The sequence below is a fragment of the Lithobates pipiens genome, unplaced genomic scaffold (assembly GCF_037356315.1).
Source record: "Lithobates pipiens isolate NorthernLeopardFrog02 unplaced genomic scaffold, aLitPip1_a1.2 Scaffold_16, whole genome shotgun sequence".
In the NCBI taxonomy this organism is placed as follows: Eukaryota; Metazoa; Chordata; class Amphibia; order Anura; family Ranidae; genus Lithobates; species Lithobates pipiens.
Window position 1 is genome coordinate 343901816 of NW_027507748.1, and position 1153433 is coordinate 345055248.

The 1153433-nt window shown below is 44.2% G+C and overlaps 1 non-coding gene across 1 annotated transcript; it reads right to left on the reverse strand.

Annotated features, from left to right (window-relative positions):
- Window positions 1–1100563: 1100563 nt before the first annotated feature.
- Window positions 1100564–1100670, reverse strand: LOC143986164 (U6 spliceosomal RNA). The gene has a single exon (XR_013276381.1). It is a non-coding gene; the product is annotated as a U6 spliceosomal RNA (small nuclear RNA).
- Between the last annotated feature and the right edge of the window lie 52763 nt (window positions 1100671–1153433).

Consider the following 1153433-nt stretch of genomic DNA (forward strand, 5'->3'; position numbering starts at 1 on the left):
GTTTATACTGTGTGGTGTGTTGTGTGTTTACACTAGACTGATTATCAGTGAGTAAAAAGCTGTAAAAAAACAGCTCATACTCACTGATCATCAGCCGGCTGCAGTGATCTGCTCTCCTCTCCTCAGCGATGACTTCTGTGTGAGGAGAGGAGGAGCTGATTGCCTAGCAACCGGCTGTTTGTTTACATCACATGACGGCCGTGATTGGACACGGCCGTCATGTGATCAGGAGGGCCAATCACAGAGCCCTCCTGCCGATCTGAGATGTGGCGTGTCCGGGTGACACGAGCACATCGGGATTGCGCCGCTGCGCGGGCACGCACGCGCACGATCCCGCTCCTTCTGAAGGACGTTCCTGAACGTCCTATCAGAAGTAGACGGCTCCCACCCAGCCGTATATGTGCATTGGCCGGGTGGGAAGTGGTTAATAAAGGACTTGTCCCAAGCTGTGTCTTGTGTTTTTTTTTTTTTTTACATTTTGACACTCTTTTTGTGAAATGGTATGGGTACAATGTACCCGTTACCATTTCAAATTGGGGACTGGGATCTGGGGGTCCTCTTGTTAAAGGGGGCTTTCAGATTCTGATAAGCCCCCTGTCTGCAGACCCCCACAACCACCAGGCAAGGGTTGTGGGGATGTGGCCCTTGTCCTCATCAACATGGGGACAAGGTGCTTTGAGGGGTCACAGACCCCCAAAGCACCCTTCCCATGTTGAGGGCATGTGACCTGGTATGGTTAAGGAGGGGGGCTCTCTCATCCCACCCTCTATTCCTGTTCCTGCGTGCTCAGATAAGGGTCTGGTATGGATTATGTGGGGGACCCCCACGCCATTTTTTAAAACATTTTGACACAGGGTTCCACTTAAAATCCATACCAGACCTGAAGGGCCAGGCATGGAATTTGGGGGGACCCCCACGTAATTTTCTTTTTAAATTTTAGTTCAGGGTTCCCCTTTATATTCATACCAGACCCAAAGGGCCTAATAATGGACTGGGGGAGGAAACCCATGCCGTTTCTCTCAATGACTTTTAGCTGTATTGCAGAGACCCGACAATTCATTGTAGCTACGAGTAGTTTTAAATTACTTGTTTTCCTTTAGAAATGTCATTTTGTGCAGGGACTGTTCTAAACACAGGAAAAATGTGCCACTTTACAGGCATACTATAGACACCCCCCCTCCCCCCCTCCAATTATGAAATTTAAAGAAATAATTCACTTTTATTGTTTCACTTTAAGCATTATTAAAATCACTGCTCCCGAAAAAACTTCAGTTTTTAAAACTTTTTTTTTGCATTGATACATGTCCCCTGGGGCAGAACCCAGGTCCCCAAACACTTTTTATGACCATAAATTGCATATTAGCCTTTAAAATGAGCACTTTTGATTTTTCACGTTTGTGTTAGAACACATTTTTTGCCTGTTCGCATGTTCTGCTGCGAACCGAATAGTTTAGAAATCCTAAAGATCCGCAAGGGCATGGCTAGAGCATTTACCCCTTCTCTCCTAATAAAGGAACATGCGGTGTGTAAGGTTCTGGAGAGATTCATATGAGGTGAGGATGGCTGCTTCCAAGGCAGCAGCTGCATTGTTAGCCTCAGGATGAAACCACCGATGGGTGTGCGCCAGTTGGAAAACAATGTAGTACGTTTGGAGACATGGGAGTGCCCCCCTCCAGAGTAGGTAGCTGTAAAGTGTGCTTAGCAATCTTCACCACACATATCTCTTTAAATTTTGCTTTGGTTATATATATTGGTGAATTGCTCAGGACATACAGGAATCGCAGGAGATAGTTCATTTTGAAAATATTTATTATTCCTAACAGCGTAAGAGGGAGGTTGTTCCATGTTTTCAAAGTGTATTTTAATCTACTGATAAGGGGGTCTAAATTGATCTTGCCATAAGAGGAGATGGGGTGTTTTATCAAGACCCCGAGATATCGAAACGTGTACACTATTTGTAGTGGGCATGCTGGGGGTAATGTTATTGATGTCTCCTGGTCAATCTGAAACAAGAGGGATTCGTCCCAATTGACCAGGAACTCTAAAAAGTGGCCACACCGATGGATAATCTCCAGCAGAGCTGGGAGTGATGACTGGGGGTCCTCCAGATATATTAACATATCATCCGCATATAAGGACACTTTTTCCTCTAGACCCCCAATCACCAGTCCCTCAACCTCCCTACTGGGCCTTATCATTGACGCAAGGAGCTCTATTGCCAGTGCAAACAGGAGCAGTGACAGCGGACATCCCTGACCTTCCAGGGTCATACCTACCAAATCTTCTCAGACCTGGCTCCGCTCACCATCGCCAAGCGTCTGTCCAATTATGTCAACAACTACAGAAAGCTTCCCTCCTTGACACCTGGAGAGAATGTAATCCCCTCAAACGTAATTACACCTTCTATTCATACCCACACAAGTCCTTCTCTAGGATAGACCACATTTTTACATCGGTAGCTACCTTCCCGACTGTGCTCCAATCCATAATTTGCCCAATTCCCTGGTCGGACCACTGTGCGGTGCTCACCACCATCTCCTCGTTGATCCCTCAGACTAAAGATAGAACCTGGTCTATGAATGAGGCACATCTCACTAGCCAATCCTTTTGTTTTGACATCCGTTTTTCCCTCACAGATTATCTGCAACATAATAATACCCCCGAGATCTCCCCGGTTCTCCTCTGGGAGGCTCACAAGCCCGTAATTTGGGGCAGTTGTATATCAGTTGCCACCCACCTTAAGAGGGATAGAGTACTCAGGCAACAACAGCTAGAATCGGACTATCATTCGCACTTCCTCCAATTTCAAGCCTCACCTACAGAACCCCATAGACTAATTCTTGAAAAAACTAAGCTTGAACTGGACCTTCTCCTGGCTGAGTCAGCAGATAAGGCCCTACGAAGAAATAATCATACAATTTACACTAAAGCCAATAAACCTGATACCTTTATGGCCCTACGTCTCCGACAGCCTGATAGGATCCGCAAACCTATACGCCTTAAAATAACTAAGAACTCCTACACTAGTGACCCCATCAAGATACTCTCCGAATTCCGAAAGAAATTGGCCGACCTTTATGCAGCTAAAACCCAAATTTCCCCCCAACAGGCAAACGCCTTATTTCAAGACTTGCCCATCCCTGAGCTCCCACAGTCTGCTAGGAAATCAATAGACAGCCTAATCACGGTCCAGCAGGTGCTCACAGCCATAAAGTCCCTTAAACCCCGAAAACGCCCGGGTCCTGGCGGTTTGCCTGCTAATTATTACAAGAAGTTTTCTGATATATTGGCCCCTCTCTTAGCAAACTCGTTTAACGCTCTATTGAGGCGGCAGACCTTCGGCAGAGACACTCTCGCAGCGTCCATAGCCATGATACCCAAACCTAGCACTGATAACACCCTATGGTCTAATTTTCGCCCCATATCTCTGCTTAATGTAGACATAAAAATTTTGTCCAAAATTCTAGCGCTGCGTCTTAATCCACTCATCGGCAAATTAATCCATAAGGACCAAGTGGGGTTTATCCCTCATAGGCAAGCCAGCGATAATATTCGTCGTGTCATATTGTTACAGCACCTAGCGAGATCGCGCTCCATTCCTATGCACCTTTTGTCTTTGCACATTAAAAAGGCGTTCGATACCGTATCCTGGCCCTACTTGCAATTTGTCCTGCAGCGCTGGGGTTTTGGACCACACTTCCTCCAATGGATTACGTCACTATATAATGACCCCCATGCCTCAGTTAAATACTCTGGCTTTAGCTCCCAAAGTTTTCCGATACGGAGAGGGACCCGACAGGGTTGCCCCCTATCTCCATTGCTCTTTGCCTTGGCAATAGAGCCACTGGCAGCAATGATATGGGTAAACCCCGATATTAAGGGCTTGGAGATAGCGTCAACTGTACACAAATTATGTTTGTTTGCAGATGACGCTTTATTATTTGTCACTTCACCCCATACTTCTATCCCCAACCTACTCCACCTCCTGGACCGATTTGCTCAGATCTCCGGTCTAGAAGTTAACCAGGCTAAATCAAAAGCTCTGAATGTGTCTCTGCCGGGGGATACTGTTACTCTTCTTCAGAGGAACTTCTCTTTTCAGTGGTCTGACACCTCTATTCCATATCTAGGCATTAAACTGTCTAGCGACCCAGTGAATCTCTTTCGTATAAATTATATCCCCGATGCTGAAACACCTATCTTCCCTGCTCCATGACTGGAGTTCCCTTCATATCTCATGGATGGGTCGCATTGCTGCCACTAAAATGTCCCTTCTTCCTAAACTTCTGTACCTTTATAGGGTTCTTCCTGTACCAGTACCCTCCTACTTTCATCGTGTCATCCAGAGCCGGGTCTTCAGCTTTGTCTGGGGACCCATTAGGCCCAGGGTGACAAGATCTGTGTTACTTCGCCATCATAAAAGGGGGGGACTAGGAGTTCCTAACTTTTCCCAATACTATCACGCAGCCCAACTGGCCCAAATGACTCTGTACCATGCTAAGTTTGAGATTCCTCTGTGGGTGAGCCTGGAAGCGATAGACATACACCCGGTACCCTTGGCAAATCTGTTATGTCTCCCCCAAACAGCACGGGACCCCATTATTAACCCTATAACCCAACACACTTTGAAGCTCTGGGATAGCCTGTGTAAACGGTTTAGCTTACGGTCCCTGCACTCCCCGCTCCTTTCATTCATAGGCCATAAACATTTCTACCCTGCATATGCTGAACCTGCCTCTTTCCGGGCTGGGGCCCAGGCAGGTTTAACCCGAATCTGTGACCTAGTGTCTGGTGGCGCTGTCAAAACATTCCTGTCCATTCAAACCCAAGCAAAACTTCCCAATACGGAATATTTTCGTTACCTCCAAATCTCTCACTTCGTGCGGGGGGTCATTAACCCGGCTCTAAATCTAAATGCTCTTTCCATATTTGAGAAAATCTGTGACTCCGACCCTCATGCACCGGGCATTATATCTCAACTATACGAACACCTTACCTCCCAGTCCACGACACTTCCAACTTTCACACAACAGTGGGCCAAAGACCTATCACTAACCATAGATGAGGAGGACTGGTCCAGTGTTTGGCACAACACGAAAATCTCATCACACAATATTGTTGCCCTTGAGGCGAGTTACAAAGTACTTATGAGATGGTACCTAGTGCCAGACAGAATTGCTAAATTTGTACCGTCCTACTCGCCAAATTGTTTCCGCAACTGCGGCGGAAGAGGTACCCATATGCACATCTGGTGGACCTGCCCTGTGGTGCAATGCTTCTGGGCAACAATATTCCAAATGCTATCCGCTATGTTCCGGGAACCAATAACCCCAGACCCCGCATTGGCTCTTTTGAACTTCTATTCGGATTCCCACACTACGGCGCAAATACGCTTATCCCTACAGCTTACTACAGCAGCCAAGCAAACAATTGCCAAAGCATGGAAAAACCCAGTCCTCCATATAACCGAAGTGAAAAATCGGGTCACACAAGCTATGATCCATAGCAGAATTGAAGCCACTGTTTTGGACAAGATCCCTCGACACACTAAAATTTGGCAACCTTGGATTGACCACTACCTGCCACCGAACTTTGACAGACAATTGCTGGACCCTTAAACACACATATCCCCATATCCAGTTGTTAGTGTATGTTCTCCGTTTATTCGCTGTGAGTCGGCCGACCTCCCCCCCTTCCCCCCTCTTATTCTTCCTAACGCCTCTGTCTTCTATCCTCTTCTCTTTCATCTAGTCCTCCTACACCTCCTCTTTTCCCGTTCTTCCTACCCCCTCGGTTCCCCTATTCTCCTTCTTTACTGTTCTCTGTTTGTGTATATCCTCCATATCTCTTTGATACCTATTGAGGTAACATATGTTATTGGCAGCCCTGATTTTGTTCTTGTACTGTTTTCTGCAGTTTACAATAAGCTGCACTCCGAGTGCTGAATCCGCAGTGGTCCCCGCTCTGTCACGTAGCAGGCCTCCTTTGGAGCCCGTGACGGTTCTGGGACCCATTATATGTTCACTATTAACAATCCGCACTATATGTTAACATGCACTTATGACGTACTTTGTCTGGCCTTATTTGTTACGCACCAGACTCTCGCTCTTTATTCTCCACTGGTGCTATACGGCTGATATCTTTGTACCCTTTGTACCTGTTACCAATAAAAACCTTTGAAACGAAAGAAAGTGGCACGTTGCTTTGAGTGGCTACTGAAAAATAAGGAAAGATGGTGATGCCATTGCCATTAAAGAGCAGGTGTACTTTTTCTCTGGCTGCCCTGATGATAGCCTTCCTGTCTCTTAAGTGCAGCGATTTAATAAGCACAGCACGTGGCGGTGCTCCAGGGTGTAGGGGGCACAATGGGACCCTATGTGCTCTCTCAATGGCAAACATAGGTGAAAATGTATTGGCGCCAAATGTGGATGTCAGCCATTGTTCCATGAACATTTCTGGAGCCTTGCCCTCTGACCCTTCTGGGAAGCCTAGGAAGTGTAGGTTATTGCGTCTTAGGCGGTCCTCCATGTCTGTGAGCTTATCAGATATGTATTCTTGGGCCTGGCACAGCTCCCTGACAGAGCCCTGTAATGGACGTGTTTCACCTTCTAAGTCCCCTATACGTTGTTCAACATTTTGTACTGCCTCAGATTCTGTACATCATGCTTTAAAAGGGATAAGTCAGTTTTAATTGAGTCCATCTGAGTGTTGAGGGAAGCATGGCTGTGCTGTATAGCCTCCTTAATTTGTGAGAGATAGGGGTCTGCAGGGCCTATGGTTGTGATAGCAGCATGAGGGGGAGCTGGGTCAGTGTCCTCTGGAGGGGAGAATAGGAGGGGGTCTTCAGGGCTGCAGGCAGGGGCATGTTGTGACTCACCCTTCCCACAATGTTGTTGGGCTTGCATGGAGATGGATGGATGGCTGAGCTTCAGTGGATGGAGCTGGCCGGTGCCATTTTGCTGTGGCTGGGATGGCGGTGCTGGCGGAGCGAATCCCGAGGCCTCCTCCATGGCTGGGCTGTATTAGACTATTGCCTGGCATGCACAGGAGTCTTGGGGGTCTGCTGAGGCTGGAGATGTCCTCAGGTGATGGTCGGGCTAATGCCCCGTACACACGAGCGGACTTTTCAACATCCAAAGTCCGAAGGACCGAGTCCGTCAGACTATCCGATCGTGTGTGGGCTGCAACGGACTTTTGATTCGCCAAAGTCTGACGGACTTTAGAAATGAAGCATGCTTCAAATTTTCCCGACGGAACTCCGCCGGACCCGGTCCCCTTCAAAAACTCCGCTCGTGTGTATGCTACTCCGACGGACTAAAACCGACGCTAGGGCAGCTATTGGCTACTGGCTATGAACTTCCTTATTCGAGTCCAGTCGTACGTCATCACGTTCGAATCCGTCGGAGTTTAGTGTGATTGTGTGTGGCCAAGTCCGTTCGGCCGAAAAGTCTGTCAGAACTCCGTCGGAATTCCAGCAGAACTCCGACGGAACTCCTTTGGAAGTCTGTCAGACTTAAGTCCGCTCGTGTGTACGGGGCATAAGAGAATTGCTGCAGGATCTAAGCGGCACGGACGGAGCTCAGGCACCACATGTCCTCACATCCCGGTCGTTGGCCACGCCCCCAGGACTATCCTTTATCTAAAATACTTGGTTGATCCTGCCAGTTTCTGTGTCCCCCTCTATGCTGACCATTGTAATCATGACTGCTGAGCCTTGATACCATGGTCAGTTTACATGCCTCCATCATCCTGTAGTGTTCTGAGTATCTCTCCCCCTTCCTCATTGCCTATCAACTCTAGTCTGTAGAGCCGATCTCCTCCGAGCCCCTCCCCTCTCCTCCTGCCTCTATTCCAAAGGATTACATAACACAATAACTTGTTTTTTCTCTGTTTTAGCAAGATATTCAGTGCAGTATGTCAGTTTTTTTTTCATTTTTGCAAAACTCTGCGGTGTGGTCACATGATCTGCCTCTACTGGCTGGCTGATATCACTGGGGAATCTCAGCCCCTCCCACTGCTGTCCTTAGATCAAGGAAGCAGAGCAGAGGGAGATCATGTGACAGCACAGAGATGCTGTGAAAAAAGATATTTAGGATTATTCTTTAAAAGAAACACACACACACACTGCACTTGATATCTTGTAAAGACAGCGATAATACAAGTAATTGTGTTAAGTGACTTATGACCTTTTAGCTATCCAAAATATATTAAAATATATTCAAAGAAAAATAATCCCTAATCATAAAAAATAAAATCGCTGAAACTTTTGCAACACTGTAGGCACCAATATAATTTTTTTTAATGTATTTATTAATTATTTTGCACCTAATTTTACATTTTCTGACTTGGTATTGCCTTGTTATCTCATGTGCAGAAAACTGGAAGAGGAAAGCAGTATTAGAGGCAATCAGGTGTGCTGCAGGAATATGTACTGATAAGTAATATGTTGACAGTAGAAGAGAGTAGTGGAATGATCTCATCAGTCTTCTGTCCAGTTGCAGGCTGAAGGCGGAAAGTTGCTTAATTTCAACTGCAAAACATCAGGTCACCAGCCTGACTTATTTTCAGGTTGAGATTAGTAAAAAGCAGGACTGGATAATACATCTTTGGCTCATATAAGAGTATTTAAACTGTGTATTTTACTGTTTTTCTGAAGTTTGGTTTTCAGTAAGTTCACTTATTCTTTACATTGACTTTCTAATTAGAGAGAATGTGCAGAGGAGGAGATATTAGGGAACAAACTTTTGTAGTCAACTTCTACCAATATTGAGTTTTGAGAATTGGAAATGTAAATAGAAAGCCACAACATCTGGGCATGTTTCAAGAAACATGGATGAGATGCCACAGAATACTAACTTAACCACTTTCAGACCGGACCATTTTGCTGGTAAATGACCAGAGGTCTTTTTACACTTTGGCACTGCGCTGCTTTAACTGGTAATTGCGCGGTCATGCAATGTTGTACCCAAACAAAATTTGCGTCCTTTTCTTCCCACAAATAGAGCTTTCTTTTGATGGTATTTGATTGCCTCTGCGATTTTTATTTTTTGCGATATAAACGTAAAAAGACCGCAAATTTTGAAAAAAAATGATATTTTCTACTTTTTGTTATTAGAAAAATCCAATAAACTCAATTTTAGTCATACATTTAGGCCAAAATGTATTCAGCCACATGTCTTTGGTAAAAAAAAGTCAATAATTGTATATTTATTGGTTTGCGCAAAAGTTGTCACATCTACAAACTAAGGTACGTTTTCTGGAATTTACGCAGCTTTTAGTTTACGACTGCCTATCTCATTTCTTGAGGTGCTAAAATGGCAGGGCAGTACAAACCCCCCCCAAATGACCCCATTTTGGAAAGTAGACCCCCTAAGGAAATTGATAAGAGGCATGTTGAGCCCATTGAATATTTTATTTTTTTGCCTCAAGCGATTGAATAATGACAAAAAAAAAAATATTTTTTTTTTTTACACAAAGTTGTCACTAAATGATATATTGCTCACACATGCTATGGGCGTATGTGAAATGACACCCCAAAATAAATTCTGCTGCTTCTCCTGAGTATGGGGATACCACATATGTGGGACTTTTTGGGAGCCTAGCCGCGTACGGGGCCCCGAAAACCAAGCACCGCCTTCAGGCTTTCTAAGGGCGTAAATTTTTGAGTTCACTTCTCACTACCTATTACAGTTTTGAAGGCCATAAAATGCCAAGATGGCACAAAACCCCCACAAATGACCCCATTTTAGAAAGTAGACACCCCAAGCTATTTGCTGAGAGGCATGTTGAGTTCATGGAATATTTTATATTTTGCCACAAGTTGCGGGAAAATTACAAACTTTTTATTTTATTTTATTTTTTTCACAAAGTTGTCACTAAATGATATATTGCTCATGCATGCCATGGGCATATGTGAAATGACACCCCAAAATAAATTCTGCTGCTTCTCCTGAGTACGGGGATACCACATATGTGGGACTTTTTGGGAGCCTAGCCGCGTACGGGGCCCCGAAGTCCAAGCACCGCCTTCAGGCTTTCTAAGGGCGTAAATTTTTGAGTTCACTTCTCACTACCTATTACAGTTTTGAAGGCCATAAAATGCCAAGATGGCACAAAACCCCCACAAATGACCCCATTTTAGAAAGTAGACACCCCAAGCTATTTGCTGAGAGGCATGTTGAGTCCATGGAATATTTTATATTTTGCCACAAGTTGCGGGAAAATTACAAACTTTTTTTTTTTTTTTTTTTTTTCACAAAGTTGTCACTAAATGATATATTGCTCACGCATGCCATGGGCATATGTGAAATGACACCCCAAAATAAATTCTGCTGCTTCTCCTGAGTACGGGGATACCACATATGTGGGACTTTTTGGGAGCCTAGCCGCGTACGGGGCCCCGAAAACCAAGCACCGCCTTCAGGCTTTCTAAGGGCGTTACAGTTTTGAAGGCCATAAAATGCCAAGATGGCACAAACCCCCCCCCAAATGACCCCATTTTGGAAAGTAGACACCCCTAAATTTAGGGGTACACTAGTGAGACTAGGTAATAAATGGCGGGTGCCCTGAAACTATAAAAAAATAACTAACCAACCAGCGTCACCTGTAACAGTTATATGGTGATCACTGGTGAAAGGGTTAACTAGGGGGCAATCAGGGGGCTTTATGCGGTAGTATATGGGGGTCCCTGGCGCTATAAAAAGCTGCGGCGAACCTAAATACCTACCTGCCTAACTAGCGTCACCTGTGACACTAATACAGCGATCAGAAAAACGATCGCTTATTAGGCTGGGTTCACACTGGAGCGATGCGGGAACGCCACGAATGCGCGGCGGGTTCCCGCATCGCATGCCTCCCGGCGGCAGTTCACACTGCCCTATGTGAACTGCTGGGAGTGTCAGTGAAATGTTACTGACACCCCCAGATCAGTTCGCATATCGCAGTGCGATCTGCAAACTCGGATCGCATGGTGTGAACACCCATGCGATCCGATTCTGCTGCGGGCCAAAAAAAGGGTCCCGTGCGAATTTGCGGCGGGTGCGGCGGGTGCGGCGGGTGTGGCGGGTGCGGCGGGTGCGGCGAATGGCTGAACTCGAATCGCACAGAGATCGGATGTGATTTGCACTGCAGTGCGGTGCGAATCACATCCGTTCTCATAAACCGCTGCAATGTGAACCCAGCCTTAGTGACACTGGCGACGGGGGGTGATCACGGGGTTAAACCTTTATTGGGGGGGTTAGGGGGGTACCTTAGAACTAAAGGGGGCTAACCCTAACTGCCCTAACAGTTATTAGTCACAAATGACACCCGCCGGGTGATCAGGGGGTTAAACCTTTATTAGGTAATAAATGGCGGGTGCCCTGAAACTATAAAAAAATAACTAACCAACCAGCGTCACCTGTAACAGTTATATGGTGATCACAGGTGAAAGGGTTAACTAGGGGGCAATCAGGGGGCTTTATGCGGTAGTATATGGGGGTCCCTGGCGCTATAAAAAGCTGCGGCGAACCTAAATACCTACCTGCCTAACTAGCGTCACCTGTGACACTAATACGGCGATCAGAAAAATGATCGCTTATTAGGCTGGGTTCACACTGGAGCGATGCGGAAACGCCGCGAATCCGCGGCGGGTTCCCGCATCGCATGCCTCCCGGCGGCAGTTCACACTGCCCTATGCGAACTGCTGGGAGTGTCAGTGAAATGTTACTGACACCCCCAGATCAGTTCGCATATCGCAGTGCGATCTGCAAACTCGGATCGCATGGTGTGAACACCCATGCGATCCGATTCTGCTGCGGGCCAAAAAAAGGGTCCCGTGCGAATTTGCGGCGGGTGCGGCGGGTGTGGCGGGTGCGGCGAATGGCTGAACTCGAATTGCACAGAGATCGGATGTGATTTGCACTGCAGTGCGGTGCGAATCACATTCGTTCTCATAAACCGCTGCAATGTGAACCCAGCCTTAGTGACACTGGCGACGGGGGGTGATCACGGGGTTAAACCTTTATTGGGGGGGTTAGGGGGGTACATTAGAACTAAAGGGGGCTAACTCTAACTGCCCTAACAGTTATTACAGTCACAAATGACACCAATGCAAAAAAAAAAAAAAAATGACATTGGTGTCACTGTGACTGGGGGGCAGGGGTAATTGGGGGGGAGATCGGGGGGTAAAGGGGGGGTGTGAGTGTGCCTGGCATGTTCTACTGTGTGTGTAGAGTGTTGGTGCAACTCACCGATCCGCTCTCCTCCGTGTCGGAACGAAAAATACCGACACGGAGGAGAGAATACATCACTTCCTCTCCTGTGTTTACATTACAGGAGAGGAAGTGATGTCACGGGGGATTCCTATTCGTCGGGAGCGATCGCGAGGGGGTGGCCATGAATGAATGGCCGCCCCCTCATCCCGGATCGCTCTCGAAGGAATGCCGACCGCCGCAGGCACCGGGGGGGGGCCCGATCGGGCCCCCCACCCGCGGGCAGGCAGGGACTTATATATACGCCCATATGCCTGCCCGTGCCATTCTGCCGACGTATATCGTCGTGCGGCGGTCGGCAAGTGGTTAAAGGATTACGAAAGGCGTTTTAAAAAAAAAAATAACAAACATATTATAGTTACCTCCACTCTGCAGCTCGTTTTGCACAGAGTGGCCCGAATCTGCTCTTCTGGGGTCCCTCGGCGGCTGTCTCGGCTCTCTCCCGCAAGGACTCCACAGCATCATGCGAGCTCCCTTGCATGATGTGGAGTGCTTGCGGGCGCACTCCGGTGATACAGCTGGCGGCCGTAGCCGCTCACTGTATCACACGGCCCCGCCCCCCCGGCGTGCCACATCATTGGATGTGATTGACAGCAGCGCGAGCCAATGGCTGCGCTGCTTTCAATCCATCCACTCTAGCCAATCAACGGCCAGGGTAATAGGCAAAGAGGATGCCGGGGGCGAGCAGGGGACTTTCGAGGGGTCAGGTAAGTAAAACGAGGGGGGCTGGGGGAGCCGGCATTGTCAGATGTTTTTTCACCTTAATGCATAGAATGGATTAAGGTGAAAAAACTTTTACCTTTACAACCCCTTTAAATTTTATGAAACAAAAAAAAAATACTAACTCAAAGTTAAGGCTTAGAACATCGAAGATTTTATTGCCTGTGATAAAAGGACACAGGGGTAACCACAGAAGCAAAGTGCTGGCTACACAGACAAACAATGTTAGAAATTGTTTTTTTTTTGTTTTGTTTTGTTTTCACTCTATTATACAGCATCTCACATTTTTGTAAATATTCTATTATATCTTTTCATGTAACAACACTGAAGAAATGACAATTGGCTGCAAAGTAAAGTAGTGAGTGTATAGCTTATATAACAGTGTAAATTTGCTGTCCCCTAAAAATAACTCAACACACAGCCATTGATGTCTAAACCGCTGGCAACAAAAGTGGGTACACCCCTAAGTGAAAATGTCCAAATTGGGCCCAAAGTGTCAATATTTTGTGTGACCACCATTATTTTCCAGATTGCCTTAACTCTCTTGGACATGGAGTTCACCAGAGCTTCACAGGTTGCCACTGGAGTGCTCTTCCACTCCTCCATGATGGCATTACAGAGCTGGTGGATGTTAGAGACCTTGCGCTCCTCCACCTTCTATTTGAGGATGCCCCAAAGATGCTCAATAGGGTTTAGTTCTGGAGACGTGCTTGGCCAGTCCATCACCTTTAACCTCAGCTTGTTTAGCAAGGCAGTGGTCGTCTTGGAGGTGTGTTTGGGGTCGTTATCATGTTGGAATACTGCCCTGTGGCCCAGTCTCCAAAGGGAGGGGACCATGCTCTGCTTCAGTATGTCACAGTAAATGTTAGCATTCATGCTTCCCTGAATGAACCATAACTCCCCAGTGCCAGCAGCCCCAGTCCATGATACTCCCACCACCATGCTTGACTGTAGGCAAGACGCACTTGTCTTTGTACTCCTCACCCAGCTACCACCACACATGCTTGACACCCTCTGAACCAAATAAATGTATCTTGGTCTCATAAGACCACAGAACATGGTTCGAGTGATCCATGACCTTAGTCTGCTTGTCTTCAGCAAACTGTTTGCAGGTTTTCTTGTGCATCATCTTTAGAAGAGGCTTCCTTCTGGGATGATGGCCATGCAGACCAATTTGATGTAGTGTGCGGAGTATGGTCTTAGCACTGACAGGCTGACCCCCCACCCCTTCAACCTCTGCAGCAATCCTGGCAGCACTCATACGTCTATTACCCAAAGGCAACCTCTGGATATGATGCTGAGCACATGCACTCAACTGCCTGTTCTGAGTGGAACCTGTCCTGTTAAACCACTGTATGGTCTTGGCCACCGTGCTGCAGCTCAGTTTCAGGGTATTGGCAATCTTCTTATAGCCTAGGCCATCTTTATGTAGAACAAAAATTATTTTTTTCAGATCCTCAGAGAGTTCTTTGCCATGAGGTGCCATGTTGAACTTCTTGTAACCAGTATGGGAGAGTGAGAGTGATAACACCAAATTTAACACAACTGCTCCCCATTCACACCTGAGACCTTTTAACACTAATGAATCACGTGACACAGGGCAGGGAAAATTGCTAATTGGGCTCAATTTGGTCATTTTCACTTAGGGGTGTCCTCACTTTTGTTGCCAGCAGTTTAGACATTAAAGCGGGATTCCACCCTAAAGTGGAACCTCCGCTGATCGGATCCCTCCCCCCCTCCGGTGTCACAATTGACACCTTTCAGGGGGGAGGGGGGGTGGAGATACCTGTCAAAGACAGGTATTTTCACCCACTTCCGGGCATAGACTCCCGTGGGAGTCTACGCCATTTCCTGCCCTGCCGCGCTGTCTGCTGGGACACACACGGGTCCCAGTGACAGCGCGGAGATTTCCTATTGCGCGGCGCGGTTCGCGCATGCGCAGTAGGGAACCGGGAAGTGAAGCCGATTCGCTTCACTTCCTGATTCCCTCACCTAGAATGGTGACTACAGCAGCCGAGAGCCGAGCGATCGATCGGCCTCGGCTGCCGGCATCGCTGGAACCCGGGACAGGTGAGTGTCCATTTATTAAAAGTCAGCAGATGTAGTATTTATAGCTGCTGGCTTTTAATATATTTTTTTTTGGTGGAATCCCTCTTTAATGGCTGTGAGTTTAGTTATTTTGAGGGGCAGCAAATTTACATTGTTATACAAACTGTACACGCAGTACTTTACATTGAAGCAATGTGTAATTTCTTCAGTGTTGTCACATGAAAAGATATAATAAAATATTTACAAAAATGTGAGGGGTATATTCACTTTTGTAAGATACTGTATTTAAACATTAAAAGCTCTATAGATATTGATGGCTTTAAATGGATATAAAGGATTCTTAATGTTTAAAATAATATTATTAGCTATAAACAAAGTAGTAGTTGTATAAAGCATCAATGCCTTTTGAGTTAAAAGCGCTAGTGATCCTATAGAAATGCTTTGTGTCTTTATAAGGAAATTAGCCTTGTATTCATAGGAGGTGAAAGAAAAATGTACAGATAGAGAAAGAAATTGATGGCTGAGAAGTTTATGAACAAGGTCCATTATATCAAGATACAAATTACTGCTGAACTGAATGGCCCATCTTAAATGTAAATTTGAAGCTTTTAAGACCATTTTCATTACGGTTCAGTCCTTGTTAGAGATACAGTAAAGTCCCGGTGATTCTGATCACTAGAGAAAGGAATTATTATGATTGCACTTTTGATCGGAGATTGCAAGGATCAAAGGCCATATTTCCATTGTTTCCAATTTATATAGCTTTTAAATAAATATAAATGACGTTTCAAGAGGCAAACAGGAGATATGTAAAGAGAGAAAGGGAATGAGGGGAGTGTAATGATATAGAGAAATCCCAAGCTTCTCTAAAGAAGGAGTTATGACTTATAAAGGAAAATCAATGGCTTTAATGGAGTGATACTGAGTTTTTTAAAATGACATACAGCGATGTACTTGGAGATCTGTAATTAAACTAATGTGCTTTTAAAGGCTGCCATCTGATTGGCTGCCTGTGTTCCTTTAGAAAAGATGAGGTTAACGGCCTGCGTCGCGCTATACTGCTCGTTTTATTGCTTAAAGTGAAATTAACCATTTGCTGTCGATAACACCAGTGGTGTAATCCATTAAATTGCATCCAACGATCAGTTACTGTCTCTTTCTTCTTACATGTAAAATCAGTGCTTTTTCTTCTGTCCAAATCAGAAAACATAACATTTATAGCTAACCCCAATGTTGCTAATTTATCTTAACCATATATAGCAATAATGAAAAAGATCGGTAGAGGGCAGTTTTTTTAGTTTGCCTCTGACTTATTACTTTGAAAGTAGTCATCTGGCAGAATTCAAAATAATATTAATAATAATAATAATAATAATAATAATAATAATAATAATAATTATTATTATTATTAGTATTATTATTATTATTATTATTATTATTATTATTAATATCATAACAACAGGCGCAATAGACAGACAGAACACTCTGCTCATTGATTATGCGCCTTGCACCAGCACACTTTTACATTTTTAACAGGCTTATGCCACATACAGATGATCGGAATTACGAAAACAAATGTTCGATGTGAGCTTGTTGTCGGAAATTTCGACCGTGTGTATGCTCCATTGGACATTTGCTGCCGGAATTTCCAACAACAACTGTTTGAGAGCAGGTTCTCAAATATTCCAAGCGTGTGCACATTCCGACGCACAAAAGTCCATGCATGCTCGGAATCAAACAGAAGAGCCGCACTGGCTATTGAACTTAATTTTTCTCGGCTCGTCGTACGTGTTGTACGTCCCTGTGTTCTTGACATTCGTAATTTCCGACAACATTTGTGTGACCATGTGTATGCAAGACAAGTTTGAGCCAACATCCAAAGGAAAAAAAATCCACTGTTTGGTTGCCGGAAATTCCGATCGTCGGTACGCGGCATTAGAGTCATTGAGATGACCACTTACCTTACCCGAGGTAAAAAGTGTAGCAGAAAAAAGGGCTACCTCAGTTGGTGTCCGCCCCTAATATGGCCCTTCTGCTAGGGGTCCCCTCAGAAAAGATACCCCCATAAAGACATATATACTATAAAGAAGTTAAATGAGATACCTTGCATAGTTTGGGGTGAAGGGACACACTTCTTCATTGCTACACTTATAATATGCATACATAAGCATATAGCATGGTTTATACTGATAAAGTTACATGAAATTTTCCTTTCTGAATAGTTTTAAGTGATGGTCATGTCAGATTTTAATGTAGTTTAAAACTTTGGAACACATTTGTATGCATTTCTTGACAATAGGTATAAAAGTTGAATAGTAAATATGCACATTTTATTATAGTTATTTGTGATAGGGTAAGCCAGACCCAAATTTTGGTAATATTCATTCACAAGCTAGTAATATCCTGTCAAAGCTCTGTGACTGCGATTATAGTCCTAGGTAATACAGTCAATCTTATCTAACATAATCTTGCAAACTAAAATCAAAAGAATTGAATGACGGTAAATGTACTAAGGGTTTTATTTACTAAGGGTTGTCTGGCAGCTGAATCTTCTATTAGCCATGATGCTATACCAAAGCTATTTACTGTAAGCCCTTGTACACATGGTCGGACATTCCGACAACAAAATCCGTTGGATTTTGTCCGATGGATTTTGTCCGAAACTGGTGTTGCATACACACGGTTGGACAAAGTTGTCGGAAAATCTGATTGTTCGTAACGTGATGACGTTATTTAGTTACGACGGGGCTACGTTCAGGCTAGTAGCCAATAGCTTTGGCCTAGGAATTTGATCTGAGCATGCGTGGCACTTTGTCCGATCGGAATTCTCTACAAACGATCGGACAAAGTCCGATTGGATCATGTTGTCGGAATATTTTTAAATCCAGCTCTCAAACTTTGTTGGTTGGACAGATTATCCGACAACACGTTTTTTTTTCCGTTGGAATGTCCGACCATGTGTACAAGGGCTAAGTGGTATAAATGGCAGAAAAACATTCCTTTGCAGGGATGCACATTGTTAGTGGTTTATTTAGTCTACTACTGCACTTTTTTTAAAACATGGGATAATATTGTATTTAGACAAACAGTACCTGTTTCTTTGATGACTACATTTGCCCTCTGCTGTATTCATATTAAACTGCAGCTGAGTGATGCAGCTTGTTCTAAGGCCTGTCCTAGCTTGGGGACTGACAGGCGGATCTGAACGGTCTGCAGGTAGAAAGGGGCTAATGAGGTCATCACTTTCCTCCTGTCAATTTACTTTAGAGTTAGATGTGAAGCAGCGTGCAATGCAAAGGAGCTCTGGTTGTTGCACAGTACTATTGCTCCAAAAACATGTTGCACAGTGGATTAAAGGATATTGTTGACAAGACAAAGTTAACACTTTTGCTAGTAGTATGTAAAAATAAATTCACATTTTTTTAAATAATCCATAATTGGAGGTCAGCATTATAACCCAAATGTAGGGTAAACTTTTGCAGCAAAATCATGTAGCATAATAGTTAAATAGATAAAGATGAGGACCATTGGCCTTTTCAGGTCTGTCTCCAGTGACCTGGAATACCTCCTGCACAATCAAAACTACTGTGCTCCAATAAACAGGGAAATTAAAAACTGCTAATTGGAATCTTCTGACAGTACAGAGCCTTTGGAGTCAATCTTCACATGCTCAGTTTGGTGTATTGCTAGAAAGTTTATTTTCTTCTTGGGGGGTGCATGTGATCAGCACGGGGCCAATCAACACTGTCAAGACAGATGGTCAGGGGTCCTGCAGCCCTGTAGGACAGTCAGAGTAGAATGAAAACTCCTCCTACAAGCTTTAACCAGACACGGATAGAAGTCACAAGACTGCTATATACTGCTGATGAGTAAAGGTATTTAGTAGTTTGTATTTACTAAAATAATTGCATTTTCATGATCTGTGTACTGTGGCAGACCAGATATAGTAAATGCAAGGTCCTAGGTTTAATAACACTTTAACCTGCCTGAAAAGTATTGCATCTGTATAATGTATACAACCTACTACAGAAAAACATTATATTTATAAAGAAAAAAAAAATATTGTTTAAGTTGCTGACTGTGAAAGAAATTTTAAGTTCTGTGTACAACTGTACTCCATTGTATGCTTTTCTTATGTATTGCACAAATACTCATTGTGCACCTGACAATAATATTGTTTTGATTATGTATTCCCATTATGTTGAGTCCTGATAAGAAATTAGCCTGCCTATGCCCCTTGTTACCCTAAAAGGACGATTGTAATACTAATGTGATTGCTACGTAAGCCTGTGTATAAAAAAACGTCAATTGCGCCAAATAAGAACAGTGATTTGGAAAGATACTGAGTGTATCTTTTTGTGTCTGTCCCACTGCAGTAGTTCTTATTAATGTGGAACCACTGATCAAGATGAGGATAGGAGTTACCTATCTATAATATTTCCAGAGCACTGACAAAGACAGCTTTGTCTGCTTTACTTCTGTTTGTACGCAAAGTGGCTGAGGAATACCTTAATCTATACCAGACCCTTATCCTACTGGTTAGATGTTAATGGTGAATCCTCACACAAAAAAAATGACATAGGGTTACTCCTAAAAATAAATACCAGACCCTCTGGTATAAATGGCACCACCCAAAAAATGGGGATGGATTTACTCCCAAATTCCATACCAGACCCTTATCTGAGCATGCAGCTTAACAAGCCAGAAAATGGGGGTGAGCATGTGCCCCACCTAGTGAACCTTACCAGGTTGCATAACCTCAACATTGGGATACCTTGCCAGGGGAGACACTGCTGGCAAAGCAATCTGTCCTAATGTTGTTGAGCAGAGTCCATAAAGGCATGGATGAGGGAGTTTGAGTCCTGACCTCAACCCAACACAATACCTTTAGGAAGAATTAGAGCGGAGACGGCAAGCTTGCCTTCTCTGCCACATCAGTGCCCGACCTCACAAATTTACTCCTAGAAGGATGGTCATGCAGTCCCATAGACACACTCCAAAACCTTGTAGACAGAAGAGTTGAAGCTGTTATAGCTGAAAAGGGTTCAATATTGAACCCTATGGACTAAGACTGGGATGCCATTAAAGTTAACGTGCATCCCAATACTTTTGGATAATATAGTGTCTCTTTCAAAGAGAGATCTCACCAAATCTTGCTTGGAGATTTGGATGAGTTAAGAGAGCAAATTGCAGAACTAAAGAGAAACTAATTCAAAAGCCAATCATCATGCATAATGGTGGTATTAATTCTGCTAATTTATATGACAGCTTCCAACCTTCCCTGGTTGTGAAGCATGCCAGGTGCAGATTTATCTTTAGTTAGCAGAGGGCTTTGCTAAGATATCAAAACCTCTCACTTACCTCTTAAGGAATGGAGAATAGAAAGATCATTCAAAAGACTTAATATTACACCTACAAAGCTAAAGGCCCTAGGAAATCCCAAGAGTTGATCTAGGAAGAGTGGTCCAACCAAATGCAAACAGGCTTTTCTGCAGCTGAAAATTAGACTAATTCATGCCCCTGCCCTGCCCTATGCTGATCCTGACCAGCCTTATGAACTACATGTGAATGCGCGCAAGAGGGACTTGTGGAATGTTGTATCAAGAGCATGATTGATATCTAAGAGTCATTGTTTGTCAGTTGGAGTTTGACCAGCTCCCAGAAGAACTATCTTACTCACAAGTGAGAGATCTTAACCTAAAATAGATGGTTGTGAACAAACTGAAGAAATACCTGTGTTGTGCAGAGTTTAAGGTCAAGATGAATGACTTACTTACATTCTTATCACTTCCAAATTAGATGCCACTGGACACAGCAGGTAGGCAGCTTTGGCTTTAGCTTGAAAAATTTACAAAATATTGACAAGGCATTGGGAATAGAGACACTGATGCCCGATTTGAAAATTCTGTACTAAGCTTAAGTTTCAGAAGAAAAATTGATTTGATTGATCCCAGAAGGGAATCCAAGCCCCACGTCAGAGAGTTGAGCGGGGAGCCTGTAGGGTTAATGCTGAGGCCATTGCTGTTACTGCTATAGAGGTTCCCAAGCTCTACTGCAAGTTAACTTAAGTGACAGATGGAGGTCTATCCACCTGTAGCACTAACCCACAGGGGCCACTGGTATGTTGCTCAGGTTTTCCCCATGTTCTACTCCAAAGCCAGGCAGAAGGTATTTCCCACGTATACAGTGCTGGATCGAAAGGGGTCTCAAGTAAATAAAGGGAGGGAGCAATGCTGACACCTAAACATTTTTTACCTTAATGCAAGGAATGTGTTAAGTAAGGATGAGCCGAACACCCCCCGGTTCGGTTCGCACCAGAACCTGCGAACAGACCTAAACTTCCTGTGAATTTTAGAACCCTATTAAAGTCTATGGGACTCGAACATTCAAAATCAAAAGTGCTAATTTTAAAGGCTAATATGCAAGCTACTGTCCTCAAAAGTGTTTGGGGATCTGGGTCCTGCCCCAGGGGACATGTATCAATGCAAATAAAAGTTTTAAAAACGTCCGTTTTTCGGGAGCAGTGATTTTAATAATGCTTAAAGTAATAAAAGTGTAATATTCCTTTAAATTTTGTACCTGGGGGTGTCTATAGTATGCCTGTAAAGGGGTGCATGTTTCCCATGCATAGAACTGTCCCTGCACAAAGTGTCATTTCTGCAGGAAAAAAAGTAATTTAAAAGCACTCACGGCTATAATGAATTGTCAGCTCCCCGTAATACAGATAACAGCCATTGAAAGTCTTTGATAAAAAAAAAAGCGTGAGGTTCCCCCAAATTCAATTACCAGGCCCTTCAGGTCTGGTATGGATATTAAGGGAAAACCCTGTGTCAAATTTTAAAAAAATGACGTGGGGTTCCCCCCAAATATCCATACCAGACCCTTCAGGTCTGGTATGGATTTTAAGGGGAACTCCACGCCAAATAAAAAAAAATCCATACAAGACCCTTTATCCGAGCACGCAACCTGACAGGCCACAGGAAAAGAGGGGGAGTGAGAGAGCGCCCCCCCTCCTGAACCGTACCAGGCCACATGCCCTCAACATTGGGAGGATGCTGATGTTGATGAGGACAAGGGCCTCATCCCCACAACCCTGGCCAGTGGTTGTGGGGGTCTGCGGGCAGGGGGCTTATCAGAATCTGGAAGCCCCCTTTAACAAGGGGACCCCCAGATCCCACCCCCCCTGTTTGAAATGGTAAGGGGGTACAAAAGTACCCCTACCATTTCACAAAGAAACTGTAAAATGTTAAAAAAAAACACACACACACCGTTGCAAAAGTCCTTTATTAAAAATAAAAAAAATTAAAAAAAGATTCCAGCAGTGGTAATCAACTCTTGCTATCCAGCGATGGATGATCATCTCTCCGGGGTCCAGCGATGGGTGATCTGATCCAGCGATGGGTGATCTCTCCCTCCAGTGCAGTGCATCCATCCTCTGTCTCCTGACCCCGCCCCCCTCTGACGCAAGGGGAAACCCGGGCTTCCCCAGTCACGTGCGGGTGACCCCGCCCCCTCTAATGTAATAGAAACCTGCGTTACATCAGAGGGGATGGGGTCACCCGTACGTCACTGGGGAATGCTGACTTTCCCCTTGCGTGAGAGGGGGGTGGGGTTAGGTGACGGGTGGCCCCGCCCTCCTCAGTTAAGAAGTGTCAGGCTGCCGGGATTCATGCAGTGTCTCCAGTGGAGACAGAGGATGGATGCACTGCGCTGGAGGAAGAGATCACCCATCGCTGGATCAGATCACTCACTGGACCCTGGAGAGATGATCATCCATCGATGGATAGCAAGAGTTGATTACCACCGCTGGAATCTTTTTTTAATTTTTTTTATTTTTAATAAAGGATTTTTGCAACGGTGTGTGTGTGTGTTTTTTAACTTTTTTTACACTTTTTTTGTGAAATGATAGGGGTACTTTTGTACCCCCTTACCATTTCAAACAGGGGGGGCAGAATCTGGGGATCCCCTTGTTAAAGGGGGCTTCCAGATTCTGATAAGCCCCCCGCCCACAGACCCCCACAACCACTGGCCAGGGTTGTGGGGATGAGGCCCTTGTTCTCATCAACATGGGGACAAGGTGCTTTGGGGGGGACCCAAAAAGAATCCTCCCAATGTTGATGTGGTTCAGGAGGGGGGATGCTCTCTCATCCCCTCTCTTTTCCTGCAGCCTGCCAGGTTGCGTGCTCGGATAAAGGGTCTGGTATGGACCTGAAGGGTCTGGTATGGATATTTGGGGGGAACCCCACGTAATTTTTTTTTAAAAAATTGACACGGGGTTCCCCTTAACAACCATACCAGAACTGAAGGTCCTGGTAATTGAATTTGAGGGAACCTCACGCTTTTTTTTTTTTCATCAATGACTTTCAATGATTGTTCTCTGTATTACGGGCAGTCGACAATTCATTATAGCCGCGAGTGCTTTTAAATTACTTTTTTTCCTGTAGAAATGACACTTAGTGCAGGTACAGTTCTAAGCACAGGAAACATGTACCCCTTTACAGGCATACTATACACACCCCCCAGGTACGAAATTTGAAGGAATATTACACTTTTATTGTTTCACTTTAAGCATTGTTAAAATCACTGCTCCCGAAAAAACTGCAGTTTTTAAAACTTTTTTTTTGCATTGATACATGTCCCCTGGGGCAGGACCCAGGTCCCCAAACACTTTTTATGACAATGACTTGCATATAAGCCTTTAAAATTAGCACAAAAAAGGAAAAGGAAATAATAATAACACATTGAAGCAGTAGTTCATTCCTAAAAAAAAGTATGAAGCATGAGGTGACAGTGTACTAACCTTACATGCTCATATGCAGGAGATAGACTCAGCTACCGTGGATATGGCCTTTGGTATCTTCACGTATAGAATGTCAGCTGCATTCACAGGGAATATGTTGATCAACTTTAACCACTTGAGGACCGCCGTATTGCCATTGTACGTCAGCACAATGGCACAGGCAGGCATAATCACGTACATCTACGTGATTGCCTTCCAGCGGGTGGGGGGTCCCATCGGACCCCCTCCCGCTGGTTACGGCGGTCCGATTCGGTCCAGGAGCGCTCCGTGATGAGGGGATGGCCGTTCGTTTTCGGCCACCCCCTCTGGATCGCTCCTGGCCAATGAGAAGCTTCCTCCCCTGTGTATTGTTTACACAGGAAGGAGGAAGTGATGTCATTCTCCTCGGGGCGGTCTTTTTGACCGGACTACGAGGAGAAGAGTAAAAGTAAGTCTGCACGAACACTACACTGACATGTAGGTACACACAGGCACACAAACCCCCCCCGATCCCCCCCCCGATCGCCCCCCGATCCCCCCCCCGCCCCCCCTCCCCCCCCAGTCACAGTGTCACTGATTGCATTGATCATTTCTTTACTGATCAATGCATTCAGTGTCAGTTGTGACAGTAAAAACTGTCAGGACAGTTAGTGTTAGGTCCAGGGTAGCCCCCTATCACCCCCCAATAAAGATTTAACCCCCTGATTGCCCCTAGAGTTAACCCTTTCACCCCCTTTTGCCAGTGTCACTAAGCGATCATTTTTCTGATCGCTGCATGTGTCGCTAGTGTCGCTAGGTAGCTCGTTATTTTTTTAGGTTCACCGCCAGGTTTTTATATCGCTAGGTACCCCGATATACTACCCAATAATGTTTTTAACCCCCTGATTGCCGCTAGTTAACCCTTTCACCCCCTTTTGCCAGTGTCACTAAGCGATCGTTTTTCTGATCGCTGCATTAGTGTCGCTACAGTCGCTAGGTAGCTAGTTATTTTTTTAGGTTCACCGCCAGGTTTTTATAGCGCTAGGTACCCCGATATACTACCCAATAATGGTTTTAACCCCCTGATTTCCGCTAGTTAACCCTTTCACCCCCTTTTGCCAGTGTCACTAAGCGATCATTTTTCTGATCGCTGCATGTGTCGCTAGGTAGCGAATTATTTTTTTAGGTTCACCGCCAGGTTTTTATATCGCTAGGTACCCCGATATACTACCCAATAATGTTTTTAACCCCCTGATTGCCGCTAGTTAACCCTTTCACCCCCTTTTGCCAGTGTCACTAAGCGATCGTTTTTCTGATCGCTGCATTAGTGTCGCTACAGTCGCTAGGTAGCTAGTTATTTTTTTAGGTTCACCGCCAGGTTTTTATAGCGCTAGGTACCCCGATATACTACCCAATAATGGTTTTAACCCCCTGATTTCCGCTAGTTAACCCTTTCACCCCCTTTTGCCAGTGTCACTAAGCGATAATTTTTCTGAACGCTGCATCAGTGTCGCTAGTGTCGCTAGGTAGCTAGTTAACTAGGCTCCCAAAAAGTCCCCCACATGTGGTATCCCCGTACTCGGGAGAAGCAGCAGAATTTATTTTGGGGTGTAATTTGACTTCTGCCCATAGCATGTGTGAGCAATATATCATTTAGTGACAACTTTGTGCAAAAAAAAAAAAGTTTGTAATATTCCCGCAACTTTTGGCAAAATATAAAATATTCCATGGACTCAACATGCCTCTCAGTAAATAGCTTGGGGTGTCTACTTTCCAAAATGGGGTCATTTGGGGGGGTTTTGTGCTATTTTGGCATTTTATGGCCTTCGAAACTGTGATAGGTAGTGAGGAGTTAAATCAAAAATTTGCACCCTTAGAAATCCTGAAGGTGGTGATTGGTTTTCGGGGTGCCGTGCGCGACTAGACTCCCAAAAAGTCCCACACATGTGGTATCCCCATACTCGGGAGAAGCAGCAGAATGTATTTTGGGGTGTCATTTCACATATAACCATGGCATGTGTGAGCAATATATCATTTAGTGACAACTTTTTGTAAAAAAATTTTTTTTTTTTTTTTTTTGTCATTATTCAATCCCTTAGGACAAAAAAAATAAATATTCAATGGGCTCAACATACCCATCAGCAATTTCCTTGGGGTGTCTACTTTCCAAAATGGGGTCATTTGGGGGGGATTTGTACTGCCCTGCCATTTTAGCACCTCAAGAAATGAGATCGGCAGTCATAAATTAAAAGCTGTGTAAATTCCAGAAAATGTACTCTAGTTTGTAGACGCTATAACTTTTGCGCAAACCAAAAAATATACGCTTATTGACATTTTTTTTACTAAAGACATGTGGCTGAATAAATTTTGCCCTCAATGTATGACTAAAATTTAGTTTATTCGATTCTTCTTATAACAAAAAGAAGAAAATATCTTTTTTTTTCAAAATTTTCGCTCTTTTTCCATTTATATCGCAAAAAAAAAAAATCGCAGAGGCAATCAAATACCATCAAAAGAAAGCTCTATTTGTGGGAAGAAAAGGACGCAAATTTCGTTTGGGTGCAATATTGCATGACCGCGCAATTACCAGTTAAAGCAGCGCAGTGCGAAATTGCAAAAAGACCTCTGGTCCTTAAGGTGTTTAATGGTCCGGAGCTGAAGTGGTTAAAAGAGTCTGAAAACTGTCTCTGAGAATGCTCAAACTAGCTTTAATGCTGAGAAGGCTCAAACTAGCTTTAATGCCAGTAGGGCAGCAAAACAAGAATAGTTATTATTTCTAGTGGACAAAACAGTTGAAATTCAACTGCGCAAATTCGCCATGTGAAAAAACAAATAAAAACAGAAACAAAAAGCAGCGCCCTAGGAAAGTGAAAAAAACACCTATTGAATAATAACAGTAATTAAGGGGCGCTCTGAAAAAATATTTTCAAAACCACTAATTCACAATAACTGTGAAAAAGATGCTTAAAACAACATAATAATCACCAGAGTACAAATATGCACATATATGATGACAATACATACAATGAAAAAATAGTGAACATTGGTGAACCACCAAAAAAAATTATAATAATTGAAAATGTAAAGTCCCAATGACGTGTCTCTACAAAGATAAATTCTGCAGATCCAAAATGTGGAAACAGATATTAATCGTGATTAGGGATGAGCTTCGTGTTCGAGTCGAACATACGTTCGACTCGAACATTGGCTGTTCGGCCGTTCGGCGAATTCCGAACGTTTGGGCCGTTCGCGTCAAAATTCGAGTGACGCGCGCGCGGACCACAATGCACTGCGGTGGCGCAGTGCATTGCTGCCCCATGATTGGCCAAGCATGCACTGTGACCCCGCATGCTTGGCCAATCGCAGCGTCGGCAGCGAGGAGAGCCATGATTGGCCACAGGCATCCTGCCTGTGGCCAATCATAGCTCAGGCTGTGTAGTGCACGCCCCACACTATATAAGGCCGCCTTTGAGGCGGCTTCGTGTAGTGTGTTACTTAGCATCTGAAGCAGTGGGTGTTCTGTGTACCTTCAACACAGTACACACCAATCGTTTTTGGCTGATTTCCTATCTTGCTGCTGTGTAGTGGTTGTTGTCTGTGCCCTGACTGCAGTATACACCACTATATTCACCCCTCACCTATATAGCTAGTGATCTAGCTTTAACCACTTAACAACTGCCCATTGCCGATTAACGGCTTCAGGGCGGTTGTTTAACTCTGAGAGGCCGTTAATTAACGGCCTCCCAGAATTCTGCTCTCGCGTGCCCCGAGGTGTGCGCACTCGAGAGCATCCGTGACCGCCGGGTCGCATCACGGATCACGGTAAACGGCCGCTCATAGCGGCCGTTTACCACGTGATTGCTCCGTCAAATGACGGAGTGATCACTTGGAAACAAACCGGCGTCATGTTATGACGCCTGTTCCTCCCTCCCCTCTCTGTACCGATCGGTACAGCGGAGGGGAAAGAGATCGGTGTCAGCAGCGATGTGGGCTGCATCTGCAGTGCCCACATCGCTGCTCACCGAATTTAACCCCTCAATTCCCTGCCAATACTCTGCAATACCAGTGCATACTCTGCAGTACCCTGCCATTACTCTGCAGTACCCCGCCATTACTCTGCAGTGCAGTACCCTGCCATTACTCTGCAGTACCCCCCATTACTCTGCAGTAACCTCCATTACTCTGCAGTACCCCCCAATACTCTGCAGTACCCCCAATACTCTGCAGTACCCGCCATTACTCTGCAGTACCCCCAATACTCTGCAGTACCCTGCCATTACTCTGCAGTGCAGTGTACCCTGCCATTACTCTGCAGTACCCGCCATTACTCTGCAGTAACCCCCGTTACTCTGCAGTACCCCCCAATACTCTGCAGTACCCGCCATTACTCTGCAGTACCCGCCATTACTCTGCAGTACCCCCAATACTCTGCAGTACCCTGCCATTACTCTGCAGTGCAGTACCCTGCCATTACTCTGCAGTACCCCCCATTACTCTGCAGTAACCCCCATTACTCTGCAGTACCCCCCAATACTCTGCAGTACCCGCCATTACTCTGCAGTACCCGCCATTACTCTGCAGTACCCCCAATACTCTGCAGTACCCTGCCATTACTCTGTAGTACCCCCCAATACTCTGCAGTACCCTGCTATTACTCTGTAGTACCCCGCCAATACCCCGCCAATACTCTGTAATACCCTGCCATAAATTGCCATACCCAGCCATACTCAGAGATACCCAGCCATACTCGGTGATACCCTGAAATACCCAGCCATAGACGCCCCCCACCCCTCACCGCCCTCCGGTGCTTCTACCAACTCGCCAGTACGATCAAAGCCAGAATCTTTTTTTTTTTTTTTTTATTTCAGGCTTCCCAGCCTAGAGGTGAGATGTGGGGTCATATTGACCCCCCAGATTTCACTGTAAAGAGGACCTGTCACCCCATATTCCTATTACAAGGGATGTTTACATTTCTTGTAATAGGAATAAAAGTGATCAAAAATATATTTTTGGGGAAAAAAATGTCAAACTAACATAAATAAAGTAAAATGAACAATAAAAAAATAAAATAAAAATTAAAGCGCCCATGTCCCCATGTGCTCGCATGTGCCACACATGTGAGGTATCGCCGAGAATGTTAGAGCGAGAGCAATAATTCTAGTCCTAGACCTCCTCTGCAACTCAAAACATGTAACCAGTAAAAAAAAAATTAAAGCGTCGCCTATGGGGATTTTTTAAGTAGCGACGTTTGGCGCTATTCCACGGGCATGTGCAATTTTGAAGAGTGACATGTTTGATATCTATTTACTCAGCATAACTTCATCTTTCACTTTGTGCAAACATTGGGCTAACAAGTGGTTAATAATAGAGCTTGAAGTCAGTAGTGTTAGGAGATAGTGCGTGCTGTCTGCGTGCTCTGTACCCAGTACATACCACTATAATATAGGGCAGGCCCCTACTTTCAAACATCCAACTTACAAACATCTCCTACTTGCAAACGCAAGGAGACAGCAGCAAGTGAGATGAAAAAAGATGGACGACAAAACAAATTATACAGGGGTGATAACCCTTCCCTATGTTTTCCAAAAAGCTTAAAGATAGTTTTTTTGACTGGAGCTACACTTGAAAATGACAAACAGATTCAACTTAACACAACAAACCTACACAGTCCCTGTCTTGTTTGCACCGCCTGTATACTGCTGTTCTGAGTATATAGGGCCTGGGGGCCACACGCATTTCCTTTTTTTAATATGGGTACGGGGTTCCCCTTAATATGCGTACAAGACCCAAATAGGCTGGTAATGGGCAGGGAGGGCTACCCATGCCATTTTTCTCAATGATTTTCAACCATATTGCAGGAACCAGATATAACATTAAAACCGCAAGCAGTTTTAAATGGTGTTATTTCCGTTTAATGTCATTTTGTGCAGGGACTGTTCTAAACACGGGAAACACGTGGCACTTCACAGGCATACTACAGACACCCCCCAGGCACCATATTTAAAGGAATATTTCACTTTTTTTTTTCACTTTAATCGTCATTAAAATCAGTGCTCCCGCCAAAACGGCAGTTTTTAAAACTTTTTTTTGCAGTGACCCATGTCCCCTGAGGCAGGAGGCAGGTCCCCAAACCCTTTTTAGGACACTATCTTGCATATTAGCCGTTAAAATTAGCACTTTCCAATTCGAACGTTCGAGTCCCATAGACTTCAATGGGGTTCTAACGTTCGTACCGAACGCGGGGGTCGTTCGCAAGTTCTGGTGCGAACCGAACCGGGGGGTGTTCGGCTCATCCCTAATCGTGATATAGCAGCAAATTGGAAACAAGGCTTGCGACTCCCTCCACCAAACACGCAGCAATACACCAGTTGTGAAGATGCAAGTCCAAACTGCTTACCAGATCCGCTTGACCACTTTAATTAAAAAGTAAGTCAAACAACGCCTGTACAGGATAATACCTGCTCATATGGATACTGATGGAAATGATAGTAGATGATATGTCTCTCTTCACAGACTCAAGCGGTAAATATGAAAAAATACAAAAGGATCCATAGCATAATACTGACTTTAATAAAAAATAAATAAAAAACAGACAGCCAAATGGCTCCTTACATGGTTATGTGGCTGACCTGGCACTGGGGCTGCTCGCTGTGACCGAAAGACTCACTCTCCGACCAAACGAAAAGGTCCTTCCGCATTCGATATTGGCGTGCGTTCCAGGCCTACAGACCGGAAAACCAGAGGGCCGGAAGTGGCGTTGAAAAGCGTGACCAAGTACCGCTCCGACGTACGTTTTGTTGTTAACGTCTTCAGGAAGCGCTTCCTGAAGGAATATGAGTTATCACCCATCTGAGGGGCATGGGGATCATTTCTATCATTAGATTTAGTAGTCCTAAAGTCAGTGTAAGAGGTATCTGGTTTTGTGTGATATCTAACAAGATGTGAAAGATAGATGTCCAGTAGTTTTGTATGGATGGGCATGCCCACAGAATGTATAGTAGGTCTCCTTTCACTCTACTACATCTCTGAAGGTGCCTGAAGTAGTATTACTAAATTATGCTAATTTTATGGGTGTTAGGTACCATCATAGGAATATTTTTTTGGCAGAGTTCCCAAAGCGTAGAGCATTGAGTGGATTTGTATATAGAATGGAATGCTGTCTGCCATTGGGTATCAGTGAAGTTATGGTCCAAGTCTGATTCCCAGTGTAGGTGTGAGTTTGATTTAATGAATACACGTTTTTGGTAAAAGGTGTTATAGAAAAGGAAAATGCCTTTCATTTTCACTTTGGAGTTAGTCAGGTATGTCCATGTCTTGGGAGGCAATGTGTATAATGGGGTTGGTATGTGGGAGATGCAATGTTTTACTCGAAAGAGATCTGTGGTGGTGAGGTTGAATTTCTTTTATAGTTGTGGAACTGTCATTAGGTTGATTCCCTGGAATAAGTCCTGTATGTGTGTTGATGCCCTTTGCTGTCCAGTGAACCAAAGATAGGTCTGTCGAAAGCTGGTGTAGTATTTCTATTGGGAGAGGAGGGGAGAAGGTGTTTTATTATGTTGATCCTAAGGTAGTTAGTTTTTTCCAAGCTAAAGCAGAGGCTCTCCTTATGGGGGGTGTAGTGCAGTTGAAATAGGGTAGCCAAGGGGGGTTCCTAATATCCATCTCCGTATATTAGTGTGTTTAAAGGTTGCTGCCTCAATTTGACCCTATAAAGTGCTGGGGTGTGGTTGAAACCAGTCTTGTAGTTAGGTCAGGATTGATGCCCAGTAATAGTCTTCAAAATCAATGGATCCCACCCCTCCTGCAAGTTTTCTGTTTAGTGAGTTTGGATGCACATAGGGGTTTCTTCCCTTGCCATAAGAATGTATTAAGTATGGTTTGGAGAGATTTAAAATACGATATCGGGATAGGCATGGGGATGGTTCTAAATAGGTAAATTAGTTGAGGTAGGTGTATCATTTTGAATGCTGCCAACCTGCCTGACCAGGATAGTTTGTGTTTTGCAAGGTATTGGATATCTTTCTGGAGTTTGGTAATAAATCGTTTGAAATTATAAGTGAAGAGTTTTTTTTTCGTTAATGTTGTTAATTGTACTCCTAGATAAGTTATATCATTTTCTGCCCAGGTGTATGGGTACTGGGCTTGGAGTAAATTTCTGGTTGTGGCATCTATACCTTAATCTAGAACATATGATTTTGTTTGTTTACCTTATAATAGAATATTCTACTGAACCAATGGAGGATTTTTTTCACCTCTGCCAGGGAAGAAGTCGGGTTAGTGAGCATCAGAATAACATCGCTGCAACAAGACTAATTTTATGAGACGTTTGGATCTCAAATCCTGATATTTTGGGGTTTTGTCTGATATGTTCCACTATATGTTCCACTAGGGGTTCCATCAGTAAATTAAAAATAAGTGGGGATAGTGAGCAGGCTTGCCTGGTGCCATTGGTTATGTGAAATGATTGGCACAGCATATCAGCTGAGAATACTTGGGCTGAGTGGGTGGAGTATAGTGCTAATAAGGCATTTAATATTTGTCCTTTAAATCCATATTTTTGGAGGGCACACCCAATGTATCCTGTCAAATGCCTTCTCGTCATCCAGTGAGAGGAGCAGAGAAGGTGTTCCGCTGGACTCAGCATAATCTTTGATGTCTATCAGTCTCCTGGTGGCATCTGACGCTTGTCATCTAATGGTGAAGCCGGATTGATCTCTTATGCATAGGCATAACATTGAGTAGTTGTGTGGCAATTGTTTTTCCATAGATTTTTACGTCCAAATTTAGGAGAGAGATTGGGCAAAAGTTTTGGAGGGCTACCGGCTCCTTCCCTGATTTTGGCAGAGTTATAATAAATGCTTTCAGGGATTCACTAGAAAATAATGAAGAGGAGGCAGTATTGTTAACTAGGGCAGTTAGGTGTGGCACTAATTGGTGAGCGAATTATTTAAAATACTCCACTGTGAGTCCATCAGGACCTGGTGCTTATTTGATGGTTGTTATGATTTCTTGTTCTATGAAAGGGTCATTTAGATGGGATAACTGTTCTGTTGTCAGCATCGGCAGGGCCGTCTTTAGTATTGATTGAAGCCTGGGCAAAAACATTTTCGGACCCCTCCATCCAATTTTGCACATGCTCTGCGACTCGAACCCATCCTATTTTAAAGCCTATTAGAGCCTCTGGCTCTAATCAGGTGCTTCAAAAAATCCCCTACTGCTGTAGTTCATGCACTTGGTTCCCCGAAAGGGGCAGGATGCATAAATAGGGGGTGGCCTCCACGGTCATGGATAGATTCATGAAGACATATAGAAACTAGAAAGAGCTATCCCTACAAGCTGGACAATCTATAAAGATATTTCAAGACAGAAATCGCAAACAACAAAACTATTTCTTTACTGATCAATTAGAAAGCAGCCTATCTGCAACTAACAAGAAAAAGTAGATAAGTTATTTCTCAGATGAATATACAGAGTAGTATCAGGAAGAACACACACTCTCAGGAATTAGCATAACTGTAAGAATGGGTCTATGAAACAAAGGGATTTCGCCAGCATTGAGCACGTGGGTATATGTCACAGTGATAAACAATGCATGTCTCAGAAGAAGTTTCCATTGCATTTACACAAATTTGAAATGCATTAGTGCAGTGGGTTGTACACATTTTGTTCCCCTTTTTCAGCTGAAAGTAAATGACAAATGAGTCTTCACTAGTGATAAAAATGCTGTAAAAGCAATAAACATCTCTAGCATAAAATCACCCAGTAATGGGTTGGTTTAATAGCATTCTACCAAAAGATGTAAAATGTAATTCTGTTTACAGGTAATACACAGAGTGCAGAATTACACAGGCTCACATGTGTGTGTAATAGATACTATATGTGCATTTATTATTCTCAACATACTACTATTATCGCCAATAAATAAATACTAATGTATAATGGCATAATATAATTACACTGTTAACACCAGTAATGTGGAAAGAATGATATAGGCTATTAGAATAGATGAATAGATCGTTTTTGAATTTTTAAATTTTACTGTCAGTGACATGGTTTTGGTGTGATACTTCTGTGTTAGATGAATGCCAAACATGGATCAAAATTTGAGCGGTTCAGCAGGCATCTGCTGAATTTTGATTCATATATGGGCTAGTGGGCTGAGTTGTTGTATCGATCATCTTGTGTACAGTAAGCCTGTAGGGTTTTTCACAAATGATCAGTGACGCCAGCTATAGGCAGCATCACTGATCATTGTATTCTACTGTCGGGGAAGGCTCCTCCATGGCAGTATATAATGGCACAGGGGGAAGATTCCCACATCCACATTGAATATCCGGATCAGGGAATCATCGCATTTTTTTCTAATTAAACCCTAGTTGATTAAAAAGAAAAAAAAAAAATCACGCATAGCCTGCTTTAAAATAACTAGTGGGAACCCTAGGAACCACTATGGAAGGCTTGACATATGTTTTTTTTTTTTTTTTATTTGTCTTATGCAAAAAACTTTAATAAGGCTAGATTTCCTAATTTTTATAAATGGATGTTCCAGCAGGGAGAGTTTGATATAACGTCAAGTTTTAGAAACAAGGTAGTCGTATTTTTTTTTCTTAAACCCTGACATATTTACCATATTGTCTACGCAATACATATAAAGTGGACCTGAACTCAAAATATGAAAATGTTGTATCTTATAGGGAACATCTAGAAATGTTTATTATGTCTAAGTAAACCTCTAAAATTCTATGTTTGTTTTTAAATGTCCCAGAAAAAAAATTTCACTGCTCTCTTGCTGTTCTCCTGGCTGGAGTAGAAAGGGTAACCGAGGGCATGCAGTGCAAACATCTCCTTGATTCTGCTTAATTCATTCTGCGGATTTGTGCTTCCTCCACTTCTCCCTCTTGCTTATGATTCCCTCACCAGTCATTAGGTCACCAGTCATTAGGAGGGAAGTTCTGCTTCTAAATCAAAGATGGCCATCTCCACGTGCACTATATTTTTGAAAGTATTGAGACGCCTGTCTTTAAACGCACATTCTTTTTAATGGCAACCCAAACTTAGTCCATAGGTTTCAATATTGAGTTGGTCCACCCATTGCAGCTATAACAGCTACAACTCCTCTGGGAAGGTTGTCCACAAGGTCTAGAGGTGTGTCTATGTTAACATTTTGTACAGGGACTGTTGTAAACACATCAACAATATTTATTAATTTGTCCTAGATGTTCAAAGAAAAATCAGACCATACCCTATATACAAATTACCTGTAGGTTGATGTAAGGGTACTAAATCTAAGGCTCCAAGGAAACAAGGAAGAGCAAAAAAGGATCCTTTGGTGAAACCACAGAGGAAGCAGAATGTCGCCCACTATGGGTCCATCTATGGGGAAGATGATATAGAAACTAATAATTAAAATAATATATAGACACAAGATTTACAAAAAAGGTAGTTTATATGTTGCTGCATGCCTGCAAAACCACAGACAGCAGTGAGTCATATATAATTACAGTAGGATGATATCCATATATAAGTCTCTCTTTACTTAAGGTGGAGAGGAAAGCCACAAAGATTTAAAAAAAAATGGGCTCCAAAAAACAAATCCACCAAAATTATTATTATTATTATTATGATTATTATTATTATTTCTTTCTGGTATTAAGAACAGGGGAGAGTGATTGTAATTAGGTGCCCACACGGACACCCAGGATGTCATCCTAATGGAGTCATTTCTCTTGACTCCTAGGGGTGGAACCAATTGGTGGTGTGTTATGCATTATGACCCCATAGTGAAGATCAGTGTCTGGGATGAGCAATCATCCAATCATCTATCCCCTTTGGAGTAGAAGTCATTGGCCGCACTTGGCATTTTTTCCATCATGGCGCCAGATCTGCTGTTTTGATGATGAATGCCTTTACCTCTTTCACGTATGACATCATATCTGGTGTGACCGACGCATGCGCACAGGCCTCATTTTTGCGCCTGCACCTCCGCCGGTGACATTGCCCGCTGGTAGAGGGGAAGGGGTAGAAAGGCACACCATGTATTGCAAACGTGTCATGGTCCAGCATAGGAGAGGGAGAGCAAATTTGGGGAGTGATCTTTTGAAGGTAAAACCTCAGTTTAAAGAAGATTATTATTCCTAATTTTTATTTTTTGGCTAACATACTATAGTGTTTATCTTTTTTTTCTGTTTATTTAGGTCCCTCCTTTGGTGCTTTCCTCTCCACCTTAAATAAAGGGAGACATCTATACGGATATCCTTCTACTGTAATTATATAGGACTCCCTGTTGTCTGCGGTTTTGCAGGCATGCAGCAACATATAAACTACCTTTATTGTAAATCTTTTGTCTATATATTATTTTGATTATTAGTTTCTATATCATCTTCCCTATAGATGGACCTATAGGGGTCGACTTTCTGCTTCCTCTGTGGTTTTCACCACAAGTAATTTGTGACCAGGGAATAATCTGCTTTTTCTTTGCACATCCAGGACAACTGAACAAATATTGTTGATGTGTTTTTGATTTGATTTACTCTCTCGTGCCTATGAGTTATGTAACCGGGTGGCTATGCCCCCCTCTGACACCCCGGTAAAGCCATAGGGAAGTCCCTGTGCGTAATACAGATAAAATGACTTTTATCTGTATTGCCAAGACCCAACAATTTATTATAACCGCGAGTTTTGAATGACTTTTTTTCCTTTAGAAATGTCATTTTGTGCAGGGACTGTTGTAAACATGTTAAAAAGGTTCCACTTTACAGGCATACTATAGACACCTCCCAGGTATGAAATTTAAAGGAATGTTTCGCTTTTATTGTTTCACGTTAAGCATTCTTAAAATCACTGCTCCCGAAAAAACTTCCTTTTTTAAAACTTTCTTTTGCATTGATACATGTCCCTTGGGGCAGGACCCAGGTCCCCAAACACTTCTTATGACAATACCATGCATATAAGCATTTAAAATTAGCACTTTGATTTCTCCCATAGACAATTCATTACAGCCGCGATTCGTTTTAAATTACTTTTTTTCCTTTAGAAATGTCATTTTGTGCAGAGACTGTTGTAAACATGGGAAAAATGCACGACTTTACAGGCAGACTATAGACACCCCCCCCCCCCCCCCCCAGGTAAAAAATAAAAAAAATATATTTCACTTTTATTGTTTCACTTTAAGCATTATTAAAATCACTGCTCGTGAAAAAACAGCCGTTTTTTTTTTTATTATTATTCCCTTGATACATGTCCTCTGGGGGAGGACCCAGGTCCCCAAACACTTTTTATGACAATACCAGTATATAAGCTTTTAACATTAGCACTTTTGATTTCTCCTATAGACTTTTAAAGGGTGTTCCACTGCTTTCGAATTTGTCGCAAACACCCCAAATTGTTTGCTATTCGGTGAACCAGCCAACATCCGATGTTCGAGTCGAACTTACGTTCGACTCAAACATTGGGCTCATCCCTACTCACAATAGAATCACAATAGCACACTAACTCACTAGTAGCAATAAACAGAGCCTTGTTTTATCTATCTCCACTCCAATATCACACTGCAAATGGCTGCTCTGGGATAGATCCTTTTATAGTGTGGGGTGGGTCTGTGAGCAATGAGCCATGATTAGGCACAGTCATTATTACTTTCTCCAAACATGGCTCTGACAGTGTTCTGTGCCCTGATTGGGCACATCCTTCATTGCTTCAGCCAATCAGGGCCCTCAAAGCACTGTGCGGTGTGCAGCGCATTTGTGCCCCCCGGACACAGATTTTGTTTCTTTTGTTTTGATCTGTCTTTTGTTTCGATCTGCTGTGATTGATCACAGCTATCACATGGTACTGGCATCGGGCCAGTACAGTGATCAGTCATTAGCTGTGTCCGGGGGGCATAACCGGTGACAGATCATGCTGCTGCAGGGCCCCATGGCCACACGAAAGGCGCATTCTGGAAAGACATCATGTGACATCCTCCCAGTACAATAGTGCTCCTGCCTGGCCGTCATAGTACTATAGGCCGAGCGGGAAGGTGTTAAAGTGGTTATAAAGTGTAAAGCCATTCCTTGCTTTAAGGTAAATTATTTTTAGGCATTGATTTGGCTCCTCCCACCCTCTTATCCTTACCTGAACCCTCATTCGATCCAGCACTGGTCACATCTGAAGCAACCGTGTTCTACTTTCTGTGTCAATGGACGCAGCAGTGGGACTCAGGAGTGAGCATGTACAAGTGCCCCCATGGGCTTCCTGTGAGGGCACTGGGCAGAGAGGAAGATCCGGAGAGCCAGCGGGGGACCAGAGAAGAGGAGATTCAGAGCCTTTCTGTGCAATTCCATTGCACAAGCAGGTACCTATAGAAATGTTTGTTATTTAACAAGAAAAATATCCTTTGCAATTACTTTAAAGATCCCAGCCCAGTGCTATATAACTGTGGGTCAATCGGGCCCGGACTGGCCTCAGAAAACTTCGAAAACTCTGCTCGTGTGTATGCTACTCCGACGGACTAAAACCGACGCTAGGGCAGCTATTGGCTACTAGCTATGAACTTCCTTATTCGAGTCGGGTCGTACGTCATCACGTTCGAATCCGTCGGAGTTTAGTGTGATCGTGTGTGGCCAAGTCCGTTCGGCCGAAAAGTCTGTCAGAACTCCGTCGGAACTCCGGCGGAACTCCGGCGGAACTCCGGCGGAAGTCTGTCGGACATAAGTCCTCTCGTGTGTACGGGGCATAAGTCTTACCAATGGACCATCCTTGAATACACCTGTTCTTACCAGTCTTAGCACACAATAGCAGATTAATAAATAAAAAAACCTCAAGGTGTTTTCAGTTCTTGGGGCCTCTACCAGTTTAACTGGATTGTGCAAAAGGGTCAGTACAAACTGAAGTTTGTGATTTGCATCTGAAATGGGTTTCTAAAACATTTTTGCAGAATATGAAATCCAATTTTGAATTGGATATATTCTATTGGCCTACTTTTTTTTACAAATTAGTTATAATATGGTGGCAGATACTAATCAAACATACTTACAGGCACAGGGGATATGCACATATATTTTGTATTATTTGCAAAGGATGCCACGCAGATCAACCAAATACTTCTCTTAAGACTTGTAAAGCTGAAACTGACTTAAAGAGAAGAGTACTGAAGTAGTTTTAGATTCTTCATGCCCCCCTTTGGAGTCTGGGGTGAAAGGCAAAATATTATTGTGCACCTATATATAAGTGTGGCACCCTTGTCTTAGACAGGGCTGCTAGTAAATTTAATTGTGCTAGGTGGTATCCAGCCTAGCAAATGTGTAGTCTTTGATCAAATGGGTTTCTCCTAAGCTTGGGTTTAACTGTGGTTTCTCCCTTTTGTCAATAGGTGGCACTGTTATCTTTGGCATTAGTAGGATGAATTACAGTGAATTCAGCTTATAAGTGAGTATACCTTTCTCAGCCAATCAGCGGGAGTTTCTTTGGCCGCTGAGGCTGCTGGGATAGGATTTTTATTCGGAGGAGGTCAGATGATCGGGGGTTCTCTCCACCCAGGCTGCGTCCTGGGTGGGTGTGTGTGGAGTAGCAGCAAAGGTGTAGGCCTGAAGCCTGAGGCCTAACCACGTGTAAAGGGGCTAGGCCTGAGAGGAGCCTGATAGCATGGGAAAAAAGTTGCCAGAGGGTCAACCACTCTTGTTGCTGAAGGCAGGTGTAAAAGGAGTTCTGAAGGAGTACCAGAGGAGATTCTTCATGAACCGGAGAGTGTGAAGTGGCTGGGAAAGCTTCAAGAGAGAACTCATCCAAAGAGGTACAGTGTGTAGCTGTGAGTAATGCTTGAGGAATCCAGGGGGTAGCTGTGACCTAAGCTTGAAGAAGTACAGCGGGTAGCTGTGTGTGTGCTGAGCTTGTTGCTATAGGAGACAGCAGTTGCTACAAAATGCAGACTGCTGAATTTAGATTAAAGGCCCTTTTTCTCAATAGCTGTCTGCCTAGTTCTATTATGGTCTAATGAGTCTACCTATTTGCTATTGCATTTGCCTAAGAGTGTCCTGTGCCTAGCCCTTTCTCCCACGGTTCCTGTTAAGAAAAATATAACTCTCTTTGTTAATTTTTAAAGTGACTAACGCCCATCTTTCCACCTTGCAAAACACCCACCATGCCTAGGAACCTGCGCCTTGAGGAGGAATGTCAGCCCTCCCTGACTCTGGGGGTCAACTCCAGACCTCTGGAGGTCAGGGAGAGAGCTATATATAAATATTATAAATACCTTTTTGTTTCCCTTTTTTGTAAGTGATCACATACCCTCTATTCCCAGCTGCATACGGAGCTTAGAGAGTCTGATGGAGGAGAAACGGCAGCACACCAAACTCCCCAGGTTGTGAAGAGGTGGGGCACGTTAGCACAAAATTGATCATTGGAGGAGAGCAGGCTGAATTCTGAGCACAGCTAGAGAACTAACCGTGCTCTTATGCCTAGTGTGGTCCTTTTTTAATAGGAAAGCAGAGGAACTGGCAGGAAAAGCAGGCATTTCACACAAGGTAAGCAATGCAAAGAGAACAGAGTACTTTCTCATACAAGTATATGGTACAGCAGGCACATATCAGAAATACAAAATGTTGGATTCACATATTCTTTAACCTTTAATATAATCGAATGCGTACACACGACCTAGGTCCGACTGTCTTCCCGACTGACTTTTCAGTGGAGTTTCGACAGTGCTTTTCTGACGGAAAGTCCGGTCGTGTGTACGCGGCATAAGATATTATCAGACATAAGAATCTTAATTTATGTAATCCCCATAATTATATGATATTACTATATTGTACATTGCTGAGCAAACCATATTTCACATGAGTTCCTGTCATATGCAGGGTAGGTATAAATATTTTGTTTTGCGAGATACAGGGTGGATGAGATTAAAATGTTTTCAAGGTTGTAAATAACAATATAATTTTGGTCTAATCTTTATCTTTATATTATTATTTTGCTCAGATTTATTTGCTTACCAATGTACAGTATGTCACAATACAGAGGTGTGTAATCTTATTATTAATTGGAAACAGCACGGTATAACTGGAAATTCCACTTTTAAAAGGAAGGAATCTAAAGTTGTTTCATGTTGCATTCTTCTAGGCCCTGCTATCCCTTGAATATTGGAGGTTTCCTATAGACCCTAAAAGGTCTTAAATAGCACCAGCCAAGACAGTGGAAGGAAGTGAAAAGAGTGGAAGATTGACACAGTTCACAAATTCTAACTAGCCAATCAAGAACTGAAGTTACTGATATGATAAAAACATTTAATGGGCTTCTCTTTTTAAAGAAAGTCCTATCTGTTTATAACTGTGATTAGGTAACTCCCTTTCTTCCACTGTGTTGCAACAATTTTGGAGTGCCAAGCCTATCAAACACTTGATACAGACTTAATATTGCAGCATTTCCCACAACAATATATGCCATAAACTTCTATATAGAAAGTGAAGTTATATTTTTACCATAAACTGTTTTGTGATATATTAGCAGCAAATAACAAGTTAAGCACGTTTTTTCAGCACAGAAAGTTGGCAAAAACCAAGATGTAGCTGGCAGCTGCTGATTACAGTATAAACCACATTTATAGAAAGATTGTAGAGAAATATTGCTTGAAATTTGTGTGGGTGACTACAGTGAGGAGGTGAGAAAAATGGTGCTCATTCCAAAAAATAAAATAAAAAAAGTTCTACAAAGGAGTGAGAAGTGATGTGTGCGACAAACTGCATCATTTTTAGATAGATGGTCAGATTTTGTCTCATCTTTGAGGGGGTGGCTAAAAGCCTGTTACTTTCTACTAGTTTTTCCTGCACATTTTGCATCTATTTAATGGACTCACATGTAGCAGACTCCAAAACTTCTCCTTAGCAGGCAGCTCACGGTGATGATTATGGGATGAGAATAAGAGTTTGGGCTAAAAAAAACACAGTGATTGATATTTTATTATATTTACTATATTATCATAAAACTGCCTCTAAACTATATAGGAAGCAAACAAAAAATCTAAACACCTAACAACAAATTTACTTTTTTTGTGACCAGAAATAATTCATAACGATTGAGACCAAATTTAGCCTGCATCAGATAACTAAAAAAAGAACTGTCATGAATTTGATAAGCTAAATATTTTTTTTATATTTTTAAGGACATGTAAGGCTTTTATTAAGTATGATAGACATCTTTTGACAAATGTAAAAAACTTTCCCACTGGGCACTTATACCCCCTTCCCAACTAGGCCAATTTTCAGCTTTCACACTTTGAATGACAATTACTCAGTCATGCAACACTGTACACATATACAAGTTTTGTCCTTTTTTAGTTTTATCACACAAATAGAGCTTTCTTTTGGTGGTATTTACTTGCCACTGGGTTTTTTTTTTTTTTTTGCACTATAAATAAAAAACAGAACAAAAATTTGGTAAAATAAAATCATTTTTCTTCTTTTTTGTTATTAGTAATTAGTAATTTTTCTTCATAAATTTTGACCAACATTTATACTGCTACATTTCTTTGGTAAAAATAACTGAAATCAGTGTATATTATTTGGTCTTTATAAAGGTTATAGAGTCTAAAAGCTATTGTACCAATCATTGAAAATTGATCACACCTGATGTACTGATGGCCTATCTAATTTCTTAAGAAACTAACAGGAAAGTACAAATAACCCCAAATGATCCCTTTTTTGAAAGTAGACATTTAAAGGTATTAAGTAAGAGGCATGGTACGTTTTTGAAGTTGTCATTTTTTACCGCAATTCTTTGCTGTCAGGGCTGGGCTCAGCTCTTCCTTCTCTGTGTTCAGCTTGCTCAGCTACCAGTTAATTGTCAGTACTCATCGTTCCACAGTAGCTCACCTGTTGTTCATTCCCTGCTCTTTAGTCCAGCCCACAGCCAGCTAATTCTGGCTATTTCAATTGCCTGGCTCATTCATGCAGCGCCTTCCCCTTGGACAATATATCTGGAGACTTTCTGTTGTATTCCTGTTGAAGACTTGCCTGGCTGAAGTCCCTTCTGATTCCTTATCCTGTCTGCTGCCTCCAACTATGCTTATCAATGCCTTCCTGATTTCCTGTCTTGTTCTGACTACCTGCTCTGGCTACCGAACGCTGGCTATGTTTTGACTATGTTTACTATTTGTACTATTTTTACCACTTTATTAAAAGGTGGGATTTTTTACTGAATTTTCTGTCTCTGTCTGTTTCATAGTTCCCGACAGTAGGCGAAGACCATGAATTCATAAAATGCAGACAATCCACCTACTGGTAACATTTTTTTCCAGGTTAAATGAGCATGGATCAGTTTGTCATAGCATTACAGTCATTCCTGATCCGCACTGCTCACCTGAATCCTCCCACCGTGGCTGTTCCTGTACAATTTGTGTTGCAGGCCATCCCTGCTGCTGCTCCAGTCTCTGTGAAGGCACCCGCCTCAAATATTTCCTCTATAAGAGGTATGTCTGGTTCTGCTCTGCTTCCCCAACGACTTGGGGAAGCAGAGCAGTTCAGTGCAGTTCAATACAGAGGTTTTATCAACCAGGTTGGGACATACTTTGAGATGCTGCCCAAGGCGTTCCCCACGGACAGAAGCAAGTAGGCTTCATTGTTTCTTTGCTTTCTGATAGAGCATTGGCCTGGGCAAACCCTCTATGGGGGATGCAAAAAAACATTGATCTGAGTTATCCTGAGTTTGTGGCTTCCTTTAAAAGGGTATTTGACATTCCCGCACACTCCACTTCTGCTGCCAAGAGCCTCATGTACATCAAACAGAGTACAAACTGTTACCGATTACGCCACCGAATTCTGTACTCTGGCAGCAGAGTTCACTTGGAACGATGAGACCCTCATGGCTGCTTTTTCTCATGGTCTCTCGGATAACATCAAAGTTGACATAAAAGCCTGAGGTATACCTACAGATCTGGAGAAGTTGATCACGTTTGCCATTCTCATTGACTCCAGACTCCGAGAGAGACCTTCCTTTAAGGAGCACTTGTGGAAGCCTCCTGTGCATTTGGCTCTGAGCTTTGTAGTCTCAACCTTGCCTCCCTCACCTCTCATGCTTCCTGGTACAGAGTCTGCCAGTGAAGTAGAACCCATGCAGTTGGGCTTCACACATCTCTTTGCGGATGAGAGGGAATTTTTGGAGGAGGGAGAGATTGTACAGGTAACTTTTTGAGGTCTTGTGCTACCCGTCTAGGAAAGGCCCACACCTTGAGGTCCTGTAGGGGACAGACCATAGGCGTTGTTATGTCCCCGGTTATCCTGAAGGATAAGCCATTAGTTCCAGTTACCCTTTCTTGTTCTGAGTCGTCCATCGAGACACAGGCTCTAGTCAACTCTGGGGCTGCCAGCCTGTTCACAGATAATGCCTTTGTGTCTAAGCACTCGATTCTGCTGAAGCTTTGTGCTATTCCACTTGCCGTTGAAGCTATTAATGGGAGACCTCTACAGCCTGCCCATGTGACTCATGAGACTGTTCCATTGACCATGGCCATAGAGGCTCTTTACCATGAGATAATCCAATTCGAAGTTATTTCCTCACTTCATTATTATTGGTTATCCTTGGTTACAGAGGCACAACCCCTCTTTTGATTGGCTTTGTTCTGAAATTCTTTCCTGGTTGTCGCAATGCAGTAAAACATGTTTTCAGAAAGTGGCTAAGGTCTTGTGCACCTCTTCACCTCCTCCTTGCCAGAGGAGTACCGCAAATTTAGTGATGTCTTTGCAAAGGGTCTAGCCAGTAGTTTGCCCCCATGCCGGTCGCATGATTGCACAATCGACCTTCAACCTGCTATGCCTCCCCGTAGCCGGGTTTAGCCTTTGTCTGTCTTGGAGGTTAAACACATGGAGGAATATGTTGCCAATGCACTTTCTCGAGGGTTCATCCGCAAATCCTCATCTCCTGCTGGTGCTGGCTTCTTTGTGAAAAAGAAGCGTGGTGAACTGAGACCTTGTATTGATTATAGGATCTTAAGCACATCACGTTTAAGAACACCTACCCAATTCTGTTGATTACGGAGTCATTTGACCTGTGAAAATGGCAATATTTAAAAAAAACTTCAAAGTCCCTTTACTATACTGCAGCAGCGCTTCCCATATACTGTCCAATATAAATTGTCAGTAGATAATAAAAGATATGAACTGATAGAATAGATGCGTTGTATCGCTGTGATGAAAAGCTTCCACCAAGGATCACCCTGTGCGATGAAATGTCACCTATGGGGATGCACTCACCAAAACGCCAAGCAATTTGTGCCTTTAAAGATATTTCACCTTTCACCAGCTCTTTTATCACCATCCACTAGATGTCATTATACTGTTTCAATAGGGCTCCAGGTTCACCCCCCCATTGAAATTCATGCATCTGGTGTGTGCATGGGGGCTAAACACATGGATGGGGGGGCGGCACCTGTTTTTCTAATAGCCCAACAGAATACGTTCATTGGGAGTTCAGGATGGACCCATAGCAATAGCATTTTTTGTCAAGCCATGGTGGGCAAGTGTTAAAATGTTCATTTCAATACCAAATTTGTCTTATTTCTGTAGCTTACCCTCCAGATCATAGTCTACAATAGGGATGAGCCGAACACTCCCCGGTTCGGTTCGCACCAGAACTTTCGAACGGACCCCAAATTCGTACGAACTTTAGAACCCCATTGAAGTCTATGGGACTCGAACGTTTGAAATTAAAAGTGCTAATTTTAACGGCTAATATGCAAGATGCTGTCCTAAAAAGGGTTTGGGGACCTGGCTCCTTCCCCAGGGGACATGGGTCAATGCCTAAAATGTTTTTAAAAATGGCCGTTTTGGCGGGAGCACTGATTTTAATGACGATTAAAGTGACAAAAAAAGTGAAATATTCCTTTAAATATCGTGCCTGGGGGGTGTCTGTAGTATGCCTGTGAAGTGCCACGTGTTTCCCGTGTTTAGAACAGTCCCTGCACAAAATGACATTAAACAGAAATAACATCATTTAAAACTGCTTGTGGTTTTAATGTTATATCTGGTTCCTGCAATATGGTTGAAAATCATTGAGAAAAATGGCATGGGTAGCCCTCCCTGCCCATTACCAGCCCCTTTGGGTCTTGTACGCATATTAAAGGGAACCCCGTACCCATATTGAAAAAAGGAAATGCGTGTGGCCCCCAGGCCCTATATACTCAGAACAGCAGTATACAGGCGGTGCAAACAAGACAGGGACTGTGTAGGTTTGTTGTGTTAAGTTGAATCTGTTTGTAATTTTCAACTGGTACATTTTTAAAGTGTAGCTCCAGTCAAAAAAACTATTTTTAAGCTTTTTGGAAAACATAGGGAAGGGTTATCACCCCTGTATAATTTGTTTTGTCGTCCATCTTTTTTCATCTCACTTGCTGTTGTCTCCTTCCGTTTGCAAGTAGGAGATGTTTGTAAGTTGGATGTTTGAAAGTAGGGGCCTGCCCTATATGCTCTGCAGAAATGGCGAAACAAGGTGTTGGTTTTGCCACAACATTGTAAACCCTCAAAGTGACTCTTGGTGGGCGCTGGAGTGCCCTGCTGTGAACGATTATATCAAGAATTGTAATTACATGCCATTGTTGTACAGTGGTAGAAAAATTGACCTTTGGTGGTTGTGGTGCTGGTGCCACAACACTATAAGTCCTCACAGTTACTCTGGGTGGGCACAGGAACGGGCCCTCCTGTGAAATATTATATCAAGAATTGTAATTACATGTCCCTGGTGCTGGTGCCACGACACTGCAACCTCTCCCATATACTCTAGTTTTATTGCAGGAATTAGCCCTGCTGCAAAGCATTGCATTAAAAATTGTAATTAAACGCCCCTGTTAAACAGGGGCAGAAAAATTGAGCCTTAGGCACTGATGCTGGTGCCACCACACTGCAACCTCTCCCATATACTCTAGTTTTATTGCAGGAATTAGCCCTGCTGCAAAGCATTGCATCAAAAATTGTAATTAAACGCCCCTGTTAAACAGGGGCAGAAAAATTGGGCCTTAGGCACTGGTGCTGGTGCCACGACACTGCAACCTCTCCCATATACTCTAGTTTTATTGCAGGAATTAGCCCTGCTGCAAAGCATTGCATCAAAAATTGTAATTAAACGCCCCTGTTAAACAGGGGCAGGAAAATCGGGCCTTAGGCACTGGTGCTGGTGCCACGACACTGCAACCTCTCCCATATACTCTAGTTTTATTGCAGGAATTAGCCCTGCTGCAAAGCATTGCATCAAAAATTGTAATTAAACGCCCCTGTTAAACAGGGGCAGAAAAATTGGGCTGATGGCATCACCCAGAACCAGAAATGTTCTGGGTCAACATATCAGCGGAGGAGGAAGAGGATAGACAATCAACATAGCAGGACAGTCACTCAGCATCAGCATAGGCAGTCTTGAAGGGATGTGATATTTCAAAAAAAATTATTCGGTTACATCAGCTTCAGGTGCTTGGTAGCTGTGGGTTATCCAAGACTGATTCATCTTGATGAAGGTCAGTCGATCAACTGATTCGGTGGACAGGCTGTGATCGGTAACAAAGCCACCAGCAGCACTGAAGGTGCGTTCCGAAAGAACGCTGGATGCAGGACAGGCCAGTAGCTCAATTGCATACTGTGCAAGCTCTGGCCAGTGATCCATCCTCAAGACCCAGTAAGCCAGATGATTTTCGGTGGGAAAGGTGTCCAAGTCTGACTTTGCCCCTAGGTATTCCTGCAACATGTAAATCAGACGCTGGCGATGGTTGCTGGAACCGATCATACCTTGGGGCTGCGGACTAAAAAATTGTCTGAAAGCATCAGTCAGACGGCCACCTTCTCCACCGCTCCTTCTGACCGATGCCTCAGCAACACGTTGTCCAGGACCAGGAGTTTGTAACCTCCCAGTCTCTGGGAACGCGTTGCACAGACCTTTCTGCAAGGCCTCCCGGAGATGTCTCATCCTCTGCTCCCTCTGCGATGGCAAGATAAGGTCGGCAACCTTACCCTTGTACCGTGGATCAAGGAAAGTGGCCAGCCAGTAATGGTCCCTCTCCTTGATCCGAAGAATACGAGGATCCTTCCGCAGGCTTTGCAGGATCAGGGAGGCCATGCAGCGTAGGTTAGCTGAGGCATTCAGTCCGGAGTCCTCTGGGTCACTAAGGGCAACATGATCCGCAGCTACCTCCTCCCAGCCACGTACAAGTCCACGGGCTTCTTGGGACTGTAAATCATCCCTGCAAGACTGCTGCTGATGCTGAGTGCCAGCCTCCACCTCCATGCTGACACAATCATCCTCCTCCTCATGTTCCTCATCCTCTTCCTGTGTGATGGGTGGCACAGCAGGAACACTGTCTGGATAAAGGGGGCCTTGAGAGGCAAGGAAGTCCTCCTCTTCCTGCCTCTGTTCTGCCTCAAGTGCCCTGTCCATTATTCCACGCAGCGTATGCTCCAAGAGGTGGACAAGAGGTACAGTGTCACTGATGCATGCACTGTCACTGCTCACCATCCTTGTGGCCTCCTCAAACAGTGACAGGACAGTGCATGCATCCCTGATCATGCCCCACTGGCGGGGTGAGAAAAAACCGAGCTCCCCTGACCCTGTCCTGGTGCCGTAGTCGCACAGGTACTCATTGATGGCCCTCTGCTGCGTGTGCAGCCGCTGCAGCATGGCCAACGTTGAGTTCCACCTGGTGGGCATGTCACATATAAGGCAGTTCTTGGGCAGGTTCAACCCCTTTTGGAGCTCAGCCAGCCGAGCACAGGCATTAAATGATCGGCGGAAATGCACACAGACTTTCCTGGCCTGCTTCAGTACATCCTGTAAGCCCGGGTACCTGCCCAAGAACCGCTGCACCACCTGGTTAAGGACGTGAGCTACACAGGGCACATGGGTCAGTTGTCCCTGTCGGAGGGCGGAGAGGAGGTTGGTGCCATTGTCGCAAACCACTATTCCTGGCTTAAGCTGGCGTGGCGTCAACCACCTCTCGGCCTGCCCCTGCAGAGCTGACAAAACATCTGCGCCAGTGTGGCTCCTGTCCCCCAAACAAACCAGCGCAGGCACGGCATGGCATCGTTTTGCCTGCGTACTTGCGTAGCCGCTGGAACACCTACGGAGCACCGCTGGTTCTGAGGACAGAGCACTGGAAGAGGCCATGGAGGAAGAAGAAGAGGAGGGGGTGGAGGAGAGAGGTGTGTCACAACCAATAGTAGAATTTTGGAGGCGTGGTGGCGGAACAACCTCCAACACTACTGCACCTTGTCCTCCATCCTTCCCAGCTACCAGAAGAGTGACCCAATGGGCCGTGAAAGACAGGTAACGTCCCTGTCCATGCCTGCTGGACCATGAGTCAGCGGTAATATGCACCTTACCGCTGACCGCCCTGTCCAGCGAGGCAAGGACATTGCCTTCCACATGCCGGTAGAGAGCCGAAATCGCCTTCCGTGAGAAAAAGTGGCGTTTGGGGACCTGCCACTGAGGAACCGCACATTGTACAAACTCACGGAAGGGGGCCGAGTCTACCAACTTAAAAGGCAGCAGTTGAAGTGCTAGCAATTTAGCCAAGCTAGCATTCAACCGCTGGGCATGTGGATGGCTGGGAGTGAACTTCTTTCGCCGGTCCAGCAGCTGGGGCAGGGACATTTGCCTGCTATAATCGGACGTGGGTGTACTGCTAGCAGAGTGCCCAGAAGCACTTGGCTGTGACACACCTAATTCTACACCTTCATTCCTCTCAGAGCAGGTTTCAGAGAGGACTGAAGGTCTAGTGGAGTTGGAGATGCCAGCTGATGAGGAGCAAGGAGAGATCCGCTTTGTTCTTTGGTGTGGGTCTTTGAGGTACGCTTGCCAACGAGCTGCATGGCAGGTCAACATATGTCTGGTCAAGCATGTGGTGCCCAAGCGGCTGATGTTTTGGCCACGCGAGATACGCTTGAGACATATGTTGCAAATAGCAGCGGTGCGATCTGATGCACTCATCTCAAAAAAGACCCACACCAAAGAACTTTTAGAACAACGCGCAGAGGCAGCGCCCTGCACAGACGGAGCTCTGCGGTGTGATTTAGTCGGTGTGCTGCCAGTAAGCTGGCCCCCGGAGGGCATCCTGCCTCGTTGGACATGTGCCTCCTCCTCCTCCTCCTCTCTCCTACCAGGCACCCACGTGGAGTCAGTGCCCTCATCACCCCTCCCTCTTCATCACTGTAGCAAACCTGGCAGTATGCTGCAGCTTGTGGAACATGACTACCAGATTGCTGTCCTTCTTGAGCATTCCCTCTCTCTGCATTCACGCTACTGCCTTCCTCTAGCTGAGTATCATCATCAGAGCCTACAAAACACTGGGCATCCTCCTGGAGCATGTACCCAACACTGTGCTCAAAGAGTTCAGGAGACTCCTCAGGAGGACGTGGTGGGTCTAGGGAAGGAGTCACTGATGATGACATTGAGACAAGGGAAGACGATGCGTTGGCAGCTGCTTTGCTAGTACCCTGAGACTGGGTGAGAGAGGATGAGGAGGATGAAGAGGGCTTGGTCATCCACTCTACCAAGTCATTGGCATGTTGCGGCTCAACATGTCCAGCTGCCGAAAAGAAGGACAAGCGTGTCCCATGGCCATGTGCTGATGATGACGATGCACCGCGTCCAAGACCAGCACTGTTGTCTCTAGACATAGAGCCTGCTTGCCCTCTTTTATCGGCTCGCGCCTGTCTGCCTCTCCTTGCTGGCCTTCCAGACATGGTAATGGCCTGAAAGGAGTTGGGTAAAACAGCAATATTGTGCTGGAGGCACACAACACCCACTAACTCCTGCAGATGCCTTTATTATAGAACACCAGCAATAAAGGGTAAATAAAGGGGTATACTGTACTGGAGGCACACAACACCCACTAAGCCCTGCAGATGGCTCTATTAGAGAACAGGAATAAAGGGTAGATACAGGTGTATATTGTGCTGGAGGCACACAACACCCACTAACTCCTGCAGATGCCTTTTATTATAGAACACCAGCAATAAAGGGTAGATAAAGGGGAATACTGTACTGGAGGCACACAACACCCACTAAGCCCTGCAGATGGCTCTATTAGAAAACAGGAATAAAGGGTAGATACAGGTGTATATTGTGCTGGAGGCACACACCACCCACTAACTCCTGCAGATGCCTTTATTATAGAACACCAGCAATAAAGGGTAAATACAGATGTATACTGTGCTGTGCTGGAGGCACACACAACTTCCAATAACTCCTGCAGATGGCAGATGGCTCAAATAGAGAAGAGCTATGTAGGTGGATATAGTGGTGTGTACTGGGTACAGAGCACGCCGACAGCACGCATAAGCTCCTAATACTGACTGCAAGCTCTATTATAAAAGATAGATATATTGCTAGCTATATAGGTGAATATAGCGGTGTATACTGCAGTCAGGGCATGCAGACAACAACATTACAGAAGAGCAAGATCGAAAAAACGGCCGATAACGATCAGTGTATACTGTGTTGAAGGTACACAGAACACCCACTAACTGCTTCAGACGCCAACACACTACACAAGGCCGCCTCGCTGGTGGCCTTATATAGTGTGGGGCGTGTACTACACAGCCTGAGTTATGATTGGCCACAGGCATCCTGCCTGTGGCCAATCATGGCTCTCCTCGCTGCCGGCGCTGTGATTGGCCAAGCATGCGGGGTCACAGTGCATGCTTGGCCAATCATGAGCCAGCAATGCACTGCGCCATCGCAGTGCATTGTGGGCCATGAGCGCCACACGAATTTGGTGCGAATGGCCCATAATGTTCGGAATTCGCCGAACGGGCGAACAGCCGATGTTCGAGTCGAACGTATGTTCGACTCGAACACGAAGCTCATCCCTAGTCTACAACCATCTACAAATAAAGTTCTGGCCAGATGACAGCATCCAGTTTCAGGAGTCTTGTGCTGTTGTAAATAACGTTGGTCCAATTTTCTATGAGGACAGTGTAAGTTTTGATAACACATTTTACATATATTTTTTTAAAGAGCAACTCCCCTTTTGTTGAGGAAAAACATTGTCCTCTGGGTGATCTATGTACATTGCAAGGATTTCTACCTTTTGTTATTCTGAATAAATCCCTGTGTGTTTGTCCATGTGGAAAGTGAGTCTAATAGGAGTCGTTTCATAATTAGCAATGAGCTGCAGCACCTGCAGGGCACAGATGAGGAAATTGGCAGGGTCTGCATCCCTTTAGATGTGATTTCCTATTGGGAGTATCTCAGTTGCAAGGGATGCCTGAAATCTGATTTGTATTTTAGTGCAGACTTCTGGAAAAATCAGCAAGCCAATCACACAAGCAGGAAATTATGTTTCTGGGGGTTGTTCTGTACACACTCTGTGTACAGAACACCTACAGGTAGCCATATTGCATTATTTTTGTTCAGACAATTACAGATCTGCAGATTGAAAAGTAAAGGTAATTTTTTTTAAAACATTCAATTACAATATGACTTGTGGTCATATTTTTTTTTTTCATTTGGTATTTTGTTTCCCACAAAAGTGGAGTTACCCTTTAATAAATTTACTTTGTAAATTAATTTTATTACTAAATGCAAACCTTTCCTCACTACAAATTCAGCACAGTACCAATGTTCTAAGAAATAAAATAAGGAAGTGTATTACATAGACTCATGCAGCCACCTTTCTGTAAATAATCCCTTACCGCTTGCATGCGCTCCCTTCTTTAATCGTATAAATCGATAAATATCCATCAGTGAAGCCTAATCTTTATAATTTTATGGGTCCTACAACAATAAAATAAATATATGAAACAAATGCAGAAAGAAAAATCTAATTAGAGAGAAACCCTCTCTGCCCCAAAAATGATTTCTAAAGTTAGCTGAAATAAAACACAACAGACATTAGCTACTTTAATTGCATTAAAAAATAGCTGACAGTTGGAAAGCATTATTACATATTGATTTCATGCTAACCTAAAAAAGCAATGTGTGTGGCAATCCCTAAAATGAAGTACCTTTGTAATAATTGCTCTAAATAAAAAAAAAAAAAAAAAAAAAAAAAAAAAACCTTGTGTATTCTTGGTAAAACAGCAAAATATTGGATAGATATAATTTTTAAACCAGTTTTTCAAAGAAAGAAAATATAAATATGCTATGAAAAGCAGATCTATTTTTAATGAATCCACCTAAGCTATTTCTTCCTACTTTGCATGCTGGATATCATAAACACAGAAGAACTGGAGCATTGATTTGTAAGGGGAATTTAAAAAGAATAGAACCACTGCAACATGAAGTAAAGATATCCTGGAGTCTATAGCCGGGATATCACGCATGCTGCAAAAACATAAAGTGAAAATATAGGATTCATGGTACTGTAATGTCAACTGCTGTAGGGGAATGTGACCAGGGAGTCATTATTTTAAGTAACTTAAAAGTAGCCAATTTCTGAATGTTCTGACATTAGTTCACTGATATATAAAAATTATAAAATGAAATACATTTTACTTTCTATTGAAAACAATCCTTGAATGCTGCAATGGTTGAGAATTTTTAAGGGATGTGGAATTTAGGATGATATGGGATTTAGGATGATGTGGAATTTAGGATGATATGGAATTTAAGATGATATGGAATTTAGGAAAGAAATGGAAACCACTAAATGTAGAATTGATATATACAAATGTTCACTGTTTTAGCTGTTAAACAATTTGCCATTGCATTCAGCCAATTGTATTGGCTTAAGACTAGTACACACGGGCTGAATGCTGGGCAGAATCGGTCGGTTCAATAGAAATCCGCTGACATTTGACCCATGTGTACTGAAGCTGGTCTGACAGAAGCCTTACAGCCAGCTTCTGTTGAAGGGGCATGACCGAAAAAGGTCTGATGACCATCTTCCGATCAGCCATTGGCTGAGAGCGCTGACCAGAATGATCTGTCCGGGGGCCGTCCCCCGGTCAGAATGCAATTAAACAGCAGGGGAGATCGCTGTACTAACACTGGATTGTTATTACAGAGGCTTCTTTTGAGCTGTCAGGTTTTTTCCTTCAGCCCACTTGGTTGAACTAAAAAAAAGAAAACTTGTAGTGTGTACTAGGCTTAAGTGTAGGTAACACATGTATTTCTTTGTTTTTAGTTAAAGTGGAATTCTGGGATAAAGCTAGCTAATCTTAAAATTGTTCCCATCCCCTTCTAACATTTATTCTGAATAACCTGTGGAAGAAAGATCTGTATATTTACCCATTTTCAGTCCTTTCCAGTCTGGTCAGGTGATCTCCCCTGTGTCATCTAGCTCTGGCTACACATTGGTTAGAATGCCTGAGAAGTGACATCACATATAGGCATTGCAGGAGACACAGGAAGCTGATCACGTGACCTAAAAATAGGTAAGGCGACAGATCTTTATTTCACAGGGTAGTTAATATATGTGTTAGAAAGAGGGTGGGAGGAGTTGTAAGATTACTTAGCTTTATGACTGGGACAAAATGCAAGTTTTTGTTTTTTTGTCCCCTACCCAACAAAACGCACTGATCAGTGTGCTGATAGGATGCTGGTTTTCCAGCATATCCCTTCGATAAAAGCTGATTCTTAGACCAGCTTCTGTCAGAAAGACAGCTGTACACACTGATCGAATTTTGGACGGTTCCCATTGAACCGCCTAATACCAGCCAATATTCGGCCCCTGTGTAATTGGCCTTAGCCCAGAATTCCACTTAAGCTTCCTATGTGGCCTTATACCTCTGTCCAGTGAGCAGGGAGGTGTTCTAATAAGCAGTAAATCTAAACTAGAAAGTAGGTGAATAGTTTGTATGCAGAGCTGTACCAGTTTGTGCACTCTCCAGTTTTAGTAAATCAACCTTATATATTCATGTTTACATTCTACACATTCTATACTTCTATGCCAAATAAGTGATCTGAACAATGCATATTTATTAAATATAAATGTACAGATTTTAAAAACTGTAAAAAAGATAAGGATAGCTTTCTTAGCTTACTGAGGTGCAACTAAAGCAATTGCTTTATTATTGCAGATTATTAAGGCAGAACATCATATCATCAACATCATGCCCACCACCATTTGTGTTCTGCCTATCACAGAACTCATGGGTATAGCAAAATGGGCAAGCCAGCCCAGGCTACCAGTTGCCTTGTAAAAGGAGGCAGGACTTTCATGGAGCCCATGGAGCAGCATGCAACCACCTGGCCAAACAGTCTTTGTTGAATTGATTATTTAGTGGTTAAATCTTCTGACCAACACATTGGGGTTGGTTTACTAAAGGCAAATCTACTCTGCAGTACACGTGCGCTACAAGTGCTCTTGGAGGTGCCATCGCTGTAGATCTGTGGGGAAGATGTGGAATCAGGGGAAGCTCTGCTGATTTTATCGTCCAATCATTTACAAGCAAAAATGCTGTTTTTTATTTTCCATGCATGTCCCCCTTGGATCTACGGCAACTGCACTTCCAAATGCAAAGTGGATTTGCCTTTAGTAAATAAACCCTAATAAAATAAGCTACTTTTATGAAATGCACATAATCCAAAAATTTAAAAAAATTACTTTTTTATATTATTAATAAGCAAACCAACAAAGTGAGAGGTCTTTTATACACATAGCTACAATGCAGAGTACCTTTTGGTCTGCTGATACCATACAGTATGCCACTAAACCCCAGGCTGCCGTTTACCAGAAGCCAAAAACAGTATGGTTTCCCCAAGTATTACATCATGTGGGTGGTCCTGACATAGATCCACCTAAACTGTTCATTTTTGGTATTCAAACCATTGAAGCAATACCCATATGACTTTCAGAATTAAATATATGCAACTGCTTATCCAATTCACTCTTCTCCTGAAATGTATGTTCTGCATATGTGTGGTCAGATGGATCAGAGCAGCTGGATACTATAGGAACAGTTTTTGAGGTGGGAAGAAGATTGCACTCGCAAATTCCAAAGCATATGCCAGATTTGATAAACATCTGATAGTTTGCCATCAGACGTTGGTCAGGACTGGCGGTTATTTTTGTCCCATCTACACTGCTGTTTGTGGCCAATTAGGCATAAAAATGACCTAATTTGATGGATGCATTCCAACAAGTGTAGACACCTTAATAGAAAACAGTTGTCAGGTTGGCTCGTACTTCGACCATCTTTATTAAGCACGTTTTTTGGTTTAATTGTAATGTCTGTGTGAATCCTAATAATTTAAGAATTGTTGCTGTTAAATATATATGCATGTGTGTGTGTTATTACATATGAATACGGTACCTATTCTAATAATATAAATGCTTATTATTATTAATAATAATAATATGAATAAAGATATTTACAGTACAAAAGATGTTTTCAGAATGTAAAATGTTAAGATTTAAATATGTAAGGTAGCACTAGCTATAATGAAATTTAATCATGCTTTTTATACTACATAATTATTCGGAATTCAATTAGGAAGGAAAAATAACCCCACTAGCATTTCCATTGTTTCTACTTTTATTTCTATGCCCATTTTTACTATCTTGATGTACTTTAAAACTTAAGCATGTTTTGCGACCTTTAGCATTGTTGTAGAGAATGATGAAGAGTCCATTAAATGCGTTCCCTATGAAATGACATCATGCAGACACTGTTCATGGAACTGTGTCACTACACATCTTCTACATTATAAACAAGCCTCTGTATGAGCAATGAAAGTTTGAACTGCCCAGACTGTGAATATCACAATGCTCGTTATATTGTTCACAAACCAGAGGTGAGTTCCTATTTTGTGCCTTTGTCTTCCTTTTACCCCAACACCCTGCTACTTGTTAAAACAGGCATGGTTAGCAGTAATTGCTGTTGACATTGTTGGGATCCTGGCTCCATTGCTTGGGACAAAATCTTTCTTTCACTAAAGGCAGCTCGTTAGGCTGTCTCTGAACTCCAAAGCCACTTAATTAAATTGTAAGAAAAAAAAAGTTGCTGGGTTCTGGTGGGAAATTTGCAAACAAAGACCTTTTGGCTGTCTCTAGACTTTTCTTTTGTTATTTTTTTTCACACAGCTTCCCAAACAAATATAGCCTCCCTCCCCATCTTTCTGCAGGACTCATAACACACATTGCTTCCAACTGCCGTAGAAGCTGCCGGCTACCCTCATTAAACCAAAGAAATAAATTGGGTTTGTTAGGGAATGTTTTCCCAATGATTCACTAACAGGACTTTTCTTTCCAACACAATCAGGAATATATAAGTGCTTCACAAGAGCCCTTAACAGACTGATTGGTGAAAGACTTTGTAGAATTGAAGAGTGAAAACAGGTACATGAAAAAGACAGTCTTTTGTCAGGCTATGTAAACACTCTGAAGAGGCTGTCCACAGTTAAACTGTCAAACCTGAGGCTTCTTTTTGTGTTCAGACAATCAGCCTGACAAATATTTTGGCACTTCTATTTGCCAGCATTCCATGAGTGTATACAGTGGTCACCCTCCCCTACTGGACTGTTTCAGATGGTCGTGTCCTCCTTTCAGACATGGCTTTAGAAAGCTCGGCAGGACCATTGTTTGTCAGGATAATAAAAGATGGTGAAAACAGAAAGCAGAGATTTTTTTATTTTTTTTTGGTCTTAACACAGCTGTGACAAGATTCACACAGGTGCTAAGAATAAAAACGTGAACTGTGGTAAACCGAAGAAACAGAAGAAATATTACCTGCGTACACATACAAAATTCAATTGTACCTCTGGATAAATGATAAAGATAGAAATTTAATAGATATAATTTATTGATATTAATAAATACCATATTTATTCCTAAATATAAACTCATATGCATGTTATATAGTTACATAGTTAGTCAAGTTGAGAAAAAGACACAAGTCCATCTAGTTCAATCTATAAGGCTTGATTCACACCTATGCATTTTTTGTGCTTTTTGCATTTTGCAGATTTGCACTACAGACCATTTAACATGGTTTCCTATAGAACATGTTCTGTAGAACAAATCTGCAAAATGCAAAAAGCACTAAAAATGCATAGGTGTGAATCCAGCCTAAAAGGGGAAGAAATATTATACAATCCTATACACACGGTTGATCAGAGGAAGGCAACAAAACAGTAAGGCTTGATTCACACCTATGCAGTTTTAATGCTTTTTGCATTTTGCAGATTTGCACTACAGAACGTATTCCATAGGAAACAATGTTAAATGGACTGTAGTGCAAATCTGCAAAATGCAAAAAGCTCTAAAACTGCATAGGTGTGAATCCAGCCTAAAGCATGATCCAATTTGCTCCTGCAGGGGAAAAAATGTATTCCTGATCCTCCCGAGAGGCAATCGGATATTCCCTGAATCAACTTTACCTATAAATGTTAGTACCCGGTTATAGTATGTACATTTAAGAAATAATCCAGTCCTTTTTAAAGCAATCTACTGAGCTGGCCAGAACCAGCTCTTGAGGGAGTCTATTCCACATTTTCACAGCTCTTACTTTGAAGAAACCTTTCCATATTTGGAGATTAAATCTCTTTTCCTCCAGATGTAAAGACTTGTTCTCTGTGATGACCTTAAAGTGAATAACTCAACACCAAGTTCACTATATGGGCCACTTCTATATTTATGCATGTTGATCATATCCCCCATTAAACTCTTCTTCTCAAGAGAGAATACATTCAGTTCCTCTAATCTTTCCTCATAGCTGAGCTCCTCCATGCCTCTTATCAGTTTGGTTGCCCTTCTCTACACTTTCTCCAGTTCTCTGATATTCTTTTTGTGAACTGGTGACCAAAACTGAACTGCATATTCCAGATGAGGTCTTACTAATGATTTGTACAGGGGCAAAATGATATCTCTCTCTCTGGAGTCCATACCTCTCTTAATACAAGAAAGGACTTTGTTCACTTTGGAAACCGCATGCTATTATTAACAACTTCAGCCCCGGATCATTTGGCTGGCCAAAGAACAGAGCACTTTTTGCGATTCGGCACTGCGTCGCTTTAACTGACAATTGACCAGTCATGCGACATGACTTTCAAACAAAATGTACTTAATTTTTTACCCACAAATAGAGCTTTCTTTTGGTGGTATTTGATCACCTCTGAGGTTTTTATTGTTTGCTCTATAAACAAAAAAATAGCGTCAATTTTGAAAAAAACACATTCATTTTTACTTTTTGCTATAATAACTATCCCAAAAAAATATATAATTTTTTTTTCCTCAGTTTAGGCTGATACGTATTCTTCTACATATTTTTGGTAAAAAAATCGCAATAAGCTTTTATTGATTGGTTTGCCCAAAAGTTATAGCGTCTACAAAATAAGGGATAGTTTTATGGCATTTTTATTAATATATTTTTTTTACTAGTAATGGCGGCGATCAGTGATTTTTATGGTGACTGCGACATTATGGCGGACACATTGGACACTTTTGGCCCTATTTTGGGACCATTCACATTCGCATTCACATTTATACAGTGATCAGTGCAATTAAAAATGCATTGATTACTGTGCAAATGTAACTGGTAGTGAAGGGGTTAACCAGGAGGGGGTGCTGCAAGAGTTAAGTGTGTCCTAGGGAATGATTCTTTTTTTTTTTTTCAAATAATTTTTATTGGGAAAAGATAATACAAACATATAAAAATACAGATGCAATGCATTTTCCTGAGATACAGTAACAGAAAAAGTACAATAATAGAAAGAATATAATACTACTGACATTAAACTTAGGCAGGGTCAATGGCTAGTATTATTGTAGTCATATAGACGTACATGTAGGAAAGGTAATGATAATAATGGTACTGATAATAATGGTAATGGTAAAGGTAAAGGGGGTCCATAAATATGAAGCCTAGAAACGGGAAAGTAGACTAAACTGGATGGATCTATGCCATAAACCTGATCAATGGCAGGTGATAATAAAGAGTTAGGTAGTATAACCTGGGGTAATTAAACAAAGGGATGGAGCACGGGAAGAGGAGGGGAGGGGGAAGGGGAATGGAAGGGATAAGGAAGGTATCATCGTGATGAGGAGGGTTCATTTGAGAGGTCCAGAAAGTCCAAGGGAGGAGCGTTGGAGGTACCGAGCCTACAAAGGAAATCAGGTGTCATCCGTGGAACAGTGGCTTGCCATACGTGAAAGAGAAGTGTTCCAGTGCATATTGATCAGTTGGTGACAGAGCCGAAAGGATGAAAGGTTGCCACCTAGAGATGAATGATGTTTTGTGTTTGATTCGTGTGAAATCCGCGAGAAGCCTTTCTCTGTACAATAAAGTAAGAAGTTCTTTGCGTAGTTGTTTAATAGGAGGGCCTTGCGGGAGAGCCAATGTTGGAGAATGAGACATCGGGCTATAAGGAGACAAAGCAGGATCCAGTCCGTGGGTGTGTGAAGCGTGGGGGTCCCTTTGGGAGGGGCATTCCCCAGAGGTGCAGACTACGCCAGTAGTAAAGGGTCCCAATATCCAAAAATTAAGAGCAAGGGGTCCTTAGGTAACTTCAGTAGTGTGACTTCGAAAATAAAAGAGAAGACCTGGTCCCAGAAAGTAGAAATGGCCAGACAGGACCAGAAGCGATGCGAGAGGGGTGGCTTCGGATGTTGACAAAGGGGGCAAGATGCTCTGTCTCGATTGGTTTTAGGAGAGAGAAAGGGGAAATAGGCCCTATGACCAATCTTTAGCTGAGTTTCTCTCCAGATTTTGTTGGGAGTTAGATGTAGTTCCCTACGTAGTCCGAGAAGGATTTTGTCCACTAGGTCGGAATCCGGGAAGGTGAAGCTCCAATTGGCAAGGGAGGTTGCAGATGCAGGAGGTGATGATTTTTGTAGGAGAGGTTTATATATATCAGAGACTTTAAAACAGTTGTCTTGAGTTAACTGCGAGGTCGTTTGCCATACTATAAAAACGTAGAAATAGAAGAGTTTAAAGAAGTTATATCTTTGTGTTTTAGCAGTTTGCATAGGATATAGTAGTCTGGCAAAGCTTACCATTTTAATAAGGTGGCACCTTCCCAGGAGTGAGAGGGGGAGATCCATCCAGTTTGTCAGTTCCTGATTTATTTTAGCCAGGAGGGGAGGGTTATTTAGATGGTACAAAGAGGATGGTGATTTTCCAATTTTGATTCTCAAATAGGTGATATGAGAGGGGGCTACTGCAAATATGGATTGGCTAGTCCAAGAGGGGGTGGTATGGGTGCCAATAGGCAGGATTTCACTTTTGGAATAGTTTATACAAAGTCCAGAGCAGAGCTTAAATTCATCGAATGTATGTTTAATGGTGTGTATGTCTGCAGAAGGGTTGGATGTGAAAATAAGAATATCGTCAGCAAAGAGGGATGTACGGAGTTCCCTGTCACCTATCTTAATACTATGTTGAGGGGCTGTGTGGGACAAGTATGTAGAGAGCAGTTCCAGAGCGATATTGAACAAGAGGGGCGATAGTGGGCAGCCCTGTCTGGTACATTTGTGAAGACGGAAATCTTGTGAAAGAAGTCCCGCTGCAACTAATTTGGCTGTGGGAGATGTATACATTGAGTTGATGAGATGGCAGAAAGGACCAGAGAAGCCCATTTTGGAAAGGGACATGGAGAGCCATTCAAAACTGACGTTGTCGAAAGCTTTTTCAGCGTCTAAGGTGATAATGGCATAATCACCTTTGGGGTCTTGTTTGGCTTTCTCAAGGGTTAATAGAACTTTTCAGATGTTCAAAGTGGCCATGCGGCCTTTCAAAAAGCCAGATTGAGCTGGGTGGATGAGGTGTGGGAGAATGGCAGCAAGTCTCGATGTCACTATCTTAGACAACATTTTCACATCTAGATTAAGCAGGGAAATGGGCCTATAAGACCCTGGCTGCAATGGATCCTTGCCCTTTATGGAGGGAAGTTTAATAACTGCCTGGTTGCCAGACGGAAGGTAGGGGCCCCCTGACCATATGCCTGAGTAAACTGAGTGGAGTGTGGGGGCTGTGATGTGTATAAGAGTCTTGTAAAACTCGCTAGTAAAACCATCGGGCCAGGAGCCTTAGATGGATGTAGGTTGCGGATGGTGTCTTCTATTTCATCAAGGGTAACGGGGGCGTTGAGGGATTCCAATTGGTCTGAGGATATAGTGGAGATCGTCAGCTTTTCCGGAAAAGATTGTGCTTGGTCTTGTATTATGAGATCAGGAGCATACAGGTTCATATAGTATCACAGCATGAGCTCGTTTATGGCTTGGGGGGTAGAATGGGTGTGCCCTGTGTGGCCGAGTAAGGATGTGATATGGGTCGGACGGTGATTTCCCTTGCACAGTCTAGAGAGGAGTTTCCCAGCTCTGTTGCCGAATTTATGGAGGGTGGCATCCAGGTGTGCCTTTTTGGTGATTTCAAGGGTATCAGCCCAGGTATCGAAGGTAGAATTGGCGGCCATCCACTCGTCTCTGTGCATAGGGGAATCCGAGGAAGTAACCTGCCGTTGGGCAGTGTGCAACCTGGCACTGGCTGATTTGTAGTGTCGCAATGCCTTTTGTTTAAAAGAGGTGGCATAGCATATAATACGACCCCTGAGGTAAGCTTTCCAGGCATTCCAAAAGAGATTTGGGTCCTCCTTGTGTGGGGCATTTGTAGTAGAATAGTCTGACCAAGCCTTATCCATGTATTTCTGAAAGTCTGAGTTATTATAAAGGAAAGATGGGAAACGCCAGAGATTAGGGTGGGGGGGAGATCCAACTTGTCTAGGGAGATCACTATCGGGGCATGATCGGAGATAGCTATGTCGCAGATCTCTGAGTCCGAGGCTATGGGGAGGAGGTCATCGGAACCAAAGAAATAGTCAAGTCTAGTCAGGGATTTATGAGGGTTTGAGTAGAAAGTAAAGTCCCTGTCAACAGGATGGGATAGACACCATAGGTCTGTAAAGTGAAGGGAGTCCATGGTGGAGGCAAACAGGGTGGGGGTGGATGGAGCTGGACCCGGTGTGGGACGCTTGGGGGAGGACCTGTCCTCTGAAGGGTGCATGACATCATTAAAATCCCCCCCAACTAAGTGGGGTAAATGAGTATATTTGAGCAACCAGGATGAAAGCTTGCTATAAAACTGTTTAGTGGGGTTATTGGGGGCATAGATGTTAGTGATCAATATTTCCTTAGAGCCTATCTTAACCCTCACCGTGATAAAATGCCCGTTGTCATCTGTATGTGTGGAGAGGATAGTGCAGGGAAGATTCTTGTGAATCAGGAGGACACCAGCTTTTCGTCCTGCTGATAAAGCTCCGAGGACCGTTCCCATCCACATCTTTTGCAAACGATGGAAGTCAGGAGCTTGGAGATGGGATTCCTGTAGCAGGGCTATATCTGTTTTGAGTCGTTTGAGGTGTCGGAGGACCATCATTCTCTTGTGAGGAGAATGAAGACCCTTGACATTCCCGGAAATTACCCTAAGATTGTGGGGAAAAGTGGATGTGTATAATAAGAAATGCGAGCATTATGGGCATAATATAGGCGGCATAAGTGTATCTCGGCAGTGTCTTGGTGTAGGTACCCTGTCTGGAGACCCTTGTATGAAGAGGTGTAAAATATATCATAGAACAGGGACAGGGGGAGTGGGGGGAGGAGGAGGGCATAGTGGGTATGTGATGGGGAAGGAGAACGAACAGATTAAACATTTGCATGAACTTCACTTTTTTCCACATTAATTCACTGTGTAAAGTAGCTCTCCATGCAGGACCCCAAGGGCAGGACGTGTAAGTGTGGCCCCGAGAGGTCCGAAGGCCGTTTGAGTGTCAAAGGTGCTGCAGATACACGGAGAGAAGGAAGTTGATACACAGTGGAGTCATGTAGGAGCACAATCGTAAACTGGAATCAAGATTAAGGCAGAACATGATATCAACATAAAGCATGGAAAATACGAAACACAACCATAAACTAAAATACCAGGATCCCAGGTCAAGTGTACCCAGCAGGGTGCAACTCCCAATTCTAGAAGGGTCGAGGCTGAGAGGAAAAGAGAAGAAAAAAGACTGGGTTAAGCAGCAACACAGAGCCTGGCATATGACCTGAAATAGCTTGGTAGTCAAATCATGGTGGTAGGAGGGTCTTCAGAGAAAAGAGTTCAGGTACCGTGGCCCGGAAGCGTTTGGGAGAGTCTTTTCTAGGGCTCCTCTGATCCAGAGAATGGATGTTGGAGGCGGATTTGGACGGCGTGGATTTGTGTCCGTCCGTAGAGACCGTAAGAATGTTTCTGCTTCCGCGGGATCCTGGAAGGAGAGTTGCTCCCCTTTTGGGGATTTGAAGCGAAGTATAGCCGGGAATGCCAAAGAGAACTTGATTTGTAGTTTGAAAAGTTCCGAGCAGATTGGTTGAAAGGCCTTTCGTTTATTGGATACCTCAATGGAGTAATCAGCGAAGATCAATATTTTAATGCCATCAATTTGTAGAGATGGAGATTGCCGGAATCTTTGAAGAATGAGAGCCTTGTCAGCATAATTGAGATATTTGGCAATAATGGGATTTGCAGTCTGCATTGTAGGATCCCATACGGTGGGCCCGCTCGACCGTAAAGGGGCCTGAGTGGCCTATGGCTTCTGGGATTCGTTTAGCACAGAATTCGGTAAGGTTAGCAGACAGAAGCGATTCAGGAACACCCACAAACCGCAGATTGGAGCGTCTAGATATGTTCTCCAAATCGTCCAATTTCTGGATAATGTACTGATTTGTTTTGCCCTGTGATTGCTCTGCAGCTTGGGATTGATATAATTTGTCTTCCACCTCAGAGACGCGGTGTTCTAATTTGTTTAGCCTGGTGGTGTGTTTAGTCAATTGTGCCTTGATTTGTTTCACCCCAGCGTGAATAGCTTTTTCCACAGAAGCTGCTATCATGGGGACAGAAGGGCTGCGATCACGTTGGCAATGCGGCTGGTGTGTCCATCCTCCCCGGGGGGGGGGGGGGGTGGCAGATTGTCTCCTGTCTGTGCTGGGGAGGGTGTGGATGTAGGCCCAGAGAGTGGGGATGGAACTGTGGAGGCTTGGGGCATGGGAGAAGGGACCCTGCTCACCTCCATTTTCGTGGGCTGTGCCTCCGCCGGAGAGGCCTGGGAGGTCAGAGCCGAGTAGGCCAAAGCCGGGGACTCAATTTGCGGCCAGTCCGGAGGTGCCGCCGCAGCCGCGTATGAGCGAATTCATGTTTTTTTCCACAAATCGGTCCATACCTGTGTGGGGACCGTCGGGAAGCACCCAGGGCCGGTTGAGGTGTGGGGGGGCCGCTGTGGCCTGAGTTGTATGCCGGTATTGGGTCTCTGCTGCGGGAGCTAGGAGAAGGCGCAGCTAGCTCATACGGCACCGGAACCGGAAGTGAAAATGGGAGTGATTCTAACTGTGGGGGGAGGGGCTGCATGTGACATGACACTGATCACCGCTCCTGATTACAGGGAGCTGTGATCAGTGACAGTGTCACTGGGGAGAACTGAGAAATGCTTGTTTAGATCAGCATCGGGGGTATCCCCTCGTACATCGAGTCCATGGGACCCGCGGTCAGACTCATGGAGCTCACGGCGGGCACGCTATCCAAGCCTCGCAAGATCATGTACAATAACGTGATTTCACGCAGCCGAGCCAACCTGCCGCAGTAAAACTACGGTGGCTGGTCCCCAAATGGTTAAGCTTATGATCTACTAAACCCCAGATCCTTCTCCATCATTGATTCCCCCAGTTGTACTCCCCCTAGTATGTATGATGCATGCATATTCTTAGCCCCCAAGTGCATAACTTTACATTTATCAATATTAAACCTAATTTACACCTAGTTGCCCAATTAAACAGTGCACTGAGGTCAGCTTGTAAATTGGAGACATATTGAAAGGACGTTATTCCACTGGATAGCTTGGTATCACCTGCAAACAATGAAATTACACATCCCCAGCTTTTGTACTTACAAATGAGGGACACTTGAGAGAAGGGGGACCCGTGACGCGCCGTGTCAAATTATGGTTGTGGCCAAATTTAGCAGTGGGAGGGGCTTACTGGGCATGGTTAAACAAAAGCCAGGATTAAGCGGTGCGCTACATAAAAAGTGTAGGGTTGTGAGGTGCGCTATGTACTGCGTGCAGGGTTGTGAGGTGCACTGAGTACTGTGTGCAGGGCTGAGGGGTGCGCTGTGTACTCCCAAGTTCTCTCCCCAAGAACAGTACAGATTCCAATACAGAGCTCACCCCACTCCCATTCAAGTACAGAGATCTGCAAATAGTGGGGCTGCTGCAAAAGAGCAGCTAGAACTTGCAGCATCTGTCTGCAGGCTACTGACACATCTATCTGGAGAAGTTTCCACCATGGGGCCATGTAGATCCACCGCTTCTCCCTCCTCTTCTTTGATGGGATGCGCTATGCAAATAGTGGGGCTGATGCAAAAGAGCATCTAGAACTTACAGCATCTGTCTGCAGGCTGCCGACATAGGTATCTGGCGGATCTTCCACCATGGGGTCATATAGATTCCCTGCCCCTCTCTCCTCTAATGCGAGGAGCCTCCAGCTAAATTCCCCTCCCCTTGCTCCTTTAATTGGACGAGCCGACGGCTAGATTCCCCGCTCCTTCCTCCTTTAATGGGATGAGCCCCTGGCTAGATTCCCCTCCCTCCTTTTTTCTGATGGGATGAGTGGCCGGATAGATTCTCCGTCCCCTCCCTCCTCTACTCTCCTAGATGGGAGTGGGGGGTGTGCACCAGATAGTAATGTAGCACTGAGAAGCTAGCAGTGCTCGCTGATAAAAAGCCATGGTGGTGCCTACGGCAGCGCTCCCCACCAGTAAAGCACTAGGCTCCACTCCGGGACTTTTCTTTGATTCGCCGGGACACCGGGACTTACATCAAATCCCAGGACGTCTCTGCAAATCTGGGACAGTTGGGAGGTATGCTTTTAATACCAGACCCTATATCATGTATAAGTATATTAAAAAGTAAGGTTCCCAACAATGAACCTTGGAGTACACCACTGATAACCTTATACTTTTGTGCTTGACTAACTAGTGCTCACTTTATTGGAGCAATTACAATGCTTAAGGTGGAACTGCACTGCATTTGAGCACCACAAACCAAAAATGCTATTTACTTATTTTTAATATTTAAAGCAAACTTCCCCATCCACCCATGTTACAATGCTTTATTTTGCTGAGAAATCACTTTGAAAAACACCCCTTAGCATTTCTGGCTGTGACTATCTTGTAAAAGGGCAGATAATTCATGTAGCATTTACTTCCTGGAATCCATCTGTTCTTAGCACAGGCATGAAGGCCGGAATATGTGTTTAGCTGAGAAAGCCCCTCCTTAAGACTCCTGGCATGTATGACATAATTTGCCTAGGCATGGAAATCAGGAAGTAATTAAAGAAAAGTAAAAAAATAAAACAAGTAAATATGATATACTTTCCTATTGATTTACTAATTCTAGCAGCAGGAGGATTAAAAATAGTCAAAGTTGATTGGAAGCGTGAAGTTACACTTTAATGCAAACCCCTTAATTGCAGTGATACTGATTAACAGTGTTTCAGGGCAGAAGCCTAAGTGCATCTGTCAGTGTACCGGCTTAGATGATAAAAATTGGGGGAATAAATGTATAAAGTGGTCAGTAAACATTTCTGACGGCATTACTGAGCTACCCGAGTGTCATTTTAATGAGAGTTTGTTGTCCTTTCAGTGATTGGTTTAAAGACATGTACTACTGACTCTTGATTTCCTTTATTAATGACAAAAAAGCAGCACAAACTAGACAAGTAGCTCACCTACAGTATTTTACAGCCAGTATTGTCTGTCCTGATCACCTACAACAACCAGGCAGGGACCAGCTTGTGAAACTACACTGCTAGTTTTCAACATCTTTATATTTCATTCTCCAGTGGTAAAGCCAGCTTCAATTGCTTTCAAGTGCAGCTTTATCCTTGTTAGGCCTTCAGATTCTGCCAAAGGAGACACAAATATGTATTTCTGCAAAATTCTGAAGCATAGACCCAGGAGACAGGATACAGAAATTATTGAGTTATATATTACTGCACTAGACTATGAATCAAGCAAAAAGTGTCACGCAACTAGCTAATCATAAAGTTCAAACTATAGATAATACAAAGCTCATGCATTAATGTGCATACAAAATCAAATATAATGTGATCTTTATATATACTTATCCTTCTTTCAATTAATGTATGCTTGCATCTTAAAAATGATGTACCATCACATAATATAGCCATAGAATACACAATATCAAAGAAATATTTGGTGGCCATAAAAATATCTGACGGCATAGTCCTTTTAAATGTGCTTCAACCAAGCATTATGCTTTGTGCGGTCTTCATACATCCTTAATGTTCATAAAGAAAAGATGATCCCACCACCATTCATACTTCACCTTGATAAATGGACCTATTTAGCTAAAGGTCAGATGTGCATTTCCCTTTAAGGGGCTCAATCCAGAGAGCAAGAGCCTCCTCAATTATTCTTGGGTATATCCATCCAGTACCATACAACCTCCAGGGCTCCTCTACTCAAAAAAGAGGTTTACAGTGTATTGCCATAAAACACTAAGACCTTTGTTAAAAGAAGTAAACAAGTCACACTCACAAGTAAAGTGCACTAAATGAGTAGTGCGCCACCTTAAAAACCCTGTTGCATAATGGAGTATAGGGATAGGGAACGTAACCTTGGTTTCTGTTTGTTCCCAGAACAAACTAATGGGGCACTCTTGGGACATTCGCCCGCCGCCGAGTGCCCCATAATGCACTGCTGATTAGCCAAAGCATGCACCTGACCTGTATGCTTTGGCCAATCACAGTGCACTGTACTGTCAGAGCCATGATTGACCAAAGGCAGGGTGCCTTTGGCCAATCATGACTCAGGCGCTGAGTTCACGCCCTACACTATTTAAGGCTGCTCACACGGCGGTCGTATGTAGTGTGTGTTAATGGAGATAGATTAGGCAGGTAGAGTGTATTGTGTGGTGTGCAGCAGCCCCCTCAGCCCCCCTAATAATTCCCTGAGCCCCATCTCCATCCAGCGATGCTGCACAAGAGATTTGGCTCTCCCTTCCGATTGGCTGAGACACACAGCAGGCACCATTGGCTCCCGCTTCTGTCAATCAAAGTCAGTGAGCCAATGAGGAGAGAGATAGAGGGACCGAGCCATGGTTCTGTGTCTGAATGTACACACAGAGCAGCAGGGGTTTCTATTTCCACATTGCTTGCTGTAGTAGGAGGAGAGGGTCTCACAGCCCCTGGTCTGTGCCACCCATAGAGGTGGTGTCCTCGTCTTCTGCTTCCTCCTCCTCCTCCCTGCCAGCATGGCCCCCAGTCAGCCCCCTCCCCTTCCGCTGCCACCACCCGCCATCTCTCTCCAGTGCAGAGCAGAGATAGTTACCAGAGAGCATTCACATGACAGAGCGGAGATCTCGGGCTGACAGGTCTTGTATGTGAGATCATTGGAACAGTGCACCATCTATCACAATGCCTGTCTGGGAGACAGGACATTACGGCGAGCAGTGTTTTCACATACAACACCTTTGAGCCCAAGATCTCCGCTCTGTCATGCGGATGATCTCTTGTAAATATCCTTGCTCTGCACTGATAAGCTGCACTGGTGAGACCACGCTAATGTGCACCGTTGAGATCACACTAATGGGCACTGATAAGCTGCACTGGTGAGACTGCACTGATTGGCACTGATAGCTGCACTGGTGAGACTGCACTGATCGGCACTGTGCTGGTGAGACCACACTGATGGGTACTGATAAGCTGCACTTAGTCAGCCCCTGTCCCTTCTGCTGCCACCACCCGCCATCTCTCTCCAGTGCAGAGCAGAGATAGTTACCAGAGAGCATTCACATGACAGAGTGGAGATCTCGGGCTGACAGGTCTGGTATGTGAGATCATTGGAACAGTGCGCTGTCTATCACAATGCTGGTCCGCGAGGCAAGACGTTACGGTGAGCAGTGTTTTCACATATTTCTCACATTTCTCATATCAGTGCAGAGCAGGGATAGCTACAAGAGATCATCCGCATGACAGAGCGGAGATCTTGGGCTGAAAGGTGTTGTATGTGAAAACACTGCTCGCCGTAATGTCCTGTCCTCCAGACCGGCATTGTGATAGACAGCGCACTGTTCCAATGATCTCACATACAAGACCTGTCAGCCCAAGATCTCCGCTCTGTCATGCGGATGATCTCTTGTAACTACCCCTGCTCTGCACTGATAAGCTGCACTGGTGAGACCGCACTAATGGGCACTGATAAGCTGCACTGGTGAGGCTGCACTGATAAGTTGCACTGGTGAGACTGCACTGATGGGCACTGATAAGCTGCAGTGGTGGGCACTGGTAAGACTGCACTGATAAGCTGCACTGGTTGGTACTTGTGAGACCGCACTCTTGAACACTGATAAGCTGCACTGGTGATACTGCACTGGTGGGCACTGATAAGCTGCACTGGTGAGACCGCACTTATGGGCACTTATAAGCTGCACTGGTGAGACCGCACTAATGGGTACTGATAAGCTGCACTGGTGAGACAGCACTAATGGGTACTGATAAGCTGCTCTGTTGGGCACTGGTTAGACCAAACTGATAAGCTGCATTGGTGAGACTGCATTAATGGGCACTGATAAGCTGCACTGATGGGCACTGGTGAGACCACACTGATGGGCACTGATAGGCTGCACTGGTGAGACTGCACTAATGGGCACGGATAAGCTGCACTAGGGAGACCTCACTAATGGGCACTGATAAGCTGCACTCGTGATACTGCACTAATGGGCACTGATAAGCGGCACTGGTGGGCACTGGTGAGACCACACTGATGGGCACTGATAAGCTGCACTGGTGAGACTGCGCTAATGGGCACGGATAAGCTGCACTAGTGAGACCGCACTAATGGGCACTGATAAGCTGCACTAGTGAGACCACACTAATGGGCACCGATAAGCTGCACTCGTGATACTGCACTAATGGGCACTGATAAGCGGCACTGGTGGGCACTGGTGAGACCACACTGATGGAAACTGATAAGCTGCACTAACTGATAAGCTGCACTGGTTGGTACTGGTGAGACTGCACTGATGGGCACTGATAAGCTGCACTGGTGGGCACTGGTGAGATTGATAAGCTGCACTGGTGAGACCACACTAATGGGCACTGCTGCACTGGTGAGACCACACTGATGGGCACTGATAAGCTGAACTGGTGGGCACTGATGAGACTGCACTGATGGGCACTGATAAACTGCACTGAGGCGGCATTGATAAACTGCACTGATGGGCACTAAGGTTGCACTTGTGGGCACTGAAAAGCTACACTGATAAGGCAGCACTGATGAAGCTACACATATGGGCACTGATGAGGTTACACATATGGGGAATGATGAGGCTGCACTTATGGGCACTGATAAAGCTGCACTTATGGGCACTGATGAGGCTGCACTGATGGCCAATGAAGAGACTGCACTTATGGGCACTGATGAGGCTGCACTGATAAGCAATGGACACCAGCCACTGCTTTACTGACACCATTTACTGCCAAATATCTGTAGAAGGGGTTTCCACCATCCCTGCAAAGTTTACAGTAATTTTTGTATCTTATTTTCAGTGTGATGTGTATTATATGTGATGTTACATATCACAGAGACCGGTATTGTGGTAATATTATTGAGATTTCCATACACTGGAGGGTTCCACCCTTATTGTGTTATTTATTAGTAAGTTAGCGCTGCACTTTGTTTTTTTCTCATGCCAACATTTACTTGTGTCACATGCCAACATAAAGCAGAATGTCGTGGCTCTCTCTTTCTGTGGTGCAGCTAGGGATGTGCTCATATACACCATACAATCACTGATCGCTGTTAGAAAGATCTCAAAGCAGCAGAATGAGGAGAAATAGTTCGAATACTGAATTACAGCAGAGTAAGTGTGTATAATGTATAATTATGGGATGTGTCTACAGTTCAGTAATGATTACATAAAGCAAGTAAGGGCAGGGCCGCTGATAGGCCAGTACATCTGGCCCTGCTGTACCGGGCCTGACCAGCATGGGGGCCCGGGCAACCTAACTGCCAAAAATTGTATGTATATAAAAAATAAAAGTTCCTCCACGATCATGGAACATCCAGCTATAATCCCCTCTACCTCCAGCACACCCGCTTTTTTTCAGTATGTGTTCTACGCTATGTGTATGCGGCTGCCTGTAGTGGGGGGGACTCTTTCTTCTTTTTCGGGCGCGGAGGAATACAGTTTCTGCACCCGCTCCGCACATCGCAAACCGCACAGCATTAACATAGAAAGGTTATGCTGCGGAGTGATATGCCCAATCCTCTCTCTCTCTACACATGACTAACCAGAAGCAGAGAGAGCAGGGGCCGGGCGATCGAGGTGAGATCTTATCTTGAAGTTGGGGACAAGGTGAGGTGTGTATTTTTGTCATACTTATAATGATTACAATCCTTTATTTTAAAAATCGTAAGCAATTTTGTACCCCCCAGCAGTGCCATCCGCCCCCAGCAGTGCCATCCGCCCCCAGCAGTGCCATCTGCCCCAGTGCCATCCGCTCCAGTGCCATCTGCCCCAGTGCCATCTGCCCCAGTGCCATCCACCCCAGTGCTACCTGCCCCAGTGCCATCCACCCCAGTGCTACCTGCCCCCAGTGCCATCCACCCCAGTGCTACCTGCCCCCAGTGCCATCCACCCCAGTGCTACCTGCCCCCAGTGCCATCCACCCCAGTGCTACCTGCCCCCAGTGCCACCTGCCCCCAGTGCCACCTGTCGTCAGTGCCACCTGTCGTCAGTGCCACGTGTCATCAGTGCCACGTGTCATCAGTGCCACATAGTGCCATCTGTCATCAGTGCCACATATCAGTGCCATTTGTCATCAGTGCCACCTGTCAGTGTCACGTGCCATCTGTTGTCAGTGTCACGTGTCTGGGGAGGGGCAATGGGTGGGGCTGGAGGAGGGACTAGGGGCGGGGCCAGGGTGGAGCTGAAGGGGGCCCCGTCAGGTAGGCTGTACGGGGCCCCATGATTTCTATCAGCGGCCCTGAGTAAGGGCAATATGTTTATCTCCTGTTGTGGCTGGAGCGGGAGAGTACATGTTTTGCATTTGTAAGACTGTAACCTACCTATCCTGCTGTGTGATACTAAGCAGTGGGGCTGGGTGCAGAATGAGGGGTGCGATTTATGTTGAAGTGGGCTTGTACACATTTACATGTATAGGCCTAGTGTACCCTGCCACGTTCATTGCAATTAGCAAAACATGAAGAGAAATGTAGTTTGATAATCATGTAAAGAGAGAGAATATGATGAAATCACTGTTCTAACAGATCCTCCCTGGCAGAATACATGATGCATTTTTTGAACTACAGAGCTGACTTCCTGAAAATTCAATTCAACTTTTCTCTTCAATGATAAGGAATTTCACAAATGTAATAACTGGTTAGTGTTTTGTGTAAGGGGTGTACTAATAGGGGGCTTTTTTTTCGATCCCGGAGTTCTGCTTTAAGCCCTGTACACATGGGCCAAATGTCAGGCAGCATTGGCTGGTTCAATAGAAACTAGCCAACATTCAGCCCATGTGTACTTCAGCCAATCCAACAGATGGCTTCTGTTAAAGGGGCATGGCTGAAAAAAGGTCTGCCTGTCAGCTCAACACTGTCAGTTTCCCCTGTGAGAACACAATAGCACAGCAGGGAGATCGCTGTACTAACATCACATAGTACAGTGGCTCCTCCTGAGCTGTCAGGTGTTTTTTTTGTTCAGCCTTGCTGGGTTGTAAAAAAAAAAATACTGTACTAGACTTAGGCAATGAATGCAGAAGTACTTATCTTGAATGGAGTGTTGTTAGACATTTGCGTTTGATACTCTTATAAGAATCCTTTAGTGGAGTATATTTATTGCTCAAAATGCTTTAAAAGTGTAAAAACTTTACATATGACAATTGATTGGTTTACCTGTGCTAAACAAGACATGGCAAGAAATCCTTTCAGACTGCAACATTTCTTAGTGTGCTCTAAGTAGTCAATGATGTAAGTATCAGATTACTCACCAAAGCATAGCTTTACACTTTACTACTGTTTTTAACCTTGACATCAGTAATGAAATTTCCCTGAGGATTACTGGTAATTAAGAGCCAGCGGACAGGTCCTGACTTGGGTGTGTATTCTTCAGCAATATTCTTCTGTGTGAGGACACCTTGTGGGAATTTAGTGTTTCGTCTTAAACATCCATCACTGGGGAGCCACCTGTCTTTGTATAGGAGTCATAACCCCACTTAAGCTTGTCTCTTGGTAATTACTTCTATAATTTATCTCTAAATGAATATTTACTTTGAAGGTAGCAGAAAGTAGTGACACCACAGCTGAGAATTTATCACATAACTCTGGTCCTCGACTTACACCTTAGGAGTGTCAGACTGAACTGTTTATATAAGGGTGTGATCCTTTGGAAGACCGAAGGTTATTATGAATATCAACAGGTTGTCTTTCAACTGAAATGCACAAACTTAAAAAGTGATCTGCTATGCAACTTAATCTGGGAACAATTAAAAAAAAAGTGAAAAAACAAACTGAAAACTTGTGAGAAGGCTGGCCGGAGGGGGTTGCCTTAATGGTGGGGGGCGCTCAGTCCTTAGGTCCCCAGACGCCATGGATCCCATGACACTCCCAGAAGTTAGCTGTCCCCCACCATCAGGTGTCCACACCTTGCCATACTGCACTGAAACTGACATAAGGCTAGTCTTTTTTCATGCATGGTCAGTGCTGTAGCTTGGCTGCATGTGGTGTCAGCTGGTGGCTGCACAGCAGGAACACAAGCACTGGAAGTGTCATCAGCCACAGATATGCATTTACTACCTTTTTCTGCCACGACGTAGACTGCGTGACCCTCCACTACAATTTTCACTAGTTGACATGCTTCTGTCTGTACAGTCCAGGTCTGAGCTTTCCTTAGGTCACGGGGGTGGATGTAGGCCATAGGTTACTGTGTACTGTGTGCACATGTGTACATTCCGATATCCCCTTCCATACTGAGCTAAACACCATATATTCTGAGCGGTAGGCGCATATATCGTCATCTCTGTAAGTCGTGAGGTCTGATTGCCTGATGTTTCAGGCACAGGGGGGGCTGGTAGTCGGCTTAGCTACACTGTCACAGTTATTTCTTGCGATACAGGCAATTTGTTATAGCATCCTGTCTCAGCATTTTCAGTCTCAGCATTTTCAGTCCCAGCGTTTTCAGTCTCAGCATTTCTGTCATAGCATTCTGTCATAGCGTTTCTGCCTCAGCGTTTCTGCTCCAGTGTTTCTGCCATAGCGTTTCTGTCATAGCCTTTCTGTCACAACGTTTCCGTCACAGCGTTTCTGCCTCAGCTTTCCTGTCACAGAGTTTCCGTCATAGTGTTTCTGCCTCAGCGTTCAGACTCAGCATTTCTGTCATAGAATTCTGTCGTAGCGTTTCAGTCCCATCATTTCTGCCCCAGCGTTCAGTCTCAGCATTTCTGTCATGGAATTTCTGTCATAGCGTTTCTGTCATAGCGTTTCCATCACAGCGTTTCCGTCACAGCGCTTCCATCATAGCACTTCCATCATAGCGTTTCTGCCTCAGCGTTCAGTCTCATTTCTGTCATAGCGTTCTGCCATAGCATTTCTGTCATAGCGTTCTGTCTCAGCATTTTCTGCCATAGCGATCTGTCATAGCATTTGCCGCCATAGCGTTTCTGCCATAGCGTTCTGTTATAGCGTTTCAGTCTCAGCATTTCTGTCATAGCATTTCTGTCATAGCATTCTGGCATAGCGTTTCTGCCCCCAGCATTTCTGCCCCAGCATTCAGTCTCAGCATTTCTGTCATAGCGTTTCTGTTATAGCGTTTCTGTCATAGCATTTCCGTCATAGCGTTTCTGCCTCAGCGTTCAGTCTCAGCATTTCTGTCATAGCGTTCTGCCATAGCGTTTCTGCCCCAGCATTCAATCATAGCGTTTCCGTCATAGCATTTCTGTCATATCGTTTCTGTCCTAGCATTTCTGCCTCAGCGTTCAGTCTCAACAGTTCTGCCATAGCGTTTCTGTCTCAGCATTTGCTACCTGAGCCTTCTGTCATAGCATGTTCTGCCATAGCGTTTCTGCCACAACGGTCATGTCACAGTGGTCATGTCACAGTGGTCATGTCGTAAAATGTTCTGTAATAGTAGGTCGGTGCCATGCAGTTTGTTTGGCATACACCAACTGCCATTTCATCTTCGTTTATTTCCATGTCTCATCATACCTTTCGTTCATGTTTCTGTGTTTACCTGGGTTAGCTTGCTACTGTTCACATCGCAGGACCTGTCATGTCTACAGATCCATACGGGCTGAGGTTTTTAATGATTTTTGACCACAATCTTCTTGCCCGTATAACACACGTCATAAGATGTATGTTTGCATTTCATTACACCTTTACAACTACCCACAATGGTCTGTGGGTGCAGTAGCCCTGAGTATTTAGTTTAATTACCTGTCTGCGCTGCAGGTTACTCAGGCTCACTTGCATCATACACTGGGGGGGAGGTGACATCAGGGTCATTCATGCGCTATGGTCTGGCCATTACTGCTCACATCCTTTCTCAGGTAGGCACAGAGGGGTGGCGTTCTCATGTCTGGTTGTCTGTTGTCAGTTTTTCTCTAGGTTGTGCTTCCTTGGGTTTGGACATGCTGTACGTTACAGGAGCAACTTCAGGTTCATCCTTTCAACCCTACGTTGGGGTTCAGAGCATGGTAGCACTCCGTCTTCAAGAAGTTGGTCCATACTTCAGCACATAGCAGAGTTTGTCACGGGGGTTTTTCTCTCCTGGCTACAGCTGGGTCGACGGTACATTTCGGATTGTTTCCAATTCTGCTCCAGCACTCTCATCTACCAGCATGGAACATGTTCTATGCTCTATTTTTTAAACGCAGATTCATATGGGCTAATATGCTCTCTATGATCTGTTACAATTGCCAGACAGGATGGCGGTGATCAAAGCTCGCCCAGTCAGAGACGGGGTGTCAGCACACACCCAACTCCTGCTCTTCCAACATTCCTGCAGGCAAGTCAGCATCTGCTTAGTCCATCAGTCTCACAGAGTCTTCTGGTTCAATAATTCTGAGCCAAGGGTTGTTCCTTATCAGGGGCTGTGCGGGAATCTCCCATCCAGTTTTCTGACAGCCCCTGCTGGAAGAATTTTGCAGGCCTGCACGTGGGCCTCATAACCATCTTGTCTGACTCTTACGTGTGTAGTATGTTGGTTCAGCAGTCAAACTTTCATTGCTGATCAAGGTTCTGGAGGCAGTTATTTCCAAGGGGGTTTGGTCTGGTTCTTCACCTTCGGTCTGTGGGTAGTGGGTCGGCCCACAGGGGTGTCTTCTGGCAAGTTCCGATATTGGTTGTTACTGGCTGCCCTCTTTTCCTGCAGAAACTTTTAATTGAAATCCTCATCCAGGGATATTAAGATTTAGTTGGGGGGGTATATTGGCTATTCAAACTGATATCACCATACTTGAAGCTACCTTCATCAGACTTGCTGTGGGGAGGGCAAGGTAATGGTGAAGATGTTGTTTCACCATTGGGGTTACCCTTGGATTTAGCAGTCTATGCTTCGGGAACCATTTTTCCGTTACTCCATTAGTTCTGAGGTATCTACAAGGGGGTCAGGTTTTTTTTAATTCATTCAGTTGATTTCTGGTTGCATGGAGACCTTGGTTTTCCACCCAAGGATCTGCAGTCCCTCTCAGGGTGTGTGCTGAGCCAACGTCCTCTTGATAGCCCTCAAAGTGGTAGATCCAAGCCATTATGATCTTTTCCTGGGTTCCACTCTTGGCTCCAATCTCTTGTTTGCAATGTTCCCTGGCTCAGGTACATCAGACCATTATTTTTTGTCCAATCCCCAGCCTGTTCCGGAAAAGGGGGGCTTACAGTCACTTTGGGTATACTGAATCATGCCATGAGACTTATACCACAGGAGGGAGTTTGGCCTCCCTCCCCTGTTCAGTCAGTCACTCGGTGGTCAGGTCTCTAGCAGAAGCACAACCTGATCAAATAATGTGGGACCAGTTTCTGTGTGTCTGGCATGGTTTCTCCATGTTTACCAATGCTTATTGCCATAGTGCATTGGCCTTATCCTCCAAATCCAACACTTCAGACACCTGCACTCCTGCCAGTTCATCTATTTTTACAGCTCACCCTCTCATTTCCCCATACCAAGTATAGGTAGGCCAGGGGTTTGTGGGCATTTCACAGAGCTACTTACTGATATCCCTTTGAAGTATTTTGATCTTCTCTGCCATTATTTTGCAGGGGCTCCTCGGGCCAGCCCTTGCTCCCTTTGCCCCATGTATCCTCTCATCACAAGCAGTTCATTCTCATGTCTGAGTTGTCTTGGCCATCAGGCTCAATCCAATCTTTCAAGGGGCATTTAGTTGGGTTCTTATCACTAAGTCATGAGACAGTGGGTTTCTCCTGTCATGGTGGATACTTACCGGATACATATACTGTTACCATCTGGGCGCACGCTACACTACTTGACCGATTGTTACATACCCTTCTTCACCTAAATATGTGTCTTTTTGGTCTGTTTTCAGGCATACTGACCAGCTAGGCCAAGGCACACCTCAGGCTTTGGTTGTTAGGGTTATCACATTTCCTACTTGAAGACTCTGACTACAAGTGAGAAGGCTGGCCTGAAGGCCAGCCTGTGTTTGTGGAAGGAGTCTGAAGGGTACATAATCCTCCTCCCCTGTCGGGTCCAGTGTTGGTGTCTCATTCAGGGTTCCCACCCACCTGTTTCCCCCAGCCTTCATACATACTTAAATACATCGTACATTTTTCATATTCTTTCATTCAGAGTATGCCCTCTTTTCAGGCATACTGACCAGCTAGGCCAAGGCACACCTCAGGCCTTGGTTGTTGGGGTTATTGCATTTCCTACTGAGACTGACAACTATTTATTTTACACAAAAAAAAATATATGTGCATGTAGATCATTTTTAAGAGAGTCAGCTGATACAACTATTTTTGGTTATTTTAATGCTTCACTTTGGTTGGTTCCAATTCTAGCCTCACGAGGGACCTTAGTAGATGGATTCAGTACAGGATAGATAATAAATAGGTTGATAGATAGATAGATAGATAGATAGATAGATAGATAGATAGATAGATAGATAGATAGATAGATAGGTAGACCATTCATTGTAAGGGACTGATGTGATGTAAATGTACAATATATATGTAAAGCACTGCGTGAATTGATGGCACTATATATGTACCTGTAATAAAATAAATAAGTATTACTACTATTATTATTAAATAAAAATAAGTAAAAAACAAAAAAAAACAAACATAAATTGGGAAGCTTCCCTAATATGCAAAAATACAGCCTTGGCAGTGATTATTATGGGAGGCTTTTAGGAATAGAGCCTACCAAGTGTTGTGCATGGGATAAGGCAAATATTGGTGCCATGAAATGAGTTGGTCATCTAACATGTTGGTCGTACTTGCTCCATAATGGAAGATACTTCTGCAAGCCAAGCGTGGCTGAAGAGACCCTGCAGCTGCTTTTTGGAAAAATTCTATAATGCCATGAAGTAACATGCTCATCTGAGTCACTGACTAGTAATTGTATTGTGAACAACAGTGCCATTTTTGGGTGAGAACTGCTGTAGCAGGAGGGATTCCATGGACAGTGTCTTCTTTTGTGAGCTTTAAGGTTTCTCTTACAGGAGACTTTTCACTTCTGACTTTGCACAGCCATTCACTTGTAGCAGAGTTTTAGAGTAAAACAGAACAAAAAAAAATCTGTGGTCTGTTGCACCTCTTCTCTCCCATCATTCTGCAGCAGTTACATGCAACATTAAACATTGAAGCTTGTGGACTGAGTTATGTGACCTTCTGCAGCCCTCAAATTTATAGTGCAACAGTTTTGGAAGGCTGAACATGCAGAGGCTGGCAATAAATTGAAGATGCTGCAGACAGTAGATGACAGTCTTCCCATCTGGTGACAATATAAAGTGTGTATTTCACTTGTAGCTTCCACACCTAATGCATAAGCATGGGAGTAACAATAATTAGAGAGGTTACAAAACATTGTCCAAGTACTCTTTTATTCTCAATTAATTTTGTGCTGGAGGTGTCTATTTGGAGGTGACATTCATAGGCCTGAATATGTCAGTTACCTAAGATGACCATTTGTATTTAAGGATTCACTGACCACCCTTTGGTGTCTGTAGCTAGCTTTATTCCCATACTATTAGAGAGGTCCCATGATGTATAGTATTACCTATAAAACTATAAAACTACCTATAACCTATAAAACTAAACTAAATGCAAACCATCTTTAAATTATGCAAAGCTCATTGTTCAACAAAAACATTTGAAAGGCATTGTACACTTTCAAACTTTTTTTTTTTTTTTTAACTAGGTATTAGTGTAATTATATGCTGTGGGGTTGACTTACTAAGACCCCTTTCACACCGAGGGAGTTTTGCAGGTGCTAAAGCATTAGAAATAGCATCTGCAATCCGCCCTCAAACTGCTGCACCATTGTCTGCAGTGTGAAAGCCCGATCGGGCTGGAGCGTTGCACTGGCAGGACACCAGGAAAAGTCCTAAAAGCAGCTTCTTTGGAGCGGTGAAGGAGCGGTGTGTTGAAATCAATGGGGCAGCATGGCTATACCGTCGGCAAAACGCATATTGCGGGCAGTTTTAACCCTTTCTCGGCCGCCAGCGGGGGGTAAAAGCGTCCCGCTAGCGGCCGAAATGTGCCGCAAATCCGACGGTAAAACGCTGCTAAAAATAGCAGCATTTTACCATCGATGCTATAGGTGCGGCAGTGTGAAAGCTGTCTACAGCTGGAGAATGCAAAATCTTGTGCAGCTGTGCGTGGTAGCCAATCAGTTTTTAACTTCAGCTTGTTCAGTTAAGCTTTGACAAAAAAAACTGGCAGCTGATTGGTTTCTGTGCAGCGCTGCAGCAGATTTTGCACTCTCTAGTTTTAGTAAATCAACTCCTGTGTGTTGTTTGCCTTAACCACTTGCCGACCGCCTCATGCTGATATACATCGGCAAAAGTGGCACAGGTGCGCAAAACAACATACCCGTACGATGCTGCATCATCCGCAGCTAGTACGCGTGCCCACCACGTGCCGCTGGAGCATGCCTGTGGGTCCCGCAGACTCGATGTCCACCAGTGGCCCGCAATCATGGCATGAAGAGGCAGAATGGAGAGATTCCTATAAAAACAAGGCATTTCCCTGTTCTGCCTAGCAACATGACAGGGTTCTACTGCTCCCAGTGTTCTGGAGCAGTGATTTCTGTCATGTTCTAGTGAGCCCATCCCCACTACAGTTAGAACATGCTGAGGGAACACAGTTCGCCCCTAGTGTTTAACCCCTTCCCTGACAGTGACATTTACACAGTAATCAGTGCATTTTTATAGCACTGATCGCTGTATAAATACCAATGGTCCTAAAATAGTGTCAAAAGTGTCCAATCGCAATTTTCGCTGCACAAATCACCCCATCGGTACGACGATTCGTGCACTAGCATTTGTGAGCACATGCGTGCCACTGGCCGCTTGCACATGCTCCGTTTGGCTAGCGGGGGAGCCAATCAGTGGATCGTTCCCTGGAGAGACAGAACAGGGATCTGCCAATGTAAACAAAGCAGATCTCCATTCTCCGTAAAAAAACAAATAAATAATAAAAATGCCATCAATCTATCCCCTATTTTGTAGACGCGATAACTTTTGAGCAAACCAATCAATATACAGTTTTATTTTACCAAAAATATGTAGAAGAATACATATTAGCCTCATCGTGGAAGAAATTAATTTTTTTATATATTTTAAGGGATATTTTATTTTTTGTTTATAGCACAAAAAATAAAAACTACAGAGGTGATCAAATACCACCAAAAGAAAGCTCTATTTGTGGGAAAAAAAGACATCAAGTTTGTTTGGGTACAATGTTGCACGACCGCGCAACTGTCAGTTTAAATGAGCGACGCAGTGTCATATCTCAAAAAAGGATTTGGTCAGGAATGGGGTAAATCCTTCCGGGCCTGAAGTGGTTAATCTGTAATGATGGGCTCACATGTTGTGGCTACAGTTTCTAGTGGTGTGGATGTTCCTTATGTCCATGTATTCATTCACCTACCTTGTCTCTATTTTCTAAAGGGGCAACCAACTTTTTGTTTTAGTCACTGGCTGTTTGGACATGGATGAACGTGACAGCTTCCAGCTGTCAATGGTTGCTAAGGAAGAAGCAGGTGCTTGTACCCTTCACATCCTTACCAACCACTAATGTCACCCGGCCCATTCATTTACATAGCCGGGAATCAGTCCAGGATTGTAAGGGTTACATCATTGTCTAAATATGGCCAAATACCATATTTGAGCAATAACATTGTCCAAATATTGCCATGGCTGTGGTATCGTCACTTTCCCCACCCCTTCTCTTATACAGCTGATGACAGTTCAGGGAGCCGTCATTCAGCTAGTAGCACCATCCTTTTTTTTAAATAAAGGACTTTTCAAATGTTTGAGTGTCTTTAATTCTTGCTTACATCTATTTTGTGAATAAGCTAATTCTTCTCAGGTCCTTTATGATTATCAGTTTGTTCTGAGCAGCCGTTTATGTATTAGCCATGTTGTGGTTACGTACTCGTTGTAGAGTTCCTGCTGTTGTTGGGCTTGGTGTTGGCATTATTGCTTTGACCCAAGTCCAGTCCATGCACAGGGGGAGGAGGAGTTCTCGGACTAAGAATTGGTTGCTTAATCGTGAATATTATTATATATATAGTAATATGCTATAAATAATAGTAACCAGTTATATTATGTGCATTTAGAAAATAATTAAGGCATTTTTTTTAAAACAATCTACTGAGCTGCCCAGAATTAACTCTTGAGGGAGTCTATTCCACATTTTCACAGCTTTTACCGTAAGGAGGCCTTTCCGTATTTGGAGATTAACTCTCTTCTCCTCCAGACGTAAAAAATTACCACCCCTCACTGGGTCACTCACTGGTCACTGGGAGAGTGGAGACATGAACTGCTCGATTGGTGGATGCCCAATAGGCTCAGTGGTACTGGCCTCAAAATGCTGCACACCTGGGAGTGGTGTCCTCTATGCATGAGAGCATCTGAATCACTTCTAATGTTGGGTGTCCTATGTGTGTGAATGTTGAATAGTTTAGTGTTTAACATTTTAGAATAGAATGCCTTGAGATCGTGCATACTTTTAAAGGGTGCCTTGACTGAAATAACTGGCCAGATTTGGAAAGCAGGTATCTTAAGGTATTTAATAAGAGGCGTGTCGTTTGAAGATTTAAATTGTTAAATTGTTAAATAATTGTTTAAATTGCTAAATAATAAAGAATAAATAATAATAAAGAAAGGAAAAAAATGTACTTTTTTGCAAAGTTGTAACTTTCATTTTATGACAGTGTGGTCACAGTGACTATGTACACTCCTTTGTATGTTCACACGACAAAAAGGGCTGTTTATAAACACTCCACGCGTAAGAAGAAATGCTCCCACCAGAAAATAAAATAGTTTTTAACTGCAAGGCCTATTCACAATTAAAGCAGTACATGCTCGCTTCTTATAAAAAAAATGTAATCTTACAGGACAGTACATTTGCAATGGTGAGGATGGATCTTTCCATGACCTATAATAACAGTCTTCCAATGCATGCAACAGGGTGTATAATTACTCCCATTCATCTTCTCCATTGTACTTGGGAGGCTTACAAGTTTGTAATTTGTGACCCAGAAGTCATTATCAAAAGTAACTGGAAGGGAACATTAAAACCAGAGAAAAGAGCAAATATGCAGTCAGGAAATATAGCAGGAATAAGGGTAGGCTAATACATATGAAACCAGCCCAAGCTAGGTAAATAATAAACGCTGTGAGAAGCACACCCACAAGCTAACACATTTTAAGATGTGCAACATGAGAAAGTAATGTAAGTTTCCCTTTACAAATGAGCAGGGCTATTCGTGATGTATACTGATGCCCGCTACATGATTGGTTATACCCCTACAGGTGTACAGTGTGTTGGAGGACATAAAGAACAAGCTGAATAAATGTAAACACAAAAATTAAAAATGCTGAGGGCAATATGCTGGTTGTTTTTGCTGCTATCTTTTAAAAAAATGCTAGTTATTTGTCGGTTAGCTTGAGTACGTTTGGAGCCACTGAACCAGACAAAAAACAAAATCAGAAAAGTCACTGTAATGTCAGAACAGCCTGCCTATCAGACAGTTTTCCTATAAGGAATGGCACAAGACAAGGGTGCCCATTGTCTGATATTTATTTTAACACTAAAACCATTCCTTAGGATAGTTAGAGCTGAAACTGACATTACAAATTAGTAAAGAAACAAATAAAACTGCTGTCTACGTGGATATTTTTTTTTTTTTTTTTTGTTTTTTGACCAACATTCAGAAGATGCTCCCCAGCCTGCTCAGGGAATTTAATTTCTTTTCAGCTATCTCCAATTTAAAAATACATTTCAACAGATCTATAGCTGTAATAATCTACCCTTCCTCTGACTTCACTGACTGGAGACTTTTTCAAGGAAGCTCCAAGGAATTTATATGTTCTTGAAATAAATTTTTCTTGATCATACATCACGGGACACGGGAGCTTCATTACATAGTGGGTTATATAGGCACCTCTGGTGATTGGACACTGGTTGACCCCAATTAAGGAGAATTCCTCCCCTATATAACCCCTCCCATATGGGAGGCACCTCACTTTTTTCGCCAGTGTCTATGGTGGTTGGTCACGTAAAACTTTAGCTCTGTGCAGGTCCCTGCGGGGGCCTAACGGCTACAACAAACCAGATCCATACCTCAGGCCGATATTTGACTCCCAAGATGGTATGGTATCCGGGCCTCGTCAGCCGAAGAAATGAGGTTTGGCCTGTAAGTCCTCTCCTATTGGAAGACTGGGCTCTGGGAAAACCAGACTTGGTGTACTGTTTATACAGAGCGCACAAAAGTTTCTGGCAGAGTCTTTTACATGGTCCAGGTAGGAGGCTCTTCCGAGAAAGAGCCCCTGATAAACCTGAAGGTTGGCTAACACTGCTCACCGTGATGGATGAAGGCTGGAATTTGTCTGTTTCAGCAATTCCTGCGGCGAGGACAGGTAAGGGAAGTTAATCCTATATTTAATTATACGATGGATTTCTTCATTGTGAGTAGTTGTATGTCTTACCTGGTTTCCACCACTAGAGGGAGTAAGAGCAGCCTGATGCATACTTACATGCCTTTCAGTACACACGCTCAGTGAAGCCTGGTTCTCCAGCTGTCTCACGTCTCTACCGCAGTCCCTGCCACAAAAAGGTAACACAGGGGTCTCACATAGTCTGGGGGTCCCACGCAGCTCCGGTGGAGTTCTCCTTTCCCCCCCCTAGATCCCGCGGTCCTCGTGCATGTGCGCCGGGCACGTTCCGGGCCTAATGGAGGAGGGGGGAGTGTGGTTGTGAGCCGTGCACGTCAGTGTGCACGGCGCTGTACTGCGCAGGCGCCATGCGGCAGATTTAAAAAGCCCAGAGCGTCAGGGGGCTGTAAGTGGAGACACAGGAGCTGTGGGCAGTAAGCATCCGTGGGGATTGGATCCAGGCAAACCTTAGACACCTACTCAGCATCAGGTTGTGCAGTTTAAGCATATATATTTATTGTGAGACTATAAGCACAACAGTGATTGCACTTGTACTAGTACCTCTGCTTTGTAGCTTAGGACTATGTCTCCTCGTAAGAGGGTCTCAGGGGGAGGTAGCAAAGGCACTGATAAATCACTGCCTATGTCCAGGGGTTCTAAAAGTGCCTGTAAGTTACCATCCCCCCCTGCAAGACTGGAGCCAGCCTCTCAAGACGAGTCAGTGCCCCTGTCAGGTTTTGCAGCCTCTCCTAATGTCCCAGCCCCGGTTTATGTCACTGAGGACTCCCTTAGGGCTACATTGGAGGGTTTTGAAGGGAGAATAATGAATTTTATTTCTGCTTCCCTGAAACATAGCAGGAAAAAGGGTAGATCCCCTCCCTCTGTTGAAATTCCTCTCTCAGATGATTCTTCTACAAATGAGGAGAGATCCCTGTCTCGGGACAGGGATCCTGAGCAGTCGGATGAATCAGAGGAAGAGGAGAGAGTCCCCTCCTCCCAGGCGCTCAGAAAACAGGTGCAGTATTATACTGAATTGGTGCGCACCACATTCAGAGTGCCTGCTGCTGAAGTCGCTATGTCCTCTGTTTCTTCCCTGGGAGTCAGGAAAGCCCCACAGACTGCCTATTGCTTTTCAATTCATCCCTTAATGGATGAATTGTTGTATGAGGATTGGGGACATTCCGATAAACTGTTTGCTCCTCCTAAAAGGTTTTCTATGCATTATCCTCTGGAGGAAAGTTTCACCAAGAAGTGGGGGGTCCCATCTGTTGATGCGGCTGTCTCTTGCGTGAATAAAAACCTGACTTGTCCCTTGGATAATGCGCAGGTATTTAAAGATCCAACTGATAAGAAGCTGGAAACCTTATTAAAAGCCTCCTTTTCCATGACTAGCGCTGTAGTGCAACCTACAGTCGCAGCCGTGGGGTTATGCAGAGTTCCTCAAGGAACAGGTTAAGCAGATGCTTGGGCTCCTTCCCAGTGAGGAAGTAGAGAAGTATGCAGAATGCCTCATATTCTGTGTTTCATGATTGATGAGATTTTGGATTCTGTCCAACAAGCATCATGTTGGTACACATGCGAAGGGCCCTATGGCTAAAGAATTGGGCAGCTGAGTTGTCATGCAAGAAGCATTTGATTGGGTTCCCGTTTAAAGGGGAACGTTTGTTTGGAGAAGAATTAGACAAATTCGTCCAAAAAATTTCAGGGGGTAAATCTACTCTCCTTCCAGTCAAAAGGAGCAAGCGTCCTTCATTCAGGCGTGCTCTCTCTCCCGGAGCATCAAGCTCTAAGCAGTGGCGACGGCCTTCTCAACCCTCCTCTACAGGAAAGGCTCAAGGCCGAGCCCAGGGACAGAAAAAGACTTGGGGCAGAGCCCAAAAGCTTCCTTGTGAAGGGGCGCCCCGCTCGGCCGAGTGGGGGGAAGGCTCCTGCGATTTGCAGGAGCCTGGTGGGAAGAGATCCGGGACAAGTGGGTGATCTCTTCGGTATCTCTGGGCTACAGGCTAGAGTTTCAGGAGATTCCACCTTCTCGCTTTCTAAGGTCAAGGATCCCCAGGGATCCAGTAAAGCAAAAACCGCTATTTCTGGCCTTAGATCACTTACTATCCCAGGGGGTGATAGTAGAAGTGGACCCAAAAGAACAGGGTTCAGGGTTTTACTCAAATCTCTTCACCGTTCCAAAGCCAAATGGAAGTGTCAGACCTATCCTAGATCTGAAGGATCTGAACCGGTTTTTACACATCCGGTCCTTCCGAATGCAGTCAATCCGCACTGTGGTCTCCTCCCTGCAAGGGGGAGAATTTATGGCATCAATAGATATCAAAGATGCATATCTCCATGTGCCAATTTTTCCCGCACACCAAAAATTTCTAAGGTTCGTGGTAGAGCGGCGCTATTTTCAATTTGTGGCCTTGCCGTTCGGGCTTGCTACGGCCCCTCGAGTCTTCACAAAGATTCTGGACCCTCTCTTGGCAAACCTAAGAGCTCAGGGTATAGCCGCCATGGCTTATCTAGACGATTTGCTTCTCATGGAGAAAACAGCAGCGTTCCTGAACCACAGCGTCACCAGAACGCTAGAACACCTGGAACGTCTAGGTTGGATCATAAACCTAGAAAAGTCGTCCCTACAGCCTGCCACCAGGTTGGAATACCTGGGCATGATCATCAACACCGCTCAGGGCAAGGTGTTTCTTCCAAGGCCAAAGGCCTTGGCCATTGGGGATCTTGTGCGCCTAATTCTGGGCAGGAGATCTTCCCCCATTCGATTGTGCATGAGACTGTTAGGGAAAATGGTCGCCTCCTTCGAAGCCTTCCCATTCGCCCAGTTCCACTCAAGGCCTCTGCAAAGATGCATCCTTGCGGCTTGGAACAGGAAGCCCCAAGCCTTGGATCTTCCTCTATCCCCAGGGACACGCAAGAGTCTCGTCTGGTAGTTACAAACCAAGAATTTGCTGAAGGGCAAAACTTTTCTTCCTCTTCCATGGAAGATTATCACGACAGATGCCAGCCTGACAGACTGGGGAGCAGTGTTGGAGGAGACGTGCTCGCAGGGGAAATGGTCTGCGATCGAGAAGCTATTGCCCATAAATATCTTGGAGATGGGCAGTTTATATGGCTCTCATAAAGTGGTCTTACAGACTACGAGGTCTCCCGGTTCGGGTTCAGTCCGACAATGCTACAGCAGTGGCTTATATCAATCACCAGGGCGGTACCAGGAGTCTGGTGGGCCAAAAAGAGGTGAATCGCATACTTGTCTGGGCAGAAAAGCATGTTCCGTGTCTTTCTGCAGTCTTCATTCCAGGAGTGGAAAATTGGCAGGCGGATTTTATGAGCCGACAGCAGTTGTGCCCAGGAGAATGGGCTCTGCACCCCGACGTGTTTCTGAACATATGTCACAGGTGGGGTACTCCAGACGTAGATCTGTTTGCATCCAGGTTCAGCAGGAAACTGGACAATTTTGTGTCAAGGACAAGAGATACACGTGCTCAGGGGTCAGATGCTCTGACAGTTCCCTGGGATCAGTACAATCTGATCTATGCCTTCCCCCCGAGCCCGCTTCTGTCACGATTCCTGGGAAGAGTCAAGAGGGAGACAAAGTCGGTCCTTTTGGTGCCCCGGCTTGGCCCAGGTGACCATGGTACGTGGAGATCATGAAGTTGGCAGTAGGCAGGCCATGGATCCTCCCTCTCCGGCCAGATCTGCTCTCACAGGGTCCAATCTACCATCCTGCTTTACGCAGTCTGAATTTGACGGTTTGGCTGCTGAGACCCACATTCTGAGAGACCACGGCCTTTCGGGGCCAGTCCTTTCTACTCTGGTCAATGCCAGAAAGCCGACCTCCAGGCTTATTTATTACAAAATCTGGAGGTCATATGTTTCCTGGTGTGAACTCAGGAAATGGCATCATAGAAAGTATGTCATTAGCAGGATCTTGGCCTTTCTCCAGTCAGGCCTAGAAATGAATTTGGCCATAAGCACTATCAAGGTGAAGATTTCGGCCCTGTCAGTGTTTTTTCAGAAGCCACTTGTATCACATTCCCTGGTGCGGGCTTTCATCCAGGGGGCTATGCGGATAAGACCGCCAGTCAAACCTCCGGTATGCCCATGGGATCTGAATTTGGTTCTCTCGGCTTTGCAGGGGCAACCATCTGAAACTTTCCATCTGGCTTCATTAGTTCTCCTGACTAAAAAATTGGTCTTCTTGGTAGCCATATCTACGGCTAGAAGAGTATCAGAGCTAGCAGCTCTTTCCAGCAAGGAGCCGTATCTAATTATTCATAAGGACCGGGTGGTCATGCGTCCCAACAGGTCCTTTCTACCTAAGGTGGTTTTCGGGATTCCATTTGAATCAAGACGTAATCCTACCATCCTTTTTTCCAGACCCACAGTCCGCAGAAGAAGAATCTTTGCACACTTTGGATGTGGTTAGAGCAATCAGTATATATCTTCAAGCAACTGCTCAGATAAGGAAAACTGATTGCTTGTTTATTTTGGAAGGGCCAGGCTGCGTCAAAATCCACTCTCTCAAGGTGGATTAGACAGGTTATTTCTCAGGCCTATAGTGTAAAGGGGAAGATTCCTCCTTTTCAAGTAAAAGCGCACTCAACGAGGGCTGTAAGTGCTTCTTGGGCAGTGCATCACCAGGCCTCCCTGGCTCAGATCTGTAAGGCTGCAACTTGGTCATCAGTCCACACATTCACCAGATTCTATCAGGTGGATGTCAGAGGGCAAGAGGATATCGCCTTCCTGTGATAGATGATCAAGAAATCTGGATTTTTATATACAGCTTACCTGTAAAATCCTTTTCTTGAGAGTACATCACAGGACACAGGGCTCCCGCCCCTCTTGGGTTGTACATGGTTTCTTATTGCTTTGCTGCAAAACTGAGGTGCCTCCCATATGGGAGGGGTTATATAGGGGAGGAATTCTCCTTAATTGGGGTCAACCAGTGTCCAATCACCAGATGTGCCTATATAACCCACTATGTAATGAAGCTCCTGTGTCCCGTGATGTACTCTCAAGAAAAGGATTTTACAGGTAAGCTATATATAAAATCCCATTTTTTCCCCACCCTGGGTGGGGATTTTTTTTTTGACAGGGCTCGTTTCTCTCAAAACATCACATTGAAAATATGGCAAACAGTAATGATCATGGTGAATCTACTTACAGATTCAACTTTTTTGACTCACATAAAATACAAACACTGCTATGCAAATCCACTCTCACTTTTCGAAAAATAATATGCGTGAATATTGATGCCAAGACCCATTTGATCTCCTAGATCTTTTCCGCGTGAGAGGACCCCCAATATGCTGATGAAAATACCTCTAAACAGCAATGGGAAAAGGAGCAGAACATTTCCTTCACTAACAAGCAATGACAGACCATATGCCAACAAATTCAATAGAGCTTGTTTAGTGAAGTGATACAAGAGATAAATTATAACATTGTGTCTATTTGGTACAGGACCCCTCGCGGTTACACAAAATTGTCCCTAACATTTCTTCAACCTGCTGTAGATGCAATATGGAAAAATGCACCCTGTAACATATATTTTGCCACTGCAAACCTTTACAAAATGTTTTTGAAAAAATTATACAACTTTACAAGGCAGATAATTGGTTTCTAACACCCACACTCCCTTGAACTGTATCTACTACACACTGATAAAAGGCAACCCCTTTTTATTAGCTAAACACTTACTTAGGCACCTCAATAATGCAGAACACAGCTTGATCCCCAGATTATGGAGGACACCTACTGTGCCTTAGTTGAAAGGCTAGATAGATCAGATAGTTTACTTTTTGAGATGGAGTACATTATGCATTGCAAACTTGACAGATTGTTACAATTTGACCACACATGGAATGCATTGGATGAATTTCTTAGATCAGCATCATACAGGGCAATCCAAAACTAAGATGAAAAGATTTTTTTGCGTCACCTGTACACTGCACTCAGGGCCAACATGTATTCATGCAAAAACCTTGCAATTTTCCCTCCTATTTTTATTTTTTTAATGCTCCCTGCCTTTCTGCCATTCTCACCTTTCCTCCACCCCTACCCCATAGGGCTGCCTGTCCTGGCTCAGCTCTAGGCTCAACATAGCCAATATAGCAAGGTGTGCTGGACCCTGGGCAAAACCATTGACTATAAGGTTTGCACCAGACAACTTACCATGAAGTGGGTGACCTCCAACTACCTAGCTGGAGGAACATACAACGGGTACATTTCTATACAATGAGATCCAACATTTCCCATGTGACTTTTCCAAATCATTATATGAAGCCAGTGGATGATTGAACCAACCAAGTTGGTTTCAGGTGCTTTCAGTTTTGTGTGGACTTACATTTCACATATTATTTAAAGGCTAAGTTCACCTTTGTTTACTTTTTTCTCAAAATCCTGGGCCCACTATGTACCAATATAACATTAATGTACTTTTTTTGCAAAAATAAAACAGCTTTTCATTTATTCTACACACGCTTACCTCACTTTCTTCATAGCTGTTTAAAAAAATAGGATTTTTTTTGTCATACTTACCTGTAAAATCCTTTTCTTTTTCCGTGTACAAACAAGCAGAAAGTCTGAGGCCGCGTACACACGCGCGGACTGTTGGCCCAACTTTGTCCGTCCAACAGTTTGAGCGAACAGTCCGCTCAAACTTAGCATGGACGGACATGGCCACACACGACGAACGAACAGTTTGCTGAAACCGTGCGCGATGACGTGAACGGCACGTACGACGGGACACAAAATACGACGTCCTATACACTGCATTATAACTTTCGGCTTGAAAATCCTTTCTGAGCATGCGCGGAACTTAGTTTGACGAACAAGCCTACACACGGGCGGACTGTTCGTTGAAACAAGGTTTCAGCGGACAGTTTTTCGGAATTTCCGTAAAACCTTGTCCGTCCAACTGTCCGCTGAAACTGTCCGCTGAAAGCCCACACACGAGCGGACTGTCCGCCCAAACACTGTTCAGCGGACAAGGTTGGGCCAACAATCCGCGCGTGTGTACGCGGCCTGACAGAAAAAGTCAGACGGAATCTTTTCATCGTATATTTCGATCGTGTGTATGCCTCATCGGACTTTTTTTTCTGAAAATTCTGAGGGACCTAGAAATAGAACATGTTTTAAATATTTCAGACGGAACCAATTCCTATCGGGAAAACTGCTCATCTATATGCTGTTCCGACAGACAAAAAATGACGCTTGCTCTGAAGCAAGTACGAGATGGAGGCTATTGGCTACTGGCTATTGAACTTCCTTTTTCTAGTCCTGTCAAATGTGTTGTACGTCACTGCATTCTTGACAGTCTGACTTTGATGTGATCATGTGTACCCAAGACAGTTACAGCGGAACTCCGTCGGAACACCGTCGGAAAAATCTTCAGAGTTTATTCCGACGGGAAAACCGGTCGTGTGTACGTGGCATTTGAGTACATCATGGGACACAGAGTTATGCTAATATTCATTACCTGCTGGGTTATACTTCATCTCCAGGTGAATGGACACTGGTAGACCAAAGGTCTTTAGATAGGAAGTGATCCCCTATATAACCCCTCCCATACAGGAAGTACTTCAGTTTTGTAGCAAGCTCTAGCTCCTCAAAAAAAGGGGAAGAGACCTCTGTGTCCCATGATGTACTCAAAGAAAAGGATTTTACAGGTAAGTATGACAAAAACATTTATTTTATTTTTTCATACATCATGGGACACAGAGTTAGGCTAATATTCATTACCTTCTAAGACATCCCAGTGCAATACCCTTGAGGGGAGGGAGACACCCTGCCAAGCATTAGCCATCAGACCTTTTACAGCAGCCTGCAGTACACTGCGGCAAAAAGCTGAATCCTCTGCTGCTCGAACATCCACTTGATAAAATGTTGTGAACCCATACAGTGAAGACCAGAGCAGCCTTACAAATCTGAGTCACAGATACCTGATGGCAAAAAAGCCCAGGAGGTTCCTACACCCATGGTAGAATGAGCTCCCACCCTAAAGGGAGGAGCTTTATGTTTCAGATCATAGGCCTGAATGACCAATTGAAGGACCCAATTGGCAATGGAAGTTTTGGAAGCTGTCTGCTCCTTCTTAGGTCCTTTTGGTAAAACAAAAAAGAAGTCTGATCCTCGGATCTCTGCAGATCTAGACAAATAAACATTGACTGCCTGGACAACGTCCAAAGAAAGTCTTTCTTCCGCCGAACAAGGCTGAGAGAAACAAGAAGGCAAAATAATTTCCAGATTTAAATGAAAGGCTGACACCACTACAAAAAGGATGGAACAGGTTAGTAATACGGCCCTGTCGTGGTGAAGGATCAAGTATGCTTCCTCTTTGAATGAAAGGGCTGCTAACTCAAACACCATTCTAGCCGAGGTGATGGCCATCAGGGAGGCTAGCTTGCATGACAGCAAGTCTAATAGAATTTCCTTGATAGACTCAAATGGTTGTTTCTGTAACACAGACAGCACTAAGTTCAAGTCCCAAGGACACATAGGTGACCTAATAGGGGGAAGCAAGTGAGTTGCCCCTCTGCATAAAGGTTTGGACCAGTGAATGGTAGGCTAAAGGCCTTTGGAAGAATACTGATAGGGCCGAAACCTGACCTCTGATTTTACTCAAAGCCAATCCGATTTCCACAGCTGACTATAGAAAAAAGAGAATTCTCCCAATCACGTATTTCCGAGCACAAAGCAATATAAGTCTTCCAGAGCTTATGGTAGATCTTCCTAGCATTTACTATGGTAGACACCACTGGTCCTGAGATGCCATGGTCCTTTAACATCCTGGCTTCAATAGCCATGCCATCAAATTTAGAGACTGTAAATTGGGGTGGATTATAGGACCTTGAGACACTAGATCGGAGTGACGTGGAAGTGTCCATGGACCATCTATTGTCAGTCTCATAATCTCCGGGAACCAGGGCCTTCTGGGCCAGGCTGGTGCCACCAGAATGACTGGAACCCCCTCTCTACGAATCCTACGCAACAAATGTGGAAGGAGAGGGATCGGAGCGAAAATATAAACCAGGTAGTACTGGCTCCATGGAACTACCAGAGCATCTGCTCCGATTGCCAGAGGATCTTTTATTCGAGACATAAACTGCTGTAGCTTGTTGTTGAACCTGGATACCAGTAGGTCGACCTCTGTCCATCCCCAACATTGGCAAATTTCCTGGACTACCCCTAGGTGTAGGGACCATTCCCCCAGGCAAATCTGCAGGCGGCTGAGATAATCTGCCTTCCAGTTCTCTACTCCGGGATATGGACTGCCGATAGAATTGGCATATGTCCCTCTGCCCAGGGTAGTAAGTGGTTCAACTCCTTCAGAGCTGAAAGACTCCTGGTACCGCCTTGGTGGTTTATTTAGACCACTTCAGTGGCATTGTCAGACTGAACCCACATAGGGTAGTCCTGAAGCTCCACCGCCCAGGACCGTAGGGCCAGACATACTGCCCATAATTCCAGGATATTGATGGGCAGGATTTGTTCTGTCCTTTACCATTTCCCATGAGCTGTGAGCCCCTCTATGGTCGCTCCTCAGCCTAAGAGACTGCCATCTGTAGTTAGAAATCTACAAGTTACCAGGAGGAAGGAATTTCCCCTTTCGCAGGTTCTGATCCTGCAACCACCAGTTTAGGCTTAAGTGTGCCCAAGTAGATAAGAACATTATTCAGGGCTTGTCCTCTTCTTTTCCAAGCCGGCAAGATGTCTTGTTGTAAAGGCCTGGAATGGAACTGGTCATAGGGCACTGCCTCAAAGGAGGATACCATCCTCCCTAGAAGACTCATACAGAGCCGAAAAGGAGAGTTGTCTGGTGCCCCTTATCTAATGCACCTGATCCTTCAGGGCACAGATCCTTGCGGTTGGCAAGAATACTCTTGCTTGGACTGTATCTAGGAACAGACCTAAATAATTTAGAACTTGAGCTGGTTTCAAGTCTGACTTTTCGGTATTTATGATTCAGACTAAGCTTTTCAAATACCACACTGTGCATGTTATGCTCTGTTCTAGAGCCTGTAATGAGTGAACTCTGAGTGGGAGGTTGTCCAGATACTTGGAATAAAAAATGTGATGCGCTAATTTCAAACCATACAATAATCGAAGTAAGCCACAAATCTGCGATTATAAAATCATATAAAGTGCAACTGTGCATAAATAAATCAAAAAATGCCCCTGTGCATATATTTAGAGTAATAGCTGGTGTATAAAATAACTCTATGTGCAAAAAAACGCAATTTTGTCATATAGACTAAAATCCATATATAGAGTGTGTAAACTTATTACAATATGTACAAAGTGGAGCAAAGACAGATATCTGTGCATAAGTTAAGGTGATAACTAGTGCATAAACCATAAAGTGACTTTATGTGCAAACAGACGCAAGTTTATCATATAGACTAAAATACATATATATATAAAGTGGGTGAGACTTGTTACAAGGTATAAAATGGAGCAAAAAAACAGGTATAAAAAAGAAGGAAAAAATATATATAAAATATTAAATCCAAGTGACCAACGTGATTAAAATGTCCCATACACAATCAGATCAAATCGTGCAATTCGGTAGACACACTAAATAAAACGTGCAACGTGCTGGGTAGTCAATCCATCCGTGATGGTCCGTGCAGAAAGTGCAAATGCTATGTAATTACCTCACTGCTGTGGGTAAACAGCAAAATAAGTAATGGACATCAAGATGATTGCAGAAACGGCTGTGTAACACAATCTTTGGGAGACTTCTCTAACTTCCTCATGAATGGCAGGTAAACTCAAGGAAATGGATTAAAGAGGACCGCCATAGTGTAGTATTTCAAACATGTATAAATTTTATTAAAAAGATTTAAAACTACTCACAAGCGAAGTACATAAGACAGACAGCATAAAGTTTAAACCGGATATGGGCGTCACTTCCGGGTTCCTACGCGTTACGTCGTGGAGACTTCAACTGGGATCCCAGTTGAAGTCTCCACGACGTAACGCGTAGGAACCCGGAAGTGACGCCCATATCCGGTTTAAACTTTATGCTGTCTGTCTTATGTACTTCGCTTGTGAGTAGTTTTAAATCTTTTTAATAAAATTTATACATGTTTGAAATACTACACTATGGCGGTCCTCTTTAATCCATTTCCTTGAGTTTACCTGCCATTCATGAGGAAGTTAGAGAAGTCTCCCAAAGATTGTGTTACACAGCCGTTTCTGCAATCATCTTGATGTCCATTACTTATTTTGCTGTTTACCCACAGCAGTGAGGTAATTACATAGCATTTGCACTTTCTGCACGGACCATCACGGATGGATTGACTACCCAGCACGTTGCACGTTTTATTTAGTGTGTCTACCGAATTGCACGATTTGATCTGATTGTGTATGGGACATTTTAATCACGTTGGTCACTTGGATTTAATATTTTATATATATTTTTTCCTTCTTTTTTATACCTGTTTTTTTGCTCCATTTTATACCTTGTAACAAGTCTCACCCACTTTATATATATGTATTTTAGTCTATATGATAAACTTGCGTCTGTTTGCACATAAAGTCACTTTATGGTTTATGCACTAGTTATCACCTTAACTTATGCACAGATATCTGTCTTTGCTCCACTTTGTACATATTGTAATAAGTTTACACACTCTATATATGGATTTTAGTCTATATGACAAAATTGCGTTTTTTTGCACATAGAGTTATTTTATACACCAGCTATTACTCTAAATATATGCACAGGGGCATTTTTTGATTTATTTATGCACAGTTGCACTTTATATGATTTTATAATCGCAGATTTGTGGCTTACTTCGATTATTGTATGGTTTGAAATTAGCGCATCACATTTTTTATTCTAATTTTCAGCAGTGAGAGACAACTCATTTAGTGATTGCTGCTTTTTTCACTAGCTATTCTCACTTTTTCCATAGAGCGCAGAAGTCTCTAGATACACATACTACATGTCCAGATACTTGAGCTCCAGAATCTCTTGGGCCCTTGAAAGACCCAGTACTAGTGCTAGGATCTTTGTGAACTGGGAGCTGTAGCAAGTCCGAAGGGTAGAGCCACAGACAGAAAATTGCATTCCTCTACTGCAAATTGCCTCAGGGACCCCAAGGAGGACCGGGGGGTCTCAGTAACCTCTGCAAGAGGTAACTAAAAGGTAGAAAAATCATTTCAGTAAGAGTCGGGATCAAAAGCCTCTGCGACTGAGGAGCAGAAATCAACTGGATATCTTCTTGTTCAGATTGCTTGGAAGCAGACTCCTTTGCCAGGCCCTCCACATAATCCTGATCTTTTAGCTCTTCCCCATCCTCAATCCATTCCTGCTCCAAACTAGGAGGCTCTGGGGAGAGGGATCTGTCACGCTTCTTGCCACCCTGTGGGATGGAGGCCATCATGCTAGCAATCCTGTGCTCTAACCCAGCTAGGGCCGAGGACAGTTCATCCTTCACGATAAAGGGTGATCCAGCAGCATTGACTATAGGCACAATACCAGATAGGAGCAGCGGCTCAGATTGCCCAGAAGCCTCTGGTCTTTCAGGGGATACAACACTAGGGATATGACCAGGTTCACCATGAACTACTGATGACATATGTGTGACCTTCCCTGTAGTGTTAATCCCCCTTCTCTTTTTTGAAGACACTTTATAGCCACAAAAAGAGAGTACCTGGGTGTAGTATTAACGCACCTCAGAAGGGAGGCCCTTTAATAGGGCTCACCAAGCCCCTATGCAAAAATCCTGGTAAGCACCTTTAGCCTGCCAAGCAACACCTGGTCACTCACATTACCCGGGTAAGGAGAAATGCATTGCTGCAACTGCTTGGTTCAGAGCATGCTCTGTGTTCCACTGCTGCCTTCTGGAAGCACCACATGCACAGCTTAAATAAGCTGGCTTTGCACTGGAAAGTTCTGTGCATGCCCACGCATGCACGAGTGCGGCCCTTGTGAACGGGCATGGCTGTATTTGCATATAACGTGAATGTGCCATGGCCGCCAAACAAACTACTAAGCCCAGCGGCTCTCTTGCAAACGCAAGTACACCCTGGCAAACCAAGGTGAAATGGTGCACCATTGTGTGCCATCACACAGGTAAAAAACAGCCAGACACAAGCAAAAAAAGGTACACTTTGCAAACACCCACAGCTAGCCCAAAACTCCCCCATATGTTTACCACACACAGGTGTCCGGCCTTTAGCTAGCTTGACTGATTGTTACAATCACTGGGACACCCCACAATAAGTAAATGGGTTTCACTTACCCATCCAGGCGCAGGGCAGCTTAACTAAGAGCCCAATCTTCACCCTTCACATCAGGTTCCTGTCGCTTGAGGACCTTCAAGGACTGGGTACCTTTTTCATGTTTAGGGTCTACTCCCTTGGACCTATACAGCACCCTGCAGGAATGCCTTAGCGTTATGGTGTTTGAGATTACACTTTGTCTTTATTGTGAAGCTCAGGTACCATTTATCTAAGCATATAGAGCCTGTGTCAAATGGATCTGAATGGTCAATCCCTTGATTCATTTAAGAACCATTTGTGGGACTAGAGACCTGGAGCTCGGAGAGCTCAAACAACAGTGCCATCCACCTGGTAAAAAAAAAAAAACAGAAATATTTCAATAGTTCCTGTATGGGAGGGGTTATACAGGAGATTATTTCCTGTCTAAAGACCTTTGGTCTACCAGTGTCCATTCACCTGGAGATGAAGTATAACCCAGCAGGTAATGAATATTAGCCTAACTCTGTGTCCCATGATGTATGACAAAGAAACATTGCTCAATTACTTCTGCCTTGCTTCCTGGATAGACTTTAGGTAATGACACAGGAAGGAGTTGGCCAGCTGATTTTATTAGGACACACCCTGCATCATCTACCCTCAGCTGGTCAACTCCTTCCGGTGTCATGACCTAAAGTCTATCCAGGAAGTAAGGCAGAAGTAATCAGTGTTTTTAACCACTTTAGCCGTAGAAGTGCTGACCAGGGCACTTTTTGCGATTGGGCACTGCATCACTTTAACTGACTTACGAAGTCATGCAACGTTGCACCCACACAAAATTGATGTCCTTTTTTCCCACAAATAGAGCTTTCTTTTGGTGGTATTTGATCACTTCTGTGGTTTTTATTTTTTGCGCTATAAACACAAAAATAGTGACAATTTTGAAAAAAATTCATTATTTTTTACGTTTTGCTACAATAAATATCCCCCCAAAAATATATAAAAAAATATTTTTTTACTCAGTTTAGACTGATATGTATTCTTCTACATATTTTTAGTAAAAAAAAATTGCAATAAGTGTTTATTGATTGGTTTGGGCAAAAGTTATAGCGTCTACAAAATAGAGGATAGTTTTTTGGCATTTCTATTTTAAATTTTTTTTTATTAGTAATGGTACCGATCTGCAATTTTTATCGGGACTGCGACATTATGGCAGACACATCGGACAATTTTGACACTATTTTGGGACCATTGTCATTTATACAGCAATCAGTGCTATAAAAATGCACTGATTACTGTATATATGACACTGGCAGTGAAGGGGCTAATCACTAGGGGGCGATGAAGGGGTTAAGTGTGTCCTAGGGAGGGATTCTAACTGTGGGGGAGATGGGCTTCAAGTCACATGGCAGCAATCACCGCTCCGATGACAGGGTGCGGTGATCTCTGTCATGACACAAGCCAGTACAGTGTGACCATGCCCACGGGACCGGCGGACTCGATGTCTGCTGGTCTCCTGGCGATCGTGTCACGGAGTCTCAGAATGGGGAAGTGCCCCGATCCGAAATGTTAACAAGGCACTTCCACGTTCTGAGGCTCCGTGACACAATCACCGAGAGACCAGAGGACATTGAGTCCGCCAGTCCCGTGGTTATGGTCACGATGTATGCGGTGCCTGCTATCCCCGGCTATTAAAGGGGGCGTATGGTTACAGCCATTTGCCCACCACTGCCATTGTGCCACCATATATCGGTGTGCAGTGGTCGGCAAGTGGTTAAACAGCTATGAGTAAAAGAGAGTGAGGTAAGCATGTGTAAAATAAATAGAAAGCTGTTTTATTTTTGCCAAATAAGTACATTAATATATATTGATACATGGGGGGCTGGAATTTAGAAAAAAAAAGTGAACAAAGGTGAACTTGGCCTTTAAAGCTGAAGTTTAATCTGGACCCTATTTTTCTCTATACAGTGCAGGAAGATGTAGCTTCCCGAAAAAACACCATATCCACCTGCCTCAGTTCCTCTCAAAGCCCTTAGCAAAATACTTTAAGGGTACATGTCAGTCTGGAAAAGTGGGAATTCTTGGGTAGGCAGCATTTTCAAGCAGATTGCCTTAAATGTACACATGCAAATGAAAGAGGTATGCCAGGGACAATCAGACCAGGGAGGAAAACGCTAGATGAGGCTGGACATCCTCCAGTCAGGAACCAAGGATGGTTCTATCAGACTTGCTGCAGCTTCCCTATGCACACTATGAGAAGCTCACATTGTGCAGTAAAATCGGAGTTTGCAAATCCAGCACAGGTGAGGAGCCCACAACAGTTCTAGACCAAAGGTACAGGTGGAGTTCAGCTTCAAACATGTGCTCTACCTAGGACACAATGGGGGTTATTTACTAAAGGCAAATCCACTTTGCACTACAAGTGCACACTACAAGTGCAAAGTGCACTTGGAGGTGCAGTCGCTGTAGATCCGAGGGGGACTTGAAAGGAAAATAAAAAAACAGCACTTTAGTTTGCACGTGATTGGATAATAAAATCAGCAGAGCTTACCCTCATTTCAGATCTACCCCTTAGATTTACAGCGACTGCATTTCCAAGTGCACTTTCAGTGCAATTTCAAGTGCACTTTGCACTTGTAGTTTACACTTGTAGTGCAAAGTGGATATGCCTTTCGTAAATAACCCCCAATGTTTGGTGAAGTACTGCACTAATTAACCACTTTCAGACCGGACCATTTTGCTGGCTTAAGACCAGACCACTTTTTGCGATTCAGCACTGCGTCGCTTTAACTGACAATTCCGTGGTTATACGACGTGGCTCCCAAACAAAATTGACGTCCTTTTATTCCCACAAATAGAGCTTTCTTTTGGTGGTATTTGATCACCTCTGCAGTTTTTATTTTTTGCGCTATAAACAAAATTAGAGCGACAATTTTGAAAAAAGGGCATCATTTTTTACTTTTTGTTATAATAAATATCCCCCAAAAATATATATATATAAAAAAAATTTTCCCTCAGTTTAGGCCGATGCATATTTTTCTACATATTTTTGGTAAAAAAAATAGCAATAAGCGATTATTGATTGGTTTGCGCAAAAGTTATAGCGTTTACAAAATAGGGGATAGGTTTATGGCATTTTTATAAATAATTTTTTTTTTTACTAGCAATGGCGGTGATCAGCGATTTTTATTGTGCCTGCGACATTGTGGCGGACACATCAGACATTTTTGACACATTTTTGGGACCATTGTCATTTATACAGCAATCAATGCTATACAAATGCATCAATTCCTGTGTAAATGACACTGGCATTGAAGGGGTTAACTAGGGGGTGGCAGTGTAGGGGTTAAGTGTTCCTATGGACGTGTTACTAACTGTGGGGGGCTGGGCTTTGTGTTAGTGAACACTGATCTCTGCTCCAATCACATGGAGCTTAGATCAGTGCACTTGTTGCTAGGCAGAATGGGGAGCTGCTGTTTACAACGGCATCTCCCCGTTCACTCGCCGCGTGAGACGATCACGGGTATCCCCGCAGCGATCGAGTCCGCGGGACCCACGACCGGACTCACGGGGGACCCGACCGGCAGCGCACACGCGATGGCAGAGCGGCATTTAAAAATGGACATACCTGTAAGCCAATATGCCTGTCCATGCTTTTCTGCCGACGTACATTGGCGTACGCAGGTCAGGAACTGGTTAAAATAGGTAATAAAGGAAGTCTCAATCAGGACTTCCTATCATTGGCAAAATGATTCATTTTACTGACAGTACATTCCCTCCCATAACCTAAATATTTCTAAATGAGGTCTACCAGTTAAATCTATTAAAATCTCAATTAATGTAATATTCATTCAATTCATTTCAGTTTTCAACTGGTTTTATAAAAGACTTAATAATGTGAAGTGTTGATACTCTAATGCAGCCCTTAGGCTAATGGACTGAATCCAAATACCATTGTGGTTAAGCATTACACTATTATTCACCATAGATTACAGAAGTTTATACTTAAATATTTCATAAAAGTAAAACTACTAATTTCTTTTTTTTTTACTTATTAATCTTTATTAAGTTTTCACATTTATACAGACCACATTTTAAAATAACATTGCCAGGATTCAGATACATCTTTCTTCCATTCCGAAATCTGAGTTTTAGAATTCTAGGAAGGGAAGGGGGACATGAAGATACATCCATACATCACATATAATTAGCAAAAAAAAAAGCACACTATCTAAACAATACCATATCCCCCCTTTTCCTACCGCCATTATTTTTACAATTCCTACATTTTTCCTACTAATATAACCCCACCCCTCCCTCCCACCCTTTCTATCACCCCCACCCCCCCTCCCCTCCCCTCCTATATATATATTAGTGCTTTTATCCTACAGTATAGCATGATTGTGTTATAATGATTCCCGTACCTTTAATGTACCCTACCCTACTCCTTCCCATTACCCATCCCCCCTCCCCCTCCCCTCTTCCCTTTCCTATCATGGTTTAAACTGGGGTATGCATCACTTCTATCCACTCTCGCCAGTTCCTATTAAACTCTTTTAGGTTATTTCGTTTTGCATATACTGCCCTCTCTTTACATAAATAATCATTTACCGCCCTTGTCCAATCCTCTACTGTAGGGGCTAGCTTTGATTGCCATCTCCTAGCTATCATCCTTCTAGCTTGAAATAAACATCTTAGGATTACCGTTGTTGTTCCCTTCCTCTCTACTTCCTCCTCTCTATAGCCTAAAATACACACTATGGGATTTAATTCTATTACCTTCCCAAAGGCCCTACTTATTATCTTTACCACTCCTTCCCAGTATCTGAATAATTTGGGACATTTCCAAAGCATGTGCATTAAATTCCCTGACCCCCCACACCTGGGGCAACAGTCATCTGTTCTCTTACCAAATTTAAATAATTTCTGGGGAGTATAGTATGCTCTATTAATTACCATCAAATGGGAAATCCTCTGAGGAGGAGAGACCGAGACCTTTGGGCATGCCGCTAGGATATTTTTCCACTGTACTCGTGTTATATTACCTAGGTCTTGCTCCCATTTCTCCTTCTCAACCCTCCCTTTCCTCTCACTATTAATCTGTTCACCCAGCTGGGCATAGAATTTAGATATTAATCCTTTAGTGGGTCCTGCTTGCGCTACTGGGTGTAGCAAGGGCAGTTCCTCCCACGTTAATAACAGGTTCCCAAACTGGGTCCTTAAAGCGTGCCTCACTTGTATATAGGCATAAAATGAGTTTTGTGATATCTTAAATTCTCTTTGCAGCTGGTCGAAAGATTTAATACCCCTGCCGCCATATAGATGGCTAAGCCTTACAATGCCACATTTTTCCCAATCTGCGATTTTTCCAACCCGCCATATTTCCTGTAGCTTCTTATTGTTCCATAGAGGCGTATACTTTGTTATTTCACTATATCCCATTTTTTTTTTTAACTGTACCCCATAACTTTAACATCATTTTTACTGTAGGGCATCTACACTGGAATGAGTCCGCTTCCAGGGTCTCAATCAGGGTACTATGTGGGGAGCCTGTTAATACTAATCTCCCATTTGGGGTTCCTCCGTTCTTCTCATCGATCCCCCCTAGCTGTTGTAGTTGGGACGCCCAAAAATAGCACTCCGGATAAGGGACCGCGAATCCTCCTTCCTCTCCCGGTAGCTGAAGCACCCGCAATCTCAATCTGGCCTGTCCTCCCCTCCATATTAGCTCCCTAAACAACATCTCTATTTTATGAAACCAGCTTCTGTTAATCCATATTGGGGCATTATGGAATATGTATAAAAGTTGGGGCATCCATATCATTTTTATCAGATTGCATCTGCCAGCGACCGAGAGAGGCATTCGTTTCCATATAGCAATTTTTTGTTTAAACTTAGCCAATAGTGGGACTAAGTTATGACTTATATATTGCTTAGGATCCCTTGACAAGGTTACTCCCAGATATTTCAACTTATCCACTATTGGATTTGGGGGGTTCCCAGGGCCGGGAAGAGAGAGGCGATCAACCTGTGATCATTGGGGGCGTGACCGGATGTGCAAGATGGAGTGAGTGAGAGATGCGAGACGCCGTGTGTGACTCTCTCCCAGACCCCCATGACGAGAGCGTGGAGCGCTTAGTGCTACGGTCGGAAGCAGCGTGCGGTGGGCTGGAGCTGTTCATTGAAGCCGGACGGGAGGAGGAGTGACAGCGCATCGCTGTACGATCGTGCCGAGCCCTCGGAGATTCACGCCTACTTCCGGGTCCTGAGCCCCAGTGAACACGGCCGAAGAAGCACGAGTACCCCCGACCAAGCCGAACGCTTTTTGAACCCTGCCGAGAGACGCCGCACACAGTGGACACCAAGAGGCCCTCCCGCTCTCCAGTAAGCCGCGATAGGAGGAAGGAGGTAAGCGGCAGGATTGCGAGGGGGGGGAAGAAGTCGGAGGTGTGAGGGGCATAGCAGGTGGAGGTCTGTCAGAGCAATTTGTGGACATAGCGATGCCTGAGAACTGGTAACAAGTAAACAAGAGGTCGTTGGTCGGGGGTGAGAAGGACTTATAGCTCTTGTCCTCTGGAACTCATTGCTTCGTGTTGTGCTCTAAGACGAACGAATGATAACCCAGGTAGTATAAGCAAAGAAGTACCTGCTGTAAAAACGAACGTCTGTAAGCAGCGAACCAGGAAGTCTGTGATATTTGAATTGAGTGTTTGTGGACTGACTGGCTATAAGACAAGATCAGTATTGCATTAATTGATTAACTGAGGGATGGTGGCTGCTCTAAAAATCAACTGGCTGAACGGTATTTGAACTAAGTGCGTGCAAATAAATGTCTGCTGTGAAGCATTAAAACAGGAAGTCTTGGTGATACATGAAGTGAATACTGGAGAACTGGTTATAAGATATGGCTAATATTGCACTAAGCGATCAACTGAGCGAGGGGCTGCTGGGTTAAAAAGTTAAAAATATATTAAAATACGATATATTACGGACTGTTCTGTGGAAAGGGGCGAGAAAAGGAAAGTAAGATGCAGCACCTGCGCTCTGCAAAGGAAAGAGGGGAAAAAAGTTCGCAACAGTCTACCACAGCAGCTAAATTAGAACAATATGCTCATAACCCTGCACAGTCATCGCAGACCCCTCCAAAAAAAGGGCAGACAAAGGGGCAGCATGGAGAAATGTCTGAAAGGAAAAGCATGGGTCAGTCGAACATTAACATTAATACGCAGGCTGGAGCAGTGGCCAAATGCTCAGTTAATAAAAAAGCGGGTGCAGGGGAACAGAATATGGAGATCACAACGGGTGACTCTCCTCCGTTAGAAAAAGAGCCAACAATTAAGGACGTGTTATTGGCCGTAAACGCATGTAACATCTCACTGAAAGAACTCTGTAATCAAATGAAGGGAGTGAAGGAAGACCTAATGCTGGTAAGGCAAGACCTACAGAAAGTGGTAGAAAGGACGACAGAACTCGAGTTAAGGACTAGCAGATTAGAAGACGATACAACATTCCTAATTAAAGAAATAGAAAGCCTGAAGGAGCAGTTCGGCGGATATAGAACAAGAATGGACGAAATGGAAAACAGGCTCAGGAGGGACAATGTGCGAGTAGTGGGGCTTCCGGAAAAAAGTGAGGGTGTAAACCCTGCTGAATTTATGGAGCATCTTCTGGTTGAACTGTTTGGGAGGGATGTTTTTTCAACAGCGTTCTCAATAGAGAGGGCGCATAGGGTACCCTTTAGAGCACCATTGGAGGGGGGCCGTCCTAGGCCATTATTAATGAAATTACTGAACTATAAAGATAAAGTGGTATTATTACGGAAGGCAAGGGAAATGGGGAATGTATTGTATAAGGGTGTTAGAATTTCATTATATTCTGATTTTTCCCCAGAACTTCAGAGAAAAAGGGTAGAGTTCCTCCAGGTGAAACGCAGGTTACAGAAGCTCAGGGTGCCGTATGCTCTTCTTTATCCTGCAAAGCTACGGATTAATGCACTAGGGCATACTCAGGTTTTTTGTTCCCCAATGGAAGTTGAAAAATGGATAGAAGAAAATAAAGAAAAGTTGTAGTTGTTGGGGTTTCTAGTAATGAGTGGGATGGGAAGATAGAAAGAGAGGGGGGGATGAAGTATGTGTGTTTTTTTTTTTTTTTTTTTTTTTTTGTGGGTGTGTGCTGTCTGTGTCTGTATGGGAGGGGGGCTGGGAGGGAGGTAATACACGGCGAGCGCACTAGGTGAGGGTGGTAAATAGGTTGTGAAGAGAGTGGTATAAGGTCACTAATAGCCCCTAGGGTAAACACCTAGGAAGGTGGGGGAGGGGCGGGAGGGAGGTAGAAAGGGGGGAGAGGGGGTGGGTGTAGTAGGGAAAATAGGGGGGAGGTTGAAGGGGGGGAAAAAATATATGTATGCACTAATAAATGGAGTACAGGAAATAACTCAAAGCAAAAAAGGACACAAACTGTGGGGTGGTAAAACTTGGGGTGGTAAAAAACAAGGAAAATATATTGGTCACAAGGGGGAAAAAGGTAATAAACAATTATATAGTATAATTTATATTCAAAGACACATAATATACGAGTTAAGAGTGACGCCTAACAAACTTGTTATTATACAAGGGAGTAATATTTGGGGAGTGTGGTATAAGGTGATAAAAGAAGTTAGAGGGGAGTTGGTGGGTACTGGGAGACCAAAGGTTCTCAATAGTGTCCTCAGTAGACTGGTTATTTCGCTCTCTCTCTTTACTACCTTAGGTTTTTCCTTTTTTTTTCTTTTTCTCCTCTTTTGTTTATGGCTATGCAGGATGGTAAAATTAAGATAGGCTCCTGGAATGTGAGGGGTCTGGGGACGCGGCTGAAACAAAAAGCTGTGCTATCCTTGTTGGAGGGATGTGGAGTAGAGCTGCTCTGCATACAGGAGACCCATTTAAATAGAGATACAATATACCGGTTGCAGAGCAGAAAATATCAATTCCAATATCATTCTGTTTATTCGACATATAGCAGAGGGGTGAGTGTCTTGGTAAAAACGGGGGTGAATTTTGTATGCAAACGGGTTAGTCTGGATGAAAAAGGCAGATACATTTTCTTACAGTGCCTAATTGAAAATAGAGAATGTATGCTGGCAAACATCTACATCCCTCCACCATTCAAAATGGAAGTGCTTTTTAAATTACAGGAATTTTTAGTGGGGATAGATGGTGTTCCTATAATAATAGTAGGGGATTTCAACATGGTATTGGATATTAAAATTGATAGATTCCCAGAAAAAACACTGGCGGAACCAGCTTGGCAGGGGAGGCTGGGACAGTACCTGGAAGAAGTAGGATTACGGGATTTATGGAGAACTGGGAACCCGGGAACTCGGCAGTATAGTTGTTACTCGTCCACACATACTACGTTATCCAGGATTGATATGATACTGGGGAATGACCTGGCCTTACAAATGGTGGAAAAGGTTGAATACCAGCCCAGGGGGATTTCAGATCATTCCCCAGTGACAGCAGTATTAAAAATGAGAGAACGTAAGGTACAGAGGTTGTGGAAAGTGAACCCGCTCTGGTTAGAACTGATAAAAAAAGAGACAGAAGAACGCCCTGAGAGTATACAGTGGGAATTAAAAGAATTTCTAAAAAATAACCGGGGTACAGTAACATCGGGGATCCTGTGGGATACTCTGAAAGCTTTTTTAAGGGGCCTTATGATTCAATCAATAGCAAAAATAAACAGAAAATCTAGGGAACAGGAGGCACAAATAGGGAGAGAAGTGTTAGAGGCTGAAAGAGATTTTATTAGCGACCCCACGCAGGGCAAAGAAAAAATCTGGTTAGATAAACAAGAAGAACTTAGGCTATTAACCCTAAAGAAAGCAGAGATTCAGCATATGTTCCAACGCCAAGCCTCCTTCGTGGAAGGGGAAAGCGTGGGGAAAATGTTGGCACAACTGGTGAAGAACAACTCGGGTCCTTCCTCAATTTCGGCGATTAGGATATCTGAGGGAAAGGTTATAACAGAAACTGGGAGTATTTGCCAAGTATTTGAAGGATATTATAAAAACCTATATACTGCACAGAAAGTGGGGATGGATGAGCAAATGGAAACATTTTTAGGTCAATTAGAGGTACCATGTTTGAAACAAGAAGAAAGAGAGGAACTGGAAGCCCCAATAACTTTGAAAGAACTTCAGGAAGCAGTTGCGAGTATGCCAAATCAGAAATCGCCGGGGCCGGACGGACTACCGATTGAAGTCTATAAAAATTTTGGCGAGATACTGATTCCTGAACTTCTGGAGATGTTAAGAGGAGCATATGGGGAGGGTAAATTGCCTCCATCAATGATGGAGGCGGTTATAACCCTGTTGTACAAAGAAGGGAAGGATGCCTTAGATGTTGCAGCGTATAGGCCAATCTCCCTCCTGTGTACCGATACAAAGATACTGGCCAAGGTATTAGCGACTAGGCTTAATCGAGTCATAGCAAGATTGGTCCATATGGACCAAACAGGGTTTATAGCCAACAGGTCAACGAGTATAAATATTAGAAGAGCTTTTCTGAATTTGCAGGTCCCAATGGATAACGACACTCCGGGTGCAGTGGTGGCATTGGATGTAAGGAAAGCATTTGATAGCGTAGAATGGGGATATATATGGAAAGTTCTGGAGAAATTTGGCCTGGGTCCTTCCTTTATAGGATGGATTAGGATGCTATATGACAAACCTAGTGCGAGATTAAAAATTAACAATGAGTTATCCGGGAAAATAGAGTTGGGGAGAGGGACGAGGCAGGGGTGTCCATTATCACCCCTGCTATTTGCATTGGCTATAGAGCCCTTGGCATGTGCAATTAGAGCAAACCGGGATATTGTCGGTTTTGTAAGAAAAACTGGAGAGGAAAAAAATCTCACTTTATGCAGACGATATCCTATTGTTCCTGGGGGATATGAGAGACTCACTACCAAGGGCAATGGGACTGGTGCAAGGGTTTGGAGGCTTCACAGGGCTGGAGATAAATTGGGAAAAATCGGAATGTCTCCCTTTGGACCCAATTGGTCAAAACTACTAATTTCAATTGAATGTTAAAATAGTAAGTGTTTCTAAATTTGGTTTCAGGAACCAACTGGCTTTATTGTAGCAGAAATAGCTGATTTAAATAAGGGTATATATTATGCATATGCATTTGTTCAAATATAGTTGTAAGAGGTGCTAACAGCTGCCCACTGTAGTACATAGCACTGTTGTCACATGAGTGGGTATCTGCTGATGAGGGATAGCTAAGCTCAGTATCAGGAAAGGTTTATGTTGAGGAGGGTCAACTTAAACTAGCATCAAACTAAAAAAAAACTAAATTTTTGTATATTGCCGCTTACCATTCCTCAAATACAGTGGCTGCATTAGTTTTCTTTTTTTCTCCCTTCCTTTATTTTGGCTTGGTGATCTGGCCAGTAACACACTTCCTGTCATAGGATGGGTCCTCTATTTAAGGAGAAGCAACTGAGTCACCCTTGGACAGCTGCATTGTGTGGAATGGGTAGTTTTAGATGGACTAATACATTTAGATTTGCTTTACATAGATGACTAACAAGTTCTTGCAGAACTCAAACTAATACTTTTTAAGCAGTTACAGATACATTTTTTTTTCTTGTGGGATAAAGGTTTTAATTGAATCAGTGAAAGCTGACCATTGTTGGTGTTAAATTTGTAAAACACCTTGTCGGTGTTACATTTTTTGTCTCAACCCTCTACCTGCCCTTTTTGCTGCACAGTTGGTCTGTTAAAGTGGAACTAAACTCTAAAGCTGCATACGTGCGATCGGATTTTCCAACGGGAGTTGTGTGGTGACAGGCTTTTGGTGGAAAATCCGACCATTTGTATGCTCCATCGGACAAAATTATTTTGGATGGCAGGCTTTAAAATTTTCCATGGACAAATGTCTGTTGTCGGATTTTCCAAGCGTGTGTACACAAGTCCATCGGACAAAAGTCAAAAGTACAAACACGCATGCTTGGAAGCAAGGACGAGCCAGAAGCAGCCAGTCTTGTAAAACTAGCATTCGAATTCACATTCGTGACACTGCAAATTATGAAATCTAGAAATGCAGCACGCATTCTTTTCTTCTTGTCAGAAACCATGAATCAGATCGAGACAGAAGATGACTAACAAGTTCTTGCAGAACTCAAACTAATACTTTTTAAGCAGTTACAGATACATTTTTTTTTCTTGTGGGATAAAGGTTTTAATTGAATCAGTGAAAGCTGACCATTGTTGGTGTTAAATTTGTAAAACACCTTGTCGGTGTTACATTTTTTGTCTCAACCCTCTACCTGCCCTTTTTGCTGCACAGTTGGTCTGTTAAAGTGGAACTAAACTCTAAAGCTGCATACGTGCGATCGGATTTTCCAACGGGAGTTGTGTGGTGACAGGCTTTTGGTGGAAAATCCGACCATTTGTATGCTCCATCGGACAAAATTATTTTGGATGGCAGGCTTTAAAATTTTCCATGGACAAATGTCTGTTGTCGGATTTTCCAAGCGTGTGTACACAAGTCCATCGGACAAAAGTCAAAAGTACAAACACGCATGCTTGGAAGCAAGGACGAGCCAGAAGCAGCCAGTCTTGTAAAACTAGCATTCGAATTCACATTCGTGACACTGCAAATTATGAAATCTAGAAATGCAGCACGCATTCTTTTCTTCTTGTCAGAAACCATGAATCAGATCGAGACAGAAGTACAATTAAATCACACTTGTTTATTAAATAAAAATAAAAAGGTAAATAGAGTAAGCGTAGTTAAAGCATAGCCAGAGTCCAGTAACCGGATCGAGTAGTCAGCCAGTCCAGAGTTCAATAACCAGATCGGGTAATCAGCCAAGCCAGAAGTCAGGGATCAAAGTGGAACAACAGCAAGCAGGATAAGGAGCCAGAAGGGATGTCAGCAAACCAGTCTTAAAACAGAACCGTGGGAAATGGTTCTTTGTGATGTGACCAAGGCGAAGGCAGAGAAGATGTAAGCTGGAGAGCTTTAAGTAGGTGGATCAGACGAGCAGGATTACGCACAGCTGGGTAACTGTGGAGAGAGATGAGAGCTGGCAATTAGCTGACAGCTGAGCAGCCAGCCCAGAGAAGGAAGGGCTAAGCCAGCCCTGACAGTACCCCCTCCTCAATGACCCCTCTCCCTCAGAGGGCCACCGGGCTTGAGGGGAAAATGTCTATGGAATACGCAGAGGAGGACAGGGGAACGTACGTCCAAGGATGAAACCCAGGAGTGTTCCTCCAGACCGTACCTATCATTAGCATGACGCAAAGCCTTATGGACTTGTACCCAAGTGGAATGAAGACCACGGAGATGCTCCTCTAATACGGGAATACTCTGCGGAACCAACGAGTCAGGCAACATGGAAGGTTGGAAACCATAATTCGCCATAAATGGAGACAATCGAGAGCCAGAATTCAAGGCACTGTTTTGAGCAAACTCTGCCCATGGTAATAGGTCTGACCAGTTGTTATGGTGGTCAGAAATATAGCAATGTAGGAATTGCTCCAAGAACTGATTGGCTCGCTCTGCAGCCCCATTAGACTGCGGGTGATACGCAGAAGAGAACACAAGCTGGATTCCCAACTGTGCACAAAAGGCTCGCCAGAACCGGGAGACAAACTGACTGCCCCTGTGTGAGACAATCACCTTGGGTAGCCCATGTAAGCCAAATATCTCCCAAGGAGAAAAATGGAAGCCAGTTCCTTAGAGGTAGGCAACTTCTTAAGTGGAATACAATGACACATCTTTGAGAACCGGTCAACCACCATAAGGATAACAGTGTTGCCTTGGGAGTTGGGCAACTCCACAATGAAATCCATTGACAGGGGAGTCCAGGGCCTCTCTCCATTGGGTATGGATTGTAGGAGGCCCACTGGAAGGTGTCGTGGAGTCTTGCTCTGAGCACACATGGAACAGGCAGCTACAAAGGCACTAACATCAGCCCATAGACTAGGCCACCAGAATTGTTGGGAAATGGCCAAAATGAGTTGATTCTTACCAGGATGGCCAGCTGCCTTGGGATAATGGTAAGTCTGGAGCACAGCAGTACGGAGATTCTCTGGGACAAAGCAGTGGTCACAAGGTTTCTCAGGAGGAGCATGGACCTGAGCAGCAAGAATTTTGTCACCCAAAGGAGAAGTAAGACTGGTGCGAACCGTAGCCAAGATACGATCAGGAGGAATCATAGGAATCGGAACCGACTCCGACTTGGAAGTGGAGGAAAATTTCATGACAAGGCATCAGCCCTTACATTCTTAGTACCGGGTAAGAATGAGACAATTAAAGTTTGTAATTAAAGCTCGACAAGAAAAGAGCCCATCCCTCCCTTCTGGGAGAGAGTCGCTTCAGACAAGAATGTAAGATTCTTGTGGTCAGTAAGAATAAGAACAGGCACAGTGGTACCTTCAAGGAGATGTCTCCATTCTTTCAGGGTTAAAATGTTTACCAACAGCTCTCTGTAACCAATCTCATAATTGCACTCAGCAGGTGGCAATTTCTTGGAAAAGTAGCCACACGGATGCATAGTGCTCTCAGAGTTAGAACGTTGAGACAGAAGGGTGCCAACTCCAGTCTCAGAAGCATCAACTTCTAGGATAAAAGGCAACATAGGATCAGGATGTGCCAACACAAGAGCAGAAACAAAGGCAGCCTTGAGAGTCTAAAAGGCCTTAATGGACTCCGGAGACCAACTCAGTGGGTTACTGTCCTTTCTGGTCATATCAGTCAGGGGCTTGACCAGAGACGAGAAGTTACGAATAAACTTCCGATAGTAGTTGGCAAAGCCCAGGAAACCCTGCAGTGGACGTAAACCCACAGGTCGAGGCCACTGTAGGACTGCCGAAAGTTTCTCTGGGTCAATCGAAAAACCAGCAGTGGAAATGACATAGCCCAGGAATGTAACCTGTTCACGATGGAAGTCGCACTTCTCCAGTTTACAATAGAGATTGTTCTCTCTTAGTTTCTGAAGCACACGACAGACATCTGTGTGGTGGCTCTCCAGGGACTTGGAAAATATGAGGATATCATTGAGATAAACCACCACACATAACTTCAACAAATCTCGGAGGACATAACTTGGAATTGGATTATCTCGTGGTGAAGAGCCCTTACGGCCATGGACAATGGAACCGTCTCATGAGTCACATGGGCAGGCTGTAAAGGTCTTCCATCAAGAGCCTCAATGGCAAGTGGAATGTCATGCAGCTGCAGTGGAATCGAGTGCTGCAAAACAAATCCAGCATCAATGAACAGGCCTGCAGCCCCAGAGTCGATTAGAGCCTGTATCTTAATGGACGACTCAGCCCAAGAAAGGGTGACTGAAACCAGGGGCCTTCTGCATAACTGGGGATGAAACAACGCCACCTAAGGTCTGTCCATGACAGGACCTCAAGGTTTCGGGCGTTCCCTGGATGGGTAGGACAAGACTTCAAAAAGTGACCTGCCTGGCCACAATAAAGGCACAATGCCTCCCTCCTCCTAAAGGCCCTCTCATCTGCAGAGAGACGCATGAAGCCCAGGTGCATGGGTTCATCCTCACTGACCGGCTCGGTATCAGGAGGCATGGGAGGTGAGGGAGGCATGGTGGGACTACAAAGGAGGCAAACGTACAGGAGGCTTCCGCAAGCGCTCCTTAAAAGAAAGTCTTTCTCTAAGTCTGGAGTCAATGAGGATTAGGGATGAGCTTCGAGTTCGAGTCAAACTCATTGCCTGTTCGCCCGTTCACCTAACAGCAAACAATTTGGAGTGTTCGCGGCAAATTCGAAAAGCCACGGAACAACCTGTAAAAGTCTATGGGAGAAATCTAAAGTGCTAATTTTAAAGGCTTATATGCAAGTTATTGTCATAAAAAGTGTTTGGAGACCTGGGTCCTGCCCCAGGGGACATGTATCAATGCAAAAAAAGTTTTAAAAGCGTCAGTTTTTTCGGGAGCAGTGATTTTAATAATGCTTAAAGTGAAACAATAAAAGTGTAATATTCCTTTAAATTTCGTACCTGGGGGGTGTGTATAGTATGCCTGTAAAGAGGCGCATGTTTCCTGTGCTTAGAACTGTCCCTGCACAAAGTGTAATTTCTGCAGGAAAAAAGTAATTTAAAAGCACTCGCGGCTATAATGAATTGTCGGCTCCCCGTAATACAGAGAACACAGTCATTGAAAGACATTGATAAAATTAAAAAAAAGCATGGGGTTCACCCAAATTCAATTACCAGGCCCGGTATGGATGTTAAGGGGAACTCCATGCCAAATAAAAAAAGAAAAAAAGAGTTCCCCCCAAAAATCCATACCAGACCCTTTATCCGAGCACGCAACCTGGCAGGCCGCAGGAAAAGGGGGGGGGGCGAGAGAGCAGCCCCCCCTCCTGAACCATACCAGGCCACATGCCCTCAACATTGGGAGGATACTTTGGGGTCCCCCCCAAAGTACCTTGTCCCCATGTTGATGAGGACAAGGGCCTCATCCCGACAACCCTGGCTGGTGGTTGTGGGGGTCTGCGGGCAGGGGGCTTATCAGAATCTGGAAGCTCCTTTTAGCAAGGGACCCCCAGATCCCGGCCCCCCGTGTGAAATGATAAGGGGTACTTCCTACCATTTCACAAAGAAAGTGTAAAAAATTGTTAAAAAACACATACACACCATTGCAAAAGTCCTTTATTAAAAATAAAAAAAATAAAAAAAAGATTCCAGCGGTGGTAATCCGCTCTTGCTATCCAGCGATGAATGATCAGCTCTCTGGGGTCCAGCGATGGGTGATCTCTACCTTCAGCGCAGCGCATCCATCCTCTGTCTCCACTGGAGACACTGCAGAAATCCCAGCAGCCTGACACTTCTTAACTGAGGAGGGCGGGGTCACCCGTCACCTGACCCCCGCCCCCTCTGACGCAAGGGGAAAGCCAGGATTCCCCAGAGACGTACGGGTGACCCCGCCCCCCTCTGATGTAACGCAGGTTTCCATTACTTCGAAGTGCATTGCTGGCTGATGATTGGCCAAGCATGCACTGTGACCTGCATGCTTGGCCAATTACAGCGCCGGCAGCGAGGAGAGCCATAATTGTCCACAGGCAGGATGCCTGTGGCCAATTATAACTCAGGGGTTTAGTACACGCCCCACACTATATAAGGCCGCCTGCGTGGCGGCCTTGTGTAGTGTGTTGCGGCGTTCATAGAGAGAAGGATAGGCAGGGACAGTGTCTATATTCTGGTTGAAGCTAGCACAGTTACAGTGGGTGTATTGTGCCCCCTGCACAGTATACACCTGACGCTACCCCCAATTGCTGGTGTTGTTCTGTTCCTATACCACAGGCAGCTGCAGCAGTTACAGTGGATGGATTGTGCCCCCTGCACAGTATACACCTGAATAGGGATGAGCTTCGTGTTCAAGTCGAACATTCATTCGACTTGAACATCGGCTGTTCGCCCGTTCGGCGAATTCCGAACGTTATGGGCCGTTCACACCAAATTCGTGTGGCGCTCACGGCCCACAATGCACTGCACTGTGTAGTAGACGCCCCACACTATATAAAGCCGCCAGCGCGGCGGCCTTGTGTAGTGTGTTGGCATCTGTAGCAGTTAATGGGTGTTCTGTGTACCTTCAACACAGTATACACCGATCGTTATCGGCCGATTTTTCGTTCTTGCTCTTCTGTAGTGGTTGTTGTCTGCATGCCCTGACCGCAGTATACACCGCTATATTCACCTATATATCTAACGATATATCTATCTTTTATAATAGAGCTGTCAGTCAGTGTTAGGAGATTGTGCGTGCTGTCTGCGTGCTCTGAACGCAGTATACACCGCTATATCCACCTATATAGCTAAATATCTTGCTCGTTTTAAATAGAGCTCTCAGTCAGTGTTAGGAGATTGTGCATGCTGTCTGCGTGCTCTGAACGCAGTATACACCGCTATATCCACCTATATAGCTAAATATCTTGCTCGTTTTAAATAGAGCTTTCAGTCAGTGTTAGGAGATTGTGCATGCTGTCTGCGTGCTCTGAACGCAGTATACACCGCTATATCCACCTATATAGCTAAATATCTTGCTCGTTTTAAATAGAGCTTTCAATCAGTGTTAGGAGATTGTGCGTGCTGTCTGCGTGCTCTGAACGCAGTATACACCGCTATATCCACCTATATAGCTAAATATCTTGCTCGTTTTAAATAGAGCTCTCAGTCAGTGTTAGGAGATTGTGCATGCTGTCTGGAGCAGATATTCTGTCAGCTCTGCAGGGGCTGGCTGATAGGTGGTTGACGCCATGCCAGCTTAAGCCAGAAATGTTGATTTGCGACAATGGCACCAACCTCCTCTCTGCCCTCCGACAGGGACAACTGACTCATGTGCCATGTGTGGCTCACGTGCTTAACTTGGTGGTGCAGCGGTTCTTGGGCAGGTACCCGGGCTTACAGGATATCCTGAGGCAGGACAGGAAAGTCTGTGTTCATTTCCGCCGGTCATATAAGGCCAATGCTCGGCTGGCTGAGCTCCAAAAGGAGTTGAACCTGCCCAAGAACCACCTTATCTGTGACATGCCCACCAGGTGGAACTCAATGTTGGCCATGCTGCAGTGGCTGCACATGCAGCAGAGGGCCATCAATGAGTACCTGTGCGACTAAGGCCAGTGTAAGGGGAGCTCGTTCTTTTTTCCCCACGCCAGTGGGCCATGATCAGGGATGCATGCACTGTCCTGTCACCATTTGAGGAGGCCAAAAGGATGGTGAGCAGTGACAGTGCATGCATTAGTGACACTGTACCTCTTGTCCACCTGTTAGAGCACACGCTGCATGGAATAATGGACAGGGCACTTGAGGCAGAACAGAGGCAGAAAGAGGAGGCCTTCCTTTCCTCTCAAGGCCCCCTTTATCCAGACAGTGTTCCTGCTGTCCTGCCGATCATACAGAAAGAGGACGAGGAGGAGGAGGATTGTGTCAGCATGGAGGTGGAGCCTGGCATTCAGCATCAGCAGCAGCAGTCTTTTAGGGATGATTTACAGTCCCAAGAAACCCGTGGACTTGTACGTGGTTGGGAGGAGGTGGCTGTGGATCATGTCGTCCAGTGACCCAGAGGACTCTGGACGGAAAGCCTCAGCTAAGCTAGGCTGTATGGCCTCCCTGATCCTGCAAAGCCTGGGGAAGGATCCTCGTTTTCAGCAGATCAAGGAGAGGGATCATTACTGGCTGGCAACTCTCCTTGATCCACGGTATAAGGGTAAGGTTGCGGACCTTATCTTGCCATCGCAGAGGGAACAGTGGATGAGACATCTCGACAGAGGCCTTGCAGAAAGGCCTGTGCAACGTGTTCCCAGAGACTGGGAGGTTACAAACTTCTGGTCCTGGACTGAAGTATTGCTGAGGCTTTGGTCAGTCACAGAAGGAGAGGTGGAGAAGGTGGCCGTCTGACAGATGCGTTCGGACAATTTTTTAGTCCGCAGCCCCAAGGTATGATCGGTTCCAGCAACCATCGCCAGCGTCTGATTTACATGGTGCAGGAATACCTAGGGGCAAGGCCCAATTTTTCAGCCCCTGTTTAACAGGGGCGTGCAATTACAATTTTTGATGCAATACTTTGCAGCACGGTTCATTCCTGCTCTCCAACTAGAGTTTCTGTGAGGTGTTGCAGTGTTGTGGCACCAGTGCCTAAGGCCCAATTTGTCAGCCCCTGTTTAACAGGTGCATGCAATTACAATTCTTGATATAATATTTCACAGCAGGGCCTGTTCCATCGCCCACCGATAGTAACTGTGAGGACTTACAGTGTTGTGGCACCAGCACCACCACCACCACAACCACCAAAGTCCCAATTTTTCTACCACTGTTCAACAATGGCATGTAATTACAATTCTTGATATAATAGTTCACAGCAGGGCATTCCAGTGCGCACCAAGAGTCACTTTGAGGGCTTACGGCCCAAATTTATGCAGAGCATATAGGGCAGGCCCCTACTTTCAAACATCCAACTTACAAACGTCTCCTACTTGCAAACAGAAGGAGACAACAGGAAGGGAGATGAAAAAAAGACGGCAAAAAAAATTATACAGGGGTGATAACCCTTCCCTATGTTTTCCAAAAAGCTTAAAAATAGATTTTTTGACTGGAGCTACAATTTAAAAATGTACCACTTCAAAATTACAAGCAGATTCTACTTAACACAACAAACCTACACAGTCCCTGTCTTGTTTGTGCTGCCTGTATATTGCTGTTCTGAGTATATAGGGTCTGGGGACCCCGCACCTTTCCTTTTTTTTATTTGGGCACGGGGTTCCCCTTAATATCCGTACAAGACCCAAAGGGGCTGGTAATGGGCAGGAGGGCTACCTATGCCATTTCTCTCAATGATTTTTATCCATATTGCCGAAACCAGACATTACATTAAAATCGCAACCACTTTTAAATGATTTTTTTTTTCAGTTAAATGTCATTTTGTGCAGGGACTGTTCTAAACACGGGAAACACGTGCCACTTCACAGGCATACTATAGACACCCCCAGGCATGATATTTAAAGGCATATTTCACCTTTTTTTTTCACTTTAAGCATCATTAAAATCAGTGCTCCCGAAAAAACTGCAGTTTTTAAAACTTTTTTTTGCATTGATACATGTCCTCTGGGGCAGGAGCCGGGTCCCGAAACCCTTTTTAGGACAATAACTTGCATATTAGCCTTTAAAAACGTTTGAGTCCTATAGACTTTAATGCGGTTCTAAAGTTCGTACACATTTTCGGTCCGTTCGAAGGATTTGGTGCGAACCGAACCGGGGGGTGTTCGGCTCATCCCTAGCCAAGATCATGGCTAAGGTTATAAGAAATCTGCACAGGATTTTTGGGGTATGACGAAACAAGGATCAGTTGAGAAAAAGCTGGTCAGAGCTTAAATTGAGAGTATAGAAAGATCAGGAAAAATGCTACAAAAAAGTAATTATTTGTCCTGTGTTCCTATTATTACTTTCGTGCTGGTCCATGTTCTTTTCTTTACTGCTCTATGGTTTAAAATGCCAAGTTTTATTTATTTATTTGTTATGATTATTTTGATGTAACTTATACGTTTGTTAGATTGTTGTCTAGATGTGTTCGTAACTAATGAAATGTCAAATTTATTCAGTGTCAGTAGAGGACACTCAGCAGCTGTTACACTGCTGGATGCAGGAGCACCAGTGTGGGACACCACAACACCCTTGTTATGGTGTCCCACACAAGTGCTCCAGTGAATACTAGGGGTATCTCCATGTGTGAAACTTGCACAAAACAGGTAAAGCCGCGTACACACGTAGCCGTCTGTCCGACGTAGTTAGTCTGGCGGACTTCCCGCCAGACTGTCCGTCGGACTTTCCGAACGGGCTACTTGCCCACACACGGCACTTTTTCAGCGGACTAATATGGCGTACTAAGTCCGCCGTACTATCCGCCCTACTTTTGAAATGAACGGACTCGCCCACACACGCGGAGGAAAGTCCGCTCATTTCAAGCGCGTCTCCTGGTAGGCGGGGCCCGTGAAGGATACCGCCGCCTGGTATAGACTTAAAGGGGAACCCCAACGCCGAAAAAAATCGGCGTGGGGGTCCCCCCAAGTCCACAACAGACCCTTGTCCGAGCACGCTACCCGGCCGGCCAGGAAAGGAGGGGCGAGCGAGCGCCCCCCCACCCTCCTGAGCCGTACCAGGACGCGTGCCCTCAACATGGGGGGTGCCTTGAGGAAGGGGGGCCGCGCGGCCCCCCACCCCAAAGCACCTTGTCCCCATGTTGATGAGGACAAGGGCCTCTTCCCGACAACCCTGGCCATTGGTTGTCGGGGTCTGCGGGCGGGGGGCTTATCGGAATCCGGGAGCCCCCTTTAATGAGGGGGCCCCCGGATACCGGCCCCCCACCCTATGTGAATGAGTATGGGGTACAATGTACCCCTACCCATTCACCTGTAAAATAAAGTACAAAAAAAAACAACACAACACACAAGATAAAATAATTTATTGCACAGCTCCGGGGGTCTTCCGTCTTCGGGGGTCTTCTCGCCGCGGCAACGAAGAAGAATACCGGGCTCCTCCGCTAGTAAAAGAGCTAGAAGAAGATAGCGGAGGAGCCCGGTATTCTTCTTCGTTGCCGCGGCCTCTTCTTCCGACTTCAGGGGTCTTGTCCCCCTCTTCGGTTCTTCTGCTGGGCCACCGCGCCTTCTTATAGCTCTTTTACAGGCGGTGGCCTGGTCTTCTGTCACCGCCGCCGCCACTTTCCGTTCTTCTTCTTCTTCTTCTCCTTCTTCTCCTGGAGATGTTGACTCAACGTTCTCTCCGGCCGCAATGCCAGGGACGCGCTGCGACTTATATAGGGAAAAGGGACGGTGTCACATGGGTTGGTGTCACATGGGTTGATGTCACATGGCGACAGTCCCAGCATCCTCCGGGACTGTGACATCGTAAGGGGGCAGGGTCACCATGTGACACCAACCAATGTGACATCAACCCATGTGACACCGCCCCTTGTCCCTATATAAGTCGCAGCGCGTCCCTGGCATTGCGGCCGGAGAGAACGTCGAGTCAACATCTCCAGGAGATGAAGGAGAAGAAGAAGAAGAATAATGGAAGGCGGTGACGGCGGTGGCGACAGAAGACCGGGCCACCGCCTGTAAAAGAGCTATTAAGAAGGCGCGGTGGCCCGGCAGAAGAACCGAAGAGGGGGACAAGACCCCCGAAGTCGGAAGAAGAGGCTGCGGCGACGAAGAAGAATGCCGGGCTCCTCCGCTAGTAAAAGAGCTAGAAGAAGATAGCGGAGGAGTCCGGCGAGAAGACCCCCGAAGACGGAAGACCCCCGGAGCTGTGCAATAAATTATTTTATCTTGTGTGTTGTGTTTTTTTTTTGTACTTTATTTTACAGGTGAATAGGTAGGGGTACATTGTACCCCATACTCATTCACATAGGGTGGGGGGCCGGTATCCAGGGGCCCCCTTATTAAAGGGGGCTCCCAGATTCCGATAAGCCCCCCGCCCACAGACCCCGACAACCAACGGCCAGGGTTGTCGGGAAGAGGCCCTTGTCCTCATCAACATGGGGACAAGGTGCTTTGGGGTGGGGGGGCCGTGCGGCCCCCCTTCCCCAAGGCACCCCCCATGTTGAGGGCACGCGGCCTAGTACGGCTCAGGAGGGGGGGGGCGCTCGCTCGCCCCTCCTTTCCTGGCCGGCCGGGTAGCGTGCTCGGACAAGGGTCTGTTGTGGACTTGGGGGGACCCCCACGCCGATTTTTTTGGTGTTGGGGTTCCCCTTTAAGTCCATACCAGGTGGCGGGGCCAGCGGCGTCTCCTTCGCGGGCCCCGCCTACCTGGAGACCCGCTCAAAATTAGCAGACTTTTCTCCGGGCGGGAAAAGTCCGCTCAGTTCAAAAGTACGGCGGACTGGCGCACACACGGCCGGATTGTCCGCCGAAATGCGAGTCCGGCGGGAAGATTGGAGTGTAAAACTACATTCTAAGTCCGCCGTACTTTCGGGTCAAAAAAGTATGCCGGAGGCTACACACGGGGGGATTGTCTGGCGGACTTGAGTTTGCCAGACTTTTCTACCCGCTTGTTTGATCGTGTGTACGCGGCATAAGTATTCCTGCTTTGGAAAGGGAAAAATGCATGTATTCAACTTGGGTCTCTGCCAAGACAGACACTTGAAAGACACTCCCAAACAATGTTATGTTATATTACTATTTCTAGCCTAACATACCTGTCTGTTAAGTATACCTTTGTTGGATTCACATAGGGGAGAAAAGAAGAGGAACATCTGAGCTGTGTGTGGACACCAGTAACCTAGCACCTCCTGAAGATCCAGAAAGTCAACTCACCACACTACGGGAAGAAGATGTTGATGCTAATGTGCAAGAAGTACTGTGTGAAGTTCTTGAAACTGTGTCGACCACAGGTCAGTGTCTGAGACCACAGCTTCAAGTAGTAGATGGATGCCTGCATTTTCTAATACATGGTGTGTTTTTTTGTTATGAATGTTGTGGAAGACCAAACTCACTTCAGCAGTGCAAGTGCACAAATACTTATCAATGAGCTGTTGGTTTGCAATAGGGAATTGGAGAAAATTAAAGAAAACATGCATGATCTCCAAAACAGAGTTTATAGCATCATCAAAACTTTATCTAAAATGTAAAAACCAAACATGTTTTATTTTTTTTCGTTCTGTTGTACATGTATTTGTACAGTTCTAAATTGACTTACATTTGCACATTGTTGCATAGTTGCAACTATTATATTTGAATGGATGATTTCACTTTAGCAAGATTGACATATGAACCTGCAACTCCATTACTTGTCATGATCTTTTTTGTTGCCTACATCATGTTAAATGGGATCAAACCGATGCGTTTCAGCACTTGCATCCTTCCTCAGATGTGTAATTATGCTTTAGATGAAACACATTAGCTTGTTTCCTATTTAAATTTTTGGTAAGAAAAAGAGGAATCATCGAGCTGCTAGTTCCGTTTTTAAATTTGCCCATTTCTCAGGGTGGTTTTCTCCCCCAGCTACAGCACCAAATTGGACACAGCACATTGTTGAATATGGTGGGGTAACTTGTCCAAAAGTATTGTCATGTACAAAAAGCTTGAAGGTGTGCTTTCACACATTGTGCAAATGTGTTTTGTATATTACTATTTCACCCAAAAACTTGAATACCTTCACCAGTTTTAGTTACACGTTTACCTGTAAATTTTGTAGTTTTCTAAGAAACTTTTATAAAAAATGTGGCTGTAAGTCAAGTTACATCTAAAAAAGTAGGAACCAACTTTTTGTCTGTCTTTGTTTCTTTAGGAATGCTGCCTTTTGTTTGCAGGAAAGTAATAATAGGTACTTTGTTCATTTAGGATGCAAATTGGTTTGGGCAACAAAGCCTTATGTGGCAAGTGCAAAAATCAATATAAGCCCTGGTTCACATTGATGCTACTTTGAAATGTACTATTTCAATTGAAGTTGCGTTATTTCTAAGTAGCAAGGTCAGCACAATTTCAGGTGCTACTTGATAGACATTTGTGTGGCTTCATGCCCAGATGTCTATTGAAGTCACACCTGAAATTGGCAAAAGTAGTGCAGGAACTACTTTTGCAAATTGGTGTGGTGCTGCTTATTCTGTGTTGCACCGATTGTAACAGTGCCATTGCCTCCAATAGGCTGCGACTTGTCATGCAATTTTATTTCTCAAATGACATGAGAACCGCTCCAATGTGAATCTAGGCTTTGGTGTCCAAGGTCAGTATTTATCCACTCCACTTCTCTAGGTGCACACCCATGTCCTGTTTTCTTTCGAAAACATGACCTGGGAATGCATTTGGAGAAGACGTGTTGGGAAACACTGCCTTAAGTAATGTTAATTGTAATCTTTATGTGTTTTTTAAGAATCGCAAAGCCAAAATTTGAAGATGCCCACAAATGGTGACAAAATATTCTTATTTCCCTCATGATCCCATGCCTAAAATGTCTTTCCCTACATCTAGTTTGCTAATGCCACAAAACACACAGTGGGTCAACATGTGCTAGCTTCCATCATGGGGTATCAATCATTTTGGGGGTGCAACCCCTTCTTCTTACCTGCTTTAGTTGTCAGGAAGGGGTTGCACCCCCAAAACGTGGCCATTGATACCCTGTGATGGGAGATAGCACATGTTAGCAATGGATGCATTTTGGGGGTGCAACCCCTTCCTCATTGTCTAAAATGGACAAAAAAAGGCCATTTGACAAGCTATTATACAGATAAGAAACACAGACAACAGTAGTTCAAATGAAATAGTAAAAACAGGGGTGAACAGCGGCGCTAGATATGGTGATAACATAAAATTATATAGCAACTGGAATATAGGTATACATAAAATGTGTGTGTGAATAAGCACACATAATATTAAAACATTTGTTAAAACATAATGTCCATAAATGATCCGAGATCTTGTATGATTAGCACCTGGAGGTGGCTCCCTTAGAGTGAAGCGATGAGCTCTGTGTAGAAATGGGAACAGAGGGGCACCAGACTGAGTGCAGTATAAATCATATATTTAATAAAAACAAGTAGTAACTCACAGGTTAAATTAGTTGAGTTCAGTAAGATCACACCAGTGTCCCAGGCTGCAAAGGGAAGACTTTTATGAGACTCCAGGACTGGCAATTTTCACCACATACTGAACTCATCTAATTTAACCTGTGAGTTACTACTTGTTTTTATTAAATATATGATTTATACTGCACTCAGTCTGGCGCCCCTCTGTTTCCAAATGAAATAGTAGTTTATGATAAAATAAGATTATGATTCTGGATCAGCTACATTTTGCTGCCAAGCCACTGCCCCTCTATCCACAAAATATTCCATATATTTTTGGTGGATATCTCAGGTATTTTGGGAGGGCAACCCAGCACGGGCAGGTTCGAGAGTCATCATGTGGCCCACCGACAGACAAGCTGCAGTCTCTTCAGCTGGGCCTGACACTGTGAGGTCCACATCAACTGAGGAAAGGTAGCTGCTAGAATCCCTCTGTAAAAAATTGTGGAGGATGCAACAGCACCAAACAACATTTATTTTTTCTATTGTGCCAGGTTGATGGGAGTTAAAAACAGCCTTAAGAGACTGGAGAGGATGCCAAAGGCATTTTCAACTACCTTTCTGGCACAAGAGAGCCTGTAGTTAAAGATTCTTTGTTCTGGGGTGAGGTTTCTCATAGAAAAGGGCTTCATAACATGTTTCCCCAGAGCAAAGGCCTCATCTGCCACAAAAACTAAATTGAGGTCCTCAACATTGTCCTGAACAGGTGGCAAATTTAAGGTGCCATTCTGGAGCTGATGGTAGAACTCCGTCTGCATTATGACACCTCCATCACAGCCATTCTTCCGAACATCCAAAAAAAGAACTCATACGTTGCAGAAACAACAGCTAGCAGCACTATGCTGAAAAAGCCCTTGTAATTAAAATAATATGAGCCCGAGTTGGGTGGTGGGACAATCCACACATGTTTCCCATCAATAGCACCACCACAGTTGGGAAAATCCCACCAATGCTAAAAGTGGCCTGCAACATCCTCCCATTCCTCTGGGTTGGAAGGAAACTGTGGAGTCAAAAAAGAAGAAGAAATTATTACTTCTGCACATAACATTGCAAGCAGATTTGACAAAAATGTACTTGGCCAACACAGTATAAAATTTAAATGAATATTTAAAGACAAAAGTGTAAGGTCAACTTATCAGCGTCCTCACCCCTTCTGGTGGCCCATTAAAAAATGTTATGGTTGGGGGGAGGTAATGGTTGATGTTTTGTACAGGTAACCCTCTCCATTTCCATGAGAGCAGAATGCATAAATAATGTGTGATACTTTGGCCAGCCTCTCCTTACTTACATTATTGGCAGCCCAGTGGATGGGTAAGAAAGGTAAAAAGTGTCATAATCTAAAAATATGGATACACACTGTCCAAATTGAAGCACATTTTGCCATTCATAAATTACCTATCAAGATAATATGAGACAAAAACTTTTTACGTTACAATTTGAAGGTAATCAGGCAGGCCCTTGCAAGTGCACTTGGAAGTGCAGTCGCTGTAAATCTGAGGGGAAGATCTGAAATGATGGGAAGCTCTGCTGATTTCATCATTCAACCATGTGCAAGCTTATATGCTGTTTTTTGTTTTCCTTGCATGTCCCCCTCGTATTTACAGCGACTGCGCTTCCAAAGTGGATTTGCCTTTCGTAAATAACCCCCATAGTGTGTATGGGTTTTGCAAAGTAAGCAGATAGAGCATTGGTAGTAGGCTTGTGCAATTCGTTCAAATAAAAAAATAACGAATAACAACGAATATGAAAGAAATATAACGAATGAATTCGAATGAATTCGACATGATTCGGTAATTCTTTAAAGATCTAATGAAACAAAAGGTCAGCTCAAAGTAAATCTTATAGTCCAATCAGCTAATTAAGGAGGATGGATGTATTACTGGCAAAGTGCATTCCTGAGAACTTATTTAGAAGGGTGTTGTATTGTATTTGAGCCGAGGAGAAGAGACGTTGTCATTGTGTGTGTTAAAAGATTCAATAAACAAACGACTTTCCAAACTACGAATCATTATCATGAATGTCTATACATACATAAATAGCAAATTTCAATGAATACGAACGATTGAATTAGACACTCTACGAATAATAACGAATTATCCGAAAATGTATTAACGTAACATAACGAATATAGCAGAACGAAATTATGTATTTTACGAATGACAACGAACCGAAACTAAACAAAATTTTCCGTTGTGCACAAGTCTAATTGGTAGCGGTTGACTTAACATTTGGGGGGGTTCCAAATGAGTTTGTGCCGAAAAAAATGGCCTCTTACACTCTGCCTGAATTTGAGGACAACAATAACATATTTTAGGGGGTGTTAAGGGTAAGCACAAAAATGTAGCTAACAAAATGCATTGTTAAGTGACTAGGCTAGGTGTGTTTGGGCCCAGGATAGCACGCTGGGGAGGTTCCTGAAGGAAAATATGCATGAAGGACAAAAAAGGAGCATAAAAAGCTTACAGCATGCATGAGAACAAAGAGGACATTCACAGCATATTACAATAATGGTAATTATGGAATCAAGAAATTAATACAATACATTAGCAAACATTAAATACATAGAATGGGAGGTTAAAGGCTAAAACTTACCCGAATATAGTCCTTCTGCAGGACTTGAATAATGGCAGAACAAGTCTCTGAAATAATGAATTCCAGAGCCTGAAGGAGCCCAAAGGGTGGCGCATGACAATTGAACTTACTCTTTATAGGCTCGTAGTACGTCTAATACGTCACTACGTTCGGATTTGTTGGTCCACAATTGTGTGTTGTTTATATGCGAGACAAGTTTGGGGCCAACGCCCTTCTGAAAAACTTGTGGTTTTGTCAGCGGAAATACTGTCAAGTGTACTAGGCTTTAGAAATACTCAATTCCACATTTCGGGGATTCGGTGGTTTCATCTCTCACTGGTCGCTATCAAATTCTCCCTGGCAACTTCCAAGTGCCAGGTTTTCTCACCCTTGCTTGACAAATGATGGAATGATATCATTCACATGTGCATGGTAATCAGTCATTCCGACACAGATGGAATGTGTTGGTTGGAAATACACGCTGAGCGGTGCATGCGCAGGTTATGCATTCAAAAGAAGACTGTGGGCACATTGCCTGCTCGCAGTTTTTTAATACTTAAAGTGTATGCTACTCTAAGGCCGCGTACACACGGGCGGATTGTCTGCCCAACTTAGTCCGCTAAACCGTGTTTAAGCGGACAATCCGCTCGTGTGTGGGCTTCAGCGGACTTTTTCAGCGGACAGTCTGACGGACTTTGTCTTTCGGAATTTCCGTCATTTTGTCCGTCCAAACTTGGTTTTGTCCGTCCAAACTTGGTTTCAGCGGACAGTCCGCTCGTGTGTAGGCAAGTTGGACGGACTAAGTATGGCGCATGCTCAGAAAGGATTTACACGGCCGAAGGTTGCATTGCAGTGTATTGGACGTCGTTTTTCTAGTCCCGTCGTACGTGCTGTACACGTCATCGCGCAAGTTTTCAACGGACTGTCTGTTCATTGTGTGTGGTCAAGTCCGTTCATTCAAAATTTGGACGGACTGTCTGTCGGATTGTCTGATGAACTTAGTTGGGCAGACAATCCGCCCGTGTGTACGCGGGCTAACATTTCATATTCCTGATGTGTGTCTGTATTACCTTGTACTTATATTAAAACATACTTTTCTCATTGCTTTTCTTTCTTTGTGTAAAATACCTGGTGATCCTTCTAGTCCCCCTTCTTTCCTGTTTGAAACTGACCACACCAGGCATGGAAGCACAACTTGCTTGTAATCCAATGGTCAGACTTGTGCTCACATGCCTCTCTGCACAGCCGTTCACTGTGATGATCTGGTGTACTGCTTTTTCTCAGCCTCCTGCTGACACACCCTAATGCAGTCTTTAAACCCCATCTCTCTAAGCCCCAGCTGAGAATATAGATCATGTGATCATAATATGATGAGCTGATAAAAAAAAAAAAATATATATATATATATATATATATATATATATATATATATATATATATATATATATATTACTGGTCAAATATTTAGGAACACCTCAGTTCAAGTCCAGTGAATAGCCTTCTCTGAACTGGTACAAAGGAAAGCACTAAACTACCAGAGGTGAAAATAAATATCTTAGGTACAAAAACTAAAAAATAATGTACACTTCAGACTTATGCAAAAAGACCTTCTTCAGGGAACAAATTATGCATTAACACCTTCGAAAAGACGCTTGGACAACACGCATACCACAATTTGGTTTGCGCAATTTTGCTGCGATTTGCCAAAATTACACCGCATTTGGGATGCTATTGAGAAATATTGGCATCACAAATGCGTCCTGCATTTTGGCGCAATTCTGGAATTGCAGACAGAATCGCAGCAATTTTGCCCGTGATTCAAATCACCTAAGTATGAATGAAGTCTTACAGTTCTTTTGCAGCAATGTAAGTAAATTAAGCATTGAAAGTTTATGATAATTCCTACTGGTGTCTCGACTTTTGTTGATTACTTACAAGCTCTCTGTCTGTATAAAAGCAGTGTTGAAACAGACTGTGTTACTACACCCTACTAATCAATATTTGGACAGTATTGTACTGCACAAAGTAGTATATTGCTCTAAAAATGTTGAGAAAAAGTCAGTTAACAAAGGAAGTCATACATACCATTATAACCCTTAAACACGTAGGTCTTTCATTTAGAGAAAGTTCAAAGAAAGCCAAATTATCAGTGAGTATAGTTTCCTGCACCATCAAAGTGCACTTGAAAATGCTGAGAAAATATAGAAGAGAGAAGGTTAAACCTGGGTGGCTAAACTGTAATGTAAAAAGCTTTATTAAAGAGAAAAAAATGGCCTTTAATCAGTTAAGGGCCATAGCCTTGATGTTTACAAGTTAAAAACATTTTTTTTTGCTAGAAAATTACTTTGAACCCCCAAACATTATACATTTTTTTTCTAACACCTCAGAGAATAAAATGGTGATTGTTGCAATACTTTCTGTCACACTGTATTTGCGCAGTGGTCTTACAAGTGCACTTTTTTTTTGAAAAAATACACTTTTTTAACCACTTCAGCCCAGGAAGGGTTTATCCCCTTCCTGACCAGAGCACTTTTGCGTTTCAGCACTGCGTCACTTTAACTGACAATTGCGCGGCCGTGCGACGTGGCTCCCAAACAAAATTGGCCTTCTTTTTTTTCCCACAAATAGAGCTTTCTTTTGGTAGTATTTGATCACCTCTGCGGTTTTTACAGCTCAGTGACATGATCGTGGGTATCCCAGCGGCAATCGAGTCCGTGGGTCCAGCGGGCACGGTCACAGAGCTTGCGGCAGGTATGCGCGTGTGCACGGTGGGAAGTTCCCCGATGACATATGGGTGACCCCGCCCCCTCTCATGTAACGGAAACCTGCGTTACATCAGAGGGGGCGGGGTCACCCATACGTCATTTGGGAAGCCAGGCTTCCCCATTTGCATCATAGGGGGGCGGGGTCAGGTGATGGGTGGCCCCGCCCTCCTCATATAAGAAATGTCAGGCTGCCGGGATCCCGCAGTGTCTCTGCCAGTGGAGACAGAGGAGGGATGGACTACGCTGCACTGGACGGAGAGATCACCCGTCGCTGGATCAGATCAGCTATTGCTGGACCCCGGAGACATGATCATCCGTCGCTGGATAGCAAGAGTGGATTAGCACCGCTGGAATCTTTTTTTTTTTTTTTTTAAATAAAGGACTTTTTCAAAAGTGTGTTTGTCTTTTTTAACATTCTTTTACACTTTCTTTGTGAAATGGTAGGGGTACTTTTGTACCCCCTTACCATTTCAAACGGGGGGCTGAGATCTGGGGGTCCCCTTGTTAAAGGGGGCTTCCAGATTCTGATAGGTCCCCCGCCCACAGACCCCCACAACCACCAGCCAGGGTCATCAACATGGGGACATGGTGCTTTGGGCGGACACCAAAGCATCCTCCCAATGTTGAGGGCATGTGGCCTCTTGCGGTTCAGGAGGGGGAGCGCTCTCTCGTCCCCCCTCTTTTCCTGCGGCCTGACAGGTTGCATGCTCGGATAAAGGGTCTGGTATGGATATTTAGGGGGGTTCCCCTCAATATCTACACAAGACCTGAAGGGCCAATTCATTATAGCCGCGAGTGATTTTAAATGACTTTTTTTCCTGCAGAAATGACACTTTGTGCAGGGACAGTTCTAAGCACGGGAAACATGTGCCCCTTTACAGGCATACTATAGACACCCCCCAGGTACAAAATTTAAAGGAATATTACACTTTTATTATTTCACTTTAAGCATTATTAAAATCACTGCTCCCGAAAAAACGGGCGTTTTTAAAACTTTTTTTTGCATTGATACATGTCCCGTGGGGCAGGACCCAGGTCCCCAAACACTTTTTAGGACAGTAACTTGCATATTAGCCTTTAAAATGAGCACTTTAGATTTCTTCCATAGACATGTACAGGGTGTTCCGTGGCTTTTCTAATTTGCCGCGAACACCCCAAATTGTTCACGGTTCGCCGAACAGACGAACAAGCAATGTTCGAGTTGAACATGAGTTTAACTCGAACTCGAAGCTCATCCCTAGTTATTAGCATGGATTTAGGAAAGGTCATTCTTGCCAGACCAATCTGTTAACATTTTACGAGGAAGTGAGCTGCCATCTAGAAAGGGGAATGTCCTTGGATTTAGTGTACCTGTATTTTGCAAAGGCATTCAATACAGTCCCCCATAAACAATTCATTTACAAGCTGATGTCTACAGGTATGGACCATAAGGTTTGTTGCTTTGGGTAAAAAACTGGTTACAGGGGCATGTCCAAAAGGTAGGGATAAATAATGTATACTCAGACTGGTCTTGAGTAGTAAATGGGGTGCCCCGGGGGTTCTGTCATGGGTACCTATTCTATTTAATTTATTCATAAATGATATAGAGAGTGGGAGGAATAGCTCAATCTCAAATTTGGCGGACAACACAAAATTAAGCAGGGCAATAACTTCACATCAGGATATAGAAATTTTACAGAAAGACCTGAACAAAATAATGGAGTGGGCAAATACATGACAAATTAGGTTTAATGTGGAAAAAATGTAAAGTAATGCACTTGGGGGCAAAAAACATAAATGCAAATTACGCACTAAGGGGAGAACTGCTGGGGGAATCAAGATGTCAGATTGAGCAATAGCATGCAATGTCAAGCTGCAGCTACCAAAATTGGCAAAATATTAACATGCATAAAAAAAAGGGATATACTCCAGAAATAGAACGATAATCCTACCACTTTATAAAACTCTGGTTAGATCACATCTGGAGTATTCTGTCCAGTTCTGGCCATCAGTTTTTAGAAGGAATGTTCTGGAACTGGAGAGAGTCCAAAGAAGGGCAACAAAACTAATAAGGGAACTGGAGGACCTCGATTGACCTTGAATGACTGCAAACACTAAATCTATTCTCATTCTCTCTGTTGGCTGCAGGGAGTATTAGTATTTTTTGAGAGACTCTTGGATGTGCACCTTAGAACCTAAGAACACAACATACAGGGATATGGGAAATAATAATAGACACGGAAACACGTGCACCTACACAGGTTGAACTTGGATAGACTACTGTCTTTATTCACCCTTACCTACTACAGTTGTGCTCATACATACCCTGGAAGAATTTATGATTTCTTGGCCATTTTTCAGAAAATATGAATGACAACACAAAAACATTTCATTCACTCAAGAAGCTTTTAGAACGTAAGTTTAATTTAAGTTTAACACTAAAAGTTTAATTCTACTTTAAATTCAACAGGTTAAAAGACAAAGACTGTCTATGGAAGGTGATTTTAAAAAGTGGCGGGCTGTAACCCTCCCCTTGTTAGGACACATTAATGCACTAAAAATAAACATCTTGCCAAGAATTCCCTATTTCCTTTACACAACACCTATCTGACTACCACATACGTTTTCTCAACGTTTACACAAATTATTTGTTGCTTTTGTCTGGCAGAAGGCTCGACCCAGGCTGCCACATTTGATCCTGTGTAGAAGCAAAGCAGATGGTGGACTTGGGCTGCCAGACATTAACCTTTATTATCGAGCCATGACTTTAGTACGTATACTTAACTGGTATCATACCTCTTCTGATAAGTTATGGCAAAGACCCTTTCAGGCCGTAACTTGGCGGGGGCACCATGGATCCCAGCTGCAGCGAGGGGTTTATCTGTCTGGACATCCCCAATCACTTGGGCTACTCTACACATGTGGGACGTGATAAACAGGGGTGGGGAGATGGCATCTCTGACTTCACAACTGGTTCCCCTGGAAGGCTTCCCATTGTGTGAGCTGGGTGAGGGGTTATTCTTTTTTTGAATGTGGGGGTCAGACGGGGACACTAGATGCCTTAAAGTTGGCTTCTACAGGGTGACCTGTACCTCTAGAACAACTTAGATGGATGTATAGTGGGTTCCCTTTGGATTCTTGGTGACACGCACAGTTGCAGAATTTTTTTTCAGAAATTAACCCCTAAGCTCAGCTCCTTTGATTCCCTTATGAAAAAAAATGTGCGCTGACCAATCTGATACCTCACACTTACTATCTAAAACATAACAGCTTATGCTGGGAGTGCAATCTTGTGCTAACCCATACTTCATATATTAGTGGGAAGCCTAATTGGGAGTTACTTTTACTCCACCCCAATTACAAAATAATTAACTTAACTCATGCCACCTCTAAAATTACCAAAACCCAAGAATTATGTTACACGTTCCTGGATAGGTGGTATTGGACACCCAACCGTTTAGCTAGGATTTTCCCACAGACTCCGGGTATTGGAGAGGTTGACCACAAGAAGGCTCCTATTTGCACCTATGGTGGACTTGCCCCAAGATTTAAAAAAAAAAAAAAATCACAAGATATTTCCCTCTGGATACAAAAACCTACTCTCAGGCAATTTACTACTCCTCTTCATTATCTGTTTTATGACGAGCCCTCCTCCCTAAAGCCCTATGAATGCAGCATTACCTCTCATCTCCTGAATGCAGCTAAATGCCTTATTCCTAGGTACTGGAGGCAAAATATGTGCCCTACTCTAGAGGATTTCCGGAGGGAGGTCAAGAAGGTTATGAAGGCAGAGAGATGGCTCTATATATGCCAACAAAAGGAACAGCAGTTTCTGGACATCTGGTCTGGTGGATATATTACTCTATGGAAATGGACACTAGGGATTAGTCACTCTTGTATATGGGGGCCATGGCTAGGGTCATACCACCGAAGAGTAGACTAGGAGGGTATCATTGTTCACTTAGGGTCACCTTTGAGGTCAACTGCAATTAGTCATTCACCAATATGGTGGCTCGATTTGAGACCCAACCATTTTTTCTCCTTTTTGCGTATACAGGTGTCATGGAGAGTTTTGCTTGTTTTGTTAGGGGTTTATTTTTCTTACCCTTTTCTCTTACCCATCCCTCTTTCATTCCTCTTTTCCCTTATTCCTCTTTTTTCCTCTTTTCTGGATGGTTCCTCAGGGAGCTGATCTCCTGTCAAGGTCAGGGGACCACACATTATGCCCTGTTAGCATACGCATAGAAGCATTATATGTAGATGCATACTTATCTGTGTGGTTTTCTCCACCATGATATGACTAATGTTGCTGGGAAAGAATCTAATTGTAGATAAACTAGAGGGGAGCAATTCTTTTTAATGTATAGCAAATGTACAATATATTGTATCAACTGTTTTGTTATTGTTTTTGGGCTGTACTACTACTAACTTTATAGGTCAGGTGTGATGTCAGGACAGCAGATGGCACCTAGTCTGGATTTCTGCTTTTTTTTGTTATTGTTTTCTTGTCTTTATCTATCTTGCATGATTTTTTGAAAACTTATAAAATTGTGATACAATACAAAAAAAAAATAAGAAAAAGCCTGCTAATGCTAGTGACAGACTGCACCTTATATGCATCATATATGTCATGTTTTTTCTATTTTACCTTTTGTACCCAGGGCTGCTGTTAGAATACATGTGGCCCCAAACATCCTAGCTGACAGGAACAGTGGACCGAGCCTAACAGGTGGCTCCAGCCACATGAACAAACCACTCAGTCATGCAATCAGAATACTCCTGAGAATGAGCCCTTAATTCTGTTTATTTTATTATTTTTTACAATTTTTTTTTATGTATTTTAAAAAGCTCTGTGCGGGGTTGGTGAAATATCAGGGTTCTAAACAGACACCCAACAGAAAGAGATTGAGGACACAGATTCTTCAATCTTTTCTCGGCAGCCTCAGTTGCAGAGTAAATGAACAGGACCGCTCTGTGCAGAGTCTCCCTGTTTATTCACAAACAGAAGCATTATAAACACAGGGGGATTGCCTCCAGTATTTGTGCCCACTCCTACTGCTCTGGGCCCTGCTGTCATATTCATGGGGTTGGGCCCTGTACAGGAGGGCAGGTGCTACCACCTTAGTAGCAGTCCTGTTTGTACCACTTATGCTGCATACACACGACTGGACTTTCCGTCAGAAAAGGTCCGACGGTCTTCCCGACGGACTTTCGACTGAGTTACGACAGACTTCCAAATGAACGGACTTGCCCAAACAAGAACGTACTAAAGTCCGTTTGTGTATTGCTACGGCCAATTTTGTATATTGTCTTGATAGCATTAATATAGTTAGGTTTGGTAAGTTGGAAGTTGGTGTATGCAGGAAATTGGTGGGAGGGGCATGGAGAAGGTTTGAAAGAAACTTGTGTTCGGACAATAGATGATGGTTGGGAGGACAAAGAGGAGACGTGCTGGAAGCTGGAGAACTTTGTGAGTTGGACTGAGCAAAGGACCATGGAGGACATCTTGACCCCTAAGTTGAGTAATTGTTTAGTTTATGTTATGTGTACAAATTGTACATGCTTATATTTGTAGGCATATATTTTGTAAGCTATGAATTGTGTTGTATTGTTCATCCTACAGTTTGTATGTGCAGATTTATCCCTGTTTAGTAAAGCATTGATACACTTCAGAAGTCTAAGCTTCCTTGGTTTTACCACCAAAACCTAATAGATAGACGGAATGCATACCAATGGGGGCTCGTGGCCTGGGTTTGTGTTAAAATTTCAACTGAAGCATATCTGTTTTCTGTGGTGTGTTTTGTTGCTTGTGCTGGAGGAAAAATGCTGTGTACACTGTTTAGGAAGAGTAATGCCGCGTACGACAGACTTCCAAATGAACGGACTTGCCCAAACAAGAACGTACTAAAGTCCGTTTGTGTATTGCTACGGCCAATTTTGTATATTGTCTTGATAGCATTAATATAGTTAGGTTTGGTAAGTTGGAAGTTGGTGTATGCAGGAAATTGGTGGGAGGGGCATGGAGAAGGTTTGAAAGAAACTTGTGTTCGGACAATAGATGATGGTTGGGAGGACAAAGAGGAGACGTGCTGGAAGCTAGAGAACTTTGTGAGTTGGACTGAGCAAAGGACCATGGAGAACATCTTGATCCCTAAGTTGAGTAATTGTTTAGTTTATGTTATGTGTACAAATTGTACATGCTTATATTTGTAGGCATATATTTTGTAAGCTATGAATTGTGTTGTATTGTTCATCCTACAGTTTGTATGTGCAGATTTATCCCTGTTTAGTAAAGCATTGATACACTTCAGAAGTCTAAGCTTCCTTGGTTTTACCACCAAAACCTAATAGATAGACGGAATGCATACCAATGGGGGCTCGTGGCCTGGGTTTGTGTTAAAATTTCAACTGAAGCATATCTGTTTTCTGTGGTGTGTTTTGTTGCTTGTGCTGGAGGAAAAATGCTGTGTACACTGTTTAGGAAGAGTAATGCCGCGTACACACGAGCGGACTGTATGGCGTACTTAGTTCGTCATACAATCCGATGGACAGTCCGTCGTACTTTCGACTGAACGGACTTGACCACACACGGATGCACAAACAGTCCGTCGAAAGCTTGCGCGATGACGTGTACAGCACGTACGACGGGACTAGAAATAGGAAGTCCAAGACACAGAAAAGCACCCTTCCGCCGTGTAAATCCTTTCTGGGCATGCGCCATTCTTAGTCCGTCGAACTAGCATACTGGCGAGCGGATTGTCCGCTGAAACCAAAGTACGACGGACAGAATTTCGAAAAATCCGAAATTCTTAGTATGCCGGACTGCACGCTGAAAAAGTCAGCTGAAGCCCACACACGAGCGGATTGTCCGCTGAAATGTGTTTCGACGGACTAAGTACGCCATACAGTCCGCTCGTGTGTACGCGGCATAAGGCTGCAAAGGTTTCTGGTGTCCAGGAGGACTTGAAGGGCGCACCCTTCCTATCTGGGCCAGAAATAGTCAGTGGATGCCTGTTGCAAAGGAGTTGGGTGGATATGCTTCTCCTTTGAACAGAGCTTGGGGGGATGGAGTCTTTGATCTTTCCTCAGATTTTAGTCTCAAAAGTTTTGGGTTCAGTAAGGGAGAGATGCGGGCAGTTGCTGTGTTTGGGTTGCACTTCCTGCATGCTCTACATATTGAATATGAAAAGAGGGAAAAGGCGGAATTAGAAAGAGATTTACTGAAGGAGCAGCTTGCAGTGCCATCCACGTGTTTGGAAGAAACTGCAAGCAAGGTAAAAGATTTAGAAAGGAGGGTAATCAAAGTTAAACCTGTAGTGGTTTTGAAGTGTGTTTAAATCCCTGTAGGCTGAGCTGAAGATTTGATGAGCTGTGTGCAGCCCTCATGACTAAGTCTAATGATGCCCTAACAAAGGACAAAGGCCCGAAGCCTGTAAGCAGAAGTAGGACATGTGCCACTGTTACTTCTCATAACGGGGAAGTAGAGGATTTGATCAGCTCAAATGACAGAGTTGAGTCAGATACAAGGAAAGCAAGGCCTATGATCTCCAGGAGACAACTGTGGATTGATTTACTTAAGGTGGGGGTCCCTAGAGAGGAAATAGATGAGATTACTACTCCAGCATTGTTTAAGAAGTGGAAGCATGGTTGGGAATGGTAGATTCAGTCACATTAAGTGTTTCTGCTGCAATAAAATGGGGCATTTTTAAAAAATGTGCCATGCTGTGAAGACTGGACAACAGCAGGCCTGTATGCTTCCCAGGACAGCACAGAGAGACATGCAAGTTTATTCATTACGTTGGAAGTCAATTCCTTTCCGTGAAAGTGTTTAAAGGCAACAGTGGGCACCCTACAATAGTTTTGCAGTTAGAAATGGGCAGATAGAGAAATGTGAGCAGTGAGCTATGTTTTTGGCACCATTGGAAGGAACATATAATCTGCTTTGTCTCTTACTCTTTTCAGATATTGAGCATCGAGAGGTGGAGCAGGCAGAGCAGATGACCATGCTGGATGGGAGCAGGCAGACCAGAAGAGAGCCTAAGGAAGATGCGGGTGACTTCCCGATGGTGGCTGAATTGGAGTGGACTTTCATATGAGCATTTCCTTATGACCAAGAGGACAAGAGACTTTCATCTGGGACTTTTATAACAAACTGCCAAAAGACATCGTTAACCCTGCTCAAAAGTAATTTTTCAGCCTTCCAGGGACAAACCAATCACCTGACTGCCCACAAGATGGGAATCGAAAGGGAATTTTTTCCTCCCATTTACAATACGGGAGGTGGGGGGTTATTTTGCCCTTTCCTGGACAAAAGGCTTTAAGAAGTTTCCTATATTATCCTATAAAGTCAAGAGGTGGTATGTGTTGTTATGGCCAATATTGCCTTGATAGCAATAATATAGTTAGGTTTGGTAAGAGCATATGTTTACAGAGGCCCTTCCCCCTCCATTGATATGTAAATAAACCAGATGGATAGGTTTTGGAGCTGAGCAGAGGAAGTTGGTGTATGCAGGAAATGGGTGGGAGGGGCATGGAGAGGGCTTGAAAGAAACTTGTTTTCGGACAACAGATGATGGTTGGGAGGACAGAAAGAGGAGATATGGCTGCCGGAAGCTGGAGAACTTTGTGAGTTGGACTGAGCAAATGACCATGGAGGACATCTTGACCCCTAAGTTGAGGAATTTAATGTGTACAAATTGTACATGCTTATATGTGTAGGCATATATTTCGTAAGCTATAAGTTGTGTTGTATTGTTCATCCTACAGTTTGTATGTGCAGATTTTTCCTTGTTTAGTGAAGCATTGAAGAAGTCTAAGCTTCCTTGGTTTTACCACAAGAACTTAATAGATAGATGCAAAGCATTACAGTTCGAAAGTCCGTTCATTTTGAACGTGATGGCGTACGACAGGACTAGAAAAGGAAGTTCAATAGCCAGTAGCCAATAGCTGCCCTTGCGTTGCATTTGGTCCATCGGACCAGCATACAGACGAACGGTTTTCCCGATAGGAATTGAGTCCATCGGACAGATTAGAAATATGTTCTATTTCTAGGTCCGTCTGAATTTTTTAAAGAACAAAACGATCGGATTATCCCACAGACGATCAGACTACCCGACGGAATGATTCCGTCGGACCTATTCTGCCAGAAAGTCCGGTCGTGTGAAAGCGCCATTAGTCTAAGGTTACTTAGGCTGGACTTGTAACCCCTAGAACAGTGATGGCGAACCTTGGCACTCCAGATGTTTTGGAACTACATTTCCCATAACACTCATTGACTCTGCAGTGTAGTTGAGCATCATGGGAAATGTAGTTCCAAAACATCTGGGATGCCAAGGTTCCCCATCACTGCCCTAGAAGCTACTTGGATTGGTGAGGAACTTTTCTACCAGCCTATATCTGGATCAATGCATCTTAGCACACAGTGTTGATAAGGCAGCACCCTGTAAGCCTGAGATGACACATTTAAGGGAGTGATCTTTAATATACTGCCACATGTATGTCTTTCACTTTTACTGCCTTATCATGGAACTGTTAAAACGTCTTAGGCCCCTATTATCATCTAGTGGTATGTGATTTTTTTGCAGTTTTTGTTTGTTTATTAACAAACATGCCAAAGAAGCTCCTGCACCTTTTCGGGGCATAGAGCTTTGTGTTTTTTTACTGCATGTTTTGGCATGCTTGTAGTGTGTTTTGCCATGTGTAAAAACACGCTTGAGTTGGCTGCATTTGAGACTCCATTAAGAATCAATGGCCCCACAAGCGCTGCCTGCATTTTCCATGCATTTTTCAGCATAAATGTGAATGCAGCCCTACTGTTCATACACGTAACTTGGGACTACCACCACATCGCTTTATTGTTTATTATTCATTACATAAACCAGAACATTCCTAAAAATTTTTGTAATATTGTAACATAGTAATATTTTTCTTTTCTTATAGAATAGAAAACTACAGAAAACTTAAAAAAAGAACATAAATCTACAGGAAATATCAGCAGCACAATGAAAGCAGAAAGCATCTTTTGGCCTGTATAGCACAAAAAAGTAGTGTACTTTGCCTGAGCTAGATTAAGCAGATTTATATACTGTCTTTATTGCTAGTTCTGTACAGAAGGCTAAATACAGAATGCATATAATCTACAATGAACTTTGATAATAAAAAAAGGAAAAAGTTTTTGGGACTTTAAATGAGGCTGGCACTAAAGGAATGCCTGTCTCCATCCCTATCAAAAATATATTAAAAGAGAGAGCAAAATTGGGACTTTAAATGAAGCACACATCAGTAAAAAAGTAGGTCAAGTGACTATAATATTTATTATATAAAGTCCATGATATGTTATACAAACATTTCGGGTATCAACCTCAAAAATGCCAAGGGCATACAGCCTCCACACGATAACTCATGGACTGGTATTACACAATAATTTACAATCGAATACAAATTCATATAAGACATAAAAAGCAATACATACATGTATAAACATATCCTACTGTAGTTGAACCCAATGGTCAAGATAACCATAATAAGTGAATAATAGATTAAAAAAGTTTTTTGAGTAACCATGCCTAAGTAATGAGTTATAAGGCGGAGAAGATCAAATAAGTCTTGATATTTCATGGTTGAGACAAAGGATAATGGCCAACGGCTCTACGCGTTTCGCGGTATTCCAACCGCTCATCAGGAGCATACAACATGGAATAATTCTGAAAATTATATATAAAATAAAATGAAAATTTGAATTAATTGATAAAAAATTAGCGGAGTATTTTAATCATTATAATTAATTTCAAGGCTGGGCGTCAAACTCACATCTGCACCAGTGGGCCAGTAAAACAGCATCTGGGTCCGCAAAAAAGAATCGCAGTGCATAGCCACCAGGCACCGAGGCAGCCCGCGGGAAAGGTAACCACCAATGCAGACACTTCCAGGGTGGGAGGATGCAATACCTGTGAAGTGAGTGCAAATATCTATCTGAAAAATCTATGTGTGACAGACCAGATAAGGATCTGTCTTTCTGTGAAAATATATTTGTATAAGAAACTAGGGTGAAAAATGAGGAAGCAAGAAAAAAAGGGGGGGCACCAAAGCATGAAGATAAAAAGTGTGAGCAAGAAAATACCAGACTAAGATGATTGGATAAGTGAGCTAAGTATCGTGAGAATAAGTGAAAGTTCAGGAAGGAAAAGAGAGATGAATGCATGCAGCCCAACCTGTGAAGCGCCCACCATGGAGAACCATCCTGATCCCAAACACCGGCGCCATGCTGGCGAACACACTACCGGAGAGTAGGACTGCCTTCACCTGGACGGCTCAGCCGTCAGGCGATTAGCGCCAATCCATCTCCCCAGTGTGATTGCGGAAGAATGACTATCCGACGGCACCAGAGCGCCATGAGGACGCCTAATGCCCGGCACATATAACATGACGTCAGTGAAAAGGGACCAAGTATCCACCCCCTCAACATGGCCAGAAGGCGGGGAGAGGGGAGGAGCACCGCATAGCACACCGCGTGCGTGGAGGTCAGCAGTAACGGTCAAATCAGCGAAGCCCAAGCCACTGTCGAGGGCCCACGGATGCAGTACAAGCGGGACGCATTAGCCAATATATCAATAAATAAATAATAACTATTGGGCCATTTTTGACAACAGCCTATACATGCTAGCAAGAGTATTCTACAGACTACTGATGTGTGCTTCCATCCCTGGTATTTGATAATAAAAAAAGGAAAAAGTTTTTGGGACTTTAAATGAGGCTGGCACTAAAGGAATGCCTGTCTCCATCCCTATCAAAAATATATTAAAAGAGAGAGCAAAATTGGGACTTTAAATGAAGCACACATCAGTAAAAAAGTAGGTCAAGTGACTATAATATTTATTATATAAAGTCCATGATATGTTATACAAACATTTCGGGTATCAACCTCAAAAATGCCAAGGGCATACAGCCTCCACACTTTTTTTCTTGCTTCCTCATTTTTCACCCTAGTTTCTTATACAAATATATTTTCACAGAAAGACAGATCCTTATCTGGTCTGTCACACACAGATTTTTCAGATAGATATTTGCACTCACTTCACAGGTATTGCATCCTCCCACCCTGGAAGTGTCTGCATTGGTGGTTACCTTTCCCGCGGGCTGCCTCGGTGCCTGGTGGCTATGCACTGCGATTCTTTTTTGCGGACCCAGATGCTGTTTTACTGGCCCACTGGTGCAGATGTGAGTTTGACGCCCAGCCTTGAAATTAATTATAATGATTAAAATACTCCGCTAATTTTTTATCAATTAATTCAAATTTTCATTTTATTTTATATATAATTTTCAGAATTATTCCATGTTGTATGCTCCTGATGAGCGGTTGGAATACCGCGAAACGCGTAGAGCCGTTGGCCATTATCCTTTGTCTCAACCATGAAATATCAAGACTTATTTGATCTTCTCCGCCTTATAACTCATTACTTAGGCATGGTTACTCAAAAAACTTTTTTTAATCTATTATTCACTTATTATGGTTATCTTGACCATTGGGTTCAACTACAGTAGGATATGTTTATACATGTATGTATTGCTTTTTATGTCTTATATGAATTTGTATTCGATTGTAAATTATTGTGTAATACCAGTCCATGAGTTATCGTGTGGAGGCTGTATGCCCTTGGCATTTTTGAGGTTGATACCCGAAATGTTTGTATAACATATCATGGACTTTATATAATAAATATTATAGTCACTTGACCTACTTTTTTACTGATGTGTGCTTCATTTAAAGTCCCAATTTTGCTCTCTCTTTTAATATATTTTTGATAGGGATGGAGACAGGCATTCCTTTAGTGCCAGCCTCATTTAAAGTCCCAAAAACTTTTTCCTTTTTTTATTATCAAATACCAGGGATGGAAGCACACATCAGTAGTCTGTAGAATACTCTTGCTAGCATGTATAGGCTGTTGTCAAAAATGGCCCAATAGTTATTATTTATTTATTGATATATTGGCTAATGCGTCCCGCTTGTACTGCATCCGTGGGCCCTCGACAGTGGCTTGGGCTTCGCTGATTTGACCGTTACTGCTGACCTCCACGCACGCGGTGTGCTATGCGGTGCTCCTCCCCTCTCCCCGCCTTCTGGCCATGTTGAGGGGGTGGATACTTGGTCCCTTTTCACTGACGTCATGTTATATGTGCCGGGCATTAGGCGTCCTCATGGCGCTCTGGTGCCGTCGGATAGTCATTCTTCCGCAATCACACTGGGGAGATGGATTGGCGCTAATCGCCTGACGGCTGAGCCGTCCAGGTGAAGGCAGTCCTACTCTCCGGTAGTGTGTTCGCCAGCATGGCGCCGGTGTTTGGGATCAGGATGGTTCTCCATGGTGGGCGCTTCACAGGTTGGGCTGCATGCATTCATCTCTCTTTTCCTTCCTGAACTTTCACTTATTCTCACGATACTTAGCTCACTTATCCAATCATCTTAGTCTGGTATTTTCTTGCTCACACTTTTTATCTTCATGCTTTGGTGCCCCCCCTTTTTTTCTTGCTTCCTCATTTTTCACCCTAGTTTCTTATACAAATATATTTTCACAGAAAGACAGATCCTTATCTGGTCTGTCACACATAGATTTTTCAGATAGATATTTGCACTCACTTCACAGGTATTGCATCCTCCCACCCTGGAAGTGTCTGCATTGGTGGTTACCTTTCCCGCGGGCTGCCTCGGTGCCTGGTGGCTATGCACTGCGATTCTTTTTTGCGGACCCAGATGCTGTTTTACTGGCCCACTGGTGCAGATGTGAGTTTGACGCCCAGCCTTGAAATTAATTATAATGATTAAAATACTCCGCTAATTTTTTATCAATTAATTCAAATTTTCATTTTATTTTATATATAATTTTCAGAATTATTCCATGTTGTATGCTCCTGATGAGCGGTTGGAATACCGCGAAACGCGTAGAGCCGTTGGCCATTATCCTTTGTCTCAACCATGAAATATCAAGACTTATTTGATCTTCTCCGCCTTATAACTCATTACTTAGGCATGGTTACTCAAAAAACTTTTTTTAATCTATTATTCACTTATTATGGTTATCTTGACCATTGGGTTCAACTACAGTAGGATATGTTTATACATGTATGTATTGCTTTTTATGTCTTATATGAATTTGTATTCGATTGTAAATTATTGTGTAATACCAGTCCATGAGTTATCGTGTGGAGGCTGTATGCCCTTGGCATTTTTGAGGTTGATACCCGAAATGTTTGTATAACATATCATGGACTTTATATAATAAATATTATAGTCACTTGACCTACTTTTTTACTGATGTGTGCTTCATTTAAAGTCCCAATTTTGCTCTCTCTTTTAATATATTTTTGATAGGGATGGAGACAGGCATTCCTTTAGTGCCAGCCTCATTTAAAGTCCCAAAAACTTTTTCCTTTTTTTATTATCAAATACCAGGGATGGAAGCACACATCAGTAGTCTGTAGAATACTCTTGCTAGCATGTATAGGCTGTTGTCAAAAATGGCCCAATAGTTATTATTTATTTATTGATATATTGGCTAATGCGTCCCGCTTGTACTGCATCCGTGGGCCCTCGACAGTGGCTTGGGCTTCGCTGATTTGACCGTTACTGCTGACCTCCACGCACGCGGTGTGCTATGCGGTGCTCCTCCCCTCTCCCCGCCTTCTGGCCATGTTGAGGGGGTGGATACTTGGTCCCTTTTCACTGACGTCATGTTATATGTGCCGGGCATTAGGCGTCCTCATGGCGCTCTGGTGCCGTCGGATAGTCATTCTTCCGCAATCACACTGGGGAGATGGATTGGCGCTAATCGCCTGACGGCTGAGCCGTCCAGGTGAAGGCAGTCCTACTCTCCGGTAGTGTGTTCGCCAGCATGGCGCCGGTGTTTGGGATCAGGATGGTTCTCCATGGTGGGCGCTTCACAGGTTGGGCTGCATGCATTCATCTCTCTTTTCCTTCCTGAACTTTCACTTATTCTCACGATACTTAGCTCACTTATCCAATCATCTTAGTCTGGTATTTTCTTGCTCACACTTTTTATCTTCATGCTTTGGTGCCCCCCCTTTTTTTCTTGCTTCCTCATTTTTCACCCTAGTTTCTTATACAAATATATTTTCACAGAAAGACAGATCCTTATCTGGTCTGTCACACATAGATTTTTCAGATAGATATTTGCACTCACTTCACAGGTATTGCATCCTCCCACCCTGGAAGTGTCTGCATTGGTGGTTACCTTTCCCGCGGGCTGCCTCGGTGCCTGGTGGCTATGCACTGCGATTCTTTTTTGCGGACCCAGATGCTGTTTTACTGGCCCACTGGTGCAGATGTGAGTTTGACGCCCAGCCTTGAAATTAATTATAATGATTAAAATACTCCGCTAATTTTTTATCAATTAATTCAAATTTTCATTTTATTTTATATATAATTTTCAGAATTATTCCATGTTGTATGCTCCTGATGAGCGGTTGGAATACCGCGAAACGCGTAGAGCCGTTGGCCATTATCCTTTGTCTCAACCATGAAATATCAAGACTTATTTGATCTTCTCCGCCTTATAACTCATTACTTAGGCATGGTTACTCAAAAAACTTTTTTTAATCTATTATTCACTTATTATGGTTATCTTGACCATTGGGTTCAACTACAGTAGGATATGTTTATACATGTATGTATTGCTTTTTATGTCTTATATGAATTTGTATTCGATTGTAAATTATTGTGTAATACCAGTCCATGAGTTATCGTGTGGAGGCTGTATGCCCTTGGCATTTTTGAGGTTGATACCCGAAATGTTTGTATAACATATCATGGACTTTATATAATAAATATTATAGTCACTTGACCTACTTTTTTACTGATGTGTGCTTCATTTAAAGTCCCAATTTTGCTCTCTCTTTTAATATATTTTTGATAGGGATGGAGACAGGCATTCCTTTAGTGCCAGCCTCATTTAAAGTCCCAAAAACTTTTTCCTTTTTTTATTATCAAATACCAGGGATGGAAGCACACATCAGTAGTCTGTAGAATACTCTTGCTAGCATGTATAGGCTGTTGTCAAAAATGGCCCAATAGTTATTATTTATTTATTGATATATTGGCTAATGCGTCCCGCTTGTACTGCATCCGTGGGCCCTCGACAGTGGCTTGGGCTTCGCTGATTTGACCGTTACTGCTGACCTCCACGCACGCGGTGTGCTATGCGGTGCTCCTCCCCTCTCCCCGCCTTCTGGCCATGTTGAGGGGGTGGATACTTGGTCCCTTTTCACTGACGTCATGTTATATGTGCCGGGCATTAGGCGTCCTCATGGCGCTCTGGTGCCGTCGGATAGTCATTCTTCCGCAATCACACTGGGGAGATGGATTGGCGCTAATCGCCTGACGGCTGAGCCGTCCAGGTGAAGGCAGTCCTACTCTCCGGTAGTGTGTTCGCCAGCATGGCGCCGGTGTTTGGGATCAGGATGGTTCTCCATGGTGGGCGCTTCACAGGTTGGGCTGCATGCATTCATCTCTCTTTTCCTTCCTGAACTTTCACTTATTCTCACGATACTTAGCTCACTTATCCAATCATCTTAGTCTGGTATTTTCTTGCTCACACTTTTTATCTTCATGCTTTGGTGCCCCCCCTTTTTTTCTTGCTTCCTCATTTTTCACCCTAGTTTCTTATACAAATATATTTTCACAGAAAGACAGATCCTTATCTGGTCTGTCACACATAGATTTTTCAGATAGATATTTGCACTCACTTCACAGGTATTGCATCCTCCCACCCTGGAAGTGTCTGCATTGGTGGTTACCTTTCCCGCGGGCTGCCTCGGTGCCTGGTGGCTATGCACTGCGATTCTTTTTTGCGGACCCAGATGCTGTTTTACTGGCCCACTGGTGCAGATGTGAGTTTGACGCCCAGCCTTGAAATTAATTATAATGATTAAAATACTCCGCTAATTTTTTATCAATTAATTCAAATTTTCATTTTATTTTATATATAATTTTCAGAATTATTCCATGTTGTATGCTCCTGATGAGCGGTTGGAATACCGCGAAACGCGTAGAGCCGTTGGCCATTATCCTTTGTCTCAACCATGAAATATCAAGACTTATTTGATCTTCTCCGCCTTATAACTCATTACTTAGGCATGGTTACTCAAAAAACTTTTTTTAATCTATTATTCACTTATTATGGTTATCTTGACCATTGGGTTCAACTACAGTAGGATATGTTTATACATGTATGTATTGCTTTTTATGTCTTATATGAATTTGTATTCGATTGTAAATTATTGTGTAATACCAGTCCATGAGTTATCGTGTGGAGGCTGTATGCCCTTGGCATTTTTGAGGTTGATACCCGAAATGTTTGTATAACATATCATGGACTTTATATAATAAATATTATAGTCACTTGACCTACTTTTTTTACTGATGTGTGCTTCATTTAAAGTCCCAATTTTGCTCTCTCTTTTAATATATTTTTGATAGGGATGGAGACAGGCATTCCTTTAGTGCCAGCCTCATTTAAAGTCCCAAAAACTTTTTCCTTTTTTTATTATCAAATACCAGGGATGGAAGCACACATCAGTAGTCTGTAGAATACTCTTGCTAGCATGTATAGGCTGTTGTCAAAAATGGCCCAATAGTTATTATTTATTTATTGATATATTGGCTAATGCGTCCCGCTTGTACTGCATCCGTGGGCCCTCGACAGTGGCTTGGGCTTCGCTGATTTGACCGTTACTGCTGACCTCCACGCACGCGGTGTGCTATGCGGTGCTCCTCCCCTCTCCCCGCCTTCTGGCCATGTTGAGGGGGTGGATACTTGGTCCCTTTTCACTGACGTCATGTTATATGTGCCGGGCATTAGGCGTCCTCATGGCGCTCTGGTGCCGTCGGATAGTCATTCTTCCGCAATCACACTGGGGAGATGGATTGGCGCTAATCGCCTGACGGCTGAGCCGTCCAGGTGAAGGCAGTCCTACTCTCCGGTAGTGTGTTCGCCAGCATGGCGCCGGTGTTTGGGATCAGGATGGTTCTCCATGGTGGGCGCTTCACAGGTTGGGCTGCATGCATTCATCTCTCTTTTCCTTCCTGAACTTTCACTTATTCTCACGATACTTAGCTCACTTATCCAATCATCTTAGTCTGGTATTTTCTTGCTCACACTTTTTATCTTCATGCTTTGGTGCCCCCCCTTTTTTTCTTGCTTCCTCATTTTTCACCCTAGTTTCTTATACAAATATATTTTCACAGAAAGACAGATCCTTATCTGGTCTGTCACACATAGATTTTTCAGATAGATATTTGCACTCACTTCACAGGTATTGCATCCTCCCACCCTGGAAGTGTCTGCATTGGTGGTTACCTTTCCCGCGGGCTGCCTCGGTGCCTGGTGGCTATGCACTGCGATTCTTTTTTGCGGACCCAGATGCTGTTTTACTGGCCCACTGGTGCAGATGTGAGTTTGACGCCCAGCCTTGAAATTAATTATAATGATTAAAATACTCCGCAAATTTTTTATCAATTAATTCAAATTTTCATTTTATTTTATATATAATTTTCAGAATTATTCCATGTTGTATGCTCCTGATGAGCGGTTGGAATACCGCGAAACGCGTAGAGCCGTTGGCCATTATCCTTTGTCTCAACCATGAAATATCAAGACTTATTTGATCTTCTCCGCCTTATAACTCATTACTTAGGCATGGTTACTCAAAAAACTTTTTTTAATCTATTATTCACTTATTATGGTTATCTTGACCATTGGGTTCAACTACAGTAGGATATGTTTATACATGTATGTATTGCTTTTTATGTCTTATATGAATTTGTATTCGATTGTAAATTATTGTGTAATACCAGTCCATGAGTTATCGTGTGGAGGCTGTATGCCCTTGGCATTTTTGAGGTTGATACCCGAAATGTTTGTATAACATATCATGGACTTTATATAATAAATATTATAGTCACTTGACCTACTTTTTTACTGATGTGTGCTTCATTTAAAGTCCCAATTTTGCTCTCTCTTTTAATATACAATGAACTTTGTTTTTCATTAAAATACTGATGGAAACTGTGCTGGCCCTATAAGCTTATAACTGTTCACTAAAGCCATCAAGAAGGGTAGAGTACAGCTCTATTTCTCCTCTCACTTCCTGGTCTCACTGGCTTTGCTGAGGCAGCTGTCAATCAAAACCAGTGATAAGGGAGCAGGGGTCATTGCCGAGTCCTGCTGTCTGTGTCAATAGACACAGACAGCAGGGTTCATGAGAGAGCTTGCACAAGTGCCCCAAAAGAAAGCAGCCTTCTATGGGGTCATTTACCAGAGAGGAGGAGCATCAGAGGGAAGAAGAGGGGGTTTGGTTGGGGCCACTCTGTGCAATTCCACAGAGTAGGTAAGTATAAACTTGTTTGTTATTTAAAAAAAAAAATACAAAACCTTTTCTGCAGTTAATGCTGAAAGCCAGTCAGTTATTGAAAAAACATTTCCATCCAACTATGTATTCCCTAACCACTTCAGCCCGAAATAATTTACCCCCTTCCTGACCAAAGCACTTTTTGCGGTTCGGCACTGCATCATTTTAACTGACAATTGCACGGTCGCACGACATGGCTCCCAAACAAAATTGACGTCCTTTTTCTCCCACAAATAGAGCTTTCTTTTGGTAGTATTTGATCACCCCTGCAGTTTTTATTTTTTGCGCTATAAACAAAAAATAGCGACAATTTTGAAAAAAAAATTTTTTTTTACTTTTTGCTAAAATAAATATCCCCCAAAGATATATAAAAAAAACATTTTTTTCCTCAGTTTAGGCCAATACATATTCTTCTACAAATTTTTGGTAAAAAAATCGCAATAAGCGGTTATTGATTGGTTTGCGCAAAAGTTATAGCATCTACATAATAGGGGATCGTTTTATGCCATTTTTATTGATGATTTGTTTTTTTTTACTAGTAATGGCGGTGATCAGCAATTTTTATCAAATTGCATTGATTACTGTAAAAATATCACTGGCAGTGAAGGGGTTAACCACTGGGTGGCGCTGTAGGGGTTAAGTGTGTCCTAGGGAGGGATTCTAACTGCGAGGGGGAGGGGCTGTGTTTGACACATCACTGGTCACCGCTCCCGATTACAGGGAGCGTGATCAGTGTCAGTGTCATTAGGCAGAACAGGGAGATGCTTGTTTACATTAGCATCTCCCCATTCTTCCTCACCGTGAGACGATCGCGGCTATGCCCACGGTGATCAAGTCCACGGGACCGCAGTCACAGAGCTCCCGGTGGGCGTGGGCGCCCGTGAGCTGCCTCTTAAAGGGCAACGTACAGGTGCGTTAATTTGCCTGTATGTGCCCTTCTGCCACAGTGTATCTCCATGAGGCGGTCAGGAAGCGGTTAATAGAGATGGCCCAAACATCGTCCGGTCACAAAAAGGGTATGGGGGCCCGGGTACCGCCCTGGGGGACATATATCAATGCAATTTTTTTTAAATTATCATTTTAAAGTAGCAGTGATTTTAAATATTGCTTAGAGTGAAACAATAAAAATGAAAAATTCCTGTAGATATAGTATTTGGGGGAGGGGAGGTCCCTTAGTCTAAGTGGTGCATCTGTACAGTGTATTTAAGGGCATGTGGCCTGGTATGATTCGGAGGGGGGTGCTTGCTCACCCCACCTCTTTCCTGGCTTGCCGGGCTGCATGGATAAGGGTCTGGTATGGATTTTCGAGGGGCCACAGAATTTTTTTTTACAATTTTAGCATGGGGTTCCCCTTAAAATCCATATCAGACCCAAATGTTTTTTTTTTTTTTCATTCAGCTGTTAGTGGGGAAGCCAATTGACAGCTGATGATACTTTCATTGTTGAGGACACCACGGCCGGCTTCCCGGGACAAGGATAGATGTCTTGATGAGAACGTTTCTATATGTTATGAATGCAGAGCCATGAACTATGCATTGATGCATCTTAAAGAATTGTAACTGTTGTATCTGACTTTCCAGATAATAATTTGAAAGCAGCTTGCACAATTTACATATGCATATAATTACAATTGCACCTTGCAACACATGTCTGGTGCCTTCCAATTGGTACTGGAAGCCATTGAGCTTGGTTTGTATATTAGTGATGTACCATGTAGACTAGAGGGAATTAGTTCAATTATATACTGAAGAAACTTAAAGCGGGAACTCCTGCTAGCTGGTTGGATTGTCAATTGCAACTTGTTATAGGCTTGTGTATAACACTTCTGCACTTTAGACAAGATTAGATTCTCTGGATAGCTACAATACTTGTGATTCATGTTGGTGTGCTCATTGTATGTGGAATATAGTGTGGAATATTGCATGTGGAAGTTTCTAATCTAGAGAAGAAGGATTGTATCATTTGTATATCAGAAATCTAGTGCTACCTTTGGTGTGAAGGTGGACATTTATTTTATTGTCATATATTTGGAAGATTTTTTTACTGGGGTTGTACAGATGCCAATTTTTTTAAATATTTGTTTATATTTATACACTGTGTTGATAAATGACTGAAAAAAATACATTAATAAGGAGTATTCAACCAATGCGAAATCCAAAAAAGTCAAACAAGTTGGTTGCTGTTTTACAATATTGTGGTGTTGTATTGGATTTCATTAGGGATGGGCAAACGTTTCGACCCGAGCATGGGTTTGGGCTGAACGTTTGCCTGTTCGGCCGTTCGCTGAACACCTGAATTTGCAGGATGTTCGCCCTGATGGACACCCGGCAGTGCATTCTGTACCCTGACTGGGCAAAGCTTTGCCCAATCAGGGCACAGTGTAAGCTGGTTGTTAAGGTCTGAGTCCAGGTAGTTGGCCACAGCGCCTTTAACAACCGATGAGTCATTAGATGTCAATGGGTTTCCCACTGACAGATGAACAATAAACAAAAAGTGCCAGTTAAAAAAATAAAGAAAAAACAGCATGAGGTCCCCCCAGTCCATACCAGGCCCTTGGGCTCTGGTATGGATATGGAGGGGAATCTCAAGCTGAAATAAAAAAAAATCCATACCGGCCCTTATCCAAGCATGCAGCCCGGTAGGTCAGGAAAGCAAGCAAGCAAGCAAGCGAGCACCCCCCTCCTGAACCATACCAGGCCACATGCCCTCAACATGGCGGGGTTGGTGCTTTGGGTCTGGGGGGGCCTGACGCAGTGGTTATGGGGGTCTGCGGGTGAGGATTTATCGGAATCTGCAAGTCCCCTTTAACAACAGGGCCCCCAGATCCCACCTCTCCCCATGTGAATGGGTATCGAGTACATAGTACCCCTACTCATTTACCAAAAAAGTGTCAAAAAGTAATAGACACAAGAGACAAGTTTTTGACAAATCCTTTATTAAAAAATAAAAATAAATAGTGTCCCTTTTATATAAATCCATCATCAATCATGCCGCCCGCCGACCTGAAGAATCAAAAAAATCTGAAATGCTCATGCCTCCTGGGAGGCCTTCTGCTGACTACCTGTCTTGCACTTTGGCTTTTTTTTATATAGGTAAGGGGTGGGGCCAACTTTCCAAGTCACCCAGTGACCCAGCCCCCTTGTGACATCACATGCCCATCATGCACCAGTCAATGACATCAGAAAGGGGCAGGGTCACCAGGTGACATGGCCAGGTGGCCCCACCCCTTACCTATATAAGAAATGTCAATGCGCAGAGCAGGCAGTCGCGGGTGGCCATTCCAGGAGGTGGGAGTGTTTTTGTTTTGTTTTTTGGGTCAGAGGGTTGCGTGATTGTCAGTGGATTTACATCGAAGAGACAATATTTTTTTATTTTTCATTTTTTAATAAAGGAATTGTCAAAAACGTGTCTCTTGTGTTTATAATTTTTTGCCACTTTTCTGGTGAATAGGTATGGGTACTATGTACCCGATACCCATTTACATGGGGGGGTAGGATCTAAGGGCCCACTTGCTAAAGGGGCTTCCAGATTCCGATAAGCCCCCCACAACCACCGGGCACGATTGTGGGGATGAGGCCCTTGTCCCCATCAACATGGGGACAAGGTGTTTTGGGGTGGGGGGCTCCCCCTGCCCCATCCCAAAGAACCCACTTCTCCATTTTGAGGGCATGTGGCCTTGTATGGTTCAGGAAGGGGGGGACCTTGCTCATTCCCCCTATTTCCTGACCTGCCAAGCTGCATGCTCGGATAAGGGCCTGGTATGGATTTTGGGGGGAACCCCACACCATTTTTTTTATTTTGGTGTGGGATTCACCTTCAAATTCATATCAGACCTGAAGGGCCTGGTATGGACTTGGGGGGACCCCACGCTGTTTTTTTCTTTATTTTTTTAATAGCGATTGTTATGGTGAGTCATTTTAAAATGGGATTTGACTCTTTTTTTTTTCTTTAGAAATGTCATTTTTGCTGCAGCATGTTTTATGCATGCTACAGGTACATCGCTTTACAGGAACATTAAGGGGACCCCCCATGCAATGTATTTAAAGATATTTTTCATTTTTATTGTTGCACTTTAAGCTTAATTAAAATCACTGCTCCTGAAAAAAACTATTGCTTTAAAAAATATATATATCATTGACACATGTCCCCCAGGGTAGTACCTGGACCCCATACCCCTTTTGTTTCTAATTACTTGCATATAAGTGAGCACTTTTGATTTTTACTGTTAGCCTCCCATAGACTTCAATGGGGTTCGCCATTCTGGTTAGAACGTTCCCCCGTGTGTGGGGGTTCTGTGATTGGGAGATAAATAAGTTTATGTACTAAAGGCAATTAAGGCCATTCACTTTGCAAAGGGGATTTTCCCCAGAGCTTAATGATATGAGAAAAGTGCATAGAAAACTTTAAAAAAATACGAATTTTTGCTTGAATGTTTTGAATGATGGAAGTCATCAGGGTGTCACCTCATTCACTAAGCTCTGAGGATGATTCCCTTGCTAAGCAAACAGTCTATTTGCCTTTAGTACTCAAATCCAATAAGTGAATAGTAATAAATAGCAATGAACTGTATAATTAAGTTTAGTAATGAGACTTTACAAGTCTTTTTGTCTGCATTTGTATAAAATAACTTGAAGGCATACTCACTCATTTATATTATAACGTTGCATCTTACCTGTAGCTATATTGAACTGTGAGAGGTTTTTACACTTTTTTGATAATAATCATTACATTTTTGCTACCTTGAACTAGTACAGGCATACCCCACTTTTAAGTACACAATGGGGTTTATTTACTAGAGCTGGAGAGTGCAAAATCAGGCTTACTTCTGCATAGAAACCAATGAGCTTCTAACCCCAGCTTGTTCAATTAAGCTTTGGTAATAAAACCTGGAAGCTCATTGGTTTCTATGCAGAAGTGAGCCTGATTTTTCCAGCTGTAGTAAATAAAAGTGTACTTAAAAGTTGGGTATGCTTGTAATAATGCCTGAATCTAGCTTTATATCAGCCTTGTGTAATTCCCTAGTGGTCACAGCCATTTGTGGCTCTATTACTTACAGAGAACTTGCTTACAGAAGGAAAGAGCATATGAATTGCCTCATTGTTGTGCTATTGCTTCTTTACTGTCCAGTCACAAGTTGAAGCACATACAGTGTAGTCTGTAGGGGGGGGGGGGTCAAGATGGGGCTGCGTTTTATAGCAGGGGTGCCTGGATCACAGTATTGGATTACCAGTATTGCAAATCTTTCAAAATTGAAATGGGGTATTTAGCTGCTTGATTGAAGTGCTGTTTAACTTTTGGGGAGTAATCTGGTGTTATCCTATACTGTCAAATATAATTGCTTACAACTATTCAAGTGAAACGATTGTGTTAAATTATATACAATGTGAATTCAGTGGTTACTATTGATTAATTAAAATGAAAATATCACTGATTCACGATAGATCCCTTCACAATTCATACAGAAGAAGTAAACCATAGAAATACAAAAAACACATGCAGATTCAAGAAGAATACACATGACTCTTGTACAGTATTTAGACAATCCTTATCCTGGAGTTCAGCTTAAGGTTCCATGTACACTAGCAGCTCCTAAACTTGAGTTTAGGAGCTTTTGCCGTTTTTGTGTCGAAGCTCCTAAACTCAACTCTGTAAAGGCCGATGTGTAAATGTACACATAGGCTTTTAGCAGAGTTTAGGAGCTGCCGCCTTTAAGTGAGCTTAAACCTCCCTGAACATGTGGGAATCTTGTTCAAGATAGGACCGTTTTGACCACCGACTGCGGGAAACACAAAACTCAGCAAAAATCACAACAAAACCACGTAAACAATGTGCTGTGATATTGCCACATTTTTCCACAGCCACAGTAAAAATAGACTAGTTTAACTTAAACTGACATTTGCTGCCAATTAAAACTGGTAAGAAGTGCAAAGGACTTTTCACTAGATCACATGGTAGTGACTATCAAATTCTCACATAGAGAACAGAGAAGGGCTAGACTGCAATTTAATTTGACATAATCATAATACAAGGTCCACTTTAAAGGATAGCTATGTGTGTGTAAGTGTTTATGGGCAAAAAAAATACTGAAAAATAAAATAAAACAAAAGTAAAAACTCCCTTGTTCACATAAAACATACATGTTCATCACATATCATACATACTGCATATAAACTTGTGTCATGTTTATACCTTTTCTGACCAACTTTTAGTAATAATGTCAAAGATGAATAGCAACCTATAACTTGAGACATTCTGAGTTAGTCAGTGTCTGTGCTGTTATGCATTGTGATGTTGTTTTATGTGTTAAAGTCCATGTAGTCTGCTCATCTATGTCCCTCTGTGGGTTGATGTTTCTCAACATTTGTGTATATTTTCTATAGTTTATTCTCCTACTAGTTACGATATTCTGAATCTCCTTTTAGAATCTTACTAATTACATGCTATGGTGGTCCCTTCTAACATAAAGGAAAATTAATCCTTTTCTTGGTTTTCACATTGGTCTTGACAGTGAGCTTCACAGATACCGGTTGGAAAGTGCAACTTTTGAACTCATAATACAGGTAGTCTCATACATGTGTAGTATTTCTTTCACATTATTGCTGAAATGCATTTTGCCTTTTTTACTTAAGTGATTAATTTTCTCCAAGAACAACATGTAAAAAATCATTATTATTTTGACAGGATAAATAATAATTGGAGAGGAAAATACATGAATAAATGCCTGAAAAGCAGCAAAAAAAAAAAAAAGAAAGGCAGTGGAAGGGCCAATTAATGTTGCGTGTTGGGACTCAGCTGAAGGAGTGTGTACTATTGAAGAACACACACAAAGAGTAAGGATGTGTTTAGAATTATCCCAGAAGACCACACACTTCCAACTGCCCAATGTTTTCCTCAGAGAATGGAGACTCACAGAGGCAAAACAGATGAGGGCAAAGGTTCCCAGCCCTTTTGAACAAGGCTCCTGAAGAAAGCATCTGTTTAGCTTTTGGAAATTCTTTTGTGTTGGGTGTTTGAGGTAAAATGGCCAACAATTGGTTATTTTTGCCTGCAAATCCCATTTTAAAACAAAAGGAATCTCACTTTGTAGAATAATGTATTGGTTTGTGAGTGCAGCGCATTGACCTTATTCACCTCTCCTTTTTCTCCTGGAAGCTGGGATGCAGTAAGGGTCATCAAGGTTATTTCAAGGATTTAAGTGGGCAGCTCCATTGTGTTAGCTGGCTTGCTGTATGCACCAAGTGGACATTGATCTCTTTCTCTATTGTTTGTGCTATAAACATTATAAGCATTCAGTTAACATTGCTCATTTCCAAAAAAAAAAATAAGAATATGTCCCACAGTACAGTAAATCTTTCTACTTCATAAGGTGCAGCTTGGAAAATAAAAATACAAGCTTCTGGAATAAAAGACATTTTGGTGTGTCTCTCCAACCCCGTTTTGGCCTCCTGTAGTACATTTTGTATGTGCTCACCATGACATATATAAACAGGTCACCTGTATTTTGTTGACCCATGCTCCTATTACTCAGAGTAGGTTTGTGATCAGTGTAGAAGCTGCAAAACAAACACAGTGGTTGGCAATTAGTAATTAATGTAATTGACCAGCGTCTTGTTTTTCATGTAAACGTCATCATTTACTCAATAAAATATAAGGGGGAAGCCAGAGACAGCTTTTGTAGCTGCATTATTTCAGAGCCATTTTAAAACGTGAAATCTGCTTAGGTCTTGGTGAGATAGAACTTTCTTTAAAAAAAACAAAAAAAAAAACCAGAACTTATTTTTAGGTATCTTGATTTTGATGAGCATCGCCTTGTGTTCTGTTCATGGTATGTTTAGCGTTTCTCTTTGACAAAGTTATATTTTTAATGACTCACTTGCTCACAAGTTAATGAGTTGTAGCATATTGCTGGTTTAGGTGAATGAAATGAAAACATTTTGGCATGACTACAAGAATTAGTGCAGATTGGGGAGAATTACCAATTCTTTCATTTTTTGATTTGCCTTAATATTTCCATGTAGGTCTGCCTAATTGCCAGAGAATAATGAAGGCATCAAAAGAGATCACATTTCATGAATTTATGATTCTCTACAGATTGTACAATTATATAAATAGCAGCTCCACAATTAACTGGTTCACCCAGTGTTTGAAGTCATTCATTCACGACTATGCACAGTATTGTGCATAAAGGAAAATAATAGTAACTCTCTTATCACCTTCACTACTTGCACAGGGCTTAAAGCAAAATCGATGTTGTGCTATTGCATTGCAAACCAGCAGGCTCCTTTTATTACCCCTTTAAATGTACCTTCATTAGCAGCACCTACCCACACTAATTTTCTCAACCAATGCTCCATTTACTTGCTAGGAGCAAAGAAAATAACCCACACATTCAGGTATGGAGAAGCATGAGACTTACCTGTCTTCCCTATTGGCACTCTTGGCTCAGTGTTGCCATATCCCAGATAGCAAGCAATTGTGTTGCAAGTTTGAAATTGCTATTGCTAGACTTAAGTTGGCAGGCTTCACAAGCTTGTTGCACAATTGTAGCAAGTCCACATTGAATGACTCCAGATCAACTTTCTTTGCAAACATTCTGCAAGTCTGCTGCAAGTTCTGGTTCAGTAACCCACAGGGGTCACTGTGGTTGAATTTTCATGCTGTAGACTTGCAGAGCTCTTGCTGTAGACTCACCACAGCAACTTTGCTCTTGCTAGAGACATACCATGCAAATTTACTACAAATTGGAAAAGTGTCAACTAGAATTTGTGTTTCAAGTGCCCTGCAAAGTACAACTTGCCAGTGAAAATGTACAGCAAGTTAACAGACTTACAATTAAACACTGCCACAAATGTGTAACAAGTTATCCTTGCTATCTGGGATGGTGATGTCAAGACAGTTGACTTACTTAGAGCATCCTCTCTTTTGATGGCTAAATAGAGAGGCAGGGAAGAGCAGTGAATGCAAATATATGCTTCTGGGCAAGGTGGCATTCAATTGAAATTAGAAAGCAGGAATGAATGAATGTGTAGCGAGGAGTTCATCAAAAACATTGTGTAGGCCAAAGATTGTGAACCTAAACCTGAACGCAATGGGGGAGTGGGTAGTGAATCTTGAAAATAAATTCTGCCAATTTTTAAGGCGAAAATGCAATGGATTGTCACAAAAGCTATGGGGAGATGAACACTATCAAGAAAAAAAAATACACCCGTCGGAGGACCACCTTTCAAGGTGACTTTAAAGTGGTTGTAAACCTCTGACATGACAATTGAACAAAACACATCTTAGTCCAGTATGATTTCTGTCTGCTGCCTGATTTCTCTGCTATCTGCATGAGTCAATTCTGGCTGTGTTGACTCCAAGAGATTAAGGTGGATGGAGGGAAGGGAGCTTTAGTATCCAGCCTATAATTTACAGCCACAGTTGTGCATGCTATCCACCCAGGTCTTAAATTACAATCAGCTCTCCTCTCTGAGGTGTGTGACACCAAATTCTTTCCCAATGCTTACTGGAGCTCTCAGATAAATGTAAAATGTGTGCTTTGAGAAGCTATGGAGAAGAGATTACTTCAGATAAACAGGTACAACTTATGTAGAAGGATGTTTTAATCTATGTGCATCACCAGAGGCTAGCCATTTCACTGGGTATATGCAAAGGTTTACAACCACTTTAACCACTTCAGCCCCGGAAGGATTTACCCCCTTCCTGACCAGAGCACTTTTTGCGATTCGGCACTGCAACGATTTAACTGACAATTGCGCAGTCATGCGACGTAGTACCCAAACAAAATTTGCATCCTTTTTTTTCCCCACAAATAGATCATTCTTTTGGTGGTATTTGTTCACACCTGCTGTTTTTATTTGTTGCGCTATAAACAATAAAATAGCGACAATTTTGAAAATAACACATTATTTTTTACATTTTGCTATGATAAATATCCCCCAAAAATATATAAAAACATTTATTTTTTTCCTCAGTTTAGGCCAATACGTATTCTACATATTTTTTTGGTAAAAAAAATTGCAATAAGCATTTATTGATTGGTTTGCGCAAAAGTTATAGCATTTACAAAATAGGGGATAGTCTTATGGCATCTGTATTCATCTTTTTTTAATCTAGTAATGGTGGTGATCAGCGATTTTTATTGTGACATCATGGCGGACACATCGGACAATTTTGACACATTTTTTTGGCACCATTGGCATTAATACAGCGATCAATGCTATAAAATTGCATTGATTACTGTAAAAATTTCACTGGCAGTGAAGAGGTTAACCACGGGGGTTTAGGTTGGGGGATGGGAGGAGCCGTAGACACGTAGCAGCCGCCGGAACGGCTCGCGTCCTCTTCCCCTGCCGCTCCGCCCACCCGCCGTCAGCTGCTCGCCTCCACGAGGCAGACGGACGCTCCGGATCATGACAGGAGAGAGAGCGAGCAGAGAGCGCTCCCTCGTGAAGCGGAGATACAGCGGTAGGAAGGTGGCCCTGTGTGAAGCCCTGCACCCCCCCTCCTTTACCGCGGAGTCGGCCTGACGGCACGGACCTTTTCCACCCCCCCATAGGTCGGTAAGGCTAGGAATGAGATGATCAGCGACAGAGTGGAGGAGCAGTGATAGGTGAGCAACCTGTGTGGATGAATGGAGGGGAGATGGACTGCTGGATATTTTGTCATCATCAGTGACTAGAAGTTATTACTCTAAGGACTTTTCTTGGAAAGTGGTAAGGTATATATATATTTATAAGCCGGCTAACAATTGCTGTTAACGTGACACCTACTACTTGACTACCAGTTTGTCACCAACACTGCCTGACTAGCTGGACACGGACCCTTCCACCCCCCCACAGGTCGGTAAGGCTATGAATGAGATAATCAGTGACAGAGCGGAGGAGCAGTGATAGGTGAGCAATCTGTGCGGATGAAAGGAGGGGAGATGGTCGGCTGGATATTTTGTCATCATCATTGACTAGAAGCTATTACTGTAATGACTTTTCTTGGAAAGCGGTAAGGTGTATATATATATAAGCCTGCTAACGACTGCTCTTAACGTGACTCCTACTTCTGGACCACCAGATTGTTACCAACACTGCTTGATCAGCTGGACATAAATCCTGCAGGGGGAGGAATGATGAGAGGTGAATGGATGGACATCTAAAGGACAGATAATTAGCAATGTTATGCAGAGTTTTTCTTTTTCTCTCTCTTCTATATACAAATCTCATATAGAGGTATAAAATGGCGGTCTGGATTTGCGCTCATTTCACAATTGTCTGTCCTTCGCCCATTGTTTGTCCAGCACTCCTTGACAGCAACTTTTGCGGGCTGATATAGGTGGCGAGTGCTGGAGTTAACTTATGGCCAATATCTGCGGCTAAAAAAAAAAAAAAGAGAGGGAGAATCCTGGTGTGGAGCCTTGGGCGACGAGTTGGACTGGGGTCCCCTGCCCGTTAACTGTGCTGTTGTTGCCCGCTGGCATACGGGTACAAGGGAGTGAGGTACCCCGCCCCCAGAAAGTGACGTAAGCAATCTGGACCCCATAAGAGTCATAGGGAAAGGGAAAGGCCCTGGTTCTTGGTGTTAATCTGCTACAAAAGGAGAATGCCGGGGAAGATGAATAAAAGGGGGGGCACGGGGCCTGTTAGCCCGGGGGGGATACAACGATACTTGGTGGGGGAGACAAGTATGATGGAAAGCAGCCAGGAAACCCCCAGCCAGAAGACATTAAGAAAATCAGGTGTGGGCACTAGTAAAACTATGGACACGGGAGAAGGGCGGGGAGCGGGAAAGCCTAAGGATCTATGCCCAACTCGCACCAGGATGGGGGGGGTAAGCTCCCGAGATGAAGATAAGGGCAAAAAAAGGGAAGAATTGGGGAGAAAAGGAGAGGCCTCCCCCCTACCCGAAATCCAACCCGAATCAGAAGGAGCCCCAGTGTTGGCAGAGTCACAAGTGAGCCTGAGCATGCTGAGAGAGATATTTACAGAGGCACTGACTAAGGTTGAAACGTCACTTAAATCCGATATAGCCGGGATAAAGACAGATATTGGCCGAGTGCTAGGAAGGGTGGAAGAGATGGAGGAAAGAATGAATGGATATGAACAGAATATGAGGGACCTAAGAGAACAAGTGAAATTAGCCCAAAAAATAAACAGATCGATCCTATATAAAATTGAGGACCAAGAAAATCGTGGAAGAAGGAAAAACTTAAGGATAAAAGGTCTAGAAGAAAAATTTAAAAACGAAGAGCTCCCTAGGGTGATGCAGGACTTGTTCAATCCCATTCTAGGTAGGGCGGAGAATGACAAATTAAAAATAGACAGAGTACATCGAGTCGTGGGATACCGGGCCCAAGCCACAGAAAAACCAAGAGACGTAATAATTAGATTCCATTTTTATGAGGAAAAAGCGTTAGTGTTGGAGAATATCCGAAGGATGGACAAAATTTTGTTTCAGGAGTCGGAGTTACAGATATTCTCGGATCTGGCAGGGGAAACATTGAGGAGAAGAAGGCTCCTTAAACCCCTGACAGATCTGATGAGGTCACTAAATGTCCCCTATCAATGGGGGTTTCCAGCATGCCTTAGGGGAAGGAGAGACGGCCGCTCCGCAGTATTAAGGTTCCCAGAGGACTTAACGGACTTCTGTAATAAGTTAGAAATCCCCCCACCAGCACTACCAGGATGGGAGGAGGCGTTGGGGAACGAAGGAATCAGTGGGGCTGTGCAATGGTCTCGGGTCCGGGACGGGGGGGGAGGGAGGGGGTGTAATTACCATCATTGACGGGTGAGGGGGGGTTGTGGGGGGGGGGAGGCGCGGGCACGTGGATAGGCTGTGAATGAGGCGGTCCTCCCAAAGAATGCTAGATGTGCAAAAGGTGACCTGTGGGTCACCGGGACACCTAAGCGAGGAACAAATATGGAAATTGTTCACTCCTCTGAATGGAGGAGGGGGGGAGGGGGGAGGGGGGGGTGGGAGGGGGTTGGAGGGGGGGGTGGGTTAGGGGGTAATCTCTCTCTCAAACAGGGTTTAAGTACTCTCTCTCGCGCTCTCTCGTCTCCCCCTCCTCTCTCCCCCGCGCCGACCTCCGGCGGGGGGGGATGTTACCCCCCCCCCGGCGGGGCGGGGGGAGAGAGGAGGGGGAGGGGATGAGTGAGATATGACAAGGTTGAAATTGATAACATATAATGTGAGGGGTATAAGTACTCCCCAAAAAAAGTTCAGAGTAAACAAGGAGTTGGAATTGTATGGAGCGAATGTGATCTGTCTGCAGGAAACACATTTGTCACACGAGGTTAGAGGGAGATTGACGTCCTGGAGGTTCCCAACAGGGTTCTACGGCGACTCTACAACATGTTACGCCAGGGGGGTAGCAATAGGTTTTGAGAGAAGTGTTAGGTTTGAAGTTGAGAAACAAATGGCCGACCCGGAAGGGAGATTTTTGTTTATAAGGGGGAAATTATCGGATGGAGTATATACTTTTGCGAATATATACTCCCCAAACAGGGACCCAGATAAATTTTTAAGGAAGGTCTTGGACCTATTAGCAGAGTTTAAAAAAGGTAAACTGATAGTGGCGGGAGATCTGAATATGTGCATCGACCCTCGGGTGGACTCCTCAGCGGGGTCCCCTCGATGGTCGGAGCTTAGATATAAAAAAATAAAGGCTCTGCTCTTAGAATTTCAGTTAGTTGATGCTTGGAGGATTAAACATCCGAACAGCAGAGACTATACTTTCTACTCTTCGGTGCATGGGACATTCACCCGAATTGATTATGTTCTGATTGAACATCAAATGCTCCCAGCACTCAAAGATACAGTAATAAAATCTATCTCCTTGTCTGACCATGCTCCAGTCATGGCACAGCTGGAGCTAGTAATAGATCAGGCTAAAAGAGAGACATGGAGATTAAATGAAGCATTGATCCAGGACCCAGAAACTAGAAGTAGAATTGAAATAGAGCTAGAAGAGTTCTTTATAAGAAATGACTCCCCAGGGGTTACGAGGAGTACGATATGGGAGACCCACAAAGCATTTATACGAGGAATTTTAATAAGCATCGGGACAGGGAAAAAAAAGGAAATAGGGAAAAGGTTACAAGATCTAAATAAGGAGATTTGGGAATTGGAGCAACAAACAAGATCAAAGGGGATCCCAGAGAAAGTAGAGCTAAAAGATAAGAAGCTACAATTAGAAGAACTCTTGGAGAAGGAAAGGGTGCGAGTTAACCACTGGGCAGAGAGCATAAGATACCAGGAGGGGAACAAACCTGGGAAATGGTTAGCGAGAGTAGTGCAGGAGAGAAGAAATGCGTCCTTTATACCCAAAATAAAAAATGAAAAGGGGGAAATGAAGCACTCCACCCCTGAAATAGCGACGGTCTTCCATGATTATTACAGCCAGTTATATAAGGTAGGACAGGGAAAGGAGAAAAGTAGAGATAAGGAGGATACTATTGAGTACTTAAAAGGGATAGATCTTCCTACAGTCCCAGAGGATGAGCTGGAAATGTTGGAGGCCCCGGTAACGGTAGACGAGGTGGTGAGGGCAATAAGGGGAATGGCAATTGGGAAAAGTCCAGGCCCGGATGGGTTTCCAATCCTATATTATAAAAAGTTTGAAAAGATACTGGCGCCCAAATTATGCGAGTACATGAACGCAGTTGCAGAAGGGGAAGAACTGAGGGAAGAAGCATTGATGGCTTACATAACTTTGATATTAAAGGAGAGGAAGGATCCAACAACCCCTGGGAGCTATAGACCAATCTCTCTTCTGAATATGGATGTGAAGATATTCTCAAAAGTGATAGCAGAAAGACTGAAACCATTGCTACCCCAATGGGTCCATAGTGACCAAACGGGGTTTGTTACGGGCAGGGAGGGGAGGGATAATTGCCTTAAAATCCTAATGCTGATTCATGGGGTGGAGAGCAGTGGACCCCCAGTCGCCCTGTTGTCGGTGGATGCTGAAAAAGCATTTGACAGGGTAGACTGGGGCTTCATGTTTGAGACCTTAAGATATTTGGGGTTAAAAGAAAAAACATTACGATGGATAAAAGCATTTTATTCCCGCCCGACGGCAAAAATTAAAATTAACGGTAACCTCTCCCCGGTAGTGAAGCTATACAATGGAACTAGACAGGGATGTCCCCTGTCTCCAATGCTGTTTATACTTGCTTTGGAACCCTTGTTGGCTTCTATTAGGAAGAATGGAGATATAAGGGGGGTGAGAATAGGCGGAGAGGAGTATAAGGTCTCTACGTATGCAGATGACATATTATTTTATGCTTCGGAACTCAGGGTGACCCTGCCAAACATAATCAAGGAGATCCACAGATATGGGAAGCTGACAAATTTTAAGATCAATATGTCAAAAACTGAGATTCTGAACATAACAGTATCAAAAAAAGAACAAGAGGAACTCCAGAGGTCCTTCCCCTTTATCTGGTGTAGGGAAGAGTTGAGGTACCTGGGAGTAAGAATTACACCCACATTGTCATCTGCATACGCAGCCAATTACACAGATATATTAAATAGGGTGAAAGAATGTATTAAAAGCATGAGACATAAACCCCTGTCGTTAATAGGAAGAGTAAACGCGCTAAAAATGTTTATTTTACCAAAATTGATATATGTGTTTCAAATGATCCCAATAAAAGTTCCGCAGGAGTTCTTTATGAAACTCCAAACCCTAATTTTAAAACATATATGGGGACGTAGGAATCCTAGAATTTCATATGCGACTCTGGAAAGGGGGAAAGCAGAAGGGGGATTAGTCGCCCCGAACCTTAGAAGATATTACCAGGCAGCAGTAATTTCACGGGTGGTGGACTGGGTGTATGACAAAGGTGATAAAGGGTGGGTAAATATAGAGAAAACACAAAGTGGAGTCAATTTAGGAAAAAGGATTTGGATACCACGGGACTATCGTGACTTGGGGAGGAGCACCAACCCACTAACTATGAATTTGTTTAAAATATGGGATAAAGTGGGTGAATTAAATCATTGGCAGCACAATTCACCTTTAATTTCCTTATTAGACACAAGTTTTTTTAAACCAGGGAAGGAAGAATATGTTTATTTCACTAGATGGGTAAAAAAGGATGATATTTTGTTGAAAGATGTGATGAACGGGGACAGATTTTGCACTTTAGGAGAAATAAGACAAAGATGGGGATGCAGGAAATTAGATAGTTGGAGATATGCACAAATTAAACATTTTGTTCAGGCGCTACCTCCTCGGCCACTCCGTGGGGAAGGAGATCTCAGACCTATGGAGAGAATGCTTTCAGACCTGAGCTGTAAAAAAAAAAGTTTGTCCAAAATTTATAAAATTCTAGAGGAGGAAAAGGAACCAGGGGAACCACTATTCCTGAAAAAATGGGAAGAAGAGTTGGGCACTCTGGGAGATAAGGAACGTAGAAAGAAGATCTTAAGAATAGCAGGTACAATATCTAAGGACAATATGTCAGCGGAGATGTCATTTAAATTAATGGCAAGATGGTATATTGTCCCACAAAGAGCGCATAAGAGAAGGGTGGACATATCAGCACTATGCTGGAGGGAATCAAAAATCAAACAGATGGTGTTGCGCTACCTGAACTAAATACAATTAAAGTGCCTTATACTTGTGTAGATAAGATAAGATAATAGCAGTATTATTGAGTGATAGAAGTATTAATAATAATCTATCTATAAACCATAGGACTATACTATCCTAGATACAAATTGAGGTGCCTTGTGCTTATTGATAATATTAAGTGAGTGACACACTCATAACAGCAACCAAAAAAAAAAAATATATATATTTAAATTGCTCCACCAAGTTAATCAAAAAACAGGAATATCCAATGTGTTATAAATCATAAACTCCAAAAGTCATGTGTTTTATATAAACATAAATATCTCCTGGTAAAAGGGAAAATATTCCATAAAGTAAAATTCCTTATATTAAAACGTGCAATACATAGTGCATGCTTAGACACAGAAAGTTATATAATACAGTCTTTGGTGAAATTAGATAAAGTGACCAGTGATTGTTAATTCCGTGATCTTCTTAATAAGGAAAATAAAAGAAAGCAGTCTATATGTGAGCTGGAATGAATAAAGTGCCCAGTGACTTGTTCAGTGCTTCTCAAAAACAGGTGCCAGCAATTGTGTTTTTGTGATTCCTGTGTCTCCAGTATACACGGCACACCAGGTAGAATGGCCCCTTACCTTACTGCTGTAAGGTAAACAGCAAATCAAACAACCAACAGGGTCCAGGGATTCTATCCTAATTCCTAGCAGGTGGATATTGGCCCCCTCAGTTGGGTTTTTTCCTCAGATAGTTTCCATATGAATCTTTGGCTTCAATGTAACTCCCAGAGGTCTGTAGCAGTATGTAAATTGCTTGTGTTAGTTGTGGTACCCCCACAGAGAGCTATGTCGTTTTGTAGTGGTTACTACTTATGGCAAATACTCCCAGGCATGGCTCCAGGCTTTCAGCTCATCTGTGAACCAGTAGCAATCAGCCTTCCTGGAGACCAGCAACTTTAGCTAAGGTGAGGGCAGGTAGGTATATGCTATCCTAAAAGAGTGCACATTATGGGCGTAATGAGTGTAATCTCTCCAGCCACCAACACCAGTCAACCCTGTTTCTGCAACAAGGGACAGATCCTCTTCAGTCCTGAAGGAACCACTGAAGAGGATCTGTCCCTTGTTGCAGAAACAGGGTTGACTGGTGTTGGTGGCTGGAGAGATTACACTCATTACGCCCATAATGTGCACTCTTTTAGGATAGCATATACCTACCTGCCCTCACCTTAGTTAAAGTTGCTGGTCTCCAGAATGTCTGTTCCATGATACTGACAAAACAATAGGGGAATACAAAAACTCATTGATCCCTCACTTATTGATTGCTGCAAAAAGCCTGATCCCAAAGAGATGGGGCACTGCCGAACCCCCATCCATGAGGGAATGGTTAGCTAAAATAGAGTGGTTAAGATCAATGGAGGAATCAATATCTAGAAGAGGAGACCAAGTGGAAATTTATTATAGTAAATGGGGAAAATGGTTGGAGTTCAAGAAAACAAGGGAATATCTCAGAATGAGTGGTCCCGAGGGGAGGTGAGAGGGGGAGCGAGAGACGGAGAGAGAGAGGGGAGGGTGGGGGAGGGGGATCGGAGGGGGGGGGGGGATGGGGAGATATAAGGAAATGGAATAGGAAGTATATTTTTGCAATATTTTTACTTTTTCGAAAAATTCTAATAAAATAAATAAAGAATAAAATAGAGGAAAATGTTAAAAAAAGAAAAAGAAAAGAAGGAAAAGGATTGCATGTGATGTGAAAGTAGCACTGCCAACAGGCAAAATGGTGGCGATAAGTAGAAGGGAACTAAAATAACAAGGGCGTAAAGCTTGCCACAATTTGTTGATGAGAGATTATGGCGTGCTATATACTGATGCAAAAAAAAAAAGAGGTTAACCACTAGGGGGGCGGGGAGGGGTTAAGTGTGTCCTAAGGGCAGGTTTCTAACTGTCTGGGGGATGGGCTGTGTGTGATGTGACACCGATCGCTGCTCACGATGAAACGGAGCAGACGATCAGTGTCCTGTCATTAGGCAGACCGGGGAGATGCTGTTTACATCGGCATCTCCCCGTTCTTGAGCTCGTGGCAGGCACCACGCACGTGCACAGTACGTTACTTTGCCCAGCCGTGCCATTCTGCTGACGTATATATGCTGACAGCAGTTGGTAAGTGGTTAAGGGCGATATTGGAAAAATACCAATCTGTTCAATTGCATGCTTAGGAGAAATTCTCACAGGCAATTGATTTGTTTACTGTTACACTATTGCCTGATTAAATACAACAGCAACTGTTTTCAATAATTTTGGCTGAAGGAATGGATTTATTATACAGCAGTAATAGGTCTGAACTGAACTGTAGGAACTATCTAAAAGCTACAGGAAACTTTATTCTTAATTTTTTTTTTTAAAAAATACAGCTAAAACCCTTAACCACTTCAGCCTCGGACCATTTTGCTGGCCAAAGACCAGACCACTTTTTGCGATTCGGCACTGCGTCGCTTTAACTGATAATTGTGCGGTCATGCGAAGTGGCTCCCAGACAAAATTGACGTCCTTTTTTCCCACAAATAGAGCTTTTTTTTTATTGTTTGCGCTATAAACAAAAATAGAGCGAGACCCGCAACCGGACTCACGAAGGTCCCAATAAGCACGCAAGCGCCGGCGGCGCACTCATGATGGCAGGACGGCATTAAAGATTGGACGTACCTGTACGCCAATATGCCTGCCCGTGCCATTATGCCGACGTACATCGGCGTGCGCTGGTCAGGAATTGGTTAAAGTGGTTCTAAAGGTAAAAGGTTTTTTACCTTAATGCATTCTTTACATTAGCTACTGGCCAACCACCCACCGTAGTTGTACTTAGTTGTAGGCTGCACAAATCGCTGCGCCGATACAGCAATTCGTGCACTAGCATTCGTGGGCACGTGCGTGCCACTGGGGCGCACCAATCAGCGGATCGTTCCCTGGAGAGACAGAACGGGGATCTGCTAAAGTAAACAAGGCAGATCTCCATTCTCCGTAAAAAAACGAATTAATAATAAAAATGCCATAAATCTATCTCCTATTTTTTAGACACTATAACTTTTATGCAAACCAATCAATATACGCTTATTGTTTTTTTTTTGTTTTTTTTACCAAAAATATGTAGAAGAACACATATTGGCCTAAAGTGTTGAATAAATTAGTTTTTTTATATACACCAAAAGCAATATTTTCAAAAAAGAGGGGATTATCGAGGTGCCTTAATGCAAATAGACAAACTATAGTTTTTTTATATATTTTTTTGGAAATGTATTATAGAAGAAAGTAAAACATATCTTTTTTTTAAATTGTCGGTATTTTTTGGTTTATAGTGCAAAAAATAAAAACCTCAGGGTTGATCAAATACCATCAAAAGAAAACTATTTGTGGGAAAAAAGGACATCAATTTTGTTTGGGTACAACGTTGCAGGACCGTGCAATTGTCAGTTAAAGTAATGCAGTGCCGTATCGCAAAAAATGGCCTGGTCATCAAGGAGGTAAATCCTTCTGAGGCTGAAGTGGTTAAGGTGAAAACACTTCTGTTATTAGGATCCCCTAGCCCTCTTATACTTTCCTGAGCCTGATCTTGATCCAGTGATGTGCATGAGAGCAGCTGATCTTTTCTCCTCTCTCTCTCCTCAGAGGACAGAGAGGTAGAAGTGGGAGCCATTGGCTCCTACTGCTGTTAATCAAATCCTGTGAGAAGGGAGTGGGGGTTGGGGCTAAGCCACGCTGTCTGTGTATATGGTCACAGGCAGCATGGCTTGGGATTGAGCCCACACATGGTTTCCTATGGGGGGATTCGCCAAAGAGTCATGTTAAATTCTAATAAATTCTAACTTAACCTAAGATTTTGACCTAACCCTGCACCTAGCCCCCAGTACTAATTTCAGCCATTAAACTTGAGTTTACCTGACCTACCAATGAAAATGTTAGTACTGAAAGCATTTTTAGCTTGCTAAAGTCCCTGTCCCAAAATGCATTGTTTTTCAGTTTTTTAAATTGTTTATTTTCTCCCCTGATTTGCTTTTGGTGCTCACATGCACTACAGCCATAAGACTAAACACTATGCAATTTCCTACCTGCATTAAAGGTCAATTCTGCTGAAACCTTTTGTTCCAGTTTTCAGTAGGTGGAATATAGACCAGCTAGCCTCTTTGAGATCGCAATTGGGAGATTTTATTGCAATACTTGATTGCTCCCCTCTTAAAAAAAAAACATAATGAAGTTGCTACTCTATTGAAGTGGGATTGTCCAGTGATTGTGTGTGTTTGATTTTTCTAAATTATGAAGAGTCCATCACAGAAATGTCTTTATTTTTCTTAATAAGTCAGTATTGTGTCAAATAACATCTTACATTTGTAGTTTCTTTAGCATATTATGCAGGATTTTCTGAACACATTTTTATTTTATAGGTTTAACTTAAGAAAAAAAAAAGAAATATTTGGGGAAAAAAAATCAACAATAATTTCCTAATACTAGTTTGACATAAATAGCACAGTGCTAGATATCCAGTGGTATAACTGTCTATTTAGTACAATACATAAGTACATTTTTTCCTAACACACTAAAAAAGTAAAGGTTCACCTTTTAATTTAAAAGATGGCTTTTCCGCATTTCAATGTTAAATTGTGACATGCATTAGTATGTTTGTGTCAAGTTTTAATATAGCACTAAGATAGGAATGAGTTGGATTTGTGCATATGTGAATGAGTACAGTATCACTAATGTGACTGCAAATTACTGAATGATGTTAACCAAACTTCTATGAGCATTTGATGCTCTCACAGTAGGTGAAAATATTGTTATGTTATTGTTAACAAGTGTTTGGTAGAACATGAGACTTAAAGTATCTCACAAAAGTACACCCCTCACATTTTTGTAAATATTTTATTATACACAGAATATGGGGTCATGTTTGAGGATGTGGTGGATCACCAGGTAGTTTCTTTGTATACTTTAGGGCTAAAAAAAAAGATGAGCCTGATTCCAATGTGCATTGTAGGGGCGATTTGTCATTTTTGCATGCAATTGAACTAAGGCTGACCATGCATGTAACAATTTTTAGTTAAATTAACCCACTTTTCACCATCTCTTATAAATTACCAACTCGATTAATTCAACGTACCAATAATGCCGCGTACACACGACAGGACTTAAGTCCGGCAGACTTTCGACGGAGTTCTGACGGAGTTCTGACAGAGTTCTGACGGACTTTCCGAATGAGCGGACTTGGCCACACACAATCACACCAAAGTCCGACGGATTCGAACGTGATGACGTATGACTGGACTAGAATAAGGAAGTTCATAGCCAGTAGCCAATAGCTGCCCTAGCGTCGGTTTTAGTCCGTCAGACTAACACACACACGAGCGGATTTCTGGGTCCGGCAGAGTTCTGTCGGAAAAATTTGAAACATGTTCCATTTCTAAAGTCTGTCAGACTTTTGCAAATCAAAAGTCCGCTGCAGCCCACACACGTTCGAATAGTCTGCCGGAATCATTCCGTCAGACTTTTGATGTTGAAAAGTCTGGTCGTGTGTACGGGGCATAACAGTTTCCACCAACCATGAAAGGATTTACACCTGTTTGCGATAGGTTGCTTTGGTCCATTTTACTGTTTGTTCAACTAAAAACCTTGTTGAATGTGGATGACATTTCTTGAAAATTGCATTGTGTGGGGGTAATATTAGGGTCATGTCAAGGTGATGCCTAAATCTGGGCTTTTTAAAAAAAGAATCTCCCAAGAGGTTTCATAATAAAAAATAAAAAAAACAGCCCTTGCTTCAATACTTATTACTTCTCAAGTTCTCTCCTCCACAGTAATCCAGCACTGGGTGTCTTTTGGGCTAATTGATGCTGGAAAACTGAGGACATATTGTGAGTGCAGGGCATAATGGATCTGCCAACCCAAGGGGAAGTCATCCTTACCTCTGTGGTCACAATGAAATGAGACAGGAACTGGCGCTAATATCATCAGGCTAGAGGACCACCCACTTCTGGAGAGCTAAAGAGGACCCTTTGCGTCCAGTGGTAATTTTGTCAACAAAAACGTTTTCGTCAAAGATTTCATCAGCGCCATTTTTACAGTGATGAAAATGAAATGAAAAGTACAGCACATTTTTGTCCACTGAAGAAAACTATGATGAAAATCTAATCCATTCTCGTTAACGGGACGAAAAAGTGAGCCAGGGACGTTTACTCTCATGAACTAACTTCCATTTTCTCATGGAGCTCCGCTTGCTTTCGTAATCAGCTCCCAGTAAGCAAGCGCAAGATGACTGCCAGAGACCTGAGAGTGAGAGAGCAGCACTGTGAATTACAGGCCAGCCAGGCTGAGGCCTCCTGACCCCTGACTCATGAGGCGACCACGTCACCAGGCCCCCAAAGCAGAGTAGACTGTGAGTGTGTACAGTTGTGCATTACAATTAAAGCAGAGCAGACCTGATGTCTCCCCTCAGACCACCCTCCATCCAGACTGTGCATTACAGGCCTCCTCTGACAGTGGCATCCAGGTCACTGTGCATTACAGGCCATCCCAAAGACCTAAGACCACCATCCAGCACTGTGCAGCATTACAACAAGCCTCCTCAGACCACCGGCATCAAGGGCCATCCTGACCTGCCTGAGACCACCATCCAGAGCACTCTGCAGCATTACAGGCCTCCTCAGACCACCGTCCAGAGCACTGTGAAGCATTACAGGCCTCCTCAGACCACCATCCAGAGCACCGTGCAGCATTACAGGCCTCCTCAGACCACATTCCAGAGCACTATGCAGCATTACAGGCCTCCTCAGACCACTGTCCAGAACACTCTGCAGCTTTACAGGCCTCCTCAGACAGCCGTCTAGAGCAATATGTAGCATCACATGCCTCTTCAGACCACACTACAGAACACTGTTTAGTATTATAGGCCTCCTCAGACCGTCCAGAGTGGCTAAATCTGAAGCTATGAGTTTGTTCAAACCTTAATACCCTAAGTAATAACATGATATTTGATGTTTTTACTCCAGGAGTGTATAATGCATTTTAAAATTCTAGAAAATGCTTAAATAATGCATTATTTAACTAAACACATTTGATTTTAGATGACTAAAAAGATTTTAGTAGACTAAAATGTACTGGAGATTTTAGTTGACTAAAATGTACTAGAGATTTTAGTCGACTAAAATGTACTAGAGATTTTAGTCGACTAAAATGTACTGGAGATTTTAGTCGACTAAAATGTACTGGAGATTTTAGTCAACTAAAATGTACTGGAGATTTAGTCGACTAAATATGACTATAACAATTGCAGAAGACTAAAATGGGACTAAAAGTAAAATGCCATTTAGTTCTAAGATTAAAACTAAATTGAAATTAGCTGCCAAAATTAATACTGTTGGCATATTTCTAGCCTGAAAACAGGTGGCACAGGTACAAGTATATGAAAATGAAAACATAAAGTATCTGCCGGGGGCCATGAATGACTGGCACTGGCTGAGGGGATCCAGAGTTAAAAAAAACTTACTTGGTCCATGTCTAATGTCTGCCTCCTGCCAGCTTAGATTTTATTTCTGTGGTCTAGGCATGCAGCTTAGCTTCCCAAAGACTTTGGTGTGAATGTCCCTGTTTGCTTGCCTTGGGAAGAATCCCTATAGAAGTCTATGGAGATCTACTGTACACAGTGGGATGGAGGTCCAGGCTGGCATGAAGTAACTTTGCAGTGGACCATGCCTGCAAGAACTCAGTAAGTATGCAGCTGGGACAGGGTCAGTTTCGATAGTTAAACTAGAAAGGAGGGTGAAAAAAACATTTTAAAAGTATACTTAACCACTTTCAGACCGGACCATTTTGCTGGTAAATGACCAGAGGTCTTTTTACACTTTGGCACTGCGCTGCTTTAACTGGTAATTGCGCGGTCATGCAATGTTGTACCCAAACAAAATTTGCGTCCTTTTCTTCCCACAAATAGAGCTTTCTTTTGATGGTATTTGATTGCCTCTGCGATTTTTATTTTTTGCGATATAAACGTAAAAAGACCGCAAATTTTGAAAAAAAATTATATTTTCTACTTTTTGTTATTAGAAAAATCCAATAAACTCAATTTTAGTCATACATTTAGGCCAAAATGTATTCAGCCACATGTCTTTGGTAAAAAAAAAGTCAATAATTGTATATTTATTGGTTTGCGCAAAAGTTGTCACATCTACAAACTAAGGTACGTTTTCTGGAATTTACGCAGCTTTTAGTTTACGACTGCCTATCTCATTTCTTGAGGTGCTAAAATGGCAGGGCAGTACAAAACCCCCCCAAATGACCCCATTTTGGAAAGTAGACCCCCTAAGGAAATTGATAAGAGGCATGTTGAGCCCATTGAATATTTTATTTTTTTGCCTCAAGCGATTGAATAATGACAAAAAAAAAATTTTTTTTTTTTTTACACAAAGTTGTCACTAAATGATATATTGCTCACACATGCTATGGGCGTATGTGAAATGACACCCCAAAATAAATTCTGCTGCTTCTCCTGAGTACGGGGATACCACATATGTGGGACTTTTTGGGAGCCTAGCCGCGTACGGGGCCCCGAAAACCAAGCACCACCTTCAGGCTTTCTAAGGGCGTAAATTTTTGAGTTCACTTCTCACTACCTATTACAGTTTTGAAGGCCATAAAATGCCAAGATGGCACAAAACCCCCACAAATGACCCCATTTTAGAAAGTAGACACCCCAAGCTATTTGCTGAGAGGCATGTTGAGTTCATGGAATATTTTATATTTTGCCACAAGTTGCGGGAAAATTACAAACTTTTTTTTTTTTTTTCACAAAGTTGTCACTAAATGATATATTGCTCACACATGCCATGGGCATATGTGAAATGACACCCCAAAATAAATTCTGCTGCTTCTCCTGAGTACGGGGATACCACATATGTGGGACTTTTTGGGAGCCTAGCCGCGTACGGGGCCCCGAAAACCAAGCACCGCCTTCAGGCTTTCTAAGGGCGTAAATTTTTGAGTTCACTTTTCACTACCTATTACAGTTTTGAAGGCCATAAAATGCCAAGATGGCACAAAACCCCCACAAATGACCCCATTTTAGAAAGTAGACACCCCAAGCTATTTGCTGAGAGGCATGTTGAGTCCATGGAATATTTTATATTTTGCCACAAGTTGCGGGAAAATTACAAACTTTTTTTTTTTTTTTTTTTCACAAAGTTGTCACTAAATGATATATTGCTCACGCATGCCATGGGCATATGTGAAATGACACCCCAAAATAAATTCTGCTGCTTCTCCTGAGTACGGGGATACCACATATGTGGGACTTTTTGGGAGCCTAGCCGCGTACGGGGCCCCGAAAACCAAGCACCGCCTTCAGGCTTTCTAAGGGCGTTACAGTTTTGAAGGCCATAAAATGCCAAGATGGCACAAACCCCCCCCAAATGACCCCATTTTGGAAAGTAGACACCCCTAAATTTAGGGGTACACTAGTGAGACTAGGTAATAAATGGCGGGTGCCCTGAAACTATAAAAAAATAACTAACCAACCAGCGTCACCTGTAACAGTTATATGGTGATCACTGGTGAAAGGGTTAACTAGGGGGCAATCAGGGGGCTTTATGCGGTAGTATATGGGGGTCCCTGGCGCTATAAAAAGCTAAATACCTACCTGCCTAACTAGCGTCACCTGTGACACTAATACAGCGATCAGAAAAATGATCGCTTATTAGGCTGGGTTCACACTGGAGCGATGCGGGAACGCCACGAATGCGCGGCGGGTTCCCGCATCGCATGCCTCCCGGCGGCAGTTCACACTGCCCTATGCGAACTGCTGGGAGTGTCAGTGAAATGTTACTGACACCCCCAGATCAGTTCGCATATCGCAGTGCGATCTGCAAACTCGGATCGCATGGTGTGAACACCCATGCGATCCGATTCTGCTGCGGGCCAAAAAAAGGGTCCCGTGCGAATTTGCGGCGGGTGCGGCGGGTGTGGCGGGTGCGGCGAATGGCTGAACTCGAATCGCACAGAGATCGGATGTGATTTGCACTGCAGTGCGGTGCGAATCACATCCGTTCTCAAACCGCTGCAATGTGAACCCAGCCTTAGTGACACTGGCGACGGGGGGTGATCACGGGGTTAAACCTTTATTGGGGGGGTTAGGGGGGTACCTTAGAACTAAAGGGGGCTAACCCTAACTGCCCTAACAGTTATTAGTCACAAATGACACCCGCCGGGTGATCAGGGGGTTAAACCTTTATTAGGTAATAAATGGCGGGTGCCCTGAAACTATAAAAAATAACTAACCAACCAGCGTCACCTGTAACAGTTATATGGTGATCACAGGTGAAAGGGTTAACTAGGGGGCAATCAGGGGGCTTTATGCGGTAGTATATGGGGGTCCCTGGCGCTATAAAAAGCTGCGGCGAACCTAAATACCTACCTGCCTAACTAGCGTCACCTGTGACACTAATACGGCGATCAGAAAAATGATCGCTTATTAGGCTGGGTTCACACTGGAGCGATGCGGAAACGCCGCGAATCCGCGGCGGGTTCCCGCATCGCATGCCTCCCGGCGGCAGTTCACACTGCCCTATGCGAACTGCTGGGAGTGTCAGTGAAATGTTACTGACACCCCCAGATCAGTTCGCATATCGCAGTGCGATCTGCAAACTCGGATCGCATGGTGTGAACACCCATGCGATCCGATTCTGCTGCGGGCCAAAAAAAGGGTCCCGTGCGAATTTGCGGCAGGTGTGGCGGGTGCGGCGGGTGCGGCGGGTGCGGCGGGTGCGGCGAATGGCTGAACTCGAATCGCACAGAGATCGGATGTGATTTGCACTGCAGTGCGGTGCGAATCACATTCGTTCTCATAAACCGCTGCAATGTGAACCCAGCCTTAGTGACACTGGCGACGGGGGGTGATCACGGGGTTAAACCTTTATTGGGGGGGTTAGGGGGGTACATTAGAACTAAAGGGGGCTAACTCTAACTGCCCTAACAGTTATTACAGTCACAAATGACACCAATGCAAAAAAAAAAAAAAAATGACATTGGTGTCACTGTGACTGGGGGGCAGGGGTAATTGGGGGGGTGATCGGGGGGTAAAGGGGGGGTGTGAGTGTGCCTGGCATGTTCTACTGTGTGTGTAGAGTGTTGGTGCAACTCACCGATCCGCTCTCCTCCGTGTCGGAACGAAAAATACCGACACGGAGGAGAGAATACATCACTTCCTCTCCTGTGTTTACATTACAGGAGAGGAAGTGATGTCACGGGGGATTTCCATTCGTCGAGAGCGATCGCGAGGGGGTGGCCATGAATGAATGGCCACCCCCTCATCCCGGATCGCTCTCGAAGGAATGCCGACCGCCGCAGGCACCGGGGGGGGGCCCGATCGGGCCCCCCACCCGCGGGCAGGCAGGGACTTATATATACGCCCATATGCCTGCCCGTGCCATTCTGCCGACGTATATCGTCGTGCGGCGGTCGGCAAGTGGTTAAAGTGGTTGTTAAGCCACTCCAACCTGTATACACCATCAGTGCTGCCTCCTATTGTAGTATCCCCCTCTGTGTGTGATTTATAAAAATAAATTCTGCAAACACCTAATTTCACTGCCGAGATTGTGATCACATGATCAGCCAGCTTTCTCCTTTTCTCCTCTGAGAGATGCAGAGGGCGAGGCTGAGATTCCTCTGCTGATGTCAGTCTGAAGGGGAGGAGGAGGGGAGGAGGAGAAGAGGAGAGAGCTGGCTGGTCATTTGATCGCAATCTCGACTCTTAAATGAGGTATTTACAGCATTTTTATTTATAAATCATTCACAGAGGGTGATACTGCAATAGGAGATAGTGCTGATGGTGTGTACAGGTTAGTGTTATGAGAGCAGAAGGAAGGGGGAGGGGCATCTCACACACAGACAGAGAGGGGAGAGGGAGGAAGACACAGGAGCAGAGAGGAGAGCAGATAGCAGGCTGCTGATGACAGAGACATGTAAACTGACCACGGTGTCTGGTCTCAGCAGCCATGATACATTGTGGTCATTTTACAGAAAGGTAGGGAGAAACTGGCAGGATTAGGCAGGTTTTTAGGTGTTAAAGGAGGCCAAATGACAAAGGACAAGCACTGTGTCATATAACATGCTTTAAAGGAGCAGGATCCTTTTTTAGCCTTTAACCTTTAAAGTGTTAGCTCACCTTTTATTTTTCTTCTGAAAAGGTGAACTAACACGGTACACTCTCCCACCTTCCCAGCCTTTGCTGTACTTACCTCCAGGAATGCTAAGCTGCCAGTTCCCATGCAGCAGGTTTAGTGGTCTGGGGATCTGAAATCTTCACTTCTCCCTCTTCTCTGTGCAGTGATTCTGGAATGGACCAGAGCAATTCACTGCACAGATGCTGACCAATCAGAATCGCTCTGATCTGTCTCTGAAGGGCTGCATAGAGAAGAAGGAGACGAGTGGGGACTTAAAATTCCAGACCACTGGACTGTCAGCATAGGCACTGACAACTGAGTATCCCTGGAGGTAAGTACAGTACAGGGAAGGTGGGGGGGGGGGAATTGGTGGGGTGACACTTTAGGAAATAAGGCTTTATTTTAGGGTTTGGGTTATTTGTTAGATGTGTAAGCAAGCAGAGTGTTAAATGTCAGGGTGTGCTACAGTGTTAGAAATAATTTGTAATGCAGGGAAACAGGTGAGCAGTAGAATTAACACATGTACTTGGTGATAAAACTTGGCGATCACAACCAACAGCCTTGAGCTGTCAGCTTAAAAACAAATATAACAAAAAACTGTGCACGATGTGCTTACTACTACAAAAATACTAAATGCACTTTTAAAGCATAAATATTTTTTAAATTCAATATAAGGGCCTGTTTTGGACATATTGTACATTGAGCAATGATAATGTGAAAAGTGCTGGGGCCTATTCTTTACTGGTGAGGAATGGATTGCCTGGCTGCTATGGGATTCTGCACTGTGCTCCCCATCATTGCACTCTGATGATGGACCAAAGCTCCTCAGGTTTTTTTTTTTTATTGGAAAAAAACAACTTTATTGAGAAATATATGCATGGTACATACATGAAGTATTACCAAACTGATACATATACCAGGCATATTTAACACAAAAAGACACCGAGGAGAGAGAATGCGGGCTATGTAGTCTGTCACTGTAAAACATAAAGGAGGATGTCAGGTCAAGTACATGTTTCCCCATTTGCCAACCATCTATCTCATACTTTGTCATATTTGAAAGTACAGCCTGTGTGTGTGTAAATCAGTTTTTTGTATGGAAGGGTGTCACCAATCTTCTTTTTCCAGCTCTTAAGTATAGGGGGCAGGGCCTGCATCCAAGTTCGAGATACAGTTTTCCTGGCCAGGCATAGTGTTTTTTTTATGCAAAAAGGTGGCAAGGGACTTGTCTATATTTGCGTCTGGCTATAGTCAATGTAAGCATAGTTTTGGCTCTAGAGTGATTGGTGAGCCCATTTGATCATGGAGAAAGCAGATCACTTGAGTCCAGAATATTTGGATAACCGGGCAGATCCAGAGTAAATGATAGAAAGATCTGAATGCTTGTTACATAACACAGTGGTCATCAACCCTGTCCTCAGGGTCTACTAACAGGCCAGATTTTATGTATTACCTTGAGGAGATGCAGACTAGAATACTACAATCACTGAGCAGCAAATGATATCACCTGTGATGTATTTCAGTTATCTTGCAAACCTGGCCTGTTAGTGGGTCCTGAGGACAGGGTTGATGAGCACTGACATAACTGGCACCCTGGGTTTACAGGTAGGCCAAAAACGGGCAATTCCTGTGTGTAATATATAGTTGTGTTAAGCGGTCTGATAGTTTAGGGGATACCGTTTTTACATCCTCCAAGATTTCTTCCCAATCCTCGTCTTCTAACGCTCCAATGTCCATTTCCCATCGATTTTTAGCTTTATAGGCTAGGGTTGTGGTGGCCTCAGGTATTATTTTAAAGAATAAATGTGCGCTGCTGACATAGGAGGTCACAGTCTTTCAATCTACATGCACAACCGATAAAAGCACCAAACTCCTATAACAGTTACTGTGAAAGTCAGGGAAAAGTCACAGCAAATATCAAATTAATATTTAAATGTGTATTGAATGGAAATATATGGTGGAAATATGTTACTGCTGTGTGAGGTATAATAGGATTCTCAAAGCGTTAGCATTTGTCTCTCATTTCTGAATCTAATGAAGATATTCTGTATACCAACAAAGAGTGATTTACATGTTATCGCAGAAGAAAGCTGCCATTCTGATATTCAATGAAGGTTAAAATTTTCATTTTTTTTATCATATTTCACAATTGATTTTAATGACAGGCTCAGAATTATGCAGGAAACTTGTGGTTTTTATCAATAAGAATATACAATCCGCCATTCTTTGTTGAACCAGTTAACTCATCCATTGCTGTTGATGCTACGTAAAGCAGAATACCAGGCAAATGCACAGTTGAAATAACAATGTTAATTGTTTTAGCTGTCAAATGATATGCTGTTCAGTTCAGTCACTATTGTGAGTCATGCTATTCACATCACTTAGCCAAGGTGGTAGTCCCCAGAAGATTTATCTTATTGATAAACACTGCAGGTGGTCAAAGAAATCTTACAGAAAAAAAGGATATTTGTTTTTGGGAACCATTTTGTTAAGCATAATACAGGAACAAGGACTGCCATTCTTTTGCTCATTAAAAAAAAGTCAATTAACAAACCGAATTAGGCCTCAGGTTCCCTTCTGTAGAATGGTGATAACATCATCTGTAATAAAGAAGACACTGCATCAGGAGTGGTGATAGGTAATAATAAATGAAAATGGCCAAACCTTTACTGAAAATTGGGAAATTGCAGCTAAAGGCATTGGAGTCAATGGGGAAACTAAAAGTAAGGAATATTTTTAGTGGTCATCGGGCTTTAAAAGAACTACCCTTTGTAGGCTTGATTGACACATTTGTGACACGCATCAATAAACATTGCAGTGAACTTTGTGTTTTGCACCATTGTATGCAAAAACACGCATCGATGATTGCCTATGCACATTACCCCACACATATTTTTTTTGTGTTTTACAGTTTGCTATAGGTTATTTTTCACCAAAAAGAAATGAAAAATACTACAGTACACATATGTATTTGTGTTTTATTTTTACTTTTTTATTTATTGATTGATTGTAATTTGACTTTTTACATAAAATGCAAAAAAATACAAATACATTCTTGAGTACTATACATTTTTGTTTTCATTCTTTTTTGCCTTTTTTTTTCTTTCTGTGAAAAAAAAAAGACATTAAATTACATTCAAATACACAAATATATACTGTGCATTAATATATACATATAAATATACATTGCAAAGTAACATGTAAAGGTTTTATTAAAGATAGGTTTAAGCCCTTTTCACCTAAGCATTCTTCATGGTAAAAAGTAAAAACTGTTTTGCCAAAATCAGTGTTTTGTGCCTAAATCCATTTTCCCAGTCACCACTGCTGGTGACACCCCACAGACAATTGGGAACCAATCACATGGTTTCCTGGTCCCATGCAGGCTGGAAACTTCTTTAAAAAAATATGCCCCCAGCCTATAGGTGGCTCTTCAGATACTGCTACAGCCTGAAAAAAAACAGTGTTGTTTAGCTGTATTGCATGCCATTGTGTGAAGTTTTACAAATTATTTCCACAATTTTTGCATATGTGATTGCTGCTCGTTTCAAGTCATCCCATCCTGATACAGAGCTCCCTGTCCTGTTATTCTTTGCTGATTTTGATGCATATGGACACTACACAAATAACTTTTCTCTTTCGTTCATTGACAGACACAGCTCCATTAATCTTGACCATAGGGTTATTACGCCACCTTCAGGAGAGGACTAGACAGAACATGTAATACATGTGAAAAACAACAGAACTGTACAGTTCCGACCAGGGGGCGGTCCCTCTTGCAATTACCCCTCAGCCTGTTTCCTGCAGCTCAGTTTTTTTTCTGCCAAGTGAAGGAGAAGGACCTAGGCTCCCTGCGGGATCATCGGTCCTGGAGTTTTTTCAGTTTTTTTGCCTTTTGCGCAAGATTTTGATCATGTGATCTACTATCAACAGCCAGATAGGTGACAGGCTGGATAATATAAATCCTTGTAGCCTCCCCAGCCTGGCCCTAGCTACGTGCTGTGTCAGCCACGACATATCCCTCGGGCTCCAGGGGCGGCCTGTGTTTTTTTTCTATACAAGGATGGCCGGTGGCCATTTTCTTGTAGTCCCAGTGCAGTGTTTCTCCCCAGCGCTTGTTCCTGTGCCTCAGAAAAGCACGTTTTTTGTTCCTGGACACTTGTGAGCTGACACAGGACGCAGCGATCAGCGACAGCACAATGCCGCACTCAGTCAGAGTGGTGAGTCCTGCGGTGGGGGCCCCTCAGTCTGTAGCAGCCAGGAGGGTGGGATTGAGCACCTTGTCCTAAGAGTGGCAGACAGGGTTGGTCAGCAAGGTGTCAGAAGCTGGCGTTTCTTCCACAGATCTCCCTGCAATTGCAACCGGCTCACTTGCAAACAGTGCAGTGCCTTTGGACGCTTTGTCGGTGGTCCTTAAAACATTTGTTGCCAGGGTGGAGGTGGTGTGCGGGTGCAAGGCGGGTAAAAAACAGCCCCTGCCCCCCCCATCCTCCGGGGAGAGCTCTGATTCAGACTCGGGCCCTGTGGTGACTGACAGCTCCTGTTCTAATGTGTCAGAGGACGCTGATCAGGACCGTTCGGACAGTGAGGATGATTCTGTGTCTGGGTCTGCGCAGGAAAAGCACTAGTTGGAGCACTTATCACCGCTGTGCATGATACCCTGAAAATACAGGATGCAGCAGGATCCTCTGCTCAGGTGGTGGGCCCTTTTAGGTCCTGTAAGCCAGCCCGTACACCTAAGGTGTTTCCGTATCTGACTTATTTTTCAAATACAAGAAATGTGGAAGCCCACAACTGACCTTTTCGGTCCCAAAAAGAACAGTGGTAGCCCTTTGAAGAGAGCCTCCTTAAAAAATTGTCGGTTCCCCCTGTCGTGGACCCCCCAGTATCCAGGTTAAATAAAGTAACTATGATTCCCATAGAGGGGGCTCCTGCATTTAAGGAGGGCCGAGGCAGTGGCCCGGTCCATGTTTACAGTGGTGGAGTCAGCTCTAGGACTGGTACTGGCCACGGCATTAGTGTCGCACACCCTTACTGATTGGGCAAAACTTTTGCACCGTGAATTGGAGAAGCAACAGTCCCCTCCAGTCTATGTAGAACTAGCAGACCAGTTGGTGCAGGGCCTTAAGTATGTCTGTGGTGCGGCCCTGGCTACACTCCCACTGCACTCCAGAGCATCGGTATCAGCAGTGGTGCAATGGCGCCTAATCTGACTGAAATGCTGGTCTGCGGACCAAGCATCTAAAAAAAAAGTCTTGACGGATTTGCCCTTTCTTGGTGAGTGGCTATTTGGAGCTTAATGACATTAATGTCTGGATGACATTATTAAGAATGTCACGGGTGGGAAGAGCACATTGCTCCCCCAGTCCAAGAAGGGTAAGGAGCCACGCCGCAGGCAAGGGCCCTCCTTTTCCACTCAAAAGAGGCTTTTTTGTCTGTCTGGGGCTTCAGGTAAATGCTCCCAGTCCGACAGGATGACTGCGGTTGGACAAAAGCGTCCCTGGTCTCGGGAGCCCAGCAAGCCTGCAAAAAAAAGTACTACTGCATGAAGGTTTGCCCCCGCCCGACACATGGGTGGGGGGTCGCCTTTGGCAGTTTGCAGCACGGTGGGTCTCCCGGCTGTCTGACCAAGGGGTCTGCAAACTGATTTCATCGGGCCACAAGATAGAGTTCCTCTCTTGGCCACCAAACAGATTTTTTTCCTCCAGAGGGAGGCCCTGTTTGGGGCAGTAAGGGATCTGCTCAGCCACGGGGTGATAGTACCTGTTCCAACACTGTAAAGGTTTCAGGGATTATACTCCAATCTGTTTGCAGTCCCCAAAAAGGAAGCGGTACATCCAATCCTGGACTTAAAAGCCCTTGCTTTGTGAAAGTACAAAGGTTCAGAATGTAATCAGTTTGCTCCGCAGTCACTGCACTCCATCAGGGGGACTCCCTGGTGTCTTTGGACATCCATGGACTCACCACCACTGAGTAGGAATACAGCATGGTAACTACCAAGCATGTGTGTTATTTCTCTGCCAAAACTATGGCAGACTTTTGGGAGTGCAGAAGTAAAAATCTCACATTCACAATTTTTACTACTCATGTGTGGGGATCCTTTATAGAACTCAAGAGTCAAATTCACTCTCATATGTCTGATAAACTCCTGGTCACACCACATTGCTGTCCCCCCTCACCACTTATTATAGTCTGCCCCTTCCACCGTCACTCTACCACATGCACAGCCATTTATCCCTCTCTAACCACTTTGCTGTCCCCTGTCTTCACCACATTTTCCTCTCAGTTACCCAGCCACCGCTGCCCTCACAGGCACCAGACCTTACCACTCTTCTCCCCACCAATGCATTTACCTATACCTTCACTACTTCTCCTCCCACCTGTTCCTACACTCATTGAGCTTCTCCCTGTCCAAACCCCCCCCCCCCCACCCCTGGTCTCACCACTCTTTCCTTCATTGCACTATTTCAACACCCAAAAACACATGACCATGCTTGTACCCACCAGACCTACTGTCACCACTGCACTAGCAACCATCACAATCCAACTGATCTCAGGATTACATCTTCTGCCACCCACTTCCTTCCCACACATGCTTCTGCTGGTAATTAATAATAATGTATTTTTAATTTTAATAATAACAGTTGGCTCATTGAAAACCATGCCCTGCTACAGATATGTTAGACACCTTTGCAGTACAATCTGAATGTGCCTATTTTTACTGGCTGCCATCAGTGAAACATAAGTACTGTAATACCCCCAGTTTTGTCTGCTTCTTCTGTTGGAATGACCCGACCATACAATATAACATTTACCAGTTTCCTGCACCCTTGCATTATTTTGGCATGTCTGTAAGATTCACTGCTGTACAAGATAGATAGATAGATAGATAGATAGATAGATAGATAGATAGATAGATAGATAGATTTCTCCCAAAAAAAAGACATAATCCCAGGGCTTATAACAGACTAAGAGCAGGACCATTTAACCTCAAGTCAAGTTCTAAATTGTGCGCTGGTTGGCTAGTTTTCATTTGCATTGTAAGCAGGTAGGAGATGAGTCTTCTGTCTGACCAGTCCTGTTATACCTGAAATATCTCCATTCTTTTTTGCGGCGTCAGTATCCACTCTCGAGTGGCGGTGTAATGTTTGCACTGTTCAAATTGTATGTGGTCAGTTTTGAGCAAGTTGTTAATATTATTGACAAGTAGTTAGTTACATATGGGAGTCATGGTATAGTATAAATGCCATGTATACCATATACGTAAAGGAGAAATTACCATTTTAGTAAGCAGTATATTGTGATAGTAGTCAGATGGCGAAATTATCTGATCATGGCCATGGTTAATGCATTTCTGACCAGGATAATTTGGTTGGGGCAGTCTCACATTAAACCCAAGCAATGTCATGTTCTCTCACCACTGATTGCCTGGGGCCCACCAGTGTTTGTATCCAAGATGTACAGAGCTACATGAGTTGAAAACCATCATTTGCATGCAGGTCTCATTTTTCTTTCTCTGTTATAAAAAAAACATAGGAGATGATGTCTTGTACTGACAAAGGAAACAACAAAGTGTGTAACACACACTAACTAGGATAAAAAGGGACTCCTGCTGCACACCATGGGGATCCATAGTACTCTAATCACAGAGACAAAAGAGGGGAAACTGCACAATGAACAGAGGACTCTGTTGCCCTCTGCCTAGAGGGCAAAGCAAAAGGGCAGGGAATGATTTAAAAGTAGACAATTGTTGGGAGCTGCACCCAGATTGAAGTGGTAGAAAGTGATCCTATGGCAAACTGGCTACTGTTTGGGGTTAAAAATACACACTGTAGCTTCTACCAACAGTCTACTTTGTGTTTAAGTGTGTCCTAATAAACTTTATCCATTGAGACCATGTGTTGTAGGTCATGCACCACTTTGATATTGCAAAGGAATCCTGCTAAGGCTTTGCTTCTGAGGGTGGATTGAGAAGGGACCATAAGGAGGCTGAGGGTATACTGATACTCACTGATGACTAGAAGTGACAAAGGGGTTGAGGTACAACTTGAATTGCCACAAAAAGGGTACCTAAGGGTGAAAAGGGCTCTGTAATTTCTGATGTCAGCTCTGCCAGCAATTACAGGAGGGCAAACTGAGTGTCAGTGGGATGCATACAATAATGCCCCCTGGTCACATCTCATATAAATAATAACATGATATTGCAGTGTAGCCATATAATAACGTTTATTGCATATTATCTCCATTCCATTCTATCAGTTACAACTGCAATGTCAGCATAATCTGTTAACAACACGTTTTTGCCTATACTGTAACATTTTAATGCACAGCAGCAGGGCGCTACACTGTGCACAACAATTGCATGTTAAATCTCTGGCTATAGCAAAATAAAATAAAGAAAGCGGCAAATGATTCCAATATGGTACTTCTAAAAACTAGAGAACAAACCACATTGAGATTGATTTCATTAGCTGCCCATTAACTAGATTTCCCATATTTCTCAAAAAAAAAAAAAAAGTTAAAAGCCAGCTATGTACTTATCACTGATGTGTAAAGATTGAAATGATGATGGACTGTGGCTTTCAAATTATTAAAGAAAAAAAACAACATCATGTTTATTTTATCTGCCCATAAAAGTCTAGCAGTTCTCCATGAATATGCAAACTGATTTGGTTTAATTAGCATGATTGGCTTCTGCAGAAGCGGAGTCGAATGTGTTTAGAAGGATATGAGGCAATCGCTAATGAGGTCAGGGTAATGGGCTTGTAAAAGAAAGCTTCAACTGCTGGTCCATCTGCTACACAACCAACATAAAATCATACAGTATGTCTCTATTGAATCTTTTCTGTGATTGTAAGAGGAATCATGGAGAAGTGAGGATGATAATGAACTGCCATAAACATGTTGAATGGGCATGCAAAGGTTGATACTGTCTGCGCTTGAACTTGCTTCATTGTTGGGAAACACATTTAACATATTTTTGTCTCAATATATACAAAGATAAAATGACCTTGTACTCTCAACATTCGACCTTGAGCAAATCCATTTTTCTTTGCAAATAACAAGCAATTTTTGTTTTCGTTGTGTCTTGCATCTAAAAGTTAAAAAAGCATATACAATAACTTTAAATAAGGGCATTTTCATAGAAACTTTCACTTTTTTTTAAGATGCAGCCTTGTGTCTAAGTTGTACTTTTAAAGGGCAAAGGTCTGAGCTTCCTCTGAAAATGTTATTTGCCTGACTGTTTCCAACTTTAATTCCTAATTAATTCTTATTTAAATGCATCAGAACAAGCATGAAGCAAATTAAAGAAGATCTGAATTCAAAACAAAAATGTTATATATTTCAGGTTACCGGTCCTTTTGGTGGCTGAAATTGCTTTTTTTTCCCCTTTATTTTCACCCGTGACTCATTGACTCATTGTACTGTCTCTACACAGGGTAATATTTTTGTTCTCTCGTTAAAGAGGAAGTAAACCCTGATGGGTTTACTTCCTCTTTCATTCCCTGCAAAGGCAAAGCATAATGGACTACTATGCATCGCATAGAAGCCCATTATGTGTCACTTACCTGACACAGGAGCCAGCGATGTCACCGCTGTCCCTTGTAGTCCGGCGCATCCATCTATTCGGTGGGGTCTCGCAGCTCCGCCGCTGTCATTCGGCGTAGCCGCGATGACGTCACTCCCGCGCATGGGCACGGGAGCCGACACGCGCGGCAGCTCCGTTGTTGGAAATGCCGCGCTCAGTGCGCATGCGCCGTAGACAGCGTTGCCTGTCTTCAGGCAAATATCTCCTAAACCGTATAGGTTTAGGAGATATTTCTTGGACCTACAGGTAAGCCTTAATCTAGGCTTACCTGTAGGTCAAAGTGGTTTGTAAGGGTTTACAACCACTTTAAGCATACATAGTTTGGTCCCAGTCTTCTGAGTGTATCCATATAGATCTGGCCATCTCTGCTGCTGTTTCCTGACATACTGGGGAAGATTTACTAAAACTGGTGTACTTGGAATCTAGTGCATATCTGCATGGTAGCCAATCCACTTCTAACTTCAGCTTGTTCAATTAGGTTTTGGCAATAACATCTGGAAGCTGATTGGTTTCTATGCAGCGTTGCACCAGAGTTTGCACTCTCCAGTTTTAGAAAATAACCCCCTCAGTGACAATCCATACAGCCATCTGGTGCCATGAACAGCCTAGAAGTATGAATGGATGTGATCGGTGGCTGATCACATCCATTCATAAAATTATTTACACTTCTCCCACAGCTGTATGTCTATACTTTTTTGCTGGCCTAATTGCCTGCCTCTTTTTTTTTTTCTCAGCGTAGAAACCGTAAGGCATTACTGTTTACTGATCCTTTGCAGAATGAAACTGAACTGGAAGTGCTCAATCATGAGCACTTCCAAGTTCAGTGCAGCGCTGGGTGCAAGCAGAGAAGTAGACTGTTTCTTTCTCCAGCTCAAAGTGGAGAAAGCTGTTAGAAAGAGGATATGCCTTTTACAGAGGAACTGCCTTTGCATGTCTACTGTCACCAGGGGTTTGCTTCCCAGTGACATTAACAAAAAATGAATTCAAGATAAGTAAAAAGAAACACTTCCACTCCTAGTACACATACTAATTTAGGCTGGTTTCACAACCCCTGCACATTATTTTAGTGCGTTAGTGTACATGTGTTAAGGCACCCTGCATTACAGATACCCATTGATTGAATGAGCTGCCAACACACCCCAATGCAAACAAAAACTTGCATCACCCATTTACATCTTTATGCAACACATTGGGGTTGATTTACTAAAGGAAAATAGACTGTGCAATTTTCAAAGTGCAGTTGCACTCTGCAAAAGCAGTTGCAGAATAATTTTCGGGACAGGGATGCAGTTTTGCGCCTTAGCAGGGAGAAGGGCAACATTCCGTTTCAAGCAGGCCATGTTATGGCATTTCCAGACTTCTCCGCAGAAGTGCAAAAGCAGCGCGCCCGCTTCATGGAAGTTAAGAAGAGGCTGAGAATTCAACACTTGAAATATGCTATGATGTACCCAGCGCGGCTGCGAGTTCTGGGTGAGGACCGAGCTCATTTCTTTGATGACCCGGCGCAGGCGATGGACTGGTTGGAAAGGAGGGAGGCTGATAGGAACCGCCGGGTGCAGTGACTGGCCCGGTCCACCTGACCTGGGATGTTGTCCTGGAGTTTTGCCTCCCCGATATACTTACCTATCGCCGGTGAAGAGGTAATTATCCTGGAATGGCCTACCTATTGCCGAACACCATACTGATGATGACTGTTGCCACTGTGGGTCTTATCCAAGGCGGCCCGCGCCTGTTTTGTTCCCACTAGACTGTTGCAAGGGCAATAGATGACCTGCACCTACTCCGGAGTGCCCTGCTGGACTGCTTAAGGCTCTTGCTTCTCCTCATTCTATCTGAAATGGACTTGGAACTTTTTATAGCGTAGCCCCTTGTTCTCCTCGGGCTGCCCTTCACCACCATGGGTATTCCGTGCTGGGACGTGTGCCCCCCTCTTTCTTTCCTTCTTCTTCTCCTCCTCTTTTCTCTTCCCTTTCTTCTTTTACTCTGTCTCTGATTGCTTTACCTCAGTTCTCCTTCCTTCTCTGTTATTGACCCCAGTATTGTTTTGCCTATTCCATATGTGTCGCTGATGGGATCACTCTTTTTGTTGGCACCGGGGGCGGAGGCTGTGACCCTTGTTTTACGGCTTAGCCCGATGGGCTACTCTATGCGCCATATGCAGCGAGTAGTCGCCCCCTGTGTAGTTAAACGCCCGACCTATCCCCGTGTGGCTGTGTGCAGTCCGGGCAGTGGAGGGAGGTTCTGCTGGCTGCATTCGCTACAGGGGATGTGGGCGAAGGTTTGGATGTTTGGGGACGTGTGCTCCAGTTCAGTTGGAAGGACTGAGAGCTGGGTGGGGGGTGGGGGGGTGGATTGGGGGTTTGGGTTCATGATATTTTCTTGGTTGTTTTTTGGGGTTATGGTACAAAGGAACGTATTTCAATGTCTGATGATGAGGTGGTGGGTGGGAGATTTGGGAGTTGTGCTGGGCTCTGCACTGGGGATCAGTCCGCCTAGCCAGTTGTATCATTTAAACGCTATTATTAAATGGCTCCAGTTAAATTTTTGACGTGGAATGTCCGTGGTATTAGAGATAAGCTAAAGCGTACGGCTGTCTTTGCATGCCTTAAATCCTACAGAGCAGATATTATAGTGCTGGTGGAAACGCATGTAACGGGCCAGCTACAGCTGGCGCTTCGGAGGCCGTGGGTTGGCTGGACTTACCACGCTACCCACACTCCATATTCTAGAGGCGTTTCCTTGTTAATAGCTAAGACGTTGCCCTTTCACCTCCTTGATTTGCGGACTGATCCCCAGGGCAGGTTTGTATTTCTTAATTGCACTATTCAGGGCAGGCGGTTTCTGATTTTGGCGGTATACATATCGCCCCCATACTCGGCTACTGTCGTGTCTGAGGGCATGTCATATATGGCCCGATACCCTGATACCCCGGCCATTTGGCTAGGGGACTTCAACCTTGCCCTTGACCCAAGCGTGGATAGACTTCAGGGTGGCTCCGCCCCTGCGGTCCATATGGGGTCTAGACTGAGTCGCACCCTTCGGGAATTCTCATTGACGGATGTGTGGCGCTATAGAAACCCCACATCCCGGGCATACTCCTGTTTTTCGGCTACGTACTCCACTATGTCCCGCATAGACTATATTTTGACGTCAACTGTCCTTCTCCCTCAGCTAGAGGATGCAGGGTTTCATGCGCGGTCTCTCTCAGATCACGCCCCTTGCTGGGCTACCCTGTCTCTGACGCAGCAGATGGGGCCTAGGAGCTGGCGCCTTAATCCCTTCTGGCTAAAAGCGCTGGAGGAGAGGGACGACTTGTCTGGGGAATGGAGTAATTTTTTTGCAGCTAATCGGGGGACGGCCACGGGCGGAAATGTTTGGGAGGCTTTTAAACTGCATGCACGGTCCTTGTTGATCAGGCGGATAAATAGATTAAAATGTTCCTCTAAACTGATACTCCGTCAGGCGGAGGAGCAGTTGGAGGTTGTCACCCGGGAGTTTACGTTACATCCCAATGAGGCGAGTGCCTCGGCCCTCAGGCTTCAGACCCGTGTTCTTGACCAACTACACTTTGAGCAGGCTAAACGCAAGCATTTTTTTACGCGGCAGCGGATTTTTGAACAAGGCGAGAGAGCGGGTAGGCTTTTGGCTTACCTCGCCCATCAGGATGCGAGGCCACCTGTAGTGGTGTCGCTGATGGATGGGAGCGGCGCTCTTGTCTCTGAACCGGGAGCGGTGACCGAGATGTTCCGGTCTTACTTTGCTGACCTCTACGCCTCTCGGGTGGAGGTCACGGCTCAGGAGACCCGAACTTTTTTACGAGCTGTTCCCTTCCCTCAATTATCGGTGGCTCAGATAGCTGATCTGGAGGCTCCGATTTCACTAGACGAGGTTGTGGTGGCGTTGTCTTCCCTGGCAGCGGCCAAGGCTCCGGGACACGACGGTCTACCGCTGGATTTTTACGCAACATACTCCGACGTTCTGGCCCCTGAGCTGTTGAATTTATATAATTACTTATTTGAGTCCGCTTCCCTTCCGGAAACGCTACGCCAAGCGACGATTATAGTCATTCCAAAACCGGGCAAAGACCCACATTGTCTAGATTCATTTCGCCCGATTTCCCTGCTACAGGTGGACATAAAGATTTTAGCCAAGATCCTGGCGTCCCGATTGTGCTCCCACATTTTGTCCCTTATCCACCCGGATCAAACCGGTTTCATGCCTGGTAAAAATACGGCCATGAATATTCGCAGACTCCACATGAACTTACAAGCCACACACGACAATGGTGGTACCAGGGCCGTGGTGGCGTTGGACGCGGCCAAGGCGTTTGATTCGGTGGAGTGGGGATATCTGTGGGAGTGCCTTCGACATTTCGGGTTTGGGCCCAAGTTTCTGCAATGGGTCCAGATATTATATTTTTCCCCGGAGGCGCGCGTGGCGGTGAATGGTTGCCTGTCCGAGCCCTTCCCCCTGGGGCGCGGGACCAGACAGGGGTGTCCCTTGTCGCCGCTCCTGTACGCCTTAGCAGTAGAACCACTAGCTATTTCCCTTAGGTCCAGCGTACATGTTGGGGGTCTCAGGGCAGGGCCCCTAACGGAAACGGTAAGCATGTACGCGGACGACATGCTTCTGTACCTTGCAGATGAGGGGCCCTCCCTGAGAGCGGCCCTGGGTATTATTGAAGAGTTTGGTAGACACTCAGGCCTCACCATAAATTGGGCAAAATCATTGATTCTTCCCATTGACCTATCTCCGCCGGAGAGGGACACGTCGTCCCTTCCGCTACGTAGAGTGGCCACTATTCAGTATCTGGGGGTTCAGATCACTAGGGATCCCTCCGATTATATAACCCTTAATATAGAACCACTGATCCTATATTTAAAATCCAAAACTCAATCTTGGGCTAGGCTCCCTCTAGGTGTCATGGGACGGATAAATTTAATCAAGATGATCCTCCTCCCCAAATTCCTCTACAAATTCTGGCAGGCCCCTACCCTTATCCCCCTTAAATATTTTAAAACTATAGACACAATTCTAAATTCATTTATCTGGGGCTCTGGTAGACATAAATTAGCCTGGAATACTCTTAAAAACCCTACGGATATGGGAGGAGCTGCGCTCCCCGACTTTCGTGCCTACTACGTAGCTGCTCAGCTCTCCCACTTTTTTCACCTCCACAAGATGGACGCTTCCAGGTACCAGTCGCTAATCTGTGGGGGGTCTTCTGGTAGCGCCCATTCCCCCCTGCAGGTCTTGTTTAGGGGGAGAGAGTCTAATAGGAGGGGGAGGAAATATGCTCCACTACTGCTACAGCACAGGCGGATCTGGGGTATCGCACAAAAGATGCTGGGAGCGGACTGGATGCATTCACATACACCCCTGTGGTACAACTCCCAATTGAAGGAGCTTAGGGGGCTGCCGGGGGCGGACCTCTGGGCCTCCCGGGGGGTGATGTACCTATACCAGGTCGTCTCCCCACGGGGGGTGCGTGGTTTCCAGGCGCTGCAAAGAGAGTTTGAGCTCCCCGCCTATATGTTATTTCGTTATGCACAGTTATCCCATGCCCTTCGGGCTCAATTCGGGGAGGGATTCCCGGATCCGCAGGAATTATCGGTAGTGGGTGTTATAGTGGGAGAGGAGCCCACAAAATTAATTTCGACCCTATACAACTCCCTTAGAAGAAGATCGGTGGTTGCACTTACGGAGAGTACGAGATACCGATGGGAGGAGGATGTGGGCCCGATCTCGGGGGAGGAGTGGGAGGAGATCTTGAATACAGTTAAACGAGTGTCCCCTAGGGTGCCAGATAGGTTAACCCAATTATATATCCTCCACAAGTCATATCTTACGCCGGCCAGGATCTGTAGATACAGGCCCTCCCTGGGGCCGGGGTGTCCGCGCTGTGGGAGCCTCCCGTGCTCCTTTTACCATTTACTGTGGTCCTGCCCCGATATTCAGGCCTTCTGGCTACAGGTGGTACGGTTTTTACACGATCAAATGGGCTCCCCCCTTCTGATGGATCCTAAGGCTTGTTTGTTAGGCTTGGAGCTGGGCGCCCCTGAGGCACCCTCCGATGCGACCTTTACCCAAGAAACGTTGTTCAGTGCGAGGAAACTAATTGCCAGGTTGTGGATGCGGCCCGAGACTCCGACATTCGGGGCTTGGGTGGCTGAGGTTAACTCTAACTTACCGCTGAAAAAAGTTATCTACACACACAGGGGGTGCCCTGGCAAATTTAATAAGATTTGGGATCGCTGGCTTAATGACCCGGATACTTGTGGGAGTTGAGTTCACGCCAGGGTTGAGTTCGATCAGATCTTATGTGCTGTCATGTTTCACCTCCTGCTATTTAGTTCAATGAACTTTGCAACTCCAATATTGATGTCTGTATATCTGACTTTGTTTACATAGCTATGCTCTGGATATCTTGTTGTGCTAGTACGGCATTTAGGCGTTTTTGCTGTTGGCCGCTGAATGTACCATTGACTGTAGTTCATTCTTTCTTTTTCTTTCCCTGTAACCTGTACCATTTCCCAATAAACTTGTTTTCTTTTAAAAAAAAAAAAAAAAAAACAACAGCCTCCTTTCCCAATTGACACCTGTTACGGGTAAACATGTCAGGTAAAAAAAAAAAAAAAAAAAAAAGCAGTTGCAGAAGCTCTGTTGACTTCCATCATTCAATCATGTGCAAAAATGCTGTTTTAAAAAAAAATCCTCGCATGTGATTGGGTATTCTTTGCAAAGGGATTCTTTACCTCATTCACTAAGCTCCAGAGCAACTGTTCTTGCAGAATGCAAATGCACTTTGCAAAGTGCACAGCTATCTCCCACATTATCACGGGGGTTATTTACTAAAGGAAAATCCACTTTGCACTGCAAGTGCACTTGGAAGTGCAGTCACTGTAGATCCGAGGGGGACATGCAAGGAAAATAAAAAACAGCATTTTAGCTTGCACATGATTGGATTGATTAAACCAGCAGAGCTTCCACTCATTTCATATCTACCCCTTAGATTTAGAGTGACTGCACAGTGGATTTTCCTTTTGTAAATAACCCCCCATGTTTTGCGTTAAGAAAATCCTTTTAAAATGAATGGACTGCCAATACACCCTAAAGTGCTTAAAAATGTACATTGCCTTTTTTTCTAATGTGAAGCAAAACTGCTACTGTGAATTGCATGAGCTATGATAAAGGTGCGTAGCCTTAGTGCATAGCACCACAAAGTCGACATGTGAATAAACCCACATTACCATTTTTCCCCTTTTTTATGAAGCAGCACACCACAATGTGTGACAAGTGTTGTGATGTGCTGCAGTGTGGGTGCATTGCTCTGTAGCTTATATTAGCTCTATATTAGAGTGCTTGGGTTCCATGTAATGCACTGCAGTGCATGTGGTGATGCATGTGTTTTACCACCCATTAATACAATACACATGTGTGAATGGGCCCTTGGGGGTCCATTTGGGGCAAAATGATAGTGTCTAGGAAAAGCATTTACCTTTCCCTGAACCACTAATACTCATCACTCACCAACACATCAATATGTAACAGTGCTATGGTTTGGGGTCCAATCACTAAGATGTTACACCATACTCCGAGCTTGGGTATTTCACTGGAAAGGGGAGTATTACTGGCTTTCTACAGACACCATCACTTTGATTTCAATGGGCAAAAGAACAGTGTCACTTTAACATGCATTATTTTGTGCTTTAACATGTATTGCAATAAGGCAGCCTATTCTTATGACCCATACATGGTGCGCTGGTTGATAGCAGCAAACAAATATTCTTGCGCACACGTGTGTTGATCAGGTGATCTAAAGTTCAGGGTGGATAATATCTCAGGCCTTGCCCTCCAGGATAGGGGTATCCTAGCAGTCAGAAAATAAATTAAGAAACGAGGGCGCACCAGCCTTGTGCATTATCCTTTGATAGGTTTATTAAAAGAATTCATTAAAAACTACTCACAAGCATGTGAAAGAAACCAGCAATATAAAAGCCTTTAACCAAAGGCAATTGGCCCAATATCAACAGTCTCCAGGTACTAAAGGAGAAGACCTGTTACCACTGCGGAGATGATGGTGGAAGTGATGTGCAGCATTGGTGTTAAGGGCTCTAGGATCGGTTGTGTCTACACAAGAATGAGGGTGATGACTGGCTGGTGATGTACCCCAAGCTAGTGGAGGAAAGACTGGGGACAGAGAACCTTCTACAACTAATACAATACACTCAGTTTAGCCCTAAGCAACTGTTAAGGGCTGGCTTCTGATCCACTGGTATTTAATGGGGGAACTATGTACTAGGGAATTCCACCTGACATGGAAACCTGGAAAAGAAACTGCGCTACGGTGTGAAAATACACTAAATGTGTTACTATAGAAGGTCTAAAAGGACCTATTGGAAGCTGCAACTCTACTGCATAACATAACTACAGAAGACAGACAAGGAAAAAATGTGAGCGCTAAACCAGTGAAACAAGTGAATAATGAATGATTCGGTGGCCTCACCTATAAAACTGAGCCACACTGGCTGGGAGTTAACCAGGACAGGGTGAATCTAAATCAGCACTGGAGAAGCACACATAGTGAATAATTTAAACAAAAAAAAAAACATACTAGACACAACGAATCATGTATTCATGTATGTAAAAATGAAACATAATGAATAAATATATTAATGTAAAAAGTAATGTCCCTTTAAATGCAGTCCAAAAATGAATAACATGCACCAATGAGTGACAAAGCGAAAATTAAAAATAAAAGTCCATCCATAAAGATTCTTCAGAATGTGAGCTGTATTCAATCCACCACCACTGTGCAAAGATTTACTTCTTACCAGAAGTCTATGACCCCCCGTTACAGAGGATCACAGAAAACATATGATGATATTACAATCTCCTGAACCCTCAGACCATCCCGCTGATTAGCATAATCTCCCAAACATGAGGAATGGACCTGGCACTCTTTAAATGATCTCAAATTGATCAAGGCTCATGGATGAGTATAGATTGCACGAAAAGATATAGAAGCTTCAATACTGTAAAACCTTTGATTTACTGAAGTAAATAAAACAACATATTGTACTTACAAACACATGGATGTCAGAAGCCTTAAGTCCGGTGCGCCAGCCGGCACACACACAGACAGACCCGTCTTCCTGGATCCTGGAAGACGTAACTCTATTAGAAAACGCGTAAGGCGGAGCGACGGGCTGACGTCACCCCGTGTTTGTGGTCGTAAGATACAGGAAGGATGGGTCTGTTGTTGTGTGTGCCAGCCGGTGCACCGGACCTAAGGCTTCGGACATTCATGTGTTTGTAAGTGCAATATGTTGTTTTATTTACTTGAATAAATCAAAGGTTTTACACTATTGGAGCCTCTATAGCTTTTCATGCAATCTATACATGATTCGTTGTGTCTAGAAGGTTTTTGGTTTTTATTTAGTTTAGATTATTCACTATGGGGTTTATTTACTAAAGGCAACTCCACTTTGCACTGCAAGTGCACTTGGAAGTACTGTAAAGTCGCTGTAGATCCGAGGGGGACATGCAAGAAAAAACAAAACAAAATTTTAGCTTGCGCATGATTGGATGATAAAATCAGCAGAGCTTCCCCTCATTTTAGATCTACCCCTTAGATTTACAGTGACTAGGGATGAGCTTCGTGTTCGAGTCGAACATACGTTCGACTCGAACATTGGCTGTTCGCCCGTTCGGCGAATTCCGAACGTTATGGGCCGTTCGCGCCAAATTCGTGTGGCGCTCACGGCCCACAATGCACTGCATCATCGCAGTGCATTGCTGGCTCATGATTGGCCAAGCATGCACTGTGACCCCGCATGCTTGGCCAATCACAGCGCCAGCAGCGAGGAGAGCCATGATTGGCCACAGGCAGGATACCTGTGGCCAATCATAGCTCAGGCTGTGTAGTACAGGCCCCACACTATATAAGGCCGCCAGCGCGGCGGCCTAATGTAGTGTGTTGGCGTCTGAAGCAGTTAGTGGGTGTTCTGTGTACCTTCAACACAGTACACACCGATCGTTTTCGGCTGATTTTCGATCTTGCTGTTGTGTAGTGGTTGTTGTCTGTGTGCCCTGACCGCAGTATACACCGCTATATTCACCTCACCTATATAGCTAGTGATCTATCTTTTATAATAGAGCATGCAGTCAGTAGTGTTAGGAGCTTGTGCGTGTTGTCTGCGTGCTCTGTACCCAGTACACACTGCTATATCCACCTACATAGCTCTTCTCTATTTGAGCCCACTTGCCATCTGCAGGAGTTATTGGAAGTTGTGTGTGCCTCCAGCACAGCACAGTATACATCTGTATATACCCCTTTATCTCTGGTGTTCTATAAAAAAAGGCATCTGCAGGAGTTAGTGGGTTTTTTGTGCCTCCAGCACAATATATACCTGTATCTACCCTTTATTGCTGTTCTCTAATAGAGGCATCTGCAGGGCTTAGTGGGTGTTGTGTGACTCAATTACAGTATACCCCTTTATCTCTGGTGTTCTATAATAAAGGCATCTGCAGGAGTTAGTGGGTGTTGTGTGACTCCAGCACAATATACACCTGTATCTACCGTTTATTGCTGTTCTCTAATAGAGCCATCTGCAGGGCTTAGTGGGTGTTGTGTGACTCCATTAAACTGCTGTTTTACCCAACTCCCTTCAGGCCATTACCATGTCTGGAAAGCCAGCAAGGAGAGGCAGACAGGCGCGAGCCGATAAAAGAGGGCAAGCAGGCTCTGTGTCTAGAGACAACAGTGCTGGTCGTGGACGCAGTGCATTGTCATCAGCACGTGGCCATGGGACACGCTTGTCCTTCTTTTCGGCAGCTGAACATGTTGAACCGCAACATGCCAATGACTTGGTAGAGTGGATGACCAAGCCCTCTTCATCCTCCTCATCCTCTCTCACCCAGTCTCAGGGTACTAGCAAAGCAGCTCCCAACGCATCGTCTTCCCTCGTCTCAATGTCATCATCAGTTACTCCTTCCCTAGACCCACCACATCCTCCTGAGGAGTCTCCTGAACTCTTTGAGCACAGTGTTGGGTACATGCTCCAGGAGGATGCCCAGTGTTTTGTGGGCTCTGATGATGACACTCAGCTAGAGGAAGGCAGTAGCGTGAGCGCAGAGAGAGGGGATGCTCAAGAAGGACAGCAATCTGGCAGTCATGTTCCACAAGCTGCAGCATACTGCCAGGTTTGCTACAGCGATGAAGAGGGAGGGGATGATGAGGGCACTGACTCCACATGGGTGCCTGGTAGGAGAGAGGAGGAGGAGGCACATGTCCAACGAGGCAGGATGCCCTCCGGGGGCCAGCTTAGGGGCAGCACACCGACTGAATCACACCGCAGAGCTCCGCCTGTGCAGGGAGCGCTGCCTCTGCGCGTTATTCTAAAAGTTCTTTTGTGTGGGCCTTTTTTGAGATGAGTGCATCAGATCACACCGCTGCTATTTGCAACATATGTCTCAAGCGTATCTCGCGTGGCCAAAACATCAGCCGCTTGGGCACCACATGCTTGACCAGACAGATGTTGACCTGCCATGCAGCTCATTGGCAAGCGTACCTCAAAGACCCACACCAAAGAACAAAGCGGACCTCTCCTTGCTCCTCATCAGCTGGCATCTCCAACCCCACTAGACCTTCAGTCCTCTCTGAAACCTGCTCTGAGAGGAATGAAGGTGTAGAATTAGGTGTGTCACAGCCAAGTGCTTCCGGAAACTCTGCTAGCGGTACACCCACGTCCGATTATAGCAGGCAAATGTCCCTGCCCCAGCTGCTGGACCGGCGAAAGAAGTTCACTCCCAGCCATCCACATCCCCAGCGGTTGAATGCTAGCTTGGCTAAATTGCTAGCACTTCAACTGCTGCCTTTTCAGTTGGTAGACTCGGCCCCCTTCCGTGAGTTTGTACAATGTGCGGTTCCTCAGTGGCAGGTCCCCAAATGCCACTTTTTCTCACGGAAGGCGATTCCGGCTCTCTACCGGCATGTGGAAGGCAATGTCCGTGCCTCGCTGGACAGGGCAGTCAGCGGTAAGGTGCATATTACCGCTGACTCATGGTCCAGCAGGCATGGACAGGGACGTTACCTGTCTTTCACGGCCCATTGGGTCACTCTTCTGGCAGCTGGGAAGGATGCAGGACAAGGTGCAGTAGTGTTGGAGGTTGTTCCACCACCACGCCTCCAAAATGCTACTATTGGTTGTAACACACCTCTCTCCTCCACCCCCTCCTCTTCTTCTTCCTCCATGGACTCTTCCAGTGCTCTGTCCTCAGAACCAGCGGTGCTCCGTAGGCGTTCCAGGGGCTACGCAAGTACGCAGGCAAAACAATGCCATGCTGTGCTTGCGCTGGTTTGTTTGGGGGACAGGAGCCACACTGGGGCGGATGTTTTGTCAGCTCTGCAGGGGCAGGCCGAGAGGTGGTTGACGCCACGCCAGCTTAAGCCAGGAATGGTGGTTTGCGACAATGGCACCAACCTCCTCTCCGCCCTCCGACAGGGACAACTGACCCATGTGCCCTGTGTAGCTCACGTCCTTAACCTGGTGGTGCAGCGGTTCTTGGGCAGGTACCCCGGCTTACAGGATGTCCTGAAGCAGGCCAGGAAAGTCTGTGTGCATTTCCACCGATCATTTAATGCCTGTGCTCGGCTGGCTGAGCTCCAAAAGGAGTTGAACCTGCCCAAGAACTGCCTTATATGTGACATGCCCACCAGGTGGAACTCAACGTTGGCCATGGTGCAGCGGCTGCACACGCAGCAGAGGGCCATCAATGAGTACCTGTGCGACTACGGCACCAGGACAGGGTCAGGGGAGCTCGGTTTTTTCTCACCACGCCAGTGGGGCATGATCAGGGATGCATGCACTGTCCTGTCACCATTTGAGGAGGCCACAAGGATGGTGAGCAGTGACAGTGCATGCATCAGTGACACTGTACCTCTTGTCCACCTCTTGGAGCATACGCTGCGTGGAATAATGGACAGGGCTTTTGAGGCAGAACAGAGGCAGGAAGAGGAGGACTTCCTTGCCTCTCAAGGCCCCCTTTATCCAGACAGTGTTCCTGCTGTGCCACCCATCACACAGGAAGAGGATGAGGAGGAGGAAGAGGAGGAGGAGGATGATTGTGTCAGCATGGAGGTGGAGGCTGGCACTCAGCATCAGCAGCAGCAGTCTTGTAGGGATGATTTACAGTCCCAAGAAACCCGTGGACTTGTACGTGGCTGGGAGGAGGTAGCCGTGGATCATGTTGCCCTTAGTGACCCAGAGTACTCCGGACCGAATACCTCAGCTAACCTACGCTGCATGGCCTCCCTGATCCTGCAAAGCCTGCGGAAGGATCCTCGTATTCTTCGGATCAAGGAGAGGGACCATTACTGGCTGGCCACTCTCCTTGATCCACGGTACAAGGGTAAGGTTGCCGACCTTATCTTGCCATCGCAGAGGGAGCAGAGGATGAGACATCTCCGGGAGGCCTTGCAGAAAGGTCTGTGCAACGCGTTCCCAGAGACTGGGAGGTTACAAACTACTGGTCCTGGACAACGTGTTGCTGAGGCATCGGTCAGAAGGAGCGGTGGAGAAGGTGGCCGTCTGACTGATGCTTTCAGACAATTTTTTAGTCCGCAGCCCCAAGGTATGATCGGTTCCAGCAACCATCACCAGCGTCTGATTTACATGGTGCAGGAATACCTAGGGGCAAGGTCAGACTTGGACACCTTTCCCACCGAAAATCCTCTGGCTTACTGGGTCTTGAGGATGGATCACTGGCCAGAGCTTGCACAGTATGCAATTGAGCTACTGGCCTGTCCTGCATCCAGCGTTCTTTCGGAACGCACCTTCAGTGCTGCTGGTGGCTTTGTTACCGATCACAGGGTGCGCCTGTCCACCGAATCAGTTGATCGACTGACCTTCATCAAGATGAATCAGTCTTGGATCACCCACAGCTACCAAGCACCTGAAGCTGATGTAACCGAATATTTTTTTTTGAAATATCACATCCCTTCAAGACTGCCTATGCTGATGCTGAGTGACTGTCCTGTTATGTTGATTGTCTATCCTCTTCCTCCTCCGCTGATATGTTGGAAGAACATTTCTGGTTTTGGGTGATGCCATTAGCCCAATTTTTCTGCCCCTGTTTAACAGGGGCGTTTAATGTACAATTTTTTTTTTTTTTTGGTTTAAAGATATTTATTGAAACAAAGACGATACATGTATCAAATTGCTCTCACGCAGGAGAGTCAGCAGTAAGGCACATGGTAAGCAACAAAATACAGTATGCCAAGGGACAATAAAAAGGGAGATAATGGCGCCCGCGAACAGAAACCGCAAGGATAATGGCCCTGAATGCGGGGCACATGTAAACTGGGGGGGAGCGAGTGATGCACATGGGAGTCCACTGCTAAAAAAGGAAGTCCAGGGGAGGGGGAGAGGGGAACTTTTACAGTGGTAAAGGGAGAATTCAATTTCCTTTGGGGAGCCCGGCTTCCAGACACCCCACATGGGCTCAGACTGTGTCAGGAGCTCTGAGCCCCCCAAACCCCTAACCCCCTAGGACTACCGAGTGCATCAAGCCTGACATAGGACAACTTAAACAAAATAATGTCAACCAGACAAACTCAGTGACTAATAACGTAATAAATAGTGCGATCCGACTCTGGACCCTCCAAACAAGAAACAAAGGGAGGGGCCAGAGTGGGGTAGGCCCTATGGGCCACAAGACAACAGTGCCTATGCAGGCCGAAAGGTAGGAGCGATTAATCTTGCTCAGTCCAGGCTCTGAACTTGTGCCAAATATCCATCACCTCCCGACGAAAGATTTCGAGGGGAGGGACGGAGTAAAGAGAAGAAGAAAGACAGGACAGAAACAGAGGGGACAGAAGGGGGAAAAGGGGGAAGGGAAAGGAGTGGGTTGGGGAGGTACCCATGCCAGGGGGAGCTCCAAGGGGAAGACGGGGATCTCGCTGTGATACTGGGTGTCATAATTATGTCCTGTTCCAGGGCTAGAGGAGAACCCCCACGTAGCGAGCCCAGGGATCCCATATTTTCTTGAATTTTTTAGATTTATCAATGATGAGACTGGAGGTCCTTTCTTGGAACATAATCCAGGAGATTTTTTGTTTAGCTGCTGGGTACGAGACCCTTGGGGACTTCCAAGCCCGGGCTATGGTCATCTTGGCACTAATCAGAATGTAATGGATCAAACATTGCTGGTATTTAGAAATTTTGGGGATTGTCTGGTTCAGGAGCGCTATAGCTGGGGTTTGGGGGGCCGCAACGCCAGTGACCTTGCGGATCAGGGAGAAGATCTTGTTCCAGTAGCTTCTGACCCGGGGACACTCCCACAGGATATGGAGAAGGGAGCCCATGTGACCACAGCCTCGAAAACATAGAAGCGAGGTCTGAGGGTAGAATTTAGCCAGGCGGGTTGGGACCAAATACCACCTAGTGAGGACCTTAATGTCTGCCTCAATGAGGGAAACATTAAGGATCCCTGCGAAGGCTCTCGTAAAATAGGAGTGCCAAGTGTCCATGTCCCACTCCAAGTCAAGGTCTCGTTCCCAGCTTAGCATATAACTGGATTTCTCCGAGGGGGTAGACAGAGCTGTGTAGATCAGGGAGATTCCCCCCTTCATGTCCATGGCCGAGACACACCACTGTTCATAAGGAGTGACCTCGAGGCGATCTGAATTGGTGGGTAGGAGAGTACGTAAGAAATGAGCTATCTGGTAAAAGCGGAACTGCTCCGTGGGGGGCATGGCAAGTTGGGAGATGCATTGTTTCAAGGTGACGGGACCATTCATATTAAAGAAGTGACCAATCCTATATAGGCCTTTGTCCAGCCACCATTGAAAAGCTTTAACATTAAGACCGGGGGGGAAGGCGGGGTTATTAAAGATGTGGGCCAGGGGGTGCCAGCTGGAAGTCACATTATTCATCTTATGTAGGGTGTCGCAAATCGCGAAGGAGTGGGAGAGAGTAGGGGACATGATCGGTCTGCTTTTTGAGGGGCGCCAAAGAAGAAAGTCAATGGTGAAGTTGGGGATTGCCTGTCTCTCCATCTCGATCCAATCTGGTTTGGGTCCTCTCGAGTATAAAGTCGAAATTTGGTTCAGGTGAGCAGCGTGATAGTACCATCGGAGGTTGGGCAAGCCCAAGCCTCCTTTCCGTCTGGGACGGAATAGAGTGTTCTTGGGGAGTCTATGGGTGGAGGACCCCCAAATAAATCGGTTAATGGACAATTGGAGTGATCGGATGTGAGATTGGGGAACAAGAATAGGGAGCGAGCGGAATAGGTAAAGAATCCTAGGGAGAAGGGTCATCTTGACCGCGTTCACCCTACCGATCCATGATAATTTGTGGAGGGACCAGTGATCTAAATCCGTCTTGAGCTTCTTAAACATAGGGGGGTAATTATGTTTGTAGAGTTGGTCGAATTTTGGGGTGAGGTGAACTCCAAGGTAGGGAATGGAGGAGGTGCTCCAGGCGAAGGGGAAACGTTCCGTTAGTCGGTCTACTGTGGCTTGGGGGGAGGAGATATTAAGGGCTAAGGATTTGGACATGTTAACCTGTAACCCTGAGGCTTGCCCGAAGTGGAGAAGAAGTTGGAGGATATTGGGAGTAGATATAAGAGGGTTGGTAACGAAAAGGAGGACATCATCGGCGAATAACGCACACTTATGTACGGATTGGCCGCATCGAACTCCATGGATGTCTGGGTGGTTCCTGATGGCGATCGCAAGCGATTCCACGCCTATGGCAAAGAGGAGGGGGGATAGGGGACAACCCTGTCTGGTGCCTTTGGAGATCGGGAACGGGTCAGAGAGGTGTCCCTGGAGCCTGACTTGAGCCCTGGGCTGTGAGTATAAGGAACTCAGGAGAGTCCTGAAAGGAGAACCGAAGCCCCAGTGCTCCAGGGTGCGGAATAAAAAGGGCCAAGTGATAGTGTCAAATGCTTTCTGTAAGTCAAGCGAAAGGAGGAAGCCCTCCTGTGGGGGGCTCCCGTCCCACCGAGCCTGGAGGACAGAGATAATGTCTACAGCTCTCCTTATCTGGTCGGGGCCCTGTCTCCCCGGGATAAAGCCTACCTAATCTTTGTGGACATAGGAACTTATAAAAGAGCCCATCCTGTTAGAGAGAATTTTTGTCATTATTTTGAGGTCGTTGTTGATCAAGGAAATGGGTCTGTAGTTGCTCACTAGGCTCTGATCCTTGCCAGGTTTAGGTATGACAGATATGTATGCGAGATTGGAAGCTGGGTCAACGGGTGAGTTTTGGCCTAGGGAGTTAAAGAATCGGGTCAGGAATGGGGAGAGGATTTCCGAAAAGGATTTATAATAACAATTGGAGAATCCGTCTGGGCCGGGGGCAGAATTTTTTTTCAGGGACTTGATCACCTCACTGACCTCCTCCTCAGTAAAAGGGGCATCCATGATGGATCGGTGAGCAGCAGAGATTTTGGGGAGGGGGATGCTGTTAAAAAATGAGTCGATCGTTTGATCGTTACCTGGGTTAGGGCCAGAGTAGAGGTCGGAGTAAAATTTGTGGAAGGCCTCCAGTATTTGTTTGGGATTTTGGGTCAGAGAGCCAGACAGGGATCTGATTTTTGGTAAGGCTCTTACTCTATATTTCGGGGAAAGTTTAGCCACGAGGTGGGGGCCGAATTTTTCAGAATTAAGGTAGAATCTACCGCTTACCCACCGCAGATGCTGTTCCGCGTTGGAGGTGAGAGCTGTATTAAGTGCAAGCCTAGCCGCGTCAAGACGTGCGAGAGATGGGAGGGAAGGGTTAGCTTTGTGGGCCTGGCTAATGGAGCGGAATTCTTTCTCAAGTTTTACGATGTCTATTTGTTTCTCTCGCTTTAGGCGTGAAGAAAGTTGTATGATTTTACCCCTCATGACCGCCTTGTGGGCTTCCCAAAGAGTACCAGGAGAGGTATCATCGGTGTCATTGTGACGGAAATAATCCTTCAGTTCATGTTCAAGCATAGTGCGGTGAGCTGTATTGGATAGGAGAGAGTCCCCAAGGCGCCATTGAGGGGTGCTTGCTTTGTTCAACAGACCTGAAAGCGTAATGGAAACTAGGGAATGATCAGACCAGGGGACCTCGCATATGGTAGCCTGAGAGGCCAGTGATATGTCAGACGAATGTAGGAAGATATGGTCGATGCGGGCATACGTGTTGTGTGGGGCAGAAAAGTGAGTGTAATCCCTAGTTGTGGGGTGAAGCTCTCTCCAGGCATCAATCATGCCCATCGAGTGGAGGAGTCGTGCGATAGTGAGGCTCTGCTTGGGCGGCCTTTTGAGGATGGTTTTGTGGAGGGATGATTTATCAGAAAGGAGGTCGAAGGCGACATTTGAGTCGCCTCCTAGGACCACCTTACCTTCTATGTGAGGAGAGAGGGAAGTTAACATTGAGGAAAAGAAGCGGGTCTGGCCCTTGTTAGGAGCATAGTATGAGATGAAGGTGAACAAGGTCCCATTCACATGGCCTTTGACAAGAAGGTACCTCCCCTCACTGTCTCTTATTATATTGGAAAGGGTGAACGGGATATGTTTAGAAATGAGAATGTACACACCTCGCTTCTTATCCTCAGCGCTAGCAAGATAAAAGGTGGGGTAATTACGATGTAAGAAAGTAGGGTTAAAGCTTTTTGGGAAGTGGGTCTCTTGTAGTAGCATAATGTCAAGTTTTCTCGAGTGGTAGCTATGAAAGGCTTTGCGTCTCTTCATTGGGGAATTCAGGCCCTGCGTATTGTGTGTCCCTATCCGGAGGGATTGGAGCGTGGGGGGATCATCAGCCATGGACACGAGGGTGGAGGAGCAAAAAAAAGCAGAAGGGTCTCACCTGATCCAGTAGAGAGGAGTTCATTGTAGTCATCAGGCGGGATCGATCCCGGTACCGCTTGGAAGACGGGTGGGGAGCTCCCCTTGGAGGTACCTGAGGGAAGAGGGAGAAGGGGGCAAAAAAAAGGAGGGAAAGCCAGAAAGGGGGGAGAGAGAGAGAAGGGTGAGAAGAGAGCAGGTCCAGGAAAGAAACTATCCTGGGCTGCATGTTAGCAGGGCTGGGCGGCCAGCACCTGCTCCGGTTCCCTAAACAAAATAGGGAACGGAATGAAGGCATCCCTACAGTGGGATGAAAGCCTGGTGGTGTCCCGAGGGAAAATAAGGAGCCCTCGAGACTACAACAGGGGGAGCGGCAAAGAGTACCGCTCCGGCCGTTAGGCATTACACATTTCAAGATAACGGTGGGACCTCCAGGGGTCCGAACCATTTAGGTGAACCATCAAAACAATGGGGTTATACAGACAGGCTCAAACAGACAATATATAATGATAAGAGAGATAATGACATAAAAAAAAAAAAAAAAAAAAAAGGGGTAAAAAATGTTCAAAAAAAAGCAAAATAGTTCAAACAACAAAAAAAAAAAAAAAAAGGACCTGTCTGGGTGTATAGATGGATCATTCTTAACGAAAAGAGAAAAAGCCGGCCTAGGCAGAGGATTAGGGCCATTCCCAGCAGGGAACGCAGGCCGAGGGATTCATCTTGGGGGGATGGAGTCACGGTGTCTCTTCGACTTTTGTTTCATCCACATCGGGGGAAGCGGGCTGGTCGGAGGGGGCCTCTTAGAGGAGCTGGAACGGGTTTCCATCTGGTCATGGTCGACCTCCTGGGAGATGAGGCCAAGCTGGAGAAGTAGTCGTTCGCCATTTTGGAAGTTTGTGAAGCTGTAGGATTTCTCCTTATACTGGAATTGCAGGCGAAAGGGGAATGCCCATCTGTATTTAATCAATTTCTGGGAGAGGACTTCCAGGAGCGGTTTGAGGGATCTCCTCTTCTGGATAGTAGCCGGAGAGATGTCAGCAAAAATCTGTTTTTTTTTGCCGTTCAGAAGTATGTCCTCTCTATTACGCGATCGCTTCATGATTTCCTCTTTGACCCCATAAAAGTGGGGTTTGACAACAATATCTCTGGGGAGGCCATCTTGACGAGGGGCTTGAAGGGCTCTGTGTGCCCTATCCAATTCCAGCCTGTGGTCAGGAATATCAGGGATAAGATCTTTAATCAAGGCTTTGACTGAGTCCTGCACATCTAAAGTGGATTCGGGGATGCCTCTGATGCGGAAATTGTATCGTCTGCTTCTGTTTTCCAAATCTTCTAATTTGGAATGGGCAGTTTCAAGTTGATCCTGAAGCGATTGTATACACAAAGTGTTCTGGTTTGTGCGTGCATTAGAGTCATCAACCGCCTGTTCAATCGCGTCTATCCTGGCCCCAAGGCTCTGTATATCTGCTTTAATGGATGTAGTAATCTGTGCAGCATTTTGAGCAAGGCCTGCTGCCAGCATGTCAGAAAAGCTATTGAGAAGCTGGGCCATGTCAGGGGAGTGAATAGCCTGCATGACAGGGGCCTGTGGGGAAGCTAGCATACTGCCCGGTGTATTACTGAGGGGGGAAAAAGGCATCCCGTTCTGCAGTCTGCTTAGGAGAGATTCGGTGGATGCTGGGGATGAGAAGGGATGTTGGCCACTACTCACAAGAGGAAGAGGAGTCAGCGGAGGTTCTGCTTCGATGGGGCCTGTAGCGGTGCTGCTGCCTGGGTTCAACGCGGCCGCCATCTTGGAAGGCTCAGAGGGAACCAGGCCAAAGTTAAGATGCCGGTTAACGTCCCTCTTGGGAAGCCCCTGCGACATACGGGAGGTGTCTCTGCCGTGTCCGGAGTGCGTGGATGGTCTCGCTGAAAATATTCGCTGTCAATTGCGCGGTCTGGATGCCTTAGACGGCCGGAGCGGAGCGGAGCTCCCGGTTAGCGTGGCGATCCGGAAGTCCCGCGCATGCGCACTCCCTAATGTACAATTTTTGATGCAATGCTTTGCAGCAGGGCTAATTCCTGCAATAAAACTAGAGTATATGGGAGAGGTTGCAGTGTCGTGGCACCAGCACCAGTGCCTAAGGCCCAATTTTTCTGCCCCTGTTTAACAGGGGCGTTTAAGTACAATTTTTGATGCAATGCTTTGCAGCAGGGCTAATTCCTGCAATAAAACTAGAGTATATTTTTGTTTAATTTGTGTTTATTAAAGAATGAAGTATAAGGAGATAGTGACAGACAGCGTATTGCATACAATATACCATACATAGTGACACCAGAGTTACAGAAGACATAGGACGGGACTTGTAACAGTAAGTCGCTAACAACGCAATACTAAGAGGAAACTTCTGAGGATAAGTGAAGCCCGCCCATGCTGTACGGCAGAAATATTCCCCAACCAAAGATTGGGATAGCAAATGCATAACCATGCAACCCCTGATGTACCATCCAAAGCGCAGTAAACCAAGTCACTAAGAAAAAGAAGAGAGAAGGAAAAGGAAAAAGAAAAAGACTACAGTAAAAGAGGGTAGAGAGGGGGAAGTCAAAGAGAGAAAAGGGAGAAGGGGAGGGAGGAAGGAGGAGAAAAGATAGGGATCTGCCCGGTCATGTCTCCCACCAAAAAATAAATAACACACAGAAAATCACATGAACTTAACCAGTTTGTGCCATAATTTCTGCATAATCTGAGGTATATTTAAAGGCTACCCAGCAGGACCAAATCCGTTTCCCCAAGTCTGCCTTTTTCCGGAGGGAGTACGTAAGGTCCTCCAGTTGATATGTGCGGTCAACCTCCACAAGCCATTGACGTAGAGATGGGATCGTGGGTTGCTTCCAATGACGCGGAATAAGCGCTTTTGCAGCGTTAAGCAAGTGTAGGGTCACAGACTTTTTATAGGGTCCTGCTGGGGAGCCTGTGCAGTGAAACAGTATGACCCATGGATCATTTGGAATCTCATAACCCAGAATAATTTTCAACCAATATAAAATTGTTAACCAGTAAGGCCTGATAAAGGGGCAGTACCACCAAATATGGGCGTGTGAGGCACATTCCCCACATCCTCTCCAACAACAAGGTGATGTTTGCGGGAAGAGTTTATGTAGGATAACCGGGGTATAATGCCATCTCGTCAACAACTTATAGTTCACTTCTGCCGTCCTAGAAGCCGTAGAAGATAAGTGAGCCATGGACAATATAGTAGATTTTTGTGCCTCCGAAACCGTGCTGTGCAGATCTTGCTTCCAATTGGACAAAAAGGTGGGGTTGCCTTAATCAAAAGAAGCTGTAGGGTGTGATAAAAAAAGGACAAGGGCCGCTCCATCGGTTGGTCTTCTAGGAAAGCAGATTCAATTGGTGTTAGGTCAGCTAGGGAGCGAAGAGGCTTCGGGAGGGAGTGTACAAAGTCCACCAGTTGCCGGTAAGTCCAGTGATCCATGGGAGTCACCTGCGAAGGGGGTATAAGGTGAGACAAGGTTGAAATGCCAGCTTGATTGGCGACATGGTGTAACAGGGGTGAATTGTCCAGTTTCCAAGAATATATTCTAGGGTCAATGTTTCCCGGAGGGAAGTAATTATGGCCGGTCAAAGGCATGATGGGGGAGTTGGAAAGCCACTTGTGTTTTTTACATATCAAGTCCCAGTTCTGTAGGGTAGAGTGGGTGAGGAGGGAGGTGTTGGGTGCCAGCGACCTATATTTCCGAGGGATCCAAATTTGGGTGTATAGATCTGTGCCGCTGAGCGCCTGGTCAAGGGCAACCCAAAGTTTTGAGTGTTTGTGGTATTTCCAATCTGATATCCTGCATAGGACAGCTGCCAAAAAATACAGTTTAATGTTTGGTAGAGCCAAACCCCCCAGCCGTTTGGGCCTAAATAAGAGGGCTCTGGACAATCTCGGACGCTTTCTGTTCCAAACGTATTTGCCAATCAGGGACTCCATAAGCGCGAAAAAACTCGCCGGGATACCCACTGGGACCATCTGGAGGAGGAACAACACCCTGGGCAGGACATTCATCTTAATCACCCCGATCTTACCTAGCCACGAATGAGCAACCTGGGACCAGCGTCGTAGATCTGATCGAATGGCGTTAATAAGGGGAAGGTAATTAGCACTAAAAAGGGCCTGGGGCTTGGATGTGAGATATATGCCTAAATACTTCATTTTGTGGGCTTGCCAGTTAAATGGGAAGGAGGCTTTGAGAAGATGAACAATTTCCACGGGGACGGTGACATTTAAAATTTCCGATTTGGACATGTTAATTTTAAAATTAGATATAAGGCCGAATTGTGAGAAGGCAGACATCAAATTAGGGAGGGTAATCAGGGGTTGTTGGATGTAAAACAGAATGTCATCTGCATATGCCGCGTATTTATGTTCGGTGGTAGCAACGGTGACATCATGGATGTTCGGGTTGTTTCTAATTGTGGAGAGGAAGGGTTCTAGGGAGAGGGCGAAAAGAATCGGAGAGAGGGGGCATCCCTGACGCGTGCCATTATGGAGCGTAAAAGAGTCACTTAGGGAACCATTGACACGGATTTGGGCCGTTGGGGATTGGTATAATGCTGAGATGTGAGATAAGAGAGTGCGGCCAATTCCCAAATGGGATAGGGTGGCCATCAGATACTCCCAGTCCACCCTGTCAAACGCTTTTTCAGCATCCGTGGAAAGTAACAGGGTGGACTGGGAGGTCTTCCGCACGTAGTCCATCAAGGAAAGAGTGCGAAGGGCATTGTCGCGTGCCTCCCTGCCCGGAATAAACCCAGTCTGATCATTAGAAACCCAGCGCTGAAGAAGAGGGAGTAACCTATTTGCGATAACTTTGGCGTATAGTTTGGCATCCAAGTTCAGGAGGGATATTGGACGATAACTCCCGCAGAGGCTAGGGTCTTTCTCCGGCTTAGGGATCACTGAGATATGTGCATGCAAGGTTTCTGGGCGAAAAGTTCCTCCCCGCGAAATCGTATTAGCATAGGAGGCGAGGCGTGGCAGCAAGGTCCCCGCAAAGGTTTTATAATACAAGGCCGTAAAGCCATCCGGTCCGGGGGCCTTTCCACTCGCCATAGCCCTCAGTGCCACACTAAATTCCTGGACAGAGAACTCCCCATCTAAGGTATCGAGGACCTCTGAGTCCAGTCTGGGTAAATTAGCTCGCTGCAAGTACTCCCGGATTAGGGTCCTTTTAGTCTCCAAATCCGGCACAGCTGAGGGGACACGGTATAGGCTTTGATAAAATGCATGGAACTCTTTGGCTATTCCAGTAGTCTCATACATAAGTGTGTCAGAAGGTGTTTTAATTTTTTCAATAAATGCCCTAGTTTTAGCCTGTCGTAGGGAATGCGCCAAGAGCCTCCCCGGTTTGTTACCCCATTCATGAAATTTTTGGGATACTCTACGGGCCTCTCGTTTCCATTGCTCATGAAACAAAGCTTTCAACTCCTCCCGTTTCTCTGTCAGAGAGTGAAGAGAAGCTTGTGCGAGGCTGGCCTTGTGTTGTGCTTCAAGGGAAGCAATATCCGACAATAGTTTAGCCTGTCTCTGTACTACTTCCCTTTTCCTCCTGGACCCCAACTCCATGAACTTACCCCGTATGTGGGCCTTATGGGCCTCCCAAAGTACACCCGGGGAAATTTCTGGATGTGCGTTGTCAAGGAAATATTGTGTGAGTTCCTCTCGCATAGATATGATGTCTGCCTCCTCACTAATAAGGTTCTCGTTCAATTTCCAATTGGTGGATTTATGGGGCAGTGACGAAATATTAAGGGTAAGTAAAATAGGGGCATGGTCTGAAAGGGGTGAAGATGCAATACTTGAATTTGACAAAAGGGAAAGATGATGGTGGTCAAGGAAGAAGAGATCAATCCTAGAGTAAGATTGGTGAACACTCGAGAAGTATGAGTAGTCCCTCGCCCGCGGATGCATCGTCCTCCACACGTCCACTAACTGAGCGTCAAACAAGCGTTTACGTATAAACGCGAGGCGCTTTTGGGGAACCGAAGACTTCCCCAGGGAGGTATCGAGTATAGGTTCTAATGGAGCATTAAAATCCCCGGCTAGGACAACGCATCCGCTAGCGAAGTCCCTCAGCTTCCTCAGCGTGGCTGCTATAAAGGTGGCATTGCAACCCACCTAGGCTACCCTTGAGGAACAGAAAACGTCCGAGTGGGTCACACATCATGTCAACCAAATGAAAGGGGGTACCTCTGCGGAACCCAATGGCCACACCCTTCGCTTTGTGCACATCAGAGAGACTATAATACCAGGTGGGGTATTGCGGTGAGAACAACTTCCCCGAAGTGGTGTGGGTGAGATGGGTCTCCTGCAGGAAGATCACGTCACCCCGCAGGCGACCCAGTTCCCGGTATAAGTTATGGCGTTTACCAGGGGCGTGGAGACCCCGCACATTAAACGATATTAATTCTATCGTGGCCATGGGGATCCGCCGGAGCCCAACACATACAGACTGATATCACGAGACAGGACCATAGGCAGAGGGGCAGCGAGACAGGGGGGGAAAGAAAGGGGGTGAGAAGAAGAAGGCAGAAAAGAAAAAAGAGAGTAATGATAAGGTAAAGAGTACAGGTCAGCATTAACAGTAACAACAACCCCTGCGGCACTGGAGGCAAAAACCCCAATCGGGCTGAGGGCAGGATGAACATGCAGCCACCCGTAATGCAGTGCAGGGGCAGTCGACCAGGCCCCCACCCACAGGCCCCACGCCGACAACCCGGCAGGGACCCGGAGGCAGGGACCCGCCCAACGCCCCCCCTCCAGGTACAAGGAGGGGTCGGCCAGCAGCAGCCCGCGACCATCCAAAACAGACATTACAGGCCACAGCCCCGACCCCAACCCCCAAATACCAAACACATAATCGCACTTAGGTAAAAGAGCACCCCCTTAGGTCAAAGTAACCACCCTTAGTAAATAAAAATAAAACCAAAGGCATAACTAGAAACTGAGAACACTAACCACCCATAGTTATAATAAGGGAACCCCTTGTCATAAGTCTCACATGAAACAGGTCCATCGATCATGTGCTTTCCAAGGTGGCTCCAGCCAAAAGATCCCGGGGACTCAGAGTCCACATGCTGCGCACACCGTGGGCATCTTTGAAAGTGAGCATGTAAGTGTTAAAAACCGGAACCAAAAAAAAAAAAAGAAAAAACATCATGAAAAAATTATATAGGCAATGTTATGTACTTGCGGAACCAGGAACGACAGGTCAGCAGAACCGTAGAACTGTCAGAAGAGTATCAGCAGGTATGCCCACTATGGATGGCTAGCTGGTGGGCCGAAAGAGGGGACACGTTGCTTACGAGATACTTTCTGCCATGTCGCCTCAGGGGTGTTCTCCAGAGGCGGGATGCCTTCCTGCCAGCCCGGGAGCTCCGGCGGGCAAATGTTGACATCTGCACAGAATTTCTCTAGGTCCTCTGGGAATCGCAGGATCGCCGTTTTCCCATCTCTGTGTGCGATTAGGGCAGCAGAAAAGCTCCAGCGATAGTTGATGGAGGCCGAGCGCAGCTTCTCAGTTAGGGGCCGCAGAGCCCTGCGGCGTTCCAGAGTCTCTCTGGCCAGATCGGGGTAGAAGGAAAGCGATGCTCCGTCAAAGTCCAGAACTTGCGTCCCCTTGAGCTTTTGCATAATGCGGTCCTTTTCCTCAAAATAGTGCACCCTGCAGATCACGTCTCGCGGATTCTCCACGGCCATGTTACGCGGCCGAAGGGCCCTATGAACGCGGTCAATTTTTAAAGGATGATCCGCTGCATTCCCTAGGAGACCGTTAAAAATACCCTGGACCGTAGGGAGTAGATCCTCATCACCGGTCGCCTCCGGGAGCCCGCGGATACGGATATTATTCCGACGGTTCCGATTTTCCTGGTCCTCGATCTTGTAGAGGGCCGACCGGTGAGCTATAGCAAGCGAACGGGTGGTCGTTTGTAAGGACCTAATGGCGGTCGCGTGTCTGTCCAGGCGCAGCTCCGTCTCCTCCACACGGTCCAGCACTTGCGCAAGGTCCGAACGGACAGCGGACACCTCCCGCTTGATAGATTTCTCGAGCCCCAAGAGCATGGAGGCCAGCTCAGACTTGGTGGGGAGTCCGCTCACCAGTGCTGCCACTTCCGAGTGTCGCGGTCCACACTCTTCCCCGTCAGAGCCCGCTGACGAGGCCGGGGATTGAGATCTGTGTTCAGGCCTGAGGCGGGGGCGGGGCCAGCCAGCCCGCTCGAGTTCAGCGGAGAGCGGCCTAGGCCATCCATATCTCCTACCTCATCTGGCTCCACCAAGAAGCGCTTAATTGAGCCATCGGGAGCCCCCTTTTTCGGCAAGGACTTGCCGGTTCTCCTGCCCATCGTGCCCGGGCGTGTGGCGGTGTTCATGCGGCGAAAAGGTGCGTTGAAAGCGGGGTCAGGGTCGGAGCTCAGAGACAACACGTCTTCACTGCTGCATAGCGAGACCACGCCCCCCATAAAACTAGAGTATATGGGAGAGGTTGCAGTGTCGTGGCACCAGCACCAGTGCCTAAGGCCCAATTTTTCTGCCCCTGTTTAACAGGGGCGTTTAAGTACAATTTTTGATGCAATGCTTTGCAGCAGGGCTAATTCCTGCAATAAAACTAGAGTATATGGGAGAGGTTGCAGTGTCGTGGCACCAGCACCAGTGCCTAAGGCCCAATTTTTCTGCCCCTGTTTAACAGGGGCATTTAATTACAATTTTTGATGCAATGCTTTGCAGCAGGGCTAATTCCTGCAATAAAACTAGAGTATATGGGAGAGGTTGCAGTGTCGTGGCAACAGCACCAGTGCCTAAGGCCCAATTTTTCTGCCCCTGTTTAACAGGGACATGTAATTACAATTCTTGATATAATATTTCACAGGAGGGCCCGTTCCTGTGCCCACCCAGAGTAACGGTGAGGACTTATAGTGTTGTGGCACCAGCACCACAACCACCAAAGGTCAATTTTTCTACCACTGTTCAACAATGGCATGTAATTACAATTCTTGATATAATCGATCACAGCAGGGCGCTCCAGCGCCCAGCAAGAGTCACTTTGAGGGCTTACAATGTTGTGGCAAAACCAACACCTTGTTCCGCCATTTCTGCAGAGCATATAGGGCAGGCCCCTACTTTCAAACATCCAACTTACAAACATCTCCTACTTGCAAACGGAAGGAGACAACAGCAAGTGAGATGAAAAAAGATGGACAACAAAACAAATTATACAGGGGTGATAACCCTTCCCTATGTTTTCCAAAAAGCTTAAAAATAGTTTTTTGGACTGGAGCTACACTTTAAAAATGTACCAGTTGAAAATTACAAACAGATTCAACTTAACACAACAAACCTACACAGTCCCTGTCTTGTTTGCACCGCCTGTATACTGCTGTTCTGAGTATATAGGGCCTGGGGGCCACACGCATTTCCTTTTTTTAATATGGGTACAGGGTCCCCCTTGATATGCGTACAAGACCCAAAGGGGCTGGTAATGGGCAGGGAGGGCTACCCATGCCATTTTTCTCAATGGTTTTCAACCATATTGCAGGAACCAGATATAACATTAAAACCGCAAACAGTTTTCCATGATGTTATTTCTGTTTAATGTCATTTTGTGCAGGGACTGTTCTAAACACGGGAAACACGTGGCACTTCACAGGCATACTACAGAAACCCCCCAGGCACCATATTTAAAGGAATATTTCACTTTTTTTTTTTTCACTTTAATCATCATTAAAATCAGTGCTCCTGCCAAAACGGCCATTTTTAAAAACATTTTAGGCATTGACCCATGTCCCCTGGGGCAAGAGCCAGGTCCCCAAACCCTTTTTAGGACAGTATCTTGCATATTAGCCGTTAAAATTAGCACTTTTAATTTTGAACGTTCGAGTCCCATAGACGTCAATGGGGTTCTAAAGTTCGTTCGAATTTGGGGTCCGTTCGAAAGTTCTGGTGCGAACCGAACCGGGGGTGTTCGGGTCATCCCTAACAGTGACTGTACTTCCAAGTGCACTTCCAGTGCAAAGTGGATTTGCCCTTAGTAAATCAACCCCTATGTGTGCCTCTCCAGTGCTGATTTAGATTCACGCTGTCCTGGTTAACTCCTGGCCAGTGTGGCACGATTTTATAGGTGAGGCCACCTATTCATTCATTATTCACTTAACTCCACCTGAGACCATGACTGTCACCCATACTGTGTTCATTAAACAGGGCTGTGCCAGGCAATAGTGGTGTTAACTGTCTGCAAGTCTAAATTTCCATTATTTGCTTCCCTAATTGCACAATGCTTCAGACAATAATAGTTATTGCATGGGAATATGATGGCTGTATAATGTCAGTCACACTCCATCTTTTTAAGCCCTTCTCACTTTTTTACCTTAAAATTTTGCCAAAACCATCATTTCAGCTCACCTTTCCACCCTCTACTCTAAACTTCATTCTCAGGAATGATGAGTTTCAAAAGTTTCCAGATATGCACATATGTAGCTAAATTGTATTGCTTTACTTAGGTATATGTGATATTACCTGGGAATCATGTACTGCTCTGGGAAATGCTAGCGCATCTTTGTTCAGAGTGAGTGTGTGTTGTGAGGGATTAGCTCTGCAGCAGGGTGTGAGTGTGCATTTGCCTGCTGTTTATTGGCGATTGCCAGAATGAGCTGTCTCAGTAACTTTTGCTGGACCCTAACTACACCTTACACAGATGCCCACATCCTCTGTCATGTGTGAGGAACTATCATGGCAGTAGGGTCTGCTTGAATCCCTTCCCTGGGTAGGTTCAAAACACTTTAAACAGGCACAGCAAACAGCGGTTCTCAGTGAAACACACTTGCAATTTGCAGCATTTACAAAGACTATATACACTACGGGGTTTATTTATGAAAGTCAAATACGCTTAGCACTGCAAGCGCACTTGGAAGTAAAGTCGCTGTAGATCTGAGGGGGACATGCAGGGAAAATAAAAAACAGCATTTTAGTTTGCACATGATTGGATGATAAAATCAGCAGAGCTTCCCCTCATTTCAGATCTACCTCTTATATTTAGAGCGACTGCACTTCCAAGTGCACTTGCAGTGCAAAGTGGATTTACCTTTCGTAAATAACCCTCTATGTATAATGCCCTGTACACACGGTCGGACATTCCGACAACAAAATCCATCGGATTTTTTCCGACGGATTGGCTCAAACTTGTCTTGCATAGACATGGTCCCACAAAGTTGTCGGAATTTCTGTCCGTCAAGAACTCGGTGACGTAAAACACGTAAAACGGGACTATAAATAGGCCAGTAGCCAATAACTTTTGTCTCGTAAATTATTTTGTCCATCAGAATTGTCTACACACGATTGGAATTTAAACGATCGGATTTTGTTGTCAGAAACATTTTAGATCCAGTTCTCAAACTTTGTGTGTCAGAAAAAGTCAGATGGAGCACACATGATCGGATTTTCCGACAACAGGATCTGATTGTGCACATTTTCCATCGGAAAGTCCGACCATGTGTACAGGGCATAAGAAGAAAAACAGTAGAACATTGGCCATTTACTAACACACAGGATCCTTGGCTAACAGACCTGGATTAACATACTGCTGCCCAGTCAGCTAACTTTCTGCGAAGTAAACCATTTATTGCTCAGGCTGCGTCTCACCAAACATGAGCTGTCTTTAACTACATAGGTAGTTAATTGCACCTAGTCTGATGGGCAGGGAAACTGTTTACAGAGACATAGCAAAATCCTTAAAATGGAAGTAAACCCTTCCAAACAACTTTGACCTACAGGTAAGCCTAGATTAAGGCTTACCTGTAGGTCCAAGTAATATCTCCTAAACCTATATGGTTTAGGAGATATTTGCCCGAAAATGGGCACCGCTGTCTACGGCGCATGCGCCGTAGACAGCGGCGCGCATGCGCACTAAATGCGGCAAGTCCAAGAATGGATTTGCCAAATTTGTCGACTCCCGTGCGCATGCGCGGGAGTGACGTCATCGCGGCCTCGCCGTATGACAGCGGCGGAGCTGCGAGGCGCGACTCCCGTGCGCATGCGCGGGAGTGACGTCATCGCGGCTTCGCCGCTGTCATTGGTCGGAGCTGCGAGACGCCACCAGCAAGATGGACGCGGCGGACTACAGGGATCAGCGGCGACTTCGCTGGCTCCTGTGTCAGGTAAGTGACACATAATGAGCTACTATGCGATGCATAGTAGTCCATTATGCTTTACCTTTGCAGGGAAAAAAAGAGGAAGTAAACCCATCAGGGTTTACTTCCTCTTTAAAGTGGTTGTAAAGTCATTTTGTGACTTTTACCTACAGGAAAGCCTATAATAAGGCTTACCTGTAGGTAAAAAAAAAAAAAAAAATCTCCTAAACCTGTATGGTTTAGGAGATATTTGGTTTTGTATGGTTTACAGATCCAGCGAGGGGTGATCTCTCCCTCCAGCGCAGTCCATCTGAAACCTGCGTTACATGAGAGGGGGCGGGGTCACCCATACGTCATTGGGAAAGCCCGGCTTCCCCCACTAGCGTCAGAGGGGAGGCGGGGTCAGGTGACCCCGTCTTCCGCATATAAAAAAATAAAAAACATCAGACGGCCGGCATCCCAACAGTGGAGACAGAGGATGCATGGATGGACTGCGCTGGAGGGAGAGATCCCCCGTTGCTGGATCAGATCAGCCATCGCTGGACCCCGGAGAGATGATCATCTGTCGCTGGATAGCAAGAGTGGATTACCACTGCTGTAATCTTTTTTTTTTTTTAATAAAGGAATTTTTCAAAAGTGTGTTTGTCTTATTTAACTATTTATTACACTTTCTTTGTGAAATGGTAGGGGTACTTTTGTACCCCCTTACCATTTCAAACAGGGGGGGACGGGAGCTGGGGGTCCGCTTGTTAACCTGAAGGGTCTGGTATGGATATTTAGGGGGAACCCCGCGTCAATTTTTTTTTTGGCACGGGGTTCCCCTTAATATCCATACCTGACCTGAAGGGCCTGGTAATTGAATTTGGGGGAACCCCATACTTTTTTTTTTTATCAATGGTTTTCAATGAGTGTTCTCTGTATTATGGGAGCCGACTATTCATTATTGCCACGAGTGATTTTAAATGACCTTTTTTTTTTCTGCAGAAAAGACACTTGCATATTAACCTTTCAAATTAGCACTTTAGATTTCTCCCATAGACTTGTACAGGGTGTTCCGCGGCTTTTCGAATTTGCCGCGAACACCCCAAATTGTTCACTGTTCACCGAACAGGTGAACAGGCAATGTTCGATTTGAACATGAGTTTGACTCGAAACGCGAAGCTCATCCCTACTCCTGATCAGTGCCCCCCACAGCAAGCAGGTTGGTCCTCTAAAGACCGCTTAGTTTATACTGGCTAGTTTTCATGGCAAATTACTAGCGTCCCTTGTGTGTTGGCACAAAAGTGTTGTGGTGGAGCTATATGCTAATTTTACTCAGTTTTCATAACTGGTGGCCATCTGAGTAAGTGCATTGCTGTATATGTTTTTACTACTTGGCATCTGGATGTTTTTTTATAATTTTTATATGATTTTTATGCATCCGTTATTAATTACTACACTATATCTGGCCTGTTTTGGAATTTGGCTTCTTGCAGGAGAACTTCTTTTCCAACTAGTAGCACTGTGGGCTTTTCCAAATCTCCCCCAGTGTTGGACTGCTGCTGCTACAGTCAGACGACCTCAGGTGGATGGATGGAGATGCACTGGCAATTAGTGATCTGGTGAGTGCGATCTTATCCTCAGTTGCACGTGGCATCCCCTTTTTTTGGATGGAGGAAGCAATATATTGAAATTTCTGGAGTTAAAGGACTTCTTTTATGCATTTTTTTGTGTGTGATTTTTACTTTCACGTCTTTATGCACATGATGTTTTAATTTATTATTTACTTGCCTGGGGATTTTGGCAATGACATTCCTGGGTGTTAAGGACTTCCTTAACAACCTTGACAGCGGTATTTACAGGTAAAAAAAAAAAACCTGCTACTACATATGATGTTCGATACTGCAAATGGGCTGAAAGTGCAATTTTTAGGTGAAGGCCAGAACAAGGAAAGCTCAAACTGAGCCTGTGTTTGGACTGAACCCAGAGCTCATGCCTAAATGGGACATTTTCCAAGTTTCCCCACCTAAATGTTTGGCCCAGTCTTTGTGTTGAACTTCTTTAACATACAGCACTAGTCTAATCATAGCTTGATACCTATTCAGATAACAGACACACATCTTAACATTTAAAACATATTTGACCCATACAAGAGCATGCAACACAGAACTGATTGGATGGTGACAATTCGATGTGTATATAAACAACCACTTCCGGTTAGTTGGTTACTCCCTCAGATGAAGTTGGATATGACGAAACGCATCAGTGACATAACCAACCGGAAGTGACGCATGCACCTCATCCCCGCTCTCCACGAGCCAGAGTAGCAAGAAGTGACTCGCTGATGTACACAGTGAACGCTCAACACTCTTCCCGCAATCAGGATCGGGATAAAGGCACAGTGCACTTGATTTTTAACTGCTGTTCCAATACATAATTTCTGGTATGCATAATGATTATTGGGGGGCCATTGTATCAATAAAAGGGTAAAACAGGATTACACTATGGTTCTATGTTTTATACTTTCCACATGGTACACCGGAGCCCCAACCCGCTAATAGTGACATCTAGTGGATAAGGAGGAATCAACAAGGGATTGATGATTTTCTGAAGGTCTATTATTTCTGATGTTTTGGTGAGTGCATCCCCAAAGGGGATTCCCGAGCCATGAGTGGTGAAAATTTGGGTGGAAGCTTTCTCTATCAACCACAATAAGAACTTTCCAATCACTTCTAACATGTTTACATCATTTTTGAAATTCAGATAGAGACTTTTTTCACTTAGAGAAAAGTGATAAGCGCTGCTATATATAAAGTGGACTTTTTATTAAGTATCATTTTTTATATTGTTTTTTTACAGCTATTTGACCCATAAACAAATATTTGAAAGGTTGAAGCTTACCAGTTACTAGGTGTGGTGGCTGCATTAGTGTTGTTATTTCAGCCTTTTTTTCCCTCCGTGAGTGGCTATGCCAACTCCTTCATTGTATTTATTGAGGGAGCCATGATTGTCATCCAGGCTGCTCCACCAATTTGTACTACAAACTGGTCTTTTTCTGTTTATCTACATTACATTGGTAGTTACGTCTGCTTGCTATTATACCTTGTATTGTTTTAATGAATATGCCAAAAAGTGTCATACTTACAGGCTATTTTGTTACAAATAAAAACAGTATAAAAGAACAAAAATCAGATGAATATCGTTAAAAATGTGTTCTTTGTAACCATGTGTTTAATTGTTAAATGACAAGAGAACAGACAGATCCAAGCTAACTATGAGACATATATCACAAGATGAGGTGATACAATGACTGTGTCCTGCGTGGTCTGCTGTCAATCAGCAGTGTCATGAGTGCTGTGCTTTCTACAAACAGAAAATAAAATCTATTGGCTTGTGAAATGACAAAGCAAGCTGAGCATATGCTGCTATATAATGTACCCACACAAGCTAATTTCAGAATGCCATCCAAAGTGTCTTCTGCTCTATAAATAAGTGGAAAACAAGTTAGACATGTTTCACATAACAGGAAAGTCCCTTAAAATGATCACAGCTTGGACTTGAAATAAAATGCACTGTATTAAAGGAATAATAAAAAAAATCCTTTGTTGAAGATTTGTTTATCTTTATAGAAAGTTCAGTGAAATATACAATACACTATATTGTCAAAAGTATTGGGACACCTGTCTTTACACGCACATGAACTTTAATGGCATCCCAGTCTTAGTCTGTAAGGTTCAATATTGAGTTGGCCCACCCTTTGCAGCTAGAACAGCTTCAACTTTTCTGGTAAGGCTGTCCACAAGGTTTAGAAGTGTGTCTATGGGAATGTTCGACCATTCTTTCAGAAGATCATTTGTGAGATCAGGCACTGATGTGGATGAGAAGGCAGCAGTGTCTGCTCTAATTCATCCCAAAGGTGTTCTATCGAGTTCATGTCTGGACTCTCTGCAAGCCAGTCAAGTTCCTCCACCCCAAACTTGCTCATCCATGTTTTTATGGACCTTGCTTTGTGCACTGGTCCAAATCATTTGGTGGAGGGGGGATTGGGGTATGGGGTTGTCTTTCAGTAGTTGGGTTTGGTCTCTTAGTTCCAGTGAGAAGAAATCTTAAGGCATCAGCCATTTTGGACAATTTCATGCTCTCAACTTTGTGGAACAGTTTGGGAATGGCACCTTCCTGTTCTAACATGACTGCGCACTAGTGCACAAATAAAGACATGGATGAGCGTGTTTGGGGTGGAGAAATTTCACTGGCCTGCACAATTGCCTCATAAATGGGCTTCTGGAAGAATGGTCTAACATTCCCATAGACACACTTCTAAACCTTGTGGACAGCCTTCCCAGAAGAGTTGATGCTGTTATAGCTGCAAAGGTTGAGCCAACTCAATATAGAACCCTACAGCATAAGACTGGGATGCCACTAAAGTTTGTGTGTGTAAAGGCAGGTGTCCCAATACTTTTGACAATATAGTGTATCTTCATTAGTCCATGCCTTAACCCCAGGGATAGATTAGAGTAAACCTGTATCAAGGAAGGTGTGCAAAATAAGCATAACACTGTATAGCTTTCACCAATCCTAGACATAGTATTTTTCTTGATATGGGACACAAGTGTACAATACCACTTGCTATCCACAATGCCTGAACAACCACATACCAAGCCAGAGCTTGTGAGTTTGTGCGTCTGTAAAGGGGATAACTCTATATTCATTTCTACATATTGTACTATCCCCTGCTCTAATGGCTGCTGTTTTTACAACAGTTCCTATTGCTATTACAGTTTCAATCAGAACCACATTTTAACAGCCAGCTTGAGCTGCAGCAAAATGTTCCTTCTCAGCTAAAATGGCATACTTTATTTCTGTACAGCCAGAAAGCTACATAATGTCAATAACAGTCCCTGCAAGTTTTTTTTTAATTTTAAATGGAATGAATGGCTCTCTGTCTACAAGTTGGACTCCAAATGGTAATTATGCCCAAAGGTAAAACTTAAGCCAAAGGTAAAACTTCCAAGGCAGTCAAAACTCTCCCTTTTTCGAACTTATCTCTCATGTTGTGTAAGTTTATATCCTCCCTGTGGATTACTCTGTAAGTTAAAATAATATCCCTCTTAAGTACTCTGTTCTTTTTATATGTGAATTTGTATTGTTGTGTATTAGTAACATCTCATAACTCATGTATACAACGCAAGACATCATTGACACCACTTTTTTCTCTCTCTTTGTAAAGAATAGTAGGAATGCATAAAGGATGAACTGGCAAAAACATTTTGTGTTTAATCACATTTGGAAAGGAACAGCGATTTTTTAATGCTTAAAGTGAAACATTAAAAATGCAAAATACCTTTAAATAACATGCTTGAGGGATGCCCCAAACCTACCCGTTAAGTGGCACATCTGTGTGTTGTGTAAATTGACAGTTAAAAAAAAAAAGGGGGGGGGGTTTCCTTTTATCCTTGTCAGACCTTAATATTAGATGATTGTAAGGGGAACCCTAAAAAAATAATTGACTTAGGGCCCCCCTAAAAACACATACCAGACCCTTATCCTTGGTGGGCATCTGATATGGACGTCAATGGGGACCCACACAAAAAATCATTGGCCCCTCTACATACCAGACTGTTAACCCATCATGCAACATGGCAAGCTTAGCAGGCTAAGAATGAGGGGTGAGGGGGCACCCTACTTCCTGAATCATTCCAGGGGGCTTGATGTTGATGAGGACAAGAATTTGAAAGTCTCATGGCATATGATTATGGGTCTAAATTACCTTATGTTTCTTCACAAAACTGTATGGTAAAGCTAATCAAGGAGAACCTGGTAAGAAGTTGCACCTTGAAGTCCACATTTCTAGTTGATGTCTCCTTTCCTGTATTAAAATATCAGGAAACAGACAATGTGTCAGAAACAAATTAAAACATATCAATTTTGCTTCCAAGTTGAAAAATAGCATCCTTTATTTGCATTTGCAGCTTAAGAAAAAAAATCCCTTTACCTTTTACATTTCTACAAGACCATTAGCTTTGAGGGACTTGCAAATTAAATCATTATAAGTGGAAAATGGTACTATGCGCACTATGAATATTCAATTATGCCTCTTGGGTTAGACAACTCCTATGTAATGCTCCACATTCCCAGTTCTTGCACAAGTTTGGTCACTATGTGGGGTAGGCTGCAATACTAGGACCAATTAAAAATTGAAATTTCAAACTTATACGCATATGCACTTCAGGGAGTATGTGAAGACAAGTTTTCAACTGATGCCAACATGGAACCATAGGCATTTGGTTTTTATCACCTAACAAGAAGCCTGAAATAATTCAAACCCACTGCTAAGCACTGGACCCATCTCTTGACTCTTTTGCACCATTGGTACCCAAAACTGCAGAAATCAGCCAATGTTTATGCACAATTTACTCATCCTTCCCTTTGTTATTAAATTGGTAAAGAGGACCTCTTCACCAATACACTCACTGCTTTATTTAATGAGAAAAATGTTGTTACGTGATCAAAGCCACGGTGAATGGCTTTGTTTTACCAGGGTTCTGTGTAGCCCAGTTTTGCTGAACACTGCCTGTACTTCTGCCTCCTGTAGTGCCACTTTCTATTATTAATCACAATCCAGACACTTGATGCGCTTCTTTCTAGGGTTGGATGGTAGCTGGCCAATGCTCTTTTATCATTGAGAACTGTATACTGTAGACAGCAGCCTAAGATACTCAATATGCAGCTAACTATTTAAACAAGAACTTTGTAACTTAAAGCGGGAGTCCGCCAGGAGTGTGTGTTTTTTTTTTTTTTTAAAGCCAGCAGCTACAAATACTGCAGCTGCTGACTTTTAAAATAGTGACACTTACCTGTCCAGCGCGCCCGCGATGTCGGCACCCGAAGCCGATCTCTCGATCGTCTCTCGGGTGCTGCCGCCGCCATCTTGGGTATGGGAATCAGGAAGTGGAGCCTTTCGGCTTCATTTCCCGGTTCCCTACTGCGCATGCGCGAGTCGCGCTGCGCAATGAGGATGGACCCGCTGCCTCTGGGATCTGTGTGTTTCCCAGCAGGCAGCGGGGGACTTTCGGAAAGGGGCGTAATCTACACCCCTTTCCGCAGAGAGATATCCCGGAAGTGGGTGCAGATACCTGTACTGTACAGGTACCTGCACCCCCCTCCCCCCTGAAAGGTGCCAATTGTGGCGCTGGAGGGGGGGAGGATTCCAATGAGCGGAAGGTCCACTTTAGGGTGGACCTCCGCTTTAATTGTAGCTCATGATTTCAATGCCAACATTGATCATTTCCTAAATTGCTTCAATCCATGTAATAATGCACCCTATACATCCACAGGAGATCTGAAGCACCTACTGATCCATACTTTCTTAATTAACGCCTGAAGACTCCTAAACCCAACAGAATGGGATTCTACTTGCTACTCTTGCATGCATGCCACATTCTCAAGAATCAATTTACATTCTTATTGATGACACCCAATTCCCCAGACTAACTAATGTGACTATAGGTAATCTCTAGACATGGGCGCCGTCAATAAATTTGTTTTGTTCCGTTCCGTTACGGTTAGTATTAGAATTAATTTGTACTTCGTATTTCGTGTTCGAAATTCAATTTCAATTCGTACGAAATACGAATTGTCGTTAGGTTCGTTAACTTGTTACGAACGTTCTTTACGATGAATTTAAAGGAATAAATATATACCTTAATATGACAGTCGATGCTGATGAGTTTGGTTTTTATTTGAAATACAAAATTCCGTTGAAGAATTTCCTATCCGAAATACAAACTTTCGTTATATGTGTTCACTTTTCTGTCTAAATTTCGTTACTACGGAAACAACATGTGACTGTTGGTTGACCAATCAGAGGTTTTATTTTGCTGCTGAGGCCTAGAGGGCAGGCCCGATCATGTGACTTCCCTTTGTGGGTTAGTTAGTGTAGTGGAGCAGATCACACAATTATTTGCCTGTGCATCTGAGCGAATATCTTTGCAATCCTTAGTTTTTCATTGTTCATTTTAGTTTATACCTTTTGTAGTTTGCGAGTTTATCATCTGTTAGTGTTTAGTTTCTGGTTTTATTCGTTTTTTGGTTGGTTTTGAGAGATAATTATTTTTTTCATTCTTGTTTCATTTAGTTAATATTTTGTTCTTTTCTGTTGGTATAATTTTTTTTTGTACATTTGGTGTTAGTTTGCTGCAATCAAAATCATATTTTTTTTTGTCTACATTTTTCTAACTTTTAAAGGGAAAATGAGCAGAAAACAAGGCCAAAAAAGCAGTAAGAGTGCTGCTGGGAGAGGGAGAGCTATGAGCCGTGTACATGAGCAGCAGGTGGGGCGTTCTGTCTCTGCCCCCTCTGAGCTCAGCTCACCTCCCATAAAGCTGAGGCGAATGGGAGTGAAGACTACTGGTGGTAAAGAGCCTGGCAAACAGCAGACAGTTTGCAAGTCACCAGCTGTTCCAGGATTTACCTTCTAGAACCAGCAGCACAATTCATAGCAAAAGTGGCGCTACCACCACTGCCACTGCTGCTGGTAGCATGCTGTCCATTGGTACCTTTTATGGAAGAGGGCAGGCCAAAGGGGTTGCCAGTGCACATACATTTGTGCAGCCAAAGCTGGAGATCCTGGCCATGCAGCAGGAAACACGTCAGGAGGCTGAGGCTCATGATGATGTCACCACCACTGTTGCTGCCAGTGCCATCACCATCAGCACTACAGGAAGCTTGGCAGTAGTCAGCAAGGAGACAGAGTTTACTGCTTCTAATGATCACTGTTCCCTTGGCAACGTGAAAGAGGTGGAAGCAGGCTTTCCTGACATTGTTTTAGACACATTTAATTTCCAGCCCTCTACCCATGTTGGCAAGTGCTTTCTAAGCCTCCAGCATCAGAATGGGCCAATGCAACCATAAGGCCTCAATCCATCACAGAACCCAAAATACCTGGGATGTTCAGGTCTCTTCCTCCTGCTCCTGCCGAACCTCAGAAAGAGAGCGTGACCACTGCAGTGGAAGGGATTCCATCAGACAGTGTCCGAGGTGGTGGCTGCTGTTCCAGCATTTTACAGCATTTTAAAAGAATTGGTGTCGGTCAGAAGGCCAAATGCAATCACTGTGGCATGGAGGTCAGCCGGGGCCGAGACATAGGGTATCTCAGTAATAGTGGCATGAACCAGCACATGCGTGTGCACCACCATGCAGTGTTGTTAGGGGAGAAAAGTATTATGGGCACTCCTCCAAACACCAAAAGGGGAACCAATAGTGGCACCGCCACAGCCACCATGAGTGCCAGCACCACCAGCCAGTATAAGGCAGAAAAGAATGCTGTTACCATCCCGCATCCAATCCATACCAGCCAGGCCACCCTGGAAGATTTTGGTGGCTTTCAGAGTAAGGGTATGTCTCGGGCGCAGGTGCGTAAAATAACACGCCTGATTGGCCTGCTCATTGCAGTTGGAGGAGCACCTTTCAACATGATGGAAGGTGAGCCCTTCAAGCAATTGTTGCAGGCTGTTGCACCACAGTACCGTGTGCCATCGCGTAAGACCTTCAGCCAAACTGTGGTGCCAGCCTTATACAGGTCTTGTGTCGGGGTGCTCAAGGAGGAGATTGGAAGGGCAGGTGGACAGGCAGTGCACCTGACCACTGACCTCTGGAGTGCGTGTAGTGCCCAACATGCCTGGTGGCAGGCCAAGGTGTCCCATGATGTAGTTCAAACATCTGGATCCTCGTCAGCAGTTGACAAACATGGGCATCGTTCCTTCCTCCTGCACACTGAGGTGCTTGATGAAAAGCACACCGTGCAAAACATCCTGCAAGCCTTGCAGAAAATGTTGTTGCAGTGGTTTGGACAGGCAGACAGCAACTACCGGATTGGCTATGTTGTCACTGATGGAGGCAGCAACATGGTCAAGGCTGTAAGGGATGGCAGCTTTGTGGGTGTGCGCTGCTCAGCCCACCTTCTCCACCAGGTGGTAACTGACAGTTTTCGGTTGGTGGAGACCATTTCTGGCGACGATGGAAGGCTGTCCAAAGTGATGGACTCTTGTTGGAAGATGGCTGGCCACTTCCATCGGAGTGTGAGGGACAGCCACCTCCTCAGGGTGGAACAGAGGAAGGCAGGCCTTCCAGAACACTGCCTAAAACAGGATGTGGGGACTAGATGGAATTCAACCCTAGCAATGCTGGAATGCATCCTTTAGCAGCAGAAGGCTCCCCATGACATGGTCTGTGATCATAACATTGGCATAGAGAGACCTTTAGGCAGGGAGGACTGGGCCATAATTGGGCAGATTGTGGCAGTCCTCAAACCTTTCCTCTCTGTCACAGAACACCTAAGCCACGAGGATGCCAGCATTGGTCATGTTCTCCCACTCTTCAACCACCTTCAGAGCAAATTGGAATGGTTCAAGTCGGCTGAGGAACCTTTGCCTGGTGGCCCTCAACCTGATGTGTTGGCTCTGCTAAACACATTTCTAATGGAGTTGGGCAGGCGCACGCAGGAGTTGACCGCCTCTTGCCCAGAACTGATGCTGGCTGCCATGTGTGACCCTCGCATCAAGGGCAAAATGGCTGTGCAGTGTAGTGCTCTGACAACATGGCGGGACAGACTAATTGACAGGGTGCGTCAGAGGGAAAGGCAGATGGTAAGGCTGGGAGAAGAGGAGGAAGAAGATATTGAAGACCCCCCTCTCCCATGCATCATCTACTGTAGTGAAATGAGCAGAGCTTCAGCCAGCCGAGCATCTTCTGTCTTGGCTGAGGCACTTGACACCCTAATGGGAACCTCCAGCATAGTGCGCCCCAAGAAACCCATATCAGCAAAGGAGGTTGTCATGTCCTATTTGTCAGCCCCACCACAGATCCAATGTTTTTTTGGCAGGAGAAGAGCGAAGAGTGGCCTGCCCTTGCAGATATTGCCAAGGAGCTACTGTCCTGCCCTCTGACAAGTGTCCAGAGTGGGTGTTTTCTGTGACGGGAAACATCCTGTCAACCCAAAGATCCCAGTTGTCCCCCCAGCTAATGGAGCAGTTAGCATTTTTGAAAATCAATTTGCCAAAGCTGGGGTACCCCTCCCTCACTCTGAACATTCCTTGAACTGACTGTCTGCAGCAGAGAGGGCCATTTGGTTTTAGTAGTTGGTCCCTGTCTCTCCACACAATCCCCCCCTCGCTTCTCATCTACCCCTGTTTGCTTGTGACATCATCTGGGATGGACGAGAAGAGAGGAAGGGCCGCCAAGGAGCAGCGGAGAGAACTTATTACACACGCTTCCTGCGCTACTCTGCATGCTGGCTGGTAAACGCTGTGCCCTGATGTTCCCCAATGTGCCCTGATGTTCCCCAATGTGTCCCAATGTGCTCCAATATGCCCTGATGTGCCCCGATGTGCCCTGATGTGCCCCAATGTGCTCCAATATGCCCTGATGTGCTCCAATGTGCCCTGATGTGCCCCCACCATTCTTCTCATTTACACATATGACTGCTAGAACAGATAAAAAGACATTTAGGGAAATTTATCAAAATTGGAGCGAACAGAATCTGGAGCAGTTGCCCATGGCAACCAATCAGCTTCTCTTCAGTTCGTTCTGTTAAGATTTGAAAATGAAAGAGAGAAGCAGATTGTCTGCCATGCACCGCTGGTCCAGTTTTCGCCTGCTCCAGTTTTGATAGATCCCCCCACACTGTTTGGGGTCACCGGGGATGTGCGGAGAGCACATGCTTGGTAAAACCAAACAATTTCCAGTGGCCCCGCACATCCCCGGTGACCCCGTACAGTGCGGGGGATCAAAACTGGAGCAGGCAAAAACTGGAGCAGCTGTGCATGGCAGCCACATGCTCATTATTTGGGGCTCCCACCATCCCTGTGCTGTGCTGACTTCCTCCTGGGGCTGTACCCTTGCTGTGCTCAGTATGTCAGCACAGCACAGGAATGGTGGAAACCCCTCATAATGAGTACAGCAGAGGTACAGCTCCAGGAGGAAGTCAGCACAGCACAGGGATGGTGGGAGCCCCTCATAATAAGCATAATGACTGAGTCGTTGATGCGACGACAACTGATCTGAAATTCGTAAACAAAAGTTTGTATTGCGTACAAAATTCAGACGCATGGCAATTCGTATTTCGGATCCTCCAGAACGTACGAATTTCCCTAAATTCGTACGAATTTGAGATTCGTACGAAACTAATCGCACATGTCTAGTAATCTCACAAATTCATATCATACTCCCTTAAGTTTATCTGTTTCCTTACTGTGGCACCCTCTAGTGGTGCTCGGATCAGCAGCCATAGGAGTGATGCAAGCTGGACACTGTTCTTTTTGCTACACATACAAGGGGCCTAAGGTTATACCTGTAATGGGCCATCGCTTAAAATCTGACTGCCTGTCAGATCTTCACAGTGATCCAGCTGAGTTCTGCAAGCGAGTGCTGGAGGAAAAAGTGGAGCTGTATACAGAGACTGTGCATAGAGACTGTATATAGAAAGAGTTGTCCCTGAAGTTTGTTGTTGAAGTTAAATGGGCATCCCATAACCTCCCATCCCTATCCAAGTTATTACCCTTAAAAAAAAAAAAAAAAAAAAAAATCACAGACTGTTACCTGTCTCTGAAGTGCCTGTGAAAATTTGGTGTGCCTGGCTGTGCAAAGTGGGGTATCTCAGTCAGGGCCGGTCTGGGAATCAAAACCAGCCCCAGAAAAAATTTCATTTCAGCCCCATAGCATTATTATACCAGTCTAACATCATAACGTCATTATTTTCTTTCACATTAAAGCACATTTGAAGAGTTTATTATATATAGAGAAGACAGATATGAAAGCACCTAGGGCTTTATATATAAAAGCAAATTCCAGTTAAAAGTGGTAAAAGTTGTTAATCATCAAGGGGGACACCAGGAACTCTGGGAACGAGGGGGGGGGGGGGACTCTGTTGACCAAGGGGGAAACCTTTAGATCAGTGCTCCCTTACAGTAATGGATTCACTCCCCCCTTACGTCAGTGACCCCCCCCCCCCCCCCCAGACTGGCCTGACAGCTATGTCATTGACCTCCTCTCAGGTCCACTGTGCAGGGCTCAGTGAATCGGCTCCAGCTTGGTGGCTCTGCTTTAATCCTATAGTCACCTCTCCACAGTCCACACACGTCTGACTTCTCCCAAGACCCCCATCCTGGCGGCATTCCCACTCTTGACTCCTCTCCAGATTCCTTCAGAAATTGCAGACATGATATAAGACAAGAGATGGTCAGAGGTTGGAGACATGATACAGGGGGTGTTAGAGGCTGCGGGCATGATACAAAATATGATTAGAGACTGAAGACATCATACTAAAGATGGTAAGAGAATGCAGATATGATACAAGAGATGGTCAGAGACTGCAGACATGGTACAAGAGATAGTAAGAGACTGCAGACATGGTACAAGAGATGGTCAGAAACTGCGGACTTGATACAAGAGATGGTCAGAGACTGTGAACATGATACAATAAATCAATCTCCTCTCCTCTTTAAGGTTGCAGAAGTGAAAATTCTTGAAGGTAGAGATACAGGGTTTAATGGTCAAGTGTATGTTATGTATATACAGGATGCAGCAGTCAGGATTTTGTATCATAACATGTACAGTATATTACATACACAGAATTTCTATATGTTATGCGTTTCTTATTGACCTATAATATATTAATGGCTGCTGGACTGTACTCCTGAATGCTACACTCTATAAGATGAGTTGCATGTTACATATTCCTAAAACCTGCAGCCTGTATGCTGGGCTGCACATTACATAATCTGTCCAATGCACTCTTTATGCTAGACTGTATGATGCATACTTTTGACCATTGCACCCTGTACACTAGGCTATATAATACATAATCCTGACCACTCTGGAGGTGCAGCACTCTGGAGTGTGCAACATACACCACAGCATATAGAATTCAGCATACATGGGCAGCAGTCAAGAGTATGCAATGTATGACACAGCATACAGATTGCAGCAGTCAGGATTATGTAACCCAGTGTACATTATATGCTTCCTTTTCTGCGTTGTGCTATGTGGTACACATTCTTTATTGTTGTATTTTATATACTTATGGCTACTGCACTCTGTATTCTTGACGTTACATTGAATAACCATGAAAGCTGGACTCTGTATGCTGGGCTACACATGAGACTCACTGTATATTGCATTTGCATTCATTTTATGTATGTATTTATTTATTTATTTTAGGTCTCTTTTCTTTATTTTCACCTGGTGATACAGCCAAGAAAGCTGGCCATACATGGAACAACATGTGGCTGGTTCAGCAGGGAACAGACAAATTTCGATCCATATATCGACACTGTGGTCAAAATACAAAGATATCGTGTGGAGGACTCCCCCAGCCACAACAAATGTTAGTTAGGGTTTGGCTTAAAGCGGGAGTCCGCCGTTTTTTTTTTTTTAAAAGCCAGCAGCTACAAATACTGCAGCTGCTGACTTTTAAAATAATGACACTTACCCGCCCAGCGCGCCTGCGATGTCGGCACCCGAAGCCGATCTCTCGATCGTCTCTCGGGTGCTGCTGCAGCCATCTTGGGTATGGGAATCAGGAAGCGGAGCCTTGCGGCTTCATTTCCCGGTTCCCTACTGCGCATGCGCGAGTCACGCCGCGCAATAAGGATGGTCCCCTCTGTCTCTGGGATCCGTGTGTTTCCCAGCAGACAGCGGGGGGGACTTTCGGAAAGGGGCGTAGATTCTGCGGAAAGGGGCATACTTTCTGCAGATATCTATGCCGGAAGTGGGTGCAGATACCTGTACTGTACAGGTACCTGCACCCCCTCCCCCCTGAAAGGTGCCAATTGTGGCGCCGGAGGGGGGGAGGGTTCCAATGAGCGTAAGCTCCACTTTAGGGTGGACCTCCGCTTTAAATTTGTTTAGTACATCTAAATCTGCTAGTCATTTTAACACTATCCTCCTCCCAGACTGACAATGCTGCTGTCCGAAGGTTTCTCTATTGTTCCTCCATCCAGAGTGTAGGCTCTCTAATAGAGGTGTGTTACTGGCCATATCACAGAGGAAAAATGTTTAAAAACAGAAAACTAGTTCAGCCACCACATCTAATGATTGGTAAGCTGAAATATATGACATTTTTGGTTTTGGGTTTAACCGCTTTAAAGGGGTTGTAAACCCTGTTTTTTGTTTTTTTTTAAAATAAAAATAACAAACATGCCTATACTTTCCTACTCTGTGCAATCGTTTTTTACAGAGCAGCCCTGATCCTCTTCTTCTGGGATTCCTCTGGAGCTCCAGGCTCCTCCTCTTCATCTGGTGCTCCCATGGAAAGCCACTTTCCCTGGGGGCACTCGTGCAGTCTCACTCGCAAATTCCACTGCTGCATCCATTGACACAGACAGCGGGAATCAACCCCACCCCCCGCTCCCGAGTCATTGGATTTGATTGACAGCATCGGGAGCCAATGGTTCCTGCTGCTATCGATTTGTCCAATGAGGAGAGAGGCAGCAGCTGGAGCAGCTCCACTCGTGAATATCACTGGATCCGATTAAGCTCAGTTAAGAAAAAGGAGGGGGGGTCTGAGGGAAGCTGCAGCACAGAAGGTTTTCACCTTAATACATAGAATGCATTAAGGTGAAAAACCTTGAGGCTTTACAACCACTTTAACTTCCCATATTTGGAAGTATAGAACCTTTTTTTACTGGATTTATGGTATGTATACATATGTATACAAACTCTGATCAAAATTCTATTGAAATACCATGCTTAACTTGAACTTCCTGTAAATGTTTACCCCCAGAGATTCCTTCTAATGCTAACTTGTTTACTCTTGTTAGACAATGTGCACAGAGGTGCACAGAGGTTGGAACAAACTCCAGTTAAGCATTCAGTCTTTTTTTTCTAATTGTTTGCAACACTGAAAATTACCTTCTATCTTTAATAAAAATGTTTTTGGAAAAGTAAAAAAAAAAAATGTAGTAATAGTGTCCTCATTATTCCCTGCCACATGTTGGGTTTCCTTTTCTTTGTAAAAAAAGCCATCAATTGTTAAAGTGTACGCATAGCCAAAACATTTTTTCAGGATGGAAGGGGTTAAAACCTCTATTGTCTATGTTCCTTTGGAGAGATTGACCCTAACTTTCTTTACTTAGGACCACCCTGAGGTTATACACAGTACCATTGGAAAAGTTGAGCCGGTTCATCATTATTAATACTCTAATGCCGCGTACACACGAGCGGACTTTTCAACATCCAAAGTCCGAAGGACTGAGTCCGTCAGACTATCTGATCGTGTGTGGGCTGCAACGGACTTTTGACTCGCCAAAGTCCGAAGGACTTTAGAATATGGAACATGCTTCAAATTTTTCCGAAGGAACTCCGCCGGACCCGGTCCCCTTCGAAAAATCCGCTCGTGTGTATGCTACTCCGACGGACTAAAACCAACGCTAGGGCAGCTATTGGCTACTGGCTATGAACTTCCTTATTCGAGCCGAGTCGTACGTCATCACGTTCGAATCCGTCTGAGTTTAGTGTGATCGTGTGTGGCCAAGTCCGCTCAGCCGAAAAGTCTGTCAGAACTCCGTCGGAATTCCAGCAGAACTCCGACGGAACTCCTTCGGAAGTCTGTCGGACATAAGTCCTCTCGTGTGTACGGGGCTTTAGGTGAGCTCCCTAGATTCCTATTGAACAATGGCTGACGACATAGCCTGTTGTTTTCCTTGGAACTCTAGTATGTGGTTGATATTGGGAAGGCTCCCTTTACACATACACGTTTCCAATTACAGATATACCTGCTTGCTGTATCAATGCCTTTGGCGAAGAGCTGATTATTCCTACTGAAACTAACACGTGAGCTATTACCATACTATGTAAGTCACTACTTTGATGATTATGGCTTTTTGTTATGTATAGCCAATTCACTATATTCTAAATATCTGCCTCTCTGTTGCCCTTAGATGTGTCCCCATACCTACTCTTTGGGGTTGTTAATGCGATCACGGTCTCCTCTGCTTTCCATTTACCCAAGTCATTAGTGATGGCCGAACGGTTCGCCCGGCGGTCGTTTCGCGGCGAATTTCCGACATTCGCGGTCCGCACGTTCGAACGCCTTTTTCCGTCGTTCGCCGCGGCGGACTTACGTGTTTAATGTATACAAGAACTTTAACCTTTGGTGACACGTTTATCATGTGATACAGGACAGCCAATTGAGACATGACAGCACATGGACACTTGTACATTCCCCCTAACCTATAAATACACCCGATCCGGTGGCCATTTTACATTCTTTCTTCTGTTAAGATAGGGACAGGTTCCTGTGTGGAGTAGGGAGAGATAAACCACTAGCTATTTGGTACACAAAAGTTCTTTTCAGGACTGGTATAGGTGTTAGGTGTTGATAGGTTTGCTGTGCTGCTGATTCTTGCAGCAGCCTGAGTGTCTTTTGTTAGTTTAGAGAAAGGGAAAGGACGGTGTATGCTACAGGGACAGCCAGATTAGTCTTTCATCATCATCATCATCATCATCATCATTAGCTGTTACTATCAAGGTCCACAAAAGAGCTGTTCCAGTAACCACTAATCGTTCTCTTTTTTTGCCAATTTGTATAGGGACAGGAAGGAAGCAGTGTTGTCAGGCAGTGAGGGTAATTTTAAAGACTTGCTGTTATTATTAGTTCCACAAAGGTTCTTTTCAGGACTGGTATCAGTGGTACAGTAATAGGCTTGTACATGTATAATATTCTTTCTTCCAAATATAGAAAGGATATTATACTTGACTGCTGCCCTTCTGCTGCAGTCTGCTAAACATTCACAACTCACTTGTTCCACAAAAGTTCTTATAAGGACTGGTAACTTGGTATAGGGTGCTACGGTACATAGGCTTGAGTGCGGTACAGTCTGCTGTTCTGTAAGGACCGCTATCGGTCCACAATAGATAGGGTTGACGTGCACCACTGCTGACCGCTGCCCTATACTGCAGCAGTCCTTCAGCGGTATAGGGACTGACGTACAGTCTGCTAATCACTAACACACAACCTGCTTGTTCCACAAAAGTTCTTATAAGGACTGGTAACTTGGTATAGGGTGCTACGGTACATAGGCTTGAGTGCGGTACAGTCTGCTGTTCTGTAAGGACCGCTATCGGTCCACAATAGATAGGGTTGACGTGCACCACTGCTGACCGCTGCCCTATACTGCAGCAGTCCTTCAGCGGTATAGGGACTGACGTACAGTCTGCTAAACACTAATACACAACCTGCTTGGTCCACAAAAGTTCTTATAAGGACTGGTAACTTGGTATAGGGTGCTACGGTACATAGGCTTGAGTGCGGTACAGTCTGCTGTTCTGTAAGGACCGCTATCGGTCCACAATAGATAGGGTTGACGTGCACCACTGCTGACCGCTGCCCTATACTGCAGCAGTCCTTCAGCGGTATAGGGACTGACGTACAGTCTGCTAATCACTAACACACAACCTGCTTGTTCCACAAAAGTTCTTATAAGGACTGGTAACTTGGTATAGGGTGCTACGGTACATAGGCTTGAGTGCGGTACAGTCTGCTGTTCTGTAAGGACCGCTATCGGTCCACAATAGATAGGGTTGACGTGCACCACTGCTGACCGCTGCCCTATACTGCAGCAGTCCTTCAGCGGTATAGGGACTGACGTACAGTCTGCTAATCACTAACACACAACCTGCTTGTTCCACAAAAGTTCTTATAAGGACTGGTAACTTGGTATAGGGTGCTACGGTACATAGGCTTGAGTGCGGTACAGTCTGCTGTTCTGTAAGGACCGCTATCGGTCCACAATAGATAGGGTTGACGTGCACCACTGCTGACCGCTGCCCTATACTGCAGCAGTCCTTCAGCGGTATAGGGACTGACGTACAGTCTGCTAAACACTAATACACAACCTGCTTGGTCCACAAAAGTTCTTATAAGGACTGGTAACTTGGTATAGGGTGCTACGGTACATAGGCTTGAGTGCGGTACAGTCTGCTGTTCTGTAAGGACCGCTATCGGTCCACAATAGATAGGGTTGACGTGCACCACTGCTGACCGCTGCCCTATACTGCAGCAGTCCTTCAGCGGTATAGGGACTGACGTACAGTCTGCTAAACACTAATACACAACCTGCTTGGTCCACAAAAGTTCTTATAAGGACTGGTAACTTGGTATAGGGTGCTACGGTACATAGGCTTGAGTGCGGTACAGTCTGCTGTTCTGTAAGGACCGCTATCGGTCCACAATAGATAGGGTTGACGTGCACCACTGCTGACCGCTCACCTATACTGCAGCAGTCCTTCAGCGGTATAGGGACTGACGTACAGTCTGCTAATCACTAACACACAACCTGCTTGTTCCACAAAAGTTCTTATAAGGACTGGTAACTTGGTATAGGGTGCTACGGTACATAGGCTTGAGTGCGGTACAGTCTGCTGTTCTGTAAGGACCGCTATCGGTCCACAATAGATAGGGTTGACGTGCACCACTGCTGACCGCTGCCCTATACTGCAGCAGTCCTTCAGCGGTATAGGGACTGACGTACAGTCTGCTAAACACTAATACACAACCTGCTTGGTCCACAAAAGTTCTTATAAGGACTGGTAACTTGGTATAGGGTGCTACGGTACATAGGCTTGAGTGCGATACAGTCTGCTGTTCTGTAAGGACCGCTATCGGTCCACAATAGATAGGGTTGACGTGCACCACTGCTGACCGCTGCCCTATACTGCAGCAGTCCTTCAGCGGTATAGGGACTGACGTACAGTCTGCTAAACACTAATACACAACCTGCTTGGTCCACAAAAGTTCTTATAAGGACTGGTAACTTGGTATAGGGTGCTACGGTACATAGGCTTGAGTGCGGTACAGTCTGCTGTTCTGTAAGGACCGCTATAGGTCCACAATAGATAGGGTTGACGTGCACCACTGCTGACCGCTCACCTATACTGCAGCAGTCCTTCAGCGGTATAGGGACTAAGAGTTTTGTCACAGGGTCATTTAAAAAATGACATGCAGAGGAAGAGGCAGGCCCTTCCGCAGGGGTGGTAGGGGTAGGGCAGGAGCAACAGGCTTGAGCCAAAGTGGGAAGTTGCAGAAGGTGCGTTCAATTACTTTAAAGGATGCACCAGACTTGGTTGAGTGGCTCGCTCAGCCTTACTCTTCTGCACCCTCCTCATCCTCTCGATCTGCACCCTCTTCTTCACTCTCTGCTATGTGCACCCCCAAAGACACTACCACCAACAACACGACCACCACCACCACCACCACATACCTTCCGCTTGAGTCACTGGAATTATTTTCCGATCCATATCAAGAGGACATTTCTGATGCGCAGCCACTCTTGGTATTGGATCAGGAAGAGGAGGTAGCAACAAGCGCTACTCAGCAGTCTGACGCCAGTACCCAGATCAGCCCAAGGAGGAGGTTGGTCCCCGGTGTTGCTGCCTACTCCGAGATCTCTACTTATAGCGGTGGGGAAGGTGACGTTGATGATGACGTGTCTAGTGATGTCACGTGGGTGCCCACAAGAGAGGAAGAGGAGGGGAGTTCAGAGGGAGATATGGACCAGCAGATAGGGAGGAGAAGCAGCAATGACTTACATTGCACAGCAGGGACAAAGCAGACTGCAAATGTATCAGGAGCGAGTCATCGACCATGTACGGTCACATCTGGCGCTCCCAGGACACCGGCACATGGCTCCGCAGTGTGGGCTTTTTTTAACGTGTCCGCTGCTGACAATAGCGTTGCCATCTGCAATCTTTGCAGTCAACGCGTTAGTCGCGGTAAGCCCAATACTCACCTAGGGACGACCGCCTTAAGAAGGCACATGAGCAGCCATCACCGAGCCCAGTGGGAGCAACGGAACACACAAAGCCACACTGCAGGCTCTCACCGTCCAGCCTCGTCTTCTACTTCTCCTTCTCCTCTCTCCTCACAATTGTCCTCCACTCCACCTTCCATCACGCCAAGCTCACATTTTTCTGCAAAAAGGCAGGCTTCCGTGGGCCTAATGTTTGAGCGTAAAAAAATGATGATGCCGGATAACCCTCTTGCCCAACGGTTGGCGGCTGGCTTGTCAGAACTCATAGCCCGCCAACTACTGCCATATAAACTGGTGGACTCGGAGGCCTTTCGCAAATTTGTGGCCATTGGAACACCACAATGGAAGGTCCCAGGAAGGAAGTATTTCTCAGAGAAGGGCATCCCAGAGCTATATGGCCATGTTCAGCGGCAAGTGAATGTATCTCTGGCACACAGTGTCGGTGCCAAGATACATCTGACCACAGACACGTGGTCTAGCAAACACGGGCAGGGAAGGTATATCAGTTTTACTGCCCACTGGGTGAACCTTCTGACGGCCGTCAAGCATGTAACCCGTGGCACCCGTGTAGATTTGGTTTTACCGCCACGGATTGCATGCAGGCCTGACTCTTCTTCTCCTCCTCCTACTCCATCCTCCTCCCTCTCCTCCTCAGCTGCCTCCTCCTTTTCCGCTGCTAGCGTCTCTTCCACTGCACCGCCCAAGCTCCCCAGAACCTATTCCACATGCCAGGTGAGACGTTGCCATGCCGTGCTGCGTCTGTTGTGCCTGGAAGCAAAGAGCCACACTGGCCCGGCACTCCTTTCAGCTTTGCGTTCACAGGCAGATGAGTGGCTAACACCGCTCAATTTGACAGTTGGTAAAGTGGTGTGTGACAACGGTGCCAATCTGCTTAGCGCATTGAAACAGGGCAAAATCACGCACGTGCCGTGCATGGCACACGTCTTAAACTTGGTCGTGCAGCGATTCCTTGTCAAATACCCTGGGGTCCAGGACATCTTGCGGCAGGCAAGGAAAATCTCGGCCCATTTCAGAAGATCTTACACGGCCATGGCTCGCCTTGCTGACATTCAGCGGCGACACCATCTGCCGGTCAGACGTCTTATTTGCGATTGCCCGACGCGATGGAACTCAACCTTCTATATGCTTGATAGGCTGCTCCAGCAGAAACGTGCAGTTAACGTCTACCTGTATGAACTCTGCGAAAGAAACGGTTCTGGGGAGCTGGGTTTTTTTTCACCGCGCCAGTGGCTGCTCATGCGCGACACATGCAGACTTCTGCGGCCATTTGAGGAGATCACCAAACTGGTCAGTCGCAGCCATGGCGCCATCAGTGACATGGTACCTTATGCCTTCTTTCTGGAGCGTGCATTGCGTCGTGTCATTGATCAGGCTGTGGAGGAGCAGGAGCGGGAAGATGAGGAAGTCGCAATGCTGGATGAATTCCCAGGGGGGGCTACTCTATCTGAGACAAGTCAACAACAGGAGTCTGATGAGGAGTCAGAGGAGGATGGTGCCGGGGCGGATGAGCAGGAGCAAGAAGAGCATGCTTTAAACCTTTCTGGGATCCCTGTTGTGCGAGGATGGGGAGAGGAGAATGAAGAGGACGACATTATCCTGGATGATGAGCAGGAGCCAGGCCACCACACCGCTTCCACTTTAGTGCAAATGGGGGCCTTCATGCTCCAGTGTTTTAATAGGGACCCCCGTATAAAAAGCATGAGGGTCAAGGACCAGTACTGGGTGGCAACGTACTTAGACCCCCGGTACAAACACAAAATGGCGGAAATGTTACCGCCGTCGCAGAGGGCTGTCAGAATGCAGCACTTCCAGGCCTTGCTTCGAGAAATGCTGCATTCTGCTTTTGCGTGCGCTGGCAGAGGAGCAATTCCCACTCCCAGAGAAGGATTTGCGGGTACCAATCCAACAGCGCCTGCAAGAAGAGGCCGGTTTGAAGATGTGTTGGTGACTTCGGATATGAGGTCATTCTTTCAGCCGACCCATCGACAGGTGTCATCCGGATCCAGCATCAGGGAACGCCTAGACCGTCAGGTGTCCGACTACATTGGGTTAACGGCCGATGTGGACGCTCTGAGGAGTGATGAACCCCTAGACTACTGGGTGGGCAGGCTTGACCTCTGGCCAGAGCTTGCCCAATTTGCAATCGAACTGTTGGCTTGCCCCTCATCCAGTGTCCTGTCCGAAAGGACGTTCAGCGCAGCAGGGGGGATTGTGACCGATAAGCGTACTCGCCTAGCTCACCACAGTGTTAACTACCTCACATTTCTAAAAATGAATGAGGCATGGATCTCGGAGGAATTCAACACATGTGACCAGTAGACCATGTATATGTCTATAAACTATTTTTTTAATCAAGCACACAGACCTTCTTAATTCATTTGGCTCACTTCCTTGACCCAAAAAAGCACACCGTACTATATGCCCCTACCCTCCTCTTTGAAGAGGTTGAGCGGTGTCATATTTCTACTGGGGCTGCTTATGATATCCCTGTGCTGTGCTGACTTCCTCCTGGGGGTTCTTATTATGAAGGGATCACACTATCCCTGTGCTGTGCTGACTTCCTCCTGGGGGTTCTTATTATGAGGGGATCACACCATCCCTGTGCTGTGCTGACTTCCTCCTGGGGCTGCTTACGGTGCTGCTGTCAGTGCTGTATGTCACGGTGCTGCTGTCAGCGCTGTATGTCACGGTGCTGCTGTCAGCGCTGTATGTCACGGTGCTGCTGTCAGCGCTGTATGTCACGGTGCTGCTGTCAGCGCTGTATGTCACGGTGCTGCTGTCAGCGCTGTATGTCACGGTGCTGCTGTCAGCGCTGTATGTCACGGTGCTGCTGTCAGCGCTGTATGTCACGGTGCTGCTGTCAGCGCTGTATGTCACGGTGCTGCTGTCAGCGCTGTATGTCACGGTGCTGCTGTCAGCGCTGTATGTCACGGTGCTGCTGTCAGTGCTCTGTATTACGGTGCTGCTGTCAGATGCCTCTATCACGGTGCATGTGTCATTCCGGTATGTCACGCTGCTGGTGATCATCTCCTGCACCCTCTTCTTTGCCTACCCTGGTCCCTGACCTTCCCTCTCCTCCATTGCCTTCATTAGCTCCATAGTCCTGAATTGTTAGAACAATTTCCCAAATAAAATAAAAATGCTTGTAGTTATCGATCCCAAATTCACCTCATACATGTATTATGTCATTGTCCAGATGGTGGGACTACGTTTTACCCCCTAATAATTACCACGTGGCCGCAAATTCGACATGAAGGTTTGCAAAGTTCGCCTCCCATTGAAGTCAATGGGGCCCGCGGCGAACGGTCGGTTTCGCGAACGTTTGGGTCCGTTCGCATTTCGCGTTCGCGAAACGTCCCGTCGGAAGTTCGTCCATCACTACAAGTCATGCCTACATTTGCAATTTACAACACTAACTTTAATGTTATATATTTGATGACCGATACACATACCTTTTTAGTCGTTGGCCTTTTTGCTCACCTGTTTGTGCTTACTGGTTTTCCTTTTTGTATTTCACCAACCTTGATGATTTTAATAAATCTCCTGAAGAAGCACGTTAGACGTGAAACATGTTGAGCTGGATCTAGAGCTGGACTTACCCATCCCAGACTGTGGCATTCCACGACCATTATTTACTTTGAGGAATTTTAGTGCACAATTACCAATAGGGATAGCAATTGCCCAGATTTAATCTAAACGAATGGGAAAAAGGTGGAAGTGGAATGTTATATGAAGTACACGGTTGCAAAACAATACGTTGGTAAAAAATTATATTTATAATATATACAATACTTACATAGGTCTGCATCAAGGTGCAATTGTACATAACAGTAATAGTATTAAATAAAATAAAATTCATACACATATTACAAAATAATAGCTAGACGACCTGTATTCTCTCTAATTCCGGTCATTGTTGTTGGATAAAGATCATAGAATTATAAATTACATTATTGTATGGAATTCATGAAAAAATCTTGGAATACATGATACATGTTGAAAAGTTCCATAAAACACCTGTAAAAAGTATGATAATATTGAACACGACATCAGATAGCTTGACGGTATGTTGGTGGTAAGGTGTTAAGAGTTGTATGCCCTCTGGGGGGATACACATCCAGCTTGGCCATTGTTTGTGCTGGCTCTCTGTCGTGTAACACACTAACTCAATTCCTGGAAATTATACCTCCAGGGGGCAAACAACTCTTACCACCAACATACTAATACATTTTGTAAGTAATATAGGGGGGTCCTTTTACCATTTTTGTTTTCATATCATATTGTATGTCCTTTTACCATGCTAGACGATTTAGGAACCCATGTGATTTATTGCAGATACTTAACACATGCTTGCTCCTGAAGAGTGGCCACGAAAAGCATCACGCTATCAGATGCTGTGTTCAATATTACCATATCTTTTACAGGTGTTTTATGGAACTTTTCTGCATGTATCATGTGTTTCAGGGTTTTTGCATGAATTCCATACAATATATATTTTATTTAATACTATTACTATTATGTACAATTGTACCTTGATTCAGACCTGTGTAAGGATTGTATATATTATATATTATATGTGCCAATAAATATTTTTTACTAACCTACTGTTTTGCAACCACGTACTTCATATAAACTGCCAGTTCCCCCTTTTTCCCTTTTATTCATACTGACAGGGATGTAGACATATGACTGGGACATTGCCTCATATAAAGTCCCAAACTTTTCTTTTTTATATTACAGATTCTATCTAAGGTTGGGTATTACATCAGCTGTTTTGTATGCTGTTCATTACGTATATGTATGTTAAATGTTCTTTTTTAACAAATGTCTATGTTGACTAAAGCTAAACTATGTTAAAACAATCTATAATTTTGGTGCCTACAAAGTCCTTCTCTGTGTAAATCAATTATGTTCAATATTAGGACATGGCACAGTTTACTAATTGATGTCCGCAGTGCCATGCTGTGGGGACATAACCATTTCCTTAGTTCTCTCTTGATCCAATGTCCCCATTGAATAATTTAAAATCACTTCAAGTTCTGGTGACAACTTTAAAATGTAGAATTTTCCCTAGACAGAGAGGTGACACTTCTTCCTGAGAACACAGACAGCAATAAAAACTCTTCAAACAACACATCTAAAGCAAAAAACGTTTTGCATTTACATACTTTGTACATGTTACCATAAATCCACATGGTATGACTGAGTCTCATAGATATTCTTAATTTGAATTCTCTCCAATGGGTAACAGATAGTGACAAAAACTTGACGTGGAATGGGGTTTTTATAGAGAGTTAAAATACCTATTAGGTTTGATTGCTTTTTCTCTCTTCATTAGTGAGATTTCTAACTTTGTATCTCAGTGACCAAAGCAGGGAGAGGAAAACATTTTACTATAGGCACAGCCAACAGTAAAAACCTGAAATCGTTTCTAAACCTTCCCTACTCTATTACTCAGTTCTATGCCTATGTCCCTGTTGGAAAGTTCTATTCTAACTTCCTGTCCAAGTGACCACACAAAAAGGCACAAAAAAGGATAAAGAAAATAGGCTTTTCATGGTACTATACAGTACATATCCATCATACACCATACAAAGATTTTTTTTTCATATAAAGCAATAGTTTTTATAACAAAAAAAAAAAAACAGTAAAAATGGGATATCCCTTACATACAAATTATGCTCAAAATACCGCCTCCAAGCCTTACTCTCCTAAAAATAATATCAAACAATCTGGGGTAGATTTATCAAAATTGGAGCACTCAAAAACGAGTGTAGCTGTGTATGGCAGCCAAACAGATTCTAACTTCAGCAGGTCCAATTAGGCTTTGACAAAAAAAAAATGGAAGCTGATTGGTTTCCATGCAGAGCTGTACTAGATTTTGCATACTCCAGTTTTAGTAAATGAACCCCACTGTCTACCATTTTATTATCTATATATGCATTTATGTTGATAGGTCTGAAATCCAGTGGAGGAGGTAGTAAACTCTACGTGTTTCATGGATTAATGTCCACTTCTTCAGGAGACAGATTCCTCTAAAATCTGTGTAATCAATCCTGATTAGAACAAGGGGAAATTTCTCCAGTGTGGACACAGGATTTATAACTTCCTCACATTTTCCAAAAAAAAAAAAAAAGTTTGAAAAAGTTGATGAGTTTACTGATGTGGTAAGTAATTGTAGCACAATGGTAATCTCTTGGCTTGCATATCACATCTCGGCAATGGCATTTACAAATGGAACATAAGGATGATAATAGTCCCACCTCCAGACTAGAACACATGGGTATAGTATGCTAGCTGTGGTATGGGCTTAGAGGTGTCTAACAAAGGCACAGCATACTTCCTGTTTGCTTGAGTAGGTATCTTGCAAAGCTGACCTTCTCCATCACTTTGTCCATGTAAAGCCTCTGAGATAACTTCAAATGGAGTACAAATCGTCTACTGTTGCCTAAACACATCTGAATCATAGGAAGCATGTATAGGACTTCCTTCTATACTTGATCAGAGTCAAAGGAGGTTTATATTTTGTTAATATTTCCATAATCCTAATTTTGTATCTGATGTCAACCAAAGCCAGAATCAAAATGAATCAACCAACCCCCATATTCTTTATCTATTCTTTGAAACAACACAGTACATGTAGCGATTCTTTTCACGGTCAAAAGAGAGAATTACATGTGAAAATCTGGATCATTAACAAATTCCACTCCTTGCTCGCCTAAATGTTGCCTGGAGTCCCTTTGTATCAGTTAGTCAGGATGTCATATCAGATGATTCAACTGTCATTTTAAACGGTGTCCTTTTTTGTGCCATTTTATTTAACAGGCTTAATGATCATTTAATTTTCCCCCAAAAAAAAAAAAAAAAAATTAGAAGATTCTCCCATAAAATATGCAAAACTATCCATCCTCTCAAGACTTAATCCTTCTCATGAGCATTGCGTAGATAATATATGCAGAGTGGCAGAATCCTGGGACACAATTAACTTAATCATTTTATGCCATGGAATAAGAGAGCATTCATTAAAGCCCCTGGCAGGTAAGGGCCGTTAGTACATGTAGAATAAATTGGACAATCTAGAATATTGTTTCTAAGCAGCTGGATGGGGTGGATGTTTTACAAAGAGTTTATTAGATAAATTTGAGAAATCCACTGGTCCTTTAAATCCAAATCATTTTGCAAAATCGTTCAGAGGCATTTTGATGCAGAGACATCCAAGTGTGCAAATTTAGAAGAAAAAAGTAAAAAGTGCAATAATATCTGAGATGTAAAACCAACATACATTATGAAGAACATACACTATATTACCAAAAGTGTTGGGACACCTACCTTTACACCAGTGTTTCTCAAATCCAGTCCTCAGGCCCCCCCAACAGGTCATGTTTTCAGGATTTCCCTCAGATGAAACGGCTGTGGTAATTGCTAAGGCAGTGAAACTGATCAAATCACCTGTGAAAAATAATGGAAAACCTGAAAACATGACCTGTTGGGGGGGGCCTGAAGACTGGATTTGAGAAACACTGCTTTACACACACATGAACTTTAATGGTATTCTAGTCTTAGTCTGTATAGTTTAATATTAAGTTGGCCCACCCTTTGTAGCTATAACAGCTTCAACTCTTCTGGGAAGGCTCTCCACAAGGTTAAGGAGTGTGTCTATGGGAATGTTTGACCATTCTTTAAGAAGCGCATTTGTGAGGTCAAGCACTGATGTGGATGAGAAGGCCTGGCTGGCGGTCTCCACTCTAATTTACCCCAAAGGTGTTCTATTGGGTTGGGCTTAGAACTCTGTGCAGGCCAGTCAAGTTCCTACACCCCAAACCTGCTCATCCATGTCTTTTTGTACCTTGCTTTGTGCACTGGTGCGCAGTCTTATTGGAACAGAGAGGGGCCATCCCCAAACTGTTCCCACAATGTTGGGAGCATGAAATTGTCCAAAATTTCTTGGTATGCTGATGCCTTAAGAATTCCCTTCACTGGAACTAAGCCAAGCCCAATCCCTGAAAAACAACTCCACACCATAATTCCCCTCCACCAAATGATTTGGAGCAGTGGACAAAGGAAGAACAATAAGACATGGATGAGTGCGTTTGGGGTGGAGGAACTTGACTGGCCTGCACAGAGTCCTGACCTCAACCGGATGGGATGAATTAGAGCAGAGACTGTGAGCCAGGCCTTCATGTCCATCATCAGTGCCTGATCTCACAAATGCAACAAGTATGTAGCAAGTCAAATATAAACATTAACAGGTATTCATAAATGTAAAGATTTGGCTTTGCTCAGTCATGATGAGGTGGGTTGCATGGGGAGTCCCACACATGTTAACACAAGGTAGTCTCCAGCTACCAATGCATATGCAGATGCATGTGCAAGAATGCAGGTGGGTGTATCAGGAATGGTATGAAAGGGCTTATGTGCTACTGAGGTTTCCTATAGGGAATATAAGAAAAGTAGGAGGGGGAAGAACAAAAGGGAGGGGGATGAAGGTATAGGGGTTAGAAGAGGGTCAATGAGGCATAAGGAGAGGAGGGAATGGGTATAGGTAGGGAATTAGTTAATTAGGGGGCTCCTAGGAATTTCTAAAGGACCCCCAAGTCTGATTCACACAATAAACAATGCAGCTGTTCTTAGTGCACTACAACTCATTCATCAGAAAATATATGTGCTATGTTGCAGTGTGTTGAAAAAAATACTTTTTTTTGGCATGTGGACCAGCGATGAGCCAACCTACCCTGGGTTCAGTTAACCAGGGGTTTATGGAACGTCAAAGAAGTTTGGGTGCCTAACTCAAACGCCATTGAAATAAACCCCATGGAAATCAATCAGAGCAGAATCTGTCAAATTAAAAATGCAAATTTTATGGGTTAATAGGTAAGGGGTGTCAAAAAATAGCATGGGGGGGGGCGCATGCATGGCGAGGACCGAGTTAGCAGCTAAGACTCGGAGCTCCCAGGACAACGGAGAATAATTAACACTCCCCAGGACGATTCGGACCGTCTACCGGTCCGTGAATAACACCACTCTCCTGCGGGACCACTCGTGCATGCCGACGTCCAAGAATGGCAAGCGGAAAACCGCTCAACGCTCTCTGACAGCCTATCTTCTGCGGGCCACGGACCGACAAGAAATGTCCCAAGATGGCGCCCGGGCCTCCACGGCCGGCGGGCTCACCTAAAGGTACGGGGGATGCTCATTTAACCAAGGCGGACTTAGAGGACAGCCTGGCCAACATGTATGACAGGCTAGCTAGGAAGTTCCAGGCGGAACTGCACAAGTCCACAAGCGTGTTATCACAGGAGATGGCGGCCCTGGGAAGTAGGACGGATCTCCTTGAGGTGAAACATGACGAGCTCCACCTGGCCTATTCGGATTTCCGAAAGGACCATGAGTTGCTGGGGGATACGGTCGTTCAGCTTCAAAACCACCTGGAGGACCTGGTCAACCGCAACAGGAGGAATAACGTTTGGGTGCGGGGGATCCCCGAATCGGTGACCGACCTCCCCGCTACGATCGTTCGTCTGTTTCAACTCCTGCTTCTGAATCAACCCAGGGAAGCCTTTACATGTGATCACCTGCACCGGGCACTGAGGCCTAAACCTCCCCCTGAAAAACCTCCCAGGGATATCGTGTTATGCCTTAAAGACTTTCTCATAAAAGAGGAAATCCTCCGTGCCTCGCGTAACACGCCGCGCATTCAACTGGATGGGGCCTCCGTACAGATCTACCCTGATGTTGCACCAGCTACGCTGGAGAAGCGAAGAAGGATGAAGGACATTACCTCTACCCTGCAGACAGCTCAGATACGTTACCGTTGGGGCTTCCTGTTTAAGTTGATCGTACCACACAATGGTTCCACTCACATCGCCACTACAGTCACGGAAGGCAAAGAAATTTTAGTGAAGCTGGGACTCTTGGAGCGACAACAAACACCCCAACACCCGGCAACACCACGTCCAACCCCCATTTGGGCCACGCCATCGCCTCAGAGGGACAGACGTTCTTGCAGACTACAGTCATTACCTGATGTCTGATTGCTCGGACTCCTGTCCAAAAATTTCACTAAGACGGCTATCCCTGGACTGCTTTCGGGTTACTTCCAACTTACCTGAGTTCCCACCCCCAAATACCCCGCGTGGACACGGCTCATTTTCCCTTTGGTTTCTCCATGTCCCCGGAGGATGAGAGGAGCGTTTTTGTTATTGCGGTTTTTCTCTTTAGTCTCCTCTCCTCTGACATTTGGAGCAGCGCTCCCCCCCTTCCATACTTGTACACCATTCCCCACACGTTCCCGGTTCCTGGACTCTGGGCACTGTATCGGTGGACTGTACCCACCCTACCATATTTTTAACTTTCCACCTCTGTTGTGGGGTATGTGTGGAGCAGGTGGCAGTTGGGTCGAAAGGCCCGTTATTTACAAATTGTTCCTGGTCTGGCTGGATTTTCCACCCAGACTCCATAGAGTGTTAAGTTTTCTTTTTGCTTTTTTGTTTTTTTGTTCTGCTGACTTCACTACTGACTTTTATCTATGGGAGTGTACACTTGGGGTTGATGGATTTCCTGTTAGCGATGGATCTCCTGACGGCCTTACACACACTAATTTAGGCCTTGTATTGGTTGCTGGGAGCTCCTCTGGTGCTGGACTCTGGTATAGGGAATCTAGCTCACCTTATAGATCATGTGTGCGAAAGCAACTAAAAATTTGATTACATGAGTCTCCGTATTATTTCACATAATGTGAGGGGCTTTAACTCCCCTCACAAACGGAGGAAGGCCTTTCGCTATTATAAGCACATTGGTGCAGATATCATCCTACTGCAGGAGACGCATTTTTCCTCGGGGGCCTGCCCTACATTTTTTGATAAATCATTCAAACTGCACTACATTACTACTTTTGAGTCCAGGGCCAGAGGAGTAGCAATCTTTGTTCGTAATACTGTTCAGTTTGAACCTTCTCATGTGTATAAAGACCAGGATAGTAGATTTCTTATTGTTCAGGGTATGTTACTGGGTAAGGTGGTTACGATTGCTAATTTATACGCCCCGAATACGGCGCAGGGCGCCTTCTATCATTTATTCCTACGAACTCTTGATAGATACATCTCTCCCCACCTAATTGTGGGGGGGGGGGGATTTTAATTTGGTAGCTAATCCTGCAGAGGATAGGAGCAAAACCTCACATAGCGCTAAGGCGTTTCCTAAATTTCTCACTAAATCATTTGACAGACTACAACTCATTGACACCTGGAGGGCCCTGAACATTGGCGTCAAGGAATATACGCACTACTCTCACCCTCATGATAGTTACGCTAGATTAGACTACATTTTTGCATCTCCGGTTTTGTTAGCCAATTCTTCACTCACCACTATCCACCCATGTCCCTGGTCTGATCATCAAGTTGTGGCCTTCCATACCTCACATGTGGGTCTTTCCCCTTCTCTTGCGTCCTGGAGGATGAATGACTCCCTGCTGTCGGACCCTGCTACCTATGCTTTGATTGAGGGCCACTTAACAGACTACTTTGATATTAATGACACTCCTGACATTTCCCCCCAGGTCCTTTGGACTGCCCATAAAAGCGGTTCTTCGTGGCCACTTAATTGAGATTGCAGTCACTAGAAAGAAACAGAACAATGCTAGGATCCAGTCTCTTACACGCGATCTCCGTGCTTTTTACCAGACCCATGCACAAACACATTCTCCAGATACCCTCCTTCTGATTAATCAAAAAAGAACCGAATTGGACACTATCCTCTCGGAGCGCATGGAGAAGTCGCTTCGCTGGTCCAAAGCTAGGTTTTTACTACACAGTAATACTGCTTCAGGCATGTTCTCTCGCAAACTGCACCAGCCCTACAACCTGCTCATGTCTACAAATTGAGAAATAGCTCCGGTCATATGGTCTCTCACCCTAATGAAGTGTTAAACATTTTTTCCTCCTTCTACCGAGACCTGTTACCCCCCCCCCCCCCCTCGCAGCCCATGCCCAACAACATGGGTCATTGGTTGGATTCTATCCATTTCCCATCTCTCTCGGAATCACAACTAAACGCATTAAACGCCCCATGCACTGACCAAGAGGTAATAGCCACTATTAAGACTCTTAAATCTTCTACAGCCCCTGGCCCAGACGGTTATACCTCCCTATATTATAAGAAGTTTTCCCAGATCCTGGCCCCAAAGTTGACCAGACTTTTTAATCAGACATTACGAGGGCAGACTCTCCCCGACGAGATGCTGCGCGCTAACATGACTCTGATCCCCAAACCTCATAAGGACCATTCCCTGCCCCAAAACTTTAGGCCTATTTCGGTTTTAAATAATGATATTAAAATTTTAGGAAAGATTTTGGCGAATAGATTGGCCCCTATTATTAGCACCCTGGTGGGCCCAGAACAAACTGGTTTTATCCCCAATAGGCAGATCACTGATAACATCAGATTGGCTACAAATATCATTCAGGACGTAAACCTTTTTTCACGCAAAGTTTTGATTTTGGGGTTGGATATCCAAAAGGCATTTGACAGTGTCTTATGGCCTTACTTGGATCAGATTCTGGCCAGGTTTGGGTTCATGGGAGAATTCGTGAATGGTTTCAGGGCATTGTATCATAGGCCCCAGACTAGGATCAAACTCCCCGGTAGCTCTTCAGAATTTTTCTCTTTAGGCAGGGGCACCCGACAGGGTTGCCCCCTTTCCCCACTAATATTTGCCCTGGCTTTGGAGCCCCTGGCCAGGGCTATCATTGCAGACCCAAACATAGGAGGGTACTTGAAGGAGGAAGGGGAGTACAAAATTAGCCTATATGCGGACGATGTCCTTCTGTTCTTACCCAACCCTCTGATAGCACTCCCCAATCTTCTCGAGTTGTTGCGCTCCTTCCAGAAGCTTTCGGGATTAGGGGTCAATCTAGCTAAGTGTACTGCCCTTCCTATCAACTTTACCCCCGCAGAAATATCTAACATTCATAACTTTTTTGGACTCTCCCTCTCTAATCGCACCCTACAATATCTGGGGGTTCACCTAGCTCCGTCTCTGACAGAAATCTATAGTGCCAATTTTCCACCGGCCTTTACTATGGTTCGGAGGTGGTTGAGGCTGTGGTGGACCTACCGCATCCCATTAATAGGTAGGGTGGTAGCTATTAAAATGTCGATTTTGACGAAACTATTGTATTTTTTTAGGGCTCTCCCTATTTATGTATCTCGCCAGTCCCTTACCGCGTTACAACGTGATATTAACACCTTTATTTGGCAGGGTAAGAGGCCCAGACTTGGGAGAGCCCTACTACATCGACCTCTGCTGCAGGGTGGCCTGGGCCTTCCAGACGTGTGGCTATATTATTTAGCAGCCAGGCTGGCCCAAACGGCTCAGTGGCATGCCCCTACGGCTGGAATACCGTGGTTGCAGTTTGAGACTCAATCGCTGCGACCATACTTTCTCCCAGGCATCCTGTGGCAGGAGAGTCTGAGGCCGAGTGACCTAGCCCCCCTTAACAATATTGTAAGTAGCTCCCTTTATCTCTGGTCACTGTACCGCATTAAATTTAGGCTGCGACCCGATAGACCCAGTTTGGCATTGTTTCTGGGCAATAGGAGATTCCCCCTGCTTTTGAATCTCCTGTCGCCTTTAGATGGTGGATTCGAAAATCTTTGGTCACCCTGCGAGCTCTATGTGTTCGAGGGGGTGTCTTCGCCTCCTTCTCGCAACTCCAGACACAGCATGAGGTACCTAGAGGGGAATTTTATAAGTTTCTTCAGATTCGCCACTTTTTTCAATCACACTATAGCTTCACCCAAGCCACCTCTAATACTCAATTTGAATCCATATGCTATGGACACTCCAGAGACAGGGGTATTATCTCTACCGTAAATAAACACCTTCTCGAATCCCAACTACCTGTGAAATCTAGGGCTATGTGTTTGTGGGAAACTGATCTGGCCACAGAGTTTTCATCTGAGGAGTGGCGGGATATGCTCCTGAATATGCATGGATGCTCCAGGTCAATGGCTGTAAAGGATACTGTGGTGAAGCTACATACACGGTGGTACCTTACCCCGGATAAGATTCACAGGTTTTACCCCACGGTTTCCGACCTTTGCTTTCGGGGTTGCCCGGAGACGGGCTCTTTACTCCATACCTTTTGGAGACTGCCCTCAGCTCCAGGGTATTTGGGATCAGGCTTGCACCACAGTATCCTCTATTGTGGGATCTATTGTTAACTTAACACCTGAACATTGTTTGTTGTTTGCCCCGATAACAGGGGTTCCTCGTTCCACCCAGAGGTTGATCAATACGTTGTTCTGCGCTATCCACTGGACGATTGCGCTTCATTGGCGCTCGCAGATAACTTCCTGGTCGCAGGTCCTCTGTAGGATGGATGTTATCCTTCTCATGGAACGGATACATCATACAATTATGGATACTATGCATATTCATACTGCTAAATGGGCCAATTGGCCTCTATATCCTAGTATCGCGGGTGGGCCGTCTCTCCAACACCCCCCGCAGGAGGTGATTTAAAGTCCGGACAGACCTGATGAACCCCAGGATTGCCCCACTGGATAGTTTTGTCCTCCCATGCCCATTGAACCAGGCCACAGCTAGCCCCTATTTAGGTGCGGAGCTGTAGCCCATATCGTTGTTTGAATGAGAAGTCAGCGGTAATAGCAATTGCAATGTTCCTTTATTTTGTTATTGTTTATTATTTTACTTAGCCTCTCACTAATATCCTACATGGTCTTGATTAGCATCACCTGGTGCGCACGGACTAGGCTATTTGTGTACTATTTGTAGAATGTTCTGCATTTTGCCTTGTACGCTGCTGTCCCAGCTATGCTTGCCTGAAGTGTATTTCTTTTGTGCTATACCTTGATGCAGTCATGTACCTGCTTCTGTTGTTCTGTTTATTTCTTCACAACCAATAAAAACGTTTGTAATAAAAAAAAATAGCATGGGGGGGGGGGGGGAGCACCACCCTTAAGAACATGTGCCAATGCAAAAAAAAAAAATAACGTTTCCAATGGGGAGAAGTGATTTTTACAAAATACATTTACAAATGAGAAAATTGTGGGCAAATTACATCTCTCTCTCTTTCTTCTTTAAAAAACAAAATGGCACATGGACCCCAAAGCTTCCCAAAATACATAGTAGACCCCTAAGGTTTGTGTGATTTTTTTTTAAGAAGCTGTCAATGCACCTTTCTTTGCTGGCAATTTACAATTTCATTTTTTATTTTTTTTATTTTTTTATACATCAAATTTATTGAAAGAGGAAAATGAGAATACAAATAAGAAGTCACAGCTCCAATTGAACACATGGCAGATATTTGTGGAAATAATATATTATAGGGCATATACAATCAGATCATTAGTAGTGCTTAGATAGCATGCATATTTATTTAAGTAGGATCAAGTAATTGGATATCATTTGTATATATATCCTCCTTTGAGGAGTATTGGGGTTTCAGATTAGAACAACTGGAGTTATTTGCTTTTGAGAGGTAAGGAAATAGACAAGAGAAAAGTAGAGAGAATTTGGAGAAAAGAAGTAGGGGAGGGTATGTGGTGGGCGGTAATTATCCAAATATGGTTTATTTAGATCATTTACTATAAACCCTTGTACACACGGTCGGACATTCCGACGGAAAATGTCCGATCAGACCGTGTTGTCGGATAATCCGACTGTGTGTGGGCTCCATCGGACTGTTTCCGTCGGAATATCCGACGGACAAAGTTTTAGAGCTGGGCTATAAAACTTTCCGACAACATGATCCGATCGGACTTTGTCCGATTGTGTGTAGAGAATTCCGATCAGACAAAGTGCCACGCATGCTCAGATCAAATTCCTAGACCAAAGCAATTGACTACTAGCCTGAACGTAGTCCCGTCGTAACGAAATAACATCATCACGTTATGTACGATCGGATTTTCTGACAACTTTGTCCGACCGTGTGTATGCAACACAAGTTTCGGACAAAATCCGTCGGATTTTGTCTGACGGATTTTGTTGTCGGAATGTCCGACTGTGTGTACAAGGGCTAAGAGTATGTCTCTATACAATTAATGTACCGTACATGACGTCATCAAGTGTATATACAGTATCTAGTCAATAAAATATATTCAGAATTTTGTACAGTGTTTTAGATCTTACTCATGAAATGCCTAGAAGGTAGGGCCATTCCACACTGTCTACCGGTGTGGTTTTCGGGTATTCAGGGTTTAGAGAGTGGTTATAAATGGGGAATACTTGGATAGGGTGGGTAGTGGGGCCCCACAGGGTTCTGTGCTGGGACCAATCCTATGTAATTTGTTCATAAACGACCTGGAGGATAGGGTAAACTGCAGAATGTGGAAACCTCGCAAGAAGATCTGAACAAGTTAATAGGGTGGGCAACTGCATGGCAAATTAGGATTAATGTTGAGAAATGTAAAATAATGCATTTGGGTGGCAAAAATATGAATGCAATCTATACACTGGGGGGAGAACCTCTGGGGGAATCTAGGATGGAAAAGGACCTGGGGGTCCTAGTAGGCTCAGCAATGGCATGCAATGCAAAGCTGCTGCTAACAAAGCAAACAGAATATTGACATGCATTAAAAGGGATTAACTCCAGGGATAAAAAGGGATAATTCTCCCACTCTACAAGACACTGGTCCGGCTGCACCTGCAGTATGTTATCCAGTTCTGGGCACCAGTCCACGGGAAGGATGTACTGGAAATGAAGCAAATACAAAGAATGTCAACAAAGCTAATAAAGGGTCTAGGGAAATAGAAGTTATGAAGAAAGGTTGCGAGCACTGAACTTATTCTCTCTGTAGAAGAGACGCTTGAGAGGGGATATGATTGCAATTTACAAATACCGTACTGGTGACCCCACAATAGGGATAAAACTTTTCACGGAAAGGAGTTTAACCACCTTCAGACCGGACCATTTTGCTGGTAAATGACCAGAGGTCTTTTTACAATTTGGCACTGCGCTGCTTTAACTGGTAATTGCGCGGTCATGCAATGTTGTACCCAAACAAAATTTGCGTCCTTTTCTTCCCACAAATAGAGCTTTCTTTTGATGGTATTTGATTGCCTCTGCGATTTTTATTTTTTGCGATATAAACGTAAAAAGACCGCAAATTTTGAAAAAAAATGATATTTTCTACTTTTTGTTATTAGAAAAATCCAATAAACTCAATTTTAGTCATACATTTAGGCCAAAATGTATTCAGCCACATGTCTTTGGTAAAAAAAAATTCAATAATTGTATATTTATTGGTTTGCGCAAAAGTTGTCACATCTACAAACTAAGGTACGTTTTCTGGAATTTACGCAGCTTTTAGTTTACGACTGCCTATCTCATTTCTTGAGGTGCTAAAATGGCAGGGCAGTACAAAACCCCCCCAAATGACCCCATTTTGGAAAGTAGACACCCTAAGGAAATTGATAAGTGGCATGTTGAGCCCATTGAATATTTTATTTTTTTGCCTCAAGCGATTGAATAATGACAAAAAAAAATTTTTTTTATTTTTTTACACAAAGTTGTCACTAAATGATATATTGCTCACACATGCTATGGGCATATGTGAAATGACACCCCAAAATAAATTCTGCTGCTTCTCCTGAGTACGGGGATACCACATATGTGGGACTTTTTGGGAGCCTAGCCGCGTACGGGGCCCCGAAAACCAAGAACCGCCTTCAGGTTTTCTAAGGGCGTAAATATTTGACTTCACTCCTCACTACCTATTACAGTTTTGAAGGCCATAAAATGCCAAGATGGCACAAAACCCCCACAAATGACCCCATTTTAGAAAGTAGACACCCCAAGCTATTTGCTGAGAGGCATGTTGAGTCCATGGAATATTTTATATTTTGCCACAAGTTGCGGGAAAATTACAAACTTTTTTTTTTTTTTTTTCACAAAGTTGTCACTAAATGATATATTGCTCACGCATGCCATGGGCATATGTGAAATGACACCCCAAAATAAATTCTGCTGCTTCTCCCGAGTACGGGGATACCACATATGTGGGACTTTTTGGGAGCCTAGCCGCGTACGGGGCCCCGAAAACCAAGCACCGCCTTCAGGCTTTCTAAGGGCGTTACAGTTTTGAAGGCCATAAAATGCCAAGATGGCACAAACCCCCCCCAAATGACCCCATTTTGGAAAGTAGTCACCCCTAAATTTAGGGGTACACTAGTGAGACTAGGTAATAAATGGCGGGTGCCCTGAAACTATAAAAAAAATAACTAACCAACCAGCGTCACCTGTAACAGTTATATGGTGATCACTGGTGAAAGGGTTAACTAGGGGGCAATCAGGGGGCTTTATGCGGTAGTATATGGGGGTCCCTGGCGCTATAAAAAGCTGCGGCGAACCTAAATACCTACCTGCCTAACTAGCGTCACCTGTGACACTAATACAGCGATCAGAAAAACTATCGCTTATTAGGCTGGGTTCACACTGGAGCGATGCGGGAACGCCATGAATCCGCGGCGGGTTCCCGCATCGCATGCCTCCCGGCGGCAGTTCACACTGCCCTATGCGAACTGCTGGGAGTGTCAGTGAAATGTTAATGACACCCCCAGATCAGTTCGCATATCGCAGTGCGATCTGCAAACTCGGATCGCATGGTGTGAACACCCATGCAATCCGATTCTGCTGCGGGCCAAAAAAAGGGTCCCGTGCGAATTTGCGGCGGGTGCGGCGGGTGCGACACGAATTCAGCCATACTATCTGTATGGCTGAACTCGAATCGCACAGAGATCGGATGTGATTTGCACTGCAGTGCGGTGCGAATCACATTCGTTCTCATAAACCGCTGCAATGTGAACCCAGCCTTAGTGACACTGGCGACGGGGGGTGATCACGGGGTTAAACCTTTATTGGGGGGGTTAGGGGGGCACATTAGAACTAAAGGGGGCTAACCCTAACTGCCCTAACAGTTATTACAGTCACAAATGACACCAATGCAAAAAAAAAAAAAAAGCAATTGGTGTCACTGTGACTGGGGGGGCAGGGGTAATTGGGGGGTGATCGGGGGGTAAAGGGGGGGTGTGAGTGTGCCTGGCATGTTCTACTGTGTGTGTGGTGTGTTGGTGCAACTCACCGAACCTCTCTCCTCGGTGCCGGAACGAAAAATACCGACACGGAGGAGAGAATACATCACTTCCTCTCCTGTGTTTACATTACAGGAGAGGAAGTGATGTCACGGGACATTTTCATTCGTCGGGAGCGATCGCGAGGGGGTGGCCATGAATGAATGGCCGTCCCCTCGTCCGGGATCGCTCCCGAACAAATACCGACCGCCGCAGGCACCGGGCGGGGGCCCGATCGGGCCCCCGACCGGCGGGCAGGCAAGGACGTACATGTAAGCCCTTATGCCTGCCCGTGCCATTCTGTCGACGTACATCGTCGTGCGGCGGTCGGCAAGTGGTTAACAAGACATGTAGCCACTCATTAAAATGAAAGAAAATAGGTTTAACCTTAAACTACGTAGAGGGTTCTTTACTGTAAGAGAGCGGAAAGGATGTGGAATTCCCTTCCACAGACGGTGGTCTCAGCGGGGGGGGGCAACGATAGTTTAAAAAAACTGTTAGATAAGCCCCTGAACGACCACAACATACAGGGATATACAAGGTAATACTGACATATAATCACACACATAGGTTGGACTTGATGGACTTGCGTCTTTTTTCACCCTCACCTACTATATAATGTAAAACATTCATACAAAATTTTTTACAAAAAAATGCTAAGGAATAGTTAGTTTATGGCTAACTAAAGATAAATGAAATTAAATGAAATGAAGAATTAATTTGAAAGAATCAATCACAGCAGCATGCGGCACTCCTACCCATGTTATCTTTGCTGTGTCCTATAGTTTTAAATAAATAATCAATAAACTAAAGCTGCGCTGAAAGAAAATTATATATAAAGAATAATAAACCCTTATAGGGATATATGTGTGCTATACATTCAACTGCCAAAAAATTATCTCAATATAAAAAATTGAAATGACAATCTTAATAACATAAATATGGTCAGGGGAGGGCTGGGCTGGGAGGCAGGGATGCAATTGCCCCCTGGGCTGCTCTGATATGCTGTGGCAAAGGCTGCTGTGCCATCAGCTCAAGAGCACACATGCGCAGATCTTGAGCTGGCCGAGTCCAGTACTGTGATCCAGCGATGTCTTCATTTCAGGGCTGACAGTCTGTGTTACACAGCACAGCCCCGCCCAGCCCCTCCCTCCTCCATACCATTGGCTGGCAGAGGCTGGACCTGCTTCTTTCCCCGCCCACACTCTGGGGCAGCCCGTGTGCTGTATGTGAGGAGGATGTGTGTGGGTGGGAAAGTTCAATCTGAGCAGTCGGCTGGAATCCAGTGAGGCTCCTGGGAGGCTAAGACCATCCAAGTAAGTGAACTCCTCCTCCCTCCCCCACTCTGCAGCCAAAGAGTTTTTTGTTTTTTTCTAGCAGCCTGAGCAGTACCTCCTAGGTGGTATGATGTGGGCTCACACTGGCATGCTGCGGTTTGGCTGCAGTGCTGGTGTCCTGGCAGTCTTCCTGCATGTTGTCCCTGGTCCCATAGAGGTTGCACATTTTTACTGCATGTTCTGAAAGTGCACAAAACGTCCTGCATGCTGCATCTTTGGTGCAATTCCAGAAAATGCCGCAAAAATGTGCAACCTAAAATAAGTCTGGGGGACTGTGAAAGCCGCCAGTACACTCGCACTGCAGCACACTAAAAGCTTGTATTCACTTGCAGCAGCCACTCCTCTAAAAAGTGATCCATGCTCAGGTCACTTTTCAGAGGCATTTGACAGGCAGTGAGGAGTTGATATTACATTTCCTCCCTGCCTGTTTTAACCCTCTAAATGCCAATCCCTGCAGGTAATTATATGGTTCACTTTGAACTCCACCTCATTTCCATTACTCTCTGTAGGTATTAGATGTGCTCTCGACTTATTGTTTGCACATCTAATATCCAAGGGTACTTTCACACTGGGGCGGTGTGGGCAGTAGTGGTAAAGCATTGCTCGTTTTAGCAGCGCTAGCGGGGCACTTTTAAAACCCACTAGCAGCTCAAGAAAGAGTTAAAACCGCCTGTGTTGCTCATTTCAGTGGGCAGTGCACCTCTCCCAAACCGCCCCAATAATGCTGCTTGCAGGACTTTTCAGAATGTCCTACAAGCGCACCGCCCCATTGTGAGGGCACTCGGGGCTTTCACAATGGGGTGGCATGAGAGGCAGTTTACAGGCGCTATTTTTAGCACTAAAACGCCTGTAAAGCGCCTTCAGTGTGAAAGGACCCTAAAAAGAGTTCTGAAAATAAGGTGGAGTTCAAAGTGAATTTCTACATCTAAGTGGAGCCCCCCTTTCAGAAGATTTGAGGATATTATTAAACAGAGACTGGTGGACTTAGGCCACCATAGACAGATTGAAATTATGCCTGTTCAGCAGAAATTTCAATCAATCGATGTGCAGACTGGCTGAACAGAATTCGATCTATCAACTGACAATATAACCAGCTTGTCTTTATTTCTTTTTTTTGTGATCACTGCTGGCTGCTAAGCTGCCGGCAGCGATCACTGTATTCTGATGGCTTGAAAACTTTCACCTCAGAGCATACACCCACACACAGCTCTTATGGATGCTTAGTAAATCAAGTGCCAGGCTTCACTAGCATTACACCTGTGTGACTGCGACCAAGTCTGGGCACAAGCTAGCACAGGCTCCTGGAAACATGGGAAGGGTGGCCAGTAAGAGGAGAGCTGGGAAATGACATTACTTGCCTCATATTCCTGCCACTCCTAAACCTGCTCCACTGCAGCACCAGGCCCACAATTCCCTTAATCTGGCTGGTGCCCCAGGGTGTGCACCTGCATGTGCTTTTCTCACTACCCGCAATTGACACAGGAGGAGCCTGCACCCTGGTGAATATGGTGGTCATGCCAGGGAGAAAGCAGGACTTGCATGTTTAGCCTGCTGAACTCGCTGTGACTCTCGGCTACTCTGCTGGCTTGGCTTGCCCACTGGTGTGGTGCTCACTCACCAGAGAAGCTCCAGACTCCACAGGTAGCACTTAGTGTGGCGGCAGTGACAGAACATTCTTTAGTCTTCACCTTCCTGCAGTCTTATTGGTTTTTGTACTGGGTGTGGGGAAGGGGTTAGCTCTTTTTCTCAGTCTCTCTGGGGCAATCAGCAGTCTCTCTCTGGGAGACTGCTCCAAAATGATTGCCCCCACAGGGAGTGACCGCTTCACACTGCCCACACAGAGAGTGACTGCTTCACACTGCCCACACAGAGAGTGACCGCTTCACACTGCCTGCACAGAGAGTGTGACCGCTTCACACTGCCTCCACAGAAAGTGACCGCTTCACACTGCCCGCACAGAGAGTGACTGCTTCACACTGCCTGCACAGAGAGAGTAACTGCTTCACACTGCCTGCACAGAGAGAGTAACTGCTTCACACTGCCTGCACAGAGAGTGACCGCTTCACACTGCCTGCACAGAGAGTGACCGCTTCACACTGCCGACACAGAGAGTGACCGCTTCACACTGCCCACACAGAGAGTGACTGCTTCACACTGCCTGCACAGAGAGAGTGACTGCTTCACACTGCCTGCACAGAGAGAGCGACTGCCTCACACTGCCTGCACAGAGAGAGTAACTGCTTTACACTGCCTGAACAGAGAGAGTAACTGCTTCACACTGCCCCCACAAGGAGTGACTGCTTCACACTGCCTACACAGAGAGTGACTGCTTCACATTGCCCACACAGAGAGTGACTGCTTCACACTGCCTGCACAGAGAGTGACGGCTTCACACTGCCTGCACAGAGAGTGACTGCTTCACACTGCCTACATAGAGAGTGACTGCTTCACACTGCCTACATAGAGAGTGACTGCTTCACACTGCCTGCACAGAGAGTGACGGCTTCACACTGCCTGCACAGAGAGTGACTGCTTCACACTGCCTGCACAGAGAGTGACGGCTTCACACTGCCTGCACAGAGAGTGACGGCTTCACACTGCCTGCACAGAGAGTGACGGCTTCACACTGCCTGCACAGAGAGTGACGGCTTCACACTGCCTACACAGAGAGTGACTGCTTCACACTGCCTGTACAGAGAGTGACTGCTTCACACTGCCTACACAGAGAGTGACTGCTTCACACTGCCTACACAGAGAGTGACTGCTTCACACTGCCTACACAGAGAGTGACTGCTTCACACTGCCTACACAGAGAGCGACTGCTTCACACTGCCTACACAGAGAGCGACTGCTTCACACTGCCTGCACAGAGAGCGACTGCTTCACACTGCCTGCACAGAGAGTGACTGCTTCACACTGCCTGCACAGAGAGTGACTGCTTCACACTGCCTGCACAGAGAGTGACTGCTTCACACTGCCTGCACAGAGAGTGACTGCTTCACACTGCCTGCACAGAGAGTGACTGCTTCACACTGCCTGCACAGAGAGTGACTGCTTCACACTGCCTGCACAGAGAGTGACTGCTTCACACTGCCTGCACAGAGAGTGACTGCTTCACACTGCCTGCACAGAGAGTGACTGCTTCACACTGCCTGCACAGAGAGTGACTGCTTCACACTGCCTGCACAGAGAGTGACTGCTTCACACTGCCTGCACAGAGAGTGACTGCTTCACACTGCCTGCACAGAGAGTGTCCGATTCACACTGCCTGCACAGAGAGAGTAACCGCTTTACACTGCCTGAACAGAGAGTGACCACTTCACACTGCCCGCACAGAGAGTGACTGCTTCACACTGCCCACACAGAGAGTGACCGCTTCACACTGCCTGCCAAGGTAGTGACCACTTCACACTGCCTGCACAGAGAGAGTGACTGCTTCACACTGCCTGCACAGAGAGAGTGACTGCTTCATACTGCCTACACAGAGAGTGACCGCTTCACACTGCCTGCACAGAGAGTGACTGCTTCACACGGTCTGCACAGAGAGTGACTGCTTCACACGGTCTGCACTGAGAGTGACTGCTTCACACGGTCTGCACAGAGAGTGACTGCTTCACACGGTCTGCACAGAGAGTGACTGCTTCACACTGCCTACACAGAGAGTGACTGCTTCACACTGCCTACACAGAGAGTGACTGCTTCACACTGCCTACACAGAGAGTGACTGCTTCACACTGCCTACACAGAGAGTGACTGCTTCACACTGCCTGCACAGAGAGTGACTGCTTCACACTGCCTGCACAGAGAGTGACTGCTTCACACTGCCTGCACAGAGAGTGACTGCTTCACACTGCCTGCACAGAGAGTGACTGCTTCACACTGCCTGCACAGAGAGTGACTGCTTCACACTGCCTGCACAGAGAGTGACTGCTTCACACTGCCTGCACAGAGAGTGACTGCTTCACACTGCCTGCACAGAGAGTGACCGATTCACACTGCTTGCACAGAGAGAGTAACCGCTTTACACTGCCTGAACAGAGAGTGACCGCTTCACACTGCCCGCACAGAGAGTGACCGCTTCACACTGCCCACACAGAGAGTGACCGCTTCACACTGCCCACACAGAGAGTGACCGCTTCACACTGCCTGCACAGAGAGAGTAACTGCTTTACACTGCCTGAACAGAGAGAGTAACTGCTTCACACTGCCTGCACAGAGAGTGACTGCTTCACACTGCCTGCACAGAGAGAGTGACTGCTTCACACTGCCTGCACAGAGAGAGTGACTGCTTCACACTGCCCACACAGAGAGAGTGACTGCTTCACACTGCCTGCACAGAGAGAGTGACTGCTTCACACTGCCTGCACAGAGAGAGTGACTGCTTCACACTGCCTGCACAGAGAGAGTGACTGCTTCACACTGCCTGCACAGAGAGAGTGACTGCTTCACACTGCCTGCACAGAGAGAGTGACTGCTTCACACTGCCTGCACAGAGAGAGTGACTGCTTCACACTGCCTGCACAGAGAGAGTGACTGCTTCACACTGCCTGCACAGAGAGAGTGACTGCTTCACACTGCCTGCACAGAGAGAGTGACTGCTTCACACTGCCTACACAGAGAGAGTGACCGCTTCATACTGTCTGCACAGAGAGAGTGACCGATTCACACTGCCTACACAGAGAGAGTGACCGCTTCATACTGTCTGCACAGAGAGAGTGACCGATTCACACTGCCTGCACAGAGAGAGTGACCGCTTCATACTGTCTGCACAGAGAGAGTGACCGATTCACACTGCCTGCACAGAGAGAGTGACTGCTTCACACTGCCTGCACAGAGAGAGTGACCGCTTCACACTGCCTGCACACAGAGAGTGACCGCTTCACACTGCCTGCACAGAGAGTGACCGCTTCACACTGCCTGCACAGAGAGTGACCGCTTCACACTGCCTGCACAGAGAGTGACCGCTTCACACTGCCTGCACAGAGAGTGACTGCTTCACACTGCCTACATAGAGAGTGACTGCTTCACACTGCCTGCACAGAGAGTGACTGCTTCACACTGCCTGCACAGAGAGTGACGGCTTCACACTGCCTGCACAGAGAGTGACTGCTTCACACTGCCTGCACAGAGTGACGGCTTCACACTGCCTGCACAGAGAGTGACGGCTTCACACTGCCTGCACAGAGAGTGACGGCTTCACACTGCCTACACAGAGAGTGACTGCTTCACACTGCCTGTACAGAGAGTGACTGCTTCACACTGCCTGTACAGAGAGTGACTGCTTCACACTGCCTGTACAGAGAGTGACTGCTTCACACTGCCTGTACAGAGAGTGACTGCTTCACACTGCCTACACAGACAGTGACTGCTTCACACTGCCTACACAGAGAGCGACTGCTTCACACTGCCTACACAGAGAGCGACTGCTTCACACTGCCTACACAGAGAGCGACTGCTTCACACTGCCTACACAGAGAGCGACTGCTTCACACTGCCTGCACAGAGAGAGTGACCGCTTCATACTGTCTGCACAGAGAGAGTGACCGATTCACACTGCTTACACAGAGAGAGTGACCGCTTCATACTGTCTGCACAGAGAGAGTGACCGATTCACACTGCCTGCACAGAGAGAGTGACCGCTTCATACTGTCTGCACAGAGAGAGTGACCGATTCACACTGCCTGCACAGAGAGAGTGACCGATTCACACTGCCTGCACACAGAGAGTGACCGCTTCACACTGCCTGCACACAGAGAGTGACCGCTTCACACTGCCTGCACAGAGAGTGACGGCTTCACACTGCCTGCACAGAGAGTGACGGCTTCACACTGCCTGCACAGAGAGTGACGGCTTCACACTGCCTGCACAGAGAGTGACGGCTTCACACTGCCTGCACAGAGAGTGACGGCTTCACACTGCCTGCACAGAGAGTGACGGCTTCACACTGCCTGCACAGAGAGTGACTGCTTCACACTGCCTGCACAGAGAGTGTCCGATTCACACTGCCTGCACAGAGAGAGTAACCGCTTTACACTGCCTGAACAGAGAGTGACTGCTTCACACTGCCCGCACAGAGAGTGACTGCTTCACACTGCCCACACAGAGAGTGACTGCTTCACACTGCCCACACAGAGAGTGACCGCTTCACACTGCCTGCACAGGTAGTGACCACTTCACACTGCCTACTCAGAGAGTGACTGCTTCACACTGCCTGCACAGAGAGAGTGACTGCTTCATACTGCCTACACAGAGAGTGACCGCTTCACACTGCCCGCACAGAGAGTGACTGCTTCACACTGCCCGCACAGAGAGTGACTGCTTCACACGGTCTGCACAGAGAGTGACTGCTTCACACGGTCTGCACAGAGAGTGACTGCTTCACACTGCCTACACAGAGAGTGACTGCTTCACACTGCCTGCACAGAGAGTGACTGCTTCACACTGCCTGCACAGAGAGTGACTGCTTCACACTGCCTGCACAGAGAGTGACTGCTTCACACTGCCTGCACAGAGAGTGACTGCTTCACACTGCCTGCACAGAGAGTGACTGCTTCACACTGCCTGCACAGAGAGTGACTGCTTCACACTGCCTGCACAGAGAGTGACTGCTTCACACTGCCTGCACAGAGAGTGACTGCTTCACACTGCCTGCACAGAGAGTGACTGCTTCACACTGCCTGCACAGAGAGTGACTGCTTCACACTGCCTGCACAGAGAGTGACTGCTTCACACTGCCTGCACAGAGAGTGACTGCTTCACACTGCCTGCACAGAGAGTGACTGCTTCACACTGCCTGCACAGAGAGTGACTGCTTCACACTGCCTGCACAGAGAGTGACTGCTTCACACTGCCTGCACAGAGAGTGACCGATTCACACTGCTTGCACAGAGAGAGTAACCGCTTTACACTGCCTGAACAGAGAGTGACCACTTCACACTGCCCGCACAGAGAGTGACCGCTTCACACTGCCCGCACAGAGAGTGACCGCTTCACACTGCCCGCACAGAGAGTGACCGCTTCACACTGCCCGCACAGAGAGTGACCGCTTCACACTGCCCGCACAGAGAGTGACCGCTTCACACTGCCTGCACAGAGAGAGTAACTGCTTTACACTGCCTGAACAGAGAGAGTAACTGCTTCACACTGCCCCCACAGGGAGTGACTGCTTCACACTGCCTGCACAGAGAGTGACTGCTTCACACTGCCTGCACAGAGAGAGTGACTGCTTCACACTGCCTGCACAGAGAGAGTGACTGCTTCACACTGCCTGCACAGAGAGAGTGACTGCTTCACACTGCCTGCACAGAGAGAGTGACTGCTTCACACTGCCTACACAGAGAGAGTGACCGCTTCATACTGTCTGCACAGAGAGAGTGACCGATTCACACTGCCTGCACAGAGAGAGTGACTGCTTCACACTGCCTGCACAGAGAGAGTGACCGCTTCACACTGCCTGCACAGAGAGAGTGACCGCTTCACACTGCCTGCACACAGAGAGTGACCGCTTCACACTGTCTGCACAGAGAGAGTGACCGCTTAACACACCCTGCACAGAGAGTGACCGCTTCACACTGCCTGCACAGAGAGAGTGACCGGCAGTGTCAAGCAGTCTCTCTCTCTCTCTGGGGCAATGTGGAGCAGTCTCCCTCCCTCTCTGTACGGGAAATGTGGTGTAGATGGATGGTCAGCTGATTCTGGGGTTCAATGGGCCATTTGACTGGACTTGCCCCCCAGGCCTAAGGCTGCCAGCCCTCCCCTGAATATGGTTGTGAATTAACATGCTAACAGTGAAAAAGATGAATATTGTGATAAATAAATTAGGACCAAATAAATAAATAAATAGTCCACAAAAAGTGAAGGGGTGAATCTTCAGTCCTCAATAGTGACACTGCACACAACACCCTCAAAGAAGTGATAGGGTACACCAAGGAAAAGTCCAACAATGAAATCACTGCTGCTTACCAGCTATCTAGATCTCTTTGTAAGGAGATCTGACATGCACGTGGTTTATCTCCCAACATGGGTTTCTGTATACGGTTATGCACAATGTGTCCCAATGTTCCACTTGGACCAGCATAAAACACTCCCGTTCTAACTTCTCCTCACAGCCATATTGATAGATTTTCTTTTGCTCTCCTAGACAGAAGTTGTCTGAGGTTCCCAGGCCCAGAGGCTCTTTTATTTTTAAATTCTTATCACTATCACATTCAATCATAAGGATATTAGACAGTGCTGTTTTCCACACATTTTTAAAGAAAGAATAGCTACAGAGCAGATGATTAAGTCCAGGCATGCACAAAACACATGCCACAAGAGTGAATGACAGGAGCAGATTATGTAGGCCTCTTCAATATGGGGACAAGGTGCTTTGCCAGGGCAGGTCACACCTAGCAAGGTACCCACCCCATGTTGAGGACATAGCCTGGTATGGATCAGGAGGTGGAGGGTGCGTGCTTGCCCACCACTTTTCTGGCCAGCCTGATTGCATGCTTGGATATGAGCCTGGTTTGTGTAGTTCCTCATTAGAATTCATACCAGATCTCAAGGGCTTTGTGCGGAATTTAATGTGGGTCCCCATGCTGTTTTTTGTTTTTTTTTACATTGAGTCCCCTTGTCAAACATCATACATACCAGACCCTCATCACCTCATCACCTCATCAAGTATACATTTTTAGAGGGAAAACTATTTTTGTGGGGGCCCCCCATTAACATCTATACCAAATCTTTATCTTAGATAGGTCCATAGAAGAAGGGAATCACGGCCATTTTGTTCTTTTTACAAACAGAAGTAAGCAGTCAAAGCTGTAATTTAACGGCAATATAAATGTCATTTTTTTATTTGTAAACGTCAATTTTACTGCAGTAGGTTATATGCAATTGTACAAATATCCACAAGTAGGGTAAGGGCAACCCCTAGGCATGGTGTTAAAAGGAATTTAGCATTTTTTATTTTTTGCTTTAAACATTTTTGAAATTGCTGCTCCCCACCAAACATATATAACAATATCTATTTTTTGCTTTGGTACATGTTGTGCAGAGCAGTGTCTAGCCCCTATGGCATTTGTTTTATAATCTCTTGCCTATTAGCTTAGAAAATGGCTGCCCATTTTCTTTTTTAGCATGTTGCTCCCAATGATTTTGATGGGGTTCAGATTTTGTACTAGAATTTCAATAAAGTTCACTGAACTCACCTTGAATCAAATCCAGGTATGTTCAGCTTCCGCTGGGGAGACATACAGCTTGGGGATATATACTGTACAAGTGGAACTTATACTACTAAGGGTAAAAAAAAATGCTGCTGGGTAGATACTCAGCTTGGAAATATATTGCATACTATACAAATTAAACTTATAATACTAGGGGAGAATACCTGCTGGGGAGATATATTGCAGCTATACTGCTGTCAGCTCTGCCAACTTGTCACAGACCTTCACATGCTTAAGGGCTCACATCGACAGGGGCTCTTTTCGAATGCTGTGTTTGCTATGTGGATACAAATTCACATGTTGAATAGCAGGTGTAGTGTTATGACAGGAAAAGGACACATTTGACGTGCTTTACCTGCAGTTCAAATGCACCTGAATTCAATATGTTGTATATCAAGAAATGTAGCACAAAGCAAAGCAAGCCCAACGAACCTCTTAACTACCACGTGTTGTGCTCAATTAAAGCCAGTGGGATTTTTTTGACCTGGATTTGATGTGCATTCAAAATGCCTGTCACTTGCAAGAAAACAAATCCCCATTGACATTAGCCCATTGACATGGCTGAAGGGTGGCTTCGCAACTTTGCTATGGGTGATCTGAGCTTTAAGACTTTATCTCAGAATTATTAAATACTATTAAATACTATCCAAAAATGATGAACTCATTTTCACATTTATTACAGTTTTATGTGATTTTTTTTTTTTTAACCCTGTGTACCTGGTAAATGACAGCTAGATACTGAGTGTGACTGAACATTGAAGAATCCCAAACTCCATATAGTCCCTGCATGTTACTGGTGTGTTTGAATTTAGGCAACTTGCAACAAGCCAACCTTCCGCAACAAGTCAACCTTCTCTCTGTCTAAAGTGGGACTACAAGTTCCTTCATGCCCTGTCACTCTTTGTTAAATGCTCAGGTTGGTCTGGCACACTGGGACTTGTTGTTCCTCCGCAGCTGGACTATCAATTTTATATGATATCTATCTTTTTACAACTAAATGCCTCAGTAACATAGCTTCCAACTCTTTGAGATGGGGAAGAGGGAAACATTACAGCACAATGTATATAGGCAATGGGCATGCCCCTACTATACCTCCAGTAAAATGGACCATGGAGATTACTGCACAAAAATTATTGGTTTTGTCCCCTTTTTATATTTATTTTTCCTTTATTTTGGCTATTCATGATAATAAATAGAATACATTTTATATAAAAGGTTTAGTACTGTAAAACATTTCTCACAATTAAAGTGGTTGTAAACCCCTAACATGAAATGTGAACAAAGCATGTCCTTCTATTTTGTTTGTCTGTCTCAATTCAGAGCAATATGTGTCATTTCTGCCTGCTGCTTTGTTCCTCTCTGCATGTGTCAATTTTAATGAGTTTTTCTGACACCACCATCAGTTTTTTTGACCACCATATGAAAAGGTGGTGGGGGAGGGAGCCCCAGAACACAGCCTGTGACTGACAGAATCAGCTCTGTTCCTGTGTGTTGTGTAAAGGGGGTGTGACAGACCTAGCCGTGACAGGACCTTTTGGAAAGGACTGGGTGCAAGCCTCTTACCCACTGACTATGTGTCCTGGTATTTAAGGGAACACTACTCTTTGGAAGGTGTATACCCAGGAGATCCATGGAGTGGTCTTGTTATTTTTAGATTCAAGTCCATGTCTCCCCAAGACACACAGATTCTGGGACTCTAAGCCCAGGGGGCAATGTTAAGGGCCTAGATGCAGGACTGCTCCGCACTGTGGGACTCATGATGATGTCATCAGCAAGCCACCTGTCTGGGACTGTCTGGGCCCCCCCTGCCACAATGTCCCCTGTGCTGTATAAATTCTGTGTTAGTTTGTTCAAATAAATGTGTTCCAGCTTTACAGCCAAACGAGTCCTGCCTAGTTCTTGGTTGCAATATGTGGCTATAATATCTAATAGCTATCCTCAGACTGGAGGAAACAGTATATGACGAAATCACTCAAGCGGAGTGTGGGACATTCAGTCACAGGGGACAGTGTCCCTTCCCTTCCAATAAGCGCTCAACTCTCCTCATGTAGTGTAACTTCAGGTCCATGCCCCCTGTTTTCTAAAAGCTTTTACAAACTGTATATGTTCTAGACTTTGTGTCAGGGAACTCACCATACGTATGCCCGTCCCCGTATAGCGACAGTTTCCCTTCGTTCCAGGCGGCATGCGCGGTGTCCCCGTCAGAGGCGTACGAATTCCAGGACGAACGGACGTATGCTAATCCAAACACGTGGACGTACGCCAATCCGAACACGTGGACGTACGCCAATCCGAACACGCGAAGACACCCGCGCAAACTGAACGGATGTACGTATTCACGCACGGACGGTCACTTCCACCAATCCTGGCTCACTCCCCTCTATATAAACAGGATCCTGGCTTGACATCAGGGCTGGATCGTCTTCAGCTACTCCTGTAGACCTGATCGTTGTTCCTGTGACCTTGCTCCTGTGTCCTTGCTCCTGTGACCTTGCTCCTGTGACCCTTGTTCCTGTGACCCGTTCCTGACACCCGCTCTTGGATACCCTGTGCTACTATCTCCTGGACTACCTTTGACCCCGGCTTGGACTTCGACTTTGGCTTGTCTCCTGAATCTGTACCTCGTTTGCTTGCACGTTGCCAGACCCTTGCTTGTTCCTGATTACGCACCTGCCTCCTGTTATTGTACCGCATTGCCTGCCAGTTGCCGACCTTGCCTGTTACAGACACGCAGTGCTTCCTGCCCACCTGCTGATCTTCCGGTGCCTACCTACGTGACCAGTCAACATCTCTTCTACCGTGAGGACCCAGCATCTCCAAGGTCTGCTACTTCCACCTTCAGGCACCTGCACCCTTTCGTGTCCTCACGCTCCCTGTCCCCATCCTCAGGGGCGTGGAGACCGGAACCGTGCGAAAGGCCACCCTCAGCAGTCTGACTCCACTGTAAGGTACGTGACAGTACGATCCAGCCAGAAACATGGAGTCAGACAGGGGGGCCTCACCTTTGGAAGCTCTGTGCCAACAAATCTCTGCCCTTACCCAAGCAGTTCAAGGCTTGCAGGATGGTTACCATCAACTCGAGCAGAGGGTGGAGACATTAACTCCAAACACTACTGCCTCCCAAGGGGCTACAGCATCTCGGTCCGCCAGTCCGGCAACCCCAGCATCCATGCCTGCAATAGTGATGCCATCCCCGGAGCCTCGAGTTCCTACTCCAGAGCGATTTTCCGGAGATCGCAGCAAATTCCGTGCTTTTCGTAATGCATGCCAACTATACTTCCTGCTACAGCCTCGCACCTTCTCCTTGGAAAGCACAAAAGTAGGGTTCATCGTCTCCTTGCTTCTGGGGGAACCTCAGACCTGGGCCCATCGCCTCTTGGAACAGGCCAGCCCTTTACTTGATACCATGGACTCTTTTCTGGATGAGATGGCTAAATTATACGACGATCCTCAGCGTGCCACAACTGCTGAGGCCAGTCTCCATGCCCTGCGACAGGGTCGCAGACCTGTAGAGGATTATGTGACGGACTTTAGGCGGCGGAGTTCTGATACTCAATGGAACGACGCCGCCCTACGTTACCAATTCCACATCGGATTGTCCGAATCATTAAAAGACGAGTTGGCCCGTATCGAAGTTCCCAGTTCTTTGGAAGACCTCATACAGGTATCGATCCAAATTGACCGCCGTCTTAGGGAACGGAGGTCTGAAAGAGTTGGCCAGTTTCGCCCCACTTGGATGTTACCCAAGGCTCCGAATTATCCTCCTGCTTCCACACCTTCTCCCATTTCCGAAGCTCCAGAGCCAATGCAATTAGGGCTACTTCGCTCACCATTGTCTCCTGAAGAGAAGCTACGCCGGCGCCAGAATAACCTTTGCCTTTACTGCGGGGAAACTGGTCACTATGCGAATACATGTCCAAATAAGATTCGTAAGTTCAAAGACTCACCTCTTGTATCCAATGCATTACCTCTGACAAAATCAATTCATATAGCTGTTCCCTTTTCCTTACAGCTTCCAGGAGGAACACTCCAGGTCCAAGCTATTATTGATTCGGGCGCCTGTAGTTGCTTCATTGACCATACTCTCATTCTACAACACAACATTCCATTGGTACCCAAGCAACGCCAACTTTCTATAAGGTTAGCAGAATGATCCAACATCAGATCAGGTCCTATTACCCATGAGACTCAGCCACTACTTGCCAACATTCTATCCGATCACCAAGAATTAATCTGCCTGGATGTCATTTCTTCACCACTCTTCCCAATTATTTTAGGAATGCCATGGCTACAAGCCCATAATCCCCAAATAAACTGGATAACCGGTGAGGTCGTGTTTCGATCCACTTACTGCCTCCAAAATTGTGTCAGGACCTCAAACCACCTGGTTCCGGTCATTGCCTGTTCGGGTTCTACATCTGAGCTCCAGAGGTTGGTCCCAGTCACATACCACAGATTCCTGGACGTGTTTGACAAAAGAAAGGCAGACACACTCCCTCCTCATCGGGTCTACGATTGCCCAATCGAGTTACTACCTGGAGCCGAAATTCCATTCGGGAGGATATTCCCTCTATCGGAACCTGAACTCCTGGTCCTCAAAGAATACATCAATGAGAACCTCAAGAAAGGATTTATTCGACATTCCTCTTCCCCAGCCGGTGCTGGAATATTTTTCATTGAAAAGAAAGATCATTCGCTCCGCCCATGTGTGGATTACAGGGATTTAAATAAAGTGACGATTAAAAATCGCTACCCCCTTCCATTGATTCCAGAATTATTCCAGAGACTTCGATCAGCCAAAATATTTACGAAACTGGATTTACGAGGGGCCTATAATCTAATCAGAATCCGTAAGGGGGACGAATGGAAAACGGCCTTTCGGACACGTTTTGGCCACTTTGAGTACCTGGTCATTCCATTCGGACTCTGCAATGCACCAGCTACTTTTCAACATTTTGTTAATGACATTTTCAGGGACTTTTTGGATTTGTTTGTAATTGTTTATTTAGATGACATTTTGGTATTTTCAGACTCTCTAGAAACCCATCGTGACCATGTGAAACAAGTTCTCCTGAGGTTAAGACAACATGGGCTCTACGCCAAGGCCGAGAAGTGCGAATTCGAGCGACGGACCATTCACTTTCTGGGTCTGGTAATATCAACGGAGGGAATAGAGATGGATCCTCAAAAGGTTTCAGCCATTTTATCCTGGCCACCTCCAACTGATAAGAAAGGGGTACAGCGCTTCATTGGATTCTCTAATTTTTATAGAAAGTTTATTAAAAACTTTTCCAGTGTTATAGCTCCCATCACGCAACTCACCAGCAAACAAAACCGCTTCCGATGGTCCATCAAGGCCCAAGCTGCGTTCGACAAACTAAAAGGGCTATTCACGTCGGCCCCAATACTCAAACACCCTGATCCTGCTCTACCTTACACTCTGGAAGTGGACGCTTCAGAGAACGCTGTAGGCGCCATCCTGTCCCAACGCCAAGGACCTAAATCATTAATGCATCCTGTAGCATTCTTTTCCAAAAAACTAAATACGTCAGAAAAGAACTACGATGTGGGAGATCGGGAACTCCTGGCAATCAAACTGGCTTTAGAAGAATGGCGGTACCTACTTGAGGGGGCAACACATCCAGTATTAATTTTTACAGATCATAAAAATTTGGAATATCTCAAAACAGCTAAGCGTCTCAGGCCCCGGCAGGCAAGATGGGCTCTCTTCTTCTCCCGTTTTAATTTTCACATAACCTACAGACCAGGATCCAAGAACAGTAAACCCGACGCATTATCCCGTATGTTCTCTGAAACCGAAGCCTCATCCCCTCCGGACACCATTTTGCAAGCCGGGAACTTTCTGTTAACACAAACCAGTTTTCTGTCACAGGTTCGGCAGTCGTCTCAAGGTGCATCAGTCCCTCCAGATATTAACCTCCAAGAAAAAGATGGTCTTCTCTGGCAAGGAAGTAAACTATTCATTCCTCAAAACCTTCGCACCTCCGTTCTACAGGCTTGTCATGACTATCCCCTGGCGGGTCACTTTGGGGGTCACAAGACGATAAATTTAGTTCAAAGGCATTTCTGGTGGCCAAACCTTGCGAAAGACTGCAGGAACTATGTTAGCTCTTGTTCAACCTGCCTCCGGAATAAAAACAGCAAGAATAAAGCTTGGGGATTGTTGAGGCCATTACCTATCCCTGAAAGACCATGGGATAAGATCGCAATGGACTTTATTGTTGAGCTTCCCCCCTCTGAAGGATTCTCCTCTATCTTCGTGGTGGTGGATAGCTTTTCCAAAATGGCACATTTCATCCCCATGAAGGGAACTCCATCTGCAACCGAGACAGCCGAATATTCATTAAAGAAATTGTCAGACTCCATGGAATTCCCGGTGATATTGTCTCTGATCGTGGAGTCCAATTCACGTCAAAATTTTGGAAATCATTATGTGAAGCTCTGGGTATCAAGTTAAATTTCTCTTCAGCCTACCATCCCCAAACAAACGGGCAGACTGAACGCACTAATCAAACGTTAGAACAATATTTACGTTGTTTCACTTCTTTTTCTCAGGAGGATTGGGCTTCGTTACTACCCTTGGCAGAATTTGCATTTAACAACTCTACTCATTCCCCTACAAACCAGTCACCATTTTACTCCAACTATGGGTTTCATGCCTCCTTCCTGCCAACATTCTTACCGGATTCTCCTGTACCAGCCGTCCAGGATAGGCTGAATTTCTTTGTTATCAACAATCAGGTACTTAAAGAAACCCTCTCTAAGGCTCAGGAGGACGATAAAAAATTTTTTTGACAGGAAGAGAAGGGGGGAATTGGATTTAAAAATCGGTGATCGTGTGTGGCTGTCAACTGCAAACCTGAAACTGGCGTGTCCCTCTAAAAAATTGGGACCCAGATATTTGGGACCTTTTCCAATTAAGAAGAAAAATTATTCAGTAGCCTATGAACTTGAACTTCCCGGCTCATTTAAAATCCATCCTGTATTTCACACTTCTCTACTTAAGCCTGATGTACCTAATTCCTTTCCAGGTCGGGAGTTAAGCCCTCCAGAAGCTATATTGGTAGACGGGGAGGAGGAGTTTGAAATCGAAGCCATTCTGGATTACAGGAAGCGTCAAGGACAAAACCAGTACTTGATTAAGTGGAAAGGCTTTGGCCCTGAAGAAAATTCCTGGGAACCCGAAGCAAATCTTCATGCCCAGAGGCTTATACGGGCTTTTCATCGCTCTCAAAGGTCGGTCCTAAGGGGCACCCGGAGGCTGCCCTTAAGGGGGGGGCACTGTCAGGGAACTCACCATACGTATGCCCGTCCCCGTATAGCGACAGTTTCCCTTCGTTCCAGGCGGCATGCGCGGTGTCCCCGTCAGAGGCGTACGAATTCCAGGACGAACGGACGTATGCTAATCCGAACACGTGGACGTACGCCAATCCGAACACGTGGACGTACGCCAATCCGAACACGCGAAGACACCCGCGCAAACTGAACGGATGTACGTATTCACGCACGGACGGTCACTTCCACCAATCCTGGCTCACTCCCCTCTATATAAACAGGATCCTGGCCTGACATCAGGGCTGGATCGTCTTCAGCTACTCCTGTAGACCTGATCGTTGTTCCTGTGACCTTGCTCCTGTGTCCTTGCTCCTGTGACCTTGCTCCTGTGACCCTTGTTCCTGTGACCCGTTCCTGACACCCGCTCTTGGATACCCTGTGCTACTATCTCCTGGACTACCTTTGACCCCGGCTTGGACTTCGACTTTGGCTTGTCTCCTGAATCTGTACCTCGTTTGCTTGCACGTTGCCAGACCCTTGCTTGTTCCTGATTACGCACCTGCCTCCTGTTATTGTACCGCATTGCCTGCCAGTTGCCGACCTTGCCTGTTACAGACACGCAGTGCTTCCTGCCCACCTGCTGATCTTCCGGTGCCTACCTACGTGACCAGTCAACATCTCTTCTACCGTGAGGACCCAGCATCTCCAAGGTCTGCTACTTCCACCTTCAGGCACCTGCACCCTTTCGTGTCCTCACGCTCCCTGTCCCCATCCTCAGGGGCGTGGAGACCGGAACCGTGCGAAAGGCCACCCTCAGCAGTCTGACTCCACTGTAAGGTACGTGACACTTTGAGCGACTGTAGTGAAGAGAAGACAGTAGCTACACAGGTACAACTTATGTCGGAGGATTTGTTTCATCCCTATATATCACCTGAAAGTGGACAGGAAAGTGGTTGTAAACCACTTTAAATTAACTTTTTTATAGGGATCCTTACATCAGGCCAAATATAGGGACTATTAATAAAGAAAGAAAAAAAAGAGAGGGTTTCTCCATATCAGGTTGACATAGTACAGTAGCCACATCCCTAGGATATAATGAAAAAAGGAGAGATCCCCCTTCGATGGGACTTTAAAGACCACATACACTGGTGTAATATGAAAGATAGTTTATTAGATATACATAAAAGTCTACGATCAAATAGAATGATCGATATTAAAAAAGATCAACACCAGGGATTACTATCTACTGCAGAGTATTATCTCTTTGTCTTTTTTTCATGTAAATTGTTGTTCTTTGTTTTTGTTTTCTTTATATGTATGTACACTTTGTAAGAATTTTGATGTTTTTTAATATTGATCATTCTATTTTATTATAGACTTTTATGTATATCTAATAAACTATCTTTCATATTACACCAGTGTATGTGGCCTTTAAAGTCCCATCGAAGGGGGGATCTCTACTTTTTTCATTAATAAAGAAAGAGGGAGAGATGGATTTGGTTCCAGAAGAGGGACATCCCCTTCAAATGAGGGACAGATGGGAAGTATGCTGTATTCCCTTAAAACCTCTATCATAAACACAGGGTCTTGCTGGCATGACATCATGGGACTTGTAACAGCTGGAGAAATTTAGGTTGAGAAATGTTGTCAGGGAATTACAAATTGCTGAATATCCTGCCATTCTCTGCACATGCAGGATTCTACTGGCAAGGCATGCTGGGAGTTGTAGTGCATAGAAACTGAAAAAAAAGATTCAGCGAGACAATTTACAATTCTAAGAATTCTGTTTAGTTACAGACACTCAACTGAAAAAGTTAGGTCTTTTTCTGAGACACTATACCAACATCCAAGCTTCTACTGGTACACTAAATTTGCAAAACGGAGCTCCTTGTACAGATGATGGTATGTTTAAAATGATCGCCATTTCACTTCAGTTCACCTAACAATTTTGTACAATTGCTCCATTGCTTTATTTTTCATAAGCTAAGCTTATTCAATATGGTAGATAATTTGCATTTCAGGAGAGACAATCTAAAGTTTTCTTGAAATCAGCAGGTATGCAAATATAAAGTGTAAAACCACAGAGTAACACACCTGGCTATGAATATATTTACTGCAAAGCTTCTGTCTGGTATAATAAGACACACAGTTATTTTGATGTAGCCAATGCCCTGGTAGGGGTTGCTGAATTCAGTTGTTCACCTGTCACCCCGCCCAGCCAGACATCCATTTCTCAGTCAATCAGAGACATAGAACAGTCCATAAGCTTTGTTTTTGTTTTTTATTGAGGGGATTGAACTTGGATAGGGGAAAGGAGATTCTGGGAGAGGAGCCTTGGCAGAGAGATTCTAGATGATTCGTGGGAAAAAATGAATTTCTTCCTCCATAAGGGTACAATTAACACCACCCTACAGGAGAACGGCTACAAATTGAGGACGCGGTGGTATAGAACTCCGGATTTATTACATAGGATCTCACCCACCATTCCAGAGCATTGTTGGCGTTGTGGTCAGGAGTGTGGCACCCTGATCCACATCTGGTGGTTTTGCCCCGCAATCCAGCCATTCTGGAAAAAAATTCACGAAGTTACGTCAATGATCTCAGAGCTTCCGCTAGAATTTGGCCCTGCCCAGTATCTGCCCCATCTTACAGAAATCCCCAAAAAGTGTTACAAGTCCTCAGTAGCTATTCATATGATTAACGCAGCCAGACTATGTATCCCTAAGCATTGGCGAACCACTTCCATCCCGACTCTTTCGGAATGGACGAATCGTATCAATCAGACAGCAGCTATGGAAGAAATCATACATACAGCGTTAGATAAAATGTCCTTCTACGCAGTGACTTGGCACCCTTGGTTGTCGTTCAAATACTCTCAGGCTTATAAAACCCTCAGAGAGGGCTCACCCTCATGAACTGGAAAGTTGGTATGGATTAAAGCTGCCCCTCTAGGAATCTATTGGCCTTGGGAGAGGGTAGCTGGAGTGGAAACACCCCCCTCTCCCGATGTCCGGAGCTCCAACCATTATTATCGTCGGGTTCGGCGGGGTGCGGGGAGCGCAGAGTTGAGAGAAATCCTACCCCCACACCTCCCCCCACCCTACTCCCCCCCTTCTCATTTATTGGTATGTATCCCCCTCCCTCCCCTTTTTTTTTTTGTTGTGTGTTGTGTTGTGTGTGTGTTGTCCTTGGTTTGCGCAACTATTGACACTCTAATTAAGCAATGGCCTTTGACACAGGTCCAGCTCCCAGAATGGGGTTCTTTATTAGCCTACCTTAGGAGCAACAAGGTTGTGTTTTCTTTTGTTAACCAGTTTTCTTACATCACTGTTAATGACCTTTTGTACACTGTTTTTTGGAATACAACTGCATGTGCATTACTTGTATGTCTGCATATTTTCTGAATAAAAATTGTTCATGAAAAAAAAAAAAAAAACTTGGATAGGACATGGGAGATTATGGGATGCCCAGAAAATCTTTGTGCAAACTTGCTTGGGACTTCTATATATACTCCAGTCTTCTCTCCAGCATAAACTTTTGCTTAAGACCTCTTATCCTTCTCTCCTCCAGCACTTCACTTGCTGCACACTGTTACACCTCCAGCACTTCACTTGCTGCAGACTATTACTCCTCCAGACTAGCTAACACCGCATGGTTAGGCTTAACAATAACGCAGATTGGCCTTGGTGAACTAGCTTTTGCGGGCAGGGACACTGGGCCCCTGTAGTGTAGAAATAATTCAGGTGCTAGCTGTCCACTCACTCAGCTACCAATCTCAGATAGCTCTCTTCAGGCCCTGCCAGCCAGCCTGGCTGCAATTACCTCTTTGCACTGCCCTTTTCACAGTTCACTCTTCTGGTTCTTCACTCATCTCAAACTGCAATCTCCCAGTTCTCTCAGGTGTGCCTCCCCATTCCTCCCGACTGTGCTCTACTCACCAGCACTTCACTTGCTTTGACCTATTGTCTTCCATGAGGACTCTTAGCAGTGTTCTCTCCCACTGTCCCCAACGTTCTCTCTTATGTGCCTCTCTTCCAGGATTTCTTTACACCTCCTGGATGCACCCGAGCTCCGGCCCAAGGACACCCCCCCCCCCCCCCCCCCAGATTGGGGAGCTTCCTGTGGGCCCTGACAGCCTCCACAATCTCTCACTCCAGCTCTTCCACCTGACAACTCCTCCCCAGCTGGGCTGACCCCAGGAAATTTGAGTAGGCCCATCCCCTGACAATCCAAGTTGAGGATTGGTCAAGGCTTCTCAAGGTACCTCACACAACTCCACCTTTCCTGCTAGCACCTTCTAGAAGGAAGAGGGAGGTGACAGTGATACTGCCTTTGAGTCCCCAGCTGCTACCCTGAGCCACTCCTAGCCCAGAATGGAAACAAACAGACCTAGCCACCAGCTAGGCCTCCCTAAATTTACCTACTCTCCAGAAAAATCCTCACTCTAGCACTTAACTAGAGAGTGCTAAATTTACTATTTTTATCCAATGTGTGCATAGGTCAGAAATATATAGTTCAGAAAATTAGTAGTGTAGTACATTTAACCCTGAACTGCTTGTTTATGAATGGGCTTACATACATTCTTGCTCTTTGATTACTGTTTTGTTAGAAGTCTGTATCATACATGGTATTCTAGCAATTACTAAACTATGTTCCTACTAGGAATGAGCCGAACACCCCCCACCCCCCGGTTTGGTTCGCAGCAGAACATGCAAATAGGCAAAAAATTTGTTCGAACACTGGTAAAGTCTATGGGACACAAACGTGAAAAATTTAAAGTGCTAATTTTAAAGGCGTATATGCAAGTTATTGCCATAAAAGAAGTGTTGGGAACCGGGTCCTGCCCCAGGGGATATGTATCAATGCAAAAAAAAGTTTTAAAAACTGCAGTTTTTTCAGGAGCAGTGACTTAAGTGAAACAATAAAGTGAAGCAATAAAAATGAAATATTCCTTTAAATATCGTGCCTGGGGGTTGTCCTTAGTATGCCTGTAAAGTAGTGCATCTTTCCCATGTATATAACAGAGCCACAGCAAAATTACATTTTTAAAGGAAAAAAATGCCATTGAAAACTGCTCTCAGCTGTAATGTATTGTCAGATCCCGGCAATATAGATAAATATACCAAAAAAAAAAAAAAAAATGGCATGGATGTCACCCCCAAACTCCATACCAGGCCCTTCGAGTTTGATATGGATATTAAGGGGAACCCCACACCCAATTTTTTATTTAAATGGCAAGCCCCCCCCCCCCCCCCCCCCCATGCCCCCAGGCTCTATACTTTCTGAACAGCAGTATATATACTATACGGCCTGCCCAATATACTCTGCAGAAAACTGGGTCTTAGTTGTTGGTGGTACCAGAACATTGTTACTCTTGTTAGGCACAAGAATGGGCCCTCAAAAATTTTAATTACATGCCCCATGCTGCTGATCCAAGACTGATTCATTTTTATGAATGTGAGCCTATAAACAGAGAATGTGGACAGGCGAAGTCTTTGATCAGTTTCAAACCCTCCAGCAGAACTGAATATGCATTCAGAAAGCACGCTGGATGCAGGACAGGCCAGTAGCTCAATTGCATATTGAGCAAGTTCTGGCTAGTGGTCTATCCACAAGACCCAGTAACCCAGTGGATGCTCTGTTGGAAATGTCTCCAAGTCTGCTCTTGCCCCTAGATCTTCACCATGCTGCACCATGTAATGCAGATGCTGCCGATGGTTGCTTGAACTGATCAGACCTTGGCGCTGAGTACTGAAAAATAGTTTAAAGGCATCGTCACCTTCTCCACTGCTCTTCCGCGGACTGAACGAAGCCTCAGCAACACGTTGTCCAGCACAAGGAAATTGTAACCTCCCAGTGTCTGGAAATGCATTGCACAAACCTTTCTTCAAGGCCTGCTGAAGATATTTCATCCTCTGCTCCCTCTGTGAAGGTAGAATGAGTTATGCAACCTTACCCTTGTAACGTGGATCAAGAAGAGATTCCAACCAGTAATGGCTTTGTAGAATCAGGGAGGCCATGCTGCGTAAGTTTGCAGACGCATTCGATTCTGAGTCCTTTGGGTCACTGAGGATGACGTTGTCAGGAATTACCTCCTCTCAGCCATGTACAACTCCTTGGGTTTCTTGGGACTGAAAACCATCCCTTGAAGAATACTGCTGAGTGTTATCCTCTACATCCATGCTGACACAATCCTCCTCCTCCTTTTCTTCCTGTATGTTTGGTGGGCCCTCAGGAATGCTATCTGGATAAGGGGGCCTTGAGATGTAAGGAAGTCCTCCTCTTCCTCCCACTGTTCTGCCTCAAGTGCCCTGTCCATGATTCCACAAAGAGTGTGCTCCAACAGGAAGACTAGAGGGGCCGTGTCACTGATGCATGCATTGTTGCTGCTTACCATCCTTGTGGCCTCTTCAAATGGTGACAGGACAGTGCATGCATCCTTGATCAGTAGCCATTGCCATGGCGAAAAGAAGCAAAGCTCCTCTGACCCTGTCCTTGTGCCTTACTTGCACAGGTACTCATTGATGGCCCTCTGCTGTGTGTGCAGCCACTGCAGCATTGCCAACGTTGAGTTCCACCTGGTGGGCATGTCACAAATGAAGTGGTTGGTGGGCAGGTTGCATTCCCTTTGAATGTCAGCCAGCCGAGCACTGGCATTGACTGACTGTCAGAAATGACCACAGACTTTTCTGACCTGCCTCAGGAGATCCTGTAAGCCTGGGTACTTGCTCAAGAACTGCTGCACCACCAAATTCAGGATGTGTGCCAAACTTGGAACATACTAATGGCCTGCAGGGAGATGAGACAACCAGCAATTTCTTTAGGTGTACACTGAGCAGATGACACAGTACACCGACTGTAATTACTGCAGCTGCCTGCCTGTGGTGTAGGACCTGAAGAACACCAGCAATTGGGGTAGCTTCAGGTGTATACTGTGCAGAGGGCACAATATACCCACTGTAACTAGTGCAGATGCCTGTGGTATAGAAACATAACAACACCAGCAATGTGCAGGAGGCCCAATACACCAACTCTAAGGCCGCGTACACACGGGCGGATTGTCTGTCCAACTTAGTCCGCTGAACCGTGTTTCAGCGGACAATCCGCTCGTGTGTGGGCTTCAGCGGACTTTTTCAGCGGACAATCTGACGAACAAAGTCTTACGGAATTTCCGTAAGACAGTCCGTTCAACCTTGGTTTTGTCTGTCCAAACTTGGTTTCAGCGGACAGTCCGCTCGTGTGTAGGCAAGTTGGACGGACTAAGTATGGCGCATGCTCAGAAAGGATTTACACGGCCGAAGGTTGCATTGCAGTGTATAGGACGCCGTTTTTCTAGTCCCGTCGTACGTGATGTACCCGTCATCACGCACGCTTTCAGCGGACTGTCTGCTCATTGTGTGTGGTCAAGTCCGTTCATGCAAATTTTGAACGGATTGTCTGTCGGATTGTCTGACGAACTTAGTTGGGCAGACAATCCGCCCGTGTGTATGCGGCCTTACTGTGCTAGGTTCACAAGAAAAGAGGACACTGTCCCTGCCTCTCCTACTGGCGGCCTTATATAGTGTAGTGCGTCTACTAAACCCTCTGAGCTATAATTGGCCACAGGCATCCTGCCTGTGGCCAATTATGGCTCTCCTCGCTGCCGGCGATGTGATTGGCCAAGCATACGGGGTCACAGTGCATGCTTGGCCAATCATCTGCCAGCAATGCACTGCAATGGTCCAGTGCATTGTGGGCCGTGAGCGCCACACGAACATAGTGCGAACAGCCCACAAAGTTCTGGATTCGCCGAACGGGTGAACAGCCGGTGTTCGAGACGAACATGCGTTCGACTTGAACACCGAGCTCATCCCTAGAGGTCACATATGCCTGCAGATATAGCCCTCTGCGGGATCTGAGATGGGTCTTGGCTGTAAGGTACGTAGGCAGAATAGGAGCATCCTCCTCAATATATGGCCACCGTCCATCCCCCTTCCTCGAAAAGTGCAATCTCCTAAGTTAGCACGGAGCATATAGAAGAACAAAGGCTCCAATAGTGCCTTATCATTTTTAAAAAAACACTGGTTTATTGTATAAAATCTCTGGCTAGATGTAAAAACATCATAAAAAACACTTGCTGTCAATAAAATTCGAAACACCCACACTTTCAGGGTCACATGGGACGTGATGACATCAGCGCATGTGGCCACCATTATTTTCCAGAACTGCCTTAACCCTCTTGGCCATGGAGTTCACCAGAGCTTCACAGGCCTTGCGCTCCTCCACCTTCCAGTTGAGGATGCCCTACAGATGTTCAATAGGGTTTAGGTCTGGAGACATGCTTGGCCAGTCAATCACTTTTACCCTCAGCTTCTATAGCAAGGCAGTGGTCATCTTGGAGGTGTGTTTGGGGTTGTTATCATGTTGGAATATTGCCCTGCAGCCCAATCTCCGAAGGGAGAGAATCATGCTCTGCTTCAGTATGTCACAGTACATGTTGGCATTCATGGTTCCCTCAATGAACTGTAGCTCGCCAGTCCCGGCAGCACACATGCAGCCCCAGACCATGACACTCCCACCACCATGTTTGACTGTAGGCAAGACACACTTGTCTTTAGACTCCTCCTCACCTGGTTGCTGCCACACATGCTTGACACCAAATAAGTTTATCTTGGTTCCAATAATCCATGTCCATAGTCTGTTTGTCTTCAGCAAACTGTTTGCAGGTGTTAAAGTCTTCAGGTGGTGAGTCTGACTTAGTGGAAGGGGACCGCTCTTACGGCTCTGGTTCTGGTCTCACTGGAATGGGAACAGGGAGACCGGAGAACAGCGGGGTAGGAGAGTCCAGCCAGGTGCAGCAGCAGGCACTGGATAGGAGAGGATCCTCTGGAGCAGGAACTCGCAGTGGCAGGAAGGCAGCTAGGAGAAGACTGCAGACCGTGGAAACAGGATGGCAGGCTCTTCAGGATGCAAGGTACAGATGCAGGAGCAAGCAGGAACTGGCAGAGGCGTCAGGTACAAGCAGAGGTTCGGCAACAGGTAGACAGTCCAAGAGAGGTCAAACAAGCCGGGGTCGGAGCAGGAGAGGTCAACAGAGTCAGACGGAGCCGGGTCAGGTATCAGGTTGGTAGCAGACGGATCAACAGGTTTCTTCAGGCACAAGCTGCAGACGAACAGCACAGAACGACTGCAGCTGCTCCTTTAAAAAGGGCCACTGGCGCCAAATAGCGCTAATGCGCACACGTGCGTGCGTATGCCGCGCGCACATCCGAACGACGTGCACCCGCTCGTGCTTGGAGGCGCGCGTGCCCACGACGACCCGCGGCACGGACGCGCGTGCGCGAACGGACACCCGATCGTGCAGAATGGGCGGATTCCTGACATTGCCCCCCCACAAGGGGCAACCTCCGGGTGCCCCTAACGACTCTCTTCTCAGGGTGTGCAGTAAAAAAGGCCTTAATTAATCTATCTGCATGTAAGTTGGCAGCAGGTTCCCAGGAATTATTCTCTGGACCATAACCCTTCCATTTAATTAAAAACTGACCTTGTCCATGACGTCTTCTAAAATCCAGAATGGCCTCCACTTCATATTCCTCATTGCCATCGATCAACACAGGATCAGGAGGACCTGTTCCTCTACCGGGAAAAGGATCAGGTACAGCAGGCTTAAGCAGAGCTACATGGAAGACCGGGTGAATTTTCATGGAAACAGGCAAAGACAGTTCATAGGATACTTCATTGATCCTCCTTTTAACTGGAAATGGACCCAGAAATTTGGGTGCCAACTTCTTAGAGGGGCAAGCTAATTTCAAGTTAGAAGTGGAAAGCCATACCTGGTCCCCGACTTGAAGGATCAGTTCTCCCCTTCTTCCCCGATCGAAGTTTCTCTTGCTATCCGCCTGAGCCTTGGTTATGGTCTCTTGGAGGATTTGGTTGTTCCGCTGCAGAAAAGATACGGTGTCCTGTACCGCTGGAATGTGGGATTCTGAAAGAATATCAGGAAGAAAGGACAGGTTAAAACCAAAATTAGCAAAAAACGGGGATTGGCCGGTGGTAGCATGGCTGGCATTGTTATAGGTGAACTCCGCCAAAGGTAAGAGGGAAACCCAATCGTCCTGAACAAAGGATGAAAATCACCTAATGTATTGTTCAAGGGTTTGGTTGGTGCGTTCCGTTTGTCCGTTGGTCTGCGGGTGGTAGGCGGAGGACAAGGCCAATTCTATTTTCAGGGCCCCACATAAGGCTCTCCAGAAACGAGAGGTGAATTGCACCCCTCTATCAGAAACAATATTGGAAGGTACCCCGTGAAGCCTGACTATCTCCTTGATGAAGATGTGAGCCGTCTCCGATGCGGTGGGTGTTCCCTTCAAGGGTAGGAAATGGGCCATCTTAGACAAACGGTCACAGATCACAAAGATGGCTGTACAGTTCTCAGAAGGGGGAAGTTCCACAATGAAGTCCATCGTAATCATCCGCCAGGGGCGGTCGGGTACGGGAAGTGGTTTAAGCAGACCCCAGGCCCGGTTTCTGGGGACCTTATTCCGGATACACACAGGGCAGGAATTCACATATTTCTTGCAGTACTCCCTCATGCCTGGCCACCAGAAGGAGCGCTGTACCAGCTCCAGAGTCTTGCGGACACCGAAGTGCCCGGCGAGAGGGTGATCGTGGAGGAGGCCCAAGACCTTTATTCGGACGTCTTCCGAAACAAAGATTAGATTGTCCTTCCAAAGCAGACCTTCTCTGGAAATAAGCGTAACTCCTGGAGGACTGGAGGACACGAGGGAAGCTCTCTTTAACAGGGACAGGAGGTCCGGCTGGACAAGCAAAAAGGTGTTGGCAGGGAGGATGGTATCAGGGGGTGCGATGTCCTTGGAGCTATCGAACATGCGGGAAAGCGCATCTGGCTTTATGTTTCTTGACCCGGGGCGGTAGGTAATATGAAAGCTGAACCGGGAGAAGAAGAGGGCCCAACGGGCCTGCCGAGGTTTCAGACGTTTGGCGGTACGGAGGTACTCGAGGTTCTTATGGTCTGTGTAGATAAGTATGGGGTGTACCGCCCCCTCCAGTAGATATCTCCACTCCTCCAACGCAGACTTGATGGCGAGTAGCTCTCGGTCCCCCACATCATAATTTCTCTCTGCCGGAGAAAGTTTGCGAGAAAAGAACCCCACGGGGTGCATCAGGTCATCTTTACCTTGACGTTGGGAGACCACCGCCCCTACTGCTACCTCAGAAGCATCTACCTCCAGGATAAAGGGTCTTGATGGATCCGGGTGCCTGAGAACGGGGGCAGAAGTGAACAGATTCTTGAGTCTCTGGAAGGCGGCCTGCGCTTCGGGTCCCCAATGAAAACGTATATTTTGTTTGGTGAGCTGAGTGATGGGAGCGATAATGGCCGAGAACCCCTTTATGAATCTCCTATAAAAATTAGCGAAACCCACAAAGCGCTGGATTCCCTTCTTGTCAGTGGGAGCTGGCCATTCGAGAACAGCAGAAACCTTTTGCGGGTCCATCTTGATGCCTGCTGGAGAGATTTCTAGGCCGAGAAATTGGATACTCTGCTGCTCAAATTTACATTTCTCGGCCTTAGCGTAAAGTCCGTGTTGCCGGAGCAGCACTCTGCTGACGTGCCCACGATGCTGTTCTAGGGACCCGGAAAAGATTAGAATATCGTCCAGGTAAACAATGACGAAGATGTCCAGAAAGTCTCAGAAAACATCATTAATCAGGTGCTGGAAAGTGGCCGGGGCATTGCAAAGTCCGAAGGGCATTACTAAGTACTCGTAATGCCCAAAACGAGTCCGAAACGCAGTTTTCCACTCGTCGCCTGCTCGTATTCTGACCAGATTGTAAGCTCCCCTCAAGTCCAACTTAGTAAAGATAGTAGCTGACCTTAATTTTTGAAAAAGCTCCGGAATCAGTGGTAAGGGATAACGGTTCTTAATCGTGATCCGATTTAACTCCCGGTAGTCCACACAGGGCCGAAGGGTCTGATCCTTCTTTGTAACAAAGAATATTCCGGCACCGGCAGGAGATGTGGAATGGCGGATGAACCCCTTCTTAAGGTTTTCGGTGATGTAGACCTTTAGGGCTTCCTGCTCTTTCTCGGACAAGGGGAAGACACGCCCGAATGGGATCTCTGCCCCAGGAAGGAGCTCGATGGGACAATCGTAGGGGCGATGTGGGGGAAGAGAATCAGCCCCCCGTTTACTGAAAACATCCAGAAACTCTTGGTAGGACTCTGGAACTAACTGACACAAGTCCTGGTCTGGATCCAGACAGAGGAGCGTTCTGGGCTGTACCGAAGCTCCGGGCAGACAGTGGTCCTGGCAGTAAGAGGAGAGGAAACTCACTTCCCCGGAAGACCAGTCGATGGAGGGGTTATGCGCCTGAAGCCACGGAATACCCAAGATCACAGGGAAAAGTGGTGATGAGATAACGTCCAAGGTTAGCAGTTCGGCATGTTGGCAGGAAGTGGTAGTGGGTAGCGGAAGAGTCTCCTGGGTAACTCGGCCAGACTTAATTTGTGAACCATCAGCCAGGAAGATGGAAAGTTCATGGGGTTTCTTCCGAAGGGGGATGGAGTGCAGACTGGTGAATGCAGCGTCGATGAAACAGCCGCAGGCCCCTGAGTCAAGGATAGCGCTGACGTGAATCATTCTTCCCTGCAGCTGGAATGAGAGCAGAAGAGCGACATGGGACGAGTTGGAAGGCAGAGTTACAGGGTTGTGAGACACAGAAGAAAGGCACTTACGTGTCTTAACAGGGCAGTTGATCACGTAATGTCCGGGGCCGCCGCAGTATAGGCACAAGTTCATCTGCCGGCGGCGGGCTCGCTCTTCAGGTGACAGGGTAGGCCGGAGTAACCCGAGCTGCATGGGTTCTTCAGATGCTTGGGCGGCACTGGCAGGTCTCCCTTGAGAGGATGGAATGAAGAAGGGTGCTGAAGAAGGGGTCCTGGCGGACATCCAAGCTGGTCTTTGGGATTGGGTGGAGCGTTCCGCCCTACGCTCACGGAGCCTCCTATCAATCCGAATGGCCGAAGCGATTAAGTCCTCCAAGGAATCTGGGGTTCCAACACGGGCCAACTCATCTTTAAGGCCCTCTGACAGGCCCAAGCGGAATTGATGTCTTAGGGCCGACTCGTTCCACTGGGTATCTGCGCTCCAGCGTCTAAAGTCTGATATATAGTCTTCTGCCGACCTCCGACCCTGCTGGAGCGCAGTTAATGCAGATTCCGCGGTAGCGGACCGCTGAGGATCCTCGTAGAGCTGGGCCATTCCCTCGAGAAAGGTAGCAAGGGTCTGGGTGAGAGGACTGTCATTTTCCAGAAGGTGATGGGCCCAGGACTGGGGCTCTCCTTGCAGAAGAGAGATAACGAATCCCACTTTAGTAGCCTCCAGAGAAAAAGTCCTAGGCTGTAGGGCAAAGTATAGTTGGCAGGCGTTACGGAAGGCCCGGAACTTGGAGCGGTCCCCGGAAAACCTCTCTGGAATGGGAACCCTAGGTTCAGGTGGAAGCGTCATCACGGCTGGTTGGATGGCAGGCTGAACAGGAGGAGGCTGAGGAGCGGTGATTGGAGGACCGGAGGTAGATAGGTGTTGCACACGTTCCTCCAGCCTGGAGTAACCATCCTGAAGGGACTTCACTGCTTGAGTCAGGGCCGCAAGATGCGAGCAGATCTCCTTCATGGCGGAGGCCCCTTCCGCAGACTCAGACATTTTTGGCTGTTCGTACTGTTAAGGTCTTCAGGTGGTGAGTCTGACTTAGTGGAAGGGGACCGCTCTTACGGCTCTGGTTCTGGTCTCACTGGAATGGGAACAGGGAGACCGGAGCACAGCGGGGTAGGAGAGTCCAGCCAGGTGCGGCAGCAGGCACTGGATAGGAGAGGATCCTCTGGAGCAGGAACTCGCAGTGGCAGGAAGGCAGCTAGGAGAAGACTGCAGACCGTGGAAACAGGATGGCAGGCTCTTCAGGATGCAAGGTACAGATGCAGGAGCAAGCAGGAACTGGCAGAGGCGTCAGGTACAAGCAGAGGTTCGGCAACAGGTAGACAGTCCAAGAGAGGTCAAACAAGCCGGGGTCGGAGCAGGAGAGGTCAACAGAGTCAGACGGAGCCGGGTCAGGTATCAGGTTGGTAGCAGACGGATCAACAGGTTTCTTCAGGCACAAGCTGCAGACGAACAGCACAGAACGACTGCAGCTGCTCCTTTAAAAAGGGCCACTGGCGCCAAATAGCGCTAACGCGCACACGTGCGTGCGTATGCCGCGCGCACATCCGAACGACGTGCACCCGCTCGTGCTTGGAGGCGCGCGTGCCCACGACGACCCGCGGCACGGACGCGCGTGCGCGAACGGACACCCGATCGTGCAGAACGGGCGGATTCCTGACAGCAGGCATCATCTTTAGAAAAGGATTCCTTCTGGGATGACAGCCATCTAGGCCAATTTGATGCAGTGTGCGGCATATGATCTGAACACTGACAGGCTGACCCCCCACCCCTTCAAACTGCAACAATGCTGCCAGCACTCATACTTCTATTTCCCAAAGACAACCTCTGGATCTAACGCTGAGCACGTGCACTTAACTTCTTTGGTCGAACCATGGCAAGGCCTGTTCTTAGTGGAACCTATCCTGATAAACCACTGTATGATCTTGGCCACCATGCTGCAGCTCAGTTTCAGGGTCTTGGCAATCTTCTTGAATCCTAGGCCATGTTTATGTAGAGCAACAATTATTTTTTCAGATCCTCAGAGAGTTCTTTGCCATGAGGGGCCATGTTGAACTTCCAGTGACCAGAATAAGAGAGTGAGAACGATAACACCAAATTTAACATACCTATTCCCCATTCACACCAGAGACCGTGTAGCACTAATGAGTCACATGACACCGGGGAGGGAAAATGGATAACTGGGCCCAATTTAGAAATTTTCCCTTAGGGGTGTACTCACTTTTGTTGCCAATGGCTTAGACATTAATGGCTGTGTGTTGAGTTATTTTGAGGGGACAGCAAATTTATTATTATTATTATACACAATTTATATAGTGCCAACAGTTTATGCAGCACTTTACAATGTAAACAATTACAGTACAGTTCAATACAGAAGGGACAGGGAGGCCCTGCTTGTAGAACTTACATTCTAAAGGGATGGGGTAGTGGTACAAAAGGTAATAGATGCAGAGACTGATTTGATGGGGGTGGCTCGGGTACAGTTGTTAGGTGGGTGTAGGATAGGCTTCCCTGAATAAGTGAGTTTTCAGGGATCTCCTAAAGGTAGACAGGTTAAGGACTGATGGCATATGTTAGGGCAGGGAGTTCCAGAGGATGGGAGAGGCTCTGGAGAAGTCCTGAAGGCGAGCATGAGAGGAGGTAACAAGGAAGCTAGAGAGCGGAGGTCCTGGGAGGAGCAGAGGCAACAATTTGGGCGATATCTGAAGATGAGGTTGGTGATGTAGCTGGGGGTGATGTTGTGGATGGTCTTGTATGTTGTGGTTAGCATTTTTAATTTTTTACCGTGGGGTAGGGAAAGCCAGTGAAGGGATTGGCAGAGAGCGGCAGCAGTCACGGATCGATTAGTGAGGTGTATTAGTCTAGCAGCAGCATTCATAATAGACTGAAGGGGGAATAGTCTACATATGGGTCGGCCATTAAGAAGAGAGTTGTAGTAGTCAAGGCGGGAAATAATCAAGGAGTGAATAAGTTGCTTTGTGGTGTCATTAATCAGGAAAGGTCGACTTCTGGAGATGTTGCGGAGGTTAAGGCGGCAGGATTTAGCCAATGATTGGATGTGGGGGCTGAAGGAGTCAAGGATTACACCCAGCACCCTGGCATGTGTGGACGGACCAATGGTTGTGCTGTTAATCTTAATGGTAAATTCATGGGGGGGGGGAACTGGGAAGGAGGAAATATAACAAGCTCAGTTTTAGAAAGATTGAGTTTGAGAAAGTTGTGCGACATCCATACCGATATGTCATTCAGTAAGTTTGAGATCCATGAGGAGATTAAGGGGGTGAGATGAGGAGTGGAGAGACAGATCTGGGTGTCATTGACGTACAGGTGATATTGGAAGCCATGAGAGGTTATCAACTGGCCCAGGGAAGAGGTATAGAGTGAGAATAGGAGGGGCCCAAGGACAGAGCCTTGGAGTACTCCAACAGAGAGAGGACTAGGAGCGGAGGAAATGGAGTTGTAAGTGACACTGAAAGGGTGCTGAGATAGGTAAGAGGAGAACCAGGATAAAGCAGAATCACGGAGGCCAAGGGAATTTACACTGTTATACAAGCAGTACACTCACTACTTTAAATTGTAGCAAAGTGTAATTTCTTCAGTGTTGTCACATGAAAAGATATAATAAAATATTTACAAAAATGTGAGGGGTATACTCACTTCACTTTTGGGAGATACTGTGTGTATATATATACAGTGGTGTGAAAAAGTGTTTGCCCCCTTCCTCATTTCCTGTTCCTTTGCATGTTTGTCACACTTAAGTGTTTCGGAACATCAAACCAATTTAAACAATAGTCAAGGACAACACAAGTAAACACAAAATGCAATTTGTAAATGAAGGTGTTTATTATTAAAGGTGAAAAAAAATCCAAACCATCATGGCCCTGTGTGAAAAAGTGATTGCCCCCCTTGTTAAAACATACTATAACTGTGGTTGTCCACACCTGAGTTCAATTTCTCTAGCCACACCCAGGCCTGATTATTGCCACACCTGTTCACAATCAAGGCATCACTTAAATAGGAGCTGCTTGACACAGTAAGGTCCACCAGAAGATCCTTAAAAGCTACACATCATGCCGAGACCCAAAGAAATTCAGGAACAATTGAGAAAGAAAGTAATTGAGATCTATCAGTCTGGAAAGGGTTATAAAGCCATTTCCAAAGCTTTGGGAATCCAGCGAACCACAGTGAGAGCCATTATCCACAAATGGCGAAGACATGGAACAGTGGTGAACCTTCCCAGGAGTGGCCGGCCGCCCAAAATTACCCCAAGAGCGCAGCGACGACTCATCCAAGAGGTCACAAAAGACCCCACAACAACGTCCAAGGAACTGCAGGCCTCACTTGCCTCAGTTAAGGTCAGCGTTTATGCCTCCACCATCAGGAAAAGACTGGGCAAAAATGGCCTGCATGGCAGAGTTCCAAGGAGAAAACCACTGCTGAGCAAAAAGAACATCAAAGCTCATCTCAATTTCTCCACAACACATCTTGATGATCCCCAAGACTTTTGGGACAACATTCTGTGGACCGATGAGACAAAAGTGGAACTCTTTGGAAGGTGTGTGTCCAAGTATATCTGGCGTAGAAGGAACACTGCATTTCATAAAAAGAACATTATACCAACAGTAAAATATGGTGGTGGTAGTGTGATGGTCTGGGGCTGTTTTGCTGCTTCAGGACCTGGAAGACTTGCCGTGATAAAAGGAACTATGAATTCTGCTGTCTACCAAGAGATCCTGAAGGAGAATGTCCGACCATCTGTTCGTGTACTCAAGCTGAAACGAACTTGGGTTCTGCAGCAGGACAATGATCCTAAACACACCAGCAAGTCCACCACCGAATGGCTGAAGAAAAACAAAATGAAGACTTTGGAGTGGCCTAGCCAAAGTCCTGACCTGAATCCTATTGAGATGTTGTGGTATGACCTTAAAAAGGCCATTCATGCTCGAAAACCCTCTAATGTAACTGAATTAGGACAATTCTGCAAAGATGAGTGGGCCAAAATTCCTCCAGGACGCTGTAAAAGCCTCATTGCACGTTATCGCAAACGCTTGGTTGCAGTTGTTGCTGCTAAGGGTGGCCCAACCAGTTATTAAGTTTAGGGGGCAATCACTTTTTCACACAGGGCCATGATGGTTTGGATTTTTTTTCACCTTTTAATAATAAACACCTTCATTTACAAATTGCATTTTGTGTTTACTTGTGTTGTCCTTGACTATTGTTTAAATTGGTTTGATGTTCCGAAACACTTAAGTGTGACAAACATGCAAAGGAACAGGAAATGAGGAAGGGGTCAAACACTTTTTCACACCACTGTATATATATATATATATATATATATATATATATATATATATATATATATATATATATATATATATATATATATAAAATAAAATTCAGCAATATTTCAATTCTAGGTGATCAAGGTTTTGCCCCACTGCCATATGTTTGAATACCTCTAAATTATAATAAAACAAAAAACATTTAACTTATTAACTTATACTGCTGAGAGGGGGAGCAAGATGAGCCGAACTGGCTAGAAGAGCAACTTGAACTACTTCAGTGCTTCTGCTGTGAACTTTATAGATTAATTGCTCCACAGTGTCTGGAGCTACACTGTTCAGTGAGGGCTTGTTTAATGCTCATTTACAGTTTATATTATACAAGGTGGTATCAAAAAGATTCAAGACTAGTTTTGTAACACGCCAACAGATGGCAGCACAAGGCTGCATGCACAGTCACAGGGAGCACCAAACATCATAAGTCAGTATGCAAAAGACATTGTCCTGTGTACATCGGGTGCTGTGCAATTGGTGCTATTCTGTTCACGTGTGTTACCACATCTGCTATTTCATCATGGATGGCAAGTTAGAACAAACGTGAGATTCTCTCTGGAAACAACATGATCCCACTTCCACACCCACCCTACTCGCTAGATTTGGCTGCTGCAGAGTTTGTCCTTTTCCAGAAGATGACGATCCAGCTCAAAGGTCATCATTTTGACACCATTGTGGAGATCGACCACGAATCGCAGAAGGTGCTTGACCCACTTCAAAAAGAAAACTTCCAGGACACATTCCAGAAGAGGCAGGGAAGCTGGGAGCGCTGTTTTGCTGCAGACTTTTTGAATGTGATACTGTGTAAACATGGATAAATAAAGTACTTTCTTCTTTTTTTTAAATTAAAACATTTTTATTTCCCCAAAATAATAATTGTACAATTTTCCAATGCACAAACATTATGTGTTTTGTTCAACACAATTATTATCATACATATTACTCACGTAGGTGATATAAAGTACTTTCTTCTAAACAGATGTAGCACCCCCTAACCTTGCTAGAGTTAGTTTTTTTTTGTACAGGGTATGTAAATTGACAGGCTTAACTGGCAGCCAAGCCTGTGTGTTTTTTTTTTTCTGTGTCAGGGTTGAGTGACTTGGGAAGGCTGGTATGACACACAGGCAGCATCTCTGAGACCTCCCGCTACTTCTAGAAACATGCAGAAGGTTCTAGAAGGATGAGGGCCCTGACCAATCCCCAACAGATGGGTTCACAAGGGGCAGGCTCCCTTAAATAAACAGGGTCAGCCCAGCTGGGGCAGTGTGGAGTTCAGGTGGAAGATGGAGATGGAGTGTTAGGTTGTTGGAGGCTTTTCATAGTACGCAGGCCAGGGCTCCGGTTTCCGAAGGGACCCCTCTTCATGACACACAGGGGGATCCTGAATAGGAGGCACAGGAGGAAGGAGGGGACTACAGAAAAACACTGCTGGGCAAATCTCCAGGCAGGAAGACAGTCAGGAGGGCTGGGGAGTGTTGGAATCAGAGGACTGAAAGGCATGCCTGAAGGGACTGCCTGCAGGGATGGATGCAGAGTCAGTCGGGGAGGACTTTGGTAAAATAGCCAGAGGGGCCAGTGAAAAGTGCAGCTGCAGCCAGGCTGGCAGTGCCTTAAGAGATTGTACTGGGAGCAGTAGCAACAGGAATAGGACACCTGAGCACTAAGACATTGTTTCTGCTACACTACCAAAGTGGCCCATGGTCCCTGCCTGCAAAGGGCATTTGATCTGGATCTCACTGAGTCTGTGTTGGATTAATTTGTCAGTGCTAGCTGGTCCTGCTAGATGTAGTTCTACAAGCAAAATTGTGCAGGATGTAGAAGAGGAGAAGTGTATATATACTGGATGTATATAGTTGTGTCCCTGAATAGAGATGAGCTCGATGTTCGAGTCGAAAGTAAGTTCGACTCAAACATCAGTTGTACGGCCGTTCACCGAACAGCAAAAAAAAATGGGGCGTTTGTGGGAAATTTGGGCGCCACTGAATGCCCCATAATGCACTGCGAGATCGCAGTGCATTAGTGTCTAATGATTGGCCAAAGCATGCACCTGACCTGCATGCTTTGACCAATTACAGCGTGCTTTGCAGAGAGCCATAATAGGCCAAGGGCAGGGTGCTTTTGGTCAATCATGGCTCAAGGGGGACTAAGTCCACGCCCCACACTATATAAGGCTGCTTACATAGCGGTCGTTTATATTGTGCGACTGTGAACTGAAATAGATTGAGCTAGATTAGGTAGGCAGGTTAGTTGTAGTGTATTTGATATATAGTCTAATATAAATATATATATAATATATATATATACTCTGCATTTAACGTAGACTATATATTCAGTGTATATTCTATATTCAGGCAGCGCAGGCAGTATATTTGATATATATATACAATGCAAGGAAGAGAGAAGACCGAAGATCACCGCGGAGTAGGAAGAGGCAGATTAGGACGATCTGCCTAGCAACAGGCATTCCTGGTAAGTTTAAATTTCATTTTATTTATTTTTTTGGAACATTTTAATGTTATTTTTTTTTTTTAGAGTGGCCCTCCACTTTAAGTTATCATATTGTACATGGACTCCAGCAGTTGTGCCATGGAAACTATAGTAGTGCAACAATTTGACCAATTTGTGTTGGAGAATAAAATGTAATTATATGTAATAACCATCTGTTTTTTTAAGCAAAATATATTAAACATGTTCAGCGCTTAGCAAATGTTTTTGACCCTTGCTAGGTATCAAGATAGAATCTGACATATGCAATTAATATGCTGTAAAGTTTCTTAAAAGTGAACGGATTTAACAAATGCAACTGTTGCTCTTACAAATGAGATAATCATTGGGAGGGTTACTCTCAGCTTATTTAAAAAAATAAAAAAGTTTTCCCTGCAGCTTGAATGTAGCTTTGCTTAGTCTTGTAGAATCTGATTAACTGAGTTAAAAGGACTGCGGCAAATCAGGTTACAGAACTGACTCCTCGCTATGATGATTTCAAATATTTTAGACATTTCTTTACCGTGCTCTGTTGCAGCATAGAGAAGACAGCATGTGATGTATAGCTTGCATGAAACTTTATTACTATGCACTGAACACTGAGTGTTCATGTTAGGAGGGTTTATTTGTTAAAATTGTGACAATGATAAGATTAAATATGCACATTCTAAATATATTTCTTACATTGAAATCGCCCTTTTTTTATTCTTAAGCAAAAAATACAAAAATATTCACAGTAACCACAAAACCCCATAAAATATCCCACCAAGCCAACGTAAAAGGTATGTCTAGGTAAATCTTTTTCCTTACTTTTTAACCACTTGACAACCAGCTGCTGTCATTATACTACATCAAGGTGGTACGACCCCGCAAATCGCCACAGCTGTGCATCGGCTCAGGATCTTGCACCTGTAGGCCTGCATCAGCGTGTTCACTGGACATGATGTCGGCCAGCCACCTGCGATAGTTCCCCACAGTGACAGAACAGGGATCTGCTTGTGTAAACAAGGCAGATTTCTGTTCTGACAGGGGAGAGATCACAGATATCAGATCTGTGTGTTTCCCCAGTCATACAATCCCCCATACAGTTAGAAAATACCTGCAGGGAACACATTTAACCCCTTGATCGCCCCTGATGTTAACCTCTTCCCTGCCAGTGTCATTAGTACAATAACTGCATTTTTTTTGAGAGTTATCTGCAGATTTTTTGAGATCCTATCCCACACCCGCCTAACAACTGTCATCCCCTAACAAATCGTTCCCCACATCTAGTACGTATAATAATAATAATAATAATAATAATAATAATAATATTTTTAGCATTAATTACTGTATTAATGTCACTGGTTCCCAAAAAAGTGTCAAAAATGTCAGTTGGCCGATCTGTCCACTGAAATTTTGCAGTCCTGCTAAAAATCACTGGTCACCGCCATTACTAATAAAAAAAAATTAAAATTATAAAAAAATGCCCTATTTTGTAGACCTGATAATTTTTTCACAAACCAATCAATATATGCTTATTGGGATTTTTTTTACCAAAAATATGTAGCAGAATACTTTTCGGCCTAAACTGATGAATAAATTATTTTTTTTCCATTTTTTTTTAAATGTTTTATAGCAAAAAGTAAAAAAATGATTTTATTTTTCAAGATTGTCGCTCTTTTTTTGTTTATATCGCAAAAAATAAAAACCGTAGAGGTGATCAAATACCACTGAAAGAAAGCTCTATTTGTGAGGAAAAAAAGGACATGAATTTTGTTTGGGTACAGCATTGCATGACCATGTAATTTAAAGTTAAAGCGACACAGTGCCGTGACGCAAAAAAAAATGGCCTGTTCATTAAGGGGGTAAATCCTTATGTGGTTAATAAAGTAAAAGGTATGAACACCTGTCAGGCTTTTACTGCGAACCAGGGCTTTGTTAGAGCAGTTTGCACTTAAAGCCTAAGCTTATTTAAAAATGAAAACAAAAAAACAGCACAAGGAACAGTACTTACATTTAATGAAATATGCCCCTTTTGTTGGTGATTGCTGTTCTAATTGAAATCCCCCATCCTCTACCCCCCCACCTCACCCCCAACACTGGTACAGTCGGAGATCTTGCCATAGGTACTTCTCAAGAGTGCCCGTCCTTTCCTCTCCCCTCCTTCATTCACAGAAGCTTTTTATAGCTTCCTTCAATAACAAGTGCTCTATAAATAGAGGAGGTGGCTCTTTCATTCATCCATCCATCCTCCATTTATAGAGCATTTTTCATTGATTAAAGCTAAAGTACAGCTTTAATGAATAGAGGAGGGGGTAATGAGTGTTGGCCAATCTCAGCACTCATGGAGCACCTGGATTAACCCGTGCAGCACTGGAAGATTAATGATGCGGAGGTACGAGGGGGAACAGAGGATAGGGGCACAAGGGACACATCTCATTAAATATACCGCCCGCTTGGGCTGACCATGTTTTAAGAGACAGGAAGAAAAAGGAACTCTCAAACAGCAACACAGACAGAAATAAAAGACTTTTGTTTAGTAGAGTAGAGGAAGGCTAGAACCCCTCTCAGGTTTTTATATCTGTATTTCTCTGTTGCGGATTTTCCGCACCTTTGTTAAAAGTAGAGGAAGGGGAAATCCTAAACAAAGCCCCTGATTTCAGTAAAAACCTGAGCAGGGTTCTAACTCTTCCCTTATCCAAAAAAAAGAACATTTTGGCCAGATTAACCACCTCAGGACCAGACACTTTCACCCCTTTCCTGCCCAGGCCATTTTTCAGCTTTCATCGCTGTCACACGTTAAATCACAATTACTCAGTAGTGCAACACTGTAACCAAATTAAATTTTTAATCATTTTTTTTTTCATATAGCTTCAGATAGAGCTTTCTTTAGGTGCCATTTATTCACTGGATTTTTATTCTTTGCTATATACTGTAAGCAAAAAGGTATAAAAAATGTTGGCATGACGAGTTTTTTAAAAGTTTTGATTGTTTTGTCACAATTTTTGGGAAAATTAAGAAATGAAATATTTTTTTTTTCACAAAGTTGTAAATTTAATTGATTTCTCTTACACAGAATAGACATACTTATAATAACATATCATTTTTTTTAAATTAATAAAAAAACAACCTCAATTTTTTTAAGCCTGCCCACCCCCACGTACATGCACATATGGCTGTGCCTGTACATGAAAACATTTACACAACACATATTACACTTCGCTGTGCATGCCAGAGTGAGAACAATAATTCTAAGGCCATCAATTACTGTTAACTCTAAATTGATAAGCTGTAAAGGCTTTTAAAAATGCACAATTATGGGTATTGTGCACAATTATAAGACTTGAAATGTTTGGCATGTATTTACTCTACACTATATTTTACAAAAATCTTGGTATTATATTGTGTTTGTGTGCAGTAAAATTAAGAGTATTTTGTGCTGAAAATATGGGTATGATAAACATTTTTACTAATATCACGTGACATTCAAAAATTTAAACTGTGGCCACTTTATTCTACAGATTCTCTTCTTTCAAAAAAATTGATACTTTGGGGTTTTAATTAATTGTCAGGCCTAATATGTGCATGCATATTAACATGTGCACAAAAACCAAGGGGGGGTTCAAATAATAATATTATTTGCAGGTAGCTTGTTTTGCAGCTGCATTTCAGGCAGGTGAACACTTGCTGGGTATGATCACCTTTAGTGACAACACACTCTCCTGACACTTGGATTTCCTGAAGCTAGAGTACCTAAACAGGAACTGATGCGCCACCATGTTTAGGATGTGTGCCAGGTAAGACATCTGTGTGAATGTTCATTGCTAAAGAGCAGACAGCAGGTTTTTGCCATTGTTACATGACCTTGCCTGGCATAAGATGGCAACTCTCTGCCTGCCCCCGAACTTGTGGCCCAGTCTAGCTTCTATCCCCGAGGCATACCAGCTACACAAAGCAGTGTGACAGGGCTTTGCCTGGGCTTTTGCATCAGCTCTGGTGTGCTTGGGGGATCTGGAAATTCTCTGTACTATGAGGAGATGACCGCTCTGTCACTACCAGCTCCAGTGGTGTGCTCCATCCTGCATCCTTCCCAACCTCCTTAAAATGTATCTCATAGGCCATAAAAGAGATTTAACATCCCTGTGCATGCTTGCTACTTGCATCTCCAAGACATTACTTTCAACATGCTGGTGAAGATCAGGAATTGCCTTTTGGGCTAAAACATGACAGCTGGGTATTTAAGATACTTACTTTGGATATGTCTATGATTTTAGGCCTTTTTCTGCAGAAGGTGTAGAAGAGACACAGGTCTGGTGAAGGGTACTGCTGGAGACAACAAGGTTGGGGGAGTTATATTGAGGTTCACAAATACCCTGGGCGCTGATCAGGATAGTCCTATGCTGAACCTTTTCTCAGTTTGATGTGCCATAAGGTAAGCCTTTCAATTTCCTCCCTATTTTTTCACGCTACAGATATTGCAGCAAATGCAGATAGGGAATCTTGTGGAGTGTGGGGATAGGCAGCAAGTGAGGAATAAGAAAGAAGGGTGCAGGCCTTTTGCTACCAAACAGCATCATTAATGTGCTGTTCTAACTGAGCTTTGGGGTGAAGAATCATGTGTCTCGACAGCAGATATGTGGCAGACTACGGAGCTATGTGGAGCATTCTTGAAGTTAGTGGTGGCCTGCAACAGTGGGACAGCACCATCCAGTGGACTAGGAAAAATGCTCCCTCTACTGGTCTGCAAGTGGCTCTTTCCCCTGGGTAAAATCTTTACATACTGTTGTTGTGTTTCTCCCTCACTTACCTCCTCTCCAATCCCTGGCACAAAGATACTGTCTATCTGTCTGTTGAGTGTGTCTGTCGCAGAAATTTCCGAATTTCCCTTTGGGATTAATAAAGTATTCTGTATTCTGCTATATTATCCTCCTGACCTCCACCTAGCAGTATAATGCAGCTGCAGGAACATCAATGACAACTGCTACTCCCTGCCTGCTGTCCCCTCACTTTCAGCTCCTGGCACTCCCTTCCTCAACATTTAATAGCAAAAATCTCATGCACCCTCCTGCGTTAAGTTACTGAAGCTGTGCTGAAATAATTCAGCTAACTCCTCCAGGTCATTTTGTGTGGGGCATCAACGTGATTAGCTAGAAAGGATGAGGAAGAGGAACATGCACTGCTCTGGACCTGGAAGGAGTAGGATGAGGAAGGCTTGGTTAGCTGTGCATGAAGAGCCTCTGCCTTGCCCTTTAGGCCTCCCATACATGTTAAATAGAGGGGACTGCCTAACTTTATGAACAGCTATGACAATATGGGAATTGAGAATGTGGTGCTTTGCAGTACCTAACAACGTGGTGATTTGTTGCACTAACCAGGGGTCTCAAACTGGTGGCCCTCCGGCTGTTGCAGAACTACAAGTCCCATGATGCATTGCAAGGCTGACAGTTACAAGCATGGCTTCCACAGGCAGAGGCATGTTTGGAATTGTAGTTTTGCAATACCTGGAGGGCCGCCGGTTTGAGACCCTTGCACTAAACTATACTCAATTGTATCTGGTGAAGTGCTTAAACAAAGGGCAGCTCATACTATGTCAGTAATAGGTTCAGGCTGCAGAGACCCAAATAACAAAAAGACCCTAGCAATATTATATTAAGTTAAAATATACTGCCCTCAAAAAATAAAACCTAAAACACTAAACTCCAACTCTAAAACAATAAGCCCACCATACTGCAACTTACTGTAATGTAGCATGAATGTATTTAGCACTGTTCAGATATGTTTGTTTTCACACACTGGCAAAAGGCTGTTGGGAAACCTGAATTTTATATAGGGGAGGGGCTGGTATGTATACCCCCCCCCCCCATTATTGCCACTTCTAAGCCACCTAACCATAATATTATTGGTGATTGGTTGCTGTAGCAGCAAGTGCTACAGATTGACATGGATAAGTGAGTTTGGGTGGAGAAACTTAACTGGCCGGCACAGAGTCCTGACATCAACCCAATAGAACACCTTTGAGATGAATTAGAGTGGAGACTGCGGGCCAGGCCTTCTCATCCATGTCAGTGCCTGACCTCACAAATGCGCCTCTGGAAGAATCATCAAACATTCCCATAGACACACTCCTAAACCTTGTGGACAGCCTTCCCAGAAGAGTTGAAGCTGTTATAGCTGCAAAGGGCCAACTCAATATTGAACCTTATGGACTATGACTGGGGTGCTATTAAAGTTCATGTGCATGTAAAGCAGTGTTTTTTTAAACGTTTTTGTCTCGCGGCGCACCAAAAAATCTAAAAAAAATGACGGCACACCTGAAAAGATTTATCAATTTTTGTGGTGAAGAACTTGTTTATTTTTACATATATATTTAATTTTAAATTTAATGTGAAGGATATGCCTGCTTTCAAATCAGATTGCAGAGAGGCTCCAAAGTCTACAAACAAGCTTGCATTTCTTCGTTGATTTTATGAAGTCTCTCTCTGTTTTTCGATTACATTTCAGTCATAAGTGGGGGAAAAAAAAGAGAGAATCCACCTGGGCTGCCGGTGCAATCATTGAAGCAGACTCTTATGTTAACACTGTAGTGTAGACAAAAGAGAAAAAGGGACAGACGCCTCTAAGCCTAAGTGTAATATCTCACAACATTTATTTAAAAAAACAACATATATACACTCACATGAGGGAAGAAGTATACAGGTACATTATAAAGAGAAGTTGTTTCTGTGGTGCTGATGAAGTTGGTGCAGGGCTCGCTCTCTCGGAGAGCTTGAGAAAGGAGCGTTGCGTCCTCTCTATAGACTACCGCACATGCTCTGAAACGCGTTGTGTTATTTCCTACCAGTGATCCACTTCCGGTGGGTCGCTGCATGTCACGCTGTGCTCCAACACTTGCAGACTGCCATCCAGTCCTCCTACCTTGGCCCTGTGGGGCTAACTTCTGTTACAGTCTTTTCTGATAGCTCCACAAATATTTTTCAAAACTCCCACGGCACACAGTTTGAGAATAACTGGTGTAAAGGCAGGTGTCCCAATACTTTTGATAATATAGTATAAATAAATATATATATATATATATATATATATATATATATATATACACACACACAAACACACAAACACACACTACATACATATATATATATATATATATATATACACACACATATATATATATATATATATACACACACATATATAATATATACACACAATTTTCACTTTTTAAATCCTATTTCTCCCTCAGCTTTACTGACAGCTTAATCTAACAGATGCTAGCTAACTTGAAAGAATAAAAATTCTGTTGTTGTTATTCTCTAATATTACAATACTTATGAAGTGTTATGAAGTGACAAGCTCTAAAGGCTAGCCCTACAGATGGAGTATGTCTCCAAGTGCGGCAAGACATTACTGCACCGCACAGCTCTTTAACTCTTTACTGACATAGCCCAAGATATAAAATTATAGCAGATACACTTTAAATACTGAAAATTTCTGAGCATTCACAAAGGCTAGCAGTCATAAAAAAAATAAAAAATAAAATGACTAATATGTGGAGCGTTTACCAGCTAATACCAGTCAAAGAAAGCACAAAACATTTAGAAACACTTGTAGGGTGGAACACATGAAAACAATCCCTGTAAGTGACAGATGCAATTGTATAGGCTGATTTGTGGGCAGCAACTACTTCTCCCTTTTCTTAATAAAAAGCGAGTATTTTCCTTGAGATACATGTTGCCAACTGGCAAACGCCTATGTGCTAACTCCCACACCCTGCAGGCTAATGACAACAGGTATCATGTGTGGGTGCTACCTGGCAGGCTTCTTCATGCTGACTCGTTTTTTTTCTGAAGGGCAACTCTGCTGCCACCTGCCACAGGAATTCTATTAATATAATCTGTCTCACTGCGCTGCAGATCATTTACGTAGGGGATCTGTCCTAGAAAGTGTTGTCAAAGGCAAATATTCCACTTCTGAAGATGGTTCTGCAGATGGAATTCTGCTTTCTGAAGTTTGGGCTATACATGTATTGTTTCGGGTTTAAAATAATGTAAGCAGCCTAAAGTGTTTAAAAAAAAAATCATAGACTTACCCATATGTAAATATATCATTTAAAAGTGAGAGTGGAATTGTAAAAGGTGAAGTAGAGTAAACATGTTACAGTAGCAGACACTAAATTTAAATCCTAATAAATCCTAATAAATACATTTAAATCCTAATTCATTACGATGGAACAATTGCTCTCAATTACTCATCACATACGCAGGTGCACACTAGACATCACAGAATCCATAGTCCATGCATACTTATCACAAGTCCTTGAGCTTGATTGTAGTTCTGGTAATATGCCTTTTATTAATATAATAATATCATTAACAGAAAGCTGAATGTTTCAAGCTACACTTTCCTTTAAATGCAAAGCACCTGTCAGTTGAGGCAGTTGTAGTCTAAAGCCTGGTGTTTGCTATATGATACATATATATTTGTGCATACACTGTATTTATATATAGATATCCATATATATATATATATATATATATAGATATATAGATATCTATCTATATATAAATCTCTCTTGAAGTGTACAGGTTGTATCTAGTGCTCCCTGTCCTTCTTCCCTGATGCAGGTTCCCCACCACCACAACCACTGCATTGCTATACAGCAGCCATTAATCCTTGTCCTTCATCCTGGCTGCAGTTCCTTCCACAGCTACTCCCATACCACACAATGAGAAGCTTTCCTTGTCTTCATGGCCAGGTGACCATGCTGACCAATGAAAATCATATCTTTCATCTGGGACACTGTCACAGAAAAGAAGACCGATAATAATCTCATTGGTCAGAGTGGTCACTTGGCCAAGCTGACCAATGACAGCTCCACATTGTGTGCATTGTAATGGTGCACAGACTCCAGGGCTGTGTAGTGATTTTTTCAAGTGTGTGGACAACGCTTGAAAAAGATCAAATTAAAGTAACATAGATTTGTTTTTGTTTTTTATGGTTTACATAGAAAATACAATACTTTTGCAAGACAATATCAGCCTTGATATATATATATATTACTTTGTTATCTTAAGTACTGTCAAAGATATTGCCAAATAAACATAGCATTGCCCATGGCAAGTGTTAAAGCTGAAGCGGGTAAAGTGTATGTAAAGCCAAAACTATTTTTTTAATTTGTTTTGGACTATATTAGGAAGTGTTATAATCCCTGTCAGATTTAATTGCTGTCCGTGTCCCCACTAGGGAGGTTCACTCTTTTTATTTATCCTGAGGACCACTGTCTAATTTTGACAAGGACAAACACATTTTCAGTGGTCACAAGAATGAGAGGTAAGAACAAATCTTCCAATTCTGGTGACAGCTGTTTAAAAGAGGATTTCCGCTGTCTTTTTAAGAATATCCTTTTCCTTACAGATGTGTTTCGGGGGCAGGAAATCATAGACAGCAAATAAGAAAAGACCTGACATGGGGCTGATCCCTAAAATATTTTGGGATTTACATACTTTTGGATGACAAGATCCATGCTAAGATTGGGGGATAGGACACACGTTTGTAACCAAGCACAGATCTATAAAAAGGATAAAGTTTCAGAAGGTAGAAATCTGTTTATTTTATTAATCTAACACAAGTTATGGAGCTGTGAATTTAGAAAAACAAAAACACTGAGTGGCAATCTTTCTGTTGTATTTCTTTTTTTTAAATTACAAGGATAGAAAAATACAGATTTAGCAACGGTCAATTGCCAGATATTACAGATCTAACTTCACAAAGACCCTTTTTTCTAAAATGGCAATTAAAAAAAAGACAATTTTACATTCTTAAAGTTATTCTAAAGGTAAATAATAATAAATTTTTTTTTTTTATAAACTTACCTACTGGGCCAATTCTGACAATTCACTTCTTCGCAATTTTTTTTGTAAGAATACAATTGAATGAATTTTAAAGTACACAAACACAATATAATACCCATTTTTATGTTTAAATCTAAAAGATGTTATGTTGAGTAAATAGATATCTGACATGTCACGATTTTAAATTGCATTGGCTACCCCTACCCGAGTGGGCTGGTTGTGACCCTTGGAAGATCTTTATTCTAGCCTCATCTCTTTGATTTTTTTATGACACATAATATGGATTGTCTGTGCTCATTTTGTTAGTGGTTTATGTACAGTATAATGGACACAACTACTTTTTGTGTAAACTGGTCTTACCTTGTAATACCTTGTACTGTAGTAGATTTTATACTTTTGTGTAAATCCAAGAATCAGTGTTAAAAAAGTAGGCCAAAAGAATTGCCTCAAAAGATGATACCCTCAGAACTAGGATTTTCTAAAAAAGTTGAGAGTCAGTGGGCTCCTGGTATAGAAAGCTTGAATCTGAGTGTGTAAAATGTTCCATGAGGAAAAAGCACCCTGTGCAGAAGCACCTATTATTCCAAACAATGAGTCAGTCCCAGCAATGATCTCAGAAGGTTCTTGGCCTATTCAAATCATTAAAACATTTAGAAGTTAATGTTGTTACTTGATGAAGTCTTTGGCAACTGTTACCTTAACAGGAGTTCACCTAAGGGTCCCACCAGGAGAATGTTACAGGAGTGCACTAAGGCTGATACTGGGTCCAGCACACTGGTGAATTCCAGAGGTACTGATGAAAGGCCGAGGGGCAAGATTCCACACTGGTAGTACATGGGCCAACTGTCGTAGCATGGGGGGGCGGGCAGAGGGGGAAATGGCCTTGGGTGCAAAATCTAGGGGAGCATCTAGGGTGACCACATGTCCCGGGATCTGATGCCCCCCTAAAATGGCCCTGGTATCGCCGCTGCCTGTCACTCACTGTCTGCAGGGGCTCCTGGAGACTCACTTTGTGTCCTTCACCACTGGCCACTGGCTCACTGCCCAAAGTAGTTGCTAGCCGCGGCCCACCTGGTGTCTAGCAACCACTGACATTACGAGGAGGAGAGAGGCAGGGGCTCAGCATTCAGAGTGAGGAGGATTTCACTTTCTCTTCCTCCACACCTACTGCTTAGCTCCACCCACCTCCTCCCTGTATCTTCTCAGATGAACGGCATGCAGAAGAAAGATGGGGAGGCTCAGGCCATGCAGTCACAGATGAGAGATGAGGCTTAGAATCCTCAGTCAGGTCTCCCCCAGCAGTCAGCAACTAGTGTCCTGTCCTGAACTGTCAGCACTTGTGTGTGTCAGCCTGCCTGGAACCATTAGCAAGCCTCTCAGTGGCACACTGCATCTGGTGACAGGCTATGGGAGTTTAACAAGACTTGTGCCCACTCATTAAAATTAGAAGAAAAGAGGTTTAACCTTAGACGATGTAGAGGGTTATTTACTATAAGAGCAGCAAGGATGTGGAATTCCCTTCCACAGACGGTGGTCTCAGCGGAGAGCATCGATAGTTTCAAGAATCTATTAGATAAGCACCTGAATGACTGCAATATACAGGATATACAATGTAATACTGACATGTAATCACACACATAGGTTGGACTTTGTGGACTTGTGTCTTTTTTCAACCTCCCCTACTATGTAACTATGTAAGGATGGTCAGCAGATGCGTATTCTGGCAGAAGAGGGCAGGACAGATGAGACACCCTCTGAGGGATGGAAGGAGGACACATCCAGCATGAACCGGGCAGGGTTCATGCTGGTATTTCTAGTCCTTTACTTTTGGGGGATGTGCAGGTCCCTGTATGAACCCCTCAGAGCTGAAGATGTGCTGTGGTCCCAGCATGAACCTGTGAAATCTATGGGGTCTCACCCTTAGATCTCAGGTGTTCATGCTGGGACTTGTAGTCCTTCAATTTTGGAGGTAATCACATCCTTAGATATCAGGGGTTCATGCTGGGACTTGTAGTCCTTCACTTTTGGGCAGGCCTTTGCGTGGGAGGAGTTACATCAACAGCCAGCGGTGAGAGGGGCATTCACCTCGAGTTCCAGTAAGTCGGACTAGCAGTAGGCTGTGAGTGGCAAGTGACACTGCATCTGGTGGCAGGCTATGGGTGGCAAGTGGCACATTGTATCTGGTGGCAGGCTATGAGTGGCAGTTGGGACACCGCATCTGGTGGTAGGCTATGGGTGGCAAGTGACACAATGCATCTGGTGACAGGCTAAGGGTGGCACGTGGCACACTGCATCTGGGGGCAGGCTATGGGTGGAAAGTGGCAATCCGATCGTGTGTGGACTAATGTGATAGTTTTTCGGGAAAACAATCTGATGGACCTAGGAATAGAACATGTTTCAAATCTATCCAATGGACTCAATTCCGACAAACTAAAATCGGGAAAACTGTTCGTCTGTGTGCTGGTCTGACGGACCAAATATGACGCAAGGGAAGCTATTGGCTACTGGCTATTGAACTTCCATGTTTAGTCCCGTTTACGTCATCACGTTCAAAATGAATGGACTTACAAATGGACTTAGCCCCTTGTACACACGGTCGGAGAATCCGTAGGAATGTGTCCTATCGGACCGTGTTGTCGGATAATCCGACTGTGTGTGGTATGCATCGGACTGATTCCGTCGGAATATCCGTCGGACCCAATTTTCCAACTTGTTGGAAATATTTTCCGACCAACTGGTTCAATCGGACATACTCCGATCAGTGTAGAGAATTTTGATCGGACCAAGTGCCACGCATGCTCAGATCAAATTCCTACATCAAAGCTATTGGCTACTAGCCTGAACGTAGTCCCATCGTAACGAAATTACGTCATCACGTTCTGAATGATCGGATTTTTCGACAACTTAGTCCGACCGTGTGTATGCAACAGTTTCGGACAAGATCCGACGGACAAAATCCGACGGATTTGGTTGTCGAAATCTCCGTCCCTGTGTACAGGGGCTTAGTATGTTCGTGTGTGGCCAAGTTCATTGGAAAAGTCCGTTGGGAAGACCGTCGGACCTAGTCTGCCGGAAAGTCCGGACGTGTGTACGCGGAATTAGGCTTTTTTTCCTCTGTTTTCACCGGGTGACCTGGCCAGTAATAGCCTTCCTGTATTAGAGTGCCTCCACTTTGGATGAGAGAGTACAGGGGTACCTTTGGACAGCAGCATTGTCAGTCTGGGGTAGATTTACATACACTAACAAATTGAAGCTAAAATCCAGCTAATACTTTAGGAGCAGCTACAGCAAACTTTTTTTTTTTTTGTGATAAAGGTATTACATGAATAAATAACATCCATCCATGTCACTAATACATTCTGTTGAAGAGTTTGTTGTTTTAAAAGACAACATACTTACTGACTGGATCATCAGATAATAATAGAAGAAAGAAAGTCTAAAAAATAAAATGAAGCCAGCCATCACATCTAAGATTTGGTAAGCTGCAATACAATAAGTGTTTGCTTTTGGGTTTAATACTGGTTTCATATACTGTACTTCATATTATTTTAATTCTGTATACCTTGCAACCATCAAGAATGTTTGGCTTATCCTCTAAAATACATTACTATACTTTCTAAGCAGTGAAATGATTGCTTATTTTTGAAAGGCAGATTATCGCCTCACACAACATCTATTTTAGAGTAAGTAAAAATATGTGGTTCAAAAGTAAATCTGGGAGGATGTGAGTGAGATTAAATTTAAATGTTTTTTTTTCTTTATTCTGAAGCTATGATAGATGTGGCGAGTAATTGTGTTAGGTAAACTTATGACTTATGTCTCTGATAGTGTGGTAAAGAAGTCTCAAAAGAGATGTCCAGTGCCAGGAAAACTACCTCCGCTTTGGAGATACTCCAGTGGGCTCCCTCCTGCAATTAGTCATTTTAAACTAATCGCTGCAAAAATGTCAATCGTCATAAAAAAGTGTCAAAAGTCTCCGATCTGTCCGTCGCTTTGTCGCAGTACCACTAAAAATCATAGAATACCACCATTATTAGTTAAAAAATATAAAATTTTAAACACGCCATAAATATGCCGAAAATCTTTCCCATCGTTCACATAAACACTATAACTTTTGTGCAAATCAATCAATATACGCTTATTGTAATTTTTTTTTTTTTTACGAAAAATATGTAGAAGAATATATATTGGCCTAAACTTAGGAAAAAGTAGTTTTTTAAAAAAAAAAACTTTTGGGGATATTTATTATATAGTTTAATATAGTTTTTATTTCAAAATTGTCACTCTTTTTTTGCTTATAGCACAAAAAATAAAAACCGCTGAGGTGATCAAATATGCTAAAAGAAAGCTCTATTTGTGGGGAAAAAAAAGGATGCAAATTTAGTTTGGGTACAGCTTCAAATGACACAGTGCCAAATTGTAAAAAGTGTTCTTGTCAGGAAGGGGGTAAAATCTTTCGTGGCTGAGGTGCTTAAAAAAAAAAAAAAACAATTGCAGGTTTGCCAGAACTTATGTTATATGCAAATTAGTCTTTAATCCTCATGTAATTGGCCTCTGTCGGTGTCTTAAAGCGGTTCTTCACGTTAAAGGGGAAGTTCCGTTAATCTGATCCCTCCCCACAATCGGCACCTTTCAGGGGGGAGGGGGGTGCAGTTACCTGGATAATCCAGGTATCTGCACCCACTTCCGGGCAGACCGCCGCAGACCCCCGCCGACGCTCAACCCCCCCCCCGTTGTGTTCTGGGAAACACACAGTTCCCAGGACACAGCGGGGGATCTGAAGAGACGCACAGCGCGACTCGCGCATGCGCAGTAGGGAACAGGGCAGTGAAGCCGTCATGCTTCACTTCCCTATTCCCTGACAGAGGATGGCGGCGGGGGCAGCAGCGAGACGAGCGATCGTCGCCGACATCGCTGGACCCTGGGACAGGTAAGTGTGATTTTATTAAAAGTCAGCAGCTGCAATATTAGTAGCTGCTGGCTTTTAATATTTTTTTTTTAGGTGCAGAACCACTTTAAAACACAGTGCTTTGGCTGTCAAACATATAGCTGAGCCTCGAAGATTGCATTTTACCTCTGTGTTGTCCATCCCTTGGTATTATGTCACAGCTGACATAGCATGCTAGGCTGAAAATTTAAAAAATAATATATACATATCTTTATATAGTTGTCGGACTTCAAGAACCCCTTGTTATCCTCTTAAAGGTGATGAATCCTTGGCCTTTCTTGGCAACACTACCTACAAGACCTTCTTATAGCCTAGATATGTGTTTTTTCAGCCATGGTCATTCCAAAAGAGTATTTTTTTCTCTCCCGTGTGTTGAATAATATACCATATTATTATAATGCTACAAACTACAGCATTATCTCCCAAATTGGCATCAATATTCAGGTAGTCACGTTTTTTGTTCACTATACTTAAATATTTCCAATTTTACCAGCATTTGTTGTGCTCGTGCATAGGATGTAAATAATAAAAACAAATTCACCATAATTAATTATCTTTTTGTAACCTTCTTTTTTTAAGGAGTATAGCTTAGCTTATCAATCAGATCTTGTCTATGATTACTTTAGAAAAGTCAGAACATATAATGTAAGCGTTGTCTAGTTGCTAAGGTATGGTGCATTGTTCACATTTCCTCTTTGCCTATTTTGAAGTGCAACTTCAGTCATTTTTTCATCTTTTCATCTATTAAATCTTCTACCCTTGTTGTTTTAACTTTGGATAGTAAAACATTTTTTTTATGCCAGCCCACTTCCTGTTTCTTGTCTGAAAAAAACCTTGGCTTTTGACATCATGGACAGCTCTCACTCTCATGAGAGTTTGCCAGGAAGTGGGGGGGGGGGGTGTCATAAGAGGGCCAATGAGAGCTTCAGAGCTGGAGGTGTGCCTCTGTGTGTCTGTGTAAATCTAGGAAGTGAACAAGCAGCACCTTCAGCTGCCCACAGTTAAAATGATTACAGCCAGACTCAGTGTAGAGGGATTTCTGCAGCATATTTGGCAAGTACAGAATCACAGTATATATAAAATAATATGGAAAGTGGTTGGAGGGAAGCTTCAGAAGGGAAAAGATGTTTTTATTACAAAGGATGTGAGCAGACTGCAGTTCCTCTTTAATAAGCCTGTAAGTAACACCATTTATACTGAAAAGCTAAGTCCTTGTTTTTTTAGAATTTAAGATAGATTCCAGCTTAGTAAGTGAATTGTTGCCATGGAAAACTGTTAGGTAATTTGGGGTCTCTGTAAAACCAGGTAGCACATTGGTATTGTTTGTGATAAACATGACGTCTTTCCTAGAGTTACAGCATTTAATTGAAACCCCTACAGAGACTGTGCGTGCTTCACTTATAACAAGTTTAGTGGAAAAAAATTGGCACTAAAAATGGAGAGGATGACAATGTATGGCAATATTCAGTACAAGACCTGTGTGCTTTTGCCTTTCCTGAAAATTTGAAAGTAGCGATGAACGCACCAAGATTCATTTCACTGGACATTTACTGAATACTTGAAAAAAAAAAAATGCAAACCTTGAATATTATGGCCCAACCCCATTTAAGTCTATGGGCGCCAAATCTTCTAATTGTTATCTTTGATTTTCAAGCCCAATTTGCAAGTTTATGGCAAATAAAGGCAATGATTAGCTGGAATAATTAAAAAAAAATACAATTTAATGTGAAATAGGTATTTTTAATAAGGTTTAAAGGGCAATATTACAACATCTCCAATTTGTTTAAATAACACTTTTGGGTGATGCATTAAGCATCAAAAGAATGCAAAAGTGTGCAACTGTATGGTGGAAGTTTAAACCAGTGTTTCTCAACCCCAGTCCTCAAGGCACACCAACAGGTCATGTTTTCAGGATTTCCCTCAGATGAAAGGGCTGTGGTAATTACTAAGGCAGTGGAACTGATCAAATCACCAGTGCAAAATAATGGAAAGCCTGAAAACATGACCTGTTGGGGCACTTTGAGGACTGGAGTTGAGAAACACTGGTCTAAACTATTGCCACTAAAGTCAAAACAATTGCCACTAAATCACAGTTCTGATACCTAGCCTGCTTCTATTTGAAAACAAAGAACCTAGAGGATCCTGAGCAATGTAATTGACCATACATGGTCATAATCATTGTGATATTGGGAATTCATCTCAGTGGTAGAAGAATTTTTTAGTGAGTCCACATAAGCACAAACTGTGGTTCATAGCTTGCCAGCCCACTTTTATTCAACCAGTTCCCACCCACGCTATAGCCGAAAAACATCTCCAGTTCTGAGAGGATGTCCATGGACATTCTCCCATGTGCGTGCCTCATGTTCTATGTAGGTGTCCTCCCATTTGTTCTATCTATGAGAGTGTCGGTCACTAGCCGTCGGAGTGGAGGAAATCACAGGATCTTCCCACATGCAAAGTATACTATCTCCATCCATCCTAATTATCCTGAGGGTTTGACAGTGAGAGTGTCGACCTTGCCTTTGATATATCACAAAGTGCTTTTGATCTCGGTAGTTTGAGATCATTTAGACCTGTTAGGAGGCCCTTTTTTACTTACCTTCTGCACTGGAGGACTTTTCATTTATAGTTTGTCAAGTGCACGGAGCACTTTATTCACTTATGAACTTTATTTACTTACAAACTTTTTTTAGACTATCAGCTTACATGAAATTTATACTTGTTTATATGTAATCTATCATTTATATTGGTTGCACAATTTGTTCATTAAAGAATAACTTTTGTTGAGAAAAAAACATTCCACTCTGGGTGATCTATGTACATTGCAAGGATTTTAAACTTAACAGATTTCTACCTTTTGTTATTCTAAAGAAATCACTGTTTGCTCCTCTATGCTCATGTAGGAAAGTGAGTCTAATGGGAGTGGTATCATAATTATCAGCTGCAGCAGCTGCAGGGCTCTAATGAGGAAAGCTGCTGGGCCTGCATCCCTTTAGACATGTTAATATTAAGAGTATCTCACCAAAACGTATATTTTTTCTGAAGGGGGTGCCTGAAATCTGACTTCTGGGAAAATTGTATATGCTATATTATTTTTTCTTTATATGCTATTTTTTTCCCACGAAAAAAAAAAAAAAAACGAGTTACCTTTTAACTGTATGTTTATTGACATTTATATGTGTTAATATTGAGAGTATCTCACCAAAAATCCTATTTTTGTTTCAGGGGATGCCTGAAATTTGACTTGAATCTTAATGCAGATTTCTGGGAAAATTGTATACGCTATATTATTTTTTCTTTATTTGCTATTTTTTCCCCCACGAAAAAAAGGAATTATATTTTAACTGTATGTTTATTGACATTTAATCATATCTACTTAACTAGATTTCTATCACATCCGATTGACTCTTGAGGGAATGTTTATGCTTTAACCACCTCAGCCCCGGAAGATTTGGCTGCTCAATGACCAGGCCATTTTTTGTGATACAGCACAGAGTCACTTTAACTGATAATTGCGCGGTCATGCGACACTGTACTCAACAAATAGAGCTTTCTTTTGGTGCTATTTGATCACCTCTGCGATCTTTATTTTTTGCGTTCTAAACAAAAAAAGAGCGACAATTTTGAAAAAAACACAACATTTTGTACTTTTTGCTATAATAAATATCCCCAATTAAAATAAATAAATAAAAATGTTGCTCATTTTAGGCCAATATGCATTCTTCTACATATTTTTGGTAATAAAAATTGCAATAGGCGTATATTGATTGGTTTGTGCAAAAGTTATAGCGTCTACAAAATAGGGGATAGATTTATGGCATTTTTATTATAATAATTTTTTTGTTAGTAATGGTGGTGATCTGCAAGTTTTATTGATACTACGACATTATGGCGGACCCATCGGACACTTAGGCACATTTTTGGGTCAATTGACAATTATACAGCGATCAGTGCTATAAAAATGCACTGATTACTGTATAAATCTCACTGGCAGGGAAGGGGTTAACACTAGGGGGCGATCAAGGGGTTAACTGTGTTCCCTAGTGTGCGTGTTCTAACTGTAAAGGGAGGGGACTGACTATAGGAGATGACAGATCATGGTTTCTAGCTATTTGAAACTCACAATCTGCATATCCTCTCCTGGCAGAACAGGGATTTATGTGTTTACACACACACACGTCCCTGTTTTGCCTCTCAGGCCCGCGATTGTGCATGGCTGGCGGTCATCATGGGCAGTGCAGCAGGCGCACGTGCAGCCAGACGGTTCACGGGATCGTGTCGACCTGCCGCAGTATAATGATGGCAGCTGGTCTGCAAGTGGTTAAAGGGACAGAGTGCTGTTTTTGTAATGCATTTGATATCTGATATGGATTTTGGAGGGGGGACCCATACCATTTTTTTATGTGCATGGTATCCCCCACAAAAATCCATACTAGACTCCTAGCTAGAAATGGGGTCTTCTATGAATTTTTGGTTTGAGCCTACGGAATTTTTTTGTTTGGGAGTCCCCCTTAATAATCAATATCAGACCCGTATAAAGGCATGCAGCCTGGATAGCCAGGATAGGAGGGGGCAGCTAGTGTGACCCCTCCCTTATTCATACCAAACCCTTATTCTAGATGGGGACCTGGTATAGATTCTTAAGGGGGACCCCACAAAAAAAACAAAAATAATGGTGTTGGCTTTCCCCAAAATTCATATCAGACTATCTAGATAGGTGTCTGGTATGGCTTTTAAGGGGGACCACCACACAAAAACACCAAAAGGTTGGAGGAGCAGTTGCATGGCACTGAATTCAGCAGTGTGCGTTTGGGAGTCGTGCAGCCACTTCTGCATGGTTGTCAAATTTTGCCATTTGACTTTGTCTGTGCAGCCACTGGTTCTGAATCCAATTCCATAGGCTGCCTGCACACAGCTGGAGCAGATGCAAACACCTAAACAAAAGCCTCCCACTCATTACAGGTACCAGTGCCCATCTGAATGAGGCTTAAAAAACAACTGTTGTAGTTTTTTTTTCTAATTTCTTTATATGCCATACAAAGGACGAGTCTTTCATTTGCACAAAAGCACTATCCAAAATACTGTTATAGAAACTATTAAGATATTGGTAGAGTGGCTGCTGCCAGTGCTCTCGGATACACAGAATGGCACTTAAATGTTAAACTATCAGTCGGGAGACCTGATCATAGAGCAATTCAATACCTGTTCATCCCAGATATCGAGAAAATATAGAGCAATCTTTAAACCACCGATAATAATTTGCCTCCTAACATGACTGCGATCAATGACATATTTTAACCAATTAGGGTCCTACCTTATGCTACCATGGCATAATGTATAAGAAGAAGACAGATTGTACTGCACAGTGTCTGTGATGAATAATGATGATGAATTCATGGTGTATGGAAATTCATAATCTAGTACCTGACGATAGCACTAAAGGGGCACAGAAAGGAAGCATCCAGCACTGGTGACCACTTTGTTCATGTAAAGCTTTTATAGGCCATTGTGTCTGATGTTCTATGGAAAAGGGCAAGCAGACACAGTGAAGTATGGAAGGACATGTACCTGAGCACTAAAGAGTCACCTAAAGATTACAGTAACTGAAAATCATCCAAACGTTTATCATTAATCACCAAAAATTCATGGACATCTACATCAAACCAAACTGTTCAAAATTGAATTCTTAGAATAATAGAATTATTAGAATAGTTGGTTCACTCACCTGTAATAAATTGTGTAGAACCACACTGATTAATGTAATTGGATCTACTGACAACACAATCTTGATAAGGAAAGGACGCTCAGAAGAGTACTTTAGAGATAAGCTTGTTACTTATTTATATTTCGTCTCAAAGGTATATGCATTTTGAAATCACATCATTACACAACACCCAGATGTAAGGGTTACTACTCTTGATTTTTCAGACTGACGCTGGAGCATAGAGCACGCACACATCCTCGCGCTGACTCCGCCCCCCAGCTGCTACAACCAATCGCTGCAGTCCCCTATCTCATGACAGCTCTTCTCCTACCTCTTCGCTTTCGGATACAGGCTGTACTTGATTGTGTGCTTTATATTTGTAAGAACAGTGAGCTTTACTAGTATCTGAGCTACAAATTTAAACTCCCCAGCATTTGTACTGTACTACTGATTTGTTTTTTCTAATCATTACTGTCCACCCAGCGCTGCAATCTACTACACCGTCTGCAAACCGGAGACTATATTGAGTGTTTTATTAATGATTTTTAACTTTAGGTTTTTATTGATTTTGGTGTTGATAAATTCCAACAGTTACAGCATATGATATGTCCAAAGGAACATATCATATGCTATATCCAGGGTCCGACTTACCAATGGGCTTGACTGGGCTCAAGCCCATGGGCCCCGCCAAATAGGGGGCCATGCGGGCCCCGTGGGTGTATTTTTTAAACACTAGGCGTCCACATTATAGCAGAAAGATGGCTGCAGCGCAGACTCCAATTGGCGGGAGGATGTCCCTGGACATTCTCCTGTTTACTTCCCCAATGTGCGCCGCCGCGGGCACGTACTGGGGAAGTTCTGTGTTGGCCATGTCCCTTGGACACAGCCAATCACAGATCGTGCTAAATGGCTAATCACAGTGGCCATTTAGCACTCGATCACAGTGTTCAATGGGAGATGATCTCATATGTAAACAAATTAGATCTCTTATTGCCGGCTCTCCCTCCTCACACAGAGACAGCATGTGGGGAGGGAGAGTGAATGGCTGCAGCGTCAAGGTAAAAAAAAAAGGGCAAAATAAAGTGCTCACAGTGCCATCTGTCAGTGCCATCTATCCCCAGTGCCACCTGTCAGTGCCATCTGTCCCCAGTGTGACGTATATGTGCCCTCTATCATCAGTGCCACGTATAAGTGCCATCTGTCATTAGTGTCATGTGTCATCAGTGCCACCTATTAGTGTCATCTGTCATCAGTGTCACGTATTAGTGCCATCTGTCATCAGTGCCACGTATTAGTGCCACCCGTCATCGGTGCCACATGTCAGTGCCACATATTACAGCCATCTGTCATCAGTGTCATGTGTCATCAGTGCCACATATTATTGCCATCTGTTATCAGTGCCACATCAGTGTCATGTGTCATCAGTGCCACGTATCAGTGCCATCTGTCATCAGTGCCACGTCAGTGTCATGTGTCATTGTCCTGGTGCTCCAGGGCCTTCAAAAGTGTAATAGGTAGTCAACAAGTTAGATGTGTAATTTATGCTCCAAGAACACCTGATGGTGCTTCCTGGATGTTGGGCCTCTCTAAGTGGCTAGGCCGTGAAAAAATCCCACACATGTGGTATCCTAATACTCAGGAGAAGTAGCAGAATGTATTTTGGGGTGTCATTTGTGGTATACACATGCCATGTGAGAGAAATAACCTATTACAATGACAATTTTGTGAAGAAAAAAAAAATCTTAATTTTCAGATTAATTTAAACATTTTAATATACTTCAGCAATTAACATAAATTATGTAATTTTGTTTAGTTGTTTGTTCAGAATTGTGATCTCTATTTTTATTCTCAGTTTATCCTGATTTGTGTAGCTCTAATACCTAGCTTGTGTATGTATTATTTTGTTCTATTTAAACAATATATGTATAGAAGGTAGTGCCCGAAAGTGACTCAAGCTTAGGGGCCCCCACCACCTTAAGTCCTTCCCTGGCTATATCATATCATATCATATTTAGATTGACTGTACTTTCAAGTGCACTTGCAGTGCAATGTGGATTTGCCTTTTTGTAAATAACTCCCATTGCATCAATGTCTTGTATGTTATTAAACATTCAATAAGGAACAAGGAACAAGAAAGGAAAAGAAATACATACAAGGTAGTTTCTGAATTTGTGTTAATTAATTTAATGGGATCTGACTGTAGGTGGAGATAAACCTCCAAGATCTTATACTCCATAAGGAGGAAGGAAGAAGAAAAGAAATGTAAGTTGTGCTTGCATCACAATAACAAAATACTGTTGTTACCATCCGGTTTCATATTTATTTGTTTTTTTAAAGATTTTTTTTTAACCTTGGTTAGTGAATCCGTTTTTTTTTTTTTTTTTCAAACATCTAATCATCCTCAAGGAAAATCCTGTTTGTAAAGGAAAATATTTGCATATGATTTCAGTCAGTGCTAAAAAAATAAGTTCATTAGGTTAGGTGAAAAATGTAATTTCTTTGTTAAATCACCTTCGATTTTCTGCATGCTTTCATATTGTATGACATGACAAAAACATGTGAGCCCATGCAGAGCCAGTTAGATGATTTGAGAGCATATATGAAGCTTTCTGTAATCACAAATTAGGTTTTTAGAATAAGCTTGTTCAGCAGTGGCTCTCTTTGCAAATAAATGGGTGTTCACTTGCTCTTGATGAGTACTCATGAATATGTATCTCCTCCTAGCCGATGGTAAGCGTCATACAGCTTTATGTAGACATGCAAAAATGTGGCTATGGAAGAAATTATACAGCTGCGCCACAAAGTCAGTCTAGCACATATTTAGCTACATGCTGGGGTTTTGCAAATATAAGTTTATAGAGCTATTGTATGTCTATGTGTCAGTGTAAACAGCATGCGTTCCTAACAATTTACCATTTCTGGGCACAGCAGGTCCAAATCAAGTCCTTGTGATTGATAGTGAAAGGAATTCTTCATGTTCACAACTACAAATACATGTAACAAATTTTATTTTTATTTTTCATCAGATAAATATATAAAATATCACACAAATATCACAACCAGCGGGTAGTGGGTTCCAAACCAGAACAGCAGCCTTCTGGAGGCTAATTTATAGCTATGCTAAGGTAGATCAGACTATTCAAACTGCTCGATAACTCGGGACCTCTCTGCATCCTTGTAAACTGAGTGCCATGAATGTGTCATGCATTAGATGCGTATTTGTAAAATGAACATTAAAAAAATTGCTAACAACTAAAAACTATGTGACTTTTTTCCTAATTAAAGTCCAACCTGGAGCTGTTCAAAAAAGAAAATGGAAAAACATACCTCTTCTCCACTACATGATGAATTTAGACTTCTAGGATGAGTGATGACCAGCCAACCAAGTATCACCAAACTGAGGATATACTGTGGAAGCAGGCATTCAACTCTTGAAGGAACATGACCATGGCATTCTCTACTCATGGTGCACGTTTCTTTTTTTTTATTAAGCAAAAAAAAAAAAACAATGTATATTCCCATGTTGGGCTTTAACCACTTTACTTCCCTTCCTGACCAGGCCATTTTTTGCAATATGGCACTGCGTTATTTTAACTGACAACTGCATAGTCATGAGATGCTGTAGCCAAATAAAATTGATGTCCTTTTTTCCCACAAATAGAGCTTTCGTTTGGTGGTATTTAATCACCTCTGCGGTTTTTATTTTTTGTGCTATAAATAAAAAAAGACTAACCATTTTGAAAAAAAACTTTTTTTTTTACTTTCTGCTAAAAAAACACATCCAATAAAAAAAAATCAATTTAGGTCAATATGTATTCTGCTACATATTTTTGGTAAAAAAAATCCCAATAAGCGTATACTAATTGGTTTGCGCAAAAGTTATAGTGTCTACAAACTGTGGGATATTTTTATGGAATTTTTATTTATTTATTTATTTTACTAGTAATTGCGGTGATTATCGATTTTTAGCTGGACTGCAACATTGTGGTGGACACATCTGACACCTAACTGACACTAATGACACTAGCAGGGAAGGGGTTTACATCAGGGGTGATCAAAGAGTTAAGTGTGTCCCTAGGGGGTGCTTTCTACATGTGGGGGATGTGCTTTGACTGGGGGAAAACAGAGATCCATGTCCCTGATTAGCAGAACCACAAGATCTCCAATTTTCCCCTCTGGCAGAGTGCCGATCTGACTTGTTTACATGGGCAGACCTCCATTCTGCATCTCCTCAGAACAATCGGCAGGTTCTGGCAGACATCATGTCTGGTGGACCCGCTGATGGGCTCCTGCTGTGTCCACAGTGGGAGTGGGTGGCTGGCAGCAAACGCGCACGCCCTGACCCTGTGCACTGTAGCTTTACTGCTACAGTGTGGGCCGGCTGCACAGAATAATATATATACATTCAGCACTCACCAATTACAGTATGTATCTATTCTGGAAACTGTTTTATAGGACAGATGAAAGATATCCAAGCTGACTGATTCCCTAGCACAGTTCTGGATTCATATGTTTGGAATGTGTGTGGTTTCAGTGTATGAAATCTTCCCTTTAAAAAGATACTATCACAACCCTGTAATCCCTTATTTGTGGAGCGCTTCTGTGCTTTATTGTACTATCATTTGTTTCAGACTGTGCCGCCAGTCAGGTATGGCTGGTACCAGGGGTGGCCCATCCATTAGAGGCACACAGGCGCCGCCCCGCCATCCATCGCTGCCTACCCCTATCCATGTATTTGGCCCCTTTCAGAATGCAGGATGCATGAATTCCAATGCGGGTGGGCGTTTTTTTTTGAAGCACTGATTAGAGCCAGGGGCTCTAATAGGCTTCAAAGTAGGGTGGGCTCGGGGCTCAGAGAATGTGCTCACAGCCCACCCAGGTATGTTACAAAAGTGAATGAAGATACACTACTGGGAAGCGAGTATTGACTCCCATCACCCGATTGGCTGAAAGGCCTGGCAATCCTATTGTACACCTAGGAGAAGGGGAGGAGCGGCACATTGGAAGCCGCCGTGATGGAGTAGAGGACACAGAGCTTCTGCCTACCACCCACTACCCGCCTAGATGGGGTAAGTGCCGGACCGATCGGCAAACAGCGGGGGGAGAGGAGGGTGCCACCAGATGCTCGGGCGGGGGGGGTTGTATCTTTGCCGCCTCACCCCACAAAAAGAAAATACCACTGGTTGGTACTATAGTAGCTAGATGGAAATAAAGCAACATTAAACCCAAAAGCAAACATTATATTGCAGCTTACCAATCTTTAGATGTGATGACTATATTCGTTTCCTTTTTTTAGGCATTCTTTCTTCTATTTTCACTTGGTGATTCAGCCAGCAAGTCTGACATTTTTCAAAAGCACAAGATCTCCAGCATAATGTATCAGTTTACATGGATGACACAAGTCACTTAACACTGGCAGGGGGTGATTCAAATGATCAGCTTTTATATAATTATGTAAAACAGGCATGTCCAAAGTCCGGCCCGTGGTCCGTTCCGGTTTGCATAAATATACATCTGTGGCCCCCAAAGCTTGAGCGTGTTATGTTTTTTATGCTGTTAATTTATCTATCTTCTTTAGCTTGACAAATCCCGAGCACCGCGCTCATTCTTAGTATGAGTCGGGGCGTGTGGCTGGGCGTGTTCACAAGTCTGTGTGCCCGAGCCGCTATGAAGCTGACAGCTTGAAGAGCCAATCACAAGCCCAGTGACTATTCCCGATCTCTGCATCTGCGGACTGCAGATGTAGAGATTGGGGAAATGTCACAGTGCCTGTCATTGGCAGTGGCGCTGCGCGCTGTCAGCTTCCTTGCGGGCTCGGGCACATAGACTTATGAACACGCCCAGCCACACACCCCGACTCATACTGAGAATGAGCGCGGTGCTCTGGATTTGTCAGGCTAAAGAAGATAGATATAGTAACAGCATAAAAAACATAACACGCTTGAGCTTTGGGGGCCACAGATGGATATACTTGAGGGGCCACATCAAACCGGAATTCGGTTCCTTTACATTTGAGAGTGAGAGAGAGAAATAGAGAGAGAAATATAGATAGAGAGAGAGAGCTAGAGAGAGAGATAGATAGATAGATAGAGAGAGATTTCTATATATTTTTTTTTAAACATAACACACCTGAGCTCATCGTTACCCTGAGTGGAGAAGAGAAGCTATATAAATTATATACAGTATCATCATATATTGTCATCAATGTTATGAAATTAATAGTATGCCGTTTGCAATAAACTTTGCATAAAATATTTTATTTGCATAATGGTTCAAAAAATGTCAGGCAAAATGGTTGGCCCTCACGCATGTTCATTTCATGAAATCTGGCCCTCTTTGAAAAAAGTTTGGACACCCCTGATGTAAAACCTTTACCCCCAAAAAACTGTTTACTGTAGTTAATGCTCATGGATCCAGAGTTGTGTCTCACTAATACAAAAAGTGTGTTACTGGCCAGATCACCAGGTGAAAAAGGAGGGAACAACAGCCAAAGAAAAGGAAACTGATGCAGCCACCACATCTATTAATTGATGAGCTGCAATATAATACATTTTTGCTTTTGGGTTTAATACCTCTTTAAAATAAAAATTTCATACAGGAAATCTTCAAAGATTAAACATATTTTTGATTATTCAATTAGATATTCGAACAGTACAAACTTACGTTGTGTTGATTATATTTTAAAATCTATTCTTATGACTCTAGAGTATTCAGTTTTAATCATTTATAGTGGAAATATGGCCAAAATGGAAAAATACATTTACAAGGTTAGTCTGTCACTAGTATTAACAGCAGCATTTATTATTTGTTGATGCTGCCAGTAGATTTTTTTTTTTCTTCCACTTTCTGGAACAGAGTATCTCTGTTCATTCTGTAATTTATTTATTATAATTACTTATACAGGGCTGTCGATTTACACAGCATTTTGTATATTGTACATTCACGTCAGTCCCTGTCCTCAAAGAGCTTACAATCTAAGGTCCCTAACTCTCTTTCATACATACACATATTAGGGTCAATTTAGACAAGAGCCAATTAACCCACCATCAGGAAACCAGAGAACTCGGAGGAAACCCATGCAGGCACATGGAGAACATGCAATCTCCAGGCATGTAGTGTTATGGTTGGGATCCGAACCAATGACCCTAGTGCTGCTAGGCAGATTTGCTAACCACTTAGCCACTGTGTTTCCCAATGAAATCTGCTAGCAGTGTTGTCACACTGTGGGCAGGGTAGTCTTAGACAGACATATTTTAATTAGGAAGGATGTAATTTTAAATGGGCTTTAATCACTTGAGAACTGGAGATATAAGAAATATGCCCTAAAAAACTTCAGCAAAGTTTTAGGGAATATCTCCTATGCAATGCTTCTATCTCCCTTCTATGATTAATAAGGAGTATAAAGGCATTACAACTAAACTAAGTATATGTCAACCCAAAATGTAATTGTTGCAGAAACGCTCTCCGCTGTTGTTTCGGGCTATCAACACGTGACATTTTTGTGTTATCAGCCCTGACCAGTTTTCTCTTGCCAAACTACCTGCCAAAGACCTGCCTACTCTCCCAACTCCACAATGTAAAAGATAATAATCTTGTAGTCTTAAGATAAAAAACTAAGATGGCTAACTACTCAAAACAGGAAATGAGCGCTGTACACAGGACAGCTCCTAAATTATGACATAATCAACAGGTATAACAAAATGCTTTCAATTGTATATTTAACTTTGTCCCCATACACTTACATTGGTTGCCTACATGCAGCACCTGGTAGCCCAGAATGAAGGCCCATTGACCCCCCACCCTCCCAGGGAAAGGAAGCCTTGACTGCTGTAAACTTGACAGCTATGTGGGCATTAACCTAAAATGGGGGTTTAAATGGCTCCGATGGGATTGGCCACTAAGGCATGAGATGGGGCCTGAACTCTAGAAAAGACCACGCAAGGGAACGTTCCACCACTCTGAGGAGATTCTTATGCCACAAGAGTTAACCAATCCACCTGCCCGTTGTGAGTTTCATCACAGCTTTATTGGCAGTTTTACTTCGCCAGCAATGGGTATTTCTTTATGGACCATGCCCTCAAGTTTAAGTCTGGCATCAGTTTAATGCCTGTCTTGCACTGACGGATTTTGTCGGAAACTTGTGTTGCATACACACGGTCGGACAAAGTTGTCGGAAAATCCGATCGTTCAGAACGTGATGACGTTATTTTGTTACGACAGGACTACGTTCAGGCTAGTAGCCAATAGCTTTGGTCTAGGAATTTGATCTGAGCATGCGTGGCACTTTGTCCGATCGGAATTCTCTACACACAATCGGACAAAGTCTGATCGGATCATGTTGTCAGAAAGTTTTATAGCCCAGCTCTAAAACTTTGTCCGTCGGATATTCCAACGGAAACAGTCCGATGGAGCCTACACACAGTCGGATTATCCAACAACATGGTCCGATCGGACATTTTCCATCGGAATGTCCGACCGTATGTACAAGGGCATAGATTATTTGTGTTTTGTTATGGATTATTATGATATAACTGTGACTGACATTGTTATGTGGTATGTAGAATATTGTTACAGTTAATAAGTTCAATAAAGCTGTGACCTTGCCCTAATTCCAACCTTAATCAGTCTGTGTGCCTTTTCTGGGGGGCGAGGTTTTGGTTTGTAATAGCTGGTTAAAACACACCTATGCTTCTCAGAGTCAGGGCCTATTCACGGGCTACGGACCTCAGCAACCATATTAATAAAGCCAAAAGCTCATTCTTTTCTACAGGGATGCAGATTTTTTCATTAGAAGAATAAATTTATTCATTTTACTATAATGAATAATCAGCCTAAGAAAAGATGTGGTATACAAACAGCATTGGGTTTACAACACAAAAAACTTAGAATTAGAAGAAAGTCAGCTACATCCCATGTAATGCATAACGTTTACCCCCCCCCCCCCCCCCCATAAAAACTGAATATAGACTTTGAATATTAAGATCAAATCAGATTTTTGAAGATTTGCTTATCCCTAGTATTTTACCATCTCAGATAGGAAGTCATTCAATACATCCACCACCTCTTAGTGTCTTATTTAATGATTTCAATGATTTTCACTTAACTCACCACTTTCCATATTAGCCCAAGGGCATGAACTTTTTTTATCTCACTTGTTTCTCTTTTTGAAACACATTTGTTTCTATGTAGGCTTTGTTCAGTTGCTTAATGAATGCAACACTTCTGTAATATCCCACCTTTTCTCTTCTAATGCATTTCAGACATCCAAATTAGGATCTGCCTTCACTCGACATGTTCTATTACGCTCCCTCATCTTCCCTCTGACTTCAGAGAGTGCCCCCATATAATTGGCGCAATTATCACATTGATTAATTCCTCTGCCTGACTTCAGCATTTGCATAGGTTGATCTCATAGCATCCAAAGGATGCCAAAAATGAGAGCAGGTCAGACTTATGCAAGATGTTCAAGTTAATTGTAAATGAATAAATATAATAAATATGTGCTGCTATGTGAGATTTTTTTCTGAGTACGTTTACTTACCTTTTTGGGACATGAAAAAACCCCATCTAATGGTTTGAACTCTTAATAGACAGACTACAGTGCAAATATTTACCCTGTCTATCCACCTTTTAGAAGTAAAAAAAATTATATTACCATTTAAATAAAATATAAATAAAATATACTAGCAAAACATTAGGGGAAACAGTAAGGGCAACACTGTTATTAATCATAGTAGTTTATGACCCCCCCCCCCCCTTTCTACAGCAGGTGGAGTCTTCTTCCTCCTGCTGCACTATTTTAAATAAACAAAAAATCAAATAAGCAGCATGTGATCATCTAGAAATGAGCACGATAAATAAAGGGACTAAAAAGGAATTTCTAAAAGATCCAAGCTGGTGGTGCATGATTCACACAATATCTAGCAAAAATTAGAATGTCAGTATTAGGTTAACTCACCTTTCGTTTCAAATATTTTATTGAGAAATTAAACAAGGCACATAGAAATAAGCAGAACAGTTTGCTTTAACAACCATTACAGAATATAGTTTAGTAGGCTGCTACCAATTATTGCCAAAGGGTATAGAACAAACAGTACTAAAGCGCATTCGTAAACCCTCCAGATATTAGAGTTCGCAAACGAGAAGCATCCAAGTAAGACGTCATAACAGGATAAAAAAGCAAAAGAAAATTAACCGCTTCCATTTAGAGGAGAAACATGTACTAGACAATGCTATGATGGCAGCAGTCACTTCAGGTGATATTGTAGAGTAGTGTTCCGCTGAGAGAATTGTATACATAGATCAGAAAGAGAGAGAAGGAAACAGAGGGAAGTAGAAGATAAAAGGAGGAAAGGAGAATTGGAACAAAGACATAAGACAAGGAGAGAAGCAAAGAAAGAGGAGAAAAAGGTATGGTCGGAGTGCCCGGGAAACCCGCAGGGTCTAGAATAATAATCAGCGTGAGTTAAGGGGCCATAAGACGTGTATCGAAATCTTTTGGTAGAAAATGGTCCACCCAAGGTTGCCAAATCCTATTGAATAAAGGAATTCTATCCAGCACTATAGCTTCAATTTTAGCGTGTATCATCGCTTGAGTGATTCTATGTTTGGTCTCAGTTATATTCAGTGACGGGGTCCTCCAGGCCCTCGCGATCGTTTGTTTGGCCGCAGTTAGCACCTGAAGAAAGAGTCTATTTCGGGCTTTAGTAAGGTTCTGAGGCAGATAATTTAACAGGGCTGACGCTGGGTCTGGTGTCACAGGATATTGCAACAATGTGGTTAGCATATGGAAAATTGAAGACCAGAAATTTGCCACAATGGGACAAGTCCACCAAATGTGGAGATGGGTGCCCCGCTCGTTGCAGCCCCTGAAGCAATCAGGTGGATAGCCAGGAACAAATTTAGAGATTCTAGAGGGTACTAGATATCATCGCATCAGAACCTTGTAACTTGCTTCAGATGCCACAACATTTTGCGATGAATTTTTGGTGTTGGTCCAAATATCAGACCAGGATTCCGCGTCAAGGTTAAGTGACAAATCCCTGGTCCATGCGATAGCATAGGGCGGGAGGTCTTCAGTTATATTAGAGAGGCAAGAGTATAGACATGAAATAATGCCCGGGGCATGGGGGTCAGAGGAGCATATTGATTCAAACGGGGTCATGGAATTAAAATTAGAATTAGAGTCAGGGGTAATATGTGCCCGGAAAAAGTGGATTATTTGAAGATAGTGAAAACATTCTGTGGGGGGCAGATGAGCTTGTGCCTGTAGGGCGGAAAATGTGGCGAGAGATCTTCTCGAGGAGAAGTCACAAACTCTAGTTAGGTTTGCTCGGGTCCAGGCTGAGAAAGTGTTCGGTTCCGCAAGGGCCGGATAAAAATTCGGATGACCCAAAAATGAGAGCAGAGGGTGATGCGGGGATAGCAATTTAAAGGGAATATTTACCTTATGCCAAATTTTAAGGGAGTGGCTCGTAATGGGGTTCGTAAGTGATCTACATGCCAGTGGGGTAAGCCAAAGTAAGTTGGAAACAGAGATTGGATGTGCCTCCACTGCTTCTAGACTGACCCACAGCGGGATTTCAGATTTGGCATGGTATAAGGTCAATTGGGCTATCTGTGCTGCATAATAGTAGTTTCTGAAGCATGGAATACCCAGGCCCCCGCGGAGTTTATGTCGAAAAAGAACAGCCTTAGAGACCCTAGGTCTAACATTACCCCAAATATATTTAAAGGTTCGACTTTGAATAGCCTTATGGAAGTATAGAGGGACCATAACTGGAAGGGTTCTGTATAAGTACAACAATTTAGGTAACAAAGACATCTTGACAGCCGCAATGCGACCGAGCCAAGAAACACATAAGGGTTGCCAAGAATTAAGGAGGGATGTTAGGCTGTGAAGCATGGGCAAGTAGTTAGTTTGGTATAGATTGGCAGGGTTACTAGTTAATTTCACTCCTAAATAGGGAATATAGGAGGTGGACCATTGAAATGGATAGTTCGTGCGTAAAATTTGAAGTGTGTCTGTAGGAAGGGATACTGCTAAAGCCTTAGACTTAGCCTGGTTAACCTCAAGGCCTGAGATTAGCGCAAACAAGTCAAGGAGTTTGAGCAAGTTAGGTAGAGTTGTATGAGGTGAGGTTATAAATAATAGGGCATCGTCTGCAAAGAGACATAATTTGTGCATCGTGGAGGCTATTTCTAATCCCCTAATGTCAGGATTAGACCTGATCAGAGCTGCAAGGGGCTCAATAGCAAGGGCAAAGAGCAGGGGCGAGAGAGGGCACCCCTGCCTAGTGCCACGCTGGATAGGAAATCTAACAGAGTTAAAGCCGGAGTATCTAACGAATGCTTGGGGATTAGCATATAACGCCTCAATCCAACGAAGGAAGTGAGGGCCAAAACCCCATTTGGACAATATATATGTAAGATAAGGCCAAGAGACGGTATCGAAAGCCTTCCGAATGTCGAGGGACAAGAGGTGCATAGGGATACCCCGAGTTCTCGCCAAGTGCTGCAATAGAATGACCCGGCGTACGTTATCGCTAGCTTGACGTTTAGGAATAAATCCCACCTGATCTCTATGAATCAATCCTCCAATATGTGGGTTTAATCGTGTGGACAGAATTTTTGCTAAAAGTTTTACGTCTAGGTTCAAGAGTGATATGGGCCTGTAATTTGACCATACAGAGTGGTCAGCATCAGGTTTGGGTATCATAGAGACCGAAGCCGTAAGCGTCTCGGCACCGAAGACGCCCCCTTTCAACAGAGCATTAAAGGAATTCGCCAAGAGAGGGGACAGAACTTCCGCAAACTTTTTATAGTACAGCCCAGTGAAACCATCAGGGCCGGGTTGCTTATTGGGTTTAAGTAATTTGATAGCTTGAGTTACCTCAGATGGCGAGATCTCTTCCTCAAAGGCGCTGCGGACAGGGATAGGGAGGGAGGGAATCTGTAAGTTACGAAATAAAGCTTCAGCTTTATCAAGAGGAAAGGAGGCAGGGGATTCATATAGTTTGGCGAGGCGTTTAGAAAATTCATTTACTATTCTGGCTGGGTTGCTAGTGTGGGTCCCATTGTGGAGTTTGAGTCTGATTGGTTTGTGGACACGCTCCGGTTGTCTAAGGCGTAGAGCCAAAAATGTATCAGGCTTGTTAGATTTCGTGTAGATAGAGTGATAGGCCCTACGCAAAGATTTGTCAGCAGCTTCAGAAAAGAGCAAGTCCAATTCAAGACGGATGTTATCTAACTTAGACTTGTTCGACTCTGAGGGAGTAGTTTGAAATAGCAGAAACTGGCGTTGGTATTCGGATTCTAAATAGTGTATATGATCAAGTCTATCTTTTTTGAGGAAAGAGGCCGTAGAAATGCATTTACCCCGTATGACAGGTTTATGGGCTTCCCATAGAAGAACGGGGGAAGTGCCTGGGACGGCATTGTGCATGAGATAATCACGTAATGCTACTTCGATGTCAAGTCGAAAAGATTCGTTCGTGAGATATTTGTCGTTCATGCGCCAAAATCTTTCGCTGGACTGTGGCACAAGTGAAGAGATAGTGGTAATCACTGCACAATGGTCGGACCAGGTGATTGGGTGAATAAGAGATTGGAGCAGGACGGGAGAGGATGCTACTGGGATAAATATGTGGTCAATTCTGGAAAATGAATTGTGAGGATTAGAGAAAAAGGAGTAATTTTTCTTTGCGGGATTACATTCCCTCCACGTGTCCAATAGATAGTACTGTTGGAGCAATGATCGAAATTTAGCCGATAGCGAATGATGGTCTGGCATATAGGGAGACTTATCAATAGAAGGGTGAATAACTAAGTTTGAGTCCCCACACATAATCAATGTGCCTTTAAGATGAGACTTAATGACTTGAAAAAGATGAGAAAAGAAGGGAATGGGATTGGAATTAGGGGCATAGTAGGAAACTAAAGTTACTTCAGATTCTTGTAAAAAGCCAGACAAGATAATATAGCGTCCCTCAGGATCTCGGATAGCTGAGGCAAACGTAAACGGAAGGGAACGATGGAGCGCCAGGAGGACCCCCCGCTGTTTTGTAGCCGCAGAGGCTGTATACACCAAGGGGTAACTGCTACTGAAGAACTTAGGAGTATTATTTGTAGAAAAGTGCGTTTCTTGTAACGCTACTATACCCGCTTTTAAGGATACGAAAGAACGAAATGCTTTAACCCTTTTATTAGGAGAGTTGAGACCTTTGGCATTAAGTGATAATATATTTAAGGGAGCCATGGGCTAAGACATGGGAAAATACTATAGCATGACCCGGGGTCCCCCCAGGCCCACCGACCAGAAATAGGAAAAAGGGTTTGGAGAGAGAGTGAGTTAGGAGATAAACGAATGAACAGGAAGAAAGATAGAGAGGCATCAGAGTAGATATGTAAGGTGAAAATTAGGTAGACTAGTGCGAGTCGGAAAAGTCTGAATCGCCCGACTCTAACGTGCGTGGTCCCGACAGCAGAGGAGTCCGCCATGGGGAGAGCGCACCTAGGTGGGGGGAAGCAGTGACTGTCCCCCGCAACACACCGGGACAGGGAGAAGCGTTGCAAATAATATAATATAAAACATACCAAAACAACCGAGAGCCGCTCAAATTAGGTCAAAAAGTATACTCTAACTATAACCTTCATGGAACATAGAGTGGTGTAAAAATAAAGAAAAAACAATATCAATGTCAGATCCTAAGGGGGGGGGGAAGGAGGAGGGGTGGGGGGGGAAGAGGGAGGGATAGGGAGGGGGGGAAGAGGGGGAGGGGGAAGGGAAGGGATGGAAAGGGGTAGAGGTAGATCAACTATAAGGGGGACATTGAGGAGAAACAGTAAATTGAGCAGGTGCATTCTCCATGGCTAACTAAGGTTCAGATTACCTGGACCCCCATGATAAGTAAAAAAAAAAAAATTTTTTAACATAGCACACAAGGGGGTCCATGGGTGTAGTACAGTGGAAGGAGAAGAGACCTGCAATACCACGTAAAAGTATCTCGAAAATCAAAAGCAAATAATCTAGAATCAGAAAACAATAAGTCAAAGATCAAAAGTCAAAAATCAAAAATCAAAAAGCAAAACCAAAAAACAAGGTCAAAAATGCACCAAGTATACAGGTGACCAGTAACCATAACAGGTAAATTGAACCACCGGGCTAAAGCTCAGAGCGCCCGAAATGTGGGTAAAAACAAAATGACAAGCAGAAGGGTGGTAGAGTCCGGTCAGCGAGGTACGAACACTCTAGGACTGTAGAGATTTGTTGCAGAGGCCCTCGCCGGTGTACCCTTCCGGATGGATCTTGGAGAGCGTATATCCCTGGGGTCTCGTTTAGGGGTCATCGCGTGGGGATATGGGGTGAGACGAGCAGGGGTGCGTGGGAGTGAGGTCTCAATTGATTGTTCTTGCGATGTTAGATGCAGAGACTCAAGGAGGCGCTGGAGAGCTTCCGGAGAGGTACAGGTATATTGTTGACCGTTATAGGTAAAGTGAAGAGCGAAAGGAAAACGCCACATATATTTGATTTGATGGTGAATAAGTACTTGTAGCTGCGGCTTCATGGCTCTCCGCTTTGCAATTGTAAGAGGGGCCAAATCAGTAAATAACTGGTATGCATGCCCTTGGAATGTGAGGGTGTCTTCTTTGCTGCGGGCAGCAGCGAGAAGTTGTTCCTTGGACCTGAAAAAGTGAAGTTTCACAATGATATCCCGTGGGGGGCCATCAGGTTGCCGGCGTGTCAGGGCCCTGTGTATCCGGTCAAATTCCAGACGCTCGATCGGTATCGATGGAGAAAGCTCTTGGAATAGGGCTGTAGTAAAAGATTGTATATCTTGCACCGTTTCCGGAATGCCACGGAGGCGTAAATTTGCCCTCCTTGAGCGATTCTCGGCATCTTCTAGCCGGGAAAGGAGCATTGCGTTTTCCTCACGAAGAGCTAGATGTTCTTGATCGTGCTCTTTAAGGGTCAGTTCCATGTCGTCTGCACGGGTCTCAAGGTCAGCAGTGCGCTGACCTAATTCACGTATCTCGTGAGTCAGTTTGGTGGTTATTTGCTCTGAGGTCACTTTCAGGGCCTTATGCAGCATTTTTTCAAAGTGAGCAAGGAGGTCAGTTTGTGGCATACCTGGCTTAGGAAGTGCAGGGAAGTCCTCTTTGTTGCGCCCACCTTCCTCATCGGAATCTTCGCTGTGAGGATCCGCCGTGTCAGCGGGAGAGCTGGAACGCTGCGAGGGAGCCAGAGCTTGTGCTTGTGCTTTCGCGGCCATCTTGGACGAGGCCCGCTCGAGTGCCTCTTTGATCGGCTTCGGCTTTGATTTACCCCGATGGCCTGTCAGGACCATCCCGGGGGGTGCACGGCGGTATCGGCGAGCCGTACCGACGGGTTGCCTGGGTGTGAAGATAGCGATAGCCTCAGAAAGTCCCGGGATCGTTGCGGGGAGTGCGGAGCTCTAGTGGCAGACGTCCATCACGACGAGCTGCGCGCATGCGCCCCCCTAACTCACCTTTCAACAATGAAAGACTATTCTGTTTTTGGAATCTTAGTCACACTTGCTTTTTTTTTACAAATTTATGGTTACAAGTATTATTCCAGACACAGTGATCAGAGGTAAGCATAGTGTGTTGGCTACCATAAAGTATCTCCCAACTGGTTGAGAACTATTGCTCTATACTACTATGTGGTTGGGTTCATAGCTTCATCAAATGAAACCACTCCATGTGATATTTACATTGGAGTTTTTTATGTTGGATCCAGAGCTATCAGTATCTCATATTTCTGAAATCACAAATATATATGGTTCCAAACAGAATTCTGTAGAATTAGTATCAGCTCTAATAGTGTGGGCATTGCATGAAGTCATTGTATGATCCCATTGGAGCTCTTTAGCAACATGTTGCATATCTAGCTGCTCTATAAACTTTGTCAACAACTACTAGAATAATGTAGATAACTAATGGGCCTGATTATAATTTACTTGCATCCTGGTTTTGGTTCATAATTTGGCTTTTGAACAATAGAACAATTTCCAGCTTTTGCTGTGGCTAAACTGACATTTTGTAAAAGGATTTTAAGCCTTTTATTTCTTTGGACCACACAGAAGGTTGCCATGTGACTTCCCTGTCAATCAGAGAGAGTCTTTAAGTTCAGGTAGAAGAGGTTAGCAAGTAGAAGTACACAAGGAGTCAAATAGTCAAGTTTTCTCTCCTAAGCGGGCAACCCCTGAAAAGACTTCCCAATATAGAACAAGAACCCATTTTGGGGAAATGACTCTTTTCATAACTTTGTGAAACTGGCTGAGCATAACATTTCTGGAATATGGGCTTCTAAGATGTATGCAATAAACACTTATGAGAGCATAATGTTGGAAACAATGGAGAACAAACATTATGTGTACTAATTTCATTTAAAGGAAATCACTTACCTAACTCAACCCTGAACCCACTGGACATCATTATTTTATTTGGTGTGCCGGGAAATATGTGAGATGAAAGAAAAACTGAGATGCTTAGCTTTTTTTGCAAGGCTTGGTGTTTTCCGTATCTGTCCTGTAACCTAGAAGAATCAAATGCAAATGTTGGATAAGGCACTTCTGGCCTTGTATTTGACAACAATGTAACTTTATCTTTTTTCTAGCCACTAGAGGACCTGGCCTTCCACTTTGGTTACATTTTGTCAAAATCTTTCACGAACTGGAGGAGTCTGAATGACTGGTCTTCACCAGAAGTACCCTTTCAAGTTTAAACAGATTTTCCTGCCCCTCTGAACCTCTGGTTTGCAATAAATAACATATACAGTAACAGTAGTAAACCACCAAACCATCAGGCATGTACATAGTCATAAGCACTGTTTGGCAGTGCTGTATTAAGCAGAAGGTTGGTTCTGAATGTGGACAATCAACAGGAACAAAGGCTTGATGCATCAAAATCAGGGAAGCATTTCCTAGCCTGGAAAAAGAGACACAGCAATGTTGACTGAATGCTACTAGCTGTCCCTTGGGAGGTGGGTGGTAACCAAACATTTTACAACTTTAACCACTGCTTTTACATCATGGTTGTCCGATTCTTTAGATATATACTGCATATAAATTGGAAAACCATGAATAGTAAGTTCAGTACAAAAGATCCTGGCAATGCCCATTCCAGAATATATACAACATGGATACCTCACAGCCAAGTTGTGTAAGTAGAAGCTGTCTTCTCAGCTCAGTCCACAAGGCCCCCTTTGCAATTATATTTATTAATTCACTGCACATTTTACCTATGGATTCCTTATTTAGTTTAATTATTATACCATTTCTCTTTCATCTGCCCATTTTATAATTCTTACATCGTGTAGCACACACAACCATTATTTTGCAGCAAACACAGTTCAAACATTTCCAACACTACAGACCTACAAGAACATAACCCATTGCAATGAAGTGCTCACATATAGAACACCAGCAATCTTTATAGTGCTTGGATTTATTGCTGTAATGATCATAATTTGCAAAAGTATGTTAATATAGAACGTCTTAAATACAGACTCAAGAAAAATAGCTGGTGAGTCAGAAAAGTGGACACTCTAAACACCAAAGTCCAAAAGCTATTATTTAGAATGTTATACTTTCTAACTCATGAACTCAAGTGGTAGACTAGAGAGCACTGCTTTTTCAATGGTTACTGTTCTGACTATATATATATATATATATATATATATATATATATATATATATATATATACACACACACACATTTATTTTTTATTTTTTTAGAAGGCACACATGCACTTGATTGGAATGTTTCATCAGGAAGATGTAATTGGTGCAAACAGGTAATTTGAAGATTACAAGCCTTATTCCACTATAACAGTGATTACTGATTGCTAATTATAGTGCTGATTTTAGGAGCCTGAAATCTTGACAGTCACATTAGCCATTTGATTTAATGCTACATACAGTAAATGTTTCTACTTCGAGCAAGATTTCAATGCGAGCTTGAGAACCAGACAGAGTTTGACTTCTGATCTTAGCAAGGCAGCATTTTATTTCTTAATTGCAAATTTGATTTAACTTGCTGCAGCTGGGAAAAAAAAATATGTAGATTTGTTAAAAACAGAAAGCGTTCCTTGCTGCGGTAGGTTCCAGCTGTTATATGGCTGCAGGTCCAAGAATTTTTTTGCCTACTAATAGAAGAAAATTCTCAAAGAACTATGGGAAATGTAGTTCAACACCAGATGTGCAGTTACCTTGTCCAGCTACAGTGCTTCGAAAAAGTATTTGTACCCCTTGTAACGTGACAAAATTTGGAAAATTTCAATCAAAATTGTAAATTTATTTTATTAGGATTTTATGTGATAGAACAACACAAAGTGTCACTTAATTGTGAAGTGGAAAGAAAATGATAAATGGGTTTCAATTTTTTTTTACAAAAGAATATGTGAAAAGTGTGTTTGTATTTCCCCCCCCCCCCCCAAGTCAATACTTTGTAGAACCACCTTTCCCTGCAATTACAGCTGCAAGTCTTTTTGGGGACATTTGTACCCCATTACCATTTCACATGGGGGGAGGCTTCCAGATTCTGATAAGCCCCCTGCCCGCAGACCCCCACAACCACCAGGCAAGAGTTGTAGGGATGAGGCCCTTGTCCCATCAACATGGGGACAAGGTGCTTTGGAGGCTACCCCAAAGCACCCCCCCCCCATGTTGAGGGCATGTAGCCTGGTACGGTTCAGGAGGGGGGACGCTCTCTCGCCCCCTCTCCTTTTTCTGTAGCCTGCCAGGTTGCATGCTCAGATAAGGGTCTGGTGTGGATTTTTGGGGGGACCCCCATGCCATTTCTTTAAAAAATTCGCGCAGGGTTCCCCTTAATATCCACTTTTATGTGTATTGCCGGGACTGACAATTCATTATAGCTGCAAGTAATTGTAATAAAACTTTTTTTCCTTTAGAAATGTCATTTTGTGCAGGGAGTGTTGTAAACATGGGAAACATGCTCCACTTTACAGAACTGCCTTAATTCTTTGTGGCAGATTCAAAAAGGTGTTGGAAACATACTATATGGCATACTATAGACACCCCCCAGGTACGAAATTTAAAGGAATATTTCACTTTTATTGTTTCACTTTAAGCATTATTAAAATCACTGCTCCCCAAAAAACTTCAGTTTTTAAAACTTTTTTTTGCATTGATACATGTCCCCTCCGGCAGGACCCATACACTTTTTGTAACTATACCATGCATATGAGCCTTTAAAATGAGCACTTTTGATTTCTCCCATAGACTTTTATAGGGTGTTCCGCAGCTTTTGAATTTGCTGCAAACACCCCAAATTGTTCGCTATTTAACAAACAGGCGAACCCCCGATGTTCGAGTCGAACTTACGTTTGACCCGAACATTGGGCTCATCCCTATAGATGACTAATAGTTGTTCTGTGGACAGAATCTTCCACCTGAGCTGTGGATCTCTGCATCTCCCCCAGAGCTACCATGGACCTCTTGGCTGCTTCTCTGATTAATGCTCTCCTTGCCAGGCCTGTCAGGTTTGCAGTTGTGCCATACGCTTTCCATTTTTGGATGACAGATTGAACAGTGAGATGTTCAAAACTTGTTTTTTTTTTTATAACTTAACCCTGCTTTAAACTTTTCCACAACTTTACTGACCTATCTGGTGTCTTCATGATGCTGTTTGTTCACAGAGGTTCTCTAACACTCTCTGAGGGCTTTACAGAATAGCTGTATTTTTACTGAGATTAAATTACACACAGATGGACTATATTTACTAATTAGGTGACTTCTGAAGGTAATTGATTCCTCTAGATTTTAGTTATCATTTTATTATTAGGGGTTTCATAAAGGGCACTGAATACAAATGCACGCCACACTTTCCACATATTTATTTGTAAAAAAATGTTGAAAACCATTTATCATTTTCCTTCCAATTCATAATTATGTGCCACTTTGTGTTGGTCTATCATGTAAAATCCCAATAAAATACATTTCAGTTTTTGGTTGTAATATGACAAAATGTGGAAAATTTCAAGAGGTATGAATACTTTTTCAAGGCACTGTATATACCTTGAACAATGCAATATATTATGTGACAAGTAACATGTTATTCTCTATAAATGGTGCTCTGTACATCATAACTAATGCAGGTATACACTGGTCACGTTATTGGGTACACCTGTTCAATTGCTTGGTAATAGGGATGAGCTTCGTGTTCGAGTCGAACGTACATTCGACTCGAACATTGGCTGTTCGGCCGTTCGGCGAATTCCAAACGTTTGGGCCGTTCGCGTCAAAATTCGAGTGACGCGCGCGCGGACCACAATGCACTGCGGTGGCGCAGTGCATTGCTGCCCCATGATTGGCCAAGCATGCACTGTGACCCCGCATGCTTGGCCAATCGCAGCGCCGGCAGCGAGGAGAGCCATGATTGGCCACAGGCATCCTGCCTGTGGCCAATCATAGCTCAGGCTGTGTAGTGCACGCCCCACACTATATAAGGCCGCCTTTGAGGCGGCCTCCTGTAGTGTGTTACTTAGCATCTGAAGCAGTGGGTGTTCTGTGTACCTTCAACACAGTACACACCAATCGTTTTTGGCTGATTTCCTATCTTGCTGCTGTGTAGTGGTTGTTGTCTGTGCCCTGACTGCAGTATACACCACTATATTCACCTCACCTATATAGCTAGTGATCTAGCTTTAACCACTTAACTGCCCATTGCCGATTAACGGCTTCAGGGCGGTTGTTTAACTCTGAGAGGCCGTTAATTAACGGCCTCCCAGAATTCTGCTCTCACGTGCCCCGAGGTGCGCGCACTCGAGAGCATCCGTGACCGCCGGGTCCACAGGACCCGACGGTTCACGGTAAACGGCCGCTCATAGCGGCCGTTTACCACGTGATTGCTCCGTCAAATGACGGAGTGATCACTTGGAAACAAACCGGCGTCATAACACGTTCCTCCCTCCCCTCTCTGTACCGATCGGTACAGCGGAGGGGAAAGAGATCGGTGTCAGCAGCGATGTGGGCTGCATCTGCAGTGCCCACATCGCTGCTCACCGAATTTAACCCCTCAATTCCCTGCCAATACTCTGCAATACCAGTGCATACCCCGCCATTACTCTGCAGTACCCCGCCATTACTCTGCAGTGCAGTACCCTGCCATTACTCTGCAGTGCAGTACCCTGCCATTACTCTGCAGTACCCCCCATTACTCTGCAGTACCCCCCATTACTCTGCAGTACCCCCCATTACTCTGCAGTACCCGCCATTACACTGCAGTACCCGCCATTACTCTACAGTACCCCCAATACTCTGCAGTACCCTGCCATTACTCTGTAGTACCCTGCCATTACTCTGCAGTACCCTGCTATTACTCTGTAGTACCCCGCCAATACTCTGTAATACCCTGCCATAAATTGCCATACTCAGAGATACCCAGCCATACTCGGTGATACCCTGAAATACCCAGCCATAGACGCCCCCCACCCCTCACCGCCCTCCGGTGCTTCTACCAACTCGCCAGTACGATCAAAGCCAGAATCTTTTTTTTTATTTTTTATTTCAGGCTTCCCAGCCTAGAGGTGAGATGTGGGGTCATATTGACCCCCCAGATTTCACTGTAAAGAGGACCTGTCACCCCATATTCCTATTACAAGGGATGTTTAAATTTCTTGTAATAGGAATAAAAGGGATCAAAAATATATTTTTGGGGAAAAAAATGTCAAACTAAAATAAATAAAGTAAAATGAACAATACAAAAATAAAATAAAAATTAAAGCGCCCATGTCCCCATGTGCTCGCATGTGCCACACATGTGAGGTATCGCCGAGAATGTTAGAGCGAGAGCAATAATTCTAGTCCTAGACCTCCTCTGCAACTCAAAACATGTAACCAGTAAAAAAAAATTTAAAGCGCCGCCTATGGGGATTTTTTAAGTAGCGACGTTTGGCGCCATTCCACGGGCATGTGCAATTTTGAAGAGTGACATGTTTGATATCTATTTACTCAGCATAACTTCATCTTTCACTTTATGCAAACATTGGGCTAACAAGTGGTTAATAATAGAGCTTGCAGTCAGTAGTGTTAGGAGATAGTGCGTGCTGTCTGCGTGCTCTGTACCCAGTACATACCGCTATAATATAGGGCAGGCCCCTACTTTCAAACATCCAACTTACAAACATCTCCTACTTGCAAACGCAAGGAGACAGCAGCAAGTGAGATGAAAAAAGATGGACGACAAAACAAATTATACAGGGGTGATAACCCTTCCCTATGTTTTCCAAAAAGCTTAAAGATAGTTTTTTTGACTGGAGCTACACTTTAAAAATGTACCGGTTGAAAATGACAAACAGATTCAACTTAACACAACAAACCTACACAGTCCCTGTCTTGTTTGCACCGCCTGTATACTGCTGTTCGGAGTATATAGGGCCTGGGGGCCACACGCATTTCCTTTTTTTAATATGGGTACGGGGTTCCCCTTAATATGCGTACAAGACCCAAATAGGCTGGTAATGGGCAGGGAGGGCTACCCATGCCATGTTTCTCAATGATTTTCAACCATATTGCAGGAACCAGATATAACATTAAAACCGCAAGCAGTTTTAAATGGTGTTATTTCCGTTTAATGTCATTTTGTGCAGGGACAGTTTTAAACACGGGAAACACGTGGCACGTCACAGGCATACTACAGACACCCCCCAGGCACCATATTTAAAGGAATCTTTCACGTTTTTTTTTCACTTTAATCGTCATTAAAATCAGTGCTCCCGCCAAAACGGCAGTTTTTAAAACTTTTTTTTGCAGTGACCCATGTCCCCTGAGGCAGGAGGCAGGTCCCCAAACCCTTTTTAGGACACTATCTTGCATATTAGCCGGTAAAATTAGCACTTTCCAATTCGAACGTTCGAGTCCCATAGACTTCAATGGGGTTCTAATGTTCGTACCGAACGCGGGGGTCGTTCGCAAGTTCTGGTGCGAACCGAACCGGGGGGTGTTCGGCTCATCCCTACTTGGTAACACAAATTGCTAATCAGCCAAACACATGGCAGCAACTCTATGCATTTAGGCACCTAGATGTGGTGAAGACGACTTGCTGAAAGTTCAAATCGAGCATCACAATGGGGAAAAAGGGGGATTTAAGTGACTTTGAACGTGGCATGGTTGTTGGTGCCAGACATATCCATTGAGCTGCAGTTGTGTGGAAGAAAATGCCTTGTTGATGTCAGAGTTCAGAGGAGAATGGGCAAACTAGCTCCAGATGATATAAAGACAACGATAACTCAAATAACCACTCGTTACAACCAAGGTATGCAGAACATTTCTGAATTTGCAACACATCCAACCTTAAAGAAGATGGTCTACAGCAGCAGAAGACCACACCGGGTGCCACTCCTGTCAGCTAAGAACAAGAAAGTGAGGCTACAATTTGCACAGGCTCACCAAGATTGGACACTAGAAGATTGGAAAAATGGTCTGATGAGACTCTATTTCAGCTGTGACATTTAGATGATAGGGTCAGAATGTGGCATAAACAACATGAAAGCCTGGATCCATCCTGCGTTGTATCAACAGTTCAAGCTGGTGGTGTGATGGTGTGGGGAATATTTTCTTGGCACACTTTAAAAGCCACTGCATACTTGAGTATTGTTGCTGACCATTGCCTTCACTTTATGAGTACAGTGTACCCATCTTCTGATGGCTACTTCGAACAGGATAATGCACCATGTCACAAAGCTCAAATCATCTCAAACTGGTTTCTTGAACATGACAATGAGTTCACTGTACTTCAATGGCCCCCAAAGTCACCAGCTCTCAATCCAATAGCGCACCTTTGGAATGTGGTGAAACAGGAGATTTTGCTCTGGATGGATGTGCAGCCAACAAATCTGGAGCAACTGCATAATCCTTTAATGTTAATATTCACCAAAATCTCTGAGGAATGTTTCCAACACCTTGTTGAATCTATGCCACAAAGAATTAAGGCAGTTCTGTAGGCAAAAGGGGTCCAATCTAGTACTAGCAAGGTGTACCTAAGTGGCCGTTATTAAGATGTTGTTTAACCACTTCCTGCCTGGCCTATAGCAGAATGATGGCCTGGGAGTGGTTCAGTTATCCTGACTGGGAGTCCTTTGATGTCCAGCAGGATAACATGCCAGTGCATGCCCATGGGAGTGCACAGCGTCACAATCATAAGTGTGGCGTATTAGTCTGACACACTGCTTCTCCGATCGTGGTAAGAAGCCTCTGATAAAGACTTTTAACCACATGATCAGCTAGGACCAATCACAGCTGATCATCGAGTGAACCAGGAAGTTGCCAGTGAGTGGCATTTTTTGGTTCACGCTGACAGGGAGAGCTGATCGGTAGCTCTCTCTGTCAGAGGGGGGGGGGGGGGGGGGGCTGTGCTGATAATCAGCACATTGATTATCAGCACTGCCCCATCAGATGTGCTACCACAGCTGTCAGTCAGTGCCCATAAGCTGCCAGTCAGTGCCCCATAAAAAAAGAGATGACAGTGCCCAAATCAGTGCCAATTAGTGCCCACCAGTGCCAGTCAGTGCCAATCAGTGCTCAGCAGTAAAACCTGTCAGTACCTCATAAGTACCTCATCATCAGTGCTGCCCATCAGTGCCACCTGTCAGTGCTAATCAGTACCACCTATCAGTGACAATCAGTGCCGCCTGTCAGTGCCCATCACAGCCGCCTGTCAGTGCCCATCACAGACGCCTGTCAGTGCCCATCACAGCCGCCTGTCAGTGCCCATCAGTGCCGTCTCATCAGTGTCTGTCAGTGAAGGAGAAAACAAAATTGTATAACCGAAGCAAAGAAAACATTTTTGGCATTTTTTAGTTTGTTTAGCAAAAAAAAAAAAAAAAAACACAGAGGTGATCACATACCACCAAAAGAAAGCTCTATTTATGGGAACAAAATGATAAAAATTTTGTTTGGGTACAGTGTAGCATGACTGCGCAATTGTCATTCACTTAAAGCTGAAAATTGTCCTGGGCGGGAAGGGGCGAAAGCGCCTGGTATTGACGTGGTTAAAAATAAATCTGTGGCCAGGGTCCAGTTCTTATTAAAAATTTAGGTCTTGAGTAATACTGCCTCTATAATAAACCTAATCCCTAGAAAACCCATTTGTTTAATGTTATGAAGGAATTCACCTTAGTTTGTGGATTAAACAACATGGGAGTGCTCAAATGATTTTCTTTATCTGGCACTCATATTTTTATATAATACTAAAGCTGGGTAAAGACTGTATATATAACAGATTTGTTCGCGTGATTGAACTGTTCAAACCTTCTTTTTTTTTTGTACTCACTTATACTGTATACTATATGCTTGAATGTGCATGACTGTAGACTTAGCATAAAGTCCTGGCAGCCTTATATTGGTAGATTACTGATATTCGGATATGGTCACTGGTTTTCCAGTATTTAAGACAGTAAGGTTATAGCGGGAACAGCACCAAGCTTAGAAGTTTACAATTTTTTATGAATATGATTAAAAAGGTTCTATGACAACTTCAGACATGTCATGGTGTCTAACATGAATGACATATGTCATCAACATGCTGACAAGCTTGTTTCAAATCTTTATTTTATGATCACATTGAAACAAATGTTTCAGGACTACCATGGACCCTTCACTCATGATAAACATACAGAAAACATAGAGAGATCATCCACCAATAGGAAAGAGGCGTCCCAGCTGCCCCAGCCTCGTTTTTGCTCCAAAACAGTGTGAACGATATCATATCAAAAATGTAATGTGTGTATATATACATAATGAACAAACATACACAGTTAATATTATGTATTGTAAAAAAATAAAAATACGCAATTTGCTTAGTATCTGAAGGTACAGAGGTGTGCAAGCACATTAAAAATGCAGAATCAATGCACAGCTCACCAGTGGACTAGAGCATGCAGCAAGCCCATGTGCAGTCTGCCACTCATAATAAGGAGGGTATAGCTGATCAGAGTAATTTAACCATAAAATAGCCAGTATATACTGAAGGAGGTAGTGAGAAAAAAAAAAAAGAAATGCAAAAAAAAAAGCCAAAGAACAAAAGAGGAAGAAAAAGAGTATGAAAATGAATGTAACAATGTCTATCTCGGGCCAGCATGAATATACATAGTACAAGTATTTATAAACATTAAGCTTGAGTCAGTACAATATGTTCATAATGCATCATGATCTCATGCAGATAAAAAGGTAATACCAAGTGGGCACTGTTCCATGTATAATATACCGGGAGACAGGTATCCAGAACAAGAAGTAACAGTGGAAGTAGAAATTAAGTAAATAATTCAGAAATCCAGGGGCCCCTGACAACATACTATCACATAGACAGTGAAAACAATGGCAAAACGTGCAGATCAAAAGAGTCACTTATTTAAATATGCTAAAACATACACAGTAAATATGCAGTACAGTGGATAACAGTGTGAAAACTGCTAGAGTTTTCATTACATAAAAACATGTGGCTGCCGTTTGGGCATATGTGCGTGCAAGTCAGTGTTGCCAACCGTCAGTATTTTTACTGGCAGCCAGTAAAAAACAGGCAATTTTCTTCTGCCAGTAAATGCCAGTAAAAGTAAAAGGTTTCCAGTAAAAAAATATGTCTCTAATGCTTGGCTTGGTCCAGAGTTGGCTGAGACCAACCCAGTGCCTGCTACAGTGTGATCGGGTGGCTCTGGCGGAGGCAGTGCCTGAGCATGTTGTGTGATGTCATGATGCAATGGAGCCAAGCAGAGCGGCCAGAGCCTAGGGTGCAGGTCTGCGGTTTAGGAGCAAGGCAAGCTGGGACCGGGACCGTCAGTGCTGTTTAGACTGGAGTGGACTGAAGGGACTGCTTGGCTTGGAGAGAGACTGTCACTGTGACTCAGGAGGGGACGTGTTGTGTCAGTGAGGTCTTATCATCATCTGTGCTGCTGCACACTGCTGTCAGTGTCACTGTCAGTGTAAATTTTATGTGTGTGTGCGCCCATTCTAATTTCTTGCCCTCCTGAGTCCTGTTCCGGAGCTACTTACTAACTATATTGAAAATTAAATAAGAAAGATGTTTTTTGCCTTATCTACTTTAAATTGTATTGCTAATTGCATATTATATTTGTTTGTAGCCTAAATACTGTCATTTTCACTTAAAACTGTAATTTTGTAACTTTTGAAAATGCCAGTAAAAACTTGGCTGTGCCAGTAAATTTTGCGTGTTGTGTCAGTAAATTTCAATTTTGGTAGGTTAGCAACACTGGTACATGTCAAGCAAGTAGACTAAAATGTTCTGAAAACTCACACAAGCATAACAAAATACTAAACAATGCGACAATTAATCACAGGCATAACTGCAAGAAGAGGTTGCTATTAACCACTTAAGGACCGGAAGAATTTCCCCCCTTAAAGTGGTTGTAAACCCTCAGGGACAACTTTGACCTACATGTAAGCCTACATTAAGGCTTACCTGTAGGTGCTTGCAATATCTCCTTAACCTACACGGTTTAGGAGATATTTGCAAAAAAGATTGTACTAATGTCTATGGCACATGCACGCCGTAGATAATGGCGCAGTGAGTGTGCCGTTTCTGAGGCCGATCGTGCAATCACTGGTGGCTCCGCGCAGGAGTGATGTCATCATGGCTTCAGCCAATTACAGTGCCGGAGCCACGAAACCCAGAAGTAACCCTCGGGAGAGATGGTGCCAGCCAGAAGGGGAGACAAGGATGGCTGCGGGGGCTTCGTTCTTGGGTAAGTAATTCATAATGAGCTAGTATTCTATGCATACAAGCTCCTTATGCCTTTGTCTTGCAGGGTGGATTTTTTTTCTTTTTTCAGAGAGTTTACTTCCTCTTGACCAGGCTATTTTTCGCAATAAGGCACTGCATCACTTTAACTGACAATTGCGCAATCGTGATAAGATGTACCCAAACAAAATCAACATCTTTTTTTTTTTTTAAAGCAAAAAGCTTTATTTTGGTGGTATTTGATCACCTCTGCAGTTTTTATTTTTTATGCTATAAACAAAGAGCAATGTTTTTGTTTTTTACTTTTTGCTATAATACATATCCCAAAAAATATGTAAAAAAAATAATTTAAGCCGATATATATTCTTCTACATATTTGTGTTAAAAAAAAAAATATTGCAATAGGCATATATTGATTGGTTTACACAAAAGTTATTGCATCTACAAACTATGGGATAGTTATGGTGGCGATCTGCGTTTTTTGTAGGCAGACAAATCTGACCCCAAATTACACGTTTGGGGACCAGTGACATTATTACATTGACCAGTGCTATAAAAATGCACTGATCAATGTAACAATGGCAGGGAAGGGATTAACACTAGGGGACGATCAAGGGGTTAACTGTGTTCCCTAGATGTGTTCTGACTGTAGGGGTGATGGGCTGCCTGGGATATGACAGAGATCACTGTTCCCGATGACTGGGAACAGTAGATCTCTGTCATGTCATCTGTCAGAATGGGGATCCGCCTTGTTTACATTCTGTCATTCTGTCCCCATGCAGCATGCATCGGGTGTGAGAGTACACCACCTGTGGAGCATGCCCGCAACTGCACCTGCATGAGCAGTTGTGCAATGGCACATTTTGCGCAGGGGAGCCAACCTGCCATAGTACAACTGTGACAGCTGGTCCTTAAGTGGTTAAAGAACTGTGTACAGTAAGGCTCTGTTCACACCTGATGGTGTTGATTTACTGGCATTTTTTGTGTGTTTTTTTAAGTTTTTTTTGCAGCTTTTTACAAGCTCGAGGCAGCAGTTGTAAGTATAACCGCTATTGCTATTGTATGTCTACTTTTACTTTTTTCGGCAACAGTATCTCTTTTAGGCTGGATTCACACTAATGCAAATTGGATGTGGGTTTCTTCCGCATCCAATTGGCATGACTCCTGTCAGTGGAGCCTGTTCACATATCTCTGGCTTTGGCTCCATTTCAGGGCTAAATTCAGGCAAAAATTTGGCCCTAAAACGGAGAACAGGGGCGCATCGGACCCCTGCTACGAGTCACATCCGTATTAGATGTGAACTCAGCTTGAGTGTCATTTAATGAATGCAGTCCACAAAGAGCGAATATGTTAGATAAAAGTATTTAGCTTTATCCTTGTAAACACAGAGCATGAGTGTTTCTTGAGACTCATCTACATACTGGACGATTATAATTCCATAGAATCCTTTCCCATGGTCAGAGACAAAGGCTGGCACTGAGACATTTCAAAAGCTGCCCTTCCCATTTTCTATCTGATAAAAACATGATAGCTATCCAAGTATGTGAAAAAGGCGGTGTAGGTTGTTACTGGTACAATTCCCAGAATCCTGAGGAACAACGCGTTGAGGATTAAACAGAAAGAGATAGAACACTGTCCTAGCCTGACCTTTGCTAGGATTCATCATTCCCTTAAGTTCACGGGACACACTAGGATATGCCAAGCAGGGCTGTAACTAAATATGATAGGGGCCATAGGAAACTGGTTGTTGGACCTTTGGACTGCTTGCATTACATCTTAAATTTAATTTAGTTACCATTCCAAAGAGAAATTATAATGGCTTGGAAGTAAATGTTATGCTTCCATTTAAACCAATGGTTTATCTTTTATTTAATTTAAAATCTTTATTTTAACTAATATACATTTAAAATAAACCTGTTGAAAGAAAAATGAAAAGGTTGCTATCCTCTCCTTTGAGAATTTTATCTCTCTGGTTGTCATGCTGATGCTTCAGCTTCAATTTGTTCTAAATCTCTGACCTGGAAAAAATTTAGAATTTAGAGATGACTAGAAAATGCATTTCCTGGAGAAAATGCGTGGGAATGCTGAATAGCATCAAAACTGCCCCATCAAAACTGCCCCATCATATTGCCCCCATCAAAACTGCCCATCATATTCCTCTATTATAAATCAGTACTCGGTGTGTCTGTGCTCTTCCCCACTGCCCATCACTGTGTATAAGAAGTGTTGGTAACCATGGAAACAAAACAGACAACAAAAGCCGTGCTGCCCTAAATTTAATGACATTTTCTGAAATTATCACTAAACTTAAACAGCTTTTTCAAAAAACTGTAAAAGATATCAAACTGATAAAAAGATATAGCCAGATAGCTGAATATTTTGTGAACATTTTAAAGGTTGTTTGGCGTCTGTAGGTAAAAGTATGAAGGAGCTGAAACTTTTGGCAGCGGAAGAAGATTTTACGGATTTTAAGCATGCTCTCATTGACTTAAATGTTAAAAAAAGTGTTAAAAAGCTTAATATTTTAACCACTTAACGACCAGCGCACAACGATGTACGTCCTATTTTTGAAGAGGGATATCTCGGTAACGGCAGCAGCTGCTGCCACAACCAAGATATCCATCTCTTCAGGCACCGGTCGTCTGTACGATAACGGTGGTCTCCACGGGGGATTTGCCACGAGATCACCGCTATCGGCGGCGGGAGAGGTGCCACCCCCTCCCGCCGCCCTCCTGCACCTTCCGCCGCTTACCGGAGCCCTCAGTAGCGGCGGGGGCGATCAGGTCCTTTTGCTAGCTGGGTATGGACATGAGTGAGGCTAAGATGCCCCCCACTCGTCTCTATACCATAGGAGGGCGGAAGCGACGTTAAAACCGCCCATACCTCTTAAAGGTATATTTTTTTTAAATGTCATTTTTTCTTTCTTTTTTGTTGCATTTTAGTCCAAATATGAGATCTGAGGACTTTTTGACCCCAGATCTCATATTTAAGAGGACCTGTCATGCTTTTTCTATTACAAGGGATGTTTACATTCCTTGTAATAGGAATAACAGTGATCCATTTTATTTTTATTTTTTTAAAACAGAGTAAAAATAAATAAAATCAATTAAAATAAATAAGAAAATAAAAAAGGTTTTTAAAAACACCCCGTCACGACGAGCTTGCGCACAGAAGCGAGCGCATACGTAAGTAGCGTACGCATATGAAAACAGTGGTCAAACCACACATGTGAGGTATCGCCGCGATCGGTAGAGCGAGAGCAATAATTCTAGCCCTAAACATCCTCTGTAACACAAAAAATGCAACCTGTAGAATTTTTTAAATGTCGATTATGGAGATTTTTGAGGCTAAAAGTTTGACTCCATTCCACGAGCGGGCGCAATTTTGAAGCGTGACATGTTGGGTATCAATTTACTCGCGTACCATTATCTTTCACAAGATAAAAAAAATTGGGCTAATTTTACTGTTGTCTTATTTTTTTATTCAAAAAAGTGAATTTTTTCCCAAAAAAGTGCGCTTGTAAGACCGCTGCGCAAATACGGTGTGAAAAAAAGTATTTCAATGACCGCCATTTTATTCTCTAGGGTGTTAGAAAAAAATAAATAAAATGTTTGGGGGTTCTAAGTAATTTTCTAGCAAAAAAAACTGTTTTAAACATGTAAACACCAAATCTGAAAAAGAAGCCTGGTCCTTAAGTGGTTAAAAAGTATAAATAGTAGAAAAAAATTTGAAAGAGAGCACACATCAGCTGAAAGAGTTTAACATTTTAAAAATTGAATGACTTTAATAGCTGAAAGTATGCAGAAGTTGCGCAGAGCCAAAAAACGGACGGAATAATAAAATTAAAAAGATGATGATGATGATGATGATTATTAATAAATAAATAAAAAAATAACAATAGTGGGACTGCTGAAGCATTCCCACTAATTACACTTTTCTGACACTCACAGCATGCTGGTTCTGTGACTCAAGTTTGAAAGCCAAACACAGCAAGGCAACTAGCATTTTCAAAAGAGAGTGGTAGCTCCTATACTTAACTCATGATAGAATTAGATTAATGCAAGGTACATCCATGACATTGGTGTCCTGGAGCATTATGATTTTCTAAAGATAGAGCAAAGGGTTAGCTGTTTGCACTCTGTCTCTGATTGAAACATCAAATGGCCCAGTTTGAATTGAATAGAGAAGGTAGTAGTGAAGGAGAGGGAAAGGTGAAGCTTTTCCACAGTGCTACTATGCTCCCTGTTTGTTTGAAATACTCAATTGTATTCTACTAGACATGGGCAATTTGTTTTGTTTCAAATTAGTTTTTTAACGAATTTCTACAAATTCATTAATTGTAAATATCTAAATTTACAAAAAAATTTTTAAAAATGTTTCAGAATATCTGTGAATTAGAAATTAGAAAATCTGTAAATTAGAAAATTCATAAATTCAAAAATTCGTAAATTCGTAAAGTCAAAATTTGAAAATCCATAAATTTAAAAAAAATTACTTTTGAGTTTAACGAAAACATTTTCCGGCAGTGCACATGTCTATATTCTACCATCCAAGGAAATAGAAGAACAATAAAGAATTTGGACTTAAAGTGTAACTCCACTTCCGTGACTTTCGTGGAGAAAAAATAGCAAGATAAAAAATAATATTATAGCATATACAATTGCAACACAAGTCATATTGTAATTGAATGTTATTAAAAATGACTTTCCTTTTCAATCTGCAGCTCTGTAATTTTCTGTAAAGTGCAATGCAATATGGTTACCTGGAGTTGTTCTGTACACAAAAATGTGTACAGAACATCCACAGAAACATAATTTCCTGCTTGTGTGATTGGCTCACTGATTTTCCCAGAAGACTGCCTTTACAAGTCAGATTTCAGGCATCCCCTGCTACAAAACTTTCATTTTTGGTGAGAATCTCCCAATTGGAAATTACGTCTAAATGGATGCAGAACCAGCAGCTTTTCTCATTTGAGTCCCAAAAAGTGCAGCAGCTGATTGATAATTATGAAATCACTCCCATTAGATTCACTTACCCACATGGGCACAGACAAACACACAGGGATTTCTTCAGAATAACAAAAGGTAGGAATCTGCAACAATCTTTTTTTTAAATCCTAGTAATGTACATACAGTAGATCACTCAGAGGGAAATATTATTTTTCTAACAAAAGTAGAGTTACTCTTTAACTACTTCAGCCCCGAAAGGATTTACCCCCTTCCTGACCAGAGCACTTTTTGCTTTCGGCACTGCGTCGATTTAACTGACAATTGCGCGGTCGTGCGACGTGGCTCCCAAGCAAAATTGACGTCCCTTTTTTCCCACAAAAAGAGTTTTCTTTTGGTGGTATTTGATCACCTCTGTTTTTTTTATTTTTTGTGCTATAAACAAAAAAAGAGCAACAATTTTGAAAAAAATGCATAATTTTTTTACTTTTTGCTATAATAAATATCCCCCAAAATATATTAAAAAACTTTTTTTTCCTCATATTTTTGTTAAAAAAATCACAATAAGCGTTTATTAAAGTGGTTCTAAAGGCAGAAGTTTTTTTATCTACTTGCACAATCGCAGAAGGATGTTTGCGAAGGAACTTAATTTAATGCCTGCCAGAGTACTATTCACCTTGCCTCTAAGATCTTACTGTTTCCCCAAAAATAAGACCTACCATAAAAATAAGACCTACTATTATTTTCCAGGAGGGGTGCAATATAAGCCCTACCTCGAAAATAAGTGGTTGTAAAATCCTACAATCCACTCTATTACAGTATTATATAATATAAAGTGTGTGTTTCTGTAATAATATTGTGTCAAATACCTTCGTTATACCACCACTTGGTGCTCAGCTGACCTCCCACTGCTCTCTTCCTCTTCTCCCAGATGTCAGCGGGGGGTACCTCCCCCTGCAGTGCTTAGAGTGGGGAATAAAGCTCCAGCGGGTCATGTAAGCGCTGATCAGCAGTGTAACAAAGTTATTTGGTGCAATTATATTAGAGAAACACACACATTGTACACTATATACTACTGTAATAGAGTTGATTATAGGATTTTACAACCACTTTAACTTATAATGCTAAATGCTAATGACTCCTGGGCTGACAGGCAGTGAGGAAGAGGGGGAGAGAAGACAGGGGGCACAGGAACTAAGACCTAACCTGAAAATAAGCCCTACGGTGTCTTTTGTTGCCAAAATTAATATAAAACCAGGTCTTATCTTCAGGGCAACACAGTATTTACTAATAAATGAATACTGTCTCACCATTCCAGTGTTCCAGTGAATTCCATGCAGTGTTTCCCTATGGACATAAACTCCAGGCAAACAGTTGAAATACACATATGCCTGCAAAATAATTTTGAGTTCTAGTCAGCCATTAACCTCAGTCACATTGCATAGTTGAGAAGGTTACACATATCTTAAATTAGTAATGCAGTTTTCTGTTTATCTCCAGATTGCTCACAGAACAATGCAATAGCATTATCAGCTCTAATCATGGCTTAAAGTAATTGTAAACATTCAGGATTTTTAAAACTAAAATACCAAACATGGTATTCCTACCTGCTATGTGAACTGGTTTGTCACAGAGCAATCCACTCCTCCTCCTCTCGGGTCCTCCACCGGTGGTCCTGGCTCCCCCCGTCGAATGCCCCCCATTGCAATTTGCTTGCTATGGGGGGCACTCATGCATGCTCGCTCTAGAGCTAACTCTGTGTGTCCATTGACACACAGAGTCGACTCGGCCACCCCATCTTCTCTCTCTTCACTGGCTGTGATTGACAGCAGCAGGAGCCAATACTTCCCACTGCTGGCACTCTGTCCAATGAGGAGAGACAGAGACAAGAGTGCCATTGCTCTCATACACATTGATGGATTGAGATTGGGCTCAGGTAAGTATGGGGGAGGCACTGCATGCAGAAGATTTTTTAACCTAATGTATAGAATGCATTAATTGCTGTGATCAAGGCCTTTTGTGCCAGAACGCGCTAGCCTGTGCACTGTTCTTACACCGTTCCTGTATGTAGCAATAAATACTTTTTATTTGGATTACTGGAGATGCCGGCTGCCTTCTTTTTTTTGATAGAATGCATTAAGGTAAAAAACATTCTGTCTTTAGAACTACTTGTGCTTATGTATCCAAAACGTTTTTTTATCATCCGCAATCAAAATGTAAATATTACCCAACAGGTTAAAAGCAAGGTTGGTCAACATAAGTTTTTTTGATTCACCAGAGACAGAACAAACTAAAGCCTACGGTGTCCCCCTGGAGACCCCCCCCCCCCCCAGTGTGTGTTTTATTCTTTGTTTTTTGTATACTTACCTTTTTCAGAAGTGGTCACATAGCAGTGCAAGGTCCTCTTTGGCTCTGAGCAGTGCTAAATTATGCAGAAATAGTCTCTGCATTATTTTAGTCAGAGTGCAGGGTACCAAGTTGACTCTGGGGGCCGGCGCATGAAACCTTGCAGTAACAGTCTTTAGGGTTGAATGTCAATGGGCTCTATATCTAGTGGTAAATAATAATTAGTGTATGGGACAGCATTGGAGTGAAGGTGAGTATTGCAGTCAGAGCTTTCAGTACTGCTAGGAAGTCCTTTAAAAAAAATAGCCTGGAGTTAGTTTTATAATGCTTTATATTGAAAGCAGTATTTCAAATGTATAAAAGTAAATGTTATATCTAAACAGAGACAGCCAGATAATTACATTAAATGCTGAAAAAAGAAGTCTTATGGATTCCCAGAATGTATTCTCTTAACCCACAAGATTTTTATCACAATTGTGACATATTTAATTGTTTCACTTCTTTTTAATTGCGTAATTATAGTTATGGAATTTAGGCTTTGTTTATTGCTCAGATATGAGTTAGTAATTCTTTCATAATATGCACATTGTGTTACTTTGTTTTGCACGCTGTCATCATTATTATTTTTATTATTATTATTGTTGCTGTGAAAGCTGTTTCGGATCACACAACACAATAATTTATATATTTATATTTACGCACACACAGTATTGCTCCTTTGTAAACTGGCATGCAATATAAATACATTAAATGTACAAATCTGCCTGGCCATTCGTACTACTGCCCCTTTAATGTAACCCTCATGCTGATCTCCATTAGATACGCTCTACAAATCGTTTTAAATAATGATGCTATTATCTCTGATCCAAATCTCCAGGGTTTGTTCTTACTCCCTTAATCATGTTAAAAAAGGTTTTTTCACACCTCTCCATCCAACCCCTGGGGTGATTACAGCAATTTACCTGGTTTGGACAATCTAATAACTGTACAGGTGTCATTTTTACACTTTAACTCTGCAACTGCAAGATGCCGACACACCTATTAGCAAAATATGCTAATATAAAGTAGTTCTTAATGCTAACCAGGTTTGTAAATTCCTGGAAAACCCTTAACTGCTTCTGTCCTCTGAGACAGTTTTAGAGTTGCCAAGTTTGCAAAATTATCTCCTTCAACAAACTTTTAAATATCAACTGAAGAGTTGGGAATTTTAGAAGTCCAGTATTTCTTTTATTTCCAGATGTCACAGGGAAGTTCTTGTAAAATGAAATAATGATACGCTTTGTATTACAAAAATGTATCCCTGCATAAGATTTACAACAAACAATGAATCATCAGTTGTAATCATGTGAAAAAGTAAGTACACCTGTGAAAATTGTCACAAGTATTTAAGTGTGTTACTGGCCAGATAATCGCCACAGCCACAGCTCATTTTACTTAACTAGCTGAATACCCCAATGTCCTTGACGTTTCACAGTCCATTAAAGTTGTTTCATGTGAGGTAGAACAACATTTCCCAGCAGTTCCCTTTCTTCTTTAAATTTAACTCTGGGGACAAAAGGCACAGCTGCATTCAGATAACAAACAGCAATGGTGCAAGGGACTGCATTCTTGGACACAGGTCCCCTTGCAATAGTAGCCTCAGGAAACGTCCTCATTAGTTGAGGAGCAAATTTGCTGAATGTCACATCAGCAACTTGCTTTTCAGAGGAAGGCCCACTGGCAACTTTCAGAGCACTGGCCAGCATGACTCAAGTGGGCACTCCCTGTATCTGCCAGTGGCATTCAGTCCAGCAAAAGCTCAGCAGTGGAGCCAGCAGGAATGTTCTCCACTAGCAATAGGATTTTCTTCAAAAGTGAAATGGCTTCCAGCACAGCGTCCTTGACTCCACATAGCACACATTGGTAATCCAAGGGTTTAGTGAACAGATACAATTCCATAGAATTTACCAGTAATACCTGGGATCTGGCAACTTTGAATCTTCTCCTTTTGTATTTACCATAGTGATGAAGTATTTAATGTCCTTCTTGTCTGGCCTGTGAATAATTACACTGTTGAGATTGATTTTAGAACCATAGCCCCAGGTGTGCAATACTGAAACATATCTCTCAGCAACTTTTGGTGACAGCTTCGGAAATTCTACCTGTAAAGAGATCCAGAGGAAACTACGCACAGCTTCATCTACCCATTGGGTCTCCTTATCCAGAAATTCCTCTTCTAGGTGAGCCAGTATGTAGGGATATAGCTACCCACATTCCTCAGCCCTTTTCTTTATGATGATTTGCTGCACCTTGGACAGCCTGGGCAGGGCCTTAGGGTCTCCATACCTGGGTGGGACCTGTGCACCTGGAGCACTCTGAACTGGGTACCCAGCAACAACATTCGGCTTGCAATTGGACTTATTCACGGGTGTTTGCTGATTTAGTAATGCATACCAGCAGAGCTGCATTGGCAGACAGCTCAATTTTAACACTAGCATCCGTTGCAGGAGAAACATCATCCTCCTCCATGTCACACTCTTGCTCTTGGTCACTTTCACTCCACTTCCCCATCCAAGACAAAGTGTCTGAAAACAGTTCAGATAATCCATCAGATGAGATATCTGAATTGGTTATGGTGGATCACTCTTCGGCTAGGAGATAGTTGCGCTAGGCACTGGCTTTAACAGTCACACCCATGTTGCCTCCCTTAGTGGCCACAGGTATTACCTCCTCTACAGGCATACTGCTTTCACCCCTTGCAGGCACCCTTTTGCTCTGTGACTCCAACATCAGAGCGAGCAGGTGGGCCTGACTGCGGTCTCGAGGAGCAACTGAAGAGCTGGGTCCTGGGGCAGATGCCGAAACAGGAGGTGCAGCTTCATGACTCAAGTGATTGCAGGTGTGTTCTTGATAGACCTCCCACCCTCCCACCCGGGATAGCTACATTCTTGTCCTAATCTGCCTGAAGTATCCATGAAGGTTGATCCGGTGAAACTACCTTGAGCAGGAGTTCCTCGAAGCATCCACAGGGCATGGACGATCCAAGTCCTCAGATGCATGGCCAAACCAGAACACTTCCCACAGATCAGTCCCAAGGCCTTAGAGCCTCCAGCAAGCCTACCCTTAGGTGTATACCACACTCCGGTGTCAGAATGCTTTTCGACTCTCTCAGACCGAAACCAACACCCAGAGCATACATCTTCCAATCCGCCATCTTCTCCAACCCACAACCAGGCACACATGACAGAACTTCCTTATCCTCCTCTGGAGAGCGAGGACTCCCCCTGCCAACAGGTTGGTGCAGATACTTTCTGGCAATGTCAGCACTCGCCCTTTTGCTTCTGCAGCCTGATAACACAGTCTATGAGAAGCATAGATGTTACTTGCCACTTTCCCATGGAGCCAGACGAAATCCCAAAGGAGCTGTAGCCGGGGTACTATGAGCGACTGCTGTAAGGATAATGCCTTTGCTCCATGTTGGGCACCAAATGTTGCCAAGTCCCGGGCCTCTCCATGCCTAATGGTGACCTCCAGAGTTAGGGACAGCTGACAATCTTCTATATATAGAGTGGGTTACGAGGCATGGTGTGTTTAGTGCAAGGTAAATTCATGGGCGCCAGATACTTCTTGAATGCAAAGAGATTTATTGTCTCTTAAACAGAACTGTGGGAGAGAGGGTTTAGGGCCAGGACACTCTTTAGTAGTTGCGATGTTAATTGGCAGACTCCGAGACTTCTATAGGTAGACATCTGTGCAGGGAAAGGCACCCAGCCGGATACACCACATCTATATGTGTAGGCACGCTGTCTCCTATGGCAACAATCTTGAACAGTTCCTAACAAAAGTCACAATGAACTCTTTCACTTACTCTACAATCTCCTACTGTAGCACTTCACCCAACTGAGCTTCCAGTCTCTCTTACTAGACTTGCTGATCCACTGCCACTGGATCCTCTGAACTCTTCCAACCTTTTTGCTCAGTATCTTCCTCAAGTGTCACCTCAGTGTCCCTGCTGGGTCTCTAGCTTGGCATCCAAGATACTTCTTAAACGTCACTGGCCTGTTCAGGCCCTAGCTTGACACACAAGGCTGCTCTGCAAGCGTCCCCTCCGCTGGCTGGGTCCCTGGCTTAAAACTTGCTGAAGTTTCCCAATTCTTCACCATCCCTGGTTGGTGAGAATACTGCTCTGATACTTGCTTCTGCTACTCACAGTGGTCCCTGGTAATAAGGTGTATTGGTCCCTTAGTGACGAAAGCTTCCCCTCTACCTCCAACCATGTCAGGTTCTTGGGCCGTCAGAACCGTCACTTCTGGTTGAACTGTGCAGTCCCAACCCTAGGCTACTTTCTTGCTTCTGGATAGGCCCTCAGACAGAATAGCAGCCAGATGTCCCCAAGATAGGCCTCAGGCTCTGGCCTAGCAGCCTGGGGAAGCACAACACACGTCCACCCAGATGGCCATCCAGGTGGCACAGAACTCGGATCACTTGACCTCACCCAAATAAATAGGCTCTCCCGGCAGGCCAAGGCCCCCAAAACGATCCCTGTCCATTGGCTGAGACACCCCCATCTATTCCTAATCTGTTCTTGTCTTATCAAATGCCACCAGTAGGGATGAGCTTTATGTTCGAGTCGAACATGAGTTTGACTCAAACATCGGCTGTTCGTTCGTTCGATGAATATCAAACATTATGGCCGTTCGTGCCAAATTTGAGAAGCACATCACGCCCCATAATGCACTTAGTCATCGCAGTGCATTGCTGGCTGATGATTGGGGGCAAGCATGCACTATGACTCGCATGCTTTGGCCAATCACAGCGCCCTCAGCAAATAGAGCCATAATTGGCCAAAGGCAGGGTGCCTTTGGCCAATTATGCGTCAGGGGGTTAAGTCCACATCACAAACTACATAAGGCTGCCTGCAGGTTGGCCTTGTGTAGTGTGTTCTTGGCAGAGAGAGAGAGTGTAATTTCATTTACTTTGAGCAGGCAGTTGATTCAGTTAGCTGCAATGTATTTAGTATATATATATATATATATATATATATATTTATATATATATAAATCCCGGATTTGTGTATGTATATATATATATATATATATATATATATATATATATATATATATATATATATATATATATATATATACATACTATATATATATATATATATATATATATATATTAGGGCTGTTACTGATTAAAATTTTCGTGCTCAATTAATTGTTTTTTTTAAATGATTAATCGATTAATTTTGATTAATTATAACGCACATAGAGATCCAACTATTTTTAGCTGATCTCCTTGCATTGCAACTCTGCATTAGTCAATGGTAAATGTGATGTACACTATATACAATCACCCGACACTAGTTAGTTTCCACAATCCATGAGTTAACTTCACAGTTCATACAAATACGTTTTAAATTCAAATTGTAGCACTGACGTAAATAATTTTTTTTCCACAGTAGCGTGACAATCCCTCCACCTCTGGTCTAACTAATCACTTTCACCTTATGGCATGGACCCCTGTTCAAACAGATGGTCATGCAAGCAGTTATCAAAAGGGTTAACACGGACCATAAACTTCTCTCACGTCTCCTTAGATCTCAGCAAGGAAGCCAGGTCATGGGTAGAAAGAAAAGATCCAAGTGCTCACCACTTAAAGGGATTGTAAAGTGAATTTTTTTATTTTTTAAAAATAACAAACATGTTATACTTACCTCCACTGTGCAGCTCGTTTTACACAGAGTGGCCCTGAACCTGGTCTTCTGGGGTCCCTCGGCGGCTGTCTCAGCTTCCTCCTGCAGGTGCTTCTCACGTTAATGCGAGCTCCCTCGCATGGTGAGAAGCATCTGCGGGCGCGCTCCTGTGATACAGCCGGCGGCTATAGCCGCTCGCTGTATCACACGGCCCCGCCCCCGACGCTCCTCATCAGTGGATATGATTGATAGCAGCGCAAGCCAATGGCTGCGCTGCTTTCCATCCATCCACTCCAGCCAATCAGCGGTCAAGCTGAATGGTGGAAAGGATGTCGGGGGACGAGCACGGGACTTTTGAGGGGTGAGGTAAGTAAAACAGGGGGGGCTGGGGGCGCAGGCCCTGTCAGATGTTTTTTCACCTTAATGCATAGATTGCAAAACATTTACCTTTACAACCCCTTTAAGTATTTGATTTTTGTGTTCAAACACAAACTACTCACATAAAGATGATAAAAACACAGCATGTAAAGCTGACAATCGTGTTAGTTCTGTAGGGCAGCAGCGGGTGACGTCATGCGTAGCTCCTCCCTGTACGCGTTACGTTCAATCAGAACTTCAACATCACTGGACTCCTCCCCCTTCCCTTTGTTGGCAGACAGAGGCACTTGGGTAAGGGGGAGGAGTCCAGTGATGTTGATGTTTGTGATGTCAACGGATCTCCGACGGAACTCCCTGAAGACCCAGAAGCCGGCGGAGAGGTGAGTACCGATCAAAAGAATTTTGATCAATCAAAAAAATGTATCAATTAATCAAGGAATTAATATTTAATTTCCACAGCCCTAATATATATATACACATATACACACTGTATCCAGTTTAGCTAGATCTCACTGCAGACCGTTCCTCCAGGTGTACTGTTTCTAATATACTTCAGGCAGGCAGTTGATTCAGTTAGTTGCAGTGTATTTAGTATATATATATATACACCGTATCCTGTGTAGCTATATCTGACTGCAGGCCATTTCTGGTGTACGTATTCAAATACACTTTCAGGCAGGTTATTATGGGCGTGGCTTCAGCGGAATAGTGGGCGTGGCTCTAAGGTGGTTTTGTTAGTGTCTGGGATGAATGAGGGAGAGGGAGAGAGGGGTGGAGGGACAGCAGGCCCAGATTCTACACAACAATAGAAATATGTGTGTTCTATCAGCAGATAAAGATATTCCAAACACCTGGTGTTAGCACTTCAATCATCCCGGCACCATGGTTGTTATGGTGTCAGGATGATTGCAGTGCATTATTTCTATTATAACATTGTAATATAAAATGAAATCATTCAACTCACCTTAATGCAGAATCTGTGGGAGCCCTGAGCGTGTGACACTAGCCACATTGCCTGCCACCAGGTGTCATCAGGTGTCCCCAGCAGAGTCCGTCCTTACATCAGGTGCATATGTAGCATAATGCCTGCAGGACCAAGGTCTTGGACAAAGACCTTGGTCCTGCAGGCATTATGCTACATATGCTTTTATTCAATCCTGCTGAGGTGAACTTTGGAGTTTTATTATGATACTTTGTGATATTCATGTTATTATCATGCTGTACTATTATTATCACTATTACCGTTATCATGTATTGTTTATTACTTTGTCTATCATTGTATTTATTTCTTGTAAATCCAATTGCAACGATTAATAAAATTCCTATTAGTTCACCTTGTACTCTCTTGCTACCACATACTTCATGTAAAGTCCCAATGTCCCCCTTGTTCCCCTTGTTCCCCCCTTTTTTTGAATACAATAGGGATGGAAACGCATGACCTTACCAGGCCATAGTTTCATTTAAAGTCCCGTGGGATGGAAGCACATGACCTTACCAGGCCACAGCTTCGTTAAAAGTCCCAATTAATGTCCATTATGCATCACTTACATCAGGTGCCCCCAGCAGAGTCCCTCCTTACATGCAGCCTGTGTCCCACCAAATGCAGCCTGTGTCCCACCAAATTGCAGCAGCCTGTGTCACCATCAATTGCAGCAGCATGTGTCCCACCAAATTGCAGCAGCATGAGTCCCACCAAGTTGCAGCAGCATGTGTCACCGCCAAATTGCAGCAGCATGCATCCCACCAAGTTGCAGCAGCATGTGTCACCACCAATTGCAGCAGCATGTGTCACCACCAATTGCAGCAGCATGCGTCCCACCAAGTTGCAGCAGCATGTGTCCCACCAAGTTGCAGCAGTCTCACATCAACCACCCTTACTTACCTTGCAGTGTGTTGTCCTCTCCAGCAGTAGCATGTGTCCCCGCAGCATGTGTCACCGCCAAATTTGCAGCAGCATGCATCCTATCAAGTTGCAGCAGCATGTGTCCCACAAAATTGCAGCAGCATGTGTCACCATCAATTGCAGCAGCATGTGTCACCACCAATTGCAGCAGCATGCGTCCCACCAAGTTGCAGCAGCATGTGTCCCACCAAGTTGCAGCAGTCTCACATCAACCCCCCTTACTTACCTTGCAGTGTGTTGTCCTCTCCAGCAGTAGCATGTGTCCCCGCAGCATGTGTCACCACCAAATTGCAGCAGCATGCATCCTATCAAGTTGCAGCAGCATGTGTCCCACAAAATTGCAGCAGCATGTGTCCCACCAAATTGCAGCAGCATGCATCCCACCAAGTTGCAGCATCATGTGTCCCACCAAGTTGCAGCAGCATGTGTCCCACCAAGTTGCAGCAGCATGTGTCCCACCAAATTGCAGCATCATGTGTCCCACCAAGTTGCAGCCTGTGTCACCATCAATTGCAGCAGCATGTGTCCCACCAAATTGCAGCAGCATGCGTCCCACCAAGTTGCAGCAGCATGTGTCACCGCCAAATTGCAGCAGCATGCATCCCACCAAGTTGCAGCAGCATGTGTCACCACCAATTGCAGCAGCATGTGTCACCACCAATTGCAGCAGCATGCGTCCCACCAAGTTGCAGCAGCATGTGTCCCACCAAGTTGCAGCAGTCTCACATCAACCACCCTTACTTACCTTGCAGTGTGTTGTCCTCTCCAGCAGTAGCATGTGTCCCCGCAGCATGTGTCACCGCCAAATTTGCAGCAGCATGCATCCTATCAAGTTGCAGCAGCATGTGTCCCACAAAATTGCAGCAGCATGTGTCACCATCAATTGCAGCAGCATGTGTCACCACCAATTGCAGCAGCATGCGTCCCACCAAGTTGCAGCAGCATGTGTCCCACCAAGTTGCAGCAGTCTCACATCAACCCCCCTTACTTACCTTGCAGTGTGTTGTCCTCTCCAGCAGTAGCATGTGTCCCCGCAGCATGTGTCACCGCCAAATTGCAGCAGCATGCATCCTATCAAGTTGCAGCAGCATGTGTCCCACAAAATTGCAGCAGCATGTGTCCCACCAAATTGCAGCAGCATGCATCCCACCAAGTTGCAGCATCATGTGTCCCACCAAGTTGCAGCAGCATGTGTCCCACCAAGTTGCAGCAGCATGTGCCCCACCAAATTGCAGCATCATGTGTCCCACCAAGTTGCAGCAGCATGTGTTCCACCAAGTTGCAGCAGCCTCACATCAACCCCCCCCCCCTTACTTACCTTTCAGTGTGTTGTCCTCTCCAGTGGTGTCTCCATCCTCTCTCCTGGGCGCAATTGGAGGGAGAAAACAGGAAGTGACATCTAACTCAGATGTCAATCAAACTGCCTGGCCATAGTAATATATACTACGAACGGGCGGAAGCTACTCAGCGCTCCACAAAGCGCTGCAAGGCGGGCAAAATGCTTATAAATAAAGTGCCATGTCTGCAGTCTCATGATTGCATAGACGTGGCATTTCCCCTAGGTGCACTGTGTCCCACGTCGGACTGTGTCCTGCTTCCAAACACAGTGCACTTAAGGACCTTTTTTTTAAAAGGGCGAGCCTTAAAAAAAAATGTTTTACATTTTTTGCCTGCCTTGGGGGGGGGGGGGGGGCGGAGCCCAGGTGCCCCCTATGGACGGGCTGCTCCTGCTCCTACATATATATCCACTGCATTCTTGTCTAGCCAAGCCTATACCTGACTACAAGCCATTCCTGGTATACGTTTTCAATGACACTTTCAGGCAGGCAGGCAGGCAGGCGATTCAGTGATCTGCAGTACATAAAGATATATATATACAGTCTCCTACATATATATCCACTGCATTCTAGTCTAGCCAAGCCTATACCTGACTGCAGGCCATTCCTGGCATAATTTTTCTAGTAAACTTCAGGCGGTGTTTTGCTAATCCAATTTTACAGCATGTCTGGAAGGCCACCAAGGAAAGGCAGACACTCACAGGCCACTAAAAGAGGGCCAGCAGGCTCTGTGTCTACAGCCAACAGTGCTGGTCATGGACACGGTGCATCCTCAGCACATGGCTGTGGGACACGCTTGTCCTTTTTTCCGACAGCTGGCCATGTTGAGCTACAACATGCAGAAGAGTTGGTAGAGTGGATCACAAAGCTGCCCTCATCCTCCCCATCCTCTGTTACCCAAGCTAAGAGAAGTTTGGTTGCCAATGCAGCTGCCAAAGTGGCCTATTTCATCGGCTCAATGGTATCAGTTTCTCCTTCCCTAGCCCCACCATCATGTCCTGAGGAGTCCCCCGAACTGTTCGACCACAGTGTCGGGTACATACAGCAGGAGGTTTTGGAGCATTTTGAAGGCTCCAATGATGGTACCCAGGTTGAAGATGAAGGCAGTAATGTGACCCCAGAGAGAGGGGGTGCCCAAGAAGGACAAGAAACTGGTAGTCATGTTCCCCCATCTGCAGCATACTGCCAGGTTTGCTCCAGTGGCGAGGAGGGAGGGGATCATGAGGTCACTGACTGTATGTAGGTGCCTGATAGAAGAGAGGAGGAGGAGGAGGCACATATCCAACGAGGCAGGATGCCCTCCAGGGGCCAGCTTAAGGAAAACAAACCGATTGCATCACACCGCAGACCTTTGCATGTGCAGGGCACTGCTGACTCTGCACGTTTTTTCAAAAGTTCTTTTGTGTGGGCCTTTTTTGAGATGTGTGCAGCAGATCGCACTATTGCTGTTTGCAACATATGTCTGAAGTATATCAAGCGTGGCTAAAACAGCAGCCACTTGGGCACCACATGCTTGACCAGACATATGTCGAGCTCCCATGCAGTCCGTTAGCAACAGTACTTAACCACTTCTCGACCAGCGCACGACGATGTACGTCGACAGAATGGCACGGGCAGGCATATTGGCGTACATGTACGTCCAATATTCGTTGCCGCCGTGCCATCGGGAGCGCGCCGCCGGCGGCACGCTCCCGCGCTGGTCGGGACCCCCGTGAGTCCGGTCGCGGGACCCGCGGACTCGATCGCCGCGGGCATCCCCGCGATCGTCTCACGGAGCAGCCGAATGGAGGAAATGCTGTATAAACAACATTTTTCCATTCTGCCTAGCAACTAGTGACGCTGATCTCTGCTCCATGTGATTGGAGCAGAGATCAGTGTACACTAAATGAAAGCCCAACCCCCCCACAGTTAGTAACACACCCCTAGGAACACTTAACCCCTACACTGCCACCCACTGGTTAACCCTTTCACTGCCAGTGTCATTTACACAGGAATCACTGCATTTATATAGCAGTGATTACTGTATAAATGACAATGGTCCCAAAAATGTGTCAAAAATGTCCGATGGGTCCCCCACAATGTCGCAGTCACAATAAAAATCGCAGATCGCCGCCATTACTAGTAAAAAAAAAAATAATAAAAAATTATTAATAAAAATGCTATAAAACTATCCCTATTTTGTAAACGCTATAACTTTTGCGCAAACCAATCAATAATCGCTTATTGCGATTTTTTTTACCAAAAATATGTAGAAGAATACGTATCGGCCTAAACTGAGGGAAAAAAATGTTTTTTTATATATTTTTGGGGATATTTATTATTACAAAAAGTAAAAAATAATGCGTTTTTTTCAAAATTATCGCTCTATTTTTATTTATAGCGCAAAAAATAAAAACCGCAGGGGTGATCAAATACCACCAAAAGAAAGCTCTATTTGTGGGAAAAAAAGGACGTTAATTTTGTTTGGGAGTCACGTCGCACGACCGCGCAATTGCCAGTTAAAGCGACGCAGTGCCGAATCGCAAAAAGTGGTCCGGTCTGAAAGTGGTTAAAAGACCCACACCAAAGAACAAGACAGACCTCTCCTTGCTCCTCATCAGCTGGGATCTCCAACCCCACTATACCTTCAGTCCTCTCAGAGACCTGCACCTGCTCATGAGAGGAATGCAGGTGTAGAATTAGGTATTCTAAGCACTTGTGGGCAATCTGCTAGTGGTACATCTAAATCTGATTGTAATAGGCAAATTTCCCTACCCCAGTTACTAAACCATTTAAAGAAATTTGGTCCCAGCCATCCATATGCTCAGCAGCTGAATGCTATTTTGGCTAAATTGCTAGCACTCTGTAATAGAATAAGTTGCTCCCATCCATTGTACACTCACGTGCAGCGTTCCCACATGCCTGTGCGCATCAATGCGCACAAGCCTGTGCGGCGGGTTGCAGGCATGCGCAGGCACGCGCCCATGGTGCCAATTGCCAAATGGTGCCAGAAGACCTATTTAAAGGAGTGCTCTGACCCCAGATGGCTGCTGACTGATCTTCATCTGTTCCTGTTAACCTGCCGTTTGGCCGTTTGGCCATTCGTCGAAACCAGAACTTTGTGGGCCGTTTGCATCAAATTAGTGTGATACGAATGGCCCACAATGCACTGCGCAAGTCGCAGTTCATTGCTGGCTGATGATTGGCCAAGCATGCACTGTGACCCCGCATGCTTGGCCAATCACAGCGCCGGCAGCGAGGAGAGCGATAATTGGCTACAGGTTGGATGCCTGTGGCTAATTATAGCTCAGAGGGTTTAGTACACGCCCCACACTATATAAGGCCACCAGCGTGGCGGCCTTGTGTAGTGTGTTGCGGTGTTCATAGAGAAAAGGATAGGCAGGGATAGTGTTAGCTGTGCTTTACTTCTTTAGATAGTGCTGTTACAGTGAGTGTAGTGTTCAGGGAGAGAGCAGGATAGGCAGGGACAGTGTCAGCTTTGCTTTGCTTCCTTACCTAGCACTGTTACAGTGGGTGTAGTGTGCCTCCTGCACAGCATACACCTGAATCTACCCCCTTCATTGCTGGTGTTGTGTAGTTGATTTGTGCAACACAGGCATCTGCCTAATATTCAGTCAGTGTAGTGTTCCTCCTACACAGCACACACCTGAATCTACCCCCTCGTTGCTGGTGTTGTGCAGTTCATTTGTGCAACACAGGCATCTGCCTAAGGCCGCGTACACACGGGCGGATTGTATGGCCTACTTAGTCCGTCATACAATCCGACGGACAGTCCGTCCTACTTTCGAATGAACGGACTTGACCACACATGGATGCACAAACAGTCCGTCGAAAGCTTGCGCGATGACGTGTACAGCACATACGACGGGACTAGAAATAGGAAGTCCAATACACAGCAATGCAACCTTTCTCCGTGTAAATCCTTTCTGAGCATGCGCCATTCTTAGTCTGTCAAACTAGCCTACTCACGAGCGGATTGTCCGCTGAAACCAAAGTATGACGGACAGAGTTACGGAAATTCCGAAATACTTAGTACGCCAGACTGCGCGCTGAAAAAGTCCGCTGAAGCCCACACACGAGCGGACTGTCCGCTGAAATGTGTTTCGACGGGCTAAGTAGGCCATACAGTCCGCCCGTGTGTACGCGGCCTAACATTAACATAACATATTTTGGGTGCGGGGTTCCCCTTAATATCCATACAAGACCCAAAGGGGCTGGTAATGGGCTGGGGGGGGGGGTTGATCTGGTAGCCATGCCATTTTTCTCAAAGATTTTCATCCATATTGCCAGGACAAGACATTACATTAAAGCTGCAAGCAGTTTTAAATGGATTTTTTTCCTTTACAAATGTCATTTTGTGCAGGGACTATTCTAAACATGGGAAACACATGCCACTTCACAGGCATATTTTAGACACCCCCCAGGTATGATATTTAAAGGAATATTTCACTTTTATTTTCACTTTATGCATCATTAAAATTACTGCTCCAGAAAAAACGTCAGTTTTTAAAACTTATTTTTGCATTGATACATGTCCCCAGGGGCAGGACCCGAGTCCCCAAACCCTTTTTAGACAATAACATGCATATTGGCCATTATAATAAGCACTTTAGATTTGAACATTCGCGTCCATTGTAATTAATAGAGTTATAACGTTCGTGCAAACTTTCGGTCCGTTCGCTGGTTCTGGTACGAACCGAACCGGGGGGGGGGGGGGGTGTTCGGCTCATCCCTATTCCTGAGTCTCATTATTTCTGCAGATGGGATCGCCATGGACCCCCAGAAGGTGTCTGCAGTACTCGATTGGCTGGCCCCCACTGATAGGAAGTCCGTGCAGTGGTTTGTGGGGTTTTCAAACTTCTACAGTAAAATTTATCGAGAACTTTTCGGGAATCATCTCCCCTATTACCCAGTTAACTAGATCACGTGTAACCTTCACATGGACTGTAGAAGCTCAAGCGGCATTTGACAAGTTGAAAAACCTTTTCACATCTGCATCCATTCTGAGACATCTTGATCCTAACTTGCCCTATGTCCTCAAGGTTGATGCCCCCAAAATCGCTGTGGGAGCCATACTGTCTCAGCGACAGGGAGCGAAATCTCTTCTACATCTTCTCTCTCTTCTTTTCTAGAAAACGAAATCCCTCAGAAACGAACTATGACGTGGCTATTAAATCTGCCTTGGAAGAATGGCGCTATCTCCTTGAAGGAGGTGCGCATCTCATTCTTGTGTTCACAAGAACCTTGAATATTTAAGAACTGCCAAGAGACTCAGCTCCGCCAGGCCAGATGGGTTCTCTTTTTTGCAAAATTTTGTTTCCACATAACTTACCAGCCTGGATCCAAGAATGGGAAGCCTGACGCTCTTTCCCGCATGTTTCAAGACAATGAGGTTCCCCTGGAGCCTGACACCATTTTGCCTGCTAAACATTTTCTTCTTTTGCAGATCGATCTCATCTCTCAAATCAAGACAGCAGTTCAGAACCATTCCCCATCTCCAGAACTCCACCTCCAGCTGAAAGAGGGTCTCTATTTTCATGGCGAACAGATATTTGTTCCTGAGCAGCTACGAACAGTGGTTTTCTACATGTCCTTTGGCAGGGCATTTTGGAGTTCAAAAGACTTATAATCTGGCTCTGCACTCCTTCTGGTGGCTAGACCTGATATAGGACTGCAGGAACTACATTAAGTCCTGCACAACATGTCTCCGGAACAAGACTGACAGAGCCAAGAATTAGGGGCTGTTGGAACCCCTTCCTGTCCCTGATAAATTATGGACCATGATCACTATGGACTTCATTGAATTACCCCCATCCGAAGGCTTCACCACCATCTTTGTCATTGTGGATCGGCTGTCCAAGATGGCCCACTTTGTGCCCTTGAAGGGCACTCCTTCCGCTGTAGAGACTGCCTCTTCTTTTATCAAGGAAGTTGTACGCCTTCACGGTATTCCTGCCAGTATCACCTCAGACCGTGGGGTGCAATTCACCTCCCGATTTTGGAAATCCTCATGCGAAGTCCTGGGCATTAAACACTGTTTGTCGCCTGCATACCATCCACAGACTAACGGTCAAACAGAGCGGACGAACCAGACCCTGGAGCAGTATTTACGCTATTTTTCCTCATTTGCACAAGACGACTCGGCCTCTCTGTTGCCGTTAGTGGAATTCACATATACCAACTCAATAACTTCGCGATCAGACTCCCTTCTTTGCAAACTATGGGTTTCACCCATCCTTCTTGCCCAATGTTCCACAGGAATCTTCAGTCCCAGCAGTACAGGATCGTCTGGAAATTCTGAAGATCCAACAAACAACTGCAAGAAACCATAACGAAGTCCAAGGAAATTATAAGAGATTCTATGACTGAAGGAGAAGGGGCAATCTAGACCTTAAACCTGGGGATAAAGTTTGGCTCTCTACTATAAACCTCAAGTTGGCTTGTCCCTCTAAGAAACTGGGACCAAGGTACATTGGCTCATTTCCAGTAAAGAAGAGAATTAATGCTGTTGCCTTCAAGCTCAACCTGCTGGCAAGTTTGAAGATTCACCCGGTGTTTCACGTTTCTCTTTTAAAAAAAATCTATGGCTAACCCCTTCCCTGATCGTAAACCTGAAGTTCCTCCTCCATTGCTTGTCGAAGGGAACAAGGAATTTGAAGTTGAGGCCATTATGGATTGCAGGAAGAGAAGGGGCCAAACCCTGTTCTTGATCAAATGGAGGGGCTATGGCCCTGAAGATAACTTGTGGGAACCTTCTTCCAATGTACATGCTCCTCAATTAATTCGGGCCTATCTTCAGCTTCATCCTGAGAAGAAATCTCTAGTGGGTATCCGGAGGCTGCCCGTAAGGGTGGGGGGGGGCAATGTAAGAAAACCAGTTGCTCCCATCCACTGCGCACCCGCGCGAGCGGGCATCCACATGTGTGGCGGGTTGCGTGCACATGCAGGTGTGTGCCCATGGCACCAATTGGCGCCCGAAGGCCTATTTAAAGGAGTGCTCTGAACCCAGATGGTTGCTGACTGATCTTCAGCTGTTCCTGTTACCCTGCACCTGCTGTTCTTCTACCTGATACCTCCTGATGAAGCTGGCTTGCTCTGACCCTGCTCCTGGATCCTGTTCTTGCTCTGATCCCCGGCTCCTGACCTTGGCTATCCTTGTGACCTCGCCTCTGCCTGCTGCCTTTTACCACTTCATCCGCCTGCTGCCGAACCTGGCTTCCCTCAAGACCCTGCTCTCACTGCTGTCCATCCTGTGCCTGCTGCCTTGATCCTGGGACCTGCTGCGATCTTCTACTGCAAGCCTATCAAGGACTTAACTACACCGCACGTTCCAGTTCCACTGTCCCTGCGGAGTTCCCCTTTAAGCCCAGCTGATCCTTGGTACAAGACGATCCATGCTGTCCTGAGAGCTCTCCTGCCTGTCCAAGATCGCTTCCTCTGCTGTGGCTCCAGGTCCACAGTTGCGGGCACTCGTGTTCCTCCTGGCCCTTGGTCCCCTCTGTTCCACTCCCAGTGGGGCCTGGGCGGGAGATACAAGAGAGGCCGACCTCATCAATTCAGTCTCCTCCAAGGTACGTGACACACTCCAACTGCTGCCTTTTCAGCTGGTCAACTCTGCCCCCTTTCGAGAATTTGTGGAATGTGCGGTACCTCAGTGGCAGGTTCCCATTTGCCTTTTTTTTCCTGGAAGGCCATTCCGGCTCTCTAACGGCATGTGGAAGGCAATGTCTTGGCCTCGTTGGATAGGGTGGTCAGTGGTAAGGTGCATATTATTGCATTTTATTGCTGACTCATGGTCCAGCAGACATGGACAGGGACGTTACCTTTCTTTCATGGCACACTAGGTAACTGGCAGGTGGGAAGGATGCAGGATAGGGTGCAGTCATGTTGGCGCTTGTTCCACCACCACACCTCCAAAATGCTGTTAGTGTTGATTCTGCCACACCTCTCTCATCCACCCCTCCTCTTCTTCTTCCTCTATGGCCTCTTCCTGTGCAGATTTGTCCTTGGAACCAGCGGTGCTCCATAGGTGTTCTAGGGGCTACGCAAGCACTCGGGAAAAAAGATGCCATGTGGTGCTTGAGTTAGTTTGGTTAGGAGACCTAAATTTGGTGGTGCAGCAGTTCTTGTGCAGGTACCCGGGCTTACAGGATCTCCTGAGGCAGGCCAGGAAAGTCTGTGGGCATTTCCACCAGTCATATAATGCCAGTGCTCGGCTGGCTGACCTTCAAAAGGAATGCAAGCTGCCCCCGAACCGCCTCATCTGTGAAATGCCCACCAGGTGGAACTTAACGTTGGCAATGTTGCAGCGGTTGCACATGCTGCAGAGGGCCATCAAAGAGTACCTGTGCGAGTATGGCATCAGGATAGGGTCAGGGGAGCTCGGCTTTTTTTCACCACGCCAGTGGCTAATGATCAAGGATGCTTGCCCTCTCCTGTTACCATTATTGGAGGCCACCAGGATGGTGAGCAGTGAAAGTGCAAGCATCAGTGATACTGTCCCTCTTGTTTTCCTGTTGGAGCACATGCTGTGTGGAACAATGGACAGGGCACTTGCGGCAGAACAGAGGGAGGAAGAGGAGGACTTCCTTACCTCTCAAGGCCCCCTTTTTCCAGACAGGAGTCCTGCAGGCCCTCCTATCACACAGGAAGAGGAGGAGGAGGATTGTGTCAGCATGGAGATGGAGCCTAGCCCTTAGCATCAGCATCAGTCTTCAAGGGATCATTTTCAGTCCTCAGAAACCCATGGACTTGTACGTGGCTGGGAGGAGGTGGTTGTGGATCATGTCGTCCTTAGTGACCCAGAGGACTCCAGACCAAATGCCTCAGCAAACCTACGCTGCATGGCCTCCCTGATCCTGCAAAATGACCCTGGTCATTTGGTATCAAGGAGAGGGATCAGTACTGGCTGGCAACCCTTCTTGATCCACGTTACAAGGGTAAGGTTGCAGAACTTATCCAGCCTTCGCAGAGGCAGTAGAGGATGAAACATCCAGACAATTTTTTAGTCCGCAACCCCAAGCTCTGATGGGTTCCATCAACCATCGCCAACGTCTGATTTACATGGTGCAGGAATACCTTGGGGCAAGATCAGATTTGGAGACCTTTCCAACCGAAAATCCACTGGGTTACTGGGTCTTGAGAATGGATCACTGGCCAGAGCTTTCACAGTATGCAATTAAGCTACACACCTGTCCTACATTCAGTGCTGCTGGAGGCTTTGTAACCGATCACAGAGTACGCCTGTCCACAGATTCTGTTGATCGGCTCAGATTCATAAAAATGAATCAGTCTTGGATCACCAGCTACCAAGCACCTGATGCTGATGTAACTGATTCATTTTGTATGAATGTGAGATCCCTTGAAGACTGCCTATGCTAAAGCTGAGTGACTATCCTGTTATGCTGAATGACTATCCTATTCCTCCTCAGTGTTCATGTTGATAGCTTATAAGAACATTTTTGGTTCTGGGCACCAACACCAGTGCCTAAAGCCCAATTTTTCTGCTCCTGTTTAACAGGGGCATGTAATTAAAATTTTTGCTGTAATATTTTGCAGCATGGCTTGTTCCTGCACTCAACTAGAGTATCTGTGAGGGGTTGCAGTGTTGTGGCACCACCACCGCCACCTAAGGCCCAATTTTTCTGGCCCTGTTTAACAGGGGAGTGTAATTACAATTTTTGCTGTAATATTTTGCAGCAGGGCACATTCCTGCACTCAACTAGAGTATCTGTGAGGGCTTACAGTGTTATGGCACCAGCACCAGGGCCTAAAATCCAATTTGTCTGACCCTGTTTAACAGGGGTGTGTAACTACAATTTTTTATCCAATATTTCACAGCAGGGCCGGTACCTGCACCCACCAAGAGTAACTGTGAGGGCTTACAGTGTTGTGGCACCACCAACACCTAAGACCCAAATTTCTGCAGAGTATATAGGGCAGGCCATATATTATATACAAACGGTCCCCTACTTTCAAACAAACTATTCCTACTTACAAACGGAGGGAGACAACAGGAAGTGAGAGGAAATCTACCCCTAGGAAGGGAAATTCTACCCCTAGGAAGGGAAAGGTCCTGGGGGGCGCACTCCTTTTCTTTTTTTTATTTGGGTGCGGGGGTTCCCCTTAATATCCTTACAAGACCCAAAGAACCTGCTAATGGGCTGGGTGGTTACCCATGTCATTTTTCTCAATAATTTTCATCCATATTGCCGGGACTCGACATTACATTACAGCTGCAAGCAGTTTTAAATGACTTTTATTCATTTTGTGCAGGGACTGTTCAAAACACAGTAAATACGCGCCACTTTACAGGCATATTATAGACACCCCCAGGTATGATAGTTAAAGGAATATTTCACTTTTATTTTTTCCCTTTAAGCATCATTAAAATAACTGCTCCCAAAAAAATGGCCATTTTTAAAACTTTCTTTTGCATTGATACATGTCCCCTGGGGCAGGACCCAGATGCCCTAATCCTTTTTAGGACAATAACTTGCATATTATCCTTTAAAAGTCACAGTTTTGATTTCTCACGTTTGAGTCCCATAGACTTTAACAGTGTTCGAATGTTCACGCAAACTTTTGGTCCATTCACATGTTCTGGATGCGAACAGAACCGGGGGTGTTAAGCTCATCCCTAGCCACCAGATACCCAGCCATCTAGTGACAGAAGAGAGAAGTGCAACAATTACAGAATTAGGGTGGAATCAATTGATTTTCTATTTATTGGCCAAGGCAACTATACTCGGCAAGTAAATTTACTAGCATCCCAGCCTAAACATCAGGGTGCTACATCTATAAAGTTTTACACTTACTATTGTATAGATCTTAGAAAAGTTTAGCATAACTTGGGTACAGACATATTATTAAATTGAAAAAAAAAATAACAATTTTAGAATGCACATCTGGATCAGGGTCTGGTTCCTCTTTTTAAATGGACAGTACACCTAAAAGGGGATAAATAGTTTGTTGTTCTCCCTGAAATTCAAATCAGCCTCTCATCCAGGCATGCAGTCTGGGTGGAAAGGAAAAGGAGAGCAGTGAGTATACAGCCCCATTTCCTGTACCATACCTGGCCACATGACTTTCAACACTGGAAAGGTATCTTCCAGGCTTTATCTGCATTGCAAGGCACTTTGTCCCATGTTGAGGGTGCAAAAGCTTCTTCCCTACATGTGAATGTGAGGATTTGTGGAAAAGCTTGTTTGTATATTTTCAATGTTGCCCTTTAAGTTAAGTATAAAAAGACCCTCTCCCCCACCAAATGGTTGGTACAAATCCTCCATGTCACCCATGCTTTTTTATAATCAATAGCTTGTACATTTTCCTTGAAAATGGCAGAAAAAAAACAATAAAGATTTGGCTCCTATAGACTTCAATAGGGTTCAGATAGTTTTGTTGGGTTTGCCGATTCTAAAGGAGACAGGAAATTACTTGGTTTACTCGTCCCTAATCATTGCTATCATTTTGGCTGCAGTTGTCTCTGTTGGAATGTGAAACAGGTTACTCTATTCTGAGAAACTTGGGAAGGTGACTCATTTATTAAACACCTTGCTTTGTTTAATCAGTTCCCATCTAATTTGCTATTAACTTATTACTCTAAGGCCGCGTACACACGGGCGGACTGTTCGCCCAACCTTGTCCGCTGAACAGTGTTTGGGCGGACAGTCCGCTCGTGTGTGGGCTTTCAGCGGACAGTTTCAGCGGACAGTTTGACGGACAAAGTCTTTCGGAAATTCCGAAAAACTGTCCACTGAAACTGTGTTTGAGCGAACAGTCCGCCCGTGTGTAGGCTACTTTCGAAATGAGCAAACTGTTCCCGCTCGGAGGAAAGTTTGCTCATTTCGAGCGCGTGTGAAGGTAGGCGGGGCCCGCGACGGAGACGTCGCGGGCTCCGCCGCCTGGAATGGGCTTAAAGGGGAACCCCAACGCCGAAAAAAATCGGCGTGGGGGTTCCCCCAAAGTCCACAACAGACCCTTGTCCGAGCACGCTACCCGGCCGGCCAGGAAAGGGGGGCGAGCGAGCGTGCCCCCCTCCTGAGCCGTACCAGGCCGCGTGCCCTCAACATGGGGGGGTGCCTTGGGGAAGGGGGGGCCACGCGGCCCCCCCACCCCAAAGCACCTTGTCCCCATGTTGATGAGGACAAGGGCCTCTTCCCGACAACCCTGGCCGTTGGTTGTCGGGGTCTGCGGGCGGGGGGCTTATCGGAATCCGGGAGCCCCCTTTAAGAAGGGGGCCCCCGGATACCGGCCCCCCACCCTATGTGAATGAGTATGGGGTACAATGTACCCCTACCCATTCACCTGTGAAATAAAGTACAAAAAAAAACACAACACAGAGAAAAAATATTTTATTGCACAGCTCCGGGGGTCTTCCGTCTTCGGGGGTCTTCTCGCCGGACTCCTCCGCTATCTTCGTGTAGCTCTTTTACTAGCGGAGGAGCCCGGCTTTCTTCCTCCCCGCCGCCGGCCTCTTCTCCCGACTTCGGGGGTCTTGTCCCCCTCTTCGGTTCTTCTGCCGGGCCACCGCGCCTTCTTGTAGCTCTTTTGCAGGCGGTGGCCCGGTCTTCTGTCGCCGCTGCCTTCCGTTCTTCTGTCGCCGCCTTCGGTTCTTCTGCCGGGCCACCGCGCCTTCTTGTAGCTCTTTTACAGGCGGTGGCCCGGTCTTCTGTCGCCGCTGTCGCTGTCGCCGCCTTCCGTTCTTCTTCTTCTTCTTGTTCTTCTTCTTCTTCCCCAGGAGATGTTGACACGTCGCTCTCTCCGGCCGGAATGCCAGAGCCGCGCTGTGCGGTCACTTATATAGTGACAATGGGGCGGTGTCACATGGTATATGTCACATGGGTTGGTCACATGGTGACCCCGCCCCCTTACGATGTCATAGTCCCCATGTGACATCAACCCATGTGACCAACCCATGTGACATATACCATGTGACACCGCCCCATTGTCACTATATAAGTGACCGCACAGCGCGGCTCTGGCATTCCGGCCGGAGAGAGCGACGTGTCAACATCTCCTGGGGAAGAAGAAGAAGAACAAGAAGAAGAAGAAGAACGGAAGGCGGCGACGGCGACAGCGACAGCGGCGACAGAAGACCGGGCCACCGCCTGTAAAAGAGCTACAAGAAGGCGCGGTGGCCCGGCAGAAGAACCGAAGGCGGCGACAGAAGAACGGAAGGCAGCGGCGACAGAAGACCGGGCCACCGCCTGCAAAAGAGCTACAAGAAGGCGCGGTGGCCCGGCAGAAGAACCGAAGAGGGGGACAAGACCCCCGAAGTCGGGAGAAGAGGCCGGCGGCGGGGAGGAAGAAAGCCGGGCTCCTCCGCTAGTAAAAGAGCTACACGAAGATAGCGGAGGAGTCCGGCGAGAAGACCCCCGAAGACGGAAGACCCCCGGAGCTGTGCAATAAAATATTTTTTCTCTGTGTTGTGTTTTTTTTTGTACTTTATTTCACAGGTGAATGGGTAGGGGTACATTGTACCCCATACTCATTCACATAGGGTGGGGGGCCGGTATCCGGGGGCCCCCTTCTTAAAGGGGGCTCCCGGATTCCGATAAGCCCCCCGCCCGCAGACCCCGACAACCAACGGCCAGGGTTGTCGGGAAGAGGCCCTTGTCCTCATCAACATGGGGACAAGGTGCTTTGGGGTGGGGGGGCCGCGTGGCCCCCCCTTCCCCAAGGCACCCCCCCATGTTGAGGGCACGCGGCCTGGTACGGCTCAGGAGGGGGGCACGCTCGCTCGCCCCCCTTTCCTGGCCGGCCGGGTAGCGTGCTCGGACAAGGGTCTGTTGTGGACTTTGGGGGAACCCCCACGCCGATTTTTTTCGGCGTTGGGGTTCCCCTTTAAGCCCATTCCAGGCGGCGGAGCCCGCGACGTCTCCGTCGCGGGCCCCGCCTACCTGTACACGCGCTCGAAATGGGCGGATTTGCCTCCGCCTTACGTGGGCGAGTCCGTTCATTTCAAAAGTTGAGCGAACTGTTTGGCAAACAGTTCGCTGAAACAGTCCGCTCAAAAAGTGCCGTGTGTGGCCATGTCCGTCCATGCTAATTTTGAGCGGACTGTTTGCCGAAACTGTTTGACAAACAAAGTTGGGCGAACAGTCCGCCCGTGTGTACGCGGCCTAACATATTCCTTCTACACACTGTTCAGATTTAGTCACAAAATACTGTATCTGAAATGGTTTCTGGATTCAGGGTAATTTGAAGCAGAGCTTAGCTTTTTGGACTATTTAGAGATCAATATGGCACTAATCTTTGAAATGCTTTATGTTTAGAAAGTTGTGAGTACAGTATATTGTTGTCCTAAACAAGGATGTTACTATTTAACCATAAATTCTAGAACAGATCTGTGCTGACTATGTATGCACTGATGCTTCACTGACAGCGACAAGTAGAGAGATTTTTCAAATTCTTGAATTACTTGTCCCTGATTCAGCAAACAGATGGATGTGGCACACAAGCGGTAAAAGTTGTTGATGATTAGAAGTGATGATTATTGCTCTTTTGTTAGTCACTGCATGGCCAAATAAAGGAAATGTTAGTTGCGTTAAGCAGGCTCTGTAGAAAACTAGGAGGAAATCTGTGAATTTTATTTGGTGATTCAACTCATCATAGTATTCCAAAATATAACATGCACACACGGATATAAAGATATAAAATATATTTATCGTTTTGTTTGATTTGACAACATAATTCATGACAACTATGGCCAAACTATGCACAAAAATTAGTGACCTGTTATGTGATCTGAACACTTGATTGCTGAATTCAAATACTTTTTGACAATTTAACCACCTCAATACAGGGCACTTACACCCCCTTCCTGCCCAGGCCATTTTTCAGCTTTCAGTGCTGTCACACTTTGAATCACAATTGCACAGTCATGCTATGCTGTAACCATGTGAAATTGTTAGAATTTGCTTTACACAAATTGAGCTTTCGTTTGGTGGTATTTATTCACTCCTGTGTTTTTTTTTTTTTTCCTAAAAAAAATATATATATATTGAAAAAAAAATTTTTTTTGTTTCAATTTTGTAAATAAGTAATTTTTCTCCTTCACTGATGGGCGCTAATGAGGGAGCATTGATGGGCACTGATAGGCTGCACTGGTGGGCACTAATAGGCGGCACTGATGGGTGGCAGTGGTGGGCACTGGGCCCAGATAGGTGGCACTGGTGGGCACAGATAGGCGGCACCGTTGGACACAGATAGGCAGCACAGATGGGCACTGATGCGCATTTAAGGGTTGCATTGATGGGCAGCAGGGATGAGCATTGATGGACAGCAGTGATGGGCATTAATAGGCAGCACCGATAGCCAGCACTGACTGGCATCACTAAAGGCCACTGATTGCTGGCACTTGTGGGCACTGATTGCTGGCACTTGTGGGTACCCATGAAATTTTCACATTTTGGCCAATGGTTCAGTTAGGCAGGAAATGTATCAAAACAAGCTAAAAATGCCCTAAAATGGATGCCAACATGATTTAAAGGCCAAAATGTCAAGGACACTTGTGGGCACAGATTGGCACTGATTGCTGGCAGTGGTGGGCAATCATTGCTGGTATTGGTGGGCACTTAATTGTAATCAGGGCACTGATGATCAGTGCCCTGATTACATACCTAGCTGTTCCCTGTGAGGAGATTCCGCTGATCAGCTCTCCTCTCCTGACACTCTGTCCGTGTGAGGCGAGGAGCGCCGATTAATGGCATCTCATGTGTTTACATGTGAACGGCTGTGATTGGACACAGCCAATCACATGGTTAAAGAGCCGTTGCTGTTTACACAGATCAGGGTTGCACTGTGTTGTAGCTTCGCACCCCCGGGGGGTCATATGTTGTCCACCCAGAACGAAAGCTGCACCACCCAGCCATCATTTGACGGTGGGTGGGTGGCTAGTGGTTAAACATCTGTTTATTTTCATCAGAGGGGCAAACTGGCTACACAGATGTACAATTCATGGCTGTTTTTGTAACCAGACTTTGACATGTACTTCCTCCATTATAATTTGGGCAAGAGGGATTACAGTTTTCTAGATCCAAAAGAGCAATGATATATAAAAAATTACAAAAAAGACAAAAATATATAGAGTATGTATTTCTTACCAGTCCTCAGACATTTCAGGCGAAACAAAAAAAATGAAAGTATAGAAAACAACTGTTGATCTTTCCAGAAATACAGTGGGAGTAATTCAATAAAGCTGCTCTGCCGAGATGGATGCCTAGACTTGGAGCTCCATTCTGCTCTGGCCTCTCCAGCCCCATAGCAGCTAGCAGCCAAATCGCCGGCACCTCTCCCAGGGCTCAATCAACTCCGGAGAAACCCTGTAACCCCCCTTTGTCCTCAGGCTCGGTCAGGAGGGATCACTCCTGACAGCCCAGATTCCGCCTATAAGCCATGGAGGAAGCCAAGATGGCACCTGGAGCCCTGATTTCAGACACTGAAAGGGGAGAAGCTATGAACGCAGCCACAGATCTGTGAGCACAGGCAGCCCCTCTATTGGGTCCTGATCCTGAATGTAATCTATTCTCTAACATCTTGCCACCTGCATCCACAGAATACTTACTATAGAGGAATCTGGAGGAACTTACTGCCACCCTTGTTAGGGACCATGTAGTCAGCCCAGCCATGTCGGCCCTCCTCAGCCCACATTCTCCTGCAAGCCCAATGGACTAATATGCTGATGAATACCTTTTCCAAGATGCTATCCAGGGGCCTAGCACAAACGGCATACCAAATTACATCCACCATACAGGCTGACCTGCAAAATCTTGGCTCTAGAGCATAAAGTGGAGCAAACAATCTCCAGGGCTAACCAGAATACGGCCCACATCCAGGATTTACAAGACCAACTGGACACTGCTATCTCTAAAATCGATGACCTGGAGAACTGCTCCAGGCATTATAATTTTTGCATTAGAGGGCTCCCCGAAACTGTGAAGGACACCCATCTAGCAGTTAGATCCTTCATCAAAGACATCATACCAAACATCCTGGATCATCATCTGGAGCTAGATAGGGCTCACAGAGCTCTTCACCCCCCACGTTTGGATGGACTATCAAGGGATATTGTTTTCAAACCACACTTTTATGGGGTTAAGGAAGAAGTCATGCATATAGACAGAGATGTGGAGCAACTCTCCATCCAGGGACATCCAGTCCAAGTATGCACAGATCTGTCCCCCTTACCACACAGCGGAGGAGAGGCCTAAAACCCCTTCTGCAAGTCTTATTACAAAAAATATAAAATATTGGTGGTCCTTTCCCTTTCGCCTATCATTCACTTACAAGAATAAAACACACAGCTTTACTTCTATCAATGACGGGGAACATCTGATGGTCCATCCTGGCCTTATATCCCTGGACCCATCAGCTTTGTCAACCCACAAGAATACCGGATCTACAAAAGACCACAGAGCCCAATTACCCCAGTCTGGAGAAAGCAGCAGTCCAAGCGATCCAAAGACTCCCACCCTCCTTTTCCTTTTGGATACCACAGTCATTGCTCCCACTCGAACTCTTACCAGTAAGGTACCCAGAACCTCTTTCTAATACCCACAGACTTTGGACATACAGTGATACAAAGGTTTTCTCCAGGTGGCCCAATTTCCAGCAGTAATCACTGTGGTATCAGTGTAGATGTTTTTAGGCCTTACATTCTCTAGATCAGGGGGGCATGGGAGAGGGGCTGGACAGCAGTACACTTTACCATTCCCCACTTCTGGCTGTCTTGGTCTTAGTTTGCATCCAGTTTGACGTTTTTTCCTATAATTTTTCCTTTATAAATAATGTTTGTATGGTTACTAGCTCGTGAATATATCCAAATCCCTGCTGTGAACATAACTGTTATTATTTTACCTGGAGATCCCACGCTGCGGAGGCTCAGGGGGCAGACTTCACTGCTGATGGGGACATATCTTGCCCTTTGAGCGTTCCGGAGCTGCAGACATTTTGTGGGGGAGGAGGGGGGTTTTTGCTCTTACAATGGCAAAAAATTGTTTTTCAAAGAGAACCCCCTGCCTTATACATAGCCAAAATAAGTGGTTGGTGGGATCGGAGCAGCGTTAATGCTCCTCCCCCTGCCCCTGCATGTAGACCTCCGTCCCACGCAATGGTGGTTGTTGGTCTGCTTTTCAGGTGGACATCTTTGTTACTACTTGAAAGAGGAGGAGTGGATAAGTCTGCTCCTCTCTCCCGGGACCTGAGGAGGTACGCTATGTGGCTGCTTTGTGACCTTCTAGGAACCTCCTCCTTTAATCCCAATCTTCATTTCCTATCTTTCTCACTCATTCTATTTTCACTTTTTCAGGCACCAGGGAAGCTCCAGGGGCAGATGGATTAGAAGAGTTGTTTTTATCTTAATTGGTCTGCAGTGGTTCCTGGCTGGATTAGTCTGGAGGAAGGTAGGTCTCCGTTCAGTAACGCATTTTTCTTTCCCCTCTGATCCATGTCACCACATAAAGAGAGATTTCCCCATTAGCGGTCCTTTGGATGTACTTATCCAGATCGTCTCTAAATAACTGTACCCCATGAAGGGGAACAAAACTGGCTAAGAGCTTTTTACACAGTGCTTCGGCTGATCAATATTCCAGCCACAGAACTATACTGTCTCCCATCCAGGTACTAACCAGGCCGACCCTGCTTAGCCTCCAAGATCAGACGAGATTGGGCGCTTTCAAGGTGATGTTCTGCGAGAATGCACTAGTCCAAGCATAAGCCATAAGGCTTAAATGATAGAGTCTTTCATAGCATCTACTGTGAGACATAGTGCGTCAGATACACCAGACCATTGTCGCACCTGTTGATCAGGCAGGAGTTCAGGTATCTCCACAAACTGTTTCTTAATGGAGTGAGATACACCAATGGCTGCGCTACTGAACTTGCAAATGACATATTGTCTTTAAAAAGAAGTTCTAACTTTTTATTTGTTGGATCCTTTAACATCAGTGCATTATCCACCGGACACGTGAGACTCTGCTCACTGAGGTGACTGCAGCATCAATTGCTGGAACCTCTATTTTCTTCATAGAAATCCTCTTTCATAGATAATGTGTGGAGAATTTCTTGGGAGGATAATATTGTTTATCCGGATGTTCCCATTCAGGATACATAAGCTTTTTTAGCCATGCATGAATAGGAAAAAACATCCCCAGATGGGGGAGGTTCTAATGAACCCAATTAGAGGTAGGTACCTCAAGTGCCTGTGCTGCAGGCAGCAAACAAGGTTGAGTAAGGGAGTATACAAGCAACCTGCCTTGTGATGCTACTCTTTCCATATTAGGATCCTCCGAAGAGAATAAATAAGTATCTTCCAAATATTTGGGAAGATCTACCTGATCCCCAGCCTCCTGCACCTCAACAAGAGGGTGCTGAAAACTAGATGGCAATCTGCTATGTTTAGCTCCACTATGGAGAGACATCATAACTTTAATCTTCTTTCCAATTTACAAATGGTAGAAGAAAAAAACCTTTTGTATGATATATACAGGGACTGAAGTGTTTTATGCAACAATAGTCCTTATCCCTCTCAGAGGAGGATGACATTCTTTTGGAAATGGATTCAGTTTATAGTGAAAAAAACATTGACCCCTTTAGAGAAGTTCCTGGTCCCATTACCATTCTTAGCCTGAAGCATAAAGCAGAAGGCACTATGCAAAGGAATGTACATTGCTATTTTCCTTGAAAGATACCTCCATGGTGGGCTCCACCCCGTTGTGGAGGGCTAATTATTTTCTTATGCAACAACCAGAGTGCAGGCAGTATATGGAGAAGCATTTGAAAGAATTCTTTGCTTTAAACGAACCCTCGGTGCACAACCAGTTCACCTTGTGGAATTCCCACAAGGTGTATATGAGGGGAATCCTCATCCAGATGGGGGCGAGGGCGAGGAGGCAGCGGCTATAAAAGATACATGACATCACATCTAAAATTAGCGAATTAGATTAAAAAAACAAGCACCAGCCATCCCCTTACAACTCCACTAAAGTAACCCAATTAAGATATGACCTTAGAATGCTTTTGCTGGAGGAATTTGAGAGACATACTAAAAGGCTTAAAATGAAATACTATGCACATGGTAACAGAGCAGGGAAACTGTTAGCACACCAACTCAAAGGTCACAGATATAAAACCAAAATCCCATTCCTCTTGCATCCCACCACCAAGCTTAAAATGCAACACCCACAAGACATAGCAGATACGTTTAGCCACTATTATGGCACCCTTTACAATCTTAAAGTGGATAGGGAAACACCACAACCCACCACTGACATGATCAATGACTTTTTGCAAAAAATTTCCCTACCAACTCTAACAACACAACAGATAGCATCCCTGAATGTACCGCTTACCACAGAGGAACTACATGAGGCAATTGATACACTTCCAATTAATAAGTCCCCAGGCCCGAATGGTTTCGTGGGGGAATACTATCACACCTTCAAGGACATCTTAACACCCTATTTAGATAACATTTTCAACGCTGCTGCTGCTGCCTCTTCGTCCTTCCCCCCTGAGATGCTCGAAGCTCTGATTGTGACATTGCCTAAGCCAGGGAAGGATCCTAATACCCCAGCAAATTTCAGACCTATTTCCTTGTTAAACCCAGATTTGAAATGATATGCCAAATTGATAGCCAACCGCCTGATAGACATTCTGCCACGCCTAATAGACTCAGACCAGACTGGTTTCACTAGGGGGCGCCAAACTTCGGACGCCACCAGGTGACTGACGAACATTGTCCACCTAGCTGGGGCTCGGGGGAGGCCTTCTCAGCTGCTGGCGTTAGACGTGGAGAAGGCTTTCGACTGGGTCCATTGGGGGTACATGGAGATGGTCCTGTGACGGTTTGGTTTCCAAGGGCACATGTTGCAGGCGATAATGGCCCTATACTCTACGTCCTCAGCCCAAGTGTACACCTCAGGCATTCTCTCCAAGCTGTTCCAAATCACTAATGGCACTCTCCAGGGGTGCCCACTTTCCCCTTTAATTTTTAACCTAATACTGGAACCCTTAGCCACCCTTATCAGAGTACACCCAGACATCACAGGCTTCCATACCCGCAAATCTCAGCATGTCATCAGCTTGTTCGCTGATAACATAATTTTGATGCTTACGAATCCTGAAACTTCCCTGGCTTCGGTACACACAGTCCTACAAATGTTTAATAAAGTATCTTACTATAAGGTGAATGAAAGCAAATCTTATGTACTGGGAATGGGCATACATCCATGTTTACAAAGAGTACACAGTTCACGGTTTCCATACGCTTGGAGCAATGATAAGGTCAAATACCAAGGGATTTTCTTGACTGCGTCCACGAGAGAATTATTCTCGGCCAACTATATGCCCTTTCTTAACTCCCTGCCATTGAAACTTCAAGATCTAGCTAAGGCTGAGCTGCTTTGGTCATGGCGTTTGGCAGCATTTAAAATGGTGATACTACCGCAACTCATTTATTTATTCAGGGCACTCCCCATTCCGGTCCCCAACTCATATTTGACCAAAATGCAATCTATAATTAATAAATTCTTATGGAAGGAGAAGAAAGCAAGGTGGGCCTTCAATAAATCGATAGCAGCAAGGACAGCAGGGGGTGTGGGGAACGTATTAATTAAAGACCATTACACAGCCTCGGTTCTTGCACAATTGAGAATGTGGTTCCCAAACTCACCCAAAGCAAAATGGCAGGAACCTGAGGAATTCCAGACTTCAGGTACCAATCTTTACAATTATCTAATGGCTACTACTCTCAAACCGACGTCTAATGTCTCTTTAGCCCCAACAATCCGAGCATCCCTACAGGCCTGGAAGGTATTACTCGATACGCATCACACAAATACTCCTCTGTCCTCAATTCAGGTACCTCTTGCATGCTTATCAGAGATCATACCGGATCTCTGGGTAACACACTGGGTCAGGAGAGGGGTTAACAACATTGCAGACCTCCTAATAGGACCCTCCATAAAAACGTTTAGGTCACTGCAAATCGAGTTTGGTCTTGGGGATTCTGATCAATATAGGTACACCCAAATACAACATTTTCTAAAAGACAACTCTCCTATCTTAATCTAACTACCGTGGAGGATTTTCCTCTAGTTCACTAATTCATCCACCAACATTAAGGGAATTTCCCTGTTTTACACTTCACTACACGATAAATTGTTGTTTACTAAAAGGTCTAATATCACGGCTTGGGAGCACGACTGGGGAGCCCAATGCTCACCATAAAATGGCAACAGGCACTTCAAACCACATACTCTGCCACCAAGTGTATCAACTTATGGGAACTGACGCAAAAAATACTTTTGCGGTGGTATCTAACCCCTTACAGAGTCTCCAAATTCGATAATCGGGCATCCCCATTGTGTTGGAGACAGTGTGGCTATGTGGGCACGCTCTTCCACATTTTGAGGGAATGTACTAGCATCCGTACACTCTGGGACAAAGTGTTCTATACGATTGAGAGAATACTAAAGCTACGAATTCCCAGGGGCCCAGGTATGGCTATTCTCTCACTGGACATAGATATGCTCCCTAAAAACACAAGAGTAATAGTCACACATGTCTTATTGAGCACTAGACTGATAATTATGAGGCACTGGCGAGATCACAATCCCCTAAACTGAGGGAAATAGTACTTACTACCGATGCTCATGCTACTTATGAGATCATGTTTGCTTCATCCCAGGGCAAGTATCTAATGGTACAGGCCCAGTGAAAACAGTGGACTGACTGATACAGATCTGAATGACATCTTTAAAATGGTTTTGCCTAATTAAGTAATAGGTGTGAATTACAATCCACAAAGTGGCACAAGGAACTGTGTACATATGTTTTCTTCTTTTTTGTGTTGCTCTTCTATCTCTTGTTTTTTTACAAACTTCTCATTGAGCTTGGTTCAAATCGAGTTACACATGCTCATCTACTCAATGCACGATCAAATATATTGATTGCTATTATTTGCAGGACTTTACCCACCCAATAGAAATATTAAAACAACCGGGGGGCAGGGTTGACCTCTTTGCCCTAAACACAGCGTGAACCCATTTGGGGTGTGGGGCTGGAGGAAACCTAGCTCTCCCACTTTATAGGAAATGAAAGAGGGGTTACTATCAGTCTACCCTTGCTTATAGCACCAATGAGGTTTTGTACTGTATAAGCTGTATCTAGTATGGTCGTTTAAACCATACGCGCAAATGTTGTCTACTTTGTTAAGATGAAGGATGAACAAACTCTGGACAGCCACACTCCGGATCAGATGAAAAGTAAAAAGTGCCTTTTATTTCTTCAAACTAAAAGAACCTCACATCACACAAATAACATCAACTTTGTTAAGATGCAAGCATTACACTCTGTATGTGAAGTGAGTTTGTATAACCTCTGAATACTTTAATAAAAATGTATTGAGAAAAAAATAAAAATAAATAAAGAATGTACATTGCTAGGCTTTAGTTTAGTGCCTTTAGCCGTTATTAATCCTAGCCTGGTAAAGTATAATGTGTCAAAGGGAAAAAGCCTGTATTCACTAACCTGAACAAGCATTCCTGCTGCTCTGTCCCTCCACAGCCAGCAGCAGCGTTCACATATACAGAGCTAAAATCAACTTCCTGCATGTGTGGCCGCCATCTGACACCGCTAGCCATGCCCCCCATGCAAATTACGCCCCCTTTCCTTTCAAAGGAAAGTGCTTTCCCACGCGAGCAGTGTCCTGTAGACATGCAGGCATGGTGGGGGGTAAATCCTCCACTGAGCGGCCGCGGTCTGTCTCTCCTTTTTTTTTTCTTAAAAAGCAAACTAATTTGGCCTCTTATCCCCCGAAGGGGAAACAAATATTTTTGGGGGCAGAGGAAGGGAAGCAGACCCCCCTTCTTACCGTAGGATCTGTTGTGGCTGGAGGAGAGGACAATGAAGGCTTCTGTGCTGTTTTCAGCGTCAGGACACTGAGTGCTCAATACAGCCCCCAGTGGTGACACATAGTCATGATAACATTATACATGGAAGGAGAAATTCCTGAGAAAATCTCTCTTACCTTATCCTCGCAGCAGGGTTTTATCAGAGATAAAGACCCAATCTTCCCCCTTCACGGTGGGCTCCGAGACCTTTTAGTAAACCTTCAGAAACTGGGGAACCACGGGTTGCCCACAATCCTGGACCTGCAACAGCACCCTGCCTGTAAAAAGTTTATGGCCTCACTACCAAAAAGTACTGGATCCCAGGGCCCAGCTCTCAAAAGAGAAGCGTTTGCAAGTAAAACCTTGTTTCTTCGGACACGAGGCCTGGGTACCATTCATTTAGCTCGTGACCAACACCTTAGACACTGGCGAAAAAAGCTGAGGACTCCCAGTAGTGGGAGGGGTTATATAGGGAGTGCACGTCTTGCCTTAGGGGAGTGCCAGTGTCCATCACATATCAGTGGTCCATATAACCCACATAGTAACTACTATGGCTCTGTGTCCCCTGATGTAAGAAAATAAATATCCTTCTCCCTGGATCAGTGACTGGAACCCTATATACATTTATCTCATACTATCTCATACTATGCACCGAGACGAGTTCAGGCTAGGTTTTTTAGCTCTATGCTGGATGCCCTCTCCCCTCATTTCATGGCTACAGTAATTTTGGGGGGTGACTCCAGTGTTACATTGGACCAAATGTTAGGTAAATCAGGTAATAGCCATTCCAGACTGCTCCGACCCCCTAAACAAAGCCTAAAGATAGCCAAAACCCTCCATACCCATGGTTTAGTGGCTATTTGGAGAGAACTTAACTCAACAACTAAGGACTATACCCATTTTTCATCCCCTCATCAAGCGCATGTGAGGATTGACCATGTATTTATGGTGGCCTCCACCACCCCCTATGCCTCCAAAGCGTGCATTAGGGACTCTCTTGTCTGATCACTCGATTGTCATGCTTTACCTCTCAAATCCCTCTGAATCAGATGGTACAATTCTCTGGCAATTGAACAAATCGCTTCTCAGTGATCCAGTCCAATGTACCATACTGGTCAAAGAAATTAGAGAATATTTTTCAGTCAATGACAATGGGGAGGCCTCTCCTGAAACAATCTGGGCTGCCCAAAAAGCTGTGTTAAGGGGTAAGATTATTGAATTCTCCTCCAAGCTTAAAACGGGAACGATGGGCTGACTTAGTTAAGTTAGAACAGGAATTTCAAAAACTCTTCAAAATACACACACGCAATCCCACTATTAAGTCGTGTGCCCTGTTGGACTCAAACAGCATGGCCCCTAACTTAGCTCTAACTAGCCAAGTGGAAAAAAATCTTAGGTGGTCCAATGCTTGTTTTTATCTTCAAAAAGATAAGGTGGGGCCCACACTGACTTCTAAATTGACACCCATGCCTCGAAAATTTTTCTTTCCCCAAGGTTCGGGACTCCACAGGTACTCTCACGCGAAACCCGCAACAGATCATGACAGCATTTAATGATTTTTATCCAAACTTATATAAGAGATTCCCAAACCCCATATCCTCACTGACTTACTCGATGAAATCCTGCTTCCTAAATTGAAATAGGAACATAGCACAATTCTAGAAAAACCTATCATGGAATTGGAAGTTTTAGGGGTAATCAAGAATCTCAAGAGGGGCTTAGCCCCAGGCCCAGATGGGTTTTCCCCCTGCTATTATAGAACCTTTGCCTCCACTCTAGCCCCTCATTTGACATGATTCTACAATGCCCTTCAGGGGAGTTCTATGCTGGATGGTGCCGCTAACCTGGCTTACGTGTCAGTTATTCCCAAACCGGGCAAAGATAGCTCTGTTGTGGGCAATTATGGACCCATTTCATTGATCAATAATGATCTCAAAATATTAACCAAAATCATAGCCAATAGACTATCAGAGTTTATTAGCAGTTACATTCACAAGGACTAGGTAGGCTTCATCCTGGGGAGGCAGGGCCCTGATCAGATTCGTAGAGGCATAGATATAATCTCCTTTTGCGGACACACTGGGATGGGGAGTCCCGACCGGGAAGGATTCTTACTTTCGGTGGATTTACAAAAAGCATTCGATACTGTGGAGTGGCCTTATATGTTTGAAGTGTTACGAAGATGGGAGTTTGGCCCTCATTTCTTACAGATGTTAAAAAATATATACTCCAACCTGAGCGCCCAAGTTAAGCTCCATGGCCACTACTCAAACCCTTTTACGATATACAGAGGCACTAGACAAGGTTGCCCCTTATCCCCTATTATTTTTGCCATAGCAATTGAAACCCTAGCCACCGTAATTAGAAACCACCCAGATGTACATGGCGTTACCTGCGGCTCCCCTGTCCACAAATGTGCCGTTTGCGGATGATCTGCTACTTTTTATTACTTCCTCCTTTATTTATACTTCAAATATTTTTAAACTCCTATAGGATTTTGGCAAGGTCCTGGGGCTTAGAGTTAACATGGCCAAATCTGTGGCTTTAAATATTACCACCCCAGCTCATTTGGTTGAGAAACTCAGAAAACACTATTACCTGAGACCTTGCCTTGATCCTTTATTTGAGTGTCAATTTGACAGTGTTGACCAACTTTATAATGCCAATTACCCCCCCCCCCCCCCATGTATAAAAAAAACAGAAGGAGGACCTCTCTAGATGGCAGCAAGGGGAACTGTCCTGGTTGGGCAGGGTAAACTCAGTGAAAATTACCCTCTTGCCTAGGATTTATTTCGCTTCCCACCCATTCCGATCCTGAGATTGCCTCTGCAAAGGTTCCAATCCCAGATAATACATTTCATCTGGGGCAACAAAGACTATTGCTGCACTAAAAGTGTGCTTCTTAGAAGACGCACCCAGGGAGGACTTGGTTTAGCGGACTTCTGGAGATATTATCAAGCTGCTCAATTAGCACAGTTCTCGATCATATACTCACAGGGCAGTAAACTAGACTGGGTTGAAATGGAGAGACAAGCAATTCCATTATATAGCATAGATTACCTAGCTTGGGTTCCCTCTAAAAATAGACCCCTCATAATGGTTCCCACCTTATCGCACTCAATGGTCCTCTGTGACATATTATACAAATCCTCTTATCTGATTTCTGAACTACACTCCTTAGTGCACATCTTCCACAACCCCAGTTTCCCCTCTGGCCAAAATATTAAGGCGTTTCAGTGATGGACAAACAAGGGCCTGTCAAAATCAGACACTTTCTTTTCTCTATGGGTCCCCTCACAGCAAACCATTGCATTAGCAAACTTGTTATGCCTCCATCTGAAAGATTCCATCTGCATCAAATTCAACATTTTATTTTATCTTTATGGACCTTGAAACCCAAACCCCCAAGTATCGCTACATAGGAAAGGCGGTGCTCTGGAAGTATGGGTCAGAAAGGAGGAATATCTATGATTTATGACTCTCTGACGGAGAACCCTGATAAAACAACGTATGCACTGAGATGGGAACAGGATAGCAAGGTCAATTGGGAGGCAGGCACGTGGTTCTCACAGTTCCAGAAGTCCTTTAAGGGCATAGTTAATGTCTCTCATATGGAGGCAAGTACCAAATTACTTACACAATGACATTGTGTACCTTTACGCCTGGCCACGATGTTCCCATGCATGTCCCCACTATGCTTTAGAGGTTGTGGGATAATGGGATCCTGTCAGAAACCATGAATCAGACTGAGACAGAAGTACAGTTAAATCACACTTGTTTATTAATAATAACCCTTTCATGACTAAGCCTATTTTTGGAATTTGGTGTTTACAAGTTAAAATCCATATTTTTTGCTAGAAAATTACTTGGAACCCCCAAACATTATATATATTTTTTTAGCAGAGACTCTAGAGAATAAAACGGCGATTGTTGCAATATTTTATGTCACACGGTATTTGCGCAGTGGTGTTTTAAACGCAACTTTTTGGGAAAAGGGACACTTTCATGAATTAAAAAAAAAAAAACTGTAAAATTAGCCCAATTTTTTTGCGTAATGTGAAAGATATCGTTACGCTGAGTAAATAGATATCAAACATGTCACACTTTATAATTGCGCGCACTTGTGGATTGACGACAAAGTACGGTACCTAAAAATCTCAATAGGCGACGCTTACATTTTTTTTTACGGTTACCAGGTTAGCGTTACAGAGGAGGTCTAGTGCGACTTCCTTATGCGTTTTCTTTGCTTCACAAGCTCGCGGGGACGGCGGGCGCTTTAAATTTTTTTTTTTTTTTTTTTTTATTTTAAAATGACTAAATTGTTTTAAAAAAAAGAAAAGAAAATTTGATCACTTTTATTGCTGTCACAAGGAATGTAAACATCCCTTGTGACAGTAATAGGTGGTGACAGGTACTCTTTATGGAGGGATCAGGGGTCTAAAAGACCCCCCACCCCTCCTTTACACTTCAATGTATTCAGATTGCCGAAAACGGCGATTCTGAATACCGTATATCTTTTTAAAACCGGCGCCATTGACAGCCGCTTCCGTGTTTACTATGAGGAGACTGTAACGAAGCCGATTACAGCTTAGTTCCAGTTCCTCCCCAGCAGTCGGAGGCAGCGCAACTTGAATCGGTGCTCCCGATCGAGCGGGAGCACCAGTAACAGCAGCGGGAGGCGGCGGGAGGGGGGACGTCCCCTCCCGCTCCTCTGGCATAACAGCCGAGCGGCTTTTAGCCGCATCGGTTATTATGCTTGGATAGCCAATCGCCTGCTGAAAAAAACGGAACCGGGATGATGCCTGCAGGTGCGGGCATCATCCCGGTATACCCCCCGGAATATCTGCGTACGCTTGGCGGGAAAGGGTTAATAATACTACTAATAAAAATAATAATAAAAAGGTAAACAGAGTAAATGTAGTCAAAACATAGCCAGAGTTCGGGAACCGGAACTGATAGTCAGACAAGCCAAGACATCAGGGAGCCAGAGATGAGCGTAGTAGAACAGAAAGCAGAATCTGGAGCCAGAAGCAATGTCAGCCAAGCAAGTCTTTAACAGGAACACAGGAGAGCGTCTTTAGAGATATAACCAAGGCGAAGGCAGAGACAGCTTAAGTAGGCAGGACTGACGAGCAGGATATCATCAACAGGCGAGTCATTGTGGAGAGAAAGGAGCTGACAATTAGCTGACAGCTGGGCGACCAGCTTTGAGAAGGAAGGGCTGGGCCCAGCCCTGACAGATCCTTATTTCACATGTGGTGAGAGTACCCCCGAATTCAGGGCTTCTGGAATGGGACCTTCTCTTTGTTGACTGATATGCCTGTGCCAAAAACACCTGAGATAGCCTTACAGACGCTACAGCAAGCATAGCTCAGGGATAATTTGGACCTTAGGTTTTGAGGCCAACACACAAAGATGTTATGTTAAATGATAATAATCACCCTCTTTTCTTTTTTTATATTTACACTCAGTTTCTTACTGAGATATCCCTTTATACAGGGTTTGTTTATGTTCCTTATATTGCTCGATATAACTTTTAGGGCTGAAACAACTAATCGATTAATCGACAACTAATCAACTATGAAATTAATTGATTACTATTTTTATAATCGATTAATCGGCCAACCAATTAGCTGGCCTGCATACAGAATTCATTATTTGTTTACATATCAGGAAATACAGTGCAGCACACATACAGCTCTAAATGTATCTATATCCCTCAGTTACATCCAAGTCTGTGGCAGAGACTTTTCACAAGTGTTCTACATCCAAGTCTGTGGCAGAGACTTTTCACAAGTGTTCTACATCCAAGTCTGTGGCAGAGACTTTTCACAAGTGTTCTACAGCCAAGTCTGTGGCAGAGACTTTTCACAAGTGTTCTACATCCAAGTCTGTGGCAGAGACTTTTCACAAGTGTTCTACATCCAAGTCTGTGGCAGAGACTTTTCACAGGTGTTCTACATTAAAATCTGTGGCAGAAACTTTTGCTTTACTTAACACTCTATCGGCTGCTGGGCTTAGTGAAAGGAGGCCTATCCGGTAGTTGTGAGAATCCAGTTGTGAAACAGTAATTCTCTGGCTTTCTATTGTGAGAGACTTCCTATTCATTGCAGTTCCAAAAGTACCTGAACTAACTTTCCTAACCCTCTACCTTTCATTGAGAAACTGTGTTATCTTTTGCAATAAATATCCCAAAAAGAGTGTCAATTTCTGCAATTCTTTGGGCCATCTACCACGGGAAACCACTAGACGCACACAAGGTCCAGAAGGTAACGGTAAGCCCAATCAAACCAGCAGCTCCTTCGGGGATCAGTGCTACATTAAATTTATTTTTATTTTTTTGAAGGAAGATATTGTTTTTGTATGGCTAGCATATAATATATTACAGTTCTGTTTAAAAATCTGCAAAACAGTCTTTAATTTATTTTTTTCGAGTCTGATATTTACCAGATTCAACCTCCAAATAGTGTATACAGTATATTTCCTCTAATAGTATATACAGTATATATCTGTCTGTTATTCTCACAGTGGATTAGATATTTTGCTCTCTAACCATATAGTTGGTTATTTATATTTACCACTGCATAAAGGTCCAGAAGGTCCAGAAGGTAACGGTAAGCCCAATCAAACCAGCAGCTCTTTCGGGGGTCAGTGCTACATTTACCACTGCATAAAGATATTTAAGAATAAATTGCCTTTTTTTTTTAAATGTACATATTAACTAAATTATACACCCCACATTTTTTAAGGTTATTAACCGATTAATCGAGTAATCGAAACAATAATCCGCTATGAAAATAATCGTTAGTTGCAGCCCTAATAACTTTTGTTTATTGAAAATACCTTAATCTTCAGTAGCAATGCCTCCCTCCCCTCTACACAGTATGCTCCCAGTTGGGGTGCCTGGGCAGGACTGGTGCAAGGATTTTTGACACCCTAGGTGAAACTGCATTTTGCCGCCCCCCCTGGCACCACCCCAGACTCCACCCCCTTTTCCCTGCCCATGTATACCCCACCTTTTTAATGAAGCGCTCATCAAATGCATTCCACCAGCGCCCATCCATGCAGCCTACCAGCGCCAATCCATGCAGCCTACAAGCACCCATCAATGCAGCCTCACCAGCGCCCATAAATGCAGCCTCACCAGCACTCATCAATGCAGCCTCACCAGCATCCATCAAAGAAAGCCTCACCAGCACCCATTAATGCCGCTTCACCAGCGCCCATCAAAGACAGCCTCACCAGCACCCATCAATGCCACTTCACCAGCACCAATCAATGCAGCCTCACAAGCGCCAATCAAAGCAGCCTTGGGGGGGCATTTGGCAGATCAGTCAATGTACATATATAAACACATTTTAAAATTCCATGTCATTGTCATCATATATTCATTAATTCAGAGAGAAAGCAACAGTTTTTACTTACCACACCAGTGTCACCAGGTGATGGTCTTGGGCTCAGGCTCAGCAAACTTCCGACAATGTGAATAGTGATCCTGTGATTGCTGCCTGTTCCTCGCTTGCACCAGTCCTGGCTATACTGTATCTGTGTACCTGCCTGCTACTTCTGTTCTGTGTTGGTGCCTCTTCCAGCCATTCTCCACCTGTCCCCAAGCCCAGAGTGCCGCCGCCAGGCGCCACGCCACGCTATATCCCATGATGCATCCGATTCCTCCATGTACTCCGCTCCAGTGACACGGCCAGGAGAGCGTGAGGGGAGGGGCTGTACTGCTGGACATGGACAGTGTAGAGTGGAGGGAGAGTGGCCTCGGTCCTGGACTGTGGACGCATGTCACAGACAGTGTCAGGCGAGAGCGGAAAGAGGAGAGTGAGGACTGCTGCCTGACACACATTAGAGAGCGCCCTGGGGGGTTGCTGGACTCATGATGTGACACTGTCTGTGACTGGCTGACATTATGATAGCAGAGAGGGGGATATTAGGATTACTGTCTGGAAACACATCAGAGCGGAGAGCCGGAGCTGCTTGGGGGGGTATGGCTGCTTGACCTAAGCGGTTGCCTAGTCCACCTAGTGGTAGCACCGGCCATGTGTCTGGGTGTGGAGGACAAGACTCAGGTAATAGGATCAGTTCTATAAACTCTGCACCTCTAAGCCCCTGTACACACGGTCGGAGATTTCGACAACCAAATTCGTCGGATTTTGTCCGTCGGATTTTGTCCGTCGGATCTTGTCCGAAACTGTTGCATACACATGGTCAGACTAAGTTGTCGAAAAATCCGATCATTCAGAACGTGATGACGTAATTTCGTTACGATGGGACTACGTTCAGGCTAGTAGCCAATAGCTTTGATGTAGGCATTTGATCTGAGCATGCGTGGCACTTGGTCCGATCAAAATTCTCTACACATGATCGGACTATGTCCGATCGAACCAGTTGGTCGGAAAATATTTCCAACAAGTTGGAAAATTGGGTCCGACGGATATTCAGACGGAATCAGTCCGATGCATACCACACACAGTCGGATTATCCAACAACACGGCCCGATAGGACACATTCCGACGGATTCTCCGACCGTGTGTACAAGGGCTAATTCAACAATAGGTGACATATGCCTTACTATCTTACTTGTTTCAACTTCATAACAACTTTTTGACTGTATAACAGAAAGTTTCATTCTTATCTCATAATTTGTGCTCATGTTTCCTTTTCGAGAAATATCAATAAAAATATTAAAATATAAAGCTGCTGCACCACTTTTCTGGTGTTAATCTTTTTTTTATTAATGTATTGCACCAAATTTATGAAGCATTTGCAACACTATTGGTTCTGACAGCGACTCATGCACCAAATTTAAAAGATTCTAAAATGTGCCACTTTTACATTGTGGCACAATGAATGCACCAAATTTAAAATAAAATAATCACAGTTTGTATTTTATGAAAGTGGGGCTTAAGTTCTTTTGGCATATAGAGAGAGAAACTGACATGGACAGTTTTTTTTTAAAGTGTCTCATGTACATTCCAAAAGTGATGCAGCATGTGTAGCAAATTCCAGTATGAGTTCTAGACAAGTACATGAATTTGGCACAGTCTGCACCAGTTTATGAATGCACCACATTATGCACTACATTCTGCGCCAGTCTTTATAATTTCCAGGGAGTGTCTCCATCACTTTCTTTGAGCCTAACGGAGGGAGAGCAGAGAGAGAGAGAGAGAACAGAGAGAGAGGGAGAGCGGAGAGAAGAGAGGGAGGGCTGAGAGAGGGGGGATAAGATAGGGGGATTGAGACAAGAGGCTGAGAGAAAGGAGGGAGAGGGAGTGCTGAGACAGAGGGGGGCTGTGAGAGAGGGAGGGCTGATAGAGAAGGGGCCGAGAGAGGAGGGGGCTAAGAGAGAAGGGAGGGCTGAGAGGGAGGGCTGAGAGAGTAGGGAGGGCTGAGGGATGGGAAGGCTGAGAGAGAAGGGCTTAAGGAGAGGGGGGCTGAGAGAGAGAAGGGCTGCGAGAGAGAGAGAAGGGCTAAGAAGGGGTGGCTGAGAGAGAAGGTGCTGAGAGAGAGGGGAGCTAAGTGGGAGTGGCTTAGAGGGAGGAGGGCTGAGAGAGGGAGGCTGAGAGAGAAGTGCTGCGGGAGAGAGAGAGAAGGGCTAAGAAGGGGTGGCTGAGAGAGAGGGGGCTGAGAGAGAGGGGGTCTAAGAGGGAGTGGCATAGAGAGAGAAGGGCTGAAAGAGAGGTGGCAGAGAGAGAGCGGGGATAGGAGAGGGGGAGGGGTGGCTGAGAGAGAGGGGGATGGGAGAGGGGGCTGAAGGAGAGGGGGGCTGAGAGAGAGAGGAGGGCTGAGATAGAGTGAGAGGGGAGTAAGGTAGGAGATAAGAGAGACCCTTAGTTCTGTCTTTATCTGCAGTCCCTCCTCTGTCCCCTTGTCCCAGTATCTGTCTGCAGATCTACAGGCCATGTCTGTGCATGATGAGGGAGGGTACCTTCCAGGCCATGATGCCAGTCTGACTGTCTCCTTCATGTACTTTGATTCTTCCAGTTCCAGCAGCTCCTGCAACAGCCTGTGCCTCCTGTCTGTCCTCTGTCACAGCTCTATGCCTGCCCTCTGGCTCCAGGCCTATTTTTTGAGTGGAGAGGAAGCTGGAGCAATCCATGCTCTAGAAGCGCAAGGTACATTGCGCCCACTGCTTCTTGACTCTTTGGGGGCGGGGTCAGGGGGGTGAGGTCAAGGAGGAGGCAGTGCCACGGAGGAGCTCTCCCGAATCCTAGGCCCACAGACATATCTGCGTTCGGCCAAGGGTGCTGCTGATTGCTGGCGGCTGCCGTGCTGCCACAGAGAGTTCTGGTGCTAGACAGCTGGACAGAGGATGAAGCGCCCTCTCCTCCCAGGGGTGAGTAGAAAAGCCAGCGGCCGTGGCTGCGCCCTAGGCAGCTGCCTAGTTTGCCTAGTGGTAGCGCCAGCCCTAGCAATATATTACATTTTTGTTTTTGGGCTTAAATAAGCTTTCAAGTATCTCTGTTTCTATCCCAAAAATGAATAAGAAACATTCAGTAAAAGAAAAATGTTAACACTTGCCTACTTGCTAGTGCTACCAATTTGTGGAATCTTTGTTCAATTTACAAGCTATGTCCATGGAAGAATTGTCATCATCTGACACACTCTTGGGAGAAGTGGATGGTGTGTTCTCTGCTGCACTCTGTGGTTCCATCCACTGACTCCTATGTCACCACCCTAGTGATATAAGGGTCATCAGAAGGATCAATTGCGCACAACAGGGGACCAGACATCCAACACACTCAGACATATACAAAAAATAAAAAAAATCTGTTTTCTAAACATCAAAAAACACATATAAATGTCTGTCTTGTTAACAATATTCTTTAATCCCCCTTGCAGCATGGGCTGGGAGCAGTAGTACTATGCAACAGCCAGAGCCCCATTACACTGCACACTGCTTCGCATCTAACTCTAAAGTATCTTGACAGGAGGAAAGTGATGAGCTTATTACTGTACAGTACTACTGCTCCTTCATTGTCCAATCCCAAGCTAGGATAGGTCTTAGAACAAAGAATAAGGCATTATACATATCCATATAAAAAAACTGTCACAAAGAAAAACACTGCATCAAACTCAAATGTGCACATTAATGAGAGAATAAGCAAGCATAAAGTCCATAAGTGAATCAATCCCAACACCAAAAATGAATACTCTGAGATAAAACTTCTACATCTTCCACCACGAGTGCTCAGTACCAGAGCTGTTTGACCCCTTTTTACGGGATGGTTAGGAAACACTTTGGGAACCCTTGTTGGTTCCACTAATGGCATGAATCCACTCCAATGGCCACTCAGGAAGGAGCTAGAATGTAAAAAATTACTCCACACGGATGAAAGTCTCATAGTGTAGTAATTTAATAAAGTAAAAACAGTTGCAATGATAGCAGTTACACTCACATGTAATAGTGCCTGGCCTGGCACTAGGTGTAAACAGCGTGTGTGAGTCAGCTGATCCCTGGGGGTAGCGTGCGTTCCACGTCTTACTCCAAAGATGCAAAGTCTTGTGTTGGGGTATCTAATATAGACCCGGTTATGACGGATCCTCCATTCCAATATATGTTTTGCCATGAATGGCTCTTCACCTGGAGTGAAGAGTGAATTCATGCCTTTAGTGGAACCAACAGGGGTTCCCAAAGTGTTTTATCTCAGAGTATTCCATTTTGGTGTTGGGATTTATTTACTTATGGACTTTATAGTTGCTTATTTTCTCATTAATGTGCACATTTGAGTTTGATGCAGTGTTTTTCTTTGTGACAGTTTTTGTTATATGAACATGTATAGCGCCTTATTCTTTTTTTTTTATAATTTCGCACAGTCCCAGTGATTCGTTCACTTTAAAGAGGGCGGCTGTTTGTTTATATGTTCTCATCCCCAAAAGGCACCGCTTTTTGGTACACATTTTTTGCATAGGTCTTAGGTCTGTATCACTCAGCTGCAGTTTAATGTGAATAGAGCAGAGGGCAAATGTAGTCATCAAAGAAACAGGTACTGTTTGTCTTAATTCAATATTATCCCATGTTGTAAAAAAGTGCAATAGTAGACTAAATAAAGCACTAACAATATGCATCCCAGCAAAGGAAATGTTTTTCTGCCATTTATACCACTTACAGTAAATATGCTGGGTATAGCATCATGGCTAATAGAAGATTCTGCTGTCAGACAGCCCACACAGCACAAATCATATAGTCCAATAGAGTTGCACTTATAAATATATTGAAAAGAAAAAAATAAAAAAGTCCAAAAAGTGATAAAACAAAGGCCATTCAATCGATGAGTGCACTATCCATCACCTAAAAAGTGCGTGATCCTGGGTGTAAGCCTTCACCATATATGATGTCTACCAGCTAGTATTGACCTCCTATTACAGAAAGTCGCTCATGCTTGTGGCTCTAAAACTCAGCCAAGGCCTCTGTCTGGGTTAAAGGGAACAGCATCTACCACTTGTAGGAAAACTCAATCACACGAAAACCCCAAAAAGATAAGAACTTGATAGCATAAAATCAACCATATCAAAGGAATGTGCACATAATGTCACAATTCAGGAAGGAAGAAGGAAACGGATGATAAGTCACTTATCCTCTAATCAAATGCCAGGGAAGGTTGTACAAACTCTGGACCATCTAAGGAGGATGAGTGAGGGAGAGGTGTCGCCAAAGCCGCAGCCAAACCCACCCAGCATAGCTCAAACGGCCACCCTTAAACAAACAGAGCCACCACGAGAGCAACACCTATCTGGACCCAGAAACTCAGAAATATGTTTGAAACTGAATTTTCCTCAGCTGTTGTAGCTCTTGAAGTGACTAGACTTTAAGCCAGTAGATGTTTAGCTTAAAGCAGAAGTCCCGTGAATTTTTTTTTTTTTTTTAAGTCAGCAGCTACAAATACTGCAGCTGCTGACTTTTAAAATATGGACACTTACCTGTCCAGGGCGCCCGTAATGTCGGCACTCGAAGCCGATATTTCGCTCGGCTCCCGTGGGAGGCTATTATACAGGTATCTTCACCCTCCTCCCCCCTGAAAGGTGCCAAATGTGACACCGGAGGGGGGGAGGGTTCCTAAAAGTGGAGGTTCCATTTTTGTGTGAACCTCCGCTTTAAGGTGGACCTAACTTTTAATTGTCTGGAAATGTATTATAATGATTTATGGGTAAAGATGGGCCTGATGTTCAAGTCGAATGTAAGTTCAACTCGAACATCGGGTGTTTGTTTGTCCACAGAACAAAGAAACATATGGGACACTCGTGGGATGTTTGACCCACTGACGAGCACCCCATAATGCACTGCGAGATCGCAGTGCATTGAAGGCTGCTGATTGTCCAAAGCATGCACATGACCTGTATGCTTTGGCCAAACACAGCGCGATGTATAGTGAAAGCCATGATTGGCCAAAGACAGGGTGCCTTTGGCCAATCATGGCTCAGGGGGTAAGTCCACTCCCCACACTATATAAGTCTGCTTACACGTCAGGTGTGTATAGTGTTTTTTGAATGGAGAGATTAGGCAGGTTAGTTAGTGGATTGAGCATGCAGTCAGTGTAGAATATATAATACGGTGCAGTCAGTGTAGTGTATATAATACAGTACAGAGTATATAGTGCAGTCAGTGTAGTGTATATAATGCAGTGCAAAGTATATAGTGCAGTCAGTGTAGTGTATATAATGCAGTGCAGAGTATACAGTGCAGTCAGTGTAGCGTATATGATGCAGTGCAGAGTATATAGTACAGTCAGCGTAGTATATATAAAGCAGTGCAGAGTATATAGAGCAGTGAAGAATATATAATACAGTGCGGTTCGGAGTATGTACAGTATCTCACAAAAGTGAGTACACCCCTCACATTTTTGTAAATATTTTATTATATCTTTTCATGTGACAACACTGAAGAAATTACACTTTGCTACAATGTAAAGTATTGAGTGTACAGCTTGTATAAAAATGAAAATTTTATTTCCCCTCAAAATAACTCAACACACAGTCAGTAATGTCTAAACCATTGTCAACAAAAGTGAATACACCCTTAAGTGAAAATAATTGGGCCCAATTAGCCATTTTCCTTCCCCGTTATCATTTGACTCGTTAGTGTTACAAGGTCTCAGGTGTGAATGGGGAGCAGGGGTGTTACATTTGGTATTGTCGTTCTCTCTCTTACATTGGTCACTGGAAATTCAACATGGCACCTCATGGCAAAGAACTATCTGAGGATCTGAAAAAAAGAATTGTTCCTCTACATAAAGATGGCATAGGCCCTGAATCTGAGCTGCAGCATGGTGGCCAAGACCATACAGTGATTTAACATAACAAGCTTCCCCATGGTCGACCAAAGAAGTTGAGTGCACATGCTCAGCATCATATCCAGAGGTTGTCTTTGGGAAAAAGACATATGAGTGCTGCCAGCATTGATGCAGAGGATGAAGGGGTATATATTTGACAAAGTCTCTGCCACAGACTTGAGCGTAGTTGAGGGACGTAGACAAATTTAAAGAGCCATCATACGGTACCAGTATCTCTCAGCCGATCCGGCGATACGGTATGAGTGTAGATCCAGGTAGTGTCCTTCAACTAAGCCTCCAGGCTCCTTCAGAGAAGCCAGCCTTTGACACGGCCTTCTCCTGAAGAGTCCTCCCCTGGGGTTTTTCCAGTTGTTGGGCCTCTCCTTTCAGATGAGACGGCACCGGACCACCTTTGGATCAATAGGCCCCGAAATCCATTCGGCTTGTCCCTGCAGTTGTGTTGCCTCGGGCCAGCCTGCTCTGAGACTCGAAATGCATGCAGGAGGACCACCCGAACCGAACAGGCAGAAAATAATCTCCCCGAAGCACGTGATGTCGGTACCTTAAATACCATCTCCCAGAATGCACAGCAGGAAAATACTCTCACTGGGCTGGTTCCGAGAGAATAGTGGCATTCAATTCACCCAGCTAGACTGCGTTTCCACTCTTGCCGGCAGGGACAGTGACACCTGCGGCCAAGGAGAACCCAGTGCAACCCAGCTGGACTGGTACTGAAACCAGAAATTTTGAAAATTAGCCCCAAAACCCAACTGTGGTTTCAGGAAAAGTAACTTTGAAAAAGAACATAGTGCCTGTTCGTCAGGAGCCAGCGCTACACTTGCAATATGTCAATACAGTTTTTAATTTATTTTTATTTATTTTTTTGTTATTTTATTTTCATATTTTAAGTTATTTTATTTTTTAAAATGCTGCTTTTCTTTTCTACATATGTTTTCAGTTTAGGAGGGTACGAGCGATACAAATTACAAGCTAAAATATTGTAAACAGAGCCTACCCAATAAACACTTGTAGCTAATAAACATGCTTACAGATGATTATCTTCATTACCATATACTTACACACATCACTATGAAAACAATTTAAAATCCATAGCCTATATCTGCAAAACCTAGCTGCTTATGGGAAATCCTGACCTCATTTGAAAGTCATCACAGATATACATCCAAAGCATTTAGCATGCTGTACAAATTTTATTTATTATGCTAATTTATATAACTTAACATATTCCACTCACAACCATCCCCAGTCAGACTCCAACAGAGCTCACAATCTAATTTCCATAAAATAGTCATGCAAGCAAGCACACTCTCCAGGGTCAATTTAGCAAGTAGGAAACTACTTAGCGGTATATTTTTGGATTGTCAGAGAAAGCTAACTCATCCAAAGGAAACTCGCCCCAAAAAGAAACAAAAAAAAAAACCCAGTACATGCAAACTTAACACGTAGATTTAGAACCCTGCTATTTTGAACTCTAAGATCACAGTTATGTAAATATGGGTGTCAAGTGACTTTATTCTGAAGATTTCAGCTAAATTATAAATTCAACACAATCAAGGCTACAGTACCAAAGACATAAATACGTTTGAATTATAAATCAGTACTATAAATCAGGGGTCTCCAAACTTTCTAAACAAAGGGTCAGTTGTATTGTCCTTCAGATTTTAGGAGGGCTGGTCTTTGGCCACTGGTCAGTAGGGATGGGCTGAACGACCCCCCTGTTTGGTTCGCACCAGAACATTAGAACATTGCAAAAGTTTGGAACTGAATAAAGAACCCCATTGAAGTCTATGGGACCTGAACTAAAAAAAACAAAAGTGCCCATTTTGAGGGCTTATATGCAAGCAATTGGGCATACAATGGTTATGGGGGTCTGTGTACTGCCCTGGGGGGACATGAATCAATGAAAAAAAGTTGAAAAAATAGATTTTTAAATTATTTACTAATGCTTAAAATGAAAGAATAAACATGAGAAATAAAAATTAAAAATTCCTTTCAATATAGTGTCTGGGACTTAGTCTACCTGTAAAGTGGCATATCTATACTGTGTATAGAAGCTGCAGCAGCAATAATTGCATTTATAAAGCCAAAAAATTACATTTTTCCTGCAAGCTTTCTTTATTTTTTAAACAATGGCTTGAGGAGCCAGTCTGTATGATGGGGCCACAATGTAATGCACTGGGAACAAGATTAGAGATTTTTTGGATGTATTTTGTTATCTCTTCTGCAGACTTTGGATAGAAGTAACAGGTGTGGAAAAAATGGTCTTTGGGTGCCGGGGGTGCCCTCACGCCGTAACCCTATAGAGCAGTGGTTCTCAACTCCTGTCCTCAAGACCCACTAACAGGCCATGTTTGCAAGATAACTGAAATACATCACAGCTGATATCAATTGCTGCTCAGTGATTGTAGTATTCTAGTCTGCATCTCCCCAAGGTAATACTTAAAAACTGGCCTGTTAGTGGGCCCTGAGGACAGGAGTTGAGAACCACTGCTGTAGAAGTACTCTTGATGAAAGCAAGAATTTGCCTTGCTGTCAAAAATGTTAATGATATCCACCTGTCAAAAAGGTGCATAAAAATTGGTCTTTGGGTGTTAATTGTGCCCATGAAACCTACACCAAAAAAATTCTTCCAGATGAAATCAACACAACGCTAAACAGCCTAGAAGTCTTGCAGAGATTCCACATCCCAAAAAAAACTTAATTAATGACATCAGCATCAGGGGCTTCATAGCTGCTGGTAATCCAGGACTAATTCATTTTGATAAATGTCAGAAGGTCTGTGGACAAACACGCTCTATTATCAGTAACAAAACCTCCAGCAGAACTGAATGCACATTCACAAAGAACGCTGGATGCAGGGCATACATTTCAGGCCAGTGGTCTATTCTCCTAACCCAGTAGATCGTCAAATGGAAAGGTGTCCATCTGTTTTCTCCCCTAGATAATCATCCACCATATGATGCAGACGCTGCCGATAGGATGTGGAAGCTGACAGGTCACTGAGGATTACAGTATCTGCAACTGCCTCTTCCCAGCCACGTGCTACTCCCAAGGGTTCTGGAGATGGAAAACCATCTCTTAGAGTTTGATGTAGGTCTTCCTCTGCTTCTATGCCTCCAAAACTGCCATAATCCTCCTCCTCCTTCTCCTTTTGTGTGTTCTGTGGCATAGGAAAAATTGTGTCTGCATAAATCGGGCCTTGAGAAGTACCCTGTCCATAATGCCATTCAGAGTCTGCTTCAGCAGGAACACAACTGGGATTGTGTCACTGATGTATGCATTTTCACGGCTCATCATCCTTGTGGCCTTCTCAAATGGTGACAGTACAGTGCATGCATCCTTTATCAGCAGCTATTGATGTAGAGAAAAAAAGCCAAGCCAGCCTGAGTGTGTCACTGTGCCATACTCACACGGGTACTCCTTGATGGCCCTCTGCTGCATGTGCAGCCACTGCAGCATTTCCAAAGTCGAGTTCCACCTGGCGGGCATGTGACAAATCAGGTGGTTTATAGGCAGGTGAAATTCCCACTGAATTTCAGCCAACCAAGCACTAGCTGTGTATGACCAACTGAAATGTCTACAGACTCTTCTGGTCTGCTTTAGCAGATATTCCAACCCTTGGTACCTATTTAAGAAATGCTGCACCACCAAATTGAGGACATTTGCTGAGCATGGCACATGTGTCAACTTTCCCTGTCTAAGGGCGGACAGGAGGTTGTGGCATTATCGCACCTCAACATTCCTGGCTCCGGCTGGCGGGACGTGAACCACCACTGGGCCTGCCCCTGCAGAGCTGCAAGAATCTCTGCTCCAGTGTGGTTCCTGTCCCCTAGACACACCAGCTGAAGCATTGTATGGCACCTTTTAGCCTGACTCATTGAATAGCCCCTTAAAAGCTTAGGGGGTACTTGTGGTTCATGGGACAATTCAGCAGAGGAGGGCATGGAGGAGGAGGAGGAGGAGGAGTAGGGGTGGAGGTGCCAAATCTTGCATCATCACCGTTAACTGTATGGAGATGTAGTGGCACAACTAGCTACAGCACTGAGCCCTGTCCTGCATTCTTCCGAGTTGCAAGCAGAGTTCCAAAGTGTGCTGTGAATGAAATATATCATCCCTGATCATGAATGCTAGACCACATGTCAGCAGTAATGGGGACTTTGCGGCTGACTGCCTTGCCCAACGTGCCGCAACATTGCCTTTCACGCGATGGTACAGAGCTGGAAGGGTCTTACTTAAAGTGGTACAGGACATTTTGAAAATTCACAGAAGGGGGTAGAATCCACCAGGCAGAAAGGCAGAAGCTGTAAAGCCAGCAGCTTTGACAAGGTTGCATTTAGATGCTGGGCATGTGGGTAGCTGTGACTTTTTTTTTTTTATTTGCTGCAGCAGATGGGGCAGAGAAATTTGCTGGCTATAAGCTACAGCTGGTGATGTGCTACTGGCAGATGTGCTACAAGGACCTGGGACACCCTGCGCTATACCTTCATCCTTGTCAGTGGAGGCTGTAGAGAGGTTGTTATTATTATTTAGATACTTATATAGTGCTGTCATCTTATGCAACACTTTTACATATACATTGTACAGTCACATCAGTCCCTACCCTCAAATAGCTTACAATCTAAGGTCCCTAACTCACATATATATAATGGGGCCAATCTTACAAAGAAGCCAATTAACCTACACGAGGTATAGCGGGGGTAGACTGAGGTGAGTAAGGTGGAGGAACAGAATTGCATCCCTTTTGTGTGGCTTTCAGCTGTTCTTGCCAACAGGCTGAGTGGTGGGAGGGTAAATGCCTTGTCAAGCATGTGGAACTCAAATGCCTGGTGTTTTTGCCACGCTTGATGTGCTTGAAACAAAGTTTGCAAATTGTAACAGTGCGATCAGCTACACATGTGATTAAAAAAAAAGGCCAAGATAGCTGAGCTGTGGAAAGTGGGCCAGGAGATAACAGCTTCACAATATGATGGAATAGGGTGGCTGCTCTCTACTCTTCCATGATGACTGCCATTGGGGTTGTACCTCACCCTCACTTTCCTCCTCTGCTCTATCAAGCACCCAGCTGTTCACCAAGCAGCGAACAATTTGGGGTGTTCGTGGCAAATTCGAAAAGCTGCAGAACACCCTGTACAAGTCTATGGGAGAAATCTAAAGTGCTAATTTTAAAGGCTTATATGCAAGTTATTGTCATAAAAAGTGTTTGGGGACCTGGGTCCTGCCCCCAGGGGATATGTATCAATGCAAAAAAAAAAGTTTAAAAATTGACGTTTTTTCGGGAGCAGCAATTTTAATAATGCTTAAAGTGAAACAATAAAAGTATAATATTCCTTTAAATTTTGTACCTGGGGGGTGTGTATAGTATGCCTGTAAAGGGGCACATGTTTCCCGTGCTTAGAACTGTCCCTGCACAAAGTGTAATTTCTGCAGGAAAAAAAGTCATTTAAAATCACTAACGGCTATAATGAATTGTCGGCTCCCCATAATCGTAATACAGAGAACAGTCATTGAAAGTCATTGATAAAAAAAATAAACAAGCGTGGGGTTCCCCCGCATCAAATAAAAAAAAATGAGGTGGGGTTCCCCCCAAATATCCATACCAGACCTGAAGGGTCTGGTATGGATTTTAAGGGGAACTCCACGCCAAATAAAAAAAAATGGCATGGAGTTCCCCCTAAAAATCCATACCAGACCCTTTATCCAAGCACGCAACCTGGCAGGCCGCAGGAAAAGAGGGGGGGACGAGAGAGCGCCCCCCTCCTGAACCGTACCAGGCCACATGCCCTCAACATTGGGAGGATGCTTTGGGGTCCCCCCCAAAGCACCTTGTCCCCATGTTGATGAGGACAAGGGCCTCATCCCCACAACCCTAGCCGGTGGTTGTGGGGGTCTGCGGGGGGCTTATCAGAATCTGAAAGCTCCCTTTAACAAGGGGTCCTCCAGATCCCGCACCCCCCTGTTTGAAATGGTAAGGGGGTACAAAAGTACCCCTACCATTTCACAAAGAAAGTGTAAAAAATAGTTAAAAAAGACACACACACATCGTTGCAAAAGTCCTTTGTTAAAAATAAAAAAAAATAAAAAAGATTCCAGCGGCGGTAATCCACTCTTGCTATCCAGGGACGGATGATCATCTCTCCGGGGTCTAGCGATGTCTGATCTGATCCAACGATGGGTGATCTCTCCCTCCAGTGCAGTCCATCCATCCGTCATCACTTGAGACACTGCAGGAATCCCGGCAGCCTGACACTTCTTATCTGAGGAGGGTGGGGCCACCTTTCACCTGACCCCGGGCTTCTCCAGTGACGTACGGGTGACCCAGCCCCCCTCTAATGTATAGCAGGTTTCCTGCAGAAATGACACTTTGTGCAGGGACAGTTCTAAGCACGGGAAACATGCACCCCTTTACAGGCATACTATAGACACCCCAGGTAAGAAATTTTAAGGAATATTACACTTTTATTGTTTCACTTTAAGAATTATTAAAATCACTGCTCCTGAAAAAAGGGCCGCTTTTAAAACTTTTTTTTGCATTGATACATGTCCCCTGGGGCAGGACCCAGGTCCCCAAACACTTTTTATGACAATAACTTGCATATTAGCCATAAAAATGTGCACTTTTGATTTTGAACGTTCGAGTGCCATAAACTTTAATAGGGTTCTAAAGTTCACACGAAGTCCAGGTCTGTTCGCAGGTTCTGGTGCAAACTGAACCGGGGGGTTTTCGGCTCATCCTTATTACACACAGGTGGACTCTATTTACTAATTAGGTGACTTCTGAAGGCAATTTGTTCCACTATATTTTAGTTAGGGGTATCAGAGAAAAGGGGGTTGAATACAAATGCACGGCACACTTTTCACATATTTGTTTGTAAATAAATTTGAAAAACACTTATAATTTTTCTTCCACTCCACAACTATGTGCCACTTTCTGTTGGTCTATCACATAAAATCCCAATAAAATACATTTACTTTTTTGGTTGTAACATGACAAAATGTGGGAAATCTCAAACGGTATGAATACTTTTTCAAGGCACTGTATATATAGCGGGTAAAATACATATTGAACGCATTATCTTTTTTCTAGGTAAATACATTTCTAAAGGTGCTATTGACATGACATTTTCACCACATGTCATTAACAACCCATGCAATCCATACATATAAAGAAACCAAAACAAATAAGTTAAGAAATTAAGTTATGTGTAATAAAATGGAATAACACAGAGAAAAAGTATTGAACACGTTCACTGAAATTCATTTAATACTTTGTACAGAATCCTTTGTTGGTAATGACAGCTTAAAGATGCCTCATGTATGGAGAAAGTAGTCACATGCATTGTTCACGGTAATTTTGGGCCATTCTTCTACGCAAACAGTCTTCAAATTTTGAAGGTTCAGTGGTTCTCTTGTATGAACTCTGATCTTTAGTTCTGGGCCATTCTAGCAGCTTTATTTTCTTTCTTTGAAACCAACTGAGAGTTTCCTTGGCTTTGTGTTTGGGATCTTTGTCTTGCTGAAATGTCCACCCTTGTTTCATCTGCATAATCCTGGTAGGTGGCAGCAGATTTTTATCAAGAATGAATTGGTAAATTTTTCCATTCATCCTTCCTTCAATGATATCAAGTTTGCCAGTACTGTATACTAAAAAACAGCCCCACACCATGATGTTCCCACCTCCAAACTTCACTGTTGGTATGGGGGCAGGGGCAGACTGACCATTGGGTCACTCAGGCACCACCTGAGGGCCCCATGCCACTAGGGGGCCCATTCAGAGTTGGCAGTCTCAGTAAAACAAGGGACAGTATGTACAAATTTGTGTTTTTTTTTTACATCTGTCTTTGAAATGTCCCTTACCGACATCCTTTTGGTCTAAAAATCCCCAGGTTATAGCTGCTCCACCTCTCCAGTACCTTCTTAGCCAATAGAAACATGTCTGTGTATATTGTGTGATTGTATACTGTGTGTGTGTGTGTTTGTGTATACTGTGTGGCCCCATAATCTCTGAATGCCTGGGGGCCCCATAATCTCCTATTGCCCGGGCGCCCCATGAGTTGTCAGTCCGCCCCTGTATGGGGGTGTTTTGGGGTGATGTGCAGTGCCATTTGACCTCCAAACATGGTGTGTATTATGGCATCCATAGAGTTCAATTTTGGTCTCATCTGACCAGACCATATTCTCCCAGTATTTTACAGGCATGTCTAAATGTTGTGCACCAAACTTTAAATGAGTTTCAGCATGCTTTTTCTTCAGCAATGGAGTCTTGTGTGGTGAGCGTGCATACAGGCCGTGGTGGTTGAGTGCATTGCTTATTGTTTTCTTTGAAACAATTGTACCTGCTTATTCCAGGTCTTTCTGAAGCTCTCCACAAATGGTCCATGGCTATTTGACAACTCTTCTGATAATTATTTTCACTCTTCTGTCAGAAATATTGCGAGGAGCACCTGGTTATGGTCGGTTTATGCTGAAATTATGTTCTTTCCACTTCCAGATTATGGCCCCAACAGTGCTCACTGGAACATTCAGACGTTTAGAAATCATTCTGTAACCCAATTAATCAGTATGTTTTGCAACAATAAGGTTGCAAGGATCTTGAGAGAGCTCTTTGCTTTTGCCCCCATCATGAGATGTTTCTTCTGTGGTACCTTGGTAATGGGACACCTTTTTATAGGCCATCAGATGAGACTGAACCAGCTGATATTAATTTGCACTGACAAGGGGCAGATTTGCTTTCAAATTACTTCAGCTGGTGTCTTGGCTTTCTATTCCTCTTTGCACCTCCCTTTTTTCATGTGTTCAATATTTTCTCCCTGTGTCATTCCATTTTATTACACATAACTTAATTTCTGAACTCATTTGTTTTGGTTTCTTTATATGTTTGGATTGCATGGGTTGTTACCGACATGTGGTGAAAATTTCATTTCATAGCACATTTAGACCGCTTTCACACGCGTTACCTTTAGAGCTCTGCTGATTTTAGTGGCGCTTTAGCAATGTTTAAGCAGCCCTTTTCGGGCCGCTAGTAGGGTGCTTGTAACCCTAAAGAACGGGTTAAAAACACCCATGTTGTGACGCTTCTGAAATGCTTTTTAGGAGCTTTGGAAGCCCTGCCCATTAATTTCAATGGGTAGGGCATTTTGGGAGCGCTAACCACCCCAAACATCCTGCTTGGAGGAATTTTCCTGCAAGTGCACCGCTCCAGTGTGAAAAGACACACTGAAATGAATGGGAGGTGGTTTTCAGGCACTATTTATAGGCTATTTCTTGCTCTAAAATGTCTGAAAACTGCCTCACTGTGAATGGAGTATAAGAAACATTTTTACAACTTAACAACCGGGGTATCTGGCGCTACCTATTTATCGTAAAAGAGTAATAATTCTAAATACTTAAAAAGAAATGTATCTTAGAGGAAAAACTCAAAAGATGCCAGCAGGTCCAATAACACACCGACCTATTTCACAACTAGTAGTCTCATCTATCCAATTACTACCACATGAAGATAATTGCTCCTTATCAAATGAAAGCCACAGTACAATCCTTTAGAACCCACTAACTTCAGTTCAGTGCAAGAAAAAACAAGTGACCTCTGCCAAAATCGTATACAATCGCATGGATTCACCTATTGTGATTCAGACACGATTATGGCAAGTGTAATTTTATCTAATATATTTTTAACCGTGTTCGAAAACTCTATAATTTACCAGAAAAAATGATAACTAAATCCTGTGAGGAAAAACTGAATGGCAAAGAAAGTGATACTTAATGCGACCATAACCTTAAAATCGCATGAGTATAGAATGTGATTATCCAACAACTTATCAGCTAAATTAGTAAATAAATCTAATATCAAAGTGCAAAATCTCTTGAAAGAAGTATAAGGTGCATTAAAAGTACAAGTGAAAAATCAAGAAACTAAAATGCAAAATATATAACACAACCAATACCTAAAGTAAATCGCAAGACCTGAAAAATATATAATAAAAAATATATATATAAATAAAAAGTGAAACTAAAAAAAAAAAAAAAAAAAAAAAAAGAATAAAAAAATAAATATATATAAAAAAAAAAAAATGAATAAAAAAATAAATAAATAAATAAAAAAAAAATAATAAATAAAAATGAAAAAACAACAAGAATTAAGTAATTAAAAAACCCCCAAAACCATGTGATGATATAATGTCCAATTGTCCAAAAAAATCTTCAATAATATAAGTCCAACAATAAATGTTCATGAAGTGACTTTAGTGCTTGTTGTGCAATCTTCAAAGTGACTTCCGTGCTCCACCACAAGGTTCCCCACTCACCAGAAGAATACACCCCTGCAGGGGTAATTCGCCTTTCAACCAAATCTGAAGAAATCCAGCTCCTTGGCCCGTATATTGTATAATGATTCGTATCCAGAAGGGAATTCCATTTATATCCTCATAAGAAAGAAATTATAATCTCCATAGTGTAATCCGTATATAAAAAACCATTTATTTCCACAAAAAATAAAAAACAAAATTCATATGATAAAAAAGGAATGGTAGTCAATATGGAAACACAGTCCACCAAAAATTCTACTTCACATAGACTCCGTGGGTTATTGATCCATTTCTTAGATATCAACCCCGAAAAAAACAGGATAAAAAATGTATATATATATAATAAAAAACAAACTTAAAACAAACTTAAAAAACACGCTAATGACTCTCTGTTCCAGGGAAACAAAAACAATCATGAGTAAAGTAAATCGCTCCAATGGAAATGATGTTGATGAGCGATAAACCCCGGATTAGTTCTGTTTATAAATATTGTGTCAGAGGAGTTGATGTGCATGCCTGGCAGCCATGATGTCCAAATAGAGCAGGAATGGGGATCTGTGGGTTAGCAGATCGTGTGTTACTAGTAAATAGGGGAAACATTTTTACCTAGAAAAATGGTGACGTGTTCAATGCTTACTGTGCATATATATATATATATATATATATATATATATATATATACTGGGTTAGTGACACTTAAAGCGTTTGTTAACCCAAGAAATAAAATCCTGTACCCTTAAAGCATGTTATACAGCACAGTGCTTGTGCTGTGCAATTTGGCCCTCTGTAACACCTGAAAAACCTGGCTGATCCTGCCTGGCTATACCCTTCCCCCTGTAGGTTGACGCCGATATATCAGGGCTGCTGAGCCCTGACACCGTTGTCAGCATATGAGCCTCCATCCTACCCTACCCTGCTCTCTTGTGTCTCCTCTGTCCTCATCCCCCCTCCCCTTCTTGTCGGCTTGTACCAGTGCCCCCCCCCCCGCGCTGATCCTCCTATCCTCTTTGCACTATAATAATAAGTGGCCTTGTGCCTGTGTAATGTAACAAAGCTTGCAATCTGTACCTATATGATTGCACAGCTGACTTTCGGCTCTATCTCTCCTTTCTCCACCTCCTCCTCAGCTGACGTCAGCGGGAGGGCTTGACCCTGCCCACTGGATCTGTGAGCCGGAGATAGAAGAGCTCAAGTCAGCTGAGCGCCAGGAGCCGAGCTTATATAGGTACAATCCGACAGATTTTTTACGTTACACAGGCACAGGGACACTTATTATTATGGCACAGAGGGGATGGGAGGATTTGAAAGAAGTGGGTTAACATCCGCTTTAAGACTGCTACAGCCTCCTCTTCTTTTAACTATTGCCAGCTATGACTGTCACCGACATACATCAGTTATATTGATTTTAAACCTACAAACTTTTAATATCAGTGACAAAGAACTTCAATCTGTAAAAATACATAAAAAATCCTATTGCTTACTATGCACTTACTTACTTACTATGCTTACTTACTGCACTTTTTTGCTTGTTAAAGTGGTGTTAAACCCGAAACCAAAAATGTAATCCATTGCAGCTTACCAATCATTAGATTTAGTGGCTGTATCTGTATCTGTGGCTGTATCTGTTTTCATTTTTAGGCTGTTTTTACCTGGTGATCTGGCCGGTAACACGCCCCCTGTATTTAAGTTCACCCAAAGGAAGGTGCACAGGAGGCACATTTAAACAACAGCATTCAGTCTAGGGGGTAGGAAATGTTAGATTGACTAACCGATTTAAATACACTAACAAACTGAAGCCAAATGCCAGCTCACACTTTATAAGCCGTTACAGTAACCATTTTTTTTTCTTTTGGGATAAAGGTTTTACATGAATAAATAAAATCTGACTTTTGTAAGCACAGCTGTCATTGATAAATGATTTGTCTGAACCCTCTAACTGCAACAGCTGCAGGACAGCTTGTTATGTTAAAAAATAACAGACTTACTGACCAGATCATCAGGTGAAAATAAGAAAAAGAAAGCCTAAAAAGAAAACAAATGCAGCCATCACATCTAAGAGTTGATAAGCTGCTTTTGCATTTAATATTGCTTTAAGCCTGATAATCTTTTTTAGCTTGTATTTTTTGTGCTCCCAGTAAAATATTAATTTGTAGTTTATCAAGATTTTTTTTTTTTTTAGAATTAATAATACCCCTTTTTTAACACTTTTAGTTCAAGGTGCAAGTGCAAATAACCAGAGGAATCACAAACATAATAAACAAAAATAAAGTAAATTGATGAGAATCATAATGTGCAAAAAGAGAAAATAGTTGAAACAATAAATGTGCAATAAAATGAAAGTGCAATATGATAAATGTACCATCCTAGGCACAAATAACAATAAAAAGTGAAAATGCAAAAATGCCCGATGTGCCAAACTAGGCACAAATACCAAACAGGTGAAAATTCTTAAATCAATCTAAAGTTGATGAATGCGTGATGATTCCCTTCACCATGGACAGTGAATAAATGGCTGATACCTAGCCAATCCAATGTGATGATACCTCAGTGTACACTAGCCTCTCACCTTACTGCTGCAAGGTAACAGCATATAACTAGGAAAATGTATGCATTTTCTCTTGTTTGTTATTTGTGCCTAAGCTGGCACATTGGACATTTATCATATTGCACTTTCATTTAATCGCATTTTTTCAACTATTTGCTCTGTTTGCACATTATGATTCTCATCAATTTACTCTATATTTGTTTATTATGTTTGTGATTTCTCTGTTTCATCATTTCATTTAATGTGGATCATTTGCACATTAATGTTACTTGCACCTTAAACTGAAGATATTGGGGGAGATTTAATAAAACTGGTACACTCAGAATCCGATGCAGCTGTGCATGGTAGCCAATCAGCTGCTTAATTCAGCTTGTTTAATTAAGCTTTGATAATAAAACCTGGAAGCGGATTTGTTTCTAGGCAGAGCTGCACTAGATTCTGCACCCTCCAGGTTTAGTAAATTACTCCCCATTGTTTCACTTAGATATTTTCATTAGTCATCTTAGTTTGCAGCACCACCATTTTTACACTTTCCATTTATCTGCTACGGATCAGCTGAACAGTGTTTGCCGCAGTAGGTTGTCTCTTTAAGTTACCAAGCTCCAGCTGACAGCGCGAGAGTACCACCTTTTATATAACACTTTTATTGCATTAAATACTCTTGAAGCCTAAAATGTGTATATCATGAATGTTTCAGTCAAAGCCAGTGCCAGTTACAGTAATAAAAGAAAACTGGATCATCATTATCCTCCTTTGTGTTTCTATTCCTTTATCTCAGAGCTTTCTATAAGAATCTCCACCCTCCAGGTTGGTGATACAAATCAAAAACACCCTTACCTTTTAAGAAGCTTTGATATTCACATACACACCCTATGTCTTACTCAAGAGGCATGAATCATATTTTCACACCTAAGCATAGCATACATCCAGTGATCAAACCCACACAAAAACGAGTTAATGTTCTTAGGGCATTAAGAACTAATAACCACCTTGGCTGCCCAGGTTTGACTTACAGAGCTGGTATTTTGCAACTGTAAGACATCCAGTGTAACATGTGCCAGGAAGTTATTTCATTTGAACACCGACAGTGCCACCTACTTACTACAAGCACTTCTTGAAAAATATTCTGATTTACTATTTTCCATAAACAGAATTACAAAGTCGAAAAACTTGTTCACAGAAATAAAGGTGCTGTAGCATTGTATATGTTACCTGAAACATTATACATGTTAACTGTATGTTGTACTTGAAGTGACACTCATAGATATCCTTATTCTCCAAAAATAATCCATATACATTCACTAGTTAACAGCCCTGAAATCTATTTTTTCATTAAATAGTTTCTTTCTGTGTTTTTCTGACTCCTTTTAATGACCCCAGTGAGTTCCTGAACCTTTCTTTTTCCACCTCACTTCTGTTTGCTTGCAACAAGCAGTGTATGTTGGTTGCGGACATGTGCACTCTATGCACACTACAAATACTATGGTCCATAAGGCTACTTTCACACTTAGCGGCACTTTACCACCATTTTAGGGGCGCTATTCAGCCGATAGCGGGCGCTTTTTTTTTCATCCATAAATGTTTTATTTTATCAAAAGAGAACATAACAATTAAGATTTTTGCAAATGGTACATATTGTAATAAAAAACATTGTAAAGGCATATAAAATAGATTTTGTTCAAATCTTGATGGTCCAATCCAGCCTACCCTTAATGGGTTCATGCTGTAGGTCTGGGAGGTTACCACATTAAGCCGCTAGTCAGCCTGTACAACTATAAGTAAGGGAATAACATTGGGAAGGCTTGGGAAGGCACCTCAGTGTGAAAGCAGCCTAAAGGGTGGCTACGTACCTGCATACAGTGGTACCATGGACAACAAACCTAGCCACTCTCTAAAAAGGAATCAGATCACAAAAAAGGAGTTTGGCAATTTGGGGGAGACTGAGAGTAATAGAAGATATGTTTTTGAGTTAAGAATACATAATTACATATAATGTATTTTACTCTGTTCTGCTGTATATACTAAATTATATTGTATAACCCAGCCTTTCTCGACCTTTTCAACCCAGAGGAACCCTTGATATAGTTCTCCAGTCCCGGGGAACCCCTGCTAACAATTAGAAATCTACAACTCATGATACATTAGTGTGATGGTCAGTGGGAAGAATGCTCCTTATACCTGTGGTCATTGGGATGAATCACCTCCTTAAAGATAGCTAAAATGATCAATGGTGTCGGTGGGAACTTATCCGAGAGGCAGAAATGGCCCAATGCTGAAGAAACCCCTCGCAAACCTTTGGAAGAACCCTAGGGTTCCACGGAACCCTGGTTGAGAATCACCGATATAACCAATGCTGCTTCTCTGTACATTTTTCTTTTATTTTTTTATTTACTTTATAAAGCACATTCCATGCTCTAATATTTCCAATACTCCATACTGTTCCAGTTCAAGATAGCCAGTTATCATTTTGTACATTATCAAATCATATCCTAAACACATATTAGTAAAGCTGGCCATCGATGGATCAAAAATCAATTTTTTTTTATCCATCTATGGCTGTTCTAGCTTGAGAGAAGTCGATTTAACCACTTTCAGACCGGACCATTTTGCTGGCTTAAGACCAGACCACTTTTTGCGATTCGGCACTGTGTCACTTTAACTGACAATTGTGCGGTCGTGCGACGTGACTCCCAAACAAAATTGACGTCCCTTTCTTCCCACAAACAGAGCTTTCTTTTGGTGGTATTTGATCACCCCTGCGGTTTTTATTTTTGTGCGCTATAAACAAAAATAGAGCGACAATTTTGAAAAAAACGCATTATTTTTTACTTTTTGTTATAATAAATATCCCCCAAAAATATATAAAAACACTTTTTTCCCCTCAGTATAGATGGATACGTATTCTTCTACATATTTTTGGTAAAAAATTGCAATAAGCGATTATTGATTGGATTGCGCAAAAGTTATAGCGTTTACAAAATAGGGGATCGTTTTATAGCATTTTTATTAATATATATTTTTTTTTACTAGTAATGGCGGCGATCAGCGATTTTTATTGTGACTGCAACATTATGGCAGACACATCGGACATTTTTGACACATTATTGGGACCATAGTCATTTATACAACAATCAGTGCTATACAAATGCACTGATTCCTGTGTAAATGACACTGGCAGTGAAGGGGCTAACCAGGGGGTGGCAGTGTAGGGGTTAAGTGTTCCTAGGGGTGTGTTACTAACTGTGGGGGGCTGGACTTTGTGTTAGTGAACACTGATCTCTGCTCCAATCACATGAAGCAGAGATCAGCGTCACTTGTTGATAGGCAGAACGGGGAGATGCTGTTTACAACAGCATCTCCCCGTTCAGCCGCCTCGTGAGACGATGGCGGGTATCCCTGCGGCGATCGAGTCCGCGGGACCCGCGACCGGACTCATGGGGGTCCCGACTGGCACCGCCGGCGGCGTGCGCGCGATGGCAGGGCGGCATATAAAAATGGATGTACCTGTACGCCAATTTGCCTGCCCGTGCCATTCTGCCGACGTACATTGGCGTGCGCCAGTCGGGAACTGGTTAATGATCGGTTTCTCTTGGACAGGAATATTGGCAAATTCACCTTCGATTAGCACTGCAGCCTATTAGCTTCAGCACTGATCAGTGTATTCTGACAGAGGAGGAATCCCTGCTGTCAGAATACAATATCAAAGTGGGGAAGATTCCTCTATACATCTTGAATGTGTGGATGGGGGAATCATTTTTTTTATCATTTTGTATATTATTAAATTATATCCCGCTGGCTGATCAAAAATATGATCTATCTAGTCGTGTAAGATGAATAAAAGAAAGATAACTGTAAGTGCAAAAGACATTGGGGGTTATTTATGAAAGGCAAATCCACTTTGCACTGCAAGTGCACTTGGAAGTGCGGTCGCTCTAAATCTAAGGGGTAGATTTGAAATGAGGGGAAGTTCTGCTGATTTTATCATCCAATCATGTGCAAGCTAAAATGCTGTTTTTTATTTTCCTAGCATGTCCCCCTCGGATCTACAGCGACTTTACTTCCAAGTGCACTTGCAGTGCAAAGTGGATTTTCCTTTAGTAAATAACCCCCATTGCGACAGAGGTGGGCAATAAACCAATAAAACATGTTAGTCCATTAGTCCATGTTGGTCAGTTCTAAAAATAGAAGGCGGCAGCTATCCTCAGAGAAAGCAAGCTCTGTAAACAGGATGAAAAGAAGGCAAGAATACAGGAAGCACCACCTGAGTGTAGTATTAGGGCACAGTTTAATGGCAAGGTAAGTAATGCACTTACAAGATAAAAGATAAAATAATGCTCATCTGTGTGTGGCTATGGAGGGTAACTCTCCTGGCGTCTGAGACAGGCATCCACGCATGTGAAGAAACTGTGATCTGTCCTGTGGCCACCAGGAAGTCAGCTGGAACCAGCGTGGAACGCAGGGAAATTACATCACCAGAAGCAAAGGAACATCAGTGAGAGAACAGCTGGATAGTCAGAATAGACAAGGCTATGCGCTAGGAGCATCAGCTCCTTCTACAGGCCGTGGATGCCTGTCTCAGACGCCAGGAGAGTGATGCTGCGTACGCACGACCGGACTTTGACGGACTAGGTGTGACGGTCTTCCAGACGGACTTTCGGCGGAGGTCCAACTGACTTTCTGAACTAAAAGGACTTGGCCACACACGACCGGACTAAGTCCATTTGAAAGTCTGTATGTTTTGAACGTGATGACGTAAACGGGACCAAATAAGGAAGTTCAATAGCCAGTAGCCAATAGCTGCCCTTGCGTCGTATCTGGTCCGTTGGACTAGTACACAGACAAATGGTTTTGCAGATTTTAAGTCCGTCGGATAGATTTGAAACATGTTTTATTTCTAGGTCCATCTGACTTTTTGGGGAAAAAAGTCCGCTGGAGCTCACACACGATCAAATTGTCAGACGGATTCCGATCCGCCGGACCAAATCTGCCGGAAACTCTGATCATGTGTACGCGGCATTACCCTCCATACCCACACACAGATGAGTCTTATTTTATCTTTTATTACTTACCTTGCCATTAAACTGTGCCCTAATGCTACACTCAGGTGGTGCTTCCTGTGTTCTCTCCTTCTAGCCATGTAAGAGAATCTGTGAATAATTTGGGGGATACTAGTGTAGTGCTGGCTCCTGACGAGCAGGCGCTAAGGTTTTTGAAAAGTTAATTTGCCTGAAGCCACAGTTGGGTTTCGGGAGTATTTCTCTAAATTTATGGTTTCAGTACCAGTCCAGCTGGGTTGCACTGGGTTCTCCTTGACTGCAGGTGTCACTGTCCCTGCCGGCAAGAGTGGAAACGCAGTCTAGCTGGGTGAATTGAATGCCACTATTCTCTCGGAACCAGCCCAGTGAGAGTATTTTCCTGCTGTGCATTCTGGGGGGTGGTATTTAAGGTTGTTAAATCCAGTTGTGAAACGGTTTTTATTCTCTGGATTTTCTCTAAAGACTTCCATTTTTGAAATCCAAGTACCTGGACTCACTCCTAACCCTCTACCCTTTATTGAGAGACTCTGTTCTGTTCGAAATAAATAACCCAAAAGAGGATTCGGGTCAGTTTACACATTCTTTGGGCCATCTACAATGGGAACACCAAGATGGAGAAGCAAGCGAGGAGGTAACAGTAAGCCCAAATAAAACCAGCAGCTCCTTCTGGGTCAGTGCTGTGCTACACTAGTAATAAAAGTGGCCATGGCAGGTGGTGAAGAACTCAGTAGACACTGGCTTTATATGAAAACAATAATTATAAATTAGTTATTTCAAGCATGATCAGCCATTTGCAACTTTATTTGTGTGTGAATATATTTTAAATCAATTTGAAGGCACCCTAATAAGAATTATCGATCTAAAAAAAACAAAAAAAAAAAAACATGTCTAGTGATTCTGTAGTGACTAGTGTCCAGTCAGTTAGAGCAAAACTTTGGCCTGAACATCGCCTGTTTGGGGTAAACATTCGAATTTGCGGGTTGTTTGCATGCCAAGCACCCCACAATGCACTGCACGCTGCACTCCATGCCCCCCCCCCCCCATGCCAAAATTGGAAAAAAAAAGATTTTTCTATAGCCGGCATTGGTATTGTATTGCATAACTTGCATGTAAGGCTTTAAAACTTGATTTTTCACATTCGGGTACCATAGACTTCGATCGGGTTCGATGTTTGGGTCCAAATTTTTGCTGTGTTTGGGAGTTCTGATGCAAACCAAACTGAGGAGTGTTCAGCTTATCTCTAGTAAACATTTGAACTCTGGTTTACATGCTATCACTCCCATCAAAAATCCATTAGTAAAAAGATTATTTCTTATTTTAGGACAGGACAACAGAAGACTAACATCGACTAGGTGGAATGTTTTTCAACTTTGTTGAAAAGTGGGTATGGGTTTTAAATTTTGAATAAAGTTAATGTAAAGACTTTAACCACTTGCCGCCCGCCCTATTACAAATTGACGGCGGCAAAGTGGTTTCATTATCCTAACCGGACGTCATATGACGTGATTAGGATTATGAGCCGCTGCGCGCCCCCGGGGGCGCGCATCGCGGCGATCATTGTTGCGGGGTGTCAGTCTGACACCCGGCAACTACGATCTTGGTAAAGAGTCTCCGACGGAGACTCTTTACCATGTGATCAGCCGTGTCCAATCACGGCTGATCACAGTGTAAATGGGAAGAGCCGGTGATCGGCTTTCCCTCACTCGCGTCTGTCAGAGGCGAGTAGAGGAGAGCCGATCGGCTGCTCCTCTGACAGGGGGGGTCTGTGCTGATCGATTATCAGCACAGCCCCCCCGAGGATGCCCACACTGGACCACCAGGGACACCACTAGACCACCAGGGAAAAGGTAATAAAAAACAATAATCCTCCCTAGACCACCAGGGTGCCAGTCAGCACAATGGGTGCCAATCAGTGCCCATAATGGATGCCAATCAGTGGCCACAATGGGCATCACTGATTGGCATGCATTATTGTTTGGCACTGATTGGCATCCATTACTATAACACCGATGCCGCCTATGAGTGCCCACCTGTGCCGCCTATGAGTGCCCACCTGTGCCGCCTGAGTGCCCACCTGTGCCGCCTGAGTGCCCACCTGTGCCGCCTATGAGTGCCCACCTGTGCCGCCTATCCATGCCCACCTGTGCCGCCTATCCATGCCCACCTGTGCCGCCTATCCATGCCCATCCGTGCCGCCCATCCGTGCCGCCCATCTGTGCCAGCTATCAGTGCCAATTTGTGCCACCTATCAGTGTCCGTCCTTGTCGCCCATCCGTGTCGCCCATCCGTGTCACCCATCAGTGCCGCCTATCAGTGCCACTTCATTGGTGCCACATTGGTGCCCATCAGTGCCACCTTATCAGTGCCCATCAGTGTAGCCCCATCAGTGCCCATCAGTGAAGGAGAAAACGTACTTATTTACAAAGTTTTGAAACTGAAACAAAAAAAACATTTTTTTTTTCAAAATTTTCGGTATTTTTTTATTTGTAGCGCAAAAAATAAAAACCGTAGAGGTGATCAAATACCACCAAAATAAAGCTCTATTTGTGGGAAAAAAATGATAAAAATTTCATTTGGGTACAGTGTAGCATGACCGCGCAATTGTCATTCAAAGTGCGACAGCGCTGAAAGCTCAAAATTGGTCTGGGCAGGAAGGTGTTTAAGTGCCCTGTATTGAAGTGGTTAATGACACGCAGCAAACCCCAAATAGACTAATTCACTCATCTGTATGCTTTAAGGAATCTGTGAGGATATACTGTATTGTATCTGACCTTCTCTTCTAAAATGTTGCCTGGCTGCAATGCCCACTTTAATGTTTTAACCTCCCTGGCGGTATGATTATTTCTGATTTTAGGTGCTGAAAGCGGTACAATTGTTTTGCATGGAAATTTGGCGTTTTATATTGTAGGCCTGCAATTCTTAGGAATAACTCTTAAATCTGTTCAAACAAGAGTCTAGTAGACATCCCAAGTATGATAACGTTTATAATATAATAAATAACTATAAATAATGATAACAAATAATAATAAAAATTATTCAATAATGTAATCAAATCCAAAAACACAGAAATTTGCTCATTTGCAGAATTGTCGCTGTCATTAGATTTAGTATTTGATGACGGATCTCCCCACAAATCACTCGCTCAATTGTGCAAGTGATTCTAATTTATTATCGCTGTTTTCTAGCTGGTCTAAAATCACTTTTGACATAAAGGGACACTTTTTGGTTTCTATGGACAATCTCCAAATTCCAGGCAGAAAAAAACTGTATTTATAATATAAAAGGGCATGCAGGGCACTGGACAGACACCTAGGGACAAAGGGGATGCGTATTTTTTTATACAGTACTGTAATCTTTAAGATTACAGTACTGTATGTGTATTGTGTATTTTTACTTTTTTGAATTTGGCACCGATCTCCGCTCCCGTGCGTCGTAATGTCGCAGGGAACGGAGCTTGGCTGCACTCGGGCACTGTGTGAATCGAGCGGAGGACAGCTCGCACACACAGCGGGGGGACATAGCTGGATCCAGGGGACAAGGTAAGTAAGTCTCCCTGTATCCAGCGTTGCGATCCCGAGTCTGGCTCGGGGTTACCGCTCGTGGTACTGAAATCCCAGCCTGAGCCAGACTCAGGATTACCGCCAGGGAGGTTAAGATCCAGTCCTATTTAGCCACCTATTATGTGTCACTACTCTGTGCATATGTGAGCACTCAGGCTAAGCCTAGTACACACCACTTTTTTTTTTTCTTCGTTCAACCTAGTAGGGTTGAAGAAAAAAAAATCAGCTCTGCTCGGAGCCACTATACTAACAAGCCGATATTAGTACAGCGATCTCCCCTGCTTTTCTATTGTGTTCTGACAGGGGGCAGGCCCACCACTAGAACACTCCAGTTAGCACTATCTGCCATTGTAGTGGGCTGGTGGTTTTCCAGCATGCTCTTCCAACAGAAGCCAGTTGAATGGCCAGCTTCTGTCGGAACGGCTGCCATACACACAGCCGGATGTCACCCCAACATTCGGCCGGTGTATACTAAGCTTTAGGCTGCTGACAAAAAAAAATAAAAATCGAAATTCGCACATATGTAACATCACTATTTAGCACTGTCAGGTGAAAAGAAATGGAAGGCAATAAAAAAGGGGATCAGGGAAAAAAAAAAGAAAAACAAAGCAACCTGTCCATTTTTTTTTCATTGTTACGCAGAGGCTAAAATCTCAGTTTATATACAGTCTGCTTAGTAAGCGACTAAATGAGTTTACATGTCACACTAAGCAACATGTATAGAGGTCAGAAACAGTTGGAATTATCTCTATGTGCATCAAAGGATGAAACTATGATCTCAACATGATTATGACTTTTCTTTGAACTATATACTGTAGGTATAGATATTGCTTCTTATAACATTTCTCAATAATCCCTTTTTGCTTGCATCATTTAGCTCATGGTAACCACAGGCCTACACTATTTTGTATTATCTTGCTGGGTGTCCACCCAGCTTATTAGTCCCTTTCATATGATTCACCTAACAGTATGTAACAAGATGTATTGACTTCTGCTCCAGTAATCATTAAGATGCATTGTCTCTCGGGGGAAATATTGACCTTAGCTTTGACTCTGTCACTGTTTACAACTTTGGTCAATAAATCTTCATGTTCACCTAGGGGAAAAGGAACAGCATGATGGGAAGGAGATGAAGATGTGAAGAAATGGGAGAGCATAAGTGAGAAAGTTGCAGAAGAACATTCATCATGCCGACCATTTTGTGCTATAGGTTTGAAAGCATATTCTCACTATCAGAAAGTCTTGTTTTGTTTTTTAATTTACCCCTCTACAGGCTGGCATATAAGCAGTAACCTCAAATAAATGCCTTCCAGCCATATATCTTTCTTATATAATTTGACTTTCTTTTGTTAGGAAGCTAGCAATACCATTGTCATTTTGGCGGATAACGTTCAAAACAATTGCTTAAAGCAAGCACATGGTAGCTGATGCTAACCGCCTCTAGGTATGTTTTTTTTTTATAGTTTTGTTTCTGAATAAATTTTTTTAAGATCTTAAAGTAGTGCACATTCCATAAGACTTGTTTTTATCTAGATTCCATAGGCATTCACAGTAGCCGGATGTCAGTGAATGATCTGGCTGCTGAACAATATCTGGACTTCATTATTCACAGACATCTACCATTCAGGCATATTGAAAAAATGCAGTATTCTCTGCATATAAGCCAAAAGGCCGATCTGTAGAAAATCATACAATTCGTAAATGTTGTTTGTTTGGACTATTCATTTTATGAGACTGTAAATCAAGATAAATCCATTCAGAAATGTTCAAACAAACCAAATATTGATTTGTCTGCATTCTCCTTGTTTGATCATCACTACTTATGAGCAGAAAATAGAAAGGGAATGGTGAAAATTAATGAATTGAGGTCTTTTACAGGGAAATTCAAAGATCTAGCGAGTCACGTGGGCACAGCAGGAGCAGGGCTAGGCTGCAGCTACACAGCTGGATGGAGCCCAATCTGCCACCGAGATAGCAAGCAATTGTGCTGCAAGGTTGAAAATGACTTGCTAAGCTATTGCTAGACTTACCAGGCTTCACAAGTTTGTTGCACAATTGTAGCAAGTCCACATTGCATGACTCCAGATCAACTTTATTTGCAAACATTCTGCAAGTCTGATGCAAGTTCTGGTCAGTTATGCTGTGCAATAGTCATCCCACCACAGGGGTCACTGTGGCTAAATTTTTATGCTATAGACTTGTAGATCTCTTGCTGACGACTAACTACTGAATGAATGAATGAATGAATGAAATACTTGTATAGCTCACAATGCGAACTGAATCGCCTCTAGGCGCTGTGGCGAGCTTTGATCATCTGCTAAAAGAGGAAGGTCTTGCGTTTTTTCCTAAAAGCAAGGTGATTTTCTTCCAGGCGGATGTTGATTGGTAGAGCATTCCATATCCGAGGCCCTTGGACAGCGAATCTCCGATCACCCTTGGATTTATACCGGGCTTTGGGCACGAGGAGGAGGTTTTTGTTGGCTGATCGAAGACTGCAGTTTGGTGTGTAATGATTTATTTTCTCCATTAGGTATTGCGGAGCTTCTCTATGCACGCATTTATGGGTGAGGCAAAGGGTCTTGAACGTGATCCGATTTTTTACGGTTAGCCAATGTAAGCTCCTCAGTGAAGGAGATATGGATTCCCAGGATTTTTTTCCTGTTATCAGCCTGTTTTGGATCAGTTGTAATCGCGCAAGTTGATATTGTGGTAATCCTATGTAAAGCGAGTTTGCGTAGTCCAGTCGTGAATTAATGATTGAAATTTTGCTCTTGCTAAAGACTTGCCACGCAAATTTGCTACAAATTGGAAAGTGCTCTGCAAGTGTACAACTTGCCAGTGAAAATATGTAGCAAATTGACAGACTTACAATTCACTGCCACAAATTTGTGGTAAGTTATCCTTGTTATCTGGACATACTTATTTGGTTCTATTAGCAATAGGAGGGGATTTACACACTAAACCTGTGCTTCTGAATGGTAAGCCTCTATATACACAATCTCATGTGTGGAGCCTTAAGAAATGTATAAAGTTTAAACTTTTACATTTTACACATGTGAGAACCAGCTAGCCTTAGTAACTAGGTATATCTTGACTTTAAGAGGCCTACACAAAGAAGAATCGGTAGATGTGCATTTAATTATGTTACTACCAAAGAAATCAATAAAATAAAGAACTAAGGTATAGTCTTTCTTGGACATAAAAGCAAGCTTTTATCATTTGTCGAGTATATATTATTTGTGATGGTCATCTGTTCAGTCACTGAATATGATTAAGTTTCAAATGACCTTGGTGTAATATTGAGTAATTCAAAATTACTCCAAATTTGGCAATGTTCTCATTAAAAGGACAAAAATGTCATTCATGTGTTCTTAAAAAGTGAATGCATTAAGAAAATTCTATAAAGTGCATAAAGTGAGCATATTTCAGAAGAAGAGATGTGCCAAGAGACCAGGTCAGTCTCAGAAAAAGAGGGTTACAAGTTTACTGGAAAGAGTCTCATCATACTTTGCAAAATTCTGTTATACACACAAAGTAATAGAAGACTAAAGATTGAATGATGATATACTAAGATAGCAGTGGCGTCACACGCTATGATCTTAATTCTTTTATAGGCTTGTGGTACATTTTATATGATGCACAGAACACAAAATATGTGGCTCCATTGAGTATAACTGCTTTAAAAGCTTGTTACTGTGTTTAATTTATAAATATAAATGTATATGGGGCAGCAGTGTTTGCTCATTATGTATGCATTTTCTTCTTGCTTAGTAATGTTGCATGAAAACATTTTCCTACCTTTACTCTTCAATGCAATCTATGGGTCAGTCTGAGCTCATTAAAAACAACATACTATGTATTATGCTTCTTGAGTTCAACCCATCAGTTGTTATAAGTGATTAACTACCTCAGCTCTGGAAGATCCCCCCCCCCCTTCATGACCAGGCCATACGGCACTGCGTTACTTTAACTGGCAATTGTGCAGTCGTGCAACGCTGCAACATTTTTTGTCCTTTTTTTTCCCCACAAATAGAGCTTGCTTTTGGTGGTATTTGATCACTCCTGCGGTTTTTATTTGTTGCACTATAAACAAAAACAGACTAACAATAAAAAAAAGTAATATTCAAATTTCTTCATCAATTTAGGCCAATAAGTATTCTGCTACATACTTTTGGTAAAAAAAAATCCAAATAAGCGTATATTGATTGGTTTGCGCAAAAGTTATAGCGTCTACAAACTATGTGATATTTTAATGGAATTTTTGCAGATGAGGTTGGTGATGTAGATGGGGGCGATATTGGGAATGACCTTGTATGTTATTGTCAGAATTTCGAATTTTACACGGTGGGGTAGGGGGAGCCAGTGAAGGGATTGGCAGAGAGGAGCAGCAGTCATGGATCGTTTAGTGAGGTGTATTAGTCTAGCAGCAGAATTCATAATAGACTGAAGAGCCTGCTTAAGGGTAGGCTATTAAGGATAGAGTTGCAGTAGTCAAGGCAGGAAATAATCAAGGAGTGAATAAGTTGCTTTGTGGTGTCATTAGTCAGGAAGAGTCGAATTCTGTAGATGTTGCAGAGGTTAAGGCGGCAGAATTTAGCCAGTGATTGGATATGGGGGCTGGTAAGAGTCAAGGATTACACCCAGGACCCTAGCATGTGTGGAGGGACCAATGGTTGTCTTGTTGATATTAATGGTGAAGTCACTGGGGGGGGGGGGGGCATGAAGGAGGAAATATAACAAGCTCAGTTTTAGAAAGATTGAGTTTGAGAAAGTGGTGTGACATCCATATCGATATGTCATTCAGTAAGTTTGAGATCCGTGAGGAGATCAAGGGGGTGGGTTGAGGAGTGGAGAGATAGATCTGGGTGTCATCGGCATAGAGGTAGTATTAGTAGCCATGGGAGGTTATCAGCTGGCCCAGGGAAGAGTTATAGAGTGAGAATAGAAGCGGCCCAAGGACGGAGCCTTGGGGTACCCCAACAGAAAGAGGAAGGGGAGTGGAGGAGATGGATTTTTAAGTGACACTGAAAGTGCGCTGAGATAGGAGGAAAACCAGGATAAAGCAGAATCAGGGTGGCCAAGGGAGTGTAATTTGCCTCAGCAGAGAGGTCTAAAAATATGAGTATGGAGTAGTGCCCATTGGTTTTAGAAGCTAGTAGATCATTGGTGAGTTTTAGTAGGGCAGTTTCAGTAGAAAGTTGTGGGTGGAAGCCAGACTGTAAGGGGTCAAGAAGGTTGTTGTCCATGAGGTAGCGACACATTCGGTCATGGACAAGGCGTTCGATGAGCTTGGAGGCAAACGGGAGCAGGGAGATGGGTTTTAAGTTATTCAAACAAGTGGGGTCTAGTGAGGGTTTTTTGAACATGGGGATAACCAGTGCATGTTTGAGCAGGGAAGGAAAGGTGCTGGAGGAGAGGGAGAGGTTGAAGATGTGGGTTAGGTAGTTTAGAATAGAGTGGGAAGGTGGTCGCAGTAATTGAGAGGGGACAGGGTCCAGGGGACAGGTAGTGAGGTGGGCCATGGAGAGGAGTTTAGCAACTTCATCTGGGCAAAAGGAGGAGAGTATTGAGTGTGGTGTTGGGTAGGGGAGGAATTTGAATGTTGGATATCTCCTTGCAAATTGTGTCGATTTTGCTATTGAATGGTTTTCAATCTGTTGAGCGGTAAGCAAGTTTGTGGGTGGGGGCAGTGAGGGGTGAAGTAAGGATTTAAGGGTAGAAAAGAGTTGACAAGGTTTGGATGAGAGGGTTTTGATGAGAGTGTTGTAATAGGTTAGTTTAGCAGTGTGGAGGCAGGAGTTGTATTTGAGAAGGGCAGATTTGTAGAGGGTTCTACCTCATACTATGTGTACATATATCAATTGACTTAGTTATTTATGATGAATTTTATTATTTCATGGATGTATTTGGAATGTAGTGAATTGATATTTGTTTTTACCACTGCTGTTAACTTTGCCACTCTGCCGGGTAACGCACATTTATTGTTGTTCCCAATTGGTTACACAGCATTATGTAATTAATAAATTTAATGTTCTTTACATTTCCGTGTGAACATATGCCTACTCTCTCCCACCTCATTTTAAAGTCCCATGGCAATCTATCCTTTTCTTGTGTATTTTAGGGATGGAGGTGGTGGAGTGGTCATCATAGTCCTTATTTTAACTTGATTTGTAGAGGGTAAAGTCTTGTGGGGATTTAGAGGTGTCATTTAGATGTGTCATGAGGATAAATACTGCAGTTTTGGTTACTGAAGCCCCCGATTCCCTCGTGAAGACTGAGGAGAAGAATAAATTCAATGCCTTCGTCATCTCCCCATCCTTTGTAACCAGATGTCCTTTCTCATTCTTTATGAGACCAATGTGGTCTGTCCTCCTTTTTTACTGTTTACATACTTAAAGAATTTATTGGGATTTTTTTTTGCTCTCCTCCGCTATGTGTCTTTCATGTTCTATCTTAGCCGTCCTTATTGCACCCTTACATTTCTTGATGCATTCTTTAAAAAGTCTGAAATGCTCATGATGATCCCTCAACCTTGCATTTTTTTGAAGGCCTTCTCCTTTGCTTTTATATGCATTTTTACATTGGAGTTAAGCCATCCAGGAATTTTGTTCGCTTTTGTTCGTTTTGTTTAAATGTATTACCCATTGAGATGCATTGGCTAATGCCTTTATTTAATATGCTCTTAAAGCAAACCCAACTCTCCTCCATGTTCTTTGTTCCTAAGATTTTATCCTAATTTATGCCTTCTAGCAAGGTTCGTAGTTTAGGAAAGTTGGCTCTTTTGAAATTCAATGTCTTTGTATTCCCTTTATGTTTCCTATTTGTGTGATTTATATTGAAGCCAATTTTTTATTATTTTTTTTTAATCTTTATTTAATATTTTTTTTATATACACAAAATATAAAACATGACATACAAAGAACACAAAACATCCTGCCCCCCCCCCCCCCCCCTCCTATAGCCCTACCACCTTGCTATATTTCTTTGTTAATTTTAACGATTTCCATTGCTCCCATTTCTTTCGGAATTTCTTTTTTCCACTCTCCTCATCTTCTTCCCATCCCTCCATTCTATACATATCCTCTACTCTTTCTATCCATTCCCTCAATTTTGGGGCTTCTACCTGCCTCCAGTTTTTTGGAATCAGGCTCTTTGCCGTTTTTATTAGGTGTCCTATGAGGGCCTCTTTATACTTTTGGGTTGAGGTATCTGTATCGTGGAAGAGGCCTGTCCAAGGGTTTTCTGGTACCTGAGCTCCTGTTATTGTTTTTATCAAATCTAATATTTCTCTCCAGAACTTTATAGTTTTTGGGCATTCCCACCATATGTGTGCCGCACTCCCTTGTTGTCCACACCCCCTCCAACAGTTCCCGGATTGGTCTTCTTGATATCTCCTCATCCTGTCTGGTGTCCTGTACCACCTAGTAAGGCTTTTAAAATTAATTTCTATTGTGCTAATATTTTTAGATGTCCCGTGTATTAAGTGCAACATTTTTTCTATGTTCTCTTTCTCCCCTCCTGGTCCTAATTCTTCTTCCCATTCTTTTATATATGTAGGCACCTCCATCTCATCCATTCCTCCCAGCGTCTTATATATCTGTGAGATGTTTACCCTTGTTGCTTTCCCTTCGCACATCCGTTCTAGGGCGTTAAGATCTTCCCCACTTCTCAGCGGTTTCGGCAATGTTGAGACAAAATGTCTGAGCTGGAGGTACCGCCATCCATCTATATCCATATACTCCTTCCCTCTTTGTAATTTTTTTAAAGAAGTTATTTTACCCTCTTTTATTATGTGTCTCAGTTGAATATCTTCTCTTTTAATCCAGTGCCCTCCCATAGTGCTCTTCCCCGGTGGAAATAAATTATTTTCTTTTAACCCCATTAATGGGGAGTTGCATTTCCATTTATTATGTTTGTGAATTCCATCCCATATTCGAAAAAAACATTTTGTAAGTGTGAGTGTTGTTGGTTCTAGTGATCTGTGTTTTGTGGGTATCCAGATTTCCCTTCCCAATCATGTCTCTGCTGAACTGTGCTCTATTGCCACCCATCTCTTTTCGTTATCTAATTGTATCCACTCCACCACTCTTGTTAATACTATGGATTCATAATATTTCTTAAAATCCGGTACCTTTAAGCCTCCCCTCTCTTTTTCCAGTTGTAGTACCTTTAGGGCTATTCTAGGTTTCTTATTTTTCCAAATAAGCTTAATTATTAAGGATTTGATAATATTGAAATAGACTGGAGGGATATATATCGGTAACATCTGTAACTTGTATAGTATTTTTGGTTGTATGATCATCTTAAGGGCATTTATCCGGCCAAACCAGGACAATGGTTTTATCATTATTTTTTTCGTATCTTCTCTTACTTTATCCAGTAGGGGGATATAATTTATCTCGTATCTCCCTTAGTGAGGCTACCAATTTTATACCAAGGTATTTAATTTCCTTCTTCCACTGGAAGGGAAATTCACTCTTAATATTCCATTCTTCCCCACTGCTCGTGTTGACATTTAACACTTCTGTTTTCTTTGAGTTTATTTTAAAATTTGATAATTCTCCATACTGCTCGATCGTCTTTACCAAGTTTGGCATAGAGATTCTGGGTTTCGTCACATAAAATAGGACATCGTCCGCAAATGCGGCTACCTTATGTGTCTCTTCCCCGACCTCAATTCCTCCTATATCAGGATTTTTCCTCACTGTCTCCAACAATGGTTATAATGTCAACACGAACAATAAGGGTGAGAGTGGACATCCCTGTTTAGTCCCGTTGTACATCCTGAAAGGGTCAGGCAGGTTACCGTTAACCCTTACCACTGCCATTGGACACTCATAAAGTGTCTTTACCCAGCTCAGGATTCGGGTACCAAATCCCATCTCCTTTAGTGTGCCTATCATGAATCCCCAGTCTACTCGATCGAAAGCTTTTTCTGCGTCTATCGATAAGAGTAGACTGGGGATTCTGCTCTCTTGCATTTTCTGGAGAAGCAGTAGTGTCCTCACACCATTGTCCCTTCCCTCTCGGCCCCCCACAAACCCCACTTGGTCTGGGTGGACCAGGTTCGGGATTAACTTTTTCATTCTAGTAGCCAATATTTTTGCAAACAATTTTATGTCAGTATTTAGCAATGAGATTGGTCTATAGTTTGAGCATATCAAACCCTTGCTTCCTTCTTTCAGTATTGTAGCAATAATTGCTAAAGAGACTTCCTTACTCAGACCATAGTTTGTACCTAGGCCATTAAAATATGCACATAACCTTGGTGACAATATTTCCCCAAATTTCTTAAGATATTCTATTGTATAGCCATCCGGGCCCAGGCTTTTCCCTCCTGTAGTATCTTTTATTGCTTGTTTTACTTCAAATACTGTTATAGGGGACTCCAATTCCTGTGCTATTTCCTCTGGTAGTCTAGGGACCTTGGCATTTATTATGTATTCATTAATTTTCTCCCTTCTAATGTTCTCTTGTTGTTCTGTCTCCTTTTTCCTTACCCAATATAATTGCTCATAGTATTCTCTGAATATCTCCGCTATATCTTTAGTCTTATACTTGGTCTCACTGTTTTTATCTAATATTTTCTCAATAAAGTTTTTTGTTTTCTTTTTCCTCAGTATCCTCGCTAAACTCTTACCGTTCTTGTTACCCCACATATATCGCTCGTTCGCTATTTTATAATGTTCTCTCCTTGCTTCTTGCTCCATTGTTTCCTATAGCTCTGATTTTTTAATAGCTAAATGCTGTTGTAGCGCCTGTGTCTGTCCTTGTCCATTCTGTTTCTCTATTTTATGTTTTAATTCTAATCTTCTAATTTCTTCTCTTAGTTCCTTTACCTTATTATTCCTTTCTTTTTTTTTCTTTTTGCCCCAAGGGAGATATATATTCCTCTTATATAAGCCTTATGGGCCTCCCATAATATGTTCTCCGCCGTCTCTTCCTTCCCGTTTGAGGCAAAAAAAAATTCCAACTCCTTTCTTATTATTTCCTCTCCTTCTGCATCTAATAGTTCTTTATTGAGTTTCCAGGTAAATGTTTTTTTTTCATCTCTGGGATATTAATTCTCATAGTTATGGGTGCATGATCTGACAGGGTCCAAAATCCGATGTCTGTATCCACCACTTCCTCCAATAACTGATGTTCCACCAACCAGTAATCTATCCTGGTGTACGTCCCATGCACAGGGGAGTAGAACGAATAATCTTGTTTCTTTGGATATTGCATCCTCCACACATCTATCAGCTGTATTTCAACCATCCATTGTTTAATTGCATTCCTTTGTCCGTTCCCTGTCCCCTGTGCATGGGACGAACTATCCAGTCTCGGATTCATCGGAAAATTTAGGTCTCCTGCCACAATCACCCTCTCCACCTTAAATTCCCAGAGTTTTCCCAGTGTCTTTCTCAGATAGATTATTGGGTTCTTATTTGGGCTGTATATGTTTGCCAGGGTATATTTTATTCCCCATAATTTCCCTTTTAAAAACAGGAACCTCCCTTCCGGGTCCCCCATCCTGCCCTCTACCTTAAGTTGTATATCCTAGTACCATCGCTACCCCCTTTGTTCTACTTGAAACTGAGTCTCCATAGAACCAAGTTGGGTATCTTGGGGATTATAGTCTTATTTTACTTTCATGTGTTAAGTGCGTTTCCTGCAAGAACACAACCTCTGCATTAAGTTGCTCCAATTCTCTTAATATCTTAAACCGTTTGTTTGCTACATTCAGACCTCTCACGTTATATGACACACAGTTAACTATTGTCATACTGGAACCCGGAAAATGCCCTTTTTACCAGAGGTTTTGAGCTATACAGTGGTGTGAAAAAGTGTTTGCCCCCTTCCTCATTTCCTGTTCCTTTGCATGTTTGTCACACTTAAGTGTTTCGGAACATCAAACCAATTTAAACAATAGTCAAGGACAACACAAGTAAACACAAAATGCAATTTGTAAATGAAGGTGTTTATTATTAAAGGTGAAAAAAAATCCAAACCATCATGGCCCTGTGTGAAAAAGTGATTGCCCCCTAAACCTAATAACTGGTTGGGCCACCCTTAGCAGCAACAACTGCAACCAAGCATTTGAGATAACGTGCAATGAGGCTTTTACAGCGTCCTGGAGGAATTTTGGCCCACTCATCTTTGCAGAATTGTCCTAATTCAGTTACATTAGAGGGTTTTCGAGCATGAACGGCCTTTTTAAGGTCATACCACAACATCTCAATAGGATTCAGGTCAGGACTTTGGCTAGGCCACTCCAAAGTCTTCATTTTGTTTTTCTTCAGCCATTCGGTGGTGGACTTGCTGGTGTGTTTAGGATCATTTTCCTGCTGCAGAACCCAAGTTCGTTTCAGCTTGAGTACACGAACAGATGGTCGGACATTCTCCTTCAGGATCTCTTGGTAGACAGCAGAATTCATAGTTCCTTTTATCACGGCAAGTCTTCCAGGTCCTGAAGCAGCAAAACAGCCCCAGACCATCACACTACCACCACCATATTTTACTGTTGGTATAATGTTCTTTTTATGAAATGCAGTGTTCCTTCTACGCCAGATATACTTGGACACACACCTTCCAAAGAGTTCCACTTTTGTCTCATCGGTCCACAGAATGTTGTCCCAAAAGTCTTGGGGATCATCAAGATGTGTTGTGGAGAAATTGAGATGAGCTTTGATGTTCTTTTTGCTCAGCAGTGGTTTTCTCCTTGGAACTCTGCCATGCAGGCCATTTTTGCCCAGTCTTTTCCTGATGGTGGAGGCATGAACGCTGACCTTAACTGAGGCAAGTGAGGCCTGCAGTTCCTTGGACGTTGTTGTGGGGTCTTTTGTGACCTCTTGGATGAGTCGTCGCTGCGCTCTTGGGGTAATTTTGGGCGGCCGGCCACTCCTGGGAAGGTTCACCACTGTTCAATGTCTTCGGCATTTGTGGATAATGGCTCTCACTGTGGTTCGCTGGATTCCCAAAGCTTTGGAAATGGCTTTATAACCCTTTCCAGACTGATAGATCTCAATTACTTTCTTTCTCAATTGTTCCTGAATTTCTTTGGGTCTCGGCATGATGTGTAGCTTTTAAGGATCTTCTGGTGGACCTTACTGTGTCAAGCAGCTCCTATTTAAGTGATGCCTTGATTGTGAACAGGTGTGGCAATAATCAGGCCTGGGTGTGGCTAGAGAAATTGAACTCAGGTGTGGACAACCACAGTTATAGTATGTTTTAACAAGGGGGGCAATCACTTTTTCACACAGGGCCATGATGGTTTGGATTTTTTTTCACCTTTAATAATAAACACCTTCATTTACAAATTGCATTTTGTGTTTACTTGTGTTGTCCTTGACTATTGTTTAAATTGGTTTGATGTTCTGAAACACTTAAGTGTGACAAACATGCAAAGGAACAGGAAATGAGGAAGGGGCAAACACTTTTTCACACCACTGTAGGTTATTCTCCTCCCTCCCCCCCACCCCCCCATGGTCCACCTCTGGACCTCGTGCCTCCAACCTGGATATATCCCCATCCTGGTGTCTGCACCTCCTCCCCTGAGGTGGAGACCCCAACCCCTCCTAGGATCCCGGGGGGGGGGGGGAGAGGGTGAAATGGGTCTTCCCAGAGAGACCCCTCCCCGACCCCCCCCCCCCCACAAAGAGAAACCTCCGCCATTTTCAATGTGCTTCTATGGTTTTAAAACTCCCCCCCCCAAACCCTCCACCACCCCCCTCCCCTCGGTAGCTCCTCCCCTATTAGCCCTTCATACACTTTTGGTATTGGAATCTGTACGTTTTTACAAAAATCCTGTGCATCTTCTAAAAATCTCAACCTTGCTATCTTCCCGTCCTTGTGTACTATTAGTGCTGCGGGAAACCCCCAACTATATCTAATATTTAGCTCTCTTAATTGGTCCAACAAAGTTTTGAGCTTCCTTCTTCTTATTAAGGTTTCTGCCGATAAATCCACAAACACTTGTAAAGTCTTTTGTTCATATTGTAGAGGAGGTCCCTTCCTTAGATTATTCCATATCTTTTCTTTATCTAAGTACTCGTGAAACTTAATAAGCACATACCGTGGCGTATCCTCTTTTAGTCCAGGTGGTTTCCTTACTCTATGTACTCTATCTATTTTTATCTTTTCTGCTTCTCCTCTCTCTAATAGAGGATTAAATATCTCCTTCATCTTTTCCTCCAGATTTTCTCCATTCTGTTCTGATATAGCCCTTATCCTTAGGTTTTGGCGCCTATTTTGGTTTTCTTGCGCTTCCATTCTGTAATAACAATCTCTCTGTTGTTTTTGCAGCTCTTTCATTTGTGTTTTTAACCCAGCTATCTCCAGTGTTTGTCTCTCCGTTTTCTCTTCCACATCTTCTACCTTCTTTAACAAATGTCCCAGATCCATACGTACATTAGCGACCTCACTTTTAATCAGGTTTTCCATTCTCTCAAACATTGCTAACATATCCAATTTAGTGGGCATTAGGGATTCACTTCTCAGGTCTTCCCCCTCTGTAATCTCCATCTCTGTTCCCATGTTCTCCTGCATCTTCTCTCCTTGGGCCCCCTTTAATTTAGCTGCCTCTTTTCTTGCACCTTTAGTTGACTGGGCTATTTTTTTTCCATATTTGGGCTTTTATTGTTCCCTTCTTTAGTTGTTAAGTATTTCTGGATTGAGCTTGTGTTTGTACTCGAGTTTAAGCTCTCTCTGGGGGTTTTAGGTTCTGTTACTTTTTGGGATCGGCCTTTCATTTTTCCTTTTGGGTTTGCGCCCCTCTAGCTTGCTCCTCTTGCCTCCCCAAATAGTTGTCTCTTGAGGTGTGTAATATGTCTCCTCCTTCCTCTCCCCCTTTCCTTACCCCTTTTTTTTTTTTGCAAAGAGAGAAAATAAAAACCTCCCTTCCTTGGGACCCAACCGTCTCTTTAATAGTCCAGGGGATCTATTTATGCAGGAATAGTAAGATGCATATGGCAAAAAACCTGATGCTTGTCTCATTCAATGTACATCTTTAAACCATCTCTTTTAGTTCTATTGATATATATTTAGTGGTGGTACATCAGGTGCATCAAAAAAACCTTCTCCAGTCGATCAATTGTCAATCCATTGTACACTCCTTTCACTTCCGCCTTTTAGCACATATATTTGACACAGGTACTAGCAGAAAGATAGCAAGAATATAAACCTTCTTTTCTCCTGAGTACAGTTTAATAACAGTCCCTTTTTTTATCCATTCATATCTTATGCATTAACTGTATGTACATTATCTCTGCATTCATTCAGTGATTTTAAGAAGCATTCCTTTACCTTCACTGTCTGTGTCACAGCAGCTTGCTCTGTCTCCCTCTCTGGCGTGTCATGGGTTAGTGGATAGTCCTGGCAGTTTATCGCAAGCAGACAGAGGTTATAGAACCACTCCTGAAGAAGGGGGAGGTAGGGGGGAGGCAGGGGAAGGCAGAGGAGGAGGGGTAGAGAGAGAGGCGGCAGGTAACACAGCTGGAGATAGGGATAGAGGGCTTGTCACCTGTTGTCCTGTCGGCTTCCTTCCCAAACCCTCCAAAAGGGGGGGGGCTGCTCTCACCAGCCTCCACCGGTCACTCTATGGACAAGTCCCGCTCTGTGCACCTTCTCTCATCCAGGAGGGGGGGCTGCTCTCCCCAGCCTGCTGTCGCCAGTCGATCCTGCTATTGTGGATCCGGCGTTATAGTGCTTCTCTCGTCCGGAGGGGGGAGGCGCTCTCACCAGCCTCCACCGCTCACCATCCCGGCTGAAGGCAACGCCGTGCGGGGGGGATAGATCGTCCTAGTGGGGGGCCTCCGCGTCATATCCCCGGCCGTCCATCCGGCTCATCCTCCTCCGAGGATATCGGCCTCTCCTCGGCCCTCACAGACACTGCGTCAGGCTCCTCCCCCAGAGTTCTGACGTCACATCCCCGCCCTACACGCGTATACTGAAGCCAATTGACCTGTGATCGCTGTTACCTAAATTGCCCCTTATTTCCACATCCGTTGCCAGGTCTGTATTTTTGGTAAACAGTAGATCCAGTAATGCTTTATTTCTAGTTGATGCATCTACCATCTGACCCATAAAATTGTCCTGCAAGACATTTAGGAACTGGCGAGCCTTAGATGAATGCCTCGTTCCCTCTGCCCAGTCTATGTCTGGATAGTTAAAATCCCTCATTATGATAACACTTCCCACCCTTGCTGCTAATCCAAATTGTGATAGGAGATCTGTCTCCCCTTCCTCCCTCAGGTTAGGGGGCCTATAGCATTCTCCCAGTAATATTTACCCTTAGCTTGATCCCTTTGGAGCTCAAACCATAAGGATTCTACCTCCTCCTCTCTAGCTCCCTTAGTGATGTCATCTCTCACATTCACTTGTACATTATTCTTGATATAGGCATACCCCTCCCCCTTTTTTACTCTCTCTATCCTTGCGATAAAGGGTATACCCTTGAATGTTTGCCATTCTATGATGAGAGCTGCTGAACCAGGTCCCTGAAATTCCCACAAAATCAAAATCTTCTGTGTACAACAGTATCTCTAATTCACCCATCTTGTCCGCCATGCTCCTGGCGTTGGTGAACATGCCACGTAGTTTAGACCAGTTGCATATTATCCTCTTATTGGGTGTTCTGATATTGCAACTAGGACTTTCTACTATACTTACCTTGGGTTTATGTGCTTTGGTCAACCTACCACGAATGCCCCCAATACTACCCTCTGGAATATGTTCCACGCTGACTATTTTTACCTCTTGAACCTCCCCCCATCACCTAATTTAAAAACCCCTCTAACTTTTTGGCCATCTTCATTCCCAGCTGATCTGCTCCCTCATCATTTAGGTGTAGTCCGTCCCTTTTATAGTACTGGTTATTGACTGAGAAGTTGGCCCAATCCTTTGGGAACCCAAACCCCTTTTTACTACACCAGCTCTTCAGCCACTTGTTTACTTCCCTAATCTCCCTCTGCCTTTCTGGTGTGGCTCGATGTACTGGTAGTATTCCTGAGAATACTACCTTGGAGGTCCTTTTCCTCAATTTAGCTCCCAAGTCCCTAAAATTGTTCTTTAGGGCACTCCATCTGCCTCTGACTTTGTCATTGATGCCAACGTGCACCATGACAGCTGGATCTTACCCAGCCCCTCCCAGTAATTTGTCCACCAGATCCATGATGTGCCAAACCTGAGCTCCCGGTAGACAACATACAGTTCGGCGCTTCAGGTTTTTGTTACAGATTGGCCTCTCTGTCCTTCTAAGAATTGAGTCCCCTACCACCAGAATCTGTCTTTCCTTTCCCTTTGCTTTCCCCCACTCTCACTGAAGGAGTTCTTCCCCCGACAGCTAGGAGAGTCCCTCAGCTCCAGCAGTGCTGGTCCCTGACTGGTTTCACCAATGTCACTCAATGGAGCATACTTATTGGGATGCTCTAGCCCTGGATCGGCCTCCCTGGCACTTCCCCCTCTACCCTTACTGACTGCCATCCATCTACTCTTTGCTAGTGCCTGCACCTCTTTGTCTCCGCCCACCTCTGTGCTGGCCCCTGGCAGCACCTGCCTGTACGTTCCTGGATCTCCTTTAGTATGGAGGGACTTCTCAGTACTGACAGTTGCTTCCCCAGATTCAGAACCTGGGCTTCCAGGGAAACAATGCGCTTACATTTTGCACAGCAGTATTCACTCTCGATCGGATGATCAAGGAACTCATACATGCCGCAAGATGTACAACGAGTCACCTCTCCACACCCATCGGGCATTGAGATTGGGGATTATACCCTGTCCAAATTACCTAACAACTAACTTCCTGACACTAATACTCAAGACAATACGCAGGTACTCAACAAGACACGTGCACTCGCAGACCTACGTGCACTCATAGAACTACATGCACTCGCAGACCTACGTGAACTTGCAGAACTACGTGCACTGGCAGGCCTACGTGCACTCGCAATACACAAGTGCACAGTACACAAGTACTAACGATCCACACACACACTATTCAGACAACACTCAGCTACTCACACTACACAGGTACTATGACCCCTGTTATAAACTCTGTTTTTTAACTCACCACTTAGACCAGTTCCACGTGGACAGAGTTCCAGCAGGCACAAAGATGAGCAGGCTCACAATGAGTTCTACAGAAGGTTATAAAGGCCTCAAGCACCTGTGACCAATTAACCACTCCCCTTAATTAGTAGGCTGAAGGAAGCTGTTTAAAAAGTGTCAGAAAAAGGTGTTAAAAAGCTACAAGGAAAAGCCCCAAAAATGCAACACAGAAATCACCAGCAGTCAAAAAGCAAGACTTGTTCACTCTCTACTCAAAGTCCCCACTGTTTAGCTTCCAACCAGCAGTCTGGCTTTTACATTTATTTTATTTTTTACATTGTTTTGGCAGAGGCACATGCGTTTTCATCAAATAGTAGAAAATTTAATTGGACCAGAAGAAATTGATAGATAGTTTGCTATGGCTGTCCCTGCCTGCTCTCACTAATGGACTAATATCACTTTAAGAATTAAGACACAACAGATGATACAAGAGTGTAAAACTGCCCAAGAGCAGGACATTTTAATGAGGGAGAATTTACTGGGGCCTTGCAAGAATCAAGATACTGCAGAAAATACAGCAGTGCAAAATTGACCAGTAGCAAGACAGTTTTAATCAGGGTCAAAATGTACTAGAGACAAAGAGTACAGGGAAGTGTTTACATACAAGAATTAAGAGACCACAGATGATACAATAGAGTAAAATTAACCAGCAGCAGAACAAATTTGAATGCGCATACTAAGTTCATGTCCTAGAGACAAAGAGCAGAGGCTGGTTTTATTACACAAATTAAGATACTGCAAGGGATACAGTGGTGTAAACCTGGCCTGTAGGCAGGTGTCTACTTTATATTATGTTATTGTGTTTTATGGCTTTAATTTATGGCTGATGTATGTAAGTGATTATTGTGTTTTGTGAGAAGTTTATAGAGAGGAGTAGTGTGCCATGTGTTCCACTTTGCTGTCTTCATTCCTCTCCAATGGGACCCATTTGTAAAGCCCCGTACACACGAGAGGACTTATGTCCGACAGACTTCCAAAGGAGTTCCGCCGGAGTTCCGACGGAGTTCCGACGGAGTTCTGACAGACTTTTCGGCCGAACGGACTTGGCCACACACGATCACACTAAACTCCGACGGATTCGAACGTGATGACGTACGACCCGACTCGAATAAGGAAGTTCATAGCCAGTAGCCAATAGCTGCCCTAGCGTCGGTTTTAGTCCGTCGGAGTAGCATACACACGAGCGGAGTTTTCGAAGGGGACCGGGTCCGGCGGAGTTCCTTCGGGAAAATTTGAAGCATGTTCCATATTCTAAAGTCCGTCAGACTTTGGTGAATCAAAAGTCCGTTGCAGCCCACACACGATCGGATAGTCTGACGGACTCGGTCCTTCGGACTTTGGATGTTGAAAAGTCCGCTCGTGTGTACGCGGCATAAGGGTAACCATGAGCATGGACTTTGTTTTATGGATTTCCTACTTTAAGATATGGCAGCACCACCAGGCAATAGCAGCACAGGGTAACAGCACAGCCAAATCATTCACAACAAATTGAATGTCATGTACAGTGAAATATGTGAAAATGTCATTCTGCACCATGATGTACTACTTCCAATGTAAATACTTGACTGTTCAGTAAATGGAGTTTCCTTTCAAATGAGACGTTGTATTTGTAATTTACTGGGGAAGATGAGATTAATGAGTATTATAAGGGTGTAGTCATGGTGTATCACAAAGAGCTGGGATCTGGGAGTAAATATATATTTAATCCTCCAGGTTATAGTCAAGAGTGGACTCTACGGTGTCAGTTAATTGTTGAGGTCAAGAACAAAATAGTGTTCAGAGAGAAGCAGCCAGCTGGCAGAGGAAACAGTGACAGTAGAAGGTGATGGACGCCCTTATAGTGTGGGAACAATTAGTACATCATATTCCCTACTTAGTATCATAGTCTCCATATTGGAGACCGCTGCAGTACAGAGCCTGCCTGGGGACCAAGCCTGGAGCCACAGTGTGCAAGGCCTTGTGGAGTGAAGTATGGTAGCTTTCCTCTATGCCCAAGGGTGTAATAAAGTGCCAAGATGCATGGTAAAGATCTGAGACAAGCTTAAGTAGTTTAGTACTTGCTCAGTAATACTTTTTCAAAAATGCTTTGGACTTTATTGTCAGTACAGGTAGGTAGAGATGGCCTTGCAGTTTGCCCGACGGTCAGTTCGCGGTGAATTTTGCGTGTTCGATTCGCCAAACCGGCGAACTTCTGGCGCTGTTCGCCCAGCGGACATATGATGCGTTTACATTGTGAAAGAACTTTGACCCATGATGACACATCCATCATGGGGTACAGGACAGCCAATTGAGACTTGTAGTGAAACATATCACTAGCTATTAGGTCCACAAAAGTCCTTTTAAGGACTGGTATAGGTGTAGTACAATATATATAGGGTTCGGTGCACTGCTGCTGATTGCTGTGCTGGTGATTGCTGAGTGCACTGCTGACCAATTCTGCAGCTGTCTTTTGTCAGTGTAGGGACAGGACGCTGTGTGGAGCAGGGATAGTCAGTTTAAACACTAGCTATTACAATTAGATCCACAAAGTTCCTTTTAAGGACTGGTATAGGTGTACAGTATATAGGGTTCTGGTGCACGGTTGTGCTGGTGATTGTTGAGTGCACTGCTGACTGATTCTGTAGCTGTCTTTTGTCAGTGTATGGACAGGATGCTGTGTGGAGCAGGGACAGTCAGTTTAATCCCTAGCTATTACTATTAGGTCCACAAAGGTCCTTTTAAGGACTGGTATAGGTGTAGAGTATATAGGGTTGTAATATACAGTACTTTCTTTCAAATAAAGAAAGCTTATTATACTTGACTGCTGAGCTGAGTGCTGACTGATTCTGCAGTTGTCTTTTATCAGTGTAGGGACTGAGGGACAGTCTGCAAATCACTAGCTACTAGGTCCACAAAGGTCCTTTTAAGGACTGGTATAGGTGTACAATATATAGAGTTGTACACGTATAATATACTTTCTTTCGAATATACAAAGTATATTATACTTGACTGCTGACCAATTCTGCAGCTGTCTTTTATTAGTGTAGGGACTGAGGGACAGTTTGGTGTTCTGAGCAGGGACAGTCTGCAAATCACTTGCTACTAGGTCCACAAAGGTCCTTTTATAGGTGTACAGTATATAGGGTTGTACACGTATAATATACTTTCTTTCAAATATACAAAGTATATTATACTTGACTGCTGACCGATTCTGCAGCTGTCTTTTATCAGTGTAGGGACTGAGGGACAGTTTGGTGTTCTGAGCAGGGACAGTCTGCAAATCACTAGCTACTAGGTCCACAAAGGTCCTTTTAAGGACTGGTATAGGTGTACAGTATATAGGGTTGTACACGTATAATATACTTTCTTTCATATACATATACAAAGTATATTATACTTAACTGCTGACCGATAGGTGTAGTATTTGGTGTGCAGTATATAGTGGTGTAATCCACGTATAAAAAACTTGCACATATAGAAAGCATAGTATAGTGCATTTCCACTGTGCAGCATTGTGGCTGCTGAGCGGCTCAGCAGCGATACTGCAAAGAGTGACAAATGCAAATCAAAAAAGTATTATAACTGGTGTGATAGACCAGTGGCCCCCAAAAACGACAGATTGAAGCGGGGTGTTATATACCTTCTTACACATACATACTGCACTTCTCTAGAGACTTTTGTCACAGGGTCATTTAAAAAATGACAGGCAGAGGAAGAGGCAGGCCATTCCACAGGGGTGGTAGGGATAGGGCAGGAGCAACAAACTTGAGCCAAAGTGGCAAATTGCAGAAGGCACGAGCGATTACGTCAAAGGATGCACCAGACTTGGTTGAGTGGCTCTCGGTGCTGGTGTGGTGTCAGTGCTCTCTATCTCGGTGCTGGTGTGGTGTCAGTGCTCTTTATCTTGGTGTGGGTGTGGTGTCAGTGCTCTCTATCTCGGTGCTGGTGTCAGTGCTCTCTATCTCGGTGCTGGTGTCAGTGCTCTCTATCTCGGTGCTGGTGTCAGTGTTCTCTATCTCGGTGCTGGTGTCAGTGTTCAGTCTATCTCGGTGCTGGTGTCAGTGCTCTCTATCAAGGTGCTGGTGTCAGTGTTCTCTATCTCGGTGCTGGTGTCAGTGCTCAGTCTCTATCGCGGTGCTGGTGTCAGTGTTCTATCTCAGTGCTGGTGTCAGTGAGGGAGAAAGGCAGCAGAGATGCCAATCAGCAGGCAGTGCCAGCACCATGGCTGAGGATCAGCACTGGACTGGCACCTCTGGACCACCGCAGTGGAGCCCTGCATAGGTGGGGGTAAGGGCCGGGCAGAGGGAGGGGCTCAAACACGGGTTGGCACACTGGGACACTGGCACAGGACTGCGCTGCCCTGACTGTGGCACTGATCATCTCCTGCACCCCCTTCATAGCCTGCCCTGACCTTGCCTCTCCTCCATGGCCTTCATGCTCTCCTAAATTTTAAAAATTTCACAGATAAAAAAAGAATGCTTGTCGTTGTCGATCCCAAATTCACTTCATACTTTTGTTATGTCAGTGTCCATGTGGTGGGACTATGTGGGCACAGCTAGTAAGTATTTTGTGGCTGAAAATAGGACCTGTAGGTTTTTAAGGTTCGCTTTCCATTAAAGTCAATGGGGCCCGCCGTGTTCGCGAAACGTCCCGTCAGAAGTTCGTCCATCACTACAGGTAGGAACAGATCATGTCATCAACTAGAGAAATAATGAGAAGGATGCAGTCCTTCTGTGAGGGAGTGATGTTGTGAGTGTAATCTGTTGTCTGGTCTCAAGGAGGTAACGCCACTCTAAGTAAGTGTCTCATGTGAGGTGATACAGCTACAGTTTAGTGCTCCCAATCTGATTTTGGGGGCCACACACTTGGTCTTCAAACAGGACATCAGCAGAACTGTTTTAAAAAAAAAAAATGTTTCCTGTCAAATGATGCAGCTGTTTGCTATGTACAAAAGGCAGCTTCAACAACAGATGGTCAATAACAAGCAAATGCATCGTTTTGAGCACACCAAAATAAAAATAAAAATGCATTAACCTAAGATAAAGGCCCTATTAACAGAAAACTAAAACCAATATATCCCAAAAATAAATAAAAATACCAAAACACCAATACGCAAAACAAAAAAACCCCTTTAGGAAAATCGACTTGAAGCAGAACAGCAGCTACAATTGACAGCTGACATCAAATTAACCACAAAATAAAATGGAATACAAAACCCTCTATAATAAATTAAAAATGGCAGCAAAGTGGTTAACTGCCAAAGAGCAAGCAAGCATAATTAAAGGCTAAGTTCTCTTTTAGTAACATGTACAGTTGTATTTAGAATGTAATCACCCCCTCCCCAATCCTTCACTGTTACAGCAGGTGGAGGATCCTCTCCTTGCATTCACTGTCACAATTAAACAATGGTGCAGCTGTGGGGGAGATCTGTAAATCTATGCACTACAAGTCCTGTCTTCCACTGCAGCAGACAGTTTGTAGTTCTTGATTAAACTACGAGGGAGCCAGTGAGAGCAGTGGCGTCACTAGGGTTGGTGTCACCTGGTGCGGTAAAACATGGTGCCACCCCCCCCCACCAACTATAGTCGCCCCTTAGTACAGACCCCCTTCCTTCAGTAGACCGCCCTCCACTAAGTATAGACCCCCCTCCATCAGTACAAACCCCCTTCACCAATTATAGTCCTCCTTCAGTACAGACCCCCCACCAATAAATATAGACCCTCCTCGATCAGTACAGACCCCCTTCCAAGTATAGACCTCCCCCAGGACAAAGCACCGCCTTCCATTAGTACAGAACCCCCAGGACAAAGAACCCCCCTCCATAAGTACAGACCCCCCAGGACATAGCACCCACCCTCCATTAGTACAGACCCCCCCAGGACATAGCACCCCCTCCATCAATACAGACCCCCCAGGACATAGCACCCCCCTCCATTAGTACAGACCCCCAGGACATAGCACCCCTTCTATAAGTACAGACCCCCCAGACATAACACCCCCTCTATTAGTACAGATCCCCCAGGACATAGCACCCCCCCTCCATTAGTACAGACCCCCAGGACAAAGAACCCCCGCTATTAGTAATCCCCCATCGCAAGCCGACACTCACCACCTCCCCCCGTTATCGCCCCAGCTCGGGTGGCTCAGGTACACGGAACACCCGGGTGGCAGCTGGAGAGGAGAAGACAGTGTGCAGCTGTGCCGCCCGCGTGGAGAATCAACCATGACAGGCTTGGGCAGCAGCGCCGTAGTGAGAGACAGAGTGGAGAAGGAGTAGGAGAAGACAGGCCAGGCAGGGCCATGGTGCTGAAAAAAGGTTTTCAGGCTGAAAAAAAACTGCAAAAAGGGAGCCAGGGCTTCTGTCACCCTCGGAATGTGTCACCCCTGTAGTGGTTGGCACTCGGGTGTGGACTTCATCCCCCCCCCTAGCAACGACACTGGGTGAGAGCCTTCAAAGTTCATTGATTCTTCCTGTTCTTTGGTAACTGTATGGGAGAAACAGCAGACAGCTGTACTGGGAGTCTGCAGGAACCTGACACTTCACATTTTGATCTGCTGATTGCAGGTCCAATGTTCTGCAGGCTCCTAAGGAAAATTGTAAAATGCACATTTTTACACCTGCAAAAAAATGTACATGTATTTGTTTGCTTGTTTTTCTAAAGTGAATTTATCATTTGAAGTACAAGTTGTAATGGACCTAATCTCTCCCTGTTCAATTTATCACCTTTTCCGATGCTTTCCCAATTTATGGACACTATGGCTGCTCTGTGCCCTCCTCCCCTCTTTAGTTCACAGTGAGGGAGCTGGCTTAAACAAAGGCCCCTTTATTGGCCCTTACAGGCCTGCTGGCCATAGTTTAAAGGTGACGCAGTGCATTATAATATAAAAAAAATTCTCCTGCAATGTAGCAACAGCAACAGCAATGTAGCGAGAAATCTTGAGTGAGGTCATAAAAGAGGAATCCAGGAGAGCTTGAGAAAAGATGTCTTCTACAGCACAAGCAAAATCTGAGGCATTCTAGATAGATCAAAGGCTGGCTTACGATTTTTTATCTTTGCCAGTGTACAATCCTTCACTCAATGTCAGTATAAGCCAAATGTATTTGAATACCTGTGCCCCTCAATGGGTGAGACAGACATTCTAATTTCAAATATTTCTAAGCAGCATTAATTTTGCATTAAAGAAAAACATTTTTTTTTTTTTAACGTTTACATCAAAACCTTGCCCAATAAGGTGATGATTCATCCTCTTGTGCAAGTGTAAATTGCAACTCTATACAACCTGAAAACAGATGATGATACATACAAGGAAAGCAATCCAAAGCTCCACTTACTGAAAAGATATAAGAAATTATATTCATATTTACCGTATACATTTTTTTCTTGACAATAGTAAATAAATAAAATTATGTGTAAAACCACTACATGTGCCTTTTAGAAACACTCTGTGTTTAACCATAACATTCATATAAAATAGTAATTTTGTCAGATCAGTCTAAACATTTTTGTTTTATCTGTACTATGTTGAAAGTATTACCCGTCTTCTTTTTTTGCCATTCGTGTGTCTAATGGATGGCTGTTTTAAGTCTAGTAACATCCTTCTATAACACATTGACTGCCAATGAAATATGATTGCTTTGTCAATCATTGTGGCTGTTATTCACTTGTCACAGATGTGGATCTCATCACACACCCTTACAGGTTGAAGGTTTTCAAAAATTAGCCAGTAACCCAAGCTGGAACAGACTGTGGACTTAACATATGTTTCTCCAGGAAACTAACACCCAAGGTGTGATGTCAGTGGCTGCAGGGAGCACACCTTTCACCCAAGCAGCACAGAAAATATACTGATGGGGTGTGCATCTCAGCCAGCTGTCACTAAAGATTGATTGCACAGAGGATTCTGTTGCAATTAAAAATTGAGAACATAATATTTCTGGTCTAATGATATATGCTGGGCTTGGATTCGCTGGTAATTCCACATAAAAAATAAATAAGAGACTCAGAATATATGGCTTTTGTGTAATATTGCTTAAGCAAACAGATCACTTAATACTTTCGATACTACACCAGAGACTCTTTATTTCAGCATCTTCTATATTAAAAGTGTTTTTCTCTTGCAAGAATTTGCAAGACCTGTCTATGAACATAAGTATTTTTCTTATTTGATTTCAAAAGTCACTGCAAACAAGAACATGAAAGAAATCTGGAACCAGATATCACTGTTTAAGTGAAACACTAGGTCTGTTATGTACGCTGGCTCTATAACATATATTGCAGGAATTGTCCCACAAAATTCTTGCAGTTTTTCGGCTTCTTCTGTTTTGTACATTAAAAAGTTTTTCTTCTATGGACAACTGAAAAGGATAAACTTAGAAAAAATGGAGGCAGGGGCAGGAAATGGGGTTGGGGCAGAGTTTGAAATTTTATGTAGAAAACCACTTACATATCTACTTTTCATATTTAGGGCAAATCTATATATCTGGGTTGGCAACCCATCAACAGTGATCTGCCTGTTGACTGCGGGCAGGTGAAGCATTGATCAAGCCCCTGTTGTGCCAACCATCCTTCTGAAGTGTTGTCGCCCCCCCCCCCCCCCCCCATGCAGAACAACATTACACATAGTAAGCCACACAAAAGGTAACCGGGCCCAGGTCTTACCATATACCCTGACCAACTTAATCTATAAGGATCACCAAGAGTGCAAAAGGGCAACTTGATGTAGGATAGTATAAACCCCCGGAGGCTACTCTGCCACCAAAACCCTGGAGTGACCCTGCTAGGTCAAAGTCTGCCTGCAGGACTTTACTATAAAACAGGTAACGCAGTTTTCAAGAACTATGGGTGGCAAGATCTTTAGACCGGGTTCACACTGGTACAACAAACGCTCCGACATTGGGAGCTTATTTTACATGACGTGTGAAAATCAATGTTTCCCTACGAGAGCCGTCTTAACTGTTCCGACACAACTCAGGCCGACTTTAAAAATGTTCCCTACACTACTTTGCCCTGACTTGAATTTGGTCTGGATTGAATATCACTGAAGTCAGATCAACGTTGGATCACGGCCTTAGCTGATCCGACTTTGGCATGTGACTTGTTCTCTGATCTTGAAGGGGAACGCCACACCAAAATAAAAAAAAACGGCATGGGTTCCCCCTCCAAGAGCATGCCAGGCCCTTTGGTCTGGTGTAGATTTCAAGGGGAACCTCATGCTGAAAAAACAGTATGGGGATCCCCCCCCAAATCCATACAAGGCCCTTATCCAAGCATGCAGCCCAGCAGGACAGGAAAGGGGGTGGGGACGAGCGAGCGCCCCCCCTCCTGAACAGTACCAGGCCACATGCCCTCAACATGTTGGGGTGAGTGCTTTAGGGCAGAGGGGGTCCTGCGCCCCCAACCCAAACTACCTTGTCCCCATGTTGACAAGGACAAGGGTATCTTCATGGCAAACCTGGCCGTTGCGGTCGGGCCTGTGGGCAGGGAGCTTATCGGAAACTAGAAGCCCCCTTTAACAAGGGAGCCCCCAGATTCTGGCCCCACACCATATGGGTATAAGTATGTGGTACATTGTACCCCTACCCATTCACCTAACAAAAAGTATCAAAAATGAAATACATTACACGTTTTTAAAGTAATTTATTAAGGCATCTTTTATGATCTCTTTTCCCCTCTCCAGCTCTTCTGCCTCCTCCACTAATGTCTTCTGCCTCTGGCGGTTCTTCTCCCCTCTTCGGGTCTTCTAGCCCTCTCTGGTTTGTCTCCCTCTATCCGCTGTCTTCTGCCTCTGCCGGGTCTTCTCTGGTATCTTCTCACTCTTTTGCTGGGTCTTCTCCCTCTGTTCTTCTTCCGATGTTGATTCAATGCTCTCTCCTGCTCTAATGCTGGGTGCGCAGTGTGCCACTACTTATATTGGCATGAGGCGCGGTCACCTGGTGATTTCATCCGGAGGCCCTGCCCCATGCCAAAATAAGCAGTGGCACACCACGCACTAAGCATTAGAGCAGGAGAGAATATTGAGTCAACATCGAAAGAAGAACAGAGGGGGAAGACAGTGAAGAAGACCCGGCAAAATAGCGAAAAGATCCGGCAGAGGCAGAAGACAGTAGACAGAGGGAGAAGAACCTGAGAGGGCTAGAAGTCCCGGAGAGGAGAGAAGAACCACTTTTTTAGGTGAATGGGTAGGTGTACAATGTACCCCATACTCATTCACATAGGGTTGGTGGGGCGGAATCTGGGGGCCCTTTTGTTGAAGAGGGCTTTCACCTTGTCATTGTGACACTGATGGGTGGCACTAAAGGGCATTGATAGGTGGCACTGAAGGGCACTAATAGGTGGCCTAGAGGCGATTCAGTTCGCATTGTGCGCTATACAAATATTTCATCAATTCATTCATTCATTCCCTGATAGCTGGCAATGATGAGCACTGATAGGTGACACTAATAGGCAGCACTGCTAAGTGGCACTGATGAGGCACTGTTTGGCACCAGTGGTGGGCATTGATAGGTGACACTGATTGCTGGCACTTATGCACTGGTGGGCACTGATTCGTGGCACTGTGGGAGCACTGATACTAGCCTCCAGCACTGCCCACTGACTACTGAGAAAGAATGACCCACATCTCCCAGGAGCACAGGCAAGCACAAACGCCGAGGGAAATGACGTAAATCGCTGCAGACTGGAAGTGGCAGAACAGAAGGCACTCCATATCAACAGTTCTTACTGAGTGAGCAAAAAAAATTAAATGCAGCCATTGTGCCTCTCAAATGCAGCCACTGTGCCCATAAAATTCAGCCATTGTGCCCATAGAATGCAGCCATTGTGCCCATCAAATGCAACCACTTGTGCCCATCATATTCAGCCACTTATGCCCCATCATATGCAGGCACTTGTGCCCATCATATGCAGCCACTTGTGCCATTCAAATGCAGCCACTTGTGCCCATCATATGCAGCCACTTGTGCCCAGTATATGCTGTTCTATCTCAAGGACGTATAGCTAAACCTACTTGTCCCATAAACTTCACATACCATATGTCTTTGATCTCAGTTGTATTAGAACAAGCCAGGTGAAACTACAAAATAACAGAAATAGACTTCAATAAGTACAATATTGCATACAATACAGCATACATTGCAGAAACAATGACATACAATACAAGATGTGATAGTAAAAACTTACTTTTTAAGTTCTCTAAGGGGTGATGGCGATAGATTCAGCAAGACATGTCTTGCTTCCTGCTTATTAACAACTTCCTTAATTACACATACAGTAAATCAAATAAAACAGAATACCAAAAAGAAATGCTAGATGGAGCCTGCACATCATTTATGTAAATTATGTAAATTAAATCTTATGTAAATTACACACTTTACATGTAAATTTAACAATGCAGGTACAAAGAACCAGCATAAACATCTGGTGGACAGAACATATGCAGCCATTTGTACCAATCAAATGCATCCACTTGCGCCTATCAAATGCAGCCACTTGTGCCCATCATATGCAGCCACTTGTGCCAATCAAATTCAGCCACTTGTGCCCCATCATATGCAGCCACTTATGCCCACCAAATGCAGCCACTTGTGCCCCATCATATGCAGCCACTTGTGCCCATCATATGCAGCCACTTGTGACCATAAAATGCAGCCACTTGTGCCTGTCAAATGCAGCAATTTGTGCCCATCATATGCAGCCACTTGTGCCCAGTATATGCAGCCACTTGTGCCCATCAAATACACTCAGGCACGTTGCGGTTGTCACTTCACTAACCCTCCCGCCGCCAGTCCCATGTCACTTACCGCTTGTGTGGCGGGGCTCTGCTCCTCTCCTGGAGTGATGGGGCTCTCCTCGGCGGCTCTCCTCCTCGGCTCCTGTGCCCACTCGGCTCCTCAGGCTTCCTCCACCATGTCTTCTCTTCCGCCAAAGCGTTAGTCATCCAATAGGATTGCCTAATGCTTTGGCCAATCAGGAGACCTGCCTGCTGATTGGCAGGGAGGAACTATAGTGTGAAAATAGCGAAAATTAATTCACTATGCCACACCACAGGGTGCTCTGCGCCCCAAGCCCACCCTATTTTGAAGCCTATTAGAGCCTCTGTTTCTAATCACGTGCTTTCAAAATACACACCACGCCTATCCCCGCCATATTTTTTCATGTGTCTAGCATCCTGAAAGGGGCTGGTCACACGAATAGGGAGCGGCGGAGGTGTCAGGTGGGGTGAGGGGGTGGCGCCCCATGCGCCCACAATGCCCGGGGATTGCACTGTTCTAAACTTAGCCTTAACACCACTTAGTTACACTTTAGAGTAAATTATAAATATGGGGGTAGGATGTGTCCTTGTTATCTCCATGTTTTGGGTGGATAAGTGATTACATCAAGTGTTAACCATATGGAATTTAACCTGAAACATTTTTATAACGGTAACACTAATTATGTAATTTATGTGATCCCATGCAAATCATGCCAGGGCCAATATGTGGGAGACGCAACTAGGCATCCAAGAGACAAATTCTCTCAGTGATATCAGATTAAAAAAATCAACTAATGTGGCTAAACATTATAATAGATATCACAGGGGTAACTTGAATTTTGCATTGGTACAGATTGTGAAAAAGGTAAGGCTCCCCCTTAGAGGAGGGGACCTTTTTTGGTTGCTGCACAGGAGGGAGGTATTTTGGATTTTTCATTTGCAGACCTGGATTCCGGGTGGTTTGAACTTTGAATAGGATGTGTCTCATTGTAATGAGTGATGCTGCACCACCCTCATGCACAGCTCTTTCTTTGGATCCCTTGGAGATAGATAATTATATTTATTGATTTTCTATACTTTCTAATCTTTGTTGGACAGTATATATGTGGAATATGACTCCAATGATCCGTTTTCAACATCCAATAGTGGGTTGTTCTAATATCCATTAGATGAATAGGGGTATGGTCAAGATTTTGTTTTGATTGTCATTCTCATTTTGATTATATTCCTTTAAAGGGTTAAATGTTAGTATATAGGAAAGATTAACGACTTAGCTTTGGGAGGATGTAGGAGGTTCTTGATCTGGATATGTGTCCCCTTTCTTCTTTTTTTTTATTAAGTCTGTGTTTGTTTTATTTATATTTGTGAAATTTGGACATTTACAAGATTCAATTATTTTTGAGTGTGGTTTCAGTGGGGTTTCCGGATATAATTTTGTTTAGACTTTATGACTATGGGGGGGGGGGGGGGGGTGAGTGGCTTGGTGCCTTTGTTACTTTACCTTTTTAGTCAGTTGATTTCGGGTACCCACCTTTGGGCCCTTTACACAGGCTGGGATTGTATTGGGGTATCTTTCTTTTTTACTACCAGTTCCTATGAATTGATAAAATTAAAACCTTTTTTCCCCAGGTGTTGTTTGAGGATATATACGTACATGTTTTTACTGCTTATTTATTTATTGATCCTATTTTTGGGGTTTTATAATAATAAAAATAATAATATGGATTTTTAATGCTGTAAGTGCCGCCACTTTTATCTTTCTTTGTCTACAGGGACAAGGTACCTTGTGACAAGGAAGGTTTTGCACTTCCCCCCAGCAAGGTACTACCCCAATCTTGGAGGCATGTGGCCTGGTGTGGTTTAGGAGGGAGAGCACACGCTGCCCCCTTTCCTGGACAGCCAGGCTACATGCTTGAATAAGAGTCTGGTATTGATTTGGGACGGGGGGCATGCTTTTGTTTACATAAAGTCCCTCTCAAAATCCTTACCAGATCATTATCCACTGTAGATTTCAGGTAGTATTTATTATTTGAACATTTATTTTTAAAGGATAACTCCACTTTTGTGGAAACAAATGTAACAAATAAAAAAATAACATAGCATATACAATTGTTACACAAATCAAATTGTAATTTAATGTTAATAAAATTACCTTTCCTTTTCATTCTGCAGCAATATTCTGTAAAATTAGATGTAATATGGCAACCTGGAGGCCTTCTGTGCACAGTTAGTGTACAGAATTTCCCCAGAAATGTAATTTCCTGTTTGTGCGTCTGGCTTTCTGATTTTCCCAGAAGTCTGCACTAAGATACAAGTCAGCAATGGCACATTTATATTTTAAGTAAATTTTCAATTTGTATATACTAATTTATAATTATTTCTCCTTAGCATGGAATGCATTTGATTTAGTAGGGATATATCTTCTTATATGATAAATATACTAAATACTCAAATGGCATCAGAAAAAATTCATCATAAGCAGCACTCTTCTCAATAATAAAATGACCAGGCTAACAAATGTTCATTTGACCTAAGTGATAAAGGAGACAGACAGAGGACAGCAGTATCAGATGGTGGTAAGAATAAAAGTCCAAAATGAACACAAGCGGTGATCTCAGTGTTGTCTGTAAAGCTGTGCACCTTTCACCAGATCCCTCCACAAGTTCGTCACACTCCCCTTTGGGGTTTAAACTCACCAGACATCCAAAAACATCAGGTCTCACATAAATATCCCAATGGCTGCTTCCTTGTAAGGTCCTTGCATCAGGGTTTTCAAACAATCAACCAGAACCCTCATATGGGAAAAGAGAAAAACTCCACATAGTAGTAAGGATATAGTGTATCACTTTGAAATGGATAAACCCTTGAGCACCAACACTTAGGCAGTCTATAGATGTTGCAAATTTCTTTTCTGCATTCAACCTTTCTTGTCATGCCTGCCGGGAGAAGACAGTGACTATTGCTATCCGCTATAGCAGCCACTAGCAAAAATGACTGTGCTACTAAATAGGGTGAGCAAAGCAGCTAACACTGCAATTAGACAAATTGTAAAGGTATGAAATCAAAATAAATAGGAGCACTATTCAATATTGTATGTGTAACCAAGCAAAAATGTGTAAATATGCAATCAATAAACATATGACTGAGAAAATACTGCATATATAAACATAATGTGTAAAAATACAAATAATAAACATATGACTGTGTAAATAAATTGTGCATATAAATGTCATAAATGACAAATAATAAAGTGCACTATGCAAGACAATAAATGAGTCCACATGTGAAACATCAAGCATAAAATTAGGAGTGGAAAATGTTATTTTAGTCCTTGATGGTATAGAACAGAAAAAAATCAGTGAGTAGAAATTAATCTCTGAGGGCTGAAAACAGTTCAGGGTAAATTGTAGATGTATTCAACATCTAGGTATACAACCAGCCAATATAATTCACTGTACACTGTGCATCCACCACCAAGCAGAGAGATGGAATACACTAAGTGGACCCCATGCCAGCGGCAAAGAGTCAAACAAGCATGAGAACTGTGAATGTAGTCACAGGGGACAGCGTAGAGGATCGATTTCAAAAACCCTGTCACGTTTTGTCCCCTAGGACATCATCTAGGGTATTGTCCTGGGGGTGAAATGCACCAGTCATAGTGATCAAGCTCCATGTTATTGTGCTTCCTGGATTAATTGTGATCACATTTTCTCTGTGCCTGAACTTATCATTATTGATGTAAGTGTTCTACCTTTTATAATAAACCCTCAGTTTATGGTTTTACGTTACGTTATGGTTTTATGTGGCAGCTTCTTTATTTTATGAATGGGGGAGTTCAAGACTTTATCTGTTAATGAGATGGTGTTGAAGTCGATCCTCTATGCTGTCCCCTGCGAGTGACTACATTCCCAGTTCTCATGCTTGTTTGACTCTGGCATGGGGTCCATTAAAAGTATCCATTCTCTCTGCTTAGTCACTATTATTGGTCATTTATCACATTTATAAGCACAATTTATTTACATAGTCATACGTTCATTAGTTGTAATTTTGCACATTATGTTTATATATGCAGTATTTGCTTAGTCATATGTTTATTGATTGCATATTTGCACATTTTTGCTTGGTTACACGTGCAAACAGTCCAGGTAAACGGCAGGCTGCATTCAGGGAACAGTCAAAAATCTGGTTCAAAGTCATACATAGGGAAATCCAATCTGGCAGAGCAGGACAGACAGACAGGGAGTTTGATCAGGAACAACACACTTATCACACTCTATCATAAGTACCCAAATGAGAGTTTAGCTGGCTTATAAGAGGTTTGAGTTTCCACCCAGAGACTGACCACATTAATCAGCCTGCACGTGTACAGACAGGGAGAATGCCATAGCCAAAACCCAGATGCTGGAATGAGGAGCAGGAGCACTAGACGCTCCTGACATTACCCCCCTCCCCCGTAGAGGGAACCCCCGGACCCTTAAAGATGAGCTGGACATTCAGCACAGGACCATCAAACCTGGCAGAGTCAGTGGATCCGTAAGGTCAGGTTGGTTAGCAGGTGACGTGTCACAGTAGTCAAGCCGGATAGCTGTAACATGATTAGAATGCAGAGAGCCCTGAAAAAAAAAAGTTGAAAGCCCCACCAGGCCGAGTGAGGCAGTCTATCCAAAAGATGGATTGAACTTCTTAGACAGGTTTGAATGGATGTAGTAGGAGTATTGTGTGCCCAGATTACAGAAAGTCCTGAATAAGAAGAAGCAGAAGACTCAATGGGCATGGAATGGACTGTCAAAACTGGTGCAGAGGCCAACTGAATTGCATCGCCAGGTGTAGCAACTACCTGAATCAAATCGCCAGGTGTAGAAACTACCTGAATCGCATTGGCAGGTTTAGTGGCAGTGGAACTTGTGGACAAGTTAACATGGATGTGCGTCCAAGGGAGTTTAGGGACAGGCAAATGTAGGGTTAATCCAAAGGGCTTGACTTCTCAGGACATAGAGGAAGTTTCCAAACAGGGCTCAAGTCTGCAAGACGGTGGGTACGTTTGGCTTCTAGGAAGAGAAGATTCAGGCTGTGGCAATCGGCAGCAGAGGTGGCCTGTAGAGAATTCAATAAACTTGTCAGCGCTTTTTTGCTTTAACAGAGTCATATAAAGGCACATGGTTATGCAAACTGGAGTCCCACTTTCAAAAATTGTCATGATCAGGATCCGAATAGGAGTGTAGTAAAGGCACATGACTGGTACTAACCACACAAGAGTTATAAATGGGCAACTGGTCAGCAGTTTTAATGCAGTTCTGGATGCAGGTCTGGGACCAGGACCTAATCTCCTCTGTAGCCCAGTCTATGTGAAGGTTATGAAGTTTAAGCCAGGGATACCCTACGATATATAAGCATATATAAGATGTATAAGCAGGAAATTAGGTCAAGTAGAAGCTGATTGTCTTCCTATGAAATTCCCCAAATTGTCAGGGTAATGCCCCGTACACACGAGAGGACTTATGTCCGACAGACTTCCAAAGGAGTTCCGCCGGAGTTCCGACGGAGTTCTGACAGACTTTTCGGCCGAACGGACTTGGCCACACACGATCACACTAAACTCCGACGGATTCGAACGTGATGACGTACGACTGGACTCGAATAAGGAAGTTCATAGCCAGTAGCCAATAGCTGCCCTAGCGTCGGTTTTAGTCCGTCGGAGTAGCATACACACGAGCGGAGTTTTCGAAGGGGACCGGGTCCGGCGGAGTTCCGTCGAGAAAATTTGAAGCATGCTTCATTTCTAAAGTCCGTCAGACTTTGGCGAATCAAAAGTCCGTTGCAGCCCACACACGATCGGATAGTCTGACGGACTCGGTCCTTCGGACTTTGGATGTTGAAAAGTCCGCTCGTGTGTACGGGGCATAATAGGTGCAGTCCACAAGGTGACCAGGCCCATGGATAAGGGAGAGTTATCAACAGCTAAGACTGAAAAGGGAATGTGCACCTTAGTCACAGGAATCTTTAGACAGTGTGCTAGGTCCCTATCAATGAAATTGCTAGCTGTACCAGAATCTATGAAAGCTGAGAAGTGATGAGAAAACTTGGCAGAGCTAAGTTGTGCAGGAACAAATAGTTTATCTCTGAGGGAAACTGAGACAGTATAGTCTATAGAAGCAGACCCCACTCGCACTAGACACTTGGCGTTTCTCAGCTTATTATGGCAGCTGGCGACAAAGTGGCCATGGTTGCCACAGTATAAGCAGAGTCCTTGGGATCTTCTTCTAGCCTTTTCCCTAGAGGATAAATGGGTAGCGAAAATTTTCATGGGCTCACCCTCCAGGAGAGGTTGAGAGGGCTCAGGAAGGGTTAATGAAAAAGAATTAGGCAGCATACTGGAGAGCAAAGAAATAAACCTCTCTGTACGCCTTTTCCGTAAACGCCTGTCTATACAGATAGCTACTTGCATGGTTTCATTCAATAACTTTGGTTCATGGTGGTGTACTAAAGAGTCTTTGATGGAGTCTAATAAGCCTAACCTAAACTGGCTTCTTAGAGCTGGGTCATTCCACCCTGAGTCAGGTGCCAAGCAGCGGAAATCAGAACAGTATTGTTCAGCGGTGCATTTACCCTGACGTAATGACATAAGGTTAGCTTCAGCAGAGTGGGCATGGTCAGGATCATCATACAGTAAATATAAGGCCTTAAAAAAAGCTTCAACTGACCCTCTGCATGGAGACTAAATGCCCAAGACTGTGGATCCCCCGCAACCATGTAATAATCAGGTCAACTCGCTGTGCTTCAGAACCAGAGGAGTGTGGCCTATGCTTAAAGTATACAATACAACTATTTTTAAAATTAGAAAACACATGGGGGTTACCAGAAAAATTATCAGGCGGGTTAAATTTGGGCTCTGGCTCCTGCGTTACTGCTGGAGGTGCATTTACACGCAGTTCCTGGACTTGGCGTGAAGTTTTCAAATTTCCTCAGCAAATAAGCGAACCTGTGTGAGTCCATCTTAAAAGAAAATGTTTTCTTTTTTCTTGTTAAAGGCTTGTGATAATATCACTTCTACCCCAACGCAGGTGGTCAGACACTATAGCTAGCTACTGTGTTCTTCACCTATAGCATCCCCCTTTCCCATAAGGCAAGCAGGCCTATCCGGTTGCTCTCAGGACCCCAGGACTTATACACAATGCTATAGTGCCTGGCCATCATGCCAGGGCAGGTGTGAACTGAGCAAAGCAAACAGATACTTGCTGTTAGCAGGCAGATAGCGTGGTTCTATGACAGTCCAGGTAAAACGCAGGCTGAGTTCAGGGAAAAGTCCAAAATCCGGTCCAAAGTCATACACATGATCAGGAACAACACACGTGCCACACTCTATCACAAGGACCCAAATGAGGGTTTAGCTGGATCCACCGAGACAGTGACGGTGCATCCATTAAGGGTGTACCCCCTCTCTCCAGCCACCCCCTCTGTGTAGTATGGATTTATGCATTGCATGAATCTATCCATGGGCACTGTAGGTACCCCCTATTCAGGCATCTGTCCCCTTTTTGGATGCCAGGCACCTGAATTACAGCGGGGGACGGGGGGTTGAAGCACCTGATTAGAGCCATAGGCTCTAACAGGCTTCAAAAAAAGGTAAACTGTGAGCGCAAAACATTGAGCTCGCAGTCCCCCGGGTGTATTAGCAAAGCAAATGAATATTTGCTTTGCTAATACAGAACCGCCTCTCAGCCAATTAGGAGGTACGGATGTAATACCAGTCACCTGATTGGCTGAAGGCAGAGGCGATCCAATTGGCTGCCTAGCAAAACAGGAAGAAGACATGCACAAAGGACAAAGGAGCCATTGCCGCGCTACCCGCCCCACAGCTCACCACCTAACCCACTGCCGGACCGTAATCATAGGGTAAGTGCTGGGCAGGCAGCGGGTCAGCAGGGAGCAGGTGGGGGGCACAGTGGCTACATATTATTGGCACAGAGGCTGCAATTGATGGGGCACAGTTGGCTGCATTTGCTGGGCATAGTGACTCCATATTATGGGCATCGAGGCTGCAATTGATGGGACACAGTTGGCTGCATTTGCTGGGCATAGTGACTGCATATTATGGGCACTGATGCTGCAATTGATGGGGCACAGTTGACTGCATTTGCTGGGCATAGTGGCTGCAGATTATGAGCACTAAGGCTGCATATGCTGGGCACAGTTGGCTGATTTCTCTGGGCACAGTGGCTGCATATTATGGGCACATAGGCTGCAATGGATAGGGCACAGTTGGCTGCATTTTATAGGCACAGAGGCAGCATATGATGGGCACAGTTGGCTGCATTTGATGGGCACAGTTTGGCTGCATTTGATGGGTACAGTTGGCTGCATATGATGGGTACTGTTGGCTGCATATGATGGGCACAGTGGCTGCATATGATGGGCAGAGTGTGTGCATTTGATGGGCACAGTTGGCTGCATATGATGGGCACAGTGGCTGCATGTGAGGGCACAGTAGCTGCAATTAATATTTTTGTTTCAGTATTTTTCAGTTCGTTTGTGCCCCCCCCAAAATTCAAGTCAAGCTGCACAAGCTCAGTTTGGTGTGTATTGCTAAAGAGTTTTTTTTTTCTTTGGAGTGCACGTGATCAGCACTGTGCAGATAGAGGCCCAGGGGTTCTGCAGCCTCATAGGCAATCAGGGGAGAAAGAAAACTCCTCCTACATGTTTTAACCAGACACAAAGAAGTCTTAAGACTCCTCTAATTGCTGATGAGAAAAGGTTTTTAGCAGTTTATATTTACGAAAACTATTGCATTTCCATGTTATGTGTACTGCGGGAGACCAGATATAGTGAATGCAGGGTCCTGGTTTAATAACACCTTAGGGACACATTGTTGCAAATGCTATGTATGCTTTCACTGGGCTCTCAAGTCAAAATAATAATATCTGTCCTGCTTCCAGCCATCAGAGGGAGCTTACAGATAGGAACTCAAGAGACTTTGGTGCAGGCTGCATTGAAATGTGGGAGTTGTAGTTTAGAAAAAGGATCCAGCTTTGAAAGTGAAAAGTGATGCACCACAATTCTTAGGGAGAGGCTCTTTAGTGGAGGGTAGAGTGGCCAGCTTACCCGGGCTGTGGAGTGAAAAACTTCCTCTTGTTGCGAGGGGACCAGCAGCTTTTTTTTTCCCCTTTCATGGACACAGTGTTGACATATGTTAGTAAAACTGAAAATATATCATCACAACTACTTTGTTTATCCAGGTGTGTTATACCTTTTTTTTTTCAACACAGATTGGGCTTTCATTTGGGGGTATTTTAAATTAGCTGTATACTGTATTTCTTGCTGTTACCATAACTTACCACCAAAAAACAACCCAAAATAAATTCTCCTTCTCCTAACGATCACAGCAATACCACAAACGTGTAAGTTATTTGTTGTTTATACCTGTAGTAAGGCACAGACTCAATGGCGTGTAATTTGCCTTTTTTATCCTCCATAAACCACACACACATACACAAATTTTAATCCTACCTAAAATATACTGACCCTGACCTTTGGCACTGACATTTGATCCTGACCTTGATCTTTGATTCTAACCTTGACTCCAACACTAGCCCTGACACTGACCTAGATCAAACCTTGAGCTAGCTATTTTAAAGTGTAAGTAAACCCCCCTATTGTTTTCAGCCAAGGAAGCTGCCATCTTTCCCTCTGTTTAATCTACAACTGCCATGATGCTGCACATGTGATCAGTTATGACTCCAGCCATTGGATGGTTTGACAGTTTGGTTGAGAGCACAACCAATGGGAGTGTTACATTTCTGGCACATGCCAGAAATTAAACTGTTTTATGGATGGGTTTACTTCTGCTTTAACTTTATTTTCTCATTGATTTTTTTTTTTTTTTTTTAACACTTGCTTGTTTACATTTTTCTCCTCTACCAAAGAGAGAAAGATGAACTGTATCTTTCCCTCCATTCAGAGGAGAGAAAAAAAAACAGGATAACTGATTATTAACAGATTGGCTATCACAGCAATTAGATGATGAGGAACTGGGACTCTTGGTTCCCAATTATTAGTAGAAGACCTGGGGCTCTTGGTGAGAGTTTGGTTTCTGTAATGGGAGTGCTCTATGTGATGTGCTCCCAGCACAAACACATGTACGCATATATGCAGCCTCATGTAAGAAGGCCCACTTCAGTGTGTACAGGTGGCAAGGGGTTAAAGGGGGACTGTACTGATGTACACCACATTAAAGACTGGGCCCCACTGGCTGATGGTTGAGAGTTGTGAGCCATGTACTTACCAACGGCTTCACAGGGACCCTGAAATTAGTTGCTCGTAGCCAGTGTTACCTCTTTCAGGTTATACATAGGGTGATACATATATATACAGCGTGCACTCTGAGACGTTTACTGACTATTGATTGCAGAAGAGCTACCATGGAATTCTTCTTATTATTAATACTGTTTATTTCTGATACTGTCGTTTGTTGGGTTCAATGGTATGGTGATTAGTACAGTGATTAGACTGAGCTGCTGTAACCTAATAATTACCTCATTCAGTTTATCATGAGCGAAAAGCTTCTTCCACCTACTCATACATCCTTGTACATTGCTATTTACTTTTAACTTATGACAATATACATGCTTTACTTACAATTGGTGCTTATTTCCTGAAGCCCTAACATAGGGGTGTGTAGGATACTAATACTTGTGCTCACAGAACATAAAACCTGTTATTCCAAGCGGCTTCTCTAGGGGTAAATTGTACAACTAATTCATCACACAAAATGAAATAAAACTTATGTAAATAATTTTATTAACACGAGTTGTCTATATAATACATTACAAAGCTTCAAAGGAAAGGTAGGGCCAAAGCTCTTTTGGCCCTACTTCTCTTGTGGGTCACAGGAATGCACAAGTCACTCAGTCACTCCAGGTTCTGCAAGGATCCCGACTTAAATGTCTGGATCCACCAAGATGTCTGAGCATCAGCCAACTCGGCCTCTCAGCACACCACTGATAGACTGAGCCAACTGCTCCCGTCCCTTCACTGCCCGCGCTTCAGTGAAGAGGCAGAGCATCCACCTAGGTGGATATGTAGATTTTATTGTTTTTGTCCTCCCAGAATTCCCCTCTTGCGCGCCGCCTGGGGTGCGCACTCGAGAGCATCCGTGACCGCCGGGTCCACAGGACCCGTTGCATCACGGATCACGGTAAACGGCCGCTCATCGTGGCCATTTACCATGTGATCGATCTGTCAAATGACGGAGTGATCACTTGTAAACAAACCGGCGACATGTTATGACGCTGGTTCCTCCCTCTCCGCTCTGTACAGATCGGTACAGCGGAGGGGGGAGATCGGTGTCAGCAGTACTGTGGGCTGGATCTGCAGTGCCCACATCACTGCTCACCGACAATTAACCCCTCAATTCCCTGCCAATACTCTGCAATACCCAGCAATGCCCTGCCAATACTCTGCAATGCCATGCTAATACTCTGCAATACCCAGCAATGCCCTGCCAATACTCTGCAATACCCAGCAATGCCCTGCCAATACTCTGCAATACCCTGCAATGCCCTGCCAATACTCTGAAATACCCAGCAATGCCCTGCCAATACTCTGGAATACCCAGCAATGCCCTGCCAATACTCTGCAATACCCAGCAATAATCTGCAATACCCAGCAATACTCTGCAATAGCCTGCAATACCCTGCCAATACTCTGCCATAAATTGCCATACACAGCCATACTCGATGATACCCAGCCATACTCGGTGATACCCTGCAATACCCAGCCATACTCTGCAATACCCAGCCATACTCGGTGATACCCTGCAATACCCAGCCATAGTCGGCGATACCATGCAATACCCAGCCATACTCGGTGATACTCTAAGGGCCGTCTTTAAGGCAGGGCAAAAGGGGCAGCTGCCCTGGGCCCTGTCATTGTTGTGGGGCCCAAAGCAGCTGCCTCATACTTGCCAACTATCCCAGTTTAAATTCCCTTGTCCCTTTGAGGTGTCCCGATATCTCAGTGTGAAGTGCTGTTACTGCGCAGCTCTGCCCTATTGTATTCAGATGATTCACCTGCAGACCCTGTGTTTACATGTAAATAACTGTAATTCATATGTAAATTGCAGCGGCATTACTAAGTAAATAGCTGCAGCCGTCGGCATTGATATGTAAATAAAGGTGGCATTCATATGTATATCATGCTCTCCTGCAGTGAGGAGATGATGTGCTGTAACCTTTTGCAACCAATCAGTGAGCAGTATTACTGTACAGTAATCTCTAGCAACCAATTAACAAGCAGAAACCATTTACTGTAACCTCTAGCAACTAATCAGTGAGCCATAATGTGTGCTGTAACCAGTCAGTATGCTGTAACCGCTGGCAGCCAATCACAATTGCTGCCTGATTTGATACAGCAAACTGATTTTAAATATAAATTAAGCTGCTATTTATTTTATGTCTCAGAGCTGGTGGAGAGGGAAATTGCATGGGGGTGGGGGGGGGGCCCAAGAAAATGTTTGCCCAGGGTCCAATCAATATTAAAGATGGCCCTGGATACTCTGCAATACCCAGCCATACTCGGTGATACTTTGGAATACCCTGCCATACTCGGCCATGCTCAGCCATACTCTGTGATACCCTGCAATACCCAGCCATACTCAGCTATGCTCAGTCATACTCAGTGATACCCTGCAATACTTTGTGATACCCAGCCATGCTCGGCCATGCTTGGCTGTACTCAGCCTCTGTATGTGGCCAGGCTGCGGAAGTCTCACACATGTGGTATCGCCATAGTCAGGAGAAGTAGGAGAATATATTTTGGGGTGTCATTTTTAGTATATACATGCTATGTGTTAGAAATATTGTATAAATGGACAACTTTGTGTTAAAAAAAAAGCATTTTAACCACTTCGTGAACGCCGGCCGTCATATGATGTCCTTGACTTTGTGCAGGGATATCTGAATGATGCCTGTAGCTACAAGCTACAATATGATCAAAGCCAGAATCGTTTTTTTATTTCAGGCTTCCAAGCCTAGTAGTGAGATGCGGGGTCTTATTGACCCCATATCTCACTGTAAAGAGGACCTGTCATGCCATATTCCTATTACAAGGGATGTCTACATTCCTTGTAATAGGAATAAAAGTAATAAAAAAAATATTTTTTGGGGAAAAAAAAGTCAAACTAAAATAAAAAATGTCAAATAAATAAAGTAAAATGAACAATAATAAAAAAAAAAATTATTTAAAGCGGCCCTGTCCCCATGTGCTCGCATGCAGATGCGTCCCAGTGCAGTTTTCTCTGTTCTGGGGTTTGTTTGTTTTTTTGCTGTAATGCGTTCCAGTGCAGTTCCTTGCAAAATAAAATTGCAGCATGTTCTACTTTTGTTGACTCTATTGAAACTCACTTCAATGGTGTCAACTTTGCCATTGAAATCCTACAGTCTATGCATTTTTTATGCATAAAAAAATGCACTGGGCTGCATGTGGTGTTAGCCATTCTCTAGCAGTGTCCTATGGAGCCACCCTGGCATGCAGAGATTACTACTCCCTACACTGTGTGCACCAACAGAAACACACAGCCCTGTAGCCTAGGATGGCAAGGTACTCCCATGCTCCTCCCTCTTCTTACCCTGCTCCCTTCTGCAAGCTAATGCTAAATGCACAGCTATGCATCTCTGCATGCCGGGATTATAGGGGCACAGCAGCCCATTTGAATTCTGTTTGAGACTGTCTAGGATTACATGAAGACAGAGAAGGATTTGGGGCAGCTTACAGCCACTGGAAATCTGTGGCGAGTTCTCCAAGATCTCTGGAACAACCTACCTGCTTAGTTCAATCAAAACTGTGTGCAAGTTTACCTAGAATAATTGATGCTGTTTTGAAGGCAAAGGGTGGTCACACCAAATATTTATTTGTTTTGGATTTCTCTTCTGTTTATTTACTTTCCATTTTGTTAATTACTTAAAATAAACTAAACTAAACACTATTAACTAAAAGCATTCTTAATTTACAGCATTTTTTTCACACTTGCCTAAAAGTTTGCACAGTACGTTAGCTCTACCGTTTTCCCTAAATCTGGTGGCTGATTGCTTCTGTCTGCTGCTGAAGGAATATTCCAGCAATAGAGAAGAAGGATCAATCATTGGTGTTATGATATAGTTATCTGACTCTAGCCAATCCCTGGGTGGCTGACCCAGAAGGTGTGGCTGGGGAGAAGATACATATTTGGGAGGATCTGATCAGTTTTTCTGTCCCCTGGGGGTTCCTAGCTGGGAACAGAAGCTTTTGCTACTATGCCTCAGCAGGTGCTATGAGAAAAGGCATGAAGTAAACTTGCCTGTGAAAGTTAGGCTGGCTGTCCAATCTATTAACAGCATGAGCCTAATATTGCTGGAACAAAGATTATTAAGGAAGCTGTTTGTGAATGTCTTGTATTTCCTGCACCCTAAATCCTCCTCCTTGCATCTTTGCTCAAGGCATGCAATAAATGGTAAAAAGACTTGTAGAGTGGAGCCTGAATTTGTCGGTGTGCTTCTAGGACTGCAAACAGAGTGGGCAGCCACAGAACAGGCAAGTGGGGCCCAGTATAGTTCTAAGAATCCCTTTGGGGGTCATTGCTACATCCACTGTATTGCCAAAAGTATTAAGATGCCTGTCTTTTCATGCACATGAACTTTAATGGCATCCCAGTCTTATTCCGTAGGGTTCAATATTGAGTTGGCTCATCCTTTGCAGCTATAACATCTTCAACTCTGGGAGCCTGGGAAGGCTGTCCACAAGGTTTAGGAGTGTGTCTATGGGAATTTTTGACCATTCTTCCAGAAGCGCTTTTGTGAGGTCAGGCACTGATGTTGGATGCGAAAAACCCAGCTCACATTTTCCGCTCTAATTCATCCCAAAGGTATTCTATCGGGTTAAGGTCAGGACCTTGCTTTGTGCACTGGTCCGAATCATTTGGTGGAGGGGGGATTATGGTGTGGGTTTGCTTTTCAGGGATTGTGTTTGGCCCCTTAGTTCCAGTGAAGGGAACTCTTAAGGCGTCTGCATACCAAGACATTTTAGAAAATTCATGCTCCCAACTTTGTGGGAACAGTTTGGGGATGGCCCCTTCCTGTTCCAGCATGACTGCATATCAGTGCACAAAGCTAGGTCCATAAAGACATGGATGAGCTTGACTGGCCCGTTGGCTGGCTTGCACAGAGTCCTGACCTCAACCCCTGATAGAACACCTTTGGGATGATTTTGAGTGGAGACTGCGAGTCAGGCTTTCTCATCCAACATCAGTGCCTGACCTCACAAATGCTTCTGGAAGAATTGTCAAACATTCCCATAGACACACCCTTAAACATTGTGAACAGCCTTCACAGAAGAGTTGAAGCTGTTATAGCTGCAAAGGATGGGCCAACTCAGTATTGAACTCTAAGGCCGCGTACACACGCGCGGACTGTTCGCCCAACTTTGTCCGTCCAACAGTTTCGGCAAACAGTCCGCTCAAACTTAGCATGGACGGACATGGCCACACACGACGGACGAACAGTTTGCTGAAACCGTGCGCGATGACGTGAACGGCACGTACGACGGGACGAAAAATACGACGTCCTATACACTGCATTATAGCTTTCGGCGTGAAAATCCTTTCTGAGCATGCGCGCAACTTTGTTTGACGAACAAGCCTACACACGGGCGGACTGTTCGCTCAAACAAGGTTTCAGCGGACAGTTTTTCGGAAATTCCGAAAAACCTTGTCCGTCCAACTGTCCACTGAAACTGTCCGCTGAAAGCCCACACACGAGCGGACTGTCCGCCCAAACACTGTTCAGCGGACAAAGTTGGGCGAACAGTCCGCCCGTGTGTACGCGGCCTAAGGATTAAAGCTGGATACACACAATGCAATTTTCTTTAGATTTTTTCCTTTAGATTTACCAAAACCTTATAATATGCAATCAAACCTAAACACTGTCAATTTGTATGCAATCAGGCAGGCCCTTGCACTACATAGTTGAAGGTAAATCTAAAGGAAATCAAACAACAAAAGTTGTATAGTGTGTATCCAGCTTAAGACTGGGATGCCATTAAAGGTCATGTGCATGTAAAGGCAGGTGTCCCAATACTTTTGGCAATATAGTGTTTATATATATATATATATATATATATATATATATATATATATATATATATATATACAGTGCCTTGCAAAATTATTCGGCCCCCTTGGATTTTATATCTTTATGTTTGAAGCCTGAAATGTGGCAAAAGGTTGAAAACCTTTTGCCACATTTCAGGCTTCAAACATAAAGATATAAAATTTTAATTTTTTGTGAAGAATCACCAACAAGTGGGACACAATTGTGAAGTGGAACGAAATCTATTGGATAATTTAAACTTTTTTAGCAAATAAAAAACTGAAAAGTGGTGCGTGCAAAATTATTCGGCCCCTTTACTTTCAGTGCAGCAAACTGAAATCGAAGTAGTATCAGACCACTGCAAATCTACCAAGACCTGGCCGTCCCTCTAAACTTTCAGCTCAGACAAGGAGAAGACTGATCAGAGATGCAGCCAAGAGGCCCATGATCACTCTGGATGAACTGCAGAGAACTACAGCTGAGGTGGGAGAGTCTGTCCATAGGACAACAATCAGTCGTACACTGCACAAATCTGGCCTTTATGGAAGAGTGGCAAGAAGAAAGCCATTTCTCAAAGATATCCATAAAAAGTCTTGTCTAAAGTTTGCCACAAGCCACCTGGGAGACATACCAAACATGTGGAAGAAGGTGCTCTCGTCAGATGAAACCAAAATCCAACTTTTTGCCCACAATGCAAAACGATATGTTTGGCGTAAAAGCAACACAGCTCATCACCCTCAACACACCATCCCCACTGTCAAACATGGTGGTGGCAGCATCATGGTTTGGGCCTGCTTTTCTTCAGCAGGGACAGGGAAGATGGTTAAAATTGAGGGGAAGATGGATGCAGCCAAATACAGGACCATTCTGGATGAAAACCTGTTGGAGTCTGCAAAAGACCTGAAACTGGGACAGAGATTTATCTTCCAACAAGACAATGATGCCAAACATACAGCAAAATCTACAAAGGAATGGTTCACAAATAAATGTATCCAGTTGTTAGAATGGCCAAGTCAAAGTCCAGACCCAAATCCAATCGAGAATCTGTGGAAAGAGCTGAAAACTGCTGTTCACAAACGCTCTCCATCCAACCTCACTGAGCTCGAGCTGTTTTGCAAGGAAGAATGGGCAAGAATTTCAGTCTCTCGATGTGCAAAACTGATAGAGACATACCCCAAGTGACTTGCAGCTGTAATCGCAGCAAAAGGTGGCTCTACAAAGTATTAACGCAAGGGGGCTGAATAATTTTGCACGCCCCACTTTTCAGTTTTTTATTAGTTAAAAAAGTTTCAAAAATCCAATAGATTTCGTTCCACTTCACAATTGTGTCCCACTTGTTGGTGATTCTTCACAAAAAATAAAAATTGTATATCTTTATGTTTGAAGCCTGAAATGTGGCAAAAGGTTGAAAAGTTCAAGGGGGCCGAATACTTTCGCAAGGCACTGTATATATATAATTTCACAGGTGAAGTAGACAGCATTAATGCAAGCAATCAATCCTTCCCAAAGGCCATATATAGAGAAAAATCCTGAGATTGCTGCACTTAAAAGAGAAGTATGTTTTTCTTTCCCATTATACTTACCTAGGTGGATGCAGTATCTGTCCCCCTGCTGCCTCTGCACTGAGAACCGAGCCACCAGACATCGCTGAAGGCTCGGTTCTCTCAGCTCCCCAAGAAGAGAGCTTCTGCCTGTCAGTCAGAAGCTCTCCTCTTTGCTCCTCCATGGTCATTGGGGCGCTGGGCTGTGGGGTGGGGAGCAGCCGTCTCAGGCTCTCAGTGGCTCACTGAGACTGAGACAGGTATCAGTCCAGGCACCTGGTGGATTCAGACTTTATTGTCATGATTACGCAGTGCCTGGACTCATTCCAGTGATGTCAGCAGATAGTGGACTTCCCAACGCTCTCTGCTGAAAATGGGTTACAGGAGTGCAAAACGAATTGCACTCCTGTAACCCATAGGAGAAGCCCAGCTAAACAAGCTCAGGCTGGACTTCTCCTTTAAACATTTGTTGTAGAAAGTTCACATGTAATAAGTTACATATCGTTCCAAATACGACAGTTTCAGGCTATATAGCTTACGCCCTTCTTCAAGTAGGAACAAGATATACAATGGCAATATTCTTACATCCTTTTATATTGTTACATTTCACACCAGGAATCAATTAGGTATCAATTTAACAATTAATTAACACAAATTATCAGAATTACTTCATCCGAAATCGCAGAGAGAAGGTTTAACAAGATGCAGTCACCCTCCAAATCAAACGGAAAATGTTCCTTTAACCTAATATCAGGATATAAATATATATACACAAATAAATCAACAATCAAAAATAGAAAATAAAAAATAATAATGTTACCTATGAAAAAATGCATTTTATTTACAATCTATGTCTGGAGGTGTTTCCAATAACACCAATGAACATAAATGACTTCCTATTAATTGCAATTTGTTCAGAAAATACCTATGAACCTCAAAATATCTCCTCCCACTGTTTTATTGTTATACCAATATTGTAGGGATCTACAGAAATAAATGTCAAAATCAGAGTTCAGGCTCCTGGGTTGTAAAGTATCAAGTCAATTTATCCATTGTACTTCCAATCTTTTAAAAATCAATTCTAGATTACTCCCCCCCCCCCCCGTCTATTTAGGGGAACTGCATCAATGACATGTATTTCACTTGTGACGCTGTGTGCCCCATTTCTACATAATGCCTAGCTAATGGAAATTTTGTAAGCTTGTCCCTTACTGGATATTTATGACTAGCATTCTATCATTTAGCTTTTGTGTGGTTTCACTATCATATAAAAAGCCGCAAGGACATTTAAGAGAGGGATTCCGCCCAAAAAAAAAATATTAAAAGCCAGCAGCTATAAATACTACAGCTGCTGACTTTTAATAAATGGACACTCACCTGTCCCGGGTTCCAGCGATGCCGCCAGCCGAGGCCGATCGACCGCTCGGGCCTCGGCTGCTGCCGCCGCCATTCGAGGTGAGGGAATCAGGAAGTAAAGCGAATCGGCTTCACTTCCCGGTTCCCTACTGCGCATGCGCGAGCCGCGCCGCGCAATAGGAAATCTCTGCGCTGTCACTGGGACCCATGTGTGTCCCAGCAGACAGCGTGGCAGGGCAGGAAATGGCGTAGACTCCCGTGGGAGTCTATGCCCGGAAGTGGGTGAAAATACCTGTCTTTGACAGGTATCTCCACCCCCCTCCCCCCTGAAAGGTGTCAATTGTGACACCGGAGGGGGGGGGGGGGGTTCCGATCAGCGGAGGTTCCACTTTAGGGTGGAATCCCGTAACATATCACATACAAAGATTGGCATGTTTAATATCGCTTTATTTCAACATTATTACCTCTATGTGAATGTGTCAGAAATGTCCATTTAATTATTTAGTTACATTTTATACAATTTAAACATGGATTTGATCCACGGTTATGTGGTCCCAAAAAAAAGTTAAATTTTGTGTTTTTTGTGGATATTGGGCAGATCTGATCAAGCTACTGTGTACAGTTCTACCTTTACGATATGAGGGAAATGGAGGATTATAAAATTCAGGGGTTTGGGTGAATTTTTCTTTTAATGTATGCCAGTGTTTTTTGATGATTTTATGTATTCAAAATGAATGTGGATTGAATTAGGACACAATGGCAATCTTTTATTCGTCCTATTTGTTCTCTTTTTAATGGCCACATTTTTCCTTTCTTCTTTTACAACTTCGGCAGGATATCCTCTCTGAGTAAGCTTATTTTACATTTAATCTAAACACTTTTCTTGATGTTCGTTATCAGTAACAATTCTTTTGACCCTTATTAATTGGCTTTTTGGAATGGATTTAAAACTTTTATAATGTAAAAGTTGGTTACGAATTAGCCTACCATTTTCTATCTTAATACATGTATCCAAAAAGCATTTTTTCCTTTAGTTAAACTAATATTAAATTCCAAACCAGGTATCAAGTAGTTTATATATGCCTGAAATAAGTGTTCAAGTCAGCCTCTGCAAACACATCACCTGAAAGACAAAACCAGCATTTACAAATTTCTTTAAATAAGATATTATTAAAAATAAAATATTCTTCCACCATATCAACAAAAGTGTTTGCATATGGGGGCAACATTTGAACCCATCGCTGCACCCCTAAGTTGTATGTAATATATCTCTTTAAAGAGAACAACACTCTCCTGTAAAACAAGGGTGGATCTATTGTTGTTATGGCTACTGTGAAGTATGAAAAATAAGTAATGAGACAATTATCAGACAATCAAACTTATATTCGTCTTGATGCTAATCCAATATTCAGCATACAAGATCAAATAAAAAAGTGGTAAAATGAGCAGTAAATGATAAAATCATAGATGGGGATACACAGTCATATTTAACAGTGGAGTTTACAATTACACTTGTCATATACATGTTACCCAAGATCTATAAAAATTTGAATGACCCACTGGGTCGTCCCATAGTGTCAGGTACTGAGTCTCTTACAGCTCCATTGGCCAGAAATTTGGACAAGTGTTTTACACCTTTGACCAGACAAATTAAATCATATATACGAGATTCTTATGATTTTTTTGGTCTAAAATTAGGGATTTGACTATATCTACCTATAGACTCAATTCTGGTCACTTAGGACATTTCAAGTTTATATACAATAATTCCTCATGAATTAGGTATTGAAGCCTGCTGCTGACTCCTAACTACATCAGGATTATACAATACCAATCAAATCACTTTTTTAATGCAATTATTGAAAATTATATTAGGAGGAGAGTGTTTTTCTCATTAAAGAGAAATATTATCTACAACTTATGGGTGCAGCGATGGGTTAAAAGTTTGCCCCCCACATATGCACTTTTGTTGATATGGTGAAAGAATCTTTTATTTTTAATAATATCTTATTTAAAGAAAATTGGAAAAGCTGGTTATGTTTTTGGGATGACGTGTTTGTGATATGGGAGGGCAACTTGAACACTTTATCATTATTTCATGCATATATTAACTATTTGATACCTGGTTTGGAATTGAATATGAGCTTAAGTAAAGAAAAAAAATTTTTTTTTGGATACATGTATTAAGATGGTAGGCTCATTAGTGTTTTATATATGAAACCAACCGATCGTAACCAACTTTTACGCAATAAAAGTTTCCATCCACCTGGGGTATTTAAATCCATTCCAAAAAGCCAATAAATAAGGCTTAACAGAATTGTTACTGTTAATGAAGTTTGAGAAAAATGTTTAGATGAAATGGAAAATAAGCTGACTCAGAGATGGTATCCTGGCTGCCAAGGTTGTAAAAGAAGAAAGGAAAAATATAGCCATTAAAAGGAGAACAGATAGGACAAATAAAATGGAACCTGCACAGACGTAATGACCACCAATGCTGAGGAGAATATTAATTACTTCCATTGAACACAAATGTCTGAGGGGTGGTCTTTAATTAGTGTGCCTCAAATGTGACGGTTTCCATGAAGATGCCATATGCCAAGCCCTAAGCATTCATATTCAAAATGTACATTTCATATACAAAAAGTATTTTGCATGGTATTCCTCACAGGCAAAACATAGACCTTTGAGGACGTCACTATTTGTGGAAACGTGTTGAGATGGAGCCAAACTGGCTGAGGTCACCAGGTATTGCACTTACTACTGATTGGGATTCAAAATGTTTGTACTGATTAGTGTTATGATATATTGGCAGATGTGAGTTTTTTAATCTTTCTTTTTAATAAAATTGTTTTAAAGGGATTGTAAACTCTTACTTTCTTTTCAATAACTAACATGTGATACTTACCAACACTGTGCAGTTTGTTTTATTTGTGTCCCCGATTATCGTTTTCTGAGGTCCCCCGGAGGCTCTCGCGGCTCCTCCTCTCATTGGTAAACCTCCCTGGAGAAGTGCTTTCCCAGGGGGTTACCTTGTGGGCGTGCTCCCAAGACCAGTATTTGGGTCTATAGTAACAGAACGCTGGACTCTACCCCGTTCCCAGACGATCATTGGATTTGATTGAAAGCAGCAGGAGCCAATGGCTGCGCTGCTATCAATCTATCCAATCAAAAGACAAAAACCCCAGGCAGGGAGTTACAGCATATCTCCGCCGAAGGAATGAAGGGCTCAGGTGAGTAAAATGGGAGGGCTGGGGGGCCGGTCACTGTCAGAAGTTTTTTCACCTTAATGCATAGGATACTTAAGGTAAAAAAAGTGCTTTTGGAGTATTTTGGTTCCTTTTTCATATATATCTATCCTTGAGAGAGGTGGTTACATGTGAAAGGTGGAGGAGTCTGTTAACAAGCCTGGAGGAATGCATACTTGTATTACCAAGCTGCATATCACCACTCAATCATTTATCTCTGGTATGTGCTCTTTGATGACACTGTGGTGGTGTGTATTCAATGTGTGTATTCAATGGGAGGATTGTACTTACAATGGAGAACACAGGAATTTCACTGACAACAAATGGGAATTTGATTTGTGCTTTGTGATTGTTGATTCACTGCAAATTAATATAATGTAAACATGTTTTTTTATATATGTTTACTACACTAGTAGAACACTTCTGGACTAATAAAATTTTTCTGTTTCAATAGTTATTTTTTTAGAAAACAAGTAAAAAAATAAAAAAAGAGAGATCATTTGGTAGAGCAGTGAACAATCCACGTCTGCTCCAAGCATGTAATAGAGAAACATACAAATACAAGGTTTGGTAGAAACTGACAAGGAACACAGCACAAAATCTTTCGTGGGGCCCTCTAACATACATCAACTTGTGTTTAAGGAAGACATAAACGTATTATATACTACTACTATACTACTACTAGAGCTTTTGAATAACATAAACGCAGGAGGGTTACCATCTGGTTAACCCCTTGATGAAACATATATACATATGAAAGATCATGGACTTGGAAGCATAACATTACCATAACTTAATCATAATGAAATAGTATTAGTGGCAATAATGCCTCTTACTTATATTGTGCAATAATGAAGGCACTTGCAACTATCACCATTGCAACTATCCCATTTGAGGGATCATATTACCTAAAATATGCCCAGAAGAGTCTGGGTTACAAAAAAGGACTACACACATACTATGCCAAGATTGGCAAAGAACAGTGAGGGTAACAGTGAAGGCAAAAGAAAAGAAGGAAAAAGAATGGGAAGGAGAAAAATACATCCAGGAACCTCCCCTCGGTCGACTTGAAAAATATCTCTACTATGTATTAGGGACCTGCAAGTAGGCAAGCCAGGGGGACCATTTTTTTATCGAAAAGGGGTTGTTTGTCACGTAGAACTATTTTTTCATTCAACATGATCCACGTAAGTTTGTGTTTCATCATTGCCATGTTTATAACAGGCCTTTTCCATGCTGTGGCAATTGCAATTTTTGCTGCTAGGAACATAAAATAAATTAGTGTCTAGGAATGTCGAAATACATTTTCCACTGGTTTGTTTAGAGCGACCCTAGCATCCTTAACGATATTAAACATTGTGACAGAAAACATGAATGAATGAACCCTTATCCAAAACCGGCGAATCTTGGGGCATGTCCACCATATGTGTAGTGTTGTGCCCACCTGGCCACAACCCCTGAAGCAGGAGGGTGAATTTCCAGGATACATTTTGGACCGGTGCTCTGGCACTAAATACCATCTAGCATGCACTTTGTATCCTGCCTCAATCAGGACAACATTGAGGATACCTTTGAGGATTCTTGAACTCTATTTGCATCAGTGCTTCAGGGGCCTCTCCCATGCCACCTGGTAAGACAATGTAGTCAGGGGGCTGGGGAGCACTCTGTAGAGCATAGAGATTCTCCCCCACCGGAGAGCCGCATCCTGTATGCACTGGTGCATACTGTTAGATCAGAGCCACCTTTTTGTAATGAATTAAGAAAGTTCAAAATTTGTTGTAAGTAAAAGTTTTCAGTGGAAGGCATCTTTAAGCTGCCCACAAAGTGCGAAGAGGGATGTATTGCTCGGTAGTAAAAAAAGTTGCCTTTACGGTATAATCTCATGTTCACCCCCATCCAAATCTGTCAGGATGTATACCAGGGGGAACAGGGGATTGCTGAATAGAGGAGCCACAGGGGTGTGTGCAGAGCGTAGGGGCCATCTCTTACAACTTGTGTCCCATAAGTGTAATGAGTGGGAGAGTGTGGGGCATAAAAAAGCCTTATGGTGTCTCGGGAGGGCCCATAAGATAAGGTCCATTGCCAGTGGCGGGCAAGCCTGGGCATCCAGTGGGACCCAGTCAGGCGATAATGCCAACTCTGAAGTTGGCATAAATGGTCTAGCTGCACAGCAATGTAGTATTTCTGGAATTCGGGCACCCCAAACCACGCAGGTCCTTACGAGTGTACATTGTAGCCCTAGCTATCCTAGGTCCTTTGGTGCCCCAAATAAAGTGGAAAATTTGAGATTGGAATAGTGGAATAGCGTCATCAGGGACTTGAATGGGCAGTATTCGAAAGTAATACAACAATCTAGGTAAGGTTGTAATTCTAACAGATGCAATTCTGCCCATCCATGATAGATTCACATCAGACCATGTCTTCACGTCCTCTAGTAATTTAGCAGACAAGGGTGGGTAGTTGGCTTTATATAATGAAGCTATTTTTGAGGTCAATCGGTTTGCCAAATAGGAGAAGGAAATTGGTTGCCAATTAAAAGAATATTTGGACTGGATGCTTTGAAGCTCTGAAGTAGATAGATTGACGTTATCTTTCTAACAGCTTGTTCAATTAGGCTTTGACAATAAAACCTAGAAGCTGATGGGATTTCTCTAAAGTGGTTCTAAATCTTTACATATTCCCAGTGAAGTGACTGGTCTCAGGTGATATACAGAGATTAAATAAATCCTCCTACATAAGTTGCACCTGCCTATCTGCAGTCTTCGCTATTTAAAGTCCAGAATTTATAAAGCTTGTCTGAACTGTCAGAAAACATTGGGTGGAGAGATGACATTACACTCTGCTGAGCTCAGTGAGGGAATCTCTGAGAGCTGATTGCAGGGAAAGGACACACCCCCATTCACACAGCACACAGGAACGGAGCTGAGACTGTCAATAACAGGCTGCGTGCTGAAGGTCCCTCCGCTGTCACCTTTTTTCTCTTGGTGTCAGAAAAACTTGTCAGAAGTGATTCATGCTTATCGCAGAGGAACAAAATAGCAGACAGAGAAAGAATGAAGTAGAGAGAAATGACACCTAGTGCTCTTAAAAAAGACAAGTACACACTATAATGGGATATGCTTTGCTCATATTTCGTGTCAGAGGTTTACAACCACTTTAAATTAAAAATACATGCTAACTGTGGTTTTCCTGATATCTGTACCATACACCAAGACACCGTATGAGTTAAATAATTTACTCTGAGCCTTGCAGGTTCTCCAAGGTTGCACTATTTAACATTTAATTCCAGGAATACCTTGAACCACCTTATCTCTAATTGATTTTATTATCTTTTCTTTCTACAGTGAAGAAATTTACTTTTAAAAGGTTAGAGGTGCTCTACAACTACCTTTGTCATTTTATTTAACCCTGTTAATATCAAACACTATTATGGCCTTTTCTTTATACTCATTAGCAGAAAAATAGAATAAAGATGTTCAGGAGCTGAATAAATATTCATAAAATGAATATTTTATTCTCTAGATATTATTTAACTGTGTAGTGCGTAAAGCTTTATATATAAATAACAATGAGATACAGTAATTATATAAGTGTTTTAAATTAGAAGTCACTTTTCTTACTAGGGAGGCACACTGGCTTACTTGGCTTGGCACTGCACAACAGGAAGGAAACATACATAGGGCTAAAGATATTTCCGCATTGTGAGGAACAGGTATGATGAAGCCTATTCATTAATGGGACTTTTCTTTGCTGGATAGTAGTATAGCGCTACCCCCTAAAGGCTTGCTGAATTTTGGGTCCCCTATTCCTGCACAGCTAGGAAACATGATTTTTTTTTTTTTAACTTGCATACAGACACAGAAACCAGTCCATGGGCTTGTTTTTATGTTTTATTGAGGTAATTTAACTTTGATAGGAATGAGGGGTTATTGGATGCCCAAAACTGAGTTCAGCAAGGATTTGGAGGACAACTTCTTTCTGTACAATTTGCAGCAAAAATGGATCTTAGACTGTACTCCCTCCAGAAAATGTCAGTCCTTAATGGATCAGTAGCAAAATATCTTCTGGTAGAAGCTTTATGTCCCCTTAGTAGAAATAGCAAAGTCCCAAACCGTATGACGGAGCACTGTGTCTCTTTGGTAGAAATAGCAAAGTCTCTACTAACTGCAGGAGCTCTATGTCCCCTTAGTAGAAATATCAAAGCCTCAATAGTACGCAGGAGCTCTATTTCCCCTTAGTAGAAAATACCCACCCACCTGGCTGTCTTAAAAAATGTTCCCGAGCAAGGGATTTAAATTAGCTGCGGCACTGTCCCGCAAAGGCATTCTGGATATTGCATCTGGCAGCCTTCTCCCTTATTGGCCCTGAGGGTGATTAGGTAGAGGTTCCTTGAATCCTGCTGCTTGCATAGACTGTTGTTCAGGCCTCCTGCTGGACAGATCTTTGCTTGCTGGGCAGGGTGTTTCCTGGATGAGACGGTAGGTTAGTGGAGATCCCTCTGCAGCTTCTCTTCCTCTCTACTCAGCTCCAGCCTGGAGGCAGAATCCCTGGCCCACCAGCCCCGGGGGTCCCTTCACAGGCCTCACAACTTCAGCCTCAACACTCTATCTTCCACCCAACAACAACCTTTGCTGGCCAGGCTCTTCCATACTTATGAGCCCATCCAACCACCTTGCTAGGCCTCCTGCCCAGGGATTGCTCAAATTCTCACAAATATGCAGATCACTAACCCCTCACCTCTGCCGACTAACTTCTAGAACTTTCTGGTAGTTTCTAGAATTAAGGGGCGGCACCAGAAGCCTGACCTGTAGAGCCCTCCAGCCTGACCTACATCTGAACCCACAGCAATTACCCCGATTCACTTAAAGCGGGAGTCCACCGGGACTCCGCGTTTTTTTTTTTTTTTAAAAGCCAGCAGCTACAAATACTGCAGCTGCTGACTTTTAAATAGTGACACTTACCTGTCCAGCGCGCCCGCGATGTCGGCACCCGAAGCCGATCGCTCGCTCGTCTATCGGGTCCTGCCACCGCCATCTTGGGTATGGGAATCAGGAAATGGAGCCTTTCGGCTTCATTTCCCGGTTCCCTACTGCGCATGCGCGAGCCGCGCGGCGCAATCCGGACGGTCCCCGCTGCCTCTGGGAGCTGTGTGTTTCCCAGCAGGCAGCGGGGCACTTGCTGAAGGGGGTGGGCGCTTGCGGAAAGGGGCGTAACGTACGCCCCTTTCCGCAGAGAGCTAGCCCGGAAGTGGGTGCAGTTACCTGGATTATCCAGGTAACTGCACCCCCCTCCCCCCTGAAAGGTGCCGATTGTGGCGCCAGAGGGGGGGGGGGATTCCGATGAGCGGAGGTCCATTTTAGGGTGGACCTCCGCTTTAAGTTACTGTGAGTCAGCTAAATTTTCCTACCAATGTTGTACACTAGAGAGTGCTACAGTAGGTATCAATGGTCACAGATTACTGTGAAGGAGAGGATGTCCAATGATCACACCATGCATGCAGTACATTGTGTGAAGTGATAACTTGATCCTGTCTTAAAAGTTGTACAACACAAAGGGCAAGGAAAAGCTGTAGCTTGTGAAGACATCTTTTAAGAAAAATACTATCACAACTAGTATATATGGATACAAGTTTTTTTTCTTTTTGGTTTTGGAAAGAGTGGAGTATGTTTACAACCAATGTCAGTTTTTTTTTTTAATCTTGTGCCCCTGTTAGACGGAGTCAAAGAGGAAAGATTCCAGCAGGGACACTAGTTCTGGTGACCCTGGTGACAATCAGGGATTTCCCTCAGTGGGGATTTTCTCTCACTTCCCATTTTAGCTATGGGACAGGAAGTAAAGGGCAATCTTCCCAATTGGGGCATAGATGGCAGAAAACTGACAGGAGCTATAAACCTTGTCTACCCTAGCCAATATGAAAAAAGTTTTGCCTTTAGTTATACTTTAAAGCCCAATTGAACCTTTGGTTTAAGGCAGCTAAATACATTCAAGGTGCATCTAAATAAAAGGTGTTTTTTTGTCTTGGACCCCTTTAACACTGGGGCGCTTTTCAGGTGTTTGAATGGGCAGTGCTGCCGAAACGCCTGCAAAGAGGTTCGTCAACGCCACAAAACAGGCTCTATTAACCCCTTCTTCGGCCTATAGTGGGAGTTAAAAGCGCTGCTAAACTAGCCGGGCTTCATCACTAATGCACCCCCAGTGTGAAAGTAGCATTACTGTCCCTTTTCTTTTTAAAGCAGCCACTGTCTGAGTAGAAAAGCCTATGTCAGCAGGGGGAATGGGGGTGACTTAAAGTGATATGGTTAAATAAAACCTGAATGTATTCTATGATGGGCCAAGAGTGTAAAATGCACAGAATACATAGGTCAGGAGTGCATAAAGGCACAGAGCACAAGTGCCAGGAGAGAATAAAATGGAGCACCGGGGTCAGGAGTGCATAAGGTACAGAACATGAGGTCCGGGAGAATGTAATACAGAAAGTAGGGGTCAGGAGTGTTTAAGGTACAGAGCACAAGGGTCAAAAGTGCATACCACATAAAACAGGGGTCAGTAGTGTGTAACGCAGGACACAGGGGTCAGGAGTGCATGGTGCAGAGTGGTATGCAAAGCAGTGAGTGTAGGGATCAAGAGTATGTAAAGCACAGAGTGCAGTGGTAAAAAGTGTATAACACAGAGTGCAGTAGTCAGGAGTGCATAATGTGCTGAAGTGTGTAAGGCACAGAGTGCAGGGATCAGTAATATGTAATGCAGAGAGAGCAAAGATGAAGGGATCAAAGGTGTGTAGCACAGCATGTCAGGGTCAGTAACATGTAATGTACAGGCCAATGCACACAGTAGAATTAAACATTTCACCCTTCTCCCAGTACAAATCCCCCAGTACAGACACCCCCAAAATCTTCACCATTACAGATGTCTCACCCTTAAACCTCTCCTAGTACGAGGATCTCTGCCACCCAAATCTTTCTAGAGTAAAAATCTCTCAAATTATGTTCAAGTACAGATTGCTTCCCCAAATACCCCTCGGTACAGAACACCCTCTTTTCAATACATACTTCCCCCCCCCACTCTTCCCCCAGTACAGACCACTGCATGTCAGAGCTTCGGAGGAGCTTTGGGTGAGTCTTCCCCAGCACTGCACCACTAGGTGCTCAGGGGCATTTGTTTCACAGGGACAGACCCCTCAAAATGAAAGGTAACCATAAGAAGGACAAATGGTAACCATAAGCTAAAAGTCTGATTTGGTAAGGGGTATGTCAGACCTCTGCAGAGAGGCCACTGCATCCATACAGGGAGCAAGGCTCTCATTTTACAGCTTCTACACATTGAACTATAACACAATGAACACCTTTAGATTTGATGCACCTGAAAAGTATTTAGCTGGTTGAAACTGAGGCTTCAACTGGGCTATATAGGAATTTGATACATTTATGTATAATAAAGCTTAGTCTTGGTATAAAAATGAATAAATATGTAAACAAAATGTTTTGTCTATTCCACTCAGAAATTACTTTCTATCCATGAGAGTTGTCAAACACACTATAGATGTAATTATGTGGATATAATTAGCTAACTGTGTCTAAGTAGTTTAATTCATGGGAAATAATGTGGTATCATCACCTATAGAGTTCGAGCAGATTAATTTAATTCATATCAGTAATTAGTGTTTAAGACCTACCTTTTAAAACTTGTTCTGCAAGGTTGACTATATACATCACTGTTCTCAGACATGCATATAATTGCTGTTCTTCTAAGGAAGCCGTGATATGTCATTGTTATCTATTACCAGCACCTGAAATTTCTTGGAATGTTTACATTTATAAGGAAAGGAGGTAACACTTCTCAGGGCTCTTGCAGATAACTAGCAGGTAGGCACAGGTCTGATCTTGGATTCTTTCCAGCCTGGTTTGAGCACATGTGCTATTACTCTCATAAATTGATTCCACGCCCTTAAAAACTAAGACTCAGTAGGTACCACTGCCAAGGCTTAAAAGAGTCATTAGTTAATGCAGTCATTTATTTCAAAGAGTCACATTGAAATGTTGCTGCCTTGTGGAAGAGCTTCCCATAAAGGAGGAAAAACCAAATATTGTCATGGGCTGACAAATCTATGTTTCTAGTGTCATATCTTGGACAACTCCACATTTCCTAGACTTGGAAGTATGTGTGATGCATATGGAATATGATTATGAAGAACTATTGACTTCATCTATTGTCATGTCAGCATAAAGCAAATCTAACTAATCAGTGAGCCAGGACCCAAAGCCGAGTCCTATAATAAATGCCCAGTGTAATTATATTACTATGCCTGAAAAAGAAAATAGAATTCAATAAACCTTTTACAACGCAGTTTGGCAAGAGGTCACTATAAAACTACCCACACCTAATTCAGGCAAGCATTTGCACCAGTTTCGGTAACACAACTGACACATGTGACACAGTACAGACAGTACAGACACACAGTACAGACACAGTTTTTACTACCACCACTTCCGGACCACCCACCGTAGATATACATCGCTACTTTGCCTTTAAATATCAGAGTTTTGGCAGCAGATAGCTGCCATAACCGCTGTACTTTTTTTTAAAACGCGGGTGGTCCGCTTTAACACAAAAGTGATCACTGAGGCAGATTTACTGCAAGATCGCTTTTGTGGGCAGTGGGAGAGGTGCCCCCTCTCCTCCTGCTTCCCGGTAGTCTCCACAACATACTGGAGCTTTGGGTAGCGGTGGAATTGATCCAATCCCCGGGGTGGATGAGCAGGAAGTTGAGTCAGGGCAAGATGCCCCCCACTCGACCCTATGCCCTTGGAGGACTGGAGCAACGTCAAAAGTCACTTCCGCCCTCTGGCCTTAAAGGGACAATTTTTTCTATTGCTTTTAAGTGTGAATATGAGATCTGCTGTCTTTTTGACTTTTGCATGTGTCATTTGTTGCATGTGTGGGCTGTAATATTTTGTTTTAGTTCCTAATCAGGTCTACCTTGCTTTTGGTTGTCAGTTCATAACAGAGGGCAAATTCCATAGCCATGGCTTGATCAACTTAAAGTGTATTTCCACTTTGGCAGCCACATTGGGATAAGGCCTATTTTATGTTTGTTACACGTCTCCAGTCACATAGCATAAAAAAAAAATCAAATGTAACTTACCTTTTTTTTTCCTCCGGCAATTAAATATCCTAGGCAGTTTTCTTTGTTTATGAGGAGGATGTGCTTCTTATGTCATGCCAACACACAGTGGGGGTTATTTATGAAGGGTAAATCCACTTTGCACTACAAGTGCACTTGAAAGTGCAGTCGCTGTAAATCTGAGGGGTAGATCTGAAATGAGTGGAAGCTCTGCTGATCAGGGGCGTACCTAGAGCATTTGGCACCCGGGGCGGATCCTATATCTGGCACCCCCCCCCCACCATAAAATGTAAAAACACCCACCGTGTCCCCTGCATACCTCTGCATCCTTCAATATTTTTTTGTCACTACTGTGTACCCCCCCTCTCCACAACTGCACCTCTGGACCCCTTTAAATTACACAGCACCCTGCACCTCTGGACCCCTTTACATTACACAGGACCTTGCACCTAAGGACCTCTTTACATTACACAGCAGCCTACACCTCTGGACCCCTTTACATTACACAGCAGCCTGCACCTCTGGACCCCTTTACATTACACAGCAGCCTGCACCTCTGGACCCCTTTACATTACACAGCAGCCTGCACCTCTGGACCCCTTTACATTACACAGCTCTTGTACCTCTGGACCCCTTTATATAACATAGCACCCTGAACCTCCTGACCCCTTTACATTACACAGAGCCCTGCACCTCTGGACCCCTTTACATTACACAGCACCCTGTACCTCTGGACCCCTTTACATTACACAGCACCCTGTACCTCTGGACCCCTTTACATTACACAGGACCTTGCACCTAAGGACCTCTTTACATTACACAGCAGCCTGCACCTCTGGACCCCTTTACATTACACAACTCTTGTACCTCTGGACCCCTTTACATAACATAGCACCCTGAACCTCCTGACCCCTTTACATTACACAGCGCCCTGCACCTCTGGACCCCTTTACATTACACAGGACCTTGCACCTAAGAACCTCTTTACATTACACAGCACCCTGCACCTCTGGACCCCTTTACATTAGACAGGACCTTGCACCTAAGGACCTCTTTACATTACACAGCAGCCTGCACTTCTGGACCCCTTTACATTACACAGCTCTTGTACCTCTGGACCCCTTTACATAACATAGCACCCTGAACCTCCTGACCCCTTTACATTACACAGCCCTTGTACCTATGGATCCCTTTACATTACACAGCACCCTGAACCTCTGGACCCCTTTACATTACACAGCCCTTGTACCTCTGGACCCCTTTACATTACACAGCACCCTGCACCTCTGCACCCCTTTACATTACACAACCCCTCACAGCTCTGGACCCTCTGCATGTTACACAGATTCCCTACAGTGCAGACACCCCTCCCTACCATACAGACCCCCATCTACAGTGTAGACCCCCCTACAGTACAGAATCCTCCCCTACAGTGCAGACCCTCCTACAGTACAGACCCCTCCACCCTATAGCGCAGACCCCCCCTACAGTGCAGACCCTCCTACAGTACAGACCCCTCCCCCTACAGCGCAGACCCCCCTACAGTACAGACTCCCCTACAGTACAGAATCCTCACCTACAGTACAGACCCCCCTACAGTGCCGAATCTTCCCCTACAGTACAGACCCCCCCTACAGTGCAGGACCCCTTCTACAGTGCAGGACCCCTTCTACAGTGCAGACCCCCTACAGTGCAGAACCCCCCTACAGTGCAGGACCCCCTACAGTGCAGGACCCCTTCTACAGTGCAGGACCCCTTCTACAGTGCAGGACCCCCCTACAGTGCAGACCCCCTACAGTGCAGACCCCCTACAGTGCAGAACCCCCTACAGTGCAGGACCCCCCCTACAGTGCAGGACCCCCTACAGTGCAGGACCCCCCCTACAGTGCAGGACCCCCCCCCTACAGTGCAGACCCCCTACAGTGCAGGACCCCCCTACAGTGCAGGACCCACCACAGTAAAGAACCCCCCTACAGTGCACAGCCTCCCCTAAGGACCCATAGTGTACCTCGAGCCCAAGGCAGCGGCATTGCAGGGGGGAGGTGTGGGCAGCACCCGAGTGGAGTGTCACCTGTTGGCTCAGTGATCCGGGACCCAGCGCAATAATCCCCTTCTCTCTGTGGTCACGTGACTCACGTCGCGCCGTTGTGATCAGTCTAGGGCAGCGGCTGTCACTCACAGCCGCGCAGAGTGAAGCCGCCTCCCCCTCCTTGTCTACACAGTGCTGTGCATGGAGGAGGGGGAGGCGGCTTCACTCTGCTCGGCTGTGAGTGACAGCCGCTGCCTGAGACTGATCAGAACGGCCGCGCGATGCGACCACAGAGACAAGGGGATTATTGTGCCGGGACACTGAGCCGGCTGATGTCACTCCACTCGGGTGCTGCTCGCACCCCCCCCCCCCTGCAATGCCACCCACTGCCAGTGCCTCGGGCTCTCTCTGTGTGGGCTGCGAACCCGAGGCACGGCGCTGTCTGACACTTCAGTTGCGGGGGGGACACTGGCCTGACACCCCCCCAGTGTGTGGCACCCGGGGCGGCCCGCCCCCCCGCCCCCCCACTTAGTACGCCCCTGCTGCTGATTTTATCATCCAATTATGTGCAAGCTAAAATGCTGTTTTTTAATTTTCCTTGCATGTCCCCCTCTGATCTACAGCAACTGCACTTCCAAGTGCACTTTCAGTTAAATTTCAAGTACACTTTGCATTTGTAGTGCAAAGTGGATTTGCCTTTAGTAAATAACCCCCTTTGCGAAGGTATGATCCACCTTTGTTACTATCACAAAGCCATACCAAAGAACTGAAGTTCTATTTTACTAAAATTGGAGAGTGAAAAATCTGGTGCAGATGTGCATAGTAGCCAATCAGCTTCTAACTTTAGCTTGTTCCATGAACCACTTGCCTTCCGAAAGGTGTACCCCCCTTCATGACCAGGCAATTTTTTTGCGATACAGCATTGCGTTACTTTAACCTCCCTGGTGGTATTGGGAAGTGTGGGTAAAATTGGAGTACCATTAGCGGTAACCCGAGCCACACTCAGGCATCTTAGGATCCTGGTGCAGTGTACTTACCTTGTCCCCAGGATCCTGCAATGTCTCCCCTGCTGTGTCTGTGGGTTGTGTCCTCCACCCGATGCCTCTGTGTGCCTAGCTCCATTCCCTGCAAGCGCCACGGTGCATGGGGGCGGAGCCCGGCTGCAAATTCAAAAAGTAAAAAATTCATAACACATACAGTACACTGTAATCTTACAGATTACATTACTGTATCAAGTCATTTCACCTCCCTTTTGTCCGTAATGCTTCATCCAGTGCCCTGCGTGCAATTTTATATTATATATACTGTTCTTTCTGTCTAGAAACTGGAGAATGTCCATGGCATCCAAAAAGTGTCCCTTTACATCAAAAGCGGTTTGAAATCAGCTAGAAAACAGTAATAGTAAATTTAAACACTTGCAGAATTGAGCGATTTTTGAATCATGGGGAAATTAATTTTATTATTATTATTATATTATTATTATTTTTAATTATTTATAGTTATTTATTATATTATAATTCATGATTTAGTGTTTAAAACTTTATCATACCTGGGATGTCTACCAGACTCTTGTTTGGACAGATGTAAATGTTTTATTACTAAGAATTACAGGCCTAAAATATAAAACGCCAAATTTCTATGAAAAAACAATGTACCGCTTTGAGACGCAAAAATCTGACATAATCATACCGCCAGGGTGGCTACCTGACAATTGCGCCAGTCATGCGACGCTGTATCCAAATAACATTTATGTCATTTGTTTCTCACAAAGCTTTCTTGTGGTGGCATTTGCCTCTGCGTTTTTTTTATTTTTTTTTTATTATCAAAGCTTAATTGAACAAGCTGGGGTTAGAAGCTCATTGGTTTCTATGCAGAAGTGAGTCTGATTTTCCACTTTCCAGCTTTAGTAAATAAACCCCATTGTGTACTTAAAAGTGGGGTATGCCTGTAATTGGTTTATGCAAAAGTTATAGCATCTACAAACTATAGGATAGATTTATGTAATTTTTAATATTTTTTTACTAGTAATGGTGGTGATTAGGGACTTATAGCTGGGCCACAATATTGCGGCTGGCAGATCAGACATTAAGTGACACTTTTTGGGGACCACTGACACTAATACAGTGATCAGTGTTAAAGATATGCACCGGCGCTGTACTAATGACACTGGAAGAGAAGGGGTTAATATCAGAAGTGATCAAAGGGCTAAATGTGTGCCTAGGGGGTGCCTGCTAACTGTGAGGGGGTGGGGGTGCTTTTACTGTGGGAAGGCAGAGATCTGTGTTCCTGCCATGTAGGAACACAGGTTCACAGACTTTCCTTCTCACAGAACAGCGACACCTGCCTTGTTTACATAGCAGATTGCCATTCTTCCTGTCTCCCAAATGATTGGCGGGTCCCGGCAAACATTGCATCTACAGGATCTGATGATTGGCTCCCACTGTGTCCAATCCCATGGCATGCGTGCCCCAGACCCGGAAGTGCAGGATCACGTGTACAAGTACCGTATGTATTGGCGTATAACGCGCGCCGGTGTATAACACACACCCCAAGTTTAGAAGGGAAGTTTAAGGAAAAAAACTTTTAGGAGGCAAGTTTAAGGAAAAAAAACCTTACATTTTAAATGCCCATCAATGTAGCCTTCCACTGTCCCCCTGCAGCCTTCCGCTGTCCCCCTGCAGCCTTCCACTGTCCCCCTGCAGCCTTCCACTGTCCCCCTGCAGCCTTCCACTGTCCCCCTGCAGCCTTCCCCAAAATTGCAGCATGGTTTAGTTTTAAATTTACCGCCACCGCCTCCGAGATCTTCGGCTCCTCCCGCCACCGCCTCCGAGATCTTCGGCTCCTCCTGCCGCCGCTGCCGCCGAGATCTTCGGCTCCTCCCGCCGCCTCCGAGATCTTCGGCTCCTCCCGCTACCGCCTCCGAGATCTTCGGCTCCTCCCGTCGCCACCACCGAGATCTTCAGCTCCTCCCGCCGCCGACATAGACCGAGCCGAGCCAAGGGTACTCGGCTACTCGGCTCTGCTCGCAGTAATGCCCCCCATCCCGCCCCTTGTCCTGGCTCCTCTGATGGACACAACACTGGGCCAATGGCGGGACGTAAAGGCTAGGAGGTGGGACTGGACGTGACTGAGAGCGGAGACGAGCACACAGTACACTCGGCTCGGCTCCGTAAATGTTGGCGGCGCTCCACAGACAGCGCAGATCGGCAGATCGGCGGGGGGATCGGCGTGTAACACGCACCCATGATTTTCCCCTGATTTTAAGGGAAAAAAAGTGCGTGTTATACGCCGATAAATACGGTACTTGATCCTGCTTGGGGAGCTGATTTACCTCTGTATATATACAGTAGACGGTCAGCAAGTGGTTAAGTTTAGACAAAAAAAAAAAAAACTTGGAAGCTGATTGGTTTCTATGCACACCAGCACCAGATTTTACATTCTCTAGTTTTAGTAAATCAAATAGAGACTGGAGGGAATTAGCAACACTGAGACGGAAAAAAAATTAGAAAAAAAGACTCAAACTGTTTTACGGGGAAAAAAAACATGGCATTTGTTCATGATCTACAATGCACAGAGCAAACTAAATGTCACCTAGTTAGGTTTTAGATCTACTTTAAAGATATATAAATGATAGAATTATTTAATTGGCTGATGAAGCATAGCTTTCTCCTCGATGCTATGCCTGTTTACTTACAGATTAGATAGCTGGACTGATAATAATATAATGTATAGTCCAAGCATTTCCTCCCAGAGTAACTCACATTAATAAATAATGATAAATATTATGCTGACCCATAAAACGAATACTGTGTGTGTTACTCTATACAGTTTATTTAATTTTCTTATTATAAACAAATTGTCACCGTAGAAACAAACCACATTGCTTCCATTTTAAATGTGCTAAGAGCTGGACTCTACCTCCACAAACAAAATAATGGTACTTTTATCACTAATGAGTTTGTCTCCCACTGAAGCCATAATTATGTACAATAATTTGTTTGCAAATTAAAATTAATGTGTTTTTCATGGCCAGATATACACAGATATTACACAGTTTGCTTTGAGCTACGGTTGTGGTTCTTCCGGAGACTAAGAACTATTTTTCGGTGGTCAGGTGTCACAAAGATTAATATCTTGTGCGAGATAATATTACCACAAAATATGTAATATACATCTCCTAAAATTGCTAAAATGTTCCTGTTAATTTTAATACAGAACCCATTATATTATTTACAAATAACAATCGTGGTATAAATTGATAAAGCCATGCAAGTTCATAAGCTTATCAATAATCTTTTTTAGGATACATTTTACCAATGATATTATTGGCTCATTGCTTGATTGAAATGATAAATTGTAATTGTTGCTTTATTCAAAGAAAACAATGTGCTGAAGGACTGTTTTCATGTCAGTGACGGTAATTTTAACGTAGTGAATAGATTTAGCACTGGGGATATATAGTGGCCAGGGCTTGATTCCCCACTAGGCACTGTAAGCTAGTACCTACAGGCACCTTCATAGAGGGGCGCTCACTAGCCCCTATGGGGGTGCAGGGGACCAGTCAGATAGGTGACACCATCAAGCAGGGCCACCGTCATGGGGGTAGTATCGGTCCCCCCGTAGGGTGCCCAAACAGTAGGGAAAAACAGTTGTGAGAAAGACAGGGAGGGCAATCAGTGCAGGGAAGCAATCACAGGAAAGATGCTGTGTCTTTGTCTCTCCCTGCAGCAGCTGAAAGTCGGGGAGGGAGAGACACAGACACATGGCATTATTCTTGTAATTGCTCCCCCGCACCGATCGCCCTTCCTAAACTCTCAAAAAAATTCTATTTAATTATGCATTCTTAACCTAAAAAGGGACCTTCTACAGTATTGCTTTCAGCCGCCAAATTACAGGACCATTAAGTAATGGATGTTTATGGATTATTTTTTTAGAAAATAAGCTTATTGTTTAGTGTCACTTTAACCCACATAGCACCAGAAGATCACTGATGTAGGGAGTATCCAGCCTCAGTGGAGAGCAGATTTCTATAGCAAACAGCAGCCTGCAGGAGATGGGATGCAATTCGTTAGATATAAAGTTATGTCCTTGGCGTTGTATCCGCAATAACATTTTTAACGAAATGTCAGGTTTAAGCATAGATTTTCATATAACATGTAAATATATTTTGACTAATAAAATGTTAATGTATTAGTATTTATTGGATTTTTATCTATGCTAATGTGCAGTTTGTGCTGGCATCATTTATAGTAAAGTTTCTCACTTCAGTCGATCCCCACCTTCTTTATTTGATTTCATTTTTTAGCAATGCGTTGGTGCCTACTCAAATGGAATGCTCTACCAAAACTTGGAAAGCACTGTTTATTTTGAAAAGTGATCATTCAATGAATAAGGTAGGGTTATGCTTACACCAATCATCCAATCATTTTAAAGCAGAAATAATACTGTTTGTATTACCTTTCACATTATTGGATATAAGTAAACACAGCTTCACATAATGTACATAATTCATTAAGCTTTGAAAACATTTAGGCCCCTTTCACACGGGGCGGATCAGTGCTGATCCGCCCCGTGGATGTCCGCTTGCTCAACGGGGATCGCCAGAGCGATGTCCGCTGAGCAGAAGATGACGGGTCCGTCTCTGCAAACTGACCTGTGACAGTGCCACTCTCTCCTATGGGAGATCGTATGACGACGGACCGCAGTGTCCGTCGTCACCCGATCCGATGACGGATGGAAAAATAGCTTTTTCCTCCATCACACTTTTTCGGATCGGAGCGGGTCGGATGTCAGCGGACATGTCACCTCTGACATCCGACGCTCCATAGACCCCTATAGAGCATCCGTTCAGGTCCACCTGAAAAACTGACAGGCGGGCCTGAACGGATTGTTCGTGTGAAAGGGGCCTTAGTTTGCAAAGTGAGTAGTTTCTACTCCTTTAAACGTTTATTCCACATAACTTAAAACGTTTTTTTTTTTTTTTTTAACCTTTTCCTTATAGTTAAATGGATAAAATCATTGGGACCTAAAAAAGAAAAAAATGTGCAGCCCCATATTTATGGCTTAATGGGTAAGGTTTTAATACATTTAGGGATTATTTACACCTAGAATCCATACATGTGTACAAAATGCAGGTGCAATAAATGTCTATTAAATATATGTTTAACCACTTTAGCCCCGGAAGAATTTACCCTTTTCCTGACCAGATCACATTTTGCGATTCGGCACTGCGTCACTTTAACTGACAGTTGCGTGGCCGCGTAACAAAATTGGCGTCCTTTTTTTACCACAAATAGAGCTTTTTGTTGGTGGTATTTGATCATCTCTGCAATTTTTATTTTTTGCGCTATAAACAAAAAAAGTGCGACAATTTTGAAAAAAAATAACTTTTTTTACATTTTGCTATAATAAATATCCCCCAAAAATATAAAAAAAAACATGTTTTTTTACTCAGTTTAGGCTGATACGTATTCTTGTACATATTTTTGGTAAAAAAAAAACGCAATAAGCATTTATTGATTGGTTTGCGCAAAAGTTATAGCGTTTACAAATAGGGGATAGATTTATGGCATTTTTATTCATTTTAATATTTTTTTTTTACTAGTAATGGCGGCAATCAGCAATTTTTATTGTGACTGTGACATTATGGTGGACACATCGAACATTTTTCAAACATTTTTGGGACCATTGTCATTTATACAGCAATCAGTGCTATACAAATGCACTGATTCCTGTGTAAATGATACTAGCAGGGGTTAACCACTAGGGGGCAGTGTAAGGGTTAAGTGTGTCCTGGGGAGTGTTTCTAACTGTGGGGGGCATGGCTACGTGTGACACATCACTGATCTCTGCTCCCAATCACAGGGAGCAGAGATCAGTGACACTGTCACTAGGCAGAACTTTCTTCCTCTCCGTGAGGCGCACGTGGGTATCCCCGCCTCTTAAAGGGCCACGTACAGGTACGTTAGTTTGCCTTACGAGCCCTTCTGCTGACGAATATCGGCATGAGGCAGTCAGCAAGTGATTAAAACTTAACAAAAACCTACTCTACACTGTATGTAAAGCATACATTCAAACGTTGAAGGCACCTTGAAATTGTATGTACAAACACTCCTCACTTAATGACCGAGTTCCGTTCCTATGACTAGGTCATTAAATTATTTGGTCTCCATAGTGAGAGGCAGGCCCTTACCATCATTTCAACCATACTGGACTGGTAGAAGGTTTGTGTCAACCATCTTTAGATATTGTTTTATTGTAACCTTTGCATCATTTATAACATGTTTTGGTATATTAATACATGTTTTTACAGTAGTGTACTATGTAACAACAAAGTTCTCATACAGCATACAATACCGATTGGTCAGAGAGCTAGTCTGAATGATCATTAAACAAGTAGGTTGTTAAGTGTGCAGCTTCTGTATAGCCATTTTTTTTCATGAATATGTGTGTAAAGTCTGGTTAAGTGGGAGTTTTCCTCTGTTTGTAATTTTGTTGTAATTTTCTTCGTAATGACAATACATATTATCTATCTATCTATCTATCTATCTATCTATCTATCTATCTATCTATCGAGATTGCAATTCATTTCCTGTTCTTAAGACTTTTTAAGGAAATTTCTACAAAGTAAAGAGATTTCCCCTCTTAGATTGTTGTCACTGGAACAGGTGTCCTCATTATTTCCCCTTAAAAGATAACTCTACATTTGTGCAAAAAAAATATATACAGCATATGACATTGTTACACAAGCCATGTTGTACTTTATTATTACCTTTCCTGTCCCATCTGCAATCAATGTAATTTTTTGTAAAATTGAATTCATTATTGCAGCCTTGTAAAACCAAATATTAGGACATGCCATTCCTGTAAACAGACACTAGATGGCACAGGGTAATACATTCATACACTCCCCTTTGTGCACTGTGAATCTTTTTTGCCTTCAGGACATTTTGACAGTACCCGACATGGCAATGACATTATCCTATGGGTATTTAAATAGAGCTGTGGACCATTCCCCTGATGATGTAATTTGTGATGAAATGCGTCGGTTGAGGCCTTTGGAAGTGACGTTAAAGAGGGATTCCACCAAAAAAAAAATATTAAAAGCCAGCAGCTATAAATACTACAGCTGCTGACTTTTAATAAATGGACACTCACCTGTCCCGGGTTCCAGCGATGCCGGCAGCCGAGGCCGATCGATCGCTCGGCTCTCGGCTGCTGCCGCCATTCTAGGTGAGGGAATCAGGAAGTGAAGCGAATCGGCTTCACTTCCCGGTTCCCTACTGCGCATGCGCGAGCCGCGCCGCGCAATAGGAAATCTCTGCGCTGTCACTGGGACCCGTGTGTGTCCCAGCAGACAGCGCGGCAGGGCAGGAAATGGCGTAGACTCCCATGGGAGTCTATGCCCGGAAGTGGGTGAAAATACCTGTCTTTGACAGGTATCTCCACCCCCCTCCCCCCTGAAAGGTGTCAATTGTGACACCGGAGGGGGGGAGGGATACGATCAGCGGAGGTTCCACTTTAGGGTGGAATCCCGCTTTAATGACATGAGTGCAGTGAGTGATTGGAGGATCAGGATGGATCTGTGACAGCCCACAGGAATGTCTAACACAGGAATTACATGCCTCGGTAAGCCAACTCTGCTATATAAACAAAACAACTATACCGTGCTGTCTCTTTCAAATTGTTAGATAGCAGCCAGCACAGCAAATGATCAATTGCAAGGAGAAAAGTATAAAAATAAGTGCAGCGCTGAATTATAAGCCAATTCTGACCCATGGATCTTGTAAGTGCATTTTTGCTGGATTTTAATACAGCTTTTATACAGTTTTACACAATGAGATTGTTTCCTATCATTTCTGAGTGACATCATTGTGGTCAATCCAGGAGCTGTGGTGGTTCATTGTCTTGGGGTTAGCCATATTAATCCTAAAGTGCATTTTGACCATTTGCTGGTACAGGAATGGTCATGTATATCTGGTAAGCGGCTGATATTCTCCTGCTTTTAATCACTGGTAGATTGCATCTGTGCTCATGGTGAGCTTTTCACAGGATCTACTCTTTGGTTGGAGGTTATTATTTTATTATCTCAACAGACAACATAGCAATAGCACAATGGGGCTTATTTACTAAAGGCAAATCAACTTTGCACTACAAGTGCACTTGAAGTGTAGTCGCCATAGATCTGATGGGAATATGCAAGGAAAATAAAAAACAGCATTTTAGCTTGCACATGATTGGATAATAAAATGAGCAGAGCTTCCCCTAATTTCAGAGCTTCCCCTCAATTCTACAGTGATCTACAGCGACTGCACTTACAAGTGCACTTTCAAGTAGTACAGAGTGGATTTGTCTTAGTAAATCAACCCCATTACATTGCCACTGGACCTTTGGGACTATATTCTATTCTAAAAAACATTTTTGCTTTGAATTTATAATTTTCCGGATGTTATTGTGTTCGTTTTATGTGTTTTCTTTTTTTAAATCGCTCTACATTTATATATATTTATTTATTTAATATTTTTCACAGGGAGTATTATAGCACTGTACTGTTATATATTTAATATAGCAACCTGGTGGCGTTCTTTGCACCACTGATGTACAGCAGTGGTTCTTAACCTCAGTCCTCAAGTACCCCCAACAGGCCATGTTTGCAGGTTTTCCTTTATCTTGCACAGGTGCTTTAAATCAGAGTCAAGGTCTTGGTATTTTGGACAGCTATTTTATCTAAGAGAAATTCCCAAAACATGGCCTGTTGAGGGCACTTGAGGACTGAGGTTTAGAACCACTGGTGTACAGAATGCCCCCAGAAATGGCATTTCCTACTTGTGTGATTGGCTCACTGATTTTCCCAGAACTCTGCACTAAGATATAAGTCAAATTTTAGGCATCCTCTGCAATAGGTATTGCAGTTTTGGTGAGATATTCCACAAGGGTTAAATACTTCTAAAGAGATGCAGACCCTGAAGCACATCTCATTAGAAAACTGAGAGGGCACCAGTTGATTATCATGAACCAAACCCTACCCTTCTGTTTGAGTCTGGAAAGGGCATGGTGAAACAAACAGATATTTATCCAAAGCAGCAAAACTTTGATCTGCAACAACATTTGTTAAAATCCCTGCAATATACAGTGATCACCCAAAAGGGATTTTTTTTTTTTTTTTCCAACAAAGTGGAGTTACTCTTTATCTCCTGTTCTGGCAACTGTAAAATGTCACTTTCTTTCTTCTTGACAATGGTCATTAGGATGCATAGAGAGGGCCAATCTACCCTTCCCTAATCTATCCAAAAACAATTTGGCTTTACGTACACTTTAATGTAATTTTAATCTGGATCTTTCTTAAATTATTTGTCTCAGATTATGTAAACCATTTTTCATAAAAGTCCCACTGCATATTTCCCATGTTTATACTTTATTCTCAAGCGCCACAATCCAGGCATTAGCCACGACATGTAGCCTTGCAGATAAATTAAACAGTTGTTCAGCTAAAATTTAGGATTAGAAAAAAATTCCCTTAATTCATGTGACTATAACTCAAAAATATTACTACATGTGTAGGTTTGTGATGTAGATAGTTACAGCCTTGTACTGCAATATCTATGGTTAATAGTCCCACTGAACAATGTAGTGAATGAGTCTGTCACATAATAAGTGTGAATGGTAAATCAACTAGGCAATGCAGCAGTATTCACTTTAATTTGTTACCAAGCTGTAGGAGCATAGATCTCAACTGATGACAGTTAAGCTGTCAATGTGAAGCTCAGTCCCTGAAATCAATATCTTATACAACTCATTAACACATCAACAGACAACACCCAAAACCAGGTGCTTCGATGCCATTACATTTTTTACACCTTAATAATATCCCTGAGGTGCTTATGTATCTGCATGCAGCCAGAATGGAAGATTAGAAACATTAATTAATGTGCTGTGTGTTTACTAACTATAATGTGTGGCATGACCTTAAGATAGGTGAACATGACCAAGAAAAGCTGGGTAACAGAAACAGACTCATGACCTTTAACCGGTTCTGGACTAAGCCTCTTTTTGAGATCTGTTGTTTACAAGTTAAAAATATATAAATTTTTTATTTTTTTTGCTAAAATATTACTTAGATCCCCCAAACATTATATATATATTTTTTCAGACTTCCTAGAGCAGTGATGGCGAACCTTGGCACTCCAGATGTTTTGGAACTACATTTCCCATGATGCTCAACAGCACTGTAGAGTGCATGAGCATCATGAGAAATGTAGTTCCAAAACATCTGGGGTGCCACAGTTCGCCATCACTGCCCTAGAGAATAAAATGGCGGTCATTACACACGGTTGGACTTTGATGAAAAATGTGCGATCGGACTGTGTTGTTGGAAATTCCGATCGTGTGTGGGCTCCATCTGACTTTTTCCATCGGAATTTCCGACACACAAAGTTTGAGATCTGGATCTAAAATTTTATGAAAACAAAATCCGATCATTTAAATTCTGACCATGTGTAGACAATTCCGATGCACAATGTGCCATGCATGCTCAGAATAAATTACGAGATGAAAGCTATTGGCTACTGGCCTCTTTACAGTCCCGTCATATGTGTTGTACATCATCTCATTCGGAACGAACTGATTTTCCGACAACTTTGTGCAACCGTGTGCATGCAAGACAAGTTTTGCAAGTTTCTGCAAAAATCTGATGGATTTTGTCGTCGGAATGTCTGACCGTTTGTACAGGGCACTACAAGCGCAATTTTCTGGGGGGGGGGGGGAATACACTTTTTTGAATTAAATAATAAGACAACAGTAAAGTTAGCCCAATTGTTTTCTATATTGTGAAAGATAATGTTACTCCGAATAAATTGATACCCAACATGTCATGGTTCAAAATTGCGCTCATTCGTGGAATGAGGACAAACTTTGGCACTTAAAAATCTCCATTGGTGGCGATTAAAATTTATTACAGGTTACCTGCTTAGAGGTACAGAGGAATTCTTTTGCTAGAATTATTGCTCTCGCTCTAACGATTGCGGCGATATCTCACATGTGTGGTTTGAACAACGCTTTCATATGCGGGCATGACTTACATATGCGTTCGCTTCTGCACGCAAGCTCAGCGGGACGGGGCGCTTTCAATTAATTTTTTTCTGATTTATTTAACTTTTTATTTTTTTATTTTTACACTGTTCATAAAAAAAAAAAATGTGGGTCTCCTTTACTTTATTTTATTTATTTATAGAAAAAAAAGCATGACAGGGCCTCTTTAATTTTAGATCTGGGGTCAAAAAGACCTCAGATCTCACATTTACACTTAAATGCAATGTTTTTTTTTTTTTTTTTCCTTTAAGACCATTGGTGGAAGTGACGTTTGATGTTAGATAAAGTGTGAAAGGGTTAGAACTTCTACGTGTTAAAGCTGAACTCCAGACAGACAGCTAAATACAATGTTGAAAGACATATATGAAAGCTACAACATATTTTACCTTTTACTCCTGGCAACAGCATTTTGGCTGAAAAAAAAAACATTTGACTCCAATAAACATGTTCAACGCATTTAGGCACGGCAAGCGCTTAGACATTAATTTCATTGGCCTGAATAATCATTTATTGGGGCCATTGAAAAGAATTTAATGCTCAAGCACTAAACAGGCTTAGCATTAACACGTGTTTACCCACAGTCAGTGTTTTATCTACCAGAGCACCACTGCTCTTGGAAGCACTTGCTGCGGGGGTTGTTTTTCTGCCTCTAAACGCCTCTAAATGCCTATGCGTGCATGGACACATAGGCCAACATACAGGGGTAATTAGAGGCTTTAAAAAAAAGTCAGACATCCCTAACAGCTATGTTAAAAATGTCCAGTGTGCATCCTTTAACAATGGCTGAATGCCATTTTCTTTTTTTGGCTTATTCTCTCTTTAACCACTTCAGCACTGGGGTTTTTACCCCATTCATGACCACGCCATTTTTTACGATACGGCACTGCATTACTTTAACTGAAAATTGTGCAGTCGTGCAACACTGTACTCAAATAAAATTGATGTCTTTTTTTTCCCCCACAAATAGAGCTTGCTTTTGGTGGTATTTTACTTTTTGCGCTATAAATAAAATTGCAACAATGTTGAAAAAAAAACAAAATTTTTTACTTTCTGCTATAAAACATATCCAATAAAAATGGAAAAAATCAAATTTTTTCATCAATTGAGGCCAATATGTATTCAGCTACATATTTTTGGTAAAAAAATTCCCAGTAAGCGTATATTGATTGGTTTGCGCAAAAGTTATAGGGGGTTTATTTACTAAAGGCAAATAAAGTTTACACTTCAAGTGCACTGCAAATGCACTTGAAAGTGCACTGAGGGGCGCATGCGCGCAGCTCGACGTGATGGACGTCTGCCACTAGAGCTCCGCACTCCCCGCAACGGTCCCGGGACTTTATAAAGCTACCGACATCACCACAGCCTGGTAATCCGCTGGTACGGCTCGCCGATACCGCCGAGCACCCCCCGGGATGGTCCTGACAGGCCATCGGGGTAAATCGAAGCCGAAGCCGATCAAAAAGGCACTCGCGCGGGCCTCGTCCAAGATGGCCGCGAAAGCACAAGCACAAGCTCAGGCCCTCTCGCAGCGCTCCAGCTCCCCCGCTGACACAGCGGATCCCCACAGCGATGAATCTGATGAGGAAGGTGGGCGCAATAAGGAGGACTTCCCTGTACTTCAAAAGCCAGGTATGCCACAAGCTGACCTCCTTGCACACTTTGAGAAAATGCTGCACAGGGCCCTGAAAGTGACCTCAGAGCAAATAACCACCAAACTGACACACGAGATACGAGAATTAGGACAGCGCACCGCTGACCTTGAGACCCGAGCAGACGATATGGAATTAACCCTTAAAGAACACGACCAAGAGCATTTAGCACTTCGCGATGAAAACGCAATGCTTCTTTCCCGGCTGGAAGATGCCGAGAATCGCTCCAGGAGGGCGAATCTGCGCCTCCGTGGCATTCCGGAAACGGTGCAAGATATACAATCCTTTACTACAGCCCTATTCCAAGAGCTTTCCCCATCGATTCCGATTGAGCGTCTGGAATTTGACCGGATTCACAGGGCCCTGACGCGCCGACAACCCGACGGTCCCCCACGGGATATTATTGTGAAACTTCATTTTTTCAGATCCAAGGAACAACTTCTAGCTGCTGCCCGTAGCAAAGAAGACACCCTTACATTCCAAGGGCATGCATACCAGTTATTTACTGATTTGGCCCCCCTCACAATTGCTAAACGGAGAGCCATGAAGCCACAGCTACAAGTACTTATCCACCACCAAATTAAATATATGTGGCGTTTTCCTTTCGCCCTGCATTTCACCTATAACGGGCAACAATACACCTGTACCTCTCCGGAAGCTCTCCAGCGCCTCCTTGAGTCTCTTCATCTAACAACACCAGAACAACCAGCTGAGACTTCACTCCCACGCACCCCTGCTCGTCTCACCCCTTATCCCCACGCGATGACCCCTAAACGAGACCCTAGGGACATACGCTCCCCGAGATCCATCCGGAAGGGCACACCCGCAAGGGCCTCTGCAGCAAATCTCAACAGCCCTAGAGTGTTTGTACCTCGCTGACCAGACTCTATCACCCTATTGTTTGTCATCCTGTTCTCACCCACACTACGGGCACTTTGAGCCTTAACCTGGTGGTTCACTTTACCTGTTATGGTTACTGGTCACCTACATGTTTTAAAGTTTTGTTTTTTGATTTTTGATGCCTTGATCCTTGATTTTTGATTTTTGATTTGTCGATTTTTGACCTTTGATTCTCGATCATTTGCTTTTAATTTTCGAGGTGCTTTTACACGCTATGACAGGTCCCTTCTCCCCCTACTGTTTTGCACCCGTGGACCCCTCTGTTTGCCATGCTGACTTTTTATTTTATCATAGGGGTCCATGGAATTTGACTTTCCGTTAGCCAGGGAGAAGACGCCTGCTAAGCCTACTGCCCTTACTCAATGTCTCCTTTGAAGTTGACCTACCCCTACTCCCTTCCCTCCCTTCCCTTCCCCCTCCTTACCCCCCCCCTCCTTGCCCCTCCTTTTTCCCCCTCCCCCCCCCCCCCTCTTTCCCCTGTACAATGGTTCTACCAATCATACAGTTATCTGTATTCTTACATTGCTCTATGTCCTATGCAGTTTATGGTTAATGTATGTTTTTTTTTTTTTTTTTTTTTTTGACCTTATTTGAATGATCTTCGGCTGTTATGGCATGTTTATTGTTATTACTTGCAATGCTTTTCCCTGTCCCGGTATGTTGCGGGGAACGGCCACTGCTTCCCCCCACCTAAGTGCGCTCTCCCCATGGCGGATTTTTCTGCTGTCGGGACCATGCACTTTAGAGTCGGGCGATTCAGTCTCTTCCGACTCCCACTGGTTTACCTAAGTTTCGCCTTACATACCTACTCTGATGTCTCTCTATCCTTCTTTCTCTTAACTCTTTTATTTTCCAACTCACTCTCTTTTCAAGCTCCTCTTACTACTTCTGGTCGGTGGGCCTGGGATGACCCCGGGTCTTGTTATAGGGCCTGTCCATGTCCTGACCCATGGCCCCCTTAAATATACTGTCACTTAACGTTAAAGGTCTCAACTCTCCTAACAAAAGGGTAAAGGCATTCCGATCTTTTGTGTCTTTAAAAGCGGGTATAGTAGCATTACAGGAAACGCATTTTTCCACACATAATACTCCTAAATTCTTCAGTAGCAGTCACCCCTTAGTGTATACAGCCTCTGCGGCTACAAAGCAGCGGGGGGTCCTCTTGGCGCTCCATCGTTCCCTCCCGTTTACCTTTACCTCGGTTATCCAAGATCCTGAGGGACGTTATGTTATCTTGTCGGGCCATCTTCAAGAATCTGAAGTAACTTTAGTTTCCTACTATGCGCCCAATTCTAACCCCATCCCCTTTTTTTCTCACCTTTTTCAGGTAATTAAGTCACACCTTAAAGGCACCTTAATTATGTGTGGGGACTCAAATTTAGTCATTCACCCGTCTATTGATAAATCTCCCTATGTGCCGGACCACCATTCACTATCGGTTAAGTTCCGATCACTACTCCAGCAATACTATCTGTTGGATACGTGGAGGGAATGCAACCCTGCAAAGAAAAATTACTCCTTTTTCTCTAACCCTCACAACTCATTTTCCAGAATTGACCACATATTTATCCCAGTAGCTTCCTCTCCCGTCCTGCTCCAATCTCTCATTCACCCAATTACCTGGTCCGACCATTGTGCAGTGATCACCACTATCTCCTCATTTGTGCCGCAGCCTAGCGAGAGGTTCTGGCGTATGAACGACAAATACCTCACGAACGAATCCTTTCGACTTGACATTGAAGTTGCATTACGTGATTATCTCGTGCACAATGCCGTCCCAGGTACCTCTCCTGTTCTTCTATGGGAAGCCCATAAACCTGTAATACGAGGTAAATGTATTTCTACTGCTTCTTTCCTTAAAAAAGATAGACTTAATCGTATACAACATTTAGAGTCCGAATACCAACGCCAGTTCCTGCTATTCCAAACTGCACCTTCTGAGGCGAACAGGTCTAAGATGGACAGCGTCCGTCTCGAATTGGACTTGCTCTTCTCTGAAGCAGCTGACAAATCTTTGCGTAGGGCCTTTCACTCTATCTACACAAAATCTAACAAGCCTGATACATTTTTGGCCCTTCGCCTTAGGCAACCAGAGCGTATTCACAAGCCAATTAGGCTTAAACTCCACAATGGGACCCATACCAGCAACCCAGCCAGAATAGTGAACGAGTTTTCTAAACGTCTCGCTAACCTATACGGATCCCCTACCCCCTTTTCACATGATAAAGCTGAGGCTTTATTTCGTAATTTACCGATTCCCTCCCTTCCGTCCCTTGCCCGCAGTTCCTTTGAGGAAGAGATCTCGCCATCTGAGGTGTCTCAAGCTATCAAATTACTCAAACCTAACAAACAACCCGGCCCTGACGGTTTCACTGGGTTGTACTATAAGAAATTTATAGAAGTCTTATCCCCTCTCTTGGCGAACTCTTTTAATGCTCTGCTGAAGGGGGAAAACTTAGGTACTGAGACGCTTACAGCCTCAGTCTCTATGATACCCAAACCTGATGCTGATCATTCTGTATGGTCTAACTATAGACCAATATCACTCTTGAATTTAGACGTGAAGCTTTTAGCAAAAATCCTATCCACACGGTTAAACCCACACATTGGAGGACTGATACATAAAGATCAGGTGGGATTTATTCCCAAACGTCAAGCTAGTGATAACGTGCGTCGGGTTATTCTACTGCAACATTTGGCTAGAGCCCGGGGTGTCCCTATGCACCTCCTGTCTCTCGATATTCGGAAAGCATTCGATACCATCTCTTGGCCCTATCTTACATATATTTTGGCTAAATGGGGCTTCGGCCCTCATTTCCTACGTTGGATTGAGGCACTATACACCAATCCCCAAGCGTTAGTCAGATACTCTGGCTTTAGCTCTGTTAGATTTCCGATCCAACGTGGCACTCGGCAGGGGTGCCCATTGTCCCCCCTGCTCTTTGCCCTGGCTATTGAGCCCCTCGCAGCTCTGATCAGATCTAACCCTGACATTCGGGGATTAGAATTAGCCTCCACGACGCATAAGCTTTGTCTCTTTGCAGACGATGCCTTATTGTTTATAACCTCGCCCCATACTACTCTGCCTAATCTGTTTAAACTCCTTGATTTGTTTGCGCAAATCTCAGGCCTTGAGGTGAACCAGACTAAATCTAAGGCTCTAGCTGTATCCCTTCCACCAGATACACTTCAAACTCTACGCACGAACTATCCCTTTCAGTGGTCCACTTCTTATATTCCCTATTTAGGAGTGAAATTAACTAGCAACCCGTCCCAACTATACCAAGCTAATTATTTACCCATGCTTCACAATCTATCATCCCTCCTTAATTCCTGGCAGCCCTTGTGTGTTTCTTGGCTTGGTCGCATTGCGGCTGTCAAGATGTCCCTGTTACCTAAGTTGTTGTACTTATATCGAACTCTTCCAGTTATGGTCCCGTTATACTTTCATAAAGCCATACAAAGTCAAACCTTTAGATACATATGGGGTAACATTAGACCTAGGGTCTCTAGGGCCGTCCTTTTTCGTCACAAACTCCGCGGGGATCTGGGTATTCCATGCTTCAGAAATTACTATTATGCAGCGCAGGTAGCACAATTGACCTTATATCATGCCAAATCTGAAATCCCGCTATGGGTCAGTCTAGAAGCAGTGGAGGCACATCCAATCTCTGTCTCTAACTTACTTTGGCTTACTCCACAGGCCTGTAGATCACTCACGAACCCTATTACCAGCCACTCCCTTAAGATTTGGCATAAGGTGCGTACTCCCTTTAAGTTGCTATCCCCACATCTCCCTCTGCTCTCATATTTGGGTCATCCGAATTTTTATCCGGCCCTTGTGGAACCGAACACTTTCTCAGCCTGGTCCCAAGCAAACCTTACTAGAGTCTGTGACTTCTCATCGAGAAGATCCCTCGCAACATTTCCAATCCTACAGTCACAAGCCCACCTGCCCCCTACAGAATATTTTCATTACCTACAAATAATCCACTTCTTTCGAGCGCATATTACCCCTGAATCTAATCTTAACTCCATGACCCCATTTGAATCAATATGCTCCTCTGACCCCCATGCCCCGGGCATCATTTCATGTCTATACTCTTGCTTCTCTAATATAGCTGAGGATCTCCCGCCCTATGCTACCGCATGGACCAGGGATTTGTCGCTTAACCTTGACGCGGAATCATGGTCTGATATTTGGACCAACACTAAAAATTCATCACAAAATGTTGTGGCGTCTGAGGCAAATTACAAGGTCCTGATGCGATGGTATCTGGTACCCTCTAGAATCTCTAAATTTTTTCCTGGCTATTCGCCTGATTGCTTCAGGGGCTGCAACGAGCGGGGCACCCACCTCCATATTTGGTGGACCTGTCCCATTGTGGCAAGTTTCTGGTCCTCGGTCTATCATTTGTTATCCACATTGTTGCAATATCCTGTGACACCAGACCCAGTATCAGCATTGTTAAACTACCTGCCCCAAGATCTTACTAAAGCCCGCAATAGACTTTTTCTTCAGGTGCTGACTGCTGCCAAACAAACGATTGCGAAGGCCTGGAGGACCCCATCACTGAATATAACTGAGACCAAGCATAGAATCACTCAAGCGATGATACACGCTAAAATCGAAGCGATAGTATTGGATAGGATCCCCTTATTTAATAGAATTTGGCAACCTTGGGTAGACCATTTCCTACCAAAAGATTTTGATACGCGTCTTATGGCCCCCTAACTCACGCTGATTATTAGTCTGGACTCTGTGGGTCGCCCGGGCCCCCCGACCTTACCTTTTTCTCCTCTTTCTTTGTTTCCCATCTTCTTCTATGTACTTCCTTTTATTTTATTTTCTCCTTTTCAATCTATTTTTCCCTCTGTTCTTTTCTCTCTCTCTTGGTTACAAATGTAAAATTCTTCCTGCGGAACACTACTCTGCAAACTCACCTGCAGTGAGTGCTGCCACCACAACATTGTATGTAACATGTTTCCTTACCAATGGATCTGGTTAACTCTCTTTTTCTTTTGTATTCTGTTAAGACCCCCTATTGGGATGCTTCATGTTTGCTTACTCTAGTATATGGCGGGTTCACGAGTGTGCTTTAGTACTATTTGGTCTATATCCGTTGGCGGACAATGGTGGCAACCTGTTATACTATAATCTGTATCAGTTGTTAATGTAAATTGTTCTGCTTACTTCTGTATACCTTGATTGACTTTTCAATAAAATATTTGAAACGAAAGTGCACTGAAAGTACACTTGGAAGTGCAGTCGCTGTAGATCTGAGGGGGACATGCAAGGGAAATAAAAAAAACAGCACTTTTGCTTGTACATGATTAGATGATCAAATCAGCAGAGCTTCCCCTCATTTTAGATCTTCCCCTCAGATCTACAGTAACTGCACTTCTAAGAGCCCTTCCAAGTGCACTTGCAGTGCACTTGTAGTGCAAAGTGTTTTTGCCTTTGGTAAATCAACCCCATAGTGTCTACAAACAATGGGACATTTAGCGGGATTGCAACATTGGGGCAGACAAATTGGACACCTAACTGACACTTTTTTTTACTGTACTAATGACGCTGGCAGGGAAGGGGTTAACATCCGGGGTGATCAAAGAGTTAATTGTGCTCCTAGGGAGTGCTTTCTAACTGTGTGGGGGTTGTTCTGACTGCATGAAGACAGAGATTAGTGTTCCTGCTTCTTCTTCCCTGTCAGAACGGTGTTTACATGGGCAGATAACTGTTCTGCCTCTCTGAAGAACGATCGTGGGTGGCATCCCATTGATTGGCATCCCCTGTGTCCAATCAGCGTGTGATCGCGCCTCCAGTTGCGCACACGTGCCACTGAGTGGCTATTGCACGAAGTGCCACTGAGTGGCTATTGCACGAAATGCCACATGGGTACATGATGTTGCACAACAGAGCCAACCTGCCACAGTAAATATGCGGTAGGTGGTCGGCAAGTGGTTAATTGTTTTCTTATAAACAAAAAAAAAGAACATCAATACTTTAATCATCATATTACATTCAATAAAGCTACTACATACAATATTCAAAGTAACGTAAAAGTTAACTGTAAAGTAAAAAAAAAAAAAACTCCCTACCCCTCCTCTTTTGGATCCTCATCTTTATCTCTCACTAATCCTTCCTGGGTCACCAGAACCCCTCATACATATACAAGATGTCATTATCCTAGTGGGTTCTCCATTTTCCTAAACCTAATATTTTGTTGTACTTCCTTGATTTCTTAAACTCTAACCATTTCCCCCAAATGACAGTATATTTTGCTAAAGTATCCTCTCCTTGTGCATTGTCTCTTTCATACTGGGTATCAACATTTTAGCTGCATTTTGATAAGTGTGTAACTAATGCCGCGTACACACGAGCGGACTGTATGGCGTACTTAGTTCGTCATACAATCCGACGGACAGTCCGTCGTACTTTCCACTGAACGGACTTGACCACACACGGATGCACAAACAGTCCGTCGAAAGCTTGTGCGATGACGTATACAGCACGTACGATGGGACTAGAAATAGGAAGTCCAAGACACAGCAAAGCACCCTTCCGCCGTGTAAATCCTTTCTGGGCATGCGCCATTCTTAGTCCGTCGAACTAGCATACTGACGAGTGGATTGTCCACTGAAACCAAAGTACGACGGACAGAATTTCGAAAAATCAGAAATTCTTAGTACGCCGGACTACACGCTGAAAAAGTCAGCTGAAGCCCACACACGAGCGGATTGTCCGCTGAAATGTGTTTCGAAGGACTAAGTACGCCATACAGTCCGCTCGTGTGTACGCGGCATAAGGATATCTTATATTCTGCTATTGACTTCTCTGTATTATGAAAACAGACGTCTCCATGGTTCACCCGGCAAATGGTCTCCGGTTATATCATAGATTGCCTTAACAATTTCCCCCAGAACACCTGTATCTTTAGGCAGTTCCACCAAAGGTGCGCAAAGATGCCCTCCAACACAGTGGAGATACATCTGCCCGAAACCTCAGAGCCATCAGCGGGGTCAAATACTACCTTGCAAGGAGTTTAAAACATGTTTGTCTTCTTAGCATCAATTGAGGAATAGCATAATAGTTTCAAAACCTTCCTCCACTGATGTTTGTTCAGTTCTACCCCCAGGGCCTGCTCCCATTTCCTGAGATAGAGCGCTTGTATCATTTCTCTTCCCTTCACCAACACCTTATTTATTTTACCACAATATTACTCAAATAGAGGACGTAGAGATTGACTGAAGTAATACTTTGGCGCTCAGGAACAGGTCGATCCTGGAGTAAGTCCTCTGGGAATTTGAGTAGAATGTAAAGTGCTTCTCTGTGGCATGTTGACACCTCCAGGAGTCATAGAAATCTTCTAAAGCCCCGTACACACGAGAGGACTTATGTCCGACAGACTTCCAAAGGAGTTCTGCCGGAGTTCTGCCGGAGTTCCGACAGAGTTCTGACGGACTTTTCGACTGAGCGGACTTGGCCACACACAATCACACTAAACTCCGACGGATTTGAACGTGATGACGTACGACTCGACTCGAATAAGGAAGTTCATAGCCAGTAGCCAATAGCTGCCCTAGCGTCGGTTTTAGTCCATCGGAATAGCATACACACGAGTGAATTTTTCGAAGGGACCGGGTCCGGCAGACTTTGGCGAATCAAAAGTCCGTTGCAGCCCACACACGATCGAATAGTCTGACGGAATCAGGCCGTCGGACTTTGGATGTTGAAAAGTCCGCTCGTGTGTACGCGGCATAAGAGTACTAGAGGAGAAAGGGCAGTAGATCTTCTCTTTGAAGTGGAAGAGTCTAGAGAGTGGTCTATTACTTCATTAAAATCACCACAAATAATGAGCCTGTCTCTGGGATAGTGTTGACTTTTTTTCAACAATGCAGTCTCAAAACAATTAAAGTATACTAGAGTAACCTGAGAAATGCTGTGTGCTTAGCACACAATAGCAGTAGGGTACGGAGAGTCAACCAACGTAGAAGCAGCTTCTCCACAAGTGTATGCATAAGGCATCCAGCTAGATGTAAAGGTGACCAGGGTAGATTATCCCTGGCTGGTGGTAAGGTCATGAACTAGGGTTTATTCCGCGTGTCCCACTCGTTCGAGATTTTGGTAGAATTCTTGTTAGTGGGAGTCTTTGGTGGTGGGTCAGGCAGTATACCCCAGTTGTGCAACTGTTTGATCCCACCCTTAGGGATTAAGATTTGCTGATGTTGGTAGATGACCAACAGTTTAGTAGGAAACCCCCACTTGTACATGATCCTATGCTCCATAAGGATCGAGGTAACTGGCGCAAATGATTTGCGTGCCTGGGTGGTAGCTGCCGATATTTCGTTATAGAGTGAGATTTTGGAGAACGGATCCAGGAGAGAACGCATAGTACCTTCAGGCACAATTGCTGAATGGCCTCGGAGTGTTCATCCTGAATGTCCACAACCGTTATGAGCAGTTGTAGCTATTGATAAGCTTTGATCAATGTGGTCAGTACATTCTTCTAGGTAACCAACTCTGTCATGTGGATGGTCAATGGAGGCTCTAAATTCTCTCTGCATATCAGCATGCAGAGAGAGTGGCATTGATTTAAGAGAATGTCCTGTTGCAGGATTATCTGTGGTTACAAATGCTGCCAGAAGCTAAGTGGGAGCAGCATCAGCCAGAGGACCTCAAGGCTCAGTGCCATGCTGTCTCTTCACTGGGGGAGGCTTTGTAGGAGAATGTGCTGGCGAGATGGCAGATCTCTTACCTCTATCAGTAGGAGAAGAGGCCAGATGGGGTTGTTGCTCCTCTGTCTCTTCCATGTCTGAGACCTGATTGTCATTTGAGGCAGTCACAGGCAGTGAGTTCGGTAATGGGGCATTCCTGTCTGGGTCGGCGCCATCTTGGACTGGCTGATGGGAGGGCCACATGTAGTAATCCAGGAGCCTGCATGTGCCCGTCGATCAGGATCGCTCACGGGTCATAATCCGGGGGTTGTGCGGTGTCTGCTTCCCCTACTCTAGGGGAGAGAGGCTCGGTTGGGTAGCTGGGTATCGCTGTGTAGCTGTGTGGATGAGCAGAGCTCCGGGTTCAAACGGCCATATTCGTCTGCGTCTGCAGCCACGCTCTGGAATATATTATTTTACAGACATTACAAGCAGCTATTATTGGAGATATCAAGTGTGCAACTGTAGGCTGCTACAGTGATTTTTTTTATATGATGTTTTTATAATATCCATGTGAATTGTTACAAATAAAACTTGTTTTTTATCAGCGGTGCCTACAAAGTCCATGTTTCCTTCTTCTATATACATTGTTCCATAAATTAGGATGTGGCATTGAGTTATCTATAACATACACCCACAGTACCATCCTGTGTTGGTGTATTCATTTTCAAAAAAGAAAAAACAAGAAAAAAAAAAGGGGGACAGAAGAGGGAGCAATGAGCACCTCAATATCCATCCCGCAAGAAAGAACAGAATCGAAAACAATAACATATGTATCATCATCAAATAATTCAAAGTAACAATAATGAATTACAGTAATTATAGTAAAAGAATGAGGAAGTAGACACAAATAACATACCCAGCGATTCGAGACTGGTCAGAATGTAACATAGTAGGTGAAATAAAATGAAATAAAACTGGATCCAAAGACCACGGACCCGAGTATATGAAATTTGTACATGTGGATGAAAAATGGGAGGATTCATGGATCACTTATTGGCTGAATATCATTCATCATAATCTAAGTAGGGAAATTCAACAGAAAATTCTATCACATGAAAATTAATCATTCACTGCATAATTATAATAATGACTCACATCACACACAAAATTGATTCTGGAGGGAATGCAAGCCTGGAGCTGAAAGATCCAGAACACTTCCTTGCAGCATAGCGTTCAGAAGACATCACCACCTCTATTAGGGGAACATATTTTTTCAATAAATCTGAACCTTCATGGCAGAGGTATACCCAGCATGACACCCTCTAAAAGGTTTTGCTACATTAGTTGTTTTATTTTTCCTAACAGACTCCATGGCAGCCTACGTATGGGCTAATCCCGCCTTTCATACCTCATAGGACCCCACTCCCATAAATTTTTGCTTCTAGCCAGAGTCCGTGTTCCTTTTTGTCCTCCTCCTAGGACCAAGGTGTTTTCTCACCTTTCAGAAGCTTTAATCCAGTCCTGGTGGTTTGCACGTTGATGGTGATGGTGGTTATTCGTGAAGTCCATATTCCCCAGCTATTAGTAGGGAGGACACAGGCACTGAAGAGCGATGCTGTGAAGATCTTAAAGTCATCCATTGGTTGACAGATTGCATCATGGCCATTCGTCCTAGCTATTAGCGGGAGGCCCCTTTATTAATGTGCCGATCGTGCAGAGAGTGTATCGACCCTCCCAGTCCCAGGATGGATTGTGCTGGCTTCAGTGTGGTAATGTATAATATTCTCATGGCAGCCTGTTTTTGTGTGTTTGTTTGTCCTTACCTGCTCCAGTGTAGCCATGGTGGCTGGAACGCTTTGCGTTCCAGTCCGCCGCTATTCGCTCTCTCTGCGCAGCTGCGAGGCTTCGACTGAGATCGAGGCTTGGTTAGCACGTGCGCAGTTGGGAGCGGTCGTGTATGCGCGCGGACGCCGTAGGTGTGGCGTTAGTTACAGCGCATGTGCGCTGCTAACGTGATGACCTCATCATGGCGGCAGATTTAAATAGCTGTCAGAGACAGCTATTCTTTGGAAGGTTTCCAAGCAAGGCAGCTACTTCCCGTGCTCGTGGCTTTTCTGCTCAAGGTAGTGGGGGGGGAGTATTATTGTGTGGTACTGTGCATATCATTGCTCTCTCTATGTTCCTACCTTTTTACATGCTTATTTGAATTGTGTTTGTTTTAGCTGTTTAAATCTCTGCTGCGATGGATGTGTCACCGCCCCCTAGTGGCCAACCATTATGCCACAGGTAGGATGGAATTTTTTTCCCTCTGCCTGTTTGTATTTGGGTTTCTGGAGCAAGTTAACTATTTATCCTCTTTTCTCAGCCCCTCTAGGTCTGAATCTCAAGTCTTGACACACGGTGATAGTGACAAATCTAGGTCACAACGCCATCATTCATCCTCAAGCACTAGACATACCGGATCATCCTCCAGACATAGGAAGGAAGGCTCAAAGTCTGGTTCTGGACACCATTCTTACCGCCATTCCAGCCGTTCTGTGGAAAGGACTTGCTGGGGATGTAAAACTCAGGTTCCGGAGGGTAAATCTCTCTGCGAGTTATGTTACTCTCGGGCTATGAAGGAAAGAGGATCTGAGGACCAGCATGTGGAGGCTCTGGTCAGGAAGGTGATCCAAGAATCCATGAACAAGTCAGATTCCAGCCATACTTTCAATCCTCCTTCTCTTCCAGCCCTAGTTACTGATGTGGTTGATCCTGAGGCTCCAGGTCCCTCTCATCACAGTCTTTTTATTAGTGGATCCTCCGATAGCGAGGTGGAGACGGATGAACCTGGCGCAGGTTTTGAATTTTCTCAGGTTCCGTTCTTAGTTAGAGCAGTCAAAGATGCTTTAAAATGGGATGAGCCGGTGGAAGCTCCCTCTAAGCAGAGGAAATACTTCAAGCATCTCAAGAAAGACCATCCAAATTTTCCTTTTCTGGAAGAACTTGGTGAAATTATTTCTGATGAGTGGAGCAAGGTTGAGAGGAAAAGTTCCTTGATCTCTAAGGTAGCAAAAATGTATCCTTTCAAGAGCGATGAGGTTAAACATCTTGAGTCGGCCCCACTTATCGATGCCGCTTTGATGAGGTTGGTGGGGCATGTTACTCTCCCTCTGGAAGATTCCGTTTCCTTCAAAGATGGTCTGGAGAGGAAGATAGATACGGACCTCAAGCGCATCTACATTACTGCAGGCATTGCTTGTAAACTAGCCCTAGCCCTCGCTGCGTTATCTAAGGCCATGGAATCATGGACGGATGATATAGGTACGACCTTAGGAAGCATTTCTGAGGAGCTGGTCAAGAGCTCACCAGTGCATGAACTGAAGATGGCCTCGGCTTTCCTGGGGGAGGCATCCCTGGACATGATTCGTCTGGTAGCTCGCGTAATGCTGTCTTTGGTCACGGCTAAACGTGCCCTGTGGTTGCGCCCATGGGTTGCGGATCCTGCCTCTAAACAGGCATGGTGTGAAAATTCCTTTCGAGGGATCTTCCTTCTTTGGGAACAAACTTGACTCAGCTATTACCCATGCTACCGGGGGTAAATCGGGTTTTCTGCCCCAGGATCGCCGTCTCATGGGTCAGAGAAGAGTTCTCCCCAGACAAGAGCTGGAACGTGCTAGGGACGCACGTCGTTACAGACCTGGCCGCGAGTTTAGGAAGAACTGGAAAAGAAGCCAGCCTTCAGGTCAAAAGTCCTCAAAAGCTTCTTCTTCTGGTGGTCGGGAGGCTTCGAAGTCCTTTTGATATGGGGTCTGTCCAGACGGAGCAAGTCGGGGCTTGTTTACTTCGTTTTCAGCACGTCTGGGCAGCCTCGATTCAGGACTACTGGACCATCAAAACGGTCTCTTCAGGACATTCTTGGGTCTTCAACAATCCACCCATTCACCAGTTTATGCCAACGGTTCTTCCCCATTCAGAAGAAAAAAAGACAGATTCTTGTTTCATACACAGAATCACTGACGGCTCAAGGAGCCGTCATTCCGGTTCCAGCCGAGGAAAGATTTCAAGGAGTTTACTCCCCTCTTTTCATGGTCCTCAAAAAGAATGGCTCCTGGAGACCGGTCATCGATCTGACACATCTAAACTCCTTTATAAAAAAGGAAAAATTTTAAATGGAGTCTCTGCTGACAATACGCCAGGCTATTCAACCAGGCGACTGGCTTATCTCAATAGACTTCAAGGATGCCTATTTCCACGTACCGATTGCAGAAGATTACCAGAAGTATCTCAGGTTTGCAGTAGATCAGGTGCATCTTCAGTTTACATGTCTCCCGTTCAGGCTTTCTACTTCGCCTCGAGTATTTTCAAAACTCTTACTGTCGGTCGTGGCTTTAATCAGGATCAGACGCATCCGGTTACATCACTACCTGGATGATCTGCTCCTACTTTCTCAAGACAAGGAGCAACTGTTGTCTCATTGGGAACAAGTTATTGCTACCCTAACGGAGTTCGGCTGGCTCGTGAACAAGGAGAAGAGCCATCTAGAGCCAACGCAGTCTCTAATCTTCCTCGGAGCCCAGTTCAACACGGTAATGAGCACCATCTCCTTACCCCTGGAGAAAATCCCGGTGATCCGAAACAGGATTCGTCTTGCAATGTCCTCTTCTCTCCTCAGAGTCTCTCAATGTCAAAAGATAATTGGCACTATGGTAGCCACAGCCCCTATGGTGAAGTGGGCACAATGGAAGATGCGTCCCTTTCAAAAAGGATTCCTCCAACAGTGGGATCCAGGGGCTCGAGATCATCTCGTCCGGATAACCCCTTCCATGCGGGAGAGCCTCCCTTGGTGGCTACAGCGGAAAAATCTTCATTGTCATTCCATAGCACCTGTTTCCTGGGCCGCAGTGACAACGGATGCCAGCAGCAGAGGTTGGGGTGCTTTCTGTCTCTCGGAAGTAGCCCAAGGCAGTTGGGATTTCCCTGTCCAGAGCGTGGTATCGAACGTGCTGAAACTACGAGCCGCCTTTCAAGCGATGCAAGCCTTTCTTCACCTGACATCAGGAGCTTCAGTTCTCCTTCGAATGGACAATACAACAGCTGTATCTTACGTCAAAAGACAGGGGGGCACTCGCAGTCTCTCTTTACTGAGAGAAGTAAGCCCAATTATGTCCTGGGCCCAGTCGAATCTGATGGATCTGACGGCGGTTTATCTCCCAGGAGTTCCAAATGTCCAGGCAGATTTTCTTTCAAGATTCTCCCTGGACAACAATGAATGGTCTTTCCACAGCGAGGTATTCGATTGGATTCTTTCTCTGGAGATCCTACCAGAAATGGACCTGTTTGCCTCCCCGTGCAATTTCAAACTGGAGAAATATTTCACGAGGTGTCGTTGCCCTTAGGCCTTCGGAGTGGATGCCCTGACGGACCAGTGGAGATTCCACAAAGCTTATGCCTTTCCCCCGACTCCGATCATTCTCTGATTTCTGGCGAAGCTCAGGTGGGAAGAGGTCGAAGTAATAGCGGTTCTTCCGTATTGGCCCAACAGGCCGTGGTTCCCACTTTTGTTGCAGCTCAGTTTCCAGGATCCAGTTCCTCTGCCCTCCAGACCTGATCTCTTGTCACAGGGAACGACTCTTCACCCATGTCCATCCCAGCTCCATCTGATGGCATGGTTTTTGAGAGGGAAAGGCTGGAAGCGTTAGGTTGTCCCGACACGGCAATCGCTACTTTATTGAATGCTAGAAGACCAGGTACCAACAGGGTCTATCAGAGAATTTGGTCAAAATTTGCAGACTATGTGTCCACAACCAACGGTTCGTGTAAAGACCCGAAGATAAGGGATGTTATTGGCTTTCTTCAGACAGGCCTGGACTTGTCCTTATCGGTGAGCTCCAGGTTTCCGCAATATCTGCCTTTTCAGGTGTTTCCTGGGCCAAGCACCCTCTCACAAAACAGTTCTTCAAGGGAGCAGTGAGGCTCAGACCTCAGAGGAAACCAAGGTTTTCTAAGTGGGATCTCCCCTTTGTCCTGGATTACTTTTCGGAGAAAGATTTACATCATGGGGATCAAGTATCTATTAAAGAACTTTCTTGTAAAACTGCCTTTTTAGTAGCCATTACGTCAGCTAAGAGGGTTTTGGAGATCAGTTCTCTATGCTGTAAGGAGCCGTTTCTCATTTTCTTCCCTGATTGAGCAGTTTTGATTCCTATGTTAGGGTCAAATCCGAAGGTGTCAACCGTTTTCCATGAAAATCAGGAGATTGTGCTTCCAATCTTTCAGGCCTCTGAAGATTCTGGTATTCATCCTTTGGACGTTGGGGACATTTTGAAACAATATTTGAAAGCCACAGCTCCTTTCCGGAAATACGATCATCTGTTAATCCTTTTCTACGGAAAGAATAAGGGTTTACGTGCTTCTTCCCGAACTATTGCAGCTTGGATCGTTCAGGCCATCCAAGGGGCCTATAAGGCTAAGGCCGCGTACACACGCGCGGACTGTTGGCCCAACTTTGTCCGTCCAACAGTTTGAGCGAACAGTCCGCTCAAACTTAGCATGGACGGACATGGCCACACACGACGGACGAACAGTTTGCTGAAACCGTGCGCGATGACGTGAACGGCACGTACGACGGGACGAAAAATACGACGTCCTATACACTGCAATGCAACCTTCCGACGTGGAAATCCTTTCTGAGCATGCGCGAGACTTAGTTGGCCGAACAAGCCTACACACGAGCGAACAGTCCGCTGAAACAAGGTTTCAGCGGACAGTTTTTCGGAATTTCCGTAAGACCTTGTTCGGCCAACTGTCCGCTGAAACTGTCCGCTGAAGCCCCACACACGAGCGGACTGTCCGCCCAAACACTGTTCAGCGGACAAGGTTGGGCGAACAGTCCGCGCGTGTGTACGCGGCCTAAGGGTTTGGCTCCTCCAGAAGTGGTGACGGCTCATTCTACTAGGAGCGTTTCTACATCTTGGGCGGCTGCCCGTCACGTTTCTCCAGAAGTGATTTGTAAGGCGGCTTCATGGTCGTCAATCAATACATTTGTGACGCACTATTGTGTAGAACCAGCGTCCTTGTCTTCGGTTAATTTTGGTTTGGATGTCTTATCTGTTGACGGTGCCAATTAAACCTTTTTTTCTTTATCCAGCAATTGCCCACCCGGGTGTGTATGGCTAGTTATTTCCCATACGTAGGCTGCCATGGAGTCTGTCAGGAAAATGGAAAATTTATATCAAATACTTACCATAATTTTCCTTTCCTGATGGACTCCATGGCAGCAGGAGTTCCCTCCCGTTTGCTAGAGTAGGCTAAGTTATGGAACACAGTCTCTGGCTAGAAGCAAAGATTTATGGGAGTGGGGTCCTATGAGGCATGAGAGGCGGGATTAACCCATACGTAGGCTGCCATGGAGTCCATCAGGAAAGGAAAATTACGGTAAGTATTTGATATAAATTTTCCATTTTCTTCACACTAAAAATGTGTTCATGGAAGCAATCCCTTAATCATCTTGTAGTCCTGCCCATATATTGTATGTGGCACAGGCTGCAAGTAATTAAGTAGACCATGTAGCTGGTGTTACAATAACTGGCCCACAGTGGGTGCTCTTCTGGACACCATACACTCCATACTTTATAATGTCAGGACAGAGCTCATCCATACTTAAAATGGGTAAATATTTGTTAATAATCTCTTTAACCTGGGTGAACGCTGTGCTGAAGGTGGTAGAAGGGTTAATTTGCTATTGTGTAAATCCGTTATTCTTTGGCGTGTAAATTGCCATCACCCCTGAAGGAATTTAAAAATAGAAAACCTCAGAAATGGGATTTTAAAGGCAATTTTAGACAAAAAAAAATGAAAAATTATCTATATAAAAAATATAAATTTATTCATACAAAAAAGAATCATAAAAACATAATTCTTATGCCGCGTACACACGAGCGGACTTTTCAACATCCAAAGTCCGACGGACTGATTCCGTCAGACTATTCGATCGTGTGTGGGCTGCAACGGACTTTTGATTCGCCAAAGTCTGACGGACTTTAGAATATGGAACATGCTTCAAATTTTTCCGACGGAACTCCGCCGGACCCGGTCCCTTCGAAAAATTTGCTCGTGTGTATGCTATTCCGACGGACTAAAACTGACGCTAGGGCAGCTATTGGCTACTGGCTATGAACTTCCTTATTCGAGTCGAGTCGTACATCATCACGTTCAAATCCGTCGGAGTTTAGTGTGATTGTGTGTGGCCAAGTCCGCTCAGTCGAAAAGTCTGTCAGAACTCTGTCGGAACTCCGGCAGAACTCTGGCAGAACTCCTTCGGAAGTCTGTCGGACATAAGTCCTCTCGTGTGTACGGGGCTTTATGGAAACAAACCACAAGAAAAACATGTACATGCATTGTAAATATTACACAGTTGTTGACCAAAGTGGTGGGATCCTACTACATAAACTGAACTATCCAAGCAATTGGCAAAAGACGGTATGTAGTGGAAAAGACTGACGCGTTTCAAACAGTGCATAAATTGTAATCATCAGGGGCTGTTACAACCTCTCAAATGTAAAATATGATATAAATGCATTGGATACAAGGTTATATTCAGCCATTAAATAGCGAATACATTTTGGCGTACAATCAATACAATAAATGAACTTACATGTCAAATAAATTGATTTGGAGAAAATGTTCCCTCAACACCAAAGATCATCCTGTAGGTTTGAAAAAGCCTTTCATCACACAAAGGGGCCATAGGGTATGAAACCCAACAAGGGCGTCAAAGAGAAGGGAGATAGAAAAGTAATTTCAACCAAAAAAATAGGGAAAACCTATAATCAAAATTTTAGATTTAATTGAAGAGTGCGCATGGACAAATATGAATGTTTCAAGAGGACAGATAAGGTCCCCCAGGTGAGGACCCCAACAGGGAAAATGCAGCCCATCCCCGGGAGCACCCCACACTGACGGAACCAAAGCCTGCACCCAATGAGAGACATACATAAAGAAAAATATGTAAAACATTCAATATAGGCCACAGATTGTAGTCTTGTAATTCCTGAATCCTAGAAGGGACCCTGCAAAAATTATCCCAGCACAACAAACAGGGAGCCCTATGATAAAATTATTGGGTTGAATTAGAAAGTGCCCATATAGATTGTGTGTGTGTGTCTCAAGGGGGCAGGTGAGGTCCCTCAAGAGAGGACACCATCTGGAAAAATGCAGCCAACCCACGAAGGGGGAGGCTGCCTCCCCGCGAGCATACAATCCCAAAGGAACCAAATCTGCCCCCAAGGAGAAACAACACCAAGAAGAAAATTTAATTAAATGAAAATGCCACACTTACCAACTGTAATTGTACAATTCTCAAGTCCAAGAGAGGACATTTGAATAAGAAGGTGGAGTCACTCACCTGGCTGCACTTTAAAGGGGATTTTCAATGTGGAACACCAGACTGCCCATGTTGCAGCCACATTTTTTTCTGGGGGGGGATACATTCCAAGCCTCAGCCACTCAAAAAGAATTTGATAGTCAAACATTTTACAGCTGTAACACCCATGGGCGTCCGCAGAACTTTTTCCAAGGGGGGGCATCATTTCAAGGCCACTAATGCTCCACCCCTTTTCGACAATCTCATGAAAATCTTTCCAGTGGTAATACATATGTGTTATATAACAGATAATTCATCTTCACTTTGTATTGGAAGTTACTCTGGCGGCTGTGTTCCATGCCCATATAGCCTAGAGAATGTACATCTTTTTACATTGCAAAACATCTGTTGTGGCCATATTTTTTTTTTTTTTATTTATTTTTTTTTTTTAAGGTTAAATTGTTTTTATTGAAAAGAAAGTATAATGTACTCATTTCAGATGAAAAAGTGTTACAGGTACATGACAAATATCAAACAAAGTAAGAAAAAGAAAAAAGATATGCTGGATCACGGAAAAAATACACAAAAAAAAAAAAAGGAACACAAGGGGAAAATAACAGGACAAAGAAAAAGGGAATTGCAGTACGGTTGACAACATGAAACCGGTTTTTTTCCTAGGTTAATCTCCAACATTCAACTCTAGCGCGACATAAGTAACTAGTATTTAAGATGAAACATATGCCCTTATAAGGTAACGGTTTCCGTATGACTCCTCCGCACCCCAAATGGGATCACGCTGTGACAGAGGAGTCATACCGAGCCTTGTTGAGTAACTTTTTCCACAGAAGGCGTGGAATTGCATTGTACATCATAGAGGAGGCTACTTTCTATACCAATCCGTCCAACATTTCCATTGCACGTCTACGTTTTTACCACGCGAGTTCCTAAAGGCCAATAACCTTTCATATTGAAAATTGAGATTCACTTGAGCTAGTACTTCTGATGGATTTGGGGATAGTGAGCTTTTCCAATGTCATGCGATAATCAACTTAGTTGTGTTCAGAATTTGAATCACTACTGTACGGAATTGGGTCGGATAATTATCAATTCCGAGGTGTAGAATTGCTAAGGCGGGGTCTGGAGATTGTAGCACACCTGTAATTTCAGCGAGGATGGTGAACATTTTCCTCCAGAAACTAGAAATGCTCTTACAATGCCAGAATATGTGCAATGTCGTACCTACGTTACCACAATCTCTCCAGCAGAGAGGGGATTGTGTATTAAACATTCTAGCTAGTTGGCGGGGAGTCCTATACCATTTATGTAAAATCTTTTGAGTGAGCTCCCAATGGCTTACACATCGAGTAGCAATATATGTGCATTTAAGGGCTCTGCTCCATTGGATAACATCATAAGATTTGTTCAAATCCTTTTCCCACGTTAGCATGGACGAGGACTTCACCATTTCCTTTTTATATTGGAGGATGTTATAGAACACTGAGATACCCTTTCCCACCGTGGTGGGGGAGAGAAGGAACTTCCATGCCGAGCTGTCAATTTCAATGTTTGGTGGAGGAAACTTTAGGAGAAAGGATGAAACCTGTTTATACAAAAATTCATTCGTTTGGGGAATTGCATATGTAGATTTTAATGAGTGGAAAGGCATTAGTTGTGAATCGGAGTATAAGTCGTCAACCCACTCTAATCCATTCTCCTTCCATACAGTAACTTTACTATACGGGAGTAGAATGTTCAGTGTTTGAATTGGGAACCTGATGGTGGCACCAAGGTTTTCCCTCGGTTGTTGCAGGCGTAAGTGTCTCCAGGCTAGGATAGTAGCCATGATCGTAGGGGAAAGGTAGGTTAAGGTTCTAGGTCTCCAAGCGTCAGCCAGTAGAAAAAGACTTAAGTGGGAGGTGTTCGCTATGGAAGCTTCTAGGTTGGTCCATAAAGGCTCAGAGCCCTGTAGGAACCAATGCTTAGCTTGCGCTAGAACTGCTGCCCAGTAGTAGTCCTTAATGTCAGGGAGGCCCATTCCTCCCGCATTTCTATGCATTATAAGTTTGTTAGAAGGGCATCGAGCCCTCTTTCCCTGCCATATGTATTGTTTAAGGAGCTTACTTAGGTCCTGGAAGTGTGACTGTTTATATACTATTGGTAGGGTTCTGAAGATATATAGTATTTTTGGCAAAATCATCATTTTGTAGGACGCTATTCTTCCTGCCCATGATAACTCTGTTTTAGAGAATTGTGAAATATTCTTCTTCACATTTTGTAGAAGGTTTTTGATGTTTACTTCTGCTATATGAGATAAGTCAGTCGTTAGCTGAATGCCTAAGTAGGGGATTTGTTTGGAGGTCCATACGTACGGGAATGTTTTTTTGAGATGTGAGCTCGTGTGTTGGTTTATTCCTAAGTTCAATATTAGAGACTTGGTAAAATTCACCTTATAGTACGAAATATGACCGAACGTTTCTAAGATTTCATGCGCGAAAGGTAGAGATACAGCTGGGTTAGTTAAGTATAGGATGAGATCATCTGCGAACAAATTAACTATATGGTTTTTGTGGAGGACTTTGAGACCTGATATATGTGGATGTGATCTAATGGTCTCCGCCAGGGGTTCTATCATCAGATTAAATATAAGAGGAGATAGGGGGCACCCCTGGCGGGTACCATTCGATATTTGGAAGGATTTAGACAAGTGTCCCATAGTAAACACCTGAGCTGAGGGGTTGGAATATAATGCTAAGATAGAAGAAAGGGCCTCCTCCCGAAAACCGAATTTTTGCAAAGCCGCCGCCATGTAGTCCCACTGGACTCTATCAAACGCCTTCTCTGCATCTATAGATAGAAGCAGAGAAGGCGTTTTCCGAGCCGTTGCCTGGTGTATAATATTAAGCAAGCGCCTTGTAGCGTCCGACGCCTGCCTCCCCTTCGTGAAACCAGTTTGATCCGGGTTTATCAAGGTTGGCATAAGATCAAAAATTCTATTGGCTACCATTTTGGCATATAATTTAATGTCTCCATTGAGAAGGGAGATGGGGCGAAAATTAGCCGGTGTATCAGGAGATTTACCTGGTTTGGGTAAGGTAACGACGTAGGCCTTGAGCATTTCTGTTGGAAATGAACCGGTCGTCCTGGCTGTATTAAAGATAGAAAGGAGATGAGGGGACAATATTTTGGAGAAGGTTTTATAATATGCATTTGATAGTCCGTCAGGGCCAGGGGATTTTCCTAAAGGTAGGGAGTGTATAGCTTTCTCTAATTCGCTAAGTGTAAAGGGCTCATTAAGGTCATGTAGTTGGGTATTGGATAGTGAAGGTAGTTGAATTTTGTCTAAAAAGGAATTTATTTGTTCATCAGATGGTCTGGAGGAGTTGGGATCAGCGTGTAGGTTGTATAAGGCTGCATAATAATCCGCAAATGCATTTGCGATTTCTTGAGGGTGTTCCAGTCTCTGTGCGGTTTTAGAGTGGAATAAGAATGGAATTGCTGTTTTGACACGTTTTTCTTTCAGGCGATTGGCTAAGAACTTACCTACCCTATTATTATGTCCATAATAATTAAGTCGGAGCCTTTTCATGGCTCGGTCGTGTATTGTGCAGTACCATTCTCTAAGTTTGTAGCGTACATTGTATAATTGGTTTGCGAGGTCAGCAGATGGGTTTGACTTATTGCGGGTTTCTAGATTACGCAAGTCAGCTAATAGGTCATTTAGCGTGGAAGCTCGGATTTTTTGGATTTTGGATTTAATTTTAATTAAGATTCCCCTTATATACGCTTTGTGTGCGTTCCAATTGTTGAAGGGACTAGTATTAGTAGGGTCATTAATGATGAAGTATTCATCGAGCTGTTGGGCAATTTCTTTATGCAGTTTCGGGTCTTGTAGTACGGTTTCATCATTTCTCCAAATACGTACCGGGACATGGGATCTACCACTATTAATATGAATTAGAACAGGAGCATGGTCCGACCATGTAATGTCAAGAATAGAGGATTTTGTAATTCTATGTAACATGTTCTTATCCGTAATAAACATATCCAACCTGGAGTAGGAATTAAATCTGGGGGAGTAATATGTGTAAGATCTTTCACTGGCGTTAAGGCAACGCCAGGCATCAAATAGTTCCTCTTTAATCAAGAAATCTTTAAATTTGGGGAAATGATTCCGAACTCCAGAGGATGTGTCTAAATCTTTATCTATTATCATGTTGAAATCCCCACAAATCAGGATGCTGCCAACTCGCATCAGTTCTATGCGGTTAAAGACTTTCTTCAGGAACCTTAACTGGTGCGAGTTAGGAGCATAAATACACGTAAAAGTAATAGGGATTTTGTTCACTTTACATACCAGAACAATGAATCTTCCATCAGGGTCAATAAAAGAGTTATCAAGTACAAAATCAACCGAGTCTCTTACCGCGATCATTACCCCCCTTTTTTTAGCTGAAATCGAAGAGTGCACAATGAATGGGAAGTTTTTATGCGTGCAAGGCGGCATGGACATTTTGTGGAAGTGAGTTTCTTGTACCGCCAATATGTCTACATTCAGTTTGGTTGCTTCTTGCCATAAAGATCGTCTTTTAGCGGGGTGGTTGAGACCCCGCGCGTTAAGTGACATTATATTAATGCTCATAGGTCAGTAGCATGGAGCGACGTGTGCTAAAATGTAATAGACTCCAACTCGCTGTCCTAGAAAATACTCCCCTCAGAAAGCAATGGAAAAACAAAAATTTAGCACAATCTGGTAGGAAGTGACCACCTATGATCGAATATATACGAAATGCTGAAGAAAGTTTGTAGGGTAGTTAACAGAGGAAGGCATTCTGTAAAGGAGTAGTTCCATCTGTAGTCTGTCAACCTTTGAACAAGGCTAAGCGCCATGAGATATTCAACCGTGAAAACAATAATTGGGAAAAAAAGGGGTAAATAACCTAAAACAAAGAAACACAAAACGACGTAACCAGAATAAAAAGTAAGGCCTTCAGAGACCGGGCACTGAAGTGCCCAATGTGGAGGGGTAATGGTACGATGACAGGTACCTGGTGCGCTCGGGGAATTCTTATGGATCCATTAACGGGAGGAGAACATGTGAACAGATCAGATCAGGTGCGACGTGTTTTCGACCTTCTGGGCCTCACCACTTGCCAATCGTCATGAATCTTGGCTGGAAGGTGTACTATCTGTTGATGAACAGAAGGCGTTGAGTCGGGAAGCACAATTTGCCATTGTCTCAGAAAAGGGAGACCTTCTTCCAAGGAGCGGATGATGTGGGTGGAACCGTTATGGGTTACCTGTAAGGTAGCGGGATATTTCCATTTATATAGGATGTTGTGATTCCTCATGGCCTTAGTTAGCGTTGCCATATTGCGACGAAGTTGCAAAGTGTATTGCGACAAATCGGGTAGAATTTTAAGGGTGGACATACCCTCAGGTAAGTTATTCCCTTTCCGTAATGCTTCCATGACTTTCTCTTTAGTGGTATAGAAGTGGAGTCGAAGCAGAACGTCCCTGGGGATTTCTTGAGGCAGGAAAGACGGTTTAGGGACCCTGTGGATTCTGTCGATTGTCAGGTCCAGTGGTGACAATGACGGCACTAAAGTGCGAAAGAGGTCTTGGGCGTAGGGCAAGAGTTGTTGTGTAGTGACCATTTCTGGGACCCCCCTAATTTTAAGATTGTTCCTACAGGAACGGTCCTCAAGGTCCGCCATTTTCCGTTGGATTTTATCAATAGCTTCATGGTGTGCTGAGTGCGAGTCCACCAATGTATTAAATGAGGAGGTGACATCACTCATTTTGTCTTCCACCTGTTGTACCCTGTCGCCAAGTTCGTTTATTTCAACTCTGCATTGGCGTAAGCATGTTGTCATGTCTGTTTGCAATGAGGATCTCAATAGCATTAATAGTTCCTTTAGCATAGTGTCAGAAATGGGTTGCCCTGTGGTCGGAAACTGTGCAAAAGGGTCTTGCGTGCACTGAGGGGTATGTCGGCCGCTGGTCAGGTCACTCACCTCCATATCCCTGTCTGTTGCCCTGGGTTGTGGGTGGGTGACTGGCTCCATCCTGGGTTTCGACTTGACTGGGCTCCTGGACGACGGAGACGTGTTGGGAGAGTCAGAGTCTGAAGATGGAGTTCCTGTATCTTCCTCCATCTGCGCTGCATCTTCCGCTCGAGCCTCCGTGCACACTGGAGGCTGCAGTAGTTGCTGTGTGTGTCTCCCTCCGCCATCTTTCTGTGGCCCGCGCTCTATGGCCGGGTAGAATGCCGACATTTTCAGCTCGTTTGGCTGCTTCTGATGTTTCCGCGGCATGTTGATATGCACGGCGGGTGTCTCCGAGATGCGGATCGGTCGTTCTGCTGGCTCTTGCAGGTCTATAGCGGGCGATTGCTGCCTGATTCCCCGAGCGCTGAGCGGAGCTCTTTTAGATAGCGGCCATCACGCTGCGCGGTCGCCACGCCCCCCGTTGTGGCCATATTTTGATCTCATATTGTTACTGTATAGGCTGTTTTCATTAAGATAAAAATATGGCAACAACAGATGTATTGCAATGTAAAAAGATGTACATTCTCTAGGCCAGTGATGGTGAACCTTGGCACTCCTGATGTTTTGGAACTACATTTCCCATGATGCTCAACTACATTGCAGATTGCATGATTATCATGGAAAATGTAGTTCCAAAACATCTGGGGTGCCAAGGTTCACCATCACTACTCTAGGCTATATGGGCATGGTACGCAGCCACCTGAGTAACCTTGCGGACGCCCATGCTTTCAAAAACCAGCCCTGGAATTTTTTTTATACCAGCCTCACTGCATTATTATACCAGCCCAACAGCATAACGTCATTATTTTCTTGTTCATGAAAGGGAAAACCATACATTTTAAAGCACATTTGATGAAGAGAGTATTAGATATAGATATTAAATCACATAGGGCTTGATATATATATATACACACACACATTATATATATATATATATATATATATATATATATATATATATATATATATATATTCAAATTCCAGTTAATAGTGGTAAGTGATCAATCATCAAGGGGGACCCCAGAAACTCAGAACGTGGGGGGGGGGGAACCACCTTCTGCAGAAAGGGGTGGGTTACTAATATAAGGAGGAAACCCTTTATATATCGTTACATTATCGTATTCACTCCCCGCCCCCGACTGGCCTGGCAGTGCTTTCACTGACCTCCTCTCAGGTGCACTGTGCAGGGCTCAGTCAGTCGGCTCCAGCTTGGTGGCTCTGGTTTTATCCTATAGTCTCCTGTCCACAGTCCACACAAGTCTGACTTCTCCCATGGCCCCATCCCAGTGGTGCTCCCACTCTTGACTTCTCTCCAGACTCCCTCAGAGACTGCAGACATGCTACAGGAGATGGTCAGAGACTGCAGACTTGATGCAAGAGTTCAATGCAGCCTCACCAGTGCCCATCAAATGCAGCCTCACTGCGCCCACCAATGCAGCCTCACTGTGCCCACCAATGCAGCCTCACTGTGCCCACCAATGCAGCCTCATTGTGTCCATAAAATTCAGCTTTACTGTACCGTGAATGCACTCTCACTGTGCCCATCATTGCAGCCCCTCCTGTGCCCCATGTCCCAGTCTGCAGTCCCTGTCTGTGGGAAGGTGTGTTGTTGATGCTTGGTATGGTACCTTGCATGCCAGCAGGATATCCATGATGGCCAGCAGCAGGCAGGGTCTGTTCTCGTTTTGGATGGGGATGGTGCTCCTTCCAGAGGATCTGTCTGTTGTGAGATGGAGTGGTCCCTGGCCACCTGCACCTTCAGCCGTCCTCATTTTCCGGCCCCAGTCAGCCTGCCCTCTGGTCCTGGGGAAGTGGAGAGCACTGGGTGGGAGTTGGAGAGAAGGGGGAGCAAAGAGTACTGGCAGGGTTGGAAAACACATAGGTGGGGGCAAAGAGCAAGGGGGAGTGGAGATCACAGGGGTGGGGAGCGAAGAGTGCTGGGGGGGGGAACTAGAGAGCACTGGGGGGGCCAATAAGAACAGGGGTAGAGAGCATGGTAGGCTGAGAGCACTGGGGGGGCTAAGAGTGTGGGGGGTGAAGAGCATGGGGGGGCAGAAAAACAGGGGTGGAGAGCATGAGGGCTGGAGAGTACTGGGGGGTACAAAGAGCAGGGGGCAGTGGAGAGCAATGGGGGGGAGCTTGAGAGCACCAGTGGGGGCCAGAGAGAACAGGGGTGGAAAGCACGAACTGGTGAGCACTATGGGGGGTAGAGAGCACATGGGTGGGGGCAAAATGCAGGGGGAGTGGAGAGTACAGGAGTGGAGAGTGCTGGGGGGAGCCAAAAAGAACAGTAGTGGAGAGCACGGAGGGTAGAGAGAACTGGGGGGGGGCTGGAGAGCACCAGGGGGGCAGAAAGAACCGGGTGGGGAGAATGGGGGGCTGGAGAGCACTGGGGTGGGGGCTGGAGAGTGATGGAGAGAGCTGAAGAGCACTGGGGGGGAGAAAGAACAGGGGGGAGAGCACTGGGGGAAAGAACAGGGGGAGAGCACTGGGGAGGAGAACAGGGGGGAGAGCACTGGGGAGGAGAACGGGGGGAGAGCACGGAGGGGAGAGGACTGGGGGGAGTGGAGATCAATGTGGTGGGGAGAACAAGGGGGGAGCACTGGGGGGGAGAACAGGTGGGAGAGCACTGGGGAGGAGAACAGGGGGGTGCACTGGGGAGGAGAACAGGGGGAGAGCACTGGGGAGGAGAACGGGGGTGAGCACGGAGGGGAGAGGACTGGGGGAGTGGAGATCACTGTGGTGGGGAGAACAGGGGGGGAGCACTGGGGGAGAGCACTGGGGAGGAGAACAGGGGGGAGAGCACTGGGGAGGAGAACAGGGGGGGAGCACTGGGGGGGAGAACGGGGGGAGAGCACGGAGGGGAGAGGACTGGGGGGGAGAACAGGGGGAGAGCACTGGGGAGGAGAACGGGGGGAGAGGACTGGGGGGAGTGGAGATCACTGTGGTGGGGAGAACAGGGGGGGAGCACTGGGGGGGAGAACAGGGGGGAGAGCACTGGGGAGGAGAACAGGGGGGAGCACTGGGGAGGAGAACAGGGGGAGAGCACTGGGGAGGAGAACGGGGGTGAGCACGGAGGGGAGAGGACTGGGGGGAGTGGAGATCACTGTGGTGGGGAGAACAGGGGGGGAGCACTGGGGGGGAGAACAGGTGGGAGAGCACTGGGGAGGAGAACAGGGGGGTGCACTGGGGAGGAGAACAGGGGGAGAGCACTGGGGAGGAGAACGGGGGTGAGCACGGAGGGGAGAGGACTGGGGGAGTGGAGATCACTGTGGTGGGGAGAACAGGGGGGGAGCACTGGGGGAGAGCACTGGGGAGGAGAACAGGGGGGAGAGCACTGGGGAGGAGAACAGGGGGAGAGCACTGGGGAGGAGAACGGAGGGAGAGCACGGAGGGGAGAGGACTGGGGGGAGTGGAGATCACTGTGGTGGGGAGAACAGGGGGGAGCGCTGGGGGGAGAACAGGGGGGAGAGCACTGGGGAGGAGATCAGGGGGGAGAGCACTGAGGAGGAGAACAGGGGTGAGCACTGGGGGGAGAACAGGGGGGAGAGCACTGGGGAGGAGAACAGGGGGAAGAGCGCTGGGGAGGAGAACAGGGGGAGAGCACTGGGGAGGAGAACGGGGGGAGAGCACGGAGGGGAGAGGACTGGGGGGAGTGGAGATCACTGTGGTGGGGAGAACAGGGGGGGAGCACTGGGGGGGAGAACAGGGGGGAGAGCACTGGGGAGGAGAACAGGGGGGAGCACTGGGGAGGAGAACAGGGGGAGAGCACTGGGGAGGAGAACGGGGGTGAGCACGGAGGGGAGAGGACTGGGGGGAGTGGAGATCACTGTGGTGGGGAGAACAGGGGGGGAGCACTGGGGGGAGAACAAGGAGGAGAGCACTGGGGAGGAGAACAGGGGGGAGAGCACTGGGGAGGAGAACAGGGGGGAGAGCACTGGGGAGGAGAACAGGGGGAGAGCACTGGGGAGGAGAACAGGGGGGAGAGCACTGGGGAGGAGAACAGGGGGGAGAGCACTGGGGAGGAGAACAGGGGGAGAGCACTGGGGAGGAGAACAGGGGGGAGAGCATTGGGGAGGAGAACAGGGGGAGAGCACGGAGGGGAGAGGACTGGGGGGAGTGGAGATAACTGTGGTGGTGAGAACAGGGGGGGAGCACTGGGGGGGAGAACAGGGGGGAGAGCACTCGGGAGGAGAACAGGGGGGAGGGCACTGGGGAGGAGAACAGGGGGGAGCACTGGGGGGAGAACAGGGGGGAGAGCACTGGGGAGGAGAACAGAGGGGAGAGCACTGGGGAGGAGAACAGAGGGGAGAGCACTGGGGAGGAGAACAGGGGGAGAGCACTGGGGAGGAGAACAGAGGGGAGAGCACTGGGGAGGAGAACAGAGGGGAGAGCACTGGGGAGGAGAACAGGGGGAGAGCACTGGGAAGGAGAACAGGGGGGAGAGCACTGGGGAGGAGAACATGGGGGAGAGCACTGGGGAGGAGAACAGGGGGGGAGCACTGGGGGGAGAACAGGGGGGAGAGCACTGGGGAGGAGAACAGGGGGGAGCACGGAGGGGAGAGGACTGGGGGGAGTGGAGATCCCTGTGGTGGGGAGAACAGGGGGGGAGCACTGGGCGGAGTGGAGAGTACTGGGGGGAACAGGGGGGGGAGCACTGGAATGGTGGCTAGAGAAGGATGGGGAGAGCTGGAGAGCAGGGGGGGGGCAGCAAGAACAGGGGAGTAGAAAACTGTGGGGGGGGGGGGGGCAGGAGAGTGTGGTGGAGGAGAGCACTGGGGGGGACAAGGGGGAGAGCATTGGGGGGAGTGGAGAGCACTGTGGGAGGGAAAACAGGGAAAGAGCACTGGGGGGAGTGGAGAGCACTGGGGGGAGAACAGGGGGGGAGCACTGGGGGGTGAACGGGGGGAGTGGAGAGCACTGGGATCATGCTAACTGATGTTACCTGTGGTTTCGTGCTGTTCTTGTTGCCTAGGCATGCACAGGCACAGCACAGCAGGTAGCAAAATATACAGTAACTGGGCGGCTCACAGACTGCCAGTGTCAGGCCAGCATATCACTTGGCTCGTCGGCAGCTTGAGTGGGCGGATCCACAACAACACAATGTGAGTGAGAGTGACACACCTACACTACACAGGCAGCCAATCAATGAAGAGGAGGAGTGGAAAGGCTGACCTGCGGAGCGGTGTACACTGGACAGTGAAAACAGCAGGGAGCAGCCAGCAGAGAAACAGTGACAGATGTAGGAAAAAAGTCTGTGGCGGCCGCAATTGCAGCGCAGCCGCGGCGGACATTAAACACAACACACAGCCAGGTGACACAGCCAAGTAGCCAACAACACCTAATGATTCCGGGGGGGGGCAACTGCCCCACCTTGCCCATATTTGCGGATGCCCATGGTAACACCAGCTACATGGTCTACTTAATTACTTGCAGCCTGTGCCACATACAATATGTGGGCAGGACTACAAGATGATTAAGGGATTGTTTCCATGAACACATTTTTAGTATGAAGAAAAATAAAACAACTAATGTAGCAAAACCTTTTAGAGGGTGTCTTGCTGGGTAAACCTCTGCCATGAAGGTTCAGGTTATTGAAAAAATATGTGCCCCTAAGAGAGGTGGTGATGTCTTCTGAACGCTATGCCAGAAGGGAGTGTTCTGGATCTTCCAGCTCCAAGCTCGCATTCTCTCCACTAGATGCATACACATGTCTTATGCCGCATATGCACGATCGGAAAAAGCTCTGATGGCTTTCCCGTTGGAATTCCGATGGAATTTCACTCAAACTGTCTTGCCTACACACGGTCACACCAAATTCCGAAGGTCAATAACACTGCAACATACAACATGTTCGACAAGTTTAATGCTTCCGAGCATGCGCCGAATTGTTTCCGAGCATGCGTCGGAATTTTGCATGTCAGAATTGCATACACACGATCGAAAAATCTGATAGAAAGGATTTCCGTCGGAAAAATTAAGAACAAGCTCACAATCTAAAGACCGTCGGAAATGCAGACAGAAAAAGACCGATTCCACAAAAATCCAATGATAAGCTCCCATCGGACTGTTTCTATCAGACATTCCGGCCGTGTGTATGCGGCATTATAGTATATGCATATCTATATATGGGAGATGTAATGTGAATGTGTTATTGCTGGATAGCAGTAAACAGCCATTATGGTCCTATTTTCTGCTGTATGTAGCAAAATGTATCAGTTACTTTTAAATATCCTTTCATGCATACAGCCAGAGTATTGAAGTAGCTGGAGCTAAGTTATTTGAAACGTGCGCTAAAGAATGCAATGAAATGTATTCTACCTAAAAGCTAATATTTCACAAACAAAATCCATCTGTCACTGTTCTCACTCTATCTGCGTCACAAACTATTTTAATATTGTATTATGAACCTGCTGGCTGATAATGCAACAGTGAAAATGACAGTGGAATGCAATCCCTGGCAGACAATTATGAGACAATTATACACATTCATATGCAATTGAGGTCACTCTCTTCCTTGTTCTAAACTTAACAACTTACACATCCTATTCTGTGAAATCTAACAAGGTTGCACTAGTATGCTGGGTTTGTCATTTTTATTTTATTTAATTTGTTCTTCCGAAAAAGATAAAGCGGTCTTGCATGTGGTGTTACCCCTTGAAAAGATTCACAGATACTGTATAACTATATAAGCTAGGGACCCAGAATCCATCCTTAAAGTGACACTAAACAATATCCTTACTCTCCAAAAATATTCCATAAAAACTCCCTACATACTGGTTCTGTAATTTATTTTTCATTAAATCATTTCTCAGTGTTTTTATCCCCCTCCCCCCCCCCTCACTTCTATTTGTTTGGAACAAGCAATGCACACTGGTTGCAGTCATGTGCACTGCTCTAAGTACACTACAAATCCTGTAGTCCACTCTATAGCAAGCAAGAGAGGGTTACCACATACCGTCGGACTAAGGAGAATGAATGCAGCCTAACAGGAAGTTTGATTACAGAAGGAAAACTTATTTTGGGAGGCTGAGAGCAATTGAAGAAACTTTTCTGAGTTTAACCCACAACTGTAAAATTCGCCTGTATATGCAATAAAGCGTGCTATACAAACGGTGGAACCAAAAGGGTTAATCCTCCTCATTTTGTAAAAAGGTGATTTGATCCTCTCTTCTCTGATTTTTCCACTGTCCCCAATCAATTTCCTAATAAGACAGAGCCTTGGGGGCACTCTGTGCATGCTTAGTTTTGTGTGCATTGCTAGAGGTTTTTTTTTTTTCTTGGGAGGGTGCATGTGACCAGCACAGGGCCAATCAGCACTGTCCAGACACAAGGTCAGTGGTCCTGAAGCCTCATAGGACAGTCAGAGTAGAATGAAAAATTATCCTACAAGCTTTGACCAGACACTGATAGAAGCCACAAGACTGCTATATACTGCTGATGAGAATAGGTATTTAGCAGTTTAGATTTATTAACATAAATGCAATTCCATGTTCTGTGTACTGTGGGAGACCAGATATAGTGAATGTAGGGGCCTGGGTTTAGTTATGCCTTGTACACACAGTCGGACATTCCGACAACAAAATCTGTCTGATTTTTTTAACGGATTTTGTCATAAACTGGTGTTGCATACACATGGTCGGACAAAGTTGTCGGAAAATCTGATAGTTCGGAACGTGATGACTTTCATTCTTTACTCTACGGGAAAAGTCCGATCGGATTTTTTTGTCGGCAAATTTGAGATCCTGCTCTCAAATTTTTTCCGTCGGAATTTCCAACAGAAAGTCCAATAGAGCCCACACACGATCAGATTTTCTGACAATATAATCCGATCGAATCTTTTCCGTCTGAATTTCCGACCGTGTGTACAAGGCAATAACACTTTAAGAATACATGCTCTTTTTCCTAAACCAGGGTTCACAATCACTTTAAAGTGACCCTGTCAGACTTTTAATTTCAACAAAAATCTTCCAATGAGATTATTTATGCATTTAACATATTTTGGCATGTTATTTATCTGTAAAAAAACCTGCCTTCTGAAGACATCCAAAAGTCCTGAGACTGCTACTTGGTGACATTATCTTGGATGTGAGGTCAGCAGCCTCAGTAGACTCAGAGCTGTCTCTCATGTAGTAGGGATGTAGGAGAAGAACTAGCAGAAGAGGAAAGGTCTATGATATAAGCAGAGAGGGACTATGCTAGAGGATTGACTCTTCCAGAAGAAGTGAAATTTGCTAGCAATGTTTAAAGGCACATTGCAAGAAAATACAAATGTTTATAAAGATAATAATCAATTGTTAAAAGCATAGCTGTTGTGTAAACTAAACAAGTTACTTATAGGACACCACTAACATGTTGCTGTCTTGATAAGCAAATAGTATACATCTTTACTAGGGATGAGCTCGGGGCATTCGAACATGAGTCTGAACTACCCCCCCAGGAAGCTGTCACTTTTGCCCTTCAGCCACACCATTTGTATATGTGTGGCTGAAGGGCAGGAAATACCTCAGCCGCTTATGATTGACAGTCTGCAGTGCTACATTTCAGGCAGTAAAGCTCAGGTGGGTTCAGACTCCTGTTCAAACATTCCTGATCCCATCCCTCATCTTTATTAGGATAGTATGCATTTTCTCTTTTAGGCAGATATCACAGGAGGCAGGGATTCTTGCTCAATATCACATCTTGCAGTGTTTAGGTAGGATCACTCTTTAGTACAAATTTCATGTTTCCAGCATACAACTAAACAAAATGATTCTTTGTAGCACGCTTTCAGTTCATAGAATGAGCTGTGCTTGCCAGCAAAGTAAATTCACACTTATTGGCATCCCCAAAGTAAAATGGTCAGATATGCTGCTAGTTCCAACAAGTGAAAACTGATTAGCTCATTTACTTAAAGAGGAGGTCCACCCTAAAGTGGACCTTCCGCTCATCGGATCCCTCCCCCCCTCCGGCGCCACAATTGGCACCTTTCAGGGGGGAGGGGGGTGCAGATACCTGTACAGTACAGGTATCTGCACCCACTTCCAGGATAGCTCTCTGCGGAAAGGCATAGATTACGCCCCTTTCCGAAAGTCCCCCGCTGCCTGCTGGGAAACACACAGATCCCAGAGGCAGCGGGTCCATCCTTATTGTGCAGCGCGACTCGCGCATGCGCAGTAGGGAACCTGGAAATGAAGCCGAAACCTTCCTGATTCCCATACCCAAGATGGCGGCGACAGCACCCGAGAGACGATCGAGAGATCGGCTTCGGGTGCCGACATCGCGGGCGCGCTGGACAGGTAAGTGTCACTATTTTAAAAGTCAGCAGCTGCAGTATTTGTAGCTGCTGGCTTTTAAAAAAAAAAAAAAACGCGGAGTCCCGGCGGACTCCCGCTTTAAAAGTCCAGCATGTACCAAAAGCAAACTTCCTAAATTAAAAAAAAAAAAAAAAGAAAACGAAGGACACCCTTTAACCACTTAAGGACGGTGTGGTGGTCCTTAAGTGGTTAATATGAAATACATAGGTCAAGGACACACTCTTACTTTATATATAGGTCAAGGACACACTCTTACTTTACTACTTCAGGAGTTCTCTAAACTCAGCTGAGCACTCCCCATATGTACAATGTGGAGCTACACTTCCACATCATCACTGTGCTGCAATTTGTGAATGACAAAGCAGAGTGAGAGGGATGGTGGACCAACAATGGAACCAATGTCAAAGAAAGACTCTATCTTATCTTCTTTTATCTGTTCCAATCTGGAAATCTGGTTCCACGTCAAACATATCAGGAACTCTCAGCAGAGCTTAGAAAAAGAAAGTCAGAACAGATATATGACCATGTCAATATTTGGTCAATGACAACAGCCAGCACTCCCTATGTTTACATTCAGTTCTCAGCTGAGGAATCTCTCGATCAGCAACTGAATGGGGACAAGGATGCATCAATAGCTGTGGCAAAACCAAAATTATGTAGGCTAGCAACTGTAGCACATATGTCCTAAACAGGGCTGCTAGTAAATTTAGTTGTGCTAGGTGGCAACTAGCCTGGCTAATTTGTAGCCTTTGATCAAATGAGTTTCTCCTAATCTTGAGTTTAACTGTGAGTTCTCTCTTTTGTCAATAGGTGGCACTGTTACCCTTCTATCTATTACAATACATATATAGTTACAGTGAATTCAGGTTATGAGTGAATACACTTTTCCCAGTCAATCAGCAGGAGTTTCTCTGGCTGCTGAGGCTACTGGCATAGTCTATTTATTTGGAGAGAGTCAAGTGATCAGGGTTCTTTCCACTCGGGCTGCGGCCTGGGTGGGGGGTGCATGTGAAACAGCAGCTGAGGTGAAGACCTGAAACTTGGGGCCTAACCATGTGTATAGGGACTCAGCCTGAGGGGAGCCTGATCACTGCCAGGAGGTAAGGGAAAAAAAGTTGCCAGAGGCTCACCCACTTGTTGCTGGAGGCAGGTATAAAGGGATGGAGTTCTAAAGGCCTACCAGAGGAGATTCTTCGACAGCCAGGGACTGTAAAGTAGTAGCTTCAGGAGAGAACTCATCAAAGTACAGCTGTGAGTAAAGCTTGAAGAGAAGTTTAGCGGGTAGCTGTGAGTAAAGCTTAAAGAGAAGTACAGCGGGTAGCTGTGAATAAGGCTGGGGGGATCCAGCATGTAGCTGTAAAATTTGAGGAACCCAGCGGATAGCTGTAAGTAAGCTTGAAGACTCCAGCACTTAGCTGTGAGTAAGCTTGAGGATCTACAGTGGGATACTGTGAGTAAAGTTGTTGCTATAGGATACAGCAGTTGCTGCAAAAATACAGATTGCTTCATTCAGCTTAAAGGTACCTTTTCTGGGGTCTGCTTAGTTCTATTTTTGACTGCCTATTTCTATTGCATTTGCCTAAGGGCGTCCTGTGCCCCACCCTTTTCTCCCACCATTCCTGTTAAGAGAAATAAAACTCAGTTTGTTCATTTTTAAAAGTGGCTGGTGCCCTGCCCATCTTTCCACCTTGCAGTACACCCACCATGCCTGGTAACCTACACCCTGAGGAAGAATGTCAGCCCTCCCTGACTCTGGTCACCACAAGGTTTCTGGAGGTCAGTGAGAGTGCTACACAACTATAGATACCACCCGTGGCAACTTTTTAGGGGTTATTCCATTCGTCCAAATTATACTATGCAACCAAAGATGTGATAGGATGAAGGTGATATGAAATGAATGCAACACAAACATCTGGACATATCAAAAATAGTCCCTGCCCTGCTACCTCTATTACACTGTGCTTGTGTACCTAGCACCTCAATCAAGGCAAAAAGTTTTTCTATAGCTTATGTATTCTCTGAATTAAGGTGAATCAAGGTACCTTAATGTAATCTCTGCATTAAGGTAAAAATCTTTCAATAACAACACTCCTCAGCCCCCCAAACTCTTACCTTAGTCCTGTATCGATCCAGCTCTAGTTTCAGTTCTTCTCTCCCCTCTCCGTGCTCTCATAAGCTTGGCTGATAGCAGCGGAAGCCATAGGCTGCTGCTGCTGTCACTCAAATCATATGTGGAGGAAGCAGGGGGTGGGGTCCATCCCTGCTGTGTGTGTCTATGGATGCATACAGCCCGCCTGCACAAGTGCCTCCATAGCAAGCAACTTGCTATGGGTGTGTTTAGAGAAGCAAAGGAGCGGGCAGTGCTGGCAAGGGACCCCAAAAGAGGTTAGGGGTCACGCTGTGCAAAACCATTGCACAGAGAAGGTAAGTATAACATATTTATTATTTAAATAAAAAAACAGCCTTTACATTCACTTTAAATTGGCATTAAGCCCAAAACCAAAAATGTATTATATAGCACAGCCTTTCTAAACCTTTTCAACACAGGGGAACCCTGGAAATAATTCTCTGGTCTTGGGGAACCCCTGCTAAAAATGAAAAATGAAAACTCATCATACATTAGTGTGATGGTCAATGAGAAGAATACTTCTTACACTTGTGGTTATTGGGAAGAATTACTTCCTTACAGACAGCTAAAAAGATCAACGGTGTCCTTGAGAACTTACCTGAGAGGTAGAATTTGACCATTGCTCAGGGAACCACTAGCAACCTTTAGAAGAACCCAAGGGTTCCATGGAACCCTAGTTGAGAATCACTGATATAGCAGCTTACCAATCATTAGATGTAGTGGCTTCATCAGTTTTCTTTTCTTTGGCTTTTTTCCCTCTATTTTCACCTGGTGATCTGGCTAGTAACACACCTCCTGTATTAGCAAGACACATCTCTGGATGAATGAGCATGAATGGCGGCAGGTGGGATACAGTCATTAATGCATATAGAATTACCAGATTTTGCCTTGAGGTAAAATCCCCAACTAGCTTGCCTTGAGGTAAAATCCCCAACACATATATATACACACAGTATCTCACAAAAGTGAGTACACTCTTCAGTATTTTATTATATCTTTTCATGTGACAACACTGAAGAAATGACACTTTGCTACAATGTAAAGTAGTGAGTGTACAGCTTGTATAACACTGTAAATTTGCTGCCCCCTCAAAATAATTCAACACACAGCCATTAATGTCTAAAACACTGGCAGCAAAAGAGAGTACACTCCTAAGTGAAAATGTTCAATTTGGACCCATTTAGCCATTTTCCCTCCTGGGTGTCATGTGACTCGTTAGTGTTACAAAATCTCAGGTGTGAATGGGGAGCAGGTGTGTTACTGGTCACTGGAAGTTCAACATGGCACCTCATGGCAAAGAACTCCCTGAGGATCTGAAAAAAAGACTTGTTGCTCTACATGAAGATAGCCTAGGCTATAGGAAGATTGCCAAGACCCTGAAACTGACCTGCAGCACAGTGGCCAAGACCATACAGTGGTTTAACAGGACAGGTTCCAGACAGAAAAGGCCTCGCCATGATCGACCAAACAAGCTGAGTGCACATGCTCACCATCATATCCATAGGTTGTCTTTGGGAAATATACAAATGAGTGTTGCTGGCATTGCTGTAGAGGTTGAAGGGGTGGGGGGGGGGTCAACCTGCCAGTGTTCAGACCATATGCCGTACACTGCATCAAATTGGTCTGCGTGGCCGTCATCCCAGAAAGAAACCTATTCTAAAGATGATGCATAAGAAAGTCCACAAGTGGTTTGCTGAAAACAAGCAAACTAAGGACATGGATTACTAGAATTATGTCCTGTGGTCTGATGAGACCGAGATAAACTTATTTGATTCAGATGGTGTCAACCATGTGTGGCGGCAACCAGTTGAGGAGTACAAAGACAAGTGTGTCTTGCCTACAGTCAAGCATGGTGGTGGTAGTGTCATGGCCAAGGGCTGCATGAGTGCTGCTGCCACAGGGGAGCTTGAGTTCATTGAGGGAACCATGAATGCCAACATGTACTGTGCCATACTGAAGCAGAGCATAATCCCCTCCCTTCGGAGACTGGGTAGCTGGGCAGTATTCCAACATAATGACCCCAAACACACCTCCAAGACCACCACTGTCTTGTTAAAGAAGCTATGGGTAAAGTTGATGGACTGGCCAAGCATGTCCCCAGACCTAAACCCTATTGAGCATCTGCGGGGCATCCTCAAATGGAAGGTGGAGGTGCGCAAGGTTTTTAACATCCACCAGCTCGGTGATGTTATCATGGAGGAGTGGAAGAAGACTTGTGAAGCTTTGGTGAACTCCATGCCCAAGAGGGTTAAGGCAATGCTGGAAAATAATGGTGGCCACACAAAATATTGACACTTTGGGCCCAATTTGGACATTTTGACTTTGGACATTTGAATCTTATTTTGCTCAAAATGTATCCATCTTGGATGTGTAAGATATTCTGGTCCACAATCATAATAAACTTAATACATATTGTACTGTAGAAGTGATGATCATAAGTTATAGAACAAATGCATCACTGGTGGCAAGGATGTTGATAGCTGCCAGTGTCCTAGAAATCAATGGACCCTGAGTGAGGCTCAGTTGGCTACATTGACTTTGATTCAGTGCGCATTAACTTTTTGAAATTTGCTAGCTTTTAATATAATTTCAAGCCAATGAATAATTACCCATGCTTAGATTTAGAAAATCTGCTTCTGCGAAACAGATTGCTCATCCAGCTCAATGCAGAGCAGTTCTACCCAAACAGCTCCCTCTAGGGATGAACATGAATAGTTTGGGTACAACAAAGTTGGATACAATTAGAAAGCCATGCTGCTGTTAACTGGATTTATCCTCAGTAAAAGTTACTTATCATACATGTTTTTCTTTCATGAAATGCAAGGAAAGCTGTGGTTGTGTAATGTTTAGTGAAAGTGCAGGTACACTTTAAAGTAATTGTAAATGAATGTCATGCTTACCTGCTCTGTGCAATTGCTTTGCACAGAGCAGCCCTAAACCTCCTCTTCTGGAGTCCCCTGCTGGTGCTCCTGCCCCCCCCCCCCCGCCTGTGCGGGTTCAATTCCAAGCCGGGCTCTGTATGTCTATTGTTACACACAGCGTGGCTCAGCCCCACCCCCTGCTCTCTTCTCACAAGCTATGATTAACAGCAGCAGGAGCCATTGCCTCCATAGCAGAGAGAGCTGCTGGATAAAGATTGGGCTCAGGTAAGTATAAAGGGAGCTGGGGAGGAGCTGCACACAGAAAGGTTTTATCTTAATGCATGGACTGCATTAAGGTAAAAATCCTTCTACCTTTACAACCGTTTTAAATTCAAAAGATTACAACACAATGCAGAATACTCATAAAACTTGCTTATGCCATGACCTAGGTCAATTCTTTATATATTTAAAGTTCCTACATTTTCTGGTGTATATTATTTTTGACACACAAATGTGTACTATTTACTGTTTGCCAATAAGTGCATGTAGTATCCAGTACTTTGCTGGTCTAGCGACCTGCCACAAATGGACAAGGTTTTAATAGATTTGTTTGTTTCGGTTAATAACAGAGCGCCACAATAAAAGGGTGGATGAAATCAACACCCATGAAAAGTTTTAATGATGACAGACCAACTGTAATCATTCACTGTCTAACTTGACACTATCTTTTAATTTGCATTGTAAAATGGGTGGGGTGAGATTCTTTAATACTTTCACATTGCCCTGAGCAGTCTTTCATTACCACATATGCTTAAATTAAATAGAAGTGCTTAGAACAAAACATATTTACAGTTCACAATTAAAAACATTTTAATTACATTAATTAATTGTATTAATTAATATTAATCTTACTATTGTACTCCCTTCACAAATAATCCCCCTTAAAATAAAATAAAATAATAATAATAATACCCATAATAATACTGATTCATAAAAGGTGAAAAGCAGGTTGCATACTTATTGATGGTGTGTTGCCTAACCTGAACCTTTCCTGAAACACATGGCTTGTTCTGTTTTTTTAGTTCAGTTCAGCCACTGTTATTTTTTTGTAAATTAAAAAATGAATAAAAAATGGATATGGATGTAAATTTTTACATCCGTTTTCATGTCTGCTAACATCTGTTTTTTACAAAAATAAAAGTGACTGAACTTCAAACACTATATAGCTAGTTGCTAAGGCCGGGAAGCTGGTCACCGCATCCTTAACAAGCGATGAGGCTTCCCACTGACAGTCGAATGTAAAAAAAAATTATTGCCAGCAAAAAATAAATAAATAAATAAAAATGGTAAGGAGTCCCCCCAAAATCAATACCAGACCCTCACCCGGGATTAAAAAAAGGGCCTGGTATGGACCTGAGGGGGGATGCGAAATGGTATGGTTAAAGAGGGGGGGGGGGGGATTTTGGAGGGGACCGACATAATTTTTTTTAAAAAGAGCATGGTATGGTCCTGGGGGGGATGCGGACTGGTATGGTTCAGGAGGGGGGGGGGGGGGGGGCGCTCGCTTGTCCTGACCTGCCGGGCTGCATGCATAAGGTTCTGGTATGGACTTTGGAGGGGACCCCACGCCATTTAGAATTTTAAAAAAGGCACTGGTATGGACCTGGGGGGACCCCACGCTGTTTTTTTTGCAATTTTTTTTTTTGCCATGGATTTTTTTCTTTTTACATTCAGCTGTCAGTGGGGAACTCCACTGACAGCTGATGACTCATTGGTTGTTAAAGATGTGACAGCTGGCTTCCCGTCCCCCTGTTTAGCAACCAGCTACAGCTATGTTCAGAGAAAAAAAGGGTATAAAAAACGGAGCTTAGCAGAGACAGATGTCAGCGGATGTCAGCGGATGATCATAGATCATAGAGATACATGCATGTCTGTTTTTCTTCCACCAATGGATGGAAGAAAAATGGACCTACAGAACGCCCGTGTGAAAGTACCCTATCTCCAAAACTGCCTTCTTCAACTCCTAGGTGTTTACTTTCTATAAAGAAATAAAGACTAAAATTGCACCATTGTTAACCACTTAAGGACCGCCGTATTGCCATTGTACGTCATCACAATGGCACAGGCAGGCACAAGCACGTACATGTACGTGCCTGCCTTCCAGCGGGTGGGGGGTCCGATCGGACCCCTCCCGCTGGATACAGCGGTCCCTTTCGGTGCCGGAGCGATCCGCGATGAGTGGATGGCCGTTGGTTTCTGGCCATCCCCTCTCAATCGCTCCTGGCCAGTGACGAACTTCCTCCCCTGTGAAAATGTAAACACAGGAGGAGGAAGTGATGTCACACTCCTCGTGGCGGTCTTTTTGACCGGACAGCGCGGAGTGAAGACACACAAGTAAGTGCACCAACAGTCCACTGACACATAGGTACACATAGGCACACATTTCACCCCAGTCACCCCCCGATCACCCCCCCGATTGGCTCCCCGCCCCCCCCCCCCAGTCACAGTGTCACTAATGCAGTGTTCATTTATTTATTGATCACTACATTTAGTGTCAGTTGTGACTGTAAAAAGTGTCAGGGCAGCTAGTGTTAGGCCCCTTTAGGTCCAGGGTAGCCCCCTACCCCCCCTAATAAAGGTTTAACCCCTTGATTGCCCTCCCAGTTAACCCTTTCACCCCCTTTTACCAGTGTCACTAAGCGATCGTTTTTCTGATCGCTGCAATAGTGTCACTGGTCCCGCTAGGAAGCTAGTTTTTTTTTAGGTTCAACGCCAGGTTTTTATAGCATTAGGTACCCTGATATATAACCTAATAAAGGTTTTAACCCCTTGATTGCCCCTAGAGTTAACCCTTTCACCAGCGATCGCTGCATAAGTGTCACTGGTGACGCTGGTTAGCCAGTTAGTTATTTAGTTATTTAGGTTCCCCGTCAGGTTTTTATAAAGCTTCAGGTACCCCCATATAAATACCCAATAAAGGTTTTAACCCCTGATTGCCCTTAGTTAACCCTTTCACCAGTGATCACCGTATAAGTGTTACGGGTGACGCTGGTTAGGTAGTTCGCTTTTTATAGCATCAGGGCACCCGCCATTTATTACCTAATAAAGGTTTAACCCCCTGATCACCCGGCGGGTGATATAAATTTGGTTTTAGGGTCAGAAAGGGTCTGCGTCGCCCCAGGCAGTGCTAGGTTAGTAGAAAAAACGATCAAAAACAGCGCACCAAAGGGACTAGTAGATTGATGTGAAAAAGACTTTAAAATGTCATTTATTAAATGTAACAAATGAACACAGACATCTGATCCCTGCAGGATCTAAAACACATAAAAAATATAAAAAAATATAAAAAAAAAAATATAAAAAAACACCAATCATAAAACAGACAGATGTTTGATAATGAAAAGCTCCTCAGATCTCTCAATTATAACTTTGGAAAGGTGAAAACCAAAGACCAATGTGCACAGCTATCGAATGCCTAATGAATGCAATCAATCATCTGAAAGAACCCAGAGCGTTGTATGAAAAGTCAGTGTAAACGAATGGAACAATGTTCCTAGGGACACTCACTTCATAGGTGTTCAATGGGCTGCAGAGCTGATGAGTCAAGTCTGATGACCGAGGGGGAGGTGTTTATTTCAGCGCCATCTGAAGCGTTCGGCTTGGAGGCAGAGGTGTAATGCTGCACGCTGGGTGGTGAGGATCAAGCTTAGTCACCAGATGATATCAGCTGTACACATAGGCAGCTTAGAGAACGCTGCACTGCTTGCAGCGCCGCTTGTCCGGTCATCAGACTTGACTCATCAGCTCTGCAGCCCATTGAACACCTATGAAGTGAGTGTCCCTAGGAACATTGTTCCATTCGTTTACACTGACTTTTCATACAACGCTCTGGGTTCTTTCAGATGATTGATTGCATTCATTAGGCATTCGATAGCTGTGCACATTGGTCTTTGGTTTTCACCTTTCCAAAGTTATAATTGAGAGATCTGAGGAGCTTTTCATTATCAAACATCTGTCCGTTTTATGATTGGTGTTTTTTTATATTTTTTTATATTTTTTATGTGTTTTAGATCCTGCAGGGATCAGATGTCTGTGTTCATTTGTTACATTTAATAAATGACATTTTAAAGTCTTTTTCACATCAATCTACTAGTCCCTTTGGTGCGCTGTTTTTGATCGTTTTTTCTGCTGCATCCATTTTTTGCCAAGTCCATAATGGGTTAACAGCCGCACATTGAGACCATCTACAGGACATTTATTTAAATAAACGAACATCCCACGCGATTGTCAAGCGCTCTTGAAGAGACCATTCATTTGTGCGCCAACTTTATATTGTTTTGTTTTACGAGTGCTAGGTTAGTGCCAGTACCGCTAACACCCACGCGCAAAGCATACACCTCCCTTAGTGGTATAGTATCCGAACAGATCAATATCTGATCTGATCAGATCTATACTAGCGTGCCCAGCAATTTAGGGTTCTAAAAAAACGCATTGTTAGCAGGATCAATCCAGATACCTGCTAGCACCTGCGTTTTGCCCCTCTGCCCAGCCCAGCCCAGCCCAGCTCACCCAAGTGCAGCATCGATCGATCACTGTCACTTACAAAACACAACACACATAACTGCAGCGTTCGCAGAGTCAGGCCTGATCCCTGCGATCGCTAACAGTTTTTTTTGTAGCGTTTTATACAGTCGCTGACAGGCTAGGTGCTTTTTTACCTGTGAGTCTCACTACTGTACCCCTAAATTTAGAGCCCAAAATGGCAAAGCGAAGGTACACTAGTGAAGAGGCCTACACGTTTCTGAGCATGACAGATAGTGAAGAGGAAGACACTGATCTGTCAGATTCAGGCTCAGAATACGAACCTGTAGAGGACAGCGCCTCCATGTCAGATAGCTCTGACGACGAAGAAGAGGTATAGTGAGAAAGTCAACCAGCGCTAAAAAAACTGAAACAGTAAAAAATAAAAAATATATATATATAAAGAAAAAATGCAGCTAGAATACTGTAGGTCAAATTACCAAATCCCACATTTCAAAATATAAATATCTCAGTACAGCGCAAATACATAAAACTCTTTACAGTGAAATACTAAATGCATAAATAAAAGTCCATATAGTGAATGATACAATATACAGTGATCAAGAAAGATCAAAAAGAGTCCACTTGTGCAGTGTGTCTTTAATCAATATATCCAGTGACGATGTGATCCCTTCACCAATGAACTAGTTGGACTCTCACCTCATCGAATGGACCCCTGATAAATCAGATAGGTCAAAAACACATGTTCCCATCAAGGGTGAAGTATAAGGCTACAGCAAACCAAACGGAAGCATTTCCAGATAGAATCTCCTCAATGTCATCAGGTCAGGATAATGTCATATATGAAAAAGAACAAGCAAATCTAGTGCTCTCCGTTTGATAACAATTTATTAAAACAGATGAATAAAAACAAATTTCCACTCACATTTCTAAGCACTGATCTCCAGTGCCGAGTGCAAAGCAGGAAATAACATGCATGGATCAGTGTGTCAGCTGGCGGATGACGTCACGACGCGAGTCACGTGGTCCGTACGCGTTGCGTCCCAGGGAAAGGGCGGGACGTCCGCTGATGAAGTCCCGCCCTTTCCCTGGGACGCAACGCGTACGGACCACGTGACTCGCGTCGTGACGTCATCCGCCAGCTGACACACTGATCCATGCATGTTATTTCCTGCTTTGCACTCGGCACTGGAGATCAGTGCTTAGAAATGTGAGTGGAAATTTGTTTTTATTCATCTGTTTTAATAAATTGTTATCAAACGGAGAGCACTAGATTTGCTTGTTCTTTTTCATATATGACATTATCCTGACCTGATGACATTGAGGAGATTCTATCTGGAAATGCTTCCGTTTGGTTTGCTGTAGCCTTATACTTCACCCTTGATGGGAACATGTGTTTTTGACCTATCTGATTTATCAGGGGTCCATTCGATGAGGTGAGAGTCCAACTAGTTCATTGGTGAAGGGATCACATCGTCACTGGATATATTGATTAAAGACACACTGCACAAGTGGACTCTTTTTGATCTTTCTTGATCACTGTATATTGACGAAGAAGAGGTCCCTGCTAACGTCAGGCGTACCCGACCCCGATCTTCTGATGTTCTTGAGGTGCAGGAACCGCAAGTCCCTCGTATGGAGTATAGAGCCAGTACTAGCACCGCTCATCCTTTTGGTGAACTGGCAAGCACCAGCGGCCTAGTACACCCTGGACGTACATCCAGCACTGCAGTATCACGTGGTGACTTGGCGAGTCCCATAAGTGCAGTTCAAGCTGGCGAGGTGGCAAGCACAAGTAGTGTCCCGCTGCCACCAAGAAGACGAAGACAGGCCCGTCGTTCCCATAGTGCCCTTCCTGCAGAATTCGCCAATCCTGATTGGGTGCCCACCACTTCTGCAGCACCAGTACTTCCCCCATTCACTGCCCAACCCGGTATTCAGGTGGATATAGATGATTTTACGCCACTCGATTTTTATTCTCTGTATTTCACGGAAGATCTCTATAGATCTATTGTGGACCAAACCAATTTATATGCTGGTCAACACATCGCCGCTAATCCCCAGTTGCCGTCTCTTGCCAGAGATTGGAAACCAGTTACGGTTTCCGAATTTAAGACCTTTCTGGGCCTTTCCCTCAACATGGGCACACATAAATTCATGAGGATGCGGGCTTATTGGTCCACGCATCCGGCTGACCACATGCCCGTGTTCTCTAACTCCATGTCCAGGAAACGATACGAGCAGATCTTGCGGTTCTTGCACTTCAGTGACAATGAACTTTGTCGTCCACGTGGAGACCCTGAATACGATCGGCTCTACAAAATTCGGCCCCTCATAAACCACTTCAAACAACGTTTTGCAGACTTGTTTACTCCCCAAAAAGTTGTCTGCGTTGATGAGTCCCTGGTTAAGTTTACTGGTCGCTTGTCATTCAAACAGTACATTCCCAACAAGCGTACCAGATACGGGGTCAAGCTCTATAAGTGCTGTGACAGGGCCACAGGCTATGCATGGAGCTTTATGGTTTATGAGGGTAAAGATAGTTACGTAGAGCCGGAGAACTGCCCTGATTACATAGGAAGCGCTGGCAAGATAGTGTGGAAATTGGTGTCACCCTTATTCGGAAAGGGGTACCACTTGTACGTGGACAACTATTACACCAGCGTGCCACTGTTTAGTCATTTATTTGATCATCAGATTGGAGCATGTGGCACCGTGCGACCTAATCGCCGGGGCTTTCCCCAGCGGCTTGTAGATTCCCGTCTTAGGCTGGGGGAGAGAGCCTGCTATCGGTGTAATAATTTGCTCGCTATGAAGTGGAGGAATAATAAGAATGTTTTCGTTCTTACCTCCCTTCATGCAGACACGACGGTCCAAATTTCTACGGCGACTGGTATTGTGGAGAAACCCCTCTGTGTCCACGAAAAAAAACAAAAATATGGGAGGGGTGGACCTCAATGACCAGATGTTGGCGCCGTATCTAGCTTCCCGTAAGGCCAGACGCTGGTACAAAAAAGTGTCTGCTTACTTATTTCAATTGGCTTTGCTGAATGCTTTTGTGCTATACAAAACTTCAGGCGGGACTTTAACCTTTCTTTTCTTCCAAAGAGAGGTTGTCACAGAGCTTCTGTATCCAGAGGGTTCTGCACCTCACCATTCCCAACCAAATTCAGTAAGCCGGCTGCATGAGAGGCATTATTCTTATGTCCTCCCGAGTACCCCTACCCAACGAGCCCCCCAAAAAAGATGTCGTGTCTGTACCAAGCACGGATTTAGGCGTGACACCCGTTCTTATTGTCCACGCTGTCCTGGCAATCCTGGTCTTTGTCAGGGTGAGTGTTTTGAACGCTACCACACACTAGTGAAGTATTCGCGTAGGGTACAGCATTTCACAGGCTAGGCACACTAACACAGAGTCTCCCAAGATGCCATCGCATTTTGAGAGACCCGAACTGTTACAGTTGTTACAGTTTACAGTTCAAAAAAAAGTGTATAAAAAAAAGTAAAATAAAAAAAACAAAAAAAATATAAAATATAAAAACCAAAAATAGTTGTCGTTTTATTGTTCTCTCTCTCTCTTCTCTCTAATTTTTTATACTTTACTGTTTACTGTGTTATTGTTAACCATTTTTCATGTTTTCAGGTATGCCATTCAGCTGCAGCGTGGATTTATTTATCTTGACAGCAACAGCGTTTGCTCCCACGATACATAAAGCCGCGACTCCAGTGCTGTAGGAGGTGATTTCACCACCACAGTTAAAAAAGAGCATATATGCCGAAGCATGGGGGCATAAGGGGTGGAGGAGCGATTTTGCTCCTAATGCCGCGTACATACGGTCAAAATTCCGACGGAGTGCTTGCCCGTGGAAAAGTTTGAACGTATGTACGCGGCATAACTTTTTTGCGGGAGGATGCCCCCATGCTTCGGCATATATATATTTTAGGCACAGGTTGTGTTAAAAAATGTTTTATTTTTTACTGTTTTTTTTGGCAATTGCTTTGCAGGTATGGTATGGTAAGGTTTTTTTTTTTTTCCATAAAGATTTTATTGAAAAGTGTAACAGTTTACAGGAACAGGTCATCATAAATGAACAGGTACATGTCAAGAGGCCAAACACACAAAAGAAATAATGCACGGTGGGGGAGAAGCCAACAGGGACCTCCCAACGGTACTAAGCAGAAGAATAGGCTTGAATACTGTTCCAACCACTATACCAGTACTACATCAAGTCTAATTATGATGGCTTCACAGCCGCGGGAGGGGAACAGCTCGGGTGGCTACCTGCGCCCATCCGAGATACCCCAGGGAGAACAAAGGGTATAAGGCGAGGGCAAAGCCAAGTGTCAAAAGAAAAAAGGGAAACCGGAAAGAAGCGGTGTCAACAGGGGAGGGGTCTTGGGGAAAGGAGAGGAGGGGGGGAGGGGGCAAAGAAGGGAGGGAGAAAGACAGAAAAAAGGGGGGGGGGAGAGGAGAAAGGGAAGGAGAGGGGGGGGAGTGAGGGAGGAGGGAAGGAGAGAGGAAGAGAGTGTGTGGGGTGTGTGGTCCCCCGCCCCAGGGGGGGGCCCAGGGGAAGTAATTGACGGTTGGTAGGGATTCAGGTGGAGGTCAGCCTTCAGCCAGGAGGAACATGTTGTTTATACTCAGGAGTAGTTGTGAAATGAGACCAACAGGCCCACGTAAAAGAGTATTTCTCGAATCTCTCTTGGGAGATGTGGATCAACTCCTCCATGCCAGCAATCCTGGAGATGGTCGCAAACCATTCGGCCAACGAAGGGGCACGCGTAGTCCGCCAGTGTCTGGGAACACACAACCTGGCAGCATTGACCATATGCATGGCCAGGGATTTCAAATAGGCTCTCCGAGAAAGGGAGGTGTGATGGAGGAGGAATTGTGCCGGAGTGTAATCAAGATCAAGAGTAGTAACGGCTAGGATGAGTCTGTGGACTTCCTTCCAGAAGGGTTGGATGATCGGGCACGCCCACCAGATGTGGAGCATTGTCCCAATATCAGCGTTGCATCTCCAGCAGACATTCGGAGTAGAGGGGGAGAACTTATGAAGGCGGGAAGGGGTCCTGTACCATCTGGTTAAAATTTTGTAACCATTCTCCTGGATGGCTACATTCAGCGAGCCTTTATGAGTATATTCATGGACTCTAGTCCATTCCGTCGGTGTTAGAGGAGTCGGCAGATCCCTATGCCAGGAGGATTGAGAGGGGGAAAGGGTCGGGGCAACCGGGTCCGCGATGAGGGCATACAGGAGGGAGACAAGGTGTTTTTGGGGTGTCTTACGGTTGCATAAGTCTTCAAACGGGGTGAGTGGTCGTATCCATTCCTCTAAAGGGGCCCGGGTGGAAAGAAAATGGTGAACCTGGCGGTACGTCCAAAACGAGAAGGAGGAGGCATTCGGGAGGCTACGAAGGGTGTCTAAAGAAAGAATTTTGCCCCCCTGGAAAAAATGAAGGGCCAGGACATCCTCGAAGGGCCAGACCTGTCGAAGAAAGTTGGGTGAATAACCAGGAGGGAAGTCAGGGTTGAATCTCAGTGTGGTTAAGGGGCCCGGGGACGGCGCAATAGGAACGGAGGCAGATATTTTCCTGCATAGCATCAAGGAAGTGTGGATAAATGGGTGTGCAGCAAGGGAATGGGGCCATTGTTTTGGGAGCAACCAGGGGAGGAGATGAATGGGGACTGTGGAGAAGGTATCTTCTAGAGATACCCAAAGTTTGTCAAGAGAGTGGATATGCCAGTCCGCTACCCTGGTAAGGTGGCAGGCGACGTAATACTTGTATAGGTCCGGGAGGGCGATCCCCCCTTTGGATTTGGGGAGTGTGAGCCTGGAGTATTTGATCCTCGGTGGGGAGTCTCTCCACAAAAAGGACGAGCAGACCTTCCGATAGGAGGAAAATAAACTACAGGGCAGGGCCATAGGGATGGTCTGGATCAGGTATAAGAAGCGAGGCAAGACGATCATTTTAATTAAGGCCGCTCGTCCAAACCAAGACACGTTAAGGTGGTTCCAGTCTTTAAGATAGGTTTGGGTGTGGGTCAGGGCCGCGTGGAAGTTAAGGGGGTAAAGGTCAGAAAGGAGGCGAGGGATTTTGATGCCCAGGTACGAGATAGCGGTGTGTTCCCAATGGAAGGGAAACGCTGCCTGGCAATGGGATACTTCCCGGGGGGGTAGGGTGACATTCAGGGCTTGGGATTTGGAATAGTTGATCTTAAGGTTGGAAATCTTACCAAAAACTTCTAAGTCTTGAAGCAGTGATGGAAGAGAAGTGCGCGGCGCGGTCAGAGAGAGCAAGATGTCGTCCGCGAAGGCCGAAACCTTGAGCTCCCTCTCCTTAATCGAGATCCCCCTAATATCCGGGTTCGTTCTGAGTTTATTCAAGAGTGGCTCCAGAGTGAGAATGTATATCAGTGGTGAGAGGGGGCATCCCTGACGAGTGCCGTTGCTGATAGGGAAGGCGTCCGATAGGTGGCCGTTGACTCTCACCGCCGCAGTAGGGCCAGCATACAAGGTCATTATAGAAGCTAACATGCGGTCACCCAGGCCCACCGCTGTTAAGACTGCGCGCATGTAGTCCCAGGCCACTCTATCGAACGCCTTCTCGGCGTCGAGGGAGAGGAAGAAACCAGGAATTTTTGAAGAAGTGAGCCAGTGGTGAAGGTTCAAGGCGCGGATAGTGTTGTCCCGAGCCTCCCTTCCCGGGACAAATCCCACCTGGTCATTGGGGATTAGGCTGGGGATCAAGGGGAGCAATCTGTTGGCTAAAATTTTGGCATAAAGTTTGATGTCGACATTCAACAGTGAGATTGGCCTATAGTTTGCTGGCAAGTGGGGATCCTTGCCCTCCTTAGGTATTACAGTTATGTGAGCCTTTAACATTTGGTCTGACTTCACCTGGGGATCCGCGAGGGCATTGAAGGTGAGTAGAAGGTGAGGGGAGAGGGTGTCCAGGAAAGATTTGTAGTACTGGAGGGAGAAACCATCCGGCCCCGGGCTTTTGCCAACCTTCATCTGCTTCAGCGCAGTGTCCAGTTCCAGGGGGGAAAATCGTGCCTCCAGAGATTGAGCACACAGGGGAGAGATAGGGCTGGGGCTATGTGACGCGAGAAAATCTGCGATAAGAGCGTCTCGGGCCGCTCTTGCGGTCCGAGAAAGGGGAGAAGGGTGAAGGTTATAAAGTTTGGTGTAGAAGTTTTCGAATTCCTTCGCAATATCCTCATTTTTAGTAAGTAAGGATCCCGAGGGATGTCGCAGGCTATGGACAGATGGAGATAATTTAGCTGATTGGACCGAACGAGCCAGAAGACGGCCACTTTTGTTGCCGTGTTCGTAGAAGACCCTTTGGCCTAAGACATAACGTCTTTTAGTGCGTTTGCCCAGCTCATCTGTGAGCAGAGTGCGAGTGTGTATCAGCTCATTGAGGGTAGCTTGGGCCTGAGATAATTTGTGAGACGTTTCCAACGCCTTCAGCTTTGTCAGAAGGGAGTTCACGCGCTCCTGGTGTAGTTTTTTGGCTTGGGAAGATAGGGCCAGCAGCTCCCCTCTAATTACGCACTTATGGGCCTCCCAGAGAGAAACCGGGGAAGCAACGGACCCCGAATTCTCCTGGAAGAACAGTCGGATACTCGAGCGAATACGCTCCAGGGCGAGGGAATCTTTGAGCAAGGACGGGTTAAAACGCCAGGTTTTAGTTTTGGGACAGGAATCGGGGAAGGAGAGCGTGACGGTGATAGGGTGATGGTCAGAGAGGAACATGGGCTCAATGGATGAGTGTTGAAGGAGAGGGAGGTCCCTCTGGGACAAAAAGAAAAAATCAATTCTGGAATATTTTTGGTGGGGGGCCGAGTAGAAGGTGTAATCTTTGGAGGAGGGATGAAGAGTACGCCAGGTGTCGTGAAGTGATAAAGCTTGGAGCTGAGCTTTAATCTGGCGGAGGGCTCTGTAAGTCAGCGAGGATGTCCCAGTGGACGTATCAAGAAGGGGGTTCAGAGGGACATTAAAGTCCCCAGCTAAAAGAAGCAGCCCGCTCTGAAAGGAGGACAAGAGGGCGCAGGTCGTGCGGAAAAAGGTTACCTGATGTTCGTTAGGGCAATAGATGTTGGCCAACGTGATCGGTGTCGAAGCGTAGGTGCCCTTAAGGAAGACATACCTGCCCTCCGGGTCTATCAGGGAGTCGGAGAGATGAAAGTTAGCGTGTCTGGAGACAAGGACGGACACACCCTTCGTTTTTGCTGCAGGATTGGTGGCATGGAAGGCCGTCTTATATACGTGGTTCGAGAGTTTAGGTATAGCGTCAGAGCGAAAGTGCGTCTCCTGCAAGAAAACAAAGTGTGCTTTAAACTTGGTCAATGAGGATAATACTTGAGATCTTTTTTCTGGCAGGTTGAGTCCCTTAACGTTAAGGGAGACACATTTCAGTTGCAGGGGAGCGCTATTCGCGGATGAAGGCTGCATCCTGAGGGATTGGGCAGGTGGAAAAGGTTTGTACCGGGAATACCGGAATAGAGGCCTATAGAGGGGGAAGTGGGGCAGGGGACCACAGACCCCGGGGCAAGGGAAGAAAAGAAAGGGGAAAGGGGCGGAGAAGCAGAGAGGAAGAGAAAGAGGACAAGGAGGTAGGGAAAGGTGGGAAAGGGAAGGGCAGGGGATCAGGGGGGAAGGAAAGGAAAAAAAAAGACCAGAGGTAGAATTAGACCAGCTATCTACCTAGAGGGACGGGTGGTGAAATCTGGTGTGTCAGCCTAGTCTAGGAGAGACTGCTGTGTGGGAACAGTGGGGTAGACGAGAGATACATGACGTCTGCGAACCAGGGAATCTAGGTGAGTATGTAAGGGGTCCCGCCCATTTGTATTGGGGAGGGGCCAGGCGTATATGGGAGCCTACCAATAATAAAGGGGATCTGGAGAAAAAGGGGAAGGAAGTCGTAATGTTAGGTATTAACAACTACACAGAAAGTAATAAAACGTGATGGAGCCGCGGCTGGAGGCGAAAAAGACATGCCATGGGTCTCAAATCCTACAAAATGGAGTAAGGATGCACAAATAACATAACAACTTAACAGATATAAAAGAAACAATATTAACATCAGGATAATAGCTTAAGACTGATAAGCCTGAGAGAAGTCTCGGTCGAGTACCTACCCCTTATGGGGCAGGGATTGGGGGGGAAAGGAGGGGAAGGGAAGTGGGGGAGGACGGGGGGGAGGACGGGGAGGAGGGCGGGAGGGGGGTAGGGGGAGGAGGGCGGGAGGGGGGTGGGGGGAGGTAGGGGTTTGAGGGGGGGAAGTAGGGAGGGGAGAGGAAGGAGAGGAGGGGGAAGGGAGGGGGAGGGCAGCAAATACAAAACAGAGAGATCCAAAGAAGAAAAGGGTTTTCAAAAACCTCTCCCCCCCCCCCTCCCACCCACACATCCAAGCAATGATATATAGTACCCGGTATAGGAAGGGCAAGCGTAGCGAGTCTAAATCCGTGGCCATCTCTTACCCTTCCAGATGAGAAAGGGGTCTTCAATTAGAGAATTTGGAGCCAGGAGGGAAACAAACCTCGGGGGTTAGAGGTAAAAACAGGGTATAGTAAAAAAAAAAACAAAAAAAAAAAAAAAAAGAGTCTCACAAGCATAGATGTCTTCCCGAAGAGCAGAATTATTTCACAGAGGAAAGTCGGTGAATTCAAAGAGTCCGGACGGCAGCAGGGGAAGAGGGATCCTTGTCAGGGCGAGAGTCCCCAGTTCTGGAGTGAGGAGTGTTGAGACAGGTAGGCGAGGGGTGGCCAGGGAAACACATGCGGGCCATGAAGAGCGCGATGGAGCGCGGTGGATGGAAGCCAAAGGTAGTCGGTTAGGGAAGCACGGGGAAGGAAGGAGAGAGGGCGAGATGGACAAAGGAGAGTCTCGGGGAGGGGGCAGGAGGGAAGCGGGGCAGGGTACTCACTCAGAACATAAGCCAAACGGCTGTAATCTCTCTTAGTCCTCCGGTGCTTCGCCTCGTGCTAGCGAAGGTGAGGGGCTTCGTTGGCGCAGTTCCCGTCGGAAAGGACGGTCGTTAGGAGACCTCGGATCCAGGCGACGATGTCGCGAACGTTGACGTGCGGCTTTCGGTGATGGATTGAGAGACACAGGACGCCAGGGCTCCGTCGGAAAGAAGGTCGAATACCAGTCCGGGAGTTCGACAAGTGGCAGATCAAGTTGGTCGCAGAAGGCTGGGAGATCCTCTGGGGTGCGAAGAAGTGCAGAGCGCCCTCTGGCTGAGGCTGAGAGGCCAAAAGGGAACCTCCAGCGGTACTGGATGTTTCTAGAGCGGAGGGCCTCCAGTAGCGGACGGAGCGCCTTCCTGTTCTGGAGAGTGATCTGTGAAAGATCCTGAAAGAGCTTCACATCTGCCCCGTTGTACACAATACGCCCCTTCATGCGTGCTTTTCGAAGAATTTCCTCTTTCAAAGGGTAGTTGACAATGGCACAGATGATGTCTCTGGGTGGCTCAGAGTCTCTGGGTGGGGGGCGGAGGGCCCGATGAGCCCTTTCCATGTCAATGGGGGAATCCGCGGGGCGCTCCATGAGATCATTAAATATGGCGCATAGGGTCGGCTGAATGGCGTCTGGCTCGATGCTTTCGGGGACACCCCGGACCCGTATGTTGTGCCTCCGACCGCGGTTATCCAGGTCCTCGACGTGTCTATGCAGTTCGAAGACTTGAGAAAGCTGGGAGTCATACGCGGATTGCACTTGGCGAATGGCCGCCGCGTGGGTCTGGGTAGTCTGCTCCACATTGTCCATGCGGCGGGCAACTGCCAGCAGGTCCGTCTTGAGGTCCGCGATCGCTGCAGTCACCGTGCACTTAATGTCCTGGGCGACTTTCTCCAGATCAAGGAGGCTTGGGGGTTGGGAACCCCCAGGTCCAGGTGCGGACGCCCCGGGCATGTGGGCAGGTGAGGATCCGTCAGGCGAGGCCGGGGATTGGGCCTGTGAAGGCTCGAGGGCCTGGTATCGATGCGACCGGAATATGTCCGGAATGTGCCTCCCCTGAACGGTCTTGGGCTCCTTAGGGGTGCGGGAGGTGGACGAGCTCCTGGTAGACCTGTGCATAGCAGGGAAAGGAGGTAGGCTCCCGTGTGAGCAGGCAAAGTATTCCCGGAACGCAGGAGCTCACCAGTTAGGCGTCCATCACGGTCTCCGTCCAGGCCACGCCCCCCATGGTATGGTAAGGTTTTACTTTTATACTGGGATGTTACTTTGTTTTAACGTTAACCATAATTTGCTTAGCAGGTACGCCATTCAGCTGCAGCACGGATTTATTTATCTTTACAGCAACAGCGTTTGCTCCCACGATACATAAAGCCGTGACTCCAGTGCTGTAGGCAGTGATTTCACCACCACAGTTAAAAAAGAGCATATATGCCGAAGCATGGGGGCATAAGGGGTGGAGGAGCGATTTTGCTCCTAATGCCGCGTACATACGGTCAAAATTCCGACGGAGGGCTTGCCCGTGGAAAAGTTTGAACGTATGTACGCGGCATAACTTTTTTGCGGGAGGATGCCCCCATGCTTCGGCATATATATATTTTAGGCACAGGTTGTGTTAAAAAATGTTTTATTTTTTACAGTTTTTTTTGGCATTTGCTTTGCAGGTATGGTATGGTAAGGTTTTACTGTGATGTTACTTTTTTTAACGTCAACCATAATTTGCTTAGCAGGTACGCCATTCAGCTGCAGCGCGGATTTATTTATCTTGACAGCAACAGCGTTTGCTCCCACGATACATAAAGCCGTGACTCCAGTGCTGTAGGAGGTGATTTCACCACCACAGTTAAAAAAGAATATATATAAATATATGCCGAAGCATGGGGGCATAAGGGGTGGAGGAGCGATTTTGCTCCTAATGCCGCGTACATACGGTCAAAATTCCGACGGAGGGCTTGCCCATGGAAAAGTTTGAACGTATGTACGCGGCATAACTTTTTTGCGGGAGGATGCCCCCATGCTTCGGCATATATAAATGGTGCATGTATGTCCATCATTAGAAGTGGGTGGATGAAGGGAGGTATTCTAATGGTGGGCATACCCACCGATCAATCTCTTTTTTTTCGTTCAGACAACATGACTCTCAGTAAATAGCTTGGGGTGTCTACTTTCCAAAATGGGGTAATTTGGGGGGGTTTTGTGCTATTTTGGCATTTTATGGCCTTCAAAACTGTAATAGGTAGTGAGGAGTGAAATAAAAAAATTGCTCCCTTAGAAATCCAGAAGGTGGCGATTGGTTTTTGGGGCCCCGTACGCAGCTAGGCTCCCAAAAAGTCCCACACATGTGGTATCCCCGTACTCAGGAGAAGCAGCAAAATGTATTTTGGGGTGCAATTCCACATATAACCATGGCATGTGTGAGCAATATATCATTTAGTGACAACTTTTTGTAAAAAAAAAAATTTTTTATTTTTTTTGTCATTATTCAATCCCTTGGGACAAAAAAAAAAAAATATTCAATAGTCTCAAGATGGCCCTCGGCAAATAGCTTGGGGTGTCTACTTTTTGGGGGGGTTTTGTGCCATCTTGGCATTTTATGGCCGTCAAAACTGTGATAGGTAGTGATAGGTAGTGAGGAGTAAAATAAAAAATGTATGCCCTTAGAAATCCTGAAGGCGGTGCTTGGATTTCGGGGTCCCGTACGCGGCTAGGCTCCAAAAAAGTCCCACATATGTGGTATCCCTGTACTCAGGAGAAGCAGCAGAATGTATTTTGGGGTGTCATTTCACATATGCCCATAGCATGTGTGAGCAATATATCATTTAGTGACAACTTTGTGCAAAAAAAAAAAAAGTTTGTAATATTCCCGCAACTTGTGGCAAAATATAAAATATTCCATGGACTCAACATGCCTCTCAGTAAATAGCTTGGGGTGTCTACTTTCCAAAATGGGGTCATTTTGGGGGGTTTTGTGCTATTTTGGCCCACACATGTGGTATCCCCGTACTCGGGAGAAGTAGCGGAATATATTTTGGGGTGCAATTCTACATATAACTATGGCATGTGTGAGCAATATATCATTTAGTGACAACTTTTGTAATTTTTTTTGTTTTTGTCATTATTCAATCCCTTAGGACAAAAAAAATAAATATTCAATGGGCTCAACATACCCATCAGCAGTTTCCTTGGGGTGTCTACTTTCCAAAATGGGGTCATTTGGGGGGGGTTTGTACTGCCCTGCCATTTTAGCACCTTAAGAAATGAGATAGGCAGTCATAAATTAAAAGCTGTGTAAATTCCAGAAAATGTACTCTAGTTTGTAGACGCTATAACTTTTGCGCAAACCAAAAAATATACGCTTATTGACATTTTTTTTACTAAAGACATGTGGCTGAATAAATTTTGCCCTCAATGTATGACTAAAATTTAGTTTATTCGATATTTCTTATAACAAAAAGAAGAAAATATCATTTTTTTTCAGAATTTTTTTCCATTTATATCGCAAAAAATAAAAATCGCAGAGGCAATCAAATACCATCAAAAGAAAGCTCTATTTGTGGGAAGAAAAGGACGCAAATTTCGTTTGGGTGCAATATTGCATGACTGCGCAATTACCAGTTAAAGCAGCGCAGTGCAAAATTGTAAAAAGACCTCTGGTCCTTAAGGTGTTTATTGGTCCGGGGCTGAAGTGGTTAAACAAAAAAAATAAAAATAAAATTATAAAACCAAGGCAATACATGTAATATGCCTGAATAGCTTTAATCATTTAATTACCTAACACTACTTGTTTTTATCTTGGTGTCTCTTTTTTTTTTTTTTCTAGGAGAATGAAACAAGGAAACTTCTTTGGGCTCTTTTGGCAAAACTCTCCCTTTGTTCAAAATTTTCCCAATTATTTGAGATTACATTAGTATTATTCCTGTGTTGCGTTGAAAGCAAATGATTGCTTTCAATGCATTAGAAACAATACTTATTGCTGCTTTTGAAATTTAAATTGGTTAATTTTTTAAGTATTGTTTAATATTTTCTTTTCAGGGAGTTCAAGATGTGTGTGTAAAGGTACATGGGATGGGGTTACCGTAACATTTTAGCTTGCCCGTGAAAGTGCAGTGAATGTACAGCTCGTGTCTTTTATTCTAGTGTTAGTGGCTCAACCGTGAGTAAAACAGCCAAGCATCATTTTTGAGAGCAACTGATGTATATAACTTAATGTTGCTAACTTAAAGAGGTATGTCACACTTTAAAAAAAAAAAAAACATCTTCAAATATAAATACTGTAGCTGCTGACTTAAATGTCTGGAACTTACCAGTACTTGGAGTCCAGCATTGTGTTCCTGTTATTTTCAGGGCTATGGGTCCCTGGTACCGGTGACATTTCTCAGATAGAAACATAGATAGCAATAAAAATGTGAGAGTTAATAACCGCACCTCTTTGCAGCTAGAATAAAGAAGGGTAAGAACCTTTGGCAATTTATTTTTTGCTGTTGGTGTTGCAGGGGGACATATCCCTTTATTTTCTGTCCCAGAGGCACAAAAAGAAGTTAGAGGAAATTTTCAGAGTGAGTGGAATATCCTGTTTCACAATTGCAGGAGAACAGTTGTCCCCATTAGAAAATGTTCCCTCACCTTTTGTTGTGGGCCTAACTCTAGAATTTTGGACTTCTCATTACTTTTTGTTTCAGTGACAAGCAGAGTGGTAAATCTCCCCAATTGGAACACAAACAGCGTTAAACACTTGACAGAGAATAACACTTCATCACATCATCTAAAAAAAAATAAAAAAAAGTTTTGCTTAGAGAGAGACCCTTTAACCCTTTTTCATTCTACAAAGGAATTCTATGTTAAGCTACTCTTGAACAGAGTGGAGTAATAAGTAAACTTAGATATGAACATGGACCTTGCTTCTTCTGAGGAATGTAAAGGAGAGTTAGCCCTTGTACACACGGTCGGAGATTCCGACGGAATGTGTCAGATCGGACCGTTTTGTCGTATATTCCGACTGTGTGTGGTCTACATTGGACTGTTTCCGTCGGAGTATCCGACGGACCAAGTTTTCCAACTTGTTGGTAAAATTTTCCAACAAAATGCTCTGATCGAACATACTCCGATCATGTGTAGAGAATTCCGATCGGACAAAGTGCCACACATGCTCAGATCAAATTCCTACACCAAAGCTATTGGCTACTAGCCTGAACCTAGTCCCGTCGTAACAAAATAACATCATCACGTAGGATTTTCCGACAACTTTGTCCGACCGTGTGAGTGCAACAGTTTCGGACAAAATCCGTCTGACAAAATCCGACAGACAAAATCCGACGGATTTGGTTGTCGGAATCTCCGACCGTGTGTACAAGGGCTAACAGTCACTTACATTCCCAAAGTAGTCCAAAGCACCAAAGCTTTTATAAAACGTCCATATTAATGCTCGTTGTAGGCACGGTTATAAATATCGTCCAATGATATCTATCTTATTATAGCTTTACAATAATAAATTGTTTTATCGCTTTACAACTAGTTTGTAATATTTTCAAATATTCCTTGAAAACTATGTAGCACTTTTTGTTTCTTTTTTGTGGTGACAGTTTTATGGGTATTTATGTTATCAGAAGTGGTAAAGATTACTTCTTTACTTCCTGCTATGCTAAAGCAACAGAATGTCAACCTCCACATTCCAAACAGTGGCGTTGCTAGGGGGGTGAGGGGGGTGTGGTCCGCACCGGGTGCCACCCACTACAGGTGTGACACCATCCCAAGGGTGACTGAAGCCCTGGATCCCTTTTGCAGTTTTTTTTTCATCCTGAAAACCTTCTTTCAGCACCGTGGCTGTGCCTGGCTTGTCTTCTCCCACTCTTCCTCCCCTTTGTCTCTCACTACGGCGCTGCTGCCCAAGCCTGTCACGGACGATTCTCCATGCGGGCGGCACAGCTGAACACTGTGTTCTCCTCTCCAGCTGCCACCCGGGTGTTCCATTTACCTGAGCCGCCAGAGCTGGGGCGATAATGGGAGGGGAGGCGGTGAGTGTCGGCTTGCGATAGGGGATTACTAATAGCGGGGGTTCTTTGTTCTGGGGGTCTGTACTAATGGAGGGGGGTGCTATGTCCTGGGGGGTCTGTACTAATAGAGGGAGTGCTATGTCCTGGGGGGTCTGTACTAATGGAGGGGGTGATATGTCCTGGGGGGGTCTGAACTAATGGAGGGGGGTTCTTTGTCCTGGGGGGTCTGTACTAATGGAGGGGGGTTCTTTGTCCTGGGTGGATCTGTACTAATGGAGGGGGTTGCTTTGTCCTGGGGGAGGTCTATATTTGGAAGTGGGTCTGTACTGATCGAGGGGGGTCTATACTTATTGGCGTCTGTACTGAGGGATGACTATAATTGTTGAAGGGGTGCTATACTGATGGAGGGGGTCTATATTTAGTGGAGGGGGGTCTACTGAAGGAAGGGGGCCTGTACTAAGGGGCGACTATAGTTGGTGGAGGGGGGTGACACCATGTTTTACCACACCAGGTGACACCAACCCTAGTAATGCCACTGATTTCAAATGCAACAGCATAGGTCATTTTATGTGGTGTGATATATTAGACCCTGCTGTTTTTGGATTTATCGGAGGAGTTGACACCTAAGAAGCATATGCCTGTCTGGCATCTCCTATGATTTTCTTTACTTTTCCACATTAATTAAGCATGCAAAAAACGAAAAAGATCAAGAATAAAACTAAGGAGAATAATGGAAAAAGTAAAATTACATTTTTAAAAACAGCAAAAAGTAAGAATAGAATAAATGTCTTCACCTGCCAGCCTTCTGGCTGGATCTTCTGTGCTTGACATGCTGGTAATAGTTGTATACACCCTGTACTGTTCCTGATGGCAAAGTACTGCTTTCTGAACATGGGTGCAGTCTATTGTTTCCAATAGTGTGACAACCCATCTGTTGGGTAGAGGAAAATGTTTAATTCCTCGCCTCTGCTCTTGTTTGAAGGAAGAGTTCACAAAGTTGTGGCTTTGGCTGGGCCTAGTAATGCCAACTACCTGAAAAGTGACTGACTGGAATAAATGCAGCACTGCTTGAAAATCCAGCCATAAGCAAAGCTCCCAACTATACTTCTTTTGGAGGAGCCCACTGTTCATCACGTTTCCTCAGTTTTCTTTCTTTTTTGATCTGATGTGTATATCCCTACACAAAATGTGCCAGTTTACTACTGAAAGTGTTATGGTGCACTCAAATTTTTATCCAACCTCTATATTACTGAAATTGTTATTTTCAACAGCCAATACAATTGAAATATAGGTAAAAATGCACTGGTGTGGTTTAGCCAATAATTTTCTGCATATTAGATTTTTGTGGTTCATGTAAGAGAACCTGTGACAGGGATGTGTCTTTTGCTTAAATACTGTATGCTAAAAGACGTCGCTCTTTATTCATTCACAAAGTTATGGAGTAATCATTAGAGCTAGTGTGACTTCTCACAGTGCAATGTCACAAAATGTTTGCAGAGACGCTAAACTCCCTATTTCTTCAAACTGATCAGGACATCTATGGCTTCATTAATATTTGTTACCAAGAGTCTCCTGGTTTAAAAGCCTTTAGATGTCTCAAAGCCAACAAAAATTGGCAAACTTGGCAAAATACTCCTGTGTCTGTGTTGTACTGCTGAACCAGCTGCACCAACACAGACGAGATATATACAATTTCAGACATGTGAGCACAAAGGATAGTTAATATGGGTACCAACAGAAACTGGGACACAACCACAAGTACTGTATCTGTGGGGAAACAGGATGTTTATATTAACCCTCTTATTATTATAGGTACTTATATAGTGCCATCAATTTACACAGTGCTTTACATATATGTTGTACATTCACATCAGTCCCTAAGGTCCCTAACACACATTCATACATATACTAGGGCCAAATTTAGACAGGATAGGATTAACCTACTAGTATGTCTGTGGAGTGTGGGAGGAAACCAGAGTACAGGGAGAAAAGCCACACAAGCACAGGGGAACATGCAAACTACAGGCAGATGGTGCCATGGTCAGGATTTGAACCAGCGACCCTTTTTGCTGCTAAGTGAAGGTGCTAACCACTACACCACTGTGCTCTTATCACATCTTCCTTTTTTTGTTTAAATTGTATTTAATTGGTGAAAAAATAATCACTTAAGGGCTTTGTTAGAAAGTCTGTATATAGCACATACAGAACAGACAATTTACCCTTCAAATGGGCTTTACTGCTTAAGTGCAAGCAAGAAACAGGAACTTTATTCAAGGAAAAGACAAAGAGCATAACATAGATGCAGCTACAAACTCATAAACACTGCTATCTACTAGTTGAAGATGTATCTCTACTAAATACTGATGTGCAATAAATACAACTCTGTATTGCAACAGGCTCTTTCACACAGAATCACTCTGCTCCGTTTACTAAAAATCTGTCAGTGGATCCCCTGGTGAATCAGAGCTGAATGGGACAGATGTCAGTTTTTTATTACATCAATTCCCATTCAGTTTGTGTCCAGCAGACTTGGCCAGACCCACCTATGGATGTCCGCATGTAAACAGACTTTTGTCCATTTACATTAGGCTTCCTCCTATCTGTCATGTTTAAGTCGTTTAAGTCTAGAACTACAGAGAAAATGTTGTCCTTTTCCATTTTTGTTTTTTATGAACCTTGATAGACTGGGAGATCTGTCCATTTACATCAGCCTGCAATTAGAGCTCCATGAAACTTTTTAATCAGGACTGCCTGAAAAACTGACAAGAGCCCAATCAGAAAGCCTGTGTGAAAGGGCCCTTAGAGCAGTATAAAAAAAAAGATAAACCCATATGCCTTGTACATTGACTTTTCGACAGCAAGGTCCTACGGAACAGATCCGGCAGACAATTTGACTGTGTGTGGGCCTTATCTGACCTTTGCTGTCAAAAAATCAGACAGACTTTAGATTTAGTACATGTTTCAAATCTTTTCGACGGACTCGAGTCCGGTCAAAAAATCTGTTCGTCTGTATGCTAGTCCGACGGACGAAAAACCAACGCTAGGGCAGCTATTGGCTACTGGCTATGAACTTCCTTATTCTAGTACATCATCACGGTCAAATCCGTTGGACTTTGGTGTGATTGTATGTGGCCAAGTCCGTTTGTTCAGAGAGGGCCCTAAAGCACACATCTGGATAAATAAAAAGTGACAAACATGAGCCAGAAGTAACTGTCAGATCCAATAAGTAGCTAAAGAATTAGCCCACACCACTGATTCCTGATGCCTCCCGACTAAGATATGAAAATATAGACTATCCACCCCTCCCACAATGACAATGCCTGGGCTTGTTGATAGCTTAAGACAGACATAGAAGGTTTGAATCTAGTTCAGCAGGGACCCGTCAAGATTCGAACCATGTATGAACCAGAAAAGTCTTCATCAGTGCTGAACTGCACTCATGCTGTAAAAAAGGTTATATCTTTACAGCCTAAGCTGTCCGCTAATTCTAATTTTTTATTTATTCACCACCAGTTAGAAACTTTTAACTTTAGTAAACACTTTGTAATGGTTTTGTCAGAAGTAAAAACTACAGTAAGTGGCTACAACACATTTTAGTAAGAGGACACCTATTTACCATTTTGAAGGTTAATCCACAGGGAACATCTTTCAGGAAATATTTAATAGATGCATGGTAAAAAATGACAACAAACTATAAAATGTTATTAGTGTAAACTGGTGGCACCAAAAATTACTATTGTGATTGTACTATGACATTACTAGGACTTTAACTGCACATATTAACTCCATAAAGCATTTGGCCATGTCAAGATTTTCAAAACCAGTGAGCTATTTCCTTCCCATATATTACAAACATAATTTACATTTGACACTCCAGCGCTGTAATTTTGTGATACAAGCCCAGCTCTTGGATGTCTCTCGGAAAACATCAAACTAAAAATGCTAATTCATTTTTATTATTACAAACACTTATTTTGTTCTATTTCCCTTTTATTAAATGAAACCAAATATACACACCGCTACTTTCATTTAGTTGCCCTGCTGCACATGATATATATGTGAATATCTCATAAGTTTAATGAAGATAGCAAAACTAATTTAAAAATGGGAGGATAACTTATACATAGAAAATGCACTGTACTATCCATCTCAGCGTATAAAACTGTTTATTAGTATGCCTTTCTGAAAGAATTAAAATCATAATGTGGCATTTGACAAATACTGACAGATGGCATGAAAAGGACTATGTCTACAACAGTTTTATAATACCTCTTACTGTTTTAATTGATGATGGCAGTGCCAAAGAAGACAGCTACAATATTTTAAAACTTTTCCAGGTGTCATCTCTTCCTAAAAGATAAGAGTGGAAAACAGGTAGGGTTATAGTTATTATAGGTATAAGTGCATTTTAAAATAAACCAAAACAATGTAGAGTTGATATTGGATCTCTGCTCAATACCTCAACACTTAAGGCATCAGCATACCAAGACATTTTAGACAATTTCATGCTCCCAACATTGTGGGAACAGTTTGGGGATGGCCCCTTCTTGTTCCAACATGACTGTACACCAGTGCACAAACAAGGTCCATAAAGACATGGATGAGCGAGTTTGGGGTGGAGGAACTTGACTGGGCCGCCCGGAGTCCTGACCTCAACCCGATAGATGAATTAGAGCAGAGACCGCGAGCCAGACCTGACCTCCCAGAAGAGGTGAAGCTGTTATCGAGGGAAAAGGTGGGCCAACTCAATATTGAACCTTACAGACTAAGACTTGGGTGCCATCAAAGTTCATGTGTGTGTGTAAAAGCTGGTGTCCCAATACTTTTGGTAATATAGTGTATATATAGAAACTATATATATATATATATATATATATATATATATATAGAGAGAGAGAGAGAGAGAGAGAGAGAGAGAGAGAATATATATCAAACAGGTCAACATTGACTTATGTAGTTTCACGGGTTCCCATGGATAACAGTTCTCTCTGAATAGGTAATTCAGCATTCCTCATGAGTAAGGTGAGAAAAAGATTAAAACCCACTTACAGTACATAGACTAGGTTTCACAGTGCATGTGTCATAAGAACAAAGTAGAGAGATCCGTGTCCCTTAATGTACTACAAGAATTTTTTTTTTCCATAAGTCAAAGTGGGCAACACAGAAATCAAAACTTTAACAACTCACAAGTAACAAGAGGAAGCTCAGCAATCCCTACAGGGCTGCTTAGAGAACCATAAGTCAAAAGCTGCTATCAGATAAGGCCTGAACATTTACCTTGTAACACTTAAAGCGGAGTTCCACCCAATAGTGGAAGCAGAGGCGTAACTAGCATCTTCAGGGCCCCGCTGCAAGAAACCATGAAGGGCCCCCACCAAGGTTGTTTGCTAGGTCTACAAAAGATCTTAGCAGCGAAGAAAAGAAAGTCATACACTTGGGCGGGCATGCACATGTATATTAGATATATACTATATATATATATATATATATATATATATATATATATATATATATATATATATATATATATCTGAGTACAGGTCCCCCACTTACATCAGGGTCCCCAGAGATCCCCACTTACATCAGGTACCCCAGAGAACTTTCCTACTTACATCAGGGACCCCAGAGAACCTCCCTACTTACATTAGGGTCCCCAGAAAGCCTCCCCTTACATCAGGGTCCCCAGAGATCCCCCCCTTACATCAAGATCCCCAGAGAGCCTCCCCTTACATCAGAGTCCCCATAGATCCCCTCCTTACATCAGGATCCCCAGAGAGCCTCCTCTTACATCAGTGTCCCCAGAGAGCCCCCCCTTACATCAATGTCCCCAGAGAGCCCTTCCTTACATCAGGGTCCCCAGAGGGCCTCCCCTTACATCAGGGTCCCCATAGATCCCCTCCTTACATCAGGATCCCCAGAGAGCCCCCCTTACATCAGTGTCCCCAGAGAGCCCCTCCTTACATCAGTGTCCCCAGAGAGCCTCCCCCTACATTAGGTTCCCCAGAGAGCCCCCCCTTACATCAGGGCCCCCAGAGAGACCCCTTACATCAAGGTCCCCAGAGAGCCTCCCCCTACATTAGGGTCCCCAGAGAGCCTCCCCCTACATTAGGGTCCCCAGAGAGCTTCCCCCACAATAGGGTCCCCAGAGAGCGTCCCCCTACATCAAGGTCCCCAGAGAGCCTCCCCCTACATTGAGGTCCCCAGAGAGCCTCCACCTACATTAGGGTCTCCAGAGAGCCTCCCCTTCCATCAGAGTCTCCAGAGAGCCCCCTTCTTACATCAGGGTCCCCAGAGAGCCCCCTCCTTACATCAGGGTCCCCAGAGAGCCCCTTCCTTACATAAGAGTCCCCAGAGAGCCCCCTCCTTACATAAGGGTCTCCAGAGAGCCCCCTCCTTACATAAGGGTCCCCAGAGAGCAACCCCTCTTACATAATGTTCCCCTGAGAGCAACCCCTCTTAAATAAGGGTCCCCAGAGAGCAACCCCTCTTACATAAGGGTCCTCAGAGAGCAACCCCTCTTACATAAGGGTCCCTAGAGAGCAACCCCTCTTACATTAATCTTCCCAGGGGGCCCCCTACTTACATCAGGGTCCCCAGAGAGCCCCCTCCTTACATCAGGGTCCCCAGAGAGCCCCCTCCTTACATCAGGGTCCCCAGAGAACCCCCTCCTTACATCAGGGTCCCCAGAGAACCCCCTCCTTACATTCGGGTCCCCAGAGAGCCCCTCCTTACATAAGGGTCCCCAGAGAGCCCCCTCCTTACGTAAGAGTCCCCAGAGAGCAACCCCTCTTACATAAGGGTCCCCAGAGAGCAACCCCTCTTACATAAGGGTCCCCAGAGAGCAACTCCTCTTACATAAGGGTCCCCAGAGAGCAACCCCTCCTTACATAAGAGTCCCCAGAGAACCCCCTCCTTACATCAGGGTCCCCAGAGAACCCACTCCTTACATCAGGGTCCCCAGAGAGCCCCCTCCTTACATAAGAGTCCCCAGAGAGCAACCCCTCTTACATAAGGGTCCTCAGAGAGCAAATCCTCTTACATAAGGGTCCACAGAGAGCAACCCTTCTTACATAAGGGTCCCCAGAGAGCAACCCCTCTTACATAAGGGTCCCCAGAGAGCAACCCCTCTTACATAAGGGTCCACAGAGAGCAACCCCTCTTACATAAGGGTCCTCAGAGAGCAACCCCTCTTACATAAGGGTCCACAGAGAGCAACCCCTCTTACATAAGGGTCCCCAGAGAGCAACCCCTCTTACATAAGGGTCCTCAGAGAGCAACCCCTCTTACATAAGGGTCCACAGAGAGCAACCCCTGTTACATAAGGGTCCACAGAGAGCAACCCCTCTTACATAAGGGTCCACGGAGAGAAACCCCTCTTATATAAGAGTCCTCAGAGAGCAAACCCTCTTACATAAGGGTCCACAGAGAGCAACCCCTCTTACATAAGGGTCCACAGAGAGCAACCCCTCTTACATAAGGGTCCTCAGAGGGCTCCTTCCTTACATTAGTGTCCCCAGAGGGCCCTCCCTTTACGTCAGGGTATCCAGACAGCTGACCCCCCCCTTCCAGAGGTTTCCCTGTACCTGGCTGGTGGAGGTGGGAGGCGGCGATTGGCAACTCTATGGTGTCCACAGGCAGGGGGATCTCCCTGGGGCTTGTAGTTCTTCTCTACCGAGTTTATACAGTGGAGAAGAGAGGGGCCTCTGACCAGGGCATGTATCAGAAACAGTGTACAAGCAGAGCGACTCACTGAAAGTGAAACTGATACCTGCCAGGGTCAGAGGCCTCTCCCCTTTCCTCTCCACTGTATACACTGACAATGGGGAAGAGAGAACTACAAGCCCCAGGCAGATCCTGCCGCTCACAGGCACCATAGAGCTGCCGATCGCTGCTTTCCACCTCCCCCCAGTGCTTTCTAAAGTGCCAGCCAGAGGTGCAGGGGAGATGCCAGGTCTTGGGCCCCCCACAGAGGCAGAACGGCAGGGCCCAGTCACAAGTGCGACAGCATTGACCCCTATAGTTCCGCCGCTGAGTGGAAGCTCCTCTTATCTGTCCTCCCTTGCAACATTTGGCACATTTCAAGGGGCAGCAGATACCTATCAAAAACAGGTAATCGGAGCGCATGCGCGGGGTCTCCTAAGATGGCCGCCGGCATCTAGAGCTCCGCTCCACCGCCGCCCTGATCTATCCACCGGAGCCTTCCGAGCGCCCCCACGCCATACCGGACAGCTAATCCTGGTGGGGGAACACTCAGGGAACCCGCGGATGGCGTCCCCGAGCGCCAGAAAGGACTTATCAGGCCGTATGAAGGCCGAAACCGGCCCTGTCAGTTACGCCAAGATGGCGGCGGCTACACGTTGCCTCCCAGTCACAGCTCCTCAGGAGGAATCCATAGCGGACCAGGACCAGGATCGGATGCCTTTTCAAGGTACAGACTGTGCCCCTCTACCTTCAGTTCACTCTCCCTCCTCCACTGAGTCATTGCTAGGGGGATTGAGTGCAGGATATCCCACTACACCTATGAGGGATCCCCATACAGGCATGCTGCTGGCAGTCAGTGAGGCACAGGAAGATTTCCCTCCCCCCACAGACTTTCCTTCCATGATGACAGCTTTTTCACATATGCTTTCCAAAAGCCTTGCTATTCAGGCTACTCAGATCACTACCTCCATACATGCAGATCTGCAGCAAATAGGTCTGAGACTGGACACTGTGGAACGGAAAACTGACCAGGCTGTATTACGGATCAATCAAAATTCTGCTAGATTGGAGGAGGTTCAGGACCAACTAGAGACTGCGTTTGCAAAAATCGATGACCTCGAAAACAGGTCAAGAAGATACAATTTTAGGGTACGGGGGATACCAGAATCTGAAAAAGAGGTTCACAAGGTGGTGAGATCTCTCATTAAGAATTTGATCCCTGACATCCCGGATCGCCATCTGGAACTGGATAGAGCACACAGGGCTCTCCAGGCCCCCCGCTCTGACGGTTTACCCAGGGACATTATAGTCAAGCCGCACTATTACTCGGTGAAGGAGGAGGTCATGCGAAAATCCAGATATGCAGAAAATCTATCGTTCCAGGGTCACAAGATCCAGCTATTCACTGACCTCTCCCCATACACTATACAGAGGAGAAGGTCGTTTAAACCTTTACTACAAGTTTTGATGGACAAGGAAATCGCATACAGATGGTCGTTCCCTTTGAGGCTGAACTTTTCTTACAAGAACAAAAGCTTTGGATTCTCCTCATTCCAGGAAGGCGAAAAACTTTTGACTCGACTAGGTCTGATACAACTGGAACCCGCAATGGAAACTTCCAGCAGGGGCACCCCAGCTTCAACCAAGAGGCCTCCCCCAGCGAGCCCGCTGCAACAGATCTGGCTGACGCAAAGCTCCAAACGATCCAAAGAAAATCTACCACCTTGAGACTATTTTAGTTTTCCCATATGGGGGCTGAACTCACACTTTTTTGGGGTTCCCATGGTTGAGGCCCGGGCCACGGGACTCGGGGGTCTTACGGGACTCTCTTGGCCCCCTCCTCGACCTAGAGGGTTATGGTTGGGAAGTCTTCCCATGTTCTGAAATGTTCTTTTTGGGGGACTTTTTCCCCTCCCTAAGTTGCCTGATGTTCTGCTCTTTTTTCGCCATGTATCTGTATGGAGGAGGGCTTTGGCACTTTTTGCATTTTTTTACATTTTTGGTATTTTTATAACTTTTGTTATAAAATTTCTTTTTGCATAATAACTTTGGTCCGGGTTAACAATTTTTTTTTAGTTTCAGGTTGAGGTCTCAGGCCTTGCTATTACGGACTCGAATGACCGGTACAACGAACTCTTCTCATATCAGACGGGCCTGTACAGTATATGCATTATTGGGAAAGTTACTTAACTGTATAAGGTAGCAGGGAATGTTTTCGGGGATATGCTCATTTTCACAATCCTTGTTTTGAAAAGTCCTCTTCGGCCATTAGATACTGGTATGACAAGGGTATGGTCATTTCTCCACCATCTCTATTTGGGGGGAGGGGGGGTGGGGGAAGATGGGTCTGAATAGGAGATTGGGCCATTATTTTTGCCATAGGTACAGGAGTGTTACTCCATGGTCATAATTTTTGAGGCGCGCTCGGTTTAAATTCTAGATAGGAGCTGGTGACAGCTCCACAGTTTATATATTTAAGGTGGCGGGGCGGTGGTGGAATTAGTGCGCTCCCCCTGGCTCAGAGGTAATGTTTACGCTTCTGGGCCATTTTCGGGGTAACCTTTTCTGGGGTTGTCCCGTTCATTTACGAAGGAGAGTTGATTGGAGGGGTTCCGATCGCTCAGGGGGGAGAAAGGGGACGGGGGTCCCCTGTATGTATTTTTCTGTCAACGCAAAGATGTTACAACATGGTTCTCCTCATGCTGATGTTCTCTCTCTCTATGATGGTTTATTCTTTTTCTTTTTCATCTCTTTCTTTCTCCTTTCTCCTCATGTCTATTGCAGACAAGACAACTTCACATACGACATCCGGCCTGCACTCCTGGACATTTATAGGATCTCTTGGTGGTTCTTACTTCGCACACAGCGTGGCTCTCCTCATGTGAGCGGTGAGTTATTTTTCAGTTGCGTGGGTTCCCCCCCTCTGGTCCATGGCTGACACACCTGCTAAAGTGCCCACCCTTAAACTAGTTTCGCATAACACTCAGGGCCTTAACTCTCCACTAAAACGCAGGAAGATTCTAGAACATTACCGATCCATACATGCAGACATTTTATTGCTACAGGAGACGCACTTCCCTTCCTCTTTCAAACCCACATTTTTACATCAGCACTATCCTCAGTTCTTTTTGGCCTCCGCGGAAAACAAGACTAGAGGTGTGGCAGTGTGTTTCTCCAAACATATAAACCTCTCTCAACCTGAGATTGTTCAGGACCCACAGGGGCGATATATTCTGGTTTCGGGATACATAGACGGAGAACACTACACATTTGTTTCCTACTATGCACCCAATAAGGGCCAAAGCTCCTTTTTTGCATCCATGCTGAGGAAGCTTCAGATCCATCTTCAGGGCACGGTATTTATTGGAGGTGACTCAAATGTTGCATTTGACTTTTCTCTGGATAAATCGGGATCTGGGGGGTCAAAACCCAAGCGTCCGTCAAAACAGAGCAATAGCATAGCTCGCATGCTCCACGCGGATGGTCTGATTGACTCTTGGCGGGAGATGAACCCTCGGGCGAAGGACTATACGCATTTTTCGGCGCCGCACCGCACCTACGCCAGAATAGATCACATATTTACGAAATCCCAGACGGTTCCTCTGCTAGTTAATGCCAGGATTTTGGACTCGTCCTTATCGGACCACTCCATGGTGGTGGTAGTGTCCAGGAGACCTGTGGGCTCCGGGAACCGCCCATGTTGGCGTCTCCGGGAATCCATTCTGAGTGACCCTGCACATAGCGCAGTGTTGGAGGCTGCTATTCGGGAATACTTTGAGCTGAATGATACCGGGGAGGTATCGCCAGTTACTTTGTGGGCTGCACATAAAACTGTAATGAGAGGCAAATTAATCCAGTTATCCTCTAATCTCAAAGCGCAACATCGGGCTGACACCCTTAAACTCACGGAGGAGTTCCGTTCCCTAGCTAAAACACACAAACAGCGTCCTACGGCAGATTCATTAGCCAAACTAGACGAGGTCAAGGCCCGACTGAATATGTCCTTAACTACAGCGGCTGCTCAACATCTTTCCTGGACGGGGGCTAAATTTTATGCACAGAAAGACAGGGTAGGCTCACGCCTAGCAGTAAAACTGACTCCCAAGCCACGATCTCAGTCCTTCCCTAAGATCAGGATTCACTCAGGGGACCTCTCTCAGAATCCTGTTAAAGTCATGGACGCCTTTTTGCAGTTCTACTCGGACTTATACAAGCAGGGGTCTAGTCCCTCCAAAGGTGCTCGGGAGAGGCTCCTGAGTGATCTCCCACTGCCCAAGCTCTCGGAGGATCACAGGGACCTTATGGAGGATCCGTTCACTCAGGCAGAAGTACTTGACACTATTAAAACGCTTTCAAGGGGTTCTGCCCCGGGTCCGGACGGATTCTCCAACGGTTATTATAAGAAGTTTGGCCCTTCTCTGGCTCCTTATCTGGTGAAAATGTTTAACTCTCTCAGGGATGGTACCGCCATGCCTCTGGACATGAACTCGGCATTTATATCGGTGATTCCAAAACCTGGTAAAGATGCCAGCGTGGTAGGCAATTTTAGGCCTATATCGCTTATCAATAATGATATTAAGATAATGACGAAAATACTGGCGAATAGGCTTTCAAGCTTTATCTCCCGGTATATCCACAAAGATCAGGTAGGGTTCATCCCTGGGAGACAAGGACCAGACCAGATTAGACGCGCAGTAGATGTTATTTCACTCCTACAGGCACAATGGGACGGAGGATCCCCGCAACAGGGGTTCCTGCTGTCCATTGACCTTCATAAAGCCTTTGACTCTATTGATTGGCGGTACCTTACGGATATTTTGGAGAGGTGGGGGTGTGGTAAATACTTTCTTAACCTCATATCGGCTCTGTATTCTAATCCGTCGGCTCAGGTGCGTCTGTTGGGCAGATATTCTAACAAGTTTGGTATCGGTAGGGGGACAAGACAGGGGTGCCCATTATCTCCACTTCTTTTTGCCATAGCCATAGAAACTTTAGCCATTGCCTTACGTTCTAACCCCGACATTAGGGGGGTCAGGTGTGGGTCTGGCGAACATAAATGCGCCCTATATGCGGATGACCTTCTTCTTTTTGTTACATCGCCTCTGACCTCTATGCCCATCATTAATCGGATTTTATTAGATTTTAGTAAGATCTCGGGACTCCGGGTCAATATGGAGAAATCTTTAGCCCTGAATGTTACGCTCCCTACTGATGTGCTAGCTCAACTTTCGAATAATTTTACCTTCTCCTGGGCACAATCTCAGCTCCCATACTTGGGAATAAAACTCACTTCAGATATACACACTCTATTCAAAGCTAATTATCCCTACATGGCGCAAAAATGCAGAGAGGATTTAGTACGTTGGTCTGGTTGTGGCATCTCCTGGATGGGTAGGATTAATGCGGTGAAAATGACACTTCTACCACGTCTATTGTACTTGTTCCGCTCGCTCCCAATTCCAGTCCCCAAAACATTCCTTGACAAAATGCAAACGGATATAGTGAGGTTTGTCTGGGGGAAGAAAGGCTATAGGTGCTCCTCAGCCACACTCTACCGATTGAAATCTCAAGGAGGGTTGGGCCTTCCCAATTTATGGGGTTATTATCAAGCGGCACAACTGGCCCAGATATCAATGGCTTTCTCGGTTTCTGTAAAACCGGACTGGTTATTGATGGAAAGGCAATCTATTCCTCACCACACAATAGATTTCCTGATGGGATGTTGTCCTAAACGCAGACCAGCGATTCTAGCTCCCACTCTCTCGCATTCATTGGCGCTTTCTTCCAACCTATTCAAACGGGGCTCTTTGATCTCTCCACTGAAACCTCTGACTCACATTTTTCATAATGGGGATTTTCCTCCGGGGGAAAATATAGAAGCTTTTAAATGGTGGACGGATAAGGGGTTATACAGAATCGGTCACTTCTTTTCTCCTTCCGGCCCCCTTTCTTTATCACATTGCCAAAAGAAACTAAATATGCCTGATTCGGAAATGTTCAGATTTACACAAATTTCACACTTTTTGAATTCCATTTGGACTTCAAAACCTCTTCCTCCTTTTATAACGCAATATGAGCAATGGTGTGCGCAGGTCACGGACCAGAGGGGGGGCATTTCCCTGATTTACGCGGCTCTCATGGGGAAGGACAACAAACCTCCCTACGCTCTCGCGTGGGAAGCTGATTTGAACAGCTCCTGGGATCTGAAACAGTGGTTCAGGGCCTCGATGAGAGCTCACAAAGGTATACTTAATATCTCGCTAATAGAGGCAGGTATCAAAGTACTGTTTCGTTGGTACTATGTTCCTTCCAGGCTGGCAAGAATTTTTCCGGGTTCCTCACCAGGGTGTTTCAGAGGATGTGAGCTGGGAGGAGATATGTTTCATATCTGGTGGTCCTGTCCACGCATCCGTTCCTTCTGGAGGAAAGTGTTTCGTACAGTTAGTACAATTACGGGGACCGCTGTACTTCCGCACCCCAGTTTAGCCTTACTTAATCTTTCCATCCCGGCGTTGTCCAAACATTTACAGCAATTAGCGTTTTTTGTTTTCCTTGGGGCTAAAATTACGTTAGCTAAGGCCTGGAAGAAACATACAGTTTCGTACAAGATGTTCAGATCCAAGGTAACATGGATTATGGTGCAAGAACAAATAGTGGCCAAGTGGCATGACAAAACGGAAAGATTCCGGTTGATCTGGGAACCTTGGGCGACATTGTGTAATATCTCTCTTATTCCAGGAGTGCAGCCGGGTGCTTTGTCTTCTAGGACAGGTAACATTTGATTAAGCTTTTTACATTGCCTTTCTTTCCCCCCCCCGTTTTTGTTTCCCTTTTTCTCACGTTTTCTCTCTTCTCTTCTTCTTCACCTCCCTTGGTGTTTTGGGATGGGCCCCAATTGGGGTTCTAAGGGAAATGGCAGTGAAGTTGTAGGCCGGTCTTGGCCCGATATATTTTTTTTGGGTATCCCAGGTTTCTGAACTTTGTTGAGATGAGTGGGGGGGTATCCTGGTCTTTGTGGGCGGGCCCAGCCCTTGGATTGCAGCTTGATCCCGTTTGGGGCACCAGGGGGTCTGTGGCTCGTGTGCTTTGATTAGACATAACACCCCACGGGGGCATAATTGCTTAGGATGGGTACAAGATAATACTAATGTTTTTACAATGCACTTCCTGTTGGCTTTATTGTTTAATTTGTCAATATTCTGATCTAGTGACATATATGTCTAGCTCTGCGTAGCCTATGTATGAGTGGATTTAGCTTGTATTGTATTGAGGAGTATTTTCTCTATTTTTTTTTTGTTGTTCTGTTCAGATGCAAATCTTCAATAAACATTATTAAATTTAAAAACAGGTAATCATTCCCACTTCCGTGTAAGGGCACCACGGCGACGTAGGTTGATTTACGTCCCCTCCTCCTTCCCCCCGCTGCATTCTGAGAAACACACACAGGTCCCAGAAGACAGCAGGACCATTCAGAAATTGCACCTCAACTCGCGCATATAGAGTAGGAAACAGGCTGTGAAGCTTCCTGCATCCCTTAGTAAGGATTCTGGTGCCTTTACCCAAAGCCGATGGACGGGTCGGCTTCGGGTGCCGACATCGCTGGCTCCTTGGACAGGTAAGTGTCTTTATATTAAAAGTCAGCAGCTAGAGTATTTTTAGCTGCTGACTTTGATTTTTTTTAATACAGGCTGGAACTCCGCTTTAAAGGAGAAGTAAAGCCAAAGCTCTTTTGACTGTACTTCTCCTGTGGATTACAGGAGTGTAGTTTGTTCGGCTGACGTCATAGAGCCAGTCCAGGCTGGGGAAAGGTTGCAACTATATGGTCAGAATCCACCCACAATCCTGGATTGGCATCCAGCTCAGCCTCTCAGTGAGCTGCTGAGAGCAAAGAAGACAGTCGTGACTGACAGTCACTAGCTCTCTGCTCATGGAGCTCAGGGAACTGAGCGACCAATACTCAGTCTTAGAGCCAGCGGGGACAGATACATGCATGCATCCACTTAGGTACATATGATTTTTTTTTAAATATCCCAAACTTCTCTTTTAATGAACCTGTGACTATAAGACCAGATGGCAGCCTAGCAAATCTGAGAAACAAATGTCTGATGCTGAAAGGCCCTTGATCTGGTGAACTGATTTAGTGGAGTGTGTTTGACAGTGAAAGGTAGAACCTTGTTTTAAAGTCTATAGGCTTAAATTATCAGCTGTTGAATTCATCTGGAAATATAGGAAAGAGAAGCAGGCTGCCCCTTACAGACAAAAGAGAGTCACCCTGAGGGGGCGTGGCCACCGCAAGGCTAGATGGCAGCATGAGCTCTTAGCTCCTCCATGCAACCGGGATAAATGACATCCAGCGGCGGCAGATTACCAAATTAAAAGCATCCCCTGGCTTACGAGGTGACCGAGCAGACACCAGGATGGATAGGAAGAAGAAGGAGACATCCAGCAAGGGGAAACTTCCGCATTTCTTCCCTCCCAAGCACCACACACGAGGCCAAGATGGCGCCGGCAGCCGTTCACCAGGCTCTGATTGGTCATCCTCCGCAGCACACAGCCCAGGCACAGCAGGGAGCTCAAAGGCATCACAGCCTGGATTGCTGGAGATCTCTACTCCCACAACACAAAGCCCTGCAAAGAGCAGACCCAGACTATCTGTGGATTCCTCTCTATTAGAGTTAAGCCCAGGCTGAAACTCTGCTAATACCATCTCTGAACTGCCTGATACATTTAATTCCTTCCCTACCTCAAATCAACCTGTTTCAGAGACTGTACTAAAGGACATGCTAGTGTCACTCAGAGCCTCTCTAAACGCTGATATCCTGCAATGTGTCACTCAGTTTAAGGCTGATGTGAATGAACTGGGGGGCAGAATTGACCACATTGAGCACAAAATGGGAGAATTTGCATCCTCACACAATATGTTAATTGATGCACACAATGAGCATGATGACCAAATTGAGCTCCTCAAAGCCAAAATCTCAGACATCGAGGACCGCTCGAGACGGAACAATCTAAAGATTAGAGGTGTCCCCAAATCTGTGAAACGGCACAACTAAATCAATTTGTATGCGACTTGATCCGATCGGCACTTCCTACTATACCGACATCCGAAGTGGTAATCCACCATCCATCCATCCACCACCTGCCAAAACCCTCCTTCCTTCACGAAGATGTCCCTAGAGATGTAATAATGAGAGTGCATTTCTACAATGTGAAGGAGCAGCTTATGACTTGCTTTCACAAGAAGGAGCAATTACCTGAGCGATTCTCCCACTTGCAACTGTTTTCAGACCTCTCCCAACACACGTTGCGGATAAGGAGATCACTCCTACCAATAACAAAAGCCCTCAGAAATCACAATCTCACATACCGCTGGGGCTACCCAACAAAATGAATTGTCACCTGGAATAATACCTCTTCTATTATTACAACCCTAGAAGAGGGGCTTGCTCTCCTCCGCGAGTGGGACATCATTCCAGAACAAGAGCCTACCACTCACTCATCACCTCCTAGACTGAGTACCCAAGATGAGTGGCAAACTGTCTCTCACAAGCGGAAACAAAATAAAACACGAAACACCGTCGCCCCTGGACCACTATCTTGACTAAAAAAATTTTAGTAGATAAGGGGGTTGCTTCAGGCTGTGTCCTCCTCCAGTATCCATGATATAACATGGTCAGACCATGCTCCTGTCTCAATTTCCATACTGGGGGAGCACACATCCAATCCTGCATATGTGTGGAGAGTCAACTCTCAAGTATTTAATTCAGTGCAGAATGTAGCGAAGGTCAATAAGCAACTCCAGGAATTCTTCCAAATAAATTCCCAATCAGTTTCCGATCCATTTACGCTTTGGTGTGCCCACAAGGCCTTTATTAGGGGTATTTTTATACAAATGTGTTCATGCATTAAGAGGCAGAGGCTGCAGCGGCTTGATGAGCTACTGAGAGAGATTCGGATAATAGAAGCCAGTAACAAATCAAACCCATCTTTACCCTTAGCTTCTAAACTGTCCACGCTGCGTACAACATTGAGACTACTACTATTAGAACAGTACGATAAGTATTTTAGAGCCCTCAAATGAACAAACTATTCATCTGGTAATAATAAAGTAGGCAAATTCCTAGCCAGTAGATTAAAATCCAAAAAACTACAATCAAAGATTGAATATCTAGTAAACCCTGACAATAATTCCAAACTTAGAAACCCCGAAGGACATTGCAAACGCCTTGACATCTTACTACAGTGGCCTATATAATTTAAAAGACGACCCTGATACACCACAACCAAAAAATGGGGAAATCGCATCCTTCTTATCGTCCCTTGAGTTACCCACCCTAACGAATGAGTAGATACAAGATCTAAGTGCACTGATAACTCCTCAAGAAATTACCAGAGCTATCAGATCCCTACCCATAGGGAAAACCCCAGGGCCAGATGGCCTATCTAACGACTATTATAAACAGTTCCAAGAAATCCTTTTTCCGAATCCCTTTCCGGTGTTTGCAGCGGCGCCCAGACAATTATAGGCCTATATCATTGCTTAATACAGACCTCAAACTGTATGCTAAAATCATCGCCCATAGGACAAGTCCCATCTTGCCAACTCTCATCAAACCAGATCAAACAGGTTTCATTACCGGACGCCAAGCGTCAGATGCGACTAGGCGGGTTATAGATTTGATTCAGTATGCTGGGGCCGGTCGGGTGCCTTCTCTGTGCCTCTCTTTGGATGTGGGGAAGGCATTTGACCTCACCCACTGACAATATATGCAAGAAGCCCTAAGAAAATTTGAGTTTACTGGGCCTATATTAAAGGCTATATTGGCACTGAACTCCACACCTTTGGTGAAAGTGTACACCTCTAACACGTTGTCCTCCCGTTTTTAATAACAAATGAAACCCGACAAGGGTGCCCCTTGTTTTCAACTTACTAACTGAACCCTTAGCAGAGGCAGTTAGAACATCTCCCCAAATCACAGGCTTTACCTTTCAAGCTAACTCACATGTCATAAATATCTTTGCTGACGACATTATTATCTTTCTTACCTCTGTAGCAGCAACACATAGAGTTCTTGAAATATTTAGCGCAATATCCTACTATAAAGTTAATTACACAAAATCCTTGATCCTGGACCTAGGAGTAGACCAGAGCCTTCGAAAACAGCTACAAGCCTCCTATGCATACACATGGAGCACTGAAGGAATTCCCTATCTAGGAATCTAACTAGTTTCGGATGTCACAAAACTGGTGGATATTAACTTTTCCCTTCTCATAAATAAACTATCAAAAGAGGCCCCAAGTACTGTACCTATTCGGGGCATTGCCCGTTCCGCTTAAACAAACACATTTAATGGCGTTAACTGAATTACTGAAAACACGGATTTGGCAGAATATGAAACCTCGTAGCTCCCATGTCCAACTTCTGAAGCACAAATATGCGGGGGGGGGGGGGGGATGGGGGGGTGGTGGGCATGATTGATCTACGAGACTACTGGGTGGCTCATATGTCTCAACTACGGTGCTGGTTCAAACTAAACCTGGACAAAAGATGGGTTGATATTGAAAAATCCTGCATCTCCACTCCATCTCTTAAGTACTTATTGATGATGGACACTTGGAAGCCTGGCTCGCTGAGACAGATGCCTCTACCCACCCAAGCCTCCTTAGCAGCTTGGCGGTCTTTTCAGTCCCTAAAACTCCCCTTAGCACAGAAGGAGTTCCCATTCCAATAGAAGTTCTAGAACTATCGGTCCCGAATTTATCCCTTCAAAGATGGAAAGAGAAGGGAATACGGACTCTCAACCAAATACTACAGGGGCAGTCCCTTAAGCCTTTAAAAAAATCCAAACTGAGTTTGGGGTACCCAACATAGAGAACTTTAGTCATGTTAGGATTTCACATTTTATTAACTCCCTTACCTCACCGAACATACATATACACAAACAAAGCTGGCAATACAGTATCTTACGAATGACACTTGCACACTTGCACAATGAAAGGAACGTCACTCTTTTATAACCTTCTACAAGACAAACTCATCTTCCATAAGTCTACACCATATGCGAAATGGGAGGTAGATCTGGGGACCACTTTCACTACCACCCAATGAAAATCAGCTTATAAAACGATATATCAGGCCTCTAAGTGTGCCAACCACTGGGAACTCTCCCACAAAATTGCTCTGAGGTGGTACCTAACACCATATAGACTTTTCAAATTTCTCCCTACACACTCCCCACTTTGTTGGAGAGGATGTGGAATGGTTGGACACATTATGCATTTTTTTGGGTTGTGCAAACACCAGACAAGTTTTTGGTGTAAACAGTTTTGTATCATTTTGGAGACAGATTACTAAAATAATTACCCCTCCCACAGCAGCCCTAGCGATATTTAACATTAGGATAGACTTATTCCCCCCGATTGTCGCAAAATCGTCACTCATATCCTGTTAGCCGCAAGAATGCTTATAGCAAGAAAATGGAAGACAAACCAAGCACCCAGTGTATTTGAGGTACTTAACGGGGTTCCACCCTAAAGTGGAACTTCCGCTGATCGGAACCCTCCCCCCCTCCGGTGTCACAATTGGCACCTTTCAGGGGGGAGGGGGTGGAGATACCTGTCAAAGACAGGTATTTACACCCACTTCCGGGCATAGACTCCCGTGGGAGTCTATGCCTCTTCCTGTCCTGCCGAGCTGTCTGCTGGGACACACACGGGTCCCAGAGACAGTGCGGACAATTCCTATTGCGCTGCGCGACTCGCACATGCGCAGTAGGGAACCGGGAAGTGAAGCCGATTCGCTTCACTTCCTGATTCCTTCACCTAGAATGGTGGCGGCAGCAGCCGAGAGCCGAGCGATCGATCGGCCTTGGCTGCCGGCATCGCTGGACCCCGGGACAGGTGAGTGTCCATTTATTAAAAGTCAGCAGCTGTAGTATTTATAGCTGCTGGCTTTTAATATTTTTTTCCCCAGTACAGTCCCGCTTTAATGTAGTGCAACATAACTTCTTGTTTGAGAACATACTAGCATGCAGACAGGGCACCAAATGGAACTTTGATTCCCACTGGAAGCTATGGACGTCCTGGAAGGAAAATTCAGCATTTTAAGGGAATTTTTTAAGGGGTGGAGGTACAATTCCTGGAGTTGCCTATACTTTATATACTTTATACCCTTACATTTTCCTAAGCTCATACTTATTTCTAGACCTATGCTCAGATTCATGTCTGTGTTCATACTTATACCTACAATTATATGAGAACTTTGATATTAGTGATTGACCTACAACCTAACAGGGTACGGAGATTGCGAGATCTTCCCTACTAAGCTCAATACTATTACTTACTTTTCTGTTTTCTGTTTTGTCTTTCTTTAGATCTTCCCTTTTGTTCTTTTTTTCCTTTATTTCTGTGTTACTGCACCATCCAACTTTAACCAGTTCCCGACCAGCGCACGCCGATGTACGTCGGCAGAATGGCACAGGCAGGCATATTGGCATACAGGTACGTCCAATCTTTAATGCCGCCCTGCCATCGCGCACCGGTGGTGGTGCGCTCACGTGCTGGTCGGGACCCCCGTGAGTCCAGTCGCGGGTCCCATGGACTCGATCGCCACAGGCATACCCGCGATCATCTCACAGGGCGGCTGAATGGAGAGATGCCATCGTAAACAGCATCTCCCGTTCTGCCTAGCAACAAGTGACGCTGATCTCTGCTCCATGTGATTGGGGCAGAGGATCAGTGTTCACTAAATGAAAGCCCAGCCCCCAACAGTAACACACCCCTAGGAACACCTAACCCCTACACTGCCACTCACTGGTTAACCCTTTCACTGCCAGTGTCATTTACACAGGAATCACTGCTTTTGCAAAGCAGTGATTGCTGTATAAATGACAATGGTCACAAAAATGTGTCAAAAATGTCCGATGTGTCCACCATAATGTCGCAGTCACAATAAAAATCACTGGTTGCCGCCATTACTAGTAAAAAAAAATATATTAATAAAAATGCCATAAAACTATCCCCTATTTTGTAAACGCTATAACTTTTGTGCAAACCAATCAATAATCGCTTATTGCGATTTTTTTTTTACCAAAAATATGTAGAAGAATACGTATCGGCCTAAACTGAGGGAAAACATATTTTTATATATTTTTGGGGGATATTTATTATAACAAAAAGTAAAAAATAATGCGTTTTTTTTTCAAAATTCTCTATTTTTGTTTATAGCGCAAAAAATAAAAACCTCAGGGGTGATCAATAGGGATGAGCTTCGTGTTCGAGTCGAACGTACGTTCGACTCGAACATTGGCTGTTCGTCCGTTCGGCGAAATCCGAAATCTTGGTCCGTTCGCGTCAAAATTCGTGTGGCGCTCACGGCCCACAATGCACTGCGATGGCGCAGTGCATTGCTGGCTCATGATTGGCCAAGCATGCACTGTGACCCCGCATGCTTGGCCAATCGCAGCGCCAGCAGCGAGGAGAGCCATGATTGGCCACAGGCAGGATGCCTGTGGCCAATCATAGCTCAGGCTGTGTAGTGCAGGCCCCACACTATATAAGGCCGCCATTGAGGCGGCCTCGTGTAGTGTGTTGGCATCTGAAGCAGTGGGTGTTCTGTGTACCTTCAACACAGTACACACCGATCGTTTTTGGCTGATTTCCTATCTTGCTCTTGTGTAGTGGTTATTGTCTGTGCCCTGACCGCAGTATACACCACTATATTCACCTCACCTATATAGCTAGTGATCTATCTTTAATAATAGAGCTTGCAGTCAGTAGTGTTAGGAGATAGTGCGTGCTGTCTGCGTGCTCTGTACCCAGTACATACCGCTATAATCCACCTACATAGCTCTTCTCTATTTGAGCCCACTTGCCATCTGCAGGAGTTATTGGAAGTTGTGTGTGCCTCCAGCACAGCACAGTATACATCTGTATATACCCCTTTATCTCTGCTGTTTTCTGGTTATTGTCTGCGTGCCCTGACCGCAGTATACACCGCGATATTCACCTCACCTATATAGCTAGTGATCTATCTTTAATAATAGAGCTTGCAGTCAGTAGTGTTAGGAGATAGTGCGTGCTGTCTGCGTGCTCTGTACCCAGTACATACCGCTATAATCCACCTACATAGCTGTTCTCTATTTGAGCCCAATTGCCATCTGCAGGAGTTATTGGAAGTTGTGTGTGCCTCCAGCACAGCACAGTATACATCTGTATATACCCCTTTATCTCTGCTGTTTTCTGGTTATTGTCTGCGTGCCCTGACCGCAGTATACACCGCGATATTCACCTCAGCCTAAGGCCCAATTTTTCTGCCCCTGTTTAACAGGGGCGTTTAAGTACAATTTTTGATGCAATGCTTTTCAGCAGGGCTAATTCCAGCAAAAAAACTAGAGTATATGGAAGAGGTTGCAGTGTGGTGGCACCAGCAGCAGTGCCTAAGGCCAAATTTTTCTGCCCCTGTTTAACAGGGACATGTAATTACAATTCTTGATATAATATTTCACAGGAGGGCCCCTTCCTGGTCCCACCCAGAGTAACGGTGAGGACTTATAGTGTTGTGGCACCAGCACCACAACCACCAAAGGTCAATTTTTCTACCACTGTTCAACAATGGCATGTAATTACAATTCTTGATATAATCATTCACAGCAGGGCGCTCCAGCGCCCACCAAGAGTCACTTTGAGGGCTTACAATGTTGTGGCAAAACCAACACCTTGTTCCGCCATTTCTGCAGAGCATATAGGGCAGGCCCCTACTTTCAAACATCCAACTTACAAACATCTCCTACTTGCAAACGCAAGGAGACAGCAGCAAGTGAGATGAAAAAAGATGGACGACAAAACAAATTATACAGGGGTGATAACACCTCCCTATGTTTTCCAAAAAGCTTAAAAATAGTTTTTTTGACTGGAGCTACACTTTAAAAATGTACCAGTTGAAAATTACAAACAGATTCAACTTAACACAACAAACCTACACAGTCCCTGTCTTGTTTGCACCGCCTGTATACTGCTGTTCTGAGTATATAGGGCCTGGGGGCCACACGCATTTCCTTTTTTTAATATGGGTACAGGGTTCCCCTTAATATGCGTACAAGACCCAAATAGGCTGGTAATGGGCAGGGAGGGCTACCCATGCCATTTTTCTCAATGATTTTCAACCATATTGCAGGAACCAGATATAACCGCAAGCAGTTTTAAATGGTGTTATTTCCGTTTAATGTCATTTTGTGCAGGGACTGTTCTAAACACGGGAAACACGTGGCACTTCACAGGCATACTACAGACACCCCCCAGGCACCATATTTAAAGGAATATTTCACTTTTTTTTTCACTTTCATTGTCAGCAAAATCAGTGCTCCCGCCAAAACGGCCATTTTTAAAAACATTTTAGGCATTGACCCATGTCCCCTGGGGCAGGAGGCAGGTCCCCAAACCCTTTTTAGGACAATATCTTGCATATTAGCCATTAAAATTAGCACTTTCCATTTCGAACGTTCGAGTCCCATAGACTTCAATGGGGTTCTAACGTTCGTAACGAACGTGGGGTCCGTTCGAAAGTTCTGGTACGAACCGAACCGGGGGGTGTTCGGCTCATCCCTAGTGATTAAATACCACCAAAAGAAAGCTCTATTTGTGGGAAAAAAGGACTTCAATTTTGTTTGGGAGCCACGTTGCATGACCGCGCAATTATCAGTTAAAGCGACGCAGTGCCGAATCACAAAAAGTGGTCTGGTCTTTGGCCAGCAAAATGGTCCAGGGCTGAAGTGGTTAATATGAAGCTTTTGATATATAATAGAGATGCTTGAATAAATGTCTCTAAAGAGAATATTGATATATTGAGATAAGATTTCCTCATTGTGTATTGCAAATCCAAGCTGTAAACTATGTGCAGAGCTCAATGTTATATGTTTGTTATATATTTTCTCAATAAAAACGAATGGAACAAAAAAAAAGAGAGTCCCCCCGACTAAAGCAAGTTGTAGTTGAGACACAGCACATATCACACAGTTAAAGGAAATCCCCCTGGGATGTTGTAGAGCAGGACAAGAGAAAGAAAGTAACCACCGCGTGAAAAAAGAGGCCATGGGCCTCAGGACAATCATTTCTCTGTTTAGCACAAGAAAAGGTTCTTTACAGTTAAAGCAATATTAATCCCAAAATGCAAAAATATTATATTGCAGCTTACCAATTACCTATTCTCAAATGCGCATCTTACCGGTGTTACAGGTAAGATCTATAAGATTGACTAGTTTATAACTTGTTCTACACAAAATGTTGTATATCTCCTGCAGTGTCCTTGCGACCTGCAATATGTTAGCAGGACCAAAGGTGCACTGCAGGTGAAAATAGGAGAACATTTGACAAATATAAGGAAGGGCTTCAAGGGTCGTAGCCTATCAAAGCATTTTGCTTTACATCATCATAAGGGCCCCACTGATCCTAAACTAGTGGAGATTGACAGTTTTTTGGCCCATTGGAGGGGGAGAAGGGGTAACAATGTGATGAGTGATATCACTGCTTGAGACATACTGGATTTACCAGCTAAAGACCTAATATTGAGTGGGACATTAACTGCTTCATTAATAATGCTTATAATAGTAATAATAATATAGTCTTTTTGGTATTTTTTACATATTTTGGAGTATTTTCTATATATTTTGTTTTGTATTAGCTTTTATATTTTCTCTTCTTTTTTATGTTCCTCCTTTTTTGTTGCATTTTTATTTATAAGCTTTAACATTATTTTTATTCTTTATTGATTTTGTATCATATGAATTTTTAAGACAGTTTGGTATGAGATTTATTTGCAATCTTGATTTTATGTGTCATATTTGATGTATTTGTAATATGTAATCTTCAAAGATGGCGCTGTTTTTCCTGATCAAATTTCACATTTGTTATTGAGAAATCTGTCTCTTTTTTTGATCAAGTTTTGTAAGGATTTTTAGGAATTGTTTTCAGGTTTTAGAGCTTTATATTTGCCCAGCTTGTTTAGGAAGTATAGGGGGTTATTTTATAAATAATTATTTGGATTGTTTTAGATTAATAGCATTTAAGTGGAGCTTAGCATTTGTATGTGTATGTGCATGTGTTTGGTCTGGTTGAGTGCCTTCTGGTGGTAGATATCTAATTATCTATAAGATGTCACTGCAACTAATCACCGCTATTCCGTTATGCCTGGAAGATATTTCATTGGACAAAATGGGCAGTTAGAAGCCTAGAGGTGATGTCATCACATCCGACTGGAGAGCCGGCTGGTGTTCTGTGATATGCTCTAATACTTTATTGTTTGTTAGTACTGAGTTTTATAATAAATATTGTTTTTTTGCATGAGTGAATGTGTTTTTGGTGACTGTTTTTTGAGGACTTCACTATGGAATTTCCTTGCTTTGCACCTGGTATATTTTATGGGGCTAAAGCAGTCATGTAGGGTACATCTGATATAATCTGTTGTGGTATGCTGTCACTGAGAAAGAGATACTCAGGCCAGAATCTACAGTGAAAGAGTGAGCGCTGCAATCATGCATCCATCCTTCCATTCAGGATCTGTCATTATACAGCACTTTCAAACCTCTTTTGATTTGGCATCTGAATGTCTGGTAGCTTACATGAAAATAATGTGGCACCACTGGGTTTGAAAATTAGTCATTTTCACTGTGTTTTTTTTTACCCTTTATTGGACTGTAATATCATATGTTTAGGAGTCTGAGGACAGTTTCTGAATTTGATATACAGATATGTATTATCTTTGAATGGCAGCGCTACACATTTTGTTAAATCAAACAAAGCAATCTGACCAGCAAAATTGGCAGTTCGAGAGTCTATACAAACCATTTAACATTGATACGGATATTTATGTATGTAAACCCTTTATTCCAAAAGGAAAAAAAACTATTGCTGTAACTGTTTAAACAGTCTTCAGCTTTAATGTGTTGGTTAAACCCATCTAAATATGCTAGTGCATTTAACACTACCCTATACCCAGAATGAAAATGCTGCTGTCCAAAGGTGTCTGCATTGCTTCTCCATTGCATGGAGGCACTCTAATGCCCTGTACACATGAGCAGATTTTCTCTGTGAAAAATCTTGGATGTTTTTTCCAACGGAATCCCGCTCAAGCTTGGCTTGCATACACACGGTCACACAAAAGTTTGTTGAACTTTCGACCGTCAAGAATAGGGATGGCCGAACGGTTCGCCGGGCGGTCGGTTCGTGGCGAATTTCGGCTGTTCGCGGTCTACCCGATCGGCGGACTATTACCGCTGTTCGCCCGGCGGACTTCCGTTTTTACTGTGTAAAAGAACTTTGACCTATGATGACACATCCATCATGTGGTACAGGACAGCCAATTGAGACATTACAGCACATGGACACTTGGACATTCCCCCTAACTTATAAATAGACCCGATCCGGCGGCCATTTTACATTCTTTCATATGTCACTATAGGTAGAGGTTGCTGTGTGGAGCAGGGAGAGACTGCAGTGAACCAAATCGCTAGCTATTAGGTCCACAAAAGTTATTTTAAGGACTGGTATGGTATAGGTGTAGTTCAGGATATAGGTTTGAGGCACTGCTATTCAAGTCATTGTTGCAGCAGCCTGTCTTTTGTCAGTGTAGAGAGGGACAGGACGCTGTGTGCAGCAGGGACAGTCAGTTTAATTATTAGCTGTTACTATTAGGTTCACAAAAGTCCTTTTCAGGACTGGTATTGTAAAGTAGTACAGGATATAGTTTTGAGTGCTCTTCAAGTTATTGTTGCAGCAGCCTGTGTTTTGTTTAAATAGGGACAGACAGGAAGCTGTGTGTGGCAGTGAGAGACAGTCAGTTTAATCAGTAGCTGTTAATATTAGGTCCACAAAGGTTCTTTTCAGGAATGGTATGGTAATAGGGTTGTACACGTATAATATTCTTTCTTCCAAATATAGAAAGAATATTATAAGTATAGGGACCGAGGTACAGTCTGCTAATCATTCACAACCTACTAGTTCCACAAAGGTCCTTATAAGGACTGGTAAGGTATAGGGTACTACATTACATAGGGTTGAGGGAGGTACAGTCTGCTAATCCTTAAGGACTGGTATAGGTCCACAATATATAGGGTTGAGGTGCACTACTGCTGACTGCTGCCCTATTCTGCAGCAGTCCTTTATCAGTATAGGGACTGAGGTACAGTCTGCTAATCACAACCTACTAGTTGCACAAAGGTCCTTCTAAGGACTGGTAAGGTATAGCATACTAGAGTATATAGGGTTGAGTGAGGTACAGTCTGCTAATCATTAAGGACTGGTATAGGTCCACAATATATAGGGTTGAGGTGCACTACTGCTGACTGATGCCCTATTCTGCAGCAGTCCTTTATCAGTATAGGGACTGAGGTACAGTCTGCTAATCACAACCTACTAGTTCCACAAAGGTCCTTCTAAGGCCTGGTAAGGTATAGCGTACTAGAGTATATAGGGTTGAGTGAGGTACAGTCTGCTAATCCTTAAGGACTTGTATAGGTCCACAATATATAGGATTGAGGTGCACTACTGCTGACTGCTGCCCTATTCTGCAGCAGTCCTTTATCAGTATAGGGACTGAGGTACAGTCTGCTAATTACAACCTACTAGTTGCACAAAGGTCCTTCTAAGGACTGGTAAGGTATAGTGTACTACAGTATATAGGGTTGAGTGAGGTACAGTCTGCTAATCCTTAAGGACTGGTATAGGTCCACAATACATAGGGTTGAGGTGCACTACTGCTGACTGCTGCCCTATTCTGCAGCAGTCCTTTATCAGTATAGGGACTGAGGTACAGTCTGCTTATCACAACCTACTAGTTGCACAAAGGTCCTTCTAAGGACTGGTAAGGTATAGCATACTAGAGTACATAGGGCTGAGTGAGGTACAGTCTGCTAATCATTAAGGACTGGCATAGGTCCACAATATATAGGGTTGAGGTGCACTACTGCTGACTGCTGCCCTATTCTGCAGCAGTCCTTTATCAGTATAGGGACTGAGGTACAGTCTGCTAATTGCAACCTACTAGTTGCACAAAGGTCCTTCTAAGGACTGGTAAGGTATAGCGTACTAGAGTATATAGGGTTGAGTGAGGTACAGTCTGCTAATCCTTAAGGGCTGGTATAGGTCCACAATATATAGGGTTGAGGTGCACTACTGCTGACTGCTGCCCTATTCTGCAGCAGTCCTTTATCAGTATAGGGACTGAGGTACAGTCTGCTAATCACAACCTCCTAGTTCCGCAAAGGTCCTTCTAAGGACTGGTAAGGTATAGTGTACTAGAGTATATAGGGTTGAGTGAGGTACAGTCTGCTAATCCTTAAGGACTGGTATAGGTCCACAATATATAGGGTTGAGGTGCACTACTGCTGACTGCTGCCCTATTCTGCAGCAGTCCTTTATCAGTATAGGGACTGAGGTGCAGTCTGCTAATCACAACCTACTAGTTCCACAAAGGTCCTTCTAAGGACTGGTAAGGTATAGTGTACTACAGTATATAGGGTTGTGTGAGGTACAGTCTGCTAATCCTTAAGGACTCGTATAGGTCCACAATATATAGGGTTGAGGTGCACTACTGCTGACTGCTGCCCTATTCTGCAGCAGTCCTTTATCAGTATGGGGACTGAGGTAAAGTCTGCTAATCACAACCTACTAGTTGCACAAAGGTCCTTCTAAGGACTGGTAAGGTATAGCGTACTAGAGTATATAGGGTTGAGTGAGGTACAGTCTGCTAATCCTTAAGGACTGGTATAGGTCCACAATATATAGGGTTGAGGTGCACTACTGCTGACTTCTGCCCTATTCTGCAGCAGTCCTTTATCAGTATAGGGACTGAGGTGCAGTCTGCTAATCACAACCTACTAGTTCCACAAAGGTCCTTCTAAGGACTGGTAAAGTATAATGTACTACAGTATATAGGGTTGAGTGAGGTACAGTCTGCTAATCCTTAAGGACTGGTATAGGTCCACAATATATAGGGTTGAGGTGCACTACTGCTGACTGCTGCCCTATTCTGCAGCAGTCCTTTATCAGTATAGGGACTGAGGTACAGTATGCTAATCACAACCTACTAGTTCCACAAAGGTCCTTATAAGGACTGGTAAGGTATAGGGCACTACAGTACATGGGTTGAGTGAGGTACAGTCTGCTATTCCTTAAGGACTGGTATAGGTCCACAATATATAGGGTTGAGGTGCTCTACTGCTAACTGCTGCCCTATACTGCAGCAGTCCTTTAGCAGTATAGGGACTGAGGTACAGTCTGCTAATCATTCACAACCTACTAGTTCCACAAAGGTCCTTATAAGGACTGGTAAGGTATAGCGTACTAGAGTATATAGGGTTGAGTGAGGTACAGTCTGCTAATCCTTAAGGACTGGTATAGGTCCACAATATATATAGGGTTGAGGTGCACTACTGCTGACTGCTGCCCAATTCTGCAGCAGTCCTTTATCAGTATAGGGACTGAGAGTTTTGTCACAGGGTCATTTAAAAAATGACAGGCAGAGGAAGAGGCAGGCCCTTCCGCAGGGGTGGTAAGGGTAGGCCAGGAGCAACAGGCTTGAGCCAAAGTGAGAAATTGCAGAAGGTGCATGCGATTACGTCAAAAGAAGCACCAGAATTGGTTGAGTGGCTCACTCAGCCTTACTTTTCTGCACCCTCCTCATCCTCTCGATCTGCACCCTCTTCTTCACTCTCTGCTATGTGCACCCCCAAAGACACTACCACCAACAACACCACCACCACCACATACCTTCAGCTTGAGTCACAGGAATTATTTTCCGATCCATATCAAGACATTTCTGATGCGCAGCCACTCTTGGCATTGGATCAGGAAGAGGAGGTAGCAACAACCGCCACTCAGCAGTCTGACGACAGTACCCAGATCAGCCCAAGGAGGAGGTTGGTCCCCGGTGTTGCTTCCTTCTCCGAGATCTCTACTTATAGCGGTGGGGAAGGTGACGTAGAGTGATGTCACGTGGGTGCCCACAAGAGAGGAAGAGGAGGGGAGTTCAGAGGGAGATATGGACCAGCAGATAGGGAGGAGAAGCAGGAATAACTTACATTGCACAGGAGGGACAAAGCAGATTGCTAATGTATCAGGAGCGAGTCATCGACCATGTACGGTCACATCTGGCGCTCCCAGGACGCCGGCACATGGCTCCACAGTGTGGGCTTTTTTTAACGTGTCCACTGCTGACAATAGTGTTGCCATCTGCAATCTTTGCAGTAACACATTAGTTGCGGTAAGCCCAACACTCACCTAGGGACGACTGCCTTAAGAAGGCACATGAGCAGCCATCACCGAGCCGAGTGGGAGCAACGGAACACACAAAGCCACACTGCAGGCTCTCACCGTCCAGCCTCATCTTCTACTTCTCCTTCTCCTCTCTCCTCACAATTGTCCTCCACTCCACCCTCCATCATGCCAAGCTCACGTTTTTCTGCAAAAAGGCAGGCTTCCGTGGGCCTAATGTTCGAGCGTATAAAAATGATGACGCCGGATAACCCTCTTGCCCAACGGTTGACGGCTGGCTTGTCAGAAATGATAGCCCGCCAACTACTGCCATATAAACTGGTGGACTCGGAGACCTTTTGAAAATTTGTGGCCATTGGAACACCACAATGGCAGGTCCCAAGAAGGAAGTATTTCTCACAGAAGGGCATCCCAGAGCTATATGGCCATGTTCAGCGGCAAGTGAATGTATCTCTGGCACACAGTGTCGGTGCCAAGATACATCTGACCACAGACATGTGGTCTAGCAAACACGGGCAGGGAAGGTATATCACTTTTACTGCCCACTGGGTGAACCTTCTGACGGCCGTCAAGCATGTAACTCGTGGCACCCGTGTAGATTTGGTTTTACCTCCACGGATTGCATGCAGGCCTGGCTCTTCTTCTCCTCCTCCCTCTCCTCCTCGGCTGACTCCTCCTTTTCCGCTGCTAGCGTCTCTTCCGCTGCGCCGCCCAAGCTCCCCAGAACCTATTCGACATGCCAGGTGAGACGTTGCCATGCCGTGCTGTGTCTGTTGTGCCTGGAAACCAAGAGCCACACTGGCCCGGCACTCCTTTCAGCTTTGCGTTCACAGGCAGATCAGTGGTTAACACTGCTCAATTTGACAGTTGATAAAGTGGTGTGTGACAACGGTGCCAATCTGCTTAGCACATTGAACCAGGGCAAAATTAGGCACGTGCCATGCATGGCACACGTCTTAAACTTGGTCGTGCAGCGATTCGTTGTCAAATACCCTGGGGTCCAGGACATCTTGTGGCAGGCAAGGAAAATCTCGGCCCATTTCAGAAGATCTTACACGGCCATGGCTCGCCTTGCTGACATTCAACGGCGACACAATCTGCCGGTCAGACTTCTTATTTGCGATTGCCCGACGCGATGGAACTCAACCTTCTGTATGCTTGATAGGCTGCTCCAGCAGAAACGTGCAGTTAACGTCTACCTGTATGAGCTCTGTGGCAGAACAGGTTCTGGGGAGCTGTTTTTTTTTCACCGTGCCAGTGGCTGCTCATGCGCGACGCATGCAGACTTCTGCGGCCATTTGAGGAGATCCCCAAACTGGTCAGTCGCAGCCATAGCGCCATCAGTGACATGGTACCTTATGCCTTCTTTTTGGAGCGTGCATTGCGTCGTGTCATTGATCAAGCTGTGGAGGAGCAGGAGCGGGAAGATGAGGAGGTCGCAATGCTGGATAAATTCCCAGGGGGGGGGACTACTCTATCTGAGACAAGTGAACAACATGAGTCTGAAGAGGAGTCAGAGGAGGATGGTGCCGGGGCGGATGAGGAGGAGCAAGAAGAGCATGCTTTAGACCTTTCTGGGATCCCTGTTGTTGTGCGTGGATGGGGAGAGGAGAATGAAGAGGACGACATTATCCTGGATGATGAGCAGGAGCCAGGCCACCACACCGCTTCCAGTTTAGTGCAAATGGGGGCCTTCATGCTCCAGTGTTTTAATAGGGAACCCCGTATAAAAAGCATAAGGGTCAAGGACCAGTACTGGGTGGCAACGTACTTAGACCCCCGGTACAAACACAAAATGGCAAAAATGTTACCGCCGTCACAGAGGGCTGTCAGAATGGAGCACTTCCAGGCCTTGCTTCGAGAAATGCTGCATTCTGCTTTTGCGTGCACTGGCAGAGGAGCAATTCCCACTCCCAGAGAAGGAGGTGCGGGTACCAAACCAACAGCGCCTGCAAGAAGAGGCCGGTTTGAAGATGTGTTGGTGACTTCTGATATGAGGTCATTCTTTCAGCCGACCCGTCGACTGGTGTCATCCGGATCCAGCATCAGGGAACGCCTAGACCGTCAGGTGTCCGACTACATCGGGTTAACGGCCGATGTGGACGCTCTGAGGAGTGATGAACCCCTGGACTACTGGGTGGGCAAGTTTGACCTCTGGCCAGAGCTTGCCCAATTTGCAATCGAACTGTTGGCATGCCCCTCGTCCAGTGTCCTGTCCGAAAGGACGTTCAGCGCAGCAGGGGGGCTCGTGACCGATAAGCGTACTCGCCTAGCTCATGACAGTGTTAACTACCTCACATTTCTAAAAATGAATGAGGCATGGATGTCGTAGGAATTCAACACATGTGACCAGTAGACCATGTATATGTCTAGAAACGATTTTTTTAATCGAGCACACAGACCTTCTCTCTTCATTTGGCTCACTTCCTTGTCCAAAAAAAGCACACCGTACTATATGTCTGTACCCTCCTGTTTGAAGAGGTTGAGCGGTGTCATATTTCTACTGGGGCTGCTTATTATGAGGGGCTCCCACCATCCTTGTGCTGTGCTGACTTCCTCCTGGGGCTGTACCTCTGATGTGCATATTATGAGGGGCTCCCACCATCCCTGTGCTATGCTCATTATGAGGGGCTCCCACCATCCCTGTGCTGTGCTGACTTCCTCCTGGGGCTGCTTATTATGAGGGACTCCTACCATCCCTGTGCTATGCTGACATCCTCCTGGGGCTGCTTATTATGAGGGGCTCCCACCTTCCCTGTGCTGTGCTGACTTCCTCCTGGGGCTGTACCTCTGCTGCGCATATTATGAGGGGCTCCCACCATCCCTGTGCTATGCTCATTATGAGGGGCTCCCACCATCCCTGTGCTATGCTGACATCCTCCTGGGGCTGCTTATTATGAGGGGCTCCCACCATCCCTGTGCTATGCTGACTTACTCCTGGGGCTGTACCTCTGCTGTGCATATTATGAGGGGCTCCCACCATCCCTGTGCTATGCTCATTATAAGGGGCTCCAACCATCCCTGTGCTATGCTGACTTCATCCTGGGGCTGCTTACGGTGCAGGTGTCAGTGCTGTATATCACGGTGCTGGTGTCAGTGCTTTATGTCACGCTGCTGATGTCAGTGCTCTCTATCACTGTGCTGGTGTCAGATCACTCTATCACGGTGCAGGTGTCAGTGCTGTATATCACGGTGCTGGTGTCAGTGCTTTATGTCACGCTGCTGATGTCAGTGCTCTCTATCATGGTGCTGATGTCAGTGCTCTCTATCACGGTGCTGGTGTCAGATCACTCTATCACGGTGCAGGTGTCAGTGCTGTATATCACGGTGCTGGTGTCAGTGCTTTATGTCACGCTGCTGATGTCAGTGCTCTCTATCACGTGCTAGTGTCAGATCACTCTATCACGGTGCAGGTGTCAGTGTTTTATGTCACGGTGCTGATGTCAGTGCTCTCTATCATGGGGCTTGTGTCAGATCACTCTATCATGGTGCAGGTGTCATTGCTGTATGTCACGCTGCTGATGTCAGTGCTCTCTATCACGGTGCTGGTGTCAGATCACTCTATCACGGTGCAGGTGTCATTGCTGTATGTCACGCTGCTGATGTCAGTGCTCTCTATCACGGTGCTGGTGTCAGATCACTCTATCATGGTGCAGGTGTCATTGCTGTATGTCGCGCTGCTGGTGATCATCTCCAGCACCCTCTTCTTTGCCTACCCTGAGCTTCCCTCTGCTCCATTGCCTTCATGCACTCCACAGTCCTGAATTGTCACAATTTCACATATAAAAAAAGAATGCTTGTAGTTGTCGATCCCAGATTCACCTCATACATGTGTTATGTCGTTGGCCATGTGGCGGGACTATGTGTGCACAGCTAGTAATTATTTTGTGGCTGCAAATATTACCTGTAGGTTTGTAAAGTTCGCCTCCCATTGAAGTCAATGGGGCCCGCCGCGAACGTTATGGTTCACGAACTATCGGCCGCGTTCGCGGTTCGCGCTCGCGAAACGTCCCGTCGGAAGTTCGTCCATCACTAGTCAAGAATGTGGTGACGTACAACACTACAACGAGCCAAGAAAATTACGTTCAATGCTTCTGAACATTCGCCAAATTGTTTCCGAGCATGCATAGGAATTTTGCGCGTCAGAATTGCTACAGACGATCGGAATTTCCGATCGGAACTTTTTCCGACCGAAAAATTGAGAACCTGCTCTCAATCTATTGCTGGCTGGAATTCAGCAAAAGTCGGATAGAGCATACACATGGTTGCATTTTCTAACCAAAAGCTCTCATCGGTCTTTTGCTGGCCGAATTTCCAATCGCGTGTACGCGGAATTAGACAGGAAGTGGGTCACTTGCTGGATGACCAGGGAAAATAAGGTAAAAAAGCCTAAAAAATAAAATTAATAGAGCCACCACATTTAAACGACTACAAAGCTGCAATATACAACATTTTTGTTTTTGAGTTTAATAAACAGATATAATAGCAATAATAGCAATAAGGATGGCCATCTAACAGACTTCTGAGAGAACTCAAAGTTGGAACTTTTGGAACAGTTTACACAATGGCTCCAAGTCTAAGCATATGTACACACATTTTGGATGTATGTCAGCAGATTATGAAATGCTCACCCCCAAAAAGACTTCCTTTCTATGGGGGGGGGGGGGGGTGCCTCCACTACTCAGGCCACTAAGGTTGACAGCTACTGTGGGTCCAACGTCATCTGAATCAGGCCTTACCATCCACCACTGTGCTCCACTTTGAGCTCCAGGTCATTCTAAAGTACAGTGTTTTCTGCACTCAGGAATTACACAGGCAATATTGATGTAAGTGATGATATTATTTTTTATGGAATAAATTATATGTGTTTTAATATTTTCCTGCACCCTTGTCTACCAGGTCTCACATAACCCAATGTACCTTAATTATTTCACCCTGTTGCTTTAGCAAGCCTTTTATTTATATTTATTTATAGAAATGGTTAATACTTTTAAAAATTGTGAAATCCCCCTTTTATGTGTCTATAGATAATTTTTTGCTGAAGTTAGGAGAGCACAATTCTGGAAAACTGAGAGCACCAAGCCATGATATACTTTGAGGCTATGTTTTTCAATTGAAAATGACCTCATTCTCCCTGCTGATCCTCTCATTTTGCTCGCTCTTTAAACAGTTTTAGCAGCACTTAGAAAAAGGGTGTTTGTATTGTTTACAAAAAAAGTAGCAGGTAGAAATCTGCAAAAATAACTGTAATATACAGCAGCCCTGTTTTTTATAAGCTAGCATTTCAGTATAAATAGGAAACCTAAAGGCACAAGTTAAATTCAGTAATATTAGCCTTTAGAAAAGCTACCTACCTATAAGGATCATGTCTCTAGTACTTGAGTGGCCCCAGGAATTCAAACACCAGATTATCTGGTTTGCCAGAAAGGGTGAGCTAAACAAATTTGTTAAGGGTGAGCTAAAAAGAAAAGGCAAGGTGAGTAGGCAATCATTAGACAAACTAAAGGATGTATAAGACAAATGCATAGTTAGAATCACCAACTGAAAACAAGAGCCAAGCATCAGAACCCAACAAAGGGATGAATGCGTAGTCAACGTAGGAAAAGGTTATACTTTCTGTCAGACTTTTGCTTTTTGCTGTCTATGCCCTATTGGAGAGATGTACTCTGATTTCCTGTCTTATAGACACAACAGAAAGTGATTAGACAGGGAATAACTGTAGCTTGCAGTTTACAAAGCAGGTGCGACTTTAGATGCAATAATGAAAAGCAGGTTTAGGGCCGTAAAAAAATACATACGCTGCAGAGGCTGTGTATGAAAGCTGCATAAACATGGACGCTGCAGAGGCTGTGTATGAAAGCTGCATAAACATGGACTTTTCACAGCAATGTCTTTGCGCCCTTAATCAGGGTACATATGGCTGTATATCATAGACTCTATAACAACAGAGATTCAAACAGAGAAAAACGACTTCAGCAAAATAGTTTAGAACAGTGTTTCTCAACCTTTTTTCAGTCAAGACACCCTTTAAATTTCTGCACCCCATTCTAAAATGTAAAAATACTAAACTATTAAAGGTAGTTTTACATAATGCAGCAACATTAACAAACATAGGACACCCAACGTTAGAGGTGATTTCTTCTTCCAAAGCAAATACATCTTGGTGCTGACTAATATCGCAGTGTTTTACTTCTCCTTCCTTTTCTCTCCCTCAATCAGCTAAAGAAGTTCCAGTACTGAAGGAGAGGGGCAAACAAGGATGCTGTGCAGGCACCCGATGTCTTCCTTATCAACCAATGATTTTGTTAGGATACTGGCACCTAGAAAGTTGTGATGGTACACAATGAAAACCTGTGGCTTTGTGCATCTAAAAAGCAGGCCTTGGCCACCTGTTGTCTTATATATAATGTTTGGGCAATTTTAGGCATTTTGCCAAGGTACCCCTGAAGAAACCTGTAGGTACCCCAGGGTGCCTGGGAACCCTGGTTGAAAAAGGCTGGTTTGGAACACAGTTATTTGCTATTATCCTCATAAACAGCATCCCCTACACGGAAGTCCAGTGTAGCTCTGCCAGCACTGGAAAGTCCAGTGTAGCTCTACCACAGCTGTAGGGATCCAATGTTCAAAGACACATGGCCACTACACTAGAACTGAAGTACTCTGATAGCAACAGTTGCCTCTAGAGAACCTGCATGCTAATAAGTCTCAGCCCATCTGCCCTGACATCTGTTCTGACAGTGCAGGCCTCTCACCTGGCTGCAGATCACTTGCCCATCTTTACCTCACCAGGTGGGGCCTTTCTTAGTTGCTGAGGGAGGGAATCTGAAAAATGAATACTCCCTGGGAGTGTCCAGGGACACGCAGGAATTCATTTTAAATTGGATTAAAGGGACTTGTGCTGCATCTGAACATGTTGAGAAAATGGACACTGCACTACAGTTATAGTACATACTAATCCTGCAAATCATTATTTATGAAAATTACAGCAGCCTGCCAAGATTATAAATTTGGTAAATTTCTGTAAAATAAATGATTCTAAAAAATGAATGGAAATAGTGAATATGGTATTCAAGCAGATTCAGACCACCTATTGTCAATATACAGGCAACAGTGTAGTATACATGCAGTCAAGTAGCATTTGCAGACATCACAATGTCAATATTCTGGCACTTGTGTCAGACAAATCAATTGCCTAGACTAGGACACCAGCATCAGTCCACTGTCACATACAGTCCGGTACTGTTACTGGCAAATGCAGGCATTCCAGCTGTTATTTATAGGTAGCCCAGTGGCATATACAGTCAATCATACAGACAAGTCAGCCAGTTCCATCGAAGTTATTCTTTTATAAGCAACAGCCCCTGGCTCATGTTTAGTTTTGGTAAAGCCAAAGATGCTAACCCCACTATGTATAATTGGAATGCACCTATAATTTATTTTGTGCCTGCTACATTAGACATCATTTATAACATTGACATCATAATAAGGGGCATCTTAATATTTACCTGAAGCTCAACTGCCCAAGGCAACATACTATGTGGTCTATAGACCAAGGCCTGAAGATACTTTAATTGCCAGCTGATTTCTTGGTGTTCACATGTCTGTCTATTTTTTGGGGCATTTTAAAGCATGACGTTTAAGTTGATGTAGCACATAGCAGAACCAAATTTCAGTTTATTGACGTTAGATAAGTATAAGATGAATTCTGATTTGTTACTTTGAATTTCTGTACTTTATATGTTGGACTTATGACACTGAATAAGACTGTAGGAACTGTGATCGTCTGTTGTCATCATATGAATGATTCACAAGGCAGATTAGAGCAGTTGTGTGCTCTGTACTAGGCCCTGTTCTGTTTAATCTCTATGTAAGTGATATAACTAAAGGGTTGTTGGGTAAGGTATGTATTTTTGCTGATCATACAAAGGTGTGCAATATGGTTGATATCACTGAAGATGTCTGTAACATGGAACATGATTTGACATTGCTGGAAGATTGGTCAAAGCAGTGGAAACTGCAGTTTAATGTTTCTAAATGTAAAATAATGCACCTAAAGAAAATGAATCTCTTGACAATGTACAAAATTTGGAGTACAGTGTTGGACAACACTACAGAGAAAAAAGATTTGGGGGTATTTATTTCAGTTGATTGCAAATGGAGAAAGCAGTGTGCCCAGGCAGTGGGAACAGGCAATAGAATTCTAGGATGTATCCATAGAAGAGTCATCACTAGGGGGAAGGAGGTCCTGATTTCCCTATATAAATCTTTATTTAGACCTAATTTACAATACTGGAAATCTTACTTACAAAAAGATATTGATAAGATAGAATGAGTTTAGAGATGGGTAAAAAAATGGTGATAGGTCTGACAACATATCAAGAGCGACTTTGGGAACTTAATATGTACAGTCTGGAGGAAAGAAGGGGGAGGGCAGACATGGCTGAAACCTTTAAATGCATCAAGGGGGTGAATTAGGTTCAGGAAAGCAGTATTTTCAATATGAAACCAAGATGAAGAACATGGGGACATGACCTCAAACTAACTGGAGGAAAGTCCAAAACTAATCTTAGATAGTATTATTTTACTGAAAGGGTAGTTGATGCTTGGATTAGGCTTCCAGCAGAGGTAATGAGTCAGTCAAAAATAAGTGGTTTCAAACATGCTTGGGACAAACATAGATCAATATTCAGACAAAAATGTTAATGAAAAAAAAGGGCAGAAAGGTAGACCACCTGGTCTTTTTTCTGCCATCACTTTTCTGTTTTTCTATGTTTCTAAGTTGCGTATGACCACATGACAGCCAGTCAATTAGCAGCTTCAAAAATAGAGGACATCAATGATGGAATCAACTCCTTCATGACAGTCGTATTTAAGAAGTAAGTATGTATTACACAGTAATGCAATGGAATTTTGAGGTTATCAATAACTGAATTCTCACATGAAGCATAAAGGTTTGGAAATTAATCATGTTCAGGACAGAAAAGAAAAAACAAAGAGATTCCCTATTTTTGTAAAAGGTGGGTTGTAGGCCAACATTTTCCTAAAAAATAATCTTAAATCCTAGAATCAAGTTTAAATTGATGTACCAGTGCCTTGCCACAGGAAGGGCTTTTAGAATTCCCTGCATTGCAAGACCCTGTTAGGAAATCCAAATTACAGTCAGCCTATATTTAAGCAGCTCTGCCTTTTCAGGCTTATGAGCCCCAGAGGACAAGCTGTCATTGAGGGCAACTGGGCAAAATCGTGTACTTGATCAAAGTGGGATTACGATATGGGATTTTAAAGAATCCAGTCTGGATATGGCTTTTTTCCCTCTTGTGGTATAATATAAACTATTACATTACCAGTTACTCTATGCCTTCATATAACATTTAACACATCCTCTGTCCAGTTCTTTGTAAGGAGTAAGCCTGCAAGTTCAGTGCGTTTTTGTTTTCTTCAGTCCTTCTGTTTCAACAATGTGACTTTATCACATTTGTACAAAACTACTCATTTTACAGGAATGTAATGAAACCAGTGTTGAGTAGAACATATACCTAACATAGGTGGAGACTTTAACGCTTTGTAAATATGTGTGATATGCAAATATAATATGTAAATTAATAAGTACAATAGGTGTTATAATAAAAAATCTTGAAAAGGCTTTTAGCACTAATAAGAACCCACAGGAAATATTTAATATGTTTGTTCAGATGCCCATATATATTCCCAAATGATATATACATCTATCCTTATTGCAGCTATTTCCATAAAAAACACTGTGAATCTTTATTCTTTATTAAATTTAGCATTATTACAAGCTTTTACCTGTATAATCTCAAACTTTTAGAGCCCTATATTTCAAAGCAATTTAAAGTGGCATTAAACCAAAAAAACTACAATGCAATATATTGCAGCTCACCATGGATGCATTCGTTTTCTTTTTTAGCCTTTTTTTCACCTGGTAATCTGCCCAGTAAGTCTGGTATTTGTCAATGTCTTTTAACAGACCAAAGGTGGAAGATAGAGTGTTAAGGCAAACCATTTGCCACTGACAGGGGTGCTTGCAATGGTCAGCTTTTATTATTTTAATTATTATTATTATACAGTATTTATATAGCACCGACAGTTTGCTCAGTGCTTTACAATATGAGGGCAGACAGTACACTTACAATACAAATCAATACAGGAGGGATCAGAGGGCCCTGCTCATTAGAGCTTACAATCTAGAAGGGAGGGTCAAGTGGAAACAAAAGGTAATAACTGTGGGGGTGAGCTGGTGGAGAAAATGAAAATACAGTTGTTAGGTGTGGGTAGGGTAGGCTTCTCTGAAGATAAGGGTTTTCAGGGATCGTATAAAAGCTAATATAGTAGGAGATAAGAGGACAGATTGGGGTAAGGCATTTCATAGGATTGGAGAGGCTTTGGAAAAGTCCTGGTGGCGAGCATGGGAGGAGGTGATGAGGGAGCTAGAGAGCAGGAGGTCTTGAGAAGAATGAAGAGAATGAGTAGGTTGGTGTTTAGAGACTAGGCTAGTGATGTAGCTGGGGGCTAAATTGTGGATGGCTTTGTAAGTAGTTGTTAGTATTTTCAATTTAATTCTTTGACCAAGCAGAAGCCAGTTGGGGGATTTACAGAGAGGGGTAGCATACACAGAGCGATTGGTAACGTGGATGAGTCTGGCAGCAGCATTCATGATGGATTGAAGGGGTGATAGACTATGTTGAGGTAAGCCAATGAGAAGGGAGTCACAGTAGTCGAGTCGAGAGATGACCAGCAAGTGAATTAAGAGCTTTGTTGTGTCATTGGTTAGAAAGGCGCGTATTTTGGAGCTGTTGTAGAGGTTGAGGCGACAGGATTTGGACAGTGATTGGACATGGTGCTTAAGGGAGAGTTCAGAGCTGCAGGGTGCTGTGATGCGAAGGGGGGAGCAGAGCTGCAGAGAGCTGTGATGTTAAGGGGGCCGGAGCTACAGGGGGCTGTGATGTCAAGGGGACCATAGCTGCAGGGGACTTTAATACAAAAGGGGGCCCGAAATGCAGGGGGCTGTGATATGAAGGAGAGGCAGAGCTGTGGGGGCTGTGATGTAAAGGAGGGGGGCAGACCTGCAAAGGACTGTGATGTGAAGGGGGGCAGAGCTGCTGGGGGGGCTATGGTGTGAACAAATGGTAGAGCCATGGGGGTCTGGGTTATAAAGGGGCCCAGAGGAAGCAATAGCCAGCAGTGAGCAAGGACAGAGTGTAATAGGGGAGTCAGCAGTGATAGTGTATCTGTAACTTCTAATCCCGGGGTGAATGTGTGCCCTCATACAACACTGTGAGATGTACTGTATACACAAATGCTAGGAGGAACTGGAGCTGCTATTACACAAAGAGGACTTAGAATTTGTGGGAATAACAGAAACTTGGTTTGACAGCTCACATGATTGGCTGGCAAATATCCAGGGGTATTCCTTGTATCAGAAGGACAGGGAAGGTAGAGGAGGGGGAGGGTGTGTCTATACGTCAAAAATGATGCAAGAGTGTTAGAGAGGAGTGACATTGTGAATGGGACAAGAGACAATGTGGAATCTGTGTGGATAGAACTTCAAAGCGAAAAAGTGGGAGATTAATAGTAGGGGTATGTTATAGGCCCACCAACCTGAAGGAGGAGAAGGAGCTGGACCTACTGAAGTATCATTAGTTATAATCAGTAGACATGTGCGATTAGTTTCGTACGAATTGAAAATTTCCGTAAATTCGTAAATTTGGTAGAATCCAAAATACGATTTGCTATGCTTCCGAATTTTGTACGAAATATGAAATTACAAATTATGAATTTCGGATCCAAATTCTGTTACAACGGAAACGTGACTGGTGTTTTGTTGACCAATCAGAGGTTTTCTTCTGCTGCTGAGTCAGGGTTGGGAAAAGCACCTTTTTTTAATATGGGAGTGGGAGACTGGTATTGGTAGTCGATGGAAGAATGTTCTTTAATTACGATTATTCGTTATGATGAAGTTAAAAACCCAGGACGTCAGCACAGCACAGGGAAGGTGGGAGCCCCTCATAATGAGCACAGCACAGGGATGGTGGGACCCCCTCATAATGATAAATTCATCATAATGAACGTTCGTAATTGTTACGAAAAGTTAACGAACCTAACAAAAATTCCTATTTTGTATGAATCCAAATTGGATTTCGGACACGAATTATGAAATACGAATTAACGGCTAATACAAAACAAAATGGAACAAAACGAAACAAATTTATTGACGGCGCACATGTCTAGTAATCATCAGCATGGGTTTACAAAATGTTGTTCTTGCCAGACCAATCTGCTAACATTCTATGAGGAAGTGAGCTATCATCTAGACAGGGAAGACCTGTGGATTTAGTGTATCTGGGTTTTGCAAAAGCATTTGATACAGTTCCCCATAAGCGCTTAATCTACAAGCTGAGGTCTGCAAGTATAGACTGAAAGGTTTGCTCTTGGGTAAAAACCTGGTTACAGGGGCATGCCCAAATGGTGGTGATAAATAAAGTGTATTCAGACTGGTCTGAAATGGTAAGTGGGGTACCCCAAGGTTCTGCCTTGGGGCCAATTCTATTCAATCTATTCATAAATGATATAACAAATGGGATAAATAGCTCAATCTCAGTTTTTGCAGACGGCACAAAAATTAGTGGGGCAATAACTTTACATCAGGATGTAGAAATTGTACAGAAAGACCTCAACAAAATAATGGAGTGGGCAATTACATGGCAAATGAGGTTTAATGTGGAGAAATGTAAAGTAATGCACTTGGGGGCAAAAAACATAAATGCAAACTTCTTGATAGGGGGGAGAACCACTGGGGAATCAGGGATGGAGAAAGATCTTTGGGTCCTGGTAGATTAGTGGTCATCAACCCTGTCCTCAGGGCCCACTAACAGGCCAGAACAGGCCAGGTTTGCAAGATAACTGAAATACATCACAGGTGATATCTTTTACTGCTCAGTGATTGCAGTATTCTAGTCTCATCCCCCCAAGGTAATACATAAAACCTGACCTGTTAGTGGGCCCTGAGGACAGGGTTGATGACCACTGTGGTAGATGACAGACTGAGCAAAAGAATGTCAAGCTGTAGCTACCAAGGCTGGTAGAATTTAAGCATGCATAAAAAGAGATATACTCCAGGGATAAAACAATAATCCTGCCACTATATAAAACTCTGGTTCAGCCACATCTGGAGTACTCCGTCCAGTTCTGGTCACCAGTCCTCAGAAGGGATGTGCTGTAACTGGTCCAAAGAAGGGCAACAAAATGAATATGGGAATTGGAGGACCTCAATTATGAGGAATAACTACAAGTACTACATTTATTCTCGCTGGAGAAGCGCTGCTTCAGAGGGGACCTGATAGCGATTTACAAATATCTCAATGGTGATCCCAGCATAGGAAAATTGGAATGACAATTGGAATGACAATTACTGAGTCATGCTACTTTGGCCAAGATTTATACTGCTACATATCTTTAGTAAAAAATAACCCCTTTTGCAAGAGTGGAAATCCCAACTCCCAGGCAGTTTTCCTGCTTGTTCCCATGTACAGTGGAAACTCTATGTTTAGGTTTATTACAGTTTTTTTTTTCCTCTTTATTACAGTTTTTTTCTCTCTTTCAGCCCCGGAAGATTAGGCTGCTCAATGACCAGAGCACTTTTTACAATTTGGCACTGCGCGGCTTTAACTGGTAATTGTGCAGTCATGCAATGTTGTAACCAAACAAAATTTGCATCCTTTTTCCCACAAATTGAGCTTTCTTTGATGGTATTTGACTGTCTCTGCAATTTTCATTAAATATAATCAGAAAAAGACCGAAAATGTTGTAAGAAATTATATATTATACTATTTGTTAGAAGAAAAATCCAATAAACTCAATTTAGGCTAAACACATTTAGGCTAAAACATTTAGGATAAACACATTTAGGCTAAAACGAAATCACATTTCTTGAGGTGCTAAAATGACAGGGCATTAAACCCCCCCCCCCCATGACCCCATTTTGGAAAGTAGACACCCCAAGGAAATTGCTGAGAGGCATGTTGAGCCCATTAAATATTTTATTTCTTTGTCACGAGTGATTGAAAAATGACAAAAAAAATTACCTAAAGTTGTCACTAAATTATATATTGCTCATATATGCCATGGTTATATGTGGAATTACACCTAAAAATACATTCTGCTACTTCTTCTGAGTACGGGGATACCACACGTGTGAGACTTTTTGGGAGCCTAGCCGTGTACGGCACCCCAAAAACCAATCAGCGCTTTCAGGATTTCTAAGGGCGTAGATTTTTGATTTCACTCCTCACTACCTATCACAGTTTTGAAGGCCATAAAATGCCTAGATAGCTCAAATCCCCCCCCCCCCCCCCAAATGACCCCATTTTGGAAAGTAGACATCCCAAGCTATTTGCAGAGAGTCATGTAGAGTCCATGGAATATTTTCTATTTTTTCCACAAGTTGCGGGAAAATTACAAACTTATTTTTCTTTTCTTTTTTTGCACAAAGTTGTCACTAAATGATATATTGCTCAAACATGTAGGGTGTCCACGTGTCCTGGATTGCCCGAGACAATCCCGCAATTAGCAGGTCTGTCCCAGGTCCTGGGCACCCTCATTCTGGGACAGAATTGCCCCCTGGCCCAGGACTGATCTGATGCCCTCTAAAATATCCCTCACATCACTGCTGTGAGTTACTGAGAGCCTGTGGTGGACCACTGGCTGGTGAGCCCCCTTTTACATGAGCCACTGGCACAGTGCCCAAATGGTTGCTAGCTGCTGCTGCTCCGCCTCACATCTAGCAACCAGTGAAATCACGAGGAAGAGAGAGGCTGAGACCCCAGCATTCACAGCGAGGAAGATTTAACTTCCTCTTCCACGCCTACTGATTAGCTCCACCCACCTCCTCCCTGCATCGTTCAGCCAGCAGCATGCAGAAATGCACAAAGGAGAGATGAGTTTTGTAGAAAGGCAAGTGAATCCAAAACACTCACTATTAGTGATGGCCGAACGGTTCGCCCGGCGGTCGTTTCGCGGCGAATTTCCGACATTCGCGGTCCGCACGTTCGAACGCCTTTTTCCGTCGTTCGCCGCGGCGGACTTACGTGTTTAATGTATACAAGAACTTTAACCTTTGGTGACACGTTTATCATGTGATACAGGACAGCCAATTGAGACATGACAGCACATGGACACTTGTACATTCCCCCTAACCTATAAATACACCCGATCCGGTGGCCATTTTACATTCTTTCTTCTGTTAAGATAGGGACAGGTTCCTGTGTGGAGTAGGGAGAGATAAACCACTAGCTATTTGGTACACAAAAGTTCTTTTCAGGACTGGTATAGGTGTTAGGTGTTGATAGGTTTGCTGTGCTGCTGATTCTTGCAGCAGCCTGAGTGTCTTTTGTTAGTTTAGAGAAAGGGAAAGGACGGTGTATGCTACAGGGACAGCCAGATTAGTCTTTCATCATCATCATCATCATCATCATCATTAGCTGTTACTATCAAGGTCCACAAAAGAGCTGTTCCAGTAACCACTAATCGTTCTCTTTTTTTGCCAATTTGTATAGGGACAGGAAGGAAGCAGTGTTGTCAGGCAGTGAGGGTAATTTTAAAGACTTGCTGTTATTATTAGTTCCACAAAGGTTCTTTTCAGGACTGGTATCAGTGGTACAGTAATAGGCTTGTACATGTATAATATTCTTTCTTCCAAATATAGAAAGGATATTATACTTGACTGCTGCCCTTCTGCTGCAGTCTGCTAAACATTCACAACTCACTTGTTCCACAAAAGTTCTTATAAGGACTGGTAACTTGGTATAGGGTGCTACGGTACATAGGCTTGAGTGCGGTACAGTCTGCTGTTCTGTAAGGACCGCTATCGGTCCACAATAGATAGGGTTGACGTGCACCACTGCTGACCGCTGCCCTATACTGCAGCAGTCCTTCAGCGGTATAGGGACTGACGTACAGTCTGCTAATCACTAACACACAACCTGCTTGTTCCACAAAAGTTCTTATAAGGACTGGTAACTTGGTATAGGGTGCTACGGTACATAGGCTTGAGTGCGGTACAGTCTGCTGTTCTGTAAGGACCGCTATCGGTCCACAATAGATAGGGTTGACGTGCACCACTGCTGACCGCTGCCCTATACTGCAGCAGTCCTTCAGCGGTATAGGGACTGACGTACAGTCTGCTAAACACTAATACACAACCTGCTTGGTCCACAAAAGTTCTTATAAGGACTGGTAACTTGGTATAGGGTGCTACGGTACATAGGCTTGAGTGCGGTACAGTCTGCTGTTCTGTAAGGACCGCTATCGGTCCACAATAGATAGGGTTGACGTGCACCACTGCTGACCGCTGCCCTATACTGCAGCAGTCCTTCAGCGGTATAGGGACTGACGTACAGTCTGCTAAACACTAATACACAACCTGCTTGGTCCACAAAAGTTCTTATAAGGACTGGTAACTTGGTATAGGGTGCTACGGTACATAGGCTTGAGTGCGGTACAGTCTGCTGTTCTGTAAGGACCGCTATCGGTCCACAATAGATAGGGTTGACGTGCACCACTGCTGACCGCTCACCTATACTGCAGCAGTCCTTCAGCGGTATAGGGACTGACGTACAGTCTGCTAATCACTAACACACAACCTGCTTGTTCCACAAAAGTTCTTATAAGGACTGGTAACTTGGTATAGGGTGCTACGGTACATAGGCTTGAGTGCGGTACAGTCTGCTGTTCTGTAAGGACCGCTATCGGTCCACAATAGATAGGGTTGACGTGCACCACTGCTGACCGCTGCCCTATACTGCAGCAGTCCTTCAGCGGTATAGGGACTGACGTACAGTCTGCTAAACACTAATACACAACCTGCTTGGTCCACAAAAGTTCTTATAAGGACTGGTAACTTGGTATAGGGTGCTACGGTACATAGGCTTGAGTGCGGTACAGTCTGCTGTTCTGTAAGGACCGCTATCGGTCCACAATAGATAGGGTTGACGTGCACCACTGCTGACCGCTCACCTATACTGCAGCAGTCCTTCAGCGGTATAGGGACTGACGTACAGTCTGCTAATCACTAACACACAACCTGCTTGTTCCACAAAAGTTCTTATAAGGACTGGTAACTTGGTATAGGGTGCTACGGTACATAGGCTTGAGTGCGGTACAGTCTGCTGTTCTGTAAGGACCGCTATCGGTCCACAATAGATAGGGTTGACGTGCACCACTGCTGACTGCTGCCCTATACTGCAGCAGTCCTTCAGCGGTATAGGGACTGACGTACAGTCTGCTAAACACTAATACACAACCTGCTTGGTCCACAAAAGTTCTTATAAGGACTGGTAACTTGGTATAGGGTGCTACGGTACATAGGCTTGAGTGCGGTACAGTCTGCTGTTCTGTAAGGACCGCTATCGGTCCACAATAGATAGGGTTGACGTGCACCACTGCTGACCGCTGCCCTATACTGCAGCAGTCCTTCAGCGGTATAGGGACTGACGTACAGTCTGCTAAACACTAATACACAACCTGCTTGGTCCACAAAAGTTCTTATAAGGACTGGTAACTTGGTATAGGGTGCTACGGTACATAGGCTTGAGTGCGGTACAGTCTGCTGTTCTGTAAGGACCGCTATCGGTCCACAATAGATAGGGTTGACGTGCACCACTGCTGACCGCTCACCTATACTGCAGCAGTCCTTCAGCGGTATAGGGACTGACGTACAGTCTGCTAATCACTAACACACAACCTGCTTGTTCCACAAAAGTTCTTATAAGGACTGGTAACTTGGTATAGGGTGCTACGGTACATAGGCTTGAGTGCGGTACAGTCTGCTGTTCTGTAAGGACCGCTATCGGTCCACAATAGATAGGGTTGACGTGCACCACTGCTGACCGCTGCCCTATACTGCAGCAGTCCTTCAGCGGTATAGGGACTGACGTACAGTCTGCTAAACACTAATACACAACCTGCTTGGTCCACAAAAGTTCTTATAAGGACTGGTAACTTGGTATAGGGTGCTACGGTACATAGGCTTGAGTGCGGTACAGTCTGCTGTTCTGTAAGGACCGCTATCGGTCCACAATAGATAGGGTTGACGTGCACCACTGCTGACCGCTGCCCTATACTGCAGCAGTCCTTCAGCGGTATAGGGACTGACGTACAGTCTGCTAAACACTAATACACAACCTGCTTGGTCCACAAAAGTTCTTATAAGGACTGGTAACTTGGTATAGGGTGCTACGGTACATAGGCTTGAGTGCGGTACAGTCTGCTGTTCTGTAAGGACCGCTATCGGTCCACAATAGATAGGGTTGACGTGCACCACTGCTGACCGCTCACCTATACTGCAGCAGTCCTTCAGCGGTATAGGGACTGACGTACAGTCTGCTAATCACTAACACACAACCTGCTTGTTCCACAAAAGTTCTTATAAGGACTGGTAACTTGGTATAGGGTGCTACGGTACATAGGCTTGAGTGCGGTACAGTCTGCTGTTCTGTAAGGACCGCTATCGGTCCACAATAGATAGGGTTGACGTGCACCACTGCTGACCGCTGCCCTATACTGCAGCAGTCCTTCAGCGGTATAGGGACTGACGTACAGTCTGCTAAACACTAATACACAACCTGCTTGGTCCACAAAAGTTCTTATAAGGACTGGTAACTTGGTATAGGGTGCTACGGTACATAGGCTTGAGTGCGGTACAGTCTGCTGTTCTGTAAGGACCGCTATCGGTCCACAATAGATAGGGTTGACGTGCACCACTGCTGACCGCTGCCCTATACTGCAGCAGTCCTTCAGCGGTATAGGGACTGACGTACAGTCTGCTAAACACTAATACACAACCTGCTTGGTCCACAAAAGTTCTTATAAGGACTGGTAACTTGGTATAGGGTGCTACGGTACATAGGCTTGAGTGCGGTACAGTCTGCTGTTCTGTAAGGACCGCTATCGGTCCACAATAGATAGGGTTGACGTGCACCACTGCTGACCGCTGCCCTATACTGCAGCAGTCCTTCAGCGGTATAGGGACTGACGTACAGTCTGCTAAACACTAATACACAACCTGCTTGGTCCACAAAAGTTCTTATAAGGACTGGTAACTTGGTATAGGGTGCTACGGTACATAGGCTTGAGTGCGGTACAGTCTGCTGTTCTGTAAGGACCGCTATCGGTCCACAATAGATAGGGTTGACGTGCACCACTGCTGACCGCTCACCTATACTGCAGCAGTCCTTCAGCGGTATAGGGACTGACGTACAGTCTGCTAATCACTAACACACAACCTGCTTGTTCCACAAAAGTTCTTATAAGGACTGGTAACTTGGTATAGGGTGCTACGGTACATAGGCTTGAGTGCGGTACAGTCTGCTGTTCTGTAAGGACCGCTATCGGTCCACAATAGATAGGGTTGACGTGCACCACTGCTGACCGCTCACCTATACTGCAGCAGTCCTTCAGCGGTATAGGGACTGACGTACAGTCTGCTAATCACTAACACACAACCTGCTTGTTCCACAAAAGTTCTTATAAGGACTGGTAACTTGGTATAGGGTGCTACGGTACATAGGCTTGAGTGCGGTACAGTCTGCTGTTCTGTAAGGACCGCTATCGGTCCACAATAGATAGGGTTGACGTGCACCACTGCTGACCGCTGCCCTATACTGCAGCAGTCCTTCAGCGGTATAGGGACTGACGTACAGTCTGCTAAACACTAATACACAACCTGCTTGGTCCACAAAAGTTCTTATAAGGACTGGTAACTTGGTATAGGGTGCTACGGTACATAGGCTTGAGTGCGGTACAGTCTGCTGTTCTGTAAGGACCGCTATCGGTCCACAATAGATAGGGTTGACGTGCACCACTGCTGACCGCTGCCCTATACTGCAGCAGTCCTTCAGCGGTATAGGGACTGACGTACAGTCTGCTAAACACTAATACACAACCTGCTTGGTCCACAAAAGTTCTTATAAGGACTGGTAACTTGGTATAGGGTGCTACGGTACATAGGCTTGAGTGCGGTACAGTCTGCTGTTCTGTAAGGACCGCTATCGGTCCACAATAGATAGGGTTGACGTGCACCACTGCTGACCGCTCACCTATACTGCAGCAGTCCTTCAGCGGTATAGGGACTGACGTACAGTCTGCTAATCACTAACACACAACCTGCTTGTTCCACAAAAGTTCTTATAAGGACTGGTAACTTGGTATAGGGTGCTACGGTACATAGGCTTGAGTGCGGTACAGTCTGCTGTTCTGTAAGGACCGCTATCGGTCCACAATAGATAGGGTTGACGTGCACCACTGCTGACCGCTGCCCTATACTGCAGCAGTCCTTCAGCGGTATAGGGACTGACGTACAGTCTGCTAAACACTAATACACAACCTGCTTGGTCCACAAAAGTTCTTATAAGGACTGGTAACTTGGTATAGGGTGCTACGGTACATAGGCTTGAGTGCGATACAGTCTGCTGTTCTGTAAGGACCGCTATCGGTCCACAATAGATAGGGTTGACGTGCACCACTGCTGACCGCTGCCCTATACTGCAGCAGTCCTTCAGCGGTATAGGGACTGACGTACAGTCTGCTAAACACTAATACACAACCTGCTTGGTCCACAAAAGTTCTTATAAGGACTGGTAACTTGGTATAGGGTGCTACGGTACATAGGCTTGAGTGCGATACAGTCTGCTGTTCTGTAAGGACCGCTATCGGTCCACAATAGATAGGGTTGACGTGCACCACTGCTGACCGCTGCCCTATACTGCAGCAGTCCTTCAGCGGTATAGGGACTGACGTACAGTCTGCTAAACACTAATACACAACCTGCTTGGTCCACAAAAGTTCTTATAAGGACTGGTAACTTGGTATAGGGTGCTACGGTACATAGGCTTGAGTGCGGTACAGTCTGCTGTTCTGTAAGGACCGCTATAGGTCCACAATAGATAGGGTTGACGTGCACCACTGCTGACCGCTCACCTATACTGCAGCAGTCCTTCAGCGGTATAGGGACTAAGAGTTTTGTCACAGGGTCATTTAAAAAATGACATGCAGAGGAAGAGGCAGGCCCTTCCGCAGGGGTGGTAGGGGTAGGGCAGGAGCAACAGGCTTGAGCCAAAGTGGGAAGTTGCAGAAGGTGCGTTCAATTACTTTAAAGGATGCACCAGACTTGGTTGAGTGGCTCGCTCAGCCTTACTCTTCTGCACCCTCCTCATCCTCTCGATCTGCACCCTCTTCTTCACTCTCTGCTATGTGCACCCCCAAAGACACTACCACCAACAACACGACCACCACCACCACCACCACATACCTTCCGCTTGAGTCACTGGAATTATTTTCCGATCCATATCAAGAGGACATTTCTGATGCGCAGCCACTCTTGGTATTGGATCAGGAAGAGGAGGTAGCAACAAGCGCTACTCAGCAGTCTGACGCCAGTACCCAGATCAGCCCAAGGAGGAGGTTGGTCCCCGGTGTTGCTGCCTACTCCGAGATCTCTACTTATAGCGGTGGGGAAGGTGACGTTGATGATGACGTGTCTAGTGATGTCACGTGGGTGCCCACAAGAGAGGAAGAGGAGGGGAGTTCAGAGGGAGATATGGACCAGCAGATAGGGAGGAGAAGCAGCAATGACTTACATTGCACAGCAGGGACAAAGCAGACTGCAAATGTATCAGGAGCGAGTCATCGACCATGTACGGTCACATCTGGCGCTCCCAGGACACCGGCACATGGCTCCGCAGTGTGGGCTTTTTTTAACGTGTCCGCTGCTGACAATAGCGTTGCCATCTGCAATCTTTGCAGTCAACGCGTTAGTCGCGGTAAGCCCAATACTCACCTAGGGACGACCGCCTTAAGAAGGCACATGAGCAGCCATCACCGAGCCCAGTGGGAGCAACGGAACACACAAAGCCACACTGCAGGCTCTCACCGTCCAGCCTCGTCTTCTACTTCTCCTTCTCCTCTCTCCTCACAATTGTCCTCCACTCCACCTTCCATCACGCCAAGCTCACATTTTTCTGCAAAAAGGCAGGCTTCCGTGGGCCTAATGTTTGAGCGTAAAAAAATGATGATGCCGGATAACCCTCTTGCCCAACGGTTGGCGGCTGGCTTGTCAGAACTCATAGCCCGCCAACTACTGCCATATAAACTGGTGGACTCGGAGGCCTTTCGCAAATTTGTGGCCATTGGAACACCACAATGGAAGGTCCCAGGAAGGAAGTATTTCTCAGAGAAGGGCATCCCAGAGCTATATGGCCATGTTCAGCGGCAAGTGAATGTATCTCTGGCACACAGTGTCGGTGCCAAGATACATCTGACCACAGACACGTGGTCTAGCAAACACGGGCAGGGAAGGTATATCAGTTTTACTGCCCACTGGGTGAACCTTCTGACGGCCGTCAAGCATGTAACCCGTGGCACCCGTGTAGATTTGGTTTTACCGCCACGGATTGCATGCAGGCCTGACTCTTCTTCTCCTCCTCCTACTCCATCCTCCTCCCTCTCCTCCTCAGCTGCCTCCTCCTTTTCCGCTGCTAGCGTCTCTTCCACTGCACCGCCCAAGCTCCCCAGAACCTATTCCACATGCCAGGTGAGACGTTGCCATGCCGTGCTGCGTCTGTTGTGCCTGGAAGCAAAGAGCCACACTGGCCCGGCACTCCTTTCAGCTTTGCGTTCACAGGCAGATGAGTGGCTAACACCGCTCAATTTGACAGTTGGTAAAGTGGTGTGTGACAACGGTGCCAATCTGCTTAGCGCATTGAAACAGGGCAAAATCACGCACGTGCCGTGCATGGCACACGTCTTAAACTTGGTCGTGCAGCGATTCCTTGTCAAATACCCTGGGGTCCAGGACATCTTGCGGCAGGCAAGGAAAATCTCGGCCCATTTCAGAAGATCTTACACGGCCATGGCTCGCCTTGCTGACATTCAGCGGCGACACCATCTGCCGGTCAGACGTCTTATTTGCGATTGCCCGACGCGATGGAACTCAACCTTCTATATGCTTGATAGGCTGCTCCAGCAGAAACGTGCAGTTAACGTCTACCTGTATGAACTCTGCGAAAGAAACGGTTCTGGGGAGCTGGGTTTTTTTTCACCGCGCCAGTGGCTGCTCATGCGCGACACATGCAGACTTCTGCGGCCATTTGAGGAGATCACCAAACTGGTCAGTCGCAGCCATGGCGCCATCAGTGACATGGTACCTTATGCCTTCTTTCTGGAGCGTGCATTGCGTCGTGTCATTGATCAGGCTGTGGAGGAGCAGGAGCGGGAAGATGAGGAAGTCGCAATGCTGGATGAATTCCCAGGGGGGGCTACTCTATCTGAGACAAGTCAACAACAGGAGTCTGATGAGGAGTCAGAGGAGGATGGTGCCGGGGCGGATGAGCAGGAGCAAGAAGAGCATGCTTTAAACCTTTCTGGGATCCCTGTTGTGCGAGGATGGGGAGAGGAGAATGAAGAGGACGACATTATCCTGGATGATGAGCAGGAGCCAGGCCACCACACCGCTTCCACTTTAGTGCAAATGGGGGCCTTCATGCTCCAGTGTTTTAATAGGGACCCCCGTATAAAAAGCATGAGGGTCAAGGACCAGTACTGGGTGGCAACGTACTTAGACCCCCGGTACAAACACAAAATGGCGGAAATGTTACCGCCGTCGCAGAGGGCTGTCAGAATGCAGCACTTCCAGGCCTTGCTTCGAGAAATGCTGCATTCTGCTTTTGCGTGCGCTGGCAGAGGAGCAATTCCCACTCCCAGAGAAGGATTTGCGGGTACCAATCCAACAGCGCCTGCAAGAAGAGGCCGGTTTGAAGATGTGTTGGTGACTTCGGATATGAGGTCATTCTTTCAGCCGACCCATCGACAGGTGTCATCCGGATCCAGCATCAGGGAACGCCTAGACCGTCAGGTGTCCGACTACATTGGGTTAACGGCCGATGTGGACGCTCTGAGGAGTGATGAACCCCTAGACTACTGGGTGGGCAGGCTTGACCTCTGGCCAGAGCTTGCCCAATTTGCAATCGAACTGTTGGCTTGCCCCTCATCCAGTGTCCTGTCCGAAAGGACGTTCAGCGCAGCAGGGGGGATTGTGACCGATAAGCGTACTCGCCTAGCTCACCACAGTGTTAACTACCTCACATTTCTAAAAATGAATGAGGCATGGATCTCGGAGGAATTCAACACATGTGACCAGTAGACCATGTATATGTCTATAAACTATTTTTTTAATCAAGCACACAGACCTTCTTAATTCATTTGGCTCACTTCCTTGACCCAAAAAAGCACACCGTACTATATGCCCCTACCCTCCTCTTTGAAGAGGTTGAGCGGTGTCATATTTCTACTGGGGCTGCTTATGATATCCCTGTGCTGTGCTGACTTCCTCCTGGGGGTTCTTATTATGAAGGGATCACACTATCCCTGTGCTGTGCTGACTTCCTCCTGGGGGTTCTTATTATGAGGGGATCACACCATCCCTGTGCTGTGCTGACTTCCTCCTGGGGCTGCTTACGGTGCTGCTGTCAGTGCTGTATGTCACGGTGCTGCTGTCAGCGCTGTATGTCACGGTGCTGCTGTCAGCGCTGTATGTCACGGTGCTGCTGTCAGCGCTGTATGTCACGGTGCTGCTGTCAGCGCTGTATGTCACGGTGCTGCTGTCAGCGCTGTATGTCACGGTGCTGCTGTCAGCGCTGTATGTCACGGTGCTGCTGTCAGCGCTGTATGTCACGGTGCTGCTGTCAGCGCTGTATGTCACGGTGCTGCTGTCAGCGCTGTATGTCACGGTGCTGCTGTCAGCGCTGTATGTCACGGTGCTGCTGTCAGCGCTGTATGTCACGGTGCTGCTGTCAGTGCTCTGTATTACGGTGCTGCTGTCAGATGCCTCTATCACGGTGCATGTGTCATTCCGGTATGTCACGCTGCTGGTGATCATCTCCTGCACCCTCTTCTTTGCCTACCCTGGTCCCTGACCTTCCCTCTCCTCCATTGCCTTCATTAGCTCCATAGTCCTGAATTGTTAGAACAATTTCCCAAATAAAATAAAAATGCTTGTAGTTATCGATCCCAAATTCACCTCATACATGTATTATGTCATTGTCCAGATGGTGGGACTACGTTTTACCCCCTAATAATTACCACGTGGCCGCAAATTCGACATGAAGGTTTGCAAAGTTCGCCTCCCATTGAAGTCAATGGGGCCCGCGGCGAACGGTCGGTTTCGCGAACGTTTGGGTCCGTTCGCATTTCGCGTTCGCGAAACGTCCCGTCGGAAGTTCGTCCATCACTACTCACTATGGACAGAACACTACAATGGGGGGAGGGGGTGCAGGGGACAGAGGACACTAAAGTGGGGGGTCCTCATGGGAGGAGTCACATCAGCAGCCAGCGGCAGGAGGGGCGTTCACTTTCCCGGGGCTCTAGTGTGTCGAACTGGTGGCAGGCAATGGGTTGCAAGTGGCACACTGAATCTGGTGGCAAGTGACACTCTGCAGTTGGCGGCAGGCAATGGTGGCAAATGACAAGCTGAATCTGGGGGCAGGTGATAGTGGCAAGTAACAAGCTACATCTAGTGGCAGGCAACGGTGGCAAGTGCCATACTGTATCAGATGGCAAGTGACAAGCTCAGGGTCCCCACTGATTCTGCATTATGGTGAGTTGAACTATATATTACAATGTAGTACAACAGCAGCCATTCACCCGACAAAATGCCCCTGCTGCCAAATTCCCCGTCAACCCCGAGACTACATTCCCCCAACCCCCTATCTTTTTTTGGAAAGGGGGGCTGAGGAGGGGGTGTCCCTGAATGGCAGTTTGGAAATGTGGTCACCCTAGTGGGGGTGGGAATGAGCCATGATTGGATAAAGTCATGATGACAGTGTCCAATCATGACTCTGACAGTGATCTGTGCCCTGACTGGCTGAAGCTTTCACTGCTTCGGCCAATCAGGGCTTGCAATGCACTGTGGTCAGTTTGGGGAGTTTTGCCCAAACTTATGCAGAATGACAGACGTGTTTGATTATATATGGGAAAAGTTAATTATTCTTAACTGCTTGCAGAGATTAATCCAGCATGTAAGACCTGAACCAAGATGCATTAATCTTAATTTAAAGTGTTACTAAACCCACAACAGAAAGTTCAGTCTGCATATGCAGTAAAGCAGGAGTTGGCAACCCATAGTCTGGCACTGCTGAATGTCCGTCCATCAGTGCCCGCAAATTATTTCACATGCACTCAGCCGGACATTTTTGCCACTGTCCTCTTCGTTAGAAAGCAGCGAGCAGCCGTTATTACAGGGCTGAATGGGGTGGGAACTGCTGGAGTTTAATCCTAGCAACCAATCACCAGCCTGTTAAAATGTGAAAAGTTAACTTCAGCAGCTCTCACCCTCATCCAGCCCTGTGAGATCGATGTCTGCTGCTCTGCTTGCTGTATACCTGTGTAAAATAGGAGTAGTTCTACCTACACAGTGTGTGTTTGTGGGGTGGGGGACAGGGGACAGAGGACACTACAGAAGGGGGGGCAGGGGACAGGAACACTACAGGGGGTGCAGGGGGGGCACTACAGTGGGGGGTGAAAGGGGCAGAGGAGACTACAGTAGGGGGGACAGGGGACAGAGAACACTACAGTGGGGGGGGGGGTGCAGGGGGGACATTACAGTGGGGGGTGTAGGGGACAGAGAACACTACAGTGGGGGGGGGGTGCCGGGGACAGAGAACGCTACAATGGGGATGCAGGGGACAGAGAACACTACAGTGGGGGGTTCAGGGGACAGAGAACACTACAGTGGGGGGGTGCAGGGGACAGAGAACACTACAGTAGGGGGGTAGGGAGAACAGGGGACAGAGAACACTACAGTGAGGGGGGTGTAGGGGACAGGGAACACTACAGTGGGGAGTGCAGGGGACAGAGAACACTACAGTGGGGGGGTGCAGGGGATAGAGGACACTACAGTAGGGGGGGGGGTGCAAGGGACAGAGGACACTACAATGGTGCGGGGGATAAAGGACACGACAGTGGAGGGTGCAGGGGACCGAGGACACTACAGTGGGGTGTGCAGGGGAAGGAGGACACTACAGGGGGGATGCAGGGGACAGAGTACACTACAGTGGGGGGTACAGGGAACAGAGGACACTACAGTAGGGGGGTGCAGGAGGGGACACTACAGTGGGGGGTGCAAGGGACAGAGGACACTACAGTGTGTGGGGGGCAGCAGAGAACAGAGGGCACTACAGTGGGGTGTGCAGGGGACAGAGGACACTACAGTTGGGTAGCTTTGTATTAGTGAAGCACCTTAAAGTGAGGTAAACCTGTACTGGTATTATTACTATGTTAGGATGTTTTTTGAAGATCTCTTGGAAATTTACTGTGGATTCCTGCTATTTATGCTGGTCAGCTTAGACACAAGTTGATGTTAGCTTGGCCACTCGCTAAGGTAGGCTGCATACCTTGATTAACATTTACCAGTCCATCTGTTGATACTCTTAAATGTGCTTCAGTTTTTTTTTGTGTTTTCTAGCATTGCAGGGTGTGGCATCGCTATTCTTCTCTCAAGCTTACTGAGGAACTACAAGCAACTCTGAGTCTTGCGAAAAGACGCCTCATTCCACTCCCTGTAAATAGGTAAACAGTGCTCAGTCCAACTCGATTGTGTCCTGGGAGTAAGACAGGAAGTTCTCATCCACTGTCAGCCGAGGCTACAGTATATACAATTCATAATAAGCATGCACTGACTGCATCTGTAAGTGAAGTAAATATTTAATTTTGACCAGCTTAGTCCAAACAAACTATTTAAGCTTCACTAAAACCTGGAGATCAGCTGTAAGGGTTCTTTAAGATGTATACATTATACAGGTTTTATATGCAGTAAAGGCTTGGATTGCGAGCATAACTTGTTCCAGAAACCTGCTTGTAATCCAAAGCACTTATATATCAAAGCGATAGGGTGACCACATTTCCAAACTGCCATTCAGGGACATCTCCCCATTCCCCCCTCCCAGCATGCATCAGTTTGTGATGTCACAAGGGGGTGGTGACATCACCGGGTGGCCCCGCCCCTTACTTATTTAAGAAATTACACTCGCAGTTGGCGGGTGACCGTGCCTGAGAGTGGAGCAGGGTTTATGTGCCACTTAGTGCCTTATGCCGCGTACACACGAGCGGACTGTATGGCGTACTTAGTCCGTCATACAATCCGACGGACAGTCCGTCATACTTTCCACTGAACGGACTTGACCACACACGGATACCCAAACAGTCCGACGAAAGCTTGTGCGATGACGTGTACAGCACGTACGACGGGACTAGAAATAGGAAGTCCAATACACAGCAAAGCACCCTTCTGCCGTCTAAATCCTTTCTGGGCATGCGCCATTCTTACTCCGTCGAACTAGCATACTGACGAGCGGATTGTCCGCTGAAACCAAAGTACGACGGACAGAATTTAGAAAAATCCGAAATTCTTAGTACGCCGGACTGCACGCTGAAAAAGTCCGCTGAAGCCCACACACGAGCGGACTGTCCGCTGAAATGTGTTTCGACGGACTAAGTACGCCATACAGTCCGCCCGTGTGTACGCGGCATTAGATAGAAAAAGTATTTGTTTCATGTATGTGAGCTCAATATTGCAGTTACAGGCAGCCCCTTTGTTTCAAAAAGTGCAATTGTTCTTTCAATGTCAGGCTAAGATACATGAAACAAATGCTCTTTATTTCTAAGACAATAAAGTTGCATATTAAAAAAAAAAACCTGTACTTTACACTACAAAAGGAATATAAATGACCTGAGGGATCTAGAGTTAACATTGGACATACACCAACCCACCTGTCCACTACACTGCCCCTACCTGTCCACTACACTGCCCCTACCTGTCCACTACACTGCCCCTACCTGCCCACTACACTAACCCACTACACTGCCCCTACCTGTCCACTACACTGCCCCTACCTGTCCACTACACTAACCCACTACACTGCCCCTACCTGTCCACTACACTGCCCCTACCTGTCCACTACACTAACCCACTACACTGCCCCTACCTGTCCACTACACTGCCCCTACCTGTCCACTACACTGCCCCTACCTGTCCACTACACTAACCCACTACACTGCCCCTACCTGTCCACTACACTAACCCACTACACTGCCCCTACCTGTCCACAACACTGCCCCTACCTGTCCACTACACTGCCCCTACCTGTCCACAACACTGCCCCTACCTGTCCACTACACTGCCCCTACCTGTCCACTACACTGCCCCTACCTGTCCACAACACTGCCTCTACCTGTCCACTACACTAACCCACTACACTGCCCCTACCTAACCTACCAGTCCACTACACTGCCCCTACCTGTCCACTACACTAACCCACTACACTGCCCCTACCTAAACTACCAGTCCACTACACTGCCCCTACCTGTCCACTACACTGCCCCTACCTAACCTACCAGTCCACTACACTGCCCCCACCTGTCTACTACACTAACCTACCAGTCCACTACACTGCCCAACCTGATCCCTACATTGACATACATGTCCACTACACTGCCCTACCTACCTTTCTAAACTGCCCCACCTGTCCACTACACCAACCTACCTGACCACTACACTGACATACATGTCAACTACACTGACCTTCCTACCTGATCCACTACACTCCTTCCTGCACTACTCCCCCACACATGTACAATCCAAGTAGATTTGTGGATTTTGCTTACCTGTCTCCAGGGCCTCCCTCCATGATGAGCACCCATCAGATCAGTGCACTCCCCCAGCTGTTCCTCTGTATCCCACGCTGTGTGCACACTCATCTGCGCTAAGCACCGCACCGCCCCTCACGCACACACCAGCCGCCCGAGTTCCGCACCTGAGGAATCATGGGGAACAGGCTGTACCACAGGAGTCCCTTGGTGGGGGAGGGTGCTGCGGAGGAGTGCCTTGCCCAGGACATGCCTAACTGAATGAAATTCTAAGGTGGTGGGTGGGGCTGGAGTAAACACTTGCACAGTTGGGTCACTCTTGGGTCAGCAGTAATCATGGCAGCACAGGAATGATGTTGCACTCGGGACAGAGCACTGCCCCCACGCTACACCACTGGGGCTGCCCGGGCCAGATGACATCATCGGCAGATGCAGAATAGCTGACGGGCTGCATCTGTTTCATTGCGGGACACTGTATTGTCCCGGAATGAAGGTGCCCGGGCCCCGGGACAGACCTGCTAATTGCGGGAATGTCCCGGGCAATCCGGGACACGTGGGCACCCTACAAAGTGAATTTCCCCATAGCAGTAATGTAAACTCAGATAATTCGTTCCACAACCATTTATTCATAAGTCCTTCAGTTTATAGTCCATGTAAAAAGATTATAGCAATGTGTAACCATAAAATGTCCATCCACAAATGGAAACCTCCACAAGGTGATTAGAAGCAAAATCCAGCAGGAGCTACAGAGTATAAAAAAAAGAAGAGAGGCACCTCTAAGTGTAGCACTATGGTTACATTTAATGAAGGTACAACAATTAGCAACTCACATGACTGATGATTAAAACAGGCACATCTAAGTATGCAGGGATCTGGGGTAAACCTGTCCACATAGACCAATCCCTGCTCTCCACGCTGTCGGTCTGCAATCGTGACTGGTTAGACTACCCTGCAGTAGAGAGCAGTGTGGAAGGGATGACGTTGATGGCGATGCGGAGGATGGTCTATGTGGACAGCTTTACCCAGGATTCCTGCATACTTTGATTTGTCTGTTTTAATCATCAACCATGTGAGTTGCTAAATGTTGTACCTTCATTAACCACTTAAGCACCGGACCAATTGTCAACCTAAGGATGAGAGGTCTTTTTACAATTTCGCACTGCACTGCTTTAACTGGTAATTGCGCGGTCATGCAATGTTGTACCCAAACGAAATTTGCATCCTTTTCTTCCCACAAATAGAGCTTTCTTTTGGTGGTATTTGATTGCCTCTGCAATATTAATTTTTTACGATATAAAAGGAAAAAAATTTGAAAAAAAAAGATATTTTCTACGATTTTTTGTTATAAGAAAAATTGAATAAACTCAATTTTAGTCATACATTTAGGCCAAAATGTATTCAGCCACATGTCTTTAGTAAAAAAATGTTAATAAGCGTATATTTATTGGTTTGCGCAAAATTTATAGCGTCTACAAACTAGAGTACATTTTCTGGAATTTACACAGCTTTTAATTTATGACTGCCTATCTCATTTCTTGAGGTGCTAAAATGGCAGCGCAGTACAAAACCCCCACAAATTACCCCATTTTGGAAAGCAGACACCCCAAGGAAATTGCTGAGGGGCATGTTGAACCCATTGAATATTTTTTTTTTGTCCCAAGTGATTGAATAATGACCAAAAAAGTTTACAAAAAGTTGTCACTAAATGATATATTGCTCACACATGCCATAGTTATATGTGGAATTGCACCCCAAAATATATTCTGCTGCTTCTCCTGAGTACGGGGATACCACATGCGTATGGCACCCCAAAAACCAATCACCGCCTTCAGGATTTCTAAGGGTGCAAATTTTTGATTTCACTCCTCACTACATATCACAGTTTCGAAGGCCATAAAATGCCAAAATAGCACAAACCCCCCCAAATGACCCTATTTTGGAAAGTAGACACCCCAAGTTATTTACTGAGAGGCCTGTTGAGTCCATAACATATTTTATATTTTGACACAAGTTGCGGGGACATTACATTTTTTATTTTTTTGCACAAAGTTTTCACTAAATTCTATATTGCTCACACATACTATGGGCATAAGTGAAATTACACCCCAAAATAAGTTCTGCTACTTCTCCTGAGTACGGGGATACCACAGGTGGGGGACTTTTTGGGAGTCCAGCTGCGTACGGCCCCCCCGAAAACCAATCACTGCCTTCAGGATTTCTAAGGGTGCAAATTTTTGATTTCACTCCTCACTAGCTATCACAGTTTCGAAGGCCATAGAATGCCAAAATAGCACAACCCCCCCCCCCCCCCCCCATGACCCCTTTTTGGAAAGTAGACAGCCCAAGCTATTTACTGAGAGGCATGTTGAGTCCATAAAATATTTTATATTTTGCCACAAGTTACGGGAATATTACAAACTTTTTTTTTTTTTTGCACAAAGTTGTCACTAAATGTTATATTGCTCACACATGCTATGGGCATAAGGGAAATGACACCCCAAAATAAATTCTGCTGCTTCTCCTGAGTACAGGGATACCACATGTGGGGGACTTTTTGGGAGCCTAGCCATGTATGGGACCCCTAAAACCAAGCACTGCCTTCAGGATTTAAATATAAAAGGCTACCAAAAAAAACTGTTAGCGATCACAGGGATCAGGCCTGACTCTGCGAACGCTGGAGTTATGTGTTTAGTATTTTGTAAGTGACAGTGATCGATCGATACTGCACTTGGGTGGGCTGAGCGGAGGGGCAAAATGCAGGTGCTAGCAGGTATCTGGGCTGATCCCGCTAACAATGCGTCTTTTTGGAACCCTAAACTGCTGGGGACGCTAGTATAGATCTGATCAGATCAGATATTGATCTGTTCAGATACTATACCACTAAGGGAGGTGTATGCTTTGCGCGTGGGTGTTAGCGGTACTGGTACTAACCTAGCGCTGCCTGGGGCGATGCAGACCATATCTGATCCTAAAACCTAATTGATATCACCCGCCGGGTGATCAGGGGGTTAAACCTTTATTGGGTAATAAATGGTGGGTGCCCTGATGCTATGAAAAGCAAACTAACTAACCAGCATCACCCGTAACACTTATACCGTGATCACTGGTGAAAGGGTTAACTAGGGGCAAGCAGGGGGTTAAAACCTTTATTAGGTAGTATATGGGGGTCCCTGACGCTATATAAAAACCTGACGGGGAACCTAAATAACTAACTGGCTATCCAGTGTCACCAGTGACACTTACACGGTGATCGCTGGTGAAAGGGTTAACTTTAGAGGCAATCAGGGGGTTAAAATCTTTATTAGGTAGTATATGGGGGTACCTAACACAATAAAAACATGGCGGTGAACCTAAAAAATAACTAGCTACCTGGCGGCACCAGTGACACTAATGCAGCGATCAGAAAACGATTGCTTAGTGACGCTGGCAAAGGGGGTGAAAGAGTTAACTCTAGGGGCAATCAGGGGGTTAAAACCTTTATTAGGTAGTATATGGGGGTCCCAGACGCTATATAAAAACCTGACGGGGAACCTAAATAACTAAATAACTAACTGGCTAACCAGCGTCACCAGTGACACTTGTACGGTGATTGCTGGTGAAAGGGCTAACTCTAGGGGCAATCAGGGGGTTAAACCTTTACTAGGGGGGGTAGGGGGCTAACTGCCCTGACAGTTTTTACAGTTACAACTGACACGAAATGCAGTGATCAGTAAATAAATGATCACTGCAATCAGTGACACTGTGACTGGGGGGGGGGGCAGGGGGGGCGATTGGGGGGTGACAGTGTGCCTATGTGTACCTACATGTCAGTGTAGTGTTGGTGCACACTTACTATGTCTTCTCTCCTCGCAGTCCGGTCAAAAAGACTGCCCCAAGGAGAGTGACATCACTTCCTCCTGCCTGTGTTTACACTACACAGGAAGGGGAAGCTTCTCATTTGCCAGGAGCAATCGAGAGGGGATGGCCAGAAACCAATGACCATCCCCTCATCCCGGATCACTCCTGAAGCAAAACGGACTGCCGCAGCCCGCGGGAGGGGGTCCGATCGGACCCCCCACCCGCTGGAAGGCAGGCACCTACGGGTGTGTGATTATGCCCATCCGTGCCATTCTGCCAACGTATATTTACATGCGGCGGTCCTTAAGAGGTTAAATGCAACCATATCGCTACACTTAGAAACACTTCTCTTTTATACTCAGTTGTGACATGACACTACTTGTATATCAAGATATCGCTTGTATATTAAGTCAAAATTTATTTAAAAATGTTGCTTGTCTTGCAAAATGCTCTCAATCCAAGTTACTCTCAAACCAAGGTTTTGCTGTACTGAAAATAAGCAATGTGTTGAAGTATTGCATACTTTTCTTCATCATGGGGCTCAAAATAGCTCATTCATTTTAGACCCCCTTCCCTGATCAAGCATAGGAAATATATCCACTCAATCCTTACAGAATGTTCTTTATTTAGTATCCCATGCATAAGGGTTAAGCCTTCTCTACTTTGTAAAGATTTGCCCAACTAAATGGCACACAATCCATTGTATAATGGCATGGTAATTTTATACTGGAAGCTGCAACTGTAAACTGCCATTAAACACCATATGCCAGCAATTACAAATTTTGCGAAGATATAATTGTCACTAACAATCTGCATGTGTCCATAGGTTATAGGAGGTGAAGCAGACCTGAAAATAAGGTTATATATGTGTTGCTATGGTTCGCTTTCCAACATATCATGAAGATATAGGAATTCCACCATAAAATGCAATACACTCAGGACAGATGATTAACAACCCCACAGGTTTATTGCTTTCACCAAAAATGGTTACATCTGTTTTTCTATCTATTGACTTCAGATTGGGTTTTGAAATACTCTGGACAGATAATCCATCGATATGACACATGAATAATTGCTTAGTAAAGATCTGACGTTGCTTTGAATTTTTATGTACTAAAGATCTGATATTGCTTTGAGTTGTGAACCCAAGGACGCAGGAAGACAAGTAAAATACCAGGTCAGCAGTAAAGCCTCCACCTCCCATACATAAACATTATCTTCTACAGGGTAGAATTGAATTTTGTAAACACAAAGAAATCATTGTAGGTAGAATACCGTGATGTGGATAGAACATGAGACAATTGATAAGTTCCAAGGGCCAGAAGCTGTTAATTGAAGTGGGATGTAAGAGCTGCATAAGAGGGCTGAAATACACACAGGGATATACAAAGAAAATACTTTTGTCACAGGGGATCCTTGAAGGAATGTAAACATGTCTGCACTATAAATATTTTATCTATTATTAATACTTCTGCCAATAAAGAAAACCTGAAAAAATACAGAGGATGCCCTAGCTGACGTCTTGAAAATATTATTGCTTGGCTTTCTCAGTCTTCAATCCTTTTTAGGTCAAGTTGGACTTTTTAAGAAGTTATAATTTGCATACTCGTCCTTGGTCAGCATCTTAGCAAGTATAGTAGCTTTTGGGCCAGCATGACTATATTTTCAGGAGAGGTCAGGAACAGCATTCTTAATATATATCTGTTAGCAAGTTTTCTTTAAAGTCGATTTCCAGGCAATTTTTTAGTTGCCCCTTTCAAACAAGCTGGTATCTTTTTTACTTTACCTGCAGATGCAGACTACTTTTAGTTAGATTTTTGTGAATTTGCTGTGCTTTTAAAACCCTGCTGCATAATGATATTACTGAACAGTAAATTCACAACATCCAATATGAAAGATTATAACAGAGGTGGGTGCATGGAGTGTTGGATATAACTGAAAATAGGTTAGGGAAGAATAGATTAAAAAGTAATATACTGGATGAAGTCTTTCTTACAATTTTTAGTGGAACCCTTCAGGTCTGGTATGGATTTTAAGGGGAACCTTGCACCAATTTTTTTTTTTTAAATGGCGTGGGGTCCCCCTAAAAATACATACCAGACCCTTATCCGAGCATGCAACCTGGCAGGCCGCAGGAAAACATGGGGGAATAAGAGAGCGTCCCACCTCCTGAACCATACCAGGCCACATGCCCTCAACATTGGGAGGGTGCTTTGAGGTAGCCCCTCAAAGCACCTTGTCCCCATGTTAATGGGGAGAATGGCCTCATCCCCACAACCCTTGCCTGGTGGTTGTGCGGGTCGGGGGCTTATCAGAATCTGGAAGCCCCCTTTAACAAGGGGGCCCCCAGATCTCGCCCCTGCCCTGCGTGAATTAGCCTACCATTTCACAAAAAATGACAAAAAGGTTAAAAAAGACAAGAGATGGTTTTTGACAAGTTCTTTATTAATTTCTTCTTCTTTCCACTTATTCTTTCATCTTCTTTCTTCTGGTCTTCCTTCGGTGTACTTGTTCCTCCATCTTCTTCTTCTCCATCTTCTTCTTCATCTTCTTCCTCCGCTCTTCTCGTCCCGCATCTTGCTCCGTCTTCTTCTCTGCTCCATCTGCACGATCTGCCTCTGTGGGAGGCTTTGATTCTTTTGACGATTCTTAAATAACGGAGGGCGGGGCCACCCTATGGCTTTCCCCTTGATGTCAGAGGGGGGCGTGATGTCAGAGGGGGGGTGGGATCACCCGTTTACCTATAATAAAGTATAATAATAATTTTGGGTTCAGAGCCCTCTATATTTATGCCCATTCATTCACCTCATGGACTTTACTATACATGCACTAGCACTTTATTGATTGAAGCTGTTAAATATTAATTGTTTGCTCATTGCTTATATTCACTTGTACATGAATTATAATTTTATTTAATTGCGTGAGTGCTTTTTGAGGGTTTATGTACTGTTGTTTTCTGTAAATGTATTGCATTTTGGGTACATCTATCAATGCATTACCTTATATAAATTCTTTAATTTATTTGGGCACAGTCACTTTTAAAGGGAAATCTTACTATGCTTATGTTCTGAGTAAGGATGAGCCGAACACCCCCGGTTCGCACCAGAATTTTCGAATGGACCAAAAATTTGTACGAGCTGGCCTGACTAGAAGATGGACACTTAGTTCCTGAGCTCCCGCTGCCTCACGACGTGCTATCTGTTTATCGGAGGTATTAGCTGTCTTTTACACATTCTTTGATGGGGACTGCATCGAGGAACTCCTCGTCATCCCGCTCCCATTCTCCCCAGGGGAACTCGCGCACTTCCAACAGCACTATTCTGGACTTGTTCCAAGCGAACAGGGGGAACATGGCGACGGCTCACCAAGGCCTCCTACAGGACCGAACGTCTCCTCCGCATAACACGCCACTATCTTCCCCCTCTATACCAGGGATTGAGCCTGGCAGTTCACAGCCTGCTATATTGTCCTCACAGCCGCAGCTCAGCATACATGATCTGCGAACCACTGCTGCGGACATCAAGGACACCCTCTCAGCGGCCATTTCTGAGCTCCGCTTGGACATCTGTTCCCTAACTGATAGGGTGGGTGTGATGGAGGACGCCATATCTAAACAAGACTCCCAACTGAGGAATATGACGCATCATGTGGACACACACACCTTATAATTACGAGCGGTTCATATACGCATGGAAGACCTTGACAACAGGGGGAGACGCCACAATTTAAGGGTGCGAGGCCTTCCGGAAGCGATTGAAGGTGACCAACTTTTACCCTCTGTAACTAACATTTTTAATAATCTACTGACAGACCGCCGCAAACCCCCATAGCCATGGACAGAATCCACCGTGCATTGAAACCCAAGGGTAGAGACACAGACCCTCCGAGGGATATAGTATGCTGTCTCACAGATTTCAAACTGAAAGAAGACATCCTCAAACATGCCAGGGGTACGCCACACATTACCCATGCTGGTTCTACGATCCAAACATCGCAACACCGGAGGGATCTGAGACCTTTATTAGACGTGCTCCGTGCAAACGGTATCGTCTACAAATGGAAATTCCCATTTTGTCTTTCGGCTTCCGCCCAGGGTCGCACCGCGCACTTAAGAGTACCTGAAGATTTGCCTCACTTCTGTCGCAGCCTCAACATTCCATTAGTTGATGTTCCCAACTGGTTTTCTGACTTCAGACGCTCTGCAGTGAAAAAGGATCCACCATTGGCTGAACCAATGGTTGCCCAAGCCAGCAGCTATCGGCGGCGCAGATCTCTGTCAGCCTCGGACGCTCGAAGCTTGCCTAGGGGCCCTCGCCGCTCTGATAGCCGTCCTATATACCAAGCTCTCTGAGAGCTAGAAGAGATCCCTGACTGCGCCCTCAGGTACCTGCCACTTTACCTGTCTATTAAGATTAAACCACACAGTTTATTCACTGTTTTCATGTTTAACTTTTGGAGCATACCCTGCTGAGTGTCTCTTAAGTCTACATTATCTTTTTCATCTATACCGAATCCTTCTACACTTGCAATGCTAACACACAGTCAACTGCCAGCTCTACGGATATACACGCTGCTTTTTTCCTCCTCAGTTTTGTGACACTATCCCCGCTGTCCATTCCCATTCTGCATGACCACGGACTTGTAGCGATTTTTACTACAACCCCCACAATTCCTTGCGGCAGGACAACCGGCCCATGCTGGATGACGTCAGCGACAGCTTCTCTTGATGACACATACCCACGCTGGACAAGCTTTGGAACTCGTGTAGATTATCCGTACACATTATTATTTCATTATTATTAGATTATCCGTACACATTATTATTTCACCCCGCAGGTTTCTGGTGATCCTATAGATCTAAGCTCACGCTTTCTGTATCTAACCACCGGAAGTACTATCTTTTTACCTCTTTACAGAACTGGTAAGCTACAATAACTGCCGTTCCAGACGGTGACTTCTGAGGAATATATCGTAATCCTCATACTCTGGGGTGCCAGCTACACCCACCAGTCTCGTTCAGGAAGTATGCTCCTCTTTATCTTTATGATTTTATGTGACGGGTTTGAAATAACTCTATGTTTCTACATCACTTAACCTATGCGGTCCCCCCTTTCAATCGGATTACTCGCCCTATCTTAGGCGCATCAATATTTTGGATTCCGAGGAAGGGGGTACCTACTCCACCCTTTTTAATTGAGGGGTATATATGTTTGCTTATTGCTAGGCATCAGATGTTTTTCTCTTTTACAGGTTACAGTTGAATTAGGCATTTTTCTAGTTAGTGGGGCTGGTTCAGTCCATGGTTATGCCTTTAGTTTTTAGTTTTGTGCAATAGAGTTCACATTTCAGACTGATTTTACATTGTTGAACTGCATCTTCCTGCATCTCCCCGAGATATTTACAAGCACCTTCTTAATCGATTGACATGCGGCAGGTTCCCCTGATTCCCCATACAATTATACTTCACTGTCTCCTCCATCTCTAGCCTGTAGTGTCGTGAGTCAGCATAATAGCGATACACCTTCTTTTTATTTTTCTATTCATCTTCACGGTCAAGCTAGAGCCGACCCCCACATGGTGGGGGCTAGCAGCAAGTTCTCCCAATATAGGGTGGGTTTGCTGTCCCCGCACTGTACATCTACCGATCCTCCTATTACCGAGACAGGGTGTTACCCCCACTCCTACTGTCTCATCGATTTTTTGACGGTAATCACCGTTCCCTAGTCTATCTGTATACACGGACACATCGTCTCACACTCTCATCTACATCCTCCCCCACCCCCCCCCCCCCCGAACGGGCAACTATGAATTCAACACTGGCACCGCAACCGGACACTTCTCCCCACCAACAGCTCAAACTATACTCTATTAACATCCAAGGACTTAACACACCCGAAAAGTGAACAAAATTATTATCTGCATTACAACACTCCAAAGCCCATATTGTTCTTGTCCAGGAAACTCACTTCAGGGCTGACAGCGTTCCAAAACTATATAGCAAACACTTTCCCACGGTATATCACGCACCTAACAATGATGCTAAATCCAAGGGGGTGTCTATTCTAATCTCTAGGCACTGCCCAATTAAAGTTGATGACACTCTGAAAGATACCCAGGGCAGGTTTCTATTTCTGAAGGGTACGCTATATAACAAACCCATAACTCTGGCGAATATATATGCGCCTAACACACATCAAGTCACTTTCCAGTGCAATACCTTCCAGCACCTAACCCTGTTTAAATCTGGTGCCCTTATTGTCGGCGGGGACCTGAATGTCGCCCTTAACCCCTCCCTTGACACCTCTTCAGGCACCTCCACTGTGGTGTATAGGACTCTTCGCACGATCAAATCACAATTCCATGATCTGTTGCTTCATGATTTATGGCGCACGTTACACCCCAACGTAAAAGACTTTACCTTTTTCTCTCCCCCCACAACAAATATTCGCGACTTAATTATTTCTTTCTCTCCCAAAACGAATTATCCTTCCTAACTAAAGCTACTATTGACCCCAAAATCATATCGGATCACAACCCAATCTCCATGACCCTGTCTATTCCGGACACGCGCATTTGGCGTCTCGACAATTCCTTACTCACTGACTCTGACAATGTCCAAAAAATCTCCAAAAATCTCACCAATTATTTTTCTGAAAATTCCAAGGAAGAATCCACACCAATTATGCTTTGGGCAGCCCATAAATGCGTCCTTAGGGGGGATTTTATATCTTTGTCGGCCTCACGAAACAAACTTAGAAGAGCTCATATTGAGGCTTTGACAAGACGCATACACAGTTTGGAAAAGAAACACAAAGCCTCTTTAGCTGCCAACGTACTCGCAGAATTGACGAATGCACGAGAAGAACTTCTGGCAGAGCTTCATAAAAAAATGAAACGGAATTTCACCCTCTCCCAGAAAGTCTTCTATGAACATAGTAACAAGTCAGGAAAGCTACTAGCTAGAGCCCTCCAGGCTAAGAAGGCGATGCACACCATACATGCGCTCAGAAGTAATACAGGTGAAAAATTCTCCAAAACGGAAGACATAATAGACAAATTTGTCCACTACTTCTCAGATTTATATAACCTCCCCTCCCCACAACAATCTACCTCTCTGACGGATCGTGCGACCGTTATCCGCACATTCTTACAACAATATGCTCCCACTCCCCTCACATGCGAAGAGTCCGCTGCTTTAAACACCCCAATTACTGTTGATGAAACCCTGAGTGCCCTGAAACAAATGAAGCCTGGAAAAAGCCCAGGACCTGATGGCTTTACTGTAAGCTACTATAAGACTTTCCGGGATCTCTTGATCCCTCATATGGTTAATACCTTTAACCAACTTCCGAAAACCAAAGAATTACATAGAGATATTTTAGAAGCCCATGTTACCCTTATACCTAAACCTAATAAAGACCCATTGCTAGTCAATAACTACCGCCCCATTTCGTTGCTCAACGTGGACCTCAAGATTTATGCCAAAATATTAGCCAACCGTATTTTGCCCCTCCTCCCTCAATTAATTGACCTGGATCAGGTTGGTTTTGTCCCTGGAAGGGAAGCAAGGGACAATACTACCAAAGCGCTAAATATCCATCACTGGCTCACTACCACAGCCACTTCTGGCTTTTTGTTATCCCTTGATGCAGAGAAGGCGTTCGACAGGGTAGCTTGGGACTACATGGAGGAAACCCTTCGGACAATAGGAATCCCACACCATTTACTGCAGATGATAATGGTCCTCTATTCGCCCCCCACGGCTAAAATCAGAATCAACGGCTGCCTGTCGAACGCCTTCTCCATTTCCAACGGTACCCGCCAGGGTTGCCCCCTTTCACCTCTGATTTTTATACTCACTATGGAACCTTTTCTCCGCAAACTCAGGGACAACCCAGATATAAAAGGCTTGTCAATCAACCACAAAACATACAAGATAGCAGCATATGCTGATGACATTTTACTCTTCCTCTCAGATCCCATTACATCTATCCCCAATTTACTAAAAGATTAAAAGCTCTTCCAGGACCTCTCTAATCTGAAAATTAATTTCAGTAAATCGAAAGCCCTCAATATTTCCCTACCACCCTCAATAGTAAATCAATGTACCCTCAACTTCCCCTTTAGCTGGGAAAAAGAAGCCATTACCTACCTAGGCATACAAATTCCTGCCACTTTGACTTCCCTATATGCAAAAAATTTTCAACCAATTCTTCATTCTATCCAAGCTGATCTACAGAAATGGAAAACGAGTCCCTTCTCATGGTTTGGCAGAATGGCCATTTTGAAAATGAACGTTTTGCCAAGGATACTTTATTTGTTTCAAGCTATTCCTATTAACTTACCACCCTAATTTTTTTGTTCTTACAAAAGCCTATGTAGACTTTTTATATGGAAGTCCAAAGCCCCTAGAATCAGCTGGCAAAAACTCACGCTACCTAAAAGTCTCAGAGGTCTTGGGGTTCCAGACATCCAAAAATATCATCTTGCGTGTCACCTAAACAGAATTCTAGACTGGCACTCCCATACACTTCAAAAAGATTGGATTGGACTTGAACAAGCTTTCTCTCACCTTCCCTTAGAAAATTGGCCCTAGATACATAAATCCCATATTCCACACGAGCTTCAAACACACCCTTTCATACATGCCTCACTCCTGCGTTTCCGGGAAGCTTGCCCACACATGATGCTGGTCCCCACTCACGGCCCAATGACTCCACTGAATCATAACCCAGAATTTCCACCGGGCCTTACTCTACATTCACCGCACGCTACGCTATCTGGTCCTAAACCAAGAGCCTATAACTTCTTCCACAATGGCAAACTTTTGTCTCATCAACTTATAGCCTCCACTTTCCCAGACTACCAAATCCCCTTTTTCAAATACTTGCAATTGCGGCATTTCTTCCAAGACCCAAAACTCGGTGCTCACTGGCACAGGGGTCTTACACCCTTTGAATCCATGTGTGTTAGTACTGAACCTCAAAGACATGTAATATCCGCAGTCTACTCGCTTCTTTTTTCGTCCCATGATATTAAAACAGACAAGATTGTCCAACGATGGGAATCTGATTTGCACCTAGATCTGTCAACGGCAGACTGGGAAATAATATATCACAATATACACAAGGGTTCTGTGAACGTCTCAACTCAGGAAAATAGATACAAAATATATGCTAAATGGTATAGGACCCCTGACAAAATCCATAAGTTCTCTCCTGCCATCCCCCCGACTTGCTGGAGATGCAATAAAGCTTTGGGCACCTTGCTTCATATTTGGTGGGAATGCCCCCCTTTTGCAACTGTTCTGGACTGAAATACACCGACTGATCTCTCAGATTACGACTTATTTCCCTGACCTGACTCCTGCTCAATTCCTTTTACCTCACAGTTCTACTACAACCCAGGCATATACCAAATCCCTGACCATTCACCTCATTAACGCGGCCAACCTGTGCATTCCGGTGCACTGGAGATCTACATTTCCCCCTACTATATCAGAATGGATAAAAAGGGTAGATACTATAGCAGAGATGGAAGAACTTATTCACCAGGCCAAGGATACCCCGAACATTTACGGCAAACTTGGGCTGTTTGGAAACACTTCAGATCTTCTATACTATCTGGACAAACTCACCTTAACCCAGCGCAAAACCCCCATCTTGATACACACCCACCAAGGACATCAGAATCTAATTGTGTATCGCAGACACACATTTCCTAATAGTTGCTAGTTTTGCCCTCCCCATACCTGCCCAGTAACTCAGTAGTCCAAACCTTAGCTACGCTTCACCCGGTACCTTTCAGGCCACTCAACCTCATATTTACGATGTCCTCCATAGGGATCATTTTACATTTTTCCTACCCCTTCCCATCCAGAGAACTGCTGTCCTTAATAACTCTAGACTTGAGAACGGTGCTCCCCCAATTGCAGTGCAGCGCTGACCATCATTCTTTTGGGAATCCCTGATATTTCCCATCACCGGTCACAGTCATAGCCCATTAGGGGTGACCGGAGTTGGGACTTTAAATATTGACTCAGCGCTGTACAGCCTATATCTTTATATTTTCATTAACATTTATGCTTTATACTGCTGATGCAACTATAAACGTGAGAATATTAACCGGCCATCATAATCTCTTACCTTATACATGGATGTTCTGACCAATTATACAGTTAGCCGGCCTATATAAACATATATCAGCATCTATTTACTTCTTCTGCTCTATATTATGTTATGGTGCAGGAATGAGCCCTGCTGCAAAGCATTGCATCAAAAATTGTAATTAAACACCCCTGTTAAACAGGGGCAGAAAAATTGGGCCTTAGGCATTGGTGCTGGTGCCACGACACTGCAACCTCTCCCATATACTCTAGTTGTGGTGCAGGAATGAGCCCTGCTGCAAAGCATTGCATCAAAAATTGTAATTAAACACCCCTGTTAAACAGGGGCAGAAAAATTGTGCCTTAGGCACTGGTGCTGTTGCCACGACACTGCAACCTCTCCCATATACTCTAGTTGTGGTGCAGGAATGAACCCTGCTGCAAAGCATTGCATCAAAAATTGTAATTAAACGCTCATGTTAAACAGGGGCAGAAAAATTGGGCCTTAGGCACTGGTGCCACGACACTGCAACCTCTCCCATATACTCTAGTTGTGGTGCAGGAAAGAGCCCTGCTGCAAAGCATTGCATCAAAAATTGTAATTAAACGCCCCTGTTAAACGGGCTGAAAAATTGGGCTGGTGGCATCACCCAGAACCAAAAATGTTCTTCCAACATATCAGCGGAGGAGGAAGAGGATAGACAATCAACATAACAGGACAGTCACTCAGCATCAGCATAGGCAGTCTTGAAGGGATGTGATATTTCAAAAAAATGTATTCGGTTACATCAGCTTCAGGTGCTCGGTAGCTGTGGGTGATCCAAGACTGATTCATCTTGATGAAGGTCAGTCGATCAACTGAGTTGGTGGACAGGCGCACCCTGTGATCCGTAACAAAGCCACCAGCAGCACTGAAGGTGCCTTCCGAAAGAACGCTGGATGCAGGACAGGCCAGTAGCTCAATTGCATACTGTGCAAGCTCTGGCCAGTGATCCATCCTCAAGACCCAGTAAGCCAGAGGATTTTCGGTGGGAAAGGTGTCCAAGTCTTTACTTGCCTGAACGCATCGGTCAGGCGGCCACCTTCTCCACCGCTCCTTCTGACCGATGCCTCAGCAACACATTGTCCAGGACCAGGAGTTTGTAATCTCCCAGTCTCTGGGAACGCGTTGCACAGACCTTTCTGCAAGGCCTCCCGGAGATGTCTCATCCTCTGCTCCCTCTGCGATGGCAAGATAAGGTCGGCAACCTTACCCTTGTACCGTGGATCAAGGAGAGTGGCCAGCCAGTAATGGTCCCTCTCCTTGATCCGAAGAATACGAGGATCCTTCCGCAGGCTTTGCAGGATGAGAGAGGCCATGCAGCGTAGGTTAGCTGAGGCATTCAGTTTGGAGTCCTCTGGGTCACTAAGGACAACATGATCCGCAGCTACCTCCTCCCAGCCACGTACAAGTCCACGGGTTTCTTGGGACTGTAAATCATCCCTACAAGACTGCTGCTGCTGCTGATGCTGAGTGCCGGCCTCCACCTCCATGCTGACACAATCATCCTCCTCCTCCTCCTCATCCTCTTCCTGTGTGATGAGTGGCACAGCAGGAACACTGTCTGGATAAAGGGGGCCTTGAGAGGCAAGGAAGTCCTCCTCTTCCTGCCTCTGTTATGCCTCAAGTGCCCTGTCCATTATTCCACGCAGCGTATGCTCCAAGAGGTGGACAAGAGGTACAGTGTCACTGATACATGCACTGTCACTGCTCACCATCCTTGTGGCCTCCTCAAACGGTGACAGGACAGTGCATGCATCCCTGATCATGCCCCACTGGTGTGGTGAGAAAAAACTGAGCTCCCCTGACTCTGTCCTGGTGCCATAGTCGCACAGGTACTCATTGATGGCCCTCTGCTGCATGTGCAGCCGCTGCAGCATGGCCAACGTTGAGTTCCTCTTGGAGGGCATGTCACATATAAGGCGGTTCTTGGGCAGGTTCAACTCCTTTTGGAGCTCAGCCAGCCGAGCACAGGCATTAAATGATAGGCGGAAATGCACACAGACTTTCCTGGCCTGCTTCAGGACATCCTGTAAGCCCGGGTACCTGCCCAAGAACCGCTGCACCACCAGGTTAAGGACATGAGCCACACAGGACACATGGTTCAGTTGTCCCTGTTGGAGGGCGGAGAGGAGGTTGGTGCCATTGTCGCAAACCACCATTCCTGGCTTAAGCTGGCATGGCGTTAACCACCTCTCAGCCTGCCCCTGCATAGCTGACAAAACATCTGCCCCAGTGTGGCTCCTGTCCCCCAAACAAACCAGCGCAAGCACGGCATGGCATCGTTTTTGCCTGCGTACTTGCGTAGCCCCTGGAACGCCTACGGAGCACCGCTGGTTCCGAGGACAGAGCACTGGAAGAGGCCACGGAGGAAGAAGAAGAGGAGGGGGTGGAGGAGAGAGGTGTGTCACCACCAATAGTAGCATTTTGGAGGTGTGGTAGCGGAACAACCTCCAATAGCACCTTGTCCTGCATCCTTCCCAGCTGCCAGAAGAGTGACCCAATGGGCCGTGAAAGACAGGTAACGTCCCTGTCCATGCCTGCTGGACCATGAGTCAGCGGTAATATGCACCTTACCGCTGACCGACCTGTCCAGCTAGGCAAGGACATTCCCTTCCCCATGCCGGTAGAGAGCCGGAATCGCCTTCCGTGAGAAAAAGTGGCGTTTGGGGACCTGCCACTAAGGAACCACACATTGTACAAACTCACGGAAGGGGGCCGAGTCTACCAACTGAAAAGGCAGCAGTTGAAGTGCTAGCAATTTAGCCAAGCTAGCATTCAACCGCATGGCATGTGGATGGCTGGGAGTGAACTTCTTTCGGCGGTCCAGCAGCTGGGGCAGGGACATTTGCCTGTTATAATTGGACGTGGGTGTACTGCTAGCAGAGTGCCCGGAAGCACTTGGCTGTGAGACACCTAATTCTACACCTTCATTCCTCTCAGAGCAGGTTTCAGAGAGGACTGAAGGTCTAGTGGGGTTGGAGATCCCAGCTGATGAGGAGCAAGGAGAGGTCCGGTTTGTTCTTTGGTGTGGGTCTTTGAGGTACGCTTGCCAACGAGCTGCATGGCAGGTCAACATATGTCTGGTCAAGCATGTGGTGCCCAAGCGGCTGATGTTTTGGCCACGCGAGATACGCTTGAGACATATGTTGCAAATAGCAGCGGTGCGATCTGATACACTCGTCTCAAAAAAGGCCCACACCAAAGAACTTTTAGAATAACGCGCAGAGGCAGCGCCCTGCACAGGCAGAGCTCTGCGGTGTGATTCAGTCGGTGTGCTGCCCCTAAGCTGGCCCCCGGAGGGCATCCTGCCTCGTTGGACATGTGCCTCCTCCTCCTCTCTCCTACCAGGCACCCATGTGGAGTTAGTGCCCTCATCATCCCCTCCCTCTTCATCGCTGGAGCAAACCTGGCAGTATGCTGCAGCTTGTGGAACATGACTGCCAGATTGCTGTCCTTCTTGAGCATCCCCTCTCTCTGCGCTCACGCTACTGCCTTCCTCTAGCTGAGTATCATCATCAGAGCCTACAAAACACTGGGCATCTTCCTGGAGCATGTACCCAACACTGTGCTCAAAGAGTTCAGGAGACTCCTCAGGAGAACGTGGTGGGTCTAAGGAAGGAGTCACTGATGATGACATTGAGAGGAGGGAAGACAATGCGTTGGCAGCTGCTTTGCTAGTAACCTGAGCCTGGGTGAGAGAGGATGAGGAGGATGAAGAGGGCTTGGTCATCCACTCTACCAAGTCTTTCGGCATGTTGCGGCTCAATATGTCCAGCTGCCGAAAAGAAGGACAAGCGTGTCCCATGGCCACGTGCTGATGATGACGATGCACCGCGTTCATGACCAGCACTGTTGTCTCTAGACACAGAGCCTGCTTGCCCTCTTTTATCGGCTCTTGCCTGTCTGCCTCTCCTTGCTGGCCTTCCAGACATGGTAATGGCCTGAAGGGAGATGGGAAAACCAGCAATTGGGTAGTGTATATTGTGCTGGAGGCACACACAACACCCACTAACTCCTGCAGATGGCAGATGGCTCAATTAGAGAAGAGCTATATAGGTGGATATAACGGTGTATACTGTGGTCAGGGCACGCAGATAGCACGCATAATCTCCTACAACTGACTGCAAGCTCTATTTAAAAAGAGCAAGATAGCTAGCTATGTAGGTGGATATAACGGTGTATACAGTGCTCAGGGCACACAGACAGCACGCGCAATCTCCTACAACTGACTGCAAGCTCTATTTAAAAAGAGCAAGATAGCTAGCTATATAGGTGGATATATAGCGGTGTATACTGTGGTCAGGGCACACAGACAGCATGCACAATCTTCTACAACTGACTGCAAGCTCTATTTAAAAAGAGCTAGATAGCTAGCTATATAGGTGGATATAGCGGTGTATACTGTGGTCAGGGCACGCAGACAGCACGCACAATCTCCTACAACTGACTGCATGCTCTTTTTAAAAAGAGCAATATAGCTAGCTATATAGGTGGATATAACGGTGTATACTGCGGTCAGGGCACGCAGACAGCACACACAATCTCCTACAACTGACTGCAAGCTCTATTAAAAAAGAGAAATATAGCTAGCTGTATAGGTGGATATAATGGTGTATACTGCGGTCAGGGCACGCAGACAACAACCACTACAGAAGAACAAGAACGCAAAATCGGCCAATAACGAATGGTGTATACTGTGTTGAAGATACACAGAACACCCACTAACTCCTACAGACGCCAACACACTACATAAGGCCGCCGCGCTGGCGGCCTTATATAGTGTGGGGCGTGTACTACACACCCTGAGCTATGATTGGCTACAGGCATCCTGCCTGTGGCCAATCATGGCTCTCCTCGCTGCTGGCGCTGTGATTGGCCAAGCATGCAGGGTCACAGTGCATGCTTGGCCAATCATGAGCCAGCAATGCACTGCGATGGTGTAGTGCATTGTGGGCCGTGAGCGCCACACGAATTTGGCGCGAACGGCCCATAACGTTCGGTATTTGCCGAACGGGCGAACAGCCGATGTTCGAGTCGAACGTATGTTCGACTCGAACGCGAAGCTCATCCCTAGTTCTGAGTTAAGTGTGATCTGGAGACACATTTAATCCATACTGGCACAAATATTTCCATTGTGTGTTGTTATGTCTCATTTTTTCATTTGTAATTCTCTATACTTGGCCAGGGCATTGTGCTAGTAGATTTTGCACATAGTGTGTGGGCCTTTAATGGGTGACCTTTTCCTTTTTTTTACACTCACATAATGTGCAGTTCTCTGTGATCTGCTTCGACCGGACACTTTGTGGACCTGTTGCAATTCAGGTCTGCCAGAGTCGGATGACTAGTGGGCCTACTCAGATCTTTAAATCTTCTAAATATATACAGTACCTCACAAAAGTGAGTACACCTCTCACATTTTTGTAAATGTTTTATTATATCTTTTCATGTGACAACACTGAAGAAATTACAATTTGCTACAATGTAAAGTAGTGAGTGTACAGCTTGTATAACAGTTTAAATGTGCTGTCCCCTCCAAATAACTCAATACACAACCATTAACCACTTAAGCCCAGGACCAATTTGCAGCCAAAGGACCAAGCCCCTTTTTGCGATTTGGCACTGCATCGCTTTAACTGACAATTGCACGGTCATACGACGTAGCTCCCAAACAAAATTGATGTCCTTTTTTCCCACAAATATAGCTTTCTTTTGGTGGTATTTGATCACCTCTGCGGTTTTTATTTTTGCACTATAAACAAAAATAGAGCGACAATTTTGAAAAAAATTCAATATTTTTTACTTTTTGCTATAATAAATATCCCCCAAAAATATATAAAAAAAACATTTTTTTCCTCAGTTTAGGCTGATACGTATTCTTCTACATATTTTTGGTAAAAAAAAAAGCAATTAGTGATTATTGATTGGTTTGCGCAAAAGTTATAGCGTTTACAAAATAGGGGATAGTTTTATAGCATTTTTATTAATTTTTTTTTTTACTAGTAATGGCGGCGATCATCGATTTTTATTGTTACTGTTACAGTATGGCGGACACATCAGACATTTTTTACACATTTTTGGGACCATTGTCATTTATACAGAAATCAGTGCTATTTAAATGCACTGATTCCTGTGTAAATGACACTGGCAGTGAAGGAGTTAACCACTAGGGGGCAGTGTAGGGGTTATGTGTGACGTTATGTGTTTTTTTTATTGTAGGGGGCATGACCTGGCATGTGACATCACTGATTGTCTTTCCCTATAAAAGGGAACAGACGATCGGTGACAGGAAGCAAGGGGAGAGGTTTGTTTACACAGACCTCTCCTCGTTCTTCAGCTCTGTGACACCAGCGGCGATTGGGTCTGCTGGTTCCGTGGCCACGGTCACGGAGCTCAGGACCGGGTCGGGAGCCTGCTCCCGGCAGTGTGCTCCCTACCCACGGCTGGCCACTTAAAGAGCCACGTACAGGTACATGATTGTGCCCAGCCGTGCCATTCTGCCGACGTATGACGGCGTGAGGCGGTCCTTAAGCGGTTAAAGGAATATTTAATTTTTATTCTTTCATTTTAAGCATTATTAAAATCACTGCTTTTGAAAAAGGCATCGTTTTAAAACTTTATTTTGCATTTATACATGTCCCCTGGAGCAGGGCCCGGGTCCTCAAACACCTTTTTATGGCAATACCTTGAGTATAAGCCTTTAAAATGAGCTCTTTTGATTTTTCATGTTCGTATCCCATAGACTTTAATGGTGTTCGCTTGTTCGTACAAATTTTTTTGCCTGTTCACATGTTCTCGTGCAAAATGAACTGGGGGTGTTTGGCTCATCCCTAGTGCCTTTTCCTGTAATACCTTCCGAACGCATTCTGGCTACTGTACGCACCAGTCTGACTTCACCTTTGGGTGACTATGTATGACTATCAGATCCAGTCTCCTCCTGAGAAAACTGGTGACTGCTGCTTTGTCCCTGAGAATCTCTGCACTGCTTTGCTCCAGATTTACTATTTTCCCAAGGCGGCTGGCCACCCAGGGAAGAATCAACTCATTTGGGCTATTTCTCAACAATTCCAGTGGCCTAGTCTCCACGCTGAGTTAACCGCTTTTGTAGCCACTTGTTCCCTGTGTGACCGTTTATATCACCAAGTGGCCCTGCCCTCAGCTATATAACTGCTGTCACTGAGAGTAAGCGTCACTCGGTGGGGGCCTCCCATGGAGGCGGAGCTGTGGTGGCTTTTTTTCTTTCTTTTTTCGGTCCATTGGGTTGCGTGAGATGGATTTACATTGTGGGACATTTTTATTTTTTCATCTTTTAATAAAGGACTTTTCCCAAAGTGTCTCCTGCCTTTTTTACTATTTTTGACACTTTTTTTGTGAAAGGGTAGGGGTACAAGGGGTAGCCATAACCAATTCACATAGGGGAAGGCTAGGATCTGGGGGTCTCCTTGTTAAAGGAGTCTTCCAGGTTTCGATAATCCCCCCTCCCGCAGAACTCCACAACCACAGGGCAAGGGTTGTGGGGATGAGGACCTTGTCCCCATCAACATGGGGACAAGGTGCTTTACGGGGCTACTCAAAAGCCCCCTCTCCATGTTGAGGGCATGTGGCCTGGTACAATTCAGGAGGAGGGTGCTCTCTTGTCCCCCCTCTTTTCCTGTGGCCTGCCAGGTTGCGTGCTCGAATAAGGGTCTGGTATGGATTTTGGGGGGACTCCTATGCCATTTTTTTATTTTGGCGCAGGGTTCCCCTTAAAATCCACACCAGACCTGTAGGGCCTGGTTTGGATTTTGGGGGGCCCTATGCAATTTTTTTTAAATTTGGCACAGGGTTCCCCTTAATTTCCATACCAGACCTGAAGGGCCTTGTATGAATTTTGGGGGGACCCCCAAACTATTTTTTTTTATTTGGTTTGGGGTTCCCCTTAATATTCATACCAGACCCAAAAGGCCTGATAATGGACTGGGGGGGGGGGCATGCTGTTTTTTTCAAATGAGTTTTATCTATATTGCCAAAACCCGACAATTCATTACAGCCGCAATCAGTTTTAAATGACTTTTTGTCCTTTAGAAATGTAATTTTGCTGTGGTACAGTTCTAAACACGAGAAAACTGTGCCACTTTACAGGCATACTATAGACACCGCCCAGGAACAATATTTAAAGAAATATTTGCTACAAAAAAAGTCAGTTTTTAAAACTTTTTTTTTATTAATACATGTCCCCTGGGGCAGGACCCAGGCCCCCAAACACTTTTTTATGACAACAACTTGCATATAAGCCTTTAAAATGAGCATTTTTGATTTTTCATGGGCGTGCCCCATAGACTTTAACGGTGTTTGCATTTTCGTCCAAATGTTTTGCCTGTTCGCATGTTCTGGTGCGAAGCAAACTGAGGGGGTGTTCGGCTCATCCATAATGTCTATTACTGTTTTGTTGTTTATTCTGCCACGTTATGGAAGAATCCTTCCTTATAATCTTTCCTTTGAGGAGCTTGGTTACCCCATTACAGTTTATATATTTGTTTCTTGTTTGCTATTTTTTTAAAGTCTTAAGGAGGGCTTCTGCCTTCAATGTTTGTGCGCTTCTTTGGTATATATAAAGCTTAATAAAATCCTTGTGAAAAAAAAACCAACAGCACAACAGCTGCCTTCACAAACTCAAAATAACCTGCTATGTGACAATAGAAAACAATGGAGATTATAAAGTATGGTGGTTGTCCAAATCAGGGTATTCCATTTAAATATAAAAAGATGCTAAGAGACATACGTTTTCTAACATTTTCAATAACTCCCAATACTAAAGCAGGAGCAATTCAAATACCACTGAGAGCCTTTAATTTAGCTTTATTTCATAATAATTCCCTTTTTTAAAGGAAAGATTTTTTTTTATTATGAAATGTAGCCTAAATGAAATAAGTACAGGGATCCTGCCTTAAGCCTAAATGTCCCTAAACTAAATTTAGTGATTGCAGCTAGGTTGTAACTAGCCTGCGCTTTGTATATGTTTTTTAAGGTAATTTTCCTCCCAAGCTTTGCCTGGAGAGGATGTAGTGGTAGAAGGCCCTTGCCTCCCAAGTTTTTCCCCTGGGGAGGGTGAATCTGCAGAGAGGTGCAGTCTTTTACTTCCCGAGCACCCTGTTTTGGAGAAAGAAGCTAAAGCCAAGAAACAGTGTCTGTTCTGCCAGCTGTCTGTCTGGATAGGAAAGTAAATGTAGATTCTGGGCTCTCAGAATCTGCATTAGCTTGTGACAGAGGCATAAAGAGTTCTACATCTATAGAGTTTACTGAAAAGTCTACTAAGCAGAGGGTTTTTTGCTGCTTTTTTGGGTATCCTGTACCCCTAAACCTCTCATTGTAAGACAACTGAGCCAATAAATTGTAAAAAAAAAAAAAAAAATTAAGAAATTGAAGTCTGCTTTTCACCATCAGTGGGTCAAGTGTTGTTTGGGGACAGTTACAGGGCATGTCACTGGTCGGGAAAACAGAAAAGCTCTTTAAAAATCTAGCAGCACCTTAGAGGGACATTGCTACATAATATTAAACAATGACCTTTTACTGGGAAAATGTACTCTATTATAAAATCTTTAGAGGAAAGTGAATTTGGTTACTGATAATACAAAAGATATGAATTCTCCAAAGACTGATTTTCCTGTGAATTTAGAGCACATTGTATACAAACTGTGATAGGCATCTCATTTCATGACTCAGAATGCTGTCAACTCTAGTGATCAATAAGTGCTATGATACGCAGAGCTATATGCTGGAGATATTAAAAATAAAAGTTTTGTGTGTGCTTGGTTTTTCAAAAGCGACTATAGGGTTCCTCGAAAATGACACATAAGCACTTGTAATCTTTTCCAAAAGTGATAAAGATCAAGGGCTGTCACAAGGCATTTTTGGAAAATAAACTGACTTGATAATACCACTAGAACAAGCCTGTAACCACCAGTATATTGATTGAACCCTTAGTGTGTATGTGTGTGTCATTCTATGATAACACTGATCCCAAGTGGATTAGTCCAGTTGCTTTTATATGTATAGCTATCAATTTGCTGGGTACTCATATTATTCAGTGTTGGACTAGGTACAGATAGCTGCTGGATAGAAGGATCTGACAGCACCCTAATGAAAAAATTATTGTTGTATATGGTCAATGCTTTACAAATGAATTTGGGGTTGGGTCAGACTTGGGTTCAAGGCCAACCCAAGCCATTCAACATTAGCGCACCAGGCAAACGATTTGGCCCATTTTTGGGCAATGTAGACAAAAAAGCTGGAGATAATGGGTAGTCATTGATCAAATGTAATTGAGCAGGATGGTTGGACAGTTTTCTCCCTTTTGTCTTAAAACACTGTTAGGAAAGAAACAGATTTGTGGTCTCTGTCAGATCTGTGGTCTCTGTCAGATTTGTAGTCTCTGGCAGCAGGGCCATTCTGGAGACTAACCCTGCTATTTACAAAGATCATGCAGCCTGTGGAGCTGTGTGCAGCTGCATGTAAACATACAATTCCTAACAGCACTAAGTGATCTTTCACATTTATGTATTATACACGGCACTGGTTCCAACAGTGCTCATTACTCATACATACAAAACACTGCAGGGCTGTGTGACTTATTGGCTGGGGCTATGTATGTGTACAAGCTCCAGCAGATAAATTACAGAGAGTCACAGACCTGAGAGATTTTATACTATTATGTTGAGGCAGTGCTGATTGATCTTTCATACCAGTAAAAGTGCAGTCATCTTATGGAGGGGGTGGGGCTCAGTGCTGGCTGAACCCCCCCTCATAGAAACACCTAAAATGTGTGCTTTCGAAATTGCATTTACGGTACATTAGGGAACATTATACTGTCCCTCAAAAAAATTGAAAATTGTCTCCTTAAAATTCTGATAAGGCCATTATCCAGGCATTTAGCCTGGATTGCCAGAAAAAAGAGGGCAGAAAGCATACAGCCCCCCTTCCTGAACCAGGCCAGGCCACATACCTTTTAACATTGCGGGTACCTTGCAAGGGGATGGTGAATTCCCCCCCCCCCCCCCTTTGCTAGGCACCTTGTCCTAATATGGAGGTACAAGGACCTCTTCTTCACATCCGGTTCCCCAATACTGATAATAATTGGACACTTTGATTGACAATGGATGTACATCTCCAAACATATATCTCTTGTCAACATGTGATCTAGTCCAGGGGCACTGTGCAAGGAGTGACTGCCATTAGTGCATGTTAGCATGCTGTCAGGGCTGGGCTCAGCCCTTCCTTCTCTGAGCTGGCCACTCAGCTGTCGGATAATTGCCAGCTCCTATGTCTCCACAGTGACTCACCTGTTGATGATATCCTGCTCATTAGTCCTGCCTACTAATGCCTTCCAGTCCAGAAGATCTCTGCTTTCACCTTGGTCACATCTCTAAAGACGCTCTTCTGTGTTCCTGTTAAAGACTTGCTTGGCTGACATTCCTTCTGGCTCTAGATCCTGCTTGCTGTTATACTACTCTGTTTTCTGGTTCCCTGACATTTTGGCTTCTCTGACTATCCGTTCCGGTTCCTGAACACTGGCTATGTTTTGACTATGTTTACTCTGTTTACCTTTTTCTATTATTATTAAACAAGTGTGATTTAACTGTACTTCTGTCTCAGTCTGATTCATGGTTTCTGACACATGCATGCCTTGAGATGTGTGTGTGTGTGTGTGTGTGTGTGTGTGTGTGTGTGTGTGTGTGTGTGTGTGTGTGTGTGTGTGTGTGAAGCACTGCATAGTGAGATTGCTTAGTGTTCTTTTTTATAGTTTCTGTTTACCTGCTCCTGATCTGCTATTTTTGCCTTCCTGTGTATTACCCAGCTTTCCTTCTGACCTACTCTTGGACCCTGTTGTGGCTTTGGCTTACCTACTTTACTCCTTGTACCTGCACTTCCTTGCTATTACTGACCTCGGCTCCTTTCACCTGCTCTAGTATCATGATGTTCCCCATGTCTGGCTACTGTACAGTGGTCTACAGTTTTCTGATTCAACAAGTATGCCTGCAACACCGGCACTCAAGCCAGTCCATGTCATCACATGCCCTGTTGTGGTAGGCTGGACAGGTGATGCAAAAGCAACCCCCTATTAAACACCACCAGGTATGTAACAACGTGATTGACAATGGATTTACATCAAACCACTTTTAAAGGATTAAATCATACTGTTCCATAGCTTCATGTGCAACTTTAACCATGTTTTTCAAAGATTTGTGTATTTTTAATATTATCCTTTAAAGGACCTTCTCCCTGCTGAACAGTATTTTGTAAACATTTTTTGCATTGGCATATTTCCCCCATAGCTGTGCTCAACTTTCCATGCCTTTTAGGCCCCTTTCACACTGGGGCGGGAGCAGCGCTGGCGGTAAAATAGCACTATTTTTAGCGCCAGTTTACGGTCGTTTTAGCAGCGCTATTCAGCCACTAGCGGGGAAGTTTTAACCACCGCTAGCGGGCAAAAAATGGTTAAAACTACCCACAAAGTGGCGCTGCAGCAGCACGATGCCAGCGGTATAGCCGCGCTGCCCCATTGATTTCAATGGGCAGGAGCAGTGAAGGAGCAGTGTATATTTTTGGTGTCCTGACAGTTATTTTTTACGATATAAAAGGAAAAATACTGAAAATTTTGAAAAAAAAAAGATATTTTCTAATTTTTGTTATAAGAAAAATCGAATAAACTAAATTTTAGTCATACATTTAGGCCAAAATGTATTCAGCCACGTGTCTTTAGTAAAAAAAATGTCAATAAGCGTATATTAATTGGTTTGCGCAAAAGTTATAGCGTCTACAAACTAGAGTACATTTTCTGGAATTTACACAGCTTTTAATTTATGACTGCCTATCTCATTTATTGAGGTGCTAAAACGGAAGGGCAGTACAACCCCCCCCCCCCATTTTGGAAAGTAGACACCCCAAGGAAATTGCTGAGGGGCATGTTGAGCCCATTGAATATTTTTTTTTTTCCAAGTGATTGAATAATGACACACACAAAAAAAAAAAGTTTACAAAAAGTTGTCACTAAATGATATATTGCTCACACAGGCCATAGTTATATGTAGAATTGCACCCCAAAGTATATTCTGCTGCTTCTCCTGAGTATGGGGATACCATATATGTGGGACTTTTTGGGAGCCTAGCCACGCACGGCACCCCACAATCCAATCACTGCCTTCAGTATTTCAAAGGGTGCAAATTTTTGATTTCACTCCTCACTACCTATCACAGTTTCGAAGGCCATAAAATGCCAAAATAGCACAAAACCCCCCAAATGACCCCATTTTGGAAAGTAGACACCCAAAGCTATTTACTGAGAGGCATGTTGAGTCCATGAAATATTTTATATTTTGCCACAAGTTGCGGGAATATTACAAACGTTTTTTTTTTTTTTGCACAAAGTTGTCACTAAATGATATATTGCTCACACATGCTATGGGCATAAGTGAAATTACACCCCAAAATAAATTCTGCTGCTTCTCCCGAGTAAGGGGATACCACATGTGGGGGACTTTTTGGGAGCCTAGCCACGTACAGGACCCCGAAGTCCAAGCACCACCTTCAGGATTTAAATATAAAACGCTACCAAAAAAAACTGTTAGCAATTGCAGTGATCAGGCCTTACTCTGCAAATGCTGCAGTTATGTGTTTAGTGTTTTGTAAGTGACAGTGATCGATCGATACTGCACTTGGGTGGGCTGGGCGGAGGGGCAAAACGCAGGTGCTAGCAGGTATCTGGGCTGATCCCGCTAACAATGCATTTTTTTGGAACCCTAAACTGCTGGGGATGCTAGTATAGTTCTGATCAGATCAGATATTGATCTGTTCAGTTACTATACCACTACGGGAGGTGTATGCTTTGCACATGGGTGTTAGCGGTACTGCCACTAACCTAGCGCTGCCTGGGGCAACGCAGACCCTGACCCTAAAACCTAATTAATATCAGGGGGTTAAACCTTTATTGGGTAATAGATGGTGGGTGCCCTGATGCTATAAAAAGCAAACTAACTAACCAGCGTCACCCGTAACACTTATACGGTGATCACTGGTGAATGGGTTAACTAGGGGCAAGCAGGGGGTTAAAACCTTTATTAGGTAGTATATGGGGGTCCCGGACGCTATATAAAAACCTGACTGGGAACCTAAATAACTAAATAACTAACTGGCTAACCAGCGTCACCAGTGACACTTATACGGTGATCGCTGGTGAAAGGGTTAACTCTAGGGGCAATCAGGGGGTTAAAACCTTTATTGGGTAGTATATGGGGGTACCTAATGCTATAAAAACCTGGCGGTGAACCTAAAAAAATAACTAGCTACCTAGCAGCACCAGTGACACTAATGCAGCAATCAAAAAAACGATCGCTTAGTGACACTGGCAAAAGGGGGTGAAAGGGTTAACAATCAGGGGGTTAAACCTTTATTGGGGGGTAGGGGGCTACCCTGGACCTAACACTAACTGCCCTGACCCTTTTTACTGTCACAACTGACACTAAATGCAGTGATCAGTAAATAAATGATCACTGCAATCAGTGACACTGTGACTGGGAGGGGGTGGGGGCAGGGGGCGATCGGGGGTGTGATTTGTGTGCCTATGTGTACCTACATGTCAGTGTAATGTTGGTGCACACTTACTATGTCCTCTCCTCGCAGTCCGGTCAAAAAGACCGACCCGAGGAGAGTGACATCACTTCCTCCCTGCCTGTGTTTACACTACACAGGCAGGGGAAGCTTCTCATTCGCCAGGAGCGACCGAGAGGGGATGGCCAGAAACCAACGGCCATCCCCTCATCCCGGATCACTCCTGAAGCGAAATAGAGCGCCGCAGCCAGCGGGAGGGGGTCCGATCGGACCCCCCACCCACTGGAAGGCAAGCACATACGGATATGTGCTTGTGCCCGTACATGCCATTCTGCCAACGCAGAATTACATGCGTTCCTTAAGTGGTTAATGTGCACTAAGGCTTGATTCACACTAACGCATTTTTTGATGCATTTTGCATTTTGCAGAAATGCAGGGAAATTTTTTAACATGGGTTCCTATGGAACATGTTCACATCAATGCATTTTTGTGCCTCTGCGTTTTCGGTAAGGGTCTGGGACTTTTTTCATGCAAAATGCAGCATTTTGCATATAATAGAAATCAATGGACCTGCATCAAAAACGCAAGTACCGCGTTTTTACCCCGATGTTGCCGCAATTTGCGATTTGCGATTTTTTTTCTTTTTTTTCATGTATATAGCTGTTTGCTAAGCAACCACAGTTTAAAAAAAAAACGCAAAACATGGCAAAATCGCGGTAAAAAAGCATGTAAAAAAACGCGACAAGCACCGCAAAAAGCACTGCAAAAACGCTCAAAAGCAACATGCATAGATGTGAATCGAGCCTTATGCAGCATAATCTGCAACAAAGCTACCACTTTAGTAAATAATTCATTTGCCCATGCCCGAGCCCCCGAGCATATATTTATAACTTTTTCAATGTAGTTCATGTAGAATGTAGTTCATATAGCAGCACATGTGTATTTAATATTTGTCTTCTTTTTTCTATGTGAAAGGGAAAGAGTTAAGCATGTCATGCAAAATTTTGCAGCAAGTTTGGAAATATTTTTGTGTGTCAAAAAATGCTGATGAAAGCAGGAAGAACTTATCTTGGGCATGTGTACATAGCCATGTTAACACATAGTAACAGTTGCAGTAAAATATAGACAACATTGTCCTTGTGAGGAATCCTGTAATGTAGAAATGTAGATACTTTTATTGCTGACATCTACCGTACTTTTCACAATATTATATCCGTCACTATCAAACTGATGCATAGCAACAGATCCAGAGTTATGACTCTATTTTGATTTGCTTGATATGAATACGTGTTTCAGGTCTGCAATTCAGAAACACTTATCCAGGAGCAGCCTGGCAATTAGCATTTGCAGGAGGCGAGGTCAGCAATGGTGGACTATATATACTTCAAAGGATAAGTGCACTTCAAAACAAAGTTGACATATTATGTTTGCAATCCTTCCCTAAGCTAAACTAATCTACCCTCCCCAGTTGCATACGTATCTCCTTTTGGAGGTGTCCTTTTACAAATATTATCCTATAGACTTCTATGGCTCTATCGCCTAAGTAAGGGGATACTCATGAGGTGGCGCCATAGAATATTATTGGAAGCTAATGTGAAGGCGTGGCCAGCACATATCTTTTATACAATAAACTCTGCACTATTCCAAAGAAGCTAATGGAGTCACAAGGTCAACCTGCATACAATAAAGTATAATGACTCCCTATTACAAGCAAAGCTTTTGCTCTCAATCAACAATTCATCAAAAAATATCTTTATTTTTATGACCATAAATAGACATGATACAAAAAAAGCTCAAGATAACAATCCACATTATAACTCTAATTACAATAACAGCATCAACACTCACTATTGTATATAATAACATATTCTATAAACCATACATATTCAGATAACATGGATTAAATAATTGTTACTTAGTATTAAACAAAAGTGATGCAGAATTTAAAAGATATCCAAAAGTGATTGCTTATCTAGAAAATCATTAGAATAGATCTGGATCCTAATAAACTTAAACACTACATAATTTGTTTTCCTCTTAATAAAACATTGTTTAGTACTTGAAATATAAATGTAGCACCGACTCCCGAAGGACAGGCTGATTTGATTATAGGCCTGCACTCTAGTAACACACCCCACTAACTTGCCTCAGTCCCCTTGACACAGCTGTGGTGTAATACAATACAGTACAATATAATATATCACAATATACCTGTATTGTCCTCTCAGGATCCACTGGCTCCACCTGCTGGGAGAAAACAATACTCCACACAACGAGGTACTTAACCAAAGTATATTTTACTATATGTATTTATAAATAGGTGATTACAACAATTGTACTGTCATCCAACATAGATTGACATGACAATGAACTCTGGTAAAACAGTTACAAACAATATCTATATATATATATATATATATATATATATATATATATATATATATATATATATATATATATATATGGGAGCTTCCCTACTTTTGTAGCTATGCGTGAGATCTCACTTAAAGTACTCAGTCTTTATCTTCGGATCTTTGCTAGCAAGGGTAACTCCATATAAATTTGTAATCCAAGGTTAAAGCAGTTAAAGTTGAATTAAGAATGATCTTAGTGTTGCTTCCACAAATATAATGCAGTGCTTGAAGTGTGATAGGAAGTAGGCCTTATGCCTGCCTAGCGTCAGTTGCCATACTCCTCCTCCATGGGACTAAATATCCCAGCGAGGCCTGTATATAAGTCAGACAAGGTGCAATGGTTTAGAAAACGGTGGGTAGCAACCCGCTCACCAACTGGATCAGAACTTTGGTATGGTAACTTTGGTCCGGTAGTTGCAGCTTGCCTCTGCGTCAGCTGGATCCGTCACTCCGTCCCGTCCTGACAGGTGGACCTGGTCTTTTCCGATGCTCAAACTAGTGTCTCTGGATCCTCTCAATCCGATCTCTGAGTCACTGGCACTTCAGGTCACTCACACAACCGAGCAGGGTTGCGCTCCGCACAGGCAATAAGGCCTCTGCACAAGTACTCACAGGCAGGCCATGCGTTCCCAAGAGACCTAAAATGGCCACTCAGGGTCCTTTTATCTCCTACCCAGCATGCAATGCAAGAGAGGGTGTCCATGAGTAGGTCACTTGGCATCCTGGGTAAAAGGGTCAACTCTCCAATGTAAATAACAGTCACTTGCTGTAAATAGTTCAATGCTTGAAAGCCAAATATTATTTAAGTTCACTTTCAGTCTTTGGCTGCTAGATGGTGCCAAACACTAAGCCATACAAAACGTCCATAGACTTCTGTTATAACATGCTAACATACATTAATAGACACGAGAGTCAGCGCTACATAAATTAAACCATAACAACACATAACTAGCGGTGAAACACTAACAGAAGATAAAAATCACTGAATGATATATGACCTCAAGAGAGCTATATTAAACAATAATAGATGAGGATCAGACTGAAAGACTCTCTATTCATCCCCCAAACCCACTGCTCTCCCCAACCATTTACATGTAAAGGCACTCCCACTGTGGAGTGAACCAAGAATTCCCTTCTTCCTATTTCTCTGCATCATATTATTCTTCAAATCATATGGGGAAACAGCAAGAAGGGAAAAGCCAGCCATACATTTTTTGATTTCTCTAATTCAGCCTGCACCAATGAGAGGAAATCTGTAGATTCCTCCATTCAAGCTAAACAGAGTGTATGGAGAAATGCTCCCTGTTGGGTATTCTGGTCAAACAGCTGCAGAACCCACGGCTGTCTGAATACCCAGAGACTGCATCTGATAGGAAGCAGGGCTTGTCAACTGATCATTTTCCCCAAGCTCGGACAATTTTGAAATTGACTTTTGTCAAACCACGTAGTGCTGACACTGCCATCCACGCCTTGAACTTTGGCTGATTCAGTATGAATCATCCAAAATCTTAACTGTATTTGGTTAGCATTTCTCACCAGCAGATGTATTTTTTTTATAAGAATTCTGTTTGCGGCCATGGACCCCAGTCAGGCAAATACACATGCTGCCCTCAAATTCCTCCCTGTGATGTCATCATTTAATAGACTATGACTATACACTACAATCCCTTTCAAATAATAATTTGGAGAGTTCAGCAAAGCACATATGCAGTAGAATGCAAACCAGTTTCTGCTCTCTTGTGACACTAAACTTGGCAGTGCAGACAGACTTAATGCATGTGTCTTTACCATACTGACAGTTCTCACTGTTGCTCTGCAGTAGACCACCCTTATACATCCTGCCATGGACTCCCAAACTCAAGAAGTGTCTGTCTGCTGTATACGCTTTCTTTGTCCGATACCAGCACAATTCATGGTCCCTTAGCCCACCCAGTCACTTGTTGAGACAATAGACTAGGGTGGAAAATATAAGGCTGTTTATTCAAACACAGGCATAAAGAGATATACACTTAGGGACAACCCCCTTCTTTGCATAATGACACAGGGTGGGGTAAATTACATTCAGTAACAAGAGACACACAGGTGTATTCAACTTCCCAGCTGTAGACCTTCTTATCAGCAGGGATGGCTGTCGGAGGAATTCCCCCTTCCCTCCACCCTGCCCTCGATCTACATGCTAGAAACACATATACATCCCATAAAAGGTTGCTCCCAGTGCAGACAGGAACAATAGAACAATGGAATACAGCTAGCTAGTAAAAAGTCTACAACAGTTTATGAGCCCAAGCTCATACAATATTCCAGCAGTCAGAAAGGTGGAATTCATTTATCTTCATAAATTTTCGAGGGATATTGTTCAGAAATATTACTGTCCCAAGTGAAAGAACCCCTTCATTCTTTCAACAAAAAACACACATATAGAACTCTGGATAACAGGGGTAAAAGGAAATGCTGAGTCCGGTGTGGTTGTACAGCGAGTCTGATTAGATCAGATCAGACTGGAGTTCTCGTCACCCTATGCCCCTAATAGACACAGGGTTGGGTACACATAGGAGGGGCAGGGGGAGCTAGACAAGGAGTTTCCAGAGCTCTCTAAATTATGCTGGGTTCCACAAGAACCCTGCCCAAAGTGACTCCCGTCACACATCCTTTAGTTAGTGCCCATCAATTCTTGCTATGTTACTGTTGCCTTTTGCATCTCCAGCCAAGCCAAACCATTCCAATGCCAATCTCCACACCACTAGACAGAGTACCTATTCCACATGAAAGAGGGACTCTGGCTCATAGACAGGGTGTTGCTTAGCAACAGAGCACAGGACCTGCTCCTAATGATATTGATAGGTGATTCCAAATGTCACAGATTTTCAGGCCACAGTTAGAGAGAGTTTACGCAGATCATGGCTGGGTATACCAAGGAGGATTCTAAGGAATAGGCAGTCTTTTCCAGAGCTCGTGATGGTGGAGATGGGTTGGCTTACCCCAGTCACTACCAGCTAAGGCAAGGTGAGCAAGAGGCTTGGGTGGTGTGCAGCCACTGGAATCATGTGTGGTGGATCAGTATGGCACACAGGCTACGAAGAACTGAGTACAGCACAGTATACAGAGGTTCCAGGTGACTGAATACTGTATAGTGTGCATGATTTCCAGGAACGGGTTGCAACTCAATGTAGAGGATTTCCTGGAGTGCACATCTGAATTTCAAAGGACAGATTACTGGCAAGCAGAGTGCACAGTTGACCTTCCAGGGACAGGGTACTACTCAACATGCAAAATTTCTATGGACATCTAAGCAGAGTGCATGAGGGACTCCCAAAGACAAAAATGAGTCACCAAGAACAGGTTTGATTTGATCACTGATTGCCATACTATGCAAAGATTGGTCATATGCAGTATCATATAGTAGGTTGAATCAGGCGGTGTCAAAGCTCACAGCCATAGCAAGGTAGGAGCCGTTAACATGTCTATAGAACTACAAGATAACAGAACAGCTTTAAAGCTGATTTGTAACACCAGGATTGTTCTTATCTTCCTTTGAGGACTAGACACTGCTGCTAATTCAAAATATACCGGTATGTTTTTTTCTTTTATCCAATATGTTTCCATTGGTAATAAAAAAAATCCATTTATTTTAAGTAACAAAAAAAGACAATGTTTAGGTCATTTATTTAAAAGTTTCCAGATGAACTTGCATTGTTTTCATTAATTTGCAGAGACTGTGGATGTGCTTTAATACCCACATGTACTGTATAGCTTCCCAGCACCCGCTACACAACCCTCTAGCAGCATATGGGTTCAGAGGGGCTCCTTTGATATAGGCATTTTCAATTTTGGCCTACTTTCCGTCTGGCAGGCTGGGAGGTTTTCGTACACTTAATTGAGTTGGCTAGTCACTCAAAAGTAAAGATTCAACTCCCAGCAGGGATTACTGTAATTGGCAAACAGAATTTCCTAATGCAATCCTGACAGAAGCAGAACTATTTATAACACCTGTCCTCATAAAGACCTAACAGGGCACCAGCCGATCTTCAAGATCCAGGGTCAAACTTTTTTTTGGATACCTCAAAAACATCTGAGTATGGATGTTTGATGAAGAGAACGCTGATATCTGTGTGTAGGCTACTTAAATACTGCACATTTCAGCATCTATTTGTGGATTCTTGTCTCTGAGAATGAGCTCAAGGGAATTAACCCATCACCGCTGTGAAAAAAAGCATGTTCAATGAGTAGTTATACTGTATCAGGCTGCTCTTTTTGTTAGCCGTAGAAAATATGTTGTGGTGACTGGAGGGATTTGTAGCACTACTTGCAATGTTATTCAGTAATACTGTCCAAATAACTACCATATATATGGGTGTTACAAGTAAAGGCGGAATACTGTAATTAATAGATATGTTTTCAACTAACTGTGAACGTGCATGAAAACCTATTTTGCTGTTATTAAGTTTATAACATTAATATGAATCTTTGAGTTAAGTATGTAAAGTACATGATTTAGCTCCATTAGTTCCATTGCAATATCATACTAATGACACATTTGGTCCAATACAGATCTGAATGGGTTTTATTTTATTTTATTTGAAAAAGTATTAGTCCAAATTTTTTTTTTTTTCAAAATTCTAAACAACTTATGGTACTATGACACCTGCTGAGATAAAATGTGCCAAATGGAATATTCTTTTTTTGTTATATGTGAGTGCATAAACACAAACATTTGTGCTTTTACATTTAGCATACTTGTCTTTGGTAATACTTTGTGCCCGATTTACTAAAAGGAAAGTTACAAGAGCGGGCATAAATTGCGATAGTAAGTGTACATTGTGGGATTGCATGAGCGCACAGATACAGTATATGCACGCATATCAAATGCAATCCCTGAACCGTTCTTGCAAATCGTAAACTGATGTTCTATGCAAAGAGTGTGGTCCCAAATCCCAGTTCTGCCCAACTACATTTAATTGGGGAAGCCAGCTGTCAGAAAGTAGCCACGTGGGCCTGTAGGGCTGGTTCATACTTGTGCAGATACAACACGTTAAGCTCACCACAGATAATTGCTTCCTTACAAATTAGTAATGGATGCACAGACATGTGAGTTAAAACCCAAGCAATATGAAAAATTCAAAATGCCACTGCAAGTGCACAGGTATAGGCTGGCCTGTAAAAGTAGACAGAGGCACAAACCAAACAAAAAAATGAATTAATGCAAATCATAATAAATTCTTTATAGATACAGAATAAAATTCATATAAAAAAAAAAAAAGACAACTGCATTTAAAATCATAGTAGCATTGAGCACCATTGGTAGAAGGAGGGGGTGACCCACACTCAATAGGAATATAAACTGATAACAGCTTAAGACACTGATATAATATTCAAATGGTTGAGGGTTTCATCATCCTTTCATGCAAAGCCCAACATGTTTCGTGCATGCCGCTTTCTCAAGAGTAATAAAGATACTAAACATAGAGTTGCTACCTCCAATAAAATGAAAATAAACAAACAGTCATGCATATACAATAAAATTGAATTGCAAGGTTAACAGAGTAATCCATATACAGTATCTCACAAATGTGAGTACACCCCTCACATTTTTGTAAATATTTTATTATATCTTTTCATGTGACAACACTGAAGAAATTACACTTTGCTACAATGTAAAGTAGTGAGTGTACAGCTTGTATAATAATGTCAATTTGCTGTCCTCTCAAAATAACTCAACACATAAGCATTAAGCCTAAACCTAAATTTGGTATTAACGCTCTCAATCTCTTATATTGGTCACTGGCTATTCAACATGGCACCTCATGGTAAAGAACTCTCTGAGGATCTGAAAAAAAGAATTGTTGCTCTACATAAAGATGACCTAGGCTATAAGAAGATTGCCCTTACCCTGAACCTGAGCTGCAGCATGGTGGCCAAGACCATACAGTGGTTTAACAGGACAAGTTCCACTCAGAACAGGCCTTGCCATGGTCGACCAAAGAAATTGAGTGCACATTCTTAGCGTCATATGCAGGGGCTGCTTTGGGAAATAGACGTATGAGTGCTGCCGCCAGCATTGCTGCAGAAGTTGAAGGGGTGGGGGGTCAGCCTGTCAATGCTCAGACCATTTGCCGCACACTACATAAAATTGGTCTGCATGGTTGTCATCCCAGAAGGAAGCCTCTTCTAAAGATGATGCACAGGAAAGCCTGTGTCTTGCCTACAGTCAAGCGCGGTGGTTGGACTGTCATGGTCTGTGGCTGCATGAGTGCTGCCGGCACTGAAGAACTACAGTTCATTGAGGGAACAATGAATGCTGACATGTACTGTGACATACTAAAGCAGAGCACGATGCCCTCTCTTTAGAGACTGGGCCAAAAGGCAGTATTCCAACATGATACAACACACCTCCAAGCTGACCACTGTCTTGCTAAAGAAGCTGAGTGCTAAGGTGATGGACTGGCTAAGCATGTCTCCAAACATAAACCCTATTGAGCATCTATGGGGCAGGTAGGTGGAGGAACGCAAGGTCTCCATGCCCTTGTACACACGGTCAGACATTCCGACGGAAAATGTCAGATCGGACCGTGTTGTCGGATAATCCAACCGTGTGTGGGCTCCATCGGACTGTTTCCATCGGAATATCCGACCGACAAAGTTTTAGAGCTGGGCTATACAATTTTCCAACAACATGATCCGATCAGACTTTGTCTGATCGTTTGTAGAAAATTCTGATCGGACAAAGTGCCACGCATGCTCAGATCAAATTCCTAGACCAAAGCTATTGGCTACTAGCCTGAACGTATTCCCGACGTAACTAAATTACGTCATCACATTACGAACTATCAGATTTTCTGACAACTTTGTCCGACCGTGTGTATGCAACACCTGTTTCGGACAAAATCCTTTGGACAAAATCAGACGGATTTTGTTGTCGGAATGTCTGACCGTGTGTACAAGAGCTAAGATCCACCAGCTCCATGTGTCAGGGCTGGGCTCTGAGCTCTTCTTTCTCTGTGCTCAGGCTACTCAGCTGTCGGTTAAGTGACAGTAATCATCACTCCACAGTGGCTCATCTGTTTTTCATCTCCTGCTCATCACTCAAGCCCACAGACAGCCCCTTCTGGCTATTTAAACTGCCTGGTTCATTTCATTAATTGCCTTCACCTTGGTCAACATATCTAGAGACTCTCTGATGTGTTGTTGTCAAAGACTTGCCTGGCTGACGTCCCTTCTGGTTCCTGATCCTGCCAGCTGCCTCTGAATATGCTAATCTCTGGCTTCCTGATTTCCTGGTTTGTTCTGACTACACAATTTAGCTACCGAACACTGAATATGTTTTGACTACGTTTACCAGTTGTAACATTTTTACCATTTTATGAAAAGGTGTGATTTTTACTGCATTTTCTGTCTCCATCTGTTTCATGGTTCCTGGCAGTAGGCGAAGGCCATGAATTTAAAAGATGCAGGCAATCCACCTAGTGGTAATATTTTTTCCAGGTTGAATGAGGATCATTGGATGTATTAATTTGCCATAGCATTACAGATTCTCCTGATTCACACTGCTCACCTGGATCATACCACTGTGGCTGTTCCAGGACAATCTGTGCTGCAGGCCATCCCTGCTGCTGCTCCAGTCTCTGTGCAGGCACCGGCCTTGAATATTACCTCATTAAGATGTATGTCTGGTTCCGTTCCATTCCACTTCCTCATCGATTTGGGGGTGATCCAGTTCAATGCAGAGGGTTTCTAAACCAAGTTGGGATATACTTTGATTTGCTGCCCCAGGTGTTACCCACGGACAGAAGCAAAGTAGGTTTACATAATTTCTTTGCTTTCAGATAGAGCCTTGGCCTAGGCAAACCCTCTATTGGAGATGCAAAAACCCATTGTCCTGAGTTACCCAGAGTTTGTGGCTTCTTTTAAAAGAGTATTTGACGTTCCTGGATGCTCCACTTTTACTGCCAAGAGCCTCATGTCCATCAACCAAAGAACAAGAACTGTTGCCAATTACACCATTGAATTCCATACTGTAGAAGCAGAAGCCCTCATGGCTGCTTTTTCTCATGGTCTCTCAGATAACATCAAAGATGAGATAGCAGCCTGAGACATACCTACAGATCTGGAGAAGTTGATCATGTTTGCCATTTTCATTGACTCCAGACTCCGAGAGAGACCACTAACTGGCCAGAATTGGAAGATAACTGAAATACATCACAGGTGATATCTTTTATTTCTCAGTGATTGCAGTATTCTAGTCTGCATCTCCCCAAGGTAATACATAAAACCTGACCTGTTAGTGGGCCCTGATGACAGGGTTGATGACCACTGCTGTAGAGGACAGACCTTAGGTGGCGTTGTTACCTTGAAGGATAAGCCTCTAGTTTCGGTTACCCTTTTGTGGTCTGAGTCCTCCATCAATACACAGGCTCTAAATGACTTTGCAGTGCCTTTGTGTCTAAGCACTCAATTCTGCTGCAGCTTCATGCCACTCCACTTGCCATTGAGACTATTGATGGGAGACCCCTACAGCCTGCCCATGTGACTCATGAGACTGCTCCATTGACCATGGCTGTAGGGGCTCTTCACCATGAGATAATCCAATTTCAAGTAATTCACTCTCCTCACTAACCAGTGTTTATTGGTTATCCTTGGTTACAGGGGCACAACCCCTCTTTTGATAGGTTTCATGTTGAGGTTCTTTCCTGGTCGCCACAATGCATTAAGACATGTTTTTGGAAAGTGGCTAAGGTCTTGTACACCTCTTCCCTCTCCTCCTTGCCAGAGGACTACCATGAATCTAGCAATGTCTTTGACAAGGGTCAAGCTGGTAATTTGCCTCCACTTCGGTCGGATGATTGCGCAATTGACCTTCAACCTGGTGCTATGCCTTCCCATGGGCGGATTTACCATTTGTCTGTCTCGGAGGATAACAGCTATGGAGGGCTATGTTGCTGACATACTTTCTCAAGGGTTCATCTGCAAATCGTCATCTCTTGCTGGTGCTGGCTTTTTCTTTGTGAAAAAGAAGAGTGGTCAAAGGAGACCTTGTATCAATTATTGGGGTTTCAATGGCTTTGATTACGGAATTATTTGACCGCCGGGAGCAATAATTTTCACAAAGCTCGATCTGAGAGGGTCATACAATCTTGCAAGGATCAAGGAGGGTGACGAATGTAAAACTGTGTTGAACACCAGGACAGGAGATTACAAATACCTCGTAATGCCGTTTGGTCTTTGCAATGCTCCTGCAGTTTTTCAGGAGTTCATCAATGATGTTGCAGCAATGTGTGGTAGTTTATTCTCATATATTCTAAATCCCTAGAGATTCACCACACAGATGTCTTCCATATGGTAAAGGGTCTAAGAGATAATAATCTGTATTGTAAATTGGAGAAGTGCGAGTTCCATCATGAACAGGTTACATTTCTGGATTATGACATTTCTACTGTCAGTTTTTCGATGGACCCAGAGAAATTATCTGCAGTTGTACAGCAGCCTCAACCTGTAGGTCTACGTTTGTTACAACGTTTTCTTAGCTTTGCCAATTATAATCGGAAATGTATTCAGAACTTCTCTTCTCTGGTCAGTCTCCTGACTGATATGACCAGAAAGCATGGTAACACCCAGAATTGGTCTCCAGATTCCATTAAAGCCTTTAAATCTCTCAAGGCTGCCTTTGTTTCAGCCAGTGGCATAGCTAGCACATCTGACACCCCGGGTTGGTCATTTTTTTGCACCCCCCCAAGAAAAATGGTAAGTGGCAATATAGAAAAGAAAAAGGTAACAGCGCTCGCTGCAGGGACAACCCAATCCATACACCAGGTCCACTCACAGGTGCCGAGGCTTGATGTATTCGAACACACTACAATGCAACAATAGTAATAAAAGCCTGCAAGACTGTAATCCTTGAAGTGTCGTTTATTGGTATATCAGCGTGACAATAAAACAATAATGTAAAATAATTATTGTTTTATTGTCAAGCTGATGTACCAATAATTGACACTTCAAGGATTACAGTCTTGCCATCTCTTCTTACAAAGTGGCAATATAGCAGTGCAACACTAAAACTGTGGGTGTGGTCAGAGTGCATCAACAGTGGGAGGGGCTTAAAGGGCCATATGCTTTAATGACTGTGCCACAGACATGTATGTAACAGATAGTATAAACCTCATTATACTCAATTTAAAATAAAACAGTCCTATTGCATATTCTTTACTGCATGCAGCTAACCTTAAAGTGATATTAGAAGTCTTGTTTTTTGTTTTGTTTTTCGTAAATAATAAACATGTTATACTTACCTGCTGTCTGCAGTGGTCTTGCACAGAGCAGCTTGGATTCTCCTCTTCTCGGGTCCCTCTCCAGCACCACTTACCCGTCTTTCTTTCTGGGTGCCCCCACCCAAGCAGGCATGCTCCCGAGCTGCAGCTCTGTGTTTCCATTCAAACATGGAGCCATGGCTTGACTCTGCACCCTCCATCTTCTGATTGGCTCACTGGCTTTGATTGACAGCAGTTTGAGCCAATGGCTGCTGCCAAAATCCAAATAGGAGTGTGTGTCCCCGGACAACCAAGGCTCTTATGGACATCGCTGGTTTGAGAGGGAGCTCAGGTAAGTATTAGGTGGAGCAGGGGAGGCTGCTGCACACAGAAGGTTTTTAGAATGCATGAAGATTAAAAACCTTGTACCTAAACCCAAATAAACACCACTACTTATCAGATTGGACCCAATGAAGAGATGTATAATAATCCACCTTCTTCATATAAACCAAGGTGACTTTACTTACTTACCTGCTTCCTTCTGGATTGTGCACATGCATATTTGCTCTATCAAAGTTAAATGACGCACAAATGTGTTTAACATGTCTGTTTTATTTTTATTTGTATTTTTATTTTATATGTTATTATTATTCTATTCTATTTTAGTCATTGAACATACTGTACTACTAGGTAAAAATCTACACTATACAGTGGACAAATGTATGCTAAGAGCTTTAGAACACATCACTCTGAATATAGTATTGCATTCCAATAGGGAACGTGATGAGCCCAACAGCCCGCAACACAGTTTGTTCCCAGAAGGGGTGTCGGAGCGGGAGGGCCATTTCAGTTTCATTACCACAATAATAACATTCATTGTATGATAATACATTTGATTACATTCTTAGTCTGTTGTACAGCAGAAGGTATCATTGCTTTTGTATCTCTTGTTTTCCTGAAAACTTAATAAAGACTATTCAAATAAAAAATAAAAAAAAACCTTGTGCCTTTACAAACACTTTAACAAAGAATGTGCTGTACTTAGAATTTTGTAGTTAGGAGTAAGAAATGTAAAACACAGTGAGGGAAATGTATCAAAACTGGTGCAATCAGAATCTGGAAAAGCTGCGAATAGCAAGCAATCAGCTTCTATCTTCAGCTTGTTCAGCTTTAAAAAATGAAAGCTATGAGCTGATTGGTTGCCATCCACAGCTTCTCAAAACTCTGCTCTAGTTTTAATACATTCCCCTAAGGGCTCATTCAGACAGGCAATGAAACAGGTCCTGTATGCCAGGTAAAATTTTGACATTCGACTTTGTCCATGCAGCTGTTGCATTCCAATTAACTTTGACTGGAATACCTGCACAGAACACAGTTTTTATTTATGAATCATACTTACCTAGGTAGATGCTGTATTTTTCCCCTGCCGGCTCTAAGACTGAGAACCGAGTAATCAAATACCACCGATCACTCTGTTCTCAGTGCTCCCTAAACAGAGAGCTGGTGGCTGTCAGTCTCTGGCTCTATGCTCTACCCCCTCCCTCCCCAGTGCTCACTGAAGCACTGGGCTGTGGAGGGGGCTGGAGTGGCTAAGGCTCTCGGCTTGCTGTTAGGCTGAGCTGGGTGCCACTCCAGATATGTGGGCAGATCTCAACCATATGGTTGTGATCTTTCCCCCGCCTGGACCAACCCTGTGCATCAGCCGAGAGTGGGCTTAAACCCACTGTCATCTGAAAATGGGTCACAGGAGTTCAAAAAATCTGCACTGCTGTGATCAACAGTAAATGTACAACCAAACAGGCTTTGGCTGTACTTCTCCTTTAATAAATCTATCACACGACTAGTGTCTCTGCTCCTGTTTGGCATTACTTGCAACAATTAAAAAATGTCCCCCTCACCTAGTTCAGTATCTCCCTTGTACCCCCCTATCCAGGGGCCTTTGCCTCACCAACCACCATTTCCTAGTCAATGGTCTATTTTGCACCCACCCCCCTAGTCCCAGGGCCTCCTCTGCACTCTCTCTGAATCCAGGTCCTTTACCACATCAACCCCACTTTTCAAGTCCAGGGCCTTCTCTGCACCCCCTAGTCCAGGGCCTCCTGTGTACTCCCCTCCTACACCAGAGCCTCCTCTGCACTCCCCTCCTAGTCCAGGGCCTCCTCTGCACCCCCCTCTCCTAATTCAGGGTCTTTGCCATACCAACCATTTTATAGCCCAGGGCCTTTTATAGCCCAGAGCCCCCACCCCACTCCAGCATCTCCTCTGCACCCTCCCAGTCCAGGGGCTCCTTTGCACCCCCCTCCCAAGATTGATTCAGCTTATGTTAGAAATTAGCCCGATGTTTGAGTCAAACGTAAGTTCAACTCGAACACTGGGTGTTCACCTGTTCAGTGAACAGCGAACATTACACGGTGTTTGCAGCAAATTCGAAAACCCGTGGAACACCATTAAAGTCTATGGGACACTAACATGAAAAACCAAAAGTGCTCATTTTAAAGGCTTACCATATTTGCCAGCGTATAAGGCAACTGGACTTATAAGACGACCCCCTATTTTTCCAGTAAAAACATAGGTTTTGGGCTGTACTCGACATATAAGACTACCCCCCTTCTGAGGCAACACCATTTAAAAAAAATTTGAAACATCAAAAAGAATTAGACTTAACATCAGATTTGATTTAAATACAGTAATTTTAATTAAATTGGTTATGACTTACTGGTACTTAAAATGCTTCAAAATCCTCATCATGTTCATACTCTGACATCATAAGTTCATCAATGACATCTTGTGTTACATTTGTAAGACAGTCATCATATGGATCTAAGTCTGAATCAGATGGTGTGGTTTCAGCTTCGACTTCCCCTTCATCTTGCCACAAATAATCGTCCTCCATACCATTCAATGAATTTGATATGCAACACTTCTTGAAAGACTTGATTACTGTTTCTGCTTCAATATCATTCCAGGCTTTTATGACAAATTTGCACAAAACATCCAACTGTGGATGACTTTTTGCCACTAACCATCCACTCATTCCACCAGTGCCGGCCTGTCTATAGGGGGCCGCCCCCCCAATCTGTAAGAAAAAAAATGGTCACTTTAAGTGTGACCGGGCGGCAGACATGCGGCGAAGTTGGAAATGGGAAGTTTCCCAGCCTGCAATCAGCTGAATTGCCCATGTTTAGGGAGTGTCTGGGGCACAAGTGATGCACTCGCAAATACTCCATTTGCCAGTGCAGCTCCTGTTCATTTATTTTAATGGCCAGAGGACAGTGGGCGGCGCTTTTAATGGCACTGCCCACCAGTTCTCGGCTCAGTGTGTGATGTGAGTGGACTGAGATTGACTGGCGCATGGTGAATGGAGTGAATAAAGCCTGACCGACTCCTGAGCTGAGCTTCGCTGCAGGCTTCTAAGGTATGTAAACTGCCGTGGGCCATCTGTTGTCATGGACAGTGTCTCTCTCTTTCTCCTCCTAGCTAGCTGATTATGTGGCGTGGCTGCGGCACGCAAGCTGCTCCTCTGCCACTCTGCTCCGCACACACTAATCCCTGGAGGCTAGAGGCCTGGACGGTGGGCCCTTCCCCCACTGTCAGTTTGTTCCCTTCGCTGTGCTTCTCTGCAGTGCTCTGTCCCCCTCTCATTCTCTCCACTCAATCAGTGAGTGACTGGGAGATCTGTGCTGATGATGGGGGGGTAATTTTGCAGACTGGGAAGGTGGTAATTATGCAGACGGGGAGGGTGATAATTATGCAGACTGGGGGGGTGGTAATTGTGCAGACTTGGGGGGTCGCAATTGTGCAGACTGGGGGAGTGATAATTGTGCAGACTGGGGGGTGGTAATTGTGCAGACTGGGGGTTGGTAATTGAGCAGATGGGGGGGGGTAATTGTGCAGATGGGGGTATTTGTTCAGACTAGGGGAGGGGGATTGTGCAGACTAGGGGAAGACTAGGGGAGGGGGATTGTGAAGACTGGGGGGGGTAATTGTGCAGATGGGGTGGGGGGTAATTGTGCACAATGGGGGGGGGGGGTAATTGTGCAGGCTTTGTGAGACATGGTATATACCAGGATTTGTAAGAAATGCTATATACCAGGATTGTGAGACATACTATATACCAGGCTTTGTGAGAAATGCTATATACCAGGCTTTATGAGAAATGCTATATACCAGGCTTTGTGAGACATGTGATATACCAGGATTTGGGAGAAATGTTATATACCAAGCTTTGTGGGAAATGCTATATACCATGATTGTGAGACATGCTATATACCAGTATTTGAGGTCTGATGGGGCAGGAATTGGGACTGATCTGAGGGTTGAAGGGACAGGAATTGGATGGATGAGCACAGTGGCTAGGTTTGATGGGCACAGTGGCTGCGTTTGATGGCACAGTGGCTGCGTTTGATGGCACAGTGGCTGCATTTGATGATACAGTGGTATCATTTGATGGGCACAGTGGCTGTATTTGATGGCACAGTGCCTGTGTTTGATGGCACAGTGGCTGCGTTTGATGGCACAGTGACTGCGTTTGATGGCGCAGTGGCTGCGTTTGATGGCACAGTGGCTGCGCTTGATGGTACAGTGAGGCTGCAATTGATGGGTTTTTTTTTCAGAATTTTTCAGTTTGTTTTCGCCCCTTCCAAAAAATTTGAGCATCAGCCGCCACTGCATTCCACTGTTCTCGAATGCGATCTTTAAACGGCTTATTTAGGCACACATCCAGTGGTTGTACCAACAATGTCAATCCTGCAGGAATAACCGCTGCATCTGTGTTTATTCTTGTCAGCCTTTCCTTTGTGCTAGGAGTTAGATGAGCCCTGAACATATCCCACACCAGTAGGCTATGTCCTCAACTAAGTCCACCTGGTTGCCTACTCCATACATTTTCAAGCCATAGCTGTACCCCTTCTTCATCCATCCAGCCTTTTTCATTCACATGTACAAAAACTCCAACAGGGAACTTCATGTTTGGCGTTGTTTTTCTTTTAAAAATAATCATTGGTCTTAGTTTGCACTAGGGATGAGCTTCGAGTTCGAGTCGAACTCATGTTCTACTCGAACATTGCCTGTTCGCCTGTTCAGCGAACAGTGAACAATTTGGGCTGTTCGCAGCAAATTCGAAAAGCCGGAACACCCTGTACAAGTCTATGGGAGAAATCTAAAGTGCTCATTTTAAAGGGTAATATGCAGGTTACTGTCCTAAAAAGTGTTTGGGGACCCGGGTCCTGCCCCAGGGGACATGGATCAATGCAAAAAAAAGTTTTAAAAACGGCCGTTTTTTCAGGAGCAGTGATTTTAATAATGATTAAAGTGAAACAATAAAAGTGTAATATTCCTTTAAATTTCGTAGCTGGGGGTATCTATAGTATGCCTGTGAAGGGGCGCATGTTTCTGGTGCTTAGAACTGTCCCTGCACAAAGTGTCATTTGTGCAGGAAAAAAAGTCTTTTAAAATCACTTGCGGCTATATTGTCGGCTCCCCGTAATACAGAGAACACTCAATGAGTGTTCTCTGTATTAGCCGACAATTCATTCATTCATTGATAAAAAAAAAAAAGCGTGGGGGTTCCCCTAAATTCAATTACCAAGCCCTTCAGGTCTGACATGGATATTAAGGGGAACCCCGTGTCAAATAAAAAAAAAAAATTGACGTGGGGGTCCCCCTAAATATCCATACCAGACCCTTCAGGTCTGATATGGATATTAAGGGGAACCCCGCATCAAATTAAAAAAAAATTGACGTGGGGGTCCCCCTAAAAATCCATACCAGACCCTTTATCCGAGCACGCAACCTGGCAGGCCGCAGGAAAAGAGGGGGGGACGAGAGAGCGGCCCCCCTCCCTCCTGAACCATACCAGGCCACATACCCTCAACATTGGGAGGATGCTTTGGGGGTCTGTGATCCCTCAAAGCACCTTGTCCCCATGTTGATGAGGACAAGGGCCTCATCCTCACAACCCTGGCCGGTGGTTGTGAGGGTCTGCGGGCGGGGGGCTTATCAGAATCTGGAAGCCCCCTTTAACAAGGGGACTCCCAGATCCCGCCCCCCCCCCTGTTTGAAATGGTAAGGGGGTACAAAAGTACCCCTACCATTTCACAAAGAAAGTGTCAAAATGGTTAAATAAGACAAACACACTTTTGAAAAATTCCTTTATTAAAAATAAAAAAAAAGGTTGTCTTATGCCGCGTACACACGATGTCATTCTCCTTGGGGCGGTCTTTTGACCGGACTACGAGGAGAAGACAGAAAGTAAGTGCACCAAAACACTACTCTAACACATAGGTACACATAGGTACACAAAGCTCCCCGATCCCCCCCGATCGCCCCCCGACCGCCCCCCCTCCCCCCCAGTCACAGTGTCACTGATTGCATTGATCATTTATTTACTGATCACTGCATTCAGTGTCAGTTGTAAAAGTAAAAACTGTCAGGGCAGTTAGTGTTAGGTCCAGGGTAGCCCCCTATCACCCCCAATAAAGGTTTAACCCCCTGATTGCCCCTAGAGTTAACCCTTTCACCCCCTTTTGCCAGTGTCACTAAGCGATCATTTTTCTGATCGCTGCATTAGTGTCACTGATGTCGCTAGGTAGCTAGTTATTTTTTTAGGTTCACCGCCAGGTTTTTATAGCGCTAGGTACCCCAATATACTATCCAATAATGGTTTTAACCCCCTGATTGCCCCTAGTTAACCCTTTCACCCCCTTTTACCAGTGTCACTAAGCAATCATTTTTCTGATCGCTGCATTAGTGTCGCTAGGTAGCTAGTTATTTTTTTAGGTTCACCGCCAGGTTTTTATAGCGCTAGGTACCCCGATATACTACCCAATAATGGTTTTAACCCCTTGGGTGCCCCTAGTTAACCCTTTCACCCCCTTTTGCCAGTGTCGCTAAGAGATCATTTTTCTGATAGCTGCATTAGTGTCACTAGTGCCGCTAGGTAGCTAGTTATTTTTTTAGGTTCACTGCCAGGTTTTTATAGCGCTAGGTACCCCGATATACTACCCAATAATGGTTTTAACCCCCTGATTTCCCCTAGTTAACCCTGTCACCCCCTTTTGCCAGTGTCACTAAGCGATCATTTTTCTGATCGCTGCATTAGTGTCACTAGTGTCGCTAGGTAGCTAGTTATTTTTTTAGGTTCTCAGCCAGGTTTTTATAGCACTAGGTACCCCCATATACTACCCAATAATGGTTTTAACCCCCTGATTGCCCCTAGTTAACCCTTTCACCAGCGATCACAGTATAAGTGTCACTGGTGACGCTGGTTAGCTAGTTAGTTATTTAGGTTCCCCGTCAGGTTTTTATATAGCGCCAGGGACCCCCATATACTACCTAATAAAAATTTGAACCCCCCTGATTGCCCCTAGTTAACCCTTTCACCAGTGATCACCGTATAAGTGTTACGGGTGACGCTGGTTAGTTTGCTTTTTATAGTATCAGGGCACCCACCATTTATTACCCAATAAAGGTTTAACCCCCTGATCACCCGGCGGGTGATATCAATTAGGTTTTAGGGTCAGGGTCTGCGTCGCCCCAGGCAGCGCTAGGTTAGTGCCAGTACCGCTAACACCCACACGCAAAGCATAAACCTCCCGTAGTGGTATAGAATCTGAACAGATCAATATCTGATCTGATCAGATCTATACTAGCATCCCCAGCAGTTTAGGGTTCCAAAAAAATGCATTGTTAGTGAGATCAGCCCAGATACCTGCTGGCACCTGCGTTTTGCCCCTCTGCCCAGCCCACCCAAGTGCAGTATCGATCGATCACTGTCACTTACAAAACACTAAACACATAACTGCAGCGATCGCAGAGTCAGGCCTGATCCCTGCGATCGCTAACAGGTTTTTTTGGTAGCATTTTATATTTAAATCCGGAAGGCAGTGCTTGGTTTTCGGGGTCCCGTACGTGGCTAGGCTCCCAAAAAGTCCCCCACATGTGGTATCCCCGTACTCGGGAGAAGCAGCAGAATTTATTTTGGGGTGTAATTTGACTTATGCCCATAGCATGTGTGAGCAATATATCATTTAGTGACAACTTTGTGCAAAAAAAAAATTGTAAAATTCCTGCAACTTGTGGCAAAATATAAAATATTTCATGGACTCAACATGCCTCTCAGTAAATAGCTTTGGGTGTCTACTTTCCAAAATGGTGTCATTATTCAATCACTTGGGACAAAAAAAAAAAATATTCAATGGGCTCAACATGCCTCTCCACAACTTCCTTGGGGGGTCTACTTTCCAAAATGGGGTCATTTGGGGGGGTTTTGTGTTATTTTGGCATTTTATGGCCTTCGAAACTGTGATAGGTAGTGAGGAGTGAAATCAAAAATTTGCACCCTTAGAAATCCTGAAGGCAGTGATTGGTTTTCGGGGTGCCATACGCGGCTAGACTCCCAAAAAGTCCCACATATGTGGTATCCCCATACTCAGGAGAAGCAGCAGAATATATTTTGGGGTGCAATTCCACATATAACTATGGCATGTGTGAGCAATATATCATTTAGTGACAACTTTTTGTAAACTTTTTTTTTTTTTGTGTCATTATTCAATCACTTGGGACAAAAAAAAAATATTCAATGGGCTCAATATGCCTCTCCACAACTTCCTTGGGGTGTCTACTTTCCAAAATGGGGTCATTTGGGGGGGTTTGTACTGCCCTGCCATTTTAGCACCTCAAGAAATGAGATAAGCAGTCGTAAATTAAAAGCTGTGTAAATTCCAGAAAATGTACCCTAGTTTGTAGACGCTATAACTTTTGCGCAAACCAATAAATATACGCTTATTGACATTTTTTTTACTAAAGACATGTGGCTGAATAAATTTTGCCCTAAATGTATGACTAAAATTTAGTTTATTCGATTTTTCTTATAACAAAAAGTAGAAAATATCATTTTTTCCCAAAATTTTCGGTCTTTTTCCATTTATATCGCAAAAAATAAAAATCGCAGAGGCAATCAAATACCATCAAAAGAAAGCTCTATTTGTGGGAAGAAAAGGACGCAAATTTTGTTTGGGTACAACAATGCATGACCACGCAATTACCAGTTAAAGCAGTGCAGTGCGAAATTGTAAAAAGACCTCTGGTCCTTAGGCTGTTTATTGGTCCGGGGCTGAAGTGGTTAATGCACACTTACCCCTTGGCATACTTTTTAATGCATCTTCCTTTGCTTTTCCAGTCTCGGACCATCTTTTCTGTTACTTTTATGTTCCTTGGCAAAGTTTACAACTTTGAGCTTGAAACTGGCTTCATGTTTTCTTCTTGCTGGAGCCAATTCAGCCATTTCACACTAATCTGTCAGGTATTGTAATCTGTCAGGTATTAACACTGTATTATGTGTTATGAAATCACAAAGGAAACGGGTGAACTACAAGTCCCAGAGATCCTACAATTGGTAGGCAGCAACAATGTGGCCAGTGAATCCTCTCCTCCAAAGCACCAGAAATCATAATATATGAAGGGGAGATCTGGAGCTGGATGTGCAGTAATACTGCATGTACAGTAGCGCCGGGTACACTGCAGAATACGGTATACACTGCCGAGCCAATCATGGCAAGCAATGTATTCTATTAATGAATACAAAGCCTGCTTGGATTGGCAGAGGCTGTAACATCATCAGCCTGCGCCTCTCTGACTCTCAAAGCCAATCCAAGCAGGTTACTCTATGTAGCCTGCTTGGATTGTCAGAGGTTGACACTCCAATCCAAGCAGGCTCTGTATTCATTAATAGAATACATTGCTCGCCGGGATTGGCTCAGCACTGTATACTGTATGTATACACTATTACCGCACATTCGACGAGCATCTGGCGGGCTGACATCCAGCGGGCAGCTGGCGTATAAGACAACCCCACTTTTTGACCACTTTTTTTAAATGTAAAAGGTTGTCTTATGCTGCGTACACACGATCAAACTATCCGGCGGAAAAGTTTTGACTCAAAAACTGTCCGCCGGACTTGCAGTCATGCGGACAATATGGTCGTGTGTCTGCTAGTCCGCCGTACTTTTGAAATTAATGGACTATCCCGCACGGAGAAAAGTCCATTTGCCGTTTGAAATGAATGGACTTGCCCACACATGGAGGAAAGTCCGTTCATTTTGAACGCAGCTCCAGATAGCCGGGACTAGCGAAGGAAGTCAATGTCGCCGCCTTCGGCGGCGAGATTGACAAGTCGCTGGCTCCGCCATCTGGTATGGACTTAAAGGGGAAGCCCTATGCCGAAAAAACGCAGTGGGGGTCCCCCCAAGGCTCATATAAGACCCTTATCCGAGCACGCAACCCGGCCGGTCAGGAAAGGGGTGGGGACGAGCGAGCGCCCCCCTTCTGAGCCGTACCAGGCCGCGTGCCCTCAACATGGGGGGTGCTTTGGGGAAGGGGGGGCCGCTCAGCCGCCCCACCCCAAAGCACATTGCTCCCATGTTGATGAGGACAAGGGCCTCTTCCCGACAACCCTGGACAAGACCCCCGAAGAGGGGGACAAGACCCCCGAAGTCGGAATAAGACCCCCAGGCAGCGGCGACAAAGAAGAAAGCCGGGCTCCTCCACTAGTAAAAGAGCTAGCAAAAGAGCAGAAGATAGCGGAGGAGTCCGGCGAGAAGACCCCCCAAGACAGAAGAAGACCCCTGGAGCTGTGCAATAAATAATTTTTAACCCTTGCATGTTGTATTTTATTTACATTTTTTTCACAAGTGAATGGGTAGGGGTACATTGTACCCCATACTCATTCACATAGGGTGGGGTGCCGGCCCGCAGACCCCGACAACCAACGCCCAGGGTTGTCGGGAAGAGGCCCTTGTCCTCATCAACATGGGGACAAGATGCTTTGGGGTGGGGGGGCCGCACGGCCCCCTCCTTCCCAAGGCCCCCCCCATGTTGAGGGCACGCGGCCTGGTACGGCTCAGGAGGGGGGTGCTCGCTCGTCCCCACCCCCTTTCCTGGCCGGCCGGGTAGCGTGCTCGGATAAGGGTCTGATATGGACCTGGGGGGGGACCCCACGCTGATTTTTCGGCATAGGGGTTCCCCTTTAAGTTAATACCAGGTGATGGGGCCAGAGATGCCTCCTTCGCTGGCCCCGGCTACCTGGAGACGCGCTCAAAATGAGCACCTTTTTCCCGGGTGGGAAAAGTCCGTTCATTTCAAAAGTACGGCGGACTAGCGCACACACGTCCGGATTGTCTGCCAAAATGCGAGTCCGGCGGACAGATTGGAGTGCAAAAATACTTTCTTAGTCCGCTGGACTTTTGGGTAAAAAAAGTCCGCCGGAGCCCACACACGGGGGGATTGGACTTTTCCACCGGATTGTTTGATCGTGTGTACAAGGCATAACTCTAACCTGGTAACCGGAAAAAAAATTGAAAGCGTCGCCTATTGAGATTTTTAGGTACCGTAGTTTGTCGTCATTCCACGAGTGCATACAATTATAAAGTGTGACATGTTTGGTATCTATTTACTCAGCGTAACATCATCTTTCATCTTTCATTATGCAAAAAAATTGGGCTAATTTTACTGTTTCGTTTTTTTTTAATTCATGAAAGTGTCCCTTTTCCCAAAAAGTTGAGTTTAAAACACCGCTGCACAAATACCGTGTGACATAAAATATTGCAACAATCGCCGTTTTATTCTCTAGAGTCTCTGCTAAATATATATATATAATGTTTGGGGGTTCCAAGTAATTTTCTAGCAAATAATGGGGATTTTAACTTGTAAACACCAAATGTCAAAAATAGGCTTAGTCATGAAAGGGTTAACCTTTAGTTTTGTTAACTTTTCAGAAAAATTACGAATGTTCATTATGATGAATTTATCATTATGAGGGGTCCCCACCATCCCTGTGCTGAGTTCCCAGGTCTGTACACCTGCTGTGACAATTATGAGGGGTTCCCACCATCCCTGTGCTGAGTTCCCAGGTCTGAGTGTACACCCACTGTGCCCATTATGAGGGGTTCCCACCATCCCTGTGCTGTGCTGACTTCCTCTGATTGGTGAACAAAACACCAGTCACAATTCTGTTAATTTGGATCCAGAATTTGTTAACAAAATTTAGTATTTCGTATGAAATTCATATGCATATAAATTCCCATAGGGTTCCCACCATCCCTCTGCTGAGTTCCCAGGTCTGTACACCTGCTGTGTCCATTATGACGGGTTCCCACCATCCCTGTACTGAGTTCCCGGGTCTGAGTGTACACCCACTGTGCCGATTATGAGGGGTTCCCACCATCCCTGTGCTATGCTGACTTCCTCTGATTGGTGAACAAAACAACAATTCTGTTAATTTGTATCTGAAATTCCGAAAATTTGTTAACAAAATGTTGTATTTAGTATGAAATTCGTAAGCATAGAATTCCCATAGGGTTCCCACCATCCCTGTGCTGAGTTCCCAGGTCTGTACACCTGCTGTGTCCATTATGAGGGGTTCCCACCATCCCTGTGCTGTGCTGACTTCCTCTGATTGGTGAACAAAACACCAGTCACAATTCTGTTAATTTGGATCCAAATTTCCGAAATTCGTTAACAAAATTCCCCATAGGGTTCCCACCATCCCTGTGCTGACTTCCTGGGGTTTTAACTTTTAGGTTCATTAACTTTTCGTAACAATTACGAATTTTCGTTATGATGAATTTATCATTATGAGGGGTTCCAACCATCCCTGTGCTGTGCTGACTTCCTGGGTTTTTAACTTTTAGGTTCGTTAACTTTTCTTAACAATTAAGAATTTTCATTATGAATTTGGATCAGAAATTCGTAAACGAAATTTCGTATTTTATACGGAATTCGTATGCATAAAAATTTGTATTTCAGATTCATACGAATGTACGAATTTCCGGAAATTCGTACGAATTTTCGATTTGTACGAAAGGAATCGTACATGTCTACCATATTTACCATTCTCTCAAGGTGGCTGGCAACCCAGGGAAGAATCAAATCATTTGGGCTATTTCTCAACAATTCTGGTGGCCTAGTCTCCGTGCTGATGTAACCATCTTTTGTAGCCTCTAGGGATGAGCCGAACACCCCCCAGTTCGGTTCGTACCAGAACCTTCGAACGGACCTAAAATTCGTACGAACTTTAGAAACCTATTAAAGTCTATGGGGCTCGAACGTTCGAAATCAAAAGTGCTAATTTTAAAGGCTAATATGCAAGCTATGCAACAAACAACACCAGCATTAAGGGGTATCTTCAGGTGTATACTGTGCTGAAGGCACACAACACCCACTTTAACTCCTGCAGATGCCTGTATTATAGAACACCAGCAATAAAGGGTAGATACAGGTGTATACTGCGCTGGAGACACACAACACCCACTAACTCCTGCAGATGGCTGTATTAGAGAACAACAGCAATAAAGGGTAGATACAGATGTATACTGCGCTGGAGGCACACAACACCCACTAACTCCTGCAGATGGCTGAGAAAAGAACACACTGTCCCTGACTATCTAGCACTTTCCCTGCATGCCAACACACTGCACAAGGCTGCCTCGCTGGCGGCCTTATATAGTGTGGGGCATGTACTAAACCCCCTTAGCTATAATTGGCCACAGGCATCCTGCCTGTGGCCAATTATGGCTCTCCTCGCTACCGGCGCTGTGATTGGCCAAGTATGTGGGGTCACAGTGCATGCTTGGCCAACCATGAGCCAGCAATGCATTGCGATGTCGTAGTGCACTGTGGACCGTTCGTGCCACACGAATTTTGTGCGAACTGTCCACAAAGTTCTGAATTCGCCGAACAGACGAACGGCCGATGTTCGAAACGAAAAAACACAGAGCTCATCCCTAGTAGCCGCTTGTTCCATGTGTGTACAGAGTAAGACAGCATGACAACTTCCAGTGGGCCTCCTACAAACCATACCCAATGGAGAGAGGCCTTGGACCCATCTGTCTTTGGATATTATTGTGGCGTTTCCCAACTAACAGGGCAACAAAGTTATTCTTATGGTAGTTGACCGATTCTCTCGAAAATGTCACATTGTATTCCACTAAAAAATTTGCCCACAGCCAAAGAACTGGCATCCATTTTTGCTTGAGCAATCTTTCGGTTGCATGGGCTACCTAAGGTTATCATCTCTGACAGGGGTAGCTAGTTTGTCTCCAGGTTTTGGTGAGCCTTTTGTGCACAGTTAGGAATTCAGCTTTCCCTCTCCTCTGCTTATCATCCACAGTCAAATAGGGCTGCAGAATGAGACAACCAAGTCTTGGAGCAGTTTCTACGCTGCTATATTTCTGATATTCACCATAACAACTGGTCAGACCTCCTGCCTTGGGCCGAGTTTGCTCACAATAGTGCCACCAATGCCGCTTCCTGATTGTCTCCGTTTATGGTAAATTATGGTTTCCAACCATCCATTTTGCCTGACTCATTTGTTCTTCAAAGAATGCCTGAATTAGAGGGACATCTCATCGATCTTCGTTCCACTTCGGTGCAAGTCCAGGAGTCCTTGCGATGTGCCAGTGAGAGGTACAGAATGACTGCCGACGCCTACCTGCGCCTTAATATCAGGTTGGAGAGAGAGTCTGGCTGTCATCTCGTAAACCTCTGGCTCCATGTTCCCTCACTGAAACCATGATTTATTGGGCCTTTCCGTATTCTACGTAGGATCAACCCAGTGACTTACGCATGAGACCTTCCTTCTAACATGCCTATTTTGAATGTTTTCATGTCTCCATATTAAAACCTTTGGTGTGCAACCGCTTCATCAGTATGGTACCACGTCCTCACTCGGTACAGGTCGAGAACTGTGAGGTGTATGAGATACAATTGGTCATTGACTCCTGTAGGTTTCAGTGAGCACATACGGTACCTGGTTCATTGGAAAGGGTATGGTCCAGAGGAACGCTCTTTGGTCTGATCATCAGAAGTACATGCTCCTGTCCTCCTCCATGCTTTCCATAGATGTTTAGTCCACCTAAACTGACAGGCCAGGCAAGGAGAGCATTCATCATAGAAGCAGCCAAGAGGCCCATGGTAACTCTGGAGGAGCTGCAGAGATCTAAATCTCAGGTGGGAGCATCTGTCCACAGGACAACTATTAGTTGGGTAATCCACAAATTTGGCCTTTATGGAAGAGTGGCAAGAAGAAAGCCATTGCTGAAAGAAAGCCAGTTTGCGAAAAGCCATGTGGGGGACACAGCAAACAAAGGTTCTCTGATCAGATTAGACCAAAATTTAACTTTTTGGCTTAAAAGAAAAATGCTACGTGTCATGGAAAACTAACACTACACATCACCCTGAACACACCATCCCTGCTGTGAAACATGGTGGTGGCAGCATTATGATGCAGGGATGCTTTTCTTCAGCAGGGACAGGGAAGATAATCAGAGTTGATGGGAAAATGGATGTAGACAAATGCAGGGCCCTCTTACAAGAAAACCTGTTAGAGTCTGCAGAAGACTTGAGACTGGGGCAGAGATTAACCTTCCAGCAGGACAATGACCTTAAATATACAGCCAGAGCTACAATGGAATAAAGTATATTCATGTGTTAGAATGGCCCAGTCAAAATCCAGACCTTAATCCAATTGAAAATCTGTGGCAAGACTTGAAAATTGCTGTTCACAGATGCTCTCCATCCAATCTGACAGAGCTTGAGCTATTTTGCAAAGAAGAATCTGCAAATATTTCACTCTCTAGATGTGCAAAGCTGGTGGAGACATCCCCAAAAAGATTTGCAGCTGTAATTGCAGCGAAAGGAGGTTCTACAAAGTATTGACTCCGGGGGGCTGAATACAAATGCATGCCAAATTTTTCACATATTTATTTGTAAAAAAATAATTGAAAACCATTTATCATTTTTCTTCCACTTCACAATTATGTGCCATTTTGTGTTGGTCTATCACAGTGATGGCGAACCTTGGCACCCCAGATGTTTTGGAACTACATTTCCCATGATGCTTAACTACACTGCATAGTGCAGGAGCATCATGGGAAATGGTAGTTCCAAAACATCTGGGGTGCCAAGGTTCGCCATCACTGGTCTATCACATAAAATCCCAATAAAATAAATTTACGTTTTTAGTTGTAACATGCCAAAATGTGGAAAATTTCAAGGGGTATGAATACTTTTCCAAGGCACTTTATCTTTGACATTTGCAAACAGGTTTAAAATATGTGTGCATTTTGAAAAATAAATATGATTTTGAAGCAAAATTATTTTTTCACTCATATGTTTCTATAGATAAAAATACATACATATTAAAATGCAGCAATTAGGAATACTCATGGGGCAAAGTGTCAATGATCTTGAACAAAAGCCAGAAGAGTTGATTTCTAGCAACATAGATAACAGGCTTGTTGACCTCCAAGATGAATACCAGATAAAAGAAGAAGACAATATGGATTTTGAGCACAGAACCAAGAAAAATTAAATTATGCGTTTAAATTATCTCTGATTTAGAAAAAAAAAAACCTGTTAAGTTGCTTATGCAACACTCTAATGCCGCGTACACACGGTCGGAGAATCCGTCGGAATGCGTCTTATTGGACCGTGTCGTCAGATAATCCAACTGTGTGTGGTATGCATCGGACTGATTCCGTCCGAATCTCCGTCGGACCCAATTTTACAACATGTTGGAAATATTTCCCGACCAACTGGGCCGGTCGGACGTAATCCGATCATGTGTAGAGAATTTTGATCGGACCAAGTGCCACGCATGCTCAGATCAAATTCCTATATCAAAGCTATTGGCTACTAGCCTGAATCTAGTCCCATCGTAACGAAATTACGTCATCACGTTCTGAAAGATCGGATTTTTCGACAACTTAGTCCGACCGTGTGTATGCAACAGTTTCGGACACAATCCGTCAGACTAAATCCGACGGACAAAATCCGACGGATTTGGTTGTGGAAATCTCCGACCGTGTGTACAGGGGCTAATAGTTTATAGTTAAATTAAAAAAGTGAGTGTACAGAGCCTTGCTCCCTAAACCTGGATGAAATGCCCACCCCCAGGGATGTAATAGGTTATATTACTACTGTTTGAGGATGAAGTTCTGGCAGCTACTAGAGAAGGCATTTGAATTTTAAGGAAAAGACAAAACTTTGCAGATTTATTCTTGCTTTCTCTGCAGAAAGGGGTAAAGGATAAAATGAGAAGATGCAAAAGAGCTTTATCTTTCTGTCTTACAGTGACAGATCAGATACTCTGCTTTACAATGCTCAAGTTTTGGGGCATCAGCTCTTTTCAAGCATTCACATTTAGAATCATCGGTGTTTTGAAGAATGATACATCTAAATTACAGTTCTAAATCTGCATTTACAATGGGAAGTTGTATTACTTGAATGGCCTACCCTGTATCAGATTTGTGTCAGATTATTGTTGTGTTAGTGACCTCTTAAGCACCATACACACTATCAGTTTGTCTGCTGAGTTTTTCCTTCGGGTTTACCAAAAACATGTAGTGCAAGAGCCTGCCTGATTGCATACAAATTGAAACTCCTAAGGTTTGACCTCATATCATATGGTTTTGGTAAATCTGAAGGAAAAACTCAGCAGAAAAACTGATAGTGTGTATGGGGCTTTAGAAGTTTATTCTTATAGGTCACTAAAGGGCATGCAATACAATGTTGGAAATGGGGGGACGAGTTACCAGATGATTGAATTTTAGTTTAAAGTAACCTTATGGTCTGGCTATTGACATTCACTAATTTGTATATTCTTATTAAGAAGCAAATTAGCTTTAAATCAAGCCCTCAGTGACCTCCTTAGTTTCAGGCACTTTGGAGTACTTAATTCTTCTCTATCTATCCTGCTTACCAAACAAATCTACATTTTATGGTTGTCTCTGCAAAGGAAATAGAAAATCTCGGAATGGGAACATTCAGTGGCATCTGCCCTATGAGGGAATGTTTCCTAATTTTGTACAGATTTTTTCCTCACAATCTGTTTTGTGTAAAAAAGAACAAAAATAAAACCCTGACAGTGGTTTTAATCATTGCTCAGATTATCCAAAACCTAAAGTTTGGCTTAAAATCTCTTTTAACTGACTAATATACATATTTTTTTACAGTTATGGTTTATTTATATATTCCTTGTATTATTGTGAGTTCAGGGATGGAACAGGACTGGGAGGGAGAGATTGTTGACTTTTTTATCCTGTTCTTTTTATTTATGTTATGCTTTTTGAGGTTGTTCTTTTCTGCTGCTCAATATCTTTGTGGTTTTCTCTGTATAATAATATATAATGTCACTTGAATGCAAATGATTTATCATGTCGTAGGGTTCAGGTTTGATCTTTCATTTTTTAATTTCAGAAAGGGTTATCTGATATTCACAAGAGAGTGAGGAAATTTTCTACTACCATTAAATTAATTAATTTTACAGCTCACAAGTACAATGACTTTTAAGTCGTCAGCTGCGACATGAGCCAATTCCCCATTGCAGTCTAAGAAATTCAGATGCTTCATCTCCCTCAGCCCATCAACTATTCCTCTTTAATTTGAGAGATTCACAGAGGCCACGCTGAAGTCTCATATGGTCAATTAGACCTTTTCATAACAGCAAAACAGACTGGCTAATAGCCACTCATAAAAAAAAGTACCAAACTCAGCACTTGTGAATTTCCTGTCCTTCTTTTCAACTTCAACGAAAGATGTAACATCAACATCAGAAGTAGGTTCAAGTACCTGTCTGGTCATTTTCAAAATCACATTGCTAGAAACATTAATGCAAATACGAACATTAAAGTTGCAAATCAGTATTCTGAATATGGATTCTTGGTGAGCTTCTTGATGCCCCTGCTTCCTCCTGAGAAGTCTTTGACACCTGGGACAGCAAGAATGCATTGAGCCAAAGACTGTAACCTAAACAAGTGCTTTGTGATATTGACTTTACATCATGCAACATTTTGTAAATGAACTGCAGCATGTGGCTACTGCAGTCCAAATAATGTGTTAACCCCACCCTAATATTTTGTATATAAAAAATATATCCATTCCTTTTATATTAATTCCATAATAACTTTCACAGCTTTGGTTTATAAAATGTAAATATCAACAACCAGTAATGGCGCGTACACACTGTTGGAATTTCGCCAGCAAATAACAGATGAGAGCATATCGTCAGAAAATGCGACCGTGTGTATGCTCCATCGGAAATTTGCCAGCAAAAGATTAAGAGCATGTTCTCAATTTTTCCGACAAAAAAGGGTCAGAGAAATTCTGATCGTGTGTATGCAATTCCGACACGCAAAAAAACGCGCATGCTCAGAATCAAGTATGAGATGGAACAGATAATTTTTAAATCTTTCAATGCAGCACATTCTCTTCTTCTTTATAATGCTAGAAGAATGAAGCTGTTTTGCTGCTCATATTCACACAGAGTTCTCACAAACTTCTTTCTTTATTATTTCTCGTGATCTCATTAATAATCTTTATTTTAATTAAAGCCAGATCTCCATAAAACATGTTTACCTTTTTTTGTTTTTTGAGAGTCTTATTTTTTTTCAAGATTTCCTATTTTTTATTTTTTTTTCTTGTGATCTCCTTTTTATTTTTTTTATGTCACATTGTCACATTTACAGAACACCATTATTATCTTGTATTTGTAAACCACAAGGAGGTTACTTGGTGTTGGTGTCCATGTCCCTTGTTAATTTGACATTGTATTTATGAAATGTACCTGCCTACTCACAAACACAATTTGCTATTTTAAGAAAAACACATAGGCAAGTATTTTCAGAAACAAAAATCTCAATTTATTTCCCCTCATAATAAAAAAAGAAAGATTAAGGCAATGCTGGAGAAACAGCTGCCTTTGGCCTTCAAGGCAGACATCAACTTTTTGGCTTAAAAACTTGGTAGTTTGAGAAGTCCATATAGAAGGGAGGTCAATTTGGTCCAGGACTCCCAGAGAACAGGAACAGCAGCAGATGAAATATCTGTCCCCAGGCTGTGGTACTACAACAGGTTGCTTGTTTTTGTCAGGGCTGGCTTAGCCCTTCCTCCTCTGGGTTGGCCGCTCAGCTATCGGCTAATAGCCAGCTCTCTTCTCTTTCCACAGTTACCAGCTGTTCCTGATGATGCTCGTCTGACCTGCCTATTTAAAGCCTTCCAGCTCACTCTTTCCTTTGCCTTCACGTTGGTCACATCACAAGGAACCATCTCCTGCTGTTTTTTCAAGACTGGCTTGCTGACATCCCTCCTGGCTTCTTATCCTGCTTGCAGTTGCTCTCCTGGGATCCCTGACGTCTGGACTGGTTGATTACCCAATCTGGTTTATGAACTTTGGACAGGCTGACTACCCAATCTGGCTACTGGACTCTGGCTATGCTTGACTACGCTTTTTTCTATTTACCTTTTTATTTTTATTAATAAACAAGTGTGATTTGATTGTACTTCTGTCTCTGTCTGTTTCATGGTTTCTGACAGTTTTGTCAGACCAGACTGAAGCCAGGCAATCACTTATGACTCTTCCACGCAACCTTCCCTCCATGCTGCCCTGCAGCCTTCCCTGGAAGCTGTGGCTCTGCAGGTGGACTTGTGACAGGAGGAGGAGGAGGAGGAGGAATTTTGTGTGTGTTTGTCTTATTTAACTATTTTTTACACTTTCTTTGTGAAATGGTAGGGGTACTTTTGTACCCCCTTACCATTTCAAACAGGGGGGGCCGGGATCTGGGGGCCCCCTTGTTAAAGGGGGCTTCCAGATTCTGATAAGCCCCCCACCCGCAGACCCCCACAACCACCGGCCATGGTTGTGGGGATGAGGCCCTTCTCCACATCAACATGGGGACAAGGTGCTTTGAGGAGTCACAGACCCCCAAATCATCCTCCCTCTTGCCCCCCCTCTTTTCCTGCGGCCTGCCAGGTTGCGTGCTCGGATAAAGGGTCTGGTATGGATATTTAGGGGGAACCCCACGTCAAATTTTTTTTTTATTTGACGCAGGGTTCCCCTTAATATCCATACCAGATCTGAAGGGCCTGGTAATTGAATTTGGGGGACCCCCACGCTTTTATTTTTTTTTTATCAATGACTTTCAATGAGTGTTCTCTGTATTACGGAGCCGACAATTCATAATAGCTGCGAGTGATTTTAAAGGACTTTTTTTCCTGCATAAATGACACTTTGTGCAGGGACAGTTCTAAGCACCAGAAACATGCGCCCCTTCACAGGCATAATATAGACACCCCCCCCCCCCCCCTACGAAATGTAAAGGAATATTACACTTTTATTGTTTCACTTTAATCATTATTAAAATCACTGCTGCCGAAAAAACTTCAGTTTTTAAAACTTTTTTTGCATTGATACATGTTCCCTGGGGCAGGACCCGGGTCCCCAAACACTTTTTAGGACAGTAACTTGCAGAATCTTTTCTCGGATGTTAAATCTTTTTTCTCTGTCAAATATTTTCTCTATATAATCTTGGACTAATAGAGGTAAGGTTAGGCACTTTCGACCACAGGTTCTATAGACACAGATTGTTATTGTCAGAGTCACGTCGAATCTCCTATTCTATATCGAACTGTTGTAACAACTAAAAGGAAAATAAAGCATTTATTTATGTCGGATCTTTCATTTTTCGGATTCTGTGCTTTCGTTATCGTTTGTCAAAATGAAAACGAAAATAGCTGAAATTCGTATGAAAATGCATTCGGACGAAAACGAATGCACATGTCTACTGGAAACAAGATTAGAGATTTTTTAGATACATCATGGTGTAACCTTATAGAGGTACTCTTAATGAAAGCAAGAATTGGCCTAGCTGAAAAAAAATGCAATGATAAGCACCTGTCAAACACGTGCTGACAAAATTGGTCTTTGGGTGTTAATTGTGCCCATGAATCCTATATGAAAAACATTCTTCCTGCTGAAATGATTGAACACCTGCAAAGCTAGGCAGCCTTGAAGTCCTGCAGAGATTCAACATCCCAAAAAGACTTAATCAGTGACAACGGCATCAGGGGCTTCATAGCTGGTAATCCAGGACCGATTCATTTTTATAAAAGTCAAACAGTCTATGGAGTCTGTGGACAGACGCGTTCTAGTAACGAAACCTCCTGCAGCACTGAATGCCCATTAGATGCAGGGCAGCCCAACAACTCAATAGCATACTGGGCAAGTTCTGGCCAGTAGTCTATTCTCATGACCCATTAAGTCAGTGGATCGTCAGCTGGAAAGCTCTCCAGCTCTGTTTTGGCCCCGAGGTAATCGTCCACCATGTGATGCAGACACTGCTGATGGGATGTAGAAGCTGACAGCCCTGGGTGGCGAGGAATAAATAAATACTGAAATGCCTCATTTAAGAGGACACCTTCTCCAACGCTCTTCTCTTGACCAACAGAAGACTCAAAACAATGTTTTCCACAATGCTGTAACCTACTGGGGTCAAGAAAAACATTCAATAAAATCCTCTTTAACGTGTCCTCAAGAGATTTTATCTTCTACACTCTCTGTGGGGACGGGATGAGTTCTGAGACCTTCCCCTTATAACGATGTTCAAGGATGGTTGCCAACCAGTAATCATTCTTCTCCTTTATCCCACGTATTCTTAGGTCCTTTTGCAGGCTTGAGAAGCAGACTCCCCAGGGTCACTCAGGATGGCAGCATCTGGAACTTCCTCCTCCCAGTCACTCCCAAGGGTCCTGGGGTTGGAAAGCAATCGCTTGTCTTCCTCTTTTCTGAAGCCTATGAAAGTGCCAGAATCCCCCTCCTCATCCTCCTCCCCTCTCTCCTCCTGTGTGTTCTGTGACATAGGAATGATGGTGTCTGGATAAAGGGGAGCTTGAGAGGAAAGGAAGTCCTCCTCTTCCTCTTGCTGTTCTGCCTCCAGTGCCCTGTCCATAATACCACGCAGTGTCTGCTCCAACAGGAACACAACAGGGATTGTGTCACTGATGCATGCACTGTCATGGTCCATCATCCTTGTGGCCTCCTCAAATGGTGACAATACAGTCCATGCATCCTTAATGATCAGCTACTGGCATGGGGAAAAAAGCTGAGGTGGCCTGAGCCTGTTGTCACGCTGTATTCGCACGGGTACTTGCTGACATCCCTCTGCTACATGTATAGCCTCTACAGTATTGACAACGTCGAGTTCCACCTGGTGGACATGTCACAAATCAGGCAGTTTACGGGCAGGTGGATTTACCGCTGAATTTCAGCCAACTGAGCACTGGCTGTGTATGACCGAAATGGCTACAGACTCTCCTGTTGAGCTGTTGCACATTTTGCAACCCTGGGTACATATTAAGGAAATGCTGCACCACCAAATTGAGGATATGTGCCAGGCATGGCACATGTGTCAACTTTCCCTGTTTAAGGACGGATAGGAAGTTTGAGGCATTATCACACACCACCATTCCTGGCTCCAGCTAGTGTGGTGTGAACCACCTCTGGGCCTGTCCCTGCAGAGCTGCAAGAATCTCTGCTCCAGTGTGGTTCCTGTCCCCTAAACACACCAGCTGAACCACTATTTAGCCTGACTCTGGGAATAGCCCTTTGAAAGCTTAGAGGGTACCTGATGTTCATATTTAATTCTGCAGACAATCCTGCAGAGGAGGTCATGGAGGTGGCAGAGGAGGAGGAGGGGGTAGAGCTCACAGGCCTGACATCTTAACCACCAGCTGTATGAAGGTGTGGGGGCACAACAGGCTGCAGCACCAAGACTTTTCCTGCATCCTTTCAAGTTGCAAGCAACATTACCCAGTGTGCTGTGAACTAAATATTTGTCCCTGCCCATGCTTGCTGGACCACGTGTCAGCAGTAAGGTGGATTTTAGGGCTGACTGCCTTGCACAATGATGCCAGAACATTCCCTTCCACGTGATGGTAGAGAGATAGAACTTCCTTACGTGAAAAGTAGTAGCGACTGGGAACCTGTCATTGTGGTACAGCACATTGTGCAAATTCACGGAAGGGGGCAGAATCCACCAGGTTGAACGGCAGAAGTTGCAGAGTGTCAGAAACCATGAAATGAGGCCAAGATAGAAGTACATTTAAATCACACTTTAATAATAAAAGTAAAATGAACAAACATAGTCAAAACATAACCAAAGTTCAGTAACCGGAACGCATAGTCAGCCAAGGCAGAAGTCAGAGATCAATGTAGTGGAACAGTAAGCAAGATCTGGAGCCGGAAGGGATGTCAACAAAGCAAGTCTTGAACAGGATTGCAGGAAATAGTTTCTGTGATGTTAAACAGGGCGAAGGCAGAGCTCTTCTGGACTGGACGGCTTAGGTAGGCAGGACTGACGAGCAGGAGATCATCAACAGCTGAGTAACTGTGGAAAGATAGGAGCTGACAATTAGCCAACATCTGAGCGGCCAGCTCAGAGAAAGAAGGGCTGAGCCCAGCTCTGAAAGAGAGCCAATAGCTTTGACAAGCTTGCATTTAGACACTGGGCATGTGGGTGGCAGGGACTGTACTTTTTTTTCTCTGCAGGGGATGGGACAGAGAAATTTGCTGGCTACAGTTTACAGCTGGTGGTGTGCTGCTGGCAGATGGGCTGCTAGGACCTGGGACATCCTATGCTATACCATTATTACTGTCACTGGAAGCTGCTGAGAGGTAATGACTCAGTATAGCAGAGGCAGGAGGGACAGATTTGTGCCCCTTTTGTGTGGCTTTTAGTTGCTCTTGCCAACGGGCTGAGTGATTGGATGTTAAATGCCTTGTTAAGCATGTGTTACCCAAATGGCTGGTGTTTTTGCCAAGTTTGATGTGCCTGTGACACAGTTTGCAGAAAGCAACTGTGCGATATGCTGCAGATGTGCTGTAAAAGACCCAAACAGCTGAGCTTTGGGGAGATAACAGCTGCAGAATGTGATGGAATAGGGTGGCTGCTCCCTACTCTTTCTTGATGTTGGCCTCCTTGGGGTTGTGACCCCTCACCTTCAGTTTCCTCCTCTGATCTATCTTGTACCCAAGTCGCATCAGTGACCTCATCATTATCTCCATCTCCTCCATCATCATTATTACCTCTGGAGACAACTTGGCAATACACTGCGGCTGGGGGAACATGAATGCCGATTTGTCTAACAGTGTTCTCTCCTCTCTCTAGGGTCATGTTCCTGTCATCCTCAACCTCAGAACCAACATCTGAATCCAGTAATGGTTGGGCATCATCAAGGAGCAAGTGGCTAGCACTGTGGTCAAATAACTCAGCTGACTCCTCCATGGTTGATGTCAGTGCTAGGGCAGGAATAAATGTGGACAAGGAGGCAGGTTTATCCATTTTGATAACTGCAGGGGACTGCACACTTGTCTCTGCTTGCATGACAGAGGATGAGGAGGATGAGGAAGGTTTAGTAAGCCAGTCCACCACCTCCTCTGCATGCTGTGGCTGGATAGCACAGGCAAACTCACTATAAGGGGAAAATTATGGTGTGCCTGAGGACTGACCACCATGTCCACCTTTGCCTGTGGACGCATTTGTTGCTGGCCCCCTTACAGTACCAAGGTAACGTCTGCCTCTCCTTGTTGTCCTCCCAGACTTTATTGGGAGGGAGGGGCGGTGCGTATGAGTAAATGTAAAGAAGAAGTTGAAATTTTTTACGTACATGCCCTTCAATCAATGTAAAATGGTGATTGGTGCACTCTAATTTGAGTACCCATACTACACAGACACAGTCCATGGATACACTATAATATACTGCAATATAATTCCTAAACATACATTGATTCACAGAACTATATGGCATTAAACTTGAAGTAATGCACACAGACGTGAATGGCGTTAAACTTGCAGTAACGCACAAAAAAGTAAATGGCTTTAATCTTGCAGTAATGCACAAAACGATATGGCATTAACCTGGCAGTAACACACACAGAACTATATGGCGCTAAACTGGAAGTAACACACGCAGAACTATATCGCGTTAAACTGGCACACAAAACTACTGTCAGGAACCATGAAACAGACAGAGACAGAAGTACAATTAAATTGCACTTGTTTATTAATAAAAATAAAAAGGTAAATAGGAAAAAGCGTAGTCAAGCAAGCCAGAGTCCAGTAGCCAGATCGGGTAGTCAGCCAGTCCAAAGTTCATAAACCTAATTGGGTAATCAGCCAGTCCAGAGGTCAGGGATCCAAGATGAGCAACTACAAGCAGGATGGAAGCCAGGTGGGATGTCAGCAAGCCAGTCTTGAAACAACAGCAGGAGATGGTTCCTAGTGATGTGACCAACGTGAAGGCAATGGAGAAATGAGCTGGAGACTTTAAATAGCCCAGAGGAGTAAGGGCTAAGCCAGCCCTGACAGTACCCCCCCCCATGACCCCTCTCTCTCGGAGAGCCACCGGGCTTGAGGGGAAACCGTCTATGGAACTCGCGGAGGAGGACAGGGTACGTCCGAAGATGAAACCCAGGAGCGTTCCTCCAGACCGTACCCCTTCCAATGCACCAGGTACTGTATGCGCCCACGAAACCTACGGGAGTCAACAATGGATCGTACCTCATTCCCCTCATGGTTCTCAACCTGAATAGGGTGAGGACGTGGTACCGAGGTGGTAAATCGGTTACAGACCAACAGTTTCAATAAGGAGACATGAAACATATTTGAGATGCACATACTAGGAGGAAGTTCCAACGCGTAAGCTACTGGGTTAATCCTGCGAAGGATACGGAATGGCCCAATAAACCGAGGTGCAAACTTCAGTGAGGGAACATGAAGCCGGAGGTTGCGAGATGACAGCCAGACCCTGTCCCCAACCTGGTAGGAAGGCGCAGGCAGGCGTCTGCGGTCAGCATAGAGTCTGTACCTATCATTAGCATCATGCAAAGCCTCCTGGACCTGTACCCAAGTGGAACGAAGACCACGGAGATACTCCTCTAACACAGGAATACTCTGCGGAACAAACGAGTCAGGCAACATGGAAGGTTGGAAACCATAATTCGCCATAAATGGAGGCAATCGGGAGGCAGAATTCAAGGCACTGTTGTGAGCAAACTCTGCCCAAGGTAATAGGTCAGACCAGTTTTTATGATGGTCAGAAATATAGCAACGTAGGAATTGCTCCAAGGACTGATTGGCTCGTTCTGTGGCCCAATTAGACTTGCGGGTGATACACAGAAGAGAGCGCTAGCTGGATTCCCAACTGTGCACAAAAGGCTCACCAGAAATGGGAGACAAACTGACTGCCCCTATCCGAGACAATCACCTTGGGTAGCCCATGTAAGCGAAAGATCTCCTGAGCAAAAAATGGAAGCCAGTTCCTTAGTCCTTGTACACGCGGTCGGAGATTCCGACAACCAAATCCGTCGGATTTTGTCCAACGGATTTTGTCCGAAACTGTTGTATACACACGGTCGGACAAAGTTGTCGGAAAATCCGACGTGATGACGTTATTTCGTTATGGCGGAACTATGTTCAGGCTAGTAGCCAATAGCTTTGGTCTAGGAATTTGATCTGAGCATGCGTGGCACTTTGTCCGATCGGAATTCTCTACACATGATCGGAGTATGTTCAATCGGAGCATTTTGTCGGAAAATATTTCCGCCAAGTTGGAAAAGTTGGTCCGATGGATATTCCGACGGAAACAGTCCGATGCAGACCACACACAGTAGGAATATCCAACAAAACGCTCTGATCGGAAACATTCCGACAGAATCTCCGACCGTGTGTACAAGGGCATAGAGGTGGGCAACTTCTTAAGTGGAATACAATGACACATCTTTGAGAACCGGTCAACGACCATAAGGATAACAGTGTTGCCTTGGGATTTGGGCAATTCCACAATGAAATCCATAGACAGGTGAGTCCAGGGCCTCTCTCCATTGGGTATGGGTTGTAGGAGGCCCACTGGAAGGTGTCGTGGAGTCTTACTCTGAGCACACACGGGACATGCAGCTACGAAAGCAGTAACATCAGCCCGTAGACTAGGCCACCAAAATTGTTGGGAGATGGCCCAAATGAGTTGATTCTTCCCAGGATGGCCAGCTGCCTTGGGAGAATGATAAGTCTGGAGCACTGCAGTACAGAGACTCTCTGGGACAAAGCAGCGGTCACAAGGTTTATCAGGAGGAGCATGGACCTGAGCAGCAAGATTTTTGTCACCCAAAGGAGAAGAAGTAAGACTGGTGCGAACCGTAGCTAAGATACGATCAGGAGGAATCATAGGAACCGGAACCGACTCTGACTTGGAAGTGGAGGAAAATTGTCGTGACAAGGCATCAGCCCTTACATTCTTAGTACCAGGTGAGAATGAGACAATGTAATTAAAGCTCCACAAGAAAAGAGCCCATCGCGGCCTTCTGGGAGAGAGTCGCTTAGCCTCAGACAAGAATGTAAGATTCTTATGGTCAGTAAGAATAAGAAGGGGCACAGTGGTACCTTCAAGGAGATGTCTCCATTCTTTCAGGGCTAAAATGATTGCCAACAGCTCTCTGTCACCAATCTCATAATTGCACTCAGCAGGTGAATATTTCCTGGAAAAGTAGCCACACGGATGCATAGCGCTCTCAGAGTTAGGACGTTGAGACAGAAGGGCGCCAACTCCAGTCTCAGAAGCATCAACTTCTAGGATAAAAGGCAACATAGGATCAGGATGTGACAACACAGGAGCAGAAACAAAGGCAACCTTGAGAGTCTCAAAGGCCTTAATGGACTCCAGAGACCAACTCTGTGGGTTACCGTCCTTTCTGGTCACATCATTCAGAGGCTTGGTCAGAGACGAGAAGTTACGAATAAACTTCCGATAGTAATTGGCAAAGCCCAGGAAATGCTGCAGAGGACATAAACCCACGGGTCGAGGCCACTGTAGGACTGCCGAAAGTTTCTCTGGGTCCATCGAAAAACCAGCAGTGGAAATGACATAACCCAGGAATGTAACATGTTCACGATGGAACTTGCACTTCTCTAGTTTACAATAGAGATTGTTCTCTCTTAGTTTCTGAAGTACACGACAGACATCTGTGTGGTGGCTCTCCAGGGACTTGGAAAATATGAGGATATCTTCGAGATACACCACCACACACAACAAATCCCTGAGGACATCGTTAATAAATTCCTGGAAAACTGCCGGGGTGTTACAAAGGCCAAAAGGCATTACCAGGCATTCATAATGGCCTGTTCTGGTATTAAACGCAGTTTTCTGGCCCTCCTTAATGCGCACGAGATTGTATGCCCCTCTCAGGTCAAGCTTTGTGAAAACCGTTGCTCCCTTGAGGCGGTCAAATAACTCAAATGGAATCGAGTAGGCATTCTTAATCATGATACGATTGAGACCCCTATAATCTATACAAGGTCTCAGTTCACCGCTCTTCTTTTTCACAAAAAAGAAACCAGCACCAGCAGGAGATGAGGATTTGCGGATGAAACCTTGAGAAAGTGCATCAGCAACATACTCCTCTATGGCCTTATCCTCCAAGACCGACAAAGGGTAAACCCGGCCACGAGGAGGTATGGCACCAGGTTGAAGGTCAATTGCGCAATCATAAGGGCGGTGTGGAGGCAAACTACCAGCTTGACCTTTATCAAAAACATCACCAAAATCACGGTACTCCTCCGGCAGGGAGGGGAGTGAAGCGTGGCACAGGACCTTGGATACCTTCAGGAAGCATGTCTCACTGCATTGTATTGACCAGGAGAGAACCTCGGCACAGAGCCAATCAAAAGAGGGGTTGTGCCTCTGTAACCAAGGATAACCAATAACCAGCGGAAATCTGGGTGAGGAAATAACTTGGAATTGAATTATCTCATGGTGAAGAGCCCCTACGGCCATGGACAACGGAACTGTCTCATGAGTCACGTGGGCATGCTGTAAAGGTCTCCCGTCAAGAGCTTCAATGACAAGTGGAGTGTCACGCAGCTGCAGCGGAATCGAGTGCTGCGAAACAAAAGCAGCATCAATGAACAGGCCTGCAGCCCCAGAGTGGATTAGAGCCTGTATCTCGATGGACGACTCAGCCCAAGAAAGGGTGACTGAAACCAGGGGCTTACCCTTCTGGATAACCGGGGACGAAACAACGCCACCTAAGGTTTGTCCATGACAGAACCTCAAGGTTCAGGCGTTCCCTAGACGGGTAGGACAAGACTTTAAAAAGTGACCTGCCTGGCCACAATAAAGGCACAATCTCTCCCTCCTACTAAAGGCTCTCTCATCCACAGAGAGACACGTGAAACCCAGGTGCATGGGTTCATCTTCACTGACCAACTCGGTACCAGGAGGCATGGGAGGTGAGGGAGGCATGGGTGGGACTACAAAGCTTGGAGGCAAACATACAGGAGGCTTCCGCAAGTGCTCCCTAAGAGAAAGTCTTTCTCTGAGTCTGGAGTCAATGAGGAAGGCAAACGAGATCAAGCTCTCCAGCTCAGTAGGTATATCTCGGGCTGCTATCTCATTCTTGATGGAATCCGAGAGACCATGAGAAAAAGCAGCCACGAGGGCCTCATTGTTTCAAGCAACCTCTGCTGCCAGAGTACGGAATTCAATGGCGTAGTCAGCAACAGTTCTCGTACTCGGTTTGATGGACATGAGGCACTTGGCAGCAGAAGCGGAGCATGCGGGGACATCAAAAACCCTTTTAAAGGAGGCCACAAACTGAGGGTAACTCAAGACAACAGCTTTTTGCGTCTCCCATAGAGCCCAGGCCAAGTCTCTCTCAGAAAGCAAAGATATCACAAAACCTACTTTGCTTCTGTCCGTAGGAAACGCCTGGGGCAGCATCTCGAAGTATATCTCAACCTGATTGAGAAACCATCTGCATTGAACTGGCTCGCCCCCAAATCACTGGGGAAGCGGAGCAGAACCAGACATACCTCTTATAGAGGTAATACTCGAGGCGGGTGCCTGCACAGAGACTGGCGCAGCAGCAGGGGCGGCCTGCGACTCAGGTTGTACTGGAGCAGCCACCATTGGGGATTCCAAGTGAGCCGTGTGATTCAGGAGCGTTTGTAACGCCATGGCAAACTGATCCATGCGGTGATCTTGCTCATCCAATCTGGAAAAATATTACCAACAAGTGGATTGACTGTATCTTCTGAATTCACGGCCTTCACGTACTGTCAGGAACCATGAAGCAGTACAATTAAATCACACTTATTTATTAATAAAAAATAAAAAGGTAAAAAGGAAAAATCGTAGTCAAGCAAGCCAGAGTCCAGTAGCCAGATCGGGTAGTCAGCCAGTCCAAAGTTCATAAACCAGATCGGGTAATCAGCCAGTCCAGACCTCAGGGATCCAAGGTGAGCAACTGCAAGCAGGATGGAAGCCAGGTGGGATGTCAGCAAGCCAGTCTTGAAACAACAGCAGGAGATGTTTCCTAGTGATGTGACCAAACGTGAAGGCAATGGAGAAATGAGCTGGAGACTTTAAATAGGCTATAGCCTGCAGCACTGATCAAGAGAGGAAAAGCTGACAAGGCGGTTGTATCGGTATATCAACTTCTGTACAACCTCTCTGTCTATACATGGATCAAAATTCATCTGGCCCCTGCTGACTCAGCTAAATTTCAATCCATGTATGGCCGGCTTTAGTTAGTAATAGAAAAATGACCAGCCTCAGGGAGAAAACAGGAAATACTGACAACTATTCATTTGCTTATTTTATTTTCTTTTTTTTTGTCCACAGTTTTCACAACACAGGTCCTCTTTAGAAGGATATTGGCTATTGCTAATATTTACTATGTTTGAAAATGTTTGACAACTTGATTTACTGTATCATCATTGTCCTCATTATAATCAAAAGGATGAAACTTAGTTATTTTTCTATACAGTAATGCCTCTTACACACAATCGCACTTTCCAACAACAAAACCGTGGAATTTTGTTTGAAGGGTGTTGGCTTAAACTTGTCTTGTATACACACGGTCACACAAATGTTGGCCAACAATTACGAATGTAGTGACTTTCTAGACATACTACATGGTTTTTCACATTTTTCATTTAGCGATTTTCAGTTCGCACTTTTGATTTCGTGTTTTTTGGTTCGTTTCTGAATGGCTGTTCTTCAACCAGACATGTTGTGGAATCGGAGGAGATAACGTGTTATTTATCACTGGCCTTGGAGTTATTGCTTTGACTTTTTTTTTTTTTTTTTGGATAATGATTTGATTTAGTATATTTTCTATATTTTTGGATGCATAGAATGCATCTAAATGGAATAATACTGTACGTAGCATCAGCTACTTTGTAACCTGATTGTAACCATCTAGTTTGGACAAAATCAAGCCTGTTCCTGTCAGTGGTTTTTCCTGCTACCCCTCGTCTACTCTTCTTTCCATAGCCATCTCGTCATCCACCACCGGAGCTTTGCTTTGAAACACCTGACCCTCCATCTGGCTCTGCACACATTGGTTCTCCCCTACAGTGGATTTTGCCAGGTACATGAGGTATTTACCACCGCAGCATTGCTTCACAAAGCTGGTGATCAAGTTGCACAAACGTATTATTGCAGTTTCAGTATGTTACCGAAGCTACTAGACAGACTAGTCAGAAGAGGGTCATCTTATACGGCAAGTATATCCCAAAACCAACCTTTTAGCTGGAAAATTAGGGGGTCGTCTTATACACCCAGTCACCTTATATGCAGGCAAATATGATAGTTTACAAGACGGACCGCTTCTGCTTCCGAGCATGCGTGTTTGTACTTTGGACTTTTGTCCAACAGATTTGTGTACACACAATTGCAAAATTCGATAACACACATTTGTTGGCAGAAAATTTGAAGACATGCTAGCCAACATTTATTGGTGTAAAGGCCAACAACAAATGTCCGATGGAGCATACTAAAGGTTGAGTTTTCCACCAACAGCCTGGCATCCAACATTTCCGGTCGGAAAATCTGATCGTGTGTACGGGGTTTAAGTCAGCTGGCTCATGGACAAGGGTCTGTATCCACTGAGAGAAGTTCAGTCCAGTCCAGTTGATTTCAAAAGTGTACCTGAGAGTGGAGAGGCAGCATGGAGTCATGGAGATGTACAGGGTGGACTCGGGTCACAAGATGACACTGGATGCTCAGAAGTCACTGGTTGAGAAAGAGGAGTTGATTTTCTAAAGGCAAATAGACTGTGTATTTTGCTAAGCGCAGTTGCTAAAAAGCTTAGTAAATGAGGTAAAGCTTCACTTTGCAAAGAATACCTAATCGTGTGCAACGAAAATAAAATAACAGCATATTTGCTTGCACATGATTGGATGATGGAAGTCAGCAGAGCTTCTGCTCATTTGCTACTATCTGCAGAGAAGCACTGGCAAAGGAAGGAAGGGGATCAGTGTCAGAGGAGGAAGGGTTGGGCTCTCAAATGTACATTCAAGCTGCGTTATTTTTGATTGGCCATCACAAGGAACAGAACCACTCTGATTGGCTCTAAACTTTTCTTATAATCTATGCTGTCTAATGTGATTTGTGCAGCATTATTCAAGCAGTTGGAACAGCAGGGGAACTCTGCAAGAGATGCAAGGCATTATCCCTGGTTGCCTGATGCTAATTACACCCTTGGGAGACATGGAAGAATGTTTCTTTTTTTCTATCTCTGCAAGGACAAAGAAAGATGCAATGGGGGTTATTTACGAAAAGGCAAATCCACTTTGCACTACAAGTGTACTTGGAAGTGCAGTCGCTGTAGATTTGAGGGAGACATGCAAGGAAAATAAAAGCAGCAATTCAAGCTTGGACATGATTGGATGATAAAATCAGCAGAGCTTCCCCTCATTTCAGATCTACCCCTCTGATTTACAGCGACGGCACTTCCCAGTGCACTTGTAGAGCAAAGTGGATTTGCCTTCCGTAAATAAACCCCAATGTATCTGCCTCGTCCATTCACAGAGACAGAAAACACGGGGGCAGGCTTCACAATGACTGATCACTGCGATAGCCAATCAGGGCTATCACAGCGATCAGGTGACCCAGAATCTGACATTTTGGGTCCCGATCGTTAGAACGGGGTTCTTGGTAATACCCAAGTCTCTGTGCTCCCAGCATAAAAGGAGACACACAAATGTGTGGCCCCATGGAAAAAAGCCTAGTCCAGTGGAGCCACATATTTGCATTTGGTCAGCATTAAGGGGTTAAGCAACCTTTACTTTGGGGTATAGTCATTATATATATGAATAATGTTTATTTTACATTTACACTAGTTACATTTGGTACCTCCTTGCTGGGGTGTTTCTTTTGTTACCTGAGATAATACATTTAAAAAACTAAAACTACACATTAACTTTAAATATGTTTTACGGTGTGAGCCCCTACACTATCTAAAGTGGTATTGAACCCCAAACCTAAAAAATGTAATATATTGCACATTACCAATCATCAATAGATGTGTTGGCTGCATTTGTTTTCCGTTTAGGATAAATGTTTTACATAAAAAAAAAATAACTGATCATTGCATGCACCCCATTCAGTAGTAAACAGTAGTAAATGGTTAGGCCGCGTACACACGGGCGGACTGTTCGCCCAACCTTGTCCGCTGAACAGTGTTTGGGCGGACAGTCCGCTCGTGTGTGGGCTTTCAGCGGACAGTTTCAGCGGACAGTTGGACGGACAAAGTCTTTCGGAAATTCCGAAAAACTGTCCGCTGAAACTGTGTTTGAGCGAACAGTCCGCCCGTGTGTGGGCCTGTCCGCTGTACTTTCGAAATGAGCGGACTGTTCCCGCTCGGAAAGTCCGCCCATTTCGAGCGCGTGTACAGGTAGGCGGGGCCCGCGAAGGAGACGTCGCGGGCTCCGCCGCCTGGAATGGGCTTAAAGGGGAACCCCAACGCCGAAAAAAATCGGCGTGGGGGTTCCCCCAAAGTCCACACCAGACCCTTGTCCGAGCACGCTACCCGGCCGGCCAGGAAAGGGGGGCGAGCGAGCGCGCCCCCCCTCCTGAGCCGTACCAGGCCGCGTGCCCTCAACATGGGGGGGTGCCTTGGGGAAGGGGGGGCCGCGCGGCCCCCCCACCCCAAAGCACCTTGTCCCCATGTTGATGAGGACAAGGGCCTCTTCCCGACAACCCTGGCCGTTGGTTGTCGGGGTCTGCGGGCGGGGGGCTTATCGGAATCCGGGAGCCCCCTTTAAGAAGGGGGCCCCCGGATACCGGCCCCCCACCCTATGTGAATGAGTATGGGGTACAATGTACCCCTACCCATTCACCTGTGAAATAAAGTACAAAAAAAAACACAACACAGGGAAAAAATATTTTATTGCACAGCTCCGGGGGTCTTCCGTCTTCGGGGGTCTTCTCGCCGGACTCCTCCGCTATCTGTGTGTAGCTCTTTTACTAGCGGAGGAGTCCGGCTTTCTTCCTCCCCGCCGCCGGCCTCTTCTCCCGACTTCGGGGGTCTTGTCCCCCTCTTCGGTTCTTCTGCCGGGCCACCGCGCCTTCTTGTAGCTCTTTTGCAGGCGGTGGCCCGGTCTTCTGTCGCCGCTGCCTTCCGTTCTTCTGTCGCCGCCTTCGGTTCTTCTGCCGGGCCACCGCGCCTTCTTGTAGCTCTTTTACAGGCGGTGGCCCGGTCTTCTGTCGCCGCTGTCGTCGCCGCCGCCTTCCGTTCTTGTTCTTCTTCTTGTTCTTCTTCTTCTTCTCCTGGAGATGTTGACTCGACGAGCTCTCCGGCCGGAATGCCAGAGCCGCGCTGTGCGGTCACTTATATAGTGACAATGGGGCGGTGTCACATGGTATATGTCACATGGGTTGGTCACATGGGTTGATGTCACATGGGGACTATGACATCGTAAGGGGGCGGGGTCACCATGTGACCAACCCATGTGACATATACCATGTGACACCGCCCCATTGTCACTATATAAGTGACCGCACAGCGCGGCTCTGGCATTCCGGCCGGAGAGCTCGTCGAGTCAACATCTCTAGGAGAAGAAGAAGAAGAACAAGAAGAAGAACAAGAACGGAAGGCGGCGGCGGCGGCGACGACAGCGGCGACAGAAGACCGGGCCACCGCCTGTAAAAGAGCTACAAGAAGGCGCGGTGGCCCGGCAGAAGAACCGAAGGCGGCGACAGAAGAACGGAAGGCAGCGGCGACAGAAGACCGGGCCACCGCCTGCAAAAGAGCTACAAGAAGGCGCGGTGGCCCGGCAGAAGAACCGAAGAGGGGGACAAGACCCCCGAAGTCGGGAGAAGAGGCCGGCGGCGGGGAGGAAGAAAGCCGGACTCCTCCGCTAGTAAAAGAGCTACACACAGATAGCGGAGGAGTCCGGCGAGAAGACCCCCGAAGACGGAAGACCCCCGGAGCTGTGCAATAAAATATTTTTTCCCTGTGTTGTGTTTTTTTTTGTACTTTATTTCACAGGTGAATGGGTAGGGGTACATTGTACCCCATACTCATTCACATAGGGTGGGGGGCCGGTATCCGGGGGCCCCCTTCTTAAAGGGGGCTCCCGGATTCCGATAAGCCCCCCGCCCGCAGACCCCGACAACCAACGGCCAGGGTTGTCGGGAAGAGGCCCTTGTCCTCATCAACATGGGGACAAGGTGCTTTGGGGTGGGGGGGCCGCGCGGCCCCCCCTTCCCCAAGGCACCCCCCCATGTTGAGGGCACGCGGCCTGGTACGGCTCAGGAGGGGGGGCGCGCTCGCTCGCCCCCCTTTCCTGGCCGGCCGGGTAGCGTGCTCGGACAAGGGTCTGGTGTGGACTTTGGGGGAACCCCCACGCCGATTTTTTTCGGCGTTGGGGTTCCCCTTTAAGCCCATTCCAGGCGGCGGAGCCCGCGACGTCTCCTTCGCGGGCCCCGCCTACCTGTACACGCGCTCGAAATGGGCGGATTTGCCTCCGCCTTACGTGGGCGAGTCCGTTCATTTCAAAAGTTGAGCGGACTGTTTGGCAAACAGTTCGTTGAAACAGTCCGCTCGTGTGTGGGCAAGTCCGCTCATGCAAATTTTGAGCGGACTGTTTGCCGAAACTGTTTGACGAACAAGGTTGGGCAAACAGTCCGCGCGTGTGTACGCGGCCTCAGTCTCATCTTAGTAACTGCTACATTTGCAGGACAACTTACTCTTTTCAAAATCAACATTATTAATAAAATAAAGGAAATAAATCCTATTTCTTTTTTTTTATGACGCCATCACATCTAAGAACTGGTAAGAACTGGCAAGCTGTAAATATAATAAATGTTTCTTTTTGGGATTAATACTGCATTAAAGGACTAACTGCCATACATGACAAAAAGTAAATAAAGTGAATCTAGAAATGAAGTTCCACATCCTGATCTCACCTTGTAAAACAACCCATCCAATTTAAAATTGAAACAGAAGACAAAACATGTGTTTTTTTTTTTCTTTTTTATAAGTGATCATTTAATCTCTGCTTTCAGCTGCATAAGTATTTGCAAAGGTGGGGATGGACACTAAAGGGAGGCAGAGAAACTGCAGAACACTAAACTTTCCAATGAGGAGCTATCAGAAGAACTTTCCCATAAATATAAATTGCAAGGTAATAGGGAAGTACCTACTTGTACTGGCGACAGTTAAGCCCCGTACACGCGATACGAAATTCGGAAGCAACATTTAGTCCGACGTACGATCTGACGATTGTCGGATCGTTAGTACGGTGCTTTCGACAGCCAATTCCATTTTTTTTGTCTGACAAAAGCTGAATGTGCAGACTATAATTTTTTTGTCAGATGTGAACTCTATGTCCGATTTTCTTTTAATCAGTACGGTTTTCATATGAAAAAAATTGTAAAAACAAGACTACACATGCTCAGAAACTAAAGAATACATACAAAACTATTCAACACATCCCTTCTGACAATGTTTTCTGTTGTACGAGAATTTTCGTATGGTGAGTAACCTCTTTACTTTCGACATGCTACAAAAAACGGACATTCGGGCGTCTGAAAATCTGATTGCATGTGCACGAGGCGTTAGACCCATTCAGGTTGAAACACATAATTTGTATTTTACTCTGTGGGATCATCAACACATTTTTACATTTTTTGCTCAATGTACAGTTGTTATTGTCTACACTCACTGTCCACTTTAGTAGGTACACCAGTTTAATTGCTTGGTAACACAAATTGCTAATCAGCCAATCACATGCCAGCACCTCAAAGCATGACGTGTATATGTCACATCTTTGGGAAGGCAAAGCAAGGCAGAAATAGCGCTTGATAACTTGTCTGTGGATAAACACTGCTGCACACTCCCAGCCAGGGGCAGGAAACGTGTGTTATGACCTACATGTAATGCAACTCCTTGTCATATTGATAGAAATAAGAACAATACAAAAAAGCTCTGCATTGCTGAACTATGCAGTACAGGACACCAAACTTGGAACACAAATATTCAGAGGGGAAAGTGTTAGGCCCCTTTCACACTTGTGTGATTTGTCCTGCGACTTGGGACTTGTCACATTACAAGTCGTTCCCTATGATTTCCAATGATAACCATTCATATATGTGTGACTTCAAGTTGTGTCGACTTCAAAGTAGTCCCTGTACTACTTTGGTCCGACTTTTATGCGAGTTGAGGTCCATAGACTCCACTTTACACTAAAATTGCATCAAAATCACGGTAAAATCTGGCAACTTTTAAGTCGCAGAAGTGTAATAGGGGCCTTACCCTTTACCAATACTGCACATGGAAAATACCTTGAGGCCTCGTTCAGGCCTATTACAGTGTACACCCATGCGAGGGCCATAGACAGGTAAAGATGTACAGGTGTACCATGCACCCCCATGAAGGCAGTCCTATTGATTTCAGTTGGGACATAGCAGTTGCACAGACACAAACATTGCTCCCAATTTCATATTCATGTGGGTGTATTACCCCGAACGCAGATAGTGTGCATTTGGAGCCGTGCACCTGCACAGATGTCAAATTATGAGCAGTGGTTGTGTCAAGGTACCTTCTGCATCCCAACTGACATCAATGGGACTGCCTGCATGGGGATGAATGGAACACCTGTGCATCCCTGTGTAGGTGAACACAGCCCTCGCACATGCATGCGCTGTAGTACAACAAGAAAGAACAGGCGCCTCACGATTAATTTAATAGTAAAGACAAATCATTATCCACTCACATGGTGCAATAAGTAAACAGGCATATCTGGAGGATGGAGGGAGCATCCATGGTGCTGGTCTAGGCATTCATACTCGCACACTCTGCACGCCATCAAAGGAGATGAAAAGGGAACGGGCACTCTGAGCCAGAGAAGGAAGGAATCCGATGGGTGTGCTGGATGGTGGAGAGCAGGGTAACGCTCAACACTGCAAGGGAAAAGTCCCAACCAGGAAGTGACACAACATGTTTCGGAATATGCGCGGGACAACAGGAAGTGTACTGATGCGCTCTCAAGCTAATGGTCGGAAAGGACAGGGGCTAATTTATAATATAGACACTACAGAGGTTAACCCTTATATCGCCTCATCATATGCCTACCCTTATATCGCATCACATATGCATAGCTCCCAACTGTCCCTGATTTCGAGGGACTGTCCCTGATTGGGAGCAATGTCCCTCTGTCCCTCATTTCTCCTCATTTGTCCCTCATTTTGGTCTGATCTATATAGTTGTATATAAAATTTACTTTTTATGTATAAAAAAGTGTTTTCCAGTGCTAAACCTTTCATCTGATTTCTAAATTGCTGCAATTGTAAATTCCAAAAGCCAATATAAAGGAATTGTAGTAGTAAAAAAAGCACTTGTGGGTTTAACCAATCTTCATTTTTTTGTACAATTCTCCTTTAGGGGGGCGTGACAAGGGGTGTGTCCTATGCTTGCATACTTTTACTGATAGGTGCCCCTCATTCCCATCTCAAAAAGTTGTGAGGTATGTATATGCAAGGAGCCACATATTATAATAACAGTAGAGTGGTGGCAATAATAACCGTAAACATATTATAAAAAAAAGCCTAGAACTTGCTTTAACTCTTGGACTGGCTACCTATATGAATGATCTCTTTTATTCATGAACTTTTATTGGACTTACACTATAAACTGTATCAGATACACCACTTGCTCTTCATTACTTGCTGCAAAACTTTTTTCTTTTTTGGTTATACACTGTAGTACGCCCAGTGTGAAAAACGCCGTAATAAACCTAAATCTTTAAAAAACTGGATTTTTTTAAAACAACAACCAAATTCTTATAAACAAAAGGGTTTGCACACTGGATGCACTGGAGTTGATTTAAAAAGAAAATGTTCACTTTTTAAAGTGGAGGTTTACTTACCTTAGGGAATAACACAAAACTGTGTTCACTTCAATGATCCAATAAAATGCAAGTAAAAAGACAATGGGGAGTTATTTACTAAAGGCAAATTCATTTTTGAAATTGCACTGAAAGTGCGCTTGGAAGTAAAGTCGCTATGGATCCGAGGAGATAATGCAAGGAAAATAAAAAACAGCATTTTAGCTTGCACATGGTTGGATGATAAAATCGGCAGAGCTTCCACTCATTTCAGATCTACCCCTCAGATTTACAGCAACTGCACTTCCAAGTGCACTTGCAGTGCAATTTCAAGTGCAGTTTGCACTTGTAGTGTAAAGTGGATTTGCCTTTCGTAAATAACCACACTATTTTTTAATTATTATGTGCTTGAATGGGTAACTAATGTTAACACTGAATTACACTGCTATACTGTGCAAAGTGAAGCATTTCTGGGGTTGATTTACTAAAGTCAAAAAAGACTGTGCACTTTGCCTGCCCCCACTGGCTGGCATCCGCCAAGTCTGGCTCGTGTGCCCCCACTGGCTGGCGTCCGCCAGTCTGGCTCGCCTGTCCCCACTGGCTGGCATCCGCCAAGTCTGGCTCGCCTGCCCCCACTGGCTGGCTTCTGCCAAGTATGGCTCGCCTGCCCCCACTGGCTGGTATCCGCCAAGTCTGGCTTGCCTGCCTGCATTTTCCCTCTGTAAGAGCAGTTGCTCCAGAGCTTATAAAATGAGCTGAAGCTTTGCTGACTTTCATCATCCAATCATGTGCAAGCAAAAATTTTTTTTTTTACATTTTCTTTACATTTGATTGGGTACTCTGTGCAAAGTGAAGCCTTACCTCATTTACTAAGCTCTGGAGCAACAGCACAGTCTATTTGCCTTTACCATTTCAATACAGGGCACTTTCACTCCCTTCCTGCCCAGGCCATTTTTCAGCTTTCAGGGCTGTAAAATTTTGAATGACAATTGCGCAGTCATGCAACATTGTACCCAAATTAAATTTTGATATTTTTTTCCACACAAATAGAGCTTTCTTTTGGTGGTATTTGATCACCTCTGCGTTTTTTATTCTTTCCGCTATAAACAAAAAAAGAGCAATAGTTTTGAAAACAACACAATGGGGGTTATTTACGAAAGTCAAATCCAGTTTGCACTGAAAGTGCACTTGGAAGGGCAGTCACTCTAAATCTAAGGGGTAGATCTGAAATGAGTGGAAGCCCTGCTGATTTTATCATCCAGTCATGTGCAAGCTAAAATGCTGTTTTTTATTGTCCTTGCATGTCCCCCTCGGATCTACAGCGACTTTACTTTCAAGTGCACTTGCAATGGAAAACGTATTGTCCTTTAGTAAATAACCCACAATATTTTTTACTTTTTGCTATAATAAATATCCCAAATTTATTTAAAAAAAAACAAATTTTTTCCTCGGTTTAGGCCAATATGTATTCTTCTACATATTTTCGGTAAAAAAAATACAATAAGCGTATATTTATTGGTTTGCGCAAAAGTTATAGCATCTAAAAAATAGGTTATTAATTTATGGCATTTTTATTATTTTTTTTTTTATATACTAGTAATGTCGGTGATCATCGATTTTTGCGACATTGCAGCAGACAGATTGGACACTTTTGACACTTTTTTAAACTGTTGACATTTATACAGTGATCAGTGCTATAACTAGCCACTGATTTCTGTGTAAATGTCACTGGCAGGGAAGGGGTTAACACTAGGGGGCGATCAAGGGGTTAGATGTGTACCCTGACTGTGTGTTCTAACTGTGGGGAGATGGGACTAACTAGGGGAGGTGACCGATCGGTGTTCCTATATACTAGGAACACACGATCTTTCTCCTCTCCCCTGACAGAACATGGATCTGTGTGTCACGAGAGATTGAGTGTAACCGGTGGACATCGCAGCTGTCAGGCACACACATTGGCTCCTTGGTTACGTGGTGGCGAGTGCACAACCTCTATGCCGGCAGGAAGCCAAGGACGTCACACGATGCTCAACTGGAGGGACAGAGTGTTCCTGCGGATGTCATATGACAATGGCCCGGTATGGAAGTGGTTAATAAATCAACCTCTTTATGTCTAGAGTAAATAAACTCCATTAGCTCCACGGTGGTATTAGCATAATAAAAAAATAGCTTACTGTTATGTGGTGAACAGCCTAAATAGCATTCCTTTTTGTCTGCCAGCTCATACAAAATAGATTTTCAAATACATAGGAGCAGTCAAAGAAATAGACTTGTTTAATTTATTAGAAAGCCCAGTATGCTCTATAACCTAAATTTCACAAAAGCAACCCGCATCAATTGAAATATTACCTTCAATAAAAACCAAAAAAATGCTACAAAAGTCATTTTGTTTTATGTTATTAAATTATTACTATTTTAAACTGCATTCATCTGGTCATCTAAAAAAAAAAAAAAAAATAGGTCGTTGCATACTTGAAACCATGACCACCTTTGCAACACTTGATCAATGCTTTTTCCTGGTAAGTTTCTCTTACTGTAACAATAGAACTGAACAAATGACCTACAGACCTTCCACTTAGTAGTAAGGGTATACGAAATGACTGATCTATTTGTATCAGTTTAAACACAGGAAAGTTTGTTAAATCAATATATGCAGTACTTGATTTTAAAAAGATTTTTTTTTTGGAGTTTAAAATCCAATAAATTATATAGTTTATACAAATAATGAAAAAATACTATACCATTAAATACTAAACTATATTAATACTAAACTATTAAACATAAAACAATACAAAACAAAATGATGTTTACCTTTAATGGTTAAATGTATTGATAAAATAATTAGCAAAAAGATTGCACACTGGACACCATTGATTACATAAGGATAATTATGCCAAACGAAAAAAAAAAAAAAAAAGTTTGTTAAAGTCTAACTCTTATTCATCGTATTCAGTTTAACCTAATCAGTAAAGAAAGAACAAAAGGGTTCGTTTATAGGGGTTTACCTATAGTGAGACTTTAAAGGCATGCTAGTTAAATATTCCTACCAGAAAACAAATGTGGATGGAGGAGGGAATTGGGAGCCTGAAAAGAATTCAGCTATAGCGGTTATTTAAGAAAATATCTTAACATAACATTGCTTGTCAAAAGTGAAATTCACAGACATGTTCAGTAAGGTCCGAAGAATAAAGTGTAATAGCCAGCAATGTGATGTAACAATTACAGTGAATGGGAAGATACAACCAAAATAATGACCTGCAGGATATTATAATAATTATACAAATTATTGTATTAATATGTAGATTCTGAGACTTATATGGATTGTAAAAATTATCTAGAAGTCATTTTTAATGACTGCATTTTTTGATAAAATAATTACATTAAAGTAGAACTCCAGGCAAACAACTAAAACACATATGATATGCACGTTTCACAGGCAAAATGGATTTACAGATCTGGTACGCAATTATTGTAATTTACACTTATCTCACTGAATAGTCAGGAATTTCAATTTAATGTTATCTGGTTCAGCCTTTGCAGCTTCCTTAGTCAGCTTGCTGTTGTTGAGGGCATGTGACCTCCTATGGTGCAGGGCATCAGGACAAGGGGGCAATTGCCCACTTCTATCCTCCCCCACCCCACACACACAGCTTTCCTGCATACTCAAAAATGCTCAGCGTCTAGTATACATTTTTGGGGGACACCACATTTTTCTTTATTTTTCGGATATCTCCTTAAGATCCATACCAAACACCTATATAGGATTAGGATAACAAAAAAACTGAACTTTGCCCTGGGACTTTAAATGAGGTGAGCATAATTTGGCCAATGAATATAACAAAAGTAAACATAGGAAGTTATTTACTAAGGGTAAATTCACTTTGCACTACAAGTGCACTTGGAAGTGCAGTCACTGTAGATCTGAGGGGCACATACAAGGAAAATAAAAAACTGCATTTTTGCTTGCACATGATTGGATGATAAAATCTGCAGAGCTTTCCCTCAGATCTACAGCGATCTAAATCGATTGCACTTTCAAGTACACTTGAAGTGCAAAGTGGATTTGCCTTTAGTAAATAACCCCCAATGTCTTGAGATTTATTACAGATATATAATAATTGTCATACATAAAATACATGGACTTGAATGCCAAGCCAATTTGGTAATAAATATAGTGCTTAGATATTTGAAAATATACAAATATGTTACAACAATCCATATAAAATAATACACAGGCATCTTAAAACTCTAAACGTTTCTTGGGACGCTGCTCGCTTCTTCAGGAAGGGATGCGTATGTAGTGTATCTAAAATAGAAAATATCAGTGGAAGATATATATCACAGTAGTAGATGTATTTTTTTTACCAAATTGTAAGGGGGGCCTTAGTCTGGGGGACTCCATACTTACCAATCGGCAAGACCAGGGTACCAATACTGATTTCCCAAAAAGTTGACGGCGATGAGTGTCTAGCCCGGTAGCTCAAGAGGTGGAATCAACAAAAAACCCACCAATTGGAGGGTGAGCATGGCATGGGTGAAGGATGACCCTCCATTTGGTACCCTCCAGCGGGCTCGGCAGACTCCACCCAAACACCATGTATGGGTGGCTGACACGCAAGCATGGCCAGCAATTGCCACCTATTGGGGGTGCACCTGCGCAAGCAAACCCCTGGCCACCGCGGATGATGTAATGTGTCCAAACGTGATGACGCCGCTGGAACGCAGACGTCACATGGTGGGCGCAAAAACATGGCGCTGATGTATAGGTGGCCCTGCCTGTCAGAAAAGACAGGAAGGGGCAGCGGGGGAGGTGGGACCTCCGCTGTTATACATTGCAGCTCCCTGAACCTAGCAAAACACTGCAGCCACCAGCAGGGAGCAGCATGATGGAAACAAGCTGGAATATAAACCTAAAGCAAGGATATAGCCTATACATTAAGGCAGGGTTGGCCCAAGACATTGTGCTGCCTGGGTACTAGAATGAAACCCCCAAAAAAAGCACGTCCAGGGGAGGGCTGAGAGAGGCCACATAATCCTGTCCCTTTATGCATTCCCTCCTGTGCCCCCCACCATGCAGGCTCTGTGTGCAGGTAGGTATGTGAAGGATGCCTGGTATCTGATGGCCAATCATGTACAAGGAAAATTAAAAAACAGCATTTTTGCTTGCACATGATTGGATGATAGAAATAAGCAGAGCTTCTGCTCATTTACTAAGCTCTGGAGCAACTGTTCTTGCAGAATGCAACTGCACTTTGAAACGTGCACAGTCTTTTTGCCTTTAGTAAATCAACCACTCAATAGGGTTCATTTACTAAGACTGGAGAGTGCAAAATCTGGTGCAGCTCTGCATTGAAACCAATCAGTTTCCAGGTTATATTGCTAAAGTTTAATTGAACAAGCTGAAATTAGAAGCTGACTGGTTACTCTGCACAGCTGCACTAGATTTTGCACTCTCAACTTTTAGTAAATCATCCCCAATGTCTTCTGCAGACGCATCCCTGTTCTTTGTTGAGAAAAATGACTCCACCGTGTGCCCATCCATTGACTACAGGGATTTGAATAACATCACTATTAAAAACCGTTATCCACTTCCCTTGATATCTGAAGTGTTGGAAAGACTCTATTCTACCAGTCTATACAAAACTAGACTTATGGGGGGCCTATAGCCTTGTCCACATTCATCAAGGAGACCATAGGAAAACCCCCCTTAGAACCAGATATGGGCATCTTGAATCTTTGATTATACCTTTAGGCCTTTGCAACGATCCTGCAACTTTCCAAAACTCCATCAATGATGTTTTTTTCAAGATCTGTTGGACCTGTTTGTGATTGCTTATCTGGATGATATTTTCATCATTTCTGATAACCTGGAGGAGTATTGCAAGAATGTTTTCACTGTCTTTGAAAGATTAACCCCCCTAGCGGTGTTCCCGAGTCTGGCTCGGGGTGGAAGTTTTGCACCGAAAGCGGTAACCCCGAGCCAGACTCGGGTCCGCATCGCTGAATGCAGGAGGAGATTACTTACCTTCTCCTCAGGATCCAGTGATGTTCCCCCCGCTGTACGAGCGGATCTATCACAGAGCCGATCTCCATTCCCTGCGAGCATTGTGACGCACGGGGACGGAGATCGGCACCAAATTCAAAAAGTGAAACACACAGTATACATACAGTATAATGTAATCTTACAGATTACATCGCTGCATGTAATTATTTCACATCCCCTTTGTCCCTAGTGTTCTGCCCAGTCCCCTGCATGCCGTTTTATATTATAAAAACTGTTCTTTATGCCTGGAAACTGGAGATTGTCCATAGCAACCAAAACTGTCACTTTACATCAAAAATGATTTTAGACCAGCTAGAAAACAGCGATAATAAATTGGAATCACTCGCAGAATTGAGGGATAGCGATTTGTGCGGAGATCCGTCATCAAATATTGAAAAGTAATGACAGTGACAATTCTGCAACTGAGCAAATTTCAGTGTTTTTGATTTGATTACATTATTGAATAATTTTTATTATATTATTATTTGGTATATTTTATTTGTAATTATTTATTATAGTATCATTTATGATTTCATTTTTCAAACTTTATCATACCCGGGATGTCTGCTAGACTCTGGTTTGAACAGATTTAAGAGAGTTATTCCTAAGAATTACAGGACTACAATATAAAACGCCAAATTTTCATGCAAAATAATTGTACCGCTTTTAGCACCTAAAATCTAAAATAATCGTACCGCCAGGGAGGTTAAGAACAAATCAACTCTTTATCAAACTGAAGAAATGTCAGTTTGAACAAACCCAGATCCAGTTATTGTGGTATATTATTTCTCCAGAAGGAGTGACCATGGATCCCAAGAAGATCAAAGCTGTGTCTGACATAGGTCACCCCCTGCTGCAGCATATTATCTTGTGACATACAAAGTTGTAGTCTGACCACTAGGGGGAAGGAGAAATGCTTACTCCAGCTTGAAGCAGACCTGTGATGTCATCTCAACCTAAGCAAAATCACTTGGTCTGAGCTCAAGACTGCTATTAAATGGTAAAAAGATACTTTTTTTTATACTGCTGCAGTATACTGTATTAAGACATATCAGGGATGTATTTATGAAATTCTTTAAAGCTACTGAAAGGTAAATGTTGGCTGCCGTGCATTTAAAATCAAAGGCGCTTTTTGTGGCAGTCTGGAACAAATTGTAAGAGGGATAACTCTTAAAGGAAATAAATTCACTAAGAAACAGATTTTTTTTTATATTATTTTCCATTCTTAAGTAATCAGCTAGTTAAAAATCAAACAACACCTTTATGATACAAGTGTTTTCTCTTTCTGACTGAAACACTGCTCATTTCTGAGTGAGTTTAAATCTCCTGAATAAAATTAATTTTTTGGTCAATTACTTGCAAAATAAATGCTTCCGAGCAAAATCCCACACACCAAATTACCCCTGTGGTCAGAGTCCATGATAGATCCAATCAAGCAGAAAAACAGAATTGCTGTTGACTGTAGTTTTGCTGTGAGCTGTGTCTAGAGAGCAGCTTAAATGGGTCCTCTCCCCACACACATACATCACAAATCCTTTAGGGGCTAACACATCATGCTGCCTCAGCAAACCTTACATGTTGACCTCTTCCATATTACATTAATATGCAGATCACTTAAACTCACCACTTGCTGCTTCTGTATCAGATGCTTTACTGTCTAATGCTCCAACCACACAGTTAGTGATCTTAATAACATAGCAAAACTGCTAAATAAAGGTGGCATGAATCTAATTTTGTATTCAGTGTATTTTCAGTGAGAAGAAAAGGCATTTATAATATCAGTTTTTTATGTAAAAATGCAAAGTATATGATATAAAATGATAAATTTACTTGCACCCATTCTATCAATTAAGTACTGTATTCTACATTAGGGCAACCGTACCCTGTAATGTATTTTTTTTTATATTCTCCATTTCTATTATCATAAGATATGATAAATTTACTTTGTGATGCTAGACCTTATTTAAAACTAGGGACACTTCATTTTTTTCAGTAAGTACACTTTTGAACTAAAGCATATCTAAACCTAAAAAGAAAGATGTAAGATATTGCAGCTCTCTTTTGAGAAGAGACAATTAAGGGGGATATGTTCACCATGTATAAATATGAAGGTTCTTCAAAACAGATTCTGCGCTTTTTTAAACTCTGTTATATTATAAAAGTCTGAAATTTTATGAAGACCCCTCATACATAGGGCTCCATATAGTGGACTTGATCAAGAATGTTGCACTTTAAGGTCAAAACAAAATACAAGGGGCACTCTAAGGGGTTATTTAAGGCAAATAAACTGTGCACTTTGCAGTTGCTCCAGAGCTTGGTAAATTATGGTAAATCTTCACTTTTCAAAGAATACCCATTAATACGCAAGGAGAAGGGCTTTCACGAGGAGGCGATGCACTGGCAGGACATTAAAAAAACTCCTGCAAGCAGCATCTTTGGAGCGGTGAACCAACTAAACCACTCCTGCCCATTGAACTGAATGGGCAGCACCACTGAACCGCCGGCAAAGCGGCGCTGCGGGTTGTTTTAACCATTTTTCGGCCATTATCGGGGGTTAAAAGGGCCCCATTGGCGGCTGAAACCTCAGCAAAAATGATGGTAAAGTGTCGCTAAGAATATCGGTGTTTTAGCGCCAACGTCCAATTGCTTCAGTGTGAAATCAGCTTTGGAGCTTTGAAAATGTAGAATAGACGCCTTTGAGAACTGCTTCTGGCAAGCTCCGTTGATTGTTTTAAAAAAAAAACTGGATGCATTCTTAACCTCCCTGGTGGTATGATTATGTCAGATTTTTGCGTCTCAAAGAGGTACAATTATTTTGCATAGAAATTTGGCGTTTTATATTGTAGGCCTGTAATTCTTAGCAATAACACACTTAAATCTGTCCAAACAAGAGTCTAGTAGACATCCCGGTTATGATAAAGTTTTAAACACAAAATCATAAATTATAATATAATAAATAAATATAAATAATTATAAAAAATCATAATATAATAATAATAAAATTAATTTCCCCACGATTCACTATCGCTCAATTCTGCAAGTGATTCTAATATACTATCGCTGTTTTCTAGCTGGTCTAAAACCACTTTTGACATAAAGGGACACTTTTTGGTTGCTATGGACAATCTCCAGTTTCCAGGCAGAAAAAACAGTATATATAATATAAAGGTGCATGCAGGGCATTGGGCAATGCACTGGGGACAAAAGGGATGTGAAATAATTTCATACAGTAATGTAATCTATAAGATTACAGTGTACTGTATGTATTATGATTTAAAAAAAAAATTGAATTTGCCACCGGGTTCCACTCCGTGCTTCACAACGCTCACAGGGAAATGGAGCCAGGCACGTAGAGGCTTCGGGCAGAGGACAGAGCCCATGGACACAGCGGGGGGACATCACAGGATTCTGGGTACAAGGTAAGTACATCGCACCAGGATCCTGCAATGCAATCCCGAGTGTGGCTAATGGTACTGAAATTTAACCCCTGAGCCACACTCGGGAAAACCGCCAGGGAGGTTAAAGCAGAGCTCCACCTAAAAGATGCGTCAACATCTTAAGTAAGGGAATCAGGAAGTGAAGCCTTGCAGCTTTACAGCCTCGTTCTCTACTGTGCATGCGCAGGTCGTGCTGCGCATTCTGAGTGGTCCCTGCTGTCTTCTGGTACCTGTGTGTCTCCCAGAAGATAGCAGAGGGGCCAGACATGGCGTAGATCTTCGTGGATAATGGAGCCAAAGATGCATATGACCTCTGTGCAATCTGCTCTGCAGCCGCCCCCCCGGAGATAAGTGAACCAGCTCCATAGAGAGCCGGTCACAATCTCCTGTCATACTAATTGGATATGGGAAAACCAGCATCCAATTTGCACTAGTGTGAACCCAGCCTCAGTACATAAAATATACAGTAACTGGATATTACCATTTAAAGCCAATAACACCAGAGATTGTTGAACCAGGGAATATCCATTTGCCTTCTGAGAGTTCAGGAAGGAATTTATATTTCCCTCGCTGGAGAAAATAGGAGCACACTTTGCTGTCCTTTTTGTTTTGTTTTGTGCCTTCCTCTGGATCAACTGTGGATAGTGGATTGTGTTTCTATTTATTTTTTCTCTTAGCTGAACTAGATGGAGTTGTGTCTTCTTTAACCACTTGCCGACCGCCGCACGACGATGTACGTCGACAGAATGGCACGGGCAGGCATAAGGGCTTACATGTCCTTGCCTGCCCGCCGGTCGGGGGCCCGATCGGGCCCCCGCCCGGTGCCTGCGGCGGTCGGTATTCGTTCGGGAGCGATCCCGGACGAGGGGACGGCCATTCATTCATGGCCACCCCCTCGCGATCGCTCCCGACGAATGAAAATGTCCCATGACATCACTTCCTCTCCTGTAATGTAAACACAGGAGAGGAAGTGATGTATTCTCTCCTCCGTGTCGGTATTTTTCGTTCCGGCACCGAGGAGAGAGCATTGGTGAGTTGCACAAGCACTACACTACACAGTAGAACATGCCAGGCACACTCACACCCCCCATTTACCCCCCGATCCCCCCCCAATTACCCCTGCCCCCCCAGTCACAGTGACACCAATTGCTTTTTTTTTTTTTTTGCATTGGTGTCATTTGTGACTGTAATAACTGTTAGGGCAGTTAGGGTTAGCCCCCTTTAGTTCTAATGTGCCCCCCTAACTCCCCCAATAAAGGTTTAACCCCGTGATCACCCCCCGTCGCCAGTGTCACTAAGGCTGGGTTCACATTGCAGCGGTTTATGAGAACGAATGTGATTCGCACCGCACTGCAGTGCAAATCACATCCGATCTCTGTGCGATTCGAGTTCAGCCATACAGATAGTATGGCTGAATTCGTGTCGCACCCGCCGCACCCGCCGCAAATTCGCACGGGACCCTTTTTTTGGCCCGCAGCAGAATCGGATCGCATGGGTGTTCACACCATGCGATCCGAGTTTGCAGATCGCACTGCGATATGCAAACTGATCTGGGGGTGTCATTAACATTTCACTGACACTCCCAGCAGTTCGCATAGGGCAGTGTGAACTGCCGCCGGGAGGCATGCGATGCGGGAACCCGCCGCGGATTCATGGCGTTCCCGCATCGCTCCAGTGTGAACCCAGCCTAATAAGCGATAGTTTTTCTGATCGCTGTATTAGTGTCACAGGTGACGCTAGTTAGGCAGGTAGGTATTTAGGTTCGCCGCAGCTTTTTATAGCGCCAGGGACCCCCATATACTACCGCATAAAGCCCCCTGATTGCCCCCTAGTTAACCCTTTCACCAGTGATCATCATATAACTGTTACAGGTGACGCTGGTTGGTTAGTTATTTTTTTATAGTTTCAGGGCACCCGCCATTTATTACCTAATAAAGGTTTAACCCCCTGATCACCCGGCGGGTGTCATTTGTGACTGTAATAACTGTTAGGGCAGTTAGGGTTAGCCCCCTTTAGTTCTAATGTGCCCCCCTAACTCCCCCAATAAAGGTTTAACCCCGTGATCACCCCCCGTCGCCAGTGTCACTAAGGCTGGGTTCACATTGCAGCGGTTTATGAGAACGAATGTGATTCGCACCGCACTGCAGTGCAAATCACATCCGATCTCTGTGCGATTCGAGTTCAGCCATACAGATAGTATGGCTGAATTCGTGTCGCACCCGCCGCACCCGCCGCAAACTCGCACGGGACCCTTTTTTTGGTCCGCAGCAGAATCGGATCGCGTGGGTGTTCACACCATGCGATCCGAGTTTGCAGATCGCACTGCGATATGCGAACTGATCTGGGGGTGTCATTAACATTTCACTGACACTCCCAGCAGTTCGCATAGGGCAGTGTGAACTGCCGCCGGGAGGCATGTGATGCGGGAACCCGCCGCAGATTCGTGGCGTTCCCGCATCGCTCCAGTGTGAACCCAGCCTAATAAGCAATCTTTTTTCTGATCACTGTATTAGTGTCACAGGTGACGCTAGTTAGGCAGGTAGGTAGGTATTTATGTTCGCCGCAGCTTTTTATAGCGCCAGGGACCCCCATATACTACCGCATAAAGCCCCCTGATTGCCCCCTAGTTAACCCTTTAACCAGTGATCACCATATAACTGTTACAGGTGACGCTGGTTGGTTAGTTATTTTTTTTATAGTTTCAGGGCACCCGCCATTTATTACCTAGTCTCACTAGTGTACCCCTAAATTTAGGGGTGTCTACTTTCCAAAATGGGGTCATTTGGGGGGGGGGTTTGTGCCATCTTGGCATTTTATGGCCTTCAAAACTGTAACGCCCTTAGAAAGCCTGAAGGCGGTGCTTGGGTTTCGGGGCCCCGTACGCGGCTAGGCTCCCAAAAAGTCCCACATATGTGGTATCCCCGTACTCAGGAGAAGCAGCAGAATTTATTTTGGGGTGTCATTTCACATATGCCCATGGCATGCGTGAGCAATATATCATTTAGTGACAACTTTGTGAAAAAAAAAAAAAAGTTTGTAATTTTCCCGCAACTTGTGGCAAAATATAAAATATTCCATGGACTCAACATGCCTCTCAGCAAATAGCTTGGGGTGTCTACTTTCTAAAATGGGGTCATTTGTGGGGGTTTTGTGCCATCTTGGCATTTTATGGCCTTCAAAACTGTAATAGGTAGTGAGAAGTGAAATCAAAAATTTACGCCCTTAGAAAGCCTGAAGGCGGTGCTTGGTTTTCGGGGCCCCGTACGCGGCTAGGCTCCCAAAAAGTCCCACATATGTGGTATCCCCGTACTCAGGAGAAGCAGCAGAATTTATTTTGGGGTGTCATTTCACATATGCCCATAGCATGTGTAAGCAATATATCATTTAGTGACAACTTTGTGTAAAAAAAAAAAAATATATATATTTTTTGTCATTATTCAATCGCTTGAGGCAAAAAAATAAAATATTCAATGGGCTCAACATGCCACTTATCAATTTCCTTAGGGTGTCTACTTTCCAAAATGGGGTCATTTGGGGGGGTTTTGTACTGCCCTGCCATTTTAGCACCTCAAGAAATGAGATAGGCAGTCGTAAACTAAAAGCTGCGTAAATTCCAGAAAACGTACCTTAGTTTGTAGATGTGACAACTTTTGCGCAAACCAATAAATATACAATTATTGACTTTTTTTTTTACCAAAGACATGTGGCTGAATACATTTTGGCCTAAATGTATGACTAAAATTGAGTTTATTGGATTTTTCTAATAACAAAAAGTAGAAAATATCATTTTTTTTCAAAATTTGCGATCTTTTTACGTTTATATCGCAAAAAATAAAAATCACAGAGGCAATCAAATACCATCAAAAGAAAGCTCTATTTGTGGGAAGAAAAGGACGCAAATTTTGTTTGGGTACAACATTGCATGACCGCGCAATTACCAGTTAAAGCAGCGCAGTGCCAAATTGTAAAAAGACCTCTGGTCATTTACCAGCAAAATGGTCCGGTCTGAAGGTGGTTAAACTTGAATAACTATGTAACAAATCCTGTGAAGGCTGCAATGGTTGTTTTTTTTTTGCTTTTTTTTTTTCTAAGGATAGCACAGAAATTTATCAGCTTACAAGATTTCTGACAAGATCAAAAGTTATATGTTGAACTTTAGCAAACAGATATAGCAAAATGTTTTCAATTGTAAATTGTAAATTCAATTGTAAATTTAACCAAACAAGTTAAAGTGTCACTAAACCCACATCGATAATTGCTGTATTACATGCTGTTCATACTCACTCAGTCACTATGAGATATGTTTTTGTATTCTGCAAAAAAAAACTGGTTGATCCTGCTGCTATCTGCAGTATCTCCCCTTCTGTTCATGTCCCCAATTTAGTTGGGCATTTTCCAGAGCAGTGTTGGCACATGTTCAGTTTTCAGAGTTTCTATGCAAAGTTTTTCCTCCCTATCAAATCTGAGAAGTCCATATTATTATGAAGTCATGTGGGTGTATACAGGCATACCCCACTTTTAAGTACACAATGGGATTTACTTACTATCGCTGGAAAGTGCAAAATAAGGCTCCATTCTGCATAGAAACAAACAAGCTTCTAACGTCAGCTTGTTCAATTAAAGTGGTTGTAAACCCTTTACAAACACTTTAACCTACAGGTAAGGCTAGATTAAAGTTTACCTGTAGGTGCTTGAAATATCTCCCAGACCTGCACGGTCTAGTAGATATTTTCAAATCGTTGCACGGCGATTTCCCCTGTGCGTGCACCAGAGTTAGAAAGGGCACGCTGTGTCGTTTCTAGCTCAGGTCATGCCGTTAAAGGCGGCTCCCGTGCGCATGCGTGGGAGTGATGTCATGTAATGTCACGTGACTCTGGCCAGTCACAGAGTCGCGTTTGCGCCCCCCGGAAAGGAAGAGGGGTGAAGAATGGACGCTCGCTACTAGCGAGGAAGACGGGGACTTTGTGGGCTTCTCCTGCAGGTAAATGTCACATAATGGGCTACTATGCACTGCATAGTAGCCCATTATGCTTTACCTTTGCAGGGAAACAAAGATTCAGTAACACCCATCAGGGTTTACTTCCTCTTTAAGCTTTGGTAATAAAACCTGGATGGTCATTGGTCTCTACGCAGAACTGAGCCTGATTTTGCACTTTCCAGCTTTAGTAAATAAACCCCATTGTGTACTTAAAAGTGGGGTATGCCTGTACACAATTGTAAATTACAGCCTCCCTCCTCCTCCTTGCCCACTAACCAGTTAAACACAATAGGATTTAAGATGTAGATTAATGGAGGCTTTATCTTCCTGCTATTCTAAGACACAGGCTGGAGGGGCATGCCAGTGACTGGCAGAAATCCTCCTACACCAGGGTATTGCCAAAAAATAATAAAGTTTTGATTTTGTGAAGGAATCTAATGTACATAATGATAATCAGAAAATGTCTATTTGCTTATGTGTATACATGTTTCTATGCCCCTTACTTATTATGTAGTATACAGATTGGCTCTCTGTTCGGAGTTTAAGATGGCGCCTGTACCCTACATCCCACGCGTTAGAAGAATGCATTTGAGATAACAGAACCAGCTTCAACCAAACTTCAAGTATCAAGTTTCTCCATTTCTCTTGTATTTTAACCAATAAGATGTACCAATTAGACTGACATAGCAATGACGTATCTTTCTGTATAAAATATTAACACCGTCCACGAATAAATCAGAAGTTAGAAGTAACCGAGCTGAACGTGTCTCAGAGAATGCATGCACATTTATACTTTTTAATTAGAAATAGCAACAGATAACCTTGAACTAGATTGTAGTTCTTATCCATTTCATTTGGCGCCCAGAACTTGGGGGCTCCAGGCTTCAATCGAAGGGAGACCGCATTCCAGGACCAAACGGCTGGCCAGATCAGAGAAGGGGGTTAAGCGCGCAGCCCTAACAGTACGGTAAGCATATTTATTCTTACCATTGTACGACTTCTCTGGATAGGCCGGTTGATTTTGTCTTGTTGGCTCCTTTCGATTGTTCAAAGAGGCAGGTATCTTATTTTTAACAAACCTGCCAATGGTTTTCTGCTGACTGTTATCTGTTCAGTGTCTGTCATTCTGAAGGACTGCAAATTTAGCAGACTGAAAGTGCAGCTGCAGGCGTGTGTCCATCCTCACCCCTAGATTTTACCTCTAGTGGTGGGGGGGAATTCTGCAGGCGTTTATAGACGGATTACTCGAGGTTGGCTGTGTAGGACCTCTGAGGGTTTATCTCAGCTGCGGAATTGGCAGTCTGAACGAAGGCTTGCGGAATTGGTAGTCTTGCAAACGTCTATAAACGTTTTTCTCGGGTGAGCTTTTCCTGAGGGTTTATCTCAGCTGCGGAATCAGGCAGACTGAACAAAGGCTTGCTGGAATTTGGCAGTCTTGCATCTCAGGTGAGCTGTTGCCGAGGGGCTATCTTTGCAGTTCAAACAGTGTTAGGTGTAATGTCCTGTCCTGAGTGTATTTGTGGATTACTGTTTGCCATACACGAGGAGGGTTGAGGATTGGTGAAGGTGAGAGAAGGTGGCTACCTGAAGGATCAGTTGGGCCATACGCCACTGCTCCCCACCACCCCTGAAATGCTAGTTTTGAGATTAAATGTACATTACCCAGTGAAACGGGGGTTTGGGCAGACCCTCGAAGAGGTAGAACAGCCAGGAGCCTGCAAGGAGACAGGATAGCTCACAGGGATGCGAGCCCCCACCCTAGGAATTCTTTGATAAGACAGCAGTCAGAGGAGTATTAACCCATTAGTATGTATTCTCCTCTGAAGCCGTCCGCTGAGAGAGAGAGAGAGAGAATGCTAGCATGTGATATTGTGAAGAGGAGAGAAGATGTTGAAATAGTTAACAAAGTTGTGCTATGTTGCTAAAGAAACAGAGGAATCCTGTGTGATAAAGAAAATTGGATAAAGGAAGTTAAGAAAGCGGAAAATTGTATCACAGAGTTGATGAAATGCTGGAATCACCGTGTTATGCAAAAACCTGAAACAGAGGAGGGGAGGGGTAACCCTAACACCCTCTCTCTTCTCACCAATCCAGCCCAAGCACAACCCACTGTGACAACTCCACCCGGCAGACATCTTAGTGCACCCAGGCCTTCACTTTCTGCCCAGCCCAGTGCACTTCCTGGTACACCCAGTAGGCCCAACCTATACCCAGTCCTTACTGTTTTAAACCAGGATGGTTCCTACCATACACCTGTCTTCCCCAATACGGAAGCACTACCTTCACAGGCCGGATGTGTTAATGATGGAGAAGCGTCCGAGTGGGAAGGCCAACAGGCAGCAAGGCCACCTGCTGATTTAACCCCCTATCCGGCTCCGGACTCACAGTTCTGAGAGGATCTCAAACATATGCTGGCAACCATAAGAAACAGTGCCCATTCTCAGCCCCTGCCCCAACACCAGTCTTGGTTACCAGAAGGGGCACCGGTGATGTATGTCGCTTTTACCCCATCACAAACAGTGACCTTAGTGACAAGTCTACCTAACCCAGAGAAACAGCCAATGCCATTCTACCGCAGGATAGTGCGGATATGAGAGACTTGATCAGCCTATGCCAAATTAAAGTAGGCCATGTCTTTTTTGCCAGTCATGCAGGCGGCCCTACTATGATGTCTGCCTGACAAGTGCCACTTCCTACACCTCAGGCGTGGAGTTCTGTGCACAACTCCGTGACTGGGCAAAGGAGAAATTGGCAGATCAGACTATCACAACCCAAGATAAAGAGTAGTCTGTGGAGAAGTATCATGCTAGACTCATAAAGGCCTTTGATGATCTGGGCTTCTCCCACTATGGAAAGGCGCACACACACACGTTATCAACTGCTTTTGTCTCAGGGCTCAAAGAGGATATCAGAAAAAGCTTGCTCCCCTATCTTTAGAAGACTCATCTGCTTTGTATTCTCTGCCTCTCCTGATGACATTTCATGAAGCAATAACTCCAAGTTCTATACCACAGGAAGTACTTGACAGAATACCTGCATGCCTATGATCCACAGGACCGGAAGACAACTGTCACTTAAAGGTGCCACCAGTTTCAGTCAAGTTCAAAGAGGGCACATCATTGCCCCTTAAACCACAATACCCCCCCTAAAGTTATCTCAATCTGCAGCTATTTTGAAGCATGTCAAGGCCCTTGTGTCAAATGGAGCCCTGATACCCTGCATATCTCCATGCAACACACCTCTGTTCTCTAGGAAGAAGAGAACCCCTAAAAGAGAACAAGCTAGTTGCGGGGGTGTCCCTGACTGCAAAGTATTTCACAGTGGTGGACCATGCAAACGCTCTCTTCAGTGTCCACTCTCACCTCTCCTGCTGGTATCTTTTGCATTCACCCACGAAAAAAACAGCAACATACCTAGACAGTTATGCCAAAAGGGGCACAGAACTCTCCAAGCTAGTTTGCAAAAGCTATGGATATCGTCCTTGACACATAATAAGAGGATCACCTGGAAGTGATTCTCCTCCAATATGTTGATGACCTTCTCCACTGTGCAGCTGACTTACCCACTGTTGAAGTCACCTCAGAAAGCCAGTTGTGCTATCTTGCCAACCAGGGTTGCAAAGCCTCAAAGCCCAAATTGCAGTAGTGCTCAACATCTGTCATTTTTCTTGGACACTGTCTTGTCCCATGGGACAAGACACCTCACTGAAGACAGGGGGAAAGCAATCTCCAACATCCCACTGCCACAAGGCCAGAAGCCCCTTCATTCCTTCCTTGGACTCATTTCCTATTGCAGAGCATGGATTCCAAAACTCTCCCTACTGATGCAACCTTTATATGACGCCCTGAAATCAGACCCCTTCCAGATGTCTCCTGAAGCAATATCCAACTTTGAGGCCCTCAAGCACACCATCTCTAGTGCTAGGGTCCCAGACTACGACAAAAATGTTCAAGCCATTTGTATCCGAACATCTGGGACATGCTACAGGTGTACTCATCCAATCACACGGCATCTGCCTATGCCCTATAGGATATTATTCCTGTCGGCTGGATGCGATAGCAAGAGGAGGTCCATCGTGTTTGCGAGCTGTCTTTGCTGCACAAGCCTTGTTTGACAAAACTTCGGGCTTGGTCCTCGGACTCTGCCTCGTTCTGCTTGCTTCCCATGACATTGCTCCCATACTCCACCAAGATCCAGCCGAAACATCTGTCCACTGCCAGACACTAGAGACTCCTGTGTTCCTACCTTCTAGACAGCATTATTCGACTATGTTGTCAAACACTGAAACCTACCACCCTTCTTTCACTTCTCGAGGGGGAAAAGGAGGAAGAGTCAAGTCTTGACTTGTCACCCCATGCCTGCATCAAACGAATGCGGCTGGAAACCTCGCATCTCCCCACCATGAGTGAAATACCCCTGCAGGATCCAGGTCACCACTGAAAACTCGGTTCTCCAAACTGAAACCTTACTGCTGGTGATGTCTGCACAGGTGGCAGAGCTGCAAGCACCTACTTCAGCATGTAAATTGGCGGAGGGAAAAAGAGCCAACATTCATACGGACTCAAGATATGCTTTCAGTGTTGCACATGATTTTGGTGTTATCTGGAAGGACAGAGGGTTCCTGACGGCTGAAGGAACACCTGTGAAACAAAGCTCAGCCATCAAGGAGTTGATGGATGCCCTGCTTTTCCCAACCCAAGTGACTATTCTAAAAGTAAAGCACATGACAAACTCAACTCGAAGGAAGCTCGAGGCAATCTAGCCGATTCAGCTGCCAAACAGCCAGTGGTCCATGGGAAGTGGACAGCAGGGTGGTAGAAGAAGACCACTCCGTGCTTATCCTACAGACTCTCGCACTGGACAGAGTTTATCTGAAAGAATTACAGGAAGCAGCAAGTTCGCATGAGAAGGAAAGCTGGAAACGGAGAGGAGGAACTCTCAAAGATGGACTATTCGAGTGCAACAAGAAGCCTTGTCTACCCAGGAGTATGTACCCAGCCGTGGTTCAATGGGCAAATGGAGCTGCCCACTTGACAAATTCTCTTATGAACTCTCTTATCAAGTGCTATGTAGCACCAGGAGTTACTCCATTGACCAACAACTTCTGCAGATCATGCACTATCTGCGACAAATGTAACCCAGAACATACAGAAAAGGCACAGAAGAAGCACTTGGCAAAAGCCCTATACCCCTTCCAGAGGATACAAATTGATCACTCCCAAATGTCAAAGGAGTGACAGATTTGAATATGCCCTAGTGGAGGTGGACATGACTGCCAGGACCACAGTTAAGAAACTACTGAGTGAGATAGTATGTAGATTTGAGGTCCCAGAGGTGATAGAGAGCCATCAGGCCCAGCCTTCACAGCAACCCTTACAAAAAGAGATTTGGGCAGCACTGGGGGGTTCAATTGGCTCTACACACCCCTTACCACCCTCAAAGTAGTGGGAAGGTAGAAAGGATGAAAGGGACACTAAAAAACAGGATGTTAAAGATGGCCCAAAAGATTAACATGAGTCAGCCAGACAGTTTGCCCATTGCCCTGTTCAGTGTCAGACACACTCCTCGGGGGAAACATGCCCTATCCCCTTATGAAATTGTTTGGTTCAGCCCCCAGACTTGGCTGTTACTTTGCCCAACAGTTACAGTTGCATTCTGATGTGTTGACTAATTATGTAACCGCATTATCACGAGAATTAACCCAAATGCATGTCCAGGTGTTTTCTTCCATTCCAGATCCTGAATTAGATACAGGAACACACCAGCTACTGCCTGGAGAATGGGGGCTGGTAAATACATTTGTGAGAAAATATTCTCTTGAACCCAGATATGATGGTCCATTCCAAGTTTTGCTGACCACAGCCACCTTAGTTGAATTGGCCGGGAAGAACACCTGAATACACGCTTCTCACTGCAAGAAAGCTCCAACCCCTGAGGACAAGATCCCACCCACTTCATGAGGCCATGCTGCATATCCTTTTTCTGTTTGGTCTAGGGGGGGGGGCCCAGGAGGTGGCCATCACAAAAAAATTATAACTCATGTGTACATAGATGCTATAGGAGTTCCAAGGGGGGTCCCTGATGAATTCAAAGCCAGGGATCAGGTAAAAGCTGGTTTTGAGTCTTTGATCCCCATAATAACTGTGAACAAGAATGTAGATTGGATCAATTACATATACTATAACCAACAAAGATTCGTGAATTACACTAAAGATGCCCTCCAGGGAATTGCTGACCAGTTAGCCCCCACTTCCTACATGACATTCCAGAACCGGATAGCCTTAGACATGGTGTTAGCTGAGAAAGGAGGTGTCTGTAAAATTATAGAAAAAAACGGGAACCTGTTGCACCTACATTCCTTACAATACCGTCCCAAATGGTAAAGTAACTTTAGCTATAAAGAAATTAGAAGATTTGTCATTGGAGTTGAAGAAGAACTCAGGTATTACAGACCCATGGGATCAATATTTTAGCTGGATGAGTGGGTGGCAAAAAGTGCTCGCCCAGATAAGGGTAACGGTATTAATAATCCTGGTTCTTTTAGCCCTGATTGTATGCTGTATTCTACCTTTTGTAAATAAGTTAATGAGCAAGGCTGTAGAAAACAGCACACCTACATTTCTCCACCAAGAAGAAGAGGACCCTCTTATGATGGAGGATGACAAACCCTTCACTCCTTTACAGTCACTCCCTGTCCAAAATCTCACAATCCTATAGGGTTATAGAGATAGATAGCACCTGATTGCCCTTCTCCAGCTGTATCGAGGGGGGTAGTGAACTAGTTGCTGCCTAACTCTATATGCAGCTTAAAAAGAGTTGCTGAGGAGAATGGGCCAGGTGAGTAGGACCTTTAGATGAGGGACAGAAGGAAATAACCATTTTAGGGGGGACTGTGAAGGAATCTAATGTACATAATGATAATCAGAAAATGTCTATTTGCTTATGTGTATACATGTTTCTATGTTCCTTACTTATTATGTAGTATACAGATTGGCTCTCTGTTTGGAGTTTAAGATGGTGCCTGTACCCTACATCCCACGCGTTTAGGGATGAGCCGAACACCCCCCGGTTTGGTTCGCACCAGAACTTTCGAACGGACCCCAAATTCGAACGAACTTTAGAACCCCATTGAAGTCTATGGGACTCGAACGTTCAAAATTAAAAGTGCTAATTTTAACGGGTAATATGCAAGATACTGTCCTAAAAAGGGTTTGGGGACCTGGCTCCTGCCCCAGGGGACATGGGTCAATGCATAAAATGTTTTTAAAAATGGCCGTTTTGGCGGGAGCACTGATTTTAATGACGATTAAAGTGAAAAAAAAGTGAAATATTCCTTTAAATATGGTGCCTGGGGGGTGTCTGTAGTATGCCTGTGAAGTGCCACGTGTTTCCCGTGTTTAGAACAGTCCCTGCACAAAATGACATTAAACGGAAATAACACCATTTAAAACTGTTTGCGGTTTTAATGTTATATCTAGTTCCTGCAATATGGTTGAAAATCATTGAGAAAAATGGCATGGGTAGCCCTCCCTGCCCATTACCAGCCTATTTGGGTCTTGTACGCATATCAAGGGGAACCCTGTACCCATATTAAAAAAAGGAAATGCGTGTGGCCCCCAGGCCCTATATACTCAGAACAGCAGTATACAGGCGGTGCAAACAAGACAGGGACTGTGTAGGTTTGTTGTGTTAAGTTGAATCTGTTTGTAATTTTCAACTGGTACATTTTTAAAGTGTAGCTCCAGTCAAAAAAACTATTTTTAAGCTTTTTGGAAAACATAAGGAAGGGTTATCACCCCTCTATAATTTGTTTTGTCGTCCATCTTTTTTCATCTCACTTGCTATTGTCTCCTTCCGTTTGCAAGTAGGAGATGTTTGTAAATTGGATGTTTGAAAGTAGGGGCCTGCCCTATATGCTCTGCAGAAATGGCGGAACAAGGTGTTGGTTTTGTCACAACATTGTAAGCCCTCAAAGTGACTCTTGGTGGGCGCTGGAGCGCCCTGCTGTGAACGATTATATCAAGAATTGTAATTACATGCCATTGTTGAACAGTGGTAGAAAAATTGACCTTTGGTGGTTGTGGTGCTGGTGCCACAACACTATAAGTCCTCACCGTTACTCTGGGTGGGCACAGGAAGGGACCCTCCTGTGAAATATTATTCCAAGAATTGTAATTACATGTCCCTGTTAAACAGGGGCAGAAAAATTGGGCCTTAGGCACTGGTGCTGGTGCCACCACACTGCAACCTCTGCCATATACTCTAGTTTTATTGCAGGAATTAGCCCTGCTGCAAAGCATTGCATCAAAAATTGTACTTAAATGCCCCTGTTAAACAGGGGCAGAAAAATTGGGCCTTAGGCACTGGTGCTGGTGCCACCACACTGCAACCTCTCCCATATACTCTTGTTTGATTGCAGGAATTAGCCCTGCTGCAAAGCATCGCATCAAAAATTGTACTTAAACGCCCCTGTTAAACAGGGGCAGAAAAATTGGGCCTTAGGCATCACCCAGAACCAGAAATGTTCTTCCAACATATCAGCGGAGGAGGAAGAGGATAGACAATCAACATAACAGGACAGTCACTCAGCATCAGCATAGGCAGTCTTGAAGGGATGTAATATTTCAAAAAAATTATTCTGTTACATCAGCTTCAGGTGCTTGGTAGCTGTGGGTGATCCAAGACTGATTCATCTTGATGAAGGTCAGTCGATCAACTGATTCGGTGGACAGGCGCACCCTGTGATCGGTAACAAAGCCACCAGCAGCACTGAAGGTGCGTTCCGAAAGAACGCTGGATGCAGGACAGGCCAGTAGCTCAATTGCATACTGTGCAAGCTCTGGCCAGTGATCCATCCTCAAGACCCAGTAAGCCAGATGATTTTCGGTGGGAAAGGTGTCCAAGTCTGACCTTGCCCCTAGGTATTCCTGCACCATGTAAATCAGACGCTGGCGATGGGTACTGGAACCGATCATACCTTGGGGCTGCGGACTAAAAAATTGTCTGAAAGCATCAGTCAGACAGCCACCTTCTCCACCGCTCCTTCTGACCGATGCCTCAGCAACACGTTGTCCAGGACCAGGAGTTTGTAACCTCCCAGTCTCTGGGAACGCGTTGCACAGACCTCTCTGCAAGGCCTCCCGGAGATGTCTCATCCTCTGCTCCCTCTGCGATGGCAAGATAAGGTCGGCAACCTTACCCTTGTACCGTGGATCAAGGAGAGTGGCCAGCCAGTAATGGTCCCTCTCCTTGATCCGAAGAATACGAGGATCCTTCCGCAGGCTTTGCAGGATCAGGGAGGCCATGCAGCGTAGGTTAGCTGAGGCATTCGGTCCGGAGTCCTCTGGGTCACTAAGGACAACATGATCCGCAGCTACCTCCTCCCAGCCACGTACAATTTCACGTGTTTCTGGGGACTGTAAATCATCCCTACAAGACTGCTGCTGCTGCTGCTGCTGATGCTGAGTGCCAGCCTCCACCTCCATGCTGACACAATCATCCTCCTCCTCCTCTTCCTCATCCTCTTCCTGTGTGATGGGTGGCACAGCAGGAACACTGTCTGGATAAAGGGGGCCTTGAGAGGCAAGGAAGTCCTCCTCTTCCTGCCTCTGTTCTGCCTCAAGTGCCCTGTCCATTATTCCACGCAGCGTGTGCTCCAAGAGGTGGACAAGAGGTACAGTGTCACTGATGCATGCACTGTCACTGCTCACCATCCTTGTGGCCTCCTCAAACGGTGACAGGACAGTGCATGCATCCCTGTTCATGCCCCACTGGCGTGGTGAGAAAAAACTGAGCTCCCCTGACCCTGTCCTGGTACCGTAGTCGCAAAGGTACTCATTAATGGCCCTCTGCTGCATGTGCAGCCGCTGCAGCATGGCCAACGTTGAGTTCCACCTGGTGGGCATGTCACATATAAGGCGGTTCTTGGGCAGGTTCAACTCCTTTTGGAGCTCAGCCAGCCGAGCACAGGCATTAAATGATCGGTGGAAATCCACACAGACTTTCCTGGCCTGCTTCAGGACATCCTGTAAGCCGGGGTACCTGCCCAAGAACCGCTGCACCACCAGGTTAAGGACGTGAGCTACACAGGGCACATGGGTCAGTTGTCCCTGTCGGAGGGCGGAGAGGAGGTTGGTGCCATTGTCACAAACCACCATTCCTGGCTTAAGCTGGTGTGGCGTCAACCACCTCTCGGCCTGCCCCTGCAGAGCTGACAAAACATCCGCCCCAGTGTGGCTCCTGTCCCCCAAACAAACCAGCGCAAGCACGGCATGGCATCGTTTTGCCTGCGTACTTGCGTAGCCCCTGGAACGCCTACGAAGCACCGCTGGTTCTGAGGACAGAGCACTGGAAGAGGCCATGGAGGAAGAAGAAGAGGAGGGGGTGGAGGAGAGAGGTGTGTCACAACCAATAGTAGTATTTTGGAGGCGTGGTGGCGGAACAACCTCCAACACTACTGCACCTTGTCCTGCATCCTTCCCAGCTGCCAGAAGAGTGACCCAATGGGCCGTGAAAGACAGGTAACGTCCCTGTCCATGCCTGCTGGACCAGGAGTCAGAGGTAATATGCACCTTACCGCTGACCGCCCTGTCCAGCGAGGCAAGGACATTGCCTTCCACATGCCGGTAGAGAGCCGGAATCGCCTTCCGTGAGAAAAAGTGGCGTTTGGGGACCTGCCACTGAGGAACCGCACATTGTACAAACTCACGGAAGGGGGCCGAGTCTACCAACTGAAAAGGCAGCAGTTGAAGTGCTAGCAATTTAGCCAAGCTAGCATTCAACCGCTGGGCATGTGGATGGCTGGGAGTGAACTTCTTTCGCCGGTCCAGCAGCTGGGGCAGGGACATTTGCCTGCTATAATCGGACGTGGGTGTACCGCTAGCAGAGTTCCCGGAAGCACTTGGCTGTGACACACCTAATTCTACACCTTCATTCCTCTCAGAGCAGGTTTCAGAGAGGACTGAAGGTCTAGTGGGGTTGGAGATGCCAGCTGATGAGGAGCAAGGAGAGGTCCGCTTTGTTCTTTGGTGTGGGTCTTTGAGGTACGCTTGCCAACGAGCTGCATGGCAGGTCAACATATGTCTGGTCAAGCATGTGGTGCCCAAGCGGCTGATGTTTTGGCCACGCGAGATACGCTTGAGACATATGTTGAAAATAGCAGCGGTGCGATCTGATGCACTCGTCTCAAAAAAGGCCCACACCAAAGAACTTTTAGAATAATGCGCAGAGGAAGCGCCCTGCACAGGCGGAGCTCTGCGGTGTGATTCAGTCGGTGTGCTGCCCCTAAGCTGGCCCCCGGAGGGCATCCTGCCTCGTTGGACATGTGCCTCCTCCTCCTCCTCTCTCCTTCCAGGCACCCACGTGGAGTCAGTGCCCTCATCATCCCCTCCCTCTTCATCGCTGTAGCAAACCTGGCAGTATGCTGCAGCTTGTGGAACATGACTGCCAGATTGCTGTCCTTCTTGAGCATCCCCTCTCTCTGCGCTCACGCTACTGCCTTCCTCTAGCTGAGTGTCATCATCAGAGCCCACAAAACACTGGGCATCCTCCTGGAGCATGTATCCAACACTGTGCTCAAAGAGCTCAGGAGACTCCTCAGGAGGACGTGGTGGGTCTAGGGAAGGAGTCACTGATGATGACATTGAGAGGAGGGAAGACGATGCGTTGGCAGCTGCTTTGCTAGTACCCTGAGACTGGGTGAGAGAGGATGAGGAGGATGAAGAGGGCTTGGTCATCCACTCTACCAAGTCGTTGGCATGTTGCGGTTCAACATGTCCAGCTGCCGAAAAGAAGGACAAGCGTGCCCCATGGCCACGTGCTGATGACAATGCACCGCGTCCACGACCAGCACTGTTGTCTCTAGACACAGAGCCTGCTTGCCCTCTTTTATCGGCTCGCGCCTGTCTGCCTCTCCTTGCTGGCCTTCCAGACATGGTAATGGCCTGAAGGGAGTTGGGTAAAACAGCAGTGTAATGGAGTCACACAACACCCACTAAGCCCTGCAGATGGCTCTATTAGAGAACAGCAATAAACGGTCGTTACAGGTGTATATTGTGCTGGAGTCACACAACACCCACTAACTCCTGCAGATGCCTTTATTATAGAACACCAGAGATAAAGGGGTATACTGTAATTGAGTCACACAACACCCACTAAGCCCTGCAGATGGCTCTATTAGAGAACAGCAATAAAGGGTAGATACAGGTGTATATTGTGCTGGAGGCACAAAAAACCCACTAACTCCTGCAGATGCCTTTTTTATAGAACACCAGAGATAAAGGGTATATACAGATGTATACTGTGCTGTGCTGGAGGCACACACAACTTCCAATAACTCCTGCAGATGACAAGTGGGCTCAAATAGAGAAGAGCTATGTAGGTGGATATAGCGGTGTGTACTGGGTACAGAGCACGCAGACAGCACGCACAAGCTCCTAACATTACTGACTGCAAGCTCTATTATAAAAGATAGATCACTAGCTATATAGGTGAGGTGAATATAGCGGTGTATACTGCGGTCAGGGCACACAGACAACAACCACTACACAACAGCAAGATCGAAAATCGGCCGAAAACGATCGGTGTGTACTGTGTTGAAGGTACACAGAACACCCACTAACTGCTTCAGACGCCAACACACTACACTAGGCCGCTGCGCTGGCGGCCTTATATAGTGTGGGGCGTGTACTACACAGTCTTAGCTATGATTGGCCACAGGCATCCTGCCTGTGGCCAATCATGGCTCTCCTCGCTGCTGGCGCTGTGATTGGCCAAGCATGCGGGGTCACAGTGCATGCTTGGCCAATCATGAGCCAACAATGCACTGCGATGACACAGTGCATTGTGAGCCGTGAGCGCCACACGAATTTGGCGCGAACGGCCCATAACGTTCGGAATTCGCCGAACGGGCGAACAGCCGATGTTCGAGTCGAACGTATGTTCGACTCGATCACGAAGCTCATCCCTACACGCGTTATAAGAATGCATTTGAGATAACAGAACCAGCTTCAACCAAACTTCAAGCATCAAGTTTCTCCATTTCTCTTGTATTTTAACCAATAAGATGTACCAATTAGACTGACATAGCAATGACGTATCTTTCTGTATAAAATATTAACACCGCCCACGAATAAATCAGAAGTTAGAAGAAACCGAGCTGAACGTGTCTCAGAGAGTGTTTACTTGTAATGTGCATGCACATTTATACTTTTTAATTAGAAATAGCAGCAGATTACCTTGAACTAGACTGTAGTTCTTATCCATTTCAATTTTAACTATACAGTGTATTCATATGACAATTAAAACAGTTTATTAATATTAATTATTTATGTTTACTCTGTATCCCAAAGGCTGTTTTTTTTAACATGTGACCAGGACTAGAAGCTCCTCCTGCTTATGTTTCCCTGCAGACAGGATGAGAAAAAACGGTGTCATGTGACAACTGAATATTGATTAGGAAAGAAGGTTTTTAGATTTTTTTTTTTTATTAATATAATTACTGTGCCATTGTCCACATACAGAAGGGATAATGTAAATTAAAGAGTGCGTGTTTAGTATCACTTTAAAGACTTTCCAACCAGACCATTTTGCTGGCTTAAGACCAGACCACTTTTTGCGATTTGTGTCGCTTTAACTGACAATTGCGTGGTCATGCAACATGGCTCCCACAAATAGAGCTTTCTTTTGGTGGTATTTAATCAGACCTGCAGTTTTTATTTTTTGCGCTATAAACAAAAAAATTGTGAAAATCTGAAAAAAAACGCATTATTTTTAACTTTTTGTTATAACAAATATCCCCCAAAAATGTATTAAATATTTTTTTTTCCCTCAGTTTAGGCCGATACATATTCTACAATAAGTGATTATTGCTTGGTTTGTGCAAAAGTTAGAGCGTTTACAAAATAGGGGATAGTTTTATGGCATTTTTATTAATATTTTTTTTTACTAGTAATGGGGGCGATCAGCAATTTTTATTGTGACTGTGACATTATGGCAGACACATCGGACATTTTTGACACATTTTTGTTACCATTGTCATTTATACAGCACTCAGTGCTATACAAATCCATTGATTCCTGTGTAAATGACACTGGCAGTGAAGGGGTTAACCAGGAGGTGGTAGAGTAGGGGTTAAGTGTGTCCTATAAGTGTGTCCTAGGGGCGTGTCTCTAACTGTGGGGGCGTGGCTGTGTTTTACACATCACTGATCTCTGCTCCAATCAGAGGGAGCAGAGATCAGTGTCAATGTTGCTAGGCAGAACGGGGAGATGCTTGTTTACTTTAGCATCTCCCTGTTCTTCCTCCCCGTGAGACGATCGCAGGTATCCCCACGGTGATCGAGTCAGTGGGACTCACAGAGGTCCCGACCGGTGCGCGAGCATGTCGCCGGCGGCGTGCACGCGATAGGATGGCGGCACATTTAAAGGGACGTACCTGTAGGTCCATGTGCCTGTCTGTGCCACTCTGCTGACGTACATAATCGTGGGCCGGTCAGGAAGCGGTTAATTGGTAGGAATTAGATTAGGCTTTAAATTGATTGTAAAGCTTCATTTTTTTTTGTTTCATTAAAGTAATAAACATGTTATACCTACCTGTTCTGTGCAGTGGTATTGCACAGAGCTGTCCCTTTCCCTCTTTTGCTCCCCGCCCTGCCGGTGCTCTTGGCTCCTCTTCCCTTCCTAGTGTGCCCACAGCAAACTGTACACTAAAGAGGCACACATGCGGGCACACTCCCAAGCTGGACTGCTGTGTGCATCCATAGACACACACAGCTTAGATCGGCCCCTTCCTCCGGTCCTTCCTCACAGGAATTGATTGACAGCAGCAGGAGCCAATTGCTCCCACTGCTGCATCTGTGTCCTGTAAATGTAGGTAGAGAGCAGAGCAGAGCTACTGGTGGGACAGACCCAGATCGAGGGTGGTGACAGATACTGTAAGCCCTTGTACACACGATCAGAGAGTTATTCCGACGGATTAATTCTGGACCAGGTCCGGAAGTGATGTTGCATACACACGGTCGGACCAAGTTGTCGGAATTTCCGGTTGCCAAGAACGCGGTGACATAAGCCGTGTATGGCGGGCCTACAAAAGGGAAGTTCAGCACCACTTCCGGCAACCTTTGGGCTCCTTCTGCTGATCTCGTGTCTATCGCGTGTTAGTAGAAGTTTGGTGAGAGACGATTTGCCCTTTTCAGATTAGTGATTCAGATCGCTACTGCTCTTCAGTTTGTGCTTGTCTTTGCGTATCTGATAATCAGTGCGTGCAGTCAGTAAGTATTTGTTTCTCATTGTGGACTATATCTTGGTATAGTACGCTTTGATTTGCATTGCTTATTGTCTGCTTGCTTCTGCTATTCAGTTCGTTTTTTCAGGCATTGCTGTTTATCGGTGCTTTCTGTTGTTCATTCTGACGAGCCGACTGCTTTGAAACCATGTTTCGTCTACGTACTCGTCGTAGAGTTTGTGTTGTGCAGGGGCTTTGTGTTGGGTTTGTTACTTTGACACAAGCCCGGTCCATGAACAAGGAGGGGAGGCGTTTGTGGACCAAGAATTGGTTGCGCCAGCGTGACCAGTTCTCGCACATGCCTTTGCTCCGTGAGATCCGGGAGAATAATCCTGATGATTTCAGGAATTATCTCCGGATGATGGACCCCGTTTTTCACCGTCTGCTGGCTTTGCTGACCCCTTATATCAGCAGGCAGGATACCTGCATGCAGCAAGCCATCACTTCGGAGCAGAGGCTCATCGTCATGTTGTGCTACTTGGCGACAGGGAGAAGCCTTGTTCTGCCATCATTCAGGTCCTGCAGAAGGACTATATGAAGGTAAGTTTTATCCTTTAACCACTTGCCGACCGCCGCACGCCGATGTACGTCGGCAGAATGGCACGGGCAGGCATAAGGGCTTACATGTACGTCCTTGCCTGCCCGCCGGTCGGGGGCCCGATCGGGCCCCCGCCCGGTGCCTGCGGCGGTCGGTATTCGTTTGGGAGCGATCCCGGACGAGGGGACGGCCATTCATTCATGGCCACCCCCTCGCGATCGCTCCCGGCGAATGAAAATGTCCGGTGACATCACTTCCTCTCCTGTAATGTAAACACAGGAGAGGAAGTGATGTATTCTCTCCTCCGTGTCGGTAGTTTTCGTTCCGGCACCGAGGAGAGAGGTTCGGTGAGTTGCACCAACACACCCCACATACAGTAGAACATGCCAGGCACACTCACACCCCCCCCTTTACCCCCGATCACCCCCCAATTACCCCTGCCCCCCCCAGTCACAGTGACACCAATTGCTTTTTTTTTTTTTGCATTGGTGTCATTTGTGACTGTAGTAACTGTTAGGGCAGTTAGGGTTAGCCCCCTTTAGTTCTAATGTGCCCCCCTAACCCCCCCAATAAAGGTTTAACCCCGTGATCACCCCCCGTCGCCAGTGTCACTAAGGCTGGGTTCACATTGCAGCGGTTTATGAGAACGAATGTGATTCGCACCGCACTGCAGTGCAAATCACATCCGATCTCTGTGCGATTCGAGTTCAGCCATACAAATAGTATGGCTGAATTCGTGTCGCACCCGCCGCACCCGCCGCAAATTCGCACGGGACCCTTTTTTTGGCCCGCAGCAGAATCGGATCGCATGGGTGTTCACACCATGCGATCCGAGTTTGCAGATCGCACTGCGATATGCGAACTGATCTGGGGGTGTCATTAACATTTCACTGACACTCCCAGCAGTTCGCATAGGGCAGTGTGAACTGCCGCCGGGAGGCATGCGATGCGGGAACCCGCCGCGGATTCATGGCGTTCCCGCATCGCTCCAGTGTGAACCCAGCCTAATAAGCGATAGTTTTTCTGATCGCTGTATTAGTGTCACAGGTGACGCTAGTTAGGCAGGTAGGTATTTAGGTTCGCCGCAGCTTTTTATAGCGCCAGGGACCCCCATATACTACCGCATAAAGCCCCCTGATTGCCCCCTAGTTAACCCTTTTACCAGTGATCACCATATAACTGTTACAGGTGACGCTGGTTGGTTAGTTATTTTTTTATAGTTTCAGGGCACCCGCCATTTATTACCTAATAAAGGTTTAACCCCCTGATCACCCGGCGGGTGTCATTTGTGACTGTAATAACTGTTAGGGCAGTTAGGGTTAGCCTCCTTTAGTTCTAAGGTACCCCCCTAACCCCCCCCAATAAAGGTTTAACCCCGTGATCACCCCCCGTCGCCAGTGTCACTAAGGCTGGGTTCACATTGCAGCGGTTTATGAGAACGGATGTGATTCGCACCGCACTGCAGTGCAAATCACATCCGATCTCTGTGCGATTCGAGTTCAGCCATACAGATAGTATGGCTGAATTCGTGTCGCACCCGCCGCACCCGCCGCAAACTCGCACGGGACCCTTTTTTTGGTCCGCAGCAGAATCGGATCGCATGGGTGTTCACACCATGCGATCCGAGTTTGCAGATCGCACTGCGATATGCGAACTGATCTGGGGGTGTCATTAACATTTCACTGACACTCCCAGCAGTTCGCATAGGGCAGTGTGAACTGCCGCCGGGAGGCATGTGATGCGGGAACCCGCCGCGGATTCGTGGCGTTCCCGCATCGCTCCAGTGTGAACCCAGCCTAATAAGCAATCGTTTTTCTGATCACTGTATTAGTGTCACAGGTGACGCTAGTTAGGCAGGTAGGTATTTAGGTTCGCCGCAGCTTTTTATAGCGCCAGGGACCCCCATATACTACCGCATAAAGCCCCCTGATTGCCCCCTAGTTAACCCTTTCACCAGTGATCACCATTAGTGATGGACGAACTTCCGACGGGACGTTTCGCGAACGCGAAACGCGAACGGGCACAAACGTTCGCGAAAACGACCGTTCGCCGCGGGCTCCATTGACTTCAATGGGAGGCGAATTTCGCAAACCTTTAGGTCGAATTTGCGGCCACGGGGTAATTATTAGGGGGTAGCACGCAGTCCCACCACCTGGACAATAGCATAATACATGTATGAGGTGAATTTGGGATCGATAACTACAAGCATTTTTTTTTTATTTGGGAAATTGTTCTGACAATTCAGGACTATGGAGCTAATGAAGGCAATGGAGGAGAGGGAAGGTCAGGGACCAGGGTAGGCAAACAAGAGGGTGCAGGAGATACAGAGCACTGACAGCAGCACCGTAATACAGAGCACTGACATCAGCACCGTGACATACAGCGCTGACAGCAGCTCCGTGACATACAGCGCTGACAGCAGCTCCGTGACATACAGCGCTGACAGCAGCTCCGTGACATACAGCGCTGACAGCAGCTCCGTGACATACAGCGCTGACAGCAGCTCCGTGACATACAGCGCTGACAGCAGCACCGTGACATACAGCGCTGACAGCAGCTCCGTGACATACAGCGCTGACAGCAGCTCCGTGACATACAGCGCTGACAGCAGCTCCGTGACATACAGCGCTGACAGCAGCTCCGTGACATACAGCGCTGACAGCAGCTCCGTGACATACAGCGCTGACAGCAGCACCGTGACATACAGCGCTGACAGCAGCTCCGTGACATACAGCGCTGACAGCAGCTCCGTGACATACAGCGCTGACAGCAGCTCCGTGACATACAGCGCTGACAGCAGCTCCGTGACATACAGCGCTGACAGCAGCTCCGTGACATACAGCGCTGACAGCAGCTCCGTGACATACAGCGCTGACAGCAGCTCCGTGACATACAGCGCTGACAGCAGCTCCGTGACATACAGCGCTGACAGCAGCTCCGTGACATACAGCGCTGACAGCAGCTCCGTGACATACAGCGCTGACAGCAGCACCGTAAGCAGCCCCAGGAGGAAGTCAGCACAGCACAGGGATGGTGTGATCCCCTCATAATAAGAACCCCCAGGAGGAAGTCAGCACAGCACAGGGATGGTGGGAGCCCCTCATAATAAGAACACCCAGGAGGAAGTCAGCACAGCACAGGGATGGTGGGAACCCCTCATAATAAGCAGCCCCAGTAGAAATATGACACCGCTCAACCTCTTCAAAGAGGAGGGTAGGGGCATATAGTACGGTGTGCTTTTTTGGGTCAGGGAAGTGAGCCAAATGAATTAAGAAGGTCTGTGTGCTTGATTCCAAAAATTGTTTATAGACATATACATGGTCTACTGATCACATGTGTTGAATTCCTCCGAGATCCATGCCTCATTCATTTTTAGAAATGTGAGGTAGTTAACACTGTGGTGAGCTAGGCGAGTACGCTTATCGGTCACAATCCCCCCTGCTGCGCTGAACGTCCTTTCGGACAGGACACTGGATGAGGGGCAAGCCAACAGTTCGATTGCAAATTGGGCAAGCTCTGGCCAGAGGTCAAGCCTGCCCACCCAGTAGTCTAGGGGTTCATCACTCCTCAGAGCGTCCACATCGGCCGTTAACCCAATGTAGTCGGACACCTGACGGTCTAGGCGTTCCCTGATGCTGGATCCGGATGACACCTGTCGATGGGTCGGCTGAAAGAATGACCTCATATCCGAAGTCACCAACACATCTTCAAACCGGCCTCTTCTTGCAGGCGCTGTTGGATTGGTACCCGCAAATCCTTCTCTGGGAGTGGGAATTGCTCCTCTGCCAGCGCACGCAAAAGCAGAATGCAGCATTTCTCGAAGCAAGGCCTGGAAGTGCTGCATTCTGACAGCCCTCTGCGACGGCGGTAACATTTCCGCCATTTTGTGTTTGTACCGGGGATCTAAGTACGTTGCCACCCAGTACTGGTCCTTGACCCTCATGCTTTTTATACGGGGGTCCCTATTAAAACACTGGAGCATGAAGGCCCCCATTTGCACTCAAGCGGAAGGTATGTGGTGGTGGTGGTGTTGTTGGTGGTAGTGTCTTTGGGGGTGCACATAGCAGAGAGTGAAGAAGAGGGTGCAGATCGAGAGGATGAGGAGGGTGCAGAAGAATAAGGCTGAGTGAGCCACTCAACCAAGTCTGGTGCGTCCTTTAAAGTAATTGAACGCACCTTCTGCAACTTCCCACTTTGGCTCAAGGCTGTTGCTCCTGCCCTACCCCTACCACCCCTGCGGAAGGGCCTGCCTCTTCCTCTGCCTGTCATTTTTTAAATCACCCTGTGACAAAACTCTTAGTCCCTATACCGCTGAAGGACTGCTGCAGTATAGGGCAGCGGTCAGCAGTAGTGCACGTCAACCCTATGTATTGTGGACCGATAGCGGTCCTTACAGAACAGCAGACTGTACTGCACTCAGGCCTATGTACCGTAGCACCCTATACCAAGTTACCAGTCCTTATAAGAACTTTTGTGGACCAAGCAGGTTGTGTGTTAGTGATTAGCAGACTGTACGTCAGTCCCTATACCAATGAAGGACTGCTGCAGTATAGGGCAGCGGTCAGCAGTAGTGCACGTCAACCCTATGTATTGTGGACCGATAGCGGTCCTTACAGAACAGCAGACTGTACTGCACTCAGGCCTATGTACCGTAGCACCCTATACCAAGTTACCAGTCCTTATAAAAACTTTTGTGGACCAAGCAGGTTGTGTGTTAGTGATTAGCAGACTGTACGTCAGTCCCTATACCAATGAAGGACTGCTGCAGTATAGGGCAGCGGTCAGCAGTAGTGCACGTCAACCCTATGTATTGTGGACCGATAGCGGTCCTTACAGAACAGCAGACTGTACTGCACTCAGGCCTATGTACCGTAGCACCCTATACCAAGTTACCAGTCCTTATAAAAACTTTTGTGGACCAAGCAGGTTGTGTGTTAGTGATTAGCAGACTGTACGTCAGTCCCTATACCAATGAAGGACTGCTGCAGTATAGGGCAGCGGTCAGCAGTAGTGCACGGCAACCCTATGTATTGTGGACCGATAGCGGTCCTTACAGAACAGCAGACTGTAACGCACTCAGGCCTATGTACCGTAGCACCCTATACCAAGTTACCAGTCCTTATAAGAACTTTTGTGGACCAAGCAGGTTGTGTGTTAGTGATTAGCAGACTGTACGTCAGTCCCTATACCAATGAAGGACTGCTGCAGTATAGGGCAGCGGTCAGCAGTAGTGCACGGCAACCCTATGTATTGTGGACCGATAGCGGTCCTTACAGAACAGCAGACTGTAACGCACTCAGGCCTATGTACCGTAGCACCCTATACCAAGTTACCAGTCCTTATAAGAACTTTTGTGGACCAAGCAGGTTGTGTGTTAGTGATTAGCAGACTGTACGTCAGTCCCTATACCAATGAAGGACTGCTGCAGTATAGGGCAGCGGTCAGCAGTAGTGCACGTCAACCCTATGTATTGTGGACCGATAGCGGTCCTTACAGAACAGCAGACTGTACTGCACTCAGGCCTATGTACCGTAGCACCCTATACCAAGTTACCAGTCCTTATAAAAACTTTTGTGGACCAAGCAGGTTGTGTGTTAGTGATTAGCAGACTGTACGTCAGTCCCTATACCAATGAAGGACTGCTGCAGTATAGGGCAGCGGTCAGCAGTAGTGCACGTCAACCCTATGTATTGTGGACCGATAGCGGTCCTTACAGAACAGCAGACTGTACTGCACTCAGGCCTATGTACCGTAGCACCCTATACCAAGTTACCAGTCCTTATAAAAACTTTTGTGGACCAAGCAGGTTGTGTGTTAGTGATTAGCAGACTGTACGTCAGTCCCTATACCAATGAAGGACTGCTGCAGTATAGGGCAGCGGTCAGCAGTAGTGCACGGCAACCCTATGTATTGTGGACCGATAGCGGTCCTTACAGAACAGCAGACTGTAACGCACTCAGGCCTATGTACCGTAGCACCCTATACCAAGTTACCAGTCCTTATAAGAACTTTTGTGGACCAAGCAGGTTGTGTGTTAGTGTTTAGCAGACTGTGCGTCAGTCCCTATACCGCTGAAGGACTGCTGCAGTATAGGGCAGCGGTCAGCAGTAGTGCACGGCAACCCTATGTATTGTGGACCGATAGCGGTCCTTACAGAACAGCAGACTGTAACGCACTCAGGCCTATGTACCGTAGCACCCTATACCAAGTTACCAGTCCTTATAAGAACTTTTGTGGACCAAGCAGGTTGTGTGTTAGTGATTAGCAGACTGTACGTCAGTCCCTATACCAATGAAGGACTGCTGCAGTATAGGGCAGCGGTCAGCAGTAGTGCACGGCAACCCTATGTATTGTGGACCGATAGCGGTCCTTACAGAACAGCAGACTGTAACGCACTCAGGCCTATGTACCGTAGCACCCTATACCAAGTTACCAGTCCTTATAAGAACTTTTGTGGACCAAGCAGGTTGTGTGTTAGTGATTAGCAGACTGTACGTCAGTCCCTATACCAATGAAGGACTGCTGCAGTATAGGGCAGCGGTCAGCAGTAGTGCACGGCAACCCTATGTATTGTGGACCGATAGCGGTCCTTACAGAACAGCAGACTGTAACGCACTCAGGCCTATGTACCGTAGCACCCTATACCAAGTTACCAGTCCTTATAAGAACTTTTGTGGACCAAGCAGGTTGTGTGTTAGTGATTAGCAGACTGTACGTCAGTCCCTATACCAATGAAGGACTGCTGCAGTATAGGGCAGCGGTCAGCAGTAGTGCACGGCAACCCTATGTATTGTGGACCGATAGCGGTCCTTACAGAACAGCAGACTGTAACGCACTCAGGCCTATGTACCGTAGCACCCTATACCAAGTTACCAGTCCTTATAAGAACTTTTGTGGACCAAGCAGGTTGTGTGTTAGTGATTAGCAGACTGTACGTCAGTCCCTATACCAATGAAGGACTGCTGCAGTATAGGGCAGCGGTCAGCAGTAGTGCACGGCAACCCTATGTATTGTGGACCGATAGCGGTCCTTACAGAACAGCAGACTGTAACGCACTCAGGCCTATGTACCGTAGCACCCTATACCAAGTTACCAGTCCTTATAAGAACTTTTGTGGACCAAGCAGGTTGTGTGTTAGTGATTAGCAGACTGTACGTCAGTCCCTATACCAATGAAGGACTGCTGCAGTATAGGGCAGCGGTCAGCAGTAGTGCACGGCAACCCTATGTATTGTGGACCGATAGCGGTCCTTACAGAACAGCAGACTGTAACGCACTCAGGCCTATGTACCGTAGCACCCTATACCAAGTTACCAGTCCTTATAAGAACTTTTGTGGACCAAGCAGGTTGTGTATTAGTGTTTAGCAGACTGTGCGTCAGTCCCTATACCGCTGAAGGACTGCTGCAGTATAGGGCAGCGGTCAGCAGTAGTGCACGGCAACCCTATGTATTGTGGACCGATAGCAGTCCTTACAGAACAGCAGACTGTACTGCACTCAGGCCTATGTACCGTAGCACCCTATACCAAGTTACCAGTCCTTATAAGAACTTTTGTGGACCAAGCAGGTTGTGTGTTAGTGTTTAGCAGACTGTGCGTCAGTCCCTATACCGCTGAAGGACTGCTGCAGTATAGGGCAGCGGTCAGCAGTAGTGCACGTCAACCCTATGTATTGTGGACCGATAGCGGTCCTTACAGAACAGCAGACTGTAACGCACTCAGGCCTATGTACCGTAGCACCCTATACCAAGTTACCAGTCCTTATAAGAACTTTTGTGGACCAAGCAGGTTGTGTATTAGTGTTTAGCAGACTGTGCGTCAGTCCCTATACCGCTGAAGGACTGCTGCAGTATAGGGCAGCGGTCAGCAGTAGTGCACGGCAACCCTATCTATTGTGGACCGATAGCGGTCCTTACAGAACAGCAGACTGTAACGCACTCAGGCCTATGTACCGTAGCACCCTATACCAAGTTACCAGTCCTTATAAGAACTTTTGTGGACCAAGCAGGTTGTGTGTTAGTGATTAGCAGACTGTACGTCAGTCCCTATACCAATGAAGGACTGCTGCAGTATAGGGCAGCGGTCAGCAGTAGTGCACGGCAACCCTATGTATTGTGGACCGATAGCGGTCCTTACAGAACAGCAGACTGTAACGCACTCAGGCCTATGTACCGTAGCACCCTATACCAAGTTACCAGTCCTTATAAGAACTTTTGTGAACCAAGCAGGTTGTGTGTTAGTGATTAGCAGACTGTACGTCAGTCCCTATACCAATGAAGGACTGCTGCAGTATAGGGCAGCGGTCAGCAGTAGTGCACGGCAACCCTATGTATTGTGGACCGATAGCGGTCCTTACAGAACAGCAGACTGTAACGCACTCAGGCCTATGTACCGTAGCACCCTATACCAAGTTACCAGTCCTTATAAGAACTTTTGTGGACCAAGCAGGTTGTGTGTTAGTGATTAGCAGACTGTACGTCAGTCCCTATACCAATGAAGGACTGCTGCAGTATAGGGCAGCGGTCAGCAGTAGTGCACGGCAACCCTATGTATTGTGGACCGATAGCGGTCCTTACAGAACAGCAGACTGTAACGCACTCAGGCCTATGTACCGTAGCACCCTATACCAAGTTACCAGTCCTTATAAGAACTTTTGTGGACCAAGCAGGTTGTGTGTTAGTGATTAGCAGACTGTACGTCAGTCCCTATACCAATGAAGGACTGCTGCAGTATAGGGCAGCGGTCAGCAGTAGTGCACGGCAACCCTATGTATTGTGGACCGATAGCGGTCCTTACAGAACAGCAGACTGTAACGCACTCAGGCCTATGTACCGTAGCACCCTATACCAAGTTACCAGTCCTTATAAGAACTTTTGTGGACCAAGCAGGTTGTGTGTTAGTGATTAGCAGACTGTACGTCAGTCCCTATACCAATGAAGGACTGCTGCAGTATAGGGCAGCGGTCAGCAGTAGTGCACGTCAACCCTATGTATTGTGGACCGATAGCGGTCCTTACAGAACAGCAGACTGTACTGCACTCAGGCCTATGTACCGTAGCACCCTATACCAAGTTACCAGTCCTTATAAAAACTTTTGTGGACCAAGCAGGTTGTGTGTTAGTGATTAGCAGACTGTACGTCAGTCCCTATACCAATGAAGGACTGCTGCAGTATAGGGCAGCGGTCAGCAGTAGTGCACGGCAACCCTATGTATTGTGGACCGATAGCGGTCCTTACAGAACAGCAGACTGTAACGCACTCAGGCCTATGTACCGTAGCACCCTATACCAAGTTACCAGTCCTTATAAGAACTTTTGTGGACCAAGCAGGTTGTGTGTTAGTGATTAGCAGACTGTACGTCAGTCCCTATACCAATGAAGGACTGCTGCAGTATAGGGCAGCGGTCAGCAGTAGTGCACGTCAACCCTATGTATTGTGGACCGATAGCGGTCCTTACAGAACAGCAGACTGTACTGCACTCAGGCCTATGTACCGTAGCACCCTATACCAAGTTACCAGTCCTTATAAAAACTTTTGTGGACCAAGCAGGTTGTGTGTTAGTGATTAGCAGACTGTACGTCAGTCCCTATACCAATGAAGGACTGCTGCAGTATAGGGCAGCGGTCAGCAGTAGTGCACGTCAACCCTATGTATTGTGGACCGATAGCGGTCCTTACAGAACAGCAGACTGTACTGCACTCAGGCCTATGTACCGTAGCACCCTATACCAAGTTACCAGTCCTTATAAAAACTTTTGTGGACCAAGCAGGTTGTGTGTTAGTGATTAGCAGACTGTACGTCAGTCCCTATACCAATGAAGGACTGCTGCAGTATAGGGCAGCGGTCAGCAGTAGTGCACGGCAACCCTATGTATTGTGGACCGATAGCGGTCCTTACAGAACAGCAGACTGTAACGCACTCAGGCCTATGTACCGTAGCACCCTATACCAAGTTACCAGTCCTTATAAGAACTTTTGTGGACCAAGCAGGTTGTGTGTTAGTGATTAGCAGACTGTACGTCAGTCCCTATACCAATGAAGGACTGCTGCAGTATAGGGCAGCGGTCAGCAGTAGTGCACGGCAACCCTATGTATTGTGGACCGATAGCGGTCCTTACAGAACAGCAGACTGTAACGCACTCAGGCCTATGTACCGTAGCACCCTATACCAAGTTACCAGTCCTTATAAGAACTTTTGTGGACCAAGCAGGTTGTGTGTTAGTGATTAGCAGACTGTACGTCAGTCCCTATACCAATGAAGGACTGCTGCAGTATAGGGCAGCGGTCAGCAGTAGTGCACGGCAACCCTATGTATTGTGGACCGATAGCGGTCCTTACAGAACAGCAGACTGTAACGCACTCAGGCCTATGTACCGTAGCACCCTATACCAAGTTACCAGTCCTTATAAGAACTTTTGTGGACCAAGCAGGTTGTGTGTTAGTGATTAGCAGACTGTACGTCAGTCCCTATACCAATGAAGGACTGCTGCAGTATAGGGCAGCGGTCAGCAGTAGTGCACGGCAACCCTATGTATTGTGGACCGATAGCGGTCCTTACAGAACAGCAGACTGTAACGCACTCAGGCCTATGTACCGTAGCACCCTATACCAAGTTACCAGTCCTTATAAGAACTTTTGTGGACCAAGCAGGTTGTGTATTAGTGTTTAGCAGACTGTGCGTCAGTCCCTATACCGCTGAAGGACTGCTGCAGTATAGGGCAGCGGTCAGCAGTAGTGCACGGCAACCCTATGTATTGTGGACCGATAGCAGTCCTTACAGAACAGCAGACTGTACTGCACTCAGGCCTATGTACCGTAGCACCCTATACCAAGTTACCAGTCCTTATAAGAACTTTTGTGGACCAAGCAGGTTGTGTGTTAGTGTTTAGCAGACTGTGCGTCAGTCCCTATACCGCTGAAGGACTGCTGCAGTATAGGGCAGCGGTCAGCAGTAGTGCACGTCAACCCTATGTATTGTGGACCGATAGCGGTCCTTACAGAACAGCAGACTGTAACGCACTCAGGCCTATGTACCGTAGCACCCTATACCAAGTTACCAGTCCTTATAAGAACTTTTGTGGACCAAGCAGGTTGTGTATTAGTGTTTAGCAGACTGTGCGTCAGTCCCTATACCGCTGAAGGACTGCTGCAGTATAGGGCAGCGGTCAGCAGTAGTGCACGGCAACCCTATCTATTGTGGACCGATAGCGGTCCTTACAGAACAGCAGACTGTACCGCACCCAAGCCTATGTACCGTAGCACCCTAGACAGACCAAGTTACCAGTCCTTATAAGAACTTTTGTGGAACAAGTGAGTTGTGAATGATTAGCAGACTGCAGCAGAAGGGCAGCAGTCAAGTATAATATTCTTTCTATATTTGGAAGAAAGAATATTATACGTGTACAAGCCTATTACCGTACCACTGATACCAGTCCTGAAAAGAACCTTTGTGGAACTAATAGTAACAGCAAGTCTTTAAAATTATCCTCACTGCCTGACACACTGCTTCCTGCCTGTCCCTATACAAATTGGCAAAAAAGAGTAGGCTGGAACGATTAGCTGGAACAGCTCTTTTGTGGACCTGATAGTAACAGCTAATGATGATGATGATGATGATGATGAAGAAAGACTAATCTGGCTGAGCTGTCCCTAAAATAGCAGCATACAGCGCTCTGTCCCTTTATCTAAACTGACAAAAGAAACTCAGGCTGCTGACCTAACACCTATACCAGTCCTGAAAAGAACTTTTGTGTACCAAATAGCTAGCGTTTTCTCTGTCCCTACTCCACACAGGATCCTTTCCCTACAGTGACAGAAGAAAGAATGTAAAATGGCCACCGGATCGGGTGTATTTATAGGTTAGGGGGAATGTCCAAGTGTCCATGAGCTGTCATGTCTCAATTGGTTGTCCTGTAACACATGATAAACGTGTCACGAAAGGTTAAAGTTCTTGTATACATTAAACACGTAAGTCCGCCGGGGCGAACGACGGAAAAAGGCGTTCGAACCCGCGGACGGCGAAAGTCGGAAATTCGCCGCGAAACGACCGCCGGGCGAACCGTTCGGCCATCACTAATCACCATATAACTGTTACAGGTGACGCTGGTTGGTTAGTTATTTTTTTTATAGTTTCAGGGCACCCGCCATTTATTACCTAGTCTCACTAGTGTACCCCTAAATTTAGGGGTGTCTACTTTCCAAAATGGGGTCATTTGGGGGGGGTTTGTGCCATCTTGGCATTTTATGGCCTTCAAAACTGTAACGCCCTTAGAAAGCCTGAAGGCGGTGCTTGGTTTTCGGGGCCCCGTACGCGGCTAGGCTCCCAAAAAGTCCCACATATGTGGTATCCCCGTACTCAGGAGAAGCAGCAGAATTTATTTTGGGGTGTCATTTCACATATGCCCATGGCATGCGTGAGCAATATATCATTTAGTGACAACTTTGTGGAAAAAAAAAAAAAGTTTGTAATTTTCCCGCAACTTGTGGCAAAATATAAAATATTCCATGGACTCAACATGCCTCTCAGCAAATAGCTTGGGGTGTCTACTTTCTAAAATGGGGTCATTTGTGGGGGTTTTGTGCCATCTTGGCATTTTATGGCCTTCAAAACTGTAATAGGTAGTGAGGAGTGAAGTCAAATATTTACGCCCTTAGAAAACCTGAAGGCGGTTCTTGGTTTTCGGGGCCCCGTACGCGGCTAGGCTCCCAAAAAGTCCCACATATGTGGTATCCCCGTACTCAGGAGAAGCAGCAGAATTTATTTTGGGGTGTCATTTCACATATGCCCATAGCATGTGTGAGCAATATATCATTTAGTGACAACTTTGTGAAAAAAAAATAAAAAAAAATTAAAGTTTGTAATTTTCCCGCAACTTGTGGCAAAATATAAAATATTCCATGGACTCAAAATGCCTCTCAGCAAATAGCTTGGGGTGTCTACTTTCTAAAATGGGGTCATTTGTGGGGGTTTTGTGCCATCTTGGCATTTTATGGCCTTCAAAACTGTAATAGGTAGTGAGAAGTGAAATCTTCTCTTCCTGGATTGGGACGTTTCAGGCTCCAGGCTTTCCTCACCCTCCTCCTCGTTAGTGGAACTGTGATTGCGCACCTGCGTTCTTTCCGCCATGTGCTCTCCCCCACTGCGCCGAAAGCGAAGGGGCGGGGAATAGTCTAGAAAGAACGTCAGGGGCGGGCGGAGTTTCACGCATGCACACTGTATATAAAACGCAACACGCGTGTGTCGTCCGTACGATCTGGGAACAGAGTGAGGTGCGGACGCGACGATCGTGCAAACGAAGGTAAAAATTTTAACTTGGTGCATCACTAGACTAGACTGCTTCTATCTAGGCTGATGTTGGGACAAGATTAGGAGGGTTTTTCATGGCATTATTAGTATTTTAGGGTTTGTCTTGTGTTGTGTCTTGCAGACAAGATGGATCCATTCCAAAACCCCAATTTTATGGGGCTACTCCTCCAACTGTACAAGGAGATGCCCTGCCTGTGGCAGATCAACAACCAGTTTTATTACGACAGAAGAAAGAGGAAGGCAACGCTGGAGAAACTTCTTTCTTTGGTGTGGATCATGGTCCCCACGGCTGACATGGCCTATCTGAATAGGAAAATTGGGGCCATGAAGATTACATATCTCAGGGAGAGAAAGAAGCACCTGGAGTCCTTGAGTTTAGGAGATCCAGATGCCGTTTATTACCCCAGGATGGTTTACTTGCAGAGGCTGCATTTTTTGGTAGACCAGGGGGTACCCAGGCCACCACTCGACCATCTTCCTTCAAGGCATCCTTCACCCCCAGCTGAGGCTTCCAACGTTCAACCTGGGCCTTCCAGGCAGCAACATGTGGTGGGGCCCAGCTTGAGACAGGTATTGCATTGTTGAACATATTTCTTGTGGTACATTTAATGATGTTAACTAGATGTTCTTATTGATCAGTAAGTTGTGATTTAACAAAGTGGTTTACATCTCAATAGACAGTAGTGACCAAAAATGATTGGGATGGGAATGAAAAATGCTGGGCTCAGAATGATAGTCTGTTCTATTTGGTAACATTCTATTTGCAAAAGTCAGGAGCTCAAAATGGTGTAATTGATGAGCAAAAAACTAAAACGATGTCCCATTTTCATACACAGGAAGACCTCAGTCGGGGGGAGGCTGTGGCAAGTGGCAGCCAGGAGGTCGATCAATGCCCTCCTTCTGCTCCTCCTGCCCCAACTACAGGAGCCCAGCCACAGCCTCGAAGGATGCCTGGTGGGAAGTGCCTAAGGAAGACGAGAGAGTGATGGCCTGGGTTCAGTCTGGTCTGCCAGAAGATGCAGCCTCTTGAAGAACCACATCCTGGGGACATAGATGGCATCTGATTTTCCTGATCTCTAGGACTTCTGGACCAGACTTCTCTCCCTGAGATATGTACTCCTCAGGCCACCAATTTTTCTTATTCTAATTTGTTCATGTCTGCCCTGGGGGCCAAAGGCTACACCAAAGTAACAAATTTCTCCAGTGCTGCCTTCCTCTTTTTATTTTATTGCGACCAAAATAAAGGTTTTTTTTGTTTGATGAAATACTTGCGTACTGTATGTCTTTTCCTTCCAAAAGGCCAGTTTATTTGTGAGCAGGCAGGTACATTTCCCCCAAAAAAGTACCAACACTAAACAACCTCCTGTAGATTAAAAAAGAAAATCTAAAAAATATAATAATGTTGTTGCGGTAAGTTTACACACAAAACATACCCCAAAAAATGGAAAGATGAGCAAACTGTCAAAAAATGAGATGTTTAGGAAAACAAAAACAAAAAAATGGGATGGGATATGTACTGGGAGGGCCTGAATGAGGTAGGTGAACCTAGGGAGTATACTCATTTTAATGAGGTTGCACATCCCAAACCAAGAGTGGAGACCGGTATGCCACTTCTCCAGCAAACTGCATGTCTTGATCAGCAATGGGGGAAAGTTCAGCTCAAACTGAGGTATTTTAGGGCTGTAGCGGTCCATTTAAAGCGAAAATTCGATTTCATGTCCAACAATGTTTGAGGGGGAATTGCAACCCCCATGGCCTCAGATTTGGAGAAATGTATCTTTAAGTGTGAGAGAGTTCCGTAGGTTTTTAACTCACAAAGAAGATTCGGAAGGGAGATTCTGGGATTTGTTAAAGAAAACAGCATATCGTCAGTGTAAGCCGATATTTTGCAGTGAATGTTACCCACCCGAAGACCGATTATATCAGGATTCTGTCTAATTGTAGAGAGGAAGGGCTCCAGAGAGAGGGCAAATATGAGGAGGGACAAGGGGCAGCCTTGCCTGGTTCCATTCCCAATAGCAAAGGGGGGGTGAAAGCACCCCATTTGCTTTTACTGGGGCCGAGGGGCACGAATAGACACTGACCACCCACCTCAACATTCTGTCGCCTAGGCCAATGTGTCAGAGGACTGAGAAGATAAAGTTCCAGTTCACCCTATCAAAGGCCTTTTCTGCGTCTGTGCTCACAAAGACACAGGGAGTTCAGGTAGACTTCGCTACGTGCAAGAGGTTGAGCACTTTAATAGTATTGTTTCTTGCCTCTCTGGGGGGAATGAAACTGATTTGATCAAGATGTATTAGGGATTGGAGGTGATGCGCAAATCTCCTCGCTAAAATCTTGGAGAACAGCTTCAAATCTAAGCTTAGAAGGGAAATGGGCCTGTAACTCCCACAAAGGCCTTCTTTGTGAATCAAGGAAATGTGAGCTCTAAGGGTGTCTCCGGGGAACCTACCCTCCGAACCTAATGCATTAAAGAATTTCACCAAGCGTGGTCCAAGGGTGGGAAGAAAGATCTTGTAATATTGAACCGTGAAACCATCTGGGCCCGGGGCTTTGCCAAGCTTCAGAGAACCTATTGCTCCCTGCACCTCTCCCAGGGTAATCAGCTCATCTAGTAGTTCTTGGGTCTCTATGGACAATGATGGGAGGTGGGAGTTTGTGATGTAGTTATCTATGTCTTCTTGTCTGGCACCCGTGTTAGGAGGGCTGTAGAGGTCGGAGTAAAAATCCCCAAAACCCTCTGCTGTCTGGGTTGGGGCTGAAACTCTATGTCCACCCTGGTCCACAATCTAGGGTATATAAGACCTAGATTTTATGTCTTTGACTGAGCTGGCCAAGCTCTTTCCGCATTTATCACCTGACTCATATGTCAATTTACGGCAGAATTGTAGCGCAGCCGTAAATTGACATATCGCAGAGGTGTCAGTAGAGGGGGTCAATGGGACGTTAAACTCTCCTCCCAGTATTAATTGACTTTCTCTGAATTCCATCAGGCTATCTAGTGTCATCTTAATAAATTTGTCTTGGTGAACATTGGGGGCATATAGCGTTGCCAATGTGAATTGTGCATCCCCAATCTGACCCTTAAGGAAGATGTATTGACCCCCAGGGTCAGTCAGTACATCTTGGTAGCACCATGGCAATCTGCTAGAGATCAGAATGGACACTCCTTTGGTTTTGGAAGTAGGATTAGTGGAGTGGTATGTCTGGGGGAAAAATATGCTTTGGAGTCGAGGGAGCTTATCATTTTTAAAGTGAGTTTCTTGTATGAAGGCCACATCGGTGTGTAATTTCGGAAGGCCTCTCATTAACATGCGTCTTTTTTCCAGGGTGTTCAGCCCCTTCGCATTAAGGGAGGTCACTGTGATCAAATCTGCCATCGTGTCTCAGGGGAGTAGAGAGGGGAGTCTAAGAGCCCTGGGGAAATTAGAGGGTAGACGGCATCTAGAAGCAGAGGACAAGAGTGGATAGGGGAGAAAATTGGAACAGGGGGGGAAAGGTGGGAAGGGGAATGGATAGATGTAGGGTGAAGGGCAGTAGAACCAATAGGGAAGGGGAAAGGGTCAGGAAGACATCACTAGAGTGTGCAGAAAAAGAAGTACTAGAATAGCAGGGAACTGCTAATGCACTCGCCAGTAAACTACTGGGTGTTGAGCATGTTCCTCTGTGGGTCGGTGGACAAACAGAGCCGGAGAGCGAGCTCCCAGATCCCTTCCCCCACCCCCGGCATATATAGCTGTTGTGTCATGTGACGGTAATCCAAAAAGAACTAACAGCAAAAACAGAGAAAATAAAACCCAAAACTTAACTGTAATAAAGTTAAGCACCTGAAAGAGAAAAGAAAATTCAGGACTATCTGGCCCAGAGATTTCTTTTACCATGCAACACCAACCAGCCAAAAGATAAATATAAGGGCCGATAACATGTATAGACTTAATCAGCTTTAAAAACCACCTCTCCCCTCACCACCCATTATAACGAACAAAAGTTAAGCCCCACCGCAACAACATATGGCAGACAATTTAAGAAAATGAGATCATTTGTCCCAGGAGCAGGTTAGGCACTAGTGTCAATGTCGGTCTGTATATGGGGTTTTCAATATGCCATCAGTTAGATGTATAGGTATACATCCCCCTCCCCTCACCCCAGGCCCCCTGGTCCAAGGAACTTTCTCAAGGTGAGGGGGATGAATCCACCAGGTAGCAGTGTGAAGTGCTCGGGCAGAGCCCGGGTGGGACATCAACAGACAGCACACCGCCGACTTAACCTACATGCTGGGGCGGGGAAAAAAAACAAAAAAAATAACTGAACCAGCAGACCAGCAGAGACGGCCAAGCCGCAACAGTGTAGGGCGGAAATGTAGCATCCAGATACTCAGCTTCTACCTCAAAGCATCCCAGAGGAGCCGAAGCCCCGGGGGGTGACTCCGATCAGTGTCAGGGTTCCCCACTGGTTATGCAGAGTGGACTCTCCTCCACTAGGACTGCAGTGTTAGTGTGGGGTGAAGGTGTGGGGGGGAGATGGAGCCACAGGAAGAAATGACCATGACTGTGTTCAGGTCTGCCAAAGCAACAAGAAAAAAAAACAAAAAAAAACAAATTTGCGATATGTGGGCTGCATCAAGGGCACCATAAGTGTGCGACAATTGATAACGCTAGGGCATGTGGTGGTAGGCAGAGATGGAAGGCAATGAGCTTACTCACGTGGAACTTCAATTGAGGCTGATCGCCACCTTTGTCCAGCTCTCTGCTGGCAGTGCGGCAGCGGGCCACGGATCAGGAAAGCGCCCGATCTGCCGGTCAGATGAGGGAGGATCTGCAGCCAGTCCGGTACTGGAATCGGGTGGGTGTCCAAAAGTTGGAAGAGGGCTGGCAGGTCCGTGGGGGTTTGCAGCGTGCAGGCATTAGCATCCTTCCAGAAGGTCACTGAGAGTGATAACCCCAATGGTAGGTGAAGCCTCTCTGCTTTGCTAAATCCAGAAGGGGGTGAAGTAAGGCCCTGTGTCTCAGGGTTGCTCTGAATAGGTCCGGGAGAAGTTTCACACTTGCACCCTCCACATCCACATCACCGTGCTCATCGCAGGATGTTTTCCTTTTGGGCGTAGCGGTGAATTCTGCACACTACATCGCGGGGTCTGCTTGGGTCTGTTGGCTTTGGTCCCAGCGATCTATAGACTCTGTCCAACTCAAATATCAGCTCTGGGTTTGCCATTACTGTGCGGAAGATTCCCTGCACCAAGGCTCCGAGGTCTTCAGAATCTGAGCACTCCAGGATGCCGCGGAGCCGCAGATTATTATGGCAGCTCCGGTCCTCCATGTCTTCAAGATGAAGCTGGAGAGCAATGGCGGTGTCCCGATGCTGGTCTCTCGCCTACTCCAGCGCCAACACCCGGCCCTCCAACGAGCAAACCAAGGCTTCCCCTGTCGACACCCATTCCGAAAGATTCAAGACCTCCCCTCTCACCTCCTGGATGTCTCTCCGGTGGGTTTCCTCGAGGCATAAAATCAATGCTTCTATATCAGATCTGGTGGAGAGGGCCTGGAAGAGAGTTCTAATGTCCTGGTCCACCATATTAAGGTTGGGTGGTGGGCTGGCAGACATCGTTACTCCCTGTGTTCTCTCCGGTGAGTTCCGGGAGGAATCACACAAGGCTGGAGAACTAGACGGGGCCGAACCGCTGCTCTGTGGTCGGGCAGTCTGAAAAGCGTCATGTGCAGGGCCTCGAGGAGCCGCGACCAGGGTGCCCGATGAAGGGCTCTGTGACTGCTTAAAAAGCAGTGGATCTCACCCGAATTCCTGGCAACAGGGGTCCCCCGGGTTACTGCTCTCGTTCTGTGTTTCTTAGCAAGTAGCATACTGGTTTTTAGTAGTGAAAATGCCGTGTGAGGATGGTCAGGACCGGGAGCTCTGTAAAGAACCTGCTTCACTCAGCCATGTCCCCAGTCAGTACTTTTCAATCACTTAATAAGAAGTGGAAAATTTGGGAATCTCTTGATACCAAGCAAAGGTCAGGTAGATCAAGAAAGATTGCAGCCACAACTGCCACAGGAACTGTTCAGGATGCAAAGAAAAACCCACAAGTACCCTCAGGAGAAACACAAGCTGCTCTGGAAAAAGATGGTGTGGTTGTTTTTAAGGAGTACAATACGAGGATACTTGGAAAAAAAAGAGCTGCATGGTCAAGTTGCCAGAAAAAAAGCCTTTACTGTGCAATTTCCACAAAAAAAGCCTGGTTACAATTTGCCCAACAACACCTTGACATGCCTCATTGGCTTTTTTGTGGCATTGGTGCAGTAAAGGCTTCCTTCTGGCAGCTCAACCATGCAGTTCTTTTTTGTTCAAGTATCATTGGGGGCCACCCGGGTACGTAAACGGCCTTGACACCATGGCGAAGCCATTGGGATGTCCCTGTGTGTCAGAGGGGGTGGGGTCACCCAGATACGTCATCGCGTGGCCCCACTCTCAGTTATATAACAACTGTTACATGTGAGGACGCATCAGACAGCAAGTGCTACCCCAAAGCACCCTCTCCATGATGAGGGCATGTAGCCTGGTACAGTTTAGGAGGGGGGGCGCTCTCTCATCCCCCGCTTTTCCTGCAGCCTGCAAGGGTGCGTGCTCAGATAAGGGTCTGGTATGGATTTCTGGGGGACCCTCGCGCCATTTTTTGAACATTTTGGTTCAGGGTTCCCCTTAAAATCCATAACAGACCTGAAGGGTCTGGTATGGATTTTGAGGTGAACCACTATGGCCATTTTTTTTTTAAATGGCACAGGGTTCCCCTTAATATCCATACCAGACCTGAAGGGCCTGGTATGGAATTTGGGGGGAACCTCACGCAATTTTTTTTTAAAGTTCGGTTTGGGGTTCCCCTTAATATTCATACCAGACCCAAAGGGCCTGGTAATGGACTGGGGGGATCCCATGTCATTTTTTTCAATGACTTTTATCTGTATTGCCAAGCTCCGGCATTATAGCCGCTAGTAGTTTTAAATTACTTTTTTTCCTTTTTCATTTTGTGCAGGGACTGTTCTAAACAAGGGAAAAATGTGCCACTTTACCGGCATACTATAGACACATATAGTACACATTAATAAATCACTGCTTCTGAAAAAACGGCTATTTTTAAAACTTTTTTTGCATGGATAGATGTCCCCTGGGGCAGGATCCGGGTCACCAAACACTTTTTATTACAATACCATGCATATAAGCCTTTACAATTAGCACTTTTAATTTCTCTCATAGACAATTCATTATAGCTGCAAGTACTTTTAAATGACTTTTTTTCCTTTAGAGATGTCATTTTGTGCAGGGACTGTTCTAAACATGGAACAAATGTGCTACTTTACAAACATACTATAGACACCCCCAGGTACAAAATTTAAAGGAATATTTCACTTTTCACTTTTATTTTTTTCACTTTAAGCATTATTATAATCACTGCTCCCAAAAAAATTGCCATTTTTAAAACTTTTTTTGCATTGATACATGTCCCCCAGGGCAGGACCCAGGTCCCCAAACACTTTTTATGACAATAACTTGCATATTAACCCTTAAAATTAGCCCTTTTGATTTTTTCAAGTTCGTATCCCATAGCCTTTAACTATGTTTGCATGTTCAAACTCATTTTTTGCCTCTTCGCATGTTCTGCTGTGAACCATACCAGGGGATATTCGGCTCATACCTAGTGAGGAGGAGACACTCTATTCATTACTCAACCAGTCTGGAACCCAGTCCTAGTTATCTGGCACTGTACATGTTAGATATTAATAGAAAACAGATACTCTGTTTGTTGTGACAGCTGCAGTTAAACTATTAGAACATATAAATACTTGCATACTTGTCTCTTCTGATCTAATATTAGTAGCATGGACAGAACATGTGGCTGAGACCTTCTTTCTCTCCACTTTCTCCTTTCAAGATTTTTTCCCAACAAACCCCAAGTCAGGAAGTGACATACATAATTTTACCTTATACTGTGATACTAGCAGCTGACAGTAGAGGGCAGTGGGCCTTTACATAGGCCAGAAATACAGCAGTTGAAATTCAATGTTGAAATGAATATAACTATTTTAAATGTTGACCATAGATATGGTTTAAATTAACTGTCTTTTTTGCGAGGTGGTATTATATTTAGAATTGCTCAGCAGGTTTGGGTTGGAAAAAAAGCACTATGAAACACCTACTAAAATTATGCTACTGTTTGTTATTAAAATGGTTGTATAGTGTGACATAGACATGTGCGGTTTGCTTTTTCCGAATTGAAATTCTGATGAATTTTTCATTATTCGAAAATGTGGATGTATCCAAATTTCCGAATACCAATAGTAGTGAATTTAAACAAATCCAAAATAATGAAAAAAAAATTATAAAAAATAATAAAATAGAAAAGAATAGAAAATAATATAATATAATATATTAGAGTGGAATAGAATAGAATAAGAAACAGAATAGAATAGAATTGAATTGAATATAATCTTCTTCCAAAATTAGAATTTTGAATAGAATAAATTCAAATTTGAATAGAATAGAGTAGAAAACAATAAAATAAAAAAAAACTTTAGAATAGAATAGAACGAATATAAACATTTCCCACAATTTGAAAATAAATTCAAATAGAATAGAAAAGATAAAATAGCTTAGAATAGAATAGAAAATAAAATAATACAATTTACAAGAATAGAAAAGAAAATAATGGAGTAGAATAGCATAAAATAGAAAAAAAAACAATAGAATCGAATTGAAAAAATATACCCATCTTTTCAAATTTCGAATAGAATAAATTTGATTTTAAATGGAATTCGATCCAAATGCAATTCAAATGGATTTGGACTGGATTTTTTTTTTCATATTCAAATACAATTTGAATGGAATTTGAATTAGAATTGATTTGAATCCTCTGAATTTGAATAGATTTAAATTCAAATAAACTAAACAAATTCCAAAATGGAGTTAATATAATTAAACTAATTTAATTAAACAAATTTATGTAAATAACGAATCGAAACAAACATTACCCCAGGCATTGTTGTTTTGGCATTACCAAAGATAATTTAATAATAAAAATGTTTTATATAAAAGTGGGTACTCACAAAATGAAACTTACAAAAGGCCATAAAATAAAATGCATGGACATGCACAGAACACAGGGTACATCTAGCGTGTTTTGGGGGCGCACCCCCTTCCTCAGAGCTAGGCTAGTCTTGTACACCATGGGCAAGCGCTTTTATAGGAAATGGTGGAATTGAAAATTGCGTTTCAAAAAGAGCCAAGCCCTCAAACGGGAAAAAAATAAATAAGGATAATTCATTATTTGAATCCATGATACATTGCACATATTTATATATTGTTCATTTATATTTATTTGGATGAATACAAGTGTAGGAACACATAAGCAAAAAAGGATGCAGGATTGATAAATGGGTCAATCCATGTCTCACTTCTACATGCTTGAAGTGGCTGCGGGGGGAGTTGGGGCATTGGGCACTCAGAGGTGTCTAAAAAACACACACTAGAATCACCCAATGGGAAGCTTCAGAATTGCCAGGAACAGGGGAAAAAACCTCAACAATTCAAAAAACCTCACCTCAAACCTCAATTCAAAAAATAACCAAAAATTCTCTAACAAAACTGGACCACTAGTATAATAAATATAAATATAAATGAATATGCAATATATCATGGATTCTAATGAATTATCATTATTTATTTATTTATTTGTGTATTTATGATGGCGTTTTTGGCTTTGGTTTTGGTTATAGGTTTTTTATATGAATTCTGTTGTTTTTTCATTAGTGTAACTATATATATATATATAACTATATATAACTATATATATATATAGTTATATATAGTTATATATATATATATATATATATATATATATATATATATATATATATATATTTCTCCTTTCCCACCCCTTTGAGGGTGTGGCTATTTTTTGACACACAATTTTCAATTCCACCACTCCCTATAAAAGTGCTTGCCCATGGTGTATGAGATTAGCCTAGCTCTGAGGAAGGTGGTGCGCCCCCGAGACGAGTTAGGTGTACCCCTTGTTCTGTGCATGTCCATTCATTGTTTGTATGGCCTTTTGTCAGTTGCATTTTGTGAGTGCCCACTTTTATATAAAACATTTTTATTATTAAATTATCTCTGGTAATGCACTAGGTGTGCACACCTTCCATTTCTGTTTTTCTCAATATAAAACAGTTAGGGTCCTTTCACACGGGGCGGATCAGTGCTAATCCGCCCCGTGGATATCCGCTTGCTCAGCGGGGATCGCCGGAGTGATCTACGCTGAGCAGGAAGATGACAGGTCTGTCTCTGCACACTGCGCAGGGACGGACTTGTCACAGCGCCGCTCTCCCCTATGGGAGATCGAGCGACGATGGACCACAGTGTCCGTCGTCACCCGATCCGATCCGATGACAGATGGAAAAATAGCTTTTTCCCCGTCACACTTTTTCGGATCAGAGCGGGTCAGATGTCAGCGGACATGTCACCGCTGACATCCGACGCTCCATAGAGCTCTATGGAGCATTCGTTCAGGACCTGAACGGATCGGTAGTGTGAAAGGGGCCTTAATAGATACTTGATATTTGACCATAACAATGTGGATAACAATTCTCAAGATGTTTCATGGGTTTATATTCCTCAGCAGAACATTAAGGTGAAGTAACTAATGAAGATGAAGGTAGATGGTATTACAAAGGACAAAGGAGGAGGTTTAGCCCAGACCCTGGCTGCTGGATAAAAGGAGCATACATCGGGGTAGGTTTGTAGACCAGATGGAATACTGTATTTACACCACTCAGAGTTCTCTGCTTTGTGTCTCAACTACCCTCACAAAGAAACAAGTGGAGCAGTAATGCAGAAAAGGGGGAATGATGATGTGGGCATAGTGAGCACAATTCTCCCCCGAGAGACCTTTTCCTGACAGCATGCTCTGATATATTATAGAGATAAATACCCTAACTGTTGTTTCCTTGTGCTGGAAACATAATGGGTATTACATCCTCCAATACTTCAATGTGATTGACTGTTTAAACATTCCCATGATTGCAATGACCAGCAGTTCAACCATGTTTGGTGCGCAAGTCTCTACTGGTGTGCTGTAAGACAGTAGCCAGACTGGAATAGCAATTAAGTGAAAATTAAGCAATTAAGTAGGAATGATTACAGTTTTGCAAGTCCAGATCGTCATTCAGTATTAACATTCTCAAATGTAAATCAGTTTGGCATAAATTTTACACCCACACAGATTGCTTTTTGGAGTCAGGTATTAAAACAGTGTAACTAGCTGTCATACTGCAGCAAATATGGCCACCTTAAATGTATATGAGAACCCTGAGGAGATATATACAATACAGCAGAAGGAAATGGCTTTTTTTTACTAAACCTGTTCTCAAATTTAAAGAAAAATATATAATTATAAAGTAAAATATTATACATAAGATTTTTAAAAAAAATTGTAACATATTTTCTTTGCATTCTGTCAAACCATTTTAATAATGTTACAAGTTATTCTGCCTTCTGTAGCTGACATTGTACCACTTTTGTTTACTAATGACGGAGAAGTGACATTCTGCTGTTGAGGTGGCAACCATCTGCTGATGGAATCCTGGGACTTGACACTTCATGTCCCCAAGGCTTTGCAGGTCATATAGGTGTTATGTGAGCATTTCACAGCCAAGGTGGGTGTTGGGGTGCGGCCAACAGTCCCAAGGGCTACGAATATTCAGAAAAGTAATCCTCATTTATAATGGGATTCTATGATAGACACTTTTACAGAGGCATGGTAAATCCTAACAGTCATTTACAATTCCCTGGATAAAAAAATACTACCACAAATAAAAAAAATAAAAAAACAGACGTGTACACACTGTTTCCTACAAGCTGTTTTTTACACTAAAAGAAGGAAAGGCTAAGCTTATTGTTAAAGTGTATCCAAATCCAAGAAAAAAAGATGTAATATAATAAAGCTTAACAGATATTAGATGTAGTAGTTTCACTTTTTTTTGTCTTTGTTCCCTTATTTTCTGATGAATCTGCCAGTGAGATTCTTCCTGTCCTAGGGAAATAATGCACCCTTGCTGTACTTTATCTATGGTGTAGTTGGGTTGCCCCTCTAGGCATGAAATGTGTCAGGATTATTATATTGAGCCATTTGTTTGATTGGTGGGAAACTCACTGTATTTTAATGACGACCTGTGTACAGAGTCTTATGCACGATCTGGTGCTTTATTGATTTAAGGGCAGTGCCCCTTTACAGGGCAGTCCCATTTATATCACAGTGCCCCTTTACATTACAGTGCCCTTAGCAATTGCAATCATAGCCCCACATCATAGTGCCCCTTGCAATCATGCCCCCCTCCCTTTTCTCTCTAGTCACAGTGCCCCTTTTCACTCTCTGCCTGCCCTACACAGTCCTACCTTTGGCAGAGCAGAGGCACATTTCAGTATGTGTGTCCTCTCCAAGGTCTCCCAACCCACTGACAATGTCATCCTATCAGCAGGGCAGGGGTGGGAGGAGCTACAGATGTTGATCATATTAATAAGCAGGTGATTACCTGCTTGTTAACACAAAAGGAGGCCGGCTCACTGGGCAGATCTCCAGTGCGGTCATACCACTCACACTACTCTCCTGTGTAAAAGTTGTTTTATGATGTACATTTCTTTTTCTCAATTGAGAACTTGTTTTTCTTTTTACACAGATATGTTTAATTGTAGTATAATAGTTGCATAAAAACTAGCTTCCAGTGTTTAGTTTTTTTTGACAAAGCTTAATTGAACAAGCCCATAGACGTGGTGAATCTGGATTTTGCAAAAGCATTTGACACAGTTCCTCATAAACGTTTACTGTACAATGTAAAGTCTTTTGGCATGGACAATAGGGTGAGTACATGGATTGAAAATTGGCTACAAGGGCGAGTTCAGAGTGGGAAGTGGGGTCCCCCAGAGTTCTGTGCTGGGACTAATCCTGTTTCATTTGTTCATAAACGACCTGGAGGATGGGGTAAACAGCTCAATCTCGGTATTTGCTGATGAGAGTAAGCTAAGCAGGGAAATAACTTCTCTGTAGGATGTGGAAACCTTGCAAAAAGATCTGAACAAAATAATGGGGTGGGCAACTATATGGCAAATGAGGTTTAATGTAGAAAAATGTAAAAAAATGCATTTGGGTGGCAAAAATATGAATGCAATCTACTCAAAACCTCTGGGGGAATCTAGGATGGAAAAGGACCTGGGGGTCCTAGCAGATGATAGGCTCAGCGATGGCATGCAATGTCAAGCTGCTGCTAACAAAGCAAACTGAATATTGCCATGCATTAAAAAGGGGATTAACTCCAGGGATACAGCGATAATTCGCCCACTTTACAAGACATTGGTTTGGCCTCACCTGGAGTATGCTGTCCAGTCCTGGGCACCAGTCCTCAGGAAGGATGTACTGGAAATGGAGCAAATACAAAGAAGGGCAACAAAGCTAATAAAGGGACTGGAGGATATTAGTTATGAAGAATGGTTGTGAGCACTGAACTTATTTTCTCTGGAGAAGAGACGCTTGAGAGGGGATTAAAATTTACAAATATCATACTGGTGACCCCACAACAGGGACAACATTTTTTTGTGGAAGGGAGTTTAATAAGACAGATGGCCACTCACTAAAATTAGAAGAAAAGAGGTTTAACTTTAAACTGCGTAGAGGGTTCTTTACTGTAAGAGGGCAAGGATGTGGAATTCCCTTCCAAAGATGGTGATTTCAGCGGGGGGGGTGGGGCAACGATAGTTTCAAAAAACTATTGATAAGTACCTGAATGACCGCAACATACAGGGATATACAATGTAATACTCACATATAATCACACACATAGGTTGGACTTGATGGAATTGTGTCTTTTTTCAACCTCATCTATTATGTAACTATGTAAACTAAACAAACTAAAAAGATTTTGCCCTTTGACATTAGGTCCACCTGTCAGTTTTTCAGGCGGACCTGATCAGACCATCCATTCACCGCTATGGAGCCACTGCTATCTGATCCGATTCTGTCCACCAAATCCAGATAAATGGTGGCAGATCGGATGAAAACGGATAGGCGACAGCTAAGTCTGGCACTGATTTGTACAAGCTTAAGGGCCCTTAACATGGAAGTAAACTTCCATCTCTTGCTTTTACCTATAATAAGGCTTATTTATAGGTCATGTAAATATCTCCTAAATGTGTGCCGTTTAGGAGATATTTACTGTACAAGCAGCCAGTGACATCACTGGCGCATGCGCTCTGAAGGAAAAGCCACCCTTGCCGTTTCTTGGGCCATAAATGGCATCTCCCACGCGCAAGTATGGGAGTTACATCATCGCTGTTCTGGACAGTCACCAAGCCGGAGTCTGCAAACCCAGAAGCAAGACAGGTGAAGATGAGAGTGCCTGCAGCGCTGACATTTGGCGCTGGAAGAGCTCAGTTTTAAAGTAAGTTTAACATAATGTGCTAGTATGCGATGCCATTACCTTGCAGGTACAAAAAAAAATGTCTAGTGGTTTACAACTGCTTTAACCCTCCCACAGCTTGAAAGCTTGACACTTTACCTAAACCCTTAAACAATGTCATAACTTTCAATATTTCAGAATTTAACCATAAAAAGTATCCTGCCTCTAACACTTAAAGTGTATTTCCAAAAGTGGAAATGCATTTTAACCTAGCTATTAAAGTAAGTCCTAAAGTAAGAGTTTGTAATTCTTTACCTGTAAAGCCCTATAAACACCATCGGATTTTCCGATGGGAAATGTTGGATGTCAGGCTGTTGGTGGAAAATCCAACCGTGTGTATGCTCCATCGGGTAATTGTTGTTGGACTTTCCAAAAACAAATGTTGGCTAGCATGTCTTCAAATTTTCCACCAACAAATGTGTGTTGTCGGATTTTCCGATCCTGTGTATACATGTCTGTCGGACAAAAGTCCAAAGTACAAACACGCATGCTAAGAAGAAGAAGCAGTCGGTCTTGTAAACTAGCGTTTGTAATGGAGAATTAACATTCGTGACGTGGCAATTTATGAAATCTCCAAATGCAGCACACAATCTCTTCTTCTTTAATGGGATAATAATGAAATTGCTTTGCTGGTGATACTGATGGAGTTATTGCAAACACATTTTCAAGGGCTTTTTTTTTTCTAGTGATATCAAGAATAACATTATTATGTTTTTTTTTTTTTTTATTATTTGTGCAAGTTACCACAACACCATTATCCCGTAGTTTTTAAGATCAACGATACAACTATGTTGGTGTCCCTTGTTAATTTTATATTGCATTTTTTTAAATGTAACTGCCTACTCCTAAACTGTCATTTGAAGTAAGACACATAGACAATTATTGTGCATTAAAAAAAAAAAATTAGACATGCTATCTGCCAATAGAACTTAACTAAAAAGTGCATTCTATGCATCCAAAAATAAAAATATACCAAATCGAATCCTTATTCAACCAAACAAATAACGTCAAAGCAATAACTTCAAGGGCAATAATAAATAACACATTATCTGCTCCGATTCTGCAACATGTCTGGTTGACGAACGGCCATTCAGAAACAAACTGAAAAGCGCTAAATGAAAAACACGAAAAGAAAAGTGTGAATCAACATTCACCAAACTTCTACTAAAAAGAAATTAGCAGAAGGAGCCCAAAGGGTGGTGCTAAAGAGCTGAAAAACTACGTAGTACGTCACTATGTTCATAATTGTTGGCCAACATTTGTGTGACCGTGTGTATGCAAGACAAGTTTGAGTCAACACCCTTCGGACAAAATTCCATGGTTTTGTTGTCGGAAAGTCCGATCGTGTGTATGAGGCATAAGCCTTGAACGCTTTACAGCCCTATCTAATATTGCAGCCAGGTTAGGCACCTTAGCTTTCTCTACTGCAATATATCTTAAGCTGCCCCAAGCCCTATTATCTTTTAAGTTGTTTAAAGAAATCACAGTTAAGTATATGGCGATTTTTTTTTACACTATTAGCCTTTGACAAAACTGCAAATCAGATTTGCAGTCAATGTCATTGCCCAAATATGGCCAGATTTGGTCAGTGTGGTCACGCTATCCTTGCCCCTTTGTTTAAATGCCTGGAGATTAGCTGCCTGTAAATGAAATGATCATTGACAGGAAGGAAGCTGTTATATACAATATAATTGCAGTGAAGACATATAGTAGTACTACTACTATATAACTCCTGGCTCCTTCCCACAGGTGATGAGTGGGTGCTGTTGGTTTTATAGGTTCTTGTCATGGTACATGTAAAAGCAAGGATACAGGTAAATAATAGGGATGAGCCAATAATTTGGTCTGCATCTAGACTTTGTTTTAGCCTGTTTGACGGAAGTTAAAAATCATATAAAAGTAGTATTTTTACTCCTTCTACTGTACAGTATATATGACAGCTTCCTGCCGTCACTGGTTCTCAAGGAAGCCACAGGTGTTAGCACCCTTAGGAGCCACTGACATCACTGGGAGCTTGACAGCTTGGGGAGCTGTAATTTGGCTACATGTCTGTCAGAATCAATCAGGTGTGCTGAGTTGTCTTTTTTTTTCCACAAGTCATCAGATGGTGGGCATAGTGACATGATTTACAGGCATACCCCACTTTCAATGGGGTATATTTACTAAAGCTGGAAAGTACAAAATCAGGCTCACTTCTGCATAGAAACCAATGAGCTTTCAGGTTTTATTACAAAAGCTTAATTGACCAAGCTGGGATTAGAAGCTCATTGGTTTCTATGCAGAAGTGAGCCTGATTTTGCACTTTTCAGCTTTAGTATATAAACCCCATTGTGTACTTAAAAGTGGGGTATGCCTGTATTTACAATGAACAACCTTTTTTGGGTGGACTTTTTTAAAAAGTGACGTGTTAAACATTTGGTGTCTTTGTTTCTAGGGTAAAACTTTTCTTTTCTTTTTTTTTACAAATGAGTAGGAGTAATATGTACCCCTACTCATTCACATAGAGGGGGAGTTTTATTTGGGGGCCCCTTTAATATTAAACTGGCTTTCAGATTCCAATAGGCCCCCAGACTGCAGACCCCTACAACCACCGGCCAGGGATGTGGGGATGAGGCCCTTGTCCTCATTAACATAGGAGCAATGTGCTCTGCCAGCAGTGTTAGTTTTGACGTCAAATTTCTATTTAGTTTTAGCCATAGTCTTTTAAATAAAATGCTGTTTTAGTTTTAGTCATATTTTAGTCATCCAAATTGTTTTAGTTTTAGTCTTATTTTAGTCAACTAAAATATCCAGTACATTTTAGTTGACTAAAATGTTTAGTTTTATGTTTAGTTAAATTGCAATGCGTTATTTAGGCATTTCTCTAGAATTGGCAAACTCATTATATACTCTTGGAGTATAAATCTAATAACATTATATTTTATGGTATTACGTTTTAAACATGCACTACAGGCACGGATTTAGCCATATATAACATCTTTATAAATAAAACCAAGTTTCAAAAATAAACAAAAATATTGTTTTCCATAGAACTGTAAACGCTATTGGTTGTAATGCCATTGCACATATTACCTGAATATATTACCAACATTAATTATTAAGAAAAAAATAATAAAAGCCTTCAGTCACAGTCTTTCGGCCACAATGCCATTTTATTTTTAGTCGTATTTTAGTCATCTGAATTGTTTTAGTTTTAGTCATATTTTAGTCGTATTTTAGTCAACTAAAATAGTGTTATGTTGGCAAAAAAATATATTTTATTCGACATAATAAACAATGTTTGCAAGGGGAGGTCCTCCCTGGCAAGGGACGCTTTCTTATTTTTTGCGGAGTCCCCCTTAAACTCCCTCGCAGACTCAAAGATATGGATTTTAGGAAGGGCTTTTTGCAATTTTTTTTCTTTTTTTTTCTTCTTCTCTACTGTGGAAGGTGCTACAACAAAGGTGAAATTCACAAAAAAATATACAAAGAATGATAAACTGCCACCAAATGGCATTTGTTGCCCGCTTGTTAAAAAACCCCCAAAACACACAGATCCCTCTAAAAGCCCTCCAAAATTCACAGCAGACCAATTGAGCGATCTATGTGCTATTCTTTGTTGTAAAACAAAGAAGCTGTGAATGAAATCTCATTTGCTGGCAATTTTAAACACCAGGCAGGATTAGGACACCCCAAGCATGTTATCTAAAAGAGTTGGACATTTTTAATATTTCACTTTAACCACTTGACCACTTGGCACTTAAACCCAGATCAATTTTCAGCTTTTGTTGCTCTCACATTTTGAATGACAATTACTCAGTCATGCAACACTGTATCCATATGAAATTTTTTCCTTTTTTTCTCATAAATAGAGCTTTATGTTGGTGGTATTTAATCACCGTTGTTTTTTTATTTTTTTGCTCTGTTAAAGAAAAAAGACGGAACATTCTGTAAAAAAAAAGCATTTTTCTTCGTTTCTGTTATAAATTTTTGCAAATGAGTAATTTTTTTTCATAAATTTTGGCCAAAATTTATACTGTTACATATCTTTGATAAAAATAACCCAAATTAGTGTATATTATTTGGTCTCCGTTGAAGTTATAGGTTCCACAAGCTATGGTGCCAATCTAAAAATGTATCACACCTGAAGTACTATCTCATTTCTTGAGATGCTAACAAGCCAGGAAAGTAAAAATACCCCCAAATACCCCTTTTTGGAAAGTAGACATTCCAATGTATTTAGTAGGAGGCATGGTGAGTTTTTTGAAGATGTCATTTTTTCCCACAATTCTTTGCAAAATAAAACTTTATTTTTTTCACAAAATTGTCATATTAGCAGGTTATTTCTCACACACAGCATATGCATGTCAACAAATTACACCCAAAAACACATTCTACTACTCCTCCTGAGTATGGTGATACCACATGTGTGAGACTTTTACATAGCAAGGCCACATAGAGAGGTCCAACATGTAGGGAGCACCATCAGGTGTTCTAGGAGCATGAATTACACATCTAATTTCCTGACTACCTCTTACATTTTTGAAGGCCCTGGAGCACCAGGACAATTGAAACGCCCCAAAAATTACAACATTTTGGAAAGAAAACACCCCAACGTATAATCTATGAGGCATAATGAGTCCTTTGAACAATGCCATTTTTTCTACACGTTTTTGGAAAATGTGGAAAGAAAATGAAAACACATTTTTTTTACACAAAGTTGTCCATTTATACAATATTTCTATTTCTAACCCATAGCATGTACATACCAAAAATGGCACCCCAAAATAGATTATCCTACTCCTCCTGAGTATGGCGTTACCACATGTGGGAGACTTTTTTACAGCCTGACCACATACAAGGAGACCCAACAGGCAGGGAGCAGCATCAGGTGTTCTAGAGGCATACATTTCTCAAAACTAATTTGACTACCAATTACACTTTTGTTAGGCACTGTAGGGGCATGGATGAGAATCGATGTGGCATGGATGGGCATGAATGGGGATGGATGAGCCGTGGACGGTGATGGCTGAGTACGGTTGGGTATGGCTGAATATGGCTGGATATGGCTGAGTATGGCTGGATATGGCTGGGTATCGCTGGGAATGGCTGGATGCAGCTGAGTATGGCTGGGTATGGCTGAGTATAGCTGGATATGGCTGAGTATGGCTGGGTATGGCTGGGTATCGCTGAGTATGGGTGGGTAGGGCTAAGTATGGCTTAGTATAGCTGAGGGTGGATGAGTATTGCTGAGTATGGATGGATGAGTATTGCTGAGTGTGGATGGCTGAGCATGGATGGATGGATGAGTATGACATAGGGATGGCTGAGCATGGATGGATGGATGGATGATTATTGTTTGTATACAAGTGATCGCTCCATCATTTCATGGAGCGATCACATGGTAAATGGCTGATGTCAGCGGGCATTTATCATGATCCGTGAGTGCGCCCTCCCAGAGTTATCGAGCTGTGCTGTAGCCATCATTCGGCTATGGCTCAGTGGTTAAGTGGTTAAAGTGTAAGTTTGCAGAAAAATCTGTAAGGTGCACTTACACAAGTCCCCCTTCTCACCCCCCCCCCGGTCTCCCTGACCTGGACCGCCGCAATCTCCGGTTCTAAGTCCCAGTATATCAGCGTTAGGAGCCCGGAGCTTAGAAATCCTCTCTGCTTCCATGTGGCATCTTCATAGCTGACAGGATGGGCTATGCGGCTGCGATTGGTCGGCGCCGCCCATGTGATGCCGCTGACTAATTAGAATGCTCCAAAATATCTTCCTGATGAGGGAGATTAGCTTGGTCCAGGTCAGCAGGACCAGGGGGGCGAGGAGGGGGACCTGTGTAAGTTCACCTTACAGAGTTTTATGTAAAAGTTAACTTACCCTATAAGCATTAAAAATAAATAATAAATCACTGCTTCCCGACTTTGATTTTTTGTTTGATGTTTTTGCATTAGTACACGTTCCCCAGAGCAGTGCTCCCCTTGCCTGCATTGGCATTTTTCATTTACCAGATTTGGCTTCCATTCATTTCAATGGGGTTTCCAATCTTATTTGAAGTTCACATAACCCTCCTTGAACTGAAGCCAGGGCAGTTCAGCTCATCACTAGTAAATCAGATTAACAACTAAACTAATAAAATAAAAAATAAATCACCTATCCAGATAATATAATACTTTTATAAATATCATAATTAGGCCAGATTTAATTTATGACCTTTTTAAAATTTTTCCTTTTCACGTTTTATTTATTACTATTTTTATATTCATCATACTCATTATCCTATACTTCAACCTTCCCATTCATTGGTACAATGTAAATACAATTTTTCCTTACACAGAATAAGATGAAATGTGACTTTAACCCTTTCTACTGTAAACAAATTTATACGATTAAAATAAAGAGTCCTGCGCAAATCGTGCCACTGAAAAAATGAATGATAAATATAAATTATATGAAAAACAAGAGTCAATAAAAAATCATATAAGTAAACACACCGATGAGTGAAGGTATATGGTGAAAAACAAGAGAAAGAACGGGACCCAATGTTCCAAAATATATAAATCCAGGCTCTCAGAACTCTCACCTCAAGATGGAATAATCAGGCAAAATGAAGATAACCCCAAAAAACTTCTCCTTTACTTCTCTGTGTACAATAACCAAGGAATTGTAGATAAAGCATGTAGTATACACTTCTGCCACTAGAGGGCCATTTCCACCTCTTGTATGTAATACTGCAGCTGTAGACTTGTATTTCCGTGGTATAAAACTTAAAAAGAACACAGAGGGAAGGGGAGAAGGGAGAGAGAGAGGGGACTCCAATCGTGTAGTGGTTTCAATAACTAAACAAGTTTATTAAGAGAAAGCAATAGACTCTCACATTTAAAAAAGAAATTCAAACAGATAGAGATCTGGCATGTACCGCCAGTCTTACGCTTCTTACGGTTTGTCCTACGGCCACTCCCTACGCGTTACGTCATACCACGTGACTTCTTCATGGGGATAACGATAGACCGTTCGTAATATACTTATATACGAAGAAACCGGAAACGAACGGAACCGGAAGTGTCCGAACTACCATTTTGAAAGAGGTAAAAAATAATCTAGGCCGGATGTAGTAACTCCGCCATCTTGCTCCTCCTAGATGGTAAAGAGGAAGTGTATATACCACCATTTTAGACCGGAAATAATTCCACGGCCATCTTAATACTCATAAATGATGTAGAAGGAAATACATATTCTCCCATTAAGGAACAATAGATCCGAACGGAATATTAAATACCAGTAATTTAAAAACAACACATAAAAATAGAAAAAATGAAAAAAGAAATATATGTATCTGACAGTTAATAGCCTATATTAAAATGTACGAAAAAAGGCAATAAACATCAATGTGTGAATGTCATGATACACAAATAGAGGTATAATGGCAATATGGATAAAAAAAAATTATTTTTTTATTTTTTATAGATATATCCTAGCCATTTAAAGTGCTACGTCACTATAATAAAAAATATAGAATATAAATAGCGACAGTACCAACTCAACAGAAAAATGATTAAAACATATAAAAATATTATTAAAAGATATAATAAAAATAGTAGATATGATAAAATATAAAAATAAAACCACCAAAATATTCACCAAATTGAATCACTAAAAAATGACGACATACCGGAAATAGAGCAGGACTTTACATCAATATATCCTATCATAGTAATTCCCACAAGGGGATAAGATATGTAAACAATATAATGCATAAAATTCAAAATTTAAAAATTATTTAAAAAACAATTAAGATCAAAATCGACATTTAAACCATCAGGATAAAAAGATCTCATAGTAAAAATCCATCTAGATTCCTTCTGACTAATGGTTCTAATTTTGTGGCTACCCCTCCATGAAGGATTAAATCTTTCGATACCCAAAAATTCTAGATGGGAGGGGTCCCTATTATGGACTTGATCAAAATGTCTAGAGACACTGTGTTGTGGAAAGCCCTTTAAAATATTCTGTATATGTTCTTTAAGTCTTACTTTGAGTGCTCTTTTTGTTCTTCCAATATACTGTAATTTGCAACTACATTGTATGTAAATTACAGTATATTGGAAGAACAAAAAGAGCACTCAAAGTAAGACTTAAAGAACATATACAGAATATTTTAAAGGACTTTCCACAACACAGTGTCTCCAGACATTTTGATCAAGTCCATAATAGGGACCCCTCCCATCTAGAATTTTGGGGTATCGAAAGATTTAATCCTTCATGGAGGGGTAGCCACAAAAATAGAACCATTAGTCAGAAGGAATCTAGATGGATTTTTACTATGAGATCTTTTTATCCTGATGGTTTAAATGTCGATTTTGATCTTAATTGTTTTTTAAATAATTTTTAAATTTTGAATTTTATGCATTATATTGTTTACATATCTTATCCCCTTGTGGGAATTACTATGATAGGATATATTGATGTAAAGTCCTGCTCTATTTCCGGTATGTCATCATTTTTTAGTGATTCAATTTGGTGAATATTTTGGTGGTTTTATTTTTATATTTTATCATATCTACTATTTTTATTATATCTTTTAATAATATTTTTATATATTTTAATCATTTTTCTGTTGAGTTGGTACTGTCGCTATTTATATTCTATATTTTTTATTATAGTGACGTAGCACTTTAAGTGGCTAGGATATATCTATAAAAAAAAAAAAAAATGTTATCCATATTGTCATTATACCTCTATTTGTGTATCATGACATTCACACATTGATGTTTATTGCCTTTTTTCGTACATTTTAATATAGGCTATTAACTGTCAGATACATATATTTCTTTTTTCATTTTTTCTATTTTTATGTGTTGTTTTTAAATTACTGGTATTTAATATTCCGTTCGGATCTATTGTTCCTTAATGGGAGAATATGTATTTCCTTCTACATCATTTATGAGTATTAAGATGGCCGTGGAAATATTTCCGGTCTGAAATGGTGGTATATACACTTCCTCTTTACCATCTAGGAGGAGCAAGATGGCGGAGTTACTACATCTGGCCTAGATTATTTTTTACCTCTTTCAAAATGGTCGTTCGGACACTTCCGGTTCAGTTCGTTTCCGGTTTCTTCGTATATAAGTATATTACGAACGGTCTATCGTTATCCCCATGAAGAAGTCACGTGGTATGACGTAACGCGTAGGGAGTGGCCGTAAGACAAACCGGAAGTAGCGTAAGACTGGCGGTAAACGCCAGATCTCTATCTGTTTGAATTTCTTTTTTTAAATGTGAGAGTCTATTGCTTTCTCTTAATAAACTTGTTTAGTTATTGAAACCACTACACGATTGGAGTCCCCTCTCTCTCTCCCTTCTCTCCTCCCCTCTGTGTTCTTTTTAAGTTTTATACCACGGAAATACAAGTCTACAGCTGCAGTATTACATACAAGAGGTGGAAATGGCCCTCTAGTGGCAGAAGTGTATACTACATGCTTTATCTACAATTCCTTGGTTATTGTACACAGAGAAGTAAAGGAGAAGTTTTTTGGGGTTATCTTCATTTTGCCTGATTATTCCATCTTGAGGTGAGAGTTCTGAGAGCCTGGATTTATATATTTTGGAACATTGGGTCCCGTTCTTTCTCTTGTTTTTCACCATATACCTTCACTCATCGGTGTGTCTACTTATATGATTTTTTATTGACTCTTGTTTTTCATATAATTTATATTTATCATTCATTTTTTCAGTGGCACGATTTGCGCAGGACTCTTTATTTTATTCATTTATGCGATAGTTTGTGTTTACTATTTTTGTCCCGCTGCATTTTTGTATTATTTAGCAGCACTTGCACTTTCTTCACCCCACTGGTTGTTTTATTATATATTGATATATTTTCTATTTTTTATGTACTTAGATTTATTTCACGTTTAGCACTTAGTGGCGCGAGGGTCCATTTTTCACAAAATTTATACGATTATTTTCTGTAAAATGACATGAGATTATAATATGTCTTTGATATATGTAATATATATGTAATATACAGTTAGGGCCATAAATATTTAGACAGTGACACAAGTTTTGTTATTTTAGCTGTTTACAAAAACATGTTCAGAAATACAATTATATATATAATATGGGCTGAAAGTGCACACTCCCAGCTGCAATATGAGAGTTTCCACATCCAAATCGGAGAAAGGGTTTAGGAATCATAGCTCTGTAATGCATAGCCTCCTCTTTTTCAAGGGACCAAAAGTAATTGGACAATGGACTCTAAGGGCTGCAATTAACTCTGAAGGCGTCTCCCTCGTTAACCTGTAATCAATGAAGTAGTTAAAAGGTCTGGGGTTGATTCCAGGTGTGTGGTTTTGCATTTGGAAGCTGTTGCTGTGACCAGACAACATGCGGTCAAAGGAACTCTCAATTGAGGTGAAGCAGAACATCCTGAGGCTGAAAAAAAAGAAAAAATCCATCAGAGAGATAGCAGACATGCTTGGAGTAGCAAAATCAACAGTCGGGTACATTCTAAGAAAAAAGGAATTGACTGGTGAGCTTGGGAACTCAAAAAGGGCTGGGCGTCCACGGAAGACAACAGTGGTGGATGATCGCCGCATACTTTCTTTGGTGAAGAAGAACCCGTTCACAACATCAACTGAAGTCCAGAACACTCTCAGGGAAGTAGGTGTATCTGTCTCTAAGTCAACAGTAAAGAGAAGACTCCATGAAAGTAAATACAAAGGGTTCACATGTAGATGCAAACCATTCATCAATTCCAAAAATAGACAGGCCAGAGTTAAATTTGCCCAAAAACACCTCAAGAAGCCAGCTCAGTTCTGGAAAAGTATTCTATGGACAGATGAGACAAAGATCAACCTGTACCAGAATGATGGGAAGAAAAAAGTTTGGAGAAGAAAGGGAACGGCACATGATCCAAGGCACACCACATCCTCTGTAAAACATGGTGGAGGCAACGTGATGGCATGGGCATGCATGGCTTTCAATGGCACTGGGTCACTTGTGTTTATTGATGACATAACAGCAGACAAGAGTAGCCGGATGAATTCTGAAGTGTACCGGGATATACTTTCAGCCCAGATTCAGCCAAATGGTGCAAAGTTGATCGGACGGCGCTTCATAGTACAGATGGACAATGACCCCAAGCATACAGCCAAAGCTACCCAGGAGTTCATGAGTGCAAAAAAGTGGAACATTCTGCAATGGCCAAGTCAATCACCAGATCTTAACCCAATTGAGCATGCATTTCACTTGCTCAAATCCAGACTTAAGACGGAAAGACCCACAAACAAGCAAGACCTGAAGGCTGCGGCTGGAAAGGCCTGGCAAATCATTAAGAAGGAGGAAACCCAGCGTTTGGTGATGTCCATGGGTTCCAGACTTAAGGCAGTGATTGCCTCCAAAGGATTTGCAACAAAATATTGAATAAATAAATATTTTGTTTGGGTTATGTTTATTTGTCCAATTACTTTTGAGCTCCTAAAATGTGGAGTGTTTGTAAAGAAATGTGTACAATTCCTACATTTTCTATGAGGTATTTTTGTTCAACCCTTCAAATTAAACGTTACAATCTGCACTTGAATTCTGTTGTAGAGGTTTCATTTCAAATCCAATGCGGTGGCATGCAGAGCCCAACTTGCGAAAATTGTGTCACTGTCCAAATATTTATGGCCCTAACTGTATATGTAATTTCTATCACACTGTTATATTTGTTAATTCTCAATAAGATGTCAAATCGAAACAAAGAATTACAGGTTTGAGCAACAAAATATTCCCTCCAATTGGTTTGAATGCCTTTGTTCAAAATTTCTCCTAAGGAAAACATTTAGTTTCCCTCATCTTTCTAGGGAAGCCATTTTGTACCTCTGAGCAGCATCAAGGTGGGTTGTGGCAGTTCAGCAGCCCATGATCAATGTCAACTGGTTTGAGGGACCTTTGAGTTTATGGATTTTGTGAGATATGTGTTTACATAAAGTAATTTTTGTGAGTGCAAGACAATTTGTTTGAACAAAATGTTTTTTTTTCTATGCCGGAGTTTCTCTCTGTTCATTTTTCAGGGTCTTTGAGGATTTCCCAGTTTAGGGGAAGCTACAGGGTTGAACCCACGTTTTATTCAGCCTATTTGTACACATGAACACATGCATTTGTTGAGAAGAGAGTTGGAACAATTTTGGTTTCTATAAATTGTATCCTTTCACATCTGAGTGCTGAAATTTTTTTTTGGTTTCACATTAAATTGCCTCTCATCCCAAGAAACCATAAAACAAAAATGCCCCAAACAATAGATGTCTTTCAACATAGGTGAAATTGATACTGTTGGCTGGATACAAGACTACATAATATTATTATGCAAAATTTCATACTTACCCAACTAATTTTTTATTAGAATAAATACAAATAAGAATTCAAAATGCAAAAAGAAAACATGTACAAAACTCCTATGCATCCTCTTTAAGAAAAAAAATCTTAATAGCAAAATTTACGTATAATAACATTGTTGAGAAAAACCTATTTACAATCTTCCCAACACTTGAATACCAGCCTTCTGCAGCTTACACAATGTAGTAAACTGCTTGCATGCTTATCAGAGTGTGTTGTTTAACCACTTCTGTCCTCAAGGCACTCTTCAAAAATATGACAAGGGAATACCAACAAAAATGTACATTGTGTAAGCAAACACTCAAGAAATAATGAAACATATTGATGAAGACAAAGGTTTGTATGTAAGAGGAGGTAAAGTATTGACCCATGTACCTATTTATAACAGAAAAATATCAATATTCATCTGGTTCAGGCCACGGAGATCGAATATAATTTCTTTGCTACCCAGTACATATATCCCAGATCTCCATATGAACGGAATTTGTAATCAAATATGAAGTGAAGTATGCCAATTAGATTGTCAGGAGGAGATAGGCAAGGTTATGGTGAGAATCTCTACATTAGTCCTTGAATTTCCATTGGCACAATAGAATAATTACTGTACTTGAAACTTATTTGACAACTTCTGCACTGTGCATGCTGAGGCTGAAGTCAAATTATATTACCCAGTTAAAGGATCAGAAGTAAACAGCATTTTTCTCATAATGTGCGTTAGTCTATCTGGCATTTTCTAATACTTTTTGTAAACTACTTAAAATGTAAATGTAACAATGCTTCTGATAAATTAAAAATAATTTGTTTATATACAGGTGTATTCTTTATATCTGTATATTATTAACATGATGTCAGGATATATAAAACATATTCTGATCAGATGTAGTGCCCCTGCCATGAGCTGGATACATGTATTATACACATATAGCTCTGCTGTAACCAGCTGAGCTGCAATTTACTTTTTTTTGTCTGATTAGGATTATCACTAAACTTAGTGGCTGATTGCTTTTGCCTGCTCTGTAAGAATATTCCAGAAATAGTGTGAGAGGATCAGTCACTGGATTATGAATCATTATCTGACCCTAGCCAACCCCTGGGAGGCTGAACCCAGAAGGAATGGCTGGGGAGAAGATAAATATTTTAGGAGGATCTGATCAGAGTTCTCTCCCCCTGGGGCCTTTCCCCTGGGAGGGGGTCTGTGTGTGTGTGTTCCAGATATGTTACTGTTACTAGGCCTCAGCAAGTGTTAAAGCTGAGGGACTGAAGGAAGCTAGTCTTAGGGAAACTTTCTGGAAAAACTTGCCTGTGAAATCTCAGCTGAAGAGTTGAGTGCCTTTCGCCTGAAGCTCCAGGTACAGTAGGTTTTATTTACAGCCAGGCAACTATCATCATTAAAAAAAGGTTGTCATTCCATGCCTTACTTTTCTTGTTTAAACAATCAAGCAAACATCACAAACAAGTCCTCTAGATAATTAAAGTGGTTGTAGATTAAGGCTTACCTGTAGGTCCAAGAAATATCTCCTAAACCTATACGGTTTAGGAGATATTTGCCCGAAGACAGGCACCCCTGTCTACGGCGTATGCGCCATAGACAGCGGCGTGCAGGCGCACCGAGCGCGGCATTTTTAAGGACGGAGCTGCCGCGCGCGTCAGCTCCCGTGTGCATGCGCGGGAGTGACGTCATCACGGCTTCGCCGAATGACAGCGGCGGAGCTGCGAGACCCCACCGAGAAGATGGATGCACCGGACTACAGGGGACAGCGGTGACTTCTCTGGCTCCTGTGTCAGGTAAGTGACACATAATGGACTACTATGCGATGCATAGTGGTACATTATGCTTTGCCTTTGCAGGGAATGAAAGAGGAAGTAAACTCATCAGGGTTTACTTCCTCTTTAAGGGGTCATTTACACTGAATGGGCAGCTGCTACAGAGTAAACCACGGTGCTTTAGCTGTCTGGCAGCTATTTATTCGGACAGTAATAGGGGGCAGTGTGATGCGCAATTAAGCACATCACACAACAACTTTTACTTTTTTCTTTTGTTTTTTTTTTGTTTTTTAAATATGTTTTTATTGAAGAAAAATGTTTCCATACAACAGGTGAATTCGTACACAGCGATACAAATAGTCACTTATTGATAATGTAACATCACCAAAGAAAACCGCCGCAGGCGGGAAATGGACTGTGAACATTTCAATACAGCACATCAAAAAAGAAAAAGAAAAAGGACACACCACGAGTCTACCAGTAAGAACACATAGAAAAACCAAAAGATATATATATCATTGTGGAAGGGGTTGTGGAGTAGAAATCCCAGGGCCAAACCTGAGAAAACCATTCCCTAGAGTAAATGGTCAAAAGAGTTAAGGTACAGTCTCAGGGTTAACCATGGAAATATCCCACCTGTCCCATATTTTAGAAAACTTGGGTAGAGTATCTTGCACCAACGCAGTCATATGTTCCATTCTGCGTATATATGCAATAGCCGAGATTAGCTGCGATTGGGACGGAGGGGAGGTGGATAACCAAAGAGTGGGAATCGTTCTCTTAGCAGCTAGAAGAATATAGGCTGTCAATTTCTTGGCGTGTTTAGATAACGCCGCGACAGGCAGGCCTAACAAAAAATGTTTAGGGTCTAATGGAATATCTACCTCCAGAACAGATTGTAGTAAGGATTGGACCATGGACCAAAAAGGCACAATCAAAGGGCAGCTCCAGAAAATGTGGTAATGGGTGCCCTCGTCTCGTTGGCATCTCCAACACAACTTAGATACAGAGTGATCATATTTATGTAACATTTCAGGGGTTTTGCACCAGAACATTAGTATCTTGTAGGCCGTCTCTCTCTGCTCCACACATCTGGAGACTCTAGAGGTAGAGGTCCAGATGTCCTGCCATTGGGAAATGGTTAAGGGGGAAGGTAAAACCGCAGCCCATCGTCTCATATAGAGATGTGTGTCCGTAGTGGGTGAGGTCGAATTGTGGAGGACACTATAAATAGAGGTTATAAGTCCTCTCTGGCACGGGCCTTGTGAGCACAAAGTTTCAAAGGTGTTAGGGTTGGCCAGAATCAGGTCAGGAGATCTAGAGTGGAAATAATGTTTGAATTGAATGTAAGAGAAAGAGAGTCGATCTGGAATGTCATACTTGTTCTGAAGCTCAGAAAAGGATAGGAATTTGCGAGATACTGGATGCACCAGATGGTGGAGTTGAAAGACGCCAGACCTATACCAAGGAAACATATTCTTCACCGAGAGACTGTCAGGCATATCCGGATTAAAAATAACATTCAGCAGGGGCGAGCATGGAGAAGAGAGAGAGAACCGTTTGTGACACTGTTTCCATACGGAGAGAGTAAAAAGCATCGGTCCCAGGCATATACGCCTAAGCTGCGCCATAGAGGAGGTCAAATCAGACCATAGCATGGAGCATGGATGGACCGGGGTGACCACACTCATTTCTAGCTCCGACCATCTACTGGTAGCAAAATACGACGACCAGGAGACAGCCGCCACCAGGTGCGATGCATAGTAGTACTTCACGATATCGGGGGCTCCCAGTCCTCCATGAGATCGTGGAGCAAAAACCACCGTTTGGGCAATCCGATGCCTTTTATTCCCCCATATAAATTTAGCAAAGGCTCGCTGAATATTCCTAAGCTGAGGCATAGAGATAGCAACTGGCAATGTTTCAAAAAGATATAAAAACTTAGGGAGTATGGACATTTTCAATACATTAATCCTACCCAGGAGAGATAGGGGGCAGGACGACCAACTTCTGAGTAGACTGTGCGTTTCCGCTATTAAAGATGTATAGTTAGCTTCATAAAGGGAGCCGTACTTGGCGGTCAGGTTAATGCCAAGATATTTGAGAGAAATGGGGCACCAACGGTAGGGATACGTGGATTCCAAGGAAGCTTGAAGTGCGGGGGGGATATGAATAGGGAGCGCTTCGGTTTTGGACGCATTTACCTTATAACCCGAGAGCCTACCGAAAGAATCTAAAATAGTGTGAAGTTTGGGAAGGGAGGTTAGGGGTTTCGTCAGTGTGAGGAGAATGTCGTCTGCAAAAAGAGACAGCCTGTATTCTTTCAGTCTGAGGGAGACTCCCCTTATGTCCGAATCCGCCCGTATAGCTGCAGCCAAGGGTTCTAAGCATAATATAAACAGCAAGGGGGAGAGGGGGCATCCCTGTCTGGTACCATTACTATGCGTGAATAACGGGGATCTGTAAGATGCTAATTGGACTTGGGACGTGGGAGACGAGTATAGGGCTTGCAGGGCTGATAGGAAAGAACCAGAAAAACCAAAGCGCTTAAGCGTTGCAAACATATAGGGCCATCCCAGCCTGTCAAAGGCTTTTTGTGCGTCTAAACTCAAAACAATGGCCGGACGAGACATTTTATCGAGTAGATCGATGAGGTCAATGGTACGCCTGGTATTATCCCCAGCCCGTCTGCCCAGCACAAATCCCACCTGGTCATTATGAACCAGAGCAGGAATCAATAAGGAAAGCCTATTAGCTAAAATTTTGGTGAAGATTTTATAGTCGGAGTTGAGTAAGGCTATGGGTCTGTAATTATCTGGCAGTGTAGGGGATTTACCCGGTTTCGGGATAACTGTGATATGTGCGTGGAGAAACTGAGAATGCGGGATATTGCCCCTTTGCAGGGAGGTGAAAAGATTAAGCAGGTGGGGGCTTAGTGTCGGGAGAAAAGTTTTATAATAAACATAAGGAAGCCCATCAGGACCCGGGGATTTATGGGACGGAAGGTCTTTTACAACCGCAGCCAGCTCCTCCGGTGTAACGGGGGCATTTAAGGTGTCTACTTGTGGGGAAGACAGCACTGGTAATTTCAAAGAGGCGCAGAAGTCATCAAAGCTACCTTGGGAGAACTCGTGATTGGGGTCAGAAGCTAGGCAGTTATATAATTTTTTGTAAAAAGTGCCAAACACTTTAGTCATCGTCAAGGGGCAGTAAGTCGGAGTGCCGTCCGGCTGCAGCAGGAGGTCAGGATAGGAGTGAAACGGACGGGGCTTAAGCTTGTTCACCAACATCCTATGAGGCTTGTTGGCAAATTCGTAGAACCGCTGTTTAGTCCAAAGCAGAGCCTTAGAACAATTGTGCATGTCTAAAGACTTTAACCGTTCGCGGAGAGAGGTCACTGTGCGAAGACGCGGCACCGATGGGGAGGACACAAGCAGAGCTTCAGCTCTTTGCAATTGCGAGAGGAGGTTCAGTCTCTGCGCTGCCGAGTCCCGCTTTAGGCGAGAGCCAGCCGAGATACATAGTCCTCTAAAGACAGCCTTGTGAGCCTCCCAAAGGGTGGACACGTCCCGCACCGACCCTTCATTAAGCTGAAAAAATTCGGCTAACCCGTGAGATAGATGAGTTTCGGTAACTGGATCGCGGAGGAGGAACTCGTTGAATCTCCAGTGGCAGGTCTTAGGTGTGGAGAGGGTGAGGACGAGATCGAGCTGTACCGATGCGTGATCAGACCACGTCATGGGATTTAACTCCGAGGCCACTACCGACGTTAGGAGAGGCGCCGAAACAAAGATGTAGTCTAATCTAGAGTACATCTTGTGTGGGGGAGAGTAAAAGGAGAATTGCCGATGAGTAGGGTGTTTAATCCTCCAGGTGTCTAAAAAGTTATGAGACCTAATAAGCTTACGAAACGCAGCAGATTGACGTTCCGTTTTTAAAGAGGGATTGTCTGAAAACAGGGTCTGCCTATCCTTCCTAGCAGACATAGCCATATTAAAGTCCCCGCCAAGGATCATGAATGGCTGGGCATAGGTGCCCAGGCCGTCCAAGACCTCAGTGAGGAAGTGAATCTGGCCTGAGTTAGGAGCATAAACATTGATTATAGTAAGAGAACGAGATAAGTAGTCACAGTCCAGGAGAATGTATCTGCCCTGAGGATCAATAAATGAGGACTTAACCCGTAGCGGGCATGTCTTTTTAATCAGTATTGCCACCCCTGCTTTGCCAGAGGGGTCGGAGGCCATAAAAGAGACCGGAAAATGTTTGGCCGCAAATTTAAGAGATCCCCCCGGGCGAAAGTGGGTCTCCTGGACTAGGACCACATCCGCGTTAGAGGACCTGAACTCCTTCAAAGCCAAGCAACGCTTATGGATTGAGTTCAGGCCCTTAACATTGTAGGTAAGTACCTTCAAAGCCATCGTTTAGAAATCAGAGAAAGCTTAAGACAACCGTAATATACACATAAAAAACGGACATAACCATACCAACCATGAAGAAATCGGGACTCGTGGTGTGTCCTAGAAGTAAAAGGCAAATGAAAACATATAATAACAACAATGTAATTATGAAGTGTAATAGAGTGAATCCAAATTGAACACAAGATGAAAAAAAGGCCAAAAAAAAGGCCTAGAAAATAGAAAAAAAAAAAAAAAACATTACTAAAAGAAAAAAAGCCTGGGGGGTAAAAACCACCCAGGAGTCCACAGCCGTAGCCATGGAACCAAAGAAGGCACATCAGGGGTTCCAGCTCATCTGGAGAGACCCCGCCACCTTCCAGCAATATCTACAGGAAATGAGAGCAAAACACTGTAGTCCCAACAACCAAAAAACAGGGGCGGTGTAAAATAGAACCTGTAACTAAAATTGCAAAAATCCCTTGTTAAAGAGGAAACATGGTGAGATAGGGGCCGAGGCCAGGATCAGCCAAACATAACTCATGGAAGCTTCCATCAGGGAGGGAGTCTAGGATGCAGGTTACGTTGAGGAGTAGAAAAGGATTTCTGCGGCTTCTGGCGTGCTGGGGTCCAGATCCGAGCAGTAATGAATGAGGGTCTGGGCGTCGTCGGAAGCGGCATGGGGTCTTCGTCTGGGAGCGGTGGTAGGCCCAGGTTACGTATGAAAGCTTCACTTTCCTGAAGATCTCTCATACAGTATTGAATCCCATCCTTAGTAGCAGAAAGGCGGAAAGGAAACCCCCAACGATACGGAAACTGATGGTTTTGTAGGTGGGCAGTCACGGGACGGAAGCTGCGACGTTTGGCAAGAGTAATAGGGGATAAGTCACTAAAAATTTGTATCTTGGCTCCTTTAAACTCCAAACGGGATTTGTTCCGGGTGGCCATGGTCAAAGCTTCTTTGCTATCGTAGTAGTGGAAGCGTACGATAATGTCTCTGGGATTGGCTCCGGCCGGTGGTTTTGGGGCCAGAGATCTGTGAGCCCTATCCATTCTCCAGTCTATGTCCGGGACTTTAGGGGCAACAACGTTAAAGAGGCTGAGTAGGTATGGTCTGATTTCCCCCTCACCAATAGCCTCCGGGACGCCTCTGATCCGAAGGTTTTGGCGACGTTCCCTATTCTCCAAATCTTCCTGTTGGGATTGGAGCTGAGAGACTGATTGTTTCAGACCGGCGTTGTCTTCTTCCAGAACGTGGACATATTGTATCAGGTCATCAAATTTGGATTCCAGGACATCAGTCCGTTCTCCAATCTGGGCAAGCTCTCCCCGCAGTTCATGGGCCAGCTTACCCATTTCCTTAGAAACATTACTCGTCAAGTCTTGTAGGAGAGCTCGCAGTTTGTCGTCAAGTACATCAACTGTGACCGGGGCGGACATTGCGTCTGAGTGGCTGTGCGACAGGGAATGTGGACTGTCGTGCGCCGGTGCTTGAGACGCCACTTGTGCGTATGTGAAAGAACCTGGAGAAGGGGCTGGGGAGACTGGCCTGCTTAAAAATCGATCCAGAGTCTGTGTCTGTGAGGGCCGCAAATCCGGGGGCGTAGACTGAGGAAGGTGTTTCGGCCCGTATTTCACCATGAGGCGTTGGGACTAGGCGTATATTCAGTTACATGCGGTGTTTCCCATAGGAAAGTTGCCGCTGTGAGCAGCACGGGAGCATTGGAAGGCGGCTAAGGCCTACGTGAGGTGATCACATGGCTGTCAAACAATTGGGACCCAAGATGAGACCCCAAAATAGTAAGCTGCCGTTCAGGAGGCCCAAACCAACCGTGGGGGGGAGGGGAGGGGGGATGAAGCAGGAGTGCAGGCCGCAGCAGTTCCAAACAGCCAGGTGAATGAAATCCGGACACCACTGCCCCACTGGTTGAAACAAAGGGGGGAGGCACAAAGTAGGGCACAAAAACCAGGGTGGGTAGCAGGTCAATGTAGGCCACAGGCAGCTGGGAAAGGCGATGAGTGGACCAAGATGGCCGCTGAGTAGGCCTGAGATAAGTGCAGTACAGGAGGATGTGACCGGGGGGTACAGGCAGGCACTCAGGAGGGTTAGCAAGTTAGTCTGATGCAGGGGCAATGCCTGTGCTGGCAGGAGCAATAATCTGGCTGCAGGAGAGGGCAGGCACGTTGCTGAAGGCCTCGGGTGTAGCAAGATGGCCGCCGGAGCTCACCTGTCCAGCTGGGGTCCGGGAGTCCCTTCAGGCATCCAAGCGGTGGTTAGCGGTGGTCTGGCTCAGGAGAGGCTGTCCCGAGGGGTCCGCGGTGAGCGCTTGCTGCGATCCCGGCTGAGGGGGGACCCAGGATGCTCGATCCGGAGGCTCGGGGTAGCGGTGTAGGCCGCAAGATGGCGGCGTCCAGCCTGTCGCGTCGCCCGCCGCCGCAGGGCAATAACGGCGGCGGATCCGACAAAAATAACGGCTCCGTCCGGAGCTCCAATGTCCCACCGGCGAGATGGAGAAGTCGGTGGACAAAACAGGGATGCGGTGAACGAGGATGGGGTAAGATTGAGCTAGGCCTCGGCGGAGCTCTCTTTCTTTTGTTTTTTTACACTGAACTTTATTTGATGTGTACAAAAGTGACACTTCATTCATGTCACTCTAAAGCAACGCACTGCACTGCTGTACAGTTGCATGTGATTCTGTACAGTGTGCTGCGTTAAAATGCAGCATGTCTGCATTATATCCCAGCTTGTTAAGGCACAGCTTCAAGCTGTGTTGCAGTGTGATTAGGACAAACAGAACACAAATGTTTTCTGTGTGTCCTACCTGTGATTGGCATTTTACATTGCAGTAAAATGATGGTCAACGCACATAGTGTGAATTGGCCCTAAATGGAGATTGCAGGTTGCATTTGCAGACCCGACAGAAAGGTTTCATTCAAGATACTATGTGGCATCAGGTGAAGCCACACAGCCAAGATATCGCTAAATTCAAGATAGGTAATAGGGATGAGCCGAACGCCCCCCGGTTCGGTTAGCACCAGAACCTTCGAACGGACCTAAAATTCGTATGAACTTTAGAACCCTATTAAAGTCTACGGGACTCGAACGTTCAAAATCAAAAGTGCTAATTTTAAAGGCTAATATGCAAGATATGCAACAGGCAACACCAGCAATAAGGGGTATCTTCAGGTGTATACTGTGCTGGAGGCACACAACACCCACTAACTCCTGCAGATGCCTGTATTAGAGAATACCAGTAATAAATGGTAGATACAGGTGTATACTGTGCTGGAGGCACACAACACCCACTAACTACTGCAGATGCCTTAATTAGAGAAAAACAGCAATAAAGGGTAGATACAGGTGTATACTGTGCTGGAGGCACACAACACCCACTTTAACTTTAAGATGCCTGAGAAAAGAACACACTGTCCCTGCCTATCTAGCTCTTTCCCTGCATGCCAGAACACACTACACAAGGCCGCCGCGCTGGCAGCCTTATATAGTGTGGGGCGTGTACTAAACCACATGAGCTATAATTGGCCACAGGCACCCTGCCTGTGGCCAATTATGGCTCTCCTCGCTGCCAGCGCTGTGATTGGCCAAGCATGCGGGGTCACAGTGCATGCTTGGCCAATCATGAGCCAGCAATGCACTGCGATGGCTTAGTGCATTGTGGGCTGTTTGTGCCACACGAATTTGGTGCGAACGGTCCACAAAGTTCTGAATTTGCCGAACAGACAAACGGGCGATGTTCGACTTGAACATGCGTTCGAGTCGAACACCGAGCTCATCCCTAATAGGTAAGTATAAGATTATCAAAGGAAGCTGGAAGGAAAGGAAGAGTTAAGAGCCCACCAGTAGTTACAATTAATTAGAGCAACCTTAATTGACAATAAACAGTAGGTGCATAAATGTGTATAATAGTTCTGACAGCCTTTAGAGCCCTCCATGTGTCCTATAAACCATGGCCCTCTGATATGCACATAGCAACCAGCTTCTATGGTGGTCAGCTGTGCCATACCACTTTAGCTTTCTGTGAATTACTAAAATTGCAATGGTTGTGTTCACAAACCAAGGGAAGGAACTAGAGCAGGGGACCACAGTAGCTGCTAGCTATTTGCATATTGGTGCTTATAGGTTTACTTTACCAGTAAAGACATCCTAACCAAAAGAATTGACTATATGGGTAGTACATTCAATTTTTCCTGTAGACAGACACATGTACAAGGCTGGGCAAATTGTTTAGAAAACTTGTTTCAAAATAGTGGAAGATAGCACTTATGCCATGGAAAAGCAAATTTAAAAGTATTTGAGGTTTGCAGATTCTCACGGAATAGATGTAATTGTAGTTGTCTCCTGTTTTAATTCATCTGTGACTGATGCTCATCTTTATTATGGAGAAAAAGGCTGACAGGTGGTCCCAGGAGAAAATGTTTCAAAACAAGAAAATTGGGTAAAAATAAATTTCTGGCATAATGTATCAAGCCATGTGAATATTCAATATTCAGTTGAAACAGTGAATATAGAAATATGGTAACTGAAAGCTTTAACATTTTCCAATAGTTTTAAATACAAGCAATTAAAGCTTTATTTGTATAATTAATTCTGCAAGGCTACATATACATAAATGGCACCAAGAGAAATAGAATAAGATGATTAAACTGGCCAAGGTTGTTTTGAATATGTTTGAGAAAATTCATTCAGTCATTTCATTAATATGAATTTTGAAAAATTGGAAATAATAGAAAGAGCAGTAATCCATGGCAACCAATCAGGTTTAATATACTACTCTCATGTATATTAAGTACATAATTGCTTATTGGCTACCATACAGAACCCAGCAGAACCCCAACAAATTACAAATTGCTGAACCCTACTACTTTTCTGGTGGTGTACACAGTACACAATACATTGCAGCCATAGTACAGTTGCTACTACACTTCTGGTGGTGTACACAATATAGTGCAGCCGTAGTACAATTGCCACTACTTTTCTGGTAATGTACACAGTACACAATACAGTGCAGCTGTAGTGCAGTTGCTACTACTTTTCTGGTGGTGTACACAGTAAACAATACAGTGCAACCATAGTATAGTATAGTTGCCACTACACTTATGGTGGTGTACACAGTATCTAATACAGTATAGTGTGGTGTTGCAAAAAAAAAATATACATCATGTCTGGTAGGCCACCAAGGAGAGGCAGACGCTCACAGGTCACTAAAAGAGGGCAAACAGTGCTGATCATCGATATTGTGCATCCACTGCAGGTGGCCGTGGGGCACACTTGTCCTTTTTTTTATGCTGGCCATGTTTTTTAGCCAGAACATACAGAAGAGTTGGTGGAGTGGATAACAAGGCCATCCTCATCCTCCTCATCCTCTGTCACTCAAACTTAGAGTAGTTTGCCTTCCAATGCAGCTGCCAAAGCAGCCTATTCCACCGACTCCTTGTCTACAGTCCTTGTGCATCATCATGCACGGTGGAGTCTCCAGTACTACAGTGTTGGGTACATGCTGCTGGAGGATGCACAGCAATTTGAAGTCTCAAATGTTGGTTCCCAGGTTGAGGAAGGGATGTTCCCCCAGCTGCAGCATACTGCCAAGTTTGCTCCAGTGACAAGGAGGGAGGGGATGATAAGGTCACTGACTCTACTTGGGTGCCTGATAAAAGAGAGGAGACGGAGGAGGAGGAGGCACAACACCAACAAGGCAGGATGTCCTCTAGGGGGCAGCTTAAGGGCAGCCATCCTATTGCATCACACCACAGAGCTCCACAGGTACAAGGCACTGCTGACTCCCACTTTGAAAAGTTCCTTGGTGTGGACCTTTTTTGACACGTGTGCAGCAGATTGCACTGTTGCTGTTTGCAACCTATGTCTGAAGCGGATCAAGCGTGGCCAGAACAACAGCCACTTGGGCACCACATGCTTCACCAGACATATGATATGCAGTCCGTTGGCAACAGCACTTGAAAGACCCACATAAAAAAAAAAGGCGGACTTCTCATTGCTCCTCATCTGGGATCTCCAAGTATCTCCCCAGTATACCTCCAGTCCCCTCAAAAACCTGCACTGAGAGAAATGAAGGTATAGCAATAGGTGTCCCAAGTACTTGCAGCCAATCTGCTAGCAGTACACCACCATCTGATTTTAGAAGGCAAATTTCCCTACCCCAGTTGCTGAACCATAAAAAGAAATTTGGTCCCAGCCATCCACATGCTCAGTGTCTGAATACTAGCTTGGCCAAATTGCTAGAACTGCAACTGCTGCCTTTTCAGCTGGTCGATTCTACCCCCTTTCGTGAATTTGTGCAATGTGCTGTACCTCAGTGGCAGGTTCCAAAACGCCATTTCTTTACAGGTAAGGCCATTCTTGCTCTCTATTGGTATATGGAAGGCAATGTTTTGGCCTCGTTGGACAGGACAGTCAGTAGTAAGGTGCATATTACTGCTGACTCATGGTCCAACAGGTATGGGCAGGGACTTTTCTTTTCCTTCATGGTGCATTGGGTAACTCTGCTGGCAGCTGTAAAAGATGCAGGACAGAGTTCAGTATTGTTGGAGCTTGTTCTGCCACCTTGCCTCCAAAATGCTAGTGGTGATTCTGCCACAGGTCTCTCCTCCACCCCCTCCTCTTCTTCCTCTATGGACTCTTTTACAGATTTGTCTTCTGAACCAGCAGTGCTCTGGGGCTATGCAAGCAGTCACACAAAAAGATGCCATGCGGTGCTTGAGTTGTTCTGCTTAGGGGACAGTAGGCACACTAGGGCAGAGATACTGTCATCTCTGCAGGGACAGGCTCGGTGGTGATTGACGCCATGCCAGCTTCAGCCAGGAATGGTTGTATGCAACAATGGCACCAACATTATGTCCGCCCTCCAACAGGGACACTTGACTCATGTTCCATGTTTGGCACACGTCCTGAATTTGGTGGTGAAGTGGTTCTTGAGCAGGTACCTAGGCTTACAGGATCTCCTGAGGCAGGCCAGAAAAGTCTGTGGTAATTTCTGTTGGTCATACAATGCCAGTGCTCAGCTAGCTGAAATTCAAAGTGAATGCAACGTGCCCACCAACTGCCTCATTTGTGACATGCCCACCAGGTGGAACTCAACGTTGGCAATGCTGAAGGAGCTGCACATGCAGCAGAGGGCCATCAATGAGTACCTGTGTGAGTATGGCACCAGGACAGGGTCAGGGGAGCTTGGCTTCTTTTCGCCACACCAGTGGCTACTGAACAAGAAGGCATGCACTGTCTTGTCACCATTTGAGGAGGCCACGGGGATGGTGAGCAGTGACAATGCATGCATCAATGACACTGTCCCTCTTGTCTTCCTGTTGGAGCACATGCTTTGTGGAATAATGGACAGGGCACTTGAGGCAGAACAGAGGGAGGAAGAGGAGGACTTCCTTACCTCTCAAGGCCCCCTTTATCCAGATAGTCTTTTTGTGGGCCTGCCAAATACACAGGAAGAAGAGGAGGAGGAGGAGGATTGTGTCAGCATGGACGTGGAGGATAACACTCAGCAGCAGTTCTCAAGGGATGGTTTTCAGTCCCCAGAAACCCAAGGAATTGTACATGGCTAGGAGGAGGTTGTTACGGATCATGTGATTCTTAGTGACCCAGAGGACTCAGAATCGAATGCCTCTGCAAACTTATGCTGCATGGCCTCCCTGATTCAGCAAAGCCTGTGAAAGGACCCTAGGATTTGTGGTATCAAGGAGAGGGATCATTACTGGCTGACAACCCTTCTTGATCCACGTTACAAGGGCAAGGTTGCAGAACTCATCCTGCCTTCGCAGAGGGAGCAGAGGATGAAATATCTTCACAATGCCTTGAAGAAAGCTTTGTGCAATGCATTTCCAGACCCTGGGAGGCTACAATTTCCTGGGGCTGGACAACATGTTGCTGAGGCTTCCTTTTAGTCAGAGGAAGAGCGGTGTAGAAGGTGTCCAGCTGACCGATGCCTTTAGACAATTTTTCAGTACTCATATATAATTCTTGATATAATATTTCACAGTAGGGCCCCCTCCTGTACTCAACAAGATTAACTGTGAGGGCTTACAGTGTTCTGGTACCACCAACACCTAAGGCCCAATTTTTTTTATATAGGGAAGGCCGTATAGTATACATACTGTGGTCAGAGTATATAGTGCCTGGGGGACGCCACACCATTTTTTTCTAAATGTGGGTGCGGGGTTCCCCTTAATATCCATACCAGACCCAAAGGACCTGATATTGGAATGGGGGGGCATGCCATTTTTTATAATGATTTTCATGTGAGGGGTGTACTTACTTTTGTGAGATATTGCATATACAGTATCTCACAAAAGTGAGTACACTCCTCACATTTTTGTAAATATTTTATTATATCTTTTCATGTGACAACACTGAAGAAATTACGCTTTTCTGCAATGTAAAGTAGTGAGTGTACAGCTTGTATAACAATGTAAATTTGCTGTCCCCTCAAAATAACTCAACACAGCCATTAATGTCTAAACCGCTGGCAATAAAAGTGAGTACACCCCAAGTGAAAATGTCTAAATTGGGCCCAAAGTGTCAATATTTTGTGTGTCCACCAATATTTTCCAGCACTGCCTTAACCCTCTTGGGCATGGAGTTCACCAGAGCTTCACAGGTTGCTACTGGAGTCCTCTTCCACTGCTCTGTGACGACATCACGGAGCTAGTGGATGTTAGAGATCTTGCGCTCCTTCATCTTCTGTTTGAGGATGCCTCATGGATGCTCAATAGGGTTCAGGTCTGGAGACATGCTTGGCCAGTCCATTACCTTTACCCTCAGCTTCTTTAGCAAGACAGGGGTCATCTTGGAGGTGTGTTTGGGGTCGTTATGTTGGAATATTGCCCTGTGGCCCAGTCTCTGAAGGGAGGGGACCACGCTCTGCTTCAGCATGTCACAGTACATGTTGGCATTCATGGTTCAATGAACTGTAGCTCCCCAGCACTCATGCAGCCCCAGACCATGACACTCCCACCACCATGCTTGACTGTAGGCAAGACAAACTTGTTTTTGTGCTCCTCACCTGGTTGTTGCCACACAAATTTACAAATATGTGAGAGGTGTAATCTAGTAGAGAATCTTTTAATGCTACCTAAAAGAGAATTCTGGCAGCAGTACTAGAGAATTCCCTTCTACTGCTGGATATAGAAAGACTACACTCTTCGCCACTTGTATTTTTTCAAGGATTCCTAGGATTGTTCGAGGTGGAGATAGTCATTCTCTAAACCTCAATCAGAAGAAGCTTTGTATTCACTGAAAAAAGGTCAGGCTTCTCTTAAATGGTGCAGATGTAGTGTGACTAACTCTCTCTGTATTTGCCAGTAGAAGGCTAGTCTGGTACTGTTGTTGGAACACAGCACTACTTAGTGTACACAGCACAAACTACTACATTATATACCAGCCTATGCAGCAGTCAGTCCATTCTGGCATGAAAATAATATGTTTGGCCCAAGCTGGCCAAGTGCCAGAAAATCTATAATTGTTTTTAAGCCAACACTGAAAATACACAAATCCTTCAAATAACATGTATGGGGAAGGCCCTAATGCTGGAGGTAAAGTACAGAACAGTAAAGAACAAGTTAACCCTTTAAAAGTTATATTAAAACTTTACTGACACAGCTCCTTAGCTATCTTCTATTTTAAAATAAGTCAATCTGTTATTTAAAGGAGAAGTATGGGTTTGAGTTTTTTCCCCCGTTATACTTACCTAGGTGGATACTGCATTGGTCCGATGCTGCATCTATCCCCCGGCGTCTCTACACTGAGAACCAAGCCCTCGAACATCGCCGATAGCTTGGTTCTCTCAGCTCCCCAAGCAGAGAGCTGCTGACTGTCAATCAGCAGTTCTCCTGCTCTGCTCCTCCGTGCTCACTGAAGCACTGAGCTGTGGAACAGCAGGGAGGGGCCGTCTGAGTGGCTCACTGGGAGGCTGAGATAGCCATAAGTCCAGGCACATGTTGGATCCAGACTTCCAGAGTCGAGATGATGCGGTACCTGGACTGATCTGTGTGACGTCAGCAGAGAGCGGACTTCAGACTGCTTTCTGCTGAAAACGGGTCACAGGAGTGCAAAACGAATTGCACTCCTGTGACTCATAGTAGAAGCCCAGCCAAATGAGCTCAGGCTGGACTCCTCCTTTAACAGAAGTAGCACTACTACTAAATGAGAGATCCCAGATGGCTTCTATTTGTAAACAAACCAGCCAGGGTGTCATGGGTGACATCATTGACCATATATGGTCATGATGAGTATATCTGTTTAATGATATTGCCCATGATTACCAAATAGTTTGTTTAAAACATAAGACAGGAGTTTGGGTGGATAAACTGGCCTAACCCAAAGTTCATTCCTACTATTTATATCAACCTTAGAATAAGACAATGAGAGCAATTCCCACACAGGCACATTTTATACCTCTGAGTTAGATGAGGCTTCTCTAAAAGTGTCAATTTCTGGTGACAAGAGCCATGTCTGGCAGTAAACCCTACTTACTGTTAAGTGTGGCCTGTTTTGCTAGCATGAACAATAATAAAATGGTAAGTCGCAGATTTCCCTGTTCCGATTTTAGCTGAAGAATGGTTAGAAGTTAGAAGATGGTACTTGAAAAAAAAGTTCTCACCTTATCTCTTGATAAAAATGTCCTGCTCAATGACTAGAACAAACACACCCGCTGTGGTCAAGTTAAACATGCGATTTATGTGGTTAATGCAACACTAAATGCCAAACTAGAGCAATCTGAGTACCTGCAGAAGTAATATGTGCAGGTTTTTATAAAATATTATTGTCAGCTATTTTATAACAAACAATAAATAGGTTATAAAACAAGCCCTCATTACTAAAAAATGTGAGTCTAAACTAAGTGCATTATATATTAACATACTAAACTCTCATTCACCTCTGTGTCTATAGGCATTGTGAATTCAGAAATCCCAACCGAGGCACTACAATCATAGCTTGTCTCCCACTGTATATTTTGGATATAGAGAAAGTGGTAAAACACTTGTTAAGTTGTTATTGTACTTGCTAGAAAAAAGTCCCCTATCTGTTTGTCCTGGTGACCATTGTCCCTGGCACAGAAATCACAAAAACAGGAGATAAAGAGAAATATTCTAATGGGCACATTTGTTCTGGTGAAAGCTGTTTAAAAGAGAATTTCCATTTTCTGTTTTTGTTCTGTGGGTCAGGAAGTCGAGGCAGACAGAAAAACTGAAAAAAAAAGGGTCTTTACCATTTTCTGATATATCCAAAACTAAAGACAATGCTCAGAATAATACAAGAGAGAAATGAGAGTTTGCCATTTGCTTCTTGATAGTGAGAATAGTAGATCATGTCTGCACAGCTGGAGCACAACTGCAAGTGGTCTCCCCATAACAGAAAGTGCCTGAACAAGGAGCTTTATGGCAGGATCACCAGGTATCCCCTTCATTAAAGCTGCAGATTTTAAAGATTGTACTGATTGGGATTAGATCTTCTTTAATTATATATTCTTATCCATCAGGCTCAACTTGTGTAATAAATATATTAGGGCTGCATGTATTCTGTAGTCACTGGGCAGTTTAAAACAGCAGGGAGACCAGAAGTATCAATATTACATTTTTAGAAATATTATTCTGCAGATACACACGTTTAGAATGAAACCAAATACTACAAAAGCAAAAATTATTAATGAAATCATATGTAGATTTTTTATACCATTGCTGAATAGTTTTAATATTAATAGTATTGAATAGAAGGCTTATCCAGGACACAAAAAATTATTTCTGGACTAGTAGGGGTTAAATTTCACATTTATCACAATCCATGATAAGTGCTAACTCATGGAATTCATTGTCTACCTGAGAAGGAGGCTGCAAATGCAACACCTAGATAGGCTGACAAGATGCGCGCCTTCTTATTCCCAAAGCTCACACAAAAGCTGACTGAGGAATGGACCACTGACCCGTTTTCCCCCAATACGTCATCCGCTTGAATGAATATTGAGTAGCTCCACTTCTTCTGTTGCATATGTGTATAGTTAGGTTGAAAGAAAGAAGTGTCTGTGTAGTTCAGCCTAAAAAAATAAAAAAATAAAACGACATTCTAGTTTCAATATAGACACATCAGAAATGAGTTTTATAACTGTCCTCAGTAAAATAAATGGCTTTCCAAATTTAAAATGCATTACTGTATTGTACTAAGCACATTTTTTACAGAGACAGTTTTTTAAATATGGAGACAGTATATGGAAGATATCACTTCAGTATCTGTATACTTTATAATTTTATGCATACTCAGTATAATATGACTGACATGTAGGCACAGATAGCCTTAAAGCTAAAGTATGCATTAAAAAAATAAAAATAAATACATACTCGCCTCTATGCTGTAGCATCCGTGTGATGCTCGAAAATGTGAATGTAATACCCCAGCCCTACTAAAACACAATCCAAAATACATGATAATATATACCTGAAATAACAATATATTATGTATATATATATATATATATATATATATATATATATATATATATATATATATATATATATATGGTATATCACAAAAGTGAATATGCCCCTCACATTTCTGTAAATATTTTATTCTATCTTTTCATGTAACAACACTGAAGAAATGACACTTTCCTACAATGTAAAGTAGTGAGTGTACAGCTTCTATAACAGTGTCAATTTGCTGTCCCCTCAAAGTAACTCAACACACAGCCATTAATGTCTAAACCGCTGGCAACAAAAGTGAGTACACCCCTAACTGAAAACGTCCAAATTGAGCCCAAAGTGTTAACATTTTGTGCGGCCACCATTATTTTCCAGCACTGCCTTAACCCTCTTGGGCATGGAGTTCACCAGAGCTTCCCAGGTTGCCACTGGAGTCCTCTTCCACTCCTCCATGACAACATCACGGAGCTGGTGGATGTTAGAGACTGTACGCTCCTCCACCTTCCATTTGAGGATGCCCCACAGATGCTCAATAGGGTTTTTATCTGGAGACATTCTTTTCCAGTCCATCACTTTTACCCTGGAGGTGTGTTTGGGGTCATTATCATGTTGGAATACTGCCCTGTGGCCCAGTCTCCGAAGGGTTTGGAACATACACTGCTTCAGTATAACACATATTGGCCTTCACGGTTCCCTCAAAGAACTGTAGCTCCCCAGTACCAGCAGCACTCATGCAGCCTCAGACATGACACTCCCACCACAATGCTTGACTGTAAAAAGAAAGAAAAACTTCTCTTTGTATTCCTCACCTGGTTGCTGCCACAAACGCTTGACGCCATCTTAACCAAATAAGTGTATCTTGGTCTCATCAGCCCACAGGGATGATTAGCTGAGTTTACAAGTCATTTTTTGGAGGGAGTAATCATTTTTCCAACTCAAGCCGCGTACACACGGGCGGACTGTATGGCCTACTTAGTCCATCGAAACACATTTCAGCGGACAGTCCGCTCGTGAGTGGGCTTCAGCGGACTTTTTCAGCGTGCAGTCTGGCGTACTAAGTATTTCGGATTTTTAGAAATTCTGTCCGTCATACTTTGGTTTCAGCGGACAATCCGCTCGTCAGTAGGCTAGTTCGACGGACTAAGAATGGCGCATGCTCAGAAAGGATTTACACGGCGAAAGGTTGCATTGCTGTGTATTGGACTTCCTATTTCTAGTCCCGTCGTACGTGCTGTACACGTCATCGCGCAAGCTTTCGACGGACTGTTTGTGCATCCGTGTGTGGTCAAGTCCGTTCATTCGAAAATAGGACGGACTGTCCGTCGAATTGTATGACGGACTAAGTAGGCCATACAGTCCGCCCGTGTGTACGCGGCTTAAGTAATCCTGTTTTTGAATAAAAAAAAATAAAAAAATCTGACATGTTGGTGTTATATCTTTCACTTGGATGTTTAAAGTGAAAGTTTTTAAAAGTAAATACAGCTGGATAAAAGAAAATGGTGTCTGTCTTCATTACAGGCTGCAAAGTAAACAAAATGTAATTGTAATTGTAATGTAATTGTGATTCTTTTCTTTAACCAACTTTTGCAAAATATTGCAATATATTATCATTCCACACTTCACTATTGTGCTCTTCTTCAAATACTAACATGCCCAAACAGGTGTTCCCTCACCTGTATTGATGGATCTCAGCATAATATAGGAGGTCAAGCCAATCTTTTTAGTGTTAGGATAGCTTCCCCCAGGATTTTTTTAAAACCACACTAAATTCCATAGGTTTTCTTCATGCTCGCAAGTCAGTTCCACAATACCAAATAAAACCCATGTAAAAAACAAAAGCCTCATAGTGCTCACTTGATGTTTTATTGTAAATGTAGCAAGGGATTTGCACTTACAGCTTTAAACATGGAAAAGCATGTGAACACAAGCACTTCATACAGATGGAGAAGAGGTGTAATGAATGCAGTCACACTGTTAGTCTGTCAGACCGAGTGCAATGACGTCACTCGCAAGTCAACAAAGTTCTGGCTTCAAATCTATTGTGTCTATTGCTGTCTGTGTCCCCACTGGGGAGACCCTTTTTGTCTTGGTGATTACTTTCAGTTGGACAGAAAATGCCCCATGATGTACATCCATCTTCAATCATGCTGTCACTGGTTCCTTGTAGTTAGGGAAAATCTTTCCATGAGAACATCTGCTCCCCTGACAACTAAGAGTGAATTTTCTTTTACTTTGAAGAGATTTCATTGTATAGTAATCTACCTCTGTAGTTGTGTCAGGGTAGTTGTGTCAGGGCTGGGCTCAGCCCTTCCTTCTCAGCTGTCGGCTAATTGCCATCTCCTATCTCTCCACAGTTACTCAGCTGTTGCTGATATCCTACTCATCAGTCCTGCCTACTTAAGCTGTCCAGTCCTGCGGATATCTGCCTTTGCCTTGGTCAACATCACAGAGAGCTCTCCTGCATTCCTGTTAAAGACTTGCTTGGCTGACATCCCTTCTGACACCAGATCCTGCTTGCTGTTTACTACACTCATCTCCAGCTCCCTGGTATTTGGCTTGTCTGACTATCCGTTCCAGTTCCTGAACTCTGGCTATGTTTTGACTATGTTTGTTCTATTTACTTTTATTATTAAACAAGTGTGATTTAACTGGGCTTCTGTCTCAGTCTGATTTCATGGTTTCTGACAAGTTGCTAAATAACACGTTACTTATGTGGTTGCCACAGACAATATAGTTTAGGATTTATTCACATGGAACGCTTTACTACGGGACCCGTGCAGGTCCGTACCTTCCTAGCACAGGGATGCACGGGTGTCCAAAGTGTCAATATTTTGTCTGGCCACCATTATTTTCCAACACTGCCTTAACCCTCTAGGGAATGAAGTTCACCAGAGCTTCCCAGGTTGCCACTGGAGTCTTCTTCCACTATAGTGCAGTCAGTGTAGTATGTATATCATGCAGAGTATATAGTGTAGTCAGTGTAGTGTATATAATACAGTTCAGAGTATATAACGCAGTCAGTGTAGTATATATAATAAAGTGGAGAGTATATAGTGCAGTCAGTGTAGTATATATAATACAGTGCAGAGTATATAGTGCAGTCAGTGTAGTATGTATATCATGCAGAGTATATAGTGCAGTCAGTGTAGTATGTATATCATGCAGAGTATATAGTGTAGTCAGTGTAGTGTATATAATACAGTTCAGGGTATATAATGCAGTCAGTGTAGTATATATAATACAGTGGAGAGCCTTCCCGACAACCTTGGCTGGTGGTTTTTCGGGGTCTGAGGGTGGGGGAATTATCAGAATCTGGAAAGGCTTATCGGAATCTGGAAGCCTCCTTTAACAAAGGGGCCCCCAGATCCCATTCCCCCATGTGAATGGGTATCGGGTACATTGTACCCCTAACCATTCACCAAAAAAAATGTCAAAAAGTAAAAGCCACAAGAGACAGTTTTTAACAATTCCTTTATTAAAAAAGAAAAAAAATTGCCCCATGATGTACATCCATCTTCAATCATGCTGTCCGACAGACCCGAAAAATAGAAAAAAATAAAAAAGCTCCTACTCCATGGGAGGACTCCCAATGACTGCTATCTTTTCACTTTGACAGCTGTTATATATGCAAGGGTGGGGCCACCTGGTGACATAACCGAGTGACCCACCCCTTCTGATGTCATGTGATGTCAGAGGGGCAGAGTAATCAGGTTACATCAGCGGGTGGCCCCACCCTTGCCTATATAAGAGCTGTCAAAGCCAAGAGACAGCAGTCGGCCTCCCATGAAGGCAGAGCTTTTTTTGTTTTTTCTATTTTTGGGTCCATTGGGTGGCATGATTGAAGATGGATGTACAACGTGGGACACTTTTTTTTTAATAAATGAATTGTCAAAAACTGTCTCTTTTACTTTTTGACACCATTTTTGGTGAATGGGTAGGGGTACAATGTACCCGATACCCTTTCACATACTTGGGGGGTGGGATCTGGGAGCCCCCTTGTTAAAGGGGGCTTCCAGATTGCGTTAAGGACCCCGCAAATACCACCCAGGGTTGTCAGGCAGACGCCTTTGTTCCCATCAACATGGGGACAAGGTGCTTTGGGGTGTGGGAGTGCAGAGCACCTTGCCAAAGCACCCACCCCACATGTGCATGTGGCCTGGTATGGTTCAGGAGGGGGGTTCACTCGCCACCCATCCTGACCTGCCAGGCTGTCTGCTCAGATAAGGGTCTAGTATAGATTTTGAGGGGACCCCATGCCAACTTTTTTTTTACATTTTGGAGTGGAGTTCACCTTAAAATCCATACCAGACCCAAAGGCCCTGGTATGGACTTGGGGGGGCACACCATTTTTTTAATTTTTTCATCTAAATTGCCAGGATCCAGCAATACATTACAGCTGTGTGCAAGTTTACATTAAATTTTTTCTTTTAGAAATGTCATTATTGCTGCAGCATGTTCTACACATCGCAGATATTTACCACTTTGCAGGCAGACTAAGCGGACCCCCTAGGCACGATATTTAAAGGAATATTTAATTTTTATTGTTTCACTTTAAGCACCATTAAAATCACTCCTCCTGAAGAAAACGATAATTTGTTTTGCATCGATAAATGTCCCCTAGGGCAGTACCCAGGTCACCATGCACTTTTTATGGCAATAACTTGCCTATAAGCCTTTCAAATTAGGACTTTTGATTTTTGATGTTCGTGTCCCATAGACTTTAACGGTGTTCACGTGTTCGAAAACATTTTTTGATGTTTGTGCACCATAGACTTTAATAGGGTCCGCATGTTCGCTAGGACTTTTTGCCTGTTGGTGGTGTTCTGGTGCGAACTGAACCGGGGGGTGTTCAGCCCATCCCTAGTTACAAGGTTAAACTTAATAAAATTCTCTCACTTACACCCTTTTAATTTGTTAAATATACAGTTCAAAGCATGTGTTATACTTTTCAGTAAGTACAAATAAATACCCATCGATCTGTCAGAAATTCATATAGCTCATGGGTGGCAAAAATGAATGCAGGGACTGGTAATCTGCAATATATTAAATTTTTTATTTCTTGTTTAGAAATATATAAACCTTAATAATTCTAAACATTTTGGATGAGCTATAAATTAGACATTCTATGACTAAGTAAAGTTTGTTTGGAAGGACAGGTACCAAGAGAATGGGAGGGTGCACTTGAGGCTTACAACTCACCAACCACATGAGATGGAGGGCACTTCTCCTGCTCTGAACCTCTTGTTCACATGACATACTGTCTAACATCAGATAGAAAACCATATTTGAGAACAAGTCACATTTTCCTTTACAATGATCTGAAATACATTTATTTTTTTCAATTTTTACAATTTGACCTGGCTAAGCCATTCTTTTTTGTCAATGAATAGTGATGTATATTGTATTACATATAGAAAACATGGAAATCTCTGTCTAAGATGAATTGCTGATCTTTCTATATAAACTTTGTGACTTCTAAACTGAGCTTCAAAATATTTTGTCAGCGCGGCTGCATAATGCTGATGGATAACCTTTTCTGAGGCTGACTATGAGCTACACAATGTGTAATACATGAGGCGCGCCATTAACCTTTGTCACACTGCAGCTTAAAAGGTCATTAAAACCAAAGGACAGGCCATTACCCCCTGCGTGGCTGCATCAATTGACTGACTGAAAGAGCAAAAGTATGTGAGAGAGACGAGAGAGAAAAGCATGTGAGGCTGTCAGCAAAACATCGGTAATTATAAAAAGGACTCGTTTTCTTCTGCTGGTGATCATCAAATGCTTATCTGTAAAAGAACCACATTAATGTTCCCTTGACAAGGACATCTAATGCAAACTGTAATGTTTTCAGGCAATTGCTTAGATAGAGCCTTGACAATGTCATCACCAAAAACAAAATGCTACTACATGAGAGGCATAACACCCTTTAATATACACATTAGTTTTAGTAAAAATTTATTAAAGATGAACTCTGGATATTTAACCCCTACCATTTTCCTCCTCCCACATCCCAACCCCCTCTTTATTTAAAAATAAAACCCTATACTGTACATACTATTTTCCTGGAGCCCTCTAGGTGAGTCATATGATGTGACAGCAGCGTCCTTCTCTATTGCCAACAGTGGGGGCAAGCATTGTGAGTTCCACTCAGTCCTGGAGTACTATGAGCCCAGCCTGTGTGATGACAATCCTCCTAGGGGCCATGTAAACAGCAGGCTGGGCTCACAGGAAATAACCAAAGTGGCATGACCATACTCCTGCCCAAAGAGGACTGTTGAGCACGACAACAAGGAGAAGATAGATAGAATTTGGACTTTTTTTTAACACTGAATGGAGGGGCTAAAAATAAAGAGAAACAACTGGCATTTCACTTTGATTTCTGACTTGTCCAATTTCCATTTACCATGGTGAAGTCATTGTGCATATATAATAAAATATCAATATTAAAGAACCTTGATAAATATGTAAAAGAGTGATTTCTTTAGGCTAGCTATCAAAGTGTATGTACAGCCAAAATCATTTTTTGTGTTTGGATAGAGAAGAGAGGGATTAGAACTTTTGCCATGTGTTTATTTATTGCTGTCTGTGTCCCATCACGTGTTATTCACCTTGTTGGTTTGTCTTGGGGACCATTGTCACCAGTACACTCAGTGATGAGCAACTCAAAATGTTACAGTTATCCATGCAACAAGTGAGGGGACATCTTCCAGTAGGTCTGTAAACAACTGTTTAAGAGTGGAATCCATCTATGTTTTAAGATATTTTCTCCTTCTTTCTCCTGCATCACCAGGAAGTAAAGAGTAATATTTCCTACTGGACATACATACATTCAACAACACAAAATCAATGAGTTTCCCTCGCAGGGGTTTTCCAGCATCTCTCTCTCTCTTGCAACAAAATACATATTGAGCCTCCTGGCTTACATATTCAGCGCTGCTTTGGCCTCACTATTCATGCCCTTTTGTCTGTGTCCTCCAGACAATTTTCTCACAAACTCTATGCACAAAACTTGCTGCCCCTTGCTGCTCCAGCACCCACCTTTCTCCTAGGTGGAACACTCCTGACTTCTGGACAGAGACCTTCTCAGTCTGTCAGGGTGGAGCCCAGAATGGGTCCAAACTGGGTTTTACATATACATACTAGAGAGGAAACTAAACAAACTGTTTTCTCTGAATGAAACCAGCAGTGATAGAAAACTCTTTTCACAGAGGGCATAGCACTGTCAGAATATATATATATATATATATATATATATATATATATATATATATATATATATATATATATATATATACACTCACATATATTACAGTTACAAAGCATGGACATACTAAGAATTACACCCCAAAAACACATTCTACTACTCCTCCTGAGTATGGTGATACCCCATGTGTGAGACTTTTTTTTATAGCCTAGCCACACAGAGGGGCCCAAAATCCAAGAAGCACCCTGGAGCACCAAGACAGTTAGAATTACACCCCAAAACAAATTCTGCTTCCTGATTATGACATTCCACGGGTTCGTACTCCAAATCCGAATTAGAAAGAGAGAGCTGTCCGCTGCTCTCATATGTTATGCTGAGGATTTGAAATGCCTTCTTGCTTGTGTCAAATTTCTTTGGACACGGATGGCTCTGGTGACACCATACTGCTGTGACATTGACACAGGGGGCAGATGTGACTGAATTAGGGAACTGACAATGGTTGCAGTGGTGTGCTTAATCATTGATGAGGCTGAATTAGCATGGCTAACAAGGACACTGCACTGCAAGGAGGCTGCACTTTCGTGGCTAATCAGGACACTGATTAGGCTGCACTGACATGGCTAATCAGGACATTGAGGAGGCTGCGGTGGCATGGCTGCACTGGGGTGGCTGATAAGTACACTAATGAGGCTGCGCAGGTGTGGCTGCCTGGCATGGCTGATCAGGGCTCTGATGTGGTTTACTTACTGTTTAAAAATCATAGTATGTAAAACACACTCTGTAGTCCTAAACAAATGGCTCTTCTATCCTCACAGTCTCTGTGTGAGGAAAGGAGAGACAATAACCGACAAAGGAGTTGTGTATGTCCACACAGTGACAGCTGTGATTGGACAGCTGATCACATAGTAATTGGGCCGCTGATGAACTGGCTTCTGCCGAACCGACTGCAGTACACACAGGCCGAATGTTTCTAGTTAACCGGTGATACTGCCCAACATTTGGCCTGTGTGTACTAGGCTTTATGCCCCATATACACGGACAGAAATTTTGACGGAAAAAGTCTGATCGGATTATGTTGTTGGAAAATCCGATTGTGTGTGGGCTCTATCGGAATGTTTCTGTCTGAATTTCTGACAGAAAAAGTTTGAGAGCTGGATTAAAAATTTTCCAACAACAAAATCCGATCGTGTGTAGAGAATTCCGACACACACAGTGCCACGCATGCTCAGAGAAAAATTGGAGTCGAAAGCTATTGGCTACTGGCCTCTACGTAGTCCCATCATACGTTACGAATGTCACCTCGTTCTAAACGATCAGATTTTCCTACAACTATGTGCGACCGTGTGTATGGAAGACTAGTTTCGGCCAAATCCGACGGATTTTGTGGTCGGACTGTCTGACCGTGTGCAATGTGGGAGGGAAATCTTAATGCGACATTCTGAGCTGTTTCAAAGTTAATAATCAATGTATTTTCAAACAAGGGCATGATGAACATAGCACTGTCATGGAGAAAATTTACATTGCCAAAATAATTCTGTATTTAAACATTGCAAAAAACCGAAAAACCGAAAAAGAACTCAAGCATAGTTTGTAAAGTAGGTGTAAACCCAAGCATTAAAATCGCATAAGCTTTAACACAACTGTAACACTAGGAAATTCCATTTTTATTGAATAGCTAGCTTGAGCTTTCAAGAAAATAACAACAGGTCCTGCCACTCACACTTTTTCATGCTCACTGAAAAGAAAACTAAAGGCTCCTTTCCTGATGTACATTGCACAGGCTATTCCACTGTTATTACCATTTTAACCACTTGCCGACCGTGTCACATAGATGTACTGTGGCACAATAGCTCTCCTGGGCGAAATACCGTACGGGTACATCCTACCCATCTTTGGCCACCAGAGGGCACGCACGGGGGACCCGATGCACGTGGCCGGCATGTAATATTTTTTTATTTTTTAAACTTTTGGGGATATTTATTATAGCAAAAAGTAAAAAATATTGTTTTTATTTCAAAATTGTCGCTCTTTTTTTGTTTATAGCGCAAAAAATAAAAACCACAGAGGTGACCAAATACCACCAAAAGAAAGCTCTATTTGTGGGGAAAAAGGACCCAAATTTTGTTCAGGTACAACACAATTGTCAGTTAAAACAACACAGTGCCAATTTGTAAAAATTGCTCTGGTCAGGAGGGGGGGTAAAATCTTCCAGGGCTGAAGTGGTTAAAACAGAGGGACTATTAAAAAAAATTTTTAATTCTTTGAGTGGTGCTAAATGATCACAAAACAGAAGGCTGCATTGACCCACATTTCTAATTATAAATAGATAAAGTAAGCACATTTCCTTTAATGTCTGCTATTCCTTAAGGACTGGTATAGGGGCAGTGAACAACTAAAAGATCACAAGGAAGTACAAAAATATAAATTTTAACTGATCAAGGCTAAAATGGGTGATATGCAATACATAAAATATATATGTTGGATGCAGATACAAATATATATATAATTAAAGCGGAGGTCCACCCTAAAGTGGACCTTCCGCTCATTGGAACCCCCCCCCCCTCTGGCACCACAATTGGCACCTTTCAGGGGGGAGGGGGGTGCAGGTACCTGTACAGTACAGGTATCTGCACCCACTTCCGGTGTAGATTCTGCAGAAGGTACGCCCCTTTCCGCAGAATCTATGCCCCTTTCCGAAGGTCCCCCGCTGCCTGCTGGGAAACACACGGATCCCAGAGACAGCGGGGACCATCCTTATTGCGCAGCGCGACTCGCGCATGCGCAGTAGGGAACCGGGAAATGAAGCCAAAAGGCTCCACTTCCTGATTCCCATACCCAAGATGGCGGCGGCAGCACCCGAGAGACGATTGAGAGATCGGCTTCAGGTGCCAACATTGCGGGCGCGCTGGGCGGGTAAGTGTCATTATTTTAAAAGTCAGCAGCTGCAGTATTTGTAGCTGCTGGCTTTTAATTAAAAAAAAAACGGTGGACTCCCGGCGGACTCCCGCTTTAAGTAACAACAGTTGACAACCACCAATGGTCTGTTGAAAATTTGATGAGGACAACAGAGATACCCAATGTGTTTCAAGTCTACGGTATTGTTTCTCTTCTTCAGGGGTAGGAAGTTACAATGGGACGTGAATAGTGATGGACGAACTTCCGACGGGACGTTTCGCGAACGCGGCCGATAGTTCACGAACCGTAACGTTCGCAGAGGGCCCCATTGACTTCAATGGGAGGCGAACTTTGCAAACCTACAGGTCAAATTTGCAGCCACAAAATAATTACTAGCTGTGCAAACATAGTCGCACCACATGGCCAATGACATAACACATGTATGAGGTGAATCTGGGAATCGACAACTACAAGCATTCTTTTTTTATATGTGAAATTGTGACAATTCAGGACTGTGGAGTGCATGAAGGCAATGGAGGAAATGGAAGGTCAGGGTAGGCAAAGAAGAGGGTGCAGGAGATGATCACTAGCAGCGTCACATACAGCAATGACACCTGCACCATGAAAGAGTGATCTGACACCAGCACCGTGATAGAGAGCACTGACATCAGCAGCGTGACATACAGCAATGACACCTGCACTGTGATAGAGTGATCTGACACCAGCACCGTGATAGAGAGCACTGACATCAGCAGCGTGACATAAAGCACTGACACCAGCACCGTGATATACAGCACTGACACCAGCACTGTGATATACAGCACTGACACCTGCACCGTAAGCAGCCCCAGGAGGAAGTCAGCATAGCACAGGGATAGTGGAAGCCCCTCATAATGAGCATAGCACAGGGATGGTGGGAGCCCCTCATAATAAGCAGCCCCAGGAGGATGTCAGCATAGCACAGGGATGGTGGGAGCCCCTCATAAAAAGCAGACCCAGGAGGAAGTCAGCACAGCACAGGGATGGTGGGAGCCCCTCATAATGAGCATAGCATAGCCACTCATAATATGCACAGCAGAGGTACAGCCCCAGGAGGAAGTCAGCACAGCACAGGGATGGTGGGAGCCCCTCATAATAAGCAGCCCCAGGAGGAAGTCAGCACAGCACAGGGATGGTGGGAGCCCCTCATAATAAACAGCCCCAGTAGAAATATGACACCGCTCAACCTCTTCAAAAAGGAGGGTATGGGCATATAGTACGGTGTGCTTTTTTTGGACAAGGAAGTGAGCCAAATGAAGAAAGAAGGTCTGTGTCCTCAATTAAAAAAATTGTTTATAGACATATACATGGTCTACTGGTCACATGTGTTGAATTCCTCCGAGATCCATGCTTCATTCATTTTTAGAAATGTGAGGTAGTTAACACTGTCGTGAGCTAGGGGAGTACGCTTATCGGTCACGATCCCCCCCTGCTGCGCTGAACGTCCTTTCGGACAGGACACTGGACGAGGGGCAAGCCAACAGTTCGATTGCAACAGTTCGATTGACTGTACCTCACTCAACCCTATGTACTGTAGTACACTATACCTTACCAGTCCTTATAAGGACCTTTTTGGAACTAGTAGGTTGTGATTAGCAGACTGTACCTCAGTCCCTATACTGATAAAGGACTGCTGCATAATAGGGCAGCAGTCAGCAGTAGTGCACCTCAATCTTATATATTGTAGACCTATACCAGTCCTTAAGAAATAGCAGACTGTACCTCACTCAACCCTATGTACTGTAGTACACTATACCTTACCAGTCCTTATAAGGACCTTTGTGGAACTAGTTGGTTGTGATTAGCAGACTGTACCTCAGTCCCTATACTGATAAAGGACTGCTGCAGAATAGGGCAGCAGTCAGCAGTAGTGCACCTCAACCCTATATATTGTGGACCTATACCAGTCCTTAAGGAATAGCAGACTGTACCTCACTCAACCCTATGTACTGTAGTACACTATACCTTACCAGTCCTTATAAGGACCTTTGTGGAACTAGTAGGTTGTTATTAGCAGACTGTACCTCAGTCCCTATACTGATAAAGGACTGCTGCAGTATAGGGCAGCAGTCAGCAGTAGTGCACCTCAACCCTATATATTGTGGACCTATACCAGTCCTTAAGGAATAGCAGACTGTACCTCACTCAAACCTATGTACTGAAGTACACTATACCTTACCAGTCCTTATAAGGACCTTTTTTGACCTAGTAGGTTGTGATTAGCAGACTGTACCTCAGTCCCTATACTGATAAAGGACTGCTGCAGAATAGGGCAGCAGTCAGCAGTAGTGCACCTCAACCCTATATATTGTGGACCTATACCAGTCCTTAAAGGAATAGCAGACTGTACCTCACTCAACCCTATGTACTGTAGTACACTATACCTTACCAGTCCTTATAAGGACCTTTGTGGAACTAGTAGGTTGTTATTAGCAGACTGTACCTCAGTCCCTATACTGATAAAGCACTGCTGCAGTATAGGGCAGCAGTCAGCAGTAGTGCACCTCAACCCTATATATTGTGGACCTATACCAGTCCTTAAGGAATAGCAGACTGTACCTCACTCAACCCTATGTACTGTAGTACACTATACCTTACCAGTCCTTATAAGGACCTTTGTGGAACTAGTAGGTTGTGATTAGCAGACTGTACCTCAGTCCCTATACTGATAAAGGACTGCTGCAGAATAGGGCAGCAGTCAGCAGTAGTGCACCTCAACCCTATATATTGTGGACCTATACCAGTCCTTAAGGAATAGCAGACTGTACCTCACTCAACCCTATGTACTGTAGTACACTATACCTTACCAGTCCTTATAAGGACCTTTGTGGAACTAGTAGGTTGTTATTAGCAGACTGTACCTCAGTCCCTATACTGATAAAGGACTGCTGCAGTATAGGGCAGCAGTCAGCAGTAGTGCACCTCAACCCTATATATTGTGGACCTATACCAGTCCTTAAGGAATAGCAGACTGTACCTCACTCAAACCTATGTACTGAAGTACACTATACCTTACCAGTCCTTATAAGGACCTTTGTGGAACTAGTAGGTTGTGATTAGCAGACTGTACCTCCGTCCCTATACTCATAAAGGACTACTGCAGCAGAAGGGCAGCAGTCAGCAGTAGTGCACCTCAACCCTATATATTGTGGACCTATACCAGCCCTTAAGGAATAGCAGACTGTACCTCACTCAACCCTATGTACTGTAGTATCCTATACCTTACCAGTCCTTATAAGAACCTTTGTGGAACTAATAGGTTGTGAATGATTAGCAGACTGTACCTCAGTCCCTATACTGATAAAGGACTACTGCAGTATAGGGCAGCAGTCAGCAGTAGTGCACCTCAACCCTATATATTGTGGACCTATACCAGTCCTTAAGGAATAGCAGACTGTACCTCACTCAACCCTATGTACTGTAGTACTCTATACCTTACCAGTCCTTATAAGGACCTTTGTGGAACTAGTAGGTTGTGAATGATTAGCAGACTGTACCTCAGTCCCTATACTGATAAAGGACTGCTGCAGTATAGGGCAGCAGTCAGCAGTAGTGCACCTCAACCCTATATATTGTGGACCTATGCCAGTCCTTAAGGAATAGCAGACTGTACCTCACTCAAACCTATGTACTGAAGTACACTATACCTTACCAGTCCTTATAAGGACCTTTGTGGAACTAGTAGGTTGTGATTAGCAGACTGTACCTCAGTCCCTATACTCATAAAGGATTACTGCAGCAGAAGGGCAGCAGTCAGCAGTAGTGCACCTCAACCCTATATATTGTGGACCTATACCAGCCCTTAAGGAATAGCAGACTGTACCTCACTCAACCCTATGTACTGTAGTATCCTATACCTTACCAGTCCTTATAAGAACCTTTGTGGAACTAATAGGTTGTGAATGATTAGCAGACTGTACCTCAGTCCCTATACTGATAAAGGACTACTGCAGTATAGGGCAGCAGTCAGCAGTAGTGCACCTCAACCCTATATATTGTGGACCTATACCAGTCCTTAACCAGTTGCCGACCGCCGCACGCCGATGTACGTCGGTACAATGGCACGGGCAGGCATAAGGACATACATGTACGTCCCTTGCCTCCCGCGGGTCGGGGGCCCGATCGGGCCCCCGCCCGGTGCCTGCGGCGGTCGGTATTCGTTCGGGAGCGATCCCGGACGAGGGGACGGCCATTCATTCATGGCCACCCCCTCGCGATCGCTCCCGACGAATAGAAATCCCCGGTGACATCACTTCCTCTCCTGTAATGTAAACACAGGAGAGGAAGTGATGTATTCTCTCCTCCGTGTCGGTATTTTTCGTTCCGACACGGAGGAGAGCGGATCAGTAAGTTGCACCAACACTCACACACACAGTAGAACATGCCAGGCACACTCACACCCCCCCTTTACCCCCCGATCACCCCCCCAATTACCCCTGCCCCCCAGTCACAGTGACACCAATGTCATTTTTTTTTTTTTTTTTTTTTGCATTGGTGTCATTTGTGACTGTAATAACTGTTAGGGCAGTTAGAGTTAGCCCCCTTTAGTTCTAATGTACCCCCCTAACCCCCCCAATAAAGGTTTAACCCCGTGATCACCCCCCGTCGCCAGTGTCACTAAGGCTGGGTTCACATTGCAGCGGTTTATGAGAACGAATGTGATTCGCACCGCACTGCAGTGCAAATCACATCCGATCTCTGTGCGATTCGAGTTCAGCCATTCGCCGCACCCGCCGCACCCGCCACACCCGCCGCACCCGCCGCAAATTCGCACGGGACCCTTTTTTTGGCCCGCAGCAGAATCGGATCGCATGGGTGTTCACACCATGCGATCCGAGTTTGCAGATCGCACTGCGATATGCGAACTGATCTGGGGGTGTCAGTAACATTTCACTGACACTCCCAGCAGTTCGCATAGGGCAGTGTGAACTGCCGCCGGGAGGCATGCGATGCGGGAACCCGCCGCGGATTCGCGGCGTTTCCGCATCGCTCCAGTGTGAACCCAGCCTAATAAGCGATCATTTTTCTGATCGCCGTATTAGTGTCACAGGTGACGCTAGTTAGGCAGGTAGGTATTTAGGTTCGCCGCAGCTTTTTATAGCGCCAGGGACCCCCATATACTACCGCATAAAGCCCCCTGATTGCCCCCTAGTTAACCCTTTCACCAGTGATCACCATATAACTGTTACAGGTGACGCTGGTTGGTTAGTTATTTTTTTATAGTTTCAGGGCACCCGCCATTTATTATCTAATAAAGGTTTAACCCCCTGATCACCCGGCGGGTGTCATTTGTGACTAATAACTGTTAGGGCAGTTAGGGTTAGCCCCCTTTAGTTCAAAGGTACCCCCCTAACCCCCCCAATAAAGGTTTAACCCCGTGATCACCCCCCGTCGCCAGTGTCACTAAGGCTGGGTTCACATTGCAGCGGTTTATGAGAACGGATGTGATTCGCACCGCACTGCAGTGCAAATCACATCCGATCTCTGTGCGATTCGAGTTCAGCCATTCGCCGCACCCGCCGCACCCGCCACACCCGCCGCACCCGCCGCAAATTCGCACGGGACCCTTTTTTTGGCCCGCAGCAGAATCGGATCGCATGGGTGTTCACACCATGCGATCCGAGTTTGCAGATCGCACTGCGATATGCGAACTGATCTGGGGGTGTCAGTAACATTTCACTGACACTCCCATCAGTTCGCATAGGGCAGTGTGAACTGCCGCCGGGAGGCATGCGATGCGGGAACCCGCCGCGCATTCGTGGCGTTCCCGCATCGCTCCAGTGTGAACCCAGCCTAATAAGCGATCGTTTTTCTGATCGCTGTATTAGTGTCACAGGTGACGCTAGTTAGGCAGGTAGGTATTTAGGTTCGCTGCAGCTTTTTATAGCGCCAGGGACCCCCATATACTACCGCATAAAGCCCCCTAATTGCCCCCTAGTTAACCCTTTCACCAGTGATCACCATATAACTGTTACAGGTGACGCTGGTTGGTTAGTTATTTTTTTATAGTTTCAGGGCACCCGCCATTTATTACCTAGTCTCACTAGTGTACCCCTAAATTTAGGGGTGTCTACTTTCCAAAATGGGGTCATTTGGGGGGGGTTTGTGCCATCTTGGCATTTTATGGCCTTCAAAACTGTAACGCCCTTAGAAAGCCTGAAGGCGGTGCTTGGTTTTCGGGGCCCCGTACGCGGCTAGGCTCCCAAAAAGTCCCACATATGTGGTATCCCCATACTCAGGAGAAGCAGCAGAATTTATTTTGGGGTGTCATTTCACATATGCCCATGGCATGCGTGAGCAATATATCATTTAGTGACAACTTTGTGAAAAAAAAATAAAAAAAGTTTGTAATTTTCCCGCAACTTGTGGCAAAATATAAAATATTCCATGGACTCAACATGCCTCTCAGCAAATAGCTTGGGGTGTCTACTTTCTAAAATGGGGTCATTTGTGGGGGTTTTGTGCCATCTTGGCATTTTATGGCCTTCAAAACTGTAATAGGTAGTGAGGAGTGAAATCAAAAAATTACGCCCTTAGAAAGCCTGAAGGCGGTGCTTGGTTTTCGGGGCCCCGTACGCGGCTAGGCTCCCAAAAAGTCCCACATATGTGGTATCCCCGTACTCAGGAGAAGCAGCAGAATTTATTTTGGGGTGTCATTTCACATATGCCCATGGCATGCATGAGCAATATATCATTTAGTGACAACTTTGTTAAAAAAAAAAAAAAAAAAAAAAAGTTTGTAATTTTCCCGCAACTTGTGGCAAAATATAAAATATTCCATGAACTCAACATGCCTCTCAGCAAATAGCTTGGGGTGTCTACTTTCTAAAATGGGGTCATTTGTGGGGGTTTTGTGCCATCTTGGCATTTTATGGCCTTCAAAACTGTAATAGGTAGTGAGAAGTGAACTCAAAAATTTACGCCCTTAGAAAGCCTGAAGGCGGTGCTTGGTTTTCGGGGCCCCGTACGCGGCTAGGCTCCCAAAAAGTCCCACATATGTGGTATCCCCATACTCAGGAGAAGCAGCAGAATTTATTTTGGGGTGTCATTTCACATACGCCCATAGCATGTGTGAGCAATATATCATTTAGTGACAACTTTGTGTAAAAAAAAAAAAAAATTTTTTTTTTTGTCATTATTCAATCGCTTGAGGCAAAAAAATAAAATATTCAATGGGCTCAACATGCCTCTTATCAATTTCCTTAGGGGGTCTACTTTCCAAAATGGGGTCATTTGGGGGGGTTTTGTACTGCCCTGCCATTTTAGCACCTCAAGAAATGAGATAGGCAGTCGTAAACTAAAAGCTGCGTAAATTCCAGAAAACGTACCTTAGTTTGTAGATGTGACAACTTTTGCGCAAACCAATAAATATACAATTATTGACTTTTTTTTTACCAAAGATATGTGGCTGAATACATTTTGGCCTAAATGTATGACTAAAATTGAGTTTATTGGATTTTTCTAATAACAAAAAGTAGAAAATATCATTTTTTTTCAAAATTTGCGGTCTTTTTACGTTTATATCGCAAAAAATAAAAATCGCAGAGGCAATCAAATACCATCAAAAGAAAGCTCTATTTGTGGGAAGAAAAGGACGCAAATTTTGTTTGGGTACAACATTGCATGACCGCGCAATTACCAGTTAAAGCAGCGCAGTGCCAAAGTGTAAAAAGACCTCTGGTCATTTACCAGCAAAATGGTCCGGTCTGAAAGTGGTTAAGGAATAGCAGACTGTACCTCACTCAACCCTATGTACTGTAGTACTCTATACCTTACCAGTCCTTATAAGGACCTTTGTGGAACTAGTAGGTTGTGAATGATTAGCAGACTGTACCTCAGTCCCTATACTGATAAAGGACTGCTGCAGTATAGGGCAGCAGTCAGCAGTAGTGCACCTCAACCCTATATATTGTGGACCTATACCAGTCCTTAAGGAATAGCAGACTGTACCTCACTCAAACCTATGTACTGAAGTACACTATACCTTACCAGTCCTTATAAGGACCTTTGTGGAACTAGTAGGTTGTGATTAGCAGACTGTACCTCAGTCCCTATACTCATAAAGGACTACTGCAGGAGAAGGGCAGCAGTCAAGTATAATATTCTTTCTATATTTGGAAGAAAGAATATTATACGTGTACAAGCCTATTACCATACCAGTCCTGAAAAGAACCTTTGTGGACCTAATAGTAACAGCTACTGATTAAACTGACTGTCCCTCACTACCACACACAGCTTCCTGACTGTCCCTATTTAAACTGACAAAGCACAGGCTGATGCAACAATAACTTGAATAGCACTCAAAACTATATCCTGTACTACTTTACCATACCAGTCCTGAAAAGGACTTTTGTGGACCTAATAGTAGCAGCTAATGATTAAACTGACTGTCTCTGCTGCACACAGCATCCTGTCCCTCTCTACACTGACAAAAGACAGGCTGCTGCAACAAGACTTGAATAGCAGTGCCTCAAACCTATATCCTGAACTACACCTAACACCTATACCATACCAGTCCTTAAAATAACTTTTGTGGACCTAATAGCTAGCGATTTGGGTCACTGCAGTCTCTCCCTGCTCCACACAGCAACCTCTCCCTATAGTGACATACGAAAGAATGTAAAATGGCCGCCGGATCGGGTCTATTTATAAGTTAGGGGGAATGTACAAGTGTCCATGTGCTGTAATGTCTCAATTGGCTGTCCTGTACCACGTGATGGATGTGTCATCATAGGTCAAAGTTCTTTTACACAGTAAACACGGAAGTCCGCCGGGCGAACAGCGGCAATAGTCCGCCGATCGGGCGGGCCACGAACAGCCGAAATTTGCCGCGAAACGACCGCCGGGCGAACCGTTCGCCCATCCCTAGACGTGAATACATCTATAATTAGTAAAGTGTGTAAGAATATACATGCATGACAACATCATATTGACAAGCATTTACATTGTACTGTTGTGCATATATTAACCATATACATTGCATAAACATTCAAAGTATCTTGCATTCAATTAAAAATGCTAAGAACAAACTATGGCCAGAAGTCCACCCAGATTCTTGTCCAGAAAGACAGGGCTGCAAATCAAGGTGCATCAATGCGCAAAGGAGTCACTCACAAAGGGTGCCCTGAAGAACCCTCTAATTCTTCTTGGTGTGTGTTGGAGCGACAATAATCGCTAAGGGGATAAAAGAGAGAAAGAGGCAGCTAGTCCAATGCATAAATCAAATTAGTAAGGAAATTCCACCTAACCTTAAGCCAGGTCTAGATTTCATATCAATATGCAGGTATATATATATATATATATATATATATATATATATATATATATATATATATATATATATATATCCATATATAGTGAGACACATAAAGAAAAAAACATCGGAATTACCTCCCCAGCCACTCACATGGATAATGGGAGATCCCAGGGACCCACTCCAGGTAGAAAAGCCACAAAATACAGGAAAGCTCTTGGATATTACCAAGAAGTTAAAAAATCTATAGTGAGATAGAGAGGGCATCGATACAAAAGACAGAAGGTGAACAATCATATCACCTCATAAAAAGATCTTAAATGTCCCCTCTGGGAATAATATAAACATAGGATTGTTTGGGTAGAAACCAGAGTAGTTACCCAAGATGTGGCTGGTGCTTGGAATGATCCGAGGTGCGGCATACACGCTGCATGAGAGCGTTTGTGTGCTAGCACCATGCTTTATATGTGTGGGTAGGATAAAAAAAAATTACAGCCAGTGCTAATTAGGAAATACAGTATGTCCTGTAAAAAAGACTGTAGTGCATGTACACAGGGGCAAGCTATGAAAAAAAAATCAATTGCAAAATCACACATTAGTTTGGCAGGTGTATGAATCGTGAATGGGCCAGTTTTTCCTTGAATCCATGTCAGTCATGAACCCAAATCTTTTATTTGTTGGAAATATAAGTATCTATACAGTATCTTGACACTTGATAGTTGGCAACTCACAAGCAAAGTTGATGGTGTATCAGAGGGTATCTCCAAATGCTAGCACCAAGGGAATGTGTCCTAGATCTTTCAATGAATCTCCTTTGCAGCTTGTTACTGTTATTCCAAGCATCATCATGTTTTGCTGAACTTTTGATTCTAAAATGTATTTTTCATATTTTCTACATCTTTTGTTACATCATGACTAGTAAATACATTTTAACTCCCAATTTTTTAAATTGTGGTATGCCTATTGCCTTTTGATTAAAAATGAGTTGCAATTGGTGCACAAAATACTTACAGCACACCACATCGTTCATTTATTTTATTTTACTTTACTTTTTTTCAACCAATGACAAAATTTTTTATTTTAATCATCATTATATTAATGACATTACAGGGGGACCCTGCCTTAAGCTGGAGTGTCCTTAGTCTAAATTTAATGTTTCATCTAGGCTGTAGCCAGCCTGAGCTATGAGTCTATAATTTTACAGTATTCTTTAGGCTTCCCATAGGTTATCAGGGATTGTTTCTTGGTGAACAAAGCAGAAAGAAACAATGTTACTGGCTTAGGTATATCCTTTCCTCCTTACCTAAAGGATTGCTGCCAGAAGGTAATGCTTTTTTCTGGATATTTTTTTGTGGTAAACGATTTTTATTTTGTGATAAAGAAAAGGACATACATTCAGATACGGAACATAGTCACTAACATATCATCTGCAACCAACTCATATTTAAGCCAATAATAAACTGAACAATATAATGTAGCGCTAGAAAAAATGCTGTGAGAATACGTGTAACAAAAACTTAGAAAAGAAGAAAAAAAGACTAATAAAGTCCAAATATTAAGTGAATACAATAGTCCTTGAGATCCACATAGGATACAGAATGTGGTGTTTCACACGGTGCAAAAACTAGAAAGTGGTCTTGGAGACCTCTCACATCAGTGACATCTAGGTAGGTAAAAAGAAGATGGGTACTCTTACCGAAACCACCAGACCTGTGTATGTACAAGGTCATGCAGGCATATATGGATAGATGAATCCCTGCAGATCTATCTGCCACTGATATTGCTGTGGGTCCTCTGGTCAAAGAAGGAGTAGTCTGGATCATCCACGAAATTGCAATTCCTCAAAGGTCCCGATGGAATGGACGAGAAGAACCAACTCCAACCCAAAAAAACGGGGTAACAAACGAGGCCAAACTCATGCAGGGGATCACATATGAAACAAAAAAAGAAAAACAGCTTCCCATAGTGTAGATTAAAATATAAAGGTAGCTGTTTATTGGCATAAAAACAGCAAATACAAAATAAAAAGATTGAATAAAAACGTGATCACATAATAAAAAAAGGCAATACAGGGAACATGACTACCACGCCCTACCTAGGACTTCAACAGGGGCATCTCTAGCCCATAATAGTCATTTAGCAAGTGGCAGATGGTTACAAGTGGCATTAATAAAATTTTCCAAAACCTGTGACCGTCATATCCAGTATCTTGATCTATCATTAATGCATAAGAGAAAATCAAAAAGTCATAACAGACATAAAATCATAAGGGGGGGGAGGGGGGAGGGCAACACTGGCACTTCAGCTGTGATGTAAATTGTGTAAGTATACCAAAACAAACCTGGACCTTACAGACCATATGATGACCAAGAGGTCAACTTTCTTTAGAATACCAATATATTGTCCATCAAAGTTTGGTGGACTCTTTCCATAAGACTAGGGATGAGCCAAACACCCCCCTGTTCGGTTCGCATCCAGAACATGCAAACGGGCAAAAAATTTGTTCGAACACGCAAACACCATTAAAGACTATGGGACACAAACATGAATAATCAAAAGTGCTAATTTTAAAGGCTTATATGCATGGTATTGTCATAAAAAGTGTTTGGGGACCTGGGTCCTGCCCCAGGGGACATGTATCAATGCAAAAAAAGTTTTAAAAATTGACGTTTTTTCGGGAACAGTGATTTCAATAATGCTTAAAGCGAAAAAATAAAAGTGTAATATTCCTTTAATTTTGTACATGGGGGATGTCTATAGCATGCCTGTAAAGGGGTGCATGTTTCCCATGTTTAGAACAGTCTGACAACAAAATTACATTTCTAAAGGAAAAAAAGTCATTTAAAGCTACTCACGGCTATAATGAATTGTTGGTCCGACAATACACATAAAAGTTAATTGATAAAAACGGCATGGAATTTCCCCACAGGGGAACCCTGAACCAAAATGTAAAAAAAAAAATGCATGGGGTCCCCTAAATTCCATACCAGGCCCTTCAGGTCTGGTATGGATATTAAGGGGAACCCCGCGCGAAAATTTGAACAAAATGGCGTGGGGGTCCCCCTCAAAATCCATACCAGACTCTTCAGGTCTGGTATGGATTTTAAGGGGAACTCCATGCCAAAATTAAAAAAAAATGGTGTGGGGTCCCCCCAAAAATCCATACCAGACCCTTATCCAAACACGCAACCTGACAGGCCGCAGAAAAAGAGGGGGGACGAGAGAATGCCCCCTCCCTCCTGAACCATGCCAAGCCACATGCCCTCAACATTGGGAGGGTGCTTTGGGGTAGAGCCCCCCCCAAAGAACCTTGTCTCCATGTTGATGGGGAGAAGGGCCTCATCCTCACAACCCTTGCCCCTTGCCAACAACCCGGGCCTCATATGGAATTTAGGGGGGACCCCATGAATTTTTTTTGTAATCTTGGTTCGGGGTTCCCTTGTGGGGAAATTCCATGCCATTTTTATCAATGAATTTTTATGTGTATTGTCGGAACGACAATTCATTATAGCTGCAAGTAGTTTTAAATGACTTTTTTTCTTTAGAAATGTAATTTTGCTGTCAGACTGTTCTAAACACAGGAAATATGTGCCCCTTTATAGGTATACTATAGACACCCCCCAGGTACAAAATTTAAAGGAATATTACACTTTTATTGTTTCACTTTAAGCATTAATAAAATCACTGCTTCCGGAAAAACGTCAGTTTTTAACACTTTTTTTTTGCATTGATACATGTCCCCTGGGGCAGGACCTGGGTCCCCAAACACTTTTTATGATAATACCATGCATATAAGCCTTTAAAAGTAGCACTTTTGATATCTCTCATAGACTTTTAAAGGGTGTTTCTGCAGCTTTCAAATTTGCCGCTAACACCCAAAATTGTTCGCTGTTCGGCGAACTGATGAACAGCCAATGTTCGAATCCAACTCATGCTCGACTCAGACATAAAGACCACCCCTAAATAAGACCTATCGCTTTCAAGCATCTTAACACTTGGTCCCAGGGGACTGATGGCGATTGCCAATGTAGAGCTATTGCCCAGTGTACTGCACTGAAGAGTATGTAGGTGAGTTTCTGAGCTGGGGGGGGGGTGGCCTCTGGGAGTTCTGCAAAAATAAGGCACATCTGATCAGGCCAGGGTATGGTGAATCCCAGTGATTTGAGCAACCTTGGTAGTTATCTTTTGCCATAGGCTGTAAATATTTGTAAAACTCTAATCTAGATAGGGTATGATTTTCCTGCAGAAAGGTGAAAGAGCTAAAGGGGGGTGCTTGGGTCAGGGCCTCAAGAGTGGTTAGGCCACTCTGTGTCCAGCGGGAAAAGTCTTGAGTAGTGTGGAATGCAGCAGGGAATCTGGGGTCGTCTAGAAATTAGGCTAAGCGAGGGCTGTGGGGAGCCAGTGCATATGATGCTTTATATAAAGACCACAGCTGTAATAATTGGCCTACTATTCCATTCAGTGGCTTCACGTCTTTGGGCCTAATTTGGTCTAACCAAAGAAGACCTGGGAGGTAATATGGGTCCACCAAGGTTCGTTCAAATTGGAGCCATGGTACGCTCCCCCGGGGGGGGGGGGGGTGCACCAATTTATCGGAAGCATAGTAAAGCCAAAGGTGCGGTAGTCCCAAACCTCCCAGGGTCGTTGGTCAGTAAAGTAGTTTCTTATTCAACCGGAGCTTTATGGCTTGCCAGATAAAAGCATTCACCTCCTTCTGAATTAGCTCTATGGTCTGGCAGGAAACATAGAGGCAGTGATCTAAAGTAGAATAGGAGCTTAGGAAGTATTGACATCTTGATGGCCTGAATCCTACCTAAAAATGATATGTCAAAGCCCTTGTACACACGGTAGGAGATTCCGTCGGAATGTTTCCTACCGGACCGTTTTGTCGGATATTACGACTGTGTGTGGTCTGCATCGCACTTTTTCCGTCGGAATATCCGACGGACCAGCTTTTCCAACTTGCCAGTAAAATTTTCCGACCAAATGCTCCGATCGGACATACTCCGATCATGTGTAGTCTACTCCGACGGACAAGGTGCCACGCATGCTCACAATCAAATTCCGACACGGAAGCGCTCGCTCAGGTAAAACTACTGCTCATAATCGATATAGCACATTCGTCACGCTGCAATGTTAAAAATTCTTTCATGAAGCGCATTCTCTTGTTCTTTACAATGCTGCAAGAATTAACTTCTTTTGATGCTCATAGTAACACACACTTCTCCCGAACGTATTTCCTGACTCTTTTTTACTCATTTCAGCAATACAATTTTAGAAATCGTCACAGCTACACAATTTTATTTTTTGTTTATTGTTTTTGGGTGAATTTTGTGTTTGTTTTTTTTCATAAACATCTCCTTTTTTGACAGTTTGCTCATCTTTCCATTTTTTGGGGTGCGTTTTGTGTGTCAACTTACCACAACAACATTATTATCTTTTTTATATTTTCTTTTTTAATCTACAGGAGGTTGTTTAGTGTTGGTACCCCTTGTTATTCATGTCACTTTGTATTTTTGAAATGCACCTGCCTGCTCACAAATAAACTGTCCTTTTTGAAGTCAAACACATACGCAAGTATTTCTTCAAACAAAAAAAAACTTTATTTAGGTGTCAGTAACAGATAAAGAGGGAGGCAGCGATGGAGAAACTGGGGAGATTAGCGAAGCCTTTGGCCCACAGGGCACACATCAACTATTTAAACGCAAAACTTGGTGGCCTGAGGAGTACATATCTGAGGGAGAGAAGTCTGGTCCTGAAGTCCAAGAAACCCGGAACAGCAGCAGATGACATCTATGTTCCCAGGCTATGGTGCTACAAGAGGCTGCATCTTCTGTCAGACCAGACTGAACCCAGGTCATCACACTGTGGTCTTCCTTCCACGCTTCCTTCCATGCTGTGGCTGTGGTGCTGGAGGTGTGGCAGAAGGAGGAGGAGGAGGAGGGGCATGGGCCAAATCACACAAGTGTGTTGTTTGTGTCATTTGGCCCAACAGACCCTGGTTGAGGGTGTGTATAATTATCTCCTCACACAAGAGCTGTTGCCCCTCCTCCATTTTCTCCAGTTTGCATGCAGCCAAGGTGGCAAAGGTTTCTTGATAGGTGGGTTTGGCTTGGAGGGCCGCTGAAGCCTCCCCGGTCAGCCTCAGAGCCGACTCCTCCACTTTCCCCCCCTTTCTCGCCCTTTTGCGTGGAAGGCGGAGGGGAGGGACCTGGCATTGTCAGGCTCCTTTGCCCGCCCACCGCCTGGCTTACCCCTGCCTCCTCCTGGCTGCCACTTTCCACAGTCACCTCCTGGCTGCTGCATTCCACACCCTCCTCCTGGCTGATGTCTTCCTGTGTATGAAAAAGGGACATAGTTTTAGTTTTTGGTTCATCAAACACACACAATTTTCACATCAAGACTGTTGCAAATTGTTAAGCAATACAAAAGACTATCATTCTGAACCCACCATTTTTCTTTCTTGTTTCAAAGGTTTTGGCCACTACTGTCTATTGATATGTGAAACACTTTCTAAAATCAGCAATTAGTGAGCAAAAATCAAGTTAACATCATTCATTCATTATAGTCAAAATATGTAGAACAATACTATACCTGGCTGGGCGTCAGAAGACTCAGCGGGTGTGGAATGTAGCACAGGACACGTGGAAGGAAGAGTAGAGAGTTATTCTCTGATCTCAGCCTGGTCTGACAGAAAATGCATCCTGTTATAATACCACAGCCTGGGGATATAAACGTCATCTGCTGAAGCTCCAGATTGCATGGACTTCAGCACCTTCTTCCTCTCCTTCAGATATGTACTCCTCAGGCCACCGATTTTCACTTTTAAATAGTGGATATCCTAAAAACCTTTGGAAAACAGCGCTGTCCAAAAAAATTAACTCTATTAATCAAAACAAGGCCTAAGCCGGTGAAATAAACTGTAAATGTGATACTATAAATATCAGTATAAATTCTTGCTGCAGCCCAAATGTGAGATACCCACACTAAACATCAACCAAAAAACAAATAAAGCTGCGCCAAAACTTATACATTAAAATAATAACATTGTGACATGTTAGATGCTAGTGTAAATTACTAGACCATGTTTACTAACAAAAATTGTGAAAAAATCAGCAATCTAGAACACATAAAAAGTCCAAAAGGAGGGAAGCCCAAAGATATGAGTTTAGTCCATTGAAGTGACTCAAAACAGATAATCTTCAGATGTATAACAGGTGCGCCCAACAAGACAGTTATATCCACCCCCTATTTCAATGAGGCTTACCAGCCCCCAAGATCTCTTTTTAGGGAGATCGTGCACGCGTGAATAAACAACGATCGCTCCTGGTCTCTCCAATGGGTTCTGCTGGCGTCTCCACCTCTTACGTCTCTTTCCTACAGCGTCTCACATTCCACCGTATTTGTTAAGTAAGAGAAGAGAAAGAAAGGCTCCCATAGCGTAATTCTGCATAAAAGTTTTAATCCGAACGAAATACAAGTAAAACAAACTCACAAATTCCAGTTGAGTACAAGCATAAGTACGATCGCGAGCCGGCCGGCTCTCTCCTATTAGCACTGCCCGTCCTTCCTGGTCAACGGGGAATGGCGGTAACGTCAGCACGCCGCTCACCCTACGTCGTTTCGTCAAAAGTGACTTCTTCCTGGGGTGAAGTCACTTTTGACGAAACGACGTAGGGTGAGCGGCGTGCTGACGTTACCGCCATTCCCCGTTGACCAGGAAGGACGGGCAGTGCTAATAGGAGAGAGCCGGCCGGCTCGCGATCGCACTTATGCTTGTACTCAACTGGAATTTGTGAGTTTGTTTTACTTGTATTTCGTTCGGATTAAAACTTTTATGCAGAATTACGCTATGGGAGCCTTTCTTTCTCTTCTCTTACTTAACAAATACGGTGGAATGTGAGACGCTGTAGGAAAGAGACGTAAGAGGTGGAGACGCCAGCAGAACCCATTGGAGAGACCAGGAACGATCGTTGTTTATTCACGCGTGCACGATCTCCCTAAAAAGAGATCTTGGGAGCTGGTAAGCCTCATTGAAATAGGGGGTGGATATAACTGTCTTGTTGGGCACACCTGTTATACATCTGAAGATTATCTGTTTTGCGTCACTTCAATGGACTAAACTCATATCTTTGGGCTTCCCTCCTTTTGGACTTTTTATGTGTTCTAGATTGCTGATTTTTTCACAATTTTTGTTAGTACACATGGTCTAGTAATTTACACTAGCATCTAACATGTCACAATGTTATTATTTTAATGTATAAGTTTTGGCGCAGCTTTATTTGTTTTTTGGTTAAATAGTGGATGTCTGCCCTGGGGACCACCGGCTTCACAAACTCAACCAGTTTCTCCATTGCTGCCTGCCTCTTTTGTCTGTTACTATAATGACGGTGCGTCGCTTGCCACAGGCAGGGCAGCTCCCTGTATTTATCGATGAACAGAGGGAGGAAACTATGATCATTGAAACTGTCCATAATCTCTGCAAGACACAACACAAGACAAACCCTAATGTCAGGCTAAACTCCACTAATGCAGGCCTCAATCTAGAATCCGTATAGCCTAGTGATGTACCAAGTTCAACATTTTACCTTAGTTTGCACGATCGTCGCGTCAGCTTCTCCCTCTGTTCACAGATCGTACAGACGACACACGCGCGTTGCGTTTTATATACAGTGCGCATGCGTGAAACTCCGCCCGCCCCTGACGTTCTTTCTAGACTATTCCCCACCCCTTTGCTTTCGGCACAGTGGGGAGAGCACATGGCGGAGAGAACGCAAGTGCGCAATCAGAGTTCCACTAACGAAGAGGAGGGCGAGGAAAGCCCGGAGCCTGAAACGTCCCGATCCAGGAAGAGAAGATTTAAGGCCTCAAATATGTCTTTTGTAGAGATGTTGGAGATGGTGGACATATTGAACAGGACCGACTATGATGGGAAGTATGGACCTTACCCAAACCCAAATATCAGAAAGGCCAAGATCATGACTAAAGTTGTGAAGAGTCTTCAGAAGAATTTTGGGGTATGCCGATCCATGGATCAACTGAAAAAACGCTGGTCAGACCTGAAACTGAGGGAGCACGATCAGTACAGAAGGATCAAGTGTGTTCTTGAAAAAAGAAAGTAGTTGTCATGTGTTCATGTGATTATTCTTGCTTGCATACTGCTCCATGTCCTTTGATTTCATGTTGTGCATTTTAAAATGGCCACCTTCAAGTTCATGGTTTCATTCGTTCGTAAGGCCGCGTACACACGGGCGGATTGTCTGCCCAACTAAGTTCGGCAGACAATCCGACAGACAGTCCGTTCAAAATTTGCATGACTTGACCACACACGATGAGCAGACAGTCCACTGAAAGCGTGCGTGATGACGTGTACAGCACGTACGACGGGACTAGAAAAACGACGTCCTATACACTGCAATGCAACCTTCGGCCGTGTAAACCCTTTCTGAGCATGCGCCATACTTAGTCCGTCCAACTTGCCTACACACGAGCGGACTGTCCGCTGAAACCAAGTTTGGACGGACAAAACCAAGTTTGAACGGACTGTCTTACAGAAATTCCGTAAGACTTTGTTCGTCAGACTGTCCGCTGAAAAAGTCCGCTGAAGCCCACACACGAGCGGATTGTCCGCTGAAACACTGTTCAGCGGACTAAGTTGGACAGACAATCCGCCCATGTGTACGCGGCCTAAGAAACATCGTTCTGCAGGTAAGTATTCCAGCTTAACAAAGTTTACCCAATAATGTTCTCACCTTTGAACTCGGCCAAAAAACACAATTGTACAACACTTTCAAGTAATGTTTCATATTCCTATTTCTACCCTCTGTGTGCTAATTATTCCTTTTTTACATTCTCATAGGGGAGAGAAGACTCGGCAAGTATGAGGACACCAGGGACCCCACCCCTCCCAAAGAAGGCAAAATTCCAAAACCAGAAGCAGAGGAGCAGGAGGAGGAAGGAGAGATTGTTGAAGTTGGACAAATTGTCACCACAACAGGTGAGTGTCGGAGAACACAGCTTCCGGTAAGCTCATCAATGTATGTCGTCATATTTATAATACATGGTGTGTTTTTTTGCTTTGTTTTGTAGGTGATGTGGAAGAAGAATCACATTTTACCAGTGAAAGTGCCCAAATCCTGATTGGGGAGATAATGGGGTGCAATCGGGATTTAAAAAATATCCAGCAAAACATCAATGATGTTAAAAATAAAATGAAGAACATCATTGATGTTTTGGGGAGAGTGTGAAACACCACAAACTAGCTCGTGTTTTATTTTTTTGCTTTTAAACAACAACTTTTGTCTTTTATAAAAATCCAAATTTGGAAGATGCACACAGTGTTTCAACATGCGCTATCTCCCATCATGGGGGATCAATGTACGTGTTTTGTGGAAAGTGGCTGAGTTGAAGGGGTTGCAGCCCCAAAGCATGTACATTGATCCCCCATGATGGGAGATAGCACATGTTCACACACTGTGTGCATCTTCCAAATTTGGCTTTTCCAGGGGTGACACCCCATGTGATGAAGGCAATATCAGCCCAGTTTGAACATACTCATGTCTGATATTGTCTTCACTTTTCAAAGTTGAACTTTGTAGGTTCCTGTGTTTTGTATGTTACGCTTTGATACATGCCTGTTTACACAAAAACACCAAGTTACAAAAAATTACCTGAAATAATTATAAGGTATGGGGTACCTTTTTATTTATGCTTTACTTTAATTATATGAGTAACAAAGCCTGGGCTATGTGTACGTGACAAAAAGAAGATGTTACTCAAGTCTGACCAGAAGGTCTGTCTCAAGTTTCTATACTAACATCTGCGGAAACAGCTGTTGGTATTCAAATGTCTGTTTCAACTCGTGACACCAACCGCATGGTGAGGCAATACTGGTTGAGAATGGTTTTGCTGAACTCTTGACAGATTTGGGGTCAGTCAGCAGATACTGATGCGCAAGCGTAACGAGCTAGGACAAATTTACTAACTTTTGGTCTATATTTCTTAACAACGACTATTGCTTGAGGAAGTATAATGCTGACGTATGTTTATGTGTAATGACCTCTACGGGGCAGGGTCTTTTTCTTGTATTGCATAAAAGGCTATGTGTGAGTTAATAAATTTCACAGTCATTATTCACGTACAATCGTGTATGTGTGGTGTCTGTCCACCGGTGATCGGGACGCCCATCTAGAAAATTTAGAAAAAAGTGCACTATAAACTGATATATGTATTGCAATATGGTTGTTTTATGCCTTAAAGTATAATAAAGAATATGCCTGTTTTTCTCTAGGTACACGTGTAAGTATATAGAGTATAAGAATTATTATAGAGTATAAGGAAAATATTTGTCGCCGAAATTGCTTTTATTTTATACTGTAAGAAAAACTATCAGATGGGGAATTCTGTAGGAGTCCAGAACCAGGACATGGCAATTCCATCCCCTTATGATTTTATTAAAAACCATTTACCAGATACACAAGTAGAGCCTTTTTGGACACAGGTCCGGGAGAGGTGTCAACAGCTAGGTATCCACGATCCGGGACCGCAAGGACCCTGCTCAGAGGATGTTTGGCAGGAAGTAAGCAAGGTCTGCCAGGCCCACAAACACTCATATCCCCCTGGGAAATGGGATAACCCTCAATACATGAAAGATTGCTACCGTATCTGGAGCAAATGTCTTTCCAAGTATAGAAAGAAATATGTTGTCAAAACAAATCCTGGCAACAAACAGCAAAGCCCCAATGCACCTCCTCCCACACCCCCTCCACGAGTCCAGTCGGTCCCAATGTGCGAGCTACCACCACCCTATGTCACTGTCAAAAACCCAGGAGGCCCACCAGGCCCCGTCTTACAATTATATCCCTCTTTAGACCCCTCGGTGCTTGCTACAATAGTATATGGGGCTGCTGACGAAGGACAAATAGCCAGATGGGAACAAGAAAGTAGGGATAAAAAGGAAGAGCAAAGGAACGTAGTCGAGCGGATACTAGAAGAGCAAAGGATAAGAAAGTTGACCCCCGAGGAGAAGGATCTTGAGCAGAAAATGGAGGACTTTATGTTAAAGCAAAGGGAAGCAGAAGATAAGTGGGAAAAGCAAAGGATGGAATTAGAAAAGTATCAGAAGGAATTAGAAAGAAGGGAGAGGGCATTGAAAAAAGCACAAGAGCAGATCATTACCGAGCCCTCCACAACCACTCGTAGTCAAACCAAACTAAAACCCTCTAAAGTAGAGAAGCCGGATGCAGTTCCCCAAACAGGCACTAGTATGGAAATACAACCTCCAGCTACAGAAAGCGAAGAGGAAAAAGAGGGGGAAGCGAGTGCCCCCTCCCTAAAACTTCCCCTGATGCAAATAGGTAACACTGAGATACACCTTCCTTTGCCTTTAGGAACGCTGTCCAAAATAAAAGAATTATGCCCCAACCCGAAGAAGAACCCAAGGGAGGCGGGTAATTTTCTTGCAAAATATAGTGCGGGTACTAATCTAGATAAAGACGACATCAAAGGAATATTGAGTATAGTAGACCCCGACAACCCAGAGGATCAACCCACAGACGATTTGTGGGCAGCACATATTCATGGAAAACAGGATTGGGTGTCCTTCTGGAAAGGAATGGGAAATCATTGGTCCACCCTATATAAAGGGTCATCGGCTCTACAAGAGCTTATTTTGGCCAAACAACTACCCAAAGAGAAATTCTTTGACTTCTGTACAAGGGTTTATAGCCTCTGGAAGGCAGTAGATGGTGCTACATCGCAAATATTTACCACTACTATCATGTCTGGAGGGGACCCAAAGGTCACCCAGCTTCTTAAATTTACCAACCCAAAATGGGCCGAGCAAACACCAGATGCCTTCATGAAGGATACCAGATCTAGAGAAACATCAGGGGTGTTTGATCAAAAGGGGGGCATATTCCCCTCTCTCGCTCAGACCCAGACTCCAGTACTCGACCCAAAGCCACCCCCACAATTAATGGTCATGCAGCCCTACCCGCCTGACCAAGGGTGTTATAACTGTGGAGAACAGGGTCATTGGAAATCTCAATGCCCTTATAGGACAGGACAAAGGAGAGGTAGGGGAAAGGGATTTAATCCCCAAAATCGTTTCACACGTCCCCATTACCCACTAAACCAGGGCTCTCATCAAACACCACCCTATTACCCCCAGTCACCAGCCATGCAGCCTCAAACATTCGCCCGATATACAAACTCAAACCCCTCTCCTCCTCAAAATGCACCAAGAATTCCCATGCAATGGCCATCTCGCCAACAACAATCACCCCAATAGGGATGCCTAGAGTATGTCCCTTCCCTCAGCCTAGTGTGTTACAACCCCTCTTGGAAAAGCCTTCCTCAAGTTGTATTGCGAGTAGACAATCACCTAGTGTGTTTTCTACTGGATTCCGGGGCCACATTCAGTTCAGTGAATGATGTTATTTTTGACACACCACAATGTACTGAGGGAAACTCTATTGGTATAAATGGGACATCTGTCACCCACCCCATCACACCACCGTTATCTGTAGCCACTCCAGAAGGACAAGAACTATGCACCCAGAGTTTTGCAATCTTGCCCTCCTGTCCCGTGTCTCTCATGGGCAGGGATCTACTGTCCAAACTTAACATTACGATAAAATTTGACAAGAAAGGTTCCCTCACAGCCAGCTCCCCACTTTGTGACTTGCATGCCCCGAAACGACATACACACAGAGGCTTCTTCATGATCTTACCCGCCCCCCTTGAAACACATGCCATCTGGGCAGAAAATAAGGGGAGCGTGGGTTTCATCAACTGTACACCTTACTCCCCACAGATGCGCCCTGATGCAGAGACACAATATCACAAACAATACCCCTTGCCCCCTGAAAAAACCCAAGGCATTTCCCCCCAGATCAATGATTACATATCTAAAGGTATCCTAAAACCAATTATTAGCCCCTGGAACACACCCATTTACCCTGTAAAGAAGGCCAGTGGCGAGTGGAGATTAGTCCAAGACCTCAGAGCAGTAAACAAACAAGTGGTTCCACTCCCGCCCTTAGTGTCAGATATCACATTTATTTTCTCACGCATACCGGCAGGCTCCCTCTGTTATACGGTAATTGATCTAGCGAATGCTTTCTTTAGCGTTCCTATTGCTGAGGAGGCGCAACCAATCTACGCCTTCTCCTGGGCCGGGGGCCAACTAACCTGGACGCGTTTACCGCAAGGGTATGTAGACAGCCCAGCCGCCTTCTCAATGGTGCTCAATGAGACTGTCAAGTCTTGGACATCTGAGCGAGGGTCGGTACTGATACAGTATGTGGACGACTTGCTCCTGTGCAGTCGAACTGCTGAAGATTGTGCGGTCGATTCAACATCACTGTTGGGACACCTAGCCCGAGCTGGACACCTCGCCTCCAGGAAGAAGGTGCAATGGTGCCAATCCCAGGTTGAATACTTAGGTTGTATCCTTAGAGAAGGAACAAGGCTGGTGTCACCCAAACACGCCGCAGCCCTGCAGGCTCTCAGTCCTCCAAAAGACAAAGCAGCACTTCTTTCTTTCCTAGGCGCAATTGTATATTGTCGCCAGTGGATCCCCGACTGTTCTCACTACGATAGCATCCTACGAGAGGCTACTGGGTCAAACGCCCCCAAATTGATAGATTGGACAGAAGACAGACTGAAAGCTTTTAAAGCTTTACTATACAGCCTGTCAAGTGCTCCCGCCCTAGGGTTGGTGAACTACGGTAAACCTTTTCAACTTTACTGTGTAGTTTCAGGAAGCTCTTTTGCCGCCGTGCTAACACAACAACATGGATCAGGGTATCGCTCTGTCTCATATCTATCAAAAAAACTCCCCATCCAAGTACAGGGAATGCCATCCTGTCTCCAAAATCTTGCTGCCTGTGCAATGGCTGTACAAGATGCAAACAAATTAGTGCTAGGTCACCCATTGACTCTCTATACCACTCATTCAGTCACGCATCTTATTCAGAACATGAATACCCAACATATGACCTCGCAAAGACTTAGTGGTTATGAGATAACACTGATGAACACTGATAACCTCACACTCAAATATGTGCCTGCCAGCAATCCAGCTGTGCGCCTTTTGCATTCCATGTTGCGTTTACCACATGACCCAGACATTATACATGACTGTTCGGAAAAGGTTGCTGCTATTACCAGTCCCAGACCGGATCTCACTGACACCCCTATCTCAGATGCAGAGGATGTTTTCGTTGACGGTAGCTGCTCACGTCCCTCTGACTCCACCTTTTTAACCGGTTATGCAGTTGTTCAACTACCAGACATCGTACTGGAGGCAAAATCATTACCTCCTTCTTCAGCCCAGGTAGCAGAGTTAGAAGCCCTCACTAGGGCCTGCATTCTATTCACCGGTAAAGAGGTGAACGTCTACACAGACAGTAGATATGCTTTTGGAGTGGTGCATGATTTTGGTGTGATATGGGCCAATAAAGGTTTTAAAACAGCAGACAACAAAATAATTGCCAACTCCACACAGATTAGTGCGCTCCTCCAAGCCATTCTTCTTCCAAAAAAGGTAGCCATAATTAAAGTAAAGGCACACTCCTCTGACAGCAGTCGTATTTCAAAAGGGAATGCTCTTGCTGACAGAGAAGCTAAAAGAGCTGCTGCCTTTTCCCCTAACCCACCTGCCCCCACAACAATGTTTTTCAAGGAACATTTCGCAGCACCTAACTTTAAAACTGTCATAGCACAGATGCAATCAATGGCCACAGAAGATGATGTCCATTTTTGGACAAAGGAAGGATTGACCAAAGACCCTGAAGGTCTTTGGTCAAAAGAGGGGAAGATCCTGGGCATACCCGAAACAAACTGTGTACTTATACTCTCATATCTCCATGGTCCAGGACATATAGGGGCTGCCCCTTTGATCAATATATATATGAAATCCTTTTGTACAAATAATCTGAACAAACAGGTCAAGCTCCTGACTAGGAGTTGTCTAACCTGTGCCCAAAACAATGTCCAGGGGAAGAGACATGGTTTGCATGGTCACCTACCCCCACCCTTGGGCCCCCTGACGGATTTGCAAATAGATTTCACTCACATGCCCAAGCAGAAAGGCAATCTGAAATGCCTCTGCGTTATCGTGGATAAATGGTCAGGATGGGTTGAGGCGATCCCCTGCACAGGTGAGACGGCCAACATAGCAGCAAAGTGTTTGCTCAATCACTGGATTTGTAGGTTCGGCATACCTACATCCATTTGGTCAGACAGAGGACCCGCATTCAGTTCCTCTGTGACCCAGACTGTAGCCAAACTTTTGGGGTTGCAATGGAAATTGCACATCCCCTATCACCCACAAAGTGCAGGAGTAGTGGAAAGAATGAATAGGAATATCAAAGATAAACTAAAAAAGGCCACAGGAGGCACGTTGAAAGGATGGCTTGACCATCTGCCTGCTGTATTGTTCCAAATTAGGACCACACCACATGCTAGAACAAAATGATCACCCTTTGAGGTCCTCATGGGAATCCCCGCAAACATAGAATTACCCCATTAGACCCTAACTCTGACATTAACATTTATTCCCAACAGGAAGTGTACGTGAAAAATCTGGTAAGTATGCTCCACGAAATAAACGAACAAGTTTCTGTCACCTTTTTCCCTCTTTCCACAGAACCAACACACCCCTTTATCCCTGGAGACAAAGTGCTGATCAAACAATTAGCACAAAGAAAGAGTATCGGACCGGCTTTCTCAGGACCATGGAGGGTGGAAAAGGTATTGAGAACAGCAATACTGACGGATATGGGGAACACCTGGATCCATGCCAGTAGTCTTAAAAGGTGCCCACAGCCTCCCCCGACTCCGGACCCTCCAACCGAGACGTCAACACCCAACCGCCTTGTCCCTATCTCATCAGCCCGGGAGGAAGACAGCTTGTTCGAAGAAAGTGCATCCTTACTCCCTCAAACCCAAGAACAGCTCCAACTTACCTTGGATCAGAAGTTGCGAGAAGCCCAAAAAGGGATAGAACAAATATCTCTGACAGACTCTGATCCCTTCCAAAAAGACAAAACGGAGCTGGACACCCCGACAGGAAACGACGAAGAAGGACAAGACCTTAGATAGCCGAACACAATGATTCCCCTGTCAATGTCCATGAAGGCCTTGTGTTAAATACAGTTATGCCCAAAAATCAGGTTTTGATAAATGCTGGATATGTAGTAAGCTTCACCCTAGTACTACTAGGATTCCTTTGATGGCCATACCTTTAAATTTCACCCTTCTCCTTAATGGCACACCCCCAATAGTTCTTACCGATGTTACAAGAAAAGCTTCTAACAAAACCCTCACTTTTCAGATCATAGGTAGAAGCCATTATCCAGATTGGTGTTTTAGGTTGGGAAATACTACCAAGGGAGCCGAAATTTGTAAGCAATCAAAGCTTAATATTTCAATGACAGCATTAAACGAGACCTTTTATAGAACTCAAGACACCACCTTAAACACCACATTATACCAATTCCTAAATACCAGCACCACTTCCCCTATGGCTCAACTCTTATCAACTCTTACATTTTCTGGCTATTCCGACAAATTGTATAAAGTGTTCCTCAAGCGCCCCATAGCCTTGGGGAATAATACTTATATCTGTTGTGGGAAGCTTTGTCACCCTTGGATCCCCACAAAACCCCAGGGATGGTGTTATCTCGCAGCACTAGCCCCCATTATGGGTGTGCTGGGGGATAAAGAAGGGAGTCACCTTCTTGAAGCCAGTGTTCATCCCAGATATCCCCTTAAACATCGTAATAAGAGAAAGATATTCCTAGAAAAAGATATGGCATGGGCCTGGTTCCCATCCTGGACAGGATGGGGAATAGATTTAATGAAGAGACTGAATAATTATACTGGAATTATTGATGAGATCTTGGAAAAGAATTCCGACGATATCACTAAATTAAACATAGAAACTAGGGCAATAAGGAAACAGCTAGAACTACATGAACTGGCCATAGAAAGTATGAGTGCAGCACTCACAGGGCTTTGTGAAATTACGGAAGACTATGAGTGCTGTACCTGGATTCATAATACTAGCATTGAAATACCTGATTACTATGATATAATTGCACAACACAGAAAAGAAGTAAATAAACTTCAAGATGAGGCTAGGAATATTGCAATAACATGGGACCCTCTAGCCAATTTTAGTCTTGGAAATATAACCTCTTGGTTAAAAAACACAGCCATGACTATTGTGATCATATTGCTTTTTATTTTATTTTTATACGCTTGCTATAGAATTGTAAGATGTCTTTGTTCTGCTAAGGGGACTGTATCAAATCAGGAGACCCTAAAGTTAACCGCCATTCCCAATAGTTCAAATATTTGGTATGAGAATCAGGAACATGAACCTTGATTAGGTTTTGACCATTCTGTATAATACAGAATGGCCAAAGGGAGGATTATAAGGTATGGGGTACCTTTTTATTTATGCTTTACTTTAATTATATGAGTAACAAAGCCTGGGCTATGTGTACGTGACAAAAAGAAGATGTTACTCAAGTCTGACCAGAAGGTCTGTCTCAAGTTTCTATACTAACATCTGCGGAAACAGCTGTTGGTATTCAAATGTCTGTTTCAACTCGTGACACCAACCGCATGGTGAGGCAATACTGGTTGAGAATGGTTTTGCTGAACTCTTGACAGATTTGGGGTCAGTCAGCAGATACTGATGCGCAAGCGTAACGAGCTAGGACAAATTTACTAACTTTTGGTCTATATTTCTTAACAACGACTATTGCTTGAGGAAGTATAATGCTGACGTATGTTTATGTGTAATGACCTCTACGGGGCAGGGTCTTTTTCTTGTATTGCATAAAAGGCTATGTGTGAGTTAATAAATTTCACAGTCATTATTCACGTACAATCGTGTATGTGTGGTGTCTGTCCACCGGTGATCGGGACCTCCGCTCCTCCATCCTAGCCTAGGCAACCAGGGGTGACTGATATTACTGAGAAGACGAGCGCCTAACAATAATGTTTTTGATACACCCAATTTGTTGGTTTGTTGTAAAACCCTTTTCTAAACGCACATGTGAATGTGCTTTGATTAAAAAGTTAAATTATCAACAATGTGTGGCTTCCTTTTTCAATGCACAAAAGCAGTATTTGTAGTAAAATTGTTGTTTTCAGTGACAATGGGTGATATTTACTAAAGGCAACTCCACTTTGCACTATAAGTGCAGTTTCAGGTGTACTTTTGCAGTGCACTTGTAGTGCATAGTGGATGTGCCTTTAGTAAACGAAATAACACCCACAGTGATGTGTTAATTTTCAAAATCATGCCATTTTCCTGAGCCATATTTCTGTCATGGTGCTGAAAATGAGCAAGATTTTGGTCAGTAATGCACTACATACCTTAGTTAACAAAAACAAGGTGTGTGTGTAGCAGACCCACAACATAATAAGATTATCTGAAGAAGAGATTGTCCCCTCATCTCGCTCAAAACTTGGGTTTGCACTGTTGTAGAAAAAGGCACAACAAGAAAAAACATAAATTTACCTAGGAGACACCTAAAATCAATCCAAGCAGTAAATGAAGACATATATTGCAGTTTCAAAAAAAAATGTATTCCTAAAATGCCGCTCAGACATTGGCATATGAATGGCCCCCCTACCCACAAAGTACTCCATGTATTGGTTTCTAACCTCACGGGCGCTTTGGGGGGGGCAAGCCAGGACGAGCAGCTTCAAGGCCCGTGAGGTTCTCATTTTCCAGCAAGTCTGCTTCTTGGACAACTGAGACCGCATAGTTTGCAGAATGTCTTTTTAGGAAATTGTGAAGAACACAGCACACCAGCATAATGTTATTTAGTTTGTATTCCGCCATGTGGATAGGCGTTAAAAAAAGGCGGAGCCGGCTGGCCAGTATACCAAAAGTGTTCTCCACCACTCTTCGGGCTCTGGACAGGCGGAAATTAAAAATCCTCTGGTCCGGGGTGAGGGTCCTCATCGGGAAAGGCTGCATCAGATGGTTTGCCAGGGCAAACGCCTTATCCGCGAGGAAGACGAACGGGAGTCCTTCCTGATTCTCTTCTGGGGGTGGCAAGCCCAGACTGCCACTCTGGAGACGCCAGTAGAACTCCGTCCATGCGAACACTCCACCATCTGACATCCGGCCATTTTGCCCCACGTCCACATACAAGAAGTCATAGGTCGCAGACACCACCGCCAACATCACGATACTATTAAACCCCTTTTAGTTATAATAGTACGACCCCGAGTTGGGTGGTGGGACGATGCGGACGTGTTTCCCATCAATTGCACCTCCACAATTGGGAAAGTCCCAATGACTGGCAAAGTGGGAGGCCACAGTCTGCCATTCCTGTGGCGTTGAAGGACACTGTGGAGTGAAACAAGACCAAAAATTTGTAATTTTGCAAACCAACATTGCAAGCAGATTAGACACCAACATTTTTGGCCAAGATCAGTATAACATTTTGGGAACTGAGTATTTAAAGCCTAAAGTATAAGGTCCCCTTATCAGAGTCATCACCCCCCCCCCCACCCCCCCATCTGATGGGCCCTTGCTAAAAATGAGGGGGGGGGGATGTTTTGGACAGGTAACCCTCTCCACTTGATTGAGAGCTGAATGTCTAAATAATTTGTGATACTTTGGGAACCCCCTCCTTACTTACACTATTGGCAGCCCACCGGACAGGTAAGAGCTGTCATAATATGGGCCACCCCATGGCCTCAAAGGGATAGACGTTCCCGCAGATTGCAACCATTGCTGGAAATATGACCGCAATGTTGAACATATAGAGTTCTCACCTATGTCAAGGCAAGCGCAACAGGACATCAGAGGTCACTATAGGGACACCTCTTCTGGATCAATCACTTGACATACTTGGATCCCCTGACCCTTTTTTTTTCATGCTTCAGTCAACCTGGCATGACTACAATTGTGGCTTTGATTTTCCCTGTCCCTGGAGAAGATCTCTTTTTGCCCTTTTTTTTTCTCTTTTTTAGCCTCGCGCTTCCCCCCCTCCATACTTGCCCACCACTCCCTACTTGATTCCCTCCTTTGACTTTTTTTTCTAGCTAGCCCACTGGTCCGGGGTTCTTCCTTTTTTTTTCTGAACCCTGAATTGGTGGTCCGTACTCACCTTATCCCCTCTTACCTATCCACCTGTGCGGTGGGGAGAGGATGGAGAGGGTGGAAGTAAGGGCCAGAGGGCCCTTTGTTTACACTTTATTGGTCTGGATGGACTTCCCACCCCGACCCCATAGAGTTTTAAGTTATTTTGTTGTTTATTTGTTTTTATGTTATGCTGACCTTAATGTTCGCTCTCGAAAGTGGATATATCTGCTTACTGCATTTAGCTTTTCTAACTGGTGGAGGTCTGGTCATGACCACGACCCAATGATGCTATGCTCTGATATGGGTATTTGGAACTCCCTGGGCACTGGACTCTGGCATGGGGTAGCGCACTTTTCTCACGACATTCTCAGTGGAGCGTATATAACTACCAGATAGCATGGGTCTACGTGTTATTTTCCATAACGTGAGGGGTTTCAATTCTCCACAGAAACGAAGGAAAGCCTTCCGCCACTATAAACAATTTGGTGCAGATATTATCCTTCTGCAAGAGACCCATTCCTCTTCAGTGGCTTGTCCTAAATTTTTTGATAAGTCAAAATAAGTAATAATATACAGTTTGAACCCTCCCACATCTATAGGGATCCTGATAGCAGATTTCTTATTCTTCAAGGTATGTTACAGGGTAAGGCTGTGACTGTTGCCAATCTGTACGCCCCAAATACTGCGCAAAGTACTTTCTATAATATGTTTTTACGTATCTTGGATAAATACATCTCCCCCCATCTGATTGTGGGGGGAGATTTTAATTTAGTAGCTAACCCCTCGATAGACAGAAGTAAGACAACACACAGTGCTAAGGCGTTCCCGAAACTACTTACCAGATCCTTGGATAGACTACAACTCATTGATACTTGGAGGGCACTGAACATTGGCGCTAGGGAATATACTCTCGCGACTATTCACCCATGTCCCTGGTCTGATCACCACGTGGTAGCCTTCCATACCTCTCACGTTGGACTCTCCCCTACAACAGCCTCCTGGAGGCTGAATAATTCCCTGTTATCTGACCCTGAGACATACACTCGCGTTGCAGGCCACCTAGAAGATTATTTTAGCATTAATGACACGGGTGACATCTCCCCCCAAGTTCTCTGGACTGCTCATAAAGCAGTACTACATGGCCATCTCATCGAAATCGCAGTCACCAAGAAAAAACAGAAAATTGCACAGATTCGGACACTCACTCGTGATTTACAGAAACTGTACCAGTCTCACACCCATACACATTCGCCAGATACCATTCAGTTAATCAATCAAAAGAGAGCCGAGTTGGACACTATACTCTCAGAACACACAGAGAAATCACTACGCTGGTCTAAAGCCAAGTTTCTCTTACACAGTAACACAGCCTCCGATATGTTCTCTCGTAAACTCCATCAATCCCTACAACCTACCCACGTCTATAAATTAAAAAATAATTCAGGCCAAATGGTTACCCATCCCAATGAAGTACTACAAATTTTCAAATCCTTCTACCAAACCTTGTTATCCCCCCCCCACGCTACCCATAGCCCATAATATAGACCAGTGGCTTGATTCTTTGCGTCTCCCATCCCTCTCAGACTCACAACATAATATCTTGAATGCTCCCTGTACCGACCAAGAAGTCATAGCCACTATGAAAACTCTCAAATCCTCTACTGCTCCGGCCTAGATGGTTATACCTCTTTGTATTACCAATTTTTTTCCCAGATATTGGCCCCTAAATTGACGAAACTATTTAACCAGACTCTGCAAGGTCATAAACTTCCAGATGAAATGTTACATGCCAATATGACATTAATTCCCAAACCGAATAAGGACCACACCGTGCCACAAAACTATAGATCCATTTCAGTTTTAAACAATGACATCAAAATTTTGGGAAAATTTTTGGCAAACAGATTGGCCCCTATTATTAGTACCCTGTTCGGCCCAGAACAAACAGGCTTTATTCCCAATAGGCAGATTACAGACAATATTAGATTGGCCATGAATGTCATACAAGACGCAAACCTTTTCTCTCGCAAAGTTTTGATTCTGGGATTGGATATTCACAAAGCGTTTGATAGTATTCTATGGCCATATCTAGATCCGATTTTAGCTAAATTTGGGTTTATAGGAGAATTTGTGAATGGGTTTAAGGCACTATATCATAGGCCTCAGACTAGAATAAAACTCCCTGGTTGTTCATCTGATTTTTTCCCTTTAGGCAGAGGTACCCGGCAGGGTTGCCCCCTGTCCCCTCTGGTATTTGCCCTGGCCTTGGAACCCCTGGCGAGGGCAATTATAACCAATCCAAATATAGGAGGGTACCAGAAGGAGGAAGGGGAGTATAAAATAAGCCTTTATGCGGACGATGTCCTCTTGTTCTTGCCCAACCCTCTGATATCACTCCCCAGCCTTCTTGAGAGCCTTTGTTCCTTCCAGAAGCTCTCAGGACTAGGTGTTAATTTATCCAAATGTTTTGCCCTCCCTGTTAATTTCACCCGCCAAGAGATCTTAAACTTCCAAAACTCATTCGGCCTCTCCTTATCTAACCATACATTACATTACCTCGGTATCCACTTAGCCCCTACGCTGAAAGACATATACAATGCCAACTTCCCCCCAGCATTCTCTGCGGTCAGAAGATGGCTGAGATTATGGTCAACATACCATATTCCCCTAATGGGTAGGGTGATAGCTGTCAAAATGTTGATTTTACCAAAACTGCTTTATTTTTTTAGGGCTCTCCCTTTGTATGTCTCACGCCAATCCCTTACCGCGTTACAGCAGGATATTAACGCCTTCATATGGCAGAATAGGAGGCCCAGATTTGGGAAACCCCTAGTCCACCGACCTCTGCCGCAGGGTGGACTGGGCTTACCAGATATGTGGCTGTATTATCTGGCAGCTAGACTAGCCCAAACAGCTCAATGGCATTCCCCCACTGTTGGGGTGCCGTGGTTACAATTTGAAACCCAGTCAATACGCCCGTACTTCCTCCCAGGCATCCTGTGGCAAGAGGGGCTGAGGCCGGGGGACCTAGCCCCCCTAAATACTATTGTCTGTTGTTCTTTTTATCTTTGGTCACTTTACCATCCTAAATTTCAATTACCTCCGGATAGACCCCGCTTGGCATCTTTCTTGGGTGATAAGAGGTTTCCCCTAGCCTTTGAATCCCCTAGCGCCTTTAGATGATGGATCCAAAAATCGCTGGTCACCCTACAGGCTCATAACGTCAATTTTACCTCTTTCTCGCAGCTACAGGCACAACTTGAGATACCAAGGGGAGAATTCTATAAATTTCTTCAAATACGCCATTTCTTTCAATCACACTATAACACCCTTCATGTTCACACTAGTGCACAATTTGAATCTATATGCTATCGCCATTCTAGGGACAGAGGCGTTATTTTAACCATGTACAAGTATCTCATTGAGACCCAACGGCCAGAGAAATCCAGAGCTATGTGCCTATGGGAAGCCGACCTAGCCACCGAATTCTCGCCTGAGGAATGGTGGGATATGATCCTGAATATGCATAGATGTTTCAGGTCAATGGCTATAAAGGACACTGTGGTGAAATTACATACACGATGGTACCTCACCCGGAAAGGGTTCACGAGTTTTATCCATCGGTTCCTAACCTATGTTTCAGGGGCTGCCCTACAATTGGCACCTTACTCCATACTTTTTGGAGCTGTCCTCAACTCCAACCCATCTGGGATCAGGTTACTGCCACAGTGGCTATCATTGTAGGGTCTAGTGTTGACTTAACAGCTGCACGCTGCTTGCTACTTTCCCCGATCCCAGGGATTCCCCGACCCTCCCAAAGGTTAATCAATACACTATTTAGTACCATTCAATGGACGGTAGCACTACATTGGCGCTCACATTTGACTCCCTGGTCTCAGGTCCTCCAGAGGATGGATTCTATCCGCCTCATGGAACGGATTCACCATACAATCATGGATTCTATGCACATTCATACTGCTAAATGGGTCAAGTGGCCCACGAGTACAAGGCCCGTTGGGACGATACATCTTCCCCACCCTTCTCATGAGGTTCTCTGAGTGCATGCTGGATTTGGACCCTCCTCTGGGACAAACTAGTCTCCTTTACTTTGATTTCCAAAGCTTACTCCACCAGACGATTTGGCACTACCAGGCACACTGGGCTTGGATAATACTAGTTATTGCAGAGCAGGAATACAATACCAATTGTTTCTTGATTGTATGGTCAGCTGTTAAAGAAAAATTAGTTCATTGTTCTGTTAACCTACACGGATAATTCGGATAACTTTGCATGGTATCTCCCGATACGTATAGCCTGAGCTAAACGTAGATTGTCTATAATATGTGTTTTTTTTTTTCTCTTTGTTTTCCAAGATACTGAATTATATGAATATTTCTGAAGTGTACTATTATGTTATCCTCTGATGCAGCAATGTATATGCTTTTATTATTGTGTTTGTTACTTCTCACCCAATAAAAACGTTTGTATTAAAAAAAAGAAATGTCATAATACCAAAAAGAAAACAAAATGGAAGCACATTTTCACATTCTGCTATTACATATCAAGATAATAATAGGGTAAAAACAAAAAAAAAATGATAGCATTTGAAAGTATTGAGACAGGACCTTGCACTACATACTTTGGTGAATTCATCCATAAATGTGACCATCAAAAAGGTAGATATAGTGTGTATTGAGTTTGGTAAAGTCAGCAGATAGAGGATTGCTAGCAGCTGACCTAGCAGTTGGGGGGAGATGGGTTCATAATGAGTTGGGCACAACCCAAAAAAAAATTACACTCTGCATGAATTGAAGCACACACATAACATTTGTAGACATTTTAGGAGGTGTTTAGGGGAAAGCAATACTATGGAGCTGACAAAAGACATTGGTAAGTGACTAGACTATAGTTTTATGGGCCAAGAAGAGCATGGTGGGGAAGTTAGTGAGGCAAATATGCATGAGGACAAAGGGGCAGAGCATATGAATTAGAGCATATTGCAATGATGGTAATTAGGGAATGAGGAAAGAAATGCAAGACATTAACATCACATTCTATGTATTTAATGATTGCTAAAGGACAAAACTTACCTTCATATAGTCCTTCTGCAGGACCTGAATGATGGCAGAACAGGTCTCTGGAATAATGATCCCCAGAGCCTGGGGGGAGATGCCTGTAGAGAACTTGAAGTCCTGAAGGCTTCTCCCTGTCGCCAAGTAGCGCAACGTAGGGATGAGCCTCTGCTCCAGAGTGATGGCTTGCCGCATGCAGGTATTCTGCCTGCTGATATAAGGGGTCAGCAAAGCCAGCAGACGGTGAAAAATGGGGTCCGTCATCCAGAGATAATTCCTGAAATCAACAGGATTATTCTCCCGGATCTCACGGAGCAAAGGCATGTGCGAGAACTGGTCACGCTGGCGCAACCAATTCTTGGTCCACAAACGCCTCCCCTCCCTGTTCATGGACCGGGCTTGTGTCAAAGTAAGAACCCCAACACGAAGCCCCTGAACAGCGCAAACTCTACGAGTACGTAGACGAAACATGGTTTGAAAACGGTCGGCTGGTCAGAACGGACAACAGAAAGCACTGATAAACAGTAGGGATGAGCCGAACACCCCCCGGTTCGGTTCGCACCAGAACTTTCGAATGGACCCCACGTTCGTTACGAACGTTAGAACCCCATTGAAGTCTATGGGACTCGAACGTTCGAAATGGAAAGTGCTAATTTTAACGGCTAATATGCAAGATACTGTCCTAAAAAGGGTTTGGGGACCTGACTCCTGCCTCAGGGGACATGGGTCAATGCAAAAAAAAGTTTTAAAAACGGCCGTTTTGGCGGGAGCACTGATTTTAATGACGATTAAAGTGAAAAAAAAAAGTGAAATATTCCTTTAAATATGGTGCCTGGGGGGTGTCTGTAGTATGCCTGTGAAGTGCCACGTGTTTCCCGTGTTTAGAACAGTCCCTGCACAAAATGACATTAAACGGAAATAACACCATTTAAAACTGCTTGCGGTTTTAATGTTATATCTGGTTCCTGCAATATGGTTGAAAATCATTGAGAAAAATGGCATGGGTAGCCCTCCCTGCCCATTACCAGCCTATTTGGGTCTTGTATGCATATTAAGGGGAACCCTGTACCCATATTAAAAAAAGGAAATGCGTGTGGCCCCCAGGCCCTATATACTCAGAACAGCAGTATACAGGCGGTGCAAACAAGACAGGGACTGTGTAGGTTTGTTGTGTTAAGTTGAATCTGTTTGTAATTTTCAACTGGTACATTTTTAAAGTGTAGCTCCAGTCAAAAAAACTATTTTTAAGCTTTTTGGAAAACATAGGGAAGGGTTATCACCCCTGTATAATTTGTTTTCTCGTCCATCTTTTTTCATCTCACTTGCTGCTGTCTGATGTTTGTAATTTGGATGTTTGAAAGTAGGGGCCTGCCCTATATGCTCTGCAGAAATGGCGGAACAAGGTGTTGGTTTTGCCACAACATTGTAAGCCCTCAAAGTGACTCTTGGTGGGCGCTGGAGCGCCCTGCTGTGAACGATTATATCAAGAATTGTAATTACATGCCATTGTTGAACAGTGGTAAAAAAATTGACCTTTGGTGGTTGTGGTGCTGGTGCCACAACACTATAAGTCCTCACCGTTACTCTGGGTGGGCACAGGAAGGGGCCCTCCTGTGAAATATTATATCAAGAATTGTAATTACATGTCCCTGTTAAACAGGGGCAGAAAAATGTGGCCTTAGGCACTGCTGCTGGTGCCACCACACTGCAACCTCTTCCATATACTCTATTTTTTTTTCTGGAATTAGCCCTGCTGCAAAGCATTGCATCAAAAATTGTACTTAAACGCCCCTGTTAAACAGGGGCAGAAAAATTGGGCCTTAGGCTGAGGTGAATATCGCGGTGTATACTGCGGTCAGGGCACGCAGACAATAACCAGAAAACAGCAGAGATAAAGGGGTATATACAGATGTATACTGTGCTGTGCTGGAGGCACACACAACTTCCAATAACTCCTGCAGATGGCAATAGGGCTCAAATAGAGAACAGCTATGTAGGTGGATTATAGCGGTATGTACTGGGTACAGAGCACGCAGACAGCACGCACTATCTCCTAACACTACTGACTGCAAGCTCTATTATTAAAGATAGATCACTAGCTATATAGGTGAGGTGAATATAGTGGTGTATACTGCGGTCAGGGCACAGACAATAACCACTACACAAGAGCAAGATAGGAAATCAGCCAAAAACGATCGGTGTGTAACTGTGTTGAAGGTACACAGAACACCCACTGCTTCAGATGCCAACACACTACACGAGGCCGCCTCAAAGGCACTACACAGCCTGAGCTATGATTGGCCACAGGCATCCTGCCTGTGGCCAATCATGGCTCTCCTCGCTGCTGGCGCTGCGTTTGGCCAAGCATGCGGGGTCACAGTGCATGCTTGGCCAATCATGAGCCAGCAATGCACTGCGCCATCGCAGTGCATTGTGGGCCGTGCGCGCCACACAAATTTTGACGCGAACGGACCAAGAGTTCGGATTTCGCCGAACGGACGAACAACCAATGTTCGAGTCGAACGTACGTTCGACTCGAACACGAAGCTCATCCCTAATAAACAGCAATGCCTGAAAGAACGACCTCGAAACGCGTCGAGCTACCAGTCATTTTATATTTACCAATTTCATTGGACAACATACGAATTACCCCTTTAACAGGATTTTTGAGGTCCGAGATCGGGCAGGCATGATCGAGCAATAATTGTTTACCTGATTTGACACTGGTGGTCCCTTGATTGTATCAAGCAATGATATCTGTACCATTTTTATTACTTGTTCTACCTATCTTGCCATTTGATATCATAGTCTGTATGTTTTCACTGGTTATCAGTGTCACTACCCATTCTAGATATTTTGTCAAATACTAATAGTATATTGTTTTATACCATTGTTTTGTATATGAATTATTAAACCACTTATTTATCCACCATTTTGTGTTGTCTTGCAAACCATGTGCTTCATTTAAAGTCCCAACTCCTTTTCTTTCAAATCGCTAGCAATTTGCCCGCGTGCTGAAAAATATATAGTCATATTGACAGGGATGGAAATACACGACCTTACCAGGCCGTAATTTCATTTAAAGTCCCAAAATCTTTCCCTCTCCCCCCTTTCTCGCATATTGTATAGGGATGGAAACACATGGTTTGCTCTAGGTCTGTTACTTTGATAATAATAATTTTTATAATTATTCTGCCCCAATTGCTTCTCTGATAATCTCACCTGTTTTAATCATTACTTAGTTTCATCAATATTATTATGACCCGTCATGTTTCTGACCCATTTGATCCATACATATTGTTTCTTTTAAATGTAAGCTCAATGCTCCCCCTTTGGTGGTGTGTGGGTGGTCCATGTGTGGGGTCGTCCGGACTCTGCATTATCCGGGAGTTGCGCTGTGCACTGTCGGCCCCCTCCCCCCCTCTATTTTCTCCCGCTTGAATTGGTGGGGGTGGGGGGCAGGGCTTGCCGACATTGCGCATCGACGTTGCGCCACCCGCGGCGGGCTTGCGCCCGCTGCGCTGCTGTTACCACACTCGCGGGCTTTGTTGGGACCGCCCAGTCCACCGCTGACGGTCGTCGGCCTTTGGCCAGGGCTCCTCCCACCTGTTCTGCTCAGCGTGCGGGACGTGGGCGGGCTATCCTGCGGCGGCGCCTATATATGGACGCCCATCATGTTATGAGGGAACACGGCACCCGAGACGCACTATTGGAGCGGCTTTTGTCCTTCACTACACCATGCTTTTCTTAAAGCTATATTAGGTAAACAGTATTATTTTAGGCACCTTCACTCTCTGCACCTCTCCACAACTAATTTGGTCCCCCCTTCTCTTTCTCTGGATAATTATCACTTCACTTTTAATACATAGTTCACATTATTTTCCCCCGTTTTTTTTTTTTTCCCCTATTTTTGTTTTTACACCCCTGCTTACAACCCTTATTATTTTATTTGGCACTCTTTCTCCCAACACACTCTCTTCTCTTCCACATACTTGCACACACTTCACATTCTTATTTGCCATCTTACCCCTAGGGTGCCTCATGGTCCTGTGTATCCTCGATGGGTGCCTCTGTTTGTCGCCGCGGCGGGGGGCGTCCGCCCCAACTCCCGGTTGCAGTCTTCTTGGATGGCTTACCATTCCTGCCCTTCCACCACTAACAAACATATTTTAGTGAGTATTTCAGCCCTTCAGGAGATGTATCTGCCCCTGATGTACCCTTTAACCATGGTGACTCATTATATCATTTTAACCTTAGAAACATGACGTGTCTGCTCCTGATGAGTGGTCTTGAACCACGAAACGCGTCGAGATACCAGTCATCTTATATTTACCAATTTCATTGGACAACATACGAATTACCCCTTTAACAGGATTTTTGAGGTCCGAGATCGGGCAGGCATGATCGAGCAATAATTGTTTACCTGATTTGACACTGGTGGTCCCTTGATTGTATCAAGCAATGATATCTGTACCATTTTTATTACTTGTTCTACCTATCTTGCCATTTGATATCATAGTCTGTATGTTTTCACTGGTTATCAGTGTCACTACCCATTCTAGATATTTTGTCAAATACTAACAGTATATTGTTTTATACCATTGTTTTGTATATGAATTATTAAACCGCTTATTTATCCACCATTTTGTGTTGTCTTGCAAACCATGTGCTTCATTTAAAGTCCCAACTCCTTTTCTTTCAAATCGCTAGCAATTTGCCCGCATGCTGAAAAATATATAGTCATATTGACAGGGATGGAAATACACGACCTTACCAGGCCGTAATTTCATTTAAAGTCCCAAAATCTTTCCCTCTCCCCCCTTTCTCGCTGAATAGCAGAAGCAAGCAGACAATAAGCAATGCAAATCTTTACTATACCAAGATATAGTCCACAATGAGAAACAAATACTTACTGACTACACGCACTGATTATCAGATACGCAAAGACAAGCAGAAACTGAAGAGCAGTAGCGAACTGAATCACAAATCTGAAAAGCGTGAATCGTCTCTCACCAAACTTCTACTAACACGCGATACACACAAGATCAGCAGAAGGAGCCCAAAGGGTGCTGGACGTGGTGCTGAACTTCCCTTTTCTAGGCCCGCTGTATGCGGCTTACGTCACCACGTTCTTGGCAACCGGAAATTCCAACAACTTAGTTCAACCGTATGTATGCAACATCACTTCCGGACCTCGTCTGGAATTAATCCGTCGGAATAACTCTGATGGATTTGGTTGTTGGAATCTCCGACCGTGTGTACAAGGGCATAGGCAGACCATAGACATAACAATTGTTTGATGCAAACAAATACCGGGGGGGGGGGGGGGGGGAGTAATTTGCAAAGTAAAGTTTATCGGGAAAGAAGTTGCCAATTTAACTCCCAGGTAAGGTGATGTTTCCCCGCATAGAGTAAAGCCAAACCTGGACTGGATACCTAAAAGTGAATGTTGTGAGATGTTGATTGGGAGTGCAGCACATTTTGATAAATGAACCCCCAGGCCTGACAAGTTGTGGAAGGTGTTTATAATGGGGACCAAGTTTGGCAAAGAGACCACAGGGTCAGAAAGAAATAAGAGGACATTGTCCGCATACATACTTAATTTTAATTCTTGCTCTCCTTTCATATAACCCCTAATGTTGGTATTCAGGCAAATTGAGTGGGCTAGAGGCTCATTCGCCAATGCGAATAGCTATGGGGATAGGGGACATCCCTGCCTGGTCCCGCGGCCCAGTGTGAAATACTCAGAGGTACAGGAGTTTAATGCAAGTGTGAAGGTGATGGTATAGAGCCCTGAAACCGTGCACAAACGCTCCCGAAACCCAAATTTGCTAAGGGTAGATTCTAAGTAAGGCCAAGTCACACTATCAAATGATTTATGTACATCTAGGCTTAGCAGAAGGACTTTTCTGGAGAACATGTCTGCGTCTTGTATTATGTTAGTGGCCAAACAAATATTATCCTTGATTTGCCTAGTGGGGATAAAGCCTGTCAGGTCTGGGGAGATCAGCATGGGAATAATAACTGAAAGTCTATCCGCTAGGAGATGACCAAAAAGTTTCAGGTCGTTGTTTTTGACCGAAATAGGGTGGTCATTTTGGGGGAGGGAGGGAGTGATCTTTGTTCAGTTTAGGTATCAAAGACATTTTCACCATCAACATGTATTCTGGGAAGGTGTAACCTTTAAATATGTGGTTAAAGAACGTTTCTAGATGTGCGACTAATTGACCCAAATATTTTGTATAATATGTGGAAGAAAACCCATCTGGATCTGGAGCTTTTGAGGGTTTCAGGGAGGCAATTATAGCCTGGATTTCGGCCGCTCTACATGGGGCATTCAGGGTATTAACTTGCTCCTCAGATAGGAATGGGAGGGACATTTTATCTAACCAGGATTTGGTCGAGGGGCCAGGCAGGGAGGATGGGATTGCCAGAAGGATCTGGTAAAATTTGCAGAAGATTTTGAGGGATGGGTGACAGTATTACCCCTATCATTTCTAAGTTTATAAGAGTGTGGAGGTTGGATGGTGGAATTCAGTTTTCTGCGAACATTTCTAAAGCCAAGTTGCTGTGCAATAAAAACCTAGCTTTCAACCATCTCAGTGTGTTTTCCATTTGCTCAGATTGAAACGCATCTAACTTGATTCTCTTAATGTTAATCTGTCTAAGAGTGTCAGAGGAGTAGGACTGGTTGTGTATGTGACAGCCTGGTCAGCTCCCAGGAGAGTCTGGTGATGTCTGCTAGTTTGTGTATTTTCTATCCCCGAATTACCGCCTTATGAGAACCCCTTAAAATAGTGGGGGGAGTATTTTGTGTGTTGTTGATGCAAAAGTATTCTTCTAGGTGGTCCATGACTTTAGTAACCAGTTCAGAGTTTGAAAGGAGGGAGTCTTAAGGCGCCAAGTAGCGTTTGTAGGTAAAATGCCTATATGTAAAATAGCTAACAGTACCATGTGGGGATCAGACCATGAGCAAGGATATATGTTTGCTGAGTTTGGATTGGCTAGCAGGACTGGTGCACTGTAAATATAGTCTAGCCTAGAATAGCTGTCATGGGGGTGTGAGTAGAAGATGTAGCCCCGAGCACCCACATTATGAGCCCGCTAGGAATCTATCAGTTGATGGGAGCTGAGCAAACGGGTGAGGGTATTTGGGAAAGCGTTGGGATTACTCACAACTAGGGATGAGCTTCGTGTTTGAGTCGAACATACGTTCGACTCGAACATCGGCTGTTCCCCCGTTCAGCGAATACCGAACGTTATGGGCCGTTTGCGCCAAATTCGTGTGGCACTCACGGCCCACAATGCACTGCGCCATCGCAGTGCATTGCTGGCTCATGATTGGCCAAGCATGCACTGTGACCCCGCATGCTTGGCCAATCACAGCGCCAGCAGCGAGGAGAGCCATGATTGGCCACAGGCAGGATGCACCAGGACAGGGTCAGGGGAGCTCGGTTTTTTCTCCCCACGCCAATGGGGCATGATCAGGGATGCATGCACTGTCCTGTCCCCGTTTGAGGAGGCCACAAGGATGGTGAGCAGTGACAGTGCATGCATCAGTGACACTGTACCTCTTGTCCACCTCTTGGAGCATACGCTGCGTGGAATAATGGACAGGGCACTTGAGGCAGAACAGGGGCAGGAAGAGGAGGACTTCCTTGCCTCTCAAGGCCCCCTTTATCCAGACAGTGTTCCTGCTGTCCCACCCATCACACAGGAAGAGGAGGAGGAGGAAGAGGATGATTGTGTCAGCATGGAGGTGGAGGCTGGCACTCAGCATCAGCAGCAGCAGTCTTGCAGGGATGATTTACAGTCCCAAGAAACCCGTGCACTTATACATGGCTGGGAGGAGGTAGCTGCGGATCATATTGTCCTTAGTGACCCAGAGGACTCCAGACCGAATGCCTCAGCTAACCTACGCTGCACTGCCTCCCTGATCCTGCAAAGCCTGCGGAAGGATCCTCATATTCTTCGGATCAAGGAGAGGGACCATTACTGGCTGGCCACTCTCCTTGATCCACTGTACAAGGGTAAGGTTGCCGACCTTATCTTGCCATTGCAGAGGGAGCAGAGGATGAGACATCTCCAGGAGGCCTTGAAGAAAGGTCTGTGCAACGCGTTCCCAGAGACTGGGAGGTTACAAACTACTGGTCCTGGACAACGTGTTGCTGAGGCATCGGTCAGAAGGAACGGTGGAGAAGGTGGCCATCTGACCGATGCGTTCAGACAGTTTTTTAGTCCGCAGCCCCAAGGTATGATGGGTTCCAGCAACCATCGCCAGCGTCTGATTTACATGGTGCAGGAATACCTAGGGGCAAGGTCAGACTTGGACACCTTTCCCACCGAAAATCCTCTGGCTTACTGGGTCTTGAGGATGGATCACTGGCCAGAGGTTGCACAGTATGCAATTGAGCTACTGGCCTGTCCTGCATCCAGCGTTCTTTCAGAGCGCACCTTCAGTGCTGCTGGTGGCTTTGTTAACAGGGGCGTTTAATTCCAATTTTTGATGCAATGCTTTGCAGCAGGGCTCATTCCTGCACTACAACTAGAGTATATGAGAGAGGTTGCAGTGTCATGGCACCAGTGCCTAAGGCCCAATTTTTCAGCCTCTGTTTAACAGGGGCATGTAATTACAATTCTTGATATAATATTTCACAGCAGGGCCCGTTCCTGTGCCCACCCAGAGTAACTCTGAGGACTTATAGTGTTGTGGCACCAGCACCAGCACCACAACCACCAAAGGTAAATTTTTCTACCACTGTTCAACAATGACATGTAATTACAATTCTTGATATAATTGTTCACAGCAGGGTGCTCCAGCGCCCGCCAAGAGTCAATTTGAGGGCTTACAATGTTGTGGCAACACCAACACCTTGTTCCGCCATTTCTGCAGAGGATATAGGGCAGGCCCCTACTTCCAAACATCCAACTTACAAACGTCTCCTACTTGCAAACGGAAGGAGACAACAAGAATTGAGATGAAAAAAGACGGACGGCAAAACAAATTATACAGGGGTGATAACCCTTCCCTATGTTTTCCAAAAAGCTTAAAAATAGATTTTTTGACTGGAGCTACACTTTAAAAATGTACCAGTTCAAAATTACAAACAGATTCTACTAACACAACAAATCTACACAGTCCCTGTCTTGTTTGCACCGCCTGTATACTGCTGTTCTGAGTATATAGGGCCTGGGGGCCCCACGTCTTTCCTTTTTTTAATATGGGTACGGGGTTCCCCTTAATATCCATACAAGACCCAAAAGGGCTGGTAATGGGCAGGGGGGGGGCTACCTATGCCATTTTTCTCAATGATTTTCATCCATATTGCTGGAACCAGATATTACATTAAAAACGCAAGCAGTTGAAATGACTTTTTTTCAGTTAAATGTCATTTTGTGCAGGGACTGCTCTAAACACGGGAAACACGTGGCACTTCACAGGCATACTATAGACACCCCCCAGGCATGATATTTAAAGGAATATTTCACCTTTTTTTCACTTTAATCGTCATTAAAATCAGTGCTCCCGCCAAAACGGACATTTTTAAAAACATTTTAGGCATTGACCCATGTCCCCTGGGGCAGGAGCCAGGTCCCCAAACTCTTTTTAGGACAGTATCTTGCATATTAGCCATTAAAGTAGCACTTTTTATTTCGAACGTTCGAGTCCCATAGACTTCAATTGGGTTCTAAAGTTCATACGAATTTTCAGTCCGTTCGAAAGTTCTGGTGCAAACCGAACCGGGGGTGTTCGGCTCATCCCTACTCACAACTCGGCTTCTGTCTAATCACAAATGAGCCATCATATTGAAGTCTCCTCCAATCGCTAAGGATGAGCACGATGTTTGACACAAACATAAGTTCGACTTGCACATTGGGTGTTCACCTTGTGACAGAGCGAGGCTCTGTCCCTATGAAATTAGAGGTAAAGGAGACACAGAGTTTGCATATCTGCGGACTGCAGGACTACAGAGTGTAGAGTTTAAATGGAGAAAACTGCTCTGTCAGTTTTCTCCAGGTTTTGCTAGCTCCAGATGGGATTCTGTAGTTTGGAGATCCCTGAGAGTTATGGGTGGGACGGGATCTCCAACCCTGTGTCCGGGTCTTGAGGCTAGCGAGCAGGGTGTGTGCCCAGCTGCACACAGCCCATATAACGAGGGGATTTGTGTAGGATGGTGGTGTGTGAGCAGCTTGCTGCTTGAAGCTGTGCATGTCCAAAGCTGTGTGAAGGACTCAAAGCTGTGTGCGTCCAAGGAGCCGTGTGCTGTGTGTCGAAGGGTTGGAAGCTGTGTGCGTCCAAGCAGTTTGTTGGACGGGGCAAGTAGCCAGGTGGGCTAGCATTTTCGTTCTGATTTTGCTGTATTTAATTTAAGCTTGGACCCCTGCGTGGGATTACTGGATGGACTAATATTTTGTTTTCTTCTAATAAACGTGGGCTACCAGGCCCTTAACCCTACACGCCTGACTGATGTGGACTAAAAAATGCATCTACCAATTGAGCTAATCACCCCAATGTCACAAGTGGTGCTCGAATGCGGGCATGTAGACGGTGGAAACCTGGGTCCTTGCTCCATGGTGAGTCGCATCAGGAACTACTGCTAGCTGTGTGTGGCAGCCAGGCGAACAGCATTGCGTATACGTTTATTTGATGGACTGTGTTGCATGCGGGTTGTGTACCTGTGAAGGAAGAATCAAACATCAGATTTTTTTTTTTTTTCTTTCTCTGCTGAGAACTGTTACAAGCTGCTGTGTGCATGTGATTGCAAGGATGGGACGGTCAAAGCAAAAAAAAGGAAGCAATGCTTGCTAAAGCCAGGGAGCGGCTATTGTGGCTAGAGGGTATTTCACCACATGCCCCAGCCACACCAGAGAATTTGTCTGAGTCTGACATCGCTGTGATCTGGGGTAAATTGATCATGTCACCCCGAGTTAAAGGAGAAGTGAAAGAGGATGTTGTTCCTGGCAGCCTGAGCCCAAAGGTGCCACAGCATGACGCAAGGAGGCCTCTGCGCTGCATTAGTTGTAGTGAGTGGGGACATGCTGTTGCCCATTGCCCCTTGTCACAGGAATGTTTGTGGAATAACCAAGCTGGATGGGAGGTTGATGAATTCTGGAGCTCATCTACTAATGATTGTGATCAGCTGTGTCCTCAGAAGTGGTATCCAATGGCAACGAGTGAGAGCCAGTCATGGAGGAGATGCCAAGAAGTGAGCTCAGCATGGCCTGAGAAGATGTCTCCACCTTGTAGGACCAGTAAAAAGGGGCCAGTGACATGTGAGACAGCGAATGAATGGTTCAAGCGGAATCGCAAAGAGTCGGGTGCACTGCAAGGGGCTGAGATCTTGGCCTCTGACTATGTGCAACCCATGCTGCCTACAGAGGAGGTGGGAGACTTCCTTGTAAGATTTGAAAAAGTTGCTGTAAAGAGAAAATGGCCTAGGGACCGGTGGCCAAAACTGCTGCAAACCTTATTGCGGATAGAGTTCCGGTCGGTTTACCATTTGATGGATGGGGACCAGGATGACTACAGCAAGTTTAAAGAGGAAATCCTTCTTAGAGGAGAGTTCCATCGTATCACGGGCCGCTTAGGCAAAGGGGTCAGTCCCGAAAGGAGAGTACATCAGCCTGAATCCTGCATGAGTTATAGCCAACCAGCTTTGGAGCGCAAGTCTGCAGTTACCCCTATCAACAAGGATCTTGTGTTACCTACAGGGGGCGTCAGTGGGTTCAGAAAGGCTGCAGTTTTGCTCCATGGCCACATGGGGGAGTCAGCCTATAGAGACACCACACCAGTGAGACAACGCACTCAAGTGAAGGCTATGACATCAGCTGCAGGAACTGGTAAGACTGTTTCAGTTTATGATGCTGAACCCAGTGAAGTGGGAGTATGTCCAGTGGGGAGATCCGCAGTACAAATGGACATAGACTTTCTGCATTGTGCTACCCAGAGCAGTGGGGAGGCGCAGCGTAAAGCCCAACTAGACGCAGGGCTAAAGACTGAAAAGGACATGGGGACTCTGCATATGCCTGCTATGATCCAGCAGATGGTTGGGAAAATTGAGCTAGGGGTGACCAAAACAGTGCTGGTACCATGTTCCCTAGTGACAGCTGCTGCAGGGTTGCCCAGGGAAACTTCCAAGGAGCTTGCAGTGTTAGAGCAGAGAGTTTCCCAGGTCAGCTATGGAGCTGCCCAAATAGGCAAAAGTGCCCCTTTACAGAGAGCGGGTGCTGTGAAGAGTTGCTCAGAGGTTATGGTGGCTCATAGACAACCCACAAAAGCAGTAGCTATGTCAACACATAATGAGAATATTGATGGTCATGCTGACAATAGTGTTGGCCAATGTGATGTGATTGGTGATTATAATGCTGAAAAATGTGTTTCCTGTAATGTTACGACTGGGCCACGCAGTGAGAGAGTGTGGGCGCAGCCCCACAACCCTACGTGTAGCCCAGTAGGCAAGGGGTTAATTCAGCCTGCAAAAGTTGAGGGTACAAAGCTGAATGTGTCTGTAGTGCCACCAGAAAAAGGTGTTCAAAATGGTGTGCTGCACCAAGCTTTAGGTGAAGCATCACCCCAATGCAACGTTGATAAAAGTGTGGTGTTACAAAATGATGTATATAGAAGTGAGGAATGTGCAGTTAAAGCTAATGAATCCCAGGTTTCTGTGCGGCTTTCTACAGCAGGTGATGCAACGCTGTGGAACACCCATGGTGGAACCACAATGGACTGGGACAGCTGGGCCAAACAATTGCTAGCCATGCTGGGTAAGGCTAACTTAAGTAACAAGGGTGTGGACACAACTGCTATGCCAGACAGGGGGATCGCAGAGCCGCTGGTGGTTGAGGGCGTCCTGGTCCCTGCAAAGGTTGCTGCCCTCCCCTCTGAAGAAACAGTTCAGGGCACTGGCATCGCAGATGTGTTGTCCACAGCTCCACAGCTAAATGATATTGAGTATCAAAGTGATAGTGTGACTTGTAATGACCTGCAGAGGCTCACCAACACTGGTGCAGAATGGATAAGTGTGAGACATGTGTCTGACAGCTCTCCAGGGGAACAGGCCGTGATGATGAGTACCTCCAAGGAGGATGAGGTCTCTTCAAATGTCTCACCCTCTCAACCTGCAGTCGCTGAGCCCCTCCATGTCTTGGACAGGGTAGAAGACCCTAGAAAGTTCTGGTGTTTAGACATGGGATGTTTAGAGATGACCGAAACCTTACTGGAAATGCTAGAGTTGGTAAAAATGAACTCGCTGTATACTTGGGTATCTCCACCGCAGTTGGACCAGGTGGTGCTGCGTAGCACCAATGGGTGGAGGCAGGTGGTACAGGCAGTGCTGGGAAACCATGACCAACAGTGGAATTGGTGGGACCAATGGTTAACCATTTGGCACAGGATCTCCAGATTCTCTGTGAGCGTACTTCTAGTTATTGATTGGTATGGAAGGCACGCGAGAGAACTGCTTGAGATATCAGAGGTCTCTCCGTCTGGGGCGGTGACTAGAAAAATCTCTGCTGGTGTGGTCCGAGGTGCGGCGGAGCAGTGGTCAGTAGAGGGCGCAGATACTGCCTTACCCGCTAGGCCTCATGAGAAGGAAGGGCCCAGAATGGACTCAGCAGTAGCAGAGATGCTTTCTGTCACTGGCCCAGGGGTACAAGTTAAGGTGCCCGGAGACACTATGGGAGAAAGTGTTAATGTTGGTTGCCGTAACAATGTAATGTGTACACCTGGAAAAAATGGTTTATGCTTGGGTCAGGGTAGTTTGTTAGAACAGGTACCCATGGAGTGTTTGACAATGGGTGAGGTGGAACTGTGCTATGGTCCCGTCGGACGTAGTCCCTCCTCAGGTCTTCTTCTAACAAACACTGAATTGGAAAGCACTGATGATATGGAAAGCTGTGATCTGTTAAGAGTTCATTCTGTAAACAATGATTTGGTTGCAGTGGGTACCAAGAAAAACTGTTTTGAACCTGAAATACCGATGGTGAAGGGTAAAATGGGTATTTGTAAGTTGAAAGGAGGGCTCAAGGAAGGCAGAGTTCCCCCAAGAAAAGTGAATAAGCCCAGGGACCCCAAAAGAAGAGGAAGGCTGAGTATAGGACAATATAGGAACCTGTTAAGATCCAGGGGGGAATGTTCCTGGAAGCGCACCCGGAAAAAGGGTTGGGCCTACGTGGCTGACAGCCAGCACAGAGGTGTCCCAACCATCATGATGGGTGCTGGTGTTCCTCCCTCCGGATCGAAACAAAGGGGGGGGGATATGTGACAGAGCGAGGCTCTGTCCCTATGAAATTAGAGGTAAAGGAGACACAGAGTTTGCATATCTGCGGACTGCAGGACTACAGAGTGTAGAGTTTAAATGGAGAAAACTGCTCTGTCAGTTTTCTCCAGGTTTTGCTAGCTCCAGATGGGATTCTGTAGTTTGGAGATCCCTGAGAGTTATGGGTGGGACGGGATCTCCAACCCTGTGTCCGGGTCTTGAGGCTAGCGAGCAGGGTGTGTGCCCAGCTGCACACAGCCCATATAACGAGGGGATTTGTGTAGGATGGTGGTGTGTGAGCAGCTTGCTGCTTGAAGCTGTGCATGTCCAAAGCTGTGTGAAGGACTCAAAGCTGTGTGCGTCCAAGGAGCCGTGTGCTGTGTGTCGAAGGGTTGGAAGCTGTGTGCGTCCAAGCAGTTTGTTGGACGGGGCAAGTAGCCAGGTGGGCTAGCATTTTCGTTCTGATTTTGCTGTATTTAATTTAAGCTTGGACCCCTGCGTGGGATTACTGGATGGACTAATATTTTGTTTTCTTCTAATAAACGTGGCCTACCAGGCCCTTAACCCTACACGCCTGACTGATGTGGACTAAAAAATGCATCTACCAATTGAGCTAATCACCCCAATGTCACAACCTGTTCACCAAACAGCGAACACTATATGGTGTTCGTGGCAAATTCAAAAGCCGCCGGAACACCGTTAAAGTCTATGGGACACTAACATGAAAAATCAAAAGTGCTAATTTTAACCACTTGGCGCCCATACTACGTCATATGACTCGTGGGCTTTGTGGTGTAATATCTGAATGATGCCTGAGGCCACAGACATCATTCAGATATCGGCATTTTCATCCGGCGATTCCCTGTACCATAAGAATGATAATAGCGGCTGTTCCGCCGCTTGATCGTTCTTAAGGGCGACGGGAGGGGACGCCCCCCTCCCGCCGCCCTCCGGTGCTTTTACCGACTCACCGCTTCCATCGGTGAGTTGGCCACAGGATCCGCCGGCCCCCGGATGATACCATAGAGATTTCTGGTGGACCAGATCGTCCCTGGAGTCTCTATGATCGTTCGGAGGCCGGGCACGATGTTATGACGTCACGCCCGGCCTCTGCATTCAAATTAACGGTGCCGTTTTTTTTTGTTAGTCTTCCCAGCCTAGAAGTGAGATATGGGGTCTTATTGACCCCATATCTCACTGTAAATAGGTCAGATCGTGACATATTCCTATTACAAGGGATGTTTACATTCCTTGTAATTGGAATAAAAGTAATCTTTTTTTTATTTTAAAGTGTCAAACTAAAAAAATAAAAATAAAATTAACAATAAAAAATGAATTAACTAAAGCGCCCCTCTCCCCGTGAGCTCGTACGCAGAAGCGTACGCATACGTAAGTCCTGCCCACATATGAAAATGGTGTTCAAACCATGTGAGGTATCGCCGTGAACATTAGAGCGAGAGCAATAATTCTAGCCCTAGACCTCCTCTGTAGAGCGAGAGCAATAATTCTAGCCCTAGACCTCCTCTGTAACCCAAAACATGTAACCAGTAAAAAAATTTAAAGCATCGCCTATGGGGATTTTTAAATACCAATGTTTGGCGCCATTCCACGAGCGCGTGCAATTTTGAAGCATGACATGTTGGGTATCTATTTACTCGGCGTATCTTCCTCTTTCACATTATGCAAAAAAAATTGGGCTAACTTTACTGTTTTTTTTTGTTTTGTTGTTTAAGCATTAAATTGTTTTTTTTCTGAAAAAAACGTGTTTGAAAAATTGCTGCGCAAATACCGTGCAAGATAAAAAGTTGCAATGACCGCCATTGTATTCTCTATGGTCTTTGCTAAAAATATATATATAATGTTTGGGGGCTCTATGTAATTTTCTAGCAAAAACATTATGAATTTTACATGTAGGAGAGAAATGTCAGAATTGGCCTGAATGTGAAGTGGTTAAAGGCTTATATGCAATTATTGTCATAAAAAGTGTTTGGGGACCTGGGTCCTGTTCCAGGGGAAATGTATCAATGCAAATTTTTTTTTTTTTTAAACTGACATTTTTTCGGGAGCAGTGATTTTTTTTAGTGCTTAAAGTGAAACAATAAAAATGAAATATTCCTTTAAATATAGTGCCTGGCAGGTGTTTATAGTATGCCTGCAAAGTGGCACATTTTTAACGTGTTTAGAACAGTACTACAGCAAAATTACATTTCTAAAGGATAAATTGTCATTTAAAACTGATTGCGGCTGTAATGAATTGCCGGATCTCAGCAATATAGATAAAAATCATTGAAAAAGGAGCATGACTTTCCACCGGTCCATTATCAGGCCCTTTGGGTCTGATATGGATATTAAGGGGAACCCCGAACTAAAAATGAAAAAAGAAATTGCGTGGGTGTCCCCCCAAAATCCATACCAGGCTATTCAGGTCTGGTATGGAAATGAAGGAGAACCCTGAGACAAATGAAAAAAAATGGAGTAGGGGTCCCCCCGAAATCCTTATCAGACCCTTATCTGAGCACGCAACCTGGCAGGCCACAGGAAAAGAGGGGGGAGATGAGAGAGCTCCCCCTCCTGAACTGTACCAGACCACATGCCCTCAACATGGGGAGGGTGCTTTGGGGTCTGACCCCAAAGCATGTTGTCCCCATGTTGATGGGGACAAGGGCCTCATCCCCACAACCGCCGGGCAAGGGTATGTGGGAAGGGGACTTATTGGAATCTGGAAGCCTCCTTTAAATAGTAAAAAAAGACAATAGACAGCTTGGGAGAAGTCTTTTATTAAAAAATAAAAATGTCCCTTGATGTAAATTCACGCCGAACGAAAAAGAAAAAAAAAGCTGCAACTGTTCCACCTCCATGAGAGGCTCCCACCGACTGACACTTCTTCTCTGTGACAGTTCTTATATAGCTGAGGGCCGGGCCACCTGGTGACATAAATGGGTGACCCGCCCCCTCTAACTCCACGGGGGCTTCATATGCGGGCGCTACTCATGTATGTGTTTGCTTCTGGACACGAGCTCGGCGGGATGGGACATGTTTAATTTTTTTTTTACACTGCTCTTTAAAAAAAAAATGCTGTCACTTTTATTCTTTATTCCTAATGTAAACATCCCTTGTAATAGAAAAAAAGCATGACAGGACCTCTTAAATATGATATCTAAGGTCAAAAAGACCCCAGATCTCATATTTACACTAAAATGCAATAAAATGCAATAAATTATCATTTAAAAAAAAGAATTAAAAAAATGGCCCTTTAAGAGCTATGGGTGGAAGTGACGTTTTGACATCGCTTCCGCCCTGCAATGGTATGGAAACAGGTGGGGGCCATCTGCCCCTCACTCGTCTTTATGCCAAGGAAGGCACAACATCCGATCACCTTTGCCTCTGCCAATGGCTCCAGAAAGCGGCGGAGGGCACCAGAGAGTGGCGGGAGGGGGGCCCCTCCTGAAAATATGGCTGCTTCATGTTCATGTCCCATAGAGAGGGAAGCCCCATCTATAATGGATTCTGGCTGACTGTAGTACTGTGGTGACTTCTTTCAGTTTACTGCGTTTCTCCAGTGTAGCAGGAGAAATATCAGGATAGATCTGGATCCTGGTCCCATCCAATTGTATATTGGAGGTATTGCGAGAAGCTCTTAGTATATCTTCTTTAATAAGATAATCTTTGAGGCAAAGCACAATGTCCCTCGGTGCTTTATCATCTGGAGGTTTGGGGCGCAGGGCTCTATGAATCCTGTCACAAGCAAACCAAGTATCAGGGGTATCTAGCAACAGGGACTGGAATACTCTTGATTGCTGGGAGTAAATCTGTGGTCAGCTCTGGGACCCCTCTTATCCTCAAATTGTTACACCTGTTTCTGTTGTCCAAATCTTCCAGGTTAGATTGGAGCAGGGTAACTGTTCCTGTAAGGGATTTGTGATCCTTGCAGAGATCAGAATAAGCCAGCTGGAGTTCATCATGCTTTGTCTCTAACAGGTCAGTCCACCCCCTTAATACTGCCAGTTCCTGGGTCAGCGTGTTAGTGGACTTGTGGAGCTCCACTTGAAATTTGTCTGCCAGTTTTTCATACATGGCTGACAGGCTGGCGTCCAGCTCTGCCTTTGTGAGATGCACAGGACACTCACAGTCTCCCAGCGAGTGAGCTGGTGAGGTCACCGGTCTGTGGATTGCTGCTTGAGTGCATGGTTGCTGGGCACCATTTTGCCACTCTGCTCCCGGACACGAAGGCGTTTGTCAGGGATTTCTGCGGTGGCCTACCGCAGCGTGACTTGTGTGTTGACATGCACCACTGTGTCCCCTAGGGATGCGGGCAGTTTGGGTGGAAATCCAATGCGAAACGGCCCGAGGGGAGTGTTAGAAGTCTCTGCTGCCTGCAGAGCTCACACTACAGGCGTCCTCTGCTCATTGTGCCATGCATGCCCCCCTTTCTGGAAATTTTTGTTGTTATTCTGTCTCTCACTGTTAAAATAAGCCTACCATTAAAATTATAGACTGATCATTTCTTTGTCAGTGGGCAAAAGTACAAAATCATCAGGGGATCAAATCCTTTTTCCCTAACTGTAGTAAATCAACCACAATGTTTCACAAAGATTTGGAAGCATTCTAAGGTTCAAGTAATAACACACCTGCCTCTTGAATTTGGACAATATTTGCTTATCCCAGAATTAAGCTTTACAGTTCGGTCACACCGAATGCAGTTTTGAAATCGCACAATTTCTAAGCCACATGTCAGTGCAACTTCAGGTGCGATTTGAAAGACATCTGTGTGACTTCATACAGAGATGTCTATGCAAGTCGCATCTAAACTTGCAAAAAGTAGTGCATGAACTACTTTCAAAATCTGTGCAGCTCCGATGGAGTCGGAGTCACACCGATTTGGCTCCTTCCGTTGTAGGCAATAGGTTACAACTTGTCATGCGATTTTAAACGATTTAAACAAGAACAAAAGATCAGCCGTCAGATAAAATATGTTTAAAGTACAAGTCATAGAGTCCAGGTGTTAAAATAATAAAGAATCATGACACCAAATGTATCTGCAATTAGCTCATCATACTTAACACTTCAACATGCAAGTGTTAAATTAATGCAAAGAATATTATGACACTTGAAATACAAATCCTGAGGAAATATATAGAAGTGATAGTGTAAAAGGAAAGATAGTAAATTAAGATAATTCAATCATTGCAGATTAAAATGAAGTTAAAATGATTAGATCGATTCCAAACACGATAGTTTACTTCAAACCTTCATCATTCATTCTTTCCATAAAATCCATGAAAAAAATGGCTTTAAGTAAAAACGTTAAAAAAGCGTGTTTCTTAACTTTCCACAAGACAATCGACAGTAAAATATGAGTGTTTGCTATTTGTAACACCCACTTTCTTTTGCACATATCTTTATAGCGAGTGGTACTTAACTTACTCTTGATCATTGCTGCTAAAATATAATTTTCACTTTGATTCATACTGCAGTAACCCTCAAAACACCTTTTTTGTGCGGAATAACAATGAGTTCACTGATGTCCCCTACTTCAGATCATTATTATGGCTTTTGCATTTTTGTGGCACTAAAGCGGTTGTATATCCGCACATCTAAAAAAAAAAAAAAAGGAAAAAACCCTGCAAGGCAAAAGCTCATTCTGAAGTACTTACCTTAGATCGAAGCCCCCATATTGCAGCCTGGTTCCGGTGAGGTGAGGGAGCTGAGATCGTGCCCTCTGCGTTTCTTCTGGGTTCCGGTGCTGTGAGCGTCACTCCTGCACACGCGAGCTGGAGTCTTCTTCCCAGCAAGGTCCGGCAGCACCTGCCGGACCTTCAGCCAGGCATTCAGAGTGCATGCACCGCTGACATCAGCAGCTGCATGCAAAGGGAATATCTCCTAAGCCATAGGCAGTAGGTTTAGAAGATGTTCATTTTACCTACAGATAAGCCTTATTATAGGCTTACCTGTAGGTAAAAATGACAAATTAGGGTATACAACCACCTTAAGCTCACATAATATTTTAATGGTCAAATAACAAAACCATGTTCATAATACAAAATACAAGGCTCCTTTTGTTATCTTTCATGCTTACCCTTCTTGCAACCCTAACCCTTTACACTATATCCTTAAAGCAGAGCCTAACCCATTCTAGCAACTTTTTTTTTTTGTTCCACCCTTTCTCTTTTACAAATAGGGAAACATTTTATATCATAGCACCTTTTCCTAAGTACCTTGCAGAGACTGGCAGGGCATCTGCACATACATGGGGGATTTCTAAAGATGACTGCATAGAAGAGGGAAAGAGAGAGGGAATCAATGCTGCGGTGACGTTTTGATTTAATGTACTTTATCTGCTTGTCATCATATACAGTACATCTCACCCCCTACTTTTCTGTGGCAAAAGATGTGCCAGGATCCCTGCACTGGAATCTAAAGAGCAAACAATTTATGTACTGTACCTCTAAATGTACAAATATAAAACAAAAAGAAATAACAAACAAAATTATAGAATATGTTACTCCAACATTTCCTATTCCTGATATGTGCCTGCTGTACCATGTACTTGTATGAAAAAGTATCCTGTTCTTATTGTATTGCTTCCTTTGCATGAAATCTCTGGAAATCCTGCCAGTCCCCCCGTTATCCTATTAAAAACTAACCACACTAGGCATGACATAACAGCGTGGTCAATTGTATGGCTGTGTTTGCTCTTCTCCAATAATTACCCCCCCCCCCCCCCCCGCACAGCCCTTCACTGTGAAGACAAGTATGGTGCTGTGCTTTTTCCACTTCCCTAGCTCTCTGAGGTCCATATGCAGCTGAAAACAGAAGATATGTGATCACTTCTGTAGCGCCGGCTCCTGAAGAGCACGCACTATGTGTTTTGACATTTAATATTCCTGGAACCGCAGTTTGGTTTTGGGTTTAATTACTCTAAATTTTGGCCTCAGTACCAGTCTGGCTGGATTAAATTGTGTTCTGCTTGACCTTAGGTGATGCTGTCATCCCTGGCAGGTGCTAGAACGCAGTCCAGTTGGGTGCATTAAGTGCCACTTCTCTCTCGGAACCAGCCCAGAGGAAGTGTCACTCTTGCTGTGCATTCTATGAGAGGGTACTTAAGGTGCGGACGTCACGTGCTTCGGGGGTTCCGGTCCAGAAGTGCTTTCTGACTGTTTGGTCCTGGTCCTTCTGACCAGCCCCCAGGGCTGGGGTGCGGATCCACCCTACTTCTTAAGTCTCGGGGCTGGCTAGCCCTAGGCAAAGAAACTGAAAGAAGGATTCAAAGGTGGTCCGTGCCATCTCGGTTTGTGGAGAGGCCCAGCAACTGTAGAAGCATCCAGGGGAGGACTCTTTGGGAGAAGGCCACGCAAAGGTTGGCTTCTCAGCAGGAGCCTGGAGGCTAAGTTGAAAGACCCTAAGCGAATCTAATCTCATGTAGTATCGCCGGACCAGCTGTGAGGCACTGGTACCATACGAGGGTTCTCTGAGTTGTCTACATCTTTCAGTTTATTCAACAGGTCTGTGGCAGAGACTTTATTCAAGTGTTCTACAAAAAGTCTGTGGCAGATTTTGTTTGATTTAAGCACCCTCTTGGCTGCTAGGCGTGGGGAGAGAAGGACTATCCGATAAGGGTGAGGATCCAGCTGTGAATGGCTATTCTCTGGATTTCCTAATGTGAGAGACTCATTTTTCTATTTGACTAGTCCCAAGAGTACCTGGACTTTCCTACCTAAACCCTCTAACCCTACTTTGAGAGACTGTGTTTGTTTATTCGTTTTGCAAATAAAAATCCCTTAAGCAGATCTGGCATCAGTCTCTACAGTTCTTGGGCCATCTACCTCGGGAAACCCCTAGACCAGTGTTTCTCAATTCCAGTTCTCATGGCCCACTAACAGGTCATGTTTTCAGGATTTCCCTCAGATGAAACAGCTGGGGTAATTACTAAGGCATTGAAACTGATCAAATCACCTGTGCAAAATAATGGAAAGCCTGAAAACATGACCTGTTAGTGGGCCATGAGGACTGGAATTGAGAAACACTGCCCTAGACACACACAAGGTCAAGAAGGTAACGGTAAGCCCAATTAAATCAGCAGCTCCTTCGGGGGTCAGTGCTACACTAAACTGAATTGGTTGTTTAAAAGTGAGGTTTCACATATACTGTTAACTTGATCCTAGTTTTTGATTCCATAGACTTCAATAGATCAAAAACCTGTATTGAAAAATTCTAAATGCACTTGGAATATGCAAACTGCAACCTGAATAGGTGTAAACCAGGCCTAAGGCTGTAGCTGCATAAAGCAGTTCACTATGATGCTGCAGAACTCGGAGGTAGATACTACAACCAGTCTTCAGAAAAATACAACAAGATGGTAACGGAAAGGGTGAACCAAGTTTTTACAGGCCTTTCACCAGAGACCAATTTGCAAGCATATGATTTGGTACATCTAGGTTTCATGGTGGTCCTCTCTATTATTAAAGATCAATAGTTAAAATATGTCTAAATGAAAAAGATATTAAAGAGATTGAATATTAATTTAATAGCACATTTTCAACCTTGGTTACTGTAAGTCAAATATAAAGACAATTTGTTTTTGTGAATTTTAATTCTTCGGTCGTTGGTCATTTTGCATTGGATAACCAATCATTTAGTCAGACTGCAGAATAAAAGCATGAACTGCCAGTGGCTATACCTTCATTTGATGAATAGGTTCACCTGCAGGCTGATTAGAAAAGCTGATATTTTCCCAGTAAAAGTCAACATTAAAGTTTGCAGTCACTTCCTCTGAGACTTTGTGCCTGTGGCTGAAAGCAGAAAGAGGCTTTGGTGGATGCCCATAGACCATTATGAAAGACATCAAATGATACTGCCATGTGACCCAAGGAAATAGAAGGGTCAGCACAGGTGCAGTGAGCAACAGAGAAAGCATGATAATGAATTCAGCTTCCTTTGTAACCAAGATTAAATCTGACATAAACTCTCATAGAAACCCATTTCACTGCTGGGAGCCAGCCTGAGATCAAGTAGCAAGAGAGCAAACTCACTTGACTCAAAAGTGTTACATATAATCGTCATTAACACATGTGTGACCTAATTGAACTTATTAACTCCTTTGACAATAAATGTCTTTTCACTTTTTATTATACAGCATACATTCTAATTCAGATATTTTTTGCACAGATAGTGTTGTAATTTACGTATGCAGTATTATAGTAAATAAAAAAAATTGCAAACAAGAAAACTTTATCCAGGGTATAAGGGTTGTTTTCAAATGCCATTTGCTTCATATGCAGGTGGCTATATGGATATGAAAGATATGAAAAAAAACAAAAAAAACAAGAACATTGTTAATTTGTTTAAAAGCAGATCTAAACACAGAATGGATGTCATTTAGTATGCTAAAGCTCTGTATATCATAAACAATAGCCATGCATTGCATTTTAGCAGTGCAGACAGACTGTTAACAGGTCACAATTTTTATTAATAGTTTTATTAATTATTTTTTTATAAATTTTATTAATATTAATAATGTATTAATACAAATATACAACATTACCGCAGTCTCTGGTGCAGATGTATCTTCAGGCTATTTTTAAATGTCTGGTTAAAACGTTCCACACCTCAATTGGCCTGTGGATGGTGTCAATGTGTGAAGATGTGTTATATTCCTTTTGATTTGAGGAAAGTCTCAAACTCCTTTGACATAAAAATTGGACCAGTAATGCTTTCAGTGTTAGTCCCTACTAGGGATGGCCGAACGGTTCGCCCGGCAGTCGTTTCGCTGCGAATTTCGGCTGTTCGCAGTCTGCCCGATCGGCGGACTATTGCCGCCGTTCGCCCGGCGGACTTCCGTGTTTACTGTGTAAAAGAACTTTGACCTATGATGACACATCCATCATGGGGTACAGGACAGCCAATTGAGACATTACAGCACATGGACACTTGGACATTCCCCCTAACTTATAAATAGACCCGATCCGGCGGCCATTTTACATTCTTTCGTATGTCACTATAGGGAGAGGTTGCTGTGTGGAGCAGGGAGAGACTGCAGTGACCCAAATCGCTAGCTATTAGGTCCACAAAAGTTCTTTTCAGGACTGGTATGGTATAGGTCAGTGATGGCGAACCTTGGCACCCCAGATGTTTTGGAACTACAATTCCCATGATGCTCATGCACTCAGCAGTGAAGTTGAGTATCATGGGAAATGTAGTTCCAAAACATCTGGGGTGCCAAGGTTCGCCATCACTGGTATAGGTGTTAGGTGTAGTTCAGGATATAGGTTTGAGGCACTGCTGTGCTAGTGATTGTTGCAGCAGCCTGTCTTTTGTCAGTGTAGAGAAAGGGACAGGACGCTGTGTGCAGCAGGGACAGTCAGTTTAATCATTAGCTGCTACTATTAGGTCCACACAAGTCCTTTTCAGGACTGGTATGGTAAAGTAGTACAGGATATAGTTTTGAGTGCTATTCAAGTTATTGCTCCAGCAGCCTGTGTTTTGTCAGTTTAAATAGGGACAGGCAGGAAGCTGTGTGTGGCAGTGAGGGACAGTCAGTTTAATCAGTAGCTGTTACTATTAGGTCCACAAAGGTTCTTTTCAGGACTGGTATGGTAATAGGCTTGTACACGTATAATATTCTTTCTTCCAAATATAGAAAGAATATTATACTTGACTGCTGCTCTTCTCCTGCAGTAGTCCTTTATGAGTATAGGGACTGAGGTACAGTCTGCTAATCACAACCTACTAGTTCCACAAAGGTCCTTATAAGGACTGGTACGGTATAGTGTACTTCAGTACATAGGTTTGAGTGAGGTACAGTCTGCTATTCCTTAAGGACTGGTATAGGTCCACAATATATAGGGTTGAGGTGCACTACTGCTGACTGCTGCCCTATACTGCAGCAGTCCTTTATCAGTATAGGGACTGAGGTACAGTCTGCTAATCATTCACAACCTACTAGTTCCACAAAGGTCCTTATAAGGACTGGTAAGGTATAGGGTACTACAGTACATAGGGTTGAGTGAGGTACGGTCTGCTATTCCTTAAGGACTGGTATAGGTCCACAATATATAGGGTTGAGGTACACTACTGCTGACTGCTGCCCTATACTGCAGCAGTCCTTTATCAGTATAGGGACTGAGAGTTTTGTCACAGGGTCATTTAAAAAATGACTGGCAGAGGAAGAGGCAAGCCCTTCCACAGGGGTGGTAGGGGTAGGGCAGGAGCAACAGGCTTGAGCCAAAGTGGGAAGTTGCAGAAGGTGCGTTCAATTACTTTAAAGGATGCACCAGACTTGGTTGAGTGGCTCACTCAGCCTTACTCTTCTGCACCCTCCTCATCCTCTCGATCTGCACCTTCTTCTTCATTCTCTGCCATGCACACCCCCAAAGACACTACCACCAAAAACACCACCACCACATACCTTCCGCTTGAGTCACAGGAATTATTTTCCGATCCATATCAAGACATTTCTGATGCGCAGCCACTCTTGGCATTGGATCAGGAAGAGGAGGTAGCAATAACCGCCACTCAGCAGTCTGACGACAGTACCCAGATCAGCCCAAGGAGGAGGTTGGTCCCCGGTGTTGCTGCCTACTCCGAGATCTCTACTTATAGCGGTGGGGAAGGTGACATTGGTGATGACGTGTCTAGTGATGTCACGTGGGTGCCCACAAGAGAGGAAGAGGGGGCAGTTCAGAGGGAGATATGGACCAGCAGATAGGGAGGAGAAGCAGGAATAACTTACATTGCACAGGAGGGACAAAGCAGACTGCTAATGTATCTGTAGCGAGGCATCGACCATGTACGGTCACATCTGGGGCTCCCAGGACGCCGGCACATGGCTCCGCAGTGTGGGCTTTTTTTAACGTGTCCGCTGCTGACAATAGTGTTGCCATCTGCAATCTTTGCAGTCAACGCATTAGTCGCGGTAAGCCCAACACTCACCTAGGGATGACCGCCTTAAGAAGGCACATGAGCAGCCATCACCGAGCCGAGTGGGAACAACGGAACACACAAAGCCACACTGCAGGCTCTCACCGTCCAGCCTCCTCTTCTACTTCTCCCTCTCCTCTCTCCTCACAATTGTCCTCCACTCTACCTTCCATCATGCCAAGCTCACGTTTTTCTGCAAAAAGGCAGGCTTCCGTGGGCCTAATGTTCGAGCGTAAAAAAATTATGACGCCGGATAACCCTCTTGCCCAATGGTTGACGGCTGGCTTGTCAGAACTCATAGCCCGCCAACTACTGCCATATAAACTGGTGGACTCGGAGGCCTTTCGCAAATTTGTGGCCATTAGAACACCACAATGGAAGGTCCCAGGAAGGATGTATTTCTCAGAGAAGGGCATCCCAGAGCTATATGGCCATGTTCAGCGGCAAGTTAATGTATCTCTGGCACACAGTGTCGGTGCCAAGATACATCTGACCACAGACACGTGGTCTAGCAAACACGGGCAGGAAAGGTATATCACTTTTACTGCCCACTGGGTGAACCTTCTGACGGCCTTCAAACATGTAACCCGTGGCACCCGTGTAGATTTGGTTTTACCGCCACAGATTGCATGCAGGCCTGGCTCTTCTCCTCCTCCTCCTACTCCATCCTCCTCCCTCTCCTCCTCGGCTGACTCCTCCTTTTCCGCTGCTAGCGTCTCTTCCGCTGCGCCGCCCAAGCTCCCCAGAACCTATTCGACATGCCAGGTGAGACGTTGCCATGCCGTGCTGCGTCTGTTGTGCCTGGAAGCCAAGAGCCACACTGGCTCGGCACTCCTTTCAGCTTTGCGTTCACAGGCAGATCAGTGGCTAACACCGCTCAATTTGACAGTTGGTAAAGTGGTGTGTGACAACGGTGCCAATCTGCTTAGCGCATTGAAACAGGGCAAAATTACGCACGTGCCATGCATGGCACACGTCTTAAACTTGGTCGTGCAGCGATTCGTTGTCAAATACCCTGGGGTCCAGGACATCTTGCGGCAGGCAAGGAAAATCTTTGCCCATTTCAGAAGATCTTACACGGCCATGGCTCGCCTTGCTGACATTCAGCGGCGACACAATCTGCCGGTCAGACGTCTTATTTGCGATTGCCCGACGCGATGGAACTCAACCTTCTATATGCTTGATAGGCTGCTCCAGCAGAAACATGCAGTTAACATCTACCTGTATGAACTCTGCGGTAGAACAGGTTCTGGGGAGCTGAGTTTTTTTCATCGCGCAAGTGGCTGCTCATGCGCGACGCATGCAGACTTCTGTGGCCATTTGAGGAGATCACCAAACTGGTCAGTCGCAGCCATAGCGCCATCAGTAACATGGTACCTTATGCCTTCTTTATGGAGCGTGCATTGCGTCGTGTCATTGATCAAGCTGTGGAGGAGCAGGAGTGGGAAGATGAGGAAGTCGCAATGCTGGATGAATTCCCTGGGGGGGCTACTCTATCTGAGACAAGTCAACAAAAGGAGTCTGAAGAGGAGTCAGAGGAGGATGGTGCCGGGGCGGATGAGGAGGAGCAAGAAGAGCATGCTTTAAACCTTTCTGGGATCCCTGTTGTTGTGCGTGGATGGGGAGAGGAGAATGAAGAGGACGAAATTATCCTGAATGATGAGCAGGAGCCAGCACACCGCTTCCAGTTTAGTGCAAATGGGGGTCTTCATGCTCCAGTGTTTTAATAGGGACCCCTGTATAAAAAGCATAAGGGTCAAGGACCAGTACTGGGTGGCAATGTACTTAGACCCCCGGTACAAACACAAAATGGCGGAAATGTTACCACCGTCACAGAGGGCTGTCAGAATGGAGAACTTCCAGGCCTTGCTTCGAGAAATGCTGCATTCTGCTTTTGTGTGCGCTGGCAGAGGAGCAATTCCGACTTCCAGAGAATGAGTTGCGGGTACCAATCCAACAGCGCTTGCAAGAAGAGGCCGGTTTGAAGATGCGTTGGTGACTTCTGATATGAGGTCATTCTTTCAGCCGACCCATCGACAGGTGTCATCCGGATCCAGCATCAGGGAACGCCTAGACCGTCAGGTGTCCGACTACATCGGGTTAACGGCCGATGTGGATGCTCTGATGAGTTTTGAACCCCTGGACTACTGGGTGGGCAGGCTTGACCTCTGGCCAGAGCTTGCCCAATTTGCAATCGAACTGTTGGCTTGCCCCTCGTCCAGTGTTCTGTCCGAAAGGATGTTCAGCGCAGCAGGGGGGATCGTGACCGATAAGCGTACTCGCCTAGCTCACGGCAGTGTTAACTACCTCACATTTCTAAAAATGAATGAGGCATGGATCTCCGAGGAATTCAACACATGTGACCAGTATTCAGATTCTGACGTTACTATATATGACCCTAATTGGTGCACAAAGACCTGGGATGGAAACACATGACCTTACCAGGCCAGAGCTTCGTTAAAAGTCCCAATTAATGTCCATTATGCATCACATGAATTCAGGGATGGAAGTATGTGGTAATGCTCTCAGCTTAAGTATCAGTATTCCTCTGCTACTATTGACCTTGGCCAGCCCCTTTCATTTATATTTAATTATCTTTTTTACCCTTTGTACCAGTTTACCTTTTGTTACCTACCATAATTATAGTTTTAAATCATGTGCATTAACATATTACATTTTGGACCTGCCAGCCTTGTCTGCTGGTGCCTTGTGTGGATGTGCTGCTATGCCCTCCGGCTTCCATCTCCACTTCCGGGAGCCGTGACGCACACTGCTAGTCTCCTCCCATCCTTTGCGTCATTAGACGCCTGATGGGTGGATGCGTCTCACTGTGCGTCGACGTCACGCAATTCACGCAGGATGTGCAGCATCTTTTTTATTGCTGCTACATCCTTGCAGTTGAGTTTTACACACTGCTGGCATTATGGGGGTAGTTCGGAGCCGCCAGACCGGAGATATATATTCCCCGGCTGACGGAAGCCCTCCCTCCCCCCACCCTGCCATGCAGCGTGACGATGGTGGGATGACTTGCGGTGATGCTCATGGGGGCGGCTCTACAAGGGTGTGGCTACTTGAGTCTTTTTATACACCAGATCACATGCAGTCTTTTCATTTAATCTCTCACTCCTTCACTGCATTCCTATCGCTAACAGGCACCACTGCACTTCTATTTACCGGCTTCATTGGTTTTTTTTATTTCACTTAGCGTTTACTTACGGTGGTTCACTTATTATCCCACCCTCATATTCACAGTTATATTTGGTCCCCTCACTTTTTTGCTCAGTAAGCCCTTTATATTTTCCTTTTCTTCTTAACATTCAGCTCCCCCTTATTATCTTTCTTAATCCTTTACTCTCTCCACTTCTTGCAAACCTCTTAATGGTTCTAATTTTTTACTCTCTCTACAGAAGTGCCCCATGGTGACTCCATGCCTGCTTGTGCTGCGGCCTTTGTGGCTATCTGCATTGAGTCACCCACCACGGCTCCCGGTTGGGGGTGTATACTGGACGGCTTGCGGCACCCACCTACTAGACCACTAGTACACTCACCGAAGTGAGTAAGCATGTATTAGGTGTTGGGTGACCTGTTTACCCCACCCACCCTCTTTCATGCGTTTTTATTAGTATTGTTATATTTTTTTATTTACCTTACTTTTGAATATCATATTACTCTTTATTATAGATTGAACACGTGCTCTGCTCCTGATGAGTGGTACAAAGGCCACGAAACGTGCGTAGAGCTATCATATGCCGTGCTTCTTTTGAATATGTTCAGATTCTGACGTTACTATATATGACCCTAATTGGTGCACAAAGACCTTGGTCCTGCAGGCTTTATGCTACATATGCCTTTATTCAATTCTGCTGCGGTGAACTTTTGGAGTTTTATTATGATACTTTGTGATATCCATGTTATTATCATGTTGTACCATTATTATTATTATTATCATTACCATTACCATGTATTGTTTATTACTCTGTTTATCATTGTATTTATTTCTTGTAAATCCAACTGTAACGATTAATAAAATTCCTAGTAGTTCACCTTATACTTTTTTGCTACCACATACTTCATGTAAAGTCCCAATGTCCCCCTTGTTCCCCCTTTTTTTGAATACAATAGGGATGGAAACGCATGACCTTACCAGGCCATGGTTTCATTTAAGGTCCCGTGGGATGGAAACACATGACCTTACCAGGCCAGAGCTTCGTTAAAAGTCCCAATTAATGTCCATTATGCATCACATGTGACCAGTAGACTATGTATATGTCTATAAATGATTTTTTTAGTCAAGCACACAGACCTTCTTTCTTCATTTGGCTCACTTCCTTGTCCAAAAAAAGGACACCGTACTATATGCCCGTACCCTCCTGTTTGAAGAGGTTGAGCGGTGTCATATTTCTACTGGGGCTGCTTATTATGAGGGGCTCCCACCATCCCTGTGCTGTGCTGACTTCCTCCTGGGGTTGCTTATTATGAGGGGCTCCCACCATACCTGTGCTGTGCTGACTTCCTCCTGGAGCATTACCTCTGCTGTGCATATTATGAGGGGCTCCCACCATCCCTGTGCTATGCTCATTATGAGGGGCTCCCACCATCCCTGTGCTGTGGTGACTTCCTCCTGGGGCTGCTTATTATGAGGGGCTCCCACCATCCCTGTGCTATGCTGACATCCTCCTGGGGCTGCTTATTATGAGGGGCTCCCACCATCCCTGTGCTGTGCTGACTTCCTCCTGGAGCTGTACCTCTGCTGTGCATATTATGAGGGGCTCCCACCATCCCTGTGCTATGCTCATTATGAGGGGCTCCCACCATCCCTGTGCTGTGCTGACTTCCTCCTGGGGCTGCTTATTATGAGGGGCTCCCACCATCCCTGTGCTGTGCTGACTTCCTCCTGGAGCTGTACCTCTGCTGTGCATATTATGAGGGGCTCCCACCATCCCTGTGCTATGCTCATTATGAGGGGCTCCCACCATCCCTGTGCTGTGCTGACTTCCTCCTGGGGCTGCTTATTATGAGGGGCTCCCACCATCCCTGTGCTATGCTGACATCCTCCTGGGGCTGCTTATTATGAGGGGCTCCCACCATCCTTGTGCTGTGCTGACTTCCTCCTGGGGCTGCTTATTATGAAGGGCTCCCACCATCCCTGTGCTATGCTGACATCCTCCTGGGGATGCTTATTATGAGGGGCTCCCACCATCCTTGTGCTGTGCCGACTTCCTCCTGGGGCTGTACCTCTGCTGTGCATATTATGAGGGGCTCCCACCATCCCTGTGCTATGCTCATTATGAGGGACTCCCACCATCCCTGTGCTATGCTGACTTCCTCCTGGGGCTGCTTACGGTGCTTTATGTCACGCTGCTGATGTCAGTGCTCTCTATCACGACGCTGGTGTCAGATCACTCTATCATGGTGCAGGTGTCATTGCTGTATGTCACGCTGCTGATGTCAGTGCTCTCTATCACGGTGCTGGTGTCAGATCACTCTATCGCGGTGCAGGTGTCATTGCTGTATGTCACGCTGCTGATGTCAGTGCTCTCTATCACGATGCTGGTGTCAGATCACTCTATCATGGTGCAGGTGTCATTGCTGTATGTCACGCTGCTGATGTCAGTGCTCTCTATCACGGTGCTGGTGTCAGATCACTCTATCACGGTGCAGGTGTCATTGCTGTATGTCACGCTGCTGATGTCAGTGCTGTATATCACGGTGCTGGTGTCAGTGCTGTATATCACGGTGCTGGTGTTAGTGCTGTATATCACGGTGCTGGTGTCAGTGCTTTATGTCACGCTTCTGATGTCAGTGCTCTCTATCACGGTGCTGGTGTCAGATCACTCTATCACGGTGCAGGTGTCATTGCTGTATGTCACGCTGCTGATGTCAGTGCTCTCTATCATGGTGCTGGTGTCAGTGCTGTATATCACGGTGCTGGTGTCAGTGCTTTATGTCACGCTGCTGATGTCAGTGCTCTCTATCACGGTGCTGGTGTCAGATCATTCTATCACGGTGCACGTGTCATTGCTGTATGTCACGCTGCTGATGTCAGTGCTCTCTATCACGGTGCTGGTGTCAGATCACTCTATCACGGTGCAGGTGTCATTGCTGTATGTCATGCTGCTGGTGATCATCTCCTGCACCCTCTTCTTTGCCTACCCTGACCTTCCCTCTCCTCCATTGCCTTCATGCGCTCCACAGTCCTGAATTGTCACAATTTCACATATAAAAAAAGAATGCTTGTAGTTGTCGATCTCAGATTCACCTCATACATGTGTTATGTCATTGGCCATGTAGTGGGACTATGTTTGCACAGCTAGTAATTATTTTGTGGCTGCAAATTTGACCTGTAGGTTTGCAAAGTTCGCCTCCCATTGAAGTCAATGGGGCCCGCCGCAAACATTCCGGTTCGCGAACTATCGGCCGCGGTCCGCGTTCACGAAATGTCCCGTCAGAAGTTCGTCCATCACTAGTCCCTACCTTGGGAACCACCCCTTCAAGATGGTCGTGACAAATTTAGTGGTCACGATGTCTGCTGTAGCCACCTCTAACCATTTCAAATAGATATCATAAACTACCAAACAGTATCTTTAATGTTTTGATGCTACTGTAATTTCTTCACATATATCCATTTGGATTGTATTCCTATTGAGTCTTTTGGGAAATATCTGACTTGTAAAGAAGAAGCTATTTTCCTCTGATTTTCAGCAATGAGCAATGAGCAAGCGTGGCTCACAATTGCAAATGAAGGTTTCTATTTTCTTCTCTATATCAGGCCGCCACACTGATGACCTTCATGAGCCATTTTCAGAACTGATTGTTTCAGTGCTGCTAGAATCACTGCTCTGTGTCTTTCTAAAAGACAAATACTTTTCCAAGATGACAGCTGGGTCCTTAATTGACTTAAGATGTCCTGGTAAGGCAGATGGCCACTCACCATGTAAGTAAGTTAGTATTTCTTGAATGACTGGATCATTCTGAGTTGTTGTCATCAGGTTCTGTGGAGTAATTGTGAAGAGTGGTGCACTGAATATCAAAAGTGGCTGCTCTTCTTCTTGGTCTTCCTGACCCTCTTCTGGATTGAGAACAACATGGGACAAATAATCTGCTACTTGATTTAACTTTCCTGGCCTATAGCAAATATTAATGTTGTACTGAAACAGTGTCCAACCATCTATGTATCTAAAGAGGATAATGCCAAGACCCTGTTGCTGACAACAAGAAGACAGGGCTTGGGGATCAGTTGTCAGAGTAAACTTTCTATGAGAAAGTGATGCAATAATTCACATGTCCATATACAGGCCAATGCCCCACATTTTCTTACAGAATATTTCTGCTCAGCTTGGGGAAAGAGCTAGAGAGAAAAAAAAAATGTTCCTCTTTCTGGTAAATTTGTGATAAAACGACACTAAATCAACAATGGAAGAATCACAAGAAACAAATGTTGGTGCATTTGGTGATAAATGTGCACGTGTTGGAGCAGAAGCTATACCGTTTATTAAGGCAAGTACAGCCCTGGAGTAGGCTTGTATCCACTGCCATGCTGCATCTTTTTTGAGTAAGGAATGGAAAGGTGTTGTGATTTCAGTCAGCTACAAACCATAAATAATAGTTTTGAATCCTACAAATGAAGCAAGCTTTGTTTTATCTTTTGGCTCAGGTAATTTGTGTATAGCATCATTGTTGGATGATAAGGGTTGTATACCCAGTGATGAGAGTGTGCACAACATCACATTTGAATTATGTTCCTTCAGAGAGGGTACATGGAAGAAGATATCACCCAAGTAAATTGTTACACAGTTATCCCTGCAAAAACAGTGGCCATTCTTTTTTGGAAAGAGCTTGGAGCCAAGCATAGTCCAAAAAGCATGTGTTTAAAGTGGAAACTCCCCAGATGCCTAATGAAAGCTGTTAGGTTCCTGGCATCCAATGATAGTGATTTTTATGAAAGCCTTTACAGAGGTCTAGTTTAGTGAAGATTTTTGACCAATGGCATTGGAAAATAAATCCTCTGCAGTGAGTAACAACCAGGTAAAGGTTAACAAATAGTCAAATGTGCCTCCCTTTGTTGGTTGTGACTAGGTTAAAAACCAAAGGGGAGCAGTCAATAGATTCTATGAGATCCTCTTGCAGGAGTTTTTGCAGTTCTTTTTCAACCATGGCCTGAACTGCTAAAGGGGGGGTATGTGCCAAGACAGCATCACTGGATATATTTTGGATTTAGGAGACAATTTGTGAATGTGCCATAGTTCATTAATAGTATATGAGTATATTTCTTTCAAGACGCTGTCCATCAGGATACTTCAGCATCCGTCTGATGCAGAACTTTAAACCCCAGTGCATGAAACAAATATAGTTCTAATAGGTTTGCTCCACTCTCAGTGACAAAAAAAGCAAAAAAAAAGCTTACTGTAGCCCGTTTGGGTAGTCAGTATCTCATGGAGTGAATAATACGAAATTGGTATTGTAAGTTGCTTCATTCAAAATGTAAGCCTTTGCTCCTCTGTTTAACAGAAGCAGATTTTTGAGATTAGCAATTACACAGTGACAGAGTTAAAATTTGTTTCCTTAAATTCTGATTGCATAAATATGCACGTCATCAGGCTCCTGACCTGGCTTCTTTAAGTTATGAACAGATGTATGGGGAGTGAACAACAACATTTAGCAAAGTATTTCAGTTTCTTACAGCTCCTGCAGCATTCGCCTTGTCTAGGGCACATCTTCATGCCTTCCTTATGGCGGTTACCAAAGTAAATGTATCTGGGTTCTTAAGCAACCTTTCTCTCTGTTTTGGGTATATTATAGTCTTTTAAATAAGCCAGTCTCCAATAATTTCTTAATGTAAGAATCCAGATCTGTAAGGTGCTGCTAAATGTCTCAGATCAGCAACATACACTCACCTCCACTCTGACAGTTTCTGTGAAAACCAACCTTTGGCCACTAAAGCAGTAAATGGAAAACTGTTCAGACCAGTTCTCTGCCAGCTCTCCTGGAGGCCGAACATAGGGTTCAAGTGTCCTTGTGGCCATTGTTGTGTTACAACAGTGCAGATTTATAAAGTGGCAATTGCCCCAGGACTCCCTGCCAGAGGGAGCCCCAGACTTCCTTTTTTAAAAAAAATGTAATATTACTAAACAGTTTTATTATACAAAAAAAATAAAATAACAAAGTGTGTATCAGTGTCAGGATACAGAATAGATTTTAGATCAGTTGTCTGTTGCCTTAAAAGGGTAGCATACCAATCAGTATCTGATAGGTTCAAACTAATAGTTGACTTATGTAGTCTACCTGATGCAAAGATAAAAACTGAGGATAAGAAACTTATTAGTGCATTCCCTCGAGATTTCAGTAGTGTGTTCATTAAGGAAATTGTCCAGTTTGCAGCCTTTGCCAAGCTCCGGTCATGTCTCACTCCATCTACAATAGGCAGTTTTATTACATGATGAAGGGCTTGCTGATACCTTTCCAGGTGTTAATGTAGTTCTTAGAATATATTTAAGCATAATGGTCACTAGTTGTTCGGGAAAAAGGTCATTAAGCAAATTGGCACTGATATAGAATTATCTGAGAACCATGATGACCCATGAAAGGTTAAGTGCTCTGTTCCTACTGCCTGTCGAGAGCAGTGTCTTCAAGATGATACCGTTTGTTGAGTTAGTTAAACATTTTGCAGATGCTAAGTGCAGGAATAAACTTTTTGTAAATATTGAAGTGTGATTCACAAGTGAAGATTTAAACATGCATCTAAATCTTACTTGCCTCTGATGCCTGCACCGCTTCCGAATCACAGATTCGGAAGAGGCTACTGACTGGCTGTGAGGAAGCAATGCAATGCCTTCTTGCCTGCTCACCGATCACTACATGTCAGGTCAACTTAGCTGCAGTGGCAAAGCGAAGCATCACAACCACAGCATGTTAACAACCCCCTCCGCAGCCTATTGCAGTTGTAGGAGAAGCGGTTGCCGCACCCCAACCATAAGTCTAAATGAGGACATACAGTGATATATGACTTGCTATTTACCTGTGTAATGTGAATTCTTACAGTCAATAAAATTGAGAAAAAACTCAGACAAGTGTCTTCTACAGAAAATATTTTTTAGAACATGTGGTTTACATTTCAGTTCACTTTTTTATTTTTCATATCATTTTATTTCTATGCTGAGGGGTCCCTGAACTTGAAGTGCCCCGGCCTCCAAGGTCTAAATCCAGCACCGAGTGAAGACAATCTGTTAACAGGTGACCATCTTTATTATTTACATAAAATTCCTGCTCCAACTCCCCCAACCATTTGTTAAAGCAGAAATGCCATACCATTTTCTTAAAATGGTAACAAGGTGTCCTTGGTTGCATCAATGCTACAAATAACCTACATGGCAATCCAAAGTTGAAACACAGAAAAAGCTAATCAGAAACAATTCAAATTAGTTCTTACACTCCTGATAGCCACAAAGCAGACTATAGCCAATGCATGGAAAACAGATGTGGTGAATATTGCAGAAACCAAACGTAGAATGAATCAATCTTTCATCCATGCTAAAATGGACGCTATAGATAAAAACCAGATGACAAAGTTTGATATCATATGGAAACCCTGGATTAAATATTATACGTCAGATAATATTGACAACCGAGTTTTACTGTTATGGTGATTAAGATTTTTTATAGAATTACAACATTAGATGATATATAAAACCTCCTCCGGGGAATTATTCCCTCCCCTCCCCTCCTATATACCTTTTATGTTCTTCCCTTACTATAAACATACTTTAGAAGTTATGGTCAAAACTTGAAAATCATATATTTTCTTTTAGACATATTTATATTTTCTTGTGATTAAAATGTTTAAAACTGGGGGCGTGGCCAACTTCCGAGCGGCATGGACGTCTTTCACTGAGGGCTGAGAGACACCCGGGATTAGCGACTTACCACAGCGCATTGAGACCTCGTTTTCACACGAAAACTTCACAGGGGAACTCTTGGGATATCCCTGCAGCGTGGCAGTATGTCCTCTAAACGGAAGGGATACCGCCATCCACAAAAAATAACGGCCTATTTACACCAGCCGGCCGCCGGAAAAATCCAAGATGGCGCCGCGGCTGCAGCGTCTGCAGGTCTCCCCTCACAGCTTTCAGCGTTACAGAGCCATCAGACCAGTGAGCTAGAGGAGGGTCTCATGGAGCTCACTAGCACTGCACAGAGCCTCCCTGCCTCTTATCCAGGCACTCCATTGACCGGTAGCCCTGCAAAGGCTAGAATGAGGCTGGACTCAGAGGACCCAGTAGCACCTGAGGTGAGCCTGAACACTATACAGTCTATTAACCCCTGCAATGCCATTGATCCTTTTGCTAGCTTCCCTACCAACAACCAGCCTATTCTTGATACCACACTTAAGGATATGTTATCCACCCTCAGAAATTCTACGCAAACGGATATGGTATCAATTATGCAACGCCTGCATGCTGATATAGCCTCCGTATCTACTAGAGTATCACATATTGAAAACGGATTGGGGGGATTCGCATCGACCGTGAATGATCTTGTTGACGCACATGAGGTTAACCTAGAAGATCACGCTTGGATTAAACGCAAATTGGCAGATCTCGAAGATAGATCTCGTCGCAACAATCTAAAAATTAGAGGAATAGCGGAAACGGTGCAACCCCAAGATCTATCAGCCTATGCTAAAGGGCTTTTCAAAACACTACTACCCAATTTGAAAAATATGGAAATGGTGATAGACCGTATCCACCGTTTGCCGAAACCGCCATCCCTACCTGACTCCGTTCCACGTGACGTGATCTTACGTATTCATTTTTACCATGTCAAGGAGCAGATAGTGCAAATTGCTAGAAACGAGAAATCTTTACCCGATCCGTATTCGCACCTACAAATATTTGCTGACCTGTCACAATATACGCTTCAGCTGCGTAGAGAGCTGAATACGGTTACAAAAGCTCTGAGGAACCATAATCTTCCTTACAAATGGATAAATCCTGCTAAGCTCTTGATAACCTACAATGGGGCTAAAGTTACAGCCTCCAACCTGACGGAAGGACTAAACTATCTGCGCTCATGGGGCATAATCCCTGATACCGCAACCACACCGATGGAAACTCACAGGCATTCTATCCCACACTCGGAGGCTCACCCAACTCAGCGCCCTCACCACCCATCCAGTCGCTGAACGAGGTCCAATCAATGCATCATTTATATCCCGGATTCTCACATGGCTCTATTCAGGCCACTTGAACTTTTTCCCCATGTTATTGCCAAGTAAGTGCAAGTCACTTTCCAACGAGGCCATCGGTTCGGCCACTTGGCACAAAGTTCCGTTACGCTTATTCTGGCGTTGATTGATTGACTCTTTTTTATATTTTTTTTTCTTTTTTTTTTTTTCTCTTGTTACCTAATTTTGGCACTGTTTTTAGTTTGTGTCATCACTGTCGCATATACTTATTGGTTTGATCTAGTGTACAACTTCCGCTGGATTAGTTCTCTGCTCTACAGCTTCTATAGAGGTTTTTACTGATCTCTACCTCGTCCAATAAAGTAACTAGCTGTCTCTGGGGCCTTCGCAGAATAGACAATCAAAATGTCTATCAAATTTCTATCCATCAACGCGAACGGTCTTAATCACCCGGTAAAACGGTCGTCTCTTTGGAAATTGGCTAAAGAATCTCACTGTGACATCTTATGCGTACAGGAGACGCACTTCTCCAAGGCTGCACCACCGAAATGCTCCAATAATCAATACCCGCATATCTTTACAGCAAGTACCAACTCGAAGAAAAGAGGGGTGCTAACGGCAATTAATTCGTCCTTAACCTTTGAACTGCACCATCAAGTACTAGATGACAACGGTCGCTACATCATCTTAGTATGTTCTCTGAACAAGGCCTTGTTTACTATTGTGAACGTCTATGCACCCAACGTCCACCAAATCAAATTTCTGAGGAAGCTCAAAAGGAAAATAGACAACGTGCAAAAGGGCACTCTCCTCTGGTGTGGCGATTTTAACTTAATTCCAGACTCAGATTTGGACTCTTCTGTCCCCTCTAGACGCCGTAATCTTTCCCTGGGCCCTCTCTTACAAGAATTTCAGTTACAAGACATCTGGAGATGCCAACATGCATCAGAGCGAGATTTCACTTACTTCTCACCGTGTCATAATTCATACTCCAGAATAGACCTATTCCTAACCGACCAATGGACTCTTCAAAAAATCTCTGCCTCAGATATCCATCCGATCACGTGGTCAGACCATTCACCAGTGAGTATCACCCTGACAAACTCACCACATCTATCTCCGACCTTCCTCTGGAGGATGAACACCAATGTGCTTCAGAAAGATCCCTACGGTACAATTATAAAGGACCATCTAGAACTATTCTTTGCAACTAACAAGGACTCTGTTTCTCACCCAGCGACGCTTTGGGAAGCCCACAAGGCTTATATGCGGGGGATTTTTATCCAACAAAGTTCTAGGGCTAAGAAGGAGAGATCGCACCGCATTGATAACCTCCTAAAAGAAATCAAAGAGCTGGATACTTTAACCACTTGCCGACCGCCGCACGACGATATACGTCGGCAGAATGGCACGGGCAGGCATATTGGCGTATATATAAGTCCATGCCTGCCCGCGGGTGGGGGGCCCGATCGGGCCCCCCCCCCGGTGCCTGCGGCGGTCGGCATTCGTTCGGGAGAGATCAGGGATGAGGGGACGGCCATTCATTCATGGCCACCCCCTCGCGATCGCTCCCGACGAATGAAAATCCTCGGTGACATCACTTCCTCTCCTGTATTGTAAACACAGGCAGAGGAAATGATGTAATCTCTCCTCGTGTCGGTCTTTTTCGTTCCGGCACGGAGGAGAGAAGATCGGTGAGTTGCACCTAACACTACACTAACAGTAGAACACGCCAGGCACACTTTTCACCCCCCTGATCACCCCCCAATCACCCCCCCAATCACCCCTGCCCCCCCAGTCACAGTGACACCAAGTGCATTTTTTATTATTTTTTTTTTTTTTTTTTGCATTGGTGTCATTTGTGACTGTAATAACTGTTAGGGCAGTTAGGGTTAGCCCCCTTTAGCTCTAGGGTGCCCCCCTAACCCCCCCAATAAAGGTTTAACCCCGTGATCACCCCCCGTCGCCAGTGTCACTAATAAGCGATTTTTTTCTGATCGCTGTATTAGTGTCACAGGTGACGCTAGTTAGGCAGGTAAGTATTTAGGTTCGCCGCAGCTTTTTATAGCGTCAGGGACCCCCATATACTACCGCATAGCCCCCTGATTGCCCCCCAGTTAACCCTTTCACCAGTGATCACCATATAACTGTTACAGGTGACGCTGGTTGGTTAGTTATTTTTTTTTTGTTTCAGGGCACCCGCCATTTATTACCTAATAAAGGTTTAACCCCCTGATCACCCGGCGGGTGATATAAGTTTGAGGGTCAGATAAGGCCTGCGTCGCCCCAGCGTCAGGTTAGTGCCAGTACCGCTAACACCCACGCGCAAAGCATACACCTCCCTTTAGTAATATAGTATCTGATCAGATCTATATTAGCGTTGCCTTCATTTTAGGTTTCCCAAAACGCATTGTTAGCGGGATCAGCCCAGATACCCGCTAGCACCTGCGTTTAGCCCCTCCGCCAAGCCCAGCCCAGCCCACCCAAGTGCAGTATCGATCGATCACTGTCACTTACAAAACACAACACACATAACTGCAGCGTTCGCAGAGTCAGGCTTGATCCCTGCGATCGCTAACAGTTTTTTTTGTAGCGTTTTGAAACAGTCGCTGACAGGCTAGGTGCTTTTTTACCTGTGAGTCTCACTAGTGTACCCCTAAATTTAGAGCCCAAAATGGCAAAGCGAAGGTACACTAGTGAAGAGGCCTACACGTTTCTGAGCATGACAGATAGTGAAGAGGACGTCACTCATCTGTCAGATTCAGGCTCAGAATACGATCCTGTAGAGGACAGCGGCTCCATGACAGATAGCTCTGACGACGGAGATGAGGCCGCTGCTAAGAACAGGTGTGCCCAATCCCGTATGTATTCTGTTGTTGAGGTGCAGGAACCGCAGGTCACTCGTATGGAGCAGAGACGTACTAGAGCCGCTCAACCTTCTGGTGAACTGGCAAGCACCAGCGGCCTAGTACACCCTGGACGTACATCCAGCACTGCAGTAACACGTGGTGACGTGGCGAGTCCCATAAGTGCAGTTCAAGCTGGCCAGGTGGCAAGCACAAGTAGTGTCCCGCTGCCACCAAGAAGAAGACAAAGACAGGCCCGTCGTACCCATAGTGCCCTTCCTGCAGAATTCGCCAATCCTATTTGGGTGCCCACATCTTCTGCAGAACCCGTACTTCCCCCATTCACTGGCCAACCTGGCATTAACGTGGAAACAGTTGATTTTACGACACTTGACTTTTACTCACTGTTTTTCACCGAAGATCTCTATAGATCTATTGTGGACCAAACCAATTTGTACGCTGCTCAACACATCGCCACTATTCCCCAGTCCGCCCTTGCCAGACAATGGAAACCAGTTACGGTTTCCGAATTTAAAACCTTTCTGGGCCTCTCCCTCAACATGGGCATAACCAAAAAGAGTGAATTGCGGTCATATTGGTCCACTGACCCAATTCACCATATGCGCGTGTTCTCTGCTTCCATGTCCAGGGCACGATACGAGATGATTTTGCGGTTCATGCACTTCAGCGACAATGAACTCTGTCGTCCTCGTGGAGACCCTGAATACGATCGGCTCTACAAAATTCGGCCCCTCATAAACCACTTCAACCAACGTTTTGCAGACATGTTTACTCCCCATCAAGTTGTCTGCGTTGATGAGTCCCTGATTAAGTTTTCTGGTCGCTTGTCATTCAAACAATACGTCCCCAACAAGCGTTCCAGATACGGGGTCAAGATGTATAAGCTCTGTGACAGGGCCACAGGCTATACACGTAGTTTCATGGTTTATGAGGGTAGAGATAGTCACGTAGAGCCGGAGAACTGCCCTGATTACATAGGAAGCGCTGGCAAGATAGTGTGGGACATGGTGTCACCCTTATTCGGAAAGGGGTACCACTTGTACGTGGACAATTATTACACAAGCGTGCCACTGTTTAGTCACTTGTTTGATCAGCAGATTGGAGCATGTGGCACCGTGCGACCTAATCGCCGGGGCTTTCCCCAGCGGCTTGTAGAGTCCCCTCTTAGGCTGGGGGAGAGAGCCTGCTTGCGCAGTAATAATTTGCTCGCTATGAAGTGGAGGGATAATAAGAATGTTTTCGTTCTTACCTCCCTTCATGCAGACACGACGGTCCAAATTCCTACGGCGACTGGTATTGTGGAGAAACCCCTCTGTGTCCACAAATATAACCTTAACATGGGAGGGGTGGACCTCAATGACCAGTTGTTGGCGCCGTATCTAGTTGCCCGTAAGGCCAGACGCTGGTACAAAAAAGTGTCTGTTTATTTATTCCAATTGGCTATACTGAATGCTTATGTACTACACAAAGCTTCAGGACGGACTGGATCCTTCCTCAAATTCCAGGAGGATATCGTCAGAGCCCTTCTGTATCCAGACGGTGCTCCACCTCACCTTCCCCTACCAGATGCAGTAAGCCGGCTGCATGAGAGGCATTATATTTATGTCCTCCCGAGTACCCCTACCCAACGAGCCCCCCAAAGAAAATGTCGTGTCTGCAGAAAGCGCGGATTTAGGCGTGACACCCGTTATTGTTGTCCCCGCTGTCCTGACAATCCTGGTCTTTGCATTGGTGAATGTTTTGAACGCTACCATGAACTAGTTGAGTTTTAGAGTAGGGTACAGCATTGCACAGGCTAGGCACACGTTCACAGGGTCTCCCAAGATGCCATCGCATTTTGAGAGACCCAAACCGCTGGAACCGTTACAACAGAAGTGTTAAAGTTACATAAAAAAGTGTTTAAAAAAAAAAAATAAAAAAGTAAAAAAAACAAAAAACCAAAAAAAATATAAAATAAAAAAACCAAAAATAGTTGTCGTTTTATTGTTCTCTCTCTCTCTATTCTCTCTATTGTTCTGCTCCTTTGTACTGTATTCTATTCTGCAATGTTTTATTGTTAACCATTTTTTGTTTTCAGGTACGCCATTCAGCTGTAGCGTGGATTTATTTATCTTGACAGCAACAGCGTTTGCTCCCACGATACGTAAAGCCACGACTCCAGCGCTGTCGGAGGTGATTTCACCACCACAGTTAAAAAAAGAGCATATATGCCGAAGCATGGGGGCATAAGGGGTGGAGGAGCGATCTGCTCCTACCTTTTGCGGGAGGATGCCCCCATGCTTCGGCATATATATATTTTAGGCACAGATTGTGTTAAATGTGTTATTTTTTGCGATTTTTTTTGTATTTGCTTTGCAGGTATGGTAAGTCCTACTGTTATACTGTAATGTTACTTTGTTTTATTGTTAACCATCATTTGCTTAGCAGGTACGCCATTCTGCTGCAGAGCGGATTTATTTATCTTGACAGCAACAGCGTTTGCTCCCATGATACATAAAGCCGCGACTCTAGCACTGTCGGGGGTGATTTCACCACCACAGTTAAAAAAGAGCATATATGCCGAAGCATGGGGGCATAAGGGGTGGAGGAGCGATCTGCTCCTACCTTTTGCGGGAGGATGCCCCCATGCTTCGGCATATATAAATGGTGCATGTATGCCCACCATTAGAAAGTGGGTGGATGAAGGGTGGTATCTAATGGTGGGCATACCCACCGATCAATATTTTTTTTTCGTTCAGCCCACAGGCTGCATGAAAAAAAAATTACAATATATGCCCAACCAGTTCCAGCAACATACTGGTATGTTGCGGGACTTTGAGTGCTTATACCAGAATGATGCCTGCAGGTTTAGGTATCATCTTGGTATCATTCTTTTCAGCCAGCGGTCGGCTTTTATGTAAAAGTAATCCTAGCGGCTAATTAGCCTCTAGACTACTTTTACAAGCAGTGGGAGGGAATGTCCCCCCCCCCGCACCATCTTCCATGGTTTTCTCAGGCTCTCCTGTCCCAACAGGGAACCTGAGAATGCAGCCGGTGGTTCCGCCAGCTGACCATAGAGCTGATCAGAGACCAGAATGGCTCCAATCATCTCTATGGCCTAAGACACCGGAAGCTACAAACATTTCATGACTTAGATTTTGCGGGATGTAAACAGCGCCATTGGGAAATTGGGAAAGCATTTTATCACACCGATCTTGGTGTGGTCAGATGCTTTGAGGACAGAGGAGAGATCTAGGGTCTGATAGACCCTAATTTTTTAAAAAAAGAGTACCTGTCACTATCTATTGCAATCATAGGGGATATTTACATTCCCTGAGATAACAATAAAAATCATAAAAAAATATATATAAATGAAAGGAACAGTTTAAAAATAAAATAAAAAAGCAAAATAAATAATAAAAAAAAAATTAATAAAAAAAAACACCCCTGTACCCCCCTGCTAAGGCGCAACGTGGAACGCAAGCGTTGGTCTGGTGGCATATGTAAACAGCAATTGCACCATGCATGTGAGGTATCACCACGAAGGTCAGATCGAGGGTACTAATTTTAGCAGTAGACCTCCTCCGTAAATCTAAAGTGGTCACCTGTAAAGGCATTTAAAGGCTTTTAAAAATGTACGTAGTTTGTCGCCGCTGCACGTTTCTGCGCAATTTTAAAGCATGTCATGTTTGGTATCCATGTACTCGGCCTAAGATCATATTTTTTATTTCATCAAACATTTGGGCAATATAGTGATTTTTAGTGCATTAAAATAAAAAAAAGTGTGTTTTTTTCCCCCAAAAATGCGTTTGAAAAATCGCTGCGCAAATACCGTGTGAAAAAAAAAAATGAAACACCCACCATTTTAATCGGTAGGGCTTTTGCTTTAAAAAAACACTTCATGTTTGGGGGTTCAAAGTAATTTTCTTGCAAAAAAAAATATTTTTTCATGTAAACAAAAAGTGTCAGAAAGGGCTTTTTCTTCAAGTGGTTAGAAGAGTGGGTGATGTGTGACATAAGCTTCTAAATGTTGTGCATAAAATGCCAGGACAGTTCAAAACCCCCCCAAATGACCCCATTTTAGAAAGTAGACACCCCAAGCTATTTGCTGAGAGGCATGTCGAGTCCATGGAATATTTTATATTTTGACAAAAGTTGTGGAAAAAATACATTATTATTATTTTTTTTTTTTTTTTTTTGCACAAAGTTGTCATTAAATGATATATTGCTCAAACATGCCATGGTTATATGTAAAATTACACCCCAAAATACATTCTGTTGCTTCTCCTGAGTACGGGGATACCACAAGTGTGAGACCTTTTGGGAGCCTAACCGCGTACGGTACCCCAAAATCCAAGCACCACCTTCAGGATTTCTAAGGGTGTAAATTTTAGATTTCATTCCTCACTGCCTATCACAGTTTCGGAGGCCATGGAATGCCCAGATAGCACAAAATCCCCCCAAGTGACCCCATTTTGGAAAGGAGACACCCCAAGCTATTTGCCGAGAGGTATGGTTAGTATTTTGCAGACCTTCATTTTTGTCACAAAGTTTTGAAAATTGAAAAAAAGAAAAAAAATATACATTATTTTTTTTTTTCTTCATTTTCAAAAACAAATGAGAGCTGCAAAATACTCACCATGCCTCTCGGCAAATAGCTTGGGGTGTCTACTTTCCAAAATGGGGTCATTTTGGGGGGTTTTGTGCTATTTTGGCATTTTATGGCCTTCAAAACTGTGATAGGTAGTGAGGTGTAAAATCAAAAATTTACCCCCTTAGAAATCCTGAAGGCGGTTCTTGGTTTTCGGGGCCCCGTACGCGACTAGGCTCCCAAAAAGTCCCACATATGTGGTATCCCCGTACTCAGGAGAAGCAGCAGAATTTATTTTGGGGTGTCATTTCACATATGTCCCTGGCATGTGTGAGCAATATATCATTTAGTGACAACTTTGTGAAAAAAAAATAAAAAAAAATAAAAGTTTGTAATTTTCCCGCAACTTGTGGCAAAATATAAAATATTCCATGGACTCAACATGCCTCTCAGCAAATAGCTTGGGGTGTCTACTTTCTAAAATGGGGTCATTTGTGGGGGTTTTGTGCCATCTTGGCATTTTATGGCCTTCAAAACTGTAATAGGTAGTGAGAAGTGAAATCAAAGATTTACGCCCTTAGAAGCCTGAAGGCGGTTCTTGGCTTTCGGGGCCCCGTACGCACCTAGGCTCCCAAAAAATCCCACACATGTGGTATCCCTGTACTCAGGAGAAGCAGCAGAATTTATTTTGGGGTGTCATTTTACATATGCCCATGGCATGCGTGACTAATATATCATTTAGTGACAACTTTGTGAAAAAAAAAATAAAAAAAAAAAAGTTTGTAATTTTCCCGCAACTTGCGGCAAAATATAAAATATTCCATGGACTCAACATGCCTCTCAGCAAATAGCTTGGGGTGTCTACTTTCTAAAATGGGGTCATTTGTGGGGGTTTTGTGCCATCTTGGCATTTTATGGCCTTCAAAACTGTAATAGGTAGTGAGGCGTGAAATCAAAGATTTACGCCCTTAGAAAGCCTGAAGGCGGTTCTTGGCTTTTGGGGCCCCGTACGCAGCTAGGCTCCCAAAAAGTCCCACATATGTGGTATCCCCGTACTCAGGAGAAGCAGCAGAATTTATTTTGGGGTGTAATTTCACATATGCCCATGGCATGCGTGAGCAATATATCATTTAGTGACAACTTTGTGAAAAAAAAAAATAAAAAATAAAAAGTTTGTAACTTTCCCGCAACTTGCGGCAAAATATAAAATATTCCATGGACTCAACATGCCTCTCAGCAAATAGCTTGGGGTGTCTACTTTCTAAAATTGGGTCATTTGTGGGGGTTTTGTGCCATCTTGGCATTTTATGGCCTTCAAAACTGTAATAGGTAGTGAGGCGTGAAATTAAAAATGTATGCCCTTAGAAAGCCTGAAGGCGGTGCTTGGTTTTCGGGGCCCCGTACGCGGCTAGGCTCCCAAAAAGTCCCACATATGTGGTATCCCCGTACTCAGGAGAAGCAGCAGAATTTATTTTGGGGTGTAATTTCACATATGCCCATAGCATGTGTGAGCAATATATCATTTAGTGACAACTTTGTGAAAAATTTATAAAGTTTGTCATTTTCCCGCAACTTGTGGCAAAATATAAAATATTCCATGGACTCAACATGCCTCTCAGCAAATAGCTTGGGGTGTCTACTTTCTAAAATGGGGTCATTTGTGGGGGTTTTGTGCCATCTTGGCATTTTATGGCCTTCAAAACTGTGATAGGTAGTGAGGAGTAAAATGACATATGTATGCCCTTAGAAATCCTGAAGGCGGTGCTTGGCTTTCGGGGCCCCGTACGCGGCTAGGCTTCCAAAAAGTCGACCACATGTGGTATCCCCGTACTCAGGAGAAGCAGCAGAATGTATTTTGGGGTACAATTCCACATATAACCATGGCATGTGTGAGCAATATATCATTTAGTGACAACTTTGTGTAAAAAAAAAAAAAAATTTTTTTTTTTGTCATTATTCAATCGCTTGCGGCAAAAAAATAAAATATTCAATGGGCTCAACATGCCTCTTATCAATTTCCTTAGGGTGTCTACTTTCCAAAATGGGGTCATTTGGGGGGGTTTTGTACTGCCCTGCCATTTTAGCACCTCAAGAAATGAGATAGGCAGTCATAAAATAAAAGCTGCGTAAATTCCAGAAAACGTACCTTAGTTTGTAGATGTGACAACTTTTGCGCAAACCAATAAATATACAATTATTGACTTTTTTTTTACCAAAGACATGTGGCTGAATACATTTTGGCCTAAATGTATGACTAAAATTGAGTTTATTGGATTTTTCTAATAACAAAAAGTAGAAAATATCATTTTTTTTCAAAATTTGCGGTCTTTTTACGTTTATATCGCAAAAAATAAAAATCGCAGAATCAGACAAATACCTTTAAAAGAAAGCTCTATTTGTGGGAAGAAAAGGACGCAAATTTCGTTTGGGTACAACATTGCATGACCGCGCAATTACCAGTTAAAGCAGCGCAGTGCCAAAGTGTAAAAAGACCTCTGGTCATTTACCAGCAAAATGGTCCGGTCTGAAAGTGGTTAAATAAACAAAAAGCATCCGACTGCTTTAAAACTAAATTGGGCCAACTCCGTTTAGAACTTCGTTCCATGTTATTGGAACAATTCGAAATCTCCCACAAACGTTTTCAATCTACCCTTTATGCCACTGGCAATAACGCTGGGAAACTTCTTGCTAAACAAATTAAAGGGGCGCGTTCTAAAACGTCCATCCCTTTCTTGTACCACCCGGTCACTAAAGAAAAATTAATAAACCCCCGTGAGATTGCTAATGCATTCAGTGAATACTACGGTTCTTTGTATAACCTAAAAAATGACCCACATACCAAGCATCCCTCGACCTCTGATATAACAACCTTCCTACAATCCATCAACCTTTCCTTTCAATATCCTCTTCTCAACTTGACACTTTAAACTCCCCATTCACCGCCCAAGAAATTGCTAGAGCTATTAAATTGCTTCCCAACAACAAGGCTCCGGGTCCTGACGGTTTTGTTGCCGAATACTTCAAACAATTCACAAGCATTTTAACGGATCCTTTGACATCGGTGTTCAATGCGGCTGCACTCTCTTCTTCTTTCCCTGATGATATGTTGAAAGCCTTAATTATCACATTACCTAAACCAGGTAAAGAAGCCTCTTCACCCCAAAATTTCCGCCCCATATCTCTGCTAAATCATGATTTGAAACTTTATGCCAAAATAATAGTGAACAGAATTATTGATATACTTCCAACTTTAATTCACCCGGACCAATCAGGGTTCACAAAGGGGAGGCAAACAGCGGACGCCACCAGACGTTTAATTAATATCATTCACCACACTAACAAACATCGAGTGCCTTCTCTGCTTCTAGCGCTGGATGCAGAGAAGGCATTTGATAGAATTCATTGGTCATATCTCCATCTGACATTGCAAAAATTTGGTTTTCAAGGTCATATTCTCTCCGCTATAATGGCTCTCTACTCCAAACCCTCAGCCCAAGTCTATAGCTCTGCAATGCTCTCCTCCACTTTTCTTATAACTAATGGGACCCGACAAGGCTGCCCCCTTTCCCCGTTAATATTCAACCTCCTTATGGAACCGTTAGCCCAGAAGATTCGATCCCAATCCAACATAGTAGGAATAAAAATTGGCACAGACGAACATAAAATTAACCTGTTTGCGGATGACGTGATTCTCATGTTATCAAATCCACAAGCTTCTTTAACAGCGGTAAGCGATACCCTACAAGAGTTTAGTTCTATCTCATATTACAAAATTAACGAATCCAAGTCACACATCCTGGGTCTTCATATTCCCACAGCGACTCAAAAGGCCATCTCTGAACGTTTCCCTTTTCTATGGGCTGAGAAATCTATAAAATACCTTGGTATACAACTCACGGCTAACCCTAATTCTTTGTTTCAGGAAAATTTTGTTCCCTATCTCCAATCCCTTCCTCTAGAATTATCTCGATTTGCCAAACTAACACTCTCCTGGATGGGTAGGTTGGCATCTTTCAAGATGATGAAGCTACCACAGCTACTGTATCTTTTCCGCACTATTCCTATTCCCATACCCAATTATTATTTTCGAAAACTACAAAGGGTTGTAAACCACTTTGTTTGGCAGGGGAAGAAAGCGCGATGCTCCCACGACAAATTGATCAAACCTAAAACAGCTGGAGGACTTGGCCTCCCCGACTTAAGAGATTATTACACAGCCACACTCCTCACACAGTTGAAAGCATGGTTTAAACCACATCCTCATAATCTATGGAGTCGTTTAGAGAACCTACAAGTCCCCGGTGGGAATCTACATGGATGGATTCTCAGCACACTTCACCAACGCCAGGTAGATCCCCACCTATCACCTACCATTTTGGCCTCTAGGAAGGCCTTCCATCATTTGATCTTTAAAACATCGTGCCATGGCTCCTTGACCCCAATTCCCATCCCTATAACTGTGATTCCTCTACTGACCCCTGATATTAATATCTCAACATGGATACAACACGAGATAACCCTAATCTCTGATCTATATGCAGACGAAGCATTGAAACCTTTTCCTACGCTTCAAAAGGAGTTCAATCTCCCAAAAAAGGAATACTACCAATACCTTAGAATAACACATTGCCTACTTCACTCGCCTAATATCTTTCAAGTGGTGCCTTCCCATCTCTCAAAATTTTGGTTCAGTGACACCCTCCATGTTCATGGTATATCAATCTTTTACCAAGCGCTTCAAAATAAGACAATTTTTAATAAGACCCGTCCCCAGATTAAATGGGAAATGGAAATAGGGACTCAATTCTCAGAAGAGCAGTGGGTAGAGGCCTTAAATGCTACTTACAAGGTTACTAAAGCAGCCAACTTGTGGGAATTGTCCTTCAAGATTGCCTTTAGATGGTACGTGACCCCACATGTCCTACATATAATTGACTCCACTAAGTCCCCTTTATGTTGGAGAGATTGTGGAACCCATGGCTCACTCCTTCACATCCTTTGGTCGTGTAGATTGCTAAATCAATTTTGGTCGGCAGTTTTCAACCTCATCCAAGACGTAACTCATGTTAAGATTACTCCCTCTCCGGAACTTGCGCTATTGAATATAGGTATTGATAAATTCCCCTATCCGCTCAGAGGCATACTCACACATATCCTTCTAGCGGCTAAACTAACTCTAACACGCAGTTGGCGCTCCAAACAGAGCCCTTCCTGTTCAGAAGTCATAGCTACTACCCAATTACATAGCATATATGAATGTATATATGCATCCAGCAAAGGCTATCTTAGATCAAAACAAAAAGAGTGGTCTCTTTGGTCCATTTGGTATAATAAAATCTTTAAAAAGTCTACCACATATTGATACAACTGTTTACACAATGCGCATGCAGTCATAACCACTTTTTTTCTTTCTTTTAGTACATTCTCCACACTATTGATAGGCATGACTTGACTAGTTCGGAGCTCACATTAATGTGAGAATAATACTGGCCCTTTACTTTTTGTCTAAAGGATTTCATTGGTTACCATAAAAGTTGACCTCAGCTGGCACTACATTCTCTTATGTTGAATCGCTTGACACAATCCTGTTCCCCCCCCCCCCCCCGGCTACAGCTTGTTCCCAGATGGGGTGGCCGCGGGGCAGAGGAATAGTTGACGTATATATCCAGGCTCTATTTTGTCCATCGATTCACCACTGGATAGTTTTCTAATTTACATGTATTGTTAATGATATGTTTGCTTCTATTACACAGTGTATGACACGGTAGTTTTGTCTGTATTGTTTTGTTTTATTCTATGTCTTGCTTTATGTAAGATTTCTTGGAAATTTTCAATAAAAATTTATTATAAATAAAGTATTAAAAAAGTTAAAAAAAAAAAAAAAAAAAAAAAAGTTTAAAACTCAGCTAGAAGAATGTTTTCAAATTCTAAAATATATAAGGCAATTTATTGTCATTCCCACGAGAATATCTTGAAATTCTTCTTTGCTTTGTATCATCCGTACTTCAATATGTCTACTTTTTATTTCTGGTATCACATAATTTGTCTTATATTCTGTACATGTAATTTATTTTAACATAAAATAAAAAATTTTGAACGAGAAACACAAAAAAAGCCAAGTGCCATATAGCAATCCATTGACCCTTTACCAGTCAATATGTGCACCATACATAGATAGCAAGTTTTCCATTTCCAATCTTGATAATTTCAATCTTCATATTTGCAAAAAGATCCATTTGGGATAGCACTTAATTTTGTTGAAGTGGGTGAAGGGTATTGTGCCATTAGATGTTTTAATCTCTGTGATATAACAAATACATTAAGGCCATAGCGTAACCAAGTGAATTAGTAAAAAGTACTATGTGCCCCTTAAATAGCTCCCTATATGTTGTATAGGTTTAAAATATCTTTCTGACAAAGCAAATCTAGACGTGTGTAGTTAAACTGTGTTTAGTTATAGTGAATCAGGGGCTGGCCCAGGCTGGGGAAAGAGTTACATTTTACAAGCTTTTGGTCCTAGCTAGCCCACCTGTGCTATATAAAGGGGGACGGCTGAGTTCCCGGGTTTGGTGGGTTCCTGTGAATAGAATAATTTGGCGCTGCTAGGATGCCGGGGTTTTTGGCAGACATCCAGCCATGGACAATGCTGCTATGGATTCTCACGACGTATGCCTGAGCCACTACACTAATTAGGGTTAGAGGAAAGATGGTGCTTATATTGAACTGTATGCTGCATCATGTTCAGTAAAGTTATATGAACCATTATGTGCCTGGTCTGAAGTTACTCGGGTGCATCAGGGTACTGGGTCTGTAAAGCACAGAGGTGTATGATTAGGGATAAGCCGAACCCCCCCCCCCCCGTTCGGTTCGCACCAGAACTTTCGAACGGACCCCAAATTCGTACGAACTTTGGAACCCCATTGAAGTCTATGGGACTCGAACGTTCGAAATTTAAAAGTGCTAATTTTAACGGCTAATATGCAAGATACTGTGCTAAAAAGGGTTTGGGGACCTGGCTCCTGCCCCAGGGGACATGGGTCAATGCCTAAAATGTTTTTAAAAATGGCCGTTTTGGCGGGAACACTGATTTTAATGACGATTAAAGTGAAAAAAAAGTGAAATATTCCTTTAAATATGGTGCCTGGGGGGTGTCTGTAGTATGCTTGTGAAGTGCCACGTGTTTCCCGTGTTTAGAACAGTCCCTGCACAAAATAACATTAAACGGAAATAACATAATTTAAAACTGCTTGCGGTTTTAATGTTATATCTGGTTCCTGGAATATGGTTGAAAATCTTTGAGAAAAATGGCATGGGTAGCCCCCCCTGCCCATTACCAGCCCCTTTGGGTCTTGTACGCATATTAAGGGGAACCCCGTACCCATATTAAAAAAAGGAAATGCGTGTGGCCCCCAGGCCCTATATACTCAGAACAGCAGTATACAGGCAGTGCAAACAAGACAGGGACTGTGTAGGTTTGTTGTGTTAAGTTGAATCTGTTTGTAATTTTCAACTGGTACATTTTTAAAGTGTAGCTCCAGTCAAAAAAACTATTTTTAAGCTTTTTGGAAAACATAGGGAAGGGTTATCACCCCTGTATAATTTGTTTTGTCGTACATCTTTTTTCATCTCACTTGCTGTTGTCTCCTTCCGTTTGCAAGTAGGAGATGTTTGTAAGTTGGATGTTTGAAAGTAGGGGCCTGCCCTATATGCTCTGCAGAAATGGCGGAACAAGGTGTTGGTTTTGCCACAACATTGTAAGCCCTCAAAGTGACTCTTGGTGGGCGCTGGAGCTCCCTGCTGTGAACGATTATATCAAGAATTGTAATTACATGCCATTGTTGAACAGTGGTAGAAAAATTGACCTTTGGTGGTTGTGGTGCTGGTGCCACAACACTATAAGTCCTCACAGTTACTCTGGGTGGGCACAGGAATGGGCCCTCCTATGAAATATTATATCAAGAATTGTAATTACATGTCCCTGTTAATCAGGGGCAGAAAAATTGGGCCTTAGGCACTGGTGCTGGTGCCATGACACTACAACCTCTCCCATATACTCTAGTTTTATTGCAGGAATTAGCCCTGCTGCAAAGCATTGCATCAAAAATTGTAATTAAACGCCCCTGTTAAACAGGGGCAGAAAAATTGGGCCGTAGGCACTGGTGCTGGTGCCACCACACTGCAACCTCTCCCATATACTCTAGTTTTATTGCAGGAATTAGCCCTGCTGCAAAGCATTGCATCAAAAATTGTACTTAAACGCCCCTGTTAAACAGGGGCAGAAAAATTGGGCCTTAGGCACTGGTGCTGGTGCTACCACACTGCAACCTCTCCCATATACTCTATTTTTTTTGCAGGAATTAGCCCTGCTGCAAAGCATTGAATCAAAAATTGTACTTAAACGTCCCTGTTAAACAGGGGCAGAAAAATTGGGCCTTAGGCACTGGTGCTGGTGCCACCACACTGCAACCTCTCCCATATACTCTATGTTTATTGCAGGAATTAGCCCTGCTGCAAAGCATTGCATCAAAATTTGTAATTAAACGCCCCTGTTAAACAGGGGCAGAAAAATTGGGCTGATGGCATCACCCAGAACCAGAAATGTTCTTCCAACATATCAGCGGAGGAGGAAGAGGATAGACAATCAACATAACAGGACAGTCACTCAGCATCAGCATAGGCAGTCTTGAAGGGATGTGATATTTAAAAAAAAATTATTCGGTTACATCAGCTTCAGGTGCTTGGTAGCTGTGGGTGATCCAAGACTGATTCATCTTGATGAAGGTCAGTCGATCAACTGATTCGGTGGACAGGCGCACCCTGTGATCGGTAACAAAGCCACCAGCAGCACTGAAGGTGTGTTCCGAAAGAACGCTGGATGCAGGACAGGCCAGTAGCTCAATTGCATACTGTGCAAGCTCTGGCCAGTGATCCATCCTCAAGACCCAGTAAGCTAGAGGATTTTCGGTGGGAAAGGTGTCCAAGTCTGACCTTGTCCCTAGGTATTCCTGTACCATGTAAATCAGACGCTGGCGATGGTTGCTGGAACCGATCATACCTTGGGGCTGCGGACTAAAAAATTGTCTGAAAGCATCAGTCAGACGGCCACCGTTTCCACCACTCCTTCTGACCGATGCCTCAGCATCACGTTGTCCAGGACCAGGAGTTTGTAACCTCCCAGTCTCTGGGAACGCGTTGCACAGACCTTTCTGCAAGGCCTCCCGGAGATGTCTCATCCTCTGCTCCCTCTGCGATGGCAAGATAAGGTCGGCAACCTTACCCTTGTACCGTGGATCAAGGAGAGTGGCCAGCCAGTAATGGTCCCTCTCCTTGATCCGAAGAATAGGAGGATCCTTCCGCAGGCTTTGCAGGCTCAGGGAGGCCATGCAGCGTAGGTTAGCTGAGGCATTCGGTCCGGAGTCCTCTGGGTCACTAAGGGCAACATGATCCGCAGCTACCTCCTTCCAGCCACGTACAAGTCCACGTGTTTCTTGGGACTGTAAATCATCCCTACAAGACTGCTGCTGCTGATGCTGAGTGCCAGCCTCCACCTCCATGCTGACACAATCATCCTCCTCCTCCTCTTCCTCCTCCTCATCCTCTTCCTGTGTGATGGGTGGCACAGCAGGAACACTGTCTGGATAAAGGGGGCCTTGAGAGGCAAGGAAGTCCTCCTCTTCCTGCCTCTGTTCTGCCTCAAGTGCCCTGTCCATTATTCCACGCAGCGTATGCTCCAAGAGGTGGACAAGAGGTACAGTGTCACTGATGCATGCACTGTCACTGCTCACCATCCTTGTGGCCTCCTCAAACGGTGACAGGACAGTGCATGCATCCCTGATCATGCCCCACTGGCGTGGTGAGAAAAAACCGAGCTCCCCTGACCCTGTCCTGGTGCCGTAGTCGCACAGGTACTCATTGATGGCCCTCGGCTGCGTGTGCAGCCGCTGCAGCATGGCCAACGTTGAGTTCCACCTGGTGGGCATGTCACATATAAGGTGGTTCTTGGGCAGGTTCAACTCCTTTTGGATCTCAGCCAGCCGACCACAGGCATTAAATGATTGGCGGAAATGCACACAGACTTTCCTGGCCTGCTTCAGGACATCCTGTAAGCCGGGGGACCTGCCCAAGAACCGCTGCACCACCAGGTTAAGGACGTGAGCTACACAGGGCACATGGGTCAGTTGTCCCTGTCGGAGGGCGGAGAGGAGGTTGGTGCCATTGTCGCAAACCACCATTCCTGGCTTAAGCTGGCATGGTGTCAACCACCTCTCGGCCTGCCCCTGCAGAGCTGACAAAACATCCGCCCCAGTGTGGCTCCTGTCCCCCAAACAAACCAGCGCAAGCACGGCATGGCATCGTTTTGCCTGCGTACTTGCGTAGCCCCTGGAACGCCTACGGAGCACCGCTGGTTCTGAGGACAGAGCACTGGAAGAGGCCATGGAGGAAGAAGAAGAGGAGGGGGTGGAGGAGAGAGGTGTGTCACAACCAATAGTAGCATTTTGGAGGCGTGGTGGCGGAACAACCTCCAACACTACTGCACCTTGTCCTGCATCCTTCCCAGCTGCCAGAAGAGTGACCCAATGGGCCGTGAAAGACAGGTAACGTCCCTGTCCATGCCTGCTGGACCATGAGTCAGCGGTAATATGCACCTTACCGCTGACCGCCCTGTCCAGCGAGGCAAGGACATTGCCTTCCACATGCCGGTAGAGAGCCGGAATCGCCTTCCGTGAGAAAAAGTGGCGTTTGGGGACCTGCCACTGAGGAACCGCACATTGTACAAACTCTCGGAAGGGGGCTGAGTCTACCAACTGAAAAGGCAGCAGTTGAAGTGCTAGCAATTTAGCCAAGCTAGCATTCAACCGCTGGGCATGTGGATGGCTGGGAGTGAACTTCTTTTCCCGGTCCAGCAGCTGGGGCAGGGACATTTGCCTGCTATAATCGGACGTGAGTGTACTGCTAGCAGAGTGCCCGGAAGCACTTGGCTGTGACACACCTAATTCTACACCTTCATTCCTCTCAGAGCAGGTTTCAGAGAGGACTGAAGGTCTAGTGGGGTTGGAGATGCCAGCTGATGAGGAGCAAGGAGAGGTCCGCTTTGTTCTTTGGTGTGGGTCTTTGAGGTACGCTTGCCAACGAGCTGCATGGCAGGTCAACATATGTCTGGTAAAGCATGTGGTGCCCAAGCGGCTGATGTTTTGGCCACGCGAGATACGCTTGAGACATATGTTGCAAATAGCAGCGGTGCGATCTGATGCACTCGTCTCAAAAAAGGCCCACACCAAAGAACTTTTAGAATAACACGCAGAGGCAGCGCCCTGCACAGGCGGAGCTCTGCGGTGTGATTCAGTCGGTGTGTTGCCCCTAAGCTGGCCCCCGGAGGGCATCCTGCCTCATTGGACATGTGCCTCCTCCTCCTCCTCCCTCCTACCAGGCACCCACGTGGAGTCAGTGCCCTCATCATCCCCTCCCTCTTCATCGCTGTAGCAAACCTGGCAATATGCTGCAGCTTGTGGAACATGACTGCCAGATTGCTGTCCTTCTTGAGCATCCCCTCTCTCTGCATTCACGCTACTGCCTTCCTGTAGCTGAGTGTCATCATCAGAGCCTACAAAACACTGGGCATCCTCCTGGAGCATGTACCCAACACTGTGCTCAAAGAGTTCTGGAGACTCCTCCAGGAGGACGTGGTGGGTCTAGGGAAGGAGTCACTGATGATGACATTGAGACGAGGGAAGACGATGCGTTGGCAGCTGCTTTGCTAGTACCCTGAGACTGGGTGAGAGAGGATGAGGAGGATGAAGAGGGCTTGGTCATCCACTCTACCAAGTCCTTGGCATGTTGCGGTTCAACATGTCCAGCTGCCGAAAAGAAGGACAAGCGTGTCCCATGGCCACGTGCTGATGACAATGCACCGCGTCCACGACCAGCATTGTTGTCTCTAGACACAGAGCCTGCTTGCCCTTTTTTATCGACTCGCGCCTGTCTGCCTCTCCTTGCTGGCCTTCCAGACATGGTAATGGCCTGAAGGGAGTTGGGTAAAACAGCAGTTGGGTAGTGTATATTGTGCTGGAGGCACACAACACCCACTAACTCCTGCAGATGCCTTTAGTATAGAACACCAGAGATAAAGGGGTATACTGTAATGGAGTCACACAACACGCACTAAGCCCTGCAGATGGCTCTATTAGAGAACAGCAATAAAGGGTAGATACAGGTGTATATTGTGCTGGAGGCACAAAACACCCACTAACTCCTGCAGATGCCTTTATTATAGAACACCAGAGATAAAGGGGTATATACAGATGTATACTGTGCTGTGCTGGAGGCACACACAACTTCCAATAACTCCTGCAGATGGCAAGTGGGCTCAAATAGAGAAGAGCTATGTAGGGGGATATAGCGGTGTGTACTGGGTACAGAGCACGCAGACAGCACGCACAAGCTCCTAACACTACTGACTGCAAGCTCTATTATAAAATATAGATCACTAGCTATATAGGTGAGGTGAATATAGCGGTGTATACTGCGGTCAGGGCAAGCAGACAACAACCACTACACAACTGCAAGATCGAAAATCAGCCGATAACGATCGGTGTATACTGTGTTGAAAGTACACAGAACACCCACTATCTGCTTCAGACGCCAACACACTACACAAGGCCGCCGCACTGGCGGCCTTATATAGTGTGGGGCATGTACTACACCGCCTGAGCTATGATTGGCCACAGGCATCCTGCCTGTGGCCAATCATGGCTCTCCTCTCTGCTGGCGCTGTGATTGGCCAAGCATGCGGGGTCACAGTGCATGCTTGGCCAATCATGAGCCAGCAATGCACTGCGATGACGCAGTGCATTGTGGGCTGTGAGCGCCACACAAATTTGGTGCGAACGGCCCATAACGTTCGGAATTCACCGAACGGGCGAACAGCTGATGTTCAAGTCGAACGTATGTTCGTCTCGAACACGAAGCTCATCCCTACGTATGATGTAACACAGCTACAAAAGGTTAACTTGGCAAGACAAGAAAAGGAGAGTAGGTGCTATTATTATTATTCAGGGTTTATATAGCACCAACAGTTTACTCCATGCTTTACAATGTAGACGGGGACAGTACAATTACAATACAGTTCAATGCAGAAGGAATAGGAGCTCATGGAGCTTACAAACTAAAGGGAGGGGGAGGTGGTACAAAGGGTAATAGCTGCAAGATCTGCTGGAGGTGACTTGGGTACAGTGGAGGTGGGGTAGGCTTCCCTGAAAAAGTGAATTTTCAAAAGTCCCCTAAAGGAGGACAGGATAGGGACTGACCAGAAATACTGGGGAAGGGAGTTGCCGAGGATATCAGAGGCTCTGGAGAAGTCCTGGAGGCAAGCATGGAAGGAGGTAACAAGGGAGCTAGAGAGCAAGAGGTCTTGGGAGGAGCGGAGAGGGCGATTTGGGCCATATCTGCAGATGAGGTGGTGATGCAGCTGGGAACAATGTTGTGCATGGCCTTTCTATGGGTTACCATGTGAAGGAACAAGTAAACCAGTTGTTAAGCCTGGTACCCAGTAAGGTGCCAGATCCTCCTGTAGCGAGGGGGTTATTGTCTGCCCCCCCCCCCCCCGATGGTTGGTGTCCAATGACAACCAGATCCGAGCCCATGTTCTGGAGATCTAAAGCCTGGTTGCAAGAAGTTAAGTGAGAGCAAGTATCAGGTCCACGCTATGTGCTCAGCGGAACCCCTCCCTACTGGGAGTGAGGTAACAGAGGTATGCTGGACTGTGGTGTGAGCGCAGGCTCAGCAAGTCCTTCTAGTGCAACATATATTAGTTACAGTGTGTAGTGTCACGAGACAAGTCGCTTTTCAGAGGAGCTCTGTACTTTATCACTGCACACAGTGAAAACTCACCTCTAAGTTGGGGGAACTGCCTTAATGCTAGATTCTTCACATGAACACAGTCTCCGCCTGGTCTTGGGCATTGATGAGCCCGCTCATGGCAAAGGGAACCCTACCTGCATGAGTGTAGATGACACTGCCCACATGTGGTCTACCACAGTACCATTGGAGAATTTTGTGATATTTAGCCATCACTGTATACAGGGGGGCAGAATATTGCTTTGTTTACTACCTTGGCAATGGCTGAATACAACAAGTAATGCAACTAGAGACCAGAGATTCTTTTTTATCTCCCTTCAAAGTCTTTCTGTAGCATATGGACACTAGCATACAGTATAATTATGCACCGTCAGATTATACTCACAGGTATAATTTTTCATCTACTTTACCCCTGCGCAAACATCAGAAAAAGTGACAAGTAAAGACATGAACAGCATGGACTGGAAAAAGGCAGAAATCTCTCTGAAATGTCCAAAGGCCTTCTTAAAGTCCTGCTTAATCTCACAAGGAGAACATTATAAACAACTTTAAGTTAAATTGCATAAATCAGTAGGATATCTGACTTAATCACAGAACCAGTGTTTCCAGAAAGGTGTTATGAATAACATTACTCTGTGAATTGGTCTTATTATATTATAAGATGCATGTTAACTTACTCTATTATGCATTTAATACAGTACTAATTAATACAACTTTCCCTGTTTGTTTGAATGTCATTATACTGCTTTACTGACATATAATCAGTTTATCCTTACATTAAGGTTTCATTGTTTTTGAATGATGCTAGCCAGTTCCTGATTCTATGAGCCATTCTGACATAGTTTCACTGCAAACAATAGCTGCTTATTTCAGTATTTTAATCTCAGATATTTATATCCATTTCACAGGAAGCTACCAGTAATATTTGTTTCTTTAGTGAGAACTGTACCCTTAAGAAGTTAGAAAAAGACAAATGGCTGTGCTGGGAGTCGTTGTGGCCTTTACTTAAAAAGAGCTATAAATCATTGGACTGCCAGTGCATGGGAACACTACTGGAAGAACCAACTCTGCTTCAGGCTAACTATACAAGGACAAAAAGTATGTTTTTTAATGAAACAGCAGCTATGCAGACGTTAACCCTAAACGGGGGAAATGACAAAGAATATTCAGGCGGTTACTTGTTGCTATTATTAGTAATGGGGCATTCAAAGGGATTTAGCATTGTCACTGTTCACATGAAAACCAGGAAGAGGTAAGAGGATCATAGGATAAAGTGAAATATTTGTGAAGCCCTGTTGAGACAAATATATGTGCATCTGTATAAAAACTCATCTCTACTGAAAGTTGACACAGAACACACATGCTTCTATCAGATTGGTAGCAGGGCCTAGTAATTGTACATTACCATGGGCACGTCTACGATCACAGCTCTGTCAATAGACTTTAAAAACAAAATATACAGTCGTGTGAAAAAGTAAGTACAGCCCATGGAAAATTGTTGAGTTTTTCATCATATTAGAACAAGTAAACATTAGATATTCAGTCACATAATGTCTACAGATAAAGGTGATATGCTTGAACAAATGGCGCAAAAAATTGTAGGTGTATTTATTTTCATAATCGCAAAGAACAAAAATGCAGATTTGTCACAATGAAAAAGTACATGCCTACATTTATCACCACTTCAAGTCCATGAAATTAGAATCCAGTGTTCCAGATTAGGTGCCAATGAATACAACTTCCTTAGGGAGTGTGCTGGTGGAACTTCAGATATCTATGGTCTGGGGTTCTCTTTGCTAGTGACATGTGTTGTGTCATTATGCCAAGATCAAAAGAGCAGTCAAAGAGTTCTTTTAGGAAGGCCCTCTGAAAAATAACCCAACACCTGATGCTTATTTTATTTTTGTTTTAATTGCCAAAAGTCAATTTTATATTGTGGGATCACACCACAACTGTGAGCCAGCAGTAGTACAAATGGGTAAGTTTGACAGGTGGTGATGCTTGTCACACTCGGCAGCTTGAGTTAAAAATGCTGTAACCACGAAGCAAAGCATCATGGCTGTGGCATGTGTACAGTCCTGTAAGTCTGTAATGTCTTTGTCTTTTTTAGATCACCTGACACCCAATCCACAAAAAAACAGGTCAATGTGAACACATTTGTTTTGAAACACCTTCCTCCAGTCACCCCAATGAATTAACACAATTAATTAGCATTAATCTTACCCCTATCAATCTATCCCTAGATGAGGGATCCATCCTACAACTGGGACTTGGATTTTGTCTATTTGAACCCCTGAACATGACAGAGACCATTAAATACTTTTACTTTTTCACCTACAAATTAAACCTTTAGATATACTTTCGATATAGGAAGACAGCAGGCTCATTTTGAGAAAGAGCTCACTGAGCGGACTAAACACTTTACAATGGAATAATTCAAAACCCTCCATGACTTAATGCTATTATATGAGGAGGGGGCCATTGGGAATGACTCGTCTCTTTCTCCTGAATTGTCTTGGATACACCTTTTTCCCTTTCTCCTTGCCTTTCCTCCTTCCCATCAGTCTCCATGACTTTCAAAACATTTAAACCTAAATCACGCAACTTCCCAGACCTTATGACCTAAAACAGTGGCAGTGGAGGATATAACCTCTAATTTGACACCAGGACACTTAAGCAATTGCAACAACACACTCATATCATCATTAAGCAGTCCAATAAAGGCGGCAATATTGTCTTTATGACACATGACCAATACCAATTGATGTTCTTAAATGTTCTCAATGTTCGAACTTAGTACAGACCTATTACATTTACACTAGTACAAGAACTCATTAATGAGTTGCATGGTCTGTGTGTTGGTGCTTATTTGAATGGCTTAATTGACAGACACTCTGGTCTACCTCAATGTTAAATCCCCCCATACACCCACCTTTTTTCACTAAGAGAATGTTTGACTAGTAGCCATTAAAGTCACACGTAACGGACCCCCTTAGGTATACACAGCACTTTCTGGTGTGGCCAGTGCCCAAGGTGTCCCTGGATCCTTAAAGGCAGTAAGTTCAGGCTTCCCAGTGGTGAAATATTCTCGCTGTAATTGTGGCACTAGAGGTGTCATCTACCTAGTGATATGCATTTACAGCGCTTTTAACAATGGCAAGACAATCAGGGAACTTCACCAATGTTTTTGTGACCATGTGTACTATTCCTCTAATGGCAAGTTCACCACTGTGAACATTGTTAAGCAAAAAAATTCAAGGGTAGTTCAATTTATGTTTTTTGAGGTGGTTCCTGATGACATACGAGCTGGAGCTTGGGATTGTCAAATCCTGCAGTGCAAGGCCTTATGGATTGAAAGATTTAATGCTTCGATACCTCCAGGTATCAATGAAGCATTCATTTACAAGCCCTTTTTTTAAATATTTGCTTGCTATGTGATGTGAGCCCTTGTCTTATAGGATGCTGACCCCTGCAATTGTTGCACGTGGACCATGCCGTGAGCATCCTTTGTGCTTCATTATCGTGTTTATTCACCATTTTGATACATTTTTCCTGTTCTTAGTATTGTATTGTACTTTACCTGAATGTTAATAATACTCACATGTTTCAAAACTACTGTTGTAGTATGTTCTTTGCTGTCCACATTTCCATGGCCATTTTCACTTCAGGAGAGCCAGCTATGCTTTCGTCTTATATTTATATATAAATCGCACCACCTTTATTCACCACTCGTGTATATGTAGCGGCCACCCCTATAAAGTGTTAAACACTTAAAAAATGTATTAAATAATAGGTAATGCGCTAGCACAACTTATAATCAACAATATGTGTTTATATATACTTAAAGTGACATTATTTCTGTATAGTGTACATTGACATACTTAGTCAAAAAAAGTGCAAATACAATATGCAATATACCAACCTAGTGCAACTATACTTAATTCAACAAAATTCCAAAATATACATAAAACCTTTTTTTATGTGCAAAAAAAATGTCCTTATAAAATTCCCAATGTCCACTATCACAATTGTACAACTCTGGAGGGATCTTCTACACACACAAAAAAAAATTCCGTACTGATGCCAGAGAGGCAATCGGATTTTCCCTGGATCAACTTTATCTATAAATGTTAGTACCCAGTTATATTCTGTACATTTAGGAAAGAATCCTGGCCTTTCTTAAAGCAATCTACTGAGCTAGTCAGAACCACCTCTGGAGGGAGTCTATTCCACATTTTCACAGCTCTTACTGTGAAGAAACCTTTCCGTATTTGGAGATGACATTGCGTAAATAGTGCCCCCTTGTCCTCAGTGTTGACCGTAAAGTGAATAACTCAACACCAAGTTCACTATATGGACCCCTTATATATTTATACATGGTGGTCATATCCCCCCTTAATCTCCTCTTCTCAAGAGTAAATAAATTCAGTTCCTCTAATCTTTCCTCATAGCTGAGCTCCTCCATGCCTCTTATCAGTTTGGTTGCCCTTCTCTGCACTTTCTCCAGTTCTCTGATATCCTTTTTGAGAACTGGTGACCAAAACTGAACTGCATATTCCAGATGAGGTCTTACTAATGATCTGTACAGGGGCAAAATTATATCTCTCTCTGGAGTCCATACCTCTCTTAATACAAGAAAGGACTTTGCTCACTTTGGAAACCACAGCTTGGTATTGCATGCTATTATTGAGCTTATGATCTACCAAAACCCCCAGATCCTTCTCCACCTTTGATTCCTCCAGTTGTACTCCCAGTAGTATGTATGATGCATGCATATTCTTAGACCCCAAGTGCCTAACTTTACATTATCAACATTAAACCTCATCTTCCACATAGTCGCCCAATTAGACAGTGCATTGAGGTCAGCTGGTACACTGGAGACATCCTGTAAGGACGTTATTCCACTGCATAGCTTAGTATCATCTACAAAGACAGAAATGTTACTTTTAATCCCAGACCCAATATAATATATAAAGATATTAAAAAGGGTTCCAGCACTGAACCTTGGGGTATACCACTGATAACCTTAGGCCATTCAGAGTAAGAATCATTAACCACTACTCTCTGAATTCTGTCTTTTAGCCAGTTTTCTATCCATTTACAAAGTGATATTTCCAAACCTGTAGACTTTGCCTTACATATGAGTCGTGTGTGTGGAACTGTTTCAAACACTTTTGCAAAATCCAAGTATACCACGTCCACAGCCACTCCTGTGTCCAAGGTTTTACTTACCTCCTCATAAAAAGAAATAAGGTTTGTCTGACAACTTCTGTTTTTCATGAATCCATGCTGTCTGTTGCTTAAAATATTTTTTTCTTGCAAGAACTCGCCTATGTGGTCTTTTATTAATCTCTCTAGTATATTCCCAACTGTAGAAGTTAAACTAACAGGTCTATAGTTACTTGGTGAAGACTTTGTTCCCTTTTTAAATATAGGCACCACATTTGCCCTGAGCCAATCCAGTGGTACTATTCCTGTCATAAATGAGTCCCTAAAAATTAGATACAATGGCTTTGAAATTACAGAGCTAAATTCTTTTAGGATCCATGGGTGGATGCCATCAGGTCCAGGTGCTTTATCCACCTTTATTCTGTCCAAATACTTCTGGACCATATCACTTTTGAGACATTGTGGATTTGGGGCTGTGTCACTACCTCCCCCATGCTCCTTTGTATACACAGAGTTGAAGAACGTATTTAATAAATTAGCCTTCTCTTTGTCCCCAGTCACCCACTCTAGATTATTTTGTAAAGGGCCTACATGCTTAGACTTGACCTTTTTATTATTAATATATTTGAATAATTTTTTGAGGTTTGTCCTACTATCTTTTGCAATCTGTCTTTCGTTTTGAATTTTTGCATCCTTGATTTCCTTCTTCTGTTATATTCTTTGCAACATTTAAATGACACTAGTGTTCCTTCATTTTTTTATTTTTTAAAAGCTCTTTTCTTATAGTTTATAGCTTTTTTAACTTTGGCCGTGAGCAACATAGGCTTTATTTTTAGCCTTTTAAACTTGTTGCCCATGGGAACATACTGTCAGAAACCATGAATCAGACTGCGACAGTACAATTAAAGCACACTTGCTTATTAATAAAAATAAAAAGGTAAATAGAAAAAGCGTAGTCAAGCATAGCCAGAGTCCAGTAACCAGATTGGGTAGTCAGCCAGTCCAAAGTTCAATAACCAGATCAGGTAATCAGCCAGGCCTGAAGTCAGGGATCCAAGTAGAGCAACTGCAAGCAGGATGAGGAGCCAGGAGGGATGTCAGCAAGCCAGTCTTGAAACAAACCACAGGAGATGGTTCCTTGTGAGGTGACCAACACGAAGGCAGAGGTGAAGTGAGCTGGAAGGCTTTAAGTAGGCAGGTCAGACAAGCATCATCGGGAACAGCTGGTAACTGTGGAGAGAGAAAAGAGCTGGCAATTAGCTGACAGCTGAGCGACCAGCCCAGAGAAGGAAGGGCTAAGCCAGCCCTGACACATACTTTGCCATGAGCTCACAAACAGTCTTTTTGAAGTATTCCCGTTTCTGTTCTGTGCCCATTGATGCCAATATTCTCTACCAGTCTAAGTCCCGGAGAGCAGCCCTCATCCTTGGAAAATTTGCTCTAGTTAGACTTGTTTGGTGCAGGAATGAGCCCTGCATTGAAATAGTATATCAAAAAGTGTAATTACATGCCCCTGTTAATCAAGGGCAGAAAATTGGGCCTTGTGTGGTGCTGCCCTAAACCAAAAATTTTGTTGGAAGCTAGCATCATCAAGATTGAGGAGGAACAGGATAGTCAGCTTAGGCAGTCTTCAAGGGAAACCACATCCATAGCAAATTCAATCAGTTACATCAGCATCAGGTGCTTGATAGCTGCTGATCCAAGACTATCAACAAAGTCTGTGGACAGGCACATTCTTTGATCCTTTACAAACCCTCCAGCAGCACAGAATGAAAGCACGCTGGATGCAGGACAGGCCAGTAGCTCAATTGCATATTGAGAAAGTTCTGGCCATTGGTCCATCCTCAAGACCCAGTAACCCAGTGGATGCTCTGTTGGAAAGGTCTCCAAGTCTGCACTTGCCCCTAGATATTCTTGCACCATGTAATGCAGATGCTAGCGATGGTTGCTTGAACGAATCAGACCTTGGCGCTGAGGACTGAAAATTTTTAAAGGCATTGGTCAGCCAGCCACCTTCTCCATCGCTCTTCCTCTGACTGAATGAAGCCTTAGCAACACGTTGTTCAACACCTGAAAATTGTAATCTCCTAGGGTCTGGAAATGCATTGCACAAACCTTTCTTCAAGGCCTCCTGAAGATGTTTCATCCTCTGCTCCCTCTGCGAAGGCAGAATGAGTTCTACAACCTTACCCTTGTAACGTGGATTGAGAAGGGTTGCCAGCCAGTAATGATCCCTCTCCTTGATACCACAAATCTCAGGGTCCTTTCACAGGCTTTTCAGAATCAGGGAAAATAACAATAAAAACAGTCAAAGGAGCTACACCACAATAGTGCGAAAAAGCTGAAGAGGAATATTCAACTGTAATTCCTCAATACAGCAGCAAAACCCAATCACCTCATTAGTGAATTGCCATGAGATGTGTCTCCCTAGATCAAACAGCAACATATATAGTACATTGATAAGTATCCAAAAGTGAATCTTTAAAGAGAAACAGCCGGTGATAGAAAAAAAAACACTTTGTTGAAAAAACTAATTCAAATTCAACAATTAGATAAAATTGCACCTCCACCACATTTGTTTAAAATTTGACTATGTTTTCAAGATACAGGTAGCTGCCACATTCATTCAAATATCACACACTCATCCTAAACAACTAGATATAAATGGACTTATATGGTAAAGTTGATATCTGTTATGTTGCAGGAGTAACCGCTCAAATAGATAGGGAGCAGTCCAGTATGTTATAGGACACAGTCCATCTTAAGTCTTCAGTGTAGGATAGAGAAGTGTGATCCAGTAATGGGCATTTGATCAATCTGAGGTTAGGTTGTTCCTCAGAGCAAAGTCCTTGTGCTGAGGCAATATGGGATCCTCCTAATGTGTATCATGCGCTGTAGTAATTGCAACTAGTGCAGGTCCCTACTCCCTTTGAGAAACAAACAGGGTCCTGTTTGTTTCGTCACCACACCCTGTGTAGTAGGAATGCAGCCTGAATACCATGGACATTCCTTCACTTTGATATCCCTGGATGTTAATCGAGGCTTAACGGCGATCCTTTGATGAGAGTGGCAATCACCACGTGATACACTAGCACAGGGATGTCCACATTTTTTTCAAAGAGGGCCAGATTGATGAAGCAAACATGCGTGAGGGCCGACCATTTTGCCTGACATTCTTAGAACCATTAAAATAAATTTGAGCAATAAGACACATACAGACAAATGCACGCACACACATAAAGACATACATACACACACATACAGACACACAGACACATGCACACACATACATAATACAGACATACATACAGACACATGCACACACATACAGACCCATGCACACACACACACACACACACATGCACACGCACATACATACAGACATATATACAGACACATGCATACAGACACATGCACACACATACATACACATGCACATGCATACATACAGACACATGCACATATACATACAGACACTTGCACACGCACACACAGATACGTGCATACACATACATACAGACACATGCATATATACAGACACTTGCACACACATACACTCACACACAGACACATGCACACATACAGTCATACATGCACAGACACATGAATAAAGTCCTTTTAAATCTAATCTAGCTTCTAGCACAGTACTCTACCTTTCCTGCTTCCTCATTCAGTGGGGTACTGCACTCCAGGGGGAAGCAGAGAGCACAGCACACTTCCCTGCACTTTACTTTCACTTTTGAAGCTGACGGAGATTCTTACAGTACCGGGGAACGGGCTCATCTGACAGCCCTCATCCCACGGCAGGCTGGTGGTTAGATAACCAGATGGGCTGTTCAAAACCGGACCGCGGGCTGCGATTGGCCCACGGGCCAGACTTTGGACATGCCTGCACTAGCAGTACAAGCCTCTCCCCTCTCTTTTTCATTCAGTGAGGACATCATTTCCATCCTGGCATGACAGATTGGACGTCTGCAGAGTGTTAAGCTTTTCTTTTTTCTTGTTCCTGCAACTTATTGGAACCTGACCTCTTTATCACCACAAATACTATCCAGACATATACCACTTTACTACACATTGACTGCGGTAAATGCAGAGGACTCTGTTTGTTTCTCAAAGGGAGTAGGAACCTGCACTAGCTGCAATTACTACAGCACTCTATACATATTAGGAGGAACCCATATTGCCCTATCTATTTGAGCGGTTGCTCCTGCAACATAAAAGATATCAACTTTACCATAAAAAGTTAAATTTGAATTTGTTTTTTTCAGTAAAGTGTTTTTTCTATCACCATCTGTTTCTCTTTGCAGAATCGGGAGGCCATGCAGCATAAGTTTGCAGAGGCATTCGATTCTGAGTCCTCTGGGTCACTAAGGATCACATGATCTGTAACTACCTCCTCCCAGCCACGTACAACTCCTTGTGTTACTGGGGACTGAAAACCATTCTGTCACAATCCTCCTACTATTTTTCCTGTGTGTTTGGCAGGCCCGCAGGAATGCTATCTGGATAAAGGGGGCCTTGAGAGGTAAGAAAGTCCTCCTCTTCCTCCCGCTGTTCTGCCTCAAGTGCCCTATCCATGATTCCATGAAGCATGTTCTCCAACAGGAAGACTAGTATCAATGATGCATGCATTGTCGCTACTCACCATCCTTGTGGCCTCCTCAAATGGTGATAGGACATTGATCAGTAGCCACTGGTGTGGTGAAAAGAAGCCAAGCTCCCCTGACCCTGTTCTGGTGCCATACTCACACAGGTACTCATTGATAGCCCTCTGTTGTGTGTGCAGCCGCTGCAGTATTGCCAATGTTGAGTTCCACCTGGTGGGCATGTCACAAATGAGGCGGTTGGTGGGCAGATTGCATTCCCTTTGAATGTCAGCCAGCCAAGCACTGGCATTGTATAACTGCCAGAAATGACCACAGATTTTTACTGTAAGCCTGGGTACCTGCTCAAGAACTGCTGCACCACTAAATTCAGGATGTGTGCCAAACATGGAACATGGGTCAAGTGTCCCTGTCATAGGGCAGAGAGAAGGCTTGCACCATTGTTGCACACAACCATTCCTGGCTGAAGCTGGTGTGGTGTCAACCACCTCTGAGCCTGCCCCTGCAGAGCTGAAATAAACTCTGCCCTGATGTGGCTCCTGTTCCCTAGGCAGACCAACTCAAGCTCCACATAGCATCTTTTAGCCTGACCGCTTGCGTAGCCCCATAAATGCTTATGGAGTGCCTCTGGTTCAGAGGACAAATCTGCAGAAGAAGCCATAGAGGAAGAAGAAGAGGAGGGATGGATGAGAGAGCTGTGGAACAATCACCACTATCATTTTGGAGGAGTGGTGGCATAACAAGCCCCAACAACACTGAACTCCTGTCTTGCAACCTTCCCAGCTGCCAGCAGAGTTACCCAGAATGCCATGAAGGAAAGGTAACGTCCCTGCCCATGCCTGCTGGACCATGAGTCAGCGGTAATATGAACCTTACTGCTTACCGCCCTGTCCAACGAGGCCAAAACATTGCCTGCCACATGCCGATAGAGAGCCAGAATGGCCTTCTGCGAAAAGAAATAGCGTTTTGGAACCTGTTACTGAGGTACACCACATTCCACAAATTCAAAAAAGGGGGCAGAGTCTACCAGGTGAAAAGGCAGCACTTGAAGTTCTAGCAATTTGGCCAAGCTAGTATTTAGACACTGAGTTGGTGGATGGCTGGGACAAAATTTCTTTTTATGGTTCAGGAACTGGGGTAGGGAAATTTGCCTGCTAAAATCAGATGGTGGTATACTGCCAGCAGATTGGCTGCAAGTACTTTTTGACACCTATTGCTATATCTTCATTCCTCTCAGTGCAGGTTTTTGAGAGGACTGGAGGTACAGTAGGGTTGGAGATCCCAGATGAGGAGCAAGGAGAAGTCCGCCTTTTTCTTTGATGTGCATCTTTCAAGTGCTGTTGCCAACGAACGGCATGGCAGGTCGTCATATGTCTGGTCAAGCATGTGGTGCCCAAGTGGCTACTGTTCTGGCCACGCTTGATCAGCTTAAGGCATAGGTTGCAAACAGCAATGGTGCAAACTGCTGCATACATGTCAAAAAAGCCCACACCAAGGAACTTTTAAAAGTCAGAGGGGAGTCAGCAGTGTCCTGTACCTGCAGAGCTCTGCGGTGTGATGCAATAGGATGGCTGCCCTTAAGCTACCCCTTAGAGGACATCCTGCCGTGTTGGAGTTGTGCCTCCTCCTCCTCTCTTCTCTCTGGCACCCAAGTACAGTCAGTGACCTCATCATCCCCTCCCTCCTCGTCACTGGAGCAAACTTGGCAGCATGCTGCAGCTGAGGGTACATGACTGCCAGTTTCTTGTCCTTCTTGGGCACTCACTCTCTATAGGCTCACGTTACTCCCTTCCTTAATCTGTGAACCAACATTTGAGCCTTCGAATCGCTACACATTCTCCAGCAGCATGTTACGGGCGCTGTGGTTGAATAATTCTGGAGACTTCTCCGTGCATGATGGTGGGGCTGCAGAAGGAGTGACTGTGGACAAGGAGCCAGTAGAATAGGCCACTTTGGCAGCTGCATTGGAAGGCAAACTACTCTGAGCCTGGGTGACAGAGGATGAGGAGGACGACTTTGTTATCCACTCCACCAACTCTTCTGCATGTTCTGGCTCAATAACGCGGCCAGGAGCAGAAAAAAAGGACAAGCGTACCATATGGCCATCTTCAGAGAATGCACCATGTCCATAACTGCCACTGTTGATTGTAGACACAGAGGCTGCTTGCCCTCTTTTAGTGGCCTGTGAGCATCTGTCTGTCCTTGGTGGCCTTCTGGACATGATGTATTTTTTTGTTTTGCAACACCACACTACACTATATTAGATACTGTGCACACTGCCTGAAGTGTATTAGAAACTGTACACATTGTATTAGATACTGTGTACACTGCCTGCACTGTCTTAGCAACTGTACAATGGCTGTACTGTAATGTATACTGTGTACACCACCAGATGTGTAGTAGAAACTGTACACACTGTATTAGATACTGTATATACTGCCTGCACTGTGTTAGTCTGTTTACCAGCCTAGATGCTATGATTTTAATTATATTTTTGAAATAAAGTCGAATAATTCGGAGTGTGGCTATCCAGCTACATCTTTTCTACTATACTGCCTGCACTGTATTAGAAACTGTACTACAGCTGCACTGTATTGTATACTGTGTACACCACCAGAAGATTAGTATAAACTGTACACACTGTATTAGATACTGTGTACACTGCCTGCACTGTATTAGAAACTTTACTACAGCTGCACGGTATTGTGTACTGTTTACACCACCAGAAGTGTAAGCCCCTGTACACACGGTCGGAGATTTTGCCAACCAAATCCGTCGGATTTTGCCCGTCGGATTTAGTCCGACGGATTGTGTCCGAAACTGTTGCATACACACGGTCGGGCTAAGTTGGCGAAAAATCCGATCTTTCAGAACGTGATGACGTAATTTAGTTACGATGGGACTACATTCAGGCTAGTAGCCAATAGCTTTGATGTAGGAATTTGATCTGAGCATGCGTGGCACTTGGTCCGATCAAAATGCTATACACATGATCGGATTAGGTCCGACCGGCCCAGTTGGCCGGGAAATATTTCCAACATGTTGGAAAATTGGGTCGGACGGAGATTCGGACGGAATCAGTCCGAAGCATACCACACACAGTCGGATTATCTGACGAAACAGTCCGATAAGACGCATTCCGACAGATTCTCCGATCGTGTGTACAGGGGCTAATAGAAATGGTAGACACTGTATTAGATACTGTGTACACCACCAGAAAAGCAGTAGAAACTGTACTATGGCTGCACTGTATTTTATACTGTGTACACCACCAGAAGTGTAGTAGAAACTGCACACACTATATTAGATACCGTGTACACCACCTGAATGCACCACAGAATGCACTGTAGATATAGGCATAGTATATATATAGAAATTGAACCATCAAAAGGACAGCGCATCAGAGAGACTCATAGTCTGATGTAAAAAGCATAACAACAAATTATTAAATAAAAAAAACAAAAGACTCAATAAAGGACGTTTGATCCTCTTGGGATCTTAAAACCTTTTCATCAGTCAATCACGGCAATAAAACAACAGTTGCTTGATGACAAATTAGCCCTGGTACCTTCTATTTGTGACTTTGAGATGTTGGTGACTGCAAGGCTGTGTTACCAGTGTAGTCTATTGTGCACGTGAAAAGGGCTGTGGGTGGTTAACTTCCAGAGGCAGGGGGAACCAGTAGAGTTCATATGCAAATGAAAATAAATGATTGGAACTGTGTTCCCAAAGTCACTCACTGTTATGAATGGTTGGACTGTAAGGCTGGGGCACCGTCATGCTGGGCTGGAGGAGTGGAAGAGAAAGGATCAATCGTGCTTCCTGTGCTCCGGGGCGGAGGTGCAATAAGCGCTGGAGGGTGTTGGTCCAAGTTGGACACAAGGTGGCATCCACCTTGTGTATCCGGAAGGCTTGGAGCGCAGCGCTCCGCTTCGCTTGCCCGAGCGGTTTGCGGGTCACTATTCGTCACGTGGGAGGCTCCGTAGCGAGGGGGGTTACCATGCCAACCGTTAATTTAATTTAATTTAATTTAATTTAATAAATTGTTGTTATGCTTTTTACATCAGACTATGAGTCTCTCTGATGCGCTGTCCTTTTGATGGTTCAATTTCTGCTTTCTTCCACCAAGTCCAAAGTGGTCTAGCAGCTGCACATTGAGACTTTTTACAGGTCCTCCTCGAGACAACAATTAACTTAACATTTGGACAAAGCGTTCTCTACAAAAGGTTTTATTCATTTGTGCGCCAATAATTTTTGTTTTTAATAGTATATATATATATATATATATATATATATATATATATACACTGCCTGCACTGACTGAATATTGAGTAAATACTGAATATATAGTCTATGCTAAATACAGAGTGTATATATCACACAACTGTATATAATGTATATACGTGTGTGTATATATATATATATATATATATATATCAAATATACTACAACTAACTGAATAACCTGCCTGCTTAATCTAAATAAAGCTCTCTCTCCATGCCAACAACACTACACACTGTGTAAGCAGTAGGGATGGGCGAATGGTTCGGCCCAAGCATAAGTTCAGACTGAACTTTGGTTGTTCGGATTTTCTAGCGAACACGAATTATGTGAGGTGTTCGGGCAGATTCCAAAGCCGCTGGAACACCATTAAAGTCTATGGGTCATTAACATGTAATATCAAAAGTGTTCATTTTAAAGGTTTATATGCAAGTTATTGTCATAAAAGTGTTTGGGGACCTGGTTCCTGCCTCAGGGGACATGTATCAATGACATTTTTTATTTATTTTTTCAAATGCCCATTTTTTCGGGAGCAGTGATTTTAATAATGTTTAAAGTAAAACAATACAAGTGAAATATTCCTTTAAAAGTGAAAGATTCCTTTAAATTTCATACCTGGGGGAAGTCTATAGTATGCCTGTAAATTTGCACATTTTTCCTGTGTTTAGAACAGTCCCTGTACAAAATGACATTTCTAAAAGGAAAAAAAGTAATTTAAAAGTAATAGCGGCTATAGTGAATTGTCGGGTGTCGGCAATACAGATAAAAGTCATTGAGAAAAACAGCATGGGACCCCCCAGTCCATTACCAGGTCCTTTTGGGTCTGGTATGAATATTAAGGGGAACCCTGAACCAAAATTTAAAAAAATTGCGTGGTGGTCCCCCAATTTCCATACCAGGCCCTCAGGTCTGGTATGGATATTAAGGGGAAACCTGTTCCATTTTTTATTTTAAATGGCATAGGGTTCCCCCTCAAGATCCATATCAGACCCTTCAGGTCTGATATGGATTTTAAGGTAAACCTCACCCCAAAATTAAAAGGAAAATGGCATGAGGTCCCCCCAAAAATCCATACCAGAACCTTATCCGAGCATGCAACCTGGCAGGCCGCAGGAAAAGAGGGGGGTTGAGAGAGCGCCCCCCTCCTGAACCGTTCCAGGCCACATGCCCTCAACATGGGGTGGGTGCTTTGGGGTAGCCCCCCAAAGCACCTTGTCCCTATGTTGATGGGGACAAGGGCCTCAGCCCCGCAACCCTTGCCCGGCTTATCGGAATCTGGAAGCCACCTTTAACAAGGGGACCCCTAGATCCCGCCAAATAAAAATAAATAAAAAACACAAGACACACTTTGGGACAAGTCCTTTATTAGAAAATATAAAAATAAAAATGTCACACGAAGTCCATTCATATTCTTCTCTCGCTCTGCTGACTGACCAAAAAAAAAAAACCCACACGCTGCCACCGATCCGCCTCCATGGGAGGCACCTGCCGTAATGACAGTCCTCTCAGGTGACAGTTTTTTTATAACTGAGGGTGGGGCCACATGGTAACGTCCGCCCCCCTGACGCAATGGCTTCCTCGTGGCATCAGAGAGCAGCAGGGCCACCTGCTTATGTAAACCTTAAGAGGAAAGTACTGGAGGCTAGACCACACTGTGTAATTCAATCCCTTAGCTTAGCCCTTTGGGGGTGAGAGATTCCAGAGTGAAGATCAGAAGGTCTCCCTGGTGCATCATTTTTGATGTTTTTTTGCCGCTATCCAAGTCAATATTTAAGGCCTCTATCCCAAGGACTTTTAAGCCCTCGGTACTGCTATTGTGAACATCTGTAAAGTGTCGTTGGACTGAGTAGTTGTCCTTCTCAGTTGTGATACTACTCCTATGATACTGTTGTGATACTTCCCCTATCTTTGTCCTCAGGGGTCATGATGTACGTCCAATGTAGAGGAGTCCACAGGGGCAGAGGAGACCGTATATGACATTGGAAGTTTATCCATCTCTCCCTTCCTGCATTGACGAGCTTACAGAGTTTCAATTATTGTGAGTCTGAAGGCAAACAGGTACTACTGTGTTATATCTTTAGAATACATAGAAACTGTGAATCTTTTTCAATGTTCATTATTCTATAATTAGAAATTATACTGTATATATATAGAAAAATGAATATATACAATAGTTAAAAAAACAAAGTTAAGGGGGCGTGGCCTGCTGCCGACCAGTATGGCCACCTAGATCCGAAGCACCGCTCCATGGCTGGAGGACAGGCAACCTGAGGCAACTAATCTCCCTCCCAAACTCGTTGCCTGGGGAGGGAAGAGCTGAGGATCCGCTGGGGTTTGTCGAAAAAGTGGCAGAAGCCACCTGCACCACGTCGCCTGACTCACTACTATACAGCCACCGCGGCCATGCAGACAGCCCAAGATGGCATGGGCGCAGGGGACCCACACCGTGCTATCTCCAGGCCCTCACAGAAGCATATGCAGCCAGCCACACAGCACCCAGCAGAGGGACAATCCACCACCCTCAGCGAAAGCATGGACACCCTGCCACCGCCGATAGTAGCGCTGGGGACACCTCAGATGGACAGAGGTAAGAGGCTGGCTTCCTCTCCAGCTAACTCCCCATGCAAAGAGCCCCATGCTAAAAAGCAATTGTGGTCAGCAGTAGTGGCAGGGGGACAGAGTACAGAACAAGCTCCCTCACTAGCTGCAGACCCTGTCACATGCAATCCAGTATCTGAAGCAATGCTTAAAGCCATGCTGTTAACCCTTCAGAAGGATTTGCACAGAGAACTGCAATTCTCCATGTCTCAGATGCATGATAGAATAGACTGTTTGGAGGAGAGAACAGATGCCATAGAAGAAAACTTGCAGGATTACTCCAAAGCCCATAAAGAGCTATCAGACGCACATGAGCACCACGCTGAGGAAATTAATCACTAAAAACTGAAAATGGTGGATTTAGAAGACCGCGCCAGATGGAATAATATAACGTTTAGAGGAGTCCTGGAGTCGATCAAAGTGACTGATATTATTCCATACTTGCAGCAACTATTCACAACTCTAATACCGCACCTTGGTAATAACGACATCTTGATCGATCGGGTGCACAGGATCTCTAAACCTGCACATCTGCCTGACGATGTCCCCCAAGGCATTCTGGCCTGGATTCATTTCTTCCACATTAAAGAACAGATTCTCTCCACTGCCAGGGCCTCCAAATCCCTACCTGCACCGTATATAAGTATTAGGTTGTTAAAATTGTCCCCAAGGTTCTCCTACCTGCAGTAACTTTCTTTGTCCCTGCTTTAGTTTGATAAGGCGATGGTCTCACACTTCTTGATGACAGAGCTTGCTCACCCCCACCCATAGGAATGTGTGTGTGGGGGACAGGGAAGGCCGTCCCCATCACACCAGAGCCCCCCTTCGCATCATTGTCCCTCCATTACATCAGAGTCCTCCCATCACACCCTCCTTTATATCAGAGACCCCCATCACTTTAGATCCCCTTCACATTAAATTACTCATTCACAGTGAAGTCCTCAATTCACATCAGTGTCCCCATCACATCAGAGTTAGCCCTCAGTATGTCCGTATTCCCTTCACATTAGATTCCCCCATCACATCGGAGTCAATCCCCATCACATCAGAGACAGTCCATGGTCCATCACATCAGAGTCAGCCCCCATCACATCAGAGTCAGCTCCCTTCACAACAGAGTCCTCAGATCCCCCTTCACAAATACAGTCTTACCTTCAAATCGCCACCATGGCTGCAGCATTATTTGGATGCATCAGCAAAACAGAGTGCTGGAGGTCGAGCATGTCTGGATGAAAGCAGGACTTCCAACCACTTTTGAATCCCTGCCCTAGATCCATCCATTTTCATGGTGGCGCAGACTGTCTGCACAGGCCATATCAACAAATGACGATGTGCATCTTGGTGTGCCCCCTGAACAATGATAACAATGATGCAGTGTGACAGATAGGGGCAGACCATGTGTTTCTATGTTGACGTGGCATTGCTGAGGTTGCATGGTGCCCCTTGACCCCTCTCCTTCTTTATATCAAAGTTGTTGGTTCTGGGGGGCAGAAACGAAATCTGAAGAGTGCAGACCACTCCACCAACCCCCTAGACCTGGAGGTTGAGGCTGTTGAACTGGTTGTGGATGTAATTGGGGATAATTGACTTCACAAGAAAGTCTTCCATGGCAGAGCAGCTTTAGGGCTGCATGCAGCAGATGCTAGGCACATCTGTGATACCTTGGCTAGAGCAGCTGACAACTCAAGCCAAAGCAAGTCAAGGAACTAATTGAATGGTTAATGAAACCTGTGTCATCCTCCTGGTCCCAAGGCAGTGTGGAACCGTTTACTTAAAATGGATGTAAACTCATTTTTTTTATGTCATAATGTAGAGTATACTATTTCCTATCATTTGAGCCCAGTCTTGCCACAAAGAGTTAATCCATCTCTAAGTAATCCTCTTTTATTGTTCACTCCTCCCCCTTGCTGTGAGTGACAGGTGATTTACATATCTTGTGCACTAGCCTAAGAGACATGCATTCTTTTTTAATTCCCTCCCACTCCTTTCTTCTGCTAATCTTCCAGCATTGGATGTTCCCCACCTCAGCATGATTTGGCATGCTGAAGTCATGTGGTTACTTTCCTGTCTTTTCACTGGATGTTAGAGATCACAGCAGAAGTTCAGTGTAAGTTCACAGCAGACTATGCATATTGACAAGGGGAGTGTAGAGGTGGACGGGGAGTCTGACATCACGACTCCACCCACTGAGCTCCAGACAATAGACCCACCCACAGAATATGCAGTTTTTCGGGTCTCATAGCAGACAAAGGGGAGACATTTGACAGGTAAAGATACATACATGCAGGAGGCATGTATATCCTCATAGATAACCCCTATGGCAGTAGTTTAGAAAGGATGACATTGGGATTACATCAGGCTTGTTTACAATAGAGTCCTTAGTCCCACTTTCCAAATAGAATCCTACCTTAAAATCTTCACCATGGCTGCAGCATCATGACAGAATGACAGAGAGTGGGATGCAGAGCAGGTCTAAGCAGAAACAGGATGTCTGTCCTCTACTGAATACCTACACTGGATCAGTGTCATCCATTTCCATGGTATGGGCAAAATCAGGGGGACAAGCTCTGATACCTGGATGTGTCAAAGATTTTCCTATTTAGAAAAGCCCATACTTCTGGGTTACAAGAAGCAGCAAAAGCTTCTTAGTGCCCTCAGGCTATTAAAAGCCTGTGTTGCAAGGCTTTAGACTGTCTTTGCAGCTTGCATTTGATATCCATTTTATAGATTTCTGAGATTTATGAAATCATTTAGAATTCATTGATAGATGCATATGATCTGTAGTTGACCGCCTTGTAACCAAGTTCTGACCTGGGAAGCAATTTTGGCATTGACTAGAAACATCCAACATAGACCATAAATAATTTTTTAGCAAGTATTATTACCTTAAACCTTTCTTTATGCTGAGTTACAAAAGACCTGTAGTTCGAGAAATACAGAAAGTAGTTAGGAGGTCAGGACAGTATTTGGAAGTATCAGGATTGTAAGCTCAGAAAAGCGTTGTTAGACTTAATAAAGAAATTGACTTTTAAGGTGCAAGTATAGATTTATAACACCAACAAAAAATATAATAAAGTTTTAGTAATTTTTATTATTATTTAAAAATTGATCCCTTGATCCTTAAAACACACCACTATAAAGCCTCCACAAGGCTGTTACTAATGTATTACATTATCCATAAGATTTTATTATATATTTTGCTGATGTTATAAATCTATACGAGCATCATCAACATTTTTGTATTATTTGCAGATACCCTAATCTTACATTATATAGCCAGGTAGCAAGCAAAGGGGACTGGTTCACATAAATATGGAAATTTGTTATTGCTTCTTTTTGCCGAGAAAATACTTTCCTATGAACATATTTTATCTATTCATTTAGCTGTTTGTCTAGAGATATCTTGATGCATGCGAACGTGTTCTCTGAGATTGACCATTTATGACCCATTCAATACTTTAAGTCAATGGCCCAACATAGCACTCAAGAAAGGAATGGCCATGGAAAGCTACTTCGGGCTGTAATAGCAACTGCTTTTGAGCATAAGGACCGTTTGCTGTTGGGCACAGAGATCTCCAACATGTTAGTATATTTCTGGGTGATGAGACTGAAAACAGCGAAAGACCAAGAAACAAGACCATTAAAGGGGCTTACCATGGGTGCAATGTATGTATCAGAAAAGTTGCAGCATGATGTGTTTTGATGCTTTCATGGATGGACCAAAGTCCTTCCACCCGTCATAATCTGTTGGACATATGCCAGTTTATGACTTACCACTTATGACAGCTTATCTTTGAAGAGAGATGAATCATAAAAAGGCCCAAAACTGTATAAAATCCTACTGTGGGCTAATTGTATTTGATTGGCTGCTATATGAAAAATATTAATTTTATTTGCCTTATGTTTCAGAAATAGGTAAATTTGTGAATGATTGCATCATACTAAAAAAAAATTAACTGTGTATTCACGCTTGGTTGTTCAATTTTTTTCTTCAGGTTTAAATATTTACAATGAAGTGCACTGTTTTTAAAACAAATACCATTGTTCCTGATATTAAATTATAATTTCATATTCTACTTTTTTGCAAGAAAATAAAAAATTGTATAAAAAGCATTTATTTTTTATTTTTGCTTCTTGATTCTGTTTCCTTATTATTTACATAAATATGGTTGTAGTTTAAAGTAATTGCCCGAAGAAATAAAAATAAAATAGCACATTATAATTTTCCCAAAATTTAGGAGAATAATAAACCCATAAGCATGTATTTGATAATAATTTAGGAGCCTGGAGTACATTTTATATTATGTTTTTTTATTTTTTCGGCCAACTACTGTTTGTTATTAAAACAAGTGATTTACAAACATACAACTTTGCTAGAAACTATTTACACTTAAATATTTATATGTTGCTGTCCCATGAGGCCACATGAAAACATAGAAATAGTAGAACATAATTAAATTGAAACCAATATAAATTAGATTCTACACAGGAAATCTTTTCTGGTGTTTTAACTAAGACTGTGGATCATTTTGCAGGCCAATAAAGCTCAACAGGGCGAGCTAAAGCAGTTTAGAAAGTATCATGTTGATTTGTCAAAAAGGAATTTCACCTTTATCTTAAATAGCACAATAGGAATTTTTAGAAACTTTAGTAATAGCAATCTGCAAACAAATACTTAAAGATAATTGTGGGCCTTTTATTTTTTGCGTTACTTTTTTTTTCTTCTCATGGTGGCCATTTTTACTAAGGGCAGATTAATCCATGTACCTCTTCTTCTTGAATCTCTCGCTGTAAATATGGGTTTGCCTCCAAGATGTGACTTCCCAACTGTGAGATCAAAAATGTTTGTTTAACTGCATCCAGTCTGGTTATTAAACAAAAAATCAATGCACATGTCCTACATTCCCATTGCTCATGTCTGGCCACCCTAACCCTCAAACACAGCGGATCACAGGGCTGGGTCCAACCATAATGTCCAATCACAGCGATCACAAATGCAAATTAAGAAAGAATCAGCTGCGTCTTTTCACACAGGGATCTTCTGTGAGAAGAGAGAGAGACATTTCTCAGCATTTTGTGTTTTCAGTGTTCTGCAACAATTTTATATGCAAAACACTGGTGCACTCAGCTTACAGTGACCTTGATTGCTAGCCACATCAATGTAAAGTATCAGTAAAGCAGTGAAGCCATCTGTCACCTGTCCCAGCCAACTGTCCCAATGTAACCTGTCACACCTGTCCCAGTGTCACCAGTGCAGCCAGCAACAGTGTACCTGATTGCTAGGAATGCCAGTCACATTGATACCAGACCAGTGTCACCAGCCAGCATCTCTGATTGCTGTCATACCTGTGTCAGTGACGCCAGACCAGTGTATGCAACCAACAGTGTTCCTGATCACCACCACACCAGTAGAGTTTCACCAAAACGAGTGTCCTGAATGTCATATCCAAAAAAAGTTAAAAAAAATAGGACGTTTTTCAGATTTTGAGCATGACAAATGAAAGTAATGGGGAGGAGCTCTCACTGTCAGATTCAAATTAAGAATTTGATTCTGTGGAGTGCAGTAGTTCAATAATAGCCTCTGATTCATTCTACAAAAAGAGTCAGGTGTACTTAACAGCAGCAGGTAAGCGCCAGCAGTTGATCTTTGTGAATTGGCTTGCACCAGCAGAGTAGTACATTTGCATAAAAAGCCAAGCAAAAATAGTAAGGTGTTATATTATCTACAAAGTATTAGGACCCATAGTAATGTCCCAGGTCACTTTTAAATTCTTTTATTGCTACCTTCTACTTCAGCAGAATGTATTACCCCCCTTATTAGAGAGGAACCAGGCATTCAGGTATAAATAGGATTTTTTTTCCTCATACTTTCCTGTAAAATTCTTTTTTTTTGGGTTGTTAAATCAGGTTAGGTTGTCTCCAAACAAGACATCTTTCTGATGAGACAGTGAGTCCAAATTTTAAGAAAATGAGATGCTTTTTATTCTATACACTGCAGTGGAGAAACACAATACACCGTTTTCAATAAAGCAGTAAAGTGAAAATGTTTCTGAGGTTACATCTACAAGCTATAAAATTTTATACATATGAATATGCATAAGGTCTAGGCGTGTTATAGGTGTGACCGTATAGTTTGGTCCAATCAGCATTCATATCTTCTTAACAGCAAGGAAACAGTTATACTACAGTCCTCTGGCTAGACCTTATCACAAGTCTCATAAATCTATTGACACCCCAAGCATAGAAACAAAACATCAACATAATTATTATCGGCTCTATTATTTCTGCAACAGGTAAAGTAAAGGAGTTTTTTGGGTCAAACTGTGTAACATCAACATTACTTAATTACACTACACTTAATTTTACCTTAATCTCACCATCTCATCAACAGCATAAGACTCCTTTAGCCAATGGACCCCAGAACAGACTATTTACTGGCCACAGAGAGCTGAGTATATATATATATATATATATATATATATATATATATATATATATATACACTCATTTCCCTCCTCTTGACCCCTATGGAGGGGTCACTATCATATCTTCCCTACCTAGTATGATACTAGAGGGTCCACAGTACTACTTCACATCTAAGGCCGCGTACACACGCGGGGACTGTTCGCTCAACTTTGTCCGCTGAACAGTGTTTCGGCGGACAGTCCGCTCGTGTGTGGGCTTTCAGCGGACAGTTTCAGCGGACAGTCTGCTGAACAAAGTTTTTCGGAAATTCCGAAAAACTGTCCGCTGAAACTTTGTTTCAGCGAACAGTCCCCTCGTGTGTAGGCTTGTTCGTCAAACTAAGTTCCGCGCATGCTCAGAAAGGATTTACACGCCGAAGTTTGCATTGCAGTGTATAGGACGTCGTTTTCTAGTCCCGTCGTACGTGCCGTTCACGTCATCGCGCACGGTTTCAGCGGACTGTTCGTTCGTCGCGTGTGGCCAAGTCCGTCCATGCTAATTTTGAGCGGACTGTCCGCTGAAACTGTTTGACGGACAAAGTTGAGCGAACAGTCCCCGCGTGTGTACGCGGCCTAAGTGTAGCAAAGTTCTTCTTAGGGTGTATGTGGATACATATCTTTACTCATTGGTATCACCCATCTCGGCATCATACGAATCTGATAATCTGATTACACTCTATCTCTTCCTTGGGGTCATCTTCCTCAGTTCTAACTGCCATTGTAGTAATTTTTGTATTCCACATTTAGCACACCTGAAAAGAACAAATAAACAAGAAAACCTATAATGATGATTCCTATGAGTAGTCTGGGTTTGCCATATTTCCTATCATAATGCCACATTGTATACCCTTTTTCTTTACTAAACAAGGGGATATTCCCAAGGGCCTTAAGTTATATTTAGCATAAAATGTATTTTCACAACAATAGAACATTTGTGATATTACGGACGTTTTTGGACAGCCTTGTTTTAACTCAGCATGAAAGTATGGCCCCTTTCACATTGGGGTGGGGGCGGCATTGGCGGTAAAGTGCTGCTATATTTAGCTGTGATTTACCGTTGTATTTGGGGAGGTGTTCGGCCGCTAGTGCTTTTAACCCCGCTAGCGGCTGAATTTCAATGGGCAGGAGTGGTGGAGGGGCAGTATACACATAGCTCCTTCAACGCTCCAAAGATGCTGCTAGCAGGACTTTTCTTAGTGTACTGCCAGCACCACCGCTCCAGTGTGAAAGCCCTAGGGGCTTTCACACTGGAGACACAGCAGTGACGCTTTCAGGGCGCTTTGCAGGCGCTATTTTTAGCGATGTAGCACCTGCAAAGTGCCCCAGTGTAAAAGGGGTCTAAATGAATACTAGGAGTGTGCCTTTTTTGTTTTCAACCTGTCTGGCCTATGTGAACATATCTAGCAATTACTCAAATTACTCCGTATTCCTGTTAGCATGTGTAATTTGTACAGGTGATTTTCCCATATAGCCTTGACTGCTAAGATCAAGCAAAGGCATAACAGTAGTTTACTCATCTTTTGAAATTAGCTGTACTTTCTTACAAAGGCTGGCATGTGTCCACATCACTTTACAGCTGTAGCAGTTCTCAGGAGCACTTTGAAGGGTCCTTCAAACTTTGGTCCCAAAGATACTTTCACATGTTCTTTTACTAGGACCCGATCACCTGGCTGTAAATCATGTGTTCCAGTTACTTGATATGGATCTGGAATTGAATCAAAAACAAACTTGTGCATTGCAGTTAGTTGCTTGTAATAGATAAATACATAAAAAACAAAATCATTATATATTAAAACAGTCTAACATGGAAAATACAAGGTGGGCCCCCAAACAAAATTTCATAAGGGCTCAAGTTCTCTGACTTACAAGTAGGGGTAGTCCTGATGCTGTAATGAACCAGAGGCAACAGTTCTGGCCATTGTTTCTTTATTGACCCATCTTCCCTTTTCCTGCATTACTTTAGCTAGCCTGTCTTTAATGATTCCATGATATTTTTCTACCTTTCCTGAACTATGAACTATGAGGATGATAGGGGCATGGAAGGCCTGCTCAGTTGCCAAGTCCTTGCATATAATTTGCATGATCTGCCCAGTAAAATGTGTTCCTCTGTCATTCTCTATGGTTTCAGGGACTCCAGAGCGACATAATTCTTTGGAAAGGAGCTTCTTTGCTGTTGTCTTGGCATTTGCTTTAGCCACCTGACAAGCTTCTATTCAGCTTGAAAATACCGTATATACTCGAGTATTGGTCGACTCGAATATAAGCCGAGGCCCCTAATTTACCACAAAAAACCTGGGAAAACTTATTGACTCGTGTATAAGCCGAAGATGAGACATGCAGCAGCTACTGTTACAGCTTAAAAGAGTGGAAAAGAGGGTCAACAATGCCCATCTGCAGCTGCATACCTCTCTGTGTACCTCCCTGTGTCCATTGCAGCCTACCTGTGTCCTGTGCATGCCTCCGTGTGCCAATCTGCAGCCTCTGTGTCCTTCTGCAGCTCTGTGCCCATCTGCAGCTCCGTGTGCCATTTTGCACCGATCAGCATGTCATAAAAACATACGGCGGCCATTCCAGGATTCAAAAGCCACACCTCTTATCCTCGTCTGTGACAGACGGCGGCCATTCCACTGTTCAAAAGCCGCGCCTCCCTGTCTGTGATAGGCGGAACACTCAATTTCCCAGCAGTCAGTGTTCCGCCTATCACGGACATCCGCTCATCCTCATACTACGGACGAGGATGAGAGGATGTCCGTGATAGGCGGAACACTGACTGCTGGGAAATTGAGTGTTCCGCCTATCACAGACAGGGAGGCGCGGCTTTTGAACAGTGGAATGGCCGCCGTCTGTCTGCACGACACGCTGATCAGGTAGGCAGATGGCGGTGACTCGAGTATAAGCCGAGGGGGGCACTTTCAGCCTAAAAAAAGGGGCTGAAAATCTCGGCTTATACGCGAGTATATACGGTATGTCTATTCACAACAAAACATATTGATATTGGCCTAATTTGGGCAATTGGTTGTAATCAATCTGAAGTCGTTAGAAAGGGAATAGTGGCTTGACCAAATGCCTTTGTGTTAATCTGGTCAGTTTTCTGGGTTGTTTTTAGCACAGATTATGCATCCCTCAACAAAGTCTTGACATGCATTTCTGGAGTATCGAATAAAACATCCAGCCTTGCTTATGTTTCTCTCCATTGCCATAGGGCCTACATGACTCGGGCCATGGGCTAGTTGCATGATCATTTTCTCTGTTTGAGGTGGGGCACATATTCCATTTTCCTTGCACAAGAGTCCATCTTGGTCCTTTTTGGCTTCGTCCCTTTCCATGACTTCATTCCAATCATCATGTGCAGATTCTTGCAATTTCTTAATCAATTCCTTTGCTTTCTGTATTTGTTCTCTTCTTTTTCTTCAATCTGTTACAGGCTTCTTCTTATTCCTTTGCAAAATCAATGATTAGGGTCATGATTGCTTCCCTTGGTGTTTCAGCATTCTTCTTGGCAGTAGGATCAGCCAACTGGTTTCCTTTTCTTCCATGATTTGTTCTCCAGTATGTGCCTTGACCTTCGGGATGGCTACTTCCTTTGGGAGGATGACTGCTTCAAAAAGTTCTTATTTTCAGTTTTGAATTGGTTCCCCTACAGCAGTTGTGAATCTTCTGTTCTTCCTTATGGGTCCATAATCATGGACTACTTGGAGAGCATACTTGCTATCAGTGTAGATGTTGGCTGTTTGATCCTTTCCGGTCACACAGGCTCTTGTGAGTGCTAAAACTTTTGCAACCTGCGCTGAAAATCATGAAGGGAGTAGTGGGGTCTCAATCACTTCCTCCAATGTTGTCACCGCATATGCCATTCTTGGGACTCCATCTTTGTACATGTGTGAACCCTCTGCAAACAGGATCAGAGCAGGAGTGTCCTTTACTGGAGAGATTCTCTGTATTTCTTCTTCCATGAGTTTAAAGCAGATGTGGTCACCCTCCTCTTCAAGGTCTTCTTCTTTCTCTAGGAAAACGCTGGCAGGATTAATTGTGGTACATATTTTCACTTTTATTTCTCCTAATTCAAGCAGGATTGCTTCATACTTGCTATCAGCCTTGCTGATGACAAATGTTTTGTCCTTGCTCTTTTCAAGAATTAATTTGCATATTTCTTCATAACATCCATTCTAAAACATATCTGGAACAGGTTGCAGCTGCAGTTTTCTTTTTTGTGTTCTTGCCACAACATGGATCTTGGTGCATCCACTAACTGGAACTATTTTATACACAGTTTGAAAGGGTTTGTGGTCTGCAGGGCAGGATGAGGAGGTTTCACACCATTTAAAAATGCAGGATATACAGAAAATGTGACAACATACTTCTGTGAAGCCAGCCTCCAAGGAAAGACTATTCAGACAAACTGGACACCTCTCAGTTGAACTTAATGCTAAAGTACTGGCACCAGTCCCATCTTTGCCTTCATCACCATCTTTTTCTTCATGATGCTGCTCTCTGGCTTCAGATGAGCATAAACAATTTGCTCCTAATCTTAGGCTATAAAAGCATTAAGTACGTCGTATTCTCTTTTCTCTCCTCTCTCTGGGCTTCAATGCTACTGCACACTTCTCTTAGCAAAGCCCATTCAAATCCTTGTTTCCTTATTATGGCAGTAAAGTTAGTACTCAGTCACATTAATTTGTTCATAAATGACCTGGAGGATGGGGTAAACAGTTCAATCTCTGCATTTGCGGATGATACTAAGCTAAGCAGGGCCATAACTTCTCCGCAGGATGTGGAAACCTTGCAAAAAGATCTGAACAAATAAATGGGAAATGAGGTTCAATGTAGAAAATTTTAAAATAATGCATTTGGATGGCAAAAATATGAATGCAATCTATACACTGGGGGGGGGGGGGGGGGACCTCTGGGGGAATCTAGGATGGAAAAGGACCTTGGGGTCCTAGTAGATGCAATGCCAAGCTGCTGCTAGCAAAGCAAACAGAATATTGGTATGCATTAAAAAGGGGATAAACTCCAGAGATAAAAAGATAATTCTCCCTCTCTACAAGACTCTGGTCTGGCTGCACCTAGAGTATGCTGCCAGTTCTGAGCACCAGTCCTCAGGAATGATGTACTGCAAATGGAGGGAGTACAAAGAAGGGCAACAAAGCTAATAAAGGGTCTGGAGGATATTAGTTATGAGGAAAGGTTGTGAGCACTGAACTTATTCTCTCTGGAGAAGAGACGCTTGAGAGGGGATATGATTTCAATATACAAATACCATACTGGTGACCCCACAATAGGGATAAAACTTTTTTGCAGAAGGGAGTTTAACAAGACTCGGGTCCACTCATTAAAATTAGAAGAGGTTTAACATTAAACTATGTAAAGGGTTCTTTACTGTAAGCCCTTGTACACACGGAATCCGTCGGAATGTGTCCTATCGGACCGTGTTGTCGGATAATCCGAATGTGTATGGTATGCATCGGACTGATTCCGTCTGAATATCCGTCGGACCCAATTTTCCAACATGTTGGAAATATTTCCCAACCAAGTGGTTCGATCGGACATACTCCAAGCATGTGTAGAGAATTTTGATCGGAGTGCCACACATGCTCAGATCAAATTCCTACATCAAAGCTATTGGCTACTAGCCTGAACGTAGTCCCATCGTAACGAAATTACGTCATCACGTTCTGAATGATCGGATTTTTCGACAACTTAGTTCGACTGTGTGTATGCAACAGTTTCGGACAAGATCCAACGGACAAAATCCGACGGACAAAATCCGACGGATTTGGTTGTCGAAATCTCCGACCGTGTGTACAGGAGCTTAGAGCGGCAAGGATCTGGAATTCCCTTCCACAGGCAGCGGTCTCAGCGGGGGGCGGGGGGGGGGGGGGCATTGATAGTTTCAAGAAACTATTAACCACTTGACCACTGGGCACTTAAACCCCCTTCCTAACCAGACCAATTTTCAGCTTTTGGTGCTCTCACACTTTGAATGGCAATTACTCAGTCATGCAACACTGTACCCAAATTAAATTTTTGTCCTTTTTTTCACACAACCAGAGCTTTCTTTTGGAGGTATTTAATCACTGCTGGGTTTTTTACTTTTTGTGCTATTAATCAAAAAAGACTGAAAATTCGGTAAAAAATTAATAAAAATCTTTGTTTTAAAATTTATTGCAGAGTATTGGTCAGTATTGGCAGAGTATTGGCGAGTATTGGCAGAGTATTGGCAGATTATTGCAGAGTATTGCAGTGTTGCAGAGTATTGGCAGAGTATTGAAGTGTTGCAGAATATTGCAGTGTTGCAGAGTATTGCACAGTGTTTCAGAGTATTGGCAGAGTATTGCATAGTGTTGCAGAGTATTGGCAGAGTATGGGCAGAGGATTGTCACTTGAGCAGCGCTGTGGGCACTTCACATCCAGCCCACAGTGCTGCTGCCATTTCTCCCCCTCTCCCTGTACAGATCGGTACAGAGAGGGGAGGGAGGAACCAGCGTCATGTCATGATGCCGGTTTGTTTACAAGTGATCGCTCATGGTAAATGGCCACGATCAGCATCCGCTTACCTCGATCCGTAATGCCCCGGACGCGGCGGTCACAGATGTTCCTGGGTGCACACCCTAGGGTGTTCCCAGGTGCGCGGGAGCAAGATTCTGGGAGGACATCCATGGAAGCCCTCCCAGGATAAGCCGACTGTGCTGTAACCATCTTTCGGCTATGGCCCGGTCCACATGTGGTTAAATAAGCACCTGAATGACTGCAACATACAGGGATATACAATGTAATACTGACATATAATCACACACATAGGTTGGACTTGATGGACTTGTGTCTTTTTTCAACCTCACCTACTATGTAACTTATGTTACATCCACATATACTGTCTCTGCCATGGACTGGACACATTTAAAGTAATCAAAAACATCCTCAGTCTTTTCTTGTCTCACATCCAGGAATCCTCATTAATAATTCTTCAACATTCTGTTCACTTTCATGTTTCTTATCTACTTCTTTAAACCATCAATAACCTTCTGATTTCTTTCTTCTGGCATGTGCTTCCTTTTCCAACTACAGCTTCTTAACTTGCATAGTTCCTTTAATATTCTGGCATCTTAAAAAACTAAATCAATCTGGTCATATCAGTGAGTGGAACCTTTTCCCTTTTCATGCTCAGTTTCAGTACCTACAATATAACCCTTCTGTATTGTTCACTTTTTTCCAAAAGAAAAAAAAAATCTCTTTACACAGGAATTTGAAGGGGGGCACCTCACTCCTTTCTTACTGAAGACCAATTAGCACAGACTGGTGGCCGGGATCCCTTTAAATAGGCTGCCTGGTGCCTATTTGCGGTGAGTGTGCATTTGTGCGAGTGCACGAGCGCAGGTGACTGCAGGTACCCGTATGTGCATGCGCAATGACGCACGCTCGCACGAATGCACACTCTGCGCAAATTGGCGCCAGGCAGCCTATTTAAAGGGGTCTCGGCCACCAGTCTGTGCTAATTGGTCTTCAGCTGTATCCTGCTGCCCTGAAACCTGTGCTATTCTGTGTGATCCCGTTGCTGACCCTGGCTCTTGTTGACCTTGCTTCTGGACTCTGCCTGTCTGATTCCTGGTTCCTGATCCCGGCTACCCATCCGACCCATCTCTGCCTGATGCTCAAGTACCCCGCTGCCTGCCTTTGATGACTCCGACTTCCTCCCTGATCTGCTTCAGCCTGATGTGCCTGTACTCTGCTGCCCGCCTGTTGACAAACCCGGCTTTCCTGACATCTTTGCTTCTGTGCCCTGCTTGGCTCGCCTCTATCATCTAAGTGTCTGCCACCACGGTACCGCGACCAGCTGCCACCTGCTCTGCGACTACAGTCCTGCAACTGGCTGCAACTTCCTGCTGCAAGTCTTCTGGTCTTCACCTGCAGGCACTCGAGTACCTCTGGTCCTTTGGCTCCTTCTGTCTCACCCTCAGCGGGATCTGGACTAGAGATACAAGAGAGGCTGACCTCGTCATTTCAATCTCCCTTCAGGTACGTGACAGTCCACATCTGTCTGTCATGTCAGGCCTATACACTTGCCACATAGGCATTACTTGCCACACAGGCTTACTACTACAGTCCTCTGGTAAGACCTTCTTATGTGGTTATTTGGGTCAAACTGTGTACTCCTTCAGCCAATAGACCCCAGAGACCGACTAATTACGCGCCACGGAGAGCAAAATAAGTTAGAATAACAGTTTGTTACCACGGCCACCTGTCTGCTCAATGTGAGTTTTGTGTCTCTCTGGACTATATCCAAGTCGAAAGCTGCCATTCTGTTAAATCAGGTTAGGGAGTCTCCAAACAAGACATTTTTCTGATGAGACAGTGAGTCCAAATCTTAAGAAAATTAGGTGCTTTTTATTCCATACACTGCAGTGGAGAAACACACTACACCATTCTCAATAACGCAGTAAAGTGAAAGTGTTTCTGAGGTTACATCTATCGGCTAAACAATTTTATTCGTATGAATAGGCATAAGGTCTAGGCATGTTATAGGTGTGGCCGTATAGTTTAGTCCTATCAGCATTCATATCTTCTTAACAGCAAGGGAACAGTTAAGTAGGTGGTTACATCATGTGACTGATAGAAAGTGAAAGAAAACATGGGTGCCACTATGACTGTACTGGATCAGACTAGCTAGATAAGACTGTCCATTTCTCAAAGCAAAAAGGGAGTAAACTGTTGCTTCTTATCTGGTGGTGAAGGTCATCATAGACTGAAAACTCTGTGTCTAAAAAGAAGCAAGAATGTGCATTACAAATTCTTAAAGTGATAGTCTATATAAATATATATATATATATATATAAACACACAGAGTGGGTGTAGGAAGGAATCACTCCTTTTAAAATAATCACATTTTGCTGCTTTGCAGCCTGGAATGAAGACTTTTTTTTTTATCCAGCTGTATTATAAAATCCAAGTGAAAGATATAACACCAACATGTCGGATAAAAGGTCATCTCTCCTCGTGAAGCCTTTTAATTTCGGTGCCCGATGAGTGAAGACATCCCTGTGAGTTACACAAACAGCACACTAACACCAGTACACATAGGCACACAAATCACCCCCCGATCACCCCCCCCGCAACCCCTGTCACCCCCTGTCACAGTGACACCAATCATCTCTATGGCCTAAGAAACTGGAAGCTGTGAGCATTTCATGACTTTGCGGATATAAACAGGGCCATTGGGAAATTGGCAAAGCATTTTATTACACTGATCTTGGTGTGGTCAGATGCTTCAAGGGCAGAGGAGAGATCTAGGGTCTAATAGACCCCAATTTTTTTCTAAAAAGGGGAACCTGTCACTACCTATTGCAATCATAGGAGATATTTAAATTCCTTGAGATAACAAAAAATTATTAAAAAAAGGAAAAGTTTAAAAATAAAATAAAAAAGGCAAAATAAATAATAAAAAAAAGCACCCCTGTCCCTCCCTGCTCTCGCATCATATGTAAACAGCAATTGCACCATGCATGTGAGGTATCACCGCGAAGGTCAGATCAGGGGCAGTTATTTTAGCAGTAGGTCTCCATTGTAAATCTAAAGCAGTAACCTATACAGGCATTTAAAGGCTTTTAAAAATGTATATAGTTTGTCGCTGCTGTTGTTTGTGCGCAATTTTAAAGCATGTTGTGTTTGGTATCCATGTACTCGACCTAAGATCATCTTTTTTATTTCATCAAACATTTGGGCAATATGGTGTGTTTAATTGCATTAAAATTGAAAAAAGTGTGTTTTTTCCAAAAACAATGTGTTTGAAAAATCTAAGCACAAATACTGTGTAAAAAATATATATATAGTTGTGTGAGAAAGTATTTGCCCCCTACCTGATTTTTTATTTTTTTTGCATATTTCTCACACTTAAATGATTCAGATCATCAAACAAATTTTAATATTACACAAAGATAACCTGAGTAAATCAAAGATGCCATTTTTAAATTATTATTAAATTTATTAAGGGATCAAAGCTGTCCAAACCTGCCTGGCCCTATGTGAAAAATGCATTGCTCCCTCCCATGCTGAATCCTGAATTAACTGTGATTAACCACATTTTTTTGGAAAGCTGAGTTAAATTTCACTTGCCACACCCAGGCTTGATTACTGCCAGACCTGTTAAATCAATAAATCACATAAATAGAAGCTGTCTGACAAAGTGAAGCACGTCAACAGATCACAAAAAGCCACACATCATGCCTAAAAAAAATTGAGAACAGATTAGAAACAAAGTAATGCACATGTATTCATCTACAAATGATTTCAAAGCCATTTCTAAGGCTTTGGAACTCCAGTGAACCACGGGAGAGCCATTATCCACAAATGGAGATAACTTGGAACAGTGGGGAACCTTCCCAGGAGTGGTCGGCCTACAAAAATGACTCCAAGAGCACGACGACAACTCATCCAGGAGGTCATAAAAGAACCCAGAACGGAATGATTTCCCTGCTGTATTCCTCATTAGCTAGCTTAGACCTCTTTGAAAAATCATCAGCCATACTTAGCTGGGAACAAGAGACAGGAGTAGTAGCCTCCCTGGAAGAATGGTCTAACTGGATCACCAATATGCACAAATGTACAAGGTCCGAGGCGGTGAAAGAAACAGTGGTGAAGTTACATACCAGATGGTATTATACCCCTGCTAAATTACATAAATTCTTCCCTACTATTTCTGGAAATTGCTTCAGAGGTTGCCCTGATTCGGGGGCCCATCTTCACATTTTTTGGAGCTGTATGGCTCTCAGGGACCTATGGCAGAGGGTGAATACAAAGGTAGCGGAGATCATGGGAACCCCCATCACGTTAACCCATCAAATATGCTTATTCTTCACTGACATCCCTGGCTCCACCAATCCTGCCCAAAAACTTTCCCACACTCTCTTTAGTGCAGTGCACTGGTCAATAGCTTTATTTTGGCGCTCACCTAGGGTCTTCTGGGACCAGGTTCTCAAGAGAATGGCAGCTATCCAACTCATGGAGAGGGTTCTCCATACAATTATGGATACTATGCATATATATGATCTGAAATGGAGGTCCTGGTCGCCCTGAGAGGTTCTCTACACACAGAACCGGGATAACATTGAACCTGAATAGCCTATTGGTAGCACAGACAGCAACCTCTATCTTGATATCCTGTACCTCTTTATGTTGATTTTCCTAGTTTTTGAGTTCACTTTTCTGATTTTATTTTGGCGGCATGTCAATACTTTTTCTAACAACCTAGACGCAATAGTTTTATACTACCGTGTGGGAGTAGGTGTAGCACCTAATATGCCATGATCTTCCATTGTTAATAGAACTCCCACACCGGAATTAGAAATTTCAAGCTACATGATTTCATTAGGCGATCACTCTGTACGCACCTTTGTTATCCTTAGCCTTGTCAGTTGAATCCTATTATGTCTCACTGCAGATGTGGTTACAAGTACTATGTTGTTAAAACTAAGGTATTGGCTGATTATTGTGTATGCCTAATTTTTCTTTTCTCAATAAAACGTTTGTATTAAAAAAAAAATAAAAAAAATAAAAGAACCCAGAACAACATCTAAAGAACTGAATGCCTCACTTGCCTCAGGTAAGATCAGTGTTCATGATTCAACAATAAGAAAGCGACTGGACAAACATGGCATCCATGGGAGAGTTCCAAGGCCAAAGCCACTGCTGACCAAAAAGAACACAAGGGCTAATCTCACATTTACCAAAACACTTCTTGATTATCCCCTTTTAGGCAAATATACTGTGGACTGATGAGACAAAAATGTAACTTTTTGGAAGGGGTGCATCCCATTACTTCTGGCATAAAACTAATACAGCATTTCATAACAAGAACATCAAACCAGCAGTCAGACATGGTGGTGATAGAGTGATGGTCTGGGGCTGCGTTGCAGCTTCAGAACCTAGACGACTTACCGTAATTGATGGAACCATGAATTCTGAGCTCTACCATAAAATCCTAAAGAAGAATGTCCGATCAACAGTTTGTGACCTCAAGATCAAGTGCACTTGGGTTATGCAGCAGGACAATGATCCAAAACACAACAGCAAGTCCACCTCCAAATGGTTCAAACAAAGCAAAATTTAGGTTTTGCCGTTGCCTAGTCAAAGCCTGGACTTAAATCCAACTGAGATGCTGTATCATGACCTTACACAGGCCGTTCATTCTGGAAAACCCTCCAATGTGGTTGAAATAAAACAATTCTGCAAAGAAGAGTGGACTAAAATTGCTCCATAGCAATGTGAAAGACTCATTGGCAGTTATCGCAAATGCTTGAATGCAGTTGTTGCCACCAAGGGTGGCACAACCAGTTATTAGGTTTAGGGTGCAATTATTCTTTCACATAAAGCCAGGAAGGTTTGGACAGCTTTTTTGCCTATTAAATGAAACCATCATTTAAAAACTTCATTTTGTATTAACTCAGGTTATCTTTGTGTAATAATAACATTTGTTTGATGATCTGAGTCATCGAAGTGTGAAAAATATGCAAAAAAATAAAAGATCTGAAAGGGGGCAAATACTTTTTCACACAACTGTATATAATGTATATACATGTGTGTGTGTGTATATATATATATATATATATATATATATATATATATATATATATATATATTTATTTTTTGTAAATTTAGTATTTTATTTTCAACAAACTTTTATACATTAACACAAATACATTTTCATTGCATGCTTATCACAAAACATATCTTACATATATATCGATTCATTATTTTTATAACTGATTATCCATGTTCGAAAAAAAACAACACAAATTCCTTCTTCCCTTCTCCCTCCTCCTCCCCCCCTCCCCCTTAAATCCCCCTCCTCCCCCTCCCCCCAGCTCCGCCTCAACTAGTATGCTGCCATATTCCTCAGTGGATACAAAATGGGACCACGGTATCCATTTTGATTCAACTTCTCCTTTTTACCCTGTATGATTGCAATTCCTTTTTGCATGGCATATATGTTGGCTATTTTTTTAAACCACAGTACGGTAGAAGGGAGTGTTTTCTGCTTCCACAAATCCGGAATGCACTCCTTCGCCGTGTTGAATAGATGGTCAACCAGCGAGTTTCGATATCTACGTTTTGATAAATCTGAAAGGTGAAGGAGGTAACTAGCTGGGTCAGATCCCAAATCATATTCTGTTAACTGTTTAACAATATTTCGCACCTTGGCCCAAAAATGTAGTAGATTTCGACAGGACCAGAAAATATGTAGTACTGTATATCACCCACCGACTCTCCACAATGCCAACAAGTGTTGGTCACTTCCGGATAGCTTTTCTGTATTAAGAATGGGACTTTGTACCGTCTTGTAAAAATTTTATAGCACAACTCTTGATGATTACTAACTGTGGAAGAATAATGAGAAAAATATCAAATTTGGTTGCATTGTTCTTTAGATATGTATATATATTGTGTGTATATGTGTGTGTATGTATATATATATAGTAGGGGGACTCTTTATTTTACTAACATTAACCATGCCGTCTGTCAGTGTAGTGAGCGGTGATACTTTATCACTGCTTAATAAACTGACATCTCAGTGTTTCAGTGAATTTCTGGTGCTGTAATCTCGTAAAGTCTCACAAGATTCCGGTATCAGGGGCTGTTCTCCAGTGCTGGAAGCATTTGTAGATCGCTTCACTCCTCAGTAGTTGAAACGATCTACTCCTCTTCATAAACAGGCACACAGAGGAGAAAATCTCCTCTGAGAGTGCCAGAGAATGAAGCAGTGAATAGATTTCACTGCTTCATAAATGGACACCTTAATGATATATTGCTCAAACATACCATGGGTATATGTGGAATTACACCCCAAAATACATTCTGCTGCTTCTCCAGCGTATGGGGATACCACATGTGTGAGACCTTTAGAGAGCATTGCCACATACAGGACCCAAAAAAACAATCACCGCCTTCAGGCTTTCTAATGGCATAAAATGGTGGTTTCACCACCTATCACAGTTACAGAGGCCATGAAAAAGGGGTTTGTGACCCCTTTTGGAAAGAAGATACTTCAAGCTATTTGCTGAGAGGCATGTTGCGTCCATGGAATATTTTATATTTTGTCACAAGTTTCTGGAAAAATTTATTTTTTCTTTTTCTTTTTTTTTATAGAAAGTTGTCACTAAATGATATATTGCTCAAACATGCCATGGGCATATGTGAAATTACACTTCAATATACATTCTGTTGCTTCTCTTGAGTACGGGGATACCACATGTATGAGACTTTTTGGGAGCCTAGCCGTGTACAGGACCCCAAAAACCAAGCACCGCCTTTGAGCTTTCTAAGGGTGTAAATTTTTGATTTCACTCCTCACTGCCTATCACAGTTTTGGAGGCCATGGAATGCCCAGATAGCACAAACCCCTCCCAAATGACCCCATTCTGGAAAGTAGTATTTTGCAGATCTCGCTGTTTGTCACAAAGTTTTGAAAATTGAAAAAAAAATGATGTTGTGAACAGCAATGTCCCCAACATTTTGATTTGAATCACTTCCACTGTTGGATTGGCAGAGTGATGGAGGTTGATAATACATGTTTTTTTCTACACTGTGGCCATGCTGACACGGATGTGCAATCGATTCCTCAGTTTATGTATTTTCTCTTGTGGACTTAATACTACATATTTTAGCCAGATTATGGCAAAGCACGTTAATGTGTTTTTCAAAAATATATTTGCTATATGTGTACAGCCATTACTGACAGCGTTGTGCAAGCCGCTTGGTAGATCTCGCGAGCATAGTATTAGCATAATGGGCCTTTGCCTGTGATTGGGAACTCAGAGCGAGACCTGGTCAGAGGGCGATCACATAAAGGGAGGTGACGCAGTGCACCGCCCTATAACTTTTGTGCAAACCAATAAATATACGCTTATTGACATTTTTTTTACCAAAGACATGTGGCTGAATACATTTTTGGCCTAGATGTATGACTAAAATTGAGTTTATTGGATTTTTCTTATAACAAAAAGTAGAAATAATCTTTTTTTTTCAAAATTTCGGTCTTTCAAAGCTCTATTTGTGGGAAAAAAAGGACTCAAATTTTGTTTGGATACAACATTGCATAATCGCGCAATTACCAGTAAAAGCAGCGCAGTGCCAAATTGTAAAAAGTCCTCTGGTGTTTAGGCAGCCAAATGGTCCGGGCTGAAGTGGTTAACAGTAAGAGCCCTGAAAAAGAAGGGTTGGTTAAACAGTTATATAATGGCAATACCAAAACAGAATAAGATCACAAAGGTAACATTGTTCGTTCCTCACAGCCGACTGAAAATATCTTATACTAAATTGACTAGGTTGTTGTAAGAGAATGAAGCTGGCACTGTACAGTACAAAGGAACAAAGGAACACAGTACAAAGGAAATGACTGAAAGGCAGTGGAAGTAACATTACCACACTAGTTTGATTATTCAGTGCAGAAAGGGCCTTGCCTAACCATTGGCTAGTAGGCTACCAACGCTGTCTTGCCTTTACTTGCATTGGAGCACTCATTCTCTTCCACCTAGGGAGATTTGAAATTCTCACTGGGAAAGGTTATCCAGTATAAACCATTTTCCTGTGGCTACAGGTCAGCAACTTGGGACAAAGCTTAAACAAGGGTGGCCAACATGCCTCTTACCACTATTCCTGCATGGCAGACTCTATCTCTTTATCTCTCTAGACTCTTACATAGGGAAGCTAAGAGCTGACCATGCAATTTACACATTACCTTTATTTAACCTCCATAACGCCTTTACCTTAACATAAATAACCATGCAACACCTGAGGTGGGGTAAATTGCCGAACATGGCCTTTTATTAACAAGCCAACTTTATTCACATTAAACAACATAATTAACCCACATAATCTTTACTAACCAAAACCAGATGTAATGATTTTGAGATCCTTGATGGTACCAATATATCCAATATCCAATAGCTAGCTGAGTTGCCACCCCAGCTGCGACTTATAGACTCAGGGGCTAAATGCAGCTGACCTCATCCACCCAGGGTCCTTAACGCTACCCGGTCACTATACAGTGAACCGTTCCCACGCGAGGATACCATACCTGAGATGATTCCCCCCTCTTACCCAAATTAACCAAATTATACCATCAAGGACCCCAAAATGCCACAGTGCCACAGGTGTGACTCCTTATACCTGCGTGCCCTGCAACATCCTAAAATCCCTGTGCACTCCATCCTCCAATCCTAGAAACCACATGTCCGTACCCACAGCATTGAGGTGGACTCCATCACCCCTAAGGAACTGCCACGCCTTGGACTCCAAGTCCAAGTGCCTGACCACCAATACCCCATTCCTGACAAAAAAACCTCCCCACCTCCTTATTGACTTTGACTCGGGGCTTTGTTGATCTTTTCCATGGATCTGGCCTCTCTCCACACAGCACGTGCCACGATCTCCAACCAAACCAAAATAGTGCCTGGAAATTAATAACGAAGCCGGAGAAAATCAAAACGAATGTCTCGTATAAGTTCCCTAGAACGTCTGATGCCCAGATCGTTACCCCCTGCATGTAGCACAAGAATATCTGGGACCCTGTCCCAACGGGCAAATCGGTGAACCTCAGGGACCACCCCATTCCACATCATGCCTCATACCCCAATCCTGCGTACACTGCCCAACTCTCTGGGTAAACCCAACTGCCTGGCTCCGGGCCTAACCTCCGACCGCCTGGCTCCCCAGTACACAAAGGAATGACCCATGATCCACACTAGGCATCTCTGACCTGTAAGCAAACAAAGAAACACGGTGCCACCCACCAACCTACTCACATATATATATAACACAAACAACATCACAGGAAACAAAGAAAGGGGTGGAAGATAAAAAGAAAGTATCATGCAGGAAAACTGAAAAACCCCTATGCCCTAAAGCAAATGAGGCCTGACGTAAAGTAAAAATCTATTGGACTCCCACCTGCCGATCTGCTTGACAGCCGAGTCATTAAGCCCCCACCAAGATGCCTCAGTGGCGGCACCTATCCGGAAAGAATGAGACTCGTGCTGTTTTGGATCCAAGCCAGCCGCGCCAAGACATTTACAGAAAATGGCTATGAACTGAAACCGTGATAAAGATGGACCACCCTCATGCACCAATAATGGGCCTGCAATGTTCGGTCTCACTGCTGCTGGCTGTGATAAGGCATAAACCAGCCAAAGCCCAGCCACCTTTCCCCAGAACAATTCCAAGCTTACCCCCTTACCATCCTGATCCGTTTTTGACCTATGTATCCCAATCCATACGGAAATCCCTGAGAAAACCACATCCTCCCATAAGACTCCCCCGGCAATCTGTTTGGAAGGACTGACCAATTCCCCTATGTGTAAGGCCCTGAAGAAGGCCAGTAAGAATGCAGCCCAAAATAAAATCCGTTCGTATACCACCGAACAGACCGTCTGTAGGCCCCTGCAAAACCATCCTCAAAATGGCAACCAACACAGGGCGCCTGGAATCCCTAAATCTGCGGCCCCGGGGACGACCCTTCGTTGCCTGTCACACCATAAAAGATTTTGTGGCATCCACACTACCTTGCAACTTAAACCAGAAAGCCAGTCCTGCCAACTTATGGTCCACCGCTGATGCCAACGCCCCCCGAACAAAATTTTTCACAATGAAATAAATAACCAAGGAAGACCCATCCGCCCCAGGCTCAAGTCCCCCCTACCTCCGCCAGGAACTAATTCCATTCTGCCCATGCTCTGGCATACACTACCCATGTCACCACGCTCAAGGAATCCTGAATCAATCCAGAGGCGACTCCGATACGATCGTCCATAACTGTGGTGAACAAGGTGTAAAAAGAAAAGGGGAACAAGTGGGACTTTAAACGAAGCATGTCAATTGAAAATAACAATGTATGAATACATGTGAATAAAATGATTTAGATTTAATTTATAATCAATAGCCACTAGGGGTTGTCCAAGATCGGAATGCATTCAATAGTAGTACAGTAATATAAATATGGATATACATATATATATTATATTACTGTACTACTATTGTATGCATTCCGATCTTGGACAACCCCTAGTGGCTATTGATTATAAATTAAATCTAAATCATTTTATTCACATGTATTCATACATTGTTATTTTCAATTGACATGCTTCGTTTAAAGTCCCACTTGTTCCCCTTTTCTTTTTACATGATGTACCCGGGATGGAAGCATGCCATTGCTACTTGGTACTGCAGCAGGTCACTTATCTTTAAACTGTGGTGAACAAGGCTTTCCATGCTGCTCCACTTCCGGTGCCAGCACGCAAAACTCCTTCCACTGCGAATGAGACAAGGCATCCAAGATTTTGTTACAAACACCTGGAATGTGGACACTGGACAGTGTAAATGAAAGCATTCAGATGAAGGCATAGCAGAACCAAATGGCGCAACAAGTGCACCACCAGCAGAGAGGAGGCAGAGAGGTTATTGATAGCTGTTACCACCCCCATTTTGTCACAGTGGAAATGCACCTTGTTGTTTCGAAACACACTGCCCCAAATTGCCCCAAATTTCCATCGCCAACTGGTCCCGACATCCACAGGGTTCTCCCGTCTCCCTTTGTAAGATGCCAGAAACTCGTCCCAAATCCTAAGGTCAGTCCTGTGATCCCGGGTCAAGTGAATGTAATGCCGTGAGGTGTTGACGCCTGCCATGGCTAAAGCAAGTTGGTGGCAAAAAATCCTGCCAATTGGAATTATCCTGCAGGTGAAATTCAATTTGCCCAGCAGTGACTGCAACTCCCTAACCTGTATCTTGTGCCTGCCCCCAATGTCCCTCACTTCCTGACGCAATGCCACCAGTGTTTTCATGGGCAAACGGCATTTCATGGCCATCGAATCAATCGTTATGCCCAGAAAAACAGCTCTGTCTTTGTGCCTTCCGTTTTTTTCTGGCGCCAAAGGAATCCCGAAATATTCTGATATGTGCTATAGTGTCCCCAGCAAGACCGCGCAAGCGTTAGAATCCGGTAGCCCAATACACAGGAAATCATCCAGGTAATGGATGATGGAATTCAAGCCAGGCACATCACGCACTACCCACTCAACAAAGGAACTAAAGGCCTCTAACAGAGCACAAGAAATGGAACACCCCATCGGCAGACAACGATCGACAAAATAAGAATCTTGTCACTGACACACTGTCCGAATGGACCAGGAGCAGGCAAAATGCCGCCTCCACGTCCGATTTGGCCAACAGTGACCCACAGCTGTACCTATGCACTCATGTCACTGCGGCGTCAAGCAATGTATAGTTAACCGAACAAGGCCTGCGGGTCAATACCATCGTTAACCACGGCCCCTTTCGGGTGGGAAAGATGATGAATCAGACGATACTTGCCAGGTTCCTTTTTGGGCACCACCCCCAGTGGAGAAACGACAAGTCCCGGAAACGGAGGAGAGAAAAACAGTCCACTCATCCTACCCAGGAAAACCTCTTTCAAAAAATCTCCGACACCACCTCTGGGAACAGGAGAGCTGACTGTAAATTTTGGGACAGCGGAGGAACCCCGTTAAAGAGCACAGGATTCGAAAGCCCTCTGTAAACCCCTCCCCAAGGAGTCGTTCCGACTCCCGATCCGGATACATATTTAGGAAAGGAAACATCTTTCCCACCCTCACCCGAGTCTTCCCTATTTCCAGACACATCCCCTGCCCTACTCTTTCCCACCTTGAAACATCGAATAAGGGCATGTCTGCCCCCACACCTGAGCACTCATGTTTGAAACTACTTGACCCCCCAAATCGGCAAGAGCTGTTGTTAAATTGCCAGAAAACCCCCTTTTTTTCTGGCGCCCGACGAACCTGAGGTGGAGGTACTGCCTGCCCCCCCCCCCCCCCTCCCGGAAAAAACTGGCTCCCACTTCTGGCTGGGGTCATCAGTTTCATCCAAAGCCCGATGTCCTTGTGGTCCCAGCGAATAGCCGGCCTCACTATCTTCCGCTGCCTTAGTCGTAGTGAAGCCACACCATGCCGCCATAAACCCTATCCACCTCCCCAATAGCATCCAACTAACAAAACAGGGCCGATCAGCTCCCCAGCTCCTTCTCGCCGATCACACTTGCCAATATCGCAAATGCTTGCAACCAATTGGAGAACGTGCGAGGAATTAGGCGATACCTATGCTTCTCCTCGTATTCCTCGTATTCCTGATCCAGATTAAACTTTTCAAGAGGGAGTAAAGAAAATATTTTCACATACTCCCCTTTCCAAATCTTGTTCTGTACCTCAGGCTTGAGGTGCACACCCAGGGGCCCCTCAAAGCAAACATATACCTCACATTTCACCGAATCCGTCAACCTCACCTTGTCCGTCTCCTTCTTCTCAATCGTGTCAGCACCACTCGACCCGTGCAGCACCTCCGACCCCCCCACTACTGCGGGAGAGGCAGGGGCTCCAGGCGCCAGCCACGCCTCCCTGCACCGTCCCCCTTTCCAAGCTCTGCAAAAGCTCCTTCAGACCCACCAGTACCTCCCGGGTGAGCATATCTGCCCCCTGGGCCCCAGACCTGTCCCAAGCAGCCTGACCCTGGGCCCCCACCCCAGACAGTACAGAGCGAGAAGTGAAAGACAGTAAAACAGAGTCACCCAGCCACCGGCCCGACATCCCCTGCTGTGTCCCCAACATCCTCTTCCAGCTCCCCTTCCTCTGTGTTGCTATCCTCAGCCTCTGACCGGTCCACTGGCTCCACGGGTTCCACCAACCGCCACTCAGCCATCCGTCCCCTCATCTCGTCTGCCGCAGGCGAGCTTCAATCAGCCGACATGCTGGCCAGCCTCCGCCACCCCGGTCTCGTCCTCCTGCTGCCCCTGACGCCATCTAGGTGTGCCCCAGCCTGACCCAGACTCCCAGGCACCGTCTGTGACCTGGAGGTGTGCGCTGCCAGCTTGGATTCTCCATGGGCAGACATGCCCATCATCACTCATGCGCTTAACAGAGGGGCCTGAAGGGTCCGATGGTGGGCTCCCTATGTGGCACTGAGCCCGAGGGGTCCTATCGGAGTTGAAGCTCTCCAGAGGACTAGACCTCCGAGCATGCAGTGGTGCAGATCCCAGGGGGAACCTGCTTGTCCCCCTGCAGGGAAGCCACGATTTGGCTCTGCACCCACGCTGCTCCATGGACACCAGATGCAGCTCTAAGCTGTGATAACAAGCACTCTAAATCACTCATAACGGGTAGAGAGGGAAAACACCAAGCCCCAGGGATTTGATGTTCTTCCCACAGTTTCTTCTAACACTGTTACAGCCCCACCTTCTGCCTTTATTACCTCTCAAGCTCCCCCCATGCACCATTTCCCAAACAATAAAATGCCTCCCATGTACACCTTCCATACCACCACTCTCTTAACCACTTGATAAAAATCATATAACCCCCACTAAAACAGCTCAAGACTCATTGGTCTTGATTTACTAAAGGAAAATATACTGAGCACTCTGCAAGTGGAATTTCTTTAAGGTTTAGTACATGAGGGGAAGCTCTGCTGACTTCCATCATCCAATAATGTGCAAGAGAAAATGCTGTTTTAATTTAAAAATTTTCTTGCATGTGATTGGGTATTCTTTGGAAAGTGGAACTTTACCTAATTTACTAAGCTCTGGAGCAAGTGCATTTGCAAACAGCACTGTCTACTTGCCTTTAGTAAAACCACCCCATTGCCTTAAACTGATTTTAAAGGCAAGACATTTTTTTACCTTGATGCATTCCCTGCATTAAGGTAAAAATGTCACAGTAAGCCCTTGTACACACGGTCGGAGAATCCGTCGGAATGTGTCCTATCGGACCGTGTCGTCGGATAATCCGACTTTGTGTGGTATGCATTGGACTGATTCCATCGGAATATCCGTCGGACCCAATTTTCCAACATGTTGGAAATATTTCCCGACCAACTGGGCTGATCGGACATACTCCGATCATGTGTAGAGAATTTTGATCGGACCAAGTGCCACGCATGCTCAGATCAAATTCCTACATCAAAGCTATTGGCTACTAGCCTGAATGTAGTCCCATCGTAACGAAATTACGTCATCACGTTCTGAAAGATCGAATTTTTCGCCAACTTTGTCCGACCGTGTGTATGCAACAGTTTCGGACAAGATCCGACGGACAAAATCCAACGGGCAAAATCCGACGGATTTGGTTGTGGAAATCTCCGACCGTGTGTACAGGGGCTTAGTGTATCTCCCCCTCACCTTGCTATACAATTACCTGAGTTTTATATCGATCCAGCCCTGTGCCGATCTGCAGCCAGTGCTACTCACTCTGCCTCTTCACACAGGCACAGAGGCAGCCACCAGCTCCTGCTGTTTTCAATTAAATCTTTTGAGGAGGACACGGGGGTAAGTGCCGAGCCACTTTGTGTGTTTCTATAGTAGCACTCAAACCAGCTCGGGAGCCAGGCCACCGGTGTGCCCCCATAGAAAATGGCTTCTCATGTTGGCTCACTAAGAAGGAGAGGGGCCTAAAAAGCCAGCAGGGGTTTGGAGCTGTTCTGTGCAATATCATTGCACCGAGTGGGTAGGTATAACATGTTTAGTATATTTTGTTTAATGGAAGCCTTTACAATTGCTTTAAAGCAGATTAGCTTGAGTGAAATGCATGGACATCTTAGCCAGGAGCTGCAAAAGCCTAATTGTGGTCCCGATTATAAATTGCAGTTGTACACCTCCGTTAACCCAGAGACTCTTAATGCAGCCTCATTATAAAACCATCTATTTAAAGTGATATTAAAGTCTTGTTTTGTTTTTTTGTTTAACTGCTTCAGCCCCGGAAGGTTTTACCCCCTTCTTGACCAGAGCACTTTTTGTGATTCAGCACTGCTCCGCTTTAACTGGCAATTGCAAGGACATGCAACAATGCACTCAAACAAAATGTACGTCCTTTTTTTTCCACACAAATAGAGCTTTCTTTTGGTGGTATTTGATCACCTCTGCGGTTTTTATTTTTTGCGCTTTAAACAAAAAAAGAGCGTCAATTTTGAAAAATACGCGGGGAAGGGGAGATGACAGATCGTCTGTTCATACTTTGTATGAACAGACGATCTGTCTCTTCTCTGTCTCTTCTCCCCTCAGAGAACCAGAAACTGTGTGTTTACACACATAGATCACGGTTCTCAGTGTTTCCCGAGCGATCACGTGTGCCTGGCAGTGATCGCGACCGCTGGGCACTTGCATCAGCTCGGTGGGCAAGCAGGGGGCGTGCGTGCACCCCTAGTGGCCACAGGGCGAAGCGACGTTACATAACATAGTTTTGCCCAGCTGTGCCATTCTGCCGCAGTACATTTGCGGAGGCTGGTCTGCAAGTGGTTAACCGGTTCCTGACCAGCTCAAGCAGATATATTGCGGCAGAATGGCTCCCCTGTGCAAAATCCCATAAGGGAAGGTCCTTCTCTTTTTCGGCCACCAGAAGGCGCGCAGGCCTGCTGCACGGCAGAGGACCCAATGTGTGTGGCCAGTGGTCACGATCTCCACCGGGCACGTGCGATCACATGTACGAGTGCCAGCATGGGGATTTGTGTGTGTGCTGTCAGGGAAGAGGAGCCATATTGTTTGTTCCTACTAAGTAGGAAAAAAAATATGTCTCCTCTCCTAGTCAATCCAATCCCCATACAAGTAGAACACACTGAGGGAACACACACTTAACCCCTCGATCAACCCTTCGTTTTTGCCCCCTTCCCTGCCAGTGACATTTACACAGTAATCAGTGCATTTTTTTGGTCCCAAAAAAGTGTCAAAAGTCTCCGATTTGTCCTTCGCAATGTCACAGTATTGGGACTGCGACATTATGGCGGACACATCGGACACCTTTGACACATTTTTGAAACCATTAACAATTATACAGCGATCAGTGCTATAAAAATGCATGATTATTGTGTAAATGTCACTGGCAGGGAAGGGGTTAACACTTGGGGGCAATCAAGGGGTTAAATATGTTCTCTGTGTGTGTTCTTAACCGTGGGGGATGAGACTGTCTAGGAGGAGCGAAAGATCGGTGTTCATACATAGTACATACAATCTGTCTCCTCTCCCCTGAAAGACCCGGGATCTGTGTGTTTATACACACACAGATCCCGGTTCCCGCTCTGTCACAAGCGATCGCGGGAGCTTGCCCGCTGGGGACTTGCATCGTCTCCGGGCACACGCTGTGGCCAAAAGAAAAAGCGGCGTGGGGTAACATTGATTTGCCTAGCCAAGCCAACCTGCCACATTAAAACTGTGGCGGCTGATTGGCAAGCGGTTAAAAAAAATTGGGGATATTTATTATAGCAAAAAGTAAAAGATATGTTTTTTTTTTCAAAATTGTCACTCTGTTTTTTTATAGTGCAAAAAAGAAAAAACACAGAATTGATCAAATACCCCCAAAAAAAAGCTCTATTTGTGTGGGAAAAAAGGATGCAAATCTTGTTTCGGTACAGCGTCGAACGGCCAAGAAATGTCAAACCTCCAATCCTTGGAATGCCATGGCCAGCAGCCCAATGACTTCTCCAGTGCACAGGAGGGCCCACCATGAAGGATCCGATTGAGCGACCTACATTTCCCTTCACTTTCTTCCTCCTAGACACCCCTGAATCAACTGTCCTATAGCAAAACAGGAACCCCTCTTTGATACCTGCTTACGATGCATGAGACGGTTCTCATTGGATTGACCCTTTCACATCAGGGATAACGACCCTTCCACATCAGGGCAACAATACTCCAGAATTGTTCTATAATACTTTATATTTCTTAAGTTGTTTTTGTACTTTTGACTTATACTCATGAGTTTAGATCACCCCAACAGCAGGGGAATTTCCATAATAACTAGACCCCGTCAAGGGGTCAGTTCTGTGTGTGTGATCTACTCCCCCCACAAAAATGTACACGGGACCATCTCTTCGTTGCCTGAAGAGCACTGCCCATATAAAAGCCCTTACGTGCACCAACCCAAGTTACATTGTTATATGACATGCATACGAACATAATTAAGGATCTGCTCGATCACACACACAGGCAGAATATCTCTCTTCAGCGGTCTCAATACAGATGCTTTATGGCTGTATTCAGGGGATGTTACAACTTTGCTTGAATTTTTTATTGATTGAGGTGCCTCTCTTCAACACTCATGAGGGGATACACCTTTGCTCTATTCATGGAGGACTGTCTCACAGCGTGATACTCCTGTCCTGTTCCTATAGTTATGTAGCAGGTGATGTTCTTATGTTCTACGTTAAAAAAAAAAAGTAATGGGATATGTTCACTTTACGTGGCCTTAAGAATCCCTCCCTCAAGTTTATAAAACTCTGTCACTCTGTCTCTTGATAAGAATTATTGGCTCACTCTTGAAATAAGAATCATGAAGATCTCCTTCAGACTAGAGATTGATATTTGATCTAGTCTATTTTACACCGTCACCCTCCACTTCACCACAGAACAGGAACATATTTATTCCTGTCGACCCCTGCTGGATAGATTTTCTTCTCTAGGGAGCTTTATATATAACCTCCCTACTTCTGGATTACCCCTCTTCAACCTCCCCTTATCCTCCTACTAACCCACCCATTTTCCCTCCATTTCCCTATCCCCACCCACGTTCACCCTTCCTTTCCCCTACCCCCCCTTTTTTTCATGTTTCCATTTATTTTTTCTCATTCTTTCTCTGCCTCACAGTCTCCGACACCACCCCTCTGCCATCAAAATTAAAATCCCTCAGACTTGGCCTCGCCTCCAGACCCCCCCCCCCCCCCATACCACTGAAAGATAACTCTACAATACCGCCTTTCCTCCTAACAAATTTAAGACAAACCCCACACAGATCATGTCACACATACACACCACTAGCGAAGGATCCTAATCCCAGAAAAATGCAGCCAAGACCTTGATATGATGCATAAACTAAAGGCCGATATTGTGTTTCTACAGGAAATCCACTTCCGCACAAACAAGATCCCTAAACTTACAAATGTGTAAGGAATTGGCTCCTCTTGGGGGATTTTTAAGGGAGAACAACCACTCATGTTATGCTAAAGTAAACAAAATGTATTTAAAATTGTAAGTGAGGATTTGTAGGTATACAGAACCTACAAGGCATAGGAAGAAGAGGAATGGGTGCATATAGAATAAACAGGATGCAATATTAACAGACATTCCCTCAAGGACGCAGAAGGCAAATACATCTGCCTATAGGGTCAAGTCCAAGGATGACCTGTAACATTGGTCAACATATATAGTGCACAAGTTCATTTTTTTAGATCCCTTTCACAACTCCTCAAAGACTTTCAATCAGATATGACCATCCTCAGGGGAGACTTCAATGTTGCTCTGTTTCCAATCTTAGACACAACCACTGGTACAGCATCACTTTCATACAAAGCCACTTATCAAATTAAGATACAGATCCAAGATCTCCTTCTACATGATACCCGGCGTACCCTTCATCCTAACAAAAAAGATTTCACTTTCTTCTCTGCCCCACACAACAAATATTCCAGAATAGACTACGTATTCCTGTTCCAGAAAGACCTTCCCTTTCTATCCACCACAACTATCGAGCTGATGCCCTTATCAGACCACCACCTAGTCACGATGACCCTGACATTCCCAGACAAAAACACTTCCACAAAAATTTGGAGCTTAGATTTCTCACTGCTGACTTCGGAAGAAGACATTAAAGCTATCTGTAAGAATATACATGAATTCTTTGTAGAAAATGACACAACTTACCCAATGGGAGGCCCATAAATTTGTTTAAAACAGCCCAGAGAAATGCCCAACAAAAGACAATTACAGACCTATTCAATAAGATCAAAAACCTGAAAATTTTCCACAAGGAATCACAAGCACAACAAATACATCACAACCTTTACCCAGCATAGAAAACTATGAAGAGTTAAATTATAAAACACAACATAAATTTGTCCTACATCAAACACTTTTCTACGAATTTGGCAACAAATGCATAAAATTCCTAGCTAGAGCTCTCCAGACTGAGACAGCACGCACACATATACACACACTATCAAAGACCCTCAAGGGAAAGCCTACGACACCCCAGCAGACATTGCGGCCCAATTTGAGACCTACTATTCGGAGTTATACAACCTCCCCAAACATCCAATTAAAATTTTCCTACAGAAATTCTGCTCTAAATCTATAGTTAAAGAAGATGGCCTTCACTTGGAAAACTCGATCTCAGCAGATGAATTCAAAACTGCACCCACTTCCTCAAGGCCTTTAACTCCTTAACTTCACCACTCCCCCTTTTTATAGATTGCTAGAGGCCCACATCACAGTGATCCCAAAAGAAGAAAAAGATGCCACATCGGTCACCAACCACAGGCCAATATCTTTACTGAATGTTGATATAAAACTTTTTGCCAAAATATTAGCTACTCTTACCTGTCCTACCCTCTCTGATAGGGAAAGACCAAGTTGGCTTTATCCCTAAGAGGGAAGCCAGGGATAATATGATTAAAGCCCTGAATCTGCACCATCAGATAACTACCCATAAACATAAAGGATTCTTCCTATCATTGGATGCAGAGAAGGCAGTTGATAGGCTGGCATGGGATTATCTGGGAGAAGTCTTGCGACACATCGGCCTCCAAAAGTGGATGTTTAAATCCATTATGTCCCTTTATATGACTCCAACTGCCAGAGTTAACGGACACCTGTCGAACGCTTTCTCCATTAGCAATGGAATGAAACAGGAATGCCCACTTGCCCCAATTCTGTTTGTCCTAACCCTTGAACCTTTCCTATGCTGCCTACGATCTAATGAAAATATCAAAGGCATACTCATTGCTGATCACACCTATAAATTAGCTGCCTTTGCTGATGAGATTTTGTTATTCTTAAAAGAACTTCACTTATCGATCCCAAATCTCTTGAAAGCATTCAAACTTTTTCACTACATTTCCAATTTTAAGATCAACTTTAACAAAAATCCCATGCCCTTAATACTACTGTCCCACGGGAAACTGTAACACAATGTAAGAACAACTTCCACTTCCAATGGAAACATGACAAGATTAAATATCTTGGGATCTACTTGACAACGTTTTCAGACATTTTCTCAAAAAACTACCAACCCATTCTCAAAATGATTGCAAACAACCTTAGCAAGTGGAATAAACCCAATTTCTCTCGGTTTGGCAGAGCATCAATTTTAAAAATTAATATACTTGCCCACATTTTATATATCCTACAGAACATCCCCATTAAGCTCCCCTTGGCCTTTTTTGGTCGTTGCATGGCCACTGCAAGGACTGGGTGCAGCTCAAAGATTCCTTCTCTCCCCAACCAATACGATTGAATTTGGACTTGACTGGACTCTTAAACATCTGATTTCATACAAGATACTGACCTCAATCCAATCTAGCAATAGACAGAAGGCTTGTTTTTATAGTTAGCTCTGAACATTAACGGATCTAACATAACCAGACCCTATGTCTTAATTAATACTTGTTTTGTCGACTTTTAGAATTGACTTTCGACATAGTTATATACTCTTGTTTGTTCTGACCACAAATGTTTTACCATTGATTGTAACTAGACATGTGCATTTAGTTTAGTTCCTAATCGAAATTCGTATCCAAAAGTAACGAATTTAAACAAATCCGAAAAAAAATTAACGATTTTGAAAACAGATTCTTATTGAATTCTAATCGAATTAGAAAAAAATAGAAAATTATTTTCTATAAAATACAATGAAATAAAATATAAAATAATAAAGCAATAGAATATATATATATAAACTCACAAATTACTCACAACATTTCACGTAATCCGTACGCATACTTTTATTTCGCACCGTCGTGTTTGCATATCCAAACAACGTTCTTACCATGCGTCACAAGACGATTCACTTTCGCTTGCTTGTGACACACACCGGTTGATGCCACATCAGGCATTCATTTCATAAACATTTCAATCATTTCAATTGTTTCAAATCATTTCTAACCAATTCAAAGCATTTCTAATCATTTCAAAGCATTTTGAATCATTTCTAATCATTTCAAAGCATTTCTAATCATTTCATTCATTTCTGTCACATACCGCACTCTGATTCAAATCCAGTCGCATCTTCGATGCACCGATTCGTTCCGGTGTGCCCCAGTTGATCTCGGCCTCATTTCAGTACATGCTCCAGAGACGGATTCGTTTGTCAGTCGTGGGTTCAGTCACTGATTTTCTGTCATGGCATATCATTTCTTGTCACGTAGTACGCTCCGATACGAATCCAGTTGCATCTAAAGATGCACCGATTCGCTCCGGTGTGCAAAGTTGCTTTCGGCCCCATTTCAGTACATGCTCCAGAGACGGATTCACTTGTCAGTCGTGGGTTCAGTCACTGATTCTTGTCTTTGTCATGGCATATAATTTCTTGTCACGTATTACGCTCCGATACGAATCTAGTCACATCTACGCACTAATTTGACTCAGCGTGCCCCAGGTCTAAGCCCCATTTCAGTACATGCACCAGAGTCTGATTCGTGGTCAGTCGCAAACAGCGGCATGGCGATTCATGCCTCTGTCATGGCAGAACATATCATTTCACTATCATGTACCGCGCTCCGATTCAAATCCAGTTACATCTGCGATGCACCGATTTGTCCCGGTGTGCCCTGGCTATCTGGCCTCATTTCACCGATTGCCTCATTTCAGTACATGCTCCAGAAATCCGGTTTGCTTTCCGTCACAACTGCGACACGACCGAGTCATGCCTCTGTCATGGTAGATATTTTACTTCATTCAAGGCAAACATTTCATTCATTTAATTTCAATTTAATTTCATTTGACTCACTGTCGCCTGTTAAAGTCACCATTCTAGTCATTCTGTCAAGACAGGTATTTGCAACATATGTCTCAAGCTTATCTCGCATGGCCAAAACATCAGCCGCTTGGGCACCACATGCTGACCATACGTTGCAGCTCAGTGGCAAGCGTACCTTAAAGATCTACACCAAAAAACAAAGCAGACCTCTCCTTGCTCTTCATCAGCTAGGATCTATAACCCCACTATACCTTCAGTCCACTCTGAAACCTGCACTGAGAGGAATGAAGGTGTAGAATTAGGTGTGTCACAGTCAAGTACTTGCGGGCACTCTGCAATCAGTACACTGACGTCCGATTTTAGCAAGCAAATTACCCTGTCCCAGCTGCTGGACTGTCAAAAAAGTTCACTCCCAGCCATCCACATGCCCAGCGGTTGAATGCTAGCTTGGCTAAATTGCTAGCACTTCAACTGCTGCCTTTTCAGTTGATAGACTCGGCCCCCTTCCTTGAGTTTGTACAAAATGCAGTTCCTCAGTGGCAGGTTCCCAAACGCCACTTTTTCTCACGGAAGGTGATTCTGGCTCTCTACTGGCATGTGGAAGGCAATGTCCTTGCCTCGCTGGACAGGGCGGTCAGTGGTAAGGTGCATATTACCGCTGACTCATGGTCCAGCAGGCATGGTCAGGAACGTTGCCTATCTTTCATGGCCCATTGAGTCACTCTTCTGGCAGCTGGGAAGGATGCAGGACAAGGTGCAGTAGTGTTGGAGGTTGTTCCTCCACCACGCCTCCAAAATGCTACTATTGGTTGTGACACACCTCTCTCCTCCACCCCCTCCTCTTCTTCTTCCTCCAAGGCCTCTTCCTGTGCTTTGTCCTCAGAACCAGCAGTGTTTCGTAAGCGTTCAAGGGGCTACACAAGTACGCAGGCAAAAAGATGCCATGTTGTGCTTGTGCTGGTGTGTTTGGAGGACAGGAGCCACACTGGGGCAAATATTTTCTCATCTCTACAGGGGCAGGCCGAGAGGTGGTTGATGCCACGCCAGCTTAAGCCAGGAATGGTGGTTTGAGATAATGGCACCAACCTCCTCTCCGCCCTCCGACAGGGACAACTGACCCATGTGCCCTGTGTGGCTCACATCCTTAACCTGGTGGTGCAGTGGTTGGGCAGGTACCCGGGCTTACAGGATGTCCTCAGGCATGCCAGGAAAGTCTGTGTGCATTTCCGTCGATCATATAATGCCAGTGCTTGGCTGGCTGACCTTGAACTTGCCCAAAAACCACCTTATATGTGACATTCCCACCAGGTGGAACTCAATGTTGGCCATACTGCAGCGGCTCCACATGCAGCAGAGGGCCATCAATGAGTACCTGTGCGACTACGGCACCAGGACAGGGTCAGGGGAGCTTGTTTTTTTTCCCCCACGCTAGTGGGGTATGATCAGGGATGCTTGCACTGTCCTGTCACCATTTGAGAAGGCCACGAGGATGGTGAGCAGTGACAGTGCATGCATCAGTGACACTGTACCTCTTGTTCCCCTCCTTGAGCATACACTGCGTGGAATAATGGACAGGGCACTTGAGGCAGAACAGAGGCAGGAAGAGGAGGACTTCCTTGCCTCTCAGGGCCCCCTTTATCCAGACAGTGTTCCTGCTGTTCCACCCATCACACAGGAAGAGGAGGAGGAGGATTGTGTCATCATGGAGGTGGAGCCCGGCACTCAGCATCAGCAGCAGCAGTCTTTTAGGGATCATTTACAGTCCCAAGAAATCCATGGACTTCTACGTGGCTGGGAGGAGATGGCTGCGGATTATGTCATCCTTAGTGACCCAGAGGACCAAATGCCTCAGCTGACCTATGCTGCATGGCCTCCCTGATCCTACAAAGCCTGCGGAAGAATTCTTATATTCTTCGGATCAAGGAGAGGGACCATTACTGGCTGGACACTCTTCTTGATGCATGGTACAAGGGTAAGGTTGCGGACCTTATCTTGCCATCGCAGAAGGAGCAGAGGATGAGACATCTCTGGGAGGCCTTGCAGAAAGGTCTGTGCAATGCGTTCCCAGAGACTGGGAGGTTACAAACTCCTGGTCCTGAACAAGGTGTTTCTGAGGCTTCGGTCAGTCACAGAAGGAGTGGTGGAGAAGGTGGCCGTCTGACCAATGTGTTCAGACAATTTTTTAGTCCACAGCCCCAAGTTATGATCGGTTCCAGCAACCATTGCCAGCGTCTGATTTACATGGTGCAGGAATACCTAGGGGCAAGGTCAGACTTGGACACCTTTCCCACCGAAAATGCTCTGGCTTACTGGGTCTTGAGGATGGATCACTGGCCAGAGCTTGCACAGTATGCAATTGAACTACTGGCCTGTCCTGCATCCAACGTTCTTTTGGAACGCACATTCAGTGCTGCTGGAGGCTTTGTAACTGATCACAGAGTGCACCTGTCCAAAAACTCGGTTGATCGACTGACCTTCATAAAGATGAATCAGTCTTGGATCACCACCAGCTACCAAGCACCTGAAGCTGATGTAACCAAATCTTTTTTTTTTAAATGTCACATCCCTTCAAGACTGCCTATGCTGATGCTGAGTGACTGTCCTGTTATGTTGACTGACTATCCTCTTCCTCCTCAATGATCTTGCTGATAGCTTGGAACAACATTTTTGGTTCTGTGTGAAGCCACCAGTGGCTAAGGCCCAATTTTTCCACCCCTGTTTAACGGGTGTGTAATTTCAATTTTTGATGCAATGCTTTGCAACAGGGCTCATTCCTGCACTCCAACTAGAGTATCTGGGAGAGGTTGCAGTGTCGTGGCACCAGCACCAGTGCCTAAGGCCCAATTTTTCAGCCCCTGTTTAACAGGGGCATGTAATTACAATTTTTGATGCAATGCTTTGCAGCAGGGCTTATTCCTGCTCTTCAACTAGAGTTTCTGTGAGGTGTTGCAGTGTTGTGGCACCAGTGCCTAAGGCCCAATTTTTCAGCCCCTGTTTAACAGGTGCATGTAATTAAATTTTTTCATATAATATTTCACAGCAGGGCCCGTTCCTGCGCCCACCGAGAGTAACTGTGAGGACTTACAGTGTTGTGGCACCAGCACCACCACCAGCACCACAACCACCAAAGGCCCAATTTTTTTCGACCACTGTTCAACAATGGCATGTAATTACAATTATTGATATAATAGTTCACAGCAGGGCACTCCAGTGCCCACCAAGAGCCACTTTGGGGGCTTACAGTGTTAACTTTTGGCAACACCAACACCTTAGGGCCAAATTTCTGCAGAGCATATAGGGCAGGCCCCTACTTTCAAACATCCAACTTACAAAGGTCTCCTACTTGCAAACGGAAGGAGACAACAGGAAGTGAGATGAAAAAAGACGATGAAAAAAATTATACAGGGGTGATAACCCTTCCCTATGTTTTCCAAAAAGCTTAAAAATTTATTTTTTTTGACTGGAGCTACACTTTAAAAATGTACAAGTTCAAAATTACAAACAGATTCTACTTAATACAACACACCTACACAGTCCCTGTCTTGTTTGCACCACCTGTATACTGCTGTTCTGCGTATATAGGGCCTGGGGGCCCCACGTCTTTCCTTTTTTTAATTTGGGTACAGGGTTCACCTTAATATCCGTACAAGACCCAAAGGGACTGGTAATGGGCAGGGGGGGGCTACCCATGCCATTTTTCTCAATGATTTTCATCCATATTGCCAGACATTACATTAAAACCGCAAGCAGTTTTAAATGACTTTTTTTCGTTAAATGTCATTTTGTGCAGGGACTGTTCTAAACATGGGAAACACATGCCACTTCACAGGCATACTATAGACACCCACCAGGCACGATATCTAAAGGAATATTTCACTTTTTTTCCACTTTAATCGTCATTAAAATCAGTGCTCCCCGAAAAAACATCCGTTTTAAAAAAATGTCCCCTGGGGCAGCAGACGGGTCCCCAAACCCTTTTTAGGACAATATCTTGCATATTAGCATATTAGCCCATAGACTTTAATGGGGTCCTAAAGTTCGTACAAATTTTCGGTCCGTTCAATGGTTCTGGTGCGAACCGAACCAGGGAGTGTTGGGCTCATCCCTAGTAAACAAGTACTCCATTAGTTTCCCCTCATCTTTCTTCAGATCAGTCGAGTTCAGTAGGTCCACCCTGCACCAGTTTGGACGGTGCTCCCCCAGGTAAAAAAAAAAAAAAGAGGAAATATACACACCACTTAGGTACATATACCGTTAGGGAGCACAAACAAGACTTGAAATTCATGTCACCCTCAATAGGTTCCAGTCAGTCAAGACTCAACCCGAGGACAAGTCACCATATCTAGGGTGCTAGAACACCAGAACCATGTCCCAGGTCAGCAGTGAAGATCTCACGGCCCCTCTGTCCCCCTCTCCGGTCTCAGTGAGTGGCAGTGTACAGTCGCTCAGGGGATGGACCATCCCAAAGTTGACTGCAGAGCTGAGGCATAGAGGGGTGCCCTTTCCCACTACAGCTAGGAAAGCCAAGCTCTTCAAGCTTCTCTTTCCTCCACCAGCCGCAGCAGGACCCAGCACCCAGCAGGCCACCCTTGATTTCATCTCATCGGCTATATCTCAGCTACACACTTTAGTGTCATTTTTGACTGCTTCAGTTTCAGAGGTTCAGAACAAAGTGGCACTCCTGGAGACTCGCCCGGCCGTTGCTGTCACTGACCTTACCGTAGTCTAGGCTATAACAACCCCTTCTGCAGGTACCATAGGGTGGAGTTCCTGTGTGTACCCATCCCATTTGGTTCCGACCAACATCAGGAAGGACATGCTGGAAGGCAGGGACATCCACCTCGCCTCTTTGCTCATCTCCGTGCATAATTTGGCGGAGAACAAAGCCTACACTTGGGAGGACGTATCAGTAGTCCTTAAGGCCAAGGACCCCTGGCTCAATAGGAAGTTGTCAGTACCGGAGTTCACATTGGCCTTTGGTATGATGAGGGATGTTATATGTTCAGCCTCTCCCAGCAGAAGGGAAGATCTGGATCTGTACCTCCATACTGTGGTAGACCTGGGCTACAAGTAGGGAGGGTTTGGTTTTTATGATTACCATACCTCCTTCTCCCCCAAAGCAGAAGCCAGGTTCCTACAGTTTCAAACGGCCACAAATTGGAGTGTCATGGACACGGAGCTCTTCTGTTGCCACTTTGCTGGACTACGCTCACCATTGTGCGCAATCTGCCAATCGGCTACCCACACCGCCAGCAACGCAACAACCAGTCGCCCCTTTGAAAATCCCTCTACCTCCAGTGCAGTTCAGGGCCAGCAGGCCCCTGCACATATGTCCCAGATGGACAAACTTGGATGCCCAATCTGGACCGTGTGAGGAGCAGCCATCTGCAATCATTTTAATTATGGCTCCTGTAACTTCAGCCAGTGTCGCCTGCTTCACATCTGCACCCTATGCCAGAGGGCACATCCTAGGATTCTCTGCGAGGTCAAGCAGCTAAAAAAGGCATGACATGGCTCAGCTTCTACCTTTCCGCACACCCCACTCCCTCCCTGGCCACCTACCTTATCCAAGGTTTCACGGAAGGGTTCCACACTGGCCTAATTTCTCAGCCCCACACTACCCATTGTCATGGTTATGCAGTAATCTTCCTCTATTTGCTTACCTCTCCTCATGTGTTCAGACTAAGAGGCCAGCCACTTCCACCTGGTGGTTTTTATAACCTCTCCTCTAAGCATGGCCCCACCCTAGGCCCTATCAGGGAACCCTATATTAACCTGTGCACTGCAAGCCAGCGGTGCTGATCAACCATTGTGTGTTTGGCTTCCTGTTTCCTGCTTGCCGTGTGCTCTACGTTTGACTCTGTTACCGACCTTAGCATGTTCTCTACAATTCCTGTCTGCTTGCGACCTTGACCTTTTGCATGTCTCCGACCATCCCTGTCTGCCTGTGACCCTGAATCTTTGGCGTGTACTCTGTTGTTCCTGTCTGCTAGTCTGACCTCTGCCATATCCCCTTACTATCCTGGTCGTTCCAGCCTGCTGCTTCCTTCTCCTGTAGTCTACTGTGAGCGTGAGCTGTGAGACCCTAGGGGTCGCAACCTGGAGCCAGACTGCAGCGAAGTCCACCCTCACCACTGGAGGCTCTGGCGAACACCCACTGGCTCTTAGACTCCGCGCCCTGGGGAATCTATGCTCCAGCTCCCATTGGGATCTGTGTTAGTGATCCTGTAGACCTGTGTCCTGAATCTCCCTGGGTACAATCCGCAGCAGTCAGTCCAAAGGTCCACTATCTAGCGGTGCACTTCCGACTCCTACGGAGTGCATCTGTCACCTGGTCTCAGGTGACCTGACACCCATGAGTGCAGGAATCTACATTCAGCAGCCACGGATGAGCAGGCCATACACCAGCTACTACAGACCGAGATAGACCGGGACTTTATAATAGGCCCTTTCACTCAGCCCCCCTTCAGTACCTGGAGTGTCAGCCCTATTGGACTTGTCAAGGGCAAGTTCTCCAATAAATTGCGTCTGGTGTATGATTTGTCTGCACCTCATTCTTCCGCCATCCCCAGTTTTAATTCCCTTATCCCCTCCGAAGAATTTTCCCTCAAATACGCCTCCGTGGATATGGCAATCCAAGCAATACTTAAAATGGGCCCAGGTACCTGGCTCTCTAATGCCCATATCTCCGATGCCTTCAAGCTCCTACCTATCCACCCGTCCCTTTGGTGCTGGCATAGCATCAAATGGAAGGAGGCATACTATTTCGCCACCAAGTTGATCTTCGGGTTAAAGAGTAGCCCCTGGCTATTTGACACGTTTGCACAGTCTCTCACATGGATTCTGTTACACAAAGCCCAGAGTCAAGAGGTCATCCATTATCTGGATGACTTTTTACTAATAGAGCCACCCGGCTCATCCCCAGGGGACCTCGACAGGCTAAGTATTGTGTTTAAGAACCTTAACATTTCCATCGCTGAACACAAAGTCGACGGTCCAGCACATACGATCATGTTTCTTGGTATTAATCTGGACACCTGTGCCATGCAGGCCAGCCTCCCCTCAGACAAACTGATCCGCATGAGGGCGGTCTTCCAAGTCTTCATCCGCATCAGAGGGTGCACCAAAAAACAGCTGCAATCCCTGCTTAACTTTGCCATGCGGATCATTCCACAGGGTCGCTCCTTTGTCACCCGCCTACTGGTGTACCTTTTCCATACGCAAGATCCCGACAAAGTCCTCAGTCTTGACACCGCAGCAGTAGCGGACCTCTCCATGTGGGAGGAGTTCCTTTCCACCTAGAATGGTATATCCTTGTTCATCCCCACCGTATCTTCTGTCACCCCTGATAGTCTCAGATGCAGCGGCCTCCACAGGCTTCGCGGAAATATTTGTCCATTTCTGGTTTACAGGACCAGCCACAGATACTAGCAATATCTGTCTTCACCAGAACATCTTCCCTCTTCGAGCTTTATCCCATAGTGGCAGCCGCACAGCTCTGGGGTCATTGCTGGACCAGGCAAACTGTAGCCTTCACCACCGACAACCAAGCCACAGCAGAGATCATAAATAAAGGCAGGCCCAAGTCCCTTGCAGTCATGTCCTTCCTGCATAGGCTGGTACAACTGTCGTTACAATTTCAGTTTAACATTTATTGTTCATTTATGCCGAGCAAGTGCAACCTCGCAGCAGATGCGCTCTCCCATTTTAATTACACCTCCTTTTTTGAACAGGTGCCCGGAGCCGATCCTGTATCAGCCACTATCCCTGCCTGGTCTTAGCTGACCCTGGATTAGCTCAACATCTGCAAACAGCAACTCAACTTATCAACACCTCAATCTCCCGCAACACCCTCAAGGCCTACCAGACAGCCTGGAGGGCCTTCAACAAATTCCTGACACACCACTCCAAGGAAACGTCAAGCATCAAACAGGTACTGGCCTTCATTTCACACTGTCATTCCCAGCTGACCCTATCCCACAACACTATTTGGCTATTTCTATCCGGCATCCAACATCTCTTGTCCTTGCGGGACCCTGCAAAACCCTCCTTATTCACGTCCCACGCGATACGAGACATTCTACACGGAATTCAAAAACTCCAATCGGTGGTCAGCGCCAAATGCTTACCCATAACGGGAGACATCTTTAGGAGTATATCAACCATCCTGGCTACCTCTCCATTTGGTCTCCTCCCCAGTGTGGTCCTACATGCAGCCATGTACCTAGCCTTCTACAGGTTCTTGCGACCTGGAGAGTTCACTTGCAGCAACTCTACAGGCCTACGCAAACGCCCCTTGGTGCGCTACAAAGACCACTTCATTCTGCACCTAGCAGTTTCAAAGACCCAGCAAGTAGGCTCAGGAACAGATTTCCACTTTTACAGAACCAGTAGTAACTGGTGTCCAGTTGCTACACTAAATTAATTATTGTCACTACTGTCCGAACAGCCGGACTCCAGTCCCCTTCTACCCTTTCCTGTCAAGCCCTTAAGTACCTGTCAATTCATGAAACACATGAGGATACTTCTCCACAACCTTCACCTGAACTCTAGCCAGTACTTCAGACATTCTTTTCGTATCGGGGTAGCCTTGGCAGCATAACGTCACGGGGTCCCAGACCACGTCATTAAAAGACTAGGCAGTTGGAAGTCTGCCTGCTGCGCCCGCTACATCCCCAATCCCCAATCCGCAAGTGGAAATGGCCCAGGCCTTTGCCAAACTCACTCAATGATCAAACTCAAATTAATAAAGAACTATCCCCTACCTGAATGTTTTTGCCCCCTTATTTTGGTATACCGTACGTTAGACCAAGGCACACTTTCAGGTCCATTTCATGTGGTAAGTTTTATGTTAACTCTGAATGGTATCCATATCCGTATCGACCATATGGCTCCAACCATAAATTAAATAAACAGTATGGTGGCCTGAATTTATGGGAGGAGCCCGGGGGGGTATTTAACCAGCTCGTTCACCTGTCGTTGTTGGTTTCCTGTGCGCGATACCCACCCTCCCATCCCCTTTTTTAGGGCATTTCTCAAAGTATTCATACTCCTCAGAGATTACTCATTTTATCTAATTTCATAATTATTTAATATCATTCCTCATTTCTCATCTAGGGTATGCCCCCTTATTTTGGTATACCATACGTTAGACCAAGGCACACTTTTAGGTCCATTTCATGTGATAAGTTTTATGTTAAAGTAGTTGTATAGTAATTTTTTTTTACTTTTACCTGCAGGTAAGCCTATAATAAGGCTTACCTGTAGGTAAAAAAAAATCTCCTAAACCTGTACAGTTTAGGAGATATTCCCCTCGCAATGCTCCGCTGACTGCAGCGGCGCATGCGCACAGGGGATTCTCAGCTGAAAGTCTGGTAGACGCCGGACCCTGGTGGAAAGAAATCTCCCACTTGCATGCGCGGGAGTAAGTGGCCGGAGCCGCGATACCCGGAAGACTAGCCAAGGAAACATGTCAGCTCCCTCGGCATGGATCAGGCCAGATGTCGGGGCCTCATTCTAAGGTAAGTATTTCATAATGAGCTAGTATGCGGTGCATACTAGCTCATTATGCCTTTTCCTTTGTAGGCCAAAAAAAAAAAAAAACTTCAGCGGGTTTACTCCCGCTTTAACTCTGAATATTATCTATATCCATATCGGCCATAGAGCTCCAACCATAAATATTTATATATATATATATATATATATATATATATATATATATATATATATATATATATATATAAAACATCTTCCAAAATTCTAATTTCGTATAGAATGAATTCGAATTCAAATAGAAAAGATTAGAATAGAAGAGAAATTAGAAAAACAATAGAACAGAATAGAAAAAAAAATATATATATATATATATATATATTATATTTTATTCTATTCTGTTCTATTGTTTTTCTAGTCTATTCTTTTCTATTATTTTCTATTCTAATCTTTTCTATTCAAATTTGAATTCATTATATACGAAATTTGAATTTGAGAAGCCATCTAATCTTCCGAAATTCAAATTCGGATAGAAAAGTTTAGAATTGAATAGAAAAGAAAAAAGAAAAGACTAGCATAGAAAAACAATGAAACAGAATAGAAACAGAATAGAAATAGAATAGAAAAAATATATATATATATAATTATATATAATTTTCCAAAATTCTAATTTCATATAGACTGAAATCAAATTTGAATAGAAAAGATTACACTAGAAAAACAATAGAACAGAAGAGAATAAAATATAGAAAGATAGGGGAAGTTTAGGATGAGAAGGCTACAAGAGAAGAAAGGGGCAGGGTGGAGGCTCTAACTTAAGATTGTCCTACAATGTACGTGGGCTTAATGCCTCCACCAAAAGATTCAATATCTTAAGAGAAATTAAGTATCTCAATGCCGATATTGTTTTACTTCAAGAGACGCACATCGCTCAGGATTCTAATGTGAAAATCTGGTCTAGTGACTACCCGCTGTGGTTCTATGGGGACTCCCCAACCAAACGAGCTAGGGGAGTCGCTATAGGATTTTCAAGAGGAATAAGGTTTATACCTGAAGAAAGAAGGGCAAACTCTGAAGGGAGCGCTATTTGTTCCTAAGGGGCAGAATAAACTATGTAAAATACTCCATAGGAAATATTTATGGACCCAATAGCAATCCAATAAGGTTTTTCTTGGGGGTGGTAGAAAAGTTTATGGAGTTTAAAAGTGGTTGGGCAATGATGGCCGGAGACTTTAATTTCTGTATAGATGCTGAGGTGGACGATACGATTCAGCGGAAGATACTTAAAAATAAGTTACATCAATATCAATTGATGGATGTTTAGAGAATACAACACCCAAAAATACGGGACTATTCGTTCCACTCCGCTGTGCACGGGACCTACTCAAGGATCGATCTATTTCTGGTAGGACATAGGATGCTGAACGCGGTAATAGGCTTAAACATAGAAATTGGGGTCTTTTCAGATCATGCCCCAGTATCAATAAAACTAAAGATAGAGGGGGATCAAAATGGGACCAACACGTGGAGACTGAGTGAAGAACTGATGCAGGACACAGAGGTTGTAGATAGGATAAAAAGAGAGCTAGAGTGGTATTTCACAACAAATAGCCCTAGCATTGCCTCAGAAGCCACTGTATGGGAGGCCCATAAGGCCTATATCAGGGGGATCTTGATCACAATTGAAACAGAGGAAAAAAGGGCAAACACAGAAAAGCAAAGTGTTACGTAAGGAAATTCACGACCTGGAACAGAACCATAAAAACACAGGTAATAAAAGTATAGAACTTAAAATTATTATAAAGATAGAGGAATTAAAAGATCTTATTGAACAAGAAAATAGAGCTCTTTTTTACTGGCTTAAAAAAGAGAGGTGCCAATGGGGTGATATGTCCAGCAAATACTTATCTAAAATGCTAAAAAAGAAAAATAAGGCTAATTCCATTGAAAGTATACAATCAGGGAAAGGGGAAAAGGTTTATCTAACCCCAGATATTGCCCGGGCTTTTCAAGAATACTATGGGAAATTATATTCAATAAATCAAAAAGATCCCCCTGATAGGGTTAAAAAGAGACTAACTAACACCAGAGTATTCCTAAATTGATGTGGCCTAAAAAGAATACCCCCAGACAAACTCGGTTCCTTGGAGGATCCCATAAAGGAAGCAGAAATATTCAAAATGCTAAAAGAGTCAACGATGGGGAAAAGTCCAGGTCCCGACGTGTTGACGACCGCATACTATAAAAAATTCAGCGACATTTTGGTGCCCAAAATGGCCTCCTATATGAATGGGATAGGCGCAGACTGGGAAATACAATGGGAAGTGCTTGAGGTGGAGATTACTATTGTCCCCAAGGAAGGAAAGGACCCCATGTTGTGTTCTAGTTACCGGCCCATCTCCCTACTGAACACCGATGTGAAGCTAATTGCAAAGATACTAGCCAGTAGAATGAAGACGGTAATGAACGACCTGGTGCATACAGATCAAGTGGGATTTATCCCAGGTAGGGAGAGTAGGGATAATGGTATTAGAACCCTTCTGGTTGTACAAAAATTGAAAAAGAGTAAATCTCCAGGGCTACTACTGTCTATAGACGCCCAAAAAGCGTTCGACAGAGTAGACTGGGGATTTATGCAAAACACTCTGGAGGCATTCGGAGTAGGCCCTAAGATGATAAGTTGGATAAACGCCTTATATAAGCACCCTACCGTGAGGGTCAAAATAAATGGGACACTATCGCAGCTTTTCGAAATGTTTGACGGGACTAGGCAGGGCTGTCCCCTGTCCCCTTTATTATTTGTCTTCTCAATGGAAAGATTGTTGGCAAGGATACGATTAAACCTCGACATTAAGGGATTACAGATTGATAACGAACTACATAAAATAGCGGCATATGCCCACAACGTTTTGTTTTATATTACCAGTCCTAGGACAACCCTCCCCAATCTACTGAAAACCTTAAAAACGTACGGCGAAGTATCAAATTTTAAAATGAACCCTTCAGAATCAGAAATACTAAATATAAGCGTCTCTCCACAAGAAATACAAATCTATAAACAGGATTTTCCATTCAAAGCAGGGACAACAAAATAAAGTACTTGGGAGTCAAAATAACATCCACATATGAAACTATGTACCAACAAAACATTATTTCACTGTTGAATAACATCAAAACCAACTTAAACAACATAGCCTCTAGACAAAGGTCTTGGATAAGTAGGATAAACTGCTTTAAGATGATAATCCTTCCTAAAATATTATATAAAATAAAAATGATACCAATCCCAGATATATACTTTAAAAAACGAAATATGTTATTGCGCAAGTTTATTTGGAGGCATAAAAAAACACGAATAAGTCTGGCAATACTTACAAGAGATAAGACAAAAGGGGGCATGGGGGTACCTGATATTAAAACCTATTATAATTGAATTCTTCTTGCACGGGTGGTTGAATGGGTAAAAGATAATACAGAAAAAAGGTGGGTCAAATTAGAAAGTAGGATAACTAAAGTTTCTTTAGGAAAAGTGATATGGATCCCGACACACATAAGAGAGTTAGACAGACAGACACACATGATTATGATTATGATGAATTCCCCAGTGATACCACTATGCAACACTCGCTATTTTGCACCGAAGAAAGAAAGGTTTATTGGTAGATGGATTAAGAATAAAGATGCACAATTAAAAGATATTACAAGCAAAGGTAAAATTTGCCCCTTACAGAAGTTAATTAATAAAAATTAGATGTTTGATATAAATTGGTGGAGGTATGCACAGTTGAAACAGTTTGTGGAGTCCCTCCTCCAGCCGATCAGGTCGGAAGACAGATTGCTTCCATTAGTGTGTGGCAACTGATGGTAGGAGAGGAATTTCAAGGATATATAACATTTTAAACGGATTAAAAATACTGGAGCCCCCACCATTTATTAAAAATGGGATGAAGAGATGGGGTCAGGAAGTATGGAGGCAGAGGTTGATAAAATACTAAGGATGACGCGCGCAATTTCACCGGATTGTAGTTCATTGGAAATTAATTATAAGTGCCTGGCACAGTGGTACATAACCCCTGATAGACTACATCGATTTCAAAGAGAGGCCTCTAACCTATGCTGGAGGGGATGCGCAGAAATAGGATCTATAATTCATATTTGGTGGACGTGCCCTAAAATAAAAATATATTGGAAAGAAGTAATACTAACAATTGAAGAAATCACCCATTTTAAAATACCAGAGGAGCCAATGGTTTGCCTTCTCCACGTGGTGAATATGTACATGAAACAATATAGGAAAATATTGATACCTCGTCTCCTAAATGCAGCAAAAAGTTTAATCCGCGGCCAGTGGAGGGATCCTGAGAGCCCCTCTTTGAAGAGTTGGTTATGTAAAATTAACAAAATCTATAACTTGGAGCTGTTAAAGTTCAGCGGCGAAATAGGAGAAGTAGGGTTTGAAAAGAGATGGGAAGACTGGGTAAAATATAAGCAATCACCGAGATACACAGAAAAGATGGTAGAAGAAATGTAGCACGAGTAATGGCCGAATGGGCAGGACTATAGTTATTTGGAGAGATCTAAGGGAGGGATGGGGGGGGGGGGAGCATGGGGTGATAATATTTTGTGAATACTTGTATAACGCAAACTGTTTTGTATAAGGTCTAAGGATTAAAAAAAAAGGAAAAAAAAGAAAAAATAATAAAGGTATATGCATAAAAGACAAATGTTACAATGATGTTAAAACGAGAAAGGACAAAGATGAACGGTAGAGTTGATTCAAGTCTCTCCAAAGAGTTTGCTGAAGTGGCAATAAAAAAAAAAGAAGAGAATAAAATCTAATATATATATATATATATATATATATATTATATCTTTTTTTCTCTTCTGTTCTATTGTTTTTCTATGCTACCGTATATACTCGAGTATAAGCCGAGATTTTCAGCCTCTTTTTTGAGGCTGAAAGTGCCCCCCTCGGCTTATACTCGAGTCATCGCCGTCTGCCTGCTCGATCAGCGTGTCGAGCAGACAGACGGCGGCCATTCTACTATTCAAAAGCCGCGCCTCCGTCTGTGATAGGCGGAACACTCAATTTCCCAGCAGTCAGTGGTCCGCCTATCACGGACATCCGCTCATCCTCATACTACGGACGAGGATGAGAGGATGTCCGTGATAGGCAGAACACAGACTGCTGGGAAATTGAGTGTTCCGCCTATCACAGACGGAGGCGCGGCTTTTGAATAGTGGAATGGCCGCCGAGGCGCCGACGAAGAGCGGCGATCCTGGCATGGCAGAAGGACGGAGGCTCGGGATGGGACGGAACGGAGGCTCGGCTCGGGACGGGACGGAGGCTCGGGACGGGACGGAGGCTCGGGACACAGGTAGGCTGGACACACAAGGCTGCGCGGACACACACGACTGCACGGACACACACACAGGCATGGATGGACACACACACAGGCATGGATGGACACACACACAGGCATGGATGGACACACACACAGGGATGGATGGACACACACACAGGGATGGATGGACACACACACAGGGATGGATGGACACACACACAGGGATGGACACACACAGGGATGGATGGACACACACACAGGGATGGATGGACACACACACAGGGATGGATGGACACACACACAGGGATGGACGGACACACAGGGATGGACAGGCATGTCTCACCCTCGGCTTATACACGAGTCAATAAGTTTTCCAGTTTTTTTGGGGTAAATTGGGGGCCTCGGCTTATATTCGGGTCGGCCTATACTCGAGTATATACGGTATTCCTTTCTATTATTTTCTATTCTATTCTAATCTTTACTATTTAAATTTGATTTCAGTCTATATGAAATTCGAATTTTGGAAGATGATATATATATAAAAAATTCTATTCTGTTCCATTGTTTTTCTATGCTATTCTTTTCTATTCTATTCTAAACTTTTCTATTAGAATTTGAATTCATTCTATACGAAATCTGAATTTCGGAAGATGACTTCTGAAATTCGAATTTTGTATAGAATGAATTTGAATTTGAATAGAAAATAATATAAAAGAATAGACAAGAAAAATAATAGAACAGAATATAATATATATATATATATATATATATATATATATATATATATATATATATATATATATATATATATATATATATATATATAACATTATATTATATTGTTTTTCTAGTCTATTCTTTTCTATTATTTTCTATTCTTATCTTTTCTATTCAAATTCAAACTCATTCTATATAAAATTCGAATTTCAGAAGCCATCTTCTGAAATTCGAATTTTGTAGAGAATTAAGTCAAATTCGAATAGCAAATCTAGAACAGAATAGAAAAGAATAGCATAGAAAAACAATGGAACAGAATATAAAAAAATATAATTAGATATATTATATTATATATTATTATTATTTTTTTTTAAATGTAAAACTAAACGAATCCCGAAAACGAATGTAATGAATGCAACGGATTTAACTAAACAAATTTGTTAAATAAGGGGTCAAAACTGAACTAAACTATGTTCTTTATCCTGCACATGTCTAATTGTAACTATCAACATGTTTTGCCAACACTCTGTTTAATAATATTGTAAACCTACACTCTTTTTTTCTACTAATAAATATTGTGGAATAAAAAAAAAAAGAATTCAGAGAGTAGAGTTTAATGATTCTTACTCTGAATGGTCTAAGGTTATCAGTGGTGTACCCCAAGGTTCAGTGTCGGGACCCTTACTTTTTAATATCTTCATAAATGATATAGGGTCTGGGATTAAAAGTACCATTTCTGTCTTTGCAGATGACACCAAGCATTGCAGTGGAATAACGTCCTTACAGTATGACTCCAATTTATAAGCTGACCTCAATGCACTAATGCACTAATTTGGCAACTAAGTGGCAAATGAGGTTTAATGTTGATAAATGTAAAGTTATGCACTTGGGGGCTAAGAATATGAATGCATCATACATACTAGGGGGTACAACTGGGGGAATCCATAGTGGAGAGGGATCTGGGGGTTTTGGTAGATCATAAGCTCAATAATAGCATGTGATGCCAAGCTGCGGTTACCAAAGTGAGCAAAGTCCTTTCTTGTATTAAGAGAGGTATGACTCCAGAGAGAGAGATATCATTTTGCCCCTGGAATATGGAGTTCAGTTTTGGGGACCAGTTCTCAAAAAGGATACCAAGGAACTGAAGAAAGTGCAGAGAAGGGCAACCAAACTGATAGGAGGCATGGAAGGAGCTGAGCTATGAGGAAAGATTAGAGGAACTAAATGCATTCTCTTTTGAAAAGAGGAGATTTTAAGGGGTGATATGATCAACATGTACAAATACGTAAGTGGTCCATATAGTGAACTTGGTGTTGAGTTATTCACTTTAAGGTCATCACAGAGGTCATCACAGAGGACAAGGGGGCAGTCTTTACATCTAGAGGAAAAAAGATTTAATCTCCAAATACAGAAAAATTTCTTCACAGTAAGAGCTGCAAAAATGTGGAACAGACTCCCTGCAGATCCCTGGATTCTTTCCTAAATGTACACAATATAACTGGGTACTAATGTTCATAGGTAAAGTTTATCCAGGATTTTTTCCTCTGCTGTAGCTGTGGTTGTGGTTGTGGTTTTTTTGCCTTCCTCCGGATCAACTGTGGGTGAAGGATTGTGTATATGGGAATGTATTTTTTATTTATTTTTGGTTGAACTAGATGGGCTTGTCTCTTTTTTCAACCTGATTAACTATGTAACTAAGTAAAACATGCTGATTTTATGTAGATATACAAATAAAGTAATTCATTGCTAAAAGTCTTCCCTTTCCACTCTGTATATGTAATTTTATGGCATTTGTTTTAGTTTCATGTGAATGGGGGAGTTATACTGTAAAAAGTTCCAATGACAAAAAAATCTTTACAGTTTGTGAACATACTTTGTCAATACATTGAGAATCATAAATTATTGTCTACCCGCAACAGAAACATCATACAGCGTTGTACAGTAATTTCAAAGGTGAGTACGATAGAAGCTACAACTGATAAATTAAAAAACACTGCCTAAAGCAGAAGATAATATAGTGTATAAGCCTGGAGGCCAAATATTCACAAGTTTTATCAAAAATCACACCTAGTGTACATTTTACTATGTAAATAAATGACAAGCTGAATGACACAGGTGAATATGAATCTGTGCCGTATACCTTCTAAAAGGCAGTATCTTCGCTAGTCAATATGTTGCGCTCTCTTAAAAAAACGCACAGCATGTTTAGCAGAATGAGGCTCAGTTAGATAAGTTTCCTCGGCCAGAAGCCACTGCTGTCTCACCGCCAACAAAACTGAAGGTGTCAGCTGGAATATAAAATGATCAGGGAAGACAGCTTGGAACTTATAAATAACTTATGCTGGAAGAACTAATGTAAACTTCCTCCTGTTACATTAACAAATTTAAGATTATGAGAAAATGTAGCACTTGGAACCAAGAGCATAACAACACCAATGTAAAATAATCTATTTACCGTGTTGTATTCTAAACAATATTGTTTTTAAGAGGAACGTACGTCATTCTAGTTATTCTGTTTCTTATGGCTACAAATGAGAAAATAACTCTTTAAAAAGTTTGGGCTTTGAATGTACTTTTGCACCCTGGGGGAGGGGCCAGGACGGAGCGAAAGACAGTATACCTGCCTAGATGTGATACACGCCATACCCTTACCATTTTTGGTATCTTTTGAGCTTTATAAAGAACGGTGCACTGACGCACCTTGTACATGTGAGTACCCCTGCAGGGGAGCAGTTTTTAACTTGTTTAATTGTAAAAAACGATATTGCACAATTTTCCTTTCTCATATACTTCTGAGATTACTGCATTGGGGAACCTCTGATCCAGGAAACATCTTAGAACCCTTCAGTGGTTCATATGAGTGTAATAGCTAGTCACACGCTCTAAGGTGAGCATATTACCATAAGGGGTCATCAGATTGCACCTATGCATGTTTGGAATCACGGATGGATATATGAGCATGCCAGTAGTATGATCACTGCAGATCACGTATATGCATTTATTTCACGCAGAGTCAGCAGAAGTGTTTTAAATCACATTTAAGACTGGTTGCTATGAAGGACTGTTTACCACTTAGGCCGCGTACACACGGGGGGACTGTTCGCCCAACTAAGTTCGTCAAACAATCCGACAAACAGTCCGTTCAAAATTAGCATGAACGGACTTGACCACACACGATGAGCGAACAAGTCCGCTGAAAACGTGCGTGATGACGTGTACAGCACGTACGACGGGACTAGAAAAACGACGTCCTATACACTGCAATGCAACCTTCGGCCGTGTAAACCCTTTCTGAGCATGCGCGATACTTGGTCCGTCCAACTTGCCTACACACGAGCAGACTGTCCGCTGAAACCAAGTTTGGACGGACAAAACCAAGTTTGAACGGACTGTCTTACGGAAATTCCGTAAGACTTTGTTCGTCAGACTGTCTGCTGAAACAGTCCGCTGAAGCCCACACACGAGCGGACTGTCCGCTAAAACACTGTTCAGCGGACTAAGTTGGGCGAACAGTCCGCCCGTGTGTACGCGGCCTAAGGATTGTGATATAGCAACAAGCGTATGATTTATGCGCATGCACTTTTGACACTATTTGTGTAATATTGTTGTCACGGTTCCTATGTACATGCACCTTTGACACTATTTGAGTAATAATATTATCACGATTTTTCAGCATGTTTTTATGATTTTATATTACTTTTTTTATGATTAATATATGTATATTTTGAACACGGAAGCACTTTTTATGTAAAAGGGGTTGGCATACCCCCACTGAGAGTTCTTTTTGCACTTATTGCACTTATGCACTTTATATCAGTTGTGTGTTTATATTTTATGCACATAATTTTTTTGCCTGTGGGTTTATGATTATAAACTAGGACACAAACTTAATAGGTGTAGCACTATTTTAGCGCGGTGTAAATTTACAACTAGGACAATTACAAGCCAAAAGCCATATGTATCGGATGTGCTTCTGTGTGAGCCATCCTTAAGCATGTAAAATGGGGTTTTTGTCACATACTAGAATTCAGCGGCTACTTACCAGTACCATTTTCAGTATAGTTACATAGTTAGTCAGGTTAAAAAAAGACACAAGTCTTTCAAGTTAACCAAAAAAATAATAATATGATCCCATATACACAAAGCTACACCCACAGTTGATCCAGAGGAAGGCAAAAATAACCTATCAAAGCATGCTCCAATTTGCTACAGCAGGGGAAAAAATTCCTTCCTGATCCCCCGAGAGGCAATCGGATTTTCACTGAATCAACGTTACCTATAAATTTTAGTACCCAGTTATATTGTGTACATTTAGGAAAAAATCCAGGCCTTTTTTTTGTTTACAAATGTTTTATTAGAAGGATAAAGACAAGTACAAGAAAAGATGCAACGTGTACAGTAATTTACATACAGTGGTGTGAAAAAGTGTTTGTCCCCTTCCTCATTTCCTGTTCCTTTGCATGTTTGTCACACTTAAGTGTTTCGGAACATCAAACCAATTTAAACAATACTCAAGGACAACACAAGTAAACACAAAATGCAATTTGTAAATGAAGGTGTTTATTATTAAAGGTGAAAAAAAATCCAAACCATCATGGCCCTGTGTGAAAAAGTGATTGCCCCCTTGTTAAAACATACTATAACTGTGGTTGTCCACACCTGAGTTCAATTTCTCTAGCCACACCCAGGCCTGATTATTGCCACACCTGTTCACAATCAAGGCATCACTTAAATAGGAGCTGCTTGACACAGTAAGGTCCACCAGAAGATCCTTAAAAGCTACACATCATGCCGAGACCCAAAGAAATTCAGGAACAATTGAGAAAGAAAGTAATTTATCGATCTATCAGTCTGGAAAGGGTTATAAAGCCATTTCCAAAGCTTTGGGAATCCAGCGAACCACAGTGAGAGCCATTATCCACAAATGGCGAAGACATGGAACAGTGGTGAACCTTCCCAGGAGTGGCCGGCCGCCCAAAATTACCCCAAGAGCGCAGCGGCGACTCATGCAAGAGGTCACAAAAGACCCCACAACAACATCCAAGGAACTGCAGGCCTCACTTGCCTCAGTTAAGGTCAGCGTTCATGCCTCCACCATCAGGAAAAGACTGGGCAAAAATGGCCTGCATGGCAGAGTTCCAAGGAGAAAACCACTGCTGAGCAAAAAGAACATCAAAGCTCGTCTCAATTTCTCCACAACACATCTTGATGATCCCCAAGACTTTTGGGACAACATTCTGTGGACCGATGAGACAAAAGTGGAACTCTTTGGAAGGTGTGTGTCCAAGTATATCTGGCGTAGAAGGAACACTGCATTTCATAAAAAGAACATTATACCAACAGTAAAATATGGTGGTGGTAGTGTGATGGTCTGGGGCTGTTTTGCTGCTTCAGGACCTGGAAGACTTGCCGTGATAAAAGGAACTATGAATTCTGCTGTCTACCAAGAGATCCTGAAGGAGAATGTCCGACCATCTGTTCGTGTACTCAAGCTGAAACGAACTTGGGTTCTGCAGCAGGACAATGATCCTAAACACACCAGCAAGTCCACCACCGAATGGCTGAAGAAAAACAAAATGAAGACTTTGGAGTGGCCTAGTCAAAGTCCTGACCTGAATCCTATTGAGATGTTGTGGTATGACCTTAAAAAGGCCGTTCATGCTCGAAAACCCTCTATTGTAACTGAATTAGAGGAAAGTGGGGGAAAACACTGCGCTATGACAAAATAAAAACTAAAAAGAGCAGCTGCCAACACTTAAAACAAACAAAGTTCAACAGTCAAAGGGTAAAAAATAGTGTAGCGCTTCTATAATAGTGAGTGTGGTCAACACATACAAAAAGAATTTCTATATGAAGTAAATGGTCATATGGGGAAGTCCATATTGTATGAAACAAAGTCCAATTGGAATTAATAAACACTTCCTGATGCAGGGATGGTTAGACCATTTCAAGGAAGATAGAGATCTTGCTAAACAGATATGCCCAAGTAAATCAGCTTGTCTGTAGACATTAGAAAGGTAGATAAATACTCTTACCAACTGCGTTGGACTCACACGGTCATATGACAGTTGAGTCAAAAAGGCTTGGGGTCACAACCTAGGACCAAAGGGTGGATCGATGAAGATCTGTCGAGCTGGTGAGGGAAACTCCAACCAACTGTATACCGAGCGATATGTCTCACGAATGGAACATCAGGATGATTTCTTATCCAGCTCGAACACAGCACGATCAACACAGGTACCCCGGTCGCCCCAAAGATAGGGTGAGAGATGTTATGGGTATTAGGCCAAAAAAGAAAAAGGAAAAAGAGAGCTCCACATGGTGCGGGTCAGACGGTATTAAACGGCAAATTTATTTAAAAGTCAAAAAAATATATAAAATTTTTTTATGACTTAGTGATCACAAGAAATTGAATAAAAAATGAAAATAAAAGCAATGTAGGGTGCCAACAGCTAGCCCGACGCGTTTCGACATAAATGTCTTCAACAGGGGCAAATGTCTGTTGAAGACATTTATGTCGAAAGTCCACCACCGAATGGCTGAAGAAAAACAAAATGAAGACTTTGAAGTGGCCTAGCCAAAGTCCTGACCTGAATCCTATTGAGATGTTGTGGTATGACCTTAAAAAGGCCGTTCATGCTCGAAAACCCTCTAATGTAACTGAATTAGGACAATTCTGCAAAGATGAGTGGGCCAAAATTCCTCCAGGACGCTGTAAAAGCCTCATTGCACGTATCTCAAATGCTTGGTTGCAGTTGTTGCTGCTAAGGGTGGCCCAACCAGTTATTAGGTTTAGGGGGCAATCACTTTTTCACACAGGGCCATGATGGTTTGGATTTTTTTTCACCTTTAATAATAAACACCTTCATTTACAAATTACATTTTGTGTTTACTTGTGTTGTCCTTGACTATTGTTTAAATTGGTTTGATGTTCCGAAACACTTAAGTGTGACAAACATGCAAAGGAACAGGAAATGAGGAAGGGGGCAAACACTTTTTCACACCACTGTAGAGAATAGCATAAAAAGCATACATCAATGTACATGTAATACATATTCAAACTGAAATGCTAATCCCATCAGTACAATATAAAATTGCATATCAGCGGAATGTACATCATTGAAAGGAAAATAAAAGAAGAGGGAAGAAGGAAAAGGAAAAAAGACAAAAACACAACCATAAGTGGGTGCTACCAGGTGTATTCTACCGAACTGCCGTTGGGCTGGGTGCCAAACTACCATCTAAGGCCAGGAAGCCTACTACTTAAAGAGATGACCACGAGGCCCATTTGTTATCAAAGATAGGCATGGAATCCATCAAGGTGTGATGTAAGCGTTCCATAAGTTTGATCAATTCCATGTGTCTCAGTACTTGCTCCCAAGGGACCGCTGGTGATCTCCAATGCAAAGCTATTGTCCAGTGAACCGCACTGACCAGTGTATGGGCTAATTTCTGGGCTGGAAGGGACAGTCCCGGGATGTCCGCGTATAAGAGGCCCATCTGGCATGTGATATCTATCCTAACTCCAGTGGACTGGAACAGTTTGTCTACTACCTTCTGCCATATGGGCAGGAGCGCTTTACAGCCCCAAAATGTATGGAGAAAGGTGCCAGCCTCCGGACATCCACGGAAGCAACTCCCCTGGACCAGAGGGCTAAACTTGTGTAACCTCGAGGGGGTGTAATACCATCTTGTGTGTAATTTCAAAGCTGTTTCCCTGACTGCCAGAGATTTCGTGCATTTTCGCATATTAGTAATCATATCTACCCACTCCTCTGGGGTTAGTTCAATGCCAATTTCCTTTTCCCAGCCCAGCATGGCTTGAGACTTAGCGGGGAGCTTCACTTCATTGAGGGATTGGTATAACAAAGAGATGGTACCCTTTTCTCTAGAGGAGGACCTACAAACTTTTTCAAATACATTAAGTGGGGGTAGCCCCTTCACCTGGTAATGAGAGGCGTAAAAATGACGGACCTGTAAATATTTATAAAAATCCCCCCTAGGTAGACCGAACTGTTCTTGCAAGTGCGCAAAGGAGCTAAAAGGGGGTTCCTGGGAGAACGCCTCTAGGGTAGTTAAGTTCTTCTGAGACCAGCCCTCAAAGCTCTCAGGCGATGAAAACGCTGCTGGGAATCTGGGGTCACCAAGGAATGAGGCCAGGCCGGGGCAGGGTGGACTCATCTTTTTTTATATAGAGACCAAAGTTGAAGGGATTGTGCCACCAACCCATTTAATGTAGCCAATTGTTTGGGGTGAATCCCCTCAATCCATAAAAGACCCAGGAGGTAGTATGGACTCACCGAGGTTCTCTCAAATTGAATCCACGGAACTGTAACCGGGGGATAATGCCACTGAGCCATCTGCACCAACCTAGCCGAGACATAGTATAACCACAGATGTGGGAGCCCCAGGCCTCCAAGGTCCGCTGGTCTAAAAAGAAGCGTTTTGTGCAGTCGAGGTTTTTTGTTCCGCCAAACGAACTGATTAATCACTTTCTGGATACCATCTATTGTATTACAAGAGACATATAAAGGCAGAGCTCTAAAGTAAAACAAAAGCTTCGGGAGAATAGACATTTTGATAGCCTGTATTCTACCCATAAATGAAATATGATATCTATCCCACGAATGTAATAATTGCTTAACGTATGCAAAGACTTTAGGGTAATTTGCAAAATATAGTTTTGGGAGGGACGCAGCCAACTTAATGCCTAGGTAGGGTAATGTGTCCCTGCATAGCGTGAATCCAAAGCTCGATTGGATACCCGTTAGAGTGTGTTCAGGAATATTGATTGGAAGCGCAGCACACTTAGCAAGGTTAACCCCAAGGCCTGACAAGCCATGGAAAGCGTTCAACAGCGGGATCAGGTTTGGCAATGAAACAACCGGGTCAGATAAAAATAACAGTACATCGTCAGCATACATACTTAACTTAAAGACCTGTTCCCCCTTAACATATCCCTTAATATCTGGGTTCAAACAGATCACCCTGGCCAACGGCTCTACCAGCAGGGCGAAAAGCAAGGGAGAAAGTGGGCATCCCTGCCTGGTCCTGCTACCCAGCGGGAAATATTCCGAGGAGAATACGGGTGCGGGGGTGATGGTATAGAGCCCTGAAGCCATGCACGAAAGCTCCCCCAAACCCAAATTTGGACAGGACGGATTCTAAATAGGGCCAGGTTACGCTATCAAAAGCCTTATGTATATCTAGGCTTAACATTAGAACTTTCTTGGAAAATAAATTGGCGTCTTGAATAATATTGGAGGTTAGGCGAATATTATCTGTAATTTGTCGAGAAGGGATAAAGCCCGTTTGGTCGGGGGATATCAGAGTGGGGATAATATTGGAAAGTCTATTTGCAAGCAGGCGGCCGAATAATTTCAAATCATTATTAATTACCGAAATTGGTCTATAATTTTGAGGGAGGGAGTAATCCTTATTCGGTTTGGGTATCAGAGACATGTTCGCAAGTAGCATGTCTTCAGGGAAAGTGTGGCCTTTTAACACATAATTAAACATTTTAACTAAATAGGGAATTAGTTGGGATGAGAATTTTTTATAATACGTAGAAATGAATCTGTCCGGCCCTGGGGCTCTGGAGGGCTTCAGTGAGGCAACTATTGCCTTAAGTTCTTCAGGGCTGCAAGGGGCATTCAATGACTTAGTTTGCTCCACTGTGAGCGAGGGGAGGGGCCACCAAAAGATCATGATAACATTTGGAAAACAGCCCCAAAACTTCTGTGGGATGGGTAACCAATTCCCCACTGTCATTTCTGAGCTTATAGGTGTGTGGTGGTCGCATAGTAGAGTTCAACTTTCTAGCGAACATCGCAGAAGCCGAGTTGCTGTGTAATAGAAATTTGGCCTTTGACCATCTCAGCGCCTTCTCCGTCCACTCAGAGAGAAGTGTGTCAAGTTCTGCTCGTTTCGTCAAAATCAATGCATATGTGTCTGGGGAGTGTGTTTAGCCATGAGCATGATATAGTTGCGCTAGTTCTTCAGACAGTCTGGAGATATCCTGCAGTCTCTGTCTTTTCCGTTTCGCTGCTAGTGAAATCAAATGACCCCGGATAACCACTTTGTGGGCTGCCCACAGTGTGGTGCGGGAGATGTCGTCGGTGGTATTTAATTTAAAGTAGTCATCAATGTGATCAGTGATCTCCTTGACTAGGTCTGGGTCAGAGAGAAGAGAATCGTTAAGACGCCAAGAGGCATTGCTCGGTGAGATACCAATGTGTGAGACTGTGAACGTTACCATCTGATGGTCAGACCAGGAACATGGGAGAATATTGGCTGTCGTAGAGTTCGCTAATAAAACTGGGGTGCTAAAAATATAGTCGAGTCTGGAATAGCTGTCATGAGGGTGGGAGTAAAACGTATAGTCTCTGGCACCCACATTATGGGCTCGCCATGTGTCAAGCAGTTGATGGGAGCTGAGCAGGCGGACAAGGGACTTCGGAAAGGCATTAGCTGTAGTCACAACTCTGCTTCTGTCCAGTCTGGAATGTGCCACCAGGTTGAAATCACCACCAAGCAATAAGTGGGGAGAAAGGTACCTGTCCAGGATCTGAAAGAAAGAGGCAAAAAAAGAAGCTTGTGAGGCATTTGGAGCATATACATTAGCCAATGTGATCTCCCTGCCATTTAGTAACCCCTGTAGGATGAGAAACCTGCTAGAGGGATCTTTATACATGTGTTTCACATCAAATAGCACCGAGTTTCAAATGAACATAGCAACTCCTCTGGATTTGGAGCTAAACGTGGTAAAGTAATGCTGCTTATAATGGCGGTCAAAATATCGCGGGTGGTTCGATTCCGAAAAATGAGTTTCTTGGAGAAACAAAATATCCCCCCCCACATGTCTATAATGTTTAAATGCCTTCCTCCGCTTGTGAGGGGTGTTAAAACCTTCCACATTATGTGAAACTACTCTAAGCCCCACAGAATTATGGTGTCAAGCGTTAACATACGGGTAGAGCAGCTATACAAATAGGGACAGGGTCGCTTCAGGGGCAGGCTCACATGCGGAGAAAGAGCACAGAGGGTCTCACTCCCAGAACTAAATATGAACTCCATACTTCTTATAAATGATACATGGCCTGTCAGGCACACAGAGCAAAACATACCAGAGCGGTAGGGCACCCAAAAAAAATAAGACCATAAATACACTTGTGGTAGGTAACAATGTGAACAGATAAGTAAACCTAAGAATAAAGAAAAAAAAACAGTAATGAAATAAAATGGCTTCGGGGGTATACAGGAACCAAAACCAAACATGCTGGTTCCCCCGAGAGAAAAACAAACAGTCATCAGTCAAACGGACTCTAAAGTCCAATGCTCTATATATTAGGCACTGTTGCACAAATGACCAGTGCTGATCCAGAGCCCAGGGCCCAAACCTGGAACCCGCGCCCTGGAAATGGTAGGGACTGGCGTGACCGGTCGTGGATAATGTAGAGCAGGGGGTCACTTAAACGGGCGCAGTGAGACCGGCCAAAGCACAGATGTTGCCAACATGTAGAACTATATAAAAAAAATTAAAATAAATAAAAAAAGGGAAAAAAGGAACCTTGACCGTATAATGGGAAAGTCCGCTAAGAACTAAGGTTTAGGAAGCTCGCCACCAGTCTAGCTCTTTCCAGTCGATCATAGTTGCAGATCACGGAGCTCTTGACGATGTCGCCTGCGATCCCTCTGGGGAGATGGGGTAGCCCAAATTGGCGAGGGGCGAGGGGTGGATGGAAGTCTCGGAGGGTGTTCGGGCGCTAAGAGCCCGAGCTTGATAAGCAATTCTTTCCCAGACTGTAGCATGGTAACCGTGTAGGTTGTCCCATTATGCGGAACTTGCAACTTAAAGGGGAATCCCCAACGGTAAATGATTCTTGCCGCTTGTAGAGCATTTAAATAGCATTGATTATTGTATAAATGATAATGGTCCCAAAAATGTGTCAAAAATGTCCAATGTGTCCGCCATAATGTTGCAGTCACAATAAAAATCGCTAATTGCCACCATTACTAGTAAAAAAAATATATTAACAAAAATGCTATAAAACTATCCCCTATTTTGTAAACGCTATAACTTTTGCGCAAACCATTTGTGATTGCTATTTTTTTTACCAAAAATATGTAGAAGAAGGCCTAAACTGAGGAAAAAAATGTTTTTTTTAATATATTTTTTGGGGATATTTATTATAGCAAAAAGTAAAAAATATTGAATTTTTTTTTTCAAAATTGTCACTCTATTTTTGTTTATAGCGCAAAAAATAAAAACCGCAGAGGTGATCAAATACCACCAAAAGAAAGCTCTATTTGTGGGAAAAAAAGGACACCAATTTTGTTTGGGAGCCACGTCGCACAACCGCGCAATTGTCAGTTAAAGCGGCGCAGGGTCGAATCGCAAAAATGGGCTTGGTCCTTTGGCTGCAAATTGGTCCGGGGCTTAAGTGCTTAACCACTTCAGCTCCGGACCAATAAACACCTTAAGGACCAGAGGTCTTTTTCCAATTTCGCACTGCGCTGCTTTAACTGGTAATTGCGCGGTCATGCAATATTGCACCCAAACGAAATTTGCGTCCTTTTCTTCCCACAAATAGAGCTTTCTTTTGATGTTATTTGATTGCATCTGCGATTTTTTTTTTTTGCGATATAAATGGAAAAAGAGCGAAAATTTTGAAAAAAAAAAGATATTTTCTTCTTTTTGTTATAAGAAGAATCGAATAAACTAAATTTTAGTCATACATTGAGGGCAAAATTTATTCAGCCACATGTCTTTAGTAAAAAAAAATGTCAATAAGCGTATATTTTTTGGTTTGCGCAAAAGTTATAGCGTCTACAAACTAGAGTACATTTTCTGGAATTTACACAGCTTTTAATTTATGACTGCCTATCTCATTTCTTGAGGTGCTAAAATGGCAGGGCAGTACAAACCCCCCCACAAATGACCCCATTTGAAAACCAATCACCACCTTCAGGATTTCTAAGGGTGCAAATTTTTGATTTAACTCCTCACTACCTATCACAGTTTCGAAGGCCATAAAATGCCAAAATAGCACAAAACCCCCCAAAATGACCCCATTTTGGAAAGTAGACACCCCAAGCTATTTACTGAGAGGCATGTTGAGTCTATGGAATATTTTATATTTTGCCAAAAGTTGCAGGAATATTACAAACTTTTTTTTTTTTTGCACAAAGTTGTCACTAAATGATATATTGCTCACACATGCTATGGGCAGAAGTCAAATTACACTCCAAAATAAATTCTGCTGCTTCTTCCGAGTACGGGGATACCACATGTGGGGGACTTTTTGGGAGCCTAGCCACGTACGGGACCCCGAAAACCAAGCACTGCCTTCCGGATTTAAATATAAAATGCTACCAAAAAAACTGTTAGCGACCGCAGGGATCAGGCCTGACTCTGCGATCGCTGCAGTTATGTGTTTAGTGTTTTGTAAGTGACAGTGATCGATCGATACTGCACTTGGGTGGGCTGGGCAGAGGGGCAAAACGCAGGTGCTAGCAGGTATCTGGGCTGATCCCGCTAACAATGCGTTTTTTTGGAACCCTGAACTGCAGAGGACGCTAGTATAGATCTGATCAGATCAGATATTGATCTGTTCAGATTCTATACCACTACGGGAGGTGTATGCTTTGCACGTGGGTGTTAGCGGTACTGGCACTAACCTAGCGCTGCCTGGGGCGACGCAGACCCTGACCCTAAAACCTAATTGATATCACCCACCGGGTGATCAGGGGGTTAAACCTTTATTGGGTAATAAATGGTGGGTGCCCTGATGCTATAAAAAGCAAACTAACCAGAGTCACCCGTAACACTTATACGGTGATCAGTGGTGAAAGGGTTAACTAGGGCAATCAGGGGGTTCAAATTTTTATTAGGTAGTATATGGGGGTCCCTGGCGCTATATAAAAACCTGATGGGGAACCTAAATAACTAACTGGCTAACCAGCGTCACCAGTGACACTTATACTGTGATCGCTGGTGAAAGGGTTAACTAGGGGCAATCAGGGGGTTAAAACCATTATTGGGTAGTATATCGGGGTACCTAGCGCTATAAAAACCTGGTGGTGAACCTAAAAAAATAACTAGCTACCTAGCGACAGTAGCGACACTGATGCAGCGATCAGAAAAATTATCGCTTAGTGACACTGGCAAAAGGGGGTGAAAGGGTTAACTAGGGGCAATCAGGATGTTAAAACCATTATTGGGTAGTATATCGGGGTACCTAGCGATATAAAAACCTGGCGGTGAACCTAAAAAAATAACTAGCTACCTAGCAACAGTAGCGACACTGATGCAGCGATCAGAAAAATGATCGCTTAGTGACACTGGCAAAAGGGGGTGAAAGGGTTAACTAGGGGCAATCAGGATGTTAAAACCATTATTGGGTAGTATATCGGGATACCTAGCGCTATAAAAACCTGGCGGTGAACCTAAAAAAATAACTAGCTACCTAGCGACAGTAGCGACACTGATGCAGCGATCAGAAAAATGATCGCTTAGTGACACTGGCAAAAGGGGGTGAAAGGGTTAACTAGGGGCAATCAGGATGTTAAAACCATTATTGGGTAGTATATCGGGGTACCTAGCGATATAAAAACCTGGCGGTGAACCTAAAAAAATAACTAGCTACCTAGCGACAGTAGCGACACTGATGCAGCGATCAGAAAAATGATCGCTTAGTGACACTGGCAAAAGGGGGTGAAAGGGTTAACTAGGGGCAATCAGGATGTTAAAACCATTATTGGGTAGTATATCGGGGTACCTAGCACTATAAAAACCTGGCGGTGAACCTAAAAAAATAACTAGCTACCTAGCGACAGTAGCGACACTGATGCAGCGATCAGAAAAATGATCGCTTAGTGACAGTGGCAAAAGGGGGTGAAAGGGTTAACTAGGGGCAATCAGGATGTTAAAACCATTATTGGGTAGTATATCGGGGTACCTAGCGATATAAAAACCTGGCGGTGAACCTAAAAAAATAACTAGCTACCTAGCGACACTAGCGACACTGATGCAGCGATCAGAAAAATTATCGCTTAGTGACACTGGCAAAAGGGGGTGAAAGGGTTAACTCTAGGGGCAATCAGGGGGTTAAATCTTTATTGGGGGTGATAGGGGGCTACCCTGGACCTAACACTAACTGCCCTGACAGTTTTTACTTTTACAACTGACACTGAATGCATTGATCAGTAAAGAAATGATCAATGCAATCAGTGACACTGTGACTGGGGGGGAGGGGGGCGGGGGCGATCGGGGGGCGATCGGGGGGGGTTGTGTACCTGTGTGTACCTACATGTCAGTGTAGTGTTGGTGCACACTTACTATTAGTCTTCTCCTCGTAGTCCGGTCAAAAAGACCGCCCCGAGGAGAATGACATCACTTCCTCCTTCCTGTGTAAACAATACACAGTGGGAGGAAGTTCGTCATTGGCCAGGAGCGATCCAGAGGGGGTGGCCAGAAACCAACGGCCATCCCCTCATCACGGATCGCTGCTGGAGGGAAACGGACCGCCGTATCCAGCGGGAGGGGGTCCGATCGAACCCCCCACCCGCTGGAAGGCAGGCACGTACATCTACGTGCTTGTGCCTGCCTGTGCCATTCTGATGACGTATAATGGCAATACGGCAGTCCTTAAGTGGTTAAACTCTCCAGTATCTTCCCGACTATAGAAGTTAAACTAACAGGTCTTTACTTGGTAAAGACTTTGATCCCTTTTTAAATATGGGCACCACATTGGCCCTGCGCCAATCCAGTGGCACCATTCCAGTTATTAACGAGTCTCTAAAAATTAGAAACAATGGCCTTAAATTGACAGAGCTCAATTCTTTTAAGATCAGTGGGTGGATGCCATCTGGTCCAGATGCTTTAACCACTTTCAGACTGGACCATTTTGCTGGCTTAAGACCAAACCACTTTTAGCGATTTGGCACATCGTCGCTTTAACTGACAATTGCGCAATCATGCGACGTTGCTCCCAAACAAAATTGCGGTTTTTACTTTTAAAATAGAGAGACCATTTTGAAAAAAACGCATTATGTTTTAATTTTTGCTATAAAAAATATCCCCCAAAAATATATAAAAAAACATGTTTTTTCCTCAATTTAGGCCGATACGTATTCTTCTACATATTTTTGGGTAAAAAAATCGCAATAAGTGATTATTCATTGGTTTACGCAAAATTTATAGCGTTTACAAAATAGTGGATAGTTTTATGGCATTTTTATAATTTTTTTTTTTACTAGTAATGGCGGCGATCAGCAATTTTTATTGTGACTGTGACATTATGGCGGACACATCGGACATTTTTGACACATTTTTGGGACCATTGTCATTTATACAGTAATCAGTGCTATACAGATGCACTGATTCCTGTGTAAATGACACTGGCAGTGAAGGGGTTAACCAAGGGGTGGCAGTGTAGGGGTTAAGTGTGTCCTAGGGGTGTGTTACTAACTATGGGGGGCTGGGCTGTGTGTTAGTGAACACTGATCTCTGCTCAAGTCCCATGGAGCAGAGATCAGTGACACTTATTGCTAGGCAGAACAGGGAGAGGCTGTTTACATCGTCATCTCCCCGTTCAACCTCCCCGTGAGACGATCGTGTGTATCCCTGCGGAGATCGAGTCCGCGGGACCCGCGACCGAACTCACGATGACAGTGTCACGATGACAGGGCAGCAAATACAAATGGACGTACCTGTATGCCAATTTGCCTGCTCATGCCATTCTGAATTAATTTAGAACAGTCCCTGCACAGAATGACATTTAAAAGTAAAAAAGTCATTTAAAACTGCTTGCGGTTTTAATGTCATGTCTGGTTCCAGCAATATGGATGAAAATCATTGAGAAAAATGGCATGGGTAGCCCCCTGCCCATTACCAGCCCCTTTGGGTCTTGAACGGATATTAAGGGGAACCCCATACCCAAATTTAAAAAAGTAAAGCAGTATACAGGTGGTGCAAACAAGACAGGGACTGTGTAGGTTTGTTGTGTTGAGTAGAATCTGTTTGTCATTTTGAACTGGTACATTTTAAAGTGTAGCTCCAGTCAAAAAATAAATTTTTAAGCATTTTGGAGAACATAGGGAAGGGATATCACCCTTTTTTTCAACTCCCTTCCTGTTGTCTCCTTCCGTTTGCAAATAGGAGACGTTTATAAGTTGGATGTTTGAAAGTAGGGTCCTGCCCTATATGCTCTGCAGAAATGTGGGCCTAAGGTGTTGGTATTGCCACAACACTGTAAGCCCTGTAAGTGACTCTTGGTGGGCGCTGGAGCGCCCTGCTGTGAACGACTATATCAAGAATTGTAATTACAAGCCATTGTTGAACAGTGGTAGAAAAATTTGGCCTTTGGTGGTTGTGGTGGTGGTGGTGGTGCTGGTGCCACAACACTGTAAGTCCTCACAGTTACTCTCGGTGGGCGCAGGAATGGGCCCTGCTGTAAAATATTATATCAAGAATTGTAATTACATGCCCCCGTTAAACAGGGGCTGAAAAATTGGGCCTTAGGCACTGGTGCTGGTGCCACGACACTGCAACCTCTCCCAGATACTCTAGTTGGAGTGCAGGAATGAGCCCTGCTGCAAAGCATGGCATCAAAAATTGTAATTACATGCCCCTGTTAAACAGGGGCTGAAAAATTGGGCCTTAGCCACTGGTGGCATCACCCAGAACCAAAAATGTTGTTCCAAGCTATCAGTAGGATCATTAACCACTTGGGTACCGCGCTATTGCAAAATGACGGCAACAGCGCGGACCCACATTTCCGGGACTACGTCTATTGACGTCGTCCCGGATACGAGCGGCCTGCGCGCCCCCTGAGGGGCGCGCGCGGCGCGCTCTGTGATCGGCGAGTCCGTGAGACTCGCCTGATCACCGATCCGTGTAAGGGGTCGATCCCGACCCCTTATCACGTGATCAGCTGTCAGCCAATGACAGCTGATCATGTGATAAAACGGAGCCGGTAATCGGCTAGTATTCCTCCTCGCGCTGACAGCGCGAGGAGAAAAAAAAAAGCCGATCGCCGGCGGCCGTGTTCGGGACATCAGTCCCGATCACGGCCAGCAATTTAAGAGGACACCTGCCCCCTGCCAGTGCCCACCTGCCACCCGCAGTGCCATCCTGAAATAAAGTAAGTGCCCCCCTGTCAGTGCCACCCAGCAGTGCCCATAGTGCCCACAGTGCCACCCAGCAGTGCCCACAGTGCCACCCAGCAGTGCCCACAGTGCCACCCGCAGTGCCACCCAGCAGTGCCACCCACAGTGCCACCCAAAATCTGCCTCAAAGGTGCTGCACCCCAGTGCCGCCCATCAGTGCCCAGCAGTGCCGCCCATCAGTGCCCAGCAGTGCCGCCCATCAGTGCCCAGCAGTGCCACCTATCAGAGCCACCTATCAGTGCCACCTATCAGTGCCCATCAGTCCCATCTATCTGTGGTACCTATCAGTGCCCATCCGTGCCACCCATCCGTGCCACTTATCCGTGCCACCCATCCGTGCCATCTTATCTGTGCCCATCTTTGCCCATCAGTGCCGCCTTATCTGTGCCCATCGGTGCCGCCTTATCTGTGCCTATTAGTGCCGCCTTAACTATGCCTATGAGTGCCCACCAGTGCAGCCTATCAGTGCCCACCAATGCAGCCCATCAGTGCCCACCAATGCAGCCCATCAGTGCCCACCAATGCAGCCTATCAGTGCCGCCTAATCAGCGCACTTCAATGAAGGAGAAAAATGACCCGTTTGCAAAATTTTATAACAAACTATTAAAACATGATTTTTTTTTTTTTTTTTTGCATCTTTTTTTGTTTGTTTAGCAAAAAATAAAACTCCGAGCTGTAACTAAATACCACCAAAAGAAAGCTCTATTTGTGGGAAAAAAAATAATAAAAATTTCATTTGGGTACAGTGTTGTATGACCGCGCAATTGTCATTCAAAGTGCATCAGCGCTGAAAGCTGAAAATTGGTCTGGGACTGAGGGGGGTTTAAGTGCCCAGTAAGCAAGTGGTTAAGGAGTAAGAGGATAGTCAGTTAACATAACAGGACAGTAACTCAGCATCAGCATAGGCAGTCTTGAAGGGATATGACATTTCAAAAAAAATTATTCGGTTTCATCAGCTTCAGGTGCTTGGTAGCTGGTGGTGATCCAAAACTGATTCATCTTTATGAAGGTCAGCTCGATCAACCGAGTCGGTGGATAGGCGCACCCTTTGATCGGTTACAAAGCCTCCAGCAGCACTGAAGGTGCGTTCCGAAAGAACGCTGGATACAGGACAGGCCAGAAGCTCAATTGCATACTGTGCAAGCTCTGGCCATTGATCCATCCTCAAGACCCAGTAAGCCAGAGGATTTTCAGTGGGAAAGGTGTCCAAGTCTGACCTTGCCCCTAGGTATTCCTGCACCATGTAAATCAGACGCTGGAGATGGTTGCTGGAACCAATCATACCTTAGTGCTGTGGACTAAGAAATTGTCTGAACGCATCGGTCAGATGGCCGCCTTCTCCACCGCTCCTTCTGTGACTGACCAAAGACTCAGCAACACGTTGTCCAGGACCAGGAGTTTGTAACCTCCCAGTCTCTGGGAACGCATTGCACTGACATTTCTGCAAGGCCTCCCAGAGATGTCACATCCTCTGCTCCTTCTGCGACGGCATGATAAGGTCTGCAACCTTACCCTTGTACCGTTGATCAAGGAGAGTGGCCAGCCAGTAATGGTCCCTCTCCTTGATCCGAAGAATACGAGGATCCTTCCGCAGGCTTGGCAGGAGGCCATGCAGCATAGATTAGCTGAGGCATTTGGTCCGGTGTCCTCTGGGTTACTAAGGACAACATGATCCGCAGCCACCTCCTCCCAGCCATGTACAAGTCCATGGGTTTCTTGGGACTATAAATTATCCCTAAAAGACTGCTGATGCTGAGTGCCAGGCTCTACCTCCATGCTGACACAATCCTCCTTCTCCTCCTCGCCCTCTTCTTGTGTGATGGGTTGAACAGCAGGAACACTGTCTGGATAAAGGGGGCCTTGAGAGGCAAGAAAGTCCTCCTCTTTCTGCCTCTGTTCTGCCTCAAGTGCCCTGTCCATTATTCCATGCAGCGTATGGTCCAACAGGTGGACAAGAGGTACAGTGTCACTGATGCATGCACTGTCACTGCTCACCATCCTAGTGGCCTCCTGAAATCGCGACAGGACAGTGCATGCATCCCTGATCATGCCCCACTGGCGTGGTGAAAAAAAATCGATCTCCCCTGACTCAGTCCTGGTACTCATTGATGGACCTCTGCTGCGTGTGCAGCCGCTGCAGCATGGCCAACGTTGAGTTCCACCTGGGGGGAATGTCACATATAAGGCGGTTCTTGGGCAGGTTCAACTCCTTTTGGAGCTCAGCCAGCCGAGCACTGGCATTATATGATCAGCAGAAATGCACACAGACTTTCCTGGCCTGCCTGAGGACATCCTGTAAGCCCGAGTACCTGCCCAAGAACCGGTGCACCACCAGGTTAAAGACGTGAGCCACACAGGGCACATGGGTCAGTTGTCCCTGTCGAAGGGCGGAGTAGAGGTTGGTGCCATTGTCGCAAACCACCATTCCTGGCTTAAGCTGGTATGGCGTCAACCACCTCTCAGCCTGCCCCTGCAGAGCTGACAAAATATCTGCCCCAGTTTGGGTCCTGTCCCCCAAACAAACCAGCGCAAGCACGACATTGCATCTTTTTGCCTGCGTACTTGCGTAGCCCCTTGAACGCCAACGGAGCACCGCTGGTTCAAAGAAAAAAGCACTGGAAGAGGCTATGTCGGAAGAAGAAGGGGGTGGAAAAGAGAGATGTGTCACAACCAGTAGTAGCATTTTGGAGGCGTGGTGGTGGAACAACCTCCAACACTACTGCACCTTGTCCTGCATCCTTCCCAGCTGCCAGAAGAGTGACCCAATGGGCCGTGAAAGATAGGTAACGTTCCTGTCCATGCCTGCTGGACCATGATTCAGTGGTAATATGCACCTTATCGCTGACCGCTCTGTCCAGCGAGGCAAGGACATTGCCTTCCACATGCTGGTAGAGAGCCGGAATCACCTTCCGTGTGAAAAAGTGAAGAAACTGAAGAACCGCATATTGCACAAACTCACGGAATGGGGCCGAGTCTACCAACTTAAAGGGCAGCAATTTAGCCAAGCTAACATTCAACCGCTGGGCATGTGGATGGCTGGGAGTGAACTTCTTTTGACGGTCCAGCAGCAGGGACAGGGAAATTTGCCTGCTACAATTGGACATCGGTGTACTGCTAGCAGAGTGCCCGCAAGTACTTGGCTGTGACATACCTAATTCTACACCTTCATTCCTCTCAGTGCAGGTTTCAAAGAGGACTGAAGGTCTAGTGGGGTTGGAGATCCCAGCTGATGAGGAGCAAGGAGAGGTCCTCTTTGTTCTTTGGTGTGGGTCTTTAAGGTACGCTTGCCAAGGAGCTGCATGGCAGGTCAACATATGTCTGGTCAAGCATGTGGTGCCCAAGCGGCTGATGTTTTGGCCACGCGAGATACGCTTGAGACATATGTTGCAAATAGCAGCGGTGCGATCTGATGCACTCATCTCAAAAAAGGCCCCTCACCAAAGAACTTTTAGAATAACGCGCAGAGGCAGCGCCCTGCACAGGCAGAACTCTGCAGTGTGATTCAGTCGGTGTGCTGCCCCTAAGCTGGCCCCCGGAGGGCATCCTGCCTCATTGGAGATGTGCCTCCTCCTCCTCCTCTCTCCTATCAGGCACCCATGGGGAGTCAGTGACCTCATCATCCCCTCCCTCTTCATCACTGGAGCAAACCTGGCAGTACGCTGCAGCTGATGGAACATGACTGCCAGATTGCTGTCCTTCTTGAGCATCCCCTCTGTCTGCGTTCATGCTACTGCCTTCCTCTAGCTGGGTATCATCATCAGAGCCTTCAAAATGATGGGCATCCTCCTTGAGCATGTACCCAAACACTGCGATCAAACAATTCGGGGGACTCCTCAGGAGGACATGGCGGGTCTAGGGAAGGAGTGACTGATGACATTGAGACGAGGGAAGGGGACACGTTGGCAGCTGCTTTGCTAGTACCCTGAGCCTGGGTGAGAGAGGATGAGGAGGATGAGGAGGGCTTGGTCATCTACTCTACCAGGTCTTCAGCATGATACGGCTATACATGTCCAGCTGCTGAAAATATGGACAAGCATGTCCCATGGCCACGTGCTGATGACGATGCACTGCATCCACGGCCAGCACTGTCTCTAGACACAGAGCCTGCTTGCCCTCTTTTATTGGCTCGTGACTATCTGCCTCTCCTTGTTGGCCTTCCAGACATAGTAATGGCCTGCAAGGAGATGGGAAAACCAGCAATTGGGTAGTTTTAGGTGCACATTGAGCAGATGACACAGTACGCCAACTGTAATTACTGCAGCTGCACCAGTAATAAGGGGTAGCTTCAGGTGTATACTGTGCAGGAGGCACACAACACCCACTTTAACTGCTGCAGATGCCTGTATTACAGAAAGAGAACCCCAGCAATAAGGGGTATCTTCAGGTGTATACTGTACAGGAGGCACAAAACACCCATTCTAACTTCTGCACTGCAGATGCCTGTATTGCAGAAACAGAACACCAGCAATAAGGGGTATCTTCAGGTGTATACTGTGCACACAACACCCACTCTAACTTCTGCACTGCAGATGCCTGTATTAAAGAAACAGAACACCAGTAATAAAGGGTAGCTTCAGGTCTGTGCAGGAGGCACACAACACCCACTGTAACAGCGCTAGGTTCCCAAGCAGTCAAGACACTGTCCATGCCTATTGTCCTCTTTCCCTGACCGCCGCAACACACTACACAAGGCTCCCATGCTGGTGGCCTTATGTAGTGTGGGGTGTGTACTAAACCCCCCTGAGCTATTATTGGCCACAGACATCCTGCCTGTGGCCAATTATGGCTCTCCTTGCTGCTGGCGCTGGCTGCTGGCGCTGTGACTGGCCAAGCATGCGGAGTCACAGTGCATGCTTGGCCAATCATGAGCCAGCATTGCACTGCAATGGCGCAGTGGATTTTGGACCGTGAGCACCACACGAATATGGCATAAACAGCCCACGCCCCAAACGGGCGAACAGCCGGTGTTCGAGTTGAACATCCCTAGCCATCATGTATATCATTCCATATTTTTTTCTTAAAACTCAGTCATTACTTTATTTTTACAGCTGGCAATAGTTTCCCTTTCAATATCACACTTTCCTAGTAAAGCAGCACTGAGACTGAGGGAGGATAATTAGCATTGTTTGCCAATCAATTTCCACTGCACTGAACAGTGGTGTCATAAACTAGATGTGACCAGAACTGTGTGACTGCGACAGAGTGAACCAGACATAAATAAGTGAAAGTAAGTTTATTATAGTAGTTGCATATAAATGTGAACACACCACCAATACAAACTGAGTGAACAAACTAAACAACCAAACAGTGATAATAAACTAACCAGCATAGGTAGCAAAAGGGAGTACCAGAATCATAGTCAAGCCAGGCCAGGGTAATAAACAGGAGAACAGTAGATGGGGGGCCAGGAGTAAACAGACATGGAACAAGATGGAGGGATCAGATAAAAACAGGTCCAGGATACAGGAATCCGAGTTTAAGTTCAGGATCAGGATCAGGCTAACAGATAAACAGGCTGCAGGTCAGGGCACAAGGACAATACCAGGGCAAGGTATGTGTGCACTTACCGAGTATTTATACTATAGCTGCTATCAAAGTCATGTGACACCTGATTGCAGAAGGTAATACCTGCTCTACACTGCCAGGATCCCTCCGCTGGTGGACGCCAGTACTGCGGGCCAAAGATGACATAATTCCAGCAGGAAAAAGCTCTTCTGACAGCTCCAAACTGCCAGGAGACACCTGCTGGTGGATCTCAGTACTGCATGCCAAATGATCAACATTACCAGTGGAGGGAACCTTTCCTGACAGTAACCCCCCAGGAAGGAGCGACCTAGGGACACTCCAACTAGCCGTTGCTGGGGAAAGTCCATGGCGTCAAGCCGGGCAGTGGGCAAAGTCACATAAGGTTGGGCAATAAGTACATCAAGCTGGATAGCAGGCACAGGATCCTCAAGCTGAGTAGCAGGCACATCGAGCTGGGAGGCAAGCACATTGAACTGGGAAACAGGCACATTATGCTGGGCAGCGGGCACGGCACATCAAGCGGGGCAACAGGCACATCAAGCAGAGCTGCAGGCACATCAAGCAGGTATGGGCACATCAAGCTGGGCAGCGGGCTCGGGCATATCAAGCTGGGCAGCGGGCACGGGCACATCAAGCTGGGCAGCAGGCACAGGAACATCAGGCTGGGCAGCAAACACAGGCATATCAGGCTGGGCAGCAGGCACATCAAGCTGGGCAGCAGGCACAGGAACAGCAGGCTGGGCAGCAGGCACGGGCACATCAGGCTGGGCAGCAGGCATCGGCACATCAGGTTGGGCAGCAGACACTTCAAGCTGGGCAGCAGGCACAAGCACTTCAAGCTGGGTAGCAGGTATGGGCACTTCAAGCTGGGCAGCAGGCATGGGCACATCAGGCTGGGTAGCAGGCACGGGCACATCAAGCTGGGCAGCAGACAGTGGCACATCAGGCTGGGCAACAGACAGGAACACATCAGCCTGGACAGCAGGCACTTCCAGCTGGGCAGCAGGCATGGGCATTTCAAGCTGGGCAGCAGGCACGGGCACTTCAAGCTGGGCAGCAGGCAGTGGAACATCAGGCTGGGCAGCAGACAGTGGCACACCAGGCTGAGCAGTGGCATATGAGGCTGGGCAGCAGACAGGAAACATCAGGCGGCAGCAGACAGGAACACATCAGGCTAGGCAGCTGACAGAGGCTCATCAGACTGGGCAGCAGACAGGAACACCTCAGGTTGAGCAGCAGACAGTGGCACATAAGGCTGGGCAGCAGACAGTGGCCTGTCAGGCTGGGCAGCAGACAGTGGCACGTCAGGCTGGGCAGCAGACAGTGGCACGTCAGGCTGGGCAGCAGACAGTGGCACGTCAGGCTGGGCAGCAGACAGTGGCACGTCAGGCTGGGCAGCAAACAGTGGCACGTCAGGCTGGGCAGAAGACAGGAACACATCAGGCTGGGCAGCAGACAGGAACACGTCAGGCTGGGCAGCAGGCAGAGGCTCATCAGACTGGGCAGAAGACAGAAGCACATCAGGCTGGGCAACAAATAGGGAATATCAGGCTGGGCAGCAGACAGAGGCTCATCAGACTGGGCAGCAGACAGGGACTCATCAGGCTGGGCAGCAGACAGAGGCTCATAAGGCTGGGCAGCAGAGGCTCATCAGGCTGGGCAGCAGACAGTGGCACATCAGGCTGGGCAACAGACAGGAACACATCAGCCTGGGCAGTAGGCACATCAGGCTGGGCAGCAGACACTTCAAGCTGGGCAGCAGGCATGGGCATTTCAAGCTGGGCAGCAGGCACGGGCACTTCAAGCTAGGCAGCAGGCTGTGGTACATCAGGCTGGGAAGCAGACAGAGGTTCATCAGGCTGGCCAGCAGACAGGAACTCATCAGGCTGGGCAGCAGACAAGAACTCATTAGGCTGGGCAGCAGACAGGAAATCATCAGGCTAGGCAGCAGACAGGAATACATCAGGCTGGGCAGCAGGCACCACAGGCCAGAAAATGGGCAACGCACCCTCAGACTGGGAAACAGACACTGAAACTTCAGGCTGGAACGCTGGCTCTGGTTCTTCAGGCTGGAATGCTGGCTTGTCAGACTGGAACGCTGTCTCTGGCTCTTCAGACTGGAACGCTGGCTCTGGCTCTTCAGACTGGAATGCTGGCTCTGGCCCTTCAGACTGGAACACTGGCTCTGGCTCTTCAGACTGTAATGCTGATGCTGGCTCTGGCACCTCTGGCTGGAACTCTGGCACCTATGGCTGGAACTCTGGCACCTCTGGCTGGAACTCTGGCACCACCGGATGGAACTCTGGCACTACCGGCTGGAAGTCTGGCACCTCTGGCAGGAACTCTGGCAGATTGGGTTAATGGCAGGATTGTTTTAGTTGGGAAAAAATTGTAGTTTTTTTCTTTTCCTTAGATAGCCACTGAAGCTCTGTAGGCGACTGCGGTCTGCAGGGTGGCCAAAAGGGTAACAGGGTCTTGTTGTGTTTGGCAGGCTTACTTAGATTACAAGAATGGCTAAAAGAAGTACAAATGTTATGGCAGTTAGGTTGATTCAATTTATATATATATATATATATATATATATATATATATATATATATATATATATATATTAAACTGTTTGACATTACATAAAGGTTACTAGCTGGTGGGACTATTAGTTGAAATATTAGTAAGCTGTAATTATTTTAAGGATATTGCAACAAGAATCCATTCACTTATATCTAGACCAGTTTACTAAAATAAATATGAGTTTATTGTACAACAGTTCATATACAGATATAGTGCTCTGAAATAAAAATCAGAAATATAAAACCTGTTATACACAACACAAACAGTACTAGGTACATTTAGGCAGAGGTGATGGGCAAATAAGTCAAAGCAAGTTACAAGGCATAAGACAGAAACTTCAATACAAACATTTGAATACATAGGCACAACCATATTTCATCACTGTGGTTAGCAACTTTGTCTTGCAGCTCATGAGATCTTATGTTTCATTTCCATGACAATTGTAGTGGTTACCCCCCGCAGGAGCCACTGGATATGATGGGTTCTCTGTCCTGCCACGACTCTTTAAGCTACTCAGACCCCACTGCCACAACTGCTGCCACTCTACAATATTACACAGAAAATAGGCCACAAGTGACTGGATGATAGACTGAAAGTGTTATGGGAATGCAGTTAACCTCTTTGCACCAAGTGCGCGTAATTTTTGGGCCTCTCGGCGGCCGGGCCTTGGCACCAAGTGGTCGCACATTTGTGTGCAATAGCGCTGATAGAGCTATTCCAAGATTGCACACCCTGCATGCTCCCAGCCCAGTTACCAGTGACTAACTGAAAGCTCCCGATCATGTGACCACAGTGAGATGTGCTACTAGATAATTTGAACACTAGCCCATAAGATGGCGATCAACTGAACAGTAGTGATGCTTAACCAAATCATAACTGGTGCAAACAGGGTTAGGAGTATCAGCATTCACTACCCCCCCACCCTCCCAAAAAAAGGTCCTTGTGTGCATACTATGCATACAGGCCCAATAGAGGGTGGGTGTATATGGTCCTGCCAAAGGGGTACACTTGGATGTAATCAAAAGTATATGCCACCCAATTGCTATCATTGGGGCCCTTCTCTAAGGTGGTGCACATACAGCTGTCTCTTTAAGAGTGTACAATGGAAGGTATATGGGCTGCAAAACAAGAAGCAGTCTCTATTGCATTGACTGTGTAAGTATTGTGATAAGCACAGATGGTTCAGATCACCACTCCTGGTACACTGGAATCCAGTTCAGATCACTTGGTGGTCTGCTGTTCTCAGGTACCCAGTGACACCACTCTGGTCCTCGCTAGTTGCTGTAGACACTCATGACAATGGGTCCTTCCAGCTCTGTTCCCAGCTCAGCAAGTGATGCAGTCTCACTGGTGCTATGTTAAGACACCAGCAAAAGGTCTGCGTCCTTTCTACATAGGCACAGATACTCCAGTGCTGGGTCTGCGCCCTCTAGTGCCTGTGCTGCAAGAAACTCTGGCACTGGTTTTTGCTCATCGTCTTCCTCCTGCAAAGATCCCGATCTCTCTAGAATTTCCCAGGAAAACTGATAGTCTCTCCTCTGCTGTTGTACAGGAAATCCTGGTTATTTAAGTCCGCAGCTTCATTATCCTCCTTGTATTGTACTATGCCTATTTAAAGTGATTGTAAAGGTTGTTTTTTTTTTCTTTTTTCTTTTTAAATAACAAACATGTTATACTTACCTGCTCTATGCAAGTGTTTTACACAGAGCGGTCCCGATCCTCCATTTCTGGGGTCCCCCGGAGGTGCTCCTGGCTCCTTCTCCTCAGCGAGTGCCCCCACAGAGAGAGACGATTTCCCTGGGGCACACATGCAGGCGCACTCCCGAGTCCTGCTGTGGCATCCATTGACACAGACAGCAGGACGTGACCCTGCCCCTGACTCCCGTGTGTCAGAAACCATAACATCAGACCGAGACAGAAGTATGGTTAAATCACATTTGTTTAATAATAAAAGTAAATAGAACAAACATAGTCAAAATATAGCCAGAGTTCAGGAGCCAGAAATGGATATTCAGACAAGCCAAACATCAGGGAGCTGAAGATGAGCGTAGTAAAACAGCAAGCAGGATCCGGAGCCAGAAAGGATGTCAGCCAAGTCTTTTAACAGGAACGTAGGAGATAGTCTCTAGAGATGGGACTAAGGCGAAGGCAGAGATCCTCTGGGCTGGACGGCTTAAGTAGGCAGGACAGACAAGCAGGATATCATCAACAGCTGAGTAACTGTGGAGATATAGGAGCTAGCAATTAGCCGACAGCTGAGCGGCCAGCTCAGAGAAGGAAGGGCTGAGCCCCCTCCTCAATGACCCCTCCCCCTCAGAGGACCACCAGGCTTTAGGGGAAAATATCTATGGAAATCACGGAGTACATCTGAGGATGAGACCCAAGAGTGTTCCTCCGGACCATACCCTTTCCAATGCACCAGGTACTGTATGGGCCCACGGAACCTTCGGGAGTCAACATTGGACTGTACTTCATACTCCTCATGGTTCTCAACCTGTAGAGAGTGAGGACGAGGAACTGAGGTGGTAAAGCAGTTCAGGCCAAAGGTTTTAATAAGGAGACATGAAATACATTTGAAATATGCATATTAGATGGAAGGTTTAATGCGTAAGCCACTGGGTTAATCCTGCAAAGAATACGGAAGGGCCCAATAAACCGAGGTGCCAACATCAGTGAGAGAACACGTCAGAGATTGCGAGATGACAGCCAGACCCTGTCTCCAACCTGGTAGGAAGGCATCTGCAGTCAGCAAGGAGTCTGTACCTATCATTAGCATGTAGCAAAGCCTCCTGGACTTGTGCCCAAGTGGAACAAAGACCACGGAGTTGCTCCTCTAACGCAGGAATTGAAATGTAGAGGAAAAAATTTACTTTTCAGGCACATGTAAAAAAAAGTAACAACATTTCTTTACTTATACATATCAAAATACACACTGGTCCAACAATACAAAAACACTACAAAAGGTTAAAAAAGTGTGAAAAGGCCCCATTTGTAAACCCAGACCAAAAAGTAAAGTCACTTAATAATGCTTCCTGTGGGGTATTAATATTAGATCAAGGAAACCTCCACTAGGATGGGACATGGATTGCTGGGATGTTCATGGGTCCTGGTGATTAAAAAAACACAGATGGATGCTCGACATGTTTTGCGATTTGCATACTATCGCTTCCTCAGGAGCGTCTGTTTAGTTAAAAGAAAGAAGATGTTTTAATGAAAAACAATTAACAATGTAGATATCACATATATACTGTATAGTGTCAAAGGTGCATTTTTATATGCCTTTGATATTGACTCACCACACTAAGTGTTCACACAAGCTCAAGCTTTCCCAGGCCTCACTGTATTATCGCTGCTACACCACAAGCCCTCCAGATGAATTCAAAAGGGGAAGGGTCACATGAGGGTCCCCCAAAAATTTGAAACGAGCATCAAGAAGCAGATCAAACAAATGGGGATGCATCCAGTAACTATAATATAAACATATATAAATAAAGTATATAGAGAGGCCCTATCAGAGGAACTGGGTTAGAAGGGTATATGATGCTAGGAACCTCCTATAGTGTATGGATGTTATAATACTTACTAAAATTATTATTAATGTGGACCATGGTTCCCAGGTATTACTATGTATTGATAGACGATCAATTCTGTTGTCTATTTTGGATTTCTGAATGAACAGGAATACTCTGCGGAACAAACAAGTCAGGCAACATGGAAGGTTGGAAACCATAACACGCCATAAACAGGGGAAGCAGAATTCAAGGCACTGTTGTGAGCAAACTCTGCCCACGGTAATAGGTCTGACCAGTTGTTATGATGGTCAGAAATATAGCAATGTAGGTATTGCTCCACGGACTGATTGGCTCGTTCTGTGACCCCATTAGTCTGTGAGTGATACGCAGAGGAGAAAGCAAGCTGAACTCCCAACTGTATACAAAAGCTTGCCAGAACCGGAACACAAACTGACTACCCCGTCTGAGAAAATCACCTTGGTTAACCCATGTAAGCGAAAGATCTCCAGAGCAAAAATGGAAGCCAGTTGCTTAAAAGTGGGCAACTTCTTAAGTGGAATACAATGACACATCTTTGATAACTGGTCAACCACCATAAGGATAACTGTATTGCCCAGGGAGTTGGGTATTTCGCAATGAAATCCATAGACAGGTGGGTGCAGGGAATCTCTCCAGCGGGTATGGGTTTTAGGAGGCCCACTGGAAGGTGTCATGGAGTCTTACTCTGAGCACACACAGAATAGGCATCTATGAAGGCGGTTACATCAGAACGCAGGCTAGGCCCACAGATTTGTTGGGAAATGGCCCAAAAGAGTTGATTCTTCCCAGTGTGGCCAGCAGCCTTGGGAGAATGTTAAGTCTGGAGCATGGCAGTATGGAGACTCTCTGGAACAAAGCAGCGGTCACAAGGTTTCTCAGGAGGGGCATAGACCTGAGCAGCAAGAATTTTGTCATCCAAAGTAGAAGTGAGACTGGTGCGAACTGTAGCCAGAATACGATCAGTTAGAATCATAGGAACCGGAACCGATTCCAACTTGGAAGTGGAGAAAAATTGTTGTGACAAGGTGTCAGCCCTTAGATTATATTCTTAGATTCTTAGTACCGGGTAAGAATGAGACAATGTAATTGAAACTTGACAAGAAATTAGCCCATCGTGCCCTTCTGGGAGAGAGGCATTTAGCCTCAGACAAGAATGTGAGATTCTTATGGTCAGTAAGAACGAGAACCAGCACAGTGGTACCTTTGAGGAGATGTCTCCATTCTTTCAGGGCTAAAATGATCGGCAACAGCTCTCTGTCACCAATCTCGCAAATGCACTCCACAGGTGACAATTTTTTGGAAAAGTAGCCACAAGGATGCAAAGCACTCTCAGAGGTAGGATGTTGAGACAGAAGGGTTCCAACACTAGTCTCAGAAGCATCAACCTCAAGGATAAAAGGTAACAGAGAATCAGGATGTGCCAACACAGGAGCAGAACAAAGGCAGCCTTGAGACTCTCAAAGGCCTTAACGATCTCCAGAAACCAACTCTGTGGGTTACCGTCCTTTCTGGTCATATCAGTCAGGGGCTTGACCAGAGATGAGAAGTTACAAATAAACTTCCGATAATAGTTGGCAAAGCCCAAGAAATGCTTCAGAGGATGTAAACCCATGGGTCGGGGCCACTGTAGGACTGCTGAAAGTTTCTCTGGGTCCATCGAAAAACGAGCAGTGGAAATGACATAACCCAGGAATTTAACCTGTTCACGGTGGAATTCGCACTTCTCCAATTTACAATAGAGATTGTTCTCTCTTCGTTTCTGAAGCACATGACAGACATCTGTGTGGCGGCTCTCCAGGGACTTGGAAAATATGAGGATATAATCAAGATAAAACACCATACATAACTGCAACAAGCCATGAAGGATATCAATAATACATTCCTGGAAAACTGCCGGGGCGTTACAAAGGCCAAAAGGAATAATGAGGCACTCATAATGGCCTGTTCTGGTATTAAAATCAGTTTTCCACTTGTCGCCCTCCTTATTTCTCACAAGATTGTATGCCCCTCTCAAATCAAGCTTTGTAAAAAACGTTGCTCCCTTGAGGCGATCAAATAACTCCATAATAAATGGAATCAGATAGGCATTCTTAATCGTGAAACGATTGAGACCCCTATAATCAATACAAGGTCTCAGTTCACCACTCTTCTTCACAAAGAAAAAACCAGCACCATCAGGAGATGAGGATCTGTGGTTGAAACCTTGAGAAAGTGCATCTGTAACACAAGGAGGTATGACACCAGGTTGAAGGTCAATTGCGCAATCATATGGCCAGTGTGGAGGGAAATTACCGGCTTGACCTTTGTCAAAGACATTGCTAAAATTTCAGTACTCCTCCAGCATGCAGGAGAGTGAAGAGGTACACAGGACCTTGGCTACCTTCTGGAAGCATGTCTCACTGCATTGTGGGGACCAGGAGAGAACCTCAGCGCGGAGCCAATCAAAAAAGGGGTTGTGCCTATGTAACCCAGGATAACCAATAACCAGCAGAAACTTAGGTGAGAAAATAACTTGGAAAGTGAAGAGCCCCTACAGCTATGGACAATGGAACTATCTCATGAGTCATGTCAAGAGCCTCAATGGCAAGTGGAGTGTGACGCAACTGCAGTGGAATCAAATGCTTCCATACAAAGGCAGCATCAATGAACAGGCCTGCAGCCCCAGAGTCAATTAGAGCCTATAACTCAACGGATGACTCAGCCCAAGAAAGGGTGACTGAAACCAGTGGCTTATCCTTCTAGATAACTGGGGACGAAACAACACCACTTAAGGTCTGTCCATGACAGGACAGGACTTCAAGGTTTGGGCATTCCCTGGATGGGTAGAACAAGGCTTCAAAAAGTCACCTGCCTGGCCACAATAAAGGCACAATCTCTCTCTCCTCCTAAAGGTTCTCTCATCCGCAGGGAGACATGTGAAGCCCAAGTCCATAGGTTCATCTTTACTGACTGACTCGGTACTAGGAGGCATGGAAGGTGAGGGAGGCATGGGTGGGACTGCAAAGCTCGGAGGCAAACGTACAGGAGGCTTCCGCAAGCGCTCCTTAACAGATAGTCTTTCTCTGAATATGGAGCCAATGAGGATGGCAAACGTGATCAACATCTCCAGCTCAGTGGGTATATCTCAGGCTGCTATCTTATCCTTGATGGAAGACTATGAGAAAAAGCAGCCACTAGGGCTTCATTGTTTCATGTAACCTCTGCAGCCAGAGTAAAAAAAAATGCAATGGCGTGGTCGGCACCATTCTCGTACTCTGTTTGTTGGACATAAGACACTTGGCAGCAGAAGTGGAGCGTGCGGGAACGTTAAATACCCTTTTAAAGGAGGCCACAAACTCTGGGTAGCTCAAGACAACAGGTTTTTGCGTCTCCTGTAGAGGGTTAGTCAAGGCTCTCTCAGAAAGCAAAGACATCACAAAACCTACTTTGCTTCTGTGCGTGAGAAATGCCTGGGGCAGCATCTCAAAGTATATCTCAATCTCGTTGAGAAACCCTCTGCATTGGACTGGATTGCCACCAAATGGCTAGGGAAGCAGAGAGAACCAGACATACCGCTTATAGAGGTAATACCCGAGGCTGGTGCCTGCAAAGAGTCTGGAGCAGCAGCAGGGTCAGCCTGCAACATAGGTTGTACCAGGGCGGCCACAGTGGGAGATTCTAGGTGAGCTGTGCAACTCAGGAGCGTTTGTAACGTCATGGCAAACTGATCCGTGCAGTGATCCAGTTCATTCAATCTGGAAAAAATATTACCAACAAGTGGATTGACTGCATCTTCTGAATTCATGGCCTTCACCTACTGTCAGAAACCATGAAATCAGACCAAGACAGAAGTACAATTGTTTAATAATATAAGTAGATAGAACAAGCCTAGTGAAAACATAGCCAGAGTTCAGGAACCAAAACTGATAGTCAGACAAGCCAAACATCAGGGAGATGGAGATGAGCATAGTAAAACAGCAAGCAGGATCTGGAGCCAAAAAGGATGTCAGCCAAACAAGTCTTTTAACAGGAACTCAGGAGATCTCTAGAGATGTGACTAAGGCGAAGGTGAAGATCCTCTGGGCTGGACGGCTTAAGTAGGCTGGACTGACAAGCAGGATATCATCAACAGTTGAGTAACTGTGGAGATATAGGAGCTGGAAATTAGCCGACAGCTGAGCGGCCAGCTCAGAGAAGAAAGGACTGAACCCAGCCCTGGCACCGTGTCTTTGGATTTGATTGACAGCAGCGGGAGAAAATGGTTCCTACTGCTATCAATCTATCCAATGAGGACCCGAGACAGCGGCTGGAGCTGCTAGGCTCATGCTCATTGCTGATCGGGTTTAGGTAAGAAAAAGGGGGCTCTGGGGGGGCTTTTCATTTTAATGCATATAATGCATTAAGGTGAAAAACCCTGAGACTTTACAATTCCTTTAAGGTCTACAGTTCCAAGAATCCATGGCAGCTGCATAGTAAATTCTCTTTCCCACTGATTGGCTCAAAGCTGCTGTTTCCAGGAAAGGGGGGAGGGGACAGGAGCGAACCAAGAATCACACAGAGAAAGCTACTCCATCAGTAGCTGGGAAGTGAAAGGAGATAGAACACAAAGTCTGCTTTTCCGACAGCCACTGTTCATAGCACTGTTGTCACAGGTAGCTGAGGAAAGTGGAGTCCCCCTAGAAACGCATTCTGTTACGGTTACCAGCATCAGAAGAGGGCAGGCTTCGCAAGGGTCAGCACCAGAGCTGGCTTCTGTTAGCTGCCTCCAGCAGAAGAGCAGTGCGGACCACTCTGAAGCCTGGCTATGCGCATTCCCCGGCGCATCAGCTGGATGACACGATCAGTCCGAGAGGTACAGAGGCACATTGTCTCATTATACTCACAGCCTCAGCAACTGTCCTTTTGTGAGTGCATCTGCTTTTTATTCAATTTTCAATAAACACCTATTGTTTTTACTAAACTTAGATCTCTTGCACTGGTTTCTCTTTGTTTTATCTTTGTATGTATCTGGAGCTCCCCCCTCTGGTTTCCTGGCTGCATAGGACTTTCAGAGTAGGAATCTGTCAGATGCCTCTGTTTAGCATTCAACCACCTGTGGTCATTAGTGTCTTCAGACATGTGCTATTGTATTTATTATCAATATTGTTTGCAGTTTGTATACACATACACATATTACCTACCACACAGGCTAGTTGCTCTTAGGTGTCTGCCCTTTTAGAAACAGCACACATCCTGGGGCTATATATGCATTCATTTTTCAATTATTTATTTATTTATTCCATCAAGTTTATTTCCCTTTCTACACTCCCCACAAGTTTTTACTTCTTTTTACAATATCAGTACAATATGAATGAATAAAATAGGACTAAGATAATGGTATGTTAGTGAGCAGATCTGATATAGGAATAGGAGGAATAGGAGGCTCAAAAAATTGGCAAGACTCCTAGCAAAGACAGAGGTGTTGATATAAATCCTCCAGGTATCCATGTGAAGAGTACAGAAGGCTGCACCAAGACACTTGCTGGTGACCAATGGAAGCACACCCTGAACACATTCTAAAACACAGTGCTACATTAAGGATAAGAATATAGCTCTAGGCTGTCAGCATTTAAGCATGTTGAAGCAGTATTAAACCACAAAACAAACATTTACTGTATTGCAGCTAACGGATTCTCAGATGTGATGGCTGTATTTGTTTGTTTTTTAGACTTTCTTTCCCTTATTTTCACCTGATGATCTGGCCAGTAAGTTTTTTTGTTTTTAAAAAGAACAACTTCTCTTGCAAATGTAGCTGTTAGAGCGATGAGATAAACCATTTACCATTGACAGGGGTGCTTACAATTACAAACCAGCTTCTACTGTATATATGAAGGAAAATAAATTACATTTAAATAGATTTTCCCTGCAAGCTTTCTTTAGTTTGTAAGTAACGGCTTGAGGAGCCAGTCTGTATGATGAGGCCACAATTTTGTTCACTTTGAATAAGATTAGAGATTTTTTGGATACATTCTGGTGTCTCTTTGGCAGACTGCACCAAAGTGAGCAGGCCTCATGTGAAGAAGCCAAATTATAGTACACTCAGGCCCAAGTTCATGGGGATATATGACTGCCAATTTATTTATCAGTCTTCTCCCCTCTCTGTAGACTCACGTTACTCCCTTCCTCAACATCAGAATCAACATCAGAATCAAGTAATGCCTATGCATCCTCAAGAAGCAAGTGACTGATACTGTGTTCAAATAATTCAGCGGACTCCTCCATGCATGATGGTGGGGCTATGGCAGGGGTAGCTGTGGACAAGGAGGCACAATAAGCCGCTCTGGCAGCTGTGGTGGACTGTGCACTGGTGTCAACTTGGGTCATAGAGGATGAGGGGGATGAGGATGGTTTAGTAAGCCAGTCCTAGTTTTAGCAGCACTTTTGGGTGCTTTTGGGTCACCAGTGTGGTAGTGGCCGAATAAAGGGTTAAAAGCGCCTGCAAAGCACCGCTGCTGAGGCGCTTTGCAGGTGCTTTGGCAGCGCTGCCCATTGATTTCAATGGGCAGGGGCACTTTAGGAGCAGGGTATACCCTGCTCCTAAAGCACCTTGAAGAAGCTGCTTGCAGAACTTTTTTTGACGTCCTGCTAGAGCAGCATCCCAGTGTGAAAGAACTCGGGCTTTCACACTGGAATTGCTGTTGAGCCATTTTTCAGATGCTTTACAGGTGCTATTTTTAGCACTAAAGTGCCTGAAAAATGCCTTCAGTGTTAAAGGGGTCTTAAAAACTGCACTACACTGATACTACACTATACTCACACTACACTGACACTACAATAACACTACACTGACACACTACACTCACACTAACTAGCTTGCTGAGCCCTGCGCCAACTTCACACTGCAAAAGGTTCTTTGAGAAGGAACCTTTTATAGTGTGGGGGGGAATATGAGCACTAAGCCATGATTGGGCAAAGCCTTACACCTGACCAGCAGTCAGGTGCACTGCATCAGCCAATCAGGGCTGTTACAATGCAAGGTGCAGCACACAGTAAATAGTTGCCAACAGTCCTGAATTTCCTGGGACAGTCCCAAAAATCTGACCCATGTCCAGCTCAGACTTTGTCCTGGGCAGAATCCCCAAAAATGTAAATCTATCATGGGCAGCTGAGCGTTCCTAGTTCAGTCACTATGGCAAAACACATATTGCGGTGCCGGGTAACACAGGTCATCACAAACACACAGACAAATACTTTCCCCTACCTCCTCCACCTCCAGGAAGTCAGATGGGGCCTGGTGATGACAGGCTGATGAAAACTAAAGTCAATGGAAGCCATGGCATGGGTACAGCTCACCTGATTTCTTTAGGTTTCTGAAAAATATATAGAGCACCCAAACAGTGACAATGTCAGGGTTTATAGGGAAGAATTGCAAAAGCAGTGCATTTTGCATGCGGGCTGAATTACATAGGAATTTACAGTGCATGTACTGCTACAGTTTTCCCCTTATGACCTGAAGGAATTCTTGGAGGCCATCTCCTTTCCTGTACTATCAGAGTCTCACAGGAGTCGACTGGAGGGGGACATTACTCTTGAGGAGGTTCAGGCTGCCATTGGGGGGCTGGAAGGTGGGAAGACTCCAGGCAGGGATGGGTTGCTCATGTAATTTTACTCTCAATATGTTGGCCTGCCTGCCTCCAGATTAACTGCTCTTTTCTCTGAGTTTGCAAAATTACAGTCTCTTCTCAATTCCATGGAGGAAGCGATCATTGTGTTGGTGCCCAAACCTGGTAAGAACCCACAGCAGTGTGCCTCCTATAAGTCTCATTGTTGAATGTGAATGCTAAGATACTTGCAAAGATTTTGACCTCTCTCTTGTCCACTATTATCTCTACTTTGATTCAAGTTGATCAGACTGGTTTTATGCCTAGTAAGGGCACCAACATAAACATTAGACACCTTTTTTTAAATCTATGTCTGACCCATGATAATGCCGGTACTCCCTAGATGCCAAAAAGGCTTTTAATTCTGTAGAATATGTATATCTCTGGGAGGTCCTACGCCATTTCGGTTTTGGTACTCACTTAATGTGCTAGATTAAGATGTTCTATCGGGAGCCTAAGGCAAGGGTATGTACCAATGACTGGATCTCTGATCCATTTTGACTATATAGAGGTACTCATCAGGACTGTCCCCTGTCTCCTAATCTGTTCGCCCTGGCCCTCTGGAGCCTCTGACGATTTTAGTCAGGAAGTCTCCGGTGGTCTGGGGGTTGCGGTTTGGGAGGCTAGAGGAAAAGTTGTCCCTCTATGCGGACAATGCTCTACTTTATTTAAACAATAAATAGACAATAAGTGCAGCGCTGGGTAATAAACTAATAATGCAAGTGATTATGACTAAAAACCGTGATTATACATAGGAGTAGGGATAAGCTCTGTGTTTGAGTCAAAGGCATCCGCAGCCATTAAAGTGGGTGTTGTGTGCCTCCTGTACAGTATACACCTGAAGCTACCCCTTATTGCTGGTGTTGTTCTGTTTCTGTAACACAGGCAGGCAGCTGCAGTAATTACACTGGGTGTACTGTGTCATTTGCTCAGTGTGCACCTAAAGCTACCCCAATTGCTGGTTTTCCCATCTCCCTGCAGGCTATTACTATGTCTGGAAGGCCAACAAGGAGAGGCAGGCAGTCACAAATAAAAGAGGGCAAGCAGGCTCTGTGTCTAGAGACAACAGTGATGGTCGTGGAAGCGGTGCATCGTCATCAGCACATGGACGTATTGAGCTGCATCATGCCGAAAACTTGGTAGAGCGGACAACCAAGCCCTCCTCATCCTCCTGATCCTCTCTCACCCAGGCTCAGGGTACTAGCAAAGCAGCTGCCAATGCATCTTCTTCCCTCGTCTCAATGTCATCAGTCACTCCTTCCCTAGACCCACCATGTCCTCCTGAGGAGTCCCCCGAACCGTTTGAGCACAGTGTTGGGTACATGCTCCAGGAGGATGCCCAGCATTTTTAAGGCTCTGTTGATCATACCCAGCTAGAGGAAGGCAGTAGCATGAGTGCAGAAAGAGGGGATGCTCAAGAAGGACAGCAATCTGACAGTCATGTTCCATCAGCTGCAGCATACTGCCAGGTCTGCTCTAGTGATGAAGAGGGAGGGGTTGAAGAGGTCACTGACTCCACGTGGGTGCCTGATAGGAGAGAGGAGAAGGAGGAGGAGGAGGAGGAGGCACATCTCCAATGAGGCAGGATGCCCTCTGGGGGCCAGCTTAAGGACATCACTCCGACTAAATCACACAGCAGAGCTCTACCTGTGCAGGGCGCTGCCTCTGCACGTTATTCCAAAAGTTCTTTGGTGTGGACCTTTTTTGAGACGAGTGCATCAGATCGCACTGCTGCTATTTGCAACATATGTCTCAAGCGTGGCCAAAACATCAGCCGCTTGGGCACCACATGCTTGACCAGACATATGTTGATCTGCCATGCAGCTGGTTGGCAAGCATACCTTAAAGACCCACACCAAAGAACAAAGCGGACCTCTGCTTGCTCCTCATTAGCTAGGATCTCCAACCTCACTAGACTTTCAGTCCTCTCTGAAACCTGCACTGAGAGGAATGAAGACGTAGAATTAGGTGTGTCACAGCCAAGTACTTGTGTGCGCTCTGCTAGAAGTACACCCATTGTAGCAGGCAAATTTCCCTGCCCCAGCTGCTGGACCGTCGAAAGAAGTTCACTCCCAGCCATCCACATGCCCAGCGGTTGAATGCTAGCTTGGCTAAATTGCTAGCACTTCAACTGCTGCCTTTTCAGTTAGTAGAGTCGGCCCCCTTCCGTAAGTTTGTGCAATGTGCGGTTCATCAGTGGCAGGTTCCGAAAAGCCACTTTTTCTCACAGAAGGCGATTCCGGCTCTCTACCGGCATGTGGAAGGCAATGTCCATGCCTCGCTGGACAGGGCGGTCATTGGTGAAGTGCATATTACCACTGACTCATGGTCCAGCAGGCATGGACAGGAACGTTACCGATCCTTCGCCGCCCATTGGGTCACTCTTCTGGAGTGACTGTCCTGTTATGTTGACTGACTATCCTCTTCCTCCTCAATGACCATGCTGATAGTTTGGAAGAACATTTTTGGTTCTGGGTGATGCCACCAGTGGCTAAGACCCAATTTTTCAGCTCCTGTTTAATAGGGGTGTGTAATTACAATTTTTGATGCAATGCTTTGCAGCAGGGCTCATTCCTGCACTCCAACTAGAGTATCTGGGAGAGGTTGCAGTGTCGTGGCACCAGCACCACCTCCACAACTACCAAAGGCCCAATTTTTCTACCACTGTTCAACAATGGCATGTAATTACAATTATTGATATAATAGTTCACAGCAGGTTACTCCAGCGCCCACCAAGAGTCACTTTCAGTGAGGAGGGGCTGGCCAAAGTAGCAGACATTAATTATGCATTCAGCTCTCAATGAAGTGGAGAGGGTTACATGTCCTAATATTTTTGCAATGGGTCATCAGAGGGAGTGAGGAATCGGATAAGTGGACCTTATACTTTTGTCTTTAAATACTATTAAATACTAGTACAATTAAATCACACTTGTTTATTAATAAAAATAAAAAGGTAAATAGAAAAAGCATAGTCAAGCATAGCCAGAGTCCAGTAACCAGATCGGGTAATCAGCCAGGCCAGAAGTCAGGGATCCAAGTAGAGCACAGCATGCAGGATAAGGAGCCAGAAGGGATGTCAGCAAGCCAGTCTTTAAACAAACCACAGGAGATGGTTTCAGTGATGTGACCAAGGCGAAGGCAGAGGTGAAGTGAGCTGGAAGGCTTTAAGTAGGCAGGTCAGACGAGCATCATCAGGAACAGTTGGTAACTGTGGAGAGAGAAGAGAGCTGGCAATTAGCCAACAGCTGAGCAGCCAGCCCAAAGAAGGAAGCGCTAAGCCAGCCCTGAGAGTTATGTGCAAAAGTACTAATTTTTGTTTTCCTTGTTTGACTCCACAGTTTCCTTCAACACCACAAGAATGGCAGACTGTAGCATCCCACTTTGGCCAGCGGTGAGACTTTACTAACTGTGGAGGGGCAATCAAAGGGAAAGGTGTCCACCGCCCCCCAACTTGGGGTCATACTATTATAATTACAAGGGTTTAATAGTATAGTGCTGTTGGCGGTGGTGTCTGCGACATACAAGTTTTTGTATGTGGACGTGGAGAAGAATGGCCGGATGTCAGATGGTGGAGTCATTGACCAGACAGAGTTCTAAAGACGGCTCCAGAATGGTGGCTTGGGCTTGCTATCTGTGGAAGACAATGTGGGTGGTCTTCCATTTGTTTTCGTTGCTGATGAAGTGTTTGGGCTAGGAGAACATCTGATGCGGCCATTCCCCATGAGGACCCTCACTCCGGACGAGAGGGTTTTTAAATACCGGATGACCAGAGCCAGAAGAGTGGTGGAGAATGCTTTCGGCATAATGGCCAGCCGGTTCCGCCTATTTCTAACACAAATCCACATGGTGGAATATAAACTCAACCATATTTTGCTTGCCTGCTGCATTATGCACAATTTCCTACGTAAAAATGCTACGAAGTTGGGACTGAGGCCGGATTTCCTGATCAGTCAACCATGATGGCACTTGAAGCTGGTCATCCTAGCTTTCCCCCCCAAAGTGCCCACAAAGACAAAAATATCTGGAGTACTTTGCTGGCAAGGGGGACATTGATATGCCAGCAAATGTGTAAAACATTTTTTAATAAATGTTTTAAAAAAAATTAACTAATATTTCATTGGATTTACTGCTTGTGTTTCTTTTGGCTGTCTCCTAGGTTCTCCAATTGGCTTTTCTTTTTGGCCATTTTCTACAATAGTGTAATCGTAATTTACTTGATATATGAGGTGGTAATCTCTTCTTCAGCTAATTATTATGTTGTGGGTCTGCAATACACACACATTGTTTTCATTGTTAATGGATGTAATGCATTAATGATAAAAATAATCATCCTTTTCAGCACTATGAATTAATTGTTTAGAGTCCCTAAAATGGCATGATTTGGGCCAATTTTAGAGCACTGTGGGGGTTATTTACTAAAGGCAAATCCACTTTGCACTACAAGTGCACTTGTAGTGCAAAGTGGATTTGGCTCCAATAAATAACCCCCATTGTCACTGTAAACTAAACACCAACTTACTCCATTGAGCATTGAAAGAAGAAGCCACACATTGTTGAGTATAAAAACATTTTACTCTGTGCACATTCACATGTGTGTTTTTGAACATACCAACATCTTTGGTGTATAACATTTTTTTGTTTGACAGTAGAAATAACCTTTTTTTTTTGTTAAACGGGCATGTTTAAAACCATAACATATACAACTCAAGAACTTAAATAAAGTTCAACTTTTAAAAAATGAAGGCAATATCAGACATTAGTATGTATAAACTGTGTTGATCTTGCATTCATCAGATGGGGTGATATCACCCCTGTAAAAGCCAATTTTGAAGATGCATGCAAATGCTTGCTCTAAATCTAAGGGGTAGATCTGAAATGAGGGGAAGCTCTGCTGATTTTATCATCCAATCATGTGCAAGCTAAAATGCTGTTTTTTATTTTCCTTGCATGTCCCCCTCGGATCTACAGTGACTGCACTTCCAAGTGTACTTTCAGTGCACTTGTAGTGCAAAGTGGATTTTCCTTTAGTAAATAACCCCCCATGCATTATAAATATGCAGGCATACATCTACTACCTGAAGCTGTGTTCACGGACACCTGTTGTGGTCACCATTTTGCCCAATTCATGTACCTCGGAATCCACATCTTCAGGTTGTGGTGTGGGTATTTCCCCGTCTTTAGGAGGTTGGGGGTCCCTGGTGTCCTTTGATGTCGAGTCTTTTCTCCCCTATGTGAATAAAAAAAAAGGTATACTTAGCACACAGATATTTGAGGCAAGAAATAGGAATATTAAACATTGCTTGGAAGTGTCGTACATGATTTTTTCCCTTTCTTCAAGCTGGAATACACCTTTTTTGGTAACGTTTCCCACATGGAGACACCCCTAGTATCCACTGGAGCACCTGTGTGGGACACCCTAAAAGTGTGTTCTGGTGTCCCAAACTAGTGCTCCTGCATCCAAATGTGTAAATAGCTGCTGAGTGTCCTCTCCTTATACTGAATCAAGTTTGCATTTCATTCTAATTACAAACAACCCCTCTAGACAACAAACTTCTTTTAATACAAATAGGCATGAACAAAAGTAGTTAACCTGCATCTGCCAAAAACATTGTTTAGTGAGTGAACGGATGATGTTTACTACGAACGATTACTGTTCCCATGAACCTGAAACTTGTCATTTTAAATGCCATTTTAAACTGTACAAAAGTAAAAAAAAAGCACATGGAGCAGCACGAAAATAATAATAATAATAGGAACACACAACAAAATACTTTTTTGCAGCACTCTCTTGATTCTTCTGTACTGATCCTGCTCCCTCAATTTAAGTTCTGACCATTGTTTCCTCAGTTGATCCTTGGATCGCCATACCCCAAGATACTTCTGCAGACTTTTCACAACTTTACTCATGATTTTGGCCTTTCTCACATTTGGGTTTCTATACGATCCATATTTTCCATCATAGTCAGCCACATGTCCACCATCTCAACAAAGGACATATTTGACGCCTTAAAGCTCCTGGATCGGGATGTTTGTGGCTCCAGGCTTTCCTTGTTGTTGCTGCTGTCCTCTGCATGCACCTGCTCTGTCTCCTCCATGTGCTCTCCCACTGTGCTGAAAGAGAAGGTGCGGAGAATATACCAGAAATAAGGTCAGAGATGGGCGGAGTTTCACGCATGCGCAGTGTATATAAAGTGTAGGGTTTGTCTTGTGTTGTGTCTTGCAGATAAAATGGATAGGTTCAATGATCATGACTTCCTCCCTAGCTTAATTGATAAATATGGGGAGCTGCCCTGTCTGTGGAAGATGACCACCCATTTTATTATAACAAAATAAAGAAGAAGGCAGCACTGGATCAATTGCTGGAATTGGTGAAGCCGGTGATTCCCATAGCAACCATCCCCTATTTAAGTGTAAAATTGGTGGCCTGAGGAGCACATATAATAGGGAGCACAAGAAGGTCCAGGATTCCATGAGATCAGGCGCATCAGCAGATGACATTTATGTCCCCAGGCTCTGGTACTATGACAGACTGAAATCAGGCCATCACCCTCAACCCTTCCTTCCACTCTTCCTTCCACCTCAGATGAGGCTTCTGATGTACAACCTGGACCTTCCACCCAGGAAGATGTGGAGGAGCCTAGCTTGAGTCAGGTATAGCATTGTTCAACAAATTTTTGTCACAAAATTAATGATGTTAACTAGATGTTATTATTGATCACGAATATCAGATTTAACAAAGTGGTTTACGTATCAATAGACAGTAGTGTTTAAAAATGATTGGGACAAGAATCAAAAATGCTGGGGTCAGAATGATAGTCTTTTCTATTTTTTAACATTCAATTTGCAACAGTCATGAGCTCAAAATTGTGTGTGATTGATGACCGAACAACTAAAACTATGACCCATTTTCATACACAGGAAAGTCTCAGACAGGAGGAGGCCGCACCCAGTAGTACTGACCGAATCACAGGTTCCTCCCCTCCACCTTCCAACAAAAAGGCCCAGGAAGGGGAGTAACGTGGAGGAGTCAGCGCTTTCTTTGATTCGGCAGGCTACTGTGGCCCTCAGAACCACCCCTAATCTTCAAGAGGTTTATGCCTGCATGACAGCCAGCAAAATGCAGGAAATGGAGGTGGGCCTGTCTGTGAGGAAGTCATCTATCAGGCCCTAAATAAGGGGGAGATGGGCAAACTGACAAATAAAGTCACATATGTGAGTTGGACCATACTCCTCCTCCACCTCCTACTACAACTCCAACACCACAGCCACAGCCTGGAAGGAAGCGTGCAAGGAAGTCTTGAGAGTGATGGCCTGGGTTCCGTCTGGTATGGCAAAAGACACAGGCTGTTGTAAGACCACAGCCTCAGATATGTCATCTGCTGCTGCTCCCGATCTCTCGGAGTCTTGGACCGGATTGTGCTCACTATTAAATGGACATCTCAGGCTACCAGTTTTGCCTGTCAAATAATTTATGTCTGCCCTGGGGTACAAAGGCTATGCCATCTTCAACAGTTTATCCAGCGTTGCCGTCCTCTCTATGTTGTTAAGACCCCTAAAAAAAAGGACAGTTTGTTTGTGAGTAGGCAGGTACATTTCAAAAATACAAAGTCAAATTAAAATTACCAAGGGACACCAACACCAACCAATCTCATTGAGGTTAAAAATATAAGATAATAATGGTGTTGTTGACACACAAAATGACAAAAAAAATATTATGGAGATCACTAGAAAAAAACTATAAAAAACTAAATTGGGAGAACTTGATAAAAAAAGTAGATCACTAAAAAAAAAATTCTAAACATTATTCTGGAGATCTGGCGAGAAAAAATATAGAGATTATTCAGGAGTTCACTATAAAGAAGAAGAGAATGTGCTGCATTAAAAGATTTCAAAATTTGCAGCGTGACAAATGTGCTATCTCCATTACGAATGCTAGTTTTGCCAAACCGATTGTTTCCGTCTCGTACTTGATTCAGAGCATGCATGGCATTTTGTGCGTCGGAATTGTGTACACGCCCTCGGAAGTTACGACAATGGATTTTGTTGTCAGAAAATTTGATATCCATTGTCAGAAATTCCGACACAAAATGTCAGATGGAGCCTACGGCACGGTTGGAACTTCCGACAACAAGCTCGCATCGAACATTTGTTGTCAAACAGTCCAATCGTCTGTACGTGGCATACCTATAAAGTGGCAGATCTGTACCATGTCTTGAATCTGCTGCAGCGATAAAAATGAATTTTTCCCTGAAGGCTGTCTTTATTTTGTTCAGCAACAGCTGGTGAGCCAGTGTGTATGATAAGGCCACAATGTAGTGCAAGATTAGAGATTTTTTGGATACATTCTGGTGTTGCTTTGACTTTGTATAGAAGTAACAGGTGCGTAAAAATTGGTCTTTGGGTGTCGTGGTGCCTTCCCACTGTAACCCTATAGAAGTAATCTTGATGAAAGCAAGAATTTGCCTTGCTGTAAAAAAACTGAAATGACATGCACCTGTCAAACAGGTGCATAAAAAATGGTCTTTGGGTGTCAGTGGTGCCTTGCCACTGTAACCTTAAAGAGGTACTCTTGATGAAGGCAAAAAAAAATCGCAGTGACCATCATGATCTCCTCTATCATCATTATCCCTAGAGACAACTTGGCAATATGCTGCGGCCGGGGGAACATGAATGCCAATTTGTCTACAAGTGTTCTCCCCCCTCTCTAGGCTCATGTTCTTGTCATCCTCAACCTCAGAACCAACATCTGAATCCAGTAATGGCTGGGCATCATCAAGGAGCAAGTGGCTGATGCTGTGGTCAAATAACACAGCTGACTCCTCCATGGCTGATGTTGGGGCTATGGCAGGAATAGATGTGGACAAGGAGGCAGGTTTATCCACTCTGGCAACTGCAGGGGACTGCACACTTGTCTCTGCTTGCATGACAGAGGATGAGGAGGATGAGGAAGGTTTAGTAAGCCATTCCACCACCTCCTCTGCCTGCTGTGGCTGGATAGCATGGGCAAACTCACTAAACAGAGGAAATTATGCCCTGCCTGAGGACTGACCGCCATGTCCCCTTTGCCTGTGGACATATTTGTTGTTGGTCCCCTTACAGTGCCAAGGGAGTGTCTGCCTCTCCTTGTTGTCCTCCCAGACATTATTGGGAGGAAAGGGGGCGGTGCTTATAAGCAAATGTAAAGAAGAAGTGGAAATCTGTACATAGATGCACTTTAATCAGTGTAAAGTGGTATTTGGTGCACTTTAATTTGAGTACTCACACTACACAGACATGCTCCACGGACACACTATAATTTACTGCAATGTAATGCGCTAAACGTACAGTAAAGCAAAGAACTAGATTGCATTAAACACACAGAAGTAAATGGCGATAAACTTGCATCAACGCACACAGAAGTAAATGGCGTTAAACTTGCAGTAACGCACAAAACTATATGGCGTCAAACTGGCAGTAACGCACAAAAAACGATATGGTGTTAAACTGGCAGTAACACACACAGAAGTAAATAGCGTTAAACTTACAGTAATGCACAGAACTATATGACGTTAAACTCGCAGTAACGCACAAAACTATATGGCATTAAACTGGCAGTAACGCACCAAAAATTATATGGAGTTAAACTGGCAGTAAAGCACACAGATGTAAATGGCGTTAAACTTGCAGTAATGCACAAAACTATATGGTGTTAAACTGCCAGTAACGCACACAGAACTATATGGCGTTAAACTAGCAGTAACGCTTACAGAACTATATGGCGTTAAACTGGCAATAACGCACACAAAACGATATGATGTTAAACTGGCAGTAACACACACAGAACTATATGACGTTAAACTGGCAGTAATGCAATCAAATAGATGGTGTTCAACCATCCCTACACTGATGCTATCTGAACTGTCCCTACCCTAGCTATACACTAATGTAAAGATTACTGACACGGTTTCACTACACTACACTGAAACTATCTGAGCTGTCTCTGCTCTACACTAATGCATGTATGAATGATACAGTCTCACTACACTACAGTGAAACTATCTGAGCTGTCCCTACTATAGCTGCACACTTTGCAAAACTGAATGATGGTCCTCCTCACTACACTCACACTATCCCTAGACTGACACTAAACCAATATTCTACACTGAAAATTCAAGCAAAACAGCACAGTATAGCATGTTAACTAATAGCACTGAACAGAGCCTTATCTCTCTCCATGCCGAAATCACACTGAAAATGGCTGCCATTGAAAGAATACTTTTATATTGTGGGGCAGGAATGAGCCATGATTGAATAAAGTCATGATGACAGTGTCCAATCATGACTCTGACAGTGCTCTGTGCCCTGATTGGCTGAAGATTTCACTGCTTCAGCCAACCAGGGCTTGTAATGCACTGTTCAGCGCCACAATGCATTGTGGCCAGTTCAGCGGACCAAACAAATGGTTGAACTACCCATTTGTTCGGATGTTCGCCGACTACCGAACAGCGAAAGTTTGGCCCGAACTTATGCTCGGGCTGAACCGTTCGCCCATCCCTAATAGACAATAGTATTCTGTTGCCCTCGTCCCCCCTCCCTTCTCCCCCACAGTTTGGATTCACTCTCAGTTGGAATGATATCTATTATTTTCCTCTGTAAAAATTGGGATTGGACCAATAGGAATATAATGTATTCTTAAACATATTAATCCATTTGATCTGCTGCTTATTAATTGTTTGGATATTGTCTAACTTTTTCTTGTGTTAAATTCACTGTGTTACACCAAGTTGTATAGTTTATGTTTTTATGGTTTTTTTTTCATACACTATATTGTTATTCCTTCAATAAAGCAATCCTGATTGTTAAAAAAAAAAGTTTCAGAGCTTGGGTTCTTATTTGGTATGCTAGGCATCTCTTCTCTACAAGAAAAGGAGCCTGTTTCGGTGCCAGCCCTAAAGTGTCTTCTTTGAGGTGAACACTGTCATAACCATACTTTCTCATTCTCCTGAAGAAGCAAGTTTGGGAAACACATTGTCAGTGTGTGTCACATTCAGGACTGCGATACTGTAACACTAAAAAATACTTGTATATATAAGGAAAGTGGTGGTATCAGGGTTTACAAGAAGGACTTTTAGGCAGGTGTAAAAAAAATACTGTAAAGCAGGGATATGCAATTAGCGGACCTCCAGCTGTTACAGAACTATAAGTCCCATCATGCCTCTGGGTGTCATGCTTGTGGCTGTCAGAGTCTTGCTATGCCTCATGGGACTTGTAGTTCTGCAACAGATAGAGGTCCGCTATTTGCATATCCCTTCTGTAAAGAATGCTTTCAGAAATAGAAATGTTAATAGTTTATTGTTATCAATTAACAAAATGCAAATCAATCCAAATCAAATCAATATTTGATGTGACCAACCATTGCTTTCAAAACAACATCAGTTCTTTCAGGTACACTTGCACATAGTCTTTAATGGAACTCGGCAGGTAGGTTGTTCTAAACATCTTGGAGACTAACCACATATCTTTTGTGGATGTAGGCTGCCTTAAATCCTTCTCTCCTGTTTCTTTATGTAATCCCAGATGCACGATGATGTTGAGATAACAGTTTAGTGAAGGCCAAACCACCACTTCCAGGACTTCTTGGTCTTCTTTACACTGAAGACAGGTCTTAATGACATTGGCATTGGCATGATTAGGGTCATTAACCACTTGCTTACTGGGCACTTAAACCCCCCTCAGTCCCAGACCAATTTTCAGCTTTCAGCGCTGATGCACTTTGAATGACAATTGCGCGGGCATACAACACTGTACCCAAATGAATTTTTTATCATTTTTTCCCCATAAATAGAGCTTTCTTTTGGTGGTATTTAGTTACAGCTCGGAGTTTTATTTTTTGCTAAACAAACAAAAAAAGATGCAAAAAATAAAAATAAAAAAATCATGTTTTAATAGTTTGTTATAAAATTTTTCTCCTTCATTGAAGTGCGCTGATTAGGCTGCATTGGTGGGCACTGATGGGCTGCATTGGTGGGCCCTGATAGGCTGCATTGGTGGGCACTGATAGGCTGCGCTGGTGGGCACTGATAGGCATAGTTAGGCGGCACTAATAGGCACAGATAAGGCGGCACCGATGGGCACAGATAAGGCAGCACTGATGGGCAAAGATGGGCACAGATAAGATGGCACGGATGGGTGGCACAGATGGGTGGCACGGATGGGTGGCACGGATGGGCACTGATAGGTACCACTGATAGATGGGACTGATGGGCACTGATAGGTGGCACTGATAGGTGGCTCTGATAGGTGGCACTGCTGGGCACTGATGGGCGGCACTGCTGGGCACTGATGGGCGGCACTGCTGGGCACTGATGGGAGGCACTGCTGGGCACTGATGGGCGGCACTGGGGTGCAGCACCTTTGAGGCAGATTGTGGGCACTGTCGGTGGCACTGTGGGTGGCACTGCTGGGTGGCACTGTGGGTGGCACTGTGGGCACTGCTGGGTGGCACTGTGGGCACTGCTGGGTGGCACTATGGGCACTGCTGGGTGGCACTGATGGGGGGCACTTACTTTTTATTAGGGTGGCACTGCAGGGGGCAGGTGGGCACTGACAGGGGGCAGGTGGGCGCTTGCATTGCTGGCCGTGATCGGGACTGATGTCCCGATCATGGCCGCCGGTGATCGGCTTTTTTTTTTCTCCTCGCGCTGTCAGCGGGAGGAGGAATACTAGCCGATTACCGGCTCCGTTATGTCACCTGATCAGCTGTCATTGGCTGACAGCTGATCACGTGATAAGGGGTCGGGATCGACCCCTTGCACGGATCGGTGATCAGGCGAGTCTCATGGACTCACCGATCACAGGGCGCGCGCAGGCCGCTCGTACACGGGACGACGTCAATAGACGTAGTCCCGGAAAAGGAGATCCGCGCTGTAGCCGTCAATGGACTATAGCGCGGATCTCAAGTGGTTAAACAGCTGCAGAATAAATTTGTGGCCAATTACATTCCTCCCTGATGGTATGGCATCTGCCTGCATTTATTAGCATTGAGGACACCACTGATCCTAACCAAATATCCAACTCCATTTGCAGAAATATAGCCCCACACTTGCAAGGAACCTCCACCATTCCTCACTGTTGCATGCAGACACTCATTATTGTACCACTCTCCCACCCTTCTGAGACTTCTGGCACTTCCGAGACCTCCTGTGAGTGTTCCTGGTGAGGCACCTTCCCACCGAGCTTGTTGTCAACTACTGAATTTTAATAGTAATACAAGTTCTGTTCTCGGCAACTGAACTCTAAGGCCACGTACACACGGGCGGACTGTTCGCCCAACTGTTTCCGCTGAACAGTGTTTCAGCGGACAGTCCGCTCGTGTGTGGGCTTCAGCGGACAGTTTCAGCGGACAGTCTGACGAACAAAGTTTTTCGGAATTTCCGTAAAAAAAGTGTCCGCTGAAACTTGGTTTCAGCGGACAGTCCGCTCAAACTTGGTTTCAGCGGACAGTCCGCTCGTGTGTAGGCTTGTTCGTCAAACTAAGTTCCGCGCATACTCAGAAAGGATTTACACGCCGAAGGTTGCATTGCAGTGTATAGGACGTCGTTTTCTAGTCCCGTCGTATGTGCCGTTCACGTCATCGCGCACGGTTTCAGCGGACTGTTCGTTCATCGTGTGTGGTCAAGTCCGTTCATGCTAATTTTGAGCGGACTGTTTGTCAAACTGTTTGACGAACAAGGTTGGGCGAACAGTCCGCGCGTGTGTGCGCGGCCTTAGTGTAAACTGATGCTGCACCACGCTGAACCTCCTCACAAGTATATCTCTACTTGACTACACTATGCAGAGTGTTCATACCAAGAATACTGGATACCCAGTGACAGAATTATGAAACACACAAAGCCTTTAACTGTGATAATATTGTGACAAGTCCAGCCCATGCTAAATAGTGGTCTAGGCCAGATTTTGCAGGAAACAAGCAGACTAATGATGCAAGAGTGTGCTTTGTTTATGTTAGAGACAGAGTTAGAGGTCAGTGGCCCCACCCTCCTGAGGAGGTCAGTGTGTGAAGGGAGCTGTGAAAGGTGCTGCTATGCACCATACTGTTCAGGTCAGGACAGACAAAGGTTTGAGCATGTGAGGATGTAGCAGCTGGGAGCTGCAGAAGAAACAGTCAAGCTGACAAAGGCACAGTGTTTTGTGCACAGGCACTGGGACTGTGTGTTTGAAAGTCTGGAGGACCAAGGCAGGAGGCCTGAGCAGTGAAGCTGCAAAGAGAGCCATAATGCTGAATTTTATTTTTTGTTGCATTGATAGTGAGAACCTCCTACATGGGAAATTATTTAAATATGAACTTTTGCTTTGTTTTAAATAAAAGTGGGCAGTAAAAGCCCTGAAACGTACTTCTGACATGGAATAAATTCACTGTTTGATGATACCATTGCGCTACAAATTCCCCAACTTATCACAATAGGTGGAGAATGGAGGCAGCTGAAAATGCAAATGTGTATGAAATGCAGGAAGCACTGCCAGTGTGCGGTGGTGAAACGGTGGTATTGAAACTAGTGGTGTCTAAAGATGAGTCAATGCAATGTGATCTTAAAACAGACTGGTATGCGTAGAGCAAGGAAGTACTTGCGTTACTAGAAAAGTGTAGTGTAAAAATAAGGTAGACCCTACTGCTGCTGTGCCAGGAGAAGGGTCTGCTGCACAGCCTATAGACCAGGGTGCATTGGCTTCTGCAGAGATTAACCCTCTAATGACAGAAGGTCCGAGTGAGCTTGAATGCACAGCAGACATGTTTCCCACAATGCATGAAGGTGTTGATGAGGTAGTGTGTCTTGTGATGACAGACATACTCAAAGAAATGTTAGAATCATGGACTGTACAGCCAGTGTATATCTTGCTGTTCTCTCCTGGATCTGAAGAGCTTGCACCACAGGCTACTGCTAATTGGAGCTGGATATTACAGGCTGCACTGGGCAGAGATAACCAATGTTGATGCAATTTTTGATTTTAATGTTGAAAGTTGTTTCACAGTGTGCTAGATTGCTTCATACTGATGCTGTGTATGAGAAGCACTCTGAAGAACTGTTGGACAGCTCAGATGTATTGAAAGTACCAGAGGAAACAGAAATGGTTAAAAAGATTGGTGTGCATAAATCACTGGCCATGCACATGGTTAATGCAGCTAGACTCAGCATTCCTGTTCATTGGTGATCAACTAATACCCCATCCATCAGAGAATGGCTGATGAGGATTGCAAAGATTGAGGAGATGGAGGAGCTGATATACACCTCACAAGTCATACAGAAATTTTCCTCTACGTGGGCCTGCTGGGCGCACTTTAAATCCACGGAAGGATATAAATCCCACTTCCCTCGTTGATGCTCCCATCCCCGATCCGCACACAAGTGACCCTGTCATAATCTGAAGGGTGCCAGGGGTGAGGAGCGACCCCCTACTTCCTTCCCTTCCCTTATACCTCTGCCCCTCTTCTGTTCCCCCATACGGTCCTCTGATTTTCCTTACCCCCCTAACCTCTCCCCTCTCGCCCAGTCCTATCTTTCTCTCTCCATCCCCCACACTCACTTCCCGCCGACTTAGCGAACCAACCAACAAAAACACTTCATCCCCCCAACAGGGGCATTTAAATCTTACTATACCCTACATACAAGTTTCATGATCCTGTCAAGGCTAAGGATGGACCTGTTGATAGTGGTCCCCATGGTCAATAACCAATTCTGATAAAACTTGTTTCGACTATAATGTCTCTTCTTAGGACATACGACTGTATACTGGTTATCTTTATTAAGTTACTTATGTTCAGTTAACCCTGCAGTTCCTCTCTCCATGACTGGTAGTGTAAGAACTCCCTTTTTTTTTTCTTTTTATCGCCAGTGTACAATACTGTCATGGATGCTCCTTTTATGTATCTGTTCAATATGATGTACATGCAACTATATTATTTTTCAATAAAAACCCTTTTTGTGGAAAAAAAAAAGATTGGTGTGAAAAAAACGTGGTGAAAAATGTTCTTTGGTAGAACAATCGCTATTAGGATGTTGGACTATGTGGGTGATGTGAAATTTTGGGAAGGTCCCATAGGGAATCTGCTTGTCTGCTAGTGGTTCCTCCTCAGATACTGTCCTAGCAAGCAATGGGACAAGAGTTCCTGATGATATTGACAATAATGTGTTGTGAATTTCTGAGAAATTGGTTGCCAAGGGTAACCACACAGGTATTAGTGAACCTTAAAAACAGATGGTGCTGGTAAAGGTTGATACAGGTAGTGAGGGGGTGGTTCCCTGACAGATGCGATAAGAGTAGGTCCCCTACAATTTTGAAGAGTAGTCCTGGAGATGGTAGAGAGATCAGTGGGACCCCAAGGGTCAAGAAGAAGTGCCTGTGGAAGCACACTCAGAAAAAGATGTGAGTAGAGTGCCCCTTTAGAAAGGTCAGACAGGTTTTGACCCCCAGAGGTGCCAGTGTGAAGTCTGGGTGTTTTTCTCCCTCCGGTGTGAAACAAGAGGGGGATATGTGGCAGTTTGGGCCCGTGCCACTGCTTAAAATGGTGATCTAGGCCAGATTTTGCAGGAAACAAAAACCTAGCATGCAATAATGACACAGGCGTGTGCTGGGTTTATGTTAGAGACAGAGTTGGAGATCAGTGGCCCCACTCTCCTGAGGGGGTTAGTGTGTGAAGGGAGCCATGAGAGGTGCTGCTATGCACAGGGCCATCTTTAATACTGATTGGACCCTGGGCAAAACTTTTCTTGGGCCCCCCCCCATGCAGTTTTGCTCTCCACCTGCTCTGAGACATACAATAAATATCAGCTAGACTCAAAATCAGTTTTCTGAGGTTACAGTGTATCATTACCGCTCACTGACTGGTTGCTAGAGGTTAAAGCACACATTACGGCTCACTGATTAGTTACTAGAGGTTACAGCACATGATTTCTGCTTGTTGATTGGTTGCTAGAGATTACTGTGGATATGACCTCAGGGGGCATGATATACATATCAAGTCCACCGGCCACCGCTATTTACATATGAATGCCGATAATTTACATGTAAACACAGAGTAAGCAGGTGAGTCGTCTGTACACAACAATAGGGCAGAGCATTAGTAGCAGCACTTCACACTCAAATATTGGGACACAACACAGGACCAAAACCTCAAGGGATGAGATAATTTAAACCAGGATAGTTGACAAGTATGAGGCAGCTGCTTTGGGCCCCACAACAATGACAGGGCCCAGGGCAGCTGCCCCTTTTGCCCTGCCTTAAAAACGGCCCTGGCTATGCACCATACTGTGCAGATCAGGACAGACAAAGGCCCAAGCCTGTGAGGATGTAGCAGCTGGGAGCTACAGAAGAAAGTCAAACTGACAAAAATACAGCTTTTTTGCATGAGTACTAGAACTGTGTGTTTGAGTGTCTGGAGGACCAAAGCGGGAGGCCTGAGCAGTAGACTGCAAAGAGAGCCACAATGCTGAATTCTATGTTTTGTTGCATTGATGGTGAGAACCCCCTGGGTGGGAAACTATTCAAGTGTGCACTTATGCCTTGCTTTAAATAAAAGTGGGCAGAAAAAGCGTACTTCTGGCATGGAGTAAACTCACTGTTTGGTGCTAATAATGAGCTACAAATTCCCCAACTTGTCACAATACCATAAGCAACAGATACGGAACATTCTAGAGAGATAATATTATTTTTTTCTGGTAACACTGACGTCTTCCAGGAATACTTCAAGTATATCCTAAATATAAGCCCAAACATTATTTTTCATTTGAGAAAGAGTTTTTTTTTTTTTGCCAACTGTGTGCTTTTAGCACAATTTTCCCTCACTACCTGTAATTTAGGTGCAACAGAATGTGAGTGGAAATTGCTCCAAAGCTGGGAGGATTCTCCCATAGACAGTTGTTTCTACAAATAGTGGACCTGTTGGAAGACTTCTCCTTTATCCATTTATCCATTCTCCTTTATTACGTTCCTGTTAAAACTCAACATTTTAGATTTTTTGAAAATGTAACCACTTTCTAGTAGCAATAGTTACTAGGACAAATCACTCTAGTTTAAACATAGCCACCAATAAAGTCCTGATAGGAATTAACTCCCTTAAAAAAAAATGGCTTTAGATACACTTAAAGCCTTTAGAGCGTATGCTGCATATTAACTACTAGAATAGACCGTAATGAAGATGTATATTTTATGTTAAAGTACATTTCATTTTCTTAGAATTCTTCTTCAACTATACAAGCTCATTTTTATACAGGTTCATAACAATTAGCTGTTTCAGGTTTGTTTTTGGAGCTTAATTAAGGAAATGACCTCCCAGGACTAATGAATTTCAATATTCAGTGGCCATCTTTATTCTACATGCCACTTTCACAAAAAATATTCACCTACTAAACTTCTCTTTAAATTGATTTTTTTCCCCTCTGGCTCCTTAACATTTTTTTATAGCTAGAGAAAAATAATCACTTCTCTTGACATCACAGTCTGATAGAAGTGCACGATCTCAACTGTAAATCAGGGGGAGAAGTGGTGGGAGCCGGAGAGTTTGATGAGGTGCAGAGATATTATATCATGTTATATTACTTTCTTACCCTATAGTAATGCTCATGTGTCATGGAAATGAGACAGAAATCCCAGAGCCTGTATTAGAAGAGTGCATCTGTTAAAATAAATAGGGCCTTTCTCTCTGTAGGTATCTGTATACTGGGGATTTGTTAATGTCCACAGCACATCTTGAAATGCATATGTTCCAAAGTCTGCTTGCATTTTTAAACTATGAGATTGCAGCACTATCATTTTGTTGACTGTCCTGGTTCTTTTTGCTGAACTGCAAAAAAAAAAAAAAAAAGCCTTAACCATTTCAGCACTTGTATCTATTATGGTAAATAATGATTATAGATGATATTGATGGAGCGTTGACCTCTTCTTCTATCATCAATGGTTCCTCATATTCAAGAATATTCAATCCTTGAAGGAAGTATTCTTAGCGTTTGCTATTTACCCTTCACCAAACTAGTGCTAGTAATTTTTTCCTAGCTGAGGTAGATTTTTATGTCAAAGTGACATTATAATGAATAATTATTTATAAAACAAGATGTCCCAAAAGGGCTGTATTGATGAGTACAGCGTTGGCAGAGGCAAGCTGGAAATGACTTGTTCAAGAGTCATTTTTTGTTAACAGTAAGCCATTTAGCACAATATCTTGGCAACTAGGCCACATTGTTCTACTGGAATTTACAGATGATCTTTCATTCTACCAAGCAATGCAAGCATTATGGCACTTCCACTTTATTGTAACCTTTGTTTTAGTGATGTTATATTTTTCTGCCTATACAGGATCTAAATTTAAACTTCTAAGTATATATCAAATATATGTTTTCCCTAAAAAAAGTCAGAATAAAAATGCATTGCTTCTACAATGAGGGTTCTTCTTCAACAACCTTCATGTAGACGTGATCTCAAAAATGGGATTTTTATATACAGCTTACCTGTAAAATCCTTTTCTTGAGAGCACATCACGGGACACAGAAGCTTCATTACATATTGGGTTATATAGGCACCTCTGGTGATTGGACACTGATTGACCCCAATTAAGGAGAATTCCTCCCCTATATAACCCTTCCCATATGGGAGGCACCTCAGTTTTGTAGCAAAACAATAAGAAACCACGTAAAACCCAAGAGGGGCGGGAGCCCTGTGTCCCGTGATGTACTCTCAAGAAAGGGATTTTACAGGTAATCTGTATATAAAAATCCCATTTTCTTGATCATACATCACGGGACACAGGAGCTTCATTACATAGTGGGATGTCCCAAAGCAATGCTCAGATTGAGGGGAGGGAGACACAGATCATAATTATAGACCGCCAGGGACCTGAGGACCTAAACTGCAGCCTGAAGTACACTGTGCCCAAAGGCGATATCCTCTTGCCCTCTGACATCCACCTGATAGAATCTGGTGAATGTGTGGACTGATGACCAAGTTGCAGCCTTACAGATCTGAGCCAGGGAAGCCTGGTGATGCACTGCCCAAGAAGCACTTACAGCCCTAGTAGAGTGCGCTTTCACTCGAAAAGGAGGGCTCTTCCCTTTAACACTATAGGCTTGAGAAATAACCTGTCTAATCCACCTTGAGAGAGTGGATTTTGACGCCGCCTGGCCCTTCCTAGGGCCTTACGGCAAAATAAACAAGCAATCAGTTTTCCTTATCTGAGCAGTTGCTTGAAGATATATACTGATTGCTCTAACCACATCCAAAGTGTGCAAAGATTCTTCTTCTGCGGACTGTGGGTCCGGAAAAAAGGATGGTAGGATTACGTCTTGATTCAAATGGAATCCCAAAACCACCTTAGGTAGAAAGGACCTGTTGGGATGCATGACCACCTGGTCCTTATGAATAATTCGATACGGCTCCTTGCTGGAAAGAGCTACTAGCTCTGATACTCTTCTAGCCATGGATATGGCTACCAAGAAAACCAATTTTTTAGTCAGGAGAACTAATGAAGCCAGATGCAAAGGTTCAAATGGTTGCCCCTGCAAAGCCGAGAGAACCAAATTCAGATCCCATGGGCATACCGGAGGTTTGACTGGGGTCTTATCCGCATGGCCCCCTGGATGAAAGCCCGCACCAGGGAATGCGATGCAAGTGGCTTCTCAAAAAACACTGACAAGGCCGAAATCTGCACCTTGATAGTGCTTATGGCCAAATTAATTTCTAGGCCTGACTGGAGGAAGGCCAAGATCCTACTAATGACATACTTTCTAGGATGCCATTTCCTGAGTTCACACCAGGAAACATATGCCCTCCAGATTTTGTAATAAATAAGCCTGGAGGCCGGATTTTGGCATTGACCAGAGTAGAAAGGACTGGCCCCGAAAGGCCACGGTCTCTCAGAATGTGGGTCTCAGCAGCCAAACCGTCAAATTTAGACTGTGTAAAGCAGGATGGTAAATTGGACCCTGTGAGAGCAGATCTGGCCGAAGAGGGAGGATCCATGGCTTGCCTACTGCCAACTTCATGATCTCTGCGTACCACGGTCGCCTGGGCCAAGCCGGGGCTACCGAAAGGACCGATTTTTTTCTCCCTCTTGACTCTTCCCAGGAACCACAAAAGAAGCTGGCTCGGGGGGAAGGCATAGATCAGATTGTACTGATCCCAGGGAACTGTCAGAGCATATGACCCATGAGCAAGTGTATCTCTTGTTCTTGACACAAAATTGTCCAGTTTCCTGTTGAAACACGTCGGGGTGCAGAGTCCATTCTCCTGGGCACAACTGCTGGCGGCTCAGAAAATCCGCCTGCCAATTTTTCACTCCTGGAATGAAGACTGCAGAAAGACACGGAACATGCTTTTCTGCCCAGAAAAGTATGCGATTCACCTCTTTTTGCGCAACCAGACTCCTGGTACCGCCCTGGTGATTGATATAAGCCACTGCTGTGGCAGTGTTGGACTGAACCTGAACAGGGAGACCTCGTAGTCTGCAAGACCACTTTATGAGAGCCATATAAACTGCCTGGATCTCCAAGACATTTATGGGCAATAGCCTCTCGATCGCAGACCATTTCCCCTGCGAGCACGTCTCCTCCAACACTGCTCCCAGCCTGTCAGGCTGGCATCTGTCGTGATAATCTTCCATGGAAGAGGAAGAAAGGTTTTGCCCTTAAGCAAATTCTTGGCTTGTAACCACCAGACGAGACTCTTGCGTGTCCCTGGGGATAGACGCATAGGAAGATCCAAGGATTGGGGCTTCCTGTTCCAAGCCGCAAGGATGCATCTTTGCAGAGGCCTTGAGTGGAACTGGGCGAATGGGACGGCCTTGAAGGAGGCGACCATTTTCCCTAACAGTCTCATGCACAATCGAATGGGGGATGATCTCTTGCCCAGAATTAGGCGCACCAGATCCCCAATGGCCAAGGCTTTTTCTTTCAAAAATTTTTATTAACGCAAGATACATACAACGCATAGAAATCTGCAATTCGTCTTGTACAACATTAAGAAAAATAATAACAGATAGTACCTAAGTCCGCATCAAGTTGTAATAGTAGTGACATAAAAGCGATGTAATATAATATACAGCTTCTTGAGAGCAAATATTCACACGGTCAGGCCTTTAGAGGGTATAGAAAACATGAACATCTTATGCACAGGCCAGGATGTTAACATTAAAAAGGAGAGCAAAACATCTATTTCCGTGTTTGCAAACAAATACAAAACATTCAAACCATAACTGGTTATACCCAAGGTCACCACTAGGGTGAGCTTTTATCACAATTGGGTACATCATTAAGACAGAAATCAAAGTACAAGGCAAAAAGAGTAGATGAAGAAAAGAAGAAAGAGGAAAAAGAGAGAAAAGAAGGGGGAAGAAATGAGAGAAGAAAAGTGAAAGAGGGGGAGAGAGATGGCAGGATGGGATTGTAGAGGGTGTGGTAGTTCGGAATCTCCAATCCTGGGACCGGGTTTTGGGAACAGCCAGCAGTCTGACTGGATGATTGCACAGGTGGGTCTTGGGCTTAAAACAAAGCCAACACCATGGTTCTGGGCTCCACCCTCCCGAGGAGTCCAGGCGTGTAAGGGAGAAGAAGTGTGCATGTCTGCACAGGTCGGTCTGTCAGAGCAGACAGAGGGTCCAAGCTTGTGGGCTGAAAGAGAAGCTGTTAAAGAGTGCTGAGGTACTGGGTGTACGGGAACTCTGTTAAAGAGCCAAGAGGGCTGCAGCAGAAGTCTGAGCAGCAGTGCTGCTAAAGAGAGTCAGGTGGCTTGGTATTTTTGGTTCTACATACATTACTGCTGTGGAAAGCTGAAACCCCTGTGTGGGCAACTATTTTGTTATTTGACTTTTCTTTCTTTAATAAAAGTGGGCCTACGAGCCCTTAAACGACATCTGGTGTGGATCCAGCTCACTGGTAAGCTCTACCTTTAAGCTAAAATAACCCCCAAATATTACAAGGGAATGAAGAGAGAGAGATCAGAAGGGTGGGTAGGTCGGCCGGCCGGTTCCTATACAACTACCAAAGGTCTGGCCAAGGCTTTTGGCCTTGGAAGAAACACCTTGCCCTGAGCGGTGTCGATGATCATACCCAGGTATTCCAACCTGGTGGCAGGCTGTAGGTACGACTTTTCTAGGCTTATAATCCAACCTAGGCGTTCCAGGTGTTCTAGCGTTCTGGCAACGCTGTGGTTCAGGAACGCTACTGTTTTCTCCATGAGAAGTAAATCGTCTAGATAAGCCTTGACGGCTATACCCTGAGCTCTTAGGTTTGCCAAGAGAGAGTCCAGAATCTTTGTGAAGACTCGAGGGGCCGTAGCAAGCCCGAACGGCAAGGCCACAAATTGAAAATGGCGCCGTTCTACCACGAACCTTAGACATTTTTGGTGTGCGGGAAAAATTGGCACATGGAGATATGCATCTTTGATGCCTATTGATGCCATAAACTCTCCCCCTTGCAGGGAGGAGACCACAGTGCGAATTGACTGCATTCGGAAGGACCGGATACGTAAAAAACGGTTCAGATCCTTCAGATCTAGGATAGGTCTGACACTTTCATTTGGCTTCGGAAAAGGTGAAGAGATTCGAGTAAAACCCTGAACCCTGTTCTTTTGGGTCCACTTCTACTATCACCCCCTGGGATAGTAAGTGATCTAAGGCCAGAAATAGCGGTTTTTGCTTTACTGGATCCTTGGGGATCCTTGACCTTAGAAAATGAGAAGGTGGAATCTCCTGAAACTCTAGCCTGTAGCCCAGAGATACCGAAGAGATCACCCACTTGTCCCGGATCTCTTCCCGCCAGGCTCCTGCAAACTGCAGGAGCCTTCCCCCCACTCGGCCGAGCGGGGGCGCCCCTTTACAAGGAAGATCTTGGGCTCTGCTTGGCAGGCTTTCACCCCCAAGTCTTTTTCTGCCCCTGGGCTTGGCCCTGAGCCTTTCCTGTAGAGGAGGGTTGAGAAGGCCGTCGCCACTGCTTAGAGCTTGATGCTCCGGGTGAGAGAGCATGCCTGAATGAAGGATGCTTGCTCCTTTTGACTGGAAGGAGAGTAGATTTACCTCCTGAAATTTTTTGGACGAACTTATCTAATTCTTCTCCAAACAAACGTTCCCCTTTAAATGGGAACCCAATAAAATGCTTCCTGCATGACAACTCAGCTGCCCAATTCTTTAGCCATAGGGCCCTTCGCATGTGTACCAACATGAGGGACAAACATGATGCTTGTTGGACAGAATCCAAAATCGCATCAATCATGAAACACAGAATATGAGGCATCTCTGCATACCTCTCTACTTCCTCACTGGGAAGGAGCCCAAGCATCTGCTTAACCTGTTCCTTGAGGAACTGGCACAACCCCACGGCTGCGACTGTAGGTTGCACTACAGCGCTAGTCATGGAAAAGGAGGCTTTTAATAAGGTTTCCAGCTTCTTATCAGTTGGATCTTTAAATACCTGAGCATTATCCAAAGGACAAGTCAGGTTTTTATTCACGCAAGAAGCAGCCGCATCAACAGATGGGACCCCCCCACTTCTTGGTGAAACTCTCCTCCAGAGGATAATGCATAGAAAACCTTTTAGGAGGAGCAAACAGTTTATCGGGATGTCCCCAATCCTCATACAACAATTCATCCATTAAGGGATGAATTGGGAAGGAATAGGCAGTCTGTGGGGCTTTCCTGACTCCCAGGGAAGAAGCAGAGGACGTAGCGACTTCAGCAGCAGGCATTCTGAATGTGGTACGCACCAATTCAGTATAATACTGCACCTGTTTTCTGAGCGCCTGGGAGGAGGGGACTCTCTCCTCTTCCTCTGATTCATCCGACTGCTCAAGATCCCTGTCCCAAGATAGGGATCTCTCCTCATTGTCAGAAGAATCATCTGAGAGAGGAATTTCAGCAGAGGGAGGGGATCTACCCCTTTTCCTGCTATCTTTCAGGGAAGCAGAAATAAAATTCATTATTCTCCCTTCAAAACCCTCCAATGTAGCCCTAAGGGAGTCGTCAGTGACATAAACCGGGGCTGGGACATTAGGAGAGGCTGCAAAACCTGACAGGGGCACTGACTCATGTTGAGAGGCTGGCTCCAGTCTTGCAGGGGGGGATGGTAACTTACAGGCACCTTTAGAACCCCTGGACCTAGGCGGTGATTTACCAGTGCCTTTGTTATCTCCCCCTGAGACCCTCTTACAAGGAGACATAGTCCTAAGCTACAAAGCAGAGATACTAGTACAAGTGCAATCACTGTTGTGCTTAAAGTCTCACAATAATTATATATGCTTAAACTGCACAACCTGATGCTGAGTAGGTATCTAAGGTTTGCCTGGATCCAATCCCCATGGATGCTTACTGCCCACAGCTCCTGTGTCTTCACTTACAGCCCCCTGACGCTCTGGGCTTTTTAAATCTGCCGCCTGGCGCCTGCGCAGTACAGCGCCGTGCACACTGACGTGCACGGCTCACAACCACACTCCCCCTCCTCCATTAGGCCGGGAACGCGCCCGGCGCGCGTGCACGAGGACCGCGGGATCCAGGGGGGGAAAGGAGAACTCCACCGGAGCTGCGTGGGACCCTTGTATTACCTTGTTGTGACAGGGACTGCAGTGGAGACGTGAGACAGCTGGAGAACCAGGCTTCACTGAGCATGTGTACTGAAAGGCATGTAAGTATGCATCAGGCTGCTCTTACTCCCTCTAGTGGTGGAAACCAGGTAAGACATACAACTACTCAAAATGAAGAAATCCATCATATAATTATATATATATATATAGGATTAACTTCCCTTACCTGTCCTCGCCGCAGGAATTGCTGAAACAGACAAATTCCAGCCTTCACCCATCACGGCGGGCAGTGTTAGCCAACCTTCAGGTTTATCTGGGGCTCTTTCTCGGAAGAGCCTCCTACCTGGACCATGTAAAAGACTCTGCCAGAAACTTTGGTGCGCTCTGTGTAAACAGTACACCAAGTCTGGTTTTCCCAGAGCCCAGTCTTCCAATAGGAGAGGACTTACAGGCCAAACCTTGTTTCTTTGGCTGACGAGGCCCGGGTAACATACCATCTTGGGAGTCAAATATCGACCTGAGGTATGGATTCGGTTTGTTGTAGCCCTTAGGCCCCCACAGGGACCTGCACAGAGCTTTCTGCATAGCACATGTTTTATGTGACCAACCACCATAGACACTGGCGAAAAAACTGAGGTGCCTCCCATATGGGAGGGGTTATATAGGGGAGGAATTCTCCTTAATTGGGGTCAACCAGTGTCCAATCACCAGAGGTGCCTATATAACCCACTATGTAATGAAGCTCCTGTGTCCCGTGATGTATGATCAAGAAAAGATGATTTCCAACCCTATATGCAATATTTTGAAATGTTAATTGTGCCTGAGTAGTACCCTGAAAGATATACCCTTTGTCTTTAATTTCTCCTGTAAAAAGAGCAGTGCACTTCTTTTATCTAGGAACTCCTATGCTTTGAAATGTCAAGGCGCAGCTGCCCCAGACTGCTCATCTCAGGATATTTGGTGCTGTTACTGTGCTGCTCACTGTTCCTCCAATGACCTGCTGAAGAGAAAGCTGTACCTGAGGAAAGGCAGTGAAAATATCTCACCAATATTATAATATAATATAATATATTATATATATTATAAATATTTCACCAATAGTCATCAAATCATCAGGGGGCAGCTCTGCCATGAGGAATAGTTATCAGTGAATCAGCCTGGGTTCGAGTCGCGAACGGTTTATCAATACTGCCTTGATTCCAATTAAAGTCAACGGGGGAAGTAAATCCTGCTCTGAAAATCTAGTCCTTTGGGGGCTAATAGGCAAAAAAATATAAAAACAGGGCACAGGGGCCTGTCTATATCTATTAGGATATTTAATGTAGCAAACAAAACACCACACAGTGGGAAGAGAGTCCTTTTACTGAAACTTTGTGGGCAAATTAGAAAAAACACAAATCCTTTAGTTACATTCTTGGTAGATGCATTTAAGCTGTATGTGGAGTTACAAAACAGTATGATTTTCACAGACAATGTCAGCAACACAGAATTCTAGCTATAAAATATTTTATGCCTGGTTTTATTATTATTATAATTATACAGGATATATATAGTGCCAACAGTTTGCTCAGCGGTTTACAACTTGAGAGTTAATAGTACAACTACAATACACTTTAACCACTTCCCAACCTCCTCACGCAGATATACTGCAGCAAAAGGGCACATACAGGCATATTAATGTACCTGTACGTTTGCCGGGAGCTCCGTGACCACGATCGTGGGTCCCTCGGACCCGATGTCCGCGGGAATACCCACGATCGTCTCATGGTGAGGAAGAATGGGGAGATGCTAAAACAAGTAAACAAGCATCTCTCCGTTCTTCCTAGTGACATTGTCACTGATCAGCTCTCCCTGTAATCGGGAGCGCTGATCAGTGACGTGTCACACACAGCCCCTTCCACCTACAGTTAGAATCACTCCCTAGGACACGCTTAACCCCATATAGCGCCACCTAGTGGTTAACCCCTTAACTGCCAGTGACATTTTTACAGTAATCAATGCATTTTTTTAGCATTGACCTCTGTATTAATGCCAATGGTCCCACAAATGTGTAAAAATTGCCTGATGTGTCTGCCATAATGTCCTAGTCACAATAAAAATCACTGATCGCCGGTATTAGTAGTAAAAAAAAGAGATCCGTAAAAATGCCATAAAACTACCCCCTATTTTGTAGACGCTATAACTTTTTGCCAACCAATCAATAAATGCTTATTGCGATTTTTTTTTTACAAAAAATATGTAGAAGAATTAGCCTAAACTGAAGAAACATTTTTTTTTTTTTTATATTTTTTGGGGATATTTATTATAGCAAAAAGTAAAGGAAGGGGGTAAATTCTTCTGGAGCTGAAGTGGTTAATACAGTAGGAATAATAGATCCCTGCTCGTTAGAACTTACAATCTAAGAATGAGGGTGAAAAGATACAAGAAGTAATAATTGTGGGGCATATGCTGATTGAGAAAATAAATGTGCAGTTGTTAGGTGTGGGGCAGAGGGACTTTTCAGGGATTGTCTAGAAGGAAGGGGAGGGAGGAACACAGAGAAAGGTTTGGTTGGTATTTTGAGATTAGGGTAGTGATGTAGCTGGGGGCCAAGTTGTGGATGGCTTTGTAAGTTATTGTTAGTATCTTAAATTGAATTTGTTGGTTGAGTGGCAGCCAATGGAGTAATTGGCAGAGAAGGGTAGCAGACACCAAGCCATTTGTAAGGTGGATGAACATTCACGATGGAGTGAAGGGGGGATAGCCTATGTAAGGGTAAGCCAATGAGAAGGGAGTTGCAGTAGTAAAGGCGAGAGATGACCAGAGAGTGGATTAGAAGCTTTGTGGTGCCTTTAAAGGGATGTATCTTGGAGATGTTGCAGAGGTTGAGGCGGCAAGCTTTGTACAGCGATTGAATGTGGGTCCGGAAGGATAGTTCAGAGTCCAGGATTACACCTAGGATATTGGAATGGGGTTCAGGTTGATAGTTGAGCCATTGATTTTGACAGAGAAATAAGGGGAAGAGGCAGGAGGGGGAGGAAATATCATGAGCTTGGTTTTGGATAGGTTGAGTTTGAGGAAGTGATGTGACATCCTGGTTGATATGTCTGTTAGTAAGTTGGTGATGTGTGAGGAGAAAGATGGAGTGAGCTGGGGTGTAGAGAGATAGATTTGGGTGTAATCTGAGTAGAAATGGTATTGAAAGCCATAGGAGGCAATCGACTGACCCAGGGAGGAGGTGTAGATTGTAGAAAATGAGAAGTCCAAGAACAGATCCTTTCTGGACCCCGATGAAGAAAAGAAGAGGAGAGGAGAAAGTAAAGTTGTAAGTGACATTAAAGGTGCGGTGGGATAGGTAGGATGAGAACCAGTGTTCAGTCACAAAGCCCAAATGAGTTGATTTTTTTGAGGGTGTGGTCCACTGTGTCACAGACAGTACAGAGGTCTGATGCCGTGTACACACGGTCGGACTTTCCCACAGAAAAAGTCAGATGGAATAATTTCATCAGATATTGCGATCGTGTGTGGGGTTCAGCAGACTTATGTTTTCGAAAATTCTGACGGACCTAGAAATAGAACATGTTTTAAATCTTTCCGACTAAATTAATTCCTATGGGAAAAACCGTTTGTCTGTATGCTGTTCCAACGGACCAAAAACGACACAAGGGCAGCTATTGGCTACTGGCTATTGAGCTTCCTTTTTCTAGTCTTGTCATATGTGTTGTACGTCACCGCGTTCTAAATGATGGGACTTTGGTGTGATCATGTGTAGGCAAGTCAGTTTGAGCGGAACTGCTTCGGAACCCCATCAGAAAAACCGTCAAAGTTTATTCTGCCGGAAAAAATGGTCGTTTGTACGTGACAGAGGAGGAGTAGGACACAATAGTGTCCATTTGTTGTGACTGTTAGTAGATTGTTTGTGAGTTTAAGGAGAGTAGTTGGAGTGTTGAGAGTGAAAGGGGATCAAGAAGTTTGTTCTTAGTCAGATGGTTGCTTAGTTGGTTGTAGACCAGTCGTTCAAGGATTTTTTAACTTTCACATTTAGCTTCACTTAATAACAGCTGCATCCCAAACTGATTAATTTTAACCTAAATAAAAGCTGCAACAGCTGATTTTTTATCAAGTGTAAAAGAGCTGAATCGACCAGTGGAAGTAGCAGCCACAACAGATCTAAAAAGAAAGCCCTTTCAGACAGCACACTGGATGTAGGGCAAGCTAGAAGCTTCAGCTTATCCCATGGAAACTGCCCATGGAGTTCTCAAAGCATCAGTCATGGATCTGAGGTAGTCAACAATCATGTGGCTCAGGCACTTCTTGTAAGTGCTGAGGCTGCCACCACTGTTCCTCCTCCTTTCGGAGATCATAGAATTAGAGGCATGGTGGTCATGAGAAGTGTGGGGCATGGTGGTCAGATGAGATCCTGCCACCATCAGGAAATGCAGAAAAAGATTCTTAAGCAGTATCTCCTCACAGTGCTGCATTTTGGGATCCTTATAGAATTGTGCAATTGCGGATGGTGGGGAGACAATCCAACCAATAGTGATCCCTCTTTTTTGATTATCCAAATTCTGTGGCCTTTGTGCAGGTATTCAAGCCTAAAAGACCCCATTTGCCACAAATTGAATGCAGCAGAGTTCCAGAAGTCTTCAGTGTTGCTGAGGACAACAATGTCCTCAACAATCTCATTTCACCATTGACCAGGGTTTTCATGGTGTGAAACATCCATTGAAGCCTGGCCTATTTCCTTCTCCCCACTGTCCCTCTTCCTTCTTGTGTTTCTCCTCTGCCTTCTGGTGCTTTTGCTTCACTGGGATGGAGGCTGTAGACAGGGCTGATAATGGGTTTTGGTACAGAGAGTCCTTCTGGACCTGAGCTCCTCTGCGGACCTGAAAGGGCCCGGTCCCTGTCAGCAGCCTAAGTGAGCCCTATCATGTTAGTTCAGCCCATCTATAGTAGAAGGCTGAGCCTGCTAGTGACATGCCTCAATCAATCAGCTGTCACTGTGACACTTTCCCCAGCCAACGGCTTCCTGGGAAAAACACATGTGAGGATTCAATGCTCCTCTGCTTCAAAGATCAAGCCACGCTGCGTGGAAAGATACCAATGCCAGCACCCCCGGGACTGGAATTTACTGTTTGTTAGATTTCTATATCAGAGGTACAGTTATTGTATAGTGATGACATTTTAACAGATTGCAGTTACTGAAGTAAGGCCAAAGGAAAGAAGTAACTGACAATTTAATGTTCTCCTTGTACAAAAAAGATCCACATACAAAGTTTTAAATGACGAATTGTTATAAGACCTTGAGTATTTACAGTATATTAAATCAAATGCTAGAATCATCATGTGTTATTCATATATTAATATTTTTTGTCATAATTATTTGAAAGATGTTGACTTTTCCTGCATTTTACCGCAAAAATGTAGAACATGTAACTTGCCCTTAAAATAAATTGACTCTCCTTTATGACTTACAGTATGCTAAGAAATAGATCTTCTCTGCTGGGTAATGACTGCATGAAAAGTACCCAAGTTAATAACGGTGAAACTGAAGCTGTGTTTACATATGACTGGTAGCCACTTAAGGATCTTAAATGGAGTTGAATTGAATTATGTACAAATCAGCATTGTATCATGATGTGTAATGAGCCTTGTAACTGTGGCTCTTGAATTTGTTATTTCATCTATTAAGCTCTGTGATTTTTACAATTGGTGCTAATGTGATTTTATAATAGTTCAGTACATGCAGTCCTTTTTCAAAATCAAATGTAAATGAATAGGATTTTTTTTTTAGCTCAACAAGTCTAGAGGCAGATGAATATGCTTGTCCTTAGGGGTGTTGCAAGATTCTGTCTTGTGACCTAGATTCCAAGTCATGACAGTCAAGCAGGTCATTAGTAAAAAACAAAACAAAAAAACAGAACTAATAATAATAATTGTGACAGCTTCTGAGATGCCTTAAACTATATATAAACACTATCTGAAAGACATTAGGTTCACTAAAGCATTGTCTATCAAACAATTGCCCTTTTTTCCTTAAAATAATTGTGTTCACCTTTGTTGCATCACAGTGCTGCTGCTGTCCCCACTTTATGTCTACTTCCTGACTGGCTGACATTGGTAACAACCAGTGTCAGTACCAGGGGGATGCTTGGGTGTACTATAGCACCACAACATTACTCCAGTAGCACCTCCATCATGTCATCCAGTGTGGGTGTTAAAGGGTGGGCATAGTGGGTAACTGCCCATGACACATAGCTACAGAGCGGTAGTGAGTGCCAGGATGCTGGATCATTTTCCATTCTATCACTTAACAGTAAACTAATCTAGGAGCCTTGTCTCCCACACCATGGAGCAGTGCTCCTCATGTGCATCTTGAATAATACATGAATACAGAATCACCAGTTACAGCCCATAGCCATCTGTAATTCTCTTGCTGGAAGTGCAGTGCAGAGCAAACTCGGTCTACTTTATCCAGGAACGCCTAAATATGCAAAGAAAATGATCACACATATCTTGACAGTGGCTAGGTGACAGATTCTGCTCCACTTGAGATCTTCAATCTCTTCGACTCTATCCAACTTTCTCAGTGGTATAGCTGAACTACGCCATTTAGAACACCTTATTTAAGAGCTCAAGTAGATCTTTTTGATTGCATTTGGTCTTACTGGGACAATGCACCCTATGGCCTTTAATAAACTCTCCTTACTATTTCAAATGACTTACCTGGTTCATATTGTTTGGTTCTCTTATGCCCCCTACACACGATAGGATTTTTAGAAGGAAGATGTGTGATAGGACCTTGTTGTCGGAAATTATAGGCTCCATCACACATTTTCCATAGGAATTTCCATCACACAAAAATTGAGATCTGGTTTTCAAATTTTCTGACAACAAAATCCGTTGTTGGAAATTCCGATCGTGTGTACACAATTCCAACACACAAAGTGCCACACATGCTCGGAATCAAGCAGAAGAGCAACACTGGCTATTGAACTTCATTTTTCTCAGCTCGTTGTACGTGTTGTACGTCATTGCCTTCTTGGCGTTCGTAATTTCCAACCAACTTTGTGTGACCGTGTGTATGCAAGGCAAGTTTGAGCCAACATCCATTGGAAAAGATCCCATGGATTTTGTTGTCGGAAAATCCTATCATGTGCACAGGGCATTATAGTTATAATTTTAAGCAGATATGCAGATTTATGTATATACTGTATTTGGCTTTCTATTTTACTTGTTTCTTACTTCTGATTAGGGATGAGCTCAGTGTTCGATTTGAACGCATGTTCGAGTCGAACATCGGCCGATCGTCTGTTCGGTGAATTCAGAACTTTGTGGACTGTTCGCACCAAATTCGTTTGGCACGAACGTCCCACAATGCACTACGCCATCACAGTGCATTGCTGGCTCATGATTGGCCAATCATGCATTGTGACCCCGCATGCTTTGCCAATCACAGCGCCAGCAGCGAGGAGAGCCATAATTGGCCACAGGCAGGATGCCTGTGGCCAATTATAGCTCAGGGGGTTTAGTACACGCCTCACACTATATAAGGCCACCAGTGCGGCAGCCTGGTGTAGTGTGTTCCGGCGTGCAGGGAAAGAGCTAGATAGGCAAGGACAGTGTGTTCTTTTCTCAGGCATCTGCAGGAGTTAAAGTGGGTGTTGTGTGCCTCCAGCACAGTATACACCTGTATATACCCTTTTTTGCTGGTGTTCTCTAATACAGGCATCTGCAGGAGTTAGTGGGTGTTGTGTGCCTCCAGCACAGCCCAGTATACACCTGTATCTAACCTTTATTGCTGGTGTTCTCTCATACAGGCATCTGCAGGAGTTAAAGTGGGTGTTGTGTGCCTCCAGCACAGTATACACCTGAAGATACCCCTTATTGCTGGTGTTGTCTGTTGCATATCTTGCATATTAGCCTTTAAAATTAGCACTTTTGATTTGGAATGTTCGAGTCCCATAGACTTTCATAGGGTTCTAAAGTTCGCACGAATTTTCGGTCCGTTCGAAGGTCCCGGTGCGAACCGAACCGGGGGGTGTTCGGCTCATCCCTAGTTCTCATATATAATGCTACATTGACTACTTGAACCATATTTGTCCTCTCTGGCTTTTAGGTCACTACCAATAATTAGTCACTAGAGATGGGCCAAATGACCCCCTGTTTGGTTTGGGGCAGAACTTTTGAACATTGCAAATGTTCGGAACCCAAAACTGAACCCCATTGAAATCTATGGGACCGAAACTGGATAAGAGTACCTATTTAAGGAACACTGCACTAACAAATTGAGGACATGTACCATTCATGGCACATGTGTCAACTTTCCTTGTCTAACCTTGTCTACCACCATTCCTGGCTTTAGCTGGCATGGCGTGAACCACCTCTGGGCCTTCCCATGCAGAGTTGCAAGAATTGTCTGTTTCGGTGTGGCTCTTCTCCTCTAAACAGACCAGCTGAAGTACTGCATGGCACCTTTTAGCCTGACTCATTGATTAGCCCCCTTAACGCTTAGTGGGTACTTGTGGTTCATAAGACAATTTAGCAGAGGAGGGCATGGAGGAGGAGGGGGGGGGGGGTAGAACTGACAAATCTTGCATCATCACTACTAGCTTTATGGAGATGTGGTGGCACAACAAGCTGCAGCATTGAGCCCTGTCCTGGAAGGTGCTGTGAATTAATTATATTGTCCCTGACTATGCTTGCTGGACCATGTGTCAGCAGTAACGTGGGCCTTGCAGCTGAATGCCTTTTTCCTAACAATGCCACAACATTGACTTCCTTGTCATGGTAGAGAGCTGGAATGGCCTTACTTGAAAATAAATAGCGACTGGGAACCTGCTATTGTGCTAGAGCACATTCTGCAAAAAAGGGGGCAGAATCCAGCAGACAGAAAGGCAGGAGTTGTAAAGCCAGCAGCTTTGACAAGCTTGAATTTAGACACTGGGCATGTGGGCGATAACAACTGTATTTAGTTTTTTCGCTGCAGCAGATGGGGCAGAGGAATTTGCTTAATATAGCGTACAGCCAGTGGCGTGCTACTGGCAGATGTGCTGCAAGGACCTAGGACACTCTGCGCTATACCATCATTCCTGTCAGTGGAGGCTGCTAAGAGGTCATGAGGTAAAGAGGGGGTAGACAGAAAGATAAGGAGTGAGGAGGAGCAGAATTGTGTACCCTTTGTGTGGCTTTCTTGCCAATAGGCTGAGTGGTGGGAGGTTAAATGCCTTATCAAGCATGTGGTACCCAAATGGCTGGTGTTTGTGGTGTTTGCAATGCTTGATGTGCTGGAGGCAAAGTTTGCAAAATTGCACATTTGCACAGTGCTGCACATGTGCTAAAAGAAGGCTCAAACAGCTGTACTGTGGGAAGTGGACCGGGAGATAACTGCTCCACAATCTGGTGGACTAGGGTGGCTGCTCTCTACTCTTCCACAATAGCTGCCTCTTTGGCTTTGTGCCTCACCCTCACATTCCTCCTCTGCTCTATCCGGCACCCAAGTCGTGTCAGTGACCATCATCATTATCGCCTCCATTCTCATTATCATTGGAGACAACTTGTCAATATGCTGTGGCTGGGGAAACATGACTGTCAATTTGTTGTTTACCAGTGTTCTTCCCTCTCTGTAGGCTCATGTTCCTACCTTCCTCAACCTCAGAACCAATATCTTAATCAACAAATGGCTGTGTATAGTCAAGGAGCAAGTAAATTATGCTGTGTTCAAACAACCCAGCTGACTCCTCAATGCCTAATTCTGGGGCTATGAACGGAGTAGCTGTGGACAGGGATGCAGAATAAGCCAGTCTGACAAATACAATGGACTGCACACTAGTCACTGCTTGGGTGACGGAGGATGCGGATGGTTTAGTAAGCCAGTCCACCACCTCCTCTGCATGCTGTGGCTGGATAGCAAGGGGAGGGGATGGTTTGAAATTAGAGAAAGCTCTGCAGATTTCTATCATCCAATCATGTGCAAGCAAAAATGCTGTTTTTTTTTTGTTTTTTTTCTTGTGTGTGATTGGGTATTCTTTGCAAAGTGAAGTTTTACCTTGTTTACTAAGCACGCTGGAAAAAAAACAATTGTTGCAATATAGAAGGCAAAAGGATAACCCAAACCAGACTGAGGTTGAGAGCGTGTGGTTACTGCAGTATAATCAAGAAAAGGGGCAACGGGCCCCCCCAACTCCTGGGGACCCGGAGGCCCTTCCTTAGAACCCTCCGCCTGGGGCCGGGATGGACCCAGGGAAGAACGCCCAGCCGCCCCAAATGGGAGCACACTGCGATTGGGCAACTCCCCCCAGCCTCCCCACCCCCCAGCAATAGGGTTGGGTCAGCTACCTACGCTGTTCATGAATTTGAAGTATAACAGGTGAGAACTAGGAAGCATGTAACTGGGTGCAGCCCAGGTGATATGCACACGCTATCTGAAAGGAATAACAAGAAAGAACAGAGTAAAACAAATGAAGATTTCCTTTCAGTGTATAGACCAAAAAAAACCAGCAAGTGTAAGATGAACTAACCCCGAAGGGGTTTAATTGTCAAAAGGGAGCGCCCCCTACAGGAGGGGGAAGAAGAGAAAGGGGAAAAAAAAGGGAGAGGCAAAAAAGGAAAGCAAATAGGAGGAAAGAGAAAAGTGGTGTAAAGGAGAGGAAAAGAAGGTAGGAGGAAGGTAGAGAAGGTCGTCCGGAGAGGTGAGTGACAGTCAGGAGTATAAACGAGATCAGTGCGGAAGGGTGATTCCAACAAAAGAGGCCCAAGGTTCCCAAGTATGATAGAATTTCTCGGAGCGGTCCAAGATTACACCGGCCATTTTTTCTTGATTCATGATCCAAGAAATTTTTTCTTAGCTAATCTGGGTGACACCGAAGGTGTCTTCCAGGCTTTTGCCAGAGTGAGTTTGGCACCCAGTAAAATAAAGTGGATGAGGCGTTGTGTAATCTTGGACGCTCCCGTGATTGGGAAGTTTAGGAGTGCAATGAGGGGAGATGGTAGAATAGGCCGTGAGGCGATTATGCTGATCCAGGAGAAAATTTTACGCCAAAAGTGACCGATCCTGGGTCAGGACCACCAAACATGAAGCATGTCACCCCTAAGGTTACAGCCCCTAAAACAGAGAGGAGATGCTGATGGAAAGATGTTAGCTAGTTTTGTGCGTGCTAAGTACCATCTGGTAAAAACTTTTATGCTCGCTTCTATGAGACCGGTATTCAGGATGCCCTTGTATGAGCAGGAAAAATTCCATTGCCAAGTCTCCAGGTTCCAAGATTGGGCTAAATCATCTTCCTAGGCCAGCATTAATGAGGTTTTGGACTGTTTGCCTGAAAGTGCCCTGTAAATCAGTGAGATCCCACCCCTCTGCTCGATGCCCTGCCCACACCATTGTTCATAAGGGGTAATTTGTGGGCCATCCGGGAGGGATCTGCATTTTTTGTGAAGGAACGCAGAAATCTGTGTGAATCTAAAGAATTCAGACCTGGGCATATCCAGTTTACTCACGCAAAATGCTTTCGTTAGAGGGCCAAAAGGTCTGAGTAAGTGTCCTATTCTGTAGAGCCCTTTGTCTATCCACCACTGGAATGCTCTGATGTCTAGGCCTGGGTAAAAGTCTGGGTTGTGAAATAAGAGTTTCGAGGGTTCTAAGGGGGAGAGTGTGTGTTACCTCTTAGGGAGTCCCACAAAGTAAATGAGTGGGACAGCGTCGGCGACATAATTGGGGGTCTGGATCTTCTGGGGCTCCATAGGAGGAAGTCAAGGATATGAAGTGCGACTGTCAGTCTTTCAATGTGTACCCAGTCAGGGTGTTCCCAGCGTGAGTAGATCCTGGAGAGCTGTGAAAGTTGTGCTGCTTGGAAGTACCAGAGCAAATTTGGCAAACCCAGTCCCCCCTCTGTCCTAGATCTATACAAGACAGACTTGGCTAATCTACGACCGCCCTTCCCCCAAATAAATTTATGACTCTGGCTTGGAAGTGCCCAAGGTGACTTTTGTTTATTGGGATCGGAAGGGTTCTAAAATAATAAAGTATATGCGGGAGTAGGGTCATTTTGATTGCATTGATCTTTCCTAGCCAGGACATAGGAAGCCCTGACCACCTTAAGAGGTATCCCTCTAGTTTTTTGTATAGCGGTGGATAATTAGCTTGGTAGAGGAGATCCACCCTTGGAGTCAGTTTTATCCCCAGGTATGTGATGAACGAGTCATTCCAGGAAAACCTGAAATTCTCTCGGAGCCTAGAGAGGAGAGAGCCCGTAAGATTAATGTTAAGTGCTTGAGATTTGTTGTAGTTAACCTTGAGACCAGATACCAAGCCAAAGTCATCTAGGAGGCGACAAATGTTAGGGAGAGATGTGAGGGGAGAGGAGACAAAAAGTAAGATGTCATCCGCAAATAATGTGCATTTGTGAGTTTGTGAGCCGCAGGATATGCCCTGGATATTAGGATCGTTCCTAATAGAAATTGCTAAAGATTCAATTGCTATGGCGAAAATAATTGGGGATAGGGGACATCCTTGTCTTGTCCCCCTCAAAATGGGGAAAGATTCCGAGTAAAATCCCTGCAGACGCACCTGGGCTGAGGGAGTTGAGTAGAGAGCCCGCAGAACATTGAGAAAAGGTTCTCCAAACCCCCAACGCTGTAAAGTTGAAAAGATGAATGGCCAGTGAATGGAGTCAAATGCCTTTTGCAGGTCCAGAGAAAGAAGGCAGCCTTGTCTAGGAACTCCTTTATCCCAGTTAGAGTTTAGGATAGAAATCAGGTCAATGGCTCTACGTGTCTGGTCAGAACCTTGTCGACCTGGTATAAAGCCAACCTGATCTCTATGGATGTACAAACTAATGAAAGAGGCCAGGCGATCTGCAAGGATTTTAGTCAGAATCTTTAGATCATTATTGATGAGGGAAATTGGTCTATAGTTTGAAACTGTGCTAGGGTCTTTATCTGGTTTAGGGATAACCGTTACATAGGCCATATTAGAGGAAGCTTCTAAGGGACCCCCTCTCCTGAGCTCATTGAAGAAACGAGCCAGGTATGGGGCTAGAGTGGTGGAGAAGGATTTGTAATAGGGTATAGAGAAACCATCTGGGCCAGGAGCAGAGTGGGGCTTTAATCTTTTGATCACTGCACAGACTTCTTCCTGCGAGATAGGAGCATCTAAAATCTGGCGGTGTGAAGTTTTCAAGATTGGGTTGTGTACCGTGTTGAGGAACTGATCGACCTGCGCTTGCGTCGGGCCGTCATTATTACTATAGAGGGATTGGTAGAAGGAATGGAATTGTTCCATTATGCGTTGGGGGTTTTGGGAGAGGGTACTACCGTTTATTTTGATTTTGGGAAGTGCAGTGTGTTTGCTTTTTGGGGAAAGTCTATGTGCTAAAAACGTGCCTATCCTATCACCCTGGCAGTAAAATCGGGATTGATTCCAGCGGACCCATTTTTTAGCTCTAGTAGTGAGTGCCAATTTTAGGGAAGTACGAGCTGCATCCAGGTCCGAGATGGGAACCTCAGAGGGGTGAGCCTTATGCCTTTTGGATAGAGCTGCGAATTCCTGCTCCAATCTGGCAATTTCGGATTTTTGTGCTTTGTTAATTTGAGAAGCTATATGGATAAGGTGTCCTCTGAGAACCGCCTTATGAGCAGCCCAAAGGCATGAGGGTCCAACCTCCGGGTGTCATTAATTTGAAAATACGTTTTAAGTTTGAGGTCAATCTCCGCTTTTCTACTAGGATCGCTCAAAATAGATTCATTGAGGCGCCATCTCCTACTGGGTTGAACAACTCCAGGGCGTTGGAAGGTCAATACCACCATAGAGTGGTCTGTACAGACTACGTCTTTAATGAAAGCTCTGTTCGTTAACGGAATGGTAGGGGAAGTTACCAGGATGTGATCTATTCTCGAGAAAGATTGGTGGGGACTGGAGAAATGGGTGAAGTCCCTCAGGGATGGATTCATTTCTCTCCAGATATCAATCAGCCCATGTTGAGAGATTAGTTTGGCTATACGCAGACTTTGTTTAGTGGGTCGAACAAGGCGTTTACCCGGGGGCGTGCCTTGTCCATACCCATGTCAAAGGCCATATTCGAGTCACCCCCAAAAACTACAGTTCTCTCTAATAAAGGTGATACAGTGTCTAGCAGAAGCTTAAAGAAGGCATATTGTCCCCTGTTGGGAGCATAATATGAAACAAATGAATAAAGGTGTCCATCCAGCTCTCCAATCACTAGAATAAATCTACCTTCTGGGTCTTTAAGTTCTGACTTGAGAGAGAATTTACATCTATTGGAAAAAAATATACCCACCCCCTTTGTTTTATCATCTGCACTAGCCAGCGAGAAATAAGAGAATTTGGAATGAATAAAGGAAGGATGGAAGCGTTTAGGGAAATGGGTTTCTTGCAGAAGTGCTACATCAACTTTTTGGGAGAGAAGATGTTGAAATATTTTCCGTCATTTAGCCGGGGAGTTTAGACCTTGGGCATTATGAGAGATTAGCTTAAGGGGCGTTTTATCTGGATCAGTTACCGCCATCGAGCAGAGGAGTGAGGATACCCCGATAAACAAAGGCACTTACCCTTCGTAGACTCATAGTCCAGGATAACATCAGACCGACTGGTGACTTCGGCGTGCATGTGTCATGATCGTGTGCTCATCCTCCGGACGACTTCTAGAGGTAAGAAAGAACAGAGAGTAAGCAGGAGAAAGGAATAGAGAGGGACAGAGAAGAGAAGATGGGGGACAATCATGACCCCCGATGCGGGGTGGGACAAAATACCACCCACAAAAAAAATACAAAATCCTCCCTAATCTCAATCCCAAAGGGGGGAAAGAGACAGAGAGTAATCCTGACCAGCGAAGGGCCAAAAGCCAAGTTCACTAGACAGGATGGGGTGCACGAGTACCACCCCGGCAGATAGGACCATATAAGAAGATCTAAACAAAATGAAGCTTTCAATTAAGGCCCCAGGACCAACATTAACATAAGTAATCGCCCAAACCTCCCCATTTTTCAAAAAAAAAAAAAAAAAACAGGAAAGGAAAAAACTCTTGAGTAGGGCGACGTAAAGGGGGAAAAAAAATGGTGACCAGCCCCCCCTCATCACAGAAGGAGACCCTGAGGACCGCCTCAGAAGCATGTGCACTTGCCGTGCACAGTATAATGGGATTTTTATATACAGCTTACCTGTAAAATCCTTTTCTTGAGAGTACATCACGGGACACAGGAGCTTCATTACATAGTGGGTTATATAGGCACCTCTGGTGATTGGACACTGGTTGACCCCAATTAAGGAGAATTCCTCCCCTATATAACCCCTCCCATCTGGGAGGCACCTCAGTTTTGTAGCAAAGCAATAAGAAACCACGTAAAAACCCAAGAGGGGCGGGAGCCCTGTGTCCCGTGATGTACTCTCAAGAAAAGGATTTTACAGGTAAGCTGTATATAAAAATCCCATTTTCTTGATCATACATCACGGGACACAGGAGCTTCATTACATAGTGGGATGTCCCATAGCAATGCTCAGATTGAGGGGAGGGAGACACAGATCATAAATATAGACCGCCAGGGACCGGAGGACCTAAACTGCAGCCTGCAGTACACTACGCCCGAAGGCGATATCCTCTTGCCCTCTGACATCCACCTGATAGAATCTGGTGAATGTGTGGACTGATGACCAAGTCGCAGCCTTACAGATCTGAGCCAGGGAGGCCTGGTGATGCACTGCCCAAGAAGCACTAACAGCCCTAGTAGAGTGCGCTTTCACCCGAAAAGGAGGAATCTTCCCCTTTAAACCATAGGCCTGAGAAACAACTTGTCTGATCCACCTTGAGAGAGTGGATTTTGACGCCGCCTGGCCCTTTCTAGGGCCTTCCGGCAGAATAAATAAACAATCAGTTTTCCTTATCTGAGAAGTTGCTTGAAGATAAATACTGATTGCTCTAACCACATCCAAAGTGTGTAAAGATTCTTCTTCTGTGGACTGAGGGTCCGGAAAAAAGGATGGTAGGATTACATCCTGATTCAAATGGAAACCCGAAACCACCTTAGGTAGAAAGGACCTGTTGGGACGCATGACCACCCGGTCCTTATGGATAATTAAATACTGCTCCTTACTGGAAAGAGCTGCCAACTCTGATACTCTTCTAGCCATAGATATGGCTACTAAGAAGACCAGCTTTTTAGTCAGGAGAACTAAAGAAGCCAGATGCAAAGGTTCAAATGGTTGCCCCTGTAAGGCCGAGAGAACCAAATTCAGATCCCATGGGCATACCGGAGGTTTAACTGGCGGTTTTGTCCGCATAGCCCCCTGGATAAAAGCCCGTACTAGGGAATGTGATGCAAGCGGCTTTTGAAAAAATACTGACAGGGCCAAAATCTGCACTTTGATAGTGCTTATGGCCAAATTCATTTCTAGGCCTGACTGGAGAAAGGCCAAGATTCTGTTAATGACATACTTTCTAGGATGCCATTTCCTGAGTTCACACCAGGAAACATATGTCCTCCAGATCTTGTAATAAATAAGCCTGGAGGCCGGCTTTCTGGCATTGACCAGAGTAGAAAGGACTGGCCCCGAAAGGCCACGGTCTCTCAGAATGTGGGTCTCAGCAGCCAAACCATCAAATTCCGACTGCGTAAGCAGGATGGTAGATTGGACCCTGTGAGAGCAGATCTGGCCGGAGAGGGAGGGTCCATGGCCTGCCTACTGCCAACTTCATGATTTCTGCGTACCATGGTCGCCTGGGCCAGGCCGAGGCCACCAAAAGGACCGACTTCGTCTCCCTCTTGACTCTTCCCAGGAACCGCGACAGAAGCGGGCTCGGGGGGGAAGGCATAGATCAGGTTGTACTGATCCCAGGGAACTGTCAGAGCATCTGACCCCTGAGCAAGTGCATCTCTTGCCCTTGATACAAACTTGTCCAGCTTCCTGTTGAACCTGGATGCCAACAGATCTACGTCTGGAGTACCCCACTTGTGACATATGTTCTGAAACACGTCGGGGTGCAGAGCCCATTCTCCTGGGCACAACTGCTGGCGGCTGAGAAAATCCGCCTGCCAATTCTCCACTCCTGGGATGAAGACTGCAGAAAGACACGGAACATGCTTTTCTGCCCAGACAAGTATGCGATTCACCTCTTTTTGGGCCACCAGACTTCTGGTACCGCCCTGGTGATTGATATAAGCCACTGCTGTGGCATTGTCGGACTGAACCCGAACCGGGAAACCTCGCAGTCTGTAAGGCCACTCTATGAGCGCCATGTAAACTGCCCGGATCTCCAAGATATTTATGGGCAGTAGACTCTCGGTCACAGACCATTTCCCCTGCGAGCATGTTTTCTCCAATACAGCTCCCCAGCCTGTCAGGCTGGCATCTGTTGTGATAATCTTCCATGGGAGAGGAAGAAAAGTTTTGCCCTTCAGCAAATTCTTGGTTTGTAACCACCAGACAAGACTCTTGCGTGTCCCTGGGGATAGACGCATAGGAAGATCCAGAGATTGGGGCTTCCTGTTCCAAGCCGCAAGGATGCATCCTTGCAGAGGCCTTGAGTGAAACTGGGTGAATGGGACGGCCTCGAAAGAGGCGACCATCTTCCCTAACAGTCTCATGCACAACCGAATGGAGGAAGATCTTCTGCCCAGAATCAGGCGCACCAGATCCCCAATGGCCAAGGCTTTAGCCTTGGAAGAAACACCCTGCCCTGAGCGGTGTCGATGATCATACCTAGGTATTCCAACCTGGTAGTCGGTTGTAGGGACGACTTTTCTAGGTTTATGATCCAACCTAGGCGTTCTAGGTGTTCTAGCGTTTTGGTGACGCTGTGACTTAGGAACGCTGCTGTTTTCTCCATGAGAAGCAAGTCGTCTAGATAAGCCATGACGGCTATGCCCTGAGCTCTTAGGTTTGCTAAGAGAGGGTCCAGAATCTTCGTGAAGACTCGAGGGGCTGTAGCAAGCCCGAACGGCAAGGCCACAAATTGAAAATGGCGCCGATCTACCGCGAACCTTAGAAATTTTTGGTATGCGGGAAAAATTGGCACATGGAGATACGCATCCTTGATATCTATTGATGCCATGAATTCTCCCCCTTGCAGGGAGGAGACCACAGTGCGGATTGACTGCATTCGGAAGGACCGGATGTGTAAAAACTGGTTCAGATCCTTCAGATCCAGGATAGGTCTGACACTTCCATTTGGTTTTGGAACTGTGAAGAGATTTGAGTAAAACCCCGAACCCTGATCTTTCGGGTTCACTTCTACTATCACACCCTGGGATAGTAAGTGATCTAAGGCCAGAAATAGCGGTTTTTGCTTTACTGGACCCCTGGGGATCCTTGACCTTAGGAAACGAGAAGGTGGAATCTCCTGAAACTCTAGCTTGTAGCCCAGAGATATCGAAGGGATTACCCACTTGTCCTGGATCTCTTTCCGCCAGGCTCCTGCAAACTGCAGGAGCCTTCCCCCCACTCTGCCGAGCGGGGGCGCCCCTTCACAAGGAAGATCTTGGGCTTTGCTTGGCAGGCTTTCGCCCCCAAGTCTTTTCCTGCCCCTGGGCTCTGCCTTGAGCCTTTCTAGTAGAGGAGGGCTGAGAAGGCCGTCGCCACTGCTTAGAGCTTGATGCTTTGGGAGAGAGAGCACGCCTGAATGACGGACGTTGGCTCTTTTTGATTGGAAGGAGAGTAGATTTTACCCCCTGAAATATTTTGGACGAATTTATCCAATTTTTCTCCAAACAAACTTTCCCTTTAAACGGGAACCCAATCAAATGCTTCTTGCATGACAGCTCAGCTGCCCAATTCTTTAGCCATAGGGCCCTTCGCATGTGTACCAACATGAGGGACAAACGTGATGCTTGTTGGACAGAATCCAAAATCACATCAATCATAAAGCACAGAATATGAGGCAGTTCTGCATAATTTTCTACTTCCTCACTGGGAAGGATCCCAAGCATCTGCTTAACCTGTTCCTTGAGGAACTGACACAACCCCACGGCTGCGATTGTAGGTTGCACCACAGCGCCAGTCATGGGAAAGGAGGCTTTTTAATAAGGTTTCCAGCTTCTTATCAGTTGGATCCTTTAAATACCTGCGCAATATCCAAAGGACAAGTCAGGTTTCATTCACGCAAGAAACAGCCACATCAACAGATGGGACCCCCCCACTTCTTGGTGAAACTTTCCTCCAGAGTATAATGCAAAGAAAACCTTTTTAGGAGGAGCAAACAGTTTATTGGGATGTCCCCAATCCTTATACAACAATTCATCCATTAAGGGATGGATTGGAAAGGAATAGGCAGTCTGTGGGGCTTTCCTGACTCCCAGGGAAGAAACAGAGGATGTAGCGACTTCAGAAGCAGGCATTCTGAATGTGGTACGCACCAATTCAGTATAATACTGCACCTGTTTTCTGAGTGCCTGGGAGGAGGGGACTATCTCCTCTTCCTCTGACTCATCCGATTGCTCATGATCCCCATCCTAAGATAGGGATCTCTCCTCATTTTCAGAAAAATCATCTGAGAGAGGAATTTCAGCAGAGGGAGGGGATCTACCCCTTTTCTTGCTATATTTCAGGGAAGCAGAAATAAAATTCATTATTTTCTCTTCAAAACCCTCCAATGTAGCCCTAAGGGAGTATCTCAGTGACATAAACTGGGGCTGACACATTAGGAGAGGCTGCAAACCTGACAGGTGCGCTGACTCGTCTTGAGAGGCTGGCTCCAGTCTTGCAGGGGGGGGGGTGGTAACTTACAGGCACTCTTTTAGAACCCCTGGACCTAGGCGGTGATTTATCAGTGCCTTTGCTACCTCCCCCTGAAACCCTCATACGAGGAGACATAGTCCTAAGCTATAAAGCAGAGGTACTAGTACAAGTGCAATCACTGTTGTGCTTAAAGTCTCACAATAATATATATGCTTAAACTGCACAACCTGATGCTGAGTAGGTGTCTAGGTTTGCCTGGATCCAATTCCACGGATGCTTACTGCCCACAGCTCCTGTGTCTCCACTTACAGCCCCCTGACGCTCTGGACTTTTTACAAACTGCCGCCTGCCACCTGTGCATTACAGCGCTGTGCACACTAACGTGCATGGCTCACAACCACACTCCCCCCTCCTCCATTAGGCAGGGAACGCGCCGCGTGCACGAGGACTGCGGGATCCAGGGGGGACGGAGAACCCCAAACGGGGCTGCGTGGGACCCCCAAACTACGTGGGACCTCTGTTTACCTTGATGTGGCAGGGACTGTAATGGAGACGTGAGTCAGCTGGAGAACCAGGCTTCACTGAGCGTGTGTATTGAAAGGCATGTAAGTATGCATCAGGCTGCTCTTACTCCCTCTAGTGGTGGAAACCAGGTAAGACATACAACTACTCACAATGAAGAAATCCATTCATATATTTAAATATACAGGATGACTTCCTTTACCTGTCCTCGCCGCAGGAATTGCTGAACCAGACAAATTCCAGCCTTCACCCATCACGGCGGGTATTGTTAGCCAACCTTCAGGTTTATTTGAGGCTCCTTCTCGGAAAAACCTCCCACCTGGGCCATGTAGAAAGCTCTGCCAGAAACTTTCGTGCGCTCTGTATAAACCCAGTCTTCCAATGGAGAGGACTTACAGGCAAAACCTCGCTTCTTCGGATGACGAGGCCCGGGTACCATACCATCTTGGGAGTCAAATATCGGCCCGAGGTATGGATCCGGTTTGTTGTAGCCCTTCGGCCCTCGCAGGGACCTGCATAGAGCTTTACGTGACCATCACCATAGACACTGGCGAAAAAACTGAGGTGCCTCCCAGATGGGAGGGGTTATATAGGGGAGGAATTCTCCTTAATTGGGGTCAACCAGTGTCCAATCACCAGAGGTGCCTATATAACCCACTATGTAATGAAGCTCCTGTGTCCCGTGATGTATGATCAAGAAATTTGCATTTAGTAAATCAACCCCTGTATGTCCCTCATAGACATCAATAATAACTTTAACTCCCAAAGACAACTAATGGACTTTCTTCTTCTCAGTGACAACTGGCCCATTTGTCATCTGCATATTGTCTGCTTATTTTTTGTCTTCACTTTATCACAAGTATCCATAAGTTGTCTGGATATTATCACGACTATCAAATCATTGTCTGGAAATACTCACCATTGCCCATATTTTGTCATAATTGACCATTGGTTGTCCCCATAGTGTCTCAATTTCCCATTTGTTGCCCACATATGATCACACACATTGATGTTGCCACCTGTCAAACTAGGCAAGCCAAGTTAAGTTTGGCAAGGCTGAGGAGCAAAGCATTGCAGCGCTTCAGCTGTCATGTCTGCTTGTAAGTGGGTATTCATAAGTTGGTAACAATGATTAACCTGTTTTTACAGATCCTTGGTTGGCCGTGTGAAAGAGGCCCTATACTCCCAGCATTGGCACAGCACCAGCAAAAAATAAAATGGCTGCAGCCACCCCTGGTAAAACAACAGTCGACCTTGTTTGTTCCAGACTACTGGTAGTCTCCATTGGGAGAATGTGTGACTAGGTGACAATGCAGTTTCACCAGTTGGAATACAAGGATGAAATGATGTGCCTTTATAACAGAAAGTGCCAGAGGAAGGGCTTTCATGACATTACAAACATGTAGTGTTTTAATGAAAGCTGCAGATAAAAAAAAAAACTTTTGAAAGAACATTAATATGTTAAAGCTTATATGAGGGTTTCATTAATGATATGCATTGCTTTACCATAGTGTGTCAGCATTATTACCATCTATTATCTCTATGTATAGGGCTTTATCATTAAAGGAAACCCATTGTCATGTACCTTTCTGAGGCCAGGATGCTGAAAGAGGCTGCCTTTGCGGCTAAGCCCAATATACCCCTGAAGGTAGTACAGAGGGTATAGGGCACAAATAAGCACTAGTTACCAGCAAGGTATGAAGGTCTTGAGCGATGATCACTTGGAGACCACTTGAAGGAGAAGCAAGAAGAGGGAGGTAAGTCCTGAGAGAGTTGTAGCTCTGCACAGAGGTTAGTGGTTGTGCAATGCTCAGCAAGAAGCCTGGCCAAGGATCCAGCCCAGATCATCAAGCTGGTAACTGCTGCAGGAGCCAGAGTCATGCACAGGTAATCAGGCAGGAATAGTAGTAATGAGTCCTTTAGACTAGCCAGGGTTATGCACAGGTTATTAGGCAGATGGAGAAATAGGAAGGTCCTTAATACAAGCCAGGGGTCATACACTGGTGAGTAGAAAAAGTAGGCAGTAGCTGAATCCTTTAGGCAAGCCATGGTCAACGCACAGGAGAAGAGATCAGAGCAGGTCAAGGTAAATCTGGGTCACAATAGGGATCACTGGTACAAGATGCAGATACAGGAACACAGGGGAGAGGAAAGACAATCCAGCAATTTGGCATGCACATGAGTAGTCATACTGCCATTTCCCTGACACCCATCTTCTAATCTAATCATCACGCAGCCTGGTTATTATTGCACTGAACATCTTTTACACCAAATTCATCGAACTCCAGTAAGTAGTGCAGTTGCTGCTACTGGAGCAGGTAATAAAAAATACTTAATGAAACCAGACCATCCCAATTCCTTTTAGGAAAATAAATGGGGGTTGGGGGCTCAGAAAGGTTCCACTTTAAGTGTTAAGAGATAAGACATTATTACTGACCCTTTGGGTAAAATATCTTATTGCGAGCAGGGCCCAATTCTTTGCTCTTCTAAGAAAAAAAGGGAATGACCAAAGAGCTGAGAATTTCCAATATCACTGTAACAAGATTTGTGCCAATCCCAATATGTTCATGTTTGGATCATTTATTCAGACACTGCAGTTAATAAGTCTTGCTTGACTGACCATCTCATGTGTTCAGCAACAAATAGCAACAGGTTTTCAGGGAGCGTAAAACAAGAAGTGAAGTGTAAGAAAAGTCCAGAATGTTTCAGAATGAGATGCTCATTATTCTGAGTAAAGGCTTGTCATCGGTACCAGATTGGCCTATTTAAGCCGGACTGTGACATGAACAGATTGCTGAGTGGTCTTTAGCTAGTTCCTGTGCCCTGACCTGCTATCTGACGTGATGACGTTATTTTGTTACGACGGGACTACGTTCACGCTAGTAGCCAATAGCTTTGGTGTAGGAATTTGATCGGAGCATGCGTGGCACTTTGTCCGATCGGAATTCTCTACACCTGATCGGAGTATGTCCGATCGGAGCATTTTGTCTGAAAATTTTACCGACATGTTGGAAAACTTGGTCCGTCGGATATTCCGATTGAAACAGTCTGATGTAGACCACACACAGTCGGAATATCCGACAAAACGGTCCGATCGGACACATTCTGTCGGAATCTCCGACCGTGTGTACAAGGGTTTAGTGTGTATTATTTGGTCTTTGTGAAAGTTATAGAGTCTACAAACTATGGTGCCAATCGCTAAAAATTGATCACATCTGATCAGGCCTTCAGTACATCAGGTGTATCTCATTTCTTGAGATACTAACAAGTCAGGAAAGTACAAATACCCCCCAAATGACCCCTTTTTACAAAGTAGACATTCTAAGGTATTAAGTAAGTAGCATGGTGAGTTTTTTTAAGTTGTAATTTTTTCCCACAATTCTTTGCAAAATGAAGATTTTTTTATTATTATTTTTTACAAAATTGTCATATTATCAGATTATTTCTCACACACAGCATATGCATACAACAAATTACACCCCAAAATACATTCTGCTACTCTTCCTGAGTACGGCGATACCACATGTGTGAGACTTTTACACAGCCTGGCCACATACAGAGCACCAACATTGATGTAGTACCTTCAGACGTTCTGTGAGCAAAAATGACACATCTCATTTCTCAACCACCTATTACACTTTTGAAGGCCCTGGAGTACCAGGACAATGGAATTTCCCATAAAATGACCCCATTTTGGAAAGCAAACACCCCAACATATAATCTGTGAGGCATAATGAGTCTTTTGAACGGTTCATTTTTTTCCAGAAGTTTTTGGAATATGTGGAAAAAAATTAAAACGCATTTTTTTTTTACACAAAGTTGTCAATTTATAAGATATTTCTAACACATAGCATGTATATAGCAAAAATTACACCCCAAAACACATTCTGCTACTCCTCCCGAATATGGCGATACCACATGTGTAGGACTTTTACACAGCCTGGCCACATAGAGAGGCCGAACATTGAAGTAGTACATTCAGGTGTTCTAGGAGCATAAATGACTCATCTCATTTCATTCCTACCTATCACACTTTTAAAGGTCCTGGACCACCAGGACAGTGAAATTACCCACAAAATTACCCCATTTTGGAAAGCAAACACCCCGACGTATATTCTATGAGACATGGGCTACAAATAGGTACTCGGGTACTCTGATGGGCTGGAAACAGGTACTCGGGTACTCTGATGGCCCGGTGACAGGTACTCGGGTACTCTGATGGCCCGGTGACAGGTACTCGGGTACTCTGATGGCCTGGTGACAGGTACTCAGGTACTCTGATGGCCTGGTGACAGGTACTCGGGTACTCTCATGGCCTGGTGACAGGTACTCTGATGGCTTGGTGACTGGTATTTGGGTACTCTTGTTTTGGACCTGGACTAGAAAAGCCCGGTATCTTGTTTCTGTCCCCCTGGCCAAATTAATCCTTAAAGAGGAAGTAAACCCTGATGAGTTTACTTCCTCTTTAATTCCCTGCAAAGGCAAAGCATAATGGACTACTATGCATCGCATAGTAGCCCATTATGTGTCACTTACCTGACACAGGAGCCAGCGATGTCACCGCTGTCCCCTGTAGTCCGGCGCATCCATCTTTTCGGTGGGGTCTCGCAGCTCCGCCGCTGTCATTCGGCGGAGCCGCGATGACGTCACTCCCGCGCATGCACACGGGAGCCGACACGCGCGGCAGCTCCGTTGTTGGAAATGCCGCGCGCATGAGCCGTAGACAGCGGTGCCTGTCTTCGGGCAAATTTCTCCTAAACCGTATAGGTTTAGGAGATATTTCTTGGACCTACAGGTAAGCCTTAATCTAGGCTTACCTGTAGGTCAAAGTGGTTTGTAAGGGTTTACAACCACTTTAATATAAGTGTGCACACTTGAAGTCAAACACTGACACACACGTAGTTCAGTATTCAGATACTTCTGCTTTTTATTTCCTGAACTCCGACTGATATTATTTATTCCCCCAAGAGGAGTTTAACCACACCACCTCCATCCGTGATGATATACTCAATCCCTCCTTCCAAACAAAAGGTGGTTCCCACAAAACAAACAGACAAACTAAATACGGACTAAACAGTAGACAAAGTATTAAGGAAAATGTCTTACCATTTTATCCAGAGTTGATCAGGCTCCGGCCCGTCCGTATTTGGTATTATTTTGGTCTCTTTCACTTTCGGCTGTCCCTTGGACCGACTCTCGAGCCCCACGTTTGGGTGCCAGCTGTTTTGGACCTGGACTATAAAAGTCCAGTATCTTGTTTCTGTCCCCCTGGCCAAATTAATCCTTAACCACTTCCCACCCGGCCAATGCACATATACAGCCGGGTGGGAGCCGTCTACTTCTGATAGGACGTTCAGGAACATCCTTCAGAAGTAGCGTGCCCGCGCAGCGGCGCGATCCCGATGTGCTTGTGTCACCCGGACACTGCGCATCTCAGATCGGCAGGAGGGCTCTGTGATTGGCCCTCCTGATCACATGACGGCCGTGTCCAATCACGGCCGTCATGTGATGTAAACAAACAGCCAGTTGCTAGGCAATCGGTTGCTCCTCTCCTCACACAGAAGTCATCGCTGAGGAGAGGAGAGCAGATCGCTGCAGCCAGCTGATGATCAGGCAGTATGAGCTGTTTTTTACAGCTTTTTACTCACTGATCATCAGTCTAGTGTTAACACACAACACACCACACAATATAAACACAATGTCCCCACATATGTCCCCAAAACACACATGTCCCCAAAACATACATGTCCCCAAATAATAAAAACATGTCCCCCACATATGTCCCACTAAAATCACATGGCCCAATGATTATCTGCACACATATGTACGTGATCACCTGCACACATATGTACATGATCATTTGCGTACATATGTCCATGATCACACAAACCAATTATTATACACTTAACGGAATTTTTTTTACCAAAAACATGTAGCAGAATACATTTTGGCTTAAATTTATGACAAAAATTTGATTTTATTGGATTTCTTTTAAAATAGAAAAAATAAAATATTGTTTTTTTTTCCAAATTTCCGCTTTTTTTGCGCTTATATCGCAAAAAATAAAAAACGTATTTGTGAATAAATAACACCAAAATAAAGCTCTATTTGTGCAAACAAAATGATAAAAATTTCATTTGGGTACAGTGTAGCATGACCGCGCAATTGTCACTGAAAGCGCTAGAGCGATGAAAGCTGAAAATTGGGCTGGGAAGAAAGGGGGCGAAAGTGCCCTGTATTGAAGTGGTTAATATAAGTGTGCACACTTGAAGTCAAACACTGACACACACGTAGTTCAGTCTTCAGATACTTCTGCTTTTTATTTCCTGAACTCCGACTGATATACTATAGCCGGATATCATAGTATCAAATCAAAAATTAGATAAAAGACAGCGTGTACAAACCACAAATTATACATATTTATTATTGTGACGGAGTATAAGCTTTTTAGCTGGGTTATGTCTAAAAAAGGGAAAAGCAAGCTTCGGTAGCTAAAGTAGAGTCTTGTTCCCAGCCCCCGTTTCTCCTTGGGTGTACTGACGAGGTGGCCGAGAACAGGCGTGATTCTTCTCTTTGACGTTGCTCTCTTTCTTTTAACTCTTGCAGTTTCACATGAAGGGAGAAGCTGACAGACATCTTAATTATGATTAAATGTGTATGATTAAGGTTGATAACTGATAATGAAAGATAAGCACTTATATCTATAAGAGTATCAGAAATAGGCATTTCACTGATAACACTCATGATCACATCCATTACACTCTGAAGGGCGGTGACAGGTAGTCAGGTACTCATATGGACTGTGACAGGTACTCGGGTACTAAGATGAACTGTGACAGGTACTCAGGTACTCAGATGAACTGTGACAGGTACTCAGGTACTCAGATGAACTGTGACAGGTACTCAGATGGACTGGGACAGGTACTCAGGTACTCAGATGAACTGTGACAGGTACTCAGGTACTCAGATGAACTGTGACAGGTACTCGGGTACTCAGATGGGCTGTGACGGGTACTCGGGTACTCTGATGGGCTGTGACAAGTACCTGGGTACTCGGATGAACCGTGACAGGTACTCGGGTACTTTGATGGGCTGTGACAGGTAGTCGGGTACTTTGATGGGCTGAGACAGGTACTCAGTTACTCTGATGGACCTTGACAGGTACTCGGGTACCCTGATGGACTGTGACAGGTACTCTGGTACTCTGATGGACCGTGACAGGTACTTGGGTACTCTGATGGACCGTGACAGGTACTCGGGTACTCTGATGGACCGTGACAGGTACTCGGGTACTCTGATGGACCGCGACAGGTACTTGGGTACTCTGATGGGCCGTGAAAGGTACTCGGGTACTCTGATGTGCCGTGACAGGTACTCGGGTACTCTGATGTGCCGTTACAGGTACTCGGGTACTCTGATGGGCTGTGACAGATACTCGGGTACTCTGATGGACTGTGACAGGTACTCGGGTCTTCTGATGGACTGTGACAGGCACTCGGATACTCTGATGTGTGCGACAGGTACTCGGGTACTCTGATGGGCCGTGACAGGTACTCGGGTACTCTGATGTGCCGTGACAGGTACTCGGGTACGCTGATGGGCTGTGACAGACACTCGGGTACTCTGATGGACTGTAACAGGTACTCGGGTACTCTGATGTGCCGTGACAGGTACTCAGGTACTCTGATGGGCTGTGACAGGTACTCGGGTACTCTGATGTGCCGTGACAGGTACTCGGGTACTCTGATGTGCCGTGACAGGTACTCGGGTACTCTGATGGGCTGTGACAGGTACTCGGGTACTCTGATGGGCCGTGACAGGTACTTGGGTATTCTGTTGTGCGTGACAGGTATTGGGTACTCTGATGGGGACAGGTACTCAGATGAACTGTGACAGGTACTCGGGTACTCAGATGGACTGGGACAGGTACTCAAATACTCTGATGGACTGTGACAGGTACTCTGATGGACTGTGATTGACAGGTACTATGAGGGGTGGTGACAGGTCCTCTTTATTGGGGGGGAATCAGTGTGATTGGTGTACATTGTAGGCGGTAACAAGATGTTACCGCAATCTCCACCTCATACACGATCGGTGTGTGAGGAGGAGAACCCAGTAACATCTCGTTACCGCGGTTTGTTTACATTTTAGTGATCGGCTGTGAAAGGATCACAGCCGATCACATGGGTAAACAGCCGGCCAATGGCTGTTTACCAGCATCGGTGACGAGTAGTGTTCCCGGGGAACACACCGCCACCAACGTGCACGCGCAGCACACTCGCGATCACGCGCATGCGCCGTGCACAGTGGGGTGTGACCATCTGCGATCACGTGGTAAACAGCCATAACCGTCTCCGTGACACGCCGCCATTGAAGAAACAGGAATGCGCGCGCACGATCACGCGCATTCCCTGTTTAAACGGGAGGCCATCATATGACGGCCTCCTGCCACTATAGGTGCGCCGCCTGCCCATCATTTGACTGCCGGCGGTCAGAAAGTGGTTAATATGCAAGTTATTGTCATAAAAAGTGTTCCTGCCCCAGAGAACATGTATCAATGCAAAAACTTTTAAAAAAAAAACTGCCATTTTTTCCAGAGCAGTGATTTTTTAAAATGCTTAAAATAAAACAATAAAAATGAAATATTCCTTTATATATTGTCCTTGAGGGGTGTCTATATTAGCACAGTTTTCATGTGTTTAGTATAGTGCCGTAGCAGAATTACATTTCTAAAGGAAAAAAGTCATTTAAAACTGATTGCCGCTGTAATTAATTATCGGGTCTCGGCAATATAGATTAAACTCATTCAAAAAAAGGCATGTGCCCCCCCCCCCCCCCAGTCCATTACCAGGCCCTTTGGGTCTGGTATGAATATTAAGGGGAATTTTGAAAAAAAAACGCATTTTTCTTTGTTTCTGTGATAAAATTTTGCAAATTATTAATTTTTCTTCATACATTTTGGTCACAATTTATACTGCTACATATCTTTGGTAAAAATAACCCAAATTAGTGTATATGATTTGGTCTTTGTGAAAGTTAGAGAGTCTACAACCTGTGGTGCAAATCATACAAAATTGATCACATCTGATGTACTGGTGGCCTATCTCATTTCTTGCGACATGAACAAGCCAGGAAAGTACAAATACCCCCCAAATGACCCCTTTTTTGAAAGTGAATATTGCAAGGTATTTAGTTAGAGGAATGGTGAGCTTTTTGATGTTGTCATTTTTTTCCCACAATTCTTTGCAAAATGAAGATTTTTTATTTTATTTTAATTTTTTCCACAAAATCTTCATTGTAATAGGTTATGTCTCTCACGTGGCATGTGTATACCACAAATAATGCCCCAAAATAAATTCTACTACTCCTCCTGAGTATTACGATACCACATGTGTGGGAGTTTTTCACAGCCTGGCCACATAGAGAGGCCCAACATGCAGGGAGTGCCGTCACGTGTTCTAGGAGCATAAATTACACATCTAACTTGTTGACTACCTATTACACTTTTGAAGGCCCTGGAGCACCAGGACAATGACACGTGACACCGATGTGGCACTGATGACAGATGGTACTGATACGTGGCACTGATATGTGGCACTGATGACAGATGCCACTAATATGTGGCACTGATGACACGTGACACTTACAGATGGCACTAATATGTGGCACTGATGAAAGATGGCACTTATACGTGGCACTGATGACACGTGGCACTGATGACACATGGCACTAATACGTGGCACTGATGACACGTGACACTGATGACAGATGGCACTGATACCTGGCATTGATGACACGTGACTCTGATAACAGATGGCATGTGACACTGACAGGTGGCACTGATGACAGATGCCACTAATATGTGGCACTGATGACACGTGACACTAATATGTGGCACTGATGACACGTGACACTGATATGGCACTGATGACAGATGGCACTATGTGGCACTGACACGTGGCACTGATGTGGCACTGATGACAGATGGCACTATATGGCACTGATGACACGTGGCACTGATGTGGCACTGATGACAGGTGGCACTGATGACAGATGGCACTGGGGACAAGTGGCACTGATGACAGATGGCACTGGGGACAGATGGCACTGATGACAGGTGGCACTGGGGACAGATGGCACTGATGACAGGTGGCAGTGGGGGCAGATGGCACTGAGAGGTGGCAGTGGGGGCAGATGGCAGTGGGGGCAGTGTGGACAGGTGGCAGTGGGGACAGATGGGAACTGTATTTTTATTTTATTTTATTTATTTATTTATTTACACTGACTGCTGCAGAGATGCATCAGTTCATCTCTCCCTCCTCACGCTGTCTGTGTGAGGAGGGAAAGCCAGCGATGAGAGATGATCTCATATGTTTACATATGAGATCATCTCTCATTGGACATGCTGATCACGCTGTAAACAGCCGCTGTGATTGGCCGTTTACAGCGATCTGTGACTGGCTGTGTCCGGGGCACACGGCCAGCACAGAACTTCCTCTCTGCGCGCCTGCGGTGGCGCGCAGAGGGGAAGTTAAAGGGAGGATGTCCAGGGACGCCCTCCCGGCACTTAGCGTCCATGCTGCAGCCGTCTTTTGGCTATAGCGCGGGCGTGAAGTGGTTAAAGTAGAGTTCCAGCCTCTAAAAAAAATAAATAAAAGTCAGCAGCTATATACTAAATACTGTAGCTCCTGACTTTTAATATAAGGGCACTTACTTCTCCAGGGATTCCGCAATGTCGGCACCCCAAGCTGATCAGCTCGGGTGCAGGCGCCGGCATTGCAACTAAGGCAAACCGGTAGTGAAGCCTTCAGGTCACACACAGGTCCGCTTTAAAAATCCTATTCTTATATTTCCCATTTACCTACAGTAGTTTGCAGGTATAAATTAATATTTCCAGTGATTTAAGGGGACAGAAATATACTGAAAATACTAAAGAATGGGTCATCATAAAATGTGACTGGGGAACTTTATCTGTCTTATATTTAATTGTAAGAAACCAGGTTAACACATATGTTAAAAAAGGAATACATGAAGTTTTTTTCTTCCTTACAAACCACATATAAAAGATGTGTTTTAATAGGACTTTACTGTAATATATATATTATATATATATATATATATATATATATATATATATAAAAACAGAGTTCTTAGCTTTTTCTACGGTTGACTTTCCTTTGCTATCACTGGCAGCACCACTAACATAGGGGAGGGGAAGCCCTCGCGCAGAAGAGGAGAGACTGCAATGTGTAAAGGAGAGCTGCCTGAGGAAAAATAACAAGTATGGAGAATCACAATAGATACCGAAGCATATGTAACAGAAAAGCCACATTGCCTCATTTAAGCTGATCATGCTTGATTCTGAGGGGGAGGCAGCTTGCATCATGAATAGGCATTTGTATCTGCTTCCACCCACCCACTGCCTCACCATTGGCCAACACTCACGAAAGCTGACAAAAAGGCAGTTTTGTTGCATTGTGATCCAAACGTGAACGTTTCCAAGTTCGGGGGATTGAGGTGGGGGGGGTGGGGGATAAAATAGAAATGGTTTATAAAAATAATAAAGCAGCAACAGACGGCACCAGATTGAGCCTCAGAAGTTCAAACTGGGGTTTGTGTATGCTTTGTGATTTGAAATAATATATGGTATCTTCTGAATTGGCAGTTTACTGACAGTACTGCTGTCTATCTAAGTTTTTAATAGTATTTATTTATACGTGGTTGACATATTCTTCAGCAGCAAAGGACAGTAACGTAATGAAAAAGAACACAGTGGTTACATTTGGACTAGGCTGAATTGTTTTTTTTATTTTTATTTTTATTTTTCTGTGTGCATTATCTAAGTATCTATTTGCATGAGTCAGGTTTTTAAATAGGGCAAAATATGTGCTCCATCATTCTACAAAATCCATTCTAAGTTAGCTTGCTTACATTAATTGTTCATTGTTATATATAGAACAGTTAAAAAATGTGGTCTAAACTACAAATGTAGCAGAGAACTACAATAAAAAATCTTTGTGTAGTTTTGGCCAGATTTAGGAAAAATTTACAACTCTCACATGTTTTTATTCCCATCTGTGTCCCCATCTGAGAGTTTAAACCCAAAAACAAAAGTTTAATATATTGCTCAGCTATTATTTTCTCCACAATGGAGTTTTTGCCTCTTTGGCCAGGACTACCTCCACCTAAGCGTGTGTAGGTTCCAGGTTAAAGGTGATAGCAGGTATGGTTAGTGATCAAAATATTGATCAAAAGAGAGGAGATTGTAATGGAAATTTGTAAGTTCTGTATATAATTGTATTCTATTTTATATGTATTGCCCTCACTTTGCACACGGCACTAATGTTTTCAGTACATGTTTACATTCTTTTGAGTCCTGATTAGAATTAGCCTGCCTATGTAACGCCTCTTGTTACCATAAAAGTACAATTGTAATATTAATGTGATGCCTATGTAATCATGTGTATAAAAACCTTTAAATGTGTCATAATAAAGGAGAACAGTTATTTGGAAAGATGCTGAGCGTATCTTTTGTGTCTGTTCCCTACTGCTGTAGTTATTATTAATTTGGAACCACTAATCAATATGAGGATAGGAGTTGCCTATCTATAAAATATCTAAGTCACAGCTTACTAATCCATGAATGTATTGACTGCATTTTTTTTTATTTTTTAGTTTTTCTTTCCTTAATTTATACTTAGTGATCTGGCCAGTAACACACTTCTGGTCTTGGGGTATCTCCACTCTGGATGGAGGAGCAAGTAATGCCACGTACACATGATCGGACTATCTGGCGGACAATCCGCCCGTCTGTGTGCTAGTCCACCGGACTTTTGAAATGAATGGACTTGCCCACACTGAGAAAAGTCTGTTCATTTTGAACGTGGCTCCAAGTAGACGGGACTAGCGAAGGAAGTCAACATTGCCGCCTCCATCGGCGAGAGTGACACATCGCTAGCCCCGTCACCTGGTATGGATTTAAAGGGGAACCCCTAAGCCAAAAAAACGGTGTGGGGGTCCCCCCAAAGTCCATAGCAGACCCTTATCCGAGCACGCAGCCCGGCCGGTCAGGAAAGGGGGTGGGGACGAGCGAGCGCCCCCCCTCCTAAGCTGTACCAGGCCGTGTGCCCTCAACATGGGGGCATACTTTGGGGAAGGGGGGGCCCTGTGGCCCTCACCCCAAAGCACCTTATCCCCATGTTGATGAGGACAAGGGCCTCTTCCCGAAAACCCTGGTTGGTTGTCGGGGTCTGCGGGTGGGGGGCTTATCAGAATCCGGGAGCACCCTTTAATAAGAGGGCCCCCATATACTGCCCCCCCACCCTATGTGCATGAGTATGGGGTATGATGTACTCCTACCCTTTTACCTGGTGAAAAAAGTGTAAATAAAAAAACAACACAAGTTTTTAAAATAATTTATTAGACAGCTCCAGTGGTCTTCTCTTCTTCCGTCTTGGAGGGTCTTCTCGCCGGACTCCTCCGCTATGTTCTGCTCTTTTACTAGCGGAGGAGCCCGGCTTTCTTCTTCGTCATCGCCGCCATCGTGTGGGGTCTTCTTCCGACTTCGGGGTCTTGTTCCCTGTTCTTCTGCTGGGCTTCCGCTATCTTCTTATAGCTCTTTTACTAGCGTTGGCCCGGTCTTCTGTCGCCGCCGCCTTCTTCTTTTCTCCTCTTCTTCTTCTTCCTTGCGATGTTGACACAACGCTCTCTCTGGCCGCAATGGCAGGGGCGCGTTGTGCGGCGACTTATATAGGGACAGGGGGCGGGGTCACCGGGTGATGTCACATGGTGATCCCACCCCCCTTGATGTCACAGTCCCGGAGGATGCCGGAGGACACTTTTTTTCACCAGGTGAATGGGTAGGGTACATCGTACCCCATACTCATTCATATAGGGTGGGGGGCCGGGATCTGGGGGCCCCCTTATTAAAGGGGGCTCCTGGATTCTGATAAGCAGACCCCGATAACCAACGGCCTTGGTTGTCGGGAAGAGGCCCTTGTCCTCATCAACATGGGGACAAGGTGCTTTGGGGTGGGGGGGTCGCAGGGCCCCCCTTCCCCAAAGCACCCCCATGTTGCTTGTCCCCACCCCCTTTCCTGACCGGCTGGGCTGCGTACTTGGATAAGGGTCTGCTATGGACTTTGAGGGACCCCCACGCTGTTTTTTCGGTGTAGGGGTTCCCCTTTAAATCCATACCAGGCGACGGGGCTAGCGAGGTGTCAATCTAGCCGATGGATGTGGCGACATTGACATTGAAAAAAAACAGACCTACTGACTGAAGCACAGGTGAAAATAAAGAAAACAAATGCAGCCACCACATCTAATAATTATTAAACAGCAATAAATTATTATTTTACAGGCACGTCTTTTTACCTAAGACATGAACAAGCAAAAACAGCTTTGTAGTAAACCAGGGAAGGGTTAAAATGTATGTAAGGCATCTTATTACTGATAGTATACCGTTTGTAAGGTATTTTCTCCCACTTCCTGTCACAAAGACATTCTGTATGACAAAATGTAATAAGGTATCACAGGAAGAAAAACTAAGGGAAAGTCAGCCTAGTGGAGGTAGAAACAGCTCAAGAAACCTGACAAGCATTCTACCTTTTTCTTTTTTACCTGAACTTTGATTGCAGTGCATTATGCAGTTATTTATGGAACCCGCATCCTGCAGATATTTTAAATACTGTATAACGCTTGATACCAGAGAAGCTTAAATAATAAATATACAAATCTCATATTCACTTGAAATGTCCAGTCCAGCATGAAGAAGTTTTATATAAACAATACAAAGTACCTATATCATTTCTGTAAGTGCTTAGCTGTGTAAACTGGGAAAATGAGTGTAATGGTGCATCATAAATTATTAAAAGCATTCACATAAACACATAATTCAATCCCTCATGACTAAAAGGTATTAAAAAGGTATTAAAATATATATATATATATATATATATATATATATATATATCACAGGCTTCTAGCTCAAAAGTGATCTCTGGCCCAAAATGGAATAACATGTTAATCCTCATTAGCTAAGCACAGGTACACATAAAAAAGTTCTGATATCTAAAACACTATAAAGCTAAGAAACAGATATATAAGAATCCACTTGTCTGAATGGACCCCTGAAGAAGCGGAAGTCCCACAAAACGCATCAAATACATCAAGCTAATACTGAACCTAGATTCATATGTCCTATGATATGTGCTCTGTAAAGTAAACCGTATGTTTTTATGCCATTGGGAATTTTTTAACCATTATATGTACCGTATATTGTCTAATAAACACTTTTTGTAAGCTACTTATATTGTGTAATATGTTCTCAAAGGCATGTGTAAAGTCCCACTCTTCTGGTCTGTACCCTTTCCCTGTTCCAATCCATAGGATGGAACCAAAATATGCATAATACAAAATCTCAAAACATACATGGCTAGATAACCTTAATACAAAGCGATACAACGCCCATGTTCATTACCATGGTACAGCAATATAAAAGTGGTGCAAAAGTATAGATGAATTTACCACAGGTGGTCGCCATTTAAGTTGTAGAAACATCTCAAGGATAATCACTGGAATCAGAATGCACCTGAGCTCGATTTTGAGAGTCACGACAAAGGCTATGAATTCTTGTGTACATGTGTTATTTTTCGTTTTTTTTTTTTTTAAATATAAAAAAAAAAAAACTTCTTTCTCATTATCATTATGGGGTATTGTTTGCAGAATTGTGAGGAAAATAATGAATTTAATCAGTTTTAGAATAAGGCTGTAACATAACAAAATGTGGAAAAAGTGAAACACTGTGAATACTTTCCGAATGCACTGTAAAATAGGCAGTGAGGGGGTGATATAAGGCATCCTCACCGACTGTCGAACATGGATCACTGTTCAGAAGACAAAGCAAATTTAAAGGAGGCCAAAAATAGGCAATAGTCTTCCACAGGAACTGGTTACTAGTCGTTAAAGTAGCTTGTTATCTGAACTGGAACTAGAGTCAATTGGCTGAATGCAGCGTTGATACCTATTCTGCCAAACTTGTGATTCCATAATCTACTACATAGCCAGGTAGGTTTCCTAATGTACGTTTGCAAATTTCCTGCATGCACACTGGACAATAAATCAGAATCATCACATTGCTGTATAACATTTAGACTGGGGGATCACAAGACTAGCTCAACAGAATTACCAATATAGTTAGGCTCGGTTCACACAGGGGGCGACGCGCCGCGACCTGACAAGTCGCCCCCGTTCTGTACTACGAAATCGCTCTAAGAGGAGCGACTCAAGTCGCTCCGACTTAGAAAAAAGGTTCCTGTACTACTTTTGGGCGACCTCGGGCGACTTGCATTGACTTCTATACAGAAGTCGTTTGCAAGTCGCCGCTGAGGTCGCGGCAGGTCGCGGAGCGGCAAGTCGTGTCGCCCCCGTGTGAACCGAGCCTAAATTGTAAAATAGATATCATAGCTATTTATAAGTTTGCCTTACTTTCTGCTTTAAACAAGACAAGTGCTCACTTGCAGAAAAATAGCAGATAAAAGAAAGATCAACTCAATCAGATGTTCACTTTTTTGTTTTGATTTGAATTGGAACCTTACATGCCACTGTTTCTGTTTATGTAGAGGAAACATCAATAGAGGAGGTAGAGCAGGAGATGTGTACGTATGATAAATGGCACCATCTCCAGGATTTTTAACAGACAGCAATGAAGCTGAAAATAACTGCTTTCAAGTTATAGTTTGAAGCTCAAAGATTTCTCTCATGTTCATAAAATAGCTGATTGTGGGTTAAATGCTTATACAAGAAATGCAGACATAGACCTAATAGTTTTTATCAAAGGTTAATACGTTTTAATTCAGCTTATGCAGCAATGGTATGGTACAAAAGGTTGCTTGAGACATTTTTTTTTATAATTTGACAATATTTAAACAGACATTGCAGCACAATTAAAAACAAAAATCCAAATGTTTTTTGAATGAGTTTGTCATCATGTCTTTAACACCGTGCTTAACTAAGTTTGCAATACTCATGGGCTACTATACATATATATTTTTAATCAAAGGTAGGTTGAGGCATTGTCTGTAAGTTGCAACAGAGTCATTACAGAAGAGGGTGGTGTTGTGGGTAAAGGTGGCCAACTGATGTGGATGTCAGGGGGTAAAATTATTGAGGGCTGTGCCAGAAATGCGATGTGTGGGTAAGGATGGTCACATAGCCCTGGCAGGTAGTGGTGTTAATGGCATTTTCTGATAGTCTTGAAGGCTGGATAAGGTTAAGGAGTAACTCAGTTTTTGTTGAGAAAAAATATCAATAGGTGAAGTCATGTGATTGATGACGCAACATGTTGGACCGAGCTGGGTGATGTCAGACCAGGAAACTGTAAAGTACAGTGGTGGAGTGTAGTCAATGATTACCTGTATTATAAGTGGACTTAATAAGTTTATATTGTGCTAGTTATTTGTGCACTTATGTAAATGTACTAATTATTTTGTATATATATATGACTGCTTTTTAGCGCTGATGGTTTTTTGTGTTTGATATATTAATTATTTTGTGATTTTTTTTTGTTTTGTTGGTTTTTAAGTACTGTACTATGTTGGCTCTTTATTATATTTTGTAAGAACTTTCCAGCCATAAGCAAGAGTGAGGAGCAGAAGAATATATCTAGCCCCTTAAAGGGGAATATACATCTTGGCTGAATTGGTGGTTTCCAACAATTAGAGTGTGGAGCTGACCCAGTTTCATACCCTTAAAAAGGATGTAAGCACAGTAGACCAATTTTTCTACACTGATAAGGTGACGGCATATGTGTCACGGAGGTGAAACACACAGTATTACAAAGCATTCGAGCTTGGTTATAAAGTCTCACAAATTTATTGAAAATTATCAATTGGTGATTTTTTTGTATGAGCACTATGAATGGCCTTTAAGGAATTTCATGCTGAGGAATTTTTTTTGTTTTTATGTCACAAAAATTTGATATATTGGTATTCACATTAGCATTTTAATAATTGTAGCAGTGTGGCAATATTTATTTCAGCGCTGAAAGCTGTAAAAAAGGCCTGGGTAGGAAAGGGGTGAAAGTGCCCTGTATTGAGGTGGTTAAAGTAATGTGGCCAATCAGTGATTCTTTGCATAAAAAAAATCCTCTCTCAATCCTTACACATGAAATTCTAGCCTATAAAAGTGTGCTGTAAAATACGTGTGGATAATTCTTTAAAAAAAAAATTCTCTTTCCTGACAGGCTCCATGGCAGCATACGTGTGGGTTAGCCCCGCCTCCATAATTACCCAATAGGACCTCTACTCCCATAAATCTTTGCTCCAAGCTGCTATCCGTGTTCCTTTTTTGTCTTCCTCCATAGGACAGGTGTTTCCTATCTGAAGAGATCTTCACTACGATCAAGTCGGCCGACTATCAAGCTTTTGTTCCTCCGATAGGCCCTGTCTGTTAAGCATGGGTATGGAGTGTATGGCAGAGTAGCGCTGAAGGCTTGGTTTGTCCGAAGATAAAGTGCGCACGGCTTATTACCTGCTATTTAAGGTGGCCATTATCTGCCCGGTGGATCGGTGGTGTGTGCTTGAACCTGTTCGGCCAGACGATCGTTGGTGGAGTGGTGAGCTGTAAAAATTCCGTTTTCATGGCAGCAGTGTTTATGTGTTTTTCTTTTTTCTACCTGTGTCTTTTCATATGCCAGCTGGTTCTTGTGCATAGGCGCTGACGCTTCCGCGTTCCAGCAGCCTTTCTCCCCCTGTTTCCGGGTCCAGCGCTGCGTTCTGCGCATGCGCGGACCCAATTACAAAGCGAGGCTTGGTTCCCGTGCATGCGCGCGGGCATCTCGCGTCTGACGCCGCTGATGACGTCATGGGCGCCATATTTGAAACACAGTGAGAGATGTCAGAATTTGGGAATGATTGCAGGAAAATTCAGCGACTTCCCGGGGCCATTCTCTGGTTGGTGTAAGGTAGGTTATGATCTGCTCTGATGTATTATTGCTCCTGTGTTTTGTATGGCTGCTTATGAGGGTCTATTGTTGTTACAGTCAGCGTTCTTAGTCATGGATGCCTCACTGCCTACTAGTGACCTACCCGCTTGTAACAGGTATGTGCATGGCTGGATTGCTGTGTATTTGTGGAGTATTCCTTAGCATTTGATACCAGCCTGGTCTGTATCTCTCTCTCTTTCTTGTATATTTCCTTATAGCCCTTCTAGGTCTGAACCGCATTACAGTGCGCATAGTCGCAGTGGATCGTCAAAATCGCACCACCGCAAATCATCGTCAAAGTCTGGTTACCGCAGGTCTTCCAGATCTGAACATCGCAGTTGGTCTCTATTACGAGAAGTAGAACCGATAATGAACTGGGCTCAGAAGAATGTGGTCAACATTTCTGCTGTATACATCCCAGGGGTCCAGAATGTTCAAGCAGATTTTCTGTCAAGGGTCAAAATAGACAACAACGAGTGGTCCCTTCACAGGGATGTCTTCGAGTGGCTTCTGACTCTGGGAGTATCTCCAGAGGTCGATCTGTTTGCTTCGCCGTACAATCGCAAGATGCACAGATACTACTCGAGGTTCAGGGATCCTCAGGCGTTCGGGATAGATGCTCTCACGGATTGTTGGAAGTTCCAGAGAGCCTATGCCTTCCCTCCAGTTCCTGTAATCCTACAGTTCCTTCGGAGGCTCAGAGGGGAGAAGGTGGAAATCATTGCGATAATACCATTCTGGCCCAACAGGCCTTGGTTTCCTCTGCTGTTGCTACTCAGCTATCAGGACCCAGTTCCTCTGCCTCTCAGGCCAGATCTACTGTCTCAAGGCACGCTGTTACACCCGTGCCCATCCTGTCTACACCTCAGGGCATGGTTCTTGAGAGGGGAAGGCTAGAAGCTCTAGGTTGCCCAGAAGAAGCGATTCCAACCCTTCTTAGTGCCAGACTGAAGAGTACCAATAAAGTGTACGAACGTATATGGGCCAGGTTTATGGGCCACATGTCTTCTAGGTCAAATTCATATAATTCTCCGGCAGTTCAAGATATCTTGTCTTTCCTTCAGTCAGGGTTAGACTTGTCTCTGGCAGTTAGCTCTCTTAGAGTACAAGTTTCAGCCATTTCAGCCTTTACAGGAGTTTCGTGGGCGAATCACACCTTAATTCAACAATTCTTTAAAGGAGCCATCAGGCTTAGGCCTCAAAAGAGGCCCAGGTTTCCCAAATGGGACCTTCCGTTAGTATTGGACTTTCTTTCTGATCTTGGGAAAGGTTTGGATGCTCCCCTGTCTTTAGGAGATCTCACTATCAAGACGGTGTTTCTGGTGGCAATAACTTCAGCCAAAAGAGTGTCGGAAATTAGGAATCTTGGGTCAGTTGAATCATTTCTAACTTTCTTTCCGGACAGAGTGGTCCTGATCCCTATGCTTGGATCAAATCCAAAAGTCACATCAGTATTTCATGAAAATCAGGAGATCGTGCTACCTACGTTTAGAATGTCAGACAACCAAGAGATTCTTCCCCTGGATGTTGGTCGCACCTTGAAACAATATCTGGACGCTACAGCCTCGTTCAGACGAACAGACTTTCTTTTTGTCCTTCTTCATGGCAAAAATAAAGGGATGCGAGCATCAGTAAGATCAATCTCATCTTGGGTGGTCCAAACGATTCAAAGGGCATACAAGGCAAAGGGCATGGTTCCTCCTGAGGCAGTGACGGCTCATTCAACTCGGGGCATCTCGTCCTCTTGGGCAGCAGTTCGACATGTCGCACCAGAAGTTATCTGTAGAGCAGCTTCCTGGTCTTCAATTAATACCTTTGTTTCCCATTATTGTGTAGAGCCAGCTGCGCTTTCTTCTGTTAATTTTGGTTTACAAGTATTGTCAGTGGACAATGAAAAATAAAATTCTAGTTTCTTTGCTCAACATTTTTAGCCCACCCGGGTGTGTTTGGCGAGTTATTTCCCACACGTATGCTGCCATGGAGCCTGTCAGGAAAATGGAAAATTTATATCAAATACTTACCGTAATTTTCCTTTCCTGATGGGCTCCATGGCAGCAGGAGTTCCCTCCCAAATGTTGGAGTAGGCTAGTTACGGAACACGGATAGCAGCTTGGAGCAAAGATTTATGGGAGTAGAGGTCCTATTGGGTAATTATGCAGGTGGGGCTAACCCACACGTATGCTGCCATGGAGCCCATCAGGAAAGGAAAATTACGGTAAGTATTTGATATAAATTTTCCATTTTTGTCACAGGGAGAATAAAATGTAATCCAATCAATGTTTGGATTTTCTAATGGAGTTTTCTTGCTCTCTCCCTCATGAATTGTTTCTGATGAGAATTATTTACACTCTGCACAGAAAATCTGTAAGGTGTCAGAAAAATAACAATCTCATTGATTATTGTTGGCTGAAATATATCGTCCTTCATTCTGAATTGCCTTCCCTTTAAAAAGGGTTACTGTACATCAAATCTTTTAAATAGTTATATAGTGTGTCCTAAAAAAATACAAGATTTATTTGCTGGCTGAAATGAGCTGACTCTCTGCTTCCATATTTGCCATTCGTAAAAAAATATTAAGGTGGTTCTAAAGCCAGATGGTTTTTTATCTTAATGCAAATCTATGCATTAAAATAAAAAAACTTTTGTGTGCAAGACTTTAGTATCACTCTTTATTATACTGTATGTACAATTTCCATTATCAGTGTTCACCTAAAAAAGATTCCTTTACAATTTCAGTCTGAAAGAAGCCAACTCTCTGTCTCAAAACTGGCCCACCATTAATGATAAGATACTTTGTCTGAAATATAGACAATATTTTTATCATACCTCTGTAAATATACAGTGTCATTTAATTGTTTAAAGTTAAACCTGCACACGTTGCCTCTAAGAAATTGTGATTTCCCCATACAGGGTATAAACGCTTTGCTGGCATTAACTTTTTTTTTTCCATTTTATGTGTAAAACATAAAAAATTATAAGGCGCTATCAGCTTGATCTCTGACAAATAGTGGACAGCCTGAGAAGGTTTAAAAATGTGTGCATCAAATTTGCTGAATTTCATCACTCTATGAAAAAGGAAGCAATTGTTGTATGGCAAATTAGTCAAGATACTCTCTCCCTCATAAAATTGCAGCCTTGAAAAACAAGACTTCAAAGTTGTGTTGGAAAGATGTATGCTACCTCCATGTCCAGTGTCCAAAACAAAGGCACTGATATACAATTTTCTAGTGTAAAATGTCTAGCTGCTCTGTCTGTTAAAAATTGTGGACTGTCCACACTGGCTCAATAGCTGAGTTGCTAAGCTGTACACTTCTTCCATCCTCAGTGTCCAAGTGTCTATTTTTTTTTATTTCCCAATGCTCAATCGGTCAATTGTGAAATTGTAGTCTGTCCAAACAGGCTCACTAGTTGTGCTATAAAACTATGATATTTTCATGTTCATTGTCCAAAATAAGACACAAATTGAGTATTTGGAAATGCTAAATGCCTGCTGAATTGCTCAGAAAGTCTACCCACACAGGCTTGCTAACTATGGTGCAAACCTGTATGCTTTTTCCATTATCAGTGTCCAAAAAAGACCTTAATTTTTTTTTTACAGTTGCTAAATGCTTGTTCAGTCACTCAGAATTAGTGGTCTGTCCACATGGACTTGCTAGCTGTGGTGCAAACCTGTATGATATTTCAACCATCAGTGTCCAAAAAAATACACGTTATTACAGATGCTAAATGCCTGCTCAATTGACCACATGCCCTCAACATTGAGATGGTACCTTTCCAGGGAGACAAAATCAAAATTCCGAAAGCAAATATATAAAGTGTGCACATGTCTAGTCATGGACAAAGCAGCAACTATAGAAGCTGGTTCGTAAATACATTACAGAGATGCCTGTGAGTCAGGATGCAGAGGAATGCCAAGAATGTGCTGTTGCCGGACATCTCTGGTATTTTGGGAGGGCAATGCAGCATGGCTAGTTTCAAGAGCCGGCATCACGACCACCGACTGATGAGATGCAGCCTCTTCAGCTGGGCCTGACACTGCAAGGTCAACATCACTTTGCACTGAGGCAAGGTAGCTGCTTGCATTCCTCTGTAAATAATTGTGGAGGATGCAGCTGCACAATGCAACATGGTTGATTTTATATGCGGCCTGGTTAATTGATTGAGGTTAAAAATAGTCTGAACCTACTGGAAAGGATGCCAAAGGCATTCTCAGCAACCCTTTTGGGGTGAAGTTCTCTGCTCTGGGGAGAGGTTCCTCATTGGAAAGGGCTTCATAAGATGTTCCCCCAGACCAAAGGCCTCATCTCTCACAAAATTGAGGCCCTTAACATTGTCCTCAGCAGGTGGCAAATGCAAGGTACCATTCTGGAGCCTATGGTAGAATTCTGTCTGCATCAGAGTTGCGACCATTCTTCCCAACATCCAGGAACAGGAACTTGTAGTTTGCAAACACTACTGCTAGCATGACTATGCTGCAAAACCCCTTAAAATGAAAATAATAGGAGCCTGAGTTGAATGTTGGGTCAATCCTTACATGTTTGCCATCAACAACACTACCACAGTTGGGAAAATCCCGCTGATGCCTGAACTGGGCTGCAACATCCTGTCATTGCTGTGGGTTGGAAGGAAACTGGAGTCAAAAAAAGAAAAAAAAAATTACTACTTTTGCACATTACATTGCAAGCAGATTTGACACAAACATTCTTGGCCAACATATCATAAGTATAACATTTAAATTAGTATTTAAAAACAAAAGTATAAGGTCAACTTATCAGGTTCCTCAACCCCTCTGGTGGCCCATTCTAAAAATGTTATGGTGGGGGGGTAGATGTTTGGACAGGTAACCCTCTCCACTTCCATGAGATCTGAATGCATAAATAAAGTGTGATAATTTGGACAGCCCCTCCTTACTTACACTATTGGCAGACCACTGGACAGGTAAGAAGTGTCATAATCCAAAAATATGGATACACACTGTCCAAATTGAAGCACATTTTGACATTCATAAATTACCTATCAAGATAATAGGAGACAAAAACTTTCAACAGTACAATTTGAACGTATTCAGGCAGGCTCTTGCACTACATGCTTTGGTGAATTCTTTCATGAATATGACCACAAAAGAGGTATATTGTGTATGGGATTTGCAAAGTCAGCAGATAGAGTATTGTTATCGCTTGACTTAGCATTTGGGGGGGTCAAAATAAGTTTGTGCACCAAAAAAAAAAAACAATTTTAGGGGGTGTTTAGGGTAAGCACAAAAATGTAGATAACAAAATACATTGTTAAGTTACTAGGCTAGGTGTGTATGGCCCCAGGATAGCATGCTGGGGAGGTTAGTGAAGGCAAATATGCATAAAGGACAAAAAAAGAGCATTAAAAGCTTACAGCATGCATGAGGACAAAGAGGACATTCACAGCATATTACAATAATGGTAATTATGGAATGAAGAAATTAATGCAATACATTAGCAAACATTAAATACATAGAATGTGATGCTAAAGGCTAAAACTTACCCGAATATAGTCCTTCTGCAGAACTTGGATAATGGCAGATCAGGTTTCTGGAATAATGAGTCTCAGAGCCTAGGGGAGATCCCAGTTGTAAATGTCAGGTCCTGGAGACTTCTCCCCATCGCCAAGTACCACAGAATGGCTATGAGACTTTGCTCGGGAGTAATTGCAAGCCACACACATGTGTCCTGCTTCTTAATATAGGGGGTTAGCAATGCCAAGAGATGGTAAAAGCAGGGGTCCGTCATCCAGAGATGACTCCTAAAATCATCAGGATTATTCTCCTGGAACTCTCGAAGCAAAGGTATATGAGAGAATTGGTCACGATTAAGCAACCACTTCTTGGTCAATGAACTCCTCCTCCTCTTCCTGTTCCTGGGGTGGACTTGGGTCAAATCAATAACTCCAAGCCCAATGATAGCACGATCTCTCCTACGAGAACGCCACATGGCTAGTAGACGAACAGCCATTCAGAAACAAACTGACAAGCACGACCTGAAAATCAGAAACTAACTGAAAAGCACAAACTGAAAATCAGAAATGAACTGACAAGCAAAAATTGAAAATTAGAAATTAACTGACAAGCACCAACTGAAAAGCTTGAATCGACACTCCACGGTTTTGTTGGCAGAAAATCCGATCACGTGTACGAGGTTTTAGACCAACTGGATTTACACTTTACATAGAAATGAAGGAAATAGGAGAAGGGAACAATAGAGACTTGCAGGATGGTTTTAAAGGAGGAGCATTCCTTCATGTTATTCTTGTGCCAGCTATCGTTGATTTCCTTTAAACACTTCAATACCAGGCACTTACATCCCCTTCCTGCCCAAGACAATTTCAGCTTTCAGTGCTGTTGCTGTTTAAATGACAATTGCGCAGTTATGCTACACTGTACCGGAAACAGAATTTTTATCATTTTTATTCCCACAGATAGAGCTTTCTTTTGATGGTATTTGATCACCTCTACATTTTTTATGTTTTGCTAAACAAAAAAAGAGACTGAAAATGAAAAAAAAAAAGTTTTCTTTTGTTTCCGTTATAAAATGTTATAAATAAGTAAGTTTTCTCCTTTACTGATGGGCACCGATAAGGCGGCACTGACAGGCACTGATAAGGTGGCACTGATGAGGTTGCACCAATGAGGTGGCACTAATGGGCGCTGACGTGCACTGACGATGGGCACTGATATGCAGCACCAATGGGCATTCATAGATGGCACTGATGGGCACTCGTAGGTGGCACTGGTGGGCACTGATAGGCGAAACTGATGGGCACTGAGAGGCTGCACTGATGAGTACTTATGGGTGGCACTGATAGGAAACTGATGGGCACTGATATGTGGCATTGATGGGCACTGATGAGCACTTATATATGGCACTGATAGGCATCACTGACGGCACTGGCAGGCATTGGGGATTGGCAGCTACCTGGGCACTGATTGGCATTTCTCTGGTGGTCTAGGGTGGCATACCTGGTGGTCCAGTGTGGTGGCAATCTCTGGTGGTCCTGGGAGAATCCTGGTGGTCCTGAGAGGGCATATGAGGGGGGGCTGTGCTGATAAACAATCAGAACAGACCCTTCCTGTCAGGAGAGCAGTCGATCGGCTCCCTCTACTCATGTCTGTCAGATGCGAGTGAGGAAAATACGATCAATGGTTCTTCCTGTTTACATCATGATCAGCCGTGATTGGACACGGCTGATCATGTGGTAAGGAGTCTCTGTCAGAGGCTCTTTACCAAGATCGGTGGAGCTGTGTGTCAGACTGACACACCGCACCATCAATCACCTCGATGTGTGCCCCCATGGGTAGGATAACTGAACCACCGCCTGACCGTCATTTTGCTATAGGCCGGGTGGGAAGTGGTTAAAAAGTGTGCAGTATAGGTGCGGTAAAGATGCAGTATACGTGAGGTATAGTTGTGGTATAGGTGTATATACGTTTTGCGCAAATGTTAGCACTTAGTCAAATGACTAAGCGCTAACATTTGCACAAAGTGCGTCTACCTCTTTGTCCCCTGCTCCATCTGTCAACCACTTGTCATATGAAGCTTACAAAAGAAAAGGATTTTTGGAAGTGCAGCTGTCCAGAAACATTTCCTTATGTTACACAGCATGCGAGCTGGACTAGCACCTGATTAGTATGTGTGGGGATTAACCAGAGACTCGCTTACCTGGAGCTGCTTTTTTTGTAACCAATAGGAAGCCTCATAGCACAGAACTGCCTGCACCCACCTCCTTCTTCCATTGTCTGATTGGATGCCAGGCAGAGACTTCTTGCAATAACAGATGCTGTAATGCAGGAATGCTCTATTCCAGTAACCGACAAATCACTGTCATCTGCATATTGTGCCAGGGCACCCTATAAGTACTTGTACTATTCTGTGGTACCATACTATGGACCATACCCACAATGTGTGCACATATTATGGATACAACAGTGTTCAACTAAAAAAAAACTATGGGAAGCCACCCTCAATAGTCCAAAGTGTCAGATTCCTTCAAAGTGCCACGCCCAAGAACCTAATGTTATTTTCTGCTATATTTTATATGTCACAAGATTGGGGTAGCAGTGTTCCAAAATAATTTAGGTTGTGCAATGGTCTTCCTCTTTGTATGGCCAGCTTAAAATGACCCTTCAGAAAGCTGACAAATTCATTACATTTCATATCCAAAGCAAGACTGCAATACTGTTGGTAAGCTATGTGAACACTGTACTATTGCTCAACCAAAAGGGGAAAAAAAAACACACTCAGGTTAGTGTATAATTTTTTCTTATGTATACTTTACACTTCCACTGTCACATATAGGACTTACAATATATCTATAAACCTCATTTCATTGGATAAGGATTATTTGTGGGTGCTGAAGAAAGGATATGTGGCCAAAAAAAATAAATCTAAAATTAGATGCACATTTAATGATGTTGAGTCTTGCATTATGCAGACGGGTTCCCCATGTGCTCTGCCAATTAGTTTGGCAAGGAGGCAGCCACAACCGCCTTGTCCTTTGGGAATATCACAACAAATCTTTTTCAAGGCTCCTGAGCTCTCCTAGAAGCTCTTTAAAGAGGATGTGTGTACACTTGCTACACATGTAGAAACTGTATGCTCTCAGTAGAAAATCTATCGCTCTATGAATCAACTTTTTTTTTTTTTTTTTTTAATTTAATAAGAATAAGCCTGTCTACTCTGTTCTCATAGATCATCCCTTGTTCATTTGTGCTGTGCAATTTGTCTTTCCTTAGAAACCTGAGGACACACTTTTATAAATTTACAAGGGTCTGTCACACGACTTGGTGTTTTTAATTTTTCTTAATATATCTTAAATAGGTTAAAGAGCCGACAGGGTGCAAGAAGAAGGTGAACAAAGGCAGCTCAGGAATATTTTGCAAGGTGCCAGATTAACCTTCGTATATTTAATTTCTTCTAATATTTAATTAATTTCTTTACAAGAAAAATCGTTTGATAATGTTACAACATAATAGTACACTGTACTATACTAGTATTTAAGTATCAGTTAAATATTTAGATGCTGATGTTCTGCTGTTTTCTTTCTTTTTGGTTTTCCTCAACACTAAACACAAAGGTTTTAGGTATACATCCCATAGCAGAACTAGAGTTGGGAGATTTAGGGGCTAACTAAGAGACCTAGAAGACTCACTGAAGTTCAAGTAGCCTACTTCTCTTAGCTAGGGAGGTGGTAAAAATTGGCCAACCATCATATTTCTAACTTTACAGCCAGATATACATCATAGCCCCAATGCTTTGCCTCACAGCATTTTTAACTTGGGTTGCAGAGTTTGACAGGTGGCACTGCCTGTCAAACTCTCCCTTTGAGGTCAATATGGCCACAACGCAACCATGAGCCAAACAATAGGGATGGGTAAATGGTTAAGCCCGAGAATAAGTTCGGGCCAAACTTTCATTGTTCGGACGTTCAACGGACATCTGATCAAATGGGTCGTTCAACCGTTTGTTTGCCCCCCGAACTGACCACAATGCACTACGGCACTGAACAGTGCATTGCAAGCCCTGATTGGCTGAAGCAGTGAAAGCCTCAACCAATCAGGGCACAGAGCACTGTCAGAGTCATGATTGGACACTGTGATCATGAATTTATCCAATCATGACTCATTCCCGCCCCACAGTATAAAAGTATTCTTTCAATTGCAACCATTAACCTTTGCATAGTGTGCAGCTAGAGTAGGGACGGTTCAGATAGTTTCACTGTAGTGTAGTGAGACCGTGTCATTCATACATACATTCGTGTAGAGTAGGGACAGCTCAGATAGTTTAAGTGTAGTGTAGTGAGACCGTGTCAGCTCTCTTGACATTAGTGTATAGCTAGAGTAGGGACAGTTCAGATAGCGTTAGTGTAGTGATGGATTTGATTGTGTTACTGCCAGTTTAACGCCATTTACTTCTGTGTGCATTACTGCCAGTTTAACGCCACATAGTTTTGTGTGCATTACTGCCAGTTTAACTCCATTCATTTTTTTTGTGCATTATTGCCAGTTTAATGCCATATAGTTCTGTGTGCTTTACTGCCAGTTTAACATCATATAGTTTTGTGTGCGTTACTGCCAGTTTAACGCCATATAGTTTTGTGCGCTACTGCTAGTTTAATGCCATATCGCTTTTTGTGCATTACTGTCAGTTTAACGCCATATAGTTCGGTGTGCGTGACTGCCAGTTTAACGCCATATAGTTTTGTGCTCTACTGTACATTTTGCACATTATATTGCAGCATATTCTAGTGTATCCGTGTTTGTCCGTGAGTGTGTCTGTGTAGTTTGTGTACTCAAATTAAAGTGCACCAAACACCACTTTACATTGATTAAAGTGAATCTACGTACAGAATTCCACTTCTTCTTTACATTTGCTTATAAGCACCGCCCCCTCCCTCCCAATAATGTTTGGGAGGATAACAAGGAGAGGCAAACGTTTTCCTTGGCACTGTAAGGGGGCCAGCAACAAATGTGTCAACAGGCAAAGGTGGGCGTGGTGGTCAGTCCTCAGGCAGGGCATCATTTCCTCTGTTTACTGAGTTTGCCCGTGCTATCCAGCAACAGCATGCAGAGGAGGTGGTGGACTGGCTTACTAAATGTTCATCATCCTCCTCATCCTCTGTCACCCAAGCAGAGACAAGTGTGCAGTCCCCTGCAGTTGCCAGAGTGGATAAACCCGCCTCCTTGTCCACATCTATTCCTGCCATAGCCCCAACATCAGCCATGGAGGAGTCAGCTGAGTTATTTGACCTCAGTGTCAGCCACTTGCTCCTTGATGATGCCCAGCCATTACTGGATTCAGATGTTGGTTCTGAGGTTGAGGATGACAGGAAAATGAACCTAGAGAGAGGGGAGAACACTGGTAGACAAATTGGCATTCATGTTCCCCCAGCCGCCACATATTGCCAAGTTGTCTCCAGTGGTAATGATGATGATGGAGGAGATGGAGATTATAATGATTAGGGATGAGCCGAACACCCCCCGGTTCGGTTCGCACCAGAACTTGCGAACGACCCCCGCGTTCGGTACGAACGTTAGAACCCCATTGAAGTCTATGGGACTCGAACGTTCGAATTGGAAAGTGCTAATTTTAACGGCTAATATGCAAGATAGTGTCATAAAAAGGGTTTGGGGACCTGCCTCCTGCCTCAGGGGACATGGGTCACTGCAAAAAAAAGTTTTAAAAACTGCCGTTTTGGCGGGAACACTGATTTTAACCACTTCAGGACCGCCGTATTGCCAATGTACGTCAACACAATGGCACAGGCAGGCACAATCACGTAGATGTACGTGCCTGCCTTCCAGCGGGTGGGGGGTCCGATCGGACCCCCTCCCGCTGGATACGACGGTCCGGTTCGGTCCAGGAGCGCTCCGTGATGAGGGGATGGCCGTTGGTTTTCGGCCACCCCCTCTGGATCGCTCCTGGCCAATGAGAAGCTTCCTCCCACTGTGTATTGTTTACACAGGAAGGAGGAAGTGATGTCATTCTCCTCGGGGCGGTCTTTTTGACCGGACTACGAGGAGAAGACTAATAGTAAGTGTGCACCAACACTACACTGACATGTAGGTACACACAGGCACACAAACCCCCCCCCCCCCCGATCCCCCCCCCCCCCAGTCACAGTGTCACTGATTGCATTGATCATTTCTTTACTGATCAATGCATTCAGTGTCAGTTGTGACAGTAAAAACTGTCAGGACAGTTAGTGTTAGGTCCAGGGTAGCCCCCTATCACCCCCCAATAAAGATTTAACCCCCTGATTGCCCCTAGAGTTAACCCTTTCACCCCCTTTTGCCAGTGTCACTAAGCGATCATTTTTCTGATCGCTGCATGTGTCGCTAGGTAGCTAGTTATTTTTTTAGGTTCACCGCCAGGTTTTTATATCGCTAGGTACCCCGATATACTACCCAATAATGGTTTTAACCCCCTGATTGCCACTAGTTAACCCTTTCACCCCCTTTTGCCAGTGTCACTAAGCGATCGTTTTTCTGATCGCTGCATTAGTGTCGCTACAGTCGCTAGGTAGCTAGTTATTTTTTTAGGTTCACCGCCAGGTTTTTATAGCGCTAGGTACCCCGATATACTACCCAATAATGGTTTTAACCCCCTGATTGCCGCTAGTTAACCCTTTCACCCCCTTTTGCCAGTGTCACTAAGCGATCATTTTTCTGATCGCTGCATGTGTCGCTAGGTAACTAGTTATTTTTTTAGGTTCACCGCCAGGTTTTTATAGCGCTAGGTACCCCGATATACTACCCAATAATGGTTTTAACCCCCTGATTGCCGCTAGTTAACCCTTTCACCCCCTTTTGCCAGTGTCACTAAGCGATCATTTTTCTGATCGCTGCATGTGTCGCTAGGTAGCTAGTTATTTTTTTAGGTTCACCGCCAGGTTTTTATAGCGCTAGGTACCCCGATATACTACCCAATAATGGTTTTAACCCCCTGATTGCCGCTAGTTAACCCTTTCACCCCCTTTTGCCAGTGTCACTAAGCGATCATTTTTCTGATCGCTGCATGTGTCGCTAGGTAGCTAGTTATTTTTTTAGGTTCACCGCCAGGTTTTTATATCGCTAGGTACCCCGATATACTACCCAATAATGGTTTTAACCCCCTGATTGCCGCTAGTTAACCCTTTCACCCCCTTTTGCCAGTGTCACTAAGCGATCGTTTTTCTGATCGCTGCATTAGTGTCGCTACAGTCGCTAGGTAGCTAGTTATTTTTTTAGGTTCACCGCCAGGTTTTTATAGCGCTAGGTACCCCGATATACTACCCAATAATGGTTTTAACCCCCTGATTGCCGCTAGTTAACCCTTTCACCCCCTTTTGCCAGTGTCACTAAGCGATCATTTTTCTGATCGCTGCATGTGTCGCTAGGTAACTAGTTATTTTTTTAGGTTCACCGCCAGGTTTTTATAGCGCTAGGTACCCCGATATACTACCCAATAATGGTTTTAACCCCCTGATTGCCGCTAGTTAACCCTTTCACCCCCTTTTGCCAGTGTCACTAAGCGATCATTTTTCTGATCGCTGCATGTGTCGCTAGGTAGCTAGTTATTTTTTTAGGTTCACCGCCAGGTTTTTATAGCGCTAGGTACCCCGATATACTACCCAATAATGGTTTTAACCCCCTGATTGCTGCTAGTTAACCCTTTCACCCCCTTTCACCAGCGATCACAGTATAAGTGTCACTGGTGACGCTGGTTAGCCAGTTAGTTATTTAGGTTCCCCGTCAGGTTTTTATATAGCGCCAGGGACCCCCATATACTACCTAATAAAAATTTGAACCCCCTGATTGCCCCTAGTTAACCCTTTCACCACTGATCACCGTATAAGTGTTACGGGTGACTCTGGTTAGTTTGTTTTTTATAGCATCAGGGCACCCACCATTTATTACCCAATAAAGGTTTAACCCCCTGATCACCCGGCGGGTGATATCAATTAGGTTTTAGGGTCAGGGTCTGCGTCGCCCCAGGCAGCGCTAGGTTAGTGCCAGTACCGCTAACACCCACACGCAAAGCATACACCTCCCGTAGTGCTATAGAATCTGAACAGATCAATATCTGATCTGATCAGATCTATACTAGCGTCGCCAGCAGTTTAGGGTTCCAAAAAAACGCATTGTTAGCGGGATCAGCCCAGATACCTGCTAGCACCTGCGTTTTGCCCCTCTGCCCAGCCCACCCAAGTGCAGTATCGATCGATCACTGTCACTTACAAAACACTAAACACATAACTGCAGCGATCGCAGAGTCAGGCCTGATCCCTGCCATCGCTAACAGGTTTTTTGGTAGCATTTTATATTTAAATCCGGAAGGCAGTGCTTGGTTTTCGGGGTTCCGTACGTGGCTAGGCTCCCAAAAAGTCCCCCACATGTGGTATCCCCGTACTCGGGAGAAGCAGCAGAATTTATTTTGGGGTATAATTTGACTTCTGCTCATAGCATGTGTGAGCAATATATCATTTAGTGACAACTTTGTGCAAAAAAAAAAAAAGTTTGTAATATTCCCGCAACTTTTGGCAAAATATAAAATATTACATTGACTCAACATGCCTCTCAGTAAATAGCTTGGGGTGTCTACTTTCCAAAATGGGGTCATTTGGGGGGGTTTTGTGCTATTTTGGTATTTTATGGCCTTCGAAACTGTGATAGGTAGTGAGGAGTTAAATCAAAAATTTGCACCCTTAGAAATCCTGAAGGTGGTGATTGGTTTTCGGGGTGCCGTGCGCGACTAGACTCCCAAAAAGTCCCACACATGTGGTATCCCCGTACTCAGGAGAAGCAGCAGAATGTATTTTGGGGTGTCATTTCACATATGCCCATAGCATGTGTGAGCAATATATCATTTAGTGACAACTTTGTGCAAAAAAAAAAAAGTTTGTAATATTCCCGCAACTTGTGGCAAAATATAAAATATTGCATGGACTCAACATGCCTCTCAGTAGATAGCTTGGGGTGTCTACTTTCCAAAATGGGGTCATTTTGGGGGGTTTTGTGCTATTTTGGCATTTTATGGCCTTCGAAACTGTGATAGGTAGTGAGGAGTTAAATCAAAAATTTGCACCCTTAGAGATCCTGAAGGTGGTGATTGGTTTTCGGGGTGCCGTGCGTGACTAGACTCCCAAAAAGTCCCACACATGTGGTATCCCCATACTCGGGAGAAGTAGCGGAATATATTTTGGGGTGCAATTTCACATATAACCATGGCATGTGTGAGCAATATATCATTTAGTGACAACTTTTTGTAAAAAAATTTTCTTTTTTTTTTTTTTGTCATTATTCAATCCTTTAGGACAAAAAAAATAAATATTCAATGGGCTCAACATACCCATCAGCAATTTCCTTGGGGTGTCTACTTTCCAAAATGGGGTCATTTGGGGGGGATTTGTACTACCCTGCCATTTTAGCACCTCAAGCAATGAGATCGGCAGTCATAAATTAAATGCTGTGTAAATTCCAGAAAATGTACTCTAGTTTGTAGACGCTATAACTTTTGCGCAAACCAAAAAATATACGCTTATTGACATTTTTTTTACTAAAGACATGTGGCTGAATAAATTTTGCCCTCAATGTATGACTAAAATTTAGTTTATTCGATTTTTCTTATAACAAAAAGAAGAAAATATCTTTTTTTTTCAAAATTTTCGCTCTTTTTCCATTTATATTGCAAAAAAAAAAATCGCAGAGGCAATCAAATACCATCAAAAGAAAGCTCTATTTGTGGGAAGAAAAGGACGCAAATTTCGTTTGGGTGCAATATTGCATGACCGCGCAATTACCAGTTAAAGCAGCGCAGTGCGAAATTGCAAAAAGACCTCTGGTCCTTAAGGTGTTTATTGGTCCGGAGCTGAAGTGGTTAATGACGATTAAAGTGAAAAAAAAAAAGTGAAATATTCCTTTAAATATGGTGCCTGGGGGGTGTCTGTAGTATGCCTGTGAAGTGCCACGTGTTTCCCGTGTTTAGAACAGTCCCTGCACAAAATGACATTAAACGGAAATAACACCATTTAAAACTGCTTGCGGTTTTAATCTTATATCTGGTTCCTGCAATATGGTTGAAAATCATTGAGAAACATGGCATGGGTAGCCCTCCCTGCCCATTACCAGCCTATTTGGGTCTTGTACGCATATTAAGGGGAACCCCGTACCCATATTAAAAAAAGGAAATGCGTGTGGCCCCCAGACCCTATATACTCAGAACAGCAGTATACAGGCGGTGCAAACAAGACAGGAACTGTGTAGGTTTGTTGTGTTAAGTTGAATCTGTTTGTCATTTTCAACCGGTACATTTTTAAAGTGTAGCTCCAGTCAAAAAAACTATCTTTAAGCTTTTTGGAAAACATAGGGAAGGGTTATCAGCCCTGTATAATTTGTTTTGTCGTCCATCTTTTTTCATCTCACTTGCTGCTGTCTCCTTGCGTTTGCAAGTAGGAGATGTTTGTAAGTTGGATGTTTGAAAGTAGGGGCCTGCCCTATATTATAGCGGTATGTACTGGGTACAGAGCACGCAGACAGCACGCACTATCTCCTAACACTACTGACTGCAAGCTCTATTATTAACCACTTGTTAGCCCAATGTTTGCATAAAGTGAAAGATGAAGTTATGCTGAGTAAATAGATATCAAACATGTCACTCTTCAAAATTGCACATGCCCGTGGAATGGCGCCAAACGTCGCTACTTAAAAAATCCCCATAGGCTACGCTTTAATTTTTTTTTTTACTGGTTACATGTTTTGAGTTGCAGAGGAGGTCTAGGACTAGAATTATTGCTCTCGCTCTAACATTCTCGGCGATACCTCACATGTGTGGCACATGCGAGCACATGGGGACATGGACGCTTTAATTTTTATTTTATTTTTTTATTGTTCATTTTACTTTATTTATTTTAGTTTGACATTTTTTTCCCCAAAAATATATTTTTGATCACTTTTATTCCTATTACAAGAAATGTAAACATCCCTTGTAATAGGAATATGGGGTGACAGGTCCTCTTTACAGTGAAATCTGGGGGGTCAATATGACCCCACATCTCACCTCTAGGCTGGGAAGCCTGAAATAAAAAATAAAAAAAAGATTCTGGCTTTGATCGTACTGGCGAGTTGGTAGAAGCACCGGAGGGCGGTGAGGGGTGGGGGGCGTCGATGGCTGGGTATTTCAGGGTATCACCGAGTATGGCTGGGTATCTCTGAGTATGGCTGGGTATGGCAATTTATGGCAGGGTATTACAGAGTATTGGCGGGGTATTGGCGGGGTACTACAGAGTAATAGCAGGGTACTGCAGAGTATTGGGGGGTACTACAGAGTAATGGCAGGGTACTGCAGAGTATTGGGGGTACTGCAGAGTATTGGGGGGTACTGCAGAGTAATGGGAGTTACTGCAGAGTAATGGGGGGTACTGCAGAGTAATGGCAGGGTACTGCAGAGTATTGGGGGGTTACTGCAGAGTAATGGGGGTTACTGCAGAGTAATGGGGGTTACTGCAGAGTAATGGCAGGGTACTGCAGAGTAATGGCAGGGTACTGCACTGCAGAGTAATGGCGGGGTACTGCAGAGTAATGGCGGGGTACTGCAGAGTAATGGCAGGGTACTGCAGAGTATGCACTGGTATTGCAGAGTATTGGCAGGGAATTGAGGGGTTAAATTCGGTGAGCAGCGATGTGGGCACTGCAGATGCAGCCCACATCGCTGCTGACACCGATCTCTTTCCCCTCCGCTGTACCGATCGGTACAGAGAGGGGAGGGAGGAACCGGCGTCATAACATGTTTATAACAGGTTTGTTTCCAAGTGATCACTCCGTCATTTGACGGAGCAATCACGTGGTAAACGGCCGCTATGAGCGGCCGTTTACCGTGATCCGTGATGCGCCGGGTCCTATGGACCCGGCGGTCACGGATGCTCTCGAGTGCGCAGAATTCTGGGAGGCCGTTAATTAACGGCCTCTCAGAGTTAAACAACCGCCCTGAAGCCGTTAATCGGCAATGGGCAGTTGTTAAGTGGTTAAAGCTAGATCACTAGCTATATAGGTGAGGTGAATATAGTGGTGTATACTGCAGTCAGGGCACAGACAACAACCACTACACAGCAGCAAGATAGGAAATCAGCCAAAAACGATTGGTGTGTACTGTGTTGAAGGTACACAGAACACCCACTGCTTCAGATGCTAAGTAACACACTACACGAAGCCGCCTCAAAGGCGGCCTTATATAGTGTGGGGCGTGCACTACACAGCCTGAGCTATGATTGGCCACAGGCAGGATGCCTGTGGCCAATCATGGCTCTCCTCGCTGCCGGCGCTGCGTTTGGCCAAGCATGCGGGGTCACAGTGCATGCTTGGCCAATCATCGGGCAGCAATGCACTGCGCCAACGCAGTGCATTATGGTCCGCGCGCGCGTCACTCGAATTTTGACGCGAACGGCCAAAACGTTCGGAATTCGCCGAACGCACGAACAGCCAATGTTCGAGTCGAACGTACGTTCGACTCGAACACGAAGCTCATCCCTAATAATGATGATGATGATGAGGTCACTGATGTGACTTGGGTGTCAGATAGAGCAGAGGAGGAAACTGGAGGTAAGACGGCACAACCCCAAGGAGGCCGACATCAATAAAGAGTAGAGAGCAGCCACCTTATGCCATCACATTCTGCAGCTGTTATCTCCCAGTCCGCTCCCCAAAGCTCAGCTGTCTGGGCCTTTTTCAGCACATCTGCAGCAGATTGCACTGTTGCTATCTGCAAACTGTGTCTCGGGCACAACAAACGTAGCAAAAACACCAACCATTTGGGTACCATATGCTTAAAAAGGCATTTAACGCCAACCACTTAGCCCATTGGCAAGAGTACCTAAAATTCACACAAAAGGGGCACAAATCTGTCCCTCCTCCTCCTTACCCACTTCAGTCTGTCCCTGCTATACTGAGTCGTTACCTCTCAGCAGCCTCCACTGACAGGGATGATGGTATAGCACAGGGTGTCCCAGGTTCTAGCAGCACATCTGCCAGCAGCACACCACCAACTGTAGACTGTAGCCAGCAAATTTCTCTGCCCAATCTGCTGCAGCAGAAAAAAAATACAGTCCCTGGCACCCACATGTCCAGTGTCTAAATGCAAGTTTGTCAAAGCTGTTGGCTCTCCAACCTTTGCCTTTCAGCCTGGTGGATTCTGCCCCCTTCCATGAATTTGCACAATGTGCTATACCACAATGGCAGGTTCCCAGTCACTACTACTTTTCATGTAAGGCCGATCTATCTCCATGACGTGGAGGGGAATGTTCTAGCAGCGTTGGGCAAGGTAGTAAGCCATAAAATCCACCTTACTGCTGACACTTGGTCCAGCAAGCATAAGCAGGGACAATATATTTAGTTCACAGCACACTGGGTAATGCTGCTTGCAACTCGAAAGGCTGCAGGACAGGGCTCAGCTTCTTGTGCCCCCATGTCTCCATACAGCTGGTGGTGATGATACCAGATCTGTGAGCTCTACCCCTCCTCTTCCTCCTCCTCCGCCACCTCCATGCCCTCCTCTGCAGAATTGTCTTATGAACATCAGGGACCCCCTAAGCGCTCAAAGGGCTATTGCATTCGTTAGGCTAAAAGGTGCCATGCAGTGCTTCAGCTGGTGTGTTTAGGGGACAGGGACCAAACCGGAGCAGGGATTCTTGCAGCTCTGCAGGGACATGCCCAGAGCTGGTTCACACCAAGCCAGCTGGAGCCAGGTGTTGTGTGATAATGGCTCAAACCTCCTGTCCGCCCTTAGACAGGGAAAATTGACACATGTGCCATGCCTGGTACATGTCTTCAATTTGGTAGTGCAGCATTTCCTCAATACGTACCCAGGGTTGCAAGATTTGCCAAAGCTGGCGAGAAGAGTCTGTAGCCATTTCAGGTGGTCATACACAGCCAGTGCTCGGTTGAATGAATGAATGACTTGTATAGCACTACCTATACGAACTAAATCGCCTCAGGGCGCTTTTCTTGCCACCGGTGTCCATCTGCAGCTATTTATGTGGTCCTTTAACCTGTAGAGTCCTGACACACTTACAACATTGACATACACGTTCACATATTATGGGCAATTTTTTTTTGGACAGGGTCTAATTAACCTACCAGCATGTCTTTGGAGTGTGGGAGGAAACTGGAGTACCCAGAGGAAACCCACGCAGGCACAGGGAGAACATGCAAACTCCAGGCAGATAGTGTCGTGGTCAGGATTTGAACCAGCAACCCTATTGCTGCTAGGTGAAAGTGCTAACCGCTACACCACTGTGCTGCCCATTCAGCGGGAATTCCACCTGCCCGTAAACCTCCTGATTTGTGACATGCCCACCAGGTGGATATCCACTTTGGCAGTGCTACAGCGGTTATACATGCAGCAGAGGGCCGTCAACAAGTATCTGTGCGAATACGGCACGACGACAGGATCAGGCCGCTTCTGCTTTTTTTCCCCACGCCAATGGCTGATCATTAAGGTTGCATGCACTGTATTGTCATGCATCAGTGACACAATCCCTGTTGTGTTCCTGCTGGAGCAGACCCTTCATGGCATTACAGACAGGGCACTGGAGGCATAGCAACAGGAGGAAGAGGAGGACTTCCTTTCCTCTCAAGGCCCTCTTTGTCCAGACACAATCATTCTTATGTCACAGAACACACAGGAGGAGAGAAGGGAGGAGGAGGAGGATTCTGGCACTTTCATAGGCTTTGAAGAAGGAAGACATGCGTCAATCTGTAAGCAATGGCTTTACAACCCCAGGACACTTGGAAGTAGTACATGGCTGGGAGGAGGAAGGTCCAGATGCTTTCATCCTGCGTGACTCCAAGGAGTCTGCTTCTCAAGCCTCTGAAAATTTGAGATGCATGGGCAACATCATGCTTCAAAGCCTACGAAAAGACCCAAGAATACCTAGCATAAAGGAGAAGGATGATTACTGGTTGGCAACCCTCCTTGACCACCGTTATAAGGGGAAGGTCTCAGAACTCATCCCGTCCCCACAGAGAGTGCAGAAGATAAAATCTGTTGAGGACACATTAAAGAGGAATTTATTTAATGTTTTTTCCTGACTCCAGTAGGTTACAGTGTTGTGAAAAATGTAGTTTTGAGTCTTCTGTTGGTCTAGAGAGGAGCGTGTGAGTGAGTGAGGCATTTCAGAATTTTTTTAGTCCTCGCCACCCAGGCTTCCACATCCCATCGGCAGCGTCTGCATCACATGGTGGACGATTACCTCGGGGTCAAAACAGAGATGGAGAGCTTCCAGCTGGTGATCCATTGACTTACTGGGTCATGGAAATAGACTACTGGACAGAACTTGCCCAGTATGCTATTGAGTTGTTGGGCTGCCCTGCATCCAGCGTGCTTTCATAGCGGGCATTCAGTGCTGCAGGAGGTTTCATTACTGATCATAGAACGCGTCTGTCCACAGACTCCGTGGACTGTTTAACCATTTATAAAAATGAATCAGTCCTGGATTACCAGCTATGAAGCCCCTGATGCCAATGTCACTGCCTAGCATTGAGGGTGATCAATCATTCCATCTGGAAGAATGTTTTTGGTATAGATTTCATGGGCACAATTAACACCCAAAGACCACATTTTTAGCACCTGCTTATCATTGCAATTTTTTTTTTGCCTTCATCAAAAGCACCTCTATAGGGTTGTGGTGGGAAGGCACCCCCGACACCCAAAGAGTAATTTTTCTGCACCTATTTGACAGGTGCATATCAATGCAATTTTTTACAGCAAGGACAATTCTTGTTTTCATCAAGATTACCTCTATAGGGTTATGGTGGGAATGCACCACTGACACCCAAAGACCAATTTTTCTGCACCTGTTTGACAGGTGCATATTATTGTAATTTTTTTACAGCAAGGCCAATTCTTGCTTTCATCAAGTGTACCTCTATAGGGTTATGGTGGAAAGGTGCCAACGACACCCAAAGACCAATTTTTAATCACCCGTTACTTATATTCAAAGTCAAAGTGACACCAGAATGTTTCCAAAAAATCTCTAATCTTGTTCCCAGTGCACTACATTGTGGCCTCATCATAAACACTGGCTCCCCAGCTGTTGCTGAGCAAAATAAAGACAGCTTGCAGGGAAAATTTCCACTTCATTTTTATGCTTTCACTTTAAAAATAAAAAACAAATCACTGCTCATTTAAAATTTAGATTTTTCACAAACTTTTTTTTTTACTGATACATGTCCCCCAGGGCAGGACCCGGGCCCCCTCTAGCCCAATTACTTGCATATACGGCTTCAAAATGGGCACTTTCGATTTTTGACATTCGGGTCCCATTGACTTTAATGGAGTTTGTTATACAGGTCCAAACTTTCACAGTGTTCGAAAGTTCTGGTGCGAACCGAACAGGTGTCCGTTCGGCTCATCCCTACCAAACACTTGGCTGACCGTTGCAGGTGTATAACATAGCATGACATTCGGCAATATAAAAAAAAGAAAAGGGGAAAAAAATGGCATCAGGAGACATTAATAGCACCTCCTGAACACTTGCCAGCTGCTGCTATGCTGCCCTCTGAAAAAGCGATCCACCAAGGATCACTTTTTAGAGGGCAGTAAGCTTACTGTCTGTCTGAAAAAGGCATTACCCTTGATAAATGAAGATAAATGGTTTATCTATGGTCAGCATACTACAATATCCCCAATTTTCTTTCTGTTTCCATAGTAATTATCACATACAATGGTTTGCAAGATAACATAGGTGGCGGAGCCTAAGCCCTGTTCAGACTAGAACAAGAAAGATCAAGCTTTGTGCATATATGCATTTTTGTAAATCCTTTTTGCATGTTGTCATGCTAGACACAGAGCAGCCCATACATTTCAGCTGCCCTTCACACAAAAAGCATAGCAAAGTAGGTCATGCACCTTCTGCTTGCACGTCTTCTGCTAACAATACATGGCACATCAAGAGTGACATGCATTTTTTGTGCATTTCATAAAATGGTCATGAAACGCTATAGTGTAAATGCAGCTTTATACCTACTAGCCATCTTAATGTTAAAATAACATTTTGGAAAGTATTAGCAACCTAGCCAGGTTCACACAGTGAACACAGATAAGTGAACAATGAATTGATTCTCCATGCCAGGCATGTTAATATGAAACTGGTTACTAAAGGGAGAATGTGGATGTAGGAAAGGGGGGATTATTACGGTGCCTAATGAAAATGGAATTATGACGTGACATTACCACTATCTCGAGTAGTTAGATATAATACATAGGAATTTTACAACAAAGCTTTATTGAAAAAACAAATTTTTGCATAAAAATTTTGTATATTAACAAGAAATTTACAGAAAATAGCACAATACAAGGATACAATTATTCAATCCACTTAGTTTGTATTGCTGGTCAAGAAAGACATGTTTCGCCATAACCATGGCTTCTTCAGGGGAACCAGTTCTTTAACCCAATGGAGAATGAATAGCAACTAAAGATAGTAATAAACAGTACATAATTATTTACATAAATAATGCATAATAACATACCGCCAAACTACCCCACCGAAATAGTCTGCATAGATTAGTCAAAACAAAAAAAGCCACAAAAACGAATTGTTCCAATTGTTGATTAAACTACAATTAGATACATACCCCTGGCTCATCCGCGGGCCCACAATCGATGGGGCTATCCCAGAAAAGGGAAAAAAGAATGGAACAACCAAGCCTTAGGTCTCACCTATAGTGACTGCAGGGGACAGAGAGGAGGCCAATCAATATAAATTATAAAATAAAAAATCAGAAAGCCAAAATCAGATAGTATGTATAAAAAGGAAGATTTATAGTGTTACAAGGGCACGCAAAGGAGATATATATCTCACATACATAATGGTCAAGATTAGTATAGAAAAGTACATGTCGGGGACGCTGGGAATTTGAACAGATTTATGATGAAAGGGACGTAGTGTCAAATAGCCTAAATACAGACAAAATAAAGGTGGTTATATAAGAAAAAGTTTCTTAATAGCCAGATACTTAGAAAAAAAAAGGGGGGGGGGGGGAAGGGAGTTTGTAAATATGCTCACCTAGATCCTAAATTAGAGATGTTTGAAAATCTTCATCAATCAAATGCAATGGTTGGTATCCGGCAACTGAACCCAACCATAACAAGACTAAATGGTGAGCAAATTGCTTAGTAGTATGGCCCCTAATGGTGAAAAGAACAACAGAGAGAAGCCATATGTATATACACTTAGTGCATATTTAAAGCGCTAAGAGAAAGGCTAGAAAGGTGTGGAACACAATCAGCTAGACCGTAAAACTAACCTTATCCGCCTGTTTGATACACATCAGCGTCCCCGAAGAGCCAGCAACCAGCCTAGGGCTGGATGGTCTTATATACCCCCCACCCTGTGGGCGCTGGCGCACGGACGTGAGCAGCGTGTGACGTCAACGTCAAACCGTGCATGCGCCGGACGCAAGCGCCAACAGAGAGCGGACAGGACACTCTCCGCATAGGAACCCGCCCCATATACTAGGCCTACAATCCCCAGAATGCCTAGCGGCTAGCGAAGCATCATCATGGTGATACAGATGACGCGATTGCCAAGGATGACTCAAGAGGGCAAAGTCAGATAGAATACTCCGGAATATAAATACCGGATAAGGGGACAAAAAGGATAGAACAAATAGTAAGGGGCGTGCACCGAAGCATAGAGTGTTACAACGGGCGCTGTTTCCACAATACAGAGCCCGGGGCATCCATACAGGCACTGAAAGGCTGAAGCCCAGCTGGTTCACCCGGAGGGGAATGCAGCATCAGAGCGGGGCACAAGAAAACGAGCCACGGTCAACCATACCAAAAGAGTAAATCCTTAAAATATCATTACATACAAATAAACTAACGCGATTCTATGAAGCTAAAGCGGTAGAGGGTCAAGCGGCATGATAGAAATGCTGGATTATATCAGTCAATAAAAAGGGATTACAAATGTATAAACAGAATAGAAAAAAGGGAAAAATTACCAAAAGAGGTATTTCCAATAAACATAGTAAAAACATTGAATCATATATCCAAAAAGAAAAAAACATGAAAAAAATCTATAGATTGGGTCATAATAGAATATCCTATATAGAAAAAAAAATAAAAAATAAAAAATAAAAGAAAAAATGTATTTAAACAAACATACAATATAATATAATTAATATCAGAAAAAAAAACACAACAATATCATGGCGGACAATCAAATCGGATGAGGCCCGGATATGGCCGAACAGCCTAGATTATAAAAAGTGTTTAAACGTAATATATTCATTCAAACCAGGAATCCGGGTAGCGTCCAAATTATGTATCCATTTAGTTTCAAGTTTTAATAATATGGAGTCTATTTCCCCTCCTCCTGCATGCATTGGTACATGCTCAAGGGCGGAGAAGCATACCACATTTACATCAAAATTATGATGATGGCCAATATGTCTATTAAGTGCAGTAGTACATTGACGTTTCAGTAAGGGGGACATATGGTCTCTAATTCTTTTAAGAACAGACGTTTCTTTTTCCCAATATAAAAACAACCACATGAACATTGGGCCAGGTAGACTACACCGATGGTTTTACAAGTGACATGGTGTTTAATGACATGTCGAGATCCATTGGGTAAAGGAACATATGAAGAATTAGAGATAAATTTGCAGACGTCACATGACCCACAACAGAAGGTATCCCTTCTCATGGGTCTAGTTGGTCGATCTGACACAAAGTGACTAGTAACGAAGCGATCTTTCATGGATGGGGATCTACGATGAGTTGTGGATAAGGTCCAATATATTTCTGAATCGTCTGATCTGCCAAAAGAAGAGGCCAATACTTGGAAATAACTTCTTTCATTTGGGAATGTTGTCGCAAATACTGGGTAATTATCCGAATACTCTGATTGGCTGGTGGAATGTTCTTGGGAAAGATGAGATCAATTCGGTTACAATTAGCAACTTTATTGAAAGTGCATTTTAGAAGCGACTTACTGTAGCCTCGCTGCTGGAGTCTAGTAAATAGATCCCCCGCAGCCTGATAAAAGTCAGAGTCCGAGGTGCAATTTCGTTGAAGACGAAGGTACTGGCTATACGGAATGCTGTTGAGTAATTGTTGAGGATGTGCGCTTGAAGCGTGCAGGATAGTATTTCCTGCTGATGGTTTATGGTACAGTGATGAATTGAGTCTACCTTTGTCATCAATCAGTATTTGTAAGTCCAAAAATTCAATCTGAGACTGACTATATTTCATAGTCAAGCTCAGATTGAAACTATTAATGGACAGTTGGTCAAAAAACAGCCTAAGCTCATCAATAGTTCCTGTCCAAAACAGGAGGACATCATCAATATAACGATGCCAACTAAAAATATGTGCAGTTAAACTGGATAACTGGTCATCAGAAAAAATGACCCTCTCCCATCCCCCCAGGTACAGATTGGCGTAGGAAGGGGCACATTTGGTGCCCATTGCTACGCCCTGCACCTGGAGGAAGTGGGAGGAGTCAAACATGAACAAATTGTGAGTCAAAATAAATTTCAAAAGTTAAAGGACGAATCCACCATATGCCTCAAAGGTGGAGCCCCTTTCACTCAAATGATCTTGAATAACTTGGAGTCCTTTTTCATGGGGAATGGAGTTGTATAGACATTCAACATCCAAAGCCACCAACCAGGTGTTCTTAGGTAGTTGTTTGCCCTCTAGACTCCGTAATAGGTCAATAGTGTCCTTGACATAGGAGGATAGGGAGAGTACGTGTGGGAAAAGATACTTATCAACAAGTGCACTGACATTTTCCGTTAGTCCCTGGCAACCAGAAACTATTGGTCTGCCTGGTGGACTAGTCAAGGATTTATGCAATTTAGGCAGGGAATAAAAGGTAGGTACTTTGGGATATTTGACATTAAGATATTTCCAAGTATTGAGATCTATAGTGCCCAATTGGTAGGCCTTAAAAATCAATTGATAATACTGTGCATTGGAGTTATCCACAAAAGATTTAGAGACCAGGCGGTACCATTGTCTGTTCCCAAGGATGTCGAGGCACATATTCCTGTATGCCCCGACATCCATGACACAGACATTCCCTCCCTTGTCCGCAGGCTTAATCACCAACTCAGAACTACTTTGAATATCTATGAGGGCTCGACGATGTTTAGGAGACAGGTTAAAAGGTTCACGTTCATCCAGTTGAAGGTTCCATATTTCTAATTCTGGTTACTAAAGGGAATGTTTAGTGTTTTTTTTTATATATACATTTTCTTTATTTATCATGATCAGCACTAGGGATGAGCTTCGTGTTCGAGTCAAACATACGTTCGACTCGAACATTGGCTGTTCGTCCGTTCGGCGAAGTCCGAACATTTTGGTCCGTTCGCGCCAAATTCGTGTGGCGCTCACGGCCCACAATGCACTGCGATGGCGCAGTGCATTGCTGGCTCATGATTGGCCAAGCATGCACTGTGACCCTGCATGCTTGGCCAATCGCAGCGCCAGCAGCGAGGAGAGCCATGATTGGCCACAGGCAGGATGCCTGTGGCCAATTATAGCTCAGGCTGTGTAGTGCACGCCCCACACTATATAAGGCCGCCAGCGCGGCGGCCTTGTGTAGTGTGTTGGCGTCTAAAGCAGTGGGTGTTCTGTGTACCTTCAAAACAGTACACACCGATCGTTTTCGGCCGATTTTCGATCTTGCTGTTGTGTAGTGGTTATTGTCTGCGTGCCCTGACCGCAGTATACACCGCTATATTCACCTCACCTTTATAGCTAGTGATCTATCTTTTATAATAGAGCTTGCAGTCAGTAGTGTTAGGAGATAGTGCGTGCTGTCTGCGTGCTCTGTACCCAGTACATACCTCTATATCCACCTACATAGCTCTTCTCTATTTGAGCCCACTTGCCATCTGCAGGAGTTATTGGAAGTTGTGTGTGCCTCCAGCACAGCACAGTATACATCTGTATATACCCCTTTATCTCTGGTGTTCTATAATAAAGGCATCTGCAGGAGTTAGTGGGTGTTGTGTGCCTCTAGCACAATATACACTACCCAACTGCTTTTTTACCCAACTCCCTTCAGGCCATTACCATGTCTGGAAGGCCAGCAAGGAGAGGCAGACAAGCGCGACCCGATAAAAGAGGGCAAGCAGGCTCTGTGTCTAGAGACAACAGTGCTGGTCGTGGACGCGGTGCATTGTCATCAGCACGTGGCCATGGGACACGCTTGTCCTTCTTTTCGGCAGCTGGACATATTGAACCGCAACATGCCAACGACTTGGTAGAGTGGATGACCAAGCCCTCTTCATCCTCCTCATCCTCTCTCACCCAGTCTCAGGGTACTAGCAAAGCAGCTGCCAACGCATCGTCTTCCCTCCTCTCAATGTCATCATCAGTGAATCCTTCCCTAGACCCGCCACGTCCTCCTGAGGAGTCTCCTGAACTCTTTGAGCACAGTGTTGGGTACATGCTCCAGGAGGATGCCCAGTGTTTTGTGGGCTCTGATGATGACACTCAGCTAGAGGAAGGCAGTAGCGTGAGCGCAGAGAGAGGGGATGCTCAAGAAGGACAGCAATCTGGCAGTCATGTTCCACAAGCTGCAGCATACTGCCAGGTTTGCTACAGCGATGAAGAGGGAGGGGATGATGAGGGCACTGACTCCACGTGGGTGCCTGGAAGGAGAGAGGAGGAGGAGGAGGAGGCACATGTCCAACGAGGCAGGATGCCCTCCGGGGGCCAGCTTAGGGGCAGCACACCGACTGAATCACACCGCAGAGCTCCGCCTGTGCAGAGCGCTGCCTCTGCGCGTTATTCTAAAAGTTCTTTGGTGTGGGCCTTTTTTGAGACGAGTGCATCAGATCGCACCGCTGCTATTTGCAACATATGTCTCAAGCGTATCTCACGTGGCCAAAACATCAGCCGCTTGGGCACCACATGCTTGACCAGACATATGTTGACCTGCCATGCAGCTCGTTGGCAAGCGTACCTCAAAGACCCACACCAAAGAACAAAGTGGACCTCTCCTTGCTCCTCATCAGCTGGCATCTCCAACCCCACTAGACCTTCAATCCTCTCTGAAACCTGCTCTGAGAGGAATGAAGGTGTAGAATTAGGTGTGTCACAGCCAAGTGCTTCCGGGAACTCTGCTAGCGGTACACCCACGTCCGATTATAGCAGGCAAATGTCCCTGCCCCAGCTGCTGGACCGGCGAAAGAAGTTCACTCCCAGCCATCCACATGCCCAGCGGTTGAATGCTAGCTTGGCTAAATTGCTAGCACTTCAACTGCTGCCTTTTCAGTTGGTAGACTCGGCCCCCTTCCGTGAGTTTGTACAATGTGCGGTTCCTCAGCGGCAGGTCCCCAAACGCCACTTTTTCTCACGGAAGGCGATTCTGGCTCTCTACCGGCATGTGGAAGGCAATGTCCTTGCCTCGCTGGACAGGGCGGTCAGCGGTAAGATGCATATTACCGCTGACTCATGGTCCAGCAGGCATGGACAGGGACGTTACCTGTCTTTCACGGCCCATTGGGTCACTCTTCTGGCAGCTGGGAAGGATGCAGGACAAGGTGCAGTAGTGTTGGAGGTTGTTCCGCCACCACGCCTCCAAAATGCTACTATTGGTTGTGACACACCTCTCTCCTCCACCCCCTCCTCTTCTTCTTTCTCCATGACCTCTTCCAGTGCTCTGTCCTCAGAACCAGCGGTGCTTCGTAGGCGTTCCAGGGGCTACGCAAGTACGCAGGCAAAACGATGCCATGCTGTGCTTGCGCTGGTTTGTTTGGGGGACAGGAGCCACACTGGGGCAGATGTTTTGTCAGCTCTGCAGGGGCAGGCCGAGAGGTGGTTGATGCCATGCCAGCTCAAGCCAGGAATGGTGGTTTGTGACAATGGCACCAACCTCCTCTCCGCCCTCCGACAGGGACAACTGACCCATGTGCCCTGTGTAGCTCACGTCCTTAACCTGGTGGTGCAGCGGTTCTTGGGCAGGTACCCCGGCTTACAGGATGTCCTGAAGCAGGCCAGGAAAGTCTGTGTGCATTTCCGCCGATCATTTAATGCCTGTGCTCGGCTGGCTGAGCTCCAAAAGGAGTTGAACCTGCCCAAGAACCGCCTTATATGTGACATGCCCACCAGATGGAACTCAACATTGGCCATGCTGCAGCGGCTGCACACGCAGCAGAGGGCCATCAATGAGTACCTCTGAGACTACGGCACCAGGACAGGGTCAGGGGAGCTTGGTTTTTTCTCACCACGCCAGTGGGGCATGATCAGGGATGCATGCACTGTCCTGTCACCGTTTGAGGAGGCCACAAGGATGGTGAGTAGTGACAGTGCATGCATCAGTGACACTGTACCTCTTGTCCACCTCTTGGAGCATACGCTGCGTGGAATAATGGACAGGGCACTTGAGGCAGAACAGAGGCAGGAAGAGGAGGACTTCCTTGCCTCTCAAAGCCCCCTTTATCCAGACAGTGTTCCTGCTGTGCCACCCATCACACAGGAAGAGGATGAGGAGGAGGAAGAGGAGGAGGAGGATTATTGTGTCAGCATGGAGGTGGAGGCTGGCACTCAGCATCAGCAGCAGCAGCAGCAGTCTTGTAGGGATGATTTACAGTCCCAAGAAACACGTAGACTTGTACGTGGCTGGGAGGAGGTAGCTGCGGATCATGTTGTCCTTAGTGACCCAGAGGACTCCGGACCGAATGCCTCAGCTAACCTACGCTGCATGGCCTCCCTGATCCTGCAAAGCCTGCAGAAGGATCCTCGTATTCTTCGGATCAAGGAGAGGGACCATTACTGGCTGGCCACTCTCCTTGATCCACGGTACAAGGGTAAGGTTGCCGACCTTATCTTGCCATCGCAGCGGGAGCAGAGGATGAGACATCTCCGGGAGGCCTTGCAGAAAGGTCTGTGCAACGCGTTCCCAGAGACTGGGAGGTTACAAACTCCTGGTCCTGGACAACGTGTTGCTGAGGCATCAGTCAGAAGGAGCGGTGGAGAAGGTGGCCGTCTGACTGATGCTTTCAGACAATTTTTTAGTCCGCAGCCCCAAGGTATGATCGGTTCCAGCACCCATCGCCAGCGTCTGATTTACATGGTGCAGGAATACCTAGGGGCAAGGTCAGACTTGGACACCTTTCCCACCGAAAATCCTCTGGCTTACTGGGTCTTGAGGATGGATCACTGGCCAGAGCTTGCACAGTATGCAATTGAGCTACTGGCCTGTCCTGCATCCAGCGTTCTTTCGGAACGCACCTTCAGTGCTGCTGGTGGCTTTGTTACCGATCACAGGGTGCGCCTGTCCACCGAATCAGTTGATCGACTGACCTTCATCAAGATGAATCAGTCTTGCATCACCCACAGCTACCAAGCACCTGAAGCTGATGTAACAGAATAATTTTTTTTGAAATATCACATCCCTTCAAGACTGCCTATGCTGATGCTGAGTGACTGTCCTGTTATGTTGATTATCTATCCTCTTCCTCCTCCGCTGATATGTTGGAAGAACATTTCTGGTTCTGGTTGATGCCATCAGCCCAATTTTTCTGCCCCTGTTTAACAGGGGCGTTTAAGTACAATTTCTAATTCTAATTCCTGCAATCAAACAAGAGTATATGGGAGAGGTTGCAGTGTGGTGGCACCAGCACCAGTGCCTAAGGCCCAATTTTTCTGCCCCTGTTTAACAGGGGCGTTTAAGTACAATTTTTGATGCAATGCTTTGCAGCAGGGCTAATTCCTGCAATCAAACAAGAGTATATGGCAGAGGTTGCAGTGTGGTGGCACCAGCACCAGTGCCTAAGGCCCAATTTTTCTGCCCCTGTTTAACAGGGGCGTTTAATTACAATTTTTGATGCAATGCTTTGCAGCAGGGCTAATTCCTGCAATAAAACTAGAGTATATGGCAGAGGTTGCAGTGTGGTGGCACCAGCACCAGTGCCTAAGGCCCAATTTTTCTGCCCCTGTTTAACAGGGGCGTTGAATTACAATTTTTGATGCAATGCTTTGCAGCAGGGCTAATTCCTGCAATAAAACTAGAGTATATGGCAGAGGTTGCAGTGTGGTGGCACCAGCACCAGTGCCTAAGGCCCAATTTTTCTGCCCCTGTTTAACAGGGGCGTTTAAGTACAATTTTTGATGCAATGCTTTGCAGCAGGGCTAATTCCTGCAATAAAACTAGAGTATATGGCAGAGGTTGCAGTGTGGTGGCACCAGCACCAGTGCCTAAGGCCCAATTTTTCTGCCCCTGTTTAACAGGGACATGTAATTACAATTCTTGATATAATATTTCACAGGAGGGCCCCTTCCTGTGCCCACCCAGAGTAACGGTGAGGACTTATAGTGTTGTGGCACCAGCACCACAACCACCAAAGGTCAATTTTTCGACCACTGTTCAACAATGGCATGTAATTACAATTCTTGATATAATTGTTCACAGCAGGGTGCTCCAGCGCCCACCAAGAGTCACTTTGAGGGCTTACAATGTTGTGGCAAAACCAACATCTTGTTCCGCAATTTTTGCAGAGCATATAGGGCAGGCCCCTACTTTAAAACATCCAATTTACAAACATCTCCTACTTGCAAGCGGAAGGAGACAACAGCAAGTGAGATGAAAAAAGATGGACGACAAAACAAATTATACAGGGGTGATAACCCTTCCCTATGTTTTCCAAAAAGCTTAAAAAAAGTTTTTTTGACTGGAGCTACACTTTAAAAATGTACCAGTTGAAAATTACAAACAGATTCAACTTAACACAACAAACCTACACAGTCCCTGTCTTGTTTGCCTGTATACTGCTGTTCTGAGTATATAGGGCCTGGGGGCCACACGCATTTCCTTTTTTTAATATGGGTACGGGGTTCCCCTTAATATGCGTAGAAGACCTAAAGGGGCTGGTAATGGGCAGGGAGGGCTACCCATGCCATTTTTCTCAATGATTTTTAACCATATTGCAGGAACCAGATATAACATTAAAACCGCCAAGCAGTTTTAAATGGTGTTATTTCCGTTTAATGTCATTTTTTGCAGCGACTGTTCTAAACACGGGAAACACGTGGCACTTCACAGGCATACTACAGACACCCCCCAGGCACCATATTTAAAGGCATTTTTCACTTTTTTTTTTTCACTTTAATTGTCATTAAAATCAGTGCTCCCGCCAAAACGGCCATTTTGAAAAAACATTTTAGGCATTGACCCATGTCCCCTGGGGCAGGAGCCTGGTCCCCAAACCCTTTTTAGGACAGTATCTTGCATATTAGCCGTTAAAATTAGCACTTTTAATTTCGAACGTTCGAGTCCCATAGACTTCAATAGGGTTCTAAAGTTCGTTCGAATTTGGGGTCCGTTCGAAAGTTCTGGTGCGCACCGAACCGGGGGTGTTCGGCTCATCCCTAATCAGCACTAAAAGATAACATTTTTTACCGCTGTACCCATACTTATTCACCAAAAAAGTGTCAAAAAGTAAAAAGCACAAGAGACAGTTTTTGACAAATCCTTAATTAAAAAAAAAAAAAGTGTCCCGTGATGTAAATTTACTGTCAATCACACCACCCGACAGACTCAAAAAATATATATATATTTAAAAAAAGGCTCCTCCTCCATGGGAGGCCTCCCGCTGACTGCTCTCTCTTCACTTTCACAGCTCTTATATAGGCAAGGGCGGGACACCCTGTGACATAACCGGGTCACTCCACCCCTTCTGACTTCATGGATAAGTCATAGAACCAATTCTATCCAAAAAGGTCAATCTCCTAACAGGGGGATCCAAAACACTTTTGAAAACTGGGAATTTGCTATCAGATACAAGTGTACAATGTCAATCACTGACATGAGAGGCATGTGATTCTGGTGAGTCCTAAGTCTGTGTGGGAGTGGTGCATGACAGGATCCCGAGGTGTAAACACAAAAGCAGTGTTTTGTTATACTGCACAGATGATCCGTTGTGGAATACAGGTTATATATGAACTTATTCACACTTTTAATACACAAGGTGGACTTTTTATTCACATCTAAGTAGGACTGTTATATGGACCAGGGACGTGCGGTGAAGTCAGTGGTTCATGAGGCACTGGCTAGTATCAGAGCCAGATACACACAGGATACATACGCCGTGATAGTTAGAGCGAGAGCAATAATTTTAGCACTAGATCTCCTCTGTAACTCAATTACATGTAATCTGTAAAAAAATCACCTATGGAGTTTTTTAAGTACTGAAGTTTGGCGCCATTCCACAAGTGTGCGCAATTTTAAAGCGTGGCATGTTAGGTTTTTTTTTTGTTTTTTGTTTTTATTCATGAAAGTTTTTTTTTTAAACGCGTTTGAAAAATTGCTGCACAAATATCGTGTAACATAAAAAGTTGCAACAACCACCATTTTATTCCCTAGGGTGTCTGCTTAAACAATATATACAATGTTTGGGGGTTCTGAGTAATTTTCTAACAAAAAATGATGATTATTACATGTAGGAGAGAAGTGTCAGAAGCCTGGGTGGCAAGGGGTTAATTGCCATAAGTAATAGTCTGGGGTCTCTGTGACCTCAGGTCGCCAAGCTATGACCCTCGAAGCTCGATTTTTTTTTTTATGTTCATGGCAGTGCCTCCCCTGCCTCCCCTGACTGCACGTCCCTGATATGGACATACAATTATAACCTAATAAGGCCTCATTTACACTTGTGCTGCTCTCTGAAGAGTGATCAGTATTTGACAGACAATAAGGAGGCATTGTATCACCTCCTCACCACCTGCTTTAACTCCTTGATCCCGGGCAGTTGCAGGGCACCCCCGCATTACTGCCTGCTGAACGTTACAGCAGGAATAATTTTTGCCAAGCCACCATGCAAAGCATATGTACAGCTTATCTGTTGGTAACAAGCCCCGCAGGAGTACTGGAACCCTCCCTTGAAGTGGTTGTAAACCTTAGACATGAAATACCAACAAAGGATGTCCATCTATTGTGTGCATTTGTCTCAATAAAGAGCACTAAGTGTCACTTTTGTCTGCTGCTTTGTTCCTCTGCTATCAGCATGCATCACATCTGACAAGTTTTGCTGAAACCAGAAGAAAAATGGTGATGGGGGAAGGATCTCCAGCTTATTGACAGCCTGAGCTCTGTTCCTGTGTGCCGTGTGGTGGGGTGGAGGGGTTTCCCTTCCCTTCAATTAGCTGTCGGAACTCAATTAGCAGAGTGTAACTTCAGTTCTCTGTCCCCTTTTTCTGCACTCTCAGACAAGCTTTAAAATTTTGCACATTGAACAGATGTAGAGAAGAAAGAGCTGCACATAAATAGGTACAACATATTGTATGTAGGAGGATCTGTTTCATCTCTGTGTATCACCTCACTGGGGTCAGTCACTTCACTGGGTATATGTAAGGCTTTACAACCACTTTAAGGGAAAGAACAATCTGACCAGGAGTCCTGCACGTTTATCGCCTCCCCAGTCACCTTCTGATTGCCCCCTTCCAGAGATTAGCTAGAGCATGATTGAATCTCCCTGAATCTCCCATCAAACACTAAGCTCAGGAGACCCTGAACAGACAAAAAAAAACCAATCAATCACTGCTCCATTCACTACAATGAAGCCAAAAACAAAATTTAACCTAGCAGCCTAACTAGAGGGCTCTACACCAGCAGAATGTATATAATAACAGGGTGCAGCATTCATCTACAATGTGATGTAGCAAAATGAAGAAATTGGCATAATTTATCTGCATTAAATATGTACTTATTTACAGCACCAGTTATTCACCATATATAGATCTGTGAAAAACCCAGTATATTGTTTACCCTGGTTGCACTGCTCCATGCTCCATACATTATGTCACATGTACTGTATGCTGTAACATATTGCACAATCGCTACATGCACAAGCAAAGCATCTCAAAGAGCAAACTATAGAGCACATGCTACACACTCCATCACATCTTCAACATATTTAATTCATTTATTTCACAGTAAGCAATACATCATGTAGCCTGCTAATACAGTGACATGTCTTCTAACTTACATTTTTCACAGTTTTTTTGTTGGGGGGGGGGGGGGGGGTGCATATAGAATGTGGCATAGCAACCAGTGTGGTTTAATCTTGCTTTTTAAGCAAAACTTTTAAAAGAAAAGTATGGGATTTTTTTAAAATCATACTTACCTAGGTGGATCCTGCATCTATCGCCCATCGGTTCTAAGGCTGAGAACCAAGCGATCCAACACAACTGATCGCTCATTTGTCAGTGCTCCCTAAGCAGAGAGCTGGTGACTGTCAGTCCCTGGCTGTCTGCTTTGCCCCTCCCCCCCACGCTTACTGGAGAGCTGGAATGTGGAGGGGGCAGGAGCAGCCAGCTCAGGCTGAGAGGCTAAGCCGGGTGCTGGTCCAGGCATGTGGGTGGATCCCGACCATATGGTCACGATCTTCCCTGACCGATCTTTCTCTGTGACATCAGCCGAAAATGAGTCACAGGGGTGCAGACTGATCTTCTCCTATATATATATATATATATATATATATATATATATCAGCATATGTAAAATTTTACTCATATGTTGCGGCTGAAAGCACATCAAGCCCATGTGGGCTTATTTAATAATTTGCTCAAAGTGCAGACCTTAATATTGTCACCCATAGCAACCAATTTGTTTCCTTCTTCTACTGATCTGTGACCTCAGTAAAAAAATAACTGTTTGCTATATACTGCAGCACAACTACCTACTTTTTATTTTACCATATGCATTTTAGGACACACTTCAACATGCAGTATTCTTTTTTTTTTTTATAAATATGGAACGCTTCACGAATTTGCATGTCATCCTTGCGCAGGGGCCATGCTAATCTTCTCTGTATCATTCCAATTTTAATATATGTCCTGCCGAAGTGAGGACAACATGCAGTATTCTTACTTTAACATTTGGTCAATTTCACTTCAAACCTTGGTTAGTTCAAAAGCTGGTTCAAAACTTGGTTAGGTATTGGGCATCCACCTCATTCCTAAAGGCTTCTTTCTCCTCCATATCTTGACTATTTGCATGTTATTCTCCTCACATATCCTCCTCATTCCTCCTCTGAACCTCAGCCACGTTTTGGATTTCCTCCTCCATGTTCTTGATTGTTAGATATCATCCTTAGTTGTCCTCTAAATCTTGGTTTCCCACCCTTCCCAATTATTTGAAACCTCGTTTTTTCTCAACCTCACTCGTCATACTCATATGCTGTCCTCACTCATTGGCTTCAGTTTTCAGCTTAATTTGTCAGCATCATTAGTCATCTCATGACTTACTTGTCAGTTTCAGTGTACCTTGTTTGCCTTAGCAGCCAGTTTTTATCATAAACTTAACCCATCAGTCTCCATGTCACTTTAGTCATCATTCTTACTTGTCAGCATCATTTATCCTCCTAAGTTATGATGAACTGAATGCCCAGGGCTCATATTCTAAGTAAACTGTGCAAAGTTCATGAAAGCTTGTGTGCCGAATTCAAACCCCATTGAAGTCTATAGTAGTCAAATGATAAAAAACAGTAGTGACCATTTTCTAGGTTAATAGACAAGGGATTATCAAACAATTAGCATTGGGGGCTGGACACTGCTCTGTACTATGCCTAATGAATGCCCGCCCTTAACCTGCCTGTGAAGTCGTGTTGTATACAACCTACTGCAGCAAAATTGACAATCACAATGAAAAAATGCATGCAGACAGCTTTTCAAATTCTGGAGGTCCCCTTTAAAGTTGAACTAAACTACCTCAACCAACAATATTTTTAATCCTTATGGTGCTGGCAATAGTAAATAGATGGGAAGGCATAATATGTTTACTTGTTTTAAACTTTTTAACATTTCCTCAGTTGCTTCCTTGTTCCTGGCTTAGACCAAAATTATGTCATACATCCTAAGCATTTTTTTTTCTTTCAATGGATTTCTCAGCTAAGCACACCCTCCTGTCCCCATGCCTAAGCTAAGGGCAGATAGATTCCGGGAAGTAAATGCTACATCATCTGCCCTTACTCAAGAAGACTAGAAATGCTAGAAGTGTTTTTAAAATAGATTTTAACAAAATAAGGCTTGGAAATATGGATGGTTGATTGAGATTTCTTTGAATATTAAAAAAAAAAAAAAAAAAAAAATATATATATATATATATATATATATATATATATATATATATTTAATTTGTGGTGCTCTGATACCGTTTAATTTTGCTTTAATAATGAAGGAGTCCATAGATACCAACTCTCCATGTGAGTAATGGATAATGGATACATAGTAGTCCTACCCATTCACAAAAAAGGGGAAAAGTAAATAAACGCACACAGTTTTTGAGAAGTCCACTATGAATCACATCGTCCAGAGATGCAGATGCACATCAATCTTGATCAATGATACCCCTCGACCTGCCAAAAGAAAAAAATGCCAACCGATTTACACTTTGCGATGAATGACATCTCTAATCCCTTCTGCTATAGTAAACATAGAGGTGGCAACAAATTTAATAAGGCTTTTCTAAGAAAAACATTAAACATGCCAAACACCTTTAATTAACATGGCTGTGGGATTCCATTAACCTGCCTGTGAAGTGGTGCATATGTAGGATGTACTACCTGCTGTAGGAATAGTGGCATTTACAAAGAAAAAAAAGTAATTAATTTGTCTGCAAATGACAGTTTCAATCGCGTGCTTCTGTTTTTATTCAAATTGTTGTGGACTCCCTTCATCCATACTAGATTCTTATCCTAGATGAGAGTCTGATATAGATAATATTGGGGGACGTCCACACACGTATAAAAACAGCACGGGGTTCCCCCTTAAAATGTATACCAGACCCTTATCCTTAATGAGGACCTGGCAAATTACATCTACCTGTCCCCACCCCAAAGTAAAAAAAAGGGCAGGTGCCTGTGTAACGCCATTGACCAACTTGGCATATAATTAATATTCAATGAATAAATTATTTAATATTTTTTATATATTTTGGTTTTGATCAAATTTTGTTGCTAAAGGTAACCCTTTACCCGGCATCTTTAACCACCTCAATACCAGGCACTTAAACACCTTCCTGCCCAGACCAATTTTGAGCTTTCAGCGCTGTTGCATTTTGAATGACAATTGCGTGATCATGCTACACTGTACCCAAATGAAATTTTTATCATTTTTTTCCCACAAATAGAGCTTTCTTTTGGCGGTATTTGATCACCTCTACGGTTTTTATTTTTTGCGCTACAAATAAAAAAATACCAAACTTAAAAAAAATATATATATATGTTTTTTTTTGTTTCAGTTTCAAAACTTTGTAAATAAGTACGTTTTCTCCTTCACTGATGGGCACTGATGGGGCTACACTGATGGGCACTGATAAGGCGGCACTAATGGGCACCAATGATGTGGCACCAATGAAGTGGCACTGATGAGGTGGCATTGATGGACACTGATAGGTGGCACTGATAGGGGGCACTGACAGGCGGCACTGATGGGCGACACGGATGGGCACTGATAGGTGGCACAAATTGGCACTGATAGCTGGCACGGATTGGCATGGATGGGTGGCACAGATGGGCATGGATAGGCGGCACAGATGGGCATTGATAGGCGGCACAGATGGGCACTGATAGGCGGCACAGGTGGGCACTCATAGGCGGCACAGGTGGGTACCCATAGGCGGCACAGGTGGGCACTCATAGGCGGCATTGTATTGTTATACTGTACTAATGGATGCCAATCAGTGCCAAACAATAATGCATGCCAATCAGTGATGCCCATTGTGGGCACTGATTGGCATCCATTATGGGCACTGATTGGCATCCATTGTGGCACTGACTGGCATCCCTGGTGGTCTATGGAGGATTACCGTTTGTTGGGCATCCCTGGTGGTCTGGTGGCATCCCTGGTGGTCCAGTGTGGGCATCCTCGGGGGGGCTGTGCTGATAATCGATCAGCACAGACCCCCCCTGTCAGAGGAGCAGCCAATCGGCTCTCCTCTACTCTCGTCTGACAGAGGCCAGTGAGGAAAAGCCGATCACCGGCTCTTCCTATTTACACTGTGATCAGCCGTGATTGGACACGACTGATCACGTGGTAAAGAGTCTTCGTCGGAGACTCTTTACCAAGATCGTAGTTGCCGGGTGTCAGACTGACACCCCGCAACAACGATCGCCGTGATGCGCGCCCCCGGGGGGCGCGCAGCGGCTCATAATCCTGATCACGTCATATGACGTCCGATCAGGATTATGCAACCACTTTGCCACCGTCTGTCAGGAACTTACCAGCAATAGACAGGCACAGCTGCGTTCACACAGGCGTCGGCGCGTGTTTCCTGCGCGTTCGTGTACGCGTCCGCGTTCGTTTACACGTTAGTATGCACGGTCGTGAGTGCCGTTCGTGCGCGCGCTCGTTCGCGTGGTCGTGAGTGGCGTTCATGCGCTACTTCCCGCCACTGAACGTTTAAAGGTTCCTCAAGCGCGCCGGTGCGGCGCTGTTTCGTCTCAGCTCCTGTGTGCCTGAATACCTGATTCTGAACCTGATTACCTGCTACCGTTACCGACCCGGCTTGTTTGACTTCTCTGCCTTCTCCGAACCCGACCCGGCCTGCCTGACCTCGCTACCTCTCCTGCCTACGATTCCGTTGCCGACCTCTGCCAGTTTTACCGACACCTCTTGCCTCCTGTTGCCACCTGCCTACCTACCTTGACCCGGACCGTCTGACTCTGCTCCAGCCTTCTGCCTGTTCAGTGCTCGGCTTCTGAAGCTACTGTCTGCATTTCTCAGCCTTCCAGCAACCTCCAGTCGCTCAGCCTTTCCAGAGGATCCTCCGCTCTACTACCAGCTCCAGCGGTCCTATCCAGCAGGCACTCCTACCCACTGTGCTCTCGAGACCGCTGTCTCCATTCCAGCGGCTCCTGAACCAGCGTTGTAAGAGAGGTCTCCTCCTACAAGTCGGGCTTCCACACCTGGACCCTAACAGTACGAAACAGCCATGACTGAGCCCGCAGGAGAGACCTCTCCCATGAAGGAGATCTGCACGCATCTGTCGGCCCTTACCCAAGCTGTAAAATCACTGCAGGATGGCTACGCCAGACTTGAAGGACAGGTCCAGAACCTTACTGATACTGGTCACGCGGCTCCTGCTCCTTCCTCCCCACCAGTACAGCCTGCCGCCTCACCATCTGTTGTCATGCTTCCACCTGAACCAAGGGTACCCATCCCAGAGAGGTTCTCTGGGGATCGAACCAAATTTCGGGCCTTTCGGAACGCTTGTCAACTGTATTTCGCCCTACAACCACGGACTTTCTCCCTAGAAATTACTAAAGTAGGGTTTGTAATCTCCCTCCTGCAAGGAGAACCCCAGACCTGGGCCCACCGCTTACTTGAAGGAGATTCAGTCTCGACCTTCTCTCTGCAATCCTTTTTTGAGGCCATGGCCCAGCTTTACGAGGACCCCCAAAGGACTGCCACGGCTGAGTCTGCCCTGTTTGCGCTCCAGCAGGGCCGCAGACCGGCCGAGGATTACGTTATGGACTTTCGACGCTGGAGCACAGACACGGAATGGAATGATGCGGCTTTGAGACATCAATTTCGCATGGGGTTATCCGAGGGGCTTAAGGATGAACTTGCTCGAGTTGGCATACCAGAAACTCTGGAGGCCCTGATCTCCTTGGCAATCCAGATTGACCGTCGTCTCCGGGAGCGAAGATCAGAGCGCTCCGCTCAGCAAGGCCGCCCAGTTTGGATGACAGCAAAAGCCCCAATGCCTGCTTCCCGTTATGTACCTCTGACCAGCTCCATTCCGCCCTGTACGACTCCTGACACCTCTGAGCCCATGCAATTGGGACTAATGCGCCCTGCTTTACTCCCGGAGGAACGCGCACGTCGTCGGCAGCAGAATCTCTGCCTCTACTGTGGTGGTTCGGGCCACTATGTCTTTAACTGCCCTGTCAAGACAAGTAAGTGTCTATCTCCTGCTTCTGCCAGTCTCTCTGCATTGTCTGCCAATTCAACCCACCTTGCTGTTCCTCTTTTACTACAGCTCCAAGGAAGGACGGTGACAGTCAACGCTATCATTGACTCCGGGGCGTGCAGCTGCTTTATTGATTCCACCTTTGCTGGCCAACAGGGCATCCCGTTACGAGGCAAGGCTCATGAACTTTCAGTTTTCCTGGCCGATGGGTCCAGCATCAGTTCTGGGAAGGTAATCCAAGAGACTCTTCCCCTGCCTGTCACCATCTCCTCTCTGCACAAGGAATTCCTGACCCTTGATGTGATCTCCTCTCCAATGTTCCCGATCATTCTGGGCATACCTTGGCTCCAAGCCCATAACCCCTACATCAATTGGGTTACTAGAGAAGTCACGTTTCCTTCTTCCTATTGTTTGAAGCACTGCCTAACAGACTCCACCAAACCTTCTGCCACCCTTTTATGTGTAGACTCTGATCAAGATCTACTTCAGACTGTACCCAAGCATTACCACGACTTTATTGGTGTTTTCAGTAAGAAGGGAGCAGACACTCTACCTCCTCACCGCCCCTATGATTGTCCGATTGAACTACTCCCTGGGGCCGAGATCCCTTTCGGACGCATTTTCCCTCTATCAGAAAAGGAGCAGGGGGCACTTAAGACCTACTTGGACGAGAACCTAGAGAAGGGGTTAATTCGTCCTTCAACTTCCCCAGCAGGAGCTGGAATCTTTTTCGTCACTAAGAAAGATCAGACCCTCCGACCATGTGTGGACTATAGAGAGTTAAACAAGATTACGGTTAAGAACCGCTACCCCTTACCTTTGATACCCGAACTCTTTCAGAGACTGAGGTCCGCTATCATATTCACCAAGCTTGACCTAAGAGGAGCGTATAACCTAGTTCGCATTCAGGCCGGGCACGAATGGAAGACAGCCTTCCGGACCCGATTTGGGCATTATGAATACCTAGTAATGCCCTTCGGGCTCTGCAACGCCCCGGCCACGTTCCAACACCTAATTAATGACGTATTCAGGGATTTCCTTGATGTATTTGTGATTGTCTACCTGGACGACATCTTAATATTTTCCAGCTCCCTCGATCAGCATCGGGAACATGTCTGCAAGGTCCTAAACCGTCTTCGCCAACATCGACTCTACGTAAAGGCTGAGAAATGCGAATTCGAGTTACAGAGCATCCGATTCCTGGGACTAGTGATCTCCCCAACGGGCATCAAGATGGATCCCCAGAAAGTGTCTGCTGTGCTAGACTGGCCAGCGCCTCCGGATAAGAAGGGCGTACAACGCTTCATCGGCTTCGCAAATTTCTATAGAAAATTCATAAGAGGCTTTTCAGCTATAATTGCGCCCATCACGCAACTGACCAAACAAAACTCTCGCTTCTGCTGGACTCAGGAGGCCCAGAGTGCCTTTGAAGAACTTAAAAGACTTTTCACGTCTGACCCAATTCTCAGTCACCCGGACCCGTCTCTACCCTTCATCCTCGAAGTAGATGCTTCTGAAGTGGCTGTAGGAGCGGTCATTTCCCAACGTCGAGGCAACAAGGACCTAATGCACCCTGTGGGGTTCTTCTCCAGGAAACTTTCTTCCGCAGAGAGAAATTACGACGTGGGCGACCGAGAATTGCTTGCTATTAAAGCTGCCTTGGAGGAATGGAGATATCTATTGGGGGGCGCTGCTCACCCGGTACTAATATATACAGATCACAAGAACTTAGAGTACCTAAGGTCTGCCAAGCGACTAAGACCCCGACAAGCCCGCTGGGCCCTGTTCTTCTCACGTTTCTCCTTTCATATCACGTACCGGCCCGGATCGAAGAACGTGAAACCAGATGCGCTGTCACGAATGTATGACAACCCCAAGGACTCATCTGTCCCTGATACAATCCTGCCTGTCGGAAATTTTTTACTTTTACAGTCAGACCTACTTTCTCTGATCAAGGAAGCATCCTCTGACTCCTCAAAACCCCCCGGAATCACCTTAGTGTCCAGAGACGGCCTGTTCTGGAGGGGAAGTCAAGTTTTCGTCCCCAAAGATGTTCGAGTCAAAGTGTTGTCCCTTCTTCATGACCACCCGCTGGCAGGCCACTTTGGGGTCCGTAAGACCCTTGAGCTCGTACGACGCATGTTCTGGTGGCCCAATCTGGAGGACTTTTGCGAAAAGTACGTCAGCTCCTGTCCCGTTTGTATTCAGAACAAGACGCCAAGGAATCAGGCTTGGGGACTGCTAAAACCCTTACCCGTGCCCGACAGACCCTGGAAAATGATTAGCATGGACTTCATTGTCGAGCTCCCATGTTCTGAGGGGTGCTCGACTATCTTTGTGGTGGTAGACCGGCTATCCAAAATGGCCCATTTCTTACCCCTAAAAGGGACCCCATCTGCCGTGGAGACTGCCCACGTATTCATTAAGGAGATTGTGAGGTTACACGGAATTCCAGCAAATATAGTCTCTGACAGAGGAGTGCAGTTCACCTCACGTTTCTGGAGGGCCCTGTGTGAAATCCTGAAAATTGAGCTGGCCCTGTCCTCGGCCTATCATCCCCAAACTAATGGGCAGACAGAAAGGACCAACCAGACTCTTGAGCAGTACATTAGGTGCTTCACATCATTCGTACAGAATGATTGGGTGCCCCTGCTGCCTTTGGCAGAATTTGCCTATAACAATGCTTGTCATTCGGCCACCGGTCAGTCCCCTTTTTTCGCCAATTATGGCTTTCATTTAACCTTTTTGCCTGACTTTCTTTCAGAAACCTTAGTTCCAGCGGTCCAGGAGACAGTGGACTTCCTCAGCCACAATAACCAGGTGTTGCAGGAGGCAGTGGCTAAGGCCCAGGCAGACGGTAAGAGAGCCTTTGACCGGAGAAGAAGAGGGGAACTGACCCTACAACCGACCAGGTATGGCTTTCTACCAATAACATTAAAATGGCTTGTCCTTCCAGGAAACTTGCACCTAAATTTATGGGACCATTCCCGGTGAAGAGGAAAATTAATGAAGTTTCCTATGAGTTAACCCTGCCCGAGTCGCTTAGGATTCACCCTGTGTTTCACGTGTCACTGCTGAAACCTGCCGTCCCTGATCCTTTTCCTGATAGAGGAACTAGACCTCCAGAGCCAACCCTAGTGGATGGAAATGAGGAATACGAGGTGGAGGCCATCCTCGATTGCAGAAGAAGACAGGGACGTATTCAGTTTTTGATCAAATGGAAGGGGTTTGGGCCGGAGAACAATTCCTGGGAGCCTGACAGCAATATCCATGCCAGGCGGTTAATTCGTGCATACCTGTCTGCCCATCCAGAAAAGAGGGACCTGTTGGGCATCCAGAGGCTGCCCCTTGGGAGGGGGCAATGTCAGGAACTTACCAGCAATAGACAGGCACAGCTGCGTTCACACAGGCGTCGGCGCGTGTTTCCTGCGCGTTCGTGTACGCGTTTGCGTGCGCGTTCGTTTACACGTTAGTATGCACGGTCGTGAGTGGCGTTCGTGCGCGCGCTCGTTCGCGTGGTCGTGAGTGGCGTTCGTGCGCTACTTCCCGCCACTGAACGTTTAAAGGTTCCTCAAGCGCGCCGGTGCGGCGCTGTTTCGTCTCAGCTCCTGTGTGCCTGAATACCTGATTCTGAACCTGATTACCTGCTACCGTTACCGACCCGGCTTGTTTGACTTCTCTGCCTTCTCCGAACCCGACCCGGCCTGCCTGACCTCGCTACCTCTCCTGCCTACGATTCCGTTGCCGACCTCTGCCAGTTTTACCGACACCTCTTGCCTCCTGTTGCCACCTGCCTACTTACCTTGACCCGGACCGTCTGACTCTGCTCCAGCCTTCTGCCTGTTCAGTGCTCGGCTTCTGAAGCTACTGTCTGCATTTCTCAGCCTTCCAGCAACCTCCAGTCGCTCAGCCTTTCCAGAGGATCCTCCGCTCTACTACCAGCTCCAGCGGTCCTATCCAGCAGGCACTCCTACCCACTGTGCTCTCGAGACCGCTGTCTCCATTCCAGCGGCTCCTGAACCAGCGTTGTAAGAGAGGTCTCCTCCTACAAGTCGGGCTTCCACACCTGGACCCTAACACCGTCAATTCCCTATAGGGCGGGCGGCAAATGGTTAAAACCGGGTATCCCTCTTTCTTTTCTCCAATATTCCATATGGTTACAGCAACAACACCTTAACAGGTGTATGATCATTGATTGGTCATCTAATATATTTGACCACCCACTAGTGTATCATTTCCCTCTCCTTCCCTGAATCTATATGCACATATTAACCTAGCCTAGCCTTTTCAGATATCTGTTGCTTAAAAGTTAAACTCTGTATCTTTTGCTAGATAATTACTTAGAAGCCCCAAACATTAGATATATATTTTTTAGCAATGACCCTAGATAATTTCAATATTTTATGTCACATGGTATTTGCGCAGTGGTTTTTCAAACACAATTTTTTGGGGGAAAAAAAAAACTTTCATGAATTAAAAAAAAAAAAAAAGTAATGTTCTCCCAATGTTTTTTTGTATAATGTGAAAGATGATGTTATGCCAAGTAAATAGATATCTAACATATCAAGCTTTGAAATTGCGCACACTCATGGAATTTCGACAAACTATGGTAGTTAAAAATCTCCATAGGTGACGCTGTAAAAATGTATACTGGTTACCAGTTTTGAGTTACAGAGGAGGTATTGTGCTAGAATTATTGTTCTCGCTCTATTGAACACGGCAATACCTCACATCCCGTCCTGGTGGGATGGGAGGTTTACGTCCCCTCCCACCCCTTGGGATAACAGCTGACTGGCTTTTAGATGCAACGGTTGTTATCCAAATAAAGCCGACCATCTAAACGATGGTTCCATTCAAGCAGAGGTCGCATACGGTTGGCTTAAAGGGGTTAATGTATGCGTGTAGCTACCATTGGCTGATATTTCTTATTTTGAATATAGTAAATTACTTTCTTTATTCATTTTTTATTAACAGTTTTGACAAATTGCTTGATCTGGTTTCCATCCATCTGGAGCGACAGAACACATCATATAGGAGGAGTATCTCACCTACTTAACGACTGATTATCACACTAAGGTAAACTACATTATTTTATTTTTGTATGCACAACAACAGTATAATTTATTGCACCTTTGGCAGAAATGTAGGTATTCAAGAGCAATCTTATCTTGTATACAAACGGCAAGGAATTGGTCGGTCAACAAACATGAATGTAGTGATGTACTACGTGTTTTTTCAGGTCTTTAGCGCCACCCTTTGGGCTCCTTCTGCTAATTTCGTGTTATTAGAAGTCTGGTGAGTGTTGATTCACGCTTTTCAGTTTCTGAACGGCTGTTCATGAACCAGATATGTTGCAGAATCGGAAGAGATAACGTGTTATTTATTATTGGCCTTGGAGTTATTGCTTTGGCCCAAGTCCAGTCCAGGAACAAGAGGAAGAGGAGGATTTCTTGGACCAAAAATTGGTTGCTCTATTATTTGTGACCAATTATGCCTTTGCTGGGGGAGCTCCAGGAGAATAATCCGGATGATTTTTGGAATTACCTCCGGATGATGGACCCCTGCTTTCACCAACTCTTGGCATTGTTGAACCCCTATTTTTTTTTTCTATTTTTATGGATGCATAGAATACACGTTTTGGTTCATTTCTATTGGCAGATAGCATGTCTAATTTTATTTGTTTTCTTTTTTTTAATACACAATAAACATTTAAAAAAATACAATGTAAAATTGACAAGGAAAACCAACATAGTTGTATCTTTGATCTTAAAAACGACAGGATAATGGTGTTATAGAAACTTGCCCAAAAAACAAAAAAGCATAATAATATTATTCTTGATTTCACTAAAAATAAAAGCCTTTAAAAATACGTTTGCCATAACTCCATCAGTATCACCAGCAAAGAAGCTTCATTATTATCCCATTAAATAAAGAAGAAGAGAATGTGCACTGCATTTTGAAATTTCATAATTTTCCATGTCATAAATGTTAATTCTCCATTACGAATGCAAGTTTACAAGACCGACGGCTCCCAGCTTGTCCTTGCTTCCAAGCATGCATGTTTGTACTTTAGATTTTTGTCTGACGGACTTGTGTACACGCTCTCAAACATCCCGTAGCTCCATATTGCTTGATATATTTTTTTCCTAATAATCCTGTAAATGGACTGTTTTTCCATCATTGCTGCATCAGATTACGCACCATGCATATTTTTAACATTAAAGGAGAAGACCAGCCTGAGCTTGTTTGGCTGGCCTTCTCCTACGGGTCACAGAAGTGCAATTTGTTTTGCACTCCTTTGAACAGTTTTCAGTGGAGAGTGGTTTGAAGTCCGCTCTGCATTGACATCACCAAGATCAGTTGAGTCATTTCAACTTAGGATGTCTGGATCTGTCAGCTGACTGGACTTATGGTAGTCTCAGCCTCTCAGCGAGCTGTTGAGATGCTGAAGCACTCCATGAGCATGGAGGAGCAGAGCAGGAGCAGAACAGGAGAGCTGCTGACTGGCAGACAGCAGCTCTCTGCTTGGGGAGGGGAGAGAACCAAGCCATTGGCAATGTTCGGTGGCTCGGTTCTCGGTGAAAAGGCGGTGGGGGACAGATGCAGCATCGTTCCGATGCTGCATCCACCTAGGTAAGTATGAATCTTCAAAAAAAAAACATACTGTATAACATATATTGTACAATATACAGTAGCACTGAAACATCCAATACATTTTGAAAAGCACCAACATTTTACTGAGTAAAGTTATATGAAAGGTTCAATATCAGGGTAAATCGAGAGATAAAAAAAGAAATATAAGATTTTGGTATATTCTTCAAACTACAATTGCTCGTATACTGCATCAAATTCAGAATGTGGTGCTGGTGGAAGGCCTTGGGGACTGTGTTGCTTGAAAAGTAGGTGATTACTGATACAATCTTGGGTTTGCTGGGCACCGGTGGTAGAGGGATTCAGGGACAGAGATGGATATGGGATTGGTGAATGTGATGTATTCATTACATTGCCATAATCATCTGAGTATGGGCAAAAGCAAGGAAGATAGTAGGGGTGGGTTCTGGGTGGTGGAAGGGTTGGATAAGGATAGTAGGGACTGGATAGTGGTAGTGGTCCAAAGATATGCAAGAAGACAGTTGCTGGCTCATCGTGGAGACTACCATCCAGGAGGTCCATTACAGCCTTCCTCGCTGTGTTTTTCCGCTTTGAGCGAATACTTTTGAATATGCCCACTAGGGATGAGCTTCGTGTTCGACTCGAACATCGGCTGTTCGCCCGTTAGGCAAATTCCGAACGTTATGGACCGTTTGCGCCAAATTCGTGTGGCGCTCACGGCCCACAATGCACTGGGATGGCGCAGTGCATTGCTGGCTCATGATTGGCCAAGCATGTACTGTGACCCCGCATGCTTGGCCAATCACAGCGCCGGCAGCGAGGAGAGCCATGATTGGCCACAGGCAGGATGCCTGTGGCCAATCATAGCTCAGGCTGTTTAGTACACGCCCCACACTATATAAGGCCGCCAGCGCGGCGGCCTTGTGTAGTGTGTTGGCATCTGTAGCAGTTAGTGGGTGTTCTGTGTACCTTCAGCACAGTATACACCGATCGTTATCGGCCGATTTTTTGTTCTTGTTCTTCTGTAGTGGTTGTTGTCTGCATGCCCTGACCACAGTATACACCGCTATATTCACCTCTATATCTAGCGATATATCTATCTTTTATAATAGAGCTGTCAGTCAGTGTTAGGAGATTGTGTGTGCTGTCTGCATGCTCTGAACCCAGTATACACTGCTATATCCACCTATATTGCTAACTATCTTGCTCGTTTTAAATAGAGCTTTCAGTCAGTGTTAGGAGATTGTGCGTGTTGTCTGCGTGCTCTGAACGCAGTATACACCGCTATATCCACCTATATAGCTAAATATCTTGCTCGTTTTAAATAGAGCTTTCAGTCAGTGTTAGGAGATTGTGCGTGCTGTCTGCGTGCTCTGAACGCAGTATACACCGCTATATCCACCTATATAGCTAAATATCTTGCTCGTTTTAAATAGAGCTTTCAGTCAGTGTTAGGAGATTGTGCGTGCTGTCTGCATGCTCTGAACGCAGTATACACCGCTATATCAACCTATATAGCTAAATATCTTGCTCATTTTAAATAGAGCTTGCAGTCAGCGGTAGGAGATTGTGCGTGCTGTCTGCGTGCTCTGAAAAAGATGGACGGCAAAACAAATTATACAGGGGTGATAAACCTTCCCTATGTTTTCCAAAAAGCTTAAAAATAGTTTTTTTTGACTGGAGCTACACTTTAAAAATGTACCAGTTGAAAATTACAAACAGATTCAACTTAACACAACAAACCTACACAGTCCCTGTCTTGTTTGCACCGCCTGTATACTGCTGTTCTGAGTATATAGAGCCTGGGGGCCACACGCATTTCCTTTTTTTAATATGGGTACGGGGTTCCCCTTAATATGCGTACAAGACCCAAAGGGGCTGGTAATGGGCATGGAGGGCTACTCATGACATTTTTCTCAATGATTTTCAACCATATTGCAGGAACCAGATATAACATTAAAACCGCAAGCAGTTTTAAATGACGTTATTTCCGTTAAATGTCATTTTGTGCAGGGACTGTTCTAAACACGGGAACCACGTGGCACTTCACAGGCATACTACAGACACCCCCCCAGGCACGACATTTAAAGGAATATTTCACTTTTTTTTTTTCACTTTAATCGTCATTAAAATCAGTGCTCCCGAAAAAACTGCAGTTTTTAAAAGTTTTTTTTGCATTGACCCTTTTTAGGACAGTATCTTGCATATTAGCCGGTAAAATTAGCACATTTAATTTAGAACGTTCGAGTCCCATAGACTTCAATGGGGTTCTAACGTTTGTACGAATTTGGGGTCCGTTCGAAAGTTCTGGTGCGAACCGAACCGGGGGGTGTTCGGCTCATCCCTAATGCCCACGACCATCAGACCAAAACCATAGTCTTCCGACTCCAGGCTATCTAACTTTTTATTCATTCTGTCGACAAACTCAGCCAAGCGGTCTATGTTTTGACCATGCCTCCTTCTTGGAGGTCTGCTTGTATAATGGCTGCAAAGCCGACTGGGCCCAGCTAGCTCCTCGGTGTAAGCAGAAGGTTCTGATTGGTTGCATAATCAAATATGTATTTTGTCTTTCAGGTACCTGGCAACCGGTCATTCCCTAGTGAGCCTACATTATGAGTTCATGGTGGGCAGGTCTACAGTCAGCTACATCATCCAAGAAACCTGCCAAATCTTATGGAATGTGCTTAACAGCATAGTTATGAAGAGACCTACACAAGAGGATTGGCGGGATATTGCAAGACTCTTTGGGAGGTGGTGCAATTTCCCAATTGCATTGGAGCTATATATAGGAAGTATGTACGTGTTTTTAAGGCCCGTTGGTAGTGGTATTAGATTCTTCAATTCCAAAAAATATCGCTCCTTTGTACAGCTAGCCGTGGCCGATGAAAACTCTCGCTTCACCTATATACAGTGCCTTGCGAAAGTATTCGGCCCCCTTGAACTTTTCAACCTTTTGCCACATTTCAGGCTTCAAACATAAAGATATAAAATTTTAATTTTTTGTGAAGAATTACCAACAAGTGGGACACAATTGTGAAGTGGAACGAAATCTATTGGATAATTTAAACTTTTTTAGCAAATAAAAAACTGAAAAGTGGTGCGTGCAAAATTATTCGGCCCCTTTACTTTCAGTGCAGCAAACTCACTCCAGAAGTTCAGCGAGGATCTCTGAATGATCCAATGTTGTCCTAAATGACTGATGGTGATAAATAGAATCTGCCTGTGTGTAATCAAGTCTCTGTATAAATGCACCTGCTCTGTGATAGTCTCAGGGTTCTGTTGAAAGCGCAGAGAGCATATTGAAGACCAAGGAACACACCAGGCAGGTCCGTAATACTGTTGTGGAGAAGTTTAAAGCCGGATTTGGATACAAAAAGATTTCCCAAGCTTTAAACATCCCAAGGAGCACTGTGCAAGCGATCATTTTGAAATGGAAGGAGTATCAGACCACTGCAAATCTACCAAGACCTGGCCGTCCCTCTAAACTTTCAGCTCAGACAAGGAGAAGACTGATCAGAGATGCAGCCAAGAGGCCCATGATCACTCTGGATGAACTGCAGAGAACTACAGCTGAGGTGGGAGAGTCTGTCCATAGGACAACAATCAGTCGTACACTGCACAAATCTGGCCTTTATGGAAGAGTGGCAAGAAGAAAGCCATTTCTCAAAGATATCCATAAAAAGTCTCGTCTAAAGTTTGCCACAAGCCACCTGGAAGACACACCAAACATGTGGAAGAAGGTGCTCTGGTCAGATGAAACCAAAATCGAACTTTTTGCTCACAATGCAAAACCATATGTTTGGCGTAAAAGCAACACAGCTCATCACCCTCAACACACCATCCCCACTGTCAAACATGGTGGTGGCAGCATCATGGTTTGGGCCTGCTTTTCTTCAGCAGGGACAGGGAAGATGGTTAAAATGGAGGGGAAGATGGATGCAGCCAAATACAGGACCATTCTGGATGAAAACCTGTTGGAGTCTGCAAAAGACCTGAAACTGGGACAGAGATTTATCTTTCAACAAGACAATGATCCCAAACATACAGCAAAATCTACAAAGGAATGGTTCACAAATAAACATATCCAGGTGTTAGAATGGCCAAGTCAAAGTCCAGACCTGAATCCAATCGAGAATCTGTGGAAAGAGCTGAAAACTGCTGTTCACAAACGCTCTCCATCCAACCTCACTGAGCTCGAGCTGTTTTGCAAGGAAGAATGGGCAAGAATTTCAGTCTCTCGATGTGCAAAACTGATAGAGACATACCCCAAGTGACTTGCAGCTGTAATAGCAGCAAAAGGTGGTTCTACAAAGTAACGCAAAGTAACGCAAGGGGGCTGAATAATTTTGCACGCCCCACTTTTCAGTTTTTTATTAGTTATTCAAAATCCAATAGATTTCGTTCCACTTCACAATTGTGTCCCACTTGTTGGTGATTCTTCACAAAAAATAAAAATTGTATATCTTTATGTTTGAAGCCTGAAATGTGGCAAAAGGTTGAAAAGTTCAAGGGGGCCAAATACTTTCGCAAGGCACTGTAGATATAGGATCCTATGGAAACAGCTCTGATTCACAGATTTTTTCAAATTCCTTATTTGGTGAAAGGCTATGAGATAATTGGCCAGATCTTCCTGAGAATTGTTCCCTTTCTGGCACAACTGAACTCCCACTATCCTATGTGTTTGTCGCAGATGAGGCTTTTGCATTGGGGAACACCTAATGAGGCCTTACTCAAACAGAAATCTGACTACCCCAAAGAAAGTCTTTAACTATCATTTCACAAGGGCAAGAAGGGTGGTTGAGTGGAGTTTTGGAATTCTTGCGAATAAATGGTGTTTGTTACACACGCCTATTGTGTTAAACCTTGAAAATGCTATTACTGCTTTCAAAGCAGCATACGTGCTCCACAATTATGTCTGGGTACATGATGGGTACTGTTTCATGGATTCCCTTATGCACGACATGGAAAGTGTGCACCTCAGTGCTACTAGGGGATCCCGAGATGGTACCACTGTTCGCGAGCAATTTGCTTCATACATTCCTTTCACTGGCTGGTGAACTAGAATGGCAATTGGACGTTATTTCCTAACTGCATTGCTAAGTTCTTAAAATATATATTTTGCTGCTGTTGCCTTTTCAGTTTTGTTATCTAAGGCCTGTACAAGTATTGAGTTTATAATTTTTTAATGCTATGCTATACTGCCATTAATGTTTTGAATACTATTTTTTGGTATTGGTCAAATAAAATGTGATACTAAAACAGTAATATTTAATTTATTTTTTTGCTTTTGTGATATTGATTATTCATTATTTACATATTTTAACAAAGGTATGTTAATGAGCAACATAAAGCTGACACAATTCCTATTCTGCAATAGGACTAGACATCAGTGATAGTCTGCAACAGGGTTCTACATACTATGGCACTCCAGTTGTTCAAGAACTACAATTCCTATCATGCCTAGTAATGTCTGTGAATGTCAGAGTTTTACAATGCCTCATGGGATGTTTATTTCCGTAACAGCTGGAGGTCCATAGTTTTGAGATACCTGGTCTGCACTGATGACCTGCACTGATGACTTGTTCTGATGACCTGCACTAATGACCTGCACTGGTGACCTGCACAGTTGGGGATACATAGTGCATATGAATAACAAACTGACCTAAATAAAATAAAGGTTAAACTTAAATTTGTCACTACATTTATTCACTGACAAAGTATCCCAGTTGTCCATGCTGATTCGGCAGATACAGCAGATTCTCCAGCCATGCATTCTCCCTCTTCACTTGATCCTTATAATTGGCATCAGTTTTGTCGTACAGTGCTGCCTCATGAGCTTAATGAGAGCCACATTGTCTGTGCACAACCTCTCTGTTGGCTCTGGTAGACATTGCAGACAAGAAAAAGCTAGTATGCAGGGCGCCAAGAACATGCAGAGATAATGGCATACAGGAAGTGCTCTGTGGGAGGGAGGGAGCTGCCTGGGTAAGCGTAGGTAGTATCTGGGTGAATAATTTTCTTTTTCCTCTAAAGTCGCTTCAATATAGATGGGGGTCTGACTTGGAGGCAACTTCCATTGAAATTTACGGGTACAAGTCAACCTGAAAAGTCGCCTTGAAGTAGTACAGGAATCTTTTCTGAAGTCGGAGCAACTTCAGTAGTGTACATTAAGATGGCTCTCATTCACTTTTAAGGAATTTCTTACGTCCAGGGACTTGGGGCAACTAGAGGTCTTACAAGTCGGATCCCAAGTCGCTGTAGTGTGAACCGGCATTCTTCTAAAAAAATTGCAATAAGTGATTATTGATTGGTTTGCACAAAAGTTATAGCGTTTACAAAATAGGGGATAGTTTTATGGCATTTTTTTTTTTACTAGTAATGGCAGTGATCAGCGATTTTTATTGTAACTGCGACATTATGGCGGACACATCGGACATTTTTGACACATTTTTGGGACCATTGTCATTTATACAGCAATCTGTGCTATACAAATGCACTGATTCCTGTGTAAATGACACTGGCAGTGAAGGGGTTAACCAGGGGGTGGCAGTGTAGGGGTTAAGTGTTCCTAGGGGCATGTTACTAACTGTGTGGGGCTGGGCTTTGTGTTGGTGTCACTTGTTGCTGGGCAGAACAGGGAGATGCTGTTTACAGCGGCATCTCCCCATTGAGCCTCCCCGTTAGATGATCGCAGGTATCCCTGCGGCGATCAAGTCCGCGGGACCCGCGACTGGACGGGGGTCCCGACCGGCACGGGAGCACGCCGCCGGCATGGGCACGCGATGGCAGGGCGGCATATAGAAATGGACTTACCTGTATGCCCAATATGTACATCGGCGTGCGTCGGTCGGGAAGTAGTTAATGCATGTAGTTATTCTGTTTACTTTGTTAGCAGCAGCTTGGCATTGCATGCTATTGCTGAGCCTATCATCTACTAGGACCCCCAGATCCCTTTCCATGCTACAGAATATATCTGAAAAATAATTTAGTAGTGGCCAAATTTTGAAAAGCCTGTCATAATTTGGGTCATTTCGGGGGGGGGGGGGGGGGGGGAGGCACTTGGTGTTATCATTAAAATGTAGGAACCTCATGATCATGAGATATCTGGTTCTGGGCATTACCATGGAGAAGATCGGCATGTGGTGGATCGGGTGGGTTGATCAATAGGAACGCAATTCATTTTTTTTGGTGAGTTCCATACAAAATGTGAGGCCCACAAAAACCTTCAACTCCTCCATTGTTAGATCTCTCCACTCATAGGGACAGGCATAATAGGATGTGGGATTATTCACAATAAATTGTTGTGCATACAGGTAGCACTGGGCCACAATTGACGCTAACATGTCCTCCGTAGAAACTTAATTAACAAAATTGATTGTGGAAACATTCTCCACGTCCACCTAGACTCCTGGCTGGGCAGTGAAAGGGGGAACGTTAGCGTCTCCTGAATTAGGAGGAAGCCACAAGGGGTTCTGAAGGGCATAAGGAAGGCTGGCATGGGTCCTAACCCTTTGGGGCTAAGGTGACACCCCAGTGATACTTAGTCTTTCTTGCTGAGGTACTGCAGTGCTGGTGGATGGCACTGCAGTGCTGGGGGAGGCCCCTGCCTACTCACCAGAATGCCTTCGTTTCACAGGCAGAATATCTTCCTCCTCTGAGTCTGTCAGTGTTCCACTACTGAGGGCTGGCTCATAATTTACATCAGACTCAGAATCCGAATTGAAAAGGGAATCTGAAAAAGTGAGCTCCCCGTTGCTCTCATCAGCCGTTTAAAGTATTTGGTATGCCTCCTCAGTGGGAAAAGTATCTTTTGGACATGGTTGCTGATGGTGATGAGATTGCACAGGTGTGTGCCAAGCCTGCACTGATGGTCACTGATAAGGTGGCACTGATGAGCCTGCACAGATGTGTGCTAATAAGCCTGCACTGATGAGGTAGCAAAAACAAAAATTATTGGCGCACAAATGAATAAAACCTTTTGTAGAGAATGCTTTGTCCAAATGTTAAGTTAATTGTTGTCTCGAGGAGGACCTGTAAAAAGTCTCAATGTGCAGCTGCTAGACCACTTTGGACTTGGTGGAAGAAAGCAGAAATTGAACCATCAAAAGGACAGCGCATCAGAGAGACTCATAGTCTGATGTAAAAAGCATAACAACAATTTATTAAATAAAAAAAAAAAAAAAGACTCAATAAAGAACGTTTGATCCTCTTGGGATCTTAAAACCTTTTCATCAGTCAATCACGGCAATAAAACAACAGTTGCTTGATGACAAATTAGCCCTGGTACCTTCTATTTGTGACTTTGAGATGTTGGTGACTGCAAGGCTGTGTTACCAGTGTAGTCTATTGTGCACGTGAAAAGGGCTGTGGGTGGTTAACTTCCAGAGGCAGGGGGAACCAGTAGAGTTCTTATGCAAATGAAAATAAATGATTGGAACTGTGTTCCCAAAGTCACTCACTGTTATGAATGGTTGGACTGTAAGGCTGGGGCACCGTCATGCTGGGCTGGAGGAGTGGAAGAGAAAGGATCAATCGTGCTTCCTGTGCTCCGGGGCGGAGGTGCAATAAGCGCTGGAGGGTGTTGGTCCAAGTTGGACACAAGGTGGCATCCACCTTGTGTATCCGGAAGGCTTGGAGCGCAGCGCTCCGCTTCGCTTGCCCGAGCGGTTTGCGGGTCACTATTCGTCACGTGGGAGGCTCCGTAGCGAGGGGGGTTACCATGCCAACCGGCCTGCTAACATGTTTCGCGCGCATGCGCTTTATCAAAGCTAAGGCGGCGTGTGGCACACATCAGGATATATGGCATCGGGTTGTGTGGAGGGGCGGGGAGTATCGGAGTGGAATAGGTTAACCCCTTAAGTGTCAATAAATGTGTTTAGCTCGTAGCCTATGGAGCGATCATCTCTATTGGTGTGTAGACTTAACGGAAACCGAAAGCAATGGAGTTAGTTTCGATTGAGGTAATAAGTGGGTGAAACGGGATGGTTATGTGAGAATAAAAAAAAAACAAAAAAAAAAAAAACTTACTCGCTACAGTCTATACACATTTTTTATACATTGCCCCTCCCCCCCCCCCTTTTTTTTTTTTTTTTTTTTTTTTGTTTTTTTTTTATTCTCACATAACCATCCCGTTTCACCCACTTATTACCTCAATCGAAACTAACTCCATTGCTTTCGGTTTCCGTTAAGTCTACACACCAATAGAGATGATCGCTCCATAGGCTACGAGCTAAACACATTTATTGACACTTAAGGGGTTAACCTATTCCACTCCGATACTCCCCGCCCCTCCACACAACCCGATGCCATATATCCTGATGTGTGCCACACGCCGCCTTAGCTTTGATAAAGCGCATGCGCGCGAAACATGTTAGCAGGCCGGTTGGCATGGTAACCCCCCTCGCTACGGAGCCTCCCACGTGACGAATAGTGACCCGCAAACCGCTCGGGCAAGCGAAGCGGAGCGCTGCGCTCCAAGCCTTCCGGATACACAAGGTGGACGCCACCTTGTGTCCAACTTGGACCAACACCCTCCAGCGCTTATTGCACCTCCGCCCCGGAGCACAGGAAGCACGATTGATCCTTTCTCTTCCACTCCTCCAGCCCAGCATGACGGTGCCCCAGCCTTACAGTCCAACCATTCATAACAGTGAGTGACTTTGGGAACACAGTTCCAATCATTTATTTTCATTTGCATAAGAACTCTACTGGTTCCCCCTGCCTCTGGAAGTTAACCACCCACAGCCCTTTTCACGTGCACAATAGACTACACTGGTAACACAGCCTTGCAGTCACCAACATCTCAAAGTCACAAATAGAAGGTACCAGGGCTAATTTGTCATCAAGCAACTGTTGTTTTATTGCCGTGATTGACTGATGAAAAGGTTTTAAGATCCCAAGAGGATCAAACGTTCTTTATTGAGTCTTTTTTTTTTTTTTTTTTATTTAATAAATTGTTGTTATGCTTTTTACATCAGACTATGAGTCTCTCTGATGCGCTGTCCTTTTGATGGTTCAATTACTGATGAGGTAGCACAGATGTGTGCTAAGCCTGCACTGTTGGGCACTGATGAGGCAGCACTGATGAGCACATATGTGCACTGATGAGGCAGCCCAGATGTACACTGATGAGGCAGCACAGATGTGCACTAATGGGGTGGTACAGATGAGCACTGATGAAGTCGCACAGATGTGCACTGATTGATTGCATAGATGTGCACTAATGAGGCAGCACAGATGGGCACTGTTGAGGTGGCACAGATGGGCACTGATGAGGTGGCACAGATGGGCACTGATGAGGCAGCACAGATGGGCACTGATGAGGCGGCACAGCTTGGCACTGATGAGGTGGCACAGATGGGCACTGATGAGGCAGCACAGATGGGCACTGAGGTGGCACAGATGTGCACTGATGAGGCATTACGGGCACTGATCACTGATGGCACTTTTCACTGATGTGACAGATCGGCACTGATGGCACAGGTGGGCACAGATGGCACAGGTGGGCACCAATTATTGATGACGCAGAATGTGGCACTGATTGGGAACAGTTTGGGCACAGGGTATTGATTTATGTTCCCTGTAATATGTACTGTTCACTCACAGATCACTGACAAATCCTCTCTTTCCTCATACACAGTCTCTGTGTGAGGAGAGAGAGTTGGCAATGAGAGATGATCTCATATGTTTACATTTGATATTACCTCTCATTGGCTATGCTGATCGCGCTGTAAACAACGACTGTGATTGGCCATTTACAGCAATCTGTGACTGGCTGTGCCCAAGGGACATGGCCAACACAGTTTTTTCCTGATGCGTGCTCTCAAGAGCAAGCAGGGAGCGAGGAAAGGGGAGGAAGTCTATTGACGCCCTCCCGGCAATGTAGGTCCGCACTGTAGCCGTCATTCGGCTATAGCGGGGATGCAAACTGGTTAAAGACATGCTTGTCTCGGAACAAAATTCATGATATATTGTCCTTCACAAACCACTTCAAGTCTGAAATTAAAGAGGTTGCTGGCAGAATAACCCATATTGAAAACAAGATGGGGGAATTTGCTGATGCAATGAATGAAGTTATCAATGCTCATAATGACAGGGATGACAAATTAGAATCGATCAAAGCCAAGCTGGCTGACCTCGAGGATCGATCGAGAAGAAACAATATAAAGATCTGTGGGATACCAGAAACTGATCTTTATATAAGACGAATGATCACTTTCAAAACATACTGCAGGAAGTACTCCCTGATACTTCTATGGCGAATTGTCCATTAATAGGATTCATAGACTACCCAAACGAAGAAACCTGCCAGAACACTTGCCAAAGCACACAACTGCCAACATAATTTTTTTTCAAATCAAGGATAAATTCCTAGTGCCCACAAGAAACCTTGCTACTGCTCTACCCTGCATTCAGGGCCTCTCATTCTACTCAGACCTATCTGTATATACGAAGCAAAGAAGAAGAAACATGGCCACTATCACCAAACCACCGAGAAACCATAAGAAACTATACAGGTGGGCCTACCCAGCTAAACTCCAGATTATATAGGATGAAAAATCGTTTAACATAAGCTCTGTAGAAGAAGGCATACATCTGTTGAAGGATTGGAACATCCTAGATCCAGATGAGAGCCCACAGGCAGCTATTACATCACCACGTCCACACTCCTATCTGAGGTTTCACATTGGACGTTAGGAGGCTCAGGATATAAAATATCCAACTACTCACATACAGCTCCAGTAAGCTTAAGGAATGAAATCCACAGTAGGTCTGTTTTGACCCCTTGTTTGTTATTGTGGGATAAAATCCCCTCAGATTTAGTTAGAATCTTATTTTTTTTACTGTTGATATACCAGAAGTTCCAAGTTTTATTTTTTTCTCTGGTATATCTTACTTCCTTTACTTGAAGTGAACCTCTTCTACTAAATTTTGTGACATTAACTCACTACCAATACTACAAGCTTTATTCATATACTATCATCACAAGCTTCTATCAATATATAGACTGTGTGTGAATCATCTTGATCTACAACAGTGGATTGTCTGTCTATTTCACATCCTCTGCAATTTTCTAATCTCACCTAACAGGAGACTTGGATAACCATACAGAGCGATTACTACAATGGGTTTAAAAATTTCCTCATTTAATGTTCGAGCACTGAACAGCCCTGCTAAGAGAAGTATGCTCTGGAAGGAGGCACAACTCCTACAATGTGACCTACTATGTCTCCAAGAAACTAATTTCTCCCTACATAAACCACCAAAATTTCAACACCCACACTTTTCCACAATAATTTCCAATGCTCCTAAGAAAAAATTCAGTGTTGCTATTATTGTGAAAGATACTGTGTCCTTTAAAGCTATCCACACCAAAATTTACACAATGGGTTATATTATATTAGTATGCAAAATAAATCAATAATGTAGTATGTACTGTTATAAACGCATACCTACCTAATATAAAACAATTGACATGTCTAAAAAAAATATGAAAACTGGTACAGAAAGTGGGACATGGACATACCATTCTTTGTGGCGACTTTAACGCCATACCCAACAAACAACTGGATGCATCAGATATATCACATAATCGATAATTGACAAGGGAGAGACACCCTTTCGCACTTTGTGTCATAAGAGAACCTGTATGATGTGTGGTGATGCCAACACTCGACAGAGAGAGAGACTGTACGTGCACCGTACATACTCGAGAATTGATCTCTTTCTTTTTTTATTACAAAACATCAGTGTATCTAACATACACAATATTACATGGTTTGACCATGCCCCAGTTTCAATCATGGTGGAGAGGACCCACACGGAAAATGGGGCAAATAGATGAAAAAATGTTTTTCTTCTTTATCATCCGGAATATAAATCCAAAATTGGTGAAAGACTGCAAGAGTTTTTTTACGTTAATGCCCCGTCTGTGTCGGACCCCTTCACTGTGTGGAACAGCCACAAAGCATACATAAGAGGCGTATTTATGAAACTAAGCAATGTCCTCAAGAGGAGACAGAACCAGCTGCTTTCAGATTTACTATCTAAGATCCAAAAATTAGAATCAATACACAAAAATAATCCAAATTCTATGAGCAGCTCTCAGCTAGATCATGCTCGACATGAACTATGATTACTTCTCATATCCCATCACAACAATAACTTATGGAAATGGAAAGCTCAGCTTTACTGCCATAGCAACAAAGCTGGGAAACTATTAGCGACCCAAATTAAATGAAGAACAACTAAAATCTCTCAACATGCAGATTTCGGAATCGGAAATTCAGAAAACAATTCTGTCCCTACCTTAAAAGAAATCCCCAGGACCAGATAGATTTTCATCTGAGTACTACCAGTCATATCAAAATGTATTATGCCCACTCTTACTAAAAGTTTATATGGCAGCTGTTTCCAAATCTTCATTCCCACCAGTAATGTTGATCGCCACAATTAACGCTTTCCAAACCAGGGAAAACACCCCACAAAATTTCAGACCCATCTCGTGGATAAATGTAGATTTAAAAATATATGCCAAAATCATTGCAACTAGATTATCCCACTTTATGCCTACATTAGTGAAACAAGATCAAGTTGGCTTCATACTGGGTCAGATGCCACACACATAATCCTCAACCTTCTGCATACGTGAAGTCCTCTAAAATACCTTGTCTGCTCCTATCTTGGGATGCAGAGAAGGCATTTGACAGGATACATTGGGGTTACCTACAGAACGTTTTAAATCAATTTGGTATATTGGGATCCATTAACTCAGCTATAACAGCTTTGTATACTAACTCATCTGTGATTATATTCACAGAGGGCATGTTTTTGGCTAGCTTTAGCATAACAAATGGAATGCAACAAGGTTGTCCATTATTACCACTAATATTTTCCCTATTAATGGAGCCACTGGCTGAAAAAATTTGATCCCACCCAGATATTAGTGGGATTAAATCATCACACCACTCTCACATTATGAAAGGGGAGAATTTGGGCACTCCAAATAGAGTTTTGCCCTTTGTTCTAATAAAAAGTAGCAGTTTCAATAGTAAAATATTTTCAGGTCAATAGTAAGATCTAATATAAAAAGGAGGTAGCCATCCTCAGAGGGTGTTCGGTGCCTCTGAAAACAAGTTTGTAAAGAAAGTGAGGGGGGAGGGCCACCTTAATAAATCCTACTGGTTTCAGTGTATTCAGTGTATTTCTATTTAAGGTAAAAACTTACAGGTCCAATGGGTGAAGTTGCCCATCAAAAATAATAACATCCTGGGGTGCTCTGATGCCTCTCTGTAGGCTCCAGTATCGACCCCTCAGCCGTGGAGGTGTTAATTCCAGTCACAGGCTTCTGTGCAGTGTCCACTAAACAGGAAGCAAGACAAGCCGAGAGGAGCCGAGTACAGCTGAGTACTCAGGCTCTGTCTTTCTTGGCAGTGGCAATTTTAAGTGGCTACATGAGGCAAATGACACTGGGCAAGGCTGCAAATGGCACTGGGCAAGGCTGCAAATGGCACTGGGCAAGGCTGCAGATGGACACTGATCATTCTGCAATGATGGACAAGGCTGCAGATGGACACTGATAAGGATGCATTGATGGGCATTTAAATGTAAGTTTTTTCCTTAAAATTCCCTCCTAAAAGTTTTTTTCCTTGTACACTGACGGCCCAGATTACCCAACTCTGTCATGAAAGAAGTGTGAGTGCTGCCATTGCTTGTCTCTGAATGTTAGATCTATATTTAGTCTAGGTCACTAGCTATATAGAATTGCTGCTTAAGCATCAGATTAAGGGCCAGAGGTGAAATTGTTACAAAAAGAATGCCTTAATGGCATGGCATTTGTGCACCTTAAACGGGTGTTCTGGCCACTATTTTATTTATTTTTTTAAAAGTCAGCAGCTACAAAACACTGTAGCTGCTGACTTTTAATAAGGACACCCACCTGTCCAGCGAGCCCATGATGACAGCCACCTGAGGCCGTTTCGTCCATCGCCTCCATCTTAACGAAGGGAAACAGGCAGTGGAGCCCCGTTTTCTACTGCGCATGTGCGAGTCATGCAGCGTTTTGTGAATGGCCCCCATTGTTTTCTGAGACACACACATGTCCTAGGAGGGAACGGGGCCACTCGCCGAAGAGGAGGAAGTGCTGTGGACTAGGAAGAGGTAGATTAGGAAGACTAACAACAGTGGTTTCAGGTAAGTTAAAAAAAAAATTTATATATTTTTTAAAGATTTTTAATGCCATTTTTTATTTTAGGGTGGTCCTCCACTTTAAGTAATTGCCTCAAGTCAATATCAGAGCATCTGTCTTTCAGAGTGGTAGACAGTGGCATGAGCAAAAAACTGACATAAGATCATCACTGCCTTGCTACCACGCATTCCGTAGCTACTATTCCCCCTTGCTTTAAGTCAGCACCTCTTAGCCCTTGTACACACGGTCAGAGACTCCGAAGTGATGTTGCATACACATGGTCGGACTAAGTTGTCGGAAAATCCGATTGTACATAACGTGATGACATTATTTAGTTACGACAGGACTACGTTCAGGCTAGTAGCCAATAGCTTTGGCCTAGGAATTTGATCTGAGCATGCGTGGCACTTTGTCCGTCGGAGTAGGCTACACATGATCAGAGTATGTGCGATAGGAGCATTTTGTTGGAAAATTTTACCAGCAACTTGGAAAACTTGGTCCATCGGATATTCTGATGGAAACAGTCCGATGCAGACCACACACAGTCGGAATATCCGACAAAACGGTCCGATAGGAAACATTCCGACGGAATCTCCGACCGTGTGTACAAGGGCTTAGAGTCTGTTAATAATGTTTTCAGACTGAAAGTATTGTCCTATTTTTGCCCATCCAAAACATATACCACCTTCCTAATTATATAGCTATCAGTCTTCTGGTTTAAAAGTAACCCATCTGCTTACAAAATCAGTTTCAAAAAGTGAACTGCCTCTACTTAGCTGGAAGATTTTTGAAATCAGCAGGCATACTCCAAACCATCATCATCGATCTGGCATTTCTGCTCAGAGCTGCTATGGCCAATTAGTGACAGCCACCCAGAGATTGATAAATGCAGCGCCATTTTGTATTTAGATATCCATAAGGAAGCCTAACCCTGGTGTACTTGCAACAGTAATAGTAAATCAGCCCAAATGAGTAGCAATAACAATATAGTCCTCACTCATTATCCACATTTGTCTGACAGCCCTGATTTGTGGGTGAAGACCAACCCCGTAATGGTTGACTAAGTAAAAACAAATACATACAAAAAAGCCTGTCTAGCCCTAGGCAACTTCCAGGATTGCTTATTGGGTGATCCAGTCTTATTTGTGATCTATAAAGAGGCTTTTTGAATATTTTTATATTTGGATATTAAAATTTAATTACAATATATTTGTAAAACAATTGTTTTAAACATACGCTGTTATACCAGGACGCAATTTTTTAGATTGAATTATTGGGCTTTTTGATAGGGGCTGATTCTTATATATAGAGCCATAGATGACTATACTGTACATTTTTCATCTACACCAATAGGTAAAATAGATGCTAGAAGAGAACACTTCAAAAAGATGGAGGGGGCATACCTGTCTTAGAATATTCACTTCCAAGAACAGATTCAGTTGGAAAATTGCTGTTCAGAATCAATTGCTTTATGACCTCTTTTGATTCAATTACAGTTCAAATTAATAGCTACACTGTCTGATATAATTGTAGCATGCTGTTCTTTATTAGCATAAATAATCTATAAAGATGTTTAAAGTCTTTTTATCTTTTACATATATTATTAATGTTTGTGTGAGTTTTGCTGATGAGTTCCTTGTCAGGTAAACATTTATCGCATTTATATAAATTTTACTTCTGCCTCCAAAACCCGGCAGTCTCTGGCAGTAATGTGATTACTAGGGAGTTAAACACGTGCAGCATCCTAATTTAAAATTAGCCTTTATTTAAATAAAATCTCTGCGCTGAAAAGCTGAACTTGCTAACCTTGGGTTCTTTTGGTTTTCAAAGGTGATGCATTTGACAGCAGATCTCTTTGAATAGAAACTAGAAAGCAAAATTACTCTTAGAAGAGAACTACGTGCATCTGACAGACAGTAAAAAAGCTTCCGCAATTATAATTACCCTGTGTAAATAGAGGGAAAAAATCCATAAGTACTGGACACTTTGAGTTAATCTGGAAATAAACTTAAATCCATGTGCTGTAGCTTCCAGTACAGCTCTAAAACAATTAGCAGAACATGCACTAATGGTCTAATTCAGCTAAAAAACCTTACTTGCAGGAGTGACACATTCAACCCCTTAATTAAGTGATTGTAATTGCAATTACTGATGGTACACTAAACAAATATTCAAGCCTTCATAGGTCATGCTGCAGAGTCCAAGTGGAAAAACACATCATCGTCCTGAATAATTGTGTTGCATGAAAATAGTGCATTTATATGTTTTATAGAAAAAAAAATAGAAATATCTGAATAAATACAAACATTGGCCAACAGGTTGTCAGTAGTGTGCAAATAGTATTCAACCATATATAAAATATAGATTTTTGCACTTTTTTTTAGTTCAGTCATAGGACTCATGACCATGGATTGTTTTAAATACGTTAAGACATGCATTACAAAAATGTAAAGTTTGATGTGTAGACTGCTAAATTCATTAAATTACAAACTGCAGGTAGGAATAAGGTGCAGGTTCTACTACCAAGGTTTTGTTGTTTTGTTGCAAAGCCTTCATGTTTGATTTTTCTGGATTCAACAAAATAATGCAAACATTCACCATGGTAATTGTAATGATCTGCCTGGCCTTTGCACTTAGGTCAGCTAGCTTAGAAGAGCCAATAAGGAGTTTTTTTTTTGGATAAGCCATTCTCTCACTATGTAAGGGTTGCTGACTGGCTCACGCCGATATACGCTGGCAGAATGGCACCACTGAGCGAACCGCTGTACTTGTACGGTGGGTCCTTTAAGAGCCGTAGCAGGCAGGCAGCATGATCAGTGCTAGCCACCCACAATCATGTGTACGACAGCCAAAATGGGGATTTGTGTATGTAAACACACAAATCCCCGTTATGACAGGGGAGGAGAGACAGAGTGTGTGTTCCTACTAAGTAGAAACAACAATCTGGCTCCTGCTCTAGTCAGTCCTATCCCTCGCAGTTAGAAAGACACAGCGGGAAAACATAAAAAATATCATACAATCCCATATACCCAATCCTTTACCCACAGTTGATCCAGAGGAAGGCGGAAACCCCCCCCCCCCCCCCCCCCCCCAGAAAAGCAGAAAAGCATGATCCAATTTGCTACAAAAAATTCCTTCCTGATCCCAGAGAGGCAATCGGATTTTCCCTGGATCAACTTTAACTATAAATGTTAGTACCCAGTTATATTATGTACATTTAGGAAAGAATCCAGGCCTTTCTTAAAGCAACCTACTGAGCTGGCTAGAACCACCTCTGGAAGGAATCTATTTCACATTTTCACTGCTCTTACTGTGCAGAAACCTTTCTTTATTTGGAGATGAAATCTCTTTTCCTCTAGATGTAAAGAGTGCCCCCTTGTCCTCAGTGTTGACTATAAAGTGAATAACTCAAAGCAGGTTCACTATATGAACCCCTTATATATTTGTATATGTTGATCATATCCCCCTTAATCTCCTCTTCTCAAGAGTGAAAAATTCAGTTCCTCTAATCTTTCCTCATAGCTGAGCTCCTCCATGTCTCTTATCAGTTTGGTTGCCCTTCTCTGCACTTTCTCCAGTTTCCCGTTATCCTTTTTGAGAACTGGTGCCCAAAACTGAACTGCATATTCCAGATGAGGTCTTACTAATGATTTGTACAGGGGTAAAATGATCTCTCTCTCTCTGGAGTCCATACCTCTCTTCATACAAGAAAGGACTTTGCTCGCTTTGGAAACCACAGATTGGCATTGCATGCTATTATTGAGTTTATGATCTACCAAAACCCCAGGATCCTTCTCAACCATTGATTCTCCCAGTTGTACTCTCCCTAGTATGTATGATGCATGAATATTCTTAGCCCCCAAGTGCATAACTTTACATTTATCAACATTAAACCTTATCTGCCACATAGTCACCCAATTAGAGGTTGGCTTTGGTAAATTGGAGACATCCTGCAAGGACGTTATTCCACTGCATAGTTTAGTGTCACCTGCAAAGACAGAAATGTTACTTTTACTCCCAGACCCAATATCATTTATAAAGATGTGAATGGCACTGAACTTTGGGGTACACCACTGATAACCTTAGACCATTCAGAGTAAGAATCATTGACCACTACTCTCGGAATGCAGTCTTTTAGCCAGTTTTCTATCCATTTACAAACTGATATTTCCAAGCCTGTAGACTTTACCTTACACATGAGCAGTGTGTGGGGAACTGTGTCAAACGCTTTTGCAAAATCCAAGTATACCACATCCACCGTCACCCCTCTGTCCAAGGTTTTACTTACCACCTCATAAAAAGAAATCAGGTTTGTTTGACAACTTCTATCTTTCATGAATCCATGCTGTGTGTTGCTTAAAATATTTTTTTCCAGCAATAACTCTTCTATGTGTTCTTCTATTAAACTCTCCAGTATCTTCCTGACTATAGAAGTTAAACTAACAGGTCTATAGTTACTTGGTATAGACTTTGTTCCATTTTTAAATATAGGCACCACATTGGCCCTACACCAATCCAGTGGTATTACTCCCATCTTTAATGAGTCACTAAAGATTAGATACAATGACATTGTAATTACAGAACTCAATTCTTTTAAGATCCGTGGGCGGATGCCATCTGATCCAGGTGCTTTATCCACCTGTATTTTGTCTAAATATTTCTGGACCATATCCCTTTTGAGCCATTCTGGATCGTTTAGGGCTGTGTCACTACAACCCCCCTTATGGACATGAGCTCCCCCGTGCTCCTTTGTATTCACAGAGCTGAAGAATGTTTTTAATAAATGTGCCTTCTCTTTGTCCCCAGTCACCCACTCTAGATTTTGCAAAGGGCCTACATGCTCAGACCTGACCTTTTTACTATTAATATATTTGAAAAAAATGTTGGAGTTTGTCCTACTATCTTTTGTAAGCTGTCGTTCGTTTGGGGTTTTTGCGTCCTTGATTTCCTTTTTACACATTCTGTTATATTATTTGTAACATTTTGTAACAAAACTAGAGTTCCTTCATTTTTATATTTTTTAAAAACTCTTTTCTTATTGTTTATAGCTTTTTTTACTTTGGCCGTGAGCCACATAGGCTTTATTTTTAGCCTTTTAAACTTATTGTCCATGGAAATATACTTTGCAGTGAGTTCACTTTGAAGAATTCCCATTTCTGTTCTGTGCCCACTGATGCCAATATTCCCTCCCAGTCCAAGTCCTGGAGAGCAGCCCTCATCCTTGGAAAATTTGCTCTCTCTCTCTCTGATCGCTGTATAAATGTCAATGGTCCCAAAAAAGTGTCAAAAGTGTCCGATTCAACTGTCACAATGTCGCAGTCCTGATAAAAATCGATAATCACCACCATTACTAGTAAAAAAAAATAATAATAAAAATGCCATAAATCTATTTCTTATTTTGTAGACGCTATAACTTTTGCACAAACCGATCAATATACGCTTATAGCAATTTTTTTTACCAAAAATATGTAGAAGAATACATATCGGCCTAAACTAACGATTAAATTTGTTTTTTTTATTTGATATTTATTATAGCAAAAAATAAAAAATATATATATATTTTTTTAAATTGTCATTTTCTTTTGTTTATATTGCAAAAAATAAAAACAGCAGAGGTGATCAAATACCACTAAAAGAAAGTTCTATTTTTGGGGAAAAAAAGGACGTCAATTTTATTTTGGGTACTACGTCGCAAGTGTGCGGTGCTTACCAGGTTTCTGTCAGTCATTACTTCAATGAGATAAAGCAGGGTGGCATCCACACTTGAGACAGGCAAAGATGCTTTATTCAGTACAGGATAAAAATAACACATCTACTTCAAAGCTCAATTGTTTCAGCCCTGTGTGGGCCTTAATCATAGCCATCAGAGCCTATGATTAAAGCCCACGCAGGGTTGCTTTATCTTATTGAAGATATCTCAGTGGGTTTCTTCATTGTGCATAAACATTGCCCCCTGGGATAGCTGAACGAACAAAATATTGCAAGAATACATTTTTCCCCGAATTTCAAGTGCCCAGCTAACACAGGAGGCAACAGAAGGTGAGATCACCATAGCTCCCGGAAGCATTGAAAGATTGTAGGTAAAATTTATTTATTTTGTTGGTAAGATTTTTTTTTTTTTGTGTAGCACCCTGTGGTTTAGTCAGGGATGCTCCTCACAAATTTACTTGCCAGGAGTAGTCTCCCTGGTAAATTGTTAGAGGTCCATTGATTTCTCCCTAAGTTTATCCTTGTTGCATTTGTCTCTTCTACCACCAGATGGACGGGCCTGCCCACTGCCAATTCTAGCTGGGGATTGGTTGGGGCTCCTTAGAGTATCCCAGGGAGCACCACCTCTCCTCTCCTTCTCTCTTTCTAGTACCTTCCAGAAGGCTCTAGAAAGAAGAGTGAGGTCTTAGTGATGTTGCCTGTGAGTCACCAGCTGCTGCTCTGAGCCACTCCCAGCTCAAATTAAAATAAAAAGGCCTGGCTGTCAGCCAGGCCTGCCTGAATTTACTTTACCTATAACCATCTATGGAGTCAGATCCCACATATGGTTAAGCACCAGCTGAGTGGAAGGACATCAGTAAGTAAGCAGAATCAGAGCCAGGAAGTGGCGAGTAGTTGAGGTCAGTAATCCAGGCAGGGAGAGACAGACAGCAAACATGAGCAGGAAAGGGTATTCTATTAACTAAGTCAGAGAGGAACATGGGTCAGTAACAGGTTCAAAGATGCATATAAGTAACTGGATCACAAGAACAAGACTGAAAACCATACAGCTAGGAACTAGCTTGAACTCTTTTGCCACGCACACACACGATCAGAATTCCGGTGTCTTGTCTAATAACGTCCTCCATCGGATAGTGTCTGCTGTGTACTGCGCATGCTCAGTACACAGCAACACAGATTCCGAAAATTGCCGAGGATGAACGGCGCCTGCGCTGTGAGTCCAGGTTCTATCCCCACTATCCAAGTGGACAGAGTTGGAATAAAAAAGAGCTGAGCGCAGCGAGGCCGAGCCCGAAGCACAACCCTATGTCCGCTTGGATGGTGGGGCTACCACCTCCACTCACGGCGCAGGCGCCGTTCAGCTTCGGAAATTTTCCGAAGCTTCGTCTGCTCCGTACTGCACATGCGCAGTACGGGGCGGACACTATTTCATGGCCGGACACTATACGGCAGAACACCGGCCAGAAAAAGACTGATGAGAGCTTTTCATCGGAAAATGTGACCGTGTGTACGCTCCATCAGAATTTCGCTGTCCGAATTTCCGCCAGCCCAAAATCGGAAATTCCGATTGTGTGTATGCAATTCCGACACACCAAAAATCATGCATGTTCAGATTCAACTACGAGATGGAAGCTATTGGCTACTGGCCATTGAACTTCCTATTTCTAGTCCCGTTGTACGTCACCGCATTCTAAACGATCGGAATTTGGTGTGACCGTGTGTAGGCAAGACAGCTTGAGCGGAATTCCGTCGGAATTCCTTTGGGAAAACTATCAGAGCTTTTTCCGACGAGAATTCCGATCGTGTGTACATGGCTTTTGTATTGCAGTGGTGGGGTGGGTAAAATTTATTATGTGTCCTTCCTGTGTGCATAGCTCTGAACACCCAAAAAAGTTCTAAAGCAGATAAGCAATGTTTGTTCGCAGCAACTGATGGATGGATGGATACAGTAGATAGATGTTCAGTTGATAACCTCTTTATTTTAAGCATACAGTGCTTAGCTTGGTGTAACTAGAGTACATGAGGCAGTTGCTGACAGTTTATTCAAAAATGCCTTTTCTCACAGCACCTCATAGCAACCTTTAAAAAAAATGAAAACACTGGGCACCCAAAACACCACACACCTTTAGTCCAGGAGCAACACAAATCCTAGCCATATGCCAAAAAGTGTTTGGACTTTGTTAAACATACACATGTCTCAGTTTCGGTACCTTCAGCAACGAAAATGTATGTAATAGTAAGAGGTAATGAGGTGTGCTGGAGGGTAATTTGATCCTGGCTGCTAGGGGATCTATTGTCACTAGGGGGGATATATTGTTGTGGGGATATATTGTTGCTGGAGGGGGGGGTTTATGTTGCTTGAGGGCCAATTATGTCTGGGTGGGATCTACTGTTGAAGATAGGGTCTCCTGATGCTAGCTGCTGAGAGATCTATTGTTGCTGGCAAGGATTTATTGTTGTGGGGGGTTCTATTGTTGCTGTGGGTCTATTTTTGCTAGCTGCAGGGGAGCTGTTTTTTTGTGCTCTTTATTAAAACAGTTTATATAAATTACTTAGCAATAATAATACCTTGAGTGCATATTGGGCCACCTCCAACTAGTGATAAATTCATGACACCCAGCAGTCCAATGGACTACTGCACCTACCATTACTGCATACAGAACCTCTGCCTCTCATTTTATGTCAAAGTTTTTTTTTATTAAAGGGTATTGTCTAAATTGAATGGGGGTTATGGCAATAGAGGGAAAAAGTGTGTGGTGCTTTTTACTGCACAAGTGCGGTGACGTACTGCAAAGGGCACCATTGCTTGAGTCAGCAATGCATGTGTGCTACAGCCATGAAATAACAAAAAAGCCCTAGGAAATATTTTTTTTAAAAAGTAACATATGTGGGGGGCGTGGCCTGACCTTGCATGGAGTAGGACGCGTGTCTCCGGAGCTCCGCCGAGGAATCCTGTCTCCCACGCTGATCCTGTGACACCACAGCACCGATACTCACCTGAACACGTCTGGCAGGCGTCCCTCCATTCCGGCGCAATCCCAACGATCGGCGGCGGCGCGGTTGTCACAATACCGCAGACATGTGAGTGAGGAGGGGGAGGAAAATGGCGGCGCGGAGGAGCCGGGAGGGCCGCGTGTGGCGGGAGACACGGACAGGCTTCTTGAAGCCATTACATTATGCCGCACGTCCCTTACATCCCAAATTGAGGAAGTGCAAATGGACATATCTTTATTGAGGCAGGACTTTCAGAAACTGCGTGACCGGGTAAGGGACACTGAGACCCGTATTAGCAATGTGGAAGACGCTCTCCCACCACTACAAAATGATGCTGACCACATGCAGAAGCAAATAGACCTCCTGATTGCTAAACAGGACGAAATGGAAAATCGCATACGCAGATGCAACATCCGATTGATTGGTCTTCCGGAGGGGGCTGAAGGTAAGGACCCCACAACTTTTCTGGAACAATTGCTGATAAGTACCTATGGCCGAGAGTCTTTTTCCCCCATGCTGGCGGTTGAACGCACGCATCGTATGCCTGCCAGGCCTCCACCTCAGGGTGCACCTCCACGCACCTTTATTGCAAAACTCCTGAACTATAAGGACAGAGATGCTGCCCTCCGCATGGCCCGGGAAAAGGGTAATATCCCTGTGGGTAATACTAAAGTTGCAATCTTTCCTGATTTTTCCGCGGACGTCCAGAAACGCCGACAGAGTTTCATGGAGGCCAAAAGATTACTACGTGCACAGCAAGTGAAATACTCTATGCTATTCCCAGCACGCCTCAGGGTGGAGGCAGGAGACCGGGCGCTCTTCTTTGAACAACCCAGAGAGGTCATAGCATGGCTGGAACGCAGAGTGCCTCAAGATGGAGCTGCCTGAGACCCTTGGGGACGTGTGAGCCAACACTTTTTTTGTTTCTCCCCTGGTGTCCTGGAACTGTGGCAGGTGGCCTGATCTCTCTTTGCTGCTCTATTATCGCTGGGGTGCTTGCATCTGAGGCGTATGTTACCTTTATGCCCTTTCTACTTTGAGATCTGCTGAACTTTCCGATTCTGGGACATTTGCGCCTGCTGATGGTGTCAACGTTTATGGATCAACTTTTTCCCTTTTTTCTTAGTGTCCCTGTTGAGGGACCTTTTCTGCAATACATACCTGTTTGTTTTGTTTCAACAATTTTGGTTTTCCTTTTTTTCTTTCTTCTTTTTTCTCCCGGAGCAAGGGGAGACATGTTAGACCTACGGTCTAATTGCACGGTGCAGCGGAAAACTGCTCCATTGTCTGCTGGGACTTCTTCTTGTTATGAGGGAGCTGGTCACTGGGACTGGACAGCAACTGACACTTTTGCCTATTTACCCGGGTCACCACTGTGTGCTGTTATACAGGGGGCTCTGCTTTGCCTTGCCCTCTGGTACCGGTGGCCGCGACCCTCTTTCAGACTTATTGTTCTAAATTTTCTTATTGATTTAATGAAACTGGTTTTCCCAGCCAGACATGTTTGGGTTTTCAGGGAATATGCCCGCACAAGTTGGGGTTGGTGCAGGGTAGGGTGGGGGGAGGGGGGTGGTTTGGTTAGGGTTTCCATGCAGAAGATTACTATAAATAAGTTGAAGTATGTATCTGGACTAAGTGTTGCTTTTCCTGAATGTTTTTTACCATTACTGCCTATGCAGCCCCTGTTTGGGCTTGATCAAGCACAACTGTATTGGGGTGCGTTTATAGGAGGGCTGTTAGGGGGTAAGCCGACTGCACTTATTACTTTATCTGACTCTATATGGCATCTATACGGTTTCTTACCTGGAACGTGAGGGGCCTGCGTGATAAAATTAAGCGCGCGGCAGCCTTCACGTTCCTCAAAAAGCAAAGGGCGGAAGTGATGGTGTTAGTTGAGACGCATGTGGAGGGTGGACTGCAGATGGCCCTTAAACGCCCTTGGATTGGGTGGGCATTTCATTCCACCTACACGTCTCATTCGAGGGGGGTTTCGGTACTTGTAGCTAAGTCTGTCCAATTTGAACTTTGCGAAATTCTTACTGACCCACAGGGCAGGTTTGTTTTTCTACATGCTAAATTGTATGGGGAACCCTACCTTATTATGGCCTTTTATATCCCCCCTCCATTTACCATGACGTTGGTTGTTGAGGGACTGTCTTTTATGTCCAGACATCCGGCGGTTCCTGTTATCTGGCTGGGGGATTTCAACACTACGCTTAACCCTTCCCTGGATAGGCTCAAACCCCCCGAGTTGATGATGGGGCAAGCTGGGACCACTAGGTTGTCCAGGCTTATAACCACCATTCACCTTGTGGACACTTGGAGACACAAATTCCCTCAAAAGAAGGAGTATTCATGCTTCTCACCCACACATGGTTCTCTCTCCCGTATTGACTTTATACTAATATCTAAACAACTCACTCCCAGACTCAGGGAAGTATTGTTCTGCCCCAGACTACTTTCGGACCACAGCCCCTACTCTGTAGTGCTTGACGTACCCCTGGGTAGGCCTCCGCGGGCGTGGCGGCTAAATCCGTTCTGGCTGACATTATTACCCGAAGATGACACTATTGAGGCGGAGTGGATACAATTTTTTGAGGATAATGACCACACGGTCTCAGTTCCAGCAGTGTGGGATACATTTAAATTACACGCTCGATCGGTGCTGACTGCCCATATTAATAGGCTCAAAGCTGACTCGGCTACTGTCATTATTGAGGCTGAGGCAGATTTGAGCTCCATGGAACGCTACTACATAGATGACCCGTCTACGGCAAACGCTGATGCACTTAGACTACAGTCGAGAGTGGTTTCCCAGCTGCACCAAGACAAGGCCCGACAGAAACTTTTTTTTACCAAACAAAAATATTTTGAATCCAGGGAAAGAGCTGGTAAGTTGCTAGCATATTTGGTGCACAGGGAAGACAGGCCCCCGGTTGTTATTTCTTTGCGGGGTCAGGGTGATACAATGATCACGGACCCCTCTGAGGGGACAGCTAGATTTCGGGACTTTTTTGCGGACTTATACACCACTACAGTCTCAGACGACACCACTCCGATGGACAGCTTTTTGGCTCAGGTTTCCCTCCCCCAAGTTACGGAGGAACAGGTGCAGGCTCTGGAGGCTCCCCTGACCACCGATGAAATAGTGGGTGCTATTGCGGAATTTGCAAAATCCAAGTCGCCGGGGTCAGATGGTCTTCCCATTGAATTTTATTCCCGTTACCAAGACGTGCTGGTGCCTAGGCTTCTCGCCCTCTACGGGAGTCTTTTTGATACACTGACATTGCCTCCGTCCATGAGGGAGGCAACGATAGTTTTGATTCCCAAACCTGGAAAAGATCCGGGTTTCCCGGAATCATACCGCCCAATCTCCCTATTGCAGGTAGATATTAAGATTTTAGCTAAAATACTCGCTACTAGATTCAACGGATTGATCCTTAGCCTGATTCAGGCTGACCAGGCGGGCTTTATGCCGGGGCGGAATACGTCGTTCAATCTACGCAGGCTTTATACAAATCTACAGGCAACGCATGAGGCGGTGGGTGAGCGTGTGGTAGTGACACTTGACACGGCTAAGGCATTTGACTCAGTGGAATGGGAGTATTTGTGGAAGTGTCTAGCGGGATACGGCTTTGGCCCGAACTTTATCCGGTGGGTGAGGCTGCTGTATCATCACTCAACGGCTAAGGTGGTGGCGAATGGGTGGTCCTCCCGGATGTTTGGCCTTAGTAGGGGTACCAGACAGGGGTGCCCACTGTCCCCGCTACTATATGCCTTGGCTGCTGAACCTTTAGCGGTGTCGATTCGTGCGGACCCTGCGATCAGGGGACTGACGATGGGTCGACTAACCGAAAAAATCAGTCAATACACTGATGACACGCTGTTATACCTGGCGGACTCTGGCCGTTCCCTCGCAAAGGCCCTGCACATGATAGAGTGGTTTGGTAGCTTTTCCGGTCTTCGTATAAACTGGGAAAAATCCCAAATTTTACCTATTGACAGTTTTCCACAGTCAGAATCTCAGGCCAGTCTGCCTCTTCAGCGAGTTGGCACTATTAAGTATCTAGGTGTATATGTCTCTAGGAAACCAGCAGATTACATTGCGCTGAATGTAGAACCATTATTCTCCCTGGTGCGTACCAAGATTCAGGCCTGGTCTCGCCTCCCCCTTGGGGTTTGGGGGCGCGTTAATCTGATTAAAATGGTCCTATTACCTAAAATACTGTATGTGTTGTGGCATGCCCCGGTATATTTGCCGCTGAAATATTTTAAATCCCTTGAAAGTCTCCTTAGGCCCTTTGTATGGGGGAATAATAGACACAAGCTTGCTTGGCAGGCTTTGAAAAGCCCGACTGATATGGGGGGCATGGCTCTTCCAGATCTAAATCACTACTATGTTGCCTCACAACTGTCTCAGCTTTTTCATGTAGACAAGACTGATAAACAACGTTTTCTTACCCTTCTCTGCCCTACTTGGGCACAGATTGCAGATGATCCGATAGCTGCTATCTCGACGGGGGCGAGGAGCTCTGTCGTGGGTCCAGGTAAACACTCCATGCTTTTTCATTACAGAAGGATTTGGGATCTGGCATCCACTAAACTGAATGTTACATCACCAAATGACTATACCCCACTTTGGCATAACAAACAATTGACGGAACTTCAAAAGATCCAGGGTGTTCAGTTATGGGTATCGAGGGGAATATACTACCTGCATCACCTGATTCACCATGGTACTATTAAAACGTTTCAGGCGCTGCAGGAGGAATTTGGTATTCCAAACACTATGCTATTTCAGTACCTACAGGTTCAGCATGCACTTAGAGCACAATTTCCGCAGTCATTGCCTCGGCCTGCTTCCAATCCTATTGTCGCCATAGTGAAGGATACTGATCCCAAAAAGCTTATCTCGTGCTTTTATAGCGTATGCTCTGAAGTCCCGCTGGGAGGGTGATGTGGGTGAACTGACAGACGAGGAGTGGGAGGAGGCTCTGGAGACGTGCAAGTTGGTGTCCCCTAGGCTCCAGGACAGGCTTTCTCAGATTTACATAGTGCATAAAGCATACCTCACCCCCCTCAGGACCGCCAAATATAATACGAATCAATCTGTGCTCTGCCCGATGTGTACTCTTGAGAATGGGACGTTCTTCCATCTTATCTGGTCTTGCCCCAAACTGCAGGAACTTTGGAAACAAGTAGTATCATTTCTACATGATGTTATGGGCTCGCCCTTGGCTCTCGACCCCAAACCCTGTCTACTAGGGATATTTCCTGACGTATTAGATAAAATTACTAACACTTTCCTGCAGGAAACCTTGTTTTCTGTTCGAAAAGTGATAGCTAGACAGTGGATGAGGCCCCTTCCACCCCGGGTTGAGGACTGGAAACGGGAAGTTAATTTTACGCTCCCATACAAAAAATTCTTATATAAAAATAGGGGTTGCCCAGCTAAATATCATAGAATATGGGATAGATGGCTGCAGGAGGCTGCCACGTGTGATGAGGGAATTTGATGTAATGTTACAGTAAATAACATGTCAATGTTAGGACTTTCCTTGGCTGTGATACATAATGGCTACTGTAATGGAGAAATGTCTTTTATCTACTGTTATGGTTATGATGCAACACCTTTTGAATGTTCGGTGTATGCCACTGTGATTGTAATCTCTGCAATAATGTTCAATAAACATTACCTGTTTAATGGAAAAAAAAGTAACATATGTATATTCCCCGTAAAACCTGATATGGAGAAGCGCAGGAAAAACATGTAGGATTTTACACTAATTTTGCCATTGTTTGCCCTTCTCCAGTGTTGTAGAAGTGTGGGCAGCCTATGTCTATAGACTTTACCACTGCAGCTATGCCTTCAGCTCTCTGACTATAATGAAATAAATATTTTAACAAAAAGTGTCTTGGAGCAGAAGATCATGCTGGCAAAGCAGAGGTATTGCAGACTTGCCTGGCATCTGCTGCATGCAACCCAACTAATGAATCAATATAAAAGAAATACAAACACAAGTAAAGATAAAAACTATTTTTAAAAAATTAAAGAAATAAAACATTTTAAAAAAAATTGTAAATGGGAATATACTACTCAACCCAAAGCAAGACATATTCACTAGATTATATAGGGGAGGGGTTATAAAGCAAATTGCTTAGAGAATGTTGAACTTAGACCTCTAGACTTGGGTGTGGTTATAGTGTTTCTTTTTTTTTTTTTTTTTTTGCAGCTCTAGATGGCAGTAAATGCTCTCTGAAATCTGAGGCTGCACTGTCCAGCCACTGTACAATATTTGTCTCCCTTCTCTCTCAAGTAATGTACTGTAAATACTATTACAAGATAAAAACGGAATTTGTATCTATTTGCAACCTATTTAGGCGATTGCGCACTCTCCAAGCACTAGTCAATTTTTATCCTACCTAAAGTTTATATTTTGAATTTATTTGGAATAATTGGGGATATAGGGATTTGAAGTTATTGTCAGAAAGTGAGGGTGTGGTTTTGAAGTATTTGTGTGCACTGTTTGACATATTAAACTACTAGGCTAAGTTCACATGCATTAAAAGCAGGTGTTTGAGAGGCATTAACAACACCCCTCAAATGCCTATGCAAATGATACAATGGACAGCACATAGTGCTGTTCCCATTATCAAAACAAGAAGCTACAGCATAATGTTGCATCAAAATTGAAGCCTCATATAGAGCCAGGATGCGTTTTAAGCCTTTCAACGCCTCCCATTCAAGTCTGGCAGGCAGTTGCGGTGCAGTTGCGTGAAGTTAAGATTAGTTTATTAACTGTAATGGAATAAGTGCTTTGGAGCAGTTTTAAAACGTCTTAACATTCATCAAACACTTCAAAACAGTCGCTAGGGCATTTGGGGAGCATTTTTAACTCTTGTAAAACCCTTGTTTAATGCCAGTCTAGTGCCCATACTAACACTATAGGAGCGTTTGTTAAGGGTTAGACATTTAGTCAGGTGAGAGCAGGTCCTTAATACAGTGTGATGCTGTGAAAAAAGAAACTTGTGACACTCAGCCCAATACTTAGGCCAAGAGCTCTAGCAGCCTCAGTTCCCTTAAGGCAAGCAGGCCTATCAGTAATTGGTTGCCGCTGGGTCTTAGTACACAATACTATAGTTCCTGGCAAGAAGTTCCTGGGTCTAAACAAAACAAAAAAGGGTACCTGTAGTCTAGGCTAGTTAAATAAGGGCCGTGGTTGTTGCAGAAGAGTGTCCATGCCACAGTCCAGAGGCTGGTAATGATCCAGGAAGGCTGAAGCTGGTTGCATAATCCAGAGAACAGCTCTGAGATCAGGGTAGGCAAGCACAGTCTAGCAAACAATCTCATGTCAGTTGTCAATCCAAAAAAATAAAATAAGTTCAAGGCAGAGGTTAGCAATAAGGGAATCCACAACAGGTTGACAGGCAGGGACACAAGAGGCACAGCCAGTGAGGAGCCAGGAAAAAAACATTGGTCCTGGGCTTGTGATACTCAAATACATTTCCACAGTGCTGAAACCAATCAGGCTAAAGGGGCAGGCACAGGCAATACAAGCAACTGTGATGCTGTGGAGGAGTTGTGATGCTGCTTGCCAATGAAGAAAGAGGAGACGACATCCACAGAACAGAGACCTTCACCTGGCAACAGTGATTTCAAGAGGGGAGAAAACTGTGGCTACCTCCAGCCAGTAGGAAGAGAGGGGATGCAGGTCAGGCCCAGATGGTGGGAAAGGACTAGGAGCATGAGCCTGACTCATGCCCCTGACAGCTCACAAACTATACTATTCAATTGTTTTGCCACTACTCAATCAAAGTAAGCTTTCTATAGCTTTTTAGTACTGATGTGGCTATGTTTACCAACAGTCAATTTAGGCCTTTTACTGCTTGATAAAAAAAAAAAAAAGGCGTCACAGCCAACATAGAACTGCTCTGCAAAAAAAAAAAAAAACATGGAACACATAGCCAGTTCAGTAATTTTCTCAAAATTCCAGCAAGTGAACTTACCCTGGTCAGCTAGCTGACTTTATAGGTTGAATGGCTTGATTTACTTTGAACTCTCAACAATGTAACACCACTAGACAAACATTTACACACGAACGCGGCAAAGATAAGCAAGTGTCTCAATAAAAATGACACCTCTAATGAGGCAACTTATTCAGTGCTTAGTGTTGATGAAGTTGAAGGCAGGTCAAGTGGATGGGAGGTCAATATTAGGAGGAGAAGAGGAATGAGGGCAAAAAAGGAGGGTGAAGGAGAGTTCTAAAAGCACTGTGCCTTAGCAAAGATCACATGCACCCTGGCATATTACATTGTGGGTTCAGACAACATTACTGGTTGGAGATATTTAGTTATTGACTGACTTTATCAATGAGAAAAGAGCATGAACATTAAACAAGCCGGTTATATAATAGGAAAACATGGCCCATCCAGTAATGACCCCAAACAATACATGAAACAAGAACTGGCTAAAAGTGGATTTTATTGTATACGTATATGTATATATTGTAAAGATACTGGAGACAAAAAGATGTAGAAACCATTGAGTTTTTATATCACATATCATCAGGGTCACCTTTCCCCATTCAACATCCCACACCACCTGATCCATTAATGTTACGGTTAAATTCTGACAGTAACAAATTTAAATAAATAAAGTCTATACAAGAATTCAATTTTTAATGCTCTCCTAAATTTTAAAACAAGCCCTAACCTCAAAAGCATGGATTTCCACGAAATAGTTAAACATTAAAATGATACCAAGACAGAAGCAAAATTAAATTCTCTTTTTATAGATTGGAGTGATCACAGAGCTTCAGCAGGCACATATAAAAGATAAGATATCTGGACACTAAAACTGGTCAATTTGGCAACAATTGTGGCAGAAATGTGATAAACTCCATAAAACGATTTCCAAAACTTAGAAATCTCTAAGGACCTTAGATCAGAGGGCTCAAACCAGTCTAACAATGGTTGAGTCCCATATGGGTCCTGGATAACCCAAATCCAAATCAAATATCCCTAGAAAGATACTTGAGGAACTTCAAAGTTACATTTTCCCAGGCTTATATGCTGTACAAATAATTGTAAAGCAATTTCTGTAGTACTGTTCTCTCACACTTCCTATTTTCAGAAAATGAGGAGAAGATGAAAAAAATCCTCAAGATCAACTACTTTGAATTCCCCTAGAAACTCTCTGAAGACACCACTAATGAATTTCTGGAAGACAGCCAGGGCATTGCAGAGACTGAAGGGCATTATAAAGTATTCATAACACCCATCTTTGGTGTTAAAGACCATATTCTTTTCATCACTTTGCGCAGTATGGACCAAATTGTAGAACCCTCTGAGGTCAGGTTTGGAGAATATTCTTGCCTCAATAACCTAACTGTATAGGTGTTGGGTTAGAAATAGGGTTTATTTTTAATTTATAATAATGTTATGTAAACTTTTAAAAAAAGTAAAGGGACATAAGCTGCTATCCTTTCCAAAAACTAGGCGTTGTTGGGTCAATTTTATTTAGTTTTTTATGTTTTTAGGCTGATATTTTTTTTTCTGCTGTCTGAATTTTATACTGTTAGTGTCAATCAAATTTGACTCAAAGCTTCTTTGTTGATTATGTCACATCAGCTGCCTTGATTTGTTCTTTAGCATAGTGGAATAACATAGCAGAACCGTGGTGTTTCAGATGTTCATGCTTGCAGTGCTGTAGTACAGTGGTAATGCATTACATTTATACCAGATGTGTAGACATTAACATCCTTTTGAGCATAAAATGTTCACACGTTGAAAAAAAAGTTCATATGTTTGACATAATAATCCTGTGTGAATAAAATTGTGGATTGTTTTGTTCTGTCCAGGGGAGCAGTTTATTTCTGGCTGCTGGAAATTTTTCAGTCAAATACCCTAAGGCACTGATTATTATTATTAATATTATTAAGATTTGTAGACATGTTACACAGTTCTTTTTATGGTGAACAGTCCGCAATACTGTATATGTTTCATGGTAACTCCCTCGTAGTATCTATATATGGTATGGAATGTAGTTAGACAAGAAAAACTCCTCCTATCAGCTACTGATGGTAGTGACTATTAGGGATGGGCGAATGGTTCCGCCTGAACTTTCGCTATTCGGACGTTTGGCGAACAGCCAAACAAACATGCATGTAAGCAGTGGCTCTGGCCACTGTCTTCTTCTTTATTGGACAGAATGATAGCAGTGAGAGCCAATGGCTCCCTCTCCTGTCAATCAGCTCCAGTGATAAGGGAGCAAGAGCAAGCCCTCACGAGTGCTCCCATGGGAATAGGTTTCCTATTAGGGGCACCAGCAAGAGATTTGTCTGCCGCAATGTCGCAGTCCCACTAAAAATCTACTAGTAAAAAAAATGAATAAATAAGAATGTCATATATCCCATAGTTTGTAGATGCTAGAACTTTTGCGCAAATCACTTAATATATGCTTACTGGGATTTTTTACCAAAAATATGTAGCTGAATACATATTGGCCTAAATTGATGGAGAAAGTAGATTATTTTTTTTTTATTTATTGAATATGTATTATAGCAGAAATTAAATTTTATTTTTTTTTTCAAAATGGTCAGTCTTTTTGTTTATAGCTCAAAAACTAATAACTGCAGAGGTGATCAACATAAGACATAAATTTAATTTGGGTACAGCATCTCATGACCGTGCAATTGTCAGATAAAATAACACAGAGCCATAGCGTAAAAAAATGGCCTGGCCATGAAGGGGGTAAAACCCTCCGGGGCTGAAGTGGTTAAATTCTTTTACAACAATTTTAATAATAGTACATACTTTACATCCAAGGTACAACAAGATATTATCAATAAAGAACCCAAGCAGAGTCTTAGTAGAATTGTGCACATATACCCAGATATACATAGGTATTAACAAAGGTACCACCAGATGAGTGTAGCAGCAAAATCCAGTTGCATGGTGCACTATGTGGTATCTGCCTTTGTGTCAGAGACCTGAAGACAGAATCAGTGACATTGGGGAGATCCCAACCATTGTCCAACCAGCCTAGAGTTCAACTTCTTACCCGCAGAAACTGTGATGTAATACTGAAACTCAGGGTCAGCCTATCTACTCTGCATCGTAATCCTTAGTAACTTCTAATCTTCCCTGGACCTCTAACTACCTAATGGGCTGCCAGATGCCTAACCTGGATCTAGCCTGTTCTGGTTATTGAACCTTAAGCTCAAACTAGCTACATAATCCCAGACCAGAAGGAACAGAGTTAACTACAATTAACTACAATTAGCACGGGCTGCATATAAAACTTGTTTGCAATAAACTGGTTCACCTACTATGAAACAACAAGATGACCACTACAGAGGCATACTGTGTTACAGACTAAACTATCTGGTATAGTGCATGTGAGATAACAGTAATATGACACATACACTCCTGCTTTTTGGCTGCATTTGTAGCAGATGCTTCATATTAGGACATAAGGTATCAGACCCTCTCTTTCTATTTACATCCTCCCTCTGGAGTTCCTAACCCAGCCCCACAGAGACAGGAAGTGATGTACATAAATAACTCTGTTACATTAGCAGCACAGCTGCTTACAATTACAGTCAGTAGAGAGCAGCGGATCCCTACACTTGCAAGCTTGGTGATGTGAGTGAGATCTCAGCAGATACAAAAGTGTCAGTAATCATCCTATACATAGTTGTTTTGGTGCTTACGTTTCAAAAAGTGGTGTCTTTCTAGGAAAGAGTGACGAATATTGCATGCATTCCAATCCACTCTCCATCTATAAGCCATTTTGAACTTTTTCTGAACACCTACTGTACAGTATTAGATCTGTCAAGAGTGCACTTGATGTTGATAAGAACGTAATTTAGTATATCTTTAACACCAAGTTAAAGCATTATTAAACCCAAAAGCAAACATTTATTTTATTGCAGCTTACCAATTCTTAGCCCTTGTATACACGGTCAGAGAATCCGTCGGAATGTGTCCTATCGGACCGTGTTGTCGGATAATCCGACTGTGTGTTGTATGCATCAGACTGATTCTGTCGTAATATCCGTCGGACCCAATTTTCCAACTTGTTGGAAATATTTTCCGACCAACTGGTTCGATCGGACATACTCCGATCATGTGTAGAGAATTTTGATCGGACCAAGTGCCACGCATGCTCAGATCAAATTCCTACATCAAAGCTATTGGCTACTAGCCTGAACGTAGTCCCATCGTAACGAAATTACGTCATCACGTTCTGAATGATCGGATTTTTCGACAACTTAGTCCGACCGTGTGTATGCAACAGTTTCGGACAAGATCCGACGGGCAAAATCCGACTGACAAAATCCGACGGATTTGGTTGTCGAAATCTCCGACCGTGTGTACAGGGGCTTAGATGTGATGGCTGCATTACTTTTCTTTTTTAGGTGTTCTTTCTTATATATTAACTTGGTGATCCAGCGAATAAGTCTGTTGTTTTTCAAAAGAACAAAAGTATTCGTTTTACAGGAATGAGACAAACCGTTGAACACTGACAGGGGTGCTTATATCGATCAGATTTTATTTATTCATGTAAAACCTTTATCACAAGGGAAAAAAAAACACTGCTGTAACTGACTACAAAGTGTGAGCTGGAGTTTGCCTTTAATTTGTTAGTATATTGAAATCTGCTAGCACATCTAACATTCCCCTTCCCCCAGACTGACAATGCTGCGGTCTGCTGTGCCCCCTGTCCTCCTTCATCCAGAGTGGAGTCACTCTAAAACAGGAGGTGTGTTACCTGCCAGATAACCAGGCAAAAACAGAAAGCCTAAAAAAACAAATGCAGCCACCACATCAAATGATTGGAAAGCTGCAATATATTAAATTTTTAGTTTTGGGTTTAATACTGCTTTAATATGCCTTGAAAATCTTTTCAAATTCTGTAGTGTTTTTTTTTTTTTCTTCTTTTGGTTTGGTTTACTAGCTTTATACTGTGTTCACTTTTATGCTTAATGGTAACTTTTCCCTGCAAGCTGATACACACTTACCTGATTTCTATTTACAGTTTACTTTTAGTCATCTAATATACATAGACAGATGTTCCTGAGTAACTTGATTTCTGTATAATTATTCCCTTGTTAACAAGGTGTGTGCCTATCCATACAGTACCAATATGTTATGACAAAAAAATATATATACTTAGGATAAAAAGATGTTTTGCTTTTTTAAATATAATAGCAAATCTAGTTGTTGTATTCATATATTATTATTTAAATAAAAAAATACACAAAGTAGAAATCGTGTAACCATTTAAGATGACCTGAAACAGACTGTAAAATGATCTGTGCGGTTCTTTTGCAATCCACATGCAGTTCTGTGCAGTGTGAGTTCAGCCCCTATTTTGAACGAGCTAAAATCGCACTGCACCAAAAGTAGTGCATGCACTACTTTTTTAAATGGATGGCAACCGCATTGCATGGTACTTTTGTACCATGCGAGCTGGCGCTGGCCAGCGCAGGCAAACGCACTGCGTTGGTGACCTGCGTTTGGGGTGTCATTGTCTTTGCACTGACCCAGCAGATCACAAGGGCACTGTGATTGGAATACCATGCGGGAAGCCACATAGGGCTTTTTCCACACTGCATTCTAGTATGGACAAGTGCTAAAACGTACCAATTTTTGCAATCAAAACAAAATGAACTATGAGGATTTACAGAACTGAGAAAAAGTGAGAATTTCCAAGATATCTTTTAAAATGGATCTTAGTTCCTTCTTGCTTGGTGAGATAAGCTGGTGTTGGTAACCAAGCACAGTAGTCCTGTACAGAAGGCACAATGCCTGTCTTTAGCACTCATCACCTTACTCCCACCTTTCTACAATGTACCTCACATAGCAATATAAACTTTAGGCAAAATATACAGCTTTTACAGGCTCTCTCTCTCTCTACATGCCTCCCACTGATATTAAACCTTGCTCACCAGCTGTTTGTAGAGCGCTACCAATGTGTTCTAAGGCTACTAACTCTCAGAGGTGCATGTGAAGCCACACAGGGGGTGAATGTGATGGGGTGATGATACAGGAGTACAGCTATGTGTTGACAACCTAAACAAGGACCTTCTTGTCAGCATTAACTTACAGTTTTGCGTTGGTTATACTTTATTTTAGGTTTGGATAGAGTGGTGAGTGTTTAGAACTTTTAGGTTCAGGTCTTTCTTTCTGTCTTTGTCCTCGTTAGAGAAATGCACTGTCTCTAAATGTCCTGATAACCGGTGTCACTGGGAATGAAAGCAAAGGTAAATTGTAAATTTGAAATCACGACCAGAGCAGGAACGGAAGGAAAATCTTCCAATGGGGACACTTATACCTGTGACAACTGTCAAGAGAGTGTTTCCCCCACATTCAAAGGACATCCTGTCACTTCCTGTTGAATCTACAGAACAGGAAATAGAGGGAGATCATCCTAATAAACATAAACCTACTCATAAGCTGAACCTTAGCACAAAGAAATTGAAATGCTCACTTTGAAACTATACTACCACAGCAAAAACAAATGATCTGTGCTGAGTTGCTTACATAGCACCAACCCTACACACCTACGGTATGAATGGGGGGGGGCAAAGATCATTGGATGAAAAAAAAAATCCTTTTTACTGACACTGCTGTCTACACCAAGGAACATGCTCATTCAGGTGCTAATGTGTAGCCGATGAAAAAATTAGATTTTTAGCACAAGAAAATGCAATAGGTACATATATTCCAAATGTGCCACCATCTGCAATGCTAAAGTTGACTTAACCCTCAGCCTGCCAAAAAGGCCCTCCTAACACTTAGATAGCAAAAACAGCAGCTACAAATGCAAATGTGTTAAGCTGCTAATCACTTACATGTGGTTGTAGGTTCAACATATGTAAAGACGTGGAAGTGTCCTTTTAATTCCATGCTGTCAGGTGTTGCAACAGAACAGCTTTGTTTTAGAATTCTTTTCCTGCTGGTAACCTTGTTACACCCCAGAGGTATCTGACAGTGTATAATTACCCCACCTGCTCACAATTCTTCCATCATTCCTATGTATCTTTTCTGTTCTTCGAGGATTTCTTTTTACGAGTACCATAGATTGGCTAGGTATCAATAAATATGCATTTTTATTAGGCAAGAATGCAGTGCTACATTAACAGATCCTGTAATTGTTTTCTCGAATATAGACAGCGTGTTTTTTTTAGGTCAATATCATATTGAATGATGCATGTACAGCTAATTACCATAAACAAACAAGTAGAGGCGGTTTAATTGGTTACATAATCTTCATTTGGACAATTATTTTTTTCAGGATCTGGAGATCACTACAGCTGCACTGGACAAAAGGAAGATGCCCAGTATGTGAAGTGATCTGTTCAGAACTTAATCTTACTATTGTCAGCTAATTTGTTATCAGAATATGAATAAAAGCCCTCTACTATAGGCAGATAAAAAAAATCCTAGGTCTTCTAATTGAAAACAACACTATTGAAAGAGCCAGTAAAATGTTTGGTGAATGTACAAATAAAGTTTCATTAAAAAAAAAAAAAAAACTATGTACATTATCTCACAAAATTGAGTAAACCTCCTCACATTTTTTTAGAAATATTTTATTCTATCTTTTCATGTGACAACACTGAAGAAATTACACTTTTCTACAATGTAAAGTGGTGAGTGTACAGGTTGTATAACAGTGTCAATTTGCTGTACCCGCAAAAAAAAAAAAAAAAAAATCAACACAGCCATTTATGTCTAAACTGCTGCCAACAAAAGTGAGTAAAAGTAAGTATAATGAAATATTTAAAAAATGTGCATTCACTTTTGTGAGATACTGTATATCATATACTAAATGGAAACTGTAACAATTAGGGCAAGACAATAAAGTTACAATATAGACTAATATATTTTTTTTCTTTCAGGTTGTGTAGTTATATAATGACAAAAAAAAATGGCTTTACATCTGTAAAATTCTGTTCGAAAGATGCAATTTTCAGAACTTTGTTCAATTATCTAAGAGGGCCAATTCAACAACTGGCAAGATACAAGATTTAAGGACAAGGATAGAAAATGTTTGTCAATTCTAATAGGAACAAACAAACTTCTAATCGTTGAATTCACTCCTGGCTGAGAAAAAAATCAGAAGTCGTTTTATGTGCCTACACCTGTTCAGTTAATCCTAATCCAGTCCAGATCACCTTATCCAGAAGAAAAAAAAAGAAAAAAAAACGAGATATTCACAGTATATTTGATATACTCAAAGGAAATGTTATTTGAAATTAGTCAAGTCCATGAAGACATTAGCAAATGGTAATTTGAGCGTTTTTTTTTTTTTTACATTTTCTCATCTGAACGTTTCAATTCATTTCTATAGGTATGAAGCTGGGGTGTTCAACGTGCGTCCCAAAATGGCTATGAATCCAGCACAACACAAATTTGTAAACTTACTTTAAAAAGTAGATTTTTAGGGGGGGGGGGGAATTACCGAACACACGTTGCTGAAGAAAAATTTGACAGCGTCTCCTTACTGGAATTTTTAAAGTTTTATCTTCCAAAAGAAACATATCCCAGTCTTCACAATCAAGCCTTATACATGCCATCAGTTTTTGGCAGCACCTATATTTGTGAGCAACTATTTTCAAGGATGAGGCACATGAAGGGCACAGTTAGATCAAAATTATCTGATGAGGACCTTGAGAATTCATTGAGCATTGTTACTACATTAATCGAACCAGATATTAAAGTGTTGGTTTATCAAATATAGGGGGTTATTTACGAAAGGCAAAGTGCACTTGAAATTGCACTGAAAGTGCACTTGGAAGTGCAGTCGCTGTAAATTTGAGGGGTAGATCTGAAGTGAGGGGAAGCTCTGCTGATTTCAGAATCCAATCATTTTGCAAGGTAAAATGTTGTTTTTTATTTTCCTTGCATGTCCCCCTTGGATCTGCAGCGACTGCACTTCCAAGTGTACCTCCAGTGCAATTTCAGGTGTGTTTTTCCTTTCATAAATAACCTCTTTTATTTTTATTTAAAAAAAACAATTACAAAAATATGAAGTTTTATTACTCAGATTATCTATATTAGTGATTGTTAACTTGAAATATGCCTGCATTTTCTACTCATCAGCTATCCTTATTTGTTCGTGTGTTTTATGTGTGGCTCAAAGACAATTCCTCTTCTTCCAATGTGGCCCAGGAAGTTCAAAAGGTTT